The 1,012,205-nt window shown below is 43.9% G+C and overlaps 23 protein-coding genes, 21 long non-coding RNA genes, 2 other non-coding genes and 2 pseudogenes across 113 annotated transcripts; 19 read left to right on the forward strand and 29 right to left on the reverse strand.

Annotated features, from left to right (window-relative positions):
- Positions 1-5,758: 5,758 nt before the first annotated feature.
- Positions 5,759-9,752, reverse strand: LOC144989661 (uncharacterized). The gene is made up of 2 exons (XR_013653907.1): positions 6,983-9,752; positions 5,759-6,945 (listed from the first exon to the last, which is right to left on the reverse strand). It is a non-coding gene; the product is annotated as an uncharacterized LOC144989661 (long non-coding RNA).
- Positions 9,753-10,227: 475 nt separating this feature from the next.
- Positions 10,228-16,858, reverse strand: LOC144989506 (uncharacterized). The gene is made up of 2 exons (XR_013653742.1): positions 13,761-16,858; positions 10,228-12,789 (listed from the first exon to the last, which is right to left on the reverse strand). It is a non-coding gene; the product is annotated as an uncharacterized LOC144989506 (long non-coding RNA).
- A 379-nt stretch (positions 16,859-17,237) lies between these two features.
- On the forward strand, positions 17,238-17,310 carry trnar-ucg (transfer RNA arginine (anticodon UCG)). The gene has a single exon. It is a non-coding gene; the product is annotated as a tRNA-Arg (tRNA).
- Positions 17,311-21,534: 4,224 nt separating this feature from the next.
- LOC144989472 (uncharacterized) lies at positions 21,535-41,781 on the reverse strand. Its single transcript, XR_013653692.1, has 2 exons — positions 41,648-41,781; positions 21,535-23,937 (listed from the first exon to the last, which is right to left on the reverse strand). It is a non-coding gene; the product is annotated as an uncharacterized LOC144989472 (long non-coding RNA).
- On the forward strand, positions 29,546-33,901 carry LOC105358785 (uncharacterized). Of its 2 annotated transcripts, XM_078941343.1 has the most exons (7): positions 29,860-30,007; positions 31,125-31,795; positions 31,899-31,944; positions 32,065-32,156; positions 32,388-32,498; positions 33,204-33,480; positions 33,622-33,901. In XM_078941343.1, the coding sequence occupies exons 1-7, from the start codon at positions 29,987-29,989 to the stop codon at positions 33,829-33,831; spliced, it is 1,428 nt and encodes a 475-aa protein (XP_078797469.1). In that variant the 5' UTR covers positions 29,860-29,986; the 3' UTR covers positions 33,832-33,901. The 2 variants fall into 2 exon arrangements, 1 of the variants encoding a protein (XP_078797469.1); XR_013653337.1 differs by lacking the exon at positions 31,125-31,795 and having other exon boundaries at positions 29,546-30,007.
- LOC144989102 (uncharacterized) lies at positions 33,902-39,528 on the reverse strand. 4 transcript variants are annotated; one of them, XM_078941095.1, is made up of 14 exons: positions 39,091-39,528; positions 37,923-38,152; positions 37,515-37,743; positions 36,846-36,921; positions 36,313-36,590; positions 36,138-36,220; positions 35,980-36,039; positions 35,699-35,904; positions 35,495-35,594; positions 35,202-35,358; positions 35,029-35,126; positions 34,592-34,736; positions 34,398-34,515; positions 33,902-34,319 (listed from the first exon to the last, which is right to left on the reverse strand). In XM_078941095.1, exons 1-14 carry the CDS (start codon positions 39,109-39,111, stop codon positions 34,030-34,032), a joined length of 2,091 nt encoding a protein of 696 aa, XP_078797221.1. In that variant the 5' UTR covers positions 39,112-39,528; the 3' UTR covers positions 33,902-34,029. The 4 variants fall into 4 exon arrangements, with proteins under 4 accessions (XP_078797221.1, XP_078797223.1, XP_078797225.1 ...); XM_078941097.1 differs by lacking the exon at positions 37,923-38,152 and having other exon boundaries at positions 39,091-39,523; XM_078941099.1 differs by lacking the exons at positions 37,923-38,152; positions 39,091-39,528 and adding an exon at positions 38,988-39,082.
- A 13,034-nt stretch (positions 41,782-54,815) lies between the features above and the next one.
- Positions 54,816-65,905, reverse strand: LOC144989116 (uncharacterized). The gene is made up of 2 exons (XM_078941169.1): positions 65,178-65,905; positions 54,816-57,883 (listed from the first exon to the last, which is right to left on the reverse strand). Exons 1-2 carry the CDS (start codon positions 65,347-65,349, stop codon positions 56,088-56,090), a joined length of 1,968 nt encoding a protein of 655 aa, XP_078797295.1. The 5' UTR covers positions 65,350-65,905; the 3' UTR covers positions 54,816-56,087.
- A 521-nt stretch (positions 65,906-66,426) lies between these two features.
- LOC144989427 (uncharacterized) lies at positions 66,427-79,143 on the reverse strand. 2 transcript variants are annotated; one of them, XR_013653585.1, is made up of 4 exons: positions 78,976-79,143; positions 67,649-67,827; positions 67,439-67,569; positions 66,427-67,263 (listed from the first exon to the last, which is right to left on the reverse strand). It is a non-coding gene; the product is annotated as an uncharacterized LOC144989427 (long non-coding RNA). The 2 variants fall into 2 exon arrangements; XR_013653584.1 differs by lacking the exon at positions 78,976-79,143 and having other exon boundaries at positions 67,649-67,928.
- LOC144989430 (uncharacterized) lies at positions 69,406-78,513 on the reverse strand. Of its 2 annotated transcripts, XR_013653596.1 has the most exons (6): positions 78,052-78,513; positions 72,907-72,989; positions 72,535-72,605; positions 72,079-72,189; positions 70,271-70,534; positions 69,406-69,842 (listed from the first exon to the last, which is right to left on the reverse strand). It is a non-coding gene; the product is annotated as an uncharacterized LOC144989430 (long non-coding RNA). The 2 variants fall into 2 exon arrangements; XR_013653597.1 differs by lacking the exon at positions 72,079-72,189 and having other exon boundaries at positions 78,052-78,507.
- Positions 79,144-90,901: 11,758 nt separating the features above from the next.
- Positions 90,902-300,784, forward strand: LOC144989155 (uncharacterized). Its single transcript, XM_078941304.1, has 2 exons — positions 90,902-91,487; positions 297,639-300,784. Exons 1-2 carry the CDS (start codon positions 91,343-91,345, stop codon positions 299,012-299,014), a joined length of 1,521 nt encoding a protein of 506 aa, XP_078797430.1. The 5' UTR covers positions 90,902-91,342; the 3' UTR covers positions 299,015-300,784.
- On the reverse strand, positions 92,514-97,878 carry LOC144989355 (uncharacterized). Its single transcript, XM_078941637.1, has 6 exons — positions 97,823-97,878; positions 96,000-96,092; positions 94,808-95,854; positions 94,568-94,723; positions 93,656-93,748; positions 92,514-93,318 (listed from the first exon to the last, which is right to left on the reverse strand). The coding sequence occupies exons 3-6, from the start codon at positions 95,009-95,011 to the stop codon at positions 93,007-93,009; spliced, it is 765 nt and encodes a 254-aa protein (XP_078797763.1). The 5' UTR covers positions 95,012-95,854; positions 96,000-96,092; positions 97,823-97,878; the 3' UTR covers positions 92,514-93,006.
- On the forward strand, positions 100,979-118,999 carry LOC144989423 (uncharacterized). 4 transcript variants are annotated; one of them, XR_013653580.1, is made up of 5 exons: positions 100,979-101,472; positions 102,247-102,337; positions 102,577-102,679; positions 105,618-118,303; positions 118,408-118,999. It is a non-coding gene; the product is annotated as an uncharacterized LOC144989423 (long non-coding RNA). The 4 variants fall into 4 exon arrangements; XR_013653577.1 differs by having other exon boundaries at positions 102,247-102,332; XR_013653578.1 differs by lacking the exons at positions 105,618-118,303; positions 118,408-118,999 and having other exon boundaries at positions 102,577-105,374.
- Positions 101,774-102,605, reverse strand: LOC144989526 (uncharacterized). The gene is made up of 2 exons (XR_013653771.1): positions 102,470-102,605; positions 101,774-102,365 (listed from the first exon to the last, which is right to left on the reverse strand). It is a non-coding gene; the product is annotated as an uncharacterized LOC144989526 (long non-coding RNA).
- Positions 112,798-125,792, reverse strand: LOC144989412 (uncharacterized). Its single transcript, XR_013653561.1, has 8 exons — positions 125,778-125,792; positions 122,668-122,805; positions 121,482-121,568; positions 119,802-120,999; positions 118,441-118,526; positions 118,094-118,196; positions 115,112-115,154; positions 112,798-114,988 (listed from the first exon to the last, which is right to left on the reverse strand). It is a non-coding gene; the product is annotated as an uncharacterized LOC144989412 (long non-coding RNA).
- LOC144988968 (uncharacterized) lies at positions 163,287-169,458 on the forward strand. The gene is made up of 2 exons (XM_078940452.1): positions 163,287-167,862; positions 169,188-169,458. The coding sequence occupies exon 1, from the start codon at positions 163,294-163,296 to the stop codon at positions 166,573-166,575; it is 3,282 nt and encodes a 1,093-aa protein (XP_078796578.1). The 5' UTR covers positions 163,287-163,293; the 3' UTR covers positions 166,576-167,862; positions 169,188-169,458.
- Positions 166,928-168,633, forward strand: LOC144989349 (uncharacterized). The gene is made up of 3 exons (XM_078941622.1): positions 166,928-167,067; positions 167,253-167,555; positions 167,626-168,633. The coding sequence occupies exons 1-3, from the start codon at positions 167,004-167,006 to the stop codon at positions 168,036-168,038; spliced, it is 780 nt and encodes a 259-aa protein (XP_078797748.1). The 5' UTR covers positions 166,928-167,003; the 3' UTR covers positions 168,039-168,633.
- LOC144989281 (uncharacterized) lies at positions 166,999-171,018 on the forward strand. Of its 5 annotated transcripts, XM_078941464.1 has the most exons (5): positions 167,003-169,408; positions 169,524-169,832; positions 169,921-170,235; positions 170,311-170,592; positions 170,806-171,018. In XM_078941464.1, exons 1-5 carry the CDS (start codon positions 169,345-169,347, stop codon positions 170,955-170,957), a joined length of 1,122 nt encoding a protein of 373 aa, XP_078797590.1. In that variant the 5' UTR covers positions 167,003-169,344; the 3' UTR covers positions 170,958-171,018. The 5 variants fall into 5 exon arrangements, with proteins under 5 accessions (XP_078797592.1, XP_078797590.1, XP_078797589.1 ...); XM_078941466.1 differs by having other exon boundaries at positions 166,999-169,649; positions 169,745-169,832; positions 169,921-170,592; XM_078941463.1 differs by having other exon boundaries at positions 167,003-169,832.
- On the reverse strand, positions 207,247-210,142 carry LOC144989118 (uncharacterized). Its single transcript, XM_078941174.1, has 2 exons — positions 208,513-210,142; positions 207,247-208,414 (listed from the first exon to the last, which is right to left on the reverse strand). Exons 1-2 carry the CDS (start codon positions 209,696-209,698, stop codon positions 207,636-207,638), a joined length of 1,965 nt encoding a protein of 654 aa, XP_078797300.1. The 5' UTR covers positions 209,699-210,142; the 3' UTR covers positions 207,247-207,635.
- On the reverse strand, positions 230,784-242,963 carry LOC144989290 (uncharacterized). Its single transcript, XM_078941472.1, has 2 exons — positions 238,857-242,963; positions 230,784-238,748 (listed from the first exon to the last, which is right to left on the reverse strand). The coding sequence occupies exon 1, from the start codon at positions 242,960-242,962 to the stop codon at positions 241,829-241,831; it is 1,134 nt and encodes a 377-aa protein (XP_078797598.1). The 5' UTR covers position 242,963; the 3' UTR covers positions 230,784-238,748; positions 238,857-241,828.
- On the reverse strand, positions 257,068-259,365 carry LOC144989300 (uncharacterized). Its single transcript, XM_078941491.1, has 2 exons — positions 258,978-259,365; positions 257,068-257,963 (listed from the first exon to the last, which is right to left on the reverse strand). The coding sequence occupies exons 1-2, from the start codon at positions 259,242-259,244 to the stop codon at positions 257,127-257,129; spliced, it is 1,104 nt and encodes a 367-aa protein (XP_078797617.1). The 5' UTR covers positions 259,245-259,365; the 3' UTR covers positions 257,068-257,126.
- On the reverse strand, positions 274,907-290,866 carry LOC144988944 (uncharacterized). Its single transcript, XM_078940341.1, has 4 exons — positions 288,897-290,866; positions 288,707-288,808; positions 285,051-285,177; positions 274,907-279,573 (listed from the first exon to the last, which is right to left on the reverse strand). The coding sequence occupies exon 4, from the start codon at positions 279,555-279,557 to the stop codon at positions 275,181-275,183; it is 4,377 nt and encodes a 1,458-aa protein (XP_078796467.1). The 5' UTR covers positions 279,558-279,573; positions 285,051-285,177; positions 288,707-288,808; positions 288,897-290,866; the 3' UTR covers positions 274,907-275,180.
- An 8,507-nt stretch (positions 300,785-309,291) lies between the features above and the next one.
- Positions 309,292-498,241, reverse strand: LOC144989467 (uncharacterized). Of its 5 annotated transcripts, none has more exons than XR_013653677.1 (5): positions 330,015-331,626; positions 323,952-324,245; positions 320,905-321,357; positions 309,937-313,505; positions 309,292-309,829 (listed from the first exon to the last, which is right to left on the reverse strand). It is a non-coding gene; the product is annotated as an uncharacterized LOC144989467 (long non-coding RNA). The 5 variants fall into 5 exon arrangements; XR_013653678.1 differs by having other exon boundaries at positions 309,941-313,505; positions 330,015-331,625; XR_013653680.1 differs by lacking the exon at positions 309,292-309,829 and adding an exon at positions 498,039-498,241 and having other exon boundaries at positions 309,941-313,505; positions 330,015-330,263.
- Positions 333,982-341,506, forward strand: LOC144989330 (uncharacterized). Its single transcript, XM_078941572.1, has 5 exons — positions 333,982-334,235; positions 334,984-335,201; positions 335,330-335,784; positions 335,882-336,038; positions 337,039-341,506. The coding sequence occupies exon 5, from the start codon at positions 339,522-339,524 to the stop codon at positions 340,347-340,349; it is 828 nt and encodes a 275-aa protein (XP_078797698.1). The 5' UTR covers positions 333,982-334,235; positions 334,984-335,201; positions 335,330-335,784; positions 335,882-336,038; positions 337,039-339,521; the 3' UTR covers positions 340,350-341,506.
- On the forward strand, positions 345,175-419,712 carry LOC144989088 (uncharacterized). Of its 2 annotated transcripts, none has more exons than XM_078941018.1 (3): positions 345,175-345,304; positions 401,692-411,894; positions 416,639-419,712. In XM_078941018.1, exons 2-3 carry the CDS (start codon positions 411,213-411,215, stop codon positions 418,219-418,221), a joined length of 2,265 nt encoding a protein of 754 aa, XP_078797144.1. In that variant the 5' UTR covers positions 345,175-345,304; positions 401,692-411,212; the 3' UTR covers positions 418,222-419,712. The 2 variants fall into 2 exon arrangements, with proteins under 2 accessions (XP_078797144.1, XP_078797149.1); XM_078941023.1 differs by lacking the exon at positions 345,175-345,304 and adding an exon at positions 391,934-393,646 and having other exon boundaries at positions 400,771-411,894.
- On the forward strand, positions 362,471-378,080 carry LOC144989093 (uncharacterized; annotated as a pseudogene). The gene is made up of 2 exons (XR_013653240.1): positions 362,471-366,322; positions 374,677-378,080. The product of XR_013653240.1 is annotated as an uncharacterized LOC144989093 (transcript).
- On the reverse strand, positions 445,029-446,607 carry LOC144989493 (uncharacterized). The gene is made up of 4 exons (XR_013653728.1): positions 446,362-446,607; positions 446,200-446,279; positions 445,773-445,871; positions 445,029-445,642 (listed from the first exon to the last, which is right to left on the reverse strand). It is a non-coding gene; the product is annotated as an uncharacterized LOC144989493 (long non-coding RNA).
- Positions 452,371-647,823, reverse strand: LOC144989004 (NLR family CARD domain-containing protein 3-like). Of its 12 annotated transcripts, none has more exons than XM_078940640.1 (14): positions 494,225-495,112; positions 481,758-481,897; positions 481,552-481,671; positions 478,030-478,167; positions 477,807-477,947; positions 477,151-477,270; positions 475,553-475,666; positions 474,117-474,195; positions 473,757-473,955; positions 471,796-473,629; positions 471,526-471,699; positions 457,040-457,216; positions 456,109-456,282; positions 452,371-455,792 (listed from the first exon to the last, which is right to left on the reverse strand). In XM_078940640.1, the coding sequence occupies exons 4-14, from the start codon at positions 478,113-478,115 to the stop codon at positions 455,771-455,773; spliced, it is 3,120 nt and encodes a 1,039-aa protein (XP_078796766.1). In that variant the 5' UTR covers positions 478,116-478,167; positions 481,552-481,671; positions 481,758-481,897; positions 494,225-495,112; the 3' UTR covers positions 452,371-455,770. The 12 variants fall into 12 exon arrangements, 9 of the variants coding, with proteins under 9 accessions (XP_078796766.1, XP_078796764.1, XP_078796781.1 ...); XM_078940638.1 differs by lacking the exon at positions 494,225-495,112 and adding an exon at positions 487,369-487,589; XM_078940655.1 differs by lacking the exons at positions 481,552-481,671; positions 481,758-481,897; positions 494,225-495,112 and adding an exon at positions 647,723-647,823.
- On the forward strand, positions 503,466-505,612 carry LOC144989420 (uncharacterized). Its single transcript, XR_013653575.1, has 4 exons — positions 503,466-503,623; positions 504,348-504,537; positions 504,617-504,746; positions 504,922-505,612. It is a non-coding gene; the product is annotated as an uncharacterized LOC144989420 (long non-coding RNA).
- Positions 512,025-524,058, forward strand: LOC144989146 (uncharacterized). The gene is made up of 2 exons (XM_078941246.1): positions 512,025-512,392; positions 522,182-524,058. The coding sequence occupies exons 1-2, from the start codon at positions 512,221-512,223 to the stop codon at positions 523,546-523,548; spliced, it is 1,539 nt and encodes a 512-aa protein (XP_078797372.1). The 5' UTR covers positions 512,025-512,220; the 3' UTR covers positions 523,549-524,058.
- On the reverse strand, positions 531,778-553,539 carry LOC144989080 (uncharacterized). The gene is made up of 4 exons (XM_078941009.1): positions 550,254-553,539; positions 544,208-544,501; positions 541,033-541,623; positions 531,778-533,588 (listed from the first exon to the last, which is right to left on the reverse strand). Exons 1-4 carry the CDS (start codon positions 550,438-550,440, stop codon positions 532,384-532,386), a joined length of 2,277 nt encoding a protein of 758 aa, XP_078797135.1. The 5' UTR covers positions 550,441-553,539; the 3' UTR covers positions 531,778-532,383.
- On the forward strand, positions 569,444-861,586 carry LOC144988999 (NLR family CARD domain-containing protein 3-like). 12 transcript variants are annotated; one of them, XM_078940588.1, is made up of 14 exons: positions 569,444-570,123; positions 570,216-570,516; positions 571,592-571,722; positions 571,805-571,969; positions 572,047-572,142; positions 572,215-572,319; positions 572,856-572,975; positions 573,411-573,466; positions 573,554-575,327; positions 576,636-576,809; positions 587,758-587,934; positions 858,425-858,601; positions 859,110-859,283; positions 859,600-861,586. In XM_078940588.1, exons 3-14 carry the CDS (start codon positions 571,637-571,639, stop codon positions 859,616-859,618), a joined length of 3,123 nt encoding a protein of 1,040 aa, XP_078796714.1. In that variant the 5' UTR covers positions 569,444-570,123; positions 570,216-570,516; positions 571,592-571,636; the 3' UTR covers positions 859,619-861,586. The 12 variants fall into 12 exon arrangements, with proteins under 12 accessions (XP_078796714.1, XP_078796715.1, XP_078796732.1 ...); XM_078940589.1 differs by having other exon boundaries at positions 573,557-575,327; XM_078940606.1 differs by lacking the exons at positions 858,425-858,601; positions 859,110-859,283; positions 859,600-861,586 and adding exons at positions 591,664-591,837; positions 592,154-597,935 and having other exon boundaries at positions 569,445-570,123.
- LOC144990736 (small nucleolar RNA U3) lies at positions 595,914-596,121 on the forward strand. The gene has a single exon (XR_013654691.1). It is a non-coding gene; the product is annotated as a small nucleolar RNA U3 (small nucleolar RNA).
- Positions 631,001-647,467, reverse strand: LOC144989096 (NLR family CARD domain-containing protein 3-like). Its single transcript, XM_078941065.1, has 8 exons — positions 646,728-647,467; positions 646,511-646,645; positions 644,508-644,871; positions 644,148-644,346; positions 642,224-644,024; positions 641,955-642,128; positions 632,627-632,800; positions 631,001-632,310 (listed from the first exon to the last, which is right to left on the reverse strand). Exons 4-8 carry the CDS (start codon positions 644,212-644,214, stop codon positions 632,301-632,303), a joined length of 2,226 nt encoding a protein of 741 aa, XP_078797191.1. The 5' UTR covers positions 644,215-644,346; positions 644,508-644,871; positions 646,511-646,645; positions 646,728-647,467; the 3' UTR covers positions 631,001-632,300.
- Positions 650,479-655,156, reverse strand: LOC144989444 (uncharacterized). Its single transcript, XR_013653632.1, has 2 exons — positions 650,902-655,156; positions 650,479-650,755 (listed from the first exon to the last, which is right to left on the reverse strand). It is a non-coding gene; the product is annotated as an uncharacterized LOC144989444 (long non-coding RNA).
- LOC144989512 (uncharacterized) lies at positions 656,243-679,351 on the reverse strand. 2 transcript variants are annotated; one of them, XR_013653758.1, is made up of 3 exons: positions 678,807-679,336; positions 658,028-660,308; positions 656,243-657,946 (listed from the first exon to the last, which is right to left on the reverse strand). It is a non-coding gene; the product is annotated as an uncharacterized LOC144989512 (long non-coding RNA). The 2 variants fall into 2 exon arrangements; XR_013653752.1 differs by having other exon boundaries at positions 657,894-660,308; positions 678,807-679,351.
- On the forward strand, positions 669,639-673,986 carry LOC144989575 (uncharacterized). The gene is made up of 2 exons (XR_013653833.1): positions 669,639-669,741; positions 671,696-673,986. It is a non-coding gene; the product is annotated as an uncharacterized LOC144989575 (long non-coding RNA).
- Positions 680,601-682,697, forward strand: LOC111946566 (uncharacterized). The gene is made up of 3 exons (XR_002872299.2): positions 680,601-681,829; positions 682,128-682,190; positions 682,378-682,697. It is a non-coding gene; the product is annotated as an uncharacterized LOC111946566 (long non-coding RNA).
- LOC144989316 (uncharacterized) lies at positions 690,084-705,618 on the reverse strand. Of its 3 annotated transcripts, XM_078941534.1 has the most exons (5): positions 704,955-705,544; positions 701,671-701,736; positions 695,909-696,562; positions 692,752-692,818; positions 690,084-690,667 (listed from the first exon to the last, which is right to left on the reverse strand). In XM_078941534.1, exons 1-4 carry the CDS (start codon positions 705,124-705,126, stop codon positions 692,793-692,795), a joined length of 918 nt encoding a protein of 305 aa, XP_078797660.1. In that variant the 5' UTR covers positions 705,127-705,544; the 3' UTR covers positions 690,084-690,667; positions 692,752-692,792. The 3 variants fall into 3 exon arrangements, 2 of the variants coding, with proteins under 2 accessions (XP_078797660.1, XP_078797658.1); XM_078941532.1 differs by having other exon boundaries at positions 690,084-692,818; positions 704,955-705,543; XR_013653456.1 differs by lacking the exon at positions 701,671-701,736 and having other exon boundaries at positions 690,084-696,562; positions 704,955-705,618.
- On the forward strand, positions 709,245-709,528 carry LOC144990759 (small nucleolar RNA U3; annotated as a pseudogene).
- LOC144989432 (uncharacterized) lies at positions 711,649-733,876 on the reverse strand. 21 transcript variants are annotated; one of them, XR_013653616.1, is made up of 12 exons: positions 733,735-733,876; positions 733,259-733,551; positions 732,054-732,142; positions 731,934-731,980; positions 731,697-731,798; positions 731,426-731,549; positions 731,156-731,227; positions 728,612-728,713; positions 723,004-728,522; positions 713,984-722,918; positions 712,917-713,387; positions 711,649-712,600 (listed from the first exon to the last, which is right to left on the reverse strand). It is a non-coding gene; the product is annotated as an uncharacterized LOC144989432 (long non-coding RNA). The 21 variants fall into 21 exon arrangements; XR_013653619.1 differs by lacking the exon at positions 732,054-732,142; XR_013653601.1 differs by lacking the exon at positions 731,697-731,798 and having other exon boundaries at positions 731,156-731,231.
- LOC144989497 (uncharacterized) lies at positions 827,953-828,870 on the reverse strand. 2 transcript variants are annotated; one of them, XR_013653730.1, is made up of 2 exons: positions 828,733-828,870; positions 827,953-828,645 (listed from the first exon to the last, which is right to left on the reverse strand). It is a non-coding gene; the product is annotated as an uncharacterized LOC144989497 (long non-coding RNA). The 2 variants fall into 2 exon arrangements; XR_013653733.1 differs by having other exon boundaries at positions 827,953-828,656; positions 828,733-828,827.
- LOC144989572 (uncharacterized) lies at positions 839,774-844,149 on the reverse strand. Its single transcript, XR_013653829.1, has 2 exons — positions 843,887-844,149; positions 839,774-841,544 (listed from the first exon to the last, which is right to left on the reverse strand). It is a non-coding gene; the product is annotated as an uncharacterized LOC144989572 (long non-coding RNA).
- Positions 861,587-873,199: 11,613 nt separating the features above from the next.
- On the forward strand, positions 873,200-991,793 carry LOC144989338 (uncharacterized). 2 transcript variants are annotated; one of them, XM_078941589.1, is made up of 5 exons: positions 873,200-873,877; positions 881,029-882,243; positions 985,749-986,348; positions 989,421-989,499; positions 991,622-991,793. In XM_078941589.1, exons 2-4 carry the CDS (start codon positions 882,057-882,059, stop codon positions 989,456-989,458), a joined length of 825 nt encoding a protein of 274 aa, XP_078797715.1. In that variant the 5' UTR covers positions 873,200-873,877; positions 881,029-882,056; the 3' UTR covers positions 989,459-989,499; positions 991,622-991,793. The 2 variants fall into 2 exon arrangements, with proteins under 2 accessions (XP_078797715.1, XP_078797711.1); XM_078941585.1 differs by having other exon boundaries at positions 989,421-991,793.
- Positions 886,163-903,347, forward strand: LOC144989640 (uncharacterized). The gene is made up of 2 exons (XR_013653899.1): positions 886,163-892,647; positions 897,386-903,347. It is a non-coding gene; the product is annotated as an uncharacterized LOC144989640 (long non-coding RNA).
- LOC144989540 (uncharacterized) lies at positions 911,440-913,922 on the reverse strand. Its single transcript, XR_013653784.1, has 3 exons — positions 913,037-913,922; positions 911,695-911,759; positions 911,440-911,590 (listed from the first exon to the last, which is right to left on the reverse strand). It is a non-coding gene; the product is annotated as an uncharacterized LOC144989540 (long non-coding RNA).
- Positions 920,191-921,528, reverse strand: LOC144989579 (uncharacterized). The gene is made up of 3 exons (XR_013653841.1): positions 921,451-921,528; positions 921,030-921,128; positions 920,191-920,899 (listed from the first exon to the last, which is right to left on the reverse strand). It is a non-coding gene; the product is annotated as an uncharacterized LOC144989579 (long non-coding RNA).
- LOC144989380 (ribonuclease inhibitor-like) lies at positions 929,969-939,297 on the reverse strand. The gene is made up of 4 exons (XM_078941760.1): positions 939,187-939,297; positions 932,316-932,492; positions 931,385-931,558; positions 929,969-931,068 (listed from the first exon to the last, which is right to left on the reverse strand). The coding sequence occupies exons 1-4, from the start codon at positions 939,207-939,209 to the stop codon at positions 931,047-931,049; spliced, it is 396 nt and encodes a 131-aa protein (XP_078797886.1). The 5' UTR covers positions 939,210-939,297; the 3' UTR covers positions 929,969-931,046.
- LOC144989064 (NLR family CARD domain-containing protein 3-like) lies at positions 939,183-956,633 on the reverse strand. Of its 2 annotated transcripts, XM_078940930.1 has the most exons (10): positions 956,480-956,633; positions 955,484-955,621; positions 955,273-955,401; positions 953,269-953,388; positions 949,647-949,760; positions 949,400-949,478; positions 949,040-949,238; positions 947,083-948,916; positions 946,813-946,986; positions 939,183-939,596 (listed from the first exon to the last, which is right to left on the reverse strand). In XM_078940930.1, the coding sequence occupies exons 2-10, from the start codon at positions 955,567-955,569 to the stop codon at positions 939,551-939,553; spliced, it is 2,781 nt and encodes a 926-aa protein (XP_078797056.1). In that variant the 5' UTR covers positions 955,570-955,621; positions 956,480-956,633; the 3' UTR covers positions 939,183-939,550. The 2 variants fall into 2 exon arrangements, with proteins under 2 accessions (XP_078797056.1, XP_078797057.1); XM_078940931.1 differs by lacking the exons at positions 939,183-939,596; positions 946,813-946,986 and having other exon boundaries at positions 947,079-948,916.
- Positions 991,794-1,012,205: the final 20,412 nt, after the last annotated feature.

A 1,012,205-nucleotide genomic window follows, 5' to 3' on the forward strand; every position in this document is an offset into this window, starting at 1 on the left:
AGGGCTATAAGTTTCTTTTTTCTTCTTCTAAGAAATTAAGGTTTAAAATAAGGTTATAGCCCTAATCAGAAAATGATGTATGGACAGTAAACATCAACCAAATTTGTAATTAAGAAATAGTGTTAATAGTCTCACCGAAGCAGTCAGCTTTTAAATGTAGGATGAGCGTTTCTATGAAGGAGGGAGCACTTCTGATCCATTGATGAAGCCACGGGCACCAACCAAGTATGCCGACTTCCCCTCCTTGCGTGCTTTGTCTATTAATGGCCACAATTTGGCACGACGACTTCTGTCTTCCTGGGATAAATCTTCAGCGAATTTCAAGTGATTCTCTCGCAGGTAAGAGGATGTTTTGGCTGCTTTCCAGACAGCATCCCTGGAGACACGTGAGGTGAACTGTATGATGATGCCTCTCGGATTGGCGTTGCCTTGCTTCCTGGGTCCCAGTCGATGCACGGTGTCGATGACGTCAGGTAGCTTCTGTTTCTGTTCAGGTAAAACCGTTTGGCAAATTTCTATCACCTTTCTTCGTGTGTCTTCTTTCTCAGCTTCCATGGCACCGTGTAGTTTGAGGTTCCATCTTCTGGAGTATCTTTCCAGATCAGACAGTCTCAGCTGGTGGTTATCCAGTTGGTCTTCGCCTCTTTTTACTTTTCTTTCAAGGTCATTCACTTTTTCCTTTACATCTTTCATTTCAGCATGCATAAAGTCAATCGACTTTTTGAGACCTTCAATCTTCAGAGCATTTTCTTTCACCATACTTGAATTCTCTTTCACCATGATTTCCAGACTGTCCGATCTTCTGTTTATCAATGCTGAAAGATGGGATATGATCTCGTTTGAAGTGGGTGGATCGTTGCTGCCGGAGTCGTACATCACTTTTTTTGACGCTGGAGATTTGAGAGGTGTAGCAGGGAGGGATGGAAAGTCATCCATATCTTCAACATTTGGAGCCACTGATGACTGGGATGAGGCGTAGTTGTGGCAGTTGTCCACAAGTATGTTGTCTGAGGTAGCGATAGCTTCGACAGCCTCTCCAGATGCTAGCTTGGATTTTGATATATCTAATCCTCTCTTTGCACCTTTTGAGGTCGGCATTCTGCTTCTTATCTCTTAGAGGTCAATGTATTCTTGTTTAAAAAGAGATTTGTTGGTGTTTTAAAGAATAAAGTCAGGGTTTTACCGTATTTCAAGAACTTTTTGTAAAGAGCGTCTACTCACTCCGCCATCTTGGTCGCCCCCCCGCCTTATTATTCTGCTCATCTGTCAGGTTGGGACTTCCAACACACAAACATTTGACCTTTTCACTTTAGAAAAAAATTGTGAAACACTTTGGTGACTTTCAGATTTATAAAAACATTTTTTATCTTTTATTTCTGTAATTATTGGTCTAAACTTTTCTTCCTGAAGGCTGAACTGCAGCTTTCCTCAGGTCTTTCATTTTCTCCATTTTTCCCTCCTTTTCTTGGCTTCCAGCTCACCAGGCATGACCTAGACGGCGCCCTCATGTGGACGGATGAACACATGACAGAGGGGAAGGACAGAGCTGCACAGCAGGAACGAGCAGAGACCTTTGGGTCACGTGGAGCAACAATAAAAACAGTAGAAACTCCAATAAAAACAGTAGAACCAGACTGGAAAAGCTCAAAAAGTTCAGAAAACCTCTTGAAAAATGCAAAACTATATGAACTCTGAACACTAATGACAAATAAATGGTAATTAAAAACCTAGAGCTGAAAACAGAGACTTCTACTGACTGAAGACAACAGACATGAAGACATGTGGATGATTGACAGGAACCTGGAGGGACTGACAGACAGAACACCACCAGAACCACTGAAGAACGGACCTGCAGAATCCTCACAGCAACAGCAGGAGAACATTCATTCTCAGTCAAACTGTTGCATTCTGGGAAGGAAAGCTGGAAGACAGGGCTGCTCAATCCTGGTCCTAGAGATCTACCAACCTGCCTGTTTTCCAGATCTCCAAGCCCTGCTAGCTGCTGATTGGCTCCATCAGATGTCTCCAGATTGTGACTGGATGAACACACCTGGTCCAGGTGATCAGCAGGAAGGAGTGCAGGGAGAGCTGGAGAACAGGCAGGTGGTAGATGTCCAGGAGCAGGAAGGAGCAGCCCTGCTGTAGGACGTCTGTGTTTCCAACATCTGGATTCAACTGGATTCCTGTTGATTCTGCCTGCAGCACATTGTGCACATCGACATCAAGAGCCTCCAGTGTTTGATTCTTCCAAGTCTGGGATCAAGTGAACAAACTCATGTTGACTAGAGTTTGCTGACATCCAAATGACAATTGGATGACTTTCAGCTCCAGGGGTCAGAAAGGAGTCGTTGTCTCCAGGTGACTTCATCTCTGCTCGTCTGCTTTCAAGGAGCAAAAAGTCTGTTCCCACTTTGAGCCCCGCCCCTCTGGAATCCTGATCCTGATGCTGGTGGTCTCTCTGCAGCTGCTTCTGGATCCTGGGCCTTTAGCCTCCTTCAGCTCATGGTTCCTCTGTCAGTCTCTTCTCCTCAGAGGCCTGTCAGCACATTCAGATCAGCTCAGATCCATCCAGACCTCTGCAGGAGCAGACACCTGGAAAACATCCTCCATCACCTGGAACACCACCAGCAGCCGTGGAGCCGCTCCACTCAGTCGCCGTGGCGGCAGAGGCCACTTTCAGTGTGAGGTCAAAGGTCAGACGTGGCGCCGCCACACTGTCACTTCCATGTAGACATGTGTGTTGTTGTGGTCCAGCTGAACAAGCTCTTGGTGGTGTTGTTGGTGGAAATGACAGTTTGAAGTCCAACACGTCTGGACTAAACCAAACTTCTTCACAGCAGATTTGACCTTCAGCTGTTTCACATTACAACTTCAATCTGCTTCCAATCTGCAACCAGTAGAGGGCGCTAAGCGGGAAAAGCTCAAACTCCGTGCATGGTGGAGCAGTGGTTAGCGCTCTCAGTGAGAAGGTTCAAATCCCAGCTGTGACCTTTCTGTGTGGAGGGAATACCCCCTAGGTGTGTGTGTGTGTGTGTGTGTGTGTGTATGTGTGTGCGTGTTGTCACCTGTCCAGAGTGAAGCGCCTTCATCCAACAGAGGCAGCTCAGACTCAGAGGTTCAGAAAATGGATGGATGGAGGAATGTTGGTCTTCAACTGTTTGACTTTTTCATTCTGAAATAGTCTTCTTTAGGTCTAGTCAGAGAAATATGGGAGTTCTTTTCATCATATTTGCTGCTTCATTTGATTGACAGCCCCTGCTGAACACAATTGAAGTTTTTCAATGAGTTGAGAAAATGATTGAAGTTTGAAAAAAACTAAAAAAAAGTTTCTGTGACTTTCAAATCTCTGTCAGAATCAAACACCAGAACTTTGGTTGAACAAGATCTTTTCATTTCATCCAACAAAAGGTCACGTTAACACAACTAATCCAGTTTGTTGACTTCAGAATCAGAATCAGAGATACTTTATTGATCCCAGACGTGGGAAATTTGTTTGTCACCATAGCAACTGACAGCAGAGGGAAAAAAGACTTAGAATTAAATAAAAAAATAAATAAAAAAGCAAGAACAAGAAAATGTAGCATAAATGCAAACATCAAGGTATTATAATTTAAAAAGCTATTTACAGAACAGTGCAGGTAAAAAGATGTGCAAAAGAAATGTGCAAAATAGAAAACAACTAAATAAAGAGATAATAAAAATGTGCAAAGGTTATCTTTTGCATAGTGTGTTGTTGTACAAGGTTATTGCATTGGGTATGAATGATTTTTGGTACCGGGCAGTTTTGGAGCGGAGCTGTCTGAGCCTCCTGGAGAAGGAGCTCCGCTGTTTGTCCAGAACAGGGTGGAGAGGACGCTCTGGGTTGTCCATGATGGATAAGATCTTGTTCAGTGACCTCCTCTCCATCACTGTTTCAAATGTTTCCAGTTTGCAGCCAATGACAGAACCCGCCTTCCTGACCAGCTGTTCAGTCTGTTGGTGTCACTAGCCGCGGTTACATGGGCAGAATATCTTGATCAGATCAATGGTCGGGTTAAAATTCACCCGTGCACATGGGCACAGAAAACCTTTTTCCGATTAGAACAAACGTTCCCATGGGTCACACTTTCATTCGGAATGAATCATCTGGGCATGCGCAGTAGTGTAAAATCACCCGGATTAGGAAATAGGTCCCGTTGTAAACAAACCACTGCCACAGACAAACAGCATGTGCTGCAGCTCCGTAATACGAGACGATAATAGCGCACACAAATGTATGGAAATAACATCAGCCTTTATTTTGTGGGGACACAACTGGAAACACAAATCCACGTGACACCACGCGACATTTATTTCTGCTCTGAAAGTTCACACAGACCGCCCCAAAGCCACTCTGAGCTAGCGGCCCGAGCTCTGTTCGAACACGGTTCCTCCTGAGTCCTGCAGCCGCAGGACTGAGAGCGGCGGGGCGGCTCGCAGTCTGGATTCTCCCACACATAACAAAATGCACACGTAACAAAGAATCAATCCTCCCCCCTCGGACACAAAATTATTAATCCAGCTCCTCTGTTCACTCGGGTGCCAGTGGACCGAGTGAGCGCGGGGGGCACGAAGCGAGAGGGAGGGAAAAGAGGGAAAGAGAGGGGAGAGCCAGCGGGGCGAGAGCGGAGCGGCGCTTTTCACGGGGCGTCTGCAGAGCCACACACCGTCTATGCGTGACGTAACCCAGAGCAGTAGTGACACACGATCGGAATGACTGTTTACATGAACAACGATCGGATAAACGATCGGTATAACCCACCTATCTCCATCGGAAAGAAATTCTGATCCAAACGAGTCTGATCGGGGCAGAGTATTCCGAACGGCGCGTTTACATGACGCATTTTCTTTCCGATTACTTTTGCCCATGTAAACGCGGCTACAGACTGCAATGCTGCTTCCCCAGCAGACCACGGAGGAGAACAAGGTGCTGGCTACCACAGACTGGTGGAAGATCCCCAGCATCTTGCTGCACACATTGAATGACCTCAGCTTCCTCAGGAAGTAGAGTCTGCTGCAGGCCTTCTTGTACACAGCAGTGCTGTGGCTCCTCCAGCTCAGTCTGCTGTCGATAGTCACACCCAGATATTTTTACTCCTCGACCACTTCCACATCCTTGCCCAGGATGCAGAGGGGTTGTAAGACTCTCCTTTTCCTCTGGAAGTCAATCACCATCTCCCTGGTCTTGTCCACATTGAGCAGCAGGTGATTCTCTCCAGTGGTAGGAAAAGTGACGTCACATCCTCCATGTTTCTGGAAGAATTGGTGAAGATATGAGCCCTTTATGTCTCTGACTTTGATGTTTGATTTTAATTTGAATTTGATCATTTGATTCTTTTCAAATGTTCTATTTTTAATAAAAAAAATGAGTTTATGAATCAAAAAATGACCAAAATGATGATTCTAAGTGATTCCATGGTTCTAATACTCAGAATAATGTTTAGAAATGATCTAAAAAGGACATTGAAGGAGTTTGAGAGAACAGATTTCTGCTTTATATCAATAAGAAAAGAACAAATTCAAAGTTAGTTATTAGTTTTTACCTCTGATAATCCTAAAATGTGTGCTTTTATTGTGAAAAACCGTTTTCAAAGTGGATCCAGGAGCTAAATGGAGCTGAGAGTCTGGATGGAGTAGAAACTGGTTTCTCTCTAAATGGGAACATTTCTTCTTCTCCTCATCCAAACCCCAGTTGTTGCCGGGTAGACTTTCAAGAATGTTCCCGTTTCTGAAACATGGATTTATTTCTGGAAGACGCCATTTTTGTCCCTAAATGTTGGATTCAGTCTGAATTCCAGTCCCACTCCCAGCATTCCTGCTCCTCTTTAGCTCCTCCTCTTCCTCCCGATCAAGCAGCAGCTTCCTTGTCTTTTTTTTAAATCACATTTCAATCAGGTTCTCCTGTTATGTAGCTTCATTCCATTAGCAATACATTAAGAAAAGCTTTGATAGTGAAATAAAGGAAAAGATGAAGTTTGTGCGCTTCATTTATTTCAGTTTTTGCATCAAGCATCTGTCACACATGAACTGTGTCTGCAGATGAAGTACTGATAAATTTCTTGATTCAATTCAATTCAATTCAATTTTATTTGTATAGCCCAAAATCACAACAACAGTCGTCTCGATGAGCTTCAAAGTAAAACATGAAATCAAAAGGATCACGAATACAAAGAGTTCAATAGGAAAATACTAAAATTAACTAACAAACTGACTAAGCTATACTGGCATCCCTGCCCTTAGACCCCCCTTCGCGGTAAGGAAAAACTCCCAAAAAAAACGGATTCCGGAAAAAACGAAGAAACCTCAGGGGTGCCCACATGAAGGAGGGATCCTCCCCCAGGACGGACAGGCGATTTACCAGAACTCTTAGAGAAGAATTAACTTATCTAAATCTACAACTACATATATAAAAGTCCAGCAGACGAGCTTCATCCAGCCGTGGTTGGGGGGACAGTCAAAGGCGCGAGTCGAGCCGGAGACAGGAACCACAGCCAGGTGTAGGAGCAGGAGCAAAGGCGAGGCAGACGGTCAGGAACTGGAGCACGGATGAAACAACTTGATGCACCCAAGAACTGAACAGGCTGATTGTTCTTACACCGGAGTTTCAGCTTTGACTTGGTGTGAACTACGCCTTCATAGACACATAGGTTTTCGGTTTTGCGTGTACAATCAACAACAGTAAAACCTTCATTACTGAAGGTTGTCATGTCTCCGTTAACGCCTAGACAGAGTGCATTGATCTTAGCTACATCAGTCACAATGAAGGTGTCAGAGTAAAAGCAACCTCCGTGGATTTCTGTCATTTTTTCCCGGCACTGCCCAGGCTGCATGGCGCCGACCACTTGCCTCTGAAACTGAGCCTCTGTGTGTCCTACAGCAGACAGCAGCACCAACAGGAAGCAGGCGGACAGGGTCTTCATGACTGCTCTGGAGAAAACAATTTTACAGTGACAACCTGACTTACTTTGAGTTTCCACCGACGAATTCAGAGAGGACTTGTGGTTGAAGATCAGCACAGACGGTCTTTGAGGAGAGGTGTCTGCTGCTGCAGCAGATCCCTGTCTGTTATATACAGACCAGGCAGGCTAATTAGATCAGGTCGCCTTGAATAAACGCCTTCAATGTGAGCAAAATCAGTCAAGTCCATCGCCGTTTCAGCTGATAATGCAAAACAAAGGGACAGTTAGACAAATCCACAGAATAAAGATAAGAAACACTCTGAGAGCAGGACCATGGGTGAGGGTAAGTCTGGGTTTACAGGATCTGCTGCTGTCCTCCACATGCTCCAGCGAGGACCTGACAACTTTGATGTTGGTGCTCCCGGTGTTCCTGATCTCGCTTCAGAAAATCAGATTCTTCTTTTGTAAAAGTTTTCATTTGAAATGTTTGTTTTTCATTGTGAAAATCTATCGGTTAGTCCGCACTCGCTCACATGTGGATGGACAGTTGATAGGTGGACGGTTGATGGATGGATGGATGGATGGATGGATGGATGGATGGATGGATGGATGGATTGATAAAAGATGGATGGATAGATGATGGATGGATGGATAGATGATGGATGGATGAATGGATGGATAAAAGATGGATGGATGGATTGATATTTTTTGATTTTTTGATTGATTTATTTTTTATTTATTTTTATTTTATTTTTTTTAGCCTGTTTTATTTTTGTACAACTAGAAGAGAGAATTGCAACAATGTTTTTGTTTCTTCAATTCACAATTTTTGTAGTATTATTTTTTATTTATTTGTTACATTTAGTGTGTGTGGGGAGGGAGAGGGAAAGAATGTGTGGGGGTGGAAGAGAGTAAAAGGAAGAAAGGTGAAAAAGTGGGGGATACAAGCACTGAGTTATTAAGTTATTATTTTAAGCTGTAACGTTTATACCAGATCTGCTGGAAAGACAAATATTACATCAAAGGTGAAAATCTACCACAAAGATGAGCGGAAAATATCTGCCCATCAATCCACTGTAGGTTAGAAGGAGGGATGAAGCAGACAGGGACAGACCAGGCGACAGCCATGGGGGCCACCGGGCGCAGGACACCGAGACAAGGGCCAAGGACGAAGCCAGGGCCCCCAGAACCCATGAGCCGCCCACCACCCGACCGGCGCCCCGTCTCTGCAAGCCAGCCCAGGCACGCGACCCGAGCAACCCAGAGATTGTGATCTCATGGTATTCAGTCTGCAGTGTCTGACTGTTTCAGCAGATCTGTCAGTCTGGTTCTTTCCTCTCTGAGCTCCTTTGTTTCTTCTCAAAGAGGTCCCAGTTTACTCAGTACATGGTTGAATTGAACAGCCAGTTCACAGACGTCATTATGCTGCTGTTTCAGTTCGGAAACTTCATCCTGAAGCCGCTTCTTTTCATCTTCCAGTTTGGATTTTTCTTCAGAGATTCTGGTAAATTCATCTTTCACCTCTTTCACTTCCTTGTCCTTCCTCTGGAGTTCCTTCTACAGTATTTTCATCAGTCAAGAATTTTGAACACATTTCTTACTACTTATTTGTGCAGATAAAGTATATAACATGTGAAAATACTTTTGCTGATCACATTACCAACCTACTATGAAGGGATTTCTGAGCCATTGTTCCATGTGCAACACTTGCTGTTTTGAGCACAAAACCTGAAAGATTTTGTGCTCAAAAAATTATTTTGTACCTGAAACTCAACAAGTGCAAACAAAACCAGGAGCTGGAGGAAGTGGTCAGGGTTAGGGAAGTCTGGGAATCTCTACTTAGACCCCTGCCCCCGCAACCCGGTCCCGGATAAGCGGAAGGAGATGGATGGATGGATTATTGAAAAAATGTTTTATAGTGAACGCAGTCCTTTGTATTTAAAGTGGCAGATGTGGCACTAAAAATGAATAACATCAACTAATCTCTCTTCCTGCTCTTGTCGAGGACGGACGCTTTTCCTCTCGCTCCTCCTGTATCAGCCCCCCCCAGCTTTTTTGTCTGTCTTCCCCGGAGCTGCATCTTTCTGCCTGCTGCTACTCCTGCTCTTTTTACACTCTAAAGATGGATCTGATCAGCTGGTCTTTGAATTCGATCGACAAAGTTTTTTCAACACTAAGGAACGGGAAAGCGGACCCTTCCTGCCCAGACGGCACCCACGTGGCTGGAAACACCAACGACCCGTGGGGCAAGTGGAGGCTGGTGTGCCTGGCCCAGCTGTCTGTGGAAGACGTCAAGGATGTGTACCTCTTTGGATTTATGATAATTGGATTCCTCATCATTGGGATCGGAGAATTTCTGATCTATCAGGCAGTCTGGGAGCAGAAGACGGAGAGAGGCGATTCGTCTGAGCTCTGTGGAAGGATTCTTCTGGGAGGAGAGACTCAGAACGAGAAACTTTCACTAGTGGATCAAAAGCTCTGTGCTTGTCTTGCCCACTTAAGCAGGATGCTCTCGATCTTTGAACTTGTGCAGAAGATGGATACCAACTTGGAGCGCGTTTCTGCCCGAATGGAGGCTAAACTGGTCTAAATTGCCCACATTTTGGATCAAATCTGCCTCAGTGCAAGACCAGTCAAGGACACAGCCAGCAGAACAAACAACCTGCTGGCGCCGGAAAATCTAATCTAATCGGACCCCCCCCCCCCCCCCCCCCCCCCCCCCTGAGCTGAGACTCCTTGGCTCCAACCAAAACATAATTCGCTCTCAGAGTGTGAAAACCGCCGCTGTGCTGAAGGCCGATGCTGCTGCTCAACCCCCCCCTCGACCTCGACATTCCTCGGAACTCATCCCCCGCCCCCGAGTGAGCACTCCTGGAGACGCGAGCGCCCGTGAGGAGCAGCTGCGACCAGAGTGTAACACAGGGGGGGCCCCACCCCCCCCTATCCAACCTTCCCAGTGATCCCTGTGTACTGCGTGGCCGTGAGAATATGTGCTTCTGTGTTCAGACGGTGTTTTTTTCTTGTATCTACACATTGTATCACAGTGTTGAGATACGACTTTTTTTGTCACCAATCACCCCACCTATTGTAACCATCTTTACCCATCCTAAGAAATAGGTGCACAGTCGCTGCAGCTGCCTCAGTAAAACTCGAACTGTATGTGTATTTGTTGTATGTCTGATCTTGTTCGGGTTGCACTGGAACAATATTGTATGTCAGTGTAAAAGCTGTGCGTATGACAATAAAAGGATTCTAATCAACAAACAGCAGAAACCCACACTGTGAGAAAGATTCCACACTTCTGACTGATGTTCACGCCCACTCATTCCTAATAGATAAGATTGGAACAGAACAATGAGAACCAAAATAAAAAACAAAGGAACAGTTCTAATGTCTACTAGAAAACATGAATAACAAGAACACCAGACACAAACACCCGTCTGGTTCTTTATCAGCCTCTTCCTGAATACATTTTTAGGAAATTTTTTTCCTCACTTAACTTGGTCTAAAAAAATATAAACTGTCGTTACTACTTTTTGTTTAAATTAATAATCAAATGTTCACTTATTACATAAAAAGTGTCAGAATTAAAGATGTTTACAAAATCTTTCTTGTGTCATGGTAACACACACATGAACAAACTAAAAAATAATTAAAATATTTTAAAAAATGAAAATATTTAAATTATCTGAAATACGAAAACCAAAGTGATTGGATTTGCTGCAGAGGTAGAGTGGTTGACCTCTGATCAGAAGATCACAGGTTCAATTACCACTTTGCCCGTCCATGTGTCAAAGTGTCATTGGACAAAACTGAACCCCACATTGATCCTGGGGGTTATAGGTTAGTGCCAGTGTGAGACAGCACAGCTGCCATCAGTGTGTGAATGGGTGTGTGTGGGGGTGAATGGGACTGAATGTTTAGTAGTTTGGGCCTTTCAAAGACGGTACATTACCGGTATATTCCATACGTATATGGCAACATAAAAACAAGGCTTGAAATATTTAATTCTAAAAATCATAATTTCAAATAAAATACTAGTTTCTGTCTTTATGGAAGAAAATTTGTACTTTTTCCAAATCTCTTCCTCTGCTCATGTAAACCCCATGTTTTTACTGCACAAGTTCTCTGCTCCAAGTTTTCTTGCGCTTAGTTTTTAATGAATCCTTTATTAAACTGTTTCAAAATGTTTTTCTCTTGTGAATTATCATGTGTGTTTTGAGATGAGATATACGTACAAAACTTTTGTCACATTCTTTACAAGAAAAAGGCTTTTCTCCTGTGTGAGTTCTCATGTGTGTTTGGAGATAAGATATTCGACTAAAACTTTTGTCACATTCTTTACAAGAAAAAGGCTTTTCTCCTGTGTGAGTTCTCGTGTGTGTTTTGAGATTATGAACAAGACTAAAACTTTTTTTACATTCTTTACAAGAAAAAGGCTTTTCTCCTGTGTGAGTTCTCATGTGTATTTGGAGATAAGATATTCGACTAAAACTTTTTTTACATTCTTTACAAGAAAAAGGCTTTTCTCCTGTGTGAGTTCTCATGTGTGTTTTAAGATTAGATATTTGACTGAAACTTTTGTCACATTCTTTACAAGAAAAAGGCTTTTCTCCTGTATGAGTTCTTGTGTGTTTTTTTAGACTAGACAAATCACTAAAACCTTTAGCACATTCTATACAAGAAAAAGGCTTTTCTCCTGTGTGAGTTCTCATGTGTGTTTTGAGATGAGATATTTGACTGAAACTTTGTTTACATTCTTCACATGAAAAAGGCTTTTCTCCTGTGTGAGTTCTCATGTGTGTTTTGAGATGAGATATACGATTAAAACTTTTGTCACATTCTTTACAAGAAAAAGGCTTTTCTCCTGTATGAGTTCTTGTGTGTGTTTTTAGACTAGACAAATCACTAAAACCTTTAGCACATTCTATACAAGAAAAAGGCTTTTCTCCTGTGTGAGTTCTCATGTGTCTTTTGAGATCAGATATTTGACTAAAACTTCCACCGCATTCTTTACATGAAAATTGTTTCTCTCCTGTATGAAATCCTACATGAAAAGGTTTGATAGTGATTCTTGAGCTTTCACCAGACTTCAAAAAGGAAAAAAAATTCTGCGCTGGAGACTCTTTGTGTTTCTTAACCAAATCATCCTTCTTTGATTTTTCACTAACATCAGAGTCACACTGACTTTCTGACATGTGAGAGCTGTCCACACTTTGGACAAGACTTCTGTCTCTCCTCTTCCTCTGATCTCTATTCTGTGGGTCTGTCTCTTCATCTGTAGTTGATGATGATTCTGTCTCTTCATCTGTAGTTGATGTTGATTCTTCATCTTGGTTTCCTTCTTCATCCTGACTATCAGTTACATTAAAGCTCTGTTGATTGTTTAGATCTTCTTCACTGTTCTCATCTTCCTCATAAGTAGGAATCTCCATCAAGGTATCAGTCTCCTGCTTCAGATTAAGCTGCTCTTCATCCTGACTGATGCAGAGTTCCTCTGGCTCCTCTTTAATCTGTGGTTGTTCTGGTTTCTGTAGTCTATCTTTAATCTGTGGAAGTTGTTGTTCCTCTACAGTTTGTGGAGGTTCTGGTTCGTCATGTTCCACTCTGAAGTTCCACTGTTGGTTGTTTAGATCTACTTTACTTTTCTCATCTTCCTCATAAGTTGGTATCTCCATCAAGGTGTCAGTCTCCTGCTTCAGATCAGGCTGACTGTTGTAGAACCCTTCTTGCTCCTCTTTAATCGTTGATGGTTGTGGTTCATCCGGTTCCTCTTTATAAAGCGGAGGGTCCGGTTTCTCCAGTTCAACTCTTAAGTTCCTTTGCTGGTTGAAGAGATTTTCATCTTCAGTCACCCAATGCTGGGGGAGGACTGCAGAAACACAAAATGAGACATTTTTATGTTTTAGGGTTTTGTGTGTTGTTAATATTCACTATTAACTGATCATCTTAAAACACCAATTGTCTGTGAAGACTCACAGAAGTAGGATTAAAAATGCCATGTGGACATTATCATTTTCAAATTTGAAAAAGTTTCACCTCTTACCCAAATTGTCAATTCTGAAATAGCGGGTGAAAGAGCTAGTTTAAATGTGCTCCTGGGGGAGGAGTCAGACCTGAATCTGGATAGTATTGTCTATTTAGACTAAATGGTTTTAGGTCTTTAGAAGTCCTTTGTTCTCAGCTGTAGTTGGGAAGACAGTGGCTACCCTCCCCAACCTGGTAATCTCTTTCAGCTGTTAATGACCTAAGTGAAACTGGTTTGTTTGTCTGGGACTGATTTAAACCTGAGACCACCAGTCTTATTAAGATACTGTTTATCTTTCTTGACAAATATGGCATCTTTTACTCCTCGCTAAAACCATCCTTTCTCTCTGGCTAAAACTCAAACCTCGCTATCCTGGAAGCAGTTGTTTGTGGCCTTCAGGTGAAGTGTACTGCAGACTTGGGTCCACTTGAATTGGTTCTTTGATGTTGTTAATGCAGCTAGAAGCACAACCTATACAAGCGGCTTTACCAACATGACAGAACCAACTCAAGTGGACCTGTATTGGCTCGAGCAGGGGAACCAACCAGCCAGGTGAGGGGGCCCCCCTTCCGGCATCCGGGAGCAAGGGGGAACCCCGCCATTAGGGCCCTGAGCCACATGACAGGCGCTGCGCTGTACTGGGTGGCAGCCATTGGGGCCACTGGGAGCCAGACACTAAGACCCAGGCCAAGGAGGGAGCCAGGACCCAGGAGCTGCCCACCACCCAGCCGGTGCCTCGTCACCTCAAGCAAGCCCCGGTGCCTGACCCAGCTGAAGCTTCAGAGAGCTTCACTGCTTTGTAGAAGGTAACATACCTATGTGGTGGAGCTGCAGCTGTGGTTTCCAGATGACATCCAGCAGTCTGCGCTGACGACAGAGCTCCTCCTCGTACTGGACGATGGTTCCTTCACAGAGTCTGCAGATTTCTTCAGCAGCAGCAGCTAGTCGCTCGCTGATCAACTCTCTCAGAGACTGAAGGGAAGACATGGTTCCTGCTCCGATCTTCAGCTCCAACTCCCACAAACACCGCCGTCCTCTTCACTGCAGCTCCGATCGATCATCTGCTAGTCTCACAATCACAGCAAAAAGGTTCAAACAGAACTTTTCTCCTGGTTGGAGATTTTCCTGAAAGTTCCTGTGATCCTGCAGGAGTCAGTTCTGCTCAGCCTGCAGACCAAACAGAAAAGACTCTGGAAGCTTCCACATGGGAAACTTCCAGACAAAGAATCCAAACAACAACATCTGATTGGTTGACTTTTGGAGGGAAAGCTGCAACAGTCTTCTGTGATTGGTTCAGCCGTCCCTGCCCCCACTAGTCCACTGCACAGGGGGCAACATTCCAGGGGGGGTTGGTAATCTCCTCCTTCTATTGTTTCTGCCCCACTGGCTCTTTCAAAATAAAGGCTTGTTGTAGCAGAAACCTGAATGGAACATCAGAATGGACTCAAACTGCTGCTGGTTTCAAAGCCTCCTTCTCAACTTCCAGCTGAACTCTTCATGAGTTTGAGCGTCTGTGACAAACTCTACAGCTGAACAACAGCAGTGAAAATCTCCATGGATGTCAACTGGGAGAGAATCAACATGAGATTTCCAAGAGTTTCTGCAGGAACTCATCACAAAGTCAGGAGCTGCAAGGCCTGATGGGAGATCTGGGATCCTATTGTGACACGAAGGAAACTCTTTCATCTGACACGATCACTTTGATGTTAACATGAAGATGGATCCCAGTGATTCAGCTGAAAAACATCCCATAATACTGTTCTAGATGGTTCTAGAGTGGTGTGGAGATTTCCTGTTTCTTTTTCCTGTTTCTCCAGAAACTAGAAGTCAAAGCTGAAAGCAGAAGCTGCAAACTGAGTCTGTGAGGCCGATTTTCCAGCAGCACATCCTCCTCATCTGCTGCTGAGATGGAATGATGAAGCTCAGCTGAGGAACAGCAGGTTTCCTCTCACATGTTCCTGATGCAGAAAACCCTGTTTCATATCCAGTCATCCACATCATGAAGGATCAACATGTTTGACTGAATTTACATGAAAAGAAAAGACGTCAAAGAAATCTGTCCAGACGGGAAAGACTGAAGGAATCCAAGTTTTTAGCAGATAGACAGAACTTTGTTTGATTTTCTAGCTCTGCTTTTCTCCAAAGATGAAGAACATCAAGAAATGACCAATAAATGCTGATCTGGAACATTCTGTCTGGGAGTCTGACTGACACTTTGACACTTTCTACATTCTGCTTTGATCCGGGTCTGAACCTGCTTTCCTGCCACCACAACACATCCAATCCCAGCCCAGAACCTGAAGCTGGTTCTGAACATGAAGCCGGTCTTCAGGGACAGCAGGACTGATGAGTTAGTGATCTTCTCAGATGGACTTCAGACCCCTTAGAGCTGAAACTCTCACTTTTCTCTAGGAATCAGCTTCTTGTTGACGACACACTGCTGCAGTCAGGGGAACACACAAGAAACACACACAAAGACACACAAAGGGGGAGGAGCTTAGCTCGGGCATTGAAGTCATGGTGGAACTCTTCTGGGACTGATTTTAGACACAGAAAGCGCTGGTGTTGTAATCAATAAGATGATTGGTCAGCTTTAGCATCAATGGAAACATCACATGGTCTTTCATTAAAGTCCATTTAGATCATAGTTACAGAAAGAAGAACTGATCAGAAGTCAGGAATCAATGGATATTCAGAAACATTCAGAATATTTCACTAGTCTGATTGGAATCACTCTATTCAATAGAAACCAGCAAGAAAATAGAGATTTTCTCTCCTGACCTCATTATTCATGTGAATTTATCAGCTGTAAGCCATAATTCAGACAAATGGAGCCAGTAATTCCAGAATAATCCTCACATAGATGTTGTGTGAGGACCCCGTTTTCCTTTAGATGATCCAGCTCTTGGTCCACTGAACCTCCAACCTTCTTCCATTTGTTCAGCTGCTGGACAGAACAAAGAAAAACAAACAGATGTTTTTGCTGAGTCAGGAAAATGCCTGTTGGAGCTCCAACATGGTTGTTGACGGTGTTCCTCCTCTTTCTGCTCCGCTGACGTCCTCATTTTCAGTTTCCTGATCAGACAAACTAAACTCTTTTCCAGCTTTGAATCCTCAGAAGAAGAAACTTCCACCTTTGAGCCACATGCTCAGAGAATCCACTTCCAGAACAGCAGAGATTCCCGCCACATGTGACAGAGCATCCAGGTGATCTCCAACTACAGGACATCATCACCTGCCTGTGACAGTCACACCTCCATTCTAGATGCAGCCAATGACCTCTAGGCTGTTTGAGGCTCAGAACAACATGACCATCCCTCCTCCTGACCACCAGCTGCTCTGTCTCACAATGGCTGCCATGAGGAAGACTCCATGAAGAGTTAACGCCCAGAGGTCTGCTGGACCAGACCCCATTCCTGACAGAGTGATCAGAGAGTGCAGAGCAGCTGCTAGACGTCTGATGTCTGACAGGAAATCTTCTAGCAGATGTCAGCTCCATCCCATCAGACGTTAGCTGACAGACTGGGGGCCATGAGCTGGAACAGCAGTCAGAAACATAGTCAGAGGGTGGAGATGGGCTGCAGGTGAAGCAGGAGTCCCCGCCAGAAAAGACGCTCAGGACTCCTCCTCTTCTTCAGCTTTCTCAGGGATGAAGCAGAAAATGATTTTTCCAGAAACATCCCTCCTGCCTCAACCCACTTGTGTCAAGCTGCTGGAGTCAGCTGGTTTCCATGGCAACGGCTGATGAAGGACAGCAGTTTATTTAAAGTGAGACTGGAACATTGATGTTTATACAAAAATGACTGTTTCTGTTATCAAAAGCTGCAGAAAGAAGAGACTCAGCGTTTTCCAGCAGCTTCTTCCTGCAGAAACATCAGCAGAAGAGAAGCAGCAGCCATGAAGAGACTGAGGACGGACGGACATCCAGCCAGAATCCAAGCAGCACCTTCATCCTGATGAAGCTCCGCCTTCTGACCTTCATCAGTCATCTCCAGGCTCCGCCCCAGTCTGCAGCAGCTTCATCTGCTGCCTCCATCCTCTCTCTGTGAGTCTCTGCAGAGTTTTTCTGCAGCTGCTGGTTTTTCTGCGGCAGCAGCAGCAGCAGCATCAGAGCCAGAGAGCCAAAGAAAGTGGAAAGTCTGAGAAGGAAGCAGCTCTGAAGCTCTGCAGCTGACGGTGCAGCTTCAGGACTCATGAGGAGGAGCACATGCACGGCTCCTCTTCCTCTTCCACCTTCCTCTTTGAGGCAGCAGAAGTTCCTCCAACTCCAGCTGGAACTTCCTGCCCTTACAGACCATGTGGCCTAATGGACAAGGCGTCTGACTTCGGATCAGAATATTGAGGGTTCAAATCCCTTCATGGTTGGAAGCAGAACTTTCAGAGACTCCCAAAGTAAGACACCTGGTGGCTGTTCTTTGTAACTGCATCTGCAGCTTCTAGAAACCTCTTTGTTTCTGTTTTCATCTTTTCCAACAGTTTGTTTTCTTCACATGAAGCCTAAAGAAATGTCCTCAGAATGATGGAAACAGTTTTTCTGCAGCTTGAAGCTGTTCTGGAAGATTTTCTTCTTTAGTGCAGAGAAATCTCTCATTTGATGAGACGGAGGAACTGCAGCAACGTTTCCTGGAAAACCTCCACATTTCACTGAAACCATGTTGGAACTTTGTCCATGAGGTCACATGGTCTGGAAGAAGCCCCAGTTCCAGCTGACAGAAGTCTGCTTCTGATCCATCAGATCTACCTAGCAACAGAAGCAAAGCTTCACGTGTTGCAGCAACAGTTTCCATGTTTGGGAGGATCTTCTGAAGAACAGCTCAGTTCCAGATCACATCATGATGTTTGATGTTTTCTTCATTCCAGGAAATCATCTGTGTCTCCTTTGATCTGTGCTGAGTCAGCACTTTGACTTCTTTTCAACTTTAGATCCATCATTTACAATCAAGGATTTATTGATAAATAGGATTTATTGACAGAAAATAAAGAGTAAATGTATTTCTCATCCAGCAGTGATTGTAAGTCTTTTATTTTGAAATTCCGATCATCATGGTGGGATTTCTAGATCTGCATGAACTCATCCTGAATCCAAAAGACACTGGAGCATCAAAGAATCCAACCCATCTCTGCCAACATGAGGCTCTTACTTTGAAAAGTCTCAGACTTCCTGCAGGGAAACAGGCTTTCTGCTGCTGCACTGACAGATGTGCACGAGCTTGAAAGAGCTTCCTGACTGAGGAGCTGCAGACTTTCTCCTGCAGAGCAGCAGCTGACTTCAGCGTCGTCATGGGAACACAGTCTGCTGCTGCTTCTGGAAACGTCTTCAAGGCTGTGGTGGGACTTGTTGGTCTGGAGGACAGATTCTGGGAGCAAATGCTGCTTCAGCTTCAAGCTTCAGCTCTTTTCTTCTGGCAGAGCTTAGAAGAAATGGAAACCTCCTTTGTTCTGACTGTTTGCTCCAAATCCCAGATTCAGGAATTCCTCCAAGAAGTTCAGCTCAGAGATCATCAGCAGAGAAAAGCCTGAAGTTCTGATGACAACAGAACATGATCAATATTATTGATCCACATGGAATCCAGAAGAAACTCTGAGGTGAAGACATGAAGACACAAGCTTCAGAGACATGAGGAGAAGTCAGAGTGGATTCATTCTGGACTTTCTTCTCACATCTTCTCTTCACAACATCTTTGTTTTTGATCCTTCAAATCTTCTGAAATCTGATCATCCATGGATTGTTTTTGTGGGATCAGATCCAGAGTTGCTGAAAGTTCTGCTGCCCTCTGCTGGTCAAAGTGTCCAAACAGCAGAGAGGAGATTCTCTGGGATTCCTTGGAGTCCAGATTCTCCTGGATGTGAACAGTCTCTGCTTCTGGAACAGAAGAGTCCTTCTCAGAGCAGCATTGAGGATCTGTTCTGTGCGGCTGAGAGCCCTCCCTGCTGGTAGGAGACAGAAGCACATCAGCTGCTTTTCTTTGGCCGTTCAGAAACAGTCTGGAGACTCTAAAAAACCTCCACTTCCTGCAGAGCATCATGTTTGATCCTCTTCCTTCAGAAACGGCTCCATTGTTCCATGGCTCAGCAGTTTGACTAAAGCAGCTGAGAGTCTGGATGCAAACAGACCTCAGCAGCTCATCCAGAACGCCATGACAGAAGCACATGCAGCAGCACGTGCACGCTCCCAGAGAGCAGCAGCTGATCCAAGTCCTGAGACCTTTCTGTTCTGCTTGGAGCACACTTCAACATGAACTTCATTTCCCATCATTCCATCTGTCAGGAGAGAACAGCTGCAATCAGCTTCCTTCAGGAATGACTGCAGGTAGAAGGATCTTTCATTCTTCAGCACCACCAGGACCCACATCCAGCCCATCAACAGAAATAAATACAATTACAACGTAGTATTCTATATTAACAAATAACAGTAACAACTAACTGCTACCTATCTAACTAATGAACTAACTATATAGGTGTTGTAGATTGACTGTGTGAGCGTGCTGCGTCATGTGTAGAACTAGGAGGAGACGCGCACACACGTGTGTTGGGGATGCGTGTTGATCCTTCTGCAGCGGACAGCTGTCTAGCTGCATGCGAGGCAACATGTAGTGATTTTCATCGCACTTTAACAGCGCGCGTTCATGTTTGGTGTTACAGAGTGACTGAGAACAGTAATACCCCCCCCCCCCCCCAACACAAAATCCTGCGGCGGCCGGCCGTGTCGCGCACTTAAGAACGCACGCAGCTTGTAATGGAAATGAATGCAATGAAAAATAATAATTAGAATGCAGCTAATTTGTCGTATTTCCTCACGAGACGGAAACTTCTGTTGTAGAATGAGGATGTGCTTCTGAAAGTGCCGCCTGTGTGTGAGAGTAAGAGGAGCCACGTGCAGCGCAGAGGCAGACAGTGAGAGCGCGCGGCGCCTATGAGAGACAATGACAGGCACGGAGGGAGAGAAGGAGAGAATATTCTGATAGAAAGAAGTTAAGTCTGAACACAGGACTAGCAGAAAAAGTAAATTATCAGCAAAGATGAATGCGTTTAATGTGTTTATTATAGTTCCAATCACGGACCATATGCTGAACTAAAAAAAGAAAGAAAAAAGTGCAGTGATGCGGTGATGACCTCGTCACCGCGGTGATGCGGTTATCGTCACAGCCCTAGTCATGGCACTTTTGAGCAGTTTCAGACAGGTTTTCAGAGCTCTCTCCACTGAAACAGCCCTTCTCAGAGTCACTAATGACATCCTGATGCAGAGTGATGCAGGAAAATGCTCTGTGCTACTGCTACTGGGCTTGACCACAGCCTTTGACACTGTTGACCGTTATGTCCTCCTGGACAGACTTTTAAACCGCGGGATGTTTTTAAAATACAGATTTTACGCTGGTGTCTGGATTCAGTCAAGAGTTAAATGAATAATACTTTTCTTCAACTCAATGAAGCCCAAAACTGAGGTCCTAGTCTGTGCTCCTGACAGTTCCCCCCAGATAGTCCAGTGGTTCGGTCCACTTGCTTCCTCTATCAAACCGTCTGTTAGGAACCTCAGGGTAACCCCAGACCCGGTTTTATACCTCGAATCCCATGTCGGGTCACTTTTACGTTCTAGTCTTTATCATCTTAAAAACATTGAAAAAATGAGTCCAATTGTGTTGCGTTCTGAGATGGAGATGCTCATCCATGCTTTTATTTCATCTCGACTTGATTACTGCAACTCCATCTTCACATGTTTGAGCAATAAATCTTGAGAACGGCTCCAGGTTTTCCAGAATGCTGCTGCAAGGCTTTTGACTAAATTATCTAAGTTTTCACACGTCAGCTGCACTGATTCCCTGGACGGAAAGCAGCCCCCAAGCCGTTCCGGGAGGGCCCACTGCAGGGCCCCGCCCCAGAAGAGTGCCCGCAGCCCCAGACAAGCACCTCATCACTACCCAGGAGTTTTGGGCATTCCCCCGTCCCAACCCCAGGTACGAGCCAGGACCCCCCAAGGGAGACCCGCCCCGCATTCCAGGCAGCCACCCACCCCAGCCCACGGCTGGTCCAAGAAAGAGCAAGGCAGGGGCCAGCCGCCCCCGCCCAGGAGGAAGGCACCCAGGAGAAGAGGGGGTCCACAAGAAGTGTTGTAAACATGGCCCAATCAGGCTCGCCCACAGTTGGAAATTTGGCGTGGCCCAGCACTCAGGGGCAAAGACCCGATCCCACACCACAGGGACACGGACACCCCCGGCTCAGGTGGGATGTGATCCCCGGCTCTTGGTCTTGCCAGAAAGCTCAGGGATCCCTCTCCCTGTGAGGAGAGGGCCGCTGGGCCCAGGAAGCCAGTACCCCGTTGCCAAGGGCCCAGATTTTAATAGATAAAATCTTAACGATATCTATCTCTACTAGATTTTAACTCTAATAATTCAAAACAACTAATTTCTATTAACAGGTACATCTAAAATAATTCATTTTGTGAAATGTTTAACATATTTTGTAAGCAGTGAAACTTATTGTCTAGTATCATTACACATAGATTGAATTGTATTGATCCTTTACTTTGTTGCTTTTGATAATTGTGGCTTAGAGAAGATGAAAACCTAAAAAAGCTGTCCAAGAAAGTCAGAATAAGACGAGACAAGACTTTATTGATCCCTGGAGGGAAATTCAGTTGTTACAGCAGTCAAACAAGAAATATAGCAGTTAGAAAAACAAATAGTCAGTAAAAATTAAAATAGTAATAAAAGTGGAAGTAAAAGTACACGTCATAACTGAATAGTAAATCCAGCAGCAGTTTCAGCAGTCCTAAACTGTATCATTCTATAGACTAACTGGTGTTGGGAACAAAGGACCTCCTGTAGCAAATCAAAACAACCAAAGACTTTTTTATTTTACTTTTTAGAAAAAATTCATTTCTAAGCATTCAATTCTCACTTGTGCCTCCCTCTAATGAAGTTATTTCATCAATATGGTATGGAGGCCATCAGCCTGTGGCTCTATGTACATGAAATGAAAGCTCAGGTTGCTATGGAGTTCATTAGAACATTGGGGTTTTCCCCCAGGAGTTTTAAGCATTAAAAGCTTATTTTAATATTACATTTTTCTGAGATACAGAACCTTTCCCCCCGCAAAATAATGTCTTTGACAGTGGTACAGAGGTTGAGAGGTCGACCTCTTATAAGAAAAGTTTCGAATTTAGATTATACACTAAGTTCCTACATTATCAAGAAAAAGTCCTACAAGTTCTCATGTGTCTTTTGAGATTAGATACTAGACTAAAACTTTTTTTACATTCTTTACAAGAAAAAGGTCTTTCTCCTGTATGAGTTCTAATGTGTCTTTTGAGATTACATATATGACTAAAACTTTTTTTACATTCTTTACAAGAAAAAGACTTTTCTCCTGTGTGAATTTTCATGTGTGATTTGAGAGAAGATATTTGATTAAAACTTTTATTACATTCTTTACAAGAAAAAGGCTTTTCTCCTGTGTGAGTTCTCATGTGTGTTTTGAGATTAGACACATCACTAAAACTTTTTTCACATTCTTTACAAGAAAAAGGCTTCTCTCCTGTGTGAGTTCTCATGTGTGCTTTGAGATGAGATATTTGAATAAAACCTTTTTTACATTCTTTACAAGAAAAAGGCTTTTCTCCTGTGTGAGTTCTCATGTGTGTTTTGAGATTACACACTAGACTAAAACTTTTTTTACATTCTTTACAAGAAAAGGGCTTTTCTCCTGTGTGAGTTCTCATGTGTGTTTTGAGATGAAATTCATGAATGAAACTTTTTTTACATTCTTTACAAGAAAAAGGCTTTTCTCCTGTATGAGTTTTCATGTGGATTTTGAGAGTACATATACGACTAAAGCTTTTCTCACATTTTTTACAAGAAAAAGGCTTTTCTCCTGTGTGAGTTCTCATGTGTGCTTTGAGATGAGATATGTAATTAAAACTTTTGTCACATTCTTTACAAGAAAATCTCTTATCTTCTGCATGGATTCTTGTGTGATTTCTGAACTGAGATTTGTTACAAAAGCTTTTCTCACATTCTTTACAGATATAACATTTTTCATTAGACCCAGTTACCATGTAGTCAGACGGGTTAGTAATTATTCTTGAGTTTTTACCAGACTTGATAGAGGGAAGTTTCTCTTCTTTTTGAGATTGTTTGTTTTTCTTACCAAGATTTGTCTTCTTGGGATTTTTTCTAACATCAGCGTCACACTGACCTGCTGACATGGGAGAGCTGTCCACACTTTGGACATGTCTTCTGTCTCTTCTCTTCCTCTGATCTCTGTTCTGTGGGTCTGTCTCTTCATCTGTAGTTGATGTTGATTCTGTCTCTTCATCTGTAGTTGATGTTGATTCTGTCTCTTCATCTGTAGTTGATGTTGATTCTGTCTCTCCATCTGTAGTTGATGTTGATTCTTCATGTTGGTTTCCTTCTTCATCCTGACTATCAGTTACATTAAAGCTCTGCTGATTGTTTAGATCTGCTTCACTGTTCTCATCTTCCTCATAAGTAGGAATCTCCATCAAGGTATCAGTCTCCTGCTTCAGATCAAGCTGATCTTCATCCTGACTGATGCAGAGTTCCCCTGGTTCCTCTTGAATCTGTTGAGGTTCTGGTTCCTCCTGTTCCTCTTGAATCTGTGGAGGTTCTGGTTCCTCCTGTTCCTCTTTAATCTGTGGAGGTTCTGGTTCCTCCTGTTCCTCTTGAATCTGTTGAGGTTCTGGTTCCTCCTGTTCCTCTTTAATCTGTGGAGGTTCTGGTTCCTCCTGTTCCTCTTGAATCTGTGGAGGTTCTGGTTCCTCCTGTTCCTCTTTAATCTGTGGAGGTTCTGGTTCCTCCTGTTCCTCTTGAATCTGTTGAGGTTCTGGTTCCTCCTGTTCCTCTTGAATCTGTGGAGGTTCTGGTTCCTCCTGTTCCTCTTTAATCTGTGGAGGTTCTGGTTCCTCCCGTTCCACTCTGAAGTTCCTCTGCTGTTTGCAGAGATCTTCCTCTTCAGTCATCCAATGCTGGGGGAGGCCTGCAGGGACACAAACACAACAAAGAGCCTTTTATACGTTTCCAGGACTTTTGGATAGAGCTGTCACGCGGTGATAGACCAGCAGGGGGCACAGTGTCGCGGTTAACCGCAGCCCCCCCACCCAAAAAAATAAATAAATAACAACACAAAATCCCCTGGTCCCAAATGAATACAATTACAACACAGTATTCTTTATTAACAAATAACAGTAACTACTATGTATCTAACTAATTAACTAACTATATAGGTCACATGTGTCAAACTCAAGGCCCGCGGGCGAAATGTGGCCCGCCATGTCATTTTATGTGGCCCGCAAGTAGGGCTGTGACGATGACCTCATCACCGCATCACCGCACTTTTTTCTTTTTTTTACAGTTCAGCATATGGTGCATGATTGGAACTATAATAAACACATTAAACACATTCATCTTTGCTGATAATTTACTTTTTCTGCTAGTCCAGTGTTCAGAATTTCCTTCTTTCTTTCAGACTGTTGTCTCCTTTTCTCCCACCGCGCCTTTCTCTCTCTCTAGTCGCGCACGCTCTCACACTCATTCTACAACAGAAGTTTTCGTTTCAGGAGGAAATATGACAAATTAACTGCGGCCTAATTATTCATTTCCACTGTATTCATTTTCTTTACAAGCTGCGCGCCGTCTTAAGTGCGCTACAGGCTGCCAGCCAGAGGATTTTGCGTGGGTTTTTTTTTTTTTTTTGGGGGGGGGGGGGGGGGGGGCTGCGCTTAACCGCGACACCGCGCCCCCTGGTGGTTCATCACTGCGGTGATCAAAAATCCGACACCGTCACGGCTCTAGCCGAGAGAGCATAAAAGTTTTTAATTTCTTAAAATAAAAAAATAAAAAAAGGTGTGTATTTATTCATATCTAGGGAGAATTGGACTTGAAATATCGGATTGGTCAACTAAACATTAGGACTTAACCACTGTCCATATAACCTAAACTGACAGAATCAAATGTCAAAGGATTTATGCTAGAATAACAAGCAAACATGTTTCTATGCAATTGTAATTGTCACTTCAAAAAGTTATAATAAATAAATAAATAAATGAGTTATTTAACACTGCGGAGTAGTTACATTTATTTTTCATTACATTTAGTAACATATATATGTTATATCTGGCCCTTTGAGGACAGCCCCTATGCTGATGTGGCCCTCGGTAAATGAGTTTGACACCCCTGATATAGGTGTTGTAGAATGAGTATGTGTGTGTGTCAGCGGCTCGAGGAAGGAGCGCACACAAGTGTATCGAGGGTGCGTGTGAATTCTTCTGCAGTGGACCTCTCTCTAGCTGCACTTCACCTGTGCTCTCTGGTAGGGCTGTGACCACCGCACTTTTTTTTAAAGTTTTTTTTTTTAGGGTTTTGCATATGGTGCATGATTGGAGCTATAATAAACACATTAAACACATTCATCTTTGCTGATAATTTCCTTTCTCTGCTAGTCCAGTGTTCAGACTTCAAGGGTTTCTATAGGAAACCTTTTATCACTCTTCTCCTTCTCTCCTCGTCTCACCCGCCCGCGCGCTGCTGTCGCTGTCTCTTAGAGAAGCACGTGGGCACTCTACTTAAACACGCACACTTGCGCTGTTAAGAGCCACACACACATCCTTCTACAAAAGAAGTTTCTGTCTTGCGAGGAAGTTGTCAGGTGGGGAAGGCTGGTGAGCAGGAAGGACCCAGAATGCAGAGGCAAATGGTTCCAGGGCAAGGGGTTTAATTAACATAAGGCGCTGCAGAGCAGGGTAAAACAAAACAAGACTCACTGTGGGCAAAACTTGAAAACGTGGCAGGAGACAGACATGGACTAGACAGTCAGAGAAGAGACGTTAATGGACCAGCACAAGAGGAAGGCAGGGACAAGACTAATTTACAGACAGGGCAGACAAGACACAGGTGAACATGGTCAGGACAGATTGGGACAAAGGAAGTAAAACTCAAAAACATGACAAAACAGGAAACCTTTCAAAATAAAACAGGAAACAGAACTCAAACATGACAGAACAACATATAAAGGAAAAAACAATACAAAAGAAACCCAAACCATGACAGTACCCCCCCCCCCCCTCAAAGAACCGCACTGAGGTTCCAAAAGTCAACCAAAGAGGAGGGGGCCTGTAGGACAAACTGTGACAGGCAACGAGTGGCAACCAAGTCCTATGAGGCCGGGCCTGGCACACCAGCGAGGCTGAGAAGATGAGTCCGGAGGACGACCAGGAGCAGGGCTCCAGACTAATTTTTTTCTCTAGGAGCCCTGTGGCCCCCAACTGAAAATTTTAGGGGCACAACCAGAAAATTTAGGGGCGCATACCGTAAATCAACATGCTAACCAGATCTACTAATTTCCACTGTATTACTTATAAATACTTTAATAATAGATGCAGAAATTACAATGTGCTGTTTCAAATTCAGTGTCACATTTTATTCTGCACTTTTGAAGATGCAACAACAAGGTAAACTGACAAAAGCATCGCTGTCATGACAGTACAAATAAGTAAAGAAAACGGATGGAAACTCATCTTGGTGACACAATAAGCGTGTTTGAAATCACCCAGGTGAACTCAACGCTGCACAGATCACCTGGTGTGAGACGTATGATTTTGTTTTTGCTCCAACATCAACTGTCAATCAAAACAAAAATATCAGGAGAAAGGGGTGGGAGCAAGACCCCACCTGAGCGAACACAGCTGGAAATGTAGTACTGAACTGACTGAAAGCTGCCCTGATGACTACAAAACAATGCATTATGGGACATGTGTCCTGGTGGTTTTTGTAGTACAGTGATCAAACAAAAATAATATAAAATACCAATTGATCAAAAAAAGGCTACATACATTACAAAACATTCAAATAAGCATAAAATATATAATAACACAGAACATACTGAGGGGGAGAGGAATATTAAAACTAAATTGAATGTTAAGGACAACTCCAACTTCCTGTTCTCCTTCATTCGCCTTCACCTCACCCCCCACCCCCCCACCCCCGCCTGGTCTCCCCAACGATCCAGGCGAGGTGCCGGTTCATCTCAAACACGTCTATCGATGCATTTTCCCCAACGTGTTTTCAGTGTCTAAAACTAAATCTTGTCACTCGCACATATTTAAAGTTCAAGCCCCGTTAGCTGTCACGTATGTACGTGTGGGACATTTATTCTCCTCAGCTGACCCGACTCCCGCAGGAGCGGTGAGCTGCCCTAACAGCCGTGCATAAACCGTTTGTGATCGGGGGTGACACCAAAACCCTAAACTTTCCTCCGGTTCTGTGCGACCTAATAATAATAGTAATAATCCATTTTATTTAAAGCGCCTTTCAAAAAACCCAAGGACACTTTACAAAACAAAGGTTAAAAATAGACATTAAAAGCACAATAAAAATAATAAATAAAATTTAAAGTGAATCAGGATGGGAAGGCAGAAATGAACAGATAGGTTTTGAGTTTAGATCTGAAAGCAGGCAGAGAGTTTATGTTACGGAGGTCAGGAGGGAGGGAATTCCAGAGTTTGGGAGCAGAGCAGCTGAAGGCTCTGCTGCCCATGGTGACGAGTCGGGCCGGAGGGACAGAGAGCTGAACAGAGGAGGAGGACCGAAGAGAAGGAGAGGGGGTTTTGATATGAAGGAGGTGGGAGAGATAAGGAGGAGCCAGGTTATGGAGGGCCTTAAAGGTGAACAGGAGGAGTTTGAATTGGATCCTGGAGGTTATGGGGAGCCAGTGCAGCTGGTGGAGAACTGGAGTGGTGTGACTGAAGGAGGGGGTTCTGGAGATGATGGAGGCAGCTGAGTTCTGGACCAGTTGAAGCTTATTGAAGGTTTTTTGTGGGAGACCAAAGAGGAGAGAATTACAGTAATCTAAACGGGAAGTGACCAGACTGTGGACCAGGATAGAAGCAGAGGGGACAGTGAGGGAGGGGCGTAGACAATTAATGTTACGTAGATGGAAATGGGCTGACCGAGTAATGTTATTGATGTGTGACTGAAAAGATAAGGAGCTATCTAGGATGACACCCAGACTCTTTACCTGAGGGGAGGGGGATACAGAAGATGAATCAATGGAAAGAGTAAGACTTGTGGCTTTGGAGAGGGTGGATTTGAAACCTACTAGAAGTAGCTCAGTTTTATCGCTATTGAGTTTGAGAAGGTTTAAGGTGAACCAGTTTTTGATTTCAGATAGACAGGAGTGGAGGGAGGAGGGTGGACCTAGAGAAAAGTTCAGCACTGACTGCATGTATTTAGAAAATTACGAGCCAAAAAATACGTTCTAAAGGAAAGTAAGGAACTCCTTAATGTGTTCCGGGGAGGGAGGGGGCTGTCAGGTGTCCTGCTTTCAAGCCCTGTCATTGTCCCGCCCCCAAGAGTAATTTACCCCACTGTGATTGGTTGGTCAGCTCCGCGCACGACAATGAAAAAGTGTCTTTCATACAAACTGGTGGGGCGAATTAAAATTGAACATTCATATTAAGGCGGGGGCCGCAAAATATCATCTCGGGGGCCGCGAGTTTGAGACCCCTGCTGTACACTCTGGCACTGGTACATTAGCCGCAGGTCGGAAGAATGAATCAATAGTTTGCTTACCCATAGCTCAGACGCACATATCAAGTTGTGATGATATTTGTCTCCGTTTCCTTCCCACAGATGTTCACGCGCGCGAATATCTCTAGGCCCCTCCCCCAAGGCAACACGCAAATGTGTGCTCGCGTTTCATGAGTATGTGCGCGAGTGTGTGTGTCTGCCTGTGTGTGTGTGCGCTCGCGTCTCATTGATTATTTCATTGATTATTGACGTGCCCCTTCTACGTTTAATGTATTAAAAATACGAAGGGTGGGGGAGGCAAATTTACTGGTCGCACATGTGCGACTGCATGTAAAATTCAGTCGCACACTCTCAAATTTTGGTCTCAAAATGCAACCAATTGGTCGCAGTCTGGAGCCCTGAGGTGGCCGAGCTGTCCGGCGAGGGAGGATTTTGTGTTGGGAGGGGGGGTATATATATCACTGTTCTCACTCTCTCTGTAACACCAAACATGAACACGCTGTTAGATTTCCATGAATATCACTACATGTTTTGTTTGGGAACTTTTTTGTGCAGCGCAAATTTAACATGTCTGTATAAACAAAGGTGGAGCCTCCTGCCCCGCGTTCTTCATGGCTGTCAGGCCTCATGGCTACCAGAAAGGTGACAAAGTGTTTGCAGCCTGTTTATTACTGGGCAATAAATAATATTCTGAGAAGATGTCTGTACCAGAGAGCACAGGTGAAGGCTCGCGTGCAGCTAGAGAGCAGAAGAATCAACACGCACCCCCAACACACGTCATGTGTGCGCGCTTCTTCCTCCTAGTTCTACACAAGACGCACCGGGCTCACAAAGTCATAGTCAATCTAGGCCTGGGCGATAAATTGATTAAATGAATTAATTCGAATTTTTTGTTAAGGGCGATTTAAAAAAATAACTACATCGAGTTTTTATATGGCGCATTTTTGGCTCCCCACAGCTTCCGTAGCGTTAGTTTCACATGGCGGTATGGCACGCGACAATCGACACACGAAGCAGCAAGCTGGTGTCAAATTCATGCCTAAACTATTTGCCATCAAAACTGTAAAACCAGGAATCAAAACCCGAATTCTGCAAACCAAAACCCAAAATCTGCGAACCAAAACCCATAATTTGCAACCAAAACTCAAATCTGCAAATCAAAATTCATAAATTGAGAACCAAAACCCATAATTTGCAACCAAAAGCTATAACCTAAAGCGCAATCATATTTCTCAGGTGCTGATTTGTTTTCTCGCTGTTCTGAAATCGTCTTTTTGAGTTGCGCTTTTATTTTGAAATCGTCTTTTGAGTTGAGCTTTTTTTTTTGCGGTTGCGATTCTAAAACCTGTCACACACGTAAAAACAGCGCCACGTCAGTCAACGGGAGGGGAGGCGGGACATCCCCGACAGCCAGTAGCTCATTGGCTACCGAATGACTCCGAGTCTTACGTCAGCGTCCACCACCTCAGAGCGCCAAAATCGTACCAATATCAGAGACAGTCATGGCGAACCAGCAACCGGAGGTAAGTCTTTCACATCTCAAGAACAATCAAACGTGTTCTCTGTATAATCGGAGGACGCCAGCATAGTCAGATGAGCTCCACCAGTGACTGCTAGGGAAAAAAAGTAAGATGTTGCATGATAAATCATCACCACCACTCATTGTAAACAGTGAGCTAATGTGCTAGCTTAATGCTTACCCCCCCCCCCAGCAAAGTAGATGGTTTATTGATAATTATTTGAGTCTTTGCGGAGGGTGTCCGCTCCTTTTTAATGCTTTTTTGTTCTCATGTCATTACTTGTAACCATTTCCATTTACTGTAACCAATGTTCGCCTGTGCTAGCCGTGTTAGCTTAATGCTAGCGGGTTATTCCGGCTCATTTCATGACTTGTATTAATAAAACTGATGCTGTGTCCGAATAATCACCCTAACCCCTAACTACTAAACACTATATAGTGCGGCACTATATAGTGTTTTGGAGTTTTAAAAGCAATTCGGACACCATGCTCGCTACTCTTATCCTTCGGGTGTTTGCTTATACGCCGCTTGACAAGGAAACATAAAGGCGCATTGCTGCCACCACTTGGTCTGGAGGGGAACTACGACTGCATTTACGCCGATTATGACAATATCCATTTTAATAACATAATAAATATGAACATATTACGAAGACTATGAATATACTGTTTTGTGATGACGAAGAACGTGACACATTGGTGTAGATTTATTGTATTTGTTCAGAAATAAACCGCCAAGTTACTAATCATTCTCATCAGGCATGCGCCCGTCGTTTTAAAAAAAATCCAAACGCAATGCATTGTGGTCTACATTTGCCAATGACGTGAGCATCGATTCACACTGGTTTTTCGTAGAGAATTCTTGGAAATTTTCGAGTGTACTCAATTTTAGAATTGTAGATTCCGACAATGTAAAATGGCGAACGCACTATATAGTACACTATATAGGGCACAGGGTGGTAATTCGGAGACAGGGTTTGTCGATTTTTAAGAGAGTGTCAGGATTGGTCATATCTAACCTAGGAGTAAGAACCAGTGAATTGTCACCACGATAAATCAAAATATGTTTTAAGATGTCAAAGAATGTATAACCTAAATTGGGTTTCTCAACATTTCTCTAGGAATTCCAGAGGGAAGTGCTGCAACGACTATTGAACAACATAGAGAGAGCAGTTTCACACCCGCTGGATTTGGGTCATCTACTTTTTACATGTACCCATGAACTGGCATTCATTCGCTCTGTTTCAAACCAAGTCAGCATTCCTGAAGATGTTTGTAATGCTCTCATAAATCTGCATGAACTTCTGACACAATATAAGCAACAGCATGGCCCAGCTGTGGAAGTTGAGTTCTTGAACAACAATGTGGGACGTCCTAAAATCATGGTGAATGAAGAAAAGTTGAGAGAATACCTTGAAACCGACTTGTCGATCCCATCCATTTCAAACCTAATGGGTGTATCCAAGAGAACGATCAATCGGGCTTTGAAAAGGCATGGATTGACAGTTAAGAGCACATATAGCAATATATCAGATGACCAGCTGGATCAACTTATTTTCAGCATCAAAAAAAGCAACCCCACTATTGGCTTTAGAATTATGAAAGGCAAACTTCGGGCTCTAGGACATCGCATTACATGGACCAGAATATGGAAATCTATGAGACGTGTAGATGGGGCGGGTGTCTCAGGCAGACTAACAAGATCTACTTTTGGATGTGTGAAGAGGCGTGTGTACAGTGTACCTGCTCCACTATCCCTAGTTCACCCAGATACAAACCATAAGCTGATAAGGCAAGTCAGATTCAATCTAATCTAAGAAAATCTGCAAGATATTATACTTCATCTGTTGCACTTGAAATAGTATAAAAAATGTTATTTTGAATTTGTGTTGCAGGTATGGTTTTGTTATATTTGGAGCCATAGATGGCTTCTCACGAAAGGTGAGGGTTTGTTTTGTTTGCCCTTCATACTATTATTTTACTAATTGTGTTTAAAATATCACCTAACTGGCATATATTTATTTCTTCCCACATTTTTCCCCTTTTTATCTCACCCCACAGATAATGTACCTGGGAGCAGCAACAAACAACAAAGCTTCAACAGCATTAGGGTTTTTTTTGCGCTCAGTGGAGGACCACGGTGTTCCTAATAGGTTTGTGACTGTCAGTACCTAAATTCTCTCTTGCAGACTTGAGAGGTGTAGAAAACCACTAAGCTTCATTTAGACCAGAACCGTGTAACTTCCTGTCACAGGACCTTTTTTTTTACAAAACGTTTTACTTTAAATGCTTGAGAGCAGAGGTGATATTTCAGTTTAGAGCAGTTCTGTCCTCTATGTTTTACTTGAAACTTAACCAGCTAATATTTTTTTGTGCATCTAAAGGGTTAGAGCAGACCAAGGTTGTGAAAATGTGGACATAGCAAGATGGATGTTTGCAGTCCGTGGGTGTGACAGAGGCAGTTTCATGGCTGGCAAAAGTGTTCATAATCAAAGGTAAGACATAGCTCCCATATAATGACTATAAACATGATTTATGATTTGACCCCCCCCCACACACACAGACACACACACATTTTCTATAATCACCCTCCTATCCCCCCTCTCTAGCATCCTTCTCTCTACCCCCCCCCCCCCCTCCTTTTATTTTGTCCCGTCCAACAAAAACTGTTGCAAATGTAGATATGAATAAAGTTTAGTCTAAATTATAAAAGGGGTTAACTCAAAAATACACCTAGTGTGTCTGACGATTCATAACCCCTGTTGTAACAGTAAAATATATTCAACACAAAAGGCTTTCAGCTCTCATCTGTTTGCTCAGCTGTTGGACAGGACAAGTATTAAAAAACATGGCTCCCATATTCCAAGTACAGCTTTGTGAAGAATGTGTCAACTGCATTTTAACTGCGAATAATAATTTGAATAATTTAAAGAAAATGTGGGCCATAATCATAATGTTTTTAACTGTTTAGACCTGGATCATTTTTTGGATAAAATCCAAATAAATTGAGATTTAATTTTGTACTGTGTACAATAATAAACATAATGCTGCACATAAAGTTCACAACATATTTAAGATAGGTAGCAATTCTCTGTGTCCCACTGTACTTACTAGGCCATATTTGTGGCTGTACATTTCTGAAATACTCCATAACATATTGAAATTGTATTTTAAGGAGTCATTTTATTTTATTTTTACAGAATTGAACGTTTGTGGAGGGATGTGTGGATGTCTGTCACCGTCATCTACTACAACATGTTTCACTGTTTGGAAGAAGATGGACTGCTGGACCCGTCTGACAGTCGTCATCTCTTTGCTGCGCATTATGTGTTTTTGCCACGACTGCAAGCTGACTTGGAAAGTTTCATTTCCACGTGGGATAACCACTCCCTTCGCAGTGAACAAAATTTAACCCCCAACCAACTGTGGGCAATGGGCCGAGCTCAAAGTCCCATCAATCCTCCTGTCTATGCGCAGGTATAACAAAAACAAGCAGTTTTAACTACAATTGTGCTGTTTTTATAATGCTGTGGCAAAAAAATAGAATTTGTAAATTAACAGTCGATGCATTGTTAATATATATATTCCCATTTTAACTTTCGTTTTCTGTGTGTACAGGGTTCTGTGGACATTGGACAACAGTCTAACTCAAACCAGGCCGAGCAGGAAACGGTTGGAGTTGTTGTTCCGTCTGTGGCTTGTCCCCTCTCTGACTCAGACCTGTCCCAACTGTCCCAACTTTTCAACCCTTGTGGGACATCTGAAAACCATGGCCAAGACATCTACATTTCTGTACTAAACTATGTATGTCATCACAGCAGAATGTAAAAAACAACTACCAATATGAACAGATCTCAACCAAAATAAAATAATAGATGGTCAATAACCACCACTGGAATTTTGTATAACTTCAATTTTTTTATGTTTGATCCATTAAATTCCTTTTGTTTACAAAAGACAGTAAGTTTTGCAAAATAACAAATTGTTGAAACACTAGATTTTAACAAAACAAAAATTGTTGAAACACTAGATTCTGTGGAATCCTGCGCCACACTTCAGAGAGATCAAGATACTCTCTTTGAACTCCTCAAAAGAGTTGAGATGAGCTGTTGGAAAAGTCACAGTTTGTGTGCAGGCACTAACAACAGGGAAGCAGATGGTGTGACCAGGCATGTTGTCAAAGCAATTGTGGTTAAAACGAACAACTATTTTAAATGCTTCCCTGTCTGATAACAAGAGATGTCTGTGAGCCTGGCCAGAAAGCCATTGCATCACACCGGGGACAGAGGGCTCGTCGTGGTCTTCGGGTTCTGCATCTTGAAAGAAAAAAACAAAACAGAATTTCAATAATTAACGAAGAAAAAAAGGGAGAGAAAAATTGAGATCTAACCTACCCTCAAGTTCGAGCAGAAAATCTTGAAAGTAGTTTAAGATTTTTTTTTCTGTTAGTTGGTTGACTGTGGAGCTACTGAACTCCGGTGCAAGTCTGGACACAATGTAGTGTGAATCCACCTATAATAATGCAGAGGGTGTGTATCAATTTAAAAAGAGCACAGAGCATATTAGCTAATTAAACGGTCAAACTTACTTTCTCAATATTGCCAGCAACAAACAGACCACGGCAATGTGCTGGATTTCCTTTGATGACCTTTAAGAAGTCATAGACATCTAAGCCTTGTCGTAGCTGGCTTAGCATCGCTGTCCTTTTTGTTGTGGCATGCAAGACAATTGCCCTTACAGGAAACACAGAAATACAGGATTAGTTAAATTTTAAAACCACCACCTAATTTATAATTATTTCTATGGATCTTTATTTGTGAAATAATTTATTTAATAATCTATTTAATAATTACTATTTATTTGTGGAATAAACAGGAATAAAACCATACAAAGTATGTTTTTGCTAGTAATTTTCTCTGCTCTGTACCACTCATACCAGGATTATGCCCGTCTTCATAATGCAGAGGCACGTTTACAAAATGACGACAAAAAAACAAACCAGAATTTTGTTTTTTGCAGACAAACCTGATTATGCTAGCTTTATGCTCCTCATTTATTGGACCAGTGTAGCCACAATTAACAATCTGGTCTGTGAAGCTTGTCATATCGTTCGCCTCGTCAATCTGCAAAAAAAAAGTGTTTTAGTAACAAACTTGTTTAATACCTAAATTAAATATCAAACAATAAATTGATCTTACAGCTTCAATCAGTGGTGACAACTCCAAGTCAAAGATGTCATCTTTGCTTATGGGTATCAGCTCACCAGTTGCCAGGAACTGGTAGCACCATTCTTGTAGGAAACATGGAGCTGGACCACCCTGTGCAAGGCTCGCTGCAAAGACTTCCCCTGCAACTCTTAAAAACTCTAAGTTTGAAAAATGTTCAACCAACTATGAATTTAAATATGTTTCAGTTGTACATGAAGGAAGGCCTCTACACTGCACTATTTCATTTTAAATTTCTGGGAAGAATCTGAGATAACATTACACACCTGAAGAGACCATTGTCAAGGTCATTTAGGGAATACTTTGGGATTCTTCCTTTCCCTTCTTGACCCTCAAAGAGCCTGTCACCAATCCCAGAAATCAACTCTAAAACAAAAGTAAAAAAGACATTCAAGTAGGTGATACAGAAATGCATAGGAATGCACAATAAACAAGAATAAAATGTTGTTTCATTCCTCAAACATAAGTACCTGTCAGGAACTCCACACGCAGTGCCCCAGTGTCAATTCCAGACTCTCCCAGAAAAGTAACTTTAAGAGGATTGATGGGGGAACTTCGCTTTTGTCTTTTCCAGAGCATCATACCCCGTTCCACCAACTGTTCTCGTGCCACACAAAGGCTGAACTCTTTTGTGTGGTCAATTTGGGCAGCAAGCCAACGTAAAACATCTTCCTCACTGTTCAGAAAATTACGTGATTTGGATCAAGACGTGTAAGCTTTTTATACAATTTCACAGCATATAATTACTTGCCAAGAAATCTTGTCAGAAAGTGTATCTGATGCAGTGTTGGTTTCAAGACTGTTGTCAGACCTGTGGAAATGATGAAAAAGCAGTGAATTTGACGTTATGCCAAAACTACTATGCAATTAATGTTGCACAAAATGTTTAAGCTATGGAAAAGGGTTCACCTTTCTCCACAGGAACTGGCATGAATGTTTAAGTCCATAAATGGAAACGTTTCGTGGCATATGGGGCATTCACCCTCACCAGGCTGAAAATAGTATACAAAATGAGTTGTATTGATGACATGCATATGACCTTTAAGATATGTCTAATGCTCAAATATGGATAACTATTCATTACCTCTTCTTCATCAGATGAGCTTAACATCACTGGGCATGAATGTACATGGAGAGCCAGAACTTGCAGTGGAAATTGCTTTTGGCAACTTTTGCATGCTGCTTTAGGCATGCTCTCAAATTCTTTTGCTTCAGGGGGTAAAGGAGTAGTGTTGAGTTCGTCTTGTAGAGGAACTATATAAAGAGTTGCTTTACCACTGAGGGAGACCATCTTTATTTGTGCCCCTGTATAGCCTTCGCTATCTGGAGCTATGAGTATCATTTGTCTCTTTCCATTGCCACCTATAAGAAATATTGACACATTGAGATTCTGAAAGAATTGCAGTTTTCCTATAAAGGTTAGGACAAATTATTTTACACAGTTAACAAAGAATTGCTTTAAACATTCAGGCTGCAAAGAAGCAACTTTACCCAGAAATTGAGTGTGAAAGTGAACAAAGTTTTATGGGTGTCTGATATTCAATTTTAGAATAAAAAAGGGAAAAATACAAGCAATAAGCAGTTAGTGTTTAGGAAGAAAAAAAACCCACACACAACCTGAGGATTTATGAAGCAGCCATCCTCCTGTTAACGCCTCCAGTTTTGGAAATGCTTCATGCAACAGGTTCTGCAGCTGAGGTAAACAAGAGAAGCATGAAATACATTTTATTAATGTTCATGAATTTTACGTGCACTTCTAATACCCATACAAAATACACAAACAAATATTGAAGAAACTTCCAAGTAATAAAGAAACCCTTTTCTATCTCAATTTTTCAGGCTTTCCAATAATTTGGTTATTTGCTGGATTTAGTAAAAGCAATTTCCAGTTGGTTTTGGCCTCATTTATATGATGGAGTCGTGCTATTGAACTACATATTATTACTGCATTACACATTAGCCTTAGCCCTGAATAATAACCATTTAAATGATCATCCAGTGACAAATTTCTCAAAAGCAGTAGTGGCAATCAATCATTTGTAAAAGGCATCTTTGTCCATCTTCAAAGTTGGGATGTTATACTAAAGTTTTTTTTTGGAGAAGTTTGACAGGACAAGAGAAACTTATTAGAACAAGTTAGATGGAAACAACCTGCTTATGACAAATTCAGAGATTCAAATTTCTTTTGTGCAAAAGTCTAATACAAACACAACAATGATAGTTACTTTATGTTACTATTAACCACCTAAATTTAGGTCTTGTGATATGGTTGTACCATAGACATACCTCAGAATGACTTAGGTTCTCTGAAAGACTGATGCTTCGTTTGCCTAGTCCAGCCTGAAAAAGTTGTAATTCCTCTGAAGGAGAGGGGGTGTACTTTAAATTTGTATTGAGCAAGCAGAAGTTGCATGAAAACGCTTTCATTAACTTGGACATTTTGCATATTTTTGAGGCACTTGGAAAACGTCTTTTTCCAGTAGCATTTTGCCTCCGGAAGAGAGCTGGAAAAGACCTGAGACAGAAGAAACCACATACTAATGAGCACTTCATAATTATATTTCTGTTTTAACATATGTCAACAATTTTAGTAATTATAAATGGAAATACAAATACTTCAATACTTCAATTTGTGACTGTAACGTTAAATACACTAAAATACTTAGGACAAAGAACTTTCAATTATAATAGAACCTGCTCATTTCCTGCTGTACAGATGTGGTCCGTTGCTGTGCTAAAAGACTCTGACTCTGTCCCTGATCACTTTGGTGTGGTGTCTGGCTATGCTGAGGAGTAGCCATCTGTTGCTGTACTACTGGACCAGGTCCCTGGTTCACCCTGTTTGCAGCTTGGCTCTGCTGTAGATTTTGCTGAAGTGCAGACACCAGGGTCTGTACAGCTGACAGTATCTCAGAGTATCCATTCTGGCGATTGCAAAAAAAAGTAGATTTACAATTTCCAATAATTCCTTCATTCATGAATAAATAAATACACAAAGAAAGAAAAAAAGAAAGGAGGTTATTATTAAACATTATGCTTTTATCTTAGGAACTTCTAGCCTACCAATGACCGCACCGGATTACACTTCTGCTTAAGAGCTCAACACAATATGCAAATACATGTATAATCAACTGCCCCTGTTGATGATTTCACTGTGCTGTAGTCATGTCAAACCCGTAAAGATTGCATAAGAGCCCCAAAAAACCCACAGTAATCGTTCTAATACACCGGTCTCAGTTCGTCTGACCGTATCCTTCATTACGACTTTAATCTCCTCCAGAATTTTTTATCCACCGTGGACTTAACACTGTCGGGTATGCTCGATCCTGACACTGTCGTAAAAATCGACTTAGTTTTATCCAAACAAGTCATGAAATGACAACAAAGCAGTAAAAAAAAGAGCGGACACCCTCTGCAAAGACTCACAAATAATTATCAATAAACTACCGGTACTTTTTTACGGGAGGGGGGTGGGTCAGGAAATGAGCCGGAATAACCCGCTAGCATTAAGCTAACACGGCTAGCACAGGCGAACATTGGTTACAGTAAATGGAAATGGTTACAAGTAATGACATGAGAACAAAAAAGCATTAAAAAGGAGCGGACACCCTCTGCAAAGACTCAAATAATTATCAATAAATAAATAATAATAATCAATAAACCATCTACTTTGCTGGGGGGGGGGGTAAGCATTAAGCTAGCACATTAGCTCACTGTTTACAATGAGTGGTGGTGATGATTTATCATGCAACATCTTACTTTTTTTCCCTAGCAGTCACTGGTGGAGCTCATCTGACTATGCTGGCGTCCTCCGATTATACAGAGAACACGTTTGATTGTTCTTGAGATGTGAAAGACTTACCTCCGGTTGCTGGTTCGCCATGACTGTCTCTGATATTGGTACGATTTTGGCGCTCTGAGGTGGTGGACGCTGACGTAAGACTCGGAGTCATTCGGTAGCCAATGAGCTACTGGCTGTCGGGGATGTCCCGCCTCCCCTCCCGTTGACTGACGTGGCGCTGTTTTTACGTGTGTGACAGGTTTTAGAATCGCAACCGCAAAAAAAAAAAGCTCAACTCAAAAGACGATTTCAAAATAAAAGCGCAACTCAAAAAGACGATTTCAGAACAGCGAGAAAACAAATCAGCACCTGAGAAATATGATTGCGCTTTAGGTTATAGCTTTTGGTTGCAAATTATGGGTTTTGGTTCTCAATTTATGAATTTTGATTTGCAGATTTGAGTTTTGGTTGCAAATTATGGGTTTTGGTTCGCAGATTTTGGGTTTTGGTTTGCAGAATTCGGGTTTTGATTCCTGGTTTTACAGTTTTGATGGCAAATAGTTTAGGCATGAATTTGACACCATACAAGCAACAGCATGGTTACCGGTGAGAGTGAGAAGTTTGTTCCCAAGAAAGGAATAAAATCATCTGTTGATGGAACTGGTCTGGGTTTACTGCTACAGACGTGGAGGAAGAGACCCCCCCCCCCCCCACACACACACACACACGCTGCCTAAAGCCCATCGGAGTCAAAGGCTCTCACGCGCGCTCTCGTGGCACGCGCTCAGTCCTCTGACACACACACATATACTCATTCTACAACGCCTGTATAGTTAGTTCATAGTGTTATTTGTTAATAAAGAATACTGCGTTGTAATTATTACTTGTATATTCATTTGCGACGCGGCTGCCATAGGATTTTGTTTTTGGAGGAGGCGGCCACTGGGGTGGGGGGCGTGACTCATGGGGTTTATTAAATTATTTTAAACCTTAGACCTCAGATATGAGCTGTATTGTTAATCCTTTAGAAAATGCTGCTACTCTCAGGTGAATGTTTGTCTCCTTTAGTCTAGACTACAAAGTGGGACTTAAAACACAACTGGAACTTTAAGGAAGTAACCTTTTTATTTTGGAGAAGTGAAAACAAGTGTAGAATAACAAAATAAGACAATAGCAAGACAAAAATTATATAAAAGAAGACAAAATTATTTAAACAAGAGTCCAAAAAGGGAGTAAGAAGAAAAGTCTTATACTTAACTTTGATTCCAAGAATGTGTTAATTCATTTATAATTCATCCCAGAAATGGGCGTTACATTTGTCTTGGGTTTGATTAAATAAAAGCACATTTGCTTTAAGTTGTCTGCCGTTTGTACTTATTATTTTCCTTAAGTAGGGTGGGGGGGGGAATCGGAAATTGAATTAAAAACAAAAAAATTCGGAGATTTTATTTTTAGGCCATATCGCCCAGCCCTAAGTCAATCTACAACATAGTTCATTAGTTAGATAGGTAGTAGTCAGTTGTTACTGTTATTTGTTAATAAAGAATACTACGTTGTAATTGTATTTATTTCTGATGCAGCTGCCAGGGGATTTTGTGGGAGGGGGGGGGGGGGGGGGGGGCTTTGAAAGAAGTGGTATTTGGGATGGTTCACATGTTATTCTCTATGTCTGAGGAGCCTAAATTAGTTTGTAATGTCAATATTTTTACTTTTCTCCAGTCATTTTTCTTCAAACTTGCTGAGATGATCATGAACATCATCACCAACAATAATCCAGTGAAAGTTTTGCGTCACCTTAAATGAAGCAACTTTAGAAAGAGTTGACAGGACCAGATGTGATTTTACGTGGAGTTTCTTCATTTCTGTTTGATTCCATTTCATGTCATGCTCAACAACAAAACACTCTTTCAATGTTAAATCTCACCTTTAGAATCTGTCTGATAGATTATATTTCAGACAAAACATGTTATTTTGGAAGTTTATTATGGAATGAACAGACATGCAATCCAAATGAAAACATTTGTACAACAAATAACAATATAGAGCTTGAAATAACCCTCTTGATTTCAGAGCACAGTCCATGTTATTTGATGATGGGTAACTGTGATATGGATGATATTATTATTATTTTTTTTACCTTGTCCTGTCCAACAGCTGGGCAGACAGATGAGAGCTGAGGGCCTCTTGTGTTGGACAGATTTTACTTTAACAAGAGGGGTTATTCATCTTCAGACAAACCAGAGGTATGTCTGAATAAACCCCTTTTGTAATTGAGGCCAAACTTTATTAATTTCAAACATGTTTGAAGATCTTTGGTGTTGGACCGGACGGAAAAGGAAAGAGGGGAAGAAGAGAGAGGGACGTTAGAGAGAGGGGGGGAAGGAGGGTGATAGTAGGAGGGGAAGGGGGATAAGACCATGAAACAGCATACAGCAACAAGTTTATGGATGATATTATTAGCGCTTTATGCCGTCTTTCCAGCTCACTGAGTTTGTACCGTAAACTAGGATGTAAACGCGCATGCTAAATGTCAGTGACGGCTAACGAGACCACACTTCCACAGATGTCGGCTCACTTGACCGCAGTAAAGAAAAGCATGAAGCTCAAAGGTCTTCTCTGTGTGATGAAGGTGACATACCTATGTGGTGGAGCTGCAGCTGTGGTTTCCAGATGACATCCAGCAGTCTGCGCTGACGACAGAGCTCCTCCTCGTACTGGACGATGGTTCCTTCACAGAGTCTGCAGATTTCTTCAGCAGCAGCAGCTAGTCGCTCGCTGATCAACTCTCTCAGAGACTGAAGGGAAGACATGGTTCCTGCTCCGATCTTCAACTCCAACTCCCACAAACACCGCCGTCCTCTTCACTGCAGCTCCGATCGATCATCTGCTAGTCTCACAATCACAGCAATCCACGTTGTCTTTTCGTTCAACACTTCTTCACTCATTTACGACACTTTGGAAAATGCTGAGAGTTCCCACACGAACCACGTATCGTCCTTTCTGTCCAAAAACCTCACAAACGTCCCAACAAAACTACGCCGACCTCTGAAAACAAGCTAACGCTGCTAGCCTGCTAACAAGCTAACGCTGCTAGCGCCTCGTGCTGTTCTTCTTCTTTGTTTGGCTAACAGCGTCATGGTGCTTTAGCGCCACCTGCTGGTGTGGAGTGTTATCTGTCGCTCATATGATGTCGATGGTTGCAAAAAAAAGCCATTTTAACTTGACTGGCAAATAAAGTTTAAAGTAAACAGTTTATTTTTCATTAAATAAAAATAAAAAATAAAATAAAAATAGAAAACAAATAATCGAGGAAACATTTTGAGAGATTCAGATTTGACTACAAACCCCATCAGAGACTAACTAAACCTGATCACATTCGTTTATTGTATTTCTAAACTACAGTCATGAATAAAGACATTTATTAAGCAAACAAGTAAACAAAAACAAAAAAAAAAGAAAATTTCAAGTAAAAAGATCCTAAAAATCTGTTTCTAAAGAGAATAATTACAACTATAAATAAACAATAAACTGTATAGTTAATAATAAAGACAAGCAATAATTTGGAAATTCTTATTACAGTGAAAAAACAATAGAGAAATTTACTTAATTCAATTAAAATTAGATTAACACATTTATGAAGTATATAACTGAGATTTAACATAATAAAAGAAAAGTGAAAAAAAATTAATGATCTTTGGAATGCAAACATTCCAAAGATCTTAAGATTTTAATGCTGTTTCTAGTTTCTGTGTCTTCTTGATTTGATTTGATTTTTTGATTTTGGTTGGAACTTCCGGTTCCGGGTTACGGGCAGGGCGCGTGGCGTGCCTCTCTGTGGATACAACTATCTTTAAATTACTTAAAAGGTTGATTTTCTCCAAAAAGAGAGCTGACCATGCCCCCTAAGAAAACCCAGGAATATGAAGAGCTCAAAAAGGCTATTGATAGCATTCAAGAAACGCTTAATTCTTTTATGGATCAGGTGTCGGCTAAGCTAACGCCGCTAATGGAAATGATGGAAGAGTTCCGAAGATTTCGAACTCAAAACGAACAACGAGAAAACCGGGTCGACATTCTGGAGAAACGACTGGACGATGTGGAACAGCAAGTAAGGATGAATAATGTCATTCTCACTGGATTACCAATCAAGCCTCGAACGAAGCTGAACGAAGCAGGAGCAAGCACTGCTGATGCTAATGCTAGCGCTAGCGTAGCTAGCAGTGCCAATACGGAGCGCGGTGGAGAGACTCTGGAACATCAAATACATTCATTTCTCACATCTAAAGGGATTTCCCTGGATCTCAATACCATGGAGACCTGCCACCTGCTCCCCAGGAGAAAGGAGACGGATAAACCAGCGATCCTCATCAGGTTTGTGAATCACAAACACAAGCTAGCTCTGATGAACCAAAGGAAGAACCTGAAAGGTTTGGCTGCTTATCTGAACGACCATCTGACCAGAAGGAATGCTGAAATCTCCAAACATGCACGGCTTCACAGGAAGAGTAAGCAGATTGAGAACACTTGGGTTAAAGGCTGCAGGATTTACGTCAAACCACTCGGTCCACCGGACCGGTCCAAGGTTCTGGTTGTGAACACCATGAAGAACTTTGAGAAGTGCTTGATTACGGTTGTCTGAAACAACATGGAGTAAATCAAAGAGCCAAATAATTTCAAGAAATATGACACCTGGATTCATCACTTTCTCCATACGTCTGACGTCACCTGAATAACAGCAGAGATTTCTGACCTGCAGACAACTTGATCTCAACTTTCAGTGCCGCTGATATCAGCTGAAGAAGGATATGGACCTGAATCTAATGTCTGCAGACATAACATCCAAGAGACTAGAAACGGTTTTGAACCCAGAACGACAGCTGTTTTTTCAGCAGAAGAAATACCAACCTTGGATAATCGACGGATTATGGACCCTTTTATTTTTATTTTTTGTTTTTTATTTTTCTCCCTTACAGCATTACCTTATTAAATATATAAAAAAAAGGTTAAATTGATCGATGTTTAATGATATTACTTCACTTGCTCCAAAAAAATTGATAAATTCATTCAAAAATCTTTCCTAATGTAACGTAATTTTGCACATGTTTTTAACTTTTGATACTTGATGAAAGTTTACTATGAAAATCTCTATTGTTTCTACTTGATTGCTTGAAATAAACCATTTCACATCAAATCAAAATCAAATCAAATATTTGAAATGGTTTATTTCAAGCAATCAAGTAGAAAAAATACACAAAATCAATATAATCTTCAGTTATATATTCATACAGTAACTAATCAAACTTAGGATAATTAGACATATTAATAAATATTGCTTGAAAGGGAGTGGAAGGAAGTGAACTTATATAATCCCACCCCGTTATACTGTAACCATTTTATTACATGATTTATCAATATCCGGTTCCTAGTTTTTGTCAGACCGAATTAAGTATCATAAAGTATCAATAAAGCACATGACAAAGATGAATTACTTAATTATTATGTAGAAAAATCGAAATCAATATGGCAAATCAGTTATCTAAAATTTATGCAGATTGTGTTATTATAAGTCATTCATATGACTTATATATTCATATATATATATATATATATACATACACACACACACATATATATATATGTATGTGTGTATATATATATATATATATATATATATATATATATATATATATATATATATATATATATATATATACACACACACACACACACATATTGTAGAAAATGTATGTTTTAATATCTTATTCTTCATTATGTTATAGCTTTATCTTTAGTGTGAAGTGAACTCATTTTGAACTCAACAGGACTTATTCTCCAGTGACCTTCACTTGTGCTTTGTAGCTGCAGCAGCAACTAGGACTTCTTTGTGCAAATCTAGGAGTTTCCAGAGACGCAATAAATATGTCATGGACTACATTTCTACTATCTGGGTTGAACACCTTATCCTTGGGAAAGTGTTCAGATTCGTGTTCTCATGTTGAGGATGAAGCTGACCTCTGATCTCTGATATTTGGCAGTAATATCACAGTCTAGCTTACTTCTCAGCCCTAAAGTTAAAAATGCTTATAATTCATTTGAAAACATCATATTGTCTTTATGTCACCCAAACAGGAAAACTCCAAAACCTGTTTTACTCATAATTATTTATCGCCCCCCCGGCCCATATTCAGAATTTTTAACTGAGTTTTCCGACTTCCTATCGACTATTGTCTTAGATTCTGATCAAACTATAATATTAGGGGATTTTAATATTCATGTTGATGACCCCAGTGACTGCCTAGGAAAGGCTTTTGCAGCTTTATTAGATGATGTTGGTTTCACCCAAAGTGTGAATGAACCCACTCACTGTCATAAGCACACCCTGGACCTTGTTCTAACCCATGGTATAGAGATCAGCCAGCTGAGTGTCCTTCCTCTTAACCCCATCATTTCTGATCACTTTATGATTACCTTCCAGTTTACACTGGAACATCTTTCTGCCCCAGTGAATAAGAAACAGCTTAGAAGAACCTTAACTGACCGTTCTGTGTCTGAGTTTAAACACACAGTTCAGCCAGTACTTAGTGATATTCTGAGAAAATACTCTGAGACCAGCTCCCATATTATCAGTCCTAATATAAATGACCACTTTGTTAATGATGCCTTACAAGCCCTCAGGAGTACACTCGATGTTGTTGCCCCCTTGAAACCTAAGTTCGTCAGACAAAACCGAGTAGCACCGTGGTTTAACGCTGAAACTCGTTCTCTTAAACAAGAAACCCGTAAGTTAAAAAGGGAATGGCGCCGCTCCGGTTCAGAGCAGTCTCTGGATATCTGGAAACATAGCCTTTTAAATTATAAAAAAGCCCTGCGTAGAGCTAGAAGCCAGTACTATTCAACCTTAATATCAGAGAATGGAAATAATCCAAGATTTCTTTTTAGCACTATTGCTAAATTAACTCGCAGTCAGAGCTCAGTAGAACCACATGTTCCTGTTTCTCTCAGCTCTGATGATTTTCTTACATTTTTCGACAGTAAAATCTCAAATATTAGACATAAGTTAAATCAAGTTATTCCTACTATCAGCCCAGAGCAGGCTGAAGCGGTAGAAATGGAGGCATCCATAGAAACCTCTGTAACATTAGACTGCTTCACTGCTGTGGATCAAGCGGAAATAACATCAATTATTACGTCCTCCAAATCCTCAACGTGTCTGTTAGACCCAATTCCCACTAGACTTTTTAAAGAAACTTTTCCCCTAATTAATGATCCCATATTAACAATGATAAATGCCTCTCTGGAAACGGGTTACGTGCCACAGTCTTTTAAATATGCAATTGTTAAACCTCTTCTGAAAAAGCCCAGTTTGGATCCTAGCATCTTGGACAACTATAGACCGATATCAAACCTGCCCTTTATTTCTAAAATCCTAGAAAGAGTTGTAGTTAAGCAGCTTTACTGCCACCTACAGGACAACAGCCACTTTGAAGACTTTCAGTTGGGGTTTAGACCCCACCACAGCACGGAAACTGCACTAGTTAGAGTCTCTAATGACTTGTTATTGGCCTCAGAAAAGGGTCTTCTTTCTAGTCTTGTCCTGTTGGACCTCAGTGCAGCCTTTGACCCTATCGACCACGGTATTTTACTCCATAGATTAGAGCAGGACATAGGGATCAGAGGATCTGCTCTCCAGTGGTTTAAATCCTATCTGTCCGATAGGTATCAGTTCGTTAATGTAAATGGCCATTCTTCTCAGTGCACTCGAGTCAACTATGGAGTCCCACAGGGCTCAGTCTTGGGACCGATCCTGTTTACGCTTTATATGCTACCCCTAGGAAACATAATCAGGAAACACAGCATTAATTTTCATTGTTATGCCGACGATACGCAGTTGTATTTATCCATGAAGCCTGACCAGAATGACCAGATAGAGAAACTGAACGTCTGCATCAGTGACATCAAGACCTGGATGACAATTAATTACCTCCTCTTGAACCCAGAAAAAACTGAGGTCATTATACTTGGTCCTAAAAACCTCAGAGATACTCTGTCTGCTCAGATAGTCTCCCTGGATGGTGTAAGTATAGCCCCCAATTCCACAGTTAGAAACCTTGGGGTTTTACTTGACCAGGATTTATCATTTAAGGCTCACATATCTCAGGCATGCAGAACTGCCTTTTTTCACCTGCGGAATATTGCTAAGATCAGAAATATACTTTCTAAGAGTGATGCTGAAAAACTCATCCATGCATTTGTTACGTCGAGGCTGGATTACTGTAACTCCTTGTTAGCAGCGTGTCCTAAGAGTTCCTTAAGAAGTCTCCAGCTTGTTCAGAACGCAGCAGCTAGATTGTTAGCTGGAACCAGCAGAAGAGTTCACATCACTCCTGTGTTAGTTTCGCTCCATTGGCTCCCAGTTGATTCCAGAATCAAGTTCAAGATCCTCCTGTTAACTTATAAGGCCTTACATGGAATGGCCCCGTCCTATATTAAGGACCTCATAGTCCCTTACCAACCAATCAGAACACTTCGCTCGCAAAATGCAGGACTGCTTGTGGTTCCTAGAATTAGTAAAAGTACGGTTGGAGGTAGAGCGTTTAGTCACCAAGCCCCTGTCTTATGGAATAAACTCCCAGCTCATGTAAGAGAGGCCGACTCAGTTTCTACATTCAAAGTTAGACTGAAAACATTCCTCTGTGGACAGGCTTATTGTCAGACTAGTTAGTATTCAGAGATTATTTAACTTAATGTTAATTTGTTTAAATTAAACTTAATAATAACTATTTCTTTTAAAAGGCTGCTAGAAGTTGAAGCTGGGGTAACTATGGTGCACTGGGGTTCTGTCCTCTTTCCTGTTTTTACTTCTACCCTTCCTCTCCTCTATTCTTGATCATAATTTATCATTTAGTTCTCCATGCCTCTGTTTGGTGCAGTGCGATTCATGTATTGTCCTTCTTTTCCTCTCCCCTCCTGGGGAGTGGGAGTGCTTCCAGACTCCAGTTGGCTCATCCGTGCTCCAGTTCCTGACCGTTTACCTCGCCTTTGCTCCTGCTCCTACACCTGGCTGTGGATCCTGCCTCTGGCTCGTCTCTGCTCTGTACCTGACCGAGTACCTCGTCTCTGCTCCTGCTCCTACACCTGGCTGTGGTTCCTGTCTCCGGCTCGACTCGCGCCTTTGACTGTCCCCACAACCACGGCTGGATGAAGCTGGTCTGCTGGACTTTTATATATGTAGTTGTAGATTTAGATAAGTTAATTCTTCTCTAAGATTTCTGGTAAATCGCCTGTCCGTCCTGGGGGAGGATCCCTCCTTCATGTGGGCACCCCTGAGGTTTCTTCGTTTTTTCCGGAATCCGTTTTTTTTGGGAGTTTTTCCTTACCGCGAAGGGGGGTCTAAGGGCAGGGATGCCAGTATAGCTTAGTCAGCTTGTTAGTTCATTTTAGTATTTTTCTATTGAACTCTTTGTATTCGTGATCCTTTTGATTTCATGTTTTACTTCGAAGCCCATCGAGACGACTGTTGTTGTGATTTTGGGCTATACAAATAAAATTGAATTGAATTGAATCTCGTGCCGGCAATGGAGTGTTCGTTTGGCTGGTATGATTTACTTTGGACCAGAGGAGGACTCCTTTTGATCATGGATTGTGTGCGCCGGTGAAATGCCCCCACTCCTGGAAAGGTGGAGCGGATCCGGAGTTGGCAGCCTTCAGCTATTGGCCGGTGGAAGCACGAGGGCTATCAGCTGACGAATCAGAGCGACCAGGGGCGGAGGACCAGCGACCATGATCTTTCCGGAAGGCGGAGATTCAAACACATCTTAAAAAGACTGTTTTCAAACTCTTCCATTGTTCTTAGGAAAATCTACGAGTAATTCCTATGTAACTTGTGCGTCAGTAGATCTTTACTTGAGAATCCAGATATATCTGCATTAATGTTTTAATCTGTGCTTTAGAACTATTGTCAGGGAAATAAACTCTGTGTATTTTTAAACCGGTTGACTCCTTGTTTGTTTTACCACTCTCGACTATTGAACACGCATGGATGGAAAGAACTCAAAAACGGACGATCTCTTTCCTTCAATATACACACATATATATATTTTTTGTATTTTTTTCTTTTTTTTAAAAATAATAAGGTAATGCTGTAAGGGAGAATAAAAAGGGTCCACAATCTGTCGATTGTCCAAGGTTGGCATTTATTCTGCTGAATAGCTGCTGTCCTTCTGGGTTCAAAACAGTTTCTAGTCTCTTCCATGTTATGTCTGCAGACATTAGATTCAGGTCCATGTCCTTCTTCAGCTGATATCAGCTCGGTGAAAGTTGAGGTCAAGTTGTCTGCAGGTCAGAAATCTCTGCTTATTCAGGTGACGTCAGACGTATGGAGAAAGTGATGAATCCAGGTGTCATATTTCTTGAAATTATTTGGCTCTTTGATTTACTCCATGTTGTTTCAGACGACTGTGATAAGGCACTTCTCAAAGTCCTTCATGGTGTTCACAACCAGAACCTTGGACCGGTCCGATGGACCGAGTGGTTTGACGTAAATCCTGCAGCCTTTAACCCAAGTGTTCTCAATCTGCTTACGCTTCCTGTGAAGCCGTGCATGTTTGGAGATTTCAGCATTCCTTCTGGTCAGATGGTTGTTCAGATAAGCAGCAGATCCTTTCAGATTTTGTCAGATAAATGCATCTAGACATTAAAGAAAAACACAATTATAAACAACAAACCACAACAAGAATCAAGTTTCTCATGCACGAGGGAGAGGAGCAAGAGTGACAGAAAACGTCTACCACGCTTCTCTTCTCAAAGGTCTGCCTCTCCCTGTGCTGCCTTTATTAAGAACACAAGTGGGAGGTAACAATTCAAGACAAAGACAAAAAGTTCATTAGGGGGTGTCGTCAAATGACCCTTTTGGTTGGATTCTAAGTTCAAACAGTATCCCTTATCAGCTGAGGACAGTGTGTCGTAAACCCCTCATCCTGGGTGGGGGATGAGAAGCAGATGAACAAACACACAACTGTTTTCAGAAGAGGTAAAAAGGTCAATCTGAGTTAACATTTAAACATACATTTAACCAAATACATTTAAGCAATGATAATAATAAAACAAATTCCTTCACAGATTTCTTCTTTGGTTCATCAGAGCTAGCTTGTGTTTTTGATGAGGATCGCTGGTTTATCCGTCTCCTTTCTCCTGGGGAGCAGGTGGCAGGTCTCCATGGTATTGAGGGACATCCCTTTAGATGTGGGAAATGAATGTATTTGCTGATCCAGAGATTCTGCACCCCGCTCCGTTTAGCACTGCTAGCTACGCTAGCGCTAGCATTAGCATTAGCAGTGCTAGCTCCTGCTTCGTTCAGCTTCATTCGAGGCTTTATCGGTAATCCAGTGAGAATGACATTATTCATCCTTACTTCCTGTTCCACATCGTCCAGTCGTTTCTCCAGAATGTCGACCCGGTATTCTCGTTGCTCGTTTTGAGCCCGAAATCTTCGGAACTCTTCCATCATTTCCCAAAGTGGCGTTAGCTTAGCCAACACCTGATCCATAAAAGAATTAAGCGTTTCTTGAATATCATCAAGGGTCTTTTTGAGGTCTTCATATTACTGGGTTTTCTTAGGGGCCATGGTCAGCTCTCTTTTTGGAGAAAATCAACTTATTACGTCATTTGAAGATAGTTGTATCCGCAGAGAGCCGCGACCACGCGTCTTGCCGTGACCCGGAACCAAAGATTTTTTCAAAGATTTTTTCAATAAAAACTGGGAAAGATTTAAATTAATTCACAGATTTTTTCAGGTTAAGACAAAGAAAAAAACACATTTTTATTTAAAGTACAGACCAAAAGTAAAGTACAGTTTGGACACACCTTCTCATTCAAAGAGTTTTCTTTATTTTTATGACTATGAAAATTGTAGATTCACACTGAAGGCATCAAAACTATGAATGAACACATGTGGAATTCTATCCATAACAAAAAAGTGTGAAACAACTGAGAATATGTCATATTTTAGGTTCTTCATAGTAGCCACCTTTTGCTTTGATTACTGCTTTGCACACTTTTGGCATTCTCTGGATGAGCTTCAAAAATGTTGAGAAATGCAGAAATGTGTGCTGCAGATGCCATGTTTGCCACTAGAGGGCAGCACAGCAGCTTCAGTCTTTGTCATTGTTGCTGTGTGAGCCTGAAGGAGCTTCAAAGTGAACTAGCTGCAGCTTGGTTCAGACAAAGCTCCACATTCACACACAGATGTGATCCTGAAGAAGTCTGAACAGAACATTTCAGGAGAACTCTTCAGTCCAGAACATGAGCCTGCATTGTTCCTGAAACTGGGATCAGAGTTCTGCTCTCTGCTCCAACAGAACCACCTTCATGAGCTCCTGGTTTCTTCTGGATCCTCCAACATTCAGACGCTCTCTGACTGAGTTCATGTCTGCACAGAAACCTTCAGGATTCTCTTCTTCCACACGTCTTTCACTCTGAAACTCTCTTCTGAATGTGGATCATCTCAGTCAGACGTTCAGCAGCATCAGAGCCGTGCATGTGCTCCTCCTCATGAGTCCTGAAGCTGCACCGTCAGCTGCAGAGCTTCAGAGCTGCTTCCTTCTCAGACTTTCCACTTTCTTTGGCTCTCTGGCTCTGATGCTGCTGCTGCTGCAGAAAAACCAGCAGCTGCAGAAAAACTCTGCAGAGACTCACAGAGAGAGGATGGAGGCAGCAGATGAAGCTGCTGCAGACTGACAGCTGATGGAACTGAAGCACTTTCTACATTCTAGTTCCAGATGTTCTACAGAATCCATCAGAGCTTGAAAGTCTTCCTCAGTACTCGAGTACTTTAGTTCAGCAGCTCCTCTTTTCCTCTAAGGTGAAGCTTCATGTGGACGACTTCTTCTTCTTCTTCTCTCCTCTTTTCTGGAGCTTGGGCTCCATGCAGTCTGATCAGCTCTGATTTGGGCTTCAGTTGATGTTTGTGATCAGGAACTCTGGATTCTTCTTAGAAGGAGACGTTCTGCCTCTTTAGCAGAGAGCAGAACGTTGATCTGATCTGTTGGAAGCCACTCCATCCTGAAGCTGCACTGCTGAGTTCCTGTCCACCAGGGGGCAGTGTTACGGCTTTGCCTGCCTTATTATTCTGCTCATCTGTCAGGTTGGGACTTCCAACACACAAACATTTGACCTTTTCACTTTAGAAAAAGTTTGTTAAACACTTTGGTGACTTTCAGATTCATAAAAACATTTTTTATCTTTTATTTCTGTAATTATTGGTCTAAACTTTTCTTCCTGAAGGCTGAACTGCAGCTTTCCTCAGGTCTTTCATTTTCTCCATTTTTCCCTCCTTTTCTTGGCTTCCAGCTCACCAGGCTTCTTTGAAGCAAGCTAGAACTAAGAATACCCAGCATGCATTTGGAAAAACTCCTTAGCTTCTTGTGGAAAATGATGAGTCATTGGAAAAGCATTCTCTGAATGCTCAGAAAACTTCCTCTAAGGTTGTGGTTGTTTGGAGAAGTCCTCCTCTTCAAAGAAGTTCTCCTGACCATCTTCAAAGCCACTTTCTGCTTTTTCAAACGCTGCTGTTCAACAAAAACTTGGTTTCTGCCACAAACCAACCTTAGACACTGAAACAGAATGAATCCAATGCAGAAATGTGTTGACACCTTTAATTCAAAGCTTCAATCAGTTTGAATCTCATGAAGAACATTTCAAAAATCCACATTTGGATCAGGCGTCTTCATCAGAGCACAACTCATGTTTCCAGGACTGTGACTCACCAATAGATCCTCATTTCCTTTACACAACAATTTCAGGATTTGTTGTCATAAAGTTGTGAGAAACTGTCTTGTAAAGTGTGTGGTGACGGTCCACTGTGGAAAATGACTGTTTGTGGAACATTGAGATGTGCTCAGGGATTTTGCTTTAGGACACTTTGGTTTCATTTCAAAGGTTGGTTTCTCCTAAATCTACAAACTCTCTCCACAAACTGTCTCCTAACTCTCAGGGATTCCTGCTGCTGGCAAAACTCACGGCTCAAGGAACCACTTCATGAATCAGTCACGCTTTGGAATGAACTTTATTGAACAACATGTCATGGTCTGGAAGGAGCCCCAGTTCCAGCTGACAGAAGTCTGCTTCTGATCCATCAGATCTACCTAGCAACAGAAGCAAAGCTTCACGTGTTGCAGCAACAGTTTCCATGTTTGGGAGGATCTTCTGAAGAACAGCTCAGTTCCAGATCACATCATGATGTTTGATGTTTTCTTCATTCCAGGAAATCATCTGTGTCTCCTTTGATCTGTGCTGAGTCAGCACTTTGACTTCTTTTCATCTTTAGATCCATCATTTACAATCAAGGATTTATTGATAAATATGATTTATTGACAGAAAATAAAGAGTAAATGTATTTCTCATCCAGCAGTGATTGTAAGTCTTTTATTTTGAAATTCCTCAAGGATGATCATCATGGTGGGATTTCTAGATCTGCATGAACTCATCCTGAATCCAAAAGACACTGGAGCATCAAAGAATCCAACCCATCTCTGCCAACATGAGGCTCTTACTTTGAAAAGTCTCAGACTTCCTGCAGGGAAACAGGCTTTCTGCTGCTGCACTGACAGATGTGCACGAGCTTGAAAGAGCTTCCTGACTGAGGAGCTGCAGACTTTCTCCTGCAGAGCAGCAGCTGACTTCAGCGTCGTCATGGGAACACAGTCTGCTGCTGCTTCTGGAAACGTCTTCAAGGCTGTGGTGGGACTTGTTGGTCTGGAGGACAGATTCTGGGAGCAAATGCTGCTTCAGCTTCAAGCTTCAGCTCTTTTCTTCTGGCAGAGCTTAGAAGAAATGGAAACCTCCTTTGTTCTGACTGTTTGCTCCAAATCCCAGATTCAGGAATTCCTCCAAGAAGTTCAGCTCAGAGATCATCAGCAGAGAAAAGCCTGAAGTTCTGATGACAACAGAACATGATCAATATTATTGATCCACATGGAATCCAGAAGAAACTCTGAGGTGAAGACATGAAGACACAAGCTTCAGAGACATGAGGACAAGTCAGAGTGGATTCATTCTGGACTTTCTTCTCACATCTTTGTCTTTGATCCTTCAAATCTTCTGAAATCTGATCATCCATGGATTGTTTTTGTGGATCAGATCCAGAGTTGCTGAAAGTTCTGCTGCCCTCTGCTGGTCAAAGTGTCCAAACAGCAGAGAGGAGATTCTCTGGGATTCCTTGGAGTCCAGATTCTCCTGGATGTGAACAGTCTCTGCTTCTGGAACAGAAGAGTCCTTCTCAGAGCAGCATTGAGGATCTGTTCTGTCCGGCTGAGAGCGCTCCCTGCTGGTAGGAGACAGAAGCACATCAGCTGCTTTTCTTTGGCCGTTCAGAAACAGTCTGGAGACTCTAAAAAACCTCCACTTCCTGCAGAGCATCATGTTTGATCCTCTTCCTTCAGAAACGGCTCCATTGTTCCATGGCTCAGCAGTTTGACTAAAGCAGCTGAGAGTCTGGATGCAAACAGACCTCAGCAGCTCATCCAGAACGCCATGACAGAAGCACATGCAGCAGCACGTGCACGCTCCCAGAGAGCAGCAGCTGATCCAAGTCCTGAGACCTTTCTGTTCTGCTTGGAGCACACTTCAACATGAACTTCATTTCCCATCATTCCATCTGTCAGGAGAGAACAGCTGCAATCAGCTTCCTTCAGGAATGACTGCAGGTAGAAGGATCTTTCATTCTTCAGCACCACCAGGACCCACATATAGCCCATCAACAGCCAGAACATCAGTGACATCAGCGTCACAAACAGTCACAAACACACTGGTTATATTTTAATTTATCTATTTATGCTATTAAACCTGACAAAACACGTATGGGGCTGTTTTCACTGCCGGCTGTGTGTGTGTGTGTGTGTGTGTGTGTGTGTGTGTGTGTGTGTGGGTGTGTGTGTGTGTGTGTGTGTGTGTGTGTGTGTGTGTGTGTACACACAAGTCAAGAAAACAAAGAAACATTTCAGTTCAACATTATATTTCTGCTCAGCAGACATGCAGACGGTGGAAAATAGTCAAATAAAAATAGGAATTGTTATATTTCTCTGCAGTGAGGCCATTTGATATTCTCTGCATTTTGGTTCTTAACTGCACTGTTTATCTGAGTTGTTACCTACAAATACAAATTGGTATTTATTAATCATTTTATTTTAGTGTTAACTTAAAGAATACCAATAAGGTACCAGAGTGAAAAGCAGCAGATTAAGAGGAGTTAATAGATCAGATCTTAATTATACCCATCTCTACTAGATGTTAGCTCTAATAATTCAAAACAACTTAGTTCTATTAACAGGTACATCCAAAATAATTCATTTTGTGAAAAAAAGTTTTGCATATAGTATCATTACACATAGATTGAAATGTATTGATCCTTTTTTGCTTTTGATAATTGTGGCTTAGAGAAGATGAAAACCTAAAAAAACTGTTCAGGAAAGTCAGGATAAGACAAGACAAGACTTTATTGATCCCTGGAGGGAAATTCAGTTGTTACAGCAGCCAAACAAGACATATAGCAGTTAGAAAAACAATTAGTCAGTAAACATTAAAATAGTTATAAAAGTGGAAGTAAAAGTACACATCATAACTAAATAAGTAAATCCAGCAGCAGTTTCAACAGTCCTAAACTGTCATTCTATAGTCTAACTGCTGTTGGGACAAAGGACCTCCTGTAGCAAATCATACATCAAAACAACCAAAGTTTTTTTTTTTAAATGTAGACAATTTCATTTCTACAGATCAATTCTCACTTGTGCCTCCCTCTAATGAAGTTACTGCATCAATAGGGTATGGAGGCCATCAGCCTGTGGCTCTGTGTACATGAAATGAAAGCTCAGGTTGCTATGGAGTTCATTAGAACATTGAGGTTTCACCCCAGAAGTTTAAGCATTAAAAACTTATTTTAAAATATTTAATTTTTTTTGAGATACAGAACTTTCCCCCGGTAAAATAAAGTATTCTGCTGATTCTGATTCTGGTACAGAGGTTGAGAGATCGACCTCTTATTAGAAAAGTTTAGAATTTAGAGTTTACACTGAATCCTTACATTGTCAAGAAAAAGTCTTACAAGTTCTCATGTGTCTTTTGAGATGATGTTTATGACCAAAACTTTTTTTACATTCTTTACAAGAAAAAGGCTTTTCTCCTGTGTGATTTCTCATGTGTTTGTTGAGATGAGATACTTGACTAAAACTTTTTTTACATTCTTTACAAGAAAAAGGCATTTCTCCTGTGTGAGTTCTCATGTGTGCTTTGAGATGAGATATGTAATTAAAACTTTTGTCACATTCCTTACAAGAAAATCTCTTATCTTCTGCATGGATTCTTGTGTGAATTCTGAACTGAGATATGTCACAAAAGCTTTTACCACATTCTTTACAGATATAACATCTTTCATCAGACCCAGTCTCCATGTAGTCAGACGGGTTAGTAATTATTCTTGAGTTTTTACCAGACTTGATAGAGGAAAGTCTCTCTTCTTTTGGAGATTGTTTGTATTTCTTACCAACATTTGTTTTCTTGGGATTTTTTCCAACATCAGAGTCGTACTGACCTTCTGACACGTGAGAGCTGTCCACACTTTGGACATGACTTCTGTCCCTCCTCTTCCTCTGATCTCTGTTCTGTGGGTCTGTCTCTTCATCTGTAGTTGATGTTGATTCTGTCTCTTCATCTGTAGTTGATGTTGATTCTGTCTCTTCATCTGTAGTTGATGTTGATTCTGTCTCTTCGTCAGTAGTTGATGTTGATTCTGTCTCTTCATCTGTAGTTGATGTTGATTCTGTCTCTTCATCTGTAGTTGATGTTGGTTCTTCATGTTGGTTTCCTTCTTCATCCTGACTATCAGTTACATTAAAGCTCTGCTGATTGTTTAGATCTGCTTCAATGTTCTCATCTTCCTCATAAGTAGGAATCTCCATCAAGGTATCAGTCTCCTGCTTCAGATCAAGCTGATCTTCATCCTGACTGATGAAGAGTTCCTCTGGTTCCTCTTTAATCTGCGGAGGTTCTGGTTCCTCCTGTTCCTCTTGAATCTGTGGAGGTTCTGGTTCTTCCTGTTCCTCTTGAATCTGTGGAGGTTCTGGTTCCTCCTGTTCCTCTTGAATCTGTGGAGGTTCTGGTTCCTCCTGTTCCTCTTGAATCTGTGGAGGTTCTGGTTCCTCCTGTTCGTCTTGAATCTGTGGAGGTTCTGGTTCCTCCTGTTCCTCTTGAATCTGTGGAGGTTCTGGTTCCTCCTGTTCGTCTTGAATCTGTGGAGGTTCTGGTTCCTCCTGTTCCTCTTGAATCTGTGGAGGTTCAAGTTCCTCCTGTTCCTCTTGAATCTGTGGAGGTTCTGGTTCTTCCTGTTCCTCTTGAATCTGTGGAGGTTCTGGTTCCTCCTGTGCCTCTTTAATCTGCGGAGGTTCTGGTTCCTCCTGTTCCTCTTGAATCTGTGGAGGTTCAAGTTCCTCCTGTTCCTCTTGAATCTGTGGAGGTTCTGGTTCTTCCTGTTCCTCTTGAATCTGTGGAGGTTCTGGTTCCGCCTGTTCCTCTTTAATCTGTGGAGGTTCTGGTTCCTCCTGTTCCTCTTGAATCTGTGGAGGTTCTGGTTCCTCCTGTTCCTCTTGAATCTGTGGAGGTTCTGGTTCTTCCTGTTCCTCTAGAATCTGTGGAGGTTCTGGTTCCTCCTGTTCCTCTTGAATCTGTGGAGGTTCTGGTTCCTCCTGTTCCTCTTTAATCTGTGGAGGTTCTGGTTCCTCCTGTTCCTCTTTAATCTGTGGAGATTCTGGTTCCTCCTGTTCCACTCTGAAGTTCCTCTGCTGGTTGCAGAGATCTTCCTCTTCAGTCATCCAATGCTGGGGGAGAACTGCAGGGACACAAACACAACAAGGAGCCTTTTATTCGTTTAAAGGGCTTTTGGATAGAGCTGTGCAGTGTGTGGGATTTTTTATCACCACAATGATGAACCAGCAGGGGGCGCGGTGTCACGGTTAACCGCAGGCCCCCCCCCCAAAAGAAAACAAAATCCCCTGGTGGCCGTTTAGACATGAATACAATTAAAACAAAGTATATTTTTTTATCCTTCTGATTGGCTAAAATGTCACTCCGCTTCTTCTCTACCTGTGTGTCAATACAGTTGCAGTTTAATATGTGCACGTACGTAAAACAGCTTGCTAAATTTAGATTAGGCACGTGCAAATTCTCTTGCAATTTCGAGTATATCTAAAACACATAGAAAAAAGAGCGACAACTGTCTATCACTGTCTTCTTCTCCTGAACAAACACACCTGCACCGCGGGTTTCAAAGGGACAAAGCACTGCAGAGGGGAGGGAAATACACCTGAGTCCATATTTGTCCCACTGTACTTTGTAATTTTTTCGAAATAATTTTAAATTTTCTCCCGTTTAATCCAATGCTTCGGGTCGCGGTGGGCGGGGCTAATTTCCGCAATTTGAAGTCTTCTGTTCACTTTGATGATTACAATTATTTTTTGACATTACAGTTCAGAAGTTATTTGTTGAAAAAGGTCAATTTTAAAAGTACTTTTACTTGTGAAACAAATCCTTGAGCCTATAAATGGTTTGTTCTTTCTTTTCAATGTATGAAAGAGTGTTTAATTGTATAATAATTGAAAAAAAAAAATTAAGGTTTCTACTTCACAGATTTTGCCTATCACGGGTTCTTTTTGGAACGTAACCCCCGCGAAAAACAAGGGTTTACTGTACATATATATACCCAGGCTGTGTCCCACCAAAGTGCGATGGCCTACACAGGGCACACATTCTTACCTCCCTCCTTCTCTTCCCCCAAACCCTCCTCCTTCAGAGTGTGTATGTGTGTCTGGTGTGTGTGTAACTGGTCTAAGGCCTGGTCTTACCACACCACACTGCACCAGGGTCAGCTGCACAGTCCAGTGTGGTCACCTCCACAGCAGGGCCTCAGCCAAGGCTGTAAATGCATAAATTGAGAACCAAAAGCTATAATTTGCCACCAAAAGCTATAACCCAAAGTACAATCATATTTCTCAGTTAGCGATTTGTTTTCTGGCCATTCTGAAATCCTGTTTTTGAGTTACAGTTTATTTTGAAATCGTCTTTTTGAGTTGCACTTTTATTTTTTGCGGTTTTGATTCTAAAACCTTTTTACATGAAAAAACAGCGACATGTCAGTCAAGGGGAGGAGAGGCGGGACAGCCCCGACATCCAGAAGCTCATTGGCTACCGAACAGCACAGAGTCTTACGTCAACATACCACTTTCAAAGGGTGAGTATCTCATGTATTTCAAATATTTTGCTATACTAAATGATCAAACGTGTACTTTATGTAGGACGCCAGAACAGTCAGATGAGGAGCTCCACCAGTAGCTGCTAGTGAAAAAAGATGTTAGAAATTAAGATGTTGCTTGACAAACTATCACCATTGTTCTCCTGTGTTAGCATGCTAGCTAGCTCAATGCTAGCAGGGTTTTCAGCTCTTTTCATGACTTTAATGCAGGGGTGTCCAAACCGCGGCCCGCGGGTCTGTTTTTATTGGCCCGCAGCAAATTTTGAAAAAATAATTGAATATGGCCCGCACATGCACTTCTCAGTTTCAACACTAGATGGAGTCGGTCACAGAAAAGTGTTTCTCCACCAAACAAAATTAAGCAAAGAAGAATATTTACCACGAGTCACCAGAAATGGCAGCACCGAAGAAACGCAAGATAGCAAGTGAGTGTGGAAGATTTCAAACACGGTGGGAAAATGAATATTTCTTTAAGGAAATCAACGGAAAGTGAGTCTGTTTGATTTACACTGACGATGTTGCCGTGATGAAAGAGTAAAATGTCAGTCGGCACTATGAGACCAAGCATCAGAGCAGCTACGCTTCGTACACAGGTGCCGGTGTTTTTACATGCCGAAAGGTTTTAGAATCAAAACTGCAAAAAAATAAAAGCACAACTCAAAAAGAGGATTTCAAAATAAACTGTAACTCAAAAACAGGATTTCAGAATGTCGAGAAAACAAATCGGGAACTGAGAAATATGATTGTGCTTTGGGTTATAGCTTTTGGTTGCAAATGATAGCATTTTGATTCTCAGATTTGGGGTTTTGATGCGCGGTTTTACTGTTTAGATGCACAATTCTTTAGGCGCTGAGTTGACACCATACGCGACTTTGCGCAGTACAAAATAGTTCCCAAACAAAACGTAATGAATTCCATTGAACCCTAATAGTGTGTGTTCATGTTTGGTGTTACGGAGTGAAAGAAAACAATAATACCCCCCCCCCCCCCCCCCCCCCCCCCCCCCCCCAACACAAAATCCTCCGGCGGGAGGCCGTGTCAACGCACGCAGCTGGTAGTGGAAATAAATACAATGGAAATCAATAATTAGAACTCAGTAAATTTGTCGTATTTCCTCACAAGACGGAAACTTCTGTTGTAGAATGAGGTTGTGTGCTGCTGAAACTGCATGTGTGTGAGTAGAGGGAGCACGCCACGTGCAGCGCAGAGGCAGAGAGAGCCTGGGCAGCTCAAAAGGTCAGGTGAAGGAGAACAAGTCTAAACACAGGACTAGCAGAAACAGTAAATTATCAGCAAAGATGAATGTGTTTAATGTGTTTATTATAGCTCCAATCACACACTATATGCAGAACTTAAAAAGAACAACTTTTGGATTTTGTCAAGCATCAATAAACTCTGTGATCATTGGAGAAAAATGTCTGAGGAGTCTGTTGGACCACAAGAGACTGATTGAAATAAATATATACGCAGAGGTGGGTAGTTATGCGTTACATTTACTTAAGTAACTTTCTGGTGAATTGTACTTGTGAGAGTAAGGCATGGCAATTTCATTTGTATAGCACAATTAGTACACAAAGTAAAACAGGTAAATGATTGGTTTATCTCCCGGGAAGTAAGACCGCAGTCAAGTGAGCCGACATCTGTGGAAGTGTGGTCTCTAGCCGTCACTGACTTTTAGCATGCGCGTTTACATCATAGTTTACGGTACACACGCCCAGCGAGCTGGAAAGATGGTATGAAGCGCTAATATCATCCATGTCACTGTTACCCATCATCAAATAACATGGACTGTGCTCTGAAATAAAAGAGCTATTGCAAGCCCTATATTGTTATTTGATGTACAAATGTATTCATTTAGATTGCATGTCTGTTCATTCCATAATAAACTATCAGAAATGATGTGTTTTGTCTGAAATATAATCTATCAGACAGATTCTAAAAGTGAGATTTAACATTGAAATATTGATGATCATGAACATCAATACCAACCATAATCCAGTGAAAGTTTAGCGTCACCTTTGAAAAAAGTAGCATTTTGTAAGGTTTACATAATACACTCTGTTTGTGAATGAGGAGGCCCGACTTGACCTCTGACAACATGCCTAAGATTCATCCTGAGACCAAAGCGTTGATTATCAAGAGGCTGAAGACCAGATCCACTGCTGAGGTGGCAGACACCTTCAATGTGTCTCAGCGTCAAGTACAAATAAGAAAAATATTTGAAGAGACTGGAGATGTTTTTGACAAGCCCACAACTGCTGGGGAGGACCGTTTGTTGGTTGGAAAATCCAAGGCCAGCCCCTTTTCCACTGCAGCAGAGCTCCACCAGGCCTGGTCACCTCAAGTCCCTGTGTCAACCAGAACAGTTTCTAGAATTCTGTCTCAAAATGGCCTCCATGGTCCAATCAGTGCCCAGAAACCAGCACTAAACAAAAGGCAATTGAAAAAATGTGTGGCATTTGCCAAGGCCCACAGCCTGCTAAAAGGATGGACGCTGGAAAAGTGGCAGAAGGTGGATTTCTCAGATGAGTCTTCAGTTAAATGACATCACAGGAGACCAACTGGAGCCCGCATGGACCCAAGATTCACCCAGAAAACAGTTAAGTTTGGTGGTCTGGGGATCCATCCAGTATGGGGGTGTGCCAAACATTTGCAGGGTGGAAGGCAATATCAATAGTATTGGCTACCTCTTCCATTCCAAACCATAAAGGGGTCAAATTCTGCAGCAGGATGGGGCTCCATCGCATACTTCCATCTCTACATCAAAGTTCCTCAAGGCCAACAAGATCAAGGTGCTCCAGGACCGGCCAGCCCAGTCAGCAGACATGAACATCATTGAGCAAGTCTGGGGTAGAATGAAAGAGGAAGCATGGAAGACCAAACCAAAGAATCTGGATGAACTCTGGGAGTTATGGAAGACTGCTTTCTTTGCTATTCCTGATGACTTCATCCATAAATTGTAGGAATCATTGTCAAACCGCATGGATGCTGTCCTTCAAGCTCATGGAAGTCATACAAGATATTAAATATGGATCTCACAGTAGCACTACTTCATTCACTGATGTTATGCAACATATTTTTGTTTTTGAAGTAAATTATTTGTTAAATTTTCACATTACTCTCTGTAGGCGACAAAACTTTTGTCTTGCCAAAATGTGACCTTTCTGTGTTCATTAAATGATCAATCTTTCTTCAGTGAAGCAATTTTATTTTACTATATTGAACATAATTTGGGAGGGTTTTAGCTTTCATATGAGACATTTCTAAAACCAAAGGATCCATTAAAAGAGAGGTTATATGCTTTTGTTTCTACAAAATGGAGAAGCCACAAGACTTTTGTCAGGGACTGTAAAAGCTGTTTCAGTTTCAACAGAGAGTTCCTGATGAGGAGCCGTTTCTGCTCTCTCCCATAAATACTGGAAAAACAATAAACCCATAAGGACATTCTTTCAAATCAACATTGTTTTACTACCTCTGAGCAGGTCTTATTGCAGTGCTTCTCAAATAGTGGGGCGCGCCCGATGCGATGCCAAGGGGGGGCGCGCAGTGTTGTAGTGGCTTTGGGCACAGCTGATACTGGCAATTTAACAGGGGGGGGGGGGTGACAGAGGCTCAGTGCTTGGAAAAACATCTGCACCTCTACTGGTTTACTATTATCCATTATGTCACAGAGTTTGTAACAGAATGAAATCTGTGGTTTGCCGTCCCTGCAGCTGCTCCCGTCTCCTGTCCCACGCGGATGCGCATGTGAGAATAAAAGGGGAGGGGTAGTGGGCTCAGGCTGCGAGGTGGAACGGGGGGCGTGGCAAGCTGCAAGCGCTGCCTGGATTGTGCAACACCAGGATCATCGTGTGCATTCAGATCCCTCAGTTCATGCTAATAATGTCATTCTTATTAATTAATGTAGACGTTTTGATGACGTGTCTTTATTTTCCATATTCTTTGTCTGTCTGTGGTTTAGTTGGTGTCAGTATTTGACATAAAGACAGCAGTAATGCAGGAAAACAGCTGCACTTTATGACATCATAGATAAACAATCATCATGTAGAAAATAAATCAACCCCATGTTTTTTATCTGTTTCTTCAGACTAAAACATTAAATATTTTGGTGCTGCTGTGTTAATTTTTCAGATCAATTTACATCAAATGGTTCAGTTGGTCAAAATGTTTCCAGTTTAAATAATGACAGATTATTTTATTTCAGGTACTTTAAGCTTCTTTTCTGTTTTAGACTAGAACAGGGTTTCTGTGGCTAAATAAAGTTAATATTTGTTGAAAGTGGATTTATATTGATTTTTTTTATTTTTTATTGTTAAAGGTTTAAGTAAACTTACTTAACTTATTATAGATACTAACCTCATATACTGTCACCGCATGGCTATGTGTGGGGGCGGGGGGACATTTTCTTTTTTGTAGGGGGGGCCTGGTAAAAAATGATTGAGAAGGAGTGTCTTATTGGATCATGTTTGTTGAAGATATTGCATGGAAGGAGGTTTGGCTAATTCCTAATCTGTAATAAATTCTTGATCATCTATAGAGTAAAAAGTTCATTTTAAGATTATCCACATAATGTACCAAGCTAAAACTTTTATTCAAATTAGATTTAGATTAAACATTGATACACTCTGTAGTAGTGATGCAACATTATGACTTTTTAGAACCGATACGGATACCAATAGTCAACTGATATTTTTAAAATACTTCTCAAATGCCCAGAAACTTTCCTTTTTTTTTTTTCTTTGAATGAGTGCTAACGCTTAAAATGGAGTTTTAGGGCAGTTGATAAACTTTGTTTTTTAATCACGACTTCTGAGTCAAATTTACAAGAACAAAGCCATAGATTAATGAGGAAAAAACACCAAAGTTTTCCGTTTATTGGAGCCTAGCTTAAAGAGGAAATATGTGGATCCTTTTGTGAAGCTTTATTTCCAGATAGGTTTGAAAAACAAAGAAATTCAGAACCTTTTGGCGACTCAAAATCAAATTATTGTCAGTGTTGGTAAAGCAGAGTTTCATAAAATAAGGAGCTCAAAGACACATTTGGGTGTAGAGGACCGCAGCTTTATGTTCTTTCATTCACATACCCAGAAACCCCCTAGTCACCTGACGTCATTAGCTGCTCTGTATGCTCACCTCCACTTTCATTTCTTAAATTTACGAGTTTTTTTTCTCGTAAATCTACAACTAGCTTGTGAGATTGTGGTGTTAACTTTGACCTTTGACCCTCTTTGTGACACTTCTGTCAAAGACATTTTTCCAACAGCGAGTGAGTCGTTGGTCTCAGACACGGTAAAATAAGCCCACATGTTGCAGACGGAGGTCTTTGGGGCAGACGCTGAGAGATGTCAAATACCATTCTCTTTATCATTTTAGTTCAGTGACAGAATAATCAATGTTGAAGTAGAACATGAAAAAGCATTTTGGTGGATTGTTTTTTTCTTTTAATTTTGAGTCAAAAAATGCAGCTTCATTTTGAAAATGAAAAAGCATTTCTGCTTTTGACTTTTTTTTTAATTATGCTACAGAATCGCTTCCATAGAAAGCAACAACAGTTTAAGCTTTTAGTCATCTGTCAATTTAATCAGGGAATTTTTTCCTTATCGGAATCATCAGCAGGACGTTGTACTGTCCAACATCTGCCTACAATTATCTGTATCCGATGCTATCATGCTGTCAACTACTCTGTAGTTTTTGCTGCATAATTCCACTGAAACAGTGATCCATCTATTCTGATATTGTCCTGAAGTTAAAGAAGATTTATGCTAAATGACTCTGATTTGCTTACATTTCTTGCACATTTTGGCCACATTTCATATATTGTCGCGTGCGTGTGTTGTTCAATTGTGTTCTTCTCTGTGTGATGAAGGTGACATACCTATGTGGTGGAGCTGCAGCTGTGGTTTCCAGATGACATCCAGCAGTCTGCGCTGACGACAGAGCTCCTCCTCGTACTGGACGATGGTTCCTTCACAGAGTCTGCAGATTTCTTCAGCAGCAGCAGCTAGTCGCTCGCTGATCAACTCTCTCAGAGACTGAAGGGAAGACATGGTTCCTGCTCCGATCTTCAGCTCCAACTCCCACAAACACCTTTTTTACGCTGCTTTTTCGCTCGATGCTGACAGGTCCTATCCTCCTTTCGGTCCAAAAACGTCACGAACGTCCGGACAAAACCGCCGCTGGTCTCTGAACACAAACTAGCTACAAGCTGCTAGCGCCGCGCGCTGCTGTTTACTTCCGGGTCACGCTGATGACTTCATTCTGAAAAAAGCCTTTTACATTTCGATAATCCGAATATTTATTTTGCAACATTTTAAGTCACGAAATATATTTTAATAAAAAAATCTAAAAAAACAAAAATATTTTTGTCAAAACCGCTTGGTAAGCGGATATGACGTCACCAGAATTTACGATGTACTTTTTTTTTTAAACGATGTACAGTTATCCCTTGCTATAACACGGGCTGTGTCCGAATTACCGCCCTAACCCCTAACTACTAAAACCCTATATAGTGCGGCACTATATAGTTCTCTATATAGTTCTCTGCATTTTCAAAGCAATTCGGACACCCGTGCTCACTAGTTTTCTCTTTCGGGTGTTTTCAAATGGCGCTTGGCACGGAAACAAAGAGGCGCATTACCGCCACCACCTGGTCTGGAGGGGAACTACTTCTATTTAACGCCGAAAATGCCACCCATTTGTCAAAGTAAAAATATAATAAATATAAACATTTTATGAAGACTATTTATGAATCTGCTGTGTTCTGATCATGGAAAACGTGGCTGATTTATAAATAATAAAATTACAAACAAATTGGTGTAGATTTTATGTATTTGTTGATAAATAAACCCCCATGTTATTACTCCATGGCAATATTTATTTTTGTGCCGCTGAACGATTTACAGGCTCTTGCGAGGAGGCATTTTTTTTTGTAGTTTTATCTTCTACGTTACTGAAAATAGCTTTATATATGAATCTGTCCGTGTTCCTGGCAATAATTCAACCGTTTTTCGTGAGATCAAACCAAAAACGAGCAGATATGCAGCATCACAGGACAGCAAAGAGGAGAAGCAGACGTCTCAGAAGATTTCCTCTGGATGCCCCTGACCAGACATGAACAACCTGTGAGTTAAACTTAAAGTTTTTTATTAGTTCAATTTAAGCATTTGTCACTAATTGTGCTCAAGGTTACACAGTCTGCTGGATAAGACTTTTTACCATTATTTTTCAACACTGGACTATAAACTTTATAGTCTAACTACATGAAACACTTGTGAGATCAAAGTTTAGTATTTTTTATTCAGAGTCAAACCATATCACTTGTTTAAAACAAAAATACTTTAATTTTTAAATATTTATATAAAAATCCAAAAACCCAGCCAAAAAAAAACCCTCGAGATTTTCCAGCATTTATAAATACGTCATAAACTAAAATGTAAGACATCAGAATAAAATGAAACATTCAAAAAAATCAGATTTAATTTTCTAAATGAAATAATATATTTTTCTATTTTACAGGGTCTTCCACGTCTCTACTGCTTTGCCAACATAAAGGTGTCTGTTGTGGCCCTTCACGCTGACGCTCAGTCCCACACAAGACCAGACCGGCAGACCCGCAGATCGGTTGACCCGCAGGACCATTGAGCATCTGGTGGAGCAGTTTCGGGTTCCTCACACTCTGGGGGGGGGCACAGGAGACTGAGGTCCTGGTGTTTCTTTTCTGGCTGGCATGTGGCACATCATACAGTGTGGTAGCCAGGGCCTTTGACATGCCACGGTCCACTGTAAGTGACGTTGTCCACAGGACGGCAGACCGCATCCTCCAGCTGATGAGCAGGGTCACCCAGCATCCAGTGGGAATGAACTGCCTTTAGTCGCTTCTGGTTTTTTAGCAGCTTGCTTGGTCTTCCACCTTCCAAAAGGTCGTGGGGAGCATTGATGGCTGCCACTGAAGAATAAAGGCCCTAAAAGAAAATGCAGCTTGTTATTTTAACAGGAAGCTTTTTTATTCCATTCAACTGCAGGCTGTATGTGACTCTAAGCCAAATTTAGAGATATTTTTGTTGGGAATCAAGGATCAGTCCACAGTTCACAGGTTCTACGTAAAAGCCCAATTTATGTAAATAAAACATTACCCACCTGAAGGATCCTTTTGGGTGATGGTGGGTATCCCTGCATTGCTCATCCCATCACGCTGCTGACACCCTACAGGGAACCCATGAGGAATGCGGTTCAGGCCCGTTACAACCAGCACCACGCCAAGGCATGCTCTGTGGTGGAGAGAGCATTTGGCATTATGAAGATGAGGAGGAGAGCAATATTTCTGGGGGCACTGGAAGTTAAACCAACCTTTGCAATGAAAATCATTGCCTGCAGTTCAGTTCTGCACAATCTGTGCATCAGCGAAGGGGACTGCTGGGAGCCACAGATGTTGAGCCACAGCAGGAACCAGTAGGACGGGGAAAGTGGCGTCCGTCTGCGAGGACAAATCTCTGCTTTCCTTTCAGCTCCAACTGTGACACACATGACTCTAGAAGACCAGGATTATTGTTAAGATGTATAAAAATAAATGTTAACATATAAAACGAAAATGTAAATATGTACATTTGATATTTATATGAAAATTCTTTTGAGATTGTTAAAAATGGATCAGATTTAAATAATACATGTAAATAATTCATTTTTGTTCATGCATTTATTAAACAAATTGCAAAAACAACGACGACGTTACATTTTGTGAACAATATTTTAAACTCAGGTAAGCTTAACAGACTCTCCTGTCACTCTTTGTCCCTTCGTGCTCTTTCCTCCTCTCCTCTTTCAACAACAACCTTTACCCCAACATGACAACGATTACAGTTTAATGATAAATAAATACAAATCTGATCAAGTGTCTCTTATCCCATCCGGCACGAGCTTGCCTGATAACAAACATATGGAGTTAATTCAGTCTCAATAATCAGAAATGCACACAACCGGTTTTACAAATGCACACGCTCCGATTCACAAATGTCATTTTATGCAAACCTGAAAAATAAATTCGGAAATACACACCCTGTGTTTCACAAACACACAGATTGTGTTTCACACATGCACACTAAATGTTTTACAAATGCACAATAAATGTTTCTCACAAATGTGCACACTGTGTTTCACAAAAAACATTTTAGAAATTCACAATAAATGTATCAGAAATGCACAGTAAGTGCTTCACAAACGTGATTTTTAGGTACACATGTGATGTGAACTCACAGATCATTCGAATTGCAGACTGTGCATTCAAAATCCCGTTCTCGTTTGTGAATCTCCCCGTGTGTGTGAGAGATTTTTCTACGGTGAATATTGAGACTCATCTGACGGAGCAGGTCAACTAATGTCACCATTGGCTAGTGAATCTGTCAATCAAACTCATCGGCAAAGCAGGCGGGTTCGCTTTTAGCCAATCGAATGGCCCCTTACACTTTCTCTACGCTTTCTGCGGGTGGCAAAAGCCCCGCCCATATTTGATTCTGTACCAGTCAGTCGTTAGCGTGTTAGCTTTAGCATGGCTTGTCGGTTTATTGCCTTCGGTTGTCAAAAATTACTGGCTTGTGCAACTTTTCAGTGGACCTGGAAGCAAGGCAACAGTGGTTGAATGCAGTTGACATTGAATCCATCGAACTCTGTACTGGTCATGGGATTTACAATGAACGTTTCACTCGGGATTGTTTGTACGTTATTCTCTTAGCTTTCATGCTAGCGTCATTTCAACACTCAGACACGGTTTTGATCATATGAAGGTGGAGGAGAAAAATCTGCAACTTCCACAGGTTTTGTGGAGAAACTGGCATCACTTTGCTCCGTACCACGCAGTGGGACTACATTACCTCAGGTTCATCTCACTGTCAATCACAGATACCCAATACACATCCCCTGCTCAGCCCGAAGTCACTTTGCTGGACCTTAATTTTATTTTTTTAATAACTCAAATGTCATAGATTTTATATTGTAACCATATACATATACACATCTTGGCCAGGTCACCCTTGCAAAAAAGATCCTCATCTCTCTGGGTTTTATAGCTGGTTAAATACTACACAACAAAAGATGGTCATAGAACAACAAAGTGCAAACATTCACCCTTTATTGCAGAGTAAAATTCAGTGAAAACATGGACAGATTAAAACATCAAAATTTAAGCAAATGTGGGATCTCTACTGATTTGAATTTTATTTAAACTGGAACTAATTTTCATAACATCCTTACATACAATGAAGTCCCTTGAACAATACAGCAGTATTGATTTGAACTCTGTCTTCCTCCCCTCAGTCTCTCTTCTTCTATATGTAATTATGTCGCCTAAATTAAGTTCTAAACAAACGGGACAGTAAAGATGTAGGTCCACTCCCAAACGGTCTGAATTCCACAATGGATTGATGTCGTCTTGCAGTTCCAACATTTGTGGACCCAAAAGGGGACTGTCCCATACCAGGACATTGATCCCAGGATGAGGTTCAGTCATGGATCCACTCTCCTCCCATTCAATCTCTGGAACCAGCATACCCTGACAAAAAAAAAAAAAAAGATACTGTTTATGAACAGCACTGTTTTTTTGTGTTTTAGATTATGTAGGAACAGTGACCCACTAATAATAACTTGTATTGTTGCTTGCAGGCAGACCTCATATCTCCATAACTGTTTATAATTTGCAAATAAGTGACTCTTAACAAAGTAGTGACATTAGTACATCTGATGGCTCATAAGGCCATGCATTGTGATGCATTTTGAACTTGCAGATGTGCTATTCTTCCTACAAACAAACAATTTAGGGAAATTGTTTGCACCACACAATAATAATCCTTTTCATTCATTTTCGATGAAAATTCACTGTAGTCATTATGATTTCATGATACTCTTCTTGATACTTTCCACTTTAGTCAAACTGCACACAAATCAGTTGTCCAGTACAGTGAGATTAAATAAAGCATTTACCCGGGGATCAGAAACAGGGTTCTGGGTCAAGCCCAACTGCCACAGCTGATTTGGTGTCATGCTTTGCTCCGTCCTGATTGGATGGCTGTCCCACGCGTCACTAAAGACATCCAAACTGGCCTGAATGCGTGGTAGAAAAATGTAATGGCTGCAGAATACGTGATGTGACTGATATTGAGCAAGTCTTGGTCCTCAGGAGAGTGCAGGATGTTGTAATATAAACCAGTAACACTCATGAAGACATCACACCAGAGGAGCTCAATCCTGTATTTGGAAAAAAGCAAAAAGAAATATTATATTGTCAGATTTATTTTTAATACATCATTCACTTTTATGTATCAGGGCTCCAGACTAACTTTTTTCACTAGGAGCATAGTGGCCCCTAACTGAAAATTTTAGGGGCACAACCAGAAAATTTAGGGGCGCATACCGTAAATCAACATTCTAACCAAATCTACTAAATTCCACTGTATTACAAATAAATACTTTAATAATAGATGCAGAAATTACAATGTGCTGTTTCTAATTCAGTGTCATATTTTATTCTGCACTTTTGAAGATGCAACATGAAGGTAAACTGACAGCACCATCACTGTCACGACAGTACAACTAAGTAAAAATAGTAAAAAAAATACCATACATTTAGAATAAAAAAAGTTTTTAGTAACAAGTGATTACCGTAGTAACCTTTCGTAATTTCACAGTTTCAAACAATACTTAAATGTATGTAAATATTAGAGGATGGAAATTCATGTTGGTCACACCAAATAGGTTCAGCCAAGATGCACAATAAGCGTGTTTGAGATCACCCAGGTGGACGCAACACTGCACAGATCACCTGGTGTGTGACGTATATTTTTGTTTTTGCTCCAACATCACCTGTCAATCAAAACAAAAATATCACGAGAAAGGGGTGAGAGCAAGACACCAATCAGAGCGAACGCAGCTGGAAATTTAGTATTGAACTGACTAAAAGCTGCCCTACAGACTACAAAACAATGCATTATGGGACATGCGTCCTGATGGGTTTTTTGTAGTTCACTGATCAATTAAAATAATTTAAAATACCAACTGATTAAAAAAAGGCTACATCCATTACAAAACATTAAAATAATTATAAAAGATGTAATATCACAGCTCATACTTAGGGGGAGAGGCATATTAAAACGAAATTGAATGTTAAGGACAACTCCTAATTCCTGGTCTCTTTCAGTCTCGCTGCAGCTTCGATTTCATGCGAGTTTGAGACCCCTGCAGTACACTCTGGCCCTGGTACACTAGCTGCAGGTCGGAAGAACGAATCAATAGTTCGCTTGCTCATAGCTCAGACGCACATATCAGGTTGTGATGATATTTGTCTCCGTTTCCTTCCCACGGATGTTTACGCGCACTCGATTATCTCTAGGCCCCGCCCCTCCACATATTTTAGCCACTTGCAGTGATTTTCCCTATTCTTCTCACACGCATTGGCCGCCTCAGGCATCACTCAATGAAACGCGAGTGTGCGCTCGCGTGTGCTCCAGTCTCATGAGTATTCGCACGAGTGTGTGTGTCTGCCTGCGTGCGTGTGCGCTCGCGTCTCATTGATGATTTCATCTCTCATTTCATCGATCATTGACGTGCTCCTTTCATGTTTAATGTATAAAAAATACGGAGGGTGGAGGAGGCAAATTTACTGGTAGCACATGTGCGACTGGGTGTAAAATTCAGTTGCACACTCTCAAATTTTGGTCGCAAAATGCGACCAAATGGACGCAGTCTGGAGCCCTGTGTATATATTAAAGCTTCTAAAACTAGGTTCAACTCACCGTTGATTGTGTGTACACTTTTCCCACAATGAAGCCGTTTGTGTCAGTTGTACGTACTGTGAGCATTAACTCGGCTATGCCCACATTTCTCCTCCGTGATCTCCTCTCACCCTGACAATAACATGAAAATCATGTCTCAAACACATAATTACAAATGCATCGCCAATACGGTACACATCAATTTAAAATGTAATGTTCTTATGTATGATGCCAATAAGTAGAATTTCTAGGTTAAAAAAATTGCAGGAGTGGGTTACATGTATCACTGGGGGAACAATTGAGGTGAGAGAGACTGTTAGGGGGGGGTAAAATGTTATTCATGAGGGGAAAGTTTTAGAGTTGCCTTTGTTTTCAGAGAGGAGTCTAAAAAAAGTAATTTTATTTTTGTACAAATAACCAAGTACTTATACTGCCTGATATGTGAATAAAATATTTCTTTATGAATGACATGAATACCTCAGAGGAAAGCCTTACACGTTCACAGCGTCACTGAAGAAGGCCAAGTCTGCACAGTTGTTGTCTGCTATCTTCAGGTACAGGATACATGGAATACAAGTACAAATACTTTCAACTGACAGATGTTTACGGCGGCAAAAATGCTAAATTCCCAATTGACAGGTAAAACAGTAATACAATAGGATGATAAAATATGAAATAGAATAGAATAGAAGGGTATTTAATAATCCCTGAGGAAATTTTTTAAAAATGGACATCTTAAAAAAACACATAAACACACACGCATTACAAATAGAAATATCACAAAATAAAAAGATTGATAAAAAAAGATAAATAATTGGAAAATCAGTGGGTAAAATTAAAAGAAATTACTTGTAAGATGCCCTGCCAGAGAGTTGTATTGCCTGATGGCACGAGGAACAAAAGATTGTCACGCTGTCACGCTTCAGTAATTCCTAGAGAATAAATAAAAACACAACAAACATGGATTAGATCATTTAGCTGTCTTATCTTAAATTACATAATTTTCAAATATATGAAAGGGGAATTTTTTAAAACACTCTTGCTATGATTACTTGAGCTTGTAGTAAAGAACACCTTTAAAAAAAATCAGAGACAAGACACTGATCACAGGAAGCCTGTGTGTAATACTTACAGTAACTTCTACTCTAATCACTGTTGACAGCAGATTTCTCCCATCCACCCTTTCTGTGACTACTTATCGACTACAAAACAGCCTAAAAACATAATGTTTGGGATTCTTGTCATTACGTCATTGGAAGTAAAGATACGGGGATTTTAGTGGCTGTCACTCTGACACAATCTCACAGGGCTGGTCATCACAATGAATGGTCGTGTCGCTGAATACATCATCTCAACTGAGGTTGGACAGAGTTTTGTTCTTTTTCTGTCACCAAGCCGGGTCTCCTGCATTTTGGATCCTCCACCACCAGTTCCTGACAACTAGTAAAAACTGGAGCTTGGTCTGCTCCATCGTCTGACTGCACTACATCAACTCTAGCTTTGACAATCTCTGCCTGGTTTTGTGATACGGAACCAGACCTGTCAACTGCTGCTCTGCTAACCTGCTGCTGCTTCAGTCCACTCCTCGTTCCACTCCTCGTGTGAGGCCTGCTGCTCTGCTAACCTGCTGCTGCTTCAGTCCACTCCTCGTGTGAGGCCTGCTGCTCTGCTAACCTGCTGCTGCTTCAGTCCACTCCTCGTGTGAGGCCTGCTACTCTGCTAACCTGCTGCTGCTTCAGTCCACTCCTCGTGTGAGGCCTGCTGCTCTGCTAACCTGCTGCTGCTTCAGTCCACTCCTCGTGTGAGGCCTGCTACTCTGCTAACCTGCTGCTGCTTCAGTCCACTCCTCGTGTGAGGCCTGCTGCTCTGCTAACCTGCTGCTGCTTCAGTCCACTCCTCGTGTGAGGCCTGCTACTCTGCTAACCTGCTGTTGCTTCAGTCCACTTCACTTTTCAGGAGGCATCTCCTGCCTATCAGCATAGAGCTGTCGACAAGATTGTGCCCAGCACTGCTAACCTTTAGCACCAACCCGCCCTGCACTGCTTACTTTTGAGTGGCAACCAGTTTAAACAGCGATGTGGATTAACTGTGTGTGGCTGGTACTCCTTTGGTTCATCCTGTGGGTTGCTCGCCACCCAGTGAAAGCCCTGTTCCAGCACCCTGCCTCCGAGGCTAAGCTCCACATACCCCTACATAATGCACCTGCTTTCCTCCAGCGACTGGATCTTCCCTACATTTTCCGCCGCAGACCCATTCATCGGGGCAGTCATCGGAACTTTCAATATGACAACTCCAGCTCCATCCCTTCTTTTTGGTCCACTACTCGCACCTTAAAGAGAAACACGGGTCGCCGGGCTGAACGGGTCGTGGTGCGAGTCCCAAGAACGTCGAACACAACCACCGGCAGCAGCTCAAAAGTAAACTTTGGTCTACTGAACACCCGCTCTCTCACCAAAAAAGGCCATCTCATCCAGGATTTGGTGGTGGACGGTAAATTAGACTTTTTATGCCTGACTGAAACGTGGCAGCAGAAGAATGTCTTCATGGATCTGAACGACGCCACTCCAACAGGGTTTGTTTATTTCTCCCAACCACGTGTCACTGGTCGTGGAGGTGGTCTTGCATTAATTTTCCGTGAGTGTTTGAGAGCAGCTCCTATAACAGTTCCTACCTTCCAGTCATTTGAGGCCACTGTATGTCAGCTTTCTGGATCCACCCCGACCATCATTGCCACTATTTACAGACCACCAAAACCTAACAAGGATTTCATGTCAGACTTTTCAACTTTTCTAACATATATCTCTGCTCTTTCACCAAATGTTTTATTACTAGGAGACCTAAATATTCACCTGGATAATGTTAACAATTCACTTACTAATGATTTCCTATCCTGTTTGGACAGTTTTGGTTTTCAACAATTTGTTGATTTTCCCACTCACTCAAAAGGACACATTCTGGACTTAATCTGCTGCTCAGGTATCATACCCATGGACTGTAAATCAAACTTCATCCCGTTTTCCGACCATATGCTTGTGACATTTAATGTCAATTTGTTTCTTTCCAAACACAAGCCTCCACGCAATATTACCTTCCGTAATGCTAAGGATATCAACCTGGAGAATTTATCTGCCCTGATCAGTGAACTCCCAAATACAGACAGTTTTACAGCTCCAGATCAACTTGTTTCACACTACAACACACACCTGCACCACATCCTCAACACACTTGCTCCACTAAAATCCAGATCTGTCTCATTCACCTATACTGCACCCTGGTACACCCCCTCTCTAAGACAGTTAAAAGCAAAAGGCCGCCAACTTGAAAGACTCTACACCAAAACCGGACTAAGTATCCATAAAGACATGTACACACAGCACATTCTCCACTATAAAGAGTGCATCTCTAAAACCAAATCTGCTTTCTACTCCAATCTCATCAATTCAAATAAAGAAAATTCAAAGATTCTTTTCTCCCTCATCTCTAACATCATCAAACCTCCTGACTCCCTTCCATCACATCTCTATTCAACTGATTTCTGCAACACCTTGGCTTCATTTTTCACCACAAAAATCCACCTTATCCATCAACAGCTCACCCCCTACTCTGCTCCATTTCTATCTTCCATTCCGTCTTTTACGTCTGATGATTCGTTTTCTTCATTTACCCTACCCACAGTTAGTCAAATCTCTACATTAATTAAAAAATCCAAACCTTCCACATGCCAGCTTGACCCACTGCCCACCATCCTTGTTAAAGCTACTGCTCCCTCTCTTTGTCCTCTCATCACCAACATAATCCATGCTTCCCTCTCCTCTGGAATTGTTCCTCCTGCTCTGAAAACTGCTGCTGTCACTCCCATACTTAAAAAACTGGGTGCAGATCCCACAGACCTCAATAATTACCGTCCCATTTCCAACCTTCCATTCATTTCAAAAATTCTTGAGAAAACAGTATCTGCTCAGCTTCAATCTCATCTGTCCTCCAATAATCTGTATGAACTTTTCCAATCTGCCTTCCGTCCCCTTCATAGTACTGAAACTGCTCTTCTAAAAATTACTAATGACCTTCTCCTCTCTGCTGACTGTGGTTTATTATCCATCCTTCTTTTACTTGATCTCAGTTCAGCTTTTGACACCATTTCTCATTCTATCCTCTTGAACAGACTCTCTTCCATTGGCATCTCTGGCACCGTCCTCTCCTGGTTCCATTCCTACCTGTCTGACCGTACTCAGTTTATCCAACTGAAATCTTTCACTTCTCATTCTGTCCCCATCACAACTGGTGTCCCTCAGGGTTCTGTGCTCGGTCCACTCCTCTTTATTATCTACCTTCTCCCGCTTGGTCATATTTTCCAAAAACACCACATCCATTTCCATTGCTATGCGGATGACACCCAGCTCTATCTTTCCAGCCAACCCAACTCCACACTGCCTCCATTAGCACTGGTTGACTGCATCAATGAAGTCAAATCCTGGTTCACCTCAAACTTTTTAAAACTCAATAGCAATAAAACTGAACTTCTTCTGATTGGCACCAAATCCACCCTGAGCCAGACCAACCATTTCTCTCTTTCCATTGACGGCTCCACCATCTCTCCCTCCCCTCAGGTAAAGAGTTTGGGTGTCATCCTCGACAGTAGTCTCTCTTTCACTTCTCACATAAACAGCGTCACCAGATCAGCTTACTTCCATCTACGCAACATCCAACGTCTACGTCCCTCCCTCACTACTCAGTCCACTGCTGTACTGGTACATAGTCTTGTTACTTCCCGCCTGGACTATTGTAACTCTCTTCTATTTGGTCTCCCACAAAAAACCCTCCATAAACTTCAAATGGTTCAGAATTCAGCAGCTCGTATCATCACACGCACTCCCTCCATCAACCATATCACACCTATTCTTCAACAGCTTCACTGGCTCCCCATCCCATTCCGCATTCAATACAAAATCTTGCTCTACACATTCAAAGCCTTTCACAACCTTGCACCTCCATATCTCTCTGACCTCCTTCATGTCTCCATACCTGCTCGCTCCCTCCGCTCCTCTTCTTCTATCCAGTTTTCTGTCCCTTCTGCCCGTCTTGTCACCATGGGGAGCCGGGCATTCAGTTGCTCTGCTCCCCAGCTTTGGAACTCACTCCCCCCTGACCTCCGCAACACTGACACACTCCCACATTTCAAATCAAAGCTAAAAACTCATCTTTTCCAAATGGCCTATTCACTTAAACATTAACCTTTTCACGTTTTTATATTTTTTATTTAATTTTGTATTTATTTAAATTGTTGTTGTTGTTTTAAGTGTTTATTGTATTTTATACTGTATACATGCTGTGCGGCGACCTTGAGTGCCCAGAAAGGCGCCTTATAAATAAAATGTATTATTATTATTATTTAATACGGGTTCTAACGTTAGAAACATAATGAGGCTTCTTTCATTCAACAGTGGATTCATGTCTGTTATATTTAAAAAATGCCGTTTTCATGAATGTCATACGAATTAACTTTGTTGCACAGTCCACCCCGTCTTAAAGTCTGGATTGTGAAAATGCTGTGTCTAACTTTAACCCGGATCGCGTTTACATAAAGGCAGCACACGGAACAACTAGCTAGTTAGCATAGCATAGCATCAGTGTTTAAACAAATCGCCGTCTCCAAATCAATACTTTTTATTAAACTTTCTTTGCTGCTGTAAATCCGGCATGCTTTTCCCCTTAGTTCCTTATGAATCATGTTAAGAACCTACAGATCATTGGCTATAGACGCTAGCTTGAACCGACACCGGCTTGAACTTCACTCACACTCACAGGCAGCCACAACTTGCACAGGCTAAGCAAAACAAAGCTAATTTGCGGTGGGGGTACTCTGCAAACGACTCGGCTGCAGTGTTCATAAAGCATTCACACATGTCACTTGGCAAAGGAGACCGCTTCAACTTAGTATTCAATAACATTACAGGACGTACAACGAGGGAATGATCAAATAAATGCATTACTTACGGGCTGAGACTGATCCCGTTCGGAAGACCTCTCCGCCATGTTTGCCGCCCGCGTCCCCTCAACTGCTGTGCTGAACAGCTCCCTCCCTCGTCAGTTGAGAGTGAAGAGTGTAAGGGGCCATTCGATTGGCTAAAAGCGAACCCGCCTGCTTTGCCGATGAGTTTGATTGACAGATTCACTAGCCAATGGTGACATTAGTTGACCCGCTCCGTCAGATGAGTCTCAATATTCACCGTAGAAAAATCTCTCACACACACGGGGAGATTCACAAACGAGAACGGGATTTTGAATGCACATTCTGCAATTCGAATGATCTGTGAGTTCACATCACATGTGTACCTAAAAATCATGTTTGTGAAGCACTTACTGTGCATTTCTGATACATTTATTGTGAATTTCTAAAATGTTTTTGTGAAATACAGTGTGCACATTTGTGAGAAACACTTATTGTGCATTTGTAAAACATTTAGTGTGCATGTGTGAAACACAATCTGTGTGTTTGTGAAACACGGGGTGTGTATTTCCGAATTTATTTTTCACGTTTGCATAAAATGACATTTGTGAATCGGAGCGTGTGCATTTGTAAAACCGGTTGTGTGCATTTCTGATTATTGAGACTGAATTAACTCCATACAAACAGGCTATCTGTCTCCATCCACAGATGGATCAGATTTTCCTCATCCTCGTCAGTCCCTACATATATAATCACATAGAACTCACTCATTTTTTTATGTAATATCAACAGCGTTTGTTTTTAGCATTCGGCGCTAATTCGCGCTAGCGTTAGCTTTAGCATTACCGAAATTGATGAGCTTCAAAACAATGTAGATAGTCGATTGAGGAATATAACATATTAAACACATAATCTAACGTATTTACAAATATATTTTACAACAGATACTTGATACTTTTAAATATACTTACATTTTTAAGTCCTCTTTCTCGCGCAACCGTCCGCCATCTTCGAATAATTCAAGCGCAGTGTATTGTGGGTCACACGCAATGCATTCTGGTATGAACGCAGTGCATTCTGGGCAATATTCGCCGATCGAGTGAGCATCGATCCACACTGGTTTTTCGTAAAGAATTCTGGGAAATTTCTAGTGCACATGATTTTTGAACTGTAGATTCGGACAACCCTACAAAATGGCGACCGCACTATATAGTGCACTATATAGGGGTTAGGGCGGTAATTCGGACACAGCCATAGTTTACTTTTCACGGTTTCGCTACTTCACAGATTTGCATTGTGCATCGTGTTCTGCATTCTGATTGGCTAAAAAGTCACTCCACTTCTTCTCTACCTGTGCGTCAATAACGTTGCAGTTTAATATGTACACGTAGGTAAAACAGCTTGCCAAATTTACAATAGATACGTGCAAATCATTTTGCAATTTCGAGTTTCTCTATAACCCATGGAAAAAAGAGTGACACCAACAACAACTGCCTATCACTATGTTCTTCTCCCGAACAAACACAGCTGCACCGCAGGTTTCAAAAGAAGAAAACACTGCAGAGCGGAGTCAGGATGCAGCGGCTCAAGAGCAGTGAAATACACCTGAGTCACTATTTGTCCGACCGTACTTTTTTTTTTTTTTCAATCATTTTAAATTTTCTCCCGTTTAATCCAATTACTCTCGGGTCGCGGTGGGCGGGGCTAATCTCCGCGATTTGAAGCCTTCTGTTCACATTGATGATTAAAATTATTATTTGACAGTACAGAACAGAAGTTATTTGTTGAAAAACCTTTTCTAAATGTAGCCTGGCGAATTCAAGCCTGCACAGGACACAAAACTGTCTTTGGGTTCTTTATTCCAAAACAAAAATGTAACTCAGGATTTCAGATTTAAAAAAAAAAATGGTAATCAGGAAGATAAAAAAAACAAAAACAAAATGTGGATCTATTATGCCATCTAGATGCTTCTTTTAGCCAGTCACTTTCCGATCTTCCAAAATCACGAAAGAAAACAAGTGTAAACAAAACAAAAATGGAGAAAAAGATCAAATTTAAGAAAAAGAGTACACAAGAATAACTACAGCAGGTGCTCTGTGGCCCGAACTGTAACAGGAATGACGGCAAAGTTGATCACCAGTCACAACATTGGCTCCGTCGAGCACTGCTTTTTATGTTTGTTTACCCTCTTAACGACTCTTCACGCCAGGTTTCAAGCGCCTTTAATCCGCAGATCAAAACAACCGTCAAACAACTGTCAAATAACGGTCCCCAGAACACACCACCTCCTCACTGAACTGTTCACCGAAAACCCAGGAAGCGCCCTCTAGTGACACAACCCTGTACCTACACCTTCTCCACCTGGCTACATTCTCCCCTGCTTTCCAGGCACCGCCCTCGGTGACCTAATTTACACACTTTCCTTCATTCATTGCTTCTCTGAAGAATGCTGTACCCACATTGATCAACAGCTGTGACAATACATCAGGACTTAAAGAAATAGCATTACAGGTTGATCTGGGGAGATGATGTGGATTTGAATGTAATCCCGCGGTTGCTCTCTGACTCCGGCGAGGGGCTGGAACCGGCACCTCGGTCTCAGCATCTCTTCCAGACATGCTGTTTGTCACAATGTCCTTTAGTTCTGAACCTGGGAGAGGTGTTCCACCATCAACCGTTCCACCAGTGCTCCAGGACTCCAAGACCTGGCAATCAGGAACACCATCAGTGTCTGTGTTCAGTTCTTGGTCCAAATGTGGATAAGTTGTTTCCTCCAACAGTACATAATCTGGGTCTGACTCCAGATTCTCTTTACGAACTTCCACAGGAGCAGCTATAGTAGAAGTGGAAGTGTCCTTTTTCAATTTCCTTGGTGCTGGAACTGGGCCTGGACAGGGTCTTAGGTTTACTCGATGGACCCTTTTGATGGGACCACCCTCCAATGGCTCCACAGTGTGTGTGCTGTCTTGCACATCCAGGACCCGGTAAATCACTGATTTCCAGGCATCCTGAATTTTGTTTCTACCCTGGGGCCACTGACGGAGATAAACTAATTGACCTATTTCCACAGGAGGACAGTAAACTTTGCTCTTCTCCAGTTCAAGCCGTTCTGCAGCTTTTTGTTCAGAATACTGCCTAGTTCTGTTATGGGCCTCATGCAGACGTTCCTGATGAACCACCAACCAGTCATGTTTTCTATCTACCACCTGATCTTGATTTAACAACGCATCTACAGGGAGGTGTGGATGTACCCCATACAGGAGATAGTACGGTGAGTACCCCGTGGTGGCGTGTGGAGTTACATTGTAGGCATAAATCAACTCTGGCAAATACTCAGGCCACCTACGTTTTTTCTCTGGTGGGAGCGTGCGCAGGAGGTCATGCAGAGTCCTATTAAAACGCTCACACTGGGCATTACCCTGGGGATGATGGGGTGTGGTGCGCGTTTTCTTAACTCCATACAATTTACACAGTTCCTGAATGACCTCACTCTCAAAGTTCCTTCCCTGATCGGAATGTAACCTCTCAGGTACCCCATACTTCATAAACCACTCTCTGAGCAAGACCTTCGCAGTGGTATCAGTTTTTTGATCTCGTGTTGGAAACGCCTGTGTAAATTTGGTGAAAACATCAGTTACAACTAACACATTCTCTCGACCATCGGAAGCTGGCTCCAACAACGTAAAATCCACTGCAACTACCTCAAGAGGGCGTGTAGCAAGAAAATGTTTCATAGGGGTACGTATGTGAGGTTGTGGCAGTTTGGTGAGTATACATCTTTCACACTGTTTCACCCACCGCTCGACATCTTCATACATCCCAACCCAGAAACACCTCTGTTTCAAAAGGTTCTGCGTGCGCTCTATTCCTTGATGACCCATCTGATTATGCACACTTTCAAGTACTGAGTCTTTCAAACATTCGGGCAAAAGAAGTTGTTGACACTCAAGTTTGTGATCATCCTCAATAACACGATATAACAATCCATCTACATCTATAATTCTTGACCACTGTCTGAGCAGGGAGATGACGGGTTTAGCTAAACTCCTCCTTTGCTGATAAGTGGGTTTTGTCTTCTGATCCCAAAACTGACAAAAGGACTTAATGGTTGGGTCTGTTTGTTGAAACTGCCTCAACTCCTCTTTTGAGTAACCTGGCAGAGTTGGCGTGTTACCTTGAAGATCTTTGTTCTCAACAACCTGCTCAGCAGCTGTAGCCCGCATCTCTCTAACCTGACAGCACTTGATACCTTCACACACTAAATCTGGGTCAAGGGATGTGCCTCTCTGAATCATGTTGCAAATGGATATACATCCATCAAACTCCTCGTCACCATTTGTTTCCGGCTCCCCTGCTAACGGCTGCCTAGACAGTGCATCTGCTGCTGCGTTACATCTCCCAGGGCGATAACGAACGTCAAAGTCAAACGGGGCCAACTGTGCTATCCAGCGCTGTTCAACGGCACCCAACCTTGCTGAGTCGAGATGACACAGGGGATTATTGTCTGTCATCACAGTAAATTTGGCCCCCAAAAGATAACCTCTGAACTTTTCAGATACAGCCCACTTTAAAGCGAGAAGCTCAAGCTTCATGCTGCTGTAATTCCGATCATTCTTCTCTGCACCTCTCAGTCTCCTACTGGCATATGCTATAACACGCTTCTCCCCATCTTGAATCTGATAGAGGACTGCTCCTAGTCCTAAACTGCTGGCGTCTGTCTCCAAGATAAATGGGAGGGAAAAGTTAGCATACCCAAGTAGAGGGGCACTGGTCAGTCTCTCTTTAAGCTCCTCAAAGGAATCTTGACATTCTGCAGTCCAAACACTTTTAAACAGATTTTTCGACCTAGACATGTTACTCTGATTCAGGCAGGTATTGACCGCATCATGTAAGGGACCTGCCAGTTGCGAAAAACCCTGCAAAAACCGGCGGTAGTAACTGCAAAAGCCCAAAAATGATCTCAACTCTTTAACGGAAGCTGGAACTGGCCATTGCTTAACCGCCGCCACCTTATCTGGATCTGTGCCTATTCCATCAGCGGAAATCTGGTGGCCCAGAAACAGCACGCTTGATTGGAGGAAATTACATTTTTCCACCTTCACCTTTAATCCTGTTTCCCTGAGCCTCTGAAACACAGTCTGTAACTGAGTCAAATGCCCATCGAATGTTGGTGAGTAGACCAAAATGTCATCCAAGTACACAAGCATGATCTGGAACACTAAGTCACTCATAGTAGCCTGCATGAGTCGTTGAAAAGTTGCTGGCCCATTGCAGACTCCAAAAGGCAGTCTAGTGTACTCAAATAGCCCAAAAGGTGTTATAAAGGCTGTTTTGTGCCTGTCATTCTCATGTACTGCAACCTGATGATAGCCACTAGCGAGATCGATGGTTGAGAAAAATTTTGCCCCGTGCAAAGCATCAAAGCACTCATCGATCCGAGGCAATGGAAAGGCATCGCGTCGGGTTTTGGCATTGAGGCGTCTGTAATCCACACACAGTCTCAAGCTGTTGTCTGCTTTTCGCACTAGTACAATCGGGGACGCATAAGCACTGGTACTTTCTTGGATTACCCCCTTCCTTAAAAGTTGTGCAATATGATCTTTGACCTCCTTGTACTGAGTGGGTGGTACCCGCCTGTAGGGCTGAGTAACTGGGACATCATCGGTTAAGTGAATTTCATGTTGTATCCTGTCAGCATAGCCAAGGTCCTCATCACTCAACGCGAACACATCAGTGTACTGAGAAATAAGTTTTGCCAGCCTGGTCTGCTGTTCCGTGGTGCCACCAATTTTCAGGTGATCCAATAACAGATGTGGTGCATCTTCCGAAACACTAGCCTCTTTCTGTTCTATCGTTACTTCCTCATGATCTGCAGAGATGCGATTGAAAGACACCTCAGCTGCTGGTTCAACACACTCCACTTTGGAAAGGATCCCCAGTCTAGTTTTCGGTGATAACCATAAGTCCTCTTCAGAGAGGTTCACCACTTGTACAGGAAACACACGTTTAGCAACGTCCACCAAGGTAGGGATCACAATCAGGCCACTGGGCATGGGTGTGTTCGTTGGCTCAAGCAACAGCAGCCCATGAGAGTGTTTTGTGCCCCTTTTAGCATACACGGTGGCTACCGAAGCTGCTGGCACATGGGTGGCATTTTTACTTGCCACCCTAGCTGCAGAAACTTTTTCTGCCCCATCATCCATTTGCAACTTTTGCAGCGTTTCTTTCCAAGCTGAATCTAACTGGCCTCCAAGTGTGGAGTCCAAACTGGCAATAGACAACTCTTTGCATCTCTTTATCACATTCATCCCTATAAGCAGTGGAGGATTATTTTTATCCGGCTGCTGGGTTTCATTTGTCATTGTGCTGACCCTATCGGAAACTAAACCGCTGTTCTGCATCCTCACCTGCTGCTTATCAGGATCCCTCACTACCAAAAATCCACACTCTGTAACAGTTAATCCCATAGTCTTCACATCTAACTCCACGTAACCTATGTAAGGAATAGGCAGTGAATTAGCAGCTGTTAGTTTAAGCCACTTGGCTGTGGGAATTATATCCTCATCCTCACCAAGCAGGTGCTGACGAAAAAATGACTCAGAAAGGGTGCTGACCTGACTTCCACTATTTAATATACATCTAGTCTTGACTCCACCCACCTCAACTTCAACTTCGGGACATGAGCCCACAGCACGTTCTAGGAATCTCTCTCGAGTAAGAATCTGAGAGCCTTTACTTCCACCTCGGATTGCCTGGCTCTTGGCAACCGAGGGTGTTAGTTTCCCTGGGCGGGTGTTTCAGAAGTGGTAGGTTGACTTCCCTTTTTGTGTGATCTGCACTCCCGAGCGATGTGTCCCACTCTGTTGCACTTAAAACAAATAGGTTTGGCATCATCCGTATACTGGAACTTTGTTTTTACTCTCTCATCTCTGTGGGAGCTTCCCCGGAAAACAACTCCTTCTCTAACCACATTAACCAACTCCCCTATAGCTTTGCCTTGTTCAGAGACCACTTTAAGAATATCATCTAATGTGGCAGTTGACCTCTCGGGTGTACTACGTGTAGGTTGGCTTCCATCGCTCCCATCATTGCCCAATATACTCCTGCTTTTTACAACTCTAGTGTTAATGGGCCTGTCCTCTGCTGACCATGAAATTGCTTCCTGGCGCACTTCGAAGAGCGAGGAATCTGGTTTGTCTCTAAGCATTCTGCGGAGCTCCCTTCTGAGTGCGGAATCTCTTATTCCTTCAACAAACTGGTCTCTGACTGCCATCTTTGCATCAAGAATTGCATCTGGTTTTTGTTTTAAAACTGAGCGAAGGATCTGTGACAGTGCGTGGGAATATTCAAAAAAATCTTCACCCTCTACCTGGTGGCGGCTGTAGAAAGTCTGTAAAAGTTGTGCTACACTGCGTTTCTCCCTGTAAGCATCTCTGAGTAAGTTGACAATTTCATCAGGTGCCTTAAACTCATCTTCTGTGCACAACTTGACCTCCTCCAGTGCTGACCCTCTAAGATGTGACATAATGAAATCCACCTGATCTTCCTCTCCCAGACCTCTAGCTCTAATAGCTCGCTGGATTTCATCTAAAAATTCATCAACAGAGCGGCCATCGACTGTTGAATCACCACTAAACGGCTGAATAGGGCGTTCCCTAGGCAAGTAAATGTATGATCGGTTTGTTCCATTACTCAGAGCGGCTATCTGAGCCATAGCCTGGTCATGCTTACAACTTAGTTCTGATAACTGCGTCTGCAGTACAGTGACAGGGTCTATTTCTGAGTCTATGTTGGAGACTGGCTCATTCTCACTGCCTTCCTGCAACATGGCTGAATGTGTTCGAGCGAAGGTCAACAGCTGGATGTCAGGTGTTACTCAGATGCAGGTCCAGATGTGTTGGTCCGATGACTCTTCCTCGTCCCAGGATGAGCTGTCGTCTACCGGGCTGCAGGAAGTTGATCTCCGGTGATGTGGTCACTCCCACGACGATCCTGCCAGGTCTCCGGTGCTGTGGTCACTCCCACGACGATCCTGCCAGGTCTCCGGTGCTGTGGTCACTCCCACGACGATCCTGCCAGGTCTCCGTTGGTGTGATCAATCCCACGACAATCCTTTTAATGGTTTCCTCCTCACCAGGCACTTAAGCTGGTGCAACTATAGTTATTCTGTGTACTCTTTACAAATTTTTTTTTTTTTTATATATTTTTTATTATATTGCAAAAACTCCTGAGTTGCTAATTTTGCAGAACCCCACTCCTGGTACCAAATTGTGTAGCCTGGCGAATTCAAGCCTGCACAGGACACAAAACTGTCTTTGGGTTCTTTATTCCAAAACAAAAATGTAACTCAGGATTTCAGATTTAAAAAAAAAAAATGGTAATCAGGAAGATAAAAAAAACAAAAACAAAATGTGGATCTATTATGCTATCTAGATGCTTCTTTTAGCCAGTCACTTTCCGATCTTCCAAAATCACGAAAGAAAACAAGTGTAAACAAAACAAAAATGGAGAAAAAGATCAAATTTAAGAAAAAGAGTACACAAGAATAACTACAGCAGGTGCTCTGTGGCCCGAACTGTAACAGGAATGACGGCAAAGTTGATCACCAGTCACAACATTGGCTCCGTCGAGCACTGCTTTTTATGTTTGTTTACCCTCTTAACGACTCTTCACGCCAGGTTTCAAGCGCCTTTAATCCGCAGATCAAAACAACCGTCAAACAACTGTCAAATAACGGTCCCCAGAACACACCACCTCCTCACTGAACTGTTCACCGAAAACCCAGGAAGCGCCCTCTAGTGACACAACCCTGTACCTACACCTTCTCCACCTGGCTACATAAAGTACTTTTACTTGTGAAACAAATGCTTGAGCCTGTAAAACGGTTTGTTCTTTCTTTTCAATGTATAATAGAGAATTTAATTGTATATTAATTGTTAAAAAAAAAAAAAAAGGTTTCTACTTCACGGATTTTGCCTATCACGGGTTCTTTTTGGAACGTAACCCCCGCGAAAAACAAGGGTTTACTGTACTGGAATTAATCCCAAAACCAAACTGTAATCAAAGATGTGAGCATAAAATGACTGTTTAGGAGATGAAGAAATGTTTAGAGTTGAGACTTAATAGAGACTGAAGCTTTTTTGTTTTTACTATTTAAGAGAATTTTTACATCCAACCTCAGTTTATCTGAAGTCTCACATTAGAACAACAATTATTTCTGGTTTAGTTTGACCCTTTGTCATTGTCTGCAGGTCTGCAAAGCAGAAATACCTGATGTTAAACTGAATAAATTCACTGCAAAAATGTTTGTATTGTTTTCTTCTTGTGTAAAAAAGACAATAATGATGGAGCTGCGGCAGGATTACTTGGCTCAGTTTTGTTTTAATATTTTTTACTTAGATTTAAAAATAATTACAAAATCTATACACATAAAAATATTTTTTTTTAAAACTTCAGTATAAATTAAAATTTAAGGCAATCAACAATCTAGACCCTATATCAGTAACCATTTTGTAGCAGATTTACAAAAGTCATTAATGAAAGGATTTGGGTTCTGAATACATTTCAGTGAGGATGAAAACAGTTTGACTTCATTCTTAAAACACATTAATTGGCTCAGGTACAGTGGGGGGGGGGGTAATTGTCATGTGCAGCATTTGGCTATTGGAACCGCCCACTTCCTGTTGGACACTTCTGGTTAGCCTTACAGGTACCTTTTTTTTCTGTTTTTTTTATTGAACATCAAAAGATGACATACACATTCACATAACTACAACAGAAAGGAATAAAAAAGAAATAGATACAACTAAAAAAATAAATTTAGAATTGTAGTTCACAATACTAGGGATTGTCATACAACATGTGATCTTCAATGAAAATGGACAGTTTTATTGCTTTCTTTTTTCATGTATTTTAGTGATTTAAAATATAAACAGTTCTTAAATGTAGTGAATAATGGTTTGGTTTTTAAAAATATCTACTCTTATGAATGAAGAATTTTCCAGAAATTAATACAGTATTAAATGCCAAATCAAATAAATTATCACCAGAAACTACTAATAATACGATGTGTTTTTGTAACTGAATAGAAATAGGAAAAGGAAAATTTGAGGAGCACCAACAAAAAAATCCTCCCAAAAACTGTTAACATAAATACATTCAAAACACAGATGATCAAGTGATTCCATATTCTATATTGCAGAAAAAGTTATTTTCTTGAAAAAAAAAACAACTTTAGGAGTCTCCACCTCCTTTAGCTATTCAGGTCTTCAGCAAACTGAATCTCTGTTTCTGTTTTTTTGTGTGCATTTATTTTAACTGGTCTATTTTTATTTGTTTTTTAACATTTTTTAATAAAATTATTATAACCTTGGTACCTCCGTCTCCTGCCTTTGTGTGCATCCGCCAAAGAAAAATGAATTCCCTCTGGACCACATTAACGTTAGCTACTTCCACAAACAACAGTGACGTCGTTCACCGTTGAGTTGACTACTGCGGGTCACTTCAGGATCATTTCACCGTCACACAGCAGATCACAGATGTTCACATTTTATTGGAAATATGAACGGCCTTGCAAAAAAATTGAATTTTTTCAAAAATTCAGAATTGAGCACTAAGCCCTGCAGTGTGAACGTAGCCATGGATGCTGGGATGGAGTCACCAAACTTTTTTTTGTGAGGCCACATTAAGTCTTTTACTTTAAAACTTTAAACTGCTTTTATCTTTCTTTGATTGTAAAGCCCTATAATAAAGTTTTATTAATTCATGATCATTATAATAAAATAAATAACACTATTTATAAAAAATAAAAAATGACCAAATAACTGTGATTTTTAAAGACTAAATGTCAGAAAAAAATATACTGATACATTAATATGAAAAATAATAAATAGTGGATCCTCTGCTGTCATTTTCCTGCTGAGACTTTTAGACTCTGCTTGGAGAAAAAGAACAAAGTAAACATATGAGTTTCTATCTCATTTTTATTTTTATTGTGACGCATATATATATAAATAATCCAACTTAAATGAATTACTTCAATTGGTAATAAGTAATGTAGATAAATGTATTCAACCTAATGTCTTAAATCTATCCAACTCAATATTGTTTTTACAACTCAAATTTACACATTTATCTAACTAAATGTCATATTACTCCAATTCAATTTAATGTTTTTCCATCTTAATTAATTGTATTTCTTGAACTCTCATATGTCTAAGTTTGAGCCTGCAGATATTTTTATAACAATAAAATGAAAGCATCAGTTTAGATTTGCATCATGGAATCATTGACCATTTCTCCATAGTTGACATATCACTTTCTGGCAGTAAATCTGCTAAATAAACTAATCCTCCTCTCCCTCATGGTGCAGAAAGAATCAAAAAAGCAGAAAGAATGAAACATAATTGGACAGTTCAGCTGGAAGTTGAGAAGGAGGCTTTGAAACCAGCAGCAGTTTGAGTCAGTGACGTGCGGTGGGATTAACGGCTGGTGAGGCACTGACGTCATCAGTCAGATTTACAAACATATGAACCATACTGAGAAACTTCCCTGAATCAGTTCTTCATCTTTTATACTTTTGTAAATTTTCCCGTGAATTTTGGAACCAATTAGAATGCTTTGTAAACAGCAAATTAAACTGTAACATTGTTTTAAATTTGAAACAAATAGTCGCATATTTTAATTCGGATGTTAAAAAAGTAGAAAAAAGTATTAATTTGTTACTTCTCGATTCCAAATTTTACATTCATAAGTGCAGAATAAAAATAAAAATAAATAAATAAAATAAAAAAAAACAACTCCCAATTTCACCATATTTAAGATCGAGTTGCTCCAGTTTTACGACTATATTAAAAAAAATTAACACACCCAAAACAAGTAAGACTGAAACAATTTGTGCTTTTTTGTTTGATAAGTAATCCCCTCTAAGAAAACTTTGTATTGTAAATATTATTATTATCTTGTAATCCCCTTTTATATATTTTAAGATACTTTATTTGTCTATCAGCAAATTCTATTTTGGATATATTTCTGATAATTTTATTTTATATTTTTTACTTGAGATGATTCAATAAGTTTGGATTGATGACATTGACTACCACTGCTGATGCTATCTGATTCATTCATTGATGCTGGATTTTGTATGTTAATACTTTGTTCAATAAAGTTGGAAAAAAAACATACTGAGTAACTTATTCACCATTTGATTGACAACAGTTAACGTGTTTTGTTTAAAATATCATTTCAACATGTTTTTTTTTCATATACAAACTGCAGCATAGAAAAAGCACAAACCTTATTATCATCTTACCTTTACTTGTAATTAAAGTCCATACGCTGCTCCTTCTGAAGAAAATGACTTGCCGCTTGCTATCACTTCTTCTAGTATTTTTTAGCGTCATAATCTCAGGGCTCACCGGCGCCCCCTATCATGAGGCACGAGAATGTCTGGCCTCACCCAGCGGCTTTTTTGCCGGCGTTTAGCGCTCAGCACAAGAAACACGTCCCTCACATACAGTTATTTATAAAAACAAACACTGTACATCATATACATCTGCTAAATTATGTAAACTCAGCTCATATAGTACAAGTGACTGAACCGACACACAGAGAGACAGCAGTACCGTCTGACTGCATAGGTATTGCGCAATCCAAGGTGAGGCTCAGCGGGCTAGTGCCTCATCGCACGTCACTTAGTATCTGAACGGCAAATGCGGATATTCAGCGATTTTCAAAAGAAAAAACACCCAAAAATGTTACATTTAAATGCAAAATGACTGCAAAGCACAAATTACTGATTAAATATAATAATTTAATTTATTTTTTCTCTTTTCTTCCCATAATGACAGGTGAGGCACAGCCTCACCTGCCTCTCCTGACTGCACGTCACTGGTTTGAGTCCATTCTGATGTTCCATTCAGGTTTCTGCTACAACAAGCCTTTATTTTGAAAGAGCCAGTGGGGCAGAAACAATAGAAGGAGGAGATTACCAACCCCCCCTGGAATGTTGCCCCCTGTGCAGTGGACTAGTGGGGGCAGGGACGGCTGAACCAATCACAGAAGACTGTTGCAGCTTTCCCTCCAAAAGTCAACCAATCAGATGTTGTTGTTTGGATTCTTTGTCTGGAAGTTTCCCATGTGGAAGCTTCCAGAGTCTTTTCTGTTTGGTCTGCAGGCTGAGCAGAACTGACTCCTGCAGGATCACAGGAACTTTCAGGAAAATCTCCAACCAGGAGAAAAGTTTCTGTGATTGTGAGACTAGCAGATGATCGATCGGAGCTGCAGTGAAGAGGACGGCGGTGTTTGTGGGAGTTGGAGCTGAAGATCGGAGCAGGAACCATGTCTTCAGAACCTCAGGAAGGTTCTGTCAGAGAACAACTTTCTGCTGCTGAAGGAACCATCGTCCAGTACGAGGAGGAGCTCTGTCGTCAGCGCAGACTGCTGGATAGCAGCTGGAACCCGCAGCTGCAGCTCCACATAGTTGGTATGTGACTAAACATTTAAATTCTTTTGGTTGCCCTGATCTTTATGTCACTGGAAAGGGATGGTTTCCGTCTCGTCCGGCCTTCACAGATTCAGATGGTTCAGGACGTCCAAAAATGAAATGTGCAGAAATGAAAAGACACACTAGAGTCTACATGAATGTTCAAACCTTTTCCAAAAGGGGAGAGGTGGAGAAACACGACCTGTTACACTGAAAAAAATATTTCTTTGAATTTACATGATTTTAATGTGTACATCGGTCCCACACAATTGGTATGTGTAGAACCAACACAATTTTCTTCTTTCTCACAATTAATATTTATTTGTAAAACCAAATCATTTTAATCATGTTAGATATTTTAAGGGAATCATGTTAGATTATTTGAATGAATTGTGTTAGATAGTTCAAAAGAATCATGTTCATTCAATGTGTTAAATGTTGAATATATAAACCCAGTTTATTGTGTATTGTTAGAATGATTTTACCATGTGCAGCAAACTTAATTCTTAAAAATAACTCCAACTTGATATTTTAAAAATAGTTGTTTCTTATTTAAAGCTACAAAACTAGTGTTTTCATTATGTCCTATACCAAAGCAATTTTTTAAACTCCCCATCAAAATAGTTTTTTTTTTTAAATGGTTACATGTTAAAGTGTACATGATATGACATTTCAAATGACTTGCAATCACACAAAGAGATGGTATCAAAACTATTCTGTATTCAGAAAATTGAGTTGCCAGCAATTAAGACAGCTGTAAAACCAAAATGGAAAATGCATTGTCAGGTATTTCAAAAGTAAACAACTGTTGCCAGTGCAAATATACCAAAGGAAAAACAAAATCATCATAATTGCAAACAATTAAGATTGTACATAAATCAATTTTTTATGTGCATACTGTGCATTCTAAAATATCAAACTAAAAATATGTCAATGAAGAATCCCAAAAGTTATTCCATTAAAATCTTTAAACTTACCTGAGAAAACACAAAAATATTGCATACCATGCAATTAAATGTTAAATATGGAACTTAAGTAATGCTGCCAAATAAGGGCATATCACCTTTAGTAGTGCAACTCTAAAGAAAATGCTACGTTTTCCGGACCCTTTGTCCGTTTCACACCTAAAGACTGGCATCACAAAGCAATTCTGTATTCAGAACATTCACAGTTGTGATAAACTTCTAAATTAAGACGGTTGAACCTTGTATCAAGACAAAAAACAAAGTGCATTGTCAGGTATGTTTCTTAAAAGTAAACACTGTTAAGTGCCATGAAAATATACCTGAGTGGAAAAAGAATACTCCTAAAGAATTGTAAACAAATAGGAATTTAAAACAGTTTTGTTATTAAAATCTAAAGCTTTTAAACCATAGAATCAAACATTGCACAAAATGCATTTAACAGTGGTAACAAATGCTTAACAATGGAAAAGAAGTACTACTGGTAGGTGAGGACATAACACCCTCTGTGGTGAATGTCTGAAGACACTGCTCACTGTCCGGGGCCTCTGATATTGTCACTGAAAGAGTCTGTTTTTCAGAGCACGAACCTTGTTGGAAAGTTCTCCTTCGTTCAGTTCCATTATTATCTTTTGAAGTACCTCAAACGTGTAACGGAGGTTTTGCGGATAGCTGAGGTTGAGGGCATACATCAATCCAAACAGCATGGCGACGGCCATTGGCACATTTTCCAGATTCTGTAGCACCTTGATGCCCTCCAAGACAACTCCAATGTCTTTACCCTCGGCACTCGAAGCTTGTTCCTTCAGGATATAAATACCCACGCAGGTGTCCTCAATGGCATCATTAATAGAGTCTTCATCCATGCTCTGTGCCAAATATACGGGCAAGATGTTAGTCAAAAAGAAATATTACATTTACATTGACAAATACACAATATTTTACAGTGGTAGATAGTTAATAAATACAGGAAGACATGCACTTCCTTTAAGGCCGCGTCGCACTTTTTAAGGCCGCGTCGCACTGCCGCCACGTACAACTTGTCTATGGACGAAAACTGGTCATTCACGATGTGAAAAAAGATTGTAGGTGGTGGCATTGCAACACGGCCTTAAGCAGTTGGAAAGAAAATGAAGGACTGTTAAAGAACATTTTGTTAAGTCCAGCACTTAAGAAATTTATTAGCTAAACAAAAGATATACATACCTCATATTCCTGGACCAGGTTTTCTGGATCTTCACCCATGTAAATGCAGACTCCTTTAATAATGCACTCTCGTCTGGCATCTATATCATTACACTGGAAAAGGAGATATATTTGTTATTCACCTTTAGAAATAACCACTCCAATGAAAATTGTGTTTTGGGTGTTTTTAACATGTTCTCACAGCATTTCTATTATGAAGGACAATTATAAAATATTTTAAGATTAGAAACTGCATTTCTTAGTATTTCTTCATTGAAATCGTGATTGATCAGGAACAGATAAAAACCAGCAGTTTAAAAAATCCCAGGTTTGTGATGCATCCACTGAAATGGGTGGACCAAAGTCTCTGTTAAAATTCGGATGCATCCACTTGCAAATCATAAAAATAGATCAATTGTTTTCCTAATCCTAGCTGGTCTCTGGCTCAAAACTGTACTACTCAATACCTCCACTATTGCGTGCCATTTTTTTTGCTTTGCTAATGTAAGCTTAAGAAGTGCTATAAATTAGCGGAATAGACTGCAGACAAAGGGTTGAAGGGAAATAAGAGAAAGTGAATTCCCAGTCCAGCCCAAAACTCAGAGCCGAATTTCTAAAGAACCCCTGCCGCTCTGCAGAAACCATGACTCAAAATCAACACATGCTTTTTGTATTTTGTTGAAAAAAGCATAATCATAATTAAAAGACCACTGTTAACATAAAATATATAGTTGGAGGGAGACTATGTCTTTTAACTGTAGAACATGCATAGTAGTAAAAGTGAAAAGAAACTAAACAAATCATTGACAACTTTAATGCACATACATCAAATCTAAGAATGAAATTAGTGAGGCTGCTTACAATTAAGAAATTATATGACTTGACTAAGATTTCATATAACATTGTAAAAATTTGATAAATATTTCCACCTACTTGATCCATTTCTGCTAAAACTGTTTTGAGCCTTTGTCCAAGTTGACCACCTCTTTTTTTAAACAGACCCGTCAGGTTTTCAGAGTAGATGTCTAGTTGTGACATAAACTGGGACTGTAGTGGAACCGTGGTGATTCTTTTGAATTCAGCATTAATCTGTCAGGGAAGAAACACACCTATGAATACAAAGTAAAAAAAATACATTTTCTTTCATGTGACATAGATAAAAGAAAGTCTTACCTCAATGACATCAAACAGAGCAGGCCACCTTGCCATGAAATCTTTCACCATCGGTGCATCCCAGACAACTTCATGTCTTCTATGGGCAAACGTGCGTTCCATCTTGTTTTTTACTACGTCCCGGTTGTTCTTCTTCTTCATGTCTAAGAGAAGAGATTTCTGCATGGCCTCCAGACTATCCTCAGTTTCTTCTGATGGATACATGGGCAAAAATTCACCTCTGCTCTCTTAGCCTTTTTAACCCCAAAGGCTGCAGTGCGCTTTCCAGCAGGTTTGTTCTTTAAAGTGTTCACAGTCACTTCTGGGCAACCTAGTTTTCTCAGCTGGGTTCTATAGTTTGACAGTTTATATTTTAAACTAGTCTTCCACCCACCATATCCAGTTGAGGATCCCCTCTCAGTTAAACATGGATGCTTCTGGATAAGACTGTGGGCAACTTGATCCATCTCTTTATCACTCACATAGACCTTATACTGCACAATTTCCTGCACCAGGCCATCAAGGATGGCAGACTTCAGCTTGGGATCTGGAATAAGCACAGTACCACTCTGAACATAAGTAAAGCCTGCCTGCTGAAGTTTTAGTTCAGCATCATAGGAAAACTTTGGCACATGAAAAAAAGCAGGCCAAGAAGAACGTGAACTTGAAGACTCGCTGGATGACAAGATATCTGTGTCCACAGATCCACTGGACGGGAATGAATGATTTGTAGAGGGAGGACTGGATCCTTGCAGTGGGTTGGAAACAGAACTTTCCTTACTGTGCATTGCGGTGGGTTTTGACACACGAATGACTTTGAGAGTACCTTTGTCTTCCACTTCAGAAACTGAAGTCAAGTTGAGGAACTCATTTCCAAACAGAGAATCCATAAACTGAAGTTTAAGGCTGCCATCCAGTCCACACTGTTTCTTTACTTCATCGATAAGGTCTTCAATAGATGCAGGGAGTCCTCTGGAAAGAGTCAATCTCTGGCAGCTATCATCAGGCAAAATAATCTTCAGAATCACAGCCTTTGGGATGTTAGTCGCCATGTTCATGTCTTTTACTCTGCACAGATAAATAAATAAATAACATCACACCTTCATAAAGTTTGAATTTCATTATAAATTGTAACAACTACTGACATGCATATTTGCTAATAAAATGTTTTACAGACTAAAAACATGGTATTAATGCACAGATCAAGACCCACCTTTTAGTTCTATATGTCTTTTTAAAGCCACCATGCGTGCTGATCCAACTTTGTAGTCAACAAGCGGATATGCATCAAGGATGTCACAGATTTCTACAAGAGTGAATGTTCGTTTAGGTGCTGGGCTGAGTTCAAAGGCTCTATAATGCTCCCTATACCAACCACACAGCTCTTTGACAACATAGAACACACAATCATGTACAATGCATATTTGGTCAATTTCAGAAAATTCTGGCAATCCACCTGCTGCTCTGTGAGCCAGTAACATCCCTTTTCTGTAAGTAAAGCCCTTGGTTGTCACACACTGTGCTAAGTGGACTTCATGTGTGCCAGGGAACTTTTGCTGGATGACTTGTGCTATGTTTTCATTGAGCAAGTCCACAGGCAGAGTGGATACAGCTGAAACCTCAAGGTCTGGCTTAGATAGATGTGGTGCACTCAGATGGTAAGAAATCATCATCTGATGTTTTAAGGATAAAGAAAGGGCGACATTCTTGAAACAACTTGTGTGTCTCATAACCTGTTTGAAAAAGCTATGCTTAGCTTCAAAGCGCATCGTCCATTGCCCAACAACTGGACCAAACAGCTTGATCATCTGCGGATAGTGCTCCAAGTAATGGTGTTTTGGTAACAATCTCAAATCAGGGAAAAGTTCTTTAAGTCTGTGCCTGTGCTCAATTATTTTACTTTCCAAAAATGCTATTGAGTCATCACTGTGAACAGGGGCAACAACAAGCTCTGTGATATCTTTAAGATCCATAAGCACAAGCCACGCAGGTTCATGTTCAGGTACACGTGACCCAACCAAAAAGGGCAAAAAGCGGAGCAAGCTCCAGTTTTCATGTGCATTCCCTCCCACTGTCTTCGTGCTGGAGAAACCTTGTGACACAACATGTGGTTTGTTTGTCCTGTCAGCCCATTTATAGGGAAAACTTAGAATAGCATTGTTTAGGTCAGCCAATGAGAAAAACCTTTTGGAAATAAGCAAATTCAAACAATGAGCCAACTCCACTGGGATACCTTCGAAAAGATCATGGGCAAGATCAGGAGGATATCCAAAAATGACATGAAAGTGAGATAGATTTTTTGTGAAGACGCATTCATTTTTCACTCCATAACAACTTGTCCCTGTATCCTGGGCTTGTTTCACGTGAACTTGATGAAGTTCCTTAGTTCTAAGATTGAAAGCCCCAGATGCAACAGAGTGTACTTGAATGTCACTGCTTTTCCCAGTGCAAAATCTGCAATAATATTCCACCGAAAAGCTCTGCATAAACCCTGCAACACTGTGCGCTCCCAGGTTGTCGGCCACCACACTGAATACTGTGCCTTTAAGAGACTCACCTAACAGGGGAACATAAACACCATGCTCCTCCAGTGTTTTCAAATTTTGTAGGAGAGGCTCAAAAACCTTGTCGTAACCGTAGGTTTTAACATAGTCAGTTTTGCACAAAACTGACAAATAGATGGATGATAAGGAGGAATGAGACCCAGGAGGCAGGTTAGCCAATGTCCAATAAACAGCACAAAGCTTGTGTTTCTTCCTGGAGGTGCCAAGAGGGTTGCAGACCTCAAAGTCATCCACATATAGATTTAGGATAATCTTTGGCTTTTCTCCAGCAAGGAAACTGTTTGCTCCAAATAGGGCACCATCTTTACATCCTTTTGATAGGTAGGTGTACAATGTATTTTACTTTGGTGAACAATTAGGGCATTCCATGTCTGAAATGTACAAGGACATTGCTGGTATGTACATGGAAAACGACAACTACGCCCAAAATGTGGATGTTTTAATTTATAGTGCTGTAAAAGCTCAGACCTACTTGTTTTAGTTTCTGTGCACCCCTTACAATGCCACATGAATCCCACTACCTCAACCTGCAACACATGAGATGACAATTTTGAGATGACAATTAACCAAATTTGTTCTTTAACAGTGTATTTGCACGCACGCACGCACACACACACATTAAGAATTATCAAAAAGAAGCTTTGAAGAAAGCAACAACACTTACCCTTACAAGTCTGTGTGTTGGACGTGTCAGAAGATGACCTGTGCAAAAGGACATTTTCTTTAGAAACATCACTGAACATGGAATTGTGTACATAACTGAAACATGTCAAAGTAGACAGAAAACAATACAACATTCTGCTTAACATGTGACCAAAAAATGCTTCCAAAACATGTCTCCTTTGCTAAAATATCTTTACTCCTCAAATATACATTTGTTTGCTTCTATTTTTTTTATTTCATGGAATTAACTGATGTTTTAGCCTAAATTGATTATTACGCTGAAAGCTACGCTGAAACTTTAGCTCTTCTGGTAATGATTCGAAGTAAAACAATTTTAACTTACTCTCTGTTGATATAGCGAGTAACCTTTATTATCCATGATTGTTTTTTGCAGACTAGAAATGTAATATTTTTAAGAACCATTTCTCGCCAAACAATATTTCCCCAGTACACTTAAACAAATGTTTTATAACCATTCCTAAAATTTAGTTTAGTACTTCTCATTGTCAACCACACCTTGCGCACAGATTGCGGCATTTCCCGCATGGATTTTACGTTCATCATAGCTAAATGTTGTTAGCCCTTGTTAGCCTCTCTTAGTCCTGGCTTCTTTGCAGCTCCGTTCTTCACTCAACTCACTCCCCTCTAACATCCACAACACTGACACACTCTCACATTTCAAAAAGCACTGACCACACGCATTAAAAATAAAATAACATGACGATTGAACAGGCGCTTCATAATAACCGTAACATTAATAAAAGCACGTTTAGAAGATCATCTTGTATATTACCAAGCTGATATATCTATGTATGCGTAGCCGATCAGTGGAACTCATTTCCTCTTCCGGTATTTCAAATACTGCGCATGTGCGAATGATTTATTCCGACCGAAAGTGCGACCATGTGAATGTTTGTTATAATCTGAAAAAGTTTTTCTGGGCCCATGTATACGGTTGGATTCTAATCTGACCATTGATCCCAACAAGATATTTTGCTCATGTAACCGCGGCTTATGGTGTGGCGGCGGCGTGACACCACGATGGTGTCTCTCCACCCTGATGTCAGTCAGCCATCACGGTGGCATAACCCTAATAGCTGCATCACCGCACCTTTTCTTTTGTTTTTTTTGAAAGTTTTTATTTATATTTTTTGAATGTTCTACATATGGTGCGTGATTGGAACTATAATAAACACATTGAACACATTCGTCTTTGCTGATAATTTACTGTTTCTGCTAGTCCTGTGATCAGACTTAAAGGTTTCTGGGGGAAACCTTTCATTAGTGTTTTCCTTCTATCCATGCGCCGTGCCTCTCACTCACTGTAGCGCTGCACACGCTCCTTTTACTCACACACAAGTGGTTTCAGCAGCACGCATCCTCATTGATTCTACGACAGAAGTTTCCGTTTTAGGGAAAATACGACTCATTTACTGCGTTCTAATTATTCATTTCCATTACAAGCTGCGTGCGTTCTTAAGTGCGCAACATGGCTGTCCGCCAGAGGATTTTGTGTTGGGGGGGGGGGGTTATTATTGTTCTCCTTCACTCTGTAACACCAAACATGAACTTGCGCTGTTAGATTTCCATGAATATCACTACATTTTTTTGTTTGGGAACTATTTTGTGCAGCGTAATGTTACGTTTCTGTATAAACAAAGGCGGAGCCTCCTGTCCCGCATTCTTCATGGCTGTCAGCCTTCAGGTGACAAAGTGTCTGCAGTCTGTTTATTACCGGGCGATAGATAATATTCTGAGAAGATGTCTGTACCAGAGAGCACAGGTGAAGCCTCGCGTGCAGCTCCAGAGTGGTCCGCTGCAGAAGAATCAACACCCCCCCAACACACTTGTGTGCGCACCTTCCTACTATATCTACACAAGACGCTCCGCGCTCACACACACAGTCAATCTACAACACCTATAGTTAGTTCACAAGTTAGATAGGTAGTAGTTAGTTGTTACTGTTATTTGTTAACAAAGACTAGTAAGTTGTAATTGTATTCATTTCTGATGCGGCCGCCGGGGGGTTTTGTGTGTTTTTGGTGGGGGGGCTGTGGTTAACTGCGACACTGCGCCCCCTGGTGGTTCAAAATTCGACACCGTCACAGCTCTACTCACACATCCATTCACTCTCACATTAACCCTTCCGCTCGCTTAGGTTGGCATGTGCTTTGGGGTCTGCATGACCCCCCTGCAAAAAATGTAACTCCTTCCGCTGTGTTACAGGGCATAAGTGACCCCACGATGCATTTCTCGGTGGCCAGCACGAAACCCATTCCCTCCGCTGTTTAAACGGGCATAAGTGACCCCACGAGACAATACTTTATTTATTTTTTCTCTTTCCATCCTCTCCGCTGTGTTACAGGGCATAAGTGACCCCACGATGCATTTCTCGGTGGCCAGCACGAAACCCATTCCCTCCGCTGTTTAAACGGGCATAAGTGACCCCACGAGACAATACTTTATTTTTTTTTCTCTTTCCATCCTCTCCGCTGTGTTACAGGGCATAAGTGACCCCACGATGCATTTCTCGGTGGCTAGCACGAAACCCATTCCCTCCGCTGTTTTAACGGGCATAAGTGACCCCACGAGACAATACTTTATTTTTTTTTTCTCTTTCCATCCTGTCTTCATTTTCCTTACACCCCAAGACCACCAGGGGGTGGAGAGGGAGGGGGGGGGGGGGGTATCAATTTTTTTTAAAATTTATTTTCATACCCCTCGCGCTGTGGAGTTTGCGACTACTATTCGCAGTCCAGCCTGTTCCTGTGACGCTTTGAGTGTGTGAAATATTGTTGTTTCTTTTGTAAAAAAAAATGCTTTTGTCTTTTCACTGTTGCTTGTGTTACTTGACTTGCCTGTGAAACTCAATAAAACAATGGAGTTGATATGTTTTTTTCCTTGTTGTTTTTTTTTTTTTCTTTCAACCATTTTTCACTCCAGCAAGGCATGAGTCAAGGTAAGTAAACTTTACAGCGACTTTTTCTTTTTAGCTGGGACTTTTGATTATGTTTTATGTCTTTCTTTTTTTTAAAAAAAAAACCTGTTGCAACTGTAAGACTTTAGATTATTATTAAATACCTTTTATTTATTTATTGCTTTCTTTTTTTGTTGTTTGTTTTTGCTTTCAAAAAATAAAAAGTTGTGTCTCAGCTCGCTTTTTGGAAAATCAGTTTTAACAGGAGCAGTTGGTGCAATACCTCCACACCAGGTGGTGGCAGTATTGCACCATTCTGTTTTTCTTGTCAAGCTGCAGGAACCGGAAATCAGAAGCTATCCGGTCTACCACGCACGCATTTAATTGCTTTTAAAAACTATAAACACTAAATTGTGCAGCACTGTATGCCGTTATAGTTATCGATTAGGGAGGGAATTCGGACACAGATTTTCAGGACTTTTGTAACCTTGAGATTTAATGTTTACAAGCTTCACGTGTTTACATGGCTTTGTTACAAAACGGTGAGTTTTCCCGGTCATATGTGGGCTTGTTGCTTTTACTAAACACTGTCATTTGCGTAATCAGTGTTCTAAATTTTATTGAAGAGAAAAAAAAAACCAACAGGAATTACCATCTTTAATAGAATTTGCATCTGATGCAGCAAGAATGATTTTATGGATTTTAATATAAAATGATCTTTTAGGTAACATTCTTTCGTTCAGATTCTTAAAAGAATGTAAAATTGTGAACGCTATTAAATAATAACAGGATGCAGACAATGAGTCCGAACACACAAAAAACCCAGGTGAACTCAAACCGATCTAGGTCACAGATTTTTTATTGTAATACAGTATAATCATAATCAAGGATACATTTCTTGAAAATATGCAGTGTCAGATTAAATCAAATTAAAAACGAATGTACGACTCCAAGTACCACAGATACATCAAACAAATTTCAGAAGCAATAGTTCTTGATAGTGTAATTACTCACAAATATAGACATTTTACCTTGAAGAATATCTATGAAGTACACTCGTGTCACATTTAGCTAAGTGATATAAGGAGCCACTTACCAGATATATCAAAAATAGAGATTAAAACTTTTCTTAAAATGTAAAGACAACTCAAAGATGATGATATAATATTTTTCTACATTTTCTTATGCGATGCACACGTGTCGAACTACGTTGGTTACATATATATTGATTACAATTAATGATTGCTATTACTTTTATAAAGAGCTTATATGTGGCTTGAAAAGTAACGAAAATAACATGTCATTCTGGGGGGGAGGTCCGGTCCACATCAGCGCCATCTTCCTTCATGTCATCGTCGTCCTCATCAGAAGAACTGCCGATATAAATGACTCCAACATGACTGTAAGGTACCGCATGTTCCCCATAGATTTCCATCTGTAAAAGATGTTAGGGAAATTTCATGTGTAATTGCATTAATTATTCATTAAAGAATAATGAATCAAAATTGCTTGAAAAGTAAAAAAAAAACAATACATTACCTGGTTGGGTTGCATGTTATGGTTTATTGAAAGTGGTCTCTGGTTTTTTGTCTTCAAAGTGAATTTTTCCTCACTTTCTGTCTGCACGCCTTTGTCAATCTTCGCAGGTTTGTCTGCTGTTGGAGTGCCTTCAGTTGAAGATGTGACATCTTCTATCATCTTTTCATCTTGGAAACTGGTTAGGTTTCTATTGATGCCTTCACAGCACAGGTATTGTCCTCCACAGAGGCAAAAACACCTCTTCCCTGAGCCAGGTTCAGGTGAACCAAAACCTTGGAGGTCCTTAAGATCTGCAGAAAAAAATGAAGGGGTAAAAGTTGTCCCGTCTAAATTTCTTTCGTGAATAATGGTAAGATCTTCCATCTTGTGCTCCAATCTGTTGTCCTGGGGAAAGCCTGAAGTAGAATGGGGAGGCCTTTATTTAAATCCTCTGTCTGGAGTCTGACTTCCTAATAAGGTTGAGGAGCAAATCAAAAGTTCCCAAGTTTATGGTTGCTCCTTTACCATAAACACATACATTTTAACTCAAGGATCAGAATTAGCTATTCTATCATTGTGCCATGTCATGTCAGACACCTCAGAACCCACACAGATTTAAATCTATGGAGGTTTTTAATACTAAACTCTGTGACATAACATAACAAAGATATATCTGGACTTTTTAAACAAAATTTTCTGAATCTTTACCAACAAACAGACAAACAATTTAAGCGTCTAGGTAATGTACCCATCTCATTAGCTGGTCGTGTAAATATAGTTAGAATGAACGTATTGCCAAAATATTTATTCCTTTTCCAATGCATCCCTATTATAATTCATTAAAAGTTTTTTAAAAAAAATCGATTCTCTTGTCTCATCATTTATTTGGAATAAAAAAACACCCAGAATTAAAAAAGTTTTTTTGCAAAGACCAAAATTCCTGGGAGGATTAGGACTGCCTAGGTTTAGTCTGTATTATTGGTCATGTAATATTTGATGTATGTCCTTCTGGGACGGAAAAACCAGACCTGACTGGGAACGGTTGGAAAATCGAGCTTTCTTCCCAAACACAGCAAAGTCACTGCTATATTGTACATCAGATCTTTCTAAATTTAAATGCCAGAACCCAGTTGTATCTCAGTCCCTAAAAATTTGGTCCCATATAAGAAAACATTTTAAATGGAATTTTTGTTCAGTACAAATGCCGTTGACCAACAATCAAGCTTATAAATTACTATCACATGATACATTTAAACAATGGGGCTCTAAAGGGATCCACTTAGTAGCAGATTTGTTCATAAATAAGACTTTCTCTACATTTGACCTTTGAAAAATCTCAAGAGTTGAGCTTAAATGTAAGTGCGGACGAGCCAATTTATTCGCCCAAAACAGAAAAGAAATACAACCTTTTTGGTAAAGTTACATTTGTGATTAAGACGAAAGAAAACCGATAATTCAAATAATTCAATCTCTTGAGTGGCTGTGATTGTGTAAAAAACAACCCTGCAGCTTTTGCACATTTCATCCACAAGGTGACAGCATTCTCCACAACAAAATCCACTGCCAACCTGTTTGGAAAGTCTTTATCGGTCTGAAAAGGACCTCTTTGCACCAAATCCATTCTTACTGGATCAGAGAGTGTGGTTGGTCATTCAGCTGGATCAACTGGATTTAAGTTTGGGCGAATTTTGGATCCAGTCTGTTCCTCTTCCATACAGAGCTACAATAAAAGCAAACAGTTAAAAGAAAACAGTCAAATGTTTCCCTTTCAACAGTAGATGTGGTGACAGAAGTTTCTTCTGCAGATAAAAAACAAGAATTATTATTGTACAATAATCAATGATAAAGCCAATAAAATATCTATAGCAGAATAATAATATATTGGCTCGTTTAAAATCTGTGTGCAGGTTTTTCACAATTTCATGATCTTTTTATATATTTATGAGAGATTTATTGTTTGATTGTATATTTGCATAAGGTCATATTTCATTATGCAGACACTGTTTTTTTTTTATTACTCCAATACTTTTTAATACTTTTTGAGAGCAGAAGAAACTGTCGGCTGAGATGGAACTGTGCAAAACATCATCATTATGTAAACTAAAACTGCAAAATATAAATGAGAAATAAATGTACCTATTTATAAATAATAAAATGTGAACACTAATTTGAGAATAAGTGGAAATATAAGCCTTTAATACACTTCTTTTTGTATTATTTTGTATGTTCATAATTTTAAAATTAGTACATTTATTTTGTTTGTCATTTATAGATGAGAACCTTTATTTCCTGACACACTCGTTGTAAAACTCAGACTACCTGACTGTCTATAACAGATAAACAGCAGTTTTTATGCTGTAATAAACCGAAAAATGCAGAACGCACTAAATATGTGTTACCAAAACAATGAAACAAAACGATAACGTGAGTTAATTGCGCAGCTGCACAGAACTGCTGGATAATGTAAAAATAAAGCCCCAACATCCTCCAAACTTACCTGGTGACTGATGTGGAGTTGATCAGTGACAAAATGTGTTGGTTCGTTGATTTGTTGTTAGGAACCCATCTTGAAACGGAAGGCATCAACCTAAGGGCTGTGTAAACATTACCTGGTGACTGATGTTGAAGTTTCTTTTATCCCTTTTAGGTCCTGTCAGATAAAGTCTCTGAGGAATTAAGTGTTTCTTGTCGAGTTGATCACTGACAAAATGTGCTGGTTCGTTGATTTGATGTTAAGGGACCCACCTTGAAACCATCCACCTAAGGGCTGTGTAAACATTAAGGTTAACGTTTTTTTAGGTTTCATGCTTTTCTATTCCCGTTTTTGCTTGTTCCTTTAGCATAAATCCTTTTAAATTTGATTCTGTCAGGTTAGGTTATGTGGACAGTGTTTAAGTCCAAAATACATTTAAAAAATAAATAAAAATACAGATCGGGAGAGGTGCAGGAGGGATAGACCAGCATTTTATGTATGTATGTATGTATGAATGTATGTGTGTGTGTTGAAGGCCGATAATCATTTTATTACCATTTAGCTTATAATCTTGTTTATGTTTACGCTGAACACTTTTATTGAAACTGCTGAAACTTTTATATAACTTTTGCATTATCTTAAAGTAGATGTGGATTTTACTTAAATGTGTTTGCTAGATCTGTTTTTTTTTTTAAGGAGGGGCGTGATGGTGACCTCAGGCCTTGTCTACAGAATCAATGTATTTTCTCTTTATTTTATCGCAAAGCCCTTTTCGCACCTTCAAGGAGTTGTAAAGTGCTATATGTATGAACAAAGTGTCATTCGTTCAGGTTCCCTTAAATGAAATAATTGTTTCTGACAGAGGCAAAACGACGGGGGAAAATAGTGTATGAGGATTCATACCTGCAGATCGTTCCCGACATTCCACAAAGCGTTCGTATCGCCAGAAGAGCGTTCAACTCCGTGTGCGCGCACCTCATCGAGAGGAATATACGCTTCCAGATGGCTTATCCAGCAACACTGTCCTTCACAATCAACGGACCTGAAAAGACTTTCAGAGACTCGAAAGAGGCTGAACTATTTCTAAAAATTGCCCACAAATGAGGTACTGTTCTTCTATTCCAACCTCAATAATAATCTGGTGAGTAAACGTCGCAGTAATGAATGACTAATGTTTGTTAAGGGTATTGAATGAATTGCACTCCTCGGGAGAGAGAAATTTGACTTGAGTTTACTTTAATGACTATGGTAATCTTTATGTTTCTTAAATTTTTACTTATTGCAAACAAAATCATTTTACTACACAACTGAAGGTTGCATCTGGAGATCGAAAAAAAAAAAAAAAGTCTTGGAGGGTGTTAAATGACATTCTCAGCCGCAGAACAAAAACTACAGTCATCCCTGATGCCTTAGAGCAGTGGTTCCTAAACTTTTTCTGCAGGGCCCCCCTTTCTAAAGATTAGAATATTTTCGAGCCCCCCCACACTGACACAAACATACAAATCCTTTGTTTCTAAACTCCACTGCGCCTTATAACATGTGGTTAATGAGAAATCTCTCTCTGAACGGTAGAATTCTGTTATCTGAAGCTGAAGGAATCTCTAGATCTGTCTATGTGTCTCTGTCTTTAGAAATGCCAAAACACATCTGTAACCTATTAAACAAAACATTATTTGATTTTGGAGGAAAAAATGTCATTACTTAAGGAAAAATATTTGTGTAACAGCAGAAAACATTGGGGCATGGATGTATTAACCTTTGAAACTTTAAACAACTCTTTTAAAATAAAGTGGTTAAGTAATTTATTGAAAGGGGAAGACAATATCTGGAATGCATTTCCCAAATATATATTTGACACAATGGGAGGCATTCAATTCTTGCTAAAATGTAATTGTAAAAATGAAAAATTACCCACAAAACTTTCAAACTTTTACAATGAAGCCCTGCTGGCCTGGAAACTCCTTTATAAACATAATTTTTCTCCAACAACTTGTTTTATTTGGAATAACAGTAATGTACAATACTAGAATAAATCACTTTTTTTCCTAGATGGTATGATAATGATATTGTTTTAATCAGACAACTTTTCAATTCTCATGGACATCTTCTGACGAATGAAGAATTTCTTTTAAAATTCGGTATTCCTGTTCCACCCAGAGAATATGCAATAGTGTTAGATGCCATTCCAACCAGTCTACTTCAACTGTTTAAAGGGATTTATAACATAAGTCAATTAAGAACCCAGACAATTTTTTTGGACAATGTGGATATGTGTGTTAATTCAGTTTCCAATAAACAAATAAGAAATCTTTTACAGACCACAACCTTACCTGCTGGGAGGTTTTACTGGGAATCCAAATTTGTGGACATAAAATGGGCTTATGCTTGGACTATTAGTAATAAATACTGTCTAAATAACAAAATAAAAGAGGTGTCCTTCAAAATATTGCATTGTATATATCCTACCAAAACTTTGAGTAGATTTGTTGTGGACATGGACCTGTTTTGTTCATTCTGTGGAACTCAGGAGGAAACTATTTATAATCTGTTTGTGGACTGCAGACATACTAATATGTTTTGGATTGAAGTGGGAAACTATATTGGAAATATAACTAAACTAACTGTTACATTTTTAGATAAAGACATTATTCTGGGTTACCTTAATGTCAAAGTAGACAAAGATTGTATCTTCATTACACAATTGTTTTTATTATTGGCAAAATTCCATATCCATAAAGCCAAACGGTCAAACTCCAAACCTAAATTCCAGCAGTTTCTGAGTGAAATCAATCAGTACTGTACCATTATCAAACATCTGCAAAACAAAAAAGCAATCCAACTAATTTAATTTTTGAAAGATTTAAAATTTATTAAACCCCAAAGATTTTTGAAGGAATTATTCTTTTTTCTCTTATGTTGTATATGTATATGTATATAGTTTTTGTTTTATTTCCTATATTTTTCTGCAATATGTACACATTTCAATTCCCCCTGAGACATTCACATTGTTATTGTATTATGTTGTTTGTCAATAAAGTATGAAAAAAAAAAACTCCACCGCGCCCCCCCTGCAATACCTCCGCGATACCTCCTCTGTGATTTTTAGTATCATTTTTGTCCCCAGACTTATATATGGGTATTATTTGAGCTATTTTAGTAATTTTTGGGACTTTGCCATGTGTTAATGAAAGATTAATGGTGTAAGCGAGAGGTTCTGCAATTTCATTTACTATAGCTTTGATGATGTTACTACTTATGTTATCAGCACCAACTGTGTAGGACGATCTTAGCTTGTTTATAATATTCACCACTTCTGTTTTACAGGTTGGTTTTAGAAAGAATGAATTTGGGTAATTTCCCTGAAGATAAACATTGTAATTAGCACCACCTGGTGGATGAATGTTTTGAGAGAGACTTTTCCCAACTGAACAGAAATAATTGTTAAAAATATCAGGTAAACTGAGATTGTTTGATTGACATTGCTCTAAGGCACAGTGGCGCCTCCAGAAATTTTTCATGGGGGTGGCCAGTGGGGGGCCACATTAAATCTTGGGGTGGCACACAAAAACCATGAGCTATATTTTTAAAATTCATTCTACCAAACGTAGTAAAACAACCTTTAGAAAACCAACAGAAAGATAAATGCCTACTGATATTTTGTAGAACATGAACTTATAGTAGATACTACTAGTATAATAACTAATAGATACTAGTAGATACCATTAGTAGATACTACTACTGATATATATATATATATTTTTTTGTTTATATTTAATGCTTTGGTGTGTCTGCTTGGGGTGTTCGGCTCTTGACTGAGAGATATCTATAATGAACAAAAAATGAAATCTGTTGTTCTGAAATAATAATAAAAATATCCTCCTAATTATTAATTATATCTGTAGACATTTCTATTCAGACTAATAATCATGAAACATTTTTATTATTAGGGTAACATAATTCTAACTTCACCTGTTGGTCCAGGAACAGGTGGAGCACCTGCTTATGCTGAGTTCTGCCTTGTTTCTCTGACCAATGATGCTGACTGATGCTGAGAGTCTCATCTTTGTCTTCCTCATTCTCTTCTGTCATTCATGCTGCTCTGTCTCATCTTCCTCCTCCTCCTCACTACTCCTCTGTTGCTCCCCTTCCATCTCTTTCACTCCTTCTGCTGCACTTTTATTCTTAAAATAAGAATATATGTTGAATTTCTCTTCATTCTCTGAAAATGGACAGACACAAGCATCAACTAATGACTATAGGTAACTCTGTGGAAACAAAAACACATCAAAATGTTGCGGTAACACAACAACCAGTGCTTAAATAGTTCCATAAAAATGAGTGGCGCGTGTGACAGGGACATCCTTTGTTTACTTATTAATAAAAAGTAATGACACATCCACCGCCGCTGATGATGTGGCGTATTTGCACCAAGTATTTGCACACTGGGTTTACATGTTTTGCAGACCGCATGTTTTTTACACCTTTGCAGCTGTGTTTATTTAATATTTATTTCTTTATTTAATAAGAATCTAATTTTTCATAATTTTTCATAATTTTCTGTGATATTTTTAATTATTTAATATAAATGTCATTATTGATGTCCTTTATTGATGTTATATTATATAGATTATTTCTGAATGTCGTGTTGCTGCCACAGATAAATGAAATTTCCAAGTTATCTATCTATCTATCTATCTATCTATCTATCTATCTATCTATCTATCTATCTATCTATCTATCTATCTATCTATCTATCTATCTATCTATCTATCTATCTATCTATCTATCTATCTATCTATCTATCTATCTATCTATCTATCTATCTATCTATCTATCTATCTATCTATCTATCTATCCAGATCTAAAGTACAGTAAACAGATTGTTAAAGACCCACGGAAAATATTTAACAGGAAAAGAAACTTAGCATTTTGGGATGTGTCATTGTGTGTGCGTGCGTGCGCTCTCGCGCGCACGCGTGTGTGTGCGTGCTGAAACCGGTGCTCGCGCGATGCAGGAAGAGAGGGGGGAGAGCGCGTGTGAGGCTGTGGAGCGCATACACGCGCGGTCAGTCGCCGTTTTGGACTTAAGGAAAAAGTAATAAAGAAAGTTCATCTTTAGTGACTGAGACTGGTTCTTTTGTCTGACCGGCCCAGAGGATCTGGGGGTTCGAACGCGGAAGTGAACCACGCGTCTTATTCATTCTGCGTCCAGCGGCTCCTCTGTAGATGTCTGCGCACTCAAAGGCAGCAGGGAGGGGAGGGGGTGAGGGCCGGTTTAGGTGATCAGAGCGACTTGCCCGCTTGCTGGCTGTGCATTTGGGATGAAACGCACAACTGATGCTACCACAGCTTATAGTGGCCAGTGGGGTGGCCACTGGGGTGGCCAGGTGTCGGAGAGGGGTGGCCATGGCCACCCCTGGCCACCCCCTGGTGGCGCCACTGCTAAGGCAGAGGTTCCCAAACTGGGGGGCGCGCCCCCTAGGGGGTCGGGGAGGTATTGCAGGGGGGGCGCGGTGGAGTTTTTTTTTTTCATACTTTATTGACAAACAACATAATACAATAACAATGTGAATGTCTCAGGGGGAATTGAAATGTGTACATATTGCAGAAAAATATAGGAAATAAAACAAAAACTATATACATATACATATACAACATAAGAGAAAAAAGAATAATTGAAGAATGAATAAGAATAAGAATGAATAAGACGCGTGGTTCACTTCCGCGTTCGAACCCCCAGATCCTCTGGGCCGGTCAGACAAAAGAACCAGTCTCAGTCACTAAAGATGAACTTTCTTTATTACTTTTTCCTTAAGTCCAAAACGGCGACTGACCGCGCGTGTATGCGCTCCACAGCCTCACACGCGCTCTCCCCCCTCTCTTCCTGCATCGCGCGAGCACCGGTTTCAGCACGCACACACACGCGTGCGCGCGAGAGCGCACGCACGCACACACAATGACACATCCCAAAATGCTAAGTTTCTTTTCCTGTTAAATATTTTCCGTGGGTCTTTAACAATCTGTTTACTGTACTTTAGATCTGGATAGATAGATAGATAGATAGATAGATAGATAGATAGATAGATAGATAGATAGATAGATAGATAGATAGATAGATAGATAGATAGATAGATAGATAGATAGATAGATAGATAGATAGATAGATAGATAGATAGATAGATAGATAGATAGATAGATAGATAGATAGATAGATAGATAGATAGATAGATAGATAGATAGATAGATAGATAGATAACTTGGAAATTTCATTTATCTGTGGCAGCAACACGACATTCAGAAATAATCTATATAATATAACATCAATAAAGGACATCAATAATGACATTTATATTAAATAATTAAAAATATCACAGAAAATTATGAAAAATTATGAAAAATTAGATTCTTATTAAATAAAGAAATAAATATTAAATAAACACAGCTGCAAAGGTGTAAAAAACATGCGGTCTGCAAAACATGTAAACCCAGTGTGCAAATACTTGGTGCAAATACGCCACATCATCAGCGGCGGTGGATGTGTCATTACTTTTTATTAATAAGTAAACAAAGGATGTCCCTGTCACACGCGCCACTCATTTTTATGGAACTATTTAAGCACTGGTTGTTGTGTTACCGCAACATTTTGATGTGTTTTTGTTTCCACAGAGTTACCTATAGTCATTAGTTGATGCTTGTGTCTGTCCATTTTCAGAGAATGAAGAGAAATTCAACATATATTCTTATTTTAAGAATAAAAGTGCAGCAGAAGGAGTGAAAGAGATGGAAGGGGAGCAACAGAGGAGTAGTGAGGAGGAGGAGGAAGATGAGACAGAGCAGCATGAATGACAGAAGAGAATGAGGAAGACAAAGATGAGACTCTCAGCATCAGTCAGCATCATTGGTCAGAGAAACAAGGCAGAACTCAGCATAAGCAGGTGCTCCACCTGTTCCTGGACCAACAGGTGAAGTTAGAATTATGTTACCCTAATAATAAAAATGTTTCATGATTATTAGTCTGAATAGAAATGTCTACAGATATAATTAATAATTAGGAGGATATTTTTATTATTATTTCAGAACAACAGATTTCATTTTTTGTTCATTATAGATATCTCTCAGTCAAGAGCCGAACACCCCAAGCAGACACACCAAAGCATTAAATATAAACAAAAAAATATATATATATATATCAGTAGTAGTATCTACTAATGGTATCTACTAGTATCTATTAGTTATTATACTAGTAGTATCTACTATAAGTTCATGTTCTACAAAATATCAGTAGGCATTTATCTTTCTGTTGGTTTTCTAAAGGTTGTTTTACTACGTTTGGTAGAATGAATTTTAAAAATATAGCTCATGGTTTTTGTGTGCCACCCCAAGATTTAATGTGGCCCCCCACTGGCCACCCCCATGAAAAATTTCTGGAGGCGCCACTGTGCCTTAGAGCAATGTCAATCAAACAATCTCAGTTTACCTGATATTTTTAACAATTATTTCTGTTCAGTTGGGAAAAGTCTCTCTCAAAACATTCATCCACCAGGTGGTGCTAATTACAATGTTTATCTTCAGGGAAATTACCCAAATTCATTCTTTCTAAAACCAACCTGTAAAACAGAAGTGGTGAATATTATAAACAAGCTAAGATCGTCCTACACAGTTGGTGCTGATAACATAAGTAGTAACATCATCAAAGCTATAGTAAATGAAATTGCAGAACCTCTCGCTTACACCATTAATCTTTCATTAACACATGGCAAAGTCCCAAAAATTACTAAAATAGCTCAAATAATACCCATATATAAGTCTGGGGACAAAAATGATACTAAAAATCACAGAGGAGGTATCGCGGAGGTATTGCAGGGGGGGCGCGGTGGAGTTTTTTTTTTTCATACTTTATTGACAAACAACATAATACAATAACAATGTGAATGTCTCAGGGGGAATTGAAATGTGTACATATTGCAGAAAAATATAGGAAATAAAACAAAAACTATATACATATACATATACAACATAAGAGAAAAAAGAATAATTCCTTCAAAAATCTTTGGGGTTTAATAAATTTTAAATCTTTCAAAAATTAAATTAGTTGGATTGCTTTTTTGTTTTGCAGATGTTTGATAATGGTACAGTACTGATTGATTTCACTCAGAAACTGCTGGAATTTAGGTTTGGAGTTTGACCGTTTGGCTTTATGGATATGGAATTTTGCCAATAATAAAAACAATTGTGTAATGAAGATACAATCTTTGTCTACTTTGACATTAAGGTAACCCAGAATAATGTCTTTATCTAAAAATGTAACAGTTAGTTTAGTTATATTTCCAATATAGTTTCCCACTTCAATCCAAAACATATTAGTATGTCTGCAGTCCACAAACAGATTATAAATAGTTTCCTCCTGAGTTCCACAGAATGAACAAAACAGGTCCATGTCCACAACAAATCTACTCAAAGTTTTGGTAGGATATATACAATGCAATATTTTGAAGGACACCTCTTTTATTTTGTTATTTAGACAGTATTTATTACTAATAGTCCAAGCATAAGCCCATTTTATGTCCACAAATTTGGATTCCCAGTAAAACCTCCCAGCAGGTAAGGTTGTGGTCTGTAAAAGATTTCTTATTTGTTTATTGGAAACTGAATTAACACACATATCCACATTGTCCAAAAAAATTGTCTGGGTTCTTAATTGACTTATGTTATAAATCCCTTTAAACAGTTGAAGTAGACTGGTTGGAATGGCATCTAACACTATTGCATATTCTCTGGGTGGAACAGGAATACCGAATTTTAAAAGAAATTCTTCATTCGTCAGAAGATGTCCATGAGAATTGAAAAGTTGTCTGATTAAAACAATATCATTATCATACCATCTAGGAAAAAAAGTGATTTATTCTAGTATTGTACATTACTGTTATTCCAAATAAAACAAGTTGTTGGAGAAAAATTATGTTTATAAAGGAGTTTCCAGGCCAGCAGGGCTTCATTGTAAAAGTTTGAAAGTTTTGTGGGTAATTTTTCATTTTTACAATTACATTTTAGCAAGAATTGAATGCCTCCCATTGTGTCAAATATATATTTGGGAAATGCATTCCAGATATTGTCTTCCCCTTTCAATAAATTACTTAACCACTTTATTTTAAAAGAGTTGTTTAAAGTTTCAAAGGTTAATACATCCATGCCCCAATGTTTTCTGCTGTTACACAAATATTTTTCCTTAAGTAATGACATTTTTTCCTCCAAAATCAAATAATGTTTTGTTTAATAGGTTACAGATGTGTTTTGGCATTTCTAAAGACAGAGACACATAGACAGATCTAGAGATTCCTTCAGCTTCAGATAACAGAATTCTACCGTTCAGAGAGAGATTTCTCATTAACCACATGTTATAAGGCGCAGTGGAGTTTAGAAACAAAGGATTTGTATGTTTGTGTCAGTGTGGGGGGGCTCGAAAATATTCTAATCTTTAGAAAGGGGGGCCCTGCAGAAAAAGTTTAGGAACCACTGCTCTAAGGCATCAGGGATGACTGTAGTTTTTGTTCTGCGGCTGAGAATGTCATTTAACACCCTCCAAGACTTTTTTTTTTTTTCGATCTCCAGATGCAACCTTCAGTTGTGTAGTAAAATGATTTTGTTTGCAATAAGTAAAAATTTAAGAAACATAAAGATTACCATAGTCATTAAAGTAAACTCAAGTCAAATTTCTCTCTCCCGAGGAGTGCAATTCATTCAATACCCTTAACAAACATTAGTCATTCATTACTGCGACGTTTACTCACCAGATTATTATTGAGGTTGGAATAGAAGAACAGTACCTCATTTGTGGGCAATTTTTAGAAATAGTTCAGCCTCTTTCGAGTCTCTGAAAGTCTTTTCAGGTCCGTTGATTGTGAAGGACAGTGTTGCTGGATAAGCCATCTGGAAGCGTATATTCCTCTCGATGAGGTGCGCGCACACGGAGTTGAACGCTCTTCTGGCGATACGAACGCTTTGTGGAATGTCGGGAACGATCTGCAGGTATGAATCCTCATACACTATTTTCCCCCGTCGTTTTGCCTCTGTCAGAAACAATTATTTCATTTAAGGGAACCTGAACGAATGACACTTTGTTCATACATATAGCACTTTACAACTCCTTGAAGGTGCGAAAAGGGCTTTGCGATAAAATAAAGAGAAAATACATTGATTCTGTAGACAAGGCCTGAGGTCACCATCACGCCCCTCCTTAAAAAAAAAAACAGATCTAGCAAACACATTTAAGTAAAATCCACATCTACTTTAAGATAATGCAAAAGTTATATAAAAGTTTCAGCAGTTTCAATAAAAGTGTTCAGCGTAAACATAAACAAGATTATAAGCTAAATGGTAATAAAATGATTATCGGCCTTCAACACACACACATACATTCATACATACATACATACATAAAATGCTGGTCTATCCCTCCTGCACCTCTCCCGATCTGTATTTTTATTTATTTTTTAAATGTATTTTGGACTTAAACACTGTCCACATAACCTAACCTGACAGAATCAAATTTAAAAGGATTTATGCTAAAGGAACAAGCAAAAACGGGAATAGAAAAGCATGAAACCTAAAAAAACGTTAACCTTAATGTTTACACAGCCCTTAGGTGGATGGTTTCAAGGTGGGTCCCTTAACATCAAATCAACGAACCAGCACATTTTGTCAGTGATCAACTCGACAAGAAACACTTAATTCCTCAGAGACTTTATCTGACAGGACCTAAAAGGGATAAAAGAAACTTCAACATCAGTCACCAGGTAATGTTTACACAGCCCTTAGGTTGATGCCTTCCGTTTCAAGATGGGTTCCTAACAACAAATCAACGAACCAACACATTTTGTCACTGATCAACTCCACATCAGTCACCAGGTAAGTTTGGAGGATGTTGGGGCTTTATTTTTACATTATCCAGCAGTTCTGTGCAGCTGCGCAATTAACTCACGTTATCGTTTTGTTTCATTGTTTTGGTAACACATATTTAGTGCGTTCTGCATTTTTCGGTTTATTACAGCATAAAAACTGCTGTTTATCTGTTATAGACAGTCAGGTAGTCTGAGTTTTACAACGAGTGTGTCAGGAAATAAAGGTTCTCATCTATAAATGACAAACAAAATAAATGTACTAATTTTAAAATTATGAACATACAAAATAATACAAAAAGAAGTGTATTAAAGGCTTATATTTCCACTTATTCTCAAATTAGTGTTCACATTTTATTATTTATAAATAGGTACATTTATTTCTCATTTATATTTTGCAGTTTTAGTTTACATAATGATGATGTTTTGCACAGTTCCATCTCAGCCGACAGTTTCTTCTGCTCTCAAAAAGTATTAAAAAGTATTGGAGTAATAAAAAAAAAACAGTGTCTGCATAATGAAATATGACCTTATGCAAATATACAATCAAACAATAAATCTCTCATAAATATATAAAAAGATCATGAAATTGTGAAAAACCTGCACACAGATTTTAAACGAGCCAATATATTATTATTCTGCTATAGATATTTTATTGGCTTTATCATTGATTATTGTACAATAATAATTCTTGTTTTTTATCTGCAGAAGAAACTTCTGTCACCACATCTACTGTTGAAAGGGAAACATTTGACTGTTTTCTTTTAACTGTTTGCTTTTATTGTAGCTCTGTATGGAAGAGGAACAGACTGGATCCAAAATTCGCCCAAACTTAAATCCAGTTGATCCAGCTGAATGACCAACCACACTCTCTGATCCAGTAAGAATGGATTTGGTGCAAAGAGGTCCTTTTCAGACCGATAAAGACTTTCCAAACAGGTTGGCAGTGGATTTTGTTGTGGAGAATGCTGTCACCTTGTGGATGAAATGTGCAAAAGCTGCAGGGTTGTTTTTTACACAATCACAGCCACTCAAGAGATTGAATTATTTGAATTATCGGTTTTCTTTCGTCTTAATCACAAATGTAACTTTACCAAAAAGGTTGTATTTCTTTTCTGTTTTGGGCGAATAAATTGGCTCGTCCGCACTTACATTTAAGCTCAACTCTTGAGATTTTTCAAAGGTCAAATGTAGAGAAAGTCTTATTTATGAACAAATCTGCTACTAAGTGGATCCCTTTAGAGCCCCATTGTTTAAATGTATCATGTGATAGTAATTTATAAGCTTGATTGTTGGTCAACGGCATTTGTACTGAACAAAAATTCCATTTAAAATGTTTTCTTATATGGGACCAAATTTTTAGGGACTGAGATACAACTGGGTTCTGGCATTTAAATTTAGAAAGATCTGATGTACAATATAGCAGTGACTTTGCTGTGTTTGGGAAGAAAGCTCGATTTTCCAACCGTTCCCAGTCAGGTCTGGTTTTTCCGTCCCAGAAGGACATACATCAAATATTACATGACCAATAATACAGACTAAACCTAGGCAGTCCTAATCCTCCCAGGAATTTTGGTCTTTGCAAAAAAACTTTTTTAATTCTGGGTGTTTTTTTATTCCAAATAAATGATGAGACAAGAGAATCGATTTTTTTTTAAAAAACTTTTAATGAATTATAATAGGGATGCATTGGAAAAGGAATAAATATTTTGGCAATACGTTCATTCTAACTATATTTACACGACCAGCTAATGAGATGGGTACATTACCTAGACGCTTAAATTGTTTGTCTGTTTGTTGGTAAAGATTCAGAAAATTTTGTTTAAAAAGTCCAGATATATCTTTGTTATGTTATGTCACAGAGTTTAGTATTAAAAACCTCCATAGATTTAAATCTGTGTGGGTTCTGAGGTGTCTGACATGACATGGCACAATGATAGAATAGCTAATTCTGATCCTTGAGTTAAAATGTATGTGTTTATGGTAAAGGAGCAACCATAAACTTGGGAACTTTTGATTTGCTCCTCAACCTTATTAGGAAGTCAGACTCCAGACAGAGGATTTAAATAAAGGCCTCCCCATTCTACTTCAGGCTTTCCCCAGGACAACAGATTGGAGCACAAGATGGAAGATCTTACCATTATTCACGAAAGAAATTTAGACGGGACAACTTTTACCCCTTCATTTTTTTCTGCAGATCTTAAGGACCTCCAAGGTTTTGGTTCACCTGAACCTGGCTCAGGGAAGAGGTGTTTTTGCCTCTGTGGAGGACAATACCTGTGCTGTGAAGGCATCAATAGAAACCTAACCAGTTTCCAAGATGAAAAGATGATAGAAGATGTCACATCTTCAACTGAAGGCACTCCAACAGCAGACAAACCTGCGAAGATTGACAAAGGCGTGCAGACAGAAAGTGAGGAAAAATTCACTTTGAAGACAAAAAACCAGAGACCACTTTCAATAAACCATAACATGCAACCCAACCAGGTAATGTATTGTTTTTTTTTTACTTTTCAAGCAATTTTGATTCATTATTCTTTAATGAATAATTAATGCAATTACACATGAAATTTCCCTAACATCTTTTACAGATGGAAATCTATGGGGAACATGCGGTACCTTACAGTCATGTTGGAGTCATTTATATCGGCAGTTCTTCTGATGAGGACGACGATGACATGAAGGAAGATGGCGCTGATGTGGACCGGACCTCCCCCCCAGAATGACATGTTATTTTCGTTACTTTTCAAGCCACATATAAGCTCTTTATAAAAGTAATAGCAATCATTAATTGTAATCAATATATATGTAACCAACGTAGTTCGACACGTGTGCATCGCATAAGAAAATGTAGAAAAATATTATATCATCATCTTTGAGTTGTCTTTACATTTTAAGAAAAGTTTTAATCTCTATTTTTGATATATCTGGTAAGTGGCTCCTTATATCACTTAGCTAAATGTGACACGAGTGTACTTCATAGATATTCTTCAAGGTAAAATGTCTATATTTGTGAGTAATTACACTATCAAGAACTATTGCTTCTGAAATTTGTTTGATGTATCTGTGGTACTTGGAGTCGTACATTCGTTTTTAATTTGATTTAATCTGACACTGCATATTTTCAAGAAATGTATCCTTGATTATGATTATACTGTATTACAATAAAAAATCTGTGACCTAGATCGGTTTGAGTTCACCTGGGTTTTTTGTGTGTTCGGACTCATTGTCTGCATCCTGTTATTATTTAATAGCGTTCACAATTTTACATTCTTTTAAGAATCTGAACGAAAGAATGTTACCTAAAAGATCATTTTATATTAAAATCCATAAAATCATTCTTGCTGCATCAGATGCAAATTCTATTAAAGATGGTAATTCCTGTTGGTTTTTTTTTTCTCTTCAATAAAATTTAGAACACTGATTACGCAAATGACAGTGTTTAGTAAAAGCAACAAGCCCACATATGACCGGGAAAACTCACCGTTTTGTAACAAAGCCATGTAAACACGTGAAGCTTGTAAACATTAAATCTCAAGGTTACAAAAGTCCTGAAAATCTGTGTCCGAATTCCCTCCCTAATCGATAACTATAACGGCATACAGTGCTGCACAATTTAGTGTTTATAGTTTTTAAAAGCAATTAAATGCGTGCGTGGTAGACCGGATAGCTTCTGATTTCCGGTTCCTGCAGCTTGACAAGAAAAACAGAATGGTGCAATACTGCCACCACCTGGTGTGGAGGTATTGCACCAACTGCTCCTGTTAAAACTGATTTTCCAAAAAGCGAGCTGAGACACAACTTTTTATTTTTTGAAAGCAAAAACAAACAACAAAAAAAGAAAGCAATAAATAAATAAAAGGTATTTAATAATAATCTAAAGTCTTACAGTTGCAACAGGTTTTTTTTTTTAAAAAAAAGAAAGACATAAAACATAATCAAAAGTCCCAGCTAAAAAGAAAAAGTCGCTGTAAAGTTTACTTACCTTGACTCATGCCTTGCTGGAGTGAAAAATGGTTGAAAGAAAAAAAAAAAACAACAAGGAAAAAAACATATCAACTCCATTGTTTTATTGAGTTTCACAGGCAAGTCAAGTAACACAAGCAACAGTGAAAAGACAAAAGCATTTTTTTTTTACAAAAGAAACAACAATATTTCACACACTCAAAGCGTCACAGGAACAGGCTGGACTGCGAATAGTAGTCGCAAACTCCACAGCGCGAGGGGTATGAAAATAAATTTTAAAAAAAATTGATACCCCCCCCCCCCCTCCCTCTCCACCCCCTGGTGGTCTTGGGGTGTAAGGAAAATGAAGACAGGATGGAAAGAGAAAAAAAAAATAAAGTATTGTCTCGTGGGGTCACTTATGCCCGTTAAAACAGCGGAGGGAATGGGTTTCGTGCTAGCCACCGAGAAATGCATCGTGGGGTCACTTATGCCCTGTAACACAGCGGAGAGGATGGAAAGAGAAAAAAAATAAAGTATTGTCTCGTGGGGTCACTTATGCCCGTTTAAACAGCGGAGGGAATGGGTTTCGTGCTGGCCACCGAGAAATGCATCGTGGGGTCACTTATGCCCTGTAACACAGCGGAGAGGATGGAAAGAGAAAAAATAAATAAAGTATTGTCTCGTGGGGTCACTTATGCCCGTTTAAACAGCGGAGGGAATGGGTTTCGTGCTGGCCACCGAGAAATGCATCGTGGGGTCACTTATGCCCTGTAACACAGCGGAAGGAGTTACATTTTTTGCAGGGGGGTCATGCAGACCCCAAAGCACATGCCAACCTAAGCGAGCGGAAGGGTTATATTGACAAACCAATACCTTTTTACATGCTTATCACAGGTAAGATTGATAACCCTTGTGCTGTCTTAGGGGAAAAGAAAAGCATGGATTAAAAAAAAAGATAAGGAGGGGGGGTCATTTTAAAAACGCATACCCCCCTTTGGTATTGACCCCAGACAGGTACACCCCGTACACCCTCCCGCAATCGAAGAGGGTCGAGTTCCTGAATTTTTGTTTTTTCATTGTGGATTGACTCAGTCCAGTTTCATTTTTAGCATTTAAATCAGTGTTTTTCAACCAGTGGGAGATGGTCAAGTGTGCTGTGGGAAATCACCCTCATTAACTGATGTAAAAAGATTTCCATCTCCAGGATATCAGCTCTTTGTTCATCCTTACAGGCGCTGAAAAACAAAACACTAAGAAATTAGGATTATGAAAGCTCTTTGTGTTTATTTAAAGACATTTTGATAAGAATAACGGTACCCCGATTTAGCTGTAGCTTCAGCTGTTTTAGAAAAAGTCCCGTTCCTTTAACTGTCTCCACCAATCCTTCTTGGATTCTTAATCACATGTCATCAGTCTGACCAAGTAAGTCTTCAAATCCTTTTTCTGAATTTTGCTGATAAAGTTGCTCAGTTCTAACAAAAATACCAGCTGAAGCTCATCTTTAGCTGTGTAGCTTACTAAAGAAACCGGTGTCAGACTGTGGAACAAGTGAACAAAACAATGAAGTTCAGAGACGCTAGTCTTTTTTTTTTTACTTTTCAAGCAATTTTAATTAATTATTCTTTAATGAATAATTAATGTAATTACACGTGAAATTTCCCTAACATCATTATATCTTTTACAGATGGAAACCCATGACACATATATGGTACCTTACAGTTATGTTGGAGTCATTTATATTGGCAGTTCTTCTGATGAGGATGACAGCTATGGAGATGAAGGTGACGTGGACCACTGCTCCCCCCTAGAATGACATGTTATCTTCAGGTTACTTTTCAAGCAACAAAAGAAGCTCTTTATAAAAGTAATGGCAATCATTTATTGTAATCAATATATGTAACCAATGTAGTTCCACACGTGTGTTAAGGTAAAGTGCATCACCTAAGAAAATGTAGAATTTTTTTATCATCACCTTTGAGTTGTCTTTATATTTCAAGAAATGTTTTAATCAATATTTTTTGATATATCTGGTAAGTGGTTCCTTATATTACTTAGCTTAATATGGCATGAGTGTACTTCATAGATATCATTTAAGGTAATTGTTTATAATTGTGAGTAATTACACTATCAAGAACTATTGATTCTGAAATTTGTTTGATGTATCTGTGGTACGTGGAGTCGTACATTCGTTTTTATTTGATTTAATCTGACTGCATATTTTCAAGAAATGTATCCATGATTATGATTATACTGTATTACAATAAAGAATCTGTGACCTAGATCGGTTTGAATTCACCTGATGTTCATTATGTGTTCAGACACATTGTCAGCATCCTTTTATTATATATAAAAGAATAACGTCCCCCTTTTACATTCCTATAAGAATCTGAACGTAAGAATGTTACATTAAAGATCGTTTTAGATTAAAATCCATAAAATCATTCTTGTTGCATCAGATGCAGTTCCATTAATGATGATAATTCCTGTTTTTTTTTCTCTTCAATAAAATTGTCATTGAGAATGCGTATTTAGAACACGGCTTATGTGCGCCATCAGGCGGATACGAAGAGAACAGAACACAAGGGACGAATAATCATTCCACGTCTGGCCATTTTTTTTTCAAGTCCACACCACGCATATGTAATAACTGTCTGGACACACAAATGACAGTGTTTTGTAAAAGCAACAACCCCATGTGAACGGGAAAACTCACCGCGTGTAACAAACAAAGCCATGTAAACACGTGAAGCTTGTAAACATTAACTCTCACGGTCCCGAAAGTCCTTAAAGGCTCTGTCCAAATGTCCTCCTTAATCTCTACATACTTTAACACCATGTAGTGCTGCACTATGTAAAATTCTGGGTTTTAAAAAGCAATTAAAACCGTGGCTGTCAGTACTCACAGCTTCCGCTGTCGGTTCCTGTAGCTCGAGAAGAAAACAGAATGGTGCATTACCGCCACCGCCTGGTGTGGAGGCAAACTACTATCTTAACGCTGATTTTCCAAAATAAAAAATAAATGAATAAATATTGCTTTTTGCCTTTTACTTCTAAGGGAATCCATCCTGAACCGGTTAGTGAGCTGGTGGTGCAAAAGCCCAAAACAGTTGGCAGGGACGGTCTGAGCTCCACACTGTTCAAGGCATATACAGGTGATTAATTTAACTTTGTGTTGCTTTGTGACAGCAAGTTAAGTTGGGTTTTTTTTTTCTAATCTTATGACTAACCAAATTATGGTTACAGCAGATATAATGAATAAAATTTAAATGTAGTTATGAACTCATGTCTAACTTTTGTGTGTTGTGTTTCTCTTGTGTAGGACCACAGCCAGATCCATATATGATGACATCTGGAAGCAGATTATGCCAAGTGCAGCCCCAACCTCTCGTGGCTGTGTTGGATGGGTTTCTGAGATGGAATGAAAGAGAACCTGGATATGTATTATTATGGCAAATACATGAATGCATACCTTAAATTGCACTTATCTTGTCTTTAACAATCAGTTAAGCCTTCTGTCTTACTGTTGATGATCTGAAATGTTATTTTTTATTGTAAATGTTTGATATCATTTGTGTTGTGATTAATCAGTTGTTGTTGTTGTTGTTACCAAAATATTAAATGAGGCACAATTTTGACCAAAATTGTTTTATTTGTTCATCTAATTTTTTGTGAAGTCAAAGTCACCTTTCAACAGAAAAATATTAAGAATATAACAATTATATTTAATTAGATTTTAAGAATATGTGAGAACACGAAATTTTTCCATACTATTTGCACATTATACATTTTTAAAATACCAAACATTAATTCACTCTTCAAAACAAAAAGTCCATGATCATTTGCCAAAACGCGGAAGTTTATCCAGATCTGATTCCCACTGCCCAAAATGCAACTTTATTAAAAGATTACACAAAAATTTCAATGGATTATTGTTGGTGATGATGTTCATGATCATCACAGTAAGTTTGAAGAAGATTTACTGGAGAAAATTAGAGAAATTACCATTATAGTTCTCCTAAGCATACTGCCTTTATAGTTAAAGTAAAACATTTGATCCACCCAAAATGCAACTATTAAAAGATTACGCAAAAATTTCAATGGATTATTGTTGGTAATGATCTTCACTAATATCTAAGCAAGTTTGAAGAAGATTTACTGGAGAAAATTACAGAAATTACCATTATAGTTCTCCTAAGCATACTGCCTTTATAGTTAAAGTAAAACATTTGGTCCACCCAAAATGCAACTATTAAAAGATTACGCAAAAATTTCAATGGATTATTGTTGGTAATGATCTTCACTAATATCTAAGCAAGTTTGAATAAGATTTACTGGAGAAAATTAGAGAAATTAAAGTTTTAGTTCTCCTAAGCATACTGCCTTTATAGGTAACATAGGACATTTGATCCACCCAAATTGCCACTTTATTAAAAGATTACACAAAAATTTCAATGGATTATTGTTGGTAAGGATCTTCCCTAATATCTCAGCAAGTTTGAAAAAGATATACTGGAGAAAATTAGAGAAATTACCATTATAGTCTCATTCAGGCAGGGTTATCCATGGTCAGCATATACTTTAACTATAAAGCAGTATGCTTAGGAGAACTATAATGGTAATTTCTCTAATTTTCTCCAGTAAATCTTCTTCAAACTTGCTGAGATGATCATGAACATCATCACCAACAATAATCCATTGAAATTTTTGTGTAATCTTTTAGTCAAGTTGCATTTTGGGTGGATCAAATGTCCTATGTTACCTATAAAGGCAGTATGCTTAGGAGAACTAAAACTTTAATTTCTCTATTTTTCTACAGTAAATCTTCTTCAAACTTGCTGTGATGATCATGAACATCATTACTAACAATACTCCATTGAAATTTTAGTGTAATCTTTTAATAAAGTGGCATTTTGAATGGTTTCTATGTTATATGCTGACTATGAATGAGACTGCCTGCATGAGACTATAATGGCAATTTCTCTAATTTTCTACAGTAAATCTTCTTCAAACTTACTGAGATATTAGGGAAGATCATTACCAACAATAATCCATTGAAATTTTTGTGTAATCTTTTAATAAAGTGGCATTTTGGATGGTTTCCATGTTATATGCTGACCATGGATAACCCTGCCTGAATGAGACTATAATGGCAATTTCTCTAATTTTCTACAGTAAATCTTCTTCAAACTTACTGAGATATTAGGGAAGATCATTACCAACAATAATCCATTGAAATTTTTGTGTAATCTTTTAATAAAGTTGCATTTTGGGTGGATCAAATGTTCTATGTTACCTATAAAGGCAGTATGCTTAGGAGAACTAAAACTTTAATTTCTCTAATTTTCTCTAATTTTCTCCAGTAAAACTTGCTGAGATGATCATGAACATCGTTGACAACAATAATCCATTGAAATTTTTGTGTAATCTTAGACAGAAGCCACTTTAGAATGAATTGACATGACAGGACCAGATGTGCCCTTTTACGTGGAGAATCTTTATTTCTGTTTCGTTCCATTCCATGCCATGCTCAACAACACACAAAACACTCTTGTTAGTGTTCAAACACACTTTTAGAATCTGTCTGATTGATTATATTTCAAACAAAACACTTTATTTATGGTAGTTTATTATAGAATGGTCAGACATGCAATCTAAATGAATAAATCTGTACATCAAATAACAATATAGGGCTTGCAATAGCTCTCATAGATGTCAGAGCACAGTACATGTTATTTGATCATAGGTAACTGTGATATGATGGGTTATAGTAGCGTTTTATACGTCTTTTCAGCTCGCTGGCCGTGTGTACCGTAAACTATGATGTAAACGCGCATGCAAAAAGTCGGTGACGGCTAGCGAGACCGCACTTCCACAGATGTCGGCTCACTTGACCGCGGTCCACTCTTCAGGCGACGAACGACGCAGCCGCATCACAATCCGGAGCGAAGTGCCGGCATCAGACGATGCTAACTGTGTTTACATTAAAACTATGCCCTTCCTCTCTTCGGATCGCCTGTATCCATTCGGGTTTCAGGTTTGGATCCACAGGAAAATAATGAAATGAAAGGCCGGGCTGTTTTTGGTTGGAAGACGAACAGCCTGGAACACAACAGAAACTTCAACTCTTCGACTCTGCCATTCTTCATATGTGCTGCTGTGCTAACAGGAAGTTGTCATTGACGTATTTCCGGTCGAAAAATGCGGAAGTGTGAAAAAGGTCTATTAAAACCGTACTGTGTTTGAATTATTCGAAGATGGCAGACGGTTGCGCTAGAAAGAGGACTTAAAAATGTAAGTATATTTAAAAGTATCTTGTATATGTTGTAAAATATATTTGTAAATACGTAAGGTGACTTGTTTAATATGTTAATATTTATCTACATTGTTTTGAAGCTCATCAATTTCGGTAATGCTAAAGCTAACGCTAGCGCGAATTAGCATTGAAGGCTAAAAACAAACGCTGTTGATAGTACATCAAAAAATAGAGAAAATTCCCTTAAAACAGTCTAATTTTCATAAGGAGGTTTTATTAACATGGACTTTGATCTACAAACATAATTTTTCTCCTCGTCGCTACTATATTTGGAATAACGCAGATATTCTACACAAAAACAAGAGTATTTTACTTGAAAATTGGTTTGAAAAGAACATTTCTCTTGTAACACAGCTGATTAATCCACATGGTAACCTGATGTCATACGATGAGTTTCTGTCCACCTATGGTCTGCATGTTTCACCTGCAGAGTTTGCATTGGTTACTGGGGCCATCCCAGGTGGTGTTAGACTTCTGTGTAGCAGTACTCCTTCAAATACTCCATGTTCTCCTCCCAAATTAACAGATTTGTGGTGTGGAAAGATTTGTTTTTCAACTAGCAGGAATAATCGAATTATCCGTTTTCTGTTTCAAAATGAGATTGCCACAAAACCGTATGTTATCTCATACTGGAACAGCTTTGGATTTAGAATTCAGTGGGAAAAGGTTTGGACCCTGCCCCAAAAGTATTTCATCACCAACAAAATCAGAGAAATTTCTTTCAAAATTCTTCATAAATTTTATCCAGTGAAACACTTCTTTACCAAATTCAAAAAAGATCTGGACATAAACTGTTCATTCTGTCATTCCTCACCAGAAACTGTGCCTCATCTTTTTTGGTATTGCTCCTTTACTCAACTATTTTGGAAAGATTTGATACATTTTATAAGAACTCATCTATGTGTAGATTATAGATTATTTTATGAGCATATTATTTTTGGATATTTTACACAAGAAAAACTTAATGCAGATAAATTATATGTAGTTAATTTACTCATAATTATGGCTAAACACTTTATACATAAGTGTAAATATTCCAACAAGAAACCAGTGTTTTATGTTTTTCAGAAAGAAATGGTGTTGTATGTGAACAGTATAAAATCCTCCACTAACAAAAAAGCTGTCAGAACAGTTGAAGCTTGGTCTCTCCTGAAACTTTAACAAATTCCTATGCCTTTATTATTTTTGTTTTATTTTTGCATAACCAGTTTTACATAGTTATTATTATGGTTTTTGTTTTTTGTTCATTCTCCTGGCAAACGTGAATATTGTATTTTGCACAGTGTGGAGTTTTGTTTTTGGTATTTTGTATGTGCAATATTTGTTAATAAAGTTTAAAGAAAATAGTACATCAAAAAGCAGTGAGTTCTAACCATAGTCATAAGTTATTAACACATTTTTAAAATGTGTTTATATATGTAGGGACAGACGAGGATGAGGAAAATCTGATCCATCTGTGGATGGAGAAAGATAGCCTGTTTGTTATCAGGCAAGCTCGTGCCGGATGGGAGTGAGAGACACTTGATCAGATTTGTATTTATTTATCATTAAACTGTAATCGTTGTCATGTTGGGGTAAAGGTTGTTGTTAAAAGGGGAGAGGAGAGGAGGAGAGAGCAAGAAGGGACAAAGAGTGACAGGAGAGTCTGTTAAGCTTACCTGAGTTTAAAATATTGTTGACAAAATGTAACATCGTCGTTGTTTTTGCAATTTGTTTAATAAATGCATGAACAAAAATGAATTATTTACATGTATTATTTAAATCTGATCCATTTTTAACAATCTCAAAAGGATTTTCATATAAATATCAAATGTACATATTTACATTTTCGTTTTATATGTTAACATTTATTTTATACATCTTAACAATAATCCTGGTCTTCTAGAGTCATGTGTGTCACAGTTGGAGCTAAAAGGAAAGCAGAGATCTGTCCTCGCAGACGGACGCCACTTTACCCGTCCTACTGGTTCCTGCTGTGGCTCAACATCTGTGGCTCCCAGCAGTCCCCTTCGCTGATGCACAGATCGTGCAGAACTGAACTGCAGGCAATGATTTTCATCGCAAAGGTTGGTTTTACTTCCAGTGCCCCCAGAAATATTGCTCTCCTGCTCATTTGCCAAATGCTCTCTCTCCACCACAGAGCGTGCCTTGGTGTGGTGCTGGTTGTAACGGGCCTGAACCGCATTCCTCATGGGTTCCCTGTAGGGTGTCAGCAGCGTGATGGGATGAGCAATGCAGGGATACCCACCATCACCCAAAAGGATCCTTCAGGTGGGTTTGTTTGATTTACATAAATTGGGCTTTTACGTAGAACCTGTGAACTGTGGACTGATCCTTGATTCCCAACAAAAATATCTCTATATTTGGCTTGGAGTCACATACAGCCTGCAGTTGAATGGAATAAAAAAGCTTCCTGTTAAAATAACAAGCTGCATTTTATTTTATTTTAGGGCCTTTATTCTTCAGTGGCAGCCATCAATGCTCCCCACGACCTTTTGGAAGGTGGAAGACCAAGCAAGCTGCTAAAAAACCAGAGGTGAGTAATGGCAGTTCATTCCCACTGGATGCTGGATGACCCTGCTTATCAGCTGGAGGATGCGGTCTGCCGTCCTGTGGACAATGTCACTTACAGTGGACCGTGGCATGTCAAAGGCCCTGGCTACCACACTGTATGATGTGCCACATGCCAGCCAGAAAAGAAACACCAGGACCTCAGTCTCCTGTGCCCCCCCCCCCAGAGTGTGAGGAACCGGAAGCTGCTCCACCAGATGCTCAATGGTCCTGCGGGTCAACCGACCTGCAGGTCTGCCGGTCTGGTTTTGTGTCGGACTGAGCGTCAGCGTGAAGGGCCACGACAGACACCTTTATGTTTGCAAAGCAGTAGAGACGTGGAAGAACTTGTAAAATAGAAAAATAATTATTTCATTGAGAAAATTAAATCTGATTTTTTTGAATGTTTCATTGCAAAGCAGTAGAGACGTGGAAGAACTTGTAAAATAGAAAAATAATTATTTCATTGAGAAAATTAAATCTGATTTTTTTGAATGTTTCATTTTATTCTGATGTCTTACATTTTAGTTTATGACGTATTTATTAATGCTGGAAAATCTCGTGTTTTTTTTTTGGCTGGGTTTTTGGATTTTTATATAAATATTTAAAAATTAAAGTATTTTTGTTTAAAACAAGTGATATGGTTTGACTCTGAATAAAAAATACTAAACTTTGAACTCACAAGTGTTTCATGTAGTTAGACTATACAGTTCATAGTCCAGTGTTGAAAAATAATTTTAAACTCTTACCCAGCAGACTGTGTAATCTTGAGCACAATTAGTGACAAATGCTTAAATTGAACTAATAAAAAAACTTTAAGTTTAACTTACAGATGGTTTATGTCTGGTCAGGGGCATCCAGATGAAATCTTCTGAGACGTCTGCTTCTCCTTGCCGTCCTGTGATGCTGCATATCTGCTCGTTTTTGGTTTGATCCCATGAAAAACGGTTGAATTATTGCCAGGAACACGGACAGATTCATATATAAAGCTATTTTCAGTAAGGTAGAAGAGAAAACTACAGAAAAAAATGCCTCCTCGCAAGAGCCTGTAAATCGTTCAGCGGCACAAAAATAAATATTGCCATGGAGTAATAACATAGGGGTTTATTTATCAACAAATACATAAAATCACCACCAATGTGTTTGTAATTTTATTATTTATAAATCAGCCACGTTTTCCATGATCAGAACACAGCAGATGCATCAATAGTCTTCATAAAATGTTCATATTTATTATATTTTTAATTTGACAAATGGGTGTCATTCTCCGCGTTAAATAGAAGTAGTTCCCCTCCAGACCAGGTGGTGGCGGTAATGCGCCACTTTGTTTCCGTGCCAAGCGCCATTTGAAAACACCCGAAAGAGAAAACTAGTGAGCACGGGTGTCCGAATTGCTTTGAAAATTCAAAGAACTATATAGAGAACTATATAGTGCCGCACTATATAGGGTTTTAGTAGTTAGGGGTTAGGGCGGTAATTCGGACACAGTCCTCACAGCTTCCGCTGTCGGTTCCTGCAGCTCGAGAAGAAAACAGAATGGTGCATTACCGCCACCGCCTGGTGTGGAGGCAAACTACTATCTTAACGCTGATTTTCCAAAATAAAAAATAAATGAATAAATATGAACATTTTACGAAGACTATTTACGAATCTGCTGTGCTCTGATAATGACAAACATGTCTGATTTATAATGCATAAAAGTAGATACAAATTTGTCTAGATTTAATGTGTTTGTTCAGAAATAAACCGCCAAGATACTAGGCATGTGTCTGTCATTTTTTAAAAAGAAACATACTGTGGCGGCTGCTCTCTCACGTAGGTCAGGATGGAGCAGAATGCAGCTATGCTAAATAGCAAGGTGCTAATGCCTGTCACCTAAACTGTTTTAGCAGGCTGAAAAGTGAGCTGACCCGTGCCGCATGACCCCAGGCAGCTGTTGTTTTAGGAGGCACAAATGAAATGACAGAGTCCAATGTCCTCAGATTAACCATTTATTAGGCCTTTTCAGAACTAAACAGAACAGACCAACATTGAAAATGTCTTTACTGGAGATACCCAACTCACTCATGGTTTCAACAAAGCAAACAGAAAACTCCCATACTGCATTCCTGCCATGGGCAGGATAGCCACATCGACAGGATCACTACACAGCCCCCCCTCTTAGAGGGTTAAGTGTCCTCACAACCCTTAAATGTCATCAATTTCAAAATCTTGTAAGTTAACAGGCTGGTGGCGAACACGCACTGGTATTCTCTTTGGTGTGTCACCATGACCAGGCCCAGCCCTGAGTCTGCTTCCACCATTCTCTGACGCGGTTTTTGTGCAGGTTTGCTGTGAGGATTGTGGGACATTAACGCATGCCCGCCAGCGACAAAGGAGGTCAAGCCCTCTAATGCAGTCATCTTGGATGTCAGCCAGCCAAAACTCATGTTTAGACTTAATAGCCCCAACTGCCACCGATAACAATTTCTTCCCTGGCATGATGGTTCGCTCACCTGTCACTGTGAGCAGTGCAGTCTCAGTATCAATCCAACTCTCTGGGAGAGAGCCTGATGTCACTGGACCCTGCATTGGCATTGGTGGACCCTGTGTCCACCAATGCACTGCAGGGCTGGCCACCAATGGAACAGTCCAAATATAATCCATGTGTTGGGCCACAGTGATCTACCATTGGAGTGATGGTTCCAAGGGGGGTTGTGGTTTGGGGTGAGGATCCCCTTACTGCCTCACCCCGCTGGTGTTTCCCCTGAAGGGCCTGAGGTCTGGCTCTGGGACTGGGTGCTGGACAGTCTCTGGCAAAATGTCCTGGTTCTCCACAGCGGTGGCAGCAATTGGGCGGCATCCGGCGCCGTTGGGTTCGAACAGCTTGAGCTTGACTGAGCTCGTCCTGCGCAGAGTCCTCCAACTCATGGTCAGCAGCCCTCACCAGTGGGGATCTCTCAGTTGACCCAGCACACAAAACGTCCTCCGCCTGTTCAGCTCCTTTCAGCGCCTCCCCCAGGCTGGTGGGAAAGGAGAGACACACGTGTTGGCGCAGAGGTTCAGGTGTCAGACCCCGCAGAAATGCATGAAGGCTTAGCTCTTCCCTGGCAGAACTTGGAAAGTTAGGGTAGCCATGTCGTATGTGTAGTTGAATGTCAGCGGCATAGGCTCCCAGACTCTCTCCACTACGTCGTTGTCGTCTGATCAGCTGCTCTCTGCTCTGCTCACTGGACACTCTTTGGCCAAACCTTCTGTTTAGGGCCCCAGTAATGGCTTGTAGGTCACTATGTTCGTCTGCAGACAAGTCTACTAAAACCTGAAGTGCTGGACCCTCCAGAGCAAGGGCCAGGTGGATAGCCGTCTCCCTGCTGCTCCATCCATCATGCAAGGCAGCTAAATCCACTTGGGCAAGGAAAGGCTCAAGAGGAGTCAGGCCGCTAAATCTCGGTAGCTTTGCCGGTGTTTGAGTAATGGGTTTCGTGCTGGCATCCGAGAAATGCTTCGTGGGGTCACTTATGCCCTGTAAAACAGCGGAGAGGATGGGTTTCGTGCTGGCCACCGAGAAATGCCTCGTGGGGTCACTTATGCCCTGTAAAACAGCGGAGGGAGTTATATTTTTTTGGAGGGGGGTCATGCAGACCCCAAAGCACATGCCAACCTAAGGGAGCGGAAGGGTTAAAGTCAAATTGTTTTTATCAATAAAGCACTTTGACACAGTAATCCGCGCCTTTATTTCTATTCGACTGGATCAGTGTAACTCTCTTTCCATCTCTCACTCGTCCTTATCCTGTCTCAAACTGGCAAAGATCGCTGCTGTATGTTTGTTAACTGGCATGTGGAACAGAGAGCATATTACTCAAGTTCTGACTTCTCTACACTGGCTGACTGTTCATTTTAAAATTCTTTTATTTGTTTCTAAATCTTTAAACAGTCTGGCTCTGCCCTGTCTCTCTGAGCTGCTACAGCTGCATTCCTCTTAGATCAGCTGACCAGCTGCTGCTGGATGTGCCAAGGACACAGGGGAAACTCAGAGTGTATGGGGCATTTTCCTTTGCTGGCCTCAGCTTGTGGGATGCACTGCTCATGCAGGTTAGGCAGGCCAATTCTTCGAATGATTTTAAATCCAAGTTGAAAACTCAGTTTTTCTCACTGGCTTTTAACTTAGTTTGAGTTGGTGATTGTACTGATTTTTATTACTTTTGTATTATGTTGTTCATTTTGGATCGTTGTCTTGTTTTATCTTTCATCATTAAGCACTTTGGTCAGCCTCTGCTGTCACAAAAGCGCTTTATAAATAAAGTTTACTTGACTCATGCCTTGCTGGAGTGAAAACATAGTTGAAAGAAAGAAACAAAAACAACAAACAAAACACATCAACCCCGTCATTGTTTTTATTGAGTTTCACAGGCAAGTTTACTGTAGCACAAGCAACAGTAAAAAAAAAGCAAAAGCATTTTTAAAACTAAAAAAAAAAACTATATTTCACACACTCAAAGCGTCTGCCAGCACAGAGTCCTTTCACTGCTAGCGCATTTCACAGGAACAGGCTGGACTGTGAATAGTAGTCGCCATCCCCGTATGTTTTGGCAGCATTAAGACCGTCTCGATGAGCGTTGTGTGACATGAAGGCGTCTGTATTTCTCCCGTCGCCTTGCCTCTCTTTGAGCACTGTGGAGGTGAGCACCATGGTGATCACGTACATGGCGTATATGAGAATGTTGAACACTGCTATGGCGCACTCCACGTTGTGCATCCTGTGTTCGTCACGAATCAGCGGCCTGTACAAGAGCTCCATGCAACCAGAGACGACTGCCATGAACAGCTCCAGATTCATCATGATCAGACAGGCCAGCACCGTCCGGGTGCTTTTGTTGAGCCTTCTGGTTCCTTCCTCGGCGTCGTCCATCTTGCGCTTGCTCTTGGCCGCGAAAAAGCTCAGCACCACGCTCACGACCATCGCCAGACAGCCCATGGTTATCACAGCTATGCCGCCGTGTATGTAAGCGTGATCGTAGCTACTCCTCTCCTGAGCCGTAGAGGAGCCGAAGGAGACGTCCCGAGCGCTCCCCCTCACGGCGTGACTGCTATCTATCAGGTAGAGGATGTTGTTGGGCAAGGCGAGGAACCCGACAATGAGAGAGGTGATGACCGCGATGGCGGCCCCCAACTTTCCCCTGAACCTGGCAACGCTCAGTACGGGGTTGGACTTCCTCCCCATCAACATCTCTTTTCCGGACGAAATCAAAGAATCGAAGCCTCCGACGAGGCCGGACCTGGTCCGCTGCATCCCGCCCAGCAGAGGTGGGCAGACGGGGTCGCGTCCTGCGCACGAGAGGGCCGAGCCAGCATAGGTTACCTACCCCCCTTTAACGGTTACTGCCGCACAGCGTCTTGGTCCACCCCGAGACATTTAATACGATGAAGCTCGGGAGGCCCGTGATCGAGTTCAGAGGGTCGAGAAGAGACCTCCAGGCGAAGGCCGTGACGCAGGACCGGTGGTACAGGGTCCGCGGCATCACGAGGACCTTGGATTCGATCGCGCGCCGCAGGAGAGGCGTCCGATCTCACAACATGATATGTGTGGACCTATACGCTAGGTTTTTTAGCCACCTCGTCCGTGACCGACGAAACCCGCTCGGCTGGTTGTCTCATCACTTGGCCATCCTGAACGCGCCTGATGACCCAGCCCGTAAGTTTGAGGGCGAGTTGAGACGCCTGCTGGCATACGGCTCTCTCAACTTTGAGTCGTGCAGGCGCGCCTGGGACAGGAGCCGCATGTCCAGGGGCATAGGAAACGCAGTAGACGCTCAGTGCAAGGACGTGTTCAACGGAAAGAAGGCTGCTTCAGAGACCGGGCCCGTGTCTCGCCTCCTGCTCGCCCAGCTCGAGGCCCTGCGCCTCAAGCCGATCTGCGCGGGCCTCAAAGTGGCCGGCGTGCCCACGCCCGACCGAGGCGGCAGCACGTACCACAACGGCTGCACCCGGGGCTGCGGGCCACTGCCTGGACGGAACACCTTCTACACGGAAGTCGACCTGCTGGCTCACGATGCAACGACCGACACCGTGGCCCTCCTAGAGCTCAAGACCCGAAACAGCGACGTCTTGGATGCCCCTACCCTGTGGCGGTACAACGCCCAGCTGTGGCTGACCTGGACGATGTTCTCGCTCACGTACCCGAGCGTGGCGGAGCGCTCAAACGCTTACCTGGTGATCGTGAGGCCAGGCACGAACACAGTCACCATAAGGAGCTGTCTGAGGCCCTCCGTGACCAAGACGCTGCGCACCAAGTTCCCCTGGATAAACTGCCTTTGTCCGCAGGTGCTCAACTGCCTCACGCCGACCTGTGTCAACGTGAGAGTGCAGGCCTATCCGAAGCCAGGCTCTGGCGGCAGGGCGAGCATCGACCCAAAGGACCTCTGTTACAGGAACGTCATGTTCAACCGAGAAAAGGCCAGAGTGCGTCAGAGACGTTACCCCGATGAGGGATCGCAAGGCCGTCCACCGCACCCAATACCCTCCTCCTCCGAGACGAGCGGGGCCCCCAGGGGTCCTGGGTCCGCATCATGTCGGAGCCAAAAACGGCTCCCGCGCAGGCATGACACACAATAAAAAGCCACGCATGTTCGAGCGCTGGATGGAAACTGACGGACAACTAGAACTGACATGGGTCTGAGGCACCAAGCGCTCCACGGCATGCTGGCCAACCCAGACGTGTCCCCTTTCAAAGTCATCGAGAAACCCAGCGAACAGCAGGACTGGATCCTGATAGACCATCTCATGGTCATACACACAGTCAGAGAAAGCGATTACACGGAGAGCGAACCGGAGATGTCGGTCGCGAGGATGGCGAGCTATTTCGCATCCCGGTACGTCAGAGAGAGGGCCCACGGCCGATGCGTCGTGCTCGTAAAAGACGGTCCGGGGGCGCAGAAGCCTAGCGTGAGGGAAGAAAGGGCCAACAGGACGGTCCCTGGTCACTTGAAGTTCTGTAAGGCTCACCTGGCCGAGATAGAGTACGGCACGATGAAACTGTTGGCCGACGTGGGCATGAGAGACAGCTTTTTCTTAGTCACGGGGGCGGTAGGCGAGTCGCGCTGGGCCGAGACCGCCGGCGAGCGCGCCAGCAACCTGGTCTCGTTCCACAACGAGCGCGAGGAGCGCGGGGGAGAGGGGGCCAGTCCACTCACGGAGCCAGACCACTTCAAAATCGAGACCCTCCATTTTCCCATCGTGGATCTGAGCTTCTGCGACGGCAAGACCTACAGGCCTGAGGGGACGCCTGGAGTTTTCTTGACAGCTTTCGGGAGCCCGGAAGACGAGCGGCTCCAGGGCTTGCTAAAGGCTTGCGTCGAGTGTCGAGAAACGGAGGCCGACACGCTGATGGTGGAGTTGGCCAACGCCCTGACGGGCTCAGTGACAGTGTGCACAGGGGACACAGATCTGATAGCCGTGCTCGCTGCGAGCGGACGGCCCGGCCTGACACTGAGGTTGGACAACAAAAGCTACACTGAGGACAGAGCCATGCACGAATCGCCCTTCGGCGAGCTCCTTGTCGAGCCAGCGGTCCGACGGACCGCCAACAGAGCGCCGGGTGCCACAGACGACTGGCTGAGCGCACTGTGCGACCTGGGCTCCGCAGAGCACCACCTGTTGCCCAACGGCGCGGCGGAAAGACATGCCGATCTGGGTCGCCTTCTGGAGAGCCACGGGGGCGAGGCGTTCAAACTCTCAGTGTACGAGTTCTTGTACCGGGGCGGTGTTCGAGGCTCGGTTTACGTCGCTTTCCTGAGCGCGTTCTTCGAGTCTGACGCGAGGAGCAAACTGAGCGAACTGGCACTGGAGAGCCAGAAAACGTACCCCCCCGGCACACGCAGCGCAAACACGTTACGCTTCGCCTTCACGGTCCTGTGCGGCGCGGATGACCCGAAAGTCTTAGGCGCGGGGAACGCGCCCTCGTCGCAACTTTTCGGTAACGCAGCACGCTCGGTCGAGCGGGGATCTAAGCGCCCCCGCGAGCCAGAGGTCGACCGTGAGGGCGAAGCAGAACAAGAGATCGGATCCGACCCCCAGAAGACCAAGGTAAAGATCACGGCTGGGCTCAAGCGCACGGCCAAAGCCTACGCGGACGGAGCAATTCCGGAGTCCACTCACGCCCGTTACCTCAGACTGGCTCGCTCCGGAAGGCACCTGTTCCTGAGAGCCAAAGCCAGAGCGCAGGAGGACCAGAGCGTCCGATCCAAACACTTGCTGTTCATGGCCCTCTGCGGAACAGACTACAGCTTCACTCCAGTGGGGCTGGGAATCAAAAGGTTGCTGAGTGGCGCGATACGCAACCGAGAGAAGTTCAGCTCTTGGTGCGCCAAGCTCGTGACCGCGCTGTGGTCCCGGGACGGAGAGGATGGCGGAGGGAGCGAAAGGTCCCTTGAGTTTCGCGCCATGGGCGAACAGTTGGCCAGCCTCACAGGAGTCCCCAAGTCTACGAGCTCAAAGCATTGGACTGGAAAAAAGTTTGAAATCATGTGCAGGACGCTCAAATACGTGTGCGACCTGTGGACCCTGAAGGGTCCCCGGATCGGTCCCCATTATGGGTTTCATGTGCACGACGGAGTCGTGCGTTTCATAGAAGAGGAAGACCCAGAGTCTGTGTCTTGAGAGTTGATACAGGGGCGAGATGTATTTCATTTCATTTTCTGTGTAAAAAATGAAGAAGAAAAAAAACGAGCGAACAAACACAATAAGAGGATGACCCAGAGTCTGTGTCTTGAAAGTTGATACAGGGGCGAGATGTATTTCATTTCAATTCCAATTTCTGTGTAAAAAATGAAGAAGAAAAAAAAAATAAGTGAACAAACACGATGGAAACAATAAAAGTAAATTCAAACACACCAGTGCAGTTTTCAGAGTTTTATTTCATTCGGGCACGTCTGTATTTACACCACACAATGTCGATTTCAACTCTCGAAGCCATCTCTAAATTACCGCTGGAGTTCGTCGTGTGTCAACCGAAAGGATGATTGGCGTACTCGAGCTTGCTCATCCATGTACATTAAGGTCATAGGCGGCGCTAAGGATGAACAAAGGCCGCAAAAGAACACTAAGAAGCAGGTCGAGGCCCCTGGCCCACAAGCGGGGAACAAGAGCGGTCGAGCCAGAGGATCCTCGGCCCGACTCGCAAGGGCAGCGCGGGGGGCCGAAGCCGGGCCGCTACGAACCCTACGACTGGGATTCGGACTCAGACGGGGGACACGGAGACGGAGGGGGTCACGGTCGAGTCAGCCGCAAAACTCGCGCGGGCCGGCGATCCCATCCGCCGGGGGACAAAGCCCGTGAGCCTGATGCGGCAGCGTTGGAGCCCGTGGGTCCTCGGCACGACTCGGAAGGGCAGCGCGGGGCCCCGAAGCCGGGCCGCTACGAACCCTACGACTGGGATTCGGACTCAGACGGGGGAGACGGAGGGGGCCACGGTCCGCCGCGGGACGAAGCCCTCGAGCCTGATGCGGCAGCGGTCGAGCCCGAGGGTCCTCGGCACGACTCTGAAGGGCAGGGCGGGGGAGACGGAGACAGAGGGGGCCGCGGTCAGGTCGGCCGTGAAACTCTCGAGGACAGGCGATCCGATCCGCCGCGGGACGAAGCCCTCGAGCCTGATGCGGCAGCGGTCGAGCCCGAGGGTCCTCGGCACGACTCGGAAGGGCAGGGCGGGGGAGACGGAGACAGATGGGGCCGCGGTCAGGTCGGCCGTGAAACTCTCGAGGACAGGCGATCCGATCCGCCGCGGGACGAGGCCCACATGCCTGACGATGGAGCGGTCGAGCCCGGGGGTCCTCAGCATGAATTGGAAGGGCAGGGCAGAGGCGACGAACCCTCCGATTGGGATTTGTACGAGTGTGAAACGGACGTGGACGAGCTCGATGGTTCTCAAAGTGAAACGGAGGAACAGCACCGGGGCCCCAGGTCATCGGGCGAGGAAGACGTCGAGGAAGCCGTTGAGGAAGACGCCGAGGAAGACATAGAGGAAGAACCAGCCGCAGAGAGCGCGAGCGTGTACCCGGATACATTTTCCTCCAAGAACGGTGAAATAAAGTGGTCAGCGAACGAGCGTGATCGGTCGAGCGTCCGGGCGTCCCCTCCTCACCAGGCCTCAGGGCCTACCACTGAGGCGAGGGAGGGGGCTCGAGACATCCTGTCTTCTTTTCTTTTGTTTTTCACTCCAAATGTAGAAAGACTGATTTTGATAGCTACCAACCGCCATAGCGCCGATAAGGCCCACGAATTAAAGACTCCGAAACCCATGGACGAGATTGAACTGAGGGCCTACGTGGGACTGCTGATCTTGGCCGGGGTGTACAGGTCTCGAGGCGAAGCGTTGGTGAGCCTGTGGGAGCCCGAGTGCGGACGACCGATCTTCGGGGCAACCATGTCCCTTAGAAGCTTTTACCAGCGCTCTGCGACGCTCAGGTTCGACGATCGAAGCACGAGAGCCTCTAGGAGCGCTTCGGACAGATTGGCCGCAGTCAGAGAGGTGTGGGAAGAGTGGTGCTATCGGCTGCCCAGGCTTTACGACATCGGACCCGAGGTGACTGTGGACGAACGAATGGTTCCTTTCAAAGGTGCGGTTTCAGCCTCCCTTTTTACTGTTCTCAGGGTATCCTTGACGTATTTGCGTCTGTCTTAACTCTTCCTTTTGTTTTTCTTTCTCTACGCAGGACGTTGTTCTTTCAGACAGTACATTCCCAGCAAGCCTACCAAGTACGGCCTCAAACTATGGGTCGCTTGCGACGCAAGGACGAGCTACGCTTGGAGGGTCCAACCGTACATGGGCAAGCTGGCTTCGGGTGCTCGAGAGACAAACCTTGCGTCCCGAGTGGTTTCGGATCTCACCCGGGGACTGGAGCACCGTAACGTCACGTGCGACAATTTCTTCACTTCGTACGCGCTCGCCACCGAGCTCCTGAAACGGAACATCACCCTGCTCGGTACGATCAAAAGCAACAAACCCGAACTGCCTCCGGAGCTCGCATCGGCCCGCGGACGAGAAGCACTCTCCTCCAGGTTCGCCTTTACGGACTGTGCCGCGGCCGTTTCCTACGTGCCCAAAAAGAACAAAAACGTCCTGCTCCTTAGCACGAAGCATTCGAGGGTCAAAATATGCCACGAACGCAGGGACAAAAAACCAGAGATGATCTTGGATTACAATAAAACCAAGGGCGGCGTGGACAACCTGGACAAACTGCTGGCCACGTACAGCTGCAGGAGAATGACCAAGCGCTGGCCCTTGGCCATGTTCCACAACATGATCGACATGTCGGCGTACAACGCTTACGTGATATGGAGGGAAATGCACCCGGACTGGATGCCGTGGAACCGCAACCGAAGGAGAATCTTCCTCGAGCAGCTGGGCAAAGATCTCGTCAGACCGCTCGTACTTCGCAGGAAGCGTGTTCCTCGCGCAAGGCCGGCCTACGATCTAATGGTCAGCATGCAAGAAGCCGGCGGGACGAGCGCGCGCAGCGAGGGCAAAAGAAAACGATGTCAGATATGCCCGCGCTCCAAGGACACAAAGACGCTGATCTCCTGCAAGAGCTGCGGAAAGAGCATCTGCAGAGGCTGCACTGTCCCCTTTTGCCCCCTTTGCTCCGAGCGCCAGGGAAGGGACGGCGACACAGACGCGTCCCAGTGAAAGGGATCGAGCTGTCTGGTAGCGCGACCTGATGCCTCGTTTCCCACTCGAGTAACTGAAAATCTGTTCTGTTTTGATATCAGCGAGTCTGTCCTCTGTGCCGCCCTGTATGTCCTCTGAAAATAAAACTGAGAACTGCTGTCGTACAAAGGTGTCTGTGTGCGCGTGTGTCTGTGTGAACATTCGAGAAGCAAAACTGTTGAAAGGGTTTGAGGGGTCTACGCGAAGGTACGGATATTTCGATCCAACGTGTTCGATTCACAAAGAAAGGCCTACAAACAGGGCTGGTTTGAGCTCGCAAAGCCTCTCAGCGCCCACAGGCCAACTCTGTCCTCGTTCGAGTGGATAAACAGAGTCAGCAGGGATTCTAAGCTTTATGGGGAGAGAATTGGCCTGCAAGCTCTGAGGCTTGGCGTTCTGGAGGTATCTTCACATTCAGAATGCTTGAGTCCGGAAAGATTTTTTTTTTTTTCTTCCCACTCGAGCTGTCAGAATTACATGTGGAGCCAGTTTGGGGAGGGAACCGCAACAGCCGAGAGCTCAGCGGAAGGGGAAAAAAATGAGTTGGCCTTGTAGCACCAAATCTCTTATGAATCCTATGAGCTCTCCACCTAAACCTACTGTGAATGTTGTGTGAGATTTTCACTGGGTGTAAAATAAAATAAAAACAGAACAAATAATCGAAAAGAACCCAAACATTATAGTTTTTTTTTTGTGTGTGATTCGGGGATGTCTTCTGATGCAAAAGGCTCGTAGCGCTGGCCAGCCTTCGCGATCTGGTCTGCGCCCTGGAAACGAGCAGCGTGGGTTTGCGAGGGTAGCCGAGCTGCCACACGGCTGCTCGTTCTGGGATAGGATTGGCCTGCGAGCTCCTCTCATCAACGACACGCTTCAGTTTGCCTCTGATTCGGCTTCCCTGACACAGCGCGCTGTGATGTGACTCGCAGAGCCACACATCAAACCCTTCCCATAGAGCTTCATGTGCTGTCAGAGGGGAGGCGATCGGCCTGCTCTGGGGCTGGGCTCCCCTTGGGGTTGCTTCACATTTGGAACATTTGGAGATACAAGCGGAGCCAGCCCGGAGAGGGAACAGAAACGGACCACAGCTCAACGGAAAGGAGAGAATGTTGGTCTTTGAGCACTCCGCCTGAAGCTATCGCGAATATTCCGTGAGGTTTTCACTGTCTGTAAAATAAAAATAAAAAAACAGGACAGAAAATCCAAACGAACACAGAAATTGTTTTTATTTTGTAAGACTTTTTTATTACAACATGACCTGGGTATCCAACCCAGGGTGGAACCGAAACGGTCAGAGCTCAGCGGAATGGAGAAAGTCGGCCCTCCCTGACACAGAGCGCTGCGGTGTGACTCGTGGCATCCAGCCTGTCTCTCAGTCAGCTCACTCTCAGGCGCAGGCTGCGTGTGTTTTTCAGACGCGAAAGGCCCCAGCCTGTCTCTGAGGATGCCCCCCTGCCCCCCGACACAGAGCTCTGTGGTGTGTGGATTGTGTTCTGAAAGGGTTTTCTCACTCGAGCGGTCAGAATTACATCCTGAGCCACGCAGAGCCGCTCGTGCGGTTCCCTTCACCCGACCTGAGCCTCTCCACGGAGCTTCATGTGCTGTCAGAGGGGAGAGGGTCTGCGTGCGGGCTGCTCTCAGCCAATGCACGATCTAGCCTGCCCCTGCGCGGTCCAGCCTTCCTCTCATTCTCCTCCCCTGCAGGCGCGGGCTGCGTGTGTGCCTCAGACAGGAAAGGCTCCAGCCTTCCTCTGCCTCGGCCCCCCTTGAAACAGCGCTCAGTGGCTTTACTTCACGCAGAGCCGCTCAGGATTTTTCCCTACACACACCCCAAGCCTTTCCGTCGAGCTTCATGTGCTGTCAGAGGGGACAGGCTCTGACTGCGGGCTGCGCTGCAGCTCGGCTTCCTTGAGGTTGCTTCAAAGTTAGAACGCTTGTGTTCGGAAAGGGTTTTCTCACTCCGGCTGTCAGAATTACATCCTGAGCCACCCTGGAGAGGGAACAGAAATGGCCCAGAGCTGAACAGACTGAAGAGAATGTCCTTCTTAGAGCTCTACGCCTGAATCTATCGCAAATGTTCCGTGAGGTTTTCACTGGCTGTAAAATAAAAATTAGAAAAAAACAGGACAGAAAATCCAAACGAATTTCCCCCCGGGAGGGGCTGCGTGTGTTTCTCAGACGCGAAAGGCTCCGGCCTGCCTCTGAGAGTGCACCCTGAGCCTCTGCAGAGAGCCTCCGTAGAGAGCCTGCCTGCGAGTGGGGACTTCCCGACAGAAGCGGAGCCCTGTGCCTTGTGACATCTGTTTCGAAAGACCGCAGCCTGCTTCTGCTTCTGCAGCTTGCTTGACACGGATTTCTGCGGAGCGTGGCTGGTGTTGGGAAAGATTTGTTTTCTCACTCGAGCGGTCAGAATTAAGTGCAGGGCCAGCTCTGGGAGTGAACCGAACGGGCCCGGAGCTCAGCGGAGTGAAGAGAAAGTTTGCCACCGAGCTCTTTGCCCGTAGCTGTCTAGAGTGTTCTGTGAGGTTTTTGCTGGCTGTGAAATAAAAATGAAAACGAAGTAAAAACGGGACAGAAAACCCAAAAGAACACAGAAAATTTCTTTTGTGTGATGACTTTTTTATTACAACACGAGCTGGGTATCGAACCCAGGGGTGGAACAGAAACGGTCCGCAGCTCAGCCAACCCTGCCTGACACACAGCTCTGCCGTGTGACTCGTGGCATCCAGCCTGTCTCTCGCTCGGCTCACTCGCGGGCGGGGGCTGCCTGTGTTTCTCAGACGCGAAAGGCTCCGGCCTGCCTCTGAGGGTGCGGCCTGAGGAAAGGTTTTTTTTTTTTTTTTCCCTCTCGAGCTTTCAGAATTACATGTGGAGCCAGCTTGGGGAGGGAACCGCGACAGCCAAAAGCTCAGCGGAATGGATAAAGAGTTGGCCTTCTAGCACTAAATCTCTTATTGTTTTTGCAAATGAGCTGTCCACCTCATGCTACTGTGAATGTCGTGTGAGGTTTTCACTAGATGTAAAATAAAAAACAGAGCAAAAAATCCAAAAGAACCCAAAAATTATTGTAATTGTTTTATTTTTTATTTTTTGCATGATGATTTTCTTTGTTGTGACTCGGGGATGCCTCCTGATGCAAAAGGCTCATCGCGTTGGCCAGAAAGAGTTGCATTCAGAAAGAGTTTTTCTCACTCGAGCTGTCAGAGATACAAGCGGAGCCAGCCCGAAGAGGGAACAGAAACGGGCCACAGCTCAACGGCCTGCCTGCGGGCCGCTCTCAGACAAAGCACGATCCAGCCTGCCTTCAGTCGCTCCCCTGCACGATCCAGCCTGCCTCTCATTCCCTCCCCTGCAGGCTCGTGTGCCTCAGACGCAAAAGGCTCCAGCCTTCCTCTGCGTTGGCCCCCCCTTGACACGAGCCTCCGTGTCTCTACTCCACACAGAGCCTGCCTGCGGGCCGCTCTCAGACAAAGCACGTTCCAGCCTGCCTTCAGTCGCTCCCCTGCACGATCCAGCCTGCCTCTCATTCCCTCCCCTGCAGGCTCGTGTGCCTCAGACGCAAAAGGCTCCAGCCTTCCTCTGCGTTGGCCCCCCCTTGACACGAGCCTCCGTGTCTCTACTCCACACAGAGCCTGCCTGCGGGCCGCTCTCAGACAAAGCACGTTCCAGCCTGCCTTCAGTCGCTCCCCTGCACGATCCAGCCTGCCTCTCATTCCCTCCCCTGGAGCCAGCTTGGGGAGGGAACCGAGACAGCCAAAAGCTCAGCGGAATGGAGAAAGAGTTGGCCTTCTAGCACTAAATCTCTTATTGTTTTTGCAAATGAGCTCTCCACCTCATGCTACTGTGAATGTCGTGTGAGGTTTTCACTAGATGTAAAATAAAAAAAACAGAGCAAAAAATCCAAAAGAACCCAAAAATTATTGTAATTGTTTTATTTTTTATTTTTTGCATGATGATTTTCTTTGTTGTGACTCGGGGATGCCTCCTGATGCAAAAGGCTCATCGCGTTGGCCAGAAAGAGTTGCATTCAGAAAGAGTTTTTCTCACTCGAGCTGTCAGAGATACAAGCGGAGCCAGCCCGAAGAGGGAACAGAAACGGGCCACAGCTCAACGGCCTGCCTGCGGGCCGCTCTCAGACAAAGCACGATCCAGCCTGCCTTCAGTCGCTCCCCTGCACGATCCAGCCTGCCTCTCATTCCCTCCCCTGCAGGCTCGTGTGCCTCAGACGCAAAAGGCTCCAGCCTTCCTCTGCGTTGGCCCCCCCTTGACACGAGCCTCCGTGTCTCTACTCCACACAGAGCCTGCCTGCGGGCCGCTCTCAGACAAAGCACGATCCAGCCTGCCTTCAGTCGCTCCCCTGCACGATCCAGCCTGCCTCTCATTCCCTCCCCTGCAGGCTCGTGTGCCTCAGACGCAAAAGGCTCCAGCCTTCCTCTGCGTTGGCCCCCCCGTGTCTTTACTCCACACAGAGCCTGCCTGCGGGCCGCTCTCAGACAAAGCACGATCCAGCCTGCCTTCTGTCGCTCCCCTGCACGATCCAGCCTGCCTCTCATTCCTTCCCCTGCAGGCTCGTGTGCCTCAGACGCAAAAGGCTCCAGCCTTCCTCTGCGTTGGCCCCCCCTTGACACGAGCCTCCGTGTCTCTACTCCACACAGAGCCTGCCTGCGGGCCGCTCTCAGACAAAGCACGATCCAGCCTGCCTTCAGTCGCTCCCCTGCACGATCCAGCCTGCCTCTCATTCCCTCCCCTGCAGGCTCGTGTGCCTCAGACGCAAAAGGCTCCAGCCTTCCTCTGCGTTGGCCCCCCCGTGTCTTTACTCCACACAGAGCCTGCCTGCGGGCCGCTCTCAGACAAAGCACGATCCAGCCTGCCTTCAGTCGCTCCCCTGCACGATCCAGCCTGCCTCTCATTCCCTCCCCTGCAGGCTCGTGTGCCTCAGACGCAAAAGGCTCCAGCCTTCCTCTGCGTTGGCCCCCCCGTGTCTTTACTCCACACAGAGCCTGCCTGCGGGCCGCTCTCAGACAAAGCACGATCCAGCCTGCCTTCTGTCGCTCCCCTGCACGATCCAGCCTGCCTCTCATTCCCTCCCCTGCAGGCTCGTGTGCCTCAGACGCAAAAGGCTCCAGCCTTCCTCTGCGTTGGCCCCCCCTTGACACGAGCCTCCGTGTCTCTACTCCACACAGAGCCTGCCTGCGGGCCGCTCTCAGACAAAGCACGATCCAGCCTGCCTTCTGTCGCTCCCCTGCACGATCCAGCCTGCCTCTCATTCCCTCCCCTGCAGGCTCGTGTGCCTCAGACGCAAAAGGCTCCAGCCTTCCTCTGCGTTGGCCCCCCCTTGACACGAGCCTCCGTGTCTCTACTCCACACAGAGCCTGCCTGCGGGCCGCTCTCAGACAAAGCACGATCCAGCCTGCCTTCTGTCGCTCCCCTGCACGATCCAGCCTGCTTCTCATTCCCTCCCCTGTAGGCTCGTGTGCCTCAGACGCAAAAGGCTCCAGCCTTCCTCTGCGTTGGCCCCCCCTTGACACGAGCCTCCGTGTCTTTACTCCACACAGAGCCGCTCGTGATTTTTGCTTCACACAAACCGAGCCTTTCCGTCAAGCTTCATGTGCTGACGGAGGGGACAGGGTCAGCCTGCGGGCTGCGCTGCAGCTCCCGTGAAGTTGCTTCAAAGTCAGAACGCTTGTGTTCGGAAAGGGTTTTCTCAATCCGGCTGTCAGAATTACATCCCGAGGCAGCCCGGAGAGGGAACAGAAATGGCCCAGAGCTCAGCAGACTGAATAGAATGTCGGTCTTAGAGCTCTCCGCCTGAAGCTATTGGGAATGTTCTTTGAGGTTTTCAATGAGTGTGAAATAAAAAAATAAAAAAAAAAACAGGACAGAAAATCCAAATGAAAACAGAAATTGTTTGTTTTTGTATGACTTCTCCAGCCTGCCTCCTGCCTCTGAGTCGCCCCTCCCTGACACAGAGCTCTGTGGCGTGTGACTCGTCTGAGAGGAAGTCTCCCGTCTGCCTCCTGAGCGGGCTTCTCCTGACAGAAGAAGAGCTCCGAGGCTGTGCGGCTCTGGTTGCTAAAGGCTCCAGCCCGCCTCTGAGCGGGCTCCCCTCGACAGGACGCACAGCTCCGTGGCGTGTGACTCGTCTCGACCAAAGGTTGCAGCCTGCCCCTGAGTCTGCCTCTCCTGACAGACGCAGGGCTGCCTGGCGTATGGGTCGTTTTTGGAAAGGTTTTTTCTCTCTCGAGCGGCCAGAATTACATGCGGGGCCAGATCGGGGAGTGAACCGAAACGGCCCAGAGCTCAGCAGAACGAAGAGAAAGAGTTGGCCTTCAAGCAACAAATTTAAAGCTATTCTGAATGTTCTGTGAGGTTTGCGATGGGTGTGAAATAAAAGAAAAAAAAATCAAACGGGACAGAAAATCCAAACGAACACAGAAATTGTTTGTTTTGGTATGACTTTTTTATTTCAACCCAGGGATAGCTCAGCGAAATGGAGAAAGAGTTGGCTTTCCAGCCCCACACCTGAAGCAATTGCAGCCCGCAGAGCTCAGTGGAGTGTGACTCTTCTGAGAAGAACCCAGATTTTTGTTTTGTTCTTGTGGGCATACAACGGGGAACAGAGATGCTTCAGAGCAGGCTCAGAGACCCCGCCGAGCTTTGGAGAGTGATAAAAAGAAATGAAAAGCAAAAGAAGCTGTGCTTTTTTTTTTTAAAAAAAAAACGGTGCTTAGAAAGGCGACTGGTAGTCGTGCGAAACACTTTCGGTGCTGCTGTTAGATACTGCACTCTTCATTCTGTTTCAGAGTCTGCCCATCGGAGTCCTCGCTGTCCCCAGCCACGCATTTGAGAGGGAAATACCGCCGCCCCTCACTACGGCACGCTGCCCCACGAGTAAATCCCACGCTCGAACAGTCAGGGGAAGAGCCTCGGGATTTACATTTAGGGCTGACCCAGGCTGGAAACCAAAAGGGCCCAGAACTCCGTCACGAGAGGAGAGGGTTGGCGTTCGAGCAATAGGTTCAGAAGCTATTGCAAACATTGTGTGTGGTTTTCACTGGCTGTGGAATAAAACAATAACAAAACGAATAAAAAAGCCACAAAGACACCCAGAATTGGTTTTGCGTGGTGATTTTTTTTTATTACAGCATGACTTGGAGACGCTCTCATAGACAATAAAATGGAAAAATACAAAAGATTTGTCCAGCGAATCGCTCAGATGTTCCTAGTCAACGTCTCCGTCGCTTGTCAAGGCTCTCAGAGCAGACTGACCTGGAGGTCAGCCGTTTGCGCGAACGGCCCATCCCTCTCAGTCCAGAAGTCCTCACTTCGTGCCGAGTTTCACCTGCGCGAGACTGGGTCGAAGGCCACGTTCTCATCTCCAGAGCGGCGCGACCGTCGGCCTTGCGCAAGACGCTCACCGCGCGGGCCAACCTTCGCGATCTCATAGGCGCCCTGGACGCGTCCTCCCCCTTGACCACAGTCATGGCCACGGCGTAGTCCCGTTTCAGGCTTTCGACGGTGAACGCATCATGACCGTGCAGTCTGTTGAACACCTCGCAGGCTTCCAGCCACTCCCAATCCGGTTCCAGCTCGACGACGGGCCGGCGGGTGCCGTCTTCCTCCCTCAGCAGAATTCGCTCCTGGTGGTACACGGTTCGCGTGGCGCAGAAGGAGCTCAGGTTTTTCACCGGCAGGCCCGAGTACTCCGGCGAGTAGACGCTCAAGCGAGGCCCGTGAAAAGTGTCCGCCGGGCCTCTCTCGGACTCCCTCTCGTGCAGAGGGTCCAGAGATCCCCGCGGCGGGTCGTCTCCCCTGAGCCTGAAGGCTCTCGCCACCAGCCCTCCGTAGTACAAGGGCGCAGTGCAGCGAAAGAGCTGTCCCCCGATGGCGCATTTGTTGAACGAGAGCTCGTTCAGAGGATCCACTCCCGCCGTCGCCTCGAGTATCAGGGAGCGAACCGGGTCGTCGCCGAAGTCCAGGGAAAACACCAGTCTAGCGCTCCGATCCATCTCCTCGTCCCCGTCGGCCTGTGCGGTCCCGAACGCGTTGGTCTTTTCGACCGTTTCGTTGTCATAGGCGTCCATCATCGCTTCGCCCAGCTGGTCCCAGAAGCCCCGGTGCGCCTCGGGCGCGTACAGAGCCAGCATGTCGTAGACCGCTTCGAGAGAAAGGGTGACGGAGCTCACCTTTTTGGGCCGAGCGTGTCCACGCCTGCCCTGCTGCGTGTTCTGAGAGGGGGCGCATTTGTACGAGCAGAGCCTGCAGCTCCTGGGACCCGTCCCGCCACGTTCGGGAAACGTGCAGTTCGAGCAAAGCTGGAGCATTTCGTGAGCGGCGTCGTTGCCGCCTCTAAATTCGGGGCCCGAAAAACTCAAAGAATCGACGCCCGAAATGCACATCTGACCGTCCTTGACGGCGGTCTTCAGGCCCTTTTCCCGCACCTGACAAAGAAGGCGGCCCAGCGCCTTGCACGCGAAGCGTCCCTGCGCGTCCAGCACGCGGGGGCAAATGTCCGGCAGGCAGGCGGCCGCGCAGAGCTTGAACGCCGCGTTGGTCTCCAGGCAGATCTGTCCGAAAGACAGCCTGTCCAGGGCCCTCAGTCTGTTCCTGTTCAGCTGCGTCCAGAAGCCGCGGAGGTCCGGGAAGCTCCCCTCGTCTGGCACCTCCGTCCACGGAGGGACCCACACGTCGAACACAAAGTGGCAGGCCAGTTTCATGGCCTCGGCGAAGACCAGCTGGTTTATGCAGAAGGACACCCGTCTGCTCAAGGCTCCCGCGCACACGACGTGACTGGCGTACATGGCCTCGACGCAGGCGTCTCTGGCCGCGTCGAACCTCCTGTCGAACTGCATGATCTCGGACTCGGCGATCATGGTGGCCGACTGCACCAGGTTCTGCCTGTACAGGCAGACGGCAGCCACCTTGTCCATGGATCGCTTCTCCACTGTGTCCTGCAGCTGTTTCGAGCTGCGCGTCCGAGTCACGTGCGCCGAGAACTCGGATTCCATGATCACGCAGCGGTCGGCCCAGGCGTCGCTCACGAACCCCAGGGTGTTGGTGTTCCACACGAACCCGCAGTTGTGCACCGCGTGATACCTCACGGTGTCCACCTTTCCGCTGCACGCGTCCTTGCCCACCACGTCGCTCTCCAAGACGCTGGTGTCCAGCAGGTTCTTGAACGTGTTGGGTATCACGCTGGACTCCTTGTCCAGGGCCTTTAGGTTTTTCTCGTGGGTGATGTGAGCGTCGTCTATCATCACCACGCAAGCTTTCCTCTGTTGCTTGTACTTGAAAGCTTGCGGGGTGAAGGACGTGAGCGTCTCTATGCAGCCCTTCACCTGCCTGAACTGGCAGTTCAGCACGTTGTTGGCGTAGCTCTTGCCCTCCCCGGGCCCGGTGACGTTGAACAGCATGATCCGTTCGATCGTGTACCTGGGCGCGGTGTTGGTCACCACGTAGTTGAAGGTGGTGGAGGCCTGAAATAGCCTGCCCACCTGGAGGCTGTCAGAGAACATGTAGCGCACCAGCGCGTGGTCGTAGACCTTCACCGGGTTCAGCGAGCGCGGGTCCTCGGCGTAGTCGTCGTAGTAGTCCTCAGCCGGGAACTCCAGGCACAGCTCCTCGTGTATGTCGGGGAGAGCGCGGCCGAGAGACAGGCGCGAGTTGAGCATCCCTTCTCCCATCAGGTCCCGGAGCCCCGCGTACAGCGCGTCGGCGTGCGAGGAACGGCGCTTCGCGAGGATGTCGAAGACCATGTTGGCTATGCTCTCGAAGTGCCTGTGTCCTCCGTATTTCGTCTTCATGTCCTTGCTCAGGCGTTCGAGTTTTCCCAGGTGAGGGTACAGGTGCGCAAAGTAATGGTTGTAGTCGCACCTGCTCACGGAGAAGGGGTGCTGCTCGCACACGTTGTAGAAGCACGCGTACGCAGTCTGACAGTCTTCCCGGCACCTCCTCCCTCGACGATCCTGGTCGACGGCCGGGCCGGGCCGGGGGCAGGGGCAGTGGCAGCGGCCGCCCGTCAACAGCCGAGCGAGGTGCCGGGTCCTGCGGTTGGCCCTGATCTCTCGCAGCGCTCTCGAGATGCGAGGCTTCGTCACCGGCATGTGCCTGTGGAGCATGGAGTTCAGGAAGGCGTCGGGTTTGTCCCTGTCTATAAGCCTTTCGATCGAGTACCTAAACACCAGGAGCCTACCCACGCAGACTTGGGGCGCTGTCCCGCCCGCGAGGGCTCGCGTGAAGGCTCTCACCTCCTCCAAGAATCTTGCGTCGTTTGGGATGCTCGAGCTGTACCTCTGCACCACTTTGTGCCTTCTCCAGTTGTCCTCTGCGAGCCTCGAGACCAGGCGCTCGAAGAGTTCCTTGCCTTGGTCCCGACTCTCGGTGTCCGTGATCCTCCCTATCGCCTCGGCCAGGGACTTCAGCGTCAGACCGGTGATCGCCTCGGGCAGCGCGGTCGTCTGCTTTCCGCCCTGGCAGGCGGGCACGTACATCGAGCCCTGCAGTTCCTTGACCTTTTTCCGATCTATCTTGTCGGGGTTCAGCGTATCGCTGCGAATGTCTAACCACTCGAACGCAGGGTTCAGTTCTCCCTTGGGGTCTCTCATGACGATCATAGCGTTGTTCAGCGACACAGCTTTCTGCCTGACGAGCTGAAGTCTCATGAAGGCGTTGTAGGCCTCCTCTCCAAGCTCGTAGTCGATGGCGGTCCAGTCGTGTGGCTCCTCGTCGCCGTCATCGCCCTCGTCAGGCTCGCTGTCCACACTGGTGTCGGAATGCTCGTCTCCGCTCGCCCCGGGACTGCGGAACACGCTCGCGTCCGCCTCCACGAAACGCAGTAGACCACCGCCGTAAACGCACTCGGCCGGGTCGCCGTCCTCGCGACCGCGACGTTTACCCGACTCGCGTCCAGCGGCCACAAAGCTAGAAATTCCGGGAGAGTCGCCCCCGTTCATGTCCAACACGAAACAGAAAAGCCTTCCGTGCGCAAAGTCCTCCCTGACGGGGGCCGACATGCTCGAAAAGTCCGGGTCCTCCAAGGTCAACTGGAGGACTTGTCCTTTGCAGCAATAGGTGAGGTAGAGGAGCAGCTGCACCAAAGACCTTTCGCAGGGCGGCAGAGCCCGAAAAGCCAGCTCGACCGTCTCGTCGTCGTGCAGCATTTCGGTGTCCAACGCGAGGAACAGAGCTCTCCTGTCGGTGGGGAGTTCCACCATTCGCACCACTGCGGTGTTAGATTCCCTGTGGGGCAACGCCGCTCGCTCCTTCTGCTGGGCCTTTTTGTCAGACTCCATGCTCGTGGTGTGCGCGAACCTGCTGCCAACACTACATCTGGATCTGCGTGTGGCTCACTCACTCACGAGCTCATCGGTAGGCTGGCCAAGTGAGCAGTCTGACTTCAACTGAGGCGGTGGGAAACGCTCCGAGTCTGGAGGCAGGGCATCCCCGTCAGACTTTGCTGTGGGTTGGACACTTTCAGAGGCGGCCTCTGGCTCACTCACTCACGAGCTCATCGGTAGGCTGGCCAAGTGAGCAGTCTGACTTCAACTGAGGCGGTGGGAAACGCTCAGAGTCTGGAGGCAGGGCATCCCCGTCAGTTTTTTGCTGTGGGTTGGACACTTTCAGAGGCGCTCACAGCCGGCCTCTTTTCGATCAGATTTTGCTGTGGGTTGGACACTTTCAGAGGCGGCCTCTGGCTCACTCACTCACGAGCTCATCGGTAGGCTGGCCAAGTGAGCAGTCTGACTTCAACTGAGGCGGTGGGAAACGCTCAGAGTCTGGAGGCAGGGCATCCCCGTCAGTTTTTTGCTGTGGGTTGGACACTTTCAGAGGCTGCCTCTTTTCGATCGGATCGTTTTGCTGGCGGTCGGGGCTGGTCTTTGCTACGTCGGAGATTTTAGATCGTGGCCGGACCCTTTCAGCGGCGGTCGGAGTCCTTCTGTGTAGCAAGGGGAACCTGTGTTGAGAAGAAGAAAGAAAAGAGGTGAATAAGAAAGAAGAAGAAGAAAATAGAAGAGAAAAGGAATTTAAAAATAAATAAAATAAAATAAAAATAAACCAAACACCTTGTGTCCAGTCTAAGTTCACTGTACCCCCCATTTTTTTTTTTCTGAGGAGAACGATGGATAGGCCCATTCCTTTCGTGAATTTGTTCCCCGACATCTTTCCGAAACGTAGAGCAGTATCGCCCTCGGAAAGAGGTTTGATCGGGCTCATGGTCAAGTCTGTGATGTTTCACAGGTTGGAGGAGGCACTCTTGTGCAGGGGCTTGGTGCTGCAGGCTCACAACGGCACCACGGTGTACACCACAGTGTGTTTCAAAGTGGTGGGCATAATGCCCGTGGTGGGCTATGACTTGGAATTGGACTCTGACCAGGGCGACGCCTGTGAGAGCTGGGAGCGGGTGAGTCGAGAGTGGCGCAGACACTTTGCTGCGGAGCCGGCTCACGTGAGAGTGGTGCACGACGACGTGAAAAGGGAAGTGAAGGCCGCTGCGTTCCCGCTGGGGAGCATAGCGCTGGCCAAAAAATATATGGAGACCGTAAAAGGAGCTCTCACGTTTGGGGATTTCCACCCAGAGAGCGGCTACTACGTTGCACGGGACGGCAACACGCCGGCCCTGTGCTGCGATGTCATGTACGGACGAGTGTATTTCTTGCCCGAGGAAAAGTGTGGCGGGACCCTGGTCCCAAGCGAGCTCGTGTACGACCACGAGAGGTCCGAAGAGGAGGCCAAGCTGTTTGACACCGTGCACGCGCCGCACGTCTACAGGGCCGCCTGTCTTGACATCGAGACCGTGGTGGACGAGGCCTTCCGCGATCGCTCCCTGAGGTGCGAGTTTTTCGCCCACAGGTTCCCCTACTGCACGGAGCGCACGGTTTCCGATTTGACGGCGTACAGGAGCAAACTGGTCAAGATCCTGAGCGACTTGAAGAAAGGCCCGCTCAGAGGGGCTTGTCGGGTGTCCATACCGGCCCTGGCCAGTGACATGCCGGGACAGGAGCACGAGATCACATGCGTGTCCTTGGTGCTGATGAACTCGCACCTCCCAAAGCCCGAGCCGGGGAGTCACAGGAAACAACTGATAGTGGTCTACAACAAACTGAAGGTAAAGGGCCAGGGACGCCCGAAACCCGATGGCGCGCTCGTGGAGGCCGTGGGACTGGAGTCCGCGTCCAGGATCCTTTTCTACCCCTGCGCCGGAGAGCTCGCGCTCCTAGAGCAGACCCTGCGGCTGCTCGATCGCCACGGCGTGGAGCTCCTGTACGTGTACAATGCGGAATTCGACCTGAGAGTCATCGACCAGCGCGTGCATTTCTACGCGGACTCCAACTACGCAGAGCGATCGGACGAGGATACCCGCAGAAGGTGCGCTGAAATCCTCCGGTCTTGGCACGGGCTCTTTGTCACCAGGCACCTCTCGGAAGACCTGCCTCCCGTTTTCCGTTTCGAGTCGGTGCGCCACTTGGAAATCTACAAGGAGATGCTGACCGCCGTGGGCTCGAGCCTGACCGGAGGCAAGCTCACCGAGCGTGAGGTCGAAGCGGCGTGTCGACACGTGGACAAGTTCAACAAGGACAAGGGCAAGCTGGGCCACTTTAAGATGATCGGCTGCGGCATGACAGTCGTGGACCTGTACAGGATGGCGGGCACCAGGGAGATCAGATTCGCCTGCACGAGCATGAAGCTGAACGACGTGGCGCCCTTCGTGATTTCCAGAGACCGAGAGCTGCGCGGACTGCCTCCCAAAGACCCACGTAAGCTGCGGAAGCTGACCGACGTGCCCTACTCGATGATGGACGGCATGATCCACCGCGGCGGGACCGAACTGTTCGCCGTGCTGCTGTACAACTTGGTGGACTCGCAGCTGTGTTCGAGGATGGCCAAGGCGCTCAAGCCCGCGTCCGCGCTGTTCCACAGGTGCAGGATCACGCTCAACATAGACGTGGTGGTGCACGGGCGGGGAGACAACTTTGGCGGTTTCGTTCAGAGCATCCACTCGGTCCAGATGCCCCAGCTCAAGTACGTGCTCGACACTCTGAGGGTCAGGGCGGGACCCTCGGGCAGAGAGCTGAGCAGCCGCGAGCCCTGGGACGCCTCACCGCCGGGGCTCGACGGAGCGGGCGAGGACACGTGGAAGGGAGGGTCCGTGTGCGAACCCCTCTCGGGCCTCCACTACTCTGGGCCCGGCATGGGCTTGGAGCTGGCCTTCGATTTCGCCAGCATGTACCCGTCCATCATGTGCGCGCTCAACATTTCTCCAGAGACCACCGTGCCCTGGCCTCCGCGCTCCTTCCCCCACGATCTCTCCGGATGGGTCGTGTACAAGTGGGAGGCCGAAGGCTTCGAGTACGCGACGCTGATCCTCCGGTACGACGCGGACCGAGCCGTCTTCGAGCGGGCGCCGGCCGTCTTCTCCTCCTCCGTGGAGCATTACCTCAACAGGCGGGACGAGTTCAAGGCCAAGCTTAAGGACCCGGCCCTCTGCGACGCGGAGCGAGCGTACTACAAGGTGCAGGAGGCAGAGTGCAAAGTCATGGCCAATTCGTTTTACGGGACCGCTCCCCCACCCTGCGGGTCCCTCATATCGGGACACGGCAGGAGACAGATATCGGTGGTGAACGACTGCGTGTCGACTTTTTACAAAAACCGCTGCCCGGTCATGTACGGGGACACGGACAGCGTGATGGTGTCCGCGGGGTACGGGCCGGACGACCTGCCCGAGAGCGACGTGTCGGACGAACAGCCGGGCGACGGGGAGTCCCCGGAGCTCGAGACCGAGCGGCTTCGGAACTTCGCGGCGGCCTCCCTGGCGGCCTTGGGGGCGAAATTCGAACGCGCTGCCTCCGAGGTACCGGGTTTCCTCCGATACGTGCACCTGGCGCTGGTGGAGGACACTCTGAAGAGGATGTACACCATAGAGAGGGGCAACGAGCCGGTGGCGGTGATCAGAGACCCCGAGGGCGCCTTCACGGAGGAGGGCTACCCCGTGTACGTGGCGCAAACTCCGGACTCCCGGAGCCTCCTGGACGTGACGAGGCCCTTCGTGAAGGACCGGCGGGTGAAGCTGGAATACGAGTACAGCAGCTCGGTGTACTGCCACGTGGCGAAGAAGAGCTACGTGTCTCTCACTCACAACCTTGATGGGAGGGGCCGCATGTCCTCCTCGACGGTCAAGATCAGAGGACTCTCCGCTGTAAAAAGCCTGCGCTCGCCCTGCGATTCCGCCGTCGCGGACACTTTCGTGGCCTGCGTCATGAGGGGAGACTGCGTCAAGCTGGAGCCCCACGGACTCTCCTGCTTCTCCACCCTACCGTGGCATCGGCTATCGGAGGGGGATCTCGTACTGTACCCGGAGAGCGAGCTCACCGTGGACGGCCGCGGGCGGTGGGAGCAGCTGGATCGAGCGCAAGCCCTCCTCGTAGGCCACAGGGTGCTGCGCGTAACAGAGCTGGAACTGGACGGCGGGTTTTCGGCCGTCTCCGTCACGTTGGCGAGGCCGGGTTCCGGCGTCGTCACGGCAAGAGCCCTGTACAAGGACGGAACGTACTGCATGAACCACCTGTTCTCGAGCAGACACGGAGTGCTCAGGGACCTGCTCGCGTGCCGAGCCTCCGAGCTCATCGCGTCCAAGATGGGAGCGGGCTTCTTTCCCTGGAGCGCCCTCGTCAAATCGGCGAAAAACAAGCACTTCAGCCAACAGACGCTGGAACGTTTCAAAGCGAGCAAGTCCGGCGTGAAGACGACGTACGTGGAGATCGTCCGCACGTGGCTGCAGAGGATAACCGGGCTCTCTGTGAAACCCGTGGAGTGCGAGGAGTTCTACAAGTGCAGCCCCATCGAAGCCGCCTTCTACAGGTACCCGCTCAACCTGCAGGCCACCTCGGGGTGCACGACCGCGATGTTCGGAGGTTCCCTCGCCTGCCTCTCGGACAAACACGCCCGTGGCTGCGACGGCGAGGCCGGCGCCCGGAGCGCCTCGGCGGGCCGTTTGGTCCCTCACCCCTGTCAGCCTCAGAGCCAGTGCTTCGCCGACGCCAGGGTCTTGACGGCGCACAAGGCAGACCGTGAGCTCGTCGGCCGATCCGGGAAGCTGGTGGCCCACTGCATCGTGGACTACTGCCTTCCGCGACGCATGTACGGGAGCGGCGCGGACGAGCTCGAGATCCTGGCAGACTGCAGGAGGCACCTGATCCTGTCATTCTCCGCCGTCCGAGAGCGCCTGAGCAGAGCTACGGCCGCGTTCAACGCGCTGATGAACGTCTGTCCGGAACACATGGAGCCGGCGTGCGGCCTCCGCGAGCTCGAGCGCCTGAGGGCTCTCCGTCGGGCTGCGCCTCGCCTCACGGGGGACAAACTGGAAGCCTGTCGCAGGGTCCTGGAGGAAGATCTCGCGCTGGTGCCCCGTGAGGTGTACGCCGGCCTGATCGGAGAGCTCGGCCGCTCGCTGGCCTTGCTGACTCGCGAAGGCGTCGTGCGCGTGGGAACCTCGGACGAAGGCGAGGGGCTCTCGAGCGAGCGCATAGCCCTCCGCCTGCCGACGTGCCTGTTGGTCGATGCGGGCCTCGCCGGCTCGGAGGGATCGCTGTCCATCTCGAAGAGCGAAGCCTCGGAGAGGGCCTTGGTGGACCTCGCGGGGCTTCTCTACCAGACGTTGCTCGCGCTGCACGTGAGATCGCCCGACGCGTTTTCCTCTGTCGTCGCCAGGGAGCCCGATTCGACGCTGCGCATCATGCCGTACACGACAGAAGACCCCGATGCCCTGAGAGCCTGGATAGAGGACTTCAAGAGCAAAAAGTGGCTCGTGCGTCCAGCGCCGCCAACGGGACAGAAAAGGACGGCCCGCGACAGGGCCTCTCTCGGAGGGACCGCGGGAGTCACGTATCACTGCGCCGGTTGCAAAGACTTTTTCAGAGACCTGTGCGCAAACAAGGTGTCGGGCCGGACGCTCCTGCGCAGTGTGTACGGAGACAACGGTAAGAGGAAGCTGGGGCGTTGCGTCAACGAAGCCTGGTGGCTCCGTTGAGAAAGGGGACGGCGCCCGAGCGGCAAACGGGTCGCGGTCCGGGGACGTGAACTGGGCAGACTAACTGAACCGAGGTGCGGAGGACCCCGAGCGAGCGAGCGACCAGGAGCGGACGAGATGGCCTTCAGTCAGAAGACCTACGTCTTTTGTCACGACGTGGCTAAGGACAGCGTGTCGAAACAGCCCCTCCTGTTCGCCGTCGACCTGCGGGATCTCATCTCGCCTTTCGAAGGATGCAGCCCCATGTTTGTGATCGAACAGATGAGCTTGCGGGCGTACAAGAGAGACACCTTCGAAAGGATACCGGCAAAGTTTGCGGTGCTCAACTACGCCAAGAGCAGGGTGGTCACCAACGACCCCTCCAGACTCTCGTCCGCGTGGGAAGTGGAGTTGAACGGAAAGGATGTCCGGATCAGGGCGGCGGGGACAGACACTGATCCTTTTTGCCGCACGCCGTCCACGCACGACGACGACAACAGACAGGCTCTCTTGAACGTTCTGGCCTTCATGATGTCGGGCGGGGTGCGAGCCTCGGATGGGGCGAGGCGCTCCCTCGACGCCATGAAAGGCTGTTTGTCCTCGGAACACTTCACCTACGCCTGCGAGCTGTGCAAGGGACAATGTGAGGCGACGGTCATCGTGACCCAGCCCGGCTACCCGTCCCTGTCGTTGCCCTTGTGCGTCGACGGCTACGTGTGCGTGCCCGAGCGGTCGGGCTCGACGAGTCCGAAGTCTCAAACGTACAGGAGTGTGATTTCGCTCCTCAGGACTGCGTACGAAGACAACACGAGCCTCGTGGACCGAGCGATCCAGGCCGCGTTTGCGAACTCGGGGTTCGGGCGTTATTTGGAACGGGGCAACGGAGAAGTGGAACTGTTTCCCAACCCGCTGATAAACTTTGTCGTTTCCCTGTATGACACGTTGAGCGACCAGGCCGGCAATTTCGTGGCGGTCGACAAACACGAGCCCGGTCTGAAGGTGCTGGTCGAGAGCCCCGCGGAGAAGGTGGGACACGTGACGGGCTCCCTCACTCTCACACTGCTGTACGGTCAGAGCGTGCTGGACGTGTACAGCAACGTGAAGGCACGGCACCGAGGCACCGACTGCCCACAGGACCTGCTGGACATGCACACGGCCGTGACTCGGCTCGGCTGCGACGCCTTGCTCAGACGATTCCCCTTGGACTTCTGCTCTAAGAAACGCCACCTCACCACAGTGGATTTGTGCAATTTTGACAACGACTAAGTGTGTCCCGTGGTTTATTTGAGGGTTATGCTTTATTGTGTGTTACCGGTTGCACTGTGCTCTAAACGCCAAGGTGACAATAAAAATCAAAGACAGAAAGAATATGTTTGGTCTCACGCACTCATTTATTTTGTGCACACAACCACATGGACAGAGAAATGAAAACGAGAAAAAAAATAATAACGCAGCCTCTCGCGCTGGGCAGAGCTGACCCACGGAGGCATCTAAAGGTGAAGGTGACAGCACAATTGTCTAATATCATGTGCAGACATTCACTTGGAAAGAAAAATCAGCCTTTTTAGCCGGCTGAGCCCGTACACCAGGGCCTCCATGTCCATGTGATAAGCGAGGCACTTTTTGTCCCTCGGTCCGCACACCACGGTAAACCCACGGATGCCGAACACGACCTTGCACTTGTTGATGAGCAGTCCGTAGCCCCCGTTTCGTTTGCTCAAGTACATGATCTCGAACAAGTACCCGGGACCCCTTTCTTCCTTCACGTCCGTCAGAGCGATCATGGCGCTCGGCCTCCTCTGTCGCTGCAGAGCCGTGAGGGGATACGTCAGCTTTGGCACTTGGGCCAAGTTGGTGTACGTACCCCACCAAACCTTGCCCATGGGGCCTCGTATCAGCCTGTGCAGCCGCTCTGGTATCCTCGCGTCGGCGAAAAAGCTCCGTTGCGAGGACGTCACGTTGGAGGGCTTGCGAGCCACCGTTCGCTGGCATCCCAGTAGCAGCACGATGTCCCTCGGGTCATCGTAGTAGCCCTTGAGCTCCTTGCACACGTAAAGTCCCCTTTCCATTGCGATCTCCGTCGTCAGCACTGCGTCCGAACTGCCCTGCATCGTCACGGAGCACAGCGCTCCGATCTTCGGCTCCAGGGGCTCCGAGACCACGACGGCGCATCGCCCCTTCTCGCTCCTCAAGAACGTAGCTATGTCATCTCGAGACACGGAGCCCCACCAGCGATCGTCCAGCCAGTTCAGGAAACCCTTCCAAGAACGCATGACGCTCAACCAGTTCTGGACGAGCGTGTCGGAGTCAGAGTAGAGCTCTTCCATGTTCACTTCAACTGCTCTCCTCGAGAACATGGTGCTAGGTACGAGCAGCTGGGAGCCATCCTCCCCGTTGATGATACACTCTTCTTCTTTATCCATTTCTACATCTTCATATTCTCTCTCTTCTTTTTCTTTCCTTCCTTCCCCTACTTTCTCTTCGTCCGCCTCTCCGGGTTTCTGAGACGTGGCGAACTTTGAATCCCGGAGCCCTCTCGCGATGCAGCGGAGCGGCTCTGAGACTGCCTGACGGCACTCGCCGACAAAGGTGTGGCGGCAGAACCCATAGCAACCCGAGCCGCTCGGGTCCTTCACGCACACGATGGGTTCGTAGTGGCCCAACTGGTTCTGCACGTATATCCCGGGCAGCTCGTTCGACCGAGGCCTGCCGTCTGGACTGTAGACTACCCACCCTCCGTGGTTGTGGGTGTACACGTTCACGTCCCAGCCGTTGGCCAGCGCTGCGATTTCCACCTCGGTGGCCCAGACACCCCGATCCTTCGGCCTCCTTTCGAGAATGTACTGCTCCACGCTCGAGTACTGCGAGCGCAGCAAATCTCTGTATTTTTCTTTATTCGAACTCATTTCCCTGACGCACCAGCTTCTGATCTTGTAGTGGTAGTCGTCCCTGCCGCAGACCAAGTAGCTGACGGCCCTGAAGAAACAGTTGCCGTCTCCCATCACCGGCACCGTCGCGCAGGGCCGTCCCAGAGGCACGGGTGAAAAATTCGGCCCGCGGCACAGAGCTCTCGGCTTCTCAGGAGCTGCCACAACGTACGCAGCCAGGTCGAGCAGCGTCGCTCCCCTCACCGGATCGAAGGTCATTTTGTTCCCCGGGGCAGATTCGATGTACATGACATCCAAGTCCGAGTCGCTCCCAGCCCTCCCTCCAGATACCGGGGTGCTGTCCATTCTAACGAAGAGAGTGTTTCGGTCTGGAAACTCGAGAGGAGCAAATGAGGAAAACGAAAAAAACAAAAAAAAAACAAAAAGAATACTACTTAGAAACTTTCCAAGCGACAGAGATACAAGGTACAACAGAGACAGTGCAACAGGTTTGCTCTCATCTGCAGAGCCTGTCAAGTGCCTGCCCCTGAAAGGGTGTGGGTGGGGGAAGAGGTTTCTTAGGAAAGGTGTGCCTGTTAAATATTTAAGCGGAGGGGCTGGCTTCTCTCCTCCTATCGTCTTGCAAACAGCCAGGAATTCAGAGACATGCAGTGTTAGGAATAATTAGAAACAGAATAGTTAGAAACTCAATCTTTTCTTTTATTACATTCACTTTTACCTTTTACTACACAAATGGTTTAAACTTGATTCAGTATTATCATCTCAAATTTATATTACATCCTAAGACAGCACAGCAGAGTTATTGTTGTCACAGTTTCTCCTCATCCTCCCTTTTTCACTTTTTGTGTGTCCTCGTGTGGGTCCATAGACCCTCGGACCATCTTCTGAATAAGTAAATGCTAGGTATATAAACCGAACCTTTTTATGAGTGTCTTTGTTCAGACTTTGAGATCATGTTCCTCTGTCTGTAACCCTGCGTACAAATCTGTGCTGTTTTGTGCGGGGTAAATCTTCACTGTAGCTATGTATTGTCTCTGAGTCTTATTCATTCATTTCTGTGTGCAGGAAACTGAAGGGAACGAACCAACCGAACGTTTTTATTAAAACAGTCCTTTCTAGAAAATCCAATTTTCTCACAGGCAGCATGGACGTCGACTCGGATGAGGAAGTCAACGCAGGACGGCGGTTTGTCCCAAGACGCCGGACCATCGGGACCAATACTGGGACCTCGCCCGAAGGGCCGCAGGCCAGCGTGGAGGATTCCGAGTCAGATTCTGACAACGATCGGGCCATGATGGCTTACTTGAAAAAACGGATCAAAGAGTCCCGTCAGTCCGGGAGCGACAGCAGCGAGCTGGAGTCTGGCGGAGAAAGCGTGGAGTCCTACGACGACAAAGAAATTTTCCCGGCCCACCTTTGGGGTTTCGGGGACCATGAAATCGACTGCGAATGCTGCAACTGCGTCTTCTGGCGCGCAAAGTACCGTCGCAATTACTACCAGAGTAAGCACGGTAGGATCTATTACGATCGCACCACGCAGACTGGAGCAACGGAATCCACGAGCGCGCCAGCTCAACCCGAGAAATCTGAGCCGGCACGCGTGGATCGCGGCACGAGGCCCATAACCTCAAGATTCACCAGCAAGAAGATGCGACTCGCCCAAGCCAAGTCACATTTCAGGCACACGGGAGACATATACGTCGACAGCACGTCTGACGAGGATGAGCCCAGAAAACCCTAGTTTTACAGTCACGGGCTGTGCACTCGTTTTACCAAACGATGTGAACCTGGTTTTGTTTGAATTGAATTCTACGTTCCTGTGTTCCATTACAAAATAAAGACTCCTTGACTGGGGTGTTGCTCCTTGACTGATTTTTTGTTTGTTTTGTTTTTTCTGTCTCGACCCTATCTTTAACTCGATTGAATACTGAGGAGCAAGTTACACACACACATGCACAAAAGACAAGCACACAAAAACACACACAACATAAAGGTGTGCACTGTTGGACAAGCATGAAGACTTTTGGTCAGAGAGGTAAAGTATGTCCCTAGACCTTGAGAAAGCTCATGTGCCCCTTCCACCGTATTTTCTGTGTGCAGAAGAGATCTGCTCAAACAGACGTTGCATCCTACCTGCCATAACGGCCAGGCAGCGCGGAAAGTGTAAGAAGTAGAGACGAACGAGGAGAGTGCACAGAAATTTTATTTTATTTCATTTTTTCCATACATAACAGACAGCAGAGGGCAATAAATCTACAAATCCGGTCGCCACTTCAACATTCCCGCCCGCTGTCGACTGTCGAGTCACGATCGCTGTCTTCGCGGTAGCCCCTGCCGCCTTGTTTCACCTCCCTTCCCTGACCGTGCCTTGTCGAGGAGAACTCCTTCGCACTCGAGCGACATCCATTGCGAACAGGCACTCTCCCTCGCTCTGTTCTGTCAAACCTCGATTCGTCCGCTTCACGCCATCCGCTTTCCACAGCTTCGCTCGGGTCAACCCTTTCGGCGTGACGACCGGGCCCTCTCGTCTGCGCCCGGAGCTTGCCAGCTCGAGAAAGCTGCGCAAAGTCAGATTCCTCCGGAGGAGCTGACGGGGCGGGCGACTGGAACGGAGGCAACCAAGCGTGGGGGATGTCTCTCAGGGGTTCGACCGCTCCGGCGCCAGCACCCCACGCTCGAAACCTGTTGTAAATGAAGCCCCCTCGATCGGACGATGCGAAGCTCACGCTGTAGCGAAACAGCAGGTACACGTAGTACCTGGACAACTTGCGATGGTCCACGGCGATGCATTTCGGGACCTTGGCGCCGGCGTGCCCGGCGCTCTCGCACTCCATCCGATGGAGCGAGATCAGGTCGTCCTGACACACGTGCAGCGCGTCAGACCTCGTCCACATGTCCCTCAGAAGCTCGAGGCTCTTTTGAAGCGTGGGTCTGTGCTTGCTGACCACTTCGTTCTGCAGCAGGCCAGTGGCGGGCGCCCCTGCCACTATCAGGCACTCGAAAAGGGCTACCGAGGCGTGGGGAGAAAACGCGATTTTCTGTCTCATTTCTGAGTTCATTTTATAAACTGACCGAGAGCCCCCTTCGGGCGCGCAAAGCATGGAGGACGGCGGACGGTGCACTCGGAGGCTTCTCGGACTGCTGGGAGAGCACCGCTTGTATCATGTTAAGACTCTTTGTTGCAGCGACGCTCCTGGAGCGCTGGAGTGGCTGGGAGCTAAAAGCTTCGATCTGTGCGAACCTCGCCGGGGAAGAGAAAACCTAGTCGCCTGGCTCACGAGACTGTGCGGGCTATGCGGCGTGGACACGGACAAGGTAGAGATATGCAGCGTGGACGCGAAACCTCGCGTCCGAGAGACCACGGAGCGTTTGGTGGTGTGCGTAGAGAGGACCTGGTTCCTGGGTCGCGACGGTTCTCTGGTCCTGTTTTCGACTGTAGGGCGAAACGCCCCATCTCAGAAAAACGACGAGGTGAGGTCCTTGTGCGCGGCCGCAAACGCGATCTTGGGCGCGGGAGGCTTCGAGTATGTCGCTCGCCGCGTTGCCCGGGGCTGCGAGTGCTCAATAAGACCCAAGGAGCAGGGGAGCGCTCCCGTGCTGAGGAGCCTGAGACCAGAGAGGTACGACACCGTGCCTCCAACGACGCCGATTGTGACAGCTGACAGTTTCGGACGGCGTAGCGAGCCAGAGGCGCCCACCCGCTCGTCTGAAAAATGGACGTTACGCGCCGTCCCGGAGACGGCGTCCGCGACGGCGGTCGACCTCGAGTCCCTGCTGCGCGACGGGAAGTCCGTGCTGGGCCGCGGCGGGTTCGGCGTCACGGTGCGCATCGAGGAGGGGCTGGTTGCCAAGGTCAACCTCTTCCCCGAAATGCTGAACTGGAGCCTGCCCGTGGTGGAGGACGAGTTCAAGCGCTATGCGCACGTCGCGACCCAGATGGAGGAGGTCCTGATCGGAGCCTCCATCAAGCACCCGAACGTGCTGCGGACATTCGGGGGCTTGTGGTGCGAGGCCCCCGGGTACCCTTTGGGTGGCAGGGTCGTATCCCTGATGGAGGAGGCAGCGTGCTCCCTGCACGAGTTTTCGGCGCACATGGGGACCGAGACGAGGTACGTGCCCCTGGTCGAACTGGACGTTCTGCGCGCCCTGGACCACCTGCGGTCGAGAGCCATCCAGCACAGGGACATTACGCACAGAAACGTCCTGGTGTGTCGCGCCGAAAGCAGGAGGCCCCTGCCACTGGTGTTCAAGATCAGCGACTTTGGCACCGCGTGCAACTTCTCCACTCCCGATCAGCCCAGGGGCACCCGTGCGAACAGAGCTCCCGAGGTGCTGTGGTGCCTGGAGTCCGACACTCAGGCGGACGTGTTCAGCTGGTACTGCATGATCTGGGAGCTGTACAGCGGCGCGCCCCTGATCGGCCACAGGGCGTCAGGTCAGCGGGAAGGTTTTTGCAGCAGGACCTACGCGAGGAATTTGTCCGAGCTGCTAGGCACGTACGAGCCTACCTCGGAAGCCGCCTTCGATTCGTATTACATGAAGAGCTTGGACGCCAAGGAGCTGCGGCGGCAATTCCGCTCGAGGCCGCGGACTAGAGACGTCGCGAAGAAGCTGGAAGCCGCGGCCGCGAGGGCGTCCGGTCGAACGGGCCCAGATCCGGAGTTCGTCGCCATCGGGGCGGCGTGCATCACGTTGTTCCCCCAGGAAAGGTGGTCGGCGTCTGAGCTGCTCGAACTCCCGAGGTATCGGGACCTGGGCGCGGATGCTGTCTCGGTTCCGGCGAGGGAGATCCCGACGAACATCGGAGCCGGCTGCTACAGAGCCTGTGACGCGGTGGCTTGCGAGGACTGCGAACCCCCCGCTTTCCGGGTGCCAGACACCTCTTCTCTCGCTACCACATTCCGATCCGAGAGCAAGATCTTCTACGGGGTCGACGTGATAAGACTGGCTCCGGGTTACATACAGCCTTACGTGTGGTACTCGAGAAAGGCCAGCGCTTCATCCCAGGTCGCCAAGGAAGACTCGGGCCGTGTCGGGCGGTCTCCGGAGAGACTCACCTTCGCGCGGATGCGGATCGGGTCTCCAGAGCCAGACCCCTGCTCCGCTTCGGCCAGCTCGCCCGCGGGAGGTCCCCGGGTCATCGTGAAAGGCAAAAGCGGATGCTGCGAGGGAGAGGTCGACACAAAGATGGCCATCCTCACCCAGGCATCTCCGGAGGACGCCGAGAGGTTCATAGAGCACGTCGTCGAGCTCTCGATTGCTGTCACGGAGCAGCGACCGGACTTGTTCGCGGGCCCGATCCGAGGCCTGTGCAGGAGCTCGGAGAGCTGCGACGGCGTTGTGGTGTTCCAGTACGCTCCCATGTTCGCTGACTGCAAGAAAGCATCCGAGTGGACTCTCGAGAAGGCGCCTTTCTCAGCTGACGCCTTCGCCGCTCAGGTGCTCCTGACACTTCACCAGGCCTTGGAGGCAGAGAAGCTCCCCACGCGCGCGTTAAATCTGGACGACTTGCTGATCTGCCGAGGCTGCGCGCTGATCGACCCGGTGGCTTACCTCGCCAAGCACTTTGGTCGCGGTGGTCCTTTTTTCGGGGCGCGAAACGAGGGCCTGCTCACGCTCTGTATCGAGGTTTTGGGCAGATGCGGCTTTCGCGAGGCGGATTCGATAAGCCTCCTCTCCTCAAGGGACCCCGTCGGGATCCTCAGCGGGGCCCTGGGGATCCTGAGTGAGAGAGCGGGCCGGGGGAGAGCCGTTGTACCCAGCAGGCTCACCCTGGACAGCGCCTACTTCGCGTTCGAGGAGTACACGGCCGAGAGGTCCACGTGGCGGGCCGAGCCGAGCCTCACGGGGACGAAATACGAGTCGGGCCGCGGGCTCGGCCTGCTGGTGTTCGGCAACCCTCCGCCGCGAAGGGGAAAACAGACGTTGCCGGGGCCTCCATCTGATTCCAAGTCGCTTTCTTCCCTGATACGAAACCTGACGCTGAGACTGAAGGTCAGAGTGTTCGAGAGCCACAAGGTCGAAGTGGTCGCGTTCAACTGCACGAGAGCCCCGCTAACCGTGGACCTGAGCAGGGCCGGGCTGCGCGACGTCGCGGGGGTCGACCTACTGAGCCCCGACAGAGTGCAGCTGTCCCGAGACGGCAGGTGCTACACTCACGACGCAGACCCTCGGGTCGCCTTGGGTCTATTGAAATGGGCCCCCGTCGTAATGATCTCCAAACACGCAGCACGGAGCCCCGTGCCCGAACTCACCAAAGTGTATTACAGGATCGTCATCGCGCTCGTACGCCTGTGCGGTAACGGCGCCTCCGAGAGCTCGCTGGTCGACCTCTTTGCCAGACTTTCGCCCCTCATCGTCTCCACTCACCTGCGGTGCTAGTGAGGAGCCCTTCGATCGGAGGCCCCCGCCAAGGTGCAGCGTACATGCTCATGTATGTGTGTCGATGAATGTCCCAGAGACACGGCTACGCTACACTGAGATCTGCTTCGGCTGGCTTTGTTTCTGTACTTTTACTTGACTTTTTCACGTTTGTTTGATTGTTTTCAGGTGTCCTTCGAGGGACCTACACATTGTTTTTTTTGTTGTATCGTTGAGTGAAAATAAAATGTATTGTGTTCAGGTGTCTGGTTCTCCTTTATTTTCAGAGGTGAGATAAACTGTGCGCTCGCTCCACCGGGGGTACGGGGTACGGTAGTGTAACCGTCCGTTGGCTCCAGTGGTACTAGGGCCCGCCAGTTCTTATTAAAATCTCGCGTTCCCTTTCGGACTGCTGACAGATACTTTCGTGTATCCCGTCAGAATAAACCATGAGAGGTCTCCCATTCAGACCGTGGCTACTTCTGACTCTCACATGGACCTTGAGCGCAGCGGGTGAGTCCTCTGTAGGCTTGCTGATACTGTTCCTAGCACGAGTACGATCGATGAGCCTGTGTTTTGAGAGGCTCGATTCGATGAGTCTGTGTAGTCAGGTTACAAAGTCGAAGAGGGGCTCGGGAGGGTTGCCGGCTAAATGTTTTTTCTGCTTTCTTTCTTGTGTCGCTGTCACGTTGTTACAGACACCAACATCACCTGTCTCATCATGGAAACCTGCATCTTACCCTGCAGTTTTCAGAGAGGAGACAATCCGATAGTGCACTGGATTAAGGATAACGAGGGCACCCCCTTTCTTTCATATTACAACGCGAACCCTCAGTTCAGGAATGTCAAGGGCAGAGGTTTCTTGTTCTCGGATCAGGTCTCTAAAGGTAATGCCTCACTACGGTTGTCCTGGGTGCAGCTTCACGATCAGGGAAGATACACCTGCTACGTTACAACCCGTAAGAATGAGCGATACACTTATGTCAACGTCAACGTGCAAGGTAAGAGCGGTGAGTGACTTAGGTGACCGTTTAGCGAAAATGCGGCTCTAAATTCTAGTTTGTCTCGCAGCGGCTCCGGTCCTCGACAGTTCGGAGGGGATCAGCCGGGAACGCGAACCGGTTCGGTCGACGGAGCCCACTACGGCCAGCAGGACTTTGAACGCCGCGATCACCCCCCGGTGGTCCACGCAGCCGTTTCCCAACAAGGGCGGCTACCACGGTCCAACAACAGAGAACGTCGACGCGGACCGTGACCGCACAGCGGCGACTCCCGAACGAGACGATGGGGCGACGAAAGAGGCTGAAGGTGAGAGGGGCCGACGGTCACTGTCGAGAGGGAACGCTTGGCCCGCCAAGCAAACGGGTTGCGCTGAGCCCAGGATTCGTTTCTCGCAGCGGCTCCGGTCCTCGAAGTCCGCATGGAGGAGGTGGACGACACTGTCGTCTGCTGCTCGAAAGGGATCTACCCGAAACCCGAGCTAACCTGGTCCACCGAGCCTCCGTCCGGTGGGGCTCTGAACGCCACGACCGCCGTCTGGCGGACCTCGCTGCTGCTCTACGACATCCGCAGCTCCTTGTTACTGTCGCACGAGGACGCTGTCATGGTTTACAGCTGCGTTGTAACCTCTGGCAAGCACAGCAAGAAAGCAACTTTGATGGTGGAAGGTGTGCGAAGCAAGTGGTTCATTTGTTTAGTTTCTTTTTTTTTGCACCTACTGTTGGACTTCAGATTATGCACGAACGCCAGAGGCGTCACTATCCTCAATCTGTTCTCGCTTTCACGGCTTATTTCTTTTCGTTTTCCTCAGGCAGACTCCGAAAAGTTCTGACGATCTATGTCCTGATCCCCGTCGGTGTCGCGGCTCTCGCAATTTGCCTGGCTCTCGGGATATGGAGCATGCTAGGGAGAACCAGGAGATGCGCTCCCGCCTGACCGTGGGACTCTCGGCGACGGACCTTTCCAATCTGCCTGCTCATGCATTGTTCCAACTTCACAGGCTTACTTTTGCTACGTGAACCCTTGTGTGTGTTCGTTTGATTGCCGTAACAATAAAGACCCTAGAGTCCACCTCTGAAAGATGTCTGTATTTTGTTTTTCTTTTTGCTTTTTCAGTAATGAGAAAGTGTGGTTACGAAAAAATAAAAAGGATGGGGCATGCTCCATGAGCCTTCGAGCGCTTTGCGGCAACCCAGGGTGACCGTCCTACGCTTAACGGGGTTTCACCACGAGGTCGGTAGGGTCCTCCGAGCCCATCGCTTCACACTGCGCAAAAAACAAAAGAAAGGAAACCCAGGTTAAACGTCTGACTAGATTTTACTTTGTGTATCATCTCACACGATTACGTGTGAAAGTAGATAGAAGACAGACAAAGATGGCAGAGAGGTTCAGCCATTGAATCGAGCGGCCTTCACTGTATGAGCATGCCCTTTCGATTCTCGCCTTACGAGTTCTCTGGAATATGTAGCTCGAGAAACTCGGATGCGCCCCGAACTCGCACTTTCCTGACCTGCCTTCAGGGAATTCCCCATCTAGCGTCGGAACGGATTTGGGCGGGTCGAACGAAGCCCTTATAACTCCGCCGTGAATGCAGTGTTTGACTGAATCACCACCATCTGCTACGGTTTTACCAGGCTCCCCGAGCTCCCATTAAACTTCAGCGCCCCCTCGGACGAAAGCGAAGCGGACAGCGAGCGACGACGGTCGAAAGGTCCTTCTGTGTCTCCCACCGCCGACTCCCTCGACCCCAACCGTACTCTATCTGGCCTCAGTCATCAGAGCGGATAAACCATGAGAGGGTTCCTATTGGGACCGTGGATCCTTCTGACTCTCGCGTGGACACTGAGAGCTGAGGGTGAGTGAACTCGTTGTGTTGTGGAAGGCAGATGGTGAAACTTTGATGAATCTTTGTGAAAATGTGTGGGGTTTTGTTTTTCTTGTTTTTTTTTTCTTAAGCCGCTGTCATGTAGTTACAGACACCGACGTTACCTGCCTCGTCATGGAAACCTGCATCTTACCCTGCAGTGTTCCGAGGGAGGGCTCCATAACAGTGCGCTGGTTTAAGGATCCAGAGATAGTTCCCTTCCTCACATATGGTATAACAAACCCTGACAGGGGGAATGTCAACAACAGAACCTCCTTGTTCGAGGATCAGATCTTTGAAGGAAATGCTTCAATATTGCTGTCAAAGGTGCAGCTTCAAGACCAGGGATCATACCGTTGTGTCGTTGTCAGCTCGAGAAATGGGCATACCAGAAACGTCAAAGTAATGGTGCAAGGTAAGAGTCGCAAGTGTTGTGATTAAGTCAACCCCTGTGACCGTTAAGCGAAGACGCGGCCCTAAGTCCGAGTTTTGTCTCGCGGCAGCTCCTGTCACCGACGGTCACGCCAAAGAGGGGTTCGACCGGGATCCGAGTCTGGCCCGCCCGACGCCTCCTCCTCCACCTGGCTGGTCGAACGGCGGCGGCGCAGCCGGGGAAGAGGGGTCCAGCCGGGATCCGAGTCTGGCCAGCCCGACGCCTCCTCCTCGGACACACACCATGACCACCCCCCAGCAGTCCACGCAGACTGTCCACGCAATCAGCGACTCCCGGGTTCGACCGACCGAGGTTGTCGACGTGGACCCCAACGAAACCCAGGCCACTGGCAAAGGAGACGATAAAGCGTCGAGGGAGGTGGAAGGTGAGAGAGGCTTTCCATTTTTTATTTATTTCAATTTTTTTTTTTTTAAATTTGTTTGTTTCTTTCTTCTTTTAGTTTCTGCAGCATCTCCGGTCACCAAAGTCCGTCTGGAGCAGGTTGACAACACCGTTGTGTGCATTTCGGAGGGCATCTACCCGGAACCCGAGCTGACTTGGTCCACCCAGCCTCCGTCGGGCAGGACTCTGAACGCCACTACCGCCGTACGACGGACCTCACGGATGCTCTATGACATCCGCAGCACCGTGGAACTGTCTCCTGAGGACGCTGGCTTGGTTTACAGCTGCGCCGTAGCCTCTGGCATAAACAGCAAAAAAGCGACAGTGAAAATTCAGTTTTGTGAGTGGTGCTCTTATTCATTTATTCATTTATTTATTTATTTATTTATTTATTTATTTATTTATTTATTTATCTTTAACATTTGCATTTAATATCAGTTACGTGAGTGGTGCTCTTATTTATTTATTTTTAACAATTGAATTTATTATTTGCAAAAGCTGATGGACACCATCAACTCTCGGTTTAACGGAACATCTCCCTTGTTCTTCTCAGGCCGACTTCGAAATCGTGTTTTGTTTGTCCTTATCCCCATCGGTCTCGCTGCTCTCGCGATTTGCGCGATCGTCTGGAGGATGCGACGAAAGATGAAAAGGGGATTGGCTCCTGCATCTATCAACCTCAGTGACTTACTTCATAAGACATAAACCCATGTGTGTGTTCATTTGATCACCGTTACAATAAAGACCATCGAGTCCACCTCTGAAAGATGTCTCTGTTTTGTTTTCGTTATTATCCTTTTCAGTGCTGAAAAAGTGTGGTTAGGACAAAAACTATATAAAGGACAAGAAAATGCTATGAGGCACTTTGAACAATGTGGCTACGCGTAGCAGGGCCCCAATGATTCTGCTTGAGGTCACTCGGGTCCTCCGAGCGCAAACCCGACGCGCCGATCGCTTCAGACGGTGCAGACAAGGAAAAGAGACACAGGGCAAACGTCTGACATGATTTTATTTTGTATCTCATCACACGTGATCACACTGAGATGCTGCATCGGGCACTACAGCAGTCGAGGCGGAGCACAGGTCAGAGTCTGTGCTCTCGTCAACCGAGGGAGTGTGGAAGCGTAAGCACAAGCTTTCGGTCTTCGTCCGCTTCGCCCCGTCGTCAGCACGCCCACGATGCGAGTAGACGCTCACAAGCCCGACGTCTCGGTTTCCACTCGATGAGGAGGCCTCCCCCGAGCGAGGCACTTCAACGTGGTCGGCCAGCTCTTCCAAATAGGTCATCATGCGAGAGCTCTGTGCGCCGTGCGAGCGGAGAGTCTTCGAGGGCCCTGGTCGCCGGGACTCCATAGGCCCTGCCTGAAGGGAGATAGAAGACAGAGGAGTGCAACGGAAAGGTTAAAGGGGTTGAGTCTTCTTCGTCTGCCTCCAACGGTGTGAGCTTGTCGCCCCTCTGCCATTTATAAAAGACACCGGGTAACCCGACTTTGTGACCTGCCTTCGGGGAATTCTGCGTGACGTGTCGGAACGGTCTTCGGGTGTGATCGAGTGGTGCAAAGTGGAATAGTGTTTGCCTCAATCAACGAACGTCTGCTGCTGCTTCACCGGGCTCTGCGAGCGTCCCTTCGGACGAAAGTGAAGCAGACGGCGAGCGACGACGGTCGAAAGGTCCTTCTGCGTCTCCCGCAGCAGACTCCGCGACCCCAACCCTACTCGATCGGGCCTCGGCCATCTGAGCAGCTAAACCATGACAGGGCTCCCATTCTTACCGTGGCTACTTCTGACTGTCGCGCGGACCCAGAGCGTGGAGGGTGAGTGCTCTGTAAGCTTGCTGACATTGTTCCGAGTACGAGCGCGATCGTCATAACCCAAACAGTCAGCGCAACGCGGCTAGAGCAAAGCGAAAACAGGGGATGGCGAATTCCACACTACGGGTTGAGATGCAGTATCGTGACGTTGACTAAAAGTTCTTTTTTGTTTTTGTTCACCGCTCACACTAAAAGTCAGCGAGGAGGTGGTGTACTACGACATCTATTACGACCCAGACTACGCCTTCAATTACAGTTATGAGGGGATCAATCCGGAACCCGATCTGACCCGGCCAACGGAGCGTCCTCCATCCAGGTGGACATTGGACGACACCCAGGCCACTCACGAAAGAGACAATGATGCGACGAGGGATGCTGAAGGTGAGAGGGGCCGGCGGTCCCTTTCGAGGGGGCCGCTTGGGCCTAGAAGAAAACAGGTTGAGCTGAGCTCTGTCTTCGTTTCAAAGCAGCTCCGGTCACCGAAGTCCACCTGGAGCAGGTGGGTGACACCGCCGTGTGCAGTTCGGTGGGGATCTACCCGGAACCCGAGCTGACCTGGTCCACCGAGCCTCCGTCGGGCAGGAATCTGAGCGCCACGACCGCCGTCTGGCGGACCTCGCAGCTGCTCTACGACATCCGCAGCTCCTTGTTACTGTCGCCCGAGGACGCAGGCTTTTTTTTACGTCTGCACCGTAGTCTCTGGCGAAAGCAGCAAGAAAGCGACCGTGAAAGTTAAGCGAGGCGAGTGGTATTTTTTTTTTAAAAAAAACAAACAATATTTTAATTTGGTTTTTGGACCCATTTGTTGACTGTTTCTATCCCCGCTCTCTTTCAGTCTTCTCAGGAGGACTGTTTGTCATGATATCCATCGGTGTCACGGCTCTGACTGTTTGCACGGCTCTCTGGATCTGGAGAACGCGAAGTGGAAACAGGAGACAAGCTCCCGCCTGGGCGTAGGCTTATTCACGATGTGTCTTTCTGCCAGTGCGCCATAGGGTGATGCAAACCCATGACTGTGTTCATTTGATCATTGTGACAATAAAGACCCTCGTGTAGACTCCGAATGATGTCTGTATTTTGTTTGCTTCATTTTTTTTTAATTTTCATTTTCTGTGCTAAGAAGAGTTAGATCAGAAAAGGTTATGTTTAGAAAAATAAATGTAAAAGCGGAGAGGTATACTCTGGTATTCCTCGAGGCATTTTCCGCGTTGCTGCAACGCAGTGTGACGTTCTACGCTTATCGGAGCTGCAGAGTTTTACCGTGAGACCGCACAAGAAAAAAAAAAGAAAGAACACTCAAAGCAAAGCGTCTTACTTTGATTTTTATTTCATCACACATAATTACACAGATCCCACGGATGTAGAAGCGGTGCACCAGACAGTCTGCGGTCGCATCGAACTAATGTCCCAAACGAGAGCCCCAGTTTTGTCCACCGTGACTCCAATGCGTTCTGTCCGAAGGTTGGCTGAAGACAGGAGTGCAACGGAGAGGTCGAAGAGGTCGAGTCGGGTTCGTCTTCTTCGTCCGCCCCCACCGCTCGAGCTAGCCACTCCTCGACCTTTTCTACATCCACACCGTGTACGGGGCGCTTCCCTCTCCATCGCTTTCGTCTTGCGAGAGCCGCCGCTGAGACGCCTTGCGCTCGTCCTTGCCATCTGTGCAGAGGCGACCGGGTCCCTCTCCGAACCCTCCTGCGAGCAAATCGGCTCCAGGCTCTCTGTTCTCTGTGGGCTCTGGGTCCTCTGTGAGCTGCGGGTGCTCGGCGTGAGACCCCGCGCGCTCCGCGCTCCTCTTTCTCTGCGGGTCGCTCGCTTCCGAGCTGCCCGGCGAACAGCTCAGTTTAACCGGCGTGATCGGCTTTGGTTTTGCCGGCGACGTCACAATTCGACCGTCGGTCTCTCGCCTTTCGCCGCGAGACCTGACGGTTTGGCACCGCCTGCCCAGGTCCGTCGACTTCAGGGAGCTCCTGGCCTCACGCTCCCTGCGTGAACGGAGGCCTGCGGTCGATTTGTCAGAAAGGTCGGCCCCTTCGGATTCCCAACCGCTGCCTTCAGACGCGGACCCTCGACTCTCCGAACTGGAGGAGCGCGAACGAGCGATCCGAGCGCCGGACCTTTTCGAACCTCGACCGTCGGCCTCTCTGCCTTTCTCGCCAGAGAAACGCAGCGGTTTCCCGGAGGCTGATTTTTGCAGCCCTCTCTCTGGGCGTCTTACGTCTTTGCGGCCGCTGGAGTAAGTCTTGGAGTGGTCTTCGGTGTCGTTGCGTTGTCGCCGCGTGAGCGCGGTTTCGAGCCCCGGCCTCTTTTCCCGCTCGACCGAGGGTCTCGACTTCGACCCTCTGCCTTTCGGCCTCGCGGAGACTCGCATCGCCCATGGGCCTTCCGTCTCCGAGCTGTCCGAGCTGAGTGCGCGCTTGTAGCCCCGCCGGTCGCTTTTGCACGAGGGCGAGGACGGCTGCGACCCGCAATACGGACGGCCGACCCCGTCCTCGTTCCACCTGGCCTTGGAGCCCGCTTCCTCGCCAGCTCTTTGTCTGTACGCGCTACTGGGCGAGGAAGGTCGCGACACGCAGTACGGACGGTCAACTCCGTCCTCGCGTCTCTTGGCCCTGGCGACGTTGTCCTCTCCCGCCTCGATGTCTTCTTCGCTGGACGACGATGCGTCGTCTATGAAACTGTCGCTGCGATCGTAGTCGTCTGAGCTTTTGTCGCAATCCGAAGAGCTCTCCGTGTCCCTGTCGCTCAAATACTCCGGCTCTTCCTCGCTTTCGGAGCTGAGAGGTTCCAGGCCGTTGTCTTCCTCGGCTTCGCTCAGTAAAAAACTGTTTCTCTGGCGGCGCCCGACCTTTCTCCTCTTGGTCGCCGGAGACCGCGAGGCTCGGACGCTCTCGGCCCAGGGGGACAACCGACGTCGAGCTCTGCCGACGGTCTGGCGGCAACTCCTCTCGGGCTTCTTGACTGGCGGCGGCGGGGAGAGGTGCCTTCGGGGAACCCGCCTGGACGCCGCCTTGCGCTGGAGTGCCGCGAAGGACCGGGCCACCTTGTCGCTCCACCTCTGCGTGGATTGGGACTCCAAGCATTGGATCAACGCTCGGCTCAGGCGATCCTTGATGCCGCGCCTGCGGAGCTCGTTGACCGTGCCCTGGTTGTACGCCACCCATTCTCTCAAGAGTTCCCTGTTCGCCTCGCCGAGGAGAGCGCTGTCCAGGTTCAGGAGCTTGCACACGGCCTCTCTCTGGTACCCCAAGGAGTCGTGCAACCAAGGGTAGCTCAGGAGCAACACGGACAAGTTTTTCATCCATGTCGAAACCGGGACGGGCTCTGGGATGGGGTTGAAAAGCTCCGAGCGGTCGTTCGGGGGCTGTCTACATCCCTCGCCTGGCTCGACCGGCTCTCCGCAAGCGGGATTTCTGCCGCCCATGTCACCGTCAAAGCGGGCTGCGTTGATCCCCAGTTTCTTGAGCTTGCTGCAGTAAACTTTGAGCTTCAGGAACGCCACTTTGGCGGCCGCGTTCACCTCCTTGGCGTGGGCTTGCGCTTCCTTGTCTTCCTTGTTGCACTGGTCGCGTTTGCACATGGTGTACCAGTCTTTCTGGATCTTGTTCACTTCCCAGGGCTCTCTGTCCACCATTTCGGCGCAGGCTTTCGCTCGGCGGGCCGTCTCGGGATCGGCGTCTTTCCGGTTTTGGCTGTAGCAGCGCAACTGCCGAGCGAGCGAACCGCACTCCTTCCTGATCAGCTCCATGACCGAGGCAGCGAACCTATCCCGCTCGCTTTTTCTGAACGTAGCGTCCGAGGCGTACCTGCTAAGGAACTCGCAGTACCTCTGCAGCTTCCCAAGTGGACTGTGCAGCAGCTCGGCCACGGCGAATGCGCCTGGGATCTTGGCGTTCATGAACGTGATGGCGAGTTCAGCGATTTCGATCATCCTGGGGTCCGCCAACTTGCTCTCCACGTGTCTGGGTATGCGGTCGCACCACCCGTTCGGATCGACGCGCTTGGTGAACGCAGACAGCGCCCATTGGTTGATTTCTTGGAACGTGAGCTGCCCCGACAGATACGTCTCCCGGGCCATCTCCTGGAGCGTCTCGTTCCAGCAGCTCGCGAGCTCTCCGTTGCCTTTCACGCAGCTGCGTTTCAAGAGCCTGTAGAACCGGAGCGTGGTGGACACGTACAGCGTGGGCAAGTGTCTCTGCTCCGCTCTCACGGCCACCGTCGGCACCAGGTTGCTTCGCCTCCCATCTGACGCTTTCCCTCCTGACCTGAAGTACACCATGCGGGGTTCGCTGGCTTTGTACGTGAAACGACTCAGGTCGCATTTCACTGCGTCCTCCCCGAAACAGTCAACGCCGGCGTCCCCCTCGTTCTTCCTGTCGCTCGAGGACTCCCATGCGTGGCTAACTTCTGGCGCGCAGCACATCGGCTCCACATCTTCCAGGTGAGAGGCCAACGCAGCCTGGCTGCTCTGATCCCTGCCGGGGGACCCGGGTGTGTTCGATATCAGCAGTTGACAAGGCTGAATCTGCTGGAAGGACGGACAGAGCGCCTCCACGTGCGTGGGCATCTCCAGCGACATGTCCCAAAAGTCGAACGCGTGGCCCGCGACCTTCCTCAGCAGCTTCAGGCTGTCCAGGGTCGGGGCGAACAGGACCTCTTGCACGAAGTAAGACCCCTTGCTTTCGCCGTCGTTTCCGGGGATGTCTGTCATGTAGGTCCCGACCATGGACCTCGCGGGGTCGTAACGCAGCAGGTTCTCCTTCGTCGAGTGCTGCGTCACCACGGGCACCACCGTCCGATCCTTTCCCCTCAGCTCCTCGGCGGGGAGGTAGTACGCCGTGTAATTTCCGCACGTCAGCAACACTTGCTTGAGGCCGGCTCTGTCCGAAGTGACGATGGATCCGAAGTCGCTGCCTCCCAGAAGGTCCACCAGGTCCATAAGGGCGAGCAGGAGAGATCGAGAGGGACGCTGGGGTATCCTACCAGAGTCCGCTATGACCGCGTCTCTGATCATCTTGTTCAGAACCCTCGGCCTGTAACGCAGGTGCTCTTCGTTGCTCAGGCGCCGTTCCTTTTGGGTCATCATGCTTACCACTGCATCGAAAACGCCACGTGGGTGCGAGCACGTGAAGACCTCGTCGTGGTCCACAGTATCGAAGTACCACGGAGGGCTGCTGGAAACGACGAAGGTTTGATTTGTAGACGCGGCCGCCTCAGTCGCCGATACCGTAGCCATTTCGAAAGCAAGACCTGTTGAATGCGCGTACGGACAAAGTGGAAACAGCAGCAACAGCTCTCCTAATCCACTCTGGTGAATTCAGCCTAAGTCCTGCGAGATCCTTGCGCTCTCTCTAGCTCTTAGAGGGGAGGTTCGAAGGCCACTTATATCCTCCCAGTTGGGGTTTCCCACCTCCTCTATGCTTTGAACAGCCCAACCCTGATCCTTGCGCTCTCTCTAGCTCTTAGAGGGGAGGTTCGAAGGCCACTTACATCCTCCCAGTTGGGGTTTCCCACCTCCTCGATGCTTTGAACAGCCCAACCCTGAGGCTCGGAGGGATAGGGCGGAGAAATCTGCTCACCACCACTGCACACAGGCCCAACCCTTAGGCTAGGAGGGATAGGGTGGAGAAATCTGCTCACCACCACTGCACACACACTCGCAAGCAACTTGCACGGAGGCCAGTCATGAGACAAACAATCCGACTGCTCTTTGCAGTGTCCGCCGGCCTTTCACAGTGTCCGACCGTCGCGCAGGGAGTCCGACCGCTGCTCAGAACATCCGACCGCCGCTCAGTGACTCTGACCGCCGTTCAGTGACTCCGACCGTCGCTCAGTGACTCCGACCGATAGTCAGAGTACGACCGCCGATCCCTGTGTACACTGAATTCAGGGAGTCCCAGTGACACGGAGCCTACAGAGAGAGCCTTTGTGCACGGACAGTGATGAAAATGAAATATCACAGTCACCTAGGTTGAATTCAAAGTCACCTAGGCTTGCTTGTAGCTTTGTTGTTTGTTTGGTTTTCTCCTCATACAGCTTTTTATTTACCCCCCTCTGTGCTCAAAGAGAAAATCGTCGGGCTTTGCGATTTGAGGAGCAGAGCTCAGCATGGATGAGGAAATTAGAATTTTGATCAAAGGTGTTCTGGGGCACTTCGTTGGACGACGCCAAGACTTTGAAGTCGAAAGGCCGCGTTGTCGGGAAGCTGTAAATGCTATGACGAGAGCTGTGTGTGAAGTGCTGGAGGTTCACAGACCGAAATACACAGGTGAGCAGCACAAACAGATCTGTTTTTTCAGAGTTATCTGTACGCTCAGCGTGATCTCTCCTTGTCCGGTGTCCCACTTTAGAGATGGTTTCAGATCTAGGTGATTCATTTCCCGATGCCGCGATGGTCAACGTCGCGAAAAGCCTTTTCGAGGACGGGATCATCAACTGGGGCCGTGTGGTCAGTCTGATATGTTTGGGGGCCGCGGTGTGCCAACATCAGGACAGGTTCAGTGGCAGCCCTGGCTCCCTCTTGGCTGACACAGTGTCAGAGGCGATCGCCTCGTACTTGCTCACAGAGCACAGAGGCTGGCTGGAAGAGATGTGTTGGGTGAGTGGCCTGTACTCTAGGGGGTTGAACTTCATGCTATCGCTGTTATGAAACAATTTGTCTTCATGTTTTGCTTTTTTTTTTTTCTGTTCCTCTTTCTGTTCTTTTTTTAACGCTTTCTTCATGACCAGGATGACTTCGCTGACTTTTTCCCTTCACCTGAAGCCACGAAGTGCCATGACCTTGTAGGACCGGCACTTGGACTCTTTGTTTTTGCGGTCGGAACTGCACTCTTGTGCACGCACCTTGGGATGTGACCCGGTGGTTGTTTTCTGACAGCCTCCGGGGGCTTTGCCCTCAGAGTGCTTTAAAGTCTGGAGGGCCAGTGTCAGACACTGAAACAACCGGTGTGGACGAGAGGACGCTTCTTAGACACGCACTTTAAGGCATTGGGAACGAGGAGACGTTCCTCAGGAGCCCGTTTGATCCTTTTCTTGTTTTTCTTTTGCTCCCGCATGGAGAAGTACTACAAAGACCCAGTGCGACCAGTGATCGGGCAAGGCACCTACGGAGTTGTCTACAGGGTGCGAGATGTGAGAAACGGCCAAGAATATGCCCTCAAATGTCACAAGCAGGCAGACGTTATAGAGGACGCGACTGTGAGAGAGTTGTCCTGCCTGACAGCGCTGAAAGGTCATCCCAACATAATACAGCTCCTGGACTGTTTCATGGACGAAGATCGGGTGGCGATGCTCATGCCTCACGTGCCCTTCGAGCTGACCAAAGCTATTCACCGCCAGCCACCGGCTCCGCTCAGCTTCGTGGCCAGCTTCTCGCTTCAGACGGCGAACGCCCTGGAGTACATGCACGGACTGAACATCTTACACAGGGACCTGGTTCCGAGTAACGTGCTTCTCGAGGAAGATCTGACGGTGAAGGTGGGCGACATGGGCCTAGCCAGACAGTACTCCCGACGCATGAGCCTTTGCGTGGTGACGGAGCCCTACAGGGCTCCGGAGTTGTTTGTCCGCGGGAACGCCGCGGAGTACACGTGCGCCGTAGACATGTGGAGTTTGGGAGCTATGATACTGGACGCAAAGGAAGGCGCCGTGGTGTTCGCTGCAACGCGTGGGTCCAGCACTCTGAGCAAAGTCATGGCACTGGCGGCCTCGGATCCCGACGGGGGAGCGGAGGAATCGACGCCCGCCAGGCAGGAACTGATACCCAACACTATGAAGTGTGAGCACACCAAACGCATCGCCTTCCGCCTAATCGCTCTCAGGCACGACAAGAGGCTTACGGCTCGCCAGCTGTTGGACGATGAGGAATGGAAGCGTTTGTCCCACATGACAGACGGAGAAAAGGCTGAGGTCTTGCAACAATGCGTCACGGGTGTCATGTAAAAATACACAGTTCAAGAGGCTTTGCAATGTCTGAGTTTATCATTTTTCAATAAAAAAAAAATGAGCCAATGACCACAGACTCTATGTATCGTACAGGTGTAAATTTTGTTTATTATTTTGAATACGTTTGACCATAATAGCAGATGTATCATTCAGCACCACTGGCCCGCTCTGGGAGCACGCTTACACGTTTGTAGCGATGGAGATGAAAAGGGATGTAGCACTCAACGTGGAACACCACTTGGCGTAGTTTGTTTCGTAACTGCGCGAGGGCCCTCGGGTCTTTTGAGGGCTTCGGGCTCAACTCAGCTTCCGCTCTTCGTCTCAGAGCGCGGCGAAAACAACAGTGGCAGCCGCTGCGACGAGAGACAGGGCTAGAGGTTTGGCTCCATTTCTCTGACTAGGCCATCTATCCAGTTCCTCCTGAGCCTTTCTCACGGTTTCCTTCAACTTGCTGAGCACTGCAAACAGAAGACAGCGAACACTGGTTGGGAGAGAAGCGCTTTGCGATAGGCGGGTAGCTAAAATGCACACATACATACATACAGTCTGTCGTGTTGTGGAGTTTTCCGAAAGTCATCACGGGCTCCATTGGAACCAGGTCAGGCATGAGAATCTCAGGCCGACGAACGCCGTCCGAGTAAGAAGGCTCGTTGCTGTGATGTAAAACACAAGAGTCCACTGATGTCAACAGCACGAACACGAACAGGGTCAGATGCAGCATCGAAGTGGTAGTCATTGTGTCTTCAAGAGAAAAAAAACCCCACAAAGAACAGTTTTCTTACTGCAGTGCGCAAACACAACTCACGCCTGAAGAGGTTGCCTCTGTCAGCTCTCCACTCTTGCCTTTTATACTTGCAGAAGAAAACACTCGCTGTGCAGATTCTAATCCCCCCTGCCCAAAAAAAAAAAAGGTCCCTGGCCAAATCCCAACCACAAGCCCGAAAGAGAGGCCGCGACCGGTCAGCTCGCGTAAACCCAGCACGCCCCTCGCTCACAGGCAGGAGAGATCACGTAACAGGGTGATTCAGGGGAGAGGAACGCAGAGCATGGCGTCAGAGTCTGCCTGCCTCGGTCGGCCTCTCATGGCGGAGGACGGATTCTCAGAGTGGAAATCGGTGTGAGAGAGCTGAGGTCGGAGCCAGCGTTTCTCAGTCCCTCCCCTACATCTCGGTTTGGTAGCGTAAGATGCCATCTGACTCAGTGATGTGTGGTCGGACTCCCTAAGGGTCGGTCGGACAGAGTGAATGACTGTCGGACTCCCTTAGCGCCGGTCGGACAGAGTCAATTGCGGTCAGACAGAGTGAATAGAAAAGGTCGGGCTGTCTGGACGCTGACCTGGCGAGGTGAAAAGCTGGCCCCATCTCTCGTCTGCAGCTTTGGAACTAGGAAATTTTAGCGGCTGTGTTCTCTGTGTTCTATGACACAGCTCCTACGTAGAAAGGATTTAGTTGGGGATTTTTTATTCTTATTTTTTTCTTTCCTTCATATCCAACATCGACATCACAGCCCTTACCAACAAAATGGTTGGATTTATCTACAATTCCAATAAGCTGCTCCCCGCTCTGGCCCCATCAGAGCCCCGAGCCGCTCTGAACACCCAACAGCTCTCACAGAGCCGGACATCCTCTCGCTTCATCAACCATCACGGATCCCCCACGTCTGCCCTTACCAACAAAATGAGCAAATCGGGCTGCTACAGAGACGGCGGCATGCCGCAGCAGAAACCTGACTGTCTGAACATTTCCGCCAATTACAAGACTAAATTGTGCTGGTTCTTCGCGAAGAACGGCGTCTGCAAGTACGGAGGGAAATGTCGGTACGCCCATGGCTACGGAGACCTGCGGAGCCTGCAGCTCAAAATGAACCTTTGCCACCATTTCTATAAGGGGCGCCCATGCCTCCACGGCGGAAGTTGTGGATTTATTCACAATTCCCATCAGCTGCTCCCCGCTCAGCCCACATCAGAGCCCCGAGCCGCTCTGAACAAGGACGGCTACCGACAGATGGACGTTTCCCCACCCCAGCAGCTCTCACAGAGCCTGACATCCTCTGGCTTCTTCAACCATCGCGGACCCTCCACAGTCAATGCCGGGGCCATCACCTGCTGCATCCCCACCGTCCCCGCCGTCGTCTTCTCGAAAGTCCCAAATCCCTGTAACCCCTGCCCCGGCCTTATCCCCACCGTCCCCGCCGTCGTCTTCTCGAAAGTCCCAAATCCCTGTCACCCCTGCCTCGGCCTTATCCCCACCGTCCCCGCCGTCGTCTTCTCGACAGTCCCAAATCCCTGTAACCTCTGCCCCGGCCTTCTTCTGCTTCACTAGCAAAGAGGGGCTTTGTCCAAAATTTGTGACGCGCTGGCCTGAACGGTCTACCCGGTTTCTCTCGGGGCCCTGTGGTCATGCGCAACAAGGCTTATGGCATCGAGGTCTTTATTTGTTTTTTTTGTGGTGTTTGTTTAAAATAAAAAATAAAACAAGACAAGAACAACGTGTTTTTACTACATTGTATCTGAAAAGATTCAAAGTGTGTTATTCCGTGTTGTTTCGCTGACCCTGATATCGTTGAGCTTCTTAAGCAAATAAAAAGACTCAGACACATTCACTTTTTCTGTTCTTTATTCGTTTGCCGTGGACATTCACAGAGTTGTCTTGGCGTCGCAGTATTCTGTCTGAAAATCTTTGGTGCAGACTTATACGCACTTTCCAGCCGTGCTCACTTGCGTTTTACGCAACGTATCTCCTCCAAAGAAACAGGCTGTATTCTCGTGCCCCAGTGCTTGTCCCTGTCAGGGGGGACGTGCAGCAAAGTCCAGGTGGGTGTTTGTTCGGCAATGCCCTCCAAGAGTCTTCTTTCACAGCAGCGGATGACGCCGTGCATTCCGTTGGCAAGTATTGTCCCTTCGCCGGAGTAATTCGTGCAGAGCCACGCCACCCCCATGCGCCGCAAATCCGGGTCTCCGTTCTTCTCTGTTGCAATCGCGTACTCCACGAACAAGTGAGTCTTTCCCACGCGCCTCACCCGTACGGGCAACGCTGCGATGCCGGCCGCTATCAAAGCATTCGCTCCGCTCAGAGCATCAACGTCAGAGTCCCAACCGGCGAAATCTTCGTCTGGACAAGCGCAGCGGCCAAGGGGGTAGCGACCATCTTCCGTTCTACCACCCATTCCTTCGAGCTCCGCGTAAGTCGTCTCCTCGGATGAGGTTCTGACGATCAGCGTTCTGCGACCGTTGGTTTCACCCAACCGGAGCTTGTGCATTTTGAGGGTCTCCGTGAGTCTCCGTGATCTCAGAACGGTCAGGTTGCCTTTCTTCTTCTCGGCCCCTTGGGTCGTCCTCCCGTTGCCGCAGCCTCATTAGTATGTCAAAGGAAAAAGGCCCTGACGGGAGAGCTTTCCGTCTGATCAAAAAGTGAATTTCATGATCGCATCTGGAGCAAACTCGAAATGCAAGGGCACGCAATAAAGGCACAGAACCGCTTGACACAAGGACGTCGGTATGAAATCGATTTAAACACCACACAGACTACAGCATTTTATCTTTTATTTGACTTCAACCATCCAAAACATGTTCCGAAAATAAAAGGATACAGAAGCAGCACACAATGAACCTAATGGCAAACATAATGTCTCAGGGCGGCAGCCCCACATCCTTCTCTCCCAAACAAGCGTTCCCGAGCCCAGGCTCCTATGCTCTGAACTGGTCCCCTCATGTGACAGCGGCTCAATTTCCGATCAGGGTGATTTCCGAAACCTCCACCACCGGCGCCCTGCCGCTAGCGTTGCTCGCCTTATCTACGTGATCCCAATGCGGCGGATCTGAACAGTTGACCGCGGCGGGTTGTGCAGATTTGACCTTTGTCAGCTTCGCCAAATTGTACAAGTACGGCTCCTCTGGGTTTGCGCCTCCCTCACGCGTCGCTACCATGTAGCACCTCGTCTCGCGGGCCGGATCGGGGTCTTTACTCAGCACGATGGCGTACAGGTGCTCCGTGGACGCCCCGTGGATCTCGTATCCTTCGCAAGGCGACCAGATAGCGACCAGCTTGCAGCTGAGAAGTTGCGATAGCTGTAGGAACGCTTTCGAGCACCGTAGATCCACGGCGCTGCATTCCCTGGCGACATCATCTGTGGTCTGGAGCACCCCGCAAAGGGTCTTCGGAGCGCTTTTGCTCTCACCCAAGTGTATGAGCCTCACGTCTTGATGGGTGTAATGCCGCACAATGTTTGGCAGCGATACGGAGGCCGAGCTCTCCCCGAGTCGCACGCAGTGGACACGTAGGTGCTCCGATCTTTCTGACTTGGCCTCCGTTTTCAAAAAATCAGGGCGCTTGGAAGAAGCGCAGTTTGATCGGAACGCGTCTCCGCCTGACGAGGCGGCCCTGTGTACTTTCGTCGGCGTGGACGCACCGGTTTTCGAGCCTTCGTCCACCTCCGTCAATTCGCTTGTGGGGCTGGCCTGCCGGGAGCCCAGGTTCAGCTTTCGCTTGGCCACCCTTCTCCAGGTGTCGCTGCAGGACGCTTCTGTGTGCTCCATCGGAGTTTGCTCCGTACACAGAGATGACACGGTTGTCCTTATGTAATTTTCATAGTCCTGGAACAGCGAGCCTCCGGGGGATCCCATCGCTTCATCTTCGCTGCGGTCGAGTCCTTTTAGCCTTCTGACGCAGTCGTGCCGGAGCAGCCGTGACACTCTCTTCGCAGAGCACAGCGCGGCACACCGGATTCTTTCGATCAGCTCCGTCTCCACTGCGCTTTTCTCCACGCCTATCAGTTGGCACACAACGGCCACGATACCTTTCAGAATCTCCGTTTCGTACGTGAGCTTTTCCGTGAGGCACTTTTGTCCGGCTATCGTCTCATCGGCCCGTTTCAGACGTGTCAGGAGGGCCTTGGTCTGGCTCTGACTTTCGTCTGTCGCGGTTGCGTTCTCGGCGGCCAGCTCTCGACTCCGCTTCAGTTCGGCCTCCAGCTCGTTGACGCGTTTCGACCGGGACTCGTTTTCGGCCTCCGCTTGCTTCTCTCGGTCCTGCAGCTGGGCGATGAGCTTTGATGCGCGCTCCTCCTCCACCTTGCTTCGATCTAAGTGTTCTGCGGCCAGCTCTCGGCTCTGCTTCAGATGGGCCTCCAGCTCAATTACGCGCTTTGACAGGGACTTCTTCTCGGCTTCGTTTCGCTTCATTTCGGCCTCCGATTTCTTCGAGAGCATCAAGGCTGTCTCCTTTTCGGCTTTCATTTCCTTCACTTCGTTCTGCAGCTTCTCCAGGACTCGCCCCTTCTCGCTTAAGTCCTTCTTCGATGAGGCTATGACATTTTCAGCGAAACTTAACTCTTGCCGCAGCTCAGCCAAGTCCAAGTTTGCTTTTCTAACTTTGGCTTCCATCTCCATGTGCTCTTTTGCGAGGTCTATTTTCATCTGCTGATGGGCTGATTTGTCCGTGGTGTACTTCAGGCTAACCTGCCCCAGTTGATCGCTCAGCTCAGCCAAGCGGGACTCGTATGTTTTCTGGTCGCGAGCCTCTCTTGACGCGACTTGGAGACGCTCCGCTAAACTCTGGACTTTGTCATGCAGGACCCAGCCAACACTTACCACACTTTTCCAACAGGCGCGAACGTGTGAGGGACTGAGGCGGCCCTGTGGCTCAGCTTGAGGCCAGTGAAATGTACCACAGCCCGGGGACGCGGACTCAAGTGATTCCAGGGCACGCATCAGGGCCCGCTGCCCACGTTCGTCCTCCGCTTCATTTCCCCCGGCGAGTATCTCGGACACGACTCCCAGGGTTTCGTCCGCGAGTGCCAGTCCCCCAGGTTCCCTCACGAATGTCCGGTCGCGGAACATATCCTGCACTGCTCCCGTCAACCTGTGAAGCGCCGCGTCGTAGCTGACGCAGAGTTCGGATGTCAGCTCGAATCCCAGCATCGCCTCCTGGCCCTCTGCGTAGGCCAGATTCTTGTGGAACCATTTGGCCAGGGCGTCGAATTGCCTATGGAACGCATGGGCTTCGTCAAGGGCTTCCTCCAAATAGCTGTTCCTCGTCGACGGGCGGTCTGCTGAGACGGCGGGATCGGTCCTCGATGTCGAGCAGGTCGCAGTAGAGCCCGAACGGACAAGTCCCGATATGATACCCAAGAACTCCGCAAGACAGTCCTTTCCAATAGTCTGACGAGAGAGAAGCCCCCCCGAGCTGCGCTCGCAGCTCGTCGGCCCTCCCGTTCGAGTAGTAGCTGCTCCACAACCTGAGGTAGGAGGGATCTTCTCCAACTGAGCGTCCGAGCACCTTCTCCCTGAGTTCGAGTCGAGCCCGTTTCTGCCAGATCCACCAGCCAGCGTCCGGCTCCTCCTCGGCCTCCGCGCGACGGTGAAGTTCTTTGGCTTCGCTTCTCGGCTCATCCCCCCTGCTGCCTTCCAGCCCGCCGCCGTGCCTCCCGCCTTCCCTCAGCTCTTCCGCACTGACTCCGAATGTCCTACGGTGATTCAGGCAGAGCCTCCCGCCTTGCGCCGGCACCGTTGCGCACAGGGTCGTGCAGATTTTTCCCAAGAGCAGGCCGTCGATCTGAGACACAGCCAGAGTCCTTAGGGCCGCTGGCTCGCAGGCCGAGGGGCAGACGCCGTTCGCGAAACCGCACCGTTGGCAGATTCGCCCCCAGGAAATCCCAGCGCTCCGCAGCTCTCGCGAGAGCAGGTCCAGTTCGCGAGACCAACGCGAAAGCGCTCCGCAGCACAGTGCGGTCAACACCACGGCCCAGTACGGCGCGCGGACCTGGCGGTCCGCTGAAATGACGTCTGGGCCTTCGGGCTCGACCACCTCGATCCCCGAGCGAGTGAGATGCGCTAGCAGCCACACGCCGGAGCTCGGTGGTGAAGGAGGCCTCAGGGGACTGTTGACCACCCAGCGGGACAGGGCTCCGGGGTCTGCGTCACCCTCTCGTCGCCACAGCACACTGGTGCCCCAGACGGCTTGCGTGGGGTCGGGGAGCCAGCTCGAGTCTGACGCTCTGCCGTCAGTACGAAGCGCAGCGCGGGCCACGGTCAGCCGACTTTGTTCGTGCAAGATTTTAAACGCGAGCGGGGCTCCCAGCGTGGCCAGCGTCGCGACCGTGACCTCTCGCGCAACTCTCTCCCTTTCAGACAGGTCCCCGTCGCGAGACGCCGCGACCGTGTAGTAGGAGAAGCGGTTCAAGCTGGTATATATCGAGGACACTAGCTTCTCAGCCTTATCCGTTCCATGTCCGCAGGCCAGACTCGCTCCAGGTTCTGCTGTGTCGTAGTGCTCGGAGTGGCGCAGCTCAACCCAGGCCAGGGGTGCGCTGGCCAAAACGGAGATCCTTTTCACCGGGTAGCCCTTGGCATGTCCCTTCGCGGCTCTGAAATGCCTGTCCGTCACCAGACCATAACTCTCACTCCCCTGCGAGTACACCACCCTCAGGACCATGCAGCGCGCGCCTCGCAGAGCGCCGGGCCCGACTGGGATGAAGACGGGACCTCCTAGTTTCGGGCCGGTGAGCGTCACGCTCGAGGGCAACCTTTTCTCTATTTCGTAAAGCTGCACCCACGTGTACTCCAGAAGGACCGGAGCATCGGACCCCTCCAGCTCCACAACCAGTTGAGGCTCGGAAGGCCCCGTCGCGCACATGCCGTCTAAACCCGGATCAACTTGAGAGCTTAAGTTCAATTTAAACACCACACCAACCTTTTTTTTTGTTCATTTATTTGTCTCATACCGTCAAAAACATGTGCCAAAGGAAAAAAAAAAAGTTACACAAGCAGCACACACGAACATAATGGCACCGCCACACCGTTATAGCAGGGTGGCCTCCCGATGTCCTTCTCCCCCCCCCCCCCCTGAAATCCTCCCTCGTATGCGGAGTGCCGAGCTCATGTTCCTCTCCTCTGCGGAGTGCCGAGCTCACGTTCCTCTCCTCGGACTCGGCTGTCTCGCACGACCCCCGAAATTCGGGCTGTTCTTTGTGTGGGAGCCATTCTTCTGTAGATCAGTGGTCTACGACGCCGAGTTCTTTGGCTTCTCCGCACCATTATTGCATCGCCTAGGATCTCCGATCTTCTCCTAAGCGGTCTGTGGCGTGCCGCGGATCGAGGAACACTCTGAGCCCTCCTGCCGCGGACTCCTCTTCTGCGTTCCCCTTCGTCGGTCGTATCGCCCGGAGAGGGGTCCTCTTCCATGACCGCTAAACTCTTGCGAGGGTCCACTATTTCCTCGATCACGCTTTCGTTCCTTCCTCTCCGAGATGGGGCGAGGCAGGGTCGCGATCATTCTGTCGTGATACCTCATGACGTACGGCTCGTAGTAGCCACGAACCCCGAACTCCACAAACCGCTGTCCCCATCCGCCTTCGGGCGCTGAAACGGCTCGCTCTATCCGGAGGGTTCGGAGAGGAGGTTGCGAAGACATCTCAGATGCCGATTCGTTTCCATGAACAGAACACGCAGCGTGTGTAGAGCGTGTCTAGGTCCACTAGTGAATGGTCTATTTGCAAGCGGGGCAGACGGTGTACGGTTTCGGGTCCGGGAAGGTCAGCGTACTAAGTGGCACGTATTTTACCTAAAAAGGGGCCTAACGCGACGTGGTGACCTCACTCTGTGCGAGGAAACCTGCCACTTTGAATGGCTGAGTTTATGAGAGCCCCTGGAGCATACTCGAAACGCACTGAACTATACTGAAGTGAACTACACACAGACTGTAATGTTGTGTCTTTTATTTGACTCGAACCATCAAAAGCGTGTTCCAAAACCAACCAAAAATTACACAAGCAGCACACAGAAACACAATGACACCAACGCGGCGTCGTGATATCGCAGGGCGTCAGCCTGACGTCTTTCTCCCCCTGAGATCGGGAGTCCCGAGCCCAGGCTCTCATGCCTCACACCCTCCCGGGCGGTCCTCGTCCCAACGCTCCCCTCCGATTTCCGCGTAGAAGCTGAGAGTGGTGTTGCTCGCCACGCCGTCCAAGTACTGCGAATCGTGCAGAGGATCGACAAGAGCAACGGGCGCTCCTGCCGAGGACGCCTCCTCCGGGATCTTGCCTTCGTTCGGAGCTGGGTCCTCTTCGACGACCGCCAAGCTCTTGTGAGCTCGGACTATCTCCTCGATCACGCGCTCCCTCCTTCCCAGCACATACACGGTGTCCAGGTACGCGGACAGGTTGTCGTACTTGCCCGTCTTCAGAGCGGGCCCTCCGCGAGGTCTTCGAGAAGAGGCGAAGTGGGCCTCGCTCCCGTAGTGTCTGTCCATTATGTCCCGAAACGTCGGGTCGGGCAGCTCGCAGACGCTTCGAAACACTGACGCCTCGGTCCCCGGTTCCCGGTCCATCTGGAGGGTCAAGGAGGGAGGGGCAGGAGGACACGACGGGATCTCAGATGCCGATTCGGTTTGATGCGCAAAACACGCAGCGCGTGTGGAGCGTTTCCAAATCCACTAGTACTTCGGAGAAAATGGTCTGTTTGCAAGCGGGGCACACGGTGTACATCTGCTTCAGGTCGGTGAAGGTGCACGTGTTCACGGTCGACGTGCTGAGCGGCACGTTCGCCACCGGGGCCGCGCAGCAGGACGAGACGAATTTCATTTGTTCGAAATCGAACGCCACGTCGATGTTCCTGGGGTTGCCTTTCACTTCGGACGATCGGAACGTCTGGTTCTTCAGACACCTGACGCACCTCAGGTCTCCCTCCGCGGCCCGAGCCCGGTCCCGGCCCGGAAGCCCCACGGGTGCCAGCAGTATCTGTTTGTGGTTGTAGTCTATCCAGTTTATGTGACAGCTCAACACGGCGTACAGCAGCATCCGTCGTTCGGGGCTCTGGCTTCGCAGCTGCCCGAACTGCTCCCTGCTGACCATGTCCGCTGCTTCCCTGAGCTGCGGGATGCACGCCGCGGCCATCTCGAGCGGCCGGTCCGTCGTGTAAGCGGCGGCCAGCCTGTAATAGCAGCTCAAGGGCCACTCCGAATTTAGCGCGAGCATCGAGTGGCCCGAGGCCTTCACGCACTGAAATGCTCTGACGAGTTTGCAGTGGTACGACCGTCTCCTGGGGGCAAAGCAGAAGCGAGACCACTTCACGGGGTCTCCGCTCGACCCGTCGCCTTCCGGGCGGCTGCTCAATGGAGCAGAGGTCGTCCGGAGGGTGGCGAAAGGAGACACTGAGCGCAGTACACGTGTCACCCGTCTCCCGCATTCGTTCGCTCCGAGAGCCGCTCGGCTCCGCCGCGACTTGGCCTGGGGGCCCGCTCCGCCGTCGAGAGGCGCTCCTGATTTCTCCCGAGAGGGAGGTCGGACGACGGAGCTGCCCTCTGCCCGCTGGTCCGAGATGAGCCTAAAAGCCTCCAGTCTGAGGGCCAGGGCCTTGTGCGAAGAGTGCGACTCGTCAAAAAACAGATCTTCTGCTTGGAACCTGTAGAAGTCAGCAAGCAGGGCCACCCTGAGCATTGCCTCGCGCCCCCTCAGCTTGGACAGCTTGTCGCGGTCGGGCACAGTCCCCTCTCCAAACAGACCGTCTGAGCCGACCAGCACGGGGCGCAGAGTCGAATCCCAAAGGTTAGAGCACAGCGAGTAGGCTTCGCCGTAATCCTCGACCGGAGCTTTGGCCTTGCTCGTCAGCAGCCTGACCAGCTGAGCTCGAACGCTCGAACTGTCCCGAGAACCCTGTCTAATTTTGTTATGGCACACGGCGTGGTTGTGGAGGCACTCAAGGTAAGCCTGGACGAGGGCTGCTTTTGCGTGGCAACCGGACCGCACGACTCCGCCGTCGCTTACCCGTGCCCCGTGGAAGCTTTCGCGCCCGTGCTCCTCGGATCGCCCGTCACGCTGCATGTCTACTGCCCGGCCCTGTTCCCCGACAGGGTGTTGAGAGTGCACGCCGAACACCTGGGTCACTTCACCGGGATGAGGAACGTGCCTCGCGTGGACCCCCAGCAGGAACGAGCGCTCTTCTCAGGTCTGTGTGGACTGTTCGGCACAGAGCGAGTCCTCGGCCTTTACCGGGAGGCCCTGAACGTCGGAGACGGCGGCGAGGGAGCCCCGAGCCAGGACGGCGGAGCAATCGAAAAGCCGCCGATGAGCGACGGGGAGCTCTGCCCCTCCGTGTTCATCAAGTTTCGCAGAGAAAACACGCGGGAGGCCAGGCGGATCGCATCTCTGGCTAGCCAACTGACGGGGTTGTTCGACGTGGAGGATCTCAGAGAGAAAGCGATCCCCCACGTCAAGGGAGAGGAGCCGGCTCACATGTTGTTTCTGTTTCTCGTCCAGCTTACGGCCGTGTTCCTCAGCTCCTGCCTGGACGAAGCTAGCCTCGCCACGCTCATGAGCGTGGCTCTCTCCCCGTTCCTGGAGGGCAACTTCTGCGACCCCCTGTGCGCCGCCACCCTGCTGAAGCCCATGTTCATCCCGTGGTTCGAAGCGTTCCCCAGGAAGGCGGACGGCCCGGAGGCGAAAGCAGACCCCGAAGCCAAGCTGAAGTACTACAGGCTGTACAAGGGCTACGAGATCACGAACGATGGCGCGGACGTCTCTTCCGTGCTGGAGGACGACCTCACGTGGACCAGCGCCAGCTTGCAGCTGCGCACTCTGGGCTACAAGATCGAGGAGAGCCTTAGCAAAACGCTCTGGTTCGTGGCCCCCCAGTTCGGAGACAGGCTGCGCATGACTCGCGACTCTTGCATCGGGAAAATGGCCGTGTCCCCGGGCGAGCACGTCAACCTCATCCGCTCCTGCCTGCTCTGCGACAACGTGATGGCCTACGTGCAGTGCGCGCTCTTCGGCACGATCCGCAACATGCTGCCCTGCCACGCCAACAGCGAGTTCTGTGAGACCGTGATGGCGGCCCTGAACGGCTCCATGAGGAGGTTTGCGGCCGAGGCGCGTCACCAGAGCAGAGAGCTGTTCTCTCGCCTGGAAGGGTGGAGCGGCCCCTGCGCCGGCAACTGCCTGTACACGTCCGGCGTCAGTTTCGCTGGTCAGTCCGAGGGCAGGAGCCTGTTCTTCGGCAAGATCTTCACCGGCCCCGAGGACAGGAAGCCTCCGGGGAAGTACAAGACGGCATTTGGAGACTTTTCCAGCGTCACTCTGGGCCTTTCGCTCAAGACGGGCTTGCTGGAGGCGCTCAGGGTCGCGCTGGAACGGGACGAGGCGCCCAAGGCGGGCTGCGGATTGAGGCGCGAAGCCGGCGGCCGCATGCAAAAGATGCTCTCCACGGCCCAGGAACCCGTGTGCGCGGAGAGGGTGGTGACCGAAGTCGCTTTCTTCGCTCGCTATCACCACAGGTTCAACTCCGGAGAGTTCACCGAGGTGGGTTGCGTGAAAGCCATGAGCGAGCCCGGCTTCAACGAGCAGATACACAAGGACGTGCTGGACGACAAGAGCGAGTACCGCCTGTCCCTCGCCCACGGCGCACTGCCGATGTGCGCGCTCACGCTTTCCATGACCATGAGACAGACCGTCATGATGACTTTGGGGTTCTTCTGCGTGGAGCTCGCGCACGGAGCTTACGCCGGGGCCAAACTCAACTACAGTACGCTGTGCTCCCGCTTGGTCTCCCTCTCCACCGTGGCCAAATTCAGGCACGGGAAAGACAGCGACAACACGAACGTCTTCCAGGCGTTGTACGGCAACTGCCTGAAGCTGACGTGCGCCATGTTCAGCAAACCGAATCCGCACGCACCGATAAACTATCACGATCTAGATCTAGTCGAGTGGCTGCACCCCGACAACCCCCGCCTCCCCTGCTACCTGCGCAAATCGCTGGCCATGATAGGGGGCACCAAGGCTCGAGTTAGAGACATAATGCGGCAGCACGGACTCTGCTACAACAGAGTTATGTTCAGCGATGGCCAGCGCCGGTTGCTGTTCTCCCACGCTTTCGCCAACGCGGACTGCCTGATCCACGCACCGGTTACGATCTGCTCCAGCCTCAGGCTGTTTTCGAACACCCAGAAGTCGTTCGGGTCTCTCAAAGCCTGCAGGTGGGGCTGCTACTACCGAGTGACGATCATGAGCAACGGCTGCGTGAACACGGCCCTGTATACGAACCGCGGATACGGGGGCTTTGACAGCATCGCCTCTCAAGGCAGCGCCACCGGGGACGAGGTGTTGGAGAGGATCAAGCAAGAGGTGTCTCGCGTGTTGCCCAGGATCGACGTGGGCCGTATCAGGATGATGGCCCCGGAGATGAAGGAGACAGAGTTTGCAGCCCTGGTGTCCGCGGTGAAAGACAGCAACATCGAGGTCACCGGGCAAATGGACGGCGACGCTGAGCTTGAGCCGTGGCAGGAGGATGGCGCGGGGGAAGAAAATGCGAAACGCCCCTTGGACCACTCTGACGCCGACGACGCCAAGAGAGGTCGCTGGGATGCCTGTGAGACTGGTCGGGTTTCCGAGGACGAAGAATTTTTCTTTTTGTAGTGAGTCGATGGTGGGGTGTGTGGGCTGTGATAGATGGAAAGGAAGAAAAAAAAAAACTTTGCACTTGGAATGTGGTTGAAAGCAAACATGTGCGAATAAAAATGTTGTGAGAGAACAAACACAGAGTCGTCTGGTCATTTTCTTGTCTCCATCCTTCACAAACGTACGAAATGAAACACGTTTGGCCGCGACGGCTCTACCTCGGCCGCGACACCGAGCTCAAGTGACGACAAGAGGCCCAATGCTGAGGAGAGGACCGACGGCGAGAGGTGTCGCTCGGGCTGCCTCAGAGTACAGAGACTTTTTTTTTTTTCATTTAGAGAGTGACACAGAGTGTGTACAAACCGACGGCGAGCGGCCGGGGAGGAGAGAGCAGGAGAAAAGGCTGGGGCGTCAAGAAAGCATGCCGCAGACCGCTCCGTCGTCCGTTTAGATGATTTGTGTGCGGTTGGAAAGTGATTGAAAACAAGCCTACGAAAAGAATAAAGTGACATGACAAACACAGCCGTTTTCATTGTTTTATTGTTTCGCTGCCTCGAGTCTTCACGAATGTAAGAAATGAAGTATGTTCAGGTGTAACAGCTCAACCGTGAGCATCAGCTGCCGGTAGGCGCAGCCCAGAGCGTGCAGATCCCGTCGCACGCAGAAAGCGAATCGGGACTCCATGCTCCCGATGGTGTTTCCCAAGCGGCCCTCCTGCGTCGTCCCGACAGGCCTTGTTTTGCGCCGGGCCTCCAGTCTGCGCAGGGATTCCTCGGCCCTGCTGTAATCGAGCTCCCCGCAGCGGGTCAGCTGCAGCTCTCCGGGCTGCACGCGCGCGCTCACCAGAGGGCTGAGGGCCCCGCAGACCGACACGAGCATTTCCGAGTTTGCCGTCCGCTCGCGGGCCACGGGACACGCGAGGTTGGTGAACTTGCACCTAGGCGTTTCTTCCCTGCCGTGGTGTCGATCGCGCGGGTCGCGGGGCTCTTCGAAGGAGCACAGCCCGTACATGTTCATGAACTGGTACGAGGTCGAGGCCGTGCTTTGCCTTTCCACGTGCTCGCGCACCATGTCTTTTATGTCAGAGAGGGCTTTGGCCCTCAGTTCGCCGTACAGCCTCCTGTATTCCACGTCGATAGGACTCTCTCCTCGGTCGTCGTCCTCCTCCCTGATTCTCTTGGGCACAGGAGGCTCATCGTTCGGCTCGCCTTCGCCCTCCCAGTCCGGGAGCGAGCCGTAGCATGCTTTGACGGCGCTCGCCACGAAAAAAAGTTCGGGGATGTCCGCGGGACGCGAACCTCCCGTTTGCGTGGACATAACCGACTGCGCCCACTTGATCCGATACCTGGTCGACGAACTCGGAAGCGCCTCGCTCGCCGACCTGCCTTTAGTAGAGTGCCTGGTCAAGCATCTGGAGCTGGTCTCCGGCCCTGACGTCTGGTCTCCTAGGGCACGCGCCTACGTCGGCTACGACCCTCAGGTCCACGGCTCTTTCGGGCGGTTGAGGCCCGGACCGGCCGGCCGCGTGCGGTTCCTGGGGAAGCTGCTGCCCGTTTACTGCAGGCTGTGCTTCCTCTGCGACTGTCACGGCAGGGCTCTGGATGCCGCGAGGACGCTGCGGTCTAGACTGACGGCGGCCGCCGAGTCCGGGGGATCGGCGGCGCCCCCGAGCCTCGCGTACGAGACCAGGGCCCTGGAGTACCTGACGGAAAACCTCTCCTCCGCTCCACCTCCCGAGTGGGACTGCGTGCGCCGTTCCCCTGACGTTTCGGCCGAAGTGAAAATCGCGAGCGAGCTGCTCTGGTCCCACTTGGTGCTGGTTTACGCCGGCAACCGCAGGCTGCTGCTCTTCAACGCGGAGCTGTTTTTCTCAAGGCCGCTACAGTCGACGGCCCTCTGCTCCAGCGAGCTCAGGGAGGCGCTGTTTTTGCACGGCAAGCATGGACCCTTCTCCCAGCGCAAAGGCCGCCGTCAGGCGCGAGGAGCGAGTATCGGCTCTGCGTGGCAGGGGCGAGACTGCCCCGTTCTTCCACCAGACCCGCGTGCACAGCGAGGGCCTAGATCCGACAGGGGGGGAGGAATGTTGCGAGAGACCCGAGTGTCTCGACTGTGCTGGCTCGCGGTTTTGTGGCTCCTGGACCAGCACCGATGCCACAGCGAACTTGGTTGGCTCAGTAGGCCCGTACCGTGTCGTCCCTAGCCCCGACGTGCTCGGGCGAGGCGGGGAGCCAGAGCCCCGGCGCCCTTCTCCGCAGGAGACAAACGACACCCTCAGGGCCGCCGGCAGCTGCGTGGTGGACCTGAACGGCTCCGTGCTCCTCCACGTGCTTCACGTGAACACGGTGGGCAATCGCAAGTTCAGCGCCGTGGTGTACTCGGAAAGCCTCAGGCGCTACGCCCTTCAGCAGTCCAACACGACGAAAACCAAGCTCGTGAGCAGGCTCCGCTTCGTCTCGGACAAGAAGAAGCTCAGCTCCCGACACGGCTACAAGAACACCCGCATCGAGTTCTCGTCCAACCCCAGCCGCAGCGCGAACTACACGTCCAACGCGAAGCACGCGCTGCAGCCCTACTTCAGGGGGCTGTTCGAGACCGTGTCCATGGCCCAGGGCACCTGCGTGGTCTCCGCTAAGCCCTTCGAGGTGAACAACGAAAACCTCACGAGCTACATGTACGGCGTGGCGAACCCCGCGAGCGTGGTGATTCGCATGAAAGACACCAAAAAGGACTTTCACACTCCCTTCTTCTTCTCCTCGGTAAACGTGACGGGCGAGGAGAACAGGCACCAACTTTTCTCCTCCATGTCCATCAATTCGCAGAGGGTGAAGAGCGCGGCCGAAGAACTCCCCCGGGCCCTGGCATCCGTGGCCTCGCTCGTGGAGCTCCACGGCCACTTCAACAGACTTTGCTGCGAGCTGGCGCACGAGCGAGGTGGCACTCTCACGACCAGGGAAAAGGTCTGCCTGGTGTACCTCACGGAGATGTACTTTTTGCGAGTCAGGGACCGGAACCACCCCACGCGCTGGCCCGGCTACAGGGAGGCGCTGAGGGGCTCATTCGCCGGCCGCTACGGGAGCCGGCTGACGGCGTTTCAGGACAGAGTCCTCTCCAACTACTACCAGAAAAACCCAGAGTTCGTCCACCTGGTCCCGTGGCTCCTGGACAACCCGAGCGTGCGGCACCGGGAGATGCTCTTGGCCCACGAAGCCTACCTGAGAGAGGAGGGAAAAGAGGCCGCTCGAGCAGAGCTGATAGCGGCCGTGGTCTGCCACTGCGAAAACGACCTGACCCGCCGCCCCCCGGAGGGCTTCCCTGACCTGCTGGACGTCGACTTCTCGCGACTCGGCTACAGTGAACTCACGCTGAGGCACGCGCTGGACAGGTCCACCAAGGCCAGCGACGACGCTCGCCCAGGCGGTCGGGCTAAATGACCGGCGCGGTCCCCACGATAGCGAGCCCCCCTACCATGACGACCGAAGTGAGCGGCGGCACCGAACTCGGGAGCCTCCCTCGAGCTTCCATCCTCAGGGTCTGGGAGATAGTGAACCGGCACTACGAATCCACCTTGAGCTCGCTCGAACGAGAGGACACCTCTCGTAGAGCCGCGGCTCGGGTGAGCTCGCTGGCGAAGGAGCTGCGTGACCTGACCGCAGCCTGCACGGAGAGGCTCGACCGCGTGGAAGCTCGCGTCAAGGAACTCAAGGCCCTCGAGTTCGGCGGAGTTCGCAACGAGCAGCCCGACGGAGCGCGGGCCGGCGAGGCGCTCGGCGGAGAGTGGCACTTTGTCTACACGCGCCGAGGAGATGTGTTCGGATACATGAGGCTGATCCCCGAAACGCTCTCGCGGCTCCCCTCGGACGCGGACGACACGAGCCTCTGCGGCGGGCAGAGGGCCGAGTTCACGCTCCCGACACAGGTGGCGGCGGAGGCCCGTCGCGTCCCCACGGGCCGGTCCGGGAGCGCCCGAGGACGAGCGGAGTGCCCCCGCTGCGGCGAGTCTCTGGATCTCTCGGAGTTCTGGAGGCACGCGGTGTATGAGATCGCAGAGAGGGGAGCCAGGGTTCCTGCGCGCCGCCCCCCGGTTCGTTCAGACGGTCCGCGACCGAGGTGGACCTTGCAAGAGGGCGAAGGTTGGGACGAGCCCATTTACAGGCCCAGAGACCTGACGAGCACGTGCGAAATCGGCGAGTGCCTCTCCCAGCTGAACTTGAAACACTTTCTCTCGGACGATGAGTTCTCCGGGGCCCTGGACCGCGCTTTCGAACTCTTGGCTCTAAGGTTGAGATCTTAACGGAGACCACAAAGACGACTCGGCTGTTGACAAAAAAAAAAGGTTGAAAGATGAAGAGAAGAATCGAAAGGAAGAAAAAAAAAAAGAAAAAGAAACGGTTGTGTGCACGCAGAAAGTTGTTGACAGCGAACACATCTGAATAAAAATAAAAGTTGTGAGAGAACAAACACAGTGCTGTTTCATTGTTTTATTGCGTCAAGGTTTCATAAGCATACACAATGAAGTATGTTCAGGTGTTACAGTTCCACTGTGACCGTGAGGGCTTTGGGTTGCTCAAGGCCGGTTGATGTTCACGAAGCGGGTGCTCAACGGTCAATCGTGCCTGGTAGCGAACAGGAAGGCTTCGACTGTCAAAGCAGAGCCACCGGGGACAAAGGGTCGGAGAGGGGAAGCTTGGACGAAACATTTTGTATTTTCGAAAAAGGAAGACTTTTTCTGTCGGGAAATCTCAGAGTGGGGCAATGAGCTGTAAAAGAACAACAACAAATAGTGGTTGAAAGCAGACGTGTGCAAACGAAAAGCAACGAGAGAAGAAAACTGAAAGTTGTTTAATTGCCTCAATGTCTCAAGCCTTCAAAATAAAGTACGTTCAGGTGTGACAAAGACTTTTTTTTGTCCTTTTATTTGTTCGGAGATTTCCGAGGTACTTTTCGCGAAGAAAGTGGTCAAAGGCAAACGCTTGCGAATAAAATTGTACGAGAGCTTTTTTTGTCCTTTTATTTGTTCGGAGATTTCCGAGGTACTTTTCGCGAAGAAAGTGGTCAAAGGCAAACGCTTGCGAATAAAATTGTACGAGAGCTGTTTCATTTGTTTTCTATCGTCTCGAATTTCTGCGAAATGATATTCCGGCACAACAGTTTGACCGTGACCGTCGTCTGCCAGTAGGTGCAGCCCAGAGCGTGCAGATCCCGGCGCACGCAGAGAGCGAATCGAGATTCCGGACTCCCGAGGACGCTCCGATTTTGACCCGCTTATTTACAAGCCCAGAGACCTGTTGATTACCCGCGAAATCGACGAGAGCCGCTTCCACCGGCCACCATGTTCTCATACTCCTACAAGCCGAGCGCAGCCTTCGCCTCGGCTCCGCTCGGAGCCCGTCCCTCCGCCGCAACGCCCACAGTCAGCGGTGTGGCGAGACAGGCCGAGAAAGATCTCCGCTCGGAGAACGAGGGGGTCGACGGCGCGGCGGTCGGGCCTTCTCGGGCGGCTCCTGGGATCTACGAGACCCTTGCGAGCGATGAAGTGGTCACGCTCGACTGCCTGACTGGGGTGGTGCGATCTGAGCGGGGCTGCACGTTCGTGCAGTACATCCCGACGGAGGAGCACAAGCTGCGCGCCGGGCGGAAGAGCGCCCCAGTGGAACAGATCAACAGGTTCCTCAGGTCGTTAGGGGACAGCGGCGTGCCAGCTGAAACCTCCTTGATTGCGCTCTGCCCGTTGGAGCCGGGCCGCCGGAAGACCCTGTGGATAAGGGTAGCGCTGGAGGAAGTGCAAGAACTCAGCCTGGAAGCCCTGTGGATGCTCAAGGGCGAAGCGCGGCTTCACGCGGAGAGGACCAGCCTCGTCGTGTGGCTGGAGTCGAGCGCGCTGGGTTCCAGCTCGCTGAGCCCGACGGCCGAACGAACCCTGTGCCCCGCATCCGAAAGGGACGCGGAACGTCTCGCCGCTCTCGCCGAAGAGGGCCTCCTGAGCCCCTGTGAGAGAGGAGAGCGGCGCGAAGAGGGCTCGAGTCGAGAGGCCGCCCGCGTCTCGACACAACGAGACGAGTCGGGGCCCGGACGGTCCGGTCTGAAGCGCGTGAGGGTCAGAACGGGACTGGTTGGCGACTGCCCAACACACAGCCTACCCGAGAATTCGAGAGACGGCCAGCCGTGCAGGAGATCGAAAAGACAAATACGACGGCGGGCGCAGTCCTCCGGGGTAGGTTTCATCAGAAAAAGAATCAAAGCTACAAAGACAGCCGAGAAGAGGGTCGAAGCGGAGTCGACGTTTGCTCGATTCGGACGGGAGAACTCCACGATCTCTCCTGAAGAGACTTCATCGCTTCCTCCTCCTCCTCCTCCGCCTCAGCCTCCCGTTTGTCCTCACGATCCTGTTCCCCGTCACGGCACCGTCAAGGCCCCCACGCGCAAAGCGCAGGATCGGGCCGAAAGAGAGCTCGGGGCTTTGTCCCTCTCGTCTCGGCGAGTAGAAAGGCAGCCCCGGGCGCTTGGCGGAGAGTCTCCACCGTGTTCGGTTCCCAGTTTCGGACAGGCCAGAGAGACCAGTCTGTCGCCTTCCGGGGAGAGAGTCCGTGTCTCGTCGTCTCATCAACGCCCGGTGCCCACGGCGGTTTTGTCCGAAGCTTCTCGGGGCTGCGGGCTGATGTAGAGCGCGGACGGGTCGTGCGGAGCACCCGGGACCCGCTCTTCCGTCGTGACCTCTTCGCAGCTTTTCACGTCAGAGGGCCTGAGGCCGAGTTTGTTCGCCAACAGCAGGCCGTAGGCAGGCGGGTGCAGGGAATCCTTTGTGAGCATGATATCGCTCACGGAGAGGGACCCGTCTGGCTTTCTCCCCGACAGGCTGTCGGCGAACGTGGCACCGGACGTGTTGAGGAGAGCGACCAGGGCGCTGTGGAAGATGTGCACGGGGGATCCGGACTCCAGTTCTCTCACGCCGTCCCTGTGGTTGTACTGTATGGTGTTGTGTCTCCTGTTGAAGTGGCTGAATCCCGACAAGGCGCTACGCCAAAAATTTGTCCAAATGCTCAGAGTTTCCTCCAGGTGAGCAACGCTGACAGAGGACGGGTAGCTGCACACCAGCCTCACGTCCGAGCCGAGCTCGGTCACGGGATCCCGGTCTCCTTCGGCCCCGTCCTCCCGCTCGGCGAGTCGACGTTCCAGACGCCTGGACACGTTCTCCGCCATCCTCAGCAGCCCGGGATCCTCGCACTCGGACCTGAGCTTTTCCAGAGCCGCGCGAGGACGAGAGGTGACCTCGGTCAGAAATCCGCGCACCAGCAGGACCTCTTTGCCTTCGGATATCATGGAGGCCATCATCTTGCTGAGGCTGTGGGACACGCTGGCGGACTTGTGCTTGGACACCGAGGCGCACGCGCCCGACTGCAGCAAGGAGTCGGGCAGCTCGGCGTCGTTCAGCAGTCCCAGCATGTCCGTCTGTTGGTTGCAGGCGAGGGCTCGCGACAGGTTGTCCAGCAAAGGTCTGTCGGTCGCGTTGCCTACCACCGAGATGCCAGCGTCCCGCTGCTCGGCCCTCGAGGAGAGCATCACGTCTGCCACGCGCGCCAGCGACGACCGATCGGCCCCCGCGCTGGTGTACACGTGCCTCGCCGCGGCCTCGTTCAGACCCCTGGTTATCCTGCCGAAAAGCGTCCTCCAGTTCTTGACGGTGTCGTGAGCCCTCTCTGCCAAGGAGGAAAAGGAAGGACCCGAAGCCGACCAGCTGCTGTCCCACACCGACGCTCGTCTGTAGAGGACCCCGTCCACCACCGTGGTGACGAGAGCGGTGCGCTTGTCGTAGAAGGCCAAGCACGAGGAGGCTCTGCACTCGGGCACCACCGGGCACCGTCCGTGTTCGAAGGTCTTCATCACACCCCATAGAGTCACCACAGACATCTTCAGCTCTGTCTCCTTCACGGGGTTCCGAACGAAAGCCTCGCGCTCTCCCCTCACCCAGTCCGCGACTATCTTACACACCACGGCCGCCGGCGCGCAGGGCACCGACGCCATCATCAGCAACTTGGCTGTCTCCGCCAGACTGTCCAAGGGAACTTCGAGCACGCGAGGAAGCGCCTCGTCGTGAGCCTCCTTCTCTTGGATCGCTTCAGCCGCGGCCCCGGGAGGGCTGAGGCCGTCCGGCGACACCACAAACAGGCGTCCGGCACTACGGGGCGGGGCCGCTTCGACATCTTTCCTGCATCGCTTGCTGGGGCGCGCGTCCGGCCCGCTGGAGCCCGAAACCATGTTGATCACGGCAGCTTTACCAGACAGGCCGAGGCCGAGGGATCGGATTTTCTTCCACGGCAGGAAAAGGCAAGGCACGAAGCCCGCCAGCACGGTCCAGCGGATCATGTTTCTCAGGGTGCTTTTGATGTGCCCGCAGCAGGGGCGGTTGGCCACGTAGTGCCCGACGAGATAGCGGACCAGGCACGCGGCGCTCTCGCTGTTGCTGCCCAGCACGTTGCACAGCAGCAACTCCACTGACAGGGCCGGGCTGAAAGTGTTCACGATCTCCTCTATCACCACGGCCAGCTGCGGATCCTCGCTCACAAAAGCCCAAGACGCAACGTCCCTGTGTAGCGGCAACAGGTCGTAGCACTGCTCGTAGCAGTCCCAGCGCGCCTCTCCGCGGGGGCGATTACGGTTGCGTGCACGATGAGCGCAACGGCCGTTCCTGAAGTCCTCTAGAACCCTCGCGTCCCCTCTGTCCGCCAAGGCGCACTCGGCCAAGGCCGCCTCCCGGACGTCGAACGGTTCTTCGTCCGCCTTCATCGTCACAATTCTGTTCGACTCGACTTTCGGACGGTAACCGGGAGGGGTTAATGAGAATCCGCTCCTCAGCTCCTCACCCGTACTCAGCTGCTCCCGCCGCGTCTTCGACCCCTCTCGTCGGCCATGTTCTGCGTACTGTTCAAGGCGCTCTGCTGCCTTTGCGGCAACGGGCGGACGGCGCGCGGCCCGAGCGGGTACCGTTATGAGGTCCTCGGAGACAGCAGCGACGAGTACGCCGTCGAGGAAGGCGACGAGGCGGACGAAGCCGAACCTCGCCTCAGGGACTTCGCGCTGACGCGCAAGAGAGCTATCGGTCTGACCAGGTTGAAACTGAAAGCTATCAACTCCGCCTCGGACGTGTCCGTGGCGGAGAGGCTCTTGGAACGCCACGGTCAAAATGACCCAAGCTTACTAACTTACGAGGGCAGGTGCCGCGAGGAACTGCTGGCGGCTTTGAGCAAGCTCCCACCTTACGCGCACGGGACCCAGATCGACAGACCTTACAGGATAACGCCAGCCTCGCGCATCGGAAGCGAACGCAACGGAGCGATCGTGTGAGCGCAAGGGTCCCTTTCGCCGAAGAGGGGGGGGGGGTGAAAAGGAAAAAAGAAAAAGAAAGAAAAAAGAAATAAATCACCATGAGCGTGGTCAAGACTGACCCCAGCGTTTACTCGCTGAGATCTCTGGAGGCTGCCAAACGACTGGTCAAAGCGCCTGGGTTTCTGGCCGACTCGACCGGGGCGTTCTCCGAGCTCGTGGCGGAGAACGTGATCAGGGCGTCCGCGGCCAACACCTCGGTGTCGGCCGACGCGGTCGTGATGATACTGCAGGCCCACATGGGAGTGTCTCTCTTCAAGCAGCAGAAGGACACGAGCCGTTTGCTGGCGGGCTTCGTGTACAAGATGTTGATCCCGGACAAGTCCGTGCCCACGGGCACGCGGTTCACGAGGCGTTACAAGATCACGGATCAGCGAGAGGCCCAGCGAGGTACCTATGACACGGTGGGAAACGGGGTTCGGACCAGGGAGTACAGCCAGGTCTTTCAGCACACGTCCAAAGTGGTGACCATGCAGTTTGGATTTCTGCTCGGCATCACGGTGCCTTCCGTGGCGGAGGAGCTGATACGCAGGGAGCTGGAGCAGGCCAGGACTTCGTGGGAACTCACCAAGACCATAGAGGTCCTGGAGTACTGCGCGGCTCAGCCCACGCTCACGGACAGGATCTGCCAGAAACTCGCATCCCTCCCCAGAGCGGAGAAGCTGGACTCTGTGCTGACGATGGCCGAGCTCATGTGCGGCACCGTGAACGCGCATCCGGATTCTTTTGTGTGCGTGGTGGAGAACGCTCGCAGGGTCCTCTGCAGCGACAGGCCAGAGGTCCTCGTCATGGGAGACACCCTCTTCAGGGTGGTGTCCCAAGACTCCAGCGCCGTCAGGACGCGCATCGCTTGCGAAAACGTGAAGCTCGCGCCCGAGTTCTGCGTCTACACCGCCGCCGACGAGAAGTCGCGGGGCGACGGGCTCCACGAGTTCACCATGGAGTTGGTCAACAAACGCGAGCTGGGCGACGGGGACCTGGCTTTCGCGGACGACTCCAGCTTCAGGGACCAGGTCACGGAGATGCCGGTGAACCACATTCTGATCGGCGGCGGGCGTTCGGTCGGCATTCCCATCGCGTTGGTGGACGGCGTGCAGATGGAACACGGATGCGGGAGGGAGACGTCCACGGAGCACAAAGCTTTCAGCAACACCCAGGGTTTCAAGTGGGAGTACTTCACGGTGGGCTGCACGGCTCCGGCGCTCGGCCAGATATCGCCGTCCAAAGTGCTCTCTGCCACTGACTCCGAAGAGGTCGGCTACAAGCAGCTGGCCCAGCGATCGCCCTCGGTCTCGTACCTGCACCAGTACGACGGCGCCGTGGTCTGCGTGACGCTGAGGGAGCTGCACCGCCTCGGCAGTCCTCGAGCTCTCTTCGGCAGGGAGCGCAGGGACAAGCTGCAGGGGGACTTGAACGCCTTCATGAGGAACGGACCCAGAGGGATCGCCGTGGGACGCATGGCGCAGTTGGCGCACAGCGATGACTGGTACCAGAAGATCAAGAACCCCGCGTCGCTGCTGGAGTTCGACGTTCGAAACATGGTTGTGCCCGAAGCCCCGGACGACGCCTCTCACGGATCGGCCGCCGTCGAGCCCGTGCGCTGGGTCGTCAGGCCCAGGGTGGCCCTGTTCAACACCTCCGCCATGAACAGCCTCTCCAACGAGATCGCGCAGATCGGAAGCGAGCTCCTCGCCCGCTTCGGAGACAGCGAGCACGCCAAGACCGTGACCCTCAACCTCACCTTTCTCAGCAAAGCCCTGGATTACCGCGGTGGTGCGCAGCGCATGCTGGAGATGAGAGGCAAGATTCTCGCGAACCAGCCCATCCGTGACTTAGAAGTGGATGGGTGGACGAGGGGCCGCCTGTTCTGGTCCTGGATGGCGGACCCCATATGCGCCGTGTACATGCGAAAGGCGCTCGGGGCCAAGGAGATCGGCGCCAATGCGCCTGATTTCACCGTGGAGGAACAGGAGGTCCTGGTGCAGCTCGAGGGGTTGATAACCGGAGTGCTGGCACTGTTTAGAAACGTGGTGGGGGACAGGTCGAACTCTGTCGTGGCCTCCATGCCCTGCTGCTTCAGCCACCGGCGCTACGCGGCCATAGATGGGTCCCAGGCCACGGTCAACGAACGCGGATATCCCGTCTGGTTCACCTTGGACGACATGGACTACTGCAACCTGATGTATTGGATCATCCTACCGAGCCTGGGGGCGAGGGTGTATCGCCGGCAACCCGTCGTCGAAAACGAAGCCCACGCGGTGCGCGACCCGCTGAGGTACAGGGACGGGGAGCCGAACCTCTCTCTCGAGCTGGGCATCGACGGCAACCTAGGATTGACCGTCGCCCGTCTGACCGGGGAATGCGTCTTCTCCAGGGTGGCGCCCGAGGCCTTCGCCGAAGACGCCAGCGAGCAGTTCGAGCCCACGGCCTCTCGCCACGTCTCCTGCACGGACCTGGGATTCCACAGGAACTCTGTGGTCACGTACATGTGGTCGATAAGACTCAGGAAGATCTCCGGCATCGGAAACGACCTGGCCAAAGCGCTCCTCGGCATGCACTACAGCACCCTGCTCACTCACGACGTGGTCAGGGATCACTACGACACCGTCTACTACTCCGGCTTGTCCTACCTGATGTTCAGGGGAGTGAGGTTCACGGGCTGCGGAGTGTCCCTGATGCAGCAAAAGTCGGCTCTGTACGCGCTGGGCACGCAGGTGCTGTGCAACCCGACGGCGAACAACACTCACCAGGTGTGCACCGTGAACCAGTACTGCGAGTCGGTGGTGATACCGGACACCCTGGAGTCGCCCGGGCTTTACATCCCCAACCTGTACATGAAAGACGTGCGAGGGGGAGACGTGCACCTGGAGGGGCGCGGAGGGCCGTACGACATGGTGATCGCGGACGCCTTCAACGGCTTCTGCCCGGAGTCCGACAGCGCTTGCGGCTACCGCAGGCCGTACATCTTCACCACCGGCCGGTCCCAGAGCCTGCAGGGACTCACGGGCGAGGTGCCCTTGGATCCGCTCATGCGCTCGGAGGCCTACACCTGCATGCCCACTCTGCTCAGGCCCTTCAGCTCGGCGCTCAGGTCGCGAGGCAGACGCAGAGGCGACGGCGGAGAGGACAGCAACCACAGCGTCTTCTGCGACGCCCTGCACGCGGCGGAGTTCGAAAAGAGCGTGCTGGATCACGTGGGGGACCTCTTCAAGGACACCACGGAGAGAGCGAATGGGAACAAGCGGGCCACGGACATCATGCAGCCCTCGCTCGGGGTGGCTTTCTGCGGTACTTACAGCATCGGGAAGACCTCGGACAGGAAGCTCATGAGCGCCTGCGCCGCGACGGGCGGCGAGCCCCTCGTCGACAGGCTCGCGCCCAGAATCAGCGGCACGGGCCTGTTCGCTTGCAACCCCATGCAGACCACCGCTCGGTTGATAGCTCCCATATTCAGCAGGATATTCGAGAGCCCCAACCATGGTCGCAGGCTGTTCTTGTGAGGGAGGAAACGGAACGTAAAACGGGCGAAGCGCGCGGGAGAAAGGAGAGAGAAGAGAAAGCAGGGAGGAAGGATGCCTCGGGTCAGGGGGCCCGGCTTAGCGCGCAAGGTGGCCCGCGGACTCTGGGCCTTTGCTGAATTGGTGCTTTTGTGCGGGGTCAATTTCTTCGTGACCCTGTACATGCACCCAGTTGACCGCGAGCGCGCCATCGCCTTGATTAGGAAGAGGGAGGAGGCCGAAGTGGACGCCGCCATCAACACAGTGGCCAGGTCCATCACGGGCCTGGACGCGAACATAGAAATGATCAAGGGGATCATCGGCTCCGAGTCATGTGACAGGGCCGTGACCGCCGAGTACGTGAACGAGCTGCGCTCGGCCGAGACTCAGAGGGACCAGCTCCGCTACATGCTCATGGCGCTCAGGGGCCGGATCGATGCTGTCAGGCTGGTGGGCGCGGTGGACACTCTGTCAGACAGCGTGGGGCTTCAACTCAACGCTTCGGCCAAGATAAACAGGACGGTGCTCGCCTTGAACGTCCACAGGGACCTCGACGACATGAGGGAACCGGTGTCTAAAATGACGGTGGAAGATGCCAGCGGGGCTTACGAAGACGGCCATCTTACTCAGAGGCACCCTCACTGGCTCGTGTGACCGCCCTTAAACTGGGTAGTCCCGCTACGGTTCTCTGATGGGGAACGCATATAAATTCCTACCGGAAGGTCTGGGTTGTTGGGGTTTCAGGGCTTTTCTTTTCTTTTCTTTCTTAGTGTACCTGCCCTTTGTATAAAGTGTGTCTCTTTTGCTGTGCTGCCTTTTTTGTTTTGTTTTCAAATGCAACAGTGTTTGACTGTCTGTGTGTGTTGATCTTGTAACAAATTCTGAATAAAATAATTTCTGAAAACACAACTGCTTGGCTTGTTTCCATATTCTGTTTGCCAAGAAATGTAGAGAGAAGATGTGAGACTACAGTAGGCGTACTTCAATCAACAGCAATATGATTTTATTCAAAGTACAAAAGGAAAATAAGTCTTACATTTCAAGAGGGTACAGTTCATGTGATTGGATTGCATGCTGAGGGTACAGTTCATGTGATTGGATTGCATGCTATGAAAAAGAAATGCACGAGGTAGAAAGACAACTACGCAAGCCTTCGCTGTTTCAATGGCAGTCACAAGGAATAACATCTGCTTGTCGAAAGAAACCTCTGAGATAACTGTGGTAAAGAAAACAAATTGTAAAAGAGTAAAAGCAAAACACTTCGATGACAATTCCTATGCAATCATGTTCCACACACCTGTTTTTTTCAAAAAAAAATATAATATAAAAAAATGATGATGAAATAATGTGAACATTGTGAGCAAAAATGTTCATACGTAGACATTTTTGTCACCTTCGTAGCAAATGGGTCGGGTCAGCGTATTTCCAGTCTCCGAGTTACGGTGGCAGTCGCTGAACTCCTCTGCCACGTTCATGTAAAGCGTCTGGGATTGGCAGCAAGACAGCGGCCTGTAGTCGAACAGAGCGGCCGCAGCTGCGTTTTTAGCCGAAAACACATCTGCGTCCAAGGCGAAGGGTCGTACCCTTTTGTGTACGTAGCTGGGATCCGCTTTCTCCATTCCGCTTCGGGCGGCAAGCTCAGCGATGGCTTGAACGATGGTGGGTCCATCGAGCGGCTTGCAGTCCAAGACCACGTGGATGTCCCTTTCAACGCTCCCGCCGCCTTCCCTTGAGCGGTACTGCACGGTGAACCACGTGCGCAGGAGGAAAATCATCCTCTTGAACTTGACCTCGGACACCGTCTCCCTCAAAGAACTGTCGATCAGTGGGAGGACTCTCATGCTCCCACCCTGGCACACTCTGGTGGTGCACCACGCTGCCAAGACGATCTGTTCCTTGAACACGAAACAGCACCAGTGAAAGTAATGCGTGCCCATGTCCACGTCGAACAGCCGCGGCAGGTGCACGTCGGGCCCGATGGCCGCCTGGGTGCTCTCGGGGCACCATTTCCCCACTAGCACGCGGTCCCAAAACCCCGGGATGTGAGGCATGCAAACGTATCTGTAGGCATCATACTCAGGCAAGAGCTTATTTTCCCAGTAGGTGAAAGACATGTCGTTTGCTGGATTCTTTATCAGGGTCTGGAACGCTGCGTAAAAAAAAAAAAAGAGAGAGAGAAATCAGAGAGAGGAAAGTCAGACTCTTGAAGCTGTGCAAGGTCGAGGTGCTAGAGGGTGTGCCTCTTACCTCGCTGAAGTTCCTCGTCACTTGGCGACCCTTCGGCCAACATCCTTTCAACGCATTCCTCTTTTTCGATCCTCGTCATGAAGCGGTCGCTACCTTCTCGCTCCAGTTCCCAAGCTCCTACAGCCTCCATCTCCGGCATGTCAGCCAGCGCGTTTGCCGTGGCGTTCACCATTCCGTTCTCGGAGACGACCCAGTGCTTTCGGCAGCCTCCCTGCGCTCTGATGCACAGCGTGCACAGGACGCATCCGCAGAGGCACTGCACGGGTCGATTGAGTTGCAGGAGATACCCGCAGCACACCGGCGCACGGTTGAAAACCCGTCTGCATGATGGGCAAGTGATGAGATCTTCGAGCGTGGATAGGGAGACGCCGGGGATGCCGTCCCAAGGGCGCGGCCCCGCGCTGCCCTCTGCGCTCCAGCACGCAAGCTCCTCTTCTGCGGGCGTCCTGGGCTCGCGTCGGTTGGACTCCACGGAGAGACAGAGCCCTGGAGACTCACTCTGCAGCGCTGCGCCGGGCTCGTCTTTCGGCGGCTCGACGTCAGGCTGCGAGCTCGGGCGTCCGTCCCCTCCATGGTCGAGATCTTCGTCACCCGTCTCGGGTGGCGGAAGTAGAGAGCCTGGAAGCTCAATCGTCTCCGCGCAAGTCGAAGCGACCCGAGGAGGAACTTGGTAACCGTTTGGGGGTTCCGCCGCGCGCGGCTCGATGCAATCGGGGTACGTGATCAAGTTGATGTCGTCGTACGCTTTCGTGATGACGCTCTCGCACAGCATGGCGCTGGCTTCTTCCTCCAGCGTACCGTACTCCTCGTCCTCAGTCGAAGTCAAATAATATCTGGAGGGGTTTCTGTAACGCACCCACAGTGACACAAAAGACAACTTGTGAATATCACCTTCAAACCATGCCTCCCAGGATCGACGGGGATACCCACGGCTGGCCGCTGATGCTCCAGATGGCAGTGTGCAGCTCTTCGTCCATTCGCTTCGCGACCTCGACGCCTTCCTCGGACTCCGGGACGTCGATCTCCCCCGGGCGGAGCGAGCGTTCGCTCTCCGCGCCTCGGTCTTGCTCCGTGGCGTCCACTGGGCTAGGCGGAGGCGCCGGAGTGGGCTCGACGTGGTTTGCTTTCCGCAGGGCTTCGAGTCCAACGCAGATTGCGCCTCCCGGTACCGGCTGTCGCCCTCCATCCGCGAGGGCCTCGCGACACCCCGCGCTTTCAGCACCAGGACACAGAGGCTCGCCGCGAGCCTCTTCCGCCTCGTCTTCGGTTTCCTCCGGAGAGGCCGCCTCGTTTTCTACGCGCCCCCGACTCTTGTCGTCTTCGTCCGAGGAGGAGGCGCTGACATCAGATGGACTGCACGCGCGCTCTTTGGCCTCGTACTCGGCCGTGCGAATTTCGCCCTTCTCTTCTTCGCCCTCGCTGTACTCGCCTTCGCTGGAGCTGTCTTCCTTTGTCGAACAACACCCTAGTCTCCAGGGCCTGGTCGCGGTGTCTCGCTCCGTGCGACGGCCTCTCCGCGAGGACGACGATTGGGGGTTCGCGCGGTCAAAATTGCAACCGGCGTGAGGCACAGCCCAGCGAACTGCCTTTCGCCTGCCGTCGTGAGCTTCACCGACATCCACGCCAAAGTGCGACGGTTCTTCACCAGTGGGCCCCTCTGGCTCGGTCCTCCTTTTCACGAGCCGAATCTCGGATTTAGTCCTGCGAGGGCTGAGGCTCGGGTCCCGCTTGCGCTTGATCCTCTCGCTCCGGTGATATTTGCCGTCTCCTTTTCGCACGCAACCGCCCGCAGGGTTTGTCCTTCTGCGACGAGGTGCAAATTCAGGGTCGAGCTCCTTTCCAACCTGCCTCTTGAGTGTCGGGTAGAGGGGAGGCTCGCGGTCGAGACGGACGCATCCGAGGGCCCGCTCGCGTCCGCTTCCTCGGTAACGATCGCGGACTCCATCCCTCTGGTCGCGGCGGGAGATCTCGCCCTCGGCCCACTCGGGCGTCCAGTCGAAGCGCTTTCTTTCTCTCCTTCTCTTCTCAGTTTCTTGCCTTCTCCTTTGCTGCAGGTTGCGCAGGGGAGAAGGCGTAGTGTATCTGCGTTGGCCCCCGCCGATCCTTCTTTGTTCGGGCCTGGCCTTCCTCTGCATCTTTTCGTTCTCGTATCCAGCCGAAATCACCCTCATTGCACCGCGGGCTTCGTTAGAACAGAGAGCCGAGTTCCACCCAGATGCCGAGGGGCGAATCTCTAGTGTTCCTGTACGAACGAACGCTGGGGTGTGAGCTCAGTCCTCTGTGAGCAAACTTGGCAGCACTTATATAGCCCCTCCTCGACAGTCTCGAAATCTCTGCAACAGAAGAAACTCTCACCTTCCTCACTTTCATGCCAAAACAAAACTCATCACTATCAGTGAGTCTGACCTTCCCCCAGAGTGCAAGAACTCCGCTCGCAGCAAGACGTCTCTGGGTTGGACGAGATCCGTCAGAGTCAGGCCGATGTTTACAGCGTCTGACCGATGTGAACAGCGTCCGTCCGACAGCCACTCGCCTCCTCCGACCAGGCTTAAAAACGGCCGAGTGCAGTTCATAGAATACGACCGATGCTCGCAGTCACTGTCCTCCCTCCTCGACCTTCCCGCGAAGCTCAAAAAGTCAGACCGGCATCTCGCACGCCAAGCATCCACGGTGGCATCAATCCGCTGTTAATCGGAGCAGCCCAGACATTCGAAACACAAAAAGTTCTGGGCTCAGAAAAGAAAACTGGTAGGCTCAGGGGAAGGTAGATAATGTTTGGGAGCAATAGGAAAACAGGAGAGGCAGGGAGTAAGACATGAAGGTGGAGACTTGGGAGGAGCAGTGCTCAGGGGAAGGTGGAGAATGTTTGGGACCAATAGGAAAAAAGGAGAGGCAGGGAGTAAAAGATGAAGGTGGAGACTTGGGAGGAGCAGTGGAAGCCCATGCTCTATGAAGGTGGGGGGAGAAAAGAGAGCAGAGTGGTGTTGGTGACCATAAAATTACTTCTGATCAGCGCAACTGCTTGTGCACGCAGATGTTTTTTTTTGTTTTGTTTTTTTTGTTTTGTCAATTCACGCTTGCAGAAGCCAAGCTTACAAACCTCTCTCTTTCCCACTCCGGAGATCGGCAGGAATAAAGCACAGGGTGCACTGCCGTGAACGTGTGAACACATTTTTTGGTTTTTTTTTTTGACAAAGAAAATGTGTAGTGTATTTTCCCAGAGATGAAGCGCAAGCTGTGTTCGGTGGCAAAACACTTCAAAGCAACGAGAGCATTTTTGAACGAGCTCCTTTATTTCGCACTCAAACGCACAGTGTCCATCTCAGAGCGCACCGAGCTTTTCAAACAGTTTCACGACAAGATACATCTGCTTATATCCAAAGGATGGTGCACATGCAACACAGACAAAATGAAATACACATGAAAACCCACTACGCAAACTACATTTCTCTTTCCCACTCCGGAGATCGGCAGGAATAAAGCACAGGGTGCACTGCCGTGAACGTGTGAACACATTTTTTGTTTTTTTTTTTTGACAAAGAAAATGTGTAGTGTATTTTCCCAGAGATGAAGCGCAAGCTGTGTTCGGTGGCAAAACACTTCAAAGCAACGAGAGCATTTTTGAACGAGCTCCTTTATTTCGCACTCAAACGCACAGTGTCCATCTCAGAGAGCACCGAGCTTTTCAAACAGTTTCACGACAAGATACATCTGCTTATATCCAAAGGATGGTGCACATGCAACACAGACAAAATGAAATACACATGAAAACCCACTACGCAAACTACATTTCTCTTTCCCACTCCGGAGATCGGCAGGAATAAAGCACAGGGTGCACTGCCGTGAACGTGTGAACACATTTTTTTGGGTTTTTTTTTTTTTGACAAAGAAAATGTGTAGTGTATTTTCCCAGAGATGAAGCGCAAGCTGTGTTCGGTGGCAAAACACTTCAAAGCAACGAGAGCATTTTTGAACGAGCTCCTTTATTTCGCACTCAAACGCACAGTGTCCATCTCAGAGAGCACCGAGCTTTTCAAACAGTTTCACGACAAGATAGATCTGCTTCTATCCAAAGGATGGTGCACATGCAACACAGACAAAATGAAAAAAAAAATACACATTCGATCCAACTACGCAAACTACAGCATCTTAGTCCTCCTCAGCTTTGCGGATCTGGGGATCGCAGGCCCTGCTCCGCCTCCCCCTCCGCAGTACACCAAGTAGATGATCCCAGCAGAAAGCGCTCCGCACCAGGTCGTGAGAAGGCCCATCGAAATCCACAAAGCCGAGCTGCTGGCGAACCCCGATAGCCAGCCTCCCAAAGAGACTCTCCCTGCCACGATCTCGTTGTACTTTGCGTCAAAATCAGTCAGGTCTCTGGTGATGTTGTTCAGGTTTTGACGCACGGACAACAGGTTCGACGTCGTGTTCACGGCTCGCAGCAGCTCCATTTCAGGAGTCCCGGGCAGACTGTCTTTCAGCAGGTCCGCGAACGACACCGGCCCGTCCGATATGTGCGGCCTGGAGAAAGGCTTCAGCGGGGGGGATTCGATCTCGACCGTGACCGACCCCTCCATCCAAGTTACCTTCTTGTCGCGGTAGCAGATGTTTCTGTGGCACTCTCCGCACACGGTCTTGCATTCCGAGGGGTCCTCGACGCACCTCCTGTACCTTTCGTGAAGCTCGGGCCTCCTGCAGTACTTTCCGTGGCACTCGGAGGGCTCGTAGAACCGTCCGTCTATGAGCCAGACATCGTAGTCTGGCCAACAGGGAACGCCATCGGTGCTGATTTTGGGCATTGGTATGATCCCTCGGACCACGGCGCGCTCCACGGCGTTCGGCAACGAGTGCACGATGAACAGCTTTCGATTTCTGTACAGGGCCGCGCCCACGGTCGGGAACTCGGACAGACCCGGGTGATCGCGCATCACGGTCATGCCACTGGGGCAGCTCCCCGAGCGCTTGGAGGCGATTTGCCTCAGACAGTTTTCCACCCCCCTGGCCATGAACTTGGTGTGCATGGCAGCCTGCGTCATCTGATGGGTCACGCTTTGCATCTGAGCGTACCACATCTGGTAGCTGGCCATCACGGAGAACTTGACGTTGGTGTCTCGCAGGGCTGCCTCGGTGTTGCGCTTCATCGCGTCCCTGAGGAGTCTAAAGTTCTTGTTGGCGATCTCGGTGTTGCGCTTCATCTTCCTCTCCTGTTCGTCTATCCTCCCGTCTATCAGCGCCACGTTGGCGTCGAGCCGGTTGCTCACCTCCACCAGTTGCCCAGCGACATTCGTGAACGCGTTCTTCACGGAGTCCATCTGGACCTCCAAGCGATCCACTCTCTGAGACACGTGCAATGCCAGACCCAGGGCAGCGCCTCCGAGCAACGAGCCCAGGAACCTCTTGTGCCTCGTGCGGCGTCGCTCGGGCCCGTCGAGTGCCGGGAAGGGTGCATTGTCGGGCAGGGCGTACGCAGAGGCCTTGCGCTCCTGCGCGGCCAACTCCTCCAGACCCTCTCTCATCAGGTCTCCGGCCCTGCGGGCATCGTCTGTGATCTCGTGCGCTGAATCGCACAGCTTGCCGTAGTCTCTCCGGCAGCCGTCATCACCTCCGCAGACCGAGATCAGGCAGGGCTTGAGGGCGCTCACGTCGTAGTTCACGCAGCTCACGTTCAGGTTGATGTAGTCCAGGCCCGGGGTGAAGTTGGACACGAAGTGAATGGCTTCCGCCGGTTTCACGATCACCCCGCGATCGTGCTCCACCACCGGCCTGTCCAACGCGTAGCTGTCGTCCACGGAGACTAGATTCAGGCCCTGGCTGCTCTCTCCCGTGTTGTGCGCGGTGCACACCCTGCTCACGGGCGGAGCGTACTCGACGAACCTTTTCGCGTCCAGGATCCCCACAGTGTAGTGATTGGGATCGGTCGTGGGCACCATGGTGTTGATGTTTATCGCTACCTGCGGAGGCCTGCCCGACGACTCGACCCGCTTGTCCGGTTCCCCGGGGGTGCACGACTCCATGGCGTACAAGTTCCCCACGTAGATCCTGTCGTAGCTGGTCGAGTACATCTCCCTGTGGGGCTCCTTGAACACCCCGAGCGCTCCGTGGACGGCCACGAGGCCGGGGCACACCAGAGTGTGGCTCAGACCCACGTTGTACCGAGGATCCAGGGAGCTCTTGGAACCCGACGCCGGATCTTTGTACGCGCTCTCCGGGACGGTGATCACGATGTCGCCCAGCTCGTCGAGCTCGGGCAGTCTTTCGTTCGTAGAGGGCAGCGGCGGCGGCGTGCGGAGCTCGGCGGACCTCGCGAACCTGGAGGGCTTCGCGGCTCCGGCCTTCGCGGTGGATATGCCCGCCGCCATCTGCTGCCTCTTCCAGTCCCTCAGCCTGTGCACGGCCGAGGCGATTCCCAGTATCGCGGGCATGTCGGAACGCACGCCACGCTTGAAGTCAGAGTCCACGGGGGCAATCATGAACTGGTTCACGCCGAAGGCCACGGCCACGAGTTCGGGAAACCGCTTCAGGGTCTCGAAAGACGTCGAAGACACGGTCACGTTCACCATCACTCCCCTGGCCCAGACCGTGGTGCTGGAGCCCGAGCAGCACTTGGTGTTGAGGTCTTCTTCGCACCTGAGCGCTGTGTTGGTCTCCAGGTCCGCTAAAGGCAGACCGCCCTCCACCTCCCACCTGCCCGCGCCCTCAGGAGCGCTGAGCTTTAGTCCTCCGGTGAGGGATAAGGTGAAGACGATCTTGTTTGCTCGGACTCCTGTCCTGAGCAGAGTCATGAGGTAGGGGACGACGGCGTAGCGCTCGTCGTCGCCGCCGTCAGTCCTCTGTCCGCTCGGGCTCACCCACGCGTTCTGGCAGTGCCTGGGATCCTTCGCGTCCGCGCGGCCCCGCGGCGTCACGAACGCTTCGAACTCGGCCAGGTCCAAGAAGTCAGTGCTCGCCAGCAGCCCGCGAGAAGGAGGCAGTCCGAGGAACAACTTGCGGACGCCTCGTCTGTGCAGGGCGGACGCGGCAAGCTTCGCAACTCTGCCGAACTGACGCCTTTCCCAGTTCGACTTGGAGCAGTTCGTCAGCCCCCACCGGCTGGCGTCCAAGAGCAAAGCCGTGGACGAGACCGAGGTGCTGACCCTCGCCAGGGTTTCGGCCACGGACTCCAGGACCGCGGGGAACTCTTTTCGGTCCGGGGACACGGGGACCACGCACTCGTCAAACGGGACCTTTGCCACGACGTGGCCGGCTTGCGCCACCGTGGCGAACAGGGCCGCGTCTAGAGCTACGGCTAAGTAGCCTCCGGCCGAGGAGTACAGAGCGCGCTCCACCGAGATGACAGTTGCGTCACACATGGAGGGTGCGACAAAGTCTCTGATATCCTCGGGCGTCGGCGAGTAATCCGGGCCGCGGGCGGCCAAGTCGTCGACGCTGGAGATCTCACACATGGCCAACGGAGCGGAGGCCAGGCCGTCCCAGTTGGTCAGACCTGGCCTCGCGTGCTCCGAGCTGCTCACGCAGAACGTGTTGCCGTTGGATTCGAAACAGTTGTCTCCCAGCTGCTGGTGGCAGGCGCCCATCGCCTCTGCGTCCCCCAGGCCGACGTACACCAGCACGCAGGCGTAGGCCGAGTTGCGGATGGCCAGGACGTCGTCCGAGTCAGGCCACCGCCTGCTGGCCTCGGGCGCGCGCAGCGTTCTCTTCATGAGCTTGTAGGCCGCGCACTGAGCTCCCGGGTCGCATTCGGCCGACGAGTTCGCCCCGAAGTAATAGTCTCTGTTGCGAGGGCTGGCGTGCAGCATCGCCGATATCCTGTTCAGCGGCGCGTGCGGGACCACCCGCTCGGAGCACCCGAACCCCCCCGGGACCGGGACGCACGAGGACCTGTCGAGCTTCTTCACGTAGGCTCCCAGCATCACGCCTTCCGTCTGGTACCTGGTCAAGTCGGGAGAGCGTCCGCGCGTGTCTCTCCACAGGGCGCCGATACTTCCCGGGCAATAATGCGTGCACTGGTCCCGTTCACCCTCCTGAGAGCCGATCCTGCGCAAGGCGAAGCCTCCCTGGCTGGTGCCCATGCACCAGCCGGTGTGAGCACCACATTTCGTCACGGAGATCCACGCGTAAGGAGCATACCCGTAAGGTTCGTAGTCCGCGGGCGCTTGGGTTCGGGCTCGGCAAAGAAGCCACACGGCAAGCGTGGCGACGAGCGCGAGCATGTCACCACCCTTCCGAGGCGGTCGATCGTTGACCGGCTCGAGAAGGTGCGCGCTAATACTCGACGCCTCCCCCCCACCCCCCCCCCCCCCCCCCCCCCGGGAGGAGTCTGGAAGCCCGGCCTCGCTCTTCACAGGAGAGGGTGAGCGGGGTCGCCGTTACCCTTGTCCGCATCTGTCTGCTTGCGCTTCATGAGCGACTGGCACGTGGCGGCCAAGCCTATGAACTGCTTCACCGCGTCGTTGTGAACCTTGGCCACGGCCTGGTCAGGGACCAGGAAAAGTCTACCCATGTGGGTGCGCACGCGGTTCATGACGCGAACGGACGCCTGGCTCGCCAGGGAGTACGAGCCCGAAATCAGGTCCAGGGTCATGCTGCGCAGCACCCCGGCGACGTTCTCGTCGTCTCTCGCGCAGTGGGCCAAGTGAAGGTTGATCTGCTTCCTTGTGAAAGCGTGATGGCACGACTTCAAGTACGGAGCCACCTCCTGCGGTTCGAGCACTCCGATGGAGTCGAGGGTGTTTTTGTCCAACCTCTCGCACAGGAGGCACTTGGAGCGCTCCTTTTCGTAACAGAGACTCCTGATCGAGGGGTGCTCCCCTCCGCTTATGTTCATGTGAAGCATGGGATACTGTTTTCTGAGAAACTGATCCGCTTCGCTGACGCTGCGCAACTCGCCCTCCGTCAAGTCAGAGGCCCCTGCCTCGGGAAACATCTGAAAGATGGCCTCGGAGGCCATGCTCGACAAGTAGCCCGGCGAGTCATGGGACGCTTCGTTCTCGGCGCTCGACGACGACGACGGCGGGCCGTCCGGGTACCGCCCGCGTCTGCCAGCGGCCTCGCGGCCTCGATTACTAACCGCGGAGGCCCTCCGTCCCCCGAGCGGCACCCTGGTCCTTTCCCCCTCGCCTTCCGCTCCGTGACGCGTCGACCGGCATGGACGGCCCGAGGCTTCACCGCGTGAAGACGGGCGGGGCCCGAGCTCAGAGTCCATCGTTCGCGAGCCGTGAGGAGCCCGGTGCTCCATCCAGAGGAGTCTGGGGGGTGATGGAGAGCGACAGGTCGACCGTGCGTGGGGCGCTCTTTTCTTCCACGAACCCGTGGTTCTGGGGTATCCCGGCGCACAGGCGATGCGTGTTCCGCACAAGCTCGGAGCGCTCGATAGCCGTGATAGACCGCGCGAGGTGTAAATGGTGCAAACCGTCCCGCGGGGAGGTGCCGCGTTTCGACCAGGACGAGTTCGAGCGGATCAGGACGAGGTCTTACTTGCGCGGGACGTTCGGCTTGTCGCCAGCCGAAGCCGGTCGTCTTTCGGAGCTGCTGGCGGAGCTTGCACTTTCGGCCGAGGGGAAGGGCGCCTGTCCGTTCGCGGGCACCCCGCCTTACTGCACCGTCGAGAACGTGGTTCACATCTCGGGGCCGGCGCTGGAGAGACTCATGGAGTTCGACGACGAGTTCGTCTGGGGAGACAATCTTATCTTCCACGCGGGAGCCCGTCCACGCTCGTGCCACACTTAGCCACTCGAAGCGTGAGCCCGCCTATATACGGCGGCGGGTTACGTCTCTCGATGAGATGGGCGCCTCGCGATCGGGGAGAGGAGAGATGCCGAGCGGGGACTGCCGAGGATCCCCCTACGTCCCCCGGACGGGACCACTGTTCTGCCTTAAGGGCCAGAGCGTGTACGTGAAGATGACCGAGGCGGACGAGAAGAGGGCCTTGCTGAGCGAGAGCGACATGACGCTGGTGGGCTACGCCGATAGCGGCGAGTGCGAGGGCGAGGAGCTGCGCTCTGACCCGTCCGTCTTCGTGCCGATCTTCTGCAGAGAGTGCTACGGGACAGAGACACGGGATTACGAGGAGGCTCTGCGGGACATTCTCGCTCGCGGGACAAACTCGTTCATCGTGGGCGTCTGCAGCGTGTATGGCGCGGCCCCCGACGAGATTTACCCCGAATCGAGGGCCGAGTTCTCGGTGGAGAACGCGTTGTCATTCTCGGGGGCCTGCCACCCGCAGCCCGGCAAGGCCGTGTTCCTGCACGACGCGGAAAGAGACATCGGCTGCGTAAAGTGCTACTGGCACGTTCACAGCAGGTCAGCGGACAAGACCTTCCTGTTTTGCTGCGTGGCCTGCGACGGCACAGAGTACACCGCCAGGTTGCTCTCGGAGCTGAGGAAAAACGAGACGCTGAGTACGGCCTTCAGCTTGGGAACAGTGGGAGACAACTCCGTCGGGCCCGTCGTCGAGGAGTGCAGCCTGGTCTCGGTGCCCATGCGACCAGCCTGCTTCTGCGTGGCGCTCACGGACAAGGACCTCGTGTCTCGGACCATGACGAGGATGGGCTTTTGCTCGGTGAAGGACAAAGCCCTCGAAGCCGGGCTGCGCCCGGACGAGGGGGGCAGCCCGCGGGAGCCGGAGGGGACCGGACACCCCGGACTCCGGGAGGGCGAGAGCTCGGAAGATGGGATCGAGGCCGTGAGGCGGCTCGCGATCAAGCAGGCGGACGAGTTGCGAGCGCTCGAGGACGTCCTGAAAGCGATCAAGGTACAGAACGGGGTTCTCGCGCAAAGGTTGAAATGGCCCCAGGACCCCGACACTCTGTTCACGATGCGAGGGGCGAAGGACTTCACGGAGCGCACCGGGGTGAGCAACAGACTGTGTGCGGGCGAGGAAGCCCGTACTAACGCCGCGACACCGGACCGAGGGGGTCGGGGGTCCGAAAAGGACATGGAGGCCCGCGAGGATCAATCGCAACAAGCTTTGTCGAGGTACGAACTGGAAGAAGTCAGGCGACTACTCTCCGCTTCGAGACGAGCCGGGGAGGAAGTGGGCCAGCGCCTGCCGCAATACGGAGTCCGTGGGGGAGATGCTCTGGCGGCACTGGGGGGGTCGACCCGGCGAGCCCCGCACTACAGCTACTGCGAGGACGACGACTACGACTGCAACGAAGTCGCGTCAGGTCGTCCCCGGACGCGATCTCAGAGTGGGAAGACAAAGCCCTCACCGGTCGACCGCCTGACGGAGCAACAGAGGAGAGAGGTAGCGCTGGAGTACAACAGACAAGAGTCCGAGAGAGAGGAGGCCTCGCGGAAAAAGAGGGAGACCATGATCGAAATGATCAAAGCGAGCATGGGCGACTTGATCAAGAGCGGCATCAAGGATGCGATGCACCAAGAGCGCGGGTTCCAGGCGACCGCTGAAGAGGTCGGGGCACCCCAGTCAGCTTTGCCCAGCGCCGAGTTGGAGACCCTAGCGAGAGACACTCCGTACAACAGGCAGCCTAGGAACTTGGACGGGCGGCGGCCTTTGCCCGAGAGCCTGTCCGTGGACGTCCCAGCGCTGCTGAAAGAACTGGAAGAGCTGCGACAGCGATCGTTCGCGAGGAGCTCCGGAAAGAGCGGGGACAGCGAAGGATCGCTGCCCATGGACACGGACGACGACGCTCCCACCGGCGGAGGCGCGGAGGCCACTAGCTCCTTGCGCAGCAACGGCACAGACACGACGGCGGCGAAAAACAAGCAGCAGGCGGGCTACACTCTGAGGCCGTCCGGAGAGGTGCCCGGCATTTCTGACTCTCACGGAACGCTGCAAGAGTTCATTTCTGCGGTCTCGGTGCACAGATGATTCCGCTTACCGGGGCCGGGACCCTGCATAACATGTTTTTGTACACATTTTCAGAATGTCTGTAGGCTTGTATGACTTGCTTTTTTATTTTACTTTTTTTTTTTCCTACAAGAAATAAAGCAGAAAAACTCTTTGAACGCTCCACACACTGTTGTTCTCTTTCCACTTCCCGCTCGAATAAGATTAAAAAATGAACACACGTTTGCGTATAACAGCACTTGCAATCGCAATGCCTTTCCTGGGCTTCGGTCTCAGGATCTGTACGCTTTCCACTAACGACCAGCTCACGGTTCGAACGTTTTGCCAAAGTGCATCATGGCGAACTCGATCTGCGTTACCCTCAACCTGCCCTCTGTGACGGTGGCTCAGGTTCAGCAACTGCAACATTCGCGTTGCGAAGAGGCTGACGACGACGACGCGGTACACACGGGCGCCTCGTCCTGTTGGAAGAGAAGCTGCGATAACATGGCCATGGGCGCTGTCGATTTCAGTTACGTCGCATCGCAGATGATTCCTTCCACGGTAAAGCAGGCGCCTCAAGTGGGAGACCTTTGCGTGCAGCTGGCTCCCCTCGCAGCTCGCACGGAAGAGTATGCGTCGATAGTGGATCTGTACAACACGTACTGTGCAAAGGGTAGCGCACAGATGGCCGTGAGGTGCATGCGGAGCTTCGCGAGGAGCCAAAGCGAGCTGTGCATCCCCGCGATACCGATACACATCTTCGTGTCAGAATGGAACAGGTCCCTGAAACGGTTCCACGACATGGTCAGGTGCAACAGGGAATGGACGAACGCGCGCACAGGCGCTGCTCCCGCACAGGCTGTGAGAACCTCGCTGCTGAACAACGTGATCACGCTGACTCTGGGGGACGTGCCTGCTCGAAGCGAGCACCTCTGGTACCTGCTACACTGCGTGATTTCCAAACCGTCGTTGGTCAAAGAGGCGCTGCAGCTCGTGGGCTGCGTGTCCTCGTGCTCGGGCACGCTCTATCGCACGGGCGACGTGACCAACTCGACCGTTCCGTGCAAGAACGGCTCGAGCGCATCCAGGCTGTACCTGATCGCCAAGTCGGCGGCCGGCGCGAACGACACTCGGCTGGGCGAGAACGCGGGTGCCTCTCTGGGTCTGATTTGGGCGTCGAGCGAAGACGAGCTCTTCGATCACTTTCGCAACGCGAGATGCTGCCACTACGTCCACCTGGGGACAGAGTCCGGGAACGCGTTCAGGTGCAACGGGTACTGCGCGTGGCGCACCCACGACCGGGAGGTTTTCGAACGGATGAGCGAGCTCGGTGCAGAAGTTGCGTCGATGCCCTGCGTGCAGGATTCGCACCTGGCCGGAAACACGGCCGACGCGGTGAGAGCAGCGTGCCAGCTGTGAGGCGAAGGCTGACGGCCTCCGGTCCCTCGAGCTTGGGGTTTCAGACGGCGCATCTGACCGACTAACGATCGTAACGCTGCGGACGATGGTGGGGGGGGGGGGACTCGAGAACAGCAGCTGGAGAATGCTGCCGAGGACTTTCGTGCCCGATTGTGACCTGATCGCGTCGGCCGCACTGAACAGAGGAGCGGTCTTGACCTCCGGCGTCCACCCGCTATATCTATCCCCCGTGGTGTGCTGGCTCAATCGCACGCGTGAGCGATTGCGTCGGGCCAAGCGCTCTGCAGTCTGCGCGCTGAAAGGAGCGTCAAACGCGGCGAGCATGCTAGCCATCTTATCCCACTCCGTGAAGCTCTGGGATTACCCGACCTTGGACGCGACCGCGGCAGGTTGGTCCCTGACGGTCTGCGGGGCTCTGATCGCAGGCCTCGCCGTGGCCGCCAACAGTTCCAGAGCATTGGTCTCTCGAGCGGACCCCAAAGTCATCGCTCAACCGCTGCGGGTCATTCCCCTCTGGGTCAAATGCCTTCTGTCCGCACTTTTGTTCTCTGCCTACACGTACACCTGGATGTACTGCGCGGACCCGTCTCGTTCTGGCTGCTGGGAAGAGGGCCGTGGAGCCTGGCCGCCGCTCTGGTCTTGCACGGTCGGCTTGTTCCTGTGGATTAATGCGGTCGGTTTGCTGGGACTGCTCAGGCAGACCCGTTTGTGCTAAGCGAGAATGGGATTGTGCGCAATCGGGGCGAGGTTTGGGCTTTCTTTTTTCATCTTTTGTTCACTGATCATCCGCAACCCTCTGGAACGGGGTTTCCAGTGGATCGTAGGATACGAGACCCTACTTGCGGTGGCGGCCGTAACATCGGTAGCGTCCTGTGTGTGCACGAAGTTCGCCTGCCTGATCGAAACGCACAGACGCATGCAACACCTGGCCCTCTCAAACACGAGCAAAGGGGAAACTGTGGCAGTGTACAGGGAGAAGAAGCTGTCGACGGTCTCCCCTCAGGACGACGACGCGGCTCGCTACGGGAAGCGAGCCTTCGGGCAGCTCCAGGACACACCCTTCCACCCTCGCGACAGATACGACGCGCCAAACTCTTTCTGGTGCGCGCTGACGACTGTCGCGCTCGCCTACAACACGGCTCACATCGCGCTGACCGACGCCTCGGATCCCGAGCCCCTCGCCTGTGGCGCTCCGGCACTGGCGCTTTACTGGTGCGTGACCAGAAGCGCGCAGCTGGCGCTCTCTTGACAGCGTTGGCGCCGCTCGCACTCTGACCGTGATGGTATTTACAAACGGGACGAGGGAGAAGAGGATGATGCACCCGAGGACTCCAGTGCGCTCAGAGAGCTGTCTGGAGGTGCTCCTGGAGGTCTTTCTATCCGCATTGGTGATCGCCAACATCGTGCTGTGGTTGCAGAGGTTGTTCTTCCAGATACACCAAAGACTGGAATAAGGGAGAGGATGGGTACCGCGGGGAGTTCGGGAAGCGCCTGGTGGACGAAACTCGCCTCTCCGAAAGACGACGGGGCTCTGCGGAAGCGCCTCGGGTTCTCGAGCCCCGAGGCTGACCCGGCATCCCTCCGATGGTGGTCCGATCTCGCTCGCGGAGGAGCATCGGAGCAGCAGCGGGACCTCGGCCACCAAAGCGTAGAGGACGGGGTCGACCTGGGTTCGAAGCAGAAGCTCCAGCCCCAGATCTCCTCGAATCTGTCAGCAAGGAAATCTACCAGCAAAACAATGAGCACGGACGACTTTTGGAGATTGAAGGTGGCAAAAGTCCAGGGTGGCCAAACCCTTCACCGCAGTTATGACAGAAAACAGCGAAAGAAGGAAAAGAGTCAGCCAGAGTTGGAGAAACTGTTGTGACCGCGTTTGACAAATGCAACATGTTTGCGAGCTCACACGAGCGTGTGCAGGTGATTGTAATGAAACGAGAATAAACCAATCATTCGCTGAAACCAAAGTCTTTTTGTTGTCTTTTATTCGCATTGGTACACAGTACAATGTCACACAAGAGAGAGCATTCTTTTATTTGTTTTTTTTAAAAAAAAAAAAAAGAAAACACCACCACCAAAGAGACCACCACTCCCAAGGCCACCCTTCACCACACACACCCACACCCCTACACACCATCCACCTCCCGGCAAAGCCGACCCACTCGGAGTTTAAACTAAAAAGACAGAGGGAAACGGAGAAGTTCGACACCGTTGCGACCCGCAGACCGATCAACAAGCAAACGGGCATGCTCCGCAAATATTCGCAGAGAAGTCTTCTGGCCATCTGGGCTCCTCGATCGGCTCCGCCGTCGCCAGCCGTTCGAGAAAGCGAAATGATCGATCGGGCTGCGCTTTCTTCTCGGACGCAGCCGAGCCAGTCTCCAGAATGCTCGCCCTCGTTGCTGCAAGGTGTCGTCCTTCTCCCCTTCTGCAAAAAAGTGGAAGCGGGAATTCAGAAAACTACTACTGAGACAGACCTCGAGCAGGGATCCGATCTGGACATGACCCCAGAGCTGGACCTATCTCAGCACAATCTTCCGAGCACTTACAAAAATACGAGCGAGAGCCACAAAGTGCAGGGGGGTTATCTCCCTCACCTCCAGGAAAAGGCTGAGAAGAAGATAAAGAAAACCACCCGCGAGAGCCAAAACTCGCAGACCTCTTCTACCGAGCCGTGCGGCCTTCGGAGCCGAGAACCGGACGAAGTGGAAGCTCTTATCTCGGGGCCTCTCGTAAAAGCGGTGAAGATAGTCGTGTTCCATCTCCTCACCACCTGTTTGAGCAAGGTCCGTAAAGAAGAGTGCTACGGCTGTCAGGTCGACCACCCCAGTCAGATGCAGCACCCCTGTCTGTTCGTAATCGAAGAGGGCTTTGTTTACTCCAACTTTCCTGCTCTGGTTAAGAAACTGCTGACTCCTGGATATCTTCCAGCCGTCAAAACGTTCCTGTCCATGCGCAACATCGTAGAGAAGGACGAGAGGATCCGAGCAGTGACCGACGCTCTGCTTTACGAACTGAGACACAGCGCTTTGAACTCACACGGTGATCTCGTGTCGACTGTGTACGAAGGACTGACAGAGGCCGAGGAGATTGATTTCGAACAGCTGGAAGTTGTGTCTAAGGTTTGGGAAGGTGATCTTTCCGCCTGTCCCAATTGTTTAATTTGAAGAAGAGATGCGAAAAACACTGTGATGGCTTTCACAGTAAAAGTTTGTGTGTAACCTGTGGGGGGAAAAAAAAAAAAAAACATCTCTCACAAGATGAAATGTGAAAACAAAGAAATAAAATTCTGTCTTGAAAGAAGTGTGTGCTTCATCGTTCATCAAGTCAGACAAACCATTAGCCGTCAGACCTATATCTGGAGCCAGACAATTCTGCGAACCGGCTGCAAGAATTACATCTGAAGCCAGTCCTCGCAACTAAAAAAAAAAAAACATTCCTCGTACTAGCAAGGCCAGAAGCCTTCGCTTGAAAAGGACAGGGTTCAGACTGCGTTCAGAGTTTCATTACCCGGTCCAACCAGGCCGCACGGTGGAATACGGTCAAGACGAATGTGGTGTGATTATCTATGCCAACGTTTAAAACAGTCACGTACCAGAATGCCTATGTTTAAAACAGTCACGTACCAGAATAGGATCGTTGTGGAACGAGAATAAATCAGTGACTCAAACCAAGGTGTGTTGTCTTTTATTCACATCAGCACAATTTCATACACGAGAGAACATCTGTTCCACAAGCAATTTCAACAAGCAAACTGCATGATTGTGCACAAGCAAAGCTGTCTTTCTGGGTCCGAGGTAACAGTCGTCCTCCCCTCTTCGTGCGGGACTCCTTCCGTCTCTGCTGCTACAACAGCCACCTATGCATGTCGAGTTGAGCCACAAACCTATCCCCAGTCCGGATCGAGCTGGCGATGTGCCCTTTCCGAGCTCGTAACACCTGTCCTCCCGCGAAACCCTGCACACTTTCCACGACGGTCATCGCGTGGCCGATCACAGTCTTGAGGAATCGCTTCGCCTCTTGGTCCTGCACTAGCCGAGCTGCCAGGTTCGAGTCGAATCTGTCGTTCACCAAAGACGCGGCCGCGTTTCGTGTGACAATGTCCACTCGATGGTAGTCTGCTCCGTTGGCCAGGAGGGTCATTATGGCCAGCACGCTCTGGGGGTGGTAAGGGGAGACCAGCTGGAACACGTCGAAGTCACCGTCATGCTTGAGCGCCTGCACGACCTCCTCCACGGGATCTCCTCCGCAATCGCAATTTACGCGTCTGGTCGCGAGCAGACCGCCCCAGATGCCCTTGTTCACGTTGAGATCGTAGCCCGGGTCCCCCTCGACTCCGAGCTGCGCCGCCACGTCTTTTCTGTCCGGGAGCTGAACAGAGAACCTGTCGCCCTGTTTCAACGTTTCGTGGCCCGTGTTGATCAGCTCCACTTCGTACAAGTGGGGAGCGTTCAGGAACGGTCTGTCCACGATGGAGCTGCTCGCGCAGCACACGGCCACCTCCTTGAGGCGGCCAACGGATTCGAGGCTGAGGCCGTGTAGAGTGGGAACGTAGCGGTTGCTGTCTTTGACAAAGTGGAACAGGCCCGGAGGGAGGTAGTTTTTCGAGGAGTCGTACTTGTAAGCTCCGTAGGGGACAGACTGGCTGCGAGGCTTGCTCTCGCTCAAGCCGTGTGTGTAAGCGCGGATCGGCTCGTGTATCCTGGTCGACGACATCTGCGTTTGCGGCTGAAAACGAAAAAAAAAAAAAAAAAAAACAAGCAACGACAACAACTAGTCCGCGATCGGACGACAGAGAAACTCGAGCGCTCGCAAAGGCTCTCTGCAGGTGGGCGCGTGCGGGGCGTTGGGCGCTTTCAGGACGATCAGAGCCGCGGCGAGCACCTCCAGTAGCACAGGACCCTCTTCTACGTGAACTCTGAGCAGCCTGACCGTAAGCATGTTGAGATTCTCCTCCAAGAGCTCCCCGAATGTCCGCGAGAACCACGGGCACCACTTGGTCACGATGTAAGATCTCAAATCACACCGGGACTCCGCTCGAGGGGGCTCCGGCTTCTCCACCGAGCCGTCCTCTCCTCTCGTTCGGGGGTTCGTCGCGCGAGCCGCGACCCGGCTCGGCCCTCGAGCGGCGGACTTTGGCGAAGCGAGGAGTATCAGCTCTTCCAGCGTGAGTTCGTGCCACATGGTTCGAGCGAAAGGTTGGTCGCGACGACCGTAAAGAAGAGGAGATTTCTGGCTAGGCCGAGGGCTCAGGCCGAGTAGTTCATCTCCACGCGTTTGCGGTAGGCCACTAGCCTCTCGTCGTAGAAACCCACCCGACCGACAGACTCTGCGAAGTTGCAGTTTGTCATCTGCAGCTTTTCTCTCCGAGTGACTCTGCTGAGCGCCACGTACACCGATGGTTTTATAGGGGACATGGAAAAGTTTCGCGGCGGGTGGTACAGCACCTCTCCGCTTATCGTACAGCCCTGACAGTCGTAGGTGTTCATGGCCAGCATGCAGGCCAACGGGTGCGTGGTCACCGTCCAGTTTTCGCAGTGCCACTTGGAAGGTCCCACTTTGTAAAGACGACCGGTCCTGTCTCCTCTCACGTAGAACTCGTAAGCCTGGGTCTCTTTCCGGAACGCCATCCCGCTGATCAGGCCTTCCACTTCGAGCGGCGAAACCGGGTCCCCGGCGAGGTTGGCCGCCGGCGAAAGGGTTTTACGAGGCACCGGTCCGTCCTCTACGGGCTGTATGCCGTTGTGGTCCATGTGCCAAAGCATCCTGACCTTGCAACCGACCCAGAGCTCGGGGTTCCTGAGGTAGTCCCTTTCGCGTGGGCGCTGGCCGCCCTTGAAAAACACCCTGGGCATCGCAAAGAGTTTGGGTAAAGCCTGAGTCGCCTGCTGAAGGACGTTGTACCACTGGGCGGGTCCCTTGCTCGATGATCCGTGCTTGGTCACGCTCAGGAACACCTCCGCCTTTCGTGTTGCCCTGGCGGCGTAAGCCTTTGTGTAGGCAGCGAGCTGTTGGTCCTGGTGGAAGATGCGAGTCTTGTGAGGCTCGTGCTCGGGGTCCATCGCCTGTCTCTCGCTGACGAGCAGCTGACTCCTGAAAATGGTCCGGGACTGCTGCGTCACCGTGTTGAACTGGAGGTAGGAGAGTGTCTCGGCGTAGCCCGGGTCGTCGAACTGCCGCCTGTTGACAAAGAGCGGGGTGGAGCAGCACAGCAGCGTTTCCATGCGACCGGTCTCCCAGAGGAGCGGGCCCGAACCGGCTGGCTGCAACTGGGACACGCTGCCCGCCAGGATTATCAGAGGACCCGCGTCCGGACCGTAGAACAGGGCGAGTATTCTGAGCATCCTCTCCAGAAGCCTGGCCGTCATGAGCCCGTACTCGTCCACGACCAGCACGTTCGTGCCCAAGAACGGAGGCGCGTCCGCCAAGGCGCTGCGGCCTCTCAGCCGAGCGAAGATCCTGCTGCAGGCGGAGCAGCTCTCTGGCCTCGGCAGCTCGCAGGAGTGTTTGTCGACGGCCCGGTCGACCTTCGACCGGCGGAACGCCCGGAAGGCGAGGATCGCACCCAGGTAGCATCTCCTGTAGCGCTCGACAAAGGCGTCCGCTTCGAGCGAATCGTCCAGCAGATCCTTTTTGAGACCCATCATCTTGTGAAACGTTTGCACCTTGTCCAGATGACCGGACTCCATCAGCGTTCCTGCCGCCTTGTTGGTCATGGCGCTCACTGCGACGCTGATCCTGAGGGCTTTCAGCTTTTTCTCCAGCAGACCGATCGCGTACGATTTCCCGCAGCCCGCGTCTCCGCTCAGCAAAGCCACTTTCAGGCGATCGCCTCGAAACATGTGCAACTTCACCATGCGTCGAACCCACTCCTCCTGGCAGTATCCCGAAAGAGAGAGCAAAGCCCGAGCCGCGGGGTCCTCGTCGGCGACGCGCGGTTCCTCTCTGGCGCGCTTGCGGGCACCGGGCGCGCCAAATCCCTCGGCCGGAGAGACGTCGACCCCCGGCTCGTCCATCTGTCTGTGCGGGGGCTGCGCAGTGTGACCGTCAGAGAAACGGCTCGATCTGCACCCGCTTCGCGAGGAGCGAGCTTCGCTCTGGGCGGTGCGGAGCGGCAACCCGAAGCTGCTCGGCTCGATCAAACCTCGAGGTCCTCGAGCCTCCGTTCCCGCCACTTAGTTCTCCTGGGTCTCTCTGTCTGCGTTTGATGAAGGCAGACAGAGAACGGTCAATGTTCAAGGAGTCTCGAGCGCCGAGGGATCCGTCCTCCTCCCGTTGCTTTGGAGAAAAGCTCGCGAAACGGGGGCTTTCTATGCCTTCCAGGACGGACCTGAGTACGCCGTTCCTCGCGCGGTTCGAACCCCTGTGGCGATCGCTGTGTTCCTCAGGCAGCCCCGCGTCGACCGGGACCGTGACGGCGCCCAGAGACTCGCGAGCCTGCGCGGCTCTGCCGCGAACACAGAGAAAAGACTCGGATGCCCTGGCGACCGTTTCTCTGAACAGCGTCACGCTCGAGGAGTACAGGATCTGGCTCAGTTTCACGGCCACGGCGGTGACGCCGCCCTTCCCCGTGCTGTTGAGCACGGTCAACAGCCCGGCCAGCAGCTCGACGAAGGGAGCCTGCGCCCCGTACTCGAACAGGAGCCAGGCGAAGTCTTCCGTGTCCACCTTGTCCGTGCACCTGTAGCCGTTGGCGTAGACGCGGGGCCTCGTGAAGCCAAAGTGTTTCGCGTACCACTCCGGCTCTTTCTGAGAGAGCGCGATGTTGACGTTTTCCAGCAGTATGCTGAACCCCGCCGATCGCCTCTCGCCCATCCTCATCTCGAACAGTTTCTGCAACACCCCGACCGGCGTCACGGACTCCCCGGGTCTGAACATGCGATCTTCGGGCAGAGACACCGCCAAGAAATGCCTGCCGACCCAGTCCAGGTGAGGATGAGAGCGAGGCGATTCGCTTTTACCCGCCTCGCCTTCCGCGCTCCGGGCGGCTTTCTCCCTCAGCTCGATCTCGAGGGCTTTGCGGTCTTCCAAAGCGCGGTGCAGAGCTTGTTTGGCCTCCTCGAGATCCCTCCTGCAAACCTCCAGCTCGTAGGCCATGCGGACGACAGCCTCCTCGCCCGAGCGCCCCGCTCGCGCGAGGTTTCCGCTCGACTCTCGAACGCCTGACCGCAGGTCGACACGTTCATGGAGCGCTCCTCTATCCCGCTCCCTTTCCGTTCTGTCCAGAGCGCCCTTCAGCTCTGCGATCTCGCGTCTCATCGAAGCGATCATGTTCATGTGAGAACACCGGTATTCGCAAGCGTCCTCATCTTCGGATTCTTCTCTACCCTGCTCTCCCTCGCCGCGATCTCTCTTCCGCCTGCGCGAGACCGTTGATCGTGTGAGCATGGCGATTCCTTTTGCGAGTGCGATTTTGGATTCCGAAGGATCGACCGGGGTGAAGTGTCTTGCTGTGTTATGTCAAAAGTCTGTTTGTATACTGTGCTATGACCAAAAACTGCTCTGATGCTAGTGGGGCCCGCGACAGAGACGCTGACCTGCGCAACGTTTTTCATTCCGTTGTGTCCGTTTGATGAAAAATAAAGTCGATCGCGACCGCTGCCGCCCTGTTGGACAGCTTCTCTGTGTGAAACAAACCAGTTTGCTCGAAAGGCCTGGGCGCTGCCAAAGACCCCTCTAACCTTCTCGCGGTCGCACATCTGACTGTAACAAGGCAGGCTCGCACACAAACACGCACACCAGATCGGCTCCCCTCGTGAACACACGGCTCACGTCCAGGGCGCTGACGGGACGGCGATGGCCATGAAGCAGAAGGAACCCCCGGGTCGTGTGATGACAAAAAAAAAAATCACAGTGTAAAATCAAGGTGGATTTTCTGTCCCATTTTTTTTTTAACTTTTATTTTACAGCCAGTTAAAACCTCACAGAACATTTGTGATAGCTTCAGGTGTGGTACTGGAAGGCCAACTCTTTCTCAATTCCGCTGCGCTCTGGGCAGTTTCGGTTCCATCTCTGGGTTGGATCCCTAGGACATGTTGTAATAAAAAAGTCATACAAAAAACAATTCCTGTGTTCATTTGGATTTTCTGTCCTGTTTTTATTTTTATTTTATTTTTTATTTTACAGCCAGTGAAAATCTCACAGAACATTCGCAATTGCTTCACGCGAAGAGCTAGATGACCGACTTTCTCTCTCCTTGCTGTTGAGCTGTGGGCCGTTTCAGTTCCCTCTCCGGGCTGGCTCCGCTTTTATGCCTGACAGCTCGATTGAGAAAACCTTTCCAAATGCAACGTTCCAAATGTAAAGCAACCCCAAGAGAGCCCAGCCCAAGAGCGTTCCGATCACCTCCCCTCTGACAGCACATGAAGCTCCGTGGAGAGGCTCAGGTTTGGGTGAAGGGAACTGCACGAGCGGCTCTGCGTGTAGTCACACAACAGAGCTCTGTGTCATGGGGGGCCGACGCAGAGGAAGGCTGGAGCCTTTCGCTGAGACGAGTCACACTCCACGGTGCTCTGCGCCCTGTCGAAAGGGGCAGACTCAGAGGTGGGCTGCAATAGCTTCAGATGTGGGGCTGGAAAGCCAACTCTTTGTTCATTCCGCTGAGCTGTGGACCTTTTCGGTTCCATCCCCGGGTTGGGTCCCTTTACTCCAGTAGCTTTGGACTGGGGGAACTGACAGGCATAAGGCTGATGCGGACCTGTTGAGAGGGTGGAGGTTGAAGGGTGGTCAAGATATTTGGAGGTGACATTACAAGAGGTAAAGTGGTTAAAGATTATCTGAAATGAATGGAGGGTGGGGATAGTGAGAGGGAGCAGCAGAAACATAATCCTGGTAAAAGGGGGGACAGGGGTGGTCATCATTTTGGGACAAACATAGGCGTGTGTGATCCTGAGTAAAGGGACCTGGGTGTGAAAAATCCTGACTGAACCTATGTGGGTGAACCGGATCTGGGGAATAGCTTGAACCTGTGGCCTGGCCTGGGTGAGGTGGCGACTGGTACAAGCTTGAACCTGTGGCCTGGCCTGGGTGAACCGGATCTGGGAAATAGCTTGAACCTGTGGCCTGGCCTGGGTAAGGTGGTGGCTGGTACGAGCTTGAACCTGTGGCCTGGTCTGGGTAAGGTGGTGGCTGGTACAAGCTTGAACCTGTGGCCTGGCCTGGGTGAACCGGATCTGGGAAATAGCTTGAACCTGTGGCCTGGCCTGGGTGAACCGGATCTGGGAAATAGCTTGAACCTGTGGCCTGGCCTGGGTAAGGTGGTGGCTGGTACGAGCTTGAACCTGTGGCCTGGTCTGGGTGAGGTGGTGGCTGGTACGAGCTTGAACCTGTGGCCTGGTCTGGGTGAGGTGGTGGCTGGTACGAGCTTGAACCTGTGGCCTGGTCTGGGTCAGGTGGTGGCTGGTACGAGCTTGAACCTGTGGCCTGGTCTGGGTCAGGTGGTGGCTGGTACGAGCTTGAACCTGTGGCCTGGTCTGGGTCAGGTGGTGGCTGGTACGAGCTTGAACCTGTGGCCTGGTCTGGGTGAGGTGGTGGCTGGTACGAGCTTGAACCTGTGGCCTGGTCTGGGTCAGGTGGTGGCTGATACGATTGTCTTCTTGCAAGAAATTGTGTGACCATTGTCATCATCTTCATTTCGTGGGCGTGCTGGGCCGCTTGCAATTTCAGCTGTAGCTCTGTGTCATCTGCCTGAGACAGGGCTTCTTTGATTGTCCTAGAAAAAACATCCATTGTGGATTCTAGCTTGTTTTTGGGCGTTTGACGGGTGGTAGGTGCACCTGTAAAATGACAAATGTTTTACATAATGAGCTATTTCTTTGTTGAGTGCTTTATCAATTACTACATTATGAGTATTGCCCAATAACATTATAGCTGTATTGCTGTAATATTGATTTTTATGTAAATAAAAAAAAAGTACTTAACACTGTGAATGCAAATGAAATGACCTACTTGTAAAAGACAAAATGAGTATGACTAACTGTGATCACGTTTGTCATGAGTCTATGATAATAAACATAGAAATGCAATATATAAAATGGAAGTAATAGCCTATAGTGTATTATATAATATTGAAGCATTGTTTGAACTATAAATACCTGTTAGCTATCAATCATACTTTGTTATGAATGATGGTAGTTGTAATATTTTAATTGCTTACATATTTTTCTAATCTGTCGAATACTAAGACAACTTTTAAATTGCTATACTATTATAAATACAATAAAATAACATTAACAACATAAACGAAGATTTAAAATAAATTCCGTTTGCCCTTACCTGTACTGTTACTGTTCTCAAACTCCGGCTCTTCACTGTCCACCGATGACGGCACATCATCAACTCTGGTGGTATCCAGTAATTCCGGTGGTCGGAAACTTGGCCTGTCACCCAAAATGCCTTCCATTTTATCATAGAATAGGAATGTTTCACAGCTGTTTCCACTCTTATTATTGTGGTCTTTTACCGATCTGTATTTGTATTTCAAGTTTTTGATCTTTTGCCGGCAATCTAGCCACGAGCGCTTAAAACCTTGCCTCCCCATATTTGTTGAAATGTCTTCAAACAAGAATTTGTTATGATAATGATCCTGCAATTCCGTCTGCATTGTCTCGTCGCCCCACAGACTTAAGAGGCATTTAACCTCATCATCGCTCCACCTTGTGGACTTTCCGACCTCCATCACTCTTGTGGCACACGCAAATGCACACAGTCGATTCGTTCCTGATTTATTTCCACATATGAGAGAGGCCTGTATCCGACCAGCCTGCCTCCTGAGCGTGCCTCTGTCGATTCGTTTCTGATTTATTTCCACATATGAGAGAGGCCTGTATCCGACCAGCCTGCCTCCTGAGCGTGCCTCTCGCGACAGACGTGGAGCTCCGAGGCTGTGTGGCTCTGGTTGCGAAAGGCTCCAGCCTGCCCCCACCGAGAGGAAGTCTCCAGCCTGCCACTGAGTTGGCCTCTCCTGACAGACTCAGCTGTGTGGCTCGCGTTGCGTAAGGCTGCAGCCTGCCTTTGACTTGGTCCCGCCTGACACAACACTCCACGCAGAGCCGCTCGTGCTTTTGACTTTGACAAACCCCGCCTTTCCGTCGAGCTTCTCGTTCCGTCCGACGGGAGCGGATCGGCCTGCGGGCCGCTCTCAGACGATGTAGGATCCAGCCTGCCTCTCGGTCTGCTCCCCCGCAGGCACGGGCCGCGTGTGTGCCTCAGACGCGAAAGGCTCCAGCCTTCCTCTGCTTCGGCCCCCCATGACAGCTCTGTGGTGTGACTCGCCGCAGAGCTGCTTGTGCTTTTCCGCTTAGGCCCGCTCAGGAGGCAGGCTGGAGACTTCCTCTCGGTGGGGGCAGGCTGGAGCCTTTCGCTGGCACGACTCACACTCCACGGAGCACTGCGTCTGTCACGAGAGGCCCGCTCAGGGGCAGGCTGGAGACTTCCTCTCAGACAAGGAACACTCCACGGAGCTCTGCGTCCTGTCAGGAGAGGCAGACTCAGAGGCGGGTTGCAATTGCTTCAGATGTTTATTTTTATTTTTTATTTTTATTTTTGTTTTACAGCTAGAGAAAAACCTTTCCCAAAACGAGACAAAGCTCGGCGGGGTCTCTGAGCCTGCTCTGAAGCATCTCTGTTCCCCGTTGTACGCCCACAAAAACAAAACACAAATCTGGGTTTGATATTGTTTCGCTTATTCGTGTCTTTATTTTGTATATTTTACAGCCTGTGACAACTACAAAGAATAATTGCAAAAGTTTCAGGTGTTCGACCCACTCTTGGTGCTCGTAGACCCAATTCTTCTGACCGACTGGGGGGTCCTCATGGACAGATACAGGGCTGGGGTGGTGATGCATTGCATGTTCCTTGCGGCCAAGCTCACGTTGGTCACCAGGAATAATTTCAGCTGATTGTGTACCAGGGTTTTAGTGAGAGAGTAGTAAATGCTGACAGCGATCCAGGGAGTCCAGCAGCAAACAAAAACTATGACAGTGAGCAATGAAAGGATGTAGGATTTTGCAAGGGGAAGCTGTTCTCTCTTTAAGTGAGCCGACCCCCTTCTAACATGTCTTCGCACAGTGAAGAAGATTGCGCCGTAACAAGCAGCCAGAATGATGCAGGGTGCGATAAAACAGATGGTCATCCTGATCCACGTGATGACGAACCTTTCGCTCGGGGAATAGGTGTCAGCGCACAGCGTAATCAGACCGACTTTGAAGGTTTCGTGATTGGATATGTTCACCAGAGCTGACACGGAGGGAGGAATGGCACACACCAGGGACAGGAAAGCTCTCCTCGCCCACTCTCCTTTCACCCTCTTAAGAGAGGAGAAGGCAGCTTTTCTGAGGACCACCCTGTTGTATCTCTCTACACTGATGCAGACCATCATGAGTACCCCGTATTGCAGGCAGAACTGTGGAGGAAACAAATACGCAAACAAAAAAAAAAACCAAAACAGGTAATGAGGAGGGATTGAAGAAAGCAGAGGTTTTTCATTTGTCCGGATAGAGAAAAGAACAGGAAAAAGCAAAGGCGACTCACAGTTATCACCCCCTTCGTGGCTTTGCAGACGACATATCCGAAGATCCATTCTTTGGCCATGTTCTGCATGACCCACAGCGGCGTCGCGGACAATGTGCCTATGTCGCAGAGCCCGACGACCACGAAAAAGTAATCGCAGCGCGAACGAGCCTTCGGAGGTCTGCACAGCCGTAATCCCAGGTTTATCATGCAAACGTTTACGATCAAGCCCAGCACCATCACCGCAAAGTGAAGCATGGGTACCACACTGAACGCGATCGAAGAGTGAATCTCAGAGGACGCGTTGGTTGGTGACGGGCCAGTAGCATTGTACGTTGTCCTTTTGCCAAACATCGTCGCAGCTGACCTGAGGGACAGTGAACACTAGCACAGACAGAGAGACGTACGCTTGTGGTGCTGAAATAAGCTCCTCTCTCCCTAGCTCCAAGCCCCCGACTTAGACTGCCTTGCTGTATGGACATCCAACGGCGAGCCACACTCCCCCCACCTCACTCAGTCTCCGAACGGAGCAAACGGAGTACGGCCGACTCAGCTCGGAGTCGGACCTCAGCGTGTGGAGCCAACTAGTTGGCTAACTCTAGTTCCATAGCTGCTCAAAGTCTTGCGCTCTTGTCTAGGCGATTTGTGTGCCTCTTGCCTCAGTCGAGACAAGCGAAATCTCGATAACCTATTGTGCGAGCGCTGGCTGTGGCCCTTAGAAACCTGGAACTCGATCTTGAGCACACTTTACACTCATCATGGAAGTTACTCAGCAGACGTACGTGTCGTGTCCCGCATTGGACTTTGGTTTGGCAGCGACAGACACGAAAGACCTCAGAAAAGGCTTGGAGGATCAGCTTCGCCTTCTCGACCTGTTCGACTCAAGCGCAGGACTTGACCGCTTTCTGTTGTCATCTTCCGGCTTGTTTTGGGAGTACCGAAATCGCAGGTCAGAGGCTGCTGGCTGGTTCGCGGACAGTATAAGGCGACTGAACGTCGACACCTCAGACGTTCGTTCACTGTTTTTGGGCTCGTTGAACGTCATGGACAGATACGTCGCCACGCGTGACACTGAGTCCGAGCTCGTGGAGCTTTTGACGAACTCGGAAAATGTCCGAGCGGCCTGCTTCTCGCTCTCTGCGAAGATGCACGCCACGTGCTCTCAAATCGATCTGGACGACATCTGCGTCCGCAATCGCGTCTGGGCCAACTCCACCGTCAAATCCCAGCCGGGGCCGAACCTGACGGTCGCCGACGCATCCTCTACTGGTGAGGGGATACTGAGAGCGGAGAAGGACGTATTGATCGCTCTCGGAGGAGCTGCGTTCCCTGTGAGGGAAGAGGACATTGTGCGTCTCTTGGTGAGGTTTCTTGCGCTGAAGCGTTCTAAGCGCGTTGCATTCCGAGAGCCGCTGAGCGCGCTCCGAGAGCCACTAAGCGAGCTCCGACCAACTGACGTCGAGCCGCTTGCAGCGCCGATCTCTCGAGCCGTAGATTTGCTAACCAGGGCGGTTTTGGACATTGAGCTTAAGACGCGAGTGAGCACCTGGCAGCTCGCGGCCGTGTGCTCTTTAATTGGGTTCCTGGATGTCAGCGGAGCTTCGCCGGACGAGCGAGAGCTCGGCGAGGGTGGGCTGATGGCGCTGTTCGATAGCCTGCGGCCGGGATCATTGACGCAATCCATCATCCGCGAGATCGAGGCTTCATTGAACTCACGCTGTTTGGTGTGTGGATCGGGGGACCTCCATCCGCTCGTGGCTAGGAGCCTGCTGAGCGTCTCGAAAAAGACTTGTTCGAAGTGCCGGAAGGGTAAAGCGCGAGGTAAAACTCCCCATGCCCGTGGACCCAAAGTCCGCGGAGAGACATCTACTACCCATCATTCGACCAACTCCCCTAGGGCTGCGTTGCTCACGTGCCACGAGACGATGATGGGCTCCCAGTGAAAATGCGCTCGTGGACTTTGGTGGAGCTTGGAGTCCTTTTTTTTGCACTGTATTTTTGTGTGTGTGTGTGGGTGTGTGTGAGTGTGTCTGTTGTGTACCCGAGCAACAGATGTAGAAAAAAAAAAAAAAACGTGTCCCTGCTTCACAGAGACTCTCTTCCAATGCGAAACCTGCCTCTTCACCTTAACCGTCATCGATGCTCCGTCCGACGAGTAGGCAGTATAAAATGAAAGTGACCCAGAGAATGGAATGGATACTGAGGAGGAACCGCGTCGTGTCTCAGTTTCTGTAGAGAAGATGGCAGGAAAGGAGGAAAATTGGGTGGACAGACTTCAATCCTTCGCAGATCAGCGAAATTTAACAGTCGTGTACGACACTATAATTTCAAGAGACGACGACTTCGAGATGTACAAATGTAGTGCGCGGCTTTTCGCTGAGGGCAGCGTCAAGGAAGATTCCCTCGCCCTAGGCATCGGACCTCAAAAGAGGTTGGCAAAATTAGCCGCAGCCAAAGCTTTGCTATTGGGGGTGCTGAAAGAATCCGCTGCAGACAACGCCAAGCTCCCGTCACTGGAGGCTACGAAAGATGAATGGGAATCGAAGCTTGTCGCTAAGTTCGCAAGTTTGCCCACTGCGGAGAACTACGTCGGCCGACTGCAAGTGCGTATCCTATTCACGTGACCCAATGCCGCTGTTTGTGCATGAGAAAAAAAAAAAACTCTCTTTGCGTTCACAGGAATTATGCCAGAGGTACAACTGGCCTTTTCCCACCTACAACTTCGAGGAACTCACACAAGACCAGTGGGTTCCGTCCGGCCGATTTCGTTGCTTCTGCTCAGCATTTGCGATCTTTTTAGACGGAGCGACCAAGGTGGATGTGCAAGCGACAGGTAACAGGGATGTGACACTGTGATTTGTTTTCCCTCAAGTTTTTGGGTTTCAACTAGGGCCGTTGTCTTACACAGGGACCGGTGAGACCAAGAAGGCAGCTAAGGCCGCGTCGGCAATGGGTGCGCTGGACGTCGTGAGACTTCTCGTCCCACTGGTTGAGAAAACCTAGAGGGGAGGTTCGCCCCAATGTATTCAGAGTCTTCTCCGCATCACAACTCAACTCTGTCTCAGCCGCCGCTCGTGGACCGGCCTTGCACTCGGAGTCTGGTCTTCATGGCTGCCTGCTCTGCTCATCGTAGTGGCATACCTTTTGTGTGTTTTCTGCCCCTATGGCAAGAAGCGCAGACGATACGGCAAGGTGTTGTCTGTTGCTTTGTAATTGTTGCAGGGATATGGATGAAGTTGCTTGTCCAGAATAAAACATCACTCGAGCATAATTTGGATCTGTGCATTTTTTATTGTGTCGACAGCTTGACATTGTGAACACACTAGTTACAATGAAAAAAAAAAAAGAAAAAAGAAAGAAGAAGAACTGTCTGCAGCAGGATCTCAACAACTTGACATTGTGAACACGCTAGTTACAATTAAAGAAAAACAATGAAGAACTGTCCACAGCAGGATCTCAGCAAATTGGCCTCGTTGTCTTCTGGGCTGCTCCTCCTGCTATCACTGCAGACCTGCGTAAACTAGGAGAGATAAAAGGGTACAAGTTTCAGCTGTGTGCAGCTTTCTTTTTTTTTTTATTTAACAAAGCAGACAAACAGAAGAAAGAAGGAAAAAAAAAATTCTCGCACCCCTTTAGCTCTGCCTCACAGAACCGAGGGGTATTTCTCATCGATCGGGACCTCCAGAACTTGGTCTGAGCGACTCAGGGCTGCGGGCTCCGGGCTCTCTGCCACTCTTCGCTCTGCACCCCGGCAGTTGCAGGTCTCGACGGTCTCACGCCAATTCGACAAGGTGGACGGTTGACGTTCGGTCGTGGGCTGGTACACAGCACCGACCCGTTGAGCGTTGGGCTTGTAGATGTTCCCAGCGGGCCTTTTGCAGAACCTGTGCATGATGAGCACCAAGCCCAGCACCATCAAAGGCGCTGCGACCATGGTGTATGCCGCCCACTCGTTCCGTTCGTACCACCACCAGAAACTGTAATTTTCATTCACCATCGTCTCATTGTCCAGCGAGTGGACACGGGGCAATTAGTATACCTCGGCTCAGTCTGGGTTCGCGTCACGGAAACTACGATCGCAACAAAATACCTCTGACGGCTTGCGAGTGAGAGCCGCGAGCCCAGAGCCTAACCCGGTCGCCGATCGAAACGCGTCGTCGTTCCGGCTGCGGCGCTAGGTTGGATCCGACCGCTGCCCCAAGTATCACCCCCTCCGAGTCATGTTTGAAAGCGGCAGTTACCCGGGCTCAACAGAGTTTCGCCTTGTCCTCCAGACCTCATCAGAACCTCGCGCTCAGCCACCCGGATAGAGGGGAGCAACGATGACGGACGACTCAAATCGCGAGCTACCTCCGGAGAAGTCTCCGGTCATCTCCGCAGCCGCGACCGAAGTTGACCGCGAGAGCCTCGAGGCCGTCGGCACCCGAAGCGGGACGGGATCCGGAGTGAACGACCTGACCTGCTCGACTGCCAGAATTTCTGCAGATGAGAATACGACTCCCCTTCGCCCTTTGCGGGGAAGGACGGTGCAACGCTCGCCTGCGCCGACGGAACACGATGGCGAGCGAATGGGCGGCAGTCAGAGGGAACCTTCGCCTCGGAGATTCCCGCCCTCCTCTTTTTGTACCCCTGTGGAGCAGCCCATCCCGAGGCACGGAGTTCCTGCGTTGAAAACGAAGATTCCCCACAGCAGAAGGCGGACGAAATCTTCTGACTGCATCAAGAAAAAACTTTTCAGTCAGCGTAACGCACACCCCGTCCCGTTGTGATCACGGCGCTTGTCTTGCTTTATCCCCTAACACAATTGTTCTCTCTAGCGTTGTACGCTCACTGTTGTGAATTAAACAGCATTGAAAACCTCAGCTTGTCCTGTGTCTGTTATTTGTATCGCATTGGGGTTTTGTGCCTTTGTCATATATGCGAGGGGCGCTTAGGAACACACGTAGGCCAAAGCGGGGAGGAAAAGTCAGAGCCTCTAGTCCCTTAGACCGAGAGAGAAGTGAAAACAGACAAAGACGCACCCAAGTGAGCTGAGAGACCACATGATTTTATTCAAGGGAGCACGTTCAACAACACACGCTCATGTAGCTACATGTTCAGCACACAAGCCCAACAACTTGAGTGCGGATGTGTGTCACGGTGACAAGTGCATTGTTCGCGAGCTGTCAGGTTGACACGTTACACAGAGGGTGAAAGCGAGGCAAGACCACATTTTGGAGTTGACCGGTACTTTATTGATTTTTTTTACATCATCATTTTTCTCTCACTTCATTTCATTGAGAAGAACACATGCCGTGAAAAGTGTGGACCTTTCAAAAATGTATAACAAGCAGTACGTGCACAAGGCCGGGCTCGTAGGGGATGAAGTCGTTAGGTTTGAGGATGGGCGATGCTGCATCAGCAAAATTTTGTTGCCGCTCAAGTCAAAGCAGTATCAGGATACCCAGGGAGGACAATGTCAACAGAGTGAGGGACGAGACAGAGGGCTTCGTCGAGCCCCCCTTGGCCCAAACTGAGGGACTGGGAGGTTTGACGATCAACGTCACGGAGCAGTTTGAAACAGAGAAACTGTACTGCTCGTTGCGATGGCCCACGTTCGCCCAGCGGCTACATTCGTACGAGCCCTCGTATCCTGTTGAAATTGGCGAGATGAGTAGAGTTGAGTTCGAGCCCAGGAACTTGTGAGTGGCGCTGATGCTCTCCTCGAGCTCGTACTCCAAGGCAGTTCCGTTGTCCCGGATGTAAAAGAGTCCGCGCTTGGTCCCACGTACAACCTGGTACCAGGAGAAGGCCATGAACCTTTCGGGATTCTCACGCGGACAAGTCAGTGCGACCGCACACTCTCCCCCATCCGCGCTGACATGGGTGCCGTGAGCCTCGTCCGCTTCTCTCACCTCGTGGCATGAGCGGAACGGGACCAGGGCGGTGCACGCCAACACCGTCAGAAACAGCATCTTCGCGAAAGGCCCGGAGCTTCTCTATCCTCGTGTCTTTAGCAGAGCAGACCGCGTTGGTCGAGAGGAGAAGTGTGGCGCGGATCTTCTGAACGACGGTCTTATACCGTCCGGGCTTGAGCCTTCTAGCGTCGGCCTCCCGCTGCCGACAGTCTCCTCTATGGGGAATTCCGAGATGGGAAAAATGCCTCTCAACCTCATCGGACCCTGTGCCCAAACCTTGAGCCTCTCTCTCTCTCGAGCGTCCACCCGACAGCACGAAGGTGATTGCGTTCGGCTTGGTCGAGGGCAACAGGGCTCCGCTCCTCTGTGCGTTTGTCCTCGTCCTATATGTCTGCACCAAGCACAACTTGATTTTTTTTTTTACCCTCTGGAATAAACGCAACCGTCTGTGGTATCTGACTTGTGTGAGCGTGTGTGTTTCGGTCCCACATTTACTGTTTGCAAGCTGTTAGGTTGACAAATACACAGAGGTCGAAAGCAAGGCAAACCACATTTCTGAGTTGACAGGTCTTTTATTTCATTTTTTTTTACACCTTCATTTTTTCCTCTCTGACATTTCACAGAAAACGACATAAGCCATGAAACTTTAAACTCTTGGGCTGTTTGCGGCGAGCGGCAGGTGTCTGAAACGTCAGCCGGATCCTCACGGGTCTTCGAAGTACGTGGAGAGGTCTTTTTCCGAGTATCTGTCGCCCTCAAGCGGCCTGTGGTCGCAGCAGCTTGTCATGGACACTCGCGCCCAAGGGCAGGATTCTCCGGTTATGGCGAACACAGAGGCCCTGAAGGCTTCGAGGGCGGTGTAGTCGGCGTCCGTTATGTACTCCTGGAGCGCGTCCAGCACCATCCGAGCCAGGTCTTTGTTTTGCGGGTGAGGAAACCTCTCCTTGCTGAACATCCCCAACCAGGCCTTCACGTGCGGGGGCTTCACTCTTTCGAAGACGCAGGCCAGACCGTCCACCACGGCCTCCACCACATACACGCCTGGCATCCTCTTGTCGCTGTTGGTGTAGTGCTCAGGGTGATGCTGGTTGTTTTCATAGTGGTGCCTGAAGCCGATGTTGGCCATCGGAGCGGTCATGGTGGCGTGGTCCTTGTAGGAGTCGTCTGTCTTGCTCCCCGTCGGGCTGCCGCTCAGTCTGCATCTGCGCTTGAAGCTTTCCTCCAGGAGAGCCCTTGTCATGTTCACGGCCATGATGCCGGAGTACGCCACGTCTTCCACCTCGCTGGTCTTGGAGCAGTCGTGGCAGGCGATGTTTCTCACATAGTGTCGGTCGGCCAAGAGGTCCAGGGTGAGACCCCGCAGTTCGGACTCGTCGGCTCCGTCGCCCAGCCTCTTTGCCGCCCCGCTCCTGGTCGCCTGCTCGAGAGCCCTGGCGACCACAGCTCCGATCATGGTCACGACCATGTTGTGAGTGAGGAAGGCGACGTGGTGTTCTCTCACCGGAAGGTAGTTCGCCAAGGCATTTTCGAACTCCCTGTTCCAGGATTCTTCCGCACGAAGCACCTTCTGCTCCCTCAAAAGGGCTGCGTTGGCCATCACGTGCACCAGTTTGCATACCCCTTCCTGATCTTGAGCGGGCATAGTTTCGCAGATGCTCCGCCTGGCAGCTCTCGGGAGAATTCCTTCGAGCAAGCTGTGAGCTGCCCTACTTGAGGGGCTGGTCTTGTGCGAGTACCGGTTGCGTTTGGGTATCAGGGGCTCGGGTCTTTCCTCGTCATCGTTCTTGCTCGACCTCGAAGAGCGGGGTTTGGGTGTGGAGGGTTTTGAGCTGGCCATGGTTTAGCTTCTTCCCTGGAGTTCAGCGGCTGCAATGAAGGCGGCGGTGATGTCAAATGCGGTGGTGGCAGTAGCAGGGATAAGTGTCAGTGGTTTCAATTCGTGTGGCGAAGACCCAGGGAGGACACTGTCAACAGAGCGAGGGACCTTAAGAGCAGGGATTGCTGAAGATCGAAGTTACGGTGCAGTTTGAAACCAAGAAAGTGTACTGCTCGCTTTGATGGCCCGCGATCGCCCAGCGGAAACAGCCGTAGGAGCTCTCGTATCCTCTCGTAAATGGCATGATGAGCAGATTTGAGCCGAGCAGAAAGTGACTGGCGCCGACGCTGGCCTTGTGGTCGTAGTTCGTGGTAATCCCGTTCTCGATGCGAAAGAGCCCGTGCTTGGTCCCTTGTACATCCACGAACCAGGCGAAGCCCTTGAACTGTCCTGGATTCGGTTGTGGACAAGTCAGTGCCACCTCACACCCTTTCACATACTTCTTGTCACTGATGCCTTTAGCCTTGTCCGCTTCTTTCGCCTCGCTGCATGGGTAGAACGTGACCAGGGCACTGTAGGCTAACACCGTCAGAAACAGCATCTTTCCGAAAGACCAGGAGCTTCTGGGCGCGTGTGTCTCTCGTAAAGCTGACCGCGTTGGTCGAGAGGACGAGTGTGCCGCGGATCTTCTGGACGACGGTCTTATGGCGTCTGGGCTCGAGCCTTCAAGCGCCGGCCTCCCACTGCCGACAGCCTCCTCTTCGGGGTGTTCCGGGATGGGGGGAAGCATCCCATCAGCACTTCATCTTCACGATCACCAATACCAGCACGGGGCAGGTCACGGTCGACAAAAAGAGAGCCACCGAGGCTGCAGCGGTTCCGCGGACAGCCGCCTTCTCGCACTGCCGCTGCCTTAGTGAACGCTCGTCCGCCTTGGACTCCAGTCTCTTGGCGTAACCCTTGAAGGTGGCGTTCAGCGTCTCGACGGCTCGAGTCACGGACACCCCTCGGTTGAGGAGATCGAGGGCTGCGTTGGCTCGGGCTCGCATCTCGAGGACAGTCGCTCTTTCGTCCTCACCTCTCGCGAGGTGTGCTCCTGAGAGGGTCTGGGGTTCGCCTGCCACCAGTATCTCTCTCGACCTACCCCTCCAGCTCTCTGCCTCGACCCCCTTCGTCAGGGTGTACGAGTTGAAATGGCTGTCGTAGCAGAGTGGCCCGAAACACGCAGACCCGCACACCAATGGACAATCTTGGCTTATGTCGCTGCCACGCTTCACTTGGCACGCGGATAGCGTGTCTCCGTCGACCCGTAGCGAGTCGCACAGGCCTCTCCGGTCGCATCTGGGTTCCCTGTAGCTGGAGCGCGAGTCGTTCACCATGCCCCTGTCCAGCCAGCACGTCCGATTTCCCGAGGACGAGTCCACAAAGGCCATGTACCAGCGGGACAGCAGCACGGGTTCCCACTTTTTTCTCTCGACGTCCAGCGCCAGCCCACCGTGGGTCGAACGAGAGAGGATCGGACGAGCGGCTGTGGGAACGTCCGTGTGAAACTCTGAGGGCGATCCGGGCGCGCAGCCCGTCATGTCGGCCCTCATCAGGCCCTGCGCGCAAACCGCCAGTCTCTCTCGAGCCCCGACCAATGCAAAGGTGACGGCGTTCAGCTGCGCCGAGAGCAGCAGGGCTCCGCTCCTCCACGCGTTCATCCTCGCAGCGAAGGCGCTACCGCTCAGCTGAGAATCGTCGTCGTTCTCGTAGTCTCCCTCGCGCTTTTTCTGAAATTTTTCCTCTGTGGCCTTGGCGGCCGCCCGGGCCTCTTCTATCAAAGACCTGTGGTAGCCCATCACGTCCACCGTCGCCGACGGCTGACTTCCCGAGTCGAGGTCCGAGCCCAGGTGCGCGTCGGCCAGAGCCTCGAGGTCCTTGAAGGCCGCCTGCAGCTCCCTCGCTGTCCGATACTGGCTGCGGACGGATGTGGACAAGGCGACGTCCGCGTCCCGCCAGCTACCAGAGCCGCAGAGGACGTCGCAGCCCAGCCGCTCGCCGTCGTCGGGCAGGCCTTGGCAAGAGACTTTGGCGCACTCCGGATAGTCCGAGGGAACGAAGAAAGTCAGATTTGAATTGAGGTAGAACTGGTACGAGAGGAACGTCTGACTGTCTCCCGGTCGCAGTATCTTCCACCTCCCGGGTCTGAGTATGACCCTTGGATCTCGAGGCGCAGAGGGCCCGCTTTCCTCCGAGCGAGTCGCCTCGGGACCCGGAGTCACGCGAAACAGAGTCAGGGCGACCGTAGAGAGAAGGCACGCAGCCCTTGTCGGTCGTTTCATTTCAGTTTCCTGTACCTGGGAGTCCGAGACCGAGAGCAGACTGCGCAAAGGGCCCCCATCGCGGCGGCATTGATTAATACGGAGACAGCCACCGCAGTCAAGCACAACGCGTAGGAGCGCTCCATTGCCAGGGCTCGACGCTCGGACACGACGCTTTCCAGTGCGTCGTTCTTTCGAGCCCGCCTCTCGAGCAGCGAAGCTTCGGAGCCCAGGCTCGCCAGACTTTGGTTGGCTTGTCGAAGGCAGTCCAGGAGCTGGGAGAGAGGGGAGCTCGCCTCGCCGCAGTGGCGCAGCGCGAGCGACTCGTAGGCCAGCAGGGCGAGAGCTCGGGCTTCCTGGGCGTAGTCCCTCGACGCGGAGCGGACCCGCTCTCCGGGCCTCGTGAAAAACCCTGGGAAGCTCTGCGGGCCGTCCCCGGGCCCCTCTGAGCCGAAGGAGAAGGGCCGCAAATTGCAAGGAACTGCGGCACGCACGGCTCCGTGGTCCGCTCGTAACAGGATCCTGAGCAGGATGTCGTCTCCGTAGTCGACCGCGATCCGCGCCGCCACGGGGTACCCCGTCGCTCCCTCTGGCCAGTCTCCTTCCGCAGAGTCGGCCAGTTCCAGGCACGAACCGCTTTGCTCGCCAAAGCACTCGAGTAGCAGACTCAGCTGGTCGCGTGCCCTCCAGGGCCAGGAGACGGCTGGTCGTGTCCTTTCCGAAGCCCCATCGCCCGACAGCCACTCTTCCTCTCGCCTCGTGAGAACCGGTGGAGGTAACCACCGCTTAGAGTCCATCAGTTTTCGGAGACGGGCCTTGGTCACTGGCTTTGTTGCCGAGGGCACGGACAGTTCCAATTTCACTCTCGTTCGAGCCTCGCGTACTCGTCGGGAGCAGCATTCAAGCTCGCCGTGGTCGCCCTGCGGTCTTCGATGGCAAAGCGGGCTCTCCATGCTCCGCGCTCTCGAGACCTGCGTCCGGAGTCTGGCGTGCCCCTGCCGTTTGGCCTCGTGAACGTAGATCCTGTCCGCCTCGACGAACGCCACGAGTTTCCCTCCCGAGGTCAGTTTCACAACCTGCGCCCCGACAGGCACGGACTCTGCGATCTCTGCCTGCTCTCGCAGCAGCTGGGCGCCGCCACCCTTCAGAGGATCACCGATGTTCATGCGAGAGGATAGGCCCAGTCTCAAGCCGGGAACACCCGGGATCGTCACGAAGCCTTTGGCCAGCGGAGCGTTCTCTGCAGCTCGCTGAAAAAATATCCCGCTCTGTAGCTTGTATAGGCCGTCGACCTCGACGTGGGACGAGCCCCCGTCGTCGAACGAGGAGCTCCTCGTGTACCTGTAGTGCAGGGTGCCGGAGCGTCGGGTGGCGGAGTCGATCGCTGTGCTGAGCTCTGCAAACAGCGAACTTCCCTCCGGACGCCCGAACGTGTGGTCCAGGTATCCCAGGGAGTACCGGCTCACCCCCCACCTCGCCATGTCCGAGACGATGTCCCGCAGCTCACCCGCCGAATACATACGATCGGTTGAGCTCTTTTTTCCCATGTGTCTGTTGCGCATCCTCATTGCTGAGCATTTTTCGTCCGGCTCGTAGCGGGCCGTCGGCAGCGTCACAGCGATCCCCGCTCGGTTGTTTGACCTGCGGCTGAGCTCCAGGAAAACGGACGGCCCCGTCAGGCCAAGCGGCGCTTCGCCAGCGATCGACTCGACCGAGTTGTGCTTCTCCGGGGGCCAGCGCCCGGGTTCAGTCCACTTGCAGGGGCCCTCCAGTTTTTCCATCCAGGAATCCAGGTCCAGCAAGGCGCCATGCTGAGCCGCCACCTCCCCGGCTTCCCGCAAGGCCGCTTCGGCCTCCTCGGCCCGACTCGTTTCGAGCCACAGGGCCGGCTTCCCGGGGGTCCGGGATCCTTTCTCTGCGACCTCCGCGGGCCTCAGACCCGTGGGGCACAACGCGTACACGGTGCCTCGCTCTTGACACATGGTGCAGTTCCGCCCGTGGGGCGCCGTGCGCCCACACTCGAGCAGAGGCCGTCTCCCGTGCCTTCGGTGCAGCATCCTCCCGTCCTCCCCGTACAGCGTCCCGATCTCAGAGCACTCGGAGTAAGTTTTGGTGCAAGCGTAGCGCGTCGCGTTATCGTTCTTCGCCGACATGAGGCGCGCGATGGTCTTCCCGGACATTGAGGGCATGACGTCCACGCGTGACCCGTACATGTCGCGCACGACTCCGAAGTAGGCCCCGAACCCGGGTTCACGCGGGTCCGCGTCCAACACGGCGAACTTCAGGTCTGGGCAGCCGCCCAATAACCAATCCAGCACGGCGGCTGTCTCCTCGACTCTCAGGTCTCTGCTCCTGGGCTCGGGTCGAACGAGCCTCACTCCTATCGCGCCTCCCCATCCTTGACGACTCATCTCGCGCAGGGTCTCGTTGGCCCCGGCAGGCACTCTCGGGCCGGTCTCGACCTGCTTCTGTCTCCTTGCGCTCGTTTGTCGTGCGGGGAGACGGAGGTAGGGACCGCCTTGTCGTCCCGCGTCGTTGTGCAGCAGCACGGGTACCTCGAGCAGCATCACGTCACAGCTCTTGACGTCCAGAGGCGCGTTCGGCGAGTCGCGCCTGGGGGCTGGGGCGCCGTCAAACACGGCGCTTGTGGCCTGGCAGAGGCGCTCGGTCTTGCGCGTTGTCGTCCCCCACAGCGTCCTACCCTGTGCTGCGCCGATGGCGAACTGCCGGCCGGACACCTCGAGCGTCCAGTCGTTGCCTCCGAGTCCGTGGTAAGCGTGCCTGAGGCCGATCAGGGCGCACTCGGGCGAGCAGGGGCCCGCGGGGGAGCTGTACCGCAGGAGGTCCTTCGTGCAGTTGCAGCCGGGGCTCTGCTGCTGCTGCGGGTTCGCGACGGTACGCCACTCCAAGAGGGCCACCGCTAAGAGCAGCCGCACTTGCCAACTGGGAAACATGGCCCCCTGTTGTTTTTTTTTTTTTTTTTAGTTTTCAATGGTTCGCTTTACATGGCCCCCTGTTGTTTTTATTTTATTTTTTTTTAGTTTTCAATTGTTCGCTTTCCGTCGCCGAGGTCGGAGTTCCTCTCGACTAACGGGGGATAAGTTAATTCACCTAACGAGCTCGCAGGCTCGCGGAGCCATGGCGCTGGACCAGGGATTTCCGTCGTCGCGACGCTGTGTGTCGAAACCCAAGACGCTCCTGAGTTTGTTCGACGGGACCGGCAGCATATGCAGGCCTTTCGTTGCCGCCGGGTGGACGGTGCGTAGGCTCGACATGGACGGGAGACACGGGGCTGATATAGTGACGGACGTAAGGCAGTGGGACCCGAGCAGGGACTGGCGGGGGCCCGCGCCCGACGTCGTTTTCGCTGGGCCTCCGTGCGAAAACTACAGCTTGGCCCGGACCAGAGCCTGCACGCCCAGGGACCTGAGACTTGCTGACTCGCTGGTGACCAAGACGCTGGAAATCATAGAACACTTTCATGGACAAAACCCTCGCATGCTGTACTTTGTCGAGAACCCGGATTCCAGCATGCTATGGAGGCGGTGGGTTTCTCACCGGCTGTACGAGGACCCCGGCAAGCACTTTCTCAGCTCCTTTGTCGAGTACATGGACGCGAAAAGGGGCGCCAAGAGCTACAAGTACCTGACTTGGGTCAAGCGCAAAAGCTTCACCTCGGGCTGCAGAGACAGTCGCATCGTCAGGCTGGACTACTGCATGTACGGCACCAAGTACCGAAAGAGGACGAGGCTGATGACCAACAGCCCCTTCGAGGCCTCGCTGTGCAAAAAGAACTGCTCGGGTTTCAGAGAGCGCAAGCACGCGGAAGCGGCTCAGCGGGGACCCTACGACAGGGGCGCTAAGGGCGAGGGGCACTCCCTGGACGAGCTTCACGCCTATCCCGCCCGACTGGCGGACGCGATATTCACACACGTCAGCCGGGCCGAGTGGCGCGTACGACAGGGACTGAGCCCGTCGACTGCCGAGCCCGTCTTGAGACCGGTGAAGCGCCAGAAGAATGTGTGATGTGAATGAGTGGATGAGATATGCTGACATGGTGTATCTTGGGGGCCCATACTGACCGTGCGATCGTGGGTCATTTCAAAAGCTCCAACTAAAAACCAACAGGCTCTGTGTCTCCTGTCTTGAGATGTCTGGGCGATTGTACACATACACTCTTTTGCTTGCTGCTTCAGTTTCTGCTGAGCGTTCCAAATAAAGCTCTGACTAGAAAACAGCACCCTCTGTGATTCTTGTCTAACCTCGTCTGTTTTTATTTTTTTTTATTTTTTGTTCACAGGGTCAATGCATTTGCATCCAAAGTGCAAACCTAGGCGAAATAAAATGTTGACACTCGAAAAACAAGCAAAAAAAAAAAAAAAGCAACACATATAAGACTCAAATGGGGTTTGGTGCAAACTTTATTATTTCACACATATGTATTGATCCATTTGTAAGACACTGATTTTCAAAGCAGAGAAACAGAACAGAAAAGAAAAAAAAAAAAAACGGAAAAAAAAGCAGCGGATGTCAAACAACCCCAGTTTCCCCCAGTAAGTCCCTTAAGAGCATCAGTTACAAGCAGGTCTGACCCGTCTTCCTTCCTCAAGCCACAAAACATTTGGCTTTGGTGTGTGAGTCAAAGACCAGGGCACAAAGCTTGGTCCTGGAATGTACCCTTCCGTGAATGGGGCACGGGTAGGTCTCAGACTTTTCGTCGGCTTGCACGTACACCAGCCCCGATCCGGTCGTCCTCAGCGTCACCGGCACGCCCCACTGATCTGACAGTCTCCGAGCCTCGCTTTCTGCCACCGCTCGATCCGGGGCCCCTGGTCGCTCCATTTCGGGACCAGGCCAGATTCTCTCCGCCCCGACTGCGCACTCGAAGCGTGCGCCGAGCGACGTCACGTCGGGAGCGATGGGGTTAGAGGAGAGGCCCACGGAGAGAGCGCAGGGGTCCTCGAAGCGAGGATCCTCTAAGTCTTCTCGAGCGTTGAAGGTGTCCACGTACTCGAAAGCGAAGCCGTCCTTGCTGCAGTTTGGAAGTCTCACGCACTTTCTGCAAGAATACGGAGCTTTGTCGATCGCCGAGCGCCTGCGCGAGCCGGCGTTCGGGTCCTCGGTCCTCAGCCATCCCGACCCGGACACCCTCCGCTCACCGACCGCTCTTCTGAGATCGCACAGCCCGCACTGAGACTGGTCGTCCGGGTATGAGAGCACAGAGTAGCGCAGGGACCTTCTCTCCATCTCTCTCAGCAGCCGCCCGTAAACTTCGATCCCATCGAAGCTGCACAGTTCGACGGGCAGGTACCACAGGATCCTCATGCTGAGCTTAGCCTTGGCCGTGGACACCCTCTGGTACGCTGCGAACTTGCCCAGCGATCGGCACAGTTCCCCCGAAAGCTCGGGGTTTCCCTCGACCTCCGCGCGCTTCACTCCGGCCAGCCCGAGCACAGATTCAGCGGCGACGAGGACGAGGCTCGAGACTACGTTCTGACACAGGCGAGCCTTGGTGGCTCGGTCGGTCCTGTTCGAAAACTTCTCGCTGCATCCCCGGCAGCACTTGAGGTCCAGGTCCAAGTTCAGCCTGCTGACGGGTCTGCCCGGCAGGAAGACCTCGTTGTAACAAGGAGGCGGTCGGTCGCAAGGCGACGAGGAGGATGATCTTGCGATCAGGGTGCTTAGGTGGCCTCTGGAGGTTACGGTGTACCTGCGCGAAACCTTCCCCGTGTCGCGATCAACCGGGTCCTCCATGAGGAGCACAGGGTTTATCGATCCCCAGTGACAGCGCGCGGGCAAGGGACCTAGGGGTCCCGAGGCTCGTTTCAGGCAGTAGTCGACCAGGTCGTTGAAGCGTAGCTCCGCGCCCGTGAACACAGTGAACGCGTAAGGAAAGCCCTTCGGGCCGTCCGTCAGCGTTCCGGACAGATTGTTGAAGGCGGCATAGATCTCCCCGACCCCGTGAGCGATTCCCGGATCGACTGCGGCCACGTCTTCGTCCTCGCCGCTCGCGAGGTCCTCGCCATCATTGCCGCCGACCTCCTCTTCGCGGGAGCTCCCGTTTCCTCCGCTAATAGGGGTCTCCCCCTCAGCCTCTGCGCTCCCGGGCTCTTCGACGTCGAGTTTGTCACCTTCTGTCTCGTCGACAGAGCCGTCCCGAGCCTCGCCCTTTCGGTGGTCCTCCGCAGGGTCCTCGTCTTCTTCGTAGTACCTCCATCGAGAAAACGAAAAGCGGTCCGAACCCACCAGTGGTACACCGTGCAGAGTGACGTGCTCCTCCGCACTACGGTCGAGCAGCCCCCCTGGCGCCACCATGTCCTCCACCTCGGGCGGCCCGGACCGGACCTCGGACGTGTAGTGCAGGCTCAAAGCTCGACGGAACAGGGGGTAATGGTGCGTCACGTCGTACTGCCTGCGGAGCATCTCCTTCACGGAGCGCGCAAACAAGACCTGAAGCCGGGCTCCGAGCCTTGAGTCCTCGCCCTTCTCGTCCTCGGGCTTCTGCGCGTAGCAATTCAGGAAGAGAGAACAGTCCACTCCTTTGGACAGGCACAGTCTCGTGAGCTCGTCCTGGCGCGCCGCGCACTGAAGGACGCCGCGTGCGTCTGTGTGAAAGCGCACATCTCGATCGAGGGCGCAGGCTCTGCCAGAGCACCCGAGCAGGACGAGGTCTACGAGTGCTTGCACGACAATGCTCGCGCAGCTCTCAAAGTTTCGATCCAATATCCTCGCCGAGCATTTGTCTCCGGGGCGCAGGTTCACAGCTTCGGACGACGCGTTCCACACGTTCCACTCATTCTCCTCAGATCCTCTTGTCAGGTAGCAGACGGGTTTGTACACGCGGTCAGGCGAGGGCCTCTGAGTTCCTCCCAGAGGACCAGAGCGCTGCTGCTGCTGCTGCTGCTCTGCCGTGTTCACCCTTCTTTTCGCACGCTTCATCGTGTGACTGACGTTCTGCAAGAGGGTGCGATGTTGCTGATATTCTTTTCCTACTTTTTTTTTTTCCTTCTCTTTCGGTAACAATCCACAAAGTGAAATTCGTCTCAGATTCTCGGGCCCGACGGGGACGAGGCGCAGGGTGAGGCTCGCTCGCGCCTAGAGAACTCGCCTCCGAAGCTCGGTGACCCGTCACAGAACCGAATTTAGGAGGGTGTCTTGTAGAGCGCCCGCCAGCACTCTTATTTTGTGATAACAGCGAGGCCCGTGCTCCCCTGGGCAGCGGCCGCACATGTAGCACCACAGTTTCTCGGACAACGTTACGTATAACCCGTGGGTGAGATGAACTTTCAGAGAAATGTCCGTCCCGGCCGGCACCCACACAGCCTGAGGGTGAGCGATTAGGCCTCTAGTGAACCTGGCTTGGCCCAACTCAATGGCGATGCGCTCAGGTGTGTAGTTTGAAGTCAGGACGGGGCAAGCGCCTCCCGAGACGAAAGCGTGCTGGTTCAGATAGGTCTCGCCTGGCGCCGCAACGACCACGTCCATGCCGCAGGAGAAACATCGACTGTGCCCCGTGGGCTCGGCGGGAGCACGGCCTTGGGCGGCCTGCGAAATACCCGTTTCATCGTTCTCTCTGGGCATTCCCAGCCGTACCATTTCTTGCGCAAAATACGAATTGTCGTCCGGGTGGACGTCTCGGCCTCCATTTGTGCTGTTCAACCACTCGAGCCTGCGCGACATGGAGACGTCAAAGTACGGGTCTAGGCCGATCGGCACGTACACGCCGTCCCTGCGGACGATGTTGCTGTAGACCGTAGGTTCGTCTCCCTGTCGTCGCTCCATCCCCTGGACTAGTTTGACACCTGATGCGAGCCTGGCTGCAAAATGTTTGTGAAACAGAATCCTGGAGCCTTATAAAGAGTCACTTACCTGGCACAGATGTCTGAAGTTGGTGTTACGAAATAAAATGAAAGGAGAGAGAGAGAAAGAAAAAAGCAAAGACAGCAAGAAGTAGGAGCGAGGTGACAGAGAATGAGATAGATAGGGACGGACGAGGAGGACTAGTAAAAGAGTGCCCACTCACGTCGTTGCTGCTGGACAGAAAGTGAGCGAAGGACGAGCCCTTGTACCCGGGATCGAATCTGTACACCCGGTTCTCGGGGCTTCCGTGAACGCTCACGGTCCTCTCGGTCTGAAGGAAGGATGGGAGTCTCTGGAGTTCCTCCATGGCGGCTTCCACCCCTAGCCTCAGTGTGGTGCACATGTGTTTGTTCTGAGCCTGCACCATGACGTTGATGTCCAAGTGCAAGAGCACCGCCGCCAGTATCAGCCTCATCGCCAGGCTCTTGCCGCACTGCCTCGGGGCGAGGCACAGGGTGTACGGGTTGGCGTATCGAGCAAACTCCTTTTCCACTTCGTGCAGGTGGCTGCGCGCCGGGTCCTGGTAATCGTAGCTCTCGGAACCCAGAGGCGCGAGGTTCAGCGTGCTCAGCAGGGCGTGCTTGTGCCTGAAGAGCTCGTCTCCGAACTGTGCCTCGGTGACGCCCAGCACGACTCCTCTCAAGAGCTCCATCTGAAAGGGCTCCATGCGCATGCCGTTCGTTTGGAAATATTCAAACACCCGTTCTACCATGCGCCGAAATCGATACATGAGGCGATCGGAGGCGTCCCCTTCTAGATTTCCAGAGGCCCGTATCTCGCGCACCCTCGCCTTCGCGCCTTCCAAACCCAGCTCGCGAATCAAGACGGCTTGCGCCACTCGGTCTGTCATCAGCCGATTGTATTCCGAGACCCTCTCCCGTTCGGAGCGCCTGCTCTCCTCCTCGACCTGATCCTTGTAGAGCCTGAGCCGTACGCAGTCCACAGCCACAGCCAAAGGCACCGGCGGCCTGGAGCCAGGCACGGGATCGCGCACGATTTCTCTTCGCAACCAAAGGATGTCATCAGGGTCTGGTGACAAAGTTCTCCACGGAGCTCTCGACAGGCCAGGGCGCGCGAGGCGCAATGGCCTAGGTCCACGCGTGAGCTCGCTGCTCGAGGAGAGGGCAGCGGGTGAGGCGCTGTGTCCGGCGGAGCTCATCGCGCACAGTGCCTGGGCTCGCCGAACCCGCGACGCAGAAAGACGTCCCTGCAAGGCCGCCGTGAGCGAGTTCGTGCTGCCGCTCAAAATCCACTTCAGGTACTGCTGGCTCTTCTCCGGGATTCCCGTCAGCGATGCGGCGCGACCGAGAGACGCGTGCCTGCCGGGAGTTTTAACAGATCTCGAAAGAGTTCGCTTCAACCGCGTAATGATGTCGGGAGACGGCGATCCCGAATTCTGCTGCGAGGGAAGGCTCTCGGACGTCTTCGGGATGAAATCTTTCTGGCTCACCACCGACGGAAGGTTGGTCGTCGTCGACTCGCCTTTCGAAGACGCCAAGTTGTCTCTGCTGAGGCACCGCAATCTCACGGACGCCCTGGCTCTCTGGGAAGTGCAGCCCGAGCTGTGCTCCCGGCTCACCGAGGACTCGAGCGCTGCGCACTCAGCCTTGATCGGGCTTTGCGGGGACGCGTGCCGCCTGAGCCGAGGCCGCTTCTACAACCTGTACGCCAGGTACCCTTTGCCCGTGGAGAAGCAAAGAGGCGGCCTCGCTTCCGCACCTCCCCAGAATCGTAAGGCCCCCGTCGAGGAATGCGACGTCTCCGCTCGAGAGATACGTTCTGGTCAGGAGTTGCTCTCGATCCTCGCACCTCTCTACGCCACGTATTTCGCCCTGGTGGAGGGGGACCCGGCTTTGGATGAGCTCTGGCGCAGAGTGGATCTCCTCGGGGCGAGGTGGCTGGTTCGAGAAGAGTTTTCGGAGCTGAGCCTCTCCGTCAGGCTGCGCGACAGTCGGTTCGCGAGATTGGCGTTCGCCTGCGCTTTCTTTCTCTCCGACTGTTGAGCATGGCAGGTCTTTTGGGCGCAGAAACCGCCGCTCATTAACCCTGGACGCTGACCCGCGAAGGCCGCCGTGATCAGCTCTCGCTCCACCGAAGACATGGACCCTCCCAAGTTCGAAGACAAGGAAGAAACGATTAGGTCCATGCTCAGCACCCGCTTTGGCAGCTACCGCGTGGTCTTCAAGCAAGCTGCGTGCGACGTGTGGGTGCGAGGCAGAGATTGCACGGTCCAGTACCAGGTGCGCAAGCGCCCGGACGGGGCCGGGTGGTACGCCTACTCGAAATCCGAGTCCAGAATATTGGGGGAGTCGGCGGAAGACGTGATAAAGCTGTGCGTGAAGGACACGATTTCCGAACAGGACGAACGGGAGGACGAGGTGGTGGGGAAGGAGGACAACGAGGATGAGAACGAGGCGTCGCGGCACGACTACGAAGTGATACGCAAGCTCTTGGAGCGCGAGAAAGACAGCCGGCCCCAGGGAGAGACGATCCCGGACGTCGGGGACTATCGAAGGGCCGGGGGGTGGTTGAACTCGGGGCGGAGATGCGAGGATGGCGACCGATCGACCGAGGACGACGAGAGTGGCGATGAGCGAGACCGCTTGCGGGAAAGCTTTGGCAACCTCAGGCTCGGGGCAACGGATCGTGTGAAAGTCCAGCACCGCCATGCCGCTCGCCCCGTCAGCCCGAGTCTGGCTAACTGGGACCTCGACCCATCCGAAAGACGCTGGCCTGGCTTCCCCCCTCCAGTCCGTCGAGACCTGAAACCCGTGGAGCGCCTCTTCGCCAGGGGAATCCGTTCGATCTATTGTGGTGACGAGGAAGTCACGGATTCGAAAGGTCCATCGGAGTACGACAGCGAAGAGGATGGATACTCGTGGGGCTGCCAAGATAACAAGTCCTGAGCGTTGCAGCAAGCACCCGTACAAGCGCAAGGCAATGGGGCTGAATTTAGAAATTTAGAGTGTGTGTAATAAATTTTTTTTAAATTTTATTTCATTTTCTACCCATTTTCATCGGAACCACTTTACACCTCAGAGCTCCGGTCTATGTTCCGTGGAGATGAACGAGGTCGGACGAGCCTTTCCCGTCTACTTGAGCCCATAAGCAGCATAAGAGCGAAGAGACGAAGCCTCGGTCTTGTCTACTTGTCTGTTTCTGGAGCGTACACTCACACGAAAGCAGTCTGATACAACAAGCCCATCCGCCACTGCAGCAATGTCAACCACTCCAGAACAAGACTTGTACTCCTCGGATGTGACGCGCACCAGGGCATCGTCCTTCACGGTCACAACGGACACTGAATCGTTCACCACGGCCCGCAGTCCCGAAGGAGACGGTGTTGTTCCCGTATTCTCGCCCAGAGAGATGGCCCGCTCGGAGTATGACGGCGATTCGGGCCTTGAGGAGACCGAGGCCGAACCGGACAGCGTCCTTTACCTCCAGCTCTCGTCGAACCCTGGGATCGCAGAGCCGCGGATCGATTTCGAGCCCCCGTCCGATTCATCGGGAAGCGAGATCTACAGCTCCTCCGATGACGATGAGGAAGACAGCAGCATAGAAAATTATGATCGCTACGACCCAGCACTCCGGTGGCACCACCCAGACGTTGTAGACCACATGCGAGGACTGGGCCTGGCCATCGACGAAGAAGGATACTGGTTCGATCCGGGTTCCTTCCCCCTCTTCTCTGAGCCTAAAGGCGTCGTGTTTGAAGACGACGATTGAAGTTCTGCTTGCTGTGTGTGTGTCTGTTCACATTTTCGCTACCATCTTTATCTTATGAGACTCAATAAAGGTTCTGCTATCTGATAACCAGTGTGCTTGGGTTTGTCGAGAGCTCCCGACGCTCGTGCAGTGAAAGGTTTAGGGGGAGCATGGGTTCGAAACCCTAACGCCGGGAGTTTGAAATGGGGGACATAAAATGAAATAAAGAAACGTGACCACCGGCAACAGCAAGCGTTTGAGCCTTTTCCCTTTTCATTTTATTGAGGTGAAACAAAACAAAACACAGCTGCATTTCACGTACAATGAACCTCTCCGCATATTCTCACGGAGCTCTCTCCCCCGTGAATCTCGTCTCTTGTGTGGCAAAGGAGCAGAAACGCGGAGAGCACGTCGTCCCTGGTGTATTCGCCCCCCTTGGACTTTTTGCCTCCGGTGACCACGGTCCCCCCGCCGCCCTTGGCTGACTCCTTGATCGAGACGGCAGCCATTTCCTCCCTCAGTTTGCCCAAGAGCCGCTTCCCGTGCTCTGCGTGCAACCTGTCGGCCAACCTGCTGTCGGGTAGGGAGATGGTGTCTCGGATCTCCAGAGCTCGAGCGGTCGCGTCCGTGGCCAAATTGATACCGCTCCTCGACCTCCTGTACATGTGCACGGCCATGGAGGAGCCGGTTCTCGTGCTGGAGCCGGCGCCCCGAGAGACGCCCAGGGTGGCTTCCACGGCTCTGCCCTTCCCCACAGCCTCGGCCAGCACGGCCCAGCCGAGGGACATGACGCACTCGCAGTAGCCCAGATCGTCCCTCTCTATGGCGGACACGGTGCTGAGCACCATGGCCAGTTTGGTCTTGGCACTGACGTGTTTCCCCAGCATGTACCTGGAGTTGACCTGGGACCACTTGCTGTAAAAGAGAACCCTGAAGCCAGCGCGTGCCAGAGCGTGTTCGAGCAGCTCCTTCAGGTCGGCCAGCGCGTTCACGTAGGTGTTTTGCTCAAACACCACAACCACCGGCACCTCTTTCCAGTGCGCTGAGGGCAAAAGGACTTTGAGCAGCCTGACGTGAGCGCTCAAAAGGGCCGCGTACACCCTGGTGACTTGATCTAGGTCACGTATCTCCAGCTCGTCCAGTGACATGATCTGCAAAGAGACGGGGGAGAAAGCAGGTTTAGGTACTTTGTGGCGAAAAACGAATTGCACATAGGAAACCGCTGGCTGCTCAACACGATCACATTCCGCTTCTTAATCATCATCATCATCGTCATCATTATCATCATCATCATCACTTGTTGCAATATCACCCTTCGAGTAAGACGAAGGTTACGCTTTGTCAACATGTCTTTCTGTCCCGCGTGCCGCAGGGCTCGAAGACAACTCTTGAGCCTCATGCGCATGCCGTGGGAGCTGCTGCTCTCCCGGTACGAGTTCATGGTAGCCCTCGCTTCGTTCCGCCGCAACATGGACCTGTTCGTCGAGATGGACATCGGGCAACTGAGGACGGCGTACAGTCAGGTGGTGTCGTTCTCGCCCGCGAGAATACTGGTGACAGACTCGCTCGTCTCTCATTACGTGCTGAGTTCGAGGAACGAGCACTCGGGGCGAGAAGCTCTGGCTTCGGCCCCGCGCGTCCCTGTGGAGCTTTCGGAGGCAGTGACCCTTGCCCTCGGAAACAGCGTGCCGAGACGTTTTGTGCACGATTGCATGAGCCAGCATGAGTGGCGTGGGCATGAGGAGATGGTTCTCTCTGCCTTCGCCTCTGCAGAGTCTGTGCGCGGCGGGCCCCTTAAGTACCTGGCCCTGGTAAAGGCCAGCTCCCGGAACGTGGCCTCTCTGCACACGGTGGTGGCGCTCGCCATTACGGGCTGGCTGATGGAGCTGTCGGGGCATAGCGCGGGGAGTTGCAAGTGCGGGGTCTGGGAACAGGCCCTGGAGCTCATCTCGTGCTCCGTGCCAGATGCGGAGACCTCCCTCAGCGTGCAGGACGAGAACCGCGTAAGCGCGTACATCTGCACCCTGATGGACGTGAAGCCCGGGCCCGAGGAGCGAGCTCTTCCCGGGCCGGCTCCCGATTACGGGTACGTTTTTAGAGATCTTCTGGTGTCCGGTTTAGGGGGGACAGAGGAGGGAGGCGCCGATCGTGGGCGGGAGACCTACCACTAGCTTGCCTCCAGCGATCTCCACGGCGCAACAAACTCCGGCGCAGGACCTGGAACCTCCCCCGAAGGTTGGGTCCAGACACAAGTAAGCCCTGGTCACGATCGATCGGGCCACATCTTCCAGGGCCCAACAGTTGTTGGACAGGAACCTGTTGATGACGGAAGCCTCGAACGGGACTGTGGTGTCGGTCTTGATGTCTTCGGACGAAGTGCTGCTGCTGCCTGTGACCTCGCTCTCGAAACCCTTGGGTGAGACCATGTTCATGAGCTCCTTGAGCTGCCCGTCCACCGAAATGTGTTGCGGGCAGTAGACGCCGAGGCAGCAGCAGGTGAGCCCCGGATCCCTTTCGTGGTATGCGCATTTGAAACTCTGAGACACCACGTGGTAAGCAGGGCCTCCCCGGTCGTCGCGGATGTCCGCGACCTTGTTCAGCCAAGGCGTGTTGTTGACGTGGCTGGTGATGTGAACCTGTTTCCGTCCTCTGAACGCGATGTTGGGCAGGACGGCCAGAAGCACCTTGGAATTCACGAAGCCTACTTCGTCCACCAGGATGAGGTCGGCGCTCTGTCCCCTGCTCGCCTGTGAAGAGAGGCAATAAAAATTGATAAGGAACAAAGAAAAGGGAAAGGAGAAGAACACAGAGAAAGGAAATACGAAGGGAGAGGAGGAGAATCGAGAGACGCTAAGGGAAATACGAAGGGAGAGGAGGAGAATCGAGAGACGCTAAGGGAAGCGCCGATGGACCGCTGGCCTTCAGAATTAATAGACGATCCGCAGTGGGTGAGCCACTGCGTGGAGGAGGAATGCGCTTTTGACGACCGATACATCCCGGGCTGTTACGTATGCTCAGCGCACCTCAGCAAGCACTCGTGCTCGGGATTCGACTGCGCCCTCGTGCGGGCTATGGCCGCCCGAGTTTCTTACGCCTCGGCGTCGGGGGAATTTTCCTGCCCCGTGGTGGGGCTAGCCGCATTTCGCAGGGAGGACCCTGACTTCAGGGGGCCCTGGTACTCTGGGACGGAGGCGACGGTGGGCTACGGAGCATTGGAAGTTGACCCGCGGACGGGCGGACCTCGCGGAGGTCCGTGGGTCGAAGACCAGTGCGGCGTATCGGCGCGGGTGCTGAAATCCTGCCTGCCGGCCATGATTGCACTTTTCTCCACCATCCTCACGCGGGAATTTGCAGACGAGTACCGGACCGTTGAGCGCGGAGAGGGTCAAGTCCCGTCGCAGCGCTGCCGATGGACCTCTCGAGTGTTCAGGCTCGCGGGCTGTATCGAGTTCCGGACCGTCGGCGAGCGGGTCCGAGCGGACCTAGGAGATCTGGGAACGGTGAGGGACGCCGCTCTCAAAAGCGCAGCCGCCGTGTCCACCCTTTTCTGCTCACCCGAAGCTAGGATCAAGCGCTTCGTGAAGAAAATGGTGAACAAGCAAAGCGACAAGCACTCGAGGAGAGACGGCTTTTACACTCTGGTGATCATGGCCTCTCTTTGCTTCTTCCCTTACTTAAAACTCGCCGTGCTGAGCGAAATGTTCGACAACAGGACCCTGGTGCTCATGTTTTTCGACAAGACCCTCGCCAGGCACAACCAGTGGTCCATGCTCTCTACCAACGTCCACCTGCACGTGAAACGGCCTCAGTTTCAGAGAGCGCTCGCCGACGCCGACCCGGGTAGACTCCTGCCACTGGTCGTGAGGGCCGCCTTGGACGACTACGTTTCTCTATCGGGTCAGAGCAGCGAGCTGAAATGCCTCCCGGCCACAGTAAGGGCCGCGAGCCAGTCCGAGCCTCGCTCGGAGAAAATGGAAACGCGCTCCGATGCCGCTCCCGAGGCAAAAGGGGGATGCCCTCTCCGGCGGGCTTTTACGAGGTCCACAGAGGCAGGGTCGAGGAGAAGAGAATCCGCGTGAGCGACGAGTCGCCCTCGTCGCAGCGATCCAGACAAATCCGCGTGGGATGACGACATGCTACCTTTCGTCCGATGTCTTCGCATCTCACGCTGAACATTGTACCTCGTGGCTGTTGTTTCTCTGCTGTGTTGTACCTACGCTACCTTCAATAAAATCTCCAACGAAAATGTGTCTGATGTGTTGGTTTGCATGCCTTGCCATCTTTTCTACCCCTTCATCCCCCCTTAAGAAAAGAACGGAAAAAAAACAAAACAGCGCTTGTTCAAATTCAGGTTTGGTGTATCGGCTTTATTTTCCCAACCATGTCACCCCAATGATACAAAGAAACGATGAAACGAAAGACAACGAAACAAAAAACAAAACAAAACAACAAACATAGAACCAGCAACTCGCACACGTTCCACAGCAGCACAAAGACACAGGAGGGCCTTAGACATCCCCATATCTCTTCTCTTTCAGTTTCCTCCCTTTCTTTCGCTTGGAGCACAGAGGTCTCTTCCATTCCACCCCTTTGCGCCTCGCGCGTTTCGCCTCTCTCGTCTCCACGTGGCCGGACGCGTCCTGCTCCCGTAGGGCCGCGCTCTCCAGAGGCAGCTCTAAGAATCGCAGAGCACGATCCGATTTGAGCTTCTGCAGCGCCTCCCTCTTCCACTGGAGGTTGACCAGGGCGGTCAACGGCGCGTGTCCGAATCGCACCAAAGCGTCGTACGAGCTTTCTGGGTTGGCCCTCGCCAGCCTATCGGCGAAAAATCTCACAAACGCGATCTCGCATCGCAAGCAGTTCCGCGATGCGCTCGAAGGGCACGTGGGCTGAGGCCACGGGTTGGGCCGAGTCCGATCCTCTTTGTCCTCTCGCAGACAGCCTGAATCCAACGTGGTCGTCATCAAACACGTAGATCCCGTCCCGAGACAGTTCCTCGGGCGAGTCTCCCATGAGCACGTATCCATGAGGAAGCTTGCGCAGTGTGCAGTACGATGTGATGTGAGCGAACAGCCAGACCAGAGAAGCGATCTTTCTGTTATAGGACGTGGGTCTTGTCGTGTGTTTTAGCTGTCTGTCCACTCCCTCGCTCAAAGTCGCTCCGATCAGCGGAACCTTCGCTACCCGAGACACGCTCCTCACCAGGCTCCACGAGGTCTCCACCGACAGCCCCGACGCCACCAGGTGCTTGAACAGAACGATCCTCTCGGCCGTCCCGTTGTACCTGTCCGTGTATCTGCGGACAGGGTCCAGCGAGGCCATGCACACGTATGAGAGCAGTTTGTCATTGGTACCCGTTGAGGCAACGGAGGCCAAAGAGAGCTTGAGCTGCTCCACCTCGAGGCCCGCTCGCGTGCGATAGTCCTCCCTCGCCGGGTCGGGGCAACGCGTCGCCAGGAGCCTGGCCCTTTCTCGGCTCCTGTTCAGCGAACCGTAAAAGCGGTGCAGCCAGCGCACGGGATGGGTGCTCAGGTACCTCGGGGCTTCCAGCTCCTCCAGCGTGCGCACGTACGATCGGAGCTGATGAACCACTTCTTTCCCTAGGGCTATCTGTTTGTCCATCTCGTCCCGCCGCTTGATCGACTCCAGCTGCTCGAGGAACCTCACGGACCTCGGGCCACCACCCGTACCTTCCGCGGGCCGCTCCGTCCCGGGAAACGCGCCTCCGCTCGGCCTGGCCCCGGCCACCTCCCCGAAGCCTTCGCTGTTGCCCAAGTCCAGCGCGGCCGACGCGGCAGAGTCCGGGTCGACGGGGGGCTCCGCGCCCTCGTGCCTCAGCGTGAAGTGGCAGCAGGAAAACATTCTCCTGGTTTCTTCCCAAGTGTCCAGGGTAATGTCGGTTTCGAAATAGCACTCAGGGCACTCCTTGGTGTCTGCGACCAGCCTCGGAATCATTGGGTAGCGCAGCACCAACGCGAAAAAGTCCCTGAGAGAGTCCAGCGCGAGCAACGACTCTTCGGTCGAGATTGTGCCGAACTCCCTGCTCAGCCTCGCGTACACCTCCAGGGCTTCGGAGAACGTGAGGGGTTGGCCCGGCCGCCTGGCGATGGCTTCTCCTTCTTCTATGCCTCGCACCGCGAGCCACAGGGTGAACTCGTTCACTCGCTCTCCGCCCGGGTCCGCTGGGGTCGAGGCGGCCGTGCGGGGCTCGGAGAAAGTCCTCGCGAATTCTAGCAGCGTTGCGTCCGCGTGGCCCAGCAGGCGCGCCGCACAGGCTCTGTCGTACAGCTCGGCCACGGACCTCCGAGCCGTCACGGCTCTCGCTTCATCTCTGGAGCCATCAGGGCTTCCAGGGCGCCCGGAACCAGCGCGTTCGCGACGAGCCGGTGACCTTGCCACTCGGCCAGACAAACCATGAGTCCTATCCATCGCGGGTCCCCCGAACACGACGGGTGCTTCACGTCTGACCTGAGCCCCGCCTGAGGCCAGAGGGTTGTTAGTTGAGCGAACGTGGCCGCTCCGCTCTCTGAGAGGAACCGCCTGGGTTCGCCGTAGACGGGTCGCGCCCCGTAGCTCGACGAGGACGGCGATGCGGCCAACTCGCGGTCCAATCTCTCGGGCAGTTCTTCGAACTCGTAGGCCCCTGCCTTCGTCACGATCACGCAACGGGAGAGCTCTCGGGCGCGCTTCAGCATCTCCCCTCTGCCTCCGCGCACCACCAGCGTGACACCGAACAGTCCCGGGGGCGCGTCCGTCGATAGCACGTTGCCCAGCGCCAGAGCGCAAAGGACCAGGTCCAAGATCTTATCCCCCGCCGGGTCTGCCGATCCGTGCTCAAACACTGGCCTGAGGCCGCAGCCGAACGTCAAAACGGTGTGAACGTGATACGTCAGGGGTGAAAACGAACAGGGTCTGTAATAGCGTACGAGCTTGCCTCTTTCCGTCAGATCGAAATGCCTTTTCCAGGCCGGGTTGGGAGCGGGTGCGAAAAAAACGTGGCCCTCCACGGCAGGGACGTCTGGAACCAATTCGATTTCCAGTCGAGAGTTCAACGTGAGGATACTCGAAAGGCCTCTCTCTCGAAAGTCGCACTTTACTCTCAGGGGCGCGGGCGTTGGTACCGCAGGGTCTCCTTCTTCTCCTTCATCCACAGCTACCCCTTCTAGATCTTGGTCTTCTTCTTCTTCTTCTTCATCCTCCTCCTCTTCTACCCGTTCGTCTTCATCGTTTTCAGCTCTCTCGGTCTGCACCTGTGCATTTCCCGCCTCTGCATTGAGCGTCAGGGAGGCAGCTCGGCGCCTCATCTCGACGAGCGACGCCTTTGTGTCCACCGAATGCCAAAACCTGTCTCGCTTGAGCACGAGTCGACCGTCTGGGCTCCTCTGCCATCTCGGAGGGCTCGAACGTAGACGGGGAAGCCATTCGCAAGGTCCTCGAGCTGGCGCTTCAAGCGGCGCTTCGGTTCCCGACTCCCACCTGAACTTCAGCTCGGCCACCTTTGAGCAAAACGATCCTGGCTGTCTCTTTGACCACGGCGAGGGGTCCTTCCAGGTCTCGGGGCCTCGTATCCCCCCAGGCACTCCGTTCATTTCGCAGAAGGCCATGAGCGAATCTTTGTTGCGCATTCGCAGAGTCTCCTGCTGCTCCTCCGATGGTTCGGCGTCCTCGGGTGCGCTGACGAGCACGTGCAGGCCGGGATCGCCCCGTATCGCTGCGGCCCTTAGGGTCCTGGGCTCGGAATGCAGCACCAAGTTGCCAGAGTGTCTCACCGGTATGACCCCTTTGGACCTTTCGACCAGAAGCGCGATAGCATCGTCCTCCCGCGGGCCGTCCGGACGTGACACCAGGTACCCCGTCCTTCTGCTCCTCAGCACGTCCAAGTCCCTCGGCAGCGCGTGGGTCCAGCGACAGGCGAAAGTCTGCGAGTCTGCCTCCGGGGTGTACACAGTTACGGCGCGACTCCTGAAGGGGCCCGTGGCTCCCGCGAACCAAGCCACCGCGCGCTGCAGGTAACCGTACAGACCGCGTCTCGAGCATCTGATCTCCAGCTCTGCGTGAGTGTTCCCCGAGAGCATGGCTCTCGCGAGCGAGTCGGCGAACTCTCCGGCCGAGCTCACCTCGGCCCGAAAGCTCCAGCTCTCGAGCTCCTCTTCGCCGTCGGCCTCCGGCTCGCGGCCGTCGTCCTCGGGAACCGGCTTCGCGTACCACCTTCCGGGCTCCGCTATTTCGATCAGGCTGGAGATGGGCATGCGAGATTCGCGCTGAAACCGACTGGTGCCTCTATTCGTGACGACGCAGAGGCCTCTGGTCCACCTTCTTTCCGAGGGGCACGTCAAAACGCGCGATCGCAGCACGTCGAACCCTCTCCACTCTCTTGGGTTCAGGGCCCTGGCGTGCCCGTCTGCCATCTCCACACGCCCGAGGCCCTCGCCGGGGCGGCCGTGGTGCGTGAACTCCTCCGGCGGAGCCCCGCAGAGCCATCTGACGATCTCGACCCCTGCGCCCTCCGGGCCCGCGGACCTGGAGCTCCGGGACACCGGGTAGTCTCGCTCCCAGTCGCTCGGGCGCGAGGTCTCGGCCGGGACTTTGGCAAAAGTCCACAGAGCGTCCTTCAGTCTTTCCCAGGAGCTCTCGCTCGTGGCGTAGCCCTCCAACGGATCCCTGCGCCCCCGACGCATGAACATCTTGTCGATGGCGGACGCTTTGTCCAGGCACTTGATGCGTGCCCTGGCCTCGAGCGGCTCGGGAGCAGGCCACGCGGGGTCTTCGTTCGTCAGCGCGTCGGTCCGGAACAGCGAACAGTTCTCCGCGACCACGGCCACGGACTCCAGCCTCTGAACCAATGGGCCTTTGCCCCTCAGGTAGAACAGGGGAGACTCAGAAGCGAACGCCACCGTGTGCCCGTCTATCACGGACATGCCGGGGCGTCTGGCGGACGCCGTCGACTCGGGTCTCGAGGCCCCTTCGCTCGCCAGCCTAAGAAAGCTCCAGTCCCCCAGGCTCGTCGAAACTCTGCCCGGGAAGGTCTCGACCCTCTCGAACACCAGCGCGGGTCCCAGCGTCTCAGAGTACGCCCTCAGGAGGAGGTCTTCCTCATCCCCCCGAGGCAGCAGCTCGCTCCCGGGGCAGAGCTCGGAAGCGCTCAGGGGTCTGGGCTCGCAGCACCTGGCCAGGAGCGGAGCCAGCCTGTGGTCCCGGGAGCAGAGGAAGGCTCCGATTGTGTTGACCCTGAGGCTGCGCGAGTGGCGGACCTCTGCGTCCGTTCCCCTGGTCCAGGCAGACGCACCCCTGTGCCTGCTCAGCGTGAACAGCTTGCAGGCCGGGTGGCAGGTCAGTCTGCAGCTCTCGGCCAGGTGGCCCAGGAGAGCGTGCGCCGGGGGCAGAAGGCCCTGTCCGTGCAGGACGAACTCGTAGTCGAGCATCACGTCACCCCGGCTCATCTCTGGCACGCAAGGGTGCACGGCTCTGTAGAAGCGAGTCAGGCAGGCGCTCACGTCAAAGTCCTTCTCTGCCCCCCTCGTCGCCAGGACTCTCGCGCAGTGGCCCAGCATCACAGCCTCATCCAGGCAGGCTTCGTACGCAGAGCCGCACTCTCCGGGGCACCTGTCGGCCCTGTCCAGCGCGAAGCGCTTAGGGCGCGCGTTCGCCGCCAGGTTCAGGTTGTATTCACGCAGGGGATGGGAGAGGGCGTCCTCCGAGACGCTCCCGCTCGACTCCTTCTCGGCCCTCGCCACCTCGACCGTGGGGAAGAACTCTCCGTCCCCGATGGCGCTGTGGCACTGTCGGTCCGCCGCCGGCGACCTGAGCCACGAACGCGTGTGTGGGGGCTCTCCTCCACACGGGCCTCGAGCGAAAGGCTCGTCTACGGCCAGCTCCAGCTCGCAACGCCCGGCCGTCCGGCGGGAAGATCTGAAAATGCGCGACAGCCTGCGCTCCTCGTAACCCCTGGCCTGATCGCTGCGCACGGCCCGTTCCAGGCTGGACGCGGCGTCTGCTGTGAGCGGGAAGCGCTCCAGTTCGTGGCCGGAGCGGCTCCAGATACGTTCCCTCCCTGTCTCCGGGGCGTAATTCAGCTGAAAGTAGCAGTCGGGCGGCGGGATAGTCGAGGAGGCGGCGATCTCGCGCAAGTCCTCGGTGAGCCTCGTGCAACGGGCGCCACCTGATGCGCGGGAGCCCGGGCGCACGCCCTGCGTGTCGGGAATCTTCAGGAGGGCCCTGTGACGGCCGCGTCTCGAGTGAAACACCCCGCAGACCCTCAGTATGTTCAAGTCGGCGGGCCCCAGCGTGCGTATGCCTATCGTGACCCACTTGAAACGAGAGCTCGGCCCGAGCCCCCTCCCGAAAAGGACGATGTGGCCCGTGGTCCTCTCGCAGATCGACGGAGAATCCACGCGGGCCGGCGGATCTGCCTCTTTGATGCCCCTGGCGTCCGAGAGCGGCGCCCTGCTCGGGGTGCCCCGCAGCAGAGCCAGGTCCCCATCCAAATCCTCGTGCATCGGGCGCTCGGGCGACTCGGACGGCCCAAGACTCGCTAGGCGAGGACAGGTGCCAGGTACGTGCTCTGACACGATCTGCCTGAGCTTCGACAGAATGGAGCAGTCGCTCGCCTCGAAGCGAATGCTGCTTTCCCTGGAACCTCGTTCGAAGCCCGCGTTTTCCATGCGTAGGTAAGAAAGGACCAGTGCCCGCGCCTCTGTCCACTCCAAGGGCCCCGAGAACCATAGGCTCGTCGGTACGTCTGGGCCCGCCAGCTTCGCGAAGACTTCCAGCGCGTACAGCACTGCCGCGCAGCTCGCGCCGTCGAGCTGAGGAGGAGCGATCACGTCCATGCCCCCGGGGATCAGACACACGGCCCGATCGAAGAGGTACGCCTCTGACCTGAAGCCCTGCGGCATGACACCGCTGTACCGAGGGGTCCTGTAGACACGCAACGTGGGCGTCCTGCTTGCAGACGGTGATCTAGAGTTCCCTCGGACGACCTTCGGCGAGGATATCAGCAGGCGGGGCGCCCCTGGCGCGCCTGTCTCGATCTCCAGCACAGAGTGCCCGCTGGGAAACCATTCGGTGAGCCGTCCGCTCGGGCCTTCCGCAGCTGTCCTCGTCCTCAATCTGCTCTCGCTTTTGCTTTCGGCCTCCCGGGTTTCCCGTGCTGTCGTCTTCCCGCCTCTGCTCACACCTGCAATGTCCTGGCGGCCCGTGCCCCTTCTGGCGTTCGGACTCGACTTGGGCACGATCACCAGAGCATCCCTGAGAAGGTGCCTCAGCACGGCGACGTGGTCGTTCTCGGCGAGCACCGAGAACGCCAGTGGCGTGGAGATCACCTCCCTCAGAGCCGCAAGGCCGGAGAATGCGCCGTGGCGACTTTCCGCCGTTCCGTCCAGTTCCCGTAGAAATCCCTGCCTCCCGCTGGCGCCGGGGCCTAGCGCGGGCCCCGGGAACCAAGGATCTTTCGGCTCCAGTTCCCTCAGGTCGAACGCGCGGTCGCCTTCTCCGGGTAGCACGCACCGCAGGGCGAACCGCGTCCCCAGCCCGCAGTCGCCCAAGGCAAGGGCGCAGAGCGTGCGGACAACCTCCTCGCGGCAGTCGGGCGAGAAGACGAGGCAAACGCGAGCCTTCCAAGAAGACACCACCTGGTAGAGCGACAGGCCATCTGAAGCGTAGATGATACCCGGGACGACCTCGGCTCCGCTCACGTCCCTCTCCTCGACCTCGTAGCCCACGCTCGTTTCTGGCCACCAGTGGGAAGAGCCGCCCGATTCGATCTCTGAGCGCTTCGAGATCACCAAAGCGGGCTCGGCCCCACCGCCTGCGAGCGCCCTGAAGGCCACGTCCGAGAACACAGACAGGGTCTCCCTGAACACGGCGAACGCGCTGTCTGCGGGCCGCAGCCTCCTGGGAGGACGGGGCTCCGCGAATCGCTGGATGCTCAGCAGTCTTCCATCCTCGTCGGCGGTGATCAGCGCACCGTCACCCAGCCTCGCAGCGTAGAGCGACGAAGCGTTCGAGATGCTCAGGGGGCTAGGCCGCAGGCGCCGCCGACGTTCCCGCTCGTACGCGTCGCGGCACCTCGACCGGTAGCCCTCGAGCCACTGCGGATGGAGGCGGGCTCGCAGGTTTCGGCCCCGCGTCCCAAACAGGTAGGCCAGCTCGTCTTCCGAGAGTTCTGCCTTGCCGGCGCGGAGGCATGCGTACACGTAGCGGATGTACTTATCACACATGCGGACGGGGGGCCCCGAACGGCCTCCTCCCGAAATTTTCGGAGGCGAACGGGCTTCGAGGGAGCTGCTCTCGAACGCTTCTACCCCATGGACACGGGCGCGGCCCCATCTTTCTGCTCCGCGTGGAGCCGGGCCGCCGGACATGCTGGCGGATCGCAGCGCACGACGCTGTTCCAGGCCGTGGAGTCTGCGTTTCGGAGGTATGAGGAAAGGGCTGCCGCTTGGAGGAAGATCGAACGAACGGAGCGTGAGACTAGCGGAGGGGAGCGCAGAGAGAGCAGAACCGGATGGTCCGCACCGGAGGAGGTCGAAATGAACACAGAGGACGAGTCGTTCGATCTGGATTCTCCGTCCGAGAGGTCCTTAGTGAACTTGAGGCGCTGCGAAAGCGAAGAGAGCATGTCTGTGCTCTCTCAAGGAAGCGAAGGCGAACCCGAGGGCGAACCCGGGGACGAACGCGAATACAGCATTTCCTGGGTACCCGTGAGACGGGAAAGACGCTGGCGCGAAGACTCTCTGAGCGACGGACGCCTCGGTCCGGGAGATCCTCCGTGCGGGCCCGCCCGGTGCCTCAAGTGCGAAGCCTACGACGCCCACTGCAAGTCCGCTGCTGAGAGCTACAGAAGGACCTTGGGCTGCTACACGAAAACGGTGTCCGAGCTCATGTTGGGCTTCAGGACCGTGCTGGAGAGGTATCCCGAGCTCAGGGTCGACACGGGCGACGAACGCCTGCACTTCATGGTTCAGGCCGCGCTGGGCCGTAACAACCTGGTCCGAGAAATGGTCCGCCTCTCTGCGAGGAGGACTCACGAGCGCGCGCTCGGGGAATCCAGGCGGGGAGAGTCCTGTCGAGAGTCCTGTCGAGAGTCTGCGGCGGCGGCGACCGTGTGCGAAGCGCTGAACTCCTGCTACACGGACGGCGAGGCGCTGCGGATGATCCTGGAGCGCTACACCGACCTGTACGTGAGGTACATGGAGGTGTGGAGGGGGATGTGCGCCAAGATTTCCAGGGATGTCACGCCACTGGAGTTTGTGGAAATCGTGCGGGACAGGCCCGGGGTGAGCCACGGTGAGCCGTGGAGCGAGGCGAGAGCGTATGTGGGTCGCTTGCTCGTCAAGGCATCTTCGCTGGTGCCCAGGCGCGTCGGGGACGAGTGCGCCCGGACGCTCAGGATGCTGGACCTCGAACTGTCCAGAGCCAGACCTCAGAGCTCAGAGGGTCGGGACAGGGTCCTCATAGGGCACGTGGAGAACGTGCGCGAGCGTCTCGACGAGGCGGGCTCCGGCATGTGGAGCTGGGATTTTCACTCGAACGATGCCTACTTTGACATCAGGAGCGACCTGGCGGTTCTCGAGAGCCTAATCGGCATCGGCGACATCTCCGTCAAGAGCCTGCTTTACGAGAGATCCCTGCTGATCTCTCAGTTGAGAAAGGTCGTGAGGAACGAAGGTTCTCTGGAGCTCAGCCTGAGCAGGGCACGCGGCGAGCTCGCGGAGGCCCGAGCGTCGATACGCCAGCTCGAGGCCGCCAGCTCCTACTCCGCGTTCTGAAGGTGCGCGTACGGGGGTGGGACGGGACGCGGTAAGATACTTAACGCGGAGGGCGACGGGCCGAACTCGCCATCCCCCTCACCATGGACGTCGACTGCGATTACTTGACGATCGGCGGTGTCGACGCTGAACCTGACGGTCTGATTGACTCTTGTCCGCATTGCTCCTCCGCGCGCTCCCTGCGCAGGGCATTGGTGTACCAGCCAGCGCACCAGGAATCTGACGGGGTCCCGGCTTCCATTTCGGTCAGGCCGGTCACTTTCGAGGAGGCTTCTTCCGGCAGCATGGTCCCCTACGTGCTTTCGCATGAGACAAGGGACGGTCGCGGCATCGACCCGGAGGACGGGGACGAGACCGCGCATTACTACACGGTGCGGAACTGCCTCGCCTCGATCCGTGGCAGCGTCCACCTGAGAGACGCGGCGGAATACGGAACCTGGCTGTCAGAGGTGGACCAGTGTGCGGCGGCACTCGGCCGGTTGCGAAGCGCAGCTCACGTCTGCTCTCACCTGCCCGACCTGAAACGATTTGTGCTCGAGCAGAAAAATGACGATGGCCTGCTGCACCTCGCCAGCAAGTGGCTCAGGCGGGGCGAACACGCAACCGTCGGGATCGAGATGTTCGGGCCCTTTTTCGTCGATGTGGCTTTCGCGCCGGTTCTTCACAAGATCTTGAGATCTGACTGGCTCGTTATGCGCAAACGGAACTGTGGCACCTGCAACGAACTGAAACCGGGCTGGGCTCAGGAGTTCTACGACGCTCGCGAGGTCCCGCGCTCGCCAGACAGTGAGATGAGGTTCGTGGGCCACCCGACTTGTCCTTGTTGCAAGCCGGGGGAGGCGAAGGACCTTGGCGTCGTGGCTCGGGCCATTGTGAGGGAGATGAGGCTCTGCGGATACACCCCTTGGTCCGCTGTGCAGGCGGTGCGGCGCTGCGAAAGCTCCATGCTGGAGCTGTCGTGCTCCGAGTGCCGTCGGGTGATTTTTACCCATTGCGCATTTCTCATGGAGTGCGCTGCGGTCGAGGCTTCTCGGGAACGCGACTGGCTGGTCCGCAACGAGGCCGTGATTCAACTGTGCTGGGTCGTTCATTCCCTCCTTACGCTCGAGAAGCAAGCCGCGTTCCCTGCGACGGACCTTTCGGGCGCCTGCTGCGTATCGGAAAACTTTGCAGAATCAGAAGATGGGGGTGGAGGAGAAGGAGAAATCCCCAGACGAGGAGAAGAAGGAGGGAACGGGGAAGGAAAAGAGGATTTGCCGGCTTGCGAGACGCGCCAGCACGGAGGGGCTGCTGCGATGTACGCTTGGGCTTTTTCGGTGGCCGCGCACTGCGTCGCGTTTCAAACCTACGAGCGAAACGGCTCGCTGGATTTGGAAAAGATCGTGGTGCTGTACGCAAACGATCATCTCCCCATGCTCCTCGACGATCAGGACGCCCGGGGACAAGGCATCCTGACGACGAGCGTGTCGCCGGACCCCAGACTGTTTGAGACGGCAGCGCTGAACACTGGCTTCGTCTCTCCTGGGCTCGACCCGAGGGATCGCCTCGAGGAGCGGGACATGCGGGTCCCCCCCGCCGGAGAAGTGCTGTACGAGCTCCCTGCACCGAGGACATTCCGTCGCTCGGGTTCCGGGACCCCGGTCGCCCTGGCGGAGATCCCCAGTCACACCGAGGCCCGGGCTCAGGATCCCGAAGCGATAGCGGCCGCCATAGCGCTTCACTTTCCCAAAGTGTCGCCGTGCGCTCTCGACCGTCTGAGCCTAAAAGTGCCTCGACCCAGCTCGCTCAGGGCTGACGCCAGCTTGTTCTGGCCTGTGTTTGTCAACCCCACAAGGTCCTGCCACAAGCTGTTCAAGGCCCTGGCTCTGCCCGCGTCTCCGAGTCCCGCTTACGCGCTAGAAACGTTGGCGCGAGGATGGCGACGGGTGAAGGACCTCGTGCGACCAGACTCGCCTCTGCCCACCGCCTCCGGAGGGTGGGTCGCTGTGGAGCGCGAGCATTACGAACGTTATTTCGAGGGCCCCCTGGACCTCTTGACGCGCGCAGGGTTGACGAGTGAGAGCGAAAAGGAGGCGATGCAAGAGGCTTTGGCGAGAGGCGTTTTGCCGTGCTTCGCGGCCGAAGGGGAAAGCTTACCCGACGCGCTTGTGAATTCCACCCTGGCGCTATCGTTCGCGGCCAGCGGGTTGAGACTCTCTGCGCCTCGTCACCTTGGAGGAGTAGAGCGGGGTCGGCGAGGAGTAGAGGCGGACGGCCGGTCCGCGGTGAGAGTCACCGTGGCGGGTCTGTTGTACTTTGCGGCGTGGTACGTGCTGGTGTACGGTAACGCTCTGCACTCTCGTCCCAGCGCTCTCGAGGTTCTGGCTCGCAACCCGGGAGGAACGGACGCAGACAGGCACTTGCGTGCGGCCATGGAACTGAAGATCGACCGACGCGCCACGACAGGAGACTGGGGAGAGGACGACGTCGGCCCAGACCCGTCTTGCCGCTACTCTGTCCACGGGTACAACGACCGCAGCATCGTGAGAGCCATGCTGATCGTGTTTGAGGGATTGCTCGATGCTCGAACCGTGCTGCGCGCGGCACAGCTGTACGTGCCCGAGCTCACGGCTCAGCTGCCTTTCTTCATGGCCCTAAACGTCGTTCCCTGTACGGTGAAGAGCGCGATCGAGGCACGCGACTCGTGGTTCGCTGCCCGCCTAGGCAACGCGGAGTCGTCTCCGAACGACCCGCCTTACGCCTACCTGGGCGACATTGCCCACGGGATTCGCAGCAGTATGAGAGGCGCCTTAGATCGCGGCGACGAGCGGCCCGTCGCGGCTCCTCCAGCGAGCCTCGACGCTCGAGCCTCAGACCCCTGGCACGGCTGCCTCCTGTCTCTGAGCGAGAGCGACGACGACTGGGGTTCTATCCTCAGTTGCGCGACGCGCGACCTGGAGAGCATGTCTGTTCAGAGCGACCCAGATTGCTGGGAAAACGAGGTGGAACCAGGGAACCAGTACGTCGATTCGACCGCTCGCCATCCAGGCACTGCAGACGGGACGGAACGAGTAGCGACCTGCTCTGAGAGCGCCCCTCGAGACCCCCCGGTCGCCTCCGGAGATCAAGACGTTCCGAGCGCGGCACTCGCGCAGCGTGACTGCCCTCGGTCGACGCTGGAAACGCTGCTGGTGGTGGACTCTCCAGATAGTCTCGGCTTTGCGCACCAAAAGGTTTTTCCCAGCGAAACCGCGGACGCGAACGAATGGCCGGGCTTTGTTGGGGTGAGCTCGGTTCCGAGTCTGAGAAAGCCTTGCCTGACGAACGTGTGGAATACGACTTTCGCCAAGACGCGCAGGGACGCCGTGCCGAGCTCAGAACCTGCCGTATGCAGCTCGGCGTCGCGCCCGTGCAAAACCCTGGCGGAAGCGCTCTGGCTGATGTTCGTCGGCGCGTACGGACGCCGAGAGTCGGACTCGGCTGCCCTGACGGTGGAAGCCCTCGCGGTTGTTGTACACTTGGCCTCGAAAATCATCGATAGAAATTCTACCTCAGGCCTAGGGCCCTGCAAAGACATAAAGGCCCTGTGCGGCGACTTGTACGCAGCGCCGGAACAGTTTCTGCCCGTCGTCTCCATAGCGGCAGGTTTGTTCGGGCGCAACGTCACGGTCTGCTCGCAGGGGACCTTCTTTCACATTTGCAACAGCCATCACGGGAACTCGTGGGTGCAGGGCTTTCTGGAATGCGACGGATCATCGTGGCAGCTGAGGGGCCTGCCGCCGCACACGACTCCAATCGAACTTCTGTTCGAGAGTGGACCGAATCACAGAGCGGGCTCGCTCCGCGCCTACGCGAGGCTACACGACCTCGATGTGATCGAGGTTCCTTCGGACGGTTACTGCGGATTCCACAGCGTAGCCCAGCTCCTGTTCAATGACACGGCCAGAGGGGAAACCCGCGCGTCCCTGGTGACGAGGACGGCCGAGTTTGTGTTTCTCAACGCGGAAAGGGCAGACGTCAGAGAGACGTACCTGACAGTCAACGGACCCAAAAACGTCTCTGAGCTGAAGCGACTCTTGTCTGAGGAGAAGAGGTGGCTCAGTGTACAGGAGGTAAAATACATGCTAGAAGCTCACGGCAAACGCTTGGGACTCCTCACGGAGACGTCGTACCCGATCTACGATAGGGCTTGCGCTCACATCGTGTGGACCCGAAACCATTACGAGCCCTTGAAACCCAAAGTGTTACGATGCTGAGCTATGCTGTTTTCTGTCAGATGTTTTTTTTTTTATTTTTCCTTGTTGTTTCGATGAGGTGATGGAAATAAAAATCAAAGACATACCAAATTCTGTGGTGCACGACTGAATTCTTTATTTTGTGAAAAAGGAATACACTGGAAATACTGTACATGAACACAAGTACATGAACACAACCGCAATGCAGTCAGAGGGTGAGTTTCTTTGCTTCATGCGAGATAAAGTAAACTGCAAAAATGGTACATGGCGACTGCTCTCGGTAGAAGCGACACGGGTCACTACACAGTCAGAAGGAACATTCGGTACACTGCCCCGTTGCCGAGTGAGAGACGGTGCGTGCGCTACAAATTGAAGTGGATGAAACCTAATAGTACATGCTGCTTTGAGTGTCCTCTTCCCGCTGAGGGAGCCCTAGAGAGCTTTCCCCCGCCCCGTCACCGTGCGTGTGCTCAGACCCTCTCGAGGTCCACCCGTCTCCAGCCACTCCTTCCCCGTCGAGTTCTTCGTTCTGATTGGCAAAGGCGGCGGCGAGCGCTCTGGTGACCAGGTCGTACCTCTCCAACGGGTTGAGCTGAGCGAGGGTCACGGGCCCGGCGACAGCGGGCTCGACCACAATCACCCGATTCCACTTGATGACTTGATTTTGTATCCGTACGACAAACGGGCCGTAGGGTTGCACCTCGAAGCCTTGTTCCGTGGGCAGAGAAAGCATTTCGTATCGTCCGTCTCTACCCAGCACGTCCTCCAGCGGGCTTCGCGGTCCCGTGGCTCTTTCGGAAAAGCCGCACAGCCCGTACACTTGGTGGATGAGCTCCTCGTCCTCGGGCAAAGTCCACTCTCTGAAGTAGTTTCTCATATCCCCGGCCTGGAGCCACGACACGCAGCTGCGCTCCTTACTGCGGCCGCCCTTTGAGCACATCGGAGAGCCGTAGGCTGAGTGCGGGCACGCTCCGAAAACGGCGATGTACGCCCGCTTCAGCTTGTCAGCTGCCGCGTCGGGCACGTATTGTCGCAGGTTTAGCTGGGAGAGGGTTTCCCACACGGCGGCCAGACCTTCCAAAGCACCCCATGCGGGCCCGTTCCCGTCCCAGACGTACAGCGTGTCGACAAGGCACGCCAGCAGGTCGACCCTAAATCCCGTCTTGACCCTCCAAATGCGAGCCGGCTGTATGCGCTTCATGGTGAAGCCGAGAACCCTCAGGGAAAGGATCTGAACTCTGAGGAGGCACTGTAGCACGTGGTAGGCCAGCAGTACCTTGTCGTCGTAGAACCACGACACGAGCGACCCCTTGGAGCACCCGAGGTTCACAGACCCGGGGCTCTCGCCCACAAACACCCCGAGCGCCATTTCCTCCGTGTCTTTGGTCACGCAGTGTAGGGCGAAGGTGCGTGCAGCAAAGGAGTGGACTTGCAGGCGCGTGTGCATGTCCAGCAGATTCACCAGAGACTCGTAGGCCATGTGAATCCTGTGTATGATCAAGCCCTGGACGTCCTGGACGGTGCACACGGCACCCAGGTAGTTGGTCTTTTTCCCGAGCACTCGAAGGAGATGTGGCGTGTCCTCCTTGCACAAGCTCGGCAAACTGTCCACGAGAATCTCCGTGAGCCTGAAACCCCGGTCCGGCGGAGCAGAGAGGTCCACGGTGAAGTACCACTGCTCCGAGAGCTCGCAGTTGAGCACGGTGCGCTCCACCGCCGGCACGTAGGCAAACTCTGTGGGCCATGAGAGCTTCGTGCACCGGGCGTGCCCCCGTCTCGTCATATCCCCGTCCCTGTGCGAGTACTCTCTGCCCATCCTCCACAGAAACCTTTGGCAAGTGATTGATCCGTGTACCAGGTCCAATACAGCTGGCCCCCGCTGCATTTGCTTGTCCTTTGCGCCCGGGCCCCACGCATCCCATCGCTCCGGCTTGTTGAGTCCGTGGCACGGCCTGCTGACGCAGTCCTCCTCTGAGTGACGTTTCACGGTGAGGTTGCTGATCAAATCGGTTATGTCCCTCGAAACCAGGTAAGTGACGGGGTGAAAGCGGGCGCAGTCTGACAGTTGCCTCTCCCGCCGCGAGAGCCCTCTGGACCTCCATCTCATGCAATTAGCCTTCTGCACCCGCTCGCGTTTGGCCGAGCTGAGACTGTCCTCCTCGCCGCGACTGTCCTCCATTCGGATGGGGCCCTGAAGCGACTGCCTATCTGCGCTTCCCGAGGGGTTGAGTCCTCCCGAAGCGACGAGCGCCTCTTCTCCGTCGCACCGGGTCGTCTCTGGCAAGGGGTCCTCCGATTTTAGGCGAAGAAGGGTTAGAGTCGTGTCCGCACTCGTGCTCTGCTCGGGGTAAAAGGACTCTTGTAAGACTCTGTACACCATGTCGCTGCTCTGGAAATTGTCGATGTCAGTTCTGGCGAAGAAGAGATTCGTAGTGTTGTCTGTCACAATGCAGTCCAGGGAGCCTGCCGTGTGGAGGGAGCCTGCCGTGTGGAGGGAGCCGGTCGAGCGAAGGGAGCTCGCCTCGTCCTCGTCGCAAAGTCCGAAGTCCTGCAGCTCGGCGAGGGCGTCCCGCTTTTCGACCTTGGCACTGGGCGAACTGTGGCAGCCTCTGTCACAGTCTGTCAATCTCTCCCATTCCGCAGAGAGGAGGCCCTCGTTCACGGGGTTCACGTCCGCGTCTAGGTAGGTCACGGTCCGCGGCTTGCTCGAAGGTTCGCTCGACGACCCGCGAGAGAGAGCCAGTTCCCTTGTCAGATCGCTGCTCATCTTCATAATGTGCTCCAGGCCGCAGCATTCTTCCAGCGTCCGCTGGCTCGCGGACTGGGATGCCTCTGGAAAAAGCGGCTGACAGGGATCCATCGTCATGCTTTTTGTGACGTGCGGATTGCTCAGCGTGTTACTCTTGCGCTTCCTCCTGCCGGTCTTGGTTCGGGCTGGACTGGTGGCACGGGCGCGTCCCGAAGCCTGGCAAGACAGAATTTCCGCCAGGGTCTTACAGCGCTCCAGTGTCCTCCTCGCTGGCCCCAGCGAGGACAACTCGTCCTCCTTCAGGACCTCTATCATGCAGGCGAGCCCGGGCGCCGCTGCGGCCCCGTCGCACCGCGTCAACCAGTCGAACCGCTCTCTCAAAGAGCTGCGATCCCTGGACCCGGGCCCCAGCCACGTGGCCCGCGGCCAGCGCCCCGTCTCTTCGGACCGCGGCGGTCTCCCGAGGCAATCCAGCACCGTGGACCAGAGGTGAGCGTCCGCCATGCCCGTCCTGCAAAACTCAGAGATGGCGGCCTCCGTTGTCGAGCCATCGTCCGGGAGCGCTCCGGCGCGCAGCACGCTCAGCGCCAAGTTGGAGCACGCGGCACGAAAACTGTCTTCGTCGTCGGTCAGCGCAGAGGCCCTGTAAAGCCCGGGCATGGAAACTAAGGGGAGCAGCGACATTGTCTCCCCTGTGTGTCGGTGGATGACGAAGGCGCATGAGAGCTTGGAGGTGCGGCTGTGAGAGTCGTCATCCTTTGCGTTCTGGTACAGAACTCTGCAAGGATGGCGATCGGTGGAGCGGAGGTCTCTCAGGGAGTCCAACACGCAGACCAGCGCTCTGCGGACCACGACGTCGCGGACCTGCTTTCCTCGGGTCTCCCTCAGCCAGCTGTGGAGCGGCAGCCACCCGGCCCCCGACGTTGTCACCACGTGCATGACAGTCGACGGCGCTCCTCCCGCTTGCTCCAGCGCGATGCAATCGAGCTGCGGGTAGTGCTGCCCGACCCCCGGCGAAAAGACCTGTCCTTCGTCTTTCAGCCTGACCATCCGCCTCGCTCTGCATTGGTTCTCGTAAGCCCTCGCGGCTTCGTGCAAGGTTTGCTCCAGGTGTTTGTTGGAAACCAACACACTCAGGACGACGGAGACGTCCCCGTGGAGCGAGGTGCGCACCTCGCGCACCCTCACCAGCGGCTTACTCTGTGTCCTTTGGCTCGTCATTTCGGGTCCGGGCGCGGCCCTCAGCTCGTGAAACAGGCAATGGTTCCTCACAAAGCCGTAGAGGGGTTCGGGCATCCTCAGCTCGAAGCGGTCGGTCGACGGGGTCCACGACCAGCTCTCCAGCTCCGAGCCCAGGTTGAAGTAGTAGGGAATCGAAACGCCTAGCCTGGTGCTCTGCTTGTCCTGATATCTCCACCAGAGCTTGAGGATGCTGGCATGAAGGTGAAGCTCCTCTTCTGGGTCGTGAGGCGAGCGCCGGGATGCGTCGGGACCTAGCGCTAGAAGTAGGTGCCTGGCGACGTCCCTCAACTCGCCGGGGGATCTGTAAAACGTGTAGCGCCTCCTTTTGGCCAGGCTGACGAAGAGCATTACGAAGTACGGAGTGTGGAGGGTGGCCAAGTGTTCCAACCGCCGCAGGTTCAGCCCCACTTCTTGCGGTGCGCGGTTATCGCAGCGATCTTCCACCTCCAGCACGTGGCGACACAACGATGGTTCGAAACGTATTTTCACCCCTCTGCACAGCTGACAATATTTGCACTGGCCTGAGACGAAAAACGAACTTAGTCCGATCGAGCCCCTTAGGTCTTGCGGGTGGTAGAAGTAATCTCTGCGCTCTGCTGCGAGGCGGTCCCGCTCCCCCGGTGGAATCTCCCACGTAGCCCGATTGCAGAGGTAACAGATGGCCTCTTCGACGCAGTCGAAGCAGTCTCGGTCGACGTGGAGTTCCAGAGCACCTGCGTGCAGTGCTGCGGCTGCCACCAGCCACTTGGAGACGCCGTCCTTTGGATCCATGGGCTCAGCTGCGCAACTGACAAAAAAAACATAACACAGAGGAATGGTTGGGCAGGGGTGAGAGACAGAGGAAAGGACTCAGATGATGATGATGATGATGATAATGATTATGATTTGTCACAGACGCGGTTAGTTTTTTTTTTTCACTGCGTTTTTATAACTTTGCCTCGTCCTTTTCACTGGATCGCTTCGCGCTTCGAAGAAAAGTCTGAAAAGTCTGTTAATATCCCTCACGTGACGCCCGCCATGTAAGCATCACGAGCGCCCCCCTGTCATCTTGACTCGGCGTCACAGTTTGTAAATGTTCAGCGAGGTGTCGCCGTCCAACACTGTGTGCGTTACCATCAGTCTGTACTCTCTGTCTCTCGCGTGGTAGTACAGGGTGTGTTGCACGGCTATGGCGAGGCAGCAAGCCCCGTCCGTCTTCCCGAGAGCCCAGGTCCTGAACTGGTCCCGAAAGCCTTGCGGCTCACACACACGGCGAGACCTGGAGCCGCTGCTGAAAGGCGTGGGCTTCAGGGTGCCCAGGGATGCCGGCAGCTCGTACCAGAAAGCGGGAGATCCTGCCCGCGGGGAGCCCATCCTGCTCGAGGCCTCTGGGAGCTCACCGATGGCCGCCGCGGCGAGCCCGACATCTCCCTCGAAGTACGTGTGCGCGAAGCAGGAGGCTTCACCCTCGGGTGGCTCGGGCAGAGTCCCCGAAAAACCATCCACGTCTACGATGATGTAGCGCACGCCGAGACTCTCGTTTTTGTAGTCTACGCTGCGGACGGCCGCGGGCAGCGCGGTGACGTACCCGAAGAGCCAGGCCAGCACATCGGACTCGATCTTCACAGGGTCGGGCACGTGGTTGGACCAGACCACCGCCTGCATTCCCCTGATCTTCGGAACCGCCTTCATGCAAGCGCTCATCACGTCGAAGGAGTTCCAGCGGAGGTCTATCACGCAGGCTTGCTCCGTTCTCATGCCGATCAGGTGGTGCTTGCAGGCGACGGCTTTCTCGCATGACTCCGGAGACACCAGGTCGAGCGCCAGGGCTTCTCCGAAAAGCCTGTTTCCGTATTCGGGCGTGGGTGCCGTGATGGCGCGCCCTATCACGTACAGGGCGCTGAAGTTGTCGCGGCCCGGGAAGAGCTCCAGGGTTATCTCCTTGGGCAGCGCACTCTCGAAGCAATGCGGCTCTTCCTCCACCGAAACCGGTCCCCGTCTCTGGACACGAAAATTAAACTGGTCCACCACACAGAGGGGTCTCTCTGCGGTGCATCCGAAGTGGGATGGGCGTGATTTGTACACGTACAGTCCCGGAGGCAGGGTCCTGGAACGGTCTACCTGGTAGACCAACACAGAGTCGCAGCATTTGGGGTATCTCGCGCTCCGGTTGCACATCAGCCACCTGTACGCCGCTGCCACCGGCTCCATTTCGTACGCCCACAGGACTTGGGACTGGGCTCTGGCGATTTCGCGGGAGGAGCCCTGCCCGCCCGGTTTGGTGGCGCACCGTCGGCGGCGTTCGGGGTTCGGAACATCTGCGCCGTCCCCCCCTCTGTAGCGCTGTTCCGCGGACGCGCTAATCCGTTGCGCGCAAGTGCAGGGCCCTTCTTTCGTGCCATGTCGCAGCAACGCGTCCACTGCATGCCTAAAGTTGAACCTGTGGTGGGAGCAGTTGGTCGTGCCCTCTCCGAGAGACCTCAGGCTCACGCCTTCAGTTCCGGGGGCGTACAGCACGCCGCCGATCACTGGCACGGGGTCTAGCGCCAAGGCCCTGTACAGGGAGCAGCACAGCTCCCGCTTCGCTTCCATCGTGGACTGAGCTTCCTCAGACGGCGGAGGGGGCCACGGGTGTTATGTCGACGATGTCGCGAGGAGAGGGGGAAGCTCCTCGAGAGGGCCCTCACGACGCCTTTGCAGGGAGGGTACCCGTCGAACTGTTGATGGAGTGTAAAAGAAAGCGTCAGAAGGCCTCAGTGGAGGCCGCTCTCAAGTCTACGAATCTATACAGGAGAGTTTCCACGATCAGCTACGTCGGCGGAGCGTCCAAGGTCGGCAGAGCGAGGGTCGACAAGCGGTCGGGGTGCGCAAAGTGCCTGTCGTGTCTGGTGACCTTGGTCAAAGGCAGCAAGCAAAGGAGCAGAGCCGGCGTCAAGCTCCGATGTCCTTGCGAAGCCAGGGTGTGCGAGACCTGTTTCGTGAATGACCCACACTGGTACCTGACGGAGCCTCACTTCAGCAGCTGCCCGTCCCTCCGCGGGTTCATCTGTTCCACGTGCGCCTGTTTTGCAGGACTCGTCGAGAAACCATGTTGCCTCTGGATGTGCCCGGGCTGTTCGGACGGGGTCCGAGAGAAGGGCGTCGCCTGCTCGCTGTGCTCAAAACCCGTGCCTCGCGGGAAGCCATCCGCGCGTCGCTCCCTCTGGTGCGAAGCGGCGGATCCGGGTCGACGGGCTGCGGAGCCTCCCTCGGACGCCCCATGTTTGGACGAGGGCAAAGTCTCAGACGGCAGGGAGCTGATCAAGGCTCGCGTCTTGGAGCGTGCGGCAGAGAGAAGACACCTGTCGTCTGCCGACCTCGCCGTCCTCTTCCCGGAGTGCGAGCCTCGGCCGGGCAGATGCTCGTGCGAGGCAAACGGCGACCCCAATCCCATGTGCCCACGCTGCACCCCCGTGCTGGCCGTGTTGGAGCTGCTGGCCAGGAACCCGAAACCGCTCATGGCATCTTTCGCGGAGCGCGCGGTGCCTGGACGAGCCCTGGCCCGTAACACGTACGACAGGGCCCTGCTCACGGAGATGCTGAATGACAGAGGGCTCCCTTGGTGCGCTAATCGCAACTCCTGCAAAGGAATGCTGGTCAACGTGCGGACGGGCCCCTTGACGACTCTGATGTCCCCAGAGGCTTACAAGCAATATGTTCTGGAACGAGATAAGGTGCAGCGCTCGGGCGACGGCGAGCCGAACATCGTGCCGCAGCCTTCCTGCTGCGTCCTGTGCCTGCTGTTTAATCAGTCCGCCGCGGTCTCGCAGATGTGCGGTTCGCAGGGCCTCCGGCTCGAAACCCCCCGCACGGACCCCGTGTACTACTTCAACGTGAAGTTCGCACCAGACGTGGGCCTGCCTGAGGTATCGGTGAGAGACTACCAAGGGTTCCTTGTCAACTTTCAAGGTTCCGTGGGAAGCTACAAGCCCGCGTTCTACTACAACTGGAGACACATGCTGGAAATGTTACACAGAGACGCCTCTGGAGCAGTGACCCTCATTCACCCCGGACAAAGGCAGCTTTAGACTCTTGTCTCTTCGAGGTACGATAAGCTGTGCTCGAAAAGGGCGACTGTTTTGTAAAAGAAAAAAAAAAAGAGAAAAGCCAACCGTTGATCAATTAGGATTTAAAGTATGAACTCACTTACGTGGTCCTGAGCTCTAAGCTGTGCGATCCAGGTTCAGCAACACGAAGCCTTGTGAGATTCTGCAAAGTGGAAAAAGAGGGGAGTATGCAAAGGAAAGATTGCCCTCCTCTGTGTTGCTCTTTGCAGCGTGACAACTGGCTTTGCACGGGCCCTTGGTAGAAATCTGCCACGCTGCACTGAGTCTTAATCTCTGTGGTTGGACCTCACTGTCCTCTTTGCCCCTCCCTCTTTCCCTGCAGCGGGTGTGGGGGGGCTTACAATCAGCCTCCTCCTCCTTCAGAATGAAGGCCCCACCTTCTAACGTTTCCTCTTTTTCTTCCAGTGTCCTCCTTCTCCCTCTCTGTCTGACTCTGCCTCGCTGAAGTCTGACGGGAGTGCGGCGGACCGGAAACGGAAACTAGACCAGAAGATTTGGATCACAGGCCCTTTAAAACTTGTTCCGTGCAAACCAAGACAGGTCATAGTAACCTTACGCGAGTTTAACAAAGACTGGAGGGAAGTTGCTCCGTGAAGAGCGCGACAGTTCGAGAGAGAGAAAAATCAATCCTTCTGCCATGGAAAAGTACTGGAAGACCAGCTTTTGCCTGGGCAAGGGGGGCTTCGGCAAAGTGTTTCTGGGAAAGAGGCGAAGCGACGGGATTTCCGTGGCCCTGAAGATTATCCCGCTCTCGCGTACGAGATGCTGCGAGGTTGATGGGACCAGTAAGCCATTCGAAGCTGTCGCCTTGGAAATGGTCTCCAAAGACCCTCCGTTTCCTGGGATCATCCGCATGCTGGACTTTTACAAGACCCCGTATAATTGGGTGATAGTCACGGAGAAGCCAGAGAACACGCAAGATCTGTACGAATACATCACGATCAGTAAGCGTCTGCGCGAGGACACGGCCAGAGAATTTTTAGGTCAGGTCATCCAGGCCTTGCTCCACTGTCACAGCCGCGGTGTTGTGCACATGGACGTAAAAGACGAAAACCTGCTGGTGGACCTGACGACGCTCGAGCTGAAACTCATCGACTTTGGCTCCGCCGAATTTCTTGAACCCGACAAAGTGTACGACATGTTCCACGGGACTGCGGCATATGGGCCCCCCGAACGGCTCACACAAGGATGCTACAAAGCTCTTCCATCTGAGGTTTGGTCGTTGGGGATTCTTTTGTACGACATGGTGCACGGGGACATACCATTTGGAAACGACAGGGAGCTCCTACTGGGCGAGCTTAGATTCGAAAAAGACCTCTCTGAGGACTGCGTGGCCCTGATAAAATGGTGTTTGAGCAGGACGCCCGAAGAGAGACCGATGCTGAAAGACATACTGGCCCACCCTTGGATGCTGAAGCGAGGCTCGGAGGCGCACGAAGGCGACGCCACGGCTGGAGCCCCGAAGCCCACGCGAGGGGATCTCCAGCAATCGGAGCCCGGCTCTGCTCTGGCGGCCCGAGCCCACGATGTCGACACGCCGACCCGTCGAGGGTCCGTCTCGTCCGTGGGAAACGAAAAGCAGCTTCGTCCGGCGATGGCGACGCTCTGCTCCGAGGGCTTCGAATCAATCTGGAGGAGATTGCCGTCCTTCGACCGACTTCCCAGTCGTCAGGGGAGTATCGCCGCAGAGACAGGACTTACCGAGGCTCGTTGCCACTCAGAGGTCTCGCAGAGCGGAGCTCATCGTCCGGGTCAGGGAGAGCTCCCAAAAACGGAGTAGGATGTAGGATGTTGAACAAAATGGCTAACTGCTCATGTTGTATAGATGCCAGTTCCATGATAACTCAATAGAGCTTGTTCCCTGATGCCTACTGTACAGTTTTTTTTTTTGCCTTGTTCGAATAAAAGTCAAACTGGAACCTCAACGTTGCATATTCGCTTTCTTTTTTGCTCATGGGTTTTGTCCCAACATGACTATTTGAAGAGATATTTTTCTAATTATTGGATACATCACACAATCTCGGTTTTTAAAGATTGAAAAATTTAAAAAAAAAATACATTGGTGTGTACATTTTTAATCGTATAATGGTCAGTATATACACGTTAGATAAAGTGATTACCACACACAAAGGTTACATGATTTTGGTCAGCATATACACAGGTTAAATGAAGTGAATACCATATACAAGGAATGGCAGCCAGAGCTGTCTGCTGTGACGTTACTTTGATGACCCAGACCTCCCGCTCGCCGTAGCACCAACAGAGTGGGGTGGAAATGAAACGGTCCAAAGAACCTTCATGCAGCTCTACTCAAAAAGAAAAACAAAAACAAAACAAGAGTGTGTTGGAAAAGTCAGCAGAAGTCGATGGTATTTACTTACCAAATACCAAAAGAAACAAAATTAGTTGTAGCGTTAGATACAAGGGGGCTTACAAAGAGGCTCCGACCCAAGTTTAGGGACACTGACCTGAGTTCTGAGACTCAGACCATCAGAGGAAGCTTTGGACCTTAATCTCTCACAAAAAGAGTCTCAGTGAAAATCTGCTAAAAATGTATACTGAAAAAAAAAAAAAAATTGTTCCACACGCTCTCTTGTAGGTCCGTTCGACCCCAACACTAACTAAAACTAAACAGTAGCTCCGCACACTGTCTCGCGGGGTCCGTGAGACCCAACGCCGACTGGAACCAAACAGTGGGTCCGCGCGCTGTCTCGCGGGGTCCGTTAGACCCCGAACAGAATTGGAACGAAACACAGGCTCTGCGCGCTGTCTCGCGGGGTCCGTGAAACCCCGTACAGAATTGGAACGAAACACAGGCTCCGCGCGCTGTTTGCACGGTCCGTTAAACCCCGAACAGAAGTGGAACGAAACACAGGCTCCGCGTGCTGTCTCGCGGGGTCCGTGAGACCCCGTACAGAATTGGAGCGAAACACAGGCACCTCGCGCTGTCTCGCATGGTCCCAGCGACCCCGTCTCGATTTGGAACCAAACAGTGGCACCTCGCGCTGTCTCGCGTGGTCCGTGAGACCCCGTACAGAATTGGAACCAAACAGTGGCACCTCGCGCTGTCTCGCGGGGTCCGTGAGACCCCGTAGAGAGTTGGAACGAAACACAGGCTCTGCGCGCTGTCTCGCGGGGTCCGTGAGACCCCGTACAGAGTTGGAACGAAACACAGGCTCCGAGCGCTGTCTCCCGGGGTCCGTGAGACCCCGTACAGAATTGGAAGGAAACACAGGCTCCGCGCGCTGTCTTGCACGGTCCGTGAGACCCCGAACAGAATTGGAACCAAACTGTGGCTCCGAGCGCTGTCTCGCGGGGTCCGTGAGACCCCGTACAGAGTTGGAACGAAACACAGGCTCCGCGCGCTGTCTCGCGGGGTCCGTGAGACCCCGTACAGAGTTGGAACGAAACACAGGCTCCGAGCGCTGTCTCCCGGGGTCCGTGAGACCCCGTACAGAATTGGAACGAAACACAGGCTCCGCGCGCTGTTTGCACGGTCCGTTAGACCCCGAACAGAAGTGGAACGAAACACAGGCTCCGCGCGCTGTCTCGCGGGGTCCGTGAGACCCCGTACAGAATTGGAACGAAACACAGGCTCCGCGCGCTGTCTTGCACGGTCCGTGAGACCCCGAACAGAATTGGAACCAAACTGTGGCTCCGAGCGCTGTCTCGCGGGGTCCGTGAGACCCCGTACAGAGTTGGAACGAAACACAGGCTCCGCGCGCTGTCTCGCGGGGTCCGTGAGACCCCGTACAGAGTTGGAACGAAACACAGGCTCCGAGCGCTGTCTCCCGGGGTCCGTGAGACCCCGTACAGAATTGGAACGAAACACAGGCTCCGCGCGCTGTTTGCACGGTCCGTTAGACCCCGAACAGAAGTGGAACGAAACACAGGCTCCGCGCGCTGTCTCGCGGGGTCCGTGAGACCCCGTACAGAATTGGAACGAAACACAGGCTCCGCGCGCTGTCTCGCACGGTCCCAGCGACCCCGTCTCGGTTTGGAACCAAACAGTTGCACCTCGGGCTGTCTCGCGTGGTCCGTGAGACCCCGTCTCGATTTGGAACCAAACAGTGGCACCTCGCGCTGTCTCGCGGGGTCCGTGAGACCCCGTACAGAGTTGGAACGAAACACAGGCTCCGCGCGCTGTCTCGCGGGGTCCGTGAGACCCCGTACAGAGTTGGAACGAAACACAGGCTCCGACCGCTGTCTCCCGGGGTCCGTGAGACCCCGTACAGAATTGGAACGAAACACAGGCTCCGCGCGCTGTTTGCACGGTCCGTTAGACCCCGAACAGAAGTGGAACGAAACACAGGCTCCGCGCGCTGTCTCGCGGGGTCCGTGAGACCCCGTACAGAATTGGAACGAAACACAGGCTCCGCGCGCTGTCTCGCACGGTCCCAGCGACCCCGTCTCGGTTTGGAACCAAACAGTTGCACCTCGGGCTGTCTCGCGTGGTCCGTGAGACCCCGTACAGAATTGGAACCAAACAGTGGCACCTCGCGCTGTCTCGCGGGGTCCGTGAGACCCCGTACAGAGTTGGAACGAAACACAGGCTCCGCGCGCTGTCTCGCGGGGTCCGTGAGACCCCGTACAGAGTTGGAACGAAACACAGGCTCCGAGCGCTGTCTCCCGGGGTCCGTGAGACCCCGTACAGAGTTGGAACGAAACACAGGCTCCGAGCGCTGTCTCCCGGGGTCCGTGAGACCCCGTACAGAGTTGGAAGGAAACACAGGCTCCGAGCGCTGTCTCGCGGGGTCCGTGAGACCCCGTACATAATTGGAACGAAACACAGGCTCCGCGCGCTGTCTAACACGGTCCGTGAGACCCCGAACATAAGTGGAACGAAACACAGGCTCCGAGCGCTGTCTCGCGGGGTCCGTGAGACCCCGTACAGAATTGGAACGAAACACAGGCTCCGCGCGCTGTCTAACACGGTCCGTGAGACCCCGAACAGAATTGGAACGAAACACAGGCTCCGCGCGCTGTTTAGCGGGGTCCGTGAGACCCCGTACAGAATTGTAACCAAACAGTGGCACCTCGCGCTGTCTCGCGGGGTCCGTGAGACCCCGTACAGAATTGGAACGAAACACAGGCTCCGCGCGCTGTCTCGCGGAGTCCGTGAGACCCCGTACAGAATTGGAACGAAACACAGGCTCCGAGCGCTGTCTCCCGGGGTCCGTGAGACCCTGTACAGAATTGGAACGAAACACAGGCTCCGCGCGCTGTCTCGCACGGTCCCAGCGACCCCATCTCGATTTGGACCCATTCCGTGGCACCTCGCGCTGTCTCGCAGGGTCCGTGAGACCCCGTACAGAGTTGGAACGAAACACAGGCTCCGCGCGCTGTCTCGTACGGTCCGTGAGACCCCGAACAGAGTTGGAACCAAACTGTGGCTCCGCGCGCTGTCTCGCGGGGTCCGTGAGACCCCGTACAGAATTGGAACGAAACACAGGCTCCGCGCGCTGTCTCGGGGGTCCGTGAGACCCCGTACAGAATTGGAACGAAACACAGGCTCCGCGCGCTGTCTCGCGGGGTCCCAGCGACCCCGTACAGAGTTGGAACCAAACAGTGGCACCTCGCGATGTCTCGCACGGTCCGTGAGACCCCGAACAGAATTGGAACGAAACACAGGCTCCGAGCGCTGTCTCCCGGGGTCCGTGAGACCCCGTACAGAGTTGGAACGAAACACAGGCTCCGCGCGCTGTCTCGCACGGTCCCAGCGACCCCGTACCGATTTGGAACCAAACAGTGGCACCTCGCGCTGTCTCGCGGGGTCCGTGAGACCCCGTACAGAGTTGGAACCATCAGTTTCTCTTTGAAAGCTCAAACACGAACCTGTTTCTGTAGATCCATGACATGTGGGTTACAGTGGGCCACAGGCTGGTTTACCTTCTCCCTTTGCTGCGGATCAGCAGCACCAGTGTTGCTGGCTTGTGACTGTGGGGCAAGTAAGATTAACTGAATATCAAAAAAAATAAGTTGTTTCAAAGAAGTTGGATTTGACGAACATCCCACGTTGACCAACCTCAGAGTTCTTCATTGTTTTGGTCCTCGCCTCGTAGTTTAGCATGTCAAACGGGTCGAGCCACTCACCGTTGACTGTCTGTCCGGAATTGGACAGAACCAGACTGCAGGACAGCAAAAACAACCAGAGCATCTTCTCTGGAGACCAAATTGGTTTGAACTAACTAGCTAGTAACGGAAGAAGAAAACTATGGAAGCCGAAATTGCTTCCGGTTATTTTTTTTAAAAAAAAAGCAGCAGAAAACCATTTAGGTTTGTTCATTTGTTTCTCTTGACCTTTCTTGATCACATAAAAAAAAAGAAACGTAAACACAAACAGTACACTTCGAAAAGCCTCAAGGGTGATGTAGAAAAGTGAATGCTAAAGAAAAAAAAAATACTTGGGGTCAATCGCACCCCATGAGCCAGCGGGTGGAAGGGAACCGGAAAAGCGAGAGCCCCGGTGGTGGGCCATGAGAGAAGAGTGAATGCTAAAAAAAAAAAAAAATACTTGGGGTCAATCGCACCCCATGAGCCAGCGGGTGAAAGGGAACCGGAAAAACGAGACCCCCGGTGGTGGGCCATGAGAGAAGAGTGAATGCTAAAGAAAAAAAAAAATACTTGGGGTCAATCGCACCCCATGAGCCAGCGGGTGGAAGGGAACCGGAAAAACGAGACCCCCGGTGGTGGGCCATGAGAGAAGAGTGAATGCTACAGAAAAAAAAAAAATACTTGGGGTCAATCGCACCCCATGAGCCAGCGGGTGAAAGGGAACCGGTAAAGCGAGACCCCAGGTGGTGGGCCATGAGAGAAGAGTGAATGCTAAAGAAAAAAAAAAAAAAAAAACTTGGGGTCAATCGCACCCCATGAGCCAGCGCCAATCCCCTCAGTGGCCACACAAAAAAAAAAAAAAAAACTTGGGGTCAATCGAACCCCACGAACCAGCGGGAGGAAGGTGGTTGCTAAATAAGTGGCGCCCCTGGTGGCTGAGGGCAATAAAAGAGAATGGGGTATTAGTGACCCCTAGAGGCAGGGTATAGAAATGAACGGTGGAAAACAAGACCCCTGGTGGTCTGGGGGTATAACTAAAATGGAGAAATGGCGGCCTCTGCTGGACGGGGACAAAAAAGAAAAGGGGGGTTTGGCGCCCTCTACCAGTCGGGGATATAGAGGGTGCCTGAAACGTACAAAAAAAATTTTTCAGGAACTCGACCTCTTCGATTGCGGTGTACCTGTCTGGTGTACCTGTCTGGGGTCAATACCAAAGGGGGGTATGCGTTTTTAAAATGACCCCCCCTCCTTATCTTTTTTTTTAATCCATGCTTTTCTTTTCCCCTAAGACAGCACAAGGGTTATCACCTGTGGACAGTTTAGAGTTGCCAATCAACCTATGACGCATGTTTTTGAAGATTCAAGATGGGTTTATTGTCATTTCACACACAGTATCTGTGAGGAAGTACACGGGTGAGACGAGATGCTGTTTCTCACTAGCAAGACCGTGCAAAAGAGAAAAAATCTACAATAAAATAAGATGAATAAAAAATTAAGTGAAAGAAATAAAGATAAAAAAGATTAATATAAGATAAAATAGAATAGAGACCAGCATTCAGTGAGAAAGTGACTGTGTTATTGTTCTCCTTCACTCTGTAACACCAAACATGAACTTGCGCTGTTAGATTTCCATGAATATCACTACATTCTTTTATTTGGGAACTATTTTGTGCAGCGTAATGTTACGTTTCTGTATAAACAAAGGTGGAGCCTCCTGCCCCGCGTTCTTCATGGCTGTCAGCCTTCAGGTGACTAAGTGTCTGCAGTCTGTTTATTACCGGGCGATAGATAATATTCTGAGAAGATGTCTGTACCAAAGAGCACAGGTGAAGCCTCGCGTGCAGCTCCAGAGCGGTCCGCTGCAGAAGAATCAACACACACATTCCAACATACGTGTGTGCGCGCTCCTTCCTCCTGCACACTCAGCACGATATCATCATCCATCGTGATGGGTGACTGACATCCCGATGGAGAGACACCATCGTGATGCCACGCCCCCGCCACGTTGCGAGTCGACGCCATAAGCCGCGGTTACATGAAAAAAATATCCTGATCAGATTCAGATTATAAAAAACATTTACATGGGTCACAGTTTCTGTCTGAATAAATCATTCGCACATGCGCAGTAGTGTTTGAAATACCGGAAGAGAAAAATTGTTCCACCTAGCGGCTACATACATAGATATATCAGTGTTTTTAATAATGTCACGGTTATTATGAAGCGCCTGTTTGCTCATCTTCTTAATTGTAATCCGTGTGGTCAGTGCTTTTTCTGTTGAAGAACGGAACCAGAAAGAAGCCAGGGTTAGCAGTGTGCTAACACGAACTAACAACATTTAGAATGAATATAAAATGTATCCATGAGGGAAAAGCTGCAATCTGCATCCTGGCTGCACGTAAACATGTGGGAATAACATCAGCCTTTATTTAGTCGGGACACGACTGGAAACACAAATCCACGTGATTGTTAGAACAGTTTCTAAGGTCTGAGCGACATTTCTGCTTTGATGCTTACAGCCGCTGTAGAGCTGCGGGACGGATCACCGTCCTAAGTCTCCCACACGTAGCAAAGCATCCTCCCTTCGCCTCAAACACAGCTGTAAGTCCGTCTGCTCTGCTAGAGACACGGTCGCTCGCTCCACCGGTCCACTTGACTAATCAAGTGCAGGACCGGACCACTTCTTTTCTATTCTGTTTATTTTATTTTTTGTTAAAGTCACTTCCCTCAGTTTAGACTGGATCGTTGCGGATGAGTCATTATATGGAAAATAAAGTAATAAAGTAAAATAACGAATAATAGTTATATAATAACGAAAAATTACTTCATCAGCAATGTTATCAGTCCCTTGAGGCGTCAAAATAATGTCCTTTTTGGAAGTTTGGCCCCAAATCACTTTTTTTCCCCCCTTCCTTTTCCTTGTCCCACAGCCACTCGGATAAATGCACTTCATCTTCCCGCTTTCAGCCCCTCTGCTCTCGCTACATTGAAGGCAAACTTGATCGTCTGTCTGATGGAATAGTCCATTAGTGTAGAAGGACACATAACACTTTCATGTGAGGATTCTTATTTTATATCAGTGATTTGGGCTTTTATGACAGAGTTAAATAATAACGGGTGTAGAAATTATTTGAGACCGTTTGTTATTAGGTGTCCAGTAGGGATGGGTATCGTTAAGGTTTTAACGATACTACTACTCTTATCGATACTGCTTATCGATCCGGTATTTTAACGGTACTCTTATTGATACTTTTTGAGGACGAAAAAAAAAAAAAAATAACAAATTAAGAATATAAAGCGTTTTATTTCCTCATTATGCAACAACATTGTTTTTTTTAAAAAAAACATTTTACTTTATACATGAGAATGTTCCAGACATGATATTTATTTAATTATTTAATCTAATTGTTTTTATTATTTATGAGTGTGATGTTTCATTTGATCTTTTGTCCATTTTCCACAACCTTGAATAGACTTTTCTGTCTGTCAAACACCAGAGTTAAGTTAAGTTAAGTTAAATGATGGAAACAAATTCACTTTGATGCAGACTCCTTTCTATTTTGCCAACTCCATTTATTTTTCTTTAAATCCAGTAAACCCATTAAATGATATTAATTTTACGGATGACAACTATCATTAGTTATTAATTATTATTAAGTATTAGGAAGCAGCTGATAGTTTTTCGCGGGTCTGGAATCATAAGCGGTGAGTCTAAGCCCCGCCTCTCTACCTGTTTGTTGTATGCTCCGCGTGCAACGCCCCCCAGCACCCCCTCTCCCGCTGCCCCAGCCTGTTCTGCACAAACAGCGCAACATACGGTCATCGTAGTAGCAAGGTGACAGCATGATAGGCAAACTTAATCATTTTTACGCAGAAACGTTAGTTCTTAGTCTAGGGCGCTCACGTGTCCCCTACAAGATCGCCACTGACTGTGTGTGCTGCCTTGTCTTGTGTGTGTGCGCGCGTGGCGCATGCTGTCTGAAAACAGCCCCGCCCCCCGTGCACACAAATAGACAGAGTTCTCCGCTTCAACGAGAATATCGAAATTAATATCATCATTAATTAACGGAAAGTTGACTGACTTGGAGAGTTAAATATGGCAGATAGCGCTTATATTTTGTGGGACACACAAAAAGAAAAGAAAAAGTAACTTCTCCAGTACCGATAGCAGAACCGTTCAGGTCAGATCTTAACGATACTGCGGTCTTGAAGAATGCGGCCCCGGGGCTGGTTCAATACCGGGGCACGGTACCCATCCCTAGTGTCCAGCTCAGAGCCGCAGGCGACCGCCTACCTTTATCCAATGGTAAGTCCGCTGCTCTGCTGAGTGTGAGAAATGTTTCTCTTTATGAGATGCTCAAGCAATAAGAAGCTCACAAAACATCTGCTGCATTGATCTACAAACAGTTTTACAGCTTGTATTCAGTAGAACGTTGAGTTTGAGGATATTTCTAAAGGAGATGTGAAAATCCAAGTTTTCTTCATATTATGTCTTTTGTAATTTTTGTTAAAGAAAGTAGGAGGGTGGAGAAAAAGCAATAACAATTGAAAATTAAATTTGCAAAGAAAAAAATCTGGTATTTATTTAACCAGATTGATTTGTCTTAGACAAGGTGTTACCTCAATCAAATCAAACTATACCATTATACAATTGTTTCAAAAATGAAATAATTCATTACATGGATCCTGGAAAATACCATTTGGAGTGAGACGTGCTAGCACACGTGATGGTGGCAAGGACTGATCAGCTCGATATGTGGAAACACTTTGAATTTGACAAAGATGAGACCAAACAGTGTGCCAGAATGTATTATTTTGTATGTTGGGTTTTTTTTTTTTGGTGACGTCCAGCAGCTAAACAAACAGATCGGAGCTGAAGGCCTCTTGTGTTGGACAGATTTTACTGTGTTCTGAACCGAATCGAATTAAGATTTTAAAGGCAACTTCAACTGCATAAGAAGTGCTGGTATAGAGCTATACCAGCTCTTCTACCAGCTAATTCAGAATTTACAAAGCCTCTTGAATAAGAGGTGAAACGTCATCTAACTTTAAAACTTAAATCCAGAAAACAGCCCCTAAACCTACTACTCTTGTGGGGAAGTTGATATGTCCATGGAGTTGTAGAAATACACTCTTGGGGTTTGCATGGTTGAAGTCCCCGGCCAGGATGAGGAAGGCATCAGGGTGTGCTGTCTGCTGCTCACTGATGTGCTGGTGTAGTTCATACAGAGCCTCACTCCTGTTGGTGGTGGAGCTGGGAGGGATGTATGCTGCTACCAGCAGTATGCAGCTAAAATCTCTTGGCAGGTAGAATGGCCGGCATTTATTGATCATAAACTCAGCCAGGGGGGAGCAGTGTTGATAGACCACTCTGACATTCCTGCACCAGGCATCGTTGATGTAAACACACAGACCTCCATCGCGGGTCTTAGCCCCCACGACAGGCATCCTGTCGGCCCGAAAGCATGCTAACCCGGCTAGATGGATAGCACAGTCCAGGATGTTGTCCGTTAGCCACGTTTCCACAAAGAGAGACACAGAACTCACTCGCAGTCTTGGACGATGAGCGTATGGTTAAACTGTCACTTTAACCATGGGGGAGCAGGGCTTTCAGTTTGGAACTCACTCCCCTCTAATATCCACAACACGGACACACTCCCACATTTCAAATCAAAGCTAAAAACTCTTCTCTTCCAAATGGCCTATTCACTGTAACAGTAACTTTTTGTCTTTATACAGATGTATTTAAATGCGTATGTTGTTAAATTGTTCTTGTTTTAGCTGTTTATTATATTTTATATACTGTATACTTATTGTATGGCAACCTTAAGTGCCATAGGTGCCTTATAAATAAAATGTATTATTATTATTATTATTTAGGTGACAGACGGAACAGCTCGTTAGCATAGCATCATTGCATTTGTGTCTAACAACAGCCCTGTCTCCAAATCAACCCTTTTTATTCATCTGTCTGTTGTTGCTGTAAGTGAAGCGTCTTTATCGTCTAGTTCTGACAAGGGATGGGTACCAACCCTGGTATTGAACGAGCCCTGGGGCAACATTCTTGAAGACCGCAGTATCGTTAAGATCTCACCAACGGTTCTGCTATCGGTACTGGAGAAGTTGCTTTTTTTGTGTGGGTCCCACAAGATATAAACGTTTTCTGCCATATTTAAGTGGCGCATGCCTAAAATTAATTAAATCTGCGCCAGAGCTCCCAGACTATCGTGTCAACCTGCTGCTATGATGACCGTATTTTGAACTCTCTGTGAAGAACAGACTGGAGGGGCGCGAGAAAAAAAAATGACTCTCAGCTGCAGAGGATGTCAACAGGTGAACAGAGAGAGAAAAAGCAGGTAAAGAGGCGGGGGAGGGGCTTTGGCTTCAAACTGTCAGAGAGATGGAAACACGGGCGTCAGATTTAGACGCAGCTTTACCTGCGGGAGTTGAAGCAGAGACTCTGGGATGATCTTATGAACTCAAACATTTATTTAATTTGTTTTATATTTACATCATGACAGCAATATGTCAAAACATTGATGTTTATTTTTCTTTAAATAAACAGCAATGTTTCTTTTTTCATGTTTTTTACTTTTCAAGTTGGAAAAATGTATTCATTTATTTTTCGTCCTCAAAAAGCAACAGTAAGATTATCGTTAAAATACCGGATCAATAAGCAGGATCAATAGGAGTAGTAGTACCGTTAAAACCCTAACGATATCCAACCCTAGTTCTGACTGGATCCTGTTAAAAATCCCTGCATGTTCTGCTGCTAAACACCACACAGGTGAAAAGACCGGGGGGGGGGGGGGGGGGGGGGAGTGTCTGCAGACGGGAGAAAAGAAGTGGACAAAAGAAATTCACCAAAAGAAGAGTTAATAAACACGAATAAGTTTACACTTACAAACCTTGATTCACCATGTGGTAGAGCAGGAGTGTCCAGACTGCGGCCCGCGGGTCTGTTTTTATTATATAATCGAATATGGCCCGCACAAATAGTGGGGCGTGCCCGAAGCGATGCCGGGGAGGGGGGGGGGGCGGTTTTAGGCACAGGTAACAAAGGCAATTGTCTGGTGCGCAAATTTAACGTGGGGGCGGCGGTGACAGTGGCTCAGTGCTTGGAAAAAAATCTGGTCCACCATTCGGTTCCTATTATCCGTTCTGTTTGTAACAGCCTGAAACCTTTGAATCCCTGCAGCTGCTCCCGTCTGTGTCACACACGGCTGTGCGAGTGAGATAGAAAGGGGAGGGGTGGGGTGGGCTCTGTCTGCCAGGTGAATCGGGGCATGCGCACCACTGCTAGTGCTGCCTCTGTTGCCCAACACCAGGATCACCGTGTGCCTTTAGATTCCTCAGCTCATGCTGATAAAGTCATTCTTTATGAACTATTGTAGACATTTTAATGACGTCTTTATTTTCCATCTAGAGATAGACAGAGATAGAGTAAACCTAAAAGGCGAAGAAAAAGCATTCTGAACTGTGAAAAAGTATTCCCTTTATGTAAAAAAGAACTTGTTTTGTTTTTGGATTTTTTTTTGTTCATAGCTGCATATTTTGTCACAGAGTGTAATTGTAAAATAATGCTTTTTAAATTGTGTGCGTTAAATGTTAAAGTTGTCCTCGTTGGTCACCCATAAGCCCTTTTTTTGGTCTAATTTTCTGAGAAAACAGTCGACTCTTTATAATCTACAAAATCGTGCGCTTGTTTTATGTGGCACAGATCAGCATCACTGCTCCACTGAGAGCAATGTTCTTCACACTATCAGTGAGTTAGAAATACACATTAATCATTATTTTTCTGTATTTGGCCCTCGCCAAAAAAACTTTGGACACACTTCGGTAGAGCCCTGCGCGGGACTGTTTTTTTCATCCCACGCCCGGCGAATTTCTGACCTTTAACGCCCCCTCCCACAACTTATGTGTTACACTCCCGCCTGCTCCCGCAACATATATGTCCACTCCCACCCGCACCAGCAAAACTCTGAGAATTTAGTCCCGCACAATAATAGAGATGCAATGATTTTGTATCTTCTCCCGTCCCGCAAAGAAAAAAAACATGTATTTGTATTGATAATATTTAAGAGAGATGGGGTTGTTTGTTATAGGGGCACAGACGCCAATCCCAATGCAGCCCTCTACCATGTGGCAACTAACCCTCAAATGTTTACTCGCCAAACAGGAGAAAATGCTCGCAACTGGCAAGTTTAAAATCAGACCCTTCAAAATAAAAGTCTGTCATGATAGACTCGTTCCTCTATCGAGAAAAGGTTCTACCACAATATATTTAATTATCATTTGATTGCCTAGCCCTATGTTCTGCTTTACCTGTTTTATAGGACAAAGCAATAGTAAACACCACACAAACAAAGTATGTCAGATCCCCGGCTTGTTCAGTAGGATCCCCTATGGGGAGAGAGGATACCAGGCCCAGGAAGCTCATGCCCAATGGACACAACCTACACCTATTGGCAGCTGTAGTTTCCCCCCACAAGAGACTGAGTAGGGGACAGAAGATAAATGGTCACCAACCTTCTTGTGTAATGTGTGTGTTTATAGTCTGCTGGTGTGTAGACCACATTGTTGGGTAATCTTTTAAAAACCCAAGAGTTATTTTGATCTGGTGTTATACCTAAGAATGAATTTATTTTTTAATTTAATATTTAAATTGTGCTGTCATTATGAAGTATAAAAGACTCTCTTCTTGTGTTTCTGCAGTCCTCCCCCAGCATTGGGGGACTGAAAAGGATGATCTGTGCAACCAGCAGAGGAACTTCAGAGTGGAACAGGAGAAACCAGAACCTACACAGTCTGAAGAGAAACAAGTGGAGCAACAACTTCCACATATTAAAGAGGAACCAGAACATCCACATTATAAAGAGGAGCAGGAAGAACCACAGATTAAAGAGGAACTGCAGAACCCAGAACCAACACAGATTAAGGAGGAACCAGAACCTCCACAGATGAAAGAGGAACCAGGGGAACTCTGCATCAGTCAGGATGAAGATCAACTTGATCTGAAGCAGGAGACTGATACCTTGATGGAGATTCCTACTTATGAGGAAGATGAGAACAGTGAAGCAGATCTAAACAATCAGCAGAGCTTTAATGTAACTGATAGTCAGGATGAAGAAGGAAACCAACATGAAGAATCAACATCAACTACAGATGAAGAGACAGACCCACAGAACAGAGATCAGAGGAAGAGAAGAGACAGAAGTCATGTCCAAAGTGTGGACAGCTCTCACATGTTAGAAAGTCTATGTGACTCTGATGGTAGTAAAAAATTAAAATATGATGCTTTGGTTAAGAAAAAGAAAAAACCTCCAAAAGAGGAGAGATTTTCTTCTATAGAGTCTCGTGAAAGTTCAAGAATAGCTAACAAACCTTTTCATGTAAGATTACATACAGGAGCAAAGCGATTTTCATGTAAACAATGTCATAAAAGTTTTAGTCAAATATCAAGTCTCAAAAGACACATGAGAATTCACACAGGAGAAAAGCCTTTTTCTTGTAAAGAATGTAAAAAAAGTTTTAAACAACTGTTTAATCTCAAAACACACATGAGAACTCACACAGGAGAAAAGCCTTTTTCTTGTAAAGAATGTAAAAAAAGTTTTTGTCAAAAAGTGAATCTTAAAAGACACATGAGATCTCATACAGGAGAGAAGCCTTTTTCATGTAAAGAATGTGATAAATGTTTTAAACATATAACTAATTTCAAAGCACACATGAGAATTCACACAGGAGAGAAGCCTTTTTCTTGTAAAGAATGTAGAAAGAGTTTTAATCAAATATCTAATCTCAGAAGACACATGAGAATTCACACAGGAGAAAGGCCTTTTTCTTGTAAAGAATGTGATAGAAGTTTTAAATGTGTATCTAACCTTAAAGCACATATTAGAACTCACACAGGAGAAAAGCCTTTTTCCTGTGAAGAATGTGATAAAGGTTTTAGTAAAAAAGCTAGTCTCATAAGACACAGGAAAATTCACACACAACAGAAAAGCATTTGTCAATTTTCTGTTACATCCGTCTATGTTACTCTTGACGCAAGCCAAGGCACTTTTTTCGGTCACGTGATAAATCTCTAAAATAAAACTCAGGAGCTAGTAAAATGAGTAAAAAACAAACATCATTGGAAAGTTTCTTTGAGTCCTCCTCAAACTATGGATTTATCCCAACGGGAGATTCCCACACACCATTCAGCATTGTGGTGAGTGGGATTCATGCACTTTGTCGAACTTTGCATTTGCGGTGTATCTTATTTTAAAGGCATCTTTAAATGTTATAATAATAGCAACCAGGGAGTGTTGCGGGCAGAGAGGACGTTACTCATGTCATAATTCATGTTTATTTTTATGTTTAGAAAATACCACAGTTTTCATGCAGATCTTATAATATTACTTTGTTGAATTGTTGTGTCTGTAACTTGCACATTTGGTCTGCTGTCGGAGTTCCACAGGCTGTAGCCAGGGCTGGTACCAGAGGGAATTGTGGGAAATAATAACCTTTGGCTTCCTTGGTCAAAATAGGGTTGAGCTGGGGTGTTTTGTTTTTTTGCCTACAGGGGTCTGTTGCACAAAAGTAGAATTAAGACATCCGGGATAAATGACTGAGCTGAGCTCAGTGAAGCCAAAACATGTGCGTCCAGGCTTAATTGGTTGCACAAAGACCAAGCCAGGATGAGCAGACACGGATTCATCAAGCCAGGTGAAACCAATCCTGGATAGGTGCGCGCTCACGGCTCACTCAAACAGACCCCGCCACAGATCACAGATTAACTGATTTACCATGGCAACTAGAGCCGCGTACTTTTCCCCGTCGGAAGCACAAATCCTCATGGAGGCATAAGAGGAGGTAAAAGATATAATTAAGAAGAAAGGCAACACTGCCACAGTGATAAAGCACACTCAATAAATTTTAAATTAAATTACCAGCCAATTAATTGTATGAAAATGTAATTTGTCATTTCAACCAGAAAATGTTTTGTTTGTAAATCTTACGTGAATGACTCATGTCGATCGTACATAAAAATAATCCATTTAAAAGTTACTAATTTCAATCATGTTGATCCAACATGATACCGTTAAATTGGATACATTAGTAATCGCAAGGAATTGTGGGATTCCATTTTCTTTGTCTATCTGGGCAGAATGGGGTCTAAGTGTGAGTTTTTGTCCATGGGTTTTATTGTTTAGCTGTTTTACTCTGTTTTAACTAGTGATTTAAACTGATATGGTTCTTTTTTTTCTGCACCATGAGTTAGAGTGTGGGAGAGGATGATGACCAACCCCCTTGTGCGGTACAATATTAACGTTACTATGCTTAAGGAAGAAATCGTGGTATTGGAACTCCTGTCTTGTGATGTGGGACTTTGCTGTGTATTTCATGTCTTTGATGTGAAAGTTATAGGCTGTAACTTTCGAAAAAATTATCAATGTCAGATGTATAAATAGAATTAAAGCAAAAAATTAAGTTATATCAACATAAATCGTGTTGGGTAGTCATACAAATTTAAGTTGTATAAACTTAATTTAATGAGGTGTGACCAATTGAAGTGATTCAATTAAGTTGGATCAACTTTTATCTTTTGAGAGTGAGCAACAATATTAATTTAAAGTTGGGTCCAACTGCAGTATTTAGATTGAATCAACTTAAATTTATTAGTTTGAACCTAAGTACATTAAGTAGGACCAATATGATTCATTTTTGTTCAAGTAACGCTATCTAATCATGTGGAAATCATTTCCATAATTTTTTTATGTTCATTCAAAGTGAACGTTTCTTGAGTGTCGTTTACCTGCTTTGTTTTGTCCTTATTCAATAAAGGAACATAATGTTACACATTGTGTTTTTATATTGATATGGAATGTGTATTTGTTTATATGACGGAGTTCTAGGGCCCACTGAGGAAAAAGGATAAAGTCATAAATTTATGAGGCTGGTTCTTTCTGCAGAAAAGCAACATATTCTTTTTACAGTTTTGATAGTTATGACAATGTGATACTTCATATTCTGGCACATCAGCATGTCTTCGTTTATGAAACCATACTGAAGTACAATTTCACCAAATGCCCCACATCTGTCATTTTAACAACTGTCCTCCTTTAAAACAACTGGTTACAATATTATGACTTGTCTTTTTTTCCCCTTTGACCCTAATATTCTATCATTTTACATATAGCCTTATAGTCTATGGGAAACTGTAAATTATCTAATGATGGCAACATCATCTAAAACTCATTATTTATCCAAAATGATTGAAATTAATGATCACAAACGTTTAAATAATGACAGTGGGTCTAGTTATATGTGATAACAATGTACAGTGAGCAGTGAAATAACTATTGGTTTCCATTTGTGGCGACTGCTGACTGACATTAGGGATGAGATTAAATAGATCCTGGAATTTAGCCTGGTCTGGAGCAGGCTAGCTCCACAGAATAAATCTCCATGGTAACTTATACCACAACATATCCTCCTGCCCCCTATCCAGCTTTAGTGCAACCGGATTGGGGATCAATTGAGCCAGGATCACCAAGATATCCTGGCTTAATGCCTTATCCTACTTTTCTGCAACAGGCCCCAGGTCCTTTCATCTGGCAGGTATGTTGTTTCACCCTTAGTTATTTCTTCCTGTTTACTTCTTTTTAGCACCATGAGTGTGGGAAGGGGAGAGGATGATGACACCTGTGCGATGTACAATGTTTTACGTGTCAAAATAACAACTCTGAGTATGTTTAATCCTGTTTTTCTGCCTCTATAGAAGCGTTGTTACAGTATTTGTCCGCCACACTGCCTGGACTACTGTATCTCTCTTCTATTTGGTCTCCCACAAAAAACCCTCCTTGAACTTCAACTGGTTCAGAAGTCAGCTGCTCGTATCATCACACACACTCCCTCCATCAACCACATCACACCTATCTTTCAACAGCTTCACTGGCTTCCCATGCCGCATTCAATACAAAATCTTGCTCTACTTGTTAAAAATTACACTTTTCCTTCTATAAATCCAGAAACTAAGCAGTCTGAGCTTTCATTACATGAACACAGAACCACAGACTGTTGGCCTCCTTAATACATTGATTCAGTCATTCAATTAAAAGGAGACACAAGTCAGTATTGAACACATAACAATGAACAGTTTTCTAAAGACTGACATGAGCTGAAAACATCCAGTTTTTCATGGGATTAATATGATATTCTGATTTTTTTTACAACAGTCTTTTTATTTTATATTCTTTAAGCAACAATTTTGGGAGCCAGTTTAGCTCGTGCTGGTTTGCGGCGCCTTCCGTCCGTGAAACCCGGGTTCGACTCCGGGCTGCTCCCTGTTCCCTTCTCTACCTCTGCCGGTTCCAAGCCCGGTTTGAGAAGGTTGCGTCAGGAAGGGCATCCAGCGTAAAACATTGCCAAATTTACCATGCGACTTGTTCGCTGTGGCGACCCCTGATGGGAGAAGCCGAAAGTGGAAGTAAGATTCTTTAAGCAACAATTTTAAGACCAAAGAAAAAATAAACCAATATATTTAAATCTATGTGTAAAGATACTAGACAATACCAGTTTTACTGCTTGCATGGACAAAAATGTTTAAAAGTTTCACAAAATGAATTCTTTCAAATGTACATTTTAATAGAACTATGTCATTTTGTATTATTAGAGTTAAATCTTGAACAGATTCAGTGTCGTTAGTTAATACTTAGATGATGAGTATGTTGTTTATGTGTGTTACCATGACAACTCTAGAAAGATTTGTAAACATCTTGTATTCCAACACTTTTTTGTGATCAGTGACAATATGATTATTTTAAACTAAAAGTAGTAACTGCAGTTTATATTTTGTCAGACCAAATTTAGTGAAGAAAAGATTTACCTAAAAACGTATGAAGGAAGAGGCTAAAGGATAAAGAACCAGACTGGTGTTTGTGTCTGGTGTTCTTGTGATTCCTGTTTTCTAGTAGACATTAGAACTGTTCCTCTGTTATGTTTGGTTCTCAGTGTTCTGTTCCAATCTTATCTATGTAGACTAAAGTGGGCGTGAACATCAGTCAGATGTGTGGATTCTTTCCCACAGTGTGGGTTCCTGCTGTTTGTTGTACCCGGGTAAGTTTAAGTGTAAACTAGTTGATGTTCATTTTTAGTGCCACATCTACACTCTAAATACGACGGACTGCATTTACTATGAAACACGTATTTTTTCAAAGATGTGAGCCTAAAATGACCTTTAGGGAGAATAAATCTTTTAAACATTGAAACTTAAGCATTTTTTTCAACCCAGTCTCATCCCAAAACGTGCAGTAATCTTGTTTGTCCACGTGGAAAAATGTAGTACTTCAACAAAAACGGGGTCTTAAATTGTGAGATGGTTATTTTTTATTTTCATATTCATTTTCTATGAGCTTTCTCAGGATCACGTGACTCTTGAGTTTTTGCCTGCAAAGAAAAGTGAAAAAACTAAAAAACTAACTAAAACTAAAGAACATTTTTCACCGACAATCTGCAAAGATTTTAATGCTGTTTCTTTTTTCTGTGTCTTCTTCAAAGATTTTTACAATAAAAAACTGGGGAAGATTTAAATAAATTCACAGATTTTTTCAGGTTAATAAAAAAAACCACATTTTTATCTACAGTACAGACCAAAAGTTTGGACACACCTTCTCATTCAAAGAGTTTTCTTTATTTTCATGATTATGAAAATTGTAGATTGACACTGAAGGCATCAAAACTATGAATGAACACATGTGGAATTCTATCCATAACAAAAAAGTGTAAACAACTGAGAATATGTCATATTGTAGGTTCTTCATAGTAGCCACCTTTAGCTTTGATTACTGCTTTGCAGACTTTTGGCATTCTCTGGATGAGCTTCAAAAATGTTGAGAAATGCAGAAATGTGTGCTGCAGATGCCATGTTTGCCACTAGAGGGCAGCACAGCAGCTTCAGTCTTTGTCATTGTTGCTGTGTGAGCCTGAAGGAGCTTCAAAGTGAACTAGCTGCAGCTTGGTTCAGACAAAGCTCCACATTCACACACAGATGTGATCCTGAAGAAGTCTGAACAGAACATTTCAGGAGAACTCTTCAGTCCAGAACATGAGCCTGCATTGTTCCTGAAACTGGGATCAGAGTTCTGCTCTCTGCTCCAACAGAACCACCTTCATGAGCTCCTGGTTTCTTCTGGATCCTCCAACATTCAGACGCTCTCTGACTGAGTTCATGTCTGCACAGAAACCTTCAGGATTCTCTTCTTCCACACGTCTTTCACTCTGAAACTCTCTTCTGAATGTGGATCATCTCAGTCAGACGTTCAGCAGCATCAGAGCCGTGCATGTGCTCCTCCTCATGAGTCCTGAAGCTGCACCGTCAGCTGCAGAGCTTCAGAGCTGCTTCCTTCTCAGACTTTCCACTTTCTTTGGCTCTCTGGCTCTGATGCTGCTGCTGCTGCAGAAAAACCAGCAGCTGCAGAAAAACTCTGCAGAGACTCACAGAGAGAGGATGGAGGCAGCAGATGAAGCTGCTGCAGACTGACAGCTGATGGAACTGAAGCACTTTCTACATTCTAGTTCCAAATGTTCTACAGAATCCATCAGAGCTTGAAAGTCTTCCTCAGTACTCGAGTACTTTAGTTCAGCAGCTCCTCTGTTCCTCTAAGGTGAAGCTTCATGTGGACGACTTCTTCTTCTTCTTCTCTCCTCTTTTCTGGAGCTTGGGCTCCATGCAGTCTGATCAGCTCTGATTTGGGCTTCAGTTGATGTTTGTGATCAGGAACTCTGGATTCTTCTTAGAAGGAGACGTTCTGCCTCTTTAGCAGAGAGCAGAACGTTGATCTGATCTGTTGGAAGCCACTCCATCCTGAAGCTGCACTGCTGAGTTCCTGTCCACCAGGGGGCAGTGTTACGGCTTTGCCTGCCTTATTATTCTGCTCATCTGTCAGGTTGGGACTTCCAACACACAAACATTTGACCTTTTCACTTTATAAAAAAGTTTGTTAAACACTTTGGTGACTTTCAGATTTATAAAAACATTTTTTATCTTTTATTTCTGTAATTATTGGTCTAAACTTTTCTTCCTGAAGGCTGAACTGCAGCTTTCTTCAGGTCTTTCATTTTCTCCATTTTTCACTCCTTTTCTTGGCTTCCAGCTCACCAGGCATGACCTAGACCAGTGGTCCCCAACCACCGGGCCGTGGACCGGTACTGGGCCGCGGGAAATTTTGGCACCGGGACGCACAGAAAGAAAAAATAATTTCTATTTTATTGGGTTTTTTTTTTTTAAAAAAACGTTTTATTTTGAAAAGTGACCGGATTCTCTCTGTTGTATCCGTCACACTTAACGCACATCAAAGTTGCTACACCAAACATCACGTGATACACCTCGATAAAATTAAACCCAAACAAACAAAATGAGCAAAAAACAAACTTCTTTAGAAAGTTGCTTTGACAAGAGGAAACGGTCCAATGAAAGGACAGAAGAGGAACCTGCACCCGCTGAAAAAGGGAAATCTGCCTTTAACAGGCAGTATCAAGAAACCTATTTAAAATATGGATTTACCGCCACGGGCAATTCCCACGAACCAAACCCACTGTGCGTAATATGCGGTGATGGTAGAAACGATGTTGCTCATGGGATGTTCTGTTGTTGGTGTGACGTTACGAGGACACCGCTGATAAAGTAATAAAGTTGCACATGATTACACAGTGGATTTACGTTCATTATTATTGTCTATGAAGACTCTCATTCATCCAGGTTGGTTCCATTGTAGTAGGTTTAGGGGATGTCATCTGGACTTGGTTTTTAAAGTTAGAAGACGTTTCGCCTCTTATCCAAGAGGCTTTGTCAATTCATTATTATTATAATGAATTATATATTATTATTGTTATTACTAAAGAGAAAATACCACCCCCGGTCTGCGGTAAACGTGCCTTGCGTTGTACCGGTCCGCGGTGACAAAAAGGTTGGAGACCACTGACCTAGACGGCACCCTCATGTGGACGGATGAACACATGACAGAGGGGAAGAACAGAGCTGCACAGCAGGGACGAGCAGAGACCTTTGGGTCACGAGGAGTAACAATAAAAACAGTAGAAACTCCAATAAAACCAGTAGAACCAGACTGGAAAAGCTCAAAAAGTGTAACCTCCCAAAGAGGAGAAACCCAAAAAAGAAAGGAAAAGCAAAGAGACAGGTGGAAGCCATCATGAGATTCCTTTAAACAGGAAGTTCTTTGTCATTTCATGCACTAGTTTCATTTAGCTCTAGTTGTTGAACATTCTAGAAACTCCTAAAAACCTTTTCTGTCCACTTTGAAACCATCTGGGGCTGACTTGGCCTTGCTCGCTGGGATACGGCCAACATCCAGAAATCTACCAACAGACATTTTTAGCTCTAGTTGTTGAACATTCTATGTTTGGAAGAGGCAGGCTCTTCTAAAAGAAACTAGCAGGAGCCCCAGCGCTGGTCTTTGCTTGGATTTGGTTTAGACTTGTTCAGAGTCAAATGCATGTTTTAAGGGGAGGAGGATTATTTGGTTGTTGCTGTTTTTGTTCCTATTCTTCCAATCCACTATATGTCCCGTGTTGAATTCTACTATTAAAATGTGGGAAACAAATGTTTATCAAATCCAAATCAATCCAAAAGCCTGGAGACTGGATGGCCGTGGTCCTCCCTTTGACCTGGACACTGGTTGCCATGGCGACCTGCACACTCACCAAGCTGGAACTTAGAAGAAGAAAAAGAGACCAAAATGATTGATAAAGCAGGTTTTCCAGGGAAATCCCACAAAGTGCTTTCCAAGCTAGAACTAAGAATACCCAGCATGCATTTGGAAAAACTCCTTAGCTTCTGGTGGAAAATGATGAGTCATTGTAAAAGCATTCTCTGAATGCTCAGAAAACTTCCTCTAAGGTTGTGGTTGTTTGGAGAAGTCCTCCTCTTCAAAGAAGTTCTCCTGACCATCTTCAATAAACATGAGCTAATTCTTGATGCAGGTTTGAAAACACAGATGGAAAACAGCATCAATCCAAATATTAGTCAATGTTTCCTTGAATGGAACAATTTCAGGATTTGTTGTCATAAAGTTGTGAGAAACTGTCTTGTAAAGTGTGTGGTGACGGTCCACTGTGGAAAATGACTGTTTGTGGAACATTGAGATGTGCTCAGTGAGTTTGCTTTAGGACACTTTGGTTTCATTTCAAACGTTGGTTTCTCCTAAATCTCCAAACTCTCTCCACAAACTGTCTCCTAACTCTCAGGGATTCCTGCTGCTGGCAAAACTCACGGCTCAAGGAACCACTTCAAAATAAAGAGTAAATGTATTTCTCATCCAGCAGTGATTGTGGTGTTTGTAAGTCTTTTATTTTGAAATTCTCCAAGGATGATCACCTCGGCCTGTGATTTTAGACACATTCTCACCTGTTTCTCTCCATGAGCTAGTCAGAGTAGTTGATACAATGAAGTCATCCTCTTGCTCTCTTGATGTGCTGTCAACATCTCTACTCAAAGATGTCTTCCAGTCCATCGGTCCCTGTGTCCTGTCAATAATTAACTCGTCCTTGCTGTCAGGTCAAGTCCCTGAGCACTTTAAGAATGCTGTCGTCCTTTCTCTCCTTAAAAAGCCCAGACTTGACTCCTCCCTCTTGAGCAGTTACAGACCTATTTCTAATCTCCCATTCATGTCCAAAATTTCAGAAAAGATTGTTGTTTACCAACTGACAACTGCTCTGGACAGTCATGGCATTTTTGAGCAGTTTGTTTCTAGAGCTCTCTCCACTGAAACAGCCCTTCTCAGAGTCTCTAATGACATCCTGATGCAGAGTGATGCAGGAAAATGCTCTGTGCTACTGCTACTGGACTTGACCACAGCCTTTGACACTGTTGACCGTTATGTCCTCCTGGACAGACTTTTAAACCACAGGAGGTTTTTTGTGTGTTTTATCCCTTGACTCCCCTGTCGGGTCACTTGTACGTTCTTCTTTTTCTCATCTTAAAAACATTACAAAACTGAGTCCAATTGTGTTGCTTTCAGAGTTGGAGATGCTCATCCACCTTTTTATTACATTTCGTCTTGACTATTGCAACTCCGTCTTCACATGTTTAAGAAAAAAAAATCACTAGAATGGCTCCAGGTTTTCCAGAACGCTGCTGCAAGGCTTTTAACTAAATCATCTAAGTTTTCACACGTCACTCCGTTATTAATCCAGCTGCACTGACTCCCTGGACAGAGAGCAGCCCCCCGCCGTTCCGGGAGGGCCCAATGCAGGGCCCCGCCCCAGAAGAGTGCCAACAACCCCAGACGCGCACCTCATCACCACCCAGGAGTTCTGGGCATTTCCCCGCCCCAACCCCTGGTATAAGCCAAAACCCCCCACGGGAGACCCGGTCCGCGCTCCATGCAGCCACCCACCCGGCCCACGGTTGGTCCAGGAAGGAGTGAGGCAGAGGCCAGCCGCCCCCACCCAGGAGGAGGGCACACAGGAGAAGAGAGGGTCCACAGGAAGTGTTGTAAACATGGTCCGACCAGGCTCGCCCACAGTTGGAAACTTGGCGAGGGCCGGCACTCAGGGGCAAGGATCAGAACCCACACCACAGGGACACGGACACCCCCTGGCTCAGATGTGATGTGATCCCCGGTACTGTTACTTTAAACTTTTGCAAATATTGTGTGGTTTAACTATTTCACTTGTTGAAAATTAGGGATGGCCCGTTTGACACGGCGCTTCACCTTCATGAAACAGAGTGTTTCAGCACAATGTTTCGGGGTGTGTGTCAACTAGCCCAGATCACGTGGTTGATGATGTATGACGCGCCAAATGCTTCGTTTGGTCGAACCACGGTTCAGATGTCACTTGTGTTTGAACAGTTGGGCGCGCTATTCAATAGAAATGCGAAATGAATCCTGAGCGTTTCCTGACCAGTTCTATTGTTTCGCTTGTTTTAGAATCAGCGTCAGTTCATTGCACTTTAACATGTTTCCTATTAAAAACTTTCTGTGGCTCAGGATCATTTCAACTCGGTTTTTCCTAATAAAACACATCATGAACGTTGTGTATCAAAAAGAAAAAAAACACTGGAATGAATCTCTGATGTCAAGCTGTTTTTATGTGAATGGAGATAGCTCAGTGGAATAGTCAGTGGCATATACATCCAGAGGTTCTAGGTTGGAGTCTGGCACTATACATGTTCTTTTTGCGTGTATTTTTTTCTTCATGTGATATGTATTTTGCTGTGTCAAGCACTTCTCACAGAAAGCGTCACATGTTGTGTTGTTTTGCTTTTTTTTTAAATAATGAAGGAAAAAGATCTTTCCGTTTTGCAGCTTTTTCCTTTACGTGTTCAAGTAGTCGAGGAGAAAATGACCATAAGTCGAACCGGTAAAGATTAGAAGTTTATTCCCTGATACAATAGTTCTAAGACAGTAGCAGGAGAAAAACACAGAAGTACAGGTGAGAACAGGGCCCCCGCAGAGAAGAGAAAAAGCACCGGGGACTTCCTACGGAGAAGTCTTTATAGCGGCTCTGAGTTCCTCCTCCTGTGGGCAGACGTAACCCCTTTGCTGGTGGCTGTCCAATTCCTTATAGGGTAAACTGTTGCGTCGCCCGCATATGCCTCCAACAGTGGGCTTCCTGTTTTTAGAGAAGACCCAGTGACCTTTTTGTGACTCCCTCCGGCTGGTTCCAACCAGTTCGAGTCTGTAGCATTTCACACTTGTTGAGTGTGTGGGTGTCAGACACCGTGGCCTCTTGCTTGCTTCTGCTTTGCTTCTGGAAATGTCCTCACACCTGCATGATGTACATCTGAGTTCTGTCTGCAGACGAGGGGCCCTACTTCCTGTTCTGAACATGCTGCGCTGTGGCTTCCCGTCTCTCTGCACAGCACAGCCTGCATATATATGCCTTCTGCTCTAACACTTCTGTATTAGCGGGGTGAAAAGTCCAGATAGCAATATGAGAATGTGTTAGGTCTACAACTAAGCCAACACTTAGTAACTATTTTTGAGCTTGAAGAAAGGACACATACTCACTTATCTCTTTTCTCGAGGAGAGCAGACAGGAACATACTCAAGCCATTCCACGTGTGCTCTGAGTTTTCAAGAGTCTGCCTCCTCACTTTTATTTAAAATCAGGGCGTTACCTAACATACAGCATACAAGGAGGTGGTTGTAAACATACACACATACACATACACACACACACAACCCCCAATGGTCATAAAACAGAGAGACATCCGTTCCCAGGAGATTGCTACTCCCCCCAGGGGATTAGGGTCTTTTTTGCAGATCAAGGGTCATCAGTCAGCTCCTGTGGCTTCAGGGCAAGGATCAAAAGGTCAAAGGTGAATTCCCAGTTCAATGCAGAGAAAAAATTCTTCCCGCTTTCTCAGGGCTGTTTCTCGCAGACAAGTATACACTTTTTACAGTTAAAAAAGTTCAGAGTAAATATAGGATAACTTATGTATACATTTATTCTAACAGAATGTATAATTAAACATTAATTTGTTAAATGTAGTAAAAGATTAGAAACAGAATGCATACATCTTTTTCTTCAGTCATCATTAACAAAATTTTTCTGTTTTACGTTTTTTCATCATCATTTCCACATTGAAGTGTTCCAAGGAGCTTAGTTGAAGCATGTCGATATACATCTAGTCCACCACCAGATGCCGCTGTTCTGTGTGGTTTCAAAGCCCTGAATGGGTAGTTCATTTTTCTGGCAAAATTACATGAACCCCTATGAGGCTTCTATTCCCATCCCTATTGAAAATTGTTCCCACAAATATCAGAATATAAATGAAATTGAAATAAACATACCAATGGGGTCGCTGAAGTCATCCAAGCATTGAAATGTTTGTTGTTCAGCTCACCATGACTGCCAGACAAAACCCCCACCTGCACACCGTCACCTAGTTAAATACCTCTTCCCATCTATCTACCTGATAGATTAGGATTCACATTTTCCTTATACTGCCCCCTGCAGCTGTGGAGTTGATCCTACCTGGAACAATCCTCCAAATCAATGTTCAGAGGCAAAAATAAAGAAAATAGAAGACAAAAAGCCAGGATAGAAAAATCTTAACAGTATTTATTGATCATTTTATTTTAGTGTAAACTTGCACCAGAAAAAAGAATACTAATAAGGTACCAGAGTGAAAAGCAGCAGATTAAGAGGAGTTAATAGATCAAATATTAACAATACCCATCTTCAATAAATGTTAACTCTACTAGATGTTAGCTCTAATGATTCAAAACAACTCATTCCTATTATCTAAAATAATTCATTTTGTGAACAATTTTTGCACATTTTGTCAGCAGTGAAACTCATTGTCTCGTATCATTGCACATAGATTAAAATGTATTGATCATTTATTTCTTTGCTGTAGATATTTGTGGCTTAGAGAAGATGAAAACCTAAAAAAGCTGTCCAAGAAAGTCAGGATAAGACAAGACAAGACTTTATTGATCCCTGGAGGGAAGTTCAGTTGTTACAGCAGCCAAACAAGAAATATAGCAGTTAGAAAACCAAATAGTCAGTAAAAATTAAAACAGCAATAAAAAGTGGAAGTAAAAGTACACGTCATAACTAAATAAGTAAATACAACAGCAGTTTCAACAGTCCTAAACTGTGTCATTCTATAGTCTAACTGCTTTTGGGACAAAGGACCTACTGTAGCAAATCATACATCAAAACAACCAAAGTTTTTTTTTTTTAAATGTAGACAATTTCATTTCTACAGATCAATTCTCACTTGTGCCTCCCTCTAATGAAGTTACTGCATCAATATGGTATGGAGGCCATCAGCCTGTGGCTCTGTGTACATGAAATGAAAGCTCAGGTTGCTATGGAGTTCATTAGAACATTGGGGTTTCTCCCCAGAAGTTTTAAGCATTAAAAACTTATTTTTAAATATTTAATTTTTCTGAGATGCAGAACTTTCCCCCTGTAAAATAAAGTATTCTGCTGATTCCGATTATGGTACAGAGGTTGAGAGATCGACCTCTTATCAGAAAAGTTTAGAATTTAGAGTTTACACTAAATCCTTACATTGTCAAGAAAAAGTCTTACAAGTTCTCATGTGTTTTTTTAGAGCAGATGAACAACTAAAACTTTTTTTACATTCTTTACAAGAAAAAGGCTTTTCTCCTGTGTGAGTTCTCATATGTGTTTTGAGATTAGATATTTGACTAAAACATTTTTTACATTCTTTACAAGAAAAAGGTTTTTCTCCTGTGTGAGTTCTCATGTGTGTTTGGAGAAAAGATATACGACTAAAACTTTTCTTACATTCTTTACACGAAAAAGGTTTTTCTCCTGTATGAATTCTAATGTGTGTTTTGAGACTAGATCTGCGACTAAAGCTTTTATTACATTCTTTACACGAAAAAGGCTTTTCTCCTGTGTGAGTACTCATGTGTGTTTGGAGATGAGATATTTGACTGAAACTTTTTTTACATTCTTTACAAGAAAAAGGCCTTTCTCCTGTGTGAGTTCTCATGTGTGATTTGAGATTACATACATCACTAAAACTTTTCTTACATTCTTTACAAGAAAAAGGTTTTTCTCCTGTGTGAGTTCTCATGTGTGTTTGGAGAAAAGATATACGACTAAAACTTTTCTTACATTCTTTACAAGAAAAAGGCATTTCTCCTGTGTGAGTTCTCATGTGTGCTTTGAGATGAGATATGTAATTAAAACTATTGTCACATTCCTTACAAGAAAATCTCTTATCTTCTGCATGGATTCTTGTGTGAATTCTGAACAGAGATATGTTACAAAAGCTTTTACCACATTCTTTACAGATATAACATCTTTCATCAGACCCAGTTTCCATGTAGTCAGACGGGTTAGTAATTATTCTTGAGTTTTTACCAGACCTGATTGGAGATTGTTTGTATTTCTTACCCAGATTTGTCTTCTTGGGATTTTTTCTAACATCAGAGTCACACTGACCTGCTGACATGTGAGAGCTGTCCACACTTTGGACATGACTTCTGTCCCTCCTCTTCCTCTGATCTCTGTTCTGGTCTGTCTCTTCATCTGTAGTTGATGTTGATTCTGTCTCTCCATCTGTAGTTGATGATGATTCTGTCTCTTCATCTGTAGTTGATGTTGATTTTTCATGTTGGTTTCCTTCTTCATCCTGACTATCAGTTACATTAAAGCTCTGCTGATTGTTTAGATCTGCTTCACTGTTCTCATCTTCCTCATAAGTAGGAATCTCCATCAAGGTATCAGTCTCCTGCTTCAGATCGAGATGATCTTCCTCCTGACTGATGCAGAGTTCCCCTGGTTCCTCTTTAATCTGTGGAGGTTCTGGTTCCTCCTGTTCCTCTTTAATCTGTGGAGGTTCTGGTTCCTCTTTAATCTGTGGAGGTTCTGGTTCCTCTTTAATCTGTGGAGGTTCTGGTTCCTCCTGTTCCTCTTTAATCTGTGGAGGTTCTGGTTCCTCCTGTTCCTCTTTAATCTGTGGAGGTTCTGGTTCCTCCTGTTCCTCTTGAATCTGTGGAGGTTCTGGTTCCTCCTGTTCCACTCTGAAGTTCCTCTGCTGGATGCAGAGATCTTCCTCTTCAGTCATCCAACACTGGGGGAGAGCTGCAGAAACACAAGAACAGGTCCTTTTAAATACTATGGTGACTTTATTTATTCTTAATTATCAATACAAATGATTGCAGTATCATTCAGTATATGCACATTAAAAAACTTTTGATCAAAAAAAAGTTTTTTGTTTTCTTTAGCACAACAGTATCAAACTGTGCTGAAAAAGGCCCCCTACACCTCCCCCATATGAGGAGAGCTTTTACAGTCAATAACTTGTAGTCTGAACCAGTTATAGAAAGAAAATAATATTTTATTTGTTTTTTAGGGAAATTAATTTGCAGATAAATAATTCATAAATGGTACAAACAGGTCTTTAATGTCATTTAACTGTATACTCAAATTAAATCATGCTGAAATAAATAGATTTATTAGAAAGGGGACAGAGGGATTGACAGAAATTGTACTTTTAACCTGATTCTGTCTCCAATTATTTTTATATGAAATTACAAAAAGGAAAAAAGTCTGAAAACAATTGGAATGTTTTAGATTATTGCCATTATTGACAGTAAAGATGCAGGCATCTATAGTAAATGTTTGACACAGTCTCTGAGGCTTATTTCAGCCCAACACCAGCTGTGTTATGTTAGGAATATGCTGCTAATAAAGTTACATTCACATGTCTGTGATTGTATTTATTTTATTTAGAAATCATCTCCAGGACCGATGTCTGGGGCCCCATCAATCGGGGTCAGAAACTTGTCTGTGGTGGTGTTGGTGGGTGTGTTTATGTGTGCGTGTTAGCCTGGAGGTGCTGCTGGCAGCGCAGACAGTAAAAATGTGTCAAAATGGACGAGTTTAAAGATTTAATGTGAGAACTTGTAAAATAGAATGTGGCAAACCAAAGGTCTGCATCTGTGTGTGAAAATCTTCTGCTGTAAAGTTTGGCAAATAAAAGTCACAACTGACAAATTACCATTTTGTGTTCATTATAGTTCCAACCTCAAATCAGTGATTTCAACGGCTTGAATCTGCTGCTGTGAATCACAGCACACTACAACTGAGTGAACTACAAATACATTTCAAAAGAAAAAAATATATTTTTTTCCTGACTTTTAATGAGAAGTGATCTCTTTGAGGTGTAAATGGAGACACAGCAGAGAGACGGCTGCCAAGAGACTGTTGTCAACAAAGTGCAATATCCGAGGAAAGACCATTCAGTAAAAATCAATCATCTCTCTAAAACAAATGAACTTCTACAGTTATATGGTAATGAAGAATCGTCAGCATATTCATGATACAATCAATACTTTGTGAAAAAAGTCAATATTTATTATATTTTATCACATTTTAATAGAGAAAAGACTCATAATAAAGATGCTCAATAGCTCTGAAGATACTGAAGCTATTGTCACCAAACTTTCTGTACTGACTAATCATGACCCTGTAGTCCTACTACAACAAAGATAACTGTATGTCAATTAATTACTTTTTGTAAATATGGTTCATGATTGTTCCAAAATGCTTAATAGCTCTAAAAGATACTGAAGCCAACAATGTAATGTTCTGATATAATCTTTTTTGTCAATAACAACAACAAATCTAATCACCATTTTGAGCCAGACAACAGTGATTAGTCAGGTGGTCTGAGTCACGTTTTTAGAAGAACCAGTTGCCAATCATGATAAGCTAGATCAAAGTCCACGCACCATCACTGAAAGCTGCTCGGAAGAAGCTGTCAATCAAACGTTCGAGGTGGGGCCAGCGGGCACCACACCTTTTACTGAGGCACCTGATTGGTCAGTTTATAGCTTGAATAACTGGCACTAAAGAAAAAATGTTATGAAAAAAACTAAGATTACCCACAAGATATTAAGAAAAGAATTTCACAGCAAGAATGGTAATTCTGTCTATTTAAAATGACTGAGTAACAGCTGCCTATTTATCTATAGAGGTCTATTGGAGTTTGGCGACAGCAGCTACTTCCTATTAGGAAGTGGGGGGGGGGGGGGGGGGGGGGGGGCGACTCTAATGTCCAGTGATGATATAGTCTATGCTTTTTAGCATAGACTTTTGGACAGCTCCTCGTAGTTTGACTACTAACAATAAACAGTGTTGGGGGTAATGAATTACATAGTAACAAGTTACTTTAATTTAGTTACTTTTGTCAGTAATGGAGTAACGTAATGAATTACTACGGAGCCCGTGATCTGCCATGGGTTAAAAAAAAAAGGGGGTTCTGGCTGCCGCTGCTGCTGTGGTGGGGGTCTTGGGGTGGGGATGGCTGGGCACTCTCCCTCCTTTTCACATTCCACCATCCATTTAGAAGAACATAAAGACTCACCTGAGCACAGGTGTTAGCTCACCTTTGCACTAATAGTTTGCATGATTGAATGAATGAAATATTTCACACTAGTTGGTTTAAAGGCATGAGTATGCGTGTGTGAATAATATCTGTATTGTGTGCATGTTTTGTGTACATGTTGACATGTGGACATCTTTGCAGTTAACAGGTGTGTTTATAACATCTGAATGTGTGTGTGGACAGGCCCCGCCCTTTGAGATTTGTTTTACACTTGAGCCTTACCGTAATGATAAACATCCAGTAAAGTTGTTGCTTTAGGCTGCTTCATGGTTCTACCCCCCCCTTCCTATTATCACCCTCCTATCCCCCCTCCTCTCTAACATCCCTCCCTTTTTCTTCCCTTCTTTTCTTTTCCGTCCGGTTCAACACCAAAGATTTTCAAACATGATTGAAATTAATAAAGTTTGGCCTCAATTCCAAAAGGGGTTTATTCAGAAGATTAATAACCCCTGTTGTTAAAGCAAAATATGTCCAACACAAGAGGCCCTCAGCTCTCATCTGTTTGCCCAGCTGTTGGACAGGACAAGTAAAAAAAAGGTTTTCGTTTCCACTAAATAATTAATTAATTCCAACAAAAATAATAATCTGATATACAGTCAGGTCTGTAAATATTGGGACAGTAGCAATTCCAACATTTATGGTTCTATAAACCACCACAATGAATTAGACCGTCAGCTTTAATTTGAGGGTATTTACTTCCAGATCAGGTGAGCGGTGTGTGAATTACAACAGTATGCATATGTGCCTCCCACTTGTTAAGAAACCAAAAGTAATGTAAGTAAGTCTCAACTGTTCCATGGCCAGGTGTGTGTTATTCCCTCCTTATAACAATTACAACATTCTTAAGAAGAAGAAATGCACCGGGAGCTCAGCAACGGCAAACGACCTGGGAGATTACAGAAAAAAACTGAGGTGGATGAAGGAATAATTCTGTCCCTGTTGAAGAAAACTCCCTAAATGGAGGGTTTACCACAAGATGTAAAACCTTAGTGAGCCTCAAAAACAGGAAGGCCAGACTAGAGTTTGCCAAACAACATCTAAAACAGTCTTCACAGTTCTGAAACAACATCCTATGGACAGATGAGACCAAGATAAAAAATAAAATAAAAAAAACACCAAATCCCCCGGCGGCCGCATCGGAAATAAATAAAATTATAATGCATTATTCTTTATTAACAAATAACAGTAACAACTAAAAACAACCCATCTAGCTTGTGAACTAACTACTAACTATAGGTGTTGTAGATTGACTGTGTGTGAGCACAGAGCGTCTTGTGTAGGAAGGTGCGCACACGTGTGTTATTGGTGCGTGTTGATTCTTCTGCTCTGTAGCTGCACGCGAGTGTCACCTGTACTCTTTGGTACAGACATCTTCTCAGAATATTATATATTTCCCAGTAATAAACAGACTGCAGACACTTTGTCACCTTTCCGGTAGCCATGAAGCCAGCCTGACACCCATGAATAACACGGGGCAGGAGGCTCCGCCTTTGTTTATACAGACATGTTAACTTTGCGCTGCACATAATAGTTGCAGACGTTTAACGCCTCCTGACTAAACAAAGGGCACCAATGTGAGTGTGCACACCGACGCGAAAAAACGGCACACGTCAAAGCGTCACTTTTAAAAAAACGCCTCGGGTTCGTTTTTTTGGTTTGACGCGCTGCGTCAAAAACTATACAACCAATGAGAATGGCGCTTTTGCACACGTGTCTGGAGCTTCTGAAGTTACAGTAAAACACAACTTGGGGGCGCTCAAACACAACACTGCCTTTCTGAGCACACATACCAGCAAAGAAGATAGACGCCAAGTAGCGTCTACACTGACGCAAAGAAATAATGACGGACATTCTAAAATATCCCCGAAAACGCTCATGATACATTTTCAGCTCTTGTACCAGTCGATAAAACTCACCATGTTCTTCTCTTCTCGTAACTATGGGATGTACCCAAAATATGCATCTTTTCTGGCGTCTTTCATCATTCAACAGAACAATAATTTCTTCATCATTGGAACCGGAGCTGGAGCTACTGGTGCTTGAAATATTCATGTTTTCTTTGGATGATTCTGACAAGCGCGTAAATACTGGCTCTCTTCTCCTGAGTGAAAGGCGACCACCTTGTGTACAGGAGTATTTCTGTTTTACATTAAGCGCCATCTAATGTCAGGGAATGAAATGGCATGTTGGCTCGGCTCGTCAGCGAAAATCGTCTGGGTGTGAACACAAAAGACGTGGCGAAAAACGCTGGCGAATATTCGTCCCGGTGTGTATGGGCCTTTAGAATGAGGATGTGTGCTTCTGAAAGCGCGCGCCTCTGTGTGTAAAGGGAGCCACGTGCAGCAGAGGCAGTGAGAGCGCGTGCAGACGAGAGAGAGTGACAGGCACGGTGGGAGAGGAGGAGAAGACAGTCTGGAAGAAAGAAGGAAAGTCTGAACACAGGACTAGCAGAAAAAGTAAATTATCAGCAAAGATGAATGTGTTTAATGTGTTTATTATAGTTCCAATCACACACTATACTGAAAATGTAAAAAAAAAAAGTGCGGTGATGCGGTTATCGTCACAGCCCTATACCAGAGTCATGGAAAGAGAAGAGTATAAGAAGTAAAGGAACTGCTCATGATCCCATGTCATCAGTGAAGCATGGTGGTGGTAATGTCATGGTGTGGGCATGTATGGCTGCTATTGGACCTGGTTCTCTTGTATTTATTGATGATGTGACTCCTGACAAAAGCAGTACGATGAATTCTGTTTCGGACAATATTATCTATGGTAGCTTTTGTGTAGCATAATTAAAAATAAAAGACAAAACCAGAAATGCTTTTTCATTTTCAAAATGAAGCTGCATTTGTTTACTCGAAATTAAAAAAGAAAAAGCAATCCACCAAACCGCTTTTTTATTTTCTTCTTCAACACTGCTTATTCTGTCACTTAATTAAAATGATAAAGAAAATAGTATTCAACATTTCATTTTCAAAAAATTGTTTAGTAAATGTGTAGCGAATTTCGGTTAGATTTATCTAATTTGACAATTAAAGTGGATTAACATAAATGTTTTTTTCATTTTAAAAATGTAACTGCATCATATGACTCACAAATAAAGTAAAAAAAACACTTAATGTCTGTTAGTATTGTTCATGGGGCTGTAGCTGTCCTGTAACAGCAAAATCAACGGGAAGCTGCAGGAGACAATCTTCTAAATGTGCTTTTATTACTGTTATGATTATTATTAAGGGCCTGCTCACTCATGATTTTTTAAATCTGTATGGCCAGTGCTTTTTTCTTGGCTGCAAGGACCTGAAAAAAGGGTTAGCATTAGGCTAATACGTGTTAAAAACATTAGCCGTGGAAAGAGTGTTCCTATTGATTTTATGTTTTAAATAGGAGACTCTAGACTTGATGTCTGCTTCTTGTATTTCAGGGCTCCAGACTGCGACAAAATGGTTGCATTTGCAACCAAAATTTGAGAGTGTGCGACTAAATTTTACATTCAGTGTGCTACCAGTAAATTTGCCTCCCCCACCCTCCGTATATTTCAAACATTAAACGTGGAAGGGGCACGTCAATGATCAGTGAAATAATCAATGAGATGCGAGCGCACACGCTAACACACACACACACACACACACACACTCATGAGACGCGAGCACACACTGGCGTTTCATTGAGTGATGCCTGTCTGTGAGGCGGCCAATGCGTGTGAGAAGTAGGCCTGGGCGATAAATCGATTAAATGAATTAATGTTTACCATGACTCCTGCTGCTTCGTGATCATCTCTGTGCAGAAGACGGGCTTTCTTAATTTAATTAAAACCTTAGACCCCAGATATGAGCTGTATTGTTAATCCTTAAAATGGTGCTACTGTCAAGGTGAGTGTTTGTCTCCTCTTAGTCTACACTACAAAGTGGGACTGAAAACACAGCTGGGACCTCAAGTAAGGAAGTAACCTTTTTATTGTGGACAAGTGAAAACAAGTGTAGAATAAAAAATTAGACAAAAACAAGACAAAATTATTTAAACAAGTCCAAAAAGGGAGTGAGAAGAAGAAAAATCTTATGCTTAACTTTGATTCCAAGAGTGTGTTTATTTATTTATTATTTATCCCAGAAATGGGGGTTACATTTGTCTTGCATTTGATTAGGGGGGGGGGGGGGGGGGACATCGGAAATCGAATAAAAAATAAATAAAATCTGAGATTTTATTTTTAGGCCATATCGCCCAGCCCTTGTGAGAAGAATAGGGAAAGCCACTGTAGGTGGCTAAAATGCATGAAGGGGCCTTGAGATAATCGAGCGTGCGTAAACATCTGTGGGAAGGAAACGGAGACAAATATCATCATAACCTGATATGTGCGTCTGAGCTTTGAGCAAGCAAACTATTGATTCGTTCTTCCGACCTGCGGCTGGTGTACCAGGGCCAGAGTGTACAGCAGGGGTCTCAAACTCGCGGCCCGCAGGCTATTTGCGACCTCCAAGATGATATTTTGCGGCCCCCGCCTTAATATGAAAGTTTAATGTTACTGCATTCTGTTAGTTAGTATGAATGACACGTTTTCCTTTTCTTGCGCGTAGCTGACAAACCAACCATTTGGGATTTGGAGGGATTTGAATCTTTTCTGTCTGCAGATCCATGAGCAGGACCCCGTCTTTGGGTTTTAGCTTGAAATGTCGTTTTGGAAATAGAATCTGTCTGAATGTCTGGAATTGGAGACATGGAGACATCAAAGAGGTTTAGATGGATTTTGGGTTTGACAGAGAAATCTGCTGAAAAGAACTGAACTACAAACTTAGAACCACAGACGACAAAACAGATTGGACTTTTTTATCTGCTAACAATTTTCTCTTTGATCTGTTAAGGTTTCCTGTTTGTCGTTAGCTGGAGGGACTAACTAAGATCATCTGATTTGAAGAATGTTGTGGGCTGCACTGACCAACAATGTCTTCTGTCTTTTCAACTGGAAGGGACAGAAGAGACTCTTCCAGGACACGCTGTTGATGAACTGCATGTTTGGAGAGCTTGAAGCTCAAGATAGAACCGTTGTTGAAGTGAACATACCGATAGTGTGGAGATGAAGATCAGAGTCACACTGACCTGCTGACATGTGAGAGCTGGCCACACTTTGGACATGACTTCTGTCCCTCCTCTTCCTCTGATCTCTGTTCTGTGGGTCTGTCTCTTCATCTGTAGTTGATGTTGATTCTGTCTCTTCATCTGTAGTTGATGTTGATTCTTCATGTTGTTTTCCTTCTTCATCCTGACTATCAGTTACATTAAAGCTCTGCTGATTGTTTAGATCTGCTTCACTCTTCTCATCTTCCTCATAAGTAGGAATCTCCATCAAGGTATCAGTCTCCTGCTTCAGATCAAGCTGATCTTCATCCTGACTGATGCAGAGTTCCCCTGGTTCCTCTTTAATCTGTGGAGGCTCTGGTTCCTCCAGTTCCTCTTTAATCTGTGGAGGTTCTGGTTCCTCCTGTTCCACCCTGAAGTTCCTCTGCTGGTTGCAGAGATCTTCCTCTTCAGTCATCCAATGCTGGGGGAGGCCTGCAGGAACACAAACACAACAAGGAGCCTTTTATACGTTTCCAAGAGTTATGGGTTTCATCAAACATCAATAAACTCTGTGATCATTGGAGAAAATGTCTAAGGAGTCTGGAGGACCACAAGAGACTCATTGAAATAATACATATAGACGCCATTAAATAATTAAATAAATGTGACATTAATTCTTTAAAATTTGAAATAAATAGCAAATATATCATTAAAAGTGTCAATATTTAATTTAAATTAAATGTTAAATGATTTACACAGGTCACATTTAAAGTTCTTCTATTATTCTGTATTAGGGGTGTCACGATTTCGACTTTAAATCGAAATCGATCGAAATTAAGTCACAGTCTCGAACTTCGAATAAAAAAATGGAATTGTCGATGCTGCCACGCCCCCATGCTGCATCTGGTTACTTGCCAAGCGGAAAAAAACATGTGTTGAAGTGCTGTGAGTCTAATTGTTAATAAAGTTTTTAAAAAAAGAAGTGCTGCAAGTCAACCTTCTTTAACAGCCACTCAAAAGATAGCATGGAGACCCATCGACAGAACTCGAATCCCCTCGTCTTTCACGGAAGTCGCTGTTGTGGAAGTATTTTGGATTTCCATTGAGTTATGTTGACAACGTTGATTAAAAAATAATACTATATCAGTAAAATAGACATAACACTGTTTCAGGAATTTTCATAGCAAAATTTCATCAAGTATCAAAAGTTAAAAATATGTGCAAAATTATGTTACATTAGGAAAAATCATGAATCAACTTATCAAATTATCAAATGAAGTAATATCAATAAAAGTCAATCAATTTAACAATTTTCATTAATTGATTAATTATTTATTTTTTTTTTTTTTGTATTTTTATTTATTTATTTATTCATTTATTTTTTTACATATTTTAATGATAAAGTAATGCTGTGAAGTAAAATAAAAGGGTCCATAATCTGTCGATTGTCCAAGGTTGGCATTTCTTCTTCTGCTGAATAACAGCTGTTCTTCTGGGTTTCAACAGAGTTTATAGTTCTCTTCCATGTTATGTCTGCAGACATTAGATTCAGGTCCATATCCTTCTTCAGCTGATATCAGCGGCGCCGAGTTGTGGTCAACTTGTCTGCAGTTCAGAAGTCTCCGCTGAGTAATCAGGTCACTTCAGATTTTTGGAGAAAATGAGGAATCCAGGCGTCATATTTCTTGAAATTATTTGGCTCTTTGGTTTATTACTCCATTTTGTTTCAGACGACCGAAATAAGACACTTCTCAAAGTCCTTCATGGTGTTCACAACCAGAACCTTGGACCGGTCAGGTGGGCCGAGTGGTTTGACGTAAATCCTGCAGCCTTTAACCCAAGTGTTCTCAATCTGCTTCTGCTTCCTGAGAAGCCGTGCATGTTTTGAGATTTCAGCATTCCTTCTGGTCAGATGGTCGTTCAGATAAACAGCTGATCCTTTCCGATTTTTACGTTGATTCATCAGAGCTAGCTTGTGTTTTTGATTCACAAACCTGATGAGGATCGCTGGTTTATCCGTCTCCTTTCTCCTGGGGAGCAGGTGGCAGGTCTCCATGGTATTGAGATCCAGGGAAATCCCTTTAGATGTGAGAAATGAATGTATTTGCTGCTCCAGAGTCTCTCCACCGCTCTAAGTTTAAGAGGGACTGTCAGCGCTATTAGCATTAGCAGTGCTAGCTCCAGCTGCATTTAGCTTCGCTCCAGGTTTGATGGGTACTCCAGTGAGAATGACATTATTCATCCTTACTTGTTGTTCCACATCGTCCAGTCTTTTCTCCAGAATGTCGACCCGGTTTTCTCTTTGCTTGTTTTTAACCTGAAATCTTTGAAATTCTTCCATTAGCTCTAAGAGCTGAGTTTTTACTGTTGGTGTTGCACAAAATTAGGAAAATGCCAAATATTTTTGAAGTAATCCCAGAGATGAGTTCTATGGTTACGTTTTTAATGTTTTATAAGAGCTAAAAGTGATCATACCTCAGGGCTCGACATAGCCGTTTGTCCGCTGGCCCGGTCCTGTTTTTCGAGCAGTACGGACCTCAAGATTTTATTTTTCAAAAACTACTGGCCCTGTGGGCCAGTGCAAATTTCTGGGCTATGTCAACCCCTGTATCTCCAGGCTTTGTTATGCGGCATGTTCATATTTGTATAATTATGACAATGTATTTTTATGGAGAGCAAAATATTATATGTTATTTAAGGTTTAACTTGATTTCTTCTGGATTGATATTCCTTTCTGTTTTTATTCATTTTCAGTTCAGTTTAAAAGTTTAGTTTTAGTGTTTTCAGTAAATGTTTCTTGTTCGGCCCAAAACCCAAAGCGTGTTTTGGATTTAGGCCGCCTGTGTGACGGAGTTTGACACCCATGTAGTTTATAAAATTATGATTTTTTTTGTGTAAAATGGAAAAATAAAGATAAAAAAAACACAAAAGGAAGTCATCAAATTTCTATATGTGCGGGGAGAGAGGGGGTTCCTCGCCCGGGTAGTAAGTTAATGTAGAACCACCACTGAGTGACAGACGGGTCCCCAAAAAGAAAAGCATGAAGCTCAAAGGTCTTCTCTGTTTCTGTGATGAAGGTGACATACCTATGTGGTGGAGCTGCAGCTGTGGTTTCCAGATGACATCCAGCAGTCTGCGCTGACGACAGAGCTCCTCCTCGTACTGGACGATGGTTCCTTCACAGAGTCTGCAGATTTCTTCAGCAGCAGCAGCTAGTCGCTCGCTGATCAACTCTCTCAGAGACTGAAGGGAAGACACGGTTCCTGCTCCCATCTTTAGCTCCAACTGAACCCTCAAAACTGGTTCCGCCGGTTCCAATCTGAAGTTCCTTTGTGGGTTGCAGAGACTGACCTCTTCAGTCAGCCAATGCTGGGGGAGGCCTGCAAAAACAAAAGAAGACGCCTTTTTTATGTTTTGAGGAATGTATTGTAAAAACGCCAATACAAATGTAATAGTCTCTTTCAGGATATTTGGAGGAGGAGCCCCTGAAGGACCATTGTTTGTAACGTAAACTTCCTTGTAAGGGTGTCATGAAGTGGTTTAAATAAAAAGTTCTTTCTGTATCCCAGCTTTACAAAAGGCCCCAACTACCTCCCCCCTACGAGAAGAGCTGTCAGTCCATAACCTGCTGAATGGAAATAAATCAATTTTCTTAATCCTTTTAAGAATATGAAATTGCAAATTAAAGTTGTGAGTGGCGTTGTATTGCCCGCGCTACCTGCCCTCACCGCCCACCTCTATGCTCCACCAGCCCTCACTACCTGCATCTATGCCCCATTGTCGTCCTCGCCGCCTGAGTCTAGGCACCACCGCCACTCTTAGCACCCACCTTTGACCAAACCCCGCTTCCTGAGCAGCCACTACGCACATTTAACTCCTCCTTCTCAACTAACTCAGAAGCCCTCATTGATTAAGATACTAACTATGCTGACTATGCTAGTTATGCTAACATGGCTACAAGTGCTAGCATAGCTATCAGCATCATAAACTGACTCAGAAAAACTCTTTGAAAAATAAAGGAGTAATATGAGTGTGCCCCTTTAGCGAGCTCACTACACGTTCAAAATCTACAACTTAGTAGTTTACAACAGTAGCTTGCCATTGATGCCCAAAAAAGTTACGAGACAATCAATAAAAATCCCAACGACAAGTTCTTGTAAGTATCTGATACTAAAGGTGCTGTTTTTAAAAATCAAAGATGGCGGCTTCTTCCTGAGGTCAAAGTTCGACAAAACTCCTGAGGTGTTTGAAGACTGAAATTAGCGGAATGTGTGTGAAATTTAATGGAAATCAGTCTAGAAAAATTAATTTTCCTAAAAACCGTGAATTATTAAATCGTAGATTTTGGCACACAATGTCTGCCAAACTATAGGTTGTGTGCAAAATTGTTTCTTGTGGTTTTTACCATAAAAGAGAATAACAGTAGGGACCGCAAAGCGTGTCACTGTGAATACCGTTCGCGCATGTTCAGTCTGCCATTGAAAAACTTGGTTTCCGCATTGAAAAGTTTATGTAGTTAATATATGCATCGCGGTGCATTTTGGAATAGCGTCTACTTAAGCTTTCATTCAGAAAAGTAAAGTGTATTTACTGGACATTTTTGTGATCCAACCGCAGCTTTTTTTCTGATTTTGGGTCGATCTCCCAGCGTCATGAAACTTACAAGGTGATTAAAATCTCCCAAAGCCCACCCTAAACATTGAGAAAACCCCCAGAATTCGATTTTACAGACTCAATTCTCTATAGAAACATCTAAAAGAATTATGTTAATAATCGACAATGAGCAATCATTTGCTAAAAGAGGCACATTGTTATTTTTCTCACTTGTACAGTAAAACTGTATTACAAGAGCAAAGTTAAACTGATCACTGATTTAAGAGAGTTGTCAGAAAATATCTAGAAAAACACTTTTTTTTTATTAAGGGTTACCTGTTAATGTAGGTAAAAATGTTTGCTATTTACAATTTTTGTGCTATTTAATTTAACCGTGTGGAAGTACAGGCAGAATGTAATGACATTTTGTAACAAAATCCCATGTTCTGATTCCACCATGGTTTTTAAAAAGTTATGTATCAAAGCAAAAATACACCCACAAAGTAATTATTTATGCAAAAACACAATGCCATTATTCCCAGTTACTTCAGATCTAACTTATTACTTTTAATCTTAGTGACACTTTTCTGTGAGTGGCATGTTTTGTCTGGACTCAAGAATCAACAAGACTATTTAAACTTCTCCCTGCCAGGTGTGGTAGTGGCTTCATCTTCTCAAAGATTTTAAGGTAATATTTAAAGAAGAAATCGCAAATATAAGAAAACTGTTGAAAGTTTTTTTTTCCTGATTTGAGCCATTTTTGAAGGAATGTTAGTCTTTTTTCAGATGGCTTCATCAGGGCTGCATGTAGATCTATTAGAGGGAATCTTAGCAGCACTCAAGTCAGAGCAAACTGTCAGAGCTCCAAGGCAGATCTTCAATAGGAACATTTTCCAACTAAGCCAACTGAAAAAGAAAGGGTTGACATCTTCAAACAAAGATGCCCTCAGGTGGATGAGATGTTTAATCCCAGAAAATGCACCAGATATTACAGAGAAAAACTTGGACAGGAAGTGGAAGAGACTCCTTTGTGAAAAAGAAGATTTTGGGAAAAACAGCAATCTTGATGAATGGAATTTGAGACCATACATTCGTCCAAATGTTCTTGGCCAGCGGTCAACAGAAAGGAATAATTCTAGATACTGTACCTAACCGGGAATATTTGATCCTTGATGATTCAATAAGCAGCTGAAAAAGGAGAGACAATCCCCCAACAAAACCAAACACGCAGACCGACACAGTGAAAATATCAAGGAGTTACGTTCAGAAAAAAAGCATCTTGAAACTGAAAATGAGTCTCTCACAGAAAAGCTAGAAGAAGAAAAAATGCTGTAAAAAGGTTACCATCGGAGTCTAGCAGATTAAAATCAATGATAGCACGCTTCCAATTTGAAGCAGAAGAAAAGGAGCAATGTGAGGGATGACATGAACTGTCAGACAAGTTAAAAAGCATTTTGGAGGAAAATAAACAGCTGAGAGAGGTCTAATGTACTGAAGCTCAGTGAACGCACCAGGCAGAGACGCCTAATGGCCTCTGTCATCAAACCTGTTGTTGGGGGTGTGCAACGCCCCGCCCCGCCTCTTAGAAAGTGTGTTCTTTAAAGCCTGATACCGCGGTCGGGTGTGGGCGGAGCTACCAGCTAAAGTTATGGTCTGATCATTACATGGAGCCATGTGTGTATCAATGCATGGTGAACACGGAGAATGTGGAGAGATCAGGTTTATTATTTTGGAGAGTTCTACTCTGTAATCATGTTTCCATGTTTGAGTTCATTAAATCATCCCAGAGAAAGTCTCTGCTTTAACTCCTGCAGTGAAAGCTGCGTCTGAATCTGACGCCGTGTTTCCATCTCTGACAGAGTTTGAAGCCAAAGCCCCTCCCACGACTCTCTAGCTGTTCACCTGTTTATATCCTCTGGAGCTGAGAGTTTTTCCCCCGCTTAAAATACGAGAGCACAAAAAACGGTCATTAGAGGAGAAGCTAAAAAAAGTATTTTTCCGTCAGGAAAAAATGGATTCATAGATTTTCAGCTCTGTTGAACCATTACAATGTTATTTTTTCCTCCATAAATTCAAATGACTTTGACCTGCGTCTTTACCAGCTGGTTCAGCGCCTCAGGCTGTGTGTCTGCGTGCGGACTCACGCACACACGGGAGGATCATTAAAGACTGTCACATTTTACAGCAAGAAGCAGAGTCCAATCCCTCTGAGCTGTCACTCAAAAGTCATCAAGTCTACGCGTCAGTGAGCTGCTGCTGAATGGAGAGACATGAAAAAAGGTGGAAAGAGCAAACATGAAGAAGAGTTTTCTTCTCTTTCACCGTTTCAGAGCAAAGCTGCAGGCTGACCGTAAAACTCTCCGTAAATCCAAACCGAAGGCAGAACCTCCTCCAAAACCATCAGAACCTGAAATGCCAAACATCACTCTATCAGAACCTCCCTGAGCCGAGGAGAACCCACTTTCCCTAAGAACATCTGGGAACGTGTGACCTTCAGTGAACAACATATTAGTGAAAATAGATTTAATAATTACACATTACACAAAAGAGGAATGCATGAAAAGATGAGGCTGGAGGGGCATGAATCTCTGTAATAATATCATTACAAATACGTGGATTTTTCCTGCAGGACGGGAGACGACACTAAATCAATGCATCTCTGTTATTGTGCGGGAATAAATCCTCAGAGTTTTGCGGGTGCAGGCGGGATGAAGACAATAGTCCTGTGCAGGGCTCTACTTGTCACCCCTCCACTGTGGCGTCTAACAGAAGGAGATGGACACATTCTTGACCTAAACACCTACTACAAAAGTTTGGTCGATTTCCTTGGAGAGTACTCTGAGAATGAAGACTCTCTCTTCGTCTTCATGCAGGAGGAACGTCTGTTTCCAGACCACCTCATTGAAAAGGAGGAAGTTTTTCAATCTCTCACCAAGAAAAGTGATTATGAGGAACTTTGTGGTCAGTTGCTCCAACCAGTACTGCTGGCCCTCAAAACTTATTAGGAAAAGTCTGTCAAGGAACATCTTCCTGGGGGGAAATTTGGGATGCAGGAGAGCATGTGAGAAGATGAACTAAAGCAGCTCCAAACACAACAAGGATCCAGAAAGGATATTCAGTGTGTTAGACTATCTTGTTCACCATAGGCCTAATGCATCAGCTGTTACAAATGAAGCATATCTGATGTCTTCCTACAATAAGACATCAGAGTGGATGTCTCAGTTATCTCCTGAAAAGCTGGAACAACTACTAGGTGATGTAAGAAAAAGAAGAAAGGAGCTGGAGGCTAAATCCAAAGTAAGGGAGGCCAGCATCACAGAGAGCCATGAAGAGAAGCAACTAAAAGCAGTGGAGGCTTTGGCAGAAAGCAGGAGAAAACATTTGAAAAGAAGAACAACTTGACTGAAATAATCACTGATGCAGGTCTTTAGCAATCAGAGAAAGATGATAGTAACATGGAGAAGTGTGACGGTGATGCTGAGAGATTCAGAGCTCTAACAAATCAGCTTCATTTCCAGCAGGAAGTGCTGCAGCAGGACCCCAGGGGAAGGAAGGATGTTTTCATTGTTTCCAGAATAGACAGTACAGGGAAAGCTAGAAGTAAGCCATGGACTGAACTTAAAGATAACTTGATGTTTCTCATCCAATCTGCTGTGGCTGCAGGTTCTTCTCAGAGTCTCCAAGTGTGCCCAAGAAAAGAGGACCGTCCCATCCTTACCAGGTAAAGGAGTACGCCACTCATCTGCAGATGGTCAAGTCTACATTGGAAAAATTATTTCCAAAGTTCCTGGACTTCCATCCTGGTTTAATGTAATTTATGATGGAGATGAAGCTGTGTAGAGCTACAAACTGATGGATGGAAGTCTGGAGATCATCATTGAAAGCTCCTGACTGTTGCTGGGTTATTGAGTATTGTGGATGTTTGGATGATGGCTAATGAAACTAAAAAGAAAAGGTTTATTCACTTGAAATGTGTGTGTTTTACTCTCTTAAATTGCCTTAGAGAAGGAAAAAAAATGACTTAAATGTTGAATAAATGTACCAATAAATGAATTACACTAATTATATTAATCAGTTAAAAAATGTTACAAACTTGCTGAAGCACCCTAAGAATGTCCTGTGAAAATTGGAGTGTTTGGAACAAAAATAGGGAAGATGTGATATCTAGAAGAAGAAAAAACATTTTTGCTTATTTTAATGTTTTTGTTCCTGTAATTACCAAGTGTTCCCATTGTTTTCTATTCACAAAACAATAGAAATCATTAAGACTTAAAATGTTAATAACTTGTTTAATTTTAAGTCTATTGAGCTAATTTTATTTGTTATTTTGTTCAGAATTGTTCTATCATGTGTGGTCACATTTTTTCTGACTGGGTCTTAAAATATTTTGTCTTGTGGTCCCAACTGTGTTAGGAAAAGGTCAAACCCCTGATATCCACTAAAGAAACCTGAGAGAATCAGCTGCTGATAAAGACTCAATAAAACCCAAATCTGAAGGAGAAATCAGTGAGAGATGAACTAAGAGCTTCTCTGTTTGTGTGATGAAGGTGACATACCTATGTGGTGGAGCTGCAGCTGTGGTTTCCAGATGACATCCAGCAGTCTGCGCTGACGACAGAGCTCCTCCTCGTACTGGACGATGGTTCCTTCACAGAGTCTGCAGATTTCTTCAGCAGCAGCAGCTAGTCGCTCGCTGATCAACTCTCTCAGAGACTGAAGGGAAGACATGGTTCCTGCTCCGATCTTCAGCTCCAACTCCCACAAACACCGCCGTCCTCTTCACTGCAGCTCCGATCGATCATCTGCTAGTCTCACAATCACAGCAATCCACGTTGTCTTTCCGTTCAACACTTCTTCACTCATTTACGACACTTTGGAAAATGCTGAGAGTTCCCACACGAACCACGTATCGTCATTTCTGTCCAAAAACCTCACAAACGTCCCAACAAAACACCACCGACCTCTGAACACAAGCTAACGCTGTTAGCCTGCTAACAAGCTAACGCTGCTAGCGCCTCGTGCTGTTCTTCTTTGTTTGGCTAACAGCGTCATGGTGCTTTAGCGCCACCAGCTGCTCTGGAGTGTTATCTGTCGCTCACATAATGATGTCGATGGCGGCATGAAATCGCTTCTTTTTCACCCTTACTGGCAAATAAAAGAAAAAGTGGCAGTTTTCATTAAACAAAACTATTCTGTCAATAATCTTTTTCGACCAGAAAAAGAGCAACCTAAATGGAGACGTGGGAACGGGACGTGCCTTCCGGTTCCGGCTAATGATGTTAGTCGCCATTTTGTCGTCTGCAGCCAGGTTTTTTTTTTTAACTTTATTAACAATTGAGGTAACATACATTAAATACGAACAATAACCATGTAATCAACATTGCCAAATAAAACATATTAACATAGAAAATAAACAATAAAGGAAATAAAAACAAAAAGATAATGAACATAGGACACAAATAAATAAAAGCAAATAAGTAAAATAAAAATAAAAGAACATAGAACCAATCTATATGGTCTAATACTGGTTAGGGGTACTCGTGAAGTTTGTATTTCTGAACAAAACTAAGCAATTTCAAGCCATTCTTCTTTTTCATGTAATGCAGTGATTGAAAGTAAAAATAGTGCTCTTTATGAAATGTTATAAAAAGTGGTTTAGTCTTCAAATATGTATTTTTGTGTATATAAAACTTTCCTTGCAATATAAGGATATAAGAACAGTATTTTCTGGTCTATTATGCGATACCACACCGAATAAAACATTTTTTGCATGAAAATGCAATTTTGGAAGAATGCCAAAAACAGAAATGTCTGCAGCCAGGTCTTCTTGGGCTTATTTAACCGAAAGAAAAAGAAGAGTAATATATTTCCTGGACAACACAGGTCCTCACGAACGGAAATATGCAATAATCTGAAAATTATGACCTAAACTATTAGTAGGAAAAGTGAAATCACCTCCTTTCAGGGTTTTTGGAAAAAAATAGTTTAAATATTATATTATATATGAATATATCAAACAAATTTTCCACGTATGGGATCAATAAAGTAATTCTGATTCTGATCATCCATCTGATTTACTTTCTGCATTGACTTTGTTTATTTTAAGTGTCATCAAATTTTGAACAATTTTAAAATTAAAAACATAATAATAGAGGTGGATCTTTACTTCTGACAAACATTGTTCTCTTTATCCTTTTGTTTGATCCTACTACCAAATTAAAATAAATAATAATTATTAATAAAAGCATTATTTTGTTTGTTTAAGCCACAATGTTTTTCCTTTTTTAAATCAGTACATTTTTTTAGCTGTACCCTTTATACATGTAAACACCATAAATGATCACATGTGAAAGAGGAAAACTAATTAGGATTAATAAATAATAATAACTATAATATAATAAAACATTAGAACCAAAGAAAGTGGTCTGAGAAGAAGCAGCTCTGAAGCTCTGCAGCTGACGGTGCAGCTTCAGGACTCATGAGGAGGACCACACTGCAGCGCCTCCTGCTGGAGCATCAGAGAGTCTGCAGACAGAAGATCCTTCCAACAGCAAAGAGGTCTGCAGGAGCTCTTTCCACCACCAGCAACAACCGGAACCAAGCAGGACCTACAAGAAGTTCAGCCACTAAACTCCCACAACTCTGTCATTTCCTTTCAGAAGCTCTGAGCTCCGTCTGAGTCTGCAGAGATGCTGAGCTCCTCAGCTGCTGCAGCTCCCACAGTCACATGAAGGTCTGCAGCTGCAGCAGGAAGTCCAGATGTTTGCAGCTGCTGCAGCTCCCACAGTCACGTGAAGGTCTGCAGCTGCAGCAGGAAGTCCAGATGTTCCCACAGTCACGTGACTTTGGAAGTCTTAGCTCCTCCTCCTCACCATCACTGTGACTGTTGACGTCTTCCAACTCCTCCAGAAAGCTGTTTTCTGATGAAGCTCTAACATCTCCTCCCTGTTGCTGCTTTCAGTCCAAACTCACTCTGTTCATGTCAATTCACTCCAGAGAAAATCCTTTTTCTGGGAAGAATTGGCTCCAAGTTTTCCTCCAACTAAGAATCTGCAAACCCAGATGAGAACTCCCAGCAGGAAAAGAATTCATCTGCAGGAAACTAGAAAAAGGCCTTTTTGTGGGAGGAAACCATTCCAGATCTTTACAAACACCAGAAATCCCAACTTTTCCTCCACTTAGCCTGAGTTTGGGTTCCAGGAAGCGGTGTGTGTTCAAGCTCCGCCCCCAGCATGAAACCCCTCCTCCAACATGAGGCCACTGGGGAATTCTGAATGAACCTTTACATTCCCATAGCAAAGCAAAACTGAAGATGAGATCTCGTTTCTGTCACATTTACGTCTCCTAGACGTAAATGAGAACTGTTTGAGACTAAACTGCTTTTCTCATTCTTCTCAAACATTTCTCCTGAGAAATAAGTCTCACAGTGAGCACTGTTTGAGATCTCAAAATTCTCTCACAACTGTCTCTTCTCCAGATCTCAATTAAGAGAAAAATGAGCCATATTATGTTGCGCTCAAGTATGTCTCAATTTGATATCCTTACTTCCAATTCCTATCTCAGTTACGTCTCAGTGAAAGACATAAATGGTTCTGTCTCTCGTTGCTCCATAATTTAGATCTTGTTTTAGCCTTTTTTTTATTGTCTCAGCAAAAGGAAAAATGAGAGTAGTACAAGCCCTAAAATGAATCTCATGATGACACCATTACAGTTCATTTCTAGAAAATAATATTTTTTAATTTATTTTATGTTCAACTTAAAAAAGTTGTTTATTGCTTACACATTTATATAACTCAAATACAATTTCAAGAGAAAAAAAGTTAAATCGTTAAGACAGTCATGTCCTCAAAAGACATATTTTTGAAACTTTTTAAAAAACATGAAATTTCAAGACAACGTTGCAGTGTCGATTTAAAAAACTTTTCTTTGACTGCTTAGATAAACATGAATGAACAAGAATGTATGTTGGGTTAATGATGATGCGCTATTTTTGTTCGAGCTGTTACCATTCTGACAAGGTTAATAAAAGCCAATAAAAGCCCTGCAGGATCTCCAGCTTCTGGAAATGAACCCAAACGGCTCTGGCTCTGTGAGTTTTAAAACAGGGTCAATTATTCGCGGACTTTCGTTATTCGCGGGGGGGGGGGGGGGGGGGGGGGACGTAACCCCCGCGAATACGGGGGGATTACTGTATACGCACACTTATATGTTGGTGGGTATAAAAGTTTAACACATTGATGTCTGAACTAAGTAAAGGACATTAGGGATCAAATTTGGATCACCTTAAAGTGAACAAAAAATAGATTGTACATTTGAAACAAACAAATAAAATACACAAATAAAAATAATCAAATAAATTAATCAACTTTAGGGTGGTACAGATTTATGGGGTTCAGTTTGAGTTAATTTATCTTTGTCTTTAAAAATCACCCTTCATGCAGCCTTACAAGCTGAAAATATTTTCTTTTTTCTTGATTTTAGTCTGCAATCATATTGAACAAACAGAAGCCTGGAGTAACCCGATTTGAATTTTAAACTGTATCACAGCCTCACTTGACACAGATTTCTGATTGGTTGATCACAGTGGGAGGGAAAACTCAGTGGTTGACGTCACCAACGGGCCGGAATCTGCAAGCGGGAGAAGTGCAGAGAACGAGAGACTTTTGACGAGAGCTTGTCGTATTTTTTCTGCGTTTTTAAAATCCGTGGGATGAATCTCCAACATTTTTTTTTACTTGTCTGGAAAGGATTCAAGTAAAATCTTTGAAGTTTGCACGGTAAGTTTGCGATTTCTTTCCTCCAACTCTCAACTCAGTGCTAAAGGTGTTTTAAGCTAGCTTCGCCAGTACTGCAGTCTGGGCTACTCGCGGTGGCTTTGGCTGTATAAGTAATTATTACATTTTAAAAAGGATAACGTGTGCTTTTTGTAATAAAAAAAATAGACACATTGTATATTATTTTCAGTGTAGAGTCTTGGGATGAGCCTCGATATTTTTCCAAACGCATGGCCATGGCATGAGTGCTAAGTAAATAACTGTCTGTTGGAAGACATTTTGCTCTTCAGTTAAGGGTCTGCAGGGTTCATCCCATTCACAGTGTGACGACACCACAGACCATTTCCATTATTGCAAACTTCAAAATGTGCAGTTTCACTGTATGTTCAATTTTTACGCTGTAAAAAGCTTTTATCTTGTTTAAAAGATCATCTTGCAGACGTTTGGCCTGGCATGCCATCTTTTGAAACTTTTTATGGACATGTGTTTAAAGTAAAGTCATCATTAACTGCTCACATGTCTAGAAAGAAAGCATAATCTGAAAATGTAAGCATATTAGGGAAACATGTTCTCAGCCCTCTGTCAGTGGTTGAGATGTTTAGAGAGCACAGATGTAGCTAAGCCAACAAATGTCAACACTGATAATGTACGAGGATTTTAGTGAATCATATTTAAAAACCTTTCCAGATCTTATTTTGTGCTGTATAATTATAAAATGTGTGTACATGTTTTTTTCCCTTTCTGATTCAAGGTGATCTAAATTCTTTACTCGTGAATCAAAACCCATGTTCCTCCACACCATTATGGAGGTCCTACCAGAGCCACAGAAGACATCCTGGAAGAACACTTGCAGTCCATTGGAATAAATGGAGTTGTATGAGGATCTACGATTCATAGAAGAGGCTGACTTGCTGCCAGCTTTGAGACCTGTTCAAGCCCGGAAACGTCTTGCTTTCTGGAAATTGAAATGTGAGTCTCAAACATTACAAATGAGTTTTTGTAATGCACGGAAGTGGATATGAATATGAATGGGTAACACACTGACAGTACAGTGTAAACTTAACACACTTATACTGTTTGTTTGTTTTTTGTTGCAGACCAAACGCCAGAGAAGAGCACATCGTCATCTGTTGAGACCTCACCAACACAATCATCATCACTTTTGTTATAGTCACCGAGGAGTTCGTCAGCCACATCTTCCAGAAGCCGAGGACTGTACATACATTGACTGGGAGGACAGCTTTGAAATAACATGGTTTAAGTTTTCTGAGGAATTTCTGCAGAGGGGAAAGAGACCTGGCCCAAGAATAAGGAAGGAAATGGTTTGCAGTCTTGTTGCAGAAATGATGAAAGCAAGAAGTTTTTCCAGACTCTAAAAGGCTGCAGATGATGCGGGGAGAGCAGAGTGGCTGCTCAGAAGAGATGAGATGTTAAAGAGACGCTCTTTCTTCTGCTCTGCTACTCTAATGAGGAGGATGCCATGTTCTTGTAGAAGATGCAGACGAGGTCCAGCTGCAGCAGGTGCCGTTGACTCCAACTGTTATTGTATGTGGTAAGTAAAGTTTCAAATGTTAAATTATTCTAAAGGTTTTGTCTTTGTATGCTGTACATGAGTGACATGTTTACTTCATCCATTGTTCTGTCTTTAGGACAGTCTTGCTTTTCCCCACGGAGGTTCATGCTGAGTTGGAACCGCTCCATCATACACAACAACATTGCAGCTCTGTGCCTGATGTTCAGAAGCTACTTCTGCTTTAACAGTCATTATCCAACTGAGCTGGCTTCAACCCTGGAGTTTCTGCAAAGGTACATATTTATGAGTGCTGCCCTGCGATTCATTTTTGGGTGTGTTAGTTAATCATGACCTGCAGTTAATTATTCTAATTAGTCTTGTTTTAATCTAACTCAGGGCTGGTCATCCCTGGTCCTTGAGATCTACCAGCCTGCTTGTTTTCCAACTCTCACTGAATTGCTTGCTGCTGATTAGCTGGACCAGGTGTGTTCATTCAGTCATCTGGTTGAGCTGATCAACAGCTAGCAGGGCTTGGAGATCTAGAAAACAGGCAGTGATAGATCCCAAGGACCAGGAATGAGCAGCCCTGGCTAACCTAAAATTTAGCTGTGAAAAATCCTTATTTTGGGGTAATTTGATTTAAATAGCAAGATTGTGTCACAGTAAAAGAAATATAAAATACAATTTAAAGGGTGGCTTTATGAAGTTTTCTTAGTATAACAGACTTATTTCCAACCTTTACTTTTGTAACACTAAGGGAAAATTCTTCAGTCTCAAACAGAACAAAGACGTAAGCCAAAGTGCTCTAATTTAAAAAACTAATGGAAATATTCTGAACAATCCAAAAAATATTGACCATAAACTTCTCAATTATACAATATTTGTGTTGAAATACCTTCTTCCACAGTTTGCAGTCTGACACGATCAGCCCTCAGCGTCCCAATTAAGACAAGGGTATTATTTTTCCCTTGTTAAGAGCCAACCATGCAAAATGTGACTTTTGATCATTTCTTAAATGTTTGATCTGGACTGTATCATGAAAAATGAAATGAAACAGATTTGAACCTTATTTTTTTAATAGTTAATGCCCACAGTATGCTGCATTTAAATTCTTTTAACTGAAACAGATGTCCTCTCAAGCAACGTGTGGCTGCTTTAGGGATGACAGAAACGTAATCTGAAACTGCTGCTTTTATAAAACTACAGTTTGCTTCTAGCTTGAAGTGTTATCTCTGTTATGTGCGGTCTATTATCAATTTACTCATGCCAGATTTTAATGTTCTTGTCTTACAGCTGATGTCCTGAGATGTGCCACTCTACCTGGTTGGGAACAAATTGAAGAGGCCAAGCTCAAGAAAGCCTTTGTCAGCAAATGTAGGGCCAGAACAGGTTCTAAGGCCACTGCTATGATCTACAGTATGCGGACTGGTTTCTCTTCCATCTTTTTTCTTATTTTTTATCTTAATTTGGTTCATGGATTTGATAGTCTGCAAGTTTCAGAGAATGTTTTTATCAGGTACTTTTTTACGTGGTTACATAATCTTGTTTTTTTTTCCTTGTACCTCAGCAGTGCTGTCAGTGTGTTTGTTGTTTAAAATCTGGAAGTATTCATGACCAGCATGTCAACCAGATTGAGTACGCCACGGTTCATGTACTAAATGCAGTTAATATTTTTTTAAAAGTGTCTAATACTGCTACCACAATTCAAATGCTGTACTGATGATGGTGCTGCCCAAATAAAGTGTAAAGCATTTACATTTCTAGTATTGTTTTTACTGTTACTGTATATCAGTGGTCTCCCATCCTGGTCCTTGAAGGTCACTGTTCTGGATGTTTTAGCTGTTTTCCTGCTCCAACAGATCTGCTGCAGTGGTTGAATTGCCTCCTCAAGTTCTGCAGGAGGTGGTTAATCACCTGTTGATTCACCATCTGCAGGATGGTGGCCCTTGAGGACCAGGATTGGCGACCACTGCTATAAAACTAAATTCTCTTTTCTTTCTCAAATATATCTCAAATATCCTTCTCATTAACGGCTTTGGTAAGACATTCAAGAGAAATGATTAAGACATGAAAGAGACATCAGACAGACAATGATGAGATCTCTTTTAGGACTCATTCTTCTCAGATTTGTCTCATGAGCGTCTTAGATTCGTCTCTCCCACTTCTTAATTATTGCTCAAACCGTTATCTCAACTCAACCTCATTTGTCTCAGTGATGTCTTTTCTCATTATAGCTTAACTCTTGCTCCTAAGGGACCCTTAGGAGCCCGTCTCCATGTCTGGTCCGGCCCGCTGAACAATATCAGAGACCCACCATCAAGACGTGACATTTATTCCCTCCTTCTGTAGTCGGTGTCCCGATCTGAAAGCCTCTAAAATCTGTCAAACAGAACAGAGGACAGTCTTCTCTTGGGGCGGCCGTGGTGCAGCGGTAGGGCGGTCGTCCCATGATCGTAAGGTTGCAGGTTCGATTCCCGCCTTGTACGCCCATGAGTCAAAGTGTCCTTGGGCAAGACACTGAACCCCACCTTGCCTCTGGTGGTAGGCGGGCGCCTGTGTTTGGCAGCGGAGCGACCACCAGTGTGTGAATGTGTGTGTGACTGGGTGAATGGGTGTGTGACTGTAAAGCGCTTTGTCCTTGTAGGAAGAAAGGCGCTATATAAGTATACGCCATTTACCATTTCTGTGTCTCAGTTCATCTTTCCCGGTTTAGCTCGTTCTTTCAGATCAATTCTGCTGCCTTTTTTAAACAGCACCCTGTTCTGTGTCCTGATTGGCTGGAGACCCTGTCAATCAATCTCCTCAGTCCGTGTCTCCTGTTCAGAAACACTGAGCTCTTCAGATCAGAAATCTGTGATCGATCATCAGATCTTTGTTTTCATTCTGAGAGGAAAATGTTGAAAATGTTCCTGTCTGAGTTTTCCTGCCATAAACGTCTGGAATCAGAATCCGTGGATTTCACCGACTACGGTCATTTTTAGAACATAACTCCTGCAATAAACTCTGAATGGTGAAAAGGTAACACAGAAATATGATGAACTGCAGCAGAAGACACAGACATGTGCTTTTTTCATCATTACTGGATGAGAAACAGACGTTCAGACCACAGCAGCTCCACTAAACATGAGACGTGATGAGCTGCAGCCCTAAAAGACGGGAGAGGATCCACTGTTTAGTGTTTTATTTCATAAATAATGTGATTTATTTTATTAAAAGGATCATGAATGAATGAAACTTTATTCATTTAGCACTTTAAAAGTCCTTGAAGGAACCAAAGAGCTTCACAATAAAGAAATGATCTAAAATGGGAACAAAAGTTTTAAACTAAAAACTCTAGAATGTTCTGTTTTTTTCTGATCGCTGCTCTGCTACACTGAGGCCAAAAACTGAAGAGCTCCTTTCACTTTAAGCAAGCAGGAAATAAAACGAGCACGTGCTCAGCTAGCTGATGGTCAGGGCAACTGTTGGCGGGAGAAAGAAAATGTTCTGCAGACAAACTCTGCGGTTTCTGACTGTACAGCAGAGGAAGAGGAGGAAGAGGAGGAAGAGGAGGCGGGAACCTCTGAGGTCTGGGGGCGGGAGGAGCTAAGATGGCGGTCCGTGCGGTCAACTTTTTGTGAGCTGCTACGGTCCGGTCCCAAAATATCCCTTTTGACCTCATTTTCAAACTGCTGAACTAGTTTTGCTTTTTTTTGTATTACTCTCAAGTCTTACCACTGTAAAGAGACAAGAACGAAGTGAGAAAAACAACAACAGCAATATTAAGAGCTCCTAGAATGCCACGGGAAAAGCCTGTATCGGAGAAGCCGACTCCCGCATCCAAAAACCCAGAGATGACAACACATGACCACGAATACGCCATGGAAGTTTCCTCGCTGTCTACTAAAAGGAAAACCCCGGTTACACCCACCAAACCCTCCGTTCCACCTAACAAGGTAGTCGTCTCTAACAAAAGTGATGCCGAGTTGTCAGCATTAACTGCCGCCATCGAAAAACTGACGGCGAGATTTGACGACTTTGACGGTAGACTTCGGGAAAACTCTGTGATTCTGGCTAATCTGACGAAGATCACTGAGGTAAACGCTGCTGATATAAAGGACTGTAAATCCAAAGTGCACAATCTGGGAAAAGAAGTTTCTGTGCTGAGGAAAGAAAATGATGACTTAAGAGAGAGGGTGGTGGAGATGGAGCGATATAAACGGCGCTGGAACCTGAAGTTACAAGGTTTGAAAGAAAAAACCGAGGAAAACACCCGCAAAGAAGTCCTGGAGATCCTGGCAAAGATGGCGCCACAGCACACATCGGTGTTGGAAATGGTTGTGGATACAGTACATCGGCTGGGGAGGAAAGAAACCGGGAGGCACCGCCAAATTATCATCCAGTTCTCCATGAGGCACTACCGCGACATCTTCTGGAAGGTTTCTAAGGATGCAAGGGTTTGTCAAGAGATGGGAATCTTCTTCAAGCAGGATTTCTGCAAAGCGGACCGAGAAGCAAGAGCTGCTGTCTGGCCCAAAATGGAGAAAGCGAGAGCTGCGGTACAGAACGTGTACTACCGGGGCCACATCGGGTACGCCAACGGAGTCCGTTTGTCTCCAGACTAGCTGTGTTTTTTTATTCTTCTTTACTAGTTTGGAGTTAACTACCATAAATGCTTTGTTCTTAAAGCATAAACCTCATTTGCTCCGTTTTTTCCACACCTTAAGTTCACAGAGGAAAGTGAAACTCTGTTGTTGTTAACTTGAAAGTTATAAGTTCTAAAGTATTTTTTCTAAAAGTTTGAGGTCTAGTTCTGCATTACAATGTTATTTGGGATCTGAATTCCAACCGCTAACTTTCACCTTCAGTAACTAGCTAAGTAAGTAACTTTTTGTTCATTTTTGTGTTATTGTTTTTTTTTGTATTTCATGTCTAATTTTAACTTTGTTTCTTTAAATGTTAGGGGTTTACGAGACAATGTAAAAAGAAAATCTATGTTCCTATTCTGTAAAAATGTGAAAGCCAGCTGCATTCTACTGCAGGAAACTCATTCTGTTAAAGCAGACCAACAGTTTTGGTCTAATCAATGGGGAGACAAAATCCTATTCTGTCACGGTACAAACAAATCTTCTGGAGTTGCTTTGCTCTTTAAAAACTGTTCGTTCAAAGTGATTACCCATATCTCTGATGATGACGGTCACTGGCTCATCTGTGTTCTTAAAACTGATGATGGTTTTCTGATCCTTTGCAATGTGTATGGCTATAATATTCCTAGTCACAACAAGTTATTATTAACAGAAATTGCAAAACATGTCAAACTTCTCAATCATAAGTACTGTACAAATACTGTAGTAATTGGTGGTGATTATAACATGGTTCTAGATGAATGGCTGGATAGAGTACCCTCAAAGTTCAATACCCATCGTATTAATCCAACTTTACGGGACTTTTGTCTTGATGTTAATGTTTCTGACCCCTGGAGGATCAAAAATCCTCTCAGACAAACATTCTCTTGGTTCAAGCCTAATGGATCTTCAAAATCTCGGATTGACTTCTGGCTAGTCTCAAATAACCTTCTACAAAACAAAATAGACGTTAACATCTCAGCAGCTCCCCTGACTGATCACTGTTTGATTGAACTTAATGTCAGCTCTCAAATCCAAAAATCCTTTGGAAGAGGCTACTGGAAATTTAATTCTTCACTTCTCACTAATGAAACTTTCTGTAATGCTGTTATTGACTTATTAGAAACAATAAATAGTGATTCAACCCTAAAATCTTACACTGATAAGTGGGAATTCTTTAAATTCAAAGTAGTCAAACTGCCATTAAACATAGCAAATTAATTGCAAAACATTATAAGCAAAAAGAAACTGAAATTTTGACTGAGTTAAATCAGATTTGTTCCAAGCCTGTTTTCAACGAGGATGATAAACAACGCAGAAGCATTTTACAGTGTTCTCTTGACGATATTTATATTAAAAAAGCGAAAGGAGCCTTCATCAGATCCCGAGCAAAATGGGTGGAGCTTGGTGAAAAGAGTACTTCTTATTTCTGTAATCTAGAAAAGAAGAGGCAAGAGAAGAATGCTATAAAGAAACTTCATATTAATAATCAATTATGCTCTGATCCTCAAATGATCTCTAAAGAAATAAGTTCATTTTATAGTAATTTGTACTCGTCATCTTATTCCGAATCCCACAATAATACTTTTTTCCAGACAATTAAAGATTTCATTCCTAAGATTGATGACAATTTTAGAAATTCTTGTGATTCAGAAATAACTTTGCAGGAATTAGAGAAGGCTTTAAGCTGTCTCTCCAATGATAAAGCTCCAGGATGTGATGGACTGACCAGTAACTTTTATAAATTCTTTTGGCAGCATATCAAAGATTTAATTTTTGAAATGTTTAAAGAAATTATTCAAAATGGGTCTCTAACACATACAATGAAACAGGGTGTAATCACCCTTATTCCCAAGCCGGGTAAAGACCCAACATTTCTAGATAATTTAAGGCCTATAACTCTTTTAAATACTGACTATAAGCTTCTAACACATATATTTGCCAACAGACTCAAATCAGACATAATCTCTAAAACGCAGTCCGGTTTTATTAAAGGTCGCTCAATTCATAATAACTTACGCCTTGTTCTGGATATGATTGACTATGAACATCTCATAGATACAGACGGTTTTATTCTATTCTTAGATTTTTACAAGGCCTTTGATATGATTGAGCATAATTTCATGTTTCAAACTCTGCAATTCTTTGGTTTTGGTAACAAATTTATTAATACAGTTAAAACTTTTTATTATGAAACCAGTAGTTCTGTTTGTTTACCTCAGGGAACGTCTCACAGATTTAACATCAACAAAGGTAGAAAACAAGGTCGTCCCATTTCACCCCTTCTTTTTATTGTAGCAGCAGAAATGCTGTCTTTGCTCATCAAACATACTGACTTTGGTAAGCTGACAGTTGCAAATGCTGAATTTTCAATAAGCCAACTAGCCGATGATACAACAATTTTCCTTAATAATCTTCATGACATCCCCAAGATTCTTAAAACTATTGACTTCTTTTCAAAAGCTTCAGGCCTCAAATTGAACCTAAACAAGTGTGAGATCTTACCCATTAAACCATGTACATTATTGAATGCTTATAATATCCCTATTAAATCCACAGTTAAATACCTCGGAATGCATATAACTAAAAACAAAACAGACTTGGAAAAACTGAATGTTTGGGACAAACTAGAGAAATGTTCGACTCTGCTGAATAACTGGGCACAGTGAGATCTTTCTATTTTTGGTAGAATTCTCCTCACCAAAATTGAAAGCATATCAAGATTCATATATCCCACCTATTCTATAGGTGTCCCTAAACAAGCCATCAAATCTATTAATCAAGTCAATTTTAACTTCATATGGAAAAGGAAAACACATAATAAGGTACGCTGACTAAAAAATATGAAGATGGAGGTCTTCAAGCCATAGACTTTAACAGCCTTAATGGCACCTTAAAAATAAACTGGTTAAAATCATTTATTAGGAATCAAAATAGTATTTGGTTCATTGTTCCTAATAAAATATTTTCCAGTCTAGGAGGGATCCAATTTTTACTCAGTTGTGATTTTGACAATAAGAAACTTCCCATTCAACTTTCGTCTTTTCATCAGCAAGTTCTCATGTATTGGAAGCTCATTTATAAACACAATTACAGTCCACACAACACTCCCATATGGAACTGCAGATACATCACTATCAGAAACAAATCTATCTTTGTTCCAACATGGTTTGAAAATGGAATATGGTCTTTAATGCATCTTCTTAATGACAATGCCACTCTCATGTCTTTTGATGATTTCACAGCTAAATATGGTTCACTAACGAATAGAAAAGATTTTGAAAAAATTATTAAGGCCATTCCTCAAAATGTTGTGAGCTCAGTTTCTGATCTGTTTCATGATGTCATCTACAGACATCCTACTGTCCCCAAGCTTCTGATTAATGGACACAATATAGCAACTGCCAAACTCCCAAACCTTCAAATCAGAGAATATTTTAATGTAACGTCCTTTCCCTACGTCTCAAATCCAAATTATATAACCCAATATTTTAATAATTCAAAAAAGAAACAAATACGAACTAAATATTTAAAACTCCCCATTCCTCCTAAAGCCAAGGAAGTTCACTTTAAGACCTTTTCAGGTATTTACCCTTCCAAGGAATTATTAAGAAACCGGTTTGGAATTCCTGAAAATTGTTGTTCTTTTTGTGATGTGGAGATTGAAACAACTGAGCATCTTTTCTTTGAATGTTTTTATTCTGATGTCTTTTGGAATAGCTTACATTATTGGCTTTTCCCCAAGATTCCACTATTAGCAGACTTTTCTATTAAGGATATCATTTTTGGGTTTATTTTAGAAAACAAGAACACAGAACTTATTCTGAATGTTGTAATTATTTTGGGTAAATTCTATATACATAAATGCCGTTTCCTTAAAATCAAACCATTTTTTTCTACATTTCATAAAGAACTCTGCTCTTTTTTTCATCTGTAAACTTCATGGAAAACAAACTTGCTATGGAACTTCAAAGTATCATATGTAAATTACAGCTTCTTGATAGCCCCCTAAGTTAAGATTAATTGCAATGTCTATGTAAACCCCCCCCCCCCTTTTTTTAATTTATTTTTTATTTTATTTTAATGTCTTGTATTTATTTTATTTTATTTTTCTGTATTATTGGTAAAAAAAAATTATATTGTCTTTATTCTGCATTGGCTGTTTGTACATGTCCAGTACCTTTTTTCGATGTTTTTGCACTTTGCATAATTGTATACAATTGTCTCAAACTGTTAACCTCAACTGTCTTTTTCAATAAAAAAAAAAAAAAAAAAAAAAAATTTAGGTTGCTCTTTTTCTGGTCGAGAAAGATTAGTGACAGAATAGTTTTGTTTAATGAAAACTGCCACTTTTTCTTTTATTTGCCAGTAAGGGTGAAAAGAAGCGATTTCATGCAGCCATCGACATCATTATGTGAGCGACAGAGAACACTCCACACCAGCTGGTGGCGCTAAAGCACCATGACGCTGTTAGCCAAACAAAGAGGAAGAACAGCACGAGGCGCTAGCAGCGTTAGCTTGTTAGCAGGCTAACAGCGTTAGCTTGTGTTGAGAGGTCGGTGGTGTTTTGTTGGGACGTTTGTGAGGTTTTTGGACAGAAAGGACGTGGTTCGTGTGGGAACTCTCAGCATTTTCCAAAGTGTCGTAAATGAGTGAAGAAGTGTTGAACGGAAAGACAACGTGGATTGCTGTGATTGTGAGACTAGCAGATGATCGATCGGAGCTGCAGTGAAGAGGACGGCGGTGTTTGTGGGAGTTGGAGCTGAAGATCGGAGCAGGAACCATGTCTTCCCTTCAGTCTCTGAGAGAGTTGATCAGCGAGCGACTAGCTGCTGCTGCTGAAGAAATCTGCAGACTCTGTGAAGGAACCATCGTCCAGTACGAGGAGGAGCTCTGTCGTCAGCGCAGACTGCTGGATGTCATCTGGAAACCACAGCTGCAGCTACACCACATAGGTATGTCACCTTCATCACACAGACAGAGAAGCTCTTAGTTCATCTCTCACTGATTTCTCCTTCAGATTTGGGTTTTATTGAGTCTTTTTCAGCAGCTGATTCTCTCAGGTCTCTTTAGTGGATATCAGGGTTTTGACCTTTTCCTAACACAGTTGGGACCACAAGACAAAAGATTTTAAGGCCCAGTCAGAAAAAATGTGACCACACATGATAGAACAATTCTGAACAAAATAACAAATAAAATTAGCTCAATAGACTTAAAATTAAACAATTTATTAACATTTTAAGTCTTAATGATTTCTATTGTTTTGTGAATAGAAAACAATGGGAAAACTTGGTAATTACAGGAACAAAAACATTAAAATAAGCAAAAATGTTTTTTCTTCTTCTAGATATCACATCTTCCCTATTTTTGTTCCAAACACTCCAATTTTCACAGGACATTCTTAGGGTGCTTCAGCAAGTTTTAACATTTTTTAACTGATTAATATAATTAGTGTAATTCATTTATTGGTACATTTATTCAACATTTAAGTCATTTTTTTTCCTTCTCTAAGGCAATTTTAGAGAGTAAAACACACACATTTCAAGTGAATAAACCTTTTCTTTTTAGTTTCATTAGCCATCATCCAAACATCCACAATACTCAATAACCCAGCAACAGTCAGGAGCTTTCAATGATGATCTCCAGACCTCCTTCCATCAGTTTGTAGCTCTACACAGCTTCATCTCCTTCATAAATTACATTAAACCAGGATGGAAGTCCAGGAACTTGGGAAATAACTTCTCCAATGTAGACTTGACCATCTGCAGATGAGTGGCGTACTCTTTTACCTGGTAAGGATGGGATGGTCCTCTTTTCTTGGGCACACTTGTAGACTCTGAGAAGAACCTGCAGCCACAGCAGATTGAATGAGAAACATCAAGTTATCTTTAAGTTCAGTCCATGGCTTACTTCTAGCTTTCCCTGTACTGTCTATTCTGGAAACAATGAAAACATCCTTCCTTCCCCTGGGGTCCTGCTGCAGCACTTCCTGCTGGAAATGAAGCTGATTTGTTAGAGCTCTGAATCTCTCAGCATCACCGTCACACTTCTCCATGTTACTATCATCTTTCTCTGATTGCCAAAGACCTGCATCAGTGATTATTTCAGTCAAGTTGTTCTTCTTTTCAAATGTTTTCTCCTGCTTTCTGCCAAAGCCTCCACTGCTTTTAGTTGCTTCTCTTCATGGCTCTTTGTGATGCTGGCCTCCCTTACTTTGGATTTAGCCTCCAGCTCCTGTCTTCTTTTTCTTACATCACCTAGTAGTTGTTCCAGCTTTTCAGGAGATAACTGAGACACCCACTCTGATGTCTTATTGTAGGAGGACATCAGATATGCTTCATTTGTAACAGCTGATGCATTAGGCCTATGGTGAACAAGATAGTCTAACACACTGAATATCCTTTCTGGATCCTTGTTGTGTTTGGAGCTGCTTTAGTTCATCTTCTCACATGCTCTCCTGCATCCCAAAATTTCCCCCAGGAAGATGTTCCTTGACAGACTTTTCCAAATAAGTTTTGAGGGCCAGCAGAACTGGTTGGAGCAACTGACCACAAAGTTCCTCATAATCACTTTTCTTGGTGAGAGATTGAAAAACTTCATCCTTTTCAATGAGGTGGTCTGGAAACAGACGTTCCTCCTGCATGAAGACGAAGAGAGAGTCTTCATTCTCAGAGTACTCTCCAAGGAAATCGACCAAACTTTTGTAGTAGGTGTTTAGGTCAAGGATGTGTCCATCTCCTTCTGGTAGACGCCACAGTGGAGGGGTGACAAGTGGAGCCCTGCACAGGACTATTGTCTTCATCCCGCCTGCACCCGCAAAACTCTGAGGATTTATTCCCGCACAATAACAGAGATGCATTGATTTAGTGTCGTCTCCCGTCCTGCAGGAAAAATCCACGTATTTGTATTGATATTATTACAGAGATTCATGTCCCTCCAGCCTCATCTTTTCATGCATTCCTCTTTTGTGTAATGTGTAATTATTAAATCTATTTTCACTAATATGTTGTTCACTGAAGGTCACACGTTCCCAGATGTTCTTAGGGAAAGTGGGTTCTCCTCTGCTCAGGGAGGTTCTGATAGAGTGATGTTTGGCATTTCAGGTTCTGATGGTTTTGGAGGAGGTTCTGATAGAGTGATGTTTGGCATTTCTGGTTCTGATGGTTCTGGAGGAGGTTCTGCCTTCGGTTTAGATTTACGGAGAGTTTTACGGTCAGCCTGCAGCTTTGCTCTGAAACGGTGAAAGAGAAGAAAACTCTTCTTCATGTTTGCTCTTTCCACCTTTTTTCATGTCTCTCCATTCAGCAGCAGCTCACTGACGCGTAGACTTGATGACTTTTGAGTGACAGCTCAGAGGGATGGGATTCCGCTTCTTGCTGTAAAATGTGACAGTCTTTAATGATCCTCCCGTGTGTGCGTGAGTCCGCACGCAGACACACAGCCTGAAGCGCTGAACCAGCTGGTAAAGATGCAGGTCAAAGTCATTTGAATTTATGGAGGAAAAACTAACATTGTAATGGTTCAACAGAGCTGAAAATCTATGAATCCATTTTTTCCTGACGGAAAAATACTTTTTTTAGCTTCTCCTCTGATGACCGTATTTTGCGCTCTCGTATTTCACGCGGGGGAAAAACTCTCAGCTCCAGAGGATATAAACAGGTGAACAGCTAGAGAGTCGTGGGAGGGGCTTTGGTTTCAAACTCTGTCAGAGATGGAAACACGGCGTCAGATTCAGACACAGCTTTTACTGCAGGAGTTAAAGCAGAGACTCTCTGGGATGATTTAATGAACTCAAACATGGAAACATGATTACTAAGTAGAACTCTCCAAAACAATAAACCTGATCTCTCCACATTCTCCGTGTTCACCATGCATTGATACACACATGGCTCCATGTAATGATCAGACCATAACTTTAGCTGGTAGCTCCGCCCACACGCGACCGCGGTATCAGGCTTTAAAGAACACACTTTCTAAGAGGCGGGGCGGGGCGTAGCACACCCCCAACAACAGGTTTGATGACAGAGGCCATTAGGCGTCTCTGCCTGGTGCGTTCACTGAGCTTCAGTACATAAGACCTCTCTCAGCTGTTTATTTTCCTCCAAAATACTTTTGAACTTGTCTGACAGTTCATGTCGTCCCTCACTTTGCTCCTTTTCTTCTGCTTCAAATTGGAAGCGTGCTATCATTGATTTTAATCTGCTAGACTCCGATGATAACCTTTTTACAGCATTTTTTCTTCTTCTAGCTTTTCTGTGAGGGACTCATTTTCAGTCTCAAGATGCTTTTTTTCTGAACGTAACTCCTTGATATTTTCACTGTGTCGGTCTGCGTGTTTGGTTTTGTTGGGGGATTGTCTCTCCTTTTTCAGCTGCTTATTGAATCATCAAGGATCAAATATTCCCGGTTAGGTACAGTATGTAAAGAATTATTCCTTTCTGTTGACCGCTGGCCAAGAACATTTGGACGAATGTATGGTCTCAAATTCCATTCATCAAGATTGCTGTTTTTCCCAAAATCTTCTTTTTCACAAAGGAGTCTCTTCCACTTCCTGTCCAAGTTTTTCTCTGTAATATGTGGTGCATTTTCTGGGATTAAACATCTCAACACCTGAGGGCATCTTTGTTTGAAGATGTCAACCCTTTCTTTTTCAGTTGGCTTAGTTGACATATGTGCTTATTGAAGATCTGCCTTGGAGCTCTGACAGTTTGCTCTGACTTGAGTGCTGCTAAGATTCCCTCTGACAGATCTACATGCAGCCCTGATGAAGCCATCTGAAAAAAGACTAACATTCCTTCAAAAATGGCTCAAATCAAGAAAAAAAAACTTTCAACAGTTTTCTTATATTTGCGATTTCTTCTTTAAATATTACCTTAAAATCTTTGAGAAGATGAAGCCACTACCACACCTGGCAGGGAGAAGTTTAAATAGTCTTGTTGATTCTTGAGTCCAGACAAAACATGCCACTCACAGAAAAGTGTCACTAAGATTAAAAGTAGGGCTGAAACGATTCCTCGAGTTACTCGAGTTACTCGATTACAAAAATTCCTCGAGGCAAAAACTCTGCCTCGAAGCCTCGTTAAATTCCTATGACGCGCACTATACGCGCGGCGCAGGGATTTGATTGTGTCACACGGACCTTTTGAGTTTAGTTGGCGCGATGGCGGAGAATAGATCTATAAATAAACGGCAGAAATTGTCTAAAGTGTGGGATCATTACACTAGGGTTGGGTACCGTGCCCCGGTATTGAACCAGCCCCGGGGCCACATTCTTCAAGACCGCAGTATCGTTAAGATCTGACCTGAACGGTTCTGCTATCGGGACTGGAGAAGTTACTTTTCGTTTTTCGTTTTTGTTTGTGTCCCACAAAATATAAACTTTATCTGCCATATTTAACTCACCAAGTCAGTCAATTTTCCGTTAATTAATGATGATAATAATTTCGGTATTCTCGTTGAAGGGGAGAGGAGAGCTCTGTCTGTCTATTTGTGTGCACGAGGGGCGGGGCTGTTATTCCGACAACACGCGCCGCGCGCGCACACACACACACACACACAAGACAAGGCAGCGCACACACAGTCATGGGTGATCTCGTAGGGGACACCTCTTATGATTCCAGACCCGCGACAAACTATCAGCTGCTTCCTAATACTTAATAATAATTAATGACTAATGATAGGGGTTTCTGAACCCCTGATGAAAACAAACAACACGGACCGATTACGTCGCCCGGATTGGCTTCACCGGGGCCCCGCTCTGGAGCCAGGCCCAGGGTCGGGGCTCGCAGGCGGGCGCCTGGGGGCCAGGGCTCTTCCCACGGACCCCGGTCGGGCACAGCCCGAAGGAGCGACGTGGGACCACTCTCCCATGGGCCCACCACCCGTAGGAGACCTTAAAAGGGGTCGGTGCAATGTGGTTTGGGTGGCAGTCGAGGGCAGGTGCCTCGGCGGCCCAAACCCCGATCATGGAACCTGGCTTTTGGGACATGGAATGTCACCTCTCTGGGAGGGAAGGAGCCTGAGCTGGTGCGAGAGGTTGAGAGATACCGTTTAGATATAGTCGGGCTCACCTCCACACATAGCCTGGGCTCTGAAACTCAGTCCTTAGAGAGGGGTTGGACTCTCTACCACTCTGGAGTTGCCCAAGGTGAGAGGCGGCGGGCTGGCGTGGGCTTACTCGTGAGCCCCCAGCTCAGACGCCAAGTGTTGGAGTTCACCCCGGTGGACGAGAGGGTCATGTCCCTCCGCCTCCGGGTGGGGGACAGGTCTCTAACTGTGGTTTCGGCTTACGGGCCGAACAGCAGTTCGGAGTACCAGGCCTTCTTGGTGTCTCTCGAAGGGGTACTGGAAAGTGCCCCAACGGGGGACTCCATTGTCTTCCTGGGGGACTTCAATGCCCACGTGGGCAATGACAGTGGCACCTGGAAGGGTGTGATTGGTAGGAACGCCCCCCCTGATCTGAACCCGAGTGGTGTTTTGTTATTGGACTTCTGTGCTTGTCATAGTTTGTCCATAACGAACACCATGTTCGAGCACAAGGGTGTCCATCAATACACCTGGCATCAGGACACCCTAGGCAGGAGGTCAATGATCGACTTTGTAGTTGTTTCAGGCGACCTTCGGCCCTGTGTCTTGGACACTCGGGTGAAGAGAGGGGCGGAGCTGTCCACCGATCACTACCTGGTGGTGAGTTGGATTCGCTGGCGGGGAAGGAGGCCTGGAAAGACTTGGAAGACCCAAACGTACTGCGAGGGTCTGCTGGGAACGTCTGGCTGAGCCCTCCGTCAGGGAAATCTTTAACTCCCACATCCGGGAGAACTTCAAACAGGTACAGAGGGAGGTTGGGGACATTGAGTCCGAGTGGACCATGTTTTCCACCTCCATTGTCTCTGCTGCTGCTCGGAGCTGTGGTCGCAAGGTCTCTGGTGCCTGTCGCGGCGGTAACCCCCGAACCCGGTGGTGGACACCGGAAGTAAGGGATGCCGTCAAGCTGAAGAAGGAGTCCTACCAGGCCTGGCTGGCCTGCGGGACTCCACAGGCAGCTGACAGGTACCGGCAGTCCAAGCGAGCTGCGGCCCGGACTGTTGCGGAGGCGAAAACTCGGTCCTGGGAGGAGTTCGGTGAGGCCATGGAGAAGGACTATCGGTTGGCCTCGAAGAAATTCTGGCAAACCATCCGACGACTCGGGAGGGGAAAGCAGTTCTCCACAGGCACCGTTTTCTGTGCAGGTGGGGAGCTGTTGACTTCGACTGGGGACATTGTCTGGCGGTGGAAGGAGTACGTTGAGGATCTCCTCAATCCCACTGACATGCCTTCTTTTGAAGAAGCGGAGAATGAGGACTTTGGGGTGGGGCTGTCCATTACCCGGGCTGAAGTCACTGAGGTAGTCAATGAGCTCCTCGTTGCCAAGGCCCCGGGGGTGGATGAAGTCCGCCCTGAGCACCTCAAGTCTCTGGATGCTGTGGGAGTGTCTTGGCTGACACGGCTCTGCAGCATCGCGTGGCGGTTGGGAACCGTACCACTGGACTGGCAGACAGGGGTGGTGGTTCCCCTCTTTAAGAAGGGGGACCGGAGGGTGTGTTCCAACCATAGGGGAATTACACTCCTCAGCCTCCCTGGGAAAGTCTATGCCAGGGTACTGGAGAGGAGAGTCCGTCCGATAGTCGAACCTCGGATTCAGGAACAACAGTGCGGTTTCCGTCCTGGTCGTGGAACAGTGGACCAGCTCTTCACCCTATCTAGGGTGCTGGAGGGTTTGTGGGAGATCGCTCATCCAGTCCATATGTGTTTTGTGGATTTGGAGAAGGCGTTCGACCGCGTCCCCCGTGGCATCCTGTGGGGGGTGCTCTGGGAGTATGGGGTCCGGGGAGCCTTACTGAGGGCTGTCCGGTCTCTGTATGACCGGAGTAGGAGCTTGGTCCGCGTAGCCGGCAGTAAGTCAGACCTGTTCCCGGTCCACGTTGGACTCCGGCAGGGCTGCCCTTTATCACCGGTTCTGTTCATAGTTTTTATGGACAGAATTTGTAGGCCCAGCCAGGGGCTGGAAGGGATCTGGTTTGGGGACCACAGGATTTCCTCTCTGTTTTTTGCAGATGATGTTGTCCTGTTGGCTTCATCGAACCGGGACCTCCAGCGTGCATTGGGGCGGTTTGCGGCCGAGTGTGAAGCGGCTGGGATGAGGGTCAGCACCGCTAAATCTGAGGCCATGGTCCTTGACCGGTGAAAGGTAGTTTGCCATCTCTCGGTGGTTGGAGTGTCCTTGCCCCAGGTGGAGGAGTTTAAATACCTTGGGGTCTTGTTCACGAGTGAGGGAAGATCGGAGCGTGAGATTGACAGGCGGATCGGAGCGGCGTCCGTAGTTATGCGGGCGCTCTATCGGTCCGTCGTGGTGAAGAGAGAGCTGAGCCGAAAAGCAAAGCTCTCAATTTACCGGTCGATCTACGTTCCAGTACTCACCTATGGTCATGAGCTATGGGTCATGACCGAAAGAACGAGGTCCCGAATACAAGCGGCTGAAATGAACTTCCTCCGCAGGGTGGCTGGGCGCTCCCTTAGAGATAGGGTGAGAAGCTCGGTCACCCACGGAGAGCTCGGAGCAGAACCGCTTGTCCTCCACATCGAAAGGAGCCAGTTGAGGTGGCTCGGGCATCTAGTCCGGATGCCTCCTGGACGCCTCCCTGGAGAGGTGTTCCGGGCATGTCCCACTGGGCGGAGGCCCGGGGAAGACCCAGGACACGCTGGAGAGACTACGTCTCTCGGCTGGCCTGGGAACGTCTCGGGGTCCCCCCAGAGGAGCTGGAGGAAGTGGCTGGGGTGAGGGAAGTCTGGGCATCTCTGCTCAGTCTGCTGCCCCCGCGACCCGGTCCCGGATAAGCGGAGGAAGATGGATGGATGGATGGATGGATGGATGGATGGATGGATGGATGGATGGACTAATGATAGTTGTTATCCGTAACATTAATAGAATTTATTGGGTTTACTGGATTTAAAGAAAAATAAATAAATAGAAAGGAGTCTGCATCAAAGTGAATTTGTGTCCATCATCTCACTCATCTTAACTTAACTCTGGTGTTTGACAGACAGAAAAGTCTATTCAAGGTTGTGGAAATTGGACAAAAGATCAAAGGAAACATCACACTCAAAAATAATAAAAATAATTAGATTAAATAATTAAATGAATATCCTGTCTGGAACATTTTCATGTATAAAGTAAAATGTTTTGTTAAAAAAACTGTTGTTGCATAATGAGGAAATAAAACACTTCATGTTCTTAATTTGTTATTTATTTATTTATTTTTCGTCCTCAAAAAGTATCGATAAAAGTACCGTTAAAATACCGGATCGATAAGCAGTATCGATAAGAGTAGTAGTACCGTTAAAACCTTAACGATACCAATCCCTTTTGGAGCCAAACCTTTGGACTTGGAAATAAATACCTCTGTTGAGAAATAAAAGCCAAATGCTTGTTCATTTTACAGCCACATCATTTTTGTTATGCATTATGCCCTGTGGTTAGGGGTCAAAAAGAATACTACCAACGTATTCCCTGCGTGTCGTAAAAGGCGACTAAAAGGGACGGAGCGAGAGGACTGGGAATCCTCTCCTTTTGTAACTAGATTCCTAAATACGGACAGGGCAGAGTTGGGAAGGGGAGGTTACCTCCCCAAACCCTTAAGATTGGGTCCTTGAATGTGCGGGGGTGTAGTACGGATGGAAGCAAAAGAGATCTGATTGGAAGGATGTTTGGAAGGAGGGGAATGAGCGTGTTAGCACTGAGTGAGACAAAGATGAAAGGGAAGGGTGAGTGTGTGTTTGGAAGTGTGAGTGGGAGAATGTCTGGTGTAGATAGCGGGAGAGCAAGAGAAGGTGTGGCTTTGCTAGTGAGCTGTGAGGTGAGACAATGTGTGGTTGAATGGAAGGAGGTTTCACCGAGACTGATGTGGGTGAAAGTGAAATTTCTGAAGGAGTTGTGGGCGTTCGTGAGTGCATATGGTCCTGGCAGTGAGAAGAATGAAGAGGAGAGAGCAACCTTCTGGAACGACTTGGATGAGTGCTTGCAAGGATTTGGAGCAAATGTGAATGTAGTGCTGATGGGAGATCTGAATGCTAGAGTGGGTGATGAGAAAATTGAGGGTGTTGTGGGCGGGCATGGTGTTCCTGGAAAGAATGATAATGGTGAGAGACTAATAGGAATGTGCACTGAAAGAGAGATGATGATTGGGAATACATGGTTCAGAAAGAAAGAGATCCATAAGTATACGTGGGTGAGGCAGAGTGGTGGAAGAGTGATTGACAAAGCACTGATGGATTATGTGGTGGTTTCAAAGGTTGCATGTAGTAGATTGCTGGATGTAAGTGTGAGGAGGGGAGATAGTGGAGGTATGTCTGATCACTATTTGGTGGAAGGAAGGTTGCGTGTGGGTATGCCATGGTCATCGAGAGAGTGGGGATGCAAGAGAAGTTCTCAGAGTGAGTGTTTTGAAGAACACAGAGAAAATGTGTGCGTATCAGAAGGAATTAGGTGGCAAGTGGAATATGGTGAAGGAGCAAATGGTTGTTGGAGTGGCGGAAGAATGGCAACAGTTCAAGAGTGCAGTGGTTGGATGTGCAGAGGAAGTGTGTGGTGTGATACGTGTTGGGGGTGGTGTAAGAAAGGGAAGTGAATGGTGGTGTGAGGATGTAAGGTTGGCTGTACCTGAGAAGAGATGTGCTTACGAAGTATGGCTGCAGAGAAAGAACAGGGAGTCATATGAGTGTTATAAGGAGAAGAAAAGGGATGCTAAGAGAGCTGTGCGTGAGGCAAGAGTGGCTGCGGACGAAAGGTGGGGCAGACAGTTGACTGATAATTTTCGAGAGAACAAGAAAATGTTTTTGAAGGAGGTGAAAAGGGTGCGAAAGGGAGTGTCGGGGAGGGAGGAGAAAGTGAAAACAGAGGATGGAAGGATGCTGAATGAGGGAAATGCAGTATGAAAAAGATGGGCGGAGTATTTTGAGAGGCTGTTGAATGCGGAGGACAATCGGGATGCTGTGATTGGGATGGATGGAAGGGAAAGTAGACTGAATATGTTGGGAGAGTTGAATGAAGCATTGATCACGGGAGAGGAAGTTGAGCAAGCTGTGGGAAAGTTGAAAGTAGGAAAGGCGGCAGGTGTGGATGGGTGTGCTGTGGAATGCCTGAAGTGTGGTGGAGCGATCGTGATCGAGTGGTTAGTGAGATTGTTGAATGTGTGTTTTGCAAACGGGCAGGTGCCGCTTGATTGGATGAGTGCATGTGTGGTTCCCCTGTACAAGGGTAAGGGTGATAAGTACGAATGTGGTAGTTTTAGGGGTATTAGTCTGTTGAGTGTTGTAGGCAAAGTGTATGGGAGAGTGCTGATTAATAGGGTAGTGGAGGGAACTGAGTGTATGATTGGTGAAGAGCAGTGTGGTTTCAGGAGAGGTAGAGGGTGTGTGGATCAGGTGTCTGTTGTGAGACAGGTGTGTGAAAAGTTTTTGGCTAAGGGGAGGGAGGTGTTTTGGGCATTCATGGATTTAGAGAAGGCGTATGATAGGATTGATAGAGAGGCGTTGTGGATTGTGTTGAGTATGTATGGTATTGATGGTAGATTGTTGGAAGGTGTGAAGAGTTTTTATAGAAACAGTAGAGCGTGTGTGAGAGTGGGAAATAGCATGAGTGAGTGGTTTCCTGTGAGGGTTGGTCTGCGTCAGGGATGCGTGATGTCTCCGTGGTTGTTTAACGTGTATATGGATGGTGTGGTAAAAGAGGTGAATGAAAGGGTGTTGGGTACCGGTGTGAGCATGGTGAATACTGACGGCAGCGAATGGAGTGTGAATCAGTTGCTGTTTGCAGATGATACTGCACTAGTGGCTGACACAGAAGAGAGCTTGGCACGTTTGGTTGAAGAGTTTGGAAGGGTGTGCGACAGAAGGAAGTTAAGAGTGAATGTGGAGAAGAGTAAGGTGATGAGGTGTACAAGGCTAAAGGGTGAACGTAGATTGAATGTGGCATTAAATGGGTAGTTGTTGGAAGAGGTAGAGTGTTTTTGGTATTTGGGGTCGTGTGTCTGTGTGGATGTTGGAATAGGGGGAGAGGTAGAGTTTAGAATGAACGAAGTACGAAAGATATGGGGGGAATGAAGAGAGTGTTTGAATGTAGGTCACTGGGAAAGGATGCGAAAAGGAGATTGTATGAGGGTGTGGTGGTGCCTGCAGCGTTATATGGGGCTGAAACATGGAGTCTGAAAGTGGCGGAAAAGAGTAAGCTAAAATGTAGTGGAGATGAGATGTTTGAGGAGTATGTGTGGTGTGACGCGTATGGATTGTGTGAGAAATGATGAAATCCGAGAGAGAACTGGTGTGATGCAAGAGTTAGACCAGGCCTAGACCAGTCACACACACACACACACACTGAAGGAGGAGGGTTTGGGGAAGAGAAGGAGGGAGTTAAAATTGTGTGCCCTGTCTAGGCTACCCCACCTTGGTGGGACACAGCCTGGGTGTGTATATATATATATATATATATATATATATATATATATATATAGATATAGATATATATATATAGATATAGATATATATATATATATATAGATATAGATATAGATATAGATATAGATATAGATATAGATATATAGAAGTAACTGGGAATAATGGCATTGTGTTGTTGCATAAATAATTACTTTGTGGGTGTATTTTTGCTTTGATACATAACTTTTTAAAAACCATGGTGGAATCAGAACATGGGATTTTGTTAAAAAATGTCATTACATTCTGCCTGTACTTTCACACGGTTAAATTAAATAGCACAAAAATTGTAAATAGCAAACATTTTTATCTACATTAACAGGTAACCCTTAATAAAAAAAGTGTTTTTCTAGATATTTTCTGACAACTCTCTAAAATCAGTGATCAGTTTAACTTTGCTCTTGTAGTACAGTTTTACTGTACAAGTGAGAAAAATAATAATGTGCCTCTTTTAGCAAATGATTGCTCATTGTCGATTATTAACATAATTCTTCTAGATGTTTCTATAGAGAATTGAGTCTGTAAAATCAAATTCCGGGGGTTTCCTCAATGTTTAGGGTGGGCTTTGGGAGATTTTAATCACCTTGTAAGTTTCATGAAGCTGGGAGATCAACCCAAAATCAGAAAAAAAGCTGCGGTTGGATCACAAAAATGTCCAGTAAATACACTTTACTTTTCTGAATGAAAGTCTAAGTAGACGCTATTCCAAAATGCACCGCGATGCATATATTAACTACATAAACTTTTCAATGCGGAAACCAAGTTTTTCAATGGCAGACTGAACATGCGTGAACGGTATGCGCAGTGACACGCATTGCGGTCCCTACTGTTATTCTCTTTTATGGTAAAAACCACAAGAAACAATTTTGCACAAAACCTATAGTTTGGCAGACATTGTGTGCCAAAATCTACGATTTAATAATTCACGGTTTTTAGGAAAATTAATTTTTTTAGACTGATTTCCATTAAATTTCACACACATTCCAATAATTTCAGTCTTCAAACACCTCAGGAGTTTTGTCGAACTTTGACCTCAGGAAGAAGCCGCCATCTTTGATTTTTAAAAACAGCACCTTTAGTATCAGATACTTACAAAAACTTGTCGTTGGGATTTTTATTGATTGTCTCGTAACTTTTCAGGCATCAATGGCAAGCTACTGTTGTAAACTACTAAGTTGTAGATTCTGAACGTGTGGTGAGCTCGCAAAAGGGGCACACTCATATTACTCCTTTATTTTTCAAAGAGTTTTTCTGAGTCAGTTTATGATGCTGATAGCTATGCTAGCACTTGTAGCCACATTAGCATAACTAGCATAGTCAGCATAGTTAGTATCTTAATCAATGAGTGCTTCTGAGTTAGTTGAGAAGGAGGAGTTAAATGGGCATAGTGGCTGCTCAGGAAGTGGGGTTTGGTCAAAGATGGGTGCTAAGAGTGGCGGTGGTGTCTAGACTCAGGCGGCGAGGACGACAATGGGGCATAGATGCATGTAGTGAGGGCTGGTGGAGCATAGAGGTGGGCGGTGAGGGCAGGTAGAGCGGGCAATACAACGCCACTCACAACTTTAATTTGCAATTTCATATTCTTAAAAGGATTAAGAAAATTAATTTATTTCCCTTCTGCAGGTTATGGACTGACAGCTTTTGTCGTAGAGGGGAGGTAGTTGGGGCCTTTTGTAAAGCTGGGATACAGAGAGAACTTTTTTTTTTTAAACCACTTCATGACACTCTTACAAGGAAGTTTACGGTACAAACAATGGTCCTTCAGGGGCTCCTCCTCCAAATATCCTGAAAGAGACTATTAAATTTGTATTGGCGTTTTTACAATACATTCCTCAAAACATAAAAAAGGCGGGACTTCTTTGGTTTTTGCAGGCCTCCGATTCATGCTTTTCTTTTTGGGGACCCGTCTGTCACTCAGTGGTGGTTCTACATTAACTTACTACCCGGGCGAGTAACCCCCTCTCTCCCCGCACATATAGAAATTTGATGACTTCCTTTTGTGTTTTCTATCTTTATTTTTCCATTTTACACAAAAAAAATCATAATTTCATAAAGTACATGGGTGTCAAACTCCGTCACACAGGCGGCCTAAATCCAAAACACGCTTTGAGTTTTGGGCCGAACAAGAAACATTTACTGAAAACACTAAAACTAAACTTTTAAACTGAACTGAAAATGATTAAAAACAGAAAGGAATATCAATCCAGAAGAAATCAAGTTAAACCTTAAATAACATATAATATTTTGCTCTCCATAAAAATACATTGTCAAAACTATACAAATATGAACATGCTGCATAACAAAGCCTGGAGATACAGGGGTTGACATAGCCCAGAAATTTGCACGGGCCCACAGGGCCAGTAGTTTTTGAAGAATAAAATCTTGAGGTCCGTACTGCTCGAAAAACAGGACCGGGCCAGCGGACAAACGGCTATGTCGAGCCCTGAGGTATGATCACTTTTAGCTCTTATAAAACATTAAAAACGTAACCATAGAACTCATCACTGGGATTACTTCAAAAATATTTGGCATTTTCCTAATTTTGTGCAACACCAACAGTAAAAACTCAGCTGTTAGAGCTAATGGAAGAATTTCAAAGATTTCAGGTTAAAAACAAGCAACGAGGAAAACCGGGTCGACATTCTGGAGAAAAGACTGGATGATGTGGAACAACAAGTAAGGATGAATAATGTCATTCTCACTGGAGTACCCATCAAACCTGGAGCGAAGCTAAATGCAGCTGGAGCTAGCACTGCTAATGCTAATAGCGCTGACAGTCCCTCTAAAACTTAGAGCGGTGGAGAGTCTCTGGAACAGAAAATACATTCATTTCTCACATCTAAAGGGATTTCCCTGGATCTCAATACCATGGAGACCTGCCACCTGCTCCCCAGGAGAAAGGAGACGGATAAACCAGCGATCCTCATCGTACACAGGCGGCCTAAATCCAAAACACGCTTTGGGTTTTGGGCCGAACAAGAAACATTTACTGAAAACACTAAAGCTAGACTTTTAAACTGAACTGAAAATTAATAAAAACAGAAAGGAATATCAATCCAGAAGAAATCAAGTTAAACCTTAAATAACATATAATATTTTGCTCTCCATAAAAATACATTGTCAAAATTATACAAATATGAACATGCTGCATAACAAAGCCTGGAGATACAGGGGTTGACATAGCCCAGAAATTTGCACTGGCCCACAGGGCCAGTAGTTTTTGAAAGTAACTGGCCCTGCCTGAAAGTTACTGGCCCGACACCGCGCACAGCGCGACACGCCACCACAGGCGGCACCCAAGTGATGGATGCCGCAGGCGGACGCAGAAAGCACCACAGGTGCTTGCAACTTTAGGAGGGGCCGGGGACATGCCCCCCTGGAACTTTTTCAAAATATGGTTCAATTTGGTGACATCTAGCACTTATTTATATACTTTTCAATGACTGAAAATAGAGCATATCAAACTATAATCTGCTCTAGTCTGTTTCAGATTTTTTGAAGAGAGCACTGCAGTGTACTAGGTAACACTAGTTAAGAAGTTTTCATGCTGCTTCTAATCACTGCTATTTCACATTTGTTCCTAATCAATAGTTAAGAAGTTTTATTTCCTTTTCTGCTCTGACTGCCTTGAGGTTCTGCTTTTTGTTACTGTTGCAAAGTTACATATACTTTTTAGTTACTTTAGTTACTTAATTAAATTAAATTATTGAAAAAATTAAATAAAATTAAATGGCTGAGATCATTCAGCTAACTAGAAATACTTACTGCTTACAGTGTTGTAAAGAAAAACAAAATGAAGTACTTTGACATTATACTGCATTTGAGTCTGAGATTCAGGTATTTGGAGTTGCCTTTGATTCTTTGACATTCAGCTTAAAGCTTAGTGCATACAGTTTCATCTACAATGCATTCATTAAATATCCTGCTGTCCATACTACTGACAGAGTGAACACTGTTCGCTGTTGCGGAGCGTGCGCACCACGTGACCAAAACAATCATGGCGGATGTTAAACTAAAAAAAATAAAGCAGGGATGAAGGCAAAGACAACAGAAATTCATCTGATTTCAGAACAAATCACCTTCCATTGTGTTTGAATTTGAATGGCTCACTTTGCCCAGTTCTCTCTCTCAAACTCTCAGTCCCTCTGCTACGATGAGAGTGAGACACCTTCTTATATACCTCTTTTGCCACTCCCACCTAATTAGGCACTCTACTCAGAAAAAATTAAAGAAAATTATTCTCAGGAAATATTTCCTATTTCCTTCAACATTATAAGTCAATAATGTCCTTAATCACATTTACTTTAGCCACACATAATTCCCCTTAAACTATACAAAGAAAAAACAAGAAACAAAAACAAGATAAATGAAGAACAGCTGTTTCATAAGATTAACAACAATATATAAACAAACAAACAAAAAAACAAATCCCTCGGTTTGGCTGTCAGTGGAGGGGGCGTGGCTAAGACGCCGCTGGTGCTGAGCTGCTGCTGGGCTGCCGTGAGTAAGCGTTTCTATGTACGTGTATGCCGAAAACTACTGATGAGTGTGCACCCGAGGTCTAAACTGTAAAAATGAAAGGTGAATTGTAAGAAACTATGGTTTCACAGCGAAAAGGTTTGATTATGACGTGGACGCGCGCGCCAACCTGTGTGTGTGTGTGTGTGTGTGTGTGTGTGTATGTGTGCTCACGGTGTTCGCTCAGAGAGACGGAGCCGCTCCGTCACAGCGATGAAGACAAAGTAAATCTACACGTTTTCGCAAAATATACTTTATTGAAAAAGGTGAAAAATATATTAACCGTTAGATATTTTAGTGGCCCGAGCAGACAAGTGAAAAATAAAATCTTGTGGTCCGTACTGCTCGAAAAACATGACCGGGCCAGCGGACAAACGGCTATGTCGAGCCCTGAGATATGATCACTTTTAGCTCTTATAAAACATTAAAAACGTAACCATAGAACTCATCACTGGGATTACTTCAAAAATATTTGGCATTTTCCTAATTTTGTGCAACACCAACAGTAAAAACTCAGCTATTAGAGCTAATGGAAGAATTTCAAAGATTTCAGGTTAAAAACAAGCAACGAGGAAAACCGGGTCGACATTCTGGAGAAAAGACTGGACGATGTGGAACAACAAGTAAGGATGAATAATGTCCTTCTCACTGGAGTACCCATCAAACCTCGGGCAAAGCTAAATGCAGCTGGAGCTAGCACTGCTAATGCTAATAGCGCTGACAGTCCCTCTTAAACTTAGAGCGGTGGAGAGACTCTGGAACAGAAAATACATTCATTTCTCACATCTAAAGGGATTTCCCTGGATCTAAACACCATGGAGACCTGCCACCTGCTCCCCAGGAGAAAGGAGACGGATAAACCAGCGATCCTCATCAGGTTTGTGAATCAAAAACACAAGCTAGCTCTAATGAATCAACGTAAAAATCGGAAAGGATCAGCTGTTTATCTGAACGACCATCTGACCAGAAGGAATGCTGAAATCTCCAAACTTGCACTGTGTCCAAACTTGCGAAGTGTCTTATTTCGGTCGTCTGAAACAACATGGAGTAATAAACCAAAGAGCCAAATAATTTCAGGGCTCCAGACTGCGAGCAATTGGTCGCATTTTGCGACCAATTGCTAGAGTGTGCGACTGAATTTTACATCCAGTCGCACATGCGCGACCAGTAAATTTGCCTCCCCCACCCTCCGTATTTTTTATACATTAAACGTGGAAGGGGCACGTCAATGATCAATGACATAATCAATGAGACGCGAGCGCACACGCACGCAGGCAGACACACACACTCGCGCACATACTCATGAAACGCGAGCACACACTCGCGAAGCTGACCAACCAATCACAGTGGGGTATATGACTCTTGGGGGCGTGACAATGACAGGGCCTGAAAGCAGGACACCTGACAGCCCCCTCCCCGGACCACATGAAGGAGTTCCTTACTTTCCTTTAGAACGTATCTTTTCGCTCGTAATTTTCAAAATACATGCAGTCCGTGCTGAACTTTTCTCTGGGCCGCACAGACCCGGAGGAAGGTTTAGGTTTTGGTTACGGTTACGGCGGCGCATCAAACGGGTTACGGCAGCACACCGCCCCCGTCCCGCGGGAGTCGGGTCAGCTGAGGAGAATAAATGTCCCACACCTACATGCGTGACAGCTAACGGGGCTTGAACTTTAAACACGCTCGAGCAAAAACAACATTAGTTTTAGACACACTGAAAATACGTGTGGATAATGCAGCGATAGACGTGTTTGAGATGAACCAGCGCCTCGCCTGGATCGTTGGGGAGACCAGGGGGGGGGGGGGGGGGGGGGGGGGCTGTGAGATGAAAGCAAATCTGCAGCAAGACTGAAGGAGAACAGGAAATTGGAGTTGTCCTTAACATTCAATTTAGTTTTAATATTCCTCTCCCCCTTAGTGTGATCTGTGTTATTATATATTTTATGATTATTTTAATGTTTTGTGATGTATGTAGCCTTTTTTTAATGAATTGGTATTTTAAATTATTTTAATTAATCACTCAACTACAAAAACCATCAGGACACTTGTCCCATAATGCATTGTTTTGTAGTCTGTAGGGCAGCTTTCAGCAGTTCAGTTTCCAGCTGTGTCCGGGTAGGTTTGCCCCTTGCTCCCACCCCTTTCTCGCGATATTTTTGTGATGATTGACAGGTGATGTTGGAGCAAAAACAAAAATATATGTCACACACCAGGTGATCTGCGCAGCGTTGAGTTCACCTGGGTGATCTCAAACACGCTTATTGTGCATCTTGGCTGCACCTATTTGGTGTCACAAAGATAAATTTCCATCAGTTTTTTTAACTATTTGTACTGTCATGACAGCGATGGTTCTGTCAGTTTACCTTGTTGTTGCATTTTCAAAAGTGAAGAATAAAATGTGACACTGAATGAGAAACAGCACATTGTAATTTCTGCATCTATTATTAAAGTATTTATTAGTAATACAGTGGAAATTAGTAGATTTGGTTAGAATGTTGATTTACGGTATGCGCCCCTAAATTTTCTGGTTGTGCCCCTAAAATTTTCAGTTAGGGGCCACTGTGCTCCTAGTGAAAAAAGTTAGTCTGGAGCCCTGAATTTAAAGAAATATGACGCCTGGATTCATCACTTTCTCCAAAAGTCTGAAGTGACCTGATTACTCAGCAGAGAGTTCTGACCTGCAGACAAGTTGACCACAACTCGGCGCCGCTGATATCAGCTGAAGAAGGATATGGACCTGAATCTAATGTCTGCAGACATAATATTGAAGAGAACTATAAACTCTGTTGAAACCCAGAAGAACAGCTGTTATTCAGCAGAAGAAGAAATGCCAACCTTGGACAATCGACAGATTATGGACCCTTTTATTTTACTTCACAGCATTACTTTATCATAAAAATATGTAAAAAATAAATGAATAAATAAATAAATAAATAAAAAAAATTAATGAAAATGGTTAAATTGATTGACTTTTATTGATATTACTTCATTTGATAATTTGATAAGTTGATTCATGATTTTTCCTAATGTAACATAATTTTGCACATATTTTTAACTTTTGATACTTGATGAAATTTTGCTATGAAAATTCCAGAAACAGTGTTATGTCTATTTTACTGATATAGTATTATTTTTTAATCAACGTTGTCAACATAACTCAATGGAAATCCAAAATACCTCCATACCAGCGACTTCCGTGAAAGACGAGGGGATTCGAGTTCTGTCGATGGGTCTCCATGCTATCTTTTGAGTGGCTGTTAAAGGAGGTTGACTTGCAGCACTTCTTTTTTTAAAAACTTTATTAACAATTAGACTCGCAGCACTTCAACACATGTTTTTTTCCGCTTGGCAAGTAACCAGATGCAGCATGGGGGCGTGGCAGCATCGACAATTCCATTTTTTTATTCGAAGTTCGAGACTGTGACTTAATTTCGATTGATTTCGATTTAAAGTCGAAATCGTGACACCCCTAATACAGAATAATAGAAGAACTTTGTTGGGTTCAAACAACCTGCAACATCATAACAATTCAAAAAGGAAAGAAAGACCAACGGACAAAGGTACCTTTACGAGGAGAGCAGACAGAGATCTACCCAGTAAACAATCTCTCTCCACTCTGGCGCAAATTCTGCTGCCTCCTCTTTTAATAAGTTGATTTGGGTTGTCCCTAAGTTACACATGCGCTGAGCTCTAAGGAGGGGAAACAGATAAAAACACAGCTGCAGCGCTATCAGAAAGCATTTATTACAACATGTCCATCCTTCCACAGTCTTCTCAAATCATCCCTGGACCTGCAAAGCCGTTTCTCACAGATAAACTAACACAGACCGTCCTTCGATTCATTTTAGACATAGCTAACACAGGTTCTCAGGAGAATGCTGAAAAGACGCAAAGATAAACATTTTCTCCCAAGGGTGTCACCTCCACCTTCCTGTGAAACAGATTTGGACACACACAGACACTTCTGCAAACATGATTAAATCACTTATACATATATAGCTAGGTGATGCATAAAATAAGCAAATATGAGATAACCTATATACATTATTCCAACAAACTTTAAATGTGACCTGTGTAAATCATTTAACATTTAATTTAAATTAAATATTGACACTTTTAATGATATATTTGCTATTTATTTCAAATTTTAAAGAATTAATGTCACATTTATTTAATTATTTAATGGCGTCTATATGTATTATTTCAATGAGTCTCTTGTGGTCCTCCAGACTCCTTAGACATTTTCTCCAATGATCACAGAGTTTATTGATGTTTGATGAAACCCATAACTCTTGGAAACGTATAAAAGGCTCCTTGTTGTGTTTGTGTTCCTGCAGGCCTCCCCCAGCATTGGATGACTGAAGAGGAAGATCTCTGCAACCAGCAGAGGAACTTCAGGGTGGAACAGGAGGAACCAGAACCTCTACAGATTCAAGAACAGGAGGAACCAGAACCTCCACAGATTCAAGAGGAACAGGAGGAACCAGAACTTCCACAGATTAAAGAGGAACAGGAGGAACCAGAACCTTCACAGATTAAAGAGGAACAGGAGGAACCAGAACCTCCACAGATTCAAGAGGAACAGGAGGAACCAGAACCTCCACAGATTAAAGAGGAACCAGGGGAACTCTGCATCAGTCAGGATGAAGATCAGCTTGATCTGAAGCAGGAGACTGATACCTTGATGGAGATTCTTACTTATGAGGAAGATGAGAACAGTGAAGCAGATCTAAACAATCAGCAGAGCTTTAATGTAACTGATAGTCAGGATGAAGAAGGAAACCAACATGAAGAACCAACATCAACTACAGATGAAGAGACAGAATCAACATCAACTACAGATGAAGAGACAGACCCACAGAACAGAGATCAGAGGAAGAGAAGAGACAGAAGTGATGTCCAAAGTGTGGACAGCTCTCACATGTCAGCAGGTCAGTGTGACTCTGATCTTCATCTCCACACTATCGGTATGTTCACTTCAACAACGGTTCTATCGTGAGCTTCAAGCTCTCCAAACATGCAGTCCATCAACAGCGTGTCCTGGAAGAGTCTCTTCTGTCCCTTCCAGTTGAAAAGACAGAAGACATTGTTGGTCAGTGCAGCCCACAACATTCTTCAAATCAGATGATCTTAGTTAGTCCCTCCAGCTGACGACAAACAGGAAACCTTAACAGATCAAAGAGAAAATTGTTAGCAGATAAAAAAGTCCAATCTGTTTTGTCGTCTGTGGTTCTAAGTTTGTAGTTCAGTTCTTTTCAGCAGATTTCTCTGTCAAACCCAAAATCCATCTAAACCTCTTTGATGTCTCCATGTCTCCAATTCCAGACATTCAGACAGATTCTATTTCCAAAACGACATTTCAAGCTAAAACCCAAAGACGGGGTCCTGCTCATGGATCTGCAGACAGAAAAGATTCAAATCCCTCCAAATCCCAAATGGTTGGTTTGTCAGCTACGCGCAAGACAAAGAAAACGTGTCATTCATACTAACTGGCAGAATGCAGTAACATTAAACTTTCATATTAAGGCGGGGGCCGCAAAATATCATCTTGGAGGTCGCAAATAGCCTGCGGGCCGCGAATTTGAGACCCCTGCTGTACACTCTGGCACTGGTACACCAGCCGCAGGTCGGAAGAACGAATCAATAGTTTGCTTGCTCATAGCTCAGACGCACATATCAGGTTATGATGATATTTGTCTCCGTTTCCTTCCCACAGATGTTTACGCATGGTCGATTATCTCAAGGCCCCTTCATGCATTTTAGCCACTTACAGTGGCTTTCCCTATTCTTCTCACTAGGGCTGGGCGATATGGCCTATTTTTTTTTATTCGATTTCCGATGTTCCCCCCCCCTATTCAAATGCAAGACAAATGTAACCCCTATTTCTGGGATAAATAATAAATAAATAAACACACTCTTGGAATCAAAGTCAAGTATAAGATTTTTCTTCTTCTCACCCCCTTTTTGGACTTGTTTAAATAATTTTGTCTTGTTTTTGTCTAATTTTTTATTCTACACTTGTTTTCACTTGTCCACAATAAAAAGGTTACTTCCTTACTTGAGGTCCCAGCTGTGTTTTCAGTCCCACTTTGTAGTGTAGACTAAGAGGAGACAAACATTCACCTTGACAGTAGCACCATTTTAAGGATTAACAATACAGCTCATATCTGGGGTCTAAGGTTTTAATTAAATTAAGAAAGCCCGTCTTCTGCACAGAGATGATCATGAAGCAGCAGGAGTCATGGTAAACATTAATTCATTTAATCGATTTATCGCCCAGGCCTACTTCTCACACGCATTGGCCGCCTCACAGACAGGCATCACTCAATGAAACGCCAGTGTGTGCTCGCGTCTCATGAGTGTGTGTTAGCGTGTGCGCTCGCATCTCATTGATTATTTCACTGATCATTGACGTGCCCCTTCCACGTTTAATGTTTAAAATATACGGAGGGTGGGGGAGGCAAATTTACTGGTAGCACACTGAATGTAAAATTTAGTCGCACACTCTCAAATTTTGGTCGCAAATGCAACCATTTTGTCGCAGTCTGGAGCCCTGAAATACAAGAAGCAGACATCAAGTCTAGAGTCTCCTATTTAAAACATAAAATCAGTAGGAACACTCTTTCCACGGCTAATGTTTTTAACACGTATTAGCCTAATGCTAACCCTTTTTTCAGGTCCTTGCAGCCAAGAAAAAAGCACTGGCCATACAGATTAAAAAAATCATGAGTGAGCAGGCCCTTAATAATAATCATAACAGTAATAAAAGCACATTTAGAAGATTGTCTCCTGCAGCTTCCCGTTGATTTTGCTGTTACAGGACAGCTACAGCCCCATGAACAACACTAACAGACATTAAGTGTTTTTTTTACTTTATTTGTGAGTCATATGATGCAGTTACATTTTTAAAATGAAAAAAACATTTATGTTAATCCACTTTAATTGTCAAATTAGATAAATCTAACCGAAATTCGCTACACATTTACTAAACAATTTTTTGAAAATGAAATGTCAAATACTATTTTCTTTATCATTTTAATTAAGTGACAGAATACGCTGTGTTGAGGAAGAAGATGAAAAAGTGGTTTGGCGGATTGCTTTTTCTTTTTAATTTTGAGTAAACAAATACAGCTTCATTTGAAAATAATAATAATAATGATCCTGTGTTTTGAAACTGTTGCCGGTGAGATGACGGGCGCAGAGATGTGGGCTCATCTGTGGATGAAACGCGAGTGCATGAGTGGGAAAAGCACAAAGCAGATCTGCATGTTTATGACTGCACAGCTGTTTTTTTGGTCATGTCAGTCATTTTGCATCTAATTACTGAAATGATTAAGATTGGACTCCGGTGTTTTCGGTTCATTGACCTGTCTTGCAGTCGAGAAAATGGATTCAAGGATTTCCATTTCATTCCAGAACTAAGCAAACAAGCTATTTTCGTCCAGCCTTGAATCTCTTTTGCTGGTCATGAAGGCCAGTATGGGGTGTTGTTACTTTAGGGTCAAACAGGAATTATATTATTCAGGAAATGCTGAGGCAGTCCGGTTCTGACTTGGGCTTAAGATCTTACCTGTACTTTACGCTGATTTTGCTGTTCCAGGACAGCTACAGCCCCTTGAACAACGCTAACAGATTTCACTATGCTAAACTTTTGGCTTTTGCTGGTTGGATCAACAGGCACTGATGTCATTGCCCCGCCTCCCCGTGGAAATGCTAACTGGAATTGTGTTATGCAACACTAGTCGCAGGGTGGATGTGAAAATGAAAAGGCAATCCCCTCTTTGCACTTTTATTTTAATTATGACACAGAATAAGTGGTTTTTAAGTAGAAAAGGAAAAAGCATTTTGAATTTTTTTTTTTAATATATGAGTCATATGATGCAGTTACATTTTCAAAATAAAGCATTTCTGTTAATCCATTTTAATTGTCAAATTAGATATATCTACTGTAACTGAATATTGCTACACATTTACCAGATAACTTTTTGAAAATGAAATGTCAAATACTATTTTCTTTATCATTTTAATTAAGTGACAGAATAAGCAGTGTTGAAGAAGAAAATTAAAAAGCGGTTTTGTGGATTGCTTTTTTTTTAAAATTTCGAGTAAACAAATGCAGCTTCATTTTGAAAATGAAAAAACATTTCTGGTTTTGTCTATTATTTTTAATTATGCTACACAAAAGCTACCATAGATAATATTGTCCGAAACAGAATTCATCGTACTGCTTTTGTCCGGAGTCACATCATCAATAAATACAAGAGAACCAGGTCCAATAGCAGCCATACATGCCCACACCATGACATTACCACCACCGTGCTTCACTGATGACATGCGATCATGAGCAGTTCCTTTCCTTCTTATACTCTTCTCTTTCCATGACTCTGGTATAGGGCTGTGACGATAACCGCATCACCGCACTTTTTATTTTTTTACATTTTCAATATGGTGCTTGATTGGAACTATAATAAACACATTAAACACATTCATCTTTGCTGATAATTTACTTTTTCTGCTAGTCCTGTGTTCAGACTTTCCCTCTTTCTTCCAGACTGTCCTCTGCTCCTCTCCCACCGTGCCTGTCACTCTCTCTCGTCTCCGCGCTCTCACTGCCTCTGCTGCACGTGGCTCCCTTTACACACAGAGGCGCCCGCTTTCAGAAGCACACATCCTCATTCTAAAGGCCCGTACACACCGGGACGAATATTCGCCAGGCGTTATTCGCCAGGCGTTTTCGCCACGTCCTTTGTGTTCACACCCAGGCGATTTTCGCTGACGATGAGCCGAGCCAACATGCAATTTCATTCCCTGACATTAGATGGCGCTTAATGTAAAACAGAAATACTCCTGTACACAAGGTGGTTGCTTTTCACTCAGAAGAAGAGAGCCAGTATTTACGCGCTTGTCAGAATCATACAAAGAAAACATGAATATTTCAAGCACCAGTAGCTCCAGCTCCAGTTCCAATGATGAAGAAATTATTGTTCTGTTGAATGATGAAAGACGCCGGAAAAGACGCCGATTTTGGGTACATCCCATAGTTACGAGAAGAGAAGAACATGGTTTTATCGACTGGTACAAGAGCTGAAAATGTATCATGAGCGTTTTCGGGGATATTTTAGAATGTCCGTCATTATTTCTTTGCGGCAGTGTAGCCGCTACTTGGCGTCTATCTTCTTTGCTGGTATGTGTGCTCAGAAAGGCAGTGTTGTGTTTGAGCGCCCCCAAGTTGTGTTTTACTGTAACTTCAGAAGCTCCAGACACGTGTGCAAAAGCGCCATTCTCATTGGTTGTATAGTTTTTGACGCAGCGCGTCAAACCAAAAAAACGAACCCAAGGCGTTTTTTTAAAAGAGACGCTTTGACGCGTGGCATTTTTTCGCGTCGGTGTGCACACTCACGTTGGTGCCCTTTGTTTAGTCAGGAGGTGTTAAACGTCTGCAACTATTATGTGCAGCACAAAGTTAACATGTCTGTATAAACAAAGACGGAGCCTCCTGCCCCGTGTTATTCATGGGTGTCAGGCTTCATGGCTACCGGAAAGGTGACAAAGTGTCTGCAGTCTGTTTATTACTGGGAAATATATAATATTCTGAGAAGATGTCTGTACCAAAGAGTACAGGTGACACTTGCGTGCAGCTACAGAGCAGAAGAATCAACACGCACCAATAACACACTTGTGCGCACCTTCCTACACAAGACGTTCTGTACTCACACACACAGTCAATCTACATCACCTATAGTTAGTAGTTAGTTCACAAGCTAGATAGGTTGTTGTTAGTTGTTACTGTTATTTTTTAATAAAGAATAATGCATTGTAGTTTTATTTATTTCCGATGCGGCCGCCGGGGGATTTGGTGTTTTTTTTATTTTATTTTTTTATCTTGGTCTCATCTGTCCATAGGATGTTGTTTCAGAACTGTGAAGACTGTTTTAGATGTTGTTTGGCAAACTCTGGTCTGGCCTTCCTGTTTTTGAGGCTCACTAAGGTTTTACATCTTGTGGTAAACCCTCCTTTTAGGGAGTTTTCTTCAACAGGGACAGAATTATTCCTTCATCCACCTCAGTTTTTTTCTGTAATCTCCCAGGTCGTTTGCCGTTGCTGAGCTCCCGGTGCATTTCTTCTTCTTAAGAATGTTGTAATTGTTATAAGGAGGGAATAACACACACCTGGCCATGGAACAGTTGAGACTTACTTACATTAATTTTGGTTTCTTAACTAGTGGGAGGCACATATGCAAACTGTTGTAATTCACACACCGCTCACCTGATCTGGAAGTAAATACCCTCAAATTAAAGCTGACGGTCTAATTCATTGTGGTGGTTTATAGAACCATAAATGTTGGAATTGCTACTGTCCCAATATTTACAGACCTGACTGTATATCAGATTATTATTTTGTTGGAATTAATTAATTATTTAGTGGAAACCAAAACCTTTTTTTTTTTTTTTTTTTTTTTACTTGTCCTGTCCAACAGCTGGGCAGACAGATGAGAGCTGAGGGCCTCTTGTGTTGGACAGATTTTACTTTAACAATAGGGGTTATTAATCTTCAGACAAACCAGAGGTATGTCTGAATAAACCCCTTTTGGAATTGAGGCCAAACTTTATTAGATTCCATCATGTTTGAAAATCTTTGGTGTTGGACCGGACGGAAAAGGAAAGGAGGGAAGAAGAGAGAGGGATGTTAGAGAGAGGGGGTAGGAGGGTGATAATAGGAGGGGGGGGGGTAGAACCATGAAGCAGCCTAAAGCAACAACTTTACTGGATGTTTATCATTACGGTAAGGCTCAAGTGTAAAACAAATCTCAAAGGGCGGGGCCTGTCCACACACACATTCAGATGTTATAAACACACCTGTTAGTGTTAGTGTTAGTGTTAGATGTCCACATGTCAACATGTACAGAAAACATGCACACAAAACAGATAGTGTTCACACGCATACTTATGCCTTTAAACCAACTAGTGTGAAATATTTCATTCATTCAATCATGCAAACTATTAGTGCAAAGGTGAGCTAACACCTGTGCTCAGGTGAGTGTTTATGTTCTTCTAAATGGATGGTGGAATGTGAAAAGGAGGGAGAGTGTCCAGCCATCCCCACACCAAGACCCCCACCGCAGCAGCAGCGGCAGCCAGAACCCCCTTTTTTTTAACCCATGGCAGATCACGGGCTCCGTAGTAATTCATTACGTTACTCCATTACTGACAAAAGTAACTAAATTAAAGTAACTTGTTACTATGTAATTCATTACCCCAACACTGTTTATTGTTAGTAGTCAAACTACGAGGAGCTTTCCAAAAGTCTATGCTAAAAAGCATAGACTATATCATCACTGGACATTAGAGTCGCCCCCCCCCCCACTTCCAAATAGGAAGTAGCTGCTGTCGCCAAACTCCAATAGACCTCTATAGATAAATAGGCAGCTGTTACTCAGTCATTCTAAATAGACAGAATTACCATTCTTGCTGTGAAATTCTTTTCTTAATATCTTGTGGGTAATCTTAGTTTTTTTCATAACATTTTTTCTTTAGTGCTAGTTATTCAAGTTGTAAACTGACCAATCAGATGCCTCAGTGAAAGGCGTGGTGCCCGCTGGCCCCCACCTCGAACGTTTGATTGACAGCTTTTTCCGAGCAGCTTTCAGTGATGTGGGCTTAGACTTTGAACTAGATTATCATGATTGGCAACTGGTTCTTCTAAAAACGTGACTCAGACCACCTGACTAATCACTGTTGTCTGGCTCAAAATGGTGATTAGATTTGTTGTTGTTATTGACAAAAAAGATTATATCAGAACATTACATTGTTGGCTTCAGTATCTTTTAGAGCTATTAAGCATTTTGGACCAATCATGAACCATATTTACAAAAAGTAATTAATTGACATACAGTTATCTTTGTTGTAGTAGGACAACAGGGTCATGATTAGTCAGTACAGAAAGTTTGGTGACAATAGCTTCAGTATCTTCAGAGCTATCGAGCATCTTTATTATGAGTCATTTCTCTATTAAAATTTGATAAAATATAATAAATATTGACTTTTTTCACAAAGTATTGATTGTAGCATGAATTTGCTGACGATTCTTCATTACCATATAACTGTAGAAATTCATTTGTTTTATAGAGATTATTGATTTTTACTGAATGGTCTTTCCTCGGATATTGCACTTTGTTGATAACGGTGTCTTTGCAGCCGTCTCTCTGCTGTGTCTCCGTTTACACCTCAAAGAGATCACTTCTCATTAAAAGTCAGGAAAAAATATATATTTTTCTTTTGAAATGTATTTGTAGTTCACTCAGTTGTAGTGTGCTGTGATTCACAGCAGCAGATTCAAGCCGTTGAAATCACTGATTTGAGGTTGTAACTATAATGAACACATGCAAATGGTAATTTGTCAGTTGTGACTTTTATTTGCCAAACTTTACAGGAGAAGATTTTCACACACAGATGCAGACTTTTGGTTTGCCATATTCTATTTTACAAGTTCTCACATTAAATCTTCAAGCTCGTCCATTTTGACACATTTTTACCGTCTGCGCTGCCAGTAGCACTTCTAGGCTAACACTCACACATAAACACACCCACCAACACCACTATAGGCAAGTTTCTGACCCCCATTGATGGGACCCAAGACCTCGGTCCTGGAGGTGATTTCTAAATAAAATAAATACAATAACAGACATGTGAATGTAACTTTATTAGCAGCACATTCCTAACATAACAAAGCCTCAGAGACTGTGTCAAACATTTACTATAGATGCCTGGATCTTTACTGTCAATAATGGCAAGAATCTAAAACATTCCAATTGTTTTCAGACTTTTTTCCTTTTTGTAATTTCATATAAAAATAATTGGCGACAGAATCAGGTTAAAAGTACATTTTCTGTCAGTCCCTCTGTCCCCTTTCTAATAAATCTATTTATTTCAGTATGATTTAATTTGAGTATACAGTTAAATGACATTAAAGACCTGTTTGTACCATTTATGAATTATTTATCTGCAAGTTAATTTCCCTAAAAACAAATAAAATATTATTTTCTTTCTATAACTGGTTTAGACTACAAGTTATTGACTGAAAAAGCTCTCCTCATATGGGGGAGGTGTAGGGGGCCTTTTTCAGCACAGTTTGATACTGTTGTGCTAAAGAAAACAAAAAACTTTTTTTTGATTAAAAGTTTTTTAATGTGCATATACTGAATGATTCTGCAATCATTTGTATTGATAATTAAGAATAAATAAAGTCATCATAGTATTTAAAAGGACCTGTTCTTGTGTTTCTGCAGCTCTCCCCCAGTGTTGGATGACTAAAGAGGAAGATCTCTGCATCCAGCAGAGGAACTTCAGAGTGGAACAGGAAGAACCAGAACCTCTACAGATTAAAGAGGAACCAGGGGAACTCTGCATCAGTCAGGATGAAGAGCAGCTTGATCTGAAGCAGGAGACTGATACCTTGATGGAGATTCCTACGTATGAGGAAGATGAGAACAGTGAAGCAGATCTAAACAATCAGCAGAGCTTTAATGTAACTGATAGTCAGGATGAAGAAGGAAACCAACATGAAGAATCAACATCAACTACAGATGAAGAGACAGAATCAACATCAACTACAGATGGAGAGACAGACCAGAACAGAGATCCGAGGAAGAGAAGACACAGAAGACATGTCCAAAGTGTGGACAGCTCTCACATGTCAGAAAGTCAGTGTGACACAGATGTTAGAAAAAATCCTAAAAAGACTAATCTTGGTAAGAAATACAAACAATCTCCAATCATGTCTGGTAAAAACTCAAGAATAATTACTAACCCGTCTGACTACATGGAAAATGGGTCTGATGAAAGATGTTATATCTGTAAAGAATGTGGTCAAAGCTTTGGTAACATATCTCAGTTCAGAATTCACACAACAATCCATGCAGAACATAAGAGATTTTCTTGTGAGGAATGTAATAAAAGCTTTAGTCACAGATCTACTCTCAAATCACACATGAGAACTCACACAGGAGAAAGGCCTTTTTCTTGTAAAGAATGTAAAAAAAGTTTTAGTTGTTCATCTGATCTAAAAAAACACATGAGAACTCACACAGGAGAAAGGCCTTTTTCGTGTAAAGAATGTAAGAAAAGTTTTCGTCGTATATCTTTTCTCCAAACACACATGAGAACTCACGCAGGAGAAAGGCCTTTTTCTTGTAAAGAATGTAATAAAAGTTTCAGTCAAATATCTCATCTCCAAACACACATGAGAACTCACACAGGAGAAAGGCCTTTTTCTTGTAAAGAATGTAATAAAAGTTTCAGTCAAATATCTGCTCTCCAAACACACATGAGAACTCACACAGGAGAAAGGCCTTTTTCTTGTAAAGAATGTAAAAAAAGTTTCAGTCAAATATCTAATCTCCAAAGACACATGAGAATTCATACAGGAGAAAAACCTTTTTCGTGTAAAGAATGTAAGAAAAGTTTTAGTCGTATATCTTTTCTCCAAACACACTTGAGAACTCACACAGGAGAAAAACCTTTTTCTTGTAAAGAATGTGATCAAAGTTTTAGTCACATATCTACTCTCAAAACACACATTAGAACTCACACAGGAGAAAAGCCTTTTTCTTGTAAAGAATGTAAAAAAAGTTTTAGTTGTTCATCTGCTCTAAAAAAACACATGACAACTCACACAGGAGAAAAACCTTTTTCTTGTAAAGAATGTAAAAAATGTTTTAGTCAAATATCTAATCTCAAAACACACATGAGAACTCACACAGGAGAAAAGCCTTTTTCTTGTAAAGAATGTAAAAAAAGTTTTAGTTGTTCATCTGCTCTAAAAAAACACATGAGAACTCACACAGGAGAAAAGCCTTTTTCTTGTAAAGAATGTAAAAAAAAGTTTTAGTCGTGTATGTCATCTCAACAAACACATGAGAACATGTAAGACCTTTTCTTGACAATGTAAGGATTTAGTGTAAACTCTAAATTCTAAACTTTTCTGATAAGAGGTCGACCTCTCAACCTCTGTACCAGAATCAGAATCAGCAGAAGACTTTATTTTACAGGAGGGAAAAGTTCTGCATCTCAGAAAAATTGAATATTTTAAAATAAGTTTTTAATGCTCAAAACTTCTGGGGTGAAACCTCAATGTTCTAATGAACTCCATAGCAACCTGAGCTTTCATTTCATGTACACAGAGCCACAGGCTGATGGCCTCCATACCATATTGATGCAGTAACTTCATTAGAGGGAGGCACAAGTGAGAATTGATCTGTAGAAATGAAATTGTCTACATTTAAAAAAAAAAACTTTGGTTGTTTTAATGTATGATTCGCTACAGGAGGTCCTTTGTCCCAACAGCAGTTAGACTATAGAATGATACAGTTTAGAACTGTTGAAACTGCTGCTGGATTTACTTATTTAGTTATGACGTGTACTTTTACTTCCGCTTTTAATACTATTTTAATTTTTACTGACTATTTGGTTTTCTAACTGCCATATTTCTTGTTTGGCTGCTGTAACAACTGAATTTCCCTCCAGGGATCAATAAAGTCTTGTCTTGTCTTATCCTGACTTTCCTGAACAGCTTTTTTAGGTTTTCATCTTCTCTAAGCCACAAATATCTACAGCAAAGAAATATATGATCAATACATTTTAATCTATGTGTAATCTATCCTGGCTTTTTGTCTTCTATTTTCTTTATTTTTGCCTCTGAACATTGATTTGGAGGATTGTTCCAGGTAGGATCAACTCCATAGCTGCAGGGGGCAGTATAAGGAAAATGTGAATCCTAATCTACCAGGTAGGTAGATGGGAAGAAGTATTTAACTAGGTGACGGTGTGCAGGTGGGGGTTTTGTCTGGCAGTCATGGTGAGCTGAACAACAAACATTTCAATGCTTGGATGACTTCAGCGACCCCATTGGTATGTTTATTTCAATTTCATTTATATTCTGATATTTGTGGGAACAATTTTCAATAGGGATGGGAATAAAAGCCTCATAGGGGTTCATGTAATTGTGCCAGAAAAATGAACTACCCATTCAGGGCTTTGAAACCACACAGAACAGCGGCATCTGGTGGTGGACTAGATGTATATCGACATGCTTCAACTAAGCTCCTTGGAACACTTCAATGTGGAAATGATGATAAAAAAACGTAAAACAAAAATTTTTTGTTAATGATGACTGAAGAAAAAGATGTATGCATTCTGTTTCTAATCTTTTACTACATTTAACAAATTAATGTTTAATTATACATGCATTCTGTTAGAATAAATGTATACATAAGTTATCCTATATTTACTCTGAACTTTTTTAACTGTAAAAAGTGTATACTTGTCTGCGAGAAACAGCCCTGAGAAAGCGGGAAGAATTTTTTCTCTGCATTGAACTGGGAATTCACCTTTGACCTTTTGATCCTTGCCCTGAAGCCACAGGAGCTGACTGATGACCCTTGATCTGCAAAAAAGACCCTAATCCCCTGGGGGGAGTAGCAATCTCCTGGGAACGGATGTCTCTCTGTTTTATGACCATTGGGGGCTGTGTGTGTGTGTATGTGTGTATGTTTACAACCACCTCCTTGTATGCTGTATGTTAGGTAACGCCCTGATTTTAAATAAAAGTGAGGAGGCAGACTCTTGAAAACTCAGAGCACACGTGGAATGGCTTGAGTATGTTCCTGTCTGCTCTCCTCGAGAAAAGAGATAAGTGAGTATGTGTCCTTTCTTCAAGCTCAAAAATAGTTACTAAGTGTTGGCTTAGTTGTAGACCTAACACATTCTCATATTGCTATCTGGACTTTTCACCCCGCTGCTACAGAAGTGTTAGAGCAGAAGGCATATGCAGGCTGTGCTGTGCAGAGAGACGGGAAGCCACAGCGCAGCATGTTCAGAACAGGAAGTAGGGCCCCTCGTCTGCAGACAGAACTCAGATGTACATCATGCAGGTGTGAGGACATTTCCAGAAGCAAGCAAGAGGCCACGGTGTCTGACACCCACACACTCAACAAGTGTGAAATGCTACAGACTCGAACTGGTTGGAACCAGCTGGACGGAGTCACAAAAAGGTCACTGGGTCTTCTCTAAAAACAGGAAGCCCACTGTTGGAGGCATATGCGGGCGACGCAACAGTTTACCCTATAAGGAATTGGACAGCCACCAGCAAAGGGGTTACGTCTGCCCACAGGAGGAGGAACTCAGAGCCGCTATAAAGACTTCTCCGTAGGAAGTCCCCGGTGCTTTTTCTCTTCTCTGCGGGGGCCCTGTTCTCAGCTGTACTTCTGTGTTTTTCTCTTGCTACTGTCTTAGAACTATCGTATCAGGGAATAAACTTCTAATCTTTACCGGTTCGACTTATGGTCATTTTCTCCTCGACTACTTGAACACGCAAAGGAAAAAGCTGCAAAACGGAAAGATCTTTTTCCTTCATGATTTAAAAAAAAAAGCAAAACAACACAACATGTGACGCTTTCTGTGAGAAGTGCTTGACACAGCAAAATACATATCACATGAAGAAAAAAATACACGCAAAAAGAACATGTATAGTGCCAGACTCCAACCTAGAACCTCTGGATGTATATGCCACTGACTATTCCACTGAGCTGTCTCCATTCACATAAAAACAGCTTGACATCAGACATTCATTCCAGTGTTTTTTTTTCTTTTTGATACACAACGTTCATGATGTGGTGTTTTATTAGGAAAAACCGAGTTGAAATGATCCTGAGCCACAGAAAGTTTTTAATAGGAAACATGTTAAAGTGCAGTGAACTGACACTGATTCTAATACAAGCGAAACAATAGAACTGGTCAGGAAACGTTCAGGATTCATTTTGCATTTCTATTGAATAGCGCGCCCAACTGTTCAAACACAAGTGACATCTGAACCGTGGTTCGACCAAACGAAGCATTTGGCGCGTCATACATCATCAACCACGTGATCTGGGCTAGTTGACACACGCCCCGAAACATTGTGCCGAAACACTCTGTTTCATGAAGGTGAAGCGCCGTGTCAAACGGGCCATCCCTAATTTTCAACAAGTGAAATAGTTAAACCACACAATATTTGCAAAAGTTTAAAATAACAGTACCGGGGATCACATCACATCTGAGCCAGGGGGTGTCCGTGTCCCTGTGGTGTGGGTTCTGATCCTTGCCCCTGAGTGCCCGGCCTCGCCAAGTTTCCAACTGTGGGCGAGCCTGGTCGGACCATGTTTACAACACTTCCTGTGGACCCTCTCTTCTCCTGTGTGCCCTCCTCCTGGGTGGGGGCGGCTGGCCTCTGCCTCGCTCCTTCCTGGACCAACCGTGGGCCGGGTGGGTGGCTGCATGGAGCGCGGAGCGGGTCTCCCGTGGGGGGTTTTGGCTTATACCAGGGGTTGGGGCGGGGAAATGCCCAGAACTCCTGGGTGGTGATGAGGTGCGCGTCTGGGGCTGTGGGCACTCTTCTGGGGCGGGGCCCTGCATTGGGCCCTCCCGGAACGGCGGGGGGCTGCTCTCTGCCCAGGGAGTCAGTGTAGCTGGATTAACAACGGGGTGACGTGTGAAAACTTAGATGATTTAGTTAAAAGCCTTGCAGCAGCGTTCTGGAAAACCTGGAGCCGTTCTAGTGATTTTTTTTCTTAAACACGTGAAGACGGAGTTGCAATAGTCAAGACGAAATGTAATAAAAAGGTGGATGAGCATCTCCAACTTGGAACGCAACACAATTGGACTCAGTTTTGCAATGTTTTTAAGATGAGAAAAAGAAGAACGTACAAGTGACCCGACAGGGGAGTCAAGGGATAAAACACACAAAAAACCTCCTGCGGTTTAAAAGTCTGTCCAGGAGGACATAACGGTCAACAGTGTCAAAGGCTGTGGTCAAGTCCAGTAGCAGTAGCACAGAGCATTTTCCTGCATCACTCTGCATCAGGATGTCATTAGTGACTCTGAGAAGGGCTGTTTCAGTGGAGAGAGCTCTAGAAACTGAAACTGCTCAAAAATGCCATGACTGTCCAGAGCAGTTGTCAGTTGGTAAACAACAACCTTTTCTGAAATTTTGGACATGAATGGGAGATTAGAAATAGGTCTGTAACTGCTCAAGAGGGAGGAGTCAAGTCTGGGCTTTTTAAGGAGAGAAAGGACGACAGCATTCCTAAAGTGCTCAGGGACTTGACCTGACAGCAAGGACGAGTTAATTATTGACGGGACACAGGGACCGATGGACTGGAAGACATCTTTGAGTAGAGATGTTGACAGCACGTCGAGAGAGCAAGAGGATGACTTCATTGTACCAACTACTCTGACTAGCTCAGGGAGACAAACAGGTGAGAATGTGTCTAAAATCACAGGCCGAGGTGATCATCCTTGAAGAATTTCAAAATAAAAGACTTACACACACCACAATCACTGCTGGATGAGAAATACATTTCCTCTTTATTTTCTGTCAATAAATCATATTTCTCAATGAATCCTTGATTGTAAATGATGGATCTAAAGTTGAAAAGAAGTCAAAGTGCTGACTCAGCACAGATCAAAGGAGACACAGATGATTTCCTGGAATGAAGAAAACATCAAACATCATGATGTGATCTGGAACTGAGCTGTTCTTCAGAAGATCCTCCCAAACATGGAAACTGTTGCTGCAACACGTGAAGCTTTGCTTCTGTTGCTAGGTAGATCTGATGGATCAGAAGCAGACTTCTGTCAGCTGGAACTGGGGCTTCTTCCAGACCATGACATGTTGTTCAATAAAGTTCATTCCAAAGCGTGACTGATTCATGAAGTGGTTCCTTGAGCCGTGAGTTTTGCCAGCAGCAGGAATCCCTGAGAGTTAGGAGACAGTTTGTGGAGAGAGTTTGTAGATTTAGGAGAAACCAACGTTTGAAATGAAACCAAAGTGTCCTAAAGCCAAATCACTGAGCACATCTCAATGTTCCACAAACAGTCATTTTCCACAGTGGACCGTCACCACACACTTTACAAGACAGTTTCTCACAACTTTATGACAACAAATCCTGAAATTGTTCCATTCAAGGAAACATTGACTAATATTTGGATTGATGCTGTTTTCCATCTGTGTTTTCAAACCTGCATCAAGAATTAGCTCATGTTTATTGATTCACTTTCTGTGGAAGTTTGGCTTCTCTGATGAACCACCAGAGGGCGACAGAGAACTGTTGAGATTATGAACACAACAGTCAAAGAAATCAACATTTAGCACAAAGTGAACAAACTTAGGTCACGTGCTAACGTTCTGATTCTGTTGGAAAAGCCTTTTGTTTTGATTTCTTCAGGATTTTGGATCAAAAAGACCAATGACAAATGAAAATCCAATAAAATTGCTTTATAATGACGAAATGAAATGTTATTTTTATTGAATTATCAAATGGAGACTCAGCTTCAGGTGATAAAAAAGGTTGGTGCTATTTCCAGTTTTAGAAAGAACATGCCTTCTGCACAGTTTGCAGTGAACGTTACTCATTTATGTCAGTTTTAATGAACTGAAATACCTCCAAACAGGAGAAGAAGACATTTAATTTTTGATAACATATTTTCTATCGGGTGAAATGATAACACAATTTTACACAGAAATACCTTCGGTCTTTTACTTTTTAACTCTTTCTGATTTGCTTTAACTGAACACGTCTTTATTGTCATCTAACTGTAAACTCCAATTCAAACATGCTGACTAAACAAGGACAGATTTCCTAGAGATTTCCTAATTCTGCTTCCATGTGATCACATGAAAACAGTCCAATGTTTTGGATTCTTCTTCTTCTATCTCATTGACATTAAAGCTGCAGCTCTGTCACCAGGAAACAACATGTGACAGGTCCCAGTTTTTGGTGGAACACCGTCTCTGTGATGCTGCAGACGCTGCTAAAACACAGTGGATTTCATTCTGTTCTATGGAGAAAAGACTGTTTGATTCATGTCTGATGAATTCATCTTGGAGGATTTATCCTCCACGTCTAGAAGTCCGCTCCGTGAAAATCCTGTCCCACTTTAAAGTGTTTCCATGGTGACAGAGGGAACAGCTGGTTGGCATCTTTCTAACTTGACTGAACTGAGGGTTGGGGCTTCCAGCACAGAACCAACCTGAGAGCAAATGAACATTCAAATCCTCCACAAGCTAAACCCCATCAGCGTTGGATTGCTGCTGACAGACAGACTTCATTGATGGCATCTTCCCTTCTGGACCTGACGTTTAGCACACCATAGCTGGATTCCAGAGCGCTCTATCAACACAGACACACGGAGAAGGATTCTGCAAAGGAAATCCCAAGTTCTATTGGTAAGTCAGCGTCCTGGAAACATGCTTTGTTGGTTCTGAAGTGGCATGAATGCAGACTTAGATTGGTTTGTTTCCTTGGATTCTTCAGATGGATTCAAGCTGGAAATGTTGTCAGCATAAAGCAAGTTTGGACTAAACTAAAGCAGAAAGTGGCTTTGAAGATGGTCAGGAGAAATGAGGGCTTTTTTCAGGAATTCTGGGAAGAGGAGGACTTCTCCAAACAACCACAACCTTAGAGGAAGTTTTCTGAGCATTCAGAGAATGCTTTTCCAATGACTCATCATTTTCCACTAGAAGCTAAGGAGTTTTTCCAAATGCATGCTGGGTATTCTTAGTTCTAGCTTGGAAAGCACTTTGTGGGATTTCCCTGGAAAACCTGCTTTATCAATCATTTTGGTCTCTTTTTCTTCTTCTAAGTTCCAGCTTGGTGAGTGTGCAGGTCGCCATGGCAACCAGTGTCCAGGTCAAAGGGAGGACCACGGCCATCCAGTCTCCAGGCTTTTGGATTGATTTGGATTTGATAAACATTTGTTTCCCACATTTTAATAGTAGAATTCAACACGGGACATATTGTGGATTGTAAGAATAGGAACAAAAACAGCAACAACCAAATAATCCTCCTCCCCTTAAAACATGCATTTGACTCTGAACAAGTCTAAACCAAATCCAAGCAAAGACCAGCGCTGGGGCTCCTGCTAGTTTCTTTTAGAAGAGCCTGCCTCTTCCAAACATAGAATGTTCAACAACTAGAGCTAAAAATGTCTGTTGGTAGATTTCTGGATGTTGGCCGTATCCCAGCGAGCAAGGCCAAGTCAGCCCCAGATGGTTTCAAAGTGGACAGAAAAGGTTTTTAGGAGTTTCTAGAATGTTCAACAACTAGAGCTAAATGAAACTAGTGCATGAAATGACAAATAACTTCCTGTTTGAAAGGAATCTCATGATGGCTTCCACCTGTCTCTTTGCTTTTCCTTTCTTTTTTGGGTTTCTCCTCTTTGGGAGGTTCCACAAAACTGCACTTTAACCCAGAAGGAAACAACAACCGCTCCACAATCCCTGAATCCCCTACAGCCTTTATCTAAACATTTACATTGACCATTATCACACAGTTGATTGACTTTTCTCAGAGAAACAAGCACAACTTCCCGTTTGTTTGTGTGTGAAATGATTCCAAAAAGCCATGTGTCATCCTGGAGGGACTGGTTTCTCATCAATGCAGACCACCAAGTTTCTCTGCTTTCTGACTATTTGGTGGCTGGTAGGCCTTTTGGGGTTTTTGTCAGGGAAAGAAGTGAACCTGGGCTCCAAATATTGGAAGACACTGATCTAAAAGTACTAGGACATCTGGAGAAAGCTCTAGTTCTGCTCCAACTCAGTCCAAAGCACTGAAGATAGATGGAGTTGGATTTGGGAGAGGACTGAGCTCATTCAGATGAAGAAAGAACAAGTCAACAGATGAAGAAGATTTCAGGAAGTTTCCCATTCAACAAGTTCAAGTTTCCACAGAGCTAGCTTAGCATCCGTGTTCTGGACCAAACCACTGTCCCTCTGGAGGTCCAGACACAGAGAGGCCCAGAGTGACCCCCATTTCTCCAGTGGCTGACTCCGCCCCTTAGGACGTCCCCCTGTGTGGATCAGTGGAACCTGCTGCAAATGCAGGCTCTGGTTCTAACTGCTGGATCAGAAGTGGAATGGGAGCTGTAGTGGTGTGTCTGCAGCTGGATGTGGAACACATCACGGAGGGGTCAAAGGTCAATGTTGTCAGTCTATTCTCCAACAATGCTCCAACATCTTCAAAGGTTTCTGGTCCCAAATCCAGAGTGGAGCTGGTAGGACGTGATCATTTCAGCCTCAGATTTGGGATCTGTCATCTCTCTGCCACCGTGACACCGAGTGATGAGTTCAGGCTCCAAAGCGGCCCCATCGCTGGCTTTAGGGACTATTCCAAAAGCTTTCAATGATGGCGGGGAATGAACATTAGGAACAGATGACGGCTAGAAATGTCTGCTGTTGGTTTCTGATCCAGACAGAAATTCAGTCAAATGTCTGTGAATCCAGGATTTCCTTAGAATCTTTGACTCTAGATTCAGATCCATCTGCTTCAAAGGATGAAACTGCAGCTAAAAGTCTTTCAAAAGTCCAAATCCTCAAAGATGAAACAGAAAGTTCCTAGAAAGTCAAATGAAAAACAATCAGATTGTCTCAGATAAACCCGTTTGGAAGTTAAAGCATAGAAACAAAGAAAGTTCCAGAAGCTAAAAGCCTGAAATCAAGAAAAGTCCAAAGAAAAACAGAAATCCCACAATTGGATCAGTAAAGACATGAATTCTCCAGAAAGATCCAGAAACAGCTCTGAGCAGCAGCCATGAAGGGACTGAGAACAGACGGACATCAAAGCAGAATCCAAGCAGCACCTTCATCCTGATGAAGCTCCGCCCTCTGACCTTCAGCAGTCATCTCCAGGCTCCGCCCCCAGTCTGTGACGGCTGGATGATGCTGTCCTCCACCTGCAGCTGGACCTGGATGTTCTCTCAGACCATGTGGCCTCATGGATCAGAAGGTTGAGGGTTCAAGTCCCTTCATGGTTGAAGTCAGACAGAAAGTGAAGAAGAGGGAACATTCAGAGCAGTTTCTGTGCTGTTTGCTTCCTCATGAGTCCCGTCTAGATCAGGTCTGGATCCCAGTCAGAAAGGGATCAGGAAATCTGCAGATCAAACCTTCATTTACTGAAATGGAAAACATCAACTGACTTTCTACAGATTCTACTTCCATTCATCAAACTCCAACAGGAAGAAGATTTACAATCAATCAAATCTGTTGATTTCCTGACAAACCTTGTTTTCTCTTCCTGTTTGAATGTTTGATTGTTTTCAAACATGAAGAGAGTTTTTTTTCCTGTTTTTAGCTTGAAGTTTCTGTTGAAATGTAAAGGTTCATTCAGAATTCCCCAGTGGCCTCATGTTGGAGGAGGGGCTTCATGAGATGGGGGCGGAGCTTGAACACACACCGCTTCCTGGAAGCCAAACTCAGGCTAAGTGGAGGAAAAGTTGGGATTTGTGGTGTTTGTAAAGATCTGGAATGGTTTCCTCCCACAAAAAGGCCTTTTTCTAGTTTCCTGCAGATGAATTCTTTTCCTGCTGGGAGTTCTCATCTGGGTTTGCAGATTCTTAGTTGGAGGAAAACTTTGAGCAAATTCTTCCCAGAAAAAGGATTTTCTCTGGAGTGAATTGACATGAACAGAGTGAGTTTGGACTGAAAGCAGCAACAGGGAGGAGATGTTCATCAGAAAACAGCTTTCTGGAGGAGTTGGAAGACGTCAACAGTCACAGTGATGGTGAGGAGGAGGAGCTAAGACTTCCAAAGTCACGTGACTGTGGGAGCTGCAGCAGCTGCAAACATCTGGACTTCCTGCTGCAGCTGCAGACCTTCATGTGACTGTGGGAGCTGCAGCAGCTGCAAACATCTGGACTTCCTGCTGCAGCAGCAAACATCTGGACTTCCTGCTGCAGCTGCAGACCTTCATGTGACTGTGGGAGCTGCAGCTGCAGACCTTCATGTGACTGTGGGAGCTGCAGCAGCTGAGCAGCTCAGCATCTCTGCAGACTCAGACGGAGCTCAGAGCTTCTGAGTTGTGGGAGTTTAGTGGCTGAACTTCTTGTAGGTCCTGCTTGGTTCCGGTTGTTGCTGGTGGTGGAAAGAGCTCCTGCAGACCTCTTTGCTGTTGGAAGGATCTTCTGTCTGCAGGCTCTCTGATGCTCCAGCAGGAGGCGCTGCAGTGTGGTCCTCCTCATGAGTCCTGAAGCTGCACCGTCAGCTGCAGAGCTTCAGAGCTGCTTCTTCTCAGACCACTTTTCTTTGGCTCTGATGTTTTATTATATTATAGTTATTATTATTTATTAATCCTAATTAGTTTTCCTCTTTCACATGTGATCATTTATGGTGTTTACATGTATAAAGGGTACAGCTAAAAAAATGTACTGATTTAAAAGAGGAAAAACATTGTGGCTTAAACAAACAAAATAATGCTTTTATTAATAATTATTATTTATTTTAATTTGGTAGTAGGATCAAACAAAAGGAAAAAGAGAACAATGTTTGTCAGAAGTAAAGATCCACCTCTATTATTATGTTTTTAATTTTAAAATTGTTCAAAATTTGATGACACTTAAAATAAACAAAGTCAATGCAGAAAGTAAATTAGATGGATGATCATAATCAGAATTACTTTATTGATCCCATACGTGGAAAATTTGTTTGATATATTCATATATAATATAATATTTAAACTATTTTTTTCCAAAAACCCTGAAAGGAGGTGATTTCACTTTTCCTACTAATAGTTTAGGTCATAATTTTCAGATTATTGCATATTTCCGTTCGTGAGGACCTGTGTTGTCCAGGAAATATATTACTCTTCTTTTTCTTTCGGTTAAATAAGCCCAAGAAGACCTGGCTGCAGACATTTCTGTTCTTGGTATTCTTCCAAAATTGCATTTACATGCAAAAAATGTTTTATTGCGTGTGGTATCGCATAATAGACCAGAAAATACTGTTCTTAATATCCTTATATTGCAAGGAAAGTTTTATATACACAAAAATACATATTTGAAGACCAAACCACTTTTTATAACATTTCATAAAGAGCACTATTTTTACTTTCAATCACTGCATTACATGAAAAAGAAGAATGGCTTGAAATTGCTTAGTTTTGTTCAGAAATACAAACTTCACGAGTACCCCTAACCAGTATTAGACCATATAGATTGGTTCTATGTTCTTTTATTTTTATTTTACTTATTTGCTTTTATTTATTTGTGTCCTACGTTCATTATCTTTTTGTTTTTATTTCCTTTATTCTTTATTTTCTATGTTAATATGTTTTATTTGGCAATGTTGATTACATGGTTATTGTTCGTATTTAATGTATTTTACCTCAATTGTTAATAAAGTTAAAAAAAAAAACCTGGCTGCAGACGACAAAATGGCGACTAACATCATTAGCCGGAACCTTCACATGGCACAGAATTCTCTGCAGGAGTATGTTGCGTGAGGAATAATTTTAAGGGGGAGGTTTTGCACACTGATTCTGATACAAATGGTCATTTTATTTGTCTAATTGTAAAGATGATCAATATTCATTGCTTGGTAATCAATATTTATGGCTACAATTCCAGCTCTGATAACAATTGGCTTCTGGATACTTTAGAGGATAAAATATTGTTCTGGTTAGCCAAATTTCCAAGCGCACATGTGCTAATTGGAGGTGACTTTAATGTGCTAATGGACCAAATCGCTGACAGATGGCCTCCAGGTCAGACTCTAAAGTCTACATCAAAGCTGAAGCTGTTGGTAGAAAAACTGGATTTATGTGACATATGGAGGGCCAAATTTCCTGATAAAAGGGAGTATACGTGGAGTAATAAAAGCAGATCGAGGCAATCACGTTTAGACTTTTGGCTTCTCTCAAAGGATGTAGACAAAGAGAATGTTTCTGCAGACATTTTAACAACACCACTAACTGACCACAAAGCCTTAACAATTAGAATACAATTTTTTCCTGATGAGAATGGGTCTAGAAAAATCTGTTACTGGAAGCTGAATGGTACGTTATTAAAGCATGAATGTGTTCAATCAGTGATTAAGAGACTCATTAAACTTTACTGGGATAAAGCGCAACAAGAAAAGGCTTACAGCACAAACTGGGAACTCTTAAAATTTGAAGTTTCAAAATTTTTGCGAAGATATGGCAGCATTCAGGCAAAATCTAAACGTAAATTAGAAGAAGAAATTATCTCTGAAATTACTGAACTCTCAAGTTTACCACCAGAAAACCTAAATGAGGATCAAAATTTAAGATTAATAGATTTACAATTAAAACTGGACAATATGTACAAAGCTAAGGCTGAAGGAGCTTTTATAAGATCTCGACAAAAATGGTTGGAACAAGGGGAACAAATGACTTCTTATTTTTTCAAATTAGAGAAGTCACAAGCAAAGTTTAATTCAGTGTTACAGTTAAATATAAATGGAAAAATTACAAATGATAAAAAGCTTATTTCTAGTTTTTGTCATGATTTCTACTGTGAACTCTATAAGACAACATTCAGTCAGGAAGCAATGAACTCATTCTGTGATTCCTTGAATAATATAAATACAATCAGTGAAGAGGATAAATTGGCATGTGATTCTGTCATTTCTTTACAGGAAGTTTCAGATGCTATTAACAATCTAAAAAACAACATTTCCCCTGGGAACGATGGAATAACAGCAGAATTTTATAAGCTTTTCTCAGAACTCTTAGCCCCATTTTTACTGAATGTTTATACAGAAAGTATTACAAACATGACTCTTCCAGCCAGCATGACTCAGGGTGTTATTTCCCTGATCCCCAAACCCAACAAAGATAACTGGAGACCTATTAGTCTACTTAATAATGATTATAAAATATTTGCCACAATATTAGCCATGAGAATGAAAAGTGTTCTTGATACAGTAATAGATGAGAATCAGTCAGGTTTCATGAAAGACAGATGCATCTCAAACAATCGACGACTGGTTTTAGATCTTATAGATTATTCAGACCTCATTACTGATGATGAAAGCTTGATTTTTGTAAGGCATTTGATACTGTTGAGCATCCTTTTCTATTCTACTGTCTGGAAAAGATGGGTTTTGGGGAATATTTGTGTAGTGCTGTTAAAACACTCTATGCAAACGGTAATAGTTCTGTTAAGTTGAGCGCTGGCACCACTAGCAGATTCTGTCTCCAGAGAGGAATAAGACAGGGGTGTCCCGTCTCTGTGTACCTGTTTCTTCTGGTTGCACAAGTTTTCTGCAGATATATAAAATCAAGTAATATTGATGGTATTTCCATTGCTGGTAAAAATATTCTTATAAGTCAACTGGCAGATGACACCACATTATTCTTAAAAAACTCCTCACAGGTTCCCAGGGTTCTTCAGGTTATAGAAACATTTTCAAAAGCATCTGGACTTTATCTAAACCTTAAGAAATGTGAGTTATTTCCTCTGAAACAATGTGCTCTAACATCCATAAATAGTATAGTAGTCAAAGACAAAGTCACATATTTGGGTTTGCAGATAACTAAAGATCAAAAACAAAGAGAACTGAATAACTATAATCCTATGATTACAAAAACACAAAATAGGTTTAATCGTTGGCTACAAAGAGATCTTTCACTAAAAGGTCGTGCCCTCTTAGCAAAAGCAGAAGGTATTTCCAGACTAGTTTACATTGCTTCCTCACTATCTCTGGACAGTAAAACTGCAAAAAGGATTGATCAGATACTTTTTAATTTTCTTTGGAGAAACAGAATCCACTATGTACGAAAATCAGTAGTAATTAATTCATCAAAAGACGGAGGACTTGACTTTCTTGACTTTTCCACTCTGAACAATGTCCTCAAAATTAAATGTTTAAAAAACTTCTTAAAAAGTGAAACCTCATTTTGGAATTTCATACCTAAATATATATTTGATAAGCTTGGAGGTCTGCCATTTCTTCTATTATGTAATTTCAAAATAGAGAAAATTCCCTTAAAACTGTCTAATTTTCATAAGCAGGTTTTATTAACATGGACTTTGATCTACAAGCATCATTTTTCTCCTCATCGCTATTATATTTGGAATAACGCAGATATTCTACACAAAAACAAGAGTATTTTTCTTGAAAATTGGTTTGAAAAGAACATTTCTCTTGTAACACAGCTGATGGATCCACATGGTAACCTGATGTCATCCGTTGAGTTTCTGTCCACCTATAGTCTGCATGTCTCACCTGCAGAGTTTGCATTGGTTACTGGGGCCATCCCAGGTGCTGTTAGACTTCTGTGTAGTAGTTCTCCTTCAAATCCTCCATGTTCTCCTCCCAAATTAACAGATTTGTGGTGTGGAAAGATTTGTTTTTCAGCTAGCAGGAATAATCAAAGTATCCGTTCTCTGTTTCAAAATGAGATTGCCACAAAACCGTATGTTATCTCATACTGGAACAGCTTTGGATGTAGAAATCAGTGGGAAAAGGTTTGGACTCTGCCCCAAAAGTATTTCATCACCAATAAAATCAGAGAAATTTCTTTCAAAATTCTTCATAAATTTTATCCAGTGAAACACTTCTTTACAAAAATTCAAAAAAGATCTGGGGCCTCATTTATAAACGTTGCGTACGCACAAAAGAAGGCGTACGCCACTCTCTACGCAATAGTTGAGATTTATAAAAAGCAAACTTGACGGGGAAATGTGCGGTCCTCCACGCAAGCTCTGACCCAGGCGTACGCACAAAAACGGGTGAAATGAGAAACGGCGACACCGTCGACAGATGGAAGAAACACGTGAAAGTGAAAATGACAATACTGCCTCTCATAAATAACATGAAGACTTCACAAAGCAAGTCTTACAATTAACAGCCTACATGAACACCCGTTTGATCGATCAGCAGTGAAACAAATAAAAAAATCAAACGAAAATTACAACAGAAATTCAAATGAACACTTATTTGGAAAAAGAAAAGTGAAATATGTTCTGCAATATTGGCATGTTGTGCAATTCATCCTCATAAATAATATAGTTAACAGAACGAAATAATGTACAAAACTGATATTCCCGTCAATGTGTCCGTCTGGAGGAGCAGACAAAGGTGTGGGCGTGCGGACGGACGGACGGACGGACGTACTAATTATCCACTGGGGAAAGTTGTTTTCATATTAAAACATTTCTTCATAGCCTATGGAATTATGGTATTCATGCATATGCCTTTAGTTTGTTTTATTTTTGATAAAACAATGTATGGCGTATGTCTCAACCATTCAGAAAGCAACAAGAAATTACATTTGCGCTGATCAATTTCCCATTTCCACGTCGATTATTACCGACATCTGTAGCTTGTCAGATGTAATTAAATGGATGGAAATAAAATGCTCCATCACAATGCGTAATGACGCACAATGGATGATCTTACGCTCTTAGAAGATGTGGCAAATGGAAGAATTCGGAGTGAACGCATCTTTAGACAGCAAGAAGACTTGCTGGCAAATGAGGACGAGTGGCTTATGAGCCGGTTCCGACTTCCTCGAGCCATCCTTTTGGACCTCTGCGGGCTTTTGGGCCCGGCGTTACAGAGGAGCACTCGGAGGAACCACGCGTGTCACCCGGTGCATCTGGCGCTCCGGCCCCCCCGGCGCATGCATCTGGCGCTCCGGTGTCCCCCCCCCCCCCCCCCCCCGATGGAGCGCTGTAGCCTCACAACCTCGAATGGTTGATAGGCTACAGCATTTTCGGCGTCTGCCACCGTCTGCCGCTCACGTGCCTTTTTGGCATTAGTAATGCCCACACTGTGCCCTCCAAACAACACTTTTCTCCTCTTTTCCACCTCGCCAACGATAACTTTTACTTCACATTGAGTGAAGTTACGTTTTTTTGATTTCCTCTCGGTGTTTGCCATGGTTCCGCAATCAATGAATATTCATTTGTGGGCGTTTCACGGACTATTTATGGGCAACTATGGGCGTGTCATGAAGCCGCAAAAAGCTGCGCTGCATTTAGAATCGGTTGTGATTTATTAAGGGAAAGATGCGTAGGATGTGCGTGCGCACGGTTTTATAAATCCGAATATTTCTTTGCGTACGCACGTCCCATGTTTCATCCGTACGCCATTTCTGACGCAAATCCTACGCAAAGCTTTATAAATGAGGCCCCTGGACATAAACTGTTCATTCTGTCATTCCTCACCAGAAACTGTGCCTCATCTTTTTTGGTTTTGCTCCTTCACTCAACTATTTTGTAAAGATTTGATACATTTTATAAGAACTCATCTATGTGTAGATTATAGATCATTTTATGAGCATATTATTTTTGGATATTTTACACAAGAAAAACTTAATGCAGATAAATTATATGTAGTTAATTTACTCATAATTATGGCTAAACACTTTATACATAAGTGTAAATATTCCAACAAGAAACCAGTGTTTTATGTTTTTCAGAAAGAAATGGTGTTGTATGTGAACAGTATAAAATCCTCCACTAACAAAAAAGCTGTCAGAACAGTTGAAGCTTGGTCTCTCCTGAAACTTTAACAGATTCCTTTGCCTTTATTATTTTTGTTTTATTTTTGCATAACCAGTTTTACATTGTTATTATTATGGTTTTTGTTTTTTGTTCATTCTCCTGGCAAACGTGAATATTGTATTTTGCACAGTGTGGAGTTTTGTTTTTGGTATTTTGTATGTGCAATATTTGTTAATAAAGTTTATTAAAAATAAAATCATTAGCCGGAACCGGAAGGCACGTCCCGTTCCCACGTCTCCATTTAGGTTGCTCTTTTTCTGGTCGAAAAAGATTAGTGACAGAATAGTTTTGTTTAATGAAAACTGCCACTTTTTCTTTTATTTGCCAGTAAGGGTGAAAAAGAAGCGATTTCATGCCGCCATCGACATCATTATGTGAGCGACAGACACACTCCAGACCAGCTGGTGGCGCTAAAGCACCATGACGCTGTTAGCCAAACAAAGAGGAAGAACAGCACGAGGCGCTAGCAGCGTTAGTCTGTTAGCAGGCTAGCAGCGTTAGCTTGTGTTGAGAGGTCGGTGGTGTTTTGTTGGGACGTTTGTGAGGTTTTTGGACAGAAAGGACGATACGTGGTTCGTGTGGGACTCTCAGCATTTTCCAAAGTGTCGTAAATGAGTGAAGAAGTGTTGAACGGAAAGACAACGTGGATTGCTGTGATTGTGAGACTAGCAGGTGATCGATCGGAGCTGCAGTGAAGAGGACGGCGGTGTTTGTGGGAGTTGGAGCTGAAGATCGGAGCAGGAACCATGTCTTCCCTTCAGTCTCTGAGAGAGTTGATCAGCGAGCGACTAGCTGCTGCTGCTGAAGAAATCTGCAGACTCTGTGAAGGAACCATCGTCCAGTACGAGGAGGAGCTCTGTCGTCAGCGCAGACTGCTGGATGTCATCTGGAAACCACAGCTGCAGCTCCACCACATAGGTATATGTCACCTTCATCACACAGACAGAGAAGCTCTTAGTTCATCTCTCACTGATTTCTCCTTCAGATTTGGGTTTTATTGAGTCTTTATCAGCAGCTGATTCTCTCAGGTTTCTTTAGTGGATATCAGGGTTTTGACCTTTTCCTAACACAGTTGGGACCACAAGACAAAAGATTTTAAGGCCCAGTCAGAAAAAATGTGACCACACATGATAGAACAATTCTGAACAAAATAAAAAAAAAATAGCTCAATAGACTTAAAGTTAAGCAAGTTATATTGTTTTGTGAATAGAAAACAATGGGAAAACTTGGTAATTACAGGAACAAAACATTAAAATGAGCAAAAATGTTATTTTCTTCTAGATATCACATCTTCCCTATTTTTGTTCCAAACACTCCAATTTTCACAGGACATTCTTAGGGTGCTTCAGCAAGTTTTAACATTTTTTAACTGATTAATGTAATTAGTGTTATTCATGTATTGGTACATTTATTCAACATTTATGTCATTTTTTTTCCTTCTCTAAGGCAATTTTAGAGAGTAAAACACACACATTTCAAGTGAATAAACCTTTTCTTTTTAGTTTCATTAGCCATCATCCACAATACTCAATAACGCAGCAACAGTCAGGAGCTTTCAATGATGATCTCCAGACCTCCTTCCATCAGTTTGTAGCTCTACACAGCTTCATCTCCTTCATAAATTACATTAAACCAGGATGGAAGTCCAGGAACTTGGGAAATAACTTTTCCAATGTAGACTTCACCATCTGCAGATGAGTGGCGTACTCCTTTACCTGGTAAGGATGGGATGGTCCTCTTTTCTTGGGCACACTTGGAGACACTGAGAAGAACCTGCAGCCACAGCAGATTGAATGAGAAACATCAAGTTATCTTTAAGTTCAGTCCATGGCTTACTTCTAGCTTTCCCTGTACTGTCTATTCTGGAAACAATGAAAACATCCTTCCTTCCCCTGGGGTCCTGCTGCAGCACTTCCTGCTGGAAATGAAGCTGATTTGTTAGAGCTCTGAATCTCTCAGCATCACCGTCACACTTCTCCATGTTACTATCATCTTTCTCTGATTGCCAAAGACCTGCATCAGTGATTATTTCAGTCAAGTTGTTCTTCTTTTCAAATGTTTTCTCCTGCTTTCTGCCAAAGCCTCCACTGCTTTTAGTTGCTTCTCTTCATGGCTCTCTGTGATGCTGGCCTCCCTTACTTTGGATTTAGCCTCCAGCTCCTTTCTTCTTTTTCCTACATCACCTAGTAGTTGTTCCAGCTTTTCAGGAGATAACTGAGACATCCTCTCTGATGTCTTATTGTAGGAGGACATCAGATATGCTTCATTTGTAACAGCAGATGCATTAGGCCTATGGTGAACAAGATGGTCTAACACACTGAATATCCTTTCTGGATCCTTGTTGTGTTTTGGAGCTGCTTTAGTTCATCTTCTCACATGCTCTCCTGCATCCCAAAATTCCCCCCAGGAAGATGTTCCTTGACAGACTTTTCCTAATAAGTTTTGAGGGCCAGCAGTACTGGTTGGAGCAACTGACCACAAAGTTCATCATAATCACTTTTCTTGGTGAGAGATTGAAAAACCTCCTCCTTTTCAATGAGGTGGTCTGGAAACAGACGTTCCTCCTGCATGAAGGCGAAGAGAGAGTCTTCATTCTCAGAGTCCTCTCCAAGGAAATCGACCAAACTTTTGTAGTAGGTGTTCAGGTCAAGGATGTTTCCATCTCCTTCTGTTAGACGCCACAGTGGAGGGGTGACAAGTAGAGCCCTGCACAGGACTATTGTCTTCATCCCGCCTGCACCCGCAAAACTCTGAGGATTTATTCCCGCACAATAACAGAGATGCATTGATTTTGTGTCGTCTCCCGTCCTGCAGGAAAAATCCACGTATTTGTAATGATATTATTACAGAGATTCATGCCCCTCCAGCCTCATCTTTTCATGCATTCCTCTTTTGTGTAATGTGCAACTTAATTATTAAATCTATTTTCACTAATATGTTGTTCACTGAAGGTCACACGTTCCCAGATGTTCTTAGGGAAAGTGGGTTCTCCTCAGCTCAGGGAGGTTCTGATAGAGTGATGTTTGGCATTTCTGGTTCTGATGGTTCTGGAGGAGGTTCTGCCTTCGGTTTGGATTTACGGAGAGTTTTACGGTCAGCCTGCAGCTTTGCTCTGAAACGGTGAAAGAGAAGAAAACTCTTCTTTTTTCATGTCTCTCCATTCAGCAGCAGCTCACTGACGCGTAGACTTGATGACTTTTGAGTGACAGCTCAGAGGGATGGGATTCTGCTTCTTGCTGTAAAATGTGACAGTCTTTAATGATCCTCCCGTGTGTGCGTGAGTCCGCACGCAGACACAGCCTGAGGCGCTGAACCAGCTGGTAAAGATGCAGGTCAAAGTCATTTGAATTTATGGAGGAAAAAATAACATTATAATGGTTCAACAGAGCTGAAAATCTATGAATCCATTTTTTCCTGACGGAAAAATACTTTTTTTAGCTTCTCCTCTGATGACCGTATTTTGTGCTCTCGTATTTTACGCGGGGGAAAAACTCTCAGCTCCAGAGGATATAAACAGGTGAACAGCTAGAGAGTCGTGGGAGGGGCTTTGGCTTCAAACTCTGTCAGAGATGGAAACACGGCGTCAGATTCAGACACAGCTTTCACTGCAGGAGTTGAAGCAAAGACTTTCTCTGGGATGATTTTATGAACTCAAACATGGAAACATGATCACTAGGGATGTAACGATACGCTAAAATCTCATTTCGGTTTGATTCAGAGTTTCTTAGGACTCGGTTCGATACGTATCGGTTCGGTACTGCTGTTTATCAAATCTGCCTGATATGACCTGCTATTTTATGAACTATTATTTTAAAGTTATTTATTGTGTGTGTTTTGCTGCCGGACACCTACATTTCTCCTTTGGGAGGAGAAACACTCCTATTGTGTATAAATTATTCATATGTACTCTAAACAAATTAATGTTGTTTACAGTGCACAGTGGTGCAGCGGTAGGGCGGTCGACCCATGATCATAAGATTGCAGGTTCGATTCCCGCCTTGCACGCCCATGTGTCGAAGTGTCCTTGGGCAAGACACTGAACCCCACCTTGCCTCTGGTGGGAGGTTGGCGCCAGTGTTCGGCAGCGGAGCCGCCATCAGTGTGTGAATGTGTGTGTGCATGGGTGAATGGGACTGTGACTGTAAAGCGCTTTGGGCCTTCGTAAGAAGGTAGAAAGCGCTATATAAGTATACGCCATTTATACGCCAATGTATTCAGATGTTTTCAGGACACATTTGACCCTAAGTAACTATTTCTAGTATTTTTCCAACTTCAATTCTGGTGCTTATCAGTGTTACTAAATATTGTCTCTAAAAATGACCATTAAAATAAACTCAATTATTTTACTTACATTTTTAACTACTTACTCCCATGTTATCTTTAAAAAACGAACATTAAAAAACATGTTTGGCCTTACTTTTTGAGTCCATGTGTTGATCCTTCTCCACAATAATCTCTATGATCTGTTGGAAAAGTTTTCCTTATATTCCTTTAGTTTATTTGAGTTTCTCAATCTCAATGGAGAAAGACGTTCTTAGTCTGTTTCTATGGCAGCAGTGTAGCTACAAAGCAGCTGTCAGCCCACGTCTGCCCCCTGCCTTTCTGTGGGCGTACTGCAGCATTTTGACCAACGTCTCTGTTAACATTGAGCCCTATAGTCAGACATGAGGCACAGCAGCTCCAGAGCCTCACCCGGAGTTTCTGTATTGTCTGTGATCGCGAGACACTCAAAATCAGCGATTTTAACCTCAGAAACTGTGAATAACTGAGCTACACAAACTGAACGCACGCTCACACACGCGGCAACACCCCCCCTCCTCCTACAGGCGCGCGAGTGCAGAAACCATTGAGAGTCTCGGCGGAATACCGCAAGTAACATTAGTTCCGCCTCGGCGCAAAGTTAATACATTTGGGGGGGTAAAAAATAAACAAACCGAAAAACCGAAATGGTACGAACGTGAACCGAACCGAAAGTGCCGTACTGAAACGGTTCGGTCCAACTACGTGTACCGTTACACCCCTAATGATCAAGTAGAACTCTTCAAAATAATAAACCTGATCTCTCCACATTCTCCGTGTTCACCATGCATTGATACACACATGGCTCCATGCAGCGATCAGACCATAACTTTAGCTGGTAGCTCCGCCCACACCCAACCGCGGTATCAGGCTTTAAAGAACACACTTTCTAAGAGGCGGGGCGGGGCGTTGCACACCCCCAACAACAGGTTAGATGACAGAGGCCATTAGGCGTCTCTGCCTGGTGCGTTCAATGAGCTTCAGTACATTAGACTCCAACAGCATTAACCTCTCTCAGCTGTTTATTTTCCTCCAAAATACTTTTTAACTTGTCTGACAGTTCATGTCATCCCTCACATTGCTCCTTTTCTTCTGCTTCAAATTGGAAGCGTGCTATCTTTGATTTTAATCTGCTAGACTCCAATGATAACCTTTTTACAGCATTTTTTCTTCTTCTAGCTTTTCTGTGAGAGACTCATTTTCAGTTTCAAGATGCTTTTTTCTGAACGTAACTCCTTGATATTTTCACTCTCGTTTTTCCCGCCGTTCTGCATTTTTGGTTTTGTTGGGTGATTGTCTCTCCTTTTTCAGCTGGGCAACCTCTTTTGCTAACTGCTTATTGACATCCTCAAGGTTAAAATATTCCCATATCTATAGAATTATTCCTTTCTGTTGACCGCTGGTCAAGAACATTTGGACGGATGTTTGGTCTCAAATTCCATTCATCAAGATTGCTGTTTTTCCCAAAATCTTCTTTTTCACAAAGGAGTCTCTTCCACTTCCTGTCCAAGTTTTTCTCTTTAATATCTGGTGCGTTTTCTGGGATTAAACATCTCAACACCTGAGGGCATCTTTGTTTGAAGATGTCAACCCTTTCTTTTTCAGTTGGCTTAGTAGAAAAATGTTCCTATTGCAGATCTGCCTTGGAGCTCTGACAGTTTGCTGCTAAGATTCCCTCTGACAGATCTACATGCAGCCCTGATGAAGCCATCTGAAAAAAGACTAACATTCCTTCAAAAATGGCTCAAATCAAGAAAAAAAAAAACTTTCAAACGTTTTCTTATATTTGCCATTTCTTCTTTTAATATTACCTTTAAATCTTTGAGAAGATGAAGCCACTACCACACCTGGCAGGGAGAAGTTTAAATAGTCTTGTTGATTCTTGAGTCCCAACAAAACATGCCACTCACAGAAAAGTGTCACTAAGATTAAAAGTAATCAGTTAGATCTGAAGTAACTGGGAATAATGGCATTGTGTTGTTGCATAAATAATTACTTTGTGGGTGTATTTTTGCTTTGATACATAACTTTTTAAAAACCATGGTGGAATCAGAACATGGGATTTTGTTAAAAAATGTCATTACATTCTGCCTGTACTTTCACACGGTTAAATTAAATGGCACAAAAATTGTAAATAGCAAACATTTTTACCTACATTAACAGGTAACCCTTAATAAAAAAAAAAGTGTTTTTCTAGATATTTTCTGACAACTCTCTAAAATCGGTGATCAGTTTAACTTTGCTCTTGTAGTACAGTTTTACTGTAAAAGTGAGAAAAATAATACTGTATTTTCCGGACTATAAGTCGCACTTTTTTTCATAGTTTGGCAAGGGGTGCGACTTATACTCCAGAGCGACTTGTATTTGAAATAAATTACATTGTTGAATAATTTCACATGTTCGTTATTTTCACTGACAACTGCAAGAGGGCGCTCCAGGCTCGGAGTGGTACTTAGTGGTACTTTCATACTGTCAAGTGTGTTTGTGACCTGCATGCTCCCACACTTAAATACAATTTATTTTAATTTAAGTAGTATTTTACTAATAATTATCTTTTTTCAGGTTAACAAATATGAATCATTTTAATACAAACATTTGTATAACATTTTAGAACATTTACCGGCAATTATTTGTTTTTCTTTTAACCCAGTACAACAACATGACATATTAAAAAAAGGAGTCCAGCATTGAGCTTACCAGTAGCCCTTTAAAGTCCAAGTCCCACTCACGCAGTGGTTTTATGTTAATAAAGCAGGCACATACTCAGTTTGTTGTGTGTCACGTAGCTATTTAGCCTGTTCTCTAACCCCCTGTTATTTTAAGTTGCCTTTCAAGGTGAGATGTATGTTCTTGGTCTCAGATTTTTTAAATAAATTTCCCATCAAAGTGCGACTTATAGTCCAGTGCGACTTATCTGTGTTTTTTTCTACTTTATAATGCATTTTTGGGCTGGTGCGACTTATACTCCGGTGCGACTTATAGTCCGGAAAATACGGTAATATGCCTCTTTTGGCAAATGATCACTCATTGTCGATTATTAACATAATTCTTTTAGATGTTTCTATAGAGAATTGAGTCTGTAAAATCGAATTCCAGGGGTTTTCTCAATGTTTAGGGTGGGCTTTGGGAGATTTTAATCACCTTGTAAGTTTCATGAAGCTGGGAGATCGACCCAAAATCAGAAAAAAAGCTGCGGTTGGATCACAAAAATGTCCAGTAAATACACTTTACTTTTCTGAATGAAAGTCTGAGTAGACGCTATTCCAAAATGCACCGCGATGCATTTATTAACTACATAAACTTTCCAATGCGGAAACCAAGTTTTTCAATGGCAGACTGAACATATGCGAACGGTATGCACAGTGACACGCTTTGCTGTCCCTACTGTTATTCTCTTTTATGGTAAAAACCACGAGACACAATTTCGCACACAACCTATAGTTTGGCAGACATTGTGTGCCAAAATCTACTATTTAATAATTCACGGTTTTTAGGAAAATGAATTTTTTTAGACTGATTTCCATGAAATTTCACACACAGTCCGCTAATTTCAGTCTTCAAACACCTCAGGAGTTTTGTCGAACTTTGACCTCAGGAAGAAGCCACCATCTTTGATTTTTAAAAACAGCACCTTTAGTATCAGATACCTACAAGAACTTGTCGTTGGGATTTTTATTGATTGTCTCGTAACTTTTCAGGCATCAATGGCAAGCTGTTGTTTCTCTTTCGGCTTTTCCCATCAGGGGTCGCCACAGCGAACGAGTCGCATGGTAAACTTGGCAATGTTTTACACCGGATGCCCTTCCTGACGCAACCCTCTCAAAGCAACCGCGCTTGGGACCGGCACAGAAGTAGAGAAGGGAACAGGGAGCAGCCCGGAGTCGAACCCAGGTTTCACGGACGGAAGGCGCCGCAAACCAGCACGAGCTAAACCGGCTCCCACTAAACCGGCAAGCTACTGTTGTAAACCACTAAGTTGTAGATTTTGAACGTGTGGCTCGCAAAAGGGGCATACTCATATTACTCCTTTATTTTCAGTTTGTTTTTCTGAGTCAGTTTATGATGCTGATAGCTATGCTAGCACTTGTAGCCACATTAGCATAACTAGCATAGTCAGCATAGTTAGTATCTTAATCATTGAGTGCTTCTGAGTTAGTTGAGAAGGAAGGGTTAAATGTGCATAGTGGCTGCTCAGGAAGTGGGGTTTGGTCAAAGATGGGTGCTAAGAGTGGCGGTGGTGTCTAGACTCAGGCGGCGAGGACGACAATGGGGCATAGATGCAGGTAGTGAGGGCTGGTGAAGCATAGAGGTGGGCGGTGAGGGCAGGTAGAGCGGGCAATACAACACCACTCACAACTTTAATTTGCAATTTCATATTCTTAAAAGGATTAAGAAAATTAATTTATTTCCATTCAGCAGGTTATGGACTGACAGCTCTTCTCGTAGGGGGGAGGTAGTTGGGGCCTTTTGTAAAGCTGGGATACAGAGAGAACTTTTTATTTAAACCACTTCATGACACCCTTACAAGGAAGTTTACGTTACAAACAATGGTCCTTCAGGGGCTCCTCCTCCAAATATCCTGAAAGAGACTATTAAATTTGTATTGGCGTTTTTACAATACATTCCTCAAAACATAAAAAAGGCGTCTTCTTTTGTTTTTGCAGGCCTCCCCCAGCATTGGCTGACTGAAGAGGACAGTCTCTGCAACCCACAAAGGAACTTCAGATTGGAACCGGAGGAACCAGTTTTGAGGGTTCAGTTGGAGCTAAAGATGGGAGCAGGAACCATGTCTTCCCTTCAGTCTCTGAGAGAGTTGATCAGCGAGCGACTAGCTGCTGCTGCTGAAGAAATCTGCAGACTCTGTGAAGGAACCATCGTCCAGTACGAGGAGGAGCTCTGTCGTCAGCGCAGACTGCTGGATGTCATCTGGAAACCACAGCTGCAGCTCCACCACATAGGTATGTCACCTTCATCACACAAACACAGAAGACCTTTGAGCTCCATGCTCTTCTTTATAGGGACCCGTCTGTCACTCAGTGGTGGTTCTACACTAACTTACTTCCCGGGCGAGTAACCCCCTCTCCCCCCGCACATATAGAAGTTTGATGACTTCCTTTTCTGTTCTCTATCTTTATTTGTCCATTTTACACACAAAAAATCATAATTTCATAAACTACATGGGTGTCACACTCCGTCACACAGGCGGCCTAAATCCAAAACACGCTTTGAGTTTTGGGCCGAACAAGAAACATTTACTGAAAACACTAAAACTAAACTTTTAAACTGAACTGAAAATGAATAAAAACAGAAAGGAATATCAATCCAGAAGAAATCAAGTTAAACCTTAAATAACATATAATATTTTGCTCTCCATAAAAATACATTGTCAAAACTATACAAATATGAACATGCTGCATAACAAAGCCTGGAGATACAGGGGTTGACATAGCCCAGAAGTTTGCACTGGGCCACAGGGCCAGTAGTTTTTGAAAGTTACTGGCCCTGCCTGAAAGTTACTGGCCCGACACCGCGCACAGCGCGACCCGCCACCCGCCACCACAGGCGGCACTCAAGTGATGGATGCCGCAGGCGGACGCAGAAAGCACCACAGGTGCTTGCAACTTTAGGAGGGTCCGGGGACATGCCCCCCTGGAACTTTTTCAAAATATGGTTCAATTTGGTGACATCTAGCACTTATTTATATACTTTTCAATGACTGAAAATAGAGCATATCAAACTTAAATCTGCTTTAGTCTGTTTCAGATTTTTTGAAGAGAGCACTGCAGTGTAGTAGGTAACACCAGTTCAGAAGTTTTCATGCTGCTTCTAATCACTGCTATTTCACATTTGTTCCTAATCAATAGTTAAGAAGTTTTATTTACTTTTTTTGCTCTGACTGCCTTGAGGTTCTGCTTTTTGTTACTGTTGCAAAGTTACATTTACTTTTTAGTTACTTTAGTTACTTAATTAAATTAAATAATTGAAAAAATTAAATAAAATTAAATGGCTGAGATCATTCAGCTAACTAGAAATACTTACTGCTTACAGTGTTGTAAAGAAAAACAAAATTAAGTACTTTGACATTGTACTGCATTTGAGTCTGAGATTCAGGTATTTGGAGTTGCCTTTGATTCTTTGACATTCAGCTTAAAGCTTAGTGCATACAGTTTCATCTACAATGCATTCATTAAATATCCTGCTGTCCATACTACTGACAGAGTGAACACTGTTCGCTGTTGCGGAGCGTGCGCACCACGTGACCAAAACAATCATGGCGGATGTTAAACTAAAAAAAATAGAGCAGGGATGAAGGCAAAGACAACAGAAATTCATCTGATTTCAGAACAAATCACCTTCCATTGTGTTTGAATTTGAATGGTTCCTTTTGCCCAGTTCTCTCTCTCAAACTCTCAGTCCCTCTGCTATGATGAGAGTGAGGCACCTTCTTATATACCTCTTTTGCCACTCCCACCTAATTAGGCACTCTACTCAGAAAAAATTAAAGAAAATTATTCTCAGGAAATATTTCATATGTCCTTCAACATTACAAGTCAATAATGTCCTTCATCACATTTACTTTAGCCACACATAATTCCCCTTAAACTATACAAAGAAAAAACAAGAAACGAAAACAAGATAAATTAAGAAAAGCTGTTTCATAAGATCAACAACAATATATAAACAAACAAACAAAAAAACAAATCCCTCGGTTTGGCTGTCAGTGGAGGGGGCGTGGCTAAGACGCCGCTGGTGCTGAGCTGCTGCTGGGCTGCCGTGAGTAAGCGTTTCTATGTATGTGTATGCCGAAAACTACTGATGAGTGTGCACCCGAGGTCTAAACTGTAAAAATGAAGGGTGAATTGTAAGAAACTATGGTTTCACAGCGAAAAGGTTTGATTATGACGTGGACGCGCGCACCAACCAGTGTGTGTGTGTGTGTGTGTGTGTGTGCTCACGGTGTTCGCTCAGAGAGAGGGAGCCGCTCCGTCACAGCGATGAAGACAAAGTAAATTTACACGTTTTCGCAAAATATACTTTATTGAAAAAGGTGAAAAATATATTAACCGTTAGATATTTTAGTGGCCCGAGCAGACAAGTGAAAAATAAAATCTTGTGGTCCGTACTGCTCGAAAAACAGGACCGGGCCAGCGGACAAACGGCTATGTCGAGCCCTGAGATATGATCACTTTTAGCTCTTATAAAACATTAAAAACTTAACCATAGAACTCATCACTGGGATTACTTCAAAAATATTTGGCATTTTCCTAATTTTGTGCAATACCAACAGTAAAAACTCAGCTCTTAGAGCTAATGGAAGAATTTCAAAGATTTCAGGTTAAAAACGAGCAACGAGAAAACCGGGTGGACATTCTGGAGAAAAGACTGGACGATGTGGAACAACAAGTAAGGATGAATAATGTCATTCTCACTGGATTACCAATCAAACCTGGAGCGAAGCTAACAGCAGGAGCAAGCACTGCTAATGCTAATGCTAGCGCTAGCGTAGCTAGCAGTGCTACTACGGAGCGCGGTGCAGAATCTCTCGATCAGCAAATACATTCATTTCTCACACCTAAAGGGATTTCCCTGGATCTCAATACCTTGGAGACCTGCCACCTGCTCCCCAGGAGAAAGGAGACGGATAAACCAGCGATCCTCATCAGGTTTGTGAATCACAAACACAAGCTAGCTCTGATGAATCGGCGTAAAAATCGGAAAGGATCGGCTGTTTATCTGAACGACCATCTGACCAGAAGGAATGCTGAAATCTCCAAACATGCACGGCTTCTCAGGAAGCAGAAGCAGATTGAGAACACTTGGGTTAAAGGCTGCAGGATTTACGTCAAACCACTCGGTCCACCGGACTGGTCCAAGGTTCTGGTTGAGAACACCATGAAGGACTTTGAGATGTGTCTTATCTCGGTCGTCTGAAACAACATGGAGTAATAAACCAAAGAGCCAAATAATTTCAAGAAATATGACGCCTGGATTCATCACTTTCTCCAAAAGTCTGAAGTGACCTGATTACTCAGCGGAGAGTTCTGACCTGCAGACAAGTTGACCACAACCCGGCGCCGCTGATGTCAGCTGAAGAAGCATATGGACCTGAATTTAATGTCTGCAGACATAATATTGAAGAGAACTATAAACTCTGTTGAAACCCAGAAGAACAGCTGTTATTCAGCAGAAGAAGAAATGCCAACCTTGGACAATCGACAGATTATGGACCCTTTTATTTTACTTCACAGCATTACTTTATCATAAAAATATGTAAAAAATAAATGAATAAATAAATAAATAAAAATACAAAAAATAATAAAACAAATGATTAATCAATTAATGAAAATGGTTAAATTGATTGACTTTTATTGATATTACTTCATTTGATAATTTGATAAGTTGATTCATGATTTTTCCTAATGTAGCATAATTTTGCACATATTTTTAACTTTTGATACTTGATGAAATTTTGCTATGAAAATTCCTGAAACAGTGTTATGTCTATTTTACTGATATAGTATTATTTTTTAATCAACGTTGTCAACATAACTCACTGGAAATCCAAAATACTTCCACACCAGCGACTTCTGTGAAAGAAGAGGGGATTCGAGTTCTGTCGATGGGTCTCCATGCTATCTTTTGAGTGGCTGTTAAAGGAGGTTGACTCGCAGCACTTCTTTTTTTTCGTGACCCTGTTTCCTGTGACGTCATTTCCGGGTGAGCGTTACCCAGCACTATTCGTGCTTGACTACTGTTCTCTTGTTTGGCATTAGCCTGACTACTATTGCTTACTCTAAGGGTTATCTGGGTTAATATTCACTTCTAGCACCTTTTAGTAGCGATACACTACTGTTAAACCGCTTGCTGTTCACTTTCTCATTTTGCTAAATAAACCACTTCTCTTTACCTAAACACCGCTAGCCTTAGCTTAGAACCTAGCATGCCCACCACTCCTTCCACCTTTCCCTCTCTCTCCTGCTCCATGTGCCATATGTTTAGTGACGATCCTGCCTCCTTTAGTGAAGATAGCGGTAGGTGTGTTAAGTGTAGTCTTGTGTTAGACTTGGAGGCCAGGCTAGAGCAGTTAGAAGCGCGGCTCCGCACAGTGGAAGCTAAGCCGGCTAGCCAGGTCGTTACTCGTAGCGCAGGCCGCGCTACCAGGGCTAACCCAGTTAGCACCCCAGCGTTCTCCCAGCAGCCAGGACACAGTCAGGGGTTTGTACTGGTTGGGAGGAAACATAGTGCTAAGCGCAAAGACTTAGAGCACCCGAGACTCCACGTTAGTAATAGGTTCTCCCCCCTCAGCGACACACCCGCTGAACCCTCAACTCTGGTTATAGGCTCTTCTGAAGTTAGAAACGTGGAGCTCCCAGCGGCTACAGTCAGGTGTTATCCGGGGGCCAGAGTTGGTGACATCGAGGGGAACTTTAGGATGTTAGCTCAGAGTAAGTCCAGGTTCCGTCGAGTCGTGATCCACGCAGGCGGTAATGATGCCCGACGGAGGCAATCAGAGGTGGTTAAGTTAAACGTAGCTTCGGTGTGTAAACTGGCTAAGACGATGTCCGACACTGTAATTTTCTCTGGTCCCCTGCCGAACTTAGTCAGTGATGAAATGTACAGCCGCTTTTGATCATTTAACCGCTGGCTTTCTAGATGGTGCCCAGAAAACGGCGTTGGTTTTGTGAATAATTGTAGCGCATTTTGCGGGAAGCCCGGTCTCATGCGGAGAGATGGTGTCCATCCCACTCGGGACGGTGCCTCTCTTCTTTCTAGAAACATTTCTGCTAGCCTTAGTCTGTCAACCTGACAACCCAGAGACGAGACCCGGGCACAGAGCAGCAGTGTAAAACGCTCCTCTGAGCCTCCCTTAGTGCTGGTGCAAAACACACGCAGGGAAAGTCAAGCAGGTCCTAGCTTTAGCTTATGTGCTGAAAGACGAATGAAAGGAGCGCGTCATAGAAACCTTAAAGTGACAGACAGCAGTTCTCACAAACAGAACTATGATGTCATTAAATGCGGTTTATTAAACATTCCATCCATTTCCTCTAAGTCCCTCTTAGCCAATGAGTTAATCACTGATAACAACCTTAGTTTACTGGCCTTAACAGAAACTTGGCTCCAACAGGATGACTATGTTAGACTGAATGAAGCAAACCCCCCCCCCCCCCCCCCCCCCCCACTTATGCTAACTATCAGAAATCCAGAATTTCAGGGAAAGGAGGTGGTTTGGCAGTAATATCACAGTCTAGCTTACTTCTCAGCCCTAAAGTTAAAAATGCTTATAATTCATTTGAAAGTATCATATTGTCTATAAATCACCCAAACAGGAAGACTCGAAAACTTGTTTTATTCTTAATTATTTATCGTCCCCCCGGCCCATATTCAGAATTTTTAATTGAGTTTTCGGACTTCCTATCGACTATTGTCTTAGATTCTGATCAAACTATAATATTAGGGGATTTTAATATTCATGTTGATGACCCCAGTGACTGTCTAGGAAAGGCTTTTGCAGCTTTATTAGATGATGTTGGTTTCACCCAAAGTGTGAATGAACCCACTCACTGTCACAAGCACACCCTGGACCTTGTTTTAACCCATGGTATAGAGATCAGCCAGCTGAGTGTCCTTCCTCTTAACCCCATCATTTCTGATCACTTTCTGATTAGCTTCCAGTTTAATTTAGAACATGATACTGCCCCAGTGAATAAGAAACAACTTAGAAGAACCTTAACTGACCATTCTGTGTCTGAGTTTAAACTCACAGTTCAGCCAGTACTTAGTGACATTGTGAGCAAATACTCTGAGACCAGCTCCCATAGCATCAGTCCTAGTATAAATGACCACTTTGTTAATGATGCCCTACAAGCCCTCAGGAGTACACTCGATGTTGTTGCCCCCCTGAAACCTAAGTTCGTTAGACAAAACCGAGTAGCACCGTGGTTTAACGCTGAAACACATTCTCTTAAACAAGAAACCCGTAAGTTGGAAAGACAATGGCGCCGCTCCGGTTCAGAGCAGTCTCTGAACATCTGGAAACATAGCCTATTAAATTATAAAAAAGCTCTGCGTAGAGCTAGAAGCCAGTACTATTCAACCTTAATATCAGAGAATGGAAACAATCCCAGATTTGTTTTTAGCACTGCTAAATTAACTCGCAGTCAGAGCTCAGTAGAACCACATGTTCCTGTTTCTCTCAGCTCTGATGATTTTCTTACATTTTTTTATTGTAAAATCTCAAATATTAGACATAAGGTAAATCAAGTTATTCCTACTATCAGCCCAGAGCAGGCTGAAGCGGTAGAAGTGGAGGCATCCATAGAAACCTCTGTAACATTAGACTGCTTCACTATTTTGGATCAAGTAGAAATAACATCAATTATTACGTCCTCCAAATCCTCAACGTGTCTGTTAGACTCAATTCCCACTAGACTTTTTAAAGAAACTTTTCCCCTAATTAATGATCCCATATTAACAATGATAAATACCTCTCTGGAAACGGGTTACGTGCCACAGTCTTTTAAATATGCAGTGGTAAACCTCTTCTGAAAAAGCCCAGTTTGGATCCTAACATCTTGGCCAACTATAGACCGATATCAAACCTGCCCTTTATTTCTAAAATCCTAGAAAGAGTTGTAGTTAAGCAGCCTTACTGTCACCTACAGGACAACAGCCACTTTGAAGACTTTCAGTCGGGATTTAGACCCCACCACAGTATGGAAACTGCACTAGTTAGAGTCTCTAATGACTTGTTATTGGCCTCAGAAAAGGGTCTACTTTCTATTCTGGTCCTGTTGGACCTCAGTGCAGCCTTTGACACTATCGACCACAGTATTTTACTCCATAGACTAGAGCAGGACATAGGGATCAGAGGATCTGCTCTCCAGTGGTTTAAATCCTATCTGTCCGATAGGTATCAGTTCGTTAATGTAAATGGCCATTCCTCTCAGTGCACTCGAGTTAACTACGGAGTCCCACAGGGCTCAGTCTTAGGACCCATCCTGTTTACGCTATATATGCTACCCCTAGGAAACATAATCAGGAAACACAGCATTAATTTTCATTGTTATGCCGACGATACTCAGTTGTATTTATCCATGAAGCCTGACCAGAATGACCAGATAGAGAAACTGAACGCCTGCATCAGTGACATCAAGACCTGGATGACAATTAATTACCTCCTCTTGAACCCAGAAAAAACTGAGGTCATTATACTTGGTCCTAAAAACCTCAGAGATGCTCTGTCTGCTCAGATAGTCTCCCTGGATGGTGTAAGCATAGCCCCCAATTCCACAGTTAGAAACCTTGGGGTCTTATTTGACCAGGATTTATCATTTAAGGCTCACATATCTCAGGCGTGTAGAACTGCATTTTTTCACCTGCGGAACATTGCTAAGATCAGAAATATACTTTCTAAGAGTGATGCTGAAAAACTCATCCATGCATTTGTTACGTCGAGGCTGGATTACTGTAACTCCTTGTTAGCAGCGTGTCCTAAGAGTTCCTTAAGAAGTCTCCAGCTTGTTCAGAACGCAGCAGCTAGACTGTTAGCAGGAACTAGCAGAAGAGATCACATCACTCCTGTGTTAGTTTCACTTCACTGGATCCCAGTTGATTCTAGAATTAAGTTCAAGATCCTCCTGTTAACCTATAAGGCCTTACATGGAATGGCCCCGTCCTATATTAAGGACCTCATAGTCCCTTACCATCCAATGAGAACACTTCGCTCGCAAAATGCAGGACTGCTTGTGGTTCCTAGAATTAGTAAAAGTACGGTTGGAGGTAGAGCGTTTAGCCACCAAGCCCCTGTCTTATGGAATAAACTCCCAGCTCACGTAAGAGAGGCAGATTCGGTTTCTACATTCAAAGTTAGACTGAAAACATTCCTCTTTGGACAGGCTTATTGTCAGACTAGTCAGTATTCAGAGATTATTTAACTTAATGTTAATTGTTTAAATTAAACTAAATAACAATAACTATTTGTTTTAAATGGCTGCTAGAAGTTGAAGCTGGGGTAACTATGGTGCACTGGGGCTCTGTCCTCTTTTCTGTCCTCTTTTCTTTTCTCGTCTACCTCTACACTTCCTCTCTTCTCTATCTGTGATCATCATTTATCATTTAGTTCTCCATGCCTCTGTTTGGTGCAGTACGATTCATGTATTGTCCCTCTTTCCCTCTCCCCTCCTGGGGAGTGGGAGTGCTTCCAGATTCCAGTTGGCCCATCCGCGCTCCTGTTCCTGACTGTGTACCTCGTCTCTGCTCCTGCTCCTACACCTGGCTGTGGTTCCTGTCTCCGGCTCGACTCGCGCCCCTGACTGTCCCCAACCCCGGCTGGATGAAGCTCGTCTGCTGGACTTTAAATATGTAGATGTAGAGTTAGATAAGTTAATTCTTCTCTATGAGTTCTGGTAAATCGCCTGTCCGTCCTGGGGGAGGATCCCTCCTTCATGTGGGCACCCCTGAGGTTTCTTCATTTTTTTCCGGAATCCGTTTTTTTTAGGAGTTTTTCCTTACCGCGAAGGGGGGTCTAAGGGTATAGCTTAGTCAGTTTGTTAGTTCATTTTAGTATTTTCCTATTGACTCTTTGTATTCATGATCCTTTTGAGTTCATGTTTTACTTCAAAGCCCATCGAGACGACTGTTGTTGTGATTTTGGGCTATACAAATAAAATTGAATTGAATTGAATTGAAAAACTTTATTAACAATTACACTCGCAGCTCTTCAACACATGTTTTTTTCCGCTTGGCAAGTAACCAGATGCAGCATGGGGGCGTGGCAGCATCGACAATTCCATTTTTTAATTCGAAGTTCGAGACTGTGACTTAATTTCGATCGATTTCGATTTATAGTCGAAATCGTGACACCCCTTATAGAGAATAATGGAAGAACTTTAAATGTGACCTGTGTAAATCATTTAACATTTAATTTAAATTAAATATTGACACTTTTAATGATATATTTGCTTATTTATTTCAAATTTTACAGAATTTATGTCACATTTATTTAATTATTTAATGGCGTCTATATGTATTATTTCAATGAGTCTCTTGTGGTCCTCCAGACTCCTTAGACATTTTCTCCAATGATCACAGAGTTTATTGATGTTTGATGAAACCCATAACTCCTGGAAACGTATAAAAGGCTCCTTGTTGTGTTTGTGTTCCTGCAGTTCTCCCCCAGCATTGGATGACTGAAGAGGAAGATCTCTGCAACCAGCAGAGGAACTTCAGGGTGGAACAGGAGGAACCAGAACCTCCACAGATTCAAGAGGAACAGGAGGTACCAGAACCTCCACAGATTAAAGAGGAACCAGAACCTCCACAGATTCAAGAGGAACAGGAGGAACCAGAACCTCCACAGATTAAAGAGGAGCCAGAACCTCCACAGATTCAAGAGGAACAGGAGGAACCAGAACCTCCACAAATTCAGGAGGAACCAGAACCCCCACAGATTAAAGAGGAACCAGAACCTCCACAGATTAAAAAGGAACAGGAGGAACCAGAACTTCCACAGATTCAAGAGGAACCAGGGGAACTCTGCATCAGTCAGGATGAAGATCAGCTTGATCTGAAGCAGGAGACTGATACCATGATGGAGATTCGTACTTATGAGGAAGATGAGAACAGTGAAGCAGATCTAAAGAATCAGCAGAGCTTTAATGTAACTGATAGTCAGGATGAAGAAGGAAACCAACATGAAGAATCAACATCAACTACAGATGAAGAGACAGAATCAACATCAACTACAGATGAAGAGACAGAATCAACATCAACTACAGATGAAGAGACAGACCCACAGAACAGAGATCAGAGGAAGAGGAGGGACAGAAGTCATGTCCAAAGTGTGGACAGCTCTCACATGTCAGCAGGTCAGTGTGACTCTGATCTTCATCTCCACACTATCGGTATGTTCACTTCAACAACGGTTCTATCTTGAGCTTCAAGCTCTCCAAACATGCAGTCCATCAACAGCGTGTTCTGGAAGAGTCTCTTCTGTCCCTTCCAGTTGAAAAGACAGAAGACATTGTTGGTCAGTGCAGCCCACAACATTCTTCAAATCAGATGATCTTAGTTAGTCCCCCCAGCTAACGACAAACAGGAAACCTTAACAGATCAAAGAGAAAATTGTTAGCAGATAAAAAAGTCCAATCTGTTTTGTCGTCTGTGGTTCTAAGTTTGTAGTTCAGTTCTTTTCAGCAGATTTCTCTGTCAAACCCAAAATCCATCTAAACCTCTTTGATGTCTCCATGTCTCCAATTCCAGACATTCAGACAGATTCTATTTCCAAAACTACATTTCAAGCTAAAACCCAAAGACAGGGTCCTGCTCATGGATCTGCAGACAGAAAAGATTCCAACCTGAACACATCAGTGAAAAACTGCTTAGTGTCAGAATTGTTCTCCATCTTTTCTGGACTGATTCTTCCTCCAGTGCAGCTTCATCTTCATCAAACTTCTCCTCATTGGTGGGTGGAAACACAACAGGGAGGTTTTTCTGTGTCCAGTTCAGCTCCATGAATGTTCAGGCTGTTTAATGTCAGTGATTTCAGTTCTGCTGAGATTTGCTTCACTTCCAGAAGAACCTCAGCAGCATCAGGATCATTTTGTTGATGGTTTGTCTGTGGAATGACATTTCATACTCATAGCTTCAGTGGAGATCAAGAGTCTGGAACCTTTAACACTAAAAGAACCATTTGATCCAGTTTCTTCCAGACCAAAACCCAACAAGAACCACAAAGTTCCACTTCACTGTTTAACAAAATACTTTTTATTTTTGTTTTTCTGACTGTTAAGACGATCATTTATCAAATGTAGCTTTTAAAAATGTCCAAAAAGTAAATTATGTCATGAGATGAATTCATTGTGTGATTAATCAATCATTACCTGTTATTAAGTAATTTAATGAATCTATTTTAATTTAACCCTAATAATTGCTGTAAAAAGCCTGATTTTGAGGTATTTTTATTGAAATCTGTGACATTTTGGTGAAGAAAAAGATCAAGTTACAACTAAAGCGGCTTTTTAAAATTGTTCTTATCATATCAGACTCCCAACCTCTACGTTTATTATTTTTTAACCTCCAAAAACTGTTGCCGGTGAGATGACAGGCGCAGAGATGTGGGCCCATCTGTGGATGAAACGTGAGCGAGTGCACACGAGTGTTGCACATGTTTATGACTGCACAGCTGTTTCTTTGGTCATGTCAGTCATTTAGCATCTAATGAATGAAATGATTGAGATTTCACTCCGGTGTTTTCGGTTCATTGACGTGTCTGGCAGTTGAGAAAATGGATTCAGGTCTTTCTATTTCATTCCAGAAACCAAGCAAATGAGCTATTTATCTGAGGGCTACATGCTATGTATCCCATCATGCATCACACTTGTCCCATAATACAAGTCAGGTCCATAAATATTGGGACAGAGACTCATTGTCAGCATTTTTGGATTTGAATCAAAGATGTGTTCCTCCACGGCTAATGTTTTTAGCACGTATTAGCCTAATGCTAACCCTGCTTGCAGCAAAGAAAGAAGCACTGGCCGTACGGATTTAAAAATCATGAGCGAGCAGGCCCTTAATAATAATAATCATAACAGTAATAAAAGCACATTTAGAAGATCGTTTCCAGCAGGTTCCTGCTGATTTTGCTGTTCCAGGACAGCTACAGCCCCATGAACAACGCTAACAGATTTCATCATGCTAAACTTTTGGCGTTTGCTGGTTGGACTAACACACACTGACATCATCCCCCCTCATCCCCCCTGAAATGCTAACTGGAATTGAGTTTTGCAACACTATTCGCAGGGTGGATGTGAAAACATAAATCCCCTCTTTGCCTTTTGGTTTTATTTATGGCACAGAATAAGCAGTGTTTAAGTAGAAAATGAAAAAGTATTTTGAAGGATTGGTCTTTCAATTTAAGTTTGAGTCATTTGATTCAGTCACATTGTGAAAATGAAAAAGCATTTCTGTTAATCCATTATAATTTTTAAATTAGACATTTCTAACTGAATTTTGCAACACATTAACTAAAGAACTTTTTGAAAATAAAATTTCAAATATACGGAGCCCATGTCCTGACATTAAAAAACTAAAATACATCTCGTTCCCACAGATTAATATCTTTTTCCCACAAGATAATATTCTGTTCCCTCGAAATGATTCATTTGTGCGAACGAAATAATTAAGTTGTGTGAACGGAATATTTATTCACGTCATAAGTCATTCATAAACATAAATATGCTCTCCGTCCGACCGCAAAAGACACTTTCAGCTGTAACTTCCATGTCTCTGTGACCCACATTCATTCAAGAAAGGAAAAAGAAAAACAAGAATGATCAATTTATTATTGAATATAAGAAAAAATATCATAAGATTTCTGATACCTCGGCTTGCTGCTTTGCCATATGACTCACCAGACCTAGCTCCACCGCGGAGCTCTTTTGCTTGTCATGCCGGCATTCGGGCTGCTGGCTGGCCAGTAGACAGACAGCCAGCTGATATTGTAGTTGAGGGTCGAATAGGAATAATAATACCCTGGACTTATCTTTTATTAACATACTCTTTAGCAGTCGCTTTACATTCGAGAGCTATTGGGCTACATGCTACCTCCTAGCGGATCATTTTTCCTGTTATTCATAGACACAGATGTGAGTAATAGTTGGATTTACAGCAGATATCTTCACATTTCTGTCTGTGTGTGTCTCATTACATTGCATTCAAGATACGGAGGATGTTTAGAGATCAGATTTACTTATTTTAAAAAGCACAAAAGAATCGGTAATCACGTTCATTCACATCCTGGTACTCTCTCCGACCATCTTGCTGCAAAAGCCGCTTTCTGCCGCTACTTCCGTGTCTCTGTGAGCATTTAATAGGGGTAAAAATAAAAGCAAGAAGGATCAATCTATTATTGTCTCGATGAAAATCAGAAAAAATATCATAAGATTAGGCCGGCTGCTTCACCTACTGGACTGGCTGTGAACAATATCCCGTCATGCATCACGCATACCCAAGATGAATTTCGAACAATCACGGTCTCCCTGTAACTGAAGTGTAACAACAAGACCAATGATTGCAAACCAGACAAGGCAGAGACATTTTTGTGATTGGCTACTCCTTTACTCAGACATAAGCAGCAGCACCCTAACTACATCGATCGAAGTCACTTCAGCAAACGTGACGCTGCAATGCACACCCCTCAACACTAGGGGGAGTATGCACCCCAGCACATCGACAGTGTTACCAGAAGTGGTGGTGTTGCAGGTAAAAATGGCTTTGGGTGGTTTTAGGGTCAGTTCTGTGTTAATTTGACACATGAACCCTCAAATTAAAAAAACAGAGTGGTCCATGTTTGAATCTTCTGCAGCAGACAGATTGTTTGTCTCTATGTGATACTCTAATGTCAGCAAAGCTGTGCAGATATCGCTGAAATATGTCATCTCTCTGACTGGAACACCACAGAACAGGTATCTAGAAACACGAGTCGATTACCAGGGCTCAGCCAATGTTTAGATCCCACCCACTTTCACTGATTGACAGACACTCATTCTGCTGGAAAAACTCTTCATGACATGAATAAGTCATTGTGAAAAACAGCAAAGTGAAATAAAAACAAAGCTACTTTGGAAAATATTGATTTAGAAATCAGAGTTTCTGAAAAAAAGACATACAATTATAATAACATTCAACATGATTAAAATGAATATTTTAAAATTCTGTTTTAAAATAATGAACTGATTTTTAAAGTAAAATGAAATATGTTATAAAATGGCTAATTTAAATTTAGCCATTGTTTTTGTCCATGTTGACACATTTTTACCATATGAGCTGCCAGCAGCACCTCCAGGCTAACACGCACACATAAACACACCCACCAACACCACCACAGGCAAGTTTCTGACCCCGATTGATGGGGCCCCAGACCTCAGTCCTGGAGATGATTTCTAAATAAAATAAATACAATAATAGACATGTGAATGTAACTTTATTAGCAGCATATTCCTAATATAACACAGCTGGTGTTGTGCTGAAAAAAGCCTCAGAGACTGTGTCAAACATTTCCTATAGAGTCCTGGATCTATACTGTCAAAAATGGCAAGAATCCAAAACATTTTATTTTTTTTCAGACTTTTTTCCTGTTTATAATTTCATATGAAAATAATTAGAGACAGAATCAGGTTAAAAGAACATTTTCTGTCAGTCCCTCTGTCCCCTTTCTAGTCCATCTGTCCTATTTATTTCAGCATGATTTAATTTGAGTATACAGTTATATAACATTAAAGACCTGTTCGTACCATTTATGAAGTACTTATCTGCATTTTCATTTCCTTAAAAAAAAACAAGAAAATATTATTTTCTATCTTTAACTGGTTCAGACTATTTATTGACTGAAACAGCTCTCCTCATGGGGGGGGGGGGGGGGGGGGTGTTGGGGGCCTTTTTCAGCACAGTTTTATATCGTTGTGCTAAAGAAAACAAAAAAAATTATTTTAAAAAATTTATCGTTTTTTTATTGTGCATATTCTGAATGATACTACAATATTTCTTATTGGTGCTTAACAATAAACAAAGTCACCACAACATATAAAAGGGCCTCTACTTGTGTTTCTGCAGCTCTCCCCCAGTGTTGGATGACTGAAGAGGAAGATCTCTGCATCCAGCAGAGGAACTTCAGAGTGGAACATGAAGAAGCAGAACGTCCACAGACCAAAGAGGAGCAGGAGAAACCAGAACCTCCACAGGTTAAAGAGGAACATGAGGAACCAGAACCTCCACAGATTAAAGAGGAACAGGAAGAACCAGAACCTCCACAGATTAAAGAGGAACAGGAAGAACCAGAACCTCCACAGATTAAAGAGGAACCAGGGGAACTCTGCATCAGTCAGAATGAAGATCAGCTTGATCTGAAGCAGGAGACTGATACCTTGATGGAGATTCCTACTTATGAGGAAGATGAGAACAGTGAAGCAGATCCAAACAATCAGCAGAGCTTTAATGTAACTGATAGTCAGGATGAAGAAGGAAACCAACATGAAGAATCAACATCAACTACAGATGAAGAGACAAAATCAACATCAACTACAGATGAAGAGACAAAATCAACATCAACTACTGATGAAGAGACAGATCCACAGAACAGAGATCAGAGGAAGAGGAGGGACAGTAGTCATGTCCAAAGTGTGGACAGCTCTCACATGTCAGCAGGTCAGTGTGACTCTGATGTTAGAAAAAATCCCAAGAAGACAAATCTTGGTAAGAAATGTAAACAATCTCCAAATGAAGAGAAGCTTTCCTCTATCAAGTCTGGTAAAAACGTAATAATAATTACTAACCTGTCTGACTATATGGAAACTGGGTCTGATGAAAGATGTTATATCTGTAAAGAATGTGGCAAAAGCTTTTGTGACATATCTCTGTTCAGAATTCATGCAAGAATCCATGCAGAAGATAAGAGATTTTCTTGTAAAGAATGTGACAAAAGTTTTAATTACATATCTCATCTCAAAGCACACATGAGAACTCACACAGGAGAAAAGCCTTTTTCTTGTAAAGAATGTAAAAAAAGTTTTAGTCATGTATCTACTCTCAAACAACACATGAGAACTCACACAGGAGAAAAGCCTTTTTCTTGTAAAGAATGTAAAAAAAGTTTTAGTTGTGCATCTCATCTCAAAACACACATGAGAACTCACACAGGAGAAAAGCCTTTTTCTTGTAAAGAATGTAAAAAAAGTTTTAGTCATGTATCTAATCTCAAACAACACATGAGAACCCATACAGGAGAAATGCCTTTTTCTTGTAAAGAATGTAAAAAAAAATTTGGTTGTATATTTCAACTGAAATCACACGTGAGAACTCACACAGGAGAAAAGCCGTTTTCTTGTAAAGAATGTAAAAAAAGTTTTTGTGATGTATCTACTCTCAGAAAACACATGAGAACTCATACAGGAGAAAAGCCTTTCTCTTGTGAAGAATGTAAAAAATGTTTTAGTCAAATATCTCATCTCAAAAGACACATGAGAACTCACACAGGAGAAAAGCCTTTTTCTTGTAAAGAATGTAAAAAAAGTTTTAGTCGTGTATCTAATCTCAAAAGACACATGAGAACTCACACAGGAGAAAAGCCTTTTTCTTGTAAAGAATGTAAAAAAAGTTTTAGTCGTGTATCTAATCTCAAAAGACACATGAGAATTTGAAAGACTTTTTCTTGACAATTTAAGGATTTAGTGTAAGCTCTAAATTCTAAACTTTTTCTGATAAGAGGTTGACCTCTCAACCTCTGTACCACAGCAGAAGACTTGATTCTACAGGGGAAAAGTTCTGTTTTTCAGAAAAATCAAATATTTTAAAATACGTATTTAATGCTTAAAACTTCTGGGGTGAAACCTCAATGTTCTAATGCAGTGTTTTTCAACCTTTTTTGGGCCACGGCACACTTTAACCTTGACAAAAATCCCGCGGCACACCAGCATCCAAAAAAAAAAAAAAAAGGAGAAACTCATCGTCTGTATTCATCTAAAGCCCTCTGCAATCTCACATGCATCTTTGTGATAATTGTGGCAGAAAAAGCTGGAAGCTGCAGCTGTTTTTTTTTTTTTTTTAATAAAACGTGTAATAGAAGGTAAGTTAGAAGATTTAAACACTGTTTGACGTGAGTTCGTTGTTTCAAGACGTTAAGAGGAGAGGCTCATTGTGCACCGAAACTTTTACTTTAACCCAATGCATCATGGGAGATGTAGTGAAAGAATCCGCCGAATGCAGAAAGACTAACGTATCTGAACTTCATTGTTTTGTTCTCTTGTTCCACGGTCTGACACCGGATTCTAGGGAAAGCTACACCGCTAAAGACGAGCTTTAGCTGGTATTATTGATAGAACTGAGCGACTTTATGAGCTAAATTGGAACAAGGAATTTGAGACTTTAACCACTTCTGATTGGTCAGACTGATGACATGTGATTGAGCCTTCAAAAATGATTGGCGGAGACAGTTAAAGGGGCGGGACTTTTCCGAAACAGCTTTAGCTGCAGCTTAATCGCGGTTCCGTCATTCTTATCAAAATGACTTTAATAGAATCAAATAAACACAAAGAAAAAAGTATTTTATGATCTTTCATATTCCTAACTACTCAGTGTTTTATTAGGGCCTGTTTGGATGAACAAAGAGCTGAAATCCTGGAGATGGAAAATGTTTTTAGATCAGTTAATGAGGGCAATTTCCCACGGCACACTTGAACTTCTCCCACGGCACACTGGTTGAAAAACGCTGTTCTAATGAACTCCATAGCAACCTGAGCTTTCATTTCATGTACACAGAGCCACAGGCTGATGGCCTCCATGCCATATTGATGCAGTAACTTCATTAGAGGGAGGCACAAGTGAGCGTAGAAATGAATTTTTCTAAAATAAAAAATAAAATAAAACACAAATAAAATAAAATACTTTGGTTGTTTTGATATATGATTCGCTTCCCAGCAGCAGTTAGGCTATAGAATGACACCGTTTAGGACTGTTGAAACTGCTGCTGTGTTTGCTTATTTATTCATGACTTGTACTTTTACTTCTACTTTTTATTACTAATTTAATTTTTACTGACTTTTTGTTTTTTTAACTGCTATATTTCTTGTTTGTCTGCTGTAACAACTGAATTTCCCTCCAGGGATCAATAAAGTCTTGTCTTGTCTTATCCTGACTTTCTTGGACAGCTTTTTTAGGTTTTCATCTTCTCTAAGCCACAATGATCAAAAGTAAAAAAGTAAAGGATCAATACATTTCAATCTATGTGTAATGAAACTACATAAAGGAAAAATATTCACAAAATGAATTATTTTGGATGTACCTGTTAATAGAAATGAGTTGTTTTGAATTATTAGAGCTAACATCAAGTAGAGTTAACATCTAGTAAAGTTAACATTTAGTAGAGATATGCATCGTTAAGATTTTATCTATTAACTCTTCTCAATCTGCTGCTTTTCACTCTGGTACCTTATTAGTATTCTCATGGATATTTTGTAGTGTACGTTTACCCTAAAATAAAATGATCAATAAATACCAATGTGTATTTGTAGGTAACAACTCAGATAAACAGTGCAGTTAAGATCCAAAATGCAGAGTATATCAAATGACTAATCAATGCTGAGAAATATAACAATGTTGTATTTTAATTATCTTTACATTGTGTGTTGGCTAATTTATTATTGAGGCACAATATGATCTTTCAGCCTACTAATATTTATTCCCTGTTTTAATATCAAGGAAAAAATCACACATTAGAAGAACTGTTATTCCTGTTTTTATTTGACTATTTTCCACTGTCTGCATGTCTGCTGAGCAGAAATATAATGTTGAACTGAAATGTTGCTTTGTTTTCTTCACTTGTGTGTACACACACACACACACACACACACATACACACACACACACACACACACACACACACACACACAGTGAAAACAGCCCCATACATGTTTTGTCAGGCTGAATAGTATCAGTAGATAAATTAAAATATAACCAGTGTGTTTGTGACTGAAAGACAGAATGAAGTAAACATAAATCTGATGGAGAAAGCAATAGAATCTGCAGTTTTGATCAGTTTCTATTGAAAAAGGCTGCATAAATATGACAGACAGCTTTCAGGTTCAGATTCTGAAAAACAGCAGAAACATGATCTGATGGAGGCTCTCATTTCTCCTCATTATTCTTCCAAACAGCCCAATCAAGTTGGCCCAAAGGCACATTGGCAGAGCAACATGTTGTCTATGAAGAACCTACTCATCTGTGCTACAAATAACAACAAACATCCAAACCACAACGCTAAACAATCAAGACCAACACAACTGTCAACATCCAGAATCCAGCAAATATCCCAAACAGAACATTATTACCCACAATGCACCTGCACAGGTCCTGCAGCAGACAGGGTCTTTCCAATAACTTTATTAGTCTCATCTTGTTGAAACTGGAAAGATTTTTCTTCAACGTTTAAAACATAAAACAGGAAATGAAAATATTTGACAATCCAGTTGATGAGAAGCTGCAGAAAGACTGAAATCCATCAGATTGTAAAAAGGTAGAGGTGATGATGATGATGTGATGAAGATCAGACGCTGATGTCACTGATGTTCTGGCTGTTGATGGGCTGGATGTGGGTCCTGGTGGTGCTGAAGAATGAAAGATCCTTCTACCTGCAGTCATTCCTGAAGGAAGCTGATTGCAGCTGTTCTCTCCTGACAGATGGAATGATGGGAAATGAAGTTCATGTTGAAGTGTGCTCCAAGCAGAACAGAAAGGTCTCAGGACTTGGATCAGCTGCTGCTCTCTGGGAGCGTGCACGTGCTGCTGCATGTGCTTCTGTCATGGCGTTCTGGATGAGCTGCTGAGGTCTGTTTGCATCCAGACTCTCAGCTGCTTTAGTCAAACTGCTGAGCCATGGAACAATGGAGCCCTTTCTGAAGGAAGAGGATCAAACATGATGCTCTGCAGGAAGTGGAGGTTTTTTAGAGTCTCCAGACTGTTTCTGAACGGCCAAAGAAAAGCAGCTGATGTGCTTCTGTCTCCTACCAGCAGGGAGCGCTCTCAGCCGGACAGAACAGATCCTCAATGGTGCTCTGAGAAAGACTCTTCTGTTCCAGAAGCAGAGACTGTTCACATCCAGGAGAATCTGGACTCCAAGGAATCCCAGAGAATGTTTGGAGACTTTGACCAGCAGAGGGCAGCAGAACTTTCAGCAACTCTGGATCTGATCCACAAAAACAATCCATGGATGATCAGATTTCAGAAGATTTGAAGGATCAAAGACAAAGATGTTGTGAAGAGAAGATGTGAGAAGAAAGTCCAGAATGAATCCACTCTGACTTGTCCTCATGTCTCTGAAGCTTGTGTCTTCATGTCTTCACCTCAGAGTTTCTTCTGGATTCCATGTGGATCAATAATATTGATCATGTTCTGTTGTCATCAGAACTTCAGGCTTTTCTCTGCTGATGATCTCTGAGCTGAACTTCTTGGAGGAATTCCTGAATCTGGGATTTGGAGCAAACAGTCAGAACAAAGGAGGTTTCCATTTCTTCTAAGCTCTGCCAGAAGAAAAGAGCTGAAGCTTGAAGCTGAAGCAGCATTTGCTCCCAGAATCTGTCCTCCAGACCAACAAGTCCCACCACAGCCTTGAAGACGTTTCCAGAAGCAGCAGCAGACTGTGTTCCCATGACGACGCTGAAGTCAGCTGTTGCTCTGCAGGAGAAAGTCTGCAGCTCCTCAGTCAGGAAGCTCTTTCAAGCTCGTGCACATCTGTCAGTGCAGCAGCAGAAAGCCTGTTTCCCTGCAGGAAGTCTGAGACTTTTCAAAGTAAGAGCCTCATGTTGGCAGAGATGGGTTGGATTCTTTGATGCTCCAGTGTCTTTTGGATTCAGGATGAGTTCATGCAGATCTAGAAATCCCACCATGATGATCATCCTTGAGGAATTTCAAAATAAAAGACTTACAATCACTGCTGGATGAGAAATACATTTACTCTTTATTTTCTGTCAATAAATAACATTTATCAATAAATCCTTGATTGTAAATGATGGATCTAAAGTTGAAAAGAAGTCAAAGTGCTGACTCAGCACAGATCAAAGGAGACACAGATGATTTCCTGGAATGAAGAAAACATCAAACATCATGATGTGATCTGGAACTGAGCTGTTCTTCAGAAGATCCTCCCAAACATGGAAACTGTTGCTGCAACACGTGAAGCTTTGCTCCTGTTGCTAGGTAGATCTGATGGATCAGAAGCAGACTTGTGTCAGCTGGAACTGGGGCTTCTTCCAGACCATGACATGTTGTTCAATAAAGTTCATTCCAAAGCGTGACTGATTCATGAAGTGGTTCCTTGAGCCGTGAGTTTTGCCAGCAGCAGGAATCCCTGAGAGTTAGGAGACAGTTTGTGGAGAGAGTTTGTAGATTTAGGAGAAACCAACGTTTGAAATGAAACCAAAGTGTCCTAAAGCAAAATCACTGAGCACATCTCAATGTTCCACAAACAGTCATTTTCCACAGTGGACCGTCACCACACACTTTACAAGACAGTTTCTCACAACTTTATGACAACAAATCCTGAAATTATTGTGTAAAGGAAATGAGGATCTATTGGTGAGTCACAGTCCTGGAACCATGAGTTGTGCTCTGATGAAGACGCCTGATCCAAATGTGGATTTTTGAAATGTTCTTCATGAGATTCAAACTGATTGAAGCTTTGAATTAAAGGTGTCAACACATTTCTGCATTGGATTCATTCTGTTTCAGTGTCTAAGGTTGGTTTGTGGCAGAAACCAAGTTTTTGTTGAACAGTAGCGTTTGAAAAAGCAGAAAGTGGCTTTGAAGATGGTCAGGAGAACTTCTTTGAAGAGGAAGACTTCTCCAAACAACCACAACCTTAGAGGAAGTTTTCTGAGCATTCAGAGAATGCTTTTCCAATGACTCATCATTTTCCACAAGAAGCTAAGGAGTTTTTCCAAATGCATGCTGGGTATTCTTAGTTCTAGCTTGGAAAGCACTTTGTGGGATTTCCCTGGAAAACCTGCTTTATCAATCATTTTGGTCTCTTTTTCTTCTTCTAAGTTCCAGCTTGGTGAGTGTGCAGGTCGCCAAAGCAGCCAGTGTCCAGGTCAAAGGGAGGACCACGGCCATCCAGTCTCCAGGCTTTTGGATTGATTTGGATTTGATAAACATTTGTTTCCCACATTTTAATAGTAGAATTCAACACGGGACATATAGTGGATTGTAAGAATAGGAACAAAAACAGCAACAACCAAATAATCCTCCTCCCCTTAAAACATGCATTTGACTCTGAACAAGTCTAAACCAAATCCAAGCAAAGACCAGCGCTGGGGCTCCTGCTAGTTTCTTTTAGAAGAGCCTGCCTCTTCCAAACATAGAATGTTAACAACTAGAGCTAAAAATGTCTGTTGGTAGATTTCTGGATGTTGGCCGTATCCCAGCGAGCAAGGCCAAGTCAGCCCCAGATGGTTTCAAAGTGGACAGAAAAGGTTTTTAGGAGTTTCTAGAAGGTTCAACAACTAAAGCTAAATGAAACTAGTGCATGAAATGACAAAGAACTTCCTGTTTGAAAGGAATCTCATGATGGCTTCCACCTGTCTCTTTGCTTTTCCTTTCTTTTTTGGGTTTCTCCTCTTTGGGAGGTTACACAAAACTGCACTTTAACCCAGAAGGAAACAACAACCGCTCCACAATCCCTGAATCCCCTACCCCCGGGCTGCGGACCGGTACTGGTTCATGGGTCATTTGGTACCGGGCCGCACAGAAATAAAAATAACTTACTTTACTTCTGGTTTATTTATATCGGAATCCGAAAGATGTTTTATTTTGAAAAATTGCCCGATTCTCTGTCACATCCGTCTATGTCACCATTAACGCAGGCCAAGGCGCTCTTCTCGGTCACATGATAGGTTACTGAAGATAAAACCCAGGAGCTATTAAAATGAGTAAAAAACAAACGTCTTTGGAAAGATTCTTTGCCAAGGGGAAAAGGCCCAGCCAGGACACAGAAGAGTGGCCTTCCACTTCCAAAAAGAGAAAGCTAGATTTAATAGACAGTACTTCTTTTTTGCACCTTGAGTGAGGGTCGGGGAGAGGATGAAGACACCTGTGCGATGTTGTATCCATGCGTGTCAAAATGAAAGCTCTGGGTTTGTGTTGTCACATATCTGTTCCTCCTTCTGCATGGCGTTGCTACAGTAATCCTCCGCCAACATCTTAAAGACCGGTTTGTTTAATAGAAAGTCGTGCAATAAAGTTTATTGAAGAAAACAAAAGGCTGGTCTGTGAAAACTTTGGCTGTGGCGCTAAAAAGATTGGGGACGACTGCCCTACTGCCTTTATCTAAAGGTGGTCCAGAGGAACATTTTGGTGGATGCACACAAAGGCAGAAGACGGAGGTACCAATGTTATGATATTACTAAAAAATGTTAAAAAACAAATAAAAATAGACCAGTTAAAATACATGCACACATAAAAACAGAAATAGAGATTAAGTTTGGTGAAGACCTAAAAAGCTAAAGGAGGTGGAGACTCCTAAAAAAAAATTTTCAAGAAAATAACTGTTCTTTCTGCAATATAGAATATAGAATCACTTGATCATCTGTGTTTTGAATGTATATTCATGTTTGTTAAAAGTTTTTGGGAGGATTTTTTTGTTGGTGCTCCTCAAAGTTTCCTTTTCCTATTTCTATTCAGTTACAAAAACACATCATATTATTAGTAGTTTCTGGTGATAATTTATTTGATTTGGCATTTAATACTGTATTAATTTCTGGAAAATTCTTCATTCATAAGAGTAGATTTTTTTAAAACCAAACCATTATTCACTACATTTAAGAAGTTTATATTTTAAATCAGCAATAAAACTGTCCATTTTCATTGAAGATCACATGTTGTATGACAATCCCTACTATTGTGAACTACAATTCTAAATTTATTTTTTAGTTTTATCTATTCCTTTTTTATTTCTTTCTGTTGTAGTTATGTGAATGTGTATGTCATCTTTTGATGTTCAATAAAAAAATAGAAAAAAACAGTACCTGTAAGGCTAACCTGGGGGGTATTCCAGAAAGCAGATTATACTAGCTCATACGATAAGTTTGAGGCTAAGGAAGTTGATAACCTCAGTTTTCGGTTCCAGAAATGGAGATATGTTTCAGGGTAGGTCAAGTTACCATAGCAACTCTTGCTCTGAACATAACCTGGTCTGGAGCAGGTTTAGTTGAAGGTTAGTTTGTTTACAGAGAGGTGAAGCAGCATGGCGTGTCCATTTGAAGATGATTTAGTGGATGAAGAAGCTCAGATAATACTTTTTCCACAGTGAGAGGCTGATAAGACCACATATGGATGTTGGAAAGATAAACTTTTTTAGTTTGATCTAACTTCATTATTTGCTTCAGTTAAGATAAATCATTTTTTTTGTTAGGTCACCTTAAAAATAACACGTAGTTTTCAGACAATTATTTTCCTTTCGTTCAAATTAATTCAATTAAGTAGGTGTAACTTTGATGCTACTGTAAGATCGGCACCGCAAGGGATTCTGGGATATCATTCCCTTTGCCTGTCTGGACGGATTTGGGTTTAAGTGTGGGTTTTTTACAAAATGTGTTTAGTTGTATAGCTGTTTTACTGTGTTTCACCGTGTTTTGCCGAGCTTTTTTGTCCTACTATGCTTACGTCTCTGCACCATGAGTGAGAGTGAAGGATAGGATGATGAGTTTATATAGCACCCCCACCATGTAAATCTATTGTGACAGTGATGGAAAATTATTTATTGAGTTTTTCCACTCCATGCATTTCTTTCCGTTCTTTTTATTGTTATAAAAATGAGCATATCTGCCTGCTCAAACTTAGACATATGAAAATTCAAGAAATATAAGTAATTAAGATGGAAAAAAGATTACTGGAGTAATGTGACATTTAGTTAGATAAATACGTAAATTTGAGTTGTATAAACAATTATTGAGTTTGAATAAATTTAACTAAATTATTTAAATTATTTTTCAGCCATGTTACTTTTTTGATGAACTTATAATTTCTATCCGCCGTCATTAAAATGTCAGCCAGAGTTCAGGCTTAAAGTCAGGCTAGTTTAAACATGCTTCCTGGAATACCCCCCAGAAGTGTCCAACAGGAAGTGGGCGGATCCAATAGCCAAATGCTGCACATGACAATTATCCCCCCCACTGTTCCTGAGCCAATTATTTGTGTTTTAAGAATGAAGTCAAACTGTATTCATCCTCATTGAAATATATTCAGAACCCAAGCCCTTTCATTAATGACATTTGTAAATCTGCTACAAAATGGTTACTGATATCCAGGACAACTCAAGGTTCCTTTTACCGGAATCCAGAGCAAAGGTCAGCTCCAACCTCCACATGAGAACACGAATCTTCACACTTTCCCAGGGGAAGAATCTTCAACCCAGATGGTACGGATATAGTCCATGGCATATTTATTGCACCTATGGAAGACACCTAACTTTGCACAAAGAACATCCTATTTCTTCACAGGATGCTGCAACCATAAAGCAAAAAGGAATGTCACACGACCATAAATCTGGATAGTTCAAAATAAGTTCACTTCACACTAGGGATAAAGCTGTAACATAATAAAGAATAAGATATTAAAACATACATTTTCTACAACTTCAATAGAAATAGAGATACTGATGCATTATGGGAAGAAATCCATTTGTAGTTGGATTTGGATCTTTCACTGCACCACAGTTGTCACAAATGTCAATGAAAAGACCTTAAAATGAGGCTTTGAACTTGCTGTTGACAGAATAGTCCATTACTGCAGGAGGGGGGGGGGGGGTAAAACCCTTTTAACTGGACAGTATGATGTAATTTTAGTGTATTTTATTTTTATTTCCAGAGTTCAATAAAAATGGTCATTTAATTATTTCAGAATTATTTTATGGATTCAGCTCGAAGCCTCCAAAGTGCTGGGGCCCCCAAGTCCCCCTCCCCCCCCAGTGGTGGACAATCATAAACAGCAGAGAGGAGTGGCGGAGCCTAAGTGCTGAATTTGCTGAAATCGTTGAATTGATGTCGTTCCTGTTTCAGCAAAGTCCTAAAGTCCATTTTTAGCAATTATTCATGACAGGAAATGAAACCACGTGGTAGAGCCTTTCCCCGGGGAGTCTGATTCCTGGATGGCCCCGCCCTCTGACCCCAGGCCTGTCCTGCCCCCTCCTAGTCATCCACCTCCTGTTGGAACAGTAACATCTGTCCACCACTAGAGGGCCTCAGCTCTGATCTGTTCCCTCCGCTGATGATAAAAAAGTCATAATTCTGGACCCAGAACTGATGAAGCTGAAATCCATGAAACTCAAAGACTAAATAGATTTGAATCTGGTTTCAGATCTAGTTTTAATCAATTATGATGGAAGAATCAGAGACAAATATGAAATGTTCAGTGGTCTTTTCTCTAGGATTCAAATGAAATGGTTCAGTCCAACATTTGAGGTTGTTGCTGTCAGACCTGCAGACCATGAAAACGGTCAGAAACAGCAGGAATAGCGGTTGTTTTCATGTCTGATGAAACATTTGACATCATTGATCAAGACAAACCAATCAGAGCTTTTCTGCGTCTCCACGCTTGTAATGAGCTGTTTCTACCAGCAGGGGGCGACAATATTCAGCTCCTGCTCCAACTTGAAGCATATGAACTGTGAAGTTTTCTCTTTGATCAAATATGACAAATAATTCAGACAAATTCTCCAACTTGTGTATTTGAAGAATGTTTTTGACATTAAGTGACGTCATCTGATCAGATGAAGCAGCATGACCTCCATGATGAGCGGTGACAGCTCCATGTGTGTCACATGACTGACAGACGTCTGGATGGGATCTGGATCAGCTCAGGGATCTGGAGCTCCATTCATGCATGGATTTGGGGAGAACTCCTCCTTGAGGAACAAGCTGGTCTAGTTTCTCTAGCAATCCTCAATCTGAGAAAACACAATGATAAACTTTAGAAGCAAATCTCTTTTTCCTTCATTCTAGGATGGAAATTCCAGGAAGAGAAATCTGGACCTGAAAACGTTTTGATCGAAATGCTTTAGACTAGAAAGAGGATTCTTCTATTTGAGTGAAGGTCGCCACAAAAAGCTGTATTCAATCTCATCTCAGACTTACTTTAATTTCAGGTCACTTTCAAAACACTTTACTTCCTGGTTTGATTGACAGCAAATGTTCCTAAAGATCTGAGCCCCTAAAAGCTCCAATAGCAGCTCAGCAGAAACTCTGATCTTTCTTGATGTGGAGGGGCGGAGCCTGAAGAGGAAGCATCTTTCTGCAGGTGCACTGCGCAAAAGCCCCCAGAATCAGGATATATTTTATCTGGACATCCTCAGAAATACCCCATATCTGGTGATATCTACGGTGGATACTCTCCGGACATGACTGTTTCTAAGTTCATGTCCTGAGCATATCAACTCCGAGTATGGGACACTTTTCTTCTGATAGAATCTGGAGATGAGATTCTCTCCAGATATGAGATGCGTCACTAGCGATATCCAAGGTCAGGATATTTCCATATTCTATCAATGTCAAATCTGTTGATATCTGATGTCCATGTACCAGTCATATCTGAAGTTAGGATTTGGAACATATGGCCATCAGGCATATCTGAAGAACCAACACCATTGATATCCGAGGTCAGGATATTTCCAGATTCTAGCCATGTCATATCTGTATACTAGGCATATCTGAAGTTAGGATTTGGAACATATGGCCAGCAGGCATATCTGGAGAACAAACACTAGTGATGTAAGTCAGGATATTTCAAGATACCAGTCATCTCAAAAATATATAAGAAATAAAAGGTGACAGAAAACCGGTATTACCCAGCCAGCAAAGCCAAGTGGGCCCCATATGGTTTAAAAATGGGCAGAAAATGTGGGCCCCGAATGGTTTTGTCCGCAGTTTCCGTGGTGGCCCCAACTGTGTATGCCCGCATAGGCTTGAAGTGGGTGCTGAGTGGGTGTCAGATAAGCCCCAGGTTGGTAAATAATATTAGGACCCATGTAGGGCCCATATTTTTGCCCATGTGGGCTGGAAGTGGGATTGAAACAGGGCCCATGTGGGTCCCAACTGGGTAAACTACCCCAGACCCACTTTGGCCCCACTAATGTGTCTATCAGTATTGCATATGGGTTTTATGTGGGACCTAAATGGGCTATAATGTGGGCTATAAGTGGGTTTGTCCGCAGTTTCCGTGTTGGCCCCAACTGTGTTTTCCCACATGGGCTTGAAGTGGGTGCCGAGTGGGTTTCCTGTAGGCCCCAAGTGGGTAAGTAGCATTAGAACCATACTCATAGTTAACCATAACTCGTAGTTCTTCTTCTGTGGGCTGGAAGTATGACTGAAACTGGGCAAAGATGGGCCCCAATCAGGTAATCATCCATGACCCATTTTGGCCCCACTTATGCATCAATTAGTATTGCATATTGGGTTAATGTGGGAACTAAATAAGCCACCATGTGGGCCATGAGTGGGTTTGTGCAGTGTTGCCATGGAGGTCCCACCTGTGTTTTCCTACAGTGCTATATACCAGTGAACCATTATAGGGTCTTCTTTTCCATCTAGCTTTCCTAAAACCCAAATGAGAAGATTCTGTAAAATCCCAGTTTCACAACATAATTTTCCAAATGACATCAACAAAATGATTTTTAAAATGCTTCAATTTAATAAAAGAAAATAAATCATCCTGATCCTGCATTATGAAAACGATATACAAGACCATGGCAAGGTCACCCAAAGGTTTAACAGATAACACACAGGATCTAACATGCTACAATTACTTAATAAAATAAAGAACAACTTCACTTGGTACAGTACAATATCAACAACCTTAATGTGTGCCAATTATGTGACGAAAAAATAAATAAATCCAGTAAAACAAAATACTCATGGCATCCTTGACGGTTCCTGAGAACAAGCTCCATCGGCTTGTTATTCAAGCTCTCTTTGAGTCCTTATAGCTCGGTTTCCTCCCCTGTCACGAGCTCCAACAAACCATTTGGAGAGGCCCTTCTCCAATTCCTTTAGTGGGACTGGTTGGGTGATGGCCTTTTTCTTCACTGCCCCTAAAAAGAAATCAGAAAAAACAAAGTATTCATTTTAGCCTGGGATTAAATTTACTAAATCATTTGTCAGTGATGAATATAGATTAATAAATTCAAATCTAATTACCATAGAAGACATCAAAAAGACACAGCTAACAGAACGTATTCTCTCCATGACGTCCAAACAGGTTATATTGCAGAGCCAACTCATTGGACATGAGGAAGCCCATCACTCTTCTGGTTGCATCGTCCAGAGAAGAGTCCCCAATTACTCCAACCACAGCAACCTTTTTAAATAGAGAAAATATCACAAGATAGAAAGATGTAGTTAAACGTTAACAGCTTAATTACATATATAAATAATAAAATGTTACTTTAAGAATAAACTTACAACTGCTGACATGAAATCTACATCGGCGAGTCTGTCACGACAACTTGAGTGAAGCTGCAGGTGACCTGACCAACACAAGGGACAAAATAACTAAACTCTGAAATAACCATTCCCTGAAGCAAGTGTTCAAGTAACTCTAGGATGATAATTAAAATGACGTTTAATCTAAAAAAATAAATAAATATATATATATATATATATATATATATATAAAGCATAATTAAAACTATTAAATACTTCCAGAAACTCAATAAAGGGGCCTATACCCTGTTATTTTTAAGCCCTTAATAGTAAGCAACATCCATATGATAATATTACCTTTCGCACACACACAAAAGGATTTTTTTAATCAAATATCGGTTATTATCCTGAGTTTCTTTCCAAACTGGAAATAACAGGACTCATCCTCTGAGTCACCGGCTTTCGCTCTGTGTGTGACGTCAATCTCGGCAGATGGAGCCGGCCTCAGCAGCGTGTCTGCGTTTCTCCCAGGAAAACAAAAACACATTCAAACTTCTGCAAAGATGGATGTGCATATTGTGAATATGAAAATAAAGCGCTTTTGACAAACATTCTTGCTCTGCTGAGAAAGTGGGTGTGTGTCTGTGGGCGGGGCCGGCAGCGCAGACTCTCATGAACGCGACCGGTCTCAATGTGTTCTTCACGTCAGCTCATGAGAACCCGCTCGATTTTAGAGGAATACTCAAATGCTTGAATGGATCGAAATACCGCTTGGGTGTCTTTTTGTGAGGAATCAACATTATAATACACTAAAAGGCAAAAACAAAAAAGATTTAGCATTTTATGGATCTAAACTCGCCGCTGGACTGATTAGTATTCATTCATTTTTACCGAGAAATTCCGGTCATTTTTCAAAATAAGATCATTCAGACTCATAATAAAACGAACTAAAAAACATTTCACACAAAACCTGGCCAAATTATATATGGCCAAATCAAGTTATCCCCGCAAGATCCAAATCAAAACCACTAAATTGGACGGAAGCCCGCCGAATCTGGCAACTCTGTTACTAGGATGCGCTTCCTTGTTTGACGCCTCGGTGAAACGCCGACACACACTGGCTGGATGATCGGTGACGCGACCCACCAGTACTTGTCATCATGTCTGCAAATAAACCTTCTGCACGTGGAAACTAGTCGTCTGCCCGTTTGTGACACCGGCTTCTTTCAAATGCAAAAGTCGCTGTAACGTGGATGGATTCAACAGCAGAACAGAACAACACTCCCGAGCTGCGCATGCTTTTATGAACCACATTTATCATTGCCAGTTAGAGCTGTAAGCGAAACACAAAACCAAAAAGGTATCTTACCTTGATATCAATAAATGGCCTGGATGAACGGTGCGACAGAAGTGCAGAATCTCCTTGCAATAACGGACCAGGACGACTGACTGAATCCGTATCAGGAAATGAGCGGGAGATTCAAAACGCAGCAACCGTCCAATCAGCAACGCCTGCTCACCACTTTGAACTCCTTAAACCACCCTGCTTGCCTTTCGAGAAAAAATTAAAACGTTCATTCTATTTTTATTTTTTTACTTTTTACCAGTCAAAATAGGTTTTTGTAATAAGGCAGGTTTCTACTCCAACATAAAAGTCATTATATTTACATTTAAAATTTTCTATAAAAACTACACTAAACCAATCCAGCATATGAACATATTTTATTTCAGTAGTAGTGTCAAGTAAGTTTTGTTGGAAAATATCTTTCGCTTTGAGATTTTTCCATGCGCGTTCTATTAGTCAGGAGAGATATAAAGACCAAGATTCAGCCGGATAAAGTCACAGAAGGTTTATTCCCTAACAAAAGTTCTAAGACAGAATTAAAACAGATCTGGGTCCTCATTTTAGAAGGCCTTCAAAACGCAAGAAGTTACAGGCGTTTTACATGAAAGGCCACAAGAGAGAAGAAGACAATAAAATTATGCTCTGCTCAGACTTTTAAAGACAATTCGGGTTTCCTCCTCCCGCGGAAAACATGACGTCGAATCTCCGCCCTGGAACACTTGCATTGGCTGATCGATGATCCGTCTCCTCCTTCAGCCAATCGTAGAGGGTCATTCTCCGTGACCAGTTCCTCTCCTCAGGGAATGACTTCAAAGGGACACCTAGTGTTGCAGTAAACTCCGTCCCTTCCTGTCCACAACAAATCAGATTGACAGCAGGAAATCCATGGAGGTTCTGGGTCAAAGTTCAGTCTTTTATTCTTTTTGAGAACTGGACATCCAGAGCGGTTCTCACAGACATACTCTATTCCTCAGGTGGTTTAGATTAGAGTGCTGGCTCCATTTCTGCTGGCCAGTGCCCCGAGAGGTCAGCATCCCCCGAGAGGTCAGCATCCCCCTTCTCTGTAGGGGAATGACTGACAGTTGCTGTCCATAGGTCACATCTCAGGAATGTGAGGTCAGGATGCACGGAGTTCAGTTAAAGCACACACTTTAGCTATGGAATAAACTAAAGGTGATATATGTAAAACAGAAAACGTAATAAAATAAGACAGAGAAACCCTTCTAAAGTGAGGACCAAAAATATAATTTCCTTCAGTTTGCATGACAGATGTTAAACTATTTTTTGTAAGCTAGCACAAGTAAAAGAAAAAATAGCAAATTACTCTTTATGCTCATTGTGATTAGATAGTAAATGGCGTATACTTATATAGCGCTTTCTACCTTCTTTCAAAGGCCCAAAGCGCTTTACAGTCACAGTCCCATTCACACACACATTCACACACTGATGGCAGCTCCGCTGCAGAACACTGGCGCCAACCTCCCACCAGAGGCAAGGTGGGGTTCAGTGTCTTGCCCAAGGACCCGACACACGGGCATGCAAGGCGGGAATCATACCTGCAATCTTACGATCAGCAACTAAATTAGATGAACTAAGGGAATTATTAGATATTCACCAGACCCAGCTCACTCTGTTAAGACGGAAACTCTGCAAAGCATGAGACACAGCGCAGAGGACAGCATCATGACACATTCACCTTTTCCACAGCTAGCCTGCCACAGTTAAACTAATGTCAAAAATTCATAACTGAAATGCAACGAAAGACCACCATCCAAATAAATGTCTAATGTCTTGTAATCTGCAATCTAATTGCCTGCAATTCTTATTCCGCTGGCCTGAGCCCACTGATGGGTTGCAAGTGCCCTTCTGCAGAGCCCTGAGATTAAATCTGTGTTGTTTGTTGATTGCAAGTTACAGGGAATAAAAGTCTTGGTTCATTTTGTATGCACTAAAACTGGGTGGATTAAAAAAGGTTAAAAACTGCTTTGTTTCACAAAACATACTGTATATAGCATTAGTTTTCTGTGTTTTAGAATTTAAGGTAGGGTATGGTAGGTGTAGGTACCAAAACTATTCAGCCTGCAATTACCGTTTGAGGTCCTTCAGGGTCCTGGGAATAATGGTGACGTCACATTTTTTGATTGGCTGTCCGTTGGTCCGGTGACATGTCAGAATGTGATAGGACAAATCACAATACTGGTAAATGGTAAATGTCGTACGCGGATACAGAGCTTTTCTACCTTCCTTGAAGGCCCAAAGTGCTTTACAGTCATAGTTCCATTCACCCTTTCACACACACATTCACAGACTGGTGGTGGCTCCGCTGCCGAACACTGGCGTCAACCTTAAAAAACAGAGTTAAGGTGGGGTTCAGTGTCTTGCCCAAGGACACTTCGACACATGAGCGGGGCAAGGCGAGAATTGAATCTGCAATCTTCCGATCTGAGGTAGACCAACCTACCGCTGCACCACGGCCGCCCCATACTACCATAGAAGAAGATATTATGAGGGGCCCTGTGAACATACAGAGATCTGACAGAGCAACATTATCTTTTAAACTTGCACCTTCCCTGCCTGCAAACACAAAGCTATGAGACTCCAGCTGCTTTGCTCAGAGACACGGTTCTCTCTGTGGAGCAGCAGGTTCATTCTAACAGCCACAGATCTTTTTACAAAGGGGGTTGTGGCAGAATCTCTCTATAAATATTACAAAGAATAATGTCACACACAACTTGTGAAGGAAAAGAACTTTAGGTTACAAAAGGAAACATAAAATGAATATTATAGAGCTTGAGCAGATCTTGACGCAACGTAGTTTGTCCAAGTGGGGTTACCGTAGTGTGACGTTAACCTCAGTTGAAAGAACCCCAAAGAGTGATTGCAGGCCGAATAGTTTTGGTACCTACACTGGACTGCTGTCATTAAAAAATGTGCTCCAAATTAGTGTATATCTCCCTCTATTCTTTTGTTCTTGCACTCTCTAGCTCTCTTGTATGCTTATGTACATTTACCAGATTGTACATTTCTTTGATCTTATTGTTTAAACTTTACAATGATTCTTCTTTTTCAAAATGTTACCTTGAGACCTTTGCACCCCTAAGTATTGACTGCACATGCATACATGGCCAATAAAAAAACCTTGAACCTTGAAGCCAGGCTTGTTCTGAATAGGACAGCAACACAACAAATGTGTTATGTTCAAACAAAGTTACCACTTCATTTTAAACTGTGTCGTTAAAAACTTGAATCTCTGTTGGATCCACTGAGCACCAATGAAAAAAGTGAATATTTTTAATAAATAGGAAAGCCAGACAGAAGACTAGATGGCTGTATGGTGCCAAAAGTGGGACAAGTGGTCACCCTACTTGTATCTAATTGGTTACTGCTACATCCTTAAAATCTCAGCACTTCCTCTACAAACTACCAAAACTCTGGACAGGAAAAAATAAATGTCATAATTGTCCAATATTGCAAATGCAGGTTGCTCTGGGTAAAACATGGTAAAATATTAAAATGTACGTCTATTTGTGGTTCATCAATTTAGCCAGTGTTAACAGATGGACTGATCAGAACTAAAAAGGCTGTGATTCATATTCAATTTGGAAAGAGTCTTCAGGGGGGGGTTCTGTCATTTTACTCATCTTCTTGGATTTTAAGCATATGTCTAGTGGACAAAAATAACCTTTTAAAATACCTGCCTATATGGTTAACCCATTAGCACTATTAATGTGGTACTCATTTGTAGCAAACCATGTTGTCATGACTATAGAACGACTGAGACCCAGATGCTGAAACCCGGAATGAGACACAGGACAGAGATGTCTTGGCGAGAAGGTAGATTTAATATGAGGGCCAGACAGGTAGGTATCTGTTACTGGAGGTCCGAGAATGTAACTGCGGCTCGTGGCGTCACTGGTGGAACTGCTCGTTCGGGTCTGGAGTCGGCAGCGGGAGTCCGTCTCGTGAGGCAGCTGGTTCGGCAGAGGCTCGTGGTGAGGATGAAGGGAACAGACCAGTAGAGGAGTCCGGATTACGGCTGCTGTGGGTGACCACTCGTGGCTGAGGTTTCCTGGAGACAGGTAAGACAGCATATGTTAACTACTTGGCTTAAGGCAAGGCAACAAAGCATGAACTTGACGTGAGGCCAAATATGCACCATCAGGGGCAACGGACTGGCGTTGAATGAAGATCCAGGAGCTCCTTAAGAAGGCAGGTGTGTCGATGAGGTGAGTGGAAGCAGCTGGGGATAATCAGGAACCAAGCGGAGAGGAGAGGGGGGAGGAGTCTGACAGAGGCACCATGACAGTACCCCCCCCTCAACGACCGCCTCCAGGCGGTCAAGGGCGGCGATCTGGGTGGGCCCGGTAGAAATCCTCAATGAGCGAGGGGTCCAAAATGAGAGAGCGGGAAATCCAGGAGCGCTCCTCCGGCCCGTAACCCACCCAGTCGACCAGGAACTGGAATCCGCGACCCCGACGGCGGACATCCAGGATCCGATTGACGTCGTAAGCCGGAGCACCGTCGATGAGCCGGGCGGGTGGCGGGGAAGCGGACGGCGGGCACAGAGGACTGTCCAGAACTGGCTTGATCTGGGAAACATGAAATGACGGGTGAACTTTCAGAGCCTTGGGAAGACGGAGTCGGACGCAGGTGGGGTTGATGAGTTTCTCTATGACGTAAGGTCCGATGAACCGTGGAGCCAGTTTCTTGGAGGTGGCTTGGATGGGGATATTACGTGTGGAGAGCCAGACCCTTTGGCCAGGTTGGTACTCGGGTCCCACCACCCTGTGACGGTTGGCGATGCGGCAGTTGCTCTCCTTGGTGCGGAGGAGAGCAGCCTTAGCTTGTGCCCAGATGCGTTGGCACCGCTGGATGTGATGTTGTACGGAAGGCACCGCCAAGTCCAGTTCCTGTGACGGAAACAGAGGTGGTGAGTACCCGAGGGCGGCCTCAAAGGGAGAGAGCCCAGTGGCAGTGGAGGGATGAGCATTATGGGCATACTCAATCCACACGAGATATTGGGACCAGTCCTGCTGGTTCTGTGCCGCCAAGCAGCGGAGAGCTGCCTCCAGTTCCTGGTTCGCTCTCTCCGCTTGGCCGTTGGACTGAGGATGGTAGCCAGATGTGAGGCTGACCGTGGCCCCCAAGGCCGTACAGAAGGCCTTCCAGACCTGAGAAATGAACTGGGGGCCACGGTCAGAGACAATGTCCAGGGGGATGCCATGGTGACGGAAAACCTGCTTGGTCATGATATCAGCAGTTTCGGTGGCAGTGGGTAGTTGAGGGAGCGGAATGAAGTGGGCCATCTTGGAAAATCGATCTATGACTGTGAGTATGACGGTGTTACCTGCTGATGGGGGTAACCCGGTGACAAAGTCCATTGCCAAGTGGGACCAGGGCCTGCTGGGCGTAGGAAGTGGGTGGAGCAACCCCGCCGGAGCCGAGGAGGACGTCTTGGATCGGGCGCAGGTGGTGCACGCCGAGATATACTCCCTAATATCCTTCTCCATAGACGGCCAATAAAACCTCTTCCGAAGTAAATGGAGGGTACGGTGGACCCCCCCATGGCACGCCAGACGAGACGCGTGACCCCAAGTGATGACTTCGGAGCGGAGATGAGCGGGTACAAACAGTGTGCCCCTGGGAGCGGGTGGATGGTCAGAGTCCCCTTCCAGGGCTTGAAGAACCTTGGCCTCGATATCCCAGGTGACACTTCCTATGATGCAGGATGAAGGGAGGATTGATGATAGAGTGTTCTCAGACGGACTGTATTTCCTGGAGAGGGCATCGGGTTTGGTGTTGCGGGAGCCTGGTCTGTAGGTTATGGTGAAGTGAAACCGGTCAAAGAAAAGACACCAACGAGCTTGCCTGGAGTTGAGTCTTTTCGCGGAGCGTAGGTATGCCAGGTTTTTATGGTCCGTCCAGACGATGAAAGGCTGTTCGGCTCCCTCCAACCAGTGACGCCACTCCTCCAGGGCAAGTTTGATGGCTAAGAGTTCCCGGTTGCCAACGTCGTAATTCTGCTCAGAAGGGGACAGCTTGCGAGAGAAAAACGCACAAGGTTTGAGTTTTCCAGAACTCTCCTCCTTCTGTGAGAGGACAGCGCCCACCCCTGAGTCAGAGGCATCGACCTCAACGATAAATTGCCGTGAGGGGTCAGGTTGGATGAGGATCGGGGCAGAGACAAACAGTTTCTTTAACCTGTTGAAGGCCTGTTGGGCTTCGTTGGACCAGACAAAGGGATGCTTTATGGAAGTGAGGCGTGTAAGGGGAGAAGCAATACTGCTGTAATTGCGTATGAAGCGTCTGTAAAAGTTAGCAAAGCCCAGGAATTGCTGTAGCTTCTTACGGCTGGTTGGAGGTTCCCAGTTGGTAACAGCTTCTATTTTGGATGGATCAGGGCGTATGCAGCCAGCCTCGATAATGTAACCGAGAAACTGTACAGTGGGGGAATGAAATTCGCACTTTTCATGCTTAACGAAAAGCTGATTTTCCAATAGTCTCTCCAACACCAGCCGAACGTGATGCTCGTGTTGAGCCAGATCGTGGGAGTAGACAAGAATATCATCTAAATAGACAAAGACGAATCGATTAATGAAGTCCCGAAGGACATCGTTAACTAGCCTTTGGAAAACTGCCGGGGCGTTGGTGAGGCCGAAAGGCATTACTAAATATTCGTAATGCCCTAACGGGGTGTTAAAGGCAGTTTTCCACTCGTCCCCTTCCTTAATTCGGACCAAGTGGTAGGCATTGCGGAGATCTAACTTTGTGAATATGCGAGCCTTCTGGACGGAATCAAAAACAGAGGTGATTAATGGCAGTGAGTATTTGTCTCTTACGGTGATTTGATTTAGTTCGCGATAATCAATGCATGGTCGGAGGGACTTGTCTTTTTTCTGCACAAAGAAAAAGCCTGCTCCCACGGGGGAGGAGGAGGGTCGAATGTGCCCCAGGGCGAGGGCTTCCTGTACGTAGTTCTCCATGGCTGTCTTTTCTGGTCCAGATAGATTAAACAAATGGCCCTTGGGCAATGGAGCGCCAGGCATCAGGTTTATGGCGCAATCATAAGGTCTATGAGGTGGGAGAGCACTAGCTTTGGTTTTGCAAAATACTGCTTTTAAATCATGATAACAACGAGGAATGTTGGACAAATCGACTTGGCTATGACACTCAGCGTTAGGAAAAGTAACGGAAGGGAGAGCAGAGAGAAGACAATTAGCGAGGCAATATGGGCTCCACTGGATTATAGTCCCTTGAGCCCAATTAAACTGAGGATTATGCAGTTTTAGCCAGGAAAACCCCAGTACTATGGGAGTATGGATGGACTTGGTGATGAGGAAACGGATAGACTCACGATGGTTGCCAGAAGTAATGAGCAGGATGGGTTTGGTGCGGTGGGTGATGCGGGATAAGAGTTGACCGCCTAAACCGGAAGCCTCGATGGGGTTCTCCAGGGGTTCTGTGGGAATCGACAGATCGTTAACAAGTTGCTGGTCAATTAAACTCTGCTCGGCCCCGGAGTCGACCAGGGCCCGTAACTCATGCACTTGGAGATCGTGACTTAACTTGACAGGGATTAGTAAAAAATTATTACCGGCCAGGTAGATGTTTGTTACCCCTCGCAGCCTGTCTCCTAGCGAGGGGTTCGGGTGTTTAAACGAAGCGGGCAGGAGATGACAATGTGGCCCTTTGCTCCGCAATAGAAACAGGCCCCCTCCATGCGCCGTCTGCGGCGTTCCTCTTCAGACAGTCGAGAGTGTCCAACCTGCATAGGCTCGTCTGGAGGTCTAGAGGGGCTGAGGGAGTCGAGAGGGGTGGCGTGAACAGCGTGTGAGAAGTTGGAGGATGTAGTGGTTGCGGCACGCTGGAAAACGGGCCCTCGTTCCCTTTGACGCTCCCGCAGGCGAACATCAGAGCGGAGTGCCGCAGAAACCAGTTCCTCAAATGACCGGGCTTCGGGTTGAGAACACAGATGATCCTTAATTTGTTCATTTAAAGACTGGTAAAAGATCCCCTTCAAAGCTGCGTCGGGCCAGCCTGCCTCGACCGCCAGAATACGGAAATCTATAACGTGTTCACTCACCGAGCGGTTACGCTGCCTGAGCGCGAGTAACCGACGGGTTGCTTCATCCTGTTTGCGTGGTTGGTCGAAAATTAACTGGAACTCTCTGAGGAAACGTTCATAAGTGAGGTGGCTTATGGGATTGGAGGAGAGGAAAGCCTGGGCCCACTGGAGGGCTTTATTGCGTAGAGAGTTGACGATCAGTGATATTTTACTGTGATCCGACTGATAATGACGGGGGGCTTGTTGGTAAATCAGCTCGCATTGGAGGAGGAATCCTCCGCAGGCTTCGACGTCACCAGTAAATGGTTCCGGTTGCAGCCGGATGTTTTCGTGAGCGGAGGGTGATCCGGAAACGGAAGTAGCCGAGTTAGCCGTAGCTTGAGCCGTATCTGTTGGAACATGGGAAAAATGTCCGGTTAAATTGTTCAATGTCTGTGTCAAACCGTCCAGGCGGTGAAAAAGGTCCTGTTGGGCCGCGGCCATCTGGGATAGGGCGTCGGCCTGGCGACCAAGCAATATGCCTTGCTGGGATACGGCTAATCTGAGTCCCTCCGGGTCAGCTGGGTCGGGATTATGGCCAGTCCGTTCTGTCATGACTATAGAACGACTGAGACCCAGATGCTGAAACCCGGAATGAGACACAGGACAGAGATGTCTTGGCGAGAAGGTAGATTTAATATGAGGGCCAGACAGGTAGGTATCTGTTACTGGAGGTCCGAGAATGTAACTGCGGCTCGTGGCGTCACTGGTGGAACTGCTCGTTCGGGTCTGGAGTCGGCAGCGGGAGTCCGTCTCGTGAGGCAGCTGGTTCGGCAGAGGCTCGTGGTGAGGATGAAGGGAACAGACCAGTAGAGGAGTCCGGATTACGGCTGCTGTGGGTGACCACTCGTGGCTGAGGTTTCCTGGAGACAGGTAAGACAGCATATGTTAACTACTTGGCTTAAGGCAAGGCAACAAAGCATGAACTTGACGTGAGGCCAAATATGCACCATCAGGGGCAACGGACTGGCGTTGAATGAAGATCCAGGAGCTCCTTAAGAAGGCAGGTGTGTCGATGAGGTGAGTGGAAGCAGCTGGGGATAATCAGGAACCAAGCGGAGAGGAGAGGGGGGAGGAGTCTGACAGAGGCACCATGACACATGTGGGTCCTACATACAGTGGCCCAGTTACAGACCAGGTCTTCTTTGCCCACCTAGACCCTTTATTGGGCCTATATGGTTAGCCCATGAGGGCTCCTCATGTGGGACCAATGTAAGACATACCACATGGGTCCTACATACAGTGGCCCAGTTACAGACCAGGTCTTCTTCGCCCACCTAGATCCTTTATTGAGCCTATTTGGTTAGCCCATGAGGGCTCCTCATTTGGGACCCATGTAAGTTATACCACATGGGTCCTACATACAGTGGCCCAGTTACAGACCAGGTCTTCTTCACTCACCTAGATCCTTTGGCGGGCCTATATGGTTAGCCCATGAGGGCTCTTCATGTGGAACCCATGTAAGTTATACTACATGGGTCCCACATGCAGTGGCCGAGTTACAGACCAGGTCTACTTCGCCCACCTATTCTCTTTATTGGGCCTATATGGTTAGCCCATGAGGGCTCCTCATGTGGGACCAATGTAAGACATACCACATGGGTCCTACATACAGTGGCCCAGTTACAGACCAGGTCTTCTTCACCCACCTAGATCCTTTGGCGGGCCTATATGGTTAGCCCATGAGGGCTCTTCATGTGGAACCCATGTAAGTTATACTACATGGGTCCCACATACAGTGGCCGAGTCACAGACCAGGGGCCTCATTTATAAACGTTGCATACGCACAAAAGAAGGCGTACGCCACTCTCTACGCAATAGTTGAGATTTATAAAAAGCAAACTTGACGGGAAAATGTGCGGTCCTCCACGCAAGCTCTGACCCAGGCGTACGCACAAAAACGGGTGAAATGAGAAATGGCGACACCGTCGGCAGATGGAAGAAACACGTGAAAGTGACAGTGTGTGCCAAATCGTGCTGGCATGTGCTGTGCTACACAATGTGGCACAGCTTAAAAACGTGCCTCTACCCCCTGGCGCTGATTGCTGTGTTGGCCCCGACCCTGAACCCCATCCCCACGCATTTGAGCCATTTGCTGCTGCTGTGCGCCAGCGTTTGGAAGTGATGCGTCGCTTATAAAGAAAAAGAGGTGTGGAAAATATTATTTATTTAAGAATTCCCTCATCGTGCAGTTTATTTCAGTCAGGGCGATCTTGATTTCGCCCAACTCCTTGGCCACCTCTCTGATTAAACTACTGACTTCCCTCTGCATTTCTAGGACTGCATCGGTGAGGAAACGTCCACTGCTGGAGGGTTGAGAGCCGCGTGCCGTGGAGACGCTGGGTCCAGACGGCTGCTCAGCTGCAGCATCGTAACCACTGGCCCCGCTGGAACACCCAGCAACTAAAATAAAATTGTGTATTAATAATCTGTAATTGTGTAGCCTGCATACATGTGACTTGACTGCATTCATTTTAATTATTTCTCTTACCTGTGTCACCCTGACCCTGGCGCGTCAGCGTCCCCTCCGTCTCAGTTAGGTGACTGAGGCGGAGGAGGACGCCGATAAGGGGGACTTAATAGGGATTCCCCAATAATAGCGGCCAGTTTCTCATCAAGAGGGGTCAGCTCCGGTCCCCCCCCCCTACCCCCCCACGTGGCGCCATGATTTAGCAAGCCATGAATATTAATTTGTGGGCGTTTCACGGACTATTTATGGGCAACTATGGGCGTGTCATGTAGCCGCAAAAGCTGCGCTGCATTTAGAATCGGTTGTGATTTATAAAGGGAAAGATGCGTAGGATGTGCGTGCGCACGGTTTAATAAATCCGAATATTTCTGTGCGTACGCACGTCCTATGTTTCATCCGTACGCCACTTCTGACGCAAATCCTACGCAAAGTTTTATAAATGAGGCCCCAGGTCTTCTTCGCCCACCTATACTCTTTATTGGGCCTATATGGTTAGCCCATGAGGGCTCCTCATGTGGGACCCATGTAAGTTATACCACATGGGTCCCACATACAGTCTCCCAGTTACAGACCAGGGGCCTCATTTATAAACGTTGCGTACGCACAAAAGAAGGCGTACGCCACTCTCTACGCAATAGTTGAGATTTATAAAAAGCAAACTTGACGGGAAAATGTGCGGTCCTCCACGCAAGCTCTGACCCAGGCGTACGCACAAAAACCGGTGAAATGAGAAACGGCGACACCGTCGGCAGATGGAAGAAACACGTGAAAGTGACAGTGTGTGCCAAATCGTGCCGGCATGTGCTGTGCTACACAATGTGGCACAGCTTAAAAACGTGCCTCTACCCCCTGGCGCCGATTGCTGTGTTGGCCCCGACCCTGAACCCCATCCCCACGCATTTGAGCCAAACGCTGCTGCTGTGCGCCAGCGTTTGGAAGTGATGCGTCGCTTGTAAAGAACAACAAAAGGTGTGGAAAATATTATTTATTTAAGAATTCCCTCATCGTGCAGTTTATTTCAGTCAGTCTTGATTTCGCCCAACTCCTTGGCCACCTCTCTGATTGAACTACTGACTTCCCTCTGCATTTCAAGGACTGGATTGGTGAGGACACGTCCACTGCTGGAGGGTTGAGAGCCGCGTGCCGTGGAGACGCTGGGTCCAGACGGCTGCTCAGCTGCAGCATCGTAACCACTGGCCCCGCTGGAACACCCAGCAGCTAAAATAAAATTTTTCTATATTAATAATCTGTAATTGTGTAGCCTGCATACATGTGACTTGACTGCATTCATTTTAATTATTTCTCTTACCTGTGTCAGCCTGACCCTGGCGCGTCGGCGTCCCCTCCGTCTCAGTCAGGTGACTGAGGCGGAGGAGGACGCCGATAAGGGGGACTTAATAGGGATTCCCCAATAATAGCGGCCAGTTTCTCATCAAGAGGGGTCAGCTCCGGTCCCCCCCGTGGCGGACACACTCTGCCGATGCAGCGCTAGACGTTTTTTTGCCTCGACTTTGATGTCCGATCATTTATTTCATTTCTTTTTTATTTCGGCCACGGTCCGAGGTTGTGAGGCTACAGCATTTACGGCGTCTGCCACCGTTTGCCGCTCACGTGCCTTTTCGGCATTAGTAATGTCCACACTGTGCCCTCCAAACAACACTTTTCTCCTCTTTTCCACCTCGCCAACGATAACTTCTACTTCACATTGAGTGAAGTTACGTTTTTTTGATTTCCTCTCTGTGTTTGCCATGATTTAGCAAGCCATAAATATTAATTTGTGGGCGTTTCACGGACTATTTATGGGCAACTATGGGCGTGTCATGTAGCCGCAAAAGCTGCGCTGCATTTAGAATCGGTTGTGATTTATTAAGGGAAAGATGCGTAGGATGTGCGTGCGCACGGTTTTATAAATCCGAATATTTCTGTGCGTACGCACGTCCTATGTTTCATCCGTACGCCACTTCTGACGCAAATCCTACGCAAAGTTTTATAAATGAGGCCCCAGGTCTTCTTTGCCCACCTAGATCCTTTAGCGGGCCTATATGGTTAGCCCATGAGGGCTCCACACGTGGGACTCATGTGGGCCAAACCATATGGGTCCTACATACAGTGTCCCAGTTACAGCCCAAGTCTTTATGGCCCAGATGCAACCCATATGGGCCTTACTTGGCTGACCTACATGGGTTCTAGCCCACATGGATCCTTTGTAGGGCCCTAACAGGTAACCCATGTTTGGGGCCAATGTGGGGCCAATGTAGGCAAAACCTAATGGGGCCTTCAAAGTTTACCCAAAATAAACCCATGCCCAGTCAGTACCCACATAGCCCACCTCTTTCCCAGTTGGGGCCCACGTGACATTGCTGGCTGGGTACTCAAAAATATTTTATTACAAAATAAATAAATAGGTCAAAAACCACAGACAAACATGTATCCTTTTTTTCTCTTCTGCCAGATAGCAGCTCTTGACTGGCGGTGGGTTTCTTTCAGTAAATCTAGCTGAGTGTCTAATGCGTAATTTTGGCTCAATTCCACTCCTCCAGTTTTCATCCCAGGCTTTATGGCATTTCAGCATCACCGTGGTTAGCCTAGTGGAGCGCCACTTTGGCGAGGCTTGATAATAAGATGGTTTGTCCTCGTCACTTTCCTCGTCGCTGACATAGTTTGCGTTGGCTCCTTTTATATATGACAGATCCTCTAGATTGAGAATCTTCTCAGCAATTTTGACCCTCTTTTTGAAGAGCTGTGGACCATCAGGAAAGGAAAATATTATTTTAATTAGAGGAAACAACATACACACACACACATCACAGTTCAACTGGACCATGCATGACCTGAGTAAATGAAACAAGGTCACAAATAGGACAACTCACCTGATCATGCTGACTGGTCCTCCTTTTGACTCCCTTCTTGCTTCCATCTCCATTCTCTCTCTTTGCACTTGAGACTGTCAATAGCTCGATAACCAGCTCCTAGTCGATGGAAATATGAAATGTACAGAAGATGAGGTCAACATATTGCAAACAGGTTTCCAAAGTGGAATATTCAAAATGTGCCATGCAGACTGTCACAGTGGCTTATCTTAATTATCCATTGTCAATGCTATATCGTTATTGTAACTTAGTGTTTGGTCTTAAGACATGGAAACACTAAATGAGCTGTCCATCACACTAATACAATTGCCATCCTATCCCAAAAATCTCTGAAAAGATAGTAACACTGAATACTTGACATTGAGTCTCTCGCATTATCTCTAACTTATGGCGAGTTTTGTAAATCCAACTTCATGTTGGTGCTTACTTCTAACTTGGTGGAAACTCCAATTTGGTTCCACATCTTTCACTGCTGCCGTCATCTCCTCATTGTGCGGTGTTCTGAAGCTAAAAAAAAAAAAGACAATATTTTATAACTGACTGGAGTTCTTGTCAAGTTTCCTAAAACAACAGTGAGAAACAAACATACTTGTCATCTGCCCGGACCTTCCACTGGAGCTGCTCTCTGAGGTTCTTGTGTATGTGATGGACAAGAATCTGAAAGAAAGAAGAAGTCTGTTAGGTTACAGTAACATTGCTGTTCTGGCCAATGTTCTAGAATACAGGCACCTGCCCAACACAAAACCCCCCAGCGGCCGAGTGGCAAACTCAAGAACGCATGTAGCTTATAACCCCAAAGGAAGATCTGCCAACGTTTTCCGACCACGGTCAGAGAGAGAAAAGTTCTGTGCTGAAAAAAAGTGAACACGTGTTTGTCTGTTTGGCTGCTTTAGTGAATCGTGCTGCTAATTTTATTTGTCCGTCTTCGTGTTGCGTGACCGGAACACCAACATGTTAACTGTCTCAGCTATCAGTGAGGATCTTAACGGGGTGACGATGTTTCCTGCCGCGCTGAATTCACGCTCCCATGAGGAGCTCGTAGCGCATATAGCCGTATATTTTCCTGCCACTTTTGACAGAAGTGCAGAGACATCGGGGCGCCTGCCCTCCACCCTCACCCCGCGGGCTCCTCGCCTCTCCTTTCCCTCCTCCGGCGCCCCCAGCGAGAGGGGAGCCGATGTTCGGACCCCGTGCGCAGCTGCCGGTGGACCCCCGTGTCTCCGTGCTGACCGCGCTGAACGGGCCCCACGGCGGTGGGGGGCGACGTCTGCCGCTCCAGCGGGGTAATCGGGAGGGAGTGACGCCGCGGCCGAACCTAAAAGAAACCTAATTGACAGAGTGGCCAGGGTGTCCAACATTTGTCCATAACCGCACGAGAATACACAATAATTAGCAAAGATGAATATGTTATAGTTCAAATCACACATCATATGCAGTCCTGTAACTTCAAATAAATAAATAAAGTGTGGGTCCTCGGTGATGACGTCTCGCGGGTGATGCGGTTTTACGGTCTGACACCGAATCCCAGGAGAAGCTACTAGGCTGCGCGGATGATCCATGATCCATACGGATCACAGGCCCCGGTTCTGCACAGACGTGTGCCGCGGATTCCCCTTCCCCCCATCCCCTCCACGCACTTCATTTAATCTGTACGGTCACGTCCTGCTGTTTACCGCGTTAATGTCGCTGCTCGACGTTTGTCCGTTAGGTGATGACATGTTTCTGGGTTACTTGAAGTTTTATACAAAAGCGAAGTTTTTCAGCACAAAATATTTTTACACACTGTAGATACATACGGAACTTCGAGGGGGGGGGGGTCGTATCCTGTGTCCTTGTAGCTTCTTGGTTTTTTCCACGTCGTCCAGCCTCTGTGATTATTATGTTTCAATCGCTTCAGATGAAGAGTCTTTTCCTGAAAAAAGGGAAGGAAGGATGTGGTTTATTTTTGCTATTTAAAATATCTCCGGAATTGGTTAAATATAACCCCGTAGCCTCCAAGCCCCGAATAAACATGCCCTTTAATTTAGATCAAAAGTTTTACCTTAACTTATATGCTCGGCCGGGTCACTCCCGCCAACTACCGGATCCTCTGAGGTCTGGTCGCTGTGAGGACGCGGTCGGCCCCCGCTTACTAGAGGGTGTGCGCGCAACACCGTTGTCCATGTTTCCTACGGTCAACTTTTATTCTTTTTTTCCGTCTTCATCTTCGGGGGCCTGTTTCAGAAAGGAGGTTAAGTGTAAACTCTGAGTGCATTAACCCTGAAATCAGGGAAACCCTGAATGGGAGGTTTGTCAAACCAGAGAAAGCAGAGTAAGTCAAACCCGTTTCTGAAAGAGAGTTAACTTTTACTCGGAGTCAGTGTCCATGGTTACTTATGCTGTGAACCTAACCTGGTCGGGAGCAGGTTTTATTCTCCAAACTCAAAGTTTCTGCCGGTCCCCTCCCCTTTTTAAAGACGAAGCGGTATTTTTCGCTTTAACCTTCATTGCCCACATTTCCGTCACACAGAGACGGTCTAAGTGACAAGAATGGCTTGTCCTTTTTTGGAGGACCCAATAGACGAGGAGGCTGCATTCATTCATAGAGAATTACATTTACGAGGATTTTGAGAAGACTCAATTTTTTTTTCACTTTTAGCTGCTGCCATGTTCTTTTAATTCCTGCAGGATTGCATTTACATGAAAATGAAATCAGGGACATTGAACTAGATTAATGTAACAATTACTTTTTGGAAACACAATTTTCTAGCACTGCTTATTTTCTTAATCCCATATAAACCTATACCACTTGATCAATACAAGGGTAGTGTTGCAGCGTGTGTGTGCTGAGCGGGGTGCGAGCCACGAGAGACAAGGGGAGGGGCGAGGGCAGGTGCAGATGGGGGGGGGGGGGGGGGGGGTGAGCAAGGAGGGGAGGTGTGTGCGTGGATAATTGTGTGTTCGGAGGACGGAGCACTTAGTTAAATAAAGAGGTGTCATTCCCAGAATAACTGTTTTGGAGTCATTCTTTATCCGCTCTGGAGGTTGAGGGTTTCCAACGGGAAGTGAACCCCGAAGGAGAATTCCCTTCGGCCCTGGAGGAAATCTCCCCTGCGCTTCTGACCACGGTCGGAAAGACGAGAGAAAAGAAAGGAGAAGTCTTCGCGCAGCGAAAGGTTCAACAGTAGACAAAAGTTCACTTTTAAAAACACAATTGCATGTATTAATATTAAACTGACCAACGTTTGCAAGAGGGGAAGGTTAACAAAAAAGTCCTCTAAACATTACCGACGTTAAATGCATTTTCCCCCAGATTGGTTCTGTACACTATGCAGCATTTCATGCATTTACACCAGGAATAACACTTAAAAAGTACACCTAAATATCCCCATTTTTTATTTCACTCCTTACGCTATTTAAAAAGTTATTACAGCCAATATTTTATGACAATGATTTAAATGCAAACTTAGGCATTAACTTGAGCAGCTATGTTTTCCACGCTAACTGTCTCTGTTTTGCAGATGCAGCGGTGTTGCTTTTCTTCTGGAATATGTGCTCATATTCACTGTAACTCTGCAGCAGCACGTCAAGTTCAGCTGGAGAAAAATACGCAGACCTCTTTTTTTTCTACTGTTGCCATGGTGACTCGTGATATCTGCGCTCCATTGATAATGGCTTCTTATAGACGCGGTGCTCACGCTCACCTCCGAATCAGTCCACTCAGAGTTGATTGATCTAACTCGGATCAGCTTCTCTGAAACAGAAAACTCAGAGTTGTTAATCTCCCGATTGACCAACTCAGAGTTCAAGTTCAACCTCAGAGTTGGTTGAACCTCCTTTGTGAAACAGGCCCCGGCCCTATGCTCCGTGCCGCCATTGTTTTCAAACAGATTGCGTCATGGCGGCACGGAGCTCTGTAACTCGACAGCTGATTGGTTGCGCTGCAGAGAGTGACCAATCAAATTTCACTTTACTGGAGCTCGGGTAACACGTCACGATTGTTTGTTCTCCTCGTGTTATTTGCGGCTTCGAAACCACTGAGGACGTTTTGTTCCCGGCAGTATTTGGAGAAAAGGCTGGAGTGTGACCCAAAAATCTATGATAAATAAAATAAATGAAAGAAGTTTCTTTTAAAATCATTTACAAAATTTACCCCACTAATCAATTCATGCTAAGATACATTAAAAAATTGATCCTAACTGTCCCTTTTGCAAAGAACATCCAAAAGTAATTAACCATCTTTTTTGGAATTGTATTGAAATTAGAATTTTTTGGAAGAAGTGTTTACAATTTATCAGAAATCATATTCACCCCAACTTCACTCTGAAATTTGAATATATAATTTTTGGCTTTCATAATAAAAACTTTGACTCAAATAAAAACAAAAAATTAATCTTATTATTATATTTGGCAAATTGTATATTAATAAATGCTAATTTTATTTATCTCACCCCCCCTGTGTTAATCAAACAAATTGAAATGTATCTCAGTAAAATCTCTAAAAGCCTTAAGAAAGCTGTATGTTTGTATGAAAGTTGTGGAAACCTGAATGTTTTTGTGTAAAATGCATGTAAGATGTTTGCTCTCCTTGCTGTACTTACATTTTGTACAATGAAGTTAAAAAAAAATAAACTGTCTTCACCCACTCCCTGAAAACATTTAAGCATAAACAGAGCAGTAGTTATCATTGATTTCTTAACAAAAACAAACCTAAAGTTTTTTAAAAAGTTTCTTATGTTTTTTTATTGGTATAATATGAGATACTGTTTTACAAAGCATCACAAAAGACTTTCCCGCCACTTGATACATGCTCAGGGAGAAATTGGCTGTTGAAAATGCCAAAAAGTTGGTGTATGCCCAAAGTGCCATTGTATTAATCAAACTTGGGTTGACTTGTCAATACTTTTCACACCTGTTTTTAAACATTTGTGGGAAAATATAAGTGCAGAGCAATCTCAGCATTACAGATCAGATGTGTAATTCAAATTTGTCATAAACAATATATGTCTGGAAAAAATATATGTGCTTTTGAAGTATCTTGTGCACATAAATTGCTAGGCAAGGCACTTATCAAACAAGTGATACATTTAATATCTAGAGACAATACATGTCCTAATGCAGTATCGCCTTTGCACAAATCATAAAATACGGTGTAGGTACCATAACCTTTCGGCCTGGAACTTCCGTTCGGGGTCCTTTCGACTGAGTATAACGTCACACTACAGTAACCCCACTTGGACAAACTACGTAGCGTCGACATCTGCTTTGGCTCTACGTATTTTCATTTCACGTTCCCTTTTGAAACCTAAAGGAGTTTTCCCTCATAAATTGTGTCTGACAATATTCTTTGTCATTTTTATAAAGACATGCTATCACAATCCGCTCATTACTCCAGTTTAAGTTTAGCCGTGGCTGAAATTTTTGTCAGCATGGCTAAATGTTGCCCTTCCGGGTCCGTTCTGTCAATAATAAAGCAATGGGTGCAAGGATTAAAAAATCTATAAGAGAACATGAATTCAATAATAATCCTAAGAATAATAAAGGCACGTTTCGAATGCAATCTCGCTCTATCTCACAGCTATGTTCGTTTACAACAGACGTCATAATATTTTCTTCTATGGTAGTATCCTAAATTGTCCAGACCAATCACTGTCTGACACGTCATCAGACCAACATACAGCCAATCACATAATGTGACGTCAGCACTAATTGAAGGACCCCGAACGGAAGTTCCAAGACGAAAGGTTATGGTACCTACAGCGGCAATGGTAACTACGGGGATATGCACCAGAAATGCTTCAACACCTAGATAAGTATACACTACAGATACTACAGGATATTTACCTTCTTCAGTATCTTTACTCCAGATATTTCCAGATTTGACTTCAAGTCATGTTCGGAACTTGGATATGACCAAAATAAGACACAACCAGTATCTTCTGCCCGGATATCTTCAGATATGCTGCATGTCTGGATATGCACCAGAAATGCCTCAACACCTAGACAAGTATACACTACAGATACTACAGGATATTTACCTTCTTCAGTATCTTTACTCCAGATATTTTCAGATTTGACTTCAGGTCATATTCGGAACTTGGATATGACCAAAATAAGACACAACCAGTATATTTTGCCCGGATATCTTCAGATATGCTGCATGTCTGGATATGCATCAGAAATGGTCCAGATTCTTTAGATATTTAAGAAAGTATCCCCAACAGATATTAAGGATTCTGACTCTTTTCGCGCAGTGGTGGTGCTGCAGCTTTGGGCATGTTTTCCAACTCTTTAGCTTCTGCTGTTCATGGAGTCGTGTCCCTCTGTTCTTGGAAAGGAGAAACCTGCAGAGAACTTTTCCCATTTCCACTCCCTCCTTTCAGCTGCTGCCCACTGTTCCCCTCTGAATCAGGAGGGAGGGGCTCTCATCTGTTCTGCCCACCCCCATCTAGAAAGACATCAGCACCACCTGAACATTCCAAAGCTCTTTTCCAACCCATTTCTACTGAGAAGGAACCAAACACATGAAGATTAGAACAGCTGGAACAGGATGAGGGGGAAGGCTAAAGATTCAAGTCTGTTTGTGAGTCAAAGACAGAAATCAATAGAAAACACAGAGTTGATTCAAAAGAGAATTTATTAGATCCAAACAGGCTGCAGGAATTTGACAGACAGCTTTCAGTTTGAAGATGCAGTTCTGCAAACAGCCAGCAGGTGTCTCCCTTCTCCCTCCTGCTTCAATGCAGTTGGTGTTGTTGCAGCAGCTGCATCAAAGTGATTCTCTGCATCCAGAGGCTGTCATTCCTCACTTAGATCCACTCTGTTCATTCATGTCCTCTGGAGAAAACAGGCTTTATGCTCAGAAAGTTTCTACTAGTTTAGACATTCTAGAAAATGAGGAGATTCAACTGGATTTAGATGAAACTTCTTTAAAACTGCAGCTAAAAATGCTGTCAGCATGAAAAAGAACAGAGTTTTACCCACAAAACACCAAAGAAAAAGGAAGTTCAGTCAGAAAACTGTGGAAAACATCAATCAAAGCAAAACTCTGAGTCTTTCAAACTGCATGAGTCCATATCTGATCATCAACAGAACAGAGATGATAGAAAAATGATTCAACTGAGAGACTTTTGTTCACTAACTGAGATCAGACGGGATTTCTGCTCCAAAAACTGACTTCAAAGGATTTGAATCCAAACCAGTGAGTCATGTGACCACAGCGTTTGTCCGTGTCTCCACTATGAACATTCTGGTCACATGACCATGTTGGAAGTTTCTGAATGAAACTCTGTGTTTGTTTGTCAATGAGAGTTTCTGGAGAACAGAAATCAAGTGTGAAACATCTGGAACCAGACTCTAGTGATCCAGAGTTCTGGTTCTGTCTCTGGAACAGGGACAGAACCAGGGTCCAACGCCTGACCCACACATAGATCTATGTCATCCAGAAATGTTCTGTCTGATCAATGATTCCCTCAATCCTTGATTGGTCCATCCCAAACTCACATCTGTCCATCAAATGTAGATCAAAGAAGAAAGTGATGATCTAGAAAATAATCTGTTTGTCTGCAGGTCTGTTTTTCTCCAGATCCTGGAGCTGCTGAACATCTGAATCCAACCCATGTTTCAGATCAACACTCCAAGTTAGAATGAGAAGAGGATTCTGAAGAGGTTCTTCACGCCTGTCCAGGCTCTCTGGCAGCAGGTATGTGCCGATCTATCAGCCTGGCTTAACCCTTGTGCTATCTTAGATGACCCCACCCTTACATTGACATGTTCTCCCTACCATGACAAAGGTGGATAAAGGTGGAAAGATTTCATGTCATCCATGGACACCAGTGAAGATCACAAATCATTGAAGAAAAAATGTTCAGAGCACTGTCTAGTGGGTCTAGATGACCCAACTCCCAATGTTAAAGTGCCTAGGATAGCACAAGTGTTAAGGTTTCAATCACGGCTTCACCGTCTCTTTGTGTGCTTGGTGACATGAGTGCCATCGAGGTAGAAGAAGGATTAGTATCTATTATTTTCATAACTCTTTGTATTGCTAAAAAAAAACATTTTAATAAATTGGAAAAACAAGAAAAATATAAATATAAGTCAATACAGAAATCTGCTTTTTGATCATATCAGCTTGGAAAAAATGTCAGCCCGAAGTTCAAGTAACTTTGAAAGAATTCAGTCTCTCTGGTCTCCCATGGCTAACTCCATGACTTATGGGGTGGTGGGCCTGGTCGTCGCTGCTCCCTGCCTTTCTGTCGTGGTGCTGGGTGGGGGTCGGGGCCTCCGCTGCCCGGTGGGGGCTGGTGAGGTCCCGTTTGTCGGGGGGTCAGGTCCGGTGCCTGGGCGGGGTGGGCTGAGGTGCTGCGTCGTCTTCTGGGCTCGGCTGTGGGGGGGGGGGGGGGGGGGGGTTGAGTGGTGGTCCGTTTTGGCTTGGGGGGGGTGGTCTCTTTGCCCGTGCTGGGGGGGTTGGCGGGGGGTCCTGCTCGGGGTGGGGTAGGTCCAGCGGCGCTGGATGGGCTGCCCATCTACACCTGGGGCTGGGATCAACCCTTCCCTGGCTCTGGGATGGGGCGGGGCAACCCTCTTGGGGCCCCCGGTCCTTCTGGGTGTCATCCGCTGCGGCTGCGGGGGGGGGGCTTGTTGGTGGGGGGGGCACTATGGGTAGGGGACCCAAGGTACCCCGTACCATCCCTGGTGGGGGGTACTGGGCCCTTGGCAGCGGCAGCCGTGTTCCCTGGGTGCCGGTTTCCTGGGCCCGGCAGCCTTCTCTCCATGCAGGGACAGGGATCCCTGAGGTTTCTGGCAAGACCAAGAGCCGGGGATCACATCATATCACATCTAAGTCAGGGGGTTGTCCGTGACCCTGTGGTGTGGGTTCTGGTCCTTGCCCCTGAGCGCTGGGCCCCGCCAAATTTCCAACTGTGGCCCAGCCTGGTCGTGCCCCCCATTTTCCCTGGAGTGCCTCCCTCCTGGGTGGGGTCGGCTGTCCCCTGCCTTGCTCCTTCCTGGACCAACCGTGGGCCGGGTGGGTGGCTGCCTGGAGTGCAGAGCGGATCTCCCTTGGGGTTCCTGGCTCGTACCTGGGGTTGGGGCGGGGGGATGCCCAGAACTCCTGAGTGGTGATGAGGTGCTCGTCTATGGCTGTGGGCGCCCTTCTCGGGTGGGGGCCCGCGTTAAGCCCTCTCGGCGCGGCGGGGGGGCTGCTCTCCTGGTTGGGCTGGGGCGACATTCTCTTTCCCCCCATGTCTCCCTGCTCTCTGGCTCTGGGGGCCTCGTGGTGGTCCTGCTGGCCCTGGCCTGGTGGTGGATGTGATCGCCCGGGGGGGCGTGAACAATATCTGTTTTGTGTACATGTTGACATGTGGACATTTCTGCAGCTAATAGGTGTGTTTATAACATCTGAGTGTTAGTGTGGACAGGCCCCGCCCTTTGAGATTTGTATTACACTTGAACCTTACCGTAATGATAAACATCCAGTAAACTTGTTACTTTATGCTGCTTCATGGTTCTACCCCCCCTCCTATTATCACCCTCCTACCCCCTCTCTCTAACATCCCTCTCTCTTCTTCCCTCCTTTCCTTTTCCGTCCGGTCCAACACCAAAGATTTTCAAATATGATTGAAATTAATAAAGTCTGGCCTCAATTACAAAAGGGGTTTATTCAGACATACCACTGGTTTGTCAGAAGATTCATAACCCCTGTTGTTAAAGTAAAATATGTCCAACACAAGAGGCCCTCAGCTCTCATCTGTTTGCCCAGCTGTTGGACAGGACAAGTGAAAAAAAAAAAGTAGACTGAAAAGAGGAAGTGCAGTTCTCCATCAGTCCACCGGGGGAGCTGCAGCACCATATCTGAGAGACAGTGGAGCTGATCTCAGATCAGTTCCTGCTGCAGCTCTGACACTCATCTCCACTTCCTCTGATTCCTCCATCACTCTGCTCTCCACATCCCAGGAACACGGTCCAGTCACAACATCTCTGCAGACCAGCTGCTCCTCTCTGCTCCTCCAGGAGGAACATCAGATTGACCAGTCCTCCCACCTGCAGAGAGAAAGTGTAGAGACAGAGATGAAGAAGTGTCTCCTGATCCTGGTCTGTCAGTCAGTGATGCAGCACAGCAGCAGAAAGAGCAGCAGGAGCTTCAGTCCTGTTCAGAGCAGCAGCTTCCTGTCATCTTCACCTGTTGGAGCTTCTGCTGCTCTGATTGGCTGACTGTTGTCCTGAAGCCTGTCATCATTCTCCTCAGAGCTTCACTGAGAAGCTGCAGCTTCACAGAAAACTCTGCATCTTTGCTCTCAGACTAACTTTAGGACCAAACATCTGGAAGCAGCTGGACTGACTCCAACCCTCTACTGACCTCAGAGTCTGCAGTTTGGAGTTTGGACTCTTCATCAGATCCTGGAGCTTCTGGACATCTGAAGACTGAAGTCTGTTCCCTCTCAGGTCCAGTTCTGTCAGGTGGGACGGGTTGGACTTCAGAACTAAGACCAGAGCAGCACAGCTGATCTTTGACAAACTGCAGCCCCTAAACCTGAATCCAGAAGAAAGAGTTGAGTTTAAAGACAAAGTTCCTGTTTTTCATCCTTCACTTCTTCTAAAGAGTTCAGAGTTGAAGAAGATCAGAAAGTTCAGAAAAAGTCCAAAGATGTGAAGCAACAGCAGCAGATCAGAAGAGTCCAGCAGAAGCAGAGAAGAAGAACATTCAGGAACATTCAGGACAACATGCAGCTGCTTCAGGAAAGAAGTCCAGATGTGTGAAAGTCAAACATCAGCCTGTGGCTGCATCCAAACCAACTGATGTTTCTGCAGCAACAGCAGAAAAAGTCCACTTCCTCTTTCTGCTCAGCTCTTCTCCAAACAGCACTGAATCATGGGAGAATTTCAGCAGCAGGATGCTGGAAAGTCTTCCTCCCAGTTTTCAGGAGATGATCTTCCAGTCCTTCTCTGCTGCAGCCCTTCAAGCAGAGACTTTCAGCTCCAACAGATCAAAGCAGAGAGAAGAAGGAAGTGATGAGGAAGAGTCAGCAGCAAATGTTGGACATTGATCCCTGATCAAGCATGACTTCAGCTCTGAATGAAGAGTCAGAAGCTGCTGGGAGCTTTGATGTGAGCAGAAAACAAGCAGCTGCAGGAAGAAAAGAAGAAGTTCTTCTGCAGATCTTTGAAAAGAACAAGCAGCTGCAGGAAGATGCTGCTGCAGATCAGAATCTGGACATTTCTGCTCACTGTGGGTCAACACAACTTTGTCATCATATTGATCTGAACACAACTGAAACATGGAGTCTGACCCCAGAGTCTGCAGTCTGCAGTCTTTACTCTCCAGAAAACCACACAGATGAAGAACTCCTGAATCCTGCAGGTTCTGGTTCCAGCTAAGTTCCAGTTCTGTCAGATTAGACGGGTTTTTCTTCAGAGCTGAGACCAGAACTTCACAGCTGATCTCTGACAAACTGCATTTCTTCAGCCTGCAATCAGACAGAAAAGTGTGTTTAGGAGCAGTGATGCAGCTGGAGGTCCAGGAACTTGGTCCATTCAGTCAGGTGGGACCCGCCCTGATGACAGATGACATTTTGACTGTTTGCTCATTTCTTTTGGATTTGGACCCAAAAACATGATCAGTATTGAAAATGCAATAGATTAGAAATGACTTGAAATGAAGTTAAAACAGACAAGGAATTGAAATATCGTTGATCGTCATGAATTATTCATGATTACATATTTACAATCCAATTGATTTTCTTTTTTTACTTGATTTTTTTTAAATATTTTTCTTAACACAGAATGCAGCTGTTTCTGTAAGAAAAAAAAGTAAACATGAGTAGCGGGGTACAACAAATAAAATTGTTTCAAGCAGAATATTGTAACCATTTCTTCCATCGATCTTCAAGTTTTTGTGCATCTAGCCTTAAGTAATGTGTTATCTTCTCCATGGAGAAAATTTCCTCCATAATGCCTCTCCATTGCTGCAGTGTCGGCATTTCCCTGGTATAATCACCTTGAACAGGTACTTGTCTTCTGGTCGAATGATGTCCGTTGTTAGGCCAAAGTACAGTCTCTGGGAATCCATGACTATCTCATCTCCTAGGATATCCCGACCATATTTTCCCAGAAAGGAGAAATATTTCAACATGACCAGAAAATGTGTGAATGGTTAGTCCCCACACAGCCTCCAGCATTGTTGTGGGGTTCCCAGCTGTTTACTCTTTATGTTAGGACTAATAAAAATTACTTGTCTTGTGTTTCCATCCAAATTCTCTCCATTTTCTAGAACATGTGGAGCTATGCTGTAGACCACAGATTGAATGCCATTCATCTTCTGACAGTGAAATTTGTAATTCTGATTCCCACTTTTGTTTTATATACAGAGAATTATATCCATTACAGTTTAACAAGCATTTATACAGTTTGGAAACAACCTTTGAGTGTAAGACCCCCGTCAGCATTTCTATTAACTTGCTTCCATCTTGACAAAGATATTTTTTAATTTCCGTATTGTAAAAGTGCCTTAATTGGAAATACCTGAATAGGTCAGCCGTATCAAGCTGAAACTCCTCTTTGAGCCTTCCAAAGGACTTGAACAATTTTCTATCTGTTAACATGCACACTGCCATCATTCTTCTGTCACTCCATTTGTTAAAAGTACTCTCCATCTGTCCCATTCTGAATTTTTGAGATTGTGAGGGCCAGATAAGTAGTTTGTAATCACCACCTATTATCATGGTGCCTCTGTTAGACTCCCCCTCTCTCTGCTTGGCCCCTGATTCATCCCAGCTGCGTCCACTCAACTCATCTACCTGCCAGACCTACATAAGGAGCTTCAAGACCAGGATTCATCTCCAGTTTGTTGCCTCTAATAGTGCTTAGTCTGGCCTCTCATTGTCTCAGGTCATGTACATCTCCCCTTCGTCTCACTAACCCTTTGTCCTGTTCCAGGAACCTCATTCCCACGAGTGGACGTCCAAGCTGGTAAAACCAAGTTCTGCACTCTGTCGTCCCACCGCCCCTACGACTGTGAAATTAAATTACAACCTGGTTCCACCCTCCCCAAGGGAAGACTGTTCAACCTCTCTGGACCTGAAAGACTCACGATGGAGAGCTACATCCAGGAAGCGCTATCCCTGAGTCAAATACGACATTCGTCATCCCCTGTTGGAGCTGGGTTCTTCTTCGTGGAGAAAAAGGATAAGATCTTACGCCCCTGCATCAATTATAAGGAAATAAACCAGGTCACCTTTAAAGATAAGTACGCTCTACCCCTCATTTCTACTGTCTTTGACTCTGAGCAGGAGGCCAGAGTTTTCACTAAGCTGGATCTACACAACGCTTATCATCTGGTCCGGGTCAAGGAGGGGGACGAGTGGAAGACGGCATTTAACACACCACTTGGACATTATGAACATCTGGTCATGCCCTCTGGGCTGACTAATGCCCCTGCCGTCTTCCAGAGACTCGTTAACAACGTCCTCCGTGACTTTCTTAATCGTTTCGTCTTCGTGTATCTGGATGATATACTCATTTACTCCAATGACCAGACCCAACACGAACAGCACGTACGCCAAGCACTCACCCGTCTTCTCGAGAACCAACTATATGTCAAATCAGAGAAATGTGAATTTCATGTTGACCATGTTCAGCTTCTGGGATACATCATTGAGCCAGGCCACATTCGACCCAACCCTGCTAAAATTGAAGCCATTTCCAATTGGGAACTCCCCAACAGCCGCAAAAGACTTTAGCAATTTCTCGGCTTTGCTAATTTTTATAGGCGGTTCATTGGGAACTATAGTAGCATTGCTGCACCCCTTACTAGTCTCACACCCACCACCCAGAACTTCCAGTGGACCCAGGAAGCACAACAGGCTTTCGATCAACTCAAACAACTCTTCATCACCGCGCCTCTTCTGGTAGAGGCGGATGCCTCGGATTCAGGGGTCGGAGCGGTCCTGTGACAAAAAGAACCTCAATCCGGTAAGCTCAAACCCTGCACTTTTTTCTCAAAAAAACTATCTCCTGCAGAGCAAAATTATGATGTGGGGAACAGAGAACTGCTAGCCATCAAGTTGGCACTAGAGGAATGGCTACACTGGCTGGAGGGGGCTGAACATCCTTTTGTGGTATGGACGGACCACTAGAACCTGACCCGGTAGCCAGGACGTCAAGCCTGATGCCCTTTCCCACAAGTACAGCTCCTCGGAACAATCCACAGCCATCATCATCCCTTCCACCTGAATCGTGGGTGCCCTTACCTGGGATATTGAAAACCGTGACATCCAGGCTCAAGGTGAGGAAACCGGTCACGCCCCTTGTCCTAACGGAACATTATTCGTCCCCACTTCCCTCAGGTCTGAAGTCCTGTCCTGGGGACATACCTCCAAAGTGTCCTGCCATGGCGGCGTCCAACGAACTCTTAATCTTCTCAGGCGTAGATTCTTTTGGCCCTCTATGGAGAAGGACGTCCGGGAATTTTAAGCAGCCTGTTCCACCTGCACCGGTTCCATGTTGGCTAATACTGCCCCGGCTGGACTACTTCACCCACTACCTACCCCCAGCCATCCTTGGTCACACATTGCCTTGGACTTCATCCCCGGACCACCCTCATCCCAGGGTAACTCTGTCATACTCACTGTCATAGACTGTTTGTTTTACCAAGATGGTTCATTTCTCACCTCTGGTTATCACCCTTAGTCCAATGGTCAAGCAGAGAGGGGCAAGCAGGAACTGGAGGCAGCGCTACGTTGCCTGGCAGCACAGAACGACAAGGACTGGTCCCAGTATCTAGTCTGGATAGAGTATGCCCACAATACTCACTCATCCTCCGCCACTGGGTTGTCACCTTTAGAAGCCGCCCTCGTGTACTCACCACCTCTGTTTCCGTTCCAAGATTTTGATTTTGCGGTGCCTTCAGTCCAAGAACATCTCCAGCATTGCCAAACCAAAGAATCTCTCCTCCGCACCAAGGAGAGCAACTGTCGCATCTCCATTCGAAACAGGGTGGTGGGACCCACGTTTCAGCCTGGTCAGAGGGTTTGGCTCTCCGCTCGCAACATTCCCATCCAAGCTCACTCCCGCATGTTGGGTCATCGGTTCATTGGACCCTACTCCATTGAAAAAATCATCAATCCCACCTGTGTCCATCTACGCCTCCCTCGAGCTCTCAAGGTACACCCCTCTTTTCACATCTCACAAATCAAGCCCGTTAAGGAAAGTCCATTATGCCCGCCGTCCGCTTCCCTGCTGCCCGCCTATATCATCGACGGTGCTCCTGCCTTCACGGTCAGCCGTGTCCTGGACATTCGTTGTCGGGGTCGTGGGCACCAGTTCCTGGTTAATTGGAAGGGCTACGGTCCTGAGGAGCGATCATGGATCTCCCGTTCCACATCGAAGATTTCTTCCAGGCCCATCCTGATCGCCGCCCTGGACCACCTGGAGGCGGTCGTTGAGGGGGGGGGTACTGTCATGGTGCCTCTGTCAGACCCCCCCCCCCCCCCTCCCCTCTCTGCTTGGCCCCTGATTCATCCCAGCTGGGTCCACTCAACTCATCTGCTTGCCAGACCTACATAAGGAACTTCAAGACCAGGATTCATCACCAGTTCATTGCCTCTAATGGTGCTTAGTCTGGCCTCTCATAGTCTCAGGTTATGTACCTCTCGCCTTCGCCTCACGAACTCTTTGTCCTGTTCCAGGAACCTCATTCCTACGAGTGGACGTCCAAGCTGGACACGCTGAGCAGGAACTCATCTGGACTCACTTACCTCACTGTGGAACTTCGCCGAACGCCACGCCACGTCACGAGCCATAGCCGGACCTCCAAGCCACGTCTCGAGTCATCGCCGATCCTCAAGTCTCGCGGCGGACCTACGGACCCTCTCCAGCCACGCCGCCTAGTACTACTACTACTACATACTACTACTACTACTGGGCTTCTAAATAGTATTCTCGAAAGCTTGAGAGAGCTAATCATCCTCTTTCTTTTTCTAGTTGGAGTGTTTTCAATTTCACTCTTGGTTTTTTTTCCCTTCCCAAATAAATCTACTCACTTGTTTGTCCCATTTTACAAATTGATCCTCTGCGATCTGCACTGGCAATGATAAGAAAAGATATAGCAATATAGGTAGCACATTCATTTTTATAACCTCTATTTTGGAGCTAAGGTCCATGAACAGACTATTCAATTTTGTTAAATCTTTTTGTATTGAACTATTCATCCTACTATCATTAATCTAAAAGTTTACCAAGTTTTACCATCAGAAAAACTAAAATATTTTATATTTACTGCATCACATTTCAATTTATATCTTTGTCTAATTGAATCTGCTGGTTTATAATTTATGCAAAGTAATTGAGTTTTAGAAATATTTAATTTGTATCCGGATTTACTATCAAAGTCCTTCAGAATCGTCAGGTATTTTGGGAATGCTAGTTCTGGGTTCTGCAGATAAATAATATCATCTGCAAAGAGCCCAATTATTTGTTCTTCCTTTCCTATCATCACCCCTTTTAAATTGTCACACTGTCTGATTTACTGGGCTAGGGGCTCAATGAAAAGAGCAAAGAGAATTGTAAAATATATTTTGATATGATCACATTGCAGAAAAACAGCTGAAAAAATCTTTAGTTCTCCACTGAAAGCATTTTCTGACATCTCTAAACTGTAGAGGGGCTTTGAAAAACATGAGAATCCACGGGGCCCAAAATGTCTGAATGTGGCCCTGAAAAGGAGCTGCTGATGGTTCTGCTGGTAGTCTAAGGGTTTCAGCTGGTTCTGCTGCTCCCAAAGTTGGTTCCATATGGAGGCCCGTATGAGGATCTGATTTCTATAAATATACAACTATTTACATGAAAAATGTCAACTTATAAACATCAGGATCTCAATGAACTGATGACCCCTGTTGCTGTACTAAACACCAGCCATGAATTTGATTACCCAGAATTCACTGCAGGGGCATTTGTCACACCAAGAGTTTATCTCTGTCAGTAAAATTACTTCTTTGCTAAATTATTTGTATTTCAATGAGAATGATGATAAAGATGAGGAAGACTATTGTGTTGGTGAAAGAAATCCTGTAGCCATTGATCAGAATGATGGTGATGATGAAGATGGATCTGCTGGGGTGGTGATGAAGATGTTGAACCTGAAGTGAATGAGTTGGATCCAAACACACAAAGGGATCCTAAAGATTTAGCTTGTGATGTCGACACCTTGAAAGAACAACTTGCTAAATGAGAATATCACTTCAAAGATCCACTGACCAGCTCCCTGAACAGAGAAACAGTTTCAGAGATGATATCCATGCTAGTCTAGAAAAACTAGAAAACATTTTTACTGCAAAGACTAGAAAAGGATGTGGTTAACTGTATACTGCACAGAGATGAAACATGGAAAAAACAGCTTGAAACATTCAGAACCACCAGCACTCCCATTGTGCAGAGAACCATAGCTGCTTCCACAGATGTCAGTCCCACAACTCCAACTGACATGCTTCACTCTTCTTTTTCTAGTCAGCCTGCTGCAGCGCCATACGATCCTAAAGCGCCTGTCAGGATGGAATTTCTCACCTTTGGGACCTCTGGAGATTCATCTGATGTTCTCAGCTTCATTGAACAATGTGAACATGATCTAGATGTTCCACCTCTATCAACCATGAGTTGCTGGGAGTCCTGTCTGCAGTCCTAAAGGGACCAGCACTCAGTTGGTGGAAAGCCACAAAAGCTCTGGAGCACGACTGGACGTCATTCTAACATGCATTCATGTCAGCTTTCCTTTCCTCGGATTATTGGAATGAGGTTGAAGAAAAATGAAGAATAACAGTTCAAAAGCCAGATCAGTGTCTCCGGGACTTTGTTTACGATTATGATGCTTCATGTTTGAAGTGGAAGACAGACATGTCAGAAGAAGAAATTGTGCGACATATCCTCAATAACATCAACCAAAAGTGTCTGGTTGTCTCAGAGGAACTGTCTCTACAGCAACACAGCTTGTCACAATAGGAGCCGTGGTTGAGAAGGATTGCATGGGGCCCCAGAATAATGGAAAAAAGTGCATTCAACTCTGAAAAAGCCATGTAGAAAACATCTGAGAGGAAACCTTTCCAAAAAGGTGCAGTAGGGGTCACTGTTGTGCAACAAAGACTTGTTAGAAATAAAGATTCCAACCTTTGAATTGTTCCTGTTTCCATCAGAGGGTGTGAGGTGAAGCTGTAGTTGACACAGGAAGCACATTTACACGTATGCTAGAAACCCTGTGGAAACAAGTTTCCAGAGAAGAACATTTTCAACCACCAGAAAGCAATGTTTTGGAATGGCTGATGGAACGCCTCACCAGGCTCTGGACAAGAAGACCGTGTGTTGCTAATGGCACGAAGAACAGTGGCCTGTGTAAATTGGTGCATGTTATGAAAAACAGCTATCTTACCATGTAAACTGAAGTCTTTCATAAAGAATCACTGAAAGTGAAGACTGAATCTTTGCTTACTCAGCAGGAAGAAGCAAAGGTCCAAAGTCTCAGCATCAGTTCAAGTCAGCAACTGTAGCTACAAGAAGATTTGAATGTTTTCCTGGAGGATCTGCAGGAATGGAGGAATGTTTAATGCTGCTAAAGACTCATTCAAAGAGATTGGATTCAGACTTCTGAAGGATGAAGAACATTTTTGTCAGGATTTCATTTCTCTGGTGTTGTTGCTCTGCCTGAAGGAAAGTCTATGTTTGAGAGGCCTTCATGACCAGGGGGGTATTTCAGGAAGCATGTTTAAACTAGCCTGACTTTGAGCCTGAACTCTGGCTGAAATCAGCCTGAACTTGCTTACTCTGGGTATGTCGGTTCCAAAAGACCAGATATGCACGGTACATAAAGACATTCTCAATAGATTGCCGATTTCTGGAGTCACCATGGAAACGCGTGGAGAGAAAAAAAAGAAAGCGCGACACTTGAGACGGAAGTGAGACGGAGTCTGAGATTTTAATGATAAATTATAAGATTATAAGTCCATCAAAAAAGTAACACGGCTGAAAAATAATTTAAATAATTTAGTTAAATTAATTCAAACTCAATAATTGTTTATACAACTCAAATTTACGTATTTATCTAACTAAATGTCACATTACTCCATTAATCTTTTTTCCATCTTAATTACTTATATTTTTTGAACTTTCATATGTCTAAGTTTGAGCCGGCAGATATGCTCATTTTTACAACAATAAAAAGAACGGAAAAAAATGCACGGAGTGCAAAAACTCATTAAAATTTTTCTGTCACTGTCATAACAGTTTCAGGTGGTAGGGGTGCTATATAAACTCATCATCCTATCCTTCACTCTCACTCATGGTGCAGAGACGTAAGCATAGTAGGACAATATAGCTCGGCAAAACACGGTGAAACACAGTAAAACAGCTAAACAACTAAACACATTTTGTCAAAAACACACACTTAAACCCAAATCCGTCCAGACAGGCAAAGGGAATGATATCCCAGAATCCCTTGCGGTGCCGATGTAACAGCAGCATCAAAGTTACACCTACTTAATTGAATTAATTTGAACGAAAGGAAAATAATTGTCTGAAAACTACGTGTTATTTTTAAGGTGACCTAACAAAAAAAATGATTTATCTTAACTGAAGCAAATAATGAAGTTAGATCAAACTAAAAAAGTTTATCTTTCCAACATCCATATGTGGTCTTATCACTCTCTCCTCTCTCATGGTGGAAAAAGTATTATCTGAGCTTTTTCATCCACTAGATCATCTTCAAATGGACACGCCATGCTGCTTCACCTCTCTGTAAACAAACTAACCTTCAACTAAACCTGCTCCAGACCAGGTTATGTTCAGAGCAAGAGTTGCCATGGTAACTTGACCTACCCTGAAACATACCTCTATTTCTGGAACCGAAAGCTGAGGTTATCAACTTCCTAGCCTGGGAGCTAGCAGAACCTGCTTTCTGGAATACCCCCCTGGACTGCTGCTGAACTAGATCAGATAGTTGACGGCACATTTGATGGGAGAGGTCATCCAGGTCAGCATGAAGTTTCTCTGTAAAACTGAAACTCAAAGATGTTCACCTCAATTAAAGAATAAAGCAGAGCCAAACTTTCCTTTCTCTATTCTTCATATGTGTGTGTTTGCACATAAACAGGTCCAAGTCAGTTACTAGACATTTCATTGTTGTTGTGTCATTACGTAAATGAATATGTAGTGTGCCAGGCGATTGCAGAGAATAATATTTAGTGAGGTCCACTGTGTCTGCTGCTCCCAAAGTCCCATTTCTGATCCCAGAAATCTTTTAGGATGTTTTTTTTGTTTCTTGGTTTGCTGATCTAACCATATTCTTTAGGCCAGGTAGCTCCACCCCCCAGCCTTGAACATAAACAACCAGCAGAGGTTCTTCACTCTAACCCAGCATAGATTTAGTGTCTGTTTAAGCAACAGGACTGAGAACCTGGGGCCTGTTGCACAAAAGTAGGATAAAGGATTAAGCCAGGATATCTTGGTGATCCTGGCTCAATTGATCCCCAATCCGGTTGCACTAAAGCTGGATAGGGGGCAGGAGGATATGTTATGGTATAAGTTACCATGGAGATTTATTCTGTGGAGCTAGCCTGCTCCAGACCAGGCTAAATTCCAGGATCTATTTAATCTAATCCCTAATGTCAGTCAGCAGTCGCCACAAATGGAAACCAATAGATATTTCACTGCTCACTATACATTGTTAAAATGACAGATGTGGGGCATTTGGTGAAATTGTCCTTCAGTATGGTTTCATAAACGAAGACATGCTGATGTGCCAGAATATGAAGTATCACATTGTCATAACTATCAAAACTGTCAAAAGAATATGTTGCTTTTCTGCAGAAAGAACCAGTCTCATAAATTTATGACTTTATCCTTTTTCCTCAGTGGGCCCTAGTACTCTGTCATATAAAATAATACACATTCCATTAAAATATAAAAACACAATGTGTAACATTATGTTCCTTTATTGAATAAGGACAAAACAAAGCAGGTAAACTACACTCAAGAAACGTTCACTTTGAATGAACATAAAAAAATTATGGAAATGATTTCCACATGATTAGATAGCGTTACTTGAACAAAAATGAATCATATTGGTCCTACTTAATGTACTTAGGTTCAAACTAATAAATTTAAGTTGATTCAATCTAAATACTGCAGTTGGACCCAACTTTAAATTAATATTGTTGCTCACTCTCAAAAGATAAAAGTTGATCCAACTTAATTGAATCACTTCAATTGGTCACACCTCATTAAATTAAGTTTATACAACTTAAATTTGTATGATTACCTAACACAATTTATGTTGTTTATTTTTTGCTTTAATTTTATTTTTACATCTGAGATTGAAAATGTTTTCCAAAGTTACAGCCAATGGGTCTTTTAATTTTCACAGCTAAGACATGAATTACACAGCAAAGTCCTACCATCATGTTGATCCAACATGATACCATTAAATTAGATACATTAGTAATCGCAAGGAATTGTGGGATACCATTTTCTTTGTCTATCTGTGAAGATTGGGGTCTAAGTGTGAGTTTTTGTCCATGGGTTTTATTGTCTAGCTCAGGGGTCGGCAACCCATGGTTTCAGAGCCACATGTGGCTCTTTCATCCTTCTGTTGTGGCTCCCTGTGACTTTGGAAAATAATGAGTATTTTATAAAAATTCAAATTTATTTTAGTTTGTTCATTTTTCATGGCAATTCAAAGGCGCTGCTGGCTCCGTGCGAGGCACGTGCCACGTAAAAAACAGCTTCCTTGGTGGGCTCGTGTTTGTCGGGCGAGGGCTGCGGAGCTGATAGCAGGAGGAGACACGCGGGGCGGCTTCAATAAACACTCCGGGTCTGGAGTGATTTTCTGCCGGGGGCTTGGCGTGGCGCCGAGCGGGGAGCGGCTTTCTGGTGACGGAGAGTTTGCGCCGGTGTTTTGGACTCCCGTGTGCGGTGATGTGTGTTTCAGAGCAGGGGAGCTCGTTGCGTCGGTCGCGATCGACCGGTCATCTTCGGGGATGTGGGGGAGATTGAAGGGGAAGAGAGTGCTTCTTGAAAATCCACCAGCCAATCAAAATCCTCACCGAAAAGTACGGGACTTGACTGACAGGCAGAATGGCCAATCGGACATCCTCTGACACATACCTCACTGCAGACGCGAGTTTAAATGCACTCAGCGCAAACTCTGCCTTCAGAACGTCTTTTTCTCCCCGCTGCACATCATGTCCCCGGTAGAAGTCCAGCAACCGGAGTTTATAAAAGCCGCCCCGCGTTTCTCCTCCTGCTATAAGCTCTGCAGTTCTCGCCCGATAAATACGAGCTCATCAAGGAAGCTGCGAGGCACGCGCTTTATACTGATGCGGAATGTGTGTTTGTGCTGAGCGGCGCGCGTGCCACGAGGGAGGGGCACATGCAGGTGGAGATGGGGGTGTGAGCACGGAGCGGAGGTGTGTGCGTGAAATATATTGTGTGTTCGGAGGACGGAGCACTAAATTAGTAGTCGTTGTTCCCCATCAATACTGATCAATACGGAGCCAGCAGCGCCAAATGCCTCACAATATGCCATGATGCTCTCCGCATTGCACCGTTTACAGCAGAGCATGAATACGATGGTCGCTGCTTTCTGTCTTTGTAATAAAACGCCTCATCTGTTAATACAAAAGTATCTTTATGTAAACTCACTGTGTAGTTTTTAATCATCAGTACATAAACAATAATGTTGAAATAAACATGTAACAAATAAACATGAAGAGGAAAAGAAAGAAGTACTTTTTTTTTTATCTTTTCTGGCCCGCAATCTACACTTATGTCCTTGAAAATCGATTGCGATCGACGTAATGAGCACCCTTGATATAATATATACATGCATAATATATATAATGATGTCAAAACGGGTTGTGGCTCCGGGTGCTTTTTTTTCATTAGGGGCGGTCCCAAATGGCTCTTTGAGTAAAAAAAGTTGCCGACCCCTGGTCTAGCTGTTTTACTCTTTTTTAACTAGTCATTTAAACTGTTATCTTTATTTTTTTCTGCACCATGAGTTAGAGTGTGGGAGAGGATGATGACCAACCACCTTGTGCGGCAAAATGTTAATGTTCCAATACTAAAGGCTTCTGCATAACAGCACAACCCCTCTACACATTGCTTCCAGACTAGGAAATGTGAACATGGTCCGACTAAATGACTAAGCTCAGCTTAGTCATTTATCCCGGATGTCTTAATTCTACTTTTGTGCAACAGACCTCTGAAGCTAACCTATAGACTACGGTATATAAAATGAAAGACCTGGTTCTGATCCAAGGTCGCTTCTGAATAATCTCCAGAACCAGGTCTGTGGAAAAGACCTGTCAGTCTGCTACAGTTTGACCTCCTCATATCTCTTCATAAGGAGCTGCTGCTCTGTTGGTCAGAAATCTGCTGCAACTGTTTGTGCATTGAAATCTGCAGTTCTGGAAATGATTCATGTTTTCTTTCAAAGAACACAGAACAGGGGCCTGTTGCACAAAAGTAGAATTAAGACATCCGGGATAAATGACTAAGCTGAGCTCAATGAAGCCAAAACATGTGCGTCCAGGCTTAATTGGTTGCACAAAGACCAAGCCAGGATGAGCAGACACGGATTCATTAAGCCAGGTGTAACCAATCCTGGATAGCTGCGCGCTCACGGCTCACTCAACTAGACCCCGCCACAGATCACAGATTAACTGATTTACCATGGCAACTAGACCTTTCCCTAGTACCTTTCCCCGTCAGAAGCAAAAATCCTCATGGAGGCATACGAGGAGGTAAAATATATAATTAAGAAGAAAGGCAACACCACCACAGTGATAAAGCACACTCAAAAAAAGGAAATTACCAGCCAATTAATTTTATGAAAATGTAACTTGTCATTTCAAAAAGAAAATTTTTGTTTGTAAATCTTACGTGAATTAATCATGTCGATCATACATAAAAAATAATCCATTTAAAAGTTACTAATTTCAATCATGTTGATCCAACATGATACCCTTAATATTTCATACATTAGTAATTGCAAGGAATTGTGGGATAGCATTTTCTTTGTCTATCTGGGCAGATTAGGGTCTAAGTGTGAGTTTTTGTCCATGGGTTTTATTGTCTAGCTGTTTTACTCTGTTTTAACTAGTGATTTAAACTGATATGGTTCTTTTTTTTCTGCACCATGAGTTAGAGTGTGGGAGAGGATGATGACCAACCCCCTCGTGTGACAAAATGTCAATGTTCTGGTACCTAAGACAGAATTTGTGGTATTTGAGCTCCTGTCTTGTGATGTGGGACTTTACTGCATAATTCATGTCTTTGATACAAAAATTAAAAGTCCCATTGGATGTAATTATGGAAAACATTATCAATGTCAGATGTATAAATAAAATTAAAGCAAAAATTTAAGTTAAATCAACATAAATTGTGTTGGATAGTCATACAAATTTAAGTTGAATAAACTTAATTTAATGAGGTGTGACCAATTGAAGTGATTCAACTAAGTTGGATCAACTTTTATCTTTTGAGAGTGAGCAACAATATTAATTTAAAGTTGGGTCCAACTGCAGTATTTAGATTTATTCAACTTAAATTTATTAGTTTGAACCTAAGTACATTAAGTAGGACCAATATGATTCATTTTTGTTCAAGTAACGCTATCTAATCATGTGGAAAACATTTCCATAATTTTTTATGTTCATTCAAAGTGAACGTTTCTTGAGTGTAGTTTACCTGCTTTGTTTTGTCCTTATTCAATAAAGGAACATAATGTTACACATTGTGTTTTTATATTGATATGGAATGTGTATTTGTTTATATGACAGAGTACTAGGGCCCCACTGAGGAAAAAGGATAAAGTCATAAATTTATGAGACTGGTTCTTTCTGCAGAAAAGCAACATATTCTTTTGACAGTTTTGATAGTTATGACAATGTGATACTTCATATTCTGGCACATCAGCATGTCTTCGTTTATGAAACCATACTGAAGGACAATTTCACCAAAGGCCCCACATCTGTCATTTTAACAACTGTCCTCCTTTAAAACAACTGGTTACAATATTATGACTTGTCTTTTTTTCCCCTTTGACCCTAATATTCTATCATTTTACATATAGCCTTAAAGTCTATGGGAAACTGTAAATTATCTAATGATAGCAACATCATCTAAAACTCATTATTTATTCAAAATGATTGAAATTAATGATCACAAACATTTAAATAATGACAGTGGGTCTAGTTATATGTGATAACAATGTACAGTGAGCAGTGAAATAACTATTGGTTTCCATTTGTGGCGACTGCTGACTGACATTAGGGATGAGATAAAATAGATCCTGGAATTTAGCCTGGTCTGGAGCAGGCTAGCTCCACAGAATAAATCTCCATGGTAACTTATACCATAACATATCCTCCTGCCCCCATCCAGCTTTAGTGCAACCGGATTGGGGATCAATTGAGCCAGGATCACCAAGATATCCTGGCTTAATCCCTTATCCTACTTTTGTGCAACAGGCCCCAGGAACTTGTTACAGATATCAACACCTGGATGGACATAGGTTCTTTCGTTTAGTCTGGTGCAAAAGAAACAATATTTGTAACCATCAGATACATAAAAAACAGGATTTTTAACTCAAGCAGAATGTTGTTTCTTTTTACTTCTATACAACAGTCCTCTGCTGTTTCCTCTGCACTGACGTCTCTATCTGACACTTTCTCCTGAAACAGAGAAAAACAGGCAGAACTTCTTGTAGAGAATCGACATTTAAATGAAACCTGACCTGAGAGTCTCCAGTTTACAGTCTGGACTCTCCAGTCCAGCAGACAGCAGCTTCACTCCTGAATCCTGAAGCTTGTTGTAACTCAGGTCCAGAATTCGGAGTCTGGAGGACTGAGAGCTAAGAACTGAGGACAGAGCTGAACAGCTTCTCTGTGACAGATTACAGTCTCTCAGTCTGAAGAAAACAAAGACAGACAGCAGTTATTGAATCTTTCATGTTTCCACTCAGATTCATTTGTTGACTGAAGGTGATTTTCCTGAGAGTTCTTACAGAGCTTTGTTGGAGGCTTTGATCACTGGCAGCAGCCTCAGAAGAGCCTCATCTGAAGGAGAGTATTTCTGCAGGTCAAACTCTTCCAGATCTTCTTCTGATGACAGTAAGAAGAAGACCAGAGCAGACCACTGAGCAGGAGACAGTCTAGGTCTGAAGCGAAATCCTAACCACGGAACAAGAGATGGTTTATGTGTGGAGACACCTCCTGACCTCAGGAGCTGTTGGATCTCCTCCACTAGAGAACGGTCATTCAGTTCATTCAGACAGTGGAACAGGTTGATGCTTTTCTCTGCAGACAGATCCTCACTGATCTTCTTCTTGATGAACTGGACTGTTTCCTGATTGGTCTGTGAGCTACTTCCTGTCTGAGTCAGCAGACCTCGTAGGAGACTCTGATTGGTCTGCAGTGAAAGACCCAGGAGGAAGCGGAGGAACAAGTCCAGGTGTCCATTTGGACTCTGTAAGGCCTTCTCCACAGCACTCTGGTACAACTGGAATGGACCTCTCTGTTCAGGCTGAGACATCTGTGATTGTTCTTCCTCCATTAGGTTGAGTCCAGTGGTGATGAAGGTCAGGTGGACATGAAGAGCAGCCAGAAACTCCTGAACACTCAGATGGATGAAGCAGAAGACCTTGTCCTGGTACAGGCCTCTCTCCTCTCTAAAGACCTGTGTGAACACTCCTGAGTACACTGAGGCTGCTCTGATATGGATGCCACACTCTGTCAGGTCGGATTCATAGAAGATCAGGTTTCCTTTCTGCAGCTGCTCAAAAGCCAGTTTTCCCAGAGACTCCATCATCTTCCAGCTCTTTGGACTCCAGTGAGGATCTGTCTCAGCTCCTCCATCATACTTGACCTTCTTGACTTTGGCCTGAACCACCAGGAAGTGGATGTACATGTCAGTCAGGCTCTTGGGCAGCTCTCCTCTTCCTCTGCTCTTGAGCAGATCCTCCAGAACTGTAGCAGTGATCCAGCAGAAGACTGGGATGTGGCACATGATGTGGAGGCTTCTGGATCTCTGGATGTGGGAGATGATCCTGCTGGCCTGCTCTTCATCTCTGAACCTCTTCCTGAAGTACTCCTCCTTCTGTGGATCATTGAACCCTCTGACCTCTGTCACCATGTCAACACACTCAGCAGGGATCTGATTGGCTGCTGCAGGTCGTGTGGTTATCCAGAGGAGAGCAGAGGGAAGCAGGTTCCCCCTGATGAGGTTTGTCAGCAGATCAGCCACTGAGGTGGACTTTCTAGGGTCCTTCAGGATCCGAGTCTTGTGGAAGTCCAGAGGAAGTCGACTCTCATCCAGACCATCAAAGATGAAGAGGACCTGGAAGTCTTCAAAGCTGCAGATTCCTGCTTGTTTGGTTTCAGGGAAGAAGTGATGAACAAGTTCCACCAAGCTGAACTTCTCCTCTTTCAGCACATTCAGCTCTCTGAAAGTGAATGGAAATGTGAAGTGGAGGTTCTGGTGGGCTTTGCCTTCAGCCCAGTCCAGAGTGAACTTCTGTGTTAAGACTGTTTTCCCGATGCCAGCCACTCCCTTCGTCATCACGGTTCTGATTGGTTCTGGTCTTCCAGCTGGGAGTTGGAAGAGCTCTTCTTGTCTGATGCTTGTTTCTGCTCTGCCTGCTTTCCTGGATGCTGCTTCAATCTGTCTGACCTCATGTTCTTCATTCAGCTCTCCTCTTCCTCCCTCTGTGATGAAGAGCTCTGTGTAGATCTCATTCAGAAGGGTTGGGCTTCCTGCTTTAGCCATCCCCTCAAACACACACTGGAACTTCTTCTTCAGACCAGATTGGACTTCATGTCGACAAACTGCAGCTGCAGATCCTTAATGAAGACAACAAACAGTAAATCAACTCTCTGCAGCCCTGAATGATGAGGGTTTGAATCCCTGTTGAGACATCAGTAAATCTTCATTTCTCAGCAGCTGAAACCTTCAGAGAAATCCTCTTACTGCTCTTCAGTCCATCAGCCAGCTCCTCCTGCTTCATCCTCCTCAGGAAGTTCACTGTGATCTTCATCAGTGACGCTCTGATGCTCCGCTGTTCTTCATCTTCATCTTCCAGCTCCTCCTCTTCCTCCCTGTGACTCAGAAGCTTCTGGATCTTCTTCAGCTCCTTCTTGACAAAAGTGACAATGTTGTCCTCCAGCAGCTGCAACAGAATTCCAGATGAATGAGCCAATCAGAGTGAAGTCATGGAGCCAAACATCAGCTCCATGTTGGACTCACTGACAGTCCACTGGTGTCCAAAGTGCAGCATGGAGACGACTGTGGACAGAATGATGGGAAAGTAGTTGTTGTTCATGTACTGACCAGAAAGATGGAGTCCAGCTGTGTTTGATGCTGCTGGACAGACGGACCACTGGGAGTCTCTCTGCTCTGCTGGTCCAGTCTGTGGACAATCAGCAACAATCAGATCCTACTGGACCCACTGGTGTCCTGCAAACACTCTGTCATGGTGCCTCTGTCAACCCCACCCCTCTCTGCTCTGCTTTGGAGGATTCCCAGCTGTTGCCACTCACCTAATTAGCCCTGCTGCCTTCTTAAGGAGATCCACAGCCAGTATTCGTTGCCAGTTCGTTGCTCCTCCATGGTGCTTGTCTGGTCTCTCATGTTTATGCCAAGAAAGTTAATCCTGATTAGTAATTTGTCTACGCCTCGCTTCCAGGACTGAGTCATCACGAGTGCTACCTGGGATTTCCTCCGGAACCACCTGTTCTATCCACGTTCTCCTCACCAGCCGTTCATGCTCTCTCAGCCTCCGCAGAAGCCCTCCAGCCACGCCTCGCCTTCCTGCTACCTACCTGCAGTCTCGAGCCGAAGACATCACCTCTGGCAGATCACCTACATGAACAAAATAAATCAAATTACTTACCTTATAACTCTCCTGTGTTCCTTCAGGGTTCCAGTATCTGGGTCTGTCTCAAAGCCTCGAATACCATGACAGAACGAACTGGCAAAACTCCTGACCCTGCTGACCCGGAAGAGCTCAGTCACTCCATCTCACAGCAAGGAATTCAACTCGACCTGCAAGCGGATTCCATAACTAAGATGTCTTCAGCGCAATTCCTTTACCGCCGTATGGAATGTATTTCACAAACTCTAAATATTTTATCTGGTCATTTTTCCAAATCCACAGCTGCTACGGCTCATCCTCCTCCCGGAAATGCCTCGGAGACCCACCTTTTACCCGGAAATGCTCCAGCGCCTCTCACATCAGAAAACTTCCATCTACAGCTGGAACCATTCTACGGTGATGTCGAAGCCTGTGGTGGTTTCCTACTGCAGTGCCAACTCATATTTCAGCAAGCACCCGGGTATTATCAAACGGATCACAGCAAAATAACGCTCATAATTTACGCCCTGCGGAACAAAGCCTTACAATGGGCACAAGCATTCCTAGCTGCTCACCCCATTTCACATTTACCATTTGACGCTTCATAGAAGAATTCCGTTTAGTATTTGATAAACCACATAAGCAGGAAGATGCAGTACAGCGATTGCTGAGCCTCAAGCAACGCAATCGACTTGTTTCAGATCACGTCATTGATTTCGTATTTTGGCAGTTGAAGCGGGTTGTGTTCCTTCAGGGTTCCAGCATCTGAGTCTGTCTCAAAGCCTCAAATACCATGACACACTCAATAGAATCTACAAGATCTATTCTGTGTTTGTGGAAAAGTTCCAACACTCACTGCTGCACACATGAAGATAGAAATGTCTTTGAGGAAGAACATTTACATACAGCTCACCTCTCTGCACCAGAAGAGGATTTAAAGTTTACAGACTGAGCCTTTGACCGGTCACTCCTGAAGGAAACACAGCTGGGTTCAGATCCAGATCCAGTTCTGAGTCTCTGATGGATCCTGATAGAAAAGCACTTGTTTAGTTAGAAGTGAGTTTCTTTCATGATGGTGTTTGAGTTCTTTTGGATTTGAATCATCTCAGATCATAAATGCATCATGAATGCTGTTGTTTTCAGAACAGTAATGATTCCTCCTTCTTTTCACATTCCATCATCCATTTAGAAGAACATAAAGACTCACCTGAGCACAGGTGTTAGCTCACCTTTGCACTAATAGTTTGTGTGATTGAATGAAATATTTCACACCAGTTAGTTTGAAGGCATGAGTATGCGTGTGAACAATATCTGTATTGTGTTCATGTTGACATGTGGACATTTTTGCGGCTAGCAGGTGTGTTTGTAACATTTGTGTGTATGTAGACAGGCTCCGCCCTTTGAGATTTGTATTGCACGTGAACCTCACCGTAATGATAAATATCCAGTAAAGTTGTTGCTATAGGCTTCATCATGGTTTTACCCCACCCCTCTCCTTTTATCACCCTCCTATCACCCCTCTCTCTCTAACATCCCTCTCTCTTCTTCCCCCTTTTCCTTTTCCGTCCGGTCCAACACCAAAGATTTTCAAATATGATGGAATTTAATAAAGTTTGGCCTCAATTACAAAAGGGGTTTATTCAGACATACCTTTGGTTTGTCTGAAGATTAATAACCCCTCTTGTTAAAATAAAATATGTCCAACACAAGAGGCCCTCAGCTCTCATCTGTTTGCCTAGCTGTTGGACAGGAAAAGTTAAAAAACAAAAACAAAACAAAAACAGTAATGATTCCAACATTTATTCTGACTCACAGATGAATCTGAGTTTCAGTCAACTGGATTATTTATTCTCATTTAGACCAGAAGAAAATGAAGAATTTAATGATTCAGTTTGTGATACAAAGAAAAAGTTATAATTTTAATGGAGACCAACCATTAACATCATTATATTTTAGATTTTCTGTGGTTAATTATAACATTAACTTCATGATAATAAATATTAGACTAAATTGTTTCTTTTTCAAATCAAACATTTGTTCAAATCAGAAAATATGATGGCTGTTTGGGATTTGGAGCTCTCCAACAACCAAATCCCATCTTCTCACCCTGGACATGGATTACTTGAACCACTCCCTTCAGGCAAAAGGCTAAAGTCCATCCGGACCAGAACCTCACAACATAAAAAGTGTTTCTTTCCCTCTGCAGCCAGACTCATGAACACTTTTTAACCCCCCCCCCTTAAAATTTTCACTTATATGTCCTGGTACCAGTCCACTATCTGTACCTTCTTCATCCACAGTTTGCACTGTTTACACTATTGTACTTTTATTCATTGTTTTGACCATTGTGTTTGTTATATGGCACATTGGCACTGCAGAAAATTCCTATTCTGTGAAATTGTTTTGTTCACGGACAATGGCAATAAAAACTCATTGAATCCTTAAATCTAAACACTGTCTTTGAAAAAAGATTCATCATCAGATCTCTGTTCACTAGAAACTGCTTCTTACTGTGAGTCTGAAGGTCCTGGTTCAGTTCTGAAGTCTGGAGGATGATATTTGGACCGGTCACTCTTCATGGATCCACAGCTGGAGGCTGCAGACTGGACTCTCTGTGTGACCTGTTGACCTCTGCAAACACCAAAGCATCAGAGTGTTGGAGGATCTGCTTCTTCATGAACAGCTGATGGACTTTGACATGAACACAGACTGAGCTGTTTAGTCTGGAATAACATGACATGTTTGGATCAACAGTTTCCAGCTTTCAGCATTTTCTGTCAGTCAATCCAGACTTTTTTCTAGAAAAGCTGATTCCAATTCTCCATGTAGAAATGGAGAAATTCTGAGAGCAGAAAGTCCAACTAGAACAATGTGATGTTTGGAAAGCATGAAAATCTGAATCCTAGGAGTCTGCAGTGATTCTTCTCATTAGACTGGAGCTGCTGTCAGTCAGAGTCAGCAGTCAACATGTTTTCTTCTCCAACATCTCTGATGTCTCTCAGAGACTCTCAGAAGACTCAACTGAAAAGATCTCATCACACACATGATGCTCCAAGTGAGTCTGATCAGAGAGATCCAGAACTGAACCAGACCTCAAGTCCTTCATCTGAAAACTGTTGATCATCTGAACGAGAATCCAGCCTCCAAAAACTCTGACAAACACTCACTGGTCCACTGCTGGATGGATGACTTTGAAGTTTATTGGTAAATCCTTTGATATGTCACTCCTGTTGGACCCCAAGCTGGATCCAGGTCCAGATCCAGATCCAGCTCCAGGTCCAGATCCAGATCCAGGTCCAGGTTGGTTCCTGTGAAGAATGAAGGTTGCTGGTGTGAGTCCTGAGCTCTGACATGGAGAAGATCATGGACAGTTGGAGATGTTCATCTCACATCTGAGCTTTGCTCTGGTTGTCATGGTTACCATCTCTGCTTTTAGAGGGAGGGGCTCCCTCCTGTGGCTCCTCCCACTGATCCATGCTGCTGGATTCACTGGATCCACATCAGCTCACACACACCTTCCACCTTCACCTGCAGAGGAAACATGTCTTCTGAAACTCTGACAGAAATCCTGGTTGTTACCAGATGAGGTTCTGAGTTCTGTACTCTGGTACCAAAACATTTAGGTTTTTTTTGTCAGCAAAGCTGATTTTCCGACTGATCAGGCTGTGTGGTATGGAGTGCTATACTGCTCATAATTAATAAATAAATATGACCTAATGCAAATATACAATCAACCAATAAAACTCTCATAAATATATAAAAAAATATTAAAAAAAAACTGCACACAGATTTTAAATTAGCCATTTTATTATTAAATATATTTCCTTGTGCTTCAAAACCTGTTCACTATTTTAAAACAGAATTTTAAATTATTTGTTTTAATCGTGGTGAATATTATTATAATTCTGTCATTTTTTTAAGCTCATTTCCAAAATCAATATTTTTTAAATTATCTTTGTTTTTATTTCACATTGCTGTTTTTCAGAATGATTTATTTATTTCATAAAGAGCTTCAAATAAAAACCTCAGAGATGCTCTGTCTGCTCAGATAGTCTCCCTGGATGGCATAAGTATAGCCCCCAATTCCACAGTTAGAAACCTTGGGGTTTTATTTGACCAGGATTTATCATTTAAGGCTCATATATCTCAGGCGTGTAGAACTGCCTTTTTCACCTGTGGAATATTGCTAAGATCAGAAATATACTTTCTAAGAGTGATGCTGAAAAACTCATCCATGCATTTGTTACGTCGAGGCTGGATTACTGTAACTCCTTGTTAGCAGCGTGTCCTAAGAGTTCCTTAAGAAGTCTCCAGCTTGTTCAGAACGCAGCAGCTAGATTGTTAGCTGGAACTAGCAGAAGAGATCACATCACTCCTGTGTTAGTTTCACTTCACTGGATCAGTCCTGCATTATTTCCTATTTCCTATAGGGCTGACTTTCTTTTACAGTACAGTTTCATTGTACTTAAGGGGTAAGTACCAAGTAATATTCAAGTGAACATACCCAGTATTTAGTAATGAAAGTACCATGTAGTTGAGTGGAAATAGGGCTGACTTTCTTTTACAGTTACAGTTTCAGTGTACTTAAGGGGTAGTTTCTGTGGTAAATTCATGGTAAATACCATGAAACATGCAGCGAATGCATACCTGAAGGTCAAGGTACTTTATTTGTACTTACCTTGTTCTTACATGAGGTAAGTACCATAAAAAGACACCTTTGCACAACATATAAATACCCAGTAAGAATATTATAAATACCCAGTATGTACCACATAGGTATGAACCAAATAGTACCATATAAATACACGGTAAGTACCATGTAAGTACAGAGTAGACACAAAAAGTACCATGTAAGTACCCAGTAAAGTCCCATAGAAAGTACCATGTAAACACACTGTAAGTACCCAGTAAATTCCATAAAAAGTACCATGTAAGTACCCTAAAAGTACCCAGTAGTTACACAATAAGTACCATGTACATACCACTTAGGTACACTGCAAGTACTGTACTGTGAAAGAAAGCGTTACCATTAATTCTTCTCTAAGAGTTCTGGTAAATCGCCTGTCCGTCCTGGGGGAGGATCCCTCCTTCATGTGGGCACCCCTGAGGTTTCTTCATTTTTTCCAGAATCTGTTTTTTTTAGGAGTTTATCCTTACCGCGAAAGGGGGGGTCTAAGGGCAGGGATGCCAGTATAGCTTAGTCTGTTTAGTTAAATTTTAGTATTTTTCTATTGAATTCTATGTATTCATGATCCTTTTGAGTTCATGTTTTACTTCGAAGGCCTTCAAGACGATTGTTGTTGTGATTTTGGGCTATACAAATAAAATTGAATTGAATTGAATTGAATTGAATTGACAGACAGACTCATTCTGCTGAAAAAGCTCTTCATGAAATAAATAAGTCATTCTGAAAGATAACTTAAGTTTTCTTAAGTTTTCTTAAGTTCTCTTAAGTTAAGTTTCAGTTTTACGTGACAAAGCTGCTATCAAACAGCTGCTGATTGGTCCAGATTCTAACCAATCAAATCACTGTATTTATTTAACATGGAGTCAGCTACCGAGTGAGCATTTCTTTTATAAATAAATTGACACTTGTTGTGTTACAGGGTGAAACAGGCATAACGGGGTTGAACATGGTGACGGGGTTGAGATTTCAATGCTGGGAGTTTCTAGGAGCGTTTTCATTTCATAACCATAGCAACATTTGATGGAAATTGTAGTTTAATGAAGATTATAATATTAATAATGGAGAACTACAACAGCATATGAACATAGAACAGGGGTCACCAACCTTTTCGCGACTAAAAACTTCCGAAATAACAAAACTGCATGGATAACTAATGTTATACTAACAACTGCTTCTTTAATTTCACTTATAACACCATGTGAAGTGATTCAATAATATCTAAAATCAAATCAATAATACATACATTGTTATGTACTATGTAACAAATAATTACTATATCAATAATTATTTTACACAATTATCAGTGATTTACATGTCAATAAAAATCACAAAAACATGTTTAGACATCAAACATTTATTTATGTTTATTTGCGCAAACATTTGAAAGTCAGGATAAACACCTGCTGGATGCACCGCAATTGATCATAAAGGAACATTTTTAGGCCAAGGAAAAAAACTGACAACAAACTGAACACGTTCTTTCTGAACATTTAACATTTTGTGAAATATTTTTTGATAAATGTTGCTGATGTAAATAACAGAAAAATGGTATCTGGGATTCGTAAGCTCGTTTAGTGAGAGGTCTGGCACTGCATGCTGCTCACCAGTGCATTATAATCTGGTGAATAATTTGATACTGCAATTCTCAGTGAGTCTTGCAACTGTGCATCAGTCAGGCATGTTCTGTGTTTGTTCTTGATAAAGTTCATGTTGGAAAAGGCTGATTCACAGAGATAGGTTGAACCAAAAGAGCAGGCTATTTTCATAGCTGCTGTGCACACACCACTATACTTCTCCTGGTCCACAAGGCACCAAAAGTTTGCTGCAGACTGATGAGCTTTGAGGTGGAGGTCATTCTGTGATGTTAAGATTTCCATCTCTACCTCACCAGCGTTCAAAGTGAACAAAGCACTGAGCTGCTCAGCAGTGGATGTCACGTCTACTTGCATGAAAGGATTTGTAACAAATGACACGCATGGTTCAAGCTGCTCAAAGTCACAAAACCTGTCTTCAAACTCCTGTCCTAGCCTGTTATGACTTGGGAGTACTTTTTTACAGCTTCATCCAACGCTGCAGATGCAGAAACATTGTCTTTTAATGCTGCCTGCACAGAGGGAAAATGCAGCATTTTTTTCTTCTGTAGCTGCGTGGAGAAAATGCTCTGCTCTGCTCTAAATGTGTTTACCGCACTGATATGTGAGCCAGTCTTACAGTCTTATCTTTACCTTGCAGTTCCCGGTTCAGATGGTTCAGATTCCCAGTCAAATCCGTTAAAAGGGCAAGGTCAAGTATCCACTCTGGGTCCTCCAGCAGAGATGTGTCTTCCCCTTGGATTTCATGAACTCCTTGATTTCAGCCAGAAGTGACAAAAAACGCTGAAGAATCCGTCTCCTGATGAGCCATCTAATTTCAGTGTGTAAAAGTAAGTCACCATATTCTGCAGACAGCTCATCCATTAGCATCTTGAACATTCTTTGTTGTTTAGCTTTGGAGCGGATGCTGTTTATCATCTTTACAACAGGAGTCATCACGTGATCAGAGCCGGTCACCCAGTTGGCCTGTTAGGAAAACCTTGAATGACCACAAAAAAATGGTCGAATGACATTTGACTTAGAAAAAGGAGAGTTCAATATCAAATATTTCCATTAAATTTTTTCAATTGTATATAACATATTTTAAAAATCTATATAATACAGAGCCTGAGATATGATATTTACTTTATGAGTAAAATAAATAAATAAAGGGAACCTAAAAAATAATATTTCGGTCCCACGCGATAATTAATGTGTTCCATACCATAGGTACCATAACCGTTCGGCCTGGAACTACCGTTCGGGGACCTATTGACTGAAGGAAACGTCACACTACGGTAGCCCCACTTGGACAAGCAACATAGAGTGGAGATCTGCTCGGGCTCTACATATTTTAATTTCACATTCCGTTTTGTAACCTAAAGTTATTTTCCCTCATAAATTGTGTCTGACAATATTCTGTGTAATTTTTATAAAAAGATGTTGCCACAATCCGCTTGTTATTCCAGTTTAAATTCAGCCATTATGGCTGAAAATATTGTTAGCACGGCTAAATGTTGTGTTTCCGGGTCCGTTCTGCCAATAATAAAGCACTGGGCGCAGGGATTATAAAAACTATAAGCAAACATGCATTCAATAATAATCATAACAATAATAAAAGCACATTTAGTAGACAATGTCGCTCTATAACGGAGCTCTGTTTGTTTACAACAGACTTCATAATATTTTCTTCTATGGTAGTATCATACTTTGTCCAGACCAATAAAACCAGATTCATAATTATTGTATCGATTAAAATAAAAAAACACAAGATTCAGGGGAAGGGTTTAGGATCTGGCTAACAATCCGTGTCAACATCAACATTAAGCTTCTGATGCATTTAAACTCAACACTGCAGTCATAATGCCACAATGTGCATCTTGGCTGTAAGTATGTGGGAAAAACCTCAGCCTTTATTTTGTCTGGACACGTTTGGAAACACAAATTCAGATTATTGCACGGTTTCTCAGGACTGTCCGAAGCGGCACTTCCACCTTCAAAAGCTGCTCCTCTGCTCAGAGACTTGGTTCTCCAGGGAGACACAGACGGACTGAGGTCTGAAGCGTCCTCCGGGCATTGAATGTTACAAAGCACCCTTCACTTCACTTTACACAAACACGAAGACTCCGGCTGCACTGATCAGACATGTTTGGCTCGCGCATAGCATGTAGTCACACCGAGTGAGCACTGACGTCATCGCCCCGCCTCCCCCCCGCAAATGCTGACTGGGATGGGATATTGCTACAAATTTTGCGGGGTGGATGTGAAAACACAAATGCAATCCCCTCTTTGCATTTTCACTTTAATTATGAGACAGAATAAGCGGTTTGAAGTATAAAATGAAAAAGCATTTTGAAATATTGCTTTTTCATTTTAATTTTGAGTCATTTGAAGCAGTTACATTTAGAAAATGAAAAAGCATTTTCTGTTAATCCATTTTAATTGTCAAATTAAACATTTCTAGATAAATTTTGCTACACATTTACCAGAGAACTTTTTGAAAATGAAATGTCAAATCCCATTTTCATTATCATTTTAATTAAGTGACAGAATAAGCAGTGTTAAAGAAGAAAAAGAAAAAGCGTTTTGGTGGATTCTTTTTTTGTTTTAATTTTGAGTCAAAAAATGCAGCTTCATTTTGAAAATGAAAACCATTTCTTGTTTTGACTTTTATTTTGAATTATGCAACAGAAATGCTTCCATAGTAAATCTCAGTATCTCGCACACACACGTATATATTGATTTGCAATAAGAGCAGTGCTATTTCTGAAGGGGCGCCCAAGGGCACAGGGTTGGTGACCCCCTGGTTTAGTATTATCCCAATGCATTCGATGTTTTCATTATCCCTTTTTGATTGTATGTTTACTTTACAATTACCGGTACAAAGCCCATTGAGACAACTGTAGTTTGAATTTGCGCTATATAAAAAAAATATTGAATTGAATTAGGGAATTTATACCGTGATTGCTGTCTTCTTAAGCCTTTTACAAGTTTCCATGTGCATGTAGTAGGGAGTTAATACATTTTTTCTGGCCTCACGGACTCAGAGAAAGTATGTGCGGCCGACTTTTATTCCTGGATGCACTTATACGTGTGGGCAATGGAGCAATGGGGATCCTTTCTGGATGCATTATAAGCGGCTAATGTGAATTTCCACTGGTTTGTGTGTTTGAACCTACGTAAATAAATGCAATTAATCTCCTTTAGGATATGTCCAATCATGTTTTAAGAATTTTCTTTAGGAAAATGCTCCCTTTTATATTTGGCTACAGGAGAAAAGGGCAGACTGAGCAAAGCTGCTGACTGTAACATTAGTTATATTCTACAGTCTCTTGGAAATAAAGTTTAACTCTACCTGTCATTTATTAATCAAAGGTTTATTGTTATTTGTAAAATCATATCACAATATAAAATGTATAATTTATCACACCTAGGTTCCACAAATATTGTGTAATAACTGTTGTGTATTTATGCTCAGTCTCACACCTCAAGGAGCGTGTAGTCTCAGGTGGGTTAAACATGGAAAGTAAAACTCCTGACCTCATGCTAGACATGCATGTGTGGGTTTTCCCAGGCCTTCCTCCCACCATCCAAAAACACTCTTAATAGGTAAACTGCTCACTCTAAAGCACAGGTGTCAAACTCCAGGCCTCAAGGGCCAGTGTCCTGCATGTTTTCTAACCAACCTGCCATTGAAGCTCCTTATTGGCCAAACACACCTGATCCAGGTAATCAGCAGCAAATGAGACAGAATTTCTGAAAAACCAGCAGGAGGTCGGCCCTCGAGGATGGAGTTTGACACCCCTGCTCTAAAGTGTCCATTGGTGATTGTGGTCCTGCGACAGGCTGGAGAGCTGTCCAGGATGTCCCCTGCCTTCACCAGCAAGTGGCAGGGATAGGCTCCAGCAGCCTGTGACCCCAAAAGGAATGAAACGGAATGGAGGAGGAATGAATGTAATGCTACAGTCATGTAGCATTATACATTTACAAATATAGACAAAAAACTATTTAAAAAAAACAGACACTGATTTACTGTTTCTCAAAACACACATACACCTTTAATTTTTGATTGTCCATAATTTCTGAACAAAACTCCTCAAAGTCACTGAAAAACTGAAAAGAAAAAACGAACTTGGGGCTCTGGGGCCTGGGGTCGTCTGCCCATGGCCGGTGTTTCGCCCGTGGCTGGTAGTTGGCGCGTGGCCTGGCCCCCCGGGGGTCGACGCCGCACTCACAGCAGGGGGTTAAGGGCTTCACTTGGGTGGGTTTATTTCATTATTATTTACTATTATTATTATTACTATTACTATTATTATTATAATTATTATTATTATCATTACTATTATTATTATTATCATTACTATTATTATTATTACTATTATTTATTTATTTTATTATTATTATTTTATTTATTTATTTATTTGGGAGGGGGGGCCTGGGGGGGTAGCGTGCTAGTCCTTAGGGAGGTCAGGGTATGAATGGTGGGGCTGGACCCCCTGCCCCTCCGTTCTGGCGCCGGGACCCTTCCTTGCTGGCTGTCTCTCGGCGCTGCGAGGCTCTGGTCTCCAACTGCGGCTGGCTTGTCGTTTCTGGCTGCCTGGCCGCTCTGGGAGGGGGGGCGCCTACCGCGGCCGGCTGGGGGGCCGGTCGCGGTAGGACGGACCTGGGGGCTGGCTCGCTGGGACCCTCTGGGGCTTTCCCTCCCCATCACAGAGAGGGGAGGGCACTGAGAGGGTTGGGGAGGGGGGCTCAGATATTATGGCGGGGGGGGGGGGGGGGTTGTAGTGCGTAGGGTTTTAGGGGGGTGGCTGTGGCTGTGGGTCCGTGGCGATCCCTGGGTTGCTAAGGTCGCGGGCCTGGGCTGGCTTGCGGGGACGGGGCGCCGGTCGGGTGGTGGCCGGCTCATGGGTTCCGGGGGCCCTGGCTTCGTCCCTGGCCTTTGTCTCGGTGTCCGGCGCCCGGTGGCCCCCATGGCTGCCGCCTGGTACGGCTAAGCGCTCCTGTCTTGTGGCCTGGGGGCCGGACACTGGGTTCGCTTGTGCCTCTGGGCACTGGGGGGGGCCCCTGTAGGGGGGCCCTCTCTGTGCCTGGCCGGTGGGGTGGGTGGTCCCCTCCTCCTCTCCTCCCGGGCTGCCTGGGTGCGGATGCTCGGGGGGCTCCTGGCCTGGGGGGCTCTCCTCCCCTCTCCCGGTCTGGCTGGTCTGGCTGGGTAGGATCTGGTTCCCCTTATGAACACACGGTTCACGTCGGCAGCATGTATGTATCTCCACCCCCACGTGCACGTGCACACTCCACACTGCTCCCTGTCTGCTTCATCCCTCCTCCTTACCCACAGTGTATTGATGGACAGATTTTTTCTTTTTTTTTCACTCATCTTAGTGTCAGATTTTCAACTTTGATGTAACAATTTACTTTCTGGCAGATCTGGTATAATTGTTACAGCTTAAAATAATAACTTATTCAAATCAGTGCTTGTATCCCCCACCTTTTCACCTCTTCCTTTTACTCTCTTCCACCCCCCCCTCCCCTCACATTCTCCCCTCTCCCTCCCCACACACACTAAATGTAACAAATAAATAAAAAATAATACGACAAAAAGGGGTTTATACAAATCTACACTCTAGTTTCTCAAAGCTATATAACCTCTTTTTGTGATAGTAAAACCTGTCCAACACAAAAAGCCTTCAGCTCTAATCTGTTTGTTAAGCTGTTGGACAGAACAAGTTAGAAAAAAAAAAAGTTAGTGTGGAACCACCACTGCTGGCAGCTTTAGCCTGAATGTTCCCACCTCTGTTTCTATCACTGCTAGAACCTTCCTGCTGTCTCTCAGCCATTACAGGAACTTTTCTTCATTCCTTCTACATCTCTGGCATTTTCTGTTTGAGCCATTGTTTTTCTTTGGCCTTTCTGTCTTTAGCGCGCTCTCATCAGATGACGACACGATTCAACTGACAATAATCAACAGCGCGTGAGACGCGCGTGCGTCTCCGCGAGAGACGTGCTGGAATGTCTTCTCTGTACAAGACCTGAGGGAGGGAGGGAGGAGCGGCTGCGGTGCTCAATCGGTTACAATGTGCTTCTGTTACCGATCATTTCATGCAAATCTATGTTAACAAACAGCTTTGAAAATAAAAAAAATACGAACTCTAAATAACTTTCCCAGCTTCGGTCTGGCCAACGCCCCATGCGACGCATTTGCTGCATTCTCACTTTTTGCGCCCCTGCAGCCTCATGTGTTGGATTTAAAAAACACATGAAGAACCTGATTCAACAGCCACAGATCAAAGTGGATCAGAGTTTCTGGAAGAAGGATCAGAGTTTCTCTGAACAATCTCAGCACGAATACATGGAAACTTTCAGAGTTCATGTTTTCAAGAATCCCTGAGGTGTTTGTCTGCTGCTCTTTTCCTCACAGATCAACACAACAGCTTCATGATAAGAACAGAAAACAACTTTAACACAAAGACTCACCAAAGAAGAAAATGGAGAAACTCCAACATCTGTGTCTGCTGGACAAACTGCTGACTGACCGAGAGCAGAACTCCTCCCTCTGTGTGTGTGTTTGTGTGTGTGTGTGTGTGTGTGTGTGTGTGTGTGTGTGTGTGTGTGTGTGTGTGTGTGTGTGTGTGTATGGATGTGACCAATGAGTGACCCTGACGGACATCTACTCCGCCCGCTGCATCACTAGGGCTCATAACATCATCAGGACAGTTCACTCCCCGGCTCAGACCTGTTCCACCTGATGCCCTCTGGGAGGCGCTACAGAGGCATCAGAAGCAAAACCAACAGACTCTTAGGCCGCCTTTACACTGCAGGTCTTGATGCTCATATCCGATTTTCTGACTATGTGCGATTTTTTTGACGACCCGCTTACATCATCTTTTAAAAGTGACCCGTATCTGATTTTTTCATTTACACTATACAATGCTGAAACTATCAAACGTAGACGTTCTGAGGACTACGTAGCAGTATTTCCGCCTTCTGCGGACCTCCTCCGGACTTGTGTGACTACGGTTGTCATGGAGGCAATGCAGCGACGGAAGGAGGCGTTGCCTTGGGCGCTCCTGGATGAAGCAGGTGAACGAGAGGGGATGCGTGGGAGAGGAAAAAGGACGGCCGGCTTATGTGCTCTTTCTGAGTTTTGAATGAGGAAGTGTTTGCAGACGTGCTGTACTAACAGTTTGATCCAAGTGTTGAACCTTTCCTGCGCGATGACTTCTCTTTTTCTCTAAGTCATTCTCTAAGTCTTTCTCTAAGTCTTTCTCTAAGAAAGACTCCAAAACTTTTGGGGGAGACACCTTATTTTTAATTTACAGTTCTCCTTCACTCTCCTGCTCTGCACTCACACCCCCCCCCCTCTCCTTTCCTTACACACACACACACACACACGCACACACACACGGTTCCAGAGCAACGGTGTCCCGCTTCATTAGTTACCGTTTGCGTCCCGACCGGGACCGGACCGGGACCGGACCGGACATAACAGCGGTTTCCAACTACGGTCTGAAGCCTGAGGCTGAAAGGTAACACGCTGACAGCAATATCAGTGCACAAAAGCACCTTAATAAGTCATGTGATCTCAGTTGGTGGTGTCCTGAGTTGCCGTCACTGACGTACGACTCGCATTTACTGGGGAATATCCGATTTGTCTGCTTACATGGCACACGCTAATGCACGGATCCGATTCGTTTCCGATTTATTTCCACACATGAGAGAGGCCTGTATCTGATCTGAGAAAAACGGAATCCATGCGCTTTTGTCCTGCTTACACGTTCACCGATCATATCCGATCTGTGCCACATGAGAGGAAAAATGGGAATTGGGTCACTTGAACAATGCAGTGTAAAGGCGGCCTAAAACAGCTTTTTTCCAAAGGCAATAACCAACCTCAATTCCCAAATGTACAGATAAAATCCATACTAGCTTTTGCACGTCTGACATGTTTACACACAGTTCTTGTACCCAATTTTGCTCTCTTCATTACAGTTTATATTTGCACACTTATAATAATAAATTTTATTTATAATGCACTTTTCATTAAATGAAACCTCAAAGTGCTACAAGATATGAATAAAACTCGATTAAAAAGAAAGAAAGTGCAAATTTTAACTTGTACATACTGTTTGGTTGTTTGTTTGACTTTATTGTATTACGATGTTCCTTCCTTGCACTGATGGCGATGCTTCAATCTCATTGTACAATCCACAATGACCATAAAGCAAATCAAATATAATCTAATCTAATATCGCTAGAGGAGGGAGGCCAAGATGGCGACGGCGACCACATGTAAGAAACTTCTGTGAGCTCTCAAAACTTGGAATTTGCTGCACAAACTGTTTTTTGCCGACCCTTTCTTCTTCAAATTAATATTTCCAAACCTAAACCAACAATGATGAAGAAATAAAAGAAAACCGCTGCTCACTCAACCACAGCAGCTCTTTGGAAAATATGGAAGTGGATGCTTCTAAAAAGAAACCCATTCCTATGCCTGTCAAATGAAGGATGATGAAGAATGCTCTTCAATGCCAAATGCATCTATGAAACATCCACAAGAAGGTGAGAGAAGAAGAGCTAAACAATCCTGATAACAGCTCTGCAGCTGAGCCGACTTTGTCTGAGCTTCAGTCCACCATCATCACAGCAGTTAGTGACAAATGAATGAACCAGCAGACAAAACTGATGAAGCTGGGATTACAATACTGTCCAAATGAACAATCTGAAGCAGTTGCTTGAGTTTTGCATTCAGGAGGTCATGGACTTGAAAAAACTAACTGAGAGCCTGAAAAAGCAACGTAAAGAGTTGGAGAAGAAAGTTGGAAACCAAAATAAATGATGCAGAAGAAGTATCTACGTCTGTCTGCTGTCCCTGAAGGAAATCCAGAGGACGTCAAATCAAGAGTTCAAGACATTTTGTTGGCGCTCTGTGTGTTTCCAACAGACTTCATAGTATTTTATTCTATGGTAGTATCATAATTTGTCCAGACCAATGACTATCTGACACGTCATCAGACCAACATACAACCAATCACATGACTTGATGTCAGCATTAGTCCCAGAACCCCGAACAGAAGTTCCAGGCCGAACGGTTATGGTCCATCCATCCATCATCCATCCATTCATCTTCCTCTGCTTATCTGGGACCGGGTCCCGGGGGCAGCAGTCTAAGCAGAGATGCCCAGACTTCCCTCGCCCCAGCCACTTCCTCCAGCTCCTCTGGGGGGACCCCGAGACGTTCCCTGGCTAGCCAAGAGACGTAGTCTCTCCAGCGTGTCCTGGGTCTTCAGAGAGGCGTCCAGGAGGCATCCGGACTAGATGCCCGAGCCACCTCAACTGGCTCCTTTCGATGTGGAGGAGAAGCGGTTCTACTCCGAGTTCTCCGCGGGTGACCAATCTTCTCGCCCTATCTCTAAGGGAGCGCCCAGCCACCCTACGGAGGAAGCTCATTTCAGCCACTTTTATTTGGGACCTCGTTCTTTCGGTCATGACCCGGTTATGGTCCCTACAGGCATATTGAATATGTGCAGTGGTTCCTGACAAAAACAGGAAGTTCCTAGGTTACTTTTTTCTGTTTCTTTATAGTTCATGTCATTATCTGTTCTAACTGTGAATGCCAGAGGTATCAGAGACCAACTGAAAAGGAAATGTGTATTTTTATATTGCCAAAATAAAAATGCAGACTTTTATTTCATTCAAGAGACACACTGAACTAGATAGGGAGTTTTGGAGAAAGAAGTCAGTGGAGTAAAAATGTCTGGTTTTCTTTTGGTAGCAGAAGTAAGGAAGAAATGGCCCAGCATCTCCTCTGTTCCATTCTGTTCTTCTCCCTATTCTATCATCTCTATTCTCTCTATCATCATCATCATCATCATCTGAACCTCTCTCCTCGTTCTTCTCTGTTGGGACTGACTTGTCATGTATGTCTGCTCTTGTTTTCCTAAAATAAGTGAACAGATGTTCAGCAGAAGTTTAAACCAGAATGAACATCTAGGTTTCTGTGACTTTAATAGTTGAATGATTCCTCCCTGAAGTCATCTCTGCTCTCTTTGATATCAGATGATCACCAACCTCATGTCTGTCTGCTTCACCTCTAGTCTGAGTTCTTCTCCACTAAAACATATGGTGAAGTAACAATTGTTTCATGTTTTAAATTAATTAAACATCTAAACATTTTCTAAAATAAAGAATACTATTTAAAATGACTGTCTTGGTCTGAACTGTCTTTGTCCTGAACGTCACCATCAGACCAACCTGTTTCTGTCCTCCATCTGTCCTGATTCTTTCTCTCTTTCTCTCCATCCTCACAGCTGTTTGATAGAAACTTTGTGTTGGGAAGACTTTCAAAGAAAACAGAGACTAAACATGTAAAAACTAAAACATTTTTTATTTTAAATTACATTTCTGTTGGATATCAGTTAGTGGTGTAATAGAGTAGAACAGATTTCTTTATTGTTGTTAAACGTCTCCAAATGTTCAACTAAAATCTAAACTGATGCTAACCCTTGTGCTATCTTGGATGACCCCCCCTTCCATTGAGGTGTTCTTCCTACCATGACAAAGGTGGATAAAGGTGGAAAGATTTCATGTAATCCATGGACACCAGTGAAGATCACAAATCATTGAAGAAAAAAGGTTCAGAGCACTGTCTAGTGGGTCTAGATGACCCAACTACCAATGTTAAAGTGCCTAGGATAGCACAAGGGTTACAAGCAAAAGGCTGTAAACTAAACAGTCCCTCAAAAAACAACAATAATCCAAACTTTTAACATAAAAAGAAACAAAATCACCATCTAACCACCATCACACACACTTCTACCTTCTAGCAGCTTTTATCATAATTTAGTGCTGTTTCAGTCAAAGGATAAAAACTTTTTCAGTGTTTGGGTACATCTAGTTCAAGAAATTATTTTTAAAAAAATCAGGAATTTTCTGATCTTTTCAAAACCAACTTTATCCCATTACTGGATCAAATTAATTGTGACTTACAGCGCTGGTCTATGCTGCCATTATCCCTTGCAGGTAGAATAAGCTGCATTAAAATGAATGTGCTGCCTAAAGTTCTTTATTTTTTTCAATGCCTACCAGTATTTATTCCAAATCAATTCTTCAGGTCCCTTGACAACTCTATTGCCCAATTTCTATGGGGAAAAAAGCCTCCAAGGATGAGAAAAACCATATTATAGAAAAGCAAAGATAATGGTGGCCTCTCCCTACCAAACTTTTTATTTTATTATTGGGCTGCAAATATCCGAACAATATTATGTTGGTGTCATAGTCACATTGTTAAGCCAGTCTGGTCACTAATAGAGGAATCATCTTGTACTTTTGCCTCTGCTACTTTATTCTCTCTTCTGTGTCTGCCTGTTAAATTTTCGCTCACATCTTATACCGATAACATCATAGTTAAGCATTGTTTAAAGATATGGACTCAACTTAAACAGCACCTTGGAATTCAAAAAATCTCTCTTATGTCCCCACTCCATCTTAACCCTTTGTTTCCTCCATCATCTACAGATAAGACTTTTGCCCTGTGGAGAAGTCGTGGCTTAGTTTCAGTAAACGACTTTTACATAGATGGAACTTTAGCTCCGTTTGAGTTATTAGCTAAAAACTTTAATCTGCCCAACACTCACTTCTTTAGGTATCTGCAGGCTCGTCATTTTATCTGTCGTCATTTCCCTGACCCTTCCAGTGCCCCAACAGCCACTATGATTGACACTCTCATGGGGATCAACCCCTCTCTGAAGGGTACAATATCAAAAATTTATAACCTTTTACTATCCACCCTTGCTTCGTCATCTGACCATCTACGTGCGACTTGGTCAGAAGAGCTTCATCTAGACATAAATGATGATCAGTGGAGATCTGTGCTAGGGTGAATTCACTCCTCATCAATATGCGCCCGGCACTGTATCCTTCAATGTAAGGTGGTTCATAGAGCTCATTGGTCTAGAAGTAGACTTGCCAGAGTTTTTCCTGATACTGATCCTAACTGTGTAAAATGTAATCTCGGCCCTGCAAATCTTACATTATGTTTTTGACATGCCCGTCGCTTTCTGACTTCTGGGACTCTGTATTTGACTCTTTATCTTCTGTCTGTAACGTCAAAGTACACCGTTCCCCAATGACAGCCCTTTTTGGTATACTTCCGGACAATCACTCTCTCCCTCCTTGGTTAGAGGACCTTATGGCCTTTCTGACATTACTTGCCCGTCGGACTATCTTGATGCACTGGAAAGACCTTCGCCCACCCACTCACTCAAAGTGGATAAAAGACTCTCTTTCTTTTATTAAGCTGGAAAAAATCAGACATTGTTCAAATGGTACTACATGTAGATTCTCTGAAATTTGGTCACCTTTCTTGGAGCATGTGATGTTCTTGACCTTGGAAACGACCCAGTGAACTTTCGGGTACATTAATAGTTTTGAGTTGTGCAGTGTCTCTGCTGTTTCCAGATTGGTAGCACAGTATATTGTTTTATTGTTTGTAAGATTTTGTTTATTCATTTGTGTACTTTTTTTTTTTTTTTTTTTTTTTTTTAAATTTTGTTTTATTTTATTTTATTTTATTTGTAATTGTGGTTTTGAATTGTTTGTTTGTTTGTGTTTTCTTATTTTGAAAAATTTATAAATAAATCATACTTAAAAAAAAAAAAAAATCAGTACAGACAAGCTCCTTTATTTTCTCTCCATGAATTAGTGATTCTGTAAATTCTGCTCAGTACAGCTGGAAGACACATTTGTGATTATTTTACTGGCAGCTTTAGCCTGAATGTTTCCACCTCTGGTTCTGTCACTGCTAGAACCTTCCTGCTGTCTCTCAGCCATTACAGGAACTTTTCTTCATTCCTTCTACATCTCTGGTATTTCTGTTTTCAGCCCTCATTGTTTTTCTTTGGCCTTCCCGTCTTTAGCGCGCTCTCATCAGATGACGACAATGGAACATATTCAACAGCGCGTTCCCGCGCGCGCGTCTCCTCAAGAGACACGCTGGAATGTCCTCTCTGCAAAGACCCGAGGGAGGGAGGGAGGAGCGGTGGAGGGAGGAGCGGCATATATATATAAATTGTTCCATTTTTGTGGAATTGACTCATATGCTGCTGCTCTGCGGGGAAACACGTCTTCACGCCGCCATCATGGTGTCTAACAGCCCCCCCCCTTATTTTAAAAACACATCTGGAGCCTGAAAGAACATGGAATCAGCAGATTCTGGAAGAAGTCGCCATGTTTTTAGGAAGCCCTGATGAGTTTGTCTGCTACTCTTTTCCTCACAGATAATCACAACAGCTTCATGATGAGAACAGAGAACAACTTTTACACAAAGACTCACCAAAGAAGAAAATGGAGAAACTCCAACGTCTGTGTCTGCTGGACAAACTGCTGACTGACCGAGAGCAGAACTCCTCCCTCTGTGTGTGTGTGTGTGTGTGTGTGTGTGTCTCCTCTCTGCACTTACAAGAAATCATGTGACTGCAGCTGCTGCCGTCAACCACCAGCTGAAGAGCCCCTCAGGGCTGAAATGATCACGTCCTACCAGCTCCACTCTGGATTTGGGACCAGAAACCTTTGAAGATGTTGGAGCATTGTTGGAGAATAGACTGACAACATTGACCTTTGACCCCTCCCTGATGTGTTCCACATCCAGCTGCAGACACACCACTACAGCTCCCATTCCACTTCTGATCCAGCAGTTAGAACCAGAGCCTGCATTTGCAGCAGGTTCCAACCCACTGACCACTGATCCACACAGGGGGACGTCCTAAGGGGCGGAGTCAGCCACTGGAGAAATGGGGGTCACTCTGGGGGTACATCCTCCTCTCAGTGTGTCCCAAACCATCTCAATCTGCTTCCCTGCATTGATCTCCAACACTTTCAACTTGTGATGACATCAAATCACACAATGATGACACACAACGCCGACACACAGCACGTGAATATTTTGAGGACAATCTTGCATCTGACAGGAAGCCAGTGGAGCTGAAGGGTGGTGGAATATGGGGAGGGGTATCTGAGCAGGTGAGAAAGCAGTGTTCAATCGTCAATGCTGCTGGTGAGCAAGATCAAGATGGAAAGGGAGGGTAATTGATGGAGATGGGGTGGGGGGAACGTGTTCCAGGAAGCATGTTTAAACTAGCCTGACGTTAAGCCTGAACTCTGGCTGAAATCCGCCTGAACTAAAGCGCTACACTTTAGTGAGACGGAGTCAGAAGTAGTTTGGTCAAAATAAAAAGATCTTCACAGATTCATGTTTTATTTTGAAACTTGAAAGTTTTGCTTTAATTTTCAGTTTAGTTTGTAATATAAACACCTTTTCTTAATTATCAGAAAAACTGTTGCATTATGGTCCTTTAGCGCATCTGTTATATTAAATGCATGATGGGAAATAAACATTTAAATCTAAACAACCTGCTGATGATAAAACATTTCTCTTAGGAGACACAGAGCGTTCAGATTTTACAAATACAGATATTTGGTTTATATGGTGATTCATATCATTATGGTCTGATATGAAATCTCTATATAAAATAGTTCTATATCGCCCTAGATCAGTCAGTTATTTCTCAATAGAAGTCTATGGGATTCTGGCTTATGGAGCAAGAAGGTACTTCCTGTTTGGAACGCCAGGGGGCGGGGCCAAACTGTCCAGGTGTCTCTAGAGTCAAAGGTCAGATTAGGAGTCTGCAACCTTCAACACTAAAGGAGCCGTTCTGGTTTGTTTGTCTCTGACCAGAAAAACAGCAGACTGCTTTTTATTTATGTTGATGTTACGATGAGGATTTGGATCCATATGTGGTTTTTAATGATAAAACATTGAAATGTAAAGAGAAAACAGCATTTTTTCTGACTATAAAACTGAATTTTACATTTAACAAAGGATGATATGAGTTCCTTTCAAAATAAAACATTCTTCAACATAGAGTCATCCTGATGCAGCAAATGTTCTCTGAGGAAAAATGTCAACAAGTCAAAAATGACATTTTCTATCAGTCCAGCTTTAAGTCTACTGTGGTGAACCGTCATCCTTTTTCCTACTTCCTGCTGCTGTTAAGCTGAATAGAAACAGGACTTCATTGTTTCAGGATCCAATCAAAATTCTATAAAGTTTCAGTACAAATCAAGATTTTTCTGTCTTTCTTTCTCATTGTAGTGGCAGAAACATCTCTTCATAGTTCCAGAGTCTGTCTTAAATTAAAGAACGTCTGACTGTTTCTGCTAAAACACAACATTTGTTGATAACATGAAGAACTTTGGACTTTGTCTCTTTCAGGATCTTTGACTGACAGCTAAACCAATAAATGTTTCTGAGTTGCAGTAAAGTCTTCAGTGAAATCCCAGACTGTCCTGGACTCTGATCCTGAAATCCTCCTGATGACAAAACCTTTGAAAGTTCAGAGTCTGGAAGGGAAACAAGCTGCAGAAAGAACTGCAGCTTCTTCAACTGGAACTCTGCAGCCAAAGGATGTGGATGAATGTAGCTTCTGCTGTTCCATCTGTCTGGATCTGCTGAAGGATCCGCTGACTGTTCCCTGTTGACACAGCTACTGCATGAAGTGCCTTCAAGGATTGTGGGATGCAGAGGAGAAAGTCCACAGCTGTCCTCAGTGCAGGAAGACCTTCACACCGAGGCCTGTTCTGGGGAAAAATGTCATGTCAGCAGCTTTAGTGGAGCAGCTGAAGAAGAGCGGACTCCAAGCTGCTCCTGCTGGTCTCTGCTATGCTGGACCTGAAGATGTGGTCTGTGACGTCTGCACTGGAAGAAAACTGAAAGCCATCAAGTCCTGCTTGATCTGTCCGGCCTCTTCCTGTGAGGAAGACCTTCAGCCTCATCTGAAAGCAGCTGCAGGACATTCTGAGAGAGGAATGGACAAACGTCTCACTGACAGTCTCTCATGCGGACGTTTTACTGTCAGAACCAGAACCAGAACCAAAGAGCAGAGCTGACTTCCTCAGATATTCACGTCAAAAGGAGGATTATTTTGTTGTTGCTGTTTTTGTTCCTATTCTTACAATCCACTATATGTCCCGTGTTGAATTCTACTATTAAAATGTGGGAAACAAATGTTTCTCAAATCCAAATCAATCCAAAAGCCTGGAGACTGGATGGCCGTGGTCCTCCCTTTGACCTGGACAGTGGTTGCCATGGCGACCTGCACACTCACCAAGCTGGAACTTAGAAGAAAAAGAGACCAAAATGATTGATAAAGCAGGTTTTCCAGCGAAATCCCACAAAGTGCTTTCCAAGCTAGAACTAAGAATACCCAGCATGCATTTGGAAAAACTCCTTAGCTTCTTGTGGAAAATGATGAGTCATTGGAAAAGCATTCTCTGAATGCTCAGAAAACTTCCTCTAAGGTTGTGGTTGTTTGGAGAAGTCCTCCTCTTCAAAGAAGTTCTCCTGACCGTCTTCAAAGCCACTTTCTGCTTTTCCAAATGCTACTGTTCAACAAAAACTTGGTTTCTGCCACAAACCAACCTTAGACACTGAAACAGAATGAATCCAATGCAGAAATGTGTTGACACCTTTAATTCAAAGCTTCAATCAGTTTGAATCTCATGAAGAACATTTCAAAAATCCACATTTGGATCAGGCGTCTTCATCAGAGCACAACTCATGTTTCCAGGACTGTGACTCACCAATAGATCCTCATTTCCTTTACACAATCTGTTTCCATCATTTGGATTTTCATAAAAACTTGAGTTAGAAAAGAATTGTTGCCCCAAAATGTCCAGTTTGAATAGTCTCCAGTTTGTTGTGTTTGGTTGCTAGGTAACAGGGTCTTTAATGTCTCTGATGTCATGGTGGCTTTCAGAGTTGAACTCCTGAATATGACGGTAAACATTTGGATTGAACCAAAATGGGATTGAAGCTCATGCTAAATCCTGATCTCAATGCTGAAAAAACCTCCTCCTAGATTCTGGTTGTTTGGAGAAGTCCTCCTCTTCCCAGAATTCCTGAAAAAAGCCCTCATTTCTCCTGACCATCTTCAAAGCCACTTTCTGCTTTAGTTTAGTCCAAACTTGCTTTATGCTGACAACATTTCCAGCTTGAATCCATCTGAAGAATCCAAGGAAACAAACCAATCTAAGTCTGCATTCATGCCACTTCAGAACCAACAAAGCATGTTTCCAGGACGCTGACTTACCAATAGAACTTGGGATTTCCTTTGCAGAATCCTTCTCCGTGTCTTTTCCTTTGTTTTTCTCCCCAAAACCTAAAGCAGAGATTTTTGCTGAGCTGCAGAACAAACGTCTGACTGCTTTAACCGCCGTTGATGGTTTGTTGGGTTTCCCTCTATAGCTGCTATGGTCTTGGTATGGTTGCTAGGTAACGCTGTCTTTGATGATGATGACGTCAGAGTGGCCTCTAGAATGGACTTTTTTCTTGTGGAGCCAGGAGCTGTAACCTGTAGGGCACTAGGACCCAGAAAGAGGTCCAGGCAGTGACGGTGATGCGATGCTATTTTCATTAAACAAATAACAGAAACGTTCAAAAAGTAAAACCTCAAAATATTTCTGTGGTCGGTAAAAAAAATATGTTGTCCAAACTTAAATGTCGTCTCCTGTGTGGAGGTATTTCAGTTCATTAAAACTGACATAAATGAGTAACGTTCACTGCAAACTGTGCAGAAGGCATGTTCTTTCTAAAACTGGAAATAGCACCAACCTTTTTTATCACCTGAAGCTGAGTCTCCATTTGATAATTCAATAAAAATAACATTTATTTCCTCATTATAAAGCAACTTTATTGGAGTTTCATTTGTCATTGGTCTTTTTGAGCCAAAATTCTGAAGAAATCAAAACAAAAGGCTTTTCCAACAGAATCAGAACGTTAGCACGTGACCTAAGTTTGTTCACTTTGTGCTAAATGTTGATTTCTTTGACTGTTGTGTTCTCAATCATGACATCCTACTTGACAAACTGGAAGTGTATGGCATAAGAGGACTAGCGCTAACTTGGGTCAAAAGCTATTTAACGGGAAGAAAACAATATGTCAAGATTGATGAATATACATCAGAAACCAAAGAGATAAGTTGTGGTGTCCCACAAGGATCAATTCTGGGCCCGCTGCTATTCAATATTTACATAAATGATCTATTCAATGTTTCAAAGCTTATGAAACTCATATTATTTGCTGATGACACAAATATATTCTATTCTACAGACAATCAAAGGGAACTTATAAAGGTGGTGAACACAGAGTTAAATAATATTAAAATACTATGGATGGATTACAACAAATTGTCTTTGAACCTAAATAAAACCAAAGTGATGTTTTTTGGAAGCTACAACACAAATAAAGAGCCCTCAATTGTAATAAATAATGTCTTAATTGAAAGTGTTACAGAAATCAAATTCTTAGGGGTTTTTATCGATGACAAACTAAGTTGGAAACCACACATCAGACATATACAAACTAAAGTCTCAAAAAGTATTTCAATCGTAAATAAATCTAAACATATATTAGGATACAACAGTAGATATTTATTGTACTGCTCCTTAATATTACCATATTTCACCTACTGTATAGAAATTTGGGGGAATAATTACAAGAGCTCACTACATCCTCTTTTTCTACTTCAAAAACGAGCCGTCAGAGTTGTACATAAAGCCGGATATCTTGATCATACGAACAATCTATTTTATCAATCAAGACTTTTAAAACTGTATGACCTTGTTGATTTTTACACTGCGCAACTTTTATACAGAGCCAGCTGGAAATTGTTACCATCCAACATCCAAAAACAGTTCTTAGAAAATGAAGGAGGCTACAGACTGAGGGGATGTAGGAACTTCAAGATCAAATTGATAAGAACCACAAAGAAAAGTTTCTGTGTGTCGGTGTGTGGCACTAAACTTTGGAACAGTTTAAGTAATGAGCTCAAACAATGTTCAAATATTCAAATATTCAAGAAAAGGTATAAAGAAACTCTTATTTCAGGATATGAAGATAAGAGGATTTAAGGATCAACAGGTGCTTGAATAATTCCAAATCCATGTGTGAACTTGATTGTGGTGAAATAATCAAAGCTCTTTTAATCACAACCACTGAGTGTTACATTGTAATGTGCAATAATGATTACTGAAATGTTTAAATTACAATCAATAAGCTATTGATTTTATTTACTTGATCTGCAATGTGTAGCAATAATTTCTGGTTTAATCTTATGTGTTCTAATGATCATCAATTATTATTACATATCGATATCGTTACTGTTTACTGAAATCATGAATGAATGTTTTCTGATGATCATCAATCATTTCTAGGCACTGGATTATGTTACTTGAAGAGAATCTATCTGATCAGAACCGGATTTAAAACTCTGTTAAACTATCAAATGAATGAACTCAGTAGGGGTGGGATTATATAAGCTTGCTTCTTCCCACTCCTTTTCAAGCAATATATCAAACTCTACTTATACTTCAGTTAATGATCACTGTATTTAATTAAGCAAATGTGATTTAATTGACATTTTTGTTTTGTTTTCTGTCTTTTTAATCTATGCATTTCATCATTTCTGTAATGAGTTTGATAAATGTGTAAAAAAATTTTTTATTTCTTTGACTACAATGCTTGAAATAAATCAATAAATCAAATCAAATCAATCAATCAAATAATCTCAACAGTTCTCTGTCGCCCTCTGGTGGTTCATCAGAGAAGCCAAACTTCCACAGAAAGTGAATCAATAAACATGAGCTAATTCTTGATGCAGGTATGAAAACACAGATGGAAAACAGCATCAATCCAAATATTAGTCTCCAACAGTCTAGAATAGGAAGTTCCTGATGTTTACTTCTCTGCTGGATTTCCATTTTCCAGTGTTTCCACAACTGATGATGTCATCAATCTGATCTTTAAAACACTTTACTTCCTGGTTTGATTGACAGCAAATGTTTCTAAAGATCTGACCCCCTAAAAGCTCCAATAGCAGCTCAGCAGAAACTCTGATCTTTCTTGATGTGGAGGGGCGGAGCCTGAAGAGGAAGCATCTTTCTGCAGGTGGTGCTGCAGCTTTGGGCATGTTTTCCAACTCTTTAGCTTCTGCTGTTCATGGAGTCGTGTCCCTCTGTTCTTGGAAAGGAGAAACCTGCAGAGAACTTTTCCCATTTCCACTCCCTCCTTTCAGCTGCTGCCCACTGTTCCCCTCTGAATCAGGAGGGAGGGGCTCTCATCTGTTCTGCCCACCCCCATCTAGAAAGACATCAGCACCACCTGAACATTCCAAAGCTCTTTTCCAACCCATTTCTACTGAGAAGGAACCAAACACATGAAGACTAGAACAGCTGGAACAGGATGAGGGGGAAGGTTTAAGATTCAAGTCTGTTTGTGAGTCAAACTCTTCCTGCTCTCGTCGAGGACGGACGCTTTTCCTCTCGCTCCTCCTGTATCAGCCCCCCCCCAGCTTTTGTCTGTCTGGAGCTGCATCTTTCTGCCTGCTGCTACTTGAGGATGTGTACTTATATGGATTTATGATAATTGAATTCCTCCTCATTGGGATCGGAGGATTTCTGATCTATCAGGCAGTCTGGGAGCGGAAGACGGAGAGAGGAGATTCGTCTGAACTCTGGAATAGGATCCTTCGGGGAGGAGAGACTCAGTACAAGAAACTTTCACAGGTGGATCAAAAGCTCTGTGCTTGTCTGGCCCACTTAGGCAGGATGCTCACGATCTTTGAACTTGTGCAGAAGATGGATACCAACTTGGAGCGCGTTTCTGCCTGAATTGAGGCTAGACTGGCTTAAATTGCCCACTTTTGAGATCAGATCTGCTTCTCGGTGTAAGACCAGTCAAGGACACAGAGCAAACAATCTGCTGGCGCTGGGAAATCTAATCTAATTGGACACCCCCCCCACGAGCTGAGACTCCTTGGCTCCAACAAAACAACAGAGTGTGGAAAAACCCTGTTGTGCTGAAGGCCGATGCTGCTGCCCCCCCCCGACCTCCCTAATATTTGCTTCTGTGTTCAGACGGTGTAGTTTTTTTCTTGTACCTACACATTGTATCACAGTGTTGGGATACGACTTTTTTTGTCACCAATCCCCCCACCCCACCTATTGTAACCATCTTTACCCATCCTAAGAAAAAAGGTGCGCACTTGCTGCTGCTGCCTCAGTCAACTTGAACTGTATGTGTGTATTTGTTGTACGTCTGATCTTGTTCGGGTTGCACTGGAACAATATAGTATTTCAATTTTTCTATATAAATGTCATTGTTGTTATTTTTACCAAACTATCAGGAAAATAAAGTGAGGTAAAACCTTTGAACTCATTTATGTTGGTTGTTATGCAAGCGTCACAGAAGAAAAGATAACTAAAAATAAAAGAATGTTACCTGTTGAAACAGGTTTTTATTATTATAATTATTATTGAATTCAATAAAACACTTCTCTTTAAAGCAGGTTTGTACTTTTCTGACAGAACCTGTTTGGAGTTTATTTTAGAAAAGCATAAATGAAATTACAACCACTCAACAGTTTTAGAGGAGCTTGAGGAAATGTATAACAATAAAGAAGAAATGAAAACGTAAAAAAAACTCAGCAGCAGGAAAAAATCTGATAATTACGGAACAAGTTTGTTTTACAAATGTTCATTTCTCCAGACTTTGATTCTCTGTTGATTTAACCAGATGTGGAGAGTGGATTGTTCATTTGTTGTTGTGGTTTTTTTCCATTTGTTGTTTTCTGCAGATGATATTCCTAAAGCAGGTTATGCTAGTTACCACGGTAAGTTTAAGGCTAAGGAAGCAGTGTGTTGTTCTGAGTCAGTTGATGATGCTGATCACTTTTAGCCACATGCAGCTACGTTAGCCTTAAGGCCCGTACACACCGGGACGAATTTTATGAGGTGCCGTGTAGGACATAATTCAGAATTAGCATTCACAAACACATATGAAATCTCTCACACACACTAGTGAAATGCTTGTATACATACAACTGAAAATGTATTCATTCACATACACATGTGAAATCTCTCACATACACATGTGAAATCTCTCACATACACATGTGAAATCTCTCACATACACATGTGAAAATCCTCTCACATACACATGTGAAAATGCTCTTACACACACTACTGAAATGCTCTCACATACACATGTGAAAATGCTCTCACATACACTACTGAAAATGCTCTCACATACACATGTGAAAATGCTCTCACATACACTATCCAAAATGCTCTCACATACACTACTGAAAATGCTCTCACATACACATGTGAAAATCCTCTCACATACACTATCCAAAATGCTCTCACATACACATGTGAAAATGCTCTCACACACACTACTGAAAATGCTCTCACATACACATGTGAAAATCCTCTCACATACACATGTGAAAATGCTCTCACATACACATGTGAAAATGCTCTCACACACACTACTGAAAATGCTCTCACATACACATGTGAAAATCCTCTCACATACACATGTGAAAATGCTCTCACATACACATGTGAAAATGCTCTCACATACACATGTGAAAATGCTCTCACATACACTACTGAAAATCCTCTCACACACACTACTGAAAATCCTCTCACATACACATGTGAAAATGCTCTCACATACACTATCCAAAATGCTCTCACATACACTACTGAAATTTTCGACAGAAACGGAAGGCATTTCAGTAGAAACGGAAGTTGGCTGATTATCGCGAGATAATCATTCGTCTGAATCATTCGAAAATGGCAGCCGGTTGTGCAAGGAAAACCACCGAAACGTGTAAGTATATTAAAAAATATCCAGTATCTGTTGTAAAATATATTTGTAAATACTTAAGATGATGTGTTTAATATGTTATATTCCTCAATCAACAACCTAGATTGTTTTGAAGCTCATCAATTTCAGTAATGCTAAAGCTAACGCTAACGCGAATTAGCGCCGAAGGCTAAAAACAAACGCTAGATATTACATCAAAAAGCAGTGACTTCTAACCGTAGTCACAAGTTATTAACACATGTTTTAAATGTGTTCATATATGTAGGGACAGACGAGGATGAGGAAAATCCGATCCATTTGCGGATGGAGAAAGATAGCCTGTTTGTTTTCAAGCTAGCTCGTGCCAGATGGGTAGAGACATATATGATCAGATTTGACTTCATTTTAATAAACGGTTAATCGTTGTCGTACTGGGTTAAAGGTTTATGTTAAAGACCCAGAAGAGAGAGGAGGAAAGGGCTAGAAGGGAGGAACAGCGACAGGAGAGTCTGTTAAGTTTACTTGAGTTGAAATTATTGTTCTAAATGTAATGCAGCCATTGTTTTTCCAATTTGTTTAATAAATGTATGAACAAAAATGAATAATTTACATGTATTATTTAAATTTGAGCTATTTTTAACAATCTTAAAAGGATTTTCTTATAAATATCAGATGTACATATTTAGAATTTCGTTTTATATGTTAATATTTATTTTTATAGATGTTAACAATAATCCTGGTCTTCTAGAGTCATGTGTGTCACAGTTGGAGCTGAAAGGAAAGCAAAGATTTGTCCTTGCAGACAGACGTGACTCTGCTCGTCCTGCATGTTCCTGGTGTTGTCCTGCTGTGGCTCAACATCTGTGGCTAAGCAGTCGCCTTTGCTGATGCACAGAATGTGCAGAATTGAACTGCAGGCAATGATTTTCATTGCAAAGGTTGGTTTTACTTCCAGTGCCCCCAGAAATATTGCTCTCCTCCTCATCTTTATCATGCCAAATGCTCTCTTCACAACAGAGCGTGTTCTGGAGTGGTTCTGGTTGTAACTGCCTCAATGGCATTCCTCATGGGTTCCCTGTAGGGTGTCAGCAGCATGATGGGATGTGCAATGCAGGGATACCCACCATCACCCAAAAGGATCCTTCAGGTGGGTTTGTTTGATTTACATAAATTGGGCTTTTACGTAGAACCCGTGAATCATGGATTGATCCTGGATTCCCAACAAAAATATCTATAAATTTGGCATTAGAGTCACATATAGCATGCATTTTAATGGAATAAAAAAGCTTCCTGTTAAAATAACAAGCTGCATTTTCTTTTAGGGCCTTTATTCTTATGTGGCAGCCATCAATGCTCCTTGTGACCCTTTGGAAGGAGAAAGACCAAGCGAGCTGCTAAAATCCAGAGGCGACTTATGGTAGTTCATTCCCACCGGGAAGCTGGGTGACCCTGCTCATCAGCTGGAGGATGCGGTCTGCCGTCCTGTGGACAACATGGCTCACGGTGGACCGTGTCATGTCAAAGACTCTGGCTACCACACTGTAAGATGTGCCACACGCCAGCCAGAAAAGAAACACCAGGACGTCAGTCTCCTGTGACCCCCCAGAGTGTGAGGAACCCGAAGCTGATGCTTCAGGACCATCGACCCAGATGCTCGATGGTCCTGCGGGTCAACCGAAAATCCAGTCTTGTGTCGGACTGACCGTCAGCGTAAAGGGCCAGGACAGACACCTTTGTGTTGGTAAAGCAGTAGAGACGTGGAAGACCCTGGAAAATGCAACATTAATTATTTCATTGAGGAAATTAAATCACATTTTTTTAATGTTTCTATTTATTTTGATGTCTTACATTTTAGATTATGAAGTATTTATTAATTCTGGAAAATCTCGTGGTTTTTATTTGGCTGGGTTTTTGGATTTTCATTTAAACTTTTAAAAATGAAAGTTTTTGTTTTGTTTTTGTTTAAAACAAGTGATATGGTTTGACTCTGAATAAAAAATTCTAAACTTTGAACTCACAAGTGTTTCATGTAATTGGACTACACAACTCACTTGAAAAAGAATGTTAAACTCTTACCCAGCAGACTGTGTAACCTTGAGCATGATTAGTAACAAAGTTTAAGTTAAAGTTTAGGTTTAACTAAAAAAAAAGCTTTAAGTTTAACTCACAAGTTATTCTGTCTGGTCAGGGCATCCAGAGGAAATCTTCTGAGATGTCTGCTTGTCCTTGCCGTCCTGTGATGCTGCATATCTGCTCGTTTTCAGTTTGATCTCACGAAAAACGGTTGAATTATTGCCAGGAACACGGACAGATTCATTTTCAAAGCCATTTTCAGTAAGGTGTAAGAAAACTACAGAAAAAAATGCCTCCTTGCAAGAGCCCGTTAATCGTTCAGCGGCACAAAAACAAAATAAATATTGGCATGAAAAAATAACTTGGGGGTTTATTTATGAACAAATACATTAAATCAACACCAAAGTGTTTGTAATTTAATTATTTATAAATCAGTCACGTTTTCCATGATCAGAACACAGCAGATTCATAAATAGTCTTTGTAAAATGTTCATATTTATTATGTTTTTACTCTGACAAATAAGTGTCATTCTCCGCGTTAAATAGTAGTTCGCCTCCAGACCAGGTGGTGGCGGTAATGCGCCACTTTGTTTCCGTGTCAAGCGCGTTATGAACAACACCCAAAAGAAAAAAGTACTGAGCACGGGTGTCTGAATTGCTTTTAAATTCAGAGAACTATATATAGTTCTGCACTATATAGGGTTTTAGTAGTTAGGGATCAGGGCAGGAATTCGGACACAGGTTCATTTCCACTGAAATGCCTTCAGTCGACCAACTTCGTTTCTAACAATAAAGTAAAAAAAAAAACGTTGTTTCTACTGATATGCCTTCCGTTTCTATTGAAATTTTCACATGTGTATGTGAGAGCATTTTGGATAGTGTGTGTGAGAGCATTTTCACATGTGTATGTGAGAGCATTTTCAGTAGTGTGTGTGAGAGCATTTTCAGTAGTGTGTGTGAGAGCATTTTCAGTAGTGTGTGTGAGAGCATTTTCAGTAGTGTGTGTGAGAGCATTTCAGTAGTGTGTGTGAGAGCATTTTCAGTAGTGTGTGTGAGAGCATTTTCAGTAGTGTGTGTGAGAGCATTTTCAGTAGTGTGTGTGAGAGCATTTTCAGTAGTGTGTGTGAGAGCATTTTCAGTAGTGTGTGTGAGAGCATTTTCAGTAGTGTGTGTGAGAGCATTTCAGTAGTGTGTGTGAGAGCATTTTCAGTAGTGTGTGTGAGAGCATTTTCACATGTGTATGTGAGAGCATTTTCAGTAGTGTGTGTGAGAGCATTTTCAGTAGTGTGTGTGAGAGCATTTTCAGTAGTGTGTGTGAGAGCATTTCACATGTGTATGTGAGAGCATTTTCAGTAGTGTGTGTGAGAGCATTTTCAGTAGTGTGTGTGAGAGCATTTTCAGTAGTGTGTGTGAGAGCATTTTCAGTAGTGTGTGTGAGAGCATTTTCAGTAGTGTGTGTGAGAGCATTTTCAGTAGTGTGTGTGAGAGCATTTTCACATGTGTATGTGAGAGCATTTTCAGTAGTGTGTGTGAGAGCATTTTCAGTAGTGTGTGTGAGAGCATTTTCAGTAGTGTGTGTGAGAGCATTTTCAGTAGTGTGTGTGAGAGCATTTTCAGTAGTGTATGTGAGAGCATTTTCACATGTGTATGTGAGAGCATTTTCAGTAGTGTGTGTGAGAGCATTTTCAGTAGTGTGTGTGAGAGCATTTTCAGTAGTGTGTGTGAGAGCATTTCACATGTGAATGTGAGAGCATTTTCAGTAGTGTGTGTGAGAGCATTTTCAGTAGTGTGTGTGAGAGCATTTTCAGTAGTGTGTGTGAGAGCATTTTCAGTAGTGTGTGTGAGAGCATTTTCAGTAGTGTGTGTGAGAGCATTTTCAGTAGTGTGTGTGAGAGCATTTTCAGTAGTGTGTGTGAGAGCATTTTCAGTAGTGTGTGTGAGAGCATTTCAGTAGTGTGTGTGAGAGCATTTTCAGTAGTGTGTGTGAGAGCATTTCACATGTGTATGTGAGAGATTTCACATGTGTATGTGAATGAATACATTTTCAGTTGTATGTATACAAGCATTTCACTAGTGTGTGTGAGAGATTTCACATGTGTTTATGAATGCTAATTCTGAATAATGTCCTACACGGCACCTCATAGAATTTTGCGCGTGATATTCGCCAACGTTTAACGCCTCGTGACTAAACAAAGGGCACCAATGTGAGTGTGCATACCGACGCCTCGCGTCAAAAACTATTCGACCAATGAGAATGGCGCTTTTGCACACGTGTCTGGAGCTTCTGAAGTTACAGTAAAACACATCTTGGGGGCGCTCAAACACAAAACTGCCTTGCTGAGCACACATACCAGCAAAGAAGATAGACGCCAAGTAGCGTCTACACTGCCACGAAGAAATAATGACGGACATTCTAAAATATCCCCGAAAACGCTCATGATATATTTTGAGCTCTTGTACCAGTCGATAAAACTCACCATGTTCTTCTCTTCTTGTAACTATGGGATGTTCCCAAAATCGGCGTCTTTTACGGCGTCTTTCATCATTCAACAGAACAAATTTTTTTTCATCATTGGAACTGGAGCTGGAGCTACTGGTGCTTGAAATATTCATGTTTTCTTTGTATGATTCTGACAAGCGGGGGGGGGGGGGGGTAGATGTGTGTGGTGGAAACTGAAGGAGAAAATATCTAGTCGCTTTGTAGATACTTTCTTTGCGTGTTCAAAAAAGTTGAAAACAAAAAACCACGGATTCGTTCGGATAAAAGATGAACAAAATTTATTTCCCTAACAATATTTCTAAAGCATAGTAAAACACCCCAAAAATCATAACGAGCGCCCGGGTTCTCAGGAATTTCCAGGGCTGGCACAGCGCCTAGTTTACGGGCGACTGACCATGCCAGCAATTTCAAAGAGAGAACAAAGAAAATTCCTTGAGTGCAGACTTTTAAACATGTGGTCAGAATCTCCTCTCCCGGAAACAAGATGGCTGCTGTATCTCCGCCTCTGGCTGCTCAAGATTGGCTGACAGAGGAGCCCGCCTACTTCTTTCAGTCCATCACAGCATCTGGTCTCTGGGGGGAACCTCACAGATGGACACGGTACGGAATCCCCATGGGTGGCAGGAACTGTCACCGCAGGAGGTCGATCCTAGAGCTTTGTTCTTCACACGTGAACGGACGCCTGGAGTGGTTCCCACAGCTACAGTACCAGAGATAGTTAATTTATGGCCCATGTCAGACCTACAACCAAAACTCAGCAAAAACTGGTGGGAAGGACAGCGGTGATGAGTAGAGAGGGGGCAGCGAGGGAGGTGGTGCAAAGAGGGGTGCGGGTGGCGCCTAGAGGCAGGCAGGGGGGGCGAGTATTGCCTGAAGGGTCATCCATCACCCACAGCTTTAATTTGATTCTTGTTCTGTCAGTCTTTGACTTTGTCATGTTTGATTGTTTAAAGTTCAGAACTGTCACCTTTCTACCATTAAAAACACTTTAAGACTCATTCTGTTCACATTAGAATGAAGAAAACCTTCTTGAATGGATCTGAGGAAAAGATCTGTTTCTAAAGAAAGAGGAAAAAAACTCCCTTGAGGAATTTCAAAACTGTCTGTCTCTTTAATGGTTTAATGTCACAAAAATAGAAGCAAAGTCTTCATTTTCAGTTTTATCTTTATTCATCATTGAAGAGGAAATCAAACCACGACTGAAAAACAGAAATGAAAGAACAATTTCATATTAAAAGACTGAATTGAATTAATGTAACTTTTAAATTTATCTAAAAATCCAGACTTTGATGTCAGTTATGAAAAATATTTTTTTATATTAAAATATTTTATCCTTTAATAAAATGAGCATTAAACCAAAACTTTGCAGATATAATCATCTTCTTGTATTTCTTCAGTGATTTTGTTAGTGACTGTTGTGTTAAAGGTTCAACTTTTTCTTCTTTTCTCTCCTGCAGACATCAGTGAACAAACTAAACATCTTCATCACAGAGCTGGAGATGACGTCCTTTTACCTTGTAGAACTACATCCTCCTCTTCCTCGTGCTCTGATGTTACATGGCTGAACCAGAAAGATCCAGATGAAGCACTGAGACCAGAAGTCCACAATGGAAGTGTTGTCCAGAGTTCACTTAGAGCTTCCAGGCTGAATGTGAGCACTGACTGCTCTCTGCTCATCACAAACATCTCTGATGAAGATGCTGCTCCATGTCTCTGTGGGCTCAGGAACAAGAACACGTTTGAGGCGTATCTGAATACTTTGAGCAGTGAGTATTCTGACATGAATAATTCTGTGACTTCATGATTGTCAACATTCTGATCTTTTTCAGAAACAGCTCAAACCCTGAAGAGACTCTGACGTTTGGAGTTTTTCATCTAAACCTTCAGATTCTACAATAGATTCAATATTATTCCTTTATTTACGTTCAGAGTCAGAACTAATCAGTTTTCATCTTAGATGAGGGGGGGGGGATTTATCTCACAAATCCAGAGCTTCTGGGCTTTTCTAATTCTAAGAATGATAGGAGTTAGACCAGACAGACCCGGAGAATCAGGACTAGAAAGACAAAGAAAGAGCTGACAACAAAGTTTCTGCTTCATGCAGAAAACATTTCTTTGGTTCCTTTTTTATATAGTTTAATATAATTTCTATAATAATGTTTGTTGAAAGTTGTCAGAAAATGATGAGACTCCATCATCCTCTGTAATAGTTTACTCTGAAACTCCAAAATCCAGACTATTTCTGTTTGTTGAACCAAATGAAAACATTTCTCTGAATGGTTTCTAAAATGGTCAAATCAGCTCTTTCTTTGGAAAACGGTCAGCAGGTACATGTGGTCACTGTCAGGACCAAAGGTTTTCATGGAAAAACGTCTTTTCTGTTTGTGTTTTCCTTCAGTTTGTAAAGATCCAGCAGACGTTCCTCCCAGAGGAAGTGGAAGTGTCCCATTCCAATGTTCACTGAGTAGATTTGATCCAACTATTCCCTGTAGACATAACAGCTTCATCTGGATGAATGAGACGGGATCTCAGCTGTCTGGTGACGCTGTTGGCTTGGAGTTTAGAGGACAACCAGACTGTGTTTCTGTTCTGACTGGGAAACAACCAGACGTTCATCTGTCAGTTTGTGGAGGATGAGGAGGTGAAGACAGATGCTGTCTATGTTCTGGACTCTTCAGGTAAAACTGTTTCTATTATTTTCAAAAACAAAGACAAATTGTGAAAGTCAAAGCCATTTACAAATATTGTAGTTGATGCTGGTAAATCTGTTGTCTGCAGATCTTTCTGGTCACAACTTCATCATCATGGTTGGAGCCGTGATGAAGGTGGTGTTGATGTTTCTGGGTGTGGTTGCTGCTCTGGTCTGCATGTCCAGGAGGAGAACCAAAGGGAACGAGGACCAGAGAACTAGAACAAGTACTGTCACTCTTTCACTCTTCATCATCTTCTCATGTGGATGATGTCATTTCCTGTTTCTTTCAGCAGGAAGATGGTGACCTTAAACATTATTTGCACTTTTAGAAATAAAAAAAGCTGCTTGATCTTCTACAGGGAGAAAAACTGTTGCTGGTGATGAAGTCGCCCTGTGAAGAAGAGATGCAGAGAACTCTTTTTATATTTGTTATAGTTTATGTTTATATTTTCTTCTCGATGATTTTTTCTTTATTTCTTTTTAGCTATTTTAGTTGCAGTAGTTTTATTTGCTCAGATCTGGCTTCACCTGCAAAGTTTCTAAGTATAATAGTGTAGATGCAGGACATGGTCTATACGTGTGTTTGTGTGTGTCTATGTGTGTGTATCCTATTGACTTTATTTTTTTTCCCCATCAGGTCAAAATGAATCAAGTTAATGTCTATATACTGTACATGAGAAGAAAACAATACAAACATTTTTACAGTGAATTTATTCAGTCTAACATCAGGTATTTCTGCTTTACAGACCTGCAGACAATGACAAAGGGTCAAACAAAAACAGAAATAATTGTTGTACTAATGTGAGACTTTAGATAAACTGGGGTTGGATGTAAAAATTCTCTTAAATATTAAAACAAAACAAAAAAAATTAGTCTCTATTTAGTCTCAAATTTTAAGCAGTTCTTCATCTCCTAAAAAGTTATTTTATGCTCACATCTTTGATTACAGTTTGATTTTGTGATGAATTCCAGTACATCGAAAATTCTAGTGACGTCATATCCGCTTAGCAAGCATTTTTGACAAAGCTATTTTTGTTTTTCCAGACCTTTTATTTAAATATAATATTTCATGACTTAAAATTATTGTAAATTATTTTTATAAATAAATAAATATTCAGATTATTGAAATGTAAAAGACTATTCAGAATGAAGTTATCAGCGTGATCCGGAAGTAAACAGCAGCGCGCGGCGCTAGCAGCTTGTAGCTAGCTTGTGTTCAGAGACCGGCGGCGGTTTTGTCCGGACGTTCGTGACGTTTTTGGACCGAAAGGAGGATATGAACTGTCAGCATCGAGTGAAAAAGCAGCGTAAAGAAGGTGTTTGTGGGAGTTGGAGCTGAAGATCGGAGCAGGAACCATGTCTTCCCTTCAGTCTCTGAGAGAGTTGATCAGCGAGCGACTAGCTGCTGTTGCTGAAGAAATCTGCAGACTCTGTGAAGGAACCATCGTCCAGTACGAGGAGGAGCTCTGTCGTCAGCGCAGACTGCTGGATGTCATCTGGAAACCACAGCTGCAGCTCCACCACATAGGTATGTCACCTTCATCACACAGACAGAGAAGAACACAATTGAACAACACACGCACGCGAGAATCCAGTGATCCCTCGCTATGACGCGGTTTACGTTTACCGCGGTCAAGTGAGCCGACATCTGTGGAAGTGTGGTCTCGCTAGCCGTCACTGACTTTTAGCATGCCATTACATCATAGTTTACGGTCCACACGCCCAGCGAGCTGAAAAGACGGTTTAAGGCGCTAATATCATCCATGTCACTGTTACCCATCATCAAATAACATGGACTGTGCTCTGAAATAAATGAGAGTTATTTCAAGCCCTATATTGTTATTTGATCTACAGATTTATTCATTTATATGACATGTCTGTTCATTCCATAATAAACTTCCAAAATAACATGTTTTGTCTGAAATATAATAATCAGACAGATTCTACAAGTGAGATTTAACACTGAAAGAGTGTTTTGTTGTTGAGAATGACATGGAATGGAATCAAACAGAAATGAAGAACCTCCACGTAAAATCACATCTGGTCCTGTCAACTCTTTCTAAAGTTGCTTCATTTAAGTTGATACAATGCCCCCGGACCCCCTAAAGTTGCAAGCACCTGAGGAGCGGCGGGGTCGCGCTGTGCCGCGCGTGGTGTCGGCCCAGTAACTTTCAGGCAGGGCCAGTAAGTTTCAAAAACTACTGGCCCTGTGGGCCAGTGCAAATTTCTGGGCTATGTCAACCCCTGGTTTATAGTTAAAGTATTACATATTACCTATTCAAAATGCCTCTTTATCAAAAGGTGACGCAAAACTTTCACTCGATTAATGTTAGTAATGTTGTTCATGATCATCACAGCAAGTCTGTAGAAGAATGACTGGAAAAAAGTACAGATATTGACATTATAGACCAATTCAGACCTCCTCATTCATAGTATAACATGTTTATAAACCTCCATATTAGGTATATACATGGTTGGAGTATTTTTCTCCATTTTTCTTCAAACCTGCTGTGATAATCATGAACATCATTGCCAACAATAATCCAGTGAAAGTTTTGCATCACTTTTTGGTTTTTGGATGGTTCACATGTTATTCTCTAACTATGTATGAGGAGCCCTGAATTAGTCTGTAATGTCAATATCTTTACTTTTCTACAGTCAATTTTCATCAAACTTGCTGTGATGATCATGAACATCATTACCAACAATATTCCAGTGAAGGTTTTGCGTCACCTTATGATAAAGTGCCATTTTGGATAGTTCAAATATTATACTATGATTATGTATGAGGAAGCCTGAATTGGTCTTTTATGTCAATGTCTTTACTTTTCTACAGTCAATTTTCTGTTGTAAAAATGTAGAATATCAAATCAATCCCATGGAAAAAAATTCTTTCAGCTCATGTCAGTCTTTTCTGTTATGAGTTAAAGTTATGGTTTTTTATGAATGTGTTTTAAATCTTTTTGCGTTTTTATGGAGACCTCTAGCGGCCATGCCAGGTACTGTTGTTCAACACTTTTGAATAATCTTTATTGAAAGTCTTGTCTCGAACAACAGGATAACCGCTTATTTTGAATGCTGCAGATAGAATATTTGTGTAGTAATGATACTCATGATCATTACAGGAAGTGTAAAGAAGATTGACTGGAGAAAATAACAGATATTGACATTATAGTCTAATTCAGCCTCCCTCATATGTAGTTAGAGTGTAATATGTGAACTATCCAAAATGGCATCTTATCAAAAGGTTACGCTAAACTTTCACTGGATTATTGTTGGTAGATGTTCACTAACATCACAGCAAGTTTGAAGAAAATTTACTGAAGAAAATTACAGATATTGACTGAAAAGTTGTGTTTGTACACAAGGGACCATGACAGGAAGGCTTGGCCGCTATTGATATGTTCACTTCAACAAAGCAGAGAGGCTCATCTTCCAGAACATTTGGATCCAAGTTCTAGTGGAGCGATGACTGCTTCGGTTTAGCCTTTAGATCAGGGGCGCACACACTTTTTTTGTCAGAAATACTAAGTTTGTGTAATAATAACCCAAAAATTACACAGTAAGAATTAGGGCTGGGCGATATGGCCTAAAATAAATCTCCGATTTTATTTGTTTTTATTCGATTTCCGATTTTTCCCCGATTTTTTTCCCCCCACTTAAGGAAAGCAATAAGTTCAAACGGCAGACAACTTAAAGCAAATGTTGCTTTTAATTAATAAAACACAAGACAAATGTAACGCCCATTTCTGGGATGAATAATAAATAAATGAACACGCTCTTGGAATCAAAGTTAAGTATAAAATTTTTTCGTCTTCTCACTCCCTTTTGGACTTGTGTTTATATAATTTTGTTGTGTTTTATGTACTTTTATCTTGTTTTATATAATTTTTGTCTTGTTTTTGTCTTATTCTGTTATTCTACACTTGTCCAAAATAAAAAGGTTACTTCCTTACTTAAATTCCCAGCTGTGTTTAAGTCACACTTTGTAGTCTAGACTAAAATGAGACAAACATTCACCTGACAGTAGCAGCATTTTCTAAAAAGTTATCAATACAGCTCATATCTGGGTGTAAAGTTTTAAATATATTAATAAACCCCGTCTTGATGATAAAGCAGCAGGAGTCGCGGCCCAGGAAACCTGGGGCGGAGTGAAGGAGAACAGTAACACCCCCCACCCCCACCCCAACACAAAATCCTCCGGCGGGCGGCCGTGTCGCGCACTTAAGAACGCACGCAGCTTGTAATGGAAATGAATGCAATGTTGTAGAATGAGGATGTGCTCTTCTGAAAGTGCTCCTGTGTGTAAAGGAGCCACGTGCAGCGCAGAGGCAGACAGCGAGAGCGCCGCCTACTAGAGAGAGTGACAGGCACGGAGGGAGAGAAGGAGAGAATATTCTGATAGAAAGAAGGAAAGTCTGAACACAGGACTAGCAGAAAAAGTAAATTATCAGCAAAGATTAATGTGTTTAATGTGTTTATTATAGTTCCAATCACGGAACATATGCTGAACTAAAAAAAAAAAAGTGTGGTGATGACCTCATCACTGATGTGGTTCTCGTCACAGCCCTAGGAAGAATACACAAATGTTTGTGAGGAGATGGCTTTGTTGTCTGTATGTTGTGGTTTTAGTCATTAGGAACAGATAAGGTGTTTAATAATAAAAACAGAAAGCAGTGACAGTGGCATTTCATGCTTTGCTGAAAACCATGTAATGTGAGGAGCATGACATTTCTAAAGTGTTGCTGGCTTCAGATAAGATAAGATAAACTTTATTTATCCAACGATGGGGAGATTCTGTTGTCTGCGGCAGCAGCAAAGTGACATTCAGCAAATGTAAAGCAACCTTCAAGTATTACAGTTAAACATTATAAAAAAAAAAACAGAAGAACATCTGCAACTTGCATGACAGGGTAAATTAAATTGAACAAAATAAATAAGCAAAAATGCACACCATAAGCAACAGTTCAAGAACAAAAAAACAACAACAAAAAATACAGCTGAAAGCAACAACTGCAGCAATAAGTAAATAAATGAGTGAAAGAAAGACACCCCTGTGACAGTAGTGTCACTGTAACACGGTGTTTTATAGTCTGATGCGGAGAGGAATGACCTGCAGTAGCTCCTTCTTGCACTGAGTGTAACAGTCTGGTGCTGAAGGAGCTGGTCAGCGCCTCTACAGTTTGGTGCAGGGGGTGGGATGGGTGATGAATGCTAGCTTAGCCAACATCCTCCTGTCCACCACCTCCTTGATGCACTCCAGTGTGCAGCCCAGAACAGCCCAGAACTGTTTTTTTTTTTTTTACTTGTCCTGTCCAACAGCTGGGCAGACAGATGAGAGCTGAGGGCCTCTTGTGTTGGACATATTTTACTTTAACAAGAGGGGTTATTCATCTTCAGACAAACCAGAGGAATGTCTGAATAAACCCCTTTTGTAATTGAGGCCAAACTTTATTAATTTGAATCAAGTTAGAAAATCTTTGGACTGGACGGAAAAGGAAAGAGGGGAAGAAGTGAGAGGGACGTAAGAGAGAGGGGGGTAGGAGGGTGATAATAGGGGGGGGGGGGGTAAAACCATGAAGCAGCATAAAGCAACAAGTTGCTGGATTTTTCATTCAAACATTCAGTGTCATTTTTCATTTCATTATGGTAAGCTTCAGATGTAATACAAATCTCAAAGGGCGGGGCGTGTCCACTCACACACTCAGATGTTATAAACACACCTGCTAGCTGCAAAGATGAACACATGTCAATATGTACACAATACAGATAATGTTCACACACGCATACTCATGCCTTTAAACCAACTGGTGTGAAATATTTCATTCATTCCATCATGCAAAATATTAGTGTAAAGGTGAGCTAACACCTGTGCTCAGGTGAGTGTTTACGTTCTTCTAAAATGGATGGTGGAATGTGAAAAGAAGGAGGGAGGGTGACCAGCCATCCCCACACCAAGACCCCCGCTGCAGCGGCAGCCAGAACCCCCCCAACGCCAACCGGCAGTAGGCAGGGAACAACCGCCCCCCGGGCCAGGGCCAGCAGGACCGCCGCGGGGCCCCCAAAGCCAGAGAGCAGGGAGGCATGGGGGGAAAGAGAGTGCCACCTCAGCCCAACCAGGAGAGCAGCGGCGGGAGGGGCTGCTCTCCCCCATCCGAGAAGGGTGCCCACAGCCCCAGACGAGCACCTAATCAACACCCAGGAGTTCTGGGCATCCCCCCGCCCCAACCCCTTCAAAGGAGACCCGCTCCGCGCTCCAGGAAGCCACCCACCCGGCCCACGGTTGGTCCAGAAAGGAGCAAGGCAGGGGCTAGCCGTCCCCACCCAGGAGGGTGGCACCCCGGAGTAAAGGGGGGCCCACGTGGGGTGTTGTAAACATGGCCCGACCAGGCTCGGCCACAGTTGGAAATTGGGCGAGGCCCAGCACTCAGGGACAAGGGCCAAAACCCACCCCACAGGGACACGGACACCCCCGGCTAAGGTGTGATGTGATCCCCGGCTTCTGGCCTTGCCAAAAGGCTCAGGAATCCCTCTCCCGGTGTGGAGAGAGGGCCGCCGTGCCCAGGAAACCAGCAACAAGGGGACACGGCCGCCATTGCCAAGGGTCCCGCACCCCCTACCAGTGATGGGGTAGGGGACAGATGGTCCGAGGTCCCACCTTCCTTGTGAAATGGGTGTGTGTTTTGAGGGTATGTGTGTGTGTTTTTATGTTTGAATGTGTATTTTGAGTAGTAAAGGGTGTGTGTACTAATAGGGTGCAGTTAAAATAGGCGGGTAGGGTGCTAGGTGGACATCTGCTGCTTGCTGGCAGTGATGTCCAAGCACCCCCCCTACCAAGGGCCCTACATGTCTAAGGTGTAAATAAAACTGAGAGAGGGGGGGGGCCCATTCCATACGGCAACCATGGGAGGGGGACCGCTGCCAAGTAGCTCCTCCCCCCAAGGTGCATCGCAGGCTAAACCCCCCACCCCCTCACCCTAATATGAGATTATATGAGGAAGGGGGTAAGTTGGGGACAGCTGGTAAACTGTCCCCCGGTGGTCAAACAGCCGTCCCCCAGCCCCCCAGCATAGGGGCCAGGTCCCCTCAGCCCAGGGGTCCCATCCCCTGAGGCGCCGACACCCTAGGCCCAGCTACACCCTAGCCCCCCCAGACCCCGCACCCGCAGCGGATGACACCCAGAGCACCCAGAGGGTTGCCCCGTCCCAGAGCCAGGGAAGGGTTGATCCCAGCCCCAGGTGTAGATGGGCAGCCCATCCAGCGCCGCTGGACCTCCCCCCCAGAGTTGGACCCCCCGTCAACACCCCCCCAGTACGGGCAAGGAGCCCCCCCCCCCCCCCCCCCCCAAGCCAAGCCGGACCACCACTCAACCCCCCGCATCACGTACCCCCCACCGCCGAGCCGGAAGACCACGCAGCGCCCCAGCCCACCCCGCCCAGGCACCAGACCCGATCCCCCAACAAACGGGGTCCCCCAACGGGCACCGGAGGCCCCGACCCCCCCCCACCCCGCACCACGGCAGAAAGGCAGGGAGCAGCGACGACCAGGTCCCCCACCCCCTAAGTCATGGAGTTAGCTATGGGAGACCAGAGAGACTGAATTCTTTCAAAGTTACTTGAACTTTGGGCTGACATTTTTTCCAAGCTGATATGATCAAAAAGCAGATTTCTGTGTTGACCTATATTTATATTTTTCTTGTTTTTCCAATTTATTAAGATGGTTTTTTTAGCAATACAAAGAGTTATGAAAATGATATTTAATAATAATCCTCCTTCTACATCGATGGCACTCTTGTCACCAAGCACACAAAGTGCCGGTGAAGCCGTGATTGAAACCTTAAGCCAGGCTGATAGATCGGCACATACCTGCTGCCAGAGAGCCTGGACAGGCGTGCAGAACCACAGTGCATGCATGTAATTGTCGGGTAGATTACTGTCACAGTGCTGACAAATGTCTGAGTTACTGAGACCCATCTTGAACATCCTCTGTCCAGTGTAGTAAATTCTGTGAAGAGTTTTGAAATGGATTAGCTGCAGATTTGGACTTTTAGTCAGTTTAAAGGTGTTTTGGCAAAGTTCTGAGCAAAAGTTTTCATCTGTGTTGATGCTAAAATCTGCATCCCATTTTGTTATTGGAAGTGAAAAAATATTATCTAAATTACATAAAAGTTTGTATATTTTGGAGAGAGATGTATTCATTGTAAAATTAATCAGAGAGGTAACTACTTCTGGTAGCTTTAAATCGTTGTCTCTGTATTTAAACCCTTTAGTAATAATATATTTAAGTTACTGATATTCCAGGAAGTTATTTATCCCATGTTTGTCTTAAAGTTTCTGGAGAGTTATGAATCATTTATCAATAATTAGGTGCTCTAGCCCAGAACTTTTTAACCAGTTTGTTAAGCTTCTTCATGTCTTTTTACCACAGCTTAATGAACAGTGGACCCCTGGTCTGCTGACAGGGCTTGAGAAATGCGTTTAATGTGGACACTGCTGACTGAGTGGGCTCAGATTTCCTGGGCTGGAACCGTGGACCCGGCAATAGGCACAGTGGCAGGACGGCTGGGTCAGACTGGGTGTCTCGGTTCCAATCAAGAATGCCTGCGGGCCTCAATAAAAGCCCTGTGTGTGACTGACTGATCAGGGTATATATGAGTTTTACTGTCAGCTTTCATCATTAATAACCCAACTACTAACATCACAGCATGAGAAGAATCTGGTTCAGTAGAATTCAGTGTCATCCTCCTGGAGATACACTGGACGTTCTTTTGAATTAAAATTATTAATATGAACACAGCTTTATTTAAAACTGAGATTCTTCTGGAGAGTTTAGTTTGCTGATATCTAACATGTGCTTTTCAGTTTACTTTGTCATCAATAATTAACCCAATGAAATGTAGTTTCACGAATCTTTTTTTACCCTGCTTATTTTACCATTTCTATTTTTTTCTTTTCATAATGGTTACCAAACTGCATCAAATAACACAATGAAGTGTTCAGTGTCTATGAGGCGTTAAAAGCTGATAGCAGAAAGATCTGTGAATGCTCTTTCTGACTGAAGGAGATCCTCAGTGCTTCCATGGTCTCACACAGAGGATGAAGAGGATTGTCCATGATGGATTCCAGTTTTCCTTACATCTACCTCTCACCCATCACAGTCACAGACTCTAGGGAACATCCCAGTACAGAGCTGGATCTCTGCAGCAGTTTGTCGATCTTCCTCCTGTTCCTGTCCATGCATCCACTCCCCGCCAACACACGCCGTAGAAGAGGACAGATGCAATAACACCATCATAGATAGTCTTTAAGAGTCCTGCAAACTCTGAAGACCTTTGTCTCCTCAGCAATTGGAGTCAACTGGCCCTTCTTGTTCAAGATGTCAGTGTTAGTCATCTAGTCCAGTCTGTCATTGAGGTGAACACCCAGGTATTTCTAAGTCCAATGTCTTAATGTCTTTTCCCTGGATGTTCACAGATGAAATGGAAGTGACTTCCTTCTGAAGTCGATGATCATCCACAGCCTTTCCATCTTTATGGTGGGGTGTATCCTCTTCCCCAAGGGGTTATATGTGGTCTTAAGAATGTCCAGGTTGCTTTAGAGTTACCCAGTGACGGTAAAGCTGATTAGCTGCAGGCCTCTTTGGCAAACAGCAAGTTCAGTGTTTTATTGCCCCTGCTCTGGCAGTCAACATACTGGGTGAAGTTGGGGGAGAAAGAGGAGCGGAGTTAAAGTCTCCATATATTATGAGAAGGGACTGTGGATGTCTTTGCGGACATTTTGTCTTGTGGTTTACACCATCTCCCATTAACGTACACCACAAGCCCCCTTCCTACCACCTACCAGTCCGCTCTCACTAGTTGGAAATGCTCCAGAGTTCCATCAGAGTTTGGTGTGAGGTCCATGAGCCAGGTCTCCATGAACAGCAGGAGACTGCTCTGCTGGTACTCCTACTGCAGTCTGGTTAGTGCTGTGAGGTCCTTCATTATTTTTGGAAAATACCTTACATTCTCCGTGAAGATGGATGGAGACTTGACTTGTAGCGTTCCTTCCTCTCCTGGTGCTTAACTCAAATTCTACAGCCTCTCCTGTGACGGCGTAACTCTTTGAGAATCTCCAGTCACTTGTCTGCTAGCATGTTGATGCCTGGTGACAACAGCTAATTGCATGCGTAAATAATGTGCCCACTGATCATTTTAGACCCTGAAGTGGAGAAAAATAATTCAGAAATGAGTAGCAGGTGTGCCACTACTCTGATCAAATGTCAAAAGTCCATGTCTGTACTAAACAGGCAAGCTGAGGTAACTGACAGCCTATTGTGTCGCCCATCACAATACTGATGAGCATCATTAAGTGATCTCTAATTTAGACTAGTTAAAAACATGTCTTAATAGTGTTTCACTGCAACTTCATTACAAATATTCACAGCATCTAACAAAAGATCAAAAGGTTATGGCCTTGTCAATCAAAACCAGACTTTTTGTGAAGAATACCTGCTGTTTCCGTGTGGTAGTTCCTTATCTGGTTTACCGTGTTTAGTTAATATTTTAGCCCTGATGGATAATCTGAGCCTGAATTGAGTGGTTTCATTGCTAAAAATGTCTATCTATATGAAATTAAAAATTAAAAATGTTATTTTGAAACTACATTTTCTTGTAGAATCATTACCATGTAAAAATAGATTTTCTAAATAATGAAAGTAGAAAGAATATTGGACACCAACTTAAGTCTTGTGCCGAACTGTTCTTGGAAATATTGTCTGACGTCCCCCAGATGGGATAGCATAGAGGACAGAAGGTCAGTGACCACATCCCTTCTTGTGTAACACATGAGTTCATAGTGTGTTGGTGTAGGGATTGTGTGAATTAAGAGCTGTAGTTGGTATTAAAATTGGTGTGTAATATTTTAGAAATTATTAGTTTCTTGATGTGAGGTGTTTGACCCGAACTCTCACCTCACAGAGAAAAGGCTCTAGATTAAATCTCAGCTGGGTCCTTGCTGTATGGAGTTTACATGTTCTCCTTGTGCCCCCACCATAACACCCGTAGGTGTGGATATGAGTGTGTGTGTGTCTTCTGTGGTCTTGTGATGGACTGGCAACCTGTCCATGGTGGACCCTGGCTTCGCCCAACAGTAGCTGGTATAAACCCCAGGGATTCAGGGGGTTCAGAAAATGGATGAATGGTTGGATTCTTTTTTCATAAAAAATGTAAAGCAATTATCTTCTGATTGAAGTGATTACAATTTTTATTGGTACTTAACAAAGAACAAATTGTTTTAAAAGTGTAAAAAAGCTTCTTGTTGTGTTTGTGTCCCTGCAGTCATCCCTCAGCATTGGATGATTGAAGTGGAAGATATTTGCAACCAGCACAAGAGGTTAAGGATGGAACAGAAGGAGCCAGAACATCCACGGATTGAAGAAGAACTGGAGGAACTAGAACCTTCAGAAATTAAAGAGGAACTAAAGGAACAAGAACCTCCACAGACTGAAGAGGAACTGCACGAACCAGAACCTTCAGGAACTAAAGAGGAACTGCAGGAACCAGAACCTTCAGGAACTAAAAAGGGACTGCAGGAACCAGAACCTTCAGAAACTAAAGAGGAACTGCAGGAACCAGAACCTGCAGAAGTTAAAGAGGAACTGAATGAACAAGAACCTCCACAGACTGGAGAGGAACTGCAGGAACCAGAACCTCCACATATGAAAGAGGAGCAAGAAGAGCTCTGCATACATCAAGGTGACGATCAGCTTGATCTGAAGCAGGAGACTGATACCTTGATGGAGATTCCTACTTATGAGGAAGATGAGAACAGTGAAAAAGATCTAAACAATCAGCAGAGCTTTAATGTAACTAATAGTCAAGATGAAGAAGGAAACCAACACAAAGAACCAACATCAACTACAGATGGAGAGACAGACCCACAGAAGAAAGATCAGAGGAAGAGAAAAGACAGACGTCATGTTCAAAGAGTGGACAACTCTCACATCTCAGAAAGTCACTGTGACATCAACTTGGAGGAAATAACAGAAAATTGTGTTCGTGGCAAAAGTTTAAAGAAACGTGCTTCAAAGAAGAAATGTAAAAAAAAAGAGAAACCAAAGAAATACTCTTGTAAAGAGTGTGGAAGAAGTTATACTACTGCTCAAAGTTTGAAGTATCACATGTCTACCCATACAGGAGAGAGGCCTTATTCCTGTAAAATATGCAGCAAAAGGTTTGTTCAAAAGTCTCATGTCACGTGTCACATGTTAACTCACACAGGAGAGAAGCCTTTTTGCTGCAAAGAATGCAACAAATGTTTCCGGTATAGTTCTGTGCTCACTCATCACATGTATACTCACACAGGAGAGAAGCCTTATTCCTGTAAGGAATGCAGCAAAAGTTTCACTCAAAGGTCTCATTTAACATCTCACATGTTAACCCACACTGGAGAGAAGCCATATTCCTGTAACGAATGCAACATGCGTTTCCGGTATAGATCTGTGCTCACTCATCACATGTTAACTCACACAGGAGAGAAGCCTTATTCCTGTAAGGAATGCAACAAGGATTTCAGGAAAAAATCTAATCTCTCATCTCACATGTTTACTCACGCAGCAGAGAAGCCTTATTCCTGTAAAAAATGCAGCAAACGTTTCACCCAGAGGTCTCTTGTTACACGTCACATGTTAACCCACACACGGTAGAAACAGCTTCGTAGTTCCAGTCCAACAATCATTCCTCCTTTTCAGGAGAAATAATTGCAGGTATCACTGTAAGTTTCACGTTAGGCGATAAATTATTCTTGTTTACAAAGGTTCAATTTTTTTTAAAGTAAAGTCGTTTTTTTTTTAATCAGAGAAAATGTTTTCAAATGTTTATAAATAAATTATATTTTCAGCCATTTCTGAAGCACTCGGTGTGTGGCAATTCGGAAAAAAAAGCGTGTGTGTTTTTTCTTTGTCAGTTCCATTTCGTATCTTGTTAAAAAGTGTCAAATAAAGGACAATATTTGTTAGTTTGTATTGGAGTTAATATGATATAATATTGTTCATGAATTCATTTTGAAATGAATACTAAGTCATAGGTCCATCAACGGATACCTGTTAGCTAGCTGACCTTAGTCTAGACCTGTGTTTCTAAGTGAAGCAGGTTAGTTCAACAGAGAAAATGTTTATTAAATGCTCCTAAATAAATGATTTTCAGTTGTTTCTGAAGCCCTCTGTGTGTGTCTATCATTTCTAACAAAAACATAGTTTCTTTGTTAGTTGCAGTTGCACTTGTATCAAGTTGAAATGCTTAACCCTTGTGCTATCCTAGGCACTTTACCGTTGGAAGTTGGGTCATCTAGACCCACTAGACAGTGCTCTGAACCTTTTTTTTTCAATGATTTGTGATCTTCACTGGTTCAATGGATTACATGAAATTTGTCCACCTTTATCCACCCTTGTTATGGTAGGGAGAACACGTCAAAGTAAGGGCGGGGTCATCCAAGACAGCACAAGGGTTATTAAATAAAAAAAAAAAATATTTGGCAATTTATATTTTAGCTTGTAGTTGTATGGTTAGACAAGTTAATTGTTCTCTTAGGACAGGGGTCCGCAGGCTATTTGCATCCCCCAAAATGATATTTTGCCCCCCCCCCCCCCCCCCCCCATATGAAAGTTTAATGGTAGTGTGTCCTGCCAGTTTATATGAATAATACTTTTTCAGTATTGTGCACAGAGCTGACAAACCAACCAATCACAGTGGGGTATATGACATGTGACATTGACTGGGCTTGAAAGCAGGGAAACATTTAAGCATTTAAGGCAGGAAATCTGACATCCCCCTCCCCGGACCACCGTGAGGAGTTCCTTACTTTCCTTTTTAGAACGCATTTATTCATGTTATTTTCTAAATGCATGCAGTTAGTGCTAAACTTATTTCTGTGCTGCACAGACCCGAAGGAGGGTTAAGGTTATGGTTACGCGCGGCTGCATATTAACCTCAACCAAACGGTTCTCATGCATGGCTGTTACTTCAGCACACCGTTTGCGCAGGAGACGATGGGTCAGCTGAGGAGAATAAACGTCCCACACCTACATGCATGACAGCTAACAGGACTTTAACATTCAACAGGTGCGAGCAACAAGATTTAGTCTTAGCCACACTAAAAATACAATAGGAAAATGCAACGATAGACGTGTTTGAGATGATTATGTCGCCAACATGAAATTCCATCCGTTTTTGAGCCTTTCTTTGATCTAAGGTATCTGTATCAATTGTTCTGATCTGGATTTTTTAAGCCCGATCTTACCTCTACTTCAAAGCAAGCTGCAGCTTGGTTCAGACAAAGCTCCACATTCACACACAGATGTGATCCTGAAGAAGTCTGAACAGAACCTTTCAGGAGAACTCTTCAGTCCAGAACATGAGCCTGCATTGTTCCTGAAACTGGGATCAGAGTTCTGCTCTCTGCTCCAACAGAACCACCTTCATGAGCTCCTGGTTTCTTCTGGATCCTCCAACATTCAGACGCTCTCTGACTGAGTTCATGTCTGCACAGAAACCTTCAGGATTCTCTTCTTCCACACGTCTTTCACTCTGAAACTCTCTTCTGAATGTGGATCATCTCAGTCAGACGCTCAGCAGCATTTTTTATTTCTGTAATTATTGGTCTAAACTTTTCTTCCTGAAGGCTGAACTGCAGCTTTCTTCAGGTCTTTCATTTTCTCCATTTTTCACTCCTTTTCTTGGCTTCCAGCTCACCAGGCATGACCTAGACCAGTGGTCCCCAACCACCGGGCCGTGGACCGGTACTGGGCCGCGGGAAATTTTGGCACCGGGACGCACAGAAAGAAAAAATAATTTCTATTTTATTGGGTTTTTTTTCCGAAAAAAAACGTTTTATTTTGAAAAGTGACCGGATTCTCTCTGTTGTATCCGTCACACTTAACGCACATCAAAGTTGCTACACCAAACATCACATGATACACCTCGATAAAATTAAACCCAAACAAACAAAATGAGCAAAAAACAAACTTCTTTAGAAAGTTGCTTTGACAAGAGGAAAAGGTCCAATGAAAGGACAGAAGAGTAACCTGCACCCGCTAAAAAAGGGGAATCTGCCTTTAACAGGCAGTATCAAGAAACCTATTTAAAATATGGATTTATCGCCACGGGCAATTCCCACGTACCAAACCCACTGTGCGTAATATGCGGTGATGGTAGAAACGATGTTGCTCATGGGATGTTCTGTTGTTGGTGTGACGTTACGAGGACACCGCTGATAAAGTAATAAAGTTGCACATGATTACACAGTGGATTTACATTCATTATTATTGTCTATGAAGACTCTCATTCATCCAGGTTGGTTCCATTGTAGTAGGTTTAGGGGATGTCATCTGGACTTGGTTTTTAAAGTTAGAAGACGTTTCGCCTCTTATCCAAGAGGCTTTGTCAATTCATTATTATTATAATGAATTATATATTATTATTGTTATTACTAAAGAGAAAATACCACCCCCCATCTGCGGTAAACGTGCCTTGCGTTGTACCGGTCCGCGGTGACAAAAAGGTTGGAGACCACTGACCTAGACGGCGCCCTCATGTGGACGGATGAACACATGACAGAGGGGAAGAACAGAGCTGCACAGCAGGGACGAGCAGAGACCTTTGGGTCACGTGGAGTAACAATAAAAACAGTAGAAACTCCAATAAAACCAGTAGAACCAGACTGGAAAAGCTCAAAAAGTGTAACCTCCCAAAGAGGAGAAACACAAGAAAGAAAGGAAAAGCAAAGAGACAGGTGGAAGCCATCATGAGATTCCTTTAAACAGGAAGTTCTTTGTCATTTCATGCACTAGTTTCATTTAGCTCTGGTTGTTGAACATTCTAGAAACTCCTAAAAACCTTTTCTGTCCACTTTGAAACCATCTGGGGCTGACTTGGCCTTGCTCGCTGGGATACGGCCAACATCCAGAAATCTACCAACAGACATTTTTAGCTCTAGTTGTTGAACATTCTATGTTTGGAAGAGGCAGGCTCTTCTAAAAGAAACTAGCAGGAGCCCCAGCGCTGGTCTTTGCTTGGATTTGGTTTAGACTTGTTCAGAGTCAAATGCATGTTTTAAGGGGAGGAGGATTATTTGGTTGTTGCTGTTTTTGTTCCTATTCTTCCAATCCACTATATGTCCCGTGTTGAATTCTACTATTAAAATGTGGGAAACAAATGTTTATCAAATCCAAATCAATCCAAAAGCCTGGAGACTGGATGGCCGTGGTCCTCCCTTTGACCTGGACACTGGTTGCCATGGCGACCTGCACACTCACCAAGCTGGAACTTAGAAGAAGAAAAAGAGACCAAAATGATTGATAAAGCAGGTTTTCCAGGGAAATCCCACAAAGTGCTTTCCAAGCTAGAACTAAGAATACCCAGCATGCATTTGGAAAAACTCCTTAGCTTCTGGTGGAAAATGATGAGTCATTGTAAAAGCATTCTCTGAATGCTCAGAAAACTTCCTCTAAGGTTGTGGTTGTTTGGAGAAGTCCTCCTCTTCAAAGAAGTTCTCCTGACCATCTTCAATAAACATGAGCTAATTCTTGATGCAGGTTTGAAAACACAGATGGAAAACAGCATCAATCCAAATATTAGTCAATGTTTCCTTGAATGGAACAATTTCAGGATTTGTTGTCATAAAGTTGTGAGAAACTGTCTTGTAAAGTGTGTGGTGACGGTCCACTGTGGAAAATGACTGTTTGTGGAACATTGAGATGTGCTCAGTGATTTGGCTTTAGGACACTTTGGTTTCATTTCAAACGTTGGTTTCTCCTAAATCTACAAACTCTCTCCACAAACTGTCTCCTAACTCTCAGGGATTCCTGCTGCTGGCAAAACTCACGGCTCAAGGAACCACTTCATGAATCAGTCACGCTTTGGAATGAACTTTATTCAACAACATGTCATGGTCTGGAAGAAGCCCCAGTTCCAGCTGACAGAAGTCTGCTTCTGATCCATCAGATCTACCTAGCAACAGAAGCAAAGCTTCACGTGTTGCAGCAACAGTTTCCATGTTTGGGAGGATCTTCTGAAGAACAGCTCAGTTCCAGATCACATCATGATGTTTGATGTTTTCTTCATTCCAGGAAATCATCTGTGTCTCCTTTGATCTGTGCTGAGTCAGCACTTTGACTTCTTTTCAACTTTAGATCCATCATTTACAATCAAGGATTTATTGATAAATATGATTTATTGACAGAAAATAAAGAGTAAATGTATTTCTCATCCAGCAGTGATTGTGGTGTAAGTCTTTTATTTTGAAATTCTTCAAGGATGATCATCTCGGCCTGTCATTTTAGACACATTCTCACCTGTTTGTCTCCCTGAGCTAGTGAGAGTAGTTGATACAATGAAGTCATCCTCTTGCTCTCTCGACGTGCTGTCAACATCTCTACTCAAAGATGTCTTCCAGTCCATCGGTCCCTGTGTCCCGTCAACAATTAACTCGTCCTTGCTGTCAGGTCAAGTCCCTGAGCACTTTAAGAATGCTGTCGTCCTTTCTCTCCTTAAAAAGCCCAGACTTGACTCCTCCCTCTTGAGCAGTTACAGACCTATTTCTAATCTCCCATTCATGTCCAAAATTTCAGAAAAGGTTGTTGTTTACCAACTGACAACTGCTCTGGACAGTCATGGCATTTTTGAGCAGTTTCAGTTTCTAGAGCTCTCTCCACTGAAACAGCCCTTCTCAGAGTCACTAATGACATCCTGATGCAGAGTGATGCAGGAAAATGCTCTGTGCTACTGCTACTGGACTTGACCACAGCCTTTGACACTGTTGACCGTTATGTCCTCCTGGACAGACTTTTAAACCGCAGGAGGTTTTTTGTGTGTTTTATCCCTTGACTCCCCTGTCGGGTCACTTGTACGTTCTTCTTTTTCTCATCTTAAAAACATTGCAATACTGAGTCCAATTGTGTTGCGTTCCAAGTTGGAGATGCTCATCCACCTTTTTATTACATTTCGTCTTGACTATTGCAACTCCGTCTTCACATGTTTAAGAAAAAAAAATCACTAGAACGGCTCCAGGTTTTCCAGAACGCTGCTGCAAGGCTTTTAACTAAATCATCTAAGTTTTCACACGTCACCCCGTTGTTAATCCAGCTACACTGACTCCCTGGACAGAGAGCAGCCCCCCGCCGTTCCGGGAGGGCCCAATGCAGGGCCCCGCCCCAGAAGAGTGCCAACAACCCCAGACGCGCACCTCATCACCACCCAGGAGTTCTGGGCATTTCCCCGCCCCAACCCCTGGTATAAGCCAAAACCCCCCACGGGAGACCCGCTCCGCGCTCCATGCAGCCACCCACCCGGCCCACGGTTGGTCCAGGAAGGAGCGAGGCAGAGGCCAGCCGCCCCCACCCAGTAGGAGGGCACACAAGAGAAGAGAGGGTCCACAGGAAGTGTTGTCAACATGGTCCGACCAGGCTCGCCCACAGTTGGAAATTTGGCGAGGGCCGGCACTCAGGGGCAAGGATCAGAACCCACACCACAGGGACACGGACACCCCCTGGCTCAGATGTGATGTGATCCCCGGTACTGTTACTTTAAACTTTTGCAAATATTGTGTGGTTTAACTATTTCACTTGTTGAAAATTAGGGATGGCCCGTTTGACACGGCGCTTCACCTTCATGAAACAGAGTGTTTCGGCACAATGTTTCGGGGCGTGTGTCAACTAGCCCAGATCACGTGGTTGATGATGTATGACGCGCCAAATGCTTCGTTTGGTCGAACCACGGTTCAGATGTCACTTGTGTTTGAACAGTTGGGCGCGCTATTCAATAGAAATGCGAAATGAATCCTGAACGTTTCCTGACCAGTTCTATTGTTTCGCTTGTATTAGAATCAGCGTCAGTTCATTGCACTTTAACATGTTTCCTATTAAAAACTTTCTGTGGCTCAGGATCATTTCAACTCGGTTTTTCCTAATAAAACACCACATCATGAACGTTGTGTATCAAAAAGAAAAAAAACACTGGAATGAATCTCTGATGTCAAGCTGTTTTTATGTGAATGGAGACAGCTCAGTGGAATAGTCAGTGGCATATACATCCAGAGGTTCTAGGTTGGAGTCTGGCACTATACATGTTCTTTTTGCGTGTATTTTTTTCTTCATGTGATATGTATTTTGCTGTGTCAAGCACTTCTCACAGAAAGCGTCACATGTTGTGTTGTTTTGCTTTTTTTTTTTAAATCATGAAGGAAAAAGATCTTTCCGTTTTGCAGCTTTTTCCTTTGCGTGTTCAAGTAGTCGAGGAGAAAATGACCATAAGTCGAACCGGTAAAGATTAGAAGTTTATTCCCTGATACAATAGTTCTAAGACAGTAGCAAGAGAAAAACACAGAAGTACAGCTGAGAACAGGGCCCCTGCAGAGAAGAGAAAAAGCACCGGGGACTTCCTACGGAGAAGTCTTTATAGCGGCTCTGAGTTCCTCCTCCTGTGGGCAGACGTAACCCCTTTGCTGGTGGCTGTCCAATTCCTTATAGGGTAAACTGTTGCGTCGCTCGCATATGCCTCCAACAGTGGGCTTCCTGTTTTTAGAGAAGACCCAGTGACCTTTTTGTGACTCCGTCCGGCTGGTTCCAACCAGTTCGAGTCTGTAGCATTTCACACTTGTTGAGTGTGTGGGTGTCAGACACCGTGGCCTCTTGCTTGCTTCTGCTTTGCTTCTGGAAATGTCCTCACACCTGCATGATGTACATCTGAGTTCTGTCTGCAGACGAGGGGCCCTACTTCCTGTTCTGAACATGCTGCGCTGTGGCTTCCCGTCTCTCTGCACAGCACAGCCTGCATATATATGCCTTCTGCTCTAACACTTCTGTAGCAGCGGGGTGAAAAGTCCAGATAGCAACATGAGAATGTGTTAGGTCTACAACTAAGCCAACACTTCTTAACTATTTTTGAACTTGAAGAAAGGACACATACTCACTTATCTCTTTTCTCGAGGAGAGCAGACAGGAACATACTCAAGCCATTTCACGTGTGCTCTGAGTTTTCAAGAGTCTGCCTCCTCACTTTTATTTAAAATCAGGGCGTTACCTAACATACAGCATACAAGGAGGTGGTTGTACACACACACATACACACACACACACACACAGCCCCCAATGGTCATAAAACAGAGAGACATCCGTTCCCAGGAGATTGCTACTCCCCCCAGGGGATTAGGGTCTTTTTTGCAGATACATTTATTCTAACAGAATGCATGTATAATTAAACATTAATTTGTTAAATGTAGTAAAAGATTAGAAACAGAATGCATACATCTTTTTCTTCAGTCATCATTAACAAAATTTTTCTGTTTTACGTTTTTTCATCATCATTTCCACATTCAAGTGTTCCAAGGAGCTTTGTTGAAACATGTCGATATACATCCAGTCCACCACCAGATGCCGCTGTTCTGTGTGGTTTCGAAGCCCTGAATGGGTAGTTCATTTTTCCAGCACAATTACATGAACCCCTATGAGGCTTCTATTCCCATCCCTATTGAAAATTGTTCCCACAAATATCAGAATATAAATGAAATTGAAATAAACATACCAATGGGGTCGCTGAAGTCATCCAAGCATTGAAATGTTTGTTGTTCAGCTCACAATGACTGCCAGACAAAACCCCCACCTGCACACCGTCACCTAGTTAAATACTTCTTCCCATCTACCTACCTGATAGATTAGGATTCACATTTTCCTTATACTGCCTCCTGCAGCTGTGGAGTTGATCCTACCTGGAACAATCCTCCAAATCAATGTTCAGAGGCAAAAATAAAGAAAATAGAAGACAAAAAGCCAGGATAGATTACACATAGATTAAAATGTATTGATCATATATTTCTTTGCTGTAGATATTTGTGGCTTGGAGAAGATGAAAACCTAAAAAAGCTGTTCAGGAAAGTCAGGATAAGACAAGACAAGACTTTATTGATCCCCGGAGGGAAATTCAGTTGTTACAGCAGCCAAACAAGACATATAGCAGTTAGAAAACCAAATGGTCAGTAAAAATTAAAACAGCAATAAAAAGTGGAAGTAAAAGTACACGTTATAACTAAATAAGTAAATACAACAGCAGTTTCAACAGTCCTAAACTGTGTCATTCTATAGTCTAACTGCTGTTGGGACAAAGGACCTCCTGTAGCGAATCATACATCAAAACAACCAAAGTTTTTTTTTAAATGTAGACAATTTCATTTCTACAGATCAATTCTCCCTTGTGCCTCCCTCTAATGAAGTTACTGCATCAATATGGTATGGAGGCCATCAGCCTGTGGCTCTGTGTACATGAAATGAAAGCTCAGGTTGCTATGGAGTTCATTAGAACATTGGGGTTTCTCCCCAGAAGTTTTAAGCGTTAAAAACTTATTTTAAAATATTCAATTTTTCTGAGATGCAGAACTTTTCCCTCCTGTAAAATAAAGTCTTCTGCTGATTCTGCTGTGGTACAGAGGTTGAGAGGTGGACCTCTTATTAGAAAAGTTTTGAATTTAGAGTTTACACTAAATCCTTACATTGTCAAGAAAAGGTCTTACAAGTTCTCATGTGTTTGTTGAGATGACATACACGACTAAAACTTTTTTTACATTCTTTACAAGAAAAAGGCTTTTCTCCTGTGTGAGTTCTCATGTGTGTTTGGAGAAAAAATATACGACTAAAACTTTTCTTACATTCTTTACACGAAAAAGGTTTTTCTCCTGTATGAATTCTCATGTGTGTTTTGAGACTAGAACTGCAACTAAAGCTTTTATTACATTCTTTACACGAAAAAGGCTTTTCTCCTGTGTGAGTTCTCATGTGTCTTTGGAGATGAAATATTTGACTGAAACTTTTTTTACATTCTTTACAAGAAAAAGGCCTTTCTCCTGTGTGAGTTTTCATGTGTGATTTGAGAGTAGATTTTTGACTAAAAAATTTTTTACATTCTTTACAAGAAAAAGGTTTTTCTCCTGTGTGAGTTCTCATATGTGTTTTGAGATTAGATATTTGACTAAAACATTTTTTACATTCTTTACAAGAAAAAGGCTTTTCTCCTGTGTGAGTTCTCATGTGTTGTTTGAGATGAGATCTGTGAAAAAATCTTTTCTCACATTCTTTACAAGAAAATCTCTTATCTTCTGCATGGATTCTTGTGTGAATTCTGAACAGAGATGTGTTGCAAAAGCTTTTACCACATTCTTTACAGATATAACATCTTTCATCAGACCCAGTTTCCATGTAGTCAGACGGGTTAGTAATTATTCTTGAGTTTTTACCAGACCTGATTGGAGATTGTTTGTATTTCTTACCAAGATTAGTCTTTTTAAGATTTTTTCTAACATCTGTGTCACACTGACTTTCTGACATGTGAGAGCTGTCCACACTTTGGACATGTCTTCTGTGTCTTCTCTTCCTCTGATCTCTGTTCTGTGGGTCTGTCTCTCCATCTGTAGTTGATGTTGATTCTTCATGTTGGTTTCTTTCTTCATCCTGACTATCAGTTACATTAAAGCTCTGCTGATTGTTTAGATCTGCTTCACTCTTCTCATCTTCCTCATAAGTAGGAATCTCCATCAAGGTATCAGTCTCCTGCTTCAGATCAATCTGCTCTTCATCCTGACTTATGCACAGTTCCCCTGGTTCCTCTTTAATCTGTGGAGGTTCTGCTTCTTCATGTTCCACTCTGAAGTTCCTCTGCTGGATGCAGAGATCTTCCTCTTCAGTCATCCAACACTGGGGGAGAGCTGCAGAAACACAAGAACAGGTCCTTTTAAATACTACGGTGACTTTATTTATTCTTAATTATCAATACAAATGATTGCAGTATCATTCAGTATATGCACATTAAAAAACTTTTAATCAAAAAAAAGTTTTTTGTTTTCTTTAGCACAACAGTATCAAACTGTGCTGAAAAAGGCCCCCTACACCTCCCCCATATGAGGAGAGCTTTCTCAGTCAATAACTTGTAGTCTGAACCAGTTATAGAAAGAAAATAATATTTTATTTGTTTTTAGGGAAATTAATTTGCAGATAAATAATTCATAAATGGTACAAACAGGTCTTTAATGTCATTTAACTGTATACTCAAATTAAATCATACTGAAATAAATAGATTTATTAGAAAGGGGACAGGGGGATTGACAGAAAATGTTCTTTTAACCTGATTCTGTCTCCAATTATTTTTATATGAAATTACAAAAAGGAAAAAAGTCTGAAAACAATTGGAATGTTTTAGATTCTTGCCATTATTGACAGTAAAGATGCAGGCATCTATAGTAAATGTTTGACACAGTCTCTGAGGCTTATTTCAGCACAACACCAGCTGTGTTATGTTAGGAATATGCTGCTAATAAAGTTACATTCACATGTCTGTTATTGTATTTATTTTATTTAGAAATCATCTCCAGGACCGAGGTCTGGGGCCCCATCAATGGGGGTCAGAAACTTGCTTGTGGTGGTGTTGGTGGGTGTGTTTATGTGTGCGTGTTAGCCTGGAGGTGATACTGGCAGCTCATATGGTAAAAATGTGTCAAAATGGACGAGCTTGAAGATTTAATGTGAGAACTTGTAAAATAGAATGTGGCAAACCAAAAGTCTGCATCTGTGTGTGAAAATCTTCTCCTGTAAAGTTTGGCAAATAAAAGTCACAACTGACAAATTACCATTTGAATGTGTTCATTATAGTTGCAACCTCAAATCAGTGATTTCAACGGCTTGAATCTGCTGCTGTGAATCACAGCACACTACAACTGAGTGAACTACAAATACATTTCAAAAGACTTTTAATGAAAAGTGATCTCTTGAGGTGTAAACGGAGACATGGCAGGGAGACGGCTGCCAAGAGACTGTTGTCAACAAAGTGCAATATCCGAGGAAAGACCATTCAGTAAAAATCAATCATCTCTCTAAAACAAATGAATTTCTACAGTTATATGGTAATGAAGACTCGTCAGCATATTCATGCTACAATCAATACTTTGTGAAAAAAGTCAATATTTATTATATTTTACCACATTTTAATAGAGAAATGACTCATAATAAAGATGCTCGATAGCTCTGAAGATACTGAAGCTATTTTCACCAAACTTTCTGTACTGACTAATCATGACCCTGTTGTCCTACTACAACAAAGATAACTGTATGTCAATTAATTACTTTTTGTAAATATGGTTCATGGTTGGTCCAAAATGCTTAATAGCTCTAAAAGATACTGAAGCCAACAATGTAATGTTCTGATATAATCTTTTTTGTCAATAACAACAACAAATCTAATCACCATTTTGAGCCAGACAACAGTGATTAGTCAGGTGGTCTGAGTCACGTTTTTAGAAGAACCAGTTGCCAATCATGATAATCTAGTTCAAAGTCTAAGCCCACATCACTGAAAGCTGCTCGGAAGAAGCTGTCAATCAAACGTTCGAGGTGGGGCCAGCGGGCACCACACCTTTTACTGAGGCACCTGATTGGTCAGTTTACAACTTGAATAACTGGCACTAAAGAAAAAATGTTATGAAAAAAACTAAGATTACCCACAAGATATTAAGAAAAAAAATTCACAGCAAGAATGGTAATTCTGTCTATTTAAAATGACTGAGTAACAGCTGCCTATTTATCTATAGAGGTCTATTGGAGTTTGGCGACAGCAGCTACTTCCTATTTGGAAGTGGGGGGGGGGGGGGGGGGGGGGCGCGACTCTAATGTCCAGTGATGATATAGTCTATGCTTTTTAGCATAGACTTTTGGAAAGCTCCTCATAGTTTGACTACTAACAATAAACAGTGTTGGGGGTAATGAATTACATAGTAACAAGTTACTTTAATTTAGTTACTTTTGTCAGTAATGGAGTAACGTAATGAATTACTACGGAGCCCGTGATCTGCCATGGGTTAAAAAAAAAGGGGGTTCTGGCTGCCGCTGCTGCTGCGGTGGGGGTCTTGGGGTGGGGATGGCTGGACACTCTCCCTCCTTCTTTTCACATTCCACCATCCATTTAGAAGAACATAAAGACTCACCTGAGCACAGGTGTTAGCTCACCTTTGCACTAATAGTTTGCATGATTGAATGAATGAAATATTTCACACTAGTTGGTTTAAAGGCATGAGTATGCGTGTGTGAATAATATCTGTATTGTGTGCATGTTTTGTGTACATGTTGACATGTGGACACCTTTGCAGTTAACAGGTGTCTTTATAACATCTGAATGTGTGTGTGGACAGGCTCCGCCCTTTGAGATTTGTATTACACTTGAACCTTACCGTAATGATAAACATCAAGTAAAGTTGTTGCTTTATGCTGCTTCATGGTTCTACCCCCCCCTCCTATTATCACCCTCCTACCCCCCCCCCTCTCTCTAACGTCCCTCTCTCTTCTTCCCCTCTTTCCTTTTCCGTCCGGTCCAACACCAAAGATCTTCAAACATGTTTGAAATTAATAAAGTTTGGCCTCAATTCCAAAAGGGGTTTATTCAGACATACCTCTGGTTTGTCTGAAGATTAATAACCCCTGTTGTTAAAGTAAAATCTGTCCAACACAAGAGGCCCTCAGCTCTCATCTGTTTGCCCAGCTGTTGGACAGGACAAAAAAAAAAAGGTTTTCGTTTCCACTAAATAATTAATTAATTCCAACAAAATAATATCTGATATACAGTCAGGTCTGTAAATATTGGGGCAGTAGCAATTCCAACATTTATGGTTCTATAAACCACCACAATGAATTAGACCGTCAGCTTTAATTTGAGGGTATTTACTTCCAGATCAGGTGAGCGGTGTGTGAATTACAACAGTTTGCATATGTGCCTCCCACTTGTTAAGAAACCAAAAGTAATGTAAGTAAGTCTCAACTGTTCCATGGCCAGGTGTGTGTTATTCCCTCCTTATAACAATTACAACATTCTTAAGAAGAAGAAATGCACCGGGAGCTCAGCAACGGCAAACGACCTGGGAGATTACAGAAAAAAACTGAGGTGGATGAAGGAATAATTCTGTCCCTGTTGAAGAAAACTCCCTAAAAGGAGGGTTTACCACAAGATGTAAAACCTTAGTGAGCCTCAAAAACAGGAAGGCCAGACCAGAGTTTGCCAAACAACATCTAAAACAAACTTCACAGTTCTGAAACAACATCCTATGGACAGATGAGACCAAGATAAAAAATAAAATAAAAAAAACACCAAATCCCCCGGGGCCGCATCGGAAATAAATAAAATTACGATGCATTATTCTTTATTAACAAATAACAGTAACAACTAACAACAACCTATCTAGCTTGTGAACTAACTACTAACTATAGGGGTTGTAGATTGACTGTGTGTGTGAGCACAGAGCGTCTTGTGTGTTATTGGTGCGTGTTGATTCTTCTGCTCTCTAGCTGCACGCGAGTGTCACCTGTACTCTTTGGTACAGGCATCTTCTCAGAATATTATATATTTCCCAGTAATAAACAGACTGCAGACACTGTCACCTTTCTGGTAGCCATGAAGCCTGACACCCATGAATAACACGGGGCAGGAGGCTCCGCCTTTGTTTATACAGACATGTTAACTTTGTGCTGCACATAATAGTTGCAGACGTTTAACGCCTCCTGACTAAACAAAGGGCACCAATGTGAGTGTGCACACCGACGCGAAAAAACGGCACGCGTCAAAGCGTCACTTTTAAAAAAACGCCTCGGGTTCGTTTTTTTGGTTTGACGCGCTGCGTCAAAAACTATACAACCAATGAGAATGGCGCTTTTGCTCACGTGTCTGGAGCTTCTGAAGTTACAGTAAAACACAACTTGGGGGCGCTCAAACACAACACTGCCTTTCTGAGCACACATACCAGCAAAGAAGATAGACGCCGAGTAGCGTCTACACTGCCGCAAAGAAATAATGACGGACATTCTAAAATATCCCCGAAAACGCTCATGATACATTTTCAGCTTTTTTACCAGTCGCTAAAACTCACCATGTTCTTCTCTTCTCGTAACTATGGGATGTACCCAAAATCTGCGTCTTTTCTGGCGTCTTTCATCATTCAACAGAACAATAATTTCTTCATCATTGGAACCGGAGCTGGAGCTACTGGTGCTAGAAATATTCATGTTTTCTTTGGATGATTCTAACAAGCGCGTAAATACTGGCTCTCTTCTCCTGAGTGAAAGGCGACCACCTTGTGTACAGGAGTATTTCTGTTTTACATTAAGCGCCATCTAATGTCAGGGAATGAAATGGCATGTTGGCTCGGCTCATCGTCACCGAAAACCGCCTGGGTGTGAACACAAAAGACGTGGCGAAAAACGCTGGCGAATAACGCCTGGCGAATAACGCCTGGTGAATATTCTTCCCGGTGTGTACGGTTGTTTAAAATGAGGATGTGTGCTTCTGAAAGCGCGTGCCTCTGTGTGTAAAGGGAGCCACGTGCAGCAGAGGCAGTGAGAGAGCGCACGCAGACGAGAGAGAGTGACAGGCACGGTGGGAGAGGAGGAGAAGACAGTCTGGAAGAAAGAAGGAAAGTCTGAACACAGGACTAGCAGAAAAAGTAAATTATCAGCAAAGATGAATGTGTTTAATGTGTTTATTATAGTTCCAATCACACACTATACTGAAAATGTAAAAAAAAAAAGTGCGGTGATGCGGTTATCGTCACAGCCCTATACCAGAGTCATGGAAAGACAAGAGTATAAGAAGTAAAGGAACTGCTCATGATCCCATGTCATCAGTGAAGCATGGTGGTGGTAATGTCATGGTGTGGGCATGTATGGCTGCTATTGGACCTGGTTCTCTTGTATTTATTGATGATGTGACTCCTGACAAAAGCAGTACGATGAATTCTGTTTCGGACAATATTATCTATGGTAGCTTTTGTGTAGCATAATTAAAAATAAAAGACAAAACCAGAAATGCTTTTTCATTTTCAAAATGAAGCTGCATTTGTTTACTCGAAATTAAAAAAGAAAAAGCAATCCACCAAACCGCTTTTTAATTTTCTTCTTCAACACTGCTTATTCTGTCACTTAATTAAAATGATAAAGAAAATAGTATTCAACATTTCATTTTCAAAAAATTGTTTAGTAAATGTGTAGCGAATTTCGGTTAGATTTATCTAATTTGACAATTAAAGTGGATTAACATAAATGTTTTTTTCATTTTAAAAATGTAACTGCATCATATGACTCACAAATAAAGTAAAAAAAACACTTAATGTCTGTTAGTGTTGTTCATGGGGCTGTAGCTGTCCTGTAACAGCAAAATCAACGGGAAGCTGCAGGAGACAATCTTCTAAATGTGCTTTTATTACTGTTATGATTATTATTAAGGGCCTGCTCACTCATGATTTTTTTAATCTGTATGGCCAGTGCTTTTTTCTTGGCTGCAAGGACCTGAAAAAAGGGTTAGCATTAGGCTAATACGTGTTAAAAACATTAGCCGTGGAAAGAGTGTTCCTATTGATTTTATGTTTTAAATAGGAGACTCTAGACTTGATGTCTGCTTCTTGTATTTCAGGGCTCCAGACTGCGACAAAATGGTTGCATTTGCAACCAAAATTTGAGAGTGTGCGACTAAATTTTACATTCAGTGTGCTACCAGTAAATTTGCCTCCCCCACCCTCCGTATATTTCAAACATTAAACGTGGAAGGGGCACATCAATGATCAATGAAATAATCAATGAGATGCGAGCGCACACGCCAACACACACACACACACACACACACACTCATGAGACGCGAGCACACACGCCAACACACACCCACACACACACACACTCATGAGACGCGAGCACACACTCGCGTTTCATTGAGTGATGCCTGTCTGTGAGGCGGCCAATGCGTGTGAGAAGTAGGCCTGGGCGATAAATCGATTAAATGAATTAATGTTTACCATGACTCCTGCTGCTTCATGATCATCTCTGTGCAGAAGACGGGGTTTCTTAATTTAATTAAAACCTTAGAGCCCAGATATGAGCTGTATTGTTAATCCTTAAAATGGTGCTACTGTCAAGGTGAGTGTTTGTCTCCTCTTAGTCTACACTACAAAGTGGGACTGAAAACACAGCTGGGACCTCAAGTAAGGAAGTAACCTTTTTATTGTGGACAAGTGAAAAAAAGTGTAGAATAAAAAATTAGACAAAAACAAGACAAAATTATTTAAACAAGTCCAAAAAGGGAGTGAGAAGAAGAAAAATCTTATACTTAACTTTGATTGCAAGAGTGTGTTTATTTATTTATTATTTATCCCAGAAATGGGGGTTACATTTGTCTTGCATTTGATTAGGGGGGGGACATCGGAAATCGAATAAAAAATAAATAAAATCTGAGATTTTATTTTTAGGCCATATCGCCCAGCCCTTGTGAGAAGAATAGGGAAAGCCACTGTAGGTGGCTAAAATGCATGAAGGGGCCTTGAGATAATCGACCATGCGTGAACATCTGTGGGAAGCAAACGGAGACAAATATCATCATAACCTGATATGTGCGTCTGAGCTATGAGCAAGCAAACTATTGATTCGTTCTTCCGACCTGCGGCTGGTGTACCAGGGCCAGAGTGTACAGCAGGGGTCTCAAACTCGCGGCCCGCAGGCTATTTGCGACCTCCAAGATGATATTTTGCGGCCCCCGCCTTAATATGAAAGTTTAATGTTACTGCATTCTGCCAGTTAGTATGAATGACACGTTTTCCTTTTCTTGCGCGTAGCTGACAAACCAACCATTTGGGATTTGGAGGGATTTGAATCTTTTCTGTCTGCAGATCCATGAGCAGGACCCCGTCTTTGGGTTTTAGCTTGAAATGTCGTTTTGGAAATAGAATCTGTCTGAATGTCTGGAATTGGAGACATGGAGACATCAAAGAGGTTTAGATGGATTTTGGGTTTGACAGAGAAATCTGCTGAAAAGAACTGAACTACAAACTTAGAACCACAGACGACAAAACAGATTGGACTTTTTTATCTGCTAACAATTTTCTCTTTGATCTGTTAAGGTTTCCTGTTTGTCGTTAGCTGGAGGGACTAACTAAGATCATCTGATTTGAAGAATGTTGTGGGCTGCACTGACCAACAATGGCTTCTGTCTTTTCAACTGGAAGGGACAGAAGAGACTCTTCCAGGACACGCTGTTGATGGACTGCATGTTTGGAGAGCTTGAAGCTCAAGATAGAACCGTTGTCGAAGTGAACATACCGATAGTGTGGAGATGAAGATCAGAGTCACACTGACCTGCTGACATGTGAGAGCTGTCCACACTTTGGACATGACTTCTGTCCCTCCTCTTCCTCTGATCTCTGTTCTGTGGCTCTGTCTCTTCATCTGTAGTTGATGTTGATTCTGTCTCTTCATCTGTAGTTGATGATGATTCTGTCTCTTCATCTGTAGTTGATGTTGATTCTTCATGTTGGTTTCCTTCTTCATCCTGACTATCAGTTACATTAAAGCTCTGCTGATTGTTTAGATCTGCTTCACTCTTCTCATCTTCCTCATAAGTAGGAATCTCCATCAAGGTATCAGTCTCCTGCTTCAGATCAAGCTGATCTTCATCCTGACTGATGCAGAGTTCCCCTGGTTCCTCTTTAATCTGTGGAGGTTCTGGTTCCTCCTGTTCCTCTTTAATCTGTGGAAGTTCTGGTTCCTCCTGTTCCTCTTGAATCTGTGGAGGTTCTGGTTCCTCCTGTTCCTCTTGAATCTGTGGAGGTTCTGGTTCCTCCTGTTCCTCTTTAATCTGTGGAGGTTCTGGTTCCTCCTGTTCCACCCTGAAGTTCCTCTGCTGGTTGCAGAGATCTTCCTCTTCAGTCATCCAATGCTGGGGGAGGCCTGCAGGAACACAAACACAACAAGGAGCCTTTTATACGTTTCCAAGAGTTATGGGTTTCATCAAACATCAATAAACTCTGTGATCATTGGAGAAAATGTCTAAGGAGTCTGGAGGACCACAAGAGACTCATTGAAATAATACATATAGACGCCATTAAATAATTAAATAAATGTGACATTAATTCTTTAAAATTTGAAATAAATAGCAAATATATCATTAAAAGTGTCAATATTTAATTTAAATTAAATGTTAAATGATTTACACAGGTCACATTTAAAGTTCTTCTATTATTCTGTATTGGGGTGTCACGATTTCGACTTTAAATCGAAATCGATCGAAATTAAGTCACAGTCTCGAACTTCGAATAAAAAAATGGAATTGTCGATGCTGCCACGCCCCCATGCTGCATCTGGTTACTTGCCAAGCGGAAAAAAACATGTGTTCAAGTGCTGCGAGTCTAATTGTTAATAAAGTTTTTAAAAAAAGAAGTGCTGCAAGTCAACATCCTTTAACAGCCACTCAAAAGATAGCATGGAGACCCATCGACAGAACTCGAATCCCCTCGTCTTTCACGGAAGTCGCTGTTGTGGAAGTATTTTGGATTTCCATTGAGTTATGTTGACAACGTTGATTAAAAAATAATACTATATCAGTAAAATAGACATAACACTGTTTCAGGAATTTTCATAGGAAAATTTCATCAAGTATCAAAAGTTAAAAATATGTGCAAAATTATGTTACATTAGGAAAAATCATGAATCAACTTATCAAATTATCAAATGAAGTAATATCAATAAAAGTCAATCAATTTAACCATTTTCATTAATTGATTAATTATTTTTTTTTTTTGTATTTTTATTTATTTATTTATTCATTTATTTTTTACATATTTTTATGATAAAGTAATGCTGTGAAGTAAAATAAAAGGGTCCATAATCTGTCGATTGTCCAAGGTTGGCATTTCTTCTTCTGCTGAATAACAGCTGTTCTTCTGGGTTTAAACAGAGTTTCTAGTTCTCTTCCATGTTATGTCTGCAGACATTAGATTCAGGTCCATATCCTTCTTCAGCTGATATCAGCGGCGCCGAGTTGTGGTCAACTTGTCTGCAGTTCAGAAGTCTCCGCTGAGTAATCAGGTCACTTCAGACTTTTGGAGAAAATGAGGAATCCAGGCGTCATATTTCTTGAAATTATTTGGCTCTTTGGTTTATTACTCCATTTTGTTTCAGACGACCGAAATAAGACACTTCTCAAAGTCCTTCATGGTGTTCACAACCAGAACCTTGGACCGGTCCGGTGGGCCGAGCGGTTTGACGTAAATCCTGCAGCCTTTAACCCAAGTGTTCTCAATCTGCTTCTGCTTCCTGAGAAGCCGTGCATGTTTGGAGATTTCAGCATTCCTTCTGGTCAGATGGTCGTTCAGATAAACAGCTGATCCTTTCCGATTTTTACGTTGATTCATCAGAGCTAGCTTGTGTTTTTGATTCACAAACCTGATGAGGATCGCTGGTTTATCCGTCTCCTTTCTCCTGGGGAGCAGGTGGCAGGTCTCGATGGTATTGAGATCCAGGGAAATCCCTTTAGATGTGAGAAATGAATGTATTTGCTGCTCCAGAGTCTCTCCACCGCTCTAAGTTTAAGAGGGACTGTCAGCGCTATTAGCATTAGCAGTGCTAGCTCCAGCTGCATTTAGCTTCGCTCCAGGTTTGATGGGTACTCCAGTGAGAATGACATTATTCATCCTTACTTGTTGTTCCACATCGTCCAGTCTTTTCTCCAGAATGTCGACCCGGTTTTCTCTTTGCTTGTTTTTAACCTGAAATCTTTGAAATTCTTTCATTAGCTCTAAGAGCTGAGTTTTTACTGTTGGTGTTGCACAAAATTAGGAAAATGCCAAATATTTTTGAAGTAATCCCAGTGATGAGTTCTATGGTTACGTTTTTAATGTTTTATAAGAGCTAAAAGTGATCATATCTCAGGGCTCGACATAGCCGTTTGTCCGCTGGCCCGGTCCTGTTTTTCGAGCAGTACGGACCACAAGATTTTATTTTTCAAAAACTACTGGCCCTGTGGGCCAGTGCAAATTTCTGGGCTATGTCAACCCCTGTATCTCCAGGCTTTGTTATGCGGCATGTTCATATTTGTATAATTATGACAATGTATTTTTATGGAGAGCAAAATATTATATGTTATTTAAGGTTTAACTTGATTTCTTCTGGATTGATATTCCTTTCTGTTTTTAATCATTTTCAGTTCAGTTTAAAAGTTTAGTTTTAGTGTTTTCAGTAAATGTTTCTTGTTCGGCCCAAAACCCAAAGCGTGTTTTGGATTTAGGCCGCCTGTGTGACGGAGTTTGACACCCATGTAGTTTATAAAATTATGATTTTTTTTGTGTAAAATGGAAAAATAAAGATAGAAAACACAAAAGGAAGTCATCAAATTTCTATATGTGCGGGGAGAGAGGGGGTTCCTCGCCCGGGTAGTAAGTTAATGTAGAACCACCACTGAGTGACAGACGGGTCCCCAAAAAGAAAAGCATGAAGCTCAAAGGTCTTCTCTGTTTGTGTGATAAAGGTGACATACCTATGTGGTGGAGCTGCAGCTGTGGTTTCCAGATGACATCCAGCAGTCTGCGCTGACGACAGAGCTCCTCCTCGTACTGGACGATGGTTCCTTCACAGAGTCTGCAGATTTCATCAGCAGCAGCAGCTAGTCGCTGGCTGATCAACTCTCTCAGAGACTGAAGGGAAGACATGGTTCCTGCTCCCATCTTTAGCTCCAACTGAACCCTCAAAACTGGTTCCTCCGGTTCCAATCTGAAGTTCCTTTGTGGGTTGCAGAGACTGTCCTCTTCAGTCAGCCAATGCTGGGGGAGGCCTGCAAAAACAAAAGAAGACGCCTTTTTTATGTTTTGAGGAATGTATTGTAAAAACGCCAATACAAATGTAATAGTCTCTTTCAGGATATTTGGAGGAGGAGCCCCTGAAGGACCATTGTTTGTAACGTAAACTTCCTTGTAAGGGTGTCATGAAGTGGTTTAAAAAAAAAAAATTCTCTCTGTATCCCAGCTTTACAAAAGGCCCCAACTACCTCCCCCCTACGAGAAGAGCTGTCAGTCCATAACCTGCTGAATGGAAATAAATAAATTTTCTTAATCCTTTTAAGAATATGAAATTGCAAATTAAAGTTGTGAGTGGCGTTGTATTGCCCGCGCTACCTGCCCTCACCGCCCACCTCTATGCTCCACCAGCCCTCACTACCTGCATCTATGCCTCATTGTCGTCCTCGCCGCCTGAGTCTAGACACCACCGCCACTCTTAGCACCCACCTTTGACCAAACCCCGCTTCCTGAGCAGCCACTACGCACATTTAACTCCTCCTTCTCAACTAACTCAGAAGCCCTCATTGATTAAGATACTAACTATGCTGACTATGCTAGTTATGCTAACATGGCTACAAGTGCTAGCATAGCTATCAGCATCATAAACTGACTCAGAAAAACTCTTTGAAAAATAAAGGAGTAATATGAGTGTGCCCCTTTAGCGAGCTCACCACACGTTCAAAATCTACAACTTAGTAGTTTACAACAGTAGCTTGCCATTGATGCCCAAAAAAGTTACGAGACAATCAATAAAAATCCCAACGACAAGTTCTTGTAAGTATCTGATACTAAAGGTGCTGTTTTTAAAAATCAAAGATGGCGGCTTCTTCCTGAGGTCAAAGATCGACAAAACTCCTGAGGTGTTTGAAGACTGAAATTATTGGAGTGTGTGTGAAATTTAATGGAAATCAGTCTAAAAAAATTAATTTTCCTAAAAACCGTGAATTATTAAATCGTAGATTTTGGCACACAATGTCTGCCAAACTATAGGTTGTGTGCAAAATTGTTTCTTGTGGTTTTTACCATAAAAGAGAATAACAGTAGGGACCGCAATGCGTGTCACTGTGCATACCGTTCGCGCATGTTCAGTCTGCCATTGAAAAACTTAGTTTCCGCATTGAAAAGTTTATGTAGTTAATATATGCATCGCGGTGCATTTTGGAATAGCGTCTACTTAAGCTTTCATTCAGAAAAGTAAAGTGTATTTACTGGACATTTTTGTGATCCAACCGCAGCTTTTTTTCTGATTTTGGGTCGATCTCCCAGCTTCATGAAACTTACAAGGTGATTAAAATCTCCCAAACCGAACCCTAAACATTGAGGAAACCCCCAGAATTCGATTTTACAGACTCAATTCTCTATAGAAACATCTAGAAGAATTATGTTAATAATCGACAATGAGCAATCATTTGCTAAAAGAGGCACATTATTATTTTTCTCACTTTTACAGTAAAACTGTACTACAAGAGCAAAGTTAAACTGATCACTGATTTAAGAGAGTTGTCAGAAAATATCTAGAAAAACACTTTTTTTTTATTAAGGGTTACCTGTTAATGTAGGTAAAAATGTTTGCTATTTACAATTTTTGTGCTATTTAATTTAACCGTGTGGAAGTACAGGCAGAATGTAATGACATTTTGTAACAAAATCCCATGTTCTGATTCCACCATGGTTTTTAAAAAGTTATGTATCAAAGCAAAAATACACCCACAAAGTAATTATTTATGCAACAACACAATGCCATTATTCCCAGTTACTTCAGATCTAACTGATTACTTTTAATCTTAGTGACACTTTTCTGTGAGTGGCATGTTTTGTCTGGACTCAAGAATCAACAAGACTCTTTCAACTTCTCCCTGCCAGGTGTGGTAGTGGCTTCATCTTCTCAAAGATTTTAAGGTAACATTTAAAGAAGAAATCGCAAATATAAGAAAACTGTTGAAAGTTTTTCTTTCTTGATTTGAGCCATTTTTGAGTCTTTTTTCAGATGGCTTCATCAGGGCTGCATGTAGATCTATCAGAGGGAATCTTAACAGCACTCAAGTCAGAGCAAACTGTCAGAGCTCAAATGCAGATCTTCAATAAGCACATATGTCAACTAAGCCAACTGAAAAAGAAAGGGTTGACATCTTCAAACAAAGATGCCCTCAGGTGGATGAGATGTTTAATCCCAGAAAATGCACCAGATATTACAGAGAAAAACTTGGACAGGAAGTGGAAGAGACTCCTTTGTGAAAAAGAAGATTTTGGGAAAAACAGCAATCTTGATGAATGGAATTTGAGACCATACATTCGTCCAAATGTTCTTGGCCAGCGGTCAACAGAAAGGAATAATTCTTTACATACTGTACCTAACCGGGAATATTTGATCCTTGATGATTCAATAAGCAGCTGAAAAAGGAGAGACAATCCCCCAACAAAACCAAACATGCAGACCGACACAGTGAAAATATCAAGGAGTTACGTTCAGAAAAAAAGCATCTTGAAACTGAAAATGAGTCCCTCACAGAAAAGCTAGAAGAAGAAAAAATGCTGTAAAAGGTTATCATCGGAGTCTAGCAGATTAAAATCAAAGATAGCACGCTTCCAATTTGAAGCAGAAGAAAAGGAGCAAAGTGAGGGATGACATGAACTGTCAGACAAGTTAAAAAGCATTTTGGAGGAAAATAAACAGCTGAGAGAGGTTCATGCTGTTGGAGTCTTATGTACTGAAGCTCAGTGAACGCACCAGGCAGAGACGCCTAATGGCCAGTGTCATCTAACCTGTTGTTGGGGGTGTGCAACGCCCCACCCCGCTTCTTAGAAAGTGTGTTCTTTAAAGCCTGATACCACGGTCGCGTGTGGGCGGAGCTACCAGCTAAAGTTATGGTCTGATCGCTGCATGGAGCCATGTGTGCATCAATGCATGTTAGACATGGAGAATGTGGAGAGATCAGGTTTATTATTTTGAAGAGTTCTACTTGGTAATTATGTTTCCATGTTTGAGTTCATTAAATCATCCCAGAGAGTCTCTGCTTTAACTCCTGCAGTGAAAGCTGTGTCTGAATCTGACGCCGTATTTCCATCTCTCTGACAGAGTTTGAAACCAAAGCCCCTCCCACGACTCTCTAGCTGTTCACCTGTTTATATCCTCTGGAGCTGAGAGTTTTTCCCCCGCGTAAAATACGAGAGCACAAAATACGGTCATCAGAGGAGAAGCTAAAAAAAGTATTTTTCCGTCAGAAAAAAATGGATTCATAGATTTTCAGCTCTGTTGAACCATTACAATGTTATTTTTTCCTCCATAAATTCAAATGACTTTGACCTGCATCTTTACCAGCTGGTTCAGCGCCTCAGGCTGTGTGTCTGCGTGCGGACTCACGCACACACGGGAGGATCATTAAAGACTGTCACATTTTACAGCAAGAAGCAGAATCCCATCCCTCTGAGCTGTCACTCAAAAGTCATCAAGTCTACGCGTCAGTGAGCTGCTGCTGAATGGAGAGACATGAAAAAAGAAGAGTTTTCTTCTCTTTCACCGTTTCAGAGCAAAGCTGAAGGCTGACCTTCAAACTCTCCGTAAATCCAAACCGAAGGCAGAACCTCCTCCAAAACCATCAGAACCAGAAATGCCAAACATCACTTTATCAGAACCTCCCTGAGCCGAGGAGAACCCACTTTCCCTAAGAACATCTGGGAACGTGTGACCTTCAGCGAACAACATATTAGTGAAAATAGATTTAATAATTACACATTACACAAAAGAGGAATGCATGAAAAGATGAGGCTGGAGGGGCATGAATCTCTGTAATAATATCATTACAAATACGTGGATTTTTCCTGCGGGACGGGAGACGACACTAAATCAATGCATCTCTGTTATTGTGCGGGAATAAATCCTCAGAGTTTTGCGGGTGCATGCGGGATGAAGACAATAGTCCTGTGCAGGGCTCCACTTGTCACCCCTCCACTGTGGCGTCTAACAGAAGGAGATGGACACATCCTTGACCTGAACACCTACTACAAAAGTTTGGTCGGTTTCCTTGGAGAGTACTCTGAGAATGAAGACTCTCTCTTCGTCTTCATGCAGGAGGAACGTCTGTTTCCAGACCACCTCATTGAAAAGGAGGAAGTTTTTCAATCTCTCACCAAGAAAAGTGATTATGAGGAACTTTGTGGTCAGTTGCTCCAACCAGTACTGCTGGCCCTCAAAACTTATTAGGAAAAGTCTGTCAAGGAACATCTTCCTGGGGGAAATTTGGGATGCAGGAGAGCATGTGAGAAGATGAACTAAAGCAGCTCCAAACACAACAAGGATCCAGAAAGGATATTCAGTGTGTTAGACTATCTTGTTCACCATAGGCCTAACGCATCAGCTGTTACAAATGAAGCATATCTGATGTCCTCCTACAATAAGACATCAGAGTGGATGTCTCAGTTATCTCCTGAAAAGCTGGAACAACTACTAGGTGATGTAAGAAAAAGAAGAAAGGAGCTGGAGGCTAAATCCAAAGTAAGGGAGGCCAGCATCACAGAGAGCCATGAAGAGAAGCAACTAAAAGCAGTGGAGGCTTTGGCAGAAAGCAGGAGAAAACATTTGAAAAGAAGAACAACTTGACTGAAATAATCACTGATGCAGGTCTTTGGCAATCAGAGAAAGATGATAGTAACATGGAGAAGTGTGACGGTGATGCTGAGAGATTCAGAGCTCTAACAAATCAGCTTCATTTCCAGCAGGAAGTGCTGCAGCAGGACCCCAGGGGAAGGAAGGATGTTTTCATTGTTTCCAGAATAGACAGTACAGGGAAAGCTAGAAGTAAGCCATGGACTGAACTTAAAGATAACTTAATGTTTCTCATCCAATCTGCTGTGGCTGCAGGTTCTTCTCAGAGTCTCCAAGTGTGCCCAAGAAAAGAGGACCGTCCCATCCTTACCAGGTAAAGGAGTACGCCATTCATCTGCAGATGGTGAAGTCTACATTGGAAAAGTTATTTCCCAAGTTCCTGGATTTCCATCCTGGTTTAATGTAATTTATGATGGAGATGAAGCTGTGTAGAGCTACAAACTGATGGATGGAAGTCTGGAGATCATCACTGAAAGCTCCTGACTGTTGCTGGGTTATTGAGTATTGTGGATGTTTGGATGAAGGCTAATGAAACTAAAAAGAAAAGGTTTATTCACTTGAAATGTGTGTGTTTTACTCTCTTAAATTGCCTTAGAGAAGGAAAAAAAATGACTTAAATGTTGAATCAAATGTACCAATAAATGAATTACCCTAATTATATTAATCAGTTAAAAAATGTTAAAACTTGCTGAAGCACCCTAAGAATGTCCTGTGAAAATTGGAGTGTTTGGAACAAAAATAGGGAAGATGTGATATCTAGAAGAAAATAACATTTTTGCTCATTTTAATGTTTTGTTCCTGTAATTACCAAGTGTTCCCATTGTTTTCTATTCACAAAACAATAGAAATCATTAAAACTTGAAATGTTAATAACTTGTTTAATTTTAAGTCTATTGAGCTAATTTTATTTGTTATTTTGTTCAGAATTGTTCTATCATGTGTGGTCACATTTTTTCTGACTGGGCCTTAAAATCTTTTGTCTTGTGGTCCCAACTGTGTCAGGAAAAGGTCAAAACCCTGATATCCACTAAAGAAACCTGAGAGAATCAGCTGCTGATAAAGACTCAATAAAACCCAAATCTGAAGGAGAAATCAGTGAGAGATGAACTAAGAGCTTCTCTGTTTCTGTGATGAAGGTGACATACCTATGTGGTGGAGCTGCAGCTGTGGTTTCCAGATGACATCCAGCAGTCTGCGCTGACGACAGAGCTCCTCCTCGTACTGGACGATGGTTCCTTCACAGAGTCTGCAGATTTCTTCAGCAGCAGCAGCTAGTCGCTCGCTGATCAACTCTCTCAGAGACTGAAGGGAAGACATGGTTCCTGCTCCCATCTTCAGCTCCAACTCCCACAAACACCGCCGTCCTCTTCACTGCAGCTCCGATCGATCATCTGCTACTAGTCTCACAATCTTTCCGTTCAACACTTCTTCACTCATTTACGACACTTTGGAAAATGCTGAGAGTTCCCACACGAACCACGTATCGTCCTTTCTGTCCAAAAACCTCACAAACGTCCCAACAAAACACCACCGACCTCTCAACACAAGCTAACGCTGCTAGCCTGCTAACAAGCTAACGCTGCTAGCTTCTTCTTCTTCTTCTTCTTGTGATTTTATTGGCGGGAGGCACTAACGTGAAGGTGCATTACCGCCACCTACTGTGTTGGAGTGTGGGTCAGAGTGGGGATTACCTAACCAAATGTAACTTAAAAAAAAAAAAAAAAAAAAATACTAATAATAATAAACTAAATTCTCCTCAATAACCTAGTTCTTTTCAAAAAACCTATAATCGCACCATTGAAATTCTCCTCCCCTCCCAAAAGCTTCTTTAAAGTCATTTGCTCACCCTCTATCATCCGTACCCTACTTTCCAGTTGTCGTCTTTCCTCCCTATACAGTTCACACTGACATAGAACATGCTCCACCGACTCTTCCCCTCTCCCGCACTCACACAAACCAGTTGGATGTTTCCCTATCAAATGCAATGTATTATTTAAACCAGTGTGTCCCATCCTCAACCGTGATATTATGCAGCTATCTCTGGTGTTTACTCTGACATTCATACCCCTCCCTACTCTGTCCTGAATACTAAATAGATGTCTTCCTTTCCTCTCCCTTTCCCATTGTGTCTGCCATTCTTCCATAATACGCCTCCTAACAATTGCCCTAAATTCTGTCCTACCTAATGGAATTTCCATCTCTATTCCCCGTTTCAATGCCCTCTTTGCCAGGAAGTCAGCCATTTCATTTCCCTCCACCCCCCTATGTGCTGGTACCCACATGAATCTAATGTTTATTTTCAAGTTTGCCAACCTGATCAAACTCTCATAAATTTCATATAAAATATCTGATCTGCTCTCAGAATTGTATGACTTCAGAGATATCAAAGCTGACAATGAATCTGAACAAATTATACCATCCCCAATTCTGTTCTGTTCTAGCCAGTGTAAACTATATGATATTGCCAACATTTCAACTGTAAAAACTGAAAGATCCTTTGACGTCTTAACTCCAACAGACTTGTCCAATGTAGGGATACAGAAAGAAAAACCAGTTCGCATTGTTTCTGGGTCTTTAGATCCATCTGTATATATGGGTATAAATGAAGCGTGGGCTGTGTCTAATCTGTCTGCTGTTATCTCATCCCAGTTTCCCTTCCCTTTTCTATCCTCCATTGTTCTATGGAGATACAAATCCACTTGCGCAGTTGGAAAAATCCAGAAAGGAGTGGTCGGGTACAAAAACGTCTTAACTAGGGTTTTGCCATGAATATTTGCTTTTCTCGCTAACCTAGCTAATTTCCAAGCAGCACTTTCATTTGTCCCATTATCACTTTCCCAACAAGGATCAATAGCCCTCCTAACCATGTTCTCTACATCTACACAACCCTGTATTTTCACCCAATAGTTAAGCATAAGCTGTTTAATTCTTAGTTTCAATGGTAGTTCCCCCATTTCAACTTGTAATGACACAGCAGGAGTTGACCTCATAGCCCCAGTGCAAATTTTTAATGCCTGATTTTGGATGACTTCTATTTTATGTAATAATGTTTTGCACGCTGTATTGTAAACAATAATTCCATAATCAGTGACTGACCTAATCATTGTAATATATATTTGTTTTAAAGCCTGTGCACTAGCTCCCCACCCAGTACCTTTCAAGCATCTCATTATATTTATGACTTTCTTACATCTCCCTACTATACTATCAATGTTCTCTCTCCATTTCAATTTTGTATCCAATATAACACCCAGGTACCTAAAACTATGTACTTGCTCAATTGCTTCTCCATATAACCTTAAATTCAAAAAAGTTCCACGTTTCCTAGTAAAAACCATGCATTTTGTTTTAGTTACTGAAAATTTGAATCCCCAGTCATAAGACCAGTTTTCCACCTCCGTAATCGCGTCTTGTATTTTTCTCTCCACATAATGAATATTTCTTCCCCTCTTCCACAAGGCTCCATCATCTGCAAATAGTGCTTTCCCAAATTCACATCCAATTGAATTAAATATATCATTAATCATAATTGAAAACAACACAGGGCTAATCACACTACCTTGTGGGGTTCCATTATCCACTACGTACCTATTAGAAAAGGACTTTCCTATCCTAACTTGAACATATCTATCAAACAAAAACCCCTTAATCCAATTATAGATTCTTCCATTAAGTCCTAACGTACCTAATTTTATCAATAAACCCTCTTTCCAGACCATATCATAAGCCTTTTCAATATCAAAGAATACCGCCACCAAATATTCTTTATTTACTTGGGCTTTCCTAACGTCTGCTTCTAGACAGATTACAGGATCCATTGTCCCTCGACCTTTCCTAAAACCATTCTGATATGGGGACAGCAAATTTTTACTTTCCAGGTAATACTGCAATCTCTCATTTATCATTCTTTCCATCACTTTACCAACATGTGATGTGAGTGCTATGGGCCTGTAATTTTCTGGGCTGCTCGGATCTTTCCCAGGTTTTAATATGGGAATAACCACAGCCTCTTTCCAATTGGTCGGCAATTTACCTTCACTCCAGACCCTATTATACATGTCCAATAATTTCAATTTCATTTTCCTACCTAAATGTTTTAACATAACATAACTTATACCATCCCTACCGGGTGATAACGCTGCTAGCGCCTCGTGCTGTTCTCCTTCTTTGTTTGGCTAACAGCGTCATGGTGCTTTAGCGCCACCAGCTGGTGTGGAGTGTTGTCTGTCGCTCACATAATGATGTCGATGGCGGCATGAAATCGCTTCTTTTTCACCCTTACTGGCAAATAAAAGAAAAAGTGGCAGTTTTCATTAAACAAAACTATTCTATCACTAATCTTTTTCGACCAGAAAAAGAGCAACCTAAATGGAGACGTGGGAACGGGACGTGCCTTCCGGTTCCGGCTAATGATTTTATTTTTAATAAACTTTATTAACAAATATTGCACATACAAAATACCAAAAACAAAACTCCACACTGTGCAAAATACAATATTCACGTTTGCCAGGAGAATGAACAAAAAACAAAAACCATAATAATAACTATGTAAAACTGGTTATGCAAAAATAAAACAAAAATAATAAAGGCAAAGGAATCTGTTAAAGTTTCAGGAGAGACCAAGCTTCAACTGTTCTGACAGCTTTTTTGTTAGTGGAGGATTTTATACTGTTCACATACAACACCATTTCTTTCTGAAAAACATAAAACACTGGTTTCTTGTTGGAATATTTACACTTATGTATAAAGTGTTTAGCCATAATTATGAGTAAATTAACTACATATAATTTATCTGCATTAAGTTTTTCTTGTGTAAAATATCCAAAAATAATATGCTCATAAAATGATCTATAATCTACACATAGATGAGTTCTTATAAAATTTATCAAATCTTTACAAAATAGTTGAGTGAAGGAGCAAAACCAAAAGAGATGAGGCACAGTTTCTGGTGAGGAATGACAGAATGAACAGTTTATGTCCAGATCTTTTTTGAATTTGGTAAATATGTGTTTCACTGGATAAAATTTATGAAGAATTTTGAAAGAAATTTCTCTGATTTTGTTGGTGATGAAATACTTTTGGGGCAGAGTCCAAACCTTTTCCCACTGATTTCTACATCCAAAGCTGTTCCAGTATGAGATAACATACGGTTTTGTGGCAATCTCATTTTGAAACAGAGAAGGGATACTTTGATTATTCCTGCTAGTTGAAAAACAAATCTTTCCACACCACAAATCTGTTAATTTGGGAGGAGAACATGGAGTATTTGAAAGAGAACTACTACACAGAAGTCTAACAGCACCTGGGATGGCCCCAGTAACCAATGCAAACTCTGCAGGTGAGACATGCAGACTATAGGTGGACAGAAACTCAACGGATGACATCAGGTTACCATGTGGATCCATCAGCTGTGTTACAAGAGAAATGTTCTTTTCAAACCAATTTTCAAGAAAAATACTCTTGTTTTTGTGTAGAATATCTGCGTTATTCCAAATATAGTAGCGATGAGGAGAAAAATTATGCTTGTAGATCAAAGTCCATGTTAATAAAACCTGCTTATAAAAAATTAGACAGTTTTAAGGGAATTTTCTCTATTTTGAAATTACATAATAGAAGAAATGGCAGACCTCCAAGCTTATCAAATATATATTTAGGTATGAAATTCCAAAATGAGGATTCACTTTTTAAGAAGTTTTTTAACCATTTAATTTTGAGGACATTGTTCAGAGTGGAAAAGTCAAGAAAGTCAAGTCCTCCGTCTTTTGATGAATTCATTACTACTGATTTTCGTACATAGTGGATTCTGTTTCTCCAAAGAAAATTAAAAAGTATCTGATCAATCCTTTTTGCAGTTTTACTGTCCAGAGATAGTGAGGAAGCAATGTAAACTAGTCTGGAAATACCTTCTGCTTTTGCTAAGAGGGCACGACCTTTTAGTGAAAGATCTCTTTGTAGCCAACGATTAAACCTATTTTGTGTTTTTGCAATCATAGGATTATAGTTATTCAGTTCTCTTTGTTTTTGATCTTTAGTTATCTGCAAACCCAAATATGTGACTTTGTCTTTGACTACTATACTATTTATGGATGTTAGAGCACATTGTTTCAGAGGAAATAAATCACATTTCTTAAGGTTTAGATGAAGTCCAGATGCTTTTGAAAATGTTTCTATAACCTGAAGAACCCTGGGAACCTGTGAGGAGTTTTTTCAGAATAATGTGGTGTCATCTGCCAGTTGACTTATAAGAATGTTTTTACCAGCAATAGAAATCCCATCAATATTACTTGATTTTATTGCCACGCCGATCAGCGGAGGTGGTTGCCTCGCTGTGACCTAGAGTGTGCAGCGCCTCACGTGAACGTGCAGCGCCTCACACATGAGCGCGCAGCAGCTTGTGTGCGCTCAGCACGGGAAAAATGCACGTGCGCCGTCACCAGCTGAATTGAATGAAGGCAATCTGCGCGTAAACTGGGAACGCTGAAAACGGCGTTTCACCACGCCGTTTGTAAGAACTGAGCTGGATGATGGCAGTTTCCACGAACTTGGATGCTAAACTCAAACCACTGCGTGAGTGGGGCTTGGACTATAAAGGGCTACTGGTAAGCTCAATGCTGGACTTTCATATGTCACATTATTGTATTGGATTAAAAGAAAAAATAATTAAATATTGTAAAATGTACTACAAATGTTTGTTTTGAAATTATACATATTTTTTAACCTGGAAAAAGATAATTATTGGTAAAACAATCTACTTAAGTTGAGATAAATTGTATTTAAGTTTCCTACAATTTAAACTGAGTTGTTGCTTTAATTTTCTTGGTTACAAATTGTTGGTTTAGATTTCATCCTAATTTATTTACCTGGTTTACCTTATGTTTGATTTAAATATACTTAACTGTTTATTTATTCTGTTTTGATTGTTTAAAGGTTTTTCACCTGCTACTACTACTACTACTGTTGCAAATAAAAGACTTGAGAGTGAAATCCTTGGTCCAGTCCTGTCCCTTTGCAAGTGTGGCAGCACGCAGTCACAAGTACACTTGACATTTATAGATCTGCACAAAACTTGTGGAACCAGAAGAAACAAGAACACAGAGACAGGACAGCCCTGTCTTCTTCCTCTCTGCAGACAGAATCTGCTAGTGGTGCCAGCACTCAACTTAACAGAACTATTACCGTTTGCATAGAGAGTTTTAACAGCACTACACAAACAATCCCCAAAACCCATCTTTTCCAGACAGTAGAATAGAAAAGGATGCTCAACAGTATCAAATGCCTTACAAAAATCAAGGAACAGAATGAAGCTTTCATCATCAGAAACAAGGTCTGAATAATCGATAAGATCTAAAACTAGTCGTAGATTGTTAGAAATGCATCTGTCTTTCATGAAACCTGACTGATTATCATCTATTACTGTATCAAGAACACTTTTCATTCTCATGGCTAATATTGTGGCAAATATTTTATAATCATTATTAATTAGACTAATTAATTAAACTAATTAGACCAGGGGTCGGGAACCTTTTTGGCCGAGAGAGCCATAAACGCCACATATTTTTAAATGTAATTTCAAAAGAGCCATACAATAATGTAGCGTCCTTTTCCCACACTGAGGCACGAAGACATCTTATAGGGTTTTTTATTCTGGTTACTGCAGACCGCAAACAAACGCCGCTGAGAGGAGAGCTTCTCCCAACTTTATATTTCCCCCCCTCCCGCTCCAGCCCTCCCATTTCCCTTATTCGGCCCATAGCTGAACCTCATTGGTCCAAACTACCTAACAACAGGCTGAGCGACAGAACTGAGAGCCAATCAGATCTCTGCTTGATGCGTTCAATGAACTCCAGAATTTACAACACGGACCAACAGTGGACCCAACTCAGCCCGCGACAATATGTTTAAAACTAAATATACAAGTGAATATGTGTATTTGATGTAATTTCAACATTTTTAAAGTACAATAAGTCTGGGGATTCTTTTTTAATAACATAGTTATGCTGTTGCTAATAAATGATGAGTATTTCTCGTGGTAGTTCTGCTGATGGTCTAGTCTGGTTGATAGGTGGTGAGTTTCTGCTTCATGCAGGCGTTGAGACTTTAAACGTCATCGTAGGTCTGAATGTTCTGTAGATGTGAGACAGACTGATCACATGCAGACGTGGAGACAAACACACACTCACGCTGCAGTGAGTGACGGGCAGCGGGTTTAAGTTTTTACAATCCCTGCGCGATTCACCTGCTGCCTGCCCCCCCCCACCCCCACCAGATGCAGGTGGGAGGAGCTTCCAGCGTCTTCATGTTGTTCCACGTTCCTCTGGTCTGATGTTCTGGTGTTTCCTTCTGTCCCTCAAACCCAAAGGAACATGAGGAGGAAGAAGAGCTGCAGAGAAGCTGCTGCAGCCGCTGAGGGGCGTGTCCTGGTCATTTGTGCTGATCTTGGTGCTGCTGGTGTTTTGGACTCTGACATCACCAACATCTTCTGGGAGTAAAAACCCTTTTCCTGTTGATGTGGGACAGAGGGGGGGTGATCTGATATTTATTTCCATGTCAGTGTGAGGTCACCGCTGCTGCTCAAAGGTTGTCACCTTCTTTGGGAGCCCGGTTCCTTTTCTGCAGAACTGAAACAGAACCTCCCATCAGAACCAGCTGGTGCTACCGGTTGGTGTGACGTTTGGCTCCTGGGATGATGAGCTGGTAACCTCTGAGGTCCAGGAGCCTGGTCCTGTTCCTGCTGCTGGGACGTTAAAGTTCCCCAGCATCAGAGGATCGTTCCACCAGGGCAGTGAGCTCATTTCTGACCCTTTCTTAGGAAGTCCTGCAGAAAGTAACTCCCTGAACCTCTGCAAAGAGAGCCTCTTCCATGACACTTCAGTAGATGTCACTGTAGAACCCAAAAAACAGCAACAAAACAAAAAATGGATTCAAAAATGGATATTGCAGACCCTTCAGTCGAATACCTGAAGAAGTTCAAATTACATGATGTTGCTGTGGAGGATCAGGAAGTCATTTTTAGTGAGCCTGAGCAGGAAATTTTCTATTTTAACCCTTTAAATCTGGATGTCTGCCAGGCTCTGTGCTCAATGTTAAATATTGAGTTCCAAAATTTTAATGCCCCACCTGCTCCTCCCATTGGTTTGTTAGGGCCCCCCTGCACCAACCAAAGAATCATTGGAGATGGAAATTGTTACTTTAGGACCATCTCTCAGGCTGTGAGCGGATCCCAAAACAGCCACAGAAAAATCTGGTCAGCCGTTGTAAAACAATTAGAAACTAACCCCGATCTGTATAGCTGGGTAATTGGGCGTTAGTTCTCCTCTGTGGCTGAGTACATAACCAAATCTAGAATGCGTTTCGTTAGTGTTTGGGCCACAGACGTGGAAATTCAAGCCACGGCTGATTTATTAGGAGTAAATGTTTTTGTCTTGAACATGTCATGAGGAATGTTAAAGTCAAAAGAGAAAACAAAATATAGAGAGGATTCCGCTCACAGGACCATGATGAAAACTCTTAGCATACAAAAAAACATCTGTAAATCTTTTGGTTTAGTGACATAAGTTAACCCTCGAATTTCTATTTTTTTAATTTCTTTGTTTAATTTTTTATTTCTGTGTTTGCTTAGTTTGCTTTTTACTTCTATTTCTGTTAATAGTTAAAATTCCAGAAGGTCAAAACAATTATATTTTGTATTCAGACTTGTATTGTTATAAATGTTGTATTTTTGTATTGTATTCTGCAAATGTTCAATAAAAATAAGACTATGACACTGAATGTGATGACATTTCCAAATGTGTGTAGATTTCTGTTCCAGTAGCATCAGCTGAGTCAGAGCTGCTATGGAGGAAGAAATGAAGTCACTGATAGACAGCAAGAATTTCAGCCTCACTAAGGTACCTGTGGGGGGGGGGGGGGTCTATGCTGTTAAAACTGACGCTGATGGAGGTGATAAATATAAAGTAAGGTGTGTGGCTAAAGGCTATAACCAGAAAGAAGATTTCAGTGAGACTTTTTCACCCACTGCAGACATGACAAGAGTGATGCAGAAAGCAGCACAGGAAGGTTCAATCCTACACCAAATGGATGTACAGACAGTCTATTTGGAAGCTCCAAGAGACTGAAATATTTGTGGAACAACCAGAAGGTTTTGAGAAGAAAATGAAGAAAAATAAGTCACTTTATGGGCTAAAGCAACCAGGTTGACACTGGAACTCATTTGATTGAAAACGGTTTTGAACAGAATCCTGCAGATTACTGTCTCTAATCAAATCTTTTCGTTTCTGCCTCTAAGCCCAGTTATCTAACTAAATGTCATATTACTCCAATTCAATTCATATTTTTTCCATCTTAATTGATTATAATACTTGAATTCTCAAATCTTTAAGTTTGAGCCGGCAGATATACTGATTTAGAAAGAACAAAACAATATGCAGAGTGCATAAATGCATTGAGTTTCTATAGGGCTGCTATATAAACTCATCCTCTCACTCATGGTGCAGATGCTTTATTATAGTAGGACAAAGTAACTCAGCAAAACACAGTAAAACAGCTAAATAACTAAACACATTTGGTCAAAAACCCACACTTAAACCCAAATCTGTCCAGACAGGCAAAGGGAATGGTATCCCAGACAAAGACAGCGTTACCTAGCAACCATACCAAGACCATAGCAGCTATAGAGGGAAACACAACAAACCATCAACGGCGGTTAAAGCAGTCAGACGTTTGTTCTGCAGCTCAGCAAAAATCTCTGCTTTAGGTTTTGGGGAGAAAAACAAAGGAAAAGACACGGAGAAGGATTCTGCAAAGGAAATCCCAAGTTCTATTGGTAAGTCAGCGTCCTGGAAACATGCTTTGTTGGTTCTGAAGTGGCATGAATGCAGACTTAGATTGGTTTGTTTCCTTGGATTCTTCAGATGGATTCAAGCTGGAAATGTTGTCAGCATAAAGCAAGTTTGGACTAAACTAAAGCAGAAAGTGGCTTTGAAGATGGTCAGGAGAAATGAGGGCTTTTTTCAGGAATTCTGGGAAGAGGAGGACTTCTCCAAACAACCAGAATCTAGGAGGAGGTTTTTTCAGCATTGAGATCAGGATTTAGCATGAGCTTCAATCCCATTTTGGTTCAATCCAAATGTTTACCGTCATATTCAGGAGTTCAACTCTGAAAGCCACCATGACATCATAGACATTAAAGACCCTGTTACCTAGCAACCAAACACAACAAACTGTAGACTATTCAGACTGGACATTTTGGGGCAACAATTCTTTTCTAAGTCAAGTTTTTATGAAAAATCCAAATGATGGAAACAGATTGTGTAAAGGAAATGAGGATCTGTTGGTGAGTCACAGTCCTGGAAACATGAGTTGTGCTCTGATGAAGACGCCTGATCCAAATGTGGATTTTTGAAATGTTCTTCATGAGATTCAAACTGATTGAAGCTTTGAATTAAAGGTGTCAACACATTTCTGCATTGGATTCATTCTGTTTCAGTGTCTAAGGTTGGTTTGTGGCAGAAACCAAGTTTTTGTTGAACAGTAGCGTTTGAAAAAGCAGAAAGTGGCTTTGAAGATGGTCAGGAGAACTTCTTTGAAGAGGAGGACTTCTCCAAACAACCACAACCTTAGAGGAAGTTTTCTGAGCATTCAGAGAATGCTTTTCCAATGACTCATCATTTTCCACAAGAAGCTAAGGAGTTTTTCCAAATGCATGCTGGGTATTCTTAGTTCTAGCTTGGAAAGCACTTTGTGGGATTTCCCTGGAAAACCTGCTTTATCAATCATTTTGGTCTCTTTTTCTTCTTCTAAGTTCCAGCTTGGTGAGTGTGCAGGTCGCCGTGGCAACCACTGTCCAGGTCAAAGGGAGGACCACGGCCATCCAGTCTCCAGGCTTTTGGATTGATTTGGATTTGATAAACATTTGTTTCCCACATTTTAATAGTAGAATTCAACACAGGACATATAGTGGATTGTAAGAATAGGAACAAAAACAGCAACAACCAAATAATCCTCCTCCCCTTAAAACATGCATTTGACTCTGAACAAGTCTAAACCAAATCCAAGCAAAGACCAGCGCTGGGGCTCCTGCTAGTTTCTTTTAGAAGAGCCTGCCTCTTCCAAACATAGAATGTTCAACAACTAGAGCTAAAAATGTCTGTTGGTAGATTTCTGGATGTTGGCCGTATCCCAGCGAGCAAGGCCAAGTCAGCCCCAGATGGTTTCAAAGTGGACAGAAAAGGTTTTTAGGAGTTTCTAGAATGTTCAACAACTAGAGCTAAATGAAACTAGTGCATGAAATGACAAAGAACTTCCTGTTTAAAGGAATCTCATGATGGCTTCCACCTGTCTCTTTGCTTTTCCTTTCTTTTTTGGGTTTCTCCTCTTTGGGAGGTTACACAAAACTGCACTTTAAACCAGAAGGAAACAACAACCGCTCCACAATCCCTGAATCCCCTACAGCCTTTATCGAAACATTTACATTGACCATTATCACACATTTGATGGCATTTTCTCAGAACAACAAGCACAACTTCCCGTTTGTTTGTGTGTGAAATGATTCCAAAAAGCCATGTGTCATCCTGGAGGGACTGGTTTCTCATCAATGCAGACCACCAAGTTTCTCTGCTTTCTGACTATTTGGTGGCTGGTAGGCCTTTTGGGATTTTTGTCAGGGAAAGAAGTGAACCTGGGCTCCAAATATTGGAAGACACTGATCTAAAAGTACTAGGACATCTGGAGAAAGCTCTAGTTCTGCTCCAACTCAGTCCAAAGCACTGAAGATAGATGGAGTTGGATTTGGGAGAGGACTGAGCTCATTCAGATGAAGAAAGAACAAGTCAACAGATGAAGAAGATTTCAGGAAGTTTCCCATTCAACAAGTTCAAGTTTCCACAGAGCTAGCTTAGCATCCGTGTTCTGGACCAAACCACTGTCCCTCTGAAGGTCCAGACACAGAGAGGCCCAGAGTGACCCCCATTTCTCCAGTGGCTGACTCCGCCCCTTAGGACATCCCCCTGTGTGGATCAGTGGTCAGTGGGTTGGAACCTGCTGCAAATGCAGGCTCTGGTTCTAACTGCTGGATCAGAAGTGGAATGGGAGCTGTAGTGGTGTGTCTGCAGCTGGATGTGGAACACATGAGGGAGGGGTCAAAGGTCAATCTTTCTTCCAAACAAATGTTGTCAGTCTATTCTCCAACAATGCTCCAACATCTTCAAAGGTTTCTGGTCCCAAATCCAGAGTGGAGCTGGTAGGACGTGATCATTTCAGCCTCAGATTTGGGATCTGTCATCTCTCTGCCACCGTGACACCGAGTGATGAGTTCATGCTCCAAAGCGGCCCCATCGCTGGCTTTAGGGACTATTCCAAAAGCTTTCAATGATGGCGGGGAATGAACATTAGGAACAGATGACGGCTTGAAATGTCTGCTGTTGGTTTCTGATCCAGACAGAAATTCAATCAAATGTCTGTGAATCCAGGATTTCCTTAGAATCTTTGACTCTAGATTCAGATCCATCTGCTTCAAAGGATGAAACTGCAGCTAAAAGTCTTTCAAAAGTCCAAATCCTCAAAGATGAAACAGAAAGTTCCTAGAAAGTCAAATGAACAACAATCAGATTGTCTCAGATAAACCCGTTTGGAAGTTAAAGCATAGAAACAAAGAAAGTTCCAGAAGCTAAAAGCCTGAAATCAAGAAAAGTCCAAAGAAAAACAGAAATCCCACATTTGGATCAGTAAAGACAGGAATTCTCCAGAAAGATCCAGAAACAGCTCTGAGCAGCAGCCATGAAGGGACTGAGAACAGACGGACATCAAAGCAGAATCCAAGCAGCACCTTCATCCTGATGAAGCTCCGCCCTCTGACCTTCAGCAGTCATCTCCAGGCTCCGCCCCCAGTCTGTGACGGCTGGATGATGCTGTCCTCCACCTGCAGCTGGACCTGGATGTTCTCTCAGACCATGTGGCCTCATGGATCAGAAGGTTGAGGGTTCAAGTCCCTTCATGGTTGAAGTCAGACAGAAAGTGAAGAAGAGGGAACATTCAGAGCAGTTTCTGTGCTGTTTGCTTCCTCATGAGTCCCGTCTAGATCAGGTCTGGATCCCAGTCAGAAAGGGATCAGGAAATCTGCAGATCAAACCTTCATTTACTGAAATGGAAAACATCAACTGACTTTCTACACATTCTACTTCCATTCATCAAACTCCAACAGGAAGAAGATTTCCAATCAATCAAATCGGTTGATTTCCTGACAAACCTTGTTTTCTCTTCCTGTTTGAATCTTTGATTGTTTTCAAACATGAAGAGAGTTTTTTTCCTGTTTTTAGCTTGAAATTTCTGTAGAAATGTAAAGGTTCATTCAGAATTCCCCAGTGGCCTCATGTTGGAGGAGGGGCTTCATGAGATGGGGGCGGAGCTTGAACACACACCGCTTCCTGGAACCCAAACTCAGGCTAAGTGGAGGAAAAGTTGGGATTTGTGGTGTTTGTAAAGATCTGGAATGGTTTCCTCCCACAAAAAGGCCTTTTTCTAGTTTCCTGCAGATGAATTCTTTTCCTGCTGGGAGTTCTCATCTGGGTTTGCAGATTCTTAGTTGGAGGAAAACTTGGAGCAAATTCTTCCCAGAAAAAGGATTTTCTCTGGAGGGAATTGACATGAACAGAGTGAGTTTGGACTGAAAGCAGCAACAGGGAGGAGATGTTCATCAGAAAACAGCTTTCTGGAGGAGTTGGAAGACGTCAACAGTCACAGTGATGGTGAGGAGGAGGAGCTAAAGATGGAGGAGCAGCAGGAGGAGGTTCTTCACTGAAGGAGAGCACAAGTCCAGCTTGTCAGTGCTTTGCTGATTGGCTAGTTGGATGTGTTCTTTGATGAGCTTTTCAATCTGACGTCTGCTTGGAGGACTGTTTTCATCCTTTTGGATGATTCCACTATTTGAACCAGACCTGGAACTAGAAGAGACTCAATGAGAACAGAAAGACAAGAAAGGATCCAAACCAAACTCTTCTTCTGTCTGACTTCAACCATGAAGGGACTTGAACCCTCAACCTTCTGATCCATGAGGCCACATGGTCTGAGAGGACATCCAGGTCCAGCTGCAGGTGGAGGACAGCATCATCCAGCTGAAGAAGAGGAGGAGCTTCTGCTGCCTCCCTCAAAGGGGAAGGTGGAGGAGGTGAGAGGCTGCACTGGAGCTTTGGACCAAACCCTGTGATGGATGAACAACATCTCCAGGCTGTTTCCAGCCTGACCAGGAGGATCAGAAAACAGCAACAACTTCTCCTCCATCAAACCATGATGTCACCACCAGCAGGTGGAGACAGATATGAGCAGAAATTCTCTAGTTGGCTTCAGATTTCAGAGTTTCCCAAACAAGCAGTAGCACAACTCCACTTTTCTCTCCAAGCCCATCCTCTGAAATCTGATCTTCTGAGGGACGAGAACACATGGAGACTGAGACTACCGGAGCATCACTAGAAGGACAGTTGGACTCCCCTCTGGAGAAAGAAGGCTGGAGCATGTTGACGTGACAAACTCCACATTTCTTCTCTCTGTCAGGAGTTGGGATCCTAAAATTGGTGTCATTCATTTTCTTTTCCAGCTCATATGGAGCAGAAAACTGTGCCTGTAGGCTGGAAGCAGGCAAAGGCAACAACAGCAACACTTCCTCACCTGCAGCTGTTGTTGTTTGTGTGTTGATCCACAAACACATGCTGTGAAGAGGAAGCTGCAGTGAAGGCAGCCATGTTGGAGCCTCACACATGTTCTCATTAGGATCAAATGAACCAGTGTGTTTGAGACTGAAAGAAAGACTGAAGGACAAAGAAATATGAAGATTCATTCAGGATCAAATCCAGACTTTATTCATGTCTGCAGACAAAAAAGCTGCAGACATTTTACAGACACAATTGAGGTTTTTCAACACTTTTCTGACCACAAGATTCAGTTCTGGATACAGCCAGAAGGTGTCGCCCTTCTCATTTCTAATCCAAGTTCAAACTACAGACCTGACTGATTTGGTTTGGTTTTTGTTCTTTTAGCCATCATGTATGAAGACATCAGACCTAGAATTACAGAAAAAACATCAAAAATGTTTCACAAACTTATTTTAATAAATTGAAAATGTATAATTTCTGTCTATTGGAAGTCATTTGAAGTGAAGCTGTGAAAGTGACCACATTTGTTCAACAACCTCATAGCAACAAGAAACAAAGCAGATTTCTCTCCAAAGAAGTTTTTTTCCTCCGTTTTCCATCCAAACAAAGACAAACAGATGTTCCTAAAGCCAGAAATGTGTTTCCACCCAGAGGAACCTGCAGCAGCTGCTGATCCATCAGAAGATTCTGGACCTGCAGAGACTTCCCACACAGCTGCCTCTGCCTCCAAAGAAGCTGCTGATCTGCATGGAGAGAGAGAGAGAGAGAGAGAGAGAGAGAGAGAGAGAGAGAGCTCCAAGTCTCTGCAACCAGAGAACAGAAGCACAGAGCTGAAGCAAACATCCCAGAACCTTTGCTTTGGGAGTTTGATCCGCTTCAAGACAAAGTCCCACATGAAAGAGATCAAAGTGAGCTAACCAAGCGCTTCATCCAAGAGAAGCAGCTCCAAAGCACAAAGACTCCGTCTGGTTGCAGGAACTCTGGGAAAGAAGGAGCAGGAGGAGCTCCTGCAGGAATCTCTGCAGGAAACATCAGCTTGGAAAGAAGAGCTGACTCAGCTGAAACATCAGCTAACATGTCAGCAGTCTGTGGCTGAGACCAAGTCAACACTCCTGCAGAGAGAGAGAGACAGAGAGAGAGAGAGAGAGACAGAGAGAGAGAGAGAGAGAGAGAGAGAACAGGAGACAAGCTAGCTGGAAGATTGAATGACAGGTGTGTCAATCAAAGCAAAATAATACTGGACTAAAGGTCTGTTAATTTGAACAAGACAACCATTAAGATTTCTATTTGAACTAATATTTGATTTTCATCAATAATGAACAATCAAAATGTTGAAATATGAGGAGAAAATTAAAGGAAAGGAAATCAAAAAAAAAAACTTTCTGATTTTTCTGAAACAGAAACCATCTGTTCATTATCTCCAGGCGATAAAAAGATAAAATGGTTGCTATGGAGATGAAAATCAACAGAAAAACTGCCATTTTGGAAAAAAAAGTGGATTTTCCAATACGATCATCTACATCAGTGTGTTTTTCTGAGTCAGTTGATGATGCTGATGGTTCACATAAAGCAGGACTGCAGTCCAAAGTCTCCTCTGTAGCTCACACTGTAATAAAGCACCCCCCCAGCTCAGAGACACAGTTCTCTCTGTGGATCAGCAGCTTCATTCTAACAGCCACAGATCTTTTTACAAAGTGGGTTGTAGAGAAATCTCTCTATAAACATTAGAATAATTTCAGACACAACTTATGAGGAAATTAACTTTATGTTACAAAAGGAAACATGAAATGAAAATATGTGGAGCCCCAGCAGATCTCCACAGATCTTGGGGTTAGTGCACGATTCAGCATCAGTGTGAAACACAATTGATCAGTGTGCATGGTTTATCAGATTCTTTTAACCACTGGGACCTGGGGGGCTTAATATATTTCTGAGGCTGATTCTCTTCAGGACCCAGCAACGTATTCACTGCTGCAACTGCAGTCACATGATTTCTGTAACTGCAGAGAGGAGAGTCACACCTATGCAAATACACACACGCACGCACACGCACTACAAACACACACACACTCACCACAAGTTGTGTAATCTTCTTCATGTCAGGACAAAACCTGATCCAATCCTGATCCTCTGACTGTGGAGCAGTGGCTGTTCACTTGGATGACAACAGGCCGGTTGAGGCATCAGAGGATCTGCTCTCCAGTGGTTTAAATCCTATTTGTCCGATAGGTATCAGTTCGTTAATGTAAATGGCCATTCCTCTCAGTGCACTCGAGTCAACTATGGAGTCCCACAGGGCTCAGTCTTGGGACCGATCCTGTTTACGCTTTATATGTTACCCCTAGGAAACATAATCAGGAAACATAGCATTAATTTTCATTGTTATGCCGACGATACGCAGTTGTATTTATCAATGAAGCCTGACCAGAATGACCAGATAGAGAAACTGAACGCCTGCATCAGTGACATCAAGACCTGGATGACAATTAATTACCTCCTCCTGAACCCAGAAAAAACTGAGGTCATTATACTTGGTCCTAAAAACCTCAGAGATGCTCTGTCTGCTCAGATAGTCTCCCTGGATGGCATAAGTATAGCCCCCAATTCCACAGTTAGAAACCTTGGGGTTTTACTTGACCAGGATTTATCATTTAAGGTTCACATATCTCAGGCGTGCAGAACTGCCTTTTTTCATCTGCGGAATATTGCTAAGATCAGAAATATACTTTCTAAGAGTGATGCTGAAAAACTCATCCATGCATTTGTTACGTCGAGGCTGGATTACTGTAACTCCTTGTTAGCAGCGTGTCCTAAGAGTTCCTTAAGAAGTCTCCAGCTTGTTCAGAACGCAGCAGCTAGATTGTTAGCTGGAACCAGCAGAAGAGATCACATCACTCCTGTGTTAGTTTCGCTCCATTGGCTCCCAGTTGATTCTAGAATTAAGTTCAAGATCCTCCTGTTAACCTATAAGGCCTTACATGGAATGGCCCCGTCCTATATTAAGGACCTCATAGTCCCTTACCATCCAATCAGAACACTTCGCTCGCAAAATGCAGGACTGCTTGTGGTTCCTAGAATTAGTAAAAGTACGGTTGGAGGTAGAGCGTTCAGCCACCAAGCCCCTGTCTTATGGAATAAACTCCCAGCTCATGTAAGAGAGGCCGACTCAGTTTCTACATTCAAAGCTAGACTGAAAACATTCCTCTTTGGACAGGCTTATTGTCAGACTAGTTAGTATTCAGAGATTATTTAACTTAATGTTAGTTTGTTTAAATTAAACTTAATAACTATTTCTTTTAAAAGGCTGCTAGAAGTTGAAGCTGGGGTAACTATGGTACACTGGGGTTCTGTCCTCTTTCCTTTTTTACTTCTACCCTTCCTCTCCTCTATTCTTGATCATAATTTATCATTTAGTTCTCCATGCCTCTGTTTGGTGCAGTGCGATTCATGTATTGTCCCTCTTTTCCTCTCCCCTCCTGGGGAGTGGGAGTGCTTCCAGACTCCAGTTGTTTCATCCGTGCTCCAGTTCCTGACCGTTTACCTTGCCTTTGCTCCCGCTCCTACACCTGGCTGTGGATCCTGCCTCTGGCTCATCTCTGGCTCGTCTCTGCTCTGTGCCTGACCGAGTACCTCGTCTCTGCTCCCGCTCCTACACCTGGCTGTGGTTCCTGTCTCCGGCTCGACTCGCGCCTTTGACTGTCCCCACAACCACGGCTGGATGAAGCTCGTCTGCTGGACTTTTATATATGTAGTTGTAGATTTAGATAAGTTAATTCTTCTCTAAGAGTTCTGGTAAATCGCCTGTCCGTCCTGGGGGAGGATCCCTCCTTCATGTGGGCACCCCTGAGGTTTCTTCGTTTTTTCCGGAATCCGGTTTTTTTGGGAGTTTTTCCTTACCGCGAAGGGGGGTCTAAGGGCAGGGATGCCAGTATAGCTAAGTCAGTTTGTTAGTTCATTTTAGTATTTTCCTATTGAACTCTTTGTATTCGTGATCCTTTTCAGTTCATGTTTTACTTCGAAGCCAATCGAGACGACTGTTGTTGTGATTTTGGGCTATACAAATAAAATTGAATTGAATTGAATTGAGGGTTTGATTCCAGGAAGGCTCATAGTCTGAATCTGACATCAAATTTATGAAAACGTTGTAAAAATGATCTTTGATTTTGAAAGTCTTGCTGATGACTGGTGGGGTGAAATGAGTGTCTGGAACGTTAGCTTGCTGTGTGCATGAGAGGACAACTGGATTTTTCTAAAACTCTTGTTCAATCACCTTGTCATGAACGCTTGGAGGAAATGCAGAACCACAGCTGACATGTAGATTGTCCAGAACTGTTTGACGGCTCTTCCTTCTTCATTTCAGCTTCCCGTGCTAAAAAGAGTCCAACCATAGAGGTTCATTGTTCACTGATGCTGCTGCTGTTCTAGAAACAAATGAGCAGCTCAGGTTACTTTTGCATAAAAACTGACAAACAAGTTTCAAGGTAAAAGCAGAACTTTCAGAATCAGCTCCATATTTAGAAAAAACCAAACATCATAACAACAAAAGAACTGATACCAACTGTTAAACATGGGAGAGGGGGGACCATGGTATGGGCTCCTTTTTAACTCAATTTTCACAGAGCTAACAACTAAAAACTTAAGTCTTTTCGTAATTCTGAACTTTTCTGTCCACTTTCACTCAGTAAACTAAAACATTTGAGTACATGAACATTTTTGTCTGGATTTTTTTAGACCTGCTGTGGTTTTCCCCTCAGGTGAATCCACAAAGTCTTTCAGAATGATCAGAAATCAGAAAGTTGAGATAAATTTTAATAAAGGATGAAGTCCATGTTGTCCTGGGAAACATTAGCCATAGAGAACGTCTCTTTCTGTTTCAAGTTTGGCCTCACATAAGTCTGTAAAGTTTTCATCTCCTGTTAAGTAAAGCTGAGACTCTTTCAGGTTTCTGGGAGGAGCCTAACACAAACACACACATAAGGGGGCGGAGCTCTGCTCAGGTGTTCCTGAATCAGGAAATGAGGAAGTAGAGAGTTTTCCTCGTGTCAGAGCAGACAGAGCAGGACTTTCTTCTTCTTCTTCTTGACGGTGAGTCTTTGTGTTTCTGTTGTCTTCTCCACTCATGATGAAGGTCTGTAAGGAAGAGGAGCAGCAGAGGAAGAGCTCAGACTGAAGTTTGTCTTCTTCCAAAAAGGTCACTGCAGGTCACCTTTCTGCCAGAAACAGAGCAGAATGCAGCTGAAGGCCAAACTCTGAGTTCTGCTGCTTCTTCCAAACAGTTGGTGACTCTGCTCCAGCCTTCCTCTCAGCTCACATTCTAATGACATTCCAGAGAGGCTGTGGAAGCTCCTCAGTGCTCTGATCTCTGCTGAAGAAGGTTGGGAGGCTCTCAGGTCCTCAGTGCTGAACAACTGCATGTTTCCAATCCTCTCAGTACTGACATCTCCTTCATTTCTGAACTTCTGACAGGATTCTGATGGAACACAGCTGGGAGCTCCTCTCTGATTGGTTCATTTCTTCATCATCTGTTCTGATGATGTGTTTATGTGTTCAGCATTTAACAGCAGCAAAGTCAGAGTTGGGGACGTTTTCAGGCAGTTTCACCTCTTTCTCTGAGTTGATGTTGTGGAGGTCAAAGGTCAGACGGAGCATTTTTCTGCCCTAGAAACTAGGAGGAAGGTTTCAATGATGAAGAACTCAACCAGACTGTAGGAGCTGTTTTCATGTCTTGCTGTCCATCATAAATTGATGATGACCTGACTTCAGACAGGTGAGCATGAGCCAGAGGGAGAAATGGTTTTGACGGGAAATGAAGCAAAAGAGTAATCAAATCCGTTCAGTAGTGTAAATAATAAAAGAAACAAAGTAATGCCAGTGCAATGGTGACTCCTCCATGTGTTTCACAGCTTTTCTTCTTCATGGATTTTTACCAGACTCTATGATAGCTGTAATGTTAGAACCAGTGATAAAAAACAAAGCTGGAAGAGTTTGTTTCTAATTCTATTTATTAAAATAAACCTTCTAACAAATAAACAGCTGGACCATCTTTTCTGTTTGAAAACACCACAATCGTTGCTTTACTTTAGTCTGGAGCTCATCGGTTCCTTCATTGCAAATCTGTTTACATCATGTGACCAAAGGACGGATTGTATTCAGACTAAGGAATCTGAGAGTGAACCGGACCTCAGTCCCATTGGAAATGAACTGAAACCACCTCCAAAGATGGTTCCTGGTGCCAGACCAGGGTCCACTTGGGTTTATTCAGACTGAAAATGTGTTCAGGATTATCAGGGAAACGAATTCTGCTTCACTTTAAACCAAATGAGTCCAGTCTGAACACACCCTAGTTATCTTTTTATGGACTAAACTCACTGAAGCTGAATTTTGATCCTCCGATTGTGTTTTCACTGTTTTCACTTTACCAGAAATACATTTTATCATTAGAAATCTTCCATAGAAATGAGAACAACTTTTATGGTAAATTGTCTCTTCAGAAGTTTTTCTTCTGCAGCTCTTCTAAAGAAACAAACTAGGAAGGAACTCAGGACTCATGTAACAGTTTTCAGAGATTAGTGTTGTAAGGTAATGGATTACTTTTGAGCAAGTAACCTGTAATGCTTCACAGTTTGGAGGTTCAACAGTGGAAATAAAACTCTGTTGGAGCTTTGTGGGGAAGAATTCCTGTTTCCTGAAGTGTAGAAACAGGAAGTTTGTTGTTTCTGTGTCAAAGTGACTGAATGGAAATGTTGCTGCTGCAGCTCCATGTCTCCACCTGCAGGAGGGAGAGCAGAAGTGCAGCAGCTGATGGCAGCTTCCTCTGATGATGAGGAGGGTTTCCTCTGCAGGTGAAGGTGTGTGTGAGCTGATGTGGATCCAGTCAATCCAGCAGCATGGATAAGTGGGAGGAGCCACAGGAGGAAGCCCCTCCCTCTAAAAGCAGAGATGGTAACCATGACAACCAGAGCAAAGCTCAGAGGTGAGATGAACATCTCCAACTGTCCATGATCTTCTCCATGTCAGAGCTCAGGACTCACACCAGCAACCTGCATTCTTCACAGGAACCAACCTGGACCTGGATCTGGATCTGGACCTGGATTTGGATCTGGATCTGGACCTGGATCTGGATCTATACTTGGACCTGAATCCAGCTGGGGGTCCAGAAGGAGTGACACATCAGAGGATAATTTAAATGCATCCAAAAACAGTCGTTCAAGAGTGAAACAGTAAGTGTTTGTTAAATATGTGTTATTGATGTAATGGATGGACAATATTTGATCAATTGGAGTTTTTTTTTCCACAGCAAGAAAAATCTTATAGACTTCTTCAAAATTTTCAAGACTAAAAAGTCATCAGCTTCTATTCCTGACTTGAAAGACATCAGTTCAGAAGAGGAACAGTAAGTGTTAGTCAGACTTAAAGGAGCATAGCAGAGTTCAGGGCTCAAACCAGCAACCTTTATTCTTCACAGGAACCAACCTGGACCTGGACCTGGATCCAGCTGTGGATCCTTCAGGAGTGACAAGTCAAAGGGTCATAATCCTTACTTCAAGGACATCCATCCAGGAGTGGACCAGTGAGTGTTTGTCAGAGTTTTTGGAGGCTGGATTCTAGTTCAGATGATCAACAGTTTTCAGATGAAGGACTTGAGGTCTGGTTCAGTTCTGGATCTCTCTGATCAGACTCACTTGGAGCATCATGTGTGTGATGAGATCTTTTCAGTTGAGTCTTCTGAGAGTCTCTGAGAGACATCAGAGATGTTGGAGAAGAAAACATGTTGACTGCTGACTCTGACTGACAGCAGCTCCAGTCTAATGAGAAGAATCACTGCAGACTCCTAGGATTCAGATTTTCATGCTTTCCAAACATCACATTGTTCTAGTTGGACTTTCTGCTCTCAGAATTTCTCCATTTCTACATGGAGAATTGGAATCAGCTTTTCTAGAAAAAAGTCTGGATTGACTGACAGAAAATGCTGAAAGCTGGAAACTGTTGATCCAAACATGTCATGTTATTCCAGACTAAACAGCTCAGTCTGTGTTCATGTCAAAGTCCATCAGCTGTTCATGAAGAAGCAGATCCTCCAACACTCTGATGCTTTGGTGTTTGCAGAGGTCAACAGGTCACACAGAGAGTCCAGTCTGCAGCCTCCAGCTGTGGCTCCATGAAGAGTGACCGGTCCAGGACTCCTCCTCCAGACTTCAGAACTGAACCAGGACCTTCAGACTCACAGTAAGAAGCAGTTTCTAGTGAACAAAGCAGAGTTCAGCTCTTAGCAGGAACAACAATGTTCTCATCAAGAACATCAACTGATCCATCCAGGAAGGTCAACCATCTGCTGTGAGCGCTTTAGGTCTGAGAGGAAAGAAAAGAGTTGGACAACTCTGGAGGACACAAAGCTCAGTCTGTGAGGATGAAGCAAACAGCTGAACTTTTCTCTGAGCTCAGTCCAGACATGAGCTCCAAACACAGCTAAGGCATCATTTAGACCTTCAGATGGACTAGATCTGCTCTGGTTTCACCTGGAAACACATTTGCTCACATTCAGCACAGTCTGGATCCCAATATCTGAGTCTGAAGATCAGAGAGGATCTGCTCCATGATCAGAGTCAGTCTGGAACTTCCCACTGACTGCTTTGATTGTTGTTCACTAACGTTTCTCCTTAGTGTCCACAGAGAGAAGAAGAGGAGCGGACCCCAGTCTGCAGAAAGAGCCAGAGCTGGTGAGTCAGAGCCTGATCATCTGCTGATGGATTCTTCTGGAAACATGTGGAACACTCATGAAGGAGCTTTCTTCTCTGCTCTGTCAGCAGATGTTGGTCTGCAGGAGATGTTTGGAGAACATCAGATCAGTCTGAGGAGCAGAAGTCAACATGTGGCTGAAGGAACTGAAGAAGCAGGAAGAGAAACGCTCCTCAACAGGGTCTACACTGAGCTCTACATCACAGAGGGACTGAGACCAGAGGCTCACACCCAACATGAGGTGATGCAGCTGGAGACCACCACCAAGACCAACCAGCTCCATGACACTGCAATCAAGAACCCAGACATCTTCAAAGTCCTCCCTGACCAACACAGATCCATCAGAGTGGTTCTGACCAGCGGAGTTGCTGGAGCTGGAAAAAGCTTCTCAGTGCAGAAGTTCACTCTGGACTGGGCCGAGGGCTTGGAGAACCAAGACATCAGTGCTGTGGTTCCTCTGTCCTTCAGGGAGATGAACTTGATCAGAGATGAGCAGCACAGTCTTCTCACTCTGATCCAGCTGTTCCATCCAACACTCCAGAAGATCCCAGCAGAACAGCTGTCTGTCTGCAAACTTCTGTTCATCTTTGATGGTCTGGATGAAAGCAGACTTTCTCTGGACTTCAACAACAGTCCGCTGGTGTCTGATGTCACACACAAGTCCTCAGTCAACGTGCTGCTCACTAACCTCATCCAGGGACGTCTGCTGCCCTCAGCTCTGGTCTGGATCACTTCCAGACCTGCAGCAGCCAATCAGATCCCTCCTTCATGTGTGGACAGACTGACAGAAGTCCGAGGCTTCAGTGATGCTCAGAAGGAGGAGTACTTCAGGAGGAGGTTCCCAGATGGAGAGCTGTCCAGCAGAATCATCTCCCACATCAAGGGCTCCATGTCCCTCTACATCATGTGTGAAGTTCCAGTCTTCTGCTGGATCACTGCTGTGGTTCTGGAGAACCTGCTGACCACAGAGCAGAGAGGAGAGCTGCCCACCACCCTGACTGACATGTACTCCCACTTCCTGATGGTCCAGACAAAGAGGAAGAAGAACAAGTACCAGCAGGAACATCAGACAAGTCCACACAGGGAAGTTCTTCTGAAGCTGGGGAGGCTGGCATTTGAACATCTGGAGAAAGGAAACATCATGTTCTACCAAGAAGACCTGCAGCAGTGTGGTCTGGATGTCACAGAGGCCTCAGTGTACTCTGGAGTTTGTACTGAGATCTTCAGAAGAGAGTGTGAGATCTTCCAGAAAGCGGTCTACAGCTTTGTTCATCTGAGCGTTCAGGAGTTTCTGGCTGCAGTCTACGTGTTCCACTGTTACTCCAACAGGAAGGTAAAGGTCATTAGGGACTTCCTGGAGGACACTATGTATTGCCTATACCTGGATGAGATTCTGAGTGGAGTCCTGAAGAAATCCCTGCAGAGTCAAACTGGACACCTGGACCTGCTGGTTCGCTTCCTTCATGGTCTCTCTGTGGAGTCCAACCAGAGACTCTTAGGAGGCCTGCTGGGTCAGACAGAGAAGAATCCAGAAACTATCCAGAGAGCCATCAACAACCTGAAGAAGATCAACAGTTATGGAGTCTCTCCTGACAGAAGCATCAACATCTATCACTGTCTGATGGAGATGAAGGACCTCTCAGTTCATCAGGAGATCCAAGAGTTCCTGAAGTCAGAGAACAAATCAGAAAAGAAACTCTCAGAGATCCACTGCTCAGCTCTGGCCTACACTCTGCAGATGTCAGAGGAGGTTCTGGATGAGCTGGACTTGGACCAGTACAAGACATCAGATGAGGGTAAACGGAGACTGATCCCAGCTGTGAGGAACTGCAGAAAGTTCAGGTGAGTCCAGAAGTGATAATGATGAATCAGATCAGAGTTCAGATTGATTTACAAAGAATAAAAGGTTTGAAAAAGATTAGAAATATAAACATGAAAGAAGAAAATCAGTTTGTTTTTAACACTCATATGATCATTTAGCTAAAGATCAAAGAAGGATCATATTTGTCCAAATGAATCCAATCCAGAACCTTCTGAACATATCGGTGAAGCATGCATGCTCGTGATGAACCTTTCCTGCCATCACGTTTCTGACCTTGGGGAAGATCCTCTCCAGGGCTGAAGGCAGATCTTCCTTTGGGGTTTCACTTTCCCGTTTGGACCCTCAGAGACTCACTGTTCTCTGAGTAACACAAACTGAATGTGCGCTCACAAACTCACTTGGCTGAGTGTCTGCTCCTCCTTTTGCAAACGGGGGAGTACGGCACTCAGTACACACACATTGCAGCACACACACATTTCAGCACACACACACACACACACACACACACATACACACTCATTGTGGAAAAAAGCAGTGGTAGAAAAACTGAGTTGGTTCTCAGGCCGTCTTCTTCTACTCCTCTGCTGAAGTCCCAAAACTACACATTAGGTGCACCGCCTCATAGGGCGCCCCCTACAGTTTGGAGAAAATGTAAGACTTTTAAGTGCGCCTTATAGTCGTGAAAATACGGTACCTGACATGTTTGAACGGACGTCTTCTTCATAGTCAAGGAGGACTCTGACTCTGAACAATGAAGCTTAGCATCACAGCTAACTGTCACTTTAGCCTCTTTCTACCAAGAAGAGCTTCTGGAAAGTTCTGCCTGAAGGTTGGTGCTGCTGTGGTTCTGTTCATGATGGGAGACGTGGACCTGAGGAGGAAACTGGATCAAAGTTCTCCATCAGAACAGGAAGATGAACTGTTGTTGTTCACAGCTTCAGAGCTGAAAACATGAAAATATCATTTTGGAAATGGAAACAGAAAACTCTCAGAAAACTGGATCATAACCAACATTTAAAAACATTCAACCATCATCATCTTCATGGTCAGAGTGACAGCTGTCAGTCTCTGGTATCCAGATGTTCTACTGGTAACTTTGGGGTTCAGACCTCAGATCACTGACAGACTGAGGGCAGCATGAAGCTCCATGGAGCTCCACCTTCTCTCCTCCAGCTGCAGATGAAAGAAAGATCTGAGAGAGACTGATGAGGAGGACTGGTTCATGATGAAGATGAAGCTCTGATGAAGAGACAAATGTCCAACTGGAACTTCATCACAGCCTGAATTCATCATAGATCACCTGTTTCTGTCTTTCTTTCTCTTCACAGACTTTCAGGATGTGGACTCTCAGAGACTCACTGTGAAATTGTGGCCTCAGCTCTGAAGTCCAACCCGTCCCACCTGACAGAACTGGATCTGAGCGACAACGATCTAGAGGGTTCATCCATGGAGGTTCTGTGTTCTGGACTGGAGAGTCCAAACTGCAGACTGCAGACTCTGAGGTCAGAACATTCAAGCTGCTGGTTGGTTCATTTCTACATTTGTAGTTCTTCACTGAAGCTGAAAGGTTTGGATTCAAAGATTTTCTGGATTTTCCACAAATTGAACATCTTTGATTCTTTGAAGAGTCTGCAGTGGAAGAAAACAGCTGCTTACATTTTCTGTAGAACAAAGACGTTTCCATGGCATGGTGTTTCCACACCCCCCCCCCCCACACACACACACACACACAGACATAAGTGTGAGTCAGACTAGAGAAGAAAATCAGAGAAAGGAGAGTTTTGGTGCAGAAATGAAAGAATTGAGTAAACCTGCAGAGGCAGATCTGTAGCTGCATATCAGTTTAATGCAGACAATATTTCAAGGACCAGAGTCTACCAGGTTGAAGTTATAAGATTAACAATATTTGATAAAGGATTACATTCAAGTTATAAAGAGAATGAGTTTAGTGTCAGACGCTGCACCACAGCAACACTTCTGTCAGAGATCAGTGGTCCAGAGTGTCAGAATCTCTGTCTTCTGTTCTCTCCAATAGTTAACTAGACTCCTTCTGAGGGCGTTCCTCTGTGTGGATCCGTTTCCATGGTAACCAGAGTCTGGGAGTCAGAAACTGGACTTTAATGTTGAAATGAAACATTTATTGTTCACATTTAGATTAGACATTTACATTTAGATAAACAGATGATGTTCATTTGTCATTGTCACTGGTACAGAACATTGTAGAAACTGATCTTTGGACTGAAAAAAAGGATTTGTAGAACCAACACAGTTAAATAGTGGAAACCCGTTCCTACCAATTGTTTTTAGTTGTGTTTGCATGTTTGCATTGTGTTGTCCAAACACAATGTTTGTCAGTTAGACCTACACAATTCATTTGAGTAGAATATGCATTTCTTAGTTGTGTTGTCTCAACACAATTTTTGTCAGTCAGACCTACACAATTGTTTTCAGTAGAATTTGCATTAATTTGTTGTGTTGTCCTAACACCAATTATTTCAGTTAGAGCTACACAATTAAATAGTGGAAACTCGTTCCACCCAATTTGTTTGGGTTCAATTTGCATTTTTTCTTTGTGTTGTCCCAACACAAATCATTTAAGTTAGACTGACTTTTTTTTTTTAGTAGAATTCTTTTTTTTGGCAGCACAATTTCTAATAAGCTAAACCTTTTCAAATGTTTTGCACCAACATGACTGTAATTTCAATACAGTCATGTATTACTTTCAATAATTCAAAAATGCAAAGGACACACTATTACATTGCACATTTATTTAAGGCGTGTAAAACTTAAACATCATCATGTATACAGTTTTTTCAAATTAGTCCATTTTTAAAATTCATTGTCTCCCCTTTGCTGGTTTTTGGGGTTGTGGCTGTTGGATGGAGGTGAGTACAGCCTGAACAGATCATCAAAACGATCACATGAACATTTTTTGTTTAGAGGCTTTGAGCCTTTCTGGGTGCAGCTCGATTCCAATAAAAATAAATGTAAGTGTATCGCTGACCTTGTGGGTAGCTCAATATGAGAGAATAGACCAAAAAATATTCCAAACACCAAGGCGACGTTGTCCAACACTGTCCAAGTCTGATGACAATCTGGCCTTCAAAACAGATTCCAACATCCAAGTATTCCAACATTCCATCTTCTGGATGCTAAAACACCCACAGTTGTAGCATTTATGGTGTCTTCATTCTGTAAAATACAAATTGTAACAGTTACTTTACAGAAAAATTTAATACGAAAATTGTGCCTTTCATGGTAACATAATTATTTACTTTTTTACATTTTGTCCTTAGACTAACGCATCATAATCCTCATTCATAGATCGTTTTATCATTCTCCCTGGCAGCATCTGTGTCATCCTAAAAAATGAAAAAGGAAAAACAAAAAATGAGTATTCATCTTATGACAACCTAAGGGTTAGGGGTTAAAGTCAGACAGTCCAGGTTCAAACCAAAAGTCCCACTCCAATCATCTCAAAGGCCAAAATCTAAATATCTGTTCTGTTCTATAGGACATAGTTTCTGCAGAGGGGCAGGAACTCATTAGAAAGTCATCTCTAGTGTGGTTGGCATAAAAGTATGCTTTCACATATTTCCCGTCATCCATTTGTTTACACTCTCTCCCACTAGCTTACAGAGCCCCACAAACCTAAATTAACATTAACAATCCAACAAAAACGGTCAGCAACATTGGAGCGATCCAGCGGTACAGTTCTGAGTCTGACTCCAGCTCAGACCAGGAAAACAAAAACGTTTGTGGATCTAGTTGTCTACAAGTGGATGTTGGACTGGAGTTGAGCAGAGAGACTTTGCCCTCCTGGTACAGTTTGTACAACACTGATGAGTCTTTTTAAACTGTACTTTTTCACCTGCCCCAGTATGCCACTATTTTAAAAAATGAAATACTAAAAAAGGTTAAGCTTAAACTATTCTTTATCTGAGTGGGTCCCCCTCTAATAAAAATGGTGTTTTTGGTGTTTTCAACATGCTCTTGTAGCATTTTTCTGATATGAAGAAGATTTTCAGATTAAAATAGCATTTGAATATTTCTTTATTCAAAGGCCAGAAATTATCAATAAAAACAAAAATGTCACTTCTGCATAGGTGCTATTCATAATGTAATGTGAATGTTTGAACAAAACTGTAAATAGGAATACCGTATGCAGATGGTCAGGTGTTGTTAAAAAAAAAGGGGTGGGACCGTCGAGATTTCTCATTTTACCCACGTCTTTTTTCTTATGAAGTCTTGCTGCTCTGCAGAAACTATGTCCTAGAAAACAACACAAGTCTTTGATTTTGAGTAAAGACTGCATCATCATAATTAAATGACCACTGGGAACACTTTGAAAATAGATCCAAAGCTGATCTGAGAGGGAACTTTAGGATGTGATAAAAACCACATATTGCACGGTTGGATGAAGGTTTCAGGTAGAAGTTCAATATAGAACAAAGAGAGAGACAGAAAACATTGTCAATAATCATCTGTCAACCAACTACCCGTAATAGGTTGTTTTCTATCTAAACAAAAGTTAACAGGCCTTTCAGAGTTCAAATCGGTTCCATAAATGTAAATTTATTAGAATTTCCATCAGGTATTTACACTGTCATGTTTTAGTGGGGGAAAAATAGAGTAGTTAAGATCGGGTAGGTAAGCTGGCTAAACATTCATTTTGTCAAAAGGATGTTTAGCCCTGATTGAAGCCCTTGAAGCCCTGAGACCAAAGCCTAAACTGTGACAAGTTCTCTGAGTCAGAGCACAAACCGGGCTCAAACCTGGATGCAACACCAGATTAATGTCTGGACAGAAAACCAAAGTCCTCCACTACCATTACCCTACATTCAGCACTCCAACGGAAAAGGTATGGAAAATATTCAGACGTTACTACCACTCCATGACATCATCAATAGTCACCGCCGGTCATCTACATTTGACGTAGCTGTCAGCGGTCGGAAAATACATAGCAACATCTGTTTTTATAACTTTAAAAAGTCATTCAAAAACAAAAAGTCATGACTTACATTTAAATATAAACTTCGATGCTTCAGACCACACTCGTGAAGAAATGTTTCTCCTCCGGGGCACACGGATCCCCCTACCGGCAGAGGGATAGCTAGCCTTAAGTCACTACGGCTTCAAAAAATAAAAACTTCGGACACCACTGCAGCTCCAAATGCTCCTTCAATTGGACGAATGGAGAGAAGCCAGGGTGGCAGGGGAGGATTATGGGTTTAGCCAAGCACTGAAGACAACCTAAAACACATAATAAATAAATAAATAAATAAATGAAGGAGATAACCTTTTTGAGACATCAACATTTTCAGGTGCAAAGGTGGTCTCTAGATAAACTATTGTTGCAATATCTTGGACCTACTTGATAGGAGAGTTGACCAGAGTTTGTAATGCCACATCTCCAACAATGACTGACAAAAATGTATAAATGCATCATAGCTAAAACAAACGTGAACTTTATTTGTAAACTATGATTCAACTTACATGTGACATGACATTGTACAGGCTAATAACCGTTTATACAGACAAAACAACACATTTATTGAAAATTACGTAATTTTTTATATACATGCTGCTAGACCTGAATTTTGTTCTTGGCCGTGGGACTATAACTTTAAATATATGCGACCAACAACAACATTTAGCCTTGGACACAGCCGCATGCATTACCTGCATAACTTCAACAAATGGAATAACATCAGCCATAAAACTATAATATGCATACATCTTGTTTCATTATTTAATTGTTTAACTTTTGTAAACTGTAATTTTTACTTTTAAAAAAACTAATAAAATAATGTGGAACTGACTACCTTTTGAAAATGTCACAATGTCCCGCCTCATCAGAAGTTTATTTCCTATTGGGCAGTCACATGTGTGGCAAGCTCTTCTCTCATTGGCTGCATAATTCGCCTGTTTGTGGTTGCCTCGGTAACAGAGTTAAATCATTAATAGTTGATTAGCCATTTGACTCCTTTTTTTTCCTGTTCACTCTGACCAGTTCAAAAAAGGCAAAGCCAGGACGGTCCGTCGCGCTGGTCTGCCCCAGAAAGCAGATGTGAGAATCAGTCGCAGCTTGCGTGGCGTTTCAAGACGAGACCCCCCTGAAAAAACGCGCTCCGCGGCGCCCGAGGTTGAGGGTGATTGCTGGCATGCACGTGCGTGCATCTACGGCCCCTCTGCTTGTATCCAGCTGAGAATCACGAGAAAGACCGGGCGTGTGCATGTCGCGGTAAAAGCATCCACTGCTGTTCTTACTGATCTCCTCAGCTGTTTCCCGCCATGACCAAAGCGGAGGTGACCCGCCCGCAAGACCCCAACAGGCCCACGACCACACCTGAACGTTGGCACGCACGCGCTCGGTGGCGGTTTGCGTATCCACTGCCTTTCTGGTGCAATCACAGAGAAAGGACCAGGCGCGTGCATTTCAGCAGCATGCGCATTCACACATCTCATTCTTTCCGCCGAGACCGCAGCTTAAATCCAAATATGGGCTATGACTAACCGCTGGCGCGCGCGACCCTCTGTTACCCTTTTGACTGCCTCTTTGTGTGAGGGGTCCCGCCTATAAAACGCACAACACTGGCGCTGAAACTTCGTCACCGACTACCGGGGAAACGGTTTAGCCCCTGTGAAGGGGGCAACGATTTTTCAGAAAATGGAGCGCACCAGGCAACCCTCAGAATAGCCACGCCAGGACGGCCAAATATTTTTGTCCCAATAAAAAAATATTACGCTTTTGAATAACACTTAAGCTGCGAATATATTTGTCTTTAAATTATATTATTTTTCTCCACACATCTAAAATTGCATAATGTAAGAAAATTGGTACTTACCACTTGCTGCTGCTCTGTTTTGCCGCTTTCTGCCTGTCTTCTTCCCACAATTCTTAGCGCCAAAAGCGAGAAAATTGTGGTATTGATTGTATAATTTTGGTGTTACATGAAATATTTGAGTTAACTCAACACATTGAAAACATGTTGGTGTTTTTCTCAGTGAATCATGTAGGTTTAACAAAATACTGTTACGTTGGAAACAAAACAAAGGAATTGTGTCAAAGTTACATAATACTATTGCATCAACTCTACAATCAACGTTTTGCCTTTTTTTCAGTGTGCGTTAATACGTTAGGGAAAAATAAAACCAAAGAACCTGTCTCCATCAAGAATCTTCATCATTAAATCTTCTGCAGCAGACAGATTGTTGGTCTCTATTTGATCCTCTAATGTCAGCAGAAATATTTCATCTTTCTGACTGGAATACCACAGAGCAGGTATCTAGGAACACGAGTCGATTTCAGGGATCAGCCAATGAGCGCTTAGATCCCACCTACTTCACTGATTGACAGACAGACTCATTCTGCTGAAAAAGCTATTCATGAAATAAATAAATCATTCCGAAAAACAGCAACATGAAATAAAAACAAAGATACTTTGGAAAATATTGATTTAGAAATCTGAGCTTCAGGACAGCAAGCATTAACTTGACGCTGAAGAATAAAAATCTTGATATAATATAATATAATATTATATATAATAATTATTATATTATCATTATTATTATATTATATTATTATTATATATAATAATATAATAATAATATAAATCTTCCAGTTTTCAGAAAACCATTCAAAGGATTCTACATCAAATGTATTAGAAGAAAATAGTTTGAAAAGATCTTTAAATATTGAATCTAGAACAGACACTTCCTTTGAATGTCACTAGAACAACAAAAACACACAAAGTGTTCTTTGGTCAGAGCATCATTCAGTCACTGAAACCAGAAATGACTGCAGATTCATTTACCACTAGAAATGAAAAACTGTCACTAAAAAATGACTTTTTATTTTTGGAACTTTGGATTCAGAAAAGTTTTCTGCAGACTAAAAATGCTGAAACCTAAAAAGTTCAACTCAAAGACAACCAAAGGACATTTAGAACAGAGTTCAACACTTCATGAACACAATGAAAAGCTGCAAACAATTCATGGACATGAACCAAAAAGAAGTGTCATTGAAAGTTCACTGACTGGATGTTAGATGTTTCCATTCAACTAAACACACAACTGTGTTGAATCCAGCATGTGCAAATATCTGGATGGGATCAATGGTGGGATTCAAATCCAACCGTGTTCATGGGATCAGAAAACCTTTCCCATTAGAACAAACATTCACATGGTCTCACTTTCACCGTATTGTTCAAAATACAGGAAGAGGAAACTTAGTTGTCATATACATTTATGCAGCAGCTCTGTAATCTACGAGAAGATCTTCCAAACGTGCTTTTATTAATGTTGTGAATATTATGAAGCTGCTGTTCACTGATGAGTCTTTACACTCATCACAAAGCGCTCCTTCCTCATGAGGGCTGTAAGACAGGGGAGAGGTGAAGAGCCAGCGGGGCCAGAGCAGAGCAGTCGGTCGCTCCTGTATGAGCTCCAAAGCTTTCTCTGGAGTGAAACATCCGTCTATGCGTGACGTAAACCAGAGCAGCAGTGACACACGATCAGAATGAACCGTTTCCATGAACAACGATGGGATCAACAATCAGTAGAACCACCTATCTCCATCGGAAAGACATGTTGATCCCAAAGAGTCTGATGGGGCAGACTATTCTGAACGGCGTGTTTACGTGACGCATTTTCTTCAGATCAGGCGTTCTTCCTGATTACTGTTGTCCATGTAAACGCAGCTTGTAAACGCAGTCCATGTAAACGTGGGGGGGGGGGGGGGGGGGGGGGTTCGGCATGAGAAAAAGGAACTTTGGGAGCAGCAGAATCAGCTGTAACTAGGGATGGGTACCGATCCCCGGTATTGAACGAGTCCCGGGTCCACTGAAGAGGAGAGGTCTGTCTGGCTATTTGTGTGCACGGGGGGCGGGGCTATTGTTAGACGGTACGCAGCGCACGTAAAATTAATTAAATCTGCGCCAGAGCGCCACGACTATCGTCTCAACCTGTTGCTATGGTGATCGTATTTTTCACTCTGTGTAGAAAACACTGAGGAGAACGGGGGGGGGGGGGATCTCAGAGGACATGAACAGGTGAACAGGTGAAAAGCAGGTAGAGAGGCGGGGGAGGGGCTTTGGCTTCAAACTGTCAGAGATGGAAACACTGGTGTCAGATTCAGACGCAGCTTTCACTGTCGAAGCAGAGACTCTGGATGATTTGATGAACTCAAACGTTTATTTAATGTGTTTTATATTGACATCATGACAGAAATATGTCAAAACATTGCTGTTTATTTTTCTTTAAATAACTTCTTTCTTCATGTATTTTACTTTTCAAAATGGAAAATGTATAAAGTCAAATGTTTAGTTAAAAAAACATTGTTGCATAAAGAGGAAATAAACTCTATGTTATTCCTGCACAATATACCACAAATGTATCGTTATTGAATATCCAGCTCTGCAATCCGCAGATCACAAAAGACGGTGAAAATCACAATAAATGGTAAACCTTAAATGTGTTAAAACAAACTTATGACAGCTTTAAGCTTTTAATGAATCAAATAAATCCCTTTATGCATTTGACCAATCAGACCAACCAGACATTAATATTCATCCCTTTATTAATCTCAGTAATGGTTCCATATCAGATGATCCTCACATCTCTACATTTCATACAAAAATGTCTCATTGTCATTATGTTGCACCATGATTATCAATGATGTCATGATAAATAAAAATCAACGTACATATATTTAAATCACATTTTGAACTAAAGACTAAATCTGCAGCGTTTTTACTCAGATTCTAACTTCTACATGTATGATTGAACACATTTTAATCCTCTTTTCCATGACTCTGCCATGTTTCTCTGACAGCGTCTGGGATCTTTGTTAGTTTTAGTCCAAGTCTGTTTGTGACGTCACTTTTCTTCCGCTTTGTCTCAGATGCAGAAACAATGTCTTTCAGCAGCGACTCTCAGAGGGAAAGTCTCTGTAGATCCAGAGAAAATGTTGCTGATGGTTCCACAGTGGGAGTCATCACGTGCTCAAAGCATCACTTTAGCACAGAACGCTGGGATGAATGATGCATTATGGGATGTCTGGCTCAGCTTTAGTGATGGTTGAATGAAGAATGTCCATCATTGATCCTTCCTCATCAAAAACCTTCATTTCTGATGCTCTGAGAAACATTTATGAAAACGTAGAGAACATTTGATTGATCAGCATAAAGAGTTTGATTGATTTCTTCAGAGAAACTGACTGAACCGTAGTAGGAGAGTCTCTCTGTGTCTCTGTCTGAAACCAGGAGTCCATGGTTCCTCCTTCAGTTCAGAGAAACCAGGAGTCCATGGTTCCTCCTTCAGTTCAGACAAACCAGGAGTCCATGGTTCCTCCATCAGTTCAGAAAAACCAGGAGTCCATGGTTCCTCCTTCAGTTCAGAAAAACCAGGAGTCCATGGTTCCTCCATCAGTTCAGAAAAACCAGGAGTCCATGGTTCCTCCTTCAGTTCAGACAAACCAGGAGTCCATGGTTCCTCCTTCAGTTCAGACAAACCAGGAGTCCGTGGTTCCTCCTTCAGTTCAGACAAACCAGGAGTCCATGGTTCCTCCATCAGTTCAGAAAAACCAGGAGTCCATGGTTCCTCCTTCAGTTCAGAGAAACCAGGAGTCCATGGTTCCTCCTTCAGTTCAGACAAACCAGGAGTCCGTGGTTCCTCCTTCAGTTCAGACAAACCAGGAGTCCATGGTTCCTCCATCAGTTCAGAAAAACCAGGAGTCCATGGTTCCTCCTTCAGTTCAGAGAAACCAGGAGTCCATGGTTCCTCCTTCAGTTCAGAACCACAGATGCTGCAGTGATTTATGTGTCCAGCTCAGCTCCTCAGTCCAGAGTTCTTTATGATCTTCTTCAGCATTTCAGGATGTTTTCCAGCCGTTTCTGAGTCAGCTGTTGTCATTTCTCCATGCAGACACAAACTTCTGTCAAAGATTCAGGAACAGCTGGAAGCAGCAGTTGGAAGCTGACAGACCGGAATGTTTTTCATCTCCAACCTCCTTCCTTAGAAATGAACACAGAATCTCAATCAGTTTATGTGAAACCAGGAAGATGACTGTCTAACTGTAAACTCAGATGATGGATACACTGTAGAATGACCATATTTGAAGAGATTGTCATTTGAAATCTATAGAAATACAAGTTTGATTCAAACAGAACAGCAACACAATGAAAGTAAACTTTAAATGGAGCTATTTTTAGAACAGGCCTGCAGGCCACTTATGTGGCCCTTGGGTGCCACTTATGTGGCCCTGGGGGGGCACTTATGTGGCCCTGGGGGGGCACTTATGTGGCCCTGGGGGGGCACTTATGTGGCCGGGGGGGCCACCTAGTGCCCACAGACGCCATGTTGGTGAGCCCTGGTTTAGACTACCAGCAGTTTAGATAGACTAAAAGGAGACATTTATGTTTTAGGAGAACTGCTGTCATTTATTTGATACATTTCCACTAAATTGGAGGGTTTTATAGTTTAGGTTGGGGAATTATTCACACTTTTGTTCCAAAAAAAAGTATTTAAATGTATTTTTTTTCATAATAATAGTAATTCACTTTATGTCAGACTCATAAAAGGTGCATAAAAGAAGACAAACCATCAGGTTTTTATCTTCTGAAATCAGTGGATTCATAAATGATCATCACTAAACACTCATCTGTTAGATTTTCATTTTTTGAAATCAATGACGTCATATTCACCGTTTAAATAAAAAGTAGTGATCATGATGTTAGAATTGCTTCTAGAATTCAGGACACTAGATATTCCTGCACTAAAACAGATTGAATTCTATTATATTATAGGAGTTTATGTTCATGATGACAAACTCAATTTTATTGTTTTATGGACTTTATTTGATTGACAGCAGGTCAGTTTGTGCTGTTTGTGTAGTGATGAGAGGATATTTAGTTGTTTGCAGACTGACTTGGAATATGAATCAACAGAATAAATGATGAACATCTGCCAAGTAGAGTCACATCTCTGTCTCCTCCTCCCTGAGTCCTGACCGACCCCCCCCCCCCCCCCCCCCCATTTCCATCTTGTTTCCTGTTAAACTCCTCCCCCGAATCAGAGACACAGTCCTCCGTCCTCATAGTCCTCCGTCCTCACAGGGCTGGAATTTGGACACAGCATGTGTCTTTAGTTTTTGGAATCAGACATTTTTTAAATGGAAGCTTTAAATCTATTGGATTGTAAATATTTAGTCCTGAATAATTCCTGAATATCAATGACATTTCAATTCCTCATCTGTTTTTAACTCCATTTCAAGTCATTTCTAGTCTAGTGATCATGTTTTTGGGTCCAAATCCCAAAGAAATGAGCAAACAGTGAAAATGTCATCTGTCAGTCTGTCATCAGGGCGGGTCCCACCTGACTGAATGGACCAAGTTCCTGGACCTCCAGCTGCATTACTGCTCCTGAACACACTTTTCTGTCTGATTGCAGGTTGATGTACTGCAGTTTGTCAGAGATCAGCTGTAAAGTTCTGGTCTCAGATCTGAAGAAAAACCCGTCTAATCTGACAGAACTGGACCTGAGCGACAACCAGAACCTGCAGGATTCAGGAGTTGTTCATCTGTGTGGTTTTCTGGAGAGTCCAGACTGCAGACTGCAGACTCTGAGGTCAGTAAAGAAGCTGAACTCCCTGAAGGATGAGAAGAACGGATCAGGTGAAGAACTTTCTGATGTTTCACTGGAAGATTTTCTGTCTACAGCCGTGTTTGAAACAAACTGATGATTGGTTCAGATTTTCTTCATCAATTGAATTGATTGTTCTGATGGTTGATAGAAACTGATCTGTTTCAATCAGGATCTTGTAAATCAGGATCTCCAACCTATTTTAGAACACGGATCCATTTCATGTCAGAAAAATGTTCACAGATCGGCCTGTAGAAAGTTCAAGTTGGCGTCCAAATTAGTTTCAGCTTCCAGTTTTCAGAAAACCATTCAAAGGATTCTACATCAAATGTATTTGAAGAAAAAAGTTTGAAAAGATCTTTAAATATTGAATCTAGAACAGACACTTCCTTTGAATGTCCCTAGAACAACAAAAACACACAAAGTGTTCTTTGGTCAGAGCACCATTCAGTCACTGAAACCAGAAATGACTGCAGATTCATTTACCACTAGAAATGAAAAACTGACACTAAAAAATGACTTTTTTGGAACTTTGGATTCAGAAAAGTTTTCTGCAGACTAAAAATGCTGAAACCTAAAAAGTTCAACTCAAAGACAACCAAAGGACATTTAGAACAGAGTTCAACACTTCATGAATACAATGAAAAGCTGCAAACAACTGATGGACATGAACCTAAAAGAAGTGTCATTGAAAGTTCACTGACTGAAGATTAGACATTTCCATTCAACTAAAGACACAACTGTGTTAAATTCAGCATGTGTGTAGCATGTCTATTATGGACTACAGTCAGAAGAACAGGGACGGCTCAGGGAGAGAGGAGGCAGAGACTGGAGACTGTAGGTTTGCTATAAACAGTACCATGTATTATTAGCCACACACATAAACATACACCATACACCAATATTACAAAAGAGAATATTCCAAATTATTCCAGGAGATCCTTTACAGAGATTATATACAGATGGACGGTTCAGTGAGTGATCCGTCGTATCCGACTCAATATCATCAGCTCATGTATTGTCCATGCGACCCAGACAGAAATAGTTGAATCCAGAGGTTAGTGTTCAGTGATGGGAAGTGATTGAAAGTCTTTGTGTCTCTGGGTTGTAGGACGAATGCAGGTGCATTGATTAAATGAGTCATTAGGCTACAGGAGCCTCCTACCAGCCTGGGCTGAATGACAGGGAGGAGGTAATTCCTTCAGAGAGCTCCAGCGCTTGGTTTCAGGTTCGGACTTAGCTCGCCATCAATCCCTATGGCCTGGATAAAGAACATGACCCGTAGGGTTCTAACATTAAACTGTGTGCACACACAAACTCCAAGTTAAATATCAATAGAACCATAATTGTATTGCAGTTTGGTAAATGAATCTCATTTTAAAGTACTAACATTGTACAATTCATAATCAATACAGTTCATCATCATAAGTCAATTCATGAATTTCAATCTAAAGTGCATTTAAGTGCATAATACACCAAAGGAAAAAAAAGGAAAGCCAAAATAAAAGATTAATAATCAGTGTGGTTACGTTAACAGAAAACAAAACAGAACTTTGGCATAGATAGCAGCTGCTAATCAGTCCACCTCATTCAATGAGGGAGGCAAATGCTAAGCTAACCAACAACTAAAAGAAGAAGTTTAAACTCACCGATTGTGACTAAGTGCACCAAATATGCTGCTTATTCGCGGCGTGTTATACTGGCAGTTGGCTCCTACAAAACAATTGATCATATCCAAAGATTAGAACATAACCGAACAACGTTAAAAAGTGAAACCGAAACTAAACATACCCGTAGCATCTTAATCCGGCTCTGCTGTCATGGAATGTGATAGCTTCCGGGGTAGCGGCTTATAAAGCTTACTGATTGGGTGGTCGCGGTCACATGACCCATGGCACGCAAGGAACGTCGTACACACGTAACAGATGAGGAAGGAAAGGAAAAAAAAAAATACAATGGCCTGAGTTGGCAACCGTGTTACATGTGCAAATATCTTGATGGGATCAATGGTGGGATTCAAATCCAACCGTGTACATGGGATCAGAAAAACTTTTCCCATTAGAACAAACATTCACATGGTCACACTTTCACAGTAGTGTTGAAAATACTGGAAGAGGAAACTTAGTTGTCATATACATTTATGCAGCAGCTCAGTAATCTACGAGACGATCTTCAAAGATGCTTTTATTAATGTTATGAATATTATGAAGCGCCTGTTCGCTCATTGTTTTATTTTTAATCCGTGTGGTTGGTGCTTTTTTTGTGAAAGAACGGAGCTGGAAGAAGCCAGAGTTCTTGCAGCTCCCAACAGAGGTTAACTCGGGCTAAAAACATTAGCCTTGTTTAAAAATCAAATCCACGCGGAACAGCTGGAAGCAGCTGTTGGAAGCTGACAGACCGGAATGTTTTTCATCTCCAACCTCCTTCCTTAGAAATGAACACAGAATCTCAATCAGTTTATGTGAAACCAGGAAGATGACTGTATAACTGTAAACTCAGATGATGGATACACTGTAGAATGACCATATTTGAAGAGATTGTCATTTTGAAATCTGTATAAATACAAGTTGGAATCAAACAGAAGAGCAACACAATGAAAGTAAACTTTAAATGGAGCTATTTTTAGAACAGGCCTGCAGGCCACTGATGTGCCCCTGGGGGGCCACTGATGTGCCCCTGGGGGGCCACTGATGTGGTCCTGGGGGGCCACCTGGTGCCCACAGACGCCATGTTGGTGAGCCCTGGTTTAGACTAGCAGCAGAACCATCAGCAGCTCCTCTTTAGAGCCACATTTAGACATTTTGGGCCCCGTGGATCCTCATTCTTTTCAAGGCCCCTTTACAGTTTAGAGATGTCAGGAAATGCTTTCAGAGGAGAACTAAATACTTTTTCAGCTGTTTTTCTGCAATGTGATCATTTGAAAATGAAGTTTACTATTTAGGATTCAAGATGAAGAAATACAATTTAATCAGACATTTTTGAAATGGAAGCTTTAAATCTATTGGATTGTAAACATTTAGTCATGAATAATTCCTGATGATCAATGACATTTCAATTCCTCGTCTGTTTGAACTTCATTTCTCATCTTTTGCAGAACTTCTTCTTCTTTTCTTCCTGCAGCTGCTTGTTCTCTGCTCACATCAAAGCTCCCAGCAGCTTCTGACTCTTCATTCAGAGTTGAAGTCATGCTTGATCAGGGATCAATGTCCAACATTTGCTGCTGACTCTTCCTCATCACTTCCTTCTTCTCTCTGTTTTGATCTGTTGGAGCTGAAAGTCTCTGCTTGAAGGGCTGCAGCAGAGAAGGACTGGAAGATCATCTCCTGAAAACTGGGAGGAAGACTTTCCAGCATCCTGCTGCTGAGATTCTCCCATGATTCAGTGCTGTTTGGAGAAGAGCTGAGCAGAAAGAGGAAGTGGACTTTTTCTGCTGTTGCTGCAGAAACATCAGTTGGTTTGGATGCAGCCACAGGCTGATGTTTGACTTTCACACATCTGGACTTCTTTCCTGAAGCAGCTGCATGTTGTCCTGAATGTTCCTGAATGTTCTTCTTCTCTGCTTCTGCTGGACTCTTCTGATCTGCTGCTGTTGCTTCACATCTTTGGACTTTTTCTAAACTTTCTGATCTTCTTCAGCTCTGAACTCTTTAGAAGAAGTGAAGGATGAAAAACAGGAACTTTGTCTTTAAACTCAACTCTTTCTTCTGGATTCAGGTTGGAGAACTGCAGGTTGTCAAAGATCAGCTGTGATGCTCTGGTCTCAGCTCTGAAGTCCAACCCGTCCCACCTGACAAAACTGGACATGAGCTTCAACAACCTTAAGTCTTCAGATGTTCAGCAGCTCCAGGATCTGGTGGAGAGTCCAAACTCCAAACTGCAGACTCTGAGGTCAGTAGAGGGTTGGAGTCAGTCCAGCTGCTTCCAGATGTTTGGTCCTAAAGTTAGTCTGAGAGCAAAGATGCAGAGTTTCCTGTGAAGCTGCAGCTTCTCAGTGAAGCTCTGAGGAGAATGATGACAGGCTTCAGGACAACAGTCAGCCAATCAGAGCAGCAGAAGCTCCAACAGGTGAAGATGACAGGAAGCTGCTGCTCTGAACAGGACTGAAGCTCCTGCTGCTCTTTCTGCTGCTGTGCTGCATCACTGACTGACAGACCAGGATCAGCAGACACTCCTTCATCTCTGTCTCTACACTTTCTCTCTGCAGGTGGCCCTAAAGAGTCTGATGTTCCTCCTGGAGGAGCAGAGAGGAGCAGAAGCAGCAGCTGGTCTGCAGAGATGTTGTGACTGGACGGTGTTCCTGGGAGGTGGAGAGCAGAGTGATGGAGGAATCAGAGGAAGTGGAGATGAGTGTCAGAGCTGCAGCAGGAACTGATCTGAGATCAGCTCCACTGTCTCTCTCAGCATCAAGTGGACAGTTATGGTGCTGCAGCTCCCCCGGTGGACTGATGGAGAACTGCACTTCCTCTTCTCATTCTAACTTGGGGTGTTGGGAACTCTTCTGCTTCTTGTCTCTTGTGTTGCCATAGTAACTGATGTCATTCTTCCTGTCAGCCGATGTCTGTTTCTCTGTTCATGAAGCTGTCTTCAAAGCATCTTCAGGTCCAAATTATTCTTCCTGGACTTTCCATCCTAGAATGAAAGAAAACGGGATTTGCTTTTAAAGTTTATCATTGTCTTTTTTTCAGATTGAGGATTGCTGGAGAAACTAGAGCAGCTTTTTGCTCAAAGAGGAGTTCTCCTTAACTCCATGCATGAATGGAGCTCCAGATCCCTGAGCTGTGCTGATTACTTTTCTACATTTGACCAAACCCAAAGTGGGAGGAGTCATCTTCCTGCAGTTCCTCTGATTCATGGACAGAAGTTGTAGATGTTCCACTAGAACAGTGTTTTCTTCTTCTGTGGATGTTCTAGTGTTCTCAGCACATTGGTAAAGTCTGCTGCATTATCTGTCAGCTTCCATGTTCAGCATTTGGATCCTCAAAGTTCAGGAAGAAACCGGAATCCAAACTGCTTCCAGTTTCCATGTTTGGGATCTTCTGGAGCTGTTGAAGGACACAGATTCTTTCCACATCATGAAGCTGTTCTTCTGAACCCAAAGGGCCCACAGTTCTATGCTGATGATGCTCTTCTTCACCAACAGCCTCTCAGATCACAGATGCTGCAGTTTGCTTGGTTTGCTGGAAAGCAGCAGCGCTGAAAGAGCCTCAGAGCTTCTCCAGCTGATGTCTTCAACACTGGGACTCCATCCCTTCTTCCATTCATCTTTCTGTCCGTTTGCTTTGAGGCCCAGATCCTCACCTGCTGCTGGCTTTGGTTCAGCAGCTGCTGACTGGAACGCTGAAGCTCAGAGCGTCCGGCGCTTTGATCTTCTGCACATTCAAGTGTGGAACAGATGCAGAGAAAAGCTCCAAAGTTCTCAGAGGAGCATTGATTCAGCAGATCTTTAGTTTCTGGAGACCACTTCAATGGAAGAATGAAAACCACATGGATTCAAGCTGAAACTCTGTCAGAGTCAATAAAGGTTTTTCAAAGACAAAGCTCCCCTTCACTGTCAACACACACAGATGATCAGAACAGTTCCACATGTGTCTGCATGTTCTGGGAAGTTCTCCGGTTCCTCTGATCACGGCTCCAGCAGCGTGTTTCAGGAACACGGATGATCCAGAACATGGGATCAGACTGAAGTCAGCAGCTTTCAGCTCCTTTTGGGCTTCAAGCCCAGAGAGAAGACAGAAATGTGAGGAAGGCAGAGAACATGAAGGCTTCCTGACAGCAAAGAGAAGTTGGAGCCAGAAAGACTGGAACCGGATCAGGACCGACTCTGGACAGTCCTTTTAGTGGTGGATCCAGACAGAAGCAGCAGAGACGTGAGCTTTGAGGAGCCACTCTGCAGCTTGACCCTCTCAGATGTCAGCAGCTGTTTGTGTCCTCAGATCCAGTCAGACACCAACATGTTCCTCAGAGAACAGCATGTCAGCACACACTGCACACGCTTGGATCCATGCAGACGTGTTGGAAGCCAGAGCTTCAGGCCTTCAGGCCTTCAGTGGATCTGTCCGTTCATGCTGAATGGGAGCAGAAGAACGTCTGTTTCAGCTCTGCTGATTCAGCTCCACTCAAACTGCTGGGAACTCCAAACTCTCTCAGAGGAGAAAAACAGCAGAAAGCTTTCTGCAGCTGCTCTCACAGTGGATCTTCCTCTGTCTTCTTCAGCAGCAGATGATGAAGAGTCACTTTCTTCAGGTTCCTCTCAGTCCTGACCTTCATTCCTGATGGACCAAAGCAGACTGACAGCAGCTCTTTAGCTCCACAAAGAAAACTCTGCAGTTTCCCAGAAACCTTCTGAAGCAGAAAAACCAGGAGACTTCCTGTCTGTCTGTCTGTCAGTGTTGGAGTCTTCCTCCATCTTCAAAGGATGAAGCTTTCTGCTTTGGAACCTTCCAGAAAGCCTTTTGAAAGCCTCCTGATGATGCTGGAGGACAGGGAGGAGTCAGGAGGATGCAGGAGCTCCCAGAGGAGGAGAGGCAGGAGGAGCAGAGGGAGCGGCTGCTGGAGCAGAAGCAGCTGCAGACGCACTTTTGGCTCTGGGCTTCAAACTTTGATCAGGAGGAAGAGGAGGAGCTAAAGAGGAGCAGGAATGCTGGGAGTGGGACTGGAATTCACACTGAATCCAACATTTAGGGACAAAAATGGCGTCTTCCAGAAAGAAATCCATGTTTCAGAAACGGGAACATTCCTGAAAGTCTACCCGGCAACAACTGGGGTTTGGATGAGGAGAAGAAGAAATGTTCCCATTTAGAGAGAAACCAGTTTCTACTCCATCCAGACTCTCAGCTCCATTTAGCTCCTGGATCCACTTTGGAAACGGTTTTTCACAATAAAAGCAGACATTTTAGGATTATCAGAGGTAAAAACTAACAACTAACTTTGAATTTGTTTTTTTCTTATAATAATAATTCCTTCCAGTACAGACGCCATCTGAGGTCCTGCGGCGCCATTTGAGCGGTGGGCGTGGCCACTTTCAATGTTAAGTCAATGGTACAGACGCCATCTGAGGTCCTGCGGCGCCATTTGAGCGGTGGGCGGCGTGAAGGTCTGGCAGCAGCGTGACGGTTTGAGTGACAGCGGGTAGAAAACACATCAATCTAGTGAATGGATCCATGGTTCTCCTGAACTTCCATTCATTCTCTTCACCTGCTGGTTCCCTCTGGGGGCAGCGGGGTTTCAGGAAGCGTCCTGCCTGCTATTGGCCAAAGGCGGCTTCACCCTTCAGTCTGCTGCAGGGCCCATGGAGCTGGAGCATTGATCTGGCTATGCGGCTCCAGGAGGAGAGCTGGCGGCCAGACAGAGAGCTGCTGCTGATGGAAAAACAGCCTGATCATCTCCTGAACTTTAGCTTTCTGGTTTCCATGGAGACCATCAGAAAAAGCTCCCTGATTTGATTCTGGTTTGTAGTTTTCCTCTGGGGTTAACATGGGACAGCAAGCCTTCAAAGTCCTTCATAGAGACGGCGGAAGCGTCCGTCTTTCAGACTCATCAGGAGAGAAGATGACTGAACGGAGAGAATCTGAAGGATCCAGACATGGAGACGTGATTCCCCATGATTCTGGAGAACTCTTCATCATCCAGAAACCTGACCTCTCAGCATCATCCGTGTCTTCATGCAGTGGAAATGACAGAAACACAGACACCGCTCCATGTGGCCATCAGGCTGAAAACATTAGCTGGAAGCTCCGCCCACAGGCGGCGTCCAGCTCAGGAACACATTTGTGGACAGACGGCGAGCAGAGAATTATCCACGCGGTGAAAGAGAGGCGGTCCGTGTGGACGCAGCTGAACAGAAATGTATTCATGTTCATGAAAAACAAAGAGGACACTTTTGAATAGGAGAGTCGTGACCCGAGACCAGGAGCAGGAGTTCCTGTCTGCAGACAGAAGAGGACAAACAACATCCAGAACTCACTAAGACTCTACTTTCAGGGATCATTTCTTTAGTCTGGAACTAGAGGATTGTGTTTCTACAGAGGTTGGTCTGGCTGTCCATGATGATGATGATGAAGATGTTTCCTTCAGAGCAGGAAGCTGGTGAGAAGATGAGAATCTTCTTCACTGATGAAGACTGTTCAGTGTTTCTGGATGTGACACTGAGGGAGGAAACATTGTCTGAGTGGACTGTTGGTTTGTATTAAGATTAAATATTTGTTGTTTCTTTCTATGAAAGCAGAAAGCAACCAAGTAGAAATGTGTGCTGCAGATGCCATGTTTGCCACTAGAGGGCAGCACAGCAGCTTCAGTCTTTGTCATTGTTGCTGCAGAGAAACTCTGCAGAGACTCACAGAGAGAGGATGGAGGCAGCAGATGAAGCTGCTGCAGACTGACAGCTGATGGAACTGAAGCACTTTCTACATTCTAGTTCCAGATGTTCTACAGAATCCATCAGAGGTTGAAAGTCTTCCTCAGTACTCGAGTACTTTAGTTCAGCAGCTCCTCTTTTCCTCTAAGGTGAAGCTTCATGTGGACGACTTCTTCTTCTTCTTCTCTCCTCTTTTCTGGAGCTTGGGCTCCATGCAGTCTGATCAGCTCTGATTTGGGCTTCAGTTGATGTTTGTGATCAGGAACTCTGGATTCTTCTTAGAAGGAGACGTTCTGCCTCTTTAGCAGAGAGCAGAACGTTGATCTGATCTGTTGGAAGCCACTCCATCCTGAAGCTGCACTGCTGAGTTCCTGTCCACCAGGGGGCAGTGTTACGGCTTTGCCTGCCTTATTATTCTGCTCATCTGTCAGGTTGGGACTTCCAACACACAAACATTTCACCTTTTCACTTTGTAAAAAAGTTTGTTAAACACTTTGGTGACTTTCAGATTTATAAAAAATCATTTTTTATCTTTTATTTCTGTAATTATTGGTCTAAACTTTTCTTCCTGAAGGCTGAACTGCAGCTTTTTTTTTGTTTTATAACTTTATTGAACAAATGCAAGTATACAACATGAAGAACAATCAATGCAGCATACAACATACAATCAATATACATACAACACAAATAATGTTAAACAGCCAGGGGAGTCGATTCATTAAATATTTGCACAGAGTTACAAATTTCAATAGTTCTGAGAGCCTTTTTGTTGGAGGAAAAGGATATTGATTTTATGTAAAAAGTTACATCTTTAATGAATTGTGGGAAGTATGGTGTTTTATTAGTAAATTTACATTTATGTATGTAGAATTTTGCCAGAAGAATTAATAAATTAATTATATAAAAAAACCTTTTGTTTTTTGGGGGTCCTGAAAAAACAAAGTAATACATTTTCCCATTTCAGGGAGAAATCTTTGAAGACATGAATAATGATGAAACTACTGAACTCCTTCCAAAATCTCCGTGTGGACAAACAGTGCCAGAAAAGATGAGTTACTGTTTCTGGGTGATCTCCACAGAAACTACAATCAGTATTAATATCTTTTTTAAATTTTATCATGTAATGTTTGGCAGGGTAAATTTTATGGAGAATTTTAAAGGATACTTCTTTTACCTTATTTATTATTAAATACTTATGAGGGATCGTCCAGACTGCTTTCCAGTTGATATCTGGAACAAATTGATTCCAATAATTTAAAATATACGGGGGAGAGGTATAAATCTTTTGAAATAATCTGCGTATTTTTATATTAGTAGTACGCCCATTAGAGAAGCATATTTTTCCTACCGGTGACTCATCCGCGTTGGATATTGTATTTTCATTAGGTATCAAATTATCAGTGTTCTTAAATAACATTACTATTCCTGAGGGGATAGCCTTCTGCACCATTGAAAACTCTTGTAAAGTAATAGGTAAATTATACTGTGATAGGAATTCGTTATAGTTTAACAGCTGCCCCTCCTTATTAAATAGTTGAGCCACCAGTAGGATCCCATTCTGGATCCAGGTCTCTAAATAGAGCGATGTATTTTTGTATAAAATATCTCTGTTGTTCCAGATGATGTACTTGTGTGGAGAAAAATTATGTTTGTAAAGAAGGTTCCATGCTAAGAGAACCTGCTTATGGAAGGATGAGAGTTTTGTGGGGAGTTTCTCAACATTATAGTGACAATTTAAAATAAATTTAAAGCCTTCAAAACGGGAGAAAATCTGAAATGGTATGATGTTCCAGATAGAGGTGGGGTTCTTCAAAAATTTTTTGGCCCAATTAATTTGAAAAGTATTATTGAGAGAGTTAAAGTCTAGAAAGTTAAGTCCACCTGATTCATAGTCATTCATAAAGACAGATTTTCTTCTGTAATGCGTTCGATTTTTCCAGATAAAATTAAGAAGTGTGCGATCAATTTCTTTACAAATGTTGTTGTCAAGGTGTAAGCAGATGGCAACATAAGTTAGACGGGAGATTCCTTCTGCTTTGGTTAGCAGTACTCTACCTCTTAAGGATAAGTCCCTTTGTAGCCATTGATTAAGCTTCTTTTTGGTTTTCTGTATGATTGGAGTAAAGTTAGATGAACATCTTTGTTTTTGATTTTTATTAATTAGAATACCCAAGTACTTAATTTCTTGTATAACAGGGACCGTGCAGATAACATCAACTGAGCAGTCTTTAATAGCTAGTAATTCACATTTGTTTACGTTTAATGTTAAACCAGAAGTTTGAGAAAAAATATTAATTACGTCTAAGATTAGAGGAATCTGGCTTGAGTTTTTTAAAAAGAGTGTAGTGTCATCAGCCAATTGGCTAATGATAAGCTCTTTGCCAGCTATGGTAATGCCCTGCACATTACTAGAACAAATGTGGTTTGTTAGGATTTGAGTGCAGAGAAGAAACAGATATGGTGAGATTGGGCAACCTTGGCGAATGCCTCGTTTTAGGTCAAATCTAGGGGTGGAGCCATGTCTCATTTTTATAGAGCTGTTACCATTCGAATATAAAGTTCTAACAGCATTACAGAAAAAATCTCCAAAGCCGAATAATTTTAATGAGTTGAAAATAAATTGGTGTTCGATTGTGTCGAATGCTTTATAAAAGTCTAGGAAAAGAATAAAGCTGTCATCAGGCACCAAATCAGAGTAATCAAGTAGATCTAGCACCAATCTGATATTATTAGAGATATGCCTATTTTTCATGAAACCTGACTGCGTTTCATCGATGATGAACTCTAAAACTTTTTTGATTCTATTAGCAAATATTAAAGCCATAATTTTATAATCACAATTAAGCAAGCAGATGGGTCTCCAGTTTTCAATTAAGAGTATGTCTTTATTTGGTTTTGGAATGAGAGTTATTAGACCTTGAGAAAGTGTTGAAGGGAGAGCATTTTTTTCTATACTTTCTAGAAACGTTTGTTGTAGGAACGGAGCAAAATTATTAGAGAATGCCTGGTAAAATTCTGCAGATAAACCATTTGTGTAGAGATTTGTTGGACTTCAGCGCGAGAATGGAATTAAGTACTTCCTCCAGAGTTAGAGGGCTGTCGCACTGACTCCTGTCCTCCTCGTCAATAGTTCGGAGGTTTTGAATATTGTTAAAAAATAAGGAGGAAATGTCATTGTATCTTGAGCTGTATAGATTAGAATAGAAATTAGCACAAAATTTTGAAAGATGTATGGGATTCTTGGAAATAGTGCCATTGATACTTAAGCGGTTAATAAAGTTGTTTGTTGATGTGTTTTTTTCCAGTCTAAAGAAGTAGGCAGAGTTTTGCTCTCCCTCCTCCAGCCATTTTTTCCTGGATCTAACAAAGGCACCTTCAGCTTTGTGTTGATATATTTGGTCTAATTTGTTTTGAAGGTCAATTAAAGTTAATTTATCCTCCTCCACAACCTCTTCTGGTCTTTTTTGATAATAAGACATAATTTTGCTTACCACTTCTTCCTCTTCAGCTTTTCTTGATTTGGCATTTTGACTTCCATATTTTCTTAAGAATTTACAAGTTTCAAATTTAAAAAGTTCCCAATTGGTGCAAAAGATTTTTCTTTATTGGCCTTATTCCAATAAAAATTAATCAAATTTGTAATTTCAATTTTGACTGCTTCATGCCTCAGTAAAGAATAATTTAGCTTCCAGTAATTGAATTTCCGAGTAGTACTGTCAGGAGTAATAATTTGAATATTAATATAAATAGCTCTATGATCCGTCAGAGGGGTTGGCAAAATATTCACAGTGATGTTATCTTTATTTATACAGCTTGAAACAAGCCAGAAATCAATGCGAGATTGTTTGGAACCGGTTTTATTACTCCAGGTGAAACGTTTGTCATTGGGAAATTTCTCTCTCCAAACATCCACAATATCAAACTTATTCATAAATCTTTTGAGATTGGTGCTATATGAAGTTTCCCGTCTTGGAGGCCATCTATCAAGTGTATTATTGATAGCAATATTAAAGTCCCCCCCAACAAAAAGTATGGAGTCTGGGTATCTGGATAACCATATGCTTATTTTTTCTTCTAAGGAGTCCAGTAGTTTGTCGTTGTCACTTTTATTGTTGTAACCATATATATTAACAATGATAAAATTGTAAATATCATTTTTAACTGCCATACAGATGTAGTGGCCAAGAGTGTCACATTCAGAGTCTAATATGTAACCAGAAAAGTTGTTCTTAAGTGTGGTGACACCAGATGAACGTTCAGAACCATGAGATAACCAAATATCGTTGCCCCATTGTGATTTCCAAAAATTTGCATCAGTAGATTTGGAATGACTCTCTTGCAAAAAACAGAAATTTGTTTTAAATTGTTTAAGAAATAAAAATAGAGCTTTGCGCTTGCATGTTTGCCTTAGTCCCCTGGCATTGAGAGAAACGAGTGAAAAAGACACGTTTAATGAACTGATCTAACAAAGAAAGAATAGATTTACAGAAGAGAAGGGGACCGAGCACTGCACGATTCATACAAAAATAGTGTAATAATCCTGACTAACTAAATAAAGATAGAATAACATCCAACCCGTTTTGGTTTAGAAAATAAAATAAAATAAAAAAGATGTGCAGCCAAAATAAGAAGAGGGCTATAGTTTTCTCTTCTTCTTCTAAGAAATTAAGGTTTAAAATAAGGTTAAAGCCCTAATCAGAAAATGATGTTTGGACAGTAAACATCAACCAAATTTGTAATTAAGAAATAGTGTTAATAGTCTCACCGAAGCAGTCAGCTTTTAAATGTAGGATGAGCGTTTCTATGAAGGAGGGAGCACTTCTGATCCATTGATGAAGCCGCGGGCTCCAACCAAGTATGCCGACTTCCCCTCCTTGCGTGCTTTGTCTATTAATGGCCACAATTTGGCACGACGACTTCTGTCTTCCTGGGATAAATCTTCAGCGAATTTCAAGTGATTCTCTCGCAGGTAAGAGGATGTTTTGGCTGCTTTCCAGACAGCATCCCTGGAGACACGTGAGGTGAACTGTATGATGATGCCTCTCGGATTGGCGTTGCCTTGCTTCCTGGGTCCCAGTCGATGCACGGTGTCGATGACGTCAGGTAGCTTCTGTTTCTGTTCAGGTCAAACCGTTTGGCAAATTTCTATCACCTTTCTTCGTGTGTCTTCTTTCTCAGTTTCCATGGCACCGTGTAGTTTGAGGTTCCATCTTCTGGAGTATCTTTCCAGATTAGACAGTCTCAGCTGGTGGTTATCCAGTTGGTCTTCGCCTCTTTTTACTTTTCTTTCAAGGTCATTCACTTTTTCCTTTACATCTTTCATTTCAGCATGCATAAAGTCAATCGATTTTTTGAGACCTTCAATCTTCAGAGCATTCTCTTTCACCATACTTGAATTCTCTTTCACCATGATTTCCAGACTGTCCGATCTTCTGTTTATCAATGCTGAAAGATGGGATATGATCTCGCTTGAAGTGGGTAGATCGTTGCTGCCGGAGTCGTACATCACTTTTTTTGACGCTGGAGATTTGAGAGGTGTAGCAGGGAGGGATGGAAAGTCATCCATATCTTCAACATTTGGAGTAACCGTTGACTGGGATGCAGCGTAGTTGTGGCAGTTGTCCACAAGTATGTTGCCTGAAGTAGCGATAGCTTCGACAGCCTCTCCAGATGCTAGCTTGGATTTTGATACATCTAATCCTCTCTTTCTTTGCACCTTTTAAAGTCGGCATTCTGCTTCTTATCTCTTAGAGGTCAATGTATTCTTGTTTACCGTATTTCAAGAACTTTTTGTGCAGAACTCGGTAAAGAGCGTCTACTCACTCCGCCATCTTGGTCGCCCCCCCGCCTTATTATTCTGCTCATCTGTCAGGTTGGGACTTCCAACACACAAACATTTGACCTTTTCACTTTATAAAAAAGTTTGTTAAACACTTTGGTGACTTTCAGATTTATAAAAACATTTTTTATCTTTTATTTCTGTAATTATTGGTCTAAACTTTTCTTCCTGAAGGCTGAACTGCAGCTTTCCTCAGGTCTTTCATTTTCTCCATTTTTCCCTCCTTTTCTTGGCTTCCAGCTCACCAGGCATGACCTAGACGGCGCCCTCATGTGGACGGATGAACACATGACAGAGGGGAAGGACAGAGCTGCACAGCAGGAACGAGCAGAGACCTTTGGGTCACGTGGAGGAACAATAAAAACAGTAGAAACTCCAAGAAAACCAGTAGAACCAGACTGGAAAAGCTCCAAAAGTTCAGAAAACCTCTTGAAAAATGCAAAACTATATGAACTCTGAACACAAAAGACAAATAAATGGTAATTAAAAACCTAGACCTGAAAACAGAGACTTCTACTGACTGAAGACAACAGACATGAAGACATGTGGATGATTGACAGGAACCTGGAGGGACTGACAGACAGAACACCACCAGAACCACTGAAGAACGGACCTGCAGAATCTTCATTCATTCTCAGTCACACTGTTGCATTCTGGGAAGGAAAGCTGGAAGACAGGGCTGCTCAATCCTGGTCCTAGAGATCTACCAACCTGCCTGTTTTCCAGATCTCCAAGCCCTGCTAGCTGCTGATTGGCTCCATCAGATGTCTCCAGATTGTGACTGGATGAACACACCTGGTCCAGGTGATCAGCAGGAAGGAGTGCAGGGAGAGCTGGAGAACAGGCAGGTGGTAGATGTCCAGGAGCAGGAAGGAGCAGCCCTGCTGTAGGACGTCTGTGTTTCCAACATCTGGATTCAACTGGATTCCTGTTGATTCTGCCTGCAGCACATCGACATCAAGAGCCTCCAGTGTTTGATTCTTCCAAGTCTGGGATCAAGTGAACAAACTCATGTTGATTAGAGTTTGCTGACATCCAAATGACAACTGGATGACTTTCAGCTCCAGGGATCAGAAAGGAGTCGTTGTCTCCAGGTGACTTCATCTCTGCTCGTCTGCTTTCAAGGAGCAAAAAGTCTTTTCCCACTTTGAGCCCCGCCCCTCTGGAATCCTGATCCTGATGCTGGTGGTCTCTCTGCAGCTGCTTCTGGATCCTGGGCCTTTAACCTCCTTCAGCTCATGGTTCCTCTGTCAGTCTCTTCTCCTCAGAGGCCTGTCAGCACATTCAGATCAGCTCAGATCCATCCAGACCTCTGCAGGAGCAGACACCTGGAAAACATCCTCCATCACCTGGAACACCACCAGCAGCCGTGGAGCCGCTCCACTCAGTCGCCGTGGCGGCAGAGGCCACTTTCAGTGTGAGGTCAAAGGTCAGACGTGGCGCCGCCACACTGTCACTTCCATGTAGACATATGTGTTGTTGTGGTCCAGCTGAACAAGCTCTTGGTGGTGTTGTTGGTGGAAATGACAGTTTGAAGTCCAACACGTCTGGACTAAACCAAACTTCTTCACAGCAGATTTGACCTTCAGCTGTTTCACATTACAACTTCAATCTGCTTCCAGTCTGCAACCAGTAGAGGGCGCTAAGCGGGAAAAGCTCAGACTCCGTGCATGGTGGAGCAGTGGTTAGCGCTCTCAGGGAGAAGGTTCAAATCCCAGCTGTGACCTTTCTGTGTGGAGTGAATACCCCCTAGGTGTGTGTGTGTGTGCGTGTGTGTGTGTATGTGTGTGCGTGTTGTCACCTGTCCAGAGTGAAGCGCCTTCATCCAACAGAGGCAGCTTAGACTCAGAGGTTCAGAAAGTGAATGGATGGAGGAATGTTGGTCTTCAACTGTTTGACTTTTTCATTCTGAAATAGTCTTCTTTAGGTCTAGTCAGAGAAATATGGGAGTTCTTTTAATAATAATTGCTGCTTCATTTGATTGACAGCCCCTGCTGAACACAATTGAAGTTTTTCAATGAGTTAAGAAAATGATTGAAGTTTGAACAAAACTAAAAAAAAAGTTTCTGTGACTTTCAAATCTCAAATCAGAATCAAACACCAGAACTTTGGTTCAACAAGATCTTTTCATTTCATCCAACAAAAGGTCACGTTAACACAACTAATCCAGTTTGTTGACTTCAGAATCAGAATCAGAGATACTTTATTGATCCCAGACGTGGGAAATTTGTTTGTCACCATAGCAACTGACAGCAGAGGGAAAAAAGACTTAGAATTAAATAAAAAATTAAATAAAAAAGCAAGAACAAGAAAATGTAGCATAAATGCAAACATCAAGGTATTATAATTTAAAAAGCTATTTACAGAACAGTGCAGGTAAAAAGATGTGCAAAAGAAATGTGCAAAATAGAAAACAACTAAATAAAGAGATAATAAAATGTGCAAAGGTTATCTTTTGCATAGTGTGTTGTTGTACAGGGTTATTGCATTGGGTATGAATGACTTTTGGTACCGGGCAGTTTTGGAGCGGAGCTGTCTGAGCCTCCTATGAAGGAGCTCCGCTGTTTGTCCAGAACAGGGTGGAGAGGATGGTCTGGGTTGTTCATGATTGAAAGGAGTCTGTTCCTCTCCATCACTGCTTCAAAAGTGTCCTGTTTGCAGCCAATGACAGAACCCGCCTTCCTGATCAGCTGTTCAGTCTGTTGGTGTCACTGACTGCAATGCTGCTTCCCCAGCAGACCACAGAGGAGAACAGGGTGCTGGCTACCACAGACTGGTAGAAGATCCCCAGCATCTTGCTGCACACATCAAATGACCTTAGCTTCCTCAGGAAGTAGAGTCTGCTGCAGGCCTTCTTGTACACAGCAGTGCTGTGGCTCCTCCAGCTCAGTCTGCTGTCGATAGTCACACCCAGATATTTATACTCCTCCACCACTTCCACATCCTTGCCCAGGATGCAGAGGGGTTGTAAGACTGTCTTCTTCCTTCTGAAGTCGATCACCATCTCCCTGGTCTTGTCCACATTGAGCAGCAGGTGATTCTCTCCAGCCCACTCCACAAATCCGTCCACCAGCCTCCTGTACTCCTCCTCCCGTCCACCGCTTATACACCCCACAACCACAGAGTCATCAGAGAATTTCTGTAGGTGACATGACTCTGAGTTGTGCTGAAAATCTGAGGTGTATAAGGTGAACAGGAATGGAGAGAGCACAGTGCCCTGTGGGGCTCCCACACCACTCAGCACCACATCAGACAGGACGCCGCCCAGTCGGACAAACTGTGGCCTGTCTGTCAGGTAGTCAGTGATCCAGGAGACGGTGGACGCACCAGCACCCATCAGCCTCAGCTTATCGCCCAGTAAAGAAGGCTGGATGGTGTTAAAGGCACTGGAGAAATCAAAGAAGGTGATTCTCACCATGCCTCCACCACCATCCAGGTATGAGTGAGCTGCAGCAGATGGATGACAGCATCATCCACCCCCAGGCGCGGCCGGTAGGCAAACTGCAGGGGGTCCAGAGAAGAGCTCACCACCGGTCTCACTTGGGCCAACACCAGCCTCTCCAGCACCTTCATCACCTGGGAGGTGAGGGCAACTGGACGGAAATCCCTGGGGTGAGATGGAGAGGTCTTCTTAGGAACGGGGACCAGGCAGGAGGTCTTCCAGAGGAGAGGCACCTCTCCAGTCTGAGGCTCAGGTTGAAGAGATGCTGGAGAACCGCAGACAGCTGGGGGGCACAGGTCCTCAGGGTACGAGGGCTGACGCCATCCGGGCCGGCTGCTTTGTGCTGGTTAAGTTTCTCCAGCTGTTTCTTCATCTGGCAGGCTGTTACAGTCAAACAGGGAGGGAGGGTGGTGGTTGGACTGGGGGGAGGGGTGATGGACGGCGGGCCAAGTAGGTGTGGTGTATTAGAGGGGGGAGGAGGGTGAGGAGGTGTGGGGGGTTCATGAGGGGGGAGGTCAGATAGTTGAGAGGCAGCAGGAGCGGGGGGGGGGGGGGGGTGGACTTGACTTCAACTTTTATGTCTTTCATGACAGGAAATGAAACCACGTGGTAGAGCCTTTCCCCCCCGGGGGGGTCTGATTCCTGGATGGCCCCGCCCTCTGACCCCAGGCCTGTCCTGCCCCCTCCTAGTCATCCACCTCCTGTTGGAACAGTAACATCTGTCCACCACTAGAGGGCCTCAGCTCTGATCTGTTCACTCAGCTGATGATAAAAAAGTCAGAATTCTAGAACCAGAACAGATAAAGCTGAAATCCATGAAACTCAAAGACTAAATAGATTTGAATCTGGTTTCAGATCTAGTTTTTATTCAATTATGATGGAAGAATCAGAGACAAATATGAAATGTTCAGTGGTCTTTTCTCCAGGATTCAAATGAAATGGTTCAGTCCAACATTTGAGATTGTTGCTGTCAGACCTGCAGACCATGAAAACGGTCAGAAACAGCAGGAATAGCGGTTGTTTTCATGTCTGATGACGGGTTTTTACATCAACTGAATGGGATTTTGTCATCCAGAACATTTGACATCATTGATCAAGAAGAACCAGTCGGAGCTTTTCTGCGTCTCCACGCTTGTAATGAGCTGTTTCCACCAGCAGGGGGCGACAATGTTCAGCTCCTGCTCCAACTTGAAGCAGTGGTAGGAAAAGTGACGTCACATCCTCCATGTTTCTGGAAGAATTGGTGAAGATATGAGCCCTTTATGTCTCTGACTTTGATGTTTAATTTTTCTTTGAATTTGATCATTTGATTCTTTTCAAATGTTCTATTTTTAATGGACAAAAAATGACCAAAATGACCAAAATGATGATTCTAAGTGATCCTATGGTTCTAATACTCAGAATAATGTTTAGAAATGATCAATAAAGGACATTGAAGGAGTTTGAGAGAACAGATTTCTGCATTATTTCAATAAGAAAAGAACAAATTCAAAGTTAGTTATTAGTTTTTACCTCTGATAATCCTAAAATGTGTGCTTTTATTGTGAAAACCCGTTTTTAAAGTGGATCCAGGAGCTAAATGGAGCTGAGAGTCTGGATGGAGTAGAAACTGGTTTCTCTCTAAATGGGAACATTTCTTCTTCTCCTCATCCTAACCCCAGTTGTTGCCGGGTAGACTTTCAGGAATGTTCCTGTTTCTGAAACATGGATTTCTTTCTGGAAGACGCCATTTTTGTCCCTAAATGTTGGATTCAGTCTGAATTCCAGTCCCACTCCCAGCATTCCTGCTCCTCTTTAGCTCCTCCTCTTCCTCCCGATCAAGCAGCAGCTTCCTTGTCTTTTTTTTAAATCACATTTCAATCAGGTTCTCCTGTTATGTAGCTTCATTCCATTAGCAATACATTAAGAAAAGCTTTGATAGTGAAATAAAGGAAAAGATGAAGTTTGTGAGCTTCATTTATTTCAGTTTTTCCATCAAGCTTCTGTCACACATGAACTGTGTCTGCAGATGAAGTACAGATTAATTTCTTGATTCAATTCAATTCAATTCAATTTTATTTGTATAGCCCAAAATCACAACAACAGTCGTCTCGATGGGCTTCGAAGTAAAACATGAACTCAAAAGGATCATGAATACAAAGAGTTCAATAGGAAAATACAAAAATGGACTAACAAACTGACTAAGCTATACTGGCATCCCTGCCCTTAGACCCCCCTTCGCGGTAAGGAAAAACTCCCAAAAAAAACGGATTCCGGAAAAAATGAAGAAACCTCAGGGGTGCCCACATGAAGGAGGGATCCTCCCCCAGGACGGACAGGTGATTTACCAGAACTCTTAGAGAAGATTTAACTTATCTAAATCTTCAACTACATAAATAAAAGTCCAGCAGACGAGCTTCATCCAGCCGTGGTTGGGGGGACAGTCAAAGGCGCGAGTCAAGCCGGAGACAGGAACCACAGCCAGGTGTAGGAACGGGAGCAGAGACGAGGTACTCGGTCAGGTACAGAGCAGAGACGAGCCAGAGATGAGCCAGAGGCAGGAACCACAGGCAGGTGTAGGAGCAGGAGCAAAGGCGAGGTAGACGTTCAGGAACTGGAGCACAGATGAAACAACTTGATGCACCCAAGAACTGAACAGGCTGATTGTTCTTACACCGGAGTTTCAGCTTTGACTTGGTGTGAACTACGCCTTCATAGACACATGGGTTTTCGGTTTTGCGTGTACAATCAACAACAGTAAAACCTTCATTACGGAAGGTTGTCATGTCTCCGTTAACGCCTAGACAGAGTGCATTGATCTTAGCTACATCAGTCACAATGAAGGTGTCAGAGTAAAAGCAACCTCCGTGGATTTCTGTCATTTTTTCCCGGCACTGCCCAGGCTGCATGGCGCCGACCACTTGCCTCTGAAACTGAGCCTCTGTGTGTCCTACAGCAGACAGCAGCACCAACAGGAAGCAGGCGGACAGGGTCTTAATGACTGCTCTGGAGAAAACAATTTTACAGTGACAACCTGACTTACTTTGAGTTTCCACCGACGAATTCAGAGAGGACTTGTGGTTGAAGATCAGCACAGACGGTCTTTGAGGAGAGGTGTCTGCTGCTGCAGCAGATCCCTGTCTGTTATATACAGACCAGGCAGGCTAATTAGATCAGGTCGCCTTGAATAAATGCCTTCAATGTGAGCAAAATCAGTCAAGTCCATCGCCGTTTCAGCTGATAATGCAAAACAAAGGGACAGTTAGACAAATCCACAGAATAAAGATAAGAAACACTAAGCTCTGAGAGCAGGACCATGGGTGAGGGTAAGTCTGGGTTTACAGGATCTGCTGCTGTCCTCCACATGCTCCAGCGAGGACCTGACAACTTTGATGTTGGTGCTCCTGGTGTTCCTGATCTCGCTTCAGAAAATCAGATTCTTCTTTTGTAAAAGTTTTCATTTGAAATGTTTGTTTTTCATTGTGAAAATCTATCCGTTAGTCCGCACTCGCTCACATGTGGATGGATAGTTGATAGGTGGACGGTTGATGGATGTGTAATATTTGTGAGGGTCCCACCAGGGCAGGTGTAAAACCTGTGTCAGGCCGCAAGAACCACACGAGATTCGCGTTACAAAATATACTCTTTAATAATTGCGATGCCAACACTCAAACTCCAAAACTCCTCCAAATACAACCTAAAGTGTCCAGAATGTAAATAAGACTTAGCTCATGCAGTCGATGAGACCCCTCCCCGGGGTCTGAGCTCCAGCGCCGTCCGACTCCCCGGGGTATAGCTGCGCCAGACGGCGGTGAATGAATTACGTGTGCAGCAGATTGCAGCGTCCAAAGTCAGTACCTTGAGTGGAGCAGCGGCAACCGGCTCACTCCTAGTCCCCGCCCTATTCTTCCTCCAGAAGGCACTTAGCCCCCCTTCCTCGCGTACACACACTCCTCCCTCACTGTCTGTCTTCACCGCCGGCAGCCCTAACCAGCAGCGAACGGCACCCTCCCTCCAAGGTTTGAGTGGCCGGCTCCTCTCGCGAGATGCTCCTCCCGGAAGCGCCCTGCAGCCCCTCCTTTATCAGTTTATTACAATCAGTCCTCATGATGCTCACCGGTGCATTCCTCCCCGCCCCTCCATGGCGGAGCGGTAACTCCCATGATGCTCCCCGGTGCATTCCTCCCCGCCCCTCCATGGCGGAGCGGTAACTCCCATCACACTCCTCCCCATCACGGAAGAAAGGACTCCTCCGGGAGTCTCATTAAAACAGGGTGTAATCCTGGAACCGAGCAGGTGGCTTCCGTAGGCGCACAGGTCGCGCTTTTTCCCCTCTCACGTCAGCTGCCCCGGCAGATCCTGAGCAGGTCACAGCCACATCCTCCAAGGTGCCGCTTTCCTCATCCTCCGATGGCATCCTGTCTTGCTTTTTAGGGATCATCTCATGGGCCTGGGCGCCAGGCGTCTGGGGAAGCCTCTGCTGCGGCTCCTGGCCCTGAATGGTTGGTCCCCTCTGGCCTTCGTCTTGGGGGGTCGGGGTTGATGAGGCTGCTAAAGAACAAGTATATGGCTTAAGTCTGTTGAAATGCACAACACTCTCTGACCCTCCCTCCACTGGAACTAGCCTATACAGCACTTCTGTGAGCCTTTCACGAACTCTAAAGGGGCCTTTAAAACGCCTCTGTAACTTGGCACACACCCCACGCTTCCTGGCTTTATTATGGACCCAAACCAACTCCCCCTCCGAGTAATATTGAAAATTAGCCCTGAAATCATATGAGTCTTTTTGCCGTCCTGAGGCTCGAGTCTGATGCCGCTTAACTGCATCCACCACAGAGGACAATGTCTCCTGTAGCCGCGATACATACTCATCTGCGGATGAAAAGATCTCATGTTTACCAACATTCAACATTATGTCCACTGGCAGCACAATTTCCCGCCCAAACAAAACCCGGTATGGCGTGAAGGAGGTGCTAGCATGAACACTGCTGCGATATGCAAGCATCACGTATGGTAAAAGCTTGTCCCAGTTCAGTTGATTGTCTTCCACAAAAAGGGCCAACATTGACAGTAATGTGCGATTGAACCGCTCAACCAACCCGTCAGACTGAGGGTGGTAAGGCGTAGTTCTAGATTTATGAATGCTCAAAAGACTGCATAGCTCTTTAAAGAGCGTGGACTCGAAATTACGACCTTGGTCCGAATGAATACTGCGAGGGGCTCCAAAGCGGCAAACCCATTCTTCTGTCAGCACCTTTGCTATCGACTGAGCTTCTTGGTTCGGTAGCGGGAAGGCCTCTGTCCATTTGGAAAAATAATCACCGATTACCAGGATGTACTTGTTCTTATTTGGTGTTTCAGGCAAAGGCCCAAGTATATCCAGTGCCACCCGTTCAAATGGTCTGGATGGAACAAGAGTTTGCATGGGTGCACACGGCTGCTTCCCATGTGTTTTGCGTGAAGCACAATCAGCACATTCTCTCACCCAAGTCTTCACATCACGAAACCAACCTGGCCAATAGAATCTATCCTTCACTTTAGCTTGCAATTTCTGCACCCCTAAGTGACCTCCAGTGGGAACATTATGGAGCAGTCTCAAAACCTGAGGCACCATGGTCTTGGGCAGAACAACCTGAACGCAAGCAGCAGCATCAGAATTATCAGGGGGTATTCTCACCAACCTAGACTTCTGCACTTGCAGTTGGTGCCACACGGGGGCATACTTCTGCAACTCCGGAACATCCGGCAACAACTCTGCAGCTTCTGCTTTACAGTGAATTAACTGTGACAATTCTACATCTGCCTTCTGGGCTTCTCCAATCTCGTCCATTGCCGTCACATCCTCAGGCTCAGGGGATTGATTTTCCTGTAATATAGCACACACGTTAACGTTCACTAAAGCAGATTTCTTTGCTTCTGTTTGAGTGTGCTTAACACAGCCTGGCAACCGAGAAAGTGCGTCAGCATTACTGTGTAACCGGCCTGCCCGATGAACAATTTTGTATTCAAAGTTGGCCAGCTGCTCCATCCATCGAGCTAATTGACCCTCCAAATCCTGAAAGTTGTGCAGCCAGCGAAGAGAATTATGATCGGTGCGCAAAATGAACTCCTTCCCCAACAAATAATGCTTAAAATGTCTGGTAAATGTCACCATACTCAATAGCTCTTTCTTGGTGGTCGCATACTGACGCTCCTGTTTAGACAGAGCACGACTAGCGTACGCAACAACTTTCTCCAGTCCACCTTCCTCTTGTGACAGCACTGCCCCAATGCCTAAATCACTGGCATCCGTATCCAAGATAAATCGTTTCTTAGGATCAGGATAAGCCAGAACTGGGGCTGTTGTGAGACTAATTTTCAACTGGTCAAACGCCTTCTGACACGCGTCACTCCATTGAAATCGTTTCCCCTTCTCAGCAAGTTGATGCAACGGCCTCGCAATATCTGCAAAACCTCTAACAAAGCGCCTGTAATATGACGCCAGCCCCAGAAAACTCTGTACTTCCACCACATTACTGGGCACCGGCCAACCCCTAACCGCCTCTACCTTAGAGGGATCAGGCATCACCCCATTAGAGGATATGACATGGCCCAGATATTGCACTTGAGTAGAAAACAAGTCACACTTAGAAGGTTTAACCTTGAGGTTGGCCTGCTTCAGTTTCTCCAAGACCCCCCCAAGGCGGCCCAAGTGTTCCTGGAATGACCGGCCAAACACTATGATGTCATCCAAATAAACCAAGCATGTGGTCCACTGCAAATCAGCAAGAATTAAATCCATCAGCCGTTGAAATGTACTAGGTGCATTACACAACCCAAAACTGAGGACATTAAATTCAAATAGCCCTTGGCGAGTAGCAAATGCAGTTTTATGACGATGGTCAGGGTGCATTTCCACCTGCCAATAGCCACTAGCTAAATCCAAGGTGGAAAACCAACATGCCTGGCTAAGGCTATCCAAGGCGTCCTCAATCCTGGGAAGGGGATATGCATCCTTTCGGGTCACCTCGTTTAGCTTCCTGTAATCCACACAAAATCTAATTCCACCACCCTTTTTCTTTACCAGAACCACAGGTGCTGCCCATGGACTGCAAGATGGCTGGATTATGTCATTGGCCAGCATTTGCTTCAGGTTTTCCGCCACCTCCTGTTGCAGGTGCAAAGGTACTCTTCGCGGGTGCATTTTGATAGGTTTTGCATCACCCGTGTTGATTTCATGCATTGTCAAATGAGTCCTCCCCAAATCATGTTCCCCACAACTAAACACTGAACGATGATGGAACAACAGCTGTCTCACAGATTTTAGCTGTTCCTCGGAAAATCCTCTATCCTCCAGGCCGAACTGCTGCATGAGTGCAGAAACAGTCCAAAGCTGCTGGCCATCCCCAAGATCTTTTCCATCGTCACCTTCTTCTATTACAATGTCTGTGTGCAGCGTGCCAACTTTCATCCCACTCTTTAATATAAGTGGGTCGCTGGTCACATTAATGACACGAATAGGCAAGGTACCCTGTTCGACGCGGCAGACTACACGAGCAACTAGCAGGTCACAATGTTTGGCTAGAGAATCTGAGGGTTCCAACATTCCCGAGGCATAATCCCCCATCTCATTTTGCACCTGACCACACACAATGGCCTCACTACGTGGGGGCACTGTGGCGTCTGACTGTATGACCACAACTTTGGCTGCCGGAGACGGGTTTGAGGGGACTAAAGGAAAACATTTTCCCTTAATCTGACAAACGTTCTTCCCCAAATCGACAATGGCACTATGTTTTGCTAAAAAATCAAAACCCAACAGTATCTCATCTGCTGTTAGCTCAGACACCAAAAACTCGACGGGTAGGGTAAGTGTTGTAAGCTCACACACAGTCTGCCAAGACCCCAAAACAACTAATTGTCCTCCATTTACTGTGGTGGCTTTCCCAACATAGTTTCCCAAGTCAGTCCCACCATTAGTGATAACTAACCACATGCTCTTCGATATAACAGAGCGTGATGCCCCCGTATCTATGAGTGCATGACAGTCAAACCCACCTATTTTTGCCTTGAGATAGCCAGATCCACCCATTAAGCTTTTAAAGGCCGCATTCCTCTCGCAGGTAGGGGCGGGCATTGGGCCCTCTGTGCACGCCCCTGTTAGTTTAACTGCACATATGGACAATCGCGTCTTAAATGTCTGGTACAGCCACACTCCCAACATGCTCTTCCCCGCTCCAAGTCCTCTTTTGAGTTGGATGCACGCAGCCTACTCCTACTAACCGGACCGGGTTTCTGGTGTGGTGGCAGAGACCTATGTTCAGGTAATTCCACCAAGGCCCCACTTCTGACACCAGTGTAATATTTGTGAGGGTCCCACCAGGGCAGGTGTAAAACCTGTGTCAGGCCGCAAGAACCACACGAGATTCGCGTTACAAAATATACTCTTTAATAATTGCGATGCCAACACTCAAACTCCAAAACTCCTCCAAATACAACCTAAAGTGTCCAGAATGTAAATAAGACTTAGCTCATGCAGTCGATGAGACCCCTCCCCGGGGTCTGAGCTCCAGCGCCGTCCGACTCCCCGGGGTATAGCTGCGCCAGACGGCGGTGAATGAATTACGTGTGCAGCAGATTGCAGCGTCCAAAGTCAGTACCTTGAGTGGAGCAGCGGCAACCGGCTCACTCCTAGTCCCCGCCCTATTCTTCCTCCAGAAGGCACTTAGCCCCCCTTCCTCGCGTACACACACTCCTCCCTCACTGTCTGTCTTCACCGCCGGCAGCCCTAACCAGCAGCGAACGGCACCCTCCCTCCAAGGTTTGAGTGGCCGGCTCCTCTCGCGAGATGCTCCTCCCGGAAGCGCCCTGCAGCCCCTCCTTTATCAGTTTATTACAATCAGTCCTCATGATGCTCACCGGTGCATTCCTCCCCGCCCCTCCATGGCGGAGCGGTAACTCCCATGATGCTCACCGGTGCATTCCTCCCCGCCCCTCCATGGCGGAGCGGTAACTCCCATCACAGATGGATGGATGGATGGATGGATGGATGGATGGATGGATGGATGGATGGATGGATGGATGGATGGATGGATGGATAAAAGATGGATGGATAGATGATGGAGGGATGGATAAAAGATGGATGGATAGATGGATGGATAAAAGATGGATGGATGGATGGATAAAAGATGGATGGATGGATGGATGGATGGATGGATGGATGGATGGATGGATGGATGGATGGATAAAAGATGGATGGATGAATGGATGGATGGATGGATAAAAGATGGATGGATGGATGGATGGATGGATGGATGGATGGATGGATGGATGGATGGATAGATGATGGATGGATGGATGGATGGATGGATAAAAGATGGATGGATGCATAAATCATTGGATGGATGGATGGATGGATGGATAAAAGATGGATGGATGGATGGATGGATGGATAGATGATGGATGGATGGATGGATGGATGGATGGATGGATAAAAGATGGATGGATGCATAAATCATTGGATGGATGGATTGATGGATGGATAAAAGATGGATGGATGGATGGATGGATGGATAGATGATGGATGGATAGATGATGGATGGAGGGATGGATAGATGATGGATGGATGGATGGATGGATGGATGGATAAAAGATGGATGGATGGATGGATGGATGGATGGATGGATGGATGGATGGATAGATGATGGATGGATGGATGGATAGATGATGGATGGATGGATGGATAAAAGATGAATGGATGGATGGATAGATGATGGATGGATGGATGGATGGATGGATAAAAGATGGATGGATGGATGGATAGATGATGGATGGATGATGGATGGATGGATGGATGGATGGATGGATAAAAGATGGATGGATGGATGGATGGATAGATGATGGATGGATGGATGGATGGATAAAAGATGGATGGATGCATAAATCATTGGATGGATGGATTGATGGATGGATAAAAGATGGATGGATGGATGGATGGATAGATGATGGATGGATGGATGGATGGATAAAAAATGGATGGATGCATAAATCATTGGATGGATGGATTGATGGATGGATTGATGGATGGATAAAAGATGGATGGATGGATTGATATTTTTTGATTTATTGATTTTTTATTTATTTTTATTTTATTTTTTATAGCCTGTTTTATTTTTGACAACTAGAAGAGAGAATTGCAACAATGTTTTTGTTTCTTCAATTCACAATTTTTGTCGTATTATTTTTTATTTATTTGTTACATTTAGTGTGTGTAGGGAGGGAGAGGGAAAGAATGTGTGGGGGGTGGATGAGAGTAAAAGGAAGAAAGGTGAAAAAGTGGGGGATACAAGCACTGAGTTATTAAGTTATTATTTTAAGCTGTAACGTTTATACCAGATCTGCTGGAAAGACAAATATTACATCAAAGGTGAAAATCTACCACAAAGATGAGCGGAAAATATCTGCCCATCAATCCACTGTGGGTCAGGAGGAGGGATGAAGCAGACAGGGACAGACCAGGCGACAGCCATGGGGGCCACCGGGCACCGGACACCGAGACAAGGGCCAAGGACGAAGCCAGGGCCCCCAGAACCCATGAGCCGCCCACCACCCGACTGGCGTCCCGTCTCCGCAAGCCAGCCCAGGCACGCGACCCGAGCAACCCAGAGATTGTGATCTCATGGTATTCAGTCTGCAGTGTCTGACGGTTTCCGCAGATCTGTCAGTCTGGTTCTTTCCTCTCTGAGCTCCTTTGTTTCTTCTCAAAGAGGTCCCAGTTTACTCAGTACATGGTTGAATTGAACAGCCAGTTCACAGACGTCATTATGCTGCTGTTTCAGTTCGGAAACTTCATCCTGATGCCGCTTCTTTTCATCTTCCAGTTTGGATTTTTCTACAGAGATTCTGGTAAATTCATCTTTCACCTCTTTCACTTCCTTGTCTTTCCTCTGGAGTTCCTTCTACAGTATTTTCATCAGTCATTAAGAATTTTGAACACATTTCTTACTACTTATTTGTGCAGATAAGTATATAACATGTGGACAAATAACCAACCTACTATGAAGGGATTTCTGAGCCATTGTTCCATGTGCAACACTTGCTGAAAAAACTAACAAAAATTATTTTGTACCTGAAACTCAACAAGTGCAAACAAAACCCGGAGCTGGAGGAAGTAGTCAGGGTTAGGGAAGTCTGGGAATCTCTACCCTGACTGCTGCCCCCGCAACCTGGTCCCGGATAAGCGGAAGGAGATGGATGGATGGATGGATTATTGAAAAAATGTGTTTTATAGTGAACACAGTCCTTCGTATTTAAAGTGGCAGATGTGGCACTACAAATGAATAACATCAACTAATCAACAAACAGCAGAAACCCACACTGTGGGAAAGAATCCACACTTCTGACTGATGTTCACGCCCACTTTATTCCTCATAGATAAGATTGGAACAGAACACTGAGAACCAAAATAAAAAACAGAGGAACAGTTCTAATGTCTACTAGAAAACATGAATAACAAGAACACCAGACACAAACACCTATCTGGTTCTTTATCAGCCTCTTTCTGAATACATTTTTAGGAAATTTTTTTCCTCACTTAACTTGGTCTAAAAAAATATAAACTGCAGTTACTACTTTTTGTTTAAATTAATAATCAAATGTTCACTGATTACATAAAAAGTGTCAGAATTAGAGACGTTTACAAAATCTTTCTTGTGTTGTCATGGTAACACACACATGAACAAACTAAAAAATAATTAAAATATTTTAAAAAATGAAAATATTTAAATTATCTGAAATACGAAAACCAAAGTGATTGGATTTGCTGCAGAGGTAGAGTGGTTGACCTCTGATCAGAAGATCACAGGTTCGATTACCTCTTTGTCCGTCCATGTGTCAAAGTGTCATTGGACAAAACTGAACCCCACATTGATCCTGGTGGTTATAAGTTGGTGCCAGTGTGAGACAGCACAGCTGCCATCAGTGAGTGAATGGGTGTGTGTGGGGTCTTTCCAATAACTTTATTAGTCTCATTTTTTTTAAACTGGAATGGGACTGTATGTTTGGTACTTTGGGCTTTCAAAGAAGGTACATTAGCGGTATATTCCATGCGTATTTGGCAACATAAAAACAAGGCTTGAAATATTTAATTCTAAAAATCATAATTTCAAATAAAATACTAGTTTCTGTCTTTATGGAAGAAAATTTGTACTTTTTCCAAATCTCTTCCTCTGCTCATGTAAACCCCATGTTTTTACTGCACAAGTTCTCTGCTCCAAGTTTTCTTGCGCTTAAAGTTTTTAATGAATCGTTTATTAAACTGTTTCAAAATGTTTTTCTCTTGTGAATTATCATGTGTGTTTTGAGATGAGATATACGTTTAAAACTTTTGTCACATTCTTTACAAGAAAAAGGCTTTGCTCCTGTGTGAGTTCTCATGTGTGTTTTGAGATCAGATATTTGACTAAAACTTCAACCGCATTCTTTACATGAAAATTGTTTCTCTCCTGTATGAAATCATACATGAAAAGGTTTGATAGTGATTCTTGAGCTTTCACCATACTTCAAAGCTCTGTTGATTGTTTAGATCTGCTTCACTGTTCTCATCTTCCTCATAAGTAGGAATCTCCATCAAGGTATCAGTCTCCTGCTTCAGATTAAGCTGCTCTTCATCCTGACTGATGCAGAGTTCCTCTGGCTCCTCTTTAATCTGTGGTTGTTCTGGTTTCTGTAGTCTATCTTTAATCTGTGGAAGTTGTTGTTCCTCTACAGTTTGTGGAGGTTCTGGTTCCTCATGTTCCACTCTGAAGTTCCACTGTTGGTTGTTTAGATCTACTTTACTTTTGTCATCTTCCTCATAAGTTGGTATCTCCATCAAGGTATCAGTCTCCTGCTTCAGATCAAGCTGACTGTTGTAGAACCCTTCTTGCTCCTCTTTAATCGTTGATGGTTGTGGTTCCTCCGGTTCCTCTTTATAAATCGGAGGGTCGGGTTCCTCCAGTTCAACTCTGAAGTTCCTTTGCTGGTTGAAGAGATTTTCATCTTCAGTCACCCAATGCTGGGGGAGGACTGCAGAAACACAAAATGAGACATTTTTATGTTTTAGGGTTTTGTGTGTTGTTAATATTCACTATTTACTGATCATCTTAAAACACCAATTGTCTGTGAAGACTCACAGAAGGAGGATTAAAAATGCCATGTGGACATTATCATTTTCAAATTTGAAAAAGTTTCACCTCTTACCCAAATTGTCAATTCTGAAATAGCGGGGGTGAAAGAGCTAGTTTAAATGTGCTCCTGGGGGAGGAGTCAGACCTGAATCTGGATAGTATTGTCTATTTAGACTAAATGGTTTTAGGTCTTTAGAAGTCCTTTGTTCTCAGCTGTAGTTGGGAAGACAGTGGCTACCCTCCCCAACCTGGTAATCTCTTTCAGCTGTTAATGACCTAAGTGAAACTGGTTTGTTTGTCTGGGAATGATTTAAACCTGAGACCACCAGTCTTATTAAGATACTGTTTATCTTTCTTGACAAATATGGCATCTTTTACTCCTCGCTCAAACCATCCTTTCTCTCTGGCTAAAACTCAAACCTCGCTATCCTGGAAGCAGTTGTTTGTGGCCTTCAGGTGAAGTGTACTGCAGACTTGGGTCCACTTGAGTTGGTTCTTTGATGTTGTTAATGCAGCTAGAAGCACAACCTATACAAGCGGCTTTACCAACATGACAGAACCAACTCAAGTGGACCTGTATTGGCTCGAGCAGGGGAACCAACCAGCCAGGTGAGGGGGCCCCCCTTCCGGCATCCGGGAGCAAGGGGGAACCCAGCCATTAGGGCCCTGAGCCACATGACAGGCGCTGCGCTGTACTGGGTGGCAGCCATTGGGGCCACTGGGAGCCAGACACTAAGACCCAGGCCAAGGAGGGAGCCAGGACCCAGGAGCTGCCCACCACCCAGCCGGTGCCTCGTCACCTCAAGCAAGCCCCGGTGCCTGACCCAAGCAGCTTCAGAGAGCTTCACTGCTTTGTAGAAGGTAACATACCTATGTGGTGGAGCTGCAGCTGTGGTTTCCAGATGACATCCAGCAGTCTGCGCTGACGACAGAGCTCCTCCTCGTACTGGACGATGGTTCCTTCATAGAGTCTGCAGATTTCTTCAGCAGCAGCAGCTAGTCGCTCGCTGATCAACTCTCTCAGAGACTGAAGGGAAGACATGGTTCCTGCTCCGATCTTCAGCTCCAACTCCCACAAACACCGCCGTCCTCTTCACTGCAGCTCCGATCGATCATCTGCTAGTCTCACAATCACAGCAAAAAGGTTCAAACAGAAACTTTTCTCCTGGTTGGAGATTTTCCTGAAAGTTCCGGTGATCCTGCAGGAGTCAGTTCTGCTCAACCTGCAGAGCAAACAGAAAAGACTCTGGAAGCTTCCACATGTGAAACTTCAAGACAAAGAATCCAAACAACAACATCTGATTGGTTGACTTTTGGAGGGAAAGCTGCAACAGTCTTCTGTGATTGGTTCAGCCGTCCCTGCCCCCACTAGTCCACTGCACAGGGGTCAACATTCCAGGGGGGGTTGGTAATCTCCTCCTTCTATTGTTTCTGCCCCACTGGCTCTTTCAAAATAAAGGCTTGTAGTAGCAAAAACCTGAATGGAACATCAGAATGGACTCAAACTGCTGCTGGTTTCAAAGCCTCCTTCTCAACTTCCAGCTGAACTCTTCATGAGTTTGAGCGTCTGTGACAAACTCTACAGTTGAACAACAGCAGTGAAAATCTCCATGGATGTCAACTGGGAGAGAATCAACATGAGATTTCCAAGAGTTTCTGCAGGAACTCATCACAAAGTCAGGAGCTGCAAGGCCTGATGGGAGATCTGGGATCCTATTGTGACATGAAGGAAACGCCTTCAAACAGGAAAGATTTCATCTGACATGATCACTTTGATGATAACATGAAGATGGATCCCAGTGATTCAGCTGACAAACATCCCATAATACTGTTCTAGATGGTTCTAGAGTGGTGTGGAGATTTCTAGTCTTTTCTGCGGTGAGAAAGCCAGATGTTTTCCAGATGCAAAGCCGTTCCTGCTTCCAGAAACTCCTCCCAGCTGTCAGGGAGAAAACAGGGATTTGGTTTCTCCAGAGATGCTTCACATCAGAAACTAGAAGTCAAAGCTGAAAGCAGAAGCTGCAAACTGAGTCTGTGAGGCCGATTTTCCAGCAGCACATCCTCCTCATCTGCTGCTGAGATGGAATGATGAAGCTCAGCTGAGGAACAGCAGGTTTCCTCTCACATGTTCCTGCTGCAGAAAACACTGTTTCATATCAACTCATCCACATCCTGAAGGATCAACATGTTTGACTGAATTTACAGGATAAGAAAAGACGTCAAAGAAATCTGGCCATACGGGAAAGACTGAAGGAATCCAAGTTTTTAGCAGATAGACAGAACTTTGTTTGATTTTCTAGCTCTGTTTTTCTCCAAAGATGAAGAACATCAAGAAATCACCAATAAATGCTGATCTGGAACATTCTGTCTGGGAGTCTGACTGACACTTTGACACTTTCTACATTCTGCTTTGATCCGGTCTGAACCTGCTTTACTGCCACCACAACACATCCAATCCCAGCCCAGAACCTGAAGCTGGTTCTGAACATGAAGCCGGTCTTCAGGGACAGCAGGACTGATGAGTTAGTGATCTTCTCAGATGGACTTCAGACCCCTTAGAGCTGAAACTCTCACTTTTCTCTAGGAATCTGCTTCTTGTTGACGACATACTGCTGCAGTCAGGGGAACACACAAGAAACACACACACAGACACACAAAGGGGGAGGAGCTTAGCTCAGGCATTGAAGTCATGGTTGAACTCTTCTGGGACTGATTTTAGACACAGAAAGCGCTCGTGTTGTAATCAATAAGATAATTGGTCAGCTTTAGCATCAATGGAAACATCACATGGTCTTTCATTAAAGTCCATTTAGATCATAGTTACAGAAAGAAGAACTGATCAGAAGTCAGGAATCAATGGAGATTCAGAAACATTCAGAATATTTCACTAGTCTGATTGGAATCACTCTATTCAATAGAAACCAGCAAGAAAATAGAGATTTTCTCTCCTGACCTCATTATTCATGTGAATTTATCAGCTGTAAGCCATAATTCAGACAAATGGAGCCAGTAATTCCAGAATAATCCTCACATAGATGTTGTGTGTGGAGCCCGTTTTCCTTTAGATGATCCAGCTCTTGGTCCACTGAACCTCCAACCTTCTTCCATTTGTTCAGCTGCTGGACAGAACAAAGAAAAACAAACAGATGTTTTTGCTGAGTCAGGAAAATGCTTGTTGGAGCTCCAACATGGTTGTTGACGGTGTTCCTCCTCTTTCTGCTCCGCTGACGTCCTGATTTTCAGTTTCCTGATCAGACAAACTAAACTCTTTTCCAGCTTTGAATCCTCAGAAGAAGAAACTTCCACTTTTGTGCCACATGCTCAGAGAATCCTGTTGCAGTTCTTCAAATGACCACAGGGGGCTGGCTTCAGAAAGGACTAACTTCCCACTGACTTCCATTTAAAAAACAAGTCAGATTTTTTAGCCCAAACAAACCTTTGCTGGTCTAGATTTAGGATCTCTTTGATGTTCGTCACTTTCTGCCTGGACAGGAACAGACAAAGACAGGACGGCCCAACCCTGACTCTGAAGATCCACAACCTGCACTGCTTTCTGCTGACTCAGCTGTCTCTCTTGATCCTGACTGAATAAACTTACTAGTCCAGCTAATTAGGAGCAGAAAGTGCAGGTAGAACTGGAGAGGAGGCAGGAAGTGAGGAAGTGAGACGTTGATCTCCAGGATGAGTGTTTGAAACCTTTCCTGCATGGAAACCTGAGATTTCTGATGAAAGGCTTCAGGTATGGTGTCAGGTCGTTAAAGACTCCGCCCACATGTGATATTCAGACTGATGGATTTTGTGTTTACTTACAATCTGTTTCTAAAACTGAACCAAATACTTTTCTTTTCCAACTCATGCTCCAACATGTAACCAGACTCACATGTCTGCCTGGGCCTTCATGACCAGGATCCAGACTCTGCAGCCGTGAGACCAGAAGGTGACAGGAAGTTCTGATTTCTTTTTCCAGTTCTTCCACTTTCCTCTGAGACATCACCAGGACTTTGAAGAGCTACAGAAGAAGATGAAAAAGAGGCTTCTGCCTCTGAAATGTGCTTCCTGCTTTCACTCAAAGGCTGAAAAACCTGAAAACTTTCACATCCTTTTTTCTTTCCCAGACACGTCCAAGTTGAACCTTTTCTTCACAAACAAAGCCTGATTCTTCTTTTACTTGTTGTCTGAGTTTTACGCGGTCTTGCTTACTGTCGGTGGCATCGTGGTTACCATGACAACCCTGCATTCCCCTCTGCTTCCTCTCCCACAGAGACACTCCTCTCCCCATTCTTCCGTGATGGTTTCTTCTCTTCAGGGACAGACGGAGACTTTTCAGCTGAATGTGATGATGTCATAATCTGAAGCTGAGAAGTTAACTCTTTATCTGCCGACATTCATAAAAACATTGATTGTATGAATCACTCAACCAAGGCAATAAAAAGAGGAGAAACATAATTTTATTGATTTTGCGTTGTTGAAATCCCACTGCAATCATCTTCTGATCTAAAACTGTTCCCAGTGGTCTTTTGATGATGACGATGATGCCGTTTTTAGACAACAACAAAAACCTGTCATTTTCTAGGACATAGTTTCTCCAGAGCAACAGCAGTTCATTAATAATTCAGGTCTGAGGCAGGACTGTTGATGCAGATTTAGACCGTCTTCTTCCCATCATACATCTGTGTACAGACTCCCCCTCTGACTTACAGCCCCCCAGCAGCAATGTCAGATCCATCCAACCGTCCAGTTTAGATCCAGATTCCAGCTCAGACCAGGAAAACAAAGACGTTCATGGATCTATTTGTCTGCAGGTGGATGATCAGAATGGAGCAGAGCAGAGAGACTGTGTCCTGCAGAGTTTAGTTTTTAATCTACAAGCTGTTATAGACTGTTTCTGTTTATCAAGACAGGATTTTCTTTATGTTTTTGACACAAGAACGATTTTTTAACAACCCATTAAAGATAAAATATAATTAAAAACATTTATTTAATGTTTCTTATTGCCTTGGCTAAGCATTACATAAATATAAGGTTTTAAAAATATGTGTTTTCAAAATGTGGTCAGTCACTTGGCTGAGTAGGAGGTTCACGGATATGTGATATCATTTCAAATGTAGTATTGTTCCCTGTCAAAACACAGAAGAAAACTTTTATTTGGAGTCTTGACAACAAAATGGAGCAGAAGATAAAAGTGGAGATGAGAAGTTTTTGCCTCCTTTCTCTGCCTGTGATGTGATGAAGGCTTCAGTTTCTGTCTCTGCTGCATCGACTGTGGGAGCAGAAGTTCAGCAAACCTTCTTCTCTGTTGCCTTAAAATCCTTCCAGTTTTCTTTTTAGAGCTCATGTTTGCACAAATATACAGAGATGATGAAAGTTTTTCAAAAGTGACTCAACACTTTCCACAAAGTTCCAACAAAAATGTGAAATCCCCACATTCTGACCTGAATCTATAGTGAAAGAAAAGTCCTGTTCTTCTTTCTACACTCAGTGGCTGTGTCCGAATTACCGCCCTAACCCCTAACTACTAAAACCCTATATAGTGCGGCACTATATAGTTCTCTATATAGTTCTCTGAATTTTCAAAGCAATTCGGACACCCGTGCTCACTAGTTTTCTCTTTCGGGTGTTTTCAAATGGCGCTTGGCACGGAAACAAAGTGGTGCATTACCGCCACCACCTGGTCTGTAGGGGAACTACTTCTATTTAACGCGGAGAATGACACCCATTTGTCAAATTAAAAATATAATAAATATGAACATTTTATGAAGACTATGAATCTGCTGTGTTCTGATCATGGAAAATGTGGCTGATTTATAAATAATAAAATTACAAACACATTGGTGGTGATTTTATGTATTTGTTGATAAATAACCCCCCATGTTATTACTCCATGGCAATATTTATTTTTGTGCCGCTGAACGATTTTTTTTCTGTAGTTTTCTCTTCTACCTTACTGAAAATAGCTTTATATATGAATCAGTCCGTGTTCCTGGCAATAATTCAACCGTTTTTCATGGGATCAAACCAAAAACGAGCAGATATGCAGCATCACAGGACAGCAAGGAGGAGAAGCAGACGTCTCAGAAGATTTCCTCTGGATGCCCCTGACCAGACATGAACAACCTGTGAGTTAAACTTAAAGTTTTTTATTAGTTCAATTTAAGCATTTGTCACTAATTGTGCTCAAGGTTACACAGTCTGCTGGATAAGACTTTTTACCATTATTTTTCAACACTGGACTATAAACTTTATAGTCTAACTACATGAAACACTTGTGAGTTCAAAGTTTAGTATTTTTTATTCAGAGTCAAACCATATCACTTGTTTTAAACAAAAATACTTTAATTTTTAAATATTTATATAAAAATCCAAAAACCCAGCCAAAAAAAACACGAGATTTTCCAGCATTTATAAATACGTCATAAACTAAAATGTAAGACATCAGAATAAAATGAAACATTCAAAAAATCAGATTTAATTTTCTCAATGAAATAATTATTTTCTATTTTACAGGGTCTTCCACGTCTCTACTGCTTTGCCAACATAAAGGTGTCTGTCGTGGCCCTTCACGCTGACGCTCAGTCCGACACAAAACCAGACCGGCAGACCTGCAGATCGGTTGACCCGCAGGACCATTGAGCATCTGGTGGAGCAGCTTCGGGTTCCTCACACTCTGGGGGGGGGGGGGGGGGGGGGGGGGGGGGGGGGGGGGGCACAGGAGACTGAGGTCCTGGTGTTTCTTTTCTGGCTGGCATGTGGCACATCATACAGTGTGGTAGCCAGGGCCTTTGACACGCCACGGTCCACTGTGAGCGACGTTGTCCACAGGACGGCAGAACGCATCCTCCAGCTGATGAGCAGGGTCACCCAGCATCCAGTGAGAATGAACTGCCATTGGTCACCTCTGGTTTTATAGCAGCTTGCTTGGTCTTCCACCTTCCAAAAGGTCGTGGGGAGCATTGATGGCTGCCACTGAAGAATAAAGGCCCTAAAAGAAAATGCAGCTTGTTATTTTAACAGGAAGCTTTTTTATTCCATTCAACTGCAGGCTGTATGTGACTCTAAGCCAAATTTAGAGATATTTTTCTTGGGAATCAAGGATCAGTCCACAGTTCACAGGTTCTACGTAAAAAGCCCAATTTATGTAAATCAAACAAACCCACCTGAAGGATCCTTTTGGGTGATGGTGGGTATCCCTGCATTGCTCATCCCATCACCCTGCTGACACCCTACAGGGAACCCATGAGGAATGCGGTTCAGGCCCGTTACAACCAGAACCACGCCAAGGCATGCTCTGTGGTGGAGAGAGCATTTGGCATTATAAAGATGAGGAGGAGAGCAATATTTCTGGGGGCACTGGAAGTAAAACCAACCTTTGCAATGAAAATCATTGCCTGCAGTTCAGTTCTGCACAATCTGTGCATCAGAGAAGTGGACTGCTGGGAGCCACAGATGTTGAGCCACAGCAGGAACCAGTAGGACGGGTAAAGTGGCGTCCGTCTGCGAGGACAGATCTCTGCTTTCCTTTTAGCTCCAACTGTGACACACATGACTCTAGAAGACCAGAATTATTGATAAGATATATAAAAATAAATGTTAACATATAAAACGAAAATGTAAATATGTACATTTGATATTTATATGAAAATCCTTTTGAGATTGTTAAAAATGGCTCAGATTTAAATAATGCATGTAAATAATTCATTTTTGTTCATGCATTTATTAAACAAATTGCAAAAACAACAACGACGTTACATTTTGTGAACAATATTTTAAACTCAGGTAAGCTTAACAGACTCTCCTGTCACTCTTTGTCCCTTCTTGCTCTTTCCTCCTCTCCTCTTTCAACAACAACCTTTACCCCAACATGACAACGATTACAGTTTAATGATAAATAAATACAAATCTGATCAAGTGTCTCTACTCCCATCCGGCACGAGCTAGCCTGATAACAAACAGGCTATCTTCCTCCATCCACAGATGGATCAGATTTTCCTTATCCTCGTCTGTCCCTACATATATAAACACATTTTAAAAATGTATTTATAACTTATGACTACGGTTAGAACTCACTGCTTTTTGATGTACTATCAACAGCGTTTGTTTTTAGCCTTCAATGCTAATTCGCGCTAGCGTTAGCTTTAGCATTACCGAAATTGATGAGCTTCAAAACAATGTAGATAGTCGATTGAGGAATACAACATATTAAACACATCATCTTACGTATTTACAAATATATTTTACAACAGATACTTGATACTTTTAAATATACTTACATTTTTAAGTCCTCTTTCTAGCGCAACCGTCCGCCATCTTTGAATAATTCAAACGCAGTGTATTGTGGGTCACACGCAATGCATTCTGGTATGAACGCAGTGCATTCTGGGCAATATTCGCCGATCGAGTGAGCATCGATCCACACTGGTTTTTTGTAGAGAATTCTGGGAAATTTCTAGTGCACATGATTTTTGAACTGTAGGTTCGGACAGCACTACAAAATGGCGACCGCACTATATAGTGCACTATATAGGGGTTAGGGCGGTAATTCGGACACAGCCACTACCTTTTTAATGTAGACAGAAAAGCATTAGGAAAATCATTTGATTCAGACTTCTTGATTAGAATAAAACAAATTACACAGAAAACATCTGCAAATGAGGGAAAGAGAGGAGAGGAACCCTAGGTAAACCAGCAGGATGGAGAACATTTCTGTCAGCATCTTAACAGCAGCAGCTTTGATTGGTTTAGATCATAATGGTTTGTCTTAATTAATATAAAATTCAGTTTTCTTCATTGTCTGAGGATATGGAGCAGCAGTTCTGAGGTGAAGCAAGAAGGACAAAGAGAAGTGGTGGAGTACAGAACAACCACAAAGAAATTCATCTAAAACATTCAAAATAATCCCTGATTTAACATCAAAGATGTTTGACCTCCATCCTGACACATTTAGGATCTCCAGCTGCAGAAAAACGTGTCAGATTTCTGTGTCGCTTCCTGAAGCTGAGAAAAAACATTTAGAACTCCAGATTTTCAAATTACAGATTAATGAAGAGAAAAAACCACAAACATGAAATAAAAGAGGCTGATGAATCTACACTGAAAAGGATCCCAGTGCATCATGGGATATCCCCCTTTATCAACTGTTGTGGCAGAACCTCAGTCCTGTCAGCCTCTATGAAGTCAGTCTGAGTGTGGAGCTGCTTTCTGGAGGATGTTTTCTCTCATCTGCTGCCTTGTTTTCCACGGGGAGTCTAGACCCCCCCCCCCCCCCCCCCCCCCCCACTGACACTAAGGATCCTTTTCTGTGGTTTTTCCACGGTCAGTCCCAGGTCAGCAGGGTCTGAGTCCTCTCTGTGAAACTGTCAGCTTCTGTTGATGAATCTGAACTGATGACAGTAGATGAGGAATGTGTCTTCCTCTCAGTCTGTTTGCTGGTTTTTCTGGAGGCAGCAATGAAGGTTTGGGGTTTTGATCCAAAGATGTCATGGAAGTAAAATCTCACATTCAGATTCAAGTGGACTGTCAGAGTTTAATAATAACCTCAGGACAGAGATAAGCTGATCTGATTCATTCACACGTGTTTTTACTTCATGATTAGTTACATAAATCCATTTCAGGTTCCAACAAACCAACAGTCCACTCAGACAATGTCTCCTCCTTCAGTGTCACATCCAGAAACACTCAACAGTCTTCATCAGTGAAGAAGACTCTCATCACCTGGAACACCACCAGCAGCCGTGGCGGCAGAGGCCACTTTCAGTGATCTAAGCAGCGCCGCCACACTGTCACTTCCATGTAGACATGTGTGTTGTGGTCCAGCTGAAGAAGCTCTTGGTGGTGTTGTTGGTGGAAATGACAGTTTGAAGTCCAACACGTCTGGACTAAACCAAACTTCTTCACAGCAGATTTGACCTTCAGCTGTTTCACACCCTCCCTCAGCGGTGGACGATCATAAACAGCAGATAGGAGAGGCGGAGCCTAAGTGCTGAATTTGCTGAAATCATTGAAATGATGTCATTCCTGTTTCAGCAAAGTCCTAAAGTCCATTTTTAGCAATTATTCATGACAGGAAATGAAACCACGTGGTAGTGCCTTTCCCTGGGGAGTCTGATTCCTGGATGGGCCCGCCCTCTGACCCCAGGCCTGTCCTGCCCCCTCCTAGTCATCCTCCTCCTGTTGGAACAGTAACATCTGTCCACCACTAGAGGGCCTCAGCTCTGATCTGTTCACTCAGCTGATGATAAAAAAAAGTCAGAATTCTGGAACAGAACAGATGAAGCTGAAAACCATGAAACTCAAAGACTAAATAGATTTAGTAGACTTTCAGGAATGTTCCCGTTTCTGAAACATGGATTTCTTTCTGGAAGACGCCATTTTTGTCCCTAAATGTTGGATTCAGTCTGAATTCCAGTCCCACTCCCAGCATTCCTGCTCCTCTTTAGCTCCTCCTCTTCCTCCTGATCAAAGTTTGAAGCCCAGAGCCAAAAGTGCGTCTGCAGCTGCTTCTGCTCCAGCAGCCGCTCCCTCTGCTCCTCCTGCCTCTCCTCCTCTGGGAGCTCCTGCATCCTCCTGACTCCTCCCTGTCCTCCAGCATCATCAGGAGGCTTTCAAAAGGCTTTCTGGAAGGTTCCAAAGCAGAAAGCTTCATCCTTTGAAGATGGAGGAAGACTCCAACACTGACAGACAGACAGACAGACAGGAAGTCTCCTGGTTTTTCTGCTTCAGAAGGTTTCTGGGAAACTGCAGAGTTTTCTTTGTGGAGCTAAAGAGCTGCTGTCAGTCTGCTTTGGTCCATCAGGAATGAAGGTCAGGACTGAGAGGAACCTGAAGAAAGTGACTCTTCATCATCTGCTGCTGAAGAAGACAGAGGAAGATCCACTGTGAGAGCAGCTGCAGAAAGCTTTCTGCTGTTTTTCTCCTCTGAGAGAGTTTGGAGTTCCCAGCAGTTTGAGTGGAGCTGAAGCAGCAGAGCTGAAACAGACGTTCTTCTGCTCCCATTCAGCATGAACGGACAGATCCACTGAAGGCCTGAAGGCCTGAAGCTCTGGCTTCCAACACGTCTGCATGGATCCAAGCGTGTGCAGTGTGTGCTGACATGCTGTTCTCTGAGGAAGCAGATGCTGCTGCAGACTGGGGGCGGAGCCTAGAGATGACTGATGAAGGTCAGAGGGCGGAGCTTCAGCAGGATGATGAAGGTGGATTCTGGCTTGATGTCCGATCATAAAATCAAAGTAGATCTTAACCTCATAAATCTAAAACTGCTGTTTAGTCAAAGTCAAAACTGTAAAGTTTTCTCTTTGATCAAATGTAAAATTTGACAAATAATTCAGACAAATTCTCCAACTTGTGTATTTGAAGAAAGTATTTGACATTAAGTGACGTCATCTGATCAGGTGAAGCAGCATGACCTCCATGATGAGCGGTGACAGCTCCATGTGTTTCACATGACTGACAGACATCTGGATGGGATCTGGATCAGCACAGATCAGGGATCTGGAGCTCCATTCCTGCATGGAGTTGGGGAGAACTCCTCCTTGAGGAACAAACTGCTCCAATTTCTCCTTTAGGCCTCAATCTGAGAAAATACAATGAAAAGACTTTGGAAGCAAATCCCCTTTTCCTTCATTCTAGGATGGAAATTCCAGGAAGAGAAATCTGGACCTGCAGACGTTTCGATCGAAATGCTTTAGACTAGAAAGAGGATTGTTCTATAGTGATGGTCGCCCACAAAAAGCAGTTTCAATCTCATCTCAGACTTGGAATCACATTTGATCTTGAGGATAACTTTCCTGGAGAAAAAACACTTTACTTCCTGGTTTGATTGACAGCAAATGTTCCTGAAGATCTGACCCCCTAAAAGCTCCAACAGCAGCTCAGCAGAAACTCTGATCTTTCTTGATGTGGAGGGGCGGAGCCTGAAGAGGAAGCATCTTTCTGCAGGTGGTGCTGCAGCTTTGGGCATGTTTTCCAACTCTTTAGCTTCTGCTGTTCATGGAGTCGTGTCCCTCTGTTCTTGGAAAGGAGAAACCTGCAGAGAACTTTTCCCATTTCCACTCCCTCCTTTCAGCTGCTGCCCACTGTTCCCCTCTGAATCAGGAGGGAGGGGCTCTCATCTGTTCTGCCCACCCCCATCTAGAAAGACATCAGCACCACCTGAACATTCCAAAGCTCTTTTCCAACCCATTTCTACTGAGAAGGAACCAAACACATGAAGACTAGAACAGCTGGAACAGGATGAGGGGGAAGCTAAAGATTCAAGTCTGTTTGGGAGTCAAAGATAGAAATCAATAGAAAACACAGAGTTGATTCAAAAGAGCATTTATTAGATCCAAACAGGCTGCAGGAATTTGACAGACAGCTTTCAGTTTGAAGCCTTTTGACACTAAGATGCAGTTCTGCAAACAGCCAGCAGGTGTCTCCCTTCTCCCTCCTGCTTCAATGCAGTTGGTGTTGTTGCAGCAGCTGCATCAAAGTGATTCTCTGCATTCAGAGGCTGTCATTCCTCACTAAGATCCACTCTGTTCATTCATGTCCTCTGAAGAAAACAGGCTTTATGCTCAGAAAGTTTCTACTAGTTTAGACATTCTAGAAAATGAGGAGATTCAACTGGATTTAGATGAAACTTCTTTAAAACTGCAGCTAAAAATGCTGTCAGCATGAAAAAGAACAGAGTTTTACCCACAAAACACCAAAGAAAAAGGAAGTTCAGTCAGAAAACTGTGGAAAACATCAATCAAAGCAAAACTCTGAGTCTTTCAAACTGCATGAGTCAATATTTGATCATCAACAGAACAGAGATGACAGAAAAATGATTCAACTGAGAGACTTTTGTTCACTAACTGAGATCAGACGGGATTTCTGCTCCAAAAACGGACTTCAAAGGACTTGAATCCAGACCAGTGAGTCATGTGACCACAGCGTTTGTCCGTGTCTCCACTATGAACATTCTGGTCACATGACCATGTTGGAGGTTTCTGAATGAAACTCTGTGTTTGTTTGTCAATGAGAGTTTCTGGAGAACAGAAATCAAGTGTGAAACATCTGGAACCAGAATCTAGTGATCCAGAGTTCTGGTTCTGTCCCGGTTCCAGAGACAGAACCAGGATCCAACACCTGACCCACACATAGATCTATGTCATCCAGAAATGTTCTGTCTGATCAATGATTCCCTCAATCCTTGATTGGTCCATCCCAAACTCACATCTGTCCATCAAATGGAGATCAAAGAAGAAAGTGATGATCTAGAAAATAATCTGTTTGTCTGCAGGTCTGTTTTTCTCCAGATCCTGGAGCTGCTGAACATCTGAATCCAACCCATGTTTCAGATCAACACTCCAAGTTAGAATGAGAAGAGGAAGTGCAGTTCTCCATCAGTCCACCGGGGGAGCTGCAGCAAAATAACTGTCCACTTGATGCTGAGAGAGACAGTGGAGCTGATCTCAGATCAGTTCCTGCTGCAGCTCTGACACTCATCTCCACTTCCTCTGATTCCTCCATCACTCTGCTCTCCACCTCCCAGGAACACCGTCCAGTCACAACATCTCTGCAGACCAGCTGCTGCTGCTGCTCCTCTCTGCTCCTCCAGGAGGAACATCAGACTCTTTAGCTCCACCTGCAGAGAGAAAGTGTAGAGCCAGAGATGAAGGAGTGTCTCCTGATCCTGGTCTGTCAGTCAGTGATGCAGCACAGCAGCAGAAAGAGCAGCAGGAGCTTCAGTCCTGTTCAGAGCAGCAGCTTCCTGTCATCTTCACCTGTTGGAGCTTCTGCTGCTCTGATTGGCTGACTGTTGTCCTGAAGCCTGTCATCATTCTCCTCAGAGCTTCACTGAGAAGCTGCAGCTTCACAGGAAACTCTGCATCTTTGCTCTCAGACTAACTTTAGGACCAAACATCTGGAAGCAGCTGGACTGACTCCAACCCTCTACTGACCTCAGAGTCTGCAGTTTGGAGTTTGGACTCTCCACCAGATCCTGGAGCTGCAGAACATCTGAAGAATGAAGGCTGTTGTAGCTCAGGTCCAGTTCTGTCAGGTGGGACGGGTTGGACTTCAGAGCTGAGACCAGAGCAGCACAGCTGGACTTTGACAATCTGCAGTTCCTCAACCTGAATCCAGAAGAAAGAGTTGAGTTTAAAGACAAAGTTCATGTTTTTCATCCTTCACTTCTTCTAAAGAGTTCAGAGCTGAAGAAGATCAGAAAGTTCAGAAAAAGTCCAAAGATGTGAAGCAACAGCAGCAGATCAGAGGAGTCCAGCAGAAGCAGAGAAGAAGAACATTCAGGAACATTCAGGACAACATGCAGCTGCTTCAGGAAAGAAGTCCAGATGTGTGAAAGTCAAACATCAGCCTGTGGCTGCATCCAAACCAACTGATGTTTCTGCAGCAACAGCAGAAAAAGTCCACTTCCTCTTTCTGCTCAGCTCTTCTCCAAACAGCACTGAATCATGGGAGAATTTCAGCAGCAGGATGCTGGAAAGTCTTCCTCCCAGTTTTCAGGAGATGATCTTCCAGTCCTTCTCTGCTGCAGCCCTTCAAGCAGAGACTTTCAGCTCCAACAGATCAAAGCAGAGAGAAGAAGGAAGTGATGAGGAAGAGTCAGCAGCAAATGTTGGACATTGATCCCTGATCAAGCATGACTTCAACTCTGAATGAAGAGTCAGAAGCTGCTGGGAGCTTTGATGTGAGCAGAGAACAAGCAGCTGCAGGAAGAAAAGAAGAAGAAGTTCTGACATAGATTAGAAATGAAGTTCAAACAGACGAGGAATTGAAATGTCATTGATCATCAGGAATTATTCAGGACTACATGTTTACAATCCAATAGATTTAAAGCTTCCATTTCAAAAATGTCTGATTAAATTGTATTTCTTCATCATTTTCAAATGATCACATTGCAGAAAAACAGCTGAAAAAGTCTTTAGTTCTCCTCTGAAATCATTTCCTGACATCTCTAAACTGTAGAGGGGCCTTGAAAAACATGTGGATCCACGGGGCCCAAAATGTCTGAATGTGGCCCTGAAGAGGAGCTGCTGATGGTTCTGCTGGTAGTCTAAACCAGGGATCACCAACATGGTGTCTGGGGGCACCAGGTGGCCCCCCAAGGGCCACAAAAGTGGCCTGCAGGCCTGTTCGTCTTAAGTTTACTTTTATTGTGTTGCTATTATTTTTAAACCAAACTTGCATTTACATAAATTTAAAAATGACAATATTTTCAATAAATGGTCATTGTACAGTGTATTGATTACATGAATATACAGTTATACAGTTACATTTGTGGTTTCACATAGACTGATTATGGGAATTCTGGAGGAAGTGGGTGGAGTCATCAGCAAGGGAAATAAAAGGAGAAAAGTTTGGAGCATCTGCAGCTGTGAGAGTGGTAAATAAGGAAAAAAGGATGGGGAAGGCTACAAGGGACCCTAGGAAGAAAGAAAAAAAGATGCAAGAAGCAGGTGCCGGACCCACAGCGGAGGAGTCCCTTGGAGAAATGGTGAACAGGCGCTGGTGAGCCTTCTTGATCAGACTGGAGGATGTTGGTGGTCCAGGACAGATCCTCTGAAATGTGAGTACCCAGGAACTTGAAGGATGAAACTTGCTCAACTACCATCTTGTTGATGTAGATGGGATCATGTGAGCCTTTTTTCTCCCTTCTGAAGTCCACAATGAGCTCCTTGGTCTTGTTGGTGTTAAGGAGCAGATTATTGTCCGTGCACCAAGTGGTCAGATGCTGGATCTCCTCCCTGTAGGCAGTCTCATCATTGTTGGTGATGAGACCTATCACCGTAGTGTCGTCTGCAAACTTAATGATGGTGTTAGATCCATACATCGGTCTGCAGTCGTAAGTGAAGACGGAGTAGAGAAAGGGGCTCAGCACGCAGCCCTGTGGTACACCGGTGTTGAGTGTAATGGTGTTGGAGCAGATGTGGTCTGACCTAACAAACTGAGGTCTGTTGGTTAGAAAGACCATAATCCAGTTACAGAGTGAAGTGTTAATATCCAGATCACTGAGTTTGAGGATTAACTTGGAGGGAATAACAGTATTGAATGCTGAGCTGAAGTCAACAAACAGCATTCGTGCATATGTGTTCTTATTGTCCAGGTGTGTGAGTACAGAGTGCAGTGCTAAGGAGACTGCATCCTCCGTGCTCCTATTATTACGGTAGGCTAACTGGCGAGGGTCCAGTGTGGCTGGGAGAGAGGCCTTCAGGTGTGCCAGGACCAGCCGCTCAAAGCACTTCATGATGACTGGTGTAAGTGCTACAGGGCGATAGTCATTCAGGCAAGTTGGACCAGAATGTTTCGGCACTGGAACAATTGTGGTGGATTTAAAGCATGCTGGTACAACTGCATGAGCGAGAGACATGTTAAAGATGTCGGTGAACACACCAGCAAGCTGCTCTGCACATGCTCTAAGCACGCGTCCAGGGATGCCGTCTGGTCCAGGGATGCCGTCTGGTCCAGGGATGCCGTCTGGTCCAGCAGCCTTGCGTGCGTTGATCCGGCTCAGTGATGTGTAGACATCTGTGAAGTTGAGTACGATGGCTGGATGTTTGATTACAGGAGTAGCAGGTACTTTGTTGTCTCTTTCAAAACGAGCATAAAAGTTATTAAGCTGGTTCAGGAAGGAGACGTTTGTAGAAGGAGGGACGGAGTGACTTTGTTTGAAGTCGCTAATAGCTTGAATACCCTGCCACATACGCTGAGGGTCATAGTTGGTAAAATGCTCCTCTATTTTTTGTTTGTAGCAGCGTTTGGCTTTCTTGATGCCCCTCTTCAGATTAGCCCTGGAAGTGTTGTAGGCTTCGACATCACCAGATCTAAAGTCAGCGTTGCGTGCTTTCAGCAGGATGCGCACCTCTTTATTCATCCATGGCTTCTGATTCGGGTATGTGGTGATCTGCTTCTTAGTACAGGGCTCCAGACTAACTTTTTTCAATAGGAGCACAGCGGCCCCCAACTGAAAATTTTAGGGGCACAACCAGAAAATTTAGGGGCGCATACCGTAAATGAACATTCTAACCAAATCTACTAATTTCCACTGTATTACTAATAAATACTTTAATAATAGATGCAGAAATTACAATGTGCTGTTTCAAATTCAGTGTCACATTTTATTCTTCACTTTTGAAAATGCAACAACAGGTAAACTGACAGCAGCATTGACAGCACAAATAATAAAGAAAACGGATGGAAATTTATCTTTGTGACACCAAATATGTGCAGCCAAGATGCACAATAAGCGTGTTTGAGATCACCCAGGTGGACGCAACGCTGCGCAGATCACCTGGTGTGTGACATATATTTTTGTTTTTGCTCCAACATCACCTGTCAATCATCACAAAAATATTGCGAGAAAGGGGTGGGAGCAAGGGGCAAACCTACCCGGACACAGCTGAAAACTGACCTGACTGAAAGCTGCCCTACTGACTACAAAACAATGCATTATGGGACATGTGTCCTGATGGTTTTTGTAGTTGAGTGATTAATTAAAATAATTGAAAATACCAATTCATTAAAAAAGGCTACATGCATTACAAAACATTAAAATAATCATAAAATAAATATATAATAACACAGATCATACTAAGGGGGAGAGGAATATTAAAACTAAATTGAATGTTTAGGACAACTCCAACTTCCTGTGCTCACTCAGTCTTGCTGCAGATTTGCCTTCATCTCACAACCCCCCCCCCCCCCCCCCCGGCCTGGTCTCCCCAACGATCCAGGCGTCTATCGTTGCATTTTCAGTGTGTCTAAAACTAATGGTTTTTTTGCTCAAGCATGTTTAAAGTTCAAGCCCCGTTAGCTGTCACGCATGTAGGTGAGGGACATTTATTCTCCTCAGCAGACCATCTCCCGCAGGAGCGATGTGCTGCCGTAACAGCCGTGCATGAGAACCGTTTGATGCACCGCCGTAACCAAAACTTAACTTTCCTCCGGTTCTGTGTGACCCAGACAAAAGTTCAGCACGGACTGCATGTATGTAGAAAATTACGAGCGAATAGATACGTTCTAAAGGAAAGTAAGGAACTCCTTCATGTGGTCCGGGGAGGGAGGGGGCTGTCAGGTTTCCTTCTTTCAAGCCCTGTCATTGTCCCGCCCCCAAGAGTCATTTACCCCACTGCTATTGGTTGGTCATCTCTGTGCACGACAATGAAAAAGTGTCATTCATCCCCAAAAAGCCCGCGGGGCTGAGTTTGAGACCCCTGCTGTACACTCTGGCACTGGTACATCAGCCGCAGGTCGGAAGAACGAATCAATAGTTCACTTGCTCATAGCTCAGACGCACATATCAGGTTGTGAGGATATTTGTCTCCGTTTCTTTCCCACAGATGTTTACGCGCTTTCCATTATCTCTAGGCCCCTCCCCTTTCCACGTATTTTAGCCACTCACAGTGGCTTTCCCTATTCTTCTCACACGCATTGGCCGCCTCACAGACGGGCATGACGCGAGTGTGTGCTCACGTTTCATGAATATGTGCGCGAGTGTGTGTCTGCCTGCGTGCGTGTGGGCTCGCGTCTTCATTGATTATTTCATTGATCATTGACGTGCCCCTTCCACGTTTAATGTATAGAAAATACGGAGGGTGGGGGAGGCAAATTTACTGGTCGCACATGTGCGACTGGATGTAAAATTCAGTCGCCCATTCTCAAATTTTGGTCGCAAAATGCGACCAATTGGTCGCAGTCTGGAGCCCTGTAGTAGTAACAGTGTTTATGCTGGAGTTGATGTGATCCAGAACAGATGAGGTATAGCTGTCTATGTCTGTGTGAAAGCCGCTGGTGGCCCGGGAAGCAAACATACTCCAGTCTGTGCGTTGAAACATATCCTGGAGTGTGGAGTCTGCCCCTGCTGGCCACACTTTGATGGTCCTCACAGATGGCTTCACACGGTTGATAAGAGGCGAGTATTTTGGGATGAGGAACAAAGAAAGGTGGTCTGATTGATCCAAGTGGGGGGAGGGGTGTCACAGCATAAGCTTCAGCTATGTTTGTGTATACATGATCCAAAGTTTTGTTTCCTCTGGTGTGACAAAATACATTTTGATGAAATTTGGGGAGCACTGACTTTAAGTTGTGTGTGATTAAAGTCCCCTGCAACAATAAATGCAGCCTCCGGGTGAGTAGTCTGTTGTTTACTGACGGCTGTATAGCAAGCTTGGCATCAGCGTCAGGGGGAATATAAGCCGCAGTTATAATTGTGGAGGTAAACTCACGAGGCAGATAGAATGGTCTACACTTAACCATGAGAAACTCTAGGTTAGCTGAGCAGTGACTTCCAACAGTAACAGAGTTCGTGCACCAGGCTTTGTTAATATAAATGCACAGTCCTCCTCCTCTGGTCTTACCAGAGTCTTCTGCCGTTCTGTCTGCTCGGATGTGTGGTGCTCGGATAGAGCAATTGTGTTGTCTGGTATACCGCTGTTTAGCCAGGTTTCCGTGAAAATTATAACATTGCAGTTCCAAAGTCTTCTGCTCTGGTTAATGCGGAGTCGAATCTCGTCCATTTTGATCACCAGCGATCGTACATTGGCGAGGAAAAAACTGGGTAAAGAGAACCGAAATGGTGTTGGCTTTAGCTTAGCTCTGATCCCTCCGCGCTTTCCTCGTCTTTGTTTACGGTCTCGACGCCGCCTTCGAGCATTTCCGCCCGGCCAGGTGGGGTACGCAGCCTCGGGTGTTCTGGCGATCTCAATAGCGAGATCAATTGATCAATTGATAAAACTGTCAGGAATGCCCAAACCAACATCCAAAACCTCCTGTCGGGTGTAGGATATAGATGTACTACTGTTCCGCACGAACAGACTCAACACAAGCAAGAAAATTACTGCAAAACTGCAGAAACTGGAGAGACACCAGGCCTTGCGATGTGTACGCGCCGCCATCATGATGACATGATGATGACAAAGCGCTTTTCTTCCTACAAGGACAAAGCACTTTACAGTCACACACACATTCACACAGTGGTGGCCGCTCCGCTGCCAAACACAGGTGCCTGCCTACCACCAGAGGCAAAGAACTATGAGTAATGGGCGTGCAAGACAGGAATAGAACCTGCGATCTTACGATCGACCGCCCTACTGCTGCACCACGGCAGCTGTGGTGCAGTGTGCTGATACTAAACTCATTCTCTCTAGATTTTTTATTGAATCCTTTATCAAATATTGTTAATCTCTAAAGAATGATCAGAACCCTTTTGTTGTGAAAAACAGATTTTACAGGAACTGGGAAATACAAAAAAAACCATCAGACTTCAACTTCAACCTGGTGGACTCTGGTCCTTGAAAATATTGTCTGACATTAAACCGATATGTATGGAGTGATATTTCTGCCACCACATTGCACAGAGATTTTCTAAGTTGCAAATGAAAATATAAAATAGTTGCTTTTCAATTATTTTTTTATATTGCTTTCAAAAAATTGTTTTTTTTACTGTCATATTTTTTTTGCTTTCAAAAACGTTTTTGCGTTTGCAAAACACATGTTTTTGCATGCGTTGTGCCAAATCTCACTTTTTTCTTATCTTTGATTTTGCTGACCACTTTGAGCGCAACTTAGCGTATTTTAACTGCCACAGCAAAAAGTTTTCGCATGCATAGTGTGTCATTTCACTTTTTTCCTATCTTTGATTTTGCTGAGTTAAGTTTCAGCTTAACGTGACAAAGCTGCCATTAAACAGCAACTGATTGATCCTGATTCTAACCAATTAAATCACCACATTTGTCTAACATGGTGTCCCCTACCGAGGCTCAGAAACCAAACGAGCTCTTTTTACCCTCTATTTTGGCTCTTTGGATGAAGATGTTTAATTATTTATCATTTTAACAATAATTAAGGTTTTCTTTCTTTTTTTAGCATTGATTAATTTTAATTAAGTCAGATTTGTGAATTTATGGCTGAGGATCTCCTGAAACTGTAAAGTTTATCTGCTGACATTAAATTTCTTTAAGATCTGTTTGTTAAAACAAAACAATAAAAGATTTAAAGCACATATTTTTTTTATGCTGCTCAAGTGTTTGGGATCAGATGAACAGCAGTAATAAGCAATAGAATGATGGCGCACCACAGTAGACTCAATATATTTAACAGAAGAAGCATTTTTAACTTTTATGTTAATTTTCACAGTGTGAGAGTTTGTCCAAAGTTAAATAAAATTACTAATGAAAAAATGCTATTTTCTCTTAATATTTTACCATTTATTGATTAAAATAAAACAAAAGTTCAGATACAAATCTTACAAAGTGTTACTTCCTGCTGGACAGAGTCAGAGCTCGGACGTTTCTTCTGCTGCAGACATTTTAAACATGCTGGTCACTACGCCGACATGAATAAATTCAAAACAACAGTTAAAAAACCAGATCGGTGTCTCAGGTACTTTGCTTACGATTATCGTGCTTCATGTCTGAAGTGAAAGAGAGACACGTCAGAAGAAGAAATTGTGCGACGTGTCCTCAATAACATCAACCAAAAGTGTCTGGTTGTCTCAGAGGAGCTGTCTCTACAGCAGCACAGCTTGTCACAATAGGAGCCGTGGTTGAGAAGGATTGCATGGGGGCCCAGAATAATGGAAAAAAGTGCATTCAACTCTGAAAAAGCCATGAAGAAAACATCTGAGAGGAAACCTTTCCATAAAGGTGCAGTAGGGGTCACTGTTGTGCAACAAAGACTTGTTGAAATAAAGATTCCAACCTTTGAATTGTTCTTGTTTCCATCAGAGGGTGTGAGGGTGAAGCTGTAGTTGACACAGGAAGCACATTTACACGTATGCTAGAAACCCTGTGGAAACAAGTTTCCAGAGAAGAAGAACATTTTCAACCACCAGAACAGCAACGTTTGATGGCTGATTGAACGCTTCACCAGGCTTTGGACAAGAAGACCATGTGTCTCTAATGGCATGAAGAACAATGGCCTGTGACAGTGCATGTTATGAAACAGCCATCTTCCGATGTTCAACTGAGGTCTTTCATAAAGACTCACTGAAAGTAAAGATTGAAACTTTGCTGACTCAGCAGGAAGTAGACAGTTTGAGCAAAGGTCCAAAGTCTCAGCATCAGTTCAAGTCACTGACTGTAGCTAGAAGAAGATTGGAATGTTTTCCTGGAGGATCTGCAGGAATGTAGGAATGTTTAATGCTGCTAAAGACTCATTCATAGAAATTTGTTTCTGTCTTCTGAAGGATGAAGGACATTTTTGTCAGGATTTTATTTCTCTGGGGTTGTTGCTCTGCCTGAAGGAAAGTCTGTGTTTGAAGGATCTTCATGACCCGGACTGCTGCTGAACTAGATCAGATAGTTAACTGCACATTTGATGGTAGAGGTCATCCAGGTCAGCATGAAGTTTCTCTGCAGAAACTCAGAGATGTTCACCACAAGAAAAGAATGAAGCAGAGCTAAACTTTCCCTTTCTCTCTCCATTCTTCATCAAAGTGTGTTTGCACATAAACAGGTCCAAGTCAGTTACTAGTTATTTCATTGTTGTTGTGTCATTGTGTAAATGAATATGCAGTGTGTCGGGTGATTGCAGACAATAACATTTAGCTAGGTCCACTGAGTCTGGTGCTCCCAAAGACCCATTTCTGATTCCAAAAATGTTTTAGGATCTTTTTCAGTTTCTTGGTTTGCTGATCTAATCATCTTCCTATGGCTACGTAGCTCCGCCCCCAGCCTTGAACATAAACTACCTGTAGAGGGTCTTCACTCTAACCCAGCATAGATTTAGTGTCTGTTTAAGCAACAGGACTGAGAACCAGAAGTTAACCTAAAGCCTATGTGAAGTGAAAAACCTGGTTCTGATCCAGGCTCGGTTCTGAATAATCACTAGAACCAGGTCTGTGACAAAGACCTGTCAGTCTACTGCAGCTTGACCTCCTCATATCTCTTCATAAGGAGCTGCTGCTCTGTGGGTCAGAAATCTGCTGCAACTGTTTGTCCATTGAAATCTGCAGTTCTGGGATGGATTCATGTTTTCTTTCAAAGAACACAGAACATGAACTTCTCCCAGATGTGAAAACCAAGATGGACTTAGGTTCTCCTGTTTAATCTGGTACAAAAAAAACATGATGACATTTAAAACCATTAGATAAGGAAAAACAGGACTTTTAACTCAAGCAGAATATTCTTTTTCTTTTTACTTCTATCCAACAGTCCTCTGCTGTTTCCTCTGCACTAACGTCTATCTGACAATTTCTCCTAAATCAGAGAAACAAAAGACAGAACTTCTTGTAGAGAACAAACATTTGACAACAAACAAATGAAACCTGACCTGAGAGTCTCCAGTTTACAGTCTGGACTCTTCAAACCAGCAGACAGCAGCTTCACTCCTGAATCTTGCAGGTTGTTGTAACTCAGGTCCAGAACTCTTAGTCTGGAGGACTGAGAGCTGAGAACTGAGGACAGAGCTGCACAGCTTCTTTCTGACAGGAAACAGCTTCTCAGTCTGAAGAAAACAAAGACAGACAGCAGTTATTGAATCTTTCATGTTTCCATCAGATTCATTTGTTGACTGAAGGTGATTTTCCTGAGAGTTCTTACAGAGCTTTGTTGGAGGCTTTGATCACTGGCAGCAGCCTCAGAAGAGCCTCATCTGAACGAGAGTATTTCTTCAGGTTAAACTCTTCCAGATCTTCTTCTGATGACAGTAAGATGAAGACCAGAGCAGACCACTGAGCAGGAGACAGTTTATCTGTGGAGAGACGTCCTGACCTCAGGACCTGTTGGATCTCCTCCACTAGAGAACCATCATTCAGTTCATTCAGACAGTGGAACAGGTTGATGCTTCTCTCTGCAGGCAGATCCTCACTGATCTTCTCCTTGATGAACTGGACTGTTTCCTGATTGGTCTGTGAGCTACTTCCTGTCTGAGTCAGCAGACCTCGAAGGAGACTCTGATTGGTCTGCAGTGAAAGACCCAGGAGGAAGCGGAGGAACAAGTCCAGGTGTCCGTTTGGACTCTGTAAGGCCTTCTCCACAGCACTCTGGTACAACTGGACTGGACTTCTCTGTTTCCAATTGAGAATCTTGAAGGATTTTTTCTGTTGTTCTTCCTCCATGAGGTTGAGTTTGGAGGTGATGAAGGTCAGGTGGACATGAAGAGCAGCCAGAAACTCCTGAACACTCAGATGGATGAAGCAGAAGACCTTGTCCTGGTACAGGCCTCTCTCCTCTCTAAAGACCTGTGTGAACACTCCTGAGTACACTGAGGCTGCTCTGATATCGATGCCACACTCTGTCAGGTCGCATTCATAGAAGATCAGGTTTCCTTTCTGCAGCTGCTCAAAAGCCAGTTTTCCCAGAGACTCCATCATCTTCCTGCTCTCTGGACTCCAGTGAGGATCTGTCTCAGCTCCTCCATCATACTTGACCTTCTTGACTTTGGCCTGAACCACCAGGAAGTGGATGTACATCTCAGTCAGGCTCTTGGGCAGCTCTCCTCCCTCTCTGCTCTTCAGCAGATCCTCCAGAACTGTAGCAGTGATCCAGCAGAAGACTGGGATGTGGCACATGATGTGGAGGCTTCTGGATCTCTGGATGTGGGAGATGATCCTGCTGGCCTGCCCTTCATCTCTGAACCTCTTCCTGAAGTACTCCTCCTTCTGTGGATCATTGAACCCTCTGACCTCTGTCACCATGTCAACACACTCAGCAGGGATCTGATTGGCTGCTGCAGGTCGTGTGGTTATCCAGAGGAGAGCAGAGGGAAGCAGGTTCCCCCTGATGAGGTTTGTCAGCAGATCAGCCACTGAGGTGGACTTTCTAGGGTCCTTCAGGATCCGAGTCTTGTGGAAGTCCAGAGGAAGTCGACTCTCATCCAGACCATCAAAGATGAAGAGGACCTGGAAGTCTTCAAAGCTGCAGATTCCTGCTTGTTTGGTTTCAGGGAAGAAGTGATGAACAAGTTCCACCAAGCTGAACTTCTCCTCTTTCAGCACATTCAGCTGTCTGAAAGTGAATGGAAATGTGAAGTGGAGGTTCTGGTGGGCTTTGCCTTCAGCCCAGTCCAGAGTGAACTTCTGTGTTAAGACTGTTTTCCCGATGCCAGCCACTCCCTTAGTCATCACGGTTCTGATTGGTTCTGGTCTTCCAGCTGGGAGTTGGAAGAGCTCTTCTTGTCTGATGCTTGTTTCTGCTCTGTCTGCTTTCCTGGATGCTGCTTCAATCTGTCTGACCTCATGTTCTTCATTCAGCTCTCCTCTTCCTCCCTCTGTGATGAAGAGCTCTGTGTAGATCTCATTCAGAAGGGTTGGGCTTCCTGCTTTAGCCATCCCCTCAAACACACACTGGAACTTCTTCTTCAGACCAGATTGGACTTCCTGTCGACAAACTGCAGCAGATCCTGAATGAAGACAACAAACAGTAAATCAACTCTCTGCAGCCCTGAATGATGAGGGTTTGAATCCCTGTGGTTCCATGTGTTCAGACATCAGTAAAGCTGAAACCTTCAGAGAAATCCTCTTACTGCTCTGCAGTCCATCAGCCAGATCCTCCTGCTTCATTCTCCTCAGGAAGTTCACTGTGATCTTCATCACTGACTCTCTGCTGCTCCTCTGCTCTTCATCTTCAGCCTCCAGCTCCTCCTCTTCCTCCCTGTGACTCAGAAGCTTCTGGATCTTCTTCAGCTCCTTCTTGACAAAAGTGACAATGTTGTCCTCCAGCAGCTGCAACAGAATTCCAGATGAATGAGCCAATCAGAGTGAAGTCATGGAGCCAAACATCAGCTCCATGTTGGACACACTGACAGTCCACTGGTGTCCAAAGTGCAGCATGGAGACGACTGTGGACAGAATGATGGGAAAGTAGTTGTTGTTCATGTACAGACCAGAAAGATGGAGTCCAGCTGTGTTTGATGCTGCTGGACAGACGGACCACTGGGAGTCTCTGAGCTCTGCTGGTCCAGTCTGTGGAGAATCAGCAACAATCAGATCCTACTGGACCCACTGGTGTCCTGCAGACACTCAGTAGAATCTACTAGATCTATTCTGTGTTTGTGGAGAAGCTCCAACACTCACTGCTGCACACATGAAGATAGAAATGTCTGTGAGAAAGAATGTTTACAACATGCAGCTCACTTCTCTGCAGCAGAAGATGAGTTAAAGTCAAAAATTTGACCCATTGACCGGTCACTCCTGAAGGAAACACAGCTGGGTTCAGATCCAGATCCAGTTCTGAGTCTCTGATGGATCCTGATAGAAAAACACTTGTTTAGTTAGAAGTGAGTTTCTTTCATGATGGTGTTTGATGAGTTCTTTTGGATTTGGATCATCTCAGATCAGAAATGCATCATGAATGCTGTTGTTTTCAGAAGAGCAATGATTCCAACATTCATTCTGACTCACAGATGAATCAGAGTTACAGTCAACTGGATTATTGATTCTCATTTAAACCAGAAGAAAATGAAGAATTTCATGTTTGAGTTTGTTGATGAGATACAAAGAAAAAGAGACCAACCATTATGCATCATTATATTTTCTGTGCTTAGTTATAAGATAATTTTTGGAAAGGACTTTCATTAAAATATTTGCTTGTAACTGTTTTATTCCCTGATTCAAATATTTGTTTGGAAGACTGGGCAGTAATTCTGTCATGGACCTTATATTAACCATCTCTGGGACAGATTCAATCTATGGGAAACTCTTCAGGTGTCCACTCACATGTGGAGAACAAAGCTTTATGACCTAGTGCCTGTGATGGATTTCCTGCCATTGGTGGACCAGATGGGGATTCATTTGATTGCCATACAGTGTCCGTCTGTAAAATGGCCCCCCGGACAGGCAGAGGGGAAATGCTGTGATTCCAGATATGGACTGAAGGAAGTAGGCAGGCTCCTCTGTCAGCCAATCCAAGCAGCCAGAGGCAGAGATTCGGCCGCCATGTTGCTTCCGGGGGTGGAGACTCTGTCCACTTGTTAAAAGTGTGCACTGAAGGAATTTTCCTTTTCTCAGCATGGCTGCTTCTAAATCGCATATAACTTTCTGCATTTTGCAGGCTTCGGAATTCAGAGAACCCAGATAATCTGTTTTGTTTAAAGATCTGTTATTTGTTCTAGAACTCTTTGTTAGGGAACTAAAACTCTGTATATTTCTCCGTTCGAATTATGGTCTTCTCATGATTTTCTGAACACGCATGGAAGCAATCTCCAAGGCGAAAAGAATTCCTACGAACCACAGTTCATTCCAGTTGCTGTGTTTCCAATATTGAGTAACTGACCAAAATGTAAGTGTTTGAATTCTTTGTTTTACATGCTTTACTCGTTTTATTCGTGCAGTTATTTTTCTCAGCCGCTAGGTTTCACTGTTGTCACCGTTTCTATGAGGTTTTAAAGCAGATTTGATTATATTTTGCCTATTCTGGAGGTTGTCAATTTGCCTATCATTTGCCTATTTGGAGTTTATTTTCATAATGACATACTGAGTCAGTTTTCCTTGTTTTATGTAATTTATTTTACTTACAGCAGGGCTATTTGTGTTATTTATGTAGTGATGAGGATTTTTGTTGTTTGTAGACTAAATTGGAATATTCAGCAATGGAATAAATTCAGAACATCTGAAAAGTGGAGTCACCTCTCTTTTTTCCTCCTCCCTGTGTCTTGACCGACACCGTATCTTGTTTACGGTTAAACTCCTAACCCGAATCAGCAATATAGTCCTCCATCCTTACAGTCCTCCCTAACATTCTGGTCCTTTGAGCCGGATTAATAGTACTCAAGATGGATTTAGCAGAAGAGATGCACCCTGTTGTAGAACTGACCTCAAGTCCTTCATCTGAAAACTGTTGATCATCTGAACGAGATTCCAGCCTCCAAAAACTCTGACAAACACTCACTGTTCCACTGCTGAACTCATGACTTTGAAGTCTGGAGGAAAACCTTTTGACTTGTGACTCCTGTTGGACCCACAGCTGGATCCAGGTCCAGATCCAGATCCAGGTTTAGATCCAGATCCAGGTCCAGGTTGGTTCCTGTGAAGAATGAAGGTTGCTGGTGTGAGTCCTGAGCTCTGACATGGAGAAGATCATGGACAGTTGGAGATGTTCATCTCACCTCTGAGCTTTGCTCTGGTTGTCGTGGTTACCATCTCTGCTTTCAGAGGGAGGGGCTCCCTCCTGTGGCTCCTCCCACTGATCCATGCTGCTGGATTCTCTGGATCCACATCAGCTCACACACACCTTCCTCCTTCACCTGCAGAGGAAACCCTCCTCATCATCAGCTCTGATCCTCCTTCACCAACAGATCAGCTGCTCCTCCACTGATTGGCTCTTCTCTTGTGTTTCCTCTCAGGTTCAGGTGAATGCAGTCAGACAGCAGTGGGAGGCAGAGGAAGCTGCCATCAGCTGCTGCACTTCTGCTCTCCCTCCAGCAGGTGGAGACATGGAGCTGCAGCAGCAACATTTCCATTCAGTCACTTTGACACAGAAACAACAAACTTCCTGTTTCTACACTTCAGGAAACATGAAGCATCAAGAAAAACAGACAGAGATCAAAGAATGAGGAAAAAATACAGAAAGAAAGACATGAATTCTTCCTCTCAAAGCTCCAACAGAGACTTTCTCATGACCTTTGACCTCCACACAGGTTTGGATGGAGGAGAACAGGAGTGTTTGGAGTCAGAACTGAAACCTTTGACCTCCAGAGCTTCATGATGGTTTCTGACAGAAACTCTTTCTTCTGTCTGGTTCTGGAAAGTTCTGACAGGAAGCAGCAGTCAGCTGATCTGAACCACTTTGATGAGTCAGCATTTTCACTTCTGTAAACATCAACAGTTTGTTCTGTGAAAATCTACAATAAAAATATTAATTTGATTCAATTTTCTCCATAAATCAGTGAAACAGAAACTGATCAATAAGTGAGAATTGATCCTCAGTTGTTGATCAGTAATGAGATCAAATCTGTAAACAGCAGAGAGATGAGAGTTTGAAGTGAAACAAGAAGATCTTCTCTAAACATTCAGAGACAAACAGTCAAGTTAGTGAAAACAAAGTTCAACAAAGAATGAAAGTAGATTTTCCTGAAAGGTCTTTAGATTCGTCTTTTCTCACCGTGTGAAGCAGCTGCAGCTCAGATCAGAGATTCTGCTTCTTCCTCTTCTGCTTTGCTTTAACAACTCATCACTTCCTCATGTTGTGTTGATTCTGCTGAGTCTTGTTTGTCGAAAAACTCCTTTTCTTCTGGTCTCTTTCTTTTCAGTCAGGCTTTTGCTTTGGACCAATCAGCTTCAGCCTTTCTCCTGAAAGCTTCAGCAGGATTTGATCACATGACCTCTGACCCGGTGGCTCCTCTTCCTCACACTGAGCTGCTGTTTGTGAGGAAGATGCAGAGAAGATGAAGATTCATGTTAATCTTTCCTCTTTAGTCTGCACATCTCAGCTCCTGGTCTCAGTTTTTGATCAAACAGGTTCTGGATCCAAACAGTTTCTGGATCTAAACAGGTTCTGGTTTCAAACTTTTCTCTGAACCAAAACAAAGTGAATTCACAAAAACTCTGATCCAATCATTTCATCTGAATTGAAGGTGTAGATGATTTCCCAGAAAGCAGAAGATTCTGGGTCTGAAGGTTCTGACCAATCAGAAAGAAGCAGATCAGAACCTGCAGAAGGTTGGAGAACAAACAAGCACGCTTGGAGGCGGAGCTTCATCTGTGATGAAAAGGAGGGTCCTCACAGAGGAGATGACAGAGCAACATTTCAGTGACAGAAAACAGTTTCCTTTCCTTCAGCTGCAGATGCTGTTTCTCAGGGTTCCTGTTGGAACCTGGAGCTCCTCCTGCTGTGGAACAGGCTCCTCCTCCTCCTTAGTGGGCGTGGCCTCACATGTTCCTGAAATAGCTTTGTCATGCATTCTGCTGGCTGAAACATAGAGGACACCGCTCAGAGGACAGCCCTGCTTCACTCCTCTCCCCCCTTCAGAGCTCTCCGTTACAGTTTTTCTCATTCGCTTTAGTACAATTCTCAGACTCATTCATTCATTTTTTTATTCATTTTCATTCATTCAAAAAAAACAATTCTAAGATCGGAATGAAATTCCCAAAACTTTTTTTCAATCTTCACATCATGATGTCACTTGTGTTCATCATATCAGCAGTTTCTCACTTCTTTGAACAAGTTGCAATTGCTTTGGTGCATCCATGCAAATGATTCTGTACAATTCTCTGCTCTTTGCTACATTATCAATTGTTTATGTCATGTTGATCAAAATGTGTCATATAGTTCACTGTGCAATAGTCTTTTTAGTTCATCGTATAAGTCATTAATTGCAAAATGGTTGACCAAGTTGTCATAATGTGACAAACATATTTCTATACATCTCCATTATAGGTTTTTGTCTAAGGTTTTGTCTTGAATTGGTAAATTGCTCTCAGGTGACTTGACTTCCTCTAACAAAGGTGCATCTCATTGACAATGAATGGGCCAGTCTATACTGTATATGGCAGAAGCACAACACAATGTTCTATGTCTGACAAGGGAAGGACAAGGAATTGGACGGGGTCAACAGCCAGAGAGAAGAAGAAGAGGAAGAGGAGTGAGGCTGCGTGGTGGAGGAGTTAGGGGGCAAAACCGAGGAAGAGGCCGAAGACATGTACGTGTTCCTGATGAGATAAGAGCCACACTTGTAGACCATGTTGTCAACCATGGGCTCACAATGGTTGAGGCTGGTAGAAGGGTGCAGCCAAATTTTGGGAGAATAACTGTGTCCTCACTGCGACAGACTGGCGACCTGTCCAGGGTGCCCCCTGCCTTCGCCCATGAGTGGCCGGGATAGGCTCCAGCAGCCCAGTGACCCCGAAAGGCAAAAACGGAATAGAAAATGAATGAATGAACTGTGTCTCAATCATTCAGACCTTTCGTCGAGAGAACAGGTATGTAATCTAAAATATGAACTGTTCTGTGATGCTTCATAAAATATTATAGTATTTTTACAATATGTAAAGCTTTTTGCAATATTCAGTAAGAACTGTAAGTACTGTTGGACAGAATATTGTCCTACCTTTTTTTCCCTTTGTGTTACTGTTTGCAGTGTTTTTTTTTCTATGTTGGTATGACATGGTCTGTCTACAAATTACAATATGAACAATAAAAGTGTAAATCTGGTCCAGTCTCTTGCAATCAAACAAAAAAGGTGTAACTTCCATTTTACAATAATTGTCATCCAAACTTTAGCCATAGTTTCCATCAGAACCTCCCTCTAAAGTACACAGTTATATTGACAACATGACTAAGTCATTGGACTGTCTTGTTCGTAGACAATGACACAAGGACTTGACATTCTGATGGCACTGACATGTTCAATGACATAAAGACTTAGTTTTGAGAGATGAACTAAAGACTTTGAGCAAGTTACAGGCTTTTGCAAGAAATCCATAGTGTTTTGCTGTTTGTACAAATTGTTTTGAGAAATGCACACACATATTTGCAAACTTCAATTCTGAGAATTGTACTAAAGCCACTGAGAAAAACTGTGAATAGTCACCCTTCACGCACACCCTGGATTGAACGTGCATGTGTGTGAGCGTGTGCATGAAGGTCTGTGATTGCAGCCACAGATTCTCTGCAGACAGAATCAATCTTCTTCATCTGAGCAGAACATCCTTCACTTTCAAAGCTGCTTCTTTCACTTCTCTCTAAGGTCAAAGGTTGATGATGACAAAATGGCGCTGCAGGAGCAGCAGCTAGTTACAGCAGCTCTCTCTTTTCTTCTCTTTTCTATTGTTTTTTGGCCCGCTCTACGGCTTTTCTTTTATGTGGTCAATGCCTTTTGCAGGTCTGCTCATAAGGAGACCACTTTTATGACTTTTGCGTTTTGTTTTTCATTGTTTTTTAACTTGTTTGGGAGTGTGTTGGTGGACCCCCTCAGCTTCGCACATGGCTCCATTGTTTACTCCAGGGATCAGCTGTTGGCTCTTGCGTGGCCCTGCACTTTTCTACACCGAAAGACCTGAGGTTCCACCTGAAATTCTGAGGAAACGGAGAGGCTGCAGAGCAGGACGTAGGCTTCGGGAGAGGAGATGGAGGTACAAACCAAACGTTCCATCCATCATTATGGGAAACGTCCGTTCCCTGGACGAGCTGACGGCGCTGACAAAAATGAAAGAACAATTTCATATTAAAAGACGGAATTGAATTAATGTCACGTTTACCTTTGTCTAAAAATCCAGACTTTGATGTCAGTTATGAAAAAATATTTTTTCATATTAATATATTTTATCTTTTAATAAAATTACCTTCAAAACAAAACTGTAGCTGCTCCTCAAGTTTTTCAATATGATCAGGAAAAAGCCACGCTCCGACTGCTGATCTTTTGGTTGTTTATTTTTCACGTAACCAAACGAATCACCGTGAAAAACTAAAGAAAAACAAATTACACTTTCAGATTACACTTATACATAAAGATATACAAAATTACAATAAAATGAAACAATATTACCGTGTGCCCTCTGATCAAATTTTAAGGAGTTGCTTTTCCATTTGAAAGTCTTTGCACCATGCTCTGTTCCGTCTTCTTCCAGCTTGTTCTCTGCTTTCTTTCTTATAACGCTAATGCTGCCCATCAGACTTTTTATGACCAAACGCATGGACAGCGCATGCACAATCAATTTTCAGTTCACCACAAGGGGTCAGCAATGAGTCACAAAAAATTTAACATAAAGAACATTTACAAAATGAAAACTTATTTTGTGACAGCTACACTGCCACCAAAATTACATAAGATTTGTATGTACACATGTAAAATCTTGTAATTTTCAAAAATAACAATATGAAGAACCTTAAACTGTCAACCTTCATTTTTAACATCTTACTCATGTTGTACTAAAACTACAAGTTTTTGAACTGGGCGTTCAAGAAGAGACACTTGCTTCAAGCGTTCACCCTTTTCTCCCAAATCTCTCTGACCCATTTTAATCTTAACCTTTCGCACTAAACCATCATCGTCTTTGTTTGCTTCAGCTACCCTCCCCAGTTTCCACTCATTTCTAGGCATGATGTCTTCTTTGAGTAGCACAACATCTCCAACCTTCACATTTCTTTTAGGCATGTGCCACTGCTGTCTTAAGCTTATGGTGGTTAGATACTCTTTGCGCCACCTGTGCCAGAAATGCTCTGTCAAATACTGAACTCTGCGCCATCTTTTTCTAGCATACAAATCTTCTCTGACAAATCTACCTGGAGGTGGGAGTGGAACTGCTGTTTTCATCGTGAGTAAATGGTTAGGCGTTAAAGGCTCAACACTCATTGGATCGTTGATTGTCTCAATAGTGAGTGGACGGTTATTTACGATTGACATAGCCTCGTAAAGCATGGTTCTTAAAGACGCGTCATCTAATCGTCCGGCGACTTGTGCAAGAACAGAACTCATCACGCTCTTTACAGTTCTGATCTGTCGCTCCCAAACTCCCCCTCTATGACTAGTGTTGGGAATGTTCATTTGGAAGTCACACTGGGTTTTGGCTAAATACCTAGCAATCCTGTCCTTGTCAAGTTCTGAAAGACACTTTTGAAACTCATTTTTAGCTCCGACAAAATTTGTACCTTGATCTGATCTGATCTGACGTACTGCTCCTCTGATGGCAATAAAACATCTCAACCCATTTATGAATGAGTCTGTAGAAAGATCTTCCAACATCTCAATGTGAATGGCCCTTGAACTCAAACAGGTAAACAAAAGACCATAACGCTTATTTTCCTTTCTTCCTTGTCTGGTAACAAAGGGACCAAAACAGTCTAGCCCAGTGTATGTGAAAGGGGGTGAGGGCTCCACTCGATCTACTGGCAAGTCAGCCATACGTTGCTCTGCTGTTGACCCTCTTAGCTTCCTACATGTCACACACCCTTTAATGAACTTTGCCACAACCTTGCTGGCACTCACAATCCAATAGCCATTGGCTCTTAGTGCATTAAGTGTCTGGCCTGTGCCCTGATGTTGAGTTTTCTTGTGACACCAATCTAGAATTAGCCGAGTTACAAGGCCTTCCTTGGGAAGAATCACAGGGTGTTTCAGCTCAAATGATGCAGTAGATTTTCTTAGCCTGCCTCCTACCCTAAGTACGCCATTATCGAAAATGGGATCAAGTTGGTACAACTTATGTGTTTTGGGTAGTTTTTCTGTATTTTGACTCAACTGCTTCCATTCCTGTTCAAAAGCTTCTCTTTGTGCAACTCTGATGAGCACCAATGAGGCTTCTTGTCTCTCTTCAACACTAACTGGTCCTGCTTTGTCTCTCTTTACAAGTCTTTTGATCCTTGCAACAACATTTAGCACCGTATCCCAGTCAGAGAATCTAAAGAACCTCTCGAGAAAACTGTCCCTCTGCTGTGCTTGTGTTTTTAGAACTTTTACCTCAGGATCGCCTACTAAAAGCTCTGGAGAATGCTGTTTCGTGACAAACTTTCTTTCCCATAGAAAACTAGGCCCAGTGATCCAGTTTGATTCGGTCAGCTCTGCCACCTTGAGTCCTCTAGATGCATGATCTGCTGGATTTTGGTCTGTCTCAATGTAAAACCACTGGTTTGGGTCTGTGAGGTTTCTGATTTTCTGCACTCGGTTGGCAACAAAAACATGAAAGCGACGCGCTTCATTTTTTATGTACCCTAGTACCACCTGGAAATCTGTCCAGAAAAATTCTTCGTCTATTTTCAGCTCAAGCTCTGTTCGGAGAAGATTACTTACTCCTGCAGAGACTGCAGCAGCTGTCAGTTCCAGACGTGGTATAGTCACTACTCTTGTGGGTGCTACTCTTGCCTTTGCCATAACCAGGGCACAGTGTACTTTGTCACTTGACACAACCCTTAAATATGAACACTGCCCGTAGCCGCTACTGCTGGCATCTGAGAAATGATGCAACTCTATTTTCTGGATTGCACCAATGTTTTCAGGGATGAGACATCTTTTTATTTGCACCTTTGGAAGGTTTTCCAGATCCCCAAGCCATGCTTTCCATTTGGTCTCCAATGCAGGTGGGAGGGGTTCATCCCATCCAACTCCACGTTTGCACATTTCTTGAAGAACTTGCTTTCCAGTTAGTATGAAGGGAGAAAGAAATCCATGTGGATCATACACGCTTGCGACAGTTGACAGGATTCCTCTCCGTGTGTTTTGCTTTTCTTTGAGATTGACACTGAATGAAAATGTATCTGTTTCCACATTCCATTTGACTCCGAGTACACTTTGCATTGGAAGTTCAGAGTAGTTCAGACTTACGTCTTTGTCATTACAAGCACGCTCAGACACTGGTATGGCATCCAGGACCTCTTTCTTGTTGCACATGAATTTGTGCAAGCGCAACTTTCCCTTTTCGCAAATTTCTTGTGCTTCACTGACTAGCTGTTTTGCCCTTTGGATTGAATCAAGACTGATGAGACCGTCATCCACATAGAAGTTTTTGTGAATGAAGCTGGCTGCTTCGGGGTATTCCTTCTCGTGTTCTTGAGCAAGAAACTTCAGGCCATAGTTTGCACATCCTGGCGAAGATGACGCTCCAAAAATATGAACTCGCATGCGATAGTCTTTGGGTTCACTATCAATATTTCCATCCTGCCACCATATAAATCTTAGGAAGTCTCTGTCTTTGGGGCAAACATGAAAACGATGAAACATCTTCTCCACATCACAACTGATTGCAACTTGGTGTTGGCGGAACCTGCAAAGAACTCCTATGAGAGTATTAGTTAGGTCTGGGCCAGTCAGCAAATGATCATTTAGAGAGGTGCCTTCACTTTTAGCAGCACAGTCAAACACAACTCTGATTTTCTCTGGGTTTCTTGGATGATAAACTCCGTGGTGAGGAATATACCATGTGTTACCATCCTGAGATGTGCTGTCTGCTTCTTCTGCATCACCATCCTCAAACACACTGGCCATGAATCTCACATAGTCTTCTTTGTATTTTGGATTTCTTTGCATCTTTCCTTTTAGATGTTTCAAACGCAGTTTTGCAAGCTGTTTATTGTTTGGAAGTTGAGGGCGCTCTTTGAAAGGTAGAGGCATTTCCAAATGGTCTTCGCTGTTGTAGTGAATGTTTTCATTCAGGAACTGCAGAAACTGGAAGTCTTCCTGAGATATGTTTCCTTCTGAAGGATTTGTGTCCATAAAATCTGTTTCCAACACTTTAATGACTGAAGAAGGTGTGATGGATGGCAGCTCTTTCACGTTAATACGATGGCATGTTCCCGTTACATCCATAGCACTTGTCCATGGCTTCATGGATCCCACTATACTCCATCCTAAGTCTGTTTTCACTGCATAGGGGTCATGGTCGTTGCCTGGGATTACTTTTCTTGGTTTTAGAGCTCTTGCACAATCATAACCAATCAGAAGTGCTGCAGGACAATCCAACAGATTGGGTATTTCTTTTGCAATGCTGTGCAAGTGAGGCCATGCTTCTGCTGTTTTACAAGTGGGTACATTGTTTTGTTCAAGCGGAATGTACTCACGAGTATATGCAGGGGGTAGTTCTATGTACTCTTGTGAGTACCCTCTTACTTTCAATCCACTTACTCGAAAACTTGGCATGATTGAACCTTTGTCTGTCATTGTTGTAAGTTTTAACTTCACAGGTTCAGAGTCGGCTTTGAGCTTGTCCGAAATTTCTTTGTCAATGAATGTATTGCTGCTCTGTGTGTCTAGCAAAGCGTAAACCAAGGTCTCTTGTTCATTACCTTTTGTGCATGACAGCCAGACAGGAACAATCATTGACGTGTGATCACTGTGGTCCACTTTCACATTGTTAGACACTGCTGATGCATTTTCCTCTGCCAACTGCATCTCACATTTGTCCACTTTAGGATGATCTTCATGAAGTGGAGTGGGATGGTTTTTCCTGCAGATATTACAGTTGGCTTTCTGGCGGCAGTTCCTTGAAATGTGTCCAACTCTGAGGCAGCCAAAACACATATTGTTTTCAATAACAAACTTTCTCTTTTCTTGAAGGGACATTGCTGCGAATTTTTCACATTTGTAGATAAAGTGACTTTCCTTACAGCAAATACATTCAATCCGACTTTTGTTCCGAGCTGGAAAGGTGTCAGGATATGATTTGTTACTCTGCACTGCACCACAGGTCCTCGAGTTTTTGATTGTCTTTGTTGTATTCAAGGCACTTGCCTTAATGCGTTTTTGCTCCTTGATTGGGTTCTCAAGTCCTTTTAATGCTAACAAAGACGAGACTGGATTGCATGCTATTTGCGCTTCTTTTGCCACAAATTCTGCAAACTCAACAAATCCAGGATATTCCTTTTCCTCATCCAACGTTTTAGTCACATGTCTATTCCATCGAGCAGTCACCCAGTCAGGAAGTTTCAGGAGTATTTTTTGATTTTCCTCACAGTCATCCAAAATCTTGAGACCTTGCACATAGGGCATTGCATTCTTACATGAAATGAGAAAAATCACTGAACTCTCTCAATCTAAGCGACTCTTTTGACCCAATCTTTGGCCAGCTGCTTAATTTTCCTCTGAATGCTCTCTGAATTACAAAAGGATGGCCATATCGCTTATTCAAGGCCCCCCAAGCCTGAACGTAGGCTTCCTCGTCACTGCGATAGAACGTTCCCTCCAACACACTAAGAGCTTCTCCACTTATGTATTTTTTCAAATAGAACAGTCTATGTGCTGAACTTACACAACCACTTTCTATAAGAGCCTTGAAACATGTTCTCCACTCTACAAACTTGAGAGGATCTCCACTAAACACAAACGGTTCTGGAGCTGGAAGTCTTGTCATTGTCAGGGATTCTTTCAGTGCCTCAACTAGGGACACCTCACTATCTTTACCTGGGATCTGAATGTCACTAGTTTGGGGAACTGCAACTTTCTCGGAATCCTGAACATTTCTTGTGGCTGGAAAAGAAAGTGGAGCTGCACTCAGATGAACTTGAGGTTGCAAGGAACTGTGCCACTGTTCCAACGGCTGACTTAGTGAAGTGGCTTCTACCTCAATGTCTCTTATTTCAGCATTTGCCTTTGTTTCCTTTTCGACATACACATTATATTCTGCTTCGATTGCCTCAAGATCCCTGTGAATTTCCAACATTTTTAGCCTTTCTTGTTGAACAACAATCTCCCGTCTCTGCGAGGATATTTCAATTTCTCGATTAACTTCAGCCCTTTTTGCTGCTAAGCGTGCGGCAGCTTCTGCCCTTTTTGCTGTTACATGACTGCTTTGAGAACTTAAATCATGCTGACTCTTTTCTGCTCTTGATACCGTTGAGCCATATATTGACTTCGCATCCTGTCTTTGGAGTAACTTCTGAAGTGATTCTTTTACTGCTTCAGCGTCAAACTCCTTGTCTACGTCTGCATAACGCCTTTTCACCAGTAGAATGAGTTCAGCAGAGACTGATGTACAACTGTCCATTTTCCTCCTAATGTCTTGAGGCGGTGCAGTTATAACACGTATTGACTCATAATTATGTTTTACATCACATTCAGACTGTTCAATCGAGCGAATTCTCTCAACTAGCTCTGATTTGGAGCATTGCACTTTAAGTTTAGATCTTGTCAACTGAACTTCTGCCTTGAACTGCATGTAAGTTGACAAAAAGCTTTTCTCTCTCTTTATCAACTCATCTTTCTTCAACTCAAACATCCTTTCAGTCAAACGTTTCTCTCTTTCAGAACATCTAACTTGCGGGTCAGCATGAGAACCTGGTTGTATTTCAATTTTGTGTATTTCCAGGTCTGCACAAATCTCTCCTATGCGTACCTCAATTTGTTCCTTTTCTGACTCATCAAGGTAAACACTGTTTAACTTTTCTTCCAGTTGAGCCTTTTCAGACTGTAACGCATTCATTATTGCCTCTAATTCACAAGTTTCAGTAGTCATTATCAGAACAGGATTAACAAATCACTATCTTTAAATGTTCAACAATAACAAAATTCAAAAGGCATCAAGTAACACACTAATAACAAGTAACTTAGAACATCAGTAACATTAGTCTTTTTTTTTTTCCTTTTTTTTTTGGTCTTCTTTTTCTAACCGACTCTAATGATACAGTCTGACCTGTTAGGCATAAAATGCACTGTGCTGAGAAGTTCAGTCCATTTTCGTCTCCATGATGTGGCTGTGCTCTTCTTCAGCTCTAGCTGCTGCAGGCCTTTTCCAATGGCACCAAGGACGACTCCCGCTAGCTTCTCTCGTGGCACCGACAGGTCACGTTTTTCACTATAGCTGCTCCTCAAGTTTTTCAATATGATCAGGAAAAAGCCACGCTCCGACTGCTGATCTTTTGGTTGTTTATTTTTCACGTAACCAAACGAATCACCGTGAAAAACTAAAGAAAAACAAATTACACTTTCAGATTACATTTATACATAAAGATATACAAAATTACAATAAAATGAAACAATATTACCGTGTGCCCTCTGATCAAATTTTAAGGAGTTGCTTTTCCATTTGAAAGTCTTTGCACCATGCTCTGTTCCGTCTTCTTCCAGCTTGTTCTCTGCTTTCTTTCTTATAACGCTAATGCTGCCCATCAGACTTTTTATGACCAAACGCATGGACAGCGCATGCACAATCAATTTTCAGTTCACCACAAGGGGTCAGCAATGAGTCACAAAACATTGAACATAAAGAACATTTACAAAATGAAAACTTATTTTGTGACAGCTACAATTGTTATGTGTTCAACACTAACTTGTGTCTCCTTCTTATTGAATGACTGCATCAATGTGTTATGTAGGCCAACAGTCTGTGGTTCTGTGTTCATGTAATGAAAGCTCGGGCTGCTTTGGAGTATATGAGCACATTAGGGTTTGATCCCGAGAGTTTTAAATATTAAAAACAAAAATTAACCAAAATATACAAATAAGTTAAAATATTCAAATTTTATGAAATACAGAAACCAAAGTGATCGGCTGTGCTGCAGAGGTAGAGTGGTCGACCTCTGATCAGAATATCACAGGTACAATTACCACTTTGCCCGTCCATGTGTCATTGAACAAAACTGAACTCCACATTGATCCTGGTGGTTATAGGTTGGTGCCAGTGTGAGACAGTACAGCTGCCATCAGTGTGTGAATGGGTGTGTGGGAGTGAATGGGACTGAATGTTAAGTACTTCTGGCTTTTAAAGAAGGTATGTAAGCGGTATATCCCATACGTATATGGCAACATAAAACCAAGGCTTAAAATATTTCAATCTAAAAAATCATAATTTTTAATAAAATGCTAGTTTCTGTCCTTATGGAAGAAAATGTGTACTTTTTCCAAATCTTTCCCTCTTCTCATGTAAACCTTGTGTTCCAGTGTCAAGTTTTTCTGAGTTTAAAGTTTTTAATAAATCCTATGTTAAAATGTTTTAAAATTGAAAAAAATGTTTTTCTCTCATGTGAGTTCTCATGTGTTTTTTGAGACTAGATGAATCACTAAAACATTTTTTGCATTCTATACAAGAAAAAGGCTTTTCTCCTGTATGAATTCTCGTGTGTGTTTTGAGATTAGATACATTACTAAAACTTTTCTTACATTCTTTACAAGAATAAGGCTTCTCTCCTGTGTGAGTTCTCATGTGTTTTTGGAGATGTGGTAATTGACTAAAACTTTTATCACATTCTTTGCAAGAAAAAGGCTTCTCTCCTGTGTGAGTTCTCATGTGTCTCTTAAGATGAGATGTACGATTAAAACTTTTGTCACATTCTTTACAAGAAAAGGGCTTTTCTCCTGTATGAGTTCTCATGTGTTTTTTGAGCTCAGATAATTGACTAAAAGGTTTAGCACATTCTTTACAAGAAAAAGGCCATTCTCCTGTGTGAGTTCTCATGTGATTTTTGAGACTAGACGATTCACTAAAACCTTTTCGACATTCTTTACAAGTAAAAGGCTTCTCTCCTGTATGAGTTCTCATGTGGCTCTTGAGATGAGATACACGACTAAAACTTTTTTTACATTCGTTACAAGAAAAAGGCTTCTCTCCTGTGTGAGTTCTCGTGTGTGTTTTCAGATTACATCTTTGACTAAAACTAACGTCACATTCTTTACATGAAAATCGCTTCTCTCCTCTATGAGTTCTCATGTGTCTTCGGAGATGAGATGAATCACTAAAACCTTTATTACATTCTTTACAAGAAAGGGACTTTTCTCCTGATCGAGTTCCTACATTAAATGGTTTGTTAGCGATTCTTGAGTTTTCGCCAGACTTGAAGGAGGAAAGTTTTTTCTGTTTTGAAGATTCTTTGTGTTTCTTAACCAAATCATCCTTTCTACTACCATCAGAGTCACACTCACTGTGAGAGCTGTCCACACTTTGGACATGACTTCTGTCTCTCCTCTTCCTCTGATCTCTGTTCTGTGGGTCTGTCTCTTCATCTGTAGTTGATGTTGGTTCTTCATGTTGGTTTCCTTCTTCATCCTGACTATCAGTTACATTAAAGCTCTGCTGATTGTTTAGATCTGCTTCACTGTTCTCATCTTCCTCATACGTAGGAATCTCCAGCAAGGTATCAGTCTCCTGCTTCAGATCAAGATGATCTTCATCCTGACTGATGCAGAGTTCCCCTGGTTCATCTTTAATCTGTGATGGTTCTGGTACCTCCGGTTCCTCTTTATAATGCGGAGGGTCCGGTTTCTCCAGTTCAACTCTGAAGTTCCTTTGTCGGTTGCAGAGATCTTCAGTCACCCAATCCTGGGGGAGGACTGCAGAAAAACAAAAGATACACTTTTTATGTTTTGAGGACTTTGTGTGTTGTTAATAAACACTATTAACTGCATATGTAAAAACACCAATTGTCTGTGAAGACTCTCATTCATACAGTTTGTTTCCATCACAGTAGTAGGTTTAAAAAATGCCATCTGGGCATTATCATTCTTAAAATTGAAAACATTTCACCTTTTATCCAAATTGTCAATTGTGGATTAGCTGGTGAAAAAGCAGGTTTATAAGTGCTCTTGGGGGAGGAGTCAAACTTGAAACTGGAAAAACTTGATAGCCTTTTACCTAAACTAAATGACATTAACAGCTGAAAGAGATGGCCAGGTTGGGGAGTGTAGCCCCTGTCTCTCCAACTCTAGCTGAGAACAAAGGACTTCTAAAGACCTGGAAGTGAAACTGGTTTGGTTTGTTTGTCTGGGACTGATTTAACCTGGGACCACCTCTTATTAAGAGAAGGTTTATCTTTCTTAACAAAGACGCCTTCTTTCACTCACCGTGTCTCAATCCAAATGGTATTTTTTTACAGACTCAATTTTCTCATTTTGAAACAATTTTTTTCCCCCAACTTCCTGTCCAGCAGCTGACCAAACAGATGAGAGCTGAAGACCTCTTGTGTTGGACATATTTTACTGTTACAACATGTGGTTATGAATCTTCTGACACACAAGGAGTATATTTGAATGAACCACTTTATTAATTTAGGCTAGACTTTAGTTAGATTGATTATATTTTTAATAAGCACATACTTATGCATACAAATACACACAAAGCATTTCAGTCACGCACACTATTTGTGCAAATGTGATCTTACACCTGTGCTCGAGTGGGTGTTTCTGTTCTTTTTCTGCCTTATTCTGTTCTGTTCTGTTGATCATTGGACGACCCGCTCAACCACCTGAGCCACTGTCGTCCCTTAAATAAGTAAGCTGATTGGCTGCAGCCAATGCCCACAAACATACAATAGCAGATGTAGCTTGATTAAATACTTTTAGAATGTGGCCTCTCCAAACGAGCTGTAAAACAGCTTCAGTAAATCCAGAATGCTGCTGCTCGAGTCCTGACCAGAACCAGGAAGTATGATCACATTAGTCCTGTGCTCAGGTCTTTGCACTGGCTCCCTGTACCTCAAAGAATAGACTTTAATGCAGCTCTGCTTGTGAACAAGTCTCTCCATGGCCGAGCACCAAAGTACATCTCTGACATGTTAGTGCCATATGAACCATCTCGTACTCTGAGGACCTCAGGGGCCGGCCTCCTGTTGATTCCCAGAGTCAGAACTAAACAAGGGGAATCAGCGTTTCAATATTCTGCAGCTAAAATCTGGAACAGCCTCCCTGAAGTCGTAAGACAGGCCTCTTCTGTGTTCTGTTCAAATCTAGACTTAAAACATTTCTGTTTAGCCGTGTATATGACTGAAAGGTCCTATCTGCACTTTTCTTTCCCTTCCTTTCTTTTTAAATCTTTTTTTTTTCTTCCTTTTCTTTTAAAGTAAATTTTCTGTTGATTATTTCTATGATGTATTGTGATTTTAATGCACTTTTCTGTTTTGTGAAGCACCTTGAATTACTTTGTGTACGAATTGTGCTCTACAAATAAACTTGCCTTGCCTTGGTATTTTTATTTAAATAACTGCTTTATTATTTGTTTCATTTCTTTTAAATAAATGTAATCATGGCTTTCATTGTATTCTTACCCTTTAGTTTAACCTTTTTGCAGAGTTTCTAGACATATTTCTATGAAAACTCTCATTCATCCAGGTTGATTCCATCATAGTAGTAGGTTTAGGGGCTGCCATCTGGACTTAGTTTTTAAAGTTAGAAGACGTTTCACCTCTTATCCAAGAGGCTTTGTTGTTTCTGAATTAGCTGGTAAAAGTGATGGTATACATGTCCTCATGGGGGAGGAGTCAGACCTGAAACTGGATGGTATTTCTAGACATTGTTTTCATTTTTTCTGACTTGATCATGTGCTACAGCTTTTATTAATGAAAATTCTGTCTGCCACCAGGATGTTTATATTTGATATTTGCTATGCTGTCAGTTTTTTCTGTTTTTTTAAGCTTAATCATTCTATAAACATTATATGTCGTCCTGAAGATTTCAGTGTTTACTCTGCCTCAAAACATCTGTGTAACTTTTCTTTATTAAACTTTAATTATGTAGTTCATTTGACTACCTCTGCTATGATGCATCCCTCTCTCGGATTGGACAGTAATGAGAAAGTTCTGATACTAAAAACTCTCATCTTTAATTTGGATCAAAAACATTGTATTGTTTTGCTTTTTATTCAAGATTAAAATTAGTGATCACGTAAAATAACATCATATGGCATTTCATGGCTGCCAATAATTGAATGAGACAACTGAGCAGGTGTATTCAGGAACTGAGTGAGTGAACCTTACAACCGCCTGGGAGCAATCCTAACTGAGCGACCCCACATTATACTACTGCACGCCTGCAATCCTAACTGAGCGGTGATCCTGCGCCTCACTTCCCCTTTGCGGGCTTGCTTGGGTTTATGTGTTAATGGGGCGTTTTCTGTCTCTTGGGGGGGCAGAATTCAGGAGTGTGTTTGTCACTTGGGGCATTAATTTTTCTGGTTGACCTTATTGGCCGATATTTGCTGGTCAAATCCGGTGAGGCAGCGGGGCGGAGCTTTCATTTTTCAGAGCAGGGGGGGCTAACAAGAGGCTTTTTATTATCATATTTTCTATGTAGAGTACTATCACAACCATAAGGTGAACATAGAAGTCTTACATTCATTTTCTCCTAAATATACGGAGCAGCCCTAATGTGTTGTTGTGCGACTTCAGTAAAGAGGACCTAGGAGAGAACATCATGAGAACGATATGGAGAGAGGTAAGAACATGAAAGGAGAACCCCCCACCATAGTAAAAGGTGTAGATATGCGCATAATGCAGAACAACTGTCTTGAAAACCCTGGAAATGCATAGAGACACGATTATGAAGCAGAGTTTAAACTGCAGCTATCAGCTACGTGGAGAAACACGGGAATAGATCAGCTGTAGTTTGGTTAGGTTTGAAAGATCTTCACAGATTCTGACTTCTGGCCTCAATAACTCTTCTGATAAACCTTAAATGTGACAGCAAGCATCTAATTATTTTGTAGGGGGGTGTATTGGCAAGAGTCTGGTGACGCAATACATATCCTAATATTTTACCTAAACATATTTTCTTTCGTTTTTCTTTTCTTTTAAATATGACTTTGAAAAAACTCTACTTGAATTTCAACATGTCTTTCATTGTAATAAAATGGTCAAATTCAGTTTATTTAATGATCTTAATGTTAAGCACTCTAACTGTATCTCCTATATCAGCTGCTTTTACCCAAACAAATTAATAGTGCTTTTATTTTGGTAGCTAAAAATATAGAAACGGAACAGTCAAAACTGTATGATTTGCACAACAAAATATATTTCAGTATAAGAAAAAACAAAGAATGAATGTGCCGTAACCTAGTGTTTTTCAACTGGTGTGTTGCAGGACATAGACAGGTGTGCCGTGGGAAATTACCCAAATCTGAAAACATTTTCCATCTCCAGGATATCAGCATCCAAACAGGTCCTGATAAAACACTGACTAGTTAGGAATAAGAAAACTCATAAAATACTTTTTTTTACTTTTTTTTTTAAATACTTTTTTTTTTTAAGGAAATGTCAAAGTGTGGCTCTAATGCATTCAATAAAAAACCGAAATCCCCCATTCTCCACCTCGCTGCAGGGGGGCGGAGCCCGTTTTCCATTTGTGTCCCTGCTCTCACAGAAGACAATGGTAGCTTCGCCTGGAAAAATCTGCGCCGGGCTGCGTTGACTTCAGGCAGCAACAGCCACGTCTTTGTCACCCAACTCCGGGTGATGCAGCTTTAAAGCTGGCGGCACATCTTTTAAGTTGGTGCGCTAGCTATTCTCCTTGTTTTCCTCCTTCACCATCTTTGTTTGAATGTGTATTCTTCTTCGTCCGCCCACAACACCCAATTTCTCGAGTGCCCACTATCTACCCTCTGAAGAATTGTCTTGCCAAATAATGCTTAATATGACGTTTTAGAGGGTCTTTACACGTAAATAAAAGGTCGATACTTGATGAAGACGTATCGAGAATTAATCACAGGACTAAATACTGCGATATATCACCATATCGATACTTTGTCACACCCCTAGAAATCAGAGGTCAACAGTTTAGTTCTCCTTTAAAGTCTGTGTTTACTAACAGCCAAACATCCCATAGTTTGGTCCAAGTCATCTTTCTAACTGAGATACTTTTCTAACAACGTGTGGATTGAAGGAGGAATTTGCTTTCAGACGTCAGTCACTTTTGAAAAGATAAGCTTAAATAGAAGTAATAAAAACATTTGAGAAACAGGATTAAGGTGAAGTGGCCAACAGAAACAATTGAACTAAATTGAAACAATTTAATCATTTCAAAAGACATATAACATTTTTGTTAAAGTTTTCACAGACTTCATCTTTGATTAAGACAAGAGAAAACTAATAAAACTTCAACATGTTCACTTTTTGTGGAGCTACAGAAAAAATAACAATAATGTTAGTTTTTTTTGTTAAATTATCAAATATATTGTGATCATTTAATTGTTGAAAAATTACAGTTGCCTTTGCAGCAACATTGAAAAATTGAATAATTATTTAGAAAGAATATATATATATTTTGTGAGGTTACATAAAACTGCATGTTAATAAACTTAAGGGAAAAACAACTACCAACGTAAAATTTCAAATAATTTAGTTAAAAATTATTACAGAAAACTAACTTAACTTTTATTACATCTTTTAGAAAAAAACAGCTGCAACATCCAGCTCCTTTTTCTGCAACAATTATCACAAAAATGCACGCGAGACTGCAGAGGGACTGCACATTAATACAGACTACAGAGTTTCTCCTTTTTTCATTTTTGGATGCTGGTGTGCCGCGAGATTTTTGTCTAGGATGAAGTGTGCCCTGGCTCGAAAAAGGTTGAAAAACAATGCCTTAACCAATTAGTTTCTATTGGGGAAATAAAATGCTGTTTATTACAACATTGCCCAATGGAGCTTCTGCCTTCCTGCCTTCTCCAGTACTTTTAAACGGTTCAGGAGCCTGAAAGCAATGATTCTATCCAGAAACAGTAAAGTGTGATAATGAGGCAGCACGACAAAATGAAGGAAACCTGCTTTAATGTGACAAAGATGCTTTTTTTGACATCACAGTCTGCCCTGCACCGTTGTGCTGCCACGCTTTCTCACACGTGGAGGTAAACTGGTAACGCTGATCACCACGATGTCGGCCTTTTTTCAGAATGTTGTACACATCCCTCTGATCCATCAGATCTCTCAACTAGAATCTATTGCTTAGAGGTTCTGCAGAACTTTGGCCCGCTTTACCGATAGCATTTTAGCCAATCCTAAGTGCATTAGCCATAGGGTTGGGCGATGTCCCTTAAATTGGCAGTTGACGATGTTTGCAGTAAACCATCGGGATGGACCATGAAATCGTCTGGGGGGGTGGTAATTATTTGTTATTATAATTGTTATACAATTATTATTTGTAATTTTACCTTTTTACTTTAATTTATTACCCACCTAATGACTCATCCGCAAGGATCCAGTATAAACTGAGAGAAGTGACTTTAACAAAACAAATGAGCAAAATAGAAAAGAAGTAGTCTGCTCCTGCACTTAACTAGTCAAGTGGACCGGTGGAGCACGGACTTACAGCTTTGTGTTTAAGGGATAGGGAAGAAGCTTTGTTACTGGTGCGCTATGTGTTGGAGACTTAGGACTGTGATCCGTCTCGCAGCTCTAGGTGAACGAGCTACCAAACTCAGGAGAACCGGGTCTAAAAGTGTGTATCCGGGCAGAGCTCGGACCGCCAGCACACAAAGCGGCTTTGTTTGGGGCGGTGTGTGAGCTTAAAGCAGAAATGTCGCTCAGTCCTTAGAAACTGTTCAAACAATCACGTGGATTTGTGTTTCCAGTCGTGTCCCAACAAAATAAAGGCCAGGGCTCCAGACTGCGACCAAATGGTCACATTTTGCGACCAAAATTTGAGAGTGTGCCACTGAATTTTACATCCAGTCGCACATGTGCTCCCCCACCCTCTGTATTTTTTATACATTAAACGTGGAAGGGGCACGTCAATGAGCAATGAAATAATCAATGAAATAATAAATGAGATGCAAGCGCACACGCATGCAAACACACACACTCGCACAAATACTCTTGAAACACGAACACACTCTCGCGTGTCATTGAGTTATACCTGTCTGTGAGGCGGCCACTGCGTGTGAGAATAGGGAAAGCCTCTGTAAGTGGCTAAAATGCGTGGAGGGGGAGGGGCCTAGAGATAATTGAGCGTGTGAACATCTGTGGGAAGGAAACGGAGACAAATATTCACACAACCTGATATGTGCGTCTGAGCTATGAGCAAGTGAACTATTGATTCATTCTTCCGACCTGCGGCTAGTGTACCAGTGCCAGAGTGTACAGCAGGGGTCTCAAACTCGCGGAGCAAACCATGGTTCTCATGCATGGCTGTTTACGGCAGCACACTGCTCCCGCGGGAGATGGTCAGCTGAGGAGCATAAATGTCCCACACCTACATGCGGGGGCTTGAACTTTAAACATGTGTGAGAAACAACACGATTTAGTTTTAGACACTTAAAACACGTGGGGAAAATGCAACAATAGACGTGTTTGAGGTGAACCAGCGCCGCGCCTGGATCGTTGGGTAAACCAGGCCGGGGGGGGGGGGGGGGGGGGGGGGGGGCATGTAGGCGAAGCTAAAGCAAGACTGAAGGACAACAGGAAGTTGTTGTCCTTAACATTCAATTTCGTTTTAATATGCCTCTTCCCCCTTCAGTATGATCTGTGATATTATATATTTTAGATTGATTTGAATGTTTTGTAATGTATGTAGCCTTTTTTTGTAGCTGACTTTTACTTGTGTTCACTTCTGCCTGTTTGTTTGTTTATATGCCTGTGTGCGTTTTATTGGGTATCGCTTCTGATTTTATATTGTTTTAACATTGTGAAGCACTTTGTGAGTCGCTCTCTGTGAAAGGTGCTATATAAATTAAAATTACTTAAATTACTTACTTACTTACTTTTTTAATCAATAGGTATTTTAAATTATTTTAATTGATCACTGAACTACAAAAACCAATCAGGACACATGTCCCATAATGCATTGTTTTGTAGTCATCAGGGCAGCTTTCAGTCAGTTCAGTACTACATTTCCAGCTGTGTTCGCTCAGGTTGGGGTCTTGCTCCCACCCCTTTCTGGTCATATTTTTGTTTTGATTGACAGGTGATGTTGGAGCAAAAACAAAATCGTACGTCTCACACCAGGTGATCTGTGCAGCGTTGAGTCCATCTGGGTGATCTCAAATTACTGTGCATCTTGGCTGCACCTATTTGGTGTCACCAACATGAATTTCCATCCTCTAACGTTTACATACATTTAAGTATTGTTTGAAACTGTGAAATGACAGAAAGGTTACTACGGTAATCACCTTGTTACTAAAAACTTTTTTTTAATTCTAAATGTATGGTATTTAGTTTACTATTTGTACTGTCATGACAGTGATGGTGCTGTCAGTTTAACTGTTGTTGCATCTTCAAAAGTGCAGAATAAAATGTGACACTGAATTTGAAACAGCACATTGTAATTTCTGCATCTATTATTAAAGTATTTATTAGTAATACAGTGGTAATTAGTAGATTTGGTTAGCATGTTGATTTACGGTATGCGCCCCTAAATTTTCTGGTTGTGCCCCTAAAATTTTCAATTGGGGGCCACAGTGTTAGTTAGTCTGGAGCCCTGAAGGCTGATGTTACTCCCACATCCACATCCCACAGCCAGGATGCAGATTGCAGTATTTCCCGCATGGATTATGTTCACCCAAAGCTACTGTTGTTAGCCCATGTTAGCATACTGCTAGCTCTGGCTTCTTTCCAGCTCCCTTCTTCAACAGACAAAGCACTGGCCACACGGATTAAAATCAAAATGACGAGCAAACATTAATAAAAGCAGGTTTAGAAGATCATCTCACATATTACGGAGCTGACATATCTATGTATGTAGCCCCTCGGCGGAACTCATTTCCTCTTCCTGTATTACAAACACCACTGCGCATGGGCCAATGATTTATTGCAACCGAAAGTGTGACCCCATGTTAACGTTTGTTATAATCTGAAATAGGGTTGTGCCGATGGACGATACCATCGTCCATCGTGATGGGTGACTGACATCCCGATGGAGAGGCACCATCGTGATGCCACGTCCCCGCCACGCTGCGAGTCAACACCATAAGCCGCGGTTACATGAACAAAATATCTTGATCGAATCATTGGTCGGATTAGAATCCAACCGTGTAGATGAGCCCAGAAAACTTTTTCAGATTATAAAAAACATTCACATGGGTCACACTTTCAGTCAGAATAAATCATTCGCACATGCGCAGTAGTGTTTTTAAAAACCGGAAGTGAAACTTAGTTCCGCCGAGCGGCTAAATAGATAGATACGTCAGCTCGGTATTATACAAGATGATCTCCAAAACATGCTTTTATTAATGTTACGGTTATTATGAAGCGCCTCTTCGCGCATCATTTTAATTTTAATCCGTGTGGTCAGTGCTTTTTCTGTTGAACGGAGCCGGAAGCCAGGATTAGCAGTGTGCTAACACAGGCTAACAACATTAGCATGAACATAAAATCCATGCATGAAACGCTGCAATCTGCATCTTGGCTGTACGTAAATATGTGGGAATAACATCAGTGACATGGATAATGCACTGTAGGCAGGGGGGGAGCCTTCTGCCCTACATTAAAGATAATGTTCTGTGGCTGACCATCCAAAAAAGGAATACTTATGTAAACTCTTATGTACTCTTATATAAGGTTCTATGTTGCTAATAACCAAAAAAGGAGAATGTCTTGATATGTTTATGATGTTTCTATGACTGACCCCCAAAAGGAATGTTTAATATAAAGTTTCATCCTGTTAAGGGAGGACTCTGTAGGGCATATCCTGACAATGTTATCTTATCCTGTTATGATTGACCCCCAAAAGGAATGTTTAATATAAAGTTTTATCCTGTTAAGGGAGGACTCTGTAGAGCATATCCTGACAAGGTTTAGAATTGTATCCTGTTACTGACCCGTAAAAGGAGTGCTCTGTAGAAGATAGTCTGACATGTTTATGATGGTATAGGATGAGTCTACGTGCAGGGTGAGCCTGCGGGAAGGGACCGGCCCTCCTTTTCCTCACGCTCATCAAAGAATATAAAAGATAAGGAAGCCCAACTTTATTTAGAGTCAGCTGTGGGTTACGTACGAACGCCCAGCCGGAGTTTTTGTTCAAGCCACTCTATCGGGACTGTTGGCTCTCCAGTCCATGTGTCACGGTAGGGGCAGATGAAATGTTTTCTGTTGAAACTGCATGGCTTAAACTCCTGTGTTATGTTGTGTGACTGTTTTGAAGCGGGGAATAAAAAGACACATTTTATTCTAGCTTGCAGTCTTTGAGTCATTTGTTTCTGCTCAGTGCCTACCTCCCTCGAACCTGCAAAAATTATTTCATAAAACATTTTGGCGTCACGAACAGGATCAACAAGTTTGTGGGAGGATACACTGAATAGAAACAATGTTTAAGAGGAAAACCCAGAAAAAATCTGAGGAAAAAGAGGAAGATATTTGTCCAGGATGGACCGGTCCGTGGAAAGAGGTCGCTATGTGCCTGCGGGACGGGGGAGGGCGATCAGAGGACTGGTCCAGTGAGTGTGATGACGGGTCTCCAGCCGCCGTGCTGGCTGCATTACGTCGCATTACTGTTCAGCCGAAAGCTCCGTTGGGAGGGGCTCAGAGGCGCATGTGGATGTGTGTCTGTGCATGGAAAGATCAGTATCAGAGGAGAATGCAGCAGGAGACGCAGATGCTGCAGCAAGCAAATGATCTCTCTGCGCAGACAGCAGAGATTTCATTGCTGAAACAAAAAATCATGAAGTTAGAAATAAAGGCTCAAACTCATGCCAGGCTGGCTGAGCGAGCCATTGCTCATGTGTCAAAAGTAAACAGGAGGAAAAATAATAAACCTCCACGCAAGCTCGAGGGGCCTCAAATCAGAGCCTTTATGGCTAAACTCGGAAACAGGGATGATTGGGACCCTGAAAGCTGGGATGGCAACATCTGGGACGACTCCCATGAAGGAGGAGGATTTTATGAGTGGGGTGACGGAGGGCCCTCGCTTAGGGCTAATCCGGTAATAAGGAGACGCCGTGTAGAGCAACAGGTGCCTCCTTTAATGAGACCATTAACGGACGTTAATGGACATCCTGTTATGGATGAGCACGGACATCAAATGTATGAAGCAGTGCCACAGGATCAACCACAGCCTGTTATAACCAGAACTTTGGAGGACTACATCTCTGAGGAGGTAGCTCATCTGGTTAATAGGTTGAGGAGAAAAGGGGATGAACCTCTTGACCTGTGGATAGTCAGACTGTCAGAGGAGGGCGGTGGCCCCTCCTGTCGAGATATCTGGTCAGCTTTAGTGAAGGGGGGAGTTCCTCTCTCAGAGATTGATGGGAAACCAACTGCAGAGCTGCGAGAAATGTGCAGAAAAAGGGGGCTAAAAATCTCCTGTGCAGAATGGGCTGACTTTAAGGGATTTTTACAGTCTCTTATACACTCTCAAACACTGAGTGATGATAGAAGCTCAGTACAGAGAGATGTCAGAACTAACGAACGAAAGCAACAAGAGTCAACCTCTGAATCTTCAAGCAGTGAGGATGAAGATGAATCTTATCAAATAGCAAAAGCATCCAGAGAAAGAAACAGAAAAAGAAAAAGGAAAAAGGGTAAAAATAAAGACAAAAAGAAAAGCCGTCTTTACCCAAATCTGTTGGATCTCCCTAATTTTGATTAGGGATTAGGCCAAGCCCCAGTAATTTGATCTGTAAAATGGTCTGCTGATGACATTAGACCCCATGTCATGGTAGACATTTATTGGAAGAAATCAATTCAATCAGTGGTGGCTCTGATTGACACTGGGGCAGCAGCCACCTTGCTACATGGAAACCCTCATAAATTTAAAGGTTCAACTGTAACATTGACTGGGTTAGGGGGGTGCGTAGTGATGGGTAAAACAGTAACGCTGCCCTTAAAAAAATTGAAAATATGCCAATAAAGCAATACTCCGTTATAATAACACCCATTAAAGAATGGATAATTGGAATGGATGTTTTACCAGGACTGACTAACTGTGATGTATCCTGGCGAAGATAAGTGGGATAATGTTCCTGCCAATAAATGTTATTTGAGGGAAGATTAATTTGTGTGTTAAGTAACTATATTTTACAGGATGTTACCGTGGAGACTGCTGATCGGACGGTCACCACCTAAGAACCATGGTTCTCTCCCTACGCCAGTCCTTCCGCCACGGAGGTTGCAGTACCGGCTCATGGGACATGGGGGTCCACGCACTCGGTGCTATCCTGGCCCTCGTCAGCCTCTGCTGCGGCAGCAGCGGAACACCAGCTACACGACTTACAGTAATTAAGCAACCCTTCCAGATTGCATGGTTCCGGTAATAAATACCTGCCAAAAGCTGGCTCAACAAAGAAATCATGTGGATGTCACTTGGACTGTGCTCCATGCCACCCATACCTGCCTGCCATGGAGTTCATCAAAAGCGGGCATGGTATGACAGCCTGCTGGGTGGAGCTGGAACTATCCTTGGTCTGTCTAACACTGCGAATACGGAGGTAACTCGCTCTATGCTGTCAAGCGCTGGTCAAGATGCTTCACAGGCCTTGCATTCTGTGGGTGCATGGATGCCAACCACTGTCTTGACCCAACAGCAGGCGGCGAAAGTTTTCTTCGCTCAGTTTGGATGGACTGTGACTGCGGTTAACGAGGCAGCCACGGTGTTGAAAAATGTGACAAAAGCATTGGATATGACGATCTGTAACGTGCAAGGATTACATGCACGTCTACAACAGGTCAGATTCAAGAGGATTGTAACAACTAACAATCCTCACGAGTGGAGGAATTTGTGGAATATCTCTGACGGACTATGGTTGCACATACATCCTGAGAAGACCATATGTAATGCTACCGCTTGCACTGTCAGATGGGTGCAAATGAATGTTACTGCACATACGCCAGTATGTAAGTATCATGTTTTGCCTGTCGTAACCCTCACAGGTTATTGGTATGTGATCCTGAAAGGCGACTGGTTTAGTCCACAGACTAATCTTACCTATGACCTTAGTACATGTGATCAGACGGATCAAGGGATGGCCTGTTTAGTGACAAGTAGATATCGAGAACCATGTTTAACCGAAGACACGGCACTATGCGAATGGTATGTAGAAAAACCTTCTGACTTGCTATGGCAGATAGCTCCCCACACTATCTGTATAGCCACGATTAACCCCCATCCGATGTTGCTGTGGACACCTTTTTCTGGATGTTTAAAGAACGTGAATATCTGGAAATGGAAAAATGTGACCTATCAATTGACCAATTTTACTTCAGAATCTCACCTTACCATGTTGCAGTGGAATGTTCTTCACATGCCATGGAAGGTATCCCTGGAGCGATTCATATGCGCACTGAACCGTTCCACGGAGGTCCAAAAGATAATCAATTCTTATAGGTCCAACGTTTCCAGACTCATGATATCCACGGTCATAACAAAGAATAAGGTGGTACATGCCGCTAGAATGGTGGAACAACACTCTGCGCACCACTGGTGGGATATCTTTTCTGGGATGTCTGTAACAGCTCGGACAACCGTTGTGCCTCCCTTGATCATATTAATAGTTATTATCGCTGTTTTGACGCTTTGCAATATCCTAACCTGTGTGTACATTCGTCACGTGCGACGCGAGGTTTCTAAATTGATCTATAATTTGGCTTTCAAATGAAAATTATTCTATCTACCAGAGATGATTCATTTGGAACAGAAAAATATTCTGTCCGCCTTGATCCTTCATGTCAACAGGAAATTTTTGTAGATGATTACTGGATTTCATGTAATTATCGCCGTACCATCAGGCATTTTCCGTCTCGGGTAGATTTGCTTGATTTTGCTGTGCATCATATCCAGAATGAATCCTTATATTATTTAGGAGCACGAGAATATCGTTTTATTACTTGGGATTCACATGCCGGGGATGGGAATCATTTCCTTAATTGATGGTCAGCCCCAGACCAAGGGGTGGAATGAGATGGATAATGCACTGTAGGCAGGGGGGGAGCCTTCTGCCCTGCATTAAAGATAATGTTCTGTGGCTGACCATCCAAAAAAGGAATACTTATGTAAACTCTTATGTACTCTTATATAAGGTTCTATGTTGCTAATAACCAAAAAAGGAGAATGTCTTGATATGTTTATGATGTTTCTATGACTGACCCCCAAAAGGAATGTTTAATATAAAGTTTCATCCTGTTAAGGGAGGACTCTGTAGAGCATATCCTGACAATGTTTAGAATTTTATCCTGTTACTGACCCGTAAAAGGAGTGCTCTGTAGAAGATAGTCTGACATGTTTATGATGGTATAGGATGAGTCTACGTGCAGGGTGAGCCTGCGGGAAGGGACCGGCCCTCCTTTTCCTCACGCTCATCAAAGAATATAAAAGATAAGGAAGCCCAACCAGGGGTTGACATAGCCCAGAAATTTGCACTGGCCCACAGGGCCAGTAGTTTTTGAAACTTACTGGCCCTGCCTGAAAGTTACTGGCCCGACACCGCGCATAGCGGGACCCGCCGCTCCGCAGGTGCTTGCAACTTTAGGGGGGTCTGTGGGCATGCCCCCCCGGAAACTTTTAATATGGTGCAATTTGGTGCATTCTGGTGACACTTATTTATACACTTTTCAATGACTAAAAATAGAGCATATCAAACTTAAATCTGCTCTAGTCTGTTTCAGATGTTTTGAAGAGAGCACTGCAGTGTAGTAGGTAACACTAGTTCAGAAGTTTTCATGCTGCTTCTAACGGCAAATATCGCAATAAATCATAAACCTTAAATGTGTTAAAACAATCTAATGGCAGCTTGAACCATTTAACGAAGCAAATAAATCCCTTAATGCATTTGACCAATCGGATGGACGCCTTCACATTGTTGACCAATCAGATGGAGCCATGTTATGTTAGATGTTTGTAACCTATGTCAACGTGGCTCATTTGGAGTATAATTTTTAAACTGGGAATGGTTATTTGGTTATTTTGCTGTTTGTTTATATACCGCAAATTATATCGTTATCGCAATTTTAATCTCTGATATCGCATATCGCGAGTTTTCCTCATATTGTGCAGGTCTAACTGAGATCATTCAGCTAACTAGAAATACTTACTGCTTACAGTGTTGTAAAGAAAAACTAAATTAAGTAGTTTAACATTCTACTGCATTTGAGTCTGAGATTCAGGTATTTGGAGTTGCCTTTGATTCTTTGACATTCAGCTTAAAGCTTAGTGGTTACAGTTTCATCTTCAATGCATTCATTAAATATCTTGCTGTCCATACTACTAATTATACCCATTACTCCATCTAACATATTCCTATCTATTCCTGCCATGTCTTCCACATCTCTGACATGCTTCAGTCTCTCTTCAGTGACAGTGTCGGATTTATAATCAAATGTAATAATAACCCACTGGCTTGTGCCTTCGTTGTTGCTGTTTAACATTGTTTTGTATTGAATTGTTACATTCAATAAAGTTTGGAAAAAAAAGTAGTGAGCGCGTGCCGCGTGGTGCTCGGCAGTGAAAGCCGCGCGCGCGCAGGCGGGAGAGGAGGAGAAGTGATCAAAGGTTTCCCATAGAAACCCTTGAAGTCTGAACACAGGACTAGCAGAAAAACTAAATTATGAAGACGAGGTAAATCTACGCGTTTTCGCAAAATTTACTTTATTGAAAAAGGTGAAGAATATATAAACCGTTAAATATTTTAGTGGCCCGAGCGGACAAGTGAAAAGTAAAGTCTTGTGGTCCGCACTGCTCGAAAAACAGGACCGGGCCAGCGGACAAATGGCTATGTCGAGCCCTGCCCAACTTTATTCAGAGTCTGCTGTGGGTTACGTACGAACGCCCAGCCGGAGTTTTTGTTCAAGCCACTCTATCGGGACTGTTGGCTCTCCAGTCCATGTGTCACGGTAGGGGCAGATGAAATGTTTTCTGTTGAAACTGCATGGCTTAAACTCCTGTGTTATGTTGTGTGACTGTTTTGAAGCGGGGAATAAAAAGACACATTTTATTCTAGCTTGCAGTCTTTGAGTCATTTGTTTCTGCTCAGTGCCTACCTCCCTCGAACCTGCAAAAATTATTTCATAAAACAATCAGCCTTTATTTTGTCGGAACACGACTGAAAACACAAATGTTTGAACGGTTTCTAAGGACTGAGCGGCCTTTCTGCTTCGAAGCTTACACACTGCGTTAGCTAAGCTAGCGCTCCGAGCTCTGCCCCGACACACTTTTACCGGGAGACCCGCTTCTCCTAAATTCCGGTTGCTCTTTCACGTAGAGCTGCTGGACGGATCATAGTCCTAAGTCTCCCACACGTAACAAAGCATCCTTACTTCCCCTAAAACACAAAACTGTAAGTCCATCTGCTCTGCTAGAGACACGGTCGCTCGCTCCACCAGTCTAATCAAACGCAGGACCGGACCACTTCTTTTCTATTTTGTTTATTTTATTTTTTTTAAGTCACTTCCCCCAGTTTAGACTGGATTATTGCGGATGAGTCATTATTTGGGAAATAAAATAATTAAAGTAATAAAGTAAAATAAGGAATAGCAATTATATAAGAACGAAAAACGAAAAATTAAAAATAGCCCCCCCCCCCCCCCCCCCCCCATCCCGATGGTTGACTGCAAACATAGTCAACGGCCAATTTAGGGGACATCGCCCAACCCTAATCTGAAAACATTTTTCTGCACCCATATACACGGCTGAATTCTAATCCGACCATTGATCCAATTCAGATATTTTGCTCATGTAACTGCAGCTTATGGTGTCGACTCGCAGCGTGGCGGGGATCACGATGGTGTCTCTCCATTGTGAGGTCAGTCACCCATCATGATACCATCGTCCATCAGCACAACCCTAGTTAGCCGCTGCGCTGCTTCATTCGTTTTGGGCGGCCATGGTGCAGCGGTAGGGCGGTCGACCCATGATCGTAAGATTGCAGGTTCGATTCCCGCCTTGCACGCCCATGTGTCGAAGTGTCCTTGGGCAAGACACTGAACCCCACCTTGCCTCTGGTGGGAGGTTGGCGCCATATTCGGCAGCGGAGGCGCCATCAGTGTGTGAATGTGTGTGTGAATGGGTGAATGGGACTGTGACTGTAAATTGCTTTGGGCCTTCAAAAGAAGGTAGAAAGCGCTTTATAAGTATACGCCATTTATCTGAGCAGCTAAAAAGCACAGCAATCCACGTTTTTACATGTTGCTGGCAGCAAAATGAAACAGAGTTTCTGTTTGGTATCCACCCCAAGTATAAACGAAGTAGTTCATGTCTCTTAACAACAGAACCAGCTGCCTCTGGCTGCAGTCTTCCTGTTGTCTTGTGTAGTGTGTTGCAGCTTAAAGAGGCTCTGTGTGATCTGCTGCCAACTAGAGGTCGGAGGGTGAAGTGGAAAACAATAGTCAGACACTGAAGGACGCTCAGAAATGCTTAAATAATATCGTCCTGACAGCATTTTGATTGATATAAGTATCACCAAATGAAATATCGCGATATTTTGTAGAACTGATTTTTTCGTACACACCTATTATTTCGTATTAACACACAGAGTGAACTACAAATGCATTTCAAAAGAAAAATAGATTTTTTTTTTTTTTGCCTTTTAATCAGAATTTTCCTCTTCAAGCTGTGAATGCAGACATGCAGCGAAGCGGCTGCCAAGGGACCGTCAACAAAGTGCATCATCTGTGAAACACCATTCTGTAATAGTCAATAAACCTTTAAAAAGGAAATACATGTCTATATCTATATGAACGGGTAATAAAGACTTGTCAGAATATTCATGCTAGATTACATATTTAGTGAGAAAGTCAATCTCTTTTTAATTGCATATAGTTTTAAAAATTTAATAGACATATGAATCATAACATGTGTGCACAATAGCTCTAAGATACTAAAGCAAATGTCCCCAAACATTTTGTACTGACTAATCATGACCTTGTTGTCCTACAATCAAGATTATATCATAAATTCACTATGTTTATCTTTAGGAATTTTTCATATTAACAATTGGATCAGATTTGGTCAGAAATCTTCAAAAGCTCTAAAGATGTTGTAGTTACTGACACAGAACTTCCTGTACTGACTAATCATCACCGTATCTTCCTAATACAATAAAGATTATGTCAAAAAAAATCTAGCATCTTCAGAGCTATTGAGGATTTATGATGAAATCTGATCCATTTTTTAATATGAAAAATTCCTAAATATATACAAGTGAAATATTGACATATTCTTTATTTTAATATGACAATAAGGTAATGATTAGTCTGTACAGAAGGTTAGGTGACAGTAGCTTCAGTATCTTCATGACTATTGACCACTTTAGTCATGATTCATATTTCTACTAAAATTTGAAAAATATATGCAACAAATTAAAATAAAGACGGTCTTTCCTACAGAATATTCATTATAACACGAATATGCTGACGAGTCTTGTAAAGAGTGACAAAGACACCCCTGAGCAAACCCAGGTGAGTGAGCAAAGAGGAACCAGGCGGGATCACCGCTCAGTTTGGGTTGCAGGTAGTTGTAAAATGCGGTCGCTCGGTTAGAAATGCGTCCGGGCGGTTGTAAGGTTCCTCACTCAGCTCCTGAATACGCCAGCTTAGTTGTCTTGATGCTCTTTCACTTTATGGCTAGACCTGTGACAGAGTGGGATTTTTAAATACCGTGGTGATGAACCAGCAGGGAAGACACATGTGTGTCTTCTTAAAAAAAGGGTAGCAGCTGTTTTTTTTCCTTTTCATTTTGACATTCATTCAACCAGGAAGTTTATTTTTCTGTCACGCGTTTCTAACTTGTGGTCTCTGTTTTCTTACTGTACTGAAGTGTTTATGGAGCCACAACACCTGCAATGCAGACTAGACACAAACACACCATTCTAATGACGTATCTAGTATGTTTACATCTTCCCTTAATGGATAATAAAACAGCCTTTTAGCCTTGAGAACAGAGAGAGGACAGCCACAGAGCCTAACAGGTCGTGTTTCTCCACCTCTCCCCTTTTGGAAAAGGTTTGAACATTCATGCAGACTCTTGTGTGTCTTTTCATTTCCCAGCTGCTCAAATCAGAATTTAATCCAGGAATCGGTTCAGCGGTTTTTGAACAGGACCTGGTCCAAGGTGGACAAATGCAGTGGATGTTCCTTTAGTGCGCTCGCGAATCGGAATCCAAATTCAGCGTCGTTACATTTAAATGTTTAGTCACATGATACATACCGACTACGTGTAGCTGCGGGTTCCAGCTGCTATCCAGCAGTCTGCGCTGACGACAGAGCTCCTCCTCGTTCTGGACGATGGTTCCTTCAGCAGCAGAAAGTTGTTCTCTGACAGAACCTTCCTGAGGTTCTGAAGACATGGTTCCTGCTCCGATCTTCAGCTCCAACTCCCACAAACACCGCCGTCCTCTTCAGCTCCGATCGATCATCTGCTAGTCTCACAATCACAGCAATCCACGTTGTCTTTCCGTTCAACACTTCTTCACTCATTTACGACACTTTGGAAAATGCTGAGAGTTCCCACACGAACCACGTATCGTCCTTTATGTCCAAAAACCTCACAAACGTCCCAAGAAAACACCACCGTCCTCTCAACACAAGCTAACGCTGCTAGCCTGCTAACAAGCTAACCCTGCTAGCCTGCTAACAAGCTAACGCTGCTAGCCTGCTAACAAGCTAACGCTGCTAGCGCCTCGTGCTGTTCTTCTTCTCTGTTTGGCTAACAGCGTCATTGTGCTTTAGCGCCACCAGCTGGTCTGGAGTAAATCTACACACGTCAGTCATAATGTTCCCAGTTTTTTTCTGGGAAATTCAATCAAATGTTTCACTCGATTCATTACTTACTATGTTTGCCTCTTTGTTCAATTTTTTTTTTCAAATTCAAATTTTGCCTCTTTGTTAAGATAAAGTCGTTTAAGATGAATAAACTACGGTGGCCCAGAAGGGTCACAACACAACACATTAACTTTACACACAACACATTAACTTTACACACAACACATTAACTTTACACACAACACATTAACTCACAACACAACACATTAACTCACAACACAACACAATAACTCACAACACAACACATTAACTCACAACACAACACATTAACTCACAACACAACACAATAACTCACAACACAACACATTAACTCACAACACAACACATTAACTCACAACACAATAACTCACAACACATTAACTCACAACACAACACATTAACTCACAACACAACACAATAACTCACAACACAACACAATAACCCACAACACATTAACTCACAACAGAAGTAAAGCTGCAATAGAAGTGCTTTTATTTTGAAATTTCCACTGGGCTGAGCGGCTAACTGCCTAACAGAAAGTAACGTCACAGTGAGCTGTGGAGGGAGCATGATTTTCTACAAGAGAAGCTACACAATGTTAACGCACAGTCCTCCGCGCTGCACTCACACCCCTCTCTGTCGCTGCACGTGCTCCTCTCCGTTCTTCAGCCCCCTCCTCTCACACTCACTCGGTCCCCAACACCCCCCCACCCATCCACACACCCTCCCAGTCCCTGCATGCGCTCCTCTCCTTTCCTTCCGCTCCCTCTTCCTCTTCCTCTCACACACGCACGCGGTCCCCAACACTTGACACGACAAATGTGGAGAGATTGCACTGTCAGGCTTTAATGAACACAATTTCTAAGAGGCGGGGCATTGCACTCCCCCAACAACAGGTTAGATGACAGAGCCCGGTCCATCTGCCGTTCACGGAGCTTCAGTAGAACTCCAAAAGCCACACGGCCTAACGTAGGCCGCTATTATATATTCAAGAGTGGGAAAAAACCCGCTGAACCGACCTTAAAACCGCCCAAATTATGCATTTTTGACCGCAAATTTACACCCAAAACCGCCCAATCTGGCAACGCTGCTGCTAGCTTCTCTTGTAGAAGAAACATGCTCCCTCCACAGCTCACTGTGACGTTACTTTCTGTTTGGCAGTTAGCCGCTCAGCCCAGTGGAAATTTCAGAATAAAAGCACTTCTATTGCAGCTTTACTTCCGTTGTGAGCATGGCCGGCCCTCCCTATACGCGAATTACGCAGCCGCGTAGGGCCCCCGTCACCTGCAGGGCCCCGAAGTGGCGAAAAAAATAAAAATAAAAAAGACCCAAATCTGGCAACCCATTTCATAGCACGTCCGTACCAACGTGCGCTCTGAATGTTGTGCAAAAGAAAGTTGCCTGCACTTCAATGATCACCTGAACCAATCTGGCAACCCAGATAATGACGTTGAGCCACTCTTAGCAACGATTGGCCAACATCACTGCATCGCAGCCTGGCACGGTGTGCATTTACGAGCGCATTTTGTTTCAATAAAGTTGGGGAAAAGAAAAAAAACGAGCGAAATTTGTCACTCTGATCAAAGCGACAACAATAGAACATCATGCCACAGAGATTTTATCCATCAGGAGCTGAAAAAATATGAAGAACTTCAACCACAAGGTAAGTTTGGAGGATGTTGGGGCTTTATTTTTATATTATCCAGCATTTCTGTGCAGCTGCGCAATTTACGTAAAATACTAATCGATCCGAGGTGAAGATTGCACAAACGACCCCTGTCGTAAATTTCCCATGGAAAACTGGAAAATAATTCTGATACCAAAGTTTCCAAGATGAGGTCGGACATGACCTTCCAAAACGGTGAAGAGTAGAGAAGAGTAGATAATGACAACTGCGATGGCTGATAAATGTTTTAACTCACGTTATAATATTGTTTAATTGTTTTGCTAACACACATTTAGTGCGTTCTGCATTTTCTGGTTTATGTCAGCATAAAAACTGCTGTTTATTATAGCAGGTCAGGTATTCTGAGTTTTTCAACAATGTGCCTTAAATCTTGCATTGGCATGAAATAAAATATGGAGAATCAAAACTGCCAGATACAAATAGTAAATAAAGGTTCTGATTTATAAATGATAAACAAAAGAAATGTACTTATTTTAAAATTATGAACATACAAAATAATAGACAAAGAAGTGTATAAGTGCTTATATTTCCACTTATACTCAAATTATTGTTCACATTATTTATAAATGGGTACATTTATTTCTTATTTGTATTTTGCAGTTTTGGTTTTACATAATGATGTTTTGCACAGTTCCGTCTCAGCTGATAGTTTCTTCTGCTCTCAAAAAGTATCAAGAATTATGGAGGTGGTGCAGCGTCCACATCTCAAGATGTTCCTGACTTCACTGAAGATGGAATCTCAGGTCATTTAATAGCATGTAGAGTCATTTAAAAAACAGTGTCTGCATAAACCCTTTTTCATAATACGCAGCTGAAGAGTATGGAGCTCCAAACTGTTCATAATTAAATTAATACATATGATCTTGTGCAAATATACAATCAAACAATAAATCTCTCATAAATATATAAAAAGATCATGAAATTGTGAAAAACCTGCACACAGATTTTAAATGAGCCACTAAACTATTAGTAGTTTTCTGCTATAGTTTTTTATTAGTTTTATCATTGATTATTCTATAATAATAATTATTGTTTTTTTAGCTGCAGAAGAAACTCCTGTCACCACATCTTTGATTAAAAGAGAAAACGTTGATGCTGCTGCTGGTAAGTTCAAATTTACCCAATATGGAACCCAAATCAAACTTATTGTTTCATTATTACTTAACAGAAAGTTATACATGTGAGCGCACACAAACAAAAGTGAAGGCACTTCTTTCCAACATTCTGCTTCCAGCATCACAGCAACTTTTCACTGTTTGCTTTTATTGATGTTCAGTATCTCATGTTCCAGAGGCTCCAAGAGAGGCATGTATGAAAGAGGAGCCTACAGGATCCAAAATTCCACCTACCGGTACCACAAATCCAGTTGGTCCAGATGAATGACCAACCACACTCTCTGATCCAGAAAGAATGGATTTGATGCAAAGAGGTCCTTTTCAGACTGAGAAAGACTCTGACTTTCCAAAATCCCCTCATTGAGCTGTTGTGTTCTTTATGTTGGATTGTTTTATCGTTATTTGATTTTCTATTAAGTTGCTGTTTTTAAAAGTTGGAGTTTTGGGAATGTCATTTGTTGAGTGCCTAATGTTACATTAAAAATATATATCTATATATATATATATACATTTGTCATTCTTTTTTTTCTTTGCATTTAAAATTTGTTCTGCACCACTTAATGTGCATCCAACATGCAGGCAATATTCTGTATTCAATTCTTCAGCAGCAACAATAATTCACAAATGTATTAATAGAGAGATCTCATCTATAACAAAAGTTGTGTTTTTTTGGTGCTGCTGATCAGTTAGAGGGCCCACAAATTACATTTCGCTTAGGGCCCCCAGAAGACCAGGGCCGGCCCTGGTTGTGAGTTAATGTGTTGTGAGTTAATGTGTTGTGAGTTAATGTGTTGTGAGTTATTGTGTTGTGAGTTATTGTGTTGTGTTGTGAGTTAATGTGTTGTGTTGTGAGTTAATGTGTTGTGTTGTGAGTTAATGTGTTGTGTTGTGAGTTATTGTGTTGTGTTGTGAGTTAATGTGTTGTGTTGTGAGTTAATGTGTTGTGTTGTGAGTTATTGTGTTGTGTTGTGAGTTAATGTGTTGTGTTGTGAGTTAATGTGTTGTGTTGTGAGTTATTGTGTTGTGTTGTGAGTTAATGTGTTGTGTTGTGAGTTAATGTGTTGTGTTGTGAGTTAATGTGTTGTGTGTAAAGTTAATGTGTTGTGTGTAAAGTTAATGTGTTGTGTGTAAAGTTAATGTGTTGTGTGTAAAGTTAAAGTGTTGTGTGTAAAGTTAATGTGTTGTGTTGTGACCCTTCTGGGCCACCGTAATAAACCCAATCACCTAAACCACTGACTAACTGGACTTCTGCTCTCCTTCCGCGAAGAACCTCCTTCTGCTGCAGAAACTCATGAAAAACAAAACTGCAATAAAAATGTCAATTTTCCTTTGAGATCACATTATACGACAATCCCTAATATTGTGACCTACAATGTTAATGTTATTTTTTATTTTTCTATTTTCATTGTTTATTTGTTTATTTTCTTTCTTCTTTGTATCTTATTTTTTTATTTTGTTGGGTATTTATGTTAAAGCAATGTGAATATAAATGTGTAATCCTTTAAAGTTCAATAAAAAAAGAACCTCCTCCTGCTGCTCCTCCATCTTTAGCTCCTCCTCCTCACCATCACTGTGACTGTTGACGTCTTCCAACTCCTCCAGAAAGCTGTTTTCTGATGAAGCTCTAACATCTCCTCCCTGTTGCTGCTTTCAGTCCAAACTCACTCTGTTCATGTCAATTCACTCCAGAGAAAATCCTTTTTCTGGGAAGAATTTGCTCCAAGTTTTCCTCCAACTAAGAATCTGCAAACCCAGATGAGAACTCCCAGCAGGAAAAGAATTCATCTGCAGGAAACTAGAAAAAGGCCTTTTTGTGGGAGGAAACCATTCCAGATCTTTACAAACACCACAAATCCCAACTTTTCCTCCACTTAGCCTGAGTTTGGCTTCCAGGAAGCGGTGTGTGTTCAAGCTCCGCCCCCATCTCATGAAGCCCCTCCTCCAACATGAGGCCACTGGGGAATTCTGAATGAACCTTTACATTTCAACAGAAATTTCAAGCTAAAAACAGGAAAAAAAACTCTCTTCATGTTTGAAAACAATCAAAGATTCAAACAGGAAGAGAAAACAAGGTTTGTCAGGAAATCAACAGATTTGATTGATTGTTAATCTTCTTCCTGTTGGAGTTTGATGAATGGAAGTAGAATGTGTAGAAAGTCAGTTGATGTTTTCCATTTCAGTAAATGAAGGTTTGATCTGCAGATTTCCTGATCCCTTTCTGACTGGGATCCAGACCTGATCTAGACGGGACTCATGAGGAAGCAAACAGCACAGAAACTGCTCTGAATGTTCCCTCTTCTTCACTTTCTGTCTGACTTCAACCATGAAGGGACTTGAACCCTCAACCTTCTGATCCATGAGGCCACATGGTCTGAGAGAACATCCAGGTCCAGCTGCAGGTGGAGGACAGCATCATCCAGCCGTCACAGACTGGGGGCGGAGCCTGGAGATGACTGCTGAAGGTCAGAGGGCGGAGCTTCATCAGGATGAAGGTGCTGCTTGGATTCTGCTTTGATGTCCGTCTGTTCTCAGTCCCTTCATGGCTGCTGCTCAGAGCTGTTTCTGGAGAATTCATGTCTTTACTGATCCAAATGTGGGATTTCTGTTTTTCTTTGGACTTTTCTTGATTTCAGGCTTTTAGCTTCTGGAACTTTCTTTGTTTCTATGCTTTAACTTCCAAACGGGTTTATCTAAGACAATCTGATTGTTTTTCATTTGACTTTCTAGGAACTTTCTGTTTCATCTTTGAGGATTTGGACTTTTGAAAGACTTTTAGCTGCAGTTTCATCCTTTGAAGCAGATGGATCTGAATCTAGAGTCAAAGATTCTAAGGAAATCCTGGATTCACAGACATTTGATTGAATTTCTGTCTGGATCAGAAACCAACAGCAGACATTTCAAGCCGTCATCTGTTCCTAATGTTCATTCCCCGCCATCATTGAAAGCTTTTGGAATAGTCCCTAAAGCCAGCGATGGGGCCGCTTTGGAGCATGAACTCATCACTCGGTGTCACGGTGGCAGAGAGATGACAGATCCCAAATCTGAGGCTGAAATGATCACGTCCTACCAGCTCCACTCTGGATTTGGGACCAGAAACCTTTGAAGATGTTGGAGCATTGTTGGAGAACAGACTGACAACATTGACCTTTGACCCCTCCCTCATGTGTTCCACATCCAGCTGCAGACACACCACTACAGCTCCCATTCCACTTCTGATCCAGCAGTTAGAACCAGAGCCTGCATTTGCAGCAGGTTCCAACCCACTGACCACTGAAAACATTTTCTTCTTCTTCTCCAAAACATTGGACTGTTTTCATGTGATCACATGGAAGCAGAATTAGGAAATCTCTAGGAAATCTGTCCTTGTTTAGTCAGCATGTTTGAATTGGAGTTTACAGTTAGACGACAATAAAGACGAGTTCACACCAAGAAATTACTTTGATGATATGTTCTTTAAATAAATCAGAAAAAAGTTTAAATAGTAACACGTCTAAGGTATTTCTGTGTAAAATAGTGTTATCATTTGTCAGTCTTCTCCTGTGTGGAGGTATTTCAGTTCATTATAAACTGACAGAAATGAGTAACGTTCACTGCAAACTGTGCAGAAGGCATGTTCTTTCTAAAACTGGAAATAGCACCAACCTTTTTTATCACCTGAAGCTGAGTCTCCATTTGATAATTCAATAAAAATAACATTTCATTTCCTCATTATAAAGCAACTTTATTGGAGTTTCATTTGTCATTGGTCTTTTTGAGCCAAAATCCTGAAGAAATCCAAACAAAAGGCTTTTCCAACAGAATCAGAACGTTAGCACGTGACCTAAGTTTGTTCACTTTGTGCTAAATGTTGATTTCTTTGACTGTTGTGTTCATAATCTCAACAGTTCTCTGTCGCCCTCTGGTGGTTCATCAGAGAAGCCAAACTTCCACAGAAAGTGAATCAATAAACATGAGCTAATTCTTGATGCAGGTTTGAAAACACAGATGGAAAACAGCATCAATCCAAATATTAGTCAATGTTTCCTTGAATGGAACAATTTCAGGATTTGTTGTCATAAAGTTGTGAGAAACTGTCTTGTAAAGTGTGTGGTGACGGTCCACTGTGGAAAATGACTGTTTGTGGAACATTGAGATGTGCTCAGTGATTTGGCTTTAGGACACTTTGGTTTCATTTCAAACGTTGGTTTCTCCTAAATCTACAAACTCTCTCCACAAACTGTCTCCTAACTCTCAGGGATTCCTGCTGCTGGCAAAACTCACGGCTCAAGGAACCACTTCATGAATCAGTCACGCTTTGGAATGAACTTTATTGAACAACATGTCATGGTCTGGAAGAAGCCCCAGTTCCAGCTGACAGAAGTCTGCTTCTGATCCATCAGATCTACCTAGCAACAGAAGCAAAGCTTCACGTGTTGCAGCAACAGTTTCCATGTTTGGGAGGATCTTCTGAAGAACAGCTCAGTTCCAGATCACATCATGATGTTTGATGTTTTCTTCATTCCAGGAAATCATCTGTGTCTCCTTTGATCTGTGCTGAGTCAGCACTTTGACTTCTTTTCAACTTTAGATCCATCATTTACAATCAAGGATTTATTGATAAATGTTATTTATTGACAGAAAATAAAGAGTAAATGTATTTCTCATCCAGCAGTGATTGTAAGTCTTTTATTTTGAAATTCCTCAAGGATGATCACCATGGTGGGATTTCTAGATCTGCATGAACTCCTCCTGAATCCAAAAGACACTGGAGCATCAAAGAATCCAACCCATCTCTGCCAACATGAGGCTCTTACTTTGAAAAGTCTCAGACTTCCTGCAGGGAAACAGGCTTTCTGCTGCTGCACTGACAGATGTGCACGAGCTTGAAAGAGCTTCCTGACTGAGGAGCTGCAGACTTTCTCCTGCAGAGCAGCAGCTGACTTCAGCGTCGTCATGGGAACACAGTCTGCTGCTGCTTCTGGAAACGTCTTCAAGGCTGTGGTGGGACTTGTTGGTCTGGAGGACAGATTCTGGGAGCAAATGCTGCTTCAGCTTCAAGCTTCAGCTCTTTTCTTCTGGCAGAGCTTAGAAGAAATGGAAACCTCCTTTGTTCTGACTGTTTGCTCCAAATCCCAGATTCAGGAATTCCTCCAAGAAGTTCAGCTCAGAGATCATCAGCAGAGAAAAGCCTGAAGTTCTGATGACAACAGAACATGATCAATATTATTGATCCACATGGAATCCAGAAGAAACTCTGAGGTGAAGACATGAAGACACAAGCTTCAGAGACATGAGGAGAAGTCAGAGTGGATTCATTCTGGACTTTCTTCTCACATCTTTGTCTTTGATCCTTCAAATCTTCTGAAATCTGATCATCCATGGATTGTTTTTGTGGGATCAGATCCAGAGTTGCTGAAAGTTCTGCTGCCCTCTGCTGGTCAAAGTGTCCAAACAGCAGAGAGGAGATTCTCTGGGATTCCTTGGAGTCCAGATTCTCCTGGATGTGAACAGTCTCTGCTTCTGGAACAGAAGAGTCCTTCTCAGAGCAGCATTGAGGATCTGTTCTGTCCGGCTGAGAGCGCTCCCTGCTGGTAGGAGACAGAAGCACATCAGCTGCTTTTCTTTGGCCGTTCAGAAACAGTCTGGAGACTCTAAAAAACCTCCACTTCCTGCAGAGCATCATGTTTGATCCTCTTCCTTCAGAAACGGCTCCATTGTTCCATGGCTCAGCAGTTTGACTAAAGCAGCTGAGAGTCTGGATGCAAACAGACCTCAGCAGCTCATCCACAACGCCATGACAGAAGCACATGCAGCAGCACGTGCACGCTCCCAGAGAGCAGCAGCTGATCCAAGTCCTGAGACCTTTCTGTTCTGCTTGGAGCACACTTCAACATGAACTTCATTTCCCATCATTCCATCTGTCAGGAGAGAACAGCTGCAATCAGCTTCCTTCAGGAATGACTGCAGGTAGAAGGATCTTTCATTCTTCAGCACCACCAGGACCCACATCCAGCCCATCAACAGAAATAAATACAATTACAACGTACTATTCTATATTAACAAATAACAGTAGCAACTAACTGCTACCTATATAACTAATGAACTAACTATATAGGTGTTGTAAATTGACTGTGTGTGAGCGTGCTGCGTCGTGTGTAGAACTAGGAGGAGACGCGCACACACACGTGTGTTGGGGATGCGTGTTGATCCTTCTGCAGCGGACAGCTGTCTAGCTGCATGCGAGGCAACATGTAGTGATTTTCATCGCACTTTAACAGCGCGCGTTCATGTTTGGTGTTACAGAGTGACTGAGAACAGTAATACCCCCCGCCCCCCCCAACACAAAATCCTCCGGCGGGCGGCCGTGTCGTGCACTTAAGAACGCACGCAGCTTGTAATGGAAATGAATGCAATGAAAAATAATAATTAGAATGCAGCTAATTTGTCGTATTTCCTCACGAGACGGAAACTTCTGTTGTAGAATGAGGATGTGCTTCTGAAAGCGCTCCTGTGTGTAAAGGAGCCACGTGCAGCGCAGAGGCAGACAGTGAGAGCGCGCGGCGCCTATGAGAGACAATGACAGGCACGGAGGGAGAGAAGGAGAGAATATTCTGATAGAAAGAAGTTAAGTCTGAACACAGGACTAGCAGAAAAAGGAAATTATCAGCAAAGATGAATGCGTTTAATGTGTTTATTATAGTTCCAATCACGCACCATATGCTGAACTAAAAAAAGAAAAAAAAAGTGCAGTGATGCGGTGATGACCTCATCACAGCAGTGATGCGGTTATCGTCACAGCCCTAGTCATGGCACTTTTGAGCAGTTTCAGACAGGTTTTCAGAGCTCTCTCCACTGAAACAGCCCTTCTCAGAGTCACTAATGACATCCTGATGCAGGAAAATGCTCTGTGCTACTGCTACTGGACTTGAACACAGCCTTTGACACTGTTGACCGTTATGTCCTCCTGGACAGACTTTTAAACCGCAGGATGTTTTTAAAATACAGATTTTACGCAGGTGTCTGGATTCAGTCCAGAGTTGAATGAATAATACTTTTCTTCAACTCAATGAAGCCCAAAACTGAGGTCCTAGTCTGTGCTCCTGACAGTTCCCCCCAGATAGTCCAGTGGTTCGGTCCACTGGCTTCCTCTATCAAACCGTCTGTTAGGAACCTCAGGGTCATCCCAGACCCGGTTTTATCCCTCGAATCCCATGTCGGGTCACTTGTACGTTCTAGTCTTTATCATCTTAAAAACATTGAAAAAATGAGTCCAATTGTGTTGCGTTCTGAGATGAAAATGCTCATCCACTCTTTTATTTCATCTCGTCTTGATTACTGCAACTCCATCTTCACATGTTTGAGCAATAAATCTTGAGAACGGCTCCAGGTTTTCCAGAACGCTGCTGCAAGGCTTTTGACTAAATTATCTAAGTTTTCACACGTCAGCTGCACTGATTCCCTGGACGGAAAGCAGACGGGAAGCTCCCCCGTCCCCCAACATGCGAAGGGGGACAGGGGAGCTTCCAGTTCAGCAGGATCAGCCTGCGTGCTAATAAGGTAGTAAATGCAATGGCCCGCTTCAGCGCACTCGGCGTGTCTGAAGTTGGCGGAAGACCAAATATTGCCGACATGGGATTTGGTGTGACGGTATGTCTGTAGGCTCTCGACAATGCATCAAATACATCTGTCCAAAGTGCCGCGAGCACTGGGCATGACCAAAACACATGGGCATGATTGGCAGGAGAGAGATGGCATCTGCTGCAGGCATCACTGTTATGCACCCTAGGTCTAGGGGTGTGGGGGCATAACATAAAGATGAATCAAATAAGAAAAATGACCCAAAAATGCAAAAGGTAAGCCCTAAAACAAAACCCACCTAATATAATAAAGCTGCCAAAACCAATTTCCGTACAAATAAGGGTTTATTGTCCTACATGTAAAGGTGACAAAAGGAAAGAAAAAGGAGCATCAAACTTCAGGGTGAACACAGGCCAAAATAATAAACAAAACAGAACTAACTCAAATGTCAAATGCTCTATCTGACCTTCCAGAAACCAAAGTAAAAATAAATGACAGAGTCTGACCTGTCTCCCTGAACCTCAACCAAAACAGGAGAAAAACAGTCAAACAAAATGGCCGTTCCCTCCTACTGCTCTACAAATAACAACAAAAGAAAATCCTGATACAAATTACCAATAAGCTAAGCTTCACCAAAAGAGTCTACACAGCCAAAGGGCCTCACACAGATTTGTCAATGGGGGGGGGGGGGGGGGGGGGGGAGAGTACAGACAGACAAAACCTCCAGCTATATATTTCTTTCTTTCTCCCCCCCCCATTGGGGCAGTGGAGATGCCAGGGTTATAAAGTCTCATCCTCCAATCATGTGCCGCCATCAATCATCCTCCCTCCAATCCTGAGCAGCAGCACCAGTCACTTGTCCTCCAATCATGGGCAGCCACAAGGCCTTAGTGCAGCCATCCAGGTCACCTGAAAAAAAAAGAACAGAACCTACACACATACAAAAGTACTTTCCCCCCCCTACACAAACTCTCCATATACAAAGCATTAAATACAAATAAAAAACATACACAAATATGACAAGGGTCGTAACAATCACTAATAGAAGGATGCATTTTGGCCAGTCTGGCGTTGGTATAATGGACCCTGTAAACAATCTTGCACTGAATCAATCTATGGCGAGCGCAAATAGAGGACAAATGGACAAGAGACAATGCTGACCTCCATTGTTGTTCTGTCATGTTAAGGTTAAGACTGTCTTCCCATGCAGCTTTGACAGTATTGGATGGCTTTAAAGATGCTGTCCAAATGGACTTGTAAAGACTTGAAATGCAGCCATTAACAAAAGGGTCTTTGGAAAGAAGAACATCTAGTAGAGTTTCTGGGGGGCGATTTGGAAAATGAGGAAACAGTCTTTTAACATAGTCCCTGATCTGGAAGAAACGGAAGAGATGCTGTTTTGGGAGGTCATATTTCTTTGACAATTGTTCAAATGAGGAGAAAACATTGTTTGCGTACAAGTCAGAAATTGACTTAATCCCATTCCTGTGCCATAGTTTGAATGACAGATCGGTTTTGGACGGTTCGAATCTACAGTTTTTGTAGACTGATGTGAGGACTGCAGGATTTATAAGGCCGAACTGTTTCCTGAATTGACTCCAGATTTTCAAAGAAGTGGACACCACTGGGCAGATATGGACACTGGGAAGGGGAAGCTGCGAACACAGTATTGAGCGTAGACAAAATTCGGAAGATTTCCCTTCCAGCTGAATCCAGCTTGAAGTGGTATCATTGTTGTCATTCATCCAGAAAAGAAGTTTCTGGATATTTGCTGCCCAATAGTAAAATCTGAAGACTGGCAGGGCAAGCCCTCCCTCATCCTTCGGGGCTTGTAAAATAGTCGAGTAGAACTTCGCAAATGCCTCGTTTACACTAACTGGGTCTGTGATTATCGCACCCATTGGAGATAATACTGCTGGAATAAGCCTAGAAGATGCCTCAGCCCTTGCCTGGTGAAAGCTTCCCCTTCTTTCATACCAGGCAAGGGCTGAGGCTTGTCACCTGATTCATAGAAACGTTGTCTGGATTTGAGTAGCAGCGTTCTGACCTCCGTGGTCGAGATAAGATCAAGCTCTGTCTGTAGTGCGAGTCGTTTCTTATACAGGTCTGGATCAAAACTAGCAGCTTATAAGTGGTCTGTGTTCTTGGTGTCGTTCAAAAGTAGATTTATACGAGCAGACTCCATTTTCCTCTTATTAGAAATAAAAGAAATTAGTTGACATCTAATGTGTGCTTTAGAGGCCTCCCAGAGACTACTTCTATTTGTTTCTGGCAGGTCATTTAGTTCAAAAAATAGAGTTAGTTGTGCTTGTATAAACTCTTTATAGGCTTCTTCAGCTAGGAGGACAGCATTGAACCTCCACTGGTTCAACGGGCGAGGTTGGGAGAGTATGGCCAGATCAAGAGAAACCGGAGAATGGTCTGATATGGCTATACCGTGATAGTCGACAGAAACCAGATTAGACAGAAGTCGTACATCTAAAAGAAAAAAGTCAATACGAGAAAAGGTACAATGAACATGAGAGAAGAATGAAAAAGATTTTCCCCCTGGGAATTTATGCCTCCATGGGTCAGTAATACCGAACTGTTGAGAGAGAGTCGATAGCATTTTGGCTGCTCTAGTAGGGGGGGGGCAGAAGCGTTAGAAGATCGATCAAGCTGCGGATCCTGCACAAAATTAAAGTCACCACCCATGATTATATAGTGATTTTGGAGATCTGGAAAGGATGAAAAAAGGTTTTTTGATAAAAGCACTGTCGTCCCAGTTAGGGCTATAAACGCAAATGAATAGAAAGGATGTTAGTTGAATTTTCCCAGAAACAATTGCATATCTGCCATTTGGGTCTAGCACCGACTTTTCTGCGATAAAAGGGATATCTCCCTTGAGACGATTTAAATGGGTCATTACGCGACCCAGTTTTGTGGCATTCCCCAGCCCCTTCACATTCCAAGATTAAGTCTGAGTCTGCTATTTATGTTTACAGAAGACATACCTCAAACATGATCTGTAATTAAAGTGATGGGCGCAGACATGTTAGGTCGGAAGGGCAAGGCTGGTCTCTGTAAGGAAATATGAGTAGAACAAGAGAGAGAGGAGAGAAAAAAAAAGAAAAAATAACCCAATAATAATAAAATAACATAATAATCTTGGCCTGAAAACCCCCATACATACATAAAAACAAGAAACAAGTGTCCATTGCACAAAGGTGTCAACACCTAACAACGGGACTTCCCCCTTTAGTCCAAAATCCCCAAATCCCTGAGTTTAAAGGCACATTATAATTGCCCCAATAACGGAAGTCAAAATTACCCTTAGAAAAGTGTAACTAGACTAATTGTAGCAACTTAAGAGAAGAATAAATAAACAGTTAAAATGGAAAAAAAAAAGTATAATAAAAAAATAAAAAAATAAAATAAAAACCTAGCTTAGGAAAATATTGCAGTGTGAATAGTAATAGCAACCTTTGGTTATACCACCACTTGGTTGAGAAGGTAAAAAAAAAAAAAAAAAAAATAGGATCAAGTTTTCTCGGCAGAAATATTGCACAAACCATTTTCTTTAAAAGTGCAAATAAGCCGTTAAAAAGGTGTGTACATGGCAAAAAGGAACTAGTACGAGGTCACATATTGTTACTAGTTAGATTTAGGAAGGGACTGATTGGCATCATCTCGGCAGCGACGAGAGGCAAAATCGGTGGCATCCTTCACTGAAGGAAGATGTTTCCTGGAGCCGACCTCCATCACGACAAACAGCTTAGCTGGGTACCTCAGAGCAGGCTTGTGGCCCAGCTGGTAAAGCTTCCTCATGACATCTCGATACTGGGTGCGCTGCTCCAAAACCTCTGGACAGTAATCCTCCACCATATGGATCGGAGAGCCTTTGTAGGAGAGATTGCCCCGAAGTCTGCGAGCCGTCCGCACCACCAGCTCACGAGTCTGAAATCGGTGGAAGCATATCACGACGTGCCGCGGCTTACCGGCGGGTCCTGGCTTAGCAGCTAGTGAGCTGTGTGCACGGTCTAATTCCGGAGGAGATGCTAGAATGTCAGCGCCAAGCACTTCAAAAAGCAGCTGTGAAAAAAAAGCTGTTGGTGTAGACCCTTCAATATTTTCGGGAAGTCCAAAGATTCGGATGTTGTTGCAGTGGCTCCAGCCTTCGAGATCAATTAGCTTAGCCTTTAGCTTAGCGTTGTCTGCCGCAATGGCTGAGAGCGCGGTCTTCATTTCCGTCACCTCGACGCTGGTAGAGTCGGCATACTGTTCCAAGTGGGTAATGCGCTCTGTATGGTCATCAACTGTGGCTTGAACAGTGCTCAGTCTGGCCTCGTACCTTGCGTAGATGTCTTTTATTTCAGCAAGCAGCTCGGACTTTGTTTCCGCTAGCTTAGCTGTCAACACAGCAGTGAATGCGCTAACACCAGCCGCTTCTTCCCTCTCCTGCTCGTCTTTTCTGCTTTTTTGGACATGGTTGCTTAGGTAAGCCGTTTAATTAGTCCTTGTAGGGCAAATTTTGATCTAGTTAATTAGGTGGCTTAGTAGAAGTTAATAAAAGCGGGGAGCTCGGACACACGCGTCTGCTCCATTTGTCAACACCAGAAGTCCCCTAAAATAAATCATTTTGTCAAATGTTTTACAAAATAGATTGAAATGTATTGATCCTTTACTTTTTTGATTTTGATAATTGTGGCTTAGAGAAGATGAAAACCTAAAAAAAGCTGTCCAAGAAAATCAGGATAAGACGAGACAAGACTTTATTGATCCCCGGAGAGAAATTCAGTTGTTACAGCAGTCAAACAAGAAATATAGCAGTTAGAAAAACAAATAGTCAGTAAAAATTAAAATGGTAATAAAAGTGGAAGTAAAAGTACACGTCATAACTGAATAGTAAATCCAGCAGCAGTTTCAACAGTTCTGAACTGTGTCATTTTAGTCTAACTGCTGTTGGGACAAAGGACCTCCTGTAGCAAATCATATATCAAAACAACTAAAGTTTTTTTATTTTATATTTTAGAAAAATTCATTTCTAAGCATTCAATACTCACTTGTGCCTCCCTCTAATGAAGTTATTTCATCAATATGGTGTGGAGGCCATCAGCCTGTGGCTCTATGTACATGAAATGACAACTTATTAGAATATTGGGGTTTACCCCCAGGAGTTTTAAGCATTAAAAGCTTTTTTTTTAAATATTTAATTTTTCTGAGATACAGAACTTTCCCCCTGTAAAATAAAGTCTTCTGCTGTGGTACAGAGGTTGAGAGGTCGACCTCTTATAAGAAAAGTTTCGAATTTAGAGTATACACTAAGTTTCTACATTATCAAGAAAAAGTCCTACAAGTTGTGTCTTTTGAGATTAGATACTAGACTAAAACTTTTTTTACATTCTTTACAAGAAAAAGGCTTTTCTCCTGTATGAGTTCTCATGTGTCTTTTGAGATTACATACATGACTAAAACTTTTTTTACATTCTTTACAAGAAAAAGACTTTTCTCCTGTGTGAGTTCTCATGTGTGATTTGAGAGAAGATATTTGATTGAAACTTTTATTACATTCTTTACAAGAAAAAGGCTTTTCTCCTGTGTGAATTCTCATGTGTGTTTTGAGATTAGACACATCACTAAAACTTTTTTCACAGTCTTTACAAGAAAAAGGCTTTTCTCCTGTGTGAGTTCTCATGTGTGCTTTGAGATGATATATTTGAATAAAACCTTTTTTACATTTTTTACAAGAAAAAGGCTTTTCTCCTGTGTGAGTTCTCATGTGTCTTTTGAGATTACATACATGACTAAAACGTTTTTTACATTCTTTACAAGAAAAAGGCTTTTCTCCTGTGTGAGTTCTCATGTGTAACTTGAGACTATATATACGATTAAAGCTTTTATTACATTCTTTACAAGAAAATCTCTTATCTTCTGCATGGATTCTTGCATGAATTCTGAACAGAGATATGTTACAAAAGCTTTTACCACATTCTCTACAGATATAACATCTTTCATCAGACCCAGTTTCCATGTAGTCAGACAGGTTAATAATTATTCTTGAGTTTTTACCAGACCTGATAGAGGAAAGTTTCTCTTCTTTTTGAGATTGTTTGTATTTCTTACCAAGACTTGTCTTTTTGGGATTTTTTCTCACATCAGAGTCACACTGACCTTCTGACATGTGAGAGCTGTCAGCACTTTGGACATGACTTCTGTCTCTTCTCTTCCTCTGATCTCTGTTCTGTGGGTCTGTCTCTCCATCTGTAGTCGATGTTGATTCTGTCTCTTCATCTGTAGTTGATGATGATTCTGTCTCTCCATCTGTAGTTGATGTTGATTCTTCATGTTGGTTTCCTTCTTCATCCTGACTATCAATTACATCAAACCTCTGCTTATTGTTTAGATCTGCTTCACTGTTCTCATCTTCCTCATAAGTAGGAATCTCCATCAAGGTATCAGTCTCCTGCTTCAGATCAAGCTGATCTTCATCCTGACTGATGCAGAGCTCCCCTGGTTCCTCTTTAATCTGTGGAGGTTCTGGTTCCTCTTTAATCTGTGGAGGTTCTGGTTCCTCCTGTTGCTCTTTAATCTGTGGAGGTTCTGGTTCCTCCTGTTCCTCTTTAATCTGTGGAGGTTCTGGTTCCTCCTGTTCCTCTTGAATCTGTGGAGGTTCTGGTTCCTCCTGTTCCTCTTTAATCTGTGGAGGTTCTGGTTCCTCCTGTTCCTCTTTAATCTGTGGAGTTTCTGGTTCCTCCCGTTCCACTCTGAAGTTCCTCTGCTGTTTGCAGAGATCTTCCTCTTCAGTCATCCAATGCTGAGGGAGGCCTGCAGGGACACAAACACAACAAGGAGCCTTTTATACGTTTCCAGGACTTTTGGATAGAGCTGTCACGCGGTGATAGACCAGCAGGGGGCACAGTGTCGCGGTTAACCGCAGCCCCCCCCCCAAAAAAAACACAAAATCCCCTGGTCCCAAATGAATACAATTACAACGCAGTATTCTTTATTAACAAATAACAGTAACTACTATGTATCTAATTAACTAACTATATAGGTCACGTGTCAAACTCAAGGCCCGCGGGCGAAATGTGGCCCGCCCTGTCATTTTATGTGGCCCGCTAGTAGGGCTGTGACGATGACCTCATCACCGCACTTTTTTTTCTTTTTTAAGTTCAGCATATGGTCCGTGATTGGAACTATAATAAACACATTAAACACATTCATCTTTGCTGATAATTTACTTTTTCTGCTAGTCCAGTGTTCAGACTTTCCTTCTTTCTTTCATACTGTTCTCTCCTTTTCTCCCACCGCGCCTTTCTCTCTCTCTAGTCGCACGCCCGCTCACTGTCTGCCTCCTGCGCTGCACGTGGCTCCCTTGCACACACAGGAGCGCTATCAGAAGCACACAAACTCATTCTACAACAGAAGTTCCCGTCTCACGAGGAAATACAACAAATTTACTGCGTTCTAATTATTCATTTCCATTGTATTCATTTTCTTTACAAGCTGCGCGCCGTCTTAAGTGCGCTACACGGCTGCCAGCCAGAGGATTTTGTGTGGGGTTTTTTTTGGGGGGGGGCTGCGCTTAACCGCGACACCACTCCCCCTGGTGGTTCATCACCGCGGTGATCACAAATCCGACACCGTCACGGCTCTACCCGAGAGAGAGAGCATAAAAGTTTTTAATTTCTTAAAATAAAAAAATAAAAATAGGTGTGTATTTATTCATATCTAGGGAGAATTGGACTTGAAATATCGGATTGGGCAACTAAATATTAGGACTTAAACACTGCCCATATAACCTAACCTGACAGAATCAAATGTAAAAGGATTTATGCTAGAATAACAAGCAAACATGTTTCTATGCAACTGTAAGTGTCACTTCAAAAAGTTATAATAAATAAATAAATGAGTTATTTAACACTGCGGAGTAGTTACATTTATTTTTCATTACATTTAGTTACATGTATATGTTATATCTGGCCCTTTGAGGACAGCTCCTATGCTGATGTGGCCCTCGGTAAATGAGTTTGACACCCCTGATATAGGTGTTGTAGAATAACTATGTGTATGTGTCAGCGGCTCGAGGAAGGAGCGCACACAAGTGTGTTGGGGGTGCGTGTGAATTCTTCTGCAGTGGACCTCTCTCTAGCTGCACTTCACCTGTGCTCTCTGGTAGGGCTGTGACCACCGCACTTTTTTTTTAAAGACTCACTGTGAGCAAAACTTGAAAACGTGGCAGGAGACAGACATGGACTAGACAGTCAGAGAAGAGACGTTAATGGACCATCACAAGAGGAAGGCAGGGACAAGACTTATTTACAGACAGGGCAGACAAGACACAGGTGAACATGGTCAGGACAGATTGGGACAAACAAAGTAAAACTCAAAATCATGACAAAACAGGAAACCCTTCAAAATAAAACAGGAAACAGAACTCAAACATGACAGAACAAGATATAAAGGAAAAACCAATACAAAAGAAACCCAAACCATGACAGTACACCCCCCCCCCCCAAGGGACCGCACTGAGGGCCTGGCACACCAGCGAGGATGAGAAGATGAGTCCGGAGGATGACCAGGAGCAGGGCTCCAGACTAACTTTTTTCACCAGGAGCACAGTGGCCCCCACCTGAAAATCTTAGGGGCACAACATGAAAATTTAGGGGTGCATACCGTAAGTCAACATGCTAACCAAATCTACTAATTTCCACTGTATTACTTCTAAATACTTTAATAATAGATGCAGAAATTACAATGTGCTGTTTCAAATTCAGTGTCACATTTTATTCTGCACTTTTGAAGATGCAACAACAAGGTTAACTGACAGCAGCATCACTGTCATGACAGAACAAATAGTAAAGAAAACGGATGGAAATGTATGTTGGTGACACAATAAGCGTGTTTGAGATCACCCAGGTGGACTCAACGCTGCACAGATCACCTGGTGTGAGAAATATATTTCTGGTAATTTAGTACTGCACTGACTGAAAGCTGCCCTACTGACTACAAAACAATGCATTATGGGACATGTGTCCTGGTGGTTTTTGTACTACAGTGATCAATCAAAATAATATGAAACACCAATTGATTAAAAAAAGGCTACATACATTACAAAACATTCAAATAAGCATAAAATATATAATAACACAGATCATACTGAGGGGGAGAGGAATATTAAAACTAAATTGAATGTTAAGGACAACTCCAACTTCATGTTGTCCTTCATTCGCCTTCACCCCCCCCCCCCCCCCCCGCCTGGTCTCCCCAACGATCCAGGCCAGGTGCCGGTTCATCTCAAACTATCGTTGCATTTTCCCCAACGTGTTTTCAGTGTCTAAAACTAAATCTTGTCACTCGCACATATTTAAAGTTCAAGCCCCGTTAGCTGTCACGTATGTACGTGTGGGACATTTATTCTCCTCAGCTGACCCGACTCCCGCAGGAGCGGTGAGCTGCCCTAACAGCCGTGCATAAACCGTGTGTGGTCGGGGGTGACACGCCGCCACGCGCTTAACCAAAACCCTAAACTTTCCTCCGGTTCTGTGCAACCTAATAATAATAGTAATAATCCATTTTATTTAAAGCGCCTTTCAAAAAACCCAAGGACACTTTACAAAACAAAGGTTAAAAACAGACATTAAAAGCACAATAAATATAAAGACAAAAGTGAATCAGGATAGGAAGGCAGAAATGAACAGATGGGTTTTGAGTTTAGATCTGAAAGTAGGCGGAGAGTTTATGTTACGGAGGTCAGGAGGGAGGGAATTCCAGAGTTTGGGAGCAGAGCAGCTGAAGGCTCTGCTTCCCATGGTGACGAGTCGGGCCGGAGGGACAGAGAGCTGAACAGAGGAGGAGGACCGAAGAGAACGAGAGGGGGTTTTGATATGAACGAGGTGGGAGAGATAAGGAGGAGCCAGGTTATGGAGGGCCTTAAAAGTGAACAGGAGGAGTTTGAATTGGATCCTTGAGGTTATGGGGAGCCAGTGCAGCTGGTGGAGAACTGGAGTGATGTGACTGAAGGAGGGGGTTCTGGAGATGATGGAGGCAGCTGAGTTCTGGACCAGTTCAAGCTTATTGAGGGTTTTTTGTGGGAAACCAAAGAGGAGAGAATTACAGTAGTCTAAACGGGAAGTGACCAGACTGTGAACCAGGATAGAAGCAGAGGGGACAGTGAGGGAGGGGCGTAGACCAGGGGTGGCGAACACGCGGCTCGCGAGCCGCATGCGGTTCTTGGCCGATGAGCGTGCGGCTCTTTGCGTCTCATCATATTTTCTATATACTTTGCCTCATTTCATATTTTTTTTCCCTCTTAAACCACACTCAAACCGCCAGAGGGTATTACAAATAAATAATAATTAATAATAAAAGTAATTTGGCAGTGTGTGTGTTTGATTCTCCTCCCGACACATACGTGACCGCCAATCATTTGCGCAGGTTACTCCCACTGCCGGAACACATAGATACAGATTTGATGTGCGTGCAGACAGTTACCCTCGTGGTCAAAGTGGTGAAAGGGAAGATTCTTACTTTTTTACTGAACAGAATGGAGAGTCATGATGTTTATGATTATGAGCTTCTGGAAGCAGTAAAATAGTTCATGGCAGAAAAGAACAAAACGCATCCCGGAAAATATTAAAAACTCTTCCTGATCATCTGACACAAATTGTCTCCTTTATTAACAAGTTGAAGCTTTTCAAAGCGCATATTCAGAACGGCAATCCTCCCACTTTCCTTCTCTGTGGAGCTCACAGCAGAAAGCTGCAATCCAAATGAATAAAGCGCAGAACGTGACGCTGCTTGCGCAACTGGACTGAAACGACCGCAGATCACTTTTCTCATGGATCCTTTAATGCAGAGACTGACTCCCTGAGATCCCCGCTCGTCTTTGATGAGGCAGCGAGAGAACCTGAGCGGACTGAGCTGAAATCTCTCTGAAAGAATATGGAGTGATATTTCTGCCACCAAGTTGCACACAAAACTTTCTAAGTTGAACACAAAACTTTCTAAGTTTTTTGCTCAAAATTGTTGTTGTTTTTGCTTTCAAAAACTTTTTTTGCTTTCAAAAACGTTTTTTGCGTTTGCAAAACACATTTCTTTGCGTGCGTTGTGTCAAATCTCGCTTTTGTCTTCTCTTTGGTTTTGCTGACTACTTTGAGCGCGACTTACCGTGATATGACTGCCACTGGCATCGCCAAAAAGAAATTTGCATGCGTTGTGTGTCATCTCACTTTTTTCCTGTCTTTGCTGAGTTAAGTTTCGGTTTGACGTGACCAAGATTAAAGAAGGCCCTGTTACGTTTTGGAGAACGGAGAATTCCCCGTGTGTAAAAGAGCTGCTCTCAACTGTGTCCTCCAGTCCCTGTTTATTACCTTGAAACACGTGAAATCAAGGCATCGGTCCGTTCTGACTGACACTCACGTAAAGGAACTGATCAGAGAGGCTACCGGGAGTTAGCCCCGCCTTCAGCCCCTAAGACTCATGGGAAGGGGGGAATCTCAATTGTAAAACCATAAGTCAGGGACCTGTTTGCAGAAGTGACTTGAAGGCTGTTTAGCTGTATGTGTGTGTATTCAAGTTAATGGGCTCTTAATGTGTAGGGGGGGAGGGAATAACGAAGCCAGGTCAATGGTAATTCAGCTGATTACTAGTCTAAAGTATGAACTCAACTGTTGCAATGTAGTAACATTTAATATATTATTTGCTTTTGATGCAAAAAGTCAGTGATTCAATTTTATATAAAACATGTAAAGGCAAGAAATTCTAATGAAGTTAAAATTAATTTATGCTCCACACATCTGAAATGTAATGTATTTACTGTGTTTATTGTGAATATGAATGACTCAGACACCAGAAGGATGCTCTGCCAGATGTTTGTGTATTTGTTGGTGTAAGGGTCATTAAAAGAGGAATGTTGAGTTACAAAGAATTACCAGTTAAATACTGATGTAAATCAGACTTCAGAGGAGTCAGTGCCTCTCCAGCATCAACCTCACCGCCTGTGTGTCAGAGAAAGGCAGAGAAAAGGTCAGGGTGTGGTGTGGCTCTTTGACTCTCACAATGAAAAAATTCGGCTCTTGGTGTCAAACTTGTTCGCCACCCCTGGCGTAGACGATTAATGTTACGTAGATGGAAATGTTATTGATGTGTGACTGAAAAGATAAGGAGCTATCTAGGATGACACCGAGACTCTTTACCTGAAGGGAGGGGGAGACAGAAGATGAATTAATGGAAAGAGTAAGACTTGTGGCTTTGGAGAGGGTGGATTTGAAACCTACTAGAAGTAGCTCAGTTTTATCGCTATTGAGTTTGAGAAGGTTTAAGGTGAACCAGTTTTTGATTTCAGATAGACAGGAGTGGAGGGAGGAGGGTGGACCTAGAGAAAAGTTCAGCACGGACTGCATGTATTTAGAAAATTACAAGCGAAAAAATACGTTCTAAAGGAAAGTAAGGAACTCCTTAATGTGTTCCGGGGGAGGGAGGGGGCTGTCAGGTGTCCTGCTTTCAAGGCCTGTCATTGTCCCGCCCCCAAGAGTCATATACCCCACTGTGATTGGTTGGTCCGCTCCGCGCACGACAATGAAAAAGTGTCTTTCATACAAACTGGCGGGGCGAATTAAAATTGAACTTTCATATTAAGGCGGGGGCCGCAAAATATCATCTCGGGGGCCGCGAGTTTGAGACCCCTGCTGTACACTCTGGCACTGGTACACCAGCCGCAGGTCGGAAGAACGAATCAATAGTTTGCTTACCCATAGCTCAGACGCACATATCAGTTGTGATGATATTTGTCTCCGTTTCCTTCCCACAGATGTTTACGCGCGCTCGATTATCTCTAGGCCCCTCCCCCTAGGCATCACGCGAATGTGTGCTCGCGTTTCATGAGTATGTGCGCGAGTGTGTGTGTCTGCCTGTGTGTGTGTGCGCTCGTGTCTCATTGATTATTTCATTGATTATTGACGTGCCCCTTCTACGTTTAATGTATTAAAAATACGAAGGGTGGGGGAGGCAAATTTACCGGTAGCACATGTGCGACTGGATGTATTATTATATGATTTTGTGCAGCGCAAAGTTAACATGTCTGTATAAACAATGGCGGAGCCTCCTGCCCCACGTTCTTCATGGGTGTTCATGGCTACCAGAAAGGTGACAAAGTGTCTGCAGTCTGTTTATTACTGGGCAATAAATAATAATCTGAGAAGATGTCTGTACCAGAGAGCACAGGTGAAGGCTCGCGTGCAGCTAGAGAGCAGAAAAATCAACACGCACCCCCAACACACGTCATGTGTGCGCGCTTCTTCCTCCTAGTTCTACACAAGACGCACCGGGCTCACAAAGTCATAATCAATCTAGGCCTGGGCGATAAATTGATTAAATGAATTAATTCGAATTTTTTGTTAAGGGCGATTTAAAAAAATAACTACATCGAGTTTTTATATGGCGCATTTTTGGCTCCCCACAGCTTCCGTAGCGTTAGTTTCACATGGCGGTATGGCACGCGACAATCGACACACGAAGCAGCTAGCAACAGCATGGCTACCGGTGAGAGTGAGAAGTTTGTTCCTAAGAAAGGAATAAAATCATCTGTTGATGGAACTGGTGTGGGTTTGCTGCCACAGACGTGGAGGAAGAGACCCCCCCCACGCTGCCTAAAGCCCATCGGAGTCAAAGGCTCTCACGCGCGCTCGCTTGGCACGCGCTCAGTCCTCTTAAACACGCACATATACTCATTCTACAACACCTGTATAGTTAGTTCATAGTGTTATTTGTTAATAAAGAATACTGCGTTGTAATTATTACTTGTATATCATTTGCGACGCGGCCGCCGTAGGATTTTGTTTTCGGAGGAGGCGGCCACTGGGGTGGGGGGCGTGACTCATGGGGTTTATTAAATTATTTTAAACCTTAGACCTCAGATATGAGCTGTATTGGTAATCCTTTAGAAAATGCTGCTACTCTCAGGTGAATGTTTGTCTCCTTTAGTCTAGACTACAAAGTGGGACTTAAAACACAACTGGAACTTTAAGGAAGTAACCTTTTTATTTTGGAGAAGTGAAAACAAGTGTAGAATAACAAAATAAGACAATAGCAAGACAAAAATTATATAAAAGAAGACAAAATTATTTAAACAAGAGTCCAAAAAGGGAGTAAGAAGAAAAGTCTTATACTTAACTTTGATTCCAAGATTGTGTTCATTCATTTATTATTCATCCCAGAAATGGGGGGTTACATTTGTCTTGTGTTTGATTAAATAAAAGCACATTTGCTATAAGTTGTCTGCCGTTTGTACTTATTGCTTTCCTTAAGTAGGGTGGGGGGGGGGGGGATCGGAAATTGAAAAAAATAAAAATAAAATCAGAGATTTTATTTTTAGGCCATATCGCCCAGCCCTAAGTCAATCTACAACACAGTTAGTTGATTAGTTAGATAGGTAGTAGTCAGTTGTTACTGTTATTTGTTAATAAAGAATACTACGTTGTAATTGTATTTATTTCTGACGCAGCTGCCAGGGGATTTTGTGGGAGGGGGGGGGGGCTTTGAAAGAAATGGTATTTGGGATTGTTCACATGTTATTCTCTTTGTATGAGGAGCCTAAATTAGTTTGTAATGTCAATATTTTTACTTTTCTCCAGTCATTTTTCTTCAAACTTGCTGAGATGATCATGAACATCATCACCAACAATAATCCAGTGTAGTTTTTGCGTCACCTTAAATGAAGCAACTTTAGAAAGAGTTGACAGGACCAGATGTGATTTTACGTGGAGGTTCTTCATTTCTGTTTGATTCCATTCCATGTCATGCTCAACAACAAAACACTCTTTCAATGTTAAATCTCACCTTTAGAATCTGTCTGATAGATTATATTTCAGACAAAACATGTTATTTTGGAAGTTTACTATGGAATGAACAGACATGCAATCCAAATGAAAACATTTGTACAACAAATAACTATATAGAGCTTGAAATAACCCTCTTGATTTCAGAGCACAGTCCATGTTATTTGATGATGGGTAACTGTGATATGGATGATATTATTAGCGCTTTATGCCGTCTTTCCAGCTCACTGAGTTTGTACCGTAAACTATGATGTAAACGCGCATGCAAAAAGTCAGTGACGGCTAGTGAGACCACACTTCCACAGATGTCGGCTCACTTGACCGCAGTAAAGAAAAGCATGAAGCTCAAAGGTCTTCTCTGTGTGATGAAGGTGACATACCTATATGGTGGAGCTGCAGCTGTGGTTTCCAGATGACATCCAGCAGTCTGCGCTGACGGCAGAGCTCCTCCTCGTACTGGACGATGGTTCCTTCACAGAGTCTGCAGATTTCTTCAGCAGCAGCAGCTAGTCGCTCGCTGATCAACTCTCTCAGAGACTGAAGGGAAGACATGGTTCCTGCTCCGATCTTCAGCTCCAACTCCCACAAACACCGCCGTCCTCTTCACTGCAGCTCCGATCGATCATCTGCTAGTCTCACAATCACAGCAATCCACGTTGTCTTTCCGTTCAACACTTCTTCACTCATTTACGACACTTTGGAAAATGCTGAGAGTTCCCACACGAACCACGTATCGTCCTTTCTGTCCCAAAACCTCACAAACGTCCCAACAAAACACCACCGACCTCTCAACACAAGCTAACGCTGCTAGCCTGCTAACAAGCTAACGCTGCTAGCGCCTCGTGCTGTTCTTCTTCTTTGTTTGGCTAACAGCGTCATGGTGCTTTAGCGCCACCAGCTGGTGTGGAGTGTTGTCTGTCGCTCACATAAGGATGTCGATGGCGGCATAAAATCGCTTTTTTCAACTTTACTGTTAAATAAAAGAGAAAGTGACAGTTTTCATTAACAAAATTATGGTGTGACTAATCTTTTTCGACCAGAAAAAGAGCAACCAAACTGGAGAAGGGTGAACGGGCCGAGACTTCCGGTTCCGGCCAATGAGTTATTTCACTAGAGGAGACATCACGTGGTTCCTCATGGGAAAAGAGCACCGCCATCTTGGTGAGGTCAAGTTACTGCTGCAGTGCATGCATGTGAACTCATTTTTTGCAAAATGCCAGTTCATTGTGCAAGTTTCCACTGCCAAAATCAGTCCAAAAAGGAGGAAGGCAGAACATTTCACAGGTAAGAACTATAATTTTTTCTCTTACTGCTGCAGGAGCTTTATTAATAGAACACATGTTGGAATGCATGATGCTGCAGGGCTATTATCAACATGCTGCATGATGTACGTATAATTTACTGTCGACATGAATGTAAACTTTATTTAGTTAGACCTATATACACTATACTAGGACTAGGCTAATATAGTTATATAGATTTATACATTTCTGACTCAGTGACTGAACTTTTCTTGCAGGTTTCCAATGGATTCAGACTTCAGGAAAAAGTGGACCCTAGCAATAAAAAGAGTTAACCCAGATGGATCACTTTGGTACCAACTAGCAATACAGTCTGGCTATGTTCAAAAGAATTTGTGGAAACAGATTTTGATGAGAGGCCAGACTGTTTGCTTGAAACCCGACACCATAAACTCTGTGTTACACAAACTGATCACTCACATGAATCAGTGGGGTCTGTTTTGACTTTTGAACTTATTGTTGACTTATTATTATTCCTCTTTGAGGGAGGCAGCAGAAGCTCCTCCTCTTCTTCAGCTGGATGATGCTGTCCTCCACCTGCAGCTGGACCTGGATGTTCTCTCAGACCATGTGGCCTCATGGATCAGAAGGTTGAGGGTTCAAGTCCCTTCATGGTTGAAGTCAGACAGAAGAAGAGTTTGGTTTGGATCCTTTCTTGTCTTTCTGTTCTCATTGAGTCTCTTCTAGTTCCAGGTCTGGTTCAAATAGTGGAATCATCCAAAAGGATGAAAACAGTCCTCCAAGCAGACGTCAGATTGAAAAGCTCATCAAAGAACACATCCAACTAGCCAATCAGCAAAGCACTGACAAGCTGGACTTGTGCTCTCCTTCAGTGAAGAACCTCCTCCTGCTGCTCCTCCATCTTTAGCTCCTCCTCCTCACCATCACTGTGACTGTTGACGTCTTCCAACTCCTCCAGAAAGCTGTTTTCTGATGAACATCTCCTCCCTGTTGCTGCTTTCAGTCCAAACTCACTCTGTTCATGTCAATTCACTCCAGAGAAAATCCTTTTTCTGGGAAGAATTTGCTCCAAGTTTTCCTCCAACTAAGAATCTGCAAACCCAGATGAGAACTCCCAGCAGGAAAAGAATTCATCTGCAGGAAACTAGAAAAAGGCCTTTTTGTGGGAGGAAACCATTCCAGATCTTTACAAACACCACAAATCCCAACTTTTCCTCCACTTAGCCTGAGTTTGGCTTCCAGGAAGCGGTGTGTGTTCAAGCTCCGCCCCCAGCAGAAGCCCCTCCTCCAACATGAGGCCACTGGGGAATTCTGAATGAACCTTTACATTTCAACAGAAATTTCAAGCTAAAAACAGGAAAAAAAAACTCTCTTCATGTTTGAAAACAATCAAAGATTCAAACAGGAAGAGAAAACAAGGTTTGTCAGGAAATCAACAGATTTGATTGATTGTAAATCTTCTTCCTGTTGGAGTTTGATGAATGGAAGTAGAATGTGTAGAAAGTCAGTTGATGTTTTCCATTTCAGTAAATGAAGGTTTGATCTGCAGATTTCCTGATCCCTTTCTGACTGGGATCCAGACCTGATCTAGACGGGACTCATGAGGAAGCAAACAGCACAGAAACTGCTCTGAATGTTCCCTCTTCTTCACTTTCTGTCTGACTTCAACCATGAAGGGACTTGAACCCTCAACCTTCTGATCCATGAGGCCACATGGTCTGAGAGAACATCCAGGTCCAGCTGCAGGTGGAGGACAGCATCATCCAGCCGTCACAGACTGGGGGCGGAGCCTGGAGATGACTGCTGAAGGTCAGAGGGCGGAGCTTCATCAGGATGAAGGTGCTGCTTGGATTCTGCTTTGATGTCCGTCTGTTCTCAGTCCCTTCATGGCTGCTGCTCAGAGCTGTTTCTGGATCTTTCTGGAGAATTCATGTCTTTACTGATCCAAATGTGGATTTCTGTTTTTCTTTGGACTTTTCTTGATTTCAGGCTTTTAGCTTCTGGAACTTTCTTTGTTTCTATGCTTTAACTTCCAAACGGGTTTATCTAAGACAATCTGATTGTTTTTCATTTGACTTTCTAGGAACTTTCTGTTTCATCTTTGAGGATTTGGACTTTTGAAAGACTTTTAGCTGCAGTTTCATCCTTTGAAGCAGATGGATCTGAATCTAGAGTCAAAGATTCTAAGGAAATCCTGTATTCACAGACATTTGATTGAATTTCTGTCTGGATCAGAAACCAACAGCAGACATTTCAAGCCGTCATCTGTTCCTAATGTTCATTCCCCGCCATCATTGAAAGCTTTTGGAATAGTCCCTAAAGCCAGCGATGGGGCGGCTTTGGAGCATGAACTCATCACTCGGTGTCACGGTGGCAGAGAGATGACAGATCCCAAATCTGAGGCTGAAATGATCACGTCCTACCAGCTCCACTCTGGATTTGGGACCAGAAACCTTTGAAGATGTTGGAGCATTGTTGGAGAATAGACTGACAACATTGACCTTTGACCCCTCCGTGATGTGTTCCACATCCAGCTGCAGACACACCACTACAGCTCCCATTCCACTTCTGATCCAGCAGTTAGAACCAGAGCCTGCATTTGCAGCAGGTTCCACTGATCCACACAGGGGGACGTCCTAAGGGGCGGAGTCAGCCACTGGAGAAATGGGGGTCACTCTGGGCCTCTCTGTGTTCAGTCAGTTTGAATCTCATGAAGAATATTTCAAAACTCCACATTTGGATCAGGCGTCTTCATCAGAGCACAACTCATGTTTCCAGGACTGTGACTCACCAATAGATCCTCATTTCCTTTTTTCTTCTTTTTTTAACTTGTCCTGTCCAACAGCTGGGTAGGCATATGAGAGCTGAGGGCCTCTTGTGTTGGACATATTTTACTTTAACAAGAGGGGTTATTAATCTTCAGACAAACCAGAGGTATGTCTGAATAAACCCCTTTCCTGCAGATCACAGACTGCTAAGTCAACAGTTTGGTCTCTCAATTCCTGCTGCAGTCACTTCATGGAGAGTAAAGATGAACATAGGATGAGGCTTAGTGAAGGTTCCTGATACGTCTGATAAGGTTCCAGAAGGACCAATCCATCTGTGATCAGATAGATGAAGGCTTGAGGATGACTACTAATCTCTGAGACAGCTGAACCCAACAGAGAAGAAGATAGTTTGACACAACTGGACACAGATGTTGGGGAATACTTGGTGGAGTTGAAGCTATTTCAACATTTCATTGATAGATTACTTTAATGATTGAAAAGAACTAAAATGCTTTTTTGTATTCAGAAACAAGCTGCAGTCTGATTGGAGGAGGTGTGAGTCTGTGATCTGCAGGAGGAGACCAGGAGCAGGAGTTCCTGTCTGCAGACAGAAGAGGACAAACAACATCCAGAACTCACTAAGACTCTACTTTCAGGGATCATTTCTTTAGTCTGGAACTAGAGGATTGTGTTTCTACAGAGGTTGGTCTGGCTGTCCATGATGATGATGATGATGATGATGATGATGATGATGATGATGATGATGATGATGATGATGATGATGATGATGATGATGATGATGATGATGAATGAAGATGTTTCCTTCAGAGCAGGAAGCTGGAGAGAAGATGAGAATCTTCTTCACTGATGAAGACTGTTCAGTGTTTCTGGATGTGACACTGAAGGAGGAAACATTGTCTGAGTGGACTGTTGGTTTGTATTAAGATTAAATATTTTTTGTTTCTTTTCATGAAAGCAGAAAACAACCAAGTAGAAATGTGTGCTGCAGATGCCATGTTTGCCACTAGAGGGCAGCACAGCAGCTTCAGTCTTTGTCATTGTTGCTGTGTGAGCCTGAAGGAGCTTCAAAGTGAACTAGCTGCAGCTTGGTTCAGACAAAGCTCCACATTCACACACAGATGTGATCCTGAAGAAGTCTGAACAGAACATTTCAGGAGAACTCTTCAGTCCAGAACATGAGCCTGCATTGTTCCTGAAACTGGGATCAGAGTTCTGCTCTCTGCTCCAACAGAACCACCTTCATGAGCTCCTGGTTTCTTCTGGATCCTCCAACATTCAGACGCTCTCTGACTGAGTTCATGTCTGCACAGAAACCTTCAGGATTCTCTTCTTCCACACGTCTTTCACTCTGAAACTCTCTTCTGAATGTGGATCATCTCAGTCAGACGTTCAGCAGCATCAGAGCCGTGCATGTGCTCCTCCTCATGAGTCCTGAAGCTGCACCGTCAGCTGCAGAGCTTCAGAGCTGCTTCCTTCTCAGACTTTCCACTTTCTTTGGCTCTCTGGCTCTGATGCTGCTGCTGCTGCAGAAAAACCAGCAGCTGCAGAAAAACTCTGCAGAGACTCACAGAGAGAGGATGGAGGCAGCAGATGAAGCTGCTGCAGACTGACAGCTGATGGAACTGAAGCACTTTCTACATTCTAGTTCCAAATGTTCTACAGAATCCATCAGAGCTTGAAAGTCTTCCTCAGTACTCGAGTACTTTAGTTCAGCAGCTCCTCTTTTCCTCTAAGGTGAAGCTTCATATGGACGACTTCTTCTTCTTCTTCTCTCCTCTTTTCTGGAGCTTGGGCTCCATGCAGTCTGATCAGCTCTGATTTGGGCTTCAGTTGATGTTTGTGATCAGGAACTCTGGATTCTTCTTAGAAGGAGACGTTCTGCCTCTTTAGCAGAGAGCAGAACGTTGATCTGATCTGTTGGAAGCCACTCCATCCTGAAGCTGCACTGCTGCGTTCCTGTCCACCAGGGGGCAGTGTTACGGCTTTGCCTGCCTTATTATTCTGCTCATCTGTCAGGTTGGGACTTCCAACACGCAAACATTTGACCTTTTCAGTTTATAAAAAAGTTTGTTAAACACTTTGGTGACTTTCAGATTTATAAAATCATTTTTTATCTTTTATTTCTGTAATTATTGGTCTAAACTTTTCTTCCTGAAGGCTGAACTACAGCTTTCCTCAGGTCTTTCATTTTCTCCATTTTTCCCTCCTTTTCTTGGCTTCCAGCTCACCAGGCATGACATAGACGGCGCCCTCATGTGGACGGATGAACACATGACAGAGGGGAAGGACAGAGCTGCACAGCAGGGACTGCTGTGCAGTCCCTGCTGCACCGCAGTCAGAAAACCCCTTTATCCTTCATTCTATGATGGAAAGTCCAGGAAGAAAAATTTGGACCTGAAGATGCTTTGATCTAAATGCTTTAGATTCGAAAGAGGATTGTCCAACTTGAGTGATGGTCGCCCATAAAATACAGTTTTCAATCTTATCTCAGACTTACTTTAATTTCAGGTTACTTTCACAACACTTTACTTCCTGGTTTGATTGACAGCAAATGTTCCTAAAGATGTGACCCCCTAAAAGCTCCAATAGCAGCTCAGCAGAAACTCTGATCTTTCTTGATGTGGAGGGGCGGAGCCTGAAGAGGAAGCATCTTTCTGCAGGTGGTGCTGCAGCTTTGGGCATGTTTTCCAACTCTTTAGCTTCTGCTGTTCATGGAGTCGTATCCCTCTGTTCTTGGAAAGGAGAAACCTGCAGAGAACTTTTCCCATTTCCACTCCCTCCTTTCAGCTGCTGCCCACTGTTCCCCTCTGAATCAGGAGGGAGGGGCTCTCATCTGTTCTGCCCACCCCCATCTAGAAAGACATCAGCACCACCTGAACATTCCAAAGCTCTTTTCCAACCCATTTCTACTGAGAAGGAACCAAACACATGAAGATTAGAAAAGCTGGAACAGGATGAGGGGGAAGGCTAAAGATTCAAGTCTGTTTGTGAGTCAAAGACAGAAATCAATAGAAAACACAGAGTTGATTCAAAAGAGCATTTATTAGATCCAATCAGGCTGCAGGAATTGACAGACAGCTTTCAGTTTGAAGCCTTTTGACACTAAGATGCAGTTCTGCAAACAGCCAGCAGGTGTCTCCCTTCTCCCTCCTGCTTCAATGCAGTTGGTGTTGAATGCCAAAGAAAACCATAAAATGCAGAAAACAAAACATTCTTATGGAAAAAAATTATTTATAAAGAAAACGGGTTGATAAAACTTAATCTTAAAGTTGAGTTTGTAAAAATGTTTCCACAGCAGAGTAAGTCCTGGGATCCACATGTGGACGTCTCCTGAGTTTTCTCTGTTTTTACCCCTCTGTTCTCTACAGACAGTGTTGTCTAGTGCAGCAGTAAAGTTCTTTAAACTGCTGACTTGGCATTAGATGTTTCAATCCTCATTTCAAGGTGTATCAAAGTGGAAATGATGACATAACATTGAAAAATGTGAGCATAGAGGCTGAATCCTGCATGAACTATTTCAGAGGAAAGAGGTTTCAAACTAAAGAAAAAAATAATCTAACTATTACAACCATCTGGAGAAAATGTCACAATAATGTACACAAACAGCTTCATGAACAGATAAACAGACGTCAGCTGACAGGAAGAATGACATCCGTTACTATGGCAACACAAGAGAGAAGAGAAGCGGAAGATTCCCCAACACTCCAAGTTAGAATGAGAAGAGGAAGTGCAGTTCTCCATGAGTCCACCGGGGGAGCTGCAGCACAATAACTGTCCACTTGATGCTGAGAGAGACAGTGGAGGTGATCTCAGATCAGTTCCTGCTGCAGCTCTGACACTCATCTCCACTTCCTCTGATTCCTCCATCACTCTGCTCTCCACCTCCCAGGAACACCGTCCAGTCACCACATCTCTGCAGACCAGCTGCTGCTGCTGCTCCTCCAGGAGGAACATCAGACTCACCAGCCCTTCCAACTGCAGAGAGAAAGTGTAGAGCCAGAGATGAAGGAGTGTCTCCTGATCCTGGTCTGTCAGTCAGTGATGCAGCACAGCAGCAGAAAGAGCAGCAGGAGCTTCAGTCCTGTTCAGAGCAGCAGCTTCCTGTCATCTTCACCTGTTGGAGCTTCTGCTGCTCTGATTGGCTGACTGTTGTCCTGAAGCCTGTCATCATTCTCCTCAGAGCTTCACTGAGAAGCTGCAGCTTCACAGGAAACTCTGCATCTTTGCTCTCAGACTAACTTTAGGACCAAACATCTGGAAGCAGCTGGACTGACTCCAACCCTCTACTGACCTCAGAGTCTGCAGTTTGGAGTTTGGACTCTCCACCAGAATACTGAAGGTTGTTGAACCTCAGGTCCAGTTCTGTCAGGTGGGACGGGTTGGACTTCAGAGCTGAGACCAGAACAGCACAGCTGGTCTTTGACAAACTGCACAACCTCAACCTGAATCCAGAACAAATAGTTGAGTTTGAAGACAAAGTTCATGTTTTTCATCCTTCACTTCTAAAGAGTTCAGAGCTGAAGAAAATCTGAAAGTCCATCCTTTGATGGATGATGTGATGATGTTTGTGGATGAAAAGGTGAGGATGTTTGTGGAGGATGTGTCTGTCAGAGCAGCATCCAGCTGCAGCAGGACTCTGTCACTGTCTGCTCACAAACATCAGCCGCTGGACTCTCAGCTGCATCTGCTGAAACACAGCAGCACGACTCAGAGTGCATGTGAGCGTGCACGTTTGCTTCTTCTGCATGTGCTTTAAAGGAGTCTGTTGGAGCAAAGACACAAAGAAGAGCTGATGGCTGCAAGCAGAACTTTGTGGAGAACAAATGTCAGCAGACAGCTTTGAAACAAGAAAAGAAGAAGTTCTTCTGCAGATCTTTGAACACTGAAAAAGTCATTTATAAAAAACTGGCAGAACGCACTAACTTTAAACTTAGGGCCACAAAATATCATCTTGGGGGCTGCAAAGATCCTGCAGGCCACAAAAGCGTCTGCCAGTCCAAAGACAAAGCTAGTCTAGAGGGAGGTTACGATAAACCACGGTGCGTCCAAGTGATGGATGTGAAAATAAAAATGCTATCCCCTCTTTGCATTTTCGCTTTAATTACAACATAGAATAAGCGTTTTTTAAGTAGAAAATAAAAAATGCATATTTAGGTATTGAAGCTTCATTTTCATTTTGAGTCCTTTGATGCAGCTACATTTTGAAAATGAAAAAGCATTTCTGTTGATCCATTTCAATTGTCAAATTAGACATTTATAAATGAATTTTGCTACAGTTAAAACAGTGTTAAGAAACATTTTAATAAAACAACAATCCTTAATAAAAGTCAGTTAAAATATTCTGGAGGAGGAGCTTACCGAGGTGGTTAAAACAACGTACAACTAAAGCAAACACCCTTTTGTGTATCACTGCACACGTGATGGAAACCACACAGCACACAAGGACCCCCCACCAGACACAGCAGTCCACCACCTCAGCCTCCCACCTCCTGAAACAAGAATAAAATTGACAGTATCAATAAAAGACACAATTAAAAATAAAGATAAAAAGGTGATTAGTGTTCAGGGGGGATGGTAAACCGCCCGACCACCGCAGATCAGCTGGTGAAGCCGCCCACAGTCCGGTGAGATGCCACAGCAAGGAGGGGTCTCCGTAAGCTGAGAGTTTCGCTCCAGCCCGTTCTGTCGTGGCGGGGGTGAAAACCCGGACAGAAATCACGGTTAAAAACAATAAAAGCAAAGCAGCAGCTTTAATCCCCTATTTGTGGGGAGAGAAGGGCGTGCGGCCAAGACACGTTCCTGAAAAAAAAAGGAAACAAATAGTTTGCAGGAGCCTTAACTGTACATGACGGAGGAAGGCAGCTTAACAATCCTGTCACTGAGAGGAGGCAGATCTAGGTGAAAAAAAAGTCACATCACTCTTGCAGACTACTGCCGCCACGCCACAGATGTCCCAAAGCCTGGCCGATTGCTTGTTTACAGGGAACTTTGAACGAGTCTCCTCGTAAGTTCCCATTCCCTGTTTCAGATCGGAGAACTAAGTCTGGCTTACCTTACCTACCTGCTTCCACTTCCTGATGCCTTGATTTATGGCAACAACAAGAGTTCATGTCCGAACAGGGAGGAGGGCTTTTAAAGCACAGCCACCAAATTAACATGTGTGTTGCCTGTAGCCTCATGATTAGTAGCACAAACATTTGGCTATTTTCCTAACCTTGAATGAAGAGAAGCTTCAAATCCTTAAAAGTACATTTGTTTTGTGCTAAAATAGTCCATTTCTGAAATCTTTAGCATTATTATTTATGTCCTTACAAGTCTACCTTTTAGTCTCTTCCTCAAGTTTTATTTAGGAACTACTTACGACTTCATTTTATCTTTAGTACCATTTATTGCCGTTTAAGCAGTTAGAATAGCAAAAGTCATTTAAGTTTAAGGAAGTTAGCTGAGTTTTAGCAAATATTTCAACTTCTTGACATTTCTTCACTGTGTTAACATTCATCACCATCTTCGCAGCTTCAGCTGTCAACTCTCAAATATGCATTTAGCAGTAAATAGAAAAAACAGAATTTTGTATTTGTTTTTATAGAAAAATCTGTTTACAAAACTTTTTTTTTAAACAAAGAAAATAAAAATAAAAATTTGTGTTACCAGTCGGGTCCAGACAAAATAAAGGCTGATCGTTATTCCAGTTAAGTTGATCCCCAGCTATCTCTGTTATTAGCATGGCTAATGTTGTTTGCATGGATGTATTTTATTTTTCTAGCTTGTTCTGTCCAACAGCTGAGCAAACAGATCAGAGCTGAAGGCCTTTTGTGTTGGACAGGTTTTACTTTCACTAAAAGAGGTACTAGAACTCCAGAAAACCAGAGTGCAATTTTTTTTATTATCTATTTTTTACATTTAGTCTGTGTGGGGAGGGAGAGGGATTTCTGACCGAATGGACGGTTTTGTCAGACTTCTTTGAGAAAAGAAGCTTTAACCTCAAAGGATGGCCGTTTTTTCTGACGTTAGCTAGTCCGCCTTTGGAAGAACATAAACTTGGGAGTATTTAGGAAAATGCTTGTGCTGTATAACTCTGTTGTGTAAATGAGTGTTGCATTTGTGTAATTTATTCCTGACTTAGCTACGTGTTGTAGTTAGCTTTAACATTAAAGGATGGTCATTTTTTCCTGATGCTAGCTACCAAACGCAGCTGTTTTAATCGTTGCATGAAGAGAAGCAGAAGGTGAACAGAAGGTGAGGCAGCAGCAGAAAGTGTGATTACTCAAGCAGACTCTGGTTTGTTTGTTTGTGGGATTATTTTGCCAGCTCTTCGTCCCTGACTTCCCGCCTCGTCTCACTGCAGACATTTCTTCAACAAGACTTCAACAGGATGGCGGTGGATGTAGATTACTGTCTGTGGGAATGGTTCACAAACTTGCACTCCGCTGCAGGTATTAAGTACCTGTCTGTTGCTGAGCACTTCAACTTGGACGACTTGTCGCTGTGGGCCCGCGATGGGGTTGGTTGATGGTTCTGGTTGTTTTGATGCAGACAGCTTTTCTCAGTACGATAAGTACAACCATATCTATATAAGCAAATCTTGGGAGGGGTGTCTCTCAGGTCCACCTGAGTGACGATGGAGGGATGGTCCTTCTGGCTTCCCTGCTGTGGAACTACTCTGCTCTGCAGCTGGTGGAGCCAGAGGTCCAGGCGCCTCCTCCTGCGTCGCCCCGGCCTGCCGTGCGGCGAGTCGCTCCTAAGCTGGTTGTGAGGGAGCACCCTGTGTCCCCTCCTCCAACCAACCCTTTTGAGTGGGCTTGCAAGGTAGGGAAGGCAAAGGTAAGCGTCAGCTCACTTTATACAAATGAAATGATTTTCCTGTTTTAAACTTGTACATGTGTTCAAGGTGAAGCCAGACCAGAAGTGGCGTGTGCAGAGCAGGTCTGTGGGACAAGGAAGGGACTAGAGTCTACATAGTTCTCAAGTGTCTACATAGTTCTTTTTTTCTTCTTATCCATAGAAAGCAGGTCAGTTTTAGGAAAAATAAAACTGCAGTGTGTTTGTTGTGTCCACATGATAACATTTCTATGTTTTCTATTCCACAGGCTGCTCCTCTCTCGGTGTCGCCCGTGCGCTTCAGCCCTGCTATTCTGGATCTGATGGACAAATTCTACCCGTCATATCTGGACTGTGCTGGAGTCAAAATGCTGCGGCACCTAGTTTATGGTAAAATTCTGACATTAAATACATTACATGTTTGTGTGCGGGACCGCGTGGGGGTGACACCTAGGTCTCCTACCAAGGACATGACGGTGGAGCGGCCTGTGGACCAGGTGAGAGGAGAAAAGGGAAAAGCTCAATAGTCTTTAGGAGTGATTTTATTTATGGTCATTTTAAGTTTGACATGTTTGTTTGTGTTCCTACTTAAGCTTTTGTTGTGTGCTCCTTTATTAACAGACATGATTCTTGGGCAAATATGATCAAAATGCTTCCAAAGCCTTAAATTAATGACGAGTGCATTTATGAATTTGATTTTAGGTGTTCAGGTTCGATTTATGATTTAATACAGAAAAATAACATTTATGTTTTTTCCTTGAAAGTAATGTTTCTTTTCTATTTTTCTAAAGGACCAGCATCAGCGTGGACGGCCTGCTGCAGGAGGTAAGAAGAGCAGCAAAGGTAAGAGCTGTTCTCCTTCCTGCATCTGCTGTGCGGTTCAGCCACGTTCAGACCCTGTAATCTTGTTTGGTTCCTCTGAAAGCTTTAGTGAGGTGGTTCCTGCTCCTGCCAGTTGTAGTGTTGAGGCCGTGTCAGACAATAGTTCAGTTGACATGGAGGTTGGTGTAACGTTTGGCTCCTCGGATGATGAGCTGGTAACCTCTGAGGTCCAGGAGCCTGGTCCTGTTCCTGCTGCTGGTACGTTAAAGTTCCCCAGCATCAGAGGATCGTTCCACCAGGGCAGTGAGCTGTTTGGGAGCAACAGTGGGCGGCAGTGCATGGCCATCTCTTTGGTGGCTGCTGCCAAGCACACTGTTAAAGGTGTGTTTCAGTGGGACAGTTGTGAGTTGGATTCTGTGCTGCTTGCTGGAGATCAGGTTTACTCGGACAGAACAAAATCACTGACTCTGCAGGTTTTCTGAGAGCGACTGATCTTCCAGATCAAGTAGTGGTAGATGGGGTTGAACTGTCCTGTGTTTTTGGGGAAATTGTTAGCGGGGATGCTAAAATCAATTCGGGTGAATTTGTTGATGTGGGTGTGTTGGTTCCCCTGAGGGAGGGGCTGGCTAGGATGACGGCACAGTACAACACGTGTCTGCTGACGCTGTCTGAGAACACGTGTGCCGTCATTGCTGAGAATGGACGCTGGGCTGTTATAGACTCCCATTCTCGCAGTCCTGAGTGAACAGGTGTATTATTTTGACTCTGTGGGTGAAGTTCATGACTCCCTGCAGAGGTCAGTCCAGGGCATTGTGTTGACTCAGTCTGAAATAGTTGGTGTGGTTCTCTTTTCTGCTTCAGAAACGTTTGACCCTTTCTTAGGAAGTCCTGCAGAAAGTAACCACCTGAACCTCTGCAAAGAGAGCCTCTTCCATGACACTTCAGTAGATGTCACTGTAGAAGCTAAAAAGGCGGCAACAAAACGAAAAATTGATAGTGAGTGATAATGCAGGCCCTTCAGGTGAAAGCCTGAAGAAAGTCAAATTGGATGATGTTGCTGTGGAGGAACAGGATGTCATTCTATATTAACCCTTTAAATCTGGATGTCTGCCAGACTCTGTGCTCAATGTTAAATATTGAGTTCCAAAATTTTAATGCCCCACCTGCTCCTCCCATTGGTTTGTTAGGGCCCCCCTGCACCAACGAAAGCATCATAGGAGATGGAAATTGTTACTTTAGGGCCATCTCTCAGGCTGTGACCGGATCCCAAAACAGCCACAGAAAAATTCGGTTAGCCGTCGTGAAACAATTGGAAACGAACCCCGATCTGTACAGCTGGGTAGTTGGGTGTGAGTTCTCCTCTGTGGCTGAGTACATAACCAAATCTAGGATGCGTTTTGTAAGTGTTTGGGCCACAGACGTAGAAATTCAAGCCACGGCTGATTTATTTCAGTAGGAGGAAACGTTTTTGTATTGTTTGATGGCAGGTGGCTTCGGCACCAGAGCAGCGGTCGACAATTACGTCAAAACGCAATTTATATAGAAAATTGTGGTGGTACACATTTAGACTGTTGTGTGTGTAAAAGATCCACAACAAGACCGCTGTGCTGGTTGTTGTCCCTCTGCCAACAAACAACCAAAAACATATCACACGCGTTCACATGAAAAAGATGATATTTGTTCTACAGGCATAAAGACAACTTCCATAATTGACAACCAGAGCAAATGCACAAAAGTTGCTTCTAAATACTTGGTATACCAAAAATAAACAGCAAAAGAAGTTTAAAGGAAAAATCTACAGAGAAAATGAGAGGGAACGGTTAAAGCACGTAATTCGGAAAAAATACATGAAAGATGCAAGTTACAGATGGAAAGTCAAGTTAATAAAAAGGAGGCAACTAAAAGTATCATATTTAAAAAATGAGGATTACAGAGAAATGTTTGAGTCAAAAGAGAAAACAAAATATAGAGACGATTCCGCTCACAGGACCAAGGTGAAAGCTCAGAGCTTTGGCAAATATAAAAAAGATAACACAAAAACTTAAATTTAAGACTCCAAACAAAAAGCGACACAGGGAGAATCCTGCATTCAGAAAGAGTGTCATCAGTAATGTTCAACAGAAGAGGCAGTTGAATAAAAAGAAGGCAGAGAGTTTTCAGGAAGTCATGCAGGACTTCCTAAAAGAGGTGGAAAAAGGTCCAGAGTTTGTTTGCTGTGTGTGCAACAGACTTCTGTTTCATCACCAGGTTTTGCTGTGTGTCAGGGAGACGTACAGCAAATCTGTGAAGATGGCAGAGATTGCAGATGTGTGCATTAGTGAGGACTACCTGCACCACTGCAACATGGACTGTGAGAGCCCGTGTTTGTTTTTAGGGACGGCGAGGAGCGCTCTGTGGATTTGCCACAGCTGTGACTCCAAGTTAAAGAGGGGTCTGACCCCGCCTGAGTGGGTCGGTAACAACTTGGAGGTGTGTCCTGTCCCACCTGAGTTGGCCTGTTTAAATAGTTTAGAGCAGCATCTGATTGCACTGCATATACCTTTCATGAAGATGCTTGCTCTGCCTAAAGGTGGGCAGAATGGTGTTCACGGCCCAATCACGTGTGTTCCTGCCAACGTGGTGCAAACGACCAATGTGCTGCCTCGGTCTGACATGGAAGGGTCTCTGCTGCGCGTCAAATTAAAGCGTAAACTGACTTACAAAGGTCATTATGAGTATCAGTTTGTGGATACCATGCACATTAGGCGAGCCTTGCAATATTTGAAACGCAACAATAAATATTACAAAGACAGACTTTAATGAAGCTTGGCTCAATGACTTTTGTAAAGAAGAATTAGAAGAAGAAAATCGAAACGAACCAGAAAATCAGGCGGACAAAAAAAAGAGGATGAGGCCAATGATGGAGAAGATGAGCTTCTCCATGACAGACAGAATCACTGCATGTTCCAAGATTCTGCTCTGTTCCCAGTGGACATCGGCCAAGAAGTCCTGGACCAGTATTTTGAGGATATTTTGAATTTGGCCCCGGCGGAAGGAAATAATCCGGTCCAACTATTGACAAATCGAGAAAATGAAGCTAAATGTTTTCCTGTCATCTTTCCCGATGCTAAAAACGTTTACCATGAAAACAGAAGGTTCAAATTGACTCTCTCGCGTTACTTTAACAGGATCCTCCATGCTGACGGTAGGTTTGCACAGAACGTCGAGTACATCTTCTTTGCACAGTACATGTCGGAGGTGGAGAAGGTTGTTTCTAGTGTGTCTGTGGCTCTCAGAAAAGAAAAATCAGGAAGTGCATCTGAAGGTGTAAGTGCCGATGCACATTCTGAGAAAACCCTGAAGAAGCTGCTGGAAGCAGATCAGGGCTTTTGTTTCCTCCGGCCTATTCGAGGCACTCCGGCATTCTGGCAGGCAACACAGAAGGACCTGTTGGCCTGTGTTCGTCAGCTGGGTATTCCAACGTGGTTCTGTTCGTTCTCTGCAGCCGACATGCGTTGGAAAAATCTCCTCGACACTGTGTTAAGACAGGAGGGGAGAACCCAGACAGCTGACCAGTTGGATTGGGCTGAACTTTTGAAGGAAATTGTTCTGGCTGTCCAGCAGCACTCTAGGAACCACACAAAGTCGTGTAAGAAGGGGGGGACCAAATGTCACTTCAACTTTCTTAAAACAGCATCCGGCCGAATATTTGTTATCAATGACAAAAAGATTCAGAAATGCCCCAAATGTACGGACCCCAAGGTCAAGGCTGGCCAAGAATCCAAATTAGAATTCATCTGCGGCATAGTCACCCACATTGAATTCTGTAAAGAGGGGGGGTTCAAATACATTTAAGTGAAATTTGATGATGAGGAAATTGGAAAAATAGCTCGGAGGAGGTATGCCAAAGCCGACTTGCCTGGTTCCACTGCTATAGAGTCAGAGGAAGAGCAGGTGAGCCAAAAGGGGGGGATGAGGAGACAGTTCCCACTCAAGCTGGCATGGGCTTGTACCGTCCACAAGGTACAAGGCCTGACCGTGGACAAGGCTGTGGTCTCCTTCAATAAGATCTTTGCTGCTGGACAGGTGTATGTTGCTGTGAGTCGGGTCAGGACCATCGAGGGGTTAATCATTCGGGATTTTAAGGAAAAGGCGATTTATTGCAATAAACATGCGAAGGCTGCTCTGGAGAAGATGCCCCCCCTCCTGAGTGATGAAAGAAGATGTGACCCGTCTTCTTTTAGAGTTTTCCTGCTGAATGTTCAGGGATTGTGCAGACATGTCTCCTATCAGCTGCAGCCTAACTGCATTGCTGTGACAGAGACATGGCTGACCCCTAGCTCTGCCTTAGAAGCTGTCCAAATGGACGGCTTCAGCTTTCCTACAGTGGAACCAACCCAGCATTAGTTGGCCTGAAGAGCCAGCAACATGGGGGGGTTGGGATCTACTGTACGGATGGAGGAGACTACCAAATTCTGGACAAGCCAGACCTTAATTTGGAGTGTGTTGTTTACAGGAGTCTGGCTCTAAATTTAGTTTTAGCTGTAGTGTATCACCCCCCCTCCTATCCTGTAGTGCTGTTTAGGTCCCACCTACAGGATTTAGTACTTTGGTTAGAAACTCAAAGTGAATCAGTAGTAGTGATGGGAGATTTTAATGAAGACATCCTGAAGTCCTCTTCCATTTTTAATCTGATGACGGACAGAGGCTTCAGGCAGCATGTCACTTCTCCCTCAACAGAGAGGGGGGAAACTATCATAGATCATGTCTATGTAAAAACTTCCAAATTCACTGTCAAGGCCGTGGTCAGTCAAATTTACTTCAGTGACCACGAGGGGATCCTCTGTTCATTTAGTGCATCCTAGAGGGGGAAGGGGGGGCGGGGGGGTCTGCTGGAAACAGCCTGGTGTTTATTGTAAGTTTGAGCATTATAAATGGTAAATGGCGTATACTTATATAGCGCCTTTCTTTCTACAAGGACAAAGCGCCTTACAGTCACAGACCCATTCACCCAGTCACACACACATTCACACACTGATGGTCGCTCCGCTGCCAAACACTGGCACCAACCTACCACCAGAGGCAAGATGGGGTTCAGTGTCTTGCCCAAGGACAATTCGACTCATGGGCGTGCAAGGCGGGAATCAAACCTGCAATCTTACGATCATGAGTCGACCGCCCTACCGCTGCACCACAGCCGCCCCATTATAATTGGGGGGGGGGGGGGGGGGGGGGGGTAAAAGTTTAAGAGTAACATCTGGGGAAAGATGTGCTTTTTAAATAGATTTCTTTCCTATCATGAAGTAGTTTACATTTTATGAAATGTTGGGTTTCTTTTACTATTTTTCAACAAGCATGTGACACAAAAACATGTAGTATGGAAAAGTTTTTAGAGATAATAGATTAACAATTAGTTTGATCGGCTTGGAGAAGCTTACAGAGGAAGCTTTCTACTTTCGTTTAGCGGCGTCATCTTTCCTCAGATGGGTCATGGAGTGAACCCACACACAAAGGAAAAGAAGATGGGACTTCCCTCAATGTGTCGTTCCGGGTTAGTTATGGACAGGACCGTTTTCTCCTCCTGTCAGCTACGGACGCATGCAGAAGAAGCTCCTCCAATGTGGGCCTGACATGCGGGTGCAAACTCAGCATTTTCCCAGGAATTCTTGGCAATCTGTGAAGAAGAGGAGAAAAAGGATGAAGCTGACAGATGCAGGGATCCTTGCTCTCAGTTAAGTCGAGACGGTTTTCTTTTTTACCTCTAGACAGGTCCTGGTTAATTTGCAATGTCCCCAAAAAAACCCATTAGTATGGAATGGATCGTGATGGAGGTCAAATGGTCACATATCGTGGGACGCCATAAACGAGGGAACAAACCTAACGGGGGAAACTGGAGAAGTAAATAAGTAAAACAAGTTCAATAAGGCTGGTGTGTAAAAGAACGCTTCTGATCTTTTTCCATTTTCTTCATTGGAATTTATGGAGGAAAAAAATCATTGTAATGGTTCAACAGAGCTGAAAAAATCTATGAATAATTTTTTACCTGACGGAAAAATACATTTTTTTTAGCTTTTAGCCTTTTCCAGTTTTTCCACATTCTCCGTGTCTACCATGCATTGCTGCACACAGACACCGCTCAATGCAGCGATCAGAGCAAAACTTTAGCTGGTAGCTCCTCCCACACGTAACCGCGGTATCAGGCTTTAAAGAACACAATTTTTAAGAGGCGGGGCATTGCACACCCCCAACAGGTTAGATGACAGTGGCCAGTGACAGTGGTGTTCACGGAGCTTCAGTACATAAGACTCCAACAGCCTTAAACAGCCTAACGTCGTCCGCTATTATATATTCATGAGATATTCATGGCAACACTGATCCCGCGGGGGGGGTTGCCGCCCGCAGCACTATTCAAACCACCCAATCCCGCGAGATTTGCGTTCAATCCCAATGCAGGCCTCTAACGGACAGTGTTGTTGAGTAATGGACTACATGCCTACCTGGCACGCTAATGCAAGTCACAAACTTCTTTACCTCCATTTCATTAGGAAGAATATATTATTTATCCCACTGTTTATATTTGATTCAGCAATTTGAACATTTTGTTTCAGATTTTCCTGTTCATATAATGACTCAGGAATCCACAGCCGCATCCTCCTCAGATAACTATATAGACAGGTATTGGTTCAATTCTTCATTCTTCATTTTTTTTTTTAATACTCCTGCAGAACAGAGCTGCCTGGTCCAGACAAACCTGCTGTTTGCTGTGGTTCCGGGCTGGACTGTACATCTGTAGGACCAGGGCTGAGCACTTCTGCTGTAAAAGGGCTTTAGAGTAGGGCTGGGCGATATGGGCTAAAAATCTCAGATTTTATTTTTTTTAATTTGATTTCCGATTTTTTCCCCGATCCCCCCCCACTTAAGGAAAGCAATACGTACAAACGGCAGACTAGTTCAAGCAAATGTTACTTTTATTTAATCAAACCCAAGACAAATGTAACATCCATTTCTGGGATGAATAATAAATAAATAAACACGCTCTTGGAATCAAAGTTGAGTATAAGATTTTTCTTCTTACTCCCTTTTTGGACTTGTGTTTAAATAATTTTGTGTCCTGTTTTATATAACTTTTGTCTTGTTTTTGTTTAATTTCGTTATTCTAAACTTGTTTTCACTTATCCTAAACAAAAAGGTTACTTCTTTACTCAAAGTCCCAGCTGTGTTTTAAGTCCCACTTTGTAGTCTAGACTAAAAGGAGACAAACATTCACCTTGACAGCAGCACCATTTTCTAAAAGATTAACAATACAGCTCATATCTGGGCTGGAAGGTTTTAATTCAATTAATAAACCCGTCTTCTCCACGAAGATGACAATGAAGCAGCGGTCACACCCCCCCCCCCCCCCCTCCGAAAACAAAATCTTACGGCGGCCGCGTCGCAAATGAATATATAGGTACTAGTAATAATTACAACGCAGTATTCTTTATGAACAAATAACAGTAACAACTAACTAACTAATGAACCAACTATACAGGCGTTGTAGAATGAGTATATGTGTGTGTGTGTGTGATGGCACGTGCCACGCGAGCACGCGTGAGAGCCTTTGACTCCGATGGGCTTTAGGCAGCGTGGGGGGGGGTCTCTTCCTCCACGTCTGTGGCAGTAAACCCAGACCAGTTCCAAACAACAGATGATTTTATTCTTTTCTTGGGAACAAACTTCCCATTGTCACCGGTAGCCATGCTGTCGCTAGCTGCTTCGTGTGTCGATTGTCGCGTGTCGCCGTGATACTAACGCTACGGAAGCTCTGGGGAGCCAAAAATGCGCCACATAAAAACTCGATTTAGTTATTTTTGAAATCGCCCGTAACAAAAAATTCGAATTAATTCATTTGATCGATTTATCGCCCAGGCCAACTTTAGAGTCCCACTCTGATCAACTCTGTTGATCTATTTTAAAAGCCTTCTCTGTAGAGGAGCAGAAAAAACAAATGGGCGAACTTGAGACAGAGATGAACGAGTTGGTACCCAAGAATGGAATTCTGCAGTTTGCAAACGGACCTCTTGATGAAATCCTTTGCACAAATTCTTAAGACAACGATGAATAAAAACTGCAATAAAAGTGGTCTATATTTCGGTTTAGATTATGTAAGGAAAACCAGGAGCTCAAGAAAAAAGTGGAAGAGCTTGAAGAAGAAAAGCAAACACTCTCCACTCCGGTAAAACTGCATCTCAAAATTTTAAAAGCATATCAAGCCATCTTTCATCTGAATCCTTTAGGAAACTTCTGGGTCCTCCTTTGATTCCCCGGCTACTCAGACCAGCACTGCCAGGGACTGTTCTCTAAGGTTCCGGTCACACTGTGAGTTCTGCTACTTTGAACCTCATGAATTAAGATGAAGCCGTTTTTAGCCAAAATTCAACGTTTTTTAATCAACGTTGCTCTGACATTTCTCTGTCATTTCATTCTGAGGACCTCTGATTTTCAATACCTAAAATCTAATTGGTTTCAACCCTTTGTTTTCCTATTTCCGCCATGTTTCGGCGCTTAACTCCCTCTACAATTTTTTAACCTATTTTAACCATTTAACTATTAAAATGTTCAGCTCTTTCAGTTATTCTAGCTATGACTTTTGGTCCTTGAACTTTTCAAAATATTTTTTTTCCTCTCTTTTTCAGAAGAGATTTTTTGACTCTTTTAGGGTAATGATATGACTAATGTCTTTTTTAAGCTAATATTATTAGATGTATTTTAATGTGTATGGATACTTAATTTAAACTAAGTGGTAACAACTTGTCTTAAATTATGTAGTAATAACTGAAGGACATTGCTGGATAACATTTCATGTCTTTTTTTTCTCTCATCTCAGAATGGCACTGAGACAGGTGATTAACATCACAGAGTGGCCCATATGCAGCCCCCCCACCGCTGCACATCTGCATTTTAAGGGAGAAGGAAAAGTCCAAAGTAATTACCTGGGACTTTTCCAGCAATACATCTGTCCCTCTAACTACTAAAAATAATAAAGTGATAGTCATTACAGACCGTCACTCTGTAGAAAAAGTGACCTTTTTCGAGGAACTGGCCTCCAAAGTGTTTGTGGGAAGATATTATATAATGAAAGAGTATAGGCTCCAGGGACATACCCCCCTATCACATTCTCCCCACAAAGCACACGGCCTTCTATTGGACATCTCCTGGAGTCACTGGAACAGGAGGCAGACAGACTCCTGGATCCTCCATCAGTGGTCACACCCCTGATAAGTGTGGACCAGGTAGAAGGTAAACCCCTCCTCACCATTGAGGGAAAAGTTTTGGAGGTAAGGACGTACGAGTCATCTAAATGCTCACAATCTGTCTTAACAGAACATGTAATTAATTGTCTTCATTAGGTGTTTGCAATCAGGAGGATAAAGAGTGGGAGGAACAATGTTCCAATGAGGCAGCTTCGATTACACCAAGCAGGTACTTCTAAATGTCTTAACACTGTGTGTGTGCATAAAATAACTTCTCACTGTACAGGACGGGGCAGAGGTGAACATCTCTGTTTAAATTGGAAGTGGGTGGCCATGTGAGGCTCAGCCACATGAAGCGTGGAGCTTTGGTGGGTGGGTTCCATCAGTCCACAAATTACACCACAATAGAAACCATAAAAATGACAATGAAAACAACACTGTAAAATGACATGTACAGTGATCCCTGGCTATAACGCGGTTAACTTTTCACGGTTTCGCTACTTCACGGATTTGCATGGTGCATTGTGTTCTGCATTCTGATTGGCTAAAAAGTTACTCCGCTTCTCTACCTGTGCGTCAATAACGTTGCAGTTTAATATGTTCACGTTCGTAAAACAGCTCGCCAAATTTACATTACATACGTGCAAATCATCTTGCAATTTCGAGTTTCTCTAAAACCCATAGAAAAAAGAGCGACATCAACTGTCAATCACTATGTTCTTCTCCTGAACAAACACAGCTGCACCGCGGGCTTCAAAAGAAGAAAACACTGCAGAGCGGAGTCAGGATGCAGCGGCTCAGTCTGAAGAGCAGTGAAATACAGCTGAGTCACTATTTGTCCCACTGTACTTTGTAATTTTTTTCATTATCATTTTAATTTCCTCCCGTTTAATCCAATACTCGGGTCGCGGTGGGCGGGGCTAATCTCCGCAATTTGAAGCCTTCTGTTCACATTGACGATTAAAATTATTATTTGACAGTACAGAACAGAAGTTATTTGTTGAAAAAAACATTTCTAAAGTACTTTTATTTGTGAAACAAATGCTTGAGCCTGTAAAATGGTTTGTTCTTTCTTTTCAATGTATAATAGAGTATTTAATTGTATAATAATTGTAAAAAGAAATTAAGGTTTCTACTTCACGGATTTTGCCTATCACGGGTTCTTTCTGGAACGTAACCCCCGCGAAAAACAAGGGTTTACTGTACAAAGTTGGAAAATAATTACTAAAATTGTTTTTGTAGGTTGTCATCCAAGCCGTGGAGGAGGTGCAGCTAAAACTAATACCGTCAAGGAGGGGAGAGAGAAAGGGGGCCTGGAGCTGCTCCTATAAGACCATGAGACCTTAGATGTAGGTGAAGAGCTCTGGGACTCTCTGGAGCACTCATTCAAAGATAGGCCTCTCACCATTCAGGCTGAGAAAACGGGGAAGAGGGTGTCAAAAATAACAGTCATTAACTAATCATTTTTTTAAATTTATTTATTTAATGACATGTAACAAAATAAATGTGTATTTGTTACTATTATTAATTATAATTTATCATATTTAAAATAGAATTTATTATTATTATTTATTAAAACTAATATTTAGTATTATTCTTTATTGATTGTATTTAAAATAGCATTTATTATTATTATTATTTGATTGATTGTATTTAAAATAGTATTTATTATTATTATTTATTGATTGATTGTATTTAAAATAGTATTTACTATTATTATTATTAAAGTTTAGCCAGTAGTTGTGGAAGTCATTGTTGAACGTTTACTTTGAAAAAATGCAAGGCAGCCGTCTTAACATAAGACCAAATAAGAAGAACAGATGAAGAGACTCACACAGACTGTAGAAACAAAGACTGACAACAGTTTGATCAAAAATGCCATTTCTGTCTTCAGGTCCAACATTCAAGCCGGACCCTCTTGTGTTTGCACTGTGTGTCTTGTTTCCAAACCAGGTCCTAGTCTGCAGAAGGTCCAGTTATGTAACGCACCCAGCAGTCATTGAACCGTGTCTGACAGGTAAATATGTCCACGTGTGGGAAGGTTCCTGCAGAGACCAACCATGTTTAGTTCCTAGTGAGAGACTTTGTGTGCTATGCTGAAGGTCCCCCAAAGAGGAGAGATAGGGCACACAACCTGAAGTTGAGACAGTAGAAAGACAATTCATGGATTCCATCCCATCTGGCTGTGTACCAGCAAAGGCCGACTGCATGAAATGTTTGGCAGCTGAACCACAACCTTCAAGTACAAAAACATGGCAACTTTTTAAATATTACAGGGCTCCAGACTGCGAGCAATTGGTCGCATTTTGCGACCAAAATTTGAGAGTTTGCGACTGAATTTTACATCCAGTCGCACATGTGCGACCAGTAAATTTGCCTCCCCCACCCTCCGTATTTTTTATACATTAAACGTGGAAGGGGCACGTCAATGATCAATGAAATAATCAATGAGACGCAAGCCACACGGACGCAGGCAAACACACACACTCGCGCACATACTCATCAAACGCGAGCACGTACACTCGCGCGTGATACCTGTCTGTGAGGCGGCCACTGCGTGTGAGAAGAATAGGGAAAGTCACTGTGAGTGGCTAAAATGCGTGGAGGGGGAGGGGCCTAGAGATAATCGAGCACGCGTAAAAATCTGTGGGAAAGAAACTGAGATAAATATCACAACCTGATATGTGCGTCTGAGCTATGGGTAAGCGAACTATTGATTCGTTCTTCCGACCTGCGGCTAGTGTACCAGGGCGAGAGTGTACAGCAGGGGTCTCAAACTCGCGGCTGCAGGCTATTTCCGGCCCCCAAGATGATATTTTGCGGTCCCCGCCTTAATATGAAGGTTTAATGTTACTGCAGTTTGCCAGTTTGTATGAATGACACTTTTTCATTGTCGTGCACGGAGCTGACCAACCAATCACAGTGGGGTAAATGACTCTTGGGGGTCGTGACAATGACAGGGTTTGAAAGCAGGACACCGGACAGCCCCCTCCCTCCCCGGGCCACATTAAGGAGTTCCTTACTTTCCTTTACAACGTATTTATTCGCTCGTAATTTTCTAAATACATGCAGTCCGTGCTGAACTTTCTCTGGGCCGCACAGACCCGGAGGAAGGTTTAGGTTTTGGTTACGGTTACGGCGGCGCATCAAACGGTTATGCACGGCCGTTACGGCAGCACACCGCTCCCGCGGGAGATGGTCAGCTGAGGAGCATAAATGTCCCACACCTACATGCTGACAGCTAACGGGGCTTGAACTTTAAACACGCTCGAGCAAAAACAACATTAGTTTTAGACACACTGAAAATACGTGGGGAAAATGCAACGATAGACGTGTTTGAGATGAACCAGCACCTCGCCTGGATCGTTGGGGAGACCAGGCGGGGGGGCTGTGAGATGAAAGCGAATCTGCAGCAAGACTGAAGAACAGGAAGTTGGAGTTGTCCTTAACATTCAATTTAGTTTTAATATTCTTCTCCCCCTTAGTATGATCTGTTTTATTATATATTTTATGATTATTTTAAGGTTTTGTGATGTATGTAGCCTTTTTTAATGAATTGGTATTTTAAATTATTTTAATTAATCACTGCACTACAAAAACCATCAGGACACATGTCCCATAATGCATTGTTTTGTAGTCATCAGGGCAGCTTTCAGTCAGTTCAGTTTCCAGCTGTGTCCGGGTAGGTTTGCCCCTTGCTCCCACCCCTTTCTCGCGATATTTTTGTGATGATTGACAGTTGATGTTGGAGCAAAAACAATAATATACGTCTCACACCAGGTGATCTGCGCAGCGTTGAGTTCACCTGGGTGATCTCAAACACGGTTATTGTGCATCTTGGCTGCACCTATTTAGTGTCACCAAGATAAATTTCCATCAGTTTTCTTAACTAATTGTTCTGTCATGACAGCGATGCTGTTGTCAGTTTACATTCTTGTTGCATCTTCAAAAGTGCAGAATAAAATGTGACACTGCATTTGAAACAGCACATTGTAATTTCTGCATCTATTATTAAAGTATTTATTAGTAATACAGTGGAAGTTAGTAGATTTGGTTAGAATATTGATTTACGGTATGCGCCCCTAAATTTTCTGGTTGCGCCCCTAAAATTTTCAGTTAGGGGCCACTGTGCTCCTAGTGAAAAAAGTTAGTCTGGAGCCCTGTATTATGTCCAACATAGAATTTCTATTGAAAAGTGGAAGAAAAAAAGAAACCAAACCCAATGGTTAATAATTCTGTCCATGTGTTTGGTGTTTAAATGTTTTTCTAAATCCAGAAAAAGTCCCAAGTACTCGACCACATCCAGTCTGAGCACATTTAAGTCGTAGATTTTTCCCATCTACATTACCATGATCTACTCATAAATGCCCAACAAGTGTATTTGAACTCAACTCAGAGTGACAAACAAACACCTCATCTCAAATAGACGTGTTCATGAGCTAATGAAGCAGCCCGGACCCAACTTCTGCAACACGGGGGCTCTCCTTCACTTCCCAACATCGTTGTTGTAGACAGTTGTCTGGATGAATGTCAACATGCTGCGTAGCATTGGGTTGTACTTTGTAGCAAAAACAAAATTTGCCTTGAAAAGTTCATCAAAGACACCAAGTGAGGAAGCCGACCTGCAAGCGATGACATTTGTGTAAAGGGTGATAGAACTGGTGGATTTCTTTCCTACTTTGTCCTACAGCCAGGAGATCGGGTGGAGTGCTGGTCGTGATGCAATCAAGATGTTCTTGAATGTTGGTTCCTGTCTGACACGACATGAAAAACACAGTGAGGCTTCTACAATGACACTGCAGTAACATTTCATTCCAAAACTTACTTGTAGAGCTGGGAAATAATGTAATTGGGCACAAGAACATTTGTGGTGCTAATCAATCATGGTATCTGCACATGTATTCTCAACATGACAGCACCAGGCGCATTGCTGAAAATAAAAACACACCTTCTTGAAGACCACCAAATGCTTTTCTGCTTGGGAAGCAGACACTTCCTGGTCTTTTACAACCTTGGGCAGAAGGAGGAACAAGGTGCAACAGCAGCAGAATGGATGAGGTCACTGTCCCACCCTGTGAATACACAAACATTTATTTCAAGTGGAGCATCGGCAAAAGTCAGACAAGTAAAAGAAAAAAATGGGAACTATTGCAAAACGGTAGTTGAAACTGTCCTAATTTAGAGAAAAGGAATAGAGTTTCTACTGCCTGTAACTCTACCAATGCTGTCATCCACTTCAGCTCCACTGTCAGGGTTATCAGCTGCAGGAGGAGATCTTCCGACTCACTGCTGGTTTGCAGCTTTCTCCGTTACTTTTTTATCTATTTAATATTTAAAAAGTACCTTTCAAAACCATTTACAGGTCAAACGCCTATTAACATTAATGTGATCATTTTTGGTGTGACCCTCATAACCGGTCCTGGAGAAAGGGTCACTAAGACGGTAAAGACGCTCACCTTTCCCCCTGGCAGACATTTCTTTCACATGTCTTGGTGGTGACGTCCTGCAATACAAAGAAATAAATGAGTTGAATGCTTCATGCTTTGCTAAAGATGAGAATGACATGTTAATCATACACTGAGTCTACTAAGCCATGATGATGAATTAGCCATTCTTCTCTGTCATGTCAGCAGCAGTATGTCAACCATCTTTCTTCTGGTTTCATCTGTTAAATACGACAGAGTTTTAGGGCCAGTTTACAAGAATTTTTTTTAATTAAGACTTTTATTAAGTCGTTAATTTACGAGAAAGTTATAACTTTTAAATTATGAGATTTTAATCTCATAATTTTTATCTCATAAATTTACGACTTAAAATCTCGTAAATTTACAAGAAAAACTCATAGATGAACAAGGAAAAATCCCCAAAGGTTTCCGTTTATCGGAGCCTAGCTTGAAGATGAAATATGTGGAGCCTTTTGTGAAGCTTTATTTCCAGATAGGTTTAAAAAAAACAGATTCTGAACTCAGAGACACGTTTGGGTGTAGAGGATCACTGCAGCCTTTATTCTCCTTTTCATTCACATAACCTGAAGTTCATCCGTCACCTTACGTCATAAACCTGTCATCTGAACACCAATGCAGAAGTAAACAGTGTTCCATACGCCCCCTCCTCCAGATGAAATGTCCCGTTTCAGCATAAAACAATAAAGAAGAATGAAAATAGTCTGTTATTTTAGCATTAGAACGTTGAAAATGCCCAAAAAGTGCTCCTCCTCCTCAGATGGAAGCGTCACACAGACGTAGAGATCTGGTCTTTAATGGAGGAAGAAAGGATGAAGGTGGACATCTGCAGGGTTACGGGGAACTTCATCGACGGGCTGGAGAGATCCTGCAAACCAACCATCAATGAATAAAACCTTAATAATTGTAAATCAAACTAATGAGCTTCCAGACATTTGGAACGTTATCAAGAAACATTCAGCTCACCTGTTCAACAAGGTTTAGTCGGTCTGCTCTGCTGCGTTCACTTGCTGCTGCACTGTATGCTCACTTCCACTTTAACCTTGTAAATTTACAAGGTTTTTTAGTGTAAATTTAAGAGACTTTTTCTTGTAAATTTACGACTTAAAATCGCGTATTTTTTTATTTTATTTTTTGTGGCCCTAAAACGACGTCGTACTGAAAGACTTGCTTCCATTATATCCATTTATTATTTGTTCCCCACCAGGTTTTTGGGTAACATGGATTCCATCAACTAAACACACAGATGTAACACCATCCCATGTCACTAGAGGACTGTCCACACACACAGTTAAGCGTCGGGAAAAAAAGTTCCTTACAGTGAAGAAAAGGGTTTAGTCTTTTTTTTTTCCAGGCCTGATCGATGCTCGGCTGCGTTGTGGCAAAAAACCAAAGAGGGCCTTTTCAATTGCTAAGCAAGCAAGAAAGAAACGTGCACGTTCTCACGTAGCTGATGGTTAGAAACTGTTGGCGGGAGAAAATCTCTGCAGGCAAACTCAGCGGTATCCGACTGTGCAGCGGGACAGAGGAGGCGGGAATCTCTGAGGCCTGGGGGTTGGAATCAGCTCAGCTCAGGTGTGCTCGGTCTCCCACAGGGTCCAGATAGACTCGGCTATGGTCAAATGCAGAAAAGTCCCCTTTAGAACTTTGGAAATTTGCTTTGGGTCGTTTTTACCTAGCATAGACTAACCAACACGTTACAGCATGCTAACGCTAGTCGCAATTAGCATTTTTAGCTGCATATTGTAATGAATAAAACGAGCGGTTAAACACATTTAAGAAAATTATTACTTACATAACAACAGTTTCCACATTTCTAAACAGAAAGTTGACTCTGAAAACCATCGTAGCTCCAAGAATTCAGCGTCAGCTCCGCTCCTCACCAACGTCTGACTCTCTCTGCCCGGCAGTGAAACGATTTTTCAGATCGTTCTTAGGACACACCCACTTATCTCTGATTGGATGGATCATTATACAGACAGATTACACAGCAAATCACATCTCGGAATGACAAAAAATACATACAGGTTAGGTTGTGTGCAAAATCAAACTTTTAACATACTAGACCAACAAACTTGATTTCCAATGAAACTTTAAGCAAAAAACAACTTGTTAACCAAACCAACAAGTGGCCATTGAACATTTTTAATAAATAATACATTTTTATCTTTTAATAGTAGCTTAGTCTGTTTTATTTTTTATTTTGACTGGGCTACACAGAGAAAAGAACTTAAGCAAATTAAAAAGGTCATCAACTAAACAAGGATTGGACAATAGACTAATCTCAGCAATTTAAGCAATATTTATTTTACAAGTTCATATCCTTAAAAATTTGATTATAATAATTCTTACGTGCTTGGCCTCTGAGTCCAGCCTTAGCCGTTTACTGGATGGACTCTGAATAGACGACGGTGTCTTGAGAATCAGATGAATCAAGGAATCATTGATGATTGCTCAGAAGATTGTAGCATAGGAACAGAATCTGAAAGAAGACATCAAACAAGTTCTTTTATCAAAAAAATTAAAAATGTGATTCACACAAACCAGTGGCATATTTGGTGGTTAATATCCGACAGAAGGATCCTTAACTACATCCTGAAACACATCATCATCTAACTCAGACCCAAAGCTGTCAACAAGCTTTCCACCTTTGGTCACAGCAAGGACAACACATTTTACAAATGGTGCAAGGAAAAAAACAATATTGTGTAAACCAGATTCATGAGATAATATTCTTCAAACACCAACATATCTAAGAAGTCAAGGACAAAAAAACATCCATAAAGCAATGTGTGAATTAGAACTAAGGAAAAAAATACTATCAATTATAATTAGGACTCAAAGCTTTCAATTAAAGGCTAATTCGTAATATCAATCTGCTACCTGCAATCCTAAACTCTTTCAGATCAAGCTCCGTTGTTCTCACATCACCAGTCTGGTCTTCATCAACATGGTTCCTGCAGCTCATCAGTTCTCAAAATCTTAAAAAGGTTCAATGTTACGGCAATGACACAAAGAGCAAACACGTCCTTTACAATAGAGCATATCAGATGTTCATTATATATATATTCATTCATTTTCTTGACCGTTTTCCCTTTCGGGGTCACGGGGCTGCTGGAGCCTATCCCGGCCACTTATGGGCGAAGTCAGGGGACAACTATTATATATATATATATATATAATTGAAGACCAGTTTGAGGGAGTTGGTGGTATTTTAAGCTAGGTTTTCACTCGACCATGTTAGCCGTCTAGGGATTGAAATACTGAAGATAAAATACTGCAGGGAACAACCAACAACCCTGTTTATTTGACATAATATATTTTTGAAATACAAATATAAAAAAGTTATTACACAATAAATATTCCTCGCCGTGGTTTTGGGTGGTAAATGACATGTTGACCAACATCTCCAGGAATGGTTTGATTCAAATGTGAAGAGGTGGGCGGAGCTTCGTCTCCCCAGCATGTCCTGGGTTTTCACCGGGGGCCTCCACCCTGAGGGGACATGCCAGATTGATAAAGCAGACTTCTCCAAACAACCAGAATCTAGTAGGAGGTTTTTTCAGCATTGAGATCAGGATTTAGCATGAGCTTCAATCCCATTTTGGTTCAATCCAAATGTTTACCGTCATATTCAGGAGTTCAACTCTGAAAGCCACCATGACATCAGAGACATTAAAGACCCTGTTACCTAGCAACCAAACACAACAAACTGTAGACTATTCAAACTGGACATTTTGGGCCAACAATTCTTTTCTAACTCAAGTTTTTATGAAAAATCCAAATGATGGAAACAGATTGTGTAAAGGAAATGAGGATCTATTGGTGAGTCACAGTCCTGGAAACATGAGTTGTGCTCTGATGAAGACGCCTGATCCAAATGTGGATTTTTGAAATGTTCTTCATGAGATTCAAACTGATTGAAGCTTTGAATTAAAGGTGTCAATAAATTTCTGCATTGGATTCATTCTGTTTCAGTGTCTAAGGTTGGTTTGAAAAAGCAGAAAGTGGCTTTGAAGACGGTCAGGAGAACTTCTTTGAAGAGGAGGACTTCTCCAAACAACCACAACCTTAGAGGAAGTTTTCTGAGCATTCATAGAATGCTTTTCCAATGACTCATCATTTTCCACTAGAAGCTAAGGAGTTTTTCCAAATGCATGCTGGGTATTCTTAGAATTTCTGTCTGGATCAGAAATTCAATCAAATGTCTGTGAATCCAGGATTTCCTTAGAATCTTTGACTCTAGATTCAGATCCATCTGGTTCAAAGGATGAAACTGCAGCTAAAAGTCTTTCAAAAGTCCAAATCCTCAAAGATGAAACAGAAAGTTCCTAGAAAGTCAAATGAAAAACAATCAGATTGTCTTAGATAAACCCGTTTGGAAGTTAAAGCAGAGAAACAAAGAAAGTTCCAGAAGCTAAAAGCCTGAAATCAAGAAAAGTCCAAAGAAAAACAGAAATCCCACATTTGGATCAGTAAAGACATGAATTCTCCAGAAAGATCCAGAAACAGCTCTGAGCAGCAGCCATGAAGGGACTGAGAACAGACGGACATCAAAGCAGAATCCAAGCAGCACCTTCATCCTGATGAAGCTCCGCCCTCTGACCTTCAGCAGTCATCTCCAGGCTCCGCCCCCAGTCTGTGACGGCTGGATGATGCTGTCCTCCACCTGCAGCTGGACCTGGATGTTCTCTCAGACCATGTGGCCTCATGGATCAGAAGGTTGAGGGTTCAAGTCCCTTCATGGTTGAAGTCAGACAGAAAGTGAAGAAGAGGGAACATTCAGAGCAGTTTCTGTGCTGTTTGCTTCCTCATGAGTCCCGTCTAGATCAGGTCTGGATCCCAGTCAGAAAGGGATCAGGAAATCTGCAGATCAAACCTTCATTTACTGAAATGGAAAACATCAACTGACTTTCTACACATTCTACTTCCATTCATCAAACTCCAACAGGAAGCAGATTTACAATCAATCAAATCTATTGATTTCCTGACAAACCTTGTTTTCTCTTCCTGTTTGAATCTTTGATTGTTTTCAAACATGAAGAGAGTTTTTTTTCCTGTTTTTAGCTTGAATTTCTGTTGAAATGTAAAGGTTCATTCAGAATTCCCCAGTGGCCTCATGTTGGAGGAGGGGCTTCATGAGATGGGGGCGGAGCTTGAACACACACCGCTTCCTGGAAGCCAAACTCAGGCTAAGTGGAGGAAAAGTTGGGATTTGTGGTGTTTGTAAAGATCTGGAATGGTTTCCTCCCACAAAAAGGCCTTTTTCTAGTTTCCTGCAGATGAATTCTTTTCCTGCTGGGAGTTCTCATCTGGGTTTGCAGATTCTTAGTTGGAGGAAAACTTGGAGCCAATTCTTCCCAGAAAAAGGATTTTCTCTGGAGTGAATTGACATGAACAGAGTGAGTTTGGACTGAAAGCAGCAACAGGGAGGAGATGTTCATCAGAAAACAGCTTTCTGGAGGAGTTGGAAGACGTCAACAGTCACAGTGATGGTGAGGAGGAGGAGCTAAAGATGGAGGAGCAGCAGGAGGAGGTTCTTCACTGAAGGAGAGCACAAGTCCAGCTTGTCAGTGCTTTGCTGATTGGCTAGTTGGATGTGTTCTTTGATGAGCTTTTCAATCTGACGTCTGCTTGGAGGACTGTTTTCATCCTTTTGGATGATTCCACTATTTGAACCAGACCTGGAACTAGAAGAGACTCAATGAGAACAGAAAGACAAGAAAGGATCCAAACCAAACTCTTCTTCTGTCTGACTTCAACCATGAAGGGACTTGAACCCTCAACCTTCTGATCCATGAGGCCACATGGTCTGAGAGAACATCCAGGTCCAGCTGCAGGTGGAGGACAGCATCATCATCCAGCTGAAGAAGAGGAGGAGCTTCTGCTGCCTCCCTCAAAGAGGAAGGTGGAGGAGGTGAGAGGCTGCACTGGAGCTTTGGACCAAACCCTGTGATGGATGAACAACATCTCCAGCTGTTTCCAGCCTGACCAGGAGGATCAGAAAACAGCAACAACTTCTCCTCCATCAAACCATGATGTCACCACCAGCAGGTGGAGACAGATATGAGCAGAAATTCTCTAGTTGGCTTCAGATTTCAGAGTTTCCCAAACAAGCAGTAGCACAACTCCACTTTTCTCTCCAAGCCCATCCTCTGAAATCTGATCTTCTGAGGGACGAGAACACATGGAGACTGAGACTACCGGAGCATCACTAGAAGGACAGTTGGACTCCCCTCTGGAGAAAGAAGGCTGGAGCATGTTGACGTGACAAACTCCACATTTCTTCTCTCTGTCAGGAGTTGGGATCCTAAAATTGGTGTCATTCATTTTCTTTTCCAGCTCATATGGAGCAGAAAACTGTGCCTGTAGGCTGGAAGCAGGCAAAGGCAACAACAGCAACACTTCCTCACCTGCAGCTGTTGTTGTTTGTGTGTTGATCCACAAACACATGCTGTGAAGAGGAAGCTGCAGTGAAGGCAGCCATGTTGGAGCCTCACACATGTTCTCATTAGGATCAAATGAACCAGTGTGTTTCAGACTGAAAGAAAGACTGAAGGACAAAGAAATATGAAGATTCATTCAGGATCAAATCCAGACTTTATTCATGTCTGCAGACAAAAAAGCTGCAGACATTTTACAGACACAATTGAGGTTTTTCAACACTTTTCTGAGCACAAGATGCAGTTCTGGATCCAGCCAGAAGGTGTCGCCCTTCTCATTTCTAATCCAAATTCAAACTACAGACTTGACTGATTTGGTTTGGTTTTTGTTCTTTTAGCCATCATGGATGAAGACATCAGACCTAGAATTACAGAAAAAACATCAAAAATGTTTCACAAACTTATTTTAATAAACTGAAAATGTATAATTTCTGTCTATTGGAAGTCATTTGAAGTGAAGCTGTGAAAGTGACCACATTTGTTCAACAACCTCATAGCAACAAGAAACAAAGCAGATTTCTCTCCAAAGAAGTTTTTTTCCTCCGTTTTCCATCCAAACAAAGACAAACAGATGTTCTGTTTGGCAGAAATGTGTTTCCACCCAGAGGAACCTGCAGCAGCTGCTGATCCATCAGAAGATTCTGGACCTGCAGAGACTTCCCACATAGCTGCCTCTGCCTCCAAAGAAGTTGCTGATCTGCATGGAGAGAGAGAGAGAGAGAGAGAGAGAGAGAGAGAGAGAGAGAGAGAAAGAGCTCCAAGTCTCTGCAACCAGAGAACAGAAGCACAGAGCTGAAGCAAACATCCCAGAACGTTTGCTTTGGGAGTCCAAAGTTGAGAAGAACTCAAAGTGCTGACTGAAAAATAAATGTAACTATCCTTAATGTTAAATAACTCATTATTTATTTATTCTATCTTTTTAAAGTGACAATTCCAGTTGCATAGAAAACATGTTTTGCTTGTTACTCTAGCATAAATCCTTTTACATTTGATTGTGTCAGGTTAGGTTATATAGACAGGGTTTAAGTCCTAATGTATAGTTACCCAATCCAATGTTTCAAGTCTGATTCCCCCTAGTTACGAAGAAATTTTATTATTCTAAGAAATGAAAAACATCTATTCTGCGGGCCTTCAGTTTGACACATGTGGTTTGAAGAATAATGTGAGACACAACTCATGAAGGAAAAGAACTTTATATTACAAAAGGAAACGTGAGATGAAAATATGTAGAGTCTGAGCAGATCTCCATGCTACATAGTTTGTCCAAGTGGGGTTAGTGCGTCTGCATCAGTAGGAACACAATCGTTTAATTCACGGGCACAGATCAGTCCGTGCACATCGTTTATCAGATTTTTTTAACCACTGGCACCTGGGGGGCTCTGAATATTTCAGCCCCTCAGAGCTGAATCTCTTACTCTTTAGGACCCAGCAGCGTTTTGACTGCTGCAGCTGCAGTCACGTGATTTCTTGTAACTGCAGAGGAGGAGAGACGCAGCTATTCATGGACACACACAAACAAACACACACACACACACACACACACACACACACACACACACACACACACACACACACACACACACACACAGGGAGGAGTTCTGCTCTCAAAGTGAGTCAGCAGTTTGTCCAGCAGACACAGACGTTGGAGTTTCCTCCATTTTCTTCTTCTTTGGTGAGTCTTTGTGTTAAAGTTGTTTTCTGTTCTCATCATGAAGCTGTTGTGTTGATCTGTGAGGAAAAGAGCAGCAGACAAACACAACAGGGCTTCCTGGAAACATGGCCGCTATGAAAGTTTCCATCATGTATTCGTGCTGAGACGGTTCAGAAAAACTCTGATCCGGTTTGATCTGTGATGTTCTTTCAGGCTTTTCATGTGTTTTTTTAAATCCACCACAGGCGTGTAGGGGGCGCCGGCCAAACCGAAGTTGCGAAAGTTAACTATGGTTCATTTTTTATAATTTCACAGCTGTTTGTGCACACATATACATATATATGATAAGATCAGTAACAGAATCACATCATAACTTTATTGGGCGCCCCCACCGCAGCCGCTTCTTCCTCACTCGGGTCTTGAACAGAGAGTGTACAAGACGTCATTGCTTCATTTTAGTTGAATCTTGTCATCTGATGAGAGCGCTCTAAAGACGGGGAGGCCAAAGAAAAACAATGGAGGGCTCAAAACAGAAATGCCAGAGATGTAGAAGGAATGAAGAAAAGTTCCTGTAATGGCTGAGAGACAGCAGGAAGGTTCTAGCAGTGATAGAAACAGAGGTGGAAACATTCAGGCTAAAGCTGCCAGCAGTGGTGGTTCTACACTAACTTACTCACCGGGCAAGGAACCCTACCAGCCCCCCCCACACACACACACATTTGACAACGTCCTTTTGTGTTTTCTATCTTCTATTTGTCCATTTTACACAAAAATAATTGATACTTTGTCTAGATTCATTTGTAATAATAAAAAGGCTCCCAGAATTTGTAAAGCATACCTTAAACGACCCAAGTGTGCAGGAGGGATTACCTAACCAAACTTTGTTTTACTACTGGACATGCAGCTGTGGTGTTATTAGGTATTGGCTACAGGCTGGAAGAATGTCCCAGCATGGTTGAGCCTGGAGGCCTCTTCTTGTTTTGTCCTCGTTAACGTCAATAATTTATGCTCCAAAGCAATTTCCGAGCACTGAAAATCACAATAACACTGTTGTCAAAGTCACTTTGAAAATTTGGTATCAATTCAGACATTATTGAGGGCACATTTGCCTCCTTTGAACAACTTTCATCCAAAATCAGTCTCAAGAACCCCTTTTCCCGCTCTTTGCTAATCCCAAGTTTTGTCAAAGAAAAAACTCATCAGTTTCCATCCAGACCACCTGACCATGAAATTGACAATCTTCTGATTGAGGATATGTTCTATGAGCCGACCATTTTTTTTTTGTTTTTTGTACGTTCTATTGCTTTACATGTCTCTTGTTGTGGGCGGCCGTGGTGCAGCGGTAGGGCGGTCGACCCATGATCGTAAGATTGCAGGTTCAATTTCCACTTTGCACGCCCATGTGTCGAAGTGTCCCTGGGAAAGACACTGAACCCCACCTTGCATCTGGTGGGAGGTTGGTGCCAGTGTTCAGCAGCATCAGTGTGTGAATGGGTGAATGGGACTGTGACTGGAAAGCGCTTTGGGCCTTTAGGGAATGTAGAAAAGTGCTATATAAGTATACACCATTAATTGGTCATTTCTGAACAGTTACTTTGGGAACACCATATTTGTGAACCCTTTTTTTTAAGAACCAGTGATGCAGTGTTGCTGTTAATGGAAAAATAATGCATACAATGTTTCATATCACTACATTGCTGTGCTAAAATCCAATAAAAATGATTTTGAAAAAAAAATTCCAACACATTTATTACCAGGATTACAAATTCTAACAACATTCCACACAGCCAGATTAGTCAATTCATCAGCTTTGTTGACACAAACAAAAAAAAGTTTTGGTACCAGAGTACAGAACTCAGAACCACATCTGGTAACAATCAGGATGTCTGTCAGAGTTTAAGAAGACATGTTTCCTCTGCAGGTGAAGGTGGAAGGTGTGTGTGAGCTGATGTGGATCCAGTGAATCCAGCAGCATGGATCAGTGGGAGGAACCACAGGAGGGAGCCCCTCCCTCTAGAAGCAGAGATGGTAACCATGACAACCAGAGCAAAGCTCAGAGGTGAGATGAACATCTCCAACTGTCCATGATCTTCTCCATGTCAGAGCTCAGGACTCACACCAGCAACCTTCATTCTCCACAGGAACAAACCTGGACCTGGATCTGGATGTGGATCTGGACCTGGATCTGAATCCAGTTGTGGGTCCTTCAGGAGTGACAGATCAAAAGGCTTAATTCCTAACTTCAAAGCCATCCATCCAGGAGTGGAACAGTGAGTGTTTGTCATTAAATTAAAAACAATGAAAAACAGAATGCAAATTAATAAAATTGGTCTTCTTATGTGCAGACTTGCAAAAGGCATTGACCACATAAAAGAAAAGCCGTAAAGCGGGCCAAAAAACATTAGAAAAGAAAATAAAACAAAAAAGAGAAGAGAGAGCTGTGTAATTAGCTGCTGCTCCTGCAACGCCATCACGAAAACGAAAATACATTGGAGGTTTTTTTCCCCAGTAAAAAAAATCTTAAAGACTAAAAAGTCATCAGCTTCTATTCCTGACTTAAAAGACATCACTTCAGAAGAGGAACAGTAAGTGTTGGTCAGAGTTAAAGCAGCAACCTTCATTCTTCACAGGAACCAACATGGACCTGGACCTGGATCCAGCTGTGGATCCTTCAGGAGTGACTGGTCAAAGGGTTTACCTCCAGACTTCAAGGACATCCATCCAGCAGTGGAGCAGTGAGTGTTTGTCAGAGTTTTTGGAGGCTGGATTCTAGTTCAGATGATCAACAGTTTTCAGATGAAGGACTTGAGGTCTGGTTCAGTTCTGGATCTCTCTGATCAGACTCACTTGGAGCATCATGTGTGTGATGAGATCTTTTCAGTTGAGTCTTCTGAGAGTCTCTGAGAGACATCAGAGATGTTGGAGAAGAAAACATGTTGACTGCTGACTCTGACTGACAGCAGCTCCAGTCTAATGAGAAGAATCACTGCAGACTCCTAGGATTCCGATTTTCATGCTTTCCAAACATCACATTGTTCTAGTTGGACTTTCTGCTCTCAGAATTTCTCCATTTCTACGTGGAGAATTGGAATCAGCTTTTCTAGAAAAAAGTCTGGATTGACTGACAGAAAATGCTGAAAGCTGGAAACTGTTGATCCAAACATGTCATGTTATTCCAGACTAAACAGCTCAGTCTGTGTTCATGTCAAAGTCCATCAGCTGTTCATGAAGAAGCAGATCCTCCAACACTCTGATGCTTTGGTGTTTGCAGAGGTCAACAGGTCACACAGAGAGTCCAGTCTGCAGCCTCCAGCTGTGGCTCCATGAAGAGTGACCGGTCCAAAGATCATCCTCCATACTTCAGAACTGAACCAAGACCTTCAGACTCACAGTAAGAAGCAGTTTCTAGTGAACAAAGCAGAGTTCAGCTCTCAGCAGGAACAACAATGTTCTCATCAAGAACATCAGCTGATCCATCCAGGAAGGTCAACCATCTGCTGTGAGCGTTTTAGGTCTGAGAGGAAAGAAAAGAGTTGGACAACTCTGGAGGACACAAAGCTCAGTCTGTGAGGATGAAGCAAACAGCTGAACTTTTCTCTGAGCTCAGTCCAGACATGAGCTCCAAACACAGCTAAGGCATCATTTAGACCTTCAGATGGACTAGATCTGCTCTGGTTTCACCTGGAAACACATTTGCTCACATTCAGCACAGTCTGGATCCCAATATCTGAGTCTGAAGATCAGAGAGGATCTGCTCCATGATCAGAGTCAGTCTGGAACTTCCCACTGACTGCTTTGATTGTTGTTCACTAACGTTTCTCCTTAGTGTCCACAGAGAGAAGAAGAGGAGCGGACCCCAGTCTGCAGAAAGAGCCAGAGCTGGTGAGTCAGAGCCTGATCATCTGCTGATAGATTCTTCTGGAAACATGTGGAACACTCATGAAGGAGCTTTCTTCTCTGCTCTGTCAGCAGATGTTGGTCTGCAGGAGATGTTTGGAGAACATCAGATCAGTCTGAGGAGCAGAAGTCAACATGTGGCTGAAGGAACTGAAGAAGCAGGAAGAGAAACGCTCCTCAACAGGGTCTACACTGAGCTCTACATCACAGAGGGACTGAGACCAGAGGCTCACACCCAACATGAGGTGATGCAGCTGGAGACCACCACCAAGACCAACCAGCTCCATGACACTGCAATCAAGAACCCAGACATCTTCAAAGTCCTCCCTGACCAACACAGATCCATCAGAGTGGTTCTGACCAGCGGAGTTGCTGGAGCTGGAAAAAGCTTCTCAGTGCAGAAGTTCACTCTGGACTGGGCCGAGGGCTTGGAGAACCAAGACATCAGTGCTGTGGTTCCTCTGTCCTTCAGGGAGATGAACTTGATCAGAGATGAGCAGCACAGTCTTCTCACTCTGATCCAGCTGTTCCATCCAACACTCCAGAAGATCCCAGCAGAACAGCTGTCTGTCTGCAAACTTCTGTTCATCTTTGATGGTCTGGATGAAAGCAGACTTTCTCTGGACTTCAACAACAGTCCGCTGGTGTCTGATGTCACACACAAGTCCTCAGTCAACGTGCTGCTCACTAACCTCATCCAGGGACGTCTGCTGCCCTCAGCTCTGGTCTGGATCACTTCCAGACCTGCAGCAGCCAATCAGATCCCTCCTTCATGTGTGGACAGACTGACAGAAGTCCGAGGCTTCAATGATGCTCAGAAGGAGGAGTACTTCAGGAGGAGGTTCCCAGATGGAGAGCTGTCCAGCAGAATCATCTCCCACATCAAGGGCTCCATGTCCCTCTACATCATGTGTGAAGTTCCAGTCTTCTGCTGGATCACTGCTGTGGTTCTGGAGAACCTGCTGAGCACAGAGCAGAGAGGAGAGCTGCCCACCACCCTGACTGACATGTACTCCCACTTCCTGATGGTCCAGACAAAGAGGAAGAAGAACAAGTACCAGCAGGAACATCAGACAAGTCCAGACAGGGAAGTTCTTCTGAAGCTGGGGAGGCTGGCATTTGAACATCTGGAGAAAGGAAACATCATGTTCTACCAAGAAGACCTGCAGCAGTGTGGTCTGGATGTCACAGAGGCCTCAGTGTACTCTGGACTTTGTACTGAGATCTTCAGAAGAGAGTGTGAGATCTTCCAGAAAGCGGTCTACAGCTTTGTTCATCTGAGCGTTCAGGAGTTTCTGGCTGCAGTCTACATGTTCCACTGTTACTCCACCAGGAAGGTAAAGGTCATTAAGGACTTCGTGGAGAACAACATGGAGAACCCACCCCTGAATGAGTTTCTAAAAAGAGTCATGGAGAAATCCCTGAAGAGTCAAACTGGACACCTGGACCTGCTGGTTCGCTTCCTTCATGGTCTCTCTGTGGAGTCCAACCAGAGACTCTTAGGAGGCCTGCTGGGTCAGACAGAGAAGAATCCAGAAACCATTCAGAGAGCCATCAACAACCTGAAGAAGATCAACAGTGGAGGAGTCTCTCCTGACAGAAGCATCAACATCTATCACTGTCTGATGGAGATGAAGGACCTCTCAGTTCATCAGGAGATCCAAGAGTTCCTGAAGTCAGAGAACAAATCAGAGAAGGAACTCTCACAGATCCACTGCTCAGCTCTGGCCTACACTCTGCAGATGTCAGAGGAGGTTCTGGATGAGCTGGACCTGGAACAGTACAAGACATCAGATGAGGGTAGACGGAGACTGATCCCAGCTGTGAGGAACTGCAGAAAGTTCAGGTGAGTCCAGAAGTGATTGTGATGATAAATCAGATCAGAGTTCAGATTGATTTACAAAGAATGAAAGGTTTGAAAAAGATTAGAAATATAAACATGAAAGAAGAAAATCAGTTTGTTTTTAACACTCATATGATCTTTTAGCTAAAGATCAAAGAAGGATCATATTTGTCCAAATGAAATCCAATCCAGAACCTTCTGAACATATCGGTGAAGCATGCATGCTCGTGATGAACCTTTCCTGCCATCACGTTTCTGACCTTGGGGAAGATCCTCTCCAGGGCTGAAGGCAGATCTTCCTTTGGGGTTTCACTTTCCCGTGTGGACCCTCAGAGACTCACTGTTCTCTGAGTAACACAAACTGAATGTGCGCTCACACACTCACTTGGCTGAGTGTCTGCTCCTCCTTTTGCAAACAGGGGTGAGCGGCACTCAGTAGTAGTAGTAGTCTTTTTTATTTTGGACTAGTGAAAAAAGTGTAAAATAACAAAATAAGACAAAACTTATAAAAACAACAACAACAAAAAAAGGCAAGTAAATTATATAAAACATAACAAGAAAAAATTATATAAACACAAGTCTAAAAGGGAGTGAGAAGAAGAAAAATCTTATAAACTCTCACCTCCTTTCCCTTAAATCTTTACTTTCCCAACTAAACCCAGTACTCCCACCATCAAAGTCCAGTGCCCTACCCAAGTGTATATGTACATTTATAGATGTAATTTTCATTTCCAAACATGCAAATGAATAACAAAGCGTATTGTCAAAGTATGCAGATTTACATTCAGTACACACACATTTCAGCACAGACACATACACACTCATAGTGGAAAAAAGCAGTGGGAGACAAACTGAGTTGGTTCTCAGGCCGTCTTCTTCTACTCCTCTGCTGAAGTCCCACAACTACACATTAGGCGCACCGCCTCATAGGGCGCCCCCTACAGTTTGGAGAAAATAAAAGACTTTTAAGTGAACCTTATAGTCGTGAAAATACGGTACCTGACATGTTTGAACGGACGTCTTCTTCATAGTCAAGGAGGACTCTGACTCTGAACAATGAAGCTTAGCATCACAGCTAACTGTCACTTTAGCCTCTTTCTACCAAGAAGAGCTTCTGGAAAGTTCTGGCTGAAGGTTGGTGCTGCTGTGGTTCTGTTCATGACGGGAGACGTGGACCTGAGGAGAAAACTGGATCAAAGTTCTGCAACAGAACAGGAAGATGAACTGTTGTTGTTTACAGCTTCAGAGCTGAAAACATGAAAATATCAGTTTGGAAATGGAAACAGAAAACTCTCAGAAAACTGGATTAGAACCAACATTTAAAAACATTCAACCATCATCGTCTTCATGGTCAGAGTGACAGCTGTCAGTCTGTGTGATCCAGATGTTCTACTGGTAACTTTGGGGTTCAGACCTCAGATCACTGACAGACTGAGGGCAGCATGAAGCTCCATGGAGCTCCACCTTCTCTCCTCCAGCTGCAGATGAAAGAAAGATCTGAGAGAGACTGATGAGGAGGACTGGTTCATGATGAAGATGAAGCTCTGATGAAGAGACAAATGTCCAACTGGAACTTCATCACAGCCTGAATTCATCATAGATCACCTGTTTCTGTCTTTCTGTCTCTTCACAGACTTCCAGAATGTCATCTCTCAGAGACTGACTGGGAAATTGTGGCCTCAGCTCTGAAGTCCAACCCGTCCCACCTGACAGAACTGGACCTGAGCTTCAACAGCCTGGAGGATTCATCCATGAAGGTTCTGTGTTCTGGACTGGAGAGTCCAAACTGCAGACTGCAGACTCTGAGGTCAGAACATTGAAGCTGCTGGTTGGTTCATTTCTACATTTGTAGTTCTTCACTGAAGCTGAAAGGTTTGGATTCAAAGATTTTCTGGATTTTCCACAAATTGAACATCTTTGATTCTTTGAAGAGTCTGCAGTGGAAGAAAACAGCTGCTTAGATTATCTGTAGAACAAAGATGTTTCCATGGCAACAGAAGGTTCAGCTGTTGAAACATTTGACAGATTTCTGAGTTTAAAGAGTCAGAAAACAAACAAGAACTGAAACAGAAATCAAAGCTGCCTGAAAGCTGACCGAGGTCAAAGTTCAAATCAGACACAGCAGAGCATGTGAGCGTGCACGTGCACAAACACACACACAAGTGTCAGTCAGACTAGAGAAGAAAATCAGAGAAAGGAGAGTTCTGGTGCAGAAATGAAAGAATTGAGTAAACCTGCAGAGGCAGATCTGTAGCTGCATATCAGTTTAATGTCAGACAATATTTTCAAGGACCAGAGTCTACCAGGTTGAAGTTATAAGATTAACAATATTTGATAAAGGATTAAATAGTTTAGCGTCAGCACGCTGCCCCACAGCAACCCTTCTGTCAGACATCAGTGGTCCAGAGTGTCAGAATCTCTCAGTCTTCTGTTCTCTCCAAAGGTTAACTAGACTCCTTCTGAGGGAGTTCCTCTGTGTGGATCAGTTTCCATGGGAACCAGAGTCTGGGAGTCAGAAACTGGACTTTATTGTTGAAATGAAACATTTATGGTTCACATTTAGATTTGACATTTACATTTAGATAAAAAAGGATTTGTAGAACCAACACAGTTAAATAGTGGAAACCCGTTCCTACACAATTCTTTTGAGTAGAATTTGCATTAGTTTGTTGTGTTGTCCTAACACCAATCATTTCAGTTAGAGCTACACAATTAAATAGTGGAAACTCGTTCCACACAATTTTTTTGGGTTCAATTTGCATTTTTTCTTTGTGTTGTCTCAACACAAATCATTTAAGTTAGACTGACTTTTTTTTTTTTAGTAGAATTCTTTTTTTTTGGCAGCACAATTTCTAATAAACCTTTTCAAATGTTTTGCACCAACATGACTGTAATTTCAATGCTTTCATTGTTGAACTTACAAATTTGATAAACACTTTTTTACATTAAGCAGCCAAAATAAATAATTCAAAAATGCAAAGGACACACTATTACATTGCACATTTATTTAAGGCGTGTAAAACTTAAACATTATCATGTATACAGTTTGTCAAATTAGTCCATTTTAAAAATTCATTGTCTCCCCTTTGCTGGTTTTTGGGGTTGTGGCTGTTGGATGGAGGTGAGTCCTCCTTTCCACCGTCTTTAAAACGATCACATGAACATTTTTTGTTGAGAGGCTTTGAGCCTTTCTGGGTGCAGCTTGATTTCAATAAAAATAAATGTAAGTGCATCGCTGACCTTGTGAGTAGCTCAATTTGAGAGAATAGACCAAAAAACATTCCAAACACCAAGGCGACGTTGTCCAACACTGTCCAAGTCTAATGACAATCTGGCCTTCAAAACAAATTCCAACATCCAAGTATTCCAACATTCCATATTCTGGATGTTAAAACGCCCCACAGTTGTAGCATTTATGGTGTCTTCATTCTGTAAAATACAAAATGTAGCAGTTACTTTACAGAAAAATTAAATACCAAAAATTGTGCCTTTCATGGTAACATAATTATTTACTTTTTTACATTTTGTCCTTAGACTAACGCAGCATAATCCTCGTTCATAGATCGTTTTATCATTCTCCCTGGCAGCATCCGTGTCATCCTAAAAAATGAAAAAGGAAAAACAAAAAATGAGTATTCATCTTATGACAACCCAGTTCCTAAGGGTTAGGGGTTAAAGTCAGACAGTCCAGGTTCAAACCAAAAGTCCCACTCCAATCATCTCAAAATGTTCCCAGTGATTTTTTTATTCATGATTATGCTGTTTTAGGCCAAAATCTAAAGATCTGTTCTGTTCTATAGGACATAGTTTCTGCAGAGGGGCAGGAATTCATTAGAAATTCACCTCTAGTGTTGTTGGCGTAAAAGTATGCTTTCACATATTTCCCATCATCCATTTGTTTACACTCTCTCCCACTAGCTTACAGAGCCCCACAAACCTAAATTAACATTAACAATCCAACAAAAACGGTCAGCAATATTGGAGCTATCCAGCGGTACAGTTCTGAGCATGACTCCAGCTCAGACCAGGAAAACAAAAACGTTTGTGGATCTAGTTGTCTACAAAAACTGCATCTTTGAAAATAGATCCAAAGCTGATCTCAGAGGGAACTTTAGGATGTGATAAAAACCACAGGGTTTAGAAGGGGGGTCTAAGGGCAGGGATGCCAGTATAGCTTAGTCAGTTTGTTAGTTCATTTTAGTATTTTTCTATTGAACTCTTTGTATTCGTGATCCTTTTGATTTCATGTTTTACTTCGAAGCCCATCGAGACGACTGTTGTTGTGATTTTGGGCTATACAAATAAAATTGAATTGAAATTGAAGTGGATGTGTTGGACTGGAGTTGAGCAGAGAGACTTTGGCCCTCCCGGTACAGTTTGTACAACACAGATGAGAGCCTTTTTAAACTTTACCTTTTCACCTGGCCCAGTAAGCCACTATTTAAAAAATGAAATGCTAAAAAAAGGTTAAGCTTAAACTATTCTTTATCTGAGTGGGACCCCCTCTAATAAAAATGGTGTTTTTGGTGTTTTCAACATGCTCTTGTAGCATTTTTCTGATATGAAAAAGATTTTCAGATTAAAATAGCATTTGAGTACAGTGATCCCTCACTATAACGCGGTTTACTTTTCACGGTTTCGCTACTTCACGGATTTGCATGGTGCATTGTGTTCTGCATTCTGATTGGTTCAAAAGTCCCTCCGCCTCTTCTCTACCTGTGCGTCAATAACGTTGCAGTTTAATATGTTCACGTTCGTAAAACAGCTTGCCAAATTTACAACAGATACGTGCAAATCATCTTGCAATTTCGAGTTTCTCTAAAACCCATAGAAAAAGAGCGACATCAACTGCCTTTCACTATGTTCTTCTCCCGAACAAACACAGCTGCACCGCGGGCTTCAAAAGAAGAAAACACTGCAGAGCGGAGTCAGGATGCAGCGCCTTTTTTTCATAATTTTTCATAATCATTTTAAATTTTCTCCCGTTAAATCCAATTACTCGGGTTGCGGTGGGCGGGGCTAATCTCCACAATTTAAAGCCTTCTGTTCACATTAAATTATTACAATTATTATTTGACTACAGTAGAGAAGTTATTTGTTGAAAAAACGTTTCTAAAGTACTTTTATTTGTGAAATAAATGCTTGAGCCTGTAAAATGGTTTCATTCTTTCTTTTCAATGTATAATAGAGTATTTAATTGCATAATAATTGTAAGAAAAAAGTAGAGGTTTCTACTTCACGGATTTTGCCTATCACGGGTTCTTTTTGGAACGTAACCCCCGCTGAAAACGAGGGTTTACTGTATTTCTTTATTCAAAGGCCAGAAATGATCAATAAAAGGTGCTATTCATAATGTAATGTGAATGTTTGAACAAAACTGTAATAGAAATACCGTATGCAGATGATCAGGTGTTGTTAAAAAAAAGGAGTGGGACCGTTCGAGATTTCTCCTTTTACCTACGCCTTTTTTCTTATGAAGTCTTGCTGCTCTGCAGAAACTATGTCCTAGAAAACAACACAAGTCTTTGATTTTGAGTAAAAACTGCATCTTTGAAAATAGATCCAAAGCTGATCTCAGAGGGAACTTTAGGATGTGATAAAAACCACATATTGCACGGTTGGATGAAGGTTTCAGGTAGAAGTTCAATATAGAACAAAGAGAGAGACAGAAAATATTGTCAATAATCATCTGTTAACCAACTACCCGTAATAGATTGTTTTCTAACTAAACAAAAGTTAACGGGCCTTTCAGAGTTCAAATCGGTTCCATAAATGTAAATTTATTAGAATTTCCAACATTTACAGGGCTCCAGACTAACTTTTTTCACTAGGAGCACTGTGGCCCCTAACTGAAAATTTTAGGGGCACAACCAGAAAATTTAGGGGCGCATATCGTAAATCAACATTATAACCAAATCTACTAATTTCCACTGTATTACTAATAAATACTTTAATAATAGATGCAGAAATTACAATGTGCTGTTTCTAATTCAGTGTCACATTTTATTCTGCACTTTTGAAGATTCAACAAGAAGGTAAACTGACAAAAGCATCGCTGTCATGACAGTACAAATAGTAAAGAAAACGGATGGAAATTCATCACAAAATAGGTGCAGCCAAGATGCACAACAAGCGTGTTTGAGATCACCCAGGTGGACTCAACGCTGCACAGATCACCTGGTGTGTGACATATATTTTTGTTTTTATATATATTTAAATATATTATATATAAATATAAATATATATTAAATATATTATATAAATATATTATATATATTTATATATATTTAAATATTTAAATTCATGCTGCTAGAGCTGTATTTTTTTCTTGGCCGTGGGAATATAACTTTAAATATTTGCAACTGTAACCCTCTTGTACTGATACCTCTCCTGGTACCTCCGAGACTCTGCGTTGTGTTTGTGATGTTATTATGAGAGGAGGTGTCGCACAGAGAGTCGAAGCATCAGAGACCACGATTGGTTCAGAGATTGCAGTCGAGTCGAAAGCCAGGTGTAACAAGGCAGGTGTTTATTCTATCCCCAGAAGCACTCAGGTTCACAAATTTCCATGTACTGCTCAGCCACCACCTTTCAAAGGAGTAACACATTCTGGATTAATAAAACACAGACATCAACAAACTGAGCAGCAACAGTAGAGCCTGATTTGTAAAAAAAAACAATATTATTAAATGTAACTTAAAATGTATCTTAGTTCACCCAATTCTTACTAAGCATTTTACCAAACATAGCAATAAACACATTTTTCCATTTTCAAAGGTTTTGACCCAAAAATAAAAAGAATATTGCTGAGCACACCACTTTTTCCCCCTACCTTTCAAAGGAGTAACACGTTCTGAAATCAAAAAGGCGCTCAGAACGGACTTTACCTGGGGCTACGGTATCCCTCAAAGAACAAAACATACAATTTTGCTCAAAATCCCGGGGCAACAGCGCCATCCAGCGGCCATAACTTTCAACAGCGCTACACGACCAACAACAACAACATGGCCTTGGACACTGCCGCATGCATTACCTGCATAACTTCAACAAGTGGAATAACATCAGCCATAAAACTAAAATATGCGTACATCTTGTTTAATTATTTAATTGTTTAACTTTTGTAAACTGTAATTTTTACTTTAAAAAACTAATAAAATAATGTGGAACTGACTACCTTTTGAAAATGTCACAATGTCCCGCCTCATCAGAAGTTTATTTCCTATTGGGCAGTCACATGTGTGGCAAGCTCTTCTCTCATTGGCTGGATAATTCGCCTGTTTGTGGTTGCCTCAGTAACAGAGTTAAATCATAAATAGTTGATCAGCCATTTGAATCATTTTTTTTCCTGTTCACTCTGACCAGTTAAAAAAAAAGAAAAAGCCAGGACGGTCCGTCGCGCTGGTCTGCCCCAGAAAGCAGATGTGAGAATCAGTCGCAGCTTGCGTGGCGTTTCAAGCCGAGACCCCACCTGAAAACACACGCTCCGCTGCGCCCAAGGTTGGGGATCATCGTTGGCATGCGCGCGCGTGCGTCTACGGCCCCTCTGCTTATCTCCAGCTGAGAATCACGAGAAAGACCGGGCGCGTGCATGTGACGGTAAAAGCATCCACTGCTGTTCTTACTGATCTCCTCAGCTGTTTCCCGCCATGACCAAAGCGGAGGTGACCCGCCCGCAAGACCCCAACGGGCCCACGACCATACCTGAACGTTGGCACGCGCGCGCTCGGTGGCGGTTTGCGTATCCACTGCCTTTCTGCTGCAATCGCAGAGAAAGGACCAGGCGCGCGTGCACTTCAGCAGCATGCGCATTCACATATGTCATTCTTTCCGCCGAGACCGCAGCTCAAATCCAAAATATGGGCTATGACTAACTGCTGGCGCGCGCGACTCTCTGGCTACGTTCACACTGCAGGCTGAAACGACCCAATTCCGAATTTTTTGCCCCTAAGCGGCCCAATTCCGATCTTTTCATGACAGTCTGAATGACACAGATCGGATCTTTTCAAATGCGACCCAGGCCCCGTGGGTTTGCCGGCCTGATTCCGAATTGTAGCCGTTCTTTTCAATTGCGACCGCCGTCTGACTGGCCAGGCGACTTGATTCCGAACTGTACGTCATCGACACGCAACAAACGTCATCATTTTGCGTTGAAGTAGGCGGGAACGAGAACGTAAACATCAACCATGGTGGACGATGCTGCTGAGACCAGTCAGTGGAAGAGAAGGGAGGTCACCGATTGTATTAATATTTGGGGTGATCGCTCTTTTCAGGCCAAACTCCAGGGCTCTTATCGCAACTGGGCGGTTTTTGAAAAAAATTCCAGATAAATGGCCGAGCGTGGTGTTGAACCTTTCCCGCGATAACTTTCTTTTCTTTCTTCCCTTTCCGACCGTGCTCAGAAGCGCGGGGGACCCGAGGCGATCCTCCTCCTCCTCCCTGTTCTGATCCTTAGATTCTCCAGAACGGGTTAATAAAGAGTCCATAGCATTTATTCTGGGGGAAACCTTCTTTTATTACCGTCATCCTTCCTCCGTAACACACAACATGAATGCGCGCCCACACTGCCCCCCCCCTATTCTCTATCGCGGCACGCGCGCGCACACACACGCGGGCGCGCGGCCCCAACACATACACATTCCTATTCCACTACAGTGGGTACAGACGATCCCGACTCCAATGCCTTCTTAAAATGAGAAGATTGTAATTGTGCTGCTCCTTCGTGAAAATAAATGTAATATTACAAAAAGAGCTCCGCTTTTGACAACACTGTTGTTGACATCCATTGTTAACGTTTGCTCCGCAAACAACAAGTGACGTCGTCCAAAAGCGGGAAAATTGTGGGATTGATTGTATAATGTTGGTGTTACATGAAATATTTGAGTTAACTCAACACATTGAAAACATGTTGGTGTTTTTCTCAGTGAATTATGTAGGTTTAACAAAATACTGTCACGTTGGAAACAAAACATAAAGGAATTGTGTCAAAGTTACATAATACTATTGCATCAACTCTACAATCAACGTTTTGCCTTTTTTTCAGTGTGCGTTAATACATTAGGGAAAAATAAAACCAGAGAACCTGTCTCCATCAAGAATCTTCATCATTAAATCTTCTGCAGCAGACAGATTGTTGGTCTCTATTTGATCCTCTAATGTCAGCAGAAATATGTCATCTCTCTGACTGGAACACCACAGAGCAGGTATCTAGGAACACGAGTCGATTTCAGGGATCAGCCAATGAGCGTTTAGATCCCACCTACTTCACTGATTGACAGACAGACTCATTCTGCTGAAAAAGCTATTCATGAAATAAATAAATCATTCTGAAAAACAGCAACATGAAATAAAAACAAAGATACTTTGGAAAATATTGATTTAGAAATCTGAGCTTCAGGACAGCAAGCATTAACTTGACGCTAAAGAATAAAAATCTTAATATAATATGATATAATATAATATTATATATAAAAATTATTATATTATCATTATTATTATATTATTATTATATATAATAATATAATAATAATATGAATCTTCCAGTTTTCAGAAAACCATTCAAAGGATTCTACATCAAATCTATTTGAAGAAAATAGTTTGAAAAGATCTTTAACTATTGAATCTAGAACAGACACTTCCTTTGAATGTCACTAGAACAACAAAAACACACAAAGTGTTCTTTGGTCAGAGCATCATTCAGTCACTGAAAACCAGAAATGACTGCAGATTCATTTACCACTAGAAATGAAAAAAATGACTCTTTATTTTTGGATTCAGAAAAGTTTTTTGCAGACTAAAAATGCTGAAACCTAAAAAGTTCAACTCAAAGACAACCAAAGGACATTTAGAACAGAGATCAACACTTCATGAACACAATGAAAAGCTGCAAACAACTGATGGACATGAACCAAAAAGAAGTGTCATTGAAAGTTCACTGACTGAATATCAGACGTTTTCATTCAACTAAAGACACAACTCTGTTGAATCCAGCATGTGCAAATACCTTGATGGGATCAATGGTCGGATTCAAATCCAACCGTGTACATGGGATCAGAAAACCTTTTCCCATTAGAACAAACGTTCACATGGTCTCACTTTCACAGTAGTGTTAAAAATACAGGAAGAGGAAACTTAGTTGTCATATACGTTTATGCAGCAGCTCTGTAATCTACGAGATGATCTTCCAAACGTTCTTTTATTAATGTTATGAATATTATGAAGCTCCTGTTCACTGATGAGTCTTTACACTCATCACAAAGCGCTCCTTCCTCGTGAGGGCTGTAAGACAGGGGAGAGGTGAGGAGCCAGCGGGGCCAGAGCGGAGCAGTCGGTCGCTCCTGTATGAGCTCCAAAGCTTTCTCTGGAGTGAAACATCTGTCTATGCGTGACGTTAAACCAGAGCAGTAGTGACACACGATCAGAATGAACCGTTTCCATGAACAACGATGGGATCAACAATCAGTAGAACCACCTATCTCCATCGGAAAGACATGTTGATCCTAACAAGTCTGATCAGGGCAGACTATTCTGAACTGTTTGCATGACGCATTTTTCTTCCGATCAGATCGGAACTTTGGGAGCAGCAGAACCAGCTGTAACTAGGGATGGGTACCGATCCCCGGTATTGAACGAGCCCCGGGTCCACATTCTTCAAAACTGCAGTAGCGTTAAGATCTGACCTCCACGGTTCTGCTATCGGTTCTGGAGAAGTTACTTTTTTTGTGTCCCACAAGATATGAAGGTTATAATCTGCCAACTGCTCACCAAGTCAGTCAATTTCCCATTAATGATGATATTAATGTCGCTATTCTCGCTGAAGAGAAGAGGTCTGTCTGGCTATTTGTGTGCATGGGGGCGGGGCGCGTAAAATTAACAAAATCTGCGCCAGAGCGCCACGACTATAGTCTCAACCTGTTGCTATGGTGACCGTAGAGAGCAGGGGGGGGGTCTCAGCTGCAGAGGATATGAACAGGTGAACAGAGGAAAAGCAGGTAGAGAGGTGGGGGAGGGGCTTTGGCTTCAAACTGTCAGAGAGATGGAAACACTGGCGTCAGATTCAGACGCAGCTTTCACTGTTGAAGCAGAGACTCTCTGGGATGATTTGATGAACTCAAACATTTATTTAATGTGTTTTATATTTACATCATGACAGAAATATGTCAAAACATTACTGTTTATTTTTCTTTAAATAACTTCTTCTTTCATGTATTTTACTTTTCAAGTTGGAAAAATGTATAAAGTAAAATGTTTTGTTAAATGAGGAAATAATCACTTTATGTTATTCCTGCACAATATACCACAAACGTATCGTTATTGAATATCCAGCTCTGTAATACAAAGATCGCAAAAGACGGCGAAAAAAAATCACAATAAATGGTAAACCTTAAATGTGTTAAAACAATCTTATGGCAGTTTGAAGCTTTTAACGAATCAAATAAATCCCTTTATGCATTTGACCAATCAGACCAACCAGACATTAATATTCATCCTTTATTAATCTCAGTCATGGTTACATATCAGATGATCCTCACATCTCTACATTTCATACAAAAATGTCTCATTGTCATTATGTTGCACCATTATTATCAATGATGTCATGATCAATAAAAATCAACGTACATATATTTAAATCACATTTTGAACTAATGACTAAATCTGCAGCATTTTTACTCAGATTCTAACTTCTACATGTATGATTGAACACATTTGAATTCCTCTTTTCCATGACTGCCATGTTTCCCTGACAGCATCTGGGATCTTTTGTTAGTTTTAGTCCAAGTCTGTTTGTGACGTCACTTTTCTTCCACTTTGTCTCAGATGCAGAAACAATGTCTTTCAGCAGCGACTCTCAGAGGGAAAGTCTCTGTAGATCCAGAGAAAATGTTGGGGGCCACATAAGTGGCCTTTGGGGGCCACCTGGTGCCCCCAGACACCATGTTGGTGACCCCTGGTTTAGACTACCAGCAGAACCATCAGCAGCTCCTCTTCAGGGCCACATTCAGACATTTTGGGCCCCGTGGATCCTCATGTTTTTAAGGCCCCTCTACAGTTTAGAGATGTCAGGAAATGCTTTCAGAGGAGAACTAAAGACTTTTTCAGCTGTTTTTCTGCAATGTGATCATTTGAAAATGACTTTTACAATTTAGGATTCAAGATGAAGAAATACAATTTAATCAGACATGTTTGAAATGGAAGCTTTAAATCTATTGGATTGTAAATATTTAGTCCTGAATAATTCCTGATGATCAATGACATTTCAATTCCTCGTCTGTTTGAACTTCATTTCTAATCTATGTCAGAACTTCTTCTTCTTTTCTTCCTGCAGCTGCTTGTTCTCTGCTCACATCAAAGCTCCCAGCAGCTTCTGACTCTTCATTCAGAGCTGAAGTCATGCTTGATCAGGGATCAATGTCCAACATTTGCTGCTGACTCTTCCTCATCACTTCCTTCTTCTCTCTGCTTTGATCTGTTGGAGCTGAAAGTCTCTGCTTGAAGGGCTGCAGCAGAGAAGGACTGGAAGATCATCTCCTGAAAACTGGGAGGAAGACTTTCCAGCATCCTGCTGCTGAAATTCTCCCATGATTCAGTGCTGTTTGGAGAAGAGCTGAGCAGAAAGAGGAAGTGGACTTTTTCTGCTGTTGCTGCAGAAACATCAGTTGGTTTGGATGCAGCCACAGGCTGATGTTTGACTTTCACACATCTGGACTTCTTTCCTGAAGCAGCTGCATGTTGTCCTGAATGTTCCTGAATGTTATTCTTCTCTGCTTCTGCTGGACTCTTCTGATCTGCTGCTGTTGCTTCACATCTTTGGACTTTTTCTAAACTTTCTGATCTTCTTCAGCTCTGAACTCTTTAGAAGAAGTGAAGGATGAAAAACATGAACTTTGTCTCTAAACTCAACTCTTTGTTCTGGATTCAGGTTGATCTACTGCAGGTTGTCAAAGACCAGCTGTGCTGCTCTGGTCTCAGCTCTGAAGTCCAACCCGTCCCACCTGACAGAACTGGACCTGATGTTCAACAATCTTCAGTCTTCAGATGTTCAGCAGCTCCAGGATCTGGTGGAGAGTCCAAACTCCAAACTGCAGACTCTGAGGTCAGTAGAGGGTTGGAGTCAGTCCAGCTGCTTCCAGATGTTTGGTCCTAAAGTTAGTCTGAGAGCAAAGATGCAGAGTTTCCTGTGAAGCTGCAGCTTCTCAGTGAAGCTCTGAGGAGAATGATGACAGGCTTCAGGACAACAGTCAGCCAATCAGAGCAGCAGAAGCTCCAACAGGTGAAGATGACAGGAAGCTGCTGCTCTGAACAGGACTGAAGCTCCTGCTGCTCTTTCTGCTGCTGTGCTGCATCACTGACTGACAGACCAGGATCAGGAGAAACTCCTTCATCTCTGGCTCTACACTTTCTCTCTGCAGGTGGAAAGATGAAGCCTGGTGGGACGAAGGTGTCTGTTGGGACAAAGAAGACTGGTTGGACGAAGATGACTGTTGGGACTGATGTTCCTCCTGGAGGAGCAGAGAGGAGCAGCAGCAGCAGCTGGTCTGCAGAGATGTTGTGACTGGACGGTGTTCCTGGGAGGTGGAGAGCAGAGTGATGGAGGAATCAGAGGAAGTGGAGATGAGTGTCAGAGCTGCAGCAGGAACTGATCTGAGATCAGCTCCACTGTCTCTCTCAGCATCAAGTGGACAGTTATTGTGCTGCAGCTCCCCCGGTGGACTGATGGATAACTGCACTTCCTCTTCTCATTCTAACTTGGAGTGTTGATCTGAAACATGGGTTGGATTCAGATGTTCAGCAGCTCCAGGATCTGGAGAAAAACAGACCTGCAGACAAACAGATTCTTTTCTAGATCATCACTTTCTTCTTTGATCTCCATTTGATGGACAGATGTGAGTTTGGGATGGACCAATCAAGGATTGAGGGAGTCATTGATCAGACAGAACATTTCTGGATGACATAGATCTATGTGTGGGTCAGACGTTGGATCCTAGTTCTGTCTCTGGAACAGGGACAGAACCAGAACTCTGGATCACTAGATTCTGGTTCCAGATGTTTCACACTTGATTTCTGTTCTCCAGAAACTCTCATTGACAAACAAACACAGAGTTTCATTCAGAAACCTCCAACATGGTCATGTGACCAGAATGTTCATAGTGGAGACACGGACAAACGCTGTGGTCACATGACTCACTGGTCTGGATTCAAGTCCTTTGAAGTCAGTTTTTGGAGCAGAAATCCCGTCTGATCTCAGTTAGTGAACAAAAGTCTCTTAGTTGAATCATTTTTCTATCATCTCTGTTCTGTTGATGATCAGATATGGACTCATGCAGTTTGAAAGACTCAGAGTTTTGCTTTGATTGATGTTTTCCACAGTTTTCTGGCTGAACTTCCTTTTTCTTTGGTGTTTTGTGGGTAAAACTCTGTTCTTTTTCATGCTGACAGCATTTTTAGCTGCAGTTTTAAAGAAGTTTCATCTAAATCCAGTAGAATCTCCTCATTTTCTAGAATGTCTAAACTAGTAGAAACTTTCTGAGCATAAAGCCTGTTTTCTCCAGAGGACATGAATGAACAGAGTGGATCTTAGTGAGGATGACAGCCTCTGGATGCAGAGAATCACTTTGATGCAGCTGCTGAACAACACCAACTGCATTGAAGCAGGAGGGAGAAGGGAGACACCTGCTGGCTGTTTGCAGAACTGCATCTTAGTGTCAAAAGGCTTCAAACTGAAAGCTGTCTGTCAAATTCCTGCAGCCTGTTTGGATCTAATAAATGCTCTTTTGAATCAACTCTGTGTTTTCTATTGATTTCTGTCTTCATTCTATCTTTGACTCACAAACAGACTTGAATCTTTAGCCTTCCCCCTCATCCTGTTCCAGCTGTTCTAATCTTCATGTGTTTGGTTCCTTCTCAGTAGAAATGGGTTGGAAAAGAGCTTTGGAATGTTCAGGTGGTGCTGATGTCTTTCTAGATGGGGGTGGGCAGAACAGATGAGAGCCCCTCCCTCCTGATTCAGAGGGGAACAGTGGGCAGCAGCTGAAAGGAGGGAGTGGAAATGGGAAAAGTTCTCTGCAGGTTTCTCCTTTCCAAGAACAGAGGGACACGACTCCATGAACAGCAGAAGCTAAAGAGTTGGAAAACATGCCCAAAGCTGCAGCACCACCTGCAGAAAGATGCTTCCTCTTCAGGCTCCGCCCCTCCACATCAAGAAAGATCAGAGTTTCTGCTGAGCTGCTATTGGAGCTTTTAGGGGGTCAGATCTTTAGGAACATTTGCTGTCAATGAAACCAGGAAGTAAAGTGTTTTGGAAGGCCTGGGGCCTCATTTCTAAAGGTTGCGTACGCACAAAAAAAAGCGTACGCCACTCTCTACGCAGTAGTTGAGATTTATAAAAAGCAAACTTGATAGGAAAATGTGCGGTCCTTCACGCTCTGACCCAGGCGTACGCACAAAAACGGGTGAAATGAGAAACGGCGACACCGTCGGCAGATGGAAGAAACACGTGAAAGTGAAAATGACAATCCATGTCTCAATGTCTCAGTACATCTTTCAATTGATTAAGTACAGGTAGCCTTCATTTAGCAGAATTTGCAAGTGAATAGATCTTGTTGATCTGAACTGATTGTTCATTCTGATTTGATTTGATTTGAATTTGATTTGAAATGGTTTATTTCAAGCAATTAAGTAGAAATAATACACAAAAGCAATATAATCATCAGTTATACATTCATGAGCGCTGCCAAAAAAAAATGTAAAGAGCTTGACCATGCAGGACCAGTACAATGTCTGAACATGGAGGCACCTGGCCAGGTAAATGAACAAGGGCAACTGCCTGCTCGAGGAGGAGGAGGAGGAGGAGGAAGAGGAGGAGGAAGAGGAGGAGTAAGGGTGCGTGGCGGTGGAATAGGGGGTAGAAGCAGAGGAGCAGGAAGACACCATGCTGTCCTGGATGACATTCAAGCCACAATTATAGACCATGTCATCAACCATGGCCTCACAATGGAGGAAGCAGGTCGCAGAGTGCAGCCTAATGTGCCTCGCTCTACGCAGGGGTGTCAAACATACGGCCCGCGGGCCAGATCCGGCCTGCCAGATGCTTCAGTCCGGCCCAGTCATGAAGAGTAAAAATTATAAGAATGTTTAAAAAACCCAAGCACGTTTCTAGTCCATTCCTGTGGCGAGTTATGATTTTTTAAAGAAATAACCGAAATGTGCAATTCCGCCACTAGGGGGAACAAAGGCTTAGCAAAACAGGTGAAAATGCACATCTTTGCACCTGCCAAAAGTGAAACCTAACCGCTCTGTGGCTGAATAAGATGTAGTTTGGTTCCCCACCAGCCCCACTGCTGTTACATTGTCATAAGAATGATCAGTAGTGACCCCCCAATGACCAAGACATTGTCAAAAAGAAAAAAAAGGGTTGAAGTGAAGTGCTGAGCTTTCCAGGATGAATGGACAAAGTTTTATTTGTTTACGGAGTTGAATGCAAAATCTGCGTGTTTGTTATGTCATCAACAGGTAGCAGTGCTCAAAGATTAGAACATTCAGCACCCTATGAGACAATGAGGAAAGTTTCACCATTTGCAGTGTGTGAATGTGTGTGTGAATGTGTGTGTGAATGTGTGTGTGAATGTGTGTGAATGTGTGTGTGAATGTGTGTGTGAATGTGTGTGAATGTGTGTGTGAATGTGTGTGAATGTGTGTGTGAATGTGTGTGTGCATGGGTGAATGTGTGTGTGAATGTGTGTGTGAATGTGTGTGAATGTGTGTGAATGTGTGTGTGAATGTTTGTGTGAATGTGTGTGAATGTGTGTGTGAATGTGTGTGTGAATGTGTGTGTGAATGTGTGTGTGAATGTGTTTGTGCATGTGTGTGAATGTGTGTGTGAATGTGTGTGAATGTGTGTGTGAATGTGTGTGCATGTTTGTGAATGTGTGTGCATGTGTGTGTGAATGTGTGTGTGAATGTGTGTGTGCATGTGTGTGTGCGTGTGTGTGTGTGTGTGTGTGAATGTGTGTGTGGGTGTGTGTGTGCATGTGTGTGCATGTGTGTGTGAATGTGTGTGTGCATGTGTGTGAATTTGTGTGTGAATGTGTGAATGGGACTGTGACTGTAAGGCGCTTTGGGCCTTCAAAGGAAGGTAGAAAGCACTGTATAAGTATACGCCATTTACCATTTACCATCACCATTTGCAGTTAAGAATAGAGAGGATTTACCAACTAAAAGCTGGACTTAAGAACAACCGTCTGCATTTACTGCAGCGTGACGTCAGTCATGGAGCAGTGATGGACACCTGATTGCAGACAATTGGAGCAAACATCCAAACCATTTTCAGATGCTGAACTTATTGAAAAATACTGAAGGCTGCAGAAGTCTTGTTCCCAAAAATCAGTCTGTCGAGGATTATGATTACAGAAACAACATCTCTGAGAAGACTTGGGCGCCATATTAAGGAATCCAGTCATTTATTGTATTTTCAGTCACTATTGATGAAAGCACAGATACAGATATTGCACAACTGTGCATATTTATTAGTGGTGATGAAGAGACCTTCACAGCTGAGTTTCTTGAGTTGATGGACACAACAGCTGACGACATAGTCAGCTCTCTAGTTACTGTGCTGGACTATGTTGGAGTGAACTGGTCAGGTGATGTCAGTCTGGTCACTGATGGCGCCCATCAAAGGTCAGGAAGAAGGCAGGTGTTGCCACAAAATTCAGGCAGAAACCAGGAAAAGATTCTGCTCGAGCCTTCTCCATAAACTATGGAATAGTTTATTTTCTACAGTATTGATGATGACACAGTTTACAGTAGTATTCCAGTCGCTGTGCAGTGATGCATTAGAATTGTGGTTAAATTACTGTAAGCAAAACAAAAATACAATTACATATGTAACTCATTCTGTCAGAAATACATAATGCATACATTACTGTAAGTGTTGTCTTTTGAATTTTATGTCCAGGACTGGACGACAACCTTACACGGATGGCAGAGGAAGACTTCTCAATGAACAACAAGAACAAGAGATCTGTAACATGATGCTAGCACATAATGCCATCACACTGAGACAGAACCGCACTGCAATCCTACAAGACAATGCCATATTCCAAAATGTCAACTCTATAAGCATCTCCACGATAGACCGGATATTGTTGAGGAAGTATCAGATGACAATGAAGCGTATTTACAGGGTACTATTTGAGAGGAACTCTGGTAGAGTGAAAGAGCTGTGGTTCCAGTATGTACATGTAAGTCAGTCACTGGTTGTCCATCATTACAACCTTTTTTCAATTAAGGAGGGGTTCCCAAACTTTTTTGGCTTCAGCACCAACTTTACCTGATTTGTGTATCCAGGTAATCCAGGTATGAATATATTTGATTCATCTGACTTCAACATAGAACATTCCTAGTAATTGTGTGTAACTGTACTGTATGACTGATTTGGTGTTTTCTTTGTTTACGCTATTGTAGAGAATAATGGCATTTGAAGGAAATGAGACGCCTCACATCCTCATGTTTATGGATGAAGCTGGCTTCAACCTGGCCAAGGGCCGAAGACGTGGCCGTAATATTATTGGCCACGGGGCCACGGTGGATGTCCCAGGCCAGCAAGGGGGCAATATAACTATGTGTGCTGCCATATCTGAGAATGGTGTGGCCACTCACATCACCAGTCTTGGCCCGTACAATACACAGAAGCTCCTCATCTTCTTGGACCGCCTTCATTTTGATTTGATCCCTGAAACTGAGAGAGGTCTCTTAGGGCCTCACCTACATCTATATGTTGTTGTATGGGACAATGGGAATTTCCACCATGGCTTCATCATCAGGGCCTGGTTCACTACTCATCCAAGGATGGTCATAGTCTTCCTACCACCTCACTCTCCTTTCCTCAATCCTATTGAGGAGTTTTTCTCCGCTTGGAGGTGGAGAGTGTCTGAGCATCCGGCTCCAGATCAGAGGTCCCTGCTCCATGTGATGGATGCTGAGTGTGAGGATGTTACAGCAGATCAGTGTAGGGGATGGTTGCCACATGCACGCCGTTTCTGCCCTCGCTGCATCACAAAGGAGAACGCTGTGATGTGGACGAGAATCTGTGGCCAGACAGACAGCAGGGTGAGGACGATGGCCAGGAGAGGGAGGGGGGACAGCAACCAGTGAAGAACTGTTAGTTATGTAAGTCAACCACTATTTACAGCACTGCAGGCTGCAGATCACTGTCATAGTGTTTTGTTTGTGTTTAAATTATAAAGTATATTATGCGGTAAACATTTTCTTTTTCTTCTGATGTATGAAAGTTACTTTGTGTGTGAATGATAATGATTAGAATTTCCTTGTCAGTATGAGTGCAATGTGTGCTGCTACTGTAAACCTATGAGGCTAGTCTTATCCTAAAATCCTTTTTCTTTTTTCAGTTTTATACTAAATTTTATTCTGTTAGCGATACAGAAACAGTAAAGTTACCATTGTCCATAAAGGACTGAGCTAAGACTAAAAGGTGGACATGAGGGACATTTCAATGGTCCTCTGCTGTAGTGACCAAACATCTAATCACTTTGACCTGCAGTGCTCTGCTGCTTCAGCTCCACTCAAACTGCTGGGAACTCCAAACTCTCTCAGAGGAGAAAAACAGCAGAAAGCTTTCTGCAGCTGCTCTCACAGTGGATCTTCCTCTGTCTTCTTCAGCAGCAGATGATGAAGAGTCACTTTCTTGAGGTTCCTCTCAGTCCTGACCTTCATTCCTGATGGACCAAAGCAGACTGACAGCAGCTCTTTAGCTCCACAAAGAAAACTCTGCAGTTTCCCAGAAACCTTCTGAAGCAGAAAAACCAGGTGACTTCCTGTCTGTCTGTCTGTCAGTGTTGGAGTCTTCCTCCATCTTCAAAGGATGAAGCTTTCTGCTTTGGAACCTTCCAGAAAGCCTTTTGAAAGCCTCCTGATGATGCTGGAGGACAGGGAGGAGTCAGGAGGATGCAGGAGCTCCCAGAGGAGGAGAGGCAGGAGGAGCAGAGGGAGCGGCTGCTGGAGCAGAAGCAGCTGCAGACGCACTTTTGGCTCTGGGCTTCAAACTTTGATCAGGAGGAAGAGGAGGAGCTAAAGAGGAGCAGGAATGCTGGGAGTGGGACTGGAATTCACACTGAATCCAACATTTAGGGACAAAAATGGCGTCTTCCAGAAAGAAATCCATGTTTCAGAAACGGGAACATTCTTGAAAGTCTACTAAATCTATTTAGTCTTTGAGTTTCATGGATTTCAGCTTCATCTGTTCTGGTTCCAGAATTCTGACTTTTTTATCATCAGCTGAGTGAACAGATCAGAGCTGAGGCCCTCTAGTGGTGGACAGATGTTACTGTTCCAACAGGAGGTGGATGACTAGGAGGGGGCAGGACAGGCCTGGGGCAGTGGCGGTTCTACACTAACTTACTCCCTGGGCGAGTAACCCCATCAGGCCCCCCCCCCACACACACACACACATACAAAATTTGACAAAATCCTGTTGTGTTCCCTATCTTCTATTTAGCCATTTTACTCAAAAAATGCATGAATTTTCTAGACTCATATTACAGGGGGGTCAAACTCAGTCACACAGGGGCCTAAATTAAAAACACGCTTAAGGTTTTGGGCCGAAGAAGATGAACATTTACTGAACACACTAAAGCTAAACTTTTAAACCTTTTAAACTGAACTTTTTGAACAGAAATATGAATAAAAACAGGAACATTAATCCAGAATAACTCAAGTTAAACCTTAAATAACTTGTAATAATTTGTTCTCCATATAAATATATTCTGTCAAAATTATACAAATATGAACATGCTGCAGGACAAAACAAAGAAAGCCTGGAAATATTAATAAGAAATTACAAATCAAACTAGAAGGAGCTGCATTTCCAGAAGAAAATGCAGGGTTGAATGCTGTATTGCTGAATGAAAGCAGAAATATGATGAAAAAGCTGAACATTGTAAAAGTAGAATGTCTAAAATAGGTCAAACATTGTAGAAGGAGTTAAGCATGAAAGCTGAAATTGTTCAAAAAAATGGCTGAATTGTCCTGCAAAATCCTGAAATATTTTGAAAAGTTAAAGGACCACAAGTCAAAGGTGAACATTGTAAAAGTAGAATGACCAAAACAGGTAAAAATTTGTAGACGGAGTTAAGCATGAAAGCTGGAAATGTTGAAAAAATGGATGTTCTGTTGAAAATTTGAAGATGATGCTAAAATGGCTAAAAGTGCTAGCATCAGCATCATCAACTGACTCAAAAAAACCCAATTTTTTTTGAGAATATCATATTGGTAAAAGCTACATGTCTAAGTTGACAGAAAATCCACTTTTTTCAAAATGGCGGCTTTTCTACTAATTCTATCTCCATAGCAACCATTTTACGTTTGAGTCGGCATGGGATGACGAACAAATCGACGTCAGTTTCAGACAAATCGGAAAAAGTAAACCTTTGGACATCCTTAGCAACGAAGTTTGTTGGCTAACCACGCCCACATTCCTTATATGTCCAGATCCAGTGAATTTCAATCTGTTCAGTTCCAGCCATGGATTAAGTTTATTGCAATATTTGCTTCAGATTTTGTCATAAAAAGGCCACCAACATTAGGTTGTGACGACATCCCATAATAATTTCAAAACGTATGTTGAAGTCCAAAGCCTTGTGAGTATTTCAATGTTTGAACGGTGCCTCTAGCTGAAAGCTTGTTAAAGTTATAATGCTTGAAAGCAACAAAGGTTTTCAAGGATTCTCCATGTATTTAAATGAAGCAAAAATCTTGGAAAATCCTGGAAAATCTTGGAATATCTTGAAAAGTTCAAAGACTTGAAAGACTAAAAGTCGTAGCTGAAAGGAATAAGCTGAAAGGGTTGAACATTGTAATAGTAGAAGGATTAAAATTGCCTCACATTTTGGCACAAAATGGCCGCCAAACTGTAGGTGGTGTTGCCATCCCATAATAATTTTGAACCTTATGTTGAAGTCCAAAACCTTGTGAACATTTCAATATTTGAACGGTGTCTCTAGCCAAAAGAATGTTAAAGTTACAATTGTTTAAAGAAGCAAAGGTGTGGCCAATGGAGCAAAAACATTGGAAAATCTGGGAATATCCGGGAATATCTGGAAAAGTTCAAAGATTTAAAGGACCAAAAGTCATAGCTGAAAGGAATAAGATGAAAGGGTTGAACATTGTAATAGTAGAATGGTAAAAATAGGTGAAAGTTTGAAGAAGTTTAAAATTGCCTCACATTTTGGCACAAAATGGCCGCCAAACTGTAGGTGATGTTGCCATCCCATAATAATTTTTAAACCTTATGTTGAAGTCCAAAGCCTTGTGAGCATTTCAATGTTTGAACGGTGCCTCTAGCTGAAAGCAAGTTATAATGCTTGAAAGCAACAAAGGTTTTCAAGGATTCTCCATGTATTTAAATGAAGCAAAAATCTTGAAAAATCCTGGAAAATCTTGGAATATCTTGAAAAGTTCAAAGACTTGAAAGACTAAAAGTCGTAGCTGAAAGGAATAAGCTGAAAGGGTTGAACATTGTAATAGTAGAATGATTAAAATACGCGAAAGTTTGAAAAAGTTTAAAATTGCCTCACATTTTGGCACAAAATGGCCGCCAAACTGTAGGTGGTGTTGCCATCCCATAATAATTTTGAACCTTATGTTGAAGTCCAAAACCTTGTGAACATTTCATTATTTGAACGGTGTCTCTAGCCAAAAGAATGTTAAAGTTACAATTGTTTAAAGAAGCAAAGGTGTGGCCAATGGAGCAAAAAGATTGGAAAATCTGGGAATATCCGGGAATATCTGGAAAAGTTCAAAGATTTAAAGGACCAAATGTCATAGCTGAAAGGAATAAGATGAAAGGGTTGAACATTGTAATAGTAGAATGGTAAAAATAGGTGAAAGTTTGAAGAAGTTTAAAATTGCCTCACATTTTGGCACAAAATGGCCGCCAAACTGTAGGTGGTGTTGCCATCCCATAATAATTTTGAGCCTTATGTTGAAGTCCAAAGCCTTTTGAACATTTAAATGTTTGAACGGTGTCTCTACCTGAAAGCATGTTGACGTTACAATGGTTTAAAGAAGCAAAGGTATTGTCAATAGAGCAAAATAATTGGAAAATCCGGGAATATCCGGGAATATCTGGAAAAGTTCAAGGATTTGAAGAACAAAATGCCATAGCTAGAATAAGATGAAGGAGCTGAACATTTTCATAGTCGAACGGTTAAAATAGGTGAAAAATTGTAGAAGGAGTATAACTGTGAACTTCTGCACGAAAAATTCTCCATGTATTTCAATGGAGCAAAAATTCCCGGAAAACCTGGAATATCTTAAAAAGTACAAGGATTAGAAGTACCAAAAGTCATAGCAGTAATTAGCTGAAAGAGCTGAACATTTTAAAAGTTGAATGGTTACAATCGGTTAAAAATTGTTGAAGGAGTTAAGTGCCGAAAAACGGCGGAAGATAGCAGAAGAGGAAAACAAAGGGTTGAATGCTTTACAGCATTCAACCAACTAGAAGGAGCTGCATTTCCAGAAGAAAATGCAGGGTTGAATGCTGTACTGCTGAATGAAAGCAGAAATATGATGAAAAAGCTGAACATTGTAAAAGTAGAATGTCTAAAATAGGTCAAACATTGTAGAAGGAGTTAAGCATGAAAGCTGAAATTGTTCAAAAAAATGGTTGAACTGTCCTGCAAAATCCTGAAATATTTTGAAAAGTTAAAGGACCACAAGTCAAAGGTGAACATTGTAAAAGTAGAATGACCAAAACAGGTAAAAATTTGTAGACGGAGTTAAGCATGAAAGCTGGAAATGTTGAAAAAATGGATGTTCTGTTGAAAATTTGAAGATGATGCTAAAATGGCTAAAAGTGCTAGCATCAGCATCATCAACTGACTCAAAAAAAAACAATTTTTTTTGAGAATATCATATTGGTAAAAGCTACATGTCTAAGTTGACAGAAAATCCCCTTTTTTCAAAATGGCGGCTTTTCTACTAATTTTATCTCCATAGCAACCATTTTATGTTTGGGTCGCCTGGGGATGACGAACAAATCAACGTCAGTTTCAGACAAATTGGAAAAAGTAAACCTTTGGACGTCCTTAGCAACGAAGTTTGTTTGCTAACCACGCCCACATTCCTTATATGTCCAGATCCAGTGATTTTCAATATGTTCAGTTCCAGCCATGGATGAAGTTTATTGCAATATTTGCTTCAGATTTTGTCATAAAAGTCCACCAACAGTAGGTTGTGTCGACATCCCATAATGATTTCTCAACGTATTTTATCGTCCAAAGCCTTGTGATCATTTTAATGTTTGAACGGTGCCTCTAGTTGAAAGCATTTTAAAGTTATAATGCTTGAAAGCAACAAAGGTTTTCAAGGATTCTCCATGTATTTAAATGAAGCAAAAATCTTGGAAAATCCTGGAAAATCTTGGAATATCTTGAAAAGTTCAAAGACTTGAAAGACTAAAAGTCGTAGCTGAAAGGAATAAGCTGAAAGGGTTGAACATTGTAATAGTAAAATGATTAAAATACGTGAAAGTTTGAAGAAGTTTAAAATTGCCTCACATTTTGGCACATAATGGCTGCCAAACTGTAGGTGGTGTTGCCATCCCATAATAATTTTGAACTTTATGTTGAAGTCCAAAACCTTGTGAACATTTCAATATTTGAACGGTGTCTCTAGCCAAAAGAATGTTAAAGTTACAATTGTTTAAAGAAGCAAAGGTGTGGCCAATGGAGCAAAAACATTGGAAAATCTGGGAATATCCGGGAATATCTGGAAAAGTTCAAAGATTTGAAGGACCAAAAGTCATAGCTGAAAGGAATAAGATGAAAGGGTTGAACATTGTAATAGTAGAATGGTAAAAATAGGTGAAAGTTTGAAGAAGTTTAAAATTGCCTCACATTTTGGCACAAAATGGCCGCCAAACTGTAGGTGGTGTTGCCATCCCATAATAATTTTGAACCTTATGTTGAAGTCCAAAACCTTGTGAACATTTCAATATTTGAACGGTGTCTCTAGCCAAAAGAATGTTAAAGTTACAATTGTTTAAAGAAGCAAAGGTGTGGCCAATGGAGCAAAAACATTGGAAAATCTGGGAATATCCAGGAATATCTGGAAAAGTTCAAAGATTTGAAGGACCAAAATGTCATAGCTAGAATAAGATGAAAGAGCTGAACATTTTCATAGTCGAACGGTTAAAATAGGTGAAAAATTGTAGAAGGAGTTTAACTGTGAACTTCTGTACGAAAAATTCTCCATGTATTTCAATGGAGCAAAAATTCCCGGAAAACCTGGAATATCTTAAAAAGTAAAAGGATTTGAAAAACCAAAAGTCATAGCAGAAATAAGATGAAAGAGCTGAACATTTTAAAAGTTGAATGGTTAAAATCGGTTAAAAATTGTAGAAGGAGTTAAACGCCAAAAAACGGCGGAAGATACTATAATAACTAGAAGGAGCTGCATTTCCAGAAGAAAATGCAGGGTTGAATGCTGTATTGCTGAAAGAAAGCTTAATTTGTAAAAGAAATGGCTGAACTGAGCTGAAAGAGCTCAACATTTTAAAAGTAAAATGGTTAAAAAAGGTGAAAACCTGTAAAAAAGGTTAAGCACAAGAATTCCCTATGTATTTAAAGGAGCAAAAATCCTGCAAAATCTTGGAATGTCTTAAAAATTTTAATGATTTGAATGACCAAAAGTAATATCTGTAATAAGTTGAAAGAGTTGAACATTTAAAAAGGTGAATGGTAGAAAAATTTCAAGTGTCCGAACCTGGTGTCGATCCGGGAACCTCTTGCACCATAACTTTCCAATGCATTTTAATAGGGCAAAAATTCCCGGAAAAACTGGAATATCTTAAAAAGTACAAGGAGTAGAAGTACCAAAAGTCATAGCAATAATAAGCTGAAAGAGCTGAACATTTTAAAAGTTGAATGGTAAAAATAGGTTAAAAATTGTAGAAGTAGTTAAGTGTCAAAAAACGGCGGAAGATAGTATAAATAATAATAATAATAATAATAATAAATAAAGAGAAACAGGAAAACAAAGGGTTGAATGCTTTACAGCATTCAACCAACTAGAAGGAGCTGCATTTCCAGAAGAAAATGCAGGGTTGAATGCTGTACTGCTGAATGAAAGCTGAATTTGCTGAAGAAATGGCTGAGCAGAGCTGAAAGAGCTCAACATTTTAAAAGTACAATGGTTAAAGTAGGTAAAAAACTGTGAAAGAAGTTAAAAAAAAAGATTTCCTATGTATTTTAATGAAGCAAAAATCCTGGGAAATCCTGGAATATCTTTAAAAGTTAAAAGATTTGAAAAAAAGTCATAGCAGGAATAAACTGAAAAAGTTGAACATTGTAATAGTAGAATGGCTATAATAAGTCAAAAAATGTAGAAGGAGTTAAGCATGAAAGCTTAAGTTGATGAAAAAAATGGCTGAACTGTTGAAAATTTGAAGATGTTGCTAAAATTGTTAAAAGTGCTAGCATTGGAATCAGCATCATCAACTGACTAAAAAAAACACATTGTTTGAGAGTATCATATTGGTAAAAGCTACATGTTCTAAGTTGACAGAAAATCCACTTTTTTCAAAATGGCGGCTTTTCTATTAATTTATTTCCATAGCAACCATTTTACGTTTGGGTCGGCATGGGATGAAGAACAAATCGACGTCAGTTTCAGACAAATCGGAAAAAGTAAACCTTTGGACGTCCTTAGCAACGAAGTTTGTTTGTGAACCACGCCCACATTCCTTGTATGTCCAGATCCAGTGAATTTCAATATGTTCAGTTCCAGCCATGGATGAAGTTTATTGCAACATTTGCTTCAGATTTTGTCAAAAAATGCCCAGCAAACAGTAGGCTGTGTTGCCATCCCATAATAATTTCAAAACGTATGTTGAAGTCCAAAGCCTTGTGAGCATTTCAATGTTTGAACGGTGCCTCTAGCTGAAAGCAAGTTATAATGCTTGAAAGCAACAAAGGTTTTCAAGGATTCTCCATGTATTTAAATGAAGCAAAAATCTTGGAAAATCCTGGAAAATCTTGGAATATCTTGAAAAGTTCAAAGATTTGAAAGACTAAAAGTCGTAGCTGAAAGGAATAAGCTGAAAAGGTTGAACATTGTAATAGTAGAAGGATTAAAATACGTGAAAGTTTGAAGAAGTTTAAAATTGCCTCACATTTTGGCACAAAATGGCCGCCAAACTGTAGGTGGTGTTGCCATCCCATAATAATTTTGAACCTTATGTTGAAGTCCAAAACCTTGTGAACATTTCAATATTTGAACGGTGTCTCTAGCCAAAAGAATGTTAAAGTTACAATTTTTTAAAGAAGCAAAGGTGTGGCCAATGGAGCAAAAACATTGGAAAATCTGGGAATCTCCGGGAATATCTGGAAAAGTTCAAAGATTTGAAGGACCAAAAGTCATAGCTGAAAGGAATAAGATGAAAGGGTTGAACATTGTAATAGTAGATTGGTTAAAATAGGTGAAAGTTTGAAGAAGTTTAAAATTGCCTCACATTTTGGCACAAAATGGCCGCCAAACTGTAGGTGGTGTTGCCATCCCATAATAAGTTTGAGCCTTATGTTGAAGTCCAAAACCTTGTGAACATTTCAATATTTGAACGGTGTCTGTAGCCAAAAGAATGTTAAAGTTACAATTGTTTAAAGAAGCAAAGGTGTGGCCAATGGAGCAAAAAGATTGGAAAATCCAGGAATATCCGGGAATAAATGGAAAAGTTCAGGGATTTGAAGGACCAAAATGTCATAGCTAGAATAAGATGAAAGAGCTGAACATTTTCATAGTCGAACGGTTAAAATAGGTGAAAAATTGTAGGAGTTTAACTGTGAACTTCTGAACGAAAAATTCTCCATGTATTTCAATGGAGCAAAAATTCCCGGAAAACCTGGAATATCTTAAAAAGTAAAAGGATTTGAAAAACCAAAAGTCATAGCAGAAATAAGATGAAAGAGATGAACATTTTAAAAGTTGAATGGTTAAAATCGGTTAAAAATTGTAGAAGGAGTTAAGTGCCGAAAAACGGCGGAAGATAGCATAAGAGGAAAACAAATGTAACACTAGAAGGAGCTGCATTTCCAGAAGAAAATGCAGGGTTGAATGCTGTATTGCTGAAAGAAAGCTTAATTTGTAAAAGAAATTGCTGAACTGAGCTGAAAAAGCTCAACATTTTAAAAGTAAAATGGTTAAAAAAGGTGAAAACCTGTAAAAAAGGTTAAGCACAAGAATTCCCTATGTATTTTAATGGAGCAAAAATCCTGGAAAATCCTGGAATATCTTAAAAAAATCAATGATTTGAAGGTCCAAAAGTAATAACTGTAATAAGTTGAAAGAGTTAAAAATGTTATTAGTTGAATGGTAAAAAAATTTCAAGCGTCCGAACCGGGTGTCGAACCGGGTACCTCTTGCACCATAACTTTCCAATGTATTTTAATAGGGCAAAAATTCACGGAGTATTTTGAAGTTATATTCGTTTAAAGAAACAAAGGCTTTCAGATTTGAAAAACACAAAATGGCTGCCAAACAGTCTCCATCCCATAATGCCTTCAAACGTTGATGTTATAATCCAAAGCACTAATCATTTGACAGTAAAAGTGGAGCCACATCATGCAACAGGAGACATTGTGGCAAAAGCTTCAAGATCAAATCTCTAAACTATGCATGTGTCATTAGTTTTTGCACACACATCCATTTATAATGGAGAGATATATTGATCATCAGCTAGCTAGCTGAATGATACAGCATTATATTTCATTGAACCACTAACTTATGTGGTGCAAAAACATCATAGTCACTTCTCGTAACAGCCACCTAACTCATGGTTTGGGAATCAACACTTTCCCATGAGCCTTCACTTTTGAAAAGTCACAGGATTTGAAGGTCCAAAAGTGGTGGTAAAAAAAATTTTTGGAGGTAAAAAAATTGTAAAAGGAGTTAAACAAGGCATGACATTATTAAAAAATGGCTGAATTAATGAAAATTTGAAGATTTGAAGGAAAGGAATGAGCTGAACTGTTTCATACAATGGTTAAAATAAGTAAAAACCTGTAAAAGAAGTTTAGCACAAGGATTCTCTATGTATTTTAATGGAGCAAAAAATCCTGGAAAATCCTGGAATATCTTAAAAAGTTCAATGATTTGAATGACCAAAAGTAATAACTGTAATAAGTTGAAAGAGTTGAACATTTTAAAAGTAAAATGGTAAAAAAATTTGAAGCGTCCGAACCGGGTGTCGAACCGGGCGCCTTGTGCATCATAACTTCCCAATGCATTTTAATAGGGCAAAAATTCCCGGAAAAACTGGAATATCTTAAAAAGTACAAGGAGTAGAAGTACCAAAAGTCATAGCAATAATGAGCTGAAAGAGCTGAACATTTTAAAAGTTGAATGGTAAAAATCGGTTAAAAATTGTGGAAGGAGTTAAGTGTCAAAAAACGGCGGAAGATAGTATAAATAATAAATAAAGAGAAACAGGAAAACAAAGGGTTGAATGCTTTACAGCATTCAACCAACTAGAAGGAGCTGCATTTCCAGAAGAAAATGCAGGGTTGAATGCTGTACTGCTTAATGAAAGCTGAATTAGCTGAAGAAATGGCTGAACTGTACTGGAAAAACCATGAAAAGTTAAAGGTGCAAAAGTCCTAGCAGGAATAAGCTGAAAAAGTTGAACATTGTAATAGTAGAATGGCTGAAATAGGTCAAAATTTGTAGGACTTAAGCATGAAAGCTGAAATTGTTGAAAAAATGGCTGAATTGTTGAAAATTTGAAGATGTTGCTAAAATGGCTAAAAGTACTAGCATTGGAATCAGCATCATCAACTGACTCCAAAAAACACATTGTTTGAGAGTATTATATTGGTAAAAGCTACATGTTCTAAGTTGATAGAAAATCCACTCTTTTCAAAATGGCGGCTTTTCTATTGATTTTATCTCCATAGCAACCATTTTATGTTTGGGTCGCCTGGAGATGAGGAACAAATCAACGTCGGTTTCAGATGAATCGGAAAAAGTAAGCTTTTGGACGTCCTTAGCAACGAGCTTTGTTTGCTAACCACGCCCACATTCCTTATATGTCCAGATCCAGTGAATTTCAATATGTTCAGTTCCAGCCATGGATGAAGTTTATTGCAATATTTGCTTCAGATTTTGTCAAAAAATGCCCAGCAAACAGTAGGTTGTGTTGCCATCCCATAATAATTTCAAAACGTATGTTGAAGTCCAAAGCCTTGTGAGCATTTCAATGTTTGAACGGTGCCTCTAGCTGAAAGCTTGTTAAAGTTATAATGCTTGAAAGCAACAAAGGTTTTCAAGGATTCTCCATGTATTTAAATGAAGCAAAAATCTTGGAAAATCCTGGAAAATCCTGGAATATCTTGAAAAGTTCAAAGATTTGAAAGACTAAAAGTCGTAGCTGAAAGGAATAAGCTGAAAGGGTTGAACATTGTAATAGTAGAAGGATTAAAATACGTGAAAGTTTGAAGAAGTTTAAAATTGCCTCACATTTTGGCACAAAATGGCCGCCAAACTGTTGGTGGTGTTGCCATCCCATAATAATTTTGAACTTTATGTTGAAGTCCAAAACCTTGTGAACATTTCAATATTTGAACGGTGTCTCTAGCCAAAAGAATGTTAAAGTTACAATTGTTTAAAGAAGCAAAGGTGTGGCCAATGGAGCAAAAACATTGGAAAATCTGGGAATATCCGGGAATATCTGGAAAAGTTCAAAGATTTCAAGGACCAAAAGTCACAGCTGAAAGGAATAAGCTGAAAGGGTTGAACATTGTAATAGTAGAATGGTAAAAATAGGTGAAAGTTTGAAGAAGTTTAAAATTGCCTCACATTTTGGCACAAAATGGCTGCCAAACTGTAGGTGGTGTTGCCATCCCATAATAATTTTTAAACCTTATTTTGAAGTCCAAAACCTTGTGAACATTTCAATATTTGAACGGTGTCTCTAGCCAAAAGAATGTTAAAGTTACAATTGTTTAAAGAAGCAAAGGTGTGGCCAATGGAGCAAAAAGATTGGAAAATCTGGGAATATCCAGGAATATCTGGAAAAGTTCAGGGATTTGAAGGACCAAAATGTCATAGCTAGAATAAGATGAAAGAGCTGAACATTTTCATAGTCGAACGGTTAAAATAGGTGAAAAATTGTAGAAGGAGTTTAACTGTGAACTTCTGAACGAAAAATTCTCCATGTATTTCAATGGAGCAAAAATTCCCGGAAAACCTGGAATATCTTAAAAAGTAAAAGGATTTGAAAAACCAAAAGTCATAGCAGAAATAAAATGAAAGAGATGAACATTTTAAAAGTTGAACGGTAAAAATCGGTTAAAAATTGTAGAAGGAGTTAAGTGCCGAAAAACGGCGGAAGATAGCATAAGAGGAAAACAAATGTAACACTAGAAGGAGCTGCATTTCCAGAAGAAAATGCAGGGTTGAATGCTATAATGCTGAATGAAAGCTGAATTTGCTGAAGAAATGGCTGAACAGAGCTGAAAGACCTCAACATTTTAAAAGTAGAATGGTTAAAGTAGGTAAAAAACTGTAAAAGAAGTTAAAAAAAAGATTTCCTATGTATTTTAATGAAGCAAAAATCCTGGGAAATCCCGGAATATCTTTAAAAGTTAAAAGATTTAAAAAAAAATCATAGCAGGAAAAAGTTGAAAAAGTTGAACATTGTAATAGTAGAATAGCTAAAATAGGTCAAAAAATGTAGAAGGAGTTAAGCATGAAAGCTTAAGTTGATACAAAAATGACTGGACTGTTGAAAATTTGAAGATGTTGCTAAAATGGTTAAAAGTGCTAGCATTGGAATCAGCATCATCAACTGACTCAAAAAAACACTTTGTTTGAGAGTATCATATTGTTAAAAGCTACATGTTCTAAGTTGACAGAAAATCCACTTTTTCCAAAATGGCGGCTTTCCTATTGATTTTATCTCCATAGCAACCATTTTATGTTTCGGTCGCCTGGGGATGACGAACAAATCGACGTCAGTTTCAGACAAATCGGAAAAAGTAAACCTTTGGACGTCCTTAGCAAAAAAGTTTGTTTGCTAACCACGCCCACATTCCTTATATGTCCAGATCCAGTGAATTTCAATATGCTCAGTTCCAGCCATGGATGAAGTTTATTGCAACATTTGCTTCAGATTTTGTCAAAAAATGCCCACCAAACAGTAGGTTGTGTTGCCATCCCATAATAATTTCAAAACGTATGTTGAAGTCCAAAGCCTTGTGAGCATTTCAATGTTTGAACAGTGCCTCTAGCTGAAAGCTTGTTAAAGTTATAATGCTTGAAAGCAACAAAGGTTTTCAAGGATTCTCCATGTATTTAAATGAAGCAAAAATCTTGGAAAATCCTGGAAAATCTTGGAATATCTTGAAAAGTTCAAAGATTTGAAAGACTAAAAGTCGTAGCTGAAAGGAATAAGCTGAAAGGGTTGAACATTGTAATAGTAGAAGGATTAAAATACGTGAAAGTTTGAAGAAGTTTAAAATTGCCTCACATTTTGGCACAAAATGGCCGCCAAACTGTAGGTGGTGTTGCCATCCCATAATAATTTTGAACTTTATGTTGAAGTCCAAAACCTTGTGAACATTTCAATATTTGAACGGTGTCTCTAGCCAAAAGAATGTTAAAGTTACAATTGTTTAAAGAAGCAAAGGTGTGGCCAATGGAGCAAAAAGATTGGAAAATCTGGGAATATCCGGGAATATCTGGAAAAGTTCAAAGATTTGAAGGACCAAAAGTCATAGCTGAAAGGAATAAGATGAAAGGGTTGAACATTGTAATAGTAGAATGGTAAAAATAGGTGAAAGTTTGAAGAAGTTTAAAATTGCCTCACATTTTGGCACAAAATGGCCGCCAAACTGTAGGTGGTGTTGCCATCCCATAATAATTTTTAAACCTTATGTTGAAGTCCAAAACCTTGTGAACATTTCAATATTTGAACGGTGTCTCTAGCCAAAAGAATGTTAAAGTTACAATTGTTTAAAGAAGCAAAGGTGTGGCCAATGGAGCAAAAAGATTGGAAAATCTGGGAATATCCGGGAATATCTGGAAAAGTTCAAGGATTTGAAGGACCAAAAGTCATAGCTGAAAGGAATAAGCTGAAAAGGTTGAACATTGTAATAGTAGAATGGTAAAAATAGGTGAAAGTTTGAAGAAGTTTAAAATTGCCTCACATTTTGGCACAAAATGGCCGCCAAACTGTAGGTGGTGTTGCCATCCCATAATAATTTTGAACTTTATGTTGAAGTCCAAAACCTTGTGAACATTTCAATATTTGAACGGTGTCTCTAGCCAAAAGAATGTTAAAGTTACAATTGTTTAAAGAAGCAAAGGTGTGGCCAATGGAGCAAAACCATTGGAAAATCTGGGAATATCCGGGAATATCTGGAAAAGTTCAAAGATTTGAAGGACCAAAATGTCATAGCTAGAATAAGATGAAAGAGCTGAACATTTTCATAGTCGAACGGTTAAAATAGGTGAAAAATTGTAGAAGGAGTTTAACTGTGAACTTCTGAACGAAAAATTCTCCATGTATTTCAATGGAGCAAAAATTCCCGGAAAACCTGGAATATCTTAAAAAGTAAAAGGATTTGAAAAACCAAAAGTCATAGCAGAAATAAGATGAAAGAGATGAACATTTTAATAGTAGAATGGTTAAAATAGGTTAAAAATTGTAGAAGTAGTTAAACGCCAAAAAACGGCGGAAGATACTATAAGATACGATAATAATAAATAAAGAGAAACAGGAAAACAAAGGGTTGAATGCTTTACAGCATTCAACCAAATAAAGAGAAACAGGAAAACAAAGGGTTGAATGCTTTACAGCATTCAACCAATAAACTAGAAGGAGCTGCATTTCCAGAAGAAAATGCAGGGTTGAATGCTGTATTGCTGAAAGAAAGCTTAATTTGTAAAAGAAATGGCTGAACTGAGCTGAAAGAGCTCAACATTTTAAAAGTAAAATGGTTAAAAAAGGTGAAAACCTGTAAAAAAGGTTAAGCACAAGAATTCCCTATGTATTTTAATGGAGCAAAAATCCTGCAAAATCCTGGAATATCTTAAAAATTTTAATGATTTGAATGACCAAAAGAAATATCTGTAATAAGTTGAAAGAGTTGAACATTTAAAAATTTGAATGGTAGAAAAATTTCAAGTGTCCGAACCGGGTGTCGATCCGGGAACCTCTTGCACCATAACTTTCCAATGCATTTTAATAGGGCAAAAATTCCCGGAAAAACTGGAATATCTTAAAAAGTACAAGGATTAGAAGTACCAAAAGTCATAGCAGAAAAAAGGTAAAAGAGCTGAACATTTTAAAAGTTGAATGGTTAAAATCGGTTGAAAATTGTAGAAGGAGTTAAGTGCCGAAAAACGGTGGAAGATGAGCGTGATAAATAACTAGAAGGAGCTGCATTTCCAGAAGAAAATGCAGGGTTGAATGCTGTATTGCTGAAAGAAAGCTTAATTTGTAAAAGAAATGGCTGAACTGAGCTGAAAGAGCTTAACATTTTAAAAGTAAAATGGTTAAAATAGGTGAAAACCTGTAAAAGAGGTTAAGCACAGTGATTCCCTATGTATTTTAATGGAGCAAAAAATCCTGGAACATCTTAAAAAGTTCAATGATTTGAATGACCAAAAGTAATAACTGTAATAAGTTGAAAGATTTGAATATTTTCAAAGTTGAAAGGTAGAAAATTTTGAAGCGTCCGAACCGGGTGTCGAACCGCGAACCTCATGTACCATAAGTTCCCAATGCATTTTAATAGGGCAAAAATTCCCGGAAAAACTGGAATATCTTAAAAAGTACAAGGATTTGAAAAACCAAAAGTCATAGCTGGAATAAGCTGAAGGAGCTGAACATTTTAAAAGTTGAATGGTTAAAATAGGTTAAAAATTGTAGAAGTAGTTAAGTGTCAAAAAACGGCGGAAGATAGTGTAAATAATAATAAAGAAATAAAGAGAAACAGGAAAACAAAGGGTTGAATGCTTTACAGCATTCAACCAACTAGAAGGAGCTGCATTTCCAGAAGAAAATGCAGGGTTGAATGCTGTACTGCTGAATGAAAGCTGAATTTGCTGAAGAAATGGCTGAACAGAGCTGAAAGAGCTCAACATTTTAAAAGTAGAATGGTTAAAGTAGGTAAAAAACTGTGAAAGAAGTTAAAAAAAAAGATTTCCTATGTATTTTAATGAAGCAAAAATCCTGGGAAATCCTGGAATATCTTTAAAAGTTAAAAGATTTGAAAAAAAGTCATAGCAGGAATAAGCTGAAAAAGTTGAACATTGTAATAGTAGAATGGCTATAATAAGTCAAAAAATGTAGGAGTTAAGCACGAAAGCTTAAGTTGATGAAAAAATGGCTGAACTGTTGAAAATTTGAAGATGTTGCTAAAATTGTTAAAAGTGCTAGCATTGGAATCAGCATCATCAACTGACTAAAAAAAAAACATTGTTTGAGAGTATCATATTGGTAAAAGCTACATGTTCTAAGTTGACAGAAAATCCACTTTTTTCAAAATGGCGGCTTTTCTATTAATTTTATCTCCATAGCAACCATTTTACGTTTGGGTCGGCATGGGATGACGAACAAATCGACGTCAGTTTCAGACAAATCGGAAAAAGTAAACCTTTGGACGTCCTTAGCAACGAGCTTTGTTGGCTAACCACGCCCACATTCCTTATATGTCCAGATCCAGTGAATTTCAATATGTTCAGTTCCAGCCATGGATGAAGTTTATTGCAACCTTTGCTTCAGATTTTGTCAAAAAATGCCCACCAAACAGTAGGTTGTGTTGCCATCCCATAATAATTTCAAAACGTATGTTGAAGTCCAAAGCCTTGTGAGCATTTCAATGTTTGAACGGTGCCTCTAGTTGAAAGCATTTTAAAGTTATAATGCTTGAAAGCAACAAAGGTTTTCAAGGATTCTCCATGTATTTAAATGAAACAAAAATCTTGGAAAATCCTGGAAAATCTTGGAATATCTTGAAAAGTTAAAAGACTTGAAAGACTAAAAGTCGTAGCTGAAAGGAATAAGCTGAAAGGGTTGAACATTGTAATAGTAAAATGATTAAAATACGTGAAAGTTTGAAGAAGTTTAAAATTGCCTCACATTTTGGCACATAATGGCCGCCAAACTGTAGGTGGTGTTGCCATCCCATAATAATTTTGAACTTTATGTTGAAGTCCAAAACCTTGTGAACATTTCAATATTTGAACGGTGTCTCTAGCCAAAAGAATGTTAAAGTTACAATTGTTTAAAGAAGCAAAGGTGTGGCCAATGGAGCAAAAACATTGGAAAATCTGGGAATATCCGGGAATATCTGGAAAAGTTCAAAGATTTGAAGGACCAAAAGTCATAGCTGAAAGGAATAAGATGAAAGGGTTGAACATTGTAATAGTAGAATGGTAAAAATAGGTGAAAGTTTGAAGAAGTTTAAAATTGCCTCACATTTTGGCACAAAATGGCCGCCAAACTGTAGGTGGTGTTGCCATCCCATAATAATTTTGAACCTTATGTTGAAGTCCAAAACCTTGTGAACATTTCAATATTTGAACGGTGTCTCTAGCCAAAAGAATGTTAAAGTTACAATTGTTTAAAGAAGAAAAGGTGTGGCCAATGGAGCAAAAACATTGGAAAATCTGGGAATATCCGGGAATATCTGGAAAAGTTCAAAGATTTGAAGGACCAAAAGTCATAGCTGAAAGGAATAAGATGAAAGGGTTGAACATTGTAAAAGTAGAATGGTAAAAATAGGTGAAAGTTTGAAGAAGTTTAAAATTGCCTCACATTTTGGCACAAAATGGCCGCCAAACTGTAGGTGGTGTTGCCATCCCATAATAATTTTGAACCTTATGTTGAAGTCCAAACCCTTGTGAACATTTCAATATTTGAACGGTGTCTCTAGCCAAAAGAATGTTAAAGTTACAATTGTTTAAAGAAGCAAAGGTGTGGCCAATGGAGCAAAAACATTGGAAAATCTGGGAATATTCAGGAATATCTGGAAAAGTTCAAAGATTTGAAGGACCAAAATGTCATAGCTAGAATAAGATGAAAGAGCTGAACATTTTCATAGTCTAACGGTTAAAATAGGTGAAAAATTGTAGAAGGAGTTTAACTGTGAACTTCTGTACGAAAAATTCTCCATGTATTTCAATGGAGCAAAAATTCCCGGAAAACCTGGAATATCTTAAAAAGTAAAAGGATTTGAAAAACCAAAAGTCATAGCAGAAATAAGATGAAAGAGCTGAACATTTTAAAAGTTGAATGGTTAAAATCGGTTAAAAATTGTAGAAGGAGTTAAACGCCAAAAAACGGCGGAAGATACTATAATAAATAAAGAGAAACAGAAAAACAAAGGGTTGAATGCTTTACAGCATTCAACCAACTAGAAGAAGCTGCATTTCCAGAAGAAAATGCAGGGTTGAATGCTGTACTGCTGAATGAAAGCTGAATTAGCTGAAGAAATGGCTTAACTGTTCTGGAAAAACCTTGAAAAGTTAAAGGTGCAAAAGTCCTAGCAGGAATAAGATGAAAAAGTTGAACATTGTAATAGTAGAATGGTTAAAATAGGTCAAAGTTTGTAGAAGGAGTTAAGCATTAAATCTGAAATTGTTAAAAAATGGCTGAACTGTTGAAAATGTAAAGATAATGCTAATATGGCTAAAAGTGCTAGCATTGGAATCAGCATTATCAACTGACTCCAAAAAACACATTGTTTGAGAGTATCATATTGGTAAAAGCTACATGTTCTAAGTTGATAGAAAATCCACTCTTTTCAAAATGGCGGCTTTTCTATTGATTTTATCTCCATAGCAACCATTTTACGTTTGGGTCGCCTGGGGATGACGAACAAATCGACGTCAGTTTCAGACAAATCGGAAAAAGTAAACATTTGGACATCCTTAGCAACGAAGTTTGTTTGCTAACCACACCCACATTGCTTATATGTCCAGATCCAGTGAATTTTAATATGTTCAGTTCCAGCCATGGATGAAGTTTATTGCAACATTTGCTTCAGATTTTGTCAAAAAATGCCCACCAAACAGTAGGTTGTGTTGCCATCCCATAATAATTTCAAAACGTATGTTGAAGTCCAAAGCCTTGTGAGCATTTCAATGTTTGAACGGTGCCTCTAGCTGAAAGCATGTTAAAGTTATAATGCTTGAAAGCAACAAAGGTTTTTAAGGATTCTCCATGTATTTAAATGAAGCAAAAATCCTGGAAAATCTTGGAATATCTTGAAAAGTTCAAAGATTTAAAAGACTAAAAGTCGTAGCTGAAAGGAATAAGCTGAAAGGGTTGAACATTGTAATAGTAGAAGGATTAAAATACGTGAAAGTTTGAAGAAGTTTAAAATTGCCTCACATTTTGGCACAAAATGGCCGCCAAACTGTAGGTGGTGTTGCCATCCCATAATAATTTTGAACCTTATGTTGAAGTCCAAAACCTTGTGAACATTTCAATATTTGAACGGTGTCTCTAGACAAAAGAATGTTAAAGTTACAATTGTTTAAAGAAGCAAAGGTGTGGCCAATGGAGCAAAAAGATTGGAAAATCTGGGAATCTCCGGGGAATATCTGGAAAAGTTCAAAGATTTGAAGGACCAAAAGTCATAGCTGAAAGGAATAAGCTGAAAAGGTTGAACATTGTAATAGTAGAATGGTAAAAATAGGTGAAAGTTTGAAGAAGTTTAAAATTGCCTCACATTTTGGCACAAAAGGGCCGCCAAACTGTAGGTGGTGTTGCCATCCCATAATAATTTTGAGCCTTATGTTGAAGTCCAAAACCTTGTGAACATTTCAATATTTGAACGGTGTCTCTAGCCAAAAGAATGTTAAAGTTACAATTGTTTAAAGAAGCAAAGGTGTGGCCAATGGAGCAAAAAGATTGGAAAATTCAGGAATATCCGGGAATAAATGGAAAAGTTCAGGGATTTGAAGGACCAAAATGTCATAGCTAGAATAAGATGAAAGAGCTGAACATTTTCATAGTCGAACGGTTAAAATAGGTGAAAAATTGTAGAAGGAGTTTAACTGTGAACTTCTGAACGAAAAATTCTCCATGTATTTCAATGGAGCAAAAATTCCCGGAAAACCTGGAATATCTTAAAAAGTAAAAGGATTTGAAAAACCAAAAGTCATAGCAGTAATAAGATGAAAGAGCTGAACATTTTAAAAGTTGAATGGTTCAAATAGGTTAAAAATTGTAGGAGGAGTTAAGTGCCGAAAAACGGCGGAAGATAGCATAAGAAGAAAACAAATGTAACACTAGAAGGAGCTGCATTTCCAGAAGAAAATGCAGGGTTGAATGCTGTAGTGCTGAATGAAAGCTGAATTAGCTGAAGAAATGGCTGAACTGTACTGGAAAACCTTGAAAAGGTAAAGGTACAAAACTCCTAGCAGGAATAAGCTGAAAAAGTTGAACATTGTAATAGTAGAATGGCTAAAATAGGTCAAAGTTTGTAGATGGAGTTAAGCATTAAAGCTGAAATTGTTGAAAAAATGGCTAAACTTTTGAAAATGTGAAGATGTTGCTAATATGGCTAAAAGTGCTAGCACTGAAATCAGCATCATCAACTGACTCAAAAAAACACATTGTTTAAGAGTATCATATTGGTAAAACTACATGTTCTAAGTTGACAGAAAATCCACTTTTTTGAAAATGGCGGCTTTTCTATTAATTTTATCTCCATAGCAACCATTTTATGTTTGGGTCGCCTGGGGATGACGAACAAATCGACATTAGTTTCAGACAAATTGGAAAAAGTAAACCTTTGGACGTCCTTAGCAACAAAGTTTGTTTGCTAACCACACCCACATTCCTTATATGTCCAGATCCAGTGAATTTCAATATGTTCGGTTCTAGCCATGGATGAAGTTTATTGCAATATTTGCTTCAGATTTTGTAATGAAATTGCCACCAAACAGTAGGTTGTGTCGACATCCCATAATGATTTATAAACGTATTTTATATTCCAAAGCCTTGTGATCAATTTAATGTTTGAACAGTGTCTGTAGCTAAAGGCATGTTGAAGTTATGATGGTTGAAAGAACCAAAGGTTTTCAAGGATTCTCAATGTATTTTAATGGAGGAAAAATCTTGGAAAATCCTGGAAAACCTTGAAAGGTTCAAGGATTTGAAAGACCAAAAGTAATAGCTGAAAGGATTAGGCTGAAAGATCTTAACATAGCAACAGTAAAATGGTTAAAATAGGTTTAAAAAAACAGTTTAAAATCGCCTCACATTTAGGCACAAAATGGCCGCAAAACCGTAGTTGGTGTTGCCATCCCATAATAATTTCAAAACTAATATTGAAATACAAAGTCTTATGAGCAGTTTAATGTTTGAACGGTGTTTCTAGCTAAAGGCATGTCAAAGGTAGGAAAGTTAAAAGCAACAAAGGTATCAAATTTGAAAACACAAAAAGGCTGCCAAACCCTCCCTATCTCTTAATGATTTCAAACCTTGATGGTACAGTCTAATGCATTGATCATTTAAAACTAAAGTAGACATACAGTAAAATCATCCGGTAGGGGGCACCATGTACAATTCTGTGTCACATGATTAAATTTCCCAACTGTGCATGTATCATCAATCATAGCACAGTCATCCATGTATAGTGGAGAGACAAATTGATCATCAGCTAGCTAGCTGCGTGACACAGCATTATATTGTCATTTAACCAGTAACATATGTGGAGTAACAACATGATAGTCACTTCTCGTAACAGCCGCCTAACTCATGGGGTGGGAATCAACACTTCCCATGAGCCTTAGCGGCCGTGGGCGGGGCTAAGGCCAGGGTCCTGACGTTTGTTCACAAGATGGCTGGAGCACATGTTTGAACTGCAGCTTCCAGCTACGAGGAGGAAAATAAAAAATACATCAAAACTAACTTAGATTTGCTCCCACTGTTTTTTCTAACATACATCGAGTGTTTGTGTGTGTGCTTTAAGCTGCTCTGATCATTTTAACGTTTGAATGGTGTCTCTAGCTAAAATTGTGTGGAAGTTGTAAGGGTTGGAAGAATCAAAGGTTGTCAAAGATTGAATGCAGTACTGCTTAATGAAAGCTGAACTTGCTGATGAAATGGCTGAACTGTCCTGGAAAATCCCTAAAAGTTAAAGGATAAAAAGTCAAAACTTATGAGTAATACCACCTGAAAGAAAATTCTTCCATGTAACGAAATATATTTAAGTGAGTGGAACTGAATCTCATCAAGAAAGGCAAGGTAAAAAACCATGCAGAAAAAGTCGAATGCCAGAATCGAACTCAGAACCTCAGTATGATAAACCGTTCACCTTAGCCACTGAGCTAACACTTTAGTTACAATACAATGCAGCCGGTGTAAATAAATAAGGCTTGTCGTGTACAGTTCCAGTGGGCAAAGCCGAGTTGAAACGGTTTCATGCCACAGTTCGTATTTTACGTGGAAAAACGAACAAAAGTTTTCCCTTTTGAAAGGTAAAAGGATTTGAATGACCAAAATTGATGGTAAAAAAATTGTGGAGGTAAAAAAATTGTAGAAGGAGATGCATTTCCAGAAGAAAATACAGGATTCAATGCTGTATTGCTAGAAGAAAGTTTAATTTGTTAAAGACATGGCTGAACTGAGCTGAAAGAGCTCAACATTTTAAAAGTAAAATGGTTAAAAAGGGTAAAAACCTGTAAAAGAGGTTAAGCACAAGAATTCCCTATGTATTTTAATGGAGCAAAAATCCTGGAATATCTTAAAAAGTTCAATGATTTGAATGACCAAAAGTAATAACTGTAATAAGTTGAAAGAGTTGAACATTTTAAAAGTTGGTTGGAAGAAAATTTTAAGGGTCCAAACCGGGTGTCGAACAGGGCGCCTCGTGCACCATAACTTCCCAATGCATTTTAATAGGGCAAAAATTCCCGGAAAAACTGGAATATCTTAAAAAGTACAAGGAGTAGAAGTACCAAAAGTCATAGCAATAATGAGCTGAAAGAGCTGAACATTTTAAAAGTTGAATGGTTAAAATCGGTTAAAAATTGTAGAAGGAGTTAAGTGCCGAAAAACGGCGGAAGATGAGCGTAATAAAGAATAAATAAAGAGAAACAGGAAAACAAAGGGTTGAATGCTTTATAGCATTCAACCAACTAGAAGGAGCTGCATTTCCAGAAGAAAATGCAGGGTTGAATGCTGTATTGCTGAAAGAAAGCAGAAATATGATGAAAAAGCTGAACATTGTAAAAGTAGAATGTCTAAAATAGGTCAAACATTGTAGAAGGAGTTAAGCATGAATGCTGAAAAATGGCTGAAATGTCCTGGAAAATCCTGGAATATTTTGAAAAATGAAAGGACCACAAGTCAAAGGTGAACATTGTAAAAGTAGAATGACCAAAACAGGTCAAAATTTGTAGATGGACTTAAGCATGAAAGCTCAAATAGTTAAAAAATGGATGTACTGTTGAAAATTTGAAGATGATGCTAAAATGTCAAAAAGTGCTAGCATCAGCATCATCAACTGACTAAAAAAACACATTGTTTGAGAGAATCATATTAGTAAAAGCTACATGTTATAAGTTGACAGAAAATCCACTTTTTTCAAAATGGCGGCTTTTCTATTAATTTTATCTGCATAGCAACCATTTTACGTTTGGGGCGGCATGGGATGACGAACAAATCGACGTCAGTTTCAGACAAATCGGAAAAAGTAAACCTTTGGACGTCGTTAGCAACGAAGTTTGTTTGCTAACCACGCCCACATTCCTTATATGTCCAGATCCAGTGAATTTCAATATGTTCAGTTCCAGCCATGGATGAAGTTTATTGCAATATTTGCTTCAGATTTTGTCAAAAAATGGCCACCAAACAGTAGGTTGTGTTGCCATCCCATAATAATTTCAAAACGTATGTTGAAGTCCAAAGCCTTGTGAGCATTTCAATGTTTGAACGGTGCCTCTAGCTGAAAGCATGTTAAAGTTATAATGCTTGAAAGCAACAAAGGTTTTCAAGGATTCTCCATGTATTTAAATGAAGCAAAATCCTGGAAAATCTTGGAATATCTTGAAAAGTTCAAAGATTTGAAAGACTAAAAGTCGTAGCTGAAAGGAATAAGCTGAAAGGGTTGAACATTGTAATAGTAGAAGGATTAAAATACGTGAAAGTTTGAAGAAGTTTAAAATTGCCTCACATTTTGGCACAAAATGGCCGCCAAACTGTAGGTGGTGTTGCCATCCCATAATAATTTTGAACCTTATGTTGAAGTCCAAAACCTTGTGAACATTTCAATATTTGAACGGTGTCTCTAGCCAAAAGAATGTTAAAGTTACAATTGTTTAAAGAAGCAAAGGTGTGGCCAATGGAGCAAAAAGATTGGAAAATCTGGGAATATCCGGGAATATCTGGAAAGGTTCAAAGATTTGAAGGACCAAAATGTCATAGCTAGAATAAGATGAAAGAGGTGAACATTTTCATAGTGGAACGGTTAAAATAGGTGAAAAATTGTAGAAGGAGTTTAACTGTGAACTTCTGAACGAAAAATTCTCCATGTATTTCAATGGAGCAAAAATTCCCGGAAAACCTGGAATATCTTAAAAAGTAAAAGGATTTGAAAAACCAAAAGTCATAGCAGAAATAAAATGAAAGAGATGAACATTTTAAAAGTAGAATGGTTAAAATAGGTTAAAAATTGTAGAAGTAGTTAAACGCCAAAAAACGGCGGAAGATACTATAATAATAATAAACTAGAAGGAGCTGCATTTCCAGAAGAAAATGCAGGGTTGAATGCTGTATTGCTGAATGAAAGCAGAAATATGATGAAAAAGCTGAACATTGTAAAAGTAGAATGTCTAAAATAGGTCAAACATTGTAGAAGGAGTTAAGCATGAAAGCTAAAAAATTGTTGAAAAAATGGCTGAAATGTCCTGGAAAACCCTGGAATATTTTGAAAAATTAAAGGACCAAAAGTCAAAGGTAAACATTGTAAAAGTAGAATGACCAAAACAGGTCAAAATTTGTAGACGGAGTTAAGCATGAAAGCTGAAATTGTTGAAAAAATGGATGTACTGTTGAAAATTTGAAGATGATGCTAAAATGGCTAAAAGTGCTAGCATCAGCATCATCAACTGACTCAAAAAACCACATTGTTTAAGAGTATCATATTGGTAAAAGCTACATGTTCTAAGTTGACAGAAAATCCACTTTTTTCAAAATGGCGGCTTTTTTATTAATTTTATCTCCATAGCAACCATTTTACATTTGGGTCGGCATGGGATGACGAACAAATCGACGTCAGTTTCAGACAAATCAGAAAAAGTAAACCTTTGGACGTCCTTAGCAACGAAGTTTGTTGGCTAACCACGCCCACATTCCTTATATGTCCAGATCCAGTGAATTTCAATCTGTTCAGTTCTAGCCATGGATGAAGTTTATTGCAATATTTGCTTCAGATTTTGTCATAAAAAGGCCACCAACATTAGGTTGTGTCGACATCCCATAATGATTTCTAAGCGTATTTTATAGTCCAAAGCCTTGTGATCATTTTAATGTTTGAACGGTGCCTCTAGCTACAAGTATGTTGAAGTTATATTCGTTTAAAGAAACAAAGGCTTCAGATTTGAAAAACATAAAATGGCTGCCAAACAGTCTCCATCCCATAATGACTACAAACCTTGAAGTTGTAATGCAAAGCTTTGATCATTTGACAGTAAAAGTGGAGACACATGCTGCAGCAGGTGACATAATGTCATAGGATGAACCTCAAGATCAATTCTCCAAACTATGTATGTGCCATTAGTCTTAACACATTCATCCATATATAATGGAAAGCTATATTGATCATCCGCTAGCTAGCTGAATGACACGGCATAATATTTTCATTTAACCACTGTCTTATGTGGTGTAAAAACATGATATTTACTTCTCGTAACAGCCACCTAACTCATGGTTTGGGAATCAACACTTTCCCATGAGCCTTAGCGGCCGTGGGCGGGGCTAAGGCCCGGGTCCCAACGCTTGTCCACAAGATGGCTGCGGATCACATGTTTGAACTGCAGCTTCCAGCTACGAGGAGGAAAATAAAAAAAACATCAAAACTAACTTAGATTTGCTCCCACTGTTTTTTGTAACATACATTGAGTGTTTGTGTGTGTGCTTTAAGCTGCTCTGATCATTTTAACGTTTGAATGGTGTCTTTAGCTAAAATTGTGTGGAAGATGCAAAGGTTCTTGAAAAGATAAAGGAACAATGAATGAAAGCTGAATTTGCTGATGAAATGGCTGCACTGTCCTGGAAAATCCTGAAAAATCTTTAAAAGTAAAAGGATAAAAAGTCAAAGCTTATGAGTAACCCCACCTGAAAGAAAATGTTTCCATGTAACGAAATATAATTGAGTTAGTGGAACTGAATTTTATCAAGAAAGGTAAGGTAAAAAAACATGCAGAAAAAGTCGGATGCTGGAATCGAACTCTGAACCTCAGTATTATAAGACCACTTTCTAAGCCATTGAGCCAACACTTCTGTGATCACACAATGCAGCCGGTATATATTAATCAGGCGTGTCGTGTATCATCTTATTGGAAAAAGCCGAGTTGAAACGATTTCATGCCACAGTTCGTTATTTACGTGGAAAAAAACGATTGACAATTTTCACTTTTGAAAAGTCAAAGGATTTGAAAGACCAAAAGTGGTGGTAAAAAAGGATTCTCAATGTATTTAAATGGAGCAAAAATCTTGGAAAATCCTGTACAAGCATGGAATATCTTGAAAGGTTCAAGGATTTGAAAGACCAAAAGTAATAGCTGAAAGGATTAGGCTGAAAGATCTTAACATTGCAACAGTAAAATGGTTAAAATAGGTAAAAACTGAAGTTAAAAATCGCCTCACATTTAGGCACAAAATGGCCGCAAAACCGTAGTTGGTGTTGCCATCCCATAATAATTTCAAAACTTATATTGAAATACAAAGTCTTATGAGCAGTTTAATGTTTGAACGGTGTTTCTAGCTAAAGGCATGTTGAAGTTACAATGGTTGAAAGAAACAAAGGTTTCAAGGATTCTCCATGTATTTTAATGGAGCAAAAAATCCTGGAAAATCCTGGAATATCTTAAAAAGTTCAATGATTTGAATGACCAAAAGTAATAACTGTAATAAGTTGAAAGAGCTCAACATTTTAAAAGTAAAATAGTAAAAAAAAAATTAAGGGTCCGAACCGGGTGTCGAATCCAGAACCTCATGTACCATAACTTCCCAATGCATTTTAAGAGGGCAAAAATTCCCGGAAAAACTGGAATATCTTAAAAAGTATAAGGATTAGAAAAACCAAAAGTCATAGCTGGAATAAGTTAAAGGAGCTGAAGAGTTTAAAAGTTGAATGGTTAAAATAGGTTAAAAATTGTAGAAGTAGTTAAGTGTCAAAAAACGGCGGAAGATAGTATAAATAATAATAAAGAAATAAAGAGAAACAGGAAAACAAAGGGTTGAATGCTTTACAGCATTCAACCAATAAAGAGAAACAGGAAAACAAAGGGTTGAATGCTTTACAGCATTCAACCAACTAGAAGAAGCTGCATTTCCAGAAGAAAATGCAGGGTTGAATTCTGTATTGCTGAATGAAAGCAGAAATATGATGAAAAAGCTGAACATTGTAAAAGTAGAATGTCTAAAATAGGTCAAACATTGTAGAAGGAGTTAAGCATGAAAGCTGAAATTGTTGAAAAAATAGCTGAACTGTCCTGGAAAATCCTGGAATATTTTGAAAAGTTAAAGGACCAAAAGTCAAAGGTGAGCATTGTAAAAGTAGAATGACCAAAACAGGTCAAGATTTGTAGACGGAGTTAAGCATGAAAGCGGAAATTGTTGATAAAAATGGATGTCCTGTTGAAAATTTGAAGATGATGCTAAAATGGCTAAAATTGCTAGCATCAGCATCATCAACTGACTCAAAAAAACACATTGTTTGAGAGTATCATATTGGCAAAAGCTACATGTTCTAAGTTGACAGAAAATCCACTTTTTTCAAAATAGCGGCTTTTCTATTAATTTTATCTCCATAGCAACCATTTTATGTTTGGGTCGCCTGGGGATGACGAACAAATCGACATTAGTTTCAGACAAATCGGAAAAAGTAAACCTTTGGACGTCCTTAGCAACGAAGTTTGTTGGCTAACCACGCCCACATTCCTTATATGTCCAGATCCAGTGAATTTCAATATGTTCCGTTCAAGCCATGGATGAAGTTTATTGCAATATTTGCTTTAGATTTTGTCATTAAATGGCAACCAAACAGTAGGTTGTGTCGACATCCCATAATGATTTCTAAACGTATTTTATAGTCCAAAGCCTGGTGATCATTTTAATGTTTGAACGGTGTCTCTAGCTACAAGTATGTTGAAGTTATAATGCTTGAAAGAAACAAAAGTTTTCAAGAATTCTCCGTGTATTTAAATGAAGCAAAAATCTTGGAAAATCCTGGAATATACTGGAATATCTTGAAAAGTTCAAGTATATGAAGGCCCGAGATTCATAGCTGAAAGGAATAAGCTATAAGAGTTGAACATTTCAATAGTAAACTGGTTAAAATAGGTTAAAAACTGAAGGTTAATATCGCCTCACATTTAGGCACAAAATGGCCGCCAAACTCCAGGTTGTATTGCCATCCCATAATAATTTCAAAACGTATGTTGAAGTCCAAAGCCTTGTGAGCATTTCAATATTTGAACAGTGTCTCTTGCCAAAAGCATGTTAAAGTTATAATGCTTAAAAGAAACAGAGGTTTTCAAGAACTCTCCATGTATTTAAATGAAGCAAAAGTCTTGGAAAATCCTGGAAAATCTTGGGATATCTTGAAAAGTTCAAAGATTTGAAAGACCAGAAGTAGTAGCTGAAAGGAATAAGCTGACAGGGTTGAACATTGTAATAGTAGAATGATTAAAGTAGGTGAAAGTTTGAAGAAGTTTAAAATTGCCTCACATTTTGGCACAAAATGGCCACCAAACTCTAGGTGGTGTTGCCATCCCATAATAGTTTTGAGCCTTATATTGAAGTCCAAAGCCTTGCGAACATTTCAATGTTTGAACGGTGTCTCTAGCTGAAAGCATGTTGAAGTTACAATGGTTAAAACAAAAAAGGTTTTCAAGGATCATCCTTGTATTTAAACGGAGCAAAAATCCTGGAAAATCCTGGAATATCTTAAAAAGTTCAATGATTTGAATGACCAAAAGTCATTGTTGGAATAAGTTGAAAGGGTAGAAAATGTTAAAAGTTAAATGGATAAAAAAATTTTGAAGTGTCCAAATCGGGTTTCGAACCGGGCGCCTCGTGCACCATAACTTCCCAATGCATTTTAATAGGGTAAAAATTCCTGGAAAAACTGGAATATCTTAAAAAGTACAAGGATTAGAAGTACCAAAAGTCATAGCAGTAATTAGCTGAAAGAGCTGAACATTTTAAAAGTTGAATGGTTACAATCAGTTAAAAATTGTAGAAGGAGTTAAGTGCCGAAAAACGGCGGAAGATAGCAGAAGAGGAAAACAAAGGGTTGAATGCTTTACAGCATTCAACCAACTAGAAGGAGCTGCATTTCCAGAAGAAAATGCAGGGTTGAATGCTGTATTGCTGAAAGAAAGCTTAATTTGTAAAAGAAATGGCTGAACTGAGCTGAAAGAGCTCAACATTTTTAAAGTAAAATGGTTAAAAAAGGTGAAAACCTGTAAAAAAGGTTAAGCACAAGAATTCCCTATGTATTTTAATGGAGCAAAAATCCTGCAAAATCCTGGAATATCTTAAAATTTTTAATGATTTGAATGACCAAAAGTAATATCTGTAATAAGTTGAAAGAGTTGAACATTTAAAAAGGTGAATGGTAGAAAAATTTCAAGTGTCCGAACCGGGTGTCGATCCGGGAACCTCTTGCACCATAACTTTCCAATGCATTTTAATAGGGCAAAAATTCCCGGAAAAACTGGAATATCTTAAAAAGTACAAGGATTAGAAGTACCAAAAGTCATAGCAGAAAAAAGGTAAAAGAGCTGAACCTTTTAAAAGTTGAATGGTTAAAATCGGTTGAAAATTGTAGAAGGAGTTAAGTGCCGAAAAACGGCGGAAGATGAGCGTAATAAATAACTAGAAGGAGCTGCATTTCCAGAAGAAAATGCAGGGTTGAATGCTGTACTGCTGAATGAAAGCTGAATTAGCTGAAGAAATGGCTGAACTGTACTGGAAGAACCATGAAAAGTTAAAGGTACAAAAGTCCTAGCAGGAATAAGCTGAAAAAGTTGAACATTGTAATAGTAGAATGGCTGAAATAGGTCAAAATTTGTAGGACTTAAGCATGAAAGCTGAAATTGTTGAAAAAATGGCTGAATTGTTGAAAATTTGAAGATGTTGCTAAAATGGCTAAAAGTACTAGCATTGGAATCAGCATCATCAACTGACTCCAAAAAAACACGTTGTTTGAGAGTATTATATTGGTAAAAGCTACATGTTCTAAGTTGATAGAAAATCCACTCTTTTCAAAATGGCGGCTTTTCTATTGATTTTATCTCCATAGCAACCATTTTATGTTTGGGTCGCCTGGAGATGAAGAACAAATCAACGTCGGTTTCAGATGAATCGGAAAAAGTAAACTTTTGGACGTCCTTAGCAACGAGCTTTGTTTGCTAACCACGCCCACATTCCTTATATGTCCAGATCCAGTGAATTTCAATATGTTCAGTTCCAGCCATGGATGAAGTTTATTGCAACATTTGCTTCAGATTTTGTCAAAAAATGCCCACAGAACAGTAGATTGTGTTGCCATCCCATAATAATTTCAAAACGTATGTTGAAGTCCAAAGCCTTGTGAGCATTTCAATGTTTGAACGGTGCCTCTAGCTGAAAGCTTGTTAAAGTTATAATGCTTGAAAGCAACAAAGGTTTTCAAGGATTCTCCATGTATTTAAATGAAGCAAAAATCTTGGAAAATCCTGGAAAATCTTGGAATATCTTGAAAAGTTCAAAGATTTGAAAGACTAAAAGTCGTAGCTGAAAGGAATAAGCTGAAAGGGTTGAACATTGTAATAGTAGAAGGATGAAATTAGTGAAAGTTTGAAGAAGTTTAAAATTGCCTCACATTTTGGCACAAAATGGCCGCCAAACTGTAGGTGGTGTTGCCATCCCATAATAATTTTGAACCTTATGTTGAAGTCCAAAACCTTGTGAACATTTCAATATTTGAACGGTGTCTCTAGCCAAAAGAATGTTAAAGTTACAATTGTTTAAAGAAGCAAAGGTGTGGCCAATGGAGCAAAAACATTGGAAAATCTGGGAATATCCGGGAATATCTGGAAAAGTTCAAGGATTTGAAGGACCAAAAGTCATAGCTGAAAGGAATAAGATGAAAGGGTTGAACATTGTAATAGTAGAATGGTAAAAATAGGTGAAAGTTTGAAGAAGTTTAAAATTGCCTCACATTTTGGCACAAAATGGCCGCCAAACTGTAGGTGGTGTTGCCATCCCATAATAATTTTTAAACCTTATGTTGAAGTCCAAAACCTTGTGAACATTTCAATATTTGAACGGTGTCTCTAGCCAAAAGAATGTTAAAGTTACAATTGTTTAAAGAAGCAAAGGTGTGGCCAATGGAGCAAAAAGATTGGAAAATCTGGGAATATCCGGGAATATCTGGAAAAGTTCAAGGATTTGAAGGACCAAAAGTCATAGCTGAAAGGAATAAGCTGAAAGGGTTGAACATTGTAAAAGTTGAATGGTAAAAATAGGTGAAAGTTTGAAGAAGTTTAAAATTGCCTCACATTTTGGCACAAAATGGCCGCCAAACTGTAGGTGGTGTTGCCATCCCATAATAATTTTGAGCCTTATGTTGAAGTCCAAAACCTTGTGAACATTTTAATATTTGAACGGTGTCTCTAGCCAAAAGAATGTTAAAGTTACAATTGTTTAAAGAAGCAAAGGTGTGGCCAATGGAGCAAAAAGATTGGAAAATCCAGGAATATCCGGGAATAAATGGAAAAGTTCAGGGATTTGAAGGACCAAAATGTCATAGCTAGAATAAGATGAAAGAGCTGAACATTTTCATAGTCAAACGGTTAAAATAGGTAAAAAATTGTAGAAGGAGTTTAACTGTGAACTTCTGAACGAAAAATTCTCCATGTATTTCAATGGAGCAAAAATTCCCGGAAAACCTGGAATATCTTAAAAAGTAAAAGGATTTGAAAAACCAAAAGTCATAGCAGGAATGAGCTGAAAGAGCTGAACATTTTAAAAGTTGAATGGTTACAATCGGTTAAAAATTGTAGAAGGAGTTAAGTGCCGAAAAACGGCGGAAGATAGCAGAAGAGGAAAACAAAGGGTTGAATGCTTTACAGCATTCAACCAACTAGAAGTGGCTGCATTTCCAGAAGAAAATGCAGGGTTGAATGCTGTATTGCTGAATGAAAGCTGAATATGCTAAAGAAATGGCTGAACAGAGCTGGAAGAGCTCAACATTTTAAACGTAGAATGGTCAAAGTGGGTAAAAAGCTGTATAAGAAGTTAAGCTATAAGATTTCCCATGTATTTTAATGAAGCAAAAATCCTCGAATATATTTAAAAGTTCAAAGATTTGAGAAAAAAGTCATAGCAGGAATAAGCTAAAAAAGTTGAACATTGTAATAGTAGAATGGCTAAAATAGGTCAAAATTTGTAGGAGTTAAGCATGAAAGCTTAAGTTGATGAAAAAATGGCTGAACTGTTGAAAATTTGAAGATGTTGCTAAAATGGCCAAAAGTGCTAGCATTGGAATCAGCATCATCAACTGACTCAAAAAAACACATTGTTTGAGAGTATCATATTGGTCAAAGCTACATGTTCTAAGTTGATAGAAAATCCAGTCTTTTCAAAATGGCAGCTTTTCTATTGATTTTATCTCCATAGCAACCATTTTATGTTTGGGTCGCCTGGAGATGAGGAACAAATCAACGTCGGTTTCAGATGAATCGGAAAAAGTAAACTTTTGGACGTCCTTAGCAACGAACTTTGTTTGCTAACCACGCCCACATTCCTTATATGTCCAGATCCAGTGAATTTCAATATGTTCAGTTCCAGCCATGGATGACGTTTATTGCAATATTTTCTTCAGATTTTGTCAAAAAATGCCCACCAAACAGTAGGTTGTGTTGCCATCCCATAATAATTTTGAACCTTATGTTGAGGTCCAAAACCTTGTGAACATTTCAATATTTGAACGGTGTCTCTAGCCAAAAGAATGTTAAAGTTACAATTGTTTAAAGAAGCAAAGGTGTGGCCAATGGAGCAAAAAGATTGGAAAATCTGGGAATATCCGGGAATATCTGGAAAAGTTCAAGGATTTGAAGGACCAAATGTCATAGCTGAAAGGAATAAGCTGAAAGGGTTGAACATTGTAATAGTAGAATGGTAAAAATAGGTGAAAGTTTGAAGAAGTTTAAAATTGCCTCACATTTTGGCACAAAATGGCCGCCAAACTGTAGGTGGTGTTGCCATCCCATAATAATTTTGAGCCTTATGTTGAAGTCCAAAGCCTTTTGAACATTTAAATGTTTGAACGGTGTCTCTACCTGAAAGCATGTTGACGTTACAATGGTTTAAAGAAGCAAAGGTATTGTCAATGGAGCAAAATAATTGGAAAATCCGGGAATATCCGGGAATATCTGGAAAAGTTCAAGGATTTGAAGAACAAAATGCCATAGCTAGAATAAGATGAAAGAGCTGAACATTTTCATAGTCGAACGGTTAAAATAGGTGAAAAATTGTAGAAGGAGTATAACTGTGAACTTCTGCACGAAAAATTCTCCATGTAATTCAATGGAGCAAAAATTCCCGGAAAACCTGGAATATCTTAAAAAGTACAAGGATTAGAATTACCAAAAGTCATAGCAGTAATTAGCTGAAAGAGCTGAACATTTTAAAAGTTGAATGGTTACAATCGGTTAAAAATTGTAGAAGGAGTTAAGTGCCGAAAAACGGCGGAAGATAGCAGAAGAGGAAAACAAAGGGTTGAATGCTTTACAGCATTCAACCAACTAGAAGGAGCTGCATTTCCAGAAGAAAATGCAGGGTTGAATGCTGTATTGCTGAAAGAAAGCTTAATTTGTAAAAGAAATGGCTGAACTGAGCTGAAAGAGCTTAACATTTTAAAAGTAAAATGGTTAAAATAGGTGAAAACCTGTAAAAGAGGTTAAGCACAGTGATTCCCTATGTATTTTAATGGAGCAAAAAATCCTGGAACATCTTAAAAAGTTCAATGATTTGAATGACCAAAAGTAATAACTGTAATAAGTTGAAAGATTTGAATATTTTCAAAGTTGAAAGGTAGAAAATTTTGAAGCGTCCGAACCGGGTGTCGAACCGCGAACCTCATGTACCATAAGTTCCCAATGCATTTTAATAGGGCAAAAATTCCCGGAAAAACTGGAATATCTTAAAAAGTACAAGGATTTGAAAAACCAAAAGTCATAGCTGGAATAAGCTGAACATTTTAAAAGTTGAATGGTTAAAATAGGTTAAAAATTGTAGAAGTAGTTAAGTGTCAAAAAACGGCGGAAGATAGTGTAAATAATAATAAAGAAATAAAGAGAAACAGGAAAACAAAGGGTTGAATGCTTTACAGCATTCAACCAACTAGAAGGAGCTGCATTTCCAGAAGAAAATGCAGGGTTGAATGCTGTACTGCTGAATGAAAGCTGAATTTGCTGAAGAAATGGCTGAACTGTACTGGAAAACCTTGAAAAGGTAAAGGTACAAAACTCCTAGCAGGAATAAGCTGAAAAAGTTGAACATTGTAATAGTAGAATGGCTAAAATAGGTCAAAGTTTGTAGAAGGAGTTAAGCATTAAAGCTGAAATTGTTGAAAAAATGGCTAAACTTTTGAAAATGTGAAGATGTTGCTAATATGGCTAAAAGTGCTAGCACTGAAATCAGCATCATCAACTGACTCAAAAAAACACATTGTTTAAGAGTATCATATTGGTAAAACTACATGTTCTAAGTTGACAGAAAATCCACTTTTTGGAAAATGGCGGCTTTTCTATTAATTTTATCTCCATAGCAACCATTTTATGTTTGGGTCGCCTGGGGATGACGAACAAATCGACATTAGTTTCAGACAAATTGGAAAAAGTAAACCTTTGGACGTCCTTAGCAACAAAGTTTGTTTGCTAACCACGCCCACATTCCTTATATGTCCAGATCCAGTGAATTTCAATATGTTCGGTTCTAGCCATGGATGAAGTTTATTGCAATATTTGCTTCAGATTTTGTAATGAAATTGCCACCAAACAGTAGGTTGTGTCGACATCCCATAATGATTTATAAACGTATTTTATATTCCAAAGCCTTGTGATCAATTTAATGTTTGAACAGTGTCTGTAGCTAAAGGCATGTTGAAGTTATGATGGTTGAAAGAACCAAAGGTTTTCAAGGATTCTCAATGTATTTTAATGGAGGAAAAATCTTGGAAAATCCTGGAAAACCTTGAAAGGTTCAAGGATTTGAAAGACCAAAAGTAATAGCTGAAAGGATTAGGCTGAAAGATCTTAACATAGCAACAGTAAAATGGTTAAAATAGGTTTAAAAAAACAGTTTAAAATCGCCTCACATTTAGGCACAAAATGGCAGCAAAACCGTAGTTGGTGTTGCCATCCCATAATAATTTCAAAACTTATATTGAAATACAAAGTCTTATGAGCAGTTTAATGTTTGAACGGTGTTTCTAGCTAAAGGCATGTCAAAGATAGGAAAGTTAAAAGCAACAAAGGTATCAAATTTGAAAACACAAAATGGCTGCCAAACCCTCCCTATCTCTTAATGATTTCAAACCTTGATGGCACAGTCTAATGCATTGATCATTTAAAACTAAAGTAGACATACAGTAATTTCATCCAGTAGGGGGCACCATGTACAATTCGGTGTCACATGATTAAATTTCCCAACTGTGCATGTATCATCAATCATAGCACAGTCATCCGTGTATAGTGGAGAGACATATTGATCATCAGCTAGCTAGCTGAATGACACAGCATTATATTGTCATTTAACCAGTAACATATGTGGAGTAACAACATGAAAGTCACTTCTCGTAACAGCCGCCTAACTCATGGTGTGGGAATCAACACTTCCCATGAGCCTTAGCGGCCGTGGGCGGGGCTAAGGCCAGGGTCCTGACGTTTGTTCACAAGATGGCTGGAGCACATGTTTGAACTGCAGCTTCCAGCTACGAGGAGGAAAATAAAAAATACATCAAAACTAACTTAGATTTGCTCCCACTGTTTTTTCTAACATACATCGAGTGTTTGTGTGTGTGCTTTAAGCTGCTCTGATCATTTTAACGTTTGAATGGTGTCTCTAGCTAAAATTGTGTGGAAGTTGTAAGGGTTGGAAGAATCAAAGGTTGTCAAAGATTGAATGCAGTACTGCTTAATGAAAGCTGAACTTGCTGATGAAATGGCTGAACTGTCCTGGAAAATCCTGGAAAATCCCTAAAAGTTAAAGGATAAAAATTCAAAACTTATGAGTAATACCACCTGAAAGAAAATTCTTCCATGTAACGAAATATATTTAAGTGAGTGGAACTGAATCTCATCAAGAAAGGCAAGGTAAAAAACCATGCAGAAAAAGTCGAATGCCAGAATCGAACTCAGAACCTCAGTATGATAAACCGTTCACCTTAGCCACTGAGCTAACACTTTAGTTACAATACAATGCAGCCGGTATAAATAAATAAGGCTTGTCGTGTACAGTTCCAGTGGGCGAAGCCGAGTTGAAACGGTTTCATGCCACAGTTCGTATTTTACGTGGAAAAACGAACGAAAGTTTTCCCTTTTGAAAAGTAAAAGGATTTGAATGACCAAAATTGATGGTAAAAAAATTGTGGAGGTAAAAAAATTGTAGAAGGAGATGCATTTCCAGAAGAAAATACAGGATTCAATGCTGTATTGCTAGAAGAAAGTTTAATTTGTTAAAGACATGGCTGAACTGAGCTGAAAGAGCTCAAAATTTTAAAAGTAAAATGGTTAAAAAGGGTAAAAACCTGTAAAAGAGGTTAAGCACAAGAATTCCCTATGCATTTTAATGGAGCAAAAATCCTGGAATATCTTAAAAAGTTCAATGATTTGAATGACCAAAAGTAATAACTGTAATAAGTTGAAAGAGTTGAACATTTTAAAAGTTGGTTGGAAGAAAATTTTAAGGGTCCAAACCGGGTGTCGAACAGGGCGCCTCGTGCACCATAACTTCCCAATGCATTTTAATAGGGCAAAAATTCCCGGAAAAACTGGAATATCTTAAAAAGTACAAGGAGTAGAAGTACCAAAAGTCATAGCAATAATGAGCTGAAAGAGCTGAACATTTTAAAAGTTGAATGGTAAAAATCGGTTAAAAATTGTGGAAGGAGTTAAGTGTCAAAAAACGGCGGAAGATAGTATAAATAACTAGAAGGAGCTGCATTTCCAGAAGAAAATGCAGGGTTGAATGCTGTATTGCTGAATGAAAGCAGAAATATGATGAAAAAGCTGAACATTGTAAAAGTAGAATGACCAAAACAGGTCAAAATGTGTAGACGGAGTTAAGCATGAAAGCTGGAAATGTTGAAAAAATGGAGGTACTGTTGAAAATTTGAAGATGATGCTAAAATGGCTTAAAGTGCTAGCATTGGAATCAGCATCATCAACTGACTCAAAAAAACAAATTTTTTGAGAATATCATATTGGTAAAAGCTACATGTCTAAGTTGACAGAAAATCCACTTTTTTCAAAATGGCGGCTTTTCTATTAATTTTATCTCCATAGCAACCATTTTATGTTTGGGTCGCCTGGGGATGACGAACAAATCAACGTCAGTTTCAGACAAATTGGACAAAGTAAACCTTTGGACGTCCTTAGCAACGAAGTTTGTTTGCTAACCACGCCCACATTCCTTATATGTCCAGATCCAGTGAATTTCAATATGTTCAGTTCCAGCCATGGATGAAGTTTATTGCAATATTTGCTTCAGATTTTGTCATAAAAGGCCACCAACAGTAGGTTGTGTCGACATCCCATAATGATTTCTAAACGTATTCTATCGTCCAAAGCCTTGTGATCATTTTAATGTTTGAACGGTGTCTCTAGCGACAAGTATGTTGAAGTTATATTTGTATAAAGAAACAATGGTTTCAGATTTGAAAAACACAAAATGGCTGCCAAACAGTCTCCATCCCATAATGACATCGAACCTTGATGTTGTATTCCTCAGCACTAATCATTTGACAGTAAAAGTGGAGTCACCTCCTCCAGTAGGGAGCATCCTGTCAAAGGCTGAGCCTCATGATTAATTCTCTCAACTATGAATGTGCCATTAGTCTTAGCACACTCATCGATGCATAGTGGAGAAATATATTGATCATCAGCTAACAAGCTGAATGATACAACATTATATTGCCATTTAAAAACTAACATATCTGGTGTAAAAACATGATAGTCACTTCTCGTAACAGCCACCTAACTCATGGTTTGGGAATCAACACTTTCCCATGAGCCTTAGCGGCCGTGGGCGGGGCTAAGGCCCGGGTCCCAACGCTTGTCCACAAGATGGCTGCGGAGCACATGTTTAAACTGCAGCTTCCAGCTACGAGGAGGAAAATAAAAAATACATCCAAACTAACTCAGATTTGCTCCCACTGTTTTTTCTAACATACATTGAGTGTTTGTGCGTGTGCTTAAGCTGCTCTGATCATTTTAACGTTTGAATGGTGTCTCTAGCTAAAATTGTGTGGAAGCTGTTATGGTTGGAAGTAGCAAAGGTTTTCATGATTGAAAAAAAGCTGAATTTGTGGATGAAATGGCTCAACTGTCCTGGAAAATCCTGGAAAATCCCTAAAAGTTGAAGGATAAAAATTCAAAACTTATGAGTAACCCCAACTCAAAGAAAATTCTTCCATGTAACGAAATCTAATTGAATTAGTCAAACTGAATTTTATCAAGAAAGGCAAGGTAAAAAACCATGCAGAAAAAGTCTGATGCCGGATTCGAACTCAGAACCTCAGTATTAAAAACCTGCTTACTTAGCCGCTGAGCTATCACTTTTGTGATGACAAAATGCAGCCGGTATAAAGTAATAAGGCCCGTATATAACTTCCCTATGCATTTTAATAGGGCAAAAATTCCCGGAAAAACTGGAATATCTTAAAAAGTACAAGGATTTGAAAAACCAAAAGTCATAGCAGTAATAAGCTGAAAGAGCTAAACATTTTAAAAGTTGAACGGTTTTAATAGGTTAAAAATTGTAGAAGGAGTTAAGTGCCGAAAAACGGTGGAAGATAGCATAAGAGGAAAACAAATGTAACACTAGAAGGAGCTGCATTTCCAGAAGAAAATGCAGGGTTGAATGCTGTAGTGCTGAATGAAAGCTGAATTAGCTGAAGAAATGGCTGAACTGTACTGGAAAACCTTGAAAAGGTAAAGGTACAAAACTCCTAGCAGGAATAAGCTGAAAAAGTTGAACATTGTAATAGTAGAATGGCTAAAATAGGTCAAAGTTTGTAGATGGAGTTAAGCATTAAAGCTGAAATTGTTGAAAAAATGGCTAAACTTTTGAAAATGTGAAGATGTTGCTAATATGGCTAAAAGTGCTAGCACTGAAATCAGCATCATCAACTGACTCAAAAAAACACATTGTTTAAGAGTATCATATTGGTAAAACTACATGTTCTAAGTTGACAGAAAATCCACTTTTTTGAAAATGGCGGCTTTTCTATTAATTTTATCTCCATAGCAACCATTTTATGTTTGGGTCGCCTGGGGATGACGAACAAATCGACATTAGTTTCAGACAAATTGGAAAAAGTAAACCTTTGGACGTCCTTAGCAACAAAGTTTGTTTGCTAACCACACCCACATTCCTTATATGTCCAGATCCAGTGAATTTCAATATGTTCGGTTCTAGCCATGGATGAAGTTTATTGCAATATTTGCTTCAGATTTTGTAATGAAATTGCCACCAAACAGTAGGTTGTGTCGACATCCCATAATGATTTATAAACGTATTTTATATTCCAAAGCCTTGTGATCAATTTAATATTTGAACAGTGTCTGTAGCTAAAGGCATGTTGAAGTTATGATGGTTGAAAGAACCAAAGGTTTTCAAGGATTCTCAATGTATTTTAATGGAGGAAAAATCTTGGAAAATCCTGGAAAACCTTGAAAGGTTCAAGGATTTGAAAGACCAAAAGTAATAGCTGAAAGGATTAGGCTGAAAGATCTTAACATAGCAACAGTAAAATGGTTAAAATAGGTTTAAAAAAACAGTTTAAAATCGCCTCACATTTAGGCACAAAATGGCCGCAAAACCGTAGTTGGTGTTGCCATCCCATAATAATTTCAAAACTAATATTGAAATACAAAGTCTTATGAGCAGTTTAATGTTTGAACGGTGTTTCTAGCTAAAGGCATGTCAAAGGTAGGAAAGTTAAAAGCAACAAAGGTATCAAATTTGAAAACACAAAAAGGCTGCCAAACCCTCCCTATCTCTTAATGATTTCAAACCTTGATGGTACAGTCTAATGCATTGATCATTTAAAACTAAAGTAGACATACAGTAAAATCATCCGGTAGGGGGCACCATGTACAATTCTGTGTCACATGATTAAATTTCCCAACTGTGCATGTATCATCAATCATAGCACAGTTATCCATGTATAGTGGAGAGACACATTGATCATCAGCTAGCTAGCTGAGTGACACAGCATTATATTGTCATTTAACCAGTAACATATGTGGAGTAACAACATGATAGTCACTTCTCGTAACAGCCGCCTAACTCATGGGGTGGGAATCAACACTTCCCATGAGCCTTAGCGGCCGTGGGCGGGGCTAAGGCCAGGGTCCTGACGTTTGTTCACAAGATGGCTGGAGCACATGTTTGAACTGCAGCTTCCAGCTACGAGGAGGAAAATAAAAAATACATCAAAACTAACTTAGATTTGCTCCCACTGTTTTTTCTAACATACATCGAGTGTTTGTGTGTGTGCTTTAAGCTGCTCTGATCATTTTAACGTTTGAATGGTGTCTCTAGCTAAAATTGTGTGGAAGTTGTAAGGGTTGGAAGAATCAAAGGTTGTCAAAGATTGAATGCAGTACTGCTTAATGAAAGCTGAACTTGCTGATGAAATGGCTGAACTGTCCTGGAAAATCCCTAAAAGTTAAAGGATAAAAAGTCAAAACTTATGAGTAATACCACCTGAAAGAAAATTCTTCCATGTAACGAAATATATTTAAGTGAGTGGAACTGAATCTCATCAAGAAAGGCAAGGTAAAAAACCATGCAGAAAAAGTCAAATGCCAGAATCGAACTCAGAACCTCAGTATGATAAACCGTTCACCTTAGCCACTGAGCTAACACTTTAGTTACAATACAATGCAGCCGGTGTAAATAAATAAGGCTTGTCGTGTACAGTTCCAGTGGGCAAAGCCGAGTTGAAACGGTTTCATGCCACAGTTCGTATTTTACGTGGAAAAACGAACAAAAGTTTTCCCTTTTGAAAGGTAAAAGGATTTGAATGACCAAAATTGATGGTAAAAAAATTGTGGAGGTAAAAAAATTGTAGAAGGAGATGCATTTCCAGAAGAAAATACAGGATTCAATGCTGTATTGCTAGAAGAAAGTTTAATTTGTTAAAGACATGGCTGAACTGAGCTGAAAGAGCTCAACATTTTAAAAGTAAAATGGTTAAAAAGGGTAAAAACCTGTAAAAGAGGTTAAGCACAAGAATTCCCTATGTATTTTAATGGAGCAAAAATCCTGGAATATCTTAAAAAGTTCAATGATTTGAATGACCAAAAGTAATAACTGTAATAAGTTGAAAGAGTTGAACATTTTAAAAGTTGGTTGGAAGAAAATTTTAAGGGTCCAAACCGGGTGTCGAACAGGGCGCCTCGTGCACCATAACTTCCCAATGCATTTTAATAGGGCAAAAATTCCCGGAAAAACTGGAATATCTTAAAAAGTACAAGGAGTAGAAGTACCAAAAGTCATAGCAATAATGAGCTGAAAGAGCTGAACATTTTAAAAGTTGAATGGTTAAAATCGGTTAAAAATTGTAGAAGGAGTTAAGTGCCGAAAAACGGCGGAAGATGAGCGTAATAAAGAATAACTAGAAGGAGCTGCATTTCCAGAAGAAAATGCAGGGTTGAATGCTGTATTTCTGAATGAAAGTAGAAATATTATGAAAAAGCTGAACATTGTAAAAATAAAATGTCTAAAATAGGTCAAACATTGTAGAAGGAGTTAAGCATTAAAGCTAAAATTGTTGAAAAAATGGCTGAAATGTCCTGGAAAATCCTGGAACATTTTGAAAACTTAAGGGCCAAAAGTCAAAGGTGAACATTGTAAAAGTAGAATGACCAAAACGGATCAAAATTTGTAGACGGAGTTAAGCATGAAAGTTGAAATTGTTGAAAAATTGGATGTACGGTTGAAAATTTGAAGATGATGCTAAAATGGCTAAAAGTGCTAGCATCAGCATCATCAACTGACTCAAAAAATCACATTGTTTAAGAGTGTCATGTTGGTAAAAGCTACATGTTCTAAGTTGACAGAAAATCCACTTTTTTCAAAATGGCGGCTTTTCTATTGATTTTATCTCCATAGCAACCATTTTATGTTTGGGTCGCCTGGAGATGAGGAACAAATCAACGTCGGTTTCAGATGAATCGGAAAAAGTAAACTTTTGGACGTCCTTAGCAACGAGCTTTGTTTGCTAACCACGCCCACATTCCTTATATGTCCAGATCCAGTGAATTTCAATATGTTCAGTTCCAGCCATGGATGAAGTTTATTGCAACATTTGCTTCAGATTTTGTCAAAAAATGGCCACCAAACAGTAGGTTGTGTTGCCATCCCATAATAATTTCAAAACGTATGTTGAAGTCCAAAGCCTTGTGAGCATTTCAATGTTTGAACGGTGCCTCTAGCTGAAAGCTTGTTAAAGTTATAATGCTTGAAAGCAACAAAGGTTTTCAAGGATTCTCCATGTATTTAAATGAAGCAAAAATCTTGGAAAATCCTGGAAAATCTTGGAATATCTTGAAAAGTTGAAAGATTTGAAAGACTAAAAGTCGTAGCTGAAAGGAATAAGCTGAAAGGGTTGAACATTGTAATAGTAGAAGGATTAAAATACGTGAAAGTTTGAAGAAGTTTAAAATTGCCTCACATTTTGGCACAAAATGGCCGCCAAACTGTAGGTGGTGTTGCCATCCCATAATAATTTTGAGCCTTATGTTGAAGTCCAAAACCTTGTGAACATTTCAATATTTGAACGGTGTCTCTAGCCAAAAGAATGTTAAAGTTACAATTGTTTAAAGAAGCAAAGGTGTGGCCAATGGAGCAAAAAGATTGGAAAATCCAGGAATATCCGGGAATAAATGGAAAAGTTCAGGGATTTGAAGGACCAAAATGTCATAGCTAGAATAAGATGAAAGAGCTGAACATTTTCATAGTCAAACGGTTAAAATAGGTGAAAAATTGTAGAAGGAGTTTAACTGTGAACTTCTGAACGAAAAATTCTCCATGTATTTCAATGGAGAAAAAAATTCCCGGAAAACCTGGAATATCTTAAAAAGTAAAAGGATTTGAAAAACCAAAAGTCATAGCAGGAATGAGCTGAAAGAGCTGAACATTTTAAAAGTTGAATGGTTACAATCGGTTAAAAATTGTAGAAGGAGTTAAGTGCCGAAAAACGGCGGAAGATAGCAGAAGAGGAAAACAAAGGGTTGAATGCTTTACAGCATTCAACCAATAAAGAGAAACAGGAAAACAAAGGGTTGAATGCTTTACAGCATTCAACCAACTAGAAGGAGCTGCATTTCCAGAAGAAAATGCAGGGTTGAATGCTGTATGCTGAAAGAAAGCCTAATTTGTAAAAGAAATGGCTGAACTGAGGTGAAATAGCTCAACATTTTAAAAGTAAAATGGTTAAAATAGGTGAAAACCTGTAAAAGAGGTTAAGCACAAGAATTCCCTGTGTAATTTAATGGAGCAAAAATCCTGGAATATCTTGGAATATCTTGAAAAGTTCAAAGATTTGAAAGACCAAAAGTAGTAGCTGAAAGGAATAAGCTGACAGGGTTGAGCATTGTAATAGTAGAATGGCTAAAATAGGTAAAAAATGTAGAAGGAGTTAAGCATGAAAGCTCAAGTTGATGAAAAAATGGCTGAACTTTTGAAAATTTAAAAATGTTGCTTAAATGGCTATAAGTGCTAGCATTGGAATCAGCATCATCAACTGACTCAAAAAAACACATTGTTTGAGAGTATCATATTGGTAAAAGCTACATGTTCTAGGTTTATAAAAAATCCACTTTTTTCAAAATGGCAGCTTTTCTATTGATTTTATCTCCATAGCAACCATTATATTTTTGGGTCACCGGGGGATGACGAACCAATCGACATCAGTTTCAGACAAATCGGAAAAAGTAAACCTTTGGACGTCCTTAGCAACGAAGTTTGTTTGCTAACCACGCCCACATTCCTTATATGTCCAGATCCAGTGAATTTCAATATGTTCAGTTCCAGCCATGGATGAAGTTTATTGCAATATTTGCTTCAGATTTTGTCATAAAAAGGCCACCAACAATAGGTTGTGTCGCCATCCCATAATGATTTCTAAACGTATTTTATAGCCCAAAGCTGAAAGAGTTGAACATTGAAATAGTAGAGTGGGTAAAATAGGTGAAAGTTTGAAGGATGTTAAAATTGCCTCACATTTTGGCACAAAATGGCATTTAAACCGTAGGTAGTGTTGCCATCCCATAATAAGTTCAAAACCAATGCTGAAATCAAAAGCCTTGTGAAAATTTCAATGTTTGAACGGTGTCTCTAGCTGAAAGCATGTTGAAGTTACAATGGTTAAAGTAAACAAAGGTTTTCAAGGATTATCCTTGTATTTAAATGGAATGTAAAATCCTGGAATTTCCTGGAATATCTTGAAAATTTCAAGGATATGAAAGACCAAAATTCATAACTAAAAGGAATAAGCTATAACAGTTGAACATTTCAATAGTAAAATGGTTAAAAACTGAAGTTTAAAATCGCATCACGTTTAGGCACAAAATGGCCGCCAAACTGTAGGTGGTGTCGACATCCCATAATGATTTCTAACGTATTTTATAGTCCAAAGCCTTGTGATCATTTTAATGTTTGAACGGTGTCTCTAGCTACAAGTATGTTGAAGTTATATTGGTAGAAAGAACAAAGGTTTCAAATTTAAAAAACAGAAAATGGCTGCCAAACAGTCTCCATCCCATAATAACTTCAAAACTTGATATTGTAGTCCAAAGCACTGATCATTTGACAGTAAAAGTGGAGTCACCTCATGCAGCAGAGGACATCCTGCCAAATGCAGAACCTCAAAACCAATTCTCTCAACTATGAATGTGCCATTAATCTTTTCACACTCATCCATGTATAATGCATAGATATATTGATCATCAGCTAGCAAGCTGAATGATACAGCATTATATTGCCATTTAAATACTAACTTATCTGGTGTAAAAACATGATAGTCACTTCTCGTAACAGCCACCTAACTCATGGTTTAGGAATCAACACTTTCCCATGAGCCTTAGCGGCCGTGGGCGGGGCTAAGGCCCGGGTCCCAACGCTTGTCCACAAAATGGCTGCGGAGCACATGTTTAAACTGCAGCTTCCAGCTACGAGGAGGAAAATAAAAAATACATCCAAACTAACTTAAATTTGCTCCCACTGTTTTTTCTAACATACATTGAGTGTTTGTGCGTGTGCTTAAGCTGTTCTGATCATTTTAACGTTTGAATGGTGTCTCTAGCTAAAATTGTGTGGAAGCTGTTATGGTTGGAAGTAGCAAAGGTTTTCATGATTGAAAAAAAGCTGAATTTGTGGATGAAATGGCTCAACTGTCCTGGAAAATCCTGGAAAATCCCTAAAAGTTGAAGGATAAAAAGTCAAAACTTATGAGTAACCCCAACTCAAAGAAAATTCTTCCATGTAACTTAATCTAATTGAATTAGTCAAACTGAATTCTATCAAGAAAGGCAAGGTAAAAAACCATGCAGAAAAAGTCTGATGCCGGAATCGAACTCAGAACCTCAGTATTATAAACCTGCTTACTTAGCCGCTGAGCTATCACTTTTGTGATGACATAATGCAGCCGGTATAAATTAATAAGGCCCGTATATAACTTCCCAATTCATTTTAATAGGGCAAAAATTCCCAGAAAAACTGGAATATCTTAAAAAGTACAAGGATTTGAAAAACCAAAAGTCATAGCAGTAATAAGCTGAAAGAGCTAAACATTTTAAAAGTTGAACGGTTTTAATAGGTTAAAAATTGTAGAAGGAGTTAAGTGCCGAAAAACGGTGGAAGATAGCATAAGAGGAAAACAAATGTAACACTAGAAGGAGCTGCATTTCCAGAAGAAAATGCAGGGTTGAATGCTGTATTGCTGAATGAAAGCAGAAATATGATGAAAAAGCTGAACATTGTAAAAGTAGAATGTCTAAAATAGGTGAAACATTGTAGAAGGAGTTAAGCATGAAAGCTAAAAAATTGTTGAAAAAATGGCTGAAATGTCCTGGAAAACCCTGGAATATTTTGAAAAATTAAAGGACCAAAAGTCAAAGGTAAACATTGTAAAAGTAGAATGACCAAAACAGGTCAAAATTTGTAGACGGAGTTAAGCATGAAAGCTGAAATTGTTGAAAAATGGATGTACTGTTGAAAATTTGAAGATGATGCTAAAATGGCTAAAAGTGCTAGCATCAGCATCATCAACTGACTCAAAAAACCACATTGTTTAAGAGTATCATATTGGTAAAAGCTACATGTTCTAAGTTGACAGAAAATCCACTTTTTTCAAAATGGCGGCTTTTTTATTAATTTTATCTCCATAGCAACCATTTTACATTTGGGTCGGCATGGGATGACGAACAAATCGACGTCAGTTTCAGACAAATCAGAAAAAGTAAACCTTTGGACGTCCTTAGCAACGAAGTTTGTTGGCTAACCACGCCCACATTCCTTATATGTCCAGATCCAGTGAATTTCAATCTGTTCAGTTCTAGCCATGGATGAAGTTTATTGCAATATTTGCTTCAGATTTTGTCATAAAAAGGCCACCAACATTAGGTTGTGTCGACATCCCATAATGATTTCTAAGCGTATTTTATAGTCCAAAGCCTTGTGATCATTTTAATGTTTGAACGGTGTCTCTAGCGACAAGTATGTTGAAGTTATATTCGTTTAAAGAAACAAAGGCTTCAGATTTGAAAAACATAAAATGGCTGCCAAACAGTCTCCATCCCATAATGACTACAAACCTTGAAGTTGTAATGCAAAGCTTTGATCATTTGACAGTAAAAGTGGAGCCACATGCTGCAGCAGGTGACATAATGTCATAGGATGAACCTCAAGATCAATTCTCTAAACTATGTATGTGCCATTAGTCTTAACACACTCATCCATATATAATGGAAAGCTATATTGATCATCCGCTAGCTAGCTGAATGACACGGCATAATATTTTCATTTAACCACTGTCTTATGTGGTGTAAAAACATGATATTTACTTCTCGTAACAGCCACCTAACTCATGGTTTGGGAATCAACACTTTCCCATGAGCCTTAGCGGCCGTGGGCGGGGCTAAGGCCCGGGTCCCAACGCTTGTCCACAAGATGGCTGCGGATCACATGTTTGAACTGCAGCTTCCAGCTACGAGGAGGAAAATAAAAAAAACATCAAAACTAACTTAGATTTGCTCCCACTGTTTTTTGTAACATACATTGAGTGTTTGTGTGTGTGCTTTAAGCTGCTCTGATAATTTTAACGTTTGAATGGTGTCTTTAGCTAAAATTGTGTGGAAGATGCAAAGGTTCTTGAAAAGATAAAGGAACAATGAATGAAAGCTGAATTTGCTGATGAAATGGCTGCACTGTCCTGGAAAATCCTGAAAAATCTTTAAAAGTAAAAGGATAAAAAGTCAAAGCTTATGAGTAACCCCACCTGAAAGAAAATGTTTCCATGTAACGAAATATAATTGAGTTAGTGGAACTGAATTTTATCAAGAAAGGTAAGGTAAAAAAACATGCAGAAAAAGTCGGATGCTGGAATCGAACTCTGAACCTCAGTATTATAAGACCGCTTTCTAAGCCATTGAGCCAACACTTCTGTGATCACACAATGCAGCCGGTATATATTAATCAGGCGTGTCGTGTATCATCTTATTGGAAAAAGCCGAGTTGAAACGATTTCATGCCACAGTTCGTTATTTACGTGGAAAAAAACGATTGACAATTTTCACTTTTGAAAAGTCAAAGGATTTGAAAGACCAAAAGTGGTGGTAAAAAAGGATTCTCAATGTATTTAAATGGAGCAAAAATCTTGGAAAATCCTGTACAAGCATGGAATATCTTGAAAGGTTCAAGGATTTGAAAGACCAAAAGTAATAGCTGAAAGGATTAAGCTGAAAGATCTTAACATTGCAACAGTAAAATGGTTAAAATAGGTAAAAACTGAAGTTAAAAATCGCCTCACATTTAGGCACAAAATGGCCGCAAAACCGTAGTTGGTGTTGCCATCCCATAATAATTTCAAAACTTATATTGAAATACAAAGTCTTATGAGCAGTTTAATGTTTGAACGGTGTTTCTAGCTAAAGGCATGTTGAAGTTACAATGGTTGAAAGAAACAAAGGTTTCAAGGATTCTCCATGTATTTTAATGGAGCAAAAAATCCTGGAAAATCCTGGAATATCTTAAAAAGTTCAATGATTTGAATGACCAAAAGTAATAACTGTAATAAGTTGAAAGAGCTCAACATTTTAAAAGTAAAATAGTAAAAAAAAAATTAAGGGTCCGAACCGGGTGTCGAATCCAGAACCTCATGTACCATAACTTCCCAATGCATTTTAAGAGGGCAAAAATTCCCGGAAAAACTGGAATATCTTAAAAAGTATAAGGATTAGAAAAACCAAAAGTCATAGCTGGAATAAGTTAAAGGAGCTGAAGAGTTTAAAAGTTGAATGGTTAAAATAGGTTAAAAATTGTAGAAGTAGTTAAGTGTCAAAAAACGGCGGAAGATAGTATAAATAATAATAAAGAAATAAAGAGAAACAGGAAAACAAAGGGTTGAATGCTTTACAGCATTCAACCAACTAGAAGGAGCTGCATTTCCAGAAGAAAATGCAGGGTTGAATGCTGTATTGCTGAAAGAAAGCTTAATTTGTAAAAGAAATGGCTGAACAGAGCTGAACATTTTAAAAGTAAAATGGTTAAAATAGATGAAAACCTGTAAAAGAGGTTAAGCACAAGAATTCCCTATGTAATTTAATGGAGCAAAAATTTGCTTCAGATTTTGTCATAAAAAGGCAACCAAAATTAGGTTGTGTCGACATCCCATAATAATTTCTAAACGTATTTAATAGTCCAAAGCCTTGTGATCATTTTAATGTTTGAACGATGTCTCTAGCTACAAGTATGTTGAAGTTATATTTGTTTAAAGAAACAAAGGCTTCAGATTTGAAAAACACAAAATGGCTGCCAAATGGTCTCCATCCCATAATGACTTCAAACCTTGATGTTGTAATCCAAAGCACTAATCATTTGACAGTAAAAGTGGAGCCACATCCTGCAGCAGGAGACATTCTGGCAAATGCAAAGCGTCAAGACCAATTCTCTCAACTATGCATGTGCCATGAGGTTTTGCACACACATCCATGTATAATGGAGAGATATATTGATCATCAGCTAGCTAGCTGAATGATACAGCATTATATTTTCATTTAACCACTAACATGTGGTGCAAAAACATCATAGTCACTTCTCGTAACAGCCACCTAACTCATGGTTTGGGAATCAACACTTTCCCATGAGCCTTCACTTTTGAAATGTCGAAGGATTTGAGGGACCAAAAGTGGTGGTAAAAAAAATTTTGGAGGTAAAAAAATTGTAAAAGGAGTTAAACAAGGCCTGAAATTATTGAAAAAATGGCTGAATTAATGAAAATTTGAAGATTTGAAGGAAAGGAATGAGCTGAACTGTTTCATACAATGGTTAAAGTAAGTAAAAACCTGTAAAAGAAGTTTAGCACAAGGATTCTCTATGTATTTTAATGGAGCAAAAAATCCTGGAAAATCCTGGAATATCTTAAAAAGTTCAATGATTTGAATGACCAAAAGTAATAACTGTAATAAGTTGAAAGAGTTGAACATTTTAAAAGTTGGTTGGAAGAAAATTTTGAAGCGTCCGAACCGGGTGTCGAACCGGGCGCCTCGGGCACCATAACTTCCCAATGCATTTTAATAGGGCAAAAATTCCCGGAAAAACTGGAATATCTTTAAAAGTAAAAGGATTTGAAAAACCAAAAGTCATACCAATAATAAGCTGAAAGAGCTGAACATTTTAAAAGTTGAATGGTAAAAATCGGTTAAAAATTGTAGAAGTAGTTAAGTGTCAAAAAACGGCGGAAGATAGTATAAATAATAATAACTAGAAGGAGCTGCATTTCCAGAAGAAAATGCAGGGTTGAATGCTGTACTGCTGAATGAAAGCTGAATTAGCTGAAGAAATGGCTCAACTGTACTGGAAGAACCATGAAAAGTTAAAGGTGCAAAAGTCCTAGCAGGAATAAGCTGAAAAAGTTGAACATTGTAATAATAGAATGGCTGAAATAGGTCAAAATTTGTAGGTCTTAAGCATGAAAGCTGAAATTGTTGAAAAAATGGCTGAATTGTTGAAAATTTGAAGATGTTGCTAAAATGGCTAAAAGTACTAGCATTGGAATCAGCATCATCAACTGACTCCAAAAAACACGTTGTTTGAGAGTATTATATTGGTAAAAGCTACATGTTATAAGTTGATAGAAAATCCACTCTTTTCAAAATGGCGGCTTTTCTATTGATTTTATCTCCATAGCAACCATTTTATGTTTGGGTCGCCTGGAGATGAGGAACAAATCAACGTCGGTTTCAGATGAATCGGAAAAAGTAAATTTTTGGACGTCCTTAGCAACGAGCTTTGTTTGCTAACCACGCCCACATTCCTTATATGTCCAGATCCAGTGAATTTCAATATGTTCAGTTCCAGCCATGGATGAAGTTTATTGCAACATTTGCTTCAGATTTTGTCAAAAAATGCCCACCAAACAGTAGGTTGTGTTGCCATCCCATAATAATTTCAAAACGTATGTTGAAGTCCAAAGCCTTGTGAGCATTTCAATGTTTGATCGGTGCCTCTAGCTGAAAGCATGTTAAAGTTATAATGCTTGAAAGCAACAAAGGTTTTCAAGGATTCTCCATGTATTTAAATGAAGCAAAAATCTTGGAAAATCCTGTAAAATCTTGGAATATCTTGAAAAGTTCAAAGATTTGAAAGACTAAAAGTCGTAGCTGAAAGGAATAAGCTGAAAGGGTTGAACATTGTAATAGTAGAAGGATTAAAATACGTGAAAGTTTGAAGAAGTTTAAAATTGCCTCACATTTTGGCACAAAATGGCCACCAAACTGTAGGTGGTGTTGCCATCCCATAATAATTTTTAAACCTTATGTTGAAGTCCAAAACCTTGTGAACATTTCAATATTTGAACGGTGTCTCTAGCCAAAAGACTGTTAAAGTTACAATTGTTTAAAGAAGCAAAGCTGTGGCCAATGGAGCAAAAAGATTGGAAAATCTGGGAATATCCGGGAATAAATGGAAAAGTTCAGGGATTTGAAGGACTAAAATGTCATAGCTGGAATAAGATGAAAGAGCTGAACATTTTCATAGTCAAACGGTTAAAATAGGTGAAAAATTGTAGAAGGAGTTTAACTGTGAACTTCTGAACGAAAAATTCTCCATGTATTTCAATGGAGCAAAAATTCCCGGAAAACCTGGAATATCTTAAAAAGTAAAAGGATTTGAAAAACCAAAAGTCATAGCAGGAATGAGCTGAAAGAGCTGTACATTTTAAAAGTTGAATGGTTACAATCGGTTAAAAATTGTAGAAGGAGTTAAGTGCCGAAAAACGGCGGAAGATAGCAGAAGAGGAAAACAAAGGGTTGAATGCTTTACAGCATTCAACCAATAATAATAAATAAAGAGAAACAGGAAAACAAAGGGTTGAATGCTTTATAGCATTCAACCAAATAAAGAGAAACAGGAAAACAAAGGGTTGAATGCTTTATAGCATTCAACCAACTAGAAGGAGCTGCATTTCCAGAAGAAAATGCAGGGTTGAATGCTGTATTGCTGAATGAAAGCAGAAATATGATGAAAAAGCTGAACATTGTAAAAGTAGAATGTCTAAAATAGGTCAAACATTGTAGAAGGAGTTAAGCATGAAAGCTGAAATTGTTCAAAAAAATGGCTGAACTGTTCTGCAAAATCCTGAAATATTTTGAAAAGTTAAAGGACCACAAGTCAAAGGTGAACATTGTAAAAGTAGAATGACCAAAACAGGTAAAAATTTGTAGACGGAGTTAAGCATGAAAGCTGGAAATGTTGAAAAAATGGATGTTCTGTTGAAAATTTGAAGATGATGCTAAAATGGCTAAAAGTGCTAGCATCAGCATCATCAACTGACTCAAAAAAAACAATTTTTTTTGAGAATATCATATTGGTAAAAGCTACATGTCTAAGTTGACAGAAAATCCACTTTTTTCAAAATGGCGGCTTTTCTACTAATTCTATCTCCATAGCAACCATTTTACGTTTGAGTCGGCATGGGATGACGAACAAATCGACGTCAGTTTCAGACAAATCGGAAAAAGTAAACCTTTGGACGTCCTTAGCAACGAAGTTTGTTGGCTAACCACGCCCACATTCCTTATATGTCCAGATCCAGTGAATTTCAATCTGTTCAGTTCCAGCCATGGATTAAGTTTATTGCAATATTTGCTTCAGATTTTGTCATAAAAAGGCCACCAACATTAGGTTGTGTCGACATCCCATAATGATTTCTAAACGTATTTAATAGTCCATAGCCTTGTGATCATTTTAATGTTTGAACGGTGTCTCTAGCTGCAAGTCTTCTTTCTCTTTCGGCTTTTCCCATCAGGGGTCGCCACAGCGAATCATCGTTTTCCACCTCACTCTATCATGGACATCTTCTACCCTAACGTTAGCCAACTTCATGTCCTCTGTTAAGACATCCATATATCTCCTCTTTGGCCGTCCTCTTGCCCTCCGGCCAGGCAGCTCCATCTCCAACATCCTTCTACCAATATATCCACTATCCCTCCTCTGAACATGTCCAAACCATCTCAGTCTGGCTTCTCTGACTTTGTCGCTAACACAGGCAACATGAGCCGTCCCTCTGATGTACTCGTTCCTTATCCTGTCTAACCTGGTCACTCCTAAGGAGAACCTCAACATCTTCATCTCCGCTACCTCCATCTCAGCCTCTTGTCTCTGTCTCACTGCTACCGTCTCTAACCCATAGAGCAGAGCTGGTCTCACCACTGTCTTGTACACCTTTCCTTTGAGTCTTGCTGACACTCTTCTGTCACACAACACTCCTGACACTTTCCTCCACCCGCTCCAACCTGCCTGCACTCGCCTCTTCACCTCTTTTCCACACTCCCCATCACACTGAACTGTTGACCCCAAGTACTTAAACTCCTGCACCTTCTCCACCTCAGCCCCCTGTAACCTAACGCTTCTACCTTGATCCCTCTCGTTCAGACACATGTATTCTGTCTTACTACGACTGACCTTCATGCCTCTTCTTTCCAGAGCAAACCTCCACCTCTCTAGCTGTTCCTCCACCTGCTCTCTACTCTCACTGCAAATTACAATGTCATCCGCAAACATCATTGTCCAGGGAGATTCCTGTCTTACCTCGTCTGTCAGCCTGTCCATCAGCATAGCAAACAAAAAAGGACTCAAAGCTGATCCTTGGTGTAGTCCCACCTCCACCTTGAACTCCTCTGTCTGACCTACAGCACATCTCACCACCGTCATACTTCTCTCATACATGTCCTGAACTACTCTGACATACTTCTCTGCCACTCCAGACGACCTCATACAGTACCACAGCTCCTCCCTCGGCACCCTGTCATACGCCTTCTCTAAATCTACGAACACACAATGCAGCTCCTTCTGACCTTCTCTGTACTTTTCCATCAACATTCTCAAAGCAAAAATGGCATCAGTGGTGCTCTTACGGGGCATGAAACCATACTGCTGCTCACAAATCTCCACCTTCTTCCTAAGCCTGGCTTCCACTACTCTTTCCCACAGCTTCATTGTGTGGCTCATCAACTTTATTCCTCTATAGTTGCTGCAGTTCTGCATGTCACCCTTGTTTTTAAAGATCGGGACCAGAACGCTTCTCCTCCATTCCTCAGGCATCTTCTCACTCTCTAAAATCCTATTGAACAACCTTGTTAGAAATTCCACTGCTGTCTCTCCTAAGCACTTCCATACCTCCACAGGTACGTCATCAGGACCAACGGCCTTTCCGCTCTTCATCCTTTTCAGCGCCTTCCTAACCTCATCCTTTCCAATCTCTGCTACTTCCTGCTCCACAACAACCACTTCTTCCTCCCTTCTTTCCCTGTCATTTTCCTCGTTCATCAGCTCCTCAAAATACTCCTTCCATCTTTTCTGTACACTCTCCTGGGTTGTTAGCACCTTTCCATCTCTGTCCTTAATCACCCTTATCTGTTGCACGTCCTTCCCATCTCTGTCTCTCTGTCTGGCTAGCCTGTACAAGTCCTTCTCTCCTTCCTTTGTGTCTAACCTGTCATATAGCTCATCGTAAGCTTTCTGTTTGGCCTTTGCCACCTCTCTCTTCACTCTACGCTGCGCTTCCTTGTACTCCTGTCTACCTTCCTCAGTCCTTTCTACATCCCACTTCCTTTTAGCCAACCTCTTCCTCTGGACGCATTCCTGTACTTCCTCATTCCACCACCAAGTCTCTTTACCGTCTTTCCTCTTTCCAGATGACACACCTAGCACCTTCCTACCTGTTTCCCTGATAATCTCTGCTGTAGTTTCCCAGTCCTCTGGAAGCTCATCCTGACCACCCAGGACCTGCCTCAACTTCTGCCTAAATTCCTCACAAGTTTCTTCATTCTGTAGCTTCCACCACTTGGTCTTCTTTTCTGTTTTCCCTCTCTTCTTCTTCCTGACCTCCAGAGTCATCTTACACACCACCATGCGGTGCTGTCTGGCTACACTCTCTCCTACCACCACTTTGCAGTCATTAACCTCTCTCAAATGACCTCGTCTACATAGGATGTAGTCCACCTGAGTACTCCTACCTCCACTTCTGTATGTCACTCTATGTTCCTCTCTCTTCTGGAAGTAAGTGTTGACTACAGCCATTTCCATCCTCTTCGCAAAGTCCACCACCATCTGTCCCTCCAGATTCCTTTCCTTCACACCAAACCTGCCCATCACCTCCTCATCACCTCTGTTGCCCTCACCAACATGCCCATTAAAGTCTGCTCCAATAACAACTCTCTCTCCTCTGGGAAAACTCTCTATGACCTCATCCAACTCACTCCAGAATCTCTCCTTCACTTCTAACTCACAGCCAACCTGTGGCGCATACCCACTGACTACATTCACCATCACCCCTTCAATTTCTAACTTTAGGCTCATCATCCTGTCTGAGACTCTTTTCACCTCTAGAACACTGTTTACAAACTCCCCCTTCAGAATCACTCCTACCCCGTTTCTCTTCCTATCAACACCATGATAGAAAAGTTTGTATCCTCCTCCAATACTACGTGCCTTGCTGCCCTTCCACCTTGTCTCCTGCACACACAGTACATCTACCTTCCTTCTCTCCATCATGTCTGCCAGCTCTCTGCCTTTCCCTGTCATTGTGCCAACGTTAAGAGTCCCTATTCTCAAACCTATGTTCCTGCCTTTTCCCTTCTCTCTCTGGCAACGGACCCTTCTGCCTCCCCTCTTTCTTCGACCAACAGTAGTCAAATTTCCACCGACACCCTGTAGGTTAACAGCATCGGTGGCGGTCGTTGTTAACCCGGGCCTCGACCGATCCGGTATGTCTAAAGTGTTGTGGATGATTCGCATGGTTATTTTGGCAATTTTTACGCCGGATGCCCTTCCTGACGCAACCCTCTCTATTTATCCGGGCTTGGGACCGGCACAGAAGTTACTGGCTTGCAACCCCTGTGTCTCTAGCTGCAAGTATTTTGAAGTATTATTCGTTTAAAGAAACAAAGGCTTTCAGATTTGAAAAACACAAAATGGCTGCTAAACAGTCTCCATCCCATAATGCCTTCAAACCTTGATGTTATAATCCAAAGCACTAATCATTTGACAGTAAAAGTGGAGCCACATCATGCAACAGGAAACATTGTGGCAAAAGCAGAACTTCAAGATCAAATCTCTCAACTATGCATGTGTCATTAGTTTTTGCACACACATCCATTTATAATGGAGAGATATATTGATCATCAGCTAGCTAGCTGAATGATACAGCATTATATTTTCATTAAACCACTAACTTATGTGGTGCAAAAACATCATTGTCACTTCTCGTAACAGCCACCTAACTCATGGTTTGGGAATCAACACTTTCCCATGAGCCTTCACTTTTGAAAAGTCACAGGATTTGAAGGTCCAAAAGTGGTGGTAAAAAAAAATTTTGGAGGTAAAAAAATTGTAAAAGGAGTTAAACAAGGCATGAAATTATTAAAAAATGGCTGAATTAATGAAAATTTGAAGATTTGAAGGAAAGGAATGAGCTGAACTGTTTCATACAATGGTTAAAATAAGTAAAAACCTGTAAAAGAAGTTTAGCACAAGGATTCTCTATGTATTTTAATGGAGCAAAAAATCCTGGAAAATCCTGGAATATCTTAAAAAGTTCAATGATTTGAATGACCAAAAGTAATAACTGTAATAAGTTGAAAGAGTTGAACATTTTAAAAGTAAAATGGTAAAAAAATTTGAAGCGTCCGAACCGGGTGTCGAACCGGGCGCCTCGTGCATCATAACTTCCCAATGCATTTTAATAGGGCAAAAATTCCCGGAAAAACTGGAATATCTTAAAAAGTACAAGGATTAGAAGTACCAAAAGTCATAGCAATAATAAGCTGAAAAAGCTGAACATTTTAAAAGTTGAATGGTTACAATCGGTTAAAAATTGTAGAAGTAGTTAAGTGTCAAAAAACGGCGGAAGATAGTATAAATAATAATAATAATAAATAAAGAGAAACAGGAAAACAAAGGGTTGAATGCTTTATAGCATTCAACCAATAAATAAAGAGAAACAGGAAAACAAAGGGTTGAATGCTTTACAGCATTCAACCAATAAAGAGAAACAGGAAAACAAAGGGTTGAATGCTTTATAGCATTCAACCAATAATAACTAGAAAGAAATGCATTTCCAGAAGAAAATGCAGGGTTGAATGCTGTACTGCTGAATGAAAGCTGAATTAGCTGAAGAAATGGCTTAACTGTACTGGAAAAAACTTTTGAAAGGTTAAAGGTGCAAAAGTCCTAGCAGGAATAAGATGAAAAAGTTGAACATTGTAACAGTAGAATGGCTAAAATAGGTCAAAGTTTGTAGAAGGAGTAAAGCATTAAAGCTGAAATTGCTGAAAAAATGGCTGAACTGTTGAAAATTTGAAGATGTTGCTAAAATGGCTAAAAGTACTAGCATTGGAATCAGCATCATTAACTGACTCCAAAAAACACGTTGTTTGAGAGTATCATATTGGTCAAAGCTACATGTTCTAAGTTGATAGAAAATCCACTCTTTTCAAAATGGCGGCTTTTCTATTGATTTTATCTCCATAGCAACCATTTTATGTTTGGGTCGCCAGGACATGAGGAACAAATCAACTTCGGTTTCAGATGAATCGGAAAAAGTAAACTTTTGGACGTCCTTAGCAACGAAGTTTGTTTGCTCACCACGCCCACATTCCTTATAAGTCCAGATCCAGTGAATTTCAATATGTTCAGTTCCAGCCATGGATGAAGTTTATTGCAATATTTGCTTCAGATTTTGTCAAAAAATGCCCACCAAACAGTAGGTTGTGTTGCCATCCCATAATAATTTCAAAACGTATGTTGAAGTCCAAAGCCTTGTGAGCATTTCAATGTTTGAACGGTGCCTCTAGCTGAAAGCAAGTTATAATGCTTGAAAGCAACAAAGGTTTTCAAGGATTCTCCATGTATTTAAATGAAGCAAAAATCTTGGAAAATCCTGGAAAATCTTGGTATATCTTGAAAAGTTCAAAGATTTGAAAGACTAAAAGTCGTAGCTGAAAGGAATAAGCTGAAAGGGTTAAACATTGTAATAGTAGAAGGATTAAAATACGTGTAAGTTTGAAGAAGTTTAAATACTGCCGCCCTGGGCGACCGCCCACATCGCCCATATTACAAAACCGCCACTGGCCTGGGGTCAGAGGGCGGGCCCATCCAGGAATCAGACTCCCCGGGGAAAGGCACTACCACGTGGTTCCATTTCCTGTCATGAATAATTGCTAAAAATGGACTTTAGGACTTTGCTGAAACAGGAATGACATCAATTCAATGATTTCAGCAAATTCAGAACTCAGGCTCCGCCTCTCCTCTCTGCTGGTTACGATTGTCCACCGCTGGGGGGACTTGGGGCTCCCAGCACTTTGGAGGCTTCAAGCTGAATCCATAAAATAATTCTGAAATAATTTAAAGACCATTTTTAATTAACTCTGGAAATAAAAAACACTGAAATGACGTCAAACTGTCCAGTTGAAAGACCCCCCCCCCGTCAACGACAATTGTCGTTCTTCACCCAGACCTGTTGTCCTGGTCTGAGCTCTTGTTTTGTTTGAACTTTGTGTCTTCTATTGAACCAGAAAGCTTGTTTCTGTTTCTGGTCTTGGTCTTTGCTCTGGAAAAGTAGAAGGTTTGGCCACTTTGGTTGAAGTTTCTCTCTACTGACAGGCAACGATGTCCTGATGTTACGACCCATCAGCAGCTGTGCGGGTGAGGAGCCGTGCGCCAAAGGTGTGGCTCTGTATGCCATTAGAGCTTTGTGTGGATCTTCCCCCTTCTTCAGGAGGGCTTTGATGGTCCTCACAGCCCTTTCCGCATCCCCGTTGCCTTGAGGGTAGTGGGGGCTTGAGGTGACATGGCTGAAATCATAGTCTGTTGCAAATGCTGCAAACTCTGCTGCCGAAAACTGAGGGCCGTTATCTGTAATCAGGATTTCAGGAACCCAGTGCTGCGCAAAAATTGCCTTCAGTTTGTTAATAACTGGGACTGTAGTAGTAGTGGTAAGGCTTGCCACCTCAATGTATCGGGAAAAATAATCCACTTCTATCAGATACATGGCACGATTCCACTGCCATGTATCTGCAACGCGCTGCCATGGTCTACTAGGAAGTGGCGTTGTCATGAGAGGCTCTGGAGCAACATGAACCTCCTGCTCGCACACTGTGCAGTTTTCAACTTTGTTTTTGATTTGTTTGGTCAAACCGGGCCACCAAATGGACTTTTGTGCTCTGACGATGCATTTTGTCATGCTGCAACTTTGGTCTCTCTGTTTAGACAGTACTGGGCGAGAACTGTGGGTGAACTCAGTTCCTGGCGTAGCTCGTCAAAAGCCCGCTGTTGTGCTGTTCCCCACTCCCAGCTGGAGTCTGCTCGAAGGAGCTCTCTTAATGGCTGTGTGAGTTCAGCGACACGTGGGGAGAACTTTCCAACATAGTTCACCATACCCACAAATCTTTTCACATCAGCAGCATGTTTGGGTGTCGGCATCTCTGTGATCGCTTGGATTTTCCCCGGGTCTTCTTCAATACCCTGCACCGAGACGATGTGACCCAGAAACATGACTTTTCCACAGCAAAATGGCACTTGTCATTGTTAAGAGTCAGTCCTTCCTGCTGGAGACGCTCTAACAGTTTGTGCAGTCTTTTATCGTGCTGCTCCCGAGTGGACCCGAACACTAATATGTCATCTGCATGACACACGGTTCCTTCCAGGCCTGACAGCATTTGGGTCAGTCTCTTTTGAAAGTGTTCCGGTGCAGATGAGATTCCAAACGGCAGTCTTTTATAACAGTACCGGCCAAACGGGGTGATGAATGTAGTTAAAGGGACTGAATCTGGGTGTAAAGGTACTTGCCAAAATCCAGCTGTAGCATCCAGTTTTGTGAAGACTGTTGCACCTGCAAACTTTGCCAACGTTTCATCCACAGCCGGCAGTATGTGGCGCTCCCTGCTCCCTTTTTCTGACATTTCCTGCATGTAACGTCACGCGCTGCACAAATGTTTTTGGAGTGTGCAGGTGCGCCCACATTGCTTGTAGTCTTTTTGATGTTCACTCTGACTCTTTGTCTCAAAGGGTTTTCGTGACTTATGGTCTTTGAAAGTCTTTTTCTTAAACTTCAATATGTCCACATTAGCTTCTGTCGTGTCCTTAAGATTTGTTTCTCTCACTACTGGTTCTTGGCTTCTTCTGTTGAAACGTGCTCTCTCATAAATGACATTTTGTTTGCCTATAAAGTGCTTATGAAAGGCTTCTTTCACACTCTTGTACGTTTTGAGTTCATCCTCACTCAGCCCGAGCGTTCTCAGAATATCGTCTGCTTTATCGTACACTAACTAAGGAGTTAACTTGGTACCTTTCATCTTTGGCATCCAGTCCTGCCGCAACACAGAACCTTTCGAAACAGCAGATCCAATTGGGCCATGATGAGTAGTCACCAAAGTCAAAATTTTCCGGTGGGTTGATTGAGAACAGGGAATCCATCATTTTACTTCACTTGACTGACGTAGCGAGCCGATAGCTTATTTATTATTACCTCATAGTTAGCTTCTCTCGGCTAGTGACAATAGCGTCTTGATTTCTGCCGCGTCGTCTTCCGATCTCTGCCTGAGACGGGTTTCTTGACTTCTGACACCATGTCCTATTATGTCGGAGCAGGCACGTCGTAACCAATTATTCAGGAGTCCTTCGTAGCTGTTCAACTGAAGCTTTATTAACACTCTCTTAGCTTATTACATGCAGCTCACTCTCAGTCCGTCCTTCTATATCGTCCCCCTGGATGTCCACCACCATCACATTAGTTCCTACACAAATGCCCTCATTACAAGAACCAGACTTCTGTCAGCTGGAACTGGGGCTTCTTCCAGACCATGTGACCTCATGGACAAAGTTCCAACATGGTTTCCATGAAATGTGGAGGTTTTCCAGGAAACGTTGCTGCAGTTATTCTATTCTTGTTTGTTTTTATGTACAGCACCTTGAGCTGTTTTCTTTACATGAAAAGGCCTTTAGAAATAAATTCATTTGAATTTATATCTTTCTGTTTGCAGCCTGAAATGTGGCAAAATGTTGAAAACTTCAAGGGGGGTGAATACTTTCACAATACACTGAACCTAAAGAAAGCATTGAGGGCAAATGTGAGGGAAAGAAAAACTTCCAGGAATATTAACGGCATGTCGTTCAACACCACACAGAGCGTCAGGAGAATCACCATCCGTGTTCATGTTTGGAACAGACATCTGCACTAAATGTCCAAATGTTGAAAAAGAAGATGGAGCTCTGACAGAAAATGGGAAACAACAGATGTGAGAAAGCATCAGGAGGAAACCAAACCAGAATGAAACCTGATGTTGAGCAGACCAGCAGAGGGAACATCTGAAAGTAGGTGACATCGTTTCCATTGGGAGTCTGGATTTAGTTTGAGAACAATATGAGGAAAATATTTTTGGAAGAAAAGTTTTGTTCTGAGCAAGGAAGGAAGGAAAACGTAGAAAATCAATGTTCCTGAATTATCAGAAGACACACAGAGCGAGAGACAGACAGACAGAGAGAGACAGAGAGAGAGAGAGAGAGAGAGAGAGAGAGGGAAAGAACAGGAGACGAGCTAGCTGGAAGATTGAATGAGATGTGAGTCAATTAAAGCAAGACAAAACTTAACTAAAGGACTGTTTATCTATTTTTTATTTGAACAACACAAAAATTAAGATTTCTATCCGAAGCAATATTTGATTTTCATCAATAATTGTTGAAATATGAGGAGAAAATAAAAGGAAAGGAAATCCCCCCCCCCCCCCCCAAAGAAAAATTCTGATTCTTCTGAAACTGACGTCCATCTGTTCATTATCCCCAGGCGATAAAAAGATAAAATGGTTGCTATATAGATAAAAATGAATAGAAAAACTGCCAATTTGAAAAAAAAAATGTATTTTCCATCAATGTATCTCTTGTAGTTCTTAACAATACGATCATCTGAATCAGTGTGTGTTTCTGAGTCAGCTGTTGATGCTGATCGCTCACACAGAGCAGGACTGCGGTCCAAAGTCTCTGCTCAGAGACACGGTTCTCTCTGTGGAGCAGCAGCTTCATTCTAACAGCCACTGATCTTTTTACAAAGTAGGTTGTAGTAAAATCTCTCTATAAACATTAGAATAATTTCAGACACAACTTATGAGGAAAAGAACTTTATGTTACAAAAGGAAACATGAAATGAAAACACATAGAGCCCCAGCAGATCTCCACAGATCTGTCCAAGTGGGGTTAGTGCACGATTGAGTATCAGTACAAACACAATTGATTAATCAGTCAGTGTGCAGCGTTCATCAGATTTTTTTAACCACTGGCACCTGGGGGCTCCGTATATTTCTGAAACTCATACTCTTCAGGACCCAGCAACGTATTGGCTGCTGCAGCTGCAGTCACGTGATTTCTGTAACTGCAGAGAAGTGAGTCACACCTATGCAAATACACACACGCACGCACTACAAATACACACACACACGCCCCACAAATACACACACACACCATCCTGATCCTCTGACTGTGGTGCAGTGGCTGTTCACTTGGTAGACAACAGGCAGGTTGAGGGTTTGATTCCAGGAAGGCTCACAGCCTGAATCTGACATCAAATTTATAAAAATGTTGTAAAAATGATCTTTGATTTTGAAAGTCTTGCTGATGACTGGTGGGGTGAAATGAGTGTCTGTGGATGGAACGTGAGCTCGCTGTGTGCATGAGAGGACAACTGGATTTTTCTAAAACTCTTGTTCAATCACCTTGTCATGAACGCTTGGAGGAAATGCAGAACCACAGCTGACATGTAGATTGTCCAGAACTGTTTGACGGCTCTTCCTTCTTCATTTCAGCTTCCCGTGCTAAAAAGAGTCCAACCATAAAGGTTCATTGTTCACTGATGCTGCTGCTGTTCTAGAAACAAATGAGCAGCTCAGGTTACTTTTGCATAAAAACTGACAAACAAGTTTCTAAGCAAAAGCAGAATTTTCAGAATCAGCACCATATTTAGAAAAACCAAACATCATATAACAACACAAGAACTGATACCAACTGTTAAACATGGGAGAGGGGGGACCATGGTATGGGCTCCTTTTTAACTCAATTTTCACAGAATTAACAACTAAAAACTTAAGTCTTTTCGTAATTCTGAACTTTTCTCTCCACTTTCACTCAGTAAACTAAAACATTTCAGTACATGAACATTTTTGTCTGGATTTTTTCAGACCTGCTGTGATTTTCCCCTCAGGTGAACCACAAGGTCTGTCAGAATGATCAGAAATCAGAAAGTTGAGATAAATTTTAATAAAGGATGAAGTCCATGTTGTCCTGGGAAACATTAGCCATAGAGAAAGTCTCTTAATGTTTCATGTTTGACCTCACATAAGTCTTTAAAGTTGTCATCTCCTGTTCCGTCAATCAGAGACTCTCTCAGGTTTCTGGGAGGAGCCTAACACAAACACACACATAAGGGGGCGGAGCTCTGCTCAGGTGTTCCTGAATCAGGAAATGAGGAAGTAGAGAGTTTTCCTCCGTGTCAGAGCAGACAGAGCAGGACTTTCTTCTTCTTCTTGACGGTGAGTCTTTGTGTTTCTGTTGTCTTCTCCACTCATGATGAAGGTCTGTGACGTGTCTGTGAGGAAGAGGAGCAGCAGAGGAAGAGCTCAGACTGAAGTTTGTCTTCTTCCAAAAAGGTCACTGCAGGTCACCTTTCTGACAGAAACAGAGCAGAATGCAGCTGAAGGCCAAACTCTGAGTTCTGCTGCTTCTTCCAAACAGTTGGTGACTCTGCTCCAGCCTTCCTCTCAGCTCACATTCTAATGACATTCCAGAGAGGCTGTGGAAGCTCCTCAGTGCTCTGATCTCTGCTGAAGAAGGTTGGGAGGCTCTCAGGTCCTCAGTGCTGAACAACTGCATGTTTCCAATCCTCTCAGTACTGACATCTCCTTCATTTCTGAACTTCTGGCAGGATTCTGATGGAACACAGCTGGGAGCTCCTCTCTGATTGGTTCATTTCTTCATCATCTGTTCTGATGATGTTTTTATGTGTTCAGCATTTAACAGCAGCAAAGTCAGAGTTGGGGACATTTTCAGGCAGTTTCACCTCTTTCTCTGAGTTGATGTTTGTGGAGGTCAAAGGTCAGACGGAGAAGTTTTCTGCCCTAGAAACTAAGAGAAGCGAGAACTGCAGCAGTTTCTAAATCCTCAATCAGAACAATCTAAAATATCCATCAGAGGTTGAAAGTGTTCCTCAGTACTCGAGTACTTTAGTTCAGCAGCTCCTCTTTTCCTCTCCAATAATATGCTGGACTTGATGCTCTCTTCTGAGCATGTGCAGATGCCAGTGCAATGGTGACTCCTCCATGTGTTTCACAGCTTTTCTTCGTCATGGATTTTTATCAGACTCTATGATAGCTGTAATGTTAGAACCAGTGATAAAAAACAAAGCTGGAAGAGTTTGTTTCTCTGAAAACTACAGACTGATAGATCTGGACAGGATTCTGTTAAAACTGGGAGAATCCTGCTAGACAGGTTTACAGAGTTTGTCAGAATGACTCCCACTCAGTCTGGGTTTAAAGAAAATCTTGGTCCTGACGTGTAAATATGCTCCTAAAGGAATGATTTACAAACATAGGAGCTTTAATTCCTCTGTTTTTCTGTGTTTTCTATATGCGTCTAACAAAGAAAATCAACAAATGATTGATGAAGCTTTAAAGAGAGGTGTACCTAAATGTGTTGTGTGTATTCTGGCATAGTGGAATGCTCAACAGACAATGCAGGTTAAATGGGGAAACCAGCTGTCAGAACCTTTAAATCCACCAATATTCTGTTTGATTTCTATCTGCATGAATTGTCTCTCACACTTAAAGCCTGTCACTCTGGTTGTGTGGCTGGAGATCTCATCATCAACTATTTGACGACACAGTTGTGTTGAGTCCCAGAACCGCTGCTTAACATCTGTTCAACTTATGGTCTGATTAGGATTTCTCAGACAAAAACCAAAAATGTCATCTGCACCTATCAATGCTGTGCTGGTGTGTAATCAGATCAAGTTTGTTGGGCGTGTCATTTCAGCAGACGTGTCAGATGACTCAGACATCTACAGACAGTGTCTTGTGGAATGTGGCCAAGCCAACACTCTTTCTCAGAAGCTAGAATGTGTGCAGAAGGAGTCATGGTGGTGTTATTTAAAGCAATGGTTTCAACCGGTGCCATGACAGATGGTCAGGTGCACTGTGGGAAATTAATTTACGATGATCTAAAAACATTTTCCATCTCCAGGATTTCAGCTCTGTGTTCATCCAAACAGGCCCTGATAAAACACTGAGTAGTTAGGAATATGAAAGATCAGAAAATACTTTTTTCTTTGTTTTTATTTGATTCTATTAAAGACATTTTGATAAGAATGACGGTACCATGATTTAGCTGCAGCTTCAGCTCTGTTTTTGGAAAAGTCCCGCCCCTTTAACTGTCTCCACCAATCATTCTTGGAGGCTTAATCACACGTCATCAGTCTGACCAATCAGAAGTGGTTAAAGTCTTCACTTCCTTGTTCTGATTTAGCTCATAAAGTCTCTCAGTTCCAACAGAAATACCAGCTAAAGCTCATCTTTAGCGGTGTAGCTTTCCACAGAATCCGGTGTCAGACCGTGGAACAAGTGAACAAAACCATGAAGCTCAGAGAAGAGAGTCTGTCTGCCATCACTACATCTCCCATGATGCATTGGGTGACAGCATCTCTGCAATGACGCTACTCTATTAACTGTCATGAAGCACAACAAATGCACACATGAGTTTTTTAATCTTCTTGATGAAATCATATGTAAGCGATTGTGTAGCATAAATAAAAATAAAAGTCAAAACTAGAAATGCTTTTTAATTTTCAAAATGAAGCTGCATCAAATGCCTCAGAATTAAAATGAAAAATCAATATTTCAAAATGCTTTTTCATTTCCTTCCTCAACACAGCTTTTTCTGTCACTTAATTAAAATTAAAATTAAAATAGTATTTGACATTTCATTTTCAAAAAGGTCCATGGTAAATGTGTAGCATAATTCATTTAGAAATTACGGTGGCCGGGAGGTGCAAAGTACGCTTAGATTTAAGATACAGCAACAGCAAATCCCAGTACACATGAACAAATCATGAAACACAACAGTAAATACGGAAACACAACAGTAAATACTGAAACACAACAGCAAATCACAAAACACAACAGCAAATACGGAAACACAACAGCAAATCATGAAACACAACAGCAAATCATGAAACACAACAGCAAATACTGAAACACAACAGCAAATACTGAAACACAACAGCAAATCACAAAACAACAGCAAATACGGAAACACAACAGCAAATCATGAAACACAACAGCAAATCATGAAACACAACAGCAAATACTGAAACACAACAGCAAATCACAAAACAACAGCAAATACGGAAACACAACAGCAAATCATGAAACACAACAGCAAATCATGAAACACAACAGCAAATACTGAAACACAACAGCAAATACTGAAACACAACAGCAAATCACAAAACAACAGCAAATACGGAAACACAACAGCAAATCATGAAACACAACAGCAAATCATGAAACACAACAGCAAATCACGAAACACAACAGCAAATATGGAAACACAACAGCAAATCACGAAACACAACAGCAAATCATGAAACACAACAGCAAATACTGAAACACAACAGCAAATCACAAAACACAACAGCAAATACGGAAACACAACAGCAAATCATGAAACACAACAGCAAATCATGAAACACAACAGCAAATCACGAAACACAACAGCAAATACGGAAACACAACAGAAAATCATGAAACACAACAGCAAATACTGAAACACAACAGCAAATACTAAAACACAACAACAAATACTGAAACACAACAGCAAATCATGAAACACAACAGCAAATCACGAAACACAACAGCAAATCACGAAACACAACAGCAAATACGGAAACACAACAGAAAATCATGAAACACAACAGAAAATCATGAAACACAACAGAAAATCATGAAACACAACAGCAAATACTGAAACACAACAGCAAATCACGAAACACAACAGAAAATCACGAAACACAACAGCAAATCACGAAACACAACAGCAAATACGGAAACACAACAGCAAATCATGAAACACAACAGCAAATCACGAAACACAACAGCAAATCATGAAACACAACAGCAAATCATGAAACACAACAGCAAATCACGAAACACAACAGCAAATCCCAGTACACATGAACAAATCATGAAACACAACAGTAAATACGGAAACACAACAGCAAATACTGAAACACAACAGCAAATCACAAAACACAACAGCAAATACGGAAACACAACAGCAAATCATGAAACACAACAGCAAATCATGAAACACAACAGCAAATACTGAAACACAACAGCAAATACTGAAACACAACAGCAAATCACAAAACAACAGCAAATACGGAAACACAACAGCAAATCATGAAACACAACAGCAAATCATGAAACACAACAGCAAATCACGAAACACAACAGCAAATATGGAAACACAACAGCAAATCACGAAACACAACAGCAAATCATGAAACACAACAGCAAATACTGAAACACAACAGCAAATCACAAAACACAACAGCAAATACGGAAACACAACAGCAAATCATGAAACACAACAGCAAATCATGAAACACAACAGCAAATCACGAAACACAACAGCAAATACGGAAACACAACAGAAAATCATGAAACACAACAGCAAATACTGAAACACAACAGCAAATACTAAAACACAACAACAAATACTGAAACACAACAGCAAATCATGAAACACAACAGCAAATCACGAAACACAACAGCAAATCACGAAACACAACAGCAAATACGGAAACACAACAGAAAATCATGAAACACAACAGAAAATCATGAAACACAACAGAAAATCATGAAACACAACAGCAAATACTGAAACACAACAGCAAATCACGAAACACAACAGAAAATCACGAAACACAACAGCAAATCACGAAACACAACAGCAAATACGGAAACACAACAGCAAATCATGAAACACAACAGCAAATCACGAAACACAACAGCAAATCATGAAACACAACAGCAAATCATGAAACACAACAGCAAATCACGAAACACAACAGCAAATCACGAAACACAACATCAAATCATGAAACACAACAGCAAATCACGAAACACAACAGCAAATCATGAAACACAACAGCAAATCACGAAACACAACATCAAATCATGAAACACAACAGCAAATACGGAAACACAACAGCAAATCATGAAAAACAACAGCAAATACTGAAACACAACAGCAAATACTAAAACACAACAACAAATACTGAAACACAACAGCAAATACTAAAACACAACAACAAATACTGAAACACAACAGCAAATCACGAAACACAACAGCAAATACGGAAACACAACAGAAAATCATGAAACACAACAGAAAATCATGAAACACAACAGCAAATCACGAAACACAACAGCAAATCACGAAACACAACAGCAAATCACGAAACACAACAGAAAATCACGAAACACAACAGCAAATCATGAAACACAACAGCAAATACTGAAACACAACAGCAAATACTAAAACACAACAACAAATACTGAAACACAACAGCAAATCATGAAACACAACAGCAAATCACGAAACACAACAGCAAATACGGAAACACAACAGCAAATCATGAAACACAACAGCAAATCATGAAACACAACAGCAAATCACGAAACACAACAGCAAATCATGAAACACAACAGCAAATCATGAAACACAACAGCAAATCATGAAACACAACAGCAAATACTGAAACACAACAGCAAATACTAAAACACAACAACAAATACTGAAACACAACAGCAAATCATGAAACACAACAGCAAATCACGAAACACAACAGAAAATCATGAAACACAACAGAAAATCATGAAACACAACAGAAAATCATGAAACACAACAGCAAATACTGAAACACAACAGCAAATCACGAAACACAACAGAAAATCACGAAACACAACAGCAAATCACGAAACACAACAGCAAATACGGAAACACAACAGCAAATCATGAAACACAACAGCAAATCATGAAACACAACAGCAAATCACGAAACACAACAGCAAATCACGAAACACAACAGCAAATCACGAAACACAACAGCAAATCACGAAACACAACATCAAATCATGAAACACAACAGCAAATACGGAAACACAACAGCAAATACGGAAACACAACAGCAAATCATGAACACAACAGCAAATACGGAAACACAACAGCAAATCATGAAAAACAACAGCAAATACTGAAACACAACAGCAAATACTAAAACACAACAACAAATACTGAAACACAACAGCAAATACTAAAACACAACAACAAATACTGAAACACAACAGCAAATCACGAAACACAACAGCAAATACGGAAACACAACAGAAAATCATGAAACACAACAGCAAATACTGAAACACAACAGCAAATACTGAAACACAACAGCAAATACTGAAACACAACAGCAAATCATGAAACACAACAGCAAATCATGAAACACAACAGCAAATCATGAAACACAACAGCAAATCACGAAACACAACAGCAAATATGGAAACACAACAGCAAATCACGAAACACAACAGCAAATCATGAAACACAACAGCAAATACTGAAACACAACAGCAAATCACAAAACACAACAGCAAATACGGAAACACAACAGCAAATCATGAAACACAACAGCAAATCATGAAACACAACAGCAAATCACGAAACACAACAGCAAATACGGAAACACAACAGAAAATCATGAAACACAACAGCAAATACTGAAACACAACAGCAAATACTAAAACACAACAACAAATACTGAAACACAACAGCAAATCATGAAACACAACAGCAAATCACGAAACACAACAGCAAATCACGAAACACAACAGCAAATACGGAAACACAACAGAAAATCATGAAACACAACAGAAAATCATGAAACACAACAGAAAATCATGAAACACAACAGCAAATACTGAAACACAACAGCAAATCACGAAACACAACAGAAAATCACGAAACACAACAGCAAATCACGAAACACAACAGCAAATACGGAAACACAACAGCAAATCATGAAACACAACAGCAAATCACGAAACACAACAGCAAATCATGAAACACAACAGCAAATCATGAAACACAACAGCAAATCACGAAACACAACAGCAAATCCCAGTACACATGAACAAATCATGAAACACAACAGTAAATACGGAAACACAACAGCAAATACTGAAACACAACAGCAAATCACAAAACACAACAGCAAATACGGAAACACAACAGCAAATCATGAAACACAACAGCAAATCATGAAACACAACAGCAAATACTGAAACACAACAGCAAATACTGAAACACAACAGCAAATCACAAAACAACAGCAAATACGGAAACACAACAGCAAATCATGAAACACAACAGCAAATCATGAAACACAACAGCAAATCACGAAACACAACAGCAAATATGGAAACACAACAGCAAATCACGAAACACAACAGCAAATCATGAAACACAACAGCAAATACTGAAACACAACAGCAAATCACAAAACACAACAGCAAATACGGAAACACAACAGCAAATCATGAAACACAACAGCAAATCATGAAACACAACAGCAAATCACGAAACACAACAGCAAATACGGAAACACAACAGAAAATCATGAAACACAACAGCAAATACTGAAACACAACAGCAAATACTAAAACACAACAACAAATACTGAAACACAACAGCAAATCATGAAACACAACAGCAAATCACGAAACACAACAGCAAATCACGAAACACAACAGCAAATACGGAAACACAACAGAAAATCATGAAACACAACAGAAAATCATGAAACACAACAGAAAATCATGAAACACAACAGCAAATACTGAAACACAACAGCAAATCACGAAACACAACAGAAAATCACGAAACACAACAGCAAATCACGAAACACAACAGCAAATACGGAAACACAACAGCAAATCATGAAACACAACAGCAAATCACGAAACACAACAGCAAATCATGAAACACAACAGCAAATCATGAAACACAACAGCAAATCACGAAACACAACAGCAAATCACGAAACACAACATCAAATCATGAAACACAACAGCAAATCACGAAACACAACAGCAAATCATGAAACACAACAGCAAATCACGAAACACAACATCAAATCATGAAACACAACAGCAAATACGGAAACACAACAGCAAATCATGAAAAACAACAGCAAATACTGAAACACAACAGCAAATACTAAAACACAACAACAAATACTGAAACACAACAGCAAATACTAAAACACAACAACAAATACTGAAACACAACAGCAAATCACGAAACACAACAGCAAATACGGAAACACAACAGAAAATCATGAAACACAACAGAAAATCATGAAACACAACAGCAAATACTGAAACACAACAGCAAATCACGAAACACAACAGCAAATCACGAAACACAACAGAAAATCACGAAACACAACAGCAAATCATGAAACACAACAGCAAATACTGAAACACAACAGCAAATACTAAAACACAACAACAAATACTGAAACACAACAGCAAATCATGAAACACAACAGCAAATCACGAAACACAACAGCAAATACGGAAACACAACAGCAAATCATGAAACACAACAGCAAATCATGAAACACAACAGCAAATCACGAAACACAACAGCAAATCATGAAACACAACAGCAAATCATGAAACACAACAGCAAATACTGAAACACAACAGCAAATACTAAAACACAACAACAAATACTGAAACACAACAGCAAATCATGAAACACAACAGCAAATCACGAAACACAACAGCAAATACGGAAACACAACAGAAAATCATGAAACACAACAGAAAATCATGAAACACAACAGAAAATCATGAAACACAACAGCAAATACTGAAACACAACAGCAAATCACGAAACACAACAGAAAATCACGAAACACAACAGCAAATCACGAAACAAAACAGCAAATACGGAAACACAACAGCAAATCATGAAACACAACAGCAAATCACGAAACACAACAGCAAATCACGAAACACAACAGCAAATCACGAAACACAACAGCAAATCACGAAACACAACATCAAATCATGAAACACAACAGCAAATACGGAAACACAACAGCAAATACGGAAACACAACAGCAAATCATGAACACAACAGCAAATACGGAAACACAACAGCAAATCATGAAAAACAACAGCAAATACTGAAACACAACAGCAAATACTAAAACACAACAACAAATACTGAAACACAACAGCAAATACTAAAACACAACAACAAATACTGAAACACAACAGCAAATCACGAAACACAACAGCAAATACGGAAACACAACAGAAAATCATGAAACACAACAGCAAATACTGAAACACAACAGCAAATACTGAAACACAACAGCAAATACTGAAACACAACAGCAAATCACGAAACACAACAGAAAATCACGAAACACAACAGAAAATCACGAAACACAACAGCAAATCACGAAACACAACAGCAAATCATGAAACACAACAGCAAATACGGAAACACAACAGCAAATCATGAAACACAACAGCAAATCACGAAACACAACAGCAAATACTGAAACACAACAGCAAGTCACAAAACACAACAGCAAATACTGAAACACAACAGCAAATCATGAAACAAAACAGCAAATCACGAAACACAACTGTGCTGTCTTGCGCTTTCTGCTGTGTAGCTACAGCGGTCCAAAGGCTTCATGCTTGGGTATAACTAATCAACTATCATTTTATTAAAGCATGGCTGTGTCCTTGGTAAATTTAAACTTTATTCTCATAATTCTATGACTTTGTTTTGTAGAATTGCGACTTTTTCTCATAAATGTGCTGGTCGTTTTTTATGGCAGTCTTAGTACTCAGTGGTTTAATGGAAACACAGGAGGAAGCCCCTCCCTCTACAAGCAGAGATGGTAACCATGACAACCAGAGCAAAGCTCAGAGGTGAGATGAACATCTCCAACTGTCCATGATCTTCTCCATGTCAGAGCTCAGGACTCACACCAGCAACCTTCATTCTTCACAGGAACCAACCTGGACCTGGATCTGAATCTGGATCTGGATCCAGCTGTGTGTCCTTCAGGAGTGACGAGTCAAAGGAAATGCTTCCTCCTAACTTCAAGGACATCCATTCAGGAGTGGAACGGTGAGTGTTTGTCAGAGTTTTTGGAGGCTGGATTCTAGTTCAGATGATCAACAGTTTTCAGATGAAGGACTTGAGGTCTGGTTCAGTTCTGGATCTCTCTGATCAGACTCACTTGGAGCATCATGTGTGTGATGAGATCTTTTCAGTTGAGTCTTCTGAGAGTCTCTGAGAGACATCAGAGATGTTGGAGAAGAAAACATGTTGACTGCTGACTCTGACTGACAGCAGCTCCAGTCTAATGAGAAGAATCACTGCAGACTCCTAGGATTCAGATTTTCATGCTTTCCAAACATCACATTGTTCTAGTTTGACTTTCTGCTCTCAGAATTTCTCCATTTCTACATGGAGAATTGGAATCAGCTTTTCTAGAAAAAAGTCTGGATTGACTGACAGAAAATGCTGAAAGCTGGAAACTGTTGATCCAAACATGTCATGTTATTCCAGACTAAACAGCTCAGTCTGTGTTCATGTCAAAGTCCATCAGCTGTTCATGAAGAAGCAGATCCTCCAACACTCTGATGCTTTGGTGTTTGCAGAGGTCAACAGGTCACACAGAGAGTCCAGTCTGCAGCCTCCAGCTGTGGATCCATGAAGAGTGACCGGTCCAAAGGTGAACCTCCATTCTTCAGAACTGAACCAGGACCTTCAGACTTACAGTAAGAAGCAGTTTCTAGTGAACAAAGATCTGTTGATGGATATTTTTCCACAGACAGTGTTTAGATGGGATTTGATTTTTTGTAGAAACCCAAACAGAAAACCCAAACAGAAACTTTGGCTCCAAATTCTAAACAGTCTTTAAAATGTCAGCCATGATGTCTTATCTGAAGTATTTCTGATTGACATATTGGCTCCTCCCCCCTTTCTTCTGCTCCAAAATTGTTTCAAAGACTAAAATCAGAGCAAATCAAAGTGTCCTCTGGAGCTCAGGAATCCTCAGAGAAAGTTGGTGAAGTAAAGCTATGATTGAGAGTTCAGAATCCTATACAGAGAGCAGAGCTTTGACCTGAATCTGAAGAAGATCAGAGAAGATCTGAGAGCAGAGATGTTGGAGAAACTTTCTACAAAAATACATCTTTTCATATTTTCTAAAGTAAACAAATGTTTGGATCAGGAAAAAAACAGTTTAGTCAAAGATTTTAGTGAAAGTCTTTCATACAGTTAATCTAAATTTTTCTTCGTTTCTCATACACAAACTCAAACATGAAATTCTTTGTTTTCTTCTGGTCTAAATGAGAATTTGATTTGAAATGGTTTATTTCAAGCAATCAAATAAGAATACACAAAAACAATATAATCATCAGTTATACATTTATACAGTAACTAATCAAACTTAGGATAATTAAACATATTAATAATTATTGCTTGAAAGGGAGTGGAAGGAAGCGAACTTCCCACCCCGTTATACTATAACCATTTCAGTCAGACAACTCATGCAGTAGTAATAATATTTATTTTCACATCTTTAGTTTGCTTCCACATACTTGTTGCTTTCACATTCTTTGACATTCACTTTCCTTAGTTAGCATTCACTTTCCTCTGAGTAAGCATTTCGCATTCCTCCAAGTAAGCATTTCATATTCCTCCAAGTAAGCATTTCACTTTCCTTTGACTTTGCATTTCACTTTCCTTTGACTTTGCATTTCACTTTCCTTTGACTTTGCATTTCACTTTCCTTTGACTTTGCATTTCACTTTCCTTTGACTTTGCATTTCACTTTCCTTTGACTTTGCATTTCACTTTCCTTTGGTTTGGCATAAAACTCCGTGCAATTCCAAGAGAGAGAAATTTCCATAAACTTTTGGGTAATAACTACCCCCAACACCAATTTAATCAAGGTTGGAAAGAAATTAAATGTATATCAGTATGTAATCAGATGAAGTGTGTTTCAGAGGCATTCCATGTTCAGACTTACAAGTATGACTGCTATGTGTGACCCGGCACCTTTGACCGTTGGGCCGCTCCCATTCGAGTACAGCGCCAAGAAGGGAACACACTATCTAGTGGATCTGCTATGTGTGACCCGGCACCTTTGACCGTTGGGCCGCTCCCGTTCGAGTACAGCGCCACGAAGGGAACATACTATTTATTGAGTCTGCTATGTGTGACCCGGCTCCATTGACCATTGGGCCGCTCCCGTTCCAGCACGATGCCAAGAAGGGAACACACTATCTGGTGGATCTGTTATGTGACCCGGCACCATAGACCGTCGGGCCACTCCATTCCGAGTAGCGGCAAGTAGACGGCACAACTTAACATACAAGTTTGAAGCTTCCACTGGAATAATATAATAAAGCATAAGTGATATCCATAATTAAAAGCTTCCATTTGAGAACTATGAATGAGCTAACGCTATAATTTTTTAATGCTTCCATCCGGCTCATAAGATACGAGCCCAAGTAACCTCAAATTTCGGACTACACACATATCGTAACACAGCTTAAGAACATCCTAATTTTGAGGCTTCCACCTGGCAAATAATTTTCATAAAATCTAATCTGAAATTTTGTATGCCATTCTGATACTAACATCAGTTGATTCAAGTAAGATAAGTCATTGAAATTCGGAAGAGGTTTACCACCCCACCACTTCAGGGCAGAGTAGGTGCGTGGAATGCAGTAGTCGTTGCATATCCAGATCAGGTGAAGGGGCAACAATCTGCAGGGGAGCAGCAGGACGAGCAGAGACTTTGGAACTTGGAAACCATCCGACTTTGTCAAGGGTTTGACATCATCTTCCAGAAACTGGATTGCTGACCGGGGAGAGTGGGCCGCAGGCTCAGGAAGCGATGCATAGATAGACAAAGCAGTATTAGTCTTGGCAATGAATACATAAATAATTTAGACCTGATTAGTTTAGAAAGCTTATGATGAAAGGGAATGAATTCTTTTTAAGAACAACTCTGAGAAGGAGATATCAAGTAGTGAGTTTAAAAAGAAGGTGCTGTATTCATAGTACCATAGAAAACCATTAGCATAGATCCCAACAAGAAAGACAGTCAATACAGAATCTGCACGTAATATATCACCAAAATATATTTTATATATGCACCATTAGTAAGAGAGAAGTAACATTTAGTCATTCCTGGAGGGACGCACCTTAGGAAGGCCACAGAGGAGCAGGCGAATAAAAGGATAACCAAGGTCCAAGGAGATTACGTAGATGAGGAAGGTCGCCATCCCACGTAGCATGGACAGCGGCTCGGCTAGATTTGAGGTTACAACTTGACATCATTGGTTCACAATAGATGGACAACAAAAGCACGTATAACTTAAAGTTAATTGCCAAAGGGGTGCCTGGAAACCATAATGAAGAAAATTTTGAGATTTGAAGAGAGATCGTAGGGTCTAATAAAATGGCTGAACCTCATGCATTGAGAGGCGGATGAGAATAATACTCAAAAGGAGATACTCTTAGTCGAGCGTCATATGCTTGAAGCAGGGCAGACTGAGGATTGGTTTGCGACCCAAAGTTTTACTCTTGATGCTGAAGCTAAAGAGCATCAGTGATAATTTCTACAGCCAGGAATTTAGCTCATAATACAAGTTATTTAAAACTAAACCATGTTAAATGATGGCACATTACTATTATCGCACTCTTGAAATAAGCGTTGTAATAATCTCCACGGATGAATTCTCTCAGAACCACATGAGCCGTTGATGGACCAGTAGAGCTGAATGTTTGGATTAACGACCAAACATTTTCTGGTGGCCGGACATTCATAAACAAGTCCTCATACATTTTCCTCTCCCCCAAAGGAGGGTGGAGCCACAAAACAAGTGGAGGGAGACTGATGACCTGAAACAACATCGCAATAATAAAACCACGCTAAGCGCAGAGAATTAGAGACCAGAAAAGCAAAAGAGAAAATCCAGAACAAGGGAACACGGGGGCCCGGGAAGGAACAACCCAGAACGAGAAACAAGATGAACAGACGGCAGTGGGGGAGGATGCACACAGCAAAACACAGGTGGCCCAACAGCGACCGATTCACATCGTACCTCCAAAGATGGGAAAGATTACGTGCCGCACAAACGCAAGAGACTACATGGAGGCAGAGAAGTATGCATCATAAACCAGAGATCCGTGTAAAAATAAATCCAGACAGGCAGAGAACCAAATGCCTTCCTTAAATTTGATTTGATTAAGTTCGATTATCGTAGTCAAAACAATAAAGAATTACACAGATTTACACATTACACATATTCAGAAAACTAAATAAATCGGAAACAGAGATCCAAAACGAGTTGCGACCACAGAGTTGCAAAAGCCAGGCGACGAGGAAAACAGAACCGAGAAACATTGAAAAAGAGAAAACTGCAAAACAAAGGGGGCCCAATAGAATTACACTAAATCCAGCACAGGGTTTCTGACAATTGAAGTTAAACATGACAGACGACAGCCGAAGGAACACCGACACATAACACGTCAAACCCCATTTAAGCCAGAAGACGCCGCCGGGAGGAATGGAGAGGCAGAACAGCAGGAGCATCAGCAGAATCAGCCTCCCCCAGCCATGTACAGCGTCCGGTGGAAAAGATCACAGGGATGGCAAAGCCAGCTGAGCGCAAAACAAAAACCAGACGGATCACAAGGGAAAAGCCGCTGATGCAAAAAACAAATAATACATGAATAAATAAAATGGAGGAACCGAGGAAGACAGACGACACAACCACGTCACACCTGAAAATGCCTGAGTGGCCACCTTAGGACCGAATCAAAACGAAAAAAATAATAGGGCTCAGGGAAGAGCCCATCACAAACCCCCCCACAAATCAACCCAAATCCCTAAAACCAGAGAAACAACAAAACATCAGTGAGTCAGAGAAAAACAGGGCCACGCACAACAGACACATAGACAATGGGAAGGAATTTATTTCCCTGAAGGCCAGGGGAACGCTCCTCACATTTCCTACGCTTACACAGAAGAGAGGAGACCATACACTGACCAATCCAAATGCAGGTGAAACCAGCAAATGCACACAGCTTCAACAGAAAAGAAGTAAAACAAAGCCACCACGACAAAGTCAGCACTGAATGACGGCCCACAAAGCAGAAACCGGACCAGGTTCCGAAGAAACGCACCGTGCCTTTAAAAAGAACTACAAGTCCCAGGGTCCTTAGGGGGGTGACGTCACCCACGACCGCCAAGCAGGAAGAGAATCCGGAAGAAAACACTGCACAGAAGCGTGAGAGATAGTAGCAACGCCGCTCACCAACCATCCCGCGATCACGACACTCGATAAGACCGAAACATCTCCCGATCGATCGCCACAGACAACCGAAATGTTCCAGGACGCTTCTCCACAGACACGCGCTGGAATACGCAAGGACCGCGGCTCCGAAGATGCGCCGGGAGCCGGGACAGCCGTTAGCCGAAAAGAGGGGCAGACGCGGGGAGACGGACGGCCCCTGTGAGAAGGGGGACCCACACACGAAAGAACGTGGGTAAAACATCATGACGCGGAAGGAGAAGAAGAAAAGCGAGCACGGCGAACCGGCAAAGAACGCAGTGGTGCAGTAAAGAAGGATGAACAACTTACACACCTGGACTTAAATAGGATGCTGCACAAGTGAGTTGATTAACTGACCCGCCCTAGGGGAGTGGCCTAAGTAAAGCCTGCCTGAGTTGTCTTACCGAAATGCTCCCAAGGTCGCTCACTTTATTACATGATTTATCAATATCCGTTCTTAGCTTTTATCAGACAGAATTAAAAATCATAAGGTATCAATAAAGCACATGACAAAGATGAATTACTAAATTATTATGTAAAAAATAACTATTTTAGAAATCAACATGGCAAATGCAGATCAGTTATCAAAATATATGCAGATTAAGTTACTTATAAAAGTCATTCATATGATTAAAACATAATACTATATCAGTAAAATAGACAACACTGTTTCAGGAATTTTCATAGCAAAATTTCTTCAAATATCAAAAGTTAAAAATATGTGCAACATTATGTGTAAATATAATAACATAATATGTGCAAAATTATGTTACATTAGGAAAAATCATGAATCAACGTATCAATTTTTGGAGCAAGTGAAGTAATGTCATTAAAAGTCAATCAATTTAACAATTTTCAATCAGTGATTAATCATTTGTTTTATTTTTTTATAATAAAGTAATGCTGTAAGGGAAAATAAAAAGGGTCCATAATCTGTCGATTGTCCAAGGTTGGTATTTCTTCTTTTACTGATAACAGCTGATCTCCTGGGTTCAAAACAGAGTTAATAGTTCTCTTCCATGTTATGTCTGCAGACATTAGATTCAGGTCCATATCCTTCTTCAGCTGATATCAGCGGCGGTGAAAGTTGAGGTCAAGTTGTCTGCAGGTCAGAACTCTGCTGTTAATCAGGTTACATCAGACTTATGGAGAAAGTGATGAATCCACGTGTCATATTTCTTGAAGTTATTTGGCTCTTTGATTTATTACTGCATGTTGTTTCAGACGTCCGTGATCAGACACTTCTCAAAGTCCTTCATGGTGTTCACAACCAAAACCTTGGCCCGGTCCGGTGGACCGAGTGGTTTGACGTAAATCCTGCAGCCCTTAACCCAAGTGTTCTCAATCTGCTTACGCTTCCTGAGAAGCCGTGCATGTTTGGAGATTTACGCATTCCTTCTGGTCAGATGGTCGTTCAGATAAGCAGCCGATCCTTTGAGATTTTTACGCTGATTCATCAGAGCTAGTTTGTGTTTTTGATTCACAAACCTGATGAGGATCGCTGGTTTATCCGTCTCCTTTCTCCTGGGGAGCAGGTGGCAGGTCTCCATGGTGTTTAGATCCAGGGAAATCTCTTTAGACGTGAGAAATGATTCTACTTGGTGTTCCAGAGACTCTCCACCGCTCTCCGTTTCAGGACTGCTAGCACTATTAGAATTAGCAATGCTAGCTCCAGCTGCATTTAGCTTTGCCTGAGGTTTGATCGGTACTCCAGTGAGAATGACATTATTCATCCTTACTTGTTGTCAAGTAAGTAAGAATCAATAATCCAGTTGACTGTAACTCTGATTCATCTGTGAGTCAGAATGAATGTTGGAATCATTGCTGTTCTGAAAACAACAGCATTCACGATTCATTTGTTATCTGAAATGATCCAAATCCAAAAGAACTCATCAAACACCATCATGACAGAAACTCACTTCTAACTAAACAAGTTTTTTTCTATCAGGATCCATCAGAGACTCAGAACTGGATCTGAATCTGAACCCAGCTGTGTTTCCTTCAGGAGTGACCGGTCAAAGGGTCTTCCTATTGAATTTAAATCATCTTCTGGTCCAGAGAGGTGAGCTGTATGTTGTAAACATTCTTTCTCACAGACATTTCTATCTTCATGTGTGCAGCAGTGAGTGTTGAAGCTTCTCCACAAACACAGAATAGATCTAGTAGATTCTACTGAGTGTCTGCAGGACACCAGTGGGTCCAGTAGGATCTGATTGTTGCTGATTCTCCACAGACTGGACCAGCAGAGCTCAGAGACTCCCAGTGGTCCGTCTGTCCAGCAGCATCAAACACAGCTGGACTCCATCTTTCTGGTCTGTACATGAACAACAACTACTTTCCCATCATTCTGTCCACAGTCGTCTCCATGCTGCACTTTGGACACCAGTGGACTGTCAGTGTGTCCAACATGGAGCTGATGTTTGGCTCCATGACTTCACTCTGATTGGCTCATTCATCTGGAATTCTGTTGCAGCTGCTGGAGGACGACATTGTCACTTTTGTCAAGAAGGAGCTGAAGAAGATCCAGAAGCTTCTGAGTCACAGGGAAGAAGAGGAGGAGCGGGAGGATGAAGATGAAGAGCAGAGGAGCAGCAGAGAGTCACTGATGAAGATCACAGTGACCTTCCTGAGGAGAATGAAGCAGGAGGAGCTGGCTGATGGACTGCAGAGCAGTAAGAGGATTTCTCTGAAGGTTTCAGATTTCCTGATGTCTGAACACATGGAACCACAGGGATTCAAACCCTCATCCTTCAGGGCTGCAGAGACTTGATTTACTGTTTGTTGTCTTCATTCAGGTTTGACTGTTGCAGTTTGTAGACGTGAAGTCCAATCTGGTCTGAAGAAGAAGTTCCAGTGTGTGTTTGAGGGGATGGCTAAAGCAGGAAGCCCAACCCTTCTGAATGAGATCTACACAGAGCTCTTCATCACAGAGGGAGGAAGAGGAGAGCTGAATGAAGAACATGAGGTCAGACAGATTGAAGCAGCATCCAGGAAAGCAGACAGAGCAGAAACAAGCATCAGACAAGAAGAGCTCTTCCAACTCCCAGCTGGAAGACCAGAACCAATCAGAACCGTGATGACTAAGGGAGTGGCTGGCATCGGGAAAACAGTCTTAACACAGAAGTTCACTCTGGACTGGGCTGAAGGCAAAGCCCACCAGAACCTCCACTTCACATTTCCATTCACTTTCAGAGAGCTGAATGTGCTGAAAGAGGAGAAGTTCAGCTTGGTGGAACTTGTTCATCACTTCTTCCCTGAAACCAAACAAGCAGGAATCTGCAGCTTTGAAGACCTCCAGCTCCTCTTCATCTTTGATGGTCTGGATGAGAGTCGACTTCCTCTGGACTTCCACAAGACTCGGATCCTGAATGACCCTAGAAAGTCCACCTCAGTGGCTGATCTGCTGACAAACCTCATCAGGGGGAACCTGCTTCCCTCTGCTCTCCTCTGGATAACCACACGACCTGCAGCAGCCAATCAGATCCCTGCTGAGTGTGTTGACATGGTGACAGAGGTCAGAGGGTTCAATGATCCACAGAAGGAGGAGTACTTCAGGAAGAGGTTCAGAGATGAAGAGCAGGCCAGCAGGATCATCTCCCACATCCAGAGATCCAGAAGCCTCCACATCATGTGCCACATCCCAGTCTTCTGCTGGATCACTGCTACAGTTCTGGAGGATCTGCTGAAGAGCAGAGAGGGAGGAGAGCTGCCCAAGAGCCTGACTGAGATGTACATCCACTTCCTGGTGGTTCAGGCCAAAGTCCAGAAGGTCAAGTATGATGGAGGAGCTGAGACAGATCCTCACTGGAGTCCAGAGAGCAAGAAGATGATGGAGTCTCTGGGAAAACTGGCTTTTGAGCAGCTGCAGAAAGGAAACCTGATCTTCTATGAATCCGACCTGACAGAGTGTGGCATCGATATCAGAGCAGCCTCAGTGTACTCAGGAGTGTTCACACAGGTCTTTAGAGAGGAGAGAGGCCTGTACCAGGACAAGGTCTTCTGCTTCATCCATCTGAGTGTTCAGGAGTTTCTGGCTGCTCTTCATGTCCACCTGACCTTCATCACCTCCAAACTCAACCTCATGGAGGAGAAAAAATCACAGATCTCTCAGCCTGAACAGAGAAGTCCAGTCCAGTTCTACCAGAGTGCTGTGGAGAAGGCCTTACAGAGTCCAAACGGACATCTGGACTTGTTCCTCCGCTTCCTCCTGGGTCTTTCACTGCAGACCAATCAGAGTCTCCTACAAGGTCTGCTGACACAGACAGGAAGTAGCTCACAGACCAATCAGAAAACAGTCCAGTTCATCAAGAAGAAGATCAGTGAGGATCTGTCTGCAGAGAAAAGCATCAACCTGTTCCACTGTCTGAATGAACTGAATGATGGTTCTCTAGTGGAGGAGATCCAACAGTTCCTGAGGTCAGGACGTCTCTCCACAGATAAACTGTCTCCTGCTCAGTGGTCTGCTCTGGCCTTCATCTTACTGTCATCAGAAGAAGATCTGGAAGAGTTTGACCTGCAGAAATACTCTGCTTCAGAGGAGGCTCTTCTGAGGCTGCTGCCAGTGGTCAAAGCCTCCAACAAAGCTCTGTAAGAACTCTCAGGAAAATCACCTTCAGTCAACAAATGAATCTGATGGAAACATGAAAGATTCAATAACTGCTGACTGTCTTTGTTTTCTTCAGACTGAGTATCTGTAATCTGTCAGAGAGAAGCTGTGCAGCTCTCTCCTCAGTTCTCAGCTCTCAGTCCTCCAGACTCAGAGTTCTGGACCTGAGTTACAACAACCTGCAGGATTCAGGAGTGAAGCTGCTGTCTGCTGGACTGGAGAATCCAGACTGTAAACTGGAGACTCTCAGGTCCGGTTTCATTCTAACGTTGTTTCTCTATGTTCTGTCTGTTTTTCTCTGATTTAGGAGAAAGTGTCAGTTAAAGTTAAAGTACCATTAGTATGTAAATATTTAATATTTACATACTAATGTAAATATGTTCTTTCATATTTCATATTTGACCTAGTATAATGATATATAATTTTTTCTGGGTTCAAGAGGTGGTAATTAATTGTCATCCAGGCCTTGATGTCACTGATGCAGGCGTTCAGCTTCTCTAAATTGTCATTCTGGTCAGGTTTCATGGATAAATACAACTGGGTGGACGCTGGCATGATTGTTGCCGCTGCTCACCGGTAACTCCTCGTCACCTAACTTTAATTTTCTGGATTTTTGGACTGCAAGTTTTGAGGCAAGATATCACGCTTGTTAAAGTGACACTTGGATTGTGTTGTCGTGCCCTGACAAACAAAATAACAAACTCAAACAAATTCAAGTCCGACTGCCTCCTCCTAACCGCGGCCTCCTCCCCCTCTCGGAGCCCCCCGTCTGACACTTCGGCGTCTGGCCTCCTACAACCACCTACAACCACCACATATGTGGTCATCCAACCTGCTCATCTGGTCAACTCTTACCTAGATTCTCCTCTGGCTCTCCCATCATCCATTGGCTGGGATTATCCAGTATTCGTCATTTGAACTCCTTCGGCTTCGCCTCCATATTCCCGCTCCCCTGCTGAACACCTGCACGGATCCTCCGCTCCCACCGCGCCGGAGATACATTCACCGTGGTTCACGTCGGCACTTCAACAAGGACTCATCTGAACCTATCCGCTCCTTCTGGTCATCCACTCGTCGTCATCATCAAAACTCTGTACGCACCGTGGACCACAGCGTTCTGGCTAACCTGGTTAGACCGGCAGCCACAGATGGTCCCGCCGCTCATCTCAACACCGCTACAGTCAACTTCGGTCTCATTAACATCCGCTCACTTTCTAGCAAGAGTCAACTGAGGCAGGACTTAATTTCTGACCGTAAGTTTGACTTTCTCTGTTTAACGGAAACCTGGCAGCATCCAAATGACTTCTCACAACTCAACGATTCCACCCCTCCCGGCTTTGTTTACGTTTGCAAACCACGTTGCACGGGTCGCGGGGGAGGTCTCGCGATATTACATCACGAGAAGTGGAAAGTCCTGCCTGTTGAGATTCCGTCCTTCAGCTCCATGGAATGGATTGCCTGCATGCTTTCTGGCCCCACCCCAACTGTCCTGGCTGTGGTTTATCGCCCTCCCAAGACAAACTCTGACTTTTTAAATGAACTTGGAACTCTTCTCTCTCACCACTCATCCCTCTCACCCAATGTTATAATGATGGGTGATTTTAATGTTCACTTTGATAACAGGCTTCTTCCGCTCACCAGAGACTTCAGCTCATGTTTAGACAGCCTTAACTTCACCCAGCACGTCAGTTCTCCTACCCACTCTAAAGGACATATCTTAGATTTAGTCTGCTGCTCTGGATTAACCCCAACTAACTGCTCTGCTGAGGAAATTCTTGTAACCGATCATTTTCTTGTGTCATTTAACATCTCCATCACTCTATCTGTCACTAAACCCTCCCGTCTCATCTCTTTTCGTAATGTCAAAAATATCAATGTGAACGCACTTTCCTCACTCATACGTGATATTCCGATCCCTAACACACCAAACCCTGATGAACTCGTCTCCTCCTACAACAACCTTCTTTCAGATTCTCTCAACCATCTTGCTCCAGTCAAAACTCGCCCTGTCTCCTTTTCCAAATCTGCTCCCTGGTTCACCCCAGAGCTCCGTCTCATGAAAACCAAAGGTCGCCAGCTTGAGCGACTCTATAAAAGAACTGGCTTAACCGTTCACAAAGAAATCTATAAATCACATATCACTCAGTATAAGGACCTGGTTTCTACCACAAAAACAAACTATTTTTCTGAACTCATCTCCACAAACAAAGGCAACTCAAAAACTCTCTTCTCTCTGATGAACACTATTTTCAACCCCCCTGACTCTCTCCCTCCCCATTTCTTTTCCATTGAAACCTGTAACTCCCTCATGTCGTTCTTTAACAAGAAAATTCAAGTCATCCATCAACAGCTTAGCTCTTCTCTCCTCCCTCCCATCCCTGACTCTTTTCCCCTCAATCATATGTTTTCCTCCTTTCCATTGCCTGACCACGAGGAAATTTCCTCTCTCATCCTTAAATCCAAACCCACCACCTGTTCTCTTGATCCCCTCCCAACATCTTTAGTTATAGCCTGCCTCCCATCTCTCCTTCCGCTCATTGCTGCCATTATTCACTCTTCACTCTCATCTGGTACTGTCCCATCACTTTTTAAAACGGCAGCTGTAAAACCCATCCTAAAAAACCCGGTTCAGATCCCAACATATTCAATAATCTCCGTCCAATTTCCAACCTTCCCTTCATTTCCAAAATTCTAGAGAAAATAGTCGCCTCTCAACTCTATGATCATCTGAAACATAATAATCTTCTGGAACCATTTCAGTCTGGCTTCCGCCCCCCCACAGCACTGAGACTGCTCTGCTCAAGATCACCAATGATCTTCTCATTGCAGCTGATTCTGGCCTCCTCACCATCCTCATCCTCCTTGACCTGAGTGCAGCCTTTGATACCATTTCTCATTCCATCCTCCTCCAAAGGCTCTCCTCCCTCGGCATTACCTCCACCCCCCTCCGTTGGTTTCAATCCTACCTCTCTGACCACACCCAATTCATTCATCTTAAATCATTTAAATCTCAGCCTTCCTCTGTCTCTTCTGGTGTCCCCCAAGGTTCTGTCCTTGGTCCTCTTCTTTTCATTACTTATCTTCTTCCCCTTGGCAATATCTTCCGTAAATTTAATGTTAATTTCCACTGTTTTGCGGATGACACCCAGCTCTATGTATCCAGTAAACCTGACTCCTCTCTTCCACCCTCCTCTCTCCACTCCTGTCTATCTGAAATAAAAAACTGGTACACCTTAAACCTTCTCAAACTCAATAGCGATAAAACTGTGTGTGTGAACAGGCCCCGCCCTTTTTGTACTACATTTGAACCGTACCGTAACGATAAACAACCAGTAAACCTGTCTGCTCTATGCTGCTTCATGGTCTTACCCCCCTTCCCCTCCTATTATCACCCTCCTACCCCCCCCTCTCTCTAACGTCCCTCTCTCTTCTTCCCCTCTTTCCTTTTCCGTCCGGTCCAACACCAAAGATTTTCAAACATGATTGAAATTAATAAATTTTGGCCTCAATTACAAAAGGGGTTTATTCAGACATACCTTTGGTTTGTCTGAAGATGAATAACCCCTCTTGTTAAAATAAAATATGTCCAACACAAGAGGCCCTCAGCTCTCAACTGTCTGCCTAGCTGTTGGACAGGACAAGTTAAAAAAAAAAAAAAAAAAAAAAAAAAAAAAATAGCGATAAAACTGAGCTACTTCTAGTAGGTTCCAAATCCACCCTCTCCAAAGCCACAAGTCTAACTCTTTCCATTGATTCATCCTATGTCTCCCCCTCCCCTCAGGTAAAGAGTCTGGGTGTCATCCTAGATAGCACCTTATCTTTCCAGTCCCACATCAATAACATTACTCGGTCAGCCCATTTCCATCTACGCAACATTAATCGTCTACGCCCCTCCCTCACTGTCCCCTCTGCTTCTATCCTGGTCCACAGTCTGGTCACTTCCCGTTTAGATTATTGTAATTCTCTCCTCTTTGGTCTCCCACAAAAAACCCTCAATAAGCTTCAACTGGTCCAGAACTCAGCTGCCCGCATCATCTCCAGAACCCCCTCCTTCAGTCACATCACTCCAGTTCTCCACCAGCTGCACTGGCTTCCCATAACTTCCAGAATCCAATTCAAACTCCTCCTGTTCACCTTTAAGGCCCTCCATAAACTGGCTCCTCCTTATCTCTCCGACCTCCTTCATATCAAAACCCCCTCTCGTTCTCTTCGGTCCTCCTCCTCTGTTCAGCTCTCTGTCCCTCCCGCCCGACTCGTCACAATGGGAAGCAGAGCCTTCAGCTGCTCTGCTCTGGAATTCCCTCCCTCCTGACCTCCGTAACAGATACTCTCTGCGTACTTTCAGATCTAAACTCAAAACCTATCTGTTCATTTCTACCTTCCCATCCTGATTCACTTTTTATTTTATCTGCAATTTTTATTGTGCTTTTAATGTCTATTTTTAACCTTTGTTTTGTAAAGTGTCCTTGGGTTTTTTGAAAGGCGCTTTAAATAAAATGGATTATTATTATTAACTGCGTATCGTCGGCATAACTATGAAAATTAATGCTGTGTTTCCTGATTATCTTTCCTAGGGGTAGCATATAAAGCGTAAACAGGATTGGTCCTAAAACTGAGCCCTGTGGGACTCCATAGTTGACTCGAGTGCACTGAGAGGAATGGCCATTTATATTAACAAACTGATACCTATCAGACAGATAGGATTTAAACCACTGGAGAGCAGATTCTCTGATCCCTATGTCCTGCTCTAGTCTATGGAGTAAAATACTGTGGTCGATAGTGTCAAAGGCTGCACTGAGGTCCAACAGGACCAGAATAGAAAGTAGTCCCTTTTCTGAGGCCAATAACAAGTCATTAGAGACTCTAACTAGTGCAGTTTCCGTCCTGTGGTGGGGTCTAAACCCCGACTGAAAGTCTTCAAAGTGGCTGTTGTCCTGTAGGTGGCAGTAAAGCTGCTTAACTACAACTCTTTCTAGGATTTTAGAAATAAAGGGCAGGTTTGATATTGGTCTATAGTTGGCCAAGATGCTAGGATCCAAACTGGGCTTTTTCAGAAGAGGTTTAACAACTGCATATTTAAAAGACTGTGGCACTTAACCCGTTTCCAGAGAGGTTCCAGAGTGGGAATTGGGTCTAACAAACAGGTTGAGGATTTGGAGGACGTAATAATTGATGTTATTTCCGCTTGATCCACAGTAGTGAAGCAGTCTAATGTTACAGAGGTTTCTATGGATGCCTCCATTTCTACCGCTTCAGCCTGTTCTGGGCTGATAGTAGGAATAACTTGATTTAACTTATGTCTAATATTTGAGATTTTACTATCGAAAAATGTAAGAAAATCATCAGAGCTGAGAGAAACAGGAACATGTGGTTCTACTGAGCTCTGACTGCGAGTTAATTTAGCAATAGTGCTAAAAAGAAATCTTGGATTGTTTCCATTCTCTGATATTAAGGTTGAATAGTACTGGCTTCTAGCTCTACGCAGAGCTTTTTTTTAATTTAATAGGCTATGTTTCCAGATATTCAGAGACTGCTCTGAACCGGAGCGGCACCATTCTCTTTCCAACTTACGGGTTTCTTGTTTAAGAGAACGAGTTTCAGCGTTAAACCACGGTGCTACTCGGTTTTGTCTGACGAACTTAGTTTTCAGGGGGGCAACAACATGGAGTGTACTCCTGAGGGCTTGTAAGGTATCCTTTATATTTTTGTTCAATGATTGATAGAAAATACTTTTGAGTGTGTGGTCCGGCCAGCCGGCCTTGACTGCCAGAATGAGAAAGTCAACCAAGTGGTCACTTACCGAACGGTTACGTTGTTTGAGACTCAGCAACCATCAGATGGCTTCTTCCTGCTTTTGTGGTTGGTTGAACACTAGGGGAAACTCTCCGATGAACCGATCAAACGGGAGATGAGATATGGGGTGTGACGCCAAAAAGGCTTGAGCCCACTGGAGTGCTTTATTTCTAAGAGAGTTTGCGATTAATTAAATTTTGCTGTGATCATATTGATAGTACCTGGGTGCCTGTTGAAAGATGAGTTGACATCGTAGAACGAATCCTCCGCAGGCTTCAACATCTCTGTTAAAAGGCTCTGGTTGAAGGTGGAAGTTCTCCGGTATCGTAGCGGAAGTAGGGGTCAGACTGTTGCCGGAAGTGGAAAACTGAGCAGAACTTCCGCCTTCAACTAGAGCCTTTTATTTTTATATATTTATTTATTTCTTTTTTCTTATCTTGGTCTGTCCAACAGCTGAGCAAACAGATTAGAGCTGAAGGCCTTTTGTGTTGGACAGGTATTACTATCACAAAAGGAGGTCATAGAACTTTGAGAAACCAGAGTGTAGATTTAAAAAAAAAACTTTTTGTTTTATTATTTTTTATTTATTTGTTACATTTAGTGTGTGTGGGGAGGGAGAGGGGAAGAATGTGAGAAGGGGGGGTGGAAGAGAGTAAAAGGAAGAGAGGTGGAGAAAGTGGGGGATACAAGCACTGATTTGGATAAAGTATTATTTATAACGTATTATTATCTGACCTGAATCCAAGGCATCATTAACGATTTTTAACAAGGCTGTCTCAGTACTGTGGTTCGTTCTAAAACCAGACTGGTTTATCTCAAAAATGTTATTTTGTAAGAAAAATTCGTTTAGCTGAATAAAAACAAGTTTTTCTAAAACCTTACTTAAAAATGGCAAGTTGGACACAGGTAGTTCTTAAAAACTGAAGGGACTAAATTAGTTTTCTTGAGTAACGGTTTCATCACTGCAGTTTTAAAGGCAGCAGGAAAAATACCTGTCTGTAGAGAGGAGTTCATGATATTTAAAACCTCACTCTCAAAAGACCCGTAAAAGGATTTAAAAAGTGATGATGGGATGGAATCTAAAAAACAGGTCGTTGGATAAACTTGGGAGAAAACTCGACCCAGTGTTGCAGCTTCAACCAGGTCAAAACTGTCCAGTGCTTCCTCAGGTAAAATCAAGCCAACATTACCAATAAAAAGGCTTTTCTGTCCATTTATTTGTTTATTTGTTTATTTATTTGGAGACACATTAGCTTCCACAAAGTGGTCGCTAGTCTTCCTGGGGTCCATACGCAAAAGATACATACATTTTACCAATTTCACAAAAACCAAAACTGATTTCACAAAATATAGTGACTCTTCTTCCACTTTCGGCTTCTCCCATCAGGGGTCGCCACAGCGAACGAGTCGCATGGTGAATTTGGCAATGTTTTACGCCGGATGCCCTTCCTGACGCAACCTTCTCAAACCGGGCTTGGAACCGGCAGAGGTAGAGAAGGGAACAGGGAGCAGCCCGGAGTCGAACCCGGGTTTCACGGACGGAAGGCGCCGCAAACCAGCACGAGCTAAACTGGCTCCTCCTCACAAAATATAGTGACTAATTCATCATATTTACCTTAAAAGCTTCACATGTTAAAATAAGTTAAAACAATTTCATTTTTATATCAGCATATCAAAACACATAGCAACACAACATCAACAATAATACATGTCATGACAGCAAATCATTCAAATTGTTGGTTATTGTAAGTAGTCCATGTATCTTAGTTTTAAAATCTTTTTGAAATTATATTTGTTACTAATAACCCTTGTCCTTACAGACACTTGATTCCATGCAACAGAAGATCTAAACAGCACTGTTCTTCTCATATAGTTAGATCTTGAAAAAAGAACAATCAAATCACCAGAGCTGACCTGATGAGTTTGATATTGGTGACAATACCCACTGTATAAAACTTTGTTTACCAAATATTATGGAAATTTTTTTAAAATGACGTTGTGCATTAAGCATTGAAGACTGAGTTGTACTTTGTCTTTTACCATCAACCAACATAAAATGGTGCATTTACAATGTTAGATCTGACAGAATGGATCTTGCTCCTGAAGTGGTCTGCAAAGTCCTCACACAATGAGGCGGAGGCTGGCATTGTGTTTTTGTTCACATTCAAGTTGATTAAAGATTAAATTGTGGTGAAGAGGACTCTGGGGTTATTTTAATTCACAGAAATATTCGCAAAATATGAATTTCTGGTCTGTTTTTACTGTTTGATTATATACTTTTATTTGGTTTTGGGATAGTTGATAGTTTATTACAAGTGTGTGTTTTCTCCAAAGTCTTTCAGCAGATCTACAACGTCTCTTCAATTGTTTAATTTCCTCAGTTCTCCAAGAGGGTATGGGTTTGATTCTTATCTTTTTAGATTTCAGTGGGGCAACTGAGTCGAGACTGGATTTTAATTTACTGTTAAAACTTTCAACAAGTAGATCACAGGGGACTGGTAAAACAAGTGGAGAGTAGGAGCGAACAGATGTAATAAAATTTTCGACCAGGAGTTCAGGAGTCAAGTAGCGTTTCTTCACCGTTCTCACAGAGGTCTCTTGCTTTATAAAACCAGTGATGTTAAAAAGCACACAGTAATTGTCAGATACAGCCAGGTCCACAACAGTGGACCACTGGTAGGTAAACCATGACTGACGACGAGGTCAAGAGTGTGCCCCCTGTTGTGAGTCGGATGCATGACGTGTTACATCCCTAAGGACTAGCACATCGCCCCCCCCCCCCCCCCCCCACCGAAAATAAATAAATGGAACACCCAAAATAGATTGGAAAAAAAACAGCCTTTTAACGGAGATGTTAAACTGCAGGATTAGAGGCTTGTCCTGTTAATTCCATGAGTGTCTGAGTGATACCGTCAAGGCGGCGGAACAGGCTTTGTTTGGCCAAGGATATCTGGGTGAGGGCGTCAGCTTGGCGGCTTAACATTGTCCCCTGATGGAATATGGCGTGATGGAGCCCTTACGGGTCTGCTGGGTCAGGAGTTTGGCCAGTACGTTCTGTCATTATCTCGTGTGGCTAGGCTGACCCAAATTCTGAAACCCGGAAGAAAGCTCAGATGCGTGAGGTAAGTAGAATTGGTTTAATTCACAACTGGTTAGTGAATGGCAGTATTCTTGATGCATTGTGGAGGCTGGCCGGAGGATGCGGCAGCAGGAACCAGAGAGCGTGACTTGAACTGGATACGTGACTTGGACGAGGAGCAAGGACGGCTGACAGGGACCAGAGGAACACCCGTGGTGAGATTTCCTGTGGGTGAGTCGAGGAGGAAGAATTAGCAAGGAGAACTAAGGCAATGACAATAACATGAGTCAACAAACTATGCACCGTGAGAGAAACAATGAACTGGCGTTGATTGCTGGAACTGGATCTCCTTAAGTAAGCTGCTTGCTGATGAGGTGAGTGGAACCAGCTGGTTGCGCCCGGAGCAGAACAGAGAGGGGAGGGGGAGGATAGCTGACAAAGGCACCATGACAGTACCCCCCAACAACTGCCATCTGGCGGTCCAGAAAGAGAAGCTGCTCTGTTTGTTAGAAATTTAGCCCAGGTCTTCATTTCAGTTACAGAAGAAGATGATTTTGATGGATTTTTGGATGCTGATTGATGACTAAAAAAATGAAAAATAAATCACAATCAACTACGTTTTTCTCCCACTGCCTTTTTTCAACACACACCGAGTGTGTGTGTGTGCTAAAGCCGGTGTGGCTGCGATTGCGCGTGTGCAGGAAGGGGGAGGGGGCAGAGCGCTTGGCACGAGTTAGAGTGTGAGTGCACATTCCATTTGTGTTACTCAGTTACGGACCAATAAAAAAATTGTTTCATCCAAAAGAACAGTGACTGTTTTTTTTTATTAACCTGCTCGCTCTGGAAGCTCTGAGGGTCCAAACGGGGAAGTGAACCCTGAAGGAAGATCTGCCTTCGGCCAAGGAGAGTATCTCCTCTGTGTCTTCCAACCACGGTCAGAAACAGCATCGCAGGAAATGTTCAACACTAGCATGCGTGTTTTACTGGTATCTTTTAATATGCCCGTGTCCCAACACCCGGTGCGCCTTTTGTATGTGTCAAAGACTGAAAAATCACCCATAACTGAGACCGGATCCTATAACCCTGTGCGCCCTAAGGTCGAGGAAATTCGGTATTTAGTCAATAATAATTCCTGATGATAAATGACATTTTAATTCCTTGTCTGTTTGAACTTCATTTCAAGTAATTTCTAATCTATTGAATTTTCATTGATGATCATGTTTTTGGGTCCAAATCCAAAAGAAATGAGCAAACAGTGAAAATATCATCTGTCAGTCTGTCATCAGGGCGGGTCCCACCTGACTGAATGGACCAAGTTCCTGGACCTCCAGCTGCATCACTGCTCCTGAACACACTTTTCTGTCTGATTGCAGGTTGGAGAACTGCAGATTGTCAGAGATCAGCTGTGAAGTTCTGGTCTCAGCTCTGAAGAAAAACCCGTCCAACCTGATAGAACTGGACCTGAGCGTGAACAAGAACCTGCAGGATTCAGGAGTTCTTCATCTGTGTGGTTTTCTGCAGAGTCCAGACTGCAGACTGCAGACTCTGAGGTCAGACTCCATGTTTCAGTTGTGTTCAGATCAATTTGATGACAAAGTTGTGTTGACCCACAGTGAGCAGAAATGTCCAGATTCTGATCTGCAGCAGCATCTTCCTGCAGCTGCTTGTTCTCTTCAAAGATCTGCAGAAGAACTTCTTCTTTTCTTCCTGGAGCTGCTTGTTTCAAAGCTGTCAACTGACATTTGTGCTCCACAAAGTTCTGCTTGCAGCCATCAGCTCTTCTTTGTGTCTTTGCTCCAACAGACTCCTTTAAAGCGTGTGCAGAAGAAGCAGCCGTGCACGCTCACATGCACTCTGAGTCCTGATGCTGTGTTTCAGCAGATGCAGCTGAGAGTCCAGCGGCTGATGTTTGTGAGCAGACAGTGACAGAGTCCTGCTGGTCAGAACTGGTCTTTTTCTAAGCTTTCTGATCTTCTTCAGCTCTGAACTCTTAAGAAGAAGTGAAGAATCAAAAACAGGAACTTTGTCTTTAAACTCAACTCTTTGTTCTGGACTCAGTTTGTGTGACTGCAGTTTGTCAAAGACCAGCTGTGGTGCTCTGGTCTCAGCTCTTAAGTCCAACCCGTCCCACCTGACAGAACTGGTCCTGAGTTTGAACAACCTTCAGTCTTCAGATGTTCAGCAGCTCCAGGATCTGGTGGAGAGTCCAAACTCCAAACTGCAGACTCTGAGGTCAGTAGAGGGTTGGAGTCAGTCCAGCTGCTTCCAGATGTTTGGTCCTAAAGTTAGTCTGAGAGCAAAGATGCAGAGTTTCCTGTGAAGCTGCAGCTTCTCAGTGAAGCTCTGAGGAGAATGATGACAGGCTTCAGGACAACAGTCAGCCAATCAGAGCAGCAGAAGCTCCAACAGGTGAAGATGACAGGAAGCTGCTGCTCTGAACAGGACTGAAGCTCCTGCTGCTCTTTCTGCTGCAGTGCTGCATCACTGACTGACAGACCAGGATCAGGAGACACTCCTTCATCTCTGGCTCTACACTATCTCTCTGCAGGTGGAGACGGAGAGTCTGATGTTCCTCCTGGAGGAGCAGAGAGGAGCAGCAGCAGCAGCTGGTCTGCAGAGATGTTGTGACTGGACGGTGTTCCTGGGAGGTGGAGAGCAGAGTGATGGAGGAATCAGAGGAAGTGGAGATGAGTGTCAGAGCTGCAGCAGGAACTGATCTGAGATCAGCTCCACTGTCTCTCTCAGCATCAAGTGGACAGTTATTGTGCTGCAGCTCCCCCGGTGGACTGACGGAGAACTGCACTTCCTCTTCTCATTCTAAAGGCCTGTTCACACCGGATCGAATTTCGCCGGCGATTTTCGCCGACGTTTAACGCCTCGTGACTATACAAAGTGTGCACCAATGAGAGTGTGCACACTGACGCGAAAAAACACCACGCGTCAAAGCGTCAAAAAAAAAAACGCCTCGGGTTCGTTTTTTTTTTTTTTTTGACGCCTCGCGTCGAAATCTATTCGACCAATGAGAATGGCGCTTTTGCACATGTGTCTGGAGATTCTGAAGTTACAGTAAAACACAACTACGGGGCGCTCAAACACAAAACTGCCTTGCTGAGTACACATACCAGCGAAGAAGATAGACGCCAAGTAGCATCTACACTGCCGGGAAGAAATAATGACGGACATTCTAAAATATCCCCGAACCAAGCACCAGTTGGAGCAGCAGGTGCTTGAAATATTCATGTTTTCTTTGTATGATTCTGACAAGCGCGTAAATACTTGCTCTCTTCTTCTGAGTGAAAAGCGACTTTAAGAAGCGTAAAGTTGCGCGGCGCCACCTTGTGTACAGGAGTATTTCTGTTTACATTAAGCGCCATCTAATGTCAGGGAATGAAATTGCATGTTCACTCGGCTCATCGTCAGCGAAAATCGCCTGGGTGTGAACACAAAAAACGTGGCGAAAAACGCTGGCGAATATTCGTCCCGGTGTGTACCGGCCTTTACTTGGAGTATTGATCTGAAACATGGGTTGGATTCAGATGTTCAGCAACTCCAGGATCTGGAGAAAAACAGACCTGCAGACAAACAGATTCTTTTCTAGATCATCACTTTCTTCTTTGATCTCCATTTGATGGACAGATGTGAGTTTGGGATGGACCAATCAAGGATTTAGGGAATCATGGATCAGACAGAACATTTCTGGATGACATAGATCTATGTGTGGGTCTGGCGTTGGATCCTGGTTCTGTCTCTGGAACAGGGACAGAACCAGAACTCTGGATCACTAGATTCTGGTTCCAGATGTTTCACACTTGATTTCTGTTCTCCAGAAACTCTCATTGACAAACAAACACAGAGTTTCATTCAGAAACCTCCAACATGGTCATGTGACCAGAATGTTCATAGTGGAGACACGGACAAACGCTGTGGTCACATGACTCACTGGTTTGGATTCAGGTCCTTTGAAGTCAGTTTTTGGAGCAGAAATCCCGTCTGATCTCAGTTAGTGAACAAAAGTCTCAGTTGAATCATTTTTCTATCATCTCTGTTCTGTTGATGATCAAATATTGACTCATGCAGTTTGAAAGACTCAGAGTTTTGCTTTGATTGATGTTTTCCACAGTTTTCTGACTGAACTTCCTTTTTCTTTGGTGTTTTGTGGGTAAAACTCTGTTCTTTTTCATGCTGACAGCATTTTTAGCTGCAGTTTTAAAGAAGTTTCATCTAAATCCAGTTGAATCTCCTCATTTTTGTAGAATGTCTAAACTAGTAGAAACTTTCTGAGCATAAAGCCTGTTTTCCCCAGAGGACATGAATGAACAGAGTGGATCTTAGTGAGGAATGACAGCCTCTGGATGCAGAGAATCACTTTGATGCAGCTGCTGCAACAACACCAACTGCATGGAAGCAGAGGGAGAAGGGAGATACCTGCTGGCTGTTTACAGAACTGCATCTTAGTGTCCAAAGGCTTCAAACTGAAAGCTGTCTGTAAAATTCCTGCAGCCTGTTTGGATCTAATAAATGCTCTTTTGAATCAACTCTGTGTTTTCTATTGATTTCTGTCTTTGACTCACAAACAGACTTGAATCTTTAGCCTTCCCCCTCATCCTGTTCCAGCTGTTCTAATCTTCATGTGTTTGGTTCCTTCTCAGTAGAAATGGGTTGGAAAAGAGCTTTGGAATGTTCAGGTGGTGCTGATGTCTTTCTAGATGGGGGTGGGCAGAACAGATGAGAGCCCCTCCCTCCTGATTCAGAGGGGAACAGTGGGCAGCAGCTGAAAGGAGGGAGTGGAAATGGGAAAAGTTCTCTGCAGGTTTCTCCTTTCCAAGAACAGAGGGACACGACTCCATGAACAGCAGAAGCTAAAGAGTTGGAAAACATGCCCAAAGCTGCAGCACCACCTGCAGAAAGATGCTTCCTCTTCAGGCTCCGCCCCTCCACATCAAGAAAGATCAGAGTTTCTGCTGAGCTGCTATTGGAGCTTTTAGGGGGTCAGATCTTTAGGAACATTTGCTGTCAATCAAACCAGGAAGTAAAGTGTTTTGAAAGATCAGATTGATGACATCATCAGTTGTGGAAACACTGGAAATGGAAATCCAGCAGAGAAGTAAACATCAGGAACTTCCTGCAGGACAAACTGTTCTAGACTGTTGGAGACAGGAACAGCTTTGGTCTGGGAGTTGTCCGTATTCTCAGATGAAATCATTAAGAACATTAGGAGACATCATGCCGCTGAAATTAGTAGAGAGTTTGTAGATTTAGGAGAAACCAACGTTTGAAATGAAACCAAAGTGTCCTAAAGCAAAATCACTGAGCACATCTCAATGTTCCACAAACAGTCATTTTCCACAGTGGACCGTCACCACACACTTTACAAGACAGTTTCTCACAACTTTATGACAACAAATCCTGAAATTGTTCCATTCAAGGAAACATTGACTCATATTTGGATTGATGCTGTTTTCCATCTGTGTTTTCAAACCTGCATCCAGAATTAGCTCATGTTTATTGATTCACTTTCTGTGGAAGTTTGGCTTCTCTGATGAACCACCAGAGGGCGACAGAGAACTGTTGAGATTATTAACACAACAGTCAAAGAAATCAACATTTAGCACAAAGTGAACAAACTTAGGTCACGTGCTAACGTTCTGATTCTGTTGGAAAAGCCTTTTGTTTTGATTTCTTCAGGATTTTGGCTCAAAAAGACCAATGACAAATGAAACTCCAATAAAGTTGCTTTATAATGAGGAAATGAAATGTTATTTTTATTGAATTATCAAATGGAGACTCAGCTTCAGGTGATAAAAAAGGTTGGTGCTATTTCCAGTTTTAGAAAGAACATGCCTTCTGCACAGTTTGCAGTGAACGTTACTCATTTATGTCAGTTTATAATGAACTGAAATACCTCCACACAGGAGACAACAATTAATTTATGACAACATAGTTTTTTACCGACCACAGAAATATTTTGAGGTTTTACTTTTTGAACGTTTCTGTTATTTGTTTAATGAAAATAGCGTCACATCACTGCCTGGACCTCTTTCTGGGTCCTAGTGCCCTAAAGGTTACAGCTCCTGGTTACACAAGAAAAAAGTCCATTCTAGAGGCCACTCTGACGTCATCATCATCAATGACAGCGTTACCTAGCAACCACACCAAGACCATAGCAGCTATAGAGGGAAACACAACAAACCATCAACGGCGGTTAAAGCAGTCAGACGTTTGTTCTGCAGCTCAGCAAAAATCTCTGCTTTAGGTTTTGGGGAGAAAAACAAAGGAAAACACACGGAGAAGGATTCTGCAAAGGAAATCCCAAGTTCTATTGGTAAGTCAGCGTCCTGGAAACATGCTTTGTTGGTTCTGAAGTGGCATGAATGCAGACTTAGATTGGTTTGTTTCCTTGGATTCTTCAGATGGATGTGAGTGTGCAGGTCGCCATGGCAACCAGTGTCCAGGTCAAAGGGAGGACCACGGCCATCCAGTCTCCAGGCTTTTGGATTGATTTGGATTTGAGAAACATTTCTTTCCCACATTTTAATAGTAGAATTCAACACGGGACATATAGTGGATTGTAAGAATAGGAACAAAAACAGCAACAACCAAATAATCCTCCTCCCCTTAAAACATGCATTTGACTCTGAACAAGTCTAAACCAAATCCAAGCAAAGACCAGCGCTGGGGCTCCTGCTAGTTTCTTTTAGAAGAGCCTGCCTCTTCCAAACATAGAATGTTAACAACTAGAGCTAAAAATGTCTGTTGGTAGATTTCTGGATGCTGGCCGTATCCCAGCGAGCAAGGCCAAGTCAGCCCCAGATGGTTTCAAAGTGGACAGAAAAGGTTTTTAGGAGTTTCTAGAATGTTCAACAACTAGAGCTAAATGAAACTAGTGCATGAAATGACAAAGAACTTCCTGTTTGAAAGGAATCTCATGATGGCTTCCACCTGTCTCTTTGCTTTTCCTTTCTTTTTTGGGTTTCTCCTCTTTGGGAGGTTACACAAAACTGCACTTTAACCCAGAAGGAAACAACAACCGCTCCACAATCCCTGAATCCCCTACAGCCTTTATCTAAACATTTACATTGACCATTATCACACATTTGATTGACTTTTCTCAGAGAAACAAGCACAACTTCCCGTTTGTTTGTGTGTGAAATGATTCCAAAAAGCCATGTGTCATCCTGGAGGGACTGGTTTCTCATCAATGCAGACCACCAAGTTTCTCTGCTTTCTGACTATTTGGTGGCTGGTAGGCCTTTTGGGGTTTTTGTCAGGGAAAGAAGTGAACCTGGGCTCCAAATATTGGAAGACACTGATCTAAAAGTACTAGGACATCTGGAGAAAGCTCTAGTTCTGCTCCAACTCAGTCCAAAGCACTGAAGATAGATGGAGTTGGATTTGGGAGAGGACTGAGCTCATTCAGATGAAGAAAGAACAAGTCAACAGATGAAGAAGATTTCAGGAAGTTTCCCATTCAACAAGTTCAAGTTTCCACAGAGCTAGTTTAGCATCCGTGTTCTGGACCAAACCACTGTCCCTCTGAAGGTCCAGACACAGAGAGGCCCAGAGTGACCCCCATTTCTCCAGTGGCTGACTCCGCCCCTTAGGACGTCCCCCTGTGTGGATCAGTGGTCAGTGGGTTGGAACCTGCTGCAAATGCAGGCTCTGGTTCTAACTGCTGGATCAGAAGTGGAATGGGAGCTGTAGTGGTGTGTCTGCAGCTGGATGTGGAACACATGAGGGAGGGGTCAAAGGTCAATGTTGTCAGTCTATTCTCCAACAATGCTCCAACATCTTCAAAGGTTTCTGGTCCCAAATCCAGAGTGGAGCTGGTAGGACGTGATCATTTCAGCCTCAGATTTGGGATCTGTCATCTCTCTGCCACCGTGACACCGAGTGATGAGTTCAGGCTCCAAAGCGGCCCCATCGCTGGCTTTAGGGACTATTCCAAAAGCTTTCAATGATGGCGGGGAATGAACATTAGGAACAGATGACGGCTTGAAATGTCTGCTGTTGGTTTCTGATCCAGACAGAAATTCAATCAAATGTCTGTGAATCCAGGATTTCCTTAGAATCTTTGACTCTAGATTCAGATCCATCTGCTTCAAAGGATGAAACTGCAGCTAAAAGTCTTTCAAAAGTCCAAATCCTCAAAGATGAAACAGAAAGTTCCTAGAAAGTCAAATGAAAAACAATCAGATTGTCTTAGATAAACCCGTTTGGAAGTTAAAGCATAGAAACAAAGAAAGTTCCAAAAGCTAAAAGCCTGAAATCAAGAAAAGTCCAAAGAAAAACAGAAATCCCACATTTGGATCAGTAAAGACATGAATTCTCCAGAAAGATCCAGAAACAGCTCTGAGCAGCAGCCATGAAGGGACTGAGAACAGACGGACATCAAAGCAGAATCCAAGCAGCACCTTCATCCTGATGAAGCTCCGCCCTCTGACCTTCAGCAGTCATCTCCAGGCTCCGCCCCCAGTCTGTGACGGCTGGATGATGCTGTCCTCCACCTGCAGCTGGACCTGGATGTTCTCTCAGACCATGTGGCCTCATGGATCAGAAGGTTGAGGGTTCAAGTCCCTTCATGGTTGAAGTCAGACAGAAAGTGAAGAAGAGGGAACATTCAGAGCAGTTTCTGTGCTGTTTGCTTCCTCATGAGTCCCGTCTAGATCAGGTCTGGATCCCAGTCAGAAAGGGATCAGGAAATCTGCAGATCAAACCTTCATTTACTGAAATGGAAAACATCAACTGACTTTCTACACATTCTACTTCCATTCATCAAACTCCAACAGGAAGAAGATTTACAATCAATCAAATCTGTTGATTTCCTGACAAACCTTGTTTTCTCTTCCTGTTTGAATCTTTGATTGTTTTCAAACATGAAGAGAGTTTTTTTTCCTGTTTTTAGCTTGAAATTTCTGTTGAAATGTAAAGGTTCATTCAGAATTCCCCAGTGGCCTCATGTTGGAGGAGGGGCTTCATGAGATGGGGGCGGAGCTTGAACACACACCACTTCCTGGAACCCAAACTCAGGCTAAGTGGAGGAAAAGTTGGGATTTGTGGTGTTTGTAAAGATCTGGAATGGTTTCCTCCCACAAAAAGGCCTTTTTCTAGTTTCCTGCAGATGAATTCTTTTCCTGCTGGGAGTTCTCATCTGGGTTTGCAGATTCTTAGTTGGAGGAAAACTTGGAGCAAATTCTTCCCAGAAAAAGGATTTTCTCTGGAGTGAATTGACATGAACAGAGTGAGTTTGGACTGAAAGCAGCAACAGGGAGGAGATGTTAGAGCTTCATCAGAAAACAGCTTTCTGGAGGAGTTGGAAGACGTCAACAGTCACAGTGATGGTGAGGAGGAGGAGCTAAGACTTCCAAAGTCACGTGACTGTGGGAGCTGCAGCAGCTGAGCAGCTCAGCATCTCTGCAGACTCAGACGGAGCTCAGAGCTTCTGAGTTGTGGGAGTTTAGTGGCTGAACTTCTTGTAGGTCCTGCTTGGTTCCGGTTGTTGCTGGTGGTGGAAAGAGCTCCTGCAGACCTCTTTGCTGTTGGAAGGATCTTCTGTCTGCAGACTCTCTGATGCTCCAGCAGGAGGCGCTGCAGTGTGGTCCTCCTCATGAGTCCTGAAGCTGCACCGTCAGCTACAGAGCTTCAGAGCTGCTTCTTCTCAGACCACTTTCTTTGGTTCTAATGTTTTATTATATTATAGTTATTATTATTTATTAATCCTAATTAGTTTTCCTCTTTCACATGTGATCATTTATGGTGTTTACATGTATAAAGGGTACAGCTAAAAAAATGTACTGATTTAAAAGAGGAAAAACATTGTGGCTTAAACAAACAAAATAATGCTTTTATTAATAATTATTATTTATTTTAATTTGGTAGTAGGATCAAACAAAAGGAAAAAGAGAACAATGTTTGTCAGAAGTAAAGATCCACCTCTATTATTATGTTTTTAATTTTAAAATTGTTCAAAATTTGATGACACTTAAAATAAACAAAGTCAATGCAGAAAGTAAATTAGATGGATGATCAGAATCAGAATTACTTTATTGATCCCATACGTGGAAAATTTGTTTGATATATTCATATATAATATAATATTTAAACTATTTTTTTCCAAACACCCTGAAAGGAGGTGATTTCACTTTTCCTACTAATAGTTTAGGTCATAATTTTCAGATTATTGCATATTTCCGTTCGTGAGGACCTGTGTTGTCCAGGAAATATATTACTCTTCTTTTTCTTTCGGTTAAATAAGCCCAAGAAGACCTGGCTGCAGACATTTCTGTTTTTGGTATTCTTCCAAAATTGCATTTACATGCAAAAAATGTTTTATTCGGTGTGGTATCGCATAATAGACCAGAAAATACTGTTCTTAATATCCTTATATTGCAAGGAAAGTTTTATATACACAAAAATACATATTTGAAGACCAAACCACTTTTTATAACATTTCATAAAGAGCACTATTTTTACTTTCAATCACTGCATTACATGAAAAAGAAGAATGGCTTGAAATTGCTTAGTTTTGTTCAGAAATACAAACTTCACGAGTACCCCTAACCAGTATTAGACCATATAGATTGGTTCTATGTTCTTTTATTTTTATTTTACTTATTTGCTTTTATTTATTTGTGTCCTATGTTCATTATCTTTTTGTTTTTATTTCCTTTATTCTTTATTTTCTATGTTAATATGTTTTATTTGGCAATGTTGATTACATGGTTATTGTTCGTATTTAATGTATTTTACCTCAATTGTTAATAAAGTTAAAAAAAAAAAACCTGGCTGCAGACGACAAAATGGCGACTAACATCATTAGCCGGAACCTTCACATGGCACAGAATTCTCTGCAGGAGTATGTTGCGTGAGGAATAATTTTAAGGGGGAGGTTTTGCACACTGATTCTGATACAAATGGTCATTTTATTTGTCTAATTGTAAAGATGAGCAATATTCATTGCTTGGTAATCAATATTTATGGCTACAATTCCAGCTCTGATAACAATCGGCTTCTGGATACTTTAGAGGATAAAATATTGTTCTGGTTAGCCAAATTTCCAATCGCACATGTGCTAATTGGAGGTGACTTTAATGTGGTAATGGACCAAAACGCTGACAGATGGCCTCCAGGTCAGACTCTAAAGTCTACATCAAAGCTGAAGCTGTTGGTAGAAAAACTGGATTTATGTGACATATGGAGGGCCAAATTTCCTGATAAAAGGGAGTATACGTGGAGTAATAAAAGCAGATCGAGGCAATCACGTTTAGACTTTTGGCTTCTCTCAAAGGATGTAGACAAAGAGAATGTTTCTGCAGACATTTGAACAACACCACTAACTGACCACAAAGCCTTAACAATTAGAATACAATTTTTTCCTGATGAGAATGGGTCTAGAAAAATCTGTTACTGGAAATTGAATGGTACGTTGTTAAAGCATGAATGTGTTCAATCAGTGATTAAGAGACTCATTAAACTTTACTGGGATAAAGCGCAACAAGAAAAGGCTTACAGCACAAACTGGGAACTCTTAAAATTTGAAGTTTCAAAATTTTTGCGAAGATATGGCAGCATTCAGGCAAAATCTAAACGTAAATTAGAAGAAGAAATTATCTCTGAAATTACTGAACTCTCAAGTTTACCACCAGAAAACCTAAATGAGGATCAAAATTTAAGAATAATAGATTTACAATCAAAACTGGACAATATGTACAAAGCTAAGGCTGAAGAAGCTTTTATAAGATCTCGACAAAAATGGTTGGAACAAGGGGAACAAATGACTTCTTATTTTTTCAAATTAGAGAAGTCACAAGCAAAGTTTAATTCAGTGTTACAGTTAAATATAAATGGAAAAATTACAAATGATAAAAAGCTTATTTCTAGTTTTTGTCATAATTTCTACTGTGAACTCTATAAGACAACATTCAGTCAGGAAGCAATGAACTCATTCTGTGATTCCTTGAATAATATAAATACAATCAGTGAAGAGGATAAATTGGCATGTGATTCTGTCATTTCTTTACAGGAAGTTTCAGATGCTATTAACAATCTAAAAAACAACAAGTCCCCTGGGAACGATGGAATAACAGCAGAATTTTATAAGCTTTTCTCAGAACTCTTAGCCCCATTTTTACTGAATGTTTATACAGAAAGTATTACAAACATGACTCTTCCAGCCAGCATGACTCAGGGTGTTATTTCCCTGATCCCCAAACCCAACAAAGATACTTTGCTGGTGGATAACTGGAGACCTATTAGTCTACTTAATAATGATTATAAAATATTTGCCACAATATTAGCCATGAGAATGAAAAGTGTTCTTGATACAGTAATAGATGAGAATCAGTCAGGTTTCATGAAAGACAGATGCATCTCAAACAATCTACGACTGGTTTTAGATCTTATAGATTATTCAGACCTCATTACTGATGATGAAAGCTTGATTTTTGTAAGGCATTTGATACTGTTGAGCATCCTTTTCTATTCTACTGTCTGGAAAAGATGGGTTTTGGGGAATATTTGTGTAGTGCTGTTAAAACCCTCTATGCAAATGGAAATAGTTCTGTTAAGTTGAGCGCTGGCACCACTAGCAGATTCTGTCTCCAGAGAGGAATAAGACAGGGGTGTCCCGTCTCTGTGTACCTGTTTCTTCTGGTTGCACAAGTTTTCTGCAGATATATAAAATCAAGTAATATTGATGGTATTTCCATTGCTGGTAAAAATATTCTTATAAGTCAACTGGCAGATGACACCACATTATTCTTAAAAAACTCCTCACAGGTTCCCAGGGTTCTTCAGGTTATAGAAACATTTTCAAAAGCATCTGGACTTTATCTAAACCTTAAGAAATGTGAGTTATTTCCTCTGAAACAATGTGCTCTAACATCCATAAATAGTATAGTAGTCAAAGACAAAGTCACATATTTGGGTTTGCAGATAACTAAAGATCAAAAACAAAGAGAACTGAATAACTATAATCCTATGATTACAAAAACACAAAATAGGTTTAATCGTTGGCTACAAAGAGATCTTTCACTAAAAGGGCGTGCCCTCTTAGCAAAAGCAGAAGGTATTTCCAGACTAGTTTACATTGCTTCCTCACTATCTCTGGACAGTAAAACTGCAAAAAGGATTGATCAGATACTTTTTAATTTTCTTTGGAGAAACAGAATCCACTATGTACGAAAATCAGTAGTAATTAATTCATCAAAAGACGGAGGACTTGACTTTCTTGACTTTTCCACTCTGAACAATGTCCTCAAAATTAAATGGTTAAAAAACTTCTTAAAAAGTGAAACCTCATTTTGGAATTTCATACCTAAATATATATTTGATAAGCTTGGAGGTCTGCCATTTCTTCTATTATGTAATTTCAAAATAGAGAAAATTCCCTTAAAACTGTCTAATTTTCATAAGCAGGTTTTATTAACATGGACTTTGATCTACAAGCATCATTTTTCTCCTCATCGCTATTATATTTGGAATAACGCAGATATTCTACACAAAAACAAGAGTATTTTTCTTGAAAATTGGTTTGAAAAGAACATTTCTCTTGTAACACAGCTGATGGATCCACATGGTAACCTGATGTCATCCGTTGAGTTTCTGTCCACCTATAGTCTGCATGTCTCACCTGCAGAGTTTGCATTGGTTACTGGGGCCATCCCAGGTGCTGTTAGACTTCTGTGTAGTAGTTCTCCTTCAAATCCTCCATGTTCTCCTCCCAAATTAACAGATTTGTGGTGTGGAAAGATTTGTTTTTCAGCTAGCAGGAATAATCAAAGTATCCGTTCTCTGTTTCAAAATGAGATTGCCACAAAACCGTATGTTATCTCATACTGGAACAGCTTTGGATGTAGAAATCAGTGGGAAAAGGTTTGGACTCTGCCCCAAAAGTATTTCATCACCAATAAAATCAGAGAAATTTCTTTCAAAATTCTTCATAAATTTTATCCAGTGAAACACTTCTTTACAAAAATTCAAAAAAGATCTGGGGCCTCATTTATAAACGTTGCGTACGCACAAAAGAAGGCGTACGCCACTCTCTACGCAATAGTTGAGATTTATAAAAAGCAAACTTGACGGGGAAATGTGCGGTCCTTCACGCAAGCTCTGACCCAGGCGTACGCACAAAAACGGGTGAAATGAGAAACGGCGACACCGTCGACAGATGGAAGAAACACGTGAAAGTGAAAATGACAATACTGCCTCTCATAAATAACATGAAGACTTCACAAAGCAAGTCTTACAATTAACAGCCTACATGAACACCCGTTTGATCGATCAGCAGTGAAACAAATAAAAAAATCAAACGAAAATTACAACAGAAATTCAAATGAACACTTATTTGGAAAAAGAAAAGTGAAATATGTTCTGCAATATTGGCATGTTGTGCAATTCATCCTCATAAATAATATAGTTAACAGAACGAAATAATGTACAAAACTGATATTCCCGTCAATGTGTCCGTCTGGAGGAGCAGACAAAGGTGTGGGCGTGCGGACGGACGGACGGACAGACGTACTAATTATCCACTGGGGAAAGTTGTTTTCATATTAAAACATTTCTTCATAAGCTACAGAATTATGGTATTCATGCATATGCCTTTAGTTTGTTTTATTTTTGATAAAACAATGTATGGCGTATGTCTCAACCATTCAGAAAGCAACAAGAAATTACATTTGCGCTGATCAATTTCCCATTTCCACGTCGATTATTACCGACATCTGTAGCTTGTCAGATGTAATTAAATGGATGGAAATAAAATGCCCCATCACAATGCGTAATGACGCACAATGGATGATCTTACGCTCTTAGAAGATGTGGCAAATGGAAGAATTCGGAGTGAACGCATCTTTAGACAGCAAGAAGACTTGCTGGCAAATGAGGACGAGTGGCTTATGAGCCGGTTCTGACTTCCTCGAGCCATCCTTTTGGACCTCTGCGGGCTTTTGGGCCCGGCGTTACAGAGGAGCACTCGGAGGAACCACGCGTGTCACCCGGTGCATCTGGCGCTCCGGCCCCCCCGGCGCATGCATCTGGCGCTCCGGTGTCCCCCCCCCCCCCCCCGATGGAGCGCTGTAGCCTCACAACCTCGAATGGTTGATAGGCTACAGCATTTTCGGCGTCTGCCACCGTCTGCCGCTCACGTGCCTTTTTGGCATTAGTAATGCCCACACTGTGCCCTCCAAACAACACTTTTCTCCTCTTTTCCACCTCGCCAACGATAACTTTTACTTCACATTGAGTGAAGTTACGTTTTTTTGATTTCCTCTCGGTGTTTGCCATGGTTCCGCAATCAATGAATATTCATTTGTGGGCGTTTCACGGACTATTTATGGGCAACTATGGGCGTGTCATGAAGCCGCAAAAAGCTGCGCTGCATTTAGAATCGGTTGTGATTTATTAAGGGAAAGATGCGTAGGATGTGCGTGCGCACGGTTTTATAAATCCGAATATTTCTTTGCGTACGCACGTCCCATGTTTCATCCGTACGCCATTTCTGACGCAAATCCTACGCAAAGTTTTATAAATGAGGCCCCTGGACATAAACTGTTCATTCTGTCATTCCTCACCAGAAACTGTGCCTCATCTTTTTTGGTTTTGCTCCTTCACTCAACTATTTTGTAAAGATTTGATACATTTTATAAGAACTCATCTATGTGTAGATTATAGATCATTTTATGAGCATATTATTTTTGGATATTTTACACAAGAAAAACTTAATGCAGATAAATTATATGTAGTTAATTTACTCATAATTATGGCTAAACACTTTATACATAAGTGTAAATATTCCAACAAGAAACCAGTGTTTTATGTTTTTCAGAAAGAAATGGTGTTGTATGTGAACAGTATAAAATCCTCCACTAACAAAAAAGCTGTCAGAACAGTTGAAGCTTGGTCTCTCCTGAAACTTTAACAGATTCCTTTGCCTTTATTATTTTTGTTTTATTTTTGCATAACCAGTTTTACATTGTTATTATTATGGTTTTTGTTTTTTGTTCATTCTCCTGGCAAACGTGAATATTGTATTTTGCACAGTGTGGAGTTTTGTTTTTGGTATTTTGTATGTGCAATATTTGTTAATAAAGTTTATTAAAAATAAAATCATTAGCCGGAACCGGAAAGCACGTCCCGTTCCCACGTCTCCATTGAGGTTGCTCTTTTTCTGGTCGAAAAAGATTAGTGACAGAATAGTTTTGTTTAATGAAAACTGCCACTTTTTCTTTTATTTGCCAGTAAGGGTGAAAAAGAAGCGATTTCATGCCGCCATCGACATCATTATGTGAGCGACAGACACACTCCAGACCAGCTGGTGGCGCTAAAGCACCATGACGCTGTTAGCCAAACAAAGAGGAAGAACAGCACGAGGCGCTAGCAGCGTTAGTCTGTTAGCAGGCTAGCAGCGTTAGCTTGTGTTGAGAGGTCGGTGGTGTTTTGTTGGGACGTTTGTGAGGTTTTTGGACAGAAAGGACGATACGTGGTTCGTGTGGGACTCTCAGCATTTTCCAAAGTGTCGTAAATGAGTGAAGAAGTGTTGAACGGAAAGACAACGTGGATTGCTGTGATTGTGAGACTAGCAGGTGATCGATCGGAGCTGCAGTGAAGAGGACGGCGGTGTTTGTGGGAGTTGGAGCTGAAGATCGGAGCAGGAACCATGTCTTCCCTTCAGTCTCTGAGAGAGTTGATCAGCGAGCGACTAGCTGCTGCTGCTGAAGAAATCTGCAGACTCTGTGAAGGAACCATCGTCCAGTACGAGGAGGAGCTCTGTCGTCAGCGCAGACTGCTGGATGTCATCTGGAAACCACAGCTGCAGCTCCACCACATAGGTATGTCACCTTCATCACACAGACAGAGAAGCTCTTAGTTCATCTCTCACTGATTTCTCCTTCAGATTTGGGTTTTATTGAGTCTTTATCAGCAGCTGATTCCCTCAGGTTTCTTTAGTGGATATCAGGGGTTTGACCTTTTCCTAACACAGTTGGGACACAAGACAAAAGATTTTAAGGCCCAGTCAGAAAAAATGTGACCACACATGATAGAACAATTCTGAACAAAATAAAAAAAAAAATAGCTCAATAGACTTAAAGTTAAGCAAGTTATATTGTTTTGTGAATAGAAAACAATGGGAAAACTTGGTAATTACAGGAACAAAACATTAAAATGAGCAAAAATGTTATTTTCTTCTAGATATCACATCTTCCCTATTTTTGTTCCAAACACTCCAATTTTCACAGGACATTCTTAGGGTGCTTCAGCAAGTTTTAACATTTTTTAACTGATTAATGTAATTAGTGTTATTCATGTATTGGTACATTTATTCAACATTTATGTCATTTTTTTTCCTTCTCTAAGGCAATTTTAGAGAGTAAAACACACACATTTCAAGTGAATAAACCTTTGCTTTTTAGTTTCATTAGCCATCATCCAAACATCCACAATACTCAATAACGCAGCAACAGTCAGGAGCTTTCAATGATTATCTCCAGACCTCCATCCATCAGTTTGTAGCTCTACACAGCTTCATCTCCTTCATAAATTACATTAACCCAGGATGGAAGTCCAGGAACTTGGGAAATAACTTCTCCAATGTAGACTTGACCATCTGCAGATGAGTGGCGTACTCCTTTACCTGGTAAGGATGGGACGGTCCTTTTTTCTTGGGCACACTTGGAGACACTGAGAAGAACCTGCAGCCACAGCAGATTGAATGAGAAACATCAAGTTATCTTTAAGTTCAGTCCATGGCTTACTTCTAGCTTTCCCTGTACTGTCTATTCTGGAAACAATGAAAACATCCTTCCTTCCCCTGGGGTCCTGCTGCAGCACTTCCTGCTGGAAATGAAGCTGATTTGTTAGAGCTCTGAATCTCTCAGCATCACCGTCACACTTCTCCATGTTACTATCATCTTTCTCTGATTGCCAAAGACCTGCATCAGTGATTATTTCAGTCAAGTTGTTCTTCTTTTCAAATGTTTTCTCCTGCTTTCTGCCAAAGCCTCCACTGCTTTTAGTTGCTTCTCTTCATGGCTCTCTGTGATGCTGGCCTCCCTTACTTTGGATTTAGCCTCCAGCTCCTTTCTTCTTTTTCCTACATCACCTAGTAGTTGTTCCAGCTTTTCAGGAGATAACTGAGACATCCACTCTGATGTCTTATTGTAGGAGGACATCAGATATGCTTCATTTGTAACAGCAGATGCATTAGGCCTATGGTGAACAAGATGGTCTAACACACTGAATATCCTTTCTGGATCCTTGTTGTGTTTTGGAGCTGCTTTAGTTCATCTTCTCACATGCTCTCCTGCATCCCAAAATTCCCCCCAGGAAGATGTTCCTTGACAGACTTTTCCTAATAAGTTTTGAGGGCCAGCAGTACTGGTTGGAGCAACTGACCACAAAGTTCATCATAATCACTTTTCTTGGTGAGAGATTGAAAAACTTCATCCTTTTCAATGAGGTGGTCTGGAAACAGACGTTCCTCCTGCATGAAGGCGAAGAGAGAGTCTTCATTCTCAGAGTCCTCTCCAAGGAAATCGACCAAACTTTTGTAGTAGGTGTTTAGGTCAAGGATGTGTCCATCTCCTTCTGTTAGACGCCACAGTGGAGGGGTGACAAGTGGAGCCCTGCACAGGACTATTGTCTTCATCCCGCCTGCACCCGCAAAACTCTGAGGATTTATTCCCGCACAATAACAGAGATGCATTGATTTTGTATCGTCTCCTGTCCTGCAGGAAAAATCCACGTATTTGTAATGATATTATTACAGAGATTCATGCCCCTCCAGCCTCATCTTTTCATGCATTCCTCTTTTGTGTAATGTGCAACTTAATTATTAAATCTATTTTCACTAATATGTTGTTCACTGAAGGTCACACGTTCCCAGATGTTCTTAGGGAAAGTGGGTTCTCCTCAGCTCAGGGAGGTTCTGATAGAGTGATGTTTGGCATTTCAGGTTCTGATGGTTTTGGAGGAGGTTCTGCCTTCGGTTTGGATTTACGGAGAGTTTTACGGTCAGCCTGCAGCTTTGCTCTGAAACGGTGAAAGAGAAGAAAACTCTTCTTCATGTTTGCTCTTTCCACCTTTTTTCATGTCTCTCCATTCAGCAGCAGCTCACTGACGCGTAGACTTGATGACTTTTGAGTGACGGCTCAGAGGGATGGGATTCTGCTTCTTGCTGTAAAATGTGACAGTCTTTAATGATCCTCCCGTGTGTGCGTGAGTCCGCACGCAGACACAGCCTGAGGCGCTGAACCAGCTGGTAAAGATGCAGGTCAAAGTCATTTGAATTTATGGAGGAAAAAATAACATTATAATGGTTCAACAGAGCTGAAAATCTATGAATCCATTTTTTCCTGACGGAAAAATACTTTTTTTAGCTTCTCCTCTGATGACCGTATTTTGTGCTCTCGTATTTCACGCGGGGGAAAAACTCTCAGCTCCAGAGGATATAAACAGGTGAACAGCTAGAGAGTCGTGGGAGGGGCTTTGGCTTCAAACTCTGTCAGAGATGGAAACACGGCGTCAGATTCAGACACAGCTTTCACTGCAGGAGTTGAAGCAAAGACTTTCTCTGGGATGATTTTATGAACTCAAACATGGAAACATGATCACTAGGGATGTAACGATACGCTAAAATCTCATTTCGGTTTGATTCAGAGTTTCTTAGGACTCGGTTCGATACGTATCGGTTCGGTACTGCTGTTTATCAAATCTGCCTGATATGACCTGCTATTTTATGAACTATTATTTTAAAGTTATTTATTGTGTGTGTTTTGCTGCCGGACACCTACATTTCTCCTTTGGGAGGAGAAACACTCCTATTGTGTATAAATTATTCATATGTACTCTAAACAAATTAATGTTGTTTACAGTGCACAGTGGTGCAGCGGTAGGGCGGTCGACCCATGATCATAAGATTGCAGGTTCGATTCCCGCCTTGCACGCCCATGTGTCGAAGTGTCCTTGGGCAAGACACTGAACCCCACCTTGCCTCTGGTGGGAGGTTGGCGCCAGTGTTCGGCAGCGGAGCCGCCATCAGTGTGTGAATGTGTGTGTGCATGGGTGAATGGGACTGTGACTGTAAAGCGCTTTGGGCCTTCGTAAGAAGGTAGAAAGCGCTATATAAGTATACGCCATTTATACGCCAATGTATTCAGATGTTTTCAGGACACATTTGACCCTAAGTAACTATTTCTAGTATTTTTCCAACTTCAATTCTGGTGCTTATCAGTGTTACTAAATATTGTCTCTAAAAATGACCATTAAAATAAACTCAATTATTTTACTTACATTTTTAACTACTTACTCCCATGTTATCTTTAAAAAACGAACATTAAAAAACATGTTTGGCCTTACTTTTTGAGTCCATGTGTTGATCCTTCTCCACAATAATCTCTATGATCTGTTGGAAAAGTTTTCCTTATATTCCTTTAGTTTATTTGAGTTTCTCAATCTCAATGGAGAAAGACGTTCTTAGTCTGTTTCTATGGCAGCAGTGTAGCTACAAAGCAGCTGTCAGCCCACGTCTGCCCCCTGCCTTTCTGTGGGCGTACTGCAGCATTTTGACCAACGTCTCTGTTAACATTGAGCCCTATAGTCAGACATGAGGCACAGCAGCTCCAGAGCCTCACCCGGAGTTTCTGTATTGTCTGTGATCGCGAGACACTCAAAATCAGCGATTTTAACCTCAGAAACTGTGAATAACTGAGCTACACAAACTGAACGCACGCTCACACACGCGGCAACACCCCCCCTCCTCCTACAGGCGCGCGAGTGCAGAAACCATTGAGAGTCTCGGCGGAATACCGCAAGTAACATTAGTTCCGCCTCGGCGCAAAGTTAATACATTTGGGGGGGTAAAAAATAAACAAACCGAAAAACCGAAATGGTACGAACGTGAACCGAACCGAAAGTGCCGTACTGAAACGGTTCGGTCCAACTACGTGTACCGTTACACCCCTAATGATCAAGTAGAACTCTTCAAAATAATAAACCTGATCTCTCCACATTCTCCGTGTTCACCATGCATTGATACACACATGGCTCCATGCAGCGATCAGACCATAACTTTAGCTGGTAGCTCCGCCCACACCCGACCGCGGTATCAGGCTTTAAAGAACACACTTTCTAAGAGGCGGGGCGGGGCGTTGCACACCCCCAACAACAGGTTAGATGACAGAGGCCATTAGGCGTCTCTGCCTGGTGCGTTCAATGAGCTTCAGTACATTAGACTCCAACAGCATTAACCTCTCTCAGCTGTTTATTTTCCTCCAAAATACTTTTTAACTTGTCTGACAGTTCATGTCATCCCTCACATTGCTCCTTTTCTTCTGCTTCAAATTGGAAGCGTGCTATCTTTGATTTTAATCTGCTAGACTCCAATGATAACCTTTTTACAGCATTTTTTCTTCTTCTAGCTTTTCTGTGAGAGACTCATTTTCAGTTTCAAGATGCTTTTTTCTGAACGTAACTCCTTGATATTTTCACTCTCGTTTTTCCCGCCGTTCTGCATTTTTGGTTTTGTTGGGTGATTGTCTCTCCTTTTTCAGCTGGGCAACCTCTTTTGCTAACTGCTTATTGACATCCTCAAGGTTAAAATATTCCCATATCTATAGAATTATTCCTTTCTGTTGACCGCTGGCCAAGAACATTTGGACGAATGTATGGTCTCAAATTCCATTCATCAAGATTGCTGTTTTTCCCAAAATCTTCTTTTTCACAAAGGAGTCTCTTCCACTTCCTGTCCAAGTTTTTCTCTTTAATATCTGGTGCGTTTTCTGGGATTAAACATCTCAACACCTGAGGGCATCTTTGTTTGAAGATGTCAACCCTTTCTTTTTCAGTTGGCTTAGTAGAAAAATGTTCCTATTGCAGATCTGCCTTGGAGCTCTGACAGTTTGCTGCTAAGATTCCCTCTGACAGATCTACATGCAGCCCTGATGAAGCCATCTGAAAAAAGACTAACATTCCTTCAAAAATGGCTCAAATCAAGAAAAAAAAAAACTTTCAAACGTTTTCTTATATTTGCCATTTCTTCTTTTAATATTACCTTTAAATCTTTGAGAAGATGAAGCCACTACCACACCTGGCAGGGAGAAGTTTAAATAGTCTTGTTGATTCTTGAGTCCCAACAAAACATGCCACTCACAGAAAAGTGTCACTAAGATTAAAAGTAATCAGTTAGATCTGAAGTAACTGGGAATAATGGCTTTGTGTTGTTGCATAAATAATTACTTTGTGGGTGTATTTTTGCTTTGATACATAACTTTTTAAAAACCATGGTGGAATCAGAACATGGGATTTTGTTAAAAAATGTCATTACATTCTGCCTGTACTTTCACACGGTTAAATTAAATGGCACAAAAATTGTAAATAGCAAACATTTTTACCTACATTAACAGGTAACCCTTAATAAAAAAAAAAGTGTTTTTCTAGATATTTTCTGACAACTCTCTAAAATCGGTGATCAGTTTAACTTTGCTCTTGTAGTACAGTTTTACTGTAAAAGTGAGAAAAATAATACTGTATTTTCCGGACTATAAGTCGCACTTTTTTTCATAGTTTGGCAAGGGGTGCGACTTATACTCCAGAGCGACTTGTATTTGAAATAAATTACATTGTTGAATAATTTCACATGTTCGTTATTTTCACTGACAACTGCAAGAGGGCGCTCCAGGCTCGGAGTGGTACTTAGTGGTACTTTCATACTGTCAAGTGTGTTTGTGACCTGCATGCTCCCACACTTAAATACAATTTATTTTAATTTAAGTAGTATTTTACTAATAATTATCTTTTTTCAGGTTAACAAATATGAATCATTTTAATACAAACATTTGTATAACATTTTAGAACATTTACCGGCAATTATTTGTTTTTCTTTTAACCCAGTACAACAACATGACATATTAAAAAAAGGAGTCCAGCATTGAGCTTACCAGTAGCCCTTTAAAGTCCAAGTCCCACTCACGCAGTGGTTTTATGTTAATAAAGCAGGCACATACTCAGTTTGTTGTGTGTCACGTAGCTATTTAGCCTGTTCTCTAACCCCCTGTTATTTTAAGTTGCCTTTCAAGGTGAGATGTATGTTCTTGGTCTCAGATTTTTTAAATAAATTTCCCATCAAAGTGCGACTTATAGTCCAGTGCGACTTATCTGTGTTTTTTTCTACTTTATAATGCATTTTTGGGCTGGTGCGACTTATACTCCGGTGCGACTTATAGTCCGGAAAATACGGTAATATGCCTCTTTTGGCAAATGATCACTCATTGTCGATTATTAACATAATTCTTTTAGATGTTTCTATAGAGAATTGAGTCTGTAAAATCGAATTCCAGGGGTTTTCTCAATGTTTAGGGTGGGCTTTGGGAGATTTTAATCACCTTGTAAGTTTCATGAAGCTGGGAGATCGACCCAAAATCAGAAAAAAAGCTGCGGTTGGATCACAAAAATGTCCAGTAAATACACTTTACTTTTCTGAATGAAAGTCTGAGTAGACGCTATTCCAAAATGCACCGCGATGCATTTATTAACTACATAAACTTTCCAATGCGGAAACCAAGTTTTTCAATGGCAGACTGAACATATGCGAACGGTATGCACAGTGACACGCTTTGCTGTCCCTACTGTTATTCTCTTTTATGGTAAAAACCACGAGACACAATTTCGCACACAACCTATAGTTTGGCAGACATTGTGTGCCAAAATCTACTATTTAATAATTCACGGTTTTTAGGAAAATGAATTTTTTTAGACTGATTTCCATGAAATTTCACACACAGTCCGCTAATTTCAGTCTTCAAACACCTCAGGAGTTTTGTCGAACTTTGACCTCAGGAAGAAGCCACCATCTTTGATTTTTAAAAACAGCACCTTTAGTATCAGATACCTACAAGAACTTGTCGTTGGGATTTTTATTGATTGTCTCGTAACTTTTCAGGCATCAATGGCAAGCTGTTGTTTCTCTTTCGGCTTTTCCCATCAGGGGTCGCCACAGCGAACGAGTCGCATGGTAAACTTGGCAATGTTTTACACCGGATGCCCTTCCTGACGCAACCCTCTCAAAGCAACCGCGCTTGGGACCGGCACAGAAGTAGAGAAGGGAACAGGGAGCAGCCCGGAGTCGAACCCAGGTTTCACGGACGGAAGGCGCCGCAAACCAGCACGAGCTAAACCGGCTCCCACTAAACCGGCAAGCTACTGTTGTAAACCACTAAGTTGTAGATTTTGAACGTGTGGCTCGCAAAAGGGGCATACTCATATTACTCCTTTATTTTCAGTTTGTTTTTCTGAGTCAGTTTATGATGCTGATAGCTATGCTAGCACTTGTAGCCACATTAGCATAACTAGCATAGTCAGCATAGTTAGTATCTTAATCATTGAGTGCTTCTGAGTTAGTTGAGAAGGAAGGGTTAAATGTGCATAGTGGCTGCTCAGGAAGTGGGGTTTGGTCAAAGATGGGTGCTAAGAGTGGCGGTGGTGTCTAGACTCAGGCGGCGAGGACGACAATGGGGCATAGATGCAGGTAGTGAGGGCTGGTGAAGCATAGAGGTGGGCGGTGAGGGCAGGTAGAGCGGGCAATACAACACCACTCACAACTTTAATTTGCAATTTCATATTCTTAAAAGGATTAAGAAAATTAATTTATTTCCATTCAGCAGGTTATGGACTGACAGCTCTTCTCGTAGGGGGGAGGTAGTTGGGGCCTTTTGTAAAGCTGGGATACAGAGAGAACTTTTTATTTAAACCACTTCATGACACCCTTACAAGGAAGTTTACGTTACAAACAATGGTCCTTCAGGGGCTCCTCCTCCAAATATCCTGAAAGAGACTATTAAATTTGTATTGGCGTTTTTACAATACATTCCTCAAAACATAAAAAAGGCGTCTTCTTTTGTTTTTGCAGGCCTCCCCCAGCATTGGCTGACTGAAGAGGACAGTCTCTGCAACCCACAAAGGAACTTCAGATTGGAACCGGAGGAACCAGTTTTGAGGGTTCAGTTGGAGCTAAAGATGGGAGCAGGAACCATGTCTTCCCTTCAGTCTCTGAGAGAGTTGATCAGCGAGCGACTAGCTGCTGCTGCTGAAGAAATCTGCAGACTCTGTGAAGGAACCATCGTCCAGTACGAGGAGGAGCTCTGTCGTCAGCGCAGACTGCTGGATGTCATCTGGAAACCACAGCTGCAGCTCCACCACATAGGTATGTCACCTTCATCACACAAACACAGAAGACCTTTGAGCTCCATGCTCTTCTTTATAGGGACCCGTCTGTCACTCAGTGGTGGTTCTACACTAACTTACTTCCCGGGCGAGTAACCCCCTCTCCCCCCGCACATATAGAAGTTTGATGACTTCCTTTTCTGTTCTCTATCTTTATTTGTCCATTTTACACACAAAAAATCATAATTTCATAAACTACATGGGTGTCACACTCCGTCACACAGGCGGCCTAAATCCAAAACACGCTTTGAGTTTTGGGCCGAACAAGAAACATTTACTGAAAACACTAAAACTAAACTTTTAAACTGAACTGAAAATGAATAAAAACAGAAAGGAATATCAATCCAGAAGAAATCAAGTTAAACCTTAAATAACATATAATATTTTGCTCTCCATAAAAATACATTGTCAAAACTATACAAATATGAACATGCTGCAGAACAAAGCCTGGAGATACAGGGGTTGACATAGCCCAGAAGTTTGCACTGGGCCACAGGGCCAGTAGTTTTTGAAAGTTACTGGCCCTGCCTGAAAGTTACTGGCCCGACACCGCGCACAGCGCGACCCGCCACCCGCCACCACAGGCGGCACCCAAGCGATGGATGCCGCAGGCGGACGCAGAAAGCACCACAGGTGCTTGCAACTTTAGGAGGGTCCGGGGACATGCCCCCCTGGAACTTTTTCAAAATATGGTTCAATTTGGTGACATCTAGCACTTATTTATATACTTTTCAATGACTGAAAATAGAGCATATCAAACTTAAATCTGCTTTAGTCTGTTTCAGATTTTTTGAAGAGAGCACTGCAGTGTAGTAGGTAACACCAGTTCAGAAGTTTTCATGCTGCTTCTAATCACTGCTATTTCACATTTGTTCCTAATCAATAGTTAAGAAGTTTTATTTACTTTTTTTGCTCTGACTGCCTTGAGGTTCTGCTTTTTGTTACTGTTGCAAAGTTACATTTACTTTTTAGTTACTTTAGTTACTTAATTAAATTAAATAATTGAAAAAATTAAATAAAATTAAATGGCTGAGATCATTCAGCTAACTAGAAATACTTACTGCTTACAGTGTTGTAAAGAAAAACAAAATTAAGTACTTTGACATTGTACTGCATTTGAGTCTGAGATTCAGGTATTTGGAGTTGCCTTTGATTCTTTGACATTCAGCTTAAAGCTTAGTGCATACAGTTTCATCTACAATGCATTCATTAAATATCCTGCTGTCCATACTACTGACAGAGTGAACACTGTTCGCTGTTGCGGAGCGTGCGCACCACGTGACCAAAACAATCATGGCGGATGTTAAACTAAAAAAAATAGAGCAGGGATGAAGGCAAAGACAACAGAAATTCATCTGATTTCAGAACAAATCACCTTCCATTGTGTTTGAATTTGAATGGTTCCTTTTGCCCAGTTCTCTCTCTCAAACTCTCAGTCCCTCTGCTATGATGAGAGTGAGGCACCTTCTTATATACATCTTTTGCCACTCCCACCTAATTAGGCACTCTACTCAGAAAAAATTAAAGAAAATTAAATTACTGAGATCATTCAGCTAACTAGAAATACTTACTGCTTACAGTGTTGTAAAGAAAAACTAAATGAAGTACTTTGACATTATACTGCATTTGAGTCTGAGATTCAGGTATTTGGAGTTGCCTTTGATTCTTTGACATTCAGCTTAAAGCTTAGTGCATACAGTTTCATCTACAATGCATTCATTAAATATCCTGCTGTCCATACTACTGACAGAGTGAACACTGTTCGCTGTTGCGGAGCGTGCGCACCACGTGACCAAAACAATCATGGCGGATGTTAAACTAAAAAAAATAGAGCAGGGATGAAGGCAAAGACAACAGAAATTCATCTGATTTCAGAACAAATCACCTTCCATTGTGTTTGAATTTGAATGGTTCCTTTTGCCCAGTTCTCTCTCTCAAACTCTCAGTCCCTCTGCTATGATGAGAGTGAGGCACCTTCTTATATACCTCTTTTGCCACTCCCACCTAATTAGGCACTCTACTCAGAAAAAATTAAAGAAAATTATTCTCAGGAAATATTTCATATGTCCTTCAACATTACAAGTCAATAATGTCCTTCATCACATTTACTTTAGCCACACATAATTCCCCTTAAACTATACAAAGAAAAAACAAGAAACAAAAACAAGATAAATTAAGAAAAGCTGTTTCATAAGATCAACAACAATATATAAACAAACAAACAAAAAAACAAATCCCTCGGTTTGGCTGTCAGTGGAGGGGGCGTGGCTAAGACGCCGCTGGTGCTGAGCTGCTGCTGGGCTGCCGTGAGTAAGCGTTTCTATGTATGTGTATGCCGAAAACTACTGATGAGTGTGCACCCGAGGTCTAAACTGTAAAAATGAAGGGTGAATTGTAAGAAACTATGGTTTCACAGCGAAAAGGTTTGATTATGACGTGGACGCGCGCACCAACCAGTGTGTGTGTGTGTGTGTGTGTGTGTGCTCACGGTGTTCGCTCAGAGAGAGGGAGCCGCTCCGTCACAGCGATGAAGACAAAGTAAATTTACACGTTTTCGCAAAATATACTTTATTGAAAAAGGTGAAAAATATATTAACCGTTAGATATTTTAGTGGCCCGAGCAGACAAGTGAAAAATAAAATCTTGTGGTCCGTACTGCTCGAAAAACAGGACCGGGCCAGCGGACAAACGGCTATGTCGAGCCCTGAGATATGATCACTTTTAGCTCTTATAAAACATTAAAAACTTAACCATAGAACTCATCACTGGGATTACTTCAAAAATATTTGGCATTTTCCTAATTTTGTGCAATACCAACAGTAAAAACTCAGCTCTTAGAGCTAATGGAAGAATTTCAAAGATTTCAGGTTAAAAACGAGCAACGAGAAAACCGGGTGGACATTCTGGAGAAAAGACTGGACGATGTGGAACAACAAGTAAGGATGAATAATGTCATTCTCACTGGATTACCAATCAAACCTGGAGCGAAGCTAACAGCAGGAGCAAGCACTGCTAATGCTAATGCTAGCGCTAGCGTAGCTAGCAGTGCTACTACGGAGCGCGGTGCAGAATCTCTCGATCAGCAAATACATTCATTTCTCACACCTAAAGGGATTTCCCTGGATCTCAATACCTTGGAGACCTGCCACCTGCTCCCCAGGAGAAAGGAGACGGATAAACCAGCGATCCTCATCAGGTTTGTGAATCACAAACACAAGCTAGCTCTGATGAATCGGCGTAAAAATCGGAAAGGATCGGCTGTTTATCTGAACGACCATCTGACCAGAAGGAATGCTGAAATCTCCAAACATGCACGGCTTCTCAGGAAGCAGAAGCAGATTGAGAACACTTGGGTTAAAGGCTGCAGGATTTACGTCAAACCACTCGGTCCACCGGACTGGTCCAAGGTTCTGGTTGAGAACACCATGAAGGACTTTGAGATGTGTCTTATCTCGGTCGTCTGAAACAACATGGAGTAATAAACCAAAGAGCCAAATAATTTCAAGAAATATGACGCCTGGATTCATCACTTTCTCCAAAAGTCTGAAGTGACCTGATTACTCAGCGGAGAGTTCTGACCTGCAGACAAGTTGACCACAACCCGGCGCCGCTGATGTCAGCTGAAGAAGCATATGGACCTGAATTTAATGTCTGCAGACATAATATTGAAGAGAACTATAAACTCTGTTGAAACCCAGAAGAACAGCTGTTATTCAGCAGAAGAAGAAATGCCAACCTTGGACAATCGACAGATTATGGACCCTTTTATTTTACTTCACAGCATTACTTTATCATAAAAATATGTAAAAAATAAATAAATAAAAATACAAAAAATAATAAAACAAATGATTAATCAATTAATGAAAATGGTTAAATTGATTGACTTTTATTGATATTACTTCATTTGATAATTTGATAAGTTGATTCATGATTTTTCCTAATGTAGCATAATTTTGCACATATTTTTAACTTTTGATACTTGATGAAATTTTGCTATGAAAATTCCTGAAACAGTGTTATGTCTATTTTACTGATATAGTATTATTTTTTAATCAACGTTGTCAACATAACTCACTGGAAATCCAAAATACTTCCACACCAGCGACTTCTGTGAAAGAAGAGGGGATTCGAGTTCTGTCGATGGGTCTCCATGCTATCTTTTGAGTGGCTGTTAAAGGAGGTTGACTCGCAGCACTTCTTTTTTTTCGTGACCCTGTTTCCTGTGACGTCATTTCCGGGTGAGCGTTACCCAGCACTATTCGTGCTTGACTACTGTTCTCTTGTTTGGCATTAGCCTGACTACTATTGCTTACTCTAAGGGTTATCTGGGTTAATATTCACTTCTAGCACCTTTTAGTAGCGATACACTACTGTTAAACCGCTTGCTGTTCACTTTCTCATTTTGCTAAATAAACCACTTCTCTTTACCTAAACACCGCTAGCCTTAGCTTAGAACCTAGCATGCCCACCACTCCTTCCACCTTTCCCTCTCTCTCCTGCTCCATGTGCCATATGTTTAGTGACGATCCTGCCTCCTTTAGTGAAGATAGCGGTAGGTGTGTTAAGTGTAGTCTTGTGTTAGACTTGGAGGCCAGGCTAGAGCAGTTAGAAGCGCGGCTCCGCACAGTGGAAGCTAAGCCGGCTAGCCAGGTCGTTACTCGTAGCGCAGGCCGCGCTACCAGGGCTAACCCAGTTAGCACCCCAGCGTTCTCCCAGCAGCCAGGACACAGTCAGGGGTTTGTACTGGTTGGGAGGAAACATAGTGCTAAGCGCAAAGACTTAGAGCACCCGAGACTCCACGTTAGTAATAGGTTCTCCCCCCTCAGCGACACACCCGCTGAACCCTCAACTCTGGTTATAGGCTCTTCTGAAGTTAGAAACGTGGAGCTCCCAGCGGCTACAGTCAGGTGTTATCCGGGGGCCAGAGTTGGTGACATCGAGGGGAACTTTAGGATGTTAGCTCAGAGTAAGTCCAGGTTCCGTCGAGTCGTGATCCACGCAGGCGGTAATGATGCCCGACGGAGGCAATCAGAGGTGGTTAAGTTAAACGTAGCTTCGGTGTGTAAACTGGCTAAGACGATGTCCGACACTGTAATTTTCTCTGGTCCCCTGCCGAACTTAGTCAGTGATGAAATGTACAGCCGCTTTTGATCATTTAACCGCTGGCTTTCTAGATGGTGCCCAGAAAACGGCGTTGGTTTTGTGAATAATTGTAGCGCATTTTGCGGGAAGCCCGGTCTCATGCGGAGAGATGGTGTCCATCCCACTCGGGACGGTGCCTCTCTTCTTTCTAGAAACATTTCTGCTAGCCTTAGTCTGTCAACCTGACAACCCAGAGACGAGACCCGGGCACAGAGCAGCAGTGTAAAACGCTCCTCTGAGCCTCCCTTAGTGCTGGTGCAAAACACACGCAGGGAAAGTCAAGCAGGTCCTAGCTTTAGCTTATGTGCTGAAAGACGAATGAAAGGAGCGCGTCATAGAAACCTTAAAGTGACAGACAGCAGTTCTCACAAACAGAACTATGATGTCATTAAATGCGGTTTATTAAACATTCCATCCATTTCCTCTAAGTCCCTCTTAGCCAATGAGTTAATCACTGATAACAACCTTAGTTTACTGGCCTTAACAGAAACTTGGCTCCAACAGGATGACTATGTTAGACTGAATGAAGCAACCCCCCCCCCCCCCCCCCCCCCACTTATGCTAACTATCAGAAATCCAGAATTTCAGGGAAAGGAGGTGGTTTGGCAGTAATATCACAGTCTAGCTTACTTCTCAGCCCTAAAGTTAAAAATGCTTATAATTCATTTGAAAGTATCATATTGTCTATAAATCACCCAAACAGGAAGACTCGAAAACTTGTTTTATTCTTAATTATTTATCGTCCCCCCGGCCCATATTCAGAATTTTTAATTGAGTTTTCGGACTTCCTATCGACTATTGTCTTAGATTCTGATCAAACTATAATATTAGGGGATTTTAATATTCATGTTGATGACCCCAGTGACTGTCTAGGAAAGGCTTTTGCAGCTTTATTAGATGATGTTGGTTTCACCCAAAGTGTGAATGAACCCACTCACTGTCACAAGCACACCCTGGACCTTGTTTTAACCCATGGTATAGAGATCAGCCAGCTGAGTGTCCTTCCTCTTAACCCCATCATTTCTGATCACTTTCTGATTAGCTTCCAGTTTAATTTAGAACATGATACTGCCCCAGTGAATAAGAAACAACTTAGAAGAACCTTAACTGACCATTCTGTGTCTGAGTTTAAACTCACAGTTCAGCCAGTACTTAGTGACATTGTGAGCAAATACTCTGAGACCAGCTCCCATAGCATCAGTCCTAGTATAAATGACCACTTTGTTAATGATGCCCTACAAGCCCTCAGGAGTACACTCGATGTTGTTGCCCCCCTGAAACCTAAGTTCGTTAGACAAAACCGAGTAGCACCGTGGTTTAACGCTGAAACACATTCTCTTAAACAAGAAACCCGTAAGTTGGAAAGACAATGGCGCCGCTCCGGTTCAGAGCAGTCTCTGAACATCTGGAAACATAGCCTATTAAATTATAAAAAAGCTCTGCGTAGAGCTAGAAGCCAGTACTATTCAACCTTAATATCAGAGAATGGAAACAATCCCAGATTTGTTTTTAGCACTGCTAAATTAACTCGCAGTCAGAGCTCAGTAGAACCACATGTTCCTGTTTCTCTCAGCTCTGATGATTTTCTTACATTTTTTTATTGTAAAATCTCAAATATTAGACATAAGGTAAATCAAGTTATTCCTACTATCAGCCCAGAGCAGGCTGAAGCGGTAGAAGTGGAGGCATCCATAGAAACCTCTGTAACATTAGACTGCTTCACTATTTTGGATCAAGTAGAAATAACATCAATTATTACGTCCTCCAAATCCTCAACGTGTCTGTTAGACTCAATTCCCACTAGACTTTTTAAAGAAACTTTTCCCCTAATTAATGATCCCATATTAACAATGATAAATACCTCTCTGGAAACGGGTTACGTGCCACAGTCTTTTAAATATGCAGTGGTAAACCTCTTCTGAAAAAGCCCAGTTTGGATCCTAACATCTTGGCCAACTATAGACCGATATCAAACCTGCCCTTTATTTCTAAAATCCTAGAAAGAGTTGTAGTTAAGCAGCCTTACTGTCACCTACAGGACAACAGCCACTTTGAAGACTTTCAGTCGGGATTTAGACCCCACCACAGTATGGAAACTGCACTAGTTAGAGTCTCTAATGACTTGTTATTGGCCTCAGAAAAGGGTCTACTTTCTATTCTGGTCCTGTTGGACCTCAGTGCAGCCTTTGACACTATCGACCACAGTATTTTACTCCATAGACTAGAGCAGGACATAGGGATCAGAGGATCTGCTCTCCAGTGGTTTAAATCCTATCTGTCCGATAGGTATCAGTTCGTTAATGTAAATGGCCATTCCTCTCAGTGCACTCGAGTTAACTACGGAGTCCCACAGGGCTCAGTCTTAGGACCCATCCTGTTTACGCTATATATGCTACCCCTAGGAAACATAATCAGGAAACACAGCATTAATTTTCATTGTTATGCCGACGATACTCAGTTGTATTTATCCATGAAGCCTGACCAGAATGACCAGATAGAGAAACTGAACGCCTGCATCAGTGACATCAAGACCTGGATGACAATTAATTACCTCCTCTTGAACCCAGAAAAAACTGAGGTCATTATACTTGGTCCTAAAAACCTCAGAGATGCTCTGTCTGCTCAGATAGTCTCCCTGGATGGTGTAAGCATAGCCCCCAATTCCACAGTTAGAAACCTTGGGGTCTTATTTGACCAGGATTTATCATTTAAGGCTCACATATCTCAGGCGTGTAGAACTGCATTTTTTCACCTGCGGAACATTGCTAAGATCAGAAATATACTTTCTAAGAGTGATGCTGAAAAACTCATCCATGCATTTGTTACGTCGAGGCTGGATTACTGTAACTCCTTGTTAGCAGCGTGTCCTAAGAGTTCCTTAAGAAGTCTCCAGCTTGTTCAGAACGCAGCAGCTAGACTGTTAGCAGGAACTAGCAGAAGAGATCACATCACTCCTGTGTTAGTTTCACTTCACTGGATCCCAGTTGATTCTAGAATTAAGTTCAAGATCCTCCTGTTAACCTATAAGGCCTTACATGGAATGGCCCCGTCCTATATTAAGGACCTCATAGTCCCTTACCATCCAATGAGAACACTTCGCTCGCAAAATGCAGGACTGCTTGTGGTTCCTAGAATTAGTAAAAGTACGGTTGGAGGTAGAGCGTTTAGCCACCAAGCCCCTGTCTTATGGAATAAACTCCCAGCTCACGTAAGAGAGGCAGATTCGGTTTCTACATTCAAAGTTAGACTGAAAACATTCCTCTTTGGACAGGCTTATTGTCAGACTAGTCAGTATTCAGAGATTATTTAACTTAATGTTAATTGTTTAAATTAAACTAAATAACAATAACTATTTGTTTTAAATGGCTGCTAGAAGTTGAAGCTGGGGTAACTATGGTGCACTGGGGCTCTGTCCTCTTTTCTGTCCTCTTTTCTTTTCTCGTCTACCTCTACACTTCCTCTCTTCTCTATCTGTGATCATCATTTATCATTTAGTTCTCCATGCCTCTGTTTGGTGCAGTACGATTCATGTATTGTCCCTCTTTCCCTCTCCCCTCCTGGGGAGTGGGAGTGCTTCCAGATTCCAGTTGGCCCATCCGCGCTCCTGTTCCTGACTGTGTACCTCGTCTCTGCTCCTGCTCCTACACCTGGCTGTGGTTCCTGTCTCCGGCTCGACTCGCGCCCCTGACTGTCCCCAACCCCGGCTGGATGAAGCTCGTCTGCTGGACTTTAAATATGTAGATGTAGAGTTAGATAAGTTAATTCTTCTCTATGAGTTCTGGTAAATCGCCTGTCCGTCCTGGGGGAGGATCCCTCCTTCATGTGGGCACCCCTGAGGTTTCTTCATTTTTTTCCGGAATCCGTTTTTTTTAGGAGTTTTTCCTTACCGCGAAGGGGGGTCTAAGGGTATAGCTTAGTCAGTTTGTTAGTTCATTTTAGTATTTTCCTATTGACTCTTTGTATTCATGATCCTTTTGAGTTCATGTTTTACTTCAAAGCCCATCGAGACGACTGTTGTTGTGATTTTGGGCTATACAAATAAAATTGAATTGAATTGAATTGAAAAACTTTATTAACAATTACACTCGCAGCTCTTCAACACATGTTTTTTTCCGCTTGGCAAGTAACCAGATGCAGCATGGGGGCGTGGCAGCATCGACAATTCCATTTTTTAATTCGAAGTTCGAGACTGTGACTTAATTTCGATCGATTTCGATTTATAGTCGAAATCGTGACACCCCTTATAGAGAATAATGGAAGAACTTTAAATGTGACCTGTGTAAATCATTTAACATTTAATTTAAATTAAATATTGACACTTTTAATGATATATTTGCTTATTTATTTCAAATTTTACAGAATTTATGTCACATTTATTTAATTATTTAATGGCGTCTATATGTATTATTTCAATGAGTCTCTTGTGGTCCTCCAGACTCCTTAGACATTTTCTCCAATGATCACAGAGTTTATTGATGTTTGACGAAACCCATAACTCCTGGAAACGTATAAAAGGCTCCTTGTTGTGTTTGTGTTCCTGCAGTTCTCCCCCAGCATTGGATGACTGAAGAGGAAGATCTCTGCAACCAGCAGAGGAACTTCAGGGTGGAACAGGAGGAACCAGAACCTCCACAGATTCAAGAGGAACAGGAGGTACCAGAACCTCCACAGATTAAAGAGGAACCAGAACCTCCACAGATTCAAGAGGAACAGGAGGAACCAGAACCTCCACAGATTAAAGAGGAGCCAGAACCTCCACAGATTCAAGAGGAACAGGAGGAACCAGAACCTCCACAAATTCAGGAGGAACCAGAACCCCCACAGATTAAAGAGGAACCAGAACCTCCACAGATTAAAAAGGAACAGGAGGAACCAGAACTTCCACAGATTCAAGAGGAACCAGGGGAACTCTGCATCAGTCAGGATGAAGATCAGCTTGATCTGAAGCAGGAGACTGATACCATGATGGAGATTCGTACTTATGAGGAAGATGAGAACAGTGAAGCAGATCTAAAGAATCAGCAGAGCTTTAATGTAACTGATAGTCAGGATGAAGAAGGAAACCAACATGAAGAATCAACATCAACTACAGATGAAGAGACAGAATCAACATCAACTACAGATGAAGAGACAGAATCAACATCAACTACAGATGAAGAGACAGACCCACAGAACAGAGATCAGAGGAAGAGGAGGGACAGAAGTCATGTCCAAAGTGTGGACAGCTCTCACATGTCAGCAGGTCAGTGTGACTCTGATCTTCATCTCCACACTATCGGTATGTTCACTTCAACAACGGTTCTATCTTGAGCTTCAAGCTCTCCAAACATGCAGTCCATCAACAGCGTGTTCTGGAAGAGTCTCTTCTGTCCCTTCCAGTTGAAAAGACAGAAGACATTGTTGGTCAGTGCAGCCCACAACATTCTTCAAATCAGATGATCTTAGTTAGTCCCTCCAGCTAACGACAAACAGGAAACCTTAACAGATCAAAGAGAAAATTGTTAGCAGATAAAAAAGTCCAATCTGTTTTGTCGTCTGTGGTTCTAAGTTTGTAGTTCAGTTCTTTTCAGCAGATTTCTCTGTCAAACCCAAAATCCATCTAAACCTCTTTGATGTCTCCATGTCTCCAATTCCAGACATTCAGACAGATTCTATTTCCAAAACTACATTTCAAGCTAAAACCCAAAGACAGGGTCCTGCTCATGGATCTGCAGACAGAAAAGATTCCAACCTGAACACATCAGTGAAAAACTGCTTAGTGTCAGAATTGTTCTCCATCTTTTCTGGACTGATTCTTCCTCCAGTGCAGCTTCATCTTCATCAAACTGCTCCTCATTGGTGGGTGGAAACACAACAGGGAGGTTTTTCTGTGTCCAGTTCAGCTCCATGAATGTTCAGGCTGTTTAATGTCAGTGATTTCAGTTCTGCTGAGATTTGCTTCACTTCCAGAAGAACCTCAGCAGCATCAGGATCATTTTGTTGATGGTTTGTCTGTGGAATGACATTTCATACTCATAGCTTCAGTGGAGATCAAGAGTCTGGAACCTTTAACACTAAAAGAACCATTTGATCCAGTTTCTTCCAGACCAAAACCCAACAAGAACCACAAAGTTCCACTTCACTGTTTAACAAAATACTTTTTATTTTTGTTTTTCTGACTGTTAAGACGATCATTTATCAAATGTAGCTTTTAAAAATGTCCAAAAAGTAAATTATGTCATGAGATGAATTCATTGTGTGATTAATCAATCATTACCTGTTATTAAGTAATTTAATGAATCTATTTTAATTTAACCCTAATAATTGCTGTAAAAAGCCTGATTTTGAGGTATTTTTATTGAAATCTGTGACATTTTGGTGAAGAAAAAGATCAAGTTACAACTAAAGCGGCTTTTTAAAATTGTTCTTATCATATCAGACTCCCAACCTCTACGTTTATTATTTTTTAACCTCCAAAAACTGTTGCCGGTGAGATGACAGGCGCAGAGATGTGGGCCCATCTGTGGATGAAACGTGAGCGAGTGCACACGAGTGTTGCACATGTTTATGACTGCACAGCTGTTTCTTTGGTCATGTCAGTCATTTAGCATCTAATGAATGAAATGATTGAGATTTCACTCCGGTGTTTTCGGTTCATTGACGTGTCTGGCAGTTGAGAAAATGGATTCAGGTCTTTCTATTTCATTCCAGAAACCAAGCAAATGAGCTATTTATCTGAGGGCTACATGCTATGTATCCCATCATGCATCACACTTGTCCCATAATACAAGTCAGGTCCATAAATATTGGGACAGAGACTCATTGTCAGCATTTTTGGATTTGAATCAAAGATGTGTTCCTCCACGGCTAATGTTTTTAGCACGTATTAGCCTAATGCTAACCCTGCTTGCAGCAAAGAAAGAAGCACTGGCCGTACGGATATAAAAATCATGAGCGAGCAGGCCCTTAATAATAATAATCATAACAGTAATAAAAGCACATTTAGAAGATCGTTTCCAGCAGGTTCCTGCTGATTTTGCTGTTCCAGGACAGCTACAGCCCCATGAACAACGCTAACAGATTTCATCATGCTAAACTTTTGGCGTTTGCTGGTTGGACTAACACACACTGACATCATCCCCCCTCATCCCCCCTGAAATGCTAACTGGAATTGAGTTTTGCAACACTATTCGCAGGGTGGATGTGAAAACATAAATCCCCTCTTTGCCTTTTGGTTTTATTTATGGCACAGAATAAGCAGTGTTTAAGTAGAAAATGAAAAAGTATTTTGAAGGATTGGTCTTTCAATTTAAGTTTGAGTCATTTGATTCAGTCACATTGTGAAAATGAAAAAGCATTTCTGTTAATCCATTATAATTTTTAAATTAGACATTTCTAACTGAATTTTGCAACACATTAACTAAAGAACTTTTTGAAAATAAAATTTCAAATATACGGAGCCCATGTCCTGACATTAAAAAACTAAAATACATCTCGTTCCCACAGATTAATATCTTTTTCCCACAAGATAATATTCTGTTCCCTCGAAATGATTCATTTGTGCGAACGAAATAATTAAGTTGTGTGAACGGAATATTTATTCACGTCATAAGTCATTCATAAACATAAATATGCTCTCCGTCCGACCGCAAAAGACACTTTCAGCTGTAACTTCCATGTCTCTGTGACCCACATTCATTCAAGAAAGGAAAAAGAAAAACAAGAATGATCAATTTATTATTGAATATAAGAAAAAATATCATAAGATTTCTGATACCTCGGCTTGCTGCTTTGCCATATGACTCACCAGACCTAGCTCCACCGCGGAGCTCTTTTGCTTGTCATGCCGGCATTCGGGCTGCTGGCTGGCCAGTAGACAGACAGCCAGCTGATATTGTAGTTGAGGGTCGAATAGGAATAATAATACCCTGGACTTATCTTTTATTAACATACTCTTTAGCAGTCGCTTTACATTCGAGAGCTATTGGGCTACATGCTACCTCCTAGCGGATCATTTTTCCTGTTATTCATAGACACAGATGTGAGTAATAGTTGGATTTACAGCAGATATCTTCACATTTCTGTCTGTGTGTGTCTCATTACATTGCATTCAAGATACGGAGGATGTTTAGAGATCAGATTTACTTATTTTAAAAAGCACAAAAGAATCGGTAATCACGTTCATTCACATCCTGGTACTCTCTCCGACCATCTTGCTGCAAAAGCCGCTTTCTGCCGCTACTTCCGTGTCTCTGTGAGCATTTAATAGGGGTAAAAATAAAAGCAAGAAGGATCAATCTATTATTGTCTCGATGAAAATCAGAAAAAATATCATAAGATTAGGCCGGCTGCTTCACCTACTGGACTGGCTGTGAACAATATCCCGTCATGCATCACGCATACCCAAGATGCATTTCGAACAATCACGGTCTCCCTGTAACTGAAGTGTAACAACAAGACCAATGATTGCAAACCAGACAAGGCAGAGACATTTTTGTGATTGGCTACTCCTTTACTCAGACATAAGCAGCAGCACCCTAACTACATCGATCGAAGTCACTTCAGCAAACGTGACGCTGCAATGCACACCCCTCAACACTAGGGGGAGTATGCACCCCAGCACATCGACAGTGTTACCAGAAGTGGTGGTGTTGCAGGTAAAAATGGCTTTGGGTGGTTTTAGGGTCAGTTCTGTGTTAATTTGACACATGAACCCTCAAATTAAAAAAACAGAGTGGTCCATGTTTGAATCTTCTGCAGCAGACAGATTGTTTGTCTCTATGTGATACTCTAATGTCAGCAAAGCTGTGCAGATATCGCTGAAATATGTCATCTCTCTGACTGGAACACCACAGAGCAGGTATCTAGAAACACGAGTCGATTACCAGGGATCAGCCAATGTTTAGATCCCACCCACTTTCACTGATTGACAGACACTCATTCTGCTGGAAAAACTCTTCATGACATGAATAAGTCATTGTGAAAAACAGCAAAGTGAAATAAAAACAAAGCTACTTTGGAAAATATTGATTTAGAAATCAGAGTTTCTGAAAAAAAGACATACAATTATAATAACATTCAACATGATTAAAATGAATATTTTAAAATTCTGTTTTAAAATAATGAACTGATTTTTAAAGTAAAATGAAATATGTTATAAAATGGCTAATTTAAATTTAGCCATTGTTTTTGTCCATGTTGACACATTTTTACCATATGAGCTGCCAGCAGCACCTCCAGGCTAACACGCACACATAAACACACCCACCAACACCACCACAGGCAAGTTTCTGACCCCGATTGATGGGGCCCCAGACCTCAGTCCTGGAGATGATTTCTAAATAAAATAAATACAATAATAGACATGTGAATGTAACTTTATTAGCAGCATATTCCTAATATAACACAGCTGGTGTTGTGCTGAAAAAAGCCTCAGAGACTGTGTCAAACATTTCCTATAGAGTCCTGGATCTATACTGTCAAAAATGGCAAGAATCCAAAACATTTTATTTTTTTTCAGACTTTTTTCCTGTTTATAATTTCATATGAAAATAATTAGAGACAGAATCAGGTTAAAAGAACATTTTCTGTCAGTCCCTCTGTCCCCTTTCTAGTCCATCTGTCCTATTTATTTCAGCATGATTTAATTTGAGTATACAGTTATATAACATTAAAGACCTGTTCGTACCATTTATGAAGTACTTATCTGCATTTTCATTTCCTTAAAAAAAAACAAGAAAATATTATTTTCTATCTTTAACTGGTTCAGACTATTTATTGACTGAAACAGCTCTCCTCATGGGGGGGGGGGGGGTGTTGGGGGCCTTTTTCAGCACAGTTTTATATCGTTGTGCTAAAGAAAACAAAAAAAATTATTTTAAAAAATTTATCGTTTTTTTATTGTGCATATTCTGAATGATACTACAATATTTCTTATTGGTGCTTAACAATAAACAAAGTCACCACAACATATAAAAGGGCCTCTACTTGTGTTTCTGCAGTTCTCCCCCAGTGTTGGATGACTGAAGAGGAAGATCTCTGCATCCAGCAGAGGAACTTCAGAGTGGAACATGAAGAAGCAGAACGTCCACAGACCAAAGAGGAGCAGGAGAAACCAGAACCTCCACAGGTTAAAGAGGAACATGAGGAACCAGAACCTCCACAGATTAAAGAGGAACAGGAAGAACCAGAACCTCCACAGATTAAAGAGGAACAGGAAGAACCAGAACCTCCACAGATTAAAGAGGAACCAGGGGAACTCTGCATCAGTCAGAATGAAGATCAGCTTGATCTGAAGCAGGAGACTGATACCTTGATGGAGATTCCTACTTATGAGGAAGATGAGAACAGTGAAGCAGATCCAAACAATCAGCAGAGCTTTAATGTAACTGATAGTCAGGATGAAGAAGGAAACCAACATGAAGAATCAACATCAACTACAGATGAAGAGACAAAATCAACATCAACTACAGATGAAGAGACAAAATCAACATCAACTACTGATGAAGAGACAGATCCACAGAACAGAGATCAGAGGAAGAGGAGGGACAGTAGTCATGTCCAAAGTGTGGACAGCTCTCACATGTCAGCAGGTCAGTGTGACTCTGATGTTAGAAAAAATCCCAAGAAGACAAATCTTGGTAAGAAATGTAAACAATCTCCAAATGAAGAGAAGCTTTCCTCTATCAAGTCTGGTAAAAACGTAATAATAATTACTAACCTGTCTGACTATATGGAAACTGGGTCTGATGAAAGATGTTATATCTGTAAAGAATGTGGCAAAAGCTTTTGTGACATATCTCTGTTCAGAATTCATGCAAGAATCCATGCAGAAGATAAGAGATTTTCTTGTAAAGAATGTGACAAAAGTTTTAATTACATATCTCATCTCAAAGCACACATGAGAACTCACACAGGAGAAAAGCCTTTTTCTTGTAAAGAATGTAAAAAAAGTTTTAGTCATGTATCTACTCTCAAACAACACATGAGAACTCACACAGGAGAAAAGCCTTTTTCTTGTAAAGAATGTAAAAAAAGTTTTAGTTGTGCATCTCATCTCAAAACACACATGAGAACTCACACAGGAGAAAAGCCTTTTTCTTGTAAAGAATGTAAAAAAAGTTTTAGTCATGTATCTAATCTCAAACAACACATGAGAACCCATACAGGAGAAATGCCTTTTTCTTGTAAAGAATGTAAAAAAAAATTTGGTTGTATATTTCAACTGAAATCACACGTGAGAACTCACACAGGAGAAAAGCCGTTTTCTTGTAAAGAATGTAAAAAAAGTTTTTGTGATGTATCTACTCTCAGAAAACACATGAGAACTCACACAGGAGAAAAGCCTTTTTCTTGTAAAGAATGTAAAAAAAGTTTTAGTCGTGTATCTAATCTCAAAAGACACATGAGAACTCACACAGGAGAAAAGCCTTTTTCTTGTAAAGAATGTAAAAAAAGTTTTAGTCGTGTATCTAATCTCAAAAGACACATGAGAATTTGCAAGACTTTTTCTTGACAATTTAAGGATTTAGTGTAAGCTCTAAATTCTAAACTTTTTCTGATAAGAGGTTGACCTCTCAACCTCTGTACCACAGCAGAAGACTTGATTCTACAGGGGAAAAGTTCTGTTTTTCAGAAAAATCAAATATTTTAAAATACGTATTTAATGCTTAAAACTTCTGGGGTGAAACCTCAATGTTCTAATGCAGTGTTTTTCAACCTTTTTTGGGCCACGGCACACTTTAACCTTGACAAAAATCCCGCGGCACACCAGCATCCAAAAAAAAAAAAAAAGGAGAAACTCATCGTCTGTATTCATCTAAAGCCCTCTGCAATCTCACATGCATCTTTGTGATAATTGTGGCAGAAAAAGCTGGAAGCTGCAGCTGTTTTTTTTTTTTTTTTTTAATAAAACGTGTAATAGAAGGTAAGTTAGAAGATTTAAACACTGTTTGACGTGAGTTCGTTGTTTCAAGACGTTAAGAGGAGAGGCTCATTGTGCACCGAAACTTTTACTTTAACCCAATGCATCATGGGAGATGTAGTGAAAGAATCCGCCGAATGCAGAAAGACTAACGTATCTGAACTTCATTGTTTTGTTCTCTTGTTCCACGGTCTGACACCGGATTCTAGGGAAAGCTACACCGCTAAAGACGAGCTTTAGCTGGTATTATTGATAGAACTGAGCGACTTTATGAGCTAAATTGGAACAAGGAATTTGAGACTTTAACCACTTCTGATTGGTCAGACTGATGACATGTGATTGAGCCTTCAAAAATGATTGGCGGAGACAGTTAAAGGGGCGGGACTTTTCCGAAACAGCTTTAGCTGCAGCTTAATCGCGGTTCCGTCATTCTTATCAAAATGACTTTAATAGAATCAAATAAACACAAAGAAAAAAGTATTTTATGATCTTTCATATTCCTAACTACTCAGTGTTTTATTAGGGCCTGTTTGGATGAACAAAGAGCTGAAATCCTGGAGATGGAAAATGTTTTTAGATCAGTTAATGAGGGCAATTTCCCACGGCACACTTGAACTTCTCCCACGGCACACTGGTTGAAAAACGCTGTTCTAATGAACTCCATAGCAACCTGAGCTTTCATTTCATGTACACAGAGCCACAGGCTGATGGCCTCCATGCCATATTGATGCAGTAACTTCATTAGAGGGAGGCACAAGTGAGCGTAGAAATGAATTTTTCTAAAATAAAAAATAAAATAAAACACAAATAAAATAAAATACTTTGGTTGTTTTGATATATGATTCGCTTCCCAGCAGCAGTTAGGCTATAGAATGACACCGTTTAGGACTGTTGAAACTGCTGCTGTGTTTGCTTATTTATTCATGACTTGTACTTTTACTTCTACTTTTTATTACTAATTTAATTTTTACTGACTTTTTGTTTTTTTAACTGCTATATTTCTTGTTTGTCTGCTGTAACAACTGAATTTCCCTCCAGGGATCAATAAAGTCTTGTCTTGTCTTATCCTGACTTTCTTGGACAGCTTTTTTAGGTTTTCATCTTCTCTAAGCCACAATGATCAAAAGTAAAAAAGTAAAGGATCAATACATTTCAATCTATGTGTAATGAAACTACATAAAGGAAAAATATTCACAAAATGAATTATTTTGGATGTACCTGTTAATAGAAATGAGTTGTTTTGAATTATTAGAGCTAACATCAAGTAGAGTTAACATCTAGTAAAGTTAACATTTAGTAGAGATATGCATCGTTAAGATTTTATCTATTAACTCTTCTCAATCTGCTGCTTTTCACTCTGGTACCTTATTAGTATTCTCATGGATATTTTGTAGTGTACGTTTACCCTAAAATAAAATGATCAATAAATACCAATGTGTATTTGTAGGTAACAACTCAGATAAACAGTGCAGTTAAGATCCAAAATGCAGAGTATATCAAATGACTAATCAATGCTGAGAAATATAACAATGTTGTATTTTAATTATCTTTACATTGTGTGTTGGCTAATTTATTATTGAGGCACAATATGATCTTTCAGCCTACTAATATTTATTCCCTGTTTTAATATCAAGGAAAAAATCACACATTAGAAGAACTGTTATTCCTGTTTTTATTTGACTATTTTCCACTGTCTGCATGTCTGCTGAGCAGAAATATAATGTTGAACTGAAATGTTGCTTTGTTTTCTTCACTTGTGTGTACACACACACACACACACACACACATACACACACACACACACACACACACACACACACACACACACACACACAGTGAAAACAGCCCCATACATGTTTTGTCAGGCTGAATAGTATCAGTAGATAAATTAAAATATAACCAGTGTGTTTGTGACTGAAAGACAGAATGAAGTAAACATAAATCTGATGGAGAAAGCAATAGAATCTGCAGTTTTGATCAGTTTCTATTGAAAAAGGCTGCATAAATATGACAGACAGCTTTCAGGTTCAGATTCTGAAAAACAGCAGAAACATGATCTGATGGAGGCTCTCATTTCTCCTCATTATTCTTCCAAACAGCCCAATCAAGTTGGCCCAAAGGCACATTGGCAGAGCAACATGTTGTCTATGAAGAACCTACTCATCTGTGCTACAAATAACAACAAACATCCAAACCACAACGCTAAACAATCAAGACCAACACAACTGTCAACATCCAGAATCCAGCAAATATCCCAAACAGAACATTATTACCCACAATGCACCTGCACAGGTCCTGCAGCAGACAGGGTCTTTCCAATAACTTTATTAGTCTCATCTTGTTGAAACTGGAAAGATTTTTCTTCAACGTTTAAAACATAAAACAGGAAATGAAAATATTTGACAATCCAGTTGATGAGAAGCTGCAGAAAGACTGAAATCCATCAGATTGTAAAAAGGTAGAGGTGATGATGATGATGTGATGAAGATCAGACGCTGATGTCACTGATGTTCTGGCTGTTGATGGGCTGGATGTGGGTCCTGGTGGTGCTGAAGAATGAAAGATCCTTCTACCTGCAGTCATTCCTGAAGGAAGCTGATTGCAGCTGTTCTCTCCTGACAGATGGAATGATGGGAAATGAAGTTCATGTTGAAGTGTGCTCCAAGCAGAACAGAAAGGTCTCAGGACTTGGATCAGCTGCTGCTCTCTGGGAGCGTGCACGTGCTGCTGCATGTGCTTCTGTCATGGCGTTCTGGATGAGCTGCTGAGGTCTGTTTGCATCCAGACTCTCAGCTGCTTTAGTCAAACTGCTGAGCCATGGAACAATGGAGCCGTTTCTGAAGGAAGAGGATCAAACATGATGCTCTGCAGGAAGTGGAGGTTTTTTAGAGTCTCCAGACTGTTTCTGAACGGCCAAAGAAAAGCAGCTGATGTGCTTCTGTCTCCTACCAGCAGGGAGCGCTCTCAGCCGGACAGAACAGATCCTCAATGGTGCTCTGAGAAAGACTCTTCTGTTCCAGAAGCAGAGACTGTTCACATCCAGGAGAATCTGGACTCCAAGGAATCCCAGAGAATGTTTGGAGACTTTGACCAGCAGAGGGCAGCAGAACTTTCAGCAACTCTGGATCTGATCCACAAAAACAATCCATGGATGATCAGATTTCAGAAGATTTGAAGGATCAAAGACAAAGATGTTGTGAAGAGAAGATGTGAGAAGAAAGTCCAGAATGAATCCACTCTGACTTCTCCTCATGTCTCTGAAGCTTGTGTCTTCATGTCTTCACCTCAGAGTTTCTTCTGGATTCCATGTGGATCAATAATATTGATCATGTTCTGTTGTCATCAGAACTTCAGGCTTTTCTCTGCTGATGATCTCTGAGCTGAACTTCTTGGAGGAATTCCTGAATCTGGGATTTGGAGCAAACAGTCAGAACAAAGGAGGTTTCCATTTCTTCTAAGCTCTGCCAGAAGAAAAGAGCTGAAGCTTGAAGCTGAAGCAGCATTTGCTCCCAGAATCTGTCCTCCAGACCAACAAGTCCCACCACAGCCTTGAAGACGTTTCCAGAAGCAGCAGCAGACTGTGTTCCCATGACGACGCTGAAGTCAGCTGTTGCTCTGCAGGAGAAAGTCTGCAGCTCCTCAGTCAGGAAGCTCTTTCAAGCTCGTGCACATCTGTCAGTGCAGCAGCAGAAAGCCTGTTTCCCTGCAGGAAGTCTGAGACTTTTCAAAGTAAGAGCCTCATGTTGGCAGAGATGGGTTGGATTCTTTGATGCTCCAGTGTCTTTTGGATTCAGGATGAGTTCATGCAGATCTAGAAATCCCACCATGATGATCATCCTTGAGGAATTTCAAAATAAAAGACTTACAATCACTGCTGGATGAGAAATACATTTACTCTTTATTTTCTGTCAATAAATCATATTTATCAATAAATCCTTGATTGTAAATGATGGATCTAAAGTTGAAAAGAAGTCAAAGTGCTGACTCAGCACAGATCAAAGGAGACACAGATGATTTCCTGGAATGAAGAAAACATCAAACATCATGATGTGATCTGGAACTGAGCTGTTCTTCAGAAGATCCTCCCAAACATGGAAACTGTTGCTGCAACACGTGAAGCTTTGCTCCTGTTGCTAGGTAGATCTGATGGATCAGAAGCAGACTTGTGTCAGCTGGAACTGGGGCTTCTTCCAGACCATGACATGTTGTTCAATAAAGTTCATTCCAAAGCGTGACTGATTCATGAAGTGGTTCCTTGAGCCGTGAGTTTTGCCAGCAGCAGGAATCCCTGAGAGTTAGGAGACAGTTTGTGGAGAGAGTTTGTAGATTTAGGAGAAACCAACGTTTGAAATGAAACCAAAGTGTCCTAAAGCAAAATCACTGAGCACATCTCAATGTTCCACAAACAGTCATTTTCCACAGTGGACCGTCACCACACACTTTACAAGACAGTTTCTCACAACTTTATGACAACAAATCCTGAAATTATTGTGTAAAGGAAATGAGGATCTATTGGTGAGTCACAGTCCTGGAACCATGAGTTGTGCTCTGATGAAGACGCCTGATCCAAATGTGGATTTTTGAAATGTTCTTCATGAGATTCAAACTGATTGAAGCTTTGAATTAAAGGTGTCAACACATTTCTGCATTGGATTCATTCTGTTTCAGTGTCTAAGGTTGGTTTGTGGCAGAAACCAAGTTTTTGTTGAACAGTAGCGTTTGAAAAAGCAGAAAGTGGCTTTGAAGATGGTCAGGAGAACTTCTTTGAAGAGGAAGACTTCTCCAAACAACCACAACCTTAGAGGAAGTTTTCTGAGCATTCAGAGAATGCTTTTCCAATGACTCATCATTTTCCACAAGAAGCTAAGGAGTTTTTCCAAATGCATGCTGGGTATTCTTAGTTCTAGCTTGGAAAGCACTTTGTGGGATTTCCCTGGAAAACCTGCTTTATCAATCATTTTGGTCTCTTTTTCTTCTTCTAAGTTCCAGCTTGGTGAGTGTGCAGGTCGCCAAAGCAGCCAGTGTCCAGGTCAAAGGGAGGACCACGGCCATCCAGTCTCCAGGCTTTTGGATTGATTTGGATTTGAGAAACATTTGTTTCCCACATTTTAATAGTAGAATTCAACACGGGACATATAGTGGATTGTAAGAATAGGAACAAAAACAGCAACAACCAAATAATCCTCCTCCCCTTAAAACATGCATTTGACTCTGAACAAGTCTAAACCAAATCCAAGCACAGACCAGCGCTGGGGCTCCTGCTAGTTTCTTTTAGAAGAGCCTGCCTCTTCCAAACATAGAATGTTCAACAACTAGAGCTAAAAATGTCTGTTGGTAGATTTCTGGATGTTGGCCGTATCCCAGCGAGCAAGGCCAAGTCAGCCCCAGATGGTTTCAAAGTGGACAGAAAAGGTTTTTAGGAGTTTCTAGAAGGTTCAACAACTAAAGCTAAATGAAACTAGTGCATGAAATGACAAAGAACTTCCTGTTTGAAAGGAATCTCATGATGGCTTCCACCTGTCTCTTTGCTTTTCCTTTCTTTTTTGGGTTTCTCCTCTTTGGGAGGTTACACAAAACTGCACTTTAACCCAGAAGGAAACAACAACCGCTCCACAATCCCTGAATCCCCTACCCCCGGGCTGCGGACCGGTACTGGTTCATGGGTCATTTGGTACCGGGCCGCACAGAAATAAAAATAACTTACTTTACTTCTGGTTTATTTATATCGGAATCCGAAAGATGTTTTATTTTGAAAAATTGCCCGATTCTCTGTCACATCCGTCTATGTCACCATTAACGCAGGCCAAGGCGCTCTTCTCGGTCACATGATAGGTTACTGAAGATAAAACCCAGGAGCTATTAAAATGAGTAAAAAACAAACGTCTTTGGAAAGATTCTTTGCCAAGGGGAAAAGGCCCAGCCAGGACACAGAAGAGTGGCCTTCCACTTCCAAAAAGAGAAAGCTAGATTTAATAGACAGTACTTCTTTTTTGCACCTTGAGTGAGGGTCGGGGAGAGGATGAAGACACCTGTGCGATGTTGTATCCATGCGTGTCAAAATGAAAGCTCTGGGTTTGTGTTGTCACATATCTGTTCCTCCTTCTGCATGGCGTTGCTACAGTAATCCTCCGCCAACATCTTAAAGACCGGTTTGTTTAATAGAAAGTCGTGCAATAAAGTTTATTGAAGAAAACAAAAGGCTGGTCTGTGAAAACTTTGGCTGTGGCGCTAAAAAGATTGGGGACGACTGCCCTACTGCCTTTATCTAAAGGTGGTCCAGAGGAACATTTTGGTGGATGCACACAAAGGCAGAAGACGGAGGTACCAATGTTATGATATTACTAAAAAATGTTAAAAAACAAATAAAAATAGACCAGTTAAAATACATGCACACATAAAAACAGAAATAGAGATTAAGTTTGGTGAAGACCTAAAAAGCTAAAGGAGGTGGAGACTCCTAAAAAAAAATTTTCAAGAAAATAACTGTTCTTTCTGCAATATAGAATATAGAATCACTTGATCATCTGTGTTTTGAATGTATATTCATGTTTGTTAAAAGTTTTTGGGAGGATTTTTTTGTTGGTGCTCCTCAAAGTTTCCTTTTCCTATTTCTATTCAGTTACAAAAACACATCATATTATTAGTAGTTTCTGGTGATAATTTATTTGATTTGGCATTTAATACTGTATTAATTTCTGGAAAATTCTTCATTCATAAGAGTAGATTTTTTTAAAACCAAACCATTATTCACTACATTTAAGAAGTTTATATTTTAAATCAGCAATAAAACTGTCCATTTTCATTGAAGATCACATGTTGTATGACAATCCCTACTATTGTGAACTACAATTCTAAATTTATTTTTTAGTTTTATCTATTCCTTTTTTATTTCTTTCTGTTGTAGTTATGTGAATGTGTATGTCATCTTTTGATGTTCAATAAAAAAATAGAAAAAAAACAGTACCTGTAAGGCTAACCTGGGGGGTATTCCAGAAAGCAGATTATACTAGCTCATACGATAAGTTTGAGGCTAAGGAAGTTGATAACCTCAGTTTTCGGTTCCAGAAATGGAGATATGTTTCAGGGTAGGTCAAGTTACCATAGCAACTCTTGCTCTGAACATAACCTGGTCTGGAGCAGGTTTAGTTGAAGGTTAGTTTGTTTACAGAGAGGTGAAGCAGCATGGCGTGTCCATTTGAAGATGATTTAGTGGATGAAGAAGCTCAGATAATACTTTTTCCACAGTGAGAGGCTGATAAGACCACATATGGATGTTGGAAAGAGAAACTTTTTTACTTTGATCTAACTTAATTATTTGCTTCAGTTAAGATAAATCATTTTTTTTGTTAGGTCACCTTAAAAATAACACGTAGTTTTCAGACAATTATTTTCCTTTCGTTCAAATTAATTCAATTAAGTAGGTGTAACTTTGATGCTACTGTAAGATCGGCACCGCAAGGGATTCTGGGATATCATTCCCTTTGCCTGTCTGGACGGATTTGGGTTTAAGTGTGGGTTTTTTACAAAATGTGTTTAGTTGTATAGCTGTTTTACTGTGTTTCACCGTGTTTTGCCGAGCTTTTTTGTCCTACTATGCTTACGTCTCTGCACCATGAGTGAGAGTGAAGGATAGGATGATGAGTTTATATAGCACCCCCACCATGTAAATCTATTGTGACAGTGATGGAAAATTATTTATTGAGTTTTTCCACTCCATGCATTTCTTTCCGTTCTTTTTATTGTTATAAAAATGAGCATATCTGCCTGCTCAAACTTAGACATATGAAAATTCAAGAAATATAAGTAATTAAGATGGAAAAAAGATTACTGGAGTAATGTGACATTTAGTTAGATAAATACGTAAATTTGAGTTGTATAAACAATTATTGAGTTTGAATAAATTTAACTAAATTATTTAAATTATTTTTCAGCCATGTTACTTTTTTGATGAACTTATAATTTCTATCCGCCGTCATTAAAATGTCAGCCAGAGTTCAGGCTTAAAGTCAGGCTAGTTTAAACATGCTTCCTGGAATACCCCCCAGAAGTGTCCAACAGGAAGTGGGCGGATCCAATAGCCAAATGCTGCACATGACAATTATCCCCCCCACTGTTCCTGAGCCAATTATTTGTGTTTTAAGAATGAAGTCAAACTGTATTCATCCTCATTGAAATATATTCAGAACCCAAGCCCTTTCATTAATGACATTTGTAAATCTGCTACAAAATGGTTACTGATATCCAGGACAACTCAAGGTTCCTTTTACCGGAATCCAGAGCAAAGGTCAGCTCCAACCTCCACATGAGAACACGAATCTTCACACTTTCCCAGGGGAAGAATCTTCAACCCAGATGGTACGGATATAGTCCATGGCATATTTATTGCACCTATGGAAGACACCTAACTTTGCACAAAGAACATCCTATTTCTTCACAGGATGCTGCAACCATAAAGCAAAAAGGAATGTCACACGACCATAAATCTGGATAGTTCAAAATAAGTTCACTTCACACTAGGGATAAAGCTGTAACATAATAAAGAATAAGATATTAAAACATACATTTTCTACAACTTCAATAGAAATAGAGATACTGATGCATTATGGGAAGAAATCCATTTGTAGTTGGATTTGGATCTTTCACTGCACCACAGTTGTCACAAATGTCAATGAAAAGACCTTAAAATGAGGCTTTGAACTTGCTGTTGACAGAATAGTCCATTACTGCAGGAGGGGGGGGGGGGGTAAAACCCTTTTAACTGGACAGTATGATGTAATTTTAGTGTATTTTATTTTTATTTCCAGAGTTCAATAAAAATGGTCATTTAATTATTTCAGAATTATTTTATGGATTCAGCTCGAAGCCTCCAAAGTGCTGGGGGCCCCAAGTCCCCCTCCCCCCCCAGTGGTGGACAATCATAAACAGCAGAGAGGAGTGGCGGAGCCTAAGTGCTGAATTTGCTGAAATCGTTGAATTGATGTCGTTCCTGTTTCAGCAAAGTCCTAAAGTCCATTTTTAGCAATTATTCATGACAGGAAATGAAACCACGTGGTAGAGCCTTTCCCCGGGGAGTCTGATTCCTGGATGGCCCCGCCCTCTGACCCCAGGCCTGTCCTGCCCCCTCCTAGTCATCCACCTCCTGTTGGAACAGTAACATCTGTCCACCACTAGAGGGCCTCAGCTCTGATCTGTTCCCTCAGCTGATGATAAAAAAGTCATAATTCTGGACCCAGAACTGATGAAGCTGAAATCCATGAAACTCAAAGACTAAATAGATTTGAATCTGGTTTCAGATCTAGTTTTAATCAATTATGATGGAAGAATCAGAGACAAATATGAAATGTTCAGTGGTCTTTTCTCTAGGATTCAAATGAAATGGTTCAGTCCAACATTTGAGGTTGTTGCTGTCAGACCTGCAGACCATGAAAACGGTCAGAAACAGCAGGAATAGCGGTTGTTTTCATGTCTGATGAAACATTTGACATCATTGATCAAGACAAACCAATCAGAGCTTTTCTGCGTCTCCACGCTTGTAATGAGCTGTTTCTACCAGCAGGGGGCGACAATATTCAGCTCCTGCTCCAACTTGAAGCATATGAACTGTGAAGTTTTCTCTTTGATCAAATATGACAAATAATTCAGACAAATTCTCCAACTTGTGTATTTGAAGAATGTTTTTGACATTAAGTGACGTCATCTGATCAGATGAAGCAGCATGACCTCCATGATGAGCGGTGACAGCTCCATGTGTGTCACATGACTGACAGACGTCTGGATGGGATCTGGATCAGCTCAGGGATCTGGAGCTCCATTCATGCATGGATTTGGGGAGAACTCCTCCTTGAGGAACAAGCTGGTCTAGTTTCTCTAGCAATCCTCAATCTGAGAAAACACAATGATAAACTTTAGAAGCAAATCTCTTTTTCCTTCATTCTAGGATGGAAATTCCAGGAAGAGAAATCTGGACCTGAAAACGTTTTGATCGAAATGCTTTAGACTAGAAAGAGGATTCTTCTATTTGAGTGAAGGTCGCCACAAAAAGCTGTATTCAATCTCATCTCAGACTTACTTTAATTTCAGGTCACTTTCAAAACACTTTACTTCCTGGTTTGATTGACAGCAAATGTTCCTAAAGATCTGAGCCCCTAAAAGCTCCAATAGCAGCTCAGCAGAAACTCTGATCTTTCTTGATGTGGAGGGGCGGAGCCTGAAGAGGAAGCATCTTTCTGCAGGTGCACTGCGCAAAAGCCCCCAGAATCAGGATATATTTTATCTGGACATCCTCAGAAATACCCCATATCTGGTGATATCTACGGTGGATACTCTCCGGACATGACTGTTTCTAAGTTCATGTCCTGAGCATATCAACTCCGAGTATGGGACACTTTTCTTCTGATAGAATCTGGAGATGAGATTCTCTCCAGATATGAGATGCGTCACTAGCGATATCCAAGGTCAGGATATTTCCATATTCTATCAATGTCAAATCTGTTGATATCTGATGTCCATGTACCAGTCATATCTGAAGTTAGGATTTGGAACATATGGCCATCAGGCATATCTGAAGAACCAACACCATTGATATCCGAGGTCAGGATATTTCCAGATTCTAGCCATGTCATATCTGTATACTAGGCATATCTGAAGTTAGGATTTGGAACATATGGCCAGCAGGCATATCTGGAGAACAAACACTAGTGATGTAAGTCAGGATATTTCAAGATACCAGTCATCTCAAAAATATATAAGAAATAAAAGGTGACAGAAAACCGGTATTACCCAGCCAGCAAAGCCAAGTGGGCCCCATATGGTTTAAAAATGGGCAGAAAATGTGGGCCCCGAATGGTTTTGTCCGCAGTTTCCGTGGTGGCCCCAACTGTGTATGCCCGCATAGGCTTGAAGTGGGTGCTGAGTGGGTGTCAGATAAGCCCCAGGTTGGTAAATAATATTAGGACCCATGTAGGGCCCATATTTTTGCCCATGTGGGCTGGAAGTGGGATTGAAACAGGGCCCATGTGGGTCCCAACTGGGTAAACTACCCCAGACCCACTTTGGCCCCACTAATGTGTCTATCAGTATTGCATATGGGTTTTATGTGGGACCTAAATGGGCTATAATGTGGGCTATAAGTGGGTTTGTCCGCAGTTTCCGTGTTGGCCCCAACTGTGTTTTCCCACATGGGCTTGAAGTGGGTGCCGAGTGGGTTTCCTGTAGGCCCCAAGTGGGTAAGTAGCATTAGAACCATACTCATAGTTAACCATAACTCGTAGTTCTTCTTCTGTGGGCTGGAAGTATGACTGAAACTGGGCAAAGATGGGCCCCAATCAGGTAATCATCCATGACCCATTTTGGCCCCACTTATGCATCAATTAGTATTGCATATTGGGTTAATGTGGGAACTAAATAAGCCACCATGTGGGCCATGAGTGGGTTTGTGCAGTGTTGCCATGGAGGTCCCACCTGTGTTTTCCTACAGTGCTATATACCAGTGAACCATTATAGGGTCTTCTTTTCCATCTAGCTTTCCTAAAACCCAAATGAGAAGATTCTGTAAAATCCCAGTTTCACAACATAATTTTCCAAATGACATCAACAAAATGATTTTTAAAATGCTTCAATTTAATAAAAGAAAATAAATCATCCTGATCCTGCATTATGAAAACGATATACAAGACCATGGCAAGGTCACCCAAAGGTTTAACAGATAACACACAGGATCTAACATGCTACAATTACTTAATAAAATAAAGAACAACTTCACTTGGTACAGTACAATATCAACAACCTTAATGTGTGCCAATTATGTGACGAAAAAATAAATAAATCCAGTAAAACAAAATACTCATGGCATCCTTGACGGTTCCTGAGAACAAGCTCCATCGGCTTGTTATTCAAGCTCTCTTTGAGTCCTTATAGCTCGGTTTCCTCCCCTGTCACGAGCTCCAACAAACCATTTGGAGAGGCCCTTCTCCAATTCCTTTAGTGGGACTGGTTGGGTGATGGCCTTTTTCTTCACTGCCCCTAAAAAGAAATCAGAAAAAACAAAGTATTCATTTTAGCCTGGGATTAAATTTACTAAATCATTTGTCAGTGATGAATATAGATTAATAAATTCAAATCTAATTACCATAGAAGACATCAAAAAGACACAGCTAACAGAACGTATTCTCTCCATGACGTCCAAACAGGTTATATTGCAGAGCCAACTCATTGGACATGAGGAAGCCCATCATTCTTCTGGTTGCATCGTCCAAGAGTCCCCAATTACTCCAACCACAGCAACCTTTTTAAATAGAGAAAATATCACAAGATAGAAAGATGTAGTTAAACGTTAACAGCTTAATTACATATATAAATAATAAAATGTTACTTTAAGAATAAACTTACAACTGCTGACATGAAATCTACATCGGCGAGTCTGTCACGACAACTTGAGTGAAGCTGCAGGTGACCTGACCAACACAAGGGACAAAATAACTAAACTCTGAAATAACCATTCCCTGAAGCAAGTATTCAAGTAACTCTAGGATGATAATTAAAATGACGTTTAATCTAAAAAAATAAATAAATATATATATATATATATATATATATATATATATATATATATATAAAGCATAATTAAAACTATTAAATACTTCCAGAAACTCAATAAAGGGGCCTATACCCTGTTATTTTTAAGCCCTTAATAGTAAGCAACATCCATATGATAATATTACCTTTCGCACACACACAAAAGGATTTTTTTAATGAAATATCGGTTATTATCCTGAGTTTCTTTCCAAACTGGAAATAACAGGACTCATCCTCTGAGTCACCGGCTTTCGCTCTGTGTGACGTCAATCTCGGCAGATGGAGCCGGCCTCAGCAGCGTGTCTGCGTTTCTCCCAGGAAAACAAAAACACATTCAAACTTCTGCAAAGATGGATGTGCATATTGTGAATATGAAAATAAAGCGCTTTTGACAAACATTCTTGCTCTGCTGAGAAAGTGGGTGTGTGTCTGTGGGCGGGGCCGGCAGCGCAGACTCTCATGAACGCGACCGTTCTCAATGTGTTCTTCACGTCAGCTCATGAGAACCCGCTCGATTTTAGAGGAATACTCAAATGCTTGAATGGATCGAAATACCGCTTGGGTGTCTTTTTGTGAGGAATCAACATTATAATACACTAAAAGGCAAAAACAAAAAAGATTTAGCATTTTATGGATCTAAACTCGCCGCTGGACTGATTAGTATTCATTCATTTTTACCGAGAAATTCCGGTCATTTTTCAAAATAAGATCATTCAGACTCATAATAAAACGAACTAAAAAACATTTCACACAAAACCTGGCCAAATTATATCTGACCAAATCAAGTTATCCCCGCAAGATCCAAATCAAAACCACTAAATTGGACGGAAGCCCGCCGAATCTGGCAACTCTGTTACTAGGATGCGCTTCCTTGTTTGACGCCTCGGTGAAACGCCGACACACACTGGCTGGATGATCGGTGACGCGACCCACCAGTACTTGTCATCATGTCTGCAAATAAACCTGCTGCACGTGGAAACTAGTCGTCTGCCCGTTTGTGACACCGGCTTCTTTCAAATGCAAAAGTCGCTGTAACGTGGATGGATTCAACAGCAGAACAGAACAACACTCCCGAGCTGCGCATGCTTTTATGAACCACATTTATCATTGCCAGTTAGAGCTGTAAGCGAAACACAAAACCAAAAAGGTATCTTACCTTGATATCAATAAATGGCCTGGATGAACGGTGCGACAGAAGTGCAGAATCTCCTTGCAATAACGGACCAGGACGACTGACTGAATCCGTATCAGGAAATGAGCGGGAGATTCAAAACGCAGCAACCGTCCAATCAGCAACGCCTGCTCACCACTTTGAACTCCTTAAACCACCCTGCTTGCCTTTCGAGAAAAAATTAAAACGTTCATTCTATTTTTATTTTTTTACTTTTTACCAGTCAAAATAGGTTTTTGTAATAAGGCAGGTTTCTACTCCAACATAAAAGTCATTATATTTACATTTAAAATTTTCTATAAAAACTACACTAAACCAATCCAGCATATGAACATATTTTATTTCAGTAGTAGTGTCAAGTAAGTTTTGTTGGAAAATATCTTTCGCTTTGAGATTTTTCCATGCGCGTTCTATTAGTCAGGAGAGATATAAAGACCAAGATTCAGCCGGATAAAGTCACAGAAGGTTTATTCCCTAACAAAAGTTCTAAGACAGAATTAAAACAGATCTGGGTCCTCATTTTAGAAGGCCTTCAAAACGCAAGAAGTTACAGGCGCTTTACATGAAAGGCCACAAGAGAGAAGAAGACAATAAAATTATGCTCTGCTCAGACTTTTAAAGACAATTCGGGTTTCCTCCTCCCGCGGAAAACATGACGTCGAATCTCCGCCCTGGAACACTTGCATTGGCTGATCGATGATCCGTCTCCTCCTTCAGCCAATCGTAGAGGGTCATTCTCCGTGACCAGTTCCTCTCCTCAGGGAATGACTTCAAAGGGACACCTAGTGTTGCAGTAAACTCCGTCCCTTCCTGTCCACAACAAATCAGATTGACAGCAGGAAATCCATGGAGGTTCTGGGTCAAAGTTCAGTCTTTTATTCTTTTTGAGAACTGGACATCCAGAGCGGTTCTCACAGACATACTCTATTCCTCAGGTGGTTTAGATTAGAGTGCTGGCTCCATTTCTGCTGGCCAGTGCCCCGAGAGGTCAGCATCCCCCGAGAGGTCAGCATCCCCCTTCTCTGTAGGGGAATGACTGACAGTTGCTGTCCATAGGTCACATCTCAGGAATGTGAGGTCAGGATGCACGGAGTTCAGTTAAAGCACACACTTTAGCTATGGAATAAACTAAAGGTGATATATGTAAAACAGAAAACGTAATAAAATAAGACAGAGAAACCCTTCTAAAGTGAGGACCAAAAATATAATTTCCTTCAGTTTGCATGACAGATGTTAAACTATTTTTTGTAAGCTAGCACAAGTAAAAGAAAAAATAGCAAATTACTCTTTATGCTCATTGTGATTAGATAGTAAATGGCGTATACTTATATAGCGCTTTCTACCTTCTTTCAAAGGCCCAAAGCGCTTTACAGTCACAGTCCCATTCACACACACATTCACACACTGATGGCAGCTCCGCTGCAGAACACTGGCGCCAACCTCCCACCAGAGGCAAGGTGGGGTTCAGTGTCTTGCCCAAGGACCCGACACACGGGCGTGCAAGGCGGGAATCATACCTGCAATCTTACGATCAGCAACTAAATTAGATGAACTAAGGGAATTATTAGATATTCACCAGACCCAGCTCACTCTGTTAAGACGGAAACTCTGCAAAGCATGAGACACAGCGCAGAGGACAGCATCATGACACATTCACCTTTTCCACAGCTAGCCTGCCACAGTTAAACTAATGTCAAAAATTCATAACTGAAATGCAACGAAAGACCACCATCCAAATAAATGTCTAATGTCTTGTAATCTGCAATCTAATTGCCTGCAATTCTTATTCCGCTGGCCTGAGCCCACTGATGGGTTGCAAGTGCCCTTCTGCAGAGCCCTGAGATTAAATCTGTGTTGTTTGTTGATTGCAAGTTACAGGGAATAAAAGTCTTGGTTCATTTTGTATGCACTAAAACTGGGTGGATTAAAAAAGGTTAAAAACTGCTTTGTTTCACAAAACATACTGTATATAGCATTAGTTTTCTGTGTTTTAGAATTTAAGGTAGGGTATGGTAGGTGTAGGTACCAAAACTATTCAGCCTGCAATTACCGTTTGAGGTCCTTCAGGGTCCTGGGAATAATGGTGACGTCACATTTTTTGATTGGCTGTCCGTTGGTCCGGTGACATGTCAGAATGTGATAGGACAAATCACAATACTGGTAAATGGTAAATGTCGTACGCGGATACAGAGCTTTTCTACCTTCCTTGAAGGCCCAAAGTGCTTTACAGTCATAGTTCCATTCACCCTTTCACACACACATTCACAGACTCGTGGTGGCTCCGCTGCCGAACACTGGCGTCAACCTTAAAAAACAGAGTTAAGGTGGGGTTCAGTGTCTTGCCCAAGGACACTTCGACACATGAGCGGGGCAAGGCGAGAATTGAATCTGCAATCTTCCGATCTGAGGTAGACCAACCTACCGCTGCACCACGGCCGCCCCATACTACCATAGAAGAAGATATTATGAGGGGCCCTGTGAACATACAGAGATCTGACAGAGCAACATTATCTTTTAAACTTGCACCTTCCCTGCCTGCAAACACAAAGCTATGAGACTCCAGCTGCTTTGCTCAGAGACACGGTTCTCTCTGTGGAGCAGCAGGTTCATTCTAACAGCCACAGATCTTTTTACAAAGGGGGTTGTGGCAGAATCTCTCTATAAATATTACAAAGAATAATGTCACACACAACTTGTGAAGGAAAAGAACTTTAGGTTACAAAAGGAAACATAAAATGAATATTATAGAGCTTGAGCAGATCTTGACGCAACGTAGTTTGTCCAAGTGGAGTTACCGTAGTGTGACGTTAACCTCAGTTGAAAGAACCCCAAAGAGTGATTGCAGGCCGAATAGTTTTGGTACCTACACTGGACTGCTGTCATTAAAAAATGTGCTCCAAATTAGTGTATATCTCCCTCTATTCTTTTGTTCTTGCACTCTCTAGCTCTCTTGTATGCTTATGTACATTTACCAGATTGTACATTTCTTTGATCTTATTGTTTAAACTTTACAATGATTCTTCTTTTTCAAAATGTTACCTTGAGACCTTTGCACCCCTAAGTATTGACTGCACATGCATACATGGCCAATAAAAAAACCTTGAACCTTGAAGCCAGGCTTGTTCTGAATAGGACAGCAACACAACAAATGTGTTATGTTCAAACAAAGTTACCACTTCATTTTAAACTGTGTCGTTAAAAACTTGAATCTCTGTTGGATCCACTGAGCACCAATGAAAAAAGTGAATATTTTTAATAAATAGGAAAGCCAGACAGAAGACTAGATGGCTGTATGGTGCCAAAAGTGGGACAAGTGGTCACCCTACTTGTATCTAATTGGTTACTGCTACATCCTTAAAATCTCAGCACTTCCTCTACAAACTACCAAAACTCTGGACAGGAAAAAATAAATGTCATAATTGTCCAATATTGCAAATGCAGGTTGCTCTGGGTAAAACATGGTAAAATATTAAAATGTACGTCTATTTGTGGTTCATCAATTTAGCCAGTGTTAACAGATGGACTGATCAGAACTAAAAAGGCTGTGATTCATATTCAATTTGGAAAGAGTCTTCAGGGGGGGGTTCTGTCATTTTACTCATCTTCTTGGATTTTAAGCATATGTCTAGTGGACAAAAATAACCTTTTAAAATACCTGCCTATATGGTTAACCCATTAGCACTATTAATGTGGTACTCATTTGTAGCAAACCATGTGGGTCCTACATACAGTGGCCCAGTTACAGACCAGGTCTTCTTTGCCCACCTAGACCCTTTATTGGGCCTATATGGTTAGCCCATGAGGGCTCCTCATGTGGGACCAATGTAAGACATACCACATGGGTCCTACATACAGTGGCCCAGTTACAGACCAGGTCTTCTTCGCCCACCTAGATCCTTTATTGAGCCTATTTGGTTAGCCCATGAGGGCTCCTCATTTGGGACCCATGTAAGTTATACCACATGGGTCCCACATACAGTCTCCCAGTTACAGACCAGGTCTTCTTCGCCCACCTAGATCCTTTATTGAGCCTATTTGGTTAGCCCATGAGGGCTCCTCATTTGGGACCCATGTAAGTTATACCACATGGGTCCTACATACAGTGGCCCAGTTACAGACCAGGTCTTCTTCACCCACCTAGATCCTTTGGCGGGCCTATATGGTTAGCCCATGAGGGCTCTTCATGTGGAACCCATGTAAGTTATACTACATGGGTCCCACATACAGTGGCCGAGTTACAGACCAGGTCTACTTCGCCCACCTATTCTCTTTATTGGGCCTATATGGTTAGCCCATGAGGGCTCCTCATGTGGGACCAATGTAAGACATACCACATGGGTCCTACATACAGTGGCCCAGTTACAGACCAGGTCTTCTTCACCCACCTAGATCCTTTGGCGGGCCTATATGGTTAGCCCATGAGGGCTCTTCATGTGGAACCCATGTAAGTTATACTACATGGGTCCTACATACAGTGGCCGAGTTACAGACCAGGTCTTCTTCGCCCACCTATACTCTTTATTGGGCCTATATGGTTAGCCCATGAGGGCTCTTCATGTGGAACCCATGTAAGTTATACCACATGGGCCCTACATACAGTGTCCCAGTTACAGACCAGGTGTCATGATCAGAACACGAAGCGGACCCAAGTGCTGGAACCCAGAAGGAAAAACAGGTAAAAGGTTGGTAAAAAGGATTTATTTTACTGATCCAGACAGGGCAGTGAGCAGACGTGACAGTAGATGTGGAGGGTGGCTGGTGTAACTGACGAGGAGCGTGGCATAGGCTCTTGAGGGAGTCGAGGCTGGAGTTCTTGGCGAGTGGCGTGCTTGGAGCTCTTGACGAGTGGCGTGGCTGGAGTTCTTGCGGAGCGCTGAGACTGTGGATCTTGAGGAAGGAAGGCGTCAGCCTGGAGATAGAGACAGCTGCTGCTCGAGGTGGTGTAGACTCAGGACTCACGTGGCTTGAGATTAACCTGAGGCAGAGGAAACAAGGTTCAATTAGCGAGGCACAAGACTAAGGGAGCCAGACGTGAATCACAACGTGACTAAGCACCATCAGGGTTAACGGACTGGCGATGAATGCTGGAGCTGGGTCTCCTTATGAAGAGCAGAGGCTTGATGAGAAGATAGGATGCAGCTGAGAGTCAGGAGCAGAGCAGAGCTGGGAGGGGGAGGAGTCAGACCGAGGCACCATGACACCAGGTCTTCTTCGCCCACCTAGATCCTTTATTGAGCCTATTTGGTTAGCCCATGAGGGCTCCTCATTTGGGACCCATGTAAGTTATTCCACATGGGTCCTACATACAGTGGCCCAGTTACAGACCAGGTCTTCTTCACCCACCTAGATCCTTTGGCGGGCCTATATGGTTAGCCCATGAGGGCTCTTCATGTGGAACCCATGTAAGTTATACTACATGGGTCCCACATACAGTGGCCGAGTCACAGACCAGGGGCCTCATTTATAAACGTTGCATACGCACAAAAGAAGGCGTACGCCACTCTCTACGCAATAGTTGAGATTTATAAAAAGCAAACTTGACGGGAAAATGTGCGGTCCTCCACGCAAGCTCTGACCCAGGCGTACGCACAAAAACGGGTGAAATGAGAAATGGCGACACCGTCGGCAGATGGAAGAAACACGTGAAAGTGACAGTGTGTGCCAAATCGTGCTGGCATGTGCTGTGCTACACAATGTGGCACAGCTTAAAAACGTGCCTCTACCCCCTGGCGCTGATTGCTGTGTTGGCCCCGACCCTGAACCCCATCCCCACGCATTTGAGCCATTTGCTGCTGCTGTGCGCCAGCGTTTGGAAGTGATGCGTCGCTTATAAAGAAAAAGAGGTGTGGAAAATATTATTTATTTAAGAATTCCCTCATCGTGCAGTTTATTTCAGTCAGGGCGATCTTGATTTCGCCCAACTCCTTGGCCACCTCTCTGATTGAACTACTGACTTCCCTCTGCATTTCTAGGACTGCATCGGTGAGGACGCGTCCACTGCTGGAGGGTTGAGAGCCGCGTGCCGTGGAGACGCTGGGTCCAGACGGCTGCTCAGCTGCAGCATCGTAACCACTGGCCCCGCTGGAACACCCAGCAACTAAAATAAAATTGTTCTATATTAATAATCTGTAATTGTGTAGCCTGCATACATGTGACTTGACTGCATTCATTTTAATTATTTCTCTTACCTGTGTCACCCTGACCCTGGCGCGTCAGCGTCCCCTCCGCCTCAGTCAGGTGACTGAGGCGGAGGAGGACGCCGATAAGGGGGACTTAATAGGGATTCCCCAATAATAGCGGCCAGTTTCTCATCAAGAGGGGTCAGCTCCGGTCCCCCCCCCCACCCCCCCACGTGGCGCCATGATTTAGCAAGCCATGAATATTAATTTGTGGGCGTTTCACGGACTATTTATGGGCAACTATGGGCGTGTCATGTAGCCGCAAAAGCTGCGCTGCATTTAGAATCGGTTGTGATTTATAAAGGGAAAGATGCGTAGGATGTGCGTGCGCACGGTTTAATAAATCCGAATATTTCTGTGCGTACGCACGTCCTATGTTTCATCCGTACGCCACTTCTGACGCAAATCCTACGCAAAGTTTTATAAATGAGGCCCCAGGTCTTCTTCGCCCACCTATACTCTTTATTGGGCCTATATGGTTAGCCCATGAGGGCTCCTCATGTGGGACCCATGTAAGTTATACCACATGGGTCCCACATACAGTCTCCCAGTTACAGACCAGGTCTTCTTCGCCCACCTAAATCCTTTATTGAGCCTATTTGGTTAGCCCATGAGGGCTCCTCATTTGGGACCCATGTAAGTTATACCACATGGGTCCCACATACAGTCTCCCAGTTACAGACCAGGTCTTCTTCGCCCACCTAAATCCTTTATTGAGCCTATTTGGTTAGCCCATGAGGGCTCCTCATTTGGGACCCATGTAAGTTATACCACATGGGTCCTACATACAGTGGCCCAGTTACAGACCAGGTCTTCTTCGCCCACCTAGATCCTTTATCAGGCCTATATGGTTAGCCCATGAGGGCTCCTCATGTGGGACCCATGTAAGTTATACCACATGGGCCCTACATACAGTGTCCCAGTTACAGACCAGGTCTTCTTTGCCCACCTAGATCCTTTAGCGGGCCTATATGGTTAGCCCATGAGGGCTCCACACGTGGGACTCATGTGGGCCAAACCATATGGGTCCTACATACAGTGTCCCAGTTACAGCCCAAGTCTTTATGGCCCAGATGCAACCCATATGGGCCTTACTTGGCTGACCTACATGGGTTCTAGCCCACATGGATCCTTTGTAGGGCCCTAACAGGTAACCCATGTTTGGGGCCAATGTGGGGCCAATGTAGGCAAAACCTAATGGGGCCTTCAAAGTTTACCCAAAATAAACCCATGCCCAGTCAGTACCCACATAGCCCACCTCTTTCCCAGTTGGGGCCCACGTGACATTGCTGGCTGGGTACTCAAAAATATTTTATTACAAAATAAATAAATAGGTCAAAAACCACAGACAAACATGTATCCTTTTTTTCTCTTCTGCCAGATAGCAGCTCTTGACTGGCGGTGGGTTTCTTTCAGTAAATCTAGCTGAGTGTCTAATGCGTAATTTTGGCTCAATTCCACTCCTCCAGTTTTCATCCCAGGCTTTATGGCATTTCAGCATCACCGTGGTTAGCCTAGTGGAGCGCCACTTTGGCGAGGCTTGATAATAAGATGGTTTGTCCTCGTCACTTTCCTCGTCGCTGACATAGTTTGCGTTGAGTCCATTTATATATGACAGATCCTCTAGATTGAGAATCTTCTCAGCAATTTTGACCCTCTTTTTGAAGAGCTGTGGACCATCAGGAAAGGAAAATATTATTTTAATTAGAGGAAACAACATACACACACACACATCACAGTTCAACTGGACCATGCATGACCTGAGTAAATGAAACAAGGTCACAAATAGGACAACTCACCTGATCATGCTGACTGGTCCTCCTTTTGACTCCCTTCTTGCTTCCATCTCCATTCTCTCTCTTTGCACTTGAGACTGTCAATAGCTCGATAACCAGCTCCTAGTCGATGGAAATATGAAATGTACAGAAGATGAGGTCAACATATTGCAAACATGTTTCCAAAGTGGAATATTCAAAATGTGCCATGCAGACTGTCACAGTGGCTTATCTTAATTATCCATTGTCAATGCTATATCGTTATTGTAACTTAGTGTTTGGTCTTAAGACATGGAAACACTAAATGAGCTGTCTATCACACTAATACAATTGCAATCCTATTCAAAAATCTCTGAAAAGAAAGTAACACTGATTATTGACATTGAGTTTCTCACATCATCTGTAACTTATGGTGAGTTGTGTAAATCTAACTTCATGTGCTTACTTCTAACTTGGTGGAAACTCCAATTTGGTTCCACATCTTTCACTGCTGCCGTCATCTCCTCATTGTGGTGTTCTGAAGCTAAAAAAAAAAGACAATATTTTATAACTGACTGGAGTTCTTGTCAAGTTTCCTAAAACAGTAGTGAGAAAGAAATATACTTGTCATCTGCCCAGACCTTCCACTGGAGCTGCTCTCTGAGGTTCTTGTGTATGTGACGGACAAGAATCTGAAAGAAAGAAGAAGTCTGTTAGGTTACAGTAACATTGCTGTTCTGGCCAATGTTCTAGAATACAGGCACCTGCCCAACTCAAAACCCCCCAGCGGCCGAGTGGTAAACTCAAGAACGCATGTAGCTTATAACCCCAAAGGAAGATCTGCCAACGTTTTCCGACCACGGTCAGAGAGAGAAAAGTTCTGTGCTGAAAAAAAGTGAACACGTGTTTGTCTGTTTGGCTGCTTTAGTGAATCGTGCTGCTAATTTTATTTGTCCGTCTTCGTGTTGCGTGACCGGAACACCAACATGTTAACTGTCTCAGCTATCAGTGAGGATCTTAACGGGGTGACGATGTTTCCTGCCGCGCTGAATTCACGCTCCCATGAGGAGCTCGTAGCGCATATAGACGTATATTTTCCTGCCACTTTTGACAGAAGTGCAGAGACATCGGGGCGCCTGCGCTCCACCCTCACCCCGCAGGCTCCTCGCCTCTCCTTTCCCTCCTCCGGCGCCCCCAGCGAGAGGGGAGCCGATGTTCGGACCCCGTGCGCAGCTGCCGGTGGACCCCCGTGTCTCCGTGCTGACCGCGCTGAACGGGCCCCACGGCGGTGGGGGGCGACGTCTGCCGCTCCAGCGGGGTAATCGGGAGGGAGTGACGCCGCGGCCGCCCAACACGTAGAACCTAAAAGAAACCTAATTGACAGAGTGGCCAGGGTGTCCAACATTTGTCCATAACCGCACGAGAATACACAATAATTAGCAAAGATGAATATGTTATAGTTCAAATCGCACATCATATGCAGTCCTGTAACTTCAAATAAATAAATAAAGTGTGGGTCCTCGGTGATGACGTCTCGCGGGTGATGCGGTTTTACGGTCTGACACCGTATCCCAGGAGAAGCTACTAGGCTGCGCGGATGATCCATGATCCATACGGTTCACAGGCCCCGGTTCTGCACAGACGTGTGCCGCGGATTCCCCTTCCCCCCATCCCCTCCACGCACTTCATTTAATCTGTACGGTCACGTCCTGCTGTTTACCGCGTTAATGTCGCTGCTCGACGTTTGTCCGTTAGGTGATGACATGTTTCTGGGTTACTTGAAGTTTTATACAAAAGCGAAGTTTTTCAGCACAAAATATTTTTACACACTGTAGATACATACGGAACTTCGAGGGGGGGGGGGGGGGGTCGTATCCTGTGTCCTTGTAGCTTCTTGGTTTTTTCCACGTCGTCCAGCCTCTGTGATTATGTTTCAATCGGTTCAGATGAAGACTCTTTTCCTGAAAAAAGGGAAGGAAGGATGTGGTTTATTTTTGCTATTTAAAATATCTCCGGAATTGGTTAAATATAACCCCGTAGCCTCCAAGCCCCGAATAAACATGCCCTTTAATTTAGATCAAAAGTTTTACCTTAACTTATATGCTCGGCCGGGTCACTCCCGCCAACTCCCGGATCCTCTGAGGTCTGGTCGCTGTGAGGACGCGGTCGGCCCCCGCTTACTAGAGGGTGTGCGCGCAACACCGTTGTCCATGTTTCCTACGGTCAACTTTTATTCTTTTTTTCCGTCTTCATCTTCGGGGGCCTGTTTCAGAAAGGAGGTTAAATGTAAACTCTGAGTGCATTAACCCTGAAATCAGGGAAACCCTGGGTTTTCCGTTTCAGAATGGGAGGTTTGTTAAACCAGAGAAAGCAGAGTAAGTCAAACCCGTTTCTGAAAGAGAGGTAACTTATACTCGGAGTCAGTGTCCATGGTTACTTATGCTGTGAACCTAACCTGGTCGGGAGCAGGTTTTATTCTCCAAACTCAAAGTTTCTGCCGGTCCCCTCCCCTTTTTAAAGACGAAGCGGTATTTTTCGCTTTAACCTTCATTGCCCACATTTCCGTCACACAGAGACGGTCTAAGTGACAAGAATGGCTTGTCCTTTTTTGGAGGACCCAATAGACGAGGAGGCTGCATTCATTCATAGAGAATTACATTTACGAGGATTTTGAGAAGACTCAATTTTTTTTTCACTTTTAGCTGCTGCCATGTTCTTTTAATTCCTGCAGGATTGCATTTACATGAAAATGAAATCAGGGACATTGAATTAGATTAATGTAACAATTACTTTTTGGAAACACAATTTTCTAGCACTGCTTACTTTCTTAATCCCATATAAACCTATACCACTTGATCAATACAAGGGTAGTGCTGCAGCGTGTGTGTGCTGAGCGGGGTGCGATCCACGAGAGAGAAGGGGAGGGGCGAGGGCAGGTGCAGATGGGGGGGGGGGGGGGGGGGTGAGCAAGGAGGGGAGGTGTGTGCGTGGATAATTGTGTGTTCGGAGGACGGAGCACTTAGTTAAATAAAGAGGTGTCATTCCCAGAATAACTGTTTTGGAGTCATTCTTTATCCGCTCTGGAGGTTGAGGGTTTCCAACGGGAAGTGAACCCCGAAGGAGAATTCCCTTCGGCCCTGAAGGAAATCTCCCCTGCGCTTCTGACCACGGTCGGAAAGACGAGAGAAAAGAAAGGAGAAGTCTTCGCGCAGCGAAAGGTTCAACAGTAGACAAAAGTTCACTTTTAAAAACACAATTGCATGTATTAATATTAAACTGACCAACGTTTGCCAGAGGGGAAGGTTAACAAAAAAGTCCTCTAAACATTACCGACGTTAAATGCATTTTCCCCCAGATTGGTTCTGTACACTGTCCAGCATTTCATGCATTTACACCAGGAATAACACTTCAAAAGTACACCTAAATATCCCCATTTTTTATTTCACTCCTTACGCTATTTAAAAAGTTATTACAGCCAATATTTTATGACAATGATTTAAATGCAAACTTAGGCATTAACTTGAGCAGCTATGTTTTCCCACGCTAACTGTCTCTGTTTTGCAGATGCAGCGGTGTTGCTTTTCTTCTGGAATATGTGCTCATATTCACTGTAACTCTGCAGCAGCACGTCAAGTTCAGCTGGAGAAAAATACGCAGACCTCTTTTTTTTCTACTGTTGCCATGGTGACTCGTGATATCTGCGCTCCATTGATAATGGCTTCTTATAGACGCGGTGCTCACGCTCACCTCCGAATCAGTCCACTCAGAGTTGATTGATCTAACTCGGATCAGCTTCTCTGAAACAGAAAACTCAGAGTTGTTAATCTCCCGATTGACCAACTCAGAGTTCAAGTTCAACCTCAGAGTTGGTTGAACCTCCTTTGTGAAACAGGCCCCGGCCCTATGCTCCGTGCCGCCATTGTTTTCAAACAGATTGCGTCATGGCGGCACGGAGCTCTGTAACTCGACAGCTGATTGGTTGCACTGCAGAGAGTGACCAATCAAATTTCACTTTACTGGAGCTCGGGTAACACGTCACGATTGTTTGTTCTCCTCGTGTTATTTGCGGCTTCGAAACCACTGAGGACGTTTTGTTCCCGGCAGTATTTGGAGAAAAGGCTGGAGTGTGACCCAAAAATCTATGATAAATAAAATAAATGAAAGAAGTTTCTTTTAAAATCATTTACAAAATTTACCCCACTAATCAATTCATGCTAAGATACATTAAAAAATTGATCCTAACTGTCCCTTTTGCAAAGAACATCCAAAAGTAATTAACCATCTTTTTTGGAATTGTACTGAAATTAGAATTTTTTGGAAGAAGTGTTTACAATTTATCAGAAATCATATTCACCCCAACTTCACTCTGAAATTTGAATATATAATTTTTGGCTTTCATAATAAAAACTTTGACTCAAATAAAAACAAAAAATTAATCTTATTATTATATTTGGCAAATTGTATATTAATAAATGCTAATTTTATTTATCTCACCCCCCCTGTGTTAATCAAACAAATTGAAATGTATCTCAGTAAAATCTCTAAAAGCCTTAAGAAAGCTGTATGTTTGTATGAAAGTTGTGGAAACCTGAATGTTTTTGTGTAAAATGCATGTAAGATGTTTGCTCTCCTTGCTGTACTTACATTTTGTACAATGAAGTTAAAAAAAAATAAACTGTCTTCACCCACTCCCTGAAAACATTTAAGCATAAACAGAGCAGTAGTTATCATTGATTTCTTAACAAAAACAAACCTAAAGTTTTTTAAAAAGTTTCTTATGTTTTTTTATTGGTATAATATGAGATACTGTTTTACAAAGCATCACAAAAGACTTTCCCGCCACTTGATACATGCTCAGGGAGAAATTGGCTGTTGAAAATGCCAAAAAGTTGGTGTATGCCCAAAGTGCCATTGTATTAATCAAACTTGGGTTGACTTGTCAATACTTTTCACACCTGTTTTTAAACATTTGTGGGAAAATATAAGTGCAGAGCAATCTCAGCTTAACAGATCAGATGTGTAATTCAAATTTGTCATAAACAATATATGTCTGGAAAAAATATATGTGCTTTTGAAGTATCTTGTGCACATAAATTGCTAGGCAAGGCACTTATCAAACAAGTGATACATTTAATATCTAGAGACAATACATGTCCTAATGCAGTATCGCCTTTGCACAAATCATAAAATACGGTGTAGGTACCATAACCTTTCGGCCTGGAACTTCCGTTCGGGGTCCTTTCGACTGAGTATAACGTCACACTACAGTAACCCCACTTGGACAAACTACGTAGCGTCGACATCTGCTTTGGCTCTACGTATTTTCATTTCACGTTCCCTTTTGAAACCTAAAGGAGTTTTCCCTCATAAATTGTGTCTGACAATATTCTTTGTCATTTTTATAAAGACACGCTATCACAATCCGCTCATTACTCCAGTTTAAGTTTAGCCGTGGCTGAAATTTTTGTCAGCATGGCTAAATGTTGCCCTTCCGGGTCCGTTCTATCAATAATAAAGCAATGGGTGCAAGGATTAAAAAATCTATAAGAGAACATGAATTCAATAATAATCCTAAGAATAATAAAGGCACGTTTCGAATGCAATCTCGCTCTATCTCACAGCTATGTTCGTTTACAACAGACGTCATAATATTTTCTTCTATGGTAGTATCCTAAATTGTCCAGACCAATCACTGTCTGACACGTCATCAGACCAACATACAGCCAATCACATAATGTGACGTCAGCACTAATTGAAGGACCCCGAACGGAAGTTCCAAGACGAAAGGTTATGGTACCTACAGCGGCAATGGTAACTACGGGGATATGCACCAGAAATGCTTCAACACCTAGATAAGTATACACTACAGATACTACAGGATATTTACCTTCTTCAGTATCTTTACTCCAGATATTTCCAGATTTGACTTCAAGTCATGTTCGGAACTTGGATATGACCAAAATAAGACACAACCAGTATCTTCTGCCCGGATATCTTCAGATATGCTGCATGTCTGGATATGCACCAGAAATGCCTCAACACCTAGACAAGTATACACTACAGATACTACAGGATATTTACCTTCTTCAGTATCTTTACTCCAGATATTTTCAGATTTGACTTCAGGTCATATTCGGAACTTGGATATGACCAAAATAAGACACAACCAGTATATTTTGCCCGGATATCTTCAGATATGCTGCATGTCTGGATATGCATCAGAAATGGTCCAGATTCTTTAGATATTTAAGAAAGTATCCCCAACAGATATTTAGGATTCTGACTCTTTTCGCGCAGTGGTGGTGCTGCAGCTTTGGGCATGTTTTCCAACTCTTTAGCTTCTGCTGTTCATGGAGTCGTGTCCCTCTGTTCTTGGAAAGGAGAAACCTGCAGAGAACTTTTCCCATTTCCACTCCCTCCTTTCAGCTGCTGCCCACTGTTCCCCTCTGAATCAGGAGGGAGGGGCTCTCATCTGTTCTGCCCACCTCCATCTAGAAAGACATCAGCACCACCTGAACATTCCAAAGCTCTTTTCCAACCCATTTCTACTGAGAAGGAACCAAACACATGAAGATTAGAACAGCTGGAACAGGATGAGGGGGAAGGCTAAAGATTCAAGTCTGTTTGTGAGTCAAAGACAGAAATCAATAGAAAACACAGAGTTGATTCAAAAGAGAATTTATTAGATCCAAACAGGCTGCAGGAATTTGACAGACAGCTTTCAGTTTGAAGATGCAGTTCTGCAAACAGCCAGCAGGTGTCTCCCTTCTCCCTCCTGCTTCAATGCAGTTGGTGTTGTTGCAGCAGCTGCATCAAAGTAATTCTCTGCATCCAGAGGCTGTCATTCCTCACTAAGATCCACTCTGTTCATTCATGTCCTCTGGAGAAAACAGGCTTTATGCTCAGAAAGTTTCTACTAGTTTAGACATTCTAGAAAATGAGGAGATTCAACTGGATTTAGATGAAACTTCTTTAAAACTGCAGCTAAAAATGCTGTCAGCATGAAAAAGAACAGAGTTTTACCCACAAAACACCAAAGAAAAAGGAAGTTCAGTCAGAAAACTGTGGAAAACATCAATCAAAGCAAAACTCTGAGTCTTTCAAACTGCATGAGTCCATATCTGATCATCAACAGAACAGAGATGATAGAAAAATGATTCAACTGAGAGACTTTTGTTCACTAACTGAGATCAGACGGGATTTCTGCTCCAAAAACTGACTTCAAAGGATTTGAATCCAAACCAGTGAGTCATGTGACCACAGCGTTTGTCCGTGTCTCCACTATGAGCATTCTGGTCACATGACCATGTTGGAGGTTTCTGAATGAAACTCTGTGTTTGTTTGTCAATGAGAGTTTCTGGAGAACATAAATCAAGTGTGAAACATCTGGAACCAGACTCTAGTGATCCAGAGTTCTGGTTCTGTCTCTGGAACAGGGACAGAACCAGGGTCCAACGCCTGACCCACACATAGATCTATGTCATCCAGAAATGTTCTGTCTGATCAATGATTCCCTCAATCCTTGATTGGTCCATCCCAAACTCACATCTGTCCATCAAATGTAGATCAAAGAAGAAAGTGATGATCTAGAAAATAATCTGTTTGTCTGCAGGTCTGTTTTTCTCCAGATCCTGGAGCTGCTGAACATCTGAATCCAACCCATGTTTCAGATCAACACTCCAAGTTAGAATGAGAAGAGGATTCTGAAGAGGTTCTTCACGCCTGTCCAGGCTCTCTGGCAGCAGGTATGTGCCGATCTATCAGCCTGGCTTAACCCTTGTGCTATCTTAGATGACCCCACTCTTACATTGACATGTTCTCCCTACCATGACAAAGGTGGATAAAGTTGGAAAGATTTCATGTAATCCATGGACACCAGTGAAGATCACAAATCATTGAAGAAAAAATGTTCAGAGCACTGTCTAGTGGGTCTAGATGACCCAACTCCCAATGTTAAAGTGCCTAGGATAGCACAAGTGTTAAGGTTTCAATCACGGCTTCACCGTCTCTTTGTGTGCTTGGTGACATGAGTGCCATCGAGGTAGAAGAAGGATTAGTATCTATTATTTTCATAACTCTTTGTATTGCTAAAAAAAAACATTTTAATAAATTGGAAAAACAAGAAAAATATAAATATAAGTCAATACAGAAATCTGCTTTTTGATCATATCAGCTTGGAAAAAATGTCAGCCCGAAGTTCAAGTAACTTTGAAAGAATTCAGTCTCTCTGGTCTCCCATGGCTAACTCCATGACTTATGGGGTGGTGGGCCTGGTCGTCGCTGCTCCCTGCCTTTCTGCCGTGGTGCTGGGTGGGGGTCGGGGCCTCCGCTGCCCGGTGGGGGCTGGTGAGGTCCCGTTTGTCGGGGGGTCAGGTCCGGTGCCTGGGCGGGGTGGGCTGAGGTGCTGCGTCGTCTTCTGGGCTCGGCTGTGGGGGGGGGGGTGTTGAGTGGTGGTCCGTTTTGGCTTGGGGGGGGTGGTCTCTTTGCCCGTGCTGGGGGGGTTGGCGGGGTGTCCTGCTCGGGGTGGGGTAGGTCCAGCGGCGCTGGATGGGCTGCCCATCTACACCTGGGGCTGGGATCAACCCTTCCCTGGCTCTGGGATGGGTTAGGGTTGGGGCCCCCGGTCCTTCTGGGTGTCATCCGCTGCGGCTGCGGGGGGGGGGGGGGGGGGGGGGGGGGCTTGTTGGTGGGGGGGGCACTATGGGTAGGGGACCCAAGGTACCCCGTACCATCCCTGGTGGGGGGTACTGGGCCCTTGGCAGCGGCAGCCGTGTTCCCTGGGTGCCGGTTTCCTGGGCCCGGCAGCCTTCTCTCCATGCAGGGACAGGGATCCCTGAGGTTTCTGGCAAGACCAAGAGCCGGGGATCACATCATATCACATCTAAGTCAGGGGGTTGTCCGTGACCCTGTGGTGTGGGTTCTGGTCCTTGCCCCTGAGCGCTGGGCCCCGCCAAATTTCCAACTGTGGCCCAGCCTGGTCGTGCCCCCCATTTTCCCTGGAGTGCCTCCCTCCTGGGTGGGGTCGGCTGTCCCCTGCCTTGCTCCTTCCTGGACCAACCGTGGGCCGGGTGGGTGGCTGCCTGGAGTGCAGAGCGGATCTCCCTTGGGGTTCCTGGCTCGTACCTGGGGTTGGGGCGGGGGGATGCCCAGAACTCCTGAGTGGTGATGAGGTGCTCGTCTATGGCTGTGGGCGCCCTTCTCGGGTGGGGGCCCGCGTTAAGCCCTCTCGGCGCGGCGGGGGGGCTGCTCTCCTGGTTGGGCTGGGGCGACATTCTCTTTCCCCCCATGTCTCCCTGCTCTCTGGCTCTGGGGGCCTCGTGGTGGTCCTGCTGGCCCTGGCCTGGTGGTGGATGTGATCGCCCGGGGGGGCGTGAACAATATCTGTTTTGTGTACATGTTGACATGTGGACATTTCTGCAGCTAATAGGTGTGTTTATAACATCTGAGTGTTAGTGTGGACAGGCCCCGCCCTTTGAGATTTGTATTACACTTGAACCTTACCGTAATGATAAACATCCAGTAAACTTGTTACTTTATGCTGCTTCATGGTTCTACCCCCCCTCCTATTATCACCCTCCTACCCCCTCTCTCTAACATCCCTCTCTCTTCTTCCCTCCTTTCCTTTTCCGTCCGGTCCAACACCAAAGATTTTCAAATATGATTGAAATTAATAAAGTCTGGCCTCAATTACAAAAGGGGTTTATTCAGACATACCACTGGTTTGTCAGAAGATTCATAACCCCTGTTGTTAAAGTAAAATATGTCCAACACAAGAGGCCCTCAGCTCTCATCTGTTTGCCCAGCTGTTGGACAGGACAAGTGAAAAAAAAAAAGTAGACTGAAAAGAGGAAGTGCAGTTCTCCATCAGTCCACCGGGGGAGCTGCAGCACCATATCTGAGAGACAGTGGAGCTGATCTCAGATCAGTTCCTGCTGCAGCTCTGACACTCATCTCCACTTCCTCTGATTCCTCCATCACTCTGCTCTCCACATCCCAGGAACACGGTCCAGTCACAACATCTCTGCAGACCAGCTGCTCCTCTCTGCTCCTCCAGGAGGAACATCAGATTGACCAGTCCTCCCACCTGCAGAGAGAAAGTGTAGAGACAGAGATGAAGAAGTGTCTCCTGATCCTGGTCTATCAGTCAGTGATGCAGCACAGCAGCAGAAAGAGCAGCAGGAGCTTCAGTCCTGTTCAGAGCAGCAGCTTCCTGTCATCTTCACCTGTTGGAGCTTCTGCTGCTCTGATTGGCTGACTGTTGTCCTGAAGCCTGTCATCATTCTCCTCAGAGCTTCACTGAGAAGCTGCAGCTTCACAGAAAACTCTGCATCTTTGCTCTCAGACTAACTTTAGGACCAAACATCTGGAAGCAGCTGGACTGACTCCAACCCTCTACTGACCTCAGAGTCTGCAGTTTGGAGTTTGGACTCTTCATCAGATCCTGGAGCTTCTGGACATCTGAAGACTGAAGTCTGTTCCCTCTCAGGTCCAGTTCTGTCAGGTGGGACGGGTTGGACTTCAGAACTAAGACCAGAGCAGCACAGCTGATCTTTGACAAACTGCAGCCCCTAAACCTGAATCCAGAACAAAGAGTTGAGTTTAAAGACAAAGTTCCTGTTTTTCATCCTTCACTTCTTCTAAAGAGTTCAGAGTTGAAGAAGATCAGAAAGTTCAGAAAAAGTCCAAAGATGTGAAGCAACAGCAGCAGATCAGAAGAGTCCAGCAGAAGCAGAGAAGAAGAACATTCAGGAACATTCAGGACAACATGCAGCTGCTTCAGGAAAGAAGTCCAGATGTGTGAAAGTCAAACATCAGCCTGTGGCTGCATCCAAACCAACTGATGTTTCTGCAGCAACAGCAGAAAAAGTCCACTTCCTCTTTCTGCTCAGCTCTTCTCCAAACAGCACTGAATCATGGGAGAATTTCAGCAGCAGGATGCTGGAAAGTCTTCCTCCCAGTTTTCAGGAGATGATCTTCCAGTCCTTCTCTGCTGCAGCCCTTCAAGCAGAGACTTTCAGCTCCAACAGATCAAAGCAGAGAGAAGAAGGAAGTGATGAGGAAGAGTCAGCAGCAAATGTTGGACATTGATCCCTGATCAAGCATGACTTCAGCTCTGAATGAAGAGTCAGAAGCTGCTGGGAGCTTTGATGTGAGCAGAAAACAAGCAGCTGCAGGAAGAAAAGAAGAAGTTCTTCTGCAGATCTTTGAAAAGAACAAGCAGCTGCAGGAAGATGCTGCTGCAGATCAGAATCTGGACATTTCTGCTCACTGTGGGTCAACACAACTTTGTCATCATATTGATCTGAACACAACTGAAACATGGAGTCTGACCCCAGAGTCTGCAGTCTGCAGTCTTTACTCTCCAGAAAACCACACAGATGAAGAACTCCTGAATCCTGCAGGTTCTGGTTCCAGCTAAGTTCCAGTTCTGTCAGATTAGACGGGTTTTTCTTCAGAGCTGAGACCAGAACTTCACAGCTGATCTCTGACAAACTGCATTTCTTCAGCCTGCAATCAGACAGAAAAGTGTGTTTAGGAGCAGTGATGCAGCTGGAGGTCCAGGAACTTGGTCCATTCAGTCAGGTGGGACCCGCCCTGATGACAGATGACATTTTGACTGTTTGTTCATTTCTTTTGGATTTGGACCCAAAAACATGATCAGTATTGAAAATGCAATAGATTAGAAATGACTTGAAATGAAGTTAAAACAGACAAGGAATTGAAATATCGTTGATCGTCATGAATTATTCATGATTACATATTTACAATCCAATTGATTTTCTTTTTTTACTTGATTTTTTTTAAATATTTTTCTTAACACAGAATGCAGCTGTTTCTGTAAGAAAAAAAGTAAACATGAGTAGCGGGGTACAACAAATAAAATTGTTTCAAGCAGAATATTGTAACCATTTCTTCCATCGATCTTCAAGTTTTTGTGCATCTAGCCTTAAGTAATGTGTTATCTTCTCCATGGAGAAAATTTCCTCCATAATGCCTCTCCATTGCTGCAGTGTCGGCATTTCCCTGGTATAATCACCTTGAACAGGTACTTGTCTTCTGGTCGAATGATGTCCGTTGTTAGGCCAAAGTACAGTCTCTGGGAATCCATGACTATCTCATCTCCTAGGATATCCCGACCATATTTTCCCAGAAAGGAGAAATATTTCAACATGACCAGAAAATGTGTGAATGGTTAGTCCCCACACAGCCTCCAGCATTGTTGTGGGGTTCCCAGCTGTTTACTCTTTATGTTAGGACTAATAAAAATTACTTGTCTTGTGTTTCCATCCAAATTCTCTCCATTTTCTAGAACATGTGGAGCTATGCTGTAGACCACAGATTGAATGCCATTCATCTTCTGACAGTGAAATTTGTAATTCTGATTCCCACTTTTGTTTTATATACAGAGAATTATATCCATTACAGTTTAACAAGCATTTATACAGTTTGGAAACAACCTTTGAGTGTAAGACCCCCGTCAGCATTTCTATTAACTTGCTTCCATCTTGACAAAGATATTTTTTAATTTCCGTATTGTAAAAGTGCCTTAATTGGAAATACCTGAATAGGTCAGCCGTATCAAGCTGAAACTCCTCTTTGAGCCTTCCAAAGGACTTGAACAATTTTCTATCTGTTAACATGCACACTGCCATCATTCTTCTGTCACTCCATTTGTTAAAAGTACTCTCCATCTGTCCCATTCTGAATTTTTGAGATTGTGAGGGCCAGATAAGTAGTTTGTAATCACCACCTATTATCATGGTGCCTCTGTTAGACTCCCCCTCTCTCTGCTTGGCCCCTGATTCATCCCAGCTGCGTCCACTCAACTCATCTACCTGCCAGACCTACATAAGGAGCTTCAAGACCAGGATTCATCTCCAGTTTGTTGCCTCTAATAGTGCTTAGTCTGGCCTCTCATTGTCTCAGGTCATGTACATCTCCCCTTCGTCTCACTAACCCTTTGTCCTGTTCCAGGAACCTCATTCCCACGAGTGGACGTCCAAGCTGGTAAAACCAAGTTCTGCACTCTGTCGTCCCACCGCCCCTACGACTGTGAAATTAAATTACAACCTGGTTCCACCCTCCCCAAGGGAAGACTGTTCAACCTCTCTGGACCTGAAAGACTCACGATGGAGAGCTACATCCAGGAAGCGCTATCCCTGAGTCAAATACGACATTCGTCATCCCCTGTTGGAGCTGGGTTCTTCTTCGTGGAGAAAAAGGATAAGATCTTACGCCCCTGCATCAATTATAAGGAAATAAACCAGGTCACCTTTAAAGATAAGTACGCTCTACCCCTCATTTCTACTGTCTTTGACTCTGAGCAGGAGGCCAGAGTTTTCACTAAGCTGGATCTACACAACGCTTATCATCTGGTCCGGGTCAAGGAGGGGGACGAGTGGAAGACGGCATTTAACACACCACTTGGACATTATGAACATCTGGTCATGCCCTCTGGGCTGACTAATGCCCCTGCCGTCTTCCAGAGACTCGTTAACAACGTCCTCCGTGACTTTCTTAATCGTTTCGTCTTCGTGTATCTGGATGATATACTCATTTACTCCAATGACCAGACCCAACACGAACAGCACGTACGCCAAGCACTCACCCGTCTTCTCGAGAACCAACTATATGTCAAATCAGAGAAATGTGAATTTCATGTTGACCATGTTCAGCTTCTGGGATACATCATTGAGCCAGGCCACATTCGACCCAACCCTGCTAAAATTGAAGCCATTTCCAATTGGGAACTCCCCAACAGCCGCAAAAGACTTTAGCAATTTCTCGGCTTTGCTAATTTTTATAGGCGGTTCATTGGGAACTATAGTAGCATTGCTGCACCCCTTACTAGTCTCACACCCACCACCCAGAACTTCCAGTGGACCCAGGAAGCACAACAGGCTTTCGATCAACTCAAACAACTCTTCATCACCGCGCCTCTTCTGGTAGAGGCGGATGCCTCGGATTCAGGGGTCGGAGCGGTCCTGTGACAAAAAGAACCTCAATCCGGTAAGCTCAAACCCTGCACTTTTTTCTCAAAAAAACTATCTCCTGCAGAGCAAAATTATGATGTGGGGAACAGAGAACTGCTAGCCATCAAGTTGGCACTAGAGGAATGGCTACACTGGCTGGAGGGGGCTGAACATCCTTTTGTGGTATGGACGGACCACTAGAACCTGACCCGGTAGCCAGGACGTCAAGCCTGATGCCCTTTCCCACAAGTACAGCTCCTCGGAACAATCCACAGCCATCATCATCCCTTCCACCTGAATCGTGGGTGCCCTTACCTGGGATATTGAAAACCGTGACATCCAGGCTCAAGGTGAGGAAACCGGTCACGCCCCTTGTCCTAACGGAACATTATTCGTCCCCACTTCCCTCAGGTCTGAAGTCCTGTCCTGGGGACATACCTCCAAAGTGTCCTGCCATGGCGGCGTCCAACGAACTCTTAATCTTCTCAGGCGTAGATTCTTTTGGCCCTCTATGGAGAAGGACGTCCGGGAATTTTAAGCAGCCTGTTCCACCTGCACCGGTTCCATGTTGGCTAATACTGCCCCGGCTGGACTACTTCACCCACTACCTACCCCCAGCCATCCTTGGTCACACATTGCCTTGGACTTCATCCCCGGACCACCCTCATCCCAGGGTAACTCTGTCATACTCACTGTCATAGACTGTTTGTTTTACCAAGATGGTTCATTTCTCACCTCTGGTTATCACCCTTAGTCCAATGGTCAAGCAGAGAGGGGCAAGCAGGAACTGGAGGCAGCGCTACGTTGCCTGGCAGCACAGAACGACAAGGACTGGTCCCAGTATCTAGTCTGGATAGAGTATGCCCACAATACTCACTCATCCTCCGCCACTGGGTTGTCACCTTTAGAAGCCGCCCTCGTGTACTCACCACCTCTGTTTCCGTTCCAAGATTTTGATTTTGCGGTGCCTTCAGTCCAAGAACATCTCCAGCATTGCCAAACCAAAGAATCTCTCCTCCGCACCAAGGAGAGCAACTGTCGCATCTCCATTCGAAACAGGGTGGTGGGACCCACGTTTCAGCCTGGTCAGAGGGTTTGGCTCTCCGCTCGCAACATTCCCATCCAAGCTCACTCCCGCATGTTGGGTCATCGGTTCATTGGACCCTACTCCATTGAAAAAATCATCAATCCCACCTGTGTCCATCTACGCCTCCCTCGAGCTCTCAAGGTACACCCCTCTTTTCACATCTCACAAATCAAGCCCGTTAAGGAAAGTCCATTATGCCCGCCGTCCGCTTCCCTGCTGCCCGCCTATATCATCGACGGTGCTCCTGCCTTCACGGTCAGCCGTGTCCTGGACATTCGTTGTCGGGGTCGTGGGCACCAGTTCCTGGTTAATTGGAAGGGCTACGGTCCTGAGGAGCGATCATGGATCTCCCGTTCCACATCGAAGATTTCTTCCAGGCCCATCCTGATCGCCGCCCTGGACCACCTGGAGGCGGTCGTTGAGGGGGGGGGGGGGGGGGGTACTGTCATGGTGCCTCTGTCAGACCCCCCCCCCCCCTCCCCTCTCTGCTTGGCCCCTGATTCATCCCAGCTGGGTCCACTCAACTCATCTGCTTGCCAGACCTACATAAGGAACTTCAAGACCAGGATTCATCACCAGTTCATTGCCTCTAATGGTGCTTAGTCTGGCCTCTCATAGTCTCAGGTTATGTACCTCTCGCCTTCGCCTCACGAACTCTTTGTCCTGTTCCAGGAACCTCATTCCTACGAGTGGACGTCCAAGCTGGACACGCTGAGCAGGAACTCATCTGGACTCACTTACCTCACTGTGGAACTTCGCCGAACGCCACGCCACGTCACGAGCCATAGCCGGACCTCCAAGCCACGTCTCGAGTCATCGCCGATCCTCAAGTCTCGCGGCGGACCTACGGACCCTCTCCAGCCACGCCGCCTAGTACTACTACTACTACATACTACTACTACTACTGGGCTTCTAAATAGTATTCTCGAAAGCTTGAGAGAGCTAATCATCCTCTTTCTTTTTCTAGTTGGAGTGTTTTCAATTTCACTCTTGGTTTTTTTTCCCTTCCCAAATAAATCTACTCACTTGTTTGTCCCATTTTACAAATTGATCCTCTGCGATCTGCACTGGCAATGATAAGAAAAGATATAGCAATATAGGTAGCACATTCATTTTTATAACCTCTATTTTGGAGCTAAGGTCCATGAACAGACTATTCAATTTTGTTAAATCTTTTTGTATTGAACTATTCATCCTAATATCATTAATCTAAAAGTTTACCAAGTTTTACCATCAGAAAAACTAAAATATTTTATATTTACTGCATCACATTTCAATTTATATCTTTGTCTAATTGAATCTGCTGGTTTATAATTTATGCAAAGTAATTGAGTTTTAGAAATATTTAATTTGTATCCGGATTTACTATCAAAGTCCTTCAGAATCGTCAGGTATTTTGGGAATGCTAGTTCTGGGTTCTGCAGATAAATAATATCATCTGCAAAGAGCCCAATTATTTGTTCTTCCTTTCCTATCATCACCCCTTTTAAATTGTCACACTGTCTGATTTACTGGGCTAGGGGCTCAATGAAAAGAGCAAAGAGAATTGTAAAATATATTTTGATATGATCACATTGCAGAAAAACAGCTGAAAAAATCTTTAGTTCTCCACTGAAAGCATTTTCTGACATCTCTAAACTGTAGAGGGGCTTTGAAAAACATGAGAATCCACAGGGCCCAAAATGTCTGAATGTGGCCCTGAAAAGGAGCTGCTGATGGTTCTGCTGGTAGTCTAAGGGTTTCAGCTGGTTCTGCTGCTCCCAAAGTTGGTTCCATATGGAGGCCCGTATGAGGATCTGATTTCTATAAATATACAACTATTTACATGAAAAATGTCAACTTATAAACATCAGGATCTCAATGAACTGATGACCCCTGTTGCTGTACTAAACACCAGCCATGAATTTGATTACCCAGAATTCACTGCAGGGGCATTTGTCACACCAAGAGTTTATCTCTGTCAGTAAAATTACTTCTTTGCTAAATTATTTGTATTTCAATGAGAATGATGATAAAGATGAGGAAGACTATTGTGTTGGTGAAAGAAATCCTGTAGCCATTGATCAGAATGATGGTGATGATGAAGATGGATCTGCTGGGGTGGTGATGAAGATGTTGAACCTGAAGTGAATGAGTTGGATCCAAACACACAAAGGGATCCTAAAGATTTAGCTTGTGATGTCGACACCTTGAAAGAACAACTTGCTAAATGAGAATATCACTTCAAAGATCCACTGAGCAGCTCCCTGTACAGAGAAACAGTTTCAGAGATGATATCCATGCTAGTCTAGAAAAACTAGAAAACATTTTTACTGCAAAGACTAGAAAAGGATGTGGTTAACTGTATACTGCACAGAGATGAAACATGGAAAAAACAGCTTGAAACATTCAGAACCACCAGCACTCCCATTGTGCAGAGAACCATAGCTGCTTCCACAGATGTCAGTCCCACAACTCCAACTGACATGCTTCACTCTTCTTTTTCTAGTCAGCCTGCTGCAGCGCCATACGATCCTAAAGCGCCTGTCAGGATGGAATTTCTCACCTTTGGGACCTCTGGAGATTCATCTGATGTTCTCAGCTTCATTGAACAATGTGAACATGATCTAGATGTTCCACCTCTATCAACCATGAGTTGCTGGGAGTCCTGTCTGCAGTCCTAAAGGGACCAGCACTCAGTTGGTGGAAAGCCACAAAAGCTCTGGAGCACGACTGGACGTCATTCTAACATGCATTCATGTCAGCTTTCCTTTCCTCGGATTATTGGAATGAGGTTGAAGAAAAATGAAGAATAACAGTTCAAAAGCCAGATCAGTGTCTCCGGGACTTTGTTTACGATTATGATGCTTCATGTTTGAAGTGGAAGACAGACATGTCAGAAGAAGAAATTGTGCGACATATCCTCAATAACATCAACCAAAAGTGTCTGGTTGTCTCAGAGGAACTGTCTCTACAGCAACACAGCTTGTCACAATAGGAGCCGTGGTTGAGAAGGATTGCATGGGGCCCCAGAATAATGGAAAAAAGTGCATTCAACTCTGAAAAAGCCATGTAGAAAACATCTGAGAGGAAACCTTTCCAAAAAGGTGCAGTAGGGGTCACTGTTGTCCAACAAAGACTTGTTAGAAATAAAGATTCCAACCTTTGAATTGTTCCTGTTTCCATCAGAGGGTGTGAGGTGAAGCTGTAGTTGACACAGGAAGCACATTTACACGTATGCTAGAAACCCTGTGGAAACAAGTTTCCAGAGAAGAACATTTTCAACCACCAGAAAGCAATGTTTTGGAATGGCTGATGGTACGCCTCACCAGGCTCTGGACAAGAAGACCGTGTGTTGCTAATGGCACGAAGAACAGTGGCCTGTGTAAATTGGTGCATGTTATGAAAAACAGCTATCTTACCATGTAAACTGAAGTCTTTCATAAAGAATCACTGAAAGTGAAGACTGAATCTTTGCTTACTCAGCAGGAAGAAGCAAAGGTCCAAAGTCTCAGCATCAGTTCAAGTCAGCAACTGTAGCTACAAGAAGATTTGAATGTTTTCCTGGAGGATCTGCAGGAATGGAGAAATGTTTAATGCTGCTAAAGACTCATTCAAAGAGATTGGATTCAGACTTCTGAAGGATGAAGAACATTTTTGTCAGGATTTCATTTCTCTGGTGTTGTTGCTCTGCCTGAAGGAAAGTCTATGTTTGAGAGGCCTTCATGACCAGGGGGGTATTTCAGGAAGCATGTTTAAACTAGCCTGACTTTGAGCCTGAACTCTGGCTGAAATCAGCCTGAACTTGCTTACTCTGGGTATGTCGGTTCCAAAAGACCAGATATGCACGGTACACAAAGACATTCTCAATAGATTGCCGATTTCTGGAGTCACCATGGAAACGCGTGGAGAGAAAAAAAAGAAAGCGCGACACTTGAGACGGAAGTGAGACGGAGTCTGAGATTTTAATGATAAATTATAAGATTATAAGTCCATCAAAAAAGTAACACGGCTGAAAAATAATTTAAATAATTTAGTTAAATTAATTCAAACTCAATAATTGTTTATACAACTCAAATTTACGTATTTATCTAACTAAATGTCACATTACTCCATTAATCTTTTTTCCATCTTAATTACTTATATTTTTTGAACTTTCATATGTCTAAGTTTGAGCCGGCAGATATGCTCATTTTTACAACAATAAAAAGAACGGAAAAAAATGCACGGAGTGCAAAAACTCATTAAAGTTTTTCTGTCACTGTCATAACAGTTTCAGGTGGTGGGGGTGCTATATAAACTCATCATCCTCTCCTTCACTCTCACTCATGGTGCAGAGACATAAGCATAGTAGGACAATATAGCTCGGCAAAACACGGTGAAACACAGTAAAACAGCTAAACAACTAAACACATTTTGTCAAAAACACACACTTAAACCCAAATCCGTCCAGACAGGCAAAGGGAATGATATCCCAGAATCCCTTGCGGTGCCGATGTAACAGCAGCATCAAAGTTACACCTACTTAATTGAATTAATTTGAACGAAAGGAAAATAATTGTCTGAAAACTACGTGTTATTTTTAAGGTGACCTAACAAAAAAAATGATTTATCTTAACTGAAGCAAATAATGAAGTTAGATCAAACTAAAAAAGTTTATCTTTCCAACATCCATATGTGGTCTTATCACTCTCTCCTCTCTCATGGTGGAAAAAGTATTATCTGAGCTTTTTCATCCACTAGATCATCTTCAAATGGACACGCCATGCTGCTTCACCTCTCTGTAAACAAACTAACCTTCAACTAAACCTGCTCCAGACCAGGTTATGTTCAGAGCAAGAGTTGCCATGGTAACTTGACCTACCCTGAAACATACCTCTATTTCTGGAACCGAAAGCTGAGGTTATCAACTTCCTAGCCTGGGAGCTAGCAGAACCTGCTTTCTGGAATACCCCCCTGGACTGCTGCTGAACTAGATCAGATAGTTGACGGCACATTTGATGGGAGAGGTCATCCAGGTCAGCATGAAGTTTCTCTGTAAAACTGAAACTCAAAGATGTTCACCTCAATTAAAGAATAAAGCAGAGCCAAACTTTCCTTTCTCTATTCTTCATATGTGTGTGTTTGCACATAAACAGGTCCAAGTCAGTTACTAGACATTTCATTGTTGTTCTGTCATTACGTAAATGAATATGTAGTGTGCCAGGCGATTGCAGAGAATAATATTTAGTGAGGTCCACTGTGTCTGCTGCTCCCAAAGTCCCATTTCTGATCCCAGAAATCTTTTAGGATGTTTTTTTTGTTTCTTGGTTTGCTGATCTAACCATATTCTTTAGGCCAGGTAGCTCCACCCCCCAGCCTTGAACATAAACAACCAGCAGAGGTTCTTCACTCTAACCCAGCATAGATTTAGTGTCTGTTTAAGCAACAGGACTGATAACCTGGGGCCTGTTGCACAAAAGTAGGATAAAGGATTAAGCCAGGATATCTTGGTGATCCTGGCTCAATTGATCCCCAATCCGGTTGCACTAAAGCTGGATAGGGGGCAGGAGGATATGTTATGGTATAAGTTACCATGGAGATTTATTCTGTGGAGCTAGCCTGCTCCAGACCAGGCTAAATTCCAGGATCTATTTAATCTAATCCCTAATGTCAGTCAGCAGTCGCCACAAATGGAAACCAATAGTAATTTCACTGCTCACTATACATTGCTAAAATGACAGATGTGGGGCATTTGGTGAAATTGTCCTTCAGTATGGTTTCATAAACGAAGACATGCTGATGTGCCAGAATATGAAGTATCACATTGTCATAACTATCAAAACTGTCAAAAGAATATGTTGCTTTTCTGCAGAAAGAACCAGTCTCATAAATTTATGACTTTATCCTTTTTCCTCAGTGGGCCCTAGTACTCTGTCATATAAAATAATACACATTCCATTAAAATATAAAAACACAATGTGTAACATTATGTTCCTTTATTGAATAAGGACAAAACAAAGCAGGAAAACTACACTCAAGAAACGTTCACTTTGAATGAACATAAAAAAATTATGGAAATGATTTCCACATGATTAGATAGCGTTACTTGAACAAAAATGAATCATATTGGTCCTACTTAATGTACTTAGGTTCAAACTAATAAATTTAAGTTGAATAAATCTAAATACTGCAGTTGGACCCAACTTTAAATTAATATTGTTGCTCACTCTCAAAAGATAAAAGTTGATCCAACTTAGTTGAATCACTTCAATTGGTCACACCTCATTAAATTAAGTTTATACAACTTAAATTTGTATGATTACCTAACACAATTTATGTTGATATAACTTAAATTTTTATTTTTTGCTTTAATTTTATTTTTACATCTGAGATTGAAAATGTTTTCCAAAGTTACAGCCAATGGGTCTTTTAATTTTCACAGCTAAGACATGAATTACACAGCAAAGTCCTACCATCATGTTGATCCAACATGATACCATTAAATTAGATACATTAGTAATCGCAAGGAATTGTGGGATACCATTTTCTTTGTCTATCTGTGAAGATTGGGGTCTAAGTGTGAGTTTTTGTCCATGGGTTTTATTGTCTAGCTCAGGGGTCGGCAACCCATGGCTCCAGAGCCACATGTGGCTCTTTCATCCTTCTGTTGTGGCTCCCTGTGACTTTGGAAAATAATGAGTATTTTATAAAAATTCAAATTTATTTTAGTTTGTTCATTTTTCATGGCATTTCAAAGGCGCTGCTGGCTCCGTGCGAGGCACGTGCCACGTAAAAAACAGCTTCCTTGGTGGGCTCGTGTTTGTCGGGCGAGGGCTGCGGAGCTGATAGCAGGAGGAGACACGCGGGGCGGCTTCAATAAACACTCCGGGTCTGGAGTGATTTTCTGCCGGGGGCTTGGCGTGGCGCCGAGCGGGGAGCGGCTTTCTGGTGACGGAGAGTTTGCGCCGGTGTTTTGGACTCCCGTGTGCGGTGATGTGTGTTTCAGAGCAGGGGAGCTCGTTGCGTCGGTCGCGATCGACCGGTCATCTTCGGGGATGTGGGGGAGATTGAAGGGGAAGAGAGTGCTTCTTGAAAATCCACCAGCCAATCAAAATCCTCACCGAAAAGTACGGGACTTGATTGACAGGCAGAATGGCCAATCGGACATCCTCTGACACATACCTCACTGCAGACGCGAGTTTAAATGCGCTCAGCGCAAACTCTGCCTTCAGAACGTCTTTTTCTTCCCGCGGAACATCATGTCCCCGGTAGAAGTCCAGCAACCGGAGTTTATTAAAGCCGCCCCGCGTGTCTCCTCCTGCTATAAGCTCTGCAGTTCTCGCCCGATTAATACGAGCTCATCAAGGAAGCTGCGAGGCACGCGCTTTATACTGATGCGGAATGTGTGTTTGTGCTGAGCGGCGCGCGTGCCACGAGGGAGGGGCACATGCAGGTGGAGATGGGGGTGTGAGCACGGAGCGGAGGTGTGTGCGTGAAATATATTGTGTGTTCGGAGGACGGAGCACTAAATTAGTAGTCGTTGTTCCCCATCAATACTGATCAATACGGAGCCAGCAGCGCCAAATGCCTCACAATATGCCATGATGCTCTCCGCATTGCACCGTTTACAGCAGAGCATGAATACGATGGTCGCTGCTTTCTGTCTTTGTAATAAAACGCCTCATCTGTTAATACAAAAGTATCTTTATGTAAACTCACTGTGTAGTTTTTAATCATCAGTACATAAACAATAATGTTGAAATAAACATGTAACAAATAAACATGAAGATGAAAAGAAAGAAGTACTTTTTTTTTTATCTTTTCTGGCCCGCAATCTACACTTATGTCCTTGAAAATCGATTGCGATTGACGTAATGAGCACCCTTGATATAATATATACATGCATAATATATATAATGATGTCAAAACGGGTTGTGGCTCCGGGTGCTTTTTTTTCATTAGGGGCGGTCCCAAATGGCTCTTTGAGTAAAAAAAGTTGCCGACCCCTGGTCTAGCTGTTTTACTCTTTTTTAACTAGTCATTTAAACTGTTATCTTTATTTTTTTCTGCACCATGAGTTAGAGTGTGGGAGAGGATGATGACCAACCACCTTGTGCGGCAAAATGTTAATGTTCCAATACTAAAGGCTTCTGCATAACAGCACAACCCCTCTACACATTGCTTCCAGACTAGGAAATGTGAACATGGTCCGACTAAATGACTAAGCTCAGCTTAGTCATTTATCCCGGATGTCTTAATTCTACTTTTGTGCAACAGACCTCTGAAGCTAACCTATAGACTACGGTATATAAAATGAAAGACCTGGTTCTGATCCAAGGTCGCTTCTGAATAATCTCCAGAACCAGGTCTGTGGAAAAGACCTGTCAGTCTGCTACAGTTTGACCTCCTCATATCTCTTCATAAGGAGCTGCTGCTCTGTTGGTCAGAAATCTGCTGCAACTGTTTGTGCATTGAAATCTGCAGTTCTGGAAATGATTCATGTTTTCTTTCAAAGAACACAGAACAGGGGCCTGTTGCACAAAAGTAGAATTAAGACATCCGGGATAAATGACTAAGCTGAGCTCAATGAAGCCAAAACATGTGCGTCCAGGCTGAATTGGTTGCACAAAGACCAAGCCAGGATGAGCAGACACGGATTCATTAAGCCAGGTGTAACCAATCCTGGATAGCTGCGCGCTCACGGCTCACTCAACTAGACCCCGCCACAGATCACAGATTAACTGATTTACCATGGCAACTAGACCTTTCCCTAGTACCTTTCCCCGTCAGAAGCAAAAATCCTCATGGAGGCATACGAGGAGGTAAAATATATAATTAAGAAGAAAGGCAACACCACCACAGTGATAAAGCACACTCAAAAAAAGGAAATTACCAGCCAATTAATTTTATGAAAATGTAACTTGTCATTTCAAAAAGAAAATTTTTGTTTGTAAATCTTACGTGAATTAATCATGTCGATCATACATAAAAAATAATCCATTTAAAAGTTACTAATTTCAATCATGTTGATCCAACATGATACCCTTAATATTTCATACATTAGTAATTGCAAGGAATTGTGGGATAGCATTTTCTTTGTCTATCTGGGCAGATTAGGGTCTAAGTGTGAGTTTTTGTCCATGGGTTTTATTGTCTAGCTGTTTTACTCTGTTTTAACTAGTGATTTAAACTGATATGGTTCTTTTTTTTCTGCACCATGAGTTAGAGTGTGGGAGAGGATGATGACCAACCCCCTCGTGTGACAAAATGTCAATGTTCTGGTACCTAAGACAGAATTTGTGGTATTTGAGCTCCTGTCTTGTGATGTGGGACTTTACTGCATAATTCATGTCTTTGATACAAAAATTAAAAGTCCCATTGGATGTAATTATGGAAAACATTATCAATGTCAGATGTATAAATAAAATTAAAGCAAAAATTTAAGTTAAATCAACATAAATTGTGTTGGATAGTTAAGTTGAATAAACTTAATTTAATGAGGTGTGACCAATTGAAGTGATTCAACTAAGTTGGATCAACTTTTATCTTTTGAGAGTGAGCAACAATATTAATTTAAAGTTGGGTCCAACTGCAGTATTTAGATTTATTCAACTTAAATTTATTAGTTTGAACCTAAGTACATTAAGTAGGACCAATATGATTCATTTTTGTTCAAGTAACGCTATCTAATCATGTGGAAAACATTTCCATAATTTTTTATGTTCATTCAAAGTGAACGTTTCTTGAGTGTAGTTTACCTGCTTTGTTTTGTCCTTATTCAATAAAGGAACATAATGTTACACATTGTGTTTTTATATTGATATGGAATGTGTATTTGTTTATATGACAGAGTACTAGGGCCCCACTGAGGAAAAAGGATAAAGTCATAAATTTATGAGACTGGTTCTTTCTGCAGAAAAGCAACATATTCTTTTGACAGTTTTGATAGTTATGACAATGTGATACTTCATATTCTGGCACATCAGCATGTCTTCGTTTATGAAACCATACTGAAGGACAATTTCACCAAAGGCCCCACATCTGTCATTTTAACAACTGTCCTCCTTTAAAACAACTGGTTACAATATTATGACTTGTCTTTTTTTCCCCTTTGACCCTAATATTCTATCATTTTACATATAGCCTTAAAGTCTATGGGAAACTGTAAATTATCTAATGATAGCAACATCATCTAAAACTCATTATTTATTCAAAATGATTGAAATTAATGATCACAAACATTTAAATAATGACAGTGGGTCTAGTTATATGTGATAACAATGTATAGTGAGCAGTGAAATAACTATTGGTTTCCATTTGTGGCGACTGCTGACTGACATTAGGGATGAGATAAAATAGATCCTGGAATTTAGCCTGGTCTGGAGCAGGCTAGCTCCACAGAATAAATCTCCATGGTAACTTATACCATAACATATCCTCCTGCCCCCTATCCAGCTTTAGTGCAACCGGATTGGGGATCAATTGAGCCAGGATCACCAAGATATCCTGGCTTAATCCCTTATCCTACTTTTGTGCAACAGGCCCCAGGAACTTGTTACAGATATCAACACCTGGATGGACATAGGTTCTTCCGTTTAGTCTGGTGCAAAAGAAACAATATTTGTAACCATCAGATACATAAAAAACAGGATTTTTAACTCAAGCAGAATGTTGTTTCTTTTTACTTCTATACAACAGTCCTCTGCTGTTTCCTCTGCACTGACGTCTCTATCTGACACTTTCTCCTGAAACAGAGAAAAACAGGCAGAACTTCTTGTAGAGAATCGACATTTAAATGAAACCTGACCTGAGAGTCTCCAGTTTACAGTCTGGACTCTCCAGTCCAGCAGACAGCAGCTTCACTCCTGAATCCTGAAGCTTGTTGTAACTCAGGTCCAGAATTCGGAGTCTGGAGGACTGAGAGCTAAGAACTGAGGACAGAGCTGAACAGCTTCTCTGTGACAGATTACAGTCTCTCAGTCTGAAGAAAACAAAGACAGACAGCAGTTATTGAATCTTTCATGTTTCCACTGAGATTCATTTGTTGACTGAAGGTGATTTTCCTGAGAGTTCTTACAGAGCTTTGTTGGAGGCTTTGATCACTGGCAGCAGCCTCAGAAGAGCCTCATCTGAAGGAGAGTATTTCTGCAGGTCAAACTCTTCCAGATCTTCTTCTGATGACAGTAAGAAGAAGACCAGAGCAGACCACTGAGCAGGAGACAGTCTAGGTCTGAAGCGAAATCCTAACCACGGAACAAGAGATGGTTTATGTGTGGAGACACCTCCTGACCTCAGGAGCTGTTGGATCTCCTCCACTAGAGAACGGTCATTCAGTTCATTCAGACAGTGGAACAGGTTGATGCTTTTCTCTGCAGACAGATCCTCACTGATCTTCTTCTTGATGAACTGGACTGTTTCCTGATTGGTCTGTGAGCTACTTCCTGTCTGAGTCAGCAGACCTCGTAGGAGACTCTGATTGGTCTGCAGTGAAAGACCCAGGAGGAAGCGGAGGAACAAGTCCAGGTGTCCATTTGGACTCTGTAAGGCCTTCTCCACAGCACTCTGGTACAACTGGAATGGACCTCTCTGTTCAGGCTGAGACATCTGTGATTGTTCTTCCTCCATTAGGTTGAGTCCAGTGGTGATGAAGGTCAGGTGGACATGAAGAGCAGCCAGAAACTCCTGAACACTCAGATGGATGAAGCAGAAGACCTTGTCCTGGTACAGGCCTCTCTCCTCTCTAAAGACCTGTGTGAACACTCCTGAGTACACTGAGGCTGCTCTGATATGGATGCCACACTCTGTCAGGTCGGATTCATAGAAGATCAGGTTTCCTTTCTGCAGCTGCTCAAAAGCCAGTTTTCCCAGAGACTCCATCATCTTCCAGCTCTTTGGACTCCAGTGAGGATCTGTCTCAGCTCCTCCATCATACTTGACCTTCTTGACTTTGGCCTGAACCACCAGGAAGTGGATGTACATGTCAGTCAGGCTCTTGGGCAGCTCTCCTCTTCCTCTGCTCTTGAGCAGATCCTCCAGAACTGTAGCAGTGATCCAGCAGAAGACTGGGATGTGGCACATGATGTGGAGGCTTCTGGATCTCTGGATGTGGGAGATGATCCTGCTGGCCTGCTCTTCATCTCTGAACCTCTTCCTGAAGTACTCCTCCTTCTGTGGATCATTGAACCCTCTGACCTCTGTCACCATGTCAACACACTCAGCAGGGATCTGATTGGCTGCTGCAGGTCGTGTGGTTATCCAGAGGCGAGCAGAGGGAAGCAGGTTCCCCCTGATGAGGTTTGTCAGCAGATCAGCCACTGAGGTGGACTTTCTAGGGTCCTTCAGGATCCGAGTCTTGTGGAAGTCCAGAGGAAGTCGACTCTCATCCAGACCATCAAAGATGAAGAGGACCTGGAAGTCTTCAAAGCTGCAGATTCCTGCTTGTTTGGTTTCAGGGAAGAAGTGATGAACAAGTTCCACCAAGCTGAACTTCTCCTCTTTCAGCACATTCAGCTCTCTGAAAGTGAATGGAAATGTGAAGTGGAGGTTCTGGTGGGCTTTGCCTTCAGCCCAGTCCAGAGTGAACTTCTGTGTTAAGACTGTTTTCCCGATGCCAGCCACTCCCTTAGTCATCACGGTTCTGATTGGTTCTGGTCTTCCAGCTGGGAGTTGGAAGAGCTCTTCTTGTCTGATGCTTGTTTCTGCTCTGTCTGCTTTCCTGGATGCTGCTTCAATCTGTCTGACCTCATGTTCTTCATTCAGCTCTCCTCTTCCTCCCTCTGTGATGAAGAGCTCTGTGTAGATCTCATTCAGAAGGGTTGGGCTTCCTGCTTTAGCCATCCCCTCAAACACACACTGGAACTTCTTCTTCAGACCAGATTGGACTTCATGTCGACAAACTGCAGCAGCAGATCCTGAATGAAGACAACAAACAGTAAATCAAGTCTCTGCAGCCCTGAAGGATGAGGGTTTGAATCCCTGTGGTTCCATGTGTTCAGACATCAGTAAATCTGAAACCTTCAGAGAAATCCTCTTACTGCTCTGCAGTCCATCAGCCAGCTCCTCCTGCTTCATTCTCCTCAGGAAGTTCACTGTGATCTTCATCACTGACTCTCTGCTGCTCCTCTGCTCTTCATCTTCAGCCTCCAGCTCCTCCTCTTCCTCCCTGTGACTCAGAAGCTTCTGGATCTTCTTCAGCTCCTTCTTGACAAAAGTGACAATGTTGTCCTCCAGCAGCTGCAACAGAATTCCAGATGAATGAGCCAATCAGAGTGAAGTCATGGAGCCAAACATCAGCTCCATGTTGGACACACTGACAGTCCACTGGTGTCCAAAGTGCAGCATGGAGACGACTGTGGACAGAATGATGGGAAAGTAGTTGTTGTTCATGTACAGACCAGAAAGATGGAGTCCAGCTGTGTTTGATGCTGCTGGACAGACAGACCACTGGGAGTCTCTGAGCTCTGCTGGTCCAGTCTGTGGACAATCAGCAACAATCAGATCCTACTGGACCCACTGGTGTCCTGCAGACACTCAGTAGAATCTACTAGATCTATTCTGTGTTTGAGGAGAAGCTCCAACAGTCACTGCTGCACACATGGAGATAGAAATGTCTGTGAGAAAGAACATTTACATACAGCTCACCTCTCTGCACCAGAAGATGATTTAAAGTCAATAGGACGACCCATTGACCGGTCACTCCTGAAGGAAACACAGCTGGGTTCAGATCCAGATCCAGTTCTGAGTCTCTGATGGACCCTGATAGAAAACATTTGTTTAGTTAGAAGTGAGTTTCTCTCATGATGGTGTTTGATGAGTTCTTTTGGATTTGGATCATCTCAGATCAGAAATGCATCATGAATGCTGTTGTTTCCAGAGCAGCAATGATTCCAACATTCATTCTGACTCACAGATGAATCAGAGTTACAGAAAACTGGATCATTGATTCTCATATAGACCAGAAGAAAATGAAGAATTGAATGTTTCAGTTTGTAGATGAGATGCAAAGAAAAAGAGACCAACCATTATGCATCATTATATTTTCTGTGCTTAGTTATAAGATCATTTTTGGAAAGGACTTTCATTAAAATATTTGACTGTAACTGTTTTATCCCCTGATTCAAATATATGTTCAAATCAGAAAACATGAAAAGATTCCTTTCTGTTGAAAGTTCCTCCAACATTTCTGCTCCCATAGACTGTTTGGGATTCTGATCTCTGTCGTCACTTTTCTTCACCAACTTTCCCTGAGGGTTCCTGAGCTCCAGAGGACTCTTGGACTTGCTCTGATCTTTGAAACCATTTTGGAGCAGAAAAACACAAATGACAGAAGGTGGGAGGAGCCAACATGTCAGTCAGAAATTATTAAAAATAAATAAATAAATAAATAAATAAAGAAATACGGTGGCCGACAGGGCTCACACTACATACAAATGGAAAAACGCAACGGCATTACCCGAAGCAAGACGAAATTACCCGAAGCACAACGGCATTAAGAGACAGCGCAACGGCATTACCCGAAGCGCGACGACATAACCGCAGCATTAGCATTAAGCTCAGCACAACGGAAGTGAGGACTTTTTTTCCGGGGAAAAAATAAAAGCCTGGCAGATTCAAACTATTCGGTACGACAGAATTTTAGGGCCACCAAAAAAAGTAAAATTATGAAATTTTAAACCGTAAATTTATGAGAAAAAAATTGTATTTTTACGAGATTAAAGTGGAAGTGAGCATACAGGGCAGCAGCAGCAACAAGTGAACGCTGAAAAATAAAATAAAAGCTGCAGCGGTTCTCTACACCCAAATGTTTCTCTGAGCTCCTTATTTTATATATGAAACTCCGCTTTACTGACACCGAACCCCGGAAAACCGGTTTACACTGAAAATTATCTGATTTGTGTGTAACATTTGGGTGTAGAGAACCGCTGCAGCTTTTATTTTTCCTTTTCATTCACATATCCTGAAGTTCATCTGTCACCTTACGACATGAACCTGTCATCAGAACACCAATGCAGAAGTAAACAGTGTTACATACGCCACCTCCTCCAGATGAAACGTCCCGTTATAACATATAACAATAAAGAGGAATGAAAATAGTCTGTTATATTAGCATTAGAACGTTGAAAATGCCAGAAAGTGCTCCTCCTCAGACGGAAGTGTCACACAAACGTAGAGATCTGATCTTTAATGGAGGAAGAAAGGATTCAGGTGGACAGCTGCAGGGATACTGTTGAACCTGCGCGATGACTTCTCTTTTTTTCTTTCTGACTGTGGTCGGAAACGCAGGGGAGATTTTCTCCAGGGCCGAAGGCGGATCCTCGTTTGGGATTCACTTTCCCGCTCGGATCGTCAGCCTCCAGAGCGAGTTAATAAGACAAAATACTTCTTCTGGGGAGGGACATCATCTTTTTATTAAGGTTCTCAGTCTCGATCACACAATATAGACGCAAACTCTCCCGCTCCGCGCTCTCACCCCCCTCTTTCGCCCGTGCTCTCACACATGCACGCGGGGTCTCCAACACACACACACGCACGCACACACACGCGCGCGCGCACACTCCATAACTGTCGCCGTCGGCTTCATCAGGCTGCAGAGATCCTCCAAACCACCAATCAAAAAATAAAACATTAATAAATCATAAATCAAACAACTAAACTTCCAGACATTTGGAACGTTATCAATAAACATTCAGCTCACCTGTTCAACTAAGTTTAGTCAGTCTGCTCTGCTGCTTTGCAGCGTTCACTTGTTGCTGCTGCTGCCCTGTATGCTCACTTCCACTTTAATCTCGTAAAAATACAATTTTTTTCTCATAAATTTACGGTTTAAAATTTCATAATTTTACTTTTTTTGGTGGCCCTAAAATTCTGTCGTACCGAATAGTTTGAATCTGCCAGGCTTTTATTTTTTCCCCGGAAAAAAAGTCCTCACTTCCGTTGTGCTGAGCTTAATGCTAATGCTGCGGTTATGTCGTCGCGCTTCGGGTAATGCCGTTGCGCTGTCTCTTAATGCCGTTGCGCTGTCTCTTAATGCCGTTGTGCTTCGGGTAATGCCGTTGCGCTGTCTCTTAATGCCGTTGTGCTTCGGGTAATTTCGTCTTGCTTCGGGTAATGCCGTTGCGTTTTCCATTTGTATGTCGTGTGAGCCCTGTCGGCCACCGTAAAGAAATGATTCAAACTCTTTGAATTTCTGAAGTTCAGTGAAAATTCCTCATTAACCGTCAGACTTTGTGCTTTGGTTGATAAGTGAACCTCAGCTATGGAATGATGTAGAAAATTCCAGAAAACCAGTTTCATTTGGAATGAATTCTGTTCACTCACTGACTGTCAAGTGTATTTGTAAACTGCGTGCTCCCACACTTGCAAAGGGACAGGACTGCACCAAGGATTTCACTCTTTCCAAGTCTTTTATTAGCAACAGTAGTAGAAGTTGGAAGTAGTTGAAAATAGTTGAAAATAGGAAGTAGTGGGGGTAGGTGAAAAACCTTTAAACAATCAAAACAAAACCTTTAATCAATAAACAGCTCAGCATATTTAAATCAAACATAAGGTAAACCAGGAAAATAAATTAGGATGAAATCTAAACCAACAATTTGTAACCAAGAAAACTAAACCAACAACTCAGTTTAAATTGTAGGAAACTTAAATACAATTTATCTCAACTTAAGTAGAATATTTTACCAATAATTATCTTTTTCCAGGTTAACAAATATGTATAATTTCAAAACAAACATTTGTAGGACATTTTACAACATTTAATTATTTTTTCTTTTAATCCAATACAACAATGTGACATATTAAAGTCCAGCATTGAGCTTACCAGTAGCCCTTTATAGTCCAAGCCCGAATCACGCAGTGGTTTGAGTTTAGCATCCAAGTTCGTGGAAACTGCCGTCATCCAGCTCAGTTCTTACACACACAGTGGTGAAACGCCGTTTTAAGCTTTCCCAGCTTCCGCGCTGATTGCCTTCATTCAGTTCAGCTGGTAACGGCGCGCGTGTATTGTTCTCTGTGCTGAGCGCACGCAGGCTGCTGCGCGCTAATGTGAGACGCTGCGCACTCCAGCTTACAGCGAGGCAACCACCTCCGCTGATCAGCGTGACACTGACCTGAAGGACTTCAAACCATCAAAAAATGATGACATCATCCCTGACATTTTTAAAGGCTGTTTTGGATTTGGTGCTCAAGTTACTCAAAACCCATCTAAACACTTTCTGTGGAAAAATATCCATCAACAGATCTTTGTTCACTAGAAACTGCTTCTTACTGTGAGTCTGAAGGTCCTGGTTCAGTTCTGAAGTCTGGAGGATCACCTTTGGACCGGTCACTCTTCATGGATCCACAGCTGGAGGCTGCAGACTGGACTCTCTGTGTGACCTGTTGACCTCTGCAAACACCAAAGCATCAGAGTGTTGGAGGATCTGCTTCTTCATGAACAGCTGATGGACTTTGACATGAACACAGACTGAGCTGTTTAGTCTGGAATAACATGACATGTTTGGATCAACAGTTTCCAGCTTTCAGCATTTTCTGTCAGTCAATCCAGACTTTTTTCTAGAAAAGCTGATTCCAATTCTCCATGTAGAAATGGAGAAATTCTGAGAGCAGAAAGTCTAACTAGAACAATGTGATGTTTGGAAAGCATGAAAATCTGAATCCTATGTGTTGTGAAGGCTCAGCCCATTGTTGATGACATCACACGAAGTGATGTCGAGTTGCTTTCTTCTTCGGTGGTTTTCTGGTTTGTTGAGCTAGTTCCTGTTTCCATGTGCTCTGGGTCAGCAGCAGAGAGAGACTTTAGTTGCCTAAAAAAACCCTGTCTAACACCTGAAGGAATGTATGTTTTCATCTTACTTTTATTACATTGAAGTTTATCTTTAAGGTTTAGTGTGTATTGTAACCTCTTTTGAACTTTGAAGGAACATCCTGAAGTGACATTCAGTGAGGAGGTTTTATGACTGCAGCTCCAAGCTCATCCTCCTTCAGGGGAAGGAAAGACTTTGGAAGACTGGGCAGTAATTCTGTCATGGACCATATATTAACCATCTCTGGGACAGATTCAATCTATGGGAAACTCTTCAGGTGTCCACTCACATGTGGAGAACAAAGCTTTATGACCTAGTGCCTGTGATGGATTTCCTGCCATTGGTGGACCAGATGGGGATTCATTTGATTGCCATACAGTGTCCGTCTGTAAAATGGCCCCCCGGACAGGCAGAGGGGAAATGCTGTGATTCCAGATATGGACTGAAGGAAGTAGGCAGGCTCCTCTGTCAGCCAATCCAAGCGGCCAGAGGCAGAGATTCGGCCGCCATGTTGCTTCCGGGGGTGGAGACTCTGTCCACTTGTTAAAAGTGTGCACTGAAGGAATTTTTATTTTCTCAGCATGGCTGCTTCTAAATCGCATATAACTTTCTGCATTTTGCAGGCTTCGGAATTCTGAGAACCCAGATAATCTGTTTTGTTTAAAGATCTGTTATTTGTTCTAGAACTCTTTGTTAGGGAACTAAAACTCTGTATATTTCTCCGTTCGAATTATGGTCTTCTCATGATTTTCTGAACACGCATGGAAGCAATCTCCAAGGCGAAAAGAATTCCTACGAACCACAGTTCATTCCAGTTGCTGTGTTTCCAATATTGAGTAACTGACCAAAATGTAAGTGTTTGAATTCTTTGTTTTACATGCTTTACTCGTTTTATTCGTGCAGTTATTTTTCTCAGCCGCTAGGTTTCACTGTTGTCACCGTTTCTATGAGGTTTTAAAGCAGATTTGATTATATTTTGCCTATTCTGGAGGTTGTCAATTTGCCTATCATTTGCCTATTTGGAGTTTATTTTCATAATGACATACTGAGTCAGTTTTCCTTGTTTTATGTAATTTATTTTACTTACAGCAGGGCTATTTGTGTTATTTATGTAGTGATGAGGATTTTTGTTGTTTGTAGACTAAATTGGAATATTCACCAATGGAATAAATTCAGAACATCTGAAAAGTGGAGTCACCTCTCTTTTTTCCTCCTCCCTGTGTCTTGACCGACACCCTATCTTGTTTACGGTTAAACTCCTAATCCGAATCAGCAATATAGTCCTCCATCCTCACACTCCCCCCTAACATTCTGGTCCTTTGAGCCGGATTAACAGTACTCAAGATGGATTTAGCAGAAGAGATGCACCCTGTTGTAGAACTGAACCAGACCTCAAGTCCTTCATCTGAAAACTGTTGATCATCTGAACTAGAATCCAGCCTCCAAAAACTCTGACAAACACTCACTGTTCCACTGCTGAACTCATGACTTTGAAGTCTGGAGGAAAACCTTTTGACTTGTGACTCCTGTTGGACCCACAGCTGGATCCAGGTCCAGATCCAGATCCAGGTCCAGGTCCAGGTCCAGGTTGGTTCCTGTGAAGAATGAAGGTTGCTGGTGTGAGTCCTGAGCTCTGACATGGAGAAGATCATGGACAGTTGGAGATGTTCATCTCACCTCTGAGCTTTGCTCTGGTTGTCATGGTTACCATCTCTGCTTCTAGAGGGAGGGGCTCCCTCCTGTGGCTCCTCCCACTGATCCATGCTGCTGGATTCTCTGGATCCACATCAGCTCACACACACCTTCCTCCTTCACCTGCAGAGGAAACCCTCCTCATCATCAGCTCTGATCCTCCTTCACCAACAGATCAGCTGCTCCTCCACTGATTGGCTCTTCTCTTGTGTTTCCTCTCAGGTTCAGGTGAATGCAGTCAGACAGCAGTGGGAGGCAGAGGAAGCTGCCATCAGCTGCTGCACTTCTGCTCTCCCTCCACCAGGTGGAGACATGGAGCTGCAGCAGCAACATTTCCATTCAGTCACTGACACAGAAACAACAAACTTCCTGTTTCTACACTTCAGGAAACATGAAGAAAAACAGACAGAAATCAAAGAAAGAGGAAAAAATACAGAAAGAAAGACATGAATTCTTCCTCTCAAAGCTCCAACAGAGACTTTCTCATGACCTTTGACCTCCAGACAGGTTTGGATGGAGGAGAACAGGAATGTTTGGAGACAGAACTGAAACCTTTGACCTCCAGAGCTTCATGATGTTTGTGTTTCTGACAGAAACTCTTTCTTCTGTCTGGGTTCTGGAAAGTTCTGACAGGAAGCAGCAGTCAGCTGATCTGAACCACTTTGATGAGTCAGCATTTTCACTTCTGTAAACATCAACAGTTTGTTCTGTGAAAATCTACAGTAAAAATATTAATTTGTTTCCATTTTCTTCATAAATCAGTGAAACAGAAACTGATCAATAAGTGAGAATTGATCCTCAGTTGTTGATCAGTAATGAGATCAAATCTGTAAACAGCAGAGAGATGAAAGTTTGTAGAGAAAGAAGAAGATCTTCTCTAAACATTCAGAGACAAACAGTCAAGTTAGTGAAGACAAAGTTCAGCAAACAAACAAAGAAAGTCGATTTTCCTGAAAGGTCTTTAGATTCGTCTTTTCTCACCGTGTGAAGCAGCTGCAGCTCAGATCAGAGATTCTGCTTCTTCCTCTTCTGCTTTGCTTTAAGAACTCATCACTTCCTCATGTTGTGTTGTTCTGCTGAGTCTTGTTTGTCGTCACTGTTTAGGTTTGTGTCTTCAGATCAGCTGTTTAGAGAAATAGAAAGAAAAACTCCTTTTCTTCTGGTCTCTTTCTTTTCAGTCAGGCTTTTGCTTTGGACCAATCAGCTTCAGTCTTTCTCCTGAAAGCTTCAGCAGGATTTGATCACATGACCTCTGACCCGGTGGCTCCTCTTCCTCACACTGAACTGCTGTTTGTGAGCAAGATAAAGAACATGAAGATTCATGTTAATCTTTCCTCTTTAGTCTGCACATCTCAGCTCCTGGTCTCGGTTCTTGATCAAACAGGTTCTGGATCCAAACAGGTTCTGGATCCAAACAGGTTCTGGATCCAAACAGGATCTGGATCCAAACAGTTTCTGGATCTAAACAGGTTCTGGTTTCAAACTTTTCTCTGAACCAAAACAAAGTGAATTCACAAAAACTCTGATCCAATCATTTCATCTGAATTGAAGGTGTAGATGATTTCCCAGAAAGCAGAGGATTCTGGGTCTGAAGGTTCTGACCAATCAGAAAGAAGCAGATCAGAACCTGCAGAAGGTTGGAGAACAAACAAGCACGCTTGGAGGCGGAGCTTCATCTGTGATGAAGAGGAGGGTCCTCACAGAGGAGATGACAGAGCAACATTCCAGTGACAGAAAACAGTTTGCTTTCCTTCAGCTGCAGATGCTGTTTCTCACAGGGTTCCTGTTGAAACCTGCAGCTCCTCCTGCTGTGGAACAGCCTCCTCCTCCTCCTTAGTGGGCGTGGCCTCACATGTTCCTGAAATAGCTTTGTCATGCATTCTGCTGGCAGAAACATAGAGAAACAAGCAGCAGATGTCCTCCTGGCACCCTACCCGCCAATTTTAACCGCACCTTAGACATTTAGGGCCCCTTGGTGTGGAGGGTGAGGGGACATCACTGTGAGTAATCAGGAGATGTCCCCTTAGTGCCCTACTCGCCAATTTTAACTGCACCCCCCTTAGTACACACACCCCTCCCCCTTCAATATATACATTCAAACATAAACACACACACATGCACACAAACACCCTCTCAAACACCCATACACGCACACACATTTTACAAGGAAGGTGGGACCTGGGTCCATCTGTCCCCTACCCCGTCCCTGGTGGGGGGTGCGGGCCCCTTGGCGATGGCGGCCGTGTCCCTTGGGTGCCGGCTCCCTGGGCCCGGCGGTGCTCTCTCCGCACGGTGGGGGGGTTCATATTACACCTGAGCCGGGGGTGTTCGTGTCCCTGGGGGGTGGGTCTTGGTCCTTGCCCCTGGGCGCTGGGCCCCGCCAAACTTCCAACATGGCCGAGCCTGGTCGGGCCATATTTATAACATCCCTTATGGGCCGCCCTTTTTTCCCCGGGGTTCCCCCCTCCTGGGCGGGGGCGGCGGGCCCCTGCCTTGCTCCTACCTGGACCAACCGTGGGCCGGGTGGGTGGCTGCCTGGAGTGCGGAGCGGGTCTCCCTTGGGGGGTCCTGGCTCGTACCTGGGGTCGGGGCGGGGGGATGCCCGGAACTCCTGGGTGGTGGTGGGGTGCTCGTCTGGGGCTGTGGGCGTCCCTCTCCGGTGGGGCCCTGCGTTGGGCTCTTCCGGCGCGGCGGGGGGCTGCTTTCCTGGCTGGGCTGGGGCGGCGCTCTCTTTCCCTCTGCGCCTCCCTGCTCTCTGGCTCTGGGGGCCTCGCGGCGGTCCTGCTGGCCCTGGCCTGGGTGGCGGTCTTGGTCGCCCGGGGGGCGGTTGTTCCCTGCCTGTTCCCGTGTGGCGCTGGGGGAATTCCGGCTGCCGCTGCTGCTGCGGCGGGGGTATGGGTGTGGGGGTGGCTGGGCGCTCCTCCTCCTTCTTTTCACATTCCACCATCCATTTTAGAAGAACATAAACACTCACCTGAGCACAGGTGTTAGCTCACCTTTGCACTAATAGTTTGCATGATTGAATGAATGAAAGATTTCACACTAGTTGGTTTAAAGGCATAAGTATGCGTTCGTGAACACTATCTGTTTTGTGTGCATGTTGACATGTGGACATTTCTGCGGCTAGCAGGTGTGTTGATAATATTTGAGTGTGTGTGAACAGGCCCCGCCCTTTTTGTACTACATTTGAACCGTACCGTAACGATAAACAACCAGTAAACCTGCCTGCTCTATGCTGCTTCATGGTCTTACCCCCCTTCCCCTCCTATTATCACCCTCCTACCCCCCCCTCTCTCTAACGTCCCTCTCTCTTGTTCCCCTCTTTCCTTTTCCGTCCGGTCCAACACCAAAGATTTTCAAACATGATTGAAATTAATAAAGTTTGGCCTCAATTACAAAAGGGGTTTATTCAGACATACCTTTGGTTTGTCTGAAGATGAATAACCCCTCTTGTTAGAATAAAATATGTCCAACACAAGAGGCCCTCAGCTCTCATCTGTTTGCCTAGCTGTTGGACAGGACAAGTTAAGAAAAAAAAAAAAAAAAAAAAAAAAAAAAAAAAAAAAAAAAAAAAAACATAGAGGACACCGCTCAGAGGACAGCCCTGCTTCACTCCTCTCTCCCCTTCAGAGCTCTCCGTTACAGTTTTTCTCATTCGCTTTAGTACAATTCTCAGACTCATTCATTCATTTTTTCATTCATTTTCATTCATTCAAAAAAAAAAACAATTCTCAGATCAGAATGAAATTCCCAAAACTTTTTTTCAATCTTCACATCATGATGTCACTTGTGTTCATCATATAAGCAGTTTCTCACTTCTTTGAACAAGTTGCAATTGCTTTGGTACATCCATGCAAATGATTCTGTACAATTCTCTGCTCTTTGCTACATTATCAATTGTTTATGTCATGTTGATCAAAATGTATCATATAGTTCACTGTGCAATAGTCTTTTTAGTTATTCGTATAAGTCATTAATTGCAAATGGTTGACCAAGTTGTCATAATGTGACAAACATATTTCTATACATCTCCATTATATGTTTTTGTCTTGAATTGGTAAATTGCTCTCAGGTGACTTGACTTCCTCTAACAAAGGTGCATCTCATTGACAATGAATGGGCAAGTCTATACTGTATATGGCAGAAGCACAACAATGTTCTATGTCTGACAATGGAAGGACAAGGAATTGGACGGGGTCAACAGCCAGAGAGAAGAAGAAGAGGAAGAGGAGTGAGGCTGCGTGGTGGAGGAGTTAGGGGGCAAAACCGAGGAAGAGGCCGAAGACATGTACGTGTTCCTGATGAGATAAGAGCCACACTTGTAGACCATGTTGTCAACCATGGGCTCACAATGGTTGAGGCTGGTAGAAGGGTGCAGCCAAATTTTGGGAGAATAACTGTGTCCTCACTGCGACAGACTGGCGACCTGTCCAGGGTGCCCCCTGCCTTCGCCCATAAGTGGCCGGGATAGGCTCCAGCAGCCCAGTGACCCCGAAAGGGAAAAACGGAATAGAAAATGAATGAATGAACTGTGTCTCAATCATTCAGACCTTTCGTCGAGAGAACAGGTATGTAATCTAAAATATGAACTGTTCTGTGATGCTTCATAAAATATTATAGTATTTTTACAATATGTAAAGCTTTTTGCAATATTCAGTAAGTACTGTAAGTACTGTTGGACAGAATATTGTCCTATCGTTTTTCCCTTTGTGTTACTGTTTGCAGTGGGTTTTTTCTATGTTGGTATGACATGGTCTGTCAACAAAATATAATATGAACAATAAAAGTGTAAATCTTGTCCAGTCTCTTGCAATCAAACAAAAAAGGTGTAACTTCCATTTTACAATAATTGTCATCAAAACTTTAGCCATAGTTTCCATCAGAACCTCCCTCTAAAGTACACAGTTATGTTGACAACATGACTAAGTCATTTGACTGTCTTGTTCGTAGACAATGACACAAGGACTTGACATTCTGATGGCACTGACATGTTCAATGACATAAAGATTTAGTTTGGAGAGATGAACTAAAGATTTTGAGCAAGTAACAGGCTTTTGCAAGAAATCCATAGTGTTTTGCTGTTTGTACAAATTGTTTTGAGAAATGCACACACATATTTGCAAACTTCAATTCTGAGAATTGTACTAAAGCCACTGAGAAAAACTGTGAATAGTCACCCTTCACGCACACCCTGGATTGAACGTGCATGTGTGTGAGCGTGTGCATGAAGGTCTGTGATTGCAGCCACAGATTCTCTGCAGACAGAATCAATCTTCTTCATCTGAGCAGAACATCCTTCACTTTCAAAGCTGCTTCTTTCACTTCTCTCTAAGGTCAAAGGTTGATGATGACAAAATGGCACTGCAGCAGCAGCTAGTTACAGCAGCTCTCTCTTTTCTTCTCTTTTCTATTGTTTTTTGGCCCGCTCTACGGCTTTTCTTTTATGTGGTCAATGCCTTTTGCAAGTCTGCACATAAGGAGACCATTTTTATTATTTTTGCATTCTGTTTTTCATTGTTTTTTAACTTGTTTGGGAGTGTGTCGGCGGACCCCCTCAGCTTCACTCATGGCTCCATTGTTTACTCCAGGGATCAGCTGTTGTCTCTTGCGCGGCCCTGCACCTCTCTACACCGAAAGACCTGAGGTTCCACCTGAAATTCGGAGGAAACGGAGAGGCTGCAGAGCAGGACGTAGGAGGAAACGGAGAGGCTGCAGAGCAGGACGTAGGAGGAAACGGAGAGGCTGCAGAGCAGGACGTAGGAGGAAACGGAGAGGCTGCAGAGCAGGACGTAGGCTTCGGGAGAGGAGATACAGGTACAAACCAAACGTTCCATCCATCATTATGGCAAACGTCCGTTCCCTCTCCAACAAGATGGACGAGCTGACGGCGCTGACAAAAATGAAAGAACAATTTCATATTAAAAGACGGAATTGAATTAATGTCACGTTTACATTTGTCTAAAAATCCAGACTTTGATGTCAGTTATGAAAAAATATTTTTTAATATTAATTTTATCTTTTAATAAAATTACCTTCAAAACAAAACTTTGCAGATATAATCATCTTATTGTATTTCTTCAGTGATTTTGTTAGTGACTGTTGTGTTTTCTTCTTTTCTCTCCTGCAGACATCAGTGAACAAACTAAACATCTTCCTCACAGAGCTGGAGATGACGTCCTTTTACCTTGTAGACCTACATCCTCCTCTTCCTCGTGCTCTGATGTTACATGGCTGAACCAGAAAGATCCAGATGAAGCACTGAGACCAGAAGTCCACAATGGAAGTGTTGTCCAGAGTTCAGCTAGAGCTTCCAGGCTGAATGTGAGCACTGACTGCTCTCTGCTCATCACAAACATCTCTGATGAAGATGCTGCTCCATGGCTCTGTCCGCTCAGGAACAAGAACACGTTTGAGGCGTATCTTAATACTTTGAGCAGTGAGTATTCTGACATGAATAATTCTGTGACTTCATGGTTGTCAACATTCTGATCTTTTTCCCTGAAGAGACTCTGACGTTTGGAGTTTTTCATCTAAACCTTCAGATTCTACAATAGATTCAATATTATTCCTTTATTTATGTTCAGAGTCAGAACTAACCAGTTCTCATCTCAGATGAGGGGGGGGGGGGGGGGGGGGGGGTTTATCTCACAAATCCAGAGCTTCTGGGCTTTTCTAATTCTAAGAATGATAGGAGTTAGACCAGACAGATCCGGAGAATCAGGACTAGAAAGACAAAGAAAGAGCTGACAACAAAGTTTCAGTTTCATGCAGAAAACATTTCTTTGTTTCCTTTTTTATATAGTTTAATATAATTTCTATAATAATGTTTGTTGAAAGTTGTCAGAAAATGATGAGACTCCATCAACCTCTGTAATAGTTTACTCTGAAACTCCAAAATCCAGACTATTTCTGTTTGTTGAACCAAATGAAAACATGTCTCTGAATAGTTTCTAAAATGGTCAAATCAGCTCTTTCTTTAGAAAACGGTCAGCAGGTACATGTGGTCACTGTCAGGACCAAAGGTTTTCATGGAATAACGTCTTTTCTGTTTGTGTTTTCCTTCAGTTTGTAAAGATCCAGCAGACGTTCCTCCCAGAGGAAGTGGAAGTGTCCCATTCCAGTGTTCACTGAGTAGATTTGATCCAACTATTCCCTGTAGACACAACAGCTTCATCTGGATGAATGAGACGGGATCTCAGCTGTCTGGTGACGCTGTTGGCTTGGAGTTTAGAGGACAACCAGACTGTGTTTCTGTTCTGACTGGGAAACAACCAGACGTTCATCTGTCAGTTTGTGGAGGATGAGGAGGTGAAGACAGATGCTGTCTATGTTCTGGACTTTTCAGGTAAAACTGTTTTTAGTATTTTGAACAACAAATACAAATTGTGAAAGTCAAAGCCATTTACAAATATTGGAGTTGATGCTGGTAAATCTGTTGTCTGCAGATCTTTCTGGTCACAACTTCATCATCATGGTTGGAGCCGTGATGAAGGTGGTGTTGATGTTTCTGGGTGTGGTTGCTGCTCTGGTCTACATGTCCAGGAGGAGAACCAAAGGGAACGAGGACCAGAGAACTAGAACAAGTACTGTCACTCTTTCACTCTTCATCATCTTCTCATGTGGATGATGTCATTTCCTGTTTCTTTCAGCATGAAGTTGGTGATCCTAAACATTATTTACACTTTTAGAAATAAAAAAAGCTGCTTGATCTTCTAAATTCTGCTTCTACAGGGAGAAAAATTGTTGCTGGTGATGAAGATGCCCTGTGAAGAAGAGATGCAGAAAACTCTGTTTATATTTGTTGTTGTTTATGTTTATGTTTAGAAAAAAGTCTGTTTTTTCCTGCATTTTAATGAGAAATAATCTCTTTGTGCTTTAAATGCAGACATATGGCCGGGGCTATTGAGCACCTTTATTATAAATCATGTGTATTAACAATTAAAAAATAGAATGGGTTATATCAAACATATTAGATTAGATCAACAACGCGTCCCCCGCCGTCTCTGTTTACATTCCTCCCGTTCTCGGTTGCTAAGCTGGAGGCTGAGCAGCTTCCTGACCCCCGCTGACCCCCGCTGACCCCCGCTGACATGGGCGAGCAGCCCGGAGTGACACAGCCACCTCAGAGGACCGCGGGGGACGCGTTGTTGATCTAATCACTTTCAATGTTAAGTCAATGGTACAGACGCCATCTGAGGTCCTGCAGCGCCATTTGAGCGGTGGGCGTGGCCACTTTCAATGTTAAGTCAATGGCACAGACGCCATCTGAGGTCCTCCAACGCCATTTGAGCGGTGGGCGTGGCCACTTTCAATGTTAGGTCAGTGGCACAGACGCCATCTGAGGTCCTGCAGCGCCATTTGAGCGGTGGGCGTGGCCACTTTCAATGTTAGGTCAATGGCACAGACGCCATCTGAGGTCCTCCAACCAGTGGCGCCTCCAGAATTTTTTCATGGGGGTGGCCAGTGGGGGGCCACATTAAATCTTGGGGTGGCACACAAAAACCATGAGCTATATTTTTAAAATTCATTCTACCAAACGTAGTAAAACAACCTTTAGAAAACCAACAGAAAGATAAATGCCTACTGATATTTTGTAGAACATGAACTTATAGTAGATACTACTAGTATAATAACTAATAGATACTAGTAGATACCATTAGTAGATACTACTACTGATTTATATATATATATTTTTTTTTGTTTATATTTAATGCTTTGGTGTGTCTGCTTGGGGTGTTCGGCTCTTGACTGAGAGATATCTATAATAAACAAAAAATGAAATCTGTTGTTCTGAAATAATAATAAAAATATCCTTCTAATTATTAATTATATCTGTTGACATTTCTATTCAGACTAATAATCATGAAACATTTTTATTATTAGGGTAACATAATTCTAACTTCACCAGTTGGTCCAGGAACAGGTGGAGCCCCTGCTTATGCTGAGTTCTGCCTTGCTTCTCAGACCAATGATGCTGACTGTCCCTCCTCTGATGCCGTCTCATCTTTGTCTTCCTTATTCTCTTCTGTCATTCATGCTGCTCTGTCTCATCTTCCTCCTCCTCTCTACTCCTATGTTTCTCCCCTACCATCTCTTTCACTCCTTCTGCTGCACTTTTATTCTTAAAATAAGAATATATGTTGAATTTCTCTTCATTCTCTGAAAATGGACAGACACAAGCATCAACTAATGACTATAGGTAACCCTGTGGAAACAAAAACACATCAAAATGTTGCGGTAACACAACAAACAACCAGTGCTTAAATAGTGCCATGAAAATGAGTGGCTTGTGACAGGGACATCCTTTTTTTAATTATTAATAAGTAATGACACATCCACCGCCGCTGATGATGTATTTGCACCAAGTATTTGCACACCAGGTTTACATGTTTTGCAGACCACATGTTTTTTACACCTTTGCAGCTGTATTTATTTAATATTTAATATTTATTTCTTTAATTAATAAGAATCTAATTTTTGATAATTTTTCATAATAATTTTAGTGATATTTTTAATTATTTAATATAAATGTCATTTGTGATGTCCTTTTTTGATGTTATATTATACAGATTATTTCTGAATGTCGTGTTGCTGCCACAGATAAATGAAATTTCCCCATTGTGGGATTAATAAAGTCATCTATCTATCTATCTATCTATCTATCTATCTATCTATCTATCTATCTATCTATCTATCTATCTATCTATCTATCTATCTATCTATCTATCTATCTATCTATCTATCTATCTATCTATCTATCTATCTATCTATCTATCTATCTATCTATCTATCTATCTATCTATCTATCTATCTATCTATCTATCTATCTATCTATCTATCTATACAGATCTAAAGTACAGTAAACAGATTGTTAAAGACCCACGGAAAATATTTAACAGGAAAAGAAACTTAGCATTTTGGGATGTGTGATTGTGTGTGCGTGTGTTTGCGTGCTGAAACCGGTGCTCGCGCGATGCAGGAAGAGAGGGGGGAAAGCCATAGAGAGCGCGAGTGAGGGTGTGGAGCGCATACACGCGCGGTCAGTCGCCGTTTTGGACTTAAGGAAAAAGTAATAAAGAAAGTTCATCTTTAGTGACTGAGGCTGGTTCTTTTGTCTGACCGGCCCAGAGGATCTGAGGGTTCGAACGCGGAAGTGAACCACGCGTCTTATTCATTCTGCGTCCAGCGGCTCCTCTGTAGATGTCTGCGCACTCAAAGGCAGCAGGGAGGGGAGGGGGTGAGGGCCGGTTTAGGTGATCAGAGCGACTTGCCGCTTGCTGGCTGTGCATTTGGGATGAAACGCACAACTGATGCTACCACAGCTTATAGTGGCTACTGGGGTGGCCACTGGGGTGGCCAGGTGTCGGAGAGGGGTGGCCATGGCCACCCCTGGCCACCCCCTGGTGGCGCCACTGCCTCCAACGCCATTTGAGCGGTGGGCGGCGCTAAAATCAGTGCTGATCAGACTGCATGGAGCCCAAGCTCCAGAAAAGAGGAGAGGAGAAGAAGAAGTCGTCCACATGAAGCTTCACCTTAGAGGAAAAGAGGAGCTGCTGAACTAAAGTACTCGAGTACTGAGGAAGACTTTCAAGCTCTGATGGATTCTGTAGAACATTTGGAACTAGAATGTAGAAAGTGCTTCAGTTCCATCAGCTGTCAGTCTGCAGCAGCTTCATCTGCTGCCTCCATCTTCTCTCTGTGAGTCTCTGCAGAGTTTTTCTGCAGCTGCTGGTTTTTCTGCAGCAGCAGCAGCAGCATCAGAGCCAGAGAGCCAAAGAAAGTGGAAAGTCTGAGAAGGAAGCAGCTCTGAAGCTCTGCAGCTGACGGTGCAGCTTCAGGACTCATGAGGAGGAGCACATGCACGGCTCTGATGCTGCTGAACGTCTGACTGAGATGATCCACATTCAGAAGAGAGTTTCAGAGTGAAAGACGTGTGGAAGAAGAGAATCCTGAAGGTTTCTGTGCAGACATGAACTCAGTCAGAGAGCGTCTGAATGTTGGAGGATCCAGAAGAAACCAGGAGCTCATGAAGGTGGTTCTGTTGGAGCAGAGAGCAGAACTCTGATCCCAGTTTCAGGAACAATGCAGGCTCATGTTCTGGACTGAAGAGTTCTCCTGAAATGTTCTGTTCAGACTTCTTCAGGATCACATCTGTGTGTGAATGTGGAGCTTTGTCTGAACCAAGCTGCAGCTAGTTCACTTTGAAGCTCCTTCAGGCTCACAGCAACAGTAGCCGCGTTTACATGGGCAAAAGTAATCGGAAAGAATGCCTGATCAGAAAGAAAATGCGTCATGTAAACGCGCCGTTCGGAATACTCTGCCCCGGTCAGACTCTTTCGGATCAAAATTTCTTTCCGATCGAGATAGGTGCGTTATACCGATCGTTTATCCAATTGTGGTTCATGTAAACGGTCATTCCGATCGTGTGTCACTTCTGCTCTGGTTTACGTCATTCATAGACGGTGTTTCGCTGAGAGAAAGCTTTGGAGCGCATACGGGACCAATCAGCTGTTCTGCGGTGGCCCCCTGAAAAGCGCCGCTCCGCTCTCGCCCCGCTGGCTCTCTGCCTCTCTTACACCCCTCACGAAGGGGCTGCCGGGGAGGAGCGCTGCGTGCCCACTGAGGTCTGGACCCGGCACTCGAGCTCTGTGTTTGGGCTCTGGTGCCAGTAGACCGAGTGAACCTCTCTGATCAGAGCAGCAGGATTTATTAATGTGTTTGGGGGGGGGGGGGGGGTGCTTTGTTACATGTGCGTTTTGTTGTGTTGTTATGTGTGAGAATTCGGACTTTGAGCCGACCCGCCGCTCTGGGTTAGCGGCTGCAGGACTCACGAGAACCGAGCAGAGCTCGGCCCGTCAGCTCACACATTTGGGTCGGTGTGTGAGCTTCAAAGCAGAAATGCCGCTCAGTCCTTAGAAACTGTCCAAACGATCACGTGGATTTGTGTTTCCAGTTGTGTCCCGACAAAATAAAGGCTGATGTTATTCAAAACATTTACGTGCAGCCAAGCTAATGTTGTTAGCCCGTGTTTATAGCCTGTCCTGACCTTGGCTTCAAGCTCCGTTTTTGCACAAAAAAGCACTGACCACACGGATTAAATATAAAACGATGAGCGAATAGACGCTTCATAATATTCATAACATTTATAAAAGCAAGTTTGGAAGATCGTCTCGTATATTACCGAGCTACTGCATAAATGTATGTGACAGCAAAGGGTTGTTTACAACGGGACACTTCCTTTCCGGGATTTTCAACAGTACTGCGCATGCCCAAATGATTTATTTCAACCGAAAATGTGACCCATGGGAACGTTTGTTCTAATCGGAAAAAGGTTTTCTGGGCCCATGTGCACGGGTGAATTTTAACCCGACCATTGATCCCATCAAGATATTTTGCCCATGTAAACGCGGCTAGTGACAAAGACTGAAGCTGCTGTGCTGCCCTCTAGTGGCAAACATGGGATCTGCAGCACACATTTCTGCATTTCTCAACATTTTTGAAGCTCATCCAGAGAATGCCAAAAGTGTGCAAAGCAGTAATCAAAGCAAAAGGTGGCTACTATGAAGAACCTACAATATGACATATTCTCAGTTGTTTCACACTTTTTTGTTATGGATAGAATTCCACATGTGTTCATTCATAGTTTTGATGCCTTCAGTGTGAATCTACAATTTTCATAGTCATGAAAATAAAGAAAACTCTTTGAATGAGAAGGTGTGTCCAAACTTTTGGTCTGTACTTTAAATAAAAATGTGTTTTTTTCTTTGTCTTAACCTGAAAAAATCTGTGAATTTATTTAAATCTTTCCCAGTTTTTATTGAAAAAATCTTTGAAAAAATCTTTGGTTCCGGGTCACGGCAAGACGCGTGGTCGCGGCTCTCTGCGGATACAACTATCTTCAAATGACGTAATAAGTTGATTTTCTCCAAAAAGAGAGCTGACCATGGCCCCTAAGAAAACCCAGTAATATGAAGACCTCAAAAAGACCCTTGATGATATTCAAGAAACGCTTAATTCTTTTATGGATCAGGTGTTGGCTAAGCTAACGCCACTTTGGGAAATGATGGAAGAGTTCCGAAGATTTCGGGCTCAAAACGAGCAACGAGAATACCGGGTCGACATTCTGGAGCAACGACTGGACGATGTGGAACAGGAAGTAAGGATGAATAATGTCATTCTCACTGGATTACCGATCAAGCCTCGAATGAAGCTGAACGAAGCAGGAGCTAGCACTGCTAATGCTAATGCTAGCGCTAGCGTAGCTAGCAGTGCTAAACGGAGCGCGGTGCAGAATCTCTGGATCAGCAAATACATTCATTTCCCACATCTAAAGGGATGTCCCTCAATACCATGGAGACCTGCCACCTGCTCCCCAGGAGAAAGGAGACGGATAAACCAGCGATCCTCATCAAAAACACAAGCTAGCTTTGATGACCCAAAGGAAACACCTGAAAGGTTCGGCTGCTTATCTGAACGACCATCTGACCAGAAGGAATGCTGAAATCTCAAAACATGCACGGCTTCACAGGAAGCATAAGCAGATTGAGAACACTTGGGTTAAAGGCTGCAGGATTTACGTCAAACCACTCGGTCCATCGGACCGGTCCAAGGTTCTGGTTGTGAACACCATGAAGGACTTTGAGAAGTGCCTTATCACATGCGTCTGAAACAACATGGAGTAATAAACCAAAGAGCCAAATAATTTCAAGAAATATGACACCTGGACTCATCACTTTCTCCATACGTCTGACGTCACCTGAATAAGCAGAGATTTCTGACCTGCAGACAACTTGACCTCAACTTTCACCGAGCTGATATCAGCTGAAGAAGGACATGGACCTGAATCTAATGTCTGCAGACATAACATGGAAGAGACTAGAAACTGTTTTGAACCCAGAAGGACAGCAGCTATTCAGCAGAATAAATGCCAACCTTGGACAATCGACAGATTGTGGACCCTTTTTATTCTCCCTTACAGCATTACCTTATTATTTTAAAAAAAAAGAAAAAAATACAAAAAATATATATATGTGTGTATATTGAAGGAAAGAGATCGTCCGTTTTTGAGTTCTTTCCATCCATGCGTGTTCAATAGTCGAGAGTGGTAAAACAAACAAGGATTCAACCGGTTTAAAAATACACAGAGTTTATTTCCCTGACAATAGTTCTAAAGCACAGATTAAAACATTAATGCAGATATATCTGGATTCTCAAGTAAAGATCTACTGACGCACAAGTTACATGCGAATTACTCGTAGATTTTCCTAAGAACAATGGAAGAGTTTGAAAACAGTCTTTTTAAGATGTGTTTGAATCTCCGCCTTCCGGAAAGATCATGGTCGCTGGTCCTCCGCCCCTGGTCGCTCTGATTCGTCAGCTGATAGCCCTCGTGCTTCCACCGGCCAATAGCTGAAGGCTGCCAACTCCGGATCCGCTCCGCCTTTCCAGGAGTGGGGGCATTTCACCGGCGCACACAATCCATGATCAAAAGGAGTCCTCCTCTGGTCCAAAGTAAATCATACCAGCCAAACGAACACTCCATTGCCGGCACGAGATCAGAGGTCAGCTTCATCCTCCACATGAGAACACGAATCTGAACACTTTCCCAAGGATAAGGTGTTCAACCCAGATAGTAGAAATGTAGTCCATGACATATTTATTGCGTCTCTGGAAACTCCTAGATTTGCACAAAGAAGTCCTAGTTGCTGCTGCAGCTACAAAGCACAAGTGAAGGTCACTGGAGAATAAGTCCTGTTGAGTTCAAAATGAGTTCACTTCACACTAAAGATAAAGCTATAACATAATGAAGAATAAGATTAAAAAGAGATTAAAGAGATTAAAACATACATTTTCTACAATATGTGTGTGTATATATATATATATATATATATATATATATATATATATATAAATATATATATATATATACACATACATATATATATATGTGTGTGTGTGTATGTATATATATATATGAATATATAAGTCATATGAATGACTTATAATAACACAATCTGCATAAATTTTAGATAACTGATTTGCCATATTGATTTCGATTTTTCTACATAATAATTAAGTAATTCATCTTTGTCATGTGCTTTATTGATACTTTATGATACTTAATTCGGTCTGATAATAACTAGGAACCGGATATTGATAAATCATGTAATAAAATGGTTACAGTATAACGGGGTGGGATTATATAAGTTCACTTCCTTCCACTCCCTTTCAAGCAATATTTATTAATATGTCTAATTATCCTAAGTTTGATTAGTTACTGTATGAATGTTTAACTGAAAATTATATTGCTTTTGTGTATTGTTTCTACTTGATTGCTTGAAATAAACCATTTCAAATTTTTGATTTGATTTTGATTTGATTTGAAATGGTTTATTTCAAGCAATCAAGTAGAAACAATAGAGATTTTCATAGTAAACTTTCATCAAGTATCAAAAGTTAAAAACATGTGCAAAATTACGTTACATTAGGAAAGATTTTTGAATCAATTTATCAATTTTTTTGGAGCAAGTGAAGTAATATCATTAAACATCGATCAATTTAACCTTTTTCAATAAGTGATTAATCATTTGTTTTACTTTCTTTTTTTTTCATTTTCTTTTTTTTGTATTCTTTTTTTTATATATTTAATAAGGTAATGCTGTAAGGGAGAAAAATAAAAAATAAAAAACAAAAAATAAAAATAAAAGGCTCCATAATCCGTCGATTATCCAAGGTTGGTATTTCTTCTTCTGCTGAAAAAACAGCTGTCGTTCTGGATTCAAAACAGTTTCTATTCTCTTGGATGTTATGTCTGCAGACATTAGATTCAGGTCCATATCCTTCTTCAGCTGATATCAGCTCGGTGAAAGTTGAGGTCAAGTTGTCTGCAGGTCAGAACTCTGCTGTTATTCAGGTGACGTCAGACGTATGGAGAAAGTGATGAATCCAGGTGTCATATTTCTTGAAATTATTTGGCTCTTTGATTTACTCCATGTTGTTTCAGACAACCGTAATCAAGCACTTCTCAAAGTCCTTCATGGTGTTCACAACCAGAACCTTGGACCGGTCCGGTGGACCGAGTGGTTTGACGTAAATCCTGCAGCCTTTAACCCAAGTGTTCTCAATCTGCTTACTCTTCCTGAGAAGCCGTGCATGTTTGGAGATTTCAGCATTCCTTCTGGTCAGATGGTCATTCAGATAAGCAGCCAAACCTTTCAGGTTCTTCCTTAGGTTCATCAGAGCTAGCTTGTGTTTGTGATTCACAAACCTGATGAGGATCGCTGGTTTATCCGTCTCCTTTCTCCTGGGGAGCAGGTGGCAGGTCTCCATGGTATTGAGATCCAGGGAAATCCTTTTAATGTGAGAAATGAATGTATTTGATGTTCCAGAGTCTCTCCACCGCGCTCCGTATTGGCACTGCTAGCTACGCTAGCGCTAGCATTAGCATCAGCAGTGCTTGCTCCTGCTTCGTTCAGCTTCGTTCGAGGCTTGATGGTAATCCAGTGAGAATGACATTATTCATCCTTACTTGCTGTTCCACATCGTCCAGTCGTTTCTCCAGAATGTCGACCCGGTTTTCTCGTTGTTCGTTTTGAGCTCGAAATCTTCGGAACTCTTCCATCATTTCCATTAGCGGCGTTAGCTTAGCCGACACCTGATCCATAAAAGAATTAAGCGTTTCTTGAATGCTATCAATAGCCTTTTTGAGCTCTTCATATTCCTGGGTTTTCTTAGGGGGCATGGTCAGCTCTCTTTTTGGAGAAAATCAACTTTTTAAGTAATTTAAACATAGTTGTATCCACAGAGAGGCACGCCACGCGCCCTGCCCGTAACCCGTAACCGGAAGTTCCAACCAAAATAAAAAATCAAATCAAATCAAGAAGACACAGAAACTAGAAACAGCATTAAAATCTTTGCAGATTGTCGGTGAAAAATGTTTGCATTCCAAAGATCATTAATTTTTTTCACTTTTCTTTTATTATGTTAAATCTCAGTTATATACTTCATAAATGTGTTAATCTAATTTTAATTAAATTAAGTAAATTTCTCTATTGTTTTTTCACTGTAATAAGAATTTCCAAATTATTGCTTGTCTTTATTATTAACTATACAGTTTATTGTTTATTTATAGTTGTAATTATTCTCTTTAGAAACAGATTTTTAGGATCTTTTTACTTGAAATTTTCTTTTTGTTTTGTTTTTGTTTACTTGTTTGCTTAATAAATTTCTTTATTCATGACTGTAGTTTAGAAATACAATAAACAAATGTGATCAGGTTTAGTTAGTCTCTGATGGGTTTTGTAGTCAAATCTGAATCTCTCAAAATGTTTCCTCGATTATTTGTTTTCTATTTTTATTTTATTTTTTATTTTTATTTCATGAAAAGTAAACTGTTTATTTTAAACTTTATTTGCCAGTCAAGTTAAAATGGCTTTTTTTTGCAACCATCGACATCATAATATGAGCGACAGACAACACTCCGGACCAGCTGGTGGCGCTAAAGCACCATGACGCTGTTAGCCAAACAAAGAAGAAGAACAGCACGAGGCGCTAGCAGCGTTAGCTTGTTAGCAGGCTAGCAGCGTTAGCTTGTTTTCAGAGGTCGGTGGTGTTTTGTTGGGACGTTTGTGAGGTTTTTGGACCGAAAGGACGATACGTGGTTCGTGTGGGAACTCTCAGCATTTTCCAAAGTGTCGTAAATGAGTGAAGAAGTGTTGAACGGAAAGACAACGTGGATTGCTGTGATTGTGAGACTAGCAGATGATCGATCGGAGCTGCAGTGAAGAGGACGGCGGTGTTTGTGGGAGTTGGAGCTGAAGATCGGAGCAGGAACCATGTCTTCCCTTCAGTCTCTGAGAGAGTTGATCAGCGAGCGACTAGCTGCTGCTGCTGAAGAAATCTGCAGACTCTGTGAAGGAACCATCGTCCAGTACGAGGAGGAGCTCTGTCGTCAGCGCAGACTGCTGGATGTCATCTGGAAACCACAACTGCAGCTCCACCACATAGGTATGTCACCTTCATCACACAGAGAAGACCTTTGAGCTTCACGCTTTTCTTTACTGCGGTCAAGTGAGCCGACATCCGTGGAAGTGTGGTCTCGCTAGCCGTCACTGACTTTTAGCATGCGCGTTTACATCATAGTTTACGGTACGAACTCAGTGAGCTGGAAAGACGGCATAAAGCGCTAATAATATCATCCATGTCACAGTTACCCATTATCAAATAACATGGACTGTGCTCTGAAATCAAGAGGGTTATTTCAAGCCCTATATTGTTATTTGTTGTACAAATGTTTTCATTTGGATTACATGTCTGTTCATTCCATAATAAACTTCCAAAATAACATGTTTTGTCTGAAATATAATCTATCAGACAGATTCTAAAAGTGAGATTTAACATTGAAAGAGTGTTTTGTTGTTGCGCATGACATGGAATGGAATCAAACAGAAATGAAGAAACTCCACGTAAAATCACATCTGGTCCTGTCAACTCTTTCTAAAGTTGCTTCATTTAAGGTGACGCAAAAACTACACTGGATTATTGTTGGTGATGATGTTCACTAACTTCACAGCAAGTTAAAAGTAAAATGACTGGAGAAAAGTAAAAATATTGACATTACAAACTAATTTAGGCTCCTCATACAAAGAGAATAACATGTGAACCATCCCAAATACCACTTCTTTCAAAGCCCCCCCCCCCCCCCCCCCCAAAAAAAATCCCCTGGCAGCTGCATCAGAAATAAATACAATTACAACGTACTATTCTTTATTAACAAATAACAGTAACAACTGACTACTACCTATCTAACTAATGAACTGTGTTGTAGATTGACTTAGGGCTGGGCGATATGGCCTAAAAATAAAATCTCCAATTTATTTTTTTTTAATTCGATTTCCGATTTCCCCCCAATTTTTTTTTTAACAAACGGCAGACAACTTAAAGGAAATGTTGCTTTTATTTTATCAAACCCAAGACAAATGTAACCCCCATTTCTGGGATGAATAATAAATAAATGAAAACACTCTTGGAATCAAAGTTAAGTATAAGACTTTTCTTCTTACTCCCTTTTTGACTTGTGTTTAAATAATTTTGTCTTCTTTTATATAATTTTTGTCTTGCTATTGTCTTATTTTGTTATTCTACACTTGTTTTCACTTCTCCAAAATAAAAAGGTTACTTCCTTAAAGTTCCAGCTGTGTTTTAAGTCTCACTTTGTAGTCTAGACTAAAATGAGACAAACATTCACCTGAGAGTAGCAGCATTTTCTAAAGGATTAACAATACAGCTCATATCTGAGGTCTAAGGTTTAAAATAAATTAATAAACCCCATGAGTCACGCCCCCCACCCCCGCGACCGCCTCCTCCAAAAACAAAATCCTATGGCAGCCACGTCGCAAATGAATATACAAGTAATAATTACAACGCAGTATTCTTTATTAACAAATAAAAGTAACAACTAACTAACTAACTAACTAATGAACTAACTATACAGGCGTTGTAGAATGAGTATATGTGTGTGTGTGTCAGAGGACTGAGTGCGTGCCACGCGAGCGCGCGTGAGAGCCTTTGACTCCGATGGGCTTTAGGCAGCGTGGGGGGGGTCTCTTCCTCCACGTCTGTGGCAGTAAACCCAAACCAGTTCCATCAACAGATGATTTTATTCCTTTCTTGGGAACAAACTTCTCACTCTCACCGGTAGCCATGCTGTCGCTTGCTGCTTCGTGTGTCGAGTGTCGCGTGCCATACCGCCATGTGAAACTAACGCTACGGAAGCTGTGGGGAGCCAAAAATGCGCCATATAAAAACTCGATGTAGTTATTTTTTTTAATCGCCCTTAACAAAAAATTCGAATTAATTCATTTAATCAACTTAACGCCCAGGCCTAGATTGACTATGACTTTGTGAGCCCGGTGCGTCTTGTGTAGAACTAGGAGGAAGAAGCGCGCACACATGACGTGTGTTGGGGGTGCGTGTTGATTCTTCTGCTCTCTAGCTGCAGGGGAGCCTTCACCTGTGCTCTCTGGTACAGACATCTTCTCAGATTATTATTTATTTCCCAGTAATAAACAGGCTGCAGACACTTTGTCACCTTTCTGGTAGCCATGAGGCCTGACAGCCATGAAGAACGCGGGGCAGGAGGCTCCACCTTTGTTTATACAGACATGTTAACTTTGCGCTGCACAAAATAGTTCCCAAACAAAACATGTAGTGATATTCATGGAAATCTAACAGCGCGTTCATGTTTGGTGTTACAGAGAGAGTGAGAACAGTGATATATATACCCCCCCTCCCAACACAAAATGCTCCCTCGCCGGACAGCTCGGCCACCTCAGGGCTCCAGACTGCGACCAATTGGTTGCATTTTGAGACCAAAATTTGAGAGTGTGCGACTAAATTTTACATCCAGTCGCACATGTGCTACCGGTAAATTTGCCTCCCCCACCCTTCGTATTTTTAATACATTAAACGAGGAAGGGGCACGTCAATGATCAATGAAATAATCAATGAGACGCGAGCGCACACACACACAGGCAGACACACACACTCGCGCACATACTCATAAAACGCGAGCACACATTCTCGTGATGCCTAGGGGGAGGGGCCTAGAGATAATCGAGCGCGCGTAAACATCTGTGGGAAGGAAACGGAGACAAATATCATCACAACCTGATATGTGCGTCTGAGCTATGGGTAAGCAAACTATTGATTCGTTCTTCCGACCTGCGGCTGGTGTACCAGTGCCAGAGTGTACAGCAGGGGTCTCAAACTCGCGGCCCCCGAGATGATATTTTGCGGCCCCCGCCTTAATATGAATGTTCAATTTTAATTCGCCCCGCCAGTTTGTATGAAAGACACATTTTCATTGTCGTGCGCGGAGCGGACCAACCAATCACAGTGGGGTAAATGACTCTTGGGGGCGGGACAATGACAGGGCTTGAAAGCAGGACACCTGACAGCCCCCTCCCTCCCCGGACCACATTAAGGAGTTCCTTACTTTCCTTTAGAACGTATTTTTTCGCTTGTAATTTTCTAAATACATGCAGTCCGTGCTGAACTTTTCTCTAGGTCCACCCTCCTCCCTCCACTCCTGTCTATCTGAAATCAAAAACTGGTTCACCTTAAACCTTCTCAAACTCAATAGCGATAAAACTGAGCTACTTCTAGTAGGTTCCAAATCCACCCTCTCCAAAGCCACAAGTATCACTCTGTCCATTGATTCATCCTCTGTCTCCCCCTCCCCTCAGGTAAAGAGTCTGGGTGTCATCCTAGATAGTTCCTTATCTTTTCAGTCACACATCAATAACATTACTCGGTCAGCCCATTTCCATCTACGTAACATTAATCGTCTACGCCAGGGGTGGCGAACAAGTTTGACACCAAGAGCCGAATTTTTTCATTGTGAGAGTCAAAGAGCCACACCACACCCTGACCTTTTCTCTGCCTTTCTCTGACACACAGGCGGTGAGGTTGATGCTGGAGAGGCACTGACTCCTCTGAAGTCTGATTTACATCAGTATTTAACTGGTAATTCTTTGTAACTCAACATTCCTCTTTTAATGACCCTTACACCAACAAATACACAAACATCTGGCAGAGCATCCTTCTGGTGTCTGAGTCATTCATATTCACAATAAACACAGTAAATACATTACATTTCAGATGTGTGGAGCATAAATTAATTTTAACTTCATTAGAATTTCTTGCCTTTACATGTTTTATATAAAATTGAATCACTGACTTTTTGCATCAAAAGCAAATAATATATTAAATGTTACTACATTGCAACTGTTGAGTTCATACTTTAGACTAGTAATCAGCTGAATTACCATTGACCTGGCTGCGTTATTCCCTCCCCCCCTACACATTAAGAGCCCATTAACTTGAATACACACACATACAGCTAAACAGCCTTCAAGTCACTTCTGCAAACAGGTCCCTGACTTATGGTTTTACAATTGAGATTCCCCCCTTCCCATGAGTCTTAGGGGCTGAAGGCGGGGCTAACTCCCGGTAGCCTCTCTGATCAGTTCCTTTACGTGAGTGTCAGTCAGAACGGACTGATGCCTTGATTTCACGTGTTTCAAGGTAATAAACAGGGACTGGAGGACACGTATTGAGGAGAACGTGGACAGCAGTTGAGAGCAGCTCTTTTACACACGGGGAATTCTCCGTTCTCCAAAACGTAACAGGGCCTTCTTTTATCTTGGTCACGTCAAACCGAAACTTAACTCAGCAAAGACAGGAAAAAAGTGAGATGACACACAACGCATGCAAATTTCTTTTTGGCGATGCCAGTGGCAGTCATATCACGCTAAGTCGCGCTCAAAGTAGTCAGCAAAACCAAAGAGAAGACAAAAGCGAGATTTGACACAACACACGCAAAGAAATGTTTTGCAAACGCAAAAAACGTTTTTGAAAGCAAAAAAAGTTTTTGAAAGCAAAAAAAACAACAATTTTGAGCAAAAAACTTAGAAAGTTTTGTGTTCAACTTAGAAAGTTTTGTGTGCAACGTGGTGGCAGAAATTTCACTCCATATTCTTTCAGAGAGATTTCAGCTCAGTCCGCTCCGGTTCTCTCGCTGCCTCATCAAAGACGAGCGGGGATCTCAGGGAGTCAGTCTCTGCATTAAAGGATCCATGAGAAAAGTGATCTGCGGTCGTTTCTGTCCAGTTGCGCAAGCAGCGTCACGTTCTGCGCTTTATTCATTTGGATTGCAGCTTTCTGCTGAGAGCTCCACAGAGAAGGAAAGTGGGATGATTGCCGTTCTGAATGTGCACTTTGAAAAGCTTCAACTTGTTAATAAAGGAGACAATTTGTGTCAGATGATCAGGAAGAGTTTTTAATATTTTCCGGGATGCGTTTTGTTCTTTTCTGCCATGAACTATTTTACTGCTTCCAGAAGCTCATAATCATAAACATCGTGACTCTCCATTCTGTTCAGTAAAAAAGTAAGAATCTTCCCTTTCACCACTTTGACCATGAGAGTAACGGTCTGCACGCACATCAAATCTGTATCTATGTGTTCCGGCAGTGGGAGTAACCTGCGCAAATGATTGGCGGTCACGTATGTGTCGGGAGCAGCATCAAACACACACACTGCCAAATTACTTTTATTATTAATTATTATTTATTTGTAATACCCTCTGGCGGTTTGAGTGTGGTTTAAGAGGGAAAAAAAATATGAAATGAGGCAAAGTATATAGAAAATATGATGAGACGCAAAGAGCCGCACGCTCATCGGCCAAGAACCGCATGCGGCCCGCGGGCCGCGTGTTCGCCACCCCTGGTCTACGCCCCTCCCTCACTGTCCCCTCTGCTTCTATCCTGGTTCACAGTCTGGTCACTTCCCGTTTAGATTATTGTAATTCTCTCCTCTTTGGTCTCCCACAAAAAACCCTCAATAAGCTTCAACTGGTCCAGAACTCAGCTGCCTGCATCATCTCCAGAACCCCCTCCTTCAGTCACATCACTCCAGTTCTCCACCAGCTGCACTGGCTACCCATAACCTCCAGGATCCAATTCAAACTCCTCCTGTTCACCTTTAAGGCCCTCCATAATCTGGCTCCTCCTTATCTCTCCGACCTCCTTCATATCAAAACCCCCTCTCGTTCTCTTCGGCCCTCCTCCTCTGTTCAGCTCTCTGTCCCTCCCGCCCGACTCGTCACTATGGGAAGCAGAGCCTTCAGCTGCTCTGCTCCCAAACTCTGGAATTCCCTCCGGAATTCCCTCTGGAATTCCCTCCCTCCTGACCTCCTCCTCCCTCCTGACATAGACTCTCCGCCTACTTTCAGATCTAAACTCAAAACCTCATCTGTTCATTTCTGCCTTCCCATCCTGATTCACTTTTAATTTTATTTATTATTTTTATTGTGCTTTTAATGTCTATTTTTAACCTTTGTTTTGTAAAGTGTCCTTGGGTTTTTTGAAAGGCGCTTTAAATAAAATGGATTATTACTATTATTATTAGGTCGCACAGAACCGGAGGAAAGTTTAGGGTTTTGGTTAAGCGCGCAGCGGCGTGTCACCCCCGACCACAAACGGTTTATGCACGGCTGTTAGGGCAGCTCACCGCTCCTGCGGGAGTCGGGTCAGCTGAGGAGAATAAATGTCCCTCACGTACATGTGTGACAGCTAACGGGGCTTGAACTTTAAATATGTGTGAGTGACAAGATTTAGTTTTAGACACACTGAAAACACGTTGGGGAAAATGCAACGATAGACGTGTTTGAGATGAACCGGCACCTCGCCTGGATTGGACTGGGGAGACCAGGCGGGGGTGGGGGGGTGGGGGGGTGAGGTGAAGACGAATGAAGGAGAACAGGAAGTTGGAGTTGTCCTTAACATTCAATTTAGTTTTAATATTCCTCTCCCCCTCAGTATAATTTGTGTTATTATATATTTTATGCTTATTTGAATGTTTTGTAATGTATTTAACCTTTTTTTAATCAATTGGTGTTTTATATTATTTTGATGGATCACTGTACTACAAAAACCACCAGGACACATGTCCCATAATGCATTGTTTTGTAGTCAGTAGGGCAGCTTTCAGTCAGTGCAGTACTAAATTTCCAGAAATATATTTCTCACACCAGGTGATCTGTGCAGCGTTGAGTCCACCTGGGTGATTTCAAACACGCTTATTGTGTCACCAACATACTTTTCCATCCGTTTTCTTTACTTATTTGTACTGTCATGACAGCGATGCTGCTGTCAGTTTACCTTCTTGTTGCATCTTCAAAAGTGCAGAATAAAATGTGACACTGAATTAGAAACAGCACATTGTAATTTCTGCATCTATTATTAAAGTATTTATTTGTAATACAGTGGAAATTAGTAGATTTGGTTAGCATGTTGATTTACGGTATGCGCCCCTAAATTTTCTGGTTGTGCCCCTAAAATTTTCAGTTGGGGGCCACTGTGCTCCTAGTGAAAAAAGTTAGTCTGGAGCCCTGCTCCTGGTCATCCTCCGGACTCATCTTCTCAGCCTCGCTGGTGTGCCAGGCCCGGCCTCATAGGACTCTGCTGTTGCCTGTCACAGTTTGTCCTACGGGCCCCCTCAGGGGTTGACATAGCCCAGAAATTTGCACTGGCCCAAGGGGCCAGTAGTTTTTGAAAGTTACTGGCCCTGCCTGAAAGTTACTGGCCTGACACAGCGTGACCCGCCGCTCTGCAGGTGCTTGTAACTTTAGGGAGGTCCGGGGGCATGCCCCCCCCCCCCGAAAAATTTTAACATGGTGCAATTTGGTGCATTCTGGTGACATCTAGCACTTATTTATACACTTTTTCAATGACTGAAAATAGAGCACATCAAACATAAATCTGCTCTAGTCTGTTTCAGATGTTTTGAAGAGAGCACTGCAGTGTAGTAGGTAACACTAGTTAAGAAGTTTTCATGCTGCGTCTAATCACTGCTATTTCACATTTGTTCCTAATCAATAGTTAAGAAGTTTTATTGACTTTTTTGCTCTGACTGCCTTGAGGTTCTGCTTTTTGTTACTGTTGCAAAGTTACATTTACTTTTTAGTTACTTTAGTTACTTAATTAAATTAAATAATTGAAAAATTAAATAAAATAAAATTACTGAGATCATTCAGCTAACTAGAAATAATTACTGCTTACAGTGTTGTAAAGAAAATCAAAATGAAGTACTTTGACATTATACTGCATTAGAGTCTGAAATTCAGGTATTTGGAGTTGCCTTTGATTCTTTGACATTCATCTTAAAGCTTAGTGCATACAGTTTCATCTTCAATGCATTCATTAAATATCTTGCTGTCCATACTACTAATTCCACCCATTACTCCATCTAATATATTCCTATCTATTCCTGCCATGTCTTCCACATCTCTGACATGCTTCAGTCTAGGCCTGCACAATATACCGCAAATTTATCGTCATCGCAATATCCAGCTCTGCAATATGCATATCGCAAAAGACGGCGAATATCGCAATAAATCGCAAACCCAAAATGTGTTAAAACAATCTTCTAGCAGCTTGAAGCATTTAACGAATCAAATAAATGCCTTTATGCTTTGACCAATCAGATGGACGCCTTCCCATTGTTGACCAATCAGATGGAGGCCTATTATGTTAACCCTGGTCCTGAAGAGCCTCAACCCTGCCTGTTTTCCAGCTCTCCTTAACCAGCTTGCTGTTGATTGGCTGACTCAAGTGATTTCACATCCTGATTGACTGAACACACCTGATTTTGGTTATCATTATCGAGCAGTCTAGGGAGAATTGGAAAACAGACAGGGTTGAGGCTCTTGAGGACCAGGGTTAGCCACCCTGACGTTTGTCCCCCATGTCGATGAGGGTCATTTGGAGTATAATTTTTAAACTGTTGCAATGAAATGGGAATGATGTTTTTGTTTATTTTTCTATTTGTTTATTTACCGCAAATTTATCGTTATCGCAATATTGATCACTAATATCGCATATCGCAAGTTTTCCTCATATCGTGCAGCCCTACTTCAGTCTCTCTTCAGTGACGGTGTCGGATTTTAGATCATCGCGGTGAAAACCCACCAGGGGGCGTGCTGATCTTTGTGTCAGTTTCAATATATCTGCGTAAAATGTAAACCCACTGGCTTGTTCCTTCGTTGTTGCTGTTTAACATTGTTTTGTATTGAATTGTTACATTCAATAAAGTTTGAAGAAAAAAAAGTAGAGTGAGCGCGTGCCGCGTGGTGCTCGGCAGTGAAAGCCGCCCACGCAGGTGGGAGACGAGAAGTGTGATAAAAGGTTTCCCATAGAAACCCTTGAAGTCTGAACACAGGACTAGCAGAGAAAGTAAATTATGAAGACGAGGTAAATCTACACGTTTTCGCAAAATATACTTTATTGAAAAAGGTGAAAAATATATTAACCGTTAGATATTTTAGTGGCCCGAGCGGACAAGTGAAAAATAAAGTCTTGTGGTCCGTACTGCTCGAAAAACAGGACCGGGCCAGCGGACAAATGGCTATGTCGAGCCCTGCCCCTCCTCTTTGGTTGACTTTTGGAACCTCAGTGCGGTTCCTTGAGGGGGGGGGGGGGGGGGGGTACTATCATGGTTTGGGTTTCTTTTGTATTGGTTTTTCCTTTGTATCTTGTTCTGTCATGTTTGAGTTCTGTTTCCTGTTTTACTTTGAAAGGTTTCCTGTTTTGTCATGTTTTTGAGTTTTACTTCATTTGTCCCAATCTGTCCTAAACATGTTCACCTGTGTCTTGTCTGCCCTGTCTGTATATAAGTCTTGTCCCTGCTGTCCATGTCTGTCTCCTGCCACGTCTTCAAGTTTTGCCCACAGTGAGTCTTGTTTTGTTTTACCCTGCTCTGCAGAGCCTTATGTTAATTAAACCCCTTGCCCTGGAACTGTTTGTCTCCCGCTAGGGTTGTGCCGATGGACGATACCATCGTCCATCGTGATGGAGAGACACCATCATGATGCCACGCCCCCGTCACGCTGCGAGTCAACCCCATAAGCCGCGGTTACATGTGCAAAATATCTTGATGGGATCAATGGTCGGATTAGAATCCAACCGTGTAGATGAGCCCAGAAAAACTTTTTCAGATTTTAAAAACATTCACATGGGTCACAGTTTCGGTCGGAATAAATCATTCGCTAATGCGCTGTAGTGTTTTTAAAAACCGGAAGTGAAACTTAGTTCCGCCGAGCGGCTACATACATAGATACGTCAGCTCGGTAATATACGAGATGATCTCCTAAACATGCTTTTATTAATGTTACGGTTATTATGAAGCGCCTGTTCGCGCATCATTTTAATTTTAATCCGTGTGATCAGAGCTTTGTCTGTTGAAAAACGGAGCTGGAAGCCAGGATTAGTAGTATGCTAACACGGGCTAACAACATTAGCATGAACATAAAATCCATGCGTGAAACCCTGCAATCTGCATCTTGGCTGTACGTAAATATGTGGGAATAACATCAGCCTTTATTTTGTCGGGACACGACTGGAAACACGAATGTTTGAACGGTTTCTAAGGACTGAGCGGCCTTTCTGCTTCGAAGCTTACACACTGCGTTAGCTAAACTAGCGCTCCGAGCTCTGCCCCGACACACTTTTACCGGGAGACCTGCTTCTCCTAAATTCCGGTTGCTCGTTCACATAGAGCTGCGGGACGGATCATAGTCCTAAGTCTCCCACACGTTACAAAGCATCCTTACTTCCCCTAAAACACAAAACTCTAAGTCCGTCTGCTCTGCTAGAGACACGGTCGCTCACTCCACCGGTCTAATCAAATGCAGGACCGGATCACATCTTTTTCTATTTTTTTTATTTTATTTTTTTTAAGTCACTTCCCTCAGTTTAGACTGGATCATCGCAGATGTGTCATTATTTGGGAAATAAAATAAAGTAATAAAGTAAAATGACGAATAGCAATTATATAAGAACGAAAAATTAAAAATACCCCCCCGACGATATCATCGTCCATCCCGATGGTTGACTGCAAACATCATCAACTGCCAATTTAAGGGACATCGCCCAACCCTACCTCCTGCCTCTGCATTCTGGGTCCTTCCTGCTCACCAGCCTTCCCCACCTGACAACTTCCCCGCAAGACAGAAACTTCTTTTGTAGAAGGATGTGTGTGTGGCTCTTAACAGCGCAAGTGTGCGTGTTTAAGTAGAGTGCCCACATGCTTCTCTAAGAGACAGCGACAGCAGCGCGCGGGCGGGTGCGACGAGGAGAGAAGAAGAGTGATAAAAGGTTTCCTATAGAAACCCTTGAAGTCTGAACACTGGACTAGCAGAGAAAGGAAATTATCAGCAAAGATGAATGTGTTTAATGTGTTTATTATAGCTCCAATCATGCAGCATATGCAAAACTCTAAAAAAAAAAAAAACTTTAAAAAAAAGTGCGGTGGTCACAGCCCTACCAGAGAGCACAGGTGAAGTGCAGCTAGAGAGCGGTCCACTGCCGAAGAATTCACACGCACCCCCAACACACTTGTGTGCGCTCCTTCCTCGAGCCGCTGACACACACACATACTCATTCTACAACACCTATATCAGGGGTGTCAAACTCATTTTAACCGAGGGCCACATCAGCATAGGAGCTGTCCTCAAAGGGCCAGATATAACATATATATGTTACTAAATGTAATGAAAAATAAATGTAACTACTCCGCAGTGTTAAATAACTCATTTATTTATTTATCATAACTTTTTGAAGTGACACTTACAGTTGCATAGAAACATGTTTGCTTGTTATTCTAGCATAAATCCTTTGACATTTGATTCTGTCAGGTTAGGTTATATGGACAGTGTTTAAGTCCTAATATTTAGTTGCTCAATCCGATATTTCAAGTCCAATTCTCCCTAGATATGAATAAATACACACCTATTTTTATTTTTTTATTTTAAGAAATTAAAATCTTTTATGCTCTCTCTCTCGGGTAGAGCCGTGACGGTGTCGGATTTTTGATCACCGCGGTGATGAACCACCAGGGGGAGCGGTGTCGCGGTTAAGCGCAGCCCCCCCCAAAAAAAACCCCACACAAAATCCTCTGGCTGGCAGCCGTGTAGCGCACTTAAGACGGCGCGCTGCTTGTAAAGAAAATGAATACAATGGAAATAAATAATTAGAACGCAGTAAATTTGTTGTATTTCCTCGTGAGACGGGAACTTCTGTTGTAGAATGAGTTTGTGTGCTTCTGATAGCGCTCCTGTGTGTGCAAGGGAGCCACGTGCCACGTGCAGCGCAGGGGGCAGACAGTGAGAGGGCGTGCGACTAGAGAGAGAGACAGGTGTGGTGGGAGAAAAGGATAGAACAGTCTGAAAGAAAGAAGGAAAGTCTGAACACTGGACTAGCAGAAAAAGTAAATTATCAGCAAAGATGAATGTGTTTAATGTGTTTATTATAATTCCAATCACGGACCATATGCTGAACTAAAAAAAGAAAAAAAAGTGCGGTGATGCGGTGATGAGGTCATCGTCACAGCCCTACTAGCGGGCCACATAAAATGACATGGCAGGCCACATTTCGCCCGCGGGCCTTGAGTTTGACACATGTGACCTATATAGTTAGTTAATTAGTTAGGTACATAGCAGTTACTGTTATTTGTTAATAAAGAATACTGCGTTGTAATTGTATTCATTTGGGACCAGGGGATATTGTGTTTTTTTTATGGGGGGGAGGGGGCTGCGGTTAACCGCAACACTGCTGGTCTATCACCGCGTGACAGCTCTATCCAAAAGTCCTGGAAACGTATAAAAGGCTCCTTGTTGTGTTTGTGTCCCTGCAGGCCTCCCTCAGCATTGGATGACTGAAGAGGAAGATCAATGCAACCAGCAGAAGAACTTCAGAGTGGAACAGGAGGAACCAGAACATCCACAGATTCAAGAGGAACCAGAACCTCCACAGAGTAAAGAGGAACCAGAACCTCTACAGATTCAAGAGGAACCAGAACCTCCACAGATTAAAGAGGAACAGGAGGAACCAGAACCTCCACAGATTAAAGAGGAACAGGAGGAACCAGAACCTCCACAGATTGAAGAGGAACCAGAGGAACTCTGCATCAGTCAGGTTGAAGATCAGCTTGATCTAAAGCTGGAGACTGATACCTTGATGGAGATTCCTACCTATGAGGAAGATGAGAACAGTGAAGCAGATCTAAACAATCAGCAGAGCTTTAATGTAACTGATAGTCAGGATGAAGAAGGAAACCAACATGAAGAATCAACATCAACTACAGATGAAGAGACAGAATCAACATCAACTACAGATGAAGAGACAGAATCAACATCAACTACAGATGAAGAGACAGACCCACAGAACAGAGATCAGAGGAAGAGAAGAGACAGAAGTCATGTCCAAAGTGTGGACAGCTCTCACATGTCAGCAGGTCAGTGTGACTCTGATGTTAGAAAAAATCCCAAGAAGACAAATCTTGGTAAGAAATACAAACAATCTCAAAAAGAAGAGAGACTTTCCTCTATCAGGTCTGGTAAAAACTCAAGAATAATTACTAACCTGTCTGACTACATGGAAACTGGGTCTGATGAAAGATGTTATATCTGTAAAGAATGTGGTAAAAGCTTTTGTAACATTTCTCTGTTCAGAATTCATGCAAGAATCCATGCAGAAGATAAGAGATTTTCTTGTAAAGAATGTGATAAAAGTTTTAGTCGCAGATCTAGTCTCAAAACACACATGAGAATTCACACAGGAGAAAAGCCTTTTTCTTGTAAAGAATGTAATAAAAGTTTTAGTCATGTATGTAATCTCAAAAGACACATGAGAACTCATACAGGAGAAAAGCCTTTTTCTTGTAAAGAATGTAAAAAAAGTTTTATTCAAATATATCATCTCAAAGCACACATGAGAACTCACACAGGAGAAAAGCCTTTTTCATGTAAAGAATGTAAAAAAAGTTTTATTCAAATATATCATCTCAAAGCACACATGAGAACTCACACAGGAGAAAAGCCTTTTTCTTGTAAAGAATGTAATAAAAGTTTTAATCAAATATCTTCTCTCAAATCACACATGAGAACTCACACAGGAGAAAAGTTTTTTTCTTGTAAAGAATGTAAAAAAAGTTTTAGTCATGTATGTAATCTCAAAAGACACATGAGAACTCATACAGGAGAAAAGCCTTTTTCTTGTAAAGAATGTAAAAAAAGTTTTAGTCTAGTATCTAATCTCAAAAGACACAACTTGTAGGACTTTTTCTTGATAATGTAGAAACTTAGTGTATACTCTAAATTCGAAACTTTTCTTATAAGAGGTCGACCTCTCAACCTCTGTACCACAGCAGAAGGCTTTATTTTATAGGGGGAAAGGTTCTGTATCTCAGAAAAATTAAATATTAAAAAAAAAAGCTTTTAATGCTTAAAACTGCTGGGGGAAAACCCCAATATTCCAATAAACTCCATAGCAACCTGAGTTGTCATTTCATGTACGTAGAGCCACAGGCTTATGGCCTCCACACCATATTGATGAAATAACTTCATCAGAGGGAGGCACAAGTGAGTATTAAATGCTTAGAAATGAATTTTTCTAAAATATAAAATAAAAAAACTTTAGTTGTTTTGATATATGATTTGCTACAGGAGGTCCTTTGTCCCAACAGCAGTTAGACTATAGAATGAGACAGTTCAGAACTGTTGAAACTGCTGCTGGATTTACTATTGAGTTATGACGTGTACTTTTATTTCCACTTTTATTACCATTTTAATTTTTACTGACTCTTTGTTTTTCAAACTGCTATATTTCTTGTTTGACTGCTGTAACAACTGAATTTCCCTCCGGGTATCAATAAAGTCTTGTCTCGTCTTATCCTGATTTTCTTGGACAGCTTTTTTTAGGTTTTCATCTTCTCTAAGCCACAATTATCAAAATCAAAAAAGAAAAGGATCAATACATTTCAATCTATGTTGTAAAACATTTCACAAAATGAATTATTTTAGGGGACTTCCGGTGTTGACGAATGGAGTAGACGCGTGTGTCCGAGCTCCCCGCTTTTATTAACTTCTACTAAGCCACCTAATTAACTAGATCAAAATTTGCCCTACAAGGACTAATTCAACGGCTTACCTAAGCAACCATGTCCAAAAAAAGCAGAAAAGACGAGCAGGAGAGGGAAGAAGCGGCTGGTGTTAGCGCATTCACTGCTGTGTTGATTGCTAAGCTAGCGGAAACAAAGTCCGAGCTGACACCTACGCAAGGTACGAGGCCAGACTGAGCACTGTTCAAGCCACAGTTGATGACCATACAGAGCGCATTACCCACTTGGAACAGTATGCCGACTCTACCAGCGTCGAGGTGACGGAAATGAAGACCGCGCTCTCAGCCATTGCGGCAGACAACGCTAAGCTAAAGGCTAAGCTAATTGATCTCGAAGGCCGGAGCCACTGCAACAACATCCGAATCTTTGGACTTCCCGAAAATATTGAAGGGTCTACACCAACAGCTTTTTTTTCACAGCTGCTTTTTGAAGTGCTTGGCGCTGACATTCTAGCATCTCCTCCGGAATTAGACCGTGCACACAGCTCACTAGCTGCTAAGCCAGGGCCCGCCGGTAAGCCACGGCACGTCGTGATATGCTTCCACCGATTTCAGACTCGTGAGCTGGTGGTGCGGACGGCTCGCAGACTTCGGGGCAATCTCTCCTACAAGGGCTCTCCTATCCATATCGTGGAGGATTACTGTCCGGAGGTTTTGGAGCAGCGCACCCAGTATCGAGATGTCATGAGGAATCTTTACCAGCTGGGCCACAAGCCTGCTCTGAGGTACCCAGCTAAGCTGTTTGTCGTGATGGAGGTCGGCTCCAGGAAACATCTTCCCACGGTGAAAGATGCTGCCGATTTTGCCTCTCGTCGCTGCCGAGATGATGCCGATCAGTCCCTTCCTAAATCTAACTAGTAACAATATGTGACCTGGTACTAGTTCCTTTTTGCCATGTACACACCTTTTTAACGGCTTATTTGCACTTTTAAAGAAAATGGTTTGTGCAATATTTCTGCCGAGAAAACTTGATCCTATATATTTTTTTTTTTTTTACCTTCTCAACCAAGTGGTGGTATAACCAAAGGTTGCTATTACTATTCACACTGCGATATTTTCCTAAGCTAGGTTTTTATTTTATTTTTTTATTATACATTTTTTTTTCATTTTAACTGTTTATTTATTCTTCTCTTAAGTTGCTACAATTAGTCTAGTTACACTTTTCTAAGGGTAATTTTGACTTCCGTTATTGGGACAATTATAATGTGCCTTTAAACTCGGGGATTTGGGGATTTTGGACTAAAGGGGGAAGTCCCGTTGTTAGGTGTTGACACCTTTGTGCAATGGACACTTGTTTCTTGTTTTTATGTATGTATGGGGGTGTTCAGGCCAAGATTATTATGTTATTTTATTATTATTGGGTTATTTTTTCTTTTTTTTTCTCTCCTCTCTCTCTCGTTTTACTCAGATTTCCTTACAGAGACCAGCCTTGCCCTTCCGACCTAACATGTCTGCGCCCATCACTTTAATTACAGATCATGTTTGAGGTATGTCTTCTGTAAACATAAATAACAGATTCAGACTTATTTCTTGGAATGTGAAGGGGCTGGGGAATGCCACAAAACTGGGGCGCGTAATGACCCATTTAAATCGTCTCAAGGGAGATATTTATTTTCTCCAGGAAACTCACATGCTTAATAAGGAAGTTGTGCGACTTAAAAAGCATTGGGTGGGGGAAGTCTTTTACTCCACATTTAATTGCAGGGCCCGTGGTGCAGCTATGATTTTTCGTAAGGATCTTCCTTTTATCGCAGAAAAGTGGGACGACAGTGCTTTTATCACAAAGCTTTTTTCATCCTTTCCAGATCTCCAAAATCACTATATAATCATGGGTGGTGACTTTAATTTTGTGCAGGATCCGCAGCTTGATCGATCTTCTAACACTTCTGCCCCCCCACTAGAGCAGCCAAAATGCTATCGACTCTCTCTCAACAGTTCGGTATTACTGACCCATGGAGGCATAAATTCCCAGGGGGAAAATCTTTTTCATTCTTCTCTCATGTTCATCGTACCTTTTCTCGAATTGACTTTTTTCTTTTAGACGTACGACTTTTGTCTAATCTGGTTTCTGTCGACTATCACGGTATAGCTATATCAGACCATTCTCCGGTTTCTCTTGATCTGGCCATACTCTCCCAACCTCGCCCGTTGAACCAGTGGAGGTTCAATGCTGTCCTCCTAGCTGAGGAAGCCTATAAAGAGTTTATACAAGCACAACTAACTCTATTTTTTGAACTAAATGACCTGCCAGAAACAAATAGAAGTAGTCTCTGGGAGGCCTCTAAAGCACACATTAGATGTCAACTAATTTCTTTTATTTCTAATAAGAGGAAAATGGAGTCTGCTCGTATAAATCTACTTTTGAACGACATCAAGAACACAGACCACTTATTAGCTGCTAGTTTTGATCCAGACCTGTATAAGAAACGACTCGCACTACAGACAGAGCTTGATCTTATCTCGACCACGGAGGTCAGAACGCTGCTACTCAAATCCAGACAACGTTTCTATGAATCAGGTGACAAGCCTCAGCCCTTGCCTGGTATGAAAGAAGGGGAAGCTTTCACCAGGCAAGGGCTGAGGCATCTTCTAGGCTTATTCCAGCAATATTATCTCCAATGGGTGCGATAATCACAGACCCAGTTAGTGTAAACGAGGCATTTGCGAAGTTCTACTCGACTATTTTACAAGCCCCGAAGGATGAGGGAGGGCTTGCCCTGCCAGTCTTCAGATTTTACTATTGGGCAGCAAATATCCAGAAACTTCTTTTCTGGATGAATGACAACAATGATACCACTTCAAGCTGGATTCAGCTGGAAGGGAAATCTTCCGAATTTTGTCTACGCTCAATACTGTGTTCGCAGCTTCCCCTTCCCAGTGTCCATATCTGCCCAGTGGTGTCCACTTCTTTGAAAATCTGGAGTCAATTCAGGAAACAGTTCGGCCTTATAAATCCTTCAGTCCTCACATCAGTCTACAAAAACTGTAGATTCGAACCGTCCAAAACCGATCTGTCATTCAAACTATGGCACAGGAATGGGATTAAGTCAATTTCTGACTTGTACGCAAACAATGTTTTCTCCTCATTTGAACAATTGTCAAAGAAATATGACCTCCCAAAACAGCATCTCTTCCGTTTCTTCCAGATCAGGGACTATGTTAAAAGACTGTTTCCTCATTTTCCAAATCGCCCCCCAGAAACTCTACTAGATGTTCTTCTTTCCAAAGACCCTTTTGTTAATGGCTGCATTTCAAGTCTTTACAAGTCAATTTGGACAGCCTCTTTAAAGCCATCCAATACTGTCAAAGCTGCATGGGAAGAAAGTCTTAACCTTAACATGACAGAACAACAATGGAGGTCAGCATTGTCTCTTGTCCATTTGTCCTCTATTTGCGCTCACCATAGATTGATTCAGTGCAAGATTGTTTACAGGGTCCATTATACCAACGCCAGACTGGCCAAAATGCATCCTTCTATTAGTGATTGTTACGACCCTTGTCGTATTTGTGTATGTTTTTTATTTGTATTTAATGCTTTGTATATGGAGAGTTTGTGTAGGGGGGTGAAAGTACTTTTGTATGTGTGTAGGTTCTGTTCTTTTTTTTCAGGTGACCTGGATGGCTGCACTAAGGCCTTGTGGCTGCCCATGATTGGAGGACAAGTGACTGGTGCTGCTGCTCAGGATTGGAGGGAGGATGATTGATGGCGGCACATGATTGGAGGATGAGACTTTATAACCCTGGCATCTCCACTCCACTGCCCCAATGGGGGGGGGGGGGGGGGGGGGAGAAAGAAAGAAATATTTAGCTGGAGGTTTTGTCTGTCTGTACTCCCCCCCCCCCATTGACAAATCTGTGTGAGGCCCTTTGGCTGTGTAGACTCTTTTGGTGGAGCTTAGCTTATTGGTAATTTGTATCAGGATTTTCTTTTGTTGTTATTTGTAGAGCAGTAGGGGTGAACTGCCATTTTGTTTGACTGTTTTTCTCCTGTTTTGGTTGAGGTTCAGGGAGACAGGTCAGACTCTGTCATTTATTTTTACTTTGGTTTCTGGAAGGTCAGATAGAGCATTTGACATTTGAGTTAGTTCTGTTTTGTTTATTATTTTGGCCTGTGTTCACCCTGAAGTTTGATGCTCCTTTTTCTTTCCTTTTGTCACCTTTACATGTAGGACAATAAACCCTTATTTGTACAGAAATTGGTTTTGGCAGCTTTATTAAATTAGGTGGGTTTTGTTTAGGGCTTACCTTTTGCATTTTTGGGTCATTTTTCTTATTTGATTCATCTTTATGTTATGCCCCCACACCCCTAGACCTAGGGTGCATAACAGTGATGCCTGCAGCAGATGCCATCTCTCTCCTGCCAATCATGCCCATGTGTTTTGGTCATGCCCAGTGCTCGCGGCACTTTGGACAGATGTATTTGATACATTGTCGAGAGCCTACAGACATACCGTCACCCCAAATCCCATGTCGGCAATATTTGGTCTTCCCCCAACTTCAGACACGCCGAGTGCGCTGAAGCGGGCCATTGCATTTACTACCTTATTAGCACGCAGGCTGATCCTGCTGAACTGGAAGCTCCCCTGTCCCCCTTCGCATGTTGGGGGACGGGGGAGCTTCCCGTCTGCTTTCCGTCCAGGGAATCAGTGCAGCTGACGTGTGAAAACTTAGATAATTTAGTCAAAAGCCTTGCAGCAGCGTTCTGGAAAACCTGGAACCGTTCTCAAGATTTATTGCTCAAACATGTGAAGATGGAGTTGCAGTAATCAAGACGAGATGAAATAAAAGAGTGGATGAGCATTTTCATCTCAGAACGCAACACAATTGGACTCATTTTTTCAATGTTTTTAAGATGATAAAGACTAGAACGTACAAGTGACCCGACATGGGATTCAAGGTATAAAAGCGGGTCTGGGATTACCCTGAGGTTCCTAACAGACGGTTTGATAGAGGAAGCAAGTGGACCGAACCACTGGACTATCTGGGGGGAACTGTCAGGAGCACAGACTAGGACCTCAGTTTTGGGCTTCATTGAGTTGAAGAAAAGTATTATTCATTTAACTCTTGACTGAATCCAGACACCAGCGTAAAATCTGTATTTTAAAAACATCCCGCGGTTTAAAAGTCTGTCCAGGAGGACATAACGGTCAACAGTGTCAAAGGCTGTGTTCAAGCCCAGTAGCAGTAGCACAGAGCATTTTCCTGCATCAGGATGTCATTAGTGACTCTGAGAAGGGCTGTTTCAGTGGAGTGAGCTCTGAAAACCTGTCTGAAACTGCTCAAAAGTGCCATGACTAGGGCTGTGACGATAACCGCATCACCGCTGTGATGAGGTCATCACCGCATCACTGCACTTTTTTTTTTTTTTAGTTCAGCATATGGTGCGTGATTGGAACTATAATAAACACATTAAACGCATTCATCTTTGCTGATAATTTCCTTTTTCTGCTAGTCCTGTGTTCAGACTTAACTTCTTTCTATCAGAATATTCTCTCCCACCGTGCCTGTCATTGTCTCTCATAGGCGCCGCGCGCTCTCACTGTCTGCCTCTGCGCTGCACGTGGCTCCTTTACACACAGGCGGCACTTTCAGAAGCACATCCTCATTCTACAACAGAGGTTTCCGTCTCGTGAGGAAATACGACAAATTAACTGCATTCTAATTATTATTTTTCATTGCATTCATTTCCATTACAAGCTGCGTGCGTTCTTAAATCCGCCCGCCGGAGGATTTTGTGTTGGGGGGGGCGGGGGGGTATTACTGTTCTCAGTCACTCTGTAACACCAAACATGAACGCGCGCTGTTAAAGTGCGATGAAAATCACTACATGTTGCCTCGCATGCAGCTAGACAGCTGTCCGCTGCAGAAAGATCAACAGGCATCCCCAACACACGTGTGTGCATTCCTCCTAGTTCTACACACGACGCAGCACGCTCACACAATCTACAACACCTATATAGTTAGTTCATTAGTTAGATAGGTAGCAGTTACTTGCTACTGTTATTTGTTAATATAGAATAGTACGTTGTAATTGTATTTATTTCTGTTGATGGGCTGGATGTGGGTCCTGGTGGTGCTGAAGAATGAAAGATCCTTCTAGCTGCAGTCATTCCTGAAGGAAGCTGATTGCAGCTGTTCTCTCCTGACAGATGGAATGATGGGAAATGAAGTTCATGTTGAAGTGTGCTCCAGAAGAACAGAAAGGTCTCAGGGAGCGTGCACGTGCTGCTGCATGTGCTTCTGTCATGGCGTTCTGGATGAGCTGCTGAGGTCTGTTTGCATCCAGACTCTCAGCTGCTTTAGTCAAACTGCTGAGCCATGGAACAATGGAGCCGTTTCTGAAGGAAGAGGATCAAACATGATGCTCTGCAGGAAGTGGAGGTTTTTTAGAGTCTCCAGACTGTTTCTGAACGGCCAAAGAAAAGCAGCTGATGTGCTTCTGTCTCCTACCAGCAGGGAGCGCTCTCAGCCGGACAGAACAGATCCTCAATGCTGCTCTGAGAAGGACTCTTCTGTTCCAGAAGCAGAGACTGTTCACATCCAGGAGAATCTGGACTCCAAGGAATCCCAGAGAATCTCCTCTCTGCTGTTTGGACACTTTGACCAGCAGAGGGCAGCAGAACTTTCAGCAACTCTGGATCTGATCCCACAAAAACAATCCATGGATGATCAGATTTCAGAAGATTTGAAGGATCAAAGACAAAGATGTTGTGAAGAAAGTCCAGAATGAATCCACTCTGACTTCTCCTCATGTCTCTGAAGCTTGTGTCTTCATGTCTTCACCTCAGAGTTTCTTCTGGATTCCATGGGGATCAATAATATTGATCATGTTCTGTTGTCATCAGAACTTCAGGCTTTTCTCTGCTGATGATCTCTGAGCTGAACTTCTTGGAGGAATTCCTGAATCTGGGATTTGGAGCAAACAGTCAGAACAAAGGAGGTTTCCATTTCTTCTAAGCTCTGCCAGAAGAAAAGAGCTGAAGCTTGAAGCTGAAGCAGCATTTGCTCCCAGAATCTGTCCTCCAGACCAACAAGTCCCACCACAGCCTTGAAGACGTTTCCAGAAGCAGCAGCAGACTGTGTTCCCATGACGACGCTGAAGTCAGCTGCTGCTCTGCAGGAGAAAGTCTGCAGCTCCTCAGTCAGGAAGCTCTTTCAAGCTCGTGCACATCTGTCAGTGCAGCAGCAGAAAGCCTGTTTCCCTGCAGGAAGTCTGAGACTTTTCAAAGTAAGAGCCTCATGTTGGCAGAGATGGGTTGGATTCTTTGATGCTCCAGTGTCTTTTGGATTCAGGATGAGTTCATGCAGATCTAGAAATCCCACCATGATGATCATCCTTGAGGAATTTCAAAATAAAAGACTTACAATCACTGCTGGATGAGAAATACATTTACTCTTTATTTTCTGTCAATAAATCATATTTATCAATAAATCCTTGATTGTAAATGATGGATCTAAAGTTGAAAAGAAGTCAAAGTGCTGACTCAGCACAGATCAAAGGAGACACAGATGATTTCCTGGAATGAAGAAAACATCAAACATCATGATGTGATCTGGAACTGAGCTGTTCTTCAGAAGATCCTCCCAAACATGGAAACTGTTGCTGCAACACGTGAAGCTTTGCTTCTGTTGCTAGGTAGATCTGATGGATCAGAAGCAGACTTCTGTCAGCTGGAACTGGGGCTTCTTCCAGACCATGACATGTTGTTCAATAAAGTTCATTCCAAAGCGTGACTGATTCATGAAGTGGTTCCTTGAGCCGTGAGTTTTGCCAGCAGCAGGAATCCCTGAGAGTTAGGAGACAGTTTGTGGAGAGAGTTTGGAGATTTAGGAGAAACCAACGTTTGAAATGAAACCAAAGTGTCCTAAAGCAAAAAAGACCAATGACAAATGAAACTCCAATAAAGTTGCTTTATAATGAGGAAATGAAATGTTATTTTTATTGAATTATCAAATGGAGACTCAGCTTCAGGTGATAGAAAAGGTTGGTGCTATTTCCAGTTTTAGAAAGAACATGCGTTCTGCACAGTTTGCAGTGAACGTTACTCATTTATGTCAGTTTATAATGAACTGAAATACCTCCACACAGGAGAAGACAACATTTAATATTTGACGACATATTTTTTACCGAAAAAATTATAACACTAAATACTTTAGAGGTTTTACTTTTTGAACTTTTCTCTGATTTATTACAAATAAAATAGCATCAAAGTAGTTTCTTGGTCTGAACTCGTCTTTATTGTCGTCTAACTGTAAACTCCAATTCAAACATGCTGACTAAACAAGGACAGATTTCCTAGAGATTTCCTAATTCTGCTTCCATGTGATCACATGAAAACAGTCCAATGTTTTGGATTCTTCTTCTTCTATCTCATTGACATTAAAGCTGCAGCTCTGTCACCAGGAAACAACATGTGACAGGTCCCAGTTTTTGGTGGAACACCGTCTCTGTGATGCTGCAGACGCTGCTAAAACACAGTGGATTTCATTCTGTTCTATGGAGAAAAGACTGTTTGATTCATGTCTGATGAATTCATCTTGGAGGATTTATCCTCCACGTCTAGAAGTCCGCTCCGTGAAAATCCTGTCCCACTTTAAAGTGTTTCCATGGTGACAGAGGGAACAGCTGGTTAGCATCTTTCTAACTTGACTGAACTGAGGGTTGGGGCTTCCAGCACAGAACCAACCTGAGAGCAAATGAACATTCAAATCCTCCACAAGCTAAACCCCATCAGCGTTGGATTGCTGCTGACAGACAGACTTCATTGATGGCATCTTCCGTTCTGGACCTGACGTTTAGCACGCCATAGCTGGATTCCAGAGCGCTTTATCAACAAAGAAACACGGAGAAGGATTCTGCAAAGGAAATCCCAAGTTCTATTGGTAAGTCAGCGTCCTGGAAACATGCTTTGTTGGTTCTGAAGTGGCATGAATGCAGACTTAGATTGGTTTGTTTCCTTGGATTCTTCAGATGGATTCAAGCTGGAAATGTTGTCAGCATAAAGCAAGTTTGGACTAAACTAAAGCAGAAAGTGGCTTTGAAGATGGTCAGGAGAAATGAGGGCTTTTTTCAGGAATTCTGGGAAGAGGAGGACTTCTCCAAACAACCACAACCTTAGAGGAAGTTTTCTGAGCATTCAGAGAATGCTTTTCCAATGACTCATCATTTTCCACAAGAAGCTAAGGAGTTTTTCCAAATGCATGCTGGGTATTCTTAGTTCTAGCTTGGAAAGCACTTTTTGGGATTTCCCTGGAAAACCTGCTTTATCAATCATTTTGGTCTCTTTTTCTTCTTCTGAGTTCCAGCTTGGTGAGTGTGCAGGTCGCCATGGCAACCAGTGTCCAGGTCAAAGGGAGGACCACGGCCATCCAGTCTCCAGGCTTTTGGATTGATTTGGATTTGAGAAACATTTGTTTCCCACATTTTAATAGTAGAATTCAACACGGGACATATAGTGGATTGTAAGAATAGGAACAAAAACAGCAACAACCAAATAATCCTCCTCCCCTTAAAACATGCATTTGACTCTGAACAAGTCTAAACCAAATCCAAGCAAAGACCAGCGCTGGGGCTCCTGCTAGTTTCTTTTAGAAGAGCCTGCCTCTTCCAAACATAGAATGTTCAACAACTAGAGCTAAAAATGTCTGTTGGTAGATTTCTGGATGTTGGCCGTATCTCAGCGAGCAAGGCCAAGTCAGCCCCAGATGGTTTCAAAGTGGACAGAAAAGGTTTTTAGGAGTTTCTAGAATGTTCAACAACTAGAGCTAAATGAAACTAGTGCATGAAATGACAAAGAACTTCCTGTTTAAAGGAATCTCATGATGGCTTCCACCTGTCTCTGTGCTTTTCCTTTCTTTTTTGGGTTTCTCCTCTTTGGGAGGTTACACAAAACTGCACTTTAACCCAGAAGGAAACAACAACCGCTCCACAATCCCTGAATCCCCTACAGGGGCTTAAAGAGATGCTGCTGGGGGCGGAGCTTGAACACACACCGCTTCCTGGAACCCAAACTCAGGCTAAGTGGAGGAAAAGTTGGGATTTGTGGTGTTTGTAAAGATCTGGAATGGTTTCCTCCCACAAAAAGGCCTTTTTCTAGTTTCCTGCAGATGAATTCTTTTCCTGCTGGGAGTTCTCATCTGGGTTTGCAGATTCTTAGTTGGAGGAAAACTTGGAGCAAATTCTTCCCAGAAAAAGGATTTTCTCTGGAGTGAATTGACATGAACAGAGTGAGTTTGGACTGCTTTTATTAATAATTATTATTTATTTTAATTTGGTAGTAGGATCAAACAAAAGGAAAAAGAGAACAATGTTTGTCAGAAGTAAAGATCCACCTCTATTAATATGTTTTTAATTTTAAAATTGTTCAAAATTTGATGACACTTAAAATAAACAAAGTCAATGCAGAAAGTAAATTAGATGGATGATCAGAATCAGAATTACTTTATTGATCCCATACGTGGAAAATTTGTTTGATATATTCATATATAATATAATATTTAAACTATTTTTTTCCAAAAACCCTGAAAGGAGGTGATTTCACTTTTCCTACTAATAGTTTAGGTCATAATTTTCAGATTATTGCATATTTCCGTTCATGAGGACCTGTGTTGTCCAGGAAATATATTACTCTTCTTTTTCTTTCGGTTAAATAAGCCCAAGAAGACCTGGCTGCAGACATTTCTGTTTTTGGTATTCTTCCAAAATTGCATTTACATGCAAAAAATGTTTTATTGGGTGTGGTATCGCATAATAGACCAGAAAATACTGTTCTTAATGTCCTTATATTGCAAGGAAAGTTTTATATACACAAAAATACATATTTGAAGACCAAACCACTTTTTATAACATTTCATAAAGAGCACTATTTTTACTTTCAATCACTGCATTACATGAAAAAGAAGAATGGCTTGAAATTGCTTAGTTTTGTTCAGAAATACAAACTTCACGAGTATTACCCAGTATTAGACCATATAGATTGGTTCTATGTTCTTTTATTTTTATTTTACTTATTTGCTTTTATTTATTTGTGTCCTATGTTCATTATCTTTTTGTTTTTATTTCCTTTATTCTTTATTTTCTATGTTAATATGTTTTATTTGGCAATGTTGATTACATGGTTATTGTTCGTATTTAATGTATGTTACCTCAATTGTTACCAAGATGGCGGAATAAGCGGTTACTTTTTTCGGGACTCCGACGCTTTACCTGAAATAATAACTCTTTCTATATTACAAGTTCAACCAAAGCTAAAGAAAATACCAGCAAAGAACTCTCAAACCGATTCAGCTTGAAAGAGGTTTGTTTACCACTGTTTTCGTTATATTTTTCAAACTTCGACGTGAAGAAATGGCTAACACTAGCAAAGACCATGAGTACCATCTAGTGGCTTCAGGACAGACGTGCAGCGAGGGAGAAGTTGAATGGATGGAGGAACAGGAAGACATCTCACAAGATCAAACGAGAGTCAACAGACATCATACACCGGTAAAAAGCCCAAACCCTAAAAAGATTAAAAAGAATGCTCCACAAGAACGCAAGGAGGAAATATCCAACAGTGTCCTCTTTAACGCGATTCAAACCCTGACAACCAAGTTTGACACTCAAAGCGAATATCTGAAAGGATATGAGTTTCAACTGCAAGAGATCACAGATGCAGTTAAACAAGTTAAAGAATCTGTTGATACAAATACGGCTGCTGTTAAAAGTGTTGTGGAAGATGTGAACCGCCTCAAACTGCAGATGGTGTCTATGCAAAAAGAAAATGCTTCTCTCCGTGAAATGTGTCTGGAACATGCAAGATATAAAAGAAGATGGTCTTTGCGACTTATTGGCCTTCCTGAGAAAGAAGGGGAACTCACACGAGATGAAACTCTCAAGATCCTTTCCAAAGTGATGTCGGTCAACGTTGAGGAACTACGACACTCAGTGGACACAGTGCATCGGCTGGGACAGAAAGGAAAAAATAACCAACCAAGACAGATTATCATCCAGTTTGGAATGAGAGTTGTTCGAGACCAAGTCTGGAGAATGTCAAAAAATGTAAAAATCTGCAAAGATCTAAATGTTCGCTTCAAAGAAGACTTTTGCAAAGAAGAAAGGGAGACTCGTCAGCGTCTTTGGCCGAGAGTGGAGGAGGCGAGGAAAAGAGGACTCAAGGCCTTTTTAAAGGACGGCTACGCGGTCATCGATGGTCATCAGGTCACTGCTTGAAACCAACACTCCTTCATCTAGACTGAATGGACAAAGACATCTTCCTGAAGAAGAAGAGAGAAAATAAATCCAAAGCTGGTATGTTATTGTGTTGAATGTTATTACAGCTTTGAGAAAACCGATTAGAAAAATGTGAAATTGCATTATAGCCCTTTATGGAGTTAATTGCTTTCCAGCTATTCTTTATGGTTCTTTCTTTGTTGTCTTTAAATGTTCGTGGTTTTAAGAATGTAACAAAGCGCAAGGCAATTTTTCTTTACTGTAAGGCACAAGTTAACGTGAACTGTTTTTTCTTTCAAGAGACACACAGTAGTGAAGAAGATTTTGATTTTTGGAAATCGCAGTGGAAACATTTATTTATCTCATGGCAGTCCTCGTTCAGCAGGAGGGGCAATTTTCTTACATAATTTTGATGGTAAAATTGTTGATCATAAAAGTGACACAGAAGGTCATTGGCTAATGGTTAACATTGAGGTGGACGACACTAAATATATTCTTGTTAACATTTATGGTTTCAATAATAGGACAAAAAATCAGAAATTCCTCACAAACATAAATCACAAGATAATCAACTGGAAACAGATGTATGCAACTGACAAGGTTATTGTTGCAGGTGATTTTAATGTAGTACCAGATGAAAACCAAGACAGATATCCAACTCAACACAACTCTCCTCATTTCAATAAAATTATTTCTGAATTTTCTAACTCTCTCGACCTTATCGACATTTGGCGTAGACAAAATCCAAATAAGCTTCAATACACCTGGAATAACTCTCAACACTCTCAACGCTCAAGGATAGATTACTGGTTAGTAACAAGTAATCTAACATCTTCAACCTTGAATTGTAATATCTCCCACTCTCCTCTCACTGACCACTGTGCTATCACTTTGGCTCTTTCCCCTGAAAAAAATCAACCAAAAAATGGAACATCCCACTGGAAATTCAATAATAGCCTTTTAAATAACAAAAACTTTTGTAAAAAAATCAAATCACTTATTCCTGAAATAAAAGAAATACAATACCTGTCTCCTATTAATAGATGGGAGTGGTTGAAATTTAATATTAGAAAAATTGCAATTGTAGAAGGAAAAATTTAGGCTAGAAAAAAAAAGACAAGAACAGACTGAAATAATTTCAAAATTAAACACTTTGTGTAATTTAACTCAACTGAGTGAGGAAAATGTCATTGAAATTAACAAATTGCAATCTAAATTAGATGAACTCTATACCGAAAAAGCCAAAGGAGCATTTATTCGTTCAAAGGCAAAGTGGATGGAAGATGGAGAAAAAAATTCAACTTACTTTTTTAACTTGGAAAAAAGTAGACAAAGGAAAAAAACAATCACTAAGTTACAGATAGAAAACTCTCTAGTAGACGATCAAAACAATATTAAGGACTATATCACCAACTTCTATAAAAATCTTTACACTACTCAATATTCAAATCAAAACACACTTTTATTTGAAAGGTTAATCTATGATAAAGTCCCTAAAATAGACAAGACATTTAGAGATCTCATGGAATCTGAACTTACTTTAGATGAGCTTGATAAAGCTGTTTCCCAGATGGCCAGTGGTAAATCACCTGGACCTGATGGAATTACAGCTGAGTTCTACAAACACTTTTGGACTGACATCAGAGAAATGTTGTTTGAGGCATTCAATGAATGCATCGACGAACAGATGTTATCACCTACAATGAAAAGAGGCATTATTTCCCTTTTAGCCAAACCAGGCAAAGATGTGTTATTAATTGATAATTGGAGACCAATCACACTTCTTTGTTGTGACTATAAAATACTAGCACATATCTATGCTAACAGACTGAAATCAGGAATATCTCAGATCATAGACGAATCACAATCAGCATTTATTAAGGGGAGACATATTCACCACCACACTCGCTTAATCTTAGATATATTAGATTAAAATCAAATTATTCCTCAGGATAGTCTTATCCTTTTTTTGGATTTTTTTAAGGCCTTCGACTCATTAGAACGCGCCTTTTTGTTTAATGCCTAATAACCTTTGGCTTTGAATCAAAATTTTGTAACATAATTAAAATGTTCTACAAAGACATAAGTAGCAACATTGCACTCAACCGAGGTTTCTCAAACAGTTTTCCTGTCAATAGAGGTGTTCGCCAAGGATGTCCAATTAGCCCGCTGTTGTTCATAATTTCAGCAGAATTACTAGCCATCTTTCTTAAATATTCTCCAGATTTTGAGGGTATTAACATTTTCGACAGGGAATTTAAAATTAGTCAATTTGCTGATGACACAGCTTTATTTTTAAAGAATAAAAATATGGTACCTGTTGTTATCAATAAAATACTTTTGTTTTCAAGAGCATCTGGCCTTACCCTAAATCTCAAAAAATGTGAAATCTTACCTATACATACCTGCAATCAAAGTATTATTGAAAACATACCTGTAAAAAGTGAAGTGAAATATCTTGGTCTAATAATAACAAAAAATAGTAATGATAGAGAAAGTGTAAATATCACTCCCAGACTAAAAACAATACAGAAAACTTTAAATCAATGGTTGGGACGTGGCCTATCAATATTTGGCCGCATTCTATTATCCAAAGCGGAAGGTTTTTCAAGACTTGTGTATCCCTGTCACTCATTATATACATCCCCAAAGAACATCAAGTTGTCTAATTCTATTCTCTTTAAATTTATTTGGAAAAATAAGACTCACTATATACGAAAATCACAATTGGTCAGAGATTATAAAAATGGCGGTTTAAAAGCTTTAGATGTTGAATCACAGATTGTAGCTTTTAGAATGAAATGGTTAAAAGGCTGTATTTCCCAGCCTCATTCTATGTGGTATCATATCCCAAACAAACTCTTCGGTAAGGTCGGGGGACTGGAGTTTTTGCTGAAGTGTGATTATAATATTTCAAAAGTACCAATAAAACTATCAAACTTTTACAAACAAGCCTTAGAATTTGGGAAGATGCTTTTCAACCATAACTTCTCCCCTCACAACACTGTTTTATGGAACAACAGATTTATAACTGTAAACAAGAAATCCTTGTTTATGTCTGAATGGTATGATAATGGTGTGTATTTTGTCCATGACTTGATGCATACTGATGGAAGGCTGTTATCATACTATGAGTTTGTAACCAAATACAAGATTAAGGATTCTAGTAACTGTTATAACAAAGTCTGTAAAGCAATTCCCATACCTCTACTTAATCTCATTCAAAACATACTACAATACAATGAAATCAAACCACAACTTTCGGAGCTGAAAATTAATAATATTCCCCTAAAAGATAAAAAATGCAACAATAAATTAATAACTCTAACCTTTAAACAATTAATTTTCTGCAACTTTAGTATAAACAATAGATGCGATTTAGAAACCACCCAAATGAACAAATCTTTTTCTTTATACACAAAGTACCCACTTCCTCCTAAAATGAAAGAAACGCATTTTAAAATAATATCTAAAATTTACCCTGTTGGAGATTTTTTACATAAAAGATTCAAATTTGAATCGGAACCATGCATATTCTGTTCATCTGAAACTGAAACATTAGAACATCTGTTTTACAGTTGCAACCAGGTTAAAATATTTTGGTCTGATATACACAATTGGTTGTCACTCAAAATTTTAAATATTCCCTTTTTTTCCTTATATGATGTTCTTTTCTATATGGAAAATCTGGACCCGGGAATGTCTGATGTCATTAATGTTGTTATTATTTTATGCAAACATTTCATTCATTTGTGTAAATGGAAAAATACATGCCCTTTATTTAGTATTTTTTTGAATTATTTTTCTGATTATTATAAGTGTCTTAAATGCATTCCTAACAAAAACAAGAAAACTACAGTCATTTATCAAAATATATCAAAAGTATTATTATTTTGAATTGTTTTGGCCTTGCCTTTGCCTATTATTTCATTTTTGTTTCTTTTTCTTTCTATATGTGCATTTATAACGTTTGTTCACCCTAATTTGGTTTGTATATGAGCATCTATAAAAAATAAAAAATAAAAAAAAAGGCACACACATTGTTAAAAATATTACTATTTTTCTTTTTTTTCAGTCTTATATGTGTGTTTGATATTAACAATTGTTTATTGTGCAAGTAAGTGACTGTGAATGTCTGTAAATTGAAAAATGTACAATAAAGTTTGTTTAAAAAAAAAATTTAGGTTGCTCTTTTTCTGGTCGAAAAAGATTAGTGACAGAATAGTTTTGTTTAATGAAAACTGCCACTTTTTCTTTTATTTGCCAGTAAGGGTGACAAGGAAGCGATTTTATGCCGCCATCGACATCATTATGTGAGCGACAGACAACAGTCCACACCAGCTGGTGGCGCTAAAGCACCATGACGCTGTTAGCCAATCAAAGAGGAAGAACAGCACGAGGCGCTAGCAGCGTTAGTCTGTTAGCAGGCTAGCAGCGTTAGCTTGTGTTGAGAGGTCGGTGGTGTTTTGTTGGGACGTTTGTGAGGTTTTTGGACAGAAAGGACGATACGTGGTTCGTGTGGGAACTCTCAGCATTTCCAAAGTGTCGTAAATGAGTGAAGAAGTGTTGAACGGAAAGACAACGTGGATTGCTGTGATTGTGAGACTAGCAGATGATCGATCGGAGCTGCAGTGAAGAGGACGGCGGTGTTTGTGGGAGTTGGAGCTGAAGATCGGAGCAGGAACCATGTCTTCCCTTCAGTCTCTGAGAGAGTTGATCAGCGAGCGACTAGCTGCTGCTGCAGAAGAAATCTGCAGACTCTGTGAAGGAACCATCGTCCAGTACGAGGAGGAGCTCTGTCGTCAGCGCAGACTGGATGTCATCTGGAAACCACAGCTGCAGCTCCACCACATAGGTATGTCACCTTCATCACACAGACAGAGAAGCTCTTAGTTCATCTCTCACTGATTTCTCCTTCAGATTTGGGTTTTATTGAGTCTTTTCAGCAGCTGATTCTCTCAGGTTTCTTTAGTGGATATCAGGGTTTTGACCTTTTCCTAACACAGTTGGGACAACAAGACAAAAGATTTTAAGGCCCAGTCAGAAAAAATGTGACCACACATGATAGAACAATTCTGAACAAAATAACAAATAAAATTAGCTCAATAGACTTAAAATTAAACAAGTTATTAACATTTTAAGTCTTAATGATTTCTATTGTTTTGTGAATAGAAAACAATGGGAAAACATGGTAATTACAGGAAAAAAAACATTAAAATGAGCAAAAATGTTTTTTCTTCTTCTAGATATCACATCTTCCCTATTTTTGTTCCAAACACTCCAATTTTCACAGGACATTCTTAGGGTGCTTCAGCAAGTTTTAACATTTTTTAACTGATTAATATAATTAGGGTAATTCATTTATTGGTACATTTATTCAACATTTAAGTCATTTTTTTCCTTCTCTAAGGCAATTTAAGAGAGTAAAACACACACATTTCAAGTGAATAAACCTTTGCTTTTTAGTTTCATTAGCCATCATCCAAACATCCACAATACTCAATAACGCAGCAACAGTCAGGAGCTTTCAATGATGATCTCCAGACCTCCTTCCATCAGTTTGTAGCTCTACACAGCTTCATCTCCTTCATAAATTACATTAAACCAGGATGGAAGTCCAGGAACTTGGGAAATAACTTTTCCAATGTAGACTTCACCATCTGCAGATGAGTGGCGTACTCCTTTACCTGGTAAGAATGGGACGGTCCTCTTTTCTTGGGCACACTTGGAGACACTCTGAGAAGAACCTGCAGCCACAGCAGATTGGATGAGAAACATCAAGTTATCTTTAAGTTCAGTCCATGGCTTATTTCTAGCTTTCCCTGTACTGTCTATTCTGGAAACAATGAAAACATCCTTCCTTCCCCTGGGGTCCTGCTGCAGCACTTCCTGCTGGAAATGAAGCTGATTTGTTAGAGCTCTGAATCTCTCAGCATCACCGTCACACTTCTCCATGTTACTATCATCTTTCTCTGATTGCTAAAGACCTGCATCAGTGATTATTTCAGTCAAGTTCTTCTTCTTTTCAAATGTTTTCTCCTGCTTTCTGCCAAAGCCTCCACTGCTCTTAGTTGCTTCTCTTCATGGCTCTCTGTGATGCTGGCCTCCCTTACTTTGGATTTAGCCTCCAGCTCCTTTCTTCTTTTTCTTACATCACCTAGTAGTTGTTCCAGCTTTTCAGGAGATAACTGAGACATCCACTCTGATGTCTTATTGTAGGAGGACATCAGATATGCTTCATTTGTAACAGCAGATGCATTAGGCCTATGGTGAACAAGATGTTTTAAGGGCCAGCAGTACTGGTTGGAGCAACTGACCACAAAGTTCCTCATAATCACTTTTCTTGGTGAGAGATTGAAAAACTTCATCCTTTTCAATGAGGTGGTCTGGAAACAGACGTTCCTCCTGCATGAAGACGAAGAGAGAGTCTTCATTCTCAGAGTACTCTCCAAGGAAATCGACCAAACTTTTGTAGAAGGTGTTTAGGTCAAGAATGTGTCCATCTCCTTCTGTTAGACCACAGTGGAGGGGTGACAAGTGGAGTCCTGCACAGGACTATTGTCTTCATCCCGCCTGCACCCGCAAAACTCTGAGGATTTATTCCCGCACAATAACAGAGATGCATTGATTTTGTATCGTCTCCCGTCCCGCAGGAAAAATCCACGTATTTGTAATGATATTATTACAGAGATTCATGCCCCTCCAGCCTCATCTTTTCATGCATTCCTCTTTTGTGTAATGTGTAATTATTAAATCTATTTTCACTAATATGTTGTTCACTGAAGGTCACACGTTCCCAGATGTTCTTAGGGAAAGTGGGTTCTCCTCGGCTCAGGGAGGTTCTGATAGAGAGATGTTTGGCATTTCTGGTTCTGATGGTTCTGGAGGAGGTTCTGATAGAGTGATGTTTGGCATTTCTGGTTCTGATGGTTTTGGAGGAGGTTCTGCCTTCGGTTTGGATTTACGGAGAGTTTTACGGTCAGCCTGCAGCTTTGCTCTAAAACGGTGAAAGAGAGAAAACTCTTCTTCATGTTTGCTCTTTCCACCTTTTTTCATGTCTCTCCATTCAGCAGCAGCTCACTGACGCGTAGACTTGATGACTTTTGAGTGACGGCTCAGAGGGATGGGATTCCGCTTCTTGCTGTAAAATGTGACAGTCTTTAATGATCCTCCCGTGTGTGCGTGAGTCCGCACGCAGACACACAGCCTGAGGCGCTGAACCAGCTGGTAAAGATGCAGGTCAAAGTAGGGTTGTGCCGATGGACGATATCATCGTCCATCGTGATGGGTGACTGACATCACGATGGAGAGACCACCATCGTGATGCCACGCCCCCGCCACGTTGCGAGTCGACACCATAAGCCGCGGTTACATGTACAAAATATCCTGATGGGATCAATGGTCGGATTAGAATCCAACCGTGTAGATGGGCCCAGAAAAATGTTTTCAGAATATAAAAACGTTCACTAAGGTCACAATTTCGGTCGGACTAAATCCTTCGCACATGCGCAGTTGGGTTTGAAAACCGGAAAGGGATACAACTTCCGCCGAGCGGCTTTTTTTTTCAAACTTTATTGATTGTAACAATTCAATACAAAACAATGAAACATCACAGAGCGGCTATATACATTGACATGTCAGCACGGTAATATACAAGACTATCTTCTAAACGTGCTTTTAATAATGTTACGGTTGTTATGAAACTGTTCGCTTATCATTTGAATTTTAATCCGTGTGGTCAGTGCTTTTTCTGAACGAAGCCAGGATTAGCAGTATGCTAACACGGGCTAACAACATTAGCTTTGGGTGGCGTTGCACGTAAACGTGTAAGAATAACATCAGCCTTTATTTAGTCGGGACACGACTGTTTCAGAAAGGAGGTTCAACCAACTCTGAGGTTGAACTTGAACTCTGAGTTGGTCAATCGGGAGATTAACAACTCTGAGTTTTCTGTTTCAGAGAAGCTGATCCGAGTTAGATCAATCAACTCTGAGTGGACTGATTCGGAGGTGAGCGTGCGCACCGCGACTATAAGAAGCCATTATCAAGGTCTTCACCCGCCTGGTCCTCTCGGGGCGGCCGGGCTTATGGGTGTCCTGTCGGCTGCGGGAGGGGTCGGGCATGCGGCGCTGGGGGTCGGCCGGCTGGGGGGGGGGTTGCTGCTTGGCGGCGGGGGTAGGGAGGGTAACCAGATGATTGTGAGTATGTGTGTGTGAGTGCATGGGTAGGACCGACCTGGGGGCTGGCTCGCTGGGACCCTCTGGGGCTTTCCCTCCCCATCACAGAGAGGGGAGGGCACTGAGAGGGTTGGGGAGGGGGGGTCAGATATTATGGCGGGGGGGGGTGGTAGTGCGTAGGGTTTTAGGGGGGTGGCTGTGGCTGTGGGTGCGTGGCGATCCCTGGGTTGCTAAGGTCGCGGGCCTGGGCTGGCTTGCGGGGACGGGGCGCCGGTCGGGTGGTGGCCGGCTCTTGGGTTCCGGGGGCCCTGGCTTCGTCCCTGGCCTTTGTCTCGGTGTCCGGCGCCCGGTGGCCCCCATGGCTGCCGCCTGGTACGGCTAAGCGCTCCTGTCTTGTGGCCTGGGGGCCGGACACTGGGTTCGCTTGTGCCTCTGGGCATTGGGGGGGCCCCTGTAGGGGGGCCCTCTCTGTGCCTGGCTGGTGGGGTGGGTGGTCCCCTCCTCCTCCCCTCCCGGGCTGCCTGGGTCCGGATGCTGGGGGGGCTTCTGGCCTGGGGGGCTCTCCTCCCCTCTCCTGGTCTGGCTGGTCTGGCTGGGTAGGATCTGGCTCCCTTTATGAACACACGGTTCACGTCGGCAGCATGCATGTATCTCCACCCCCACGTGCACGTGCACACTCCACACTGCTCCCTGTCTGCTTCATCCCTCCTCCTTACCTACAGTGTATTGATGGACAGTTTTTTTTTCTCGCTCATCTTAGTGTCAGATTTTCACCTTTGATGTAACATTCGTCTTTCCAGCAGATCTGGTATAATTGTTACAGCTTAAATTAATAACTTAGTCAAATCAGTGCTTGTATCCCCCACCTTTTCACCTTTCTTCCTTTTACTCTCTTCCACCCTCCCCTCACATTCTTCCCCTCTCCCTCCCCACACACACTAAATGTAACAAATAAATAAAAAATAATACGACAAAAAGGGGTTTATACAAATCTACACTAAAGAAAAAAGAAAAAGAAAAAAAGGAAAAAGAAAAAAAAACGAGTAAAAAAAGAAAAAAAAAAAAAAAAAAAAAAAAAAAAGAAAAAAAAAAGAAGCCATTATCAATGGAGCGCAGATATCACGAGTCACCATGGCAACCGTGAAAAAAAGAGGTCTGCGTATTTTTCTCCAGCTGAACTTGACGTGCTGCTGCAGAGTTACAGTGAATATGAGCACATATTCCAGAAGAAAAGCAACACCGCTGCATCTGCAAAACAGAGACAGTTAGCGTGGAAAACATAGCTGCTCAAGTTAATGCCTAAGTTTGCATTTAAATCATTGTTATAAAATATTGACTGTAATAACTTTTTAAATAACGTAAGGAGTGAAATAAAAAATGGCGATATTTAGGTGTACTTTTGAAGTGTTATTCCTGGTGTAAATGCATGAAATGCTGCATAGTGTACAGAACCAATCTGGGGGGAAAATGCATTTAACGTCGGTAATGTTTAGAGGACTTTTTTGGTAACCTTCCCCTCTTGCAAACGTTGGTCAGTTTAATATTAATACATGCAATTGTGTTTTTCAAAGTGAACTTTTGTCTACTGTTGAACCTTTCGCTGCGCGAAGACTTCTCCTTTCTTTTCTCTCGTCTTTCCAACCGTGGTCAGAAGCGCAGGGGAGATTTCCTTCAGGGCCGAAGGGAATTCTCCTTCGGGGTTCACTTCCCGTTGGAAACCCTCAACCTCCAGAGCGGATTAAGAATGACTCCAAAACAGTTATTCTGGGAATGACACCTTCTCTTTATTTAACTAAGTGCTCCGTCCTCCGAACACACAATATATACCACGCTCCCCCCCCCCCCCATCTGCACCTGCACTCGCCCCTCAACATAATTCAATCAGGTCAAATGTGAGCATGTCATGGATGTAGGCTTTGTTGACAATATTTAACATATGAAACATCTACATAGCAATACATATCTAATGTTGTTTTCATTGTATATATGTAATTGACTGCAACGAAAAACGGTAACGCTCAAACAAAAACGTATGGGGAAATGACTAAAAATCGAGTCTAGGTCTCAAAATCCTCGTACGAGGTAAATGTAATTCTCTATGAATTAATGCAGCCTCCTCGTCTATTGGGTCCTCCAAAAAAGGACAAGCCATTCTTGTCACTTAGATCGTGTGACGGAAATGTGGGCAATGAAGGTTGAAGCGAAAAATACCGCTTCGTCTTTAAAAAGGGGAGGGGACCGACAGAAACCTTGAGTTTGGAGAATAAAACCTGCTCCCGACCAGGTTAGGTTCACAGCATAAGTAACCATGGACACTGACTCCGAGTATAAGTTACCTCTCTTTCAGAAATGGGTTTGACTTACTCTGCTTTCTCTGGTTTAACAAACCTCCGATTCTGAAACGGAAAACCCAGGGTTACCCTGATTTCAGGGTTAATGCACTCAGAGTTTACACTTAACCTCCTTTCTGAAACAGGCCCCTGGGGTGTATTCCAGAAAGCAGGTTATGCGGGGATTCCGGAAGATGGCGGAGTGAGTGGCGGTGTTTGAGGCAGGGTCTGAAAGAGAAACCAATTTTTGTGTCCAATTAGGAATTGTGGTGAGACCAACCATCCCCACAAGTGTCAGAAAACCAATATTAGGAAGAAAAAAAATATGCATATCTTCTGGATATATGTTTCACGTTTTTTCTCTACTGCATGAAGAATGGCTAACCCAAAGCAAGCTAACGTTAGCGACCATGATTATGACCTCCGGAGTCTTGAAAACAGTTGTGAGGAAGAAGAAACAGTGCAAATGGAGCCGATCTGCTTAGACAGCCCAAACCCAAAAAGAATGAAGAAACGAGGAGCCACGAAAAAACAAGATGGCGCTAGTAATGCAACCTCACTCACGCCATACAGGCCATTCTAACCAGATTTGACAGCCTTGATTCATGTATGGATGAAATCCAAACAGCTCTGAAAAGATTTGACAACTTGGAAAAGAAATTGGAAGGCATAGAGATCGGATGGATGGGATTGGAAAATCTACAAAAGAGAACAAAGAAAATATTGTGAAGCTGCAAGAATGCGTGGAGCATGTCTCATTAGAAAACAAAGAGTTGAGAGAGAAATGTCTGGAGAGCGAAAGATACAAGAGGAGATGGGACCTGCGGCTGATGGGGGGGCCTGAGAAAGACAAGGAAAACACCAGAGAGGTCGTCCTCGGTATCCTCACCCGTGTGGTTCCGATGTCTGTGGAGAAGCTCCGGGACACCGTCGACACCGTTCATCGGCTGGGAGAAAGAGGCGCAGTGAATAACAACATGCCAAGAGCCATAATCATCCAGTTTGCAATGCGCACGGTGAGAGACGAAGTTTGGAGAAAATCCAAGGAAGCCAGAGTCTGCAAAGAGATGAAGATCTACTTCAGGGAGGACTTTACCAAAGAAGATCGGGAAGCAAGAGCCAAACTCTGGCCGATGGTGGAACAAGCCAGACGGAGCGGGACGAGAGCCCTTCTGAAGGAGGGATACGCGCTGATGAAGGGAGGAAAGTGATGCCATGACGACCAGAGACAGAGTTTAAAGGTCTGTTATTGTTGAGCATTAGAATGTTGTAAATTGAAGGTTGATAACAACAAAAAAACAACAAAAAAAAAGAACTTTTACTATTATGGGGGAAGTTGGTCCATTTATGTTGCTTTATGGTTTTGGACAGACATTCTGCTCATTCCTGCGTTTTCAGGAAATCTCAGCGTTTATTTAGACACAAAGTATTCTGCTCTGTGTTCATGTCTATTTTATTTGTTTCTTTAAATACCA

The sequence above is a fragment of the Oryzias latipes genome, chromosome 2 (assembly GCF_053564925.1).
Source record: "Oryzias latipes strain Hd-rR chromosome 2, Olatipes_Hd-rR_3.1".
NCBI classification, from domain to species: domain Eukaryota; kingdom Metazoa; phylum Chordata; class Actinopteri; order Beloniformes; family Adrianichthyidae; genus Oryzias; species Oryzias latipes.

What these genes read in the sequence shown, in the direction of transcription:
- LOC105358785 (XM_078941343.1), top strand. Translation starts at nt 29,987, where the DNA reads ATGGCGAACCAGCAACCGGAG. An exon ending in TAGATGGCTTCTCACGAAAG is followed by an intron (nt 31,945 to 32,064) that starts GTGAGGGTTTGT and finishes CTCACCCCACAG; the next exon opens with ATAATGTACCTGGGAGCAGC. An exon ending in GACCACGGTGTTCCTAATAG is followed by an intron (nt 32,157 to 32,387) that starts GTTTGTGACTGT and finishes GTGCATCTAAAG; the next exon opens with GGTTAGAGCAGACCAAGGTT.
- LOC144989102 (XM_078941089.1), bottom strand. Translation starts at nt 38,260, where the DNA reads ATGTTTAATAATAACCTCCTTTCTTTTTTTCTTTCTTTGTGTATTTAT. An exon ending in GTACAGCAGGAAATGAGCAG is followed by an intron (nt 37,744 to 37,922) that starts GTTCTATTATAA and finishes CTTCTGTCTCAG; the next exon opens with GTCTTTTCCAGCTCTCTTCC. An exon ending in GCTCATCTGATGAAGAAGAG is followed by an intron (nt 36,221 to 36,312) that starts GTAATGAATAGT and finishes TACTATTTTCAG; the next exon opens with CCTGGTGAGGGTGAATGCCC.
- LOC144989116 (XM_078941169.1), bottom strand. Translation starts at nt 65,349, where the DNA reads ATGTCTTCCCTTCAGTCTCTGAGAGAGTTGATCAGCGAGCGACTAGCT. An exon ending in GCTGCAGCTCCACCACATAG is followed by an intron (nt 57,884 to 65,177) that starts GTATGTCACCTT and finishes GTGTCCCTGCAG; the next exon opens with TTCTCCCCCAGCATTGGATG.
- LOC144989155 (XM_078941304.1), top strand. Translation starts at nt 91,343, where the DNA reads ATGTCTTCAGAACCTCAGGAAGGTTCTGTCAGAGAACAACTTTCTGCT. An exon ending in GCTGCAGCTCCACATAGTTG is followed by an intron (nt 91,488 to 297,638) that starts GTATGTGACTAA and finishes GTGTTTCTGCAG; the next exon opens with TCCTCCCCCAGCATTGGGGG.
- LOC144989355 (XM_078941637.1), bottom strand. Translation starts at nt 95,011, where the DNA reads ATGTATCCATCAGAAGAAACTGAGGATAGTCTGGAGGCCATGCAGAAA. An exon ending in CTCTGTTTGATGTCATTGAG is followed by an intron (nt 94,724 to 94,807) that starts GTAAGACTTTCT and finishes CTTCCCTGACAG; the next exon opens with ATTAATGCTGAATTCAAAAG. An exon ending in ACCTGGTCCAGGAATATGAG is followed by an intron (nt 93,319 to 93,655) that starts GTATGTATATCT and finishes TATTTGGCACAG; the next exon opens with AGCATGGATGAAGACTCTAT.
- LOC144988968 (XM_078940452.1), top strand. Translation starts at nt 163,294, where the DNA reads ATGGAGGACGGCGGACGGTGCACTCGGAGGCTTCTCGGACTGCTGGGA.
- LOC144989349 (XM_078941622.1), top strand. Translation starts at nt 167,004, where the DNA reads ATGAGAGGTCTCCCATTCAGACCGTGGCTACTTCTGACTCTCACATGG. An exon ending in ATGGACCTTGAGCGCAGCGG is followed by an intron (nt 167,068 to 167,252) that starts GTGAGTCCTCTG and finishes ACGTTGTTACAG; the next exon opens with ACACCAACATCACCTGTCTC. An exon ending in TGTCAACGTCAACGTGCAAG is followed by an intron (nt 167,556 to 167,625) that starts GTAAGAGCGGTG and finishes TTTGTCTCGCAG; the next exon opens with CGGCTCCGGTCCTCGACAGT.
- LOC144989281 (XM_078941454.1), top strand. Translation starts at nt 169,454, where the DNA reads ATGAATCTTTGTGAAAATGTGTGGGGTTTTGTTTTTCTTGTTTTTTTT. An exon ending in CGTCAAAGTAATGGTGCAAG is followed by an intron (nt 169,833 to 169,920) that starts GTAAGAGTCGCA and finishes GTCTCGCGGCAG; the next exon opens with CTCCTGTCACCGACGGTCAC. An exon ending in GACAGTGAAAATTCAGTTTT is followed by an intron (nt 170,593 to 170,805) that starts GTGAGTGGTGCT and finishes TGTTCTTCTCAG; the next exon opens with GCCGACTTCGAAATCGTGTT.
- LOC144989118 (XM_078941174.1), bottom strand. Translation starts at nt 209,698, where the DNA reads ATGGAGGGCGACAGCCGGTACCGGGAGGCGCAATCTGCGTTGGACTCG. An exon ending in TGACGAGGAACTTCAGCGAG is followed by an intron (nt 208,415 to 208,512) that starts GTAAGAGGCACA and finishes TTTTTTACGCAG; the next exon opens with CGTTCCAGACCCTGATAAAG.
- LOC144989290 (XM_078941472.1), bottom strand. Translation starts at nt 242,962, where the DNA reads ATGGCCAGCTCAAAACCCTCCACACCCAAACCCCGCTCTTCGAGGTCG.
- LOC144989300 (XM_078941491.1), bottom strand. Translation starts at nt 259,244, where the DNA reads ATGAACATGGTCTCACCCAAGGGTTTCGAGAGCGAGGTCACAGGCAGC. An exon ending in TCGCTGGAGGCAAGCTAGTG is followed by an intron (nt 257,964 to 258,977) that starts GTAGGTCTCCCG and finishes GTCTCTTTGCAG; the next exon opens with ATCATGTCACTGGACGAGCT.
- LOC144988944 (XM_078940341.1), bottom strand. Translation starts at nt 279,557, where the DNA reads ATGGATCCAAAGGACGGCGTCTCCAAGTGGCTGGTGGCAGCCGCAGCA.
- LOC144989330 (XM_078941572.1), top strand. Translation starts at nt 339,522, where the DNA reads ATGCCACGGGAAAAGCCTGTATCGGAGAAGCCGACTCCCGCATCCAAA.
- LOC144989088 (XM_078941018.1), top strand. Translation starts at nt 411,213, where the DNA reads ATGACTGAAGAGGAAGATCTCTGCAACCAGCAGAGGAACTTCAGGGTG. An exon ending in CAGCTCTCACATGTCAGCAG is followed by an intron (nt 411,895 to 416,638) that starts GTCAGTGTGACT and finishes GTGTTTCTGCAG; the next exon opens with CTCTCCCCCAGTGTTGGATG.
- LOC144989004 (XM_078940655.1), bottom strand. Translation starts at nt 478,115, where the DNA reads ATGGATCAGTGGGAGGAGCCACAGGAGGGAGCCCCTCCCTCTAAAAGC. An exon ending in CCAGGACCTTCAGACTCACA is followed by an intron (nt 475,667 to 477,150) that starts GTAAGAAGCAGT and finishes CTTTTCTATCAG; the next exon opens with GATCCATCAGAGACTCAGAA. An exon ending in AGCTGGACTCCATCTTTCTG is followed by an intron (nt 473,956 to 474,116) that starts GTCAGTACATGA and finishes ATTCTGTTGCAG; the next exon opens with CTGCTGGAGGACAACATTGT.
- LOC144989146 (XM_078941246.1), top strand. Translation starts at nt 512,221, where the DNA reads ATGTCTTCCCTTCAGTCTCTGAGAGAGTTGATCAGCGAGCGACTAGCT. An exon ending in GCTGCAGCTCCACCACATAG is followed by an intron (nt 512,393 to 522,181) that starts GTATGTCACCTT and finishes GTGTCCCTGCAG; the next exon opens with TCATCCCTCAGCATTGGATG.
- LOC144989080 (XM_078941009.1), bottom strand. Translation starts at nt 550,440, where the DNA reads ATGGGAGCAGGAACCATGTCTTCCCTTCAGTCTCTGAGAGAGTTGATC. An exon ending in GCTGCAGCTCCACCACATAG is followed by an intron (nt 544,502 to 550,253) that starts GTATGTCACCTT and finishes TTGTTTTTGCAG; the next exon opens with GCCTCCCCCAGCATTGGCTG. An exon ending in CAGCTCTCACATGTCAGCAG is followed by an intron (nt 533,589 to 541,032) that starts GTCAGTGTGACT and finishes GTGTTTCTGCAG; the next exon opens with CTCTCCCCCAGTGTTGGATG.
- LOC144988999 (XM_078940588.1), top strand. Translation starts at nt 571,637, where the DNA reads ATGGATAAGTGGGAGGAGCCACAGGAGGAAGCCCCTCCCTCTAAAAGC. An exon ending in AACCAGAGCAAAGCTCAGAG is followed by an intron (nt 571,723 to 571,804) that starts GTGAGATGAACA and finishes CATTCTTCACAG; the next exon opens with GAACCAACCTGGACCTGGAT. An exon ending in AGTCGTTCAAGAGTGAAACA is followed by an intron (nt 571,970 to 572,046) that starts GTAAGTGTTTGT and finishes TTTTTTCCACAG; the next exon opens with CAAGAAAAATCTTATAGACT.
- LOC144989096 (XM_078941065.1), bottom strand. Translation starts at nt 644,214, where the DNA reads ATGAAGATCACAGTGAACTTCCTGAGGAGAATGAAGCAGGAGGATCTG. An exon ending in AAAGCCTCCAACAAAGCTCT is followed by an intron (nt 642,129 to 642,223) that starts GTAAGAACTCTC and finishes TGTTTTCTTCAG; the next exon opens with ACTGAGAAGCTGTTTCCTGT. An exon ending in TGTAAACTGGAGACTCTCAG is followed by an intron (nt 632,801 to 641,954) that starts GTCAGGTTTCAT and finishes TTCTGGATTCAG; the next exon opens with GTTGAGGAACTGCAGATTGT.
- LOC144989316 (XM_078941534.1), bottom strand. Translation starts at nt 705,126, where the DNA reads ATGTCTTCCCTTCAGTCTCTGAGAGAGTTGATCAGCGAGCGACTAGCT. An exon ending in TTTACATCAGTATTTAACTG is followed by an intron (nt 696,563 to 701,670) that starts GTAATTCTTTGT and finishes GTGTCCCTGCAG; the next exon opens with GCCTCCCTCAGCATTGGATG. An exon ending in CAGCTCTCACATGTCAGAAG is followed by an intron (nt 692,819 to 695,908) that starts GTCAGTGTGACT and finishes ATTTCCTTACAG; the next exon opens with AGACCAGCCTTGCCCTTCCG.
- LOC144989338 (XM_078941585.1), top strand. Translation starts at nt 882,057, where the DNA reads ATGGGAGCAGGAACCATGTCTTCCCTTCAGTCTCTGAGAGAGTTGATC. An exon ending in GCTGCAGCTCCACCACATAG is followed by an intron (nt 882,244 to 985,748) that starts GTATGTCACCTT and finishes GTGTCCCTGCAG; the next exon opens with GCCTCCCTCAGCATTGGATG. An exon ending in CAGCTCTCACATGTCAGCAG is followed by an intron (nt 986,349 to 989,420) that starts GTCAGTGTGACT and finishes CGTTTTACTCAG; the next exon opens with ATTTCCTTACAGAGACCAGC.
- LOC144989380 (XM_078941760.1), bottom strand. Translation starts at nt 939,209, where the DNA reads ATGGAAACAGGAACAATTCAAAG. An exon ending in GAAACAGGAACAATTCAAAG is followed by an intron (nt 932,493 to 939,186) that starts GTTGGAATCTTT and finishes GTCTGATTGCAG; the next exon opens with GCTGAAGAAATGCAGTTTGT. An exon ending in TGCAGACTGCAGACTCTGGG is followed by an intron (nt 931,559 to 932,315) that starts GTCAGACTCCAT and finishes TTCTGGATTCAG; the next exon opens with GTTTAGGGGCTGCAGTTTGT.
- LOC144989064 (XM_078940930.1), bottom strand. Translation starts at nt 955,569, where the DNA reads ATGGATCAGTGGGAGGAGCCACAGGAGGGAGCCCCTCCCTCTAGAAGC. An exon ending in TCATCTTCTGGTGCAGAGAG is followed by an intron (nt 949,479 to 949,646) that starts GTGAGCTGTATG and finishes GATTGTCCACAG; the next exon opens with ACTGGACCAGCAGAGCTCAG. An exon ending in AGCTGGACTCCATCTTTCTG is followed by an intron (nt 949,239 to 949,399) that starts GTCTGTACATGA and finishes ATTCTGTTGCAG; the next exon opens with CTGCTGGAGGACAACATTGT.